This window comes from Typopeltis vanoorti, chromosome 4 (genome assembly GCF_054136105.1).
Source record: "Typopeltis vanoorti isolate ZY-2024b chromosome 4, IOZ_Tvanoo_1.0, whole genome shotgun sequence".
In the NCBI taxonomy this organism is placed as follows: Eukaryota; Metazoa; Arthropoda; class Arachnida; order Uropygi; family Thelyphonidae; genus Typopeltis; species Typopeltis vanoorti.
Genome location: NC_143552.1, coordinates 46,085,345 through 47,238,777, shown reverse-complemented (window position 1 = coordinate 47,238,777; position 1,153,433 = coordinate 46,085,345). Strand labels below are relative to the sequence as shown.

Here is a 1,153,433-nt window from a genome sequence, read left to right as displayed (position 1 = left end):
CTTTTAGTGGAGCACTAGCACAAAACAAACAACTGAGTTTATAATACTGCTATCGTTTATACATCGAGCTTCACGTGCTATGTTTGTACAGTGCATCAAAGTGAACAAAAACCCAAAGTGGGTGTGTCTATGAGGGTACATACATTTCCAAGAACATTCCACAACAAAAGTCTCATAGCAAGAAATTTAAATATTTTTAACTAATATTTGTAATTTTTCTATTGAAATTTTTGAAATAAAATTCAATTTAATATAATTAAATTATAAACTGGAATTATTGTACAAAAAATATTTATTTAAAATTTTTAATTAACGTAAATTTTAAATGGAACCATAATATAGATTATTATTTGATAAATAGGTTAACATTATTTATTTGCTTTATCGTATTCGGACTCATCTATATATTATTTTGAAAATTGAAACAAAATAAATTTGCGATCGACCCCAAAGCATTATGCAATCTACCCATAGATCACGATCAATGTTATTGACACCCCTGTTATAAAATAACATGTATGCCATGGTAAATAACTATAATGTAAATATTGCATCTTATGTATCATAAGACATCATCAGTACAATCATCACACACAATAGGAAATGAATTTAAAAAAAAAAACCACAGTAGTGCACATGCTTAAATTGGAATCTCTTTACATATACAGTTGTGAGTTAATGGATTAAACTAATGGGCTAAAATTAAAACTAAATTAAATTAAAATATAATAGATAAATTTATTTAATACACTTGAGAATAACAATTTTCCAAACTTTTGGAATAGTGAGACAGTCATTCTGATTAAGTCTATGAAAGGAAGCAGAGGAGATGAGAGATCTAGAAGTAATGGTGGACAAGGACCTGAAATTCAGGGGCCACATTGCACAAGTTGTGAAGACATCACATCGGATAATGACAATGACGGGGGACGATCCTGACATGCAGAAATAGAGAGGTTAGGATGTCATTGTATAAGGTCTCATATGGATTTGGTCAAAGGGTTTTCATGGTGACGAGGATAAGTCGGATAGGGTCCAGATAAGATTCACAAAGGTGGTCAGTGGTCTTTGAAATGTGGAGTACGAGGATAGATTGAGAGAATGTAAGTTGCAAAGCCTCGTGAATAGGAGGAGGGAGGATATGACTGAGACATATAAGCTAGTCAGGGTTGTTATCAGGTTGACATGGAAGAGATTTTTCATAGAATGGGAGGGGGGGGGGTGTAGAACAAGAAGCCATTGCTGGAAACTGTATAAGGAGGGTGTGAGCAGAGGAGTAAGGAGCAGACTCTTTGCATGGAGAGTGGTTGGTGAGTGAAATGCATTACTTGAGTGTGTTGTGAATGTACACACATTGAATTGGTTTAAAGCACAGTTGGATGAGCACTGTGTGCAATGTACCTCCCACGATGAGTCTCCGACTCATGGAGGTCAGATGCTAATAATAATATATGGATCTATTATTATTATATGACACCTCCAGGGAGTCCAATGACTCATTGAGGGAGGGCACCTACTCTAAAATTCTCTGCTTCCACCACTCAATTCAACAACTACAATGAACTGCAACTACAATCATCATCTACACCAACACCATCTACTGCCCACCACCATCACTACTAGTATTTTCACAGACAATCACAAACATCCAGGTCCATGGTGGGATTCGAACCTACATCCTTTTGCTTCCATATTAGTTGCATATAGACAACTGCAGGAAGGCAGACCAAGTTCAAAAGTGACATAACCTCTGTATAAGTGTGAGGTGTAAGGTTTGGGATTTGGTAAGCAATGATGGAATGCAAAGTATACACTTAGTGGGGAAACTTTAGATGAAGTAGAGGAGATGAGAGATCTAGGAGTGATAGTGGACAAGGATCTGAAATTCAGGGGCTACATTGCGCAAATTGTGAAGATACATTGGATAATGGCAATGATGTGGAGGACCCTGATATGCAGAAATAAAGAGGTTATGATGTCATTGTATAAGGCCTTGATCAGGCCTCATATGGATTATTGTGCACAGATTTGGTCAAAGGGATTTCATGGTGACAAAGATATGTTGGAAAGGGTCCAGAGAAGATTTGCAAAGTTGGTCAGTGGTCTTTGGAATACAAGGATAGATTGAGAGAATGTAAGTTGCAAAGCCTAATGAATTGGAGAGAGAGAGAGAGAGGGAGGGGATATAAATGAGACATATAAGCTAGTCAGGGGTTGTTATCAGGTTGATATGGAAGAAATTTTTCATAGAATGGGAGGGGGGGGGAGAACAAGGTCATTGCTGGAAACTATAAGGAGGGTGTGAGCAAAGGAGTGAGAAGCAGGTTCTTTGCATGGAGAGGGGTTGGCGAGTGAAATGCATTGCCTGAGGGTGTTGTGAATATAGACACATTGAATCACATTTAAAGACGGTTGGATGAGCAACTGTGTGCACCTCCCACGATGAGTCTCTGACTTCATGAAGGTCAGATGTTAATAATAATAATAGCAGTAGCTCAAGTATAGAGCCCTGTGGTGTATAACTTGTCACATACTTTCTTCTGGAAGATGCCATATACTACTCTTTCATGTCTGTTCATTAGCACCTTCTTATCCATATCTCTGCTGCATATTATTATTTCACAGGCACCTCCATGGAGTCTTAAGACTTGTGGTAGGAGATTCAAATTATCAACACAATATCTATCATACCTCTCCTTGAAACAATTGTAGATAAAGCACTCACAACTGACTCAGATAACCCATTCCATTCATTCACTACGTTACAAGCAAAAAAATCTAATCCTCACGCCCTTGCTAACCACACTCTTGCCCAACTTCCAGGAATGACCACTTTTTCTGCTCCCTCTAGCCAAGTGCTGAAATATTTCTCCCACATCAAACATATAAAATCCTTTAACTAACTTAAATGTTTCTATCATATCCCCCTTTTTCACTTATCAACTAACTTTTGAAATCCAGAAAACCTTAATCTATCCTGATAGAGAGCATTCCACAGACCACTCACCATCTTAGTCGCTTGTCTCTGGATCTACTACACCAATTCTTCATTCCCAAGAAAACCAGTGACCAGACCTGAGCACAGTAATCCAGATGTGGTTGTATCCAGGCCTCATAAAATAGAATGATAACTCCCTCATCTCTGCTTTTTAGTGTGTTCTTCAATAACCAAGTAATCCTGATCTACCATGGGTACTTTAGCAATATGCCTACTAAACTGCAGCTCTCTCTCTCTACTGCCTACAAATCACTAGCTTCATCAATTTCCTAGAGTACAGTTAACTCAATATGATACACAACTTGTAATCTTTGTTTCCTAAAGCATAACTATATCCCAAAATGCATAACTTTCAACTTTTCCACATTAAATTGACATCCATTGTTTTGTATATGCTATCAGCCTATTTGAATCATCCTGCCCAAACTTTGCATCATCAGCAAAGAAATGAATATCTCCCTTCAAATTATTTTCTATATATGATTTATATACAAATTAAACAGCAGTGATCCAAGCACAGAACCCTTCAACACACTACTGGTCACCTGCCTTCTCCTGAATTCTGTTCCTCCATATACAACTTTTTGGTATCTGTATATGAGCCACTCTTATCTATATCACCAATTTCCAATCCATCCCCATTTGTTGTGGGATCCTGTCAAATACCTTTGCAAAATCAAGCAGTATCATTGTCGAGCCACTCCCTTTATCCAATTCAGTTATCACTATTATAAAAAGTTAGTTGATATTAAGGCATGACTGATCCCCCTCACAAATCCATGCTGCGTCTCATAGAGTATCGTTCTTGTACACCCATTCCTGATTTTTCTTTTCAATCAACTTTTCCAATACTTATACTTTTTTCCACAACATTCCTGAGATACTAATTGGTCTCTAATTTGCTAGCAAAGAGTTAGATCTTCCTTTAAGCAAAGGAATTATTTTGCTCTCCTACCATTCTCTTGGGACCAGAGCCGAGACTTGAATTAAATAGCCTAGCCATTGCCAGTTCCCCTGCCATTCTCGTAAAATGCAAGCTGATATTCGATCTGATCCGACAGCTGTATTTGCATTCATATTCTACAATATCCTAAGAACCTCCAATTCATCAACTTCTGTTTTCACATCAGTTCCTGTCATTTCTGCCATAACAATATCTTCACTTGGATGATAAACCCTTGCAAAATGACTACCTCAGTATCTCAACAATTTCATCTGCTTCCATTATCTCTCTACTATCTGCACCCATTAAAGTTATCCTTCCATAGTCATTCTTCCTCCTACTTGCCACGTAACAAAACAAAAAAATAAAATAACAAACAAAAGAAAAAAGCACTGGGATTTTGTTTTGCCTTTGGCTAATTTCTATTCATGATCTGATTTTGCCTTCCTTACCATTCCTTGCTTGCCTGATCCATATACTGAACATGAGTTACCTATTCACCTTTTTCCTTACATACCTTCCAAAACATTTTTATTTTTTTGCAGCTCATGCTTAATGATACTACTCATCCATCTGACTCCTACCAGATTTATCCTCCTGACTTTGGGTTTACAGTGAATATTGCTTCTTCTGGATACTCCTTAACCATCCCCCACGCACTGCAAACACTAACAAATTCCAAAATCTCCTGCCTCTTGTTTCTGATACTTCTGGCCTTAGTACATAGAAACTGCAGCATCCCTGCAAGCCTAAAACCACTTTTACTTCCTGAATTGACAACACTATTCAATATTTTTGCTTGAGAGACTAAATTCTGCATTTGATCATTCTCACATTCACTTGCTTCATGGATACCTTTCCCTCCCACACACGCAAAGTCTGCATCTGCCCTAATTTCTTTAATTTTCCTTACTTAGTGCTTCCACACTCTCAGTGAACAAAACTCTCTAGTCACCTAACTTCATATCAATTTAAGTGCAGTCCATTAGCATTGTACAATTCTTTACACCTATCAAACTCAGGTCATAGATCCACAAACTCCACATCATTAATTTTGCACAACCTGCATATTAATTCATTAGTTATCATCGCTCTCCTTCTCAGTTCACATCTATTACAGTGTGCCAAAAGACTTATTATTATTATTATTATTATTATCATCCCCAAGAGCTCATGGAGTCAAAAGATTCATCTCACAGGTCCCTTTGGAACACAGCTCATCATACAGTGTCTTAAACACACTCAAACTCCTTGCAGACACCACACTCTCAGGCAAGGCATTCCAATCATTTACAACTCTGCACGAAAAAAACCTGCCTCTCATTTCCCTACTCACATCCTCTTTATACAGTTTCCAGGGATGACCTCTGGATCTCCCCAGATCTCCCACTATTTTCTGTAGAACTACTTCAACATTGATCATATAACAACCCCCTACCAACTTGTAGGGCTCTATCATATCTCCCCTCTTCCTCCTGTCCACCAAACTGCAAATTACATCTTCTCAATCTTTCCTCATACTCAACATTCCAGAGGTCAGAAACTACCTTGGTCAGTCACCTTTGAACCCTCTCCAATATCTCTTCATCCTTCTGAAAACCAGGTGACCAAATCTGAGCACAATAATCCATGTGTGGCCTAATCAAAGCCTTATACAATGGAACAAGAATCTCCCTACTTCTACACGTCAGTGTCCTCCGCATCATTCCCAGAAACCTTTGTGTTGTCTTCACAATTTTGGCTATGTGTCCCCTAAATTTTAGATCCTTATCCACTGTCACCCCCAGATTTCTTATTTTCTCCACCTCCAACAATATATCCAACTTAAACAAGACTTACCAACTTCATCCTCTCACTCTTTTTATCGCTTCTTTTAATAACTCTTTCACATCTTCCCTTATACAATACTTCTCACCTCTCAAGTCATTGGTTCCAGCAATCAATTCTTTCACCTTTTCATTTCATTAGTAATGCTGCATTCTGACAGCATTACTAATATTATTAATTTTTGCACCATGGAAACAAGATTTTGTAGTGCTTTTGTGAAGTAATTCCCCCCCCCCCCCGACGCCGACGCCACCACCACTATCACAGAATTGCCATAAAAAATTATCTCCTTACGCTCTTTCTCTCATTTATTCTTACAATTTCCATTTTGGCTTTAGACCTCTAGCTTTATTCTGATCTCAGTTCAATTAATCTCTTGCTGTTTCTACAGCCAGCTTGTGAATGACTACAATGCAAGCAAGCTATTTTTTTAATTTTTTTATTAAGGTCTTCTACATTCTCCTGAACTTCTGCCACCACAACTTTCACATATGCTATCTCACTACTACTTTCAATCTCTTCCTCTTTCACCATCATTTAAACCTGGCTCCATTCACTCCAATACTTTTGGTCTTATGGGTTTCAGTACTAACTTCTGCTACCTCACTCTCTTGCTTCCAACCAGTCTCGCATATTTTTGGCTCATAAAACATCTACAAGTCTCCCTGTCTCTTTCTCTATCTACCTACCTCACTCTAATGCTCCACCTCCACTACAACACTACCCAGGAAGAGGCTAGTGTGGCATCAGAAGATTTGGGTTCAAGAACCTAACAACTTCCTGCAATTTAAATTAAAGACTCTTTAATTGAAGATGAGTTACCATGCCTAATGAGATATATACATTTCATATAAAGCAAAAAATTACTCACACTCCTTTCTCATCTAAAACTCTAAATCCACTAGATGATGGTTCATTTGTTGTTCCTGCTTGAAAAAATGCTTCTGAAAGTTTTAAAAAAAAGAAGGTATTTTAATATACATAAATACACCACTAAATTCATTATTAAATAATTATTATCAACCCTTTATAAAATAACAGAATAAAACACAGCAAAACAGAATGATGGAACATACAATTTTAATTAAAATGGATTTAAAAGTCTACATGTATTTACATGAAGTATGGGAAGAAAATTGGTCGATTGGTAGAGCCTCTGCTACTAATGGCTCAGCAAAAAGTTAAGCAAGTTTGAGCACGGTTAGTAGTTGGAAGGATTTAAATCGTTCGATGCTGTTGGCACACTCTCCCTCGATGAGTCTTTGAACTCCTTAGAGGTGTCACATAATAATAATATAGATGGAGAAGTACCTTGTGACTTTCAAGGAATAACTGGTTTGCACTAAATGATTCTACAGTGAAAACTGGAATCAAGTCACATGTACTAACCCACCCTCTACCTTATTCTGGGTATAATGATGGATCTGAAGATCTTATTCTCTAATCACTCATTTAAGAGGCCTTAAATAGTATTTATAGGCTCTATAGGTTACATTCTTAATTTAGTATTTATAAGTTCTGTAGGTTATATTCTTATAGTATTTATAGGTTCTGATAAATAACAACTGTTGTTAACAGTAGGGATGTGCTGAATATTTAGTTTTCCTTCAGTATTTGGCTGATTTGGCATGATTTTAGGTATTTAGCTTTGGCTGAATCAATAGAAAGATTCAGTATTCAGCTAGTCGAAGCAGAAAAATTCCTGCTATGTACACCATAACAAACACAAAGAATAAGTGTCATTGTTATATATGGTTGGAAGGTAAGGCTGGCCAAGTAGCTCAAGAAGTTGGTTCATGTTTATTTAAACAAACATTATTATTATTATTACCCCAAGACCTCATGGAGTCAAAGATTCATCTCGGAGGTCCCTTTGGAACACAGCTCATCATACCGTGTCTTAAACACACTCAAACTCCTTGCAGACACCACACTCTCAGGTGTGGTGTCATTCCAATCATTCACAACTCTGCATGAAAAAAACCTGCCTCTCACTCCCCTGCTCACACCCTCTTTATAGAGTTTCCAGGGATGACCTCTGGTTCTCCCACTATTCTCTGTAGAACGTCTCCACCATTGATCTTATAACAACCCCTTACCAACTTCTGGGTCTCTATCATATCTCCCCTCTTCCTCCTCTCCACCAGACTGCAAATTACATCTTCTCAATCTTTCCTCATACTCAACATTCCAGAGGTCAAAAACTACCTTAGTCAGTCGCCTTTGGACCCTTTCCAACATCTCTTTATCCTTCTGAAAACCCGGTGACCAAATGTGGGCACAATAGTCCATGTGTGGCCTAATCAAAGCCTTATACAATGGAACAAGAATCTCCCTACTTCTACACGTCAGTGTCATCCGCATCATTCCCAGAAGCCTTTGTGTTGTCTTCACAATTTTGGCGATGTGTCCCCTAAATTTTAGATCCTTATCCACTATCACCCCAAGATCTCTTATTTCCTCTACCTCCAACAATATATTCTCATCAAGCATAAATTCAGCATCCCATCTTTGTTTTCCAAATTTAAAAACCTTACATTTTGCAACATTGAATTCACATCCCCATTTGCTTGCCCAATCACTCAATTTATTCAAGTCTTCTTGCAAGGCCACAACATCTTCACTACTCTTTATGGTTCGTCCCAACTTTGCATCATCTGCAAACAACTGAATATCTCCATCCAAATCTTTGCCAATATCATTAATATACAAGTTAAATAGTAATGGCCCTAAAACAGACCCCTGAGGCACTCCACTAGTGACTTTCCTTTTCCTGGATATCGCACCCCAATACACAACTTGCTGATACCCAGTCTCCAATCCAATGCATTAATCTAATATCCAACCCCATCTGCTCTAGTTTCACTGTCAACTTATCATGAGGTACTCTATCAAAAGCTTTTGCAAAATCCAAGTATATTACTGTGTATCCTTCTCCTCTATCCAAGGAAACAGTCACTCTATTGTAATAAGTAAGTAGATTACTAAAACATGACTTCCCTTTAGCAAATCCATGCTGTCCATCAAAGATTATACCATTGTTGTCTACCCAACTCTGGATCCTAGTTCTCACCAGCTTCTCCAACAACTTAACCACAACACCTGACACAGAGATAGGCCTATAGTTTGATGCTTGAGTTCGATCACCTCCTTTATGAAGTGGCACAATCTTGCCCTCCTTCCACTCCTTAGGAACTTGACCAAGTGCAAGAGTCTTATTAAAAAAAATATGTCAAGGCAGGTGTCAAACTCTCTGACACTTTCCTTCAGAATACGCAGTGATATATTATCATGTCCCACAGTATTATGGAAGACAAACTCTTGTAACTTAATATTGTGGTCAGAATAGGAACATTAAAATTGTTCTGATATTGAAAGCAGTTCTTGATGTTCATCCTTCACTTGAAAAGATTACTTTATGCTTTTTGACATCTGGACACAGCTTTCTTCCAAATGGCACTGATTTTGGTGCCACTGAACGTGCCCTAAAATTATAACAAAGATTGTATATTCCAGAAGACTATATCAACTAAATGAAATCCTGCAAAAGAAAGAACCATCTTATTGTTCATAGGATGGAGAAAGAGAATTTTTAAGTACAGCTAGTTTGGAACAATCTATTGTCAACAGAAAAACAGATATATTAATATTTAACAAAATAAATTGGTTTCAATTTAAAGAAAGTGAAATTCGAAAAGAAAGTCCTTAGAGAATTTTTGTCAAAAGTAGTTTTGGAGATGAAGCTAAAGAAATAAATCTGGAGAGGAAATGTGCGAGACCATCAGAAACAAAAAAGAATTTTAGTGAGTTACTTTATAATCTATGGCCAGATGGCAAGCCTATACCAGAAAAGAAATTGGAAGACTTAAAATTTTTATTGAATTTAATTCCAAAGGATGCTAAACAATTTTATAAGAATTTAGTGGGTGATCCTAATATTGAAGAGGATATAGATGGGTTTGAAAGACACATTGATTTCAACAATCAAGAAGACAAATAAGTTTCAAATACTATTTCTATTTAAGTCATGCATACTTGCTTCTGTTTATGAGTTTTGTATTATTTTTTAAAAATTTTTTCCATAAAAATTTTCACTCAAATAAATGTTTTTTTATTTACCACAAAATAAAATAAATTGACATACAATAGTTTTGCTTAACTTGACTAAACGACAGTTTTGTTACATGGTTGCGATATGCAGAACTCATAAAAATTATTGGGTAAAAAAGCAAAACTTGACCAAGCGACTTTTTTTGATGTAACAGCTAAAGTGTTTATTTTATTGCTTTTGTTCTCACACACAAACATTTCTGATATATTTTTAACTAACAAGCCAAAAATTAGTTCCAACTAACAGTAACTTGATCTTTAAAGAGGGAGTAAAGTTTAAAGCTTTTTTCCAAAAACATCATTTTGGCGCTTGGTCAAGTGATGCATAACATGGTCCAATTGTAATCCAGTTTTGTGTTTGGTATCAGCAATTTCTCCGCACTTCAACCTAGACAAGAACAACCCCATAGGATTCCCATACCTTATATCAAAAGGCATCTCCAAACAGCTCTCGAAAATTATGAAGAAATACAATCTTGCTGCCACCTACAAACCCATCAACCAGATCCAAAACTTGTTACCCTCGTGTAAAGACAAACTTTCACCTATGATGCTATCTGGTGTATATGACGTTCCATGCTCCTGTAAACTCTCATATTTTGGACAGACAGGCAGATCAGTTTTTAAACACATTTCAGAACATCAAGACCATATCCACTTCATCAAACCGCATAAATTAGGCCTCGCTCAACATGGAGTTGAAAACCCAAACCACAAGATCCATTGGAAAAAGACAAAACTTCTACACAGATCTTCATATAAATATGAACGTTTATATAAAGAAAGTGCTGAAGCCCTACTCCACAGACCAAATTTAAACCGCAATGATGTTCTTGCCATCCCTAAATTGTGTAAAATAATAACTCAACTGTAATTAATTTTAATTTGATTTAAGTAATTTAATTCAATTTAAGTTCAGGCCACACCGTGCCGCTGCACGCAATTCGGATTCCTTTGTACGTAATGTGCCGTTTCTTTTGTCATTCCTAGTATTGTCATACTGTACTGATGATGTCCTAAGATACCTAGGACGAAATATTTACGTAATAAAAACCTACTACTGTGGTTCACGTGTGTAAAATTTAGTCAATGCTTAATTTCAGTACTAGTGATCTGACTTATTCACCAACTTTCACTGATTAACTGCTTAGATTTCTCTTTCTGGAAATCATAAGTTGCTGTTTTTGGCTGTCCATTTCATAATCGGCTGGTTTGAGTTGTTTCTGACTGTAGGTGACTTTGTAGGTATTGTCCACAAAGTATTCCTGGTAAGATTTTTACAGGGTACTTCACCATTGCTTTACCCCCCCCCCCCCAATTTTATCCAGGCCCGGGACTGGCATATGGCTGGGATGTATTCATGACTGTAATCCATGTGTGTTCATGGGACCGGTTTGCCTGTTCTGGGGGACAAAACATCTGAGTTTCCAAGTATGGAAACCCCTATATATGAGACTGGCTAACTTACCTTTAGCCAAAAGAGGCCAGATAAAGGTTCCTCATGTCACTGATGGGAATCAAACCCAGGTCTTTCCTACCAAAGGGCTTTGTCTAAACTGACAAAGCTATGGACTTTCATAATCGGCCATTAATGTTAATTTCATCATGGCTGTTTCTTATTTTTTCAACCTTAATGGTATACAAATTATAGAGGTGAAGACTAATTTCTTTACCATAAAAACCTTGTAATCAGCAATGAATTTCATTAGCAAATGTGAATCCTGTGAGCATATAATATAGCAAGAACTGCATATTCATTGTCTTATGTGCTTCAATAACATGCAAAAGACCTGCCCACTGTGTATGTAAAAGTTCCTTTTTATATCCTTTTGTATTAATTAAACAGAAGTAGAAATTGTTACAGGATCTGTTGGTTCTCTCAAAATTAGTTGTACTCCTGAAAGTCACATATTAGCTTTTTTTTCTTTCTTTAGTCTACTGAGTCAAACTAATTTTATAAGATGTGCACAAACACATCACTCAGATCACTTTATTTCAATCCCCTGTTTATATCCAAACTAACGAGTATGTAGTGTTTACTGTGTGAGCAATGTCATTTTGATACTTCAAAAGTAGTCTGTACTTGTTTTAAGATTACGTTTAAGATTACATTTATATTTAAGATTGATGATGATGATTAGTTTCCTTTCATCCATATGGATGGTAGGGGCAGCTATGTTACCATACTAGGGAAGTGACTATGAGCAAGGTGGTTTCCCATTGCCTTCTATACAGCCATAAGATATAGTACAGTAAAGAAGGCAATGGGAAACCAACGGGAAACCTGCATGTTCGGTTTGCCTGTTTGTGGGATAAAAAACCCCAGGATAAACTGGGGGAAAAAAAAACCATACTGTCCATGCCCAAGACCAGTTAACTTGCTATGGCCAAGGAAGATCCTTCAGCTCCTCACATCTTCAACAGGAATCGAACCTAGGACACTCCTTCCCCAAACATATGGTTGCGAAGCGCATAGCCACTAGACTAACCGCGCGGATATATTTAAGATTACAAATCTTAAATATAACATAATAATGAAGAAATAAGGGATTCAAAAAAAAAAGACTTGGGTGAAAGTGAGAGAACTAACAGAATGTGTCTGTGCTGAAATATTTCTTGATATAAAATGGGAATTAGAATGGGAATTAGATGGGAATTCAAATCACACCAACATTTACTTTCATATATTGCTTCATGTCTTGAGTCACAGTAGCCGCAAAAAGGCAATTAAGCAAGTGCAACTTAAAATTTCAGTATTATTGTAAAATATTTCAAAACCAACATAAGTGTATATATCTGTAAAAAAAATCTTATTTGATAGAATTTGAGTGCAGATGTGTATTCAGAACTTATAAACACATTCTTCTTCTTAAGTATTCTGCAATTGAACAGGTTCTTCTCTTAGTAGTAAAAACTTTCCTTCCACACTCTTCTGTTCTGAGCCTTCTCTCTCCTTTGGTTGTGTACCTGTCTCCATTCAGCATGTCATCTAGCATTGTTTTCCTTACTCTTCCTCTGGGTCTTTATCCATCTATTTTTCCTTCGATGTCATCTCTGATAATTCCATTTCCTCTCAGAATATGTCCGATCCAGTTTCCCTTTCTTCTTTTTATCCTCTTTAAAAGACTTCTTCTACTGTTTTTAAGCTCATTAGTTATTTTATCTGTCCATTTGATTTTTTCCATTTCCATCCTTCTCCAAATCCACATCTCAAAGCTTTCCAAAATCTTAATTTCTTCTTTCTTCAATGTCCAAAATTAACTGTAGTTATAAAGAAAGAAAAAACCAAAAATCCCTACAAAACCTTCAATATCATCAATATTCAGTCTTTAAACAGTGTGCACTGCCACCATCAGATAATTAAACTCAACCTACTAGTTCTAGCAAGACCTTAATTAGCAGCTACAGCATCCATTGTCCACATCACCCATCAAATTACATGTTGCATTATTACTTCCAGGAATCCCAGAGATAGCATTATCTGCTGTGATGACAGCAGATGTCTGCCATACTTTCCTCCCTGGATGTTTATTAAAATCAATGATAGCCTTAGGCCAGCTGTCTGTGATGACTAGTAGTCATCACAGTAAATTTATAAAAATTTTATCATTCCTTCTATCACTTGCATTTGTAAGAACTGGCATTCCACATAAGAGCAGAACATACTGTTATATCTTCTGACTTGCCCTGTTATTATTATTAGTTATATTATTTACATATCTTATTTATTCTTAGCTATTCCATTGCTGACAAATTTATATTCTTTTAAGTCGGCTGCACCAGCCGGCAACTGAATTCTGACACACAATTTAAAACTACTGAAAAACAATATAGGGATCAAGTGGTTTGCAGTCGTGGTCCCCCTTTCTTAGTTGCTAATAGATTCCCCTTCTAATTATGCATGGTCCAAAATTTAACAAGTGGTAACTCAATTCTCAGAACATTGACAGACTCATGTGGTTTGAATTAAAGAAATACATTGATTTAGACAAATACATATATACACTTTAGTTAGAAATTCCAATTCTAAAGAGTCTGAACTCCCCCCCCCCTTTAAGTTAATGTATCCAAAAGGTTTACTCTAAAATCTTATACTAGAAATCTCATACTCTTCTTAGTGTAACTACATTCAGGCTCGGTTAATTCTTACAGAGTACTCGGTTCCCATATATAGGAATAACACATATACATAAATACATTCTACATCCTAGTATGGAGCATACCAGACGTACTCCGTCTTGCAAAATTCACATGGGACAATATTCTCTTTTATGCTTTATCCTCCCCCAAAATTCAGTTAATATTCAAATTCAAATTTAACACAATGATATAAATGTTTCTTCCAACATAAACAGTCCGAAACCTTGGGTCCCAGCTCAGCTTAAGCTTAGGGTGTCACTTGCTCTTTAGACGTAGACAGAAATGTCCAAAAGAAAACAGTTCTTTAGATACAGAATGGAAGTTGACTATGTGGAGGTCCTTAACCTTCTGATTCCTATATACCCTCTTTGGTTATTATTCAATTTTAATATGAAAACTTGCACCTTACTGTTCTTGCTTTTCTGGTAGTTGTTGGAATTTCCTTAACTAGACTTCCGGGTTACCTCACCGTATATTTCTTATGGCGTCTGCGACATACTTCTATTCTTTTCAAAAGAGGTTCACCTCTTCGCTGATTTATACGTTGGCATGACTAACCAATGGCTCTTTTCTGGAACTCTGGCCGCATTCCTCAGTTATGGCTACGGTCGACGCTGCACGTACAGCAACGGGCAAATGTTGCTGGGTACAGCGGCAAGCTTCACAGCTGTCCAGCACTTGGATCAGGAACGGAAAATAAGAGAGCGATTGAATTCCGCGCCGAAACCTATATAGCTAATGTGAGCGCCCTCTCTTGGTGACTACGTCATGCACATAGCAGTGGCCGATTGGTCACCGCAGCTCCGAACTGTTTTTGACATGGCTCAAGACATATATCATCTTATATACATCTTTCAGCATTTATACATAATCTTCCTTTGTTAAATAATCCACAAACATTATCTATTTAAATTATGGGTCTCTCAAAAATTACTTAATATCTACTAAAAAAATGGTTAGACATAGTTCTGAATTACCAAGATGCACATTTTCTTCACGGAGGCATAAGCATGTCCATATCCATGGTTTTTAACGTTACCTTATGTTGGGTTGGAAATAGGATGACTCATTAAAAGTGAGTTGGCACTTTTTCCTACACAACAATACAGAACCCAAAGTCTGCTTTTTTTATCTTCTTTGGCTAAAAACTTCCTTAGTTCCATTTTGCTGAATTCATTTGATATCACTTTGCACGTTCTCATCAATCCAACTTCTGTGAAGTCTTGATTTTCTGCAGTTCAAATCCCAAAGTTATTTTACTTCAGAAGTTCAATGTCAAAAAGCACAACTGGCATTCCTTTTCCAATTCCACTGATATATCAGAAGAAACAAGATATTTTCTGTTCAATGATAATGTGTGTTTAGGCTTAAAAGCTGGTTAGAACTCATGTTGAATGTTTAATGGGATGAACAACAACACAAAGAATGAATTAAGCAATAGTTTAATGCTTCCAATATTTCATCTTTCTCACAGATATAATTTATATTGCACCACCAAAGATATACCATATACATGCAAAGCAATATAAAGTAAAGTGAAAGTTAGCAGATGAGAGTCCGAACTAGGAAGAGAGTGCTGTCTGTCAGAGCTAGTAGGAAGCATAGGTAGTCACTCAGGATGCCTATAAATCACTGTTTCCCATATTCTGAGAAATAATACATCCAGGTCTATTTTAAATGGAGTTTGGTTTAAGGGCAGTTACAGATGCCAGAAAAAAAATTCTCTCATGTAAAATTGCTGTGATTAAACATAGTTTTTTTTTTTTTTTTTTTTTTTTTTTTTTATTCTGTGTGTAATGTCCAAGGCATGGTCTGCTAGACCAAACTGTCCATGGTCATGAATACAGATGCATTTCCATGTTTTTCCAAGCAGATATTGGTTGATCTTCCAGTCTATCCATAGAAGGTCAGCTTACAAGAAAAAGGAACCCAGGAACTGAGAGAGAGAAAGGAGTTGGATCTTTAGGGGAATAGATAAGGGAAGCAGCTGCAAGTAGCGATTGAAGGCAATATGGATATTGTATTGTTTCAATATTTTGACTAACTTCCAGTCAGCTTCTTAATCTGAGTTTAAATTCAGTCTCATAATCTGAAGGTCATAAGTGTTCTCCAGTACCATCGACAAGGTGTAGCATAGAGGCAGCCTGCCTCATGGCGTGGCTTAATAAGGGCGCTCGTTCATCCATATTGCAGTAGGTGCCATCGCTATGCTAACAATTCCTGTTAGCATAGCAGTGAGGAAAGAAGTTTTTCCCAGCTTAAACTGATTAAAAATTATTTGCGAACAGCAATGACCCAAGAAGGATTGGTTGGTCTAGAAACTACATCGGAGGTGGACATAGCTTATAATTTAAATTTAGAAAAGCTTATAAACTGTTTTATTGTGCGATATTCCCTTAAAGCAAACATTTAATTAATATTATTATGTAATTGTTTTGCATTAATGTTTCTCTTATAATAAAAACAAATAGCAATTGGAGATTTTCTTATATTGTTGTCTTATAGTCCATCAGGGGCAATATTTAACTGTTTGCCTCAGAGCGTGATCTAATCTGGCAACGGCCCTGGTGTTCTCACATAGGGCACACCAATATTTTGCGAGGTTGGTAGGCTGAGTAGTTAGCATATCTATTGGTTGTCAATCAACAGGCTTTTGAATCTGAGTTTTTGAATATGGGTTTGAATCCCACTATGGGCACAAATGTTTGTGATTGTCTTTAGGTAAGAGATGAATTTCATCACCCAGCATGAGATCACTTTCCTGCTAACTGGGGACCTAATGTGGCTTGAAAAAGTTCCATATCTGACATCAAGAGCAAGATTTCTGGACTATGTAAAAAATAAAAAAATATCCTTAATCCACCCATAGTATGAAAGTACTATAGGTTTAGAAAAAACCTTTCGTGGGTAGGAACCACATTACGACATTCAGACAATTGTTGTCTGAAACAGTGAGAAATTAAGCCCACAGCCAGCAATTCTTAAAAAAGGTCAACCCAGTTAGCACATCAAACCAATCTTCCCATTCAATTCTCTAGAAAAAACAATTGAAAAGGTTGTCAAATCTGCTAGCTTTTTCATTACCTGGAGGCTAGCTAATTAATTAGTGATCACAATATGGATTCTAGCATCCTTGATCCACAGAAGATCTCTCAACCAACCTTACTCACTTTGAACACACAAGCTATGAAAAGAGTCAATAAACTCATGCGATCACTTGGCATTAACAGGACTTCTGATCAAATGTAACAGTGATCTGCTTATAAAACTACCCACCTTATAACCTGCCTTCCAATCTTGGCAACTGGCAACTCAGTTGCCAGTTTCCTCTCAGGTTATTCACTATGTCGTGGCAGAAGATTTCCTATCTTCATATTTTCACATCTTATCTAATTGCTAGAATTCCAACATAATTAACAAATTATTATTATTATTATTTCACGAGAAGAGAATTTCAAAAAGAAACACACATGGCCTTTATTGATTATGAAAAAGCCTTTGACAAAATTAATAGACAAAAATTGTTTAAAATATTAACTGATTTAAACATATCATACCAACTTTTACAATCCATTCAAGAAATATATACAGGAAATAAAATAGTAGTTAAATTAGAACACATCTCAGAATGGAAAGATATATCAAGAGGAGTTCAAAAAGGATGTACCCTCTCACCTCTGCTTTTCAATATATATATATATAAATAAAATTATAACAATCTGGAAACAGCATAACCCATTTGGTATACAAATGACCCCGCAAATGAAGATAGATACACTACACTACTATTTCATCATCACGAACCATGGGCTCACTCCCCATTAATGTCTGATGCCTGTTTCACTATCTTCTTCCACCTTTCTTTGTCCAGTGCACAGTGTCACAGTTTTTGTACACCCATTCCACACCAGTCTTTTATATCGTCTATCCATTCTCTGTATGGTCTACCTGTTCTGTTTAAGTCATCCAAAATACCAAACATAAATGTCTTTATCTTCCGGTCCTCACACTCATTCTACAGATGTGTCCAAACAATTGCAGCTTCCGTTTTATAATCTTCTGCATTAGATTCTGTTTTGGTTCAGATTCATTCTTCCCTTTGCAATCCTGATCTTTATTTCTTTTTTACAGTCCAAGTCATATGTCAGTTTACTTCCCAAATATGTGAATTGTTCTACATTTTCTATATCAGTTCCATCCACTTGTATCTTTTGTTTCATGTTCTTCTCACCAAATACCATTGTCTTTTCAAAGTTCATAACAAGTCCAAATCTCTTCCCTTCCTCATTTAACAGTTTCAGTGTTTTTTGTAGTTCTCTTTCATCTTCTTCAATAATAACAATGTCATCTGCAAATCTCAGATTGTTAATTCTTATTCCATGTACAGATATTCCTTTGGCATCTTCTTTCATTTTATCTATTGCTCTTTCTAAATGTGCACTGAAAATGCTTGGTGATATTGGGTCTCCCTGTCTGGTACCTCTGCTTGTTTTAAACCATTTCTCCAAATCATCACCTATTCTAACTGCTGCAACTGCATTATGATAAACATCTTTTAATATAGCTATTAGTTTTTTTTTTCAATTCCATAGGATTCCAGAACTGCTAATGTCACTTTCTGGTCAATAGCAGTCAAATGCTTTCTGAAAATCAACAAAGTAAGTATATATGTTTTTGATTTTTCTCCTAGCTTTCTCTGCTATTAACCTCATTGTCAAAATCTGTTGAATTGTAGTTCCATCCTTCCTAAATCCTGCTTGCTTGTCTGCAAGGTATGCTTCCAATTGTGTTCTCAATCTTTCTGTCAATATGATCATCATCACTTTACCAAGGTGACTTATCAAGGCAATTGTTCTATAATTTTTACATTTCTAGCTTATTTCCTTTCTTGTATAATATTACTAATATTGATTTCACCCACTCCTCTGGCATTTTACCTTCTTTCCATACCATATTACATAGTTGGCGCATTTCTGTAACCATACTTTCATCACCATATTTAATCATTTCTCCAGTAATGTTATCGTTAACAGGACTCTTGTTGTGTTTTAGCCATCCTATTGCTTTTTCTACCTCTCCTATTAAAATATCCTATCATGCTCATTACCTGGTGGTGATATCTGCTTCAATTCTTCAGTCAGTTTCCCAACACTATCTGAATCTAGTTTTTCTTCATATAACTCACTACGGTATCTTGTCCACCGCTGTACAATTTTTTCTTTATTCATCAATACTTTGCCTTTTTCATCTTTAATTGTGGTCTGTTTTGGTTGCCACTTTCTATTAATGGTTCTGATCATTTTGTATACCTCCCTTGTTTTATGCTCACCATAGTACTGTTCTATATTGTTGCATTGGGCTTCTAACCATTTCATCTTATCCATTCTGACTGCTTTTTTCACCTCATTTCACTTTCTTCTATATTGCTCTGATGTATCCCTTCTTATCTTCAACATTCTTTTCTCATGTACTAACTTCAGTGTTTCTTGTGTAATCCATTTCTTCTTGATCTTCTCTTCTTCTGGTACTGTTTCTTCAACTGCATCTTCTATCACCTTCATTACTCTTTTCACTCTTAAATTTGAGTTTTTTTCTTTCTCCACACTTTTAAGTTTCTCTTCTAACATTGTCCTGTACCTTCTTCCTATTTCTGCTTCACTTATTTGTGCTGTATCTCTTCTATTCTGATGTTGGGGTTTATATTTCTTTTTTAATTTCATCTTGATGTTTGCAATCACTAAACTATGGTCCGAGTCTATATCTGCTCCTTGAAAAGTTCGACATTGCTGTACTGATGTTATCCATCTTCTTTTAATCATATCAATCATGTTTTTGGTTTTCCCATCATTTGATCACCACATCCATTTTCTACACTCCTTTTTGTTGGAATCTTGTGTTACAGATCATCATCTCGTGGTCCACAGCAAATTCTAACAATTTTTCACCTCATTCATTTCTTTCTCCGAAAACATATTTTCCCATGACTCTTTCCCAACCATCATTATCTATTCCAACTTTGGCATTCCAATCTCCTTCAATAATTAGCACATCTTGCTTTGGTACTGTTTCTATTGTCTCTGTCAGATCTTTGTAGAATAAGTCAATATCCTCATCTGTGCTGTCAGATGTGGGTGCATATATCTGGACTATTGATATGTTAAATGGCTTTGCCTGAAATCTTGCTACTATGATTCGTTCATTAACTGGTTTGTAGCCTAACAGTGCCTCTCGAGCTCTTTTGCTAAGAAGGAAGCCAACTCCTGCTTCGTACATGGTGTCATGTCCTGACCATATTACTTCGCATCCATTAATCTCTCCAGATCATGTCCATCTCATCTCTGCCAATCCTAGTATATCCCACCGATCTCTCTTCATTTCCTCATGAAGTAGTTCTAATTTTCCTGACATCCAGAGAGTGTTTGCACATTCCACGTTCCTACTGATAACAGTTCTGTTAGTTTCGGTTTCTGTTTCCTATTTGCAGATGATCAAATAGTATTAGCTACATCAGAAGATGACTTACAAAGATCATTAAAATCATTAAATGATATCTCAAAGCAATATAATATGACAATATCTAAAGAAAAAACAAAAATAATGGCATTCAAAGGAGAAAACCCAATAAGAAGTAAAATAGTGATAGATAATAAAATACTAGAACAAGTCAACACTTTCAGATACTTAGGATGTGAACTATCATACGAAGAAGAAAAAGACAGACACTAAAATATCAAACTTTGTCAAAGTAAATGGCATAATAAATAATATATTTAAGCCATCCTACAAAAACACACTAGAAATCAGACTATATAACGTCTTGTCAAAACCAACTCTACTATACAGAAGTGAAACATGGACCATGAAAAGGAAAGATGAAAAATGAATTCAAACAGCAGAAATGAAGTTCCTCAGAAAAACAGCTGGATATACCAAGTGGGACCACAAAACAAATGAAGAAATCTTACAATCCCTGAAAATAAAACCAATTAATTACTAAATAAGACAGTATAAACAAAAATGGCTAGAACATTTAAATCGAATGGACAACAGCAGGCTACCAAAAATATTATACAGATACAAAATAAGTGGAAAAAGAAGAATCAGAAGACCAAGAAAGAGATGGCATGAGACCAGAACAGGCTACTTGGCCTGTTCTGGTCTCATGTTAGGAAGAAGAAGAAGATTATTATTTCACGGGCACCTCAATGGAATCCAAAGACATTGTGGGAGATCCAAACTATCAACTTAATGTCTATCATATTTCTCCTTGAATCCATTAACAGATAAAGCACTCAAAACTGACTGGAAACATATTCCATTCATTCACCACTCTCCAAGCAAAAAATCTAGTTCTCCATCCTTGCTAACTGCACTCTTACAAAATTTCCAAGGACAACCTCTTGTCCACACCCCTCTCTAGCCAAGTGCTGAAATATTTCCTCTGTATTAATACTATAAAATCCTTTAAGTAACTTAACTGCTATTATCACAACCCCTCTTTTTTACCGTCAGCCAACATTTCCAATCCACAAACTCTCAATCTAAACTCATTCCACAGACCACTCACAATCTTTGTCACTCACCTCTGGATTCTCTCCACCACTTCTTCATCTCCAAGAAACCCATGAGACCAGACTTGAACACAGTAATCTGGATGTGGATGTATCAAGCCTCATAAAGAGGAAAAACAACTTCCATATCTCTACTTGTTAATGTGTTCTTCAATAGCTAAGTAATCTTATGAGCTACATTAGCAATATGTCCTCTAAATTTCAACTCTCTTCAACTAACTAGTAGACAGGAAGTTGAAGTTCAGGGGTCATGAAGCAAAGATTGGAATTGTGGGCATGGGAAAATGGATGTCAGTAAATGTAAAGTTATTCACTTCAGCATGATTAGATATCCAATGTCGTATTATATTGGTGGGATTATGCTTGAAGAAACTGATGATGCTAAGGATCTTGGAGTGTTAGTAGATAGGAAGTTGAAGTTCAGGGGCCATAATTACAAAGATTGCAAATACAACACAAAAGATAATTGCAATGCTGAAATGAATGTTCACATGTAAAGATAAGGATGTCATTTTGCCTCTTTACAAGGTCTTGGACTACTATATGCAGTAGTCCAAGGTCAGTATCCCACAATCCTGGTATCAATTTTAACACTCTCCTTTGCACTCCCTCCAATATATCAGAATCGCAATGGAAACCAGGAGACCATGCAAAGGAGAGTGTTAAAAATCGATATCAGGATTGTAGGATACTGATTATGAAGACAGACTGAGAATTTGTAGACTGCAGACGCTAGCAAACAGGAGAAAAAGGGGTGATATGATTAAGACTTAAAAACTTCTGAAAGAGTCATACAGGATTTCAACTGATGGGATTTTTCAATTTATGGAGGATGGAGAAAGGACAAGAGGGCATCTTTGTAAGCTGAGAATGAATGCTGCTAGGAAGGGAGTGAGGGTTAGATTTTTCTCGCTTAGGGTGCTGCATGATTGGAATAGACTGCCATTGGATGTTGTGAGTGCAAGCAATGTGAATGAATTCAAGAATAAGTATATGATAGCTGGTGTGTGTAGCATGTGGCTTCCCTCGATGATTCCCTGACTCCCTGGAGGTGTCTTTTAATAATATTCCCAAATCGCTAGCTCTACCACTTTCCTGGAGTACAGTTCCCTCCATGTGGTACACAGCTTGTAATCTTTTTTTATCCCAAAATGCATAACTATACACTTTTCCACATTAAATTAACATCCATTGTTTTTTTCCCATACTGTCAGCCTATTTAAATCTCTACATCCCTTGATTAACTATTACCCTACCCATATTTGCATTATCAGCAACATCATTAGTCATCTGCTTTCTCCTGGATTCTGCTCCTCCATTTACTATCTGTCCATCTTCTACCCTTGTATCCATATTATCAGTTTCATGTCCATCCCCCATTTGTTCTAGTTTGCACAACAGACTTATGTAGTATCCTGCCAGACACCTTTGCAAAATCCAGCACTGTCATCATGCAGCCATTCCCTCATCCAACTCAGCTGTAACTCTATTATCTATTATTATCATACTCCTGTCTATTATCTTTGTCACATAAATCCAAGCTGTCCCTCAGAATATCATGTTCTTATGCACCCCATTCCTGAATTTTATTTTTGACCAAACTTTTCCAGTACTTTTTTTGCCAGAGCAGACTTAAACAGCCTAGCCACAGGCATCACAAGTTCCCTTTCACATTCTCATTAAAACACAAGCTGACACACCATCTAATCTGAAAGCTGTATTTGCATTGAGATTCTGCAATATAACAACCCTCCAATTCATCAACATCTGTTTCACATCTGTACCTGCCCTCTGTGCCACAGCAATATTCTGACTGGGATGATATTACCCTTGCAAAGTGGTCATGCTGTAGCTTAACTATTTTGAGTGCTGCTGTCACCTCTCTACCATCAGTCCTCATTAAAGTTATCCTTCCATAGCCATTCTTCCTCCTTCTTGCCGCAACAGAAGCTGACACACAACGAAAGAAGTTTTGGATTTTCATTTGGCCTGTTCTGCTAATTTCTTCTTTTAATCTGATTTTTCCTTCTTTACCATGCTGGTCAAAGGTAACCTTTCATGCTTGACCACTGTACTGTTCATGAGCTTGCTGGTCACCTTTCTCCTTATGTGCCCTTCAACATTTTTTTTTTTTTTTTTTGCACCTCATGCTGAATGATAATAATCAACCATCTAACTCCTGATTTATCTTCCTGACCATGGGTATACAGTGTGATATTCCTTCCTTCAGATACTCCTTGACTATCTCCCATGCACTGGAAACATTCTTCCCTTGTAGATTTTTATGCCATGGTACTGCTTTGAGCATCCTCCTAAGCTTGCCATAATCACCTGCCTTGCAGTTCCTCATATACCCCTACTTAAATGCAAATTCCACTTGTCTCGCTACCTCCCCAGTCAAGACTACATTATCATTTTCCCCAATTGGAGGCAATGTAGCCACCTTAGTTATGGACAAGTCTTCTAAGGTGGCTACATTCGTCTTTATATACATTGGCTACATTAGTATATAGAAACTGTAGTATCCCCCCTTAGGTCACCAACCACCTTTACATCCTGAATTGAGTGCCAATTCGATATTGTTGCCCGAGAGACTAGATTCTGCATTTTTTTTTTTTTTTTTTGTTGTTCATTCCCACACTCATTCATCTCATGGTTGCCTACACACACACACACACTTACCTGCACCTGCCCTAATTTCTTTAGTTTTCCTGACTTTACATGTCCACAATCTCAGTGAACAAACCTCTCTCTTCCCCACCAACTCCAAATTCATTCAACTTCTTATTATTTTTTTAATACTGATTCCATACACAAGAGGTCGAGAGACCTATAAGACCTTTAAGTATGAGGTGCAGATGAGGACTGAGATAGATGTTTATTGGTGTTTTTTTTTTCTTTTTGAAGAGCTGCAAGTTGTAATTGTTTTGAAATACTTCATGAGGAAGGCTGTTTCAGAGGACACAAGTGGACAGAATAAAACAGGAAGAGGAGAAGCAGGTTCAGTGCGTTTGCAGTTGCACAGTAAATGGATGCTAGGCAACAGCTGCTCTTGTATTAACAGGTGCAGCTAGAAGTGAAAAAAGGATTGTTGCCAATTCAAGAGCAGTGACCATATAAGTACCTGTAGAACAGACACAGTGCTGAAACACTGCCTGTGAGATAGAGAGATTATTATTATTATGTGACACCTTCAGGGAGTCCAAAGGTTCATCGAGGGAGGGTACCTACTCTACAACTCTCCGCCTCCACCAACCGCAACTACCTTCATCATCTTCACCATCTACTGTCGACCACAACCACTCGTATTTTCACAGACAATCACAAACATCCATGCTTACAGAGGGATTCAAACCCGCAGTATTTTGGCTGGAGACCAGATATGCTAACCACTCAGTCAACCAGGCCGGCAAGTCTCTTAGCCTAATTGCTTTCCTCTATGGCATCGAGGATTTTAAGGGAAGTTTTAGGTGCACTACTTCAAATATGTGAGCAGTATTCTAAATATGAGCAGATTTCAGATTATTATATAATGAAGAGTTGGTTGGATGTAAAATATCCTTTTGAATGAAAGAGAATGCCTAGTTTCTTAGAGGCTGAGGTGGCTATTGATGTGATGTGTTTATGCCAGGAGAGACTGGAGGTAAACATTAGTCCAAGCAAAGAGATTTGACCTTGTCTGGTGATTTGTATGTTACTGAGAGTAAGGGTAGGTGAACTGAGATCGCTTTTATGTAAGAAAGAAACAGACTACATTTTGGTGGCATTGAACATGACAAGATTGTCCTCAACCCACTGAAGGATAGTATGAAAATCAATGTTTAGGGTACTGGTTACAGATGACCTTGTAGCCTGAGATGTCAGAGTACTGCATGGTTTGTTGAATGAGTAGGATAGTGTAGAGTACTATCATCAGCAAAGTTGTGGATAGGATTAGTGATCGGTACACAATAAATAACGGAAAAAACTCACGTAGAAAGATTATTTATTAGTATAATTTTTGCCTGTGTGTCACAGGCATCCTCAGTACATTAAGCTCAAAATTAAACACTAACTGACAATTCCAAAAAGCGCCACCTAAGTAGCTGGTGTAAGATAACTAAAAAGGTCAATAACTTTCCTAAAAAAAAAAAAAAAAAAAAAAAAATTAATATAATAAAAAGTGAGGAAAGATTAACTGATTTGTAAAGTACTATCTCCCATAAAGGGGACAGACGTAAGCCGTCGGATCTGTTTAAGTTAGGAGAATGAAGTAGAGTTTCACATGTTTCTTTATAAAGGCGTTCCATGAGAAACTGACTTTTGTGAAGAACTCGTCTTTCTCCAATGAACTCTGTGTCTAGTGAAGATGGCATGTTCAGAAAGTCCAGACTTTTCAGGTTTAAAGTATTCTATATAAGATTGGTGTTCTTCTAGCAGAATAGAGGCAGATCTTCCCGTTTGTCCGAAATAAGATAATCCACAAGAGCACGGAATCTGGTAGACACCTGGATGATTAAGATGTGGAAGCTTGTCCTTAGGAGAAGTGAGAAAGGTGGAGATTTTTCTAAACGGTCGAAAGGCAACAAAAATATTCAGTGGTTTTAAAACTTTTGCTATACGTTCACTGATGCCTTGAACATAAGGGATAGTAATGCGCGTTATTTCCTCTGTGTTTGAAGAGGAAGACATTAAAACTACTCAAAGTTCTTTCAATGAAGCAATTCTTATAACCATTAGATAGAAAGGAAGAAGTTATGTATTATAGTTCTTTCTGTAAAAGATCGTCTGTAGAACAAAAGGAGTGGGCCCGATGAACCAGTGTTTTAATAGTTCCTGCCTTTTGACTGGGATGGTGATGAGATTCCGCATGGATATAATGGCCTGTATGAGTCTTCTTTCTATAAACTGAGAAATGTAGGTTACCATCTGGTTGGCGAAGAATTAGAAGATCTAAAAGGCTAACCTTATTTGATTCTATTTCTAGGGTAAACTTAATCCTAGGATGAAATGCGTTTAACTTAGTGAGAAATTGTTGAAGTTCATCAGAAGAGCGATTCCATACAACAAAAATGTCATCGACATATCTGAACCAATGCGTAGGTCTTGGAGAAATATTGTCAAAGATACGTTGTTCAAAATGTTCCATAAAGAAATTGGAGATAGCAGGAGAAAGAGGATTACCCATTGCTGTTCCTTCAATTTGTTGATACAACTTATTTTTAAAGGAAAAATAACCAGAATTTATTACAAAATCAAATACGTGTACAATGCCCGAAGGAAATTCCTGTTGTAGTAATTCAATACTTTCCGAAAGAGGCACATTTGTAAATAAAGAAACAACATCTAAACTGATCATGATATCAGAAAAGTCCAAATGAAGATCTGAAATTTTATTTTTGAAATCCAAAGTATTTTTTATATAAGTATCAGTTCTTCTAGTTGAAGAGGAGAGTAAATTAGATAAAAATTTTGAGATTTTGTAAGTGGGGCACCCTATACAATCTACGACTGGTCTCAACGGAATGCCTGGTTTATGAACTTTCGGAAGACCATACAATCTAGGTGGACGACCGAAGAAGGTTTTAAGTTTTTTCTTTTGATCTTCATTCCATGTAGATACATTATCTATAAGAGAATTAAGTCTCTTCAATTGACTCCGGGTAGGATCCGATGTAAGAGGCCTATAAGTTGAATAGTCGCGAAGTAAAAGAGACATTTTTCTCTCATATTCCTTCCTATCTTGAATCACTATAGCCTTCCCCTTATCAGCTTTCGTAATTATTAAATTATTGTTATTCTTCAGTGATTTCAATGCTTTAACTCAGAGTAAGAAAGATTAGGACGAGGAGGCTTGGCATGAAAAAGAACTTGTGCACATTCAAAACGTAATCTGTTGGCTGTTTTTTGGGATAAGGATCGAATACCCCTGTCTATGTTATGAAAAAAATCCATAATTGGCACCTTATTCGGCGTAACAGCGAAATCATATCCTTTTGATAAAAAAAAAACGTTCACAGTCTGTTAGTGGATGTCCGGAAATATTTATGACTACTTTATCTATATCAATAGTATTATTACTGGATCTAGGTAAGCTGACTAGTGATTCAAATTTGTGTTTTAGCTTGTCACAAGAATCATTAAAGACCTTTAAGTAAGAACTCGAAGATATGCGCATTACAGTAGTAAAAGTTTCAACAGTTAAAACAGATTCCAGAGCATTTTTTATATCCATAATTTCTTTATTTCTCTTGCCATCTTAAATAAAGAAATTATGGATATAAAAAATGCTCTGGAATCTGTTTTAACTGTTGAAAATTTTACTACTGTAATGCGCATATCTTTGAGTTCTTACTTAAGGGTCTTTAATGATTCTCGTGACAAGCTAAAACACAAATTTGAATCACTAGTCAGCTTACCTAGATCCAGTAATAATACTATTGAAATAGATAAAGTAGTCATAAATGTTTCCGGACGTCCACTAACAGACTGTGAACGTTTTGTTTTATCAAAAGGATATGATTTCGCTGTTACGCAGAATAAGGTGCCAATTATGGATTTTTTTCATAACATAGACAGGGGTATTCGATCCTTATCCCAAAAAACAGCCAACAGATTACGTTTTGAATGTGCACAAATTCTTTTTCATGCCAAGCCTCCTTGTCCTAATCTTTCTTACTCTGAGTTAAAGCATTGAAATCACTGAAGAATAACAATAATTTAATAATTACGAAAGCTGATAAGGGGAGGGCTATAGTGATTCAAGATAGGAAGGAATATGAGAGAAAAATGTCTCTTTTACTTTGCGACTATTCAACTTATAGGCCTCTTACATCGGATCCCACCCGGAGTCAATTGAAGAGACTTAATTCTCTTATAGATAATGTATCTACATGGAATGAAGATCAAAAGAAAAAACTTAAAACCTTCTTCGGTCGTCCACCTAGATTGTATGGTCTTCCGAAAGTTCATAAACCAGGCATTCCGTTGAGACCAGTCGTAGATTGTATAGGGTGCCCCACTTACAAAATCTCAAAATTTTTATCTAATTTACTCTCCTCTTCAACTAGAAGAACTGATACTTATATAAAAAATACTTTGGATTTCAAAAATAAAATTTCAGATCTTCATTTGGACTTTTCTGATATCATGATCAGTTTAGATGTTGTTTCTTTATTTACAAATGTGCCTCTTTCGGAAAGTATTGAATTACTACAACAGGAATTTCCTTCGGGCATTGTACACGTATTTGATTTTGTAATAAATTCTGGTTATTTTTCCTTTAAAAATAAGTTGTATCAACAAATTGAAGGAACAGCAATGGGTAATCCTCTTTCTCCTGCTATCTCCAATTTCTTTATGGAACATTTTGAACAACGTATCTTTGACAATATTTCTCCAAGACCTACGCATTGGTTCAGATATGTCGATGACATTTTTGCTGTATGGAATGGCTCTTCTGATGAACTTCAACAATTTCTCACTAAGTTAAACGCATTTCATCCTAGGATTAAGTTTACCCTAGAAATAGAATCAAATAAGCAGTTAGCCTTTTAGATCTTCTAATTCTTCGCCAACTAGATGGTAACCTACATTTCTCAGTTTATAGAAAGAAGACTCATACAGGCCATTATATCCATGCAGAATCTCATCACCATCCCAGTCAAAAGGCAGGAACTATTAAAACACTGGTTCATCGGGCCCACTCCTTTTGTTCTACAGACGATCTTTTACAGAAAGAACTATAATACATAACTTCTTCCTTTCTATCTAATGGTTATAAGAATTGCTTCATTGAAAGAACTTTGAGTAGTTTTAATGTCTTCCTCTTCAAACACAGAGGAAATAACGCGCATTACTATCCCTTATGTTCAAGGTATCAGTGAACGTATAGCAAAAGTTTTAAAACCACTGAATATTTTTGTTGCCTTTTGCCCGTTTAGAAAAATCTCCACCTTTCTCACTTCTCCTAAGGACAAGCTTCCACATCTTAATCATCCAGGTGTCTACCAGATTCCGTGCTCTTGTGGATTATCTTATTTCGGACAAACGGGAAGATCTGCCTCTATTCGGCTAGAAGAACACCAATCTTATATTGAATGCTTTAAACCTGAAAAGTCTGGACTTTCTGAACATGCCATCTTCACTAGACACAGAGTTCATTGGAGAAAGACAAGAGTTCTTCACAAAAGTCAGTTTCTCATGGAACACCTTTATAAAGAAACATGTGAAACTCTACTTCATTCTCCTAACTTAAACAGATCCGACGGCTTACGTCTGTCCCCTTTATGGGAGATAGTACTTTACAAATCAGCTAATCTTTCCTCACTTTTTATTATATTAATTTTTTTTTTTTTTTTTTTTTTTGGGGGGAAAGTTATTGACCTTTTTAGTTATCTTACAGCAGCTACTTAAGTGGCACTTTTTGGAATTGTCAGTTAGTGTTTAATTTTTAGCTTAATGTACTGAGGATGCCTGTGACACACAGGCGAAAATTATACTAATAAATAATCTTTCTACGTGAGTTTTTTCCGTTATTTATTGTGTACCGATATGTCTACTCACGGTTTACCTCTTTTAAAACTTAGGATTAGTGATGATTGCAAGTAGGTTGTTTATGAATAAGAGAAAGAGAGTAGATGATAGGACAGAGCCTTGAGGCACTCCAGTATTGATGGTGAAGCTTGAAGAGAGGATGCCATCTACCATGACTCACAGAAAATGACCAGAGAGAAAGCTGGCTACCCAATTACAGAGGGTGGCAGGGAGATCAAAGGACAGCAATTTGTTGAGCAGACCATGATACCACACACAAAAGCTTTGGAAATAAAGGGTGACAGAACAAGTTTCTCCGAACCTTTCCATAGCATATGTCCAGTGGGTGATGTAAGCTATAATGTTAGTTGTGGATCTTGAATGGCACCATTCAGTGACCTGGATGGAACTGGAGGGCCTCTAAGTAGTAGAGGAGTTGGCTATTGATGACTCTCTCCATTATTTTGGAGAGGACAGAAATGATGGCAATTGGTCAGTAATTTCACAGTAGACTTCTATCACCTTTTTTTTATAATAGGATGAATGTGAGAATGCTGCCATGCACTGCAGGATGGGTGTTAATTCTGGAGCACAATTTTTGAGAACAATAGGAGAGATGCCATCAGGACCAGAAGTCTTTTTAGTATCCAAGTTTTCTTTAGCAGTTTCCTCCGATTTCTTTTTGTTGAAAACTAATGGAGGCATATAGTTCTTGGATTCTGGTAGAGTAAGAGGTGATTTCTCTTGGTCATCAGTGCAGGAATTTGAGGAAAATAATGATGCCAGGAGGTCAGCTTTAATCTTTAGGGGAAGTAACAGTGGTGCCATCAGCATGAGAGGAGGGGTGAAAGTGCAGGAGAGCAGAAGTTGCATCCAATAGCCTTAGTGAGGGACCAGAAGGTGCAGATTACATTTGAATAGGAGGCAAACTGTTCTTTTCAGCCCTTTTGTTTTTTTTCAAAACTGGAAAAAACAAGTTGGAAAAAAGAAAAGTGCTGCACAGAAGCTTTTACAAGTCAGAGAGGTTGTTCCTGGAATCAACAGAAGCCTTGAAACATACTCCAAACCTCAACAAGTATGGCTGCATAATTTGCCAAAGATTTGGGAGACAGTCATCTTAAGACCAAATTAATACCTGCTTTCTCTCTGTTTGTTTTTTTTTTCCCCAACATAGATGGCAACTAATTAGGACTAAGTCTTTGTGTTGACTAGTCCCAATGTTATTATTATTATCTGAGACCTCCAGGGGGAGTCAAGGGTTCATCGAAGGAGGCTATAAATTACCCAACCCAGCTATCATACTTTCCCTTAAATTCATTTACACTAGATGCACTCACTACCCCCTAAGAGCAAATTATTCCACTCACTCGCTGCTCTCTGGGAGAAAAACCTAGCTCTTACCCCTTTCTTGACTGAGAACAACCTTAACTTCCATGGATGCCCCTGTGTTCTCTCCCTGCCTTCCATATAATGAAAAATTTCATCATTTGAAATACTATAACACCCATTCAAAAGTTTATAGATCTCTATCATATCACCACTCTTTCTCCTGTTAACCAGAGTCTGCAATCCACATACTCGCAATCTGTTCTCATAATCTAAATCCCATAATCTGGATATAATCTTTGTAACTCTTCTTTGCACCCTTTCCACAGCTTCTTTATCCCCTTGGAACCTGCCAGGAGACCAGATTGTGGTTGTCTCACGTACTGTGACAAACTGTTTTTGTGCTCTGAAGATGCTGGATAGAATACCAGCGAAATATCAGCAATAAGTTAATAAATAGTTATTTTCGTATCGTCTGTGTTCACATCTATACCATTAAAATTAATCAACAGATTTGGATCTGCTGATAACCGATTTGCATATGTTGCATACTTTGGTGTAAGCAGAGTATGAAGCTTGCAGTAAGTAAATTTTTTTTTCAAATACTTGGGTACATTTTCAGTTGAAACAGGGTTTGGAAAGTGAATGAGGATTATCCCTTGAATCGGAGATAAAGGTTTTCATGCCTGTGAGAATAATTTCTGTAACTCATTCACAGCAGCAGCTGTTAGGATCAGATGAGCAGAAACAATAGTCAGACCAAGGAAAAGAGGTGTAGAAATTCTGAAGGTCATCCTTGTTGGCTCCTTTGTAGTGCCAGAGAACATGAGGTTGGAGTGGGTGGGTGGGTGCAGAACATTCTATGAGAAAGGAGACGTACAAGATTGTGATCTGAGTTGATGAGAGATGAGGTGATCTGTACAGTGTATCTGGGAGAACTGGTCAAGAAGAGATCCAGAGTATTTGGAAAGCAAAGCAGGTTATCAGGAATTCAAGTAGGTAGGTGTACGATTTGTGTTATTATTACGGGTATCTCCATGGAGTCAGTAGACTCATCGCGGGAGACCCAAACTAGCAAAACAATATCTGTCATATCTCTTCTTGAATTCATTTACAGACGAAGAGCTCACAAGTAAGTCAGGCAATGAATTCCACTCATTCACCACCCTCCAGGCAAAAAACCTTGTTCTGACACCTTTGTTAACCACACTCTTCTTTAATTTCCACAGATGACCTCTTGTTCTTCCATCACTATCACACAGCTGAAACATTTCCCCTGCATCAATCCTATAAAAACCTTTTAGTAATTTGAATGTTTCTATCATATCCCCTCTTCTTCGCCTATCAACCAATCTCTGCAATCCACAAGCTCTCAATCTATCAATGTAGGGAGCATTTTTTATATCACTCACCAACTTGGTCACTCTTCTCTGAACCCTCTCCACAGCCTCCTCATCTCCAAGGAATCCAGGTGACCAGACCTGAGCACAGTAATCCAAATGTGGAAGTATCAATGCTTTATAAAGGGGAATAATAACCTCTTTATCTCTGGATGTCAGTGTGTTCCTCAACAACCAAGTAATCCTATGTGCAATCTTGGACACCTTAGCAATGTGTCCTCTGAACTTCATCTCCCTATCTACCAATACCCCTAAGTCCCTAGCCTCATCAATCTCTTGGAGTACCTTTCCATCAATGTAGTACACAGCTGGTAATCTTTTAATCCCAAAATGCATGACTTTACACTTTTCCACATTGAACTGACATCCATTTTCTTTTGCCCATTTTACCAGCTTATTTAAATCCTCCTGCAAACTTTCAACATCAGCTTGATTTTTTATTGCACTACACAACTTTGCATCATCAGCAAACAACTGAATATCTCCCTTTAAGCCGTTTCCTATATCATTTATATACAAATTAAACAACATTGGCCCAAGCACAGAGCCCTGAGGCACACCACTGGTCACCTGCCTCATTCTGGACTCTGCTCCTCCATACACCACCTTATGGTATCTCTCCCTGAGCCATTCTCCTATCCATATCACCAATTTAATATCCATTCCCATCTGCTCCAATTTGTGTAACAGTGTTCTATGGGGTATCCTGTCAAAAGATAGACCTGTTAGACCATTACTTGTGGTAGAGACTTTTGCTTCTCGTTCAGCTTGGTCAGTGGTGTTGAAACAGGGAAGCCAGTTGGAATTGTGGACATTGAGGTTGCCAGGAAGATGACCTCACTATTTGGATAACTGTAATACAGATGGTAGAGTTTCATGGAAAGGAACATGATCAGAATGGTTATCAGTGTTTGAAGACTGGTAAATGCAACAAATAAATGATGCTAAATGAGTCTAAGAAACCTAGAGCCAGAGAATGTCAAAAGCGGAGTATTTTAAATCAGCCATTCTCTGGCAGGCTATGTTGGATTTCACAAAGATACAGGTACCACCCTTGTGCCGAAAAGAATCGAAGTGTATAGTTTGGGCACTGGAGGTGGAAGGTAGTAGATGCAGTTGCAATCTGGGTTTCTGTCAAAAATAGGATGTCTGGTCTGGAAGACTGCAAGTGATGGTGGATGTCATTTATGTTTATGCCACATATGTTAGTAAAGTGGATGTGAAAGCGAGTTTTTAGTAAATAGATTCTGGCTTGGTTTGGGTGTTGTGTCTATTTGTGAAGCAAATTTTTTAATGGGACTGCTTTATGAGGGAGATTCATTTTTGTTGCAGTGTTGCTGTCATTGTTTGTAGAAGCCTTCATAAGTTTAATCGTGATTAGCTGGAAATACAGTTGGAATGTGCAATGAGAGAGAGACTCTCATTGCACACACCAACAGCCTTTTAATTTTGCACTTTGTCCTATAAGGACTACACATAAGCACACCATTTCCTTATTTAGGTCTTCTATATTCTCCCAATCTTCCACCACCACACTTTCAACATATATCATTGATATTAACATTTTCCAGTTTTTTTGTTGTTTTTTTTAATCAAGTGCAATACACATTAGCATTACACAAATCCTTCCATTCCTCAAACTCTGATCACAGGTCTAGAAATGCTATATCATTCCTTCTGCACAGCCTGTGTATTGATTCATTGGCTATTATTGCCCTCCTTCTTGGTTTGCCTCTATCATAGCATGAAAGCAGATGTACAAACTTCACCCTTTTGTTCTTTTTTTTTTTTCCCCATTGCATTTTCATGAAGTACTCTCTTCATAGAATCACTATAAAAATTATCTTCTTACCCTCTTTCTCTTTATTTATATCATTATTTTTTACCTCTGATCACTTGGTTTTTTCCCTCTTAAAGACACATCATTAAGGATGATGGTTAACCTAAAAAATCATGCTCAGTTCAGTTATTCTCTTGACACTTCTGCAGGCTTTCAATCTCACACTTTGTCCTATAAGGACTACACATAAGCATTGAAAGTGTGATGGTGAAAGATCAGAAGAATGTAGATCTAAATAAGGCAATACTGATCTTTCCCCACCACACTTTCAATATATATCACTGATATTAACATTTTTCTTGTTTTTTTTTTATCAATACTCTCTACTCAAAATGATATTATTTAAAATGACTGATGGCCAAAGTTCTGCTAACACTAGATATATATACTAGATATTCATTAATTTATTAATGATCTAGTATATACTAGATTAAAAGAAATAAAATCCAAAATAATCATTATTTCATAAAATTAGAATTATACTTACTAGGTCCTCGACCATCATAACTGAAACCTACTAGATAGAAGGTAGTATCATTTGCCACATAAACTTTTCCACTCACATTATGAGCCTGGGTAATGAAATCGCCAATGTATTTCCCATAATACTTGGCAACTGCAAATTCTGCAAAAAATGAATAAAGTATGAAACATACTTTGCATTACTGAAATACTCAATACAAGAAATTCTTTAAAACAAAATTCTCAGGTTAACAACAACAACAACAACATTGGTCCTTCATAGTTTGGAAGACTCATTTCAGAAGGTTCACTAAACAATTGCTGTAATATAGCAGTTACTAAGGTAGAACCTCTTAACTAAGGAGGGGGGGGATGTATGAAAGAAACTGAACAAAATCAAAATAGTTTACTTTCATTCTAGTATGGATATAATAAAAATGTAATTTCCTATCAAATTAATTAGGTCATTCACCTCCATACCTTTTTTTTGTGGAAGGGGGGGGGGTGTTAGCTCTTGCCTGTTAAAATTTTTTATTATTATTCAGGCCTCCATGGACTCAAAAGACCCATCGCAACCTGCATTCATATAACATTAAATTATTAATGTTATATGAATGCAGGATGCCTCCTATTAATGACCATATTTTTATGTAACTTTCAAAGTAATAATGCAAAACTGGATGGTGAAAAGTTTTCCTGTTTATTATCAGTGGCAAAGCACAAAAACCAGGGAATCTTTGAAAGTAGTATATGCACAAGTTTGTGAAAGTAGTATATGCATCATTTCAGAAATAGACATATCATTAAGGATGATGGTTAACCTAAAAAATTATCTAATTAAATAGAGGATTTAATATATTATTGAAAATATCAATATACAATAAACAAATTTCAACATTATGTGCAAATAATGTTCATTGATCAGTAAGTACATTATTAAATAATGAACTCGAACTGAATGTAATGAATGCTCTTTAATTCTAAACCGATCAATCAATCATTATTCACACAATGCCTATCATATCTTCTGAAACTCATCCACTGACAAAGCACTCAAGACTGCTTTTGGAAACCCATTCCAATTAACCACTTGCCAAGTAAAAAAAAAAAAAATCCTTTAACCACATTCTTACATAATTAATTCCAAGGGGGGGGGGAAACAATCCCCTGTTTTCTTTTACTGCTACATGCATTGGAAACTTTCTTCAGCACCTACTCTATAAAATATCCTTTAGTAACTTATGTTTCTATCATATCTCCTTGTTACTGCCAATTAACTTAACTTTGTAATCCACAAGTCTTCAGTTTATACTGTTAGAGATTGCACCACAGACCATTCAATCATCCCCAACATTTTTGCATATCCCCCAAGAAACCTAAGTGACCAAATCCATGCAAAGTAGTCCTGATATTTATTATCAGACTTTTTGTTCATTATTATGATTATACAGGTATCACCATGGAGCCAGAAAACTCATTGCAGGAAATCTGTTATTCACACAATACTTGTCATATCTCTCCTTAAGCTCATTCACTGATAAAGCACTCACCAACACCTCTGGCAACCCAATTCCAACCACTCATGCCCTCCAAACTAAAAATCTAGTCCTAATACCCTTGCTAACCACAATCTTACAAAATTTCCACTCCCTCATTCTCTCTCTCCTTTTCTGCCATGTACTGAAAAAGTCTCCAGTGCAAATCCTATAAACCCTTTAATAATTTATGTTTCTATCATATCTCCTCTTTTCCACATAACAGCTTTTTTTTTTAAACCCACTGACCATCAATCTATTCTCATGGGGAGCATTCCATAGATCTTCCACAATCTTTGTCACTCACTGCCTCTAAATCCTCTCCACAACTTCATCCCCATTAAATTCAGATCTTCCTGCAGTAGTCCAGATGTGCCCTTATCACAATAACACAGTAACTCTTATTACAGTAACCTCTCTATGTCTTCTTGTTAGTGTGTTTTTCAACAACTATGTAATCTGATGTGCTGTTATTGGACGTTTTGCAATATGCCTTCAATATGCAATATGCCTAGCCAAATAGAGAAGGAAATCTTTAGGATTTCTTTTGGCCCCATCAAGGAGCTTTTTCTCATAGTTCAGCTTTGGCCTGGTTACCATAGAGTCATCTTTCTTACCTGCATCTTGTACAGCTAATGGGCACGTTGATAACCTTCATGTTTCCTCAACTTTTTCTTTGTCTTAAACTCACGGCAGATAGCATTGAGAGCGAGATTAAATGCGACACGGTTGAAAGTGAGAGTAAAAGCGTCAAACAAAAGAACAGTTTAACTGATGTAAAGAATGAAGAGTTGGCTGCAGTGAGGGAGATAGCACGGCTGCATGGAATGATACATAGGGCAAAGCAGCAGCTGGAGCGATTGCAAAAATGTGTACTGAGTGGATCAGCTGATAACAAAAAGAAAGAGGTGCAAGATAAGAAAAATGAGGGTATGACCATGAGAGAAAGAAAAATTAAGGAGCAAGTGTTATATGGCAATTCAATCGTAAAAGGTGTAATCAATGAGAGTTTGACAAAATCATGCTTTCCTGGTGCGAAAATTAATAACATTAGTGAGGCTATTTGAGCACAAAAGCATAGAGTGAAAGAAATGATCGTAGTGATCAGAATGAATGATACATGAAAGATTTACTGGAAGTAGCAAAAGAAAAGAGTGAGAGAGTTAAGATAGTGAGTCTGTTGCTATGGTATGACAAAGTAGAGCTGAGAAGGATGGCCATAATAGCAAATGACTATGCATAGGTTATGCAGGAGGAGTGGTGTGGAGTGAGTTTGACAGGCAAAAGGACTTATACAAGAAGAATGGTTTGCATCAGAATGGATTTGGTGTTTGGAGACTGGAAAAATTGTTGTTGAATGAAGTGAAAGTGGATGTGCAGAATCAGGAAAACTAGAGCTTTTAGGATGGATGGGTAAGCTATTGAGTGGATATGCAGACATCAGTGAGGCAGTTGGGTGTAAGAATGTGTATAATGTGGCTGAGTTAGAACCAGTGGTAACAAACCAGAATGGGATTGTTAGTATAAAGTGTTGTGTCGGAAAAAGTGCCAATTCACTTTTAATGAGTCATCCTATTTCCGACCCAACATAAGGTAACATTACAAAAACCATGGATATGGACATGCTTATGCCTCCAGAAGAAAATTGGTAACTCAGAACTGTGTCTAACCAATTTTCTAGTAGGTATTAAGTAATTTTTGAGAAACCCATAATTTAAATAGATAATGTTTGTGGATTATTTAACAAAGGAAGATTATGAATAAATGCTGAAAGATGTATATAAGATAATATATGTATTGAGCCATGTCAAAAACAGTTCGGAGCTGCGGTGACCAATTGGCCGCCGCTATATGCATGACGTAGTCACCAAGAGAGGATGCTCACATTAGCTATATGGGTTTCGGCGCGGAATTCAATCACTCTCATATTTTCTGTTCCTGGTTCCTGATCCAAGTGCTGGACAGCTGTACCCAGCAACATTCGCCCATTGCTGTACGTGCCGCGTCGACTGTAGCCATAACTGAGGTGAGGAATGCGGCCAGAGTTCCAGAAAAGAGCCGTTGGTTAGCCATGCCAACGTATAAATCAGCGAAGAGGTGAACCTCTTTCAAAAAGGATAGAAGTATGTCGCAGACGCCATAAGAAATATACGGTGAGGAAACCCAGAAGTCTAGTTAAGGAAATTCCAACTACCACCAGAAAAGTAAGAACGGTAAGGTGCAAGTTTTTGTACTAAAATTGAATAATAACCAAAGAGGATATAGGAATCAGAAGGTTAAGGACCTCCATATAGTCAACTTCCATTTTTGTATCTAAAGAACTGTTTTCTTTTGGACATTTTGTCTACGTCTAAAGAGCAAGTGGCACCCTAAGCTTAAGCTGAGCTGGGAACCAAGGTTTCGGACTGTTTATGTTGGAAGAAACATTTATATCATTGTGTTAAATTTAAATTTGAATATTAACTGAATTTTGGGGGAGGATAAAGCCTGAGTATAAGAGAAAATATTGTCCCATGTAAATTCTGCAAGACGGAGTACATCTGATATGCTCCATACTAGGATAGTAGAATGTATCTATGTATATGTGTTATTCCTATATATGGGAACTGAGCACGCTGTAAGAATTAACTGAGCCTGAACGTAGGTTACACTAAGAAGAGTATGAGATTGCTAGTATAAGATTTTAGAGTAAACCTTTTGGATACATTAACTTAAAGGGGGGGGGGGGGGGAGTTCAGACTCTTTAGAATTGGAAATTCTAACTAAAGTGTATATATGTATTTGTCTAAATAAATGTATTTCTTTAATTCAAACCACGAGTCTGTCATTGTTCTGAGAATTGAGTTACACGTGTTAAATTTCGGACCATGCATAAATAGTAGGGGAATCCATTAGCAACTAAGAAAGGGGGAACATGGCTGCAAACCACTTGATCCCTATATTGTTTTTCAGTAGTTTTAAATTGTGTGTCTGAATTCAGTTGCTTGCTGGCACAGTCGACTTAAAAGAATATAAATTTGTCGGCAACGGAATAGCTGAGAATAAGTAAGATAAGCAAATAATATAACTAATTATGACAGGGCCAGTCAGAAGACATAACAAAAGTGTCAAGATAGGGGTGGGCCTAAGGAACTTTTGCACTTTATGCACACTAATGCCACGAGCATTAGGAACAAGCAGGAGGAATTTTTGACATTGGTTGGCTCATCGTGGCCAAAGGACATTGGCATTAATAAGACATGGCTAACAAAAAATGATATAGTTAGTGGGATAGAATGTGAAGGATATAGTGCGTTCGTGGAGGAGAGAGAAAAAAGAATGGGGGGGGGGAGTGTTATTGATAATAGCTGATGACCTGCAACCAAAGAGAGTAGAAGTTCAACTCCAAGACAGTGAAAACAGCATATTTGAGACTATCTGGTAAAATTGAGGCCCATAGTTGCAATCCCAAATATTACTTATCCTCCACTCATTGAGTCTATTTGCTATTGCATACTATCATCTTTTCCATTCCATGGGCTATATCAGCATGGCATGGAAAAGATGGAGATACTATGCAATAGCAAATAGACTCAATGAGTGGAGGATAAGTAATTATTATGTGGGATTTCAACTATGGGAACATAGATTGGAAGAAGAGGATGCATGGGAGGAAGGAAATGAATTTTATGCAGTTCCTAAGGGATAATTACCTGAAACAGGATGTAATGGAGTTTACTAGGGGGTTCAAGAGTGCTTGATCTAGGAACTGCATCTGAGAATTTGTCTATAACGAATATAACCATGTTGCCAACAATTGGTGAGAGAGTGATCATACCGTCTTCACCTGGGAGAAAATTTTAAGTTAAGACAGAGTATACATGGAATTATTTGGCTGGTAAGTATGACAAGCATAGGAGAGTGCTTGGATTGGTGCCATGGCATGTAAAACTGCAAAAGCTGGATATTGATAGTGCATGGGAAGTGGTAAAGGAGTGTTTGAGGAGGTAATGGCTGACTGCATACTTAGGGTCAGAAGAGTAAGTCAAATGGGAGTTAAATGGATGAATAACACCATCAACCTAGAGCTTCAAAAAAAAGAAACAATTAGAGGGCAGGGACATTGCCAGATTTGATCATGCCCTGAGGCAAACAATTAAATATCACCCCTGATGGATTATAAGACAAAAATACAGGAAAATCTCCATTTGCTATTTTGTTTTCATTACAAGAGAAACATTAATGCAAAACGATTACATAATAATATTAATTAAATGTTTGCTCTACGGGGACAATAAAACTTTATAAGCTCTTCTAAATTTAAATTATAAGCTATGTCTGCCTGTATCGATATAGTTGCTAGACCAACCAAACTTTCTTGGGTAATCGCTGTTCGCAAATAATTTTTAATCAGTTTAAGCTGGGAAAAACTTCTTTCCACACTTGTATGTTAACAGGAATTGTTAGCATAGCAATGGTGCCTATCCCAATATGACTGAATGATTAAGCCACGCCTTGAGGCAGGCTGCTTCTATGCTACACTCTGTCAACTGTACTGGTGTACTGGTGGAGGGAATTTAAGGAGAAAGGTGACCTGCAGGCACATGAACAGTACAAGGCACAGGCCAGAAGGTTAACCAGTGTAATAAGAAAGGCAAAAGCAGATTATGAAAGAAAGTTAGCAACACAGGCTAAAGAGAATCCCAAACAGTTCTTTCAATATGCTGAAAGTAAAAGAAAAATTGTATAATGGCAGAATGATTTTAAGGAATGCTGATGGTAGGAAGCTAACTGAATCAGTCAAAACAGTAGAATTACTAAGTGAAAACTTTGCAAGAGTATATCATCCAGGCAGTGATGTTGGGAATGAGGGAACCGATGGCTTCTACAGGAACTGAGGTAAATGAAATGGAGGTGAATATCATATTACAGAACCTTAATAGAATACATCTGTGGGATTGGATGGTATACCAGCTCGAATCTTACATGAAGCGGCAGAGGAATTGTCAGTGTCCTTGACAATATTGTTTAATCTAAGTCTCAGCTCTGGGTCAGTCCCAAGGTGGAAAGAGGAGAAAATAGTTCCATTGCATAAAGGAGGCTCCAACACTGTTGTAGCAAATTACCAACTAATTCAGCATATCAGGAGTCATTGTCAAAGTATTCAAGAAGTTGGTCAAGAGCAAAATACAGGAAATGGGATAATGTATGGGGAGGCAGCATGGTTTTGCGAAGGGTAGATCATGCCTCGGTAACTTGCTCACGTTTTATAACACAGTGACAGTGATACTTTGCAAAGGCCTTTGACAGGATACCACATGGAATTCTAATCAGTAAACTGCAGCAAATGTGGATGGATATAAAGGTGGTTGATGGAGAAATATCAGAGAGTACTTTATTCAGGAGTAGAGTCCAAAAGAAGGCATGTGACTAGTGGTGTGCTGCAAGGTTCTGTTCTTGGACCACTGCTATTTAATTTGCTCATTAATGATATAGGAAAGGATCTGAGAGGAACTGTTCAGTTATTTGTTATGATGCAAAGTTGGGTAGAGCAATAGTTAATACACATGATGTCAAAATTTTGCAGGATGATTTGAATAGATTTGCAGACTGGGCTAAGGAGAATGGATGTCAGTTTAATGTGGCAAAGTGTAAGGTTATGCATTTTGGGGTGAAAAGATCAGCAGTATACCATATTGGGGGAACCATACTTCAGGAACTTTACAATGCTAGAGACTTGCGAGTGTTAATAATAATAACCTTAATAGTAATAATAATAATACTTCTGACTCTGGGTATGCAATCTGATACTGCTTTCTTCAAAAAACTCCTTGACCACCTCCCAAACACCGCCAAATTCTTCTCCGTCTCCAAATTCTTGCCATGGCTAATGAACGCTGACTCCTCAGTTTGTCATAATAACCTGCTTTGTATTTCCACATATCTCTTCTTAATAGAAAATTCTACATGTCTGGCAATCTCCCAGCTCAAGACTACATGACCACTTTCCCCAAGGGCAGGCAGCATAGCTAGATTGGTTACTTTAAAGTTCACCAATGCTATGACCAATTACATGCTGCCTGAAGTAATTATCACTCAACAGCTGCATAAATTCCATTTCCTTCCCTCCTTGTGACCATTTCTCCACCCCATCTATATTTCTTCTCCCTATCTCCTCCATAATAATTACTCAACCTACACCCATTGCGCTTTTTGCCAATGCATGCCATCTATGTTCTCCCTTATACCCAATGGATTATAGCAGCAACCAATTACATATTTCATCCTGTTGGCCTATATCTCATACCAGACAGCTTCAAATGAACTGCCACCTTCATCCTTGTCCTCTTGATGCACTTCTACTCTTTCTAGCTTCAATTCCTCTGCTATCATTAGCACCCCCCGCCCATTCTGTTCCTTCTGTCCTCATTGAAGATACTTAATCATTTGTATTTTATTCGTATGACTATATCATCGTCAGCTAACTAAGTCTCACTAATGCCTGCATTGTTTAAGGTTGAGCTAACCAATACAAAAACTCCTCTTCCTTATTTTGAATTGAACCTAGGACACTCCATCCCTAAGCATATGGTTGTGAAGTACAAACCCACTAGGCTAACCATGCTGACATAGTCGTCTTGTGAAAGTGTTGCTCAGTGATAGTTCAGTCAGAGAAATCAGAATGTTTAGGAGGGGGGTATGGGGGGGGGGGGTATGCAGGTGAGCAAGGGTCCAGGCAACCTAGAGGTTAGTGAGTGAGAGATAATTACATGCTACTAAATGTAGCAACCCAGGTTTTTAATGTATATGTATACATAAACTGAATACCGCTTCATCCCACAACCTTCCCTACAACTTGTGCTGCTTAGCCCACTAACATTAAAAACCTGGGTTGCTACATTTAGTAGCATGTAATTATCTCTCACTCACTAACCTCTAGGTTGCCTGGACCCTTGCTCACCTGCATACCCCCCCTCTCCTAAACATTCTGATTTCTCTGACTGAACTATCACTGAGCAACACTTTCACAAGACGACTATGTCAGCACGGTTAGCCTAGTGGGTTTGTACTTCATAACCATATGCTTAGGGAAGGAGTGTCCTAGGTTCAATTCCCATCGGTGACGAGAGGAGCTTAAGTATCTTCCTCAGCCATAGCCAAGTTAGCCGGTCTTGGGCATGGACAGCATGGTTTTTCTCCCCAGTTTATCTGGGGGTTTTCATCCTGCAAACCGGCCTCATGAATGCACACGGATACAGTCAGGGATACCTAAGACTGTCCCTCCAGCCATAGGTCTGAATTGTCAGCTATGCCAGTCCAAAGCCAGGATAAAAATAGGGGGATTGAGGTGGTGCCATACCTCCCTTTGAATCACCATACGAAATAAATAAAATAAATAAACAAGAAGACTAACTCCAAATCCATTCAAATGATTATCTTGTTTATTATCAGACTTCTTCAATCATATCCCCCCCATCTCCTATCCACCAAGCTTTGCAAATTTTTCCTCAAACAATGCATTCCAATCATTCATCCCTAAGTTCCTTGAATTATCTCCTCAAAAGTTAATATTAATTTTTTAATGATAGAAACTTCTCTCTCTCTCCTCTTGATGAATCTTAGACTCTTGGAGAAATGATACAACAACAATGTTTGGATCATTGACATTGTAGTACCCACCAATAACAACAACAAAGAATTGAAAAAAAAAAAATCACTAAATATTGAGATCTGACAATCATCCCAATAGTTATATTATTATTACCACCCCAAGACCTCATGGAGTCAAAGACTCATCTGGGAGGTCCTTTTATCACACACACACACACACACAGCTCATCATACCATGTTTTAAACACATTCAAACTCTTTGCAAACACCATATTCTCAGGCAAGGCATTCCAATCATTCACAACTCTGCATGAAAAAAATCTGCTTCTCACTCCCTTACTCTCACCCTCTTTATACAGTTTCCAGGGATGACCTCTGGTTCTCCCCCTGATCTCCCATTATTCTCTGTAAAACTTCTCCAGCATCGATCCTATAACAACCCCTTACCAACTTGCAGGTCTCTATCATATCTCCCCTCTTCCTTCTGTCCACCAGACTGCAAATTACATCTTCTCAATCTTTCCTCATACTCGACATTCCAGAGGTCAGAAACTACCTTAGTCAGTTGCCTTTGGACCCTTTCCAGCATCTCTCCATCCTTCTGAAAACCTGGTGACCAAATCTGGGCACAATAGTCCATGTGTGGCCTAATCAAAGCCTTATACAACGGAACAAAAATCTCCCTACTTCTACACGTCAGTGTCCTCCACATTATTCCCAGAAGCCTTTGTGTTGTCTTCACAATTTTGGCGATATGTCCCCTAAATTTTAGATCCTTATCCACTATCACCCCAGATCTCTTATTTCCTCTACTTCCAACAATATATTCTCACCAAGCATAAATTCTGCATCCCATCTTTGTTTTCCAAATTTTAAAACCTTACATTTTGCAACATTGAATTCACATCCTCATTTGCTTGCCTAATCACTCAATCTATTCAAGTCTTCCTGTAAGGCCACAACATCTTCACTACACTTCATGGTTCGTTCCAACTTTGCATCATCTGCAAACAACTGAATATCTCCATCCTAATCTTCACCTATATCATTAATATACAAGATAAACAGTAATGGACCTAAAATAGACCCCTGAGGCACTCCACTAGTGACTTTCCTTTTCCTGGATATCGCTCCCCCATACACAACTTGTTGATACCTATCAGATAGCCAGTCTACAATCCAATGCACCAATATAATATCCAACCCCATCTGCTCTAGTTTGACTGTCAACCTATCATGAGGTACTTTATCAAAAGCCTTTGCGAAATCCAAGTATATTACTGTGTATCCTTTTCCTCTGTCCAAGGAAGCAGTCACTTTACTGTAATAAGTAAGCAGATTACTAAAACATGACCTCCCTTTATCAACCAGACTCTGGATCCTAGTTCTCACAAGCTTCTCCAGCAACTTAACCACAATACCTGACACACAGATAGGCCTATAGTTGATGCTTGAGTTCGATCACCTCCTTTATGAAGTGGCACAATCTTGCCCTCTGTAGGAACTTGACTGAGTGCAAGACTCATATTAAAAAAATATGTCAAGGCAGGTGTCAACTCCCTGGCACCTTCTTTCAGAATATGTGGTGATATATTATCAAGTCCCACAGCTTTATTAACATCAAGTTTACTCAACTCCCCATACACCTCTTGCTCACCTACAGTCAGTCTCTCTTAACCATCATCAACTGCTCTCAATACCTCCATGAAGTCACATTCACAAGATTGAAAGATCTTTATGAACTATTCATTAAGTATCTTCACCACACATTCTGCATCAGCTGTCTTCATACCATTTTCTCTGATCAATGTCATCCTTCCATAATTATAATTATGGAAGGATGACATAATTTCCATAATTAGGTGCACTTGGCGCAATTTCAAAAACGCTATCTAACTATTTACAAGAATTAAACATCAACGAATTGAGCATATATTATCTACAAAAAAAAAAAAAACAGCATTCTGGAACAGTCCTTATTTTACAATGCTACCTGACAGACTATTCTTAGATTCTTGGGTAGAATCTGAGCTGCTCTGTATTACCAGTCAAATTGCTGTTTGAATGATATCTTGTTTTAACTGTGTATCAATTGTGTGAATTCAACAGCATTGGGGATACTACCAAACTTGTTTCTAGCCTGTGAAATTTTAAAGAAAAAAAATAACTCTTTCATATATATATATATATATATATATATATACACACACACACACACACACACACACATATATAAAACAAAAACAACAAAAAAAAAACATATGCACTGATATTTTTTAAATTTTAATTTTACCAACAAAAAAGGTTTAATTTGGTTTATAGTTGGAACTACAGCCAGAACAACTAGGACTACTATGAGGCCAACATATATTCATTGACTATACGTGTTAACCAAACAGTCTGCTTGCTCTATGGAATGAAAAACCTAAATTTCCAGGAAAACAAACCTTAACACCTCCATATCAGACCAGCTAAACTTGAAAAGACTCCCCCCCCCCACAAAAAAAAGGCTGTAAACTTATCATACATTAATGCCATAAGAGTTTTTCTCTACAGCAGGATTTCCAGGTGACAAGAAACTTTTTGGAGCCATTCAGGCTGAAAAAAAAAAAAAAAAGTAAGTTGATATCAACACTAGGTAGTGCAATTCATATGCCAACTAAAGATTTTCACAGCTTTTCATACCTGCACTGGGATTCAAACCTTCGACCTCTTGGTTAGCTAGCAGAAGCACTATCCACTAAGCCAACCAGATTGGCATTTGAAACCTAGCTTGTGTGTGTGTTGTGCAAAGATGCGAAACATTCATATGAAAATATTACTACAACATTTGCAATAGTTTGTCACAAGCTTTAAGTTATAAGAACCACATATGGACTGTTTTTCTATGGCATGGCTTCCTCCTCTGTAGGCGAGAACATGTTTCTTGTGATGAATTATAAAATCTCACAATGAATCATCAAGAATTGAGATTCTGTAGTACAAATAACCCCTGCTGAATGTTAGTATTCTGAGTAAATGCTGGAGGAATAATCTGCAAAGCATATCATGAGGTTCTATTCCATTATATTATATTATACGAGTTGCCACAGTCATGAAAATACTTCAGGTGAAAACTTTGTTTGCTTACACTTGGATAAAGGATTAAGCCAAGTATATAATTTCTTTGTATCTTTAAGTTACATCATTTCATATCTTTCATGCCACAGGAATGCACTAAACTTATAATGCATTTCATAGTCTAATGCTTCCTTTGAGGAATATCTCTTAATATCCCTTAAATATTAGGGGATATTACACAAAAATAATTTTATGTACTATCATTTTATCATAGTCATCTTTATGCTATTCTAGCATAAAGATGAGATTAATAAATATGATAAAAAATTTATCATTTTTATAAGTCAAAATAGCAAACATGTAGATTTCTAATTTAGAAAAAAAAAAAAAAAAAAAAAGATGGTGGGCAGCCAGTCTCCATCTTTCAAGTCTTTACTGGTAGCGAGGCTCAGGATATCAATGAACCAAGGCTGTAAGAGAACGAGGGAGAATAGTTAGACGGATAATTACCCCGTTGAGTGGACCTAAACTTTAACTGTTATTGCTGTCTGCAATTTGTGCACTATACGGTGGATTTTTTTTTGACATTCTGAAGTTAAAAACTCAGTTCCTGGAGAAAATGAATTACTTGTTCACACCAAAGATCGACTTACTCAAAAACCAACCAAAGAAATGCCTGGAAAAAGTTCCAGGCGACAAATAAAATTGAAATTGTAACAATCCCTTTCCAGCAGCCCAATGCTATGGAAGCAAAAGTCATTTCCACCTGACAACATCTACACCCCTACCCCTTAAAAAAAAATAATAAAACTATTTAAAAATTGGAAAGTTGAATCCTAACCTAATCTGCTATATACACCCATAAAACAGCATTTCTAGGAGATCCCCCCCCCCCTTCCCTGTCATCTGATTCAAGAGTTACACAATCTATATGGCGGAGCCATGTCGCATTTTCCTACTCTCCCACAGCCCCCCCCATCAAAAAAAAAAAAAAACTCTTTCTTAATCCTGTGACTTGCTAAAAGTGACATAGAATTCGTGCACACAAGTAAAGTAAAAATAAGACATAGTAAAGCACATCATTTCAGCTTCACCAATTGTGAGAGGTAGAGTTCAGGTGCAATGTCCTTTAGCGATTCACCTCTCCTCCTGCCCAAATTATTATGCAAACACTATTTTAATGTTGGGAAGAAAAACGGAAAAAAGGGAAGTTCACAAATATAAAATTGTGACCTCTCTTCAGATATGCCGTGCTGCAATCCTTCTACAGCACTTCCAAAATAAATAAAACACCTCTGTAGCGCAATTGGAAGAACGATGGTACATTGCACCCTTCAATTTGAAAAGGCCTAAGTTTGATTCCCGTCGTGACTTAGCCAATCTCATACGGAGATAGCGGGCTTTTTTTCTCCCGGAGACTCGGGTTTTTCAACCCGCATACAGACAAATAGGCCTTTCAGAACACACGCAATTTACAGACAAAAAAATAATAATAGTGATGGTAAGCAGTGGATAGCGTTGATGTAGAGGTTCAGTGTAGTGGGGAGACGGGTGTAGAGTAGGTGTCCTCCCTCGATGAGTCTTTGGAGGTGTCACGAAATAACAATAAATAAATCCGCTTACCCCTTTTATTTTCTAAAGGGGAAAAGGGAGTTAATTTAGTGAAAATTCGGAGAGGCCAGGAGAATAAAACATAGTTGGATGCTTCTATAGACCAGGGGATGGAAAAGATGATGGGGACAGTATGCATCGGCAAATAAGCTTAATGAAATGCAAATTATTACAGCTATTTAGGCACAATTTTTAGTGAAAATGGCAAATTAATTATGAAAATAGACAACAGAATTAATGATGCTGTTATTGTGGGGAGCCAGCTGAATAAATTTATGTAGAATAAGCAAGTAGTAAAAACACTAGCTTAACAAGACAAGTGTTCAAACCAATTTTAAACTTATGGACCTGGGTTAAAAAACTTTATTCATAGACTGAAGATCATAGATTTGAGGGTACTGAGAAAAATTAAGGGATTGAACAGATGGAATTCCTGCAGAATCATATTAGGAACACTTGACATTGGTAGCATTCAAGGATGTGACTGATGTCAGAAGTGCTCTGGAAGAGAGAAATATAAGATCTCACAAGACTGGAGTGACGACAAGAGAAACGAATTTGGAGAAAAAATGGTGACAACTTAATTGACGTAGTGATCTCATGGTACTATACTACACCTATATCATTTCCTATGTACACCTCTAGAGGACACATAAGATAAAATGACAATAAAAAATAAATAAATACAATTCCTGGATGTTTCCTTCACCCATAACATTATAAAGCCCTTTTTATCTGTTCCAGAGATCGACGAACTCAGGAATCAGCTGAACAATAACAGAAAAAGTCCTCTAGTGCAACAAGAATCGAACCTATAACGTGTCTTCTAGCTGTCAAAGATTATGGAAACAGAATTATTGCCACAAGCCTACAAAGAGTTCCCCCCCCCCTCTGAAACTCTGAGTTTTAACTCCACAACTGAAAAATACAACTTAGAATTTCTGTTCAGAGAAGAATGCTTTCTCAACCTGTGTCTTTGAAATCGTTAGTCATGTAATCGCCAATCGGTGATGAATGGCTATTGATATCTAAAAGTCAGGGCTAACAAAAGAGTCCTTTTTGGGAAGGAATAGAAGACGTTAGCGTGGAGTTATTTATAACTATCCTGGTGTTTTATAATTTAATACTGGAAAGTATTTTTGTGATCAGCAGAGAAGATTATGATCAATTCGACACAACAATGAACAGTATGTCAACTGAAGATAAAGTTTACATACCTTCCCTTATGTCAACTTCATGTCAGTTTTGCCAGTTTACCTTCAATTATGTCAACTGAAGGTAAAGCTGGTAAAAAATAAATGGCTCTCCGAAGAATGCAAAGAAATTGAGGATAATCTTCATAAGAGTAACCATATAACAGCATACCGAATAATTAAAAAATTAACAAAGCTTTTTGTTTATAAGAGCTGGATAATTGAGGATGAAACAAATATTACTGAAAATGAAAAAAATATTGAAAATACGGTATGGTTATTCAAGTAAACTATTCATGTATAATGATAGCAGATAGGATATTCACTGATTATACTAAACAGTGGTTATCCTATTTTCAAACAAAACACAAGAAGTAGAAAGAGCCATCTTGAGGTAAAGATCAGAAAAAACAGCAGAAATTAACAATATCCCACCAGAACTGCTTAACCAGGTGTGTGTGTGGGGGGGGGGGCTTATTTGTAGTGTACTTAATAAAATTTGCCAGCAGGTGTGGAAGACGAAAATCTGGCCAAATAATTGGGACACAGTTGTCCTTATTCCCATTCCAAAAAGGAAACAGCAACAAATGTATTTATTTTAGGAGAACTGTTCATTTCAGCCACCCAAACAAAATATTTCTGGACATCTTACTGTCATCATGTACTCAAGTAAAGATGGAATACAATTTTTCAGATTTTCAGGCTGGATTTAGGAAGAACAGGAGTACAGCTGATATATTTACGCTACATATCACTGGAGAAAAATACCTAGAAATATAATAGGTGCTATAATTTTATAGACCTACAGAAAGCCTTTAATTCTATTTGACATGATGCCCTTTGAAAAATTCTGCAACATTATGGAATAGATAACAAAATAATGACTGATTGAATCCTTGTAGCCATCGTCTGAGATGGTTGAAATCAAAAGGAATTATAGTAGTCCCTTTCAAATTGAGCATAAAGTGAGACAGGGGTGCAAATTATCGGCAGTCATTTAACTGCTTCCTCGAATATTTTGTAAATGAAGCCCAGGAGAAATGTGATATTAGAGTGACGGTAGAAGGAAGAATAAACTATTTAAAGTTTGCTGACAACATTAATCCCCTAGCGAAAAACAAATAAGACCTTCAGAAAATGACAAAGTTAGCTTATACACTTACAAAATATGCACCCAACGCATCATAAGAACCCCCAAATCAAAAACAACGGCAATTAGTGCCTCCATAGCGCAATTGGAAGAACAACGGTACGTTGCGCCCTTCGATTAGAAAAAGCCTAAGTTCGATGCTCGTCATGACGGGAGGAATCTTTATATGGACTTGGGTTCGGGTATTTTCCGGGAGAAAAAATCGAGTTTCCGGGTTTTTCATCCGCATACAGACAAATCGGCCCTTCAGAACACACGCAATTTACAGACAAAACAAATATACTAGCTGTGGTGGTAGTGGTTGTGGGCAGTAGATGGCGCTGATGTAGGTGATTGGTAGTAGAGGTTCTGTGTAGTAGTGGAGATGGAGAGTTGTACAGTAGGTGTCCTCCCGCGATGAGTCTTCGGACTCCTTGGAGGTGTCACAATAATAATAATAATAATAATAATAATTATTATTATTATTATTATTATTATTGTGAGTTTACAATTATTATTATTATTATTATTATTATCTGCATCTGACTAAGAAGGAAGTGTTGTGGCAAAAACTGAAAAAAATTCTACTTGAGTTCCTCAATGATTCTTGATTACCTAGGCAATATTTTTAATAAAGATGGAAGTTCAAGGGGATATTAGAACAAAAATTGCAGAAGCAACAACAGCTCTCCAAAAAGTAAACGTCATACGGAGAGATATTTTACAGCTACACTTAGTTATACCTTACTGACACACTAGTTCATTCAGTGCTTCTACACCCTCTGTCCAAAAAGAAACCGAACTTTCCGAAAATAGAAGAAACTAGTGGCGCCACCTGTTGTATCTTTTTGTTGTCGAAAGCGGCCACCTTCGTTAGTGTTGTGTCAACTCTTTAAATTGATAAAAGTTTTACCGAAACGCCTCAAATGCTTGTCCCGTACTCAAGTTTACGATTGATTTAAGCGATTTCAAAGTGGTCGTGAGACGCTTGAGGATGACGGAAAGCCGGGCCGTCCAAAAACTGGACTGAGAGAAGTTAACATCCAAAAAGTGCGTGATTTCATCGAAGAAAACCCGAAATCGTCCATGAGATTGATTGATGAATTGGAGATTCCAAAATCAACTGTGCACAATATTTTGATCGAGAGGTTGGGCTTTCGTAAATTGAATTCGCGATTTGTTCCCCACAAGTTGACCGACGACCAAAAAAAGCGTATCGAATTGAACACTGCAAGGACCTCATTAAAACCGCTCGTAAGGACTCAAACTTCCTTGAAACGATTGTCACTAGTGATGAAACGTGGTGTTTTGAGTATAAGCCCGAAACAAAGCGCCAGAGTGCTGAGTGGAGACCACCAGAAGAGGAGCATCCGAAAAAATTCGCTTGGAGAAGTCAAAAGGTAAAGACAATGCCGATTTATTTCTACGATTCCAAAGGCATTATCCACAAAGTTTTAAAGCGACTGATAGGGAGATTTCGTCGCGTTCGGCATGAATATCGTGACGACCGACCGTTCGTCAAAACACACTGTCACTCTTGGCACTATAACTCGGCTTCTAATGAAACAAATATCAATTACAATTGATACAACACTAAGGAAGGTTGACGCTTTCGTTAACAAAAATATACAATAGGTGGCGTCACTAGTTTCTTCTATTTTCGCAAAGTTCGGTTTCTTTTTGGACAGAGGGTGTATAAAGTGAAACTTGGTCCCTTGAGGGTTCAAGAGAGGTTCCTGGTATTTGAAATGGGATACTAAAGATACCATACACTTACTAAGCCACAAATTTTGAAGACAGAATCAGTTCTTTGGATGGTCCAAAAGATAACCAAGATTCAAAGGAAACAATATCTGGCTTGATCATATTTGCAGATCTAAAAAGGTCACCCAAGTTTTGAAGGACTTATTCCAGGAACTCGGAAAAGAGGCAAACGTGGAATAAACTGGATAGACAATATAAAAAGTTGGACAGGTGTCTTCACTTACAGATCTGAAAGTGAAGTGTTAATCAAGGACTGAAAGGAAAGGAAGATTTCTGTGAGCAATATTTCCTATCTACTCTACGGTCCTTTATGAGCTATGTGAAGAAGTATTACTGCGTATATATTTTTTTTAAAAAGGATCATTACATTTTCAATATTTTCTTATTTTATTCATGTTGAAGAATTATGTTACCTATCCACAAGCGTTAAAATGAATAAATTCAAAATGAAAGTAAATGTTATTATCTATCGCATTCGTGAACTTTAAAATCATACAAATTACAAGCGGTCTTCTGGAATCTAAAGTCAACGTAAATATGTTATGCATTGATTTATGCTTAAAATCTCAGTATTCGCTATTGTTAAAAATAAGGCACAATCACTGGCGGCCGGTGAAAATTTTATTTTCCAGGTAAAACCTCTCTTACTAATCTGTGATCAAGTCCCATGCATGTAATTTTGGAGTATTTTCTGTTTTAGCTTTTTATCCTGCAAATAATTGCATTATCGCATTTTTGACAAATTCCTCTATGTTATTTGGACACTATGAATTATATCATTTTCCTAAGTGCTACTTGATATTTTCATAATCATAAGCATTGACACTCGAATTATTTTAATCGACTAAAATAATCTTAAGTGCGAATATTATATGAGATAAATGATGAACAGCCTTTTTTTCTACCTACTGCAGGGTGTAGGCCTCTACCATTGAGGGAGATTTGGGTCTACTACTTCCATGGTGACCAGGCCATATTAAGAGAGTGTATCTATACTTGGGTGAATGAATGTATGAAGGTTGAAGACAATCACAAATATCCATGCCTACGTGGGATTCGATTCGAAACCGCAGCTTCCTGGCTGGAGAGTGGATACGCTAACCACTCGGCCAACAGGCCGGCTATATTATATTAGTCATTTTTCTAGCAGATTACCAACACCCTAATTGTGTCATTTTCATATCTACAACGTCCTGATGTAAAATTTGGATATCTAAATCCAGATATCCAAATATACGATAGTGTTGATTTTGATATCTAGAATTCACACTCATGCTGCCTTCATAGAGAATTACACTATCTACCAAAAATTGTCCGGACACTTTAGCAATTTACAATTGATATCAGCAGGCGAACCTTAATATCGGATATATCCACTTTTGACTTTGATCACCTCCTGCATCCATTGAGGGAGGATTTTCACCATGCTGATTCAACGTGCTGCTCTGAACCTCAATCACTGCTCCAATTCGTCCCACATCTGTTCGATGGGGGTTGAGGTCAGGACTTTGCGCAGGCAGTACAGTCGTTTAACACCCATCTCTTCATACCATTCCATAACTGCTGCAGCTTTATGGATGGGGCATTGTCGTCTTGAGAGTAAGACGGGTCTGTTACATAAAAATACCATAGTGTAAGCAGCACCTGATTACCCGAATAAATATCGATATCCCAGCCAACAGACTGTATGTTTGAATACGCTCTAGCCATGATTGTGAAAATCCTTAGGTAAGAGACAATTTTCGTCTCCCTGTGTACAACCATCGTACTTGTTTGAAGGCTTGGAGTGGTTTGAAAACATACTTTGTTTGATATCTTGAGCACCAAAACCAGATAATCTATATCAATGTACTGAGCTGCCTTCATGAAACCATGGACAATGACCAGTGGTCCCACTCCAAACCAGCTGAATGCACCCCACAATTGATATCAGTGGTGGAGGAGTTTTACTCCTCCACCACCACCACCAAAACTTTACATGAGTACATGTAAAGATATTTGCAAGGTACATACCAAGGTGTTACCATGTAACACACTGTGGTAACAAGCATTCACCAGGCTGCCTCCACCCTGCCATCAAACCGGAAACAGGTGAGCCTTGATTCATCACTTCAGACTACCGTTTTCCACTGGTAAATTGTCCAGTTCACACGCTCTTTGTACCAGGCTAGCCGAGTCACCTTGTTCGTTGTTGTGATGGTTGGCTTGTGTGCCGCTGCTCTTCCGTGAAAACCCAGTAAACTGAGTTCTTTTCGTATAGTACTAGGTGCTTACCATGGTTACTGGCGCTCTGGAACTCATCATGGGCGGTCTGTGTCGATTGTAGCTGGTTTTTGCGTGCCACCCGTTTTAACACCCTCCTGTCCCTGTCAATCATTCTCGGCGGTCGCTCTGGGTGTTTTCCTGCACTAGTAATGCCAGAACGTCGCCATTTGTTGATCACATCGCCAACCGTTGATTTTCGATGATCCAGTTGAGTGGCAATAGCACGTATGGACATTCCACCAACGTGACAGCCCACGACGACACCTCTCTCGGAATCACTGAGTTCATGTCGTGTTGCCATACACCTGTATTCAACTGCTACGATGAAATAATGCTTATTATCTACACCGGTTTTCATGTTATTAACAAACTTGGAATGTTCCACAACTTCAAATAACAGGGTGTCCGGACAATTATTGGCAGATAATGTATATTCTTATTAATTTATCTGGTCTTATAACAGTTTATTTTTTCCCCAAAAATCTTAACGTCACTCAGACAGAAATGCAAAGTGGTCCATAACTGTTACTTCCTCTCTGCCATACAGACGGAGCATGCAGATAAGGAGTTCCAGTTTATGGAATGTCGTTCCATCCTTGATAGCTTTTCGACAACTTAATCTAAGAAACACATTACTGTCACATTTCATATTTCAAAACTTTTCAAAAAAATAAAAATAAAAATTAGCTAACGCCTTTTATTCCCGTATAGGGAGTAGGCAATCAGCGATAACTGGCGCAAGGCTATCACTAATTTAAGCAGCCCACAGTGGAGAGACAGCTTAACAACTGGAAAAAGATTAGTTAATGTACAATGACACAAGTGTTTTGAAAAAAATCAAAAAATCAGCTAACGCCTTTTTGTTCCCGTATAGAGTAGACGAGGCCGTTTTTAAGCCCCTATCTAACATTTGGAGACCGAGTGGACAGTTCAATCTCCACTGGTAGCCAATCAGAGATAGCTGGCCCAAGGCTATTATCGTTTTATCAATATCAGTTTTGAAAAATAAAGAAAAATTTAGAACTGACTTAAGAAATAAATGAAGAAATTGTGTTCCAACGAACCACAAAACAAATAAGAATACAAGAAAATAAAGAATTATAGGAAAAGTAAGGACAGGTGTGCACTATCACCATTATCAATATCTGTTTTAATATTACTTCTTACCATCGATATATAGAGAACCCAATAAGAGGAATGAAGGGAGCAAATATAGCAAAAAGTGACATGAAAATGCGTTTTGCTGATGAGACAGTTATACCAAATGACAGAATTTAAAAAAATAATAATAATATATAGGATGAAAGAGGTATTACTTGAATTTGGATTCAATAGAAATGCAGCCAAAATAAAAATAATGATGGCAGAATAAAACAGAAATTAGAACTAAATGCATTGGTAAGTCTAGAAATTATCAGCTGTAGCAGTGAGCTCAATTACTGATGAGGATATAAAAAAAAAAGGTGAATGCTTACCAATTTCAAAAACATGTTTGGAATTATGGCTGAAGTTATAACTTTCACTTGAAAAGCCTTTATAAGAAGATCTTTTGGTCGGCCACTATCTGCCGATCTTTTGGTTGCGTGGCTAGCGTATCCGGTCTCCAACAACATGCTGCTGGTTCGAATCTCTACCGAGGACATGAATGTTTACGATTACCTTTAGGTGGGGGGATGAATTTAATTGTCTGGTGCGAGACCATCACTTCACTCATTGGAGGCTTGAAGTAGCTTGACAAAGTTTCACATTTGGTCTCTAGAACAGGGTTTCCGAACTTTGTCCAAACAAAACAAAAATATAAAATTAATAAAAATGAAATCCTTAGTTCACCAACGGTACTAGTATACTACGAGTACATTATCGAGTACGCAAAAAAGTTCGCAGAAAATTTTCTGTGGGTGGTAGTCACAAAAAAAAAAGAGTTCGATCTGCACCCTTTGGAAATAAAAGTAGTTAAAGGATTTTTTATTATTATTATTTGAAAATATGTGAAATTTATTCACATGTTTGTGAGACGGATTATTACAGCAAAAATTTGGGGAAGGGGATGAAGCTTTTCACATGTACTGCTGCAGATCATTATTAGGAACACACCGGGGGCGGGAATAAAAACAGTAAAGAAATCGTTCATAAATAAAAAAGCGGAATGTTCGAGGAAACAGCTATATTGAAAGAAGATGACAGTGCTGGGACAGGATGAAGACAACAAACGGATTGTAAGCATACAAACGCGAAAAGAGTGGAGAAAAGAAGACTCAAAGGATATACTTCAACTAACTGGAAGAAGTTAGTTGAAGCTTGAGCTGCAAAAAAAGAAACAATTGTGGAGGGAATTTAAGGAGAAAGGTGACCATCAGGTGCAGGAACAGTATAAAGCTCAGGCCAGGATGGTAACAAGGGTGGTAAGAAAAGCAAAAGCGGATTACGAAAGAAAATTGGCCATGCAGGCTAAAGAGAATACCAAACAGTTTTTTCAATATGTTGCAAATAAAAGGAAAAATGCTCATGGCAGAATGATCTTAAAAAATGCTGAGGGTAGGGAGGTAACCGAATCAGTCGATATTGTGGAATTACGGAGCGAGCACTTTGCAAGAGTATATCATCCAGGTGGTGACTTTGCAGGAATGGAAGAACCAACAGCTTATACTGGAATTATGATGAATGAAGTAGAGGTAACTAGTCTATTACAGAACCTCAATGTCAATACATCTGTAGGATTGGATGGTATACCAGCTCGTGTCGTACGTGAAGCGACTAAAGAATTGTCAGTGCCCTTGACCATTTTGTTTAATTTGAGCCTCTGCTCTGGAAAGAGGGGAAAATAGTTCTGCTGCACAAAAGGTGGTTCCAAGGCTGCTGTTGAAAATTACCGGCCAATCAGCATAACAGGAATCATTATCAAGGTCTTAGAGAAAATAGTCAAGAGGAAAATACAAGATTGGATAGAAGAAAATGGGATACTGCATCGGGGACAGCATGGTTTTGTGAAGGGTAGGTCATGCCTCAGTAACTTGCTCACGTATTATAACACAGTGACGGCTGAACTGGATAAGGGTAATGGGTTTACAGTGATTCTACTGGACCTTGCTAAGGCCTTTGACAGGATACCACATGGAATTCTAATCAGTAAATTGCAGCATATGGGGATGGACATAGGGTTGGTGAGATGGATAGGAGGGTGGTTGACGGAGAGATATCAGAGAGTGGTTTACTCAGGAGTAGAGTCCACAAGCCGACCTGTGACTAGTGGTGTGCCACAAGGATCTGTTCTTAAACCACTGCTGTTTAATTTGTTCATTAATGATATAGGAAATGATCTGAGAGGAACAGTTGATTTGTTTGCGGATGATGTGAAGTTGGGTAGGGAAATAGTGAATGCAGATTACGTCAAAATTTTGCAGGATGATTTGGATAGATTGGAGGTCTGGGCTAAGGAGAATGGATGTCAATTTAATGTGGCAATATGTAAGGTTATGCATTTTGGGGTGAAAAGATTGGCGGCAATTTACTGCATTGGTGGAACTGTGCTCCAGGCAATTGATGAGGCACGAGATTTAGGAGTGTTGGTGGATAAGGAATTGAAATTTAGGGGACACATTGCAAAAGTGGCCAAATCAGCTCATCAAATCAGTTGGTTGCTGAAGAATACGTTGACAAGCAGAGACAAGCAGGTTATTTGTTCCTCTGTATCGAGCCTTGATAAGACCCCATCTCGACTACTGTGCCCAGATTTGGTCACCTAGGTTTCTTCTTGGTGGAGAGGATCCAGAGGCAAGTGACCAAGATGATAGCAGGTCTGTGGAATGAACCTTATGAGAACAGGTTGAGGATTTGTGGGTTGCAAAAATTGGTTGATAGGCGGAGAAGGGGAGATATGATTGAGACATTCAAATTACTGAAGGGTTTCTATAAAATTAATTCAGAAGATATTTTTGAGAACAGGGCTGGTTGTGGGAGGACTAGGGGATATCCATGGAAACTGGGCAAAAGTGTGGTTAGTAAAGGTGTTAGAGCTGGGTTCTTTACTTTTAGAGTAGTGAATGAGTGGAATGCGCTCCCTGAGTCTGTGGTGGATGCTGTGACAGTGAATGAGTTTAAGGCGAGGTATGATAGATACTGTATGAATGTCGAATAGTTGTGATGAATATGATTTGGGGCCTCTCTCGATGAGTCTAATGACTCCCTGGAGTTGCCCGTAATAATAGTAATAAGTTAAGAAAATGAGGAGAAAAAGTGAGGAAAGAGAAACTTGGGGGAAAAAAAAAAAAAAAAGATTACTATAGCAACAAACACCGCCCCTTAAAATGATGACTGAGCATGATGTATTCTAAAATGTATCACTTACTTACAGCAATTTCAGTTGATTGATAGTTTCTCCTCTCATCTTCTTTCATATAAACAGGATGATGTGTGGTACTCGCTGGGTTATGCGGCACTCAGCTTACAAATACTTTAAATGCAGGCTGAAGCGTTCGCCGATAAGAAGATGATACTTTTCTACTACTAGTTCCCTGTCTCTCGTCAGTATCGTTCAAAATGCACGTGATTTAGAAGAGGAAATTTTTTATTCCGAATTTTAGTATCCACATCTATAGAAAATTTCGCAAGTTGGTAAATCCACACACGCTTTACTTCACCCATTAAAAAAAAAAATCCAGGATGTCATTAAATAAACGATGTTTTAGGCATTTATTCCAAATTGGTCTTTCTGGACCCTTATGAAATTCGCAATGACATTTGAATAGAAATGTCGTGAGCAAGAAAAGTGATTTCAACATAATAACGTCACTTCTTTGACCAGAGCTTGATTAGTACTTTGGAAGGAAATTTGAGTGAATTCAAAATTATAATAACGGAATAACTCATGGCTCAAGGGCTCACCTTAGTGAGTACAGGCATGGCAAACCCGAGGTACCTGATGCTGGACCATGCCTTACTTAATGTAATATACATGTTATATTATCTGTAGACTGGTCCCTCTCCTTCTTTCTCCTTCTCCCCAATTCTATTAGAATATACGAGGACTAGGGGATGAATCTTTCCTATATTGCTAAGTCACTTCGTCTTATGCAGCCATCGAAGGAGGCAAGCTAACTTCAATAGGTGCCTGTCCCAAGTCCGGATAAATGGCGAATTTTGACGTCAGGAAGGGCATCCAGTCGTAAAACTTCACTGCCAGCTCTAGCTAAGATCTAACGAGTCAAAGAGAAAGTGATATAATGGCTAGGGCGCGTACCCCTTAAGTGACGCGCAGCCACATCGCCCCACAGCTGCGAGAAGTGGACAAGGGCTACCGCATCAAGGCCGGGTGCGGTTAAAGAAGCAAGCCCAACAGGTGGAGAGGATGTTGCGAGTGAGAAAACAGAATGTTGGAAGCATGACTGGAAGGGGAAGAGAGGTGGCAGACATGATGAGGAAGTTGGACATTTTATGTGTGCAGGAGACAAGGTGGAAAGGGGAAAAGGCGAAGGAACTAGGAGACGGGTATAAATTGTTCTATTCTGCAGTGAATAAAGAGGGAAGAAATGGTGTCGGAATTGTCGTGTGTGGCAAATGAAGGGCGAAGTACTGGAAGTGGGTAGAAGGAACGACAGGATCATGCGAATGAAATTGGGTCTTGGAGATGAGCAAGCGTCGTCTTATGTGTATATGCCCTGCAAGTTGGCTGTATAGCAGAGGAGAAATATGAGTTCTGGAACGTGTTAGATGGAGAAATGAGGGAACTGGAAAAAAAACGAGATGATTGTCGGAGGAGACTTGAACGGACACATAGGGAGACAGAATAGAGACTGTGAAAGGGTGCATGGTGACCATGGAGTGGGATTAATGAACTAGGAAGGATAAAGGATTGTGGACTTTGTACATTTAGTAGCGTTTGATCTGGCAACTGTGAACTCGTTTTTCTACAAGAGGGAAGAACATTTGATAACATTCAGAAGTGGTAACAACAGTTCACAAATTGACTACATTTTGACTAGAAGAAAGCACCTTAAGGTTGTGACAAATTGTAAGGTAATTCCAACAGATTAAGTGGCACAGCAACACCGACTGCTGTGCGCAGACTTTAAAATAAGATCGATGATAAGAACCTCTGGAAGTCATGGGATGAAGACAATTAAGTGGTTTTGCTTAAAAGAAGAGAGTGTGAGGAATCGTTTTAGGGAGAGGGTGTTAGAGAGGATTTCGGATGGACTGAAAAGTGTACAAGATTGGTGGAAACATAATTCAAAAGTAATCCTGAGCTGTACAATCGAGGTGCTTGGTGAGACATAAAAGTGTACAAGATTGGAGGAAACATAATTCAAAAGTAATCTGAGCTGTGCAATCGAGGTTCTTGGTGAGACATCTGGAACGATTAGAGAGCAGAAGGAGGGTTGGTGATGGAATAATAATGTTCAAGAAGCAGTAATAGCTAAGAGGAATGCAAAGCAGAAGTGGGATGAGTCAAGAGTGGAAGAGGACAGAGAGGTGTGCAGAGAGAGAGAAAGCAAGAAGCCAAGAGAGTTGTGGCGTAGGCGAAGGCCGTGGCATATCAGGATCTGTATGATCAATTAGAAACAAAAAGGAAGGAAGGACAGAGAAAATTTTACCAACTAGCAAAATGTAGAAATAAAGCAGCAAAGGACATCTTACATGTGAGGCAGATCAAAGACGCTGAAGGAAGAGAATTATGAAGGGATGTGGACATAAGAAACAGATGGAGAATATACTCTGAGGGACTTTCGAATGAGGAAAATTGGAGGACTCTCAGAGAAGATGGGCAGCTTTCTGAGGAGATGGTGCATAACATCAGTAGAGTGGAAGTGAAGGAGGCCTTGAAGAGGATGAAGAATAGAAAATCAGTGGGCCCAGACAGGATTCCAGTGGAAGCATGGAAGGCACTGGGGGGAAGAGGGAATTGACCTGCTGTGAGACCTGTTCATGAAAGTTTGCCAACAAGAAAATATACCCAAGAAATGGAGGGAAAGCACTCTTGTCCCCATCTACAAGGGTAAAGGGGATGCACAAGACTAAGAATTACAGAGGAATAAAATTGACGTCCCACACAATGAAAATCCTAGAAAGGTTTCATGATGGAAGATTGAGGAAGGAGGTGGAAATTGCAAAGGAACAATTTGGCTTCATGCCTGGTAGATCAACGGCAGATGCTATCTTTTGGTTACGGCAGATGATGGAAAAGTTTTGAGAGAAACAATGGGAGCTACATCTGGTGTTTATTGATCTGGAGAAAGCATACGATAGGGTGCCAAGGCAAGAAGTCTGGTGGTGTCTGAGGGAAAAGAAGGTACCGAAGAAACATGCCTGGTTGGTGCAGATGTGTAGAAATGTGAAGACAAGAGTTCGGACCTGTCTAGGAGAGACAAAGTTTTCAAGTAACAGTTGACTTGCATCAAGGGTCAGCATTAAGTCCGTTTCTGTTTAATATTGTGATGGAGCTGAGAGAAGATGCGCCTTGGACAATGTTGTATGCAGATGACATCTTTCTGTGTGCAGATTCAAGAGAAGTGGCAGCAAAACTGGAAAGGAGGAAAGTACTGGAAGAGAGAGGTATGAGACTGGGCAGAAGTAAGACAGAGTATGTGTTGCAAAGTGGGCGGCGGCCAGGAGACAGATCTGGAGCTGAAAAGAAATGTCATCAGGAAGGTGAGGGACTTTAGATACTTAGGTTCAACAGTGGAAGAAGATGGAGAGGCCGAGAAGAAAGTGGGAGACGGGATACAAGCGGGTTGGAGGAACCAGAGAGAGATGGCCAGAGTTATGCGATAAGAGGGCGCCGAACAATCTGAAAGGCAAAATCTATAGGACAGGAGTGAGGCCAGGTATGATGCATGCTATGGAAACTGTGGCCCTGAGGAAAAATAACATCAGCGGGATGGAGGTAGTAGAGATGAGAATGCTTAGGTGGATGTGCGGTGTGACCAGAAAGGATCGTCTTAGAAATGACTATGTGAGGGGAACAGTGAAAGTTACGAACTTAGGAGCGAAGATACAGGAGGCAAGGTTGAGATGGTTTGGTCATGTGATGAGGAAAGAGGACGAATATGTGGGAAGAAAAATCATGCAGTTGGAGGTACAAGGAAGGAAGAAGCGTGGGCAGCCAAAGAAGAGATGGAGGGAGCTGGTAGAAGAGGACTTGAGGATAAAGAACTTGGATGTGGTGACAGCCCAAGACTGGAGGATGTGGAGGAGACGCATCATTAACAGTGACCCCACTTAAGTGAGACAAGCTACAGCAGGAGAAGAATAACGGAATAACACACGTAAAATATTACTTATTTCTATAATTTTCGCCTGTGTATTGCATGCATCTTCAGTACATTTATAAAGCTAATTAAACAATAACTGACAATTCCAAAAAAGCACCACTTAAGTAGCCAATGCAAGATAACTAAAAAGGTCAATAAATTTCCTAACTAAAAAATATATATATATATATATATATATATATATATATATATATATATATATATATATATATATATATATACACACACATACATACATACATACACACACACACGATAAAAAGTTAGGAAATATTAGCTGATATATAAATATTTACGTCTATCTCCCTTAAAGGGGATAGACGTAAACCATCGGATCTATTTAAGTTAGGAGAGTGAAGTAAAGTTTCACATGTTTCTTCATAAAGCCATTCCATGAGGTACCGACTTTTGTGAAGGACTGTTGTCTTGTTCCAATGAACTCTGTCTAGTGATGATGGCATGTTCTGCAAGTCCAGACTGTTCAGGTTCAAGGTATTGAATATAAGACTGGTGTTCTTCTAGCCGAATAAAAACAGATCTTTCTGTTTGTCCGAAATAAGATAACCCACAAGAGCAAGGAATCTGGTAAACACCCGGATAACTGAGATGTGGAAGCTTGTCCTTTGGAGAAGTGAGAAAGGTGGAGATTTTTCTGAAAGGTCGAAAGGCAACAAAAATATTCAGTTGTTTTAAAACGTTTGCTATACGTTCACTAATGCGTTGCACATAAGGGATAGGCATGTGCGGTATTTCTTTTATATTTGAAGAGGAAGGCATTAAAACTACTCAAAGCTCCTTTGATGAAGGAATTCTTATATCCATTAGATAAAAAGGAAGAAATAATATATTTCAGTTCTTTTTGTAACAGATCGTCTGAAGAATAAAAGGAGTGAGCCCGATGAAACCAGTGTTTTAATAGTTCCTGTCTTTTGACTGGGATGGTGATGAGATTCAGCATGGATATAATGGCCTGTATGAGTCTTCTTTCTATAGACTGAGAAATGTAGGTTACCATCTGGTTGGCGAAGAATTAAAAGATCTGAAAAGGCTAACTGCTTATATGATTCTACTTCTACGCTGAACTGGATCCTTGGACGAAGTGCATTTAACTTAGAGAGAAACTGTTGAAGTTCATCAGAAGAGCCATTCCAGATAGCAAAAATGTCATCGACATATCTGAACCAATGAGTAGGTCTGAGAGAAATGTTGTCAAAAATACGTTGTTCAAAGTGTTCCATTAGGAAGTTGGCGATAGCAGGAGAAAAAAGGATTGCCCATTGCTGTTCCTTCAATTTGTTGATACAACTTGATTTTAAAGAAAAAATAAACCAGAATGTATTACAAAATCAAATATTTTTACGTCTGAAGGAAATTCTTGTTGCAGTAATTCAATGCTATCAGATAAAGGAACATTGCTAAATAATGGAACAAAATCTAAACCGATCATAATATCCAAAACGTCCAAATGAAGATCTGAAATTTTATTTTTATCAAAAGGATATGATTTCGCCGTTGCGCCAAATAAGGTATTCCTAGTAGATTTTTTTCATAACATAGGTATTCGATCCTCATCTCCAAAAAACAGCCAACAGGTTACGTTTTGAATGTGCGAAAATTCTTTTTAATGCCAAGCCTCCTCGTCCTAATCTATCTTACTCTGAATTTATAGCACTGAAGAATAATAATAATTTAATTATTACGAAAGCAGACAAAGGGAAAGCTGTAGTTATTCAAGATAGGAAGGAATATGAGAGAAAAATGTCTCTATTACTCCGCGACTATTCAACTTATAGGCCCCTTACATCGGATCCTACCGGGAGTCAATTGAAGACTTAATTCTCTTATAGATAATGTATCTACATGGGATGAAGATCAAAAGAAAAAACTTAAAACCTTCTTCGGTCGTCCACCTAGATTGTATGGTCTTCCGAAAGTTCATAAACCAGGTATTCCGTTGAGGCCAGTTGTAGATTGTATAGGTTGCCCCCACTTATAAAATTTCTAAATTTTTATCAAATTTACTCACTTCTTCAATTAGAAGAACTGATATTATAAAAAAAAAAATACTTTGGATTTCAAAAATAAAACTTCAGACATTGTAAAAAATATTCCTTTAAAAACAAGTTGTATCAACAAATTGAAGGAACAGAAATGAGTAATCCTCTTTCTCCTGCTATCGCCAACTTCTTTATGTAACACTTTGAACAACGTATTTTTGACAACATTTCTCTCAGACCTACTCATTGGTTCAGATATGTCGATGACATTTTTGCTATCTGGAATGGCTCTTCTGATGAACTTCAACAGTTTCTCTCTAAGTTAAATGCACTTCGTCCAAGTATCCAGTTCAGCGTAGAAGTAGAATCAAATAAGCAGTTAGCCTTTTCATATCTTTTAATTCTTCGCCAACCAGATGGTAACCTACATTTCTCAGTCTATAGAAAGAAGACTCATACAGGCCATTATATCCATGCTGAATCTCATCACTATCCCAGTCAAAAGACAGGAACTATTAAAACACTGGTTTCATCGGGCTCACTCCTTTTATTCTTCAGACGATCTGTTACAAAAAGAACTGAAATATATAATTTCCTCCTTTTTATCTAATGGATATAAGAATTCCTTCATCAAAAGAGCTTTGAGTAGTTTTAATGTCTTCCTCTTCAAATATAAAAGAAATATCGCACATGCCTATCCCTTATGTGCAACGCATTAGTGAACGTATAGCAAACGTTTTAAAACAACTGAATATTTTTGTTGCCTTTCGACCTTTCAGAAAAATCTCCACCTTTCTCACTTCTCCAAAGGACAAGCTTCCACATCTCAGTTATCCGGGTGTTTACCAGATTCCTTGCTCTTGTGGGTTATCTTATTTCGGACAAACAGAAAGATCTGTTTTTATTCGGCTAGAAGAACACCAGTCTTATATTCAATACCTTGAACCTGAACAGTCTGGACTTGCAGAACATGCCATCATCACTAGACAGAGTTCATTGGAACAAGACAACAGTCCTTCACAAAAGTCGGTACCTCATGGAATGGCTTTATGAAGAAACATGTGAAACTTCACTCTCCTAACTTAAACAGATCCGATGATTTACGTCTATCCCGTTTATGGGAGATAGTACTTTATAAATCAGCTAATCGTTCCTATTTTTTATTGTATATATATTAGTTAGGAAATTTATTGACCTTTTTAGTTATTATTATTACGGACAACTCCAAGGAGTCGACAGACTCATCGAGGGAGGCCCTATCATCATGTCAAGAACAACTATTCGACATTGACACGGTATCTATCATACCTCGCCTTGAACTCATTCATTCACAGTCATGGCGCCCACAACAGACGCTGGCAGCTTATTCCACTCGTTCACCACTCTCCAAGTAAAAAACCTACCTCTAACACCCTTGCTGACCACACTCTTGTCCAGCTTCCATGTATGTATGGCATTATCTTACATTAGCTACTTAGGTGGCGCCTTTTGGATTTGTCAGTTATTGTTTAATTAGCTTTATAAATGTACTGAAGATGCCTGCGATACACAGACGAAAATTTCACTAATAAATATTTTACGTGAGTTACTCCGTTATTATGATTTTGAATTCATGTCTGCTCGCGTTATTTCCTTATTAAAACATAAAAACAGAAATTTGGGTGCTTTTACTAGGCCTACTAAGATCGGGCGTCAACAGGATTTGGGGGGGAAGGCATGTGGAATTATTGCAGTTACCGCTGCAAAAATTCTAATCAGGATTAGAGAGCATACTTTCTGGTATGTAGACACCAGTCCGTGTTCAAAAGTGAGTGGATCAGAAGATTCCTAAGTATGGCACTGTATTTTATTAGTTTATTGTTGTATTATAAAGTGCCAGAAAAGAGTGGAACAACTGATGTAGCAGTTTTAACTAGCATGCTCTTGGAGGGGAGGGAGATATGTGAAGAAATCTAAATAAGTCAAAATAATTTAATTTTAAATTAAAACAAGACACGATATTTCAAATTCTTTGAACTATGATGATGTTTTTAAACTCTTAAGACGGTGTTAAAATATTAAGAAATGAAGATGTAGTCTGAATCCTTATGTTGTTTGGAAAACTGCTGAATACAAAAACAAGATACATTTAATGATTTATCTCATGTAATATGATATCATAACTAACTTTTAAAAACGAAAGTAATGTTGTCTGAACATTTCAAAAGATCAAAACACTACAGCACTGCTGATTTGTTACATATATTCAGGGTCGTACTTATGCACAGGCACACGAGCTCTAGCTGGGGTCCTGAAAAATTAGGGCGAATTTAAGGGTCCGAACAATAAGGGAGGGCCCCGCATGCCCTCATACAAATTACAAGTTTTTTTAGTTCTTATCCTTTTTCAAATTCATTGCCTGGCTTATTTTTGTTTTACTCCTGGTATTTTATATTCATATATACATTTATTGGTTCGTTGTCTTCTACATTACGAGGTCTAGCAGAAAAGTAATGAGACAGAATTCTTATAAAAATCATGTATTCAATTAATCGTCTGATACACCGTGGCCACCTTCAAAGTAACCCTCCCCCTCTCTTTCATTCAAGCAACACACAGATTCCAACGTTTCTTACATACAGTATAACAAGACTGGAACTCCTCTTCTGTTAGCTAGTTTATCGTCCTTGTCACAGATCTTTGGATGTTTTCTACAGTCTCAAAAATGGGTACCTTTCATCTTCTTCTTGAAATTGAAAAAGAGTCACACGGAGACAAGTCGGGTGAGAACGGTGACTGTAATTGTGGCATATTACAATTTTTTGTCATTTTGTATGGGCTTATGGAGGCTATATTTAAAATGTCGACTGAAATGATCCTTTAATTTTTAGGATTTGATGCAAAAGGATTTGATTTGATTGAAATTACTGCCGAATTACAACTTAAGCTATCAGGCCAATGCCTAATATGGCATTGGCCTGATAGCTTAAGAGTATTTAGCCAAAGAATGCATTCTTTGGCTAAATACTCGCTAATTGAGAGCGCAGAATGAAAATGCACATTGTCATAATGAAAGATGCGATCATTCGCAATCTCTAGACGCACCCGTAAGACGCGCTTTCGCAACCGTTCGACGATTTCTTTGTAGTAAAGTTGATTGACAGTCGCTTCAGAAGGTACAAATTCTAGGTGGACCACGTTGTGGCTATCGAAAAAGATGACAAGCATGGATATTGTTTTGGACTAGCTCAAGCGCGCATTCTTCTGTCTTGGAGAATTTTTCGTGTGCCACTCCGAACTTTGGCGTCTCGTTCCGGGATCGTACTAAAAAAAAAAAAAACTCTCGTTCTCCAGTAACACCATCTGAAAATTTTGGTTCCAATTTGAAATCGTCTAGCATTTCCGCGGAAATATTGCTAGGGCGATCTTTTTGATTATCACCCAGATTTTTTTTTTTGGAACCATATGAATCTAGATTCATATAGTTCTAATTCATATGAATCTAAATCTAGATTCATAAAATGAATCTAGACTTAATGTCTTCCTTTGAACTTCGGAATTCGCTCGTTGTTGTTCGTTCTTGTTGTGAGACGCGTCCCTACACGTTGATCATCTTCCACGCTCTTCAATGAAAGAGAAATCTTTCATTGAAGTTAAACATTTTTTAAAAAATAAACGTAGCCCACGAGAATTACAAGCTGGTAGAAGTCGTTTTAAATAATCATTATTATGTGACACCTCTAAGAACTCATCGCAGGAGGGCACTCTACTCCGCTATTATAATGCTCAATTCTCCAACTATACAACAACACTACAATCATCAACGCCATCTATCGCCTATCACTCCCGACAGTATTTTTTGTCTGTAGATCTTGTATCATATGTAGATACTATGCATGACTTGCTTAAAAAAAAAGCATTTTTTAAACTTTGTTTCGCAACAAGTATATTAGACTCACTTATTATAGATATAATGGAAACCTGTATTAACGAGGCGGGAAAGAGAACTGACACATCAATGACGATCAAAGTTTCAATGATAAGTGGCATGCTAAAGCTTATTCACCTGAATGGAAAACAGATGGCAGCCTACTCCGTTAGTAATAATAGTACGGTACTATCCTACACAACAGAGGTGACTGACACAGCATGTCTGACAATGTGATGCATCACAAGATAATGATTTGTGAATACGATCGATGAAGTAGCAAAAATGAGCAATTGAAATTGCCTAGAGAGAAAAAGTGAAAAGGAAGGGCAGAAATTGTTATTTAATATGACATATTTCCTTTCGATTTTATTAGCCACCGGATCGAACTGGCATTTAAGAGATTCGCGTTATTAGAAAAACCGAATAGTCAGGAAGTGACAACCAGTTTACGCACATAAATGGAATTTATGGAGTACTAAACATTTGCAAGACCTCCTTCCATTTTACAAATTTAAAAAAGTAATCGCAAGAGTGTCTGGTACGAAACCAGTTAAAATGATAACAGTATCAGGGGCGAATATTCCAAGTGTGAGGTGCTCATCCACCGAATAGCAATATCACCGATATTATATTTTTGCATTTATTCCCGTTAAAGACTTCCCTAATTGTTTCCAGACTTCCTGATTCCTAAAAGTAAACACAATATACTAAGACTTCACGAAGAGGACACTTTTCGACGTGTAAACATTGCATCACATTCGCTTTAATAGCCCAGGTGTGCGTTCAACCAATTGTGTCAACCAATCCAATTGAACGTTGTCATTTATCATAAGTTGATGTTGTGAGCTGACGTGGTAGATAAGTTTTTATATATAATTTTCGATAAAATGATAACTTTTTTGCCCATATTTACAATGGGAAACAGTAATAGCAGTCGAAGGAGGTAAGTCTCGTCCTCCTTTCCAAATTTTACACCTTTAAGTAAGTCAAATATACTAACCTAACTAAATATAGTAATCTCATTCATTATTGAGGTATAAGGTCTTAATTGAATGCGAGTTAACACAGCTCATATAGTGGAGGTAAAGTTTCTCGCCCGCAGAACAGAAGTAGTCAAAAAGCATTATTATGATAGGCATTGGCCTGATAGCTTAAGTTGTAATTCGGCAGTAATTTCAATCAAATCAAATAAATCCTTTTGCAGTCGACATTTTAAATATAGCCTCCATAAGCCCATACAAAATGACAAAAAATTGTAATATGCCACAATTTTAGAAAGATTTCATTGATAACACTCAACTAGTGATGGGAATGGGGAAGTGGAGGGAGAGGAATAGTAAGAAGTACTATTTAATCATTGGATATATAATATAGCATACAGTAATAGCATAATAGTAATAAATTATATAACGCATATAGTAATCATTGGATTGCCAGATGAGACAGACTACATGCATCCACTGTTAGGCGTGACAGGAGAAGGAACACGGAATCTGCATTTCCAGAATAAAGACCGTTTCGGGTTCAATTCTACGCAGACGAGGAACGTTTCCAGCCAGATACAAAGTCTGTTGATCCTGGACGCAGGCAAGTAGAGTTATTTCCTCCCAGACATTCGAAATATTAACCCCACAACTGAGAAAAAAAAACTGTAAATATCAAACAATAATATCAGTACAGTTTAGGATCATGATATGGTAAGAATCGTCTGTCTGTTTGTTTCGCTCTCTCTCTCTCTCTCTCTCTCTGAACTTTTAAAAATCCTCATTACCCATTAACTCATCCTTCAATGATGAATGATGAGTTAATTCAATGAGTAATGGCGAAGATGACTACCTATCGATTTTCGAAAAGTTTGTTCGGGCTAAAAGATTTCTGTTCCCTCCTCTTTGGGAATAAAAAAAAAAGCTTCAGAAAACTTTATTTTTTCCCATTTTGACGGAACTCATCATTATTTTTAGGGAAAAACTGTCTTGTAAACATTAAATGTTACTAGCATGTAGGCCTCTGGGAGACCTCAGGCCAACGATTGAACTTTTTCCTCCTCATAAATACCTATATTCCAATCTTAAAATTTTTGCTATCCATAATTTAAAACTGTTGACCAGAAGGCAAACATCAGCTTCCTATGGAACAGAACACATTGTCTAATGAATACAGCAAATAACGAGTGATTTAATATCTCACAAATAAATAAATTCTGTGTGATGATACAGCGTTTCCCCTTTTGTTATGGAATATGAAAGAGTAATATTCATGTGGAACCTGAACATGCAGAACTCAGCTTATGGATGGTTTGTGATAAGAAACTTGAAATAAAAAAAAAGGGTATTCCACTACTCACTCTATCCACTAATTTGCTAACGTCTTTCATTTCCCACATGAAGCAGGAAAGGCCGTTTATCCCTAACCAAAAACTTTTGATACTAGTAAGCAGCCGATCACTGAGAGCTGGCCCAAGACCATCAATGATTTTAACAATTATCCAGGGAGGAGAGTATGGCAAACAACTACTGCCATCTTGTAATCTTTAACGCTATATTGTATATCAGTTTGAAAGAGTAGGAAGCAGTGAGAGTTCTGCAGTTGATGATCTTCAGGTATACAACTAAAAACCCAATTTTTCAGGAGGGAAAAAACCTATTTGCTCATGGCATTGCGTGCATGATCGACTAACTCTGGAACAGGTCGAAAAAAGGCTAAGAAAGTTTCTCTGGTTACCAGCTAGAATTGAACTTATTCTTTCATTGGATGACTTAGCGCTATGGATGCAAACGCCATTTCCAGAGGACTGAACTGCCTACAAATAAGTAAATCTGCTACGCCTTTTATTCCCTATAGGAAGTAGGCCAGGTCGTTTTAGCCCTATCTAACTTTTGGAGACTGAGGGGGAGAGCTTGGTCTCTGCTTAGCCAATCAGATAGCTGGCCCATCACCATCACTAATTATAAAGGATATCTGGAAAAGATAAGGAGACAAGTGTCGCCATCTAGTAGTCCCTAACAGTGTATTATTTGTCTGAAATAGCGTGTATTCTACGGTCGAATTTTCTCGAGTTTACAGGATGAAAAAAAAACCTTAGGAATAAAAAAGCCTGCTAATTCATGCCCGAAATCGACTAACTCATGAACCGGTCGAAGAAATGGTTAGAAATAGTTCCTCTAGTATGCAACTAGATTCAAATTGAGAACAACTCTTTTCAAGCAGCCTAGCGCTATGGATGCAAACGTTACTTCTACAGGGCTACAGAAGTCTCACAAAAGGGCCGTCTTATCTCATTATTCAAATATTATTTGGATTACGAGGATTCGAATAAAAGTTTTGATTTATATGAAATTTTATGCAATATTTTCTGAATACTAGCACAATGATGTAAATGCTGTTCATATTGGGCAAAACATAAGAGGAGAGAGTGGGCTATTCCAGAGGACAGCAGAAGAAATAAAAGAACAGGAAGAGAAATTTGTTCTGTGAGTGTAGAGTTGTATGAAGGAAGTATTGGGTGGCTGTTGTACTACACCTCAATGAATTTAGGAGCGAGTGATGGAATTAATGATGCTAGTTGATATGTACAGTTACCCCATATAAAAATATTTATAGTTGAGTGCAGTAGAAACTGAACTGGTAAGAGGCGAGTCAACAATTGTTCTCTTCTGCACCGAGGTATTTTAGGGAGCTCTCAGGCGCACCATCTGAAATGTGGGAGCAGTATGCAATGACTGTTGAGATTTGGCATCTGTGTAGGAATGACAACCGTTCAAAATGGTAAAATAATCTTGAACGGAAACCTTAATTTTGGGATGACGAGTCGTAATGTGTTTGTACCAAGAAAGGCTTGATGTTAGATTAAGAAATCTCATCTTGTCTACAGATTTGGATATTGCCAAATTTTTATTTTTATTATAGTAAAGATAAACTGTGTTCCACTGGCGTCGAAATTGACAAATTATTCAAATGATGCACTGCAGGCTGTAGTGATTTGTGTTGTAAGGTTTGCCAAGTTAGAGGAGCATAGTGTACTGTCATCAGCGAAACTGTGTATTGGATTGGCGGTCAACTGGAGTAGGTCGTTGATGATGTATAGACGGAGGAGAGTGGGTGAGAGAACAGAGCCTTGTGAAATTTCAACATTAGCTGCACAGTTAGAAGATCAGAAGCTATTCATAATCACTCATGGCGCAAGATAGTTAGAAACATGACAACCCAGTTGCAGAAGTCACCCTTCTTCTTAATGGACTCTTGTGCTACACACGGTTCTTAGAAATGGCCCTGGAAATATAAACAGCAACGATTTAAGATTGACAAATTTTTCTACATTATTTGTCCAGAAATGGACGACACAAGTAAGCAAATCTCTGTTGATCGACAGTGGCAGAGCCCATATTGGAGATCATTTATTAGTGAAGTGCCTTTAAAAAAAAAGTAGTAGGAGTTAGGTGCTCGTGGTTCTCTCCATTACTTTAGAGAACGGAAATGAAAGAAATTGGGCAGTAGTTTGAGTAAGGGTTTCGTCCATTGCTGTCGATGCCCTTTCCCCAGGTTCAGAGACCCTTTAACCGAGGACAAAGAATAGAGGACAAAAGAAAGGCTGTTTGAAGTTGATGAGAAATTCGTATGTCGATTCGTCAATCGTTACACAGCAAGCATGCGACCAGTGATAACAAAAATCACACATAAGACCTCCCCCCCCCCTTTTTTTTTTTTTTGTATCTGTGATATCCAGTCTGCAGCTGCGGAACTTTGTAGCATCACTTCATTTTTCAGTGCTGTCGAATGGGCTGTGCTTGCGAGACTCGAAGCGCTCTATCATCGTGGACGTTGTTGCATAATCTTAACTTCCTGCGGCAGTAGACATGGCGAGCGCTTGCAAGTGGCAAGATTTAAGTGAGGGAAATCTGTTTGGAAACACACAGTACGTTCAGGTTGCACAAGGAATATTCATCCCTTGGGATCTTCTGTTATGACCTGATTTGAAGGAAATCACTTAAAAACAAAAACGAGTTCGTGTTAACTTATTCCAAAGTGCCACCACACAACAGATGATGCAACTATTCAGAAACATCGACGCTAGATTTTCGGTTACACTTGCTAAGTTCTCAAATACACTGAAGATGTGCGGATGGAGATGACAGTCTCAGAATTCCTCATATTAGAAGAGGAATACTGTATAATAAAATATTTTCAAAATATAATATAATATAAAAAAAGAACTGTATAATAAATATTTTCAAAATGGAACATTTCCTTTCTTTTGAGTTCTAATGTATATTTAGTTAATTTTAACAGACTGTCAAGTAAACAAATGATCTAAACAAAGTAAAAACATATTGCAATAATAAAGAGTGAATTTTTTTAAAAAATATAGATAAATACTTTACAGCGAGAAAAGAATTAACTTGGTTGACGTTAATTTTATTTGCTTCCCCCTTCCTTCGTAAGTTGTGATAAATGTGGAGGAATGCAATTTTTTTGTCTGTTTGGTGTACCTTTCGTAGTGGAATTCACGTTAAAATTTTTTTAAAGAAATTGCAGTTCATCTTTTCCTACTGCATGTATAATTCTCTCCACTGCAGTCTACGGGGAATTCTTGACGCGACGTAGTATTTTAATTTTAATATTCTAAAAATATCCATTCCCTGTTGGACTATTTACTATGCACCTTCAGCCTTAGAGATTTATTAGTTAGCGTTCAAACTATTTTCTATTTCTTTTTGCCCCACCCAACAACAACTCGTAGGAAATAATCAACCAATTTAGACGATTTGTTAGATGAAAAACTATAGCATGTCTGTTAAAATTTCTGATGGATACTGGAAGGAGTTTTTTTTGTTTAAGACAGACTACATTTATATGATCGAAATACTTTTACTACTTCCTTCAAAGCATATCGATTGGCATATTACAGGTCATCGTTCTAGACTGAAAAAGGGATTGTCATAGCAACCTATCCAGGAAACAGTTAATACATTACCTTCTGTTTTTCACTATAAAAAAAATCACTACGCCATTAACATGTTTTAAATATCAAATTTGGTTTATAACCAATTCATAAAAAACTACAGGCGATTTTTTTTAATAAATCTTTCTGGGAATTCTATTCCGCTTCTAAATAACATTTTTATAATGAACAGACTAGAGAGGATATTTATAATGAACAGACTAGAAAACTGCACCTAATAAATCCCCTGGTAATGATCTTATCTTTGGTCATATGGTCAAACACCTTGGCAAAAATGCCAAAGAACAACTTCTGGACATTCTCAATACCTCTTGGCGAACGGGCAAACTTCCAAAAGAATGGAAAAAATCAGTTATTGTACCCATCCTGAAACCTGACAAAAATGCTGCAGAATGTCAAAGTTACAGACCTATCGCATTAACTAGCATACTTTGTAAAATTACTGAAAGAATCATACACTCCAGGCTTATGCACTGGCTGACAAAAAATAAGAAAATCAACTACTACCAAACTGCTTATAGAACTCGTCATTCGACAACAGATCAATTATTCCATTTCTGCCAAACAATAATAGACTCATTTCAGGAAAAACCAACAAAAAAGACAACTGCCATATTCCTTGATATGACTGCTGCTTTTGATCGTGTTTGGATCAAAAAATTAATACAAACAATACATGATATTGGAATTAGAGGAAACGCTTTAATCTGGATTGCTGATTTCATCAGAGGAAGAAAGATCAAAGTCAGAATCAATACAGCAATATCAAAAGAGCGGAGAACCTGGGCTGGTGTTCCCCAGGGCTCAGTACTCAGTCCCTTACTATTCCTTCTATATGTCAATAATATTCATCCCTACCTTACAGAAGACACAAAAGTAACTTGCTATGCAGATGATATAGCCATCTGGCACACTAGTGCTAAAATCAAAGAATCAGAGGAAATTCTAAACAAATCCATGAGAGGATTAGAAAAATGGTCAAACGAACTCAAACTTAAAATCAACCCAGACAAAACAAAACTAAGTACATTTAGTACAGACAGGAAAAATAGACATTCCTACAATCCCAAAGTCATGATCAATAACAAGCTAATTGAAAAAGTCACAAATCCAAAATACCTTGGTATTACGCTTGATCAGGAATTACGTTTTGCACAACACATCTCTAACACTTCCAACAGAGCTCTAAAAAAATTAAATATACTGAAAAGGCTTTGTGGAACAAATTGGGGTGCAAAGCCAAAAATCCTCAAAACTACTTACACTACACTAATAAGGCCAATAATGGAATATGCAGCACCTATCTGGTCACCTTCGGCTTCATCGGTAAAGAAAAACCTAGACAAAATACAAGCAAAAGCATCCAAGATTATCATTGGTGCAGTCTCATCCACTAACAACATCAGAGCCCAACAGGAATGTGGGCTTGACCTGCTGGAGGACAGACGAAAATTTGCCACCATAAAATTCATAAATAATATCAGAAGCTACCAAAGTGATCATGTCTCCCTAAAAACCTATGAACATTGGAACCAAATTTGCAGACTTCACAGATCATCGACTTTACAATATGATGACACTATCAGGAAAGAAATAGGTCTTGATCAGCTAAATGTCCACATAAACAAAGAACCTCTATTTTCCAGTCCTTTACCTTCAAATACCTTCATAAATCTAAACCTTACCAAACTCTGTACAAAAAAAGAACCAAAAGAAATGCTTAAAGAAAAAGGCCTAAATACCATCAACCTTCTTTCATCCTCCAAACAGGTTATTTGTTATACCGATGGATCATCAGACACCAATATGATTAATGGAGGTGCTGGTGTTCTCCTTCTACTCCCGAAAGGTGAAAAACTTTCAATAAAAGTTGGATCTGGGAGAATCGCTTCCAATTTTACCAGCGAACTCTACGCAATAATTAAAGCACTAGAAGCCTACTTAAATCTATCATCATCTCAACAATCTGAAGGAATTATAATTTACAGTGACTCAAGATCAGCTATGGAGGCAATCAAAAATGGCAATACCAAGCTCACACAAGACATCCATAAACTCTTAAATCATCTAAAGTGTTTAGGTAAAAGTTGCATTCTACAATGGATTCCTGCTCATGTAGGCATTGATTACAACGAAGCAGCTGATAAATTAGCAAAAGAGGCCAGAGAACTCAACCAAGAAACTCATATGATAACTCTTGCTGATGCCAATGCACTAGCAAAAGCTAAACTAATTCCATTGAAATCAGTGATACAACATCAAATTCCCGAGATCAATGCTGACAGAAGGACCTCCACTACGATAGCAAGACTACGAACAGGACATTATAGAGGAATGAAGATCAATACAGATGATACGAGAACATATAGAAATTGCAACAACTGCCCCAATACGGAACTGACACCCACTCACATCTTTACCTGTCCAGCAATTACAGCAGCCTTGCAAGAAATAGATCCTAATCCTGAACAACAGCTCTATACAAACAAAATCACAGACATAGCCAAAGCAGTACAAAGAGCGCACGGAAACATCTAAGACTCTTCAAAGGACAAGACAACAACAACAACTAGAGAGGATAAAATAATGAATAGAACAAACTAAATGATAACTGAATTAAACAATTTCTGTAAGCTAAATTAAGCTCGCATTCCTCCTCTTTAGGAGGAATGAAATACAAAGTGAGCAGAGACAAGTAGAAAGATTAAGGATCGCTTTTAAGTGGGCAGCTATATAGCAGTGACACGAGCAATTGTCTCCAGCAACTGTTGCAAAAGAGCAAAAATAACTGACTCTTTGCATCAGATACAAAGGGTATCCATGAAATATGGGACTGTTTCACTGCATTTGGACTGGTCTATCACTGACCAGGCTACTGTTAGTGAAATGTTTCAGAAAAATAATCAGGAAAACTTATCTGAAATCCCATTTCATTCCTGTTGAATATCTGAAATGTGTTGGTAGTGGACAGAGAGCGAGAGAGTTTAAGCTAGACCAAGGGGATCACTTTATTTTTAAATAAACTGCCTACCCTAAAAGAAATATCACACGGGCCTTCGGTCCAATTACATTTACAACTGTTCCTCCGATATAAAGATCATAGCAGTGCCTTTATAGACAAATACAGTACTTTAGCGAAGTACTGATTCACTAGTGAATCAGTACATCAGCAGTGAATCTGTAACAGTACTGATTCACTAGTGAATCAGTACATCAGCAGTGAATCTGTAACAGTACTGATTCACTGTTCACATTGCAGGAATCATTAAGGTCAAAATTCGACCTGCTATTTTCGTCTGTCGTATTATGAAGTATTAGACATATTAAACTCCTTAAAGTACTAATTCTAATTTTAAAATAAATAAACTAGACCTTAAAAAAAATCCCCAGAAGCTTTGTATTTTTTTTCTTTGCAGCTCTACAAGCCACATCAATTAACTGATTTCAATTAAATTTCAAATATCGCTTAAAACGTCTTCTGCAACTTAACTGAACCAAACTGAAGCGATTACAGGGGATGGGATACCTCTACAGGTCGCATCGTTCAACCGATTTCGACCAAATTAGGTACAGAAATATAGAGGAAAACTTCCTCTAGGAAATTCAGCCCAATTAAAATAAATGAAAGGGAATAAATCTCTTTCTACCTCCTCGGATACAGGTCACACTGTTCAGCCGTTTTCGACCAAAACGATAATAGAATATAGTCGTTTCTTACATCGTTTAAAAGGTCTCTCCAGAATGTTTCCCATAGTTAAACAAGTAAAATGCCACAGTCAAGATAATCGATTCCGACAATTTATTCCTCTGTTTCGCCTTCTCTATTAAAACGATATCTCATAGGAAACACTAATATTAAAGAGTGAACCATGTACAAGGTGGAAGAGACCACTCGGATAATGTGTTTTTTTATTTTTTATTTTTTAGAATGTAAGTTCTGACATTCCTTGTAATTCGCAGTCTACCTTCTTCACTTTGGTCCACTTTTTTTTTTTTTTTTTTAAACATACCAGATGCTTTGAGATATTGATAGGACTATCGATATCTGATTGCCACATATGTTGCGATCATAAATTGTACAACTCTCTACATTCTTTCTAAAGGCAGACAGAGTGGCTGCACTTACATGAAATGGATATCTGCAAGTAAGAAAGCTATTGTCTAGTTCTGCCTTTAATTAACTACTAGGTTGAAAAACAGCTTAAGGCCTTCTCTTTCTTTCGCTAAACAAGCCAAGATATAAAAGATACAGGATGAGATAGGCAATTCGTGACTGCTGTACATGTTGTGCACTAACTCATTTCGCACGGATGACTGCATATTCAGTAGTGAAATAAACAGGTCGTGGTCAGCTATACTGGCAAAAGGAACTGAAAGATCGAGTGGGAGGAGGAAAGGTTAGTAGAAAATATAAGGTGGAAAGAGTGAACAAGTTCAGCTGATAGAGCATCGACTTCAAGGTTTCTATTGTGTAGGATGGTCGACTTCGTGCCTCAAATAAGCTGCAACTCATTAACATAATGGGATAAGATGAGATGAGAGATGATGGATTTTGTTCGTTTTTAGGCGTAGGAGCTCGACCAACGTAGATCTGTATTCATGCATGACAAATTAGGGAACGGTAGTCTTTTGGGGTGTATAGGTTGCTGCTCTTTGGTGCTATGAAACCGCCCAAAACCGTCTCCCGATTTTTAACTTCAATTTGCTTACTTTCCGGACAATGAAATTTCAGATTATTTTGCTTGCTTTGCTCTATTCAAGTCTCTATTTTGGAAATTCAATTGCAGAGGATTGTCGCTCTCTTTAGTGGATTTGTTTCTACACAATCTATTTTTTTTTTTTTCATATATGAAGAAATAAAATTAAAAAATGCGCAAATAGTTATTAGTCCACCAATCTGCAGTGTTCTACGGGAAAGAAAAAAAAAACGTTGGGATGTACAAATCTACCCTATATATATAAAATGATAAGCCTTTTTATGTCATATTTGTATATCACATTTGTATGTCACGTTTTTTGAAACGTTTTGAAACTCAGGGACTACCTTGAGTGTCGAGTCTTCAAAATTCGAGTCATCAGAATTCAAGGAGAACCGGCCCACCAGTCCGGAACTCGGGGGGTTGGATGCCGTAGGCGCCAGGGGGGGGCGTATCCCCCCTAGTGTGCATATAAATTAATTCAAAATGATGCCTACTTGGCATAACCTCCTCAGCACATGTGTGATATTTTCTCTTCCGGTGGAAAGCGATGGGTTCGAATCCCGTCTAGGACATGAGGAACTTTTAAAGTCTTTTCACCCAAAGGCGAATAAAATCTCAATAACAGGTGCTTTACACCGACAAAGCAGGCGAACACCGTTAACAGATGTAACATATTGGCCTCAAAGACTATTTATTGCTGTAATTCATTTGTCTTCTAAACTATTATTTCATCTTTTAAAATCAAATGTCATTATTTCCTCGCTAGAACAAAAACAACAGAAACCAAGAAGATGCCGCAGTAGCTCAACATTCGCTACACAATCACCTTTGATGTAAAAACAGGCAGTGTTTGTATACCGGCATCCATTGGGTTCATAGTCATAAAGCAACAAATATTTCCTCTTCTATATATTAAATTAAATCATCATTTTAACATAAATACCTTAACAAAAATTCCACTGGAAAAAAAAAATTGACTTCGAGAAAAACCAGATGACTTCCCAAACAGTTTATGTCATGAATGGGGCGATTCTTCTTCTTCTCTCTTCCATCATCTATGTGGATGATGATGAGGCCGAATGAACTCTTTCTTCTGTCTGTCCCGGGAGAGTCCGAACAATTCTGTCCAGTTTGGTGTCGCTTGCTGTGATTTGGTTTTCAGGTCATTTTTTATTTTGTCTATCCATCTAATTCTGGGCCACCCTTTGGATCTTTTATCTTCCATCATTGGAGTGATTAATGAAATCATTTATATATTTAATAGTTCAAATTCCTTCGAATATCCATTTAATGTGCATATGTAGCCGTGGAAATGGCATTTGGTTCCATAGCTGTAAGCCGTCTGAATAAAGACTCTTCTAAGTTTGGTTCTAATAGCTGACTATAAGAACTTTTTTAAGCCTTTCTTCGATCGGTTTCCGAATTAGTCGTCTGTGGCACGGGAAACTAGGATATTTCCCTGCTGGAAATTCAGAAGGAAAAACCGTATGACTCTTTGCGGGGTAGGGTCCTTCCTTCTCGGAAGGACGGATTTTCTTGAGATGCAATGTTTTTAAAACGACCGTAGAACTCAAACTACTACAGACGACAATACGAATGTTAGGATCACGAGATGGCAGCAGTGTATGCTGTACTCTCTCTTCTGAAAAAAAAAAAAAAAAAAAATTGATTTATTGATAGTTTGGAGTTTTCAAAAAAGTCAGTTAGGGCGAAATGGGCTCCGGCTACTCCTTTTGGGGAATGAATGAAGTTACAGGATTATTTCTTTTTAATATCCATCTGTGTGTCGTTGGCTCAAAATTTCCAGGCAAGTTTGTGATGAAGCTTATTTCGAAAGCAGTATAAAAGAGTATACGCAGATGGTGAAGAAGTTTAAAACAATTCTCTGAGGAAACGTGATTTTTACCATAGCGCTAGAGTACACTTTGACCACGAGGCAAATGTATTCTGTTTATGACCTGGTCTGTCTGCATTGCAGGATGAAAAATCTAGATTCCTGTTACCAACCGTTCTATATGAGATCAACTCACCTTAAATTGAGAAGCCCTTTTTTTATGAGGAAAAAAAAATCCTTCATGTACTGAGAAGAGAAATCGAGAAGTAGTGTTTCCAGTCATTTATTTGCCAGCCTGGCTAGCTGAGTAAACTTATCTGCTTTCCAACCAAACGGGCTTCGAGTTTGAATCCCATCACGGGTATGGATGCTTGTGGTTGTAGGTGAGCGATGGATTTCATTATCTGGTGTGAGATCACCGCCTTGAAAAAGTTGCATGTTTTATCTCTAGAATATAGTTTCCGGATTATGTAGGAAACTGTTTATATATATTTTTATCCATGAAACAGAAAAGAAAATACTTAGTCTACCCACAGTACTAATGTAGTCTAGATGTACAACCTTTGGTGAGTGGGAAGCCCAAAAAAATAAAATGAGTGCTGACGTACGCAACTGATAACGAAATGACTCCAGACTTTCGCAACCGAGAAAGATGAAAAAGGCACAACCAGATGCATCTTATCATCTTTTCTCGCCTTCTTTCTATTCCACAGCATTCAAATAACCAACAGTTTGTTGGTTGGAAAGCAGATACGCTAATCATCTGGCCGATCACCAGACCGTCAAGTTTCTTTTTTGTGTATGTCAGTAATTTAGAATTTTTTAAATTATTTTTAAAATGTTAAGTTGATATTTAAAAAAAATAATTCATCGACTCGATATTACAGATACTTTTCTCTTTGTTGTAGTTTTATTTGCCTTGCTCTCTCTCTAAAAGCGGCCATCAGTTAGGGAGAATTCCGCGTTGGTTTTAAGGTATGTTAAGTATTTTTTCAGTGAGTACTTTTAACCATCTGAAAAAGTGAACATACACAAAATCACTTGACTAACGCTCATTGCGTTGTAGGTCGGAACGATATATATATATATATATATATATATATATATATATATATATATATATATATATAGCCTTTATCCGAAGTCCCTTCATTCAGAAGTCAGTACTGTACTTTGTTTCGCTAAACGTCCCAGTTTCACCATCGTTAGAAGCATTTCATTCACCCTTTACATTACGGTATTGTGCCCTGTTCATAAATAAGTAGGTAGACAGTATTACTGCCTTTTGTTGTTTCAACGATAATAGATGTAACAGATTCAGGACAAATCCCGCAAGAGTTTAATTAGTGTGAAAGTATCAGCGTTGCTCAGTTTGAACTAGCTTGAAATTGTACCTTTCCTATGCCTCATATTTATTAATGAATTAGGGGTGATGTTATAAGAATTGGCAAATAAAGAAAAAATGAAAATGAATAAAACTTAGTGAATATAATAAAATAAAATAAAAACTTTTTTTGCAACACATCATAAAAAAACGGAGAGAGAGACTTCATATTCTTCAATAAATAAACTCTCAAAACGAACAAATGTCACTCCTACTGGAAATTTATTGCGATATTAAGCCAGTATGCATAGACAGAATGACGTCTCATACTGTGTGGATCCTGTAGTTTCTTCAGACAGAATTACAACCAAGGGGGGGGGGGGGGAAGAGTTAACCTTCATTATGTACACTTGTTCTTGCCACTAGGTACTGCACCCTGTTCTCGGCCTTACTAAACGCTCTCTTTTCGTTTCTCCTCGTCTCCAGAAGGGGTGGGCTTCATCCCTATTCACCGAAATTAATTCTCGATTAAAAAAAAAAACAATTCAACTGAAATTTCTTTAAACAGATGAATAAAATAAAATAAAATAAATAGCAAAATCTCCATGGAACTATTAAGACAACTGAACTGCATTAGTTGAATGCCGTTTGATCAAACGGCATTCAACTAATCGGGATGCGTTTTCGATGTTTACTAAAGGTGCGGTTGCTGTCGGATGATTCTTTAGCTCAATCCGCAAATATCAGTGATGAACACCATTGATATTCGCAAATGGTTTAAACATCAGTACTGCTAAAAAATAAAAATAAGGAGCGTCTCCATAGCTTAGTGGATAAGTACGATTCAATTGGTTAGACAGACCTAGGTTTGAATTCTGCCTAGGACGCGAAAATCAGTTTTTCAACTGAAAGTGAGTTAGCCAATCTCATATGGGTGGTAATGTTTTTAATTAATAAAATATTAAAATTACAAAGTTAACATAAATAGAAGAATCGTAGAAAAATAAAAGTGTATCTGACGTGAAAAGTGCCACCCGGGGCGGACCCCCCAGCTACGCCACTGCTTTTAAGACAGACAGATTAAACTACACAGGGTATTAATGTACTATAGGGTGACCAACCAACCTGTCGTGTACGGGTCCAACATAAAACACACAAAACACGCCTCGTAGTCACAGTATTAATTAGCTTAATGTAAAGCCACGTTATTTGGCCGTGACAGGCCACTGAGCTTAATACGGAGAGACGATAGTAAAAGCTCACACGTGTCTCATTGCACCATCGCTAAATCCTTCATATCATTTCATTTTCGGTTGCTTTCTTACGATTTTTACATAACATCTAATACGCACACGTAGTTTTCGATTTTTAGAAATAACGTGCGTGCTTAGTATGAACCACGAACTACAATGTTATTAGCACTGAGCACCAGCAAATGAAGTAAAATAGAAGCACAAGTAGCACTTTCGCTAGACAGGGTACCGCGCAACAGGACAACATGATTTGTAGAAGTCGTTCTCCTTACTTTTGGATCAGATCTCGTATAAGTTAATGACTTTTTATAGAAAGAAGATTCTCTGATGAGGACATTCAGTAACAGAACTTATCTCACAAAACTGTTTTGAAGGTGTTGTTAGCTCGGATGAAATAACATAATTGAGAAGTAACAGTCTAAGAGGCGAATTCGTGAGAGAGTGATGCACGAGTATTCTACAAGACGAAACACGAAATAAACTGTATGCAGAGTTCCATGCCAGTCGAACAACCCCAAGTGTAAAACAGTCTCACGTGAAAACCCAAACTGCTCGTCCCCTTTATCAGCAGAATTCGGTAGTACAAATTCACACTGGCACAAGAATGTAGTATATAGACATTCCTCACGAGGTTGCTTTCGCTACTTTTCCAGCAAATAGTAGAATACTCGATTTCAAAGGTGAACATTTCTGTGATTCCAAAAATGGCATGAGATATTCTACCAGCGTGACTCATCCAGTTTTTCCCATTAGAATGATATGGTTGTACTTAGTCAAACTTACCTGCTTACTTCAAAGTGATCATTTGCATTCATGGTGGCATATCTCTTCCTTGGTAATCTGACTAGATGTTTTCCCAAAATGAAGAGTTGAGAAAACATTTCTTCTTCATCCCATAAGGAGCATTTATGCATAGGTTGGTTATTGGAGGCCAACTTAATGTCTTCAGTGGCATTAAGAAATTAAATTCTTCATTTGGATGAAGGCAGAAACTACTAGCAATAGGATTTAAGATAATCCCACAAATACTGTTTATGTTAAGATCTGGATATTGGGAAGATTCCTAGCGAACACTACTATCATTGTTGAATCTATCTAGGTAAAGAATACAACATCGTTAACTCACAACACTTCTCATATCTTCCATTTTATTTTTCGATACTCTTAATTTCGTATGTATGAAATTCCGATAACCTTAATCTAATCGAATGGCGGAATAAATTTATATTACCAGTTATCACTGGTAATCATCAAAGCAAAATAATTTGCACTGACTTTACATGCAATCTTTCTCTGTTCGAAAAACAGTATACCACTTGAAATGTGAGAAAAACTAAAAAGGTCCAACTTGAACAAAGCGGACATGAATGTTCGTAAAAAAAAAATCTTTAGGTGGTAGACGGTTTCGTCGCCCAACGTAATGTCACTACTCTGCTTAATGGCAGTGCCGGATTACCAAATAGGCAGAGTAGGCACCGGCCTATTGGCTCCACGCTGTTTAGGGGGCCCCGCAACAACGGATCAAAATAATATTGATTTGATTTTGAAAGAAAAAAAAAGGTAGACTGAAAGTTTTGTTTGTTTATTAAAATTAAAAATTCTTTACTTTTTGTTTAATAATATTTAATTATTATTGTTTAATAACATAACGTTTATTTGTTTGATAACGTTAATAATTGTTAATGTTTGTTTTGTGTAATAAAATTGGTTTATTAAAATTGTTGGTTGATAAAATTAAAAACGTATTTTAGGAGATAATTTGCGAGAGGGGGCTGCGAGATTTCGACTGCCTAGGGGCCCCACAGGTTTTAATCCGGCACTACTTAATGGAGGCCTGAATTGGCTTGAAAAGTTTCATATTGGTATTATGAGAAAAAGATCTGGATTATCTAACCTGTATCCTACTCCACAGTAGTAATGTAGGATAGATTTACGACCTTTCATGGGAGACCCCCGCCCCCACACAGAGAAAGAGAGATTAATGAAATGAGAAGTTACTTCACGATTAAGTGTGATAAACATGCATCATTTTTCCTCTCAAGTATTTACCATTTGGAAAAGCTGCAGATGCTTTCTGTTTCGTTTTAAAGTAAAATTTAAATTCTTGTTTTATAAAATAGTTTGTCTTGTCATCAACTTATTTTTTGCGAATTATTCAGAGAACTATAGACCGGGAATGACCATTCAGACTTAGTCGCAAACCGTAAGACTGTTTTCTCCTATTCGTACACGAAACATTTTTAGTTGGATAGCAATCTTTCGCCTCCCTTTAAATACACAGAGAACAATGAAATTTTCTTCTCCTTGGCTTCACGTATTAGGCATGCTTGTAACGTTTTCAAGGGTTTAAAAAGTCTTCTGCCAATCTCCTCCTGGGTCTTTCTCTTGATCGGTGTCCCATTGGTTTATATTTCCAGGCAATATTTGGCCATGTCCTCATCCATTCTTCCCACGTGGTTTTTCCAGTTCATTCTATAGTTTGTGATGTCTTCCGTTAATTATCGAAAATTAATATGTCAATTTTCGATAATTTTCTTATTTCTTCATTTCTTATCTTGTCTATTCTTTTATTGTCTGCGAGCGGAATTAGGAACTTCCTTTATGCAGCTTCCACTTGTCTTTTATCTCGCTCTCCCCCAAGTCCATGTTTCACTGCCATATTTCAGAATTGGTTTGACTATTATTTTATATAGTTTTATTTGACAGGTGAAAAAAACAAAGATAAAAAGTGCTTCCACAGCATAACGTAAATACAAAGTTTCTTCAACTCACCTGTTACTGAAGACGAGACGACAAGTAGCACTATTACCGGTATCCAAAACATGACCCTTCACTGCTCCCTTTGCAAAACAACTGAAACAGGCTTTGGCGTTCAAAACTGGTTCTTTATTTTATATGACCCAGAATCTAGCGCCATCTAACGAGGACACAGAGACAATACTCAGACTTGGATGGGAGAATAAGCGCGTGCACTCTCAGCAGGTAGTCAAGTAGGACAAAAATGAGAGCGCGCGTTTCGTAACGCGAATGTATTTTGCACAACACGTTAATAACCACGTGAAAATATGGATTTTAGTTTTACTTCCTGATGTCTTTGTGAAGGGATGATGTGTACGTGAAACGACAACGCTGTTGGTACACGTAACCTGCTTCCCTCGTCTCCCTAGTTTTATATTTTATGCTAATTCCAAACAAGAAAAAGTTGTTAAAACGGTGGCAACGGCGATTGGCAGCGCATTAAGGGAAAGGCACTAAACTTTTTCGTATTTATAAATGGTAACTATATTTACTCCCTTGTTCCTAAGGGAAGTAATTTTTCTCGTTGTACTGATTGTTGAGATTCTTGCCTTGCAAGAGAGGCATGGGTGGTGTATTTATGGGAAGTAGCAATTTTTCCGGTCAGCGAACATTGGTAAGCTGATGTTTCCTGTGGCATGTATGTCGAATGAGAAGTCGCCCTCCCCCACTCTCTTCGATGTGGAATACGACGACTTGTATGAGTAATAGTGAATTTAGCATGAGTGGCACAAATGGCAACAAAACTGATTTATTAACGATATATATTTTTACAGTATTCATTTTTTCTTGCACTAGCGGAAATATAAAGCCACTACTGCCACTGTTTCTTCAATGAATATTATGAATTCTTATATTTATTATCATACTATCATATTTATTGCTTTTAGCAACCATTTCTGGTACGAAATATCTTAATAGTACAGCATACGATTTTAATATAATGCAATAGTTTTAAATCACGTATAGCCATTATATATTTTTAAAATAAATTTACAAATACAAAACATTCAAATTAAGTGGATACTGAATCCAATATTATTTCAAAGCCGAATAGAGAAATTCGGCACGAAACTCTTGTAGTTTCTCTGAAAGGTTTGCTTACGCTTGGATTCGCCGAAACTTTTATAGTTTCTATATTCGGCACGAAACTCTTGTAGTTTTTCTCAATTCGGCTTTGAAATAATGTTGGATTCAATATCCACTTAATTTGGATAATTTTGCATCGCCGAAGTAAAGCTTTTTGGCTCTTTATTTCAGTAATTCTTGGTGCCTTTTGTAATGTGACACCTTTTTGGACAACTCGTATGGTAAAGTATAACTTCTGCATCACTTCAACCTGGGTATTTACAACTGGGTACGGCTCCCACTGACGAGACCTCAATAAAGGTCGAAAGCGGTGCGGCGTTGGCTCTGATGATTTGAGAGGCTCTGCTTAGAGGTAGGTTTTTGCCTGTCTCTAGTGGGACCACCGCTGAGATTATGGCTCTGCTTGGTGGTGGGGTGAGCTTGCCACTAGGTAGAGCCAATGCTGAGAGGTTCTTCTCGGTGATGGGTGAGCCTGTCACTGAGTGGAACAATGCTGAGTTGGGAGATCTTTCGGAATAGTCATATTTTTAGAGCCCGCTTCACCTATACAAAGGTCGAAACGGGTTCGGGTCTGGCTCCGAGAGTCTCTGCTTGGGAGTAGGTTTTTGCCTGTCTCTGAGTGGGGCCACTGCTGAGATTATGGCTCTGCTTGGTGGTGGTGTGAGCCTGCCACTAAGTAGAGCCAATGCTGAGAAGTTCTCGGTGACGGGTGAGCCTGTCACTGAGTGGAACAACGCTGAGTTGGGCGATCTTTCGGGATCATCTTATTTTTAGAGCCCGCTTCACCTATACAAAAGGCGAAACCGGTTTGGGTAGTGATTCCCCCCATAATGTATAGCATCATATATATCCGCTAGGAGATGTGCTGTACATTATGGGAAATACTAAGGATAGTGATCAGAGCTTACCCACCTTTACTACGAATTGTCCCTGTCATGAAAGGTTTGCTTTCGCTTGGATCCGCCGAAACTTTTATAGTTTCTCTATTCGGCTTTGAAATAATGTTGGATTCAATATCCACTTAAATTAATTAATTTTGCATCGCCGAAGTGAAGCCTTTTGGCTCTTTATTTCAGTAAATACAAAGCATTTTAGTATTTGTTCATACATGAAAAATGTTTAGCCATAGCTTTATCTTTTGGGCGATTTGAGAATAAAGCAGAAGAAACACATGTTGAAGAAATAAAAGCCATCGAGTATGAAAATGAAGCGTTATTTACCTTTCGGTGTAAAAACTGGTTCGAATCCCATTTAGGTCAATTATAGGGTTTCATCTAAAGGGAAATGAACAAGTTTCATGAGGAGATAGACGGCTATTTCCTTCGGGAAATTGAGGTTTTACGATACAAAACCGACAAACTACCCGATGAGAATACGATATTAATAGACGACATACTTAATCTGCTTGGCTGGCCTTAACTGATCGATGTAAACCACAACATCCCTCTACCCTTCTATGCAAGCACTCCTAGTACTATCGCACTGAACAGTATAAGGTAATGGTATACTTCAAAACATTGAGGGTTTTTTTTAAGATATGAAAGTTTATAAACAAAGGTTTTTTTTTTTAATTTATACATTTTATATTCATTTGTAAAAGGAGGAGATTTTTACAGTACGCTGACTATAAGCATTTTGCAATCGAAGACAAATTATCGATCTCATACGGTTGTTATTTGGAATTACTGCCGAAGCCATTAGGCTATGAAATTTGCGTGTGTTCTTCTGGCCTGTTTTCCTGTTTTGAAGGATGAAACCCAACAGCCTCATATGGAGTTTCTACCTCCGTATTAGACTGGTGACTCACCTTCAGCTGAACAGCAGTTCTAAATGTTCTTTACGTAGCCGGACTGGAGTCGAAAGGCATTCGTCTTTCAAACTAAAGCGCATTGTCGATATCGACTGAGTTTCCTACCGTGGTGGAGAAATTTTTCTTCGCGTAACAAATTGGTCGACACAATATACTGGTATCATAGCGTCAGTAATGTCTTGAGCATAATCTGAAGCATAGCATCACTATTATAGCGAATGCCCAATTTAGAATTTATTCAGCAACAAGGTTTTCAAAACTTACAATATGTAGAAAAAAAGTATTTCTGCTTTTTAAAGCTTTTCAAAGTTAGGATATTCTGATATTTCGATTCTAAACATTATTAGAGGGGTGCTTAAGGGTCAAAGCTGGATAACTGAGAGGAGACCTCCACATAGCCTTTAAAGGAATGCGGAGAACCGACCAGGGCTTCTGACCTAATATCCAATCCTCACCTTCTCGTGGTGCACCCTGTTGGGTATCTACTTTGAAACTGAACGAACGAGGATGGGCTGGCAATTTGGGATTTAGCCTACCAAATTGTATTCTTATTGGTTAAACCAAAATAAAAAATGATGGTACAACATGACAAAATTTCATGCCAGCTGGGGCGTCGCCCGGTTAAACAAGGCCCACGTTGTTTTCGCCAGGGAACCAGGGCGAACAGCGAAAAGTCAGCTACTGGAACAAATCTGAAAACAAACCCCAACTCAACATCACCAGAGTTAAAGATCGGTACTATCAACATAAGAAGCCTGAATGGCAAAGAAATGGAGCTAGTTGAGGAATTAAATAAGTACCAGATCGACATAATAGGGGTGACTGAAACAAAAAAGACCAAAACTGGTGAGATCTTTCTGAGCAATATATACAAAATGTTATATTCAGGCAATGACAATCAAGGAAAAGAAGGAGTAGCCATAGTATTCAACACAAAATACGAGGCTAATCTTCTTGAATGGCAGTCAGTCTCAAGTAGAGTAATGTGGGCAAATATGAGAATGGGGAACTGGACAATGAGACTTATTTGTGCCTATGGTCCCACAAAAGGTTCTACTAAGGTAGAACTGGAGGAATTTTTTGAGGCTTTAGAAAAAGCAACTGACACAATGAAAAAGGAAAAGTTGGTCCTTGTTGGGGATCTAAATAGCAGAGTAGGAAATGATTCTGAGACATACAAAAATATTTTGGGAAAATTTGGAGAAAAGAGCAAAGCTAATAATAATGGCAAATATCTGTTGGATTTCTGCTCAGGACATGGACTGATTATTACTAACACCATGTTCCAACATAAAAATGTGCACAAATTCACATGGAGAGAAGAGGCTAGGAATAAGAAAAGTCTCATTGACTATGTTATTGTTGATAGTGATGTTTTCTCCCTGGTGCAGGACACCAGAGTGTACAGAGGATTTGAAATTGGAAGTGATCACTATTTAGTCTTGAGCAGGATAAAATTGAATTTCATATTGAAAAGAATAACATATAAGAAAGTTTTAAAGCGAATAAAAGTTGAGCAGCTCTCAGATGTGAACTGTGTCTACAGTTCACATCTGAGAGCTGTTCACATCTGAGCAGCTCTCAGATGTGAACTGTAGACTAAAATACAGAAAGATTATTGAAAAGAAAATGAAAGAGTTTGCGAACAGGAATCAAACCTTGGAGATTCAGTGGCAAACTCTGAAGAAAACATTGATTGATTCTGCCAGAGAGGCATGTGGTGAGGTTGTGTGCAAGGATAAAAAAGTCAGAACTCCCTGGTGGACACAGGAAGTTAAAGAGGCAGTGAAGGAAAAGAAGAAAGCATATCAAAAGTTCTGGCAAATAAGTCAGCTTTTACTCTTACAGAATACAGAGACAAATGTAAGAAAGCTAAACAGTGTGTAAAACTAGCTAAACAAAAGTCATGGGAGGACTTTGGCAAGAATATAGAAAATAAATATCAAGAAGGTGGCAAAATTTTCTGGAGGTTGTTGAAGAAGCTTAGGAATGGAAGAAAGAGTGCTGTAAAAGGAGTTAGAGATGATAAAGGTGACATGAAAACATGAGAAAAAGATATCCTTGAAGTATAGAGTAATTACTTTGAAAAACTGCTAAATGAAACAAGCAGTGATGACAGCACAGTGATAAAAAACACTGACCAGGCATGCAGTCAGGAATACATATCCATACTTGAAGTAGAAAAAGCCATCAAAGGCTTGAAATGTGGAAAGGCAGAAGGAGTAGATGATATTCGACCAGAAATGCTGAAGTATGGTGGTATAAAAGTCTTACAGTGGCTGTACTGCATAGTTCAGAAAGCCTGGACTGACGGACGAATTCCCGATGATTGGAGTAGAGCTCTCATAGTACCCATATATAAAAAGGGAAATAAAACTGCATGTGAGAATTAGAGGTATTTCCCTACTCAGTGTTCCTGGCAAGATCTATACAAGTATACTTGAGAAACGGTTGAGAAGAATTGTGGAAGAAAAGCTTGGTGAAGAACAAGCTGGATTCAGGCCAAATAGAGGCTGTCAGGATCAGATCTTCACTTTACGACAAATAGTCGAGAAAGCATGGGAATACAACAAAGATCTGTATTTAAGTTTTGTTGATTTGGAAAAGGCATATGACAAGGTGCCAAGAGAGAAGCTATTCAATACGCTGCAGTTATATGGTGTCAATGGGGCATTATATCAAGCAATGCTTAGTCTTTATTTGAGTTGTAAGTCAGCAGTTAGAATTGAAGTACAGGAATATGGTTTAATGTTAAATCTGGTGTGAGACAAGGATGTACATTATCCCCTCTGTTATTCATTATCTATATGGATCACATTATGAAGGAAAGTGGTGGTATTAAGCATGATGTCAAAATTGGAAATGTTAATGTCAGCTCTTTGCTTTATGCGGATGATGTTATACTTCTAAATAAATCCGCTACAAGTCTGCAAGATTCTCTGACTAAATTGAATAGCCGTTGTAATAGATATGGTATGAAGGTCAGCAATAAAAAGACAAAGACAATGAAAATAGGCAGAATCATTGAAAATGTCAACTGTGTTGTGAATGGAGAACCTGTGGAACAAGTAAAACATTTCAGCTACTTAGGCACGATTTTTACTGAAGGTGGTAAATTAAATATAGAAATAGACAACAGAATCAGCAAAGCTGGTATGGTGGGAAGTCAATTGAATAAATTCATATGGAATAAGAAAGAAATTAGTCGGAACACTAAATTAGCTGTATACAAGACAGTGTTCAAACCAGTTTTAACTTATGGATCTGAGAGCTGGGTCAGAAGTAAAACACTTGACCAAAGACTAGAGACCACAGATATGAGAGTCCTGAGAAAGATTAGAGGCGTGAACAGATGGCATCAATGGCAATATCATATTAAAAATGAGGATATTAGGAAAGAACTTGACATTGTCAGCATCCAGGAATGCATTAGCAGAGCTAATCTCAGGTGGTATGGTCACTTAAATAGAATGGGAGAGGAAAGATTAGTAAAACAAGTGTTCTCTGCCAGGTTGGCAGGAAAACGACCCAGAGGACGACCAAGATATAGGTGGATTGATACGGTACAAAGTGCCTTAGACGATAGAAATATAAGATCTGATAATGTTGGAGTCTTGACAAGTAACAGACTGATTTGGAGGAAAATTGTAGATAGGAAGTTAGTAATGATGTAATTTTTTCATGTAGTACTGTCATATCCTGTACACCCCTTGAGGGTACATGGCAGGAATTTGATGATGATGAACATTATTAGAACACTGTTGTTCTGAAGCCGCAAGCAATACTAGCAAAAATATTTATTTTTTCAGGAAAAAAAAAAAAAGACTAGTCCAAAATTCCTTCAAGGTTAAAAGGAAGCTTCAAAAACTTATTTGGTTAACTTACTCACGTAACGGACAACGAAAAGAAATCCAGGAAGAAGAGACTATGGCACTTCTTATAACATATTCAAGGTTTTCTCCGCGACTTTTCGCAGACTGATTTTGACCCTATTAGAGACCGTCGGCACGAAGAAATGGCTAATTAGGTCAGTAGGGCGGAATTACATCCCACGCGAACGTGACCATAACATGCCCAGTGTCTTTACCTAGAAATCTAATTGTCAAGTGGACTTTTTTTCTTTGAACTTTTGTTAATAAGCCTTTCTTTATATCATTTCTTATTTTTTCCTTGTTTCCTCTTCCTTTGAGGTTACTATATAACCTTAGTTCCAGGTGAAGTTAGTATGCAAAACAATACTTGAAAATGAAACGCTACTATAGAAAGAGAAAGAAAAAAACTTATTTATTCATTCACAAACCGAAATATTTCTAAGTACAGATGTCCATGCACTCAATCTTGAAAGCATTATACAGTTCACAGAATAGTTAATTAATTAATTTAAAATTTTCTATTAACACCAGAAGAGCACATACTCGAAATTTAAAAAGTCTTCATATTTATGTAAACAACAGAGTTAGACGTTAATGCAAGTGGAACTGTTATTTCGATTACATCGGTGGCATTCTAAGAATAAACACCGAGATAAAAAGATTTACGAATCCTCCATGCAAAATTTTGAAGGATAGTATCTCTCGAGATACTATCCTTCAAATCAGTATTATCAATTCATTATCAGTAAAACAGTTTATGAAGAATAAATCAAACTATCAAATACATAAAAAAATACAAAGTGTGTTCCGAAAATATCCGGCTTCAAGCAATTGCAATAAGAATATGATACCTGCATGCAGTGTTAAGCCGCCTCCAGTGGAAGCTACTTCCATTGCAACAGACTGTCATCTACAGTACCTTTGCCACTATTGGCTTTCATCATTAAATCTGTGGCCTTTCGACATTATCGAATCTCGGAAACAATTGTGGGCGGTACACGCAGATGGGAGATAGTACAGTGTATAGATGTACGATTAAGTGGTATAGACAGGGGATGGTGTGAGTGGAATGTCCTCCCCTGATGAGCTCTTTTACTCCTTGGGAATGTCACATAATAAGTCACATGAAGCCAAGTTTACAAATATAGGCTTCAATATTCTTGAATGTTCTGCATTTGGGGGAAAAAAAAAAAAAAAACTGATAAAATCGAGTAGCGACTCAATTTAAATCAGTTTTTGCAAATTTCATCCTCTTCTGCTTCTCTCGCGTACACTTAATCGTTTAATCGTTCACCATTTTAAACTGAATTGCGATTCCCCCCCCCCCCCCTTTTTTTTTTCACTTAGCCATTTCTCATCATTCTTTCTGTTACAATTCTTACCTCTGTAGATTCTCCCAGACTTCTGCACATCCCGTGGAAGCCTTCAGGATGTTTTTTTTTTTTTTTTTCAGTAATTCATGTTTCACTGGCCGTTTTGCGAATTTTGCAACAAAATTTAATAAACAAATTGCTCCTTATTTTCAGATATCGTAAAACTTGTCACGAAAGTGATCGGCCTTCACTGGCAGATAGCACAAACTCTGCAAAATTTGCGAAGAAATATGATCTGCTCTGAACTGTCATAATAACGTACGCGTGGAGTGAAGACAACATATAGCTAATTCGAGTAGCTTTTGAACAACTAAGGTAGTACATTTAATTGCATTGTTTCAATTTTTCGTGGATGAGCAGGACACCTGCAAGGTGCCTACACATTCCACGGTTTGTCTTTTCGCTTTGTTTCGTTCTTTGTGTCGTTCTCTGTTGGCCCATACAACAGCTTCGCCTGACTGAACGGATTTTAACTTAACTTTGTGCTTGGAATTTCTTCAAGAACCATTTCATATCAGTTAGGAGGACAAAACGCACAACCTTTTGTGATTCATAGATCATTTCCATATTTCGGGTTTAAAAGTGATGATGCTTTGGTATGTACAGCATGTTAAAGTATCGCCTAACGAGGCTCTCTGCATATTTATGACGTAATTTTGGACTCGAAAGAGAACGGAAGAGCTATTCTGCCATATTATTTTACCCGGAAGGCGCAATCGCAGTCAACTGTTGTCATTGAAACGCGAAAGTTTAACATCACGTCAATCTTTCTTCTGATGTCAAGCGGCAAACGAAACGATATTATTGTATAAGTACAGCTTATCTAATCAGCCTAAGATTAAGTATACTGCATTTACAAGGAATACAATTTATATGTGAGCAGAAAGATTAACAAATTGCAAACTTATTTTATTAATTATGTATTTAATTTCACCTCGATATCTCGCTCTTGCATGTTTTTGGAACACTACATCTCTATTAATGTTACATTTGGTCCATTTTGTAAAAAGTATATTAAATTGATTACCACAGCTTTTAAATTGCTTTTAAGTATTGTTAATGACACACACACAAAAAAAAAAAAAAAAAAAAACTGGCCTCGAGCACATCAATAGTTTACAGATTAGTTAGGTAGAAGTATGAACTGGATAGTTCATGTCGTTACGTGGTTTAGGTCTCCTGATAGAAGACCGATATTAATAATTAGACTGATAGCTATTAATAAAATCAGTGGTTATCACTCTATTACGCTATTATCTGTTACGTTTTGCCATTATACAATACTAATTATTACATAAACTTTGATTAAATTTACAAAACGGTCATTTATAGGAAATCGAACTGTGCGAGTTTTCTTTACCTTGAATGAATTGCTGGAGAACGTTCTTAAATTTTGCACATCTACACTACTTCAGATTTCATAAATAAAAAACAAAAAAAGATGCGGTAAACATTTTGAATCAAGCAAACAAACAAACTAGAAATCGACACACCGCAGGAACCAAAGAACAAAAATAGCTGACCTCGTGGTTCAAAAAAAAATAAACAAAAAAAAAAAAAATTTTTCCCGCCTAGATTCTATCGTAAAATGTGAAATTTTGTAAGTGATAATAATCATTACGGAGGTCGAACACTCACAGACCACAACGACTATAGTACTTTAGCGATGAAAATATTCAGCGTTGGCAATACATTCCACTCGTTTACCACTCGCCATGTAAAGAATCCCTTTTCGTCTCCATATCCAGGATTTTTGTACAATCTTCAGCAATGACTTCTCGTTTTCCCATCATTCATTACTCTGGGTAACAATTTCCCGTATCTATCTGACAGACTTCTTTCTCTTTCGCCAACTTAATGTCTCAATCATATCACCTCTCCTATTTACTATGATAGGAGGAGGATTAGCTTTTATGATTTCATTGATGAAATTATAGAACTAATTAATCAAAGCGATTCATTCTGAAGTAATAATTTTAAATTGTGATTAATTTAAATTCATTTAAAATTAAAGTAATTTAGTTTACTAATGCATGGTAATTCATTTAAAGTAGTTTAGTAATTTAGTTACTTTAATTAAGTAGAAAAGGCATGGAATTATTTTCACGTTTATATCGCGAAAGCATACATCTGTTTAGAACCCATCTGGAATATCGTACGTCAATGGTTACTTCAAATTTCTAATTTAGTCAACAAAAACCAAAATATATCGATTAGCTAAAAATGCAAACAATTATAACAAAGTTTATTTGTACAACTTACAGGTTCATATTATGCATAGCACATATAATTCCATTTTTCACTTATCATTAACTCGTATCACCAGCTAAGTTTTCTCTTCCACTAATAATTTCACAAGAGTCAAACGATGCTATTCAGGTATAATATCAGCGCCATCTCTCTTCAAGTGTTTTGAATATACAACAAATAAACAATTATTATTGTTATTAAATTTTTAAGTTTACAAGACTGTACAAAGGCAAAAAAAAAATGATTATTTTCTAAAAAATGCAACATGATAAAAACATAGCACCTTTTGAAACGACACGGCACTCAGTTTGCTGAACCCTGCTTTAGAGGGATGGAAGCAAGGAAGGAGGGATATTAACCTGTGAAGGATATCTAGAAAGATATCATGCTGCGGAAAATTTTTCACTTAGAAATTTTGTATCTTAACGCACTTTAAAAACCGCAAAAAAATATTTTAAGCACTTCAACTTTCCAGCATAATAAGTTTTGTGAAAGGTACAAGAGTACTGCCATAGCGACTTATAATTTAAAAATATAGTAACATAGTGTTTACTACTATCTAGAATTTACTGAAGATGCAAAAATAGGAAGATATGTGTTTTTAATGAAATTTGTTCTTTAAAATTTCAAAATACCGTATATAGAAAAGTTTTAATTTTTTTTTTTTTTTTTAATGTGATACGAGGGGAGGGGTTTAAAGCTGCGTGAGGGTTAATGTGACAGACAATGCGTCACGAATTACGAATATTTGGAACAAACAGCAAATTGTACTGATTTCTTTTATTCCATAAATACTATATCTGATCATTTATATTCAATGGCTTTGTTAATAGGATCACGTACTTAATGTTGGCTTACTTCATTTCAAAACTGTCATGATTTGCCTCTGCATAGATTTCTCAAAGATAGTGGAAAAGTTTTGCAGGAACAATAGTCTATGAAGATAAAAATGACATATTTCAAGTGTAGACTCTCTGCATCATTCCATGAATATTCATTGAGGTTCAGATTAGGGTGGTGAATATACCAATAAAGGAGAGAGAAGTTATAACTGTTCTTAGAACCACTCTTACAAGCTGTAACCTCCACGGCATTGTAAGTTACCTTGCAGGATTAACATTTGGATGCCCCTGTGACATGGAACGATATGTACATAAGATCAGTAACGTAGCTAGCTTTTTTGACGCTCTTGTCAAATTCGTAGCTACTCGCCTTTTTTAGTGTGGCAGTCTTGATAATTGATAAAATATCCTGTTACTGAGGCCTTTGCAGCTGACTCAATGCTGTAGCATTTCTACGCCTCTGCATAGGATGTTTCAAGAATGTTCTAGGAAAATACTCTTCCAATCATTAAATTTGCATCCTGCAAAGTTGCTTTTACATAATTGTATCGCCCCCCCCGCCCTTAATCACTTGAGTCCTGACATCGATGAATTAAAATTGAAATCTGAATCGTCCAATAGAATGATCCCCATCCTACCCCAATATTCAAGTAGCGTTTGGTCCATAATTCGCATTTTTTCCATTTTGGTCCATAGGTAATTCAGGGGTTCTACTCCAAAAAGAATGAGGCATAACCTCAGTTGTATCAAAGCAATGTTTCTTTGGCATGCACAAATGTATTTTTTTATTATAAAATTTTCTTCAACTTCTTTGAAATGGGAGCACAGCCATACATATGTTGAATGATTGAACGTTGTGTTACCTATGCCATTCTTTTTTTGATGAATCGTTGAACCCTACTAGCAGGGCCGTACTTACGCTTTCCGGAGGCGGGAGGGGCCTGAGGCGCTAGAGTGCTCTGAGGTCTCCCTCATTCCTTGGGCCCTTAAATGTTCATAATTTTTTAGAGCTCCCAGCTAGAGCCTTGTGAGCCTATGCATAAGCACTGCCGTGCCTACTTGAGCTCCTTTCGTTTATTATTGCAACTGATCTTCTAATGGCCTTAGTCGTATCGTTCGAATTAGTTAAATCGCGATTTATTATTCATTCTTCATTGCAAATATACCTCGTAAATTATTATTCAATGTTTGTGCTTCAGTCTTTTATAGATTGTCATAATTAAATGGCAGTGTATTCATTGTGCAACGAATTTAAAATGATTGATTCAAATTAATTTAATATTTAAAATTAATAAAAATAATTACCACTTCAAGGAAAAGTTGTCCAGAAAATTTAATTTTTGTTAAAATGGAACAATAATAACCAACATATGTGCATTTCCTATCCCACCCCACAGTGAGTCGAATGCCAATCAGACAGAAATTGTTGAAGAACAGTATGTTGTCGTGAAAGTACAGAGTAAGTCAATTCTGCCCGAGGTGGTTAACCCTTGAAATGAAAAATACAGAAAAGTTATATAGAAAAAAAAAACAAAAAAACATTGTAATTATAATGACCACGTGATGGTATGCTATTGCCATCGATAACGTCAACGTCTGTGGTGTTGCTGATAGTGAATAACAGTACAGGGAACTCATTTAAAATGATTTTTCGACTCATAATATGAAACTTCTGATCTATAGGCCCACAATATTATCTTCCTATTACATGATAATTTACAGCTATGTTACATTATTGGACCAAAACCAATTAAAGATGACAACGCCAGGGTTATCTAACTCTGCTCTACGGACTACACGCGTACTTTTTTAAAAATTATTTCAAGCCTATAACTTTATACGAATGTTAATGAAAGTCAGCTAATGAACGTGTTCGAGATTGACTTTATGTTTGTGAGAGAATAATCGGAGCACTCGGTGAAAAACCACGCGCATACCCCAAGAACGGCTAATTTAGTATTAAAAGAAATTGACCATATAATGTATAATGAATCACCACAAGATATGAAACCAATTATCTTTAATGGACATTTTTGTCACAGCTTAATTTCAACCTCATTATTTAACTATGGATAAGGAAGGAAGGAAATGTTGGTCCTGTTGAGTTTTCCGTACTGCTCTGTAAATGTTGAATAGGACAAATCCATTTATTTTTCAAATTTAATTCTCTCATGTCTAGATATTTCCCCAAAATATATTCCATTACGCCTACAGGAATTCTACACAAAAAGAAGCAAAAGCTAATTTAGTTTACCCGCTCTTTCATTATAAATGAAAGGGGAGGGGGGATGGAATTTCATATGAAGTGGGAATGTGGACTTTTTCTGATCCTATTAGGTTTCAAACGGCTTCCAAAATATTACTATTCAACTGTTAATCTCTCACGTACAATTCAAAATTGTCATTCTATGGTTTCAGGAAGAAAATCGCACATTTATGACTAAACATTTGTACATTTTTGACTCCCTCTCTCTCACTCTCACCCACCCACCCTTGAACGAATAATTAATTCCAGTTAAATTGCACATTTTTCAGATACCTTCTGTTTAAAGGAACTTGACTTATCAATCTAGATATAAACAGGATATAATCCGTATTTAAACAACTTTCTTAAACAAACGGTAAATATGCTGGCAAATGAGAGTCTCTCTTACGATTAATCATGAAACAGAGTTGGATCGAATAGTTTTGCAGATACGGCTGAAGGCTATGAAGACAATTGTGCTATGTCTTTTAACTTTTAACTGCGTGTCTTCAGGTAAACTTGACAGTTTTGAGAATTGGAAACCTTTTATCTTCAGTTAAAATGCCTCATAAAGTTCACGAAACAGAATTCTGCAATATAGTCATAATATTCCATTTATAGGCATGAGCAAAATACGAAGGTCTAAAAAATTTTTCATCACACCAAACATTATTATGCTAATAACTAGGCTGACCATATTTCCTTGAGACAAAAACGGGACGGGGATTATGTAATAATATTCTGTATTCATGAAAAAGTAAGTCGATAAAAAAAGTTTTATTGCATGAACATATTGAGCTTACAATTATTCTTCAGTGACAGAATCCATACAAAAATTTAAGTAAACGTAGAGGTGTGTGGGGGGGGGGAGACTGTATTTCACCACGATCGTACCATGAATATTTCTCCGATAAGTGATCTTACGCAGCAAATTTTGGTCTTTCAACAGCTTATCATAAAACTTCTCACACTCCATCACACAAATTTTGTCTTACAACTAACATAGCCCTCATTGTCTCAACACTTAATCTAGATTTCTCCTTTGAACACATAATGTTCATAACAGAAAATATTCTCTCAACAGGTGCTGTACTTCCTGGAAGACAAAGAATAAACTGTACAATATTACAAAAGTCTTGAAAGTCTAGGCGTTTTTCGCTCATTTCAGAAAAAATCTGTACTCGTCTATCAGATACAGGAATGTTTTCTTTATTCCATGTATCCAACTGCCTCACAATTATAGATTTTATGAGGGTCCACTGATTCACAAACGATTATAAGTTATGAATAATAATTTATGATTGACCAATATTAAAGTATATTTATAGTTTTTATTAAAAACGGGACAAAATTGACATTTTTATTAAAACGACGGGACGGCCGGAAAACATGAAAAAAAAAAAAAAAAAAACGGTACTGTCCCGTTCAAAACGGTACCTATGGTCAGCCAACTAATAACTTGTATTTATTTTCTCTTAGCTATATGAACTTCTCTTTTCGCTATAATTATGAAACAATAAAGCAATAATTAGAAACGACGATTCCGCAGTTTCCGAATGGTTTTATCACCCACTTCTATTTTCCATGATCATTGCCTGAAAAAACAGATTTGGGTCCAAACACCGTCTGTGATGGCAGGAGTCTTCAAAGCCTTTATAAGCCAAGGCTAAACTAGATGGCAATAAACACTGGTAGGAGAATTCCCCCCCCCCCCTTCTGCCAAACAGACAAAAATGCCTTACATACCATAATATAAAGGTCAGTATACTACTGAAGTAGCGTCTGCTTTCTTGGCAATATTTCTAAATATTTAACAAACCAATTAATGATGTGATTAGAGAATGTTGACCAGAAAAAATAAACATTAAACACGGGTTACTAGAGAGCTCTGAGTACTCCCATTGAGGAATGAATAGTGGTAAAGGATTTATTTCTTTCCGAAACTATCAGCACCGTGCTCGTTATGCATTTGTAGTATTGCTACTCTTACAGACAGATGCAATTTTACAAGACTTGCTTCCCCCACCCCTCCCAAAAGATGCGAGGAGAAGCTCGTTCTTAAATCACGGATTATGATTTTTATCTTTTTCATATTTCTCAATCACAAAATACCTGTTGCCCATTTGTCACGAAGATGATAAAAGGGCCTACTGTGTTACTGTCACGACGAAACGATAATTCTTGTTCTCAGAGTTTGGGTCGTCCGTTTTCTGATTCGTTACGGACGAGTCAAAGAAAGTATTTTTCTGATTATTTGATATGTTCGGATGAAATTTGATATGTTGATAATTAAAAATGAACAACAAGACGAAATAATGAACTGTCTGATTACTCTCTCCAACAGAAAATGCCAAGGAAGCTCGGCTTCCAAAGAGAAAGAGAAATAACGATCTGAACAACTGGCAAATAGCCAGTTGTTCAGATCGCTTTACCCTCGCCCTACATCATATTCACCATACCATATTCTTTGCAAATCTTTTCAAAAATATATTCTCACATTAGAGATCAGATTTCAGCAATGAACGTGCCTACTCAAGGCGAGTGCGATGGATGTCATAAACAATTCGAGTTCTCATTGCCTGCAAAATTATATTGAGATTCTTCACCTATAGTAATGAAAAATATACGGTATCGAAAGAGAAAATTTCAAAGGTAATTGCGTCGTATATTAAAAAAGAAAAAAAGTCTGTCTGCGTCACTTAACTGTTTTCCGCATTATTTTAATTGGAGGTATAAAAATAAATTCCTACACAATTCGCAAAGTTACCAAACATAAATAATTCCCTGCCGTTCTTCTGATTACTTAACCATGAGCTATTATTTTGAGCTCCGCTAATTAGTTTTCAGGTTTCCCGGGTAACATTAGTCAGCAAACCTCTCAACTGTATTGGTCTAATTTTGCTTCAACATTAATCTTTTCATATTAATTTTCATATTTCAAAAGTTGAGATCACATGTATGTCAGAGGACACTGACCACAAACATTTAGGATTCCAAACATGAAGCGAAATAATCTTTTATTTGGGGGGCGGAGTTGAACGTTTACTTCCGCATACAATGATTAATCTCGTTACTTTTTAAAAGGTTACGTGGCACTCCGAAATAAAATGTTTTCGAAAATCATCACATAATTTTTCCTGTCTCGTTTTCTCCCTCAGTGATTGTGTTCAACTAGTTGTCCGACTAATAATTGGAAAATGTAATTATCATTAGGCTATATGTTATTTCTAATTTTCTACTATTAAATTGAAAGTTTTTGACTCATTTTAGGTAACTTCCATTAGTTGCATAATGTTTTCGAGGTGGAAGGGATGTTGGAATTGCGCCTTCTCCGTTAGTAGGAGATATCCCCTTTTTTGGTGGGTGGGGTGGGGGAAGGTTATAGGATTATCTTTCCTTTTTTCTCCCAACGAAAAATAAATAAATAAAATTCCTGTATATGTCAGTATTTAATGACAAAATGTTTTTCATAGTAAATATTGATAAGCACTTAACCTAATTTTTAAAAGCTCGGTACCTTCGCGTTTTGATTATTTATTATTTAAGGAAAACTGTTACATTCACTTCATAACAGATTTCTATATAATAATATGAAATATATAATATTTATAAAATAGTACATTATTATTATCTGAGACCTACGGCGAGTCAGTCATCGAGGGAGGCCTCGTACATAACTCATTCACACTAGATGCACTCACTACATCTACAGGCAAACTTTAGTTCTTAGTGTTCTATGAGAAATCAATTTTTTTTAAAAAAATTTATATCTTTGACATGTAAGATGTTTCTGGAAATTTTTATGATAATAATTTCATCATAAACGATTTTATAATTTAAAAAACGATGAATGCGCTGAAAGAGTTAACAGCATTGCAGAAGGGAAGAAATCCAATCCATTGCACAAAAGGTGTTATTTTCGTGAGACAAATTAGATCCAGCGGTCCTACACTGCTCTTCTGAACAATTCTCTGTGTTCTATATCTGATAATTTTGTGCAAGGACCTTTTTTTTTTTTTTTTTTTACCCTGAAAACGATAGCCTTCCATATCACAAAGCAGTGATTGTAAATACTTGGTTAGAAGGAAACTTCAGAACATTGCAGTGGACAGCACAAATGGAACGCAGAATTAGGGCATGACCCCTTCATTAGTAGAATTCGTTAATTCTATAAAAGATGAGCGGAACACAATATTGCAAACGTTCCATGAAAAATTAATAGAAAATCTTCTATTACACCACTGAAGCAGTTGTATAGCCATACGCAAGATAATTTAATTTTGCAGTCTCGTATAAGTAAAAGAGAGATGTAATTTAAGACACTAAATAACCTACAGAAGCTTTAAGTTTGCCGATCAAAAACTGTGCTCATCACACGTTCTTAATTGTTTTCAGACAAAGTGCTTCTTTCGGTAGATGGCGATTTTGAAGCAGCAGTATAAGCATAAATTAGGTCAGAATTTTGATTGTTGATGCAGTTTGATCGTTTCATTCACATTTTTCAGCATAGTTCCTCATACTGATAAACAAAAGTGTTTCTAATATCATTCGATTTGTTCTGAACTTGGGTCAGAGCCGCCTACTGCTGAGCACGTCTCCAGGTGGCAGATAAGGGAATGACCCCATATATGGAGATTAGCTGAGAAATAAGCAGAGGCAACTCTGACGAATAATCATTCGTGGACCAACAGCGATAGTTGGTAAGAGGATGTAGTGGAGTAGGAGCAGGAACTCCAACACCTCACATCATCTTACAACAGCATTATGGCATGGTAAGTCAGTGCCACCATATAAGTACTAGCTGTAGAAAACGTTCTCTAGCAGAGAACGCTCTCTGCAAGGGCAGCGACTGTAAGTATCCTTCGCCAGACGGAAGAACAACTGCGTTGTCATCGATGGCAAGCTCTGGTAGGCAGAGGAATTGGCATAGCCCAATCAACAGCTGGCAACTCTAGCTAAGTACTGACTATTGCTGCAACTGTAACAGAGGACTGTTAAGCCGGCTACAGTATTTTGCCAAACAGTTGTATGGATTTGAAATCGAAGCTTAAGAGCAATACTACCGCGTTTGGGGAAAGCTGACGCGCCTGGCTCAGAACCACAGAGGACAGATGAAATTTGTCTATGGGATCCTCAAGAAGATATTTTCACATCTCAACTGTAAACATCAAAATACCATGAAACTGGTAAGCTGAGGCTACTCGAAGAGGTGCTAAAACGTTTTAGATGGAATGTGATTGAAATTTAGAAGTTGCATTGGATGAACGAAGATACGGTAGATCTAAGTGAAGGAAGAATGTACTATTCCAAGAAGAGATCAGCAGCACAGAGAAGGAGTTGTAATTAAAATCGAAAACATCTCATAAACACCATTACTGATATAAGACCTATCTCTTCAAGAATTTTATCCATCAGATTTAAAGCAAAAGGAAATAGCCTTTATATTAAAATTATCCAAGCGTATGCACCAGACCATTTTCACGAAGAAGTAAAATATACAGAAATTTTGGAATAACTGCAAGTAAAAATTGATGATAGAAACAGGAGAGACATCGTGATAATCTTGAGAGATTCCAATGCAAAAGTTGGACGATTCTCAGATTCTTAAGCAGATGTTATATGAACTTTTAGAATAGGAGAAATAAATGACAGAGGACAAATGTTACTAAATCTCTATAAATTAAATGGGCTGTTTATCACCAATACAATATTTTATCAAATATTGTATTGGTGATAAATAAAAGACAAGCCAAATAAAAGATAAAATTTAAAAAAATGAAAAATAGAAATAAAAAATAAAAATAAAAATAAAAAATGAATTAATAAAAGATGGAGATGCTCAATTCAAAATGTTAAAAAAAAAACAGGAAAATATATATGGATATAGACCATGAACTCCGTAGCCAAACTAAACATCAGCTTTGCCAAGAAGAAAACAGCACCAAAGCAATAATAATAGTCATCAACATCTTAAAAACCCAGCCTACAAGCATTAGTACGAAGAACTGGTTACAGGGAAACTTGTGGCAATAACTGCTGAAATCGAAGTAAAGAAAAATTGTTGGCAAGGATCCTGGGTTACTCCGAAAAGACTAACAATGTATCGATGACTGAAGACATTTTGAAACTAATAGAGAAGAAAAGAGAGATGAAAAACAAGCTATCAGTATAAATACCTCATAGGAAACAGAATTTTCCCTATAATTTACTCAAGAAACAAGTAGACAGAAAATGCAGAGAAAGAAAGACCCAGTGGCTGAATGAAAATGCAGAATAATGCAAAGATGCATTTGAAAAAAAATAACGCAAGAACTTGGTATAAACAATTAATCAAATTACAAAGTGCTACTCCTCTTACCCCATTACTATGCTCAATGGTGACAAGGTGACAGGAAATTCAACAGAAATAGAAACAATCTGAATAAAACACTTTTCGCAATTGATCAAAAATAAGAGTACTCCCCCCCCCCTCCCAATCAGGCTCATCACACCGCACAAATAGACCAAACAGAATCCAAACCAAAAATTCCTGGAGAGGAAATTATCATGCCGATAAAATCGATGAGGAAGGAAAAAGCACCTGACTAGACGGTATACCAAAAGAACTACGGGAGAAGATACTATAACACTACCTGAACTATTTACACAACCTAATATCAGAAAAAGAGGAAATTCCTGATAACCGAAGAGTCAGCAAAACCATCCCAATAGATAAAAAAAAAATGAGGTAAATGAAAATGCCACAACTATAGACCCATATCATTGCTGAGCCATGATTACAAGATATTTATTAGAATAATTCAAAACAGAAATAAAAAAAAAGAGTATTTAAGAAATAGTGGAAGGGGAACTAGTGATGCAATTTACATTTTACAGATATTAGCAGATTTGACTCGAAACCGCAAAAAAAAGTCTTTTTGTATGCTTTATAGACTATAAGCAAGTCTTTGATCAGTAGATAGAACCTGTATCATAGAAACACTGCATAAAAAAAGGTTGAAACCATACCTAACTAGTATAATCAGAAAGTGCTATAAAGACACGGACAATCGTAAAATTCAGGAATATTGAAACAAGTAAAATCCCATCCCAGAGAGGAGTCCTGCAGAGCTCTCCCCCCCCCCTCTCTCTCTCTCCCTAGTTGTTCAACCTATTACTCGGAGAAGGGATTGGAGAATATGGTGTGAGTAATTGTAAATGGAAACAACATCACCTACATAAAATATACAGATAATGATATTGTCCGGATAGCTGATAATTCCGCTTAAAAAAATAAAAAAAATCAGCTAACGCCCTTTTATTCGGTATATGAAGTGGACGAGGTTGTTTTAGCCCTATCTCTACCGGCAGCCAATCAGAGATAGCCGGCCCAAGACTAATACTAATTATGCGGTAGCGAACAAATTAATCCACAGAAGCCGAATTTTTGTTAAGTTTTTGGTTTTGGTTTTAGTTCAGTATTTTGACTGACTGCTGGGTGTTTTAACTGTCTCTATGATGTTTATTAATAGTGTTGTGCGTTTTCATTTTGTGTAGCTATAAAATGGATGCATCTCCAAGAAAGCATTGAAAGATATGTATTTTTTCTCAGCACACATCCATGACTCAAAGACAAATGCCAGTGAGTATGGTGTTGGTTTGGGTGCTGTTAATGCTATTTTAAAGAGGTTTAGAGAGACAGGTACCTTTCTCCTGACAGAAAAGGAAAATATGGGCAAAAAATTACACTTATTCAAGATCGTTTACTATTTAGAAAACGCTAAATAAATCCAATACCGTATACTTAAATAGAGACTTGACAGCTGGTGGGATTAATATTTCTGACATGACAGTCCGTTGAAGATTGTTGGAAGCAGAGAGCACTGCCCACAGACCAAAAAAGAAACAACTGTTGATGAAGGCCATGCAGAAAAAGAGGCTCCAGTGAGCAAAAGTGTACAAAGATTGGACTGTTGAGAATTGGAAGAAGGTCACATTCCCAGATGAGAGCGAGTATCCTATGTTCGTAAATCAGCGGCTGAGAAGACTTCTCCCACCCACCTTCAACAAGTTTCTAAACACTCAGCTATAAAGATATTCTAGGGTTGTTTTGCATATGACTGTCCAGCATCACTTGTGCCTGTTGACGGTATCATGAAAGTGACCAATGCATAAACATATTTGGAGAAAAGAGTGGTCCCACAGAACCAGAAAGACAACGAACTCATCTTCCAATAGGACCCCGCTCCATGCCACACTTCAAAAGAAATGAAAGAGTTCCTCAATAATCGCAACATCCAATCGTTTCAGGGGCCAGGTAACTCTCCTGACGTTGACCGAATAGAAAATTTGTGGGCCATAGTGAAAAATAGACTTGGAAAATTAAAGGGTAATACAATGAATAACATGTGTAGCTCAATGGAAATGGTTAGTCTAGCTTTCATAGAGTGCAGACGTGTTTTCTAGTGCTCCCTATTGTTAGTAATCCGTGCGACCCTTGCCCCAACCCCCAAGCTGCAGCCCGCAGAGGAAGACCGAAGATCAACCGTAGCTTCGCAGGCTAATGCGAAGGTTAGAAGGAATTGTAAGTACCTCTTGGTTTCAACCATTTCGTGATATGAATAGCATAATGAATAGAAATAACAATTTTGAACCTAAAGCAGATAGTGAACAAGAAAATCGGTCTGAAGGTTTTAACTCGCAGGACCTATTAAAATCGCTAAACTTACCACCCGAAATAGACTGGTCTAAAACTGTTATTCTTAAATGTGACGCAAAATGTGGTCCTTACACCGAGGAGGACATAATTAAAAGCCTTACGGAAAACAAAGTTAAAGGAAGTGTCTAAAATACAATTATGTTTTTCTATTGTCGTTCAAACAACTGACCGTTAAAGAACGATTTGCCAGCATGGGGAACATCCAAGTGAGGAATGGCACCTGTGAAATTATTAATATAAATGCATGTAGAAAATGAGAAATTTTAATACACTGGATGCCACCCCACATACCAAATCACTTGGTTGCTCTCCACTTTGAAAGATTCGGAAAAATAGAATTTTTGGAAAATATATCAACAATTAAGAATGATGACTGGTCTCATGTCCTAAGCAACAAAAAAAAAATTAGTCATAGAACTCAACGAAGGTGCAAAAATTGACGACATCCCATATACTATAAGAGTGAAAAAGGTTATGGGAATAGTCGTGGTCCCAGGAAGACCGCCATCCTGCTTCCGCTGTAAAAAAAATCGGACATCTACGCAGACACTGCAATGAGCCGAAATGTGAAAAGTGCAACCGCATAGATCATACAGCAGATCAATGCAAGAGTAGCAAGAGTAGTACGCTTCCATATTGAGGCAAAACGAAGAGTCTCCAGACATAGAAGGCAGAGAAGAGGATGTGCAAGACACAGATGGGCATAACAAAGGTAAAGAAGAAAATAGGGAGAATAACAAAGGAAGCAACAACTCATCAACTGACAGGGAAGAAAAAAAAAACTTCACGTTACAAAAAGACAACAAAACCACTGTTCTAGAAATGTCTATATCAGACGATAAGAGGGGGGAAGGCAGAGAAAGTGAAATTCCAGAAAGTCGCCCTGAGCCATTACCGAGGGAAGAGATTAGTGGAAAGAACTGTACAGGTGACAAGCAGGAAACCTCAAATGAGTCACAAATAACCTGTAATCCGAAATCTCAAGGGCAAACAAGTAGCAAGTCGCCAGCAACACACAACGTAGCTCCTAAAACACAGCGAAGAACAAAAATTAAGGTCACGCCAAATACCACCAGAGCCAGAAGCAAAACATAAAACTACCCGAATAATTGTAACAGAACAAATCAGAACCAAAATGAAGTTAATGAGCCTAAATTGTAACGGGATAAATACCAAAGAATGCCAAAACCTGCTGATCAATGAAATTCATAAAAAATTGCCAGACATCGTAATGCTGCAGGAAACAAGAATTCACGCGCCAGAGCCAATAATACGACTAGAAAAAGACTAGCCCATCACTACATCCTAATCAATGAACCTGCCAGCAGTAGTTCTAGCGGTGGAGTAGCTATCCTTATCAAAAAGGCACCACACATGCAACTGCTGTCCCACGAAGTCTCTGTCAGGCACAGAACCCTAGAAGTTGACATACATCTCGACAATCAAATAATAACCTTAATGAATGTGTACGGTCCAACAAAATGTGAAGAAAAAACAACATTTTGGCAGATAATCAAAGAAAATCTGCAACAGAAGAACATAACAGTAATTGCAGGTGACCAAGCGCCACAGAAAGGACACATCAAGACCTTTGTAGATTGCGGGCTAACAGATGCCTTCAGATTCTTGCATCCAAGAAAAAAGGAGTTCACACATTTCGCTCCTGGGAACGTCTCAAGAATCGACGGGGTTTACGTGTCCCAATACAGAGGCTTCACTGCGAGCAGTGTTGAACATATCCCTGTAACTTTCAGCGACCACTACATGGTAATAGCAGAATTTCAACCCCCTCACAAGGAAAAAAGAACAAAATTCGTCAACAGAAATTTCCCACTGTATAAATTTAATCAGAACTTAACAAAAGATGAAGAATTCAACAAAGAAGTACAAAATATAATATCAGACGTAGAAAAAATAGTCAATCCAATAATAGCCTGGGAAACTTTCAAAAGAAAAATTAAAAACGCAGCCATAAAAATTAGCACTAAAAGAAAACACCAGCAAAACCAAGAAAGAGAGACAGATCTAAAGAAACTATCCAGCCTGTACTACATGGATCGGACCAAACCAGAAGTTAAACAAAAAATAAATCTAATTAGAGAAAAAATTAAGGCGCAACAACTTCAGGAAATAGAAGGAGCATGGCTCCGCTCCCGGTTAAGAACCATAGAAAATGATGAGGGCAAAATATCCACAGCTTGGATTTTCGAAAAAAGGAATTATGAAAGAAAGAGAATAGAATGTTTACACTACGATGGGAAAATCATTCAAGAAGATGCGGAACTACTGCATGCTATTCATGAATACTTCGCAACACTGTTTTCGAAAAAACAAAGCGAGAAACGGGACAGAAACAAATTCCTCCCCTTCATACCTAAGATAACCCAGAAAGAGGCGGAAGAATTTGACATCCCGATAACAGCAGCAGAATTCAGGCAAACAGTAAGGCATTTACCAGACAAGAAATCCCCAGGAGAAGACGGTCTTACAAACGAATTTTACAAGCACTACTTCCAAAAATTCGAGCATTTATTTATGAGAATGACCCAAGAAATATACCAAACACAAATAAAACCAGACAGATTCAGCACAGGGTACATCACACTTATCCCGAAAACTTCAGACACAGAAAAATTAAAAGACATAAAGCAATGGAGAGGGATAACACTTTTAAACACCGATTACAAGATCATCTCAAAAATCCTATCCAATAGAATCCAGAAGTACCTACAGAAATTAATATCTCCCGCACAGACTTGTGCAATTAAGGGCAGAAATATAGCAGACACAATTACTCATTTAAGATCAGTATACGAGTACTACAGTCTGACTGACAAACCCTGTGTCCTACTAGGCTTGGATATAGAAAAGGCGTTTGACACCATAAGCCATGTATATACATGTATATTCAAAGTTGTAGAGGAAATGGGATTTGGCCCAAAATTTAGGAACTGGCTGCCAACTTTCTACGAGAATGCAGAAAGTCAAGTAATCGTGAACAGGAAGCTATCCGCATCTTTTAAAATGATATGCTCAGTGAGACAAGGAGACCCCCTCTCTATGGCCCTCTTCGTCCTTGCACTAGAACCAGTCATCAGAGCGATCAACTCCAACAAAGAAATCAAGGGAACAAACATTCACGGGGAGAGCCAAGCAAAAATATTGGCATATGCTGATGACATCACATTAACCCTAGAGACAGAAACATCCATTGAAGAGTCAATGACATTACTAGACGCCTTTGCAAGAGCTTCTGCCCTGAAAGTAAACCTGAATAAATCTCATTGCATGCTAATAGGAAAATGGGAAAAGAACCCTGAGATTCCTCAAGGCATAAGAACTCAGGAATACTTACCGGTTCTGGGAGTTAAAATAGGCGGCCCAGAAACGTATGAAAAACAGTGGAAAGAACTCCACGCAGCTGTTGCGTGGAAAATAAATACTATGCGCCCAAGACAACTATCTGTAAGAGGAAAAGCGCGAATATGCAATATATATTTATCCTCTCGCATCTGGTACAAAGTGAACAACATCCCGTACCATGGGCAATGGGCAGACAAGATCCACAGGCTGTGCGCCACCTACATCTGGGGCTCTCGGTACGAACCGATGAGGAGAACAACGCTCTTTCACGAATTAGAAGCAGGAGGTCTAGGTCTAATTAATATCCACTTAAAAACAGTTATCAACAGAGCGAAGACGGCAGAAACAGCAAACACCAAGTCATACCACGGATATGCAATAGCATTCCTACAGAAATGCCTTCCACACAGAATAATCAGCACAATGCCAGAGATTCACGGAAGAGTTCCCAGAATGTTTACAGAGATGGCGGAGGGATACGAATTTGTAACAGAGCGCATCAACACTGAAACCTTAATAAGTCAAAAAACAAAAGCAACATACTACAAACTAAGCAGAACAACCATTCCCATACCACAACATAGAGAATTAAGAAGAGGACAAATCACACTCAGTCCGGTATTAAACAATATCTTCAAGCTCCCAATACATCCAAAGTATAAAACCTTCTTCTTTAAAGTACACCATGCCTGCCTACCAACCAAGATGTGGATAGTGGCTAAAGGTATACCCCTTGAAGGGCATGCAACATGTCAGTTTTGCCAGGAACCGGAAACACTATACCACCTAATGTTATATTGCAAGGAAGCAGAAGTAACTTTGAAAGCCGTTAAAAGATGGCTTCCAGAAATCAAAATAATCAATGAAGAAATGTTATTCTGGCTAAAAGGAAAACATATAAACAGGGTGCGAACAATTGTTCTAATCCTAACGATGTACGCAATTTGGGCTCACAGGTGCGACCAAGCGTATGGAAGGGAAGACAGTCCCGGAACAATATCGAAATTACATCACTACATCCAGGAGGAGATCACCAATTCGGTCCAGTCCAGAAGAATGACTACAGAAGAATGGACACACTTAGCCTCCAACCTTACATCAGATGAACCCTCCAACCAACAACAGAACGACACCTTCATCACTCCTAGTGGAAATGGGGCAAATCGGAAGTAAATTCGGTAGGATACTAACTCTCCACCTCCACCAGAGGAAACAGCACCTGAGTCACTTGGAACAGATCTCCTACCGCAGGAAAAAAAAGTGCTATCCTACTTCATTGCACGCAAATGTTATTTCGCTCTACAGATGTATATATGATTTATCTTGTAGAATATATAGATTGTTAAATATATAATAAGTGTGATATATAATTATATATATGGTATGTAAATAGAATTAACTGTATATTTAAAAAAAAAAATTATACCTTAAATTATACCTAATTATACCTTAATTGATGTAACAGAGAAAATAATGTGTATGTAACTAACAGATGAGATTCCCTGTTTATAAGTAAAGGAAGTTAAGGCATTTTAAGAGAACAGTAACGTAACAACTACATTATAACATGATGATATAATATAAAATGAAACTTCGATTGAAATAATGGTATAACAAATGTATATATTGTATACAGAATTCATTATGATGTAAATAATTGCAAAAGTTTATAATAAAGTTGTATTAAAAAAAATTAAAAAAAAAAAGTGTAGCTCAATGGAAGTGGCATTTGTATTCCTCACCGCTAAACCATCGGCAAGTAGATTCAAGTCTAGTAGCTGACGAAAAGAACTTTTACTAAGCTTTTTTTTTATTTTTTATTTTATTCGACCGGTTCCCAAGTTAGTCGATCTCTAGCACGGGAAAGCAGTTTTTTCTTTCTTCCGGAAACTCCGATTTTTCATCTCGTAAATTCAAGAAAATCGACCGTAGAATCCACATTAATTCAGACATTAAAAAAAAAAAAAAAAATATATATATATATATATATATACAGGGTGTTCGGGATAAATTTGACATATTTATAATTAATTATATTTTTCCGTAAGTTACATGTATTAACACACACTTCTCTTCATTTAAAAGTTTGGACCCTTCTTCATTCATATACAACATGTCAGAAAGGATGGATAGCTGGAACCCACCTGAATCATGGAAGAGAATAACTTGTATCATGATGATTCGTGCCCGCCATCAAAATAAGGATATTACGACTGCTGCCCAATGCTCCCTGAATACAGTAAAAACAATCAGGCATGAACTAGAGACTTGCAATGGTGACTACGAGGATGTAGCAAGAAGAAAGATCCCTAGCAGACGATCTGATTGCGTTCGTACAGCAGAATTCCTCGCAAATCTGCAGGAACAGGTGTTGAAGAACCCTGGCATTGGAATTCGGGCTTTGTTCGTGGAGTTGCTAACTGTAGTCAAGCCCTGGATAACAAGGGTAGCCAATGGTAGGCCGTATGTATGGCAGCAGGATTCGGCCCCTTGCCACACCTCTGGGAAAAGTCAAAAATGGTTGTCTGAAAATTTCTACGACTTCACCAGTCCAAATGTTTGGCCTCCAAACTCCCCAGACCTTAACCCCATGGATTATTTTGTATGGGGCGCAGTTGAAAAAGACACCAATCGCACTTCCAGTAATACAAAAGCCCAGTTAATGGATAAAATTAAAACAGTTTTTGCGGCCCTTCCCAGGGAGACTGTAGCATCAGCTTGTTCGAGGTTCCGAAGCAGAATTGAAGCTGTGATCGATGCTAATGGTGGTTATTTTGAGTAAATCTTGTTGATAGTATTGTAATTAACTCTGCCTGTAATGTTTTTTTGTCAATTCATTAAATTTAATAGATACAAAGAAGATTTTCTTTTTCCTTACGAAACTGTCAAATTTATCCCGAACACCCTGTATATATATATATATATATATATATATATTCTGTTAGCGTTAAGCACAACGAGTTATTTCTTGAGCCGTCTCTTCACTACGAGCTGCGTGAGCTCTGGCCCAGCTATCTCTGATTGGCTACTAGCGTATTTAGATAGGCCTAAAACAGCCTCTCCTACTTCCTATACGGGAATAAAAGGCGTTAGCTGATTTTATTTATTTATGTTTTTTTTCTACAAATGATAACTTAATACAGTTCATTAGCAAAGTATGGTTTCGAGATGGTAATAGGAAAAATGAGGTCGACTTCGGTAGAGTCCATGCCTAAGTGAATTAATAAACTTCTTAGGAACAGAGGAGCATATAAAAATTAATAGGTAAAGTTGGAGTTTAATTTTTGTACTTATTTTCTTGTGAAATTAAAATATTTCTTTAAAATGTGAGTGTTTGGATTAATTTGTTATACATGGCATCCGGTGAAAAGAGGCTGCTGAGAAGTGCCGATATTAGTATGGGGTTCTACGGTTATTGTCTTGAATTTATAGGACGAAAAACCCGAGTTTCCGGGGAAAAAAATCTTCTTACCGTACCAGAGATTGACTAACTTGGGAAGCGGTCGAACAAACTTCCTGTAGTCAGCGACTAGACTTGAACTTAGATCGCTCTTTCTTCGGGCGGTCTAGTCCTAGACGACACAATCCACTTCCACTGAGCTACACAGCTAATTCAGAGAAACTAAAATCAATGATTTCTAATCTAAATATGACCAGCAATAAATACAACTTGGAGATAAATCTCGATAACCCAAAAATTATGGTAATAACCAGAATGAAAAAATACGCCAATGTTACAATAATTAATAAAAGAATACAACAAGTGGAGTATTTCAATTATCTCGGATTTTTAATCTTTGAAGATCTGTAATATATGAAAACTATGAAGCACAGAATTAGTCTAGGATGGTCAGCAATGAACACGTTGAATAAAATACGGAGGGGAAAAATAGCCATAGCCTATAAACTAAACTCTTTAGCTCAGTGATATTTGCGGTGGTATTGTATTGAGCTGAGAGTTAGCAAACAAGGAGACATAAAAGATTTTGAATCAACAGCACAAAGTGAACTGAAAAAAAGATAAATGATAATGTAAGGGAAGAGGTTGCTTACACTGAAACATCTAAAATATGCTATACACAAAATAGAGTTACAGTAGTATGGGCATATAGCCAGGATAAGCCAAGAAAGACTTCCTTATATCCTTTACGGAAGGGTTGAGGACAACCGAGAAAGAGGAAAACCGAGAAGATGATGGCGTTAAACCTTGAAGATCAATTCAGGTTTGACTTGATTCCAACAGATGGGGAGGCTGGCAGAAGACAGAACCAAATGGAGGAAAATAATTCATGGAACATTCACCCGTCCTGAACGAATGAGAACGATGATGTCCTGAATATCCCCCAGTGAATTTATTTGGAAAAGAATATGAATGAACAATTGTCCACTTCCGCGTGTCATTAATTCTGAGAATTAATGATATGCAGTCCACTTATCTTCTTCATGTTATCTTCATGTATTCATTCCCCGAATACTTGCAACACTGACTAAATCTGAAAATGGCTAGACAATCACTCCAAAAGATTAACAGTATAGACGTATAAATATTATTTGTTTTATTTTAGCCAAGTATATAAAGCATTCAAATTATTCGATGATTTGTTTCTCACTGCAACAGACTGTTTTAATCAACATACACCAATATTACCACTTACATAAAGTCGCATTAGCTCATCTTTGATTACTCAAAACAGAACCTGATTTTGACCAGTGCAACATACCTCATAATGTGTGATGTCATTTCTACTGCTGTGGAATATGCAAACGATGCACGAAAAGATTCCTCATTCCGTGTTGTTTGCGCCATACTTGTGGTCTATCTGTGCAGCAGGAGGAACTGCGATTTATTGGATTCCCTCCCACTCTACAACCAACATGATGCTTTATAGCACATCAGTTGCACTTCATGATGACCTTCGGTCTCTTCATCACCTTCAGCTCTCAAATCCATATGTGCAAGAGTGTAGTGCACAGTTCATCTGTATATAGGCTAAACCAGTGGTAGCTCATACATAAGCACTGCGACACTGCAGCACCCCCAAGGGAAAAAGGAAAAAATTAAATTTTGTTTGTGTTTATAAAAAATAACAATGCTTACAACATCATATAAATGCAATACAACATGTTAAAGGTTACAGCTTATGTTTTGACATTGATTGAATAGTTAATAATCGGAATTGTTCGATTAACGCTTTAGATTACGAAATAAATGTACCGCGATCTAACGCAGTGTCAGAATTATCACGTTAGGCCAATTGCAGCTAGCCTCGCCGATATTCGTTTGCTTGCACAGTACAAGTGTGCAAGTGTCCAACACTGCTTGTTTGGGTAGGGTATCGTATGCTTGCGCATGTTATTTCTGTGAGATACGAAACTTTTATTATTGGTGTGTGTTCGTAGTGAGGGTGAACTATTTTTTGTGAATTTTATTTTATTTTGTTAAAATAACATATAATTATTTATTTATTATAGATACAAGGCTGAAATTATGACGAGTGTCACTGTTGAATATATGAAAAGAATGATATTTTTTCAATTATCGTTACACGAAACAAATGCATTGCGACTCTAACGCAGTGTGAGAATTATCGCGCCAATTGCAGTTAGACTCGCCAATATTCGTTTACGCTTGTCATTGTAAGCTACAAGTAATTCCAACACTGCTCATTTGGGCAGTGTACCGTTTGCTTGCGCGCGTTATTTCTGTGAGATACGAAACTTTTATTATTGGTGTTTATTCGTGAGGGTGAAATATTTTTAATAAAGCAATTTTTTAACATGTAAATTTATTTATTAAATTGGTTACTGATTAGAAAAAAAAAAGAATTTATTATTATATTTTTTTAAAAAAAAATTGTATATACAGCACTCCCCACTTAAAATTTTCACTGGCCTAAACTATAAATACTGTAGCCTGTATGAGGAGTTGCATAATTATCATATAGAATATTGTTTTTTGCACTGACCATGTACTGTAACATCCACTATGGCAACATGAACTATAAAGTTGCATATATAAGTAGTTGCAGACTTCTCTCACTAAAAGCATCCGCTTTTTCTGCTTCTTTCCAAGGCATCATTTTGTGCACTTCAGCTACTGTTTCCATGGACAACAAAGATCGTATCTCAGATAGAGAAAACCAACGCTCAATCTCAGGCGATCACGTTCTCTTCGAACTAGAATTATTTATGATTTCATCATTGGTTTGCACACCATATACATGATACCATGTTAGTTTACCATGTCGCCCTTTTATTTATAAACATATCTCTCATATCTGCAAACATTTTATTGCCCAAAGGGTGAGGCCATTCTAAATTTATCTTTGGAGACTGAGTGGAAGTTATCTCAACTCTTTGCTAATCAGAGATACCTGTTGCAAACTATCAATGATTAAAAAAAATAAATCAGCTAACCCCTTTTATTTCCTTATAGGGAGTAGGCGAAGCCTTTATACCCTATCTAGCTTTTGGAGACTGAGTGGGCAGTTCAGTCTCCACCGGTAGCCAATCAGAGATAGCTGGCCCATGTCTATCACTAATTATAGCAGCCACTGATGAAGAGGCTGGCAAACAAGTGCTGCCATCTCTTGGTACCTAATCCTAACAAGGTATGTTACTGTCTGAAATAATGTGGGTACTACGGTCAATGATTTTAAATAGCATCCAGTAAAGAGAGTACAGAATACCCTGCCACTTTCTCGGTTCCTAACCCAAACGCATTATATTACTGACTGAAATAGTGTTGGATCCAAGGTAAATTTTCTTGAGTTATCAGATTAAAAATCCGAATTACTGTAGTTTACTGGATGTATTCCACTCTAGATAACAATGGGCTATGATGTTAATAACACACTCTTTTTTCGGCTTATTAAAAATGCGATTTGTTTGTAAAACTGTATTTGAGCAAAATAATTCAGATTTCATTTACGAGTGTAGCCTTTGGGAAGGTTTAGCATTCCATAATAGATAAATTTTTGGTACAGCCAAGTAGGGTGTAAATCGGGCTATTAACCCTGCCACTCCAAAAAATAAACAATAATAATTGCCTATTTCGGACAATAATAGATATTAGGATTTGGCAACTTAAAATGGTATAAGGTTTAGCCCTCCCTCCCCCAAGAAAATCTTCAAAATCACTGAAAACCATGAACTCAGCCATCAGTGACAAACAAAAATGAGGACCGGCTGCTTACAGTATTTCCAAAACGTTTGGTTAAAAGGGTTTTGCATGTTCCCTTTTTAAGAACGAAAATGAGTTAGACGATTTAGTTATTTTAAAGAATTTAGGTTTTTAACATCCAGCATATCATTTCACATATAATTAATAGCATTGTCAATTTGATTTTTTCCCTGCTTTTTATTGTGATCAAAATACAATAGTGGAATGGTACAGGAAGTTTTCATTAATAATCCAGTATACCATCTAACGAGATAAAATCCAATAAACTATTTTACAACCTCTCCTGGCTGGCCGAGTGGTTAGCGTATCCGCTCTCCAACCAAAAGGCTGCGGGTTCGAATCCCGCCGTGGGCATGGATATTTGTGATTGTCTGTGGTAGATTGAGTGGTGGAGATAGATCTGTAGAGAAGGTGCCCTCCTTCGATGAGTCCTTGGACTCCCTGGAGGTGTCAAATAATGATAATAACCTCAAAGTAGAATAGTAATAAAGTGTAAAAAAACGCTTCTTCCATGCAACCTGGTTGAAAATCGATCACGTGCATTTTGCAGTAAGGAATTAGATTAGAATTCTTTTCCAGGATTCGAAGCCATAGACGGTTGTCATTTATTCTTGATGCATGATTCAAAACTATACTTACCCTGGGAGGTTGTCCTTAGTTGGTTATTCGATTTTCATTTTCTGGGTGAGACCATCGCCCTACACCTTATTATAAAGTCGGTATTTTAATATTTGTTTATATATATTCCGATATGTTAGACATCATGTACACACAGTGATCAAAATATTAGACATTTTCATGTTAACTGAATTTTTCAAGTAAATTAGTAAGTGCTATTTATATAGACTTTTTCAATTGAAGGTGAGGTAGCCTATACGGGGATAGCAATTTTTTTTTCTTACTGGAAAGTCGGGTTTTTCATCCCGTGTATCAAATTTTCATCCAGACCAATCAGCCACCAGGACACACGCAATTTACAGACAAAAAATACTGGTATTGGTGATGATGAGCGGTAGAAGTTGATGGTTGTGTTGTGGGAAAGATAAACAGTAGGGGAGACAGTGAGATGTGTAGCGGAGCGAAGTGCCCTCCCACGATGAGTCCTTGGAGGTGTTACACAAGTAACGACAAACTTGATTGCGGCTTAAACTGAACTAACATAAGTATAGTAATTAACTCAATTCGAACTGGTCGGAATTCATACAATTACACTAACTGCAGAGTATGGTTGTGAAGATAGTCTTATACGAGTAATAGCAAAATATATTTTGCACATTAAGAAACCCATCAGTACACGCATTATTTTATTTCTTATTTTTATTTGATTTCTTAATGGCAATCCCGCATATCGAATACCGTTCAATCTCTAGTATGCTCTAATCGCGAATCGATAGAGTTGAGAAGAAAAATCAAACTTATTAATTTTGAAGAATTGCAAATTGTACTGTTAAAAAAAGCACAAAGGAAGTTGGTACATGGGACAACAATATAGGGGATGAACAAGTGGAAAAGGTAATCTATGAATCTGGAAATGAACTGTGAAGGCTTGGTGACTAGTTACGTCTACATGTCTAACAAGTTTAGAAATGAAGAGGGGGAATTATCAGTGCTAATTTTGACGAACAGAGACCATAGAAATATTTGCAGACAATGGACAGAACAAAAAATTATATGTTAGTTCGAAACTGTGGAATGAATTGATGAGAGATGAGTTATTAATCAACTGAAAAGTTTTCTTCTATTACTGAGTCAAGAATTTTTAAGATCTTAGGAGTATGGTCTCAAATGTAAGAATGGAATTTCAGTGGATTATGGATCTACATAACTTTTAAACAACTATTAACTTTATACAAGTTAATTGTTGTTCTGAGGTAAAGGATTATTTTCTCGTTTAATAGTTCAGTCCACACACTGAGCGATTCCAGCTAAAGAAATCTCAGTATTTCACTCAGTCTGCAAGGTGCTTGATTTCTAAGTAGAAAGTTATCTTGTTTTTCTTGAATTGTTATATGTTCTCTTCTTGAATATTCATGATTTATTTTTTTCGGAAGACAGCATTTTCTATGAGAATCCCCAGACATCTGAATATTGCAACTTATTCACTTTTGTTATTAATATATAAACTTCGCTTAGCTCAGTGGATGTGGCGTTTGCACACATCGCGCTAGGCCGCACGAAGGAAGTCTTGGTTTCGAGTCTAGTCGGCGACTAGAGGAAATTTTTCTAAGCCTTTTTTCGACCGGTTCCCGAGTTAGTCGATCTCTGGCACGGGCAAGCAGGTTTTTCCTCCCGGAAACTCGGGTTTTTCGTCCTGTAAACTCAAGAAAATCGACCGTAGAACCCACATTATTTCAGACATTAAATATATTGTGTTAGGGTTAGAGACCACGAGATGGCGGCACATTTGAGCCGTCTCTCTTCACTGCGTACCGCTTAATTAGTGATAGCCTTGGGCCATCTGTCTCTGATTGGGTACCAGTGGAGATTGAACTGCCCACTCAGTCTCCAAAAGTTAGATAGGGCTAAATGGCCTCGCCTACTCCCGTGTATACGGGAATAAAAAGGCGTTAGCTGATTTTTTTTTTTTTTTTTTTTTTTATGTTTTGGTAATCATCATACATTTTGTCTTTCTAGTATTTATTACCAATTCATATTCTCTTGCTGTTATATTTAAATATCTTTCAGTATCTGCAAATCATTTTTGCTTTAGGAGATGATGATCCTTTGTCATCTACAAATCTTATTAGACTAGAACTCCAATGATATCACACTTTATTTCCTAGAGCAATTTCCATCAAGTTATTCACAAAGATGTTGAAGAGTGCTAGCAATAACAGGTACCCATGGTTATGAACTTTGTTTCGATTTTTAAGGTTCATTAGCATTTATCGGCTATAATGCACCATGTTAAAGGAAACCAGGCACTAAGAGATAACTGATAATAATATGCAGTAATTAAAGGCACTTAAGGCTCCACAACACCGTCTAACATGGCTTTCATAACCATTTAGACTGTCTTACATCTGGAGGTGTATAAAATTTCATATTTTGTGTAAATATATACACATCGACGTCCGTACGAGACCATTTAACTCATTAGTTGGAAACGCTGATAAAAGTTCTTCACGTTCTAGAGAATGCAAAACGAGGCCTTTCCAACCAAAAGGATTCGTCAAAATCGACTGAGATATGGAGACGCACCAACAGATACCTATACAGGGAGGCCATAATTAAAGAGGTGGTGTTCAGAGTCCTGTAACGAAAAATGTATTGGACGAAATTCAACCAAACTTGGTGTAGGTATACTGTGGAACATAGGATTTTTATTTACACAAGATAAAAATAATACAAAATTCTGCCACCAGGGACATTTGGCCCTATAAGGAAGTGGTTTGGCATTACTTAAACAGCAAATCAATTTTCGTGTTCATATAACTTACAGATGTGGTTCAATATATCCTCCTGCAGACGTTCTAAGAACTACATTCTGTGAACGATATTTTCTATAGTGGATAGCAACAGATCTGCATTGATTTGCCTCCATGCTTCATTATTCTGTCTTTCAAGTTTGTTAAATCAGAAACATCTCCTTCTTACACCAGGCATATCAGATGGCCTCACAACCAAAAGTCACAGCGGTTGAGATCAGGCGAATGAGGTGGCCATGCTGTGGGAAATGCACCACTAATCACTGTATTCTGTGAAGTGTTTTGGTAACATTCTCTGTACTGGAGGCTGTGCTCATCCTGCACGAACACGGTACAGTCAAGGCATCTTTGCTGCCGCAGTTGCAGAACAACAAAGTTACACAGTATTTCTCGATATCTAACAGCAGAGACAGTACAAGTCACTCGTCCTGTCGGATTAAGTTCTTCGAAAAAGTACGCACCGATAATAAACGATGCAGTGAGTTTCCGCATCACCATGAAACAAAGCTTCAGTATGGAAGATCTTGTAGAGGAAAAAACCTCAGGATTTTCCACATAGTTGAGTATGACATATCCAGTTGCTGCACACGGGAAGTTCTTGTCCTAACTCGCCTTCTCAGACGACGATGATCTCGTTCCTGACAGTCTTAGGACACAATTAAGGCTCTTAGACAAGCAGTGTGGATTATTTTCCCACGGATTAAACACCTGGAATATCCCGTCTTAAGGAAAACTAGTCAACTCTGCTGTTTTCAAAATCCGTGGAGTCAGATGGACATCCGCAATAAGGCTTTTATCAAACTCCGAAAGATCCTTCATTTTTCTCATTGTGATCAACCCTATTGACGATTACTGACCAGCAGTATTCTTAGTTGCCTGGAACACGTGGTGATGCAAGTGACCAAGTATTTTGCATATTTTTGTTCCACTGCTGGAAACAGTTCTGAAACTCAGATAAAATCTGTTCAATCGGAATACTGTTTATGGCCTACAGCGACTTTTTTTTTTCCCACTTCGTCCACATCAGCGAATCGCTGCCCTTTCATGGCTTTCTTTATCCGTCGGAATAAAAATAAGTCACATGGAGGGAGAGAGAGATCGGGCGAGTAGGGAGGACGGGGAACAACCGCCATGTTGTTTAACGTCAAGAACTATTGGACAGATAAGACCGTGTGGGCTAAAATTCGCTGGCCCGAACTCCATGACAAATTCGTCTATTCAGAAACTTCCTCAGTGGTCTTCTTTGGTTGCCTGGCAAACCTTTTCGATGTTTTCATCATTTCTGCATGGCGAAGCTCAGTATTCAGCTGACATGTCCCAATTTTTGAAAAGAGAAAACTACTCATATACCTGTGTTTTATCTAAAGTGTTGTCCTCAAAGGCTTGCCAAAGCATAACAAGTATCAGCTGCAGTTTTATCCCCCAACAGCAACAAAATCATTCACAGTTCCTTGTGGTCAGCTATCGCAAAATCGCTTGTAAGCACCAAAAAAAAAAAAAAAAAAAAAAAAAAAAAAAACTAGAATAATGAATCAGTTCACACAGATGACACCACTTAACATACTGGCGCGGAAAACCCATCAGCATCATCCGTAATTAAAAAATGTGCGCCCGCCAAGTTCAGATTCCGGTTATTTTGGAGTACCCTCTCGTACTTTACGTGACGTTTACTTACATATGAATAAAGATTTCTGACTCAGTGGCTGCAAAAGTGTAGGACCTATGCTGAGTCGATCAGAACAACTTCAGCTCTATGATCCCCATGCAGACTATACTACGAAAGATTAATTTCTTGTTTAATGTAGTACAGCTTGCTACCTTTGTGCTATGTTTGCAGGTAGGTCATTAATTCTCTTATAATCGACCCGTAATTCGTGTATGGAAGACGGATACTATCATAGGGAACGAGCTGATCAATTGCAGTATCTGAAACCTCATTTCCTTTAATCCCAACGCGTCTAAGATCCAAAATACGCGAATCCTCGTTTTGATGGAAGATCAGAGAAAGCACTGTATGTGTGGCATACTAAACTTTTCAAAACCTGGAGAACTTATTAAGTCAGTGTAAATCATGCATTGATGGCATTTCTTCTTCATATAATGTATCAGAATCTCTACAGTAATTACCACATTCCATCTATCTAATAGGATCTATTAGATATTATGCTGTCCAAGGAGGATAGATCTCGCCATAGACCCTTATTTTGAACCATCTGTGTAGATTGGTATATTTTGTGTGTTTGAAAGAGTTGATGATAGAGGAGTGGAATGATTACATCCAAAGAGAAATTATGTGATAGACTGTAACTACATCAAGGTGGTGGTGTGTTAAGAGGCAGCCATGCAATGTTGTCTACAACGTCAGTAAGGTCTTTTATATGGAGTCCAAAGGAATGCGAGTCTGCCGTGACCAAGTGGAATGATCTGGCAGGGATTCTATTTTCAATGCATACAGTAAAGATAGTTGTCATCGAAACGAGAGGGGCATACGCTTCGACGTAAAAACCAAATACTAGCGAAATATGGAATTTCTCAGTTGCAGTTCTAATTACTAGATGGATAGAATCCAATTTCCGAAACAAAGTCTGTCTGCAAAAGCTTATGCTTGGAACACAATCGAGTCTCAACTGGATAAGAGCTGATAGAGGGAGAACAAAGAACAGCTCTGCACTACAAGTGGAAGAGTGCACAAAAGAGGCTCTCCAGTATATATCCCTCAGTTGGAGTATGCAAGGTAAGAATCTTTTTATCATCATTGAATATGAGTTCTAAGAGCTTTGCTGAAACCGGGATTAATCTTTAGTCCTAGTCTTAGCTCTCAGTCAGGATGAAGACTATGTTTACAGCAAAAATGCACACAAACGGCATTCTTGTGGAGAAAAACTGAGCCCATTTGCAAATGCTCAGGAAGAAATGTGATCAATGCAAGCTGGCTAAGTAGTAGGGTAAGCACTTCTGAGAAGATCAAGATAAGGAATTGTGAGGTGATTGGTTGTTGAGATGACGTCACTGTGTGTGTGACGTCATGAATTTGGAATGTTAGGAATTTTTCTGGGGACCATCTGTGTGTGTGACGTCACATTGTTTTGTTTGCATATGGAATTATGGATGATGATTACAGATAAGATTCGTGTCGTAAATGTTTGTTAATATCAGATGTAGATAAGTGAACGTCATTTGTTAGTTGTAAATAAGTCACGTTATTATTTTGAACGGAAAAGGAGATATATTATGGATAAGGATTCATGTCGTGATGGGTGGGACACTTCTGACAAGATCAAGATAAAATAAGGAATCGTGACGTGAATGTTTATTATCAGATGAATATAAGTGACGTAATTTGTTAGTTGTAAATAAGTGACGTTATTGTTTTGATTGGAAAAGGGAGATGTATTAGTGGATAAGCATTCGTGTCATGATTGGTGGGATACTATGAACCAAATAAGGGTAGGGTGAAAGGGGAAACGATGTCAGTATACTGGATGTGTGTGTTGTTATAAGTTGTAGATAAGTAAATGGTTTGCATATGGTATTATGGGTGATGGATAGGTATAAGATAAAGTTTAGAATTTTGCTGGGGGACATTATCTGTCAGGGACATCACGTGGTGTTTGTTCGCTTATAGCATTGTGTGTGATGTTTAGAAATAAGGAATCGTGACGTTTTGTGTTCGGAAACTGCTGGGGAACATATGTCTCTGATATCACACGGTGTTTTGGTGTGCCTATTTTATACCTATGGAATTGTGATGTTTTGTGTTTGGTTGTCTATAGATGGCTGTACTAATTTTCCAATACATTTTGGGGTATTTCTTTTCTGTTAAAGGGTGGGAATTCTTAGAGTAGATTTGTGATGGTGGCAGCATTTAGGCTTTTCTGAATAATTTAATTATATGCTGCTGTCCCTCAAACATACTTCTTTTTTGCTCTGAAGTTATCACTATCAGTTGTCAGTTGGAGGTGACATCACTAAAATATTGGCAAATGACAACCTCTTTTTCGAATTAACGTTATCTTGTTTACAAATATTTGGGTAATGGTGTTTTTTTAGTTTACATGAAGAGAAAAAAACCAAACGGCATTTTAAAAAAATAAATTAAAAATAAAATGAGACTTAAAAGCTTACAATAACTTTTTTTGTATGTAGTCTAGAAATTCTAATGATAATTTAAATTTACTTAGTCTCTCCAGAATGATTCTTCTTAATGCAAATAGATATTCCAAAATAGTTGAATTTTTATCCACAACACACAAAAACACAATCTTCAAAGAACGAAATTTCTGTAATAACCTGAAAAGCTATTTGACTTTTGTTCCTTAGATTTTCAGTCCGTTTGGTACACTGTTAATTCCTTAGCATTGGGTCATACTATGTTTTTATTCCCAAGGTGGTGAGTGTAACCTCAAACTGTCTTTTGCTGACTAATATATCTGCGAGCGATCGGTAATTGTTGTCTACTTGTACTCTTCTGACTGGGGGGATTGAAATTCTCCTGGTCTTACTTGAGGGTTTGATAATACTCCCCACACGACAATCTAAACATCCCCTTTTTCATGACTCATATTCTCCCTTTGATGTTTTGCGCAATATCAGTTCGGGGAAGTAAGACAGTTTTTCTAGTGTAAAATTCTTATGACACATATCCTAAAGTTATTCATTCCTGATTAAGAATTTTATACACTTATTGTTTTCAAGTAGATGGCTTGTTTATTTGTTTACATTTTGTGTAGCTAGGAAACTGGAATTTATTTCAAATGAATATTAGCTCTGTAATATATATATATAATATATATTGCCCTCAAGGGCTCACTTTAGTGAGTACGGGCATGGAAAACCCAAGGTACCTGATGCTGGACCATGCCTTACTTCATGTAATATACATGTGTTATATTATCTGTAGACTGGTCCCTCCTCTTTCTTTCTTTCTTCTCTTCTTGCTCTTTACCTCCAATGCTATTAGAGTATTTGAGGGTTAGGGGTGAATCTTTCCTATTTTGCTGTGTCATTTCATCTTATGCACTATTGTGAGGCACTAACCCATCTGGCCAGCGTGGTGCTATAAGGCCAAATATCTTACCATGAATGAATGATGAATAAAATAGGAAAATTACATACTGGCTCGTCCATCGCCCAGCATAAAAAGGGACGCATCCTGGACTAAGGCAGAGGGTCTAGGTCGAAAATTATGCTAGTCTCCACTAGTTACAATGGGTCCACAATGATAGAAGGATATTAGTAGTAACATATAACTGCAGATCTCTACGGGATGATGATAGATTGGAAGAGCTGATGAAGGAATTGGAACATATAAAATGGGATGTTGTAGGCCTTTCAGAGATAAGAAGGAAAGAAGAAACTCTCATGTGATCAAAAGATGGACATCTACTCTACCACTGTGAATGTGACAGAAACTCAACTGGTGGTGTAGGATTCCTAATAAATAAAACAATCAAGGACAATGTCCTGTTTGTAAATAAAATAACATCAAGAATAGCCGAACTAAGTCTCTTCATAAATAAAAGATACCGACTGAAATTATACAAGTATATGCCCCAACTATGGATCATCCAGATGAAGAGATAGAAGATTTCTATGAAACATTAGAATCCACAATCAATAATTCTAAAGAATTCTACATAATTATAATGGGTTATTTTAATGCCAAAATTGGAAGCAGAGATGACCATATGAACTCCATCGGTAAATTTGGATTTGGACAGAGGAATAAAAGAGAAAGACTTACTGAATTTGCAGAAGAAATTAACCTCTTTATTATGAACAGCTTTTTCAAGAAGAAAATCAACCGAAAATGGACTTCGAGAAGCCCAAATGGACAAACTTACAATGAAATAGACTTCATCCTCTCCAACAGAAGATGTATAATTAATAATACCGAAGTGCTTAATAGACTTAACACAGGAAGTGACCACAGACTAGTAAGGGCAAAAGTATGGATCAACAAAAATGGGAACTGAATAAGCTCATAAGAAACAAGTCCAATTTAGTGAATCTACAAAACCTCTACCACAATAAAAGCTGTTATAGAGAATCACTCAAAAATGAACTAAAAAGTTAAACACAGCTACTACTATCGATGATGCTAATATTAACAAAATCTATCTTGAATTGTGCACTAGAAATAGGTGTAAAAAGGCACTAAGGAGAGGAAAAACTAAGAAAGGAAACTTAGATCTGATGAAGAAAAGAAGAGATATGAAAAGATTTGAATAACACTAATAAAATAGAATATACGAAAATTTGTAAAACTATATGTAAAAGGATGAAACATGAATTTAGATCGTATAATACTAGGAAAATTAAAGAAACAATAGTAATATGAAGGTCCTAAGATAAACATTATCAGTTGGAACAAAGAAAATAGCTGCTGTAAGAGGAAAAAATGGTGAACTGATAAAAAATAGACATGCAATAATCAAAAGAATTCAGGAATTTTATACTGAACTCTATGAAGACAAAGACCTGGACATCCAAGAATCCTCCATGGATAACTCGAGTGAGGAAGAACATGATGCCCCTGAGATCTTACAAGGTGAAGTGGAAATGGCACTGCAGGAAATGAAGAATGGAAAGGCCCCAGGAGAAGATGGAATTATGGTAGACTTCTTAAAACTGGGAGGAAGCCCTGTTATCAAACAGTTGAGTAAACTCTTCAATAAATGCCTAAAACAGAGAAAAATTCTGAAAAATTGGAACAATTCACTTCTAATATTAAATTTTAAAAAGGGCAATAAGGAAGAAATTAAAAACTACAGACCTATAAGCCTACTCCCCACAATATATAAAGTTTTCACAAAAATTATAAATAATAGAATAAAATCTAAACTAGAGGGAATGCAATCCTGTAAGCAAGCTGGATTTAGGAAGAATTACAATACTTTGGACCATATTCACACATTGACAGCTCATTGAAAAATCAATTGAATGCAATAAACCCTTATGTCTGGCCTATATAGACTATGAAAAATCATTTGATTTAGTTAAAACATCTGCAACACTAAAAGCACTTGAAACCCAGGGAACTGAGAAACCATATATTGAAACACTAAAACATATTTACAATAATGCAACTTCTGTAATTAAATTATATAAAAACAGGGAAAAGTTCCCAATACAAAAAGGCATCCAACAAGGCAACACCATATATCCCAAATTATTTACAGCTGCACTAGAGGAAGTCTTTAGAAGCCTTGATTGGAAAAGGAATAAACATAAATGGAGAAAGGCTGCATCATCTGAAATTTGCAGATGATATTGTCCTAATAGTAGATAATCTTGAAGATCTGGAAGACAGGCTAAATCAGCTAAATGAAGCCTCCAGAGAAATTGGATTAAAAATAGAGAAAAAACAAAAATAATGACAAATAAATACATAAACCATAGAACTATCAAAGTTGAAAACCATGAAATAGAACAAGTTACTTCATATGTATATTTGGGCCAATTGTTATCCTTTGAGGAGTACCAAAGAAAAGAGATCGAAGAAGAATTCACCTTGGATGGATGGCTTATGGGAAAATGAGAGACATATTCAGAAGTGACACCCCTGAGTTTAAAGTTTCATTTTGGAAGGAAGTCAGGTAAACAGTACTATAAGGAAAAACAAACGAGTCAAGTGTCTTGGCAGTTAGGGGTAATTCGTTCATCCAGTGCAGCTATCGTATTGTGTTGTGGTGTTTCGTGTCCAGGAAAGTAAAGTAAAATAATTAGTGAGCCACAAGTCATTGAAATTTTCTTTCTTCAGGAAAATAGCACGAGACAAAACTCTTCACATAGCTCTAAAAGTATGGAAACCAATTATTATTTTAGAAGACATGTACATTGTGATGTATTTATCCAGGACCACTTGGGAAAAGTTATGCAGGAAGTGGTCTGATATCCTCGGCTACTTGCAAAGAAGAGTTGACTATAAAATGGACCTCGTGAGTGTTATATTCTGAAATGCCAAGATGGGGAACTAATACTTGATTATACAGGAGCTGATAGAAGTAAAGTTTTTTCTATTAGTTGTTAAGAAACTGAGATTTTCACCAAAAATGTGTGACATTGATAATCATTTACTATTTTTGGAAACTGAATTACCAGCTATTCATATCATGGGGGAAAATTATCGCTAATCATTTAAATTCATCAATGGTAAAATTAAACTTTCAAGATTTTATCCAATTCAATAGATTCTTTATTTTGGGACATTTATGAACATTTTACGAAAACTGTTTGTGTATGTTTGGTGACAAAAGAATACACAGAATGTTTAGGGAGGCATGGTGTCATTTCCAGCCTGACAATATCAAATGTATGGAGCTGTGCTTACCATGGTATCTGATTTAAAAACTCTTTTGCATGACCAGCTATTTTGATGTAATGTAACCAAGAAACAGTAACAAAAATTTTATTCATTGAACTCTTTGGAAAATGTTAAGAGTGTAAACGAAATATTGTGAAATATTTTTAGGTAATTACATGTTTCGAATTTACTTGCCAAAGGAAGAGAAAAATCAAAAATATTAACGAGGTTAATAGGGAGGCCTGTTCTTGATTTAAATGAAATTGGATGTCCAAAACGTGAAAACGTAACGTGTACTTTTAAATGCTTTTGGAAACATAACGAAAGATTCTGAGCTTTTAATAATGCTCAGAAATATATGTATTGGTTTCAAAAAAATAAATATGCAACCCTTAATTTTACTATAGTAATAAATTCCCAACAATCACCAAATGAAAATTAACTTTCAGATGGGAGTCACATTGTCAAAAACCACATGATGGCAATTCCACAAGCATGGGAAGAACCTTTGAACATGCAAATTTAACAATAAGATTAAGGTACAAAAAATAGACTGTATTTTTCACTCAAATAATATGCGTAAATTTAAATGAACAAATTGGGTGTCGATGTGTTATACAAATTTCAGTAAGACCGTGACATTTTTTTTCCTTGTGAAATTTCATGCCACAAACTAACCAGACTTTTTTTTTTTGACTCAGTGAATTAAGTTTTATTTGTTCATGCAAGCCCTAAAATATTTCATGAAACTGTCAACTCTTGGAAGCAAAAGGAATAATCAGGTATTAAATTAATAGCCCGAATCTTAGTGGAGATTTCACCTGAAAAGTCACAATACTGTTGGAATTTGGTTATTTTACAGAGCCATTAGATATTTTAAACTAACACATTACTAAAACGCTTAAAAAGATTGCTAGAAAAAAGGTATCGTAGTGTGCAGATAAAATCAAGTGAATCAACATGTATATATCAAATAATACTTGTCACTGGAAGAGGAAAAAAAAAAACATTAATGAACTTAATAGCCAGACCTGTTCTTTATTTAAATGATACCAAATAATGAAAACAATATTTGCATGAATTTCAACTTTGAAAAAGCTGATGAATTTCTTGTTTGATGTGATCATAAATATTTATTTGAGGGTTAACATTTTTTTTTTTTTTTGCTTTCTTTCTGAGCTAATTTTCATTTGAAATAAGAATAATTATTTATTTGTATTGGAAAGAATATCTAATATAATAATTGTGTTAAAAATATATATATAAATATCCCTACTATGAAATCAATGTCGGGCTGAGAGGACAACAGTCAATTGGGACTATCGGAAATGAGTTTTACATAATTGAACTATGTAAAAACCATAGTTCAACTTGTTTTGAAATGTCACATGGAGAAAAATCACGTGAATTATACGTAAGCAACAGTGGGAAATCATACACTATGAACATCAGCACAAATGTGAAATCAGAAGAATAAGAAAAGAAAAAAAAATACTGTCTTTTTCACTTTATTTAATTTCTGTATGTTAGATTCAGTAAATGCAATTTAATAATATTACACTCAAATAAAAGGTAACATAGAAATTAACAAAGTATATATATATATATATATATTACAGAGCTAATATTCATTTGAAATAAATTCCAGTTTCCTAGCTACACAAAATGTAAACAAACAAACGAACAAGCCATCTACTTGAAAACAATAAGTGTATAAAATTCTTAATCAGGAATGAATAACTTTAGGATATGTGTCATAAGAATTTTACACTAGAAAAACAGTCTTACTTCCCCGAACTGATATTGCGCAAAACATCAAAGGGAGAATATGAGTCATGAAAAAGGTGATGTTTAGATTGTCGTGTGGGGAGTATTATCAAACCCTCAAGTAAGACCAGGAGAATTCCAATCCCCCCAGTCAGAAGAGTACAAGTAGACACAACAATTACCGATCGCTTGCAGATATATTAGTCAGCAAAAGACAGTTTGAGGTTACACTCACCACCTTGGGAATAAAAACATAGTATAACCCAATGCTAAGGAATTAACAGTGTACCAAACGGACTGAAAATCTAAGGAACAAAAGTCAAATAGCTTTTCAGGTTATTACAGAAATTTCGTTCTTTGAAGATTGTGTTTTTGTGTGTTGTGGATAAAAATTCAACTATTTTGGAATATCTATTTGCATTAAGAAGAATCATTCTGGAGAGACTAAGTAAATTTAAATTATCATTAGAATTTCTAGACTACATAAAAAAAAGTTAATGTAAGCTTTTAAGTCTCCATTTATTTTTAATTTATTTTTTTAAAATGCCGTTTGGTTTTTTCTCTTCATGTAAACTAAAAAAACACCATTACCCAAACATTTGTAAACAAGATAACGTTAATTCGAAAAAGAGGTTGTCATTTGCCAATAATCTTTTAGTGATGTCACCTCCAACTGATAGTGATAACTTTGGAGCAAAAAAAAAAAAAAAAGTGTATGTTTGAGGGACAGCAGCATATAATTAAATTATTCAGAAAAGCCTAAACACTGCTGCCATCACGACTCTACTCTAAGAATTCCCACCGTTTAGCAGGAAAGAAATACCCCAAAATGTATTGGAAAATTAGTACAGCCATCTATAGACAACCAAAGACAAAACATGACGACAATGATGAATGTGTGTCCACCCTGGGAAAATTCCAAGATACCTTATCTCAAAAACATCCCTCACAATTCCATAGGCAAACCCAAAACACCATGTGATATCATGATTCCTTATCTCTAAACATCACACACAATGCTATAAGCGAACAAACACACCACGTAATGTCCCTGACAGATGAGGGTCCCCAGCGAAATTCCAAACATTATCTCATCACTATCCATCACCCATAATACCATATGCAAACCATTTACTTATCTACACCTCATAACAACACACACATCCAGTATACTGACATCGTTTCCCCTTTCACCCTACCCTTATTTGGTTCACAGTATCCCACCAATCATGACATGAATGCTTATCCACTAATATCTCTTTTCCATTCAAACCAATAACGTCACTTATTTACAACTAACAAATTACATCACTTATATTCATCTGATAATAACAAACATTCACGTCACGATTCCTTATCTTATCTTGATCTTGTCAGAAGTCCCACCAATCACAAAACGAATCCTTATCCACTAATATATCTGCCTTTTCCATTCAAAACAATAACGTCACTTATTTACAACTAACAAAGGACGTCACTTATCTACATCTGATAATAACAAATATTCACGACACAATCCCTTATCTTATCTTGATCATGTTCAAAGTGTCCCACCAATCACGACATGAATCTTATCTCTAATCATCACCCATAATTCCATACGCAAACAAAACAAAGAACGTGACGTTCCACACACAACACGTCATCATCTCAACAACCAATCACATCACGATTCCTTATCTTATCTTGATCTTGTCAGAAGTGCCTACCCTACTACTTGGCTACTTTCTATGAATCATCTTCAGAGAGAGAGAGAGAGAGAGAGAGAGAGAGAGGGAGGGAGGGAGGGAGCTGCTTATGTTAGAATATTATTCTATTATTGACCACAAACACTGATAGTTAAAACCAATCCATGTTTGTTTCTCTCCTGTTGTGAGGAGAGAAGGGTAGGATCCAGTGGTTCCCATTCAAATTTGAAATTTCAGTTAAACAGTTTGGAGGAAAAGAGGGAGATTTCTTTTAAGACAATATCTCTGTAGGCCTCTCAAATATGTCAAACCTTCAAGCTGTCATACACATTTTCCGTGTCAAAGAAAGCTGATACCACATGCTCGTTTTTAAGAAAAGCACTTCGATTGGATGTTTCTAGTCTGATGATATGAGCTAGCATACAGAGTTAGTCAGAAATATTGGAAAAGATGGAATTTTTGGATCCTTGATTGGCTTTAGAAAAGTTAAATCATCACGTTTCTCCAGGAATCTGGAAATTAATGTCCACAGGAAATGATTTAAGTAGACTAGTTGATATATGGAAGATGGTGATAGATGATTAAACTTCTATCACCATGTTATGGTTGTCACCTGGTCCTATGGCAGTTGGATGGCAATAAAGCAACGCTTCTCTAGTTTTTGTTTCATTAATGACCTGCTGTAATTTATAAGGGCTTTTCACCTGAAGATGAGTTAGCTGGTCTCATAAAGGGGGGGGGGGGAGGTAGCAGGGTTTTCCATGAGACAAACTGGCCAGAACACATGCCATTTACAGACATAATACACTGGCCTCGTAGCCATAGCTGCTTCAGCCATAATTCAAATCAACCAATCAGCTTGCTGTAAGATGCCAGGCCATTTCAAGTAAAAAAAAAATTTTGTTTTTGAGGCATTTCCAATGTTTGGCTAAACCTTTCCAAAAAGTATCTGGAATTATTTTAGTTTAGAGACTGCAAACCCGTTATTTTCCAGGATTGAAAGTGGTTGGTTAATATGTCCAGTTATCATTTTTATCCCAGATCTCTTTGGCTCTGATGATGGTATATTATGCTAAAGTCAGTACCCACTTGAAAAGATTTAAATTTGTCATTATGGGATATCTGGAAGATGCTGCAAGGTATGTTTTTTGAGCTTTCCTGGCTGCTGAGCATCCAACATTCCATTGTGGTTCAGGTAAAAGGCACAAACTGACTAGATGGTTCAAGTATTGCAGTTGTAGTAGCTTCTCTATAACCTCTGTAACACAGTTCACTGCATCACAGAATCAAATTATGATAAGAATGTGAAAGCAAACCAGTCGCCATGCTCTATTTCCCCATCATGATATCCATGATGGAATACACAATTGCCCATGTAAAAAAAAAGTGTATCTCACAGCAAATTCCAAACTAAGTTATCAGTTCCCACTTAAATGGAGTGGAGAGAAGAGAGAAAGAGATATTGAACAGCTTTTTTAAGTTAATGGCAGTAAATATTGCCCTGATTTTAGTGCAAGCACTTTCACACAGTGCTGTGGCCATTTAAATCACCCATTAAGAGCATGGGTGTAACTGCAATATAAGGTCATCAGGGTCATGATGGAAAATATCTGCATCAGGTAGTAAATAAATGCAGTAGATTGTAATAAGGGATCTTATCTTTTCCAGGTAGGATTTATGCAAGCATATTTGAAAAGAGGTTAAGAAAGATTGCAGAAGAGAAACTTGGAGAAGATGGGTTCAGGCCAAACAGAGGTACAAGGTTGTCAAGATCAAATTTTTGCTTTATGACATACAATTGAGAAATCGTGGGAACATGACAAGGATTTGTACTTGAGTTTAGTAGATCTGAAAAAGGCATATGACAAGGTGACTAAAGAAAAGGTTTTCAAAACACTATGATTATATGAGGTGAATGGAACATTATACAGAACAATCAGTATACATAGTCTATATTTAAGTTGTAAGTCAATAGTTAGAAATGAAGGAAATAGAGGCAGATGGTTTGATGTAAAATCAGGGGTAGGACAAGGGTGCATATGATCTTCGTTATCTATGTGGATCATATTATGAAAGAAAGTAGCAATGGAGAAATCAAACTCAGCTCTTTGCTTCATACAGATGATGATGTATGTCTAAACACATCCAGTGAAAATTTCCAGGATCTCTACCTAACTGAAATACGTAGGGGGAGGGGGTGGAAAGTTCTGATAAACACTTAGAACAAAAATTTATTTTATGTTTTCTTATACATCCTAAAAGAAAAAGGAACATATTATTTTTATTTGATGAAACATGGGGGATTAGAGGGTTTTAAGATATGTTCTTTCTTGTGTTTATTATATCAGTTGCTTTAATATCATTTTTGTTCTAGGTGTTTATTAGAACTTTCCAGACCTTCCTCATATAGCTGTAACAAATTTCGTATGAAAATCAGCAATAAAAAGACCAAAACTATGAAAACAGGCAGAATCACAGAAAACTTCAGCTGCATTCTCAATGGAGAACTAGAACAAGTAAAATATTTCAACTATTCAGGCAAGGTTATAGTGATGGCAAATTAAATTTGGAAATAGACAACAGAATAAGCAAAACTGGTAATGATGCATAGCCAGTTGAATAAATTTATATGGGATAAGATGAGAGAGAAATTCGCAGAACACCAACCTAGAAGTATACAAGTCTTCGAACCAGTTTTAAGTTAGGATCCAAGAGTTGGGTTAGAAATAATGAACCTGATCAAAGATTAGAGAGCACAGGTATGAGAGTTCTGAAAAAAATTAAGCACCTGAACAGATGGTAACAATAGCAGAATCATATTAAAAATGAAGATGTTAAGGAAGGAACATGACACACTGTAGTAAGCATTCAAGAGAGCGTGTGAGCAGGGCTAATCTAAGGTGGTATGATGTCAAGAAAAAGACCCAGATTATAATAAATTTAGTTTAATCCTTTATCTAAGTGTGAGCAAACAAAGTTTGCACCTGAAAGTATCTTCAGGACTGGGTTAAGGTGGTACAACACCAGGGCACTCCTTGCAAAGGTGGAGCAAGATACCAACACTCCTATCTCAGTATCTCCTATAATGCAAAACACATCTCCTTGCAGATATGTCTAATGTTATGCATTAAGGGAAGGGCCACTACCCAGACTAGTTTCAACCTTTATTGAGGTCTCTTCAGTGGGAGCCAGGCCCAAGTGGAGATATCAGGCAGAAGCATTAGCAGGTCATCTCTACCTATAGGAATTGCCAATTGGTGTGCCACCCTTTTTTAATAATTTACTCTGGATTTAGAGAAAGATGTTGAAAGTTTATTTTTCACTTGGTTAGAGTATAATAAATTTAGTTTAATCCTTTATCCAAGTGCGAGCAAACAAAGTTTGTGCCTGAAAGTATCTTCAGGACTGGGTTAAGGTGGTACAATACCAGGGCAACTCGTTGCAAAGGTGGAGCAAGCTACCAACACTCCTATCTCAGTATCTCCTATAATGCAAAAAAAAAAAAAGACCCAGAGGAAGACTAAGATCTAGATGGATCAATACAGTAACCAATGCCTTAGAAAACAGACATATCTAATAACATTAGTCTTGACAGATAACAGATTAATTTCGAGAACTGTCAACAAAAGTTAGTAATGATGCAACATTTTCACATAATACTATCACAATATCCTGTCCATCTGTGAAAAATGTCAGAAATATGATTATTCACATGTCAGAAATATGATTATCTTCAAAATATTGCAGTAAATGAGATTCCTTTTTGAGAAGTGAATGTTGGCCGAAGAATAGAAAGTAGTGAGGAACAGCAAATGCATTTGCAAAGTTTAGTGAATATGACTAAATGGATATTTAGAAAGAAGATATGACTGAGACATAGGTTGGTAATAGGTCATTGCTAGATTAATCTGAAAGAGAGTTTTCATAGAATGGAGGAAGACATGGATAGAACAGATCATCCCTGGAAATTATAAGTAGAGTGTGAGCAAGAGGATGGGGAGCAGGCTCTTTGCAGGGAGATTGATGGTGAGTGGAATGCATTTCCAGAGTGTGTGTGTATGCATAAACAATAAGTTTAACATGATTGAACATTCTTTTATATGTGACAGTTGGAACCAACTGTGATATATCTTTCAACTCCTTTGATCAAGCTGGAAAGTATGCTAACATATATTCTCCTAAGTCAATCATCTAACAAAAATTGTCCATCTTCTCACAAGAATGCAGATATTTGCTATCATCCATAAATAAGGGAGACATCTTCCCCCACCCTCTCAACCACTTTTCCAAGCCATGTATCTTCAATGCTGAGCCAAAGCAGACTAAGATAAATATTTGGCATACAGGACTCCAGGATTAATTTTGGTTACCTTTCTTCAGCATCATTTACCTAGTGTTAGTGTCTGAATGCACATATCATGCTCTGTGTTCCCTGATAATGGCAATTTGACTTGGCAAAAATATTGGAAGTATTAATTAAAATTATTGTAATTAATATTCAGTATACATTGTAATTTTCTCAAAATTAACAGTTATGAATAGCAAACATATTGGCATTTCTATCAGAAAAACTTTTCATATACAGTATAAAGTATTACTGGAGAATTAGTTTCTTGTGTTATACTATGGACAAATCTAAATTTTAAAAATACTTTCTAAAAATGTCAGGGCTGTATGAGTTTCAATTCTACAGTTAGCTTAACCAAACAAAGGATTATAAAATTATTTCTCCACATGTTGTTAAAAATGTGCACAAGTTCACAGAAGACACAAGAAATAAGAAAAGCTTCATTGACTATGTCATTATTGCTAGTGATATCGCAAGGCTAGTTCAGGATACAAGAGTGTATAGAGAATTTGAAATTGGAAGTGACCATTACTTAGTACTAAGCAAGATAAAAATGGATATCATGTTGAAAAGAACACAGTATGTAACTGTGTTCTTTTAAAAACAATTAATGTTGAGCAGCTTTTACAGATAAACTGTCGACTTAACTATACAAACATTATTGAAGAAAAAAATTTAAACAAATTGAAAACAAGAACCAAACTTTGCAGTCTCAGTGGCAAACTCTGAAGATGACATTGATTGATTCAGCTACGGAGGTATGCGGTGAAGTTGTCTGTAAGGATAGAAAAATAAGAACACCATGGTGGACACAAGAAGTTAAAGAAGCAGTCCTGGAAATGAAGAAAGCATACCAAAAGTTCCTAGCAAATAAGTCAGTAGATGCTCTACAGAGAAAAATGCAAGCTAGCTAAGCTATGTGTAAAAGTAGGTAAACAAAAGTCATGGGACGACTTTAAGAATATAGAAAATAAATATCAGGAAAGTGGAAAAATGTTCTGGAGGCTATTGAAGAAGCCTCCAGAATCAATTAAAAATGGAGGAAAGAGTACTGTAAAATGAATCAGAGGATAGAGGCAACATTAAAACTGAAGATAAGGATATCTCACATGTCTGGAGTAATTACTTTGGAAGACTGTTGAACGATCAAGCAGTGACAGAACCATACTAGAAAATGTTCAAGAGGAATGCAAACAGGAGTACATATCAATACTTGAGGTAGAAAAAGCTGTCAAAAACTTGAAATGTGGAAATGCTGCTGGAGTAGATGATGTTATTATTATCTGAGACCTCCAGGGAGTCAAGGACTCATCGAGGAAGGCTATAAACCCAAACCCACAGTCATACCTTCCATTAAATTCATTCACACTAGATGCAATCATTACCCCTAAAGGCAAACTATTCCAGTGACTCACTGCTCTATGAGAGAAAAACCTAGCTCTTACAGCCTTTCTTGACTGTGAACAAACTTAAATTCCATGGATGTCCCCCCCTCCCCATGTTCTCTCACCGCCTTCCATATAACAAAAAATTTCATTAGACGATATCCTATAACACACATTCAAAAGTTTATAGTTCTCTATCATATTACCCCTCTTTCTTCTGCTAACCAGCATCTGCAATCCACATACTTGCAATCTGTCCTCATAATTTAAATCCCACAGCCTGGATATAATCTTTGTCTTCATTGCACCCTTTCAACAGCTTCTTTATCCCCTTGGAACCTGGGAGACCAAATCTGCACACAATAATCCAGGTGTGGTCTTATCAAAGCCTTATACAGAGGCAAAATGATTTCCTTATCCTTACATGTCAAGGTTCACTTCAACATCACAATTATCCTCTGAGTTGTATTTGCAACTTTTGCTATGTGACCTTTGAACTTCAAATTCCTATCCATCAATATGCAAAGATCCCTTGCCTCTTCAGATACTTGTAGCATAACATCGCTAATATAATATGCCGCTGGAACTCTGATCATGCCATAGTATATAAACTGACAGCCATTTTTGTTTGCCCAAATTTCTAGCTTATTCAAATAATTTTGTAAGTGCTGAATCAGTAGCATCCCTGATTGCCCTGCCTATCTTCGCATCATCGGCAAACAATTGCACATCTGATGTTAGACCATGCCTGATGTCATTAATTTATAGACTGAACAATAATGGTCCTAGGACTGAACCCTGAGATACACCGTTGGTCACCATAAATCTGGCAGATTCACACCCACTGTATACCACTTTTTGATATCTGTCTGTCAACCATCCCCTGACCCAAGTCAAAAGTTTATATTCCAATCCCATATTCTCCAGTTTATGCAACAGCCTTTCATGTGGTATCTTATCAAATGCCTTAGAAAAATCCAACATTATCATAGTGTATCCATTCCTTTTATCCAACTCGGCCATAAATTGTTATAAAATATGAGCAAATTGCTAAAACATGACCTTCCTTCAGTAAACCCATGCTGCTCCTTGCAGAGTATAGTTTGTTTGTCTACCCATTTCTGTATGCAAGTTCTTACTAACTTCTCTAAAATCTTCACTACCATGCCAGAGACACTGATGGGTTGGTAGTTAGACACATCAGTTTTTGCACCACCCTTGTACAATGAACTATCATACATTCCTTCCATTCCTGAGCTGAGACTTAAGTTATACAAACATGTGAAAGGCCTAGTCAATTTGGCTGAACATTCTTTTGACAGATGGGCTGATGTTTCATTTGTCCCTATAGACAAATTCTTATCCAGGTTATGCAACAGCTCTTCAACCACATTTTCATGAACCTCTAACTCTTCATCCAATGTAGCAGTAGCACTGTGAACCATGTTACATACACCTGGTTGATATATCTTAGCAAAGTGAGCACTCATTAACTGAACAATCTCATTAGCTTCCGACACTCAGGTACCATCTGCATCCAATAATGTTAATCTTTTACATTCATTCTTTGTTTTGCTTGTGACATAATAAAATTCTTTTGGATTTCCTTTAGCTTGCATGTTTCCTATTTCCTACTCTTTTCATACTCCGATTTAGCTTTCCTCACAATACTTGTTACTTTTCTGGTTTGAGATTTATATATTTCATAACTTCTCTCACTGTTATTCTCTGGATATTCTTTCTACATCATCTTCTTCTTGTGGATCTCTTGTTTAATGAGGTTGCACATCCATTTCACCCCAACCTATTAATTCCTCAAACACTAGGGATACATTCAGATACTGCCTCATTTAAGCACTTTTTCAAAGATTCCCATTCAATAACTGTTACCATGGGACCAAAGATAGTATTCTCCTAAGTTGATCATAATTTCCACCTTTGTAATTCAGCATGTAACCTATTTTAATTGGAGCATCAATACAATTAGATACTTCTCAAGAAAGCACAGCATGATCACTGTGACCAACTGGTGGTAAAATAGTCATATTCTTAACATTTTTCTAACATATTCTAATTAGGAAAAAAAAATATTTTTTAAAAATTATTTTGTATAGGCAGCACCCCCACTTAAAGCTTCACGGGCCGCCACTGGTTTCTACCCTGACTGGACTTAAGTCATCTGATATCATTAGTAATACATATCAAAAACTTGAAATGCGGAAAGGCAACTGGAGTAGATGATATCTGACCAGATATGCTTAAGTATGGAGATATAAGCATTTTGCGGTGGCAACACTGCATAATTCAGAAGGTCAAATTCCCAATGATTGAAGTACAGATCTCATAGTACCAAATGGTGCTATGAGATCTCTACTATAAAATGAATATGACAACTATAAAAAAGGGAATAAAGCTGGATGGGAGAATTACAGAAGAATTTTTCTACTAAGTGTTCCAGATAAGATTATGCAAGCATACTTGAAAAAAGGTTACGAAAGATTGTAGAAGAGAGAGATTTGAAGGACAAGCTGGGTTCAGACCAAACAGAGGTTGTCAAGATCCAAGAAAGTGAAAATAAGACAGAGACTCCCTCAAAGCAGCATTTTGAGCCCACTCCTTTTTTTCATCTACTTAAACGGCTTAGACAAAAATATCAATAAAGAAACAAAGATAGCTATGTTTGCTGATGATTTGGTCCTATTCACAGCTCACCCCTTAGAAATAGCAGAAAGTCACTTAAACAAAGCCATTGAAAGTTTATCTACATACTGTGTAAACCAAAAAATCAAAATTAATCCTACTAAATTAGAAATTTGTATATTTACCATTAATAACCACCTCAGAAAGTGGAGACCAAAGATTAACTTAAACAATCAACTAATTACATTTAATGAAAACCCCAAATACTTTGGAGTTACTCTGGATCCATCACTTCTTCTTCAACCTTCTGGTTCTGTCCACTGCTGGACGAAGGTCTCCCCCCCATGATTTTCCAGATCACTCAGTTTTCTGCTTCTCCCATCCATCTCACTCCTGCAATTTGTTGCCATCACTAATTGGTTACAAATTTATGTGGACTTAAGGAATACAACTGCTGGAAAAATAGCAGAATTCGAATCCAACCTTGTTCCTTTAAAAATTAGGTGGCAAGAAAATCTTAGTAAATTTTTAGAAAAAAGAGCCAACCTTGCACATCATAGAACAAGTGAACTTTTTAAAAAGTGGCAACCAACAAACAGAATAAAGAAAAAATCTAGAATGCATAAAATTATGGAAAATAAATTTCCCTTCGATTGTCCAAATAAAATAGTCAACTACTCAGCATTTCCTCCAAATCAAGACAGGAAATATATAGTTATTAATTTTGAAATAGAGGAAACATGAGAAAAAAAAAGCCCAGAAAATCCTGAAATCTTGAGATCATTAGCTCTTTCAAAAATAATAAAATATGGACCTGACTCAATAAAGATCTACACAGATGGCTTCAAAAAGCCAAATGGTAACTCTGGGAGTGGCGTACTCATCTATGCCTCTCAAAATACAAAGCTAAAAACAACCAACAGTATAGGATGCAACTCATACCATGCAGAATTAATAGCCATTAACACAACACTGCAACATTTGGATAAACAAAATCCAAAGGAATTTATATTTTTTTAGAGATTCCTTAGCAGCCCTTCAAGCTATTAAGAACTAATACACTAGCCATCGAGAAATACTTAGAGACATAGCAAAAAACACAAGGACTCCGAAATAATTTTCCAATGGATTACATCCCATGTGAGATTAAAGGGAAATGAAACTGCAGATGAAGTGACAAAAATGGCTGCAACATCAAGTGATACCACAGACTTTGATCTTTTTAAAACTAATCAAAAAGAAAACGTAAAAAGAATGATTCTTCAGGACATGACTCACCACTGGTATTTAGCAGAAAAACCAGGAGTTACCATCAACTGTAGTTTAATCGCTGTGCCACTACCATGATCTCTCGCCTCAAGACCAATCAAGTTTAGCAATGGCAAAAAAGTCTTCCCCATCTGCAACATCAAGGAAGTTGTATGAATATGACAATATTGGAGTGCTTATAGGAGATTAATAATAATGCAAACTTAATCATGTAGTGCTGTCATAGTAACTTGAACACCCTATTGGGGGGTACATATCAAAAAATTGATGATGATGCTCGGTAATTGTCAATAGTGGTGATTACAATGGGAAAAAAGAAGGATCTTTTGGAGTTCAATGAAAGGCTTATTGCAAGTGCCAGTATGGAAAGCTGTGATTTTGAAAACAGAAGAGCTGACTGGCTTCTTAAACAGGGGGATAATCTCAGGTGTTTAATCAGTGGCAAAATAAACCACATTGTTTGTCTAAGAGGCATAACTGTGTCCTAAGAGAATCTGTCAGGAACGAGATCATTGCCGTTTGAGAAGGCTTGATTCAGACAGACAGAATTTCCTGTGTGCAGGGAATTGCAGAGGGCTGGTACTGGAAATCACTAAAGGAGGTCCAACATGGCATTAAATAAAAGTTTTAATTCAGTGGCTGGTATGTGTTCCTACTATAACAAATTAATCCTGTGATCCTTACAAGCTTTCTATAGTGAGAGTTGAATGTAACCTCCAGCCTGCATACCAGCTTTCATTTTACTTTCGCACTTCAACTGAAATACCTCCCAAACTCTGCAAACCTTCAGTATGGCTGCTTCCATATTCATATAATCTCCTATTATCAGGATTATTTATTTATTATTTTTTAATATCAATCCCATATACAAGAGAGGCTGCAAAACCTATAATACAACAACAGTCACGTGTGCATGAGTAGGTAAGTAGAAAGAAGGAACCTGTTGATGTGTTTTTTTATTCAAACTGCAAAAGGTCATAGAAGGAGAAAAATAAAGTCATAATCTAGGAAATCAGTATAAGGAAGATTGCTCCAAAGAACAGAGAGAGAAAGACTGAATGAAAGATGAGAGACAAAGGTGGTTCAGTAAGACTGAAGGTGAATTATATATGAATGTTGACCAACTGCTGTTATTTTTACATTCTTAAAAGTAGAGGAGTGATGGTAGTCAGTTCAGTGGAAGATGCCTGTGATAATACAAAAATGGCAAAAATAGAATGTTTATGAGAAAGTGATTGGAATGAACTGACGAGAGAGCGATAGAAAAAGGGTCTGAAAAGGAATGTTCTATAGATAGCATCAAGCACATGCAGGAAAGTTTCTGATGGTACAGAACATTTTTGCACTTGGTTAAAAATTGCTAAGAAATTATCTTCTTATTTAATCCTTTATCCAAGTGTAAGTAAACATAGTCTGATCTTGAAGTACCTTCATGACTAGGTTACTTGTATATACATAGGCTGATGATTTCACATCAATTATCTTAGTATTCCATAGGGATTAAACAAGAATATAATTTCTTGTCATCAGTCTCTATATACAAATAGCCTAGTTGTGAACAGGGCCATACTTAAACTTTTCCTGAGACAGGCAGGGCCCAAGGCACTAGTGTTATAGGGCCTCACTCATTGTTTTCGGCCCTAATTTTTGGGGTCCCCCTCTAGCTAGAGCTTGTGCACCTGAGCAAAAGTACAGTCCTGGCTGTGAAGATATTTCACATGCAAACTATTTTGCATACACTTGATAAAGGATTAAACAATATAATTTCTGAGCAAGTTTAATTTAAGGTTATTAATGCACCATATTCTATGGTTGTACTCATTTGGGATTATACATTAGAATTTGATCAAGTAAGAAGTAAAGCCGCAAATGGAAATGACACTAAGTTTTGGCAAGAGTGGAATGTTATCAATGTGTTTATACCAGAAAAGGCTAGAGCTGTAATTCAATCCAATAAAAAAATCTGTTTTAATATAAACCAAGTGTTTCAACTTTCATATCACGGCCATCATCTGGAGTATACACATAAAGTCGTACTAATTTGGCCAACCCATTAACACTACTGGCCTGACCTTTGGTGAAGAAAAAAAAAAAAAAAAAAACTTACTAAATCCAAGCTGGAGTCCTGTTATCTGTTTAGTTGCAAATCATTAAGAGATATATTAAGATATACAGCAACGTGCTTTCACATAATTACATAAGGAGCAATCAATGCCACTGGCTGAAGTTTAGAGGATAAGTGATTTCCATATCTGGGACAGTTTCATGCAACCAAATCTGTTGAGATTTGATAGTTTCTTATGGTTGAGGCAGATTCTAGGAACTAGGAATAGTCTCTCATATTTATATATGGTGTAGTGGAGAAGGAAGGGTGGCCCTATTCTAGCATATTCTCTGGTGGGTGTCCAAAGCATGGTTAGCAAGTCCTGCATGGCCACAATAGTGGAACCAGATGTAGCCCACGTGTTTAGCCATTCTGATGGTGGCTGCCAATATCCAAGTTTTGGGAAGTGATCACTATTAATTGTTCATCTGTTTAATTTAATAATTATTTTAAATATAAATATATATATATATATTAATCTATACAACTTACTACAATTGTTCCGCTCAGAACTCTAATAGTGTAATATCATATACTTCAGCTGCAACTGAGACATGAGTTAACATATGTATGATTTAAGACTGATTATTCTGATTCATCTTTTGAATGTAGTTAATGGTCTATCTCTCTGACGTCCACATAATATTGGATCAAATATATTGGAGTTTTTGAATAAATTCTGTATAATTTTTGTTATATGTGTAAGATGTGAAACTTACTTTAATATGAAAAATGGTACAGAAGAGTTAGTGTTCTAGATATTCCATCAAAATAATAAGCTAAAGCAGGTGAGAAAGGACTGCCCATTACTATTACTCAATTTGTTGAAACAAGTTAACAAAGCCTTCAGGTAAATCAGCTTGTAAAAATTTCTTGTAGTGGTATTATTATTATTACGTGACACCTCCAAGGACTCATTGAGGGAGGACACTCTACAACTCTCCGTCTCCACCATTTAATCCAGCAACTATACAGAACTGCTAACACAATAATCATTTAAACACAATGCCATCAACTGCCCACCACCACACTAATATTTTTTGCCTGTAAATTGCATGTGTTCTCAAGGTCAATTTGCCTGTACATACACAAGATAAAAACCTGAGTTTCCAGGAGTGCTACCTCCATATGAAATTGGCTCAGCAGAAGCTCTATTCCATTTGTTCCTTTGAATTATAATAGTGCATTCCTGTCAACTCAGCTGTGAACGAGGCACCAGGTAGTAAGCACCAACATGACTCATATTTCATGATTCATGTTTTCAATGTAGTTAGTGATCGCTTTTCTCCCTGATGTGGTTCATGCTACATTGGATGGAACATATTGGATATTTTTAATAAATTCTATATTATTTCCATATGCATTAGGCATATAAATATTTAGAAAAAAGAGTCTTTATGAGTACTCGATCAGTGAATGCATGCAAAGATAGGTATAGATATTGTCTCCAAGGAAGTTCTGTGCAATAATAATAAGAAGAATATGAATGTTTGGATTTAGGTCCACAAAATGGCAACACTTGTCATCATACTTGCTCTTTTCCCCCTCCTCTCCTGAAAATCTTTGAATGATGCAGACTGGCCCTAACCTGTCTTCAAGAAGAGTCAGGTTAAAAAAGATGTATTGCTACTCCCCCCCTGGGGGGGACAAAACCCACAATTATAAATAGTATCTACTAAGAGTATTCTAATCTAAAAACATATATTCTCAATTTAACAGAATTAGAGAGAAGTGATTTTATATAAAAACTATGGTTTCTGTGCATGCGTACCAATCCCTCTGTCTAATAAAGTTTGGTAGTACTACATTATCTGTACTTGGTACTAAATATTGCATTTATGAGATGATTAAAAGCCATGACTGTATAAGAATACAAACAGTAAGTGGTAGTTATATTTTCAGCATGCTTTTTCTGCAAAATAGTATTCCCCCCCACACACACACAATCTGTATCAGCTCTGGGTTTGTTACTATATTTTATTCTTGTAAACTGAATGCAATTTATAAATACCTACCACTAATCTGAGTAGTTTAACATTAGATTCACCCCCCCCCCTACAAATGAACAACAGTTTTAGCTAAATGGATTGTGATTTTTGCTACTAGTATTGCTACTTTCATAGTAATGAAAGTAGCAATACTAGTCAACTAAAATAAATAAATAAATAATAATATATTCCCTCCCCCCAAAAAAAAAAAGTTCTTTCAAGACAGCCACTATTATTTAAAATGTAAGAAAAAAAAATTTATTTCATGGAAATCATTTACACATTCTGAAACAAATATCAGATAAAATATACATGCAGAAAATAGATATAGTTAAAAAAAAAAAAAAAAAGCCTGGAGGGGGAATGATGATGATGTTATGTATCTAAAATGGAGAAAATAAGTCATATGGTGAAAACAGTTTCAAGTGTCTTATATTTTAAATATACTTTTTCTCCATCTTGATTAATTTTTACATTTGTACAAAATGCATATATGAAACAGATTTAAATCCTGCAAAATTTAAAATCAAAGTTTTCTAAACTATATTATACTTGCAAAAAATAAAAATTTTCTAAACGTCTGTTAAAATAAAATTAAAAAGGGCACAGATATTTATCGGGCTTTGCACTGTGCATTTAGTCAAGACACTTCTCAAGTAATAAAACAAATATTTACATCTTTTCTTTCTCTAAATACACATCCTATTCTCGTTTAAAAATGTTATGCACATTGGTCAAAATAGAGTTTACAACTTAATACTGAGAACTTGTTTTTTCTGGAAATAATGCAAATGCTTATTAGGCATCCATTTAAAGAACTCATGAATGAAAGTTAAAATGTATGTGACAAAAATAACTGAAAAATGTTCATTAAAATGTAAGAGATGGTTAAAAATCATAAAAAAAAGGCAGGATTATAAGTGTTGTTCCTTGAAGATAAGAATGGAATGAAGAAACTGGGCTCAATAAATTAGCAGGTGTGTATGTGGAACCCATATCACATGCTGTGAAAAGATCTCAAATAAAATGTGATGACATAACTCAACCATGTGGAGTATCATCTTCCACAAAATCTCGGGCTTCTTCTTTAGTTACAGCTTCAATGTGACTAACCTGTGTGATATATAAAAATCACCATCAGTAACAATGGAACAAAGGAATTCTGCTAAGCAATACTCCTTATAATTACAATATAGTAAGCCTTTAAAAAATACATTTTTTTAATTGTAATTCAATAATGACCAGTAGCAAAATGATCTGAGCAAAAATCCAATTCGCCGCAGAAACAAAAATAACACTCTCATTCTAAGATGTTTATTTACATCTTTAAATCAGGACTGAGATGTAGCTTCAGGTCATGGGACCTGATATGATATAATCCATAAGATAAACTTCTATCTACACAATTTCAAAATAACAGATAAGTAGTTATATTATTTCTTTTGTTCATCTGATGAAATTCAACAATACAACAAAATTTGTACAGATCAAAAATAATAATGATTTTTCATGAAAACAATGTCAGCTGAGGAGATGAATCAGCCAATCTCAGTGTGATGTGTCATGTGACCTTGCTGTGGCACAGATGGTCTTCTATGAACCCTCTCTTTCTGTTGTTTGCTTTCACACAGTAAGATAATGAATTTAGTTTTGAGAATATTATTGTTTAACTACTATCCCATGGAAACTGTCATATTATTAATATTGTACAATATAGTAAATATATTTTTATGAGATTAATATCCAGTATATCTGTCAGATGAAGGCTGATAAATGAGCAATATCACAATTTATTATTTAAGATCTTAGGTAGATTCATGTGCATTATAATATACTTCTTCAAGAGAATGAAATAAAATTACATCTTATTACAGTAATGGAATTTACAACATACAAGACAATGCTAATGGATGCATGGTATAGAATTCTTAAAATAGATCAACAATGTGCATACTGTCATGTATGAGATCGGCATTTGTCAGGTTATTGAAGATAATTCCTTTTTTTTTTTGTTTGTTTTTTTGATGACTGGAGTTTCTTAACATTCTGTTGACTCCTAGAATGTCCTGATGAAAAAAAATTATAATCAAGATAGGCAACTTCTGCATAGGGCCACAGTACTTGACAAATCATCAATGACGGGTTTCTGTTGTATGTGAAGCCAGTCCATATGTTTTCTATTTTTCTCCACAGCTTGATAAGTTCAAACATGCATTTCTTTCCTGAGAGGCCTATTTGTCCCACAAAAAATAGAGAACATCAAGGACATCATTTTCTCCTTTCTACACCCTCTGTCCAAAAAGAAATTAAACTTCTGATAGAAAATAAAACACAGGCCAATTATAATTATTCAAATATTTACTTCAATCAATATACTCTCCCTCAGCTTCGATACAGAGTTTGGCATGGTCAAGTAATTCATTAAATGAGTTTTTTATATCGGTTTTTGGGATACTGTTGAGGGGTGTGGTTACTGCTGCTTGAGCATTTTCAATGGTATCGTATCGCTTTCCTTTCATTGGCAAATGAAGTTGGGGGGAGAGAAAGAAGTCACAGGGTGCTAAATCAGGTGAATACGGCAAGTGATCCAACACATAAACTTGGGGTTTTTGCTCAAACACTGTCTCACAATGTTCGAACGATGAGATAGTGCATTATCGTGTAAAAGTGAACAGCTGCCTGCATCACGATATATATGCCGTACGCAACGAATTCTCACTATCAATCGGTTCATAACTTCGAGATAAAACTCACCATTGACCGTTTGGGCAGGTGGGTTGAATCCTTTGTGGATAATGCCCTTGGAATCATAGAAACAAATCAGCATTGTTTTTACTTTGGACTTCTCCAAGCAACTTTTTTTAGGATGCCCCTCTTCTGGTGGTTTTCACTCAGCACTCTGGGGCTTAGTTTCGGGCTCATACTCAAAACACCATTTTTCGTCACTAGTGACAATCGTTTCAAGGAAGTTTGAGTCCTTACGAGGCGGTTTTAACGAGGTCCTTGCAGTGTTCAATTTGATACATTTTTTGGTCATCAGTCAACTTGTGGGGTACAAATCAGGAATTCCATTTACAAAGGCCCAAACTCTCGTTCAAAATGTTGTGCATAGTTGATTTTGGAAATCCCCAATTCATCTTCAATCAATCTCACGGACGATTTCGGGTTTTCTTTGATGAAATCGCACACTTTTTGGATGTTAACTTCGCTCAATCCAGTTTTTGGATGGCCTGGCTTTTCATCATCCTCAAGCGTCTCACAACCACTTTGAAATTGATTAAACCACTCATAAATTTGAGCATGGGATAAGCATTCATCACCGTATGCTTTTTGAAGCATTTGATGCATTTCGGTAAAACGTTTACCAAGTTTAACACAAAAGTCAATCGCAGTTCTCTGTTTGAAACTCATTTTCTGACCGTTCGTCAAAACGCGTCACTCTTGGCATTATAATTCCACTTCTAATGAAACAAATGTCATAAACAGTTGACACAACACTAATGAAGGTTGCCACTTTCAACAACAAAAAGATACAACAGGAGGCGACATTAGTTTATTTTATTTTCAAAAAATTTGGCTTCTTTTTGGACAGAGTGTGTGTGTTAGCCCTACTGGTCTGTTACAGGGCTATCTTAAGCCTTTCTAAGTTGTACCCGTCCTGAGGATAAGGTGACCAGCCCTATGCCTTCTGGTATATTTTATAGCTGCGTGTGTTCACGGGGCTGGTTTGCGTGCTTGAGGGAGGAAAAAAACCTCAGATAAACTGGGAAGAAAAACCCTGCTGTCCATGCCCAAAACTGGCTAACTTGGCTATGTCTGAAAAAGATATCAAGTTCCTCACGTCGGCGAAGGGAATCAAACCCAGGACACTCCTTTCCCAGGCATATGGTTGTGTAGCGCACAGCCACTAGGCTAACCTAACTGTGCGGACTCAAGGAAATTTATGGCATAAAAACAGCACAAAGAACAATTAGCAGTTTTAATATTTCTAATATTACATTTTTGATTAACACCTTACTCCAGATGTAGCCTATGATAGAGATATGATATCATTATCAGGTTTCTCCAGTTGAAGAAACCTGATAATGGCAGCATTAGACCTGAATGGCCTATTAAGCTGTTGAAGAAAAAGAATATCACATTTTGGTCACAGAGACACCTTCAGAAGTACAATATAAATTAACAAACACACAAATAAAACAAAGTCAAGTGAAAAATAGTAGACCAAAGTCTAGAGTCCTAACTAAGAAGAATGCTCTATGGTTATTCTTCCAAGCTAGGCTTCCTACTAGTGCCTTTGATGGGGAATTGGTATGAAGCCTATGTTGCAACTTTGTATGCCTAAGAATTACTGTTTCCCCATATTTTGGCAAAATTTATTTACATAAGATTGTTTTAAAGGGCAGTTGCAATCTATATTTTTTTTTTAAAAAAAGGCAAGAGTAAGGCAACTCTGTCCTCAATACTAATGAATATAACTGAAAAATGGATGTTATGCTCAGACAGCATTCTACGTATAATTCTTTAGATTAAGATCTTTTAGATTTATAATGATAAAAAGGATTACCCCCCTCCCCTCCAAAAGCATCTACTTCATTATCATCATCAAATTCCTGATATATACCCTCAAGGGGTGAACAGGATATGATAGTATTACATGAAAAATTTACATCATTACTAACTTCCTATCTACAATTTTCCTCAAAATCAGTCTGTTAAATGTCAAGACTCCAATATTATCAGGTCTTGTATTTCTGTCTTCTAAGGCACTTTTTACTGTATCAATCCATTTATATCTTGGTCTTCCTCTGGGTCTTTTTCCTGCCAACCTGACAGAGAACATTTGTTTTGATAATCTTTCTTCTCCAATTCTGCTTAAGTGACCATACCACCAAAGATTAGCTCTGCTAATGCATTCCTGGATGCTGACAACATCAAGTTCTTTTCTAATATCCTCATTTTTAATATGATATTGCCATTGATGCCATCTGTTCATGCCCCTAATTTTTCTCAGGACTCTCATATCTGCAGCCTCTAGTCTTTTGTCAAGTCTTTTACTTCTAAACCAGCTCTCAGATCCAAAAGTTAAAATTGGTTTGAACACTGTCTTGTATACAGCTAATTTCTCTCTTATTCCATATAAATTTATTCTGTTGACTTCCTATCATACCAGTTTTGTTGATTCTGTTGTCAATTTCCATATTTAACTTACCATCTTCACTAAAAATCTTTTGGAATAAGTAGCTGAAATGTTTTACTTGTTGTATAAGTTCTCAATTCACAATGAAGTTGATATTTTCAATGTTTCTGCTTATTTTCATTGTCTTTGTCTTTTTAATGCTGACCTTAATATCATATGTATTACATAAGTTATTCAATTTAGTCAGCAAATCTTGCAGACTTGTAGGGGATTTATTTAGAAGTATAACATCATCCGCATAAAGCAAAGAGCTGAGATTACCACCACCAATTTTGATATCAGGTTTAATACTGCTTTCCTTTATAACGTGATCCATATAGATAATGAATAAGAGAGGGATAATGTACATCCTTGTCTGACACTAGATTTAACATTAAACCACCTTCCTGTATTTCCTTCAATTCTAACTGCTGACTTACAACTCAAATAAAGACGAAGTATTGCTTGATATAATGTCTCATTAACACCATATAACTGTAGCCATTCATATTTATGAATTTAAGGACACAACACACGTGTTGAAAAGATTATTTTACTGATTAATAATAAAATAATAACTTGATGTTTCGATCCCTGTATTGAGGTCATCATCAGAAAGATACATGTGTATAAGAACCAAGCTACATGCTGTTGCACTCTATACAGGTAAATTACATCTACGTTGTTAACTAATCTTTTTTCTTAGCCTGTCCTCTAGTGATAAAAAAAAAAAAACTACAATAAACTCTGCTGAAGTTCTCACGTACTAGGATTCTTCTGGAATTATACAGTTCATATTGTTATATTACGATTATCTTTTGGATTTGTACACAGTAAGGTTGTTATTGAATGTTCAGGGAAAAAAAAAAAAAAAAACCACTTCACCAAGTCTTCTTGTATTGAGATTTTTCTTCGTGGTTGCTATGAAGGTTGCAGATGGGTTCTCCACATTCTTGGAATGGTTAGACCATCATTTTTATTCAGATTCGGATCACGTCTGAGCATTTCACATACTTCCTTGAATTTCCGCTCAAACCAGGTTTTGGTGCAGTGCAGGGGACTTGGTACCTTTCCAATCAATTCTGTGGTATGTTTGGAGTGCGTGGTCAGAAAGGCCGGTTTTTCCAAAATGGAGGTATTTTATTATTGTCGTTTGTGTTCATCCTTCCTGATTGGGATGGTTTGCCCTGTTTCCCTTATGTATGGTATGTTACATGTGCAATCTATTTTGCAAACCCCTGGGTTGGCTAGGTGTGGCAGGGGATCGTTGGAAGAACTGAGTAGGTGTCTTAATTTTGTTGGGGGTTTAAAGGTGGTTTTGATGTTGTATTTGTGTAGTGTTCTGTCTATTTTTTCAGAAATGCCTCTAACATATGGTATAGCAATAGCATTCTTGAAATCTTTTTTGTTATTAGTGGTATCTTTGTAGAGGATCTTGTGAATGGTTTTTATACTGTATCCATTTTTTATAAAGGAATGTTTGATGGTCTCATATTCATGGTTATGAGCTTGTTCATTAGAACAAAAGGTTTGAGCTCTGTGTTTAAGGTTGCTTATGACCCCTAGTTTTTGTGTTGGGTGGTGATTAGAAGTTTTGTGTATGTACTGGCCTGTTTGTGTGTCTGTGTGTAGATTTGCTGTAAACTGAGAAAGAGAGACAGCTTGAAGGAAGACGTGACAAGTGTGTCTAGGAACAGAAGAGAGTTGTTTTTTTCAATTTCAATGGTGAATTGGATGCGTTTGTGTTGTTTGTTCAAGTGGCTAAGGAATGTATCTAGTGCTTCGAGGCCCAAATGGCGAAATCGTCGACGTATCTGAGCCAAATTTTGGGCTTTAGGCACACCGATTCTAGAGATCGTTGCACAAAGTCTTCCACATAAAAGTTCGCTATTGGGGATGATAGTGGTGAGCCCATGGCTGTACCTGCTTTTTGAAGGTAAAAAAATTGTTTTGCCACATGAAATATATGGAGCGGAGTACGTGGGCAAAGAGGGCCGTGATGTCGTGTGGAAATATGTTCTGTATGAGTAAGATAGTATCATTGATTGGGACATTGGTGAAAAGGGAAGTTATGTCAAAGCTGACTAATAGATCTTGGTTGTTGAGTGTAATGTTTTTAATTTTGTTTATGAATTGTGTATTTTTTACGTAGGAAGGGGAAAGACCAACCAATTCCTTGAGTGTGGCCGCTAATTTTTTGGCTAAGTAGTAATTCAGACTGTCAATTCCTTCTACAATTGGACATAATGGCGTGTCTGTTTTGTGTACTTTTGGCAAGCCATAAATTCTGGGCAAGCGGGCATACTGCAGTATTAATTTTTAAATTGTTTCTTCCGGCCATGTGTTAACTAATTTAAGAAGTTTTCTTTTTGTTGCGTTGCGTGGGGTTGTAATTTAGCATTTGGTAGGTGTTGTGGTCTGATACCAAATGGTTCATTTTTTCAATGTAGGTTGTCCGATTTAAAACAACAGTGGCATTCCCTTTATCTGCTTTTGTGATAATAATGTCACGGTTATTTTTTTAGGGATTTGAGGGCTAGTTTTTCCGCTTTGTTTAGTTTGCTGCTTAAATTTTTCGTTGAATTTAGTAAACAGGCAGTTTCCATCTGTATTTTGTCAGCTAAATTGGTGGGGAGGGATCTTTAACATCTCTCGATATAATATATTATATCTAGTTTATTTACTGACCTCGGAGCAATGGCATAATTTAAACCTTTCTCCAGTAGTGAGAGTTCAAATTGGGTGAGGTTGTAATTCGATTGGTTGATAACCAGACAGTGGTCCGATGGTGGTTGGTTGCTCCTAACTGCATTTGTGGGTGATTGGCTGCTCCTTTCGTTATGGCGTCATAATTGTGTTGTGCTTTCCTGTAGTTTTAATGCTTGAAACTTTGTTATTAGTTTCAAGTTATTAGAAACTGTGTTGTTTGTTCAGGTGGCTAAGGAATGTATATAGTGCATCGACCGTGCAGCCAAATGGCGAAAATATCGTAGAAAGAAATAAAAGAAAGTCATATAACTGTAGCGTTTCGAATAGCTTCTCTCTTGGCACCTTGTCATATGCCTTTTCCAGATTTACAAAACTTAAATACAGATCTTTGTTATATTCCCACGATTTCTCAACTATCTGTCGTAAAGTGAAAATCTGATCCTGACAGCCCCTATTTGGCTGATTCCAGCTTGTTCTTCACTCAGCTTCTCTTCCACAATCCTTCTCAACCATTTCTCAAATAAACTTGCATATCTCTTACCAGGAACATTCAGCAATGAAATGCCTCTGTAATTCTCACATTCAGTTTTATTTCCCTATTTATATATGGGTACTATGAGAGCTCTATTCCAATCATAAGGAATTCGTCCCTCTGTCCAGGCCTTCTGAACTATGCAGTGCAGCCACTGTATAACTTTTATACCTTCATACTTGCACATTTCTGGTCGAATATCATCTACCTCTGCTGCCTTTACATTTCAGGCTTTTGATGGCTTTTTATACTTCAAGTATGGATATGTATTCCTGACTGCATGCCTGGTCAGTGTTTTTTACCACTGTGCTGTCATCACTGCTTGTTTCATTTAGCAGTTTTTCAAAGTAATTACTCCATACTTCAAAGATATCTTTTTTTCCTGTTTTCATGTTACCTTTACATCTTTAATTTCTTCTAAGCACTCTTTCCTCAATTTCTGAGCTTCTTCAACAACCTCTAGAATATCTTGCCACCGTCTTGATATTTATTTTCTATGTTATTGTCAAAGTACTCCCATTACTTTTGTTTAGCCAGTTTTACACAGTGTTTAGCTTTCTTATATTTGTCTCTGTATTCTCTAAGAGCACAAGCTGACTTATTTGCCAATAACTTTTGATATGCTTTCTTCTTTTCCTTCACTGCTTCTTTAACTTCCTGTGTCCACCATGGAGTTTCTGATTTTTCTATCCTTGTAGACAACCTCACCACATGCCTCTCTGGCTGAATTAATCAATGTTCTCTTCAGGGCTTGCCAACGAATCACCAAGGTTTGGTTCCTGTTCTCAAACTCTTTCATTTTTCCTTCAATAATCTTTGTGTATTTTAGTCTACAGTTTATATCTGAGAGCTGCTAAACTTTTATTCGCTTTAAAACTTTCTTACATGTTCTTCTTTTCAATACAAAATTCGATTTTATGTTGCTCAAGACTAAATGGTGATCACTTCCAATTTCAAATCCTCTGTACACTCAGGTGTCCTGCACCAGGGAGAAAACATCACTGTCAACAACAACATAGTCAATGATTCCTTGCCTCTTCTCCCCATGTGAACTTGGGCACATTTTTATGTTGGAACATTGTGTTAGTAATAACCAGTCCATGTCCTGAGCAGAAACTGAACAGGCATTTGCCATTATTATTATTAGCTTTGTTCTTTTATCCAAATTTTCCCAAAATATTTTTGTATATCTGACAATCATTTCCTACTCTGCTATTTAGATCCCCAACAAGGACCAACTTTTCTTTTTTCATTGTTTCAGTTGCTTTCTCTAACGCCTCAAAAAATTCCTCCACTTCTACCTTAGTAGAACCTGCTGTGGGCCTATATGCACAAATAACTCTCATACAGTTCCCCATTCTGATATTTGCCCACATCACTCTACGTGAAACTTCCTGCCATTCAAGAAGATTAGTCTCGTATTTAGTGTTGAATACTATGGCTACTCCTGTTCCTTGATTGTTATTGCCTGAATATTACATTTTGTATTTATTGCTAAGAAAGATCTCAGCAGTTTTTGCCTTTTTTGTTTTAGTTGTCCCTATTATGTCGATCTGGTAGTATTTATCCAATTCCTCAGCTAGTTCCATTTCTTTGCCATTCAGGCTTATTATGTTGACAGTACCGATCTTGAATTCTGGTGATGCTGAGTTGGGGTAAGGTTTAGGATTTGTTCCAGTAGCTGACTTTTCACTACTTGCCCTGGTTTCCTGCCGAAAACAACGGGGCCTTGTTTAACCAAGTGACGCCCCAGCCAGTATATAATTCTGTCATGTTGTAACATCATTTGAAATTTTGTTTTAAGCCAATAAAATACAATTTGTCTCCTAAATCCCAAATTGCCAGCCCATCCTTGTGCATTCAGTATCCAGGTAGATACCTAACAGAGTGCACCACGAGAAGGTGAGGATTGGACATTAGGTAAGAAGCCCTGGTCAGTTCTCTGCATTCCTTTGAAGGCTATGTGGTGGTCTCCTCTCAGTTATATAGCTTTGACCCTTAAGCACCCCAAGTGTCTACTTGGTCTCCTGAAATTACAAAAAAAACTCTTCAGTTCCCATTCCTAAATTACCTTAAAATCTGCAAACCTAATAACAGCCTTTAATCTCTTATTCCCCCTTCTCCCCCCCCCCCCAATGTTCATCATCCCTTTTCTTACAATAAAAATTCTACTCCATTTAAAGCATTTATAATAAAATATATAAACAGACAGAGTATACCCCCCCCCCATCTCTGCAGGCTAACTTTTATATTGGAGAATTTTGACCATAATCTTGACACAAACCTATTTAAGCTTTCTATTGGTTTGAGATATATTAATGATGGGTTTTTAATTTTGCCTCATGGTCCAGACATGTAAGACACATTCCTTCTCCACCTCAAAAGTCAATACCCAAGAATTTGTTTTATTATATAAAAGATTAACAACATCCTAGCTTTTCTAGATGTCTTTCAAATGGTAACGTTTCTTTTACAGTATACAAAAATTCCAACTCATACAGACAGATATATTAGAGTATGTTCCCTGTGTATAGGACATAGGGAACATACTAAATTCTTGTTCCCCCAAGTTAGTTTCCTATAGTCAGGTCTGCTAGACTATGCTTTAAACATTTTCAAAAAAAAAAAAAGCAGTAGTTGTAACCCTTGTAGGCTTTTTTGACCAAAGTAGTAATTCTGTGCTTCAAGCTTCAACTGATGACACCACATTTCATTATTCATGAAAGGTGAGGATAAATCCAAAGAATGTTAGTTGAAAGAGAATGTGACTTCTGTGTTCCTAGGACATTGATTGATACTACTGGAAAATAAACTGAGCTGGGGAGAGTACTGTAAACATGTACTAAATAAAAGCTTTCAAAAGCACTTCAACTATCAGGCACTTATCTTCAAAAACACTTTTAAGTATTTTATACTGTTTTTTTAAGCTCCAAATACGATAGATTAAAACCTCAGGTGATCATAATCATCAAATTACTGCCACGTACCCTCAAGGGATGTACAGGATATTATGATAGTTCTACATGAAAAACTTACATCATTATTAACTTTCTATCAACAATTTTCCTCCAAATCAATCTCTTATCTGTAAAGACTCTAATATTATCAAATCTTATATTTCTGACTTCTAAGACAGTGCTTCCCAAACTTATGAACGTAAAGGCCCATTTGGAAAAAATTAAAATATTTCATGGCCCCATCGAAAAAAAAAATTGTAATACAGACATATATTATTATAGTATTTATATTCAATACAAAACATACACAGTGAATATTGCAAAATTCAAATGCAAATATTACCTTTTTAGCATCTTACACACACATTTGACATGGCACACTTAGTCGTAAAACATTAAAAATTTGTTTTCATTATTTCACGGTCCTCCTCAACAAAACTAACGGCCTACAGTTTCTTTGGTCAAGTGTTTTATTTCTAACCCAGCTCGAAGATCCATAAGTTAAAATTGGTTTGAACACTGTCTTGTATATATACAGCTAATTTAGTGTTTTGACTAATTTTTCTTTCATTCTATATAAATTTATTCAGCTGACTTCCTACCATACCAGCTTTACTAAGTCTGTTGTCTACTTCCATATTTGATTTACCATTTTCACTAAAAATCATGCCTAAGTAGCTGAAATGTTTTACTTGTTCTATAGGTTCTCCATTCACAATGCAGTTGATATTTTCAATGTTTCGGCCTATTTTCATTGTCTTTGTCTTGTTATTGCTGATTTTCATGCCAAATATATTATAACAGTTATTCAATTTAGTCAGGGAATCTTGCAAACTTCTACTGGATTTATTTAGAAGTATAACATCATCTGCATAAAGTAAAGAGCTGAGATTAACACCTCCAATTTTGCTATCAGGTTTAATACTGCTTTTGTTCACAACGTGATTCATATAGATAATTACTAAGAGAACGGATAATGTACATCCTTGTCTGACACCAGATTAACCATCAAACCATCTTCCAGTACTTCCTCCAATTCTAACTGCAGGCTTCCAACTCAAATAAAGACTAAGACTTTATTTGAGTCCAGTAAAAGGCATATGACAAGGTATCATCATATGCCTTTTACTGGTCTACAGAACTACAGAAAAGACAGATCTTTGTTATATTCCCACAATTTCTCAATTATTTGTCATAAAGGGAAAAATCTGATCCTGACAGCCTCTATTTGGCCTGAATCGAGCTTGTTCTTCACCAAACTTCTCTTCCACAATCTTTCTCAACCATTACTCAAGTATAATTGCATATATCTTATCAGGAATGCACAGTAGGGATATACCTCGGTAATTCTCACATTCAGTTTTATTTCCCTTTTTTTATATCGGTAATAAGAGTGCTCTACCCAAATCATCTGGAATTTGTCCCTCTGTACAGGCCTTCTGAACTATGCAGTGCAGCCACTGCAAGACTTTATTATTATTATTATTAAGAGAGAAATCACCAGGGAGTCAGGGACTCATTGAGGGAGGCCACATACTACATGCTCCAGCTATCATACTTATTCTTGAATTCATTCATACTGCTTGCACTCACAACATCCATTGGCAATCCATTCCAATCACGCACCACCCTCTGAGAGAGAAATCAAGCCCGCAAACCATTCTTGGCGGCTGTCATTCTCAGCATCCAAGGATGCTCTTTCGTCCTTTCCCCACCATCAATAAATTGAAAAATTCCATCAATTGAAATCCTGTATGACCCTTTCAGAAGTTTGTAAGTCTCAATCATATCACCCCTCTTTCTCCTGTTTGCTAGTGTCTGCAGTCTACAAATTCAAAATTGTCTTCATAATCAGTATTCCACAATCCTGATATCATTTTTAACTCTCCTTTGTACTCTCTCCAATATATCAGAATCACAGCGGAAACACAGGAGACCAGACCTGCGCCCAATAGTATAAGTGAGGTCTTATCAAGGCCTTGTAAAGAGGCAAAATGACATCCTTATCTTTACATGTGAATTATCGTTTCAGCATTGCAATTATCTTTTTAGTTGTATTTGCAATTTTTGCTACATGGACCTTGAATTTCAACTTCCTATCTACTACCCACTTCAAGATCACTAGCCTCATCAATTTCTTCAAGCATAATCCCACCAACATGATATGACATTGGATATCTAATCATGCCAAAGTGCATGACTTTGCATTTACTGACATCCATTTTCCCATGCCCACAATTCTGGCCTATTCAAATCATTCTGCAAGTACTGCATATCAGCAGCATTCCCAATTACCCTACCTATCTTTGCATCATCAGCAAATAGCTGTATGTCACTTATCAAATCCTTCCAAATATCATTAATGTATAGATTGAATAACAGTGGACCAAGCACATCCTTGTGGTACACCACTGGTTACCTTAAATTTTTGCAGACTCATACCCCCCCCACGTATACCACTTTTTGATATTTGTCAGTCAGTTATCCTCTTATCCACGCTAATATTCTATAACCTAAATCCATTTTCTCCAATTTATGCAACAGTCTTCCATGCTGTATTCCATGAAGAGCCTTAGCAAAATCCAAAAGTATCGTGGTGTATCCATTCCCCTTGTCTAATTCAATGTTAACATTGTTATACAATATGAGCAAGTTGCTAAAACATGACTGTCCCTTAGTAAATCCATGTTGCTCACTGCAAAATAGAGATTCACTGTCAACCCATTTCTAAATGTGAGTCCTAAACAATTTTTCCAAAATCTTCACCGCTACTCCTGAGATATTAATTGGTTGACAGTTCTCGATACATCAGGCTTTGCACCCCCACCTTATGCAATGGAATTACCATACATTCTTGCAGAATCTTCCCTGTTCTGAGACTTATATTAAACAACTTGGTTAAAGGAATAGCCATTTCAGCTGAACACTCTTTTAGTGCAAGTACTGATATTATCCCATCAGTTCCTATTGCTGAATTCTAATTCAGTTTGTGGAAGAGTCTAATATCTCATCCTTATACACCTGAATTTCTTCATCCAGCAAAAGAGGTAGCAGTTAGCTCAATGTCACATACACCAGGTTGATAGCTTTTAACAAAATTGGCACTCATTAGTTGAACAACCTCTTCTGCATCTGTAACTCTGATGCCATATGAATTTAGAAGAGTTATTCTTTCATATTCATTCTTTCTTTTACTTGCAGCATATCGATAGAATTCTTGTGGGCTGTATTTAGCACGGAGAGGCCGTTTCTTTTCATACTAAAACTTTGCTTTCCATACAACAGTTGTGACTATTCTAGCCTGCTGCTTTAATTATAATTTTCATAATGCACACAATATTCCTTCCACATCATCCTCTTCCCACAAATCTCTTGCTTAATAAGATTACAGATCCATTTGACTCCTACCATATTTATTCTTCGAACTCTCGGGACACACTCTGATGTCACATCATTTAAGTATTGTTTAAATGCTTCTCAAGCACTGTCAGTGTTCTTCCCATCCATCAACCGATCCCATTCCACTGAACTCAGTATACTCCTCAGTTGGTCATAATTTCCTGCTTTGTTGTTCAGAATGGAACATACATAAACTTAGTCACTTCCCAAGCGAGTACTGCATGATCACTGTCACCGGAGGATGAATAGTTACATCTTTAACTGAAACGCCCTCTGATACTATAATCAAATCTAACACTCTTTAACCTCGAGTTCCTTCTGTCATATGCTGCTTGAGGAAGTTGTCCCGCAGCAACTCAATAAATGCATTTTCATCCTTCTCATGAGATTCTACTGCTACCCAATTAATATTTGGATAATTAAAGTCTCCTATTATGATTACTCTTTTAGGGCTCATCTTTTCTGTTTGGTGATGCATATCTTTATCAGCAGCAACCAATCCACCAGCTCTATAACAATACCTCACTATGTATTAATTTAGTTAGATTCTACCTTACACCAGATGGTTTCAAACTCATTGCCCACATGAAACTCATCATGTGGGCAGTGAAAAACATCACTGCCTACTGTTAGTAGTACTACTACAATCATAGGTCTCAACTCTAACTGGATTCAAGTCATCTGATATCATTAGCTGCACACCCCCTCCTCTCTATCCTTCCTAAAAATAGTGTACCCTTTACACTCAATACCAGTTAGTATGTCTGATTCTGATTGCCAGGTCACAACATATTGACTAAGGCAACAAAAACTCTACCCCTTTGTTTCTGATACTCCTAGCAATTGTGTACAGACATAATAATTTACCTGAATTTTTTTTGTATATTCTCATCTGCAGTTTGCATGACAGTTGGACAACTTGCAGATATCTCTCTCTCTTCTTCTCTAGTGCCTTATACACACAGACATATCTTGCACAAGTTTGATGGATCTGAACTGGATGAACCCAAAGTCGAAATCATTCTTCGTCAACATTTCCATGATAAAGCCAATTCCCAAAATTAACACAGTTATATAACATTGTCCCTTTTACACTCCCATTCTCACCATTCCCCCTTTTATAATTTAGTTTCCCTGACTCTCTGTGTTAGGTCTCATACCAGTTATTAGTTTTTCTAGACTCCTGATACCAAATGCATTCAGGTGTAGGCTGCCATTCTTATACAAATCCAATCTTCCTTCAAACTCACTCCACACATCCAAAAATTCGCATCCATTCCTTTCACACAGCCTACGCATCGAACAGTTTGCCATCATAACCCTTCGTCTTAATTCATTTTTATCATATCAAGGTAAAATACTAACGATTTTCACTTTCTCACTCTCGCCTCTTCCAACAATCCTTTCATATCCTCTCTCATACTGAACTTATCACTAGTTAATCGTTAGTACCTACTACAATTACGATCTCATTTACTTTTCTTTTCTGTTTTTGAATTGCTTCCTTTATATTCTTCATTTTTGCTCTGGTAAAACTCAAAGTTATAACTCACTCATCAATAACATGTTTTATTATACAGTTATCATACCAAATAACTTCTTCATTTTTACTAACAACATCACTTACCTGATTTCCGTTACTTCCTGACTTACCTGTTTCTATGCTTTGTTGTTTCTTATTTTGTTGCTTAATTTTCATTTTCTCCCTATGCTCATTTATAACTCCATACTTGAGAATTCCTGGTTGAATATGATCTACTCCTGCTGCCTTTCCACGTTTCAGGCTTTTGATGGCTTCAAGTATGGATATGTATTCCTGACTGCATGCCTGGTCAGTGTTTTTTACCACTGTGCTGTCATCACTGCTTGCTTCATTTAGCAGTTTTTCAAAGTAATTACTCCATACTTCAAGGATATCTTTTTCTCCAGCTTTCATGTCACCTTTATCACCTCTAATTCCTTTTACAGCACTCTTTCCTCCATTTCTGAGCTTTGTCAACAGCCTCTAGAATATTTTACCACCTTCCTGATATTTATTTATTTCTATGTTCTTACCAGAGTCTTCCCATGACTTTTGTTTGGCTAGTTTTAGACAGTGTTTAGCTCTCTTACATCTGTCTCCATATTCTCTAAGAGCACAAGTTAACTTATTTGCCAGGAACTTTTTGCTTTCTTCTTTTCCTTCACTGCCTCTTTAACTTCCTTTTGTCCAACCATGGAGTTCTGATTTTTCTATCCTTGCAGACAACCTCACCACATGCTTATTTGGCTGAATCAATCAATGTTTTCTTCAGTGCTTGCCAATGAAATCTCCAAGGTTTGGTTCCTGTTCTCAAACTATTTCATTTTTTCTTGAATAATGTTTGTGTATTTTAGTCTACAGTTCACATCTGAGAACTGCTCAACTTTTATTCGCTTTAAAACTTTCTTACATGTTCTTCTTTTCAATACAAAATTCAATTTTATCTTGCTCAAGACTAAATGATGATCAATTTCAAATTCTCTATACACTCTTGTGTCCTGCACCAGGGAGAAAACATCATTATCAACAACAACACAGTCAATGAGACTATTCTTATTCCTTGCCTCTTCAATGTGAACTTGGGCACATTTTTATGTTGGAACATGGTGTTCCAACATAACCAGTCCATGTCCTGAGCAGAAATCCAACAGGTATTTTTCATTATTATTATCTTTGCTCTTTTCTCCAAATTTTGGAGAAAAGAGCAAAGTCTCATTTCCATTTTCATTGTGTGTGAGCTGCTTCCTCAAAAAATTCCTCCACTTCTACCTTAGTAGAACCTTCTGTGGGATCATAAGCACAAATGTCTCATTATCCAGTTCGTTATTCTGATATTTGCCCACATCACTCTATTTGATATTTCCTGTCATTCAAGGAGATTAGCCCCATATTTAGTGTTGAATACTATAGCTACTCCTTCTTTTCCCTGATTGTGATTGCCTGAATATAACATTTTATATTTATTGCTTAGAAAGATTTCACCATTTTTTTCTTTTTTTGTTTCAGTCACCTCTACTATGTCGATCTGGTACTTATGCAAATCTTATGCTAGTTCCATTTCTTTGCCATTCAGGCTTCTTATGTTGATAGTACTGATCCTGAACTCTGGTGATGCTGAGTTGGGATGTGTTTCGGGATTTATTCCAGTAGCTGATTTTTCACTGTTCGCCCTGGTTCCTTGGTTCCACAGGGGCAATCCCCAAGCGGAATAAAATTCTGTCATGTTGTACCATCAATCTCAGCTGAATAATCATTAAAACAAGGAAATCAGACCAGAAAGTATTCACTGATGGTAAATTGTGCTCTTGAAATTAAAAGTATACGAAGTCTGGCAATATATAATGCTATTTTTGAAGCTGTTGGTTATTAAACTGACTTTATTATTATTGCATGGCCACCTCCATGGAGTCTGAAGACTCACTATGGGCAACTATTCACACAATTTCTATCATATCTCTCCTATAATCCATTAACAGACAATGCACTCAACTTCTGGCAACTTGTTCCATTCATTCACCACGCTAAAAGGAAAAAAAATTTAGTCCTTACATCCTTGCTAATAACACTATGACCTAATTTCCAGAAATGATCTGTTCTCCTACCCCATAGTCTAGTGATGAAATGTCTTCTCTATATTAATCCTATAAAATCCTTTTAGTAACTTAAATGCTTCTATAATATTTCCCATTTTTTGACTCAACCAACTTTTGCAACTCACAAATCCTTAATTATGGGGTGCATTCCACAGACTACTCACCATCTTAGACGCTTACCTCTGGATCTTCTTCTCATCTTCCCACATTCTCAAGAAACCCATGTAACCAGACCTGAGCACAGTAATCCAGATGTGTTTGTATCAAGGATACAAACATATACAAGGATTTATAAAGAGGAATGATAACTTCTTTATCTCTGCTTGTTAGTGTTCTTCAATAACCAAGCAATAATCCTGTGAGCTACACTAGCAACATGCCCTCTAAACTTCAACTCTTCATCTACTACCTCCAAATCACTGGCTTCATCAATTACCTGGAATACAGTTCCCTCAGTGTGGTGCACAGCTTGTAATCTTTTTTGATCCTGAAATACATAACTTTACACTCTTCCACATTAAATTGTCATCCACTCTGTTTTTTTCCATACTGTTTAAATTTAAATCATACTGAAAACTCTCTACATCACCTTGATTGACTATTACCCTAATTATCCTACATAACTTTGCATCATCAGCAAACAATTGAATATCGCCCTTCAAATCTTTGCTATATCATTTATGTACAAATTAAATATCTGTGGTCCAATCACAGAGCCTTGCAGCACACCATTAATCACAAGCTTTCTCTTGGATTCTGCACCTCCACATACTACTTTTTGGTATCTCTCCATCAGCTGACTTTGTATTCATATCAATAACTCATTAACTTGTCTTGTTTCATTTGTTTTCTAAGTGATTTTATCTTAAAATATATCTACAATATGAACAGTTCTTCAATGATAGCAAGAGTTGGCTAACTAATCAGGCCTAGCTAGCCTGATTGGCCAAGTGGATAATGATAATGTCTGTAGATATGAATCTTACTGTGGCATGGACATTTCTTAGTTTTCTGGCTTCAAGTGATTCTTCACATGGTATAATACTTCCTCCTATTTACCCCATTTATTGGAGGTATGAAGTATAACATGAAAATTACCATGTTAGGTCTCATATTATCGAACCCTTAATGCATATGTTATTAATCTTTTATGAACAAGATTCATATTGGGGGGAAAAAAAAAAATTATATACCTTGTTCCTGAATTTCACTCCATAAAATTTATCTGCTTTATCAAGAAGTTCTGGCCTGAATGTAGTTGTAATAAACTGGGCATCCTTACACAATTCATGGATCATATCTAAAGAAATAAGGAAACAGACAAATGGTTTTTTTTTTGATAAATAACAGAGGGAAAACTGATTTTTACTATTGCTTTGTAATATCTAATAAAATCATATATTACACAAAAGTGGTCTAATTCAAATGTTATTTCATTGTTCAGTTTCTATAACACTTAACATAGATGAATTCATAAATTAATATTCATGTTATAATGTATAACAATTGAATAAAATTTTAATGAGCAAACAAGTATCAGTTTGGAGTATATATGATTTATTCTGAAAATGAAATGGATAAAAAGTGTAAATGCCCATCTCATCAACTTTTTAAGAGAGCCAATATAAAGTTGTAAAGTCAGGATGAATCAACATCACTAATTTTCATAGTGATGTGAAATAATATGTACCAATTAGTTTTTTTGTTTTAAAAACAAAACAATAATAATAAAATGCAAAAAAGATAATCTACGTCTTCCTTCTGGTCTTATTAACTCAAAATAAATTTAGCAACTCAACCTTATTACACTATAATCAATAGTTTTTAGATATAACTTCATTCAAACTACCTTCTGCCATGACTTCATTTGATAATAACATCAGAAAAATTAGTGATTGACCATATTAGTTACTGGAAGCTTGTTGTGATAGCAATCATTTGACCTTGAAAATAGAATTAAAATTAGGAAGATACTCTAATCAAAAACAGATAGTAAACAGCTTGCATAATTTGATGTTTAAATTTATCCCTAGGAGTTAATTCTATAATAAACCAGGAGTGAGCTGGATGATTACTCAAGTTCAAGAAGAAATATGTTACAAGAAAAGTGTACCAGGGGTGCTTAAGAGACAAAGCTGTATAACTGAGAGGAGACCTCCACATAGCCTTTAAAGGAATCCGGAGAACCGACCAGTGCTTCTGACCTAATGTCCAATCCTCACCTTCTTGTGGTGCACCCTGTTGGGTATCTACTTTGATACTGAACGAACGAGGATGGTCTGGCAATTTGGGATTTAGCCAACCAAATTGTATTCTTATTGGTTAAACCAAAATAAAAATTGATGGTACGACATGACAAAATTTCATGCCGGCTGGGGCATCGCCCGGTTAAACAAGGCCCCCGTTGTTTTCGCCAGGGAACCAGGGCGAACAGCAAAAAGTCAGCTACTGGAACAAATCTGAAAACAAACCCCAATTCAACATCAACAGAGTTAAAGATCGGTACTATCGACGTAAGAAGCCTGAATGGCAAAGAAATTGAGCTAGCTGAGGAATTAGATAAGTACCAGATCGACATAATAGGGGTGACTGAAACAAAAAAGACCAAAACTGGGGAGATCTTTCTGAGCAATAAATACAAAATGTTATATTCAGGCAATGACAATCAAGAAAAAGAAGGAGTTGCCATAGTATTCAACACAAAATACGAGGCTAATCTTCTTGAATAGCAGTCAGTCTCAAGTAGAGTAATGTGGGCAAATATGAGAATGGGGAACTGGACAATGAGACTTATTTGTGCCTATGGTCCCACAGAAGGGTCTACTAAGGTAGAAGTGGAAGAATTTTTTGACGCTTTAGAAAAAGCAACTGACACAATGAAAAAGGAAAAGTTGGTCCTTGTTGGGGATCTAATTAGCAGAGTAGGAAATGATTGTGAGACATACAAAAATATTTTGGGAAAATTTGGAGAAAAGAGCGAAGCTAATAATAATGGCAAATATCTGTTGGATTTCTGCTCAGGACATGGACTGGTTATTACTAACACCATGTTCCAACATAAAAATGTGCACAAATTCACATGGAGAGAAGAGGCTAGGAATAAGAAAAGTCTCATTGACTATGTTATTGTTGATAGTGATGTTTTCTCCTTGGTGCAGGACACCAGAGTGTACAGAGGATTTGAAATTGGAAGTGATCACTATTTAGTCTTGAGCAGGATAAAATTGAATTTCATATTGAAAAGAATAACATATAAGAAAGTTTTAAAGCAAATAAAAGTTGAGCAGCTCTCAGATGTTAACTGTAGACTAAAATACAGAAAGGTTATTGAAAAGAAAATGAAAGAGTTTGCGAACAGGAATCAAACCATGGAGATTCAGTGGCAAACTCTGAAGAAAACATTGATTGATTCTGCCAGAGAGGCATGTGGTGAGGTTGTGTGCAAGGATAAAAAAATCAGAACTCCCTGGTGGACACAGGAAGTTAAAGAGGCAGTGAAGGAAAAGAAGAAAGCATATCAAAAGTTCCTGGCAAATAAGTCAGCTTTTACTCTTACAGAATACAGAGACAAATGTAAGAAAGCTAAACAGTGTGTAAAACGAGCTAAACAAAAGTCATGGGAGGACTTTGGCAAAATATTCTGGAGGTTGTTGAAGAAGCTTAGGAATGGAGGAAAGAGTGCTGTAAAAGGAGTTAGAGATGATAAAGGTGATATGAAAACAGGAGAAAAAGATATCCTTGAAGTATGGAGTAATTACTTTGAAATACTGCTAAATGAAACAAGCAGTGATGAGAGCACAGTGATGAAAAAACACTGATCAGGCATGCAGTCAGGAATACATATCCATACTTGAAGTAGAAAAAGCCATCAAAGGCTTGAAATGTGGAAAGGCAGCAGGAGTAGATGATATTCGACCAGAAATGCTGAAGTATGGTGGTATAAAAGTCTTACAGTGGCTGTACTGCATAGTTCAGAAAGCCTGGACTGAGGGATGAATTCCCGATGATTGGAGTAGAGCTCTCATAGTACCCATATATAAAAAGGGAAATAAAACTGAATGTGAGAATTACAGAGGTATTTCCCTACTGAGTGTTCCTGGCAAGATCTATGCAAGTATACTTGAGAAACGGTTGAGAAGAATTGTGGAAGAAAAGCTTGGTGAAGAACAAGCTGGATTCAGGACAAATAGAGGCTGTCAGGATCAGATCTTCACTTTACGACAAATAGTCGAGAAAGCATGGGAATATAACAAAGATCTGTATTTAAGTTTTGTCGATTTGGAAAAGGCATATGACAAGGTGCCAAGAGAGAAGCTATTCAATACGCTGCAATTATATGGTGTCAATGGGGCATTATATCAAGCAATACTTAGTCTTTATTTGAGTTGTAAGTCAGCAGTTAGAATTGAAGGAAGTACAGGAAGATGGTTTAATGTTAAATCTGGTGTGATACAAGGATGTACATTATCCCCTCTGTTATTCATTATCTATATGGATCACATTATGAAGGAAAGTGGTATTAAACCTGATATCAAAATTGGAGATGTTAATGTCAGTTCTTTGCTTTATGCGGATGATGTTATACTTCTAAATAAATCCGCTACAAGTCTGCAAGATTCTCTGACTAAATTGAATAGCTGTTGTAATAGATATGGTATGAAGGTCAGTAATAAAAAGACAAAGACAATGAAAATAGGCAGAATCATTGAAAATGTCAACTGTGTTGTGAATGGAGAACCTGTGGAACAAGTAAAACATTTCAGCTACTCACGATTTTTACTGAAGATGGTAAATTAAATATAGAAATAGACAACAGAATCAGCAAAGCTGGTATGGTGGGAAGTCAATTGAATAAATTCATATGGAATAAGAGAGAAATTAGTAGGAACACTAAATTAGCTGTATACAAGACAGTGTTCAAACCAATTTTAACTTATGGATCTGAGAGCTGGGTCAGAAGTAAAACACTTGACCAAAGACTAGAGACCACAGATATGAGAGTCCTGAGAAAGATTAGAGGCGTGAACAGATGGCATCAATGGCAATATCATATTAAAAATGAGGATGTTAGGAAAGAACTTGACATTGTCAGCATCCAGGAATGTGTTAGAAGAGCTGATCTCAGGTGGTATGGTCACTTAAATAGAATGGGAGAGGAAAGATTAGCAAAACAAGTGTTCTTTGCCAGGTTGGCAGGAAAACGACCCAGAGGAAGACCAAGATATAGGTGGATTGATACGGTACAATGTGCCTTAGACGATAGAAATATAAGATCTGATAATGTTGGAGTCTTGACAAGTAACAGACTGATTTGGAGGAAAATTGTAGATACGAAGTTAGGAATGATGTAATTTTTTCATGCAGTACTGTCATATTCTGTACACCCCTTGAGGGTACATGGCAGGAATTTGATGATGATGATGATGAAAAGCATACCGATCTGATAAACTGATTATTAAGTACAGAGATATATGCAACAAGTAGCATTAACAAAGCCTTAATTAAACAAGTACTTAAAATATATAAAATAATGCATGCATCCATACATACATTTTCAAAAGGAAAATGTATGTATGTATGTATGTATGTATATCTGAGTTAAGTTCAATGGCCTGTCAGAGACAAGTAATCTGGCATCTTAGAAACCTGATTACTGATTTTAATAAGACAGTTAATCCTATCTAATTCGCTGCATGTGTGTGTGTGTGTTCTTCTGGCCAGTTTCCTGTGTTGTAGGATGATACCTCAAATTTCTAAGAGCAAAAAACCTGTCACCTCCATAGAGAGGCTAATTCACCTTCAATTAAAAAGCCCAGATAAAGGTTCTCAGTACTCTATACAGGATTCAAACCCAGGTTGTTTCAACAAAAGGGTGCTGTCAATACTCAGTAAGCTATGGGTTCTCCTTAAAAATAATAATAAAACTAATTATGAGAAGCTTAATGAATGTGCTCAAGTCACCCTACATAATGGTGGTGAAATTCATGGTATGTGTATAGGTTTAGCTGCAGTGATAATTAATCAGTATCTGGCTCACCTGCTGTTCATCCTGCCCCCATCCAGCACTGAATCAAAAACTGGAGCTGTGGGTTTGTTTTCCTCTTAAGATGCTTATTTTTTTTTATTGGTTATTACTCATGTTAAGCAATCTCTCAATGATGCTGTTAGCCATATAAACAGTAAAACATGTAGAGGAAATACATCTAGTATATGAATTAAAACCGGTATTTATCAATCAAATGAATGGAACAGACTATCAATAGATATTGTGAACATGCCTTCAATGAATGTGTGATGTGGAAGAGGCCCTTCCTTGATAAGTAAGATGTTTTTCTGTTTACTATCTGTTTTCGATTAATTATTTTATTCTCCTTTCAAGGTCAAATGTAATATCCATTAAATATTTTTATTATGTCTTTGTCATATGTTTCATTGTGTTCTTGTATTGAGATGCAATGGTGATATGGAAGACAAAAATGACATTCTTTTTACCATTCTTGGCAGAGTGGCAATACAACTCATTTAAAGTGTAAGTGAAGGAAGCAGATATCTACAGTGTTTCTTGAAATCAACCAAATTTTATTTTTAATTTCACTGCAACTCCAAAAAAAATTACGATTTAACTATCAACTGTCTTCAACTGAAGATTTTGTTTCTTCATAAGGAGGTTACAAAGTAAAAAAAAAACAAAATGACCAATAACGATTATGCACCATGGAATGCTTATTTAAATGCATGGATCATTCAACTAAATTATAGGCAAGAAAGATTCCAGATGCAATGCTTAAGATTCAAGAATTGCCACTCTTGCATGATGCATTAATTGATTAGCTATCTGTGTAATATAATAATTTCAGGACTTCAGATTTTGTTTTCAGAACAACACGCCTCTTTTAACAATGCATTCATTCTAGAACTGACATGATTCATGTCACGTTTTCAGGAGGAGAAAAAAAAGATCTAACTGGTTTCAGTGAAAAAGTCATAACTGAAGAAGGTTTCTATATACAGTAGACGCTCGACTATCCGGAGCCTGGATTTTATCATGGAGAATTATAATAATACAGTAATTCTCCGTGATAAAACGAGGAATACGTACTGTAATTTACTTTGCCAAGGCATAGCAAGCAGGTGTCTGCTACAATCCTCCTACGTGCCGTGTGCATAACACAAGTTGAGACATGCAAAGTGGATTTCCCCACTTCATCAGTTGTGTATTCGATGTCCACAAGTGCGGAATATGTTTGCCACTGTTCCTGGTTATGTTAGTAAATTGTTGTTTGGTGTGCTTTGTTGTTTTTTTTAATTAAAGATTACGAAATGGGTGACAAACGAAAAAAGGTTGTAGTGACTATGAAGGAGAAACTATGCGCTATAAAGTGAATAGACTCTAGGGTAACGGCAAAAATTATTGCTTCGGACGTAGGAGTCGGGAAAAGTACAGCTGGAGACTGGAAGAAAAATCCACCTTGTTGTAAAGGTGGAGCTTACTCCACCTTTACAACAAGTTGCCTAGTGTTGCACTACGTGCAGCCGAACTTAACTTACTTGTCTGTTTGCTTACTTGGGAAAAAGGATTGAAAAAACTAGCTTATAAAATTGCTTGGTATCTTTAACATAATATATACCCAAGGTAAGAAACTTTCTACATCTTACTCTCATCCTGAGATTTTTATTTAATGAGGTCAAAGCACCTTATGGTAACTTGTTTAGGTAAAATATTTATAAGCTCTGTATTACTTCACCCTTGGCGTTTTTTTAGGTCTGGCTCCCACTGACGAGACCTCAGTAAAAGTCGAAATCGAAAAGTCACTACCAAAAATGGGTAGTGACCATTAGCTTAATGCATAGCATCATACATCTCCGCAAGGAAGTGTGCATTGCATTAGGGGAAAATTCTAAGGAAAGTGATCAGAGCTTACTCCACCTTTACAACGAGTTGCTTAGTGTTGCACTACGTGCAGCCGCAAACTTGACTTACTTGTCTGTTTGCTTACTTGGGAAAAAGGATTAAAAAACCTAGCTTATAAAATTGGTTGGTATCTTTAACATAATATATACCCAAGGTAAAAAACTTTCTACACCTTACTCTCATCCTGAATTTTTATTTAATGAGGTCAAAGCACCTTATGGCAACTTGTTTAGGTAAAATATTTATAAGCTCCGTATTACTTCAAACTTGGCATTTTTTTAGGTCTGGCGCCCACTGAAGAGATCTCAATAAAGGTCGAAACCGGTATGGGTATTGACCATTACCTTAATGCATAGCATCACATATCTCTGCAAGGAAATGTGTTTTGCATTAGGGCAAAATTCTAAAGAAAGTGATCAGATCTTACTCCACCTTTACAACAAGTTGCCTAGTGTTGCACTACGTGCAGCCACAAACTTGACTTACTTGTCTGTTGCTTACTTGGGAAAAAGGATTAAAAAATCTAGCTTATAAAATTGCTTGGTATCTTTAACATAATATACCCAAGGTAAAAAACTTTCTACTTTGTTTGCTTGCACTTGAATAAAGGATTAAACTAAATTTATTATAGTCTAACCAAGTGGAAAATAAACTTCCAACATAGAGATCATCCTTTTAACCACTGTCAACTCTCACTACAGGTAATAATTATAGAATCACATTTGTCAAACAGTAAAAATTAAATTTATTATAGAGATATTTCATCTTATGTATGTAAGATACCATCAGCGCAAACAGTGAACAATAGTAAGGAATTTGAATAAAGAAGCAATGGAGAACATATGTTAATTTGGAATCCCTATATGTATACAGTTGCATGTTCACAAGTTAAAACTATTGGGCTGAAAATAAAATTAAAATACATGAGTTAAAGAAAACAACAACAACTAGAGATTACAAATTTATTTAATACAGTTGAGGATGATAATTTCCAACACTTTAGGAATGGTAAGGCAGTCATTATGATTGAGGTTAGGTTGATAAAGTAGGGTTTCAGCACTTTCTGAGCTATTCTTGGTTTATAACCATTTAGTATGGCTGTTTGTTGGAGAGTTTTCAGTTCTTGTTTAACTCGGTGTTAGTAAGCTGGGAAAATGTAACAAAAGTGGTAAGGTGGGGTCCCACACTAAACTTGCTTGCGAGCAACAGCCTCTCATCTATGGTGTCGAGCAGCAGGTTACGGAGGGGAAGCTATACTGAGGCATGACTCACTGCCAGCATTGTTAAAAAGTTATAGTCAATTTAAAATCTTTGGGGTCTGTGACACCTCACCTTACTAACGGTGGGTTAAGAGATTCTTCAGAACAAATTTTGTGTCTCCTCTAGATACCAGGGATTTTATGATGCCATATATGTTTGAGATGGATGGTGAGCTGATGTATTTTGGGTACAGTGACCTGTAAAAGTTGGTTTTCGGTACAGAGACGAGGAAATGAATCCATCTTGTTTATGTTGGATGTGTACATCTAAAAAGGAAATTCCTTCTGATGATTATTTTTCTAGTGTAAACTTAACACAAGGATGTAGTGTTGATTTTTTGTAGAATGAATGAAGTTTTGGTTCTGTGTGACTTTCATTAATGTACTGCAGCCAAATTGTTGGATTTGGGTCAAGAGAGAGAGAGAAGATTCTTTCTTTCGCGTGTTCAAGATAAAAGTTGGTCTAGGTTAGGTGATAGGGGTGAATCCACTCCGGTTCCTTCCACTTATTGGTGTTTACTGTTTGTACTGATGATGTCTTACAATACATAAGATGAAAATATATGTATAATAAATTTAAGTTTTACTGTGGTACACATGCGATTCTAAAGTTATGGATACCCCATAGGTCTCATTATACAAGAAATAGGTAATAATGTATAATGAACTCCCTATAGCAAACTACTGAAAAGTCCCAATGCTGTTCTAAAGAAAATTTACTGCAACATTTTCTTATAACAAACTATTCCTTTGGTGTAACAGTTTGCTATAAGGACAGTTAACTATCTGATTTATAGCTGATTTAGAGTATCAAATAACTATTTGATACTCTAAATAGTCATTTTCATATCTGTTATGCAAGAATGCTTTGGGAAAGGAGAATCTAATCTACAAATACAAAAAAGAGCTATAAGGCTTCATTTCAATGACCGACTAAGTGGACAGCATTGCTCTATCCAGCAAACAAGTCATAGGTTCAAATCCCACAGTGGCATGAATATACAATTGGAGTGCTTTGATAAATGTCTATATCTAGCAATTCTTGTAGAAAGGCTTATACGCTGGTTAAACATGATAATTAATACTTAAGGAATTGACAGCGTACACTAGAAATATAAATTAAATCAACTTTAATATATACTTTCCGATATTTCGGCAAACGTCACATTGCCATCTTCATGGGAACTTAAGATAAAGACACGTGCATGCAAATACTACATAACAGCAAATGAGAAATGAAGCGAGGAAACTACCGTTTTCCTAAAGTCCTGATGGTGCCCTCCCCCGATGGGCTATATTAGGTGTTCTTGGCCTTTGGGCTGAAGTTCTTCTGATGTATGTTTCCCAAATTTGGGGCAGTCTCATGCATCCAAATTTGTTGAGGTTTGGCATGTTCCTAAGGGCTGAGGCTGATTCCATGAATAGTCTTTCATATTTGAACTTGATGCGGTGTATTACTGTGGCTTTCTTCCACCTTATTCTGTGGCGAGTATCCAGAGCACGGTCTGCAAGCCCAGAGTGGCTGTACTGGTGAAATCGGATGTAGTCCTTGTGTTCTGAGATTCTGATATTTGCTGTCCTGCCTGTTTGGCCAAAGTAGGACAATTTACAGCTGCAAGGGACCTGGTATACACCAGGTAGGTCTAGGGGAAGTGGTTGGTCTTTAGTGGAGCGGATAAGGGATGCCAATTTTCTATATGGTCTGTAACAAGTGGTGAAGTCATGTGTTTTCTACATCCACTAGTGGCCCCTTGCCTTTAATACAAAACATCATACATCCCCTTCTTGAGATGTGTTTTGGCATTAAGGGTAAATATTAAGATTAGTGATCAGAGCTTGCTCCACTTTTACCACGAGTTGCCTTGGTCTTGCACTACCTGTGGGATCAGCTAGTCTTGCATAAATTGCAGGCGCAAACTTGACATTGCCTGTTTGCTTACTTGGAAAAAATGGAGTAAAACCAGGTTTAAAATTGCTTGGTATCTTTAACATAACTATACCCAAGTTAAAAATACTTTCAACATGTTTTTTTATTAGTGTGATATCGAAGCGGCTCCTACCAAAATTTACCTAATGGCTTGCAAATAAAGGTCTGGTCTCTAATTTATGAATTAATAAAAAGCAATATACATAAGCCATTCCAGAAGAGTTCGTATCTTTCATTAGTTAATACAGACGTAGCTCAAGCCAGTGTTCATGTGTTTTCTTATGAACTACCAAAAACTTGAAAACTCACAGCAGTTTCTAATTGGCATGAGCAGTAACAACTATTTTATCAATTATTTTCACCAGAGAATCTAATCAATGTGTTATTACATATGCCTGTATCTAAAATCAGAGTGTTGTACTAAACACAAAGTGGGATAAGATACAACTCAGTAGTGGTTACTATTTACAGAATACGTAACCATTTTATTCAGGAACCATAAGATTTCAGGCTTTTTTGCATGCATATAAAATAAAAATATCACTCAAGGCAAAAACATTTCTTTATTTACATAAATGTTCCATGATTTGAAACATGTAGCTCAATGTAAAATTAGAGAAATGATGTGCTATTACCATGCACTGTATTTCTTGTTTAGCAGAAGCGTTCTCCCTACATGAGTTCTTTAGCAATCCAAAAATCAAATGGAGATGGGGGGAAGGGAAGAATCAGACTGCAGAGTAGGTATGATTCCAGACTTCTTAGTCAGAAACACATGGAACAACTTCAGTTTCAACATTAGTTTTAAAATGCTAACAATATTCTTTCAGTATATTTAAGCATGGTGTCATGGGATCTAAAAGATTAATCAAAAACAAACAAATGAAATGCAAAGAAAAGACTATCAGAAAAGACAGCTTTACCTGAATTTGGCAATGACTATAATTTCCTGAGTGAAGAAGAAGAAGTTGGATACCTATATTACATGCCCATCTGCTTTTTTTTTTTTTTTTGGTGAATGAAATGACACAGTGATGAGTCACCTGTAGCAATATATTAGAGAAATTTTCTGCCTTCCTATTAATATCTGATGAGATATTGAAAATTATTACATACTAATTATGAACTGCTATTAATTTTAGACAAATTATGGATTTTATAACAGTGTTATAAATAATTATTTTAATTTCCCGACATTTCAATCTTCATATTAAGGCTTTTGCTCAAAACCAGTTCTGGAATTTAAAATCTGAACTTTCAAGTTGCTTGAACCCAGATATTTGGGATATCCTTAAGAGGATTACAGACAACTCAGCCAACCACATCCTTGAAACAAAGAAAGTAAAACTCATATCCAAATTTCTTTGAGTTAAAGATCGACAATATTCAGAAAACCAATGGACATATTTGAATTTCTCCGAAGTTAATGAAAACAGCCAACTACAAGCCAGTGATAACAACAACCAACCAGAAGCAAGGGACAACAGAAGCCACCAACTGCCTTCAGCGAACAGTCACGTAGTCAACTATTCTAACCATGCCCTGAATAATGATGAACTCTCGCTATTCAGTAAAGGCTTAAATTTTGCCATGGCACCCAGAACGATTAACAAACTTGATTTTATTTACCACATTGAAAGAAGCTTAAGATTCATCCCAACCACCATAGCAGATACGTTTGGAAATCTCTAACATTTTAAATTTAAATTATACGAAAACAATAACTAGCAACCTAACAAAATCTAAATTGATAGTGGTGAAATCACTAAAATTAAATCTGGACATCATAATTACTAGAGCTGATAAGGGCAGTGCCACAGTTATTCTAAATCGAACTACATATTTGGAAAAAATTAATCTAATAGTATCAGACAACAGCACCTATCAACCTGTTAACTATGATCCAACCAATTGAATAAAAAAGAAAATGGAGAGGCTACTTAAATTGGTCACTACATAGCCTGAAGATACAGTTAAAAAATTACTTCTGCACTATACTTGTTCCCCGAGAATTTACGGTCTACCAAAGATTCACAAACAAAATGCACCACTCCGGCCAATAGTCAAGGGTAGAGACAGTCCCAGAAATTATCACCTAGCCAAGAAACTAGCATCAACACTCAAGGAGTTGGCAGGTTATTCCCCTCTTCCTCTCTTATATTAAAAATACACAACACTTTGTGAACAAAATCAAAGACAACAATGAAGTCATTTGTGAAGAGGGCAGAGATGTCAATTTTGACATCTCTGCCCTATTCACAAATGTCCGAATCAATGACACAATCCTTCTATTACAGGACAAATTCCCTTTCGATGTCACAGCTCTCTTTGCACATGTACTACATTCTGGCTATTTTGTGTGGCAAAACACTTTCTACCTACAAAAAAAAGGCACAGCCATGGGCTCAACATTATCCCCCCCCCCTGCTAACTTTTTTACATGGAATATTTTGAGCAAAGTGCTCTAGATTCCTCACCTTTAAATCTCAAAGTCTGGCTTAGATACGTTGACAATGTTTTCACTATCTGGTCCCATAGCCACCAGACATTAGACTCTTTTCTCAGCCACCTAAACAAACAACACAAATGCATACAATTCACAATTGAGATTGAAAACCAGAACACACTTCCATTTCTAGATACACATGTCACACATCTTCCTTCTGGCAGTCTTTCCTTCACTGTTTACTGGAAACTGACACATACTGGCCAATATATATACATCTAAACCTCTTTTTATGCGATAGATACGTTCCTAAAAATTACGCATAAAAAAGAACTACTGACTCCTTAGAAAAAGTGAAGATTGGTTCCAAACTTGAAATATAAGCAAAATAATGAAAAAAACAAACATTAAATTCGTTAGGATCATAAGATTTTTATTTACATTTCATGGAGAATACACATACATATAATGAATTTTAATAACTTTAAAAAAAACATATTCATTTCAGTTGTTTGCTAAGGATTCTATAAAAAAATTATATTATTTGATATCAGTTTCTGACAATAAACGCAAAAGCTTTCATTTTCGTGAGACTATAATGGTAATGGTATTATCGTCATCAACTTCTGCCTCAACTTGTGGAATTATTCTTGTCATGTCTTGAACAAAAGTATCACTGGTTGTTTCAGTAGTTTTAGGCATGAACTCAGTTATTAATCGCTGTGTTGATGCTTTATATAAGTCGCGATATAATTCTCTATATGAAGACATTAACAACTTAAGCTCACGTGAAAACTTCCCAGCACGTTCTTCATTTGGATCATGTCGGGCAAAATAATTGCCTAAATTACTGGCCAGTTTAAGACCTTTTTTAATTATATCAGCAGTAAAAGTAGAATTATCTTGATCATTATTATTACCTTCTTCTCTTTCAGGAGTCTTAGAAACAATCTTCACTATTTCGTCTTCACTAAGAGGTTTATCAATTAACAATTTTTCGATATCTGCCAACGTAAGATCATTGAATCCTTCTCCACCAATTTCACATGCCAAACTTATTATACTGGGGAATTCTGCAGTATGATTGAGGGGAACAGGATCATTCTCTTTAACACATGTGGGCCAAATAACTTTCCAGCATGCATTCATAGTTTCTGGTCTCAATTCAGATAACGATAATCGAACCTGATCAATACAATCCATAATTGAAATTTTTTCCACACATCCATAACTGACAGTGTTTCATCATCATTTAGCTTGTTCAAATCGTACTGAAATGTTCGTCTGACATAATGTTTTAAAAGTCGCAATTATACCCTGATCTAGAGGTTGTAGTAATGATGTGGTATTGGGCGGCAGAAAAAAAAAATGCACATTTGGGTGTTCTATGGCAGGATGACGGGGTGCATTATCAAGAATCAAAAGCAATTTAAATTCAAGACCCTTGTCATTCAAATAGCGTCTAACTTCTGGCACAAAATGTTTGTGGAACCATTCAGTGAAAATATCAATGGTCACCCAAGCTTTTTTGTTGGCCATCCAATGAACTGGCAATTTTTGAAAATCTACGGCTTTCATTGGCCGTGGTCTTAATGATCGATTTATGAGCAGTAGTTTTAACATCCGATCTCCTAAAGCGTTCAAACAAAATAGGAGTGTTATGCGATCCTTTGCTGCTTTGAACCCACCAACTGTTTCTTGCATTTTTGATACGTAAGTTCTGTTTGGCATTCTTTTCCAGAAAAGGCTGGTTTCATCCATATTCCAAACTTGTTCACAAGTGTAACCTCCATCTTCAATTATTTTAGCAAGTTTTTGTGAAAATGCTTTAGCAGCTGTTTCATCAGCAGAATCCGTTTCACCTTTAATTTTTATATTATGAAGAGCATGTCTTTTAATAAACTTAGCCAACCAACCATTGCTTGCATGAAATTCATATTTTTTCCTCGAATGAGATGAAGTATCTGGCTGCAGTTTTTTAATCTGTTCATAAAATCTCAATGCTGATTATCTTCTATCCACATCACTAAAGCTTTTTTTTCAGCCCTTTTCTAGAATAACATTTCTTGTGTATGATGATAATTTCGCACTTGATTTTGTACCAGAACATACCGCTTTTCTAATAGCCTCTTCATTTTTCTTTATAGATCTGACAGTTGATTCACGGACTCCAAAATGCTTACCCACAGCCATCCCACCTTCCCCAGTTTGAAGACGATCTAAAATTTGAATTTTTATATCCAAGGAAACGGCTTTCCTTTTTTTTTTCTTTCTTTCGTTATCGGCAACATTGTGTGAGGGCTGGATTAAAATCTTCGGTTAATGAAATGAAAGTTTGAAAATTACATATAGCTTATCATTTATTATTTCTTGGCAAAATTATTAATTTTATAACGCAATTTTTATTTTGATTTCACTTAAAAAATGCAAATGCAAAAAATGTGGTAACTGTGTTGTCTCAAACACCAAATTCAAACTGCTAAGAACTGCTTTTTTATGAGCAGTCAATTATGTAATTCAGGGAATTCCCAATAAATGAAATTAGTAAGAATTTAGAATTTTCTTAATTGAAACGAGAATGCAATTCTACAAAATTCTCAGAATTTAATTGAATTACAGATTTTTTCCTAACTTAGACTTTAAGTTGGTTGCGTAAAAGTGAATAAAAATCATGTAAAAAAAATTATTTTTGATATCCCAATTCGCATAAAACAAATTTGCATAAAAAGAGGTTTAGGTGTACACATAAATTCCTACTACCACCTAACACAAAAACTAGGTGACATTAATACACTAAAAAACAGTGCTTTGAAGATTTGCTCCAAAGAACAAGCACTTAAAGACGAATTAAAAGTTATCAGCAATACCTTCCTAAAAAATGGTTACAGCCAAAATACCACCAACAAAATTCTGTACAAGACCTCACTTAAAAACAAAAATAAATCAAGACTACAATAAAACTGTAACCATTCTATACATTAAAGGGATATCAGATAAAATAAACAGAATACTACAGAAATACAACCTTAAAGCCACCTTTAAACCTCCTGCAAAATTAAAGAACTTACTCAACTCATCCAGGGATCAACTCCCTCCGCTGGCCTACCCTGGAGTATACCATATTCATTGCACCTGTAATTTGCCCTATATAGGTGAAACACAGGATGCACAATTCCTATTAGAAAAAAGGAGCATAAATGACACATTAAATATAATAACTATGGTCAAGGCTGGCCTTTCTGATCATGTCTCCTGAACACTTTCCATAGAATTGACTAGAAAAGTACCTGTTGTTTACATCACACCAAAACATGGTATCTCACAGACCTCCTTAATGTAAATTTAAGGAGGTCTGTGAGATTCTTATCAACCACCCTAATGTTAACAATAATGATGGTCTAAAAGTCTCAAGAATATGGAAGGCACATATTCTATCCACTTAATCTTTCTCCCTAAGAGTTAATTATAAATAGGACCATAGGTAATCCAGGATCTTAAATCTAATATAACATATATCTATATGAAAGAATGTTTCTCTGATGTTGTCTTAAATAGAACATAACTTTGATGTAGTTATTTTATTTCATTTATTTATTTTCACTACGGATCATGCCAGTAGAATAACTGTTAATCAAATCATTGTCTCTTTAGCATACTGTTTGAAATGTAATTTATCTTGTCTCTGTATGTATATATGTATATATATATATATTCTTCTTCTTTGAGTGCCATCTCCTATCGGAGGTTGGCGACCACCTTGGCAAATTTTGAGCAATTCTCAGCTATTCTGAGCAGTCTCTCAGAGTTCATACCAGTCCACTGTCTGATATCTGATAGCCAAGATTTTCTTCGTCTTCCTTGTCCTCTTCTTCCATTTATCTTCCCTTTTATAATCAATTGAAGTATCTTATATTTTTCATTACGAAGTAGGTGACCAAGATATGCAGTTTTCCTTCTTTTTATGGTATCTAAAAGTTCACGTGATTTCCCCATTTGTTCCAGTACTTCCTGATTGGACGTTTTTGCTGTCCATGGGATTTTTAACATAAGGCTTCAAGTCTTTTTATTGATGTTATCTTCAAGGTCAAAGTTTCTGCACCGTACAGCATTACAGACTATACATAGCATTTAACCATGTGTACTCTAAGCTCTAAGTTTAAACTGCGGTTACACAGTGTTGATTTCATCAAGAGAAAATTTTTTCTTGCCATTTCAATTCTAACTTTTATTTCCATTTCTGGATTGCAATCTTCATTTAACCAGCATCCGAGATATTTAAACTTTGCCACTCTTCCTATTTGTTTCCTATTTAAAGAAAGTGCTAAATTAAGAATTGGTTTTTTACTTATGACCATGAATTTAGTTTTGGTGATATTTATTTTTAATCCCATTTTTTCACTCTCTGCATTTATTAGTTCCAAAAGATTTTGAAGATCCTGAATATTGTCAGCCAGAAGAGCTGTATCATCGGCATATCGGATGTTACTGATGATTTCACCATTTACACTAATCCCTTCCTTTCTCCCTTCCAAGACTTTTTGAAATATGGCTTCTGAGTAGATGTTAAAAAGAGGAGGTGACAGCACACATCCTTGCCTTACTCCTCGTTTGATGTTAATGGAGTCTGTAATAATGTCATCAACTTGAATAGATGCCTTTTGGTTCCAATATAAGTTTTCAATGATCCTGATGTCTTTACCATCTAATCCAATTCTTTTTAATAGTACAATCATTTTAGCATGTTGGACTTTGTCAAATGCTTTCTCGAAGTCGATGAAGCAAATGAATATTACCTTGTTTTGGTCAATACATTTTTGAAATAAGATCTGAGAACAGAAAAGGGCCTCTCTTGTTCCCAAGCCGTTTCTAAAGCCGAATTGGGTATCACTGATGGTGTCTTCACATTTTCTGTTCTTTTTTGAATTATTTTCAGAAACATTTTGAGAACGTGACTCATCAGGCTGATCATTCTATAGTCATTACAAGTTTTCGCATTTACTTTTTTAGGTAGCATGATGAAGGTCGACTGTAACCGGTCTTGAGGGATTATGCCTGTATCGTAGATCTTATTAAATAGCTTTACTAATATGTTAATGTTGTCACCTTCTAATAACTTTACTATTTCTGCTGATATTCTATCTGGTCCTAGGGCTTTACCATTTTTAGCTGAGTTTAATGCACATTCTACCTCTGATTTTAGAATGCATGGACCTTCCATATGTTCATAAGTATTTTCTGGGTTCTGTCTGTTATCAGTAAAGAGTTCTATATATTTCACCCATTCTTGTATTTTGTCATCCTTTTTGGATATAATTTCTCCCTTTTTGTTTCGGAGGATACAGAATTGTTTTTTCTTATATATACCTGAGGTCTCTTTCATCTTTTTGTGTAGATTAAAATTGTCATGTTTTTCCTGTAGAATTTCTATTTCTTTACATTTTTCATTCATCCAGATCTCTTTTGCTTTTTTGATCTTGTGTTTAATAATTTTCTGAACGTCTGTATATTTTGTTGGATTATGATTTTTATATGATCTGCATTGATCCATGAGAGAAAGAATTTCATCAGTCATACAATCTTTCTTTTTTACTGCTCTATTAGGACATAAGGTATTGGTACATTTCTCTATGAAGACAGATTTCAATTTGTTCCACGATTCATCAACCCTCATGATGTCATCATTCTTGATAAGTGCTAGCTCTTGACTCAATTTGCTTCTTATCTCTGTGTTTTTTAATTTTCCCAAATCAAACCTTTTTTGTTGATGTTTCTTAAGCATAGCTTTCAGTCTAAGTTGTAACTCTGCCACCAGTAGGTTATGATCAGAAGCAATATCTGCACTAGGATAGGTTTTTGTACTCTTTATAGAACTTTGAAATCGTTGATTAATTAGTAAGTAATCAATTTGGTTTCTGACTATATTCCCATTATTATCCTGTGGTGATCGCCAAGTATACAATCTTCAAGGTGGTAGCTTAAACCATGTATTTGTGATTATTAGCTCCTCTTCCTGGCAGAATTGAAAAAGACGGTCACCTCTCTCATTTCTTGTGCCCAGTCCATGTTCGCCAACTACATCTCCACTTCTACCTTTCCCAACTTTAGCATTGAAATCACCCATGACTATGTTAATATCATGCTTTTTTTGTGTTTTTCATTAGTTCTTTTAATTGATCATAAAATTCTTCCATCTCGGTATCACTCTTGTCAGCAGTAGGGGCATAGACTTGTATAAGATTAACATCTAGTGGTTGTCCTTTCAGTTTTAATAACATCATCCTATCTGAGTAAGGGATGAAGCTCAACAGTGACTTATTGATATCTTTGTTTATTATTATTATTCCAACTCCGTTTTGATGGTTGTTTTCACAACTTCAAGAGTGATACATTGTCATGTCATTGACTTGAGTTTTGCCTGATCCTGGCCACCTAACTTCACTCATTCCTAAAATTCCAATTTCAAGTCTTTTCATTTCTTGGATAGCATTTCTTAGCTTATCTGCTTCATACAAGGTTCTGACATTCCAGGTTCCTAGTTTTACTGAGCGTACCATGTTGAGCCCAGGGATTCTTCACACCCCTGTCCCATTTAAAGGACACCGGTAACTCGGGGCCATTTGTGTAGATTTGCTCGCCATGGTGGTTAGTCTGGAGAGAGAATAGAGCAGTAGTTTCTCCATTTGCTTTCTGCTCTGCAGTATTACAGACGTACACAATAAACTGTATTGCCATCTGCAATTTTCTAATCACAAGCTTTACCGTCATCATGAGACTTCAACCTTGTGTCAGTACTGACAAAGCTGCTTCCCTTTGCCAGAGGATTGAATCCTTTATTTTTGTGTATATATATATACTCAAGATGTCGGAACGTCAGGAAATTAAAATAATTATTGATAACATGGTTGTAGAGTCCATAATTTATCTAAAATGAATGTTGGTCACTGCGTAACACTAAAGGAAGGGATTATAAACTGCTATTATTCCATCTAACAGCAATCAGTTAAATACTCATCAAATCAAACATTTCCTTGTGCAAGTCTTACTTTTTCTTTTTGCTAGGATAAGTATATGAATGTTATATTTGGCATGATGTTCTTATAAGAATATCTTATATTCTTATATTTAATTAATAATATTTATAAAATTATATTCTTATTTTTATCATTACACAGCATAAGTAATAATTTATACATGAAACAATTTTATGATTGTTTTTATATGTAAACTGGTGCCATTATTCTTGGAGTGTTAGTAGATAGGAAATTGAAGTTCAGGGGCCATGTGGCAAAGATTGCAAATACAACTCAAAAGATAATCGTAATGCTGAAACGAACATTGACATGTAAAGATAAGGATGTCATTTTGCCTGTTTACAAGGCCTTGATAAGACCACACTCAGACTATTGTGCACAGGTCTGGTCTCCTGTGTTTCCACTGTGATTCTGATATTGAAGAGAGTACAAAGGAGAGTGTTAAAAATGATATCAGGATTGTGGAATACTTTTGCCTGTTTACAAGGCCTTGATAAGACCACACTCAGACTATTGTGCACAGGTCTGGTCTCCTGTGTTTCCACTGTGATTCTGATATTGAAGAGAGTACAAAGGAGAGTGTTAAAAATGATATCAGGATTGTGGAATACTGATTATGAAGACAATTTTGAATTTGTAGACTGCAGACACTAGCAAACAGGAAAAAGAGGTGTGATATGACTGAGACTTACAAACTTCTGAAAGGGTCATACAGGATTTCAATTGATGGAGGATGGGGAAAGGACAAGAGGCACCCTTGGAAGCTGAGAATGAAGGCTGCTAAGAATGGGGTGAGGGCTAGATTTTTCTCTCAGAGGGTGGTGTGTGTGTGATTGGAATGGATTGCCATTGAATGTTGTGAGTGCAAGCAGTGTGAATGAATTCAAGAATAAGGATGATAGCTGGTGTGTGTAGTATGTGGCCTCCCTCGATGAGTCTGTGACTCCCTGGAGGTCTCTCTTAATAATAATAATAATTATTATTATTATGATCCCCCCCCCCCCCCCGCCTTTAACGTATAGCATCATACATGTCTACAAGGAGATTATGCTTTACATTATGGGAAATACTAAAGAAAGTGATCAGAGCTTACTCACCTTTACCACAAGTTGCCCATGTCATGAAAGGTTTGCTTACTCTTGGATCAGCCGAAACTTTTATAGTTTCTATATTTGGCATGAAGCTCTTGTAGTTTCTCAATTCAGCTTTATAATAATAATTATAAAATTATTATTATAAAGCAAATAATAATAATAATAATAATAATTATTATTATTATTTCAAACTGACTCGAGTATTCATTGTCACAGAAACAGAAAGCATATTCTTTAGGTAGCAGTAATGTGATAATTATTATTGCAGCCTCAAAGATAGATCCTTACTGGCAACCAGCTTAACAGCAGAGGTTATTTCTTGTATTCTAAAAATCCACATGGAAGGTTTCTTCCACGTCCATTACAAAGTAGAAGACAAAAACAGGTGTGATACTTCTAAAACAATAACTAAGGATTATTATATACAATCATTATATGTCAGTAAAAGAATGAAGTGACTATGGTATTTTAACACTACAAAGGTTAGTGTTGAATAGTAAAAAACTTCTAGAGACTCTAGATTAGGGATGCACAGACCACGGCCCTCCATTGATTTGCTGACGGCCCACCTCACCGTGTATTATTTTAACTTTAACAACAAGTTACACGATAGGTAATTTTTAAAAATGGTACATGTGCAAAGCAGAGCAGCTGTGACGTCACGATTGCCTGTCTACTTACAATAATCGTCATCATCATCAAATTCCTGCCATGTACCCTCAAGGGGTGTACAGGATATGATAGTACTACATGAAAAAATTACATCATACTAACTTCCTATCTACAATTTTCCTCCAAATCAGTCTGTTACTTGTCAAGACTCCAACATTATTAGATCTTATATTTCTATCGTCTAAGGCACTTTGTACCATATCAATCCACCTATATCTTGGTCTTCCTCTGGGTCGTTTTCCTGCCAACCTGGCAGAGAATGCTTGTTTTGTTAATCTTTCTTCGCCCATTCTGTTTAAGTGACCATACCACCTGAGATTAGCTCTGCTAACACATTCCTGGATGCTGACAATGTCAAGTTCTTTCCTAATATCCTCGTTTTTAATATGATATTGCCATTGATGCCACCTGTTCATGCCTATAACACAGTCCAACACAATTTTTGCTGACTTTTATACAAGACTTGTTTTTTACTAATTTGGGTGCGCCGATTTCAAATATCAAACCCATTTTTCTCTACCATGTCAGGTTTTTCCTCTATGGCATTTTCATTTTGCTAATTTGTAAATTTTTGATAGTTTTAAGGAGGCAGTACTATTTAGAGGATCAAAAAAAGCGATTTTTTAATATTATTTTCTGAAAGTATGTACTTTTAAAAATCTGTTCCTAACTTTTTATCAAGAAATTCGAAAAATTCCCGAAGATATAGCCTATTATTCAAAGCGGTGCGCAGATCAGAATCGGAGCGCTCACCGCTCTCGCTTGTTATTAAACGAATAAATGCGTAAGAACCTGCAACGGCACATACTGGCGCTTTGAATGCGAGAGAGAGAGAGAGGCCGATAATTAGATACATAACTACTTAACAACATTCATTAAAAATTACAAGAATATTTATAAAAAAAATAATAATTTTACTTACACATGAGTTTCAGGGAATAAATTTTTGTTTGTAGCAATTTCTGCTGTGTGTTCTGTTTTGGCAATCCCTTTGAATACTACAACAGTAGTCGGTCATCATGTGAGAATCCCATCTTCCTTGGTACCGATCTTCCATAGTTTTTAAGTCTTGATGAAATCTTTCGCCTTGTTCATTGCTTACAGCACCTAAATGCCTGGGAAATCTTCAAGATGACTGTATAGGAAATGAAGCTTTATGCTCATGTTGCAACCTAGGCGCTGGAAAATTTCAAGCTTTGTTTCCACTAGATCTTTGTAATTGTACGCTTTTTTGTTTCCAAGAAAATTATTCGCAACCATCGTAAATGAAGTCCAGGCCTCTTTCTCAATTTTATTCATAGAGTTGATGAAATTTGGGTCTCTCATTAAAGTTCTAATTTGCGGTCCATCAAATACACCGGCTTTAATTTTTTCATAACTAAGTCGTGGAAATTTTTCACATATGTATTGGAAACAGTCACCTTGTAAATCTAAAGCTTTAACATACTGCTTCATAAGACCTAGTTTGATGTGTAGAGGTTGAAAAATGACTTTTTTTTTTTTTTTCTCTGTCGATTAAAGGTTGATTTATAACATTCTGTTCTCTAACATGTAAGGATATTCTAAGAGGCCAATGTTTCTGACTCCAGTGTTGGTTTCTAGCTCGACTATCCCAGAAGCATAGAAAACACGGAAACTTTGTATATCCTCTTTGAAAGCCAAGTAAAAAGTTCACCATTTTAAGATCCACACAGATGATCCAGTTATGGTCTGTATATTTTAATAACTTCAGAACTTTTTTAATGTCCTCATATGTTTCCTTTAAGTGGACTGAATCGCCAATAGGAATTGAGCCATATACATTCCCATTGTGTAGTAAGACACACTTGAGACTTCTGCTTGAACTGTCGATAAATAAACGCCACTCATTTGGCTGATATTGTACAACACTCATTTCAGTTAGTAAACCTGACACATTGTTACAGTAAACAAACCCACACACGTGTTTAAAATATTGTACAAGATTACTTTCCCTGCTACGATAAAAAGTTATCTTCGTATCTTGCTCCAGTAAGTTTTTTCATTTAATCTTGAAGCTAACAATTCCAATGATTCCTTTGATAGGTCCAAATCTCTTACTAAGTCATTCAATTCCGCTTGAGTAAAACATTGTGGTTCAGAACTAGAAATTAAATTTTCATTGTCTAAATCAACATCCGGGTCTTTCTCCTCAAGAACATCTGGCATATCCCGATCATACTCGTTCTCAAGTAAAGGAAGTCCTTTATAAATTGGCACGGCTATTTCACTGGAATGAGCAACTGGCCAAATTGCTGAGTCGAGATTTGGGTACACAATGTTTTTCTTATTCTTCTTATTATAACCAGAAGTCTGAACCAAACAAAAATAGCAATCAGTAATGTGATTTTTCGGTTCACGCCAAATCAGTGGAATGCCAAAAGCTAATTTTTGGCGTTTTCCCTTGCTCCACTGTCGTAAATTTTCTACACATGACTTACACACTTTATTTGGAGCCCATGAATTGTCCTGATCTGCAATTTTTAAGTCAAAGTATGCAAAGTACATTTTCTTAACGAAATCAGTGATATTTGTCCTTTAACTGGGAACATTAAAGCTGTCACAAATGTAGCAGAAGGAATCTACACTATTGACACATTTTCGAGTAGTAGACATGATGTATTTTCTTCACTGCCGACTAACATGCAATTAACAAGACAAAAAAAAACCAGAGACTTTACTGAAACATTATAAGCGCTCATCATACTTTCACGATCGATTAACAATTGACTGATTTGGATTGTTCTTTGTCCGCTATGACGCATATAGCATTCATTTGTTTTAGGCAGTTGTCATCGCCTACTTTTCATCACCTAAATGTATTAGGTCGGTTATCAGCCTCTCTCGCATTCAAAGTGCCAGTACGTGCTGTTGCAGGTTCTTATGCATTTATTCGTTTACTAACAAGCGAGAGCGGTGAGTGCTCCGATTCTGATCTGTGCACCGCTTTGAATAATAGGCTATATCTATGGGAATTTTTCAAATTTCTTGATAAAAAGTTAGGAACAGATTTTTAAAAGTACATACTTTCAGAAAATAATATTAAAAAAATCGATTTTTTTGATCCTCTAAATAGTACTGCCTCCTTAAAACTATCAAAAACTTACAAATTAGCAAAAAGAAAATGCCATAGAGGAAAAACCTGACATGATAGAGAAAAATGGGTTTGATATTTGAAATCAGCGCACCCAAATTAGTAAAAAACAAGTGTCAGATCATAATCAGCAGAAAAAAAAAAATTTTTTTTGTTGGCCAGTGTAATCTTTCTCAGGAATCTCATATCTGTGGTCTCTAGTCTTTGATCAAGTGTTTTACTTCTGACCCAGCTCTCAGATCCATAAGTTAAAACTGGTTTGAACACTGTCTTGTATACAGCTAATTTAGTGTTCTGACTAATTTCTCTCTTATTCCATATGAATTTATTCAATTGACTTCCCACCATACCATACCAGCTTTGCTGATTCTGTTGTCTATTTCTATATTTAATTTACCATCTTCACTAAAAATCATGCCTAAGTAGCTGAAATGTTTTACTTGTTCCACATGTTCTCTATTCACCATATTCATCCATATATATTTTCATTGCTTCTGCCTATTTTCATTGTATTTGTCTTGTTCTTGTTGATCTTCATATCATATCTATTACAACAGTTATTCAATTTAGTCAGGGAATCTTGCAGACTTGTAGCGAATTTATTAAGAAGTATAACATAGTCTGCATAAAGGAAAGAGCTGACATTAACATCTCCAATATTTTGATATCAGTATATTTATGTTCAATAGGTACTTAAGTGCAAAAACAATGAAACTTGATGATGATGAGCCCATAGAAAGTCTCCTCTTATGTGTACTTGGGACAACATTTTGACATTGAAAATGGATTACAGAGTGAAATTCAAAGAAGAATACAATTAGCCCAGTATTCATTTGTATCTTCAAAAATAACTTATCCATCTGCCTGAAAAGCAAAGTATTCAACCAATGCATATTACCAGTACTCACCTATGGCTCATAAACCTGGGTACCAACTAAACAAATGGAAAAACACATACTGGTGAGGAAAAGAAGAATGGAGAGAATCATCCTAGGAATAACACTAATGAAAAGAGAAAGGAATGGATCAGATCACATACAAAAATATTGGATGCAATAGAAATTGTAAAAGCACCCAAATGGATATGGGCAGGAGATCTGGCTTGAGGAACGGTCAACAGATGAACAAAAAAAGTAACAGAATAGATACCAACCAGAAAGAGAAGACAAGGATACCCAAAAAACAAGATGGGCAGATAAAATATAAAAATTCTCTGGAAAGAGATGGATGATGGAAACAGCAGAGTACAATACAAAATAAATGCCAGACACAGAAATGTTTGGGGAAAATTTGGAGAAAAGAGCAAATCTATAAGAATGGTTACAAGATTTCTGTTCAGGACATGTATTAGTCATTACTAACAGAGTACCATGTTCCAACATAAATATATGTATAAATTCACATAAAGGAAATACATACAAAAAAAAAAAAAAAGACTTATTGACTATGTTATTTTCAATAATGACATCTTCAGACTTATGCTGGCCTGGTTTGCCACTGGGTTAGTTAGGTCAGCATGTCTGAAGTATGATTCAAATTATCTCAATTTACAGATGACTGGTATAGAGTTTACCTATAACTGTTATAAAAGAAAACAAAATTAAATACAGAATTATAGAATTTCCTAACAGTGGTCCAGGTGAAATTTATGAAAGAATACTTGAGAGGTTAAGAAAAGCCAAAGACAAACTTAGAGAAGAACAAGACAGATTTAGAATAAACAGCAGTTGTCAGGACCAGATTTTTACTTTAATAAGACTAACAGAACTCATAGAAATAATATTATTATTATTTGAAACCTCCAGGGAGTCCAAATACTCATCGAGGGAGGGCACCTGCTCTACAACTCTGTCTCCACCATTCAATCACCAACTGACCACAACTACACCAGCGTCATCTAACACGACTGACAATCACAAACATCCATGCTCATGGTGGGATTCAAACAGATACATATAAAAAAGTATCTGTATTTAAGTTTGGTAGATGCTGTTCAAAACACTAAAACTATATAATATACATGGAACATTATACAGAAATTCTAATCAGTTAGAACTGAAGGACATACAGGAAGATCTGTTGAACTTCAATAAGCCAGGGGGCGATATTTCACTAAGGACATCAACCACATGGTGCCTAGTTGGCATTTCCACCAACTATGAAGGCATCCCTTTGTACTGGGAATACTTGCTTGTTTTGCCAAAGCTCTTTTTGTGGAAACAGGCCATTGACTTCACAGGGAAGGCTGTATATTGTGCATCCCTGGCTATTAGTTTTAATTAAATAAAATAACTATTAAAAGAAAAAATTTGTGAAAATCAACAGAAAAAAGACAAACTGTGAAAAGAAGCAGGAACAGGGACAGCATCAACTGTGATTCTCAATGGGGTACTCATAGAATAAGTAAAACATTTTAACTATTTAGGCAAAAGTTTTATAAAGATGGCAAATAAATACAGACACAGATAAAAGAGTAAGCAAAGACAAGAAATTTATGTGAAATATAAGACATTGATAAAACCACTAAACTAACAGTGCATATAAGATGGTCTTCCAGCAAATTTTTAACTTTCAGATCTGAGTTTTAGAAATAGATAATCACAGATTAGAGAATATAGATGTGAGAGTCCTGAGAGAAATCAGTGGTGAACAAATGGCATCAATGACAGACTCATATTAAAAATTAAGACAGAAAGAATTTAACATTGTTAACAATAGAGAATGTATGAGAAGTTAATAAAGAAATTTATGATTTATTCACAATACAAAAGTAAAAAATGGAATACTTTAATACAGTATTTTGCCTAACAGTAACTGAGGCATTGTCAAAGATAAAGTCAATATGGAAAAGAAATTTGAAAACGAACACAGAATATCAATCAAGCAAGCAATTATTTTTAAGAATTCCCTGTGGGCAAAGTCAAAGGTGCCTAGTTTTTTTGTATATTTAAATACAGAATTAATCTCACAGATGGGAATCTCTGTGCCTAGAGGGAAAAGTCAAAATAAATGAATGCTTGCTTTTACTTTTCCAACTACTTTCTTTACCATAGTATATTTATAACTGACAATGCCTCAGTTTCAATTAGGAAAATAATGGATTAAAATATTCAATTTCTGCACTGTGAACCATTAAATTTCTTTATTAATGCAGAATCTCGACTTAAGTCTAAATAAGCAGAATGTAAAAACAAAGTTAATCTAAGGTAATATAGCTGCATAAATAGAACACGAGAGATTAGGAATATGGGTTTTGATGTGAAGATGGAAAAAAAAGATCTAGAGTAAGACCATGATCTAGGTGGATTAATATAATTTATAGTGATTTTAAAGCATTAGGAAATCTAAGATCTGACAATATCAGATTAATGATGAAGAAAACAGTTGATAAAATAATAATGCAAAATTAATTATACACCCTCTATCCAAAAAGAAACCGAACTTTTCGAAAATAGAAGAAACTAGTGACACCACCTTTTGTTGTCGAAAGCGGCAACCTTCATTAGTGTTGTGTCAACTGTTTGTGCCATTTGTTTCATTAGAAGCCAAGTTATAGTGCCAAGAGTGAATGTGTGGTTTGACGAAAGGTCGGAAAATGAGTTTTAAACAGAGAGCTGCGATTGACTTTTGTGTTAAACTTGGTAAATATTTTACCAAATGCATCAAATGCTTCAAAACGCATACAGTGATGAATGCTTACCCCGTACTCAAGTTAACAAATGGTTTAAGTGATTTCAAAGTGGTTGTAAGACGCTTGAGGACGACGAAAAGCCGGACCATCCAAAAACTGGACTGAGCGAAGTTAACATCCAAAAAGTGCGTGAATTCAGAAAACCCGAAATCGTCCATGAGATTGATTGAAGATGAAATGGGGATTCCGAAATCAACTGTGCACAACATTTTGACCGAGAGTTTGGGCCTTCATAAACTGAATTCACAAGTTGTTCCTCAAAAAATGTATCGAATTAAACACCGCAAGGACCTCGTAAAAAACCGCTGGTAGGACTAAAACTTCCTTGAAATGATCGTTACTGGTGATGAAACGTGGTGTTTTGAGTATGGGCCTGAAACGAAGTGCCAGAGTGCTGAGTGGAGACCACCTAAAGAGGGGCATCCGAAAAAAAGTTGTTGGAGAAAGCAAAAGTAAATACAATGCTGATTTGTTTCTATGATTCCAAGGACATTATCCACAAAGAATTTGTTCTGCCTGGCCAAACGGTAACCGATGAGTTTTATCTCAAAGTTTTGAAGCGATTGATAGTGAGAATTCGTCACGTACTGCATGAACATCGTGATGATCGACCATTCGTCAAAACACATTGTCATTCTTGGCACTATAACTCGGCTTCTAATGAAACAAATGTCATAACCAGTTTACATAACACTAATGAAGGTTGCCGCTTTCAACAACAAAAAGATACAACAGGTGCTGCCACTAGTTTCTTCTATTTTTGAAAAGTTCGGTTTCTTTTTGGACAGAGGGTGTATGGCACTATTAGCATCTGGTACCTCTTTTATGGTACACATTATGTATTGAAGATGAAACTTCCCCTGCCCCAGTGCAGAACAATATTACTCAAAGACCCAGGACAAGAAATCATAAAAAAATAAATACATAAATAAAAAACAGAATAAAAAATCACTCAACAATTATTTTAAGTGAATAGTTCCCAGAATTAGTTATAGCTAGCAAGCTAGTCATAATGTCTTGGAAAGTTTTTATCAGTGTCACATCAGTCTGAAAATTTACAATCACCTTCTAAGCGGTCTTCAAATGATTAAATTACATTAAATTATTTCAACAGAAAATTTAAATTATGATTCTTTAATAAAATTTTCCAAATCTTAAAAAAACTCCCTGGTGGACACAGGAAGTTAAAGAGGCAGTGAAGGAAAAGAAGAAAGCATATCAAAAGTTCCTGGCAAATAAGTCAGCTTTTACTCTTACACAATACAGAGACAAATGTAAGAAAGCTAAACAGTGTGTAAAACTAGCTAAACAAAAGTCATGGGAGGACTTTGGCAAGAATATAGAAAATAAATATCAAGAATGTGGCAAAATATTCTGGAGGTTATTGAAGAAGCTTAGGAATGGAGTAAAGAGTGCTGTAAAAGGAGTTAGAGATGATCAAGATGACATGAAAACAGGAGAAAAATATATCCTTGAAGTATGGAGTAATTACTTTGAAAAACTGCTAAATGAAACAAGCAGTGATGACAGCTTAGTAATAAAAAACACTTGCCAGGCATGCAGTCAGGAATACATATCCATACTTGAAGTAGAAAAAGCCATCAAAGGCTTGAAATGTGGAAAGGCAGCAGCTGTAGATGATATTCGACCAGAAATGCTGAAGTATGATGGTAAGCCTGGACAGAGGGACGAATTCCCGATGATTAGATTAGAGCTCTCATAATACCAATACATAAAAAGGGAAATAAAACTGAATGTGAGAATTACAGAGGTATTTCCCTACTGAGTGTTCCTGGCAAGATCTATGCAAGTATACTTGAGAAACGGTTGAGAAGAATTGTGGAAGAAAAGCTTGGTGAAGAACAAGCTGGATTCAGGCCAAATAGAGGCTATCAGGATCAGATCTTCACTTTACGACAAATAGTCAAGAAAGCATGGGAATATAACAAAGATCTGTATTTAAGTTTTGTCGATTTGGAAAAGGCATATGACAAGGTGCCAAGAGAGAGAGAAGCTATTCAATACGCTGCAGTTATATGGTGTCAATGAGGCATTATATCAAGCAATACTTAGTCTTTATTTGAGTTGTAAGTCAGCAGTTAGAATTGAAGGAAGTACAGGAAGATGGTTTAATGTTAAATCTGGTATGAGACAAGGATGCATATTATCCCCTCTGTTATTCATTATCTATATGGATCACATTATGAAGGAAAGTGGTATTAAACCTGATATCAAAATTGGAGATGTTAATGTCAGCTCTTTGTTTGATGCGGATAATGTTATACTTCTAAATAAATCCGCTACAAGTCTGCAAGATTCTCTGACTAAATTGAATAGCTGTTGTAATAGATATGGTATGAAGGTCAACAATAAAAAGACAAAGACAATGAAAATAGGCAGAATCATTGAAAATGTCAACTGTGTTGTGAATGGAGAACCTGTGGAACAAGTAAAACATTTCAGCTACTTAGGCACGATTTTTACTGAAGATGGTAAATTAAATATAGAAATAGACAACAGAATCAGCAAAGCTGGTATGGTGGGAAGTCAATTGAATAAATTCATATGGAATAAGAAAGAAATTAGTCGGAACGCTAAATTAGCTGTATACAAGACAGTGTTCAAACCAATTTTAACTTATGGATCTGAGAGCTGGGTCAGAAGTAAAACACTTGACCAAAGACTAGAGACCGCAGATATGAAAGTCCTGAGAAAGATTAGAGGCGTGAACAGATGGCATCAATGGCAATATCATATTAAAAATGAGGATATTAGGAAAGAACTTGACATTGTCAGCATCCAGGAATGCGTTAGAAGAGCTAATCTCAGGTGGTATGGTCACTTAAATAGAATGGGAGAGGAAAGATTAGCAAAACAAGTGTTCTCTGCCAGGTTGGCAGGAAAACGACCCAGAGGAAGACCAAGATATAGGTGAATTGATACGGTACAAAGTGCCTTAGACGATAGAAATATAAGATCTGATAATGTTGGAGTCTTGACAAGTAACAGACTGATTTGGAGGAAAATTGTAGATAGGAAGTTAGTAATGATGTAATTTTTTCATGTAGTACTGTCATATCCTGTACACCCCTTGAGGGTACATGGCAGGAATTTGATGATGATGATGATAAAAAAAAAAAAAAAAGAATACACTATAAATGCCAATTATATGGAATTGTGATTATTTTCAATAATAAGGAAAGGACTTTACACAAAATATGTATGTAATCCATTTATATTGCTATTAATAAGATTGCATTTCTATAGAAATACAGTATATTAAATTTAATATACTGTACTTCTATAGAAGTACAGTATATTAAATATAATAAAAGGTATCAAGATTATAACAGAATTTATTAGCAAAACAAACTGATACAGAAAAGCTAATAAAGCAGGTATCAAATAAACATGAATTTGGTATTTTTCCAATTATAGAAGAAAATCACCTATTATTTCTGTTGTTAAACTAAAAATTACAGGATAATGACAATTTTCAAAATGGGATGCAAGGAACCTTGATAAGAATTTTTGAAAATTGTCGTTATCCTGTATTTTTTAGTTTAACAACAGAAATAATAGGTGATTTTCTTTTATAACTAATACTTACACCAACTAGTCATTTCATTCTTGAAAAACAGTCAACTACAAATACATTAGCAAAAGTAATGAGGTATGATTTATGTGAATCAGTTGCTGAAATCAACATACACACACATACACAAACACACTAAAGCTCAATTTCTACAATTTTTATCACAGACAAGTTTGTAGTTGAAATAAAGACAGATAAACAGACTTCTGGGAGTAACATACATTCAAAATTAGACATTCATTTTAAAAAGATATTTTATCTGATAAGTTGTTTTCTTTCTCAGCTGAAATGTTATTTTCCATAATACTAAATCAAGAAAATGTTAAAATAAGTCACAGAAAACAACATTGCTACTTAACCAACAAATACACCACCTGATACAGCCTTTCTGTGTTGAGAATCCAAGGCTTGATCTATTTCATCAAAAAGATAAAAGGGAGCAGGATCACATTTTTGGATGGCAAATATTAAAGCCAGAGCAACTAAGGATTTCTGTCCGCCAGATAATTGCTGCATCTCTTTCATTTCACCTGTCTTCCCTGTAAAAGAAACCTATAAAAAACAAGGTTTGTAGATTAAGCAGAGAAAAATGGTGTGACCACTGCATATAAGAATTGTACATTGAACAAAATATCCAATGTCAACAGAATGACAATGGTAACAAAACTACCACCAAGAAAACTGAACATTATTTTAAAAAAATAAAAAAATTGCATTTGTAGATTAACTAGAAAATTTGGAAAATAGATACAGTTAGTCTTAGAATATACCAATGTTTTGAAATACAAAACATTTGGAATTAACAGCTGAAGAAACTAATGATATCAGGCTAGTGTATTATAACTGTAAGCTGCATTTGTATTCTTAGAGCTGGTTTTCCTGTTATGATAGAATAAAACCCTGCCACCTATGTAATGAGAATAGTTAACTCACCTTCAGTTGATAAAAACCTTTACGAAGTTTCATCATATCCTTAAATAGGATGCAAACCCAAGTCTCTGTTTCCAGATAAAGAAAATTATTGATTCCAAGTGAGCTATTGGCTCCTATGGGCAGAAATGATGCTAATTATTATTATTACGGGCGACTCCAGGGAGTCCTTAGACTCATCGAGGGAGGCCCTAAACATCATGTCCACACAACTATACAACATTCTCACAATATCTATCATACCTTGCCTTGAACTCAGTCACTGTCACAGCACCCACAACAGACTCTGGCAGCTTATTCCACTCATTTACCACTCTAAAAGTAAAGAACCTAGCTCTAACACCCTTGCCCAGCTTCCATAGATGTCCCCTAGTTCTCCCACCACCAGTGAGAACTAGGGGATATGTCCAGAAGATACTCCAACCCTTGTTCTCCAAGATGACAAAGAACCTCTGCATGTACTACGAAACCTGTCTTGAAAAGACAAGGTGTCCATTTCGAGCATGCAATCTACTGTCATTAAGGCTTTGTTCGACCAAGATTCCACTGAAAGTTGTGGATGTATATATCATGTGTAAACATATATTTCTTTGTTAATAAACCCATTAACTTCATAACATATATCACTGTATTTATTACTGTTTCTTTTTATTTTTTGAACCATACTGTACTTAATGCATAAATTTTGTCTGCTTACACCCAGGTAAAGGATTAAAATAAGAATATAATTTAATCAAATATATTGAGGGAATATGCATACTAGACATATTTATAGATATTTACATGGGTTACATAAGTAGAAAAAATATAGAATTTCATTCAAAAACTGATACATTTCATCCAATGTAAAAAGGATATCATTAGGGAGAAAGACTGTTAATTCATCCAAAATCTGAATCACGAGTCATATAGTATCTGCTTACTAGCTTATGTCTCACAATGTAGTTACTGGTCTTTCTCCTTGAAGAAGTTTATGTTACACTGGATGAAATATATCAGAGTTTAGTTATAAAATTCTATATTTTTATTACATGTGTAAGCCATACAAATATCTCTAAAGAAGAATCTTGTCGCATAGTTTACTCTGTGTGTAACCAAGTGGAAAAACTTTCTACAATTATCTCTGGTTCAGTGTATTTTAATAATATGGAGTCACACAGTTCTACTACTTGTATGTATATGGAAGATAGATGATTTCTGCATTGACCTCAGCACCTTCTAGAGTTTTGCTCTAACTGATAGTCGAAACCAGTCTGTATAGCGACCCTTCCCACAATGTATACATCCAAAAGGAAGCATGTTGGGTATTATAAGATACTGAGGCAATTAATGTGAACTCATGACAATACTTCATACACATACTTTGCTTGCTTATGCTTGGGCAAAGGACTGACATAATTTACATTCTGGTATAAAATTTTATATCAAGTATCATAAGTCCAAACCATCTGGACTTGCTGTATAAGCCATCTCCACTAAGCATAGGGTTCTGTGGAATAAAACAAAAATGCTGCATAAGAGCAGATTCTTTATGGAACACTTTATAAGGAAACTTGAGAAACATTATCACACTGTCCAAATTTAAACGGATTTGGTGACCTATATTTCTCTCCCTTATGAAAGATAGTACTTTTGAAATCTGCTAACCTTTCCTTAATTAGGAATTTATTGACCAAAGTTTTGTGGTGTTTTTTTTAAGAATCTTACTGTTTAATTGTGCATTGTGTTGTTTCTAATTTTGTTATACTAAAGTTTCCTTTTGAAAGTTTATTTTTCACTTGGTTAGAGTATAATAAATTTAGTTTAATCCTTTTTCCAAGTGTGAGCAAACAAAGTTTGCGCCTGAAAGTATCTTCAGGACTGGGGTAAGGTGGTACAACACCAGGGCAACTCGTTGCAAAGGTGGAGCAAGCTACCAACACTCCTATCTCAGTATCTCCTATAATGCAAAACACATCTCCTTGCGGATATGTCTAATGTTATGCAATAAGGGAAGGGCCACTACCCAGACGTTTCGCCCCTTATTGAGGTCTCTTCAGTGGGAGCCAGGCCCAAGTGGAGATACCAGGCAGAAGCATTAGCAGGTCATCTCTACCTATAGGAGTTGCCAAATGGTGGGTCATCCTTTTTTAATAAATTACTCTGGATTTAGAGAAAGATGTTGAAAGTTTATTTTTCACTTGGTTAGAGTATAATAAATTTAGTTTAATCCTTTTTCCAAGTGTGAGCAAATAAAGTTTACGCCTGAAAGTATCTTCAGGACTGGGGTAAGGTGGTACAACACCAGGGCACTCCTTGCAAAGGTGGAGCAAGCTACCAACACTCCTGTCTCAGTATCTCCTATAATGCAAAACACATCTCCTTGCAGATATGTCTAATGTTACCATTTGGTAACTCCTATAGGTAGAGATGACCTGCTAATGCTTCTACCTGGTATCTCGACTTGGGCCTGACTCCCACTGAAGAGACCTCAATAAAGGTCGAAACTAGTCTGGGTTGTGGCCCTTCCCTTAATGCATTAACATTAAACATATCCGCAAGGAGATGTGTTTTGCATTATGGTAGATACTGAGATAGGAGTGTTGGTAGCTTGCTCCACCTTTGTAACGAGTGCCCTGGTGTTGTACCACCTTACCCCAGTCCTGAAGATACTTTCAGGTGCAAACTTTGTTTGCTCACACTTAGATAAAGGATTAAACTAAATTTATTATACTCTAACCAAGTGAAAAATAAACTTTCAACATCTTTCCCTAAATCCAGAGTAATTTATTAAAAAAGGGTGGCACACCATTTGGCAGCTCCTATAGATAGAGATGACCTGCTAATGCTTCTGCCTGGTATCTCCACTTGGGCCTGGCTCCCACAGAAGAGACCTCAATAAAGGTCGAAACTAGTCTGGGTAGTGGCCCTTCCCTTAATGCATAACATTAGACATATCCGCAAGGAGATGTGTTTTGCATTATAGGAGATACTGAGATAGGAGTGTTGGTATCTTGCTCCACCTTTGCAATGAGTTTCCTGGTGTTGTACCACCTTACCCCAGTCCTGAAGATACTTTCAGGCGCAAACTTTGTTTGCTCACACTTGGAAAAAGGATTAAACTAATTTTATTATAAAGTTTCCTTTGATACACAAGCGAAAATGTCAGTTAAAATTATTTAACATAAGGGTTACTTTTTTCTGAGCAATAAATACAAAATCTTATATTCAGGCAATAACAATTAGGGAAAAAAGAAGGTGCAGTTATAGTATGCTAAACAATAAATATGAGGCTAATCTTCTTGAATGGCAAGCAACATCAAGTAGAATGATGTGGGCAAATATCAGAATGGGGAACTGGACAATGAGATATAATATTATTTGTGCCTATGGTCCCACAGAAGGTGTTTTAAAGGTTCTACTAAGGTAGAAATGGAGGAATTTTTTGAGGCTTTAGAGAAAGCAACTGACACAGTAAAAATGGAAAAGTTGGTCCTTGTTGGGGATCTAAATAGCAGAGTTGGAAATGATTGTAAGACATACAAAAATATTTTGGGAAAATTTAGAGAAAAGAGCAAAGCTAATAATAATGGCAAATACCTGTTGGATTTCTGCTCAGGACATGGACTGGTTATTACTAACACAATGTTCCAACATAAAAATGTGCACAAGTTCACCTGGAGAGAAGAGGCAGGGAATAAGAAAAGTCCCATTGACTATGTTGTTGTTGATAGTGATGTTGACAGTGATGTCTTGAGCAGAATAAAATGAAATTTCATATTGAAAAGAATAACATGTAAAAAAAGTTTTACAGCGAATAAAAGTTGAGCAGCTCTCAGATGTGAACTATAGACTAAAAAACACAAAGATTATTGAAGAAAAAATGAAAGAGTTTGAGAACAGGAACCAAACCTTGGAGATCCAGTGGCAAGCCCTGAAGAAAATACCGATTGATTCAGCCAGAGAGGAATGTGGTGAGGTTGTCTGCAAAGATGGAAATATCAGAATTCCATGGTGGACAAAGGAAGTTAAAGAGGCAGGGAAGGAAAAGAAGAAAGCATATCAAAAGTTCCTGGCAAATAAGTCAGCTTGTGCTCTTAGAGAATACAGAGACAAATGTAGGAAAGCTAAACAGTGTGTAAAACTAGCTAAACAAAAATCATGGGAAGACTCTGGTAAGAACATAGAAAATAAATATGAAGAAGGTGACAAAACATTCTGGCAGTAATTGAAAAAGCTCAAAAATGGAGGAAAGAGTGCTGTGAAAGGAATTAGAGATGATAAAGGTGACATGAAAGCTGGAGAAAAAGATATCCTTGAAGTATGGAATAATTTTACTTCGAAAAATTGCTAAATGAAACACGCAGTGATAGCACAGTGGTAAAAAACACTCAACAGGCATGCAATCAGGAATATATATCCATACTTGAAGTAAAAAAAGCCATCAAAGGCCTGAAATGTGGAAAGGCAACAGGAGTAGATGATATTTGACCAGAAATGCTCAAGTATGGAGGTATAAAAGTCTTACAGTGGCTGCACAGCATAGTTCAGAAAGCCTAGACAGAGGGATGAATTTCAGATGATTGGAGTAGAGCTCTCATAGTATCCATATATAAAAAGGGAAATAAAACTGAATGTGAGAATACAAAGGTATTTCTCTACTGAGTGTTCCTAGTAAGATTTATGCACTATACTTGAGAAATGGCTGAGAAGTATTGTGAAAGAAAATCTTGGTGAAGAACAAGTCGGATTCAGGCCATATAGAGGCTGTCAGAATCAATCTTCACTTTACAACAGATAGTTGAGAAATTACGGGAATATAACAAAGATCTGTAGATCTGGAAAAGGCATATGACAAGGTGTCAAGAGAGAAGCGATTCAATACGCTACAGTTATATGGTGTCAATGGGGGCATTATATCAAGCAATCCTAATCCTAATCCTGTGGCCTCCTCTTTTAAGAGGGTTGCAGCTGATGAATAGTCTGCTTCCATGCCTCTCTATCTCTTGCTTCTGTAAGATGCTTGCCTGTCCAGTCTTTGATGTTGTCATTCCATTGCAGTCGGGGGTCTCCTCTTCCTCTCCTTCCCTCAATACTATTCTGGGGAGCTCTCCAGAAGAACCCCTCATCAAATGTCCTGCAAACGTTATTTTTCTTCTTTGGATACTAGCAATATACTCTTTTCATCTTGAATTTTACGAACCTCTTCATTGCTCACTCTTTCAGTCCAGCTGATACGATCCATTTTTCTCAAGCATCACATTTCAAATGCATTAAATTAGTCACTCATCTCCTTATTGATTGTCCAGGACTCACATCCATACGCTCCCGATCACTGTCTTGAGGATTCTTACTTTTAACTGTTTGTCCACATTTCTGTTTCCTAATATGTAGTATATTTGGAAAAATGCTGCTTTTGCTTTTTCAATTCTGTTCTTAATTTCATAATTAGATCTATTGTTATCTGTTATCCAACTTCCAAGGTATTCAAAACTTTTTACATTCTCTATTCTTTGTCCATTCAAAGTGATTTCCATCCCATCATTTCCTTTCCTTGAAATCTTCATTACTTTTGTCTTCTGAACGTTTATTTTCATTTTATATCTGTTATTTCCAACCCTGTTCAGTCTATTCAAAATTCTTTGCAAACCTTCCTCTCTTTCGCTCATAAGTACAATATCATCTGCATATCTTATATTATTTATCAGATGTCCATTTATCTTTATTCCATCCTTCAGGTCTTCCAAGGCCTCCCTCATCATCCAATCAGTATCCTCTCCTTCAAATCTAACCCTGGTTTCTTCAGTTTTATATGTTCTGAACAACAGTCTGATAATTTTTTCATCTATTCCTATTTTATGCAAAATATCAAATAAAACAGTGATTAACATTATCGAAAGCTTTTTCATAATCCACAAAGCATAGATATAAATATTTACTGCACTCGATCGTTCTTTCTCCCAATATCTGTAGTGTTGTAATAGCTTCCCTGGTTTCCCTGTTCCTTCTGAAACCAAACTGTGCTTCATTTAATTCTCTCTCTATCATCTATTTCCATTCTTCTAGATATTATGTTGATTAGGACTTTTACAATGTGGCTAATCAAGCTGATAGTTCCACGCTTATTGCAATCCATCATTCCTGTAGTCTTGGGAATAGGAATAAAAATAGATCTTACGAAGTCTTTAGGTATTCTATCCTCCTCCAGACTTCTATTAAAGATGATGGATAGAAGTTTTATTCCTTCCTTTCTCAATGCCTTCAGCAGCTCTCCTTGAATATCATCCACTCCTGGAACTTTCCTATCCTTTACTTTTTTAATGGCTGCTTCAGTTTCCCATTCCTTAATTTCTGGGGTATCATCATTTTCTATCTGATCACATTCCAGATTATTGTCATCTCCATAAAGTCTTATTACATACTTCTTACACCTTATTATTTTTTCATTTTTATCCAACAAATTCTTTCCTCTTTCATCCTTCAAAGCACTGCTTTTTGTCCTTCTCTTCTTCCCTGAAATCAAGTTTAAGCCTTCATAGACCTTTCTCATATCCTCTGTCATATCATTTTCCTCTATTTCCTTGCAGACCTGATCGAGCCAGTCTTCCTTTGCCATTTTAGCCAGAATTTTTACTTGTTTACTGATCTCTTTATATCTAACTTGGGCTCCATTGTTGTTCTTATTCTTCCATTTTTTTCTATAACTTCCTCAGAAATCTAGAGCTTCCTTCCTCTCTGCCTCACCAAGAAAGTGTTTAGCATATTCCTTGATTTTCTTTCTTAAATCAGTCCAGATTACTTGTGGAGGTCTATCAGTATCAATATTGCTGATCTTATTTTCTAGTTCAGCTTGATATTTCTCTCTTATATCTTTTCTTTTTAGTCCATCAATTCTTATTTTTCTAGTTTCAATTTCTTTATTTATTCATTTTAATCTGATTTTTACTTTAATTATAAGCAGGTTATGATCACTATTGCAGGCTGCTGCAGGATAAGTTTTTGCATTTTTTATTACATTTCTATATCTTGAGTTAATCAGAATGTAATCAATCTGATTTCTCATTTCTTCACCTCTCTGTCCAGGTGCTCTCCAAGTATACAGTCTTCTCATGTTGTTGAAAGCAGGTGTTAGTCACTATCAATTTGTGTCTTCTACAAAACTCCACCAGTCTGTCTCCCCTTTCATTTCTTTCTCCCAAGCCCCAAGGGCCAACCAGACCATCCTCTCTTCCTTTCCCTATCTTTGCATTAATATCCCCTGTTACTATCAGTATATCTCTGTTATTTTTGTAAACATTCCTCTATTTGTTGATGGATCTCTTGGACCTCTTCATCTGCATGATCTGTTGTGGGCAAGTATACTTGAATTATACGGATATTTCTAGGTTTGGCCTTTATTTTCAAAGATCACTCTTTCAGATCTCTGCCAATATCCCTCCACCATATCAGTTATCCTTTTATCCAACACCCCTTTGATGTTCTTCTCCTCCTGAGTAAATAAATTGAAATCCATCGTCTGTTCTTATATCTCCTTTCCCTTTCCATCTAACCTCTGAGATTCCAAGAATTGATATCTTCATTCTTTTAATTTCTCTGATCACACTGGCCATTTTTTCCTGCTTGATACCCCCCCCCCCCCGGTAGCATATTGCATGATATCAGACCCAGGGGTCCCATCTGTTCTTGTGCATATTTCATTCTTCTGTCTTGACTTGTTCATCATTACTTGGAGAAAGAAAAAAAAGTATGCATGTCAGTTCTCTGTTGCCTTTCATGCAATCAAGCAATACTTAGTCTTTATTTCAGTTGTAAGTCCACAGTTAGAATTGAAGGACGTACAGGAAGATGGTTTAATGTTAAATCTGGTGTCAGACAAGGATGTACATTATCCCCTCTGCTATTCATTATCTATATGGATCACATTATGAAGGAAAGTGGTATTAAACCTGATATCAAAAGTGGAGATGTTAGTGTCAACTCTTTGCTTTATGTGGATGATGTTATACTTCTAAATGAATCTGCTACAAGTCTGCAGGATTCCCTGACTAAATTGAATAACTGTTGTGCTAGATATCGTATGAAGGTCAGCAATAACAAGACAAAGACAACTAAAATAGGCAGAAGCACTGAAAATATCAACTGCATTGTGAATGGACCTATAGAACAAGTGAATTATTTCAGCTACTTAGGCACGATTTTTAATGAAGATAATAAATTAAATATAGAAATAGACAACAGAATCAACTAAGCTGCTATGGTAGGAAGTCAACCGAATAACTTTATATGGAATAAGAGAGAAATTAGTCAAAACACTAAATTAGCTGTATACAAGACAGTGTTCAAACCAATTTTAACTCTTGGATCTGAGAACTGCATTAGAAATAAAATACTTGACCAAAGATTAGAGACTACAGATATGAGAGTCCTGAGAAAGATTAGCAGCATAAACAGATGGCAATATCATATTAAAAACGAGGATATTAGGCAAGAACTTGACACTGTTAGCATCCATGAATGTGTTAGCAGAGCTAATCTCAGGTGGTGTGGTATGGTCACTTAAACAGAATGGAAGATAAAGATTAGCAAAACAAGTGTTCTGCCAAGTTGGTAGGAAAAAGACCCAGAGGAAGACTAAGATATAGGTGGACTGATACAGTAAAAATTGCTTTAGAAGACAAAAATATAAGATCAGATAATGTTGGAGTTCTTGACAGGTAATTTTCCTCCAAATACTTTTGGAGGAAAATTGTAGATAGGAGGTTAGTAATGATGTAAGTTTTTCATGTAGTACTATCGTATCCTGTACCCCCCCCCCCCTTGAGAGTACATATCAGGAATTTGATGTTACCTCTTCTTTATTTCCAGAATTATGCCTACTTACATTCTTCCTATTCTAAGTCCATAAAACTTTCAGGACAAATCACAAATCCAGAATACCAGTCAGCCAGTTACAATATGTTTAATGGTTTTGGTCAAGGGTATGGACAGTTAATTAGAGTATGGACAGTTAATCCATTTCAATTTGTAAAACATCTGGCATCTCTCAGGTATTGTAATGTAGAATACTTTGGAAAGTCAAAGTTTATCTAGATTTCTGAGTAGTTGTGGGAGGGAATGTCTTCATGTATGGGCAAATCACTATTCTTAGTAATTTTACTCCATGTTGCATAAAGTCTTATTCCTCCATGTTGTTGGAGGAGCAATATTGTTACAAGTTGGTGATCAACCTTCTATTTCTGGAACAATTAATCTTACTGTTTCAGAGATAGATCTCATGGCTTTTGAGATGAAAGTTAACCAACAAGGCAGACCATTGTTAGGCAAAACTGGAGCACAATATTCTGCTGTGGAATACACTGTTCCAAAACTGTTGTGTAAAGCATAATGACATCTGCATTCCAAAAAGAGTGTGCTAGTCTCTACAAGATGTTACTGTGAGTTATTAATTTACTAGTAACCTTTGTCAAATGTTCTTTGAAGGTCAAGGATTTGTCTAGTCACTCTGCGATACTTTGGAGGAATTATTGTATTTAACCAAGTTATTTCTAAAGTAGGTATTGGGAGAATAGCTTGATTAGTTCTTTAAATCAGTAGTAGTGACTTAGTTTTATTCGACTGGGTTGTGCAACACTGTTTAAAGTAGTTATCAAGTACTGATAAGTTCTACTGTAGGACATCTGCTATTTAGCAATATTAGATTATCATACATTTTTTAAAAAAATTTTTAGTGACTGCTGATTAAAAAAAAAAAATAATTAAAAAAGGAAAGAATGTCCCTCTAATCATATACAAACATAAGCAGCTGCTGGTCAACACCCATATACAGTTCAACTCTAAACCCATTGAACTAACTTTTCATCCTCTGCCTTCATTGAGCCATACCTCTGTACTTTGGAACAGTCTCCCCCATATTGTTTTCACCAAGGATAACAACTATTAGGTTTTCTGTTTAAAGCACTATTTCTTATCTGCACAACTGCTGACAGCATATAAATCCCAAATCCACCCAACCCTAATGCCATGCACATCTGGAGTGGTGTACATTAAGCCTCTTTAAGGATTCCTGATGCTATCCAGAAGATAGCCATCTGTTAAACTGATGACTTCTCTCACATAGTTTAATCACTCTCTCTCTCTCACACAGATGGTTTCTGCCTTAAGTCTCTACTATAAGTATTTTCATTGACAATACTCTAAAATGGCCAATGTGTGTGTGTGTGTGTGTGTGTGTGTGGCTGCGTGTTGATATTAATGCATTGCTAAACTTCAGACTTAGAAAATGAAAACTCCACTTTCTCCTTTCATTCCATCTACTTCTTTTCTTTGTCAATCCTTTCTCCTTCACTCTTCACCTTCTCACCCTCACATGGTAACAATGCACTGTAAGTGTCACAATCTTTTGTATGTGGAATTTGATATTAAAAAAAAGAAAAATCAGGATTAAACAGATGGGAAATGAGTCAAATTATTGAGAATTACATAGGCAAAGTAAACATTAGATCCAACATTATTTCAAAGCTGAATGTTTGTAGGAACCATGAGTTTCATAAGTTGACCCAAGAGCTTACGAAAATGCAATCCTCAGCATCCTCGAGTTGCCTTACCTTGCACTACTTGACTTAAGCAGCTAAGGCAACTCGAGGATGCCGAGGATCATATTCTCGTAAGCTCTCTCAGATCAACTTATGAAACTTTCATAGTTTCTATAAACATTTGGCTTTGAAATAATATTGAATCTAATATACACTTTGCTGATATAATTATAAATCATTTATTTCTGAATTTTCCATTTAATATTTTCAGACTGGGGTTGACTGCACATAAGGGGGAACTACAGTAATGGTAGTGGCTAATTCAGAGGAACAATGCCAATGAAAGCACCAATAGAAAAGCCACAAGAGCATCTATGGGAAATTGACTAAAGAAGAGAATCTGAGGGAAGGGTCACCTATAAAGCAGATCATCTTCTTCTGTATACCATCAACGATTCTTAGGGCAGTATTAGGTACACCACCCTAAATATGGAAACAATATTTCAAGGTTGGTTGGTGAGCAGAAAAGATGTAATGTTTTGAACAGAAAAGAAAACTAAGTTTTTTAGAGGCTGAGGAAGCTATGTATGTAATATATTTGTGCCAGGATAAAGTGGATGTGACAGTCAGCCCATGAAGAGAAAGCTGATCTTTAAAGGAAATTGGAACTTTATCAAAAGTAAGTGGGAGTGAAGTAGGATCTTTCTTGCCAGGAATAAGGCAGGCCTAAGTTCTTATGACACTGAAATTTACTAATTTGTCTTCATCCCATTTGAGGATGTTGAGGCTATTAGTATTTAAGTCATTGGTTATAGAATAGAAGATATTGAGGCTTCTAACATTTAAGTACTACAGGGTTAATCGAATAAGAAATGAAGGGTGCTCTCACTGGCAAACTGTGTATAAGATCTGAAGTCAGAAAGAGAGAGTCACTGATGTAAAGGAGGAAGAGCATGGGTGAGAGTACAGAACCTCGAGGTACTCCAGCATTGATAAAGAAATCTGATGAGAGGAAGGGAAGCCATCCACCATACATGCAATGAATGATCATTGAGGAAGCTGGCATCCAATCCCAAAGTGCAATAGGGAGACCATAAGATGATAACTTGTTCAGGAGGGCTCGATGACAGAAACAATTCAATGCCTTTGAATATCAAGAGTGATCACACAGGTTTCTCCAAATATTTCCATGACCTGTGGCTAAAAGTGAGTGAGATTAGCTGAGGTTGGCTGTAAAACAATGGTGGAAGCCATATCGGTGATTGCTGATTAATCGATGAGTCACCAGGTAGTGAAAGAGCTTGTTGTTAATAACCTTCTCTATCACTTTTGATATAGATGAATAAATTTTGTCTCCTTTTCAAGTACAGGCTGGATGAAGTTGTTTCCATGATGTCAAAGAGATGCCAGTTGAATGTGATACAGAATGGGTAATAATTCTGGGGTCAAAGTTTTGAGCACATCTGGACCAAGAGCCTCATTTTTATTCAGATTAATCAGGGTTTTCCTGATGTTCTTCTGGAGAAGGTTCAGAGGAAGCATGCAATGATCAATTTGTGACAGTGCAGGTGTTTTGCCTTGGTTGTCTAAGCCAGTCCTTCCCAAACTGTGGGCTGCAGCCCCCCCCCCTGGACTGTTAGTTTTGTTGGGGGGGGGGGGCATGAAATAATGAAAACAAATTTAAAATGTTTTAAGACTAAGTGTGTGCCATGTCAAATGTGTATGTAAGATGCTAAAAATGTAATATTTACATTTGATTTTTGCAATATTCGCTGTGTATGTTTTGTATTGAATATAAATACTATAAATATTATAATAATATATGTCCGTATTACGATTTTTTTTTCGATGGGGGGGGGTGAAATATTTTAATTTTTCCAACGGGGCCTTTACATCCATAAGTTTGGGAAGCATAGGTCTAAGCAGGAGTTTGATTTTTAAAAAATGTTACCAAGAGGTCCACTTTCTTCTTGGGTAAGGTTACCATAGTGCCATCAGGATGCAAGAGAGTTGGGAATAGGAAGGGCAGAAGATACGCCCAGCAGCCTTAGCAAGGGACCAGAAGGCATGACGGCTAGTTGAGCAGGAGGTAAGTTTATTGCATTTCATTCTTATGAAGTCTGCTATAGAATCACTGATAACTTTTTTATACTTGTTTTGGGCTGAATGAGTTTTTTAAGTCATTGAATATATGCTGCATTTTTATCATGGATTGCAGATAATTTTTTTTTCTCCTTTTTTGAGAACCAGAGAAATAGAGGGTCAGAGGTGTTTTCGGTGGAATGGGGGAAGAAGGCTTTTTCGATATTGGAATACTGTAAATTGGTATAATCATTATAACTATAAAAAAAAAAAAGAGGAAAATTCACATTAAAACTTTTTTATGTTGCCCCCACCCATAAAAGGTTATAAATAACTTGCAGCACATTTTGTACCATGGATGGGCTAAGGTTGTTTTTTTTTTCTCCTATTTTTATCAAGCTTATATACTTTTTGTAATTTTTTAAAAAATTTATTTTTACATGGTCCAGAAACCCTACTCTAGAGACCAAACATGGAACTTCTTCAAGTCACTTCAGGCATCCAATAAGCAGGCAGTGGTCTCACATTAGGTGATGAAATTCATCTCCCACCTAAAGACAATCACAAACATTCATGACCATGGGATTTGAACCCATGACCTGTTGTTTGGAGATCAGATAAGCTAACCACTCAGTCGACCAGGCCAGCAAAATTTATTGTGTTTGCCAGGGCTCAAACTTGAGACCTTCTGCATGTTAAGTGGATGTGATAACCATTATTTATTGTAGAATTTCTGCCTGAGGGGTCATAGGCATTTTCAGTACAGGATTACAGAAAGGCAATCAAACAATAATAGACAATTTTAAAAAGTGCCACCTTAGATAACTAAAACAGTCAATAATTTCCCAAGTATAAATATATATCAGCAGATCCAAATAAGATTTCATAAAGGCATCAGAAAAAAACTTCCCTCCTGTCCAAATGGGAGCTATGCCTTCTGGTCCCTTGCTAAGGCTAAGTTTCCAAAGTTTTCGATCGTGTGTGACATTGAGGCCCACTAAGTGAATTGCTATCCTTCAGTCTCCCTGCCACTCTTTGTAATTGGGTAATCAGCTTGCTGTCTGGTTGTTTTCTCTGCAAGTCATGGTAGATGGCTTCCTCTCTTCGAGTTTCACCACCAATGTTGAAATGCAAGGCTCTGTCTTATCGTCTTCACATTCTCCTGTACATAAATTACCCACTCACAATAACTACTAATCCTATCCACAGCTTTGCAGACAATAGTACTCTAAACTCATCCTACTCATTTGACAAACTATGCAGTACTCTGAAATCCCAGACTATAAGATAATCTACAGCTAGTGCCTTAAAACATTGATTTACATACTATTCTTAAATGGGACAAGGATAACTTTGTCATGTTCAAAGGCCACCAAAACACAGTCTTGCCTTTTCTCATGCAAAAATGATCCCAGGTCACCTATCCTTATACTTAGTAATACACAAATTATCAGACAAGATCGGATCTCCTTGCTTGGACCAACATTTACCTCTGGTCTTTCCTGACATAAATACATCACATCAATGAATGGGCATTGATGAGGCGATGAAAGACATCAATCATCTATTTCAAAATATTTCTATGCAGCAACTAGGCATTATTCATAAAGATCCTATGGAAATTGTCAAATTGATAAATTGGACTTAATGTGGTTTAATTAACTGAATGTAATGTTAATGTTAAGGTATGTTTTTTTTCCAATGGACTGGCCTATTTGACCAGAGTAGGATAAGTTGCAGGAGTATGGAACTTGATAAACACCAAGTAACAACAAAGGAGAGAGCTTATCTCTAAAAGGGAAGGGTAATAAATGCTGGATTTGGTTGAAAGATTTGAAAGTGGCAGTAAGTTAAATTTTCCCAAGAATCCTTGTAATATGTATCTTTTACACATGGAATAGGAATTCTGCAAATTTCATAATGATTTGGAGGATGTGGAGAGAATGAGTTGATAATTTTTTTTTTTTTTTTTTTAATTATAACCATTGAGAAAACAACTTTCCTTGGTGGTTAGATTTTATTCTTGGAGAGTTGCATGCGAACAGCAAAGTTTGTGAGTTGCTGACACAAGATTGGTGTATAAAGCATCTATTCATTAGTTTTGTGGTAGGCTGATGTAAAGAGAGAGAGAGAGAGAGCTACGATTCCACATTATTAAAGGTGAACATCTACAAAGAATAACACTCCTTGTTCTTTTCCAAAAAGAAACTTGATTATAGGATGCAGACAATAGATTTTTTGAAGTGGAAAGACTTGTAGCTCTTGATTTTTGTGTTTTCAAATAGTAAAAATGTCATTAATGTAATGGATTGGTTTCAATTTATAAACTAAAAAATTTCTCCCCAAATGTTCTAAATAACAGAATCGGGGATAAAGGAGAATCCATGGCAGTTCCTATTTGTATAAGGAGTTTATATCTTTCCAAGTGAAATATCCTGAATTCGTAACAAATCTGAACTAATCTACCAATATCAGCTGGAAAATAATATATTTCATGTGTCAGCCTGAGAGAGAGAGTAATAGTGAAGAGAGAAGTGATACTAAATCTTATCACAATGTCAGAAGAATCAAGTTTTTAAACTCTGATTTTACAGAAAAATTGTGTAATATTTTTCATATGAGTTTGAAAGATCTGTGAGAGGACAGAATTTCTCTTTGAAATGAAAGAATTAAAATAATTTTTCTGATAAATTGGTTTTGATATTACCTCCTCTTCATTAATATTCCTAATAGACACATCGTAAAATTTATCTCTTGATCTTCTAGTTGACACCATAGATTTATTCAAATTTGTTAATAATTCAGGATATTTCACTTGAAAAGATAACGTCTCTGAACAAACAAAAGGGACTCTCATGAGGTTTCTCCTTTATCTATGATTCTATCTACCATTTAGATTATTTGGAGTAAAAAATAATAATAAAAAATAAAAATAAAAAAATAATAATCTATAAATCCAAAAGTATCCCTTTGGGTCCATCACACAGAATATCTTCAAATTTAATCTTCAAAAAGACTACAAGGAAAATTGTCAATTTCTAAAAGTTCACTTTAAATGTGAAATGGATTGGTCTCTTTCTCTCCCTCTACTTTATTCTACTATAAACCAACTTTATGTGCCCCCCCCCCCCCCCCGAATGCAACAATCTTTTGTTCATCAACCATCCCAAAAAAATATGAAGTAATTATCTCAGGTCACAAAAAAGGATCTGGATCTCCCCATATAGAAGAATTCAAAACCTAGATGATTATATATTTATAAAAACTAAATATACAACATGTATAAATTGAGCAAGAATTAGATCTTTCCCAGGTGCTGGCATTGGAAGTGACCATAATTCACTCATAGCAACATTTAGATTGAAATCTCAAATTAGAACCAAGAGGAAAATAAGGCAAAAATTTAACCTTACACAAATCGAATTAAATACAACTAAAGAACAAATATTGCTTTCTCCTATTTCTAAAATTCCTGCTGACTCTCTTGATTCTGATGCCTCTTACCAACAGTTTTCAAGGACAGCCATTGAAGCAGCTGAAAATATTCCAGGAAGAGAATGCAGTATTAAATTTTGGACCAAAGAAATATTAGGGGATTGAGATCAGCGGAGAGGATTACAGTCAATTTGGCACGTTAGAAGCAATGAATAGTATAATTTCTTTAATTCCCATGAAAACACAAGGAAATAAATAAATAATATTTATTTAAAAAAGCCATAAAATTATCATCATCATCATCAAATTCCTGCCATGTACCCTCAAGGAGTGTACAGGATATGATAGTACTACATGAAAAAAATTACATCATTATTAATTTCCTATCTACAATTTTCCTCCAAATCAGTCTGTTACTTGTCAAGACTCCAACATTATCAGATCTTATATTTCTATCGTCTAAAGCACTTTGTACCGTATCAATCCACCTATATCTTGGTCTTCCTCTGGGTCGTTTTCCTGCCAACCTGGCAGAGAACACTTGTTTTGCTAATCTTTCCTCGCCCATTCTGTTTAAGTGACCATACCACCTGAGATTAGCTCTGCTAACACATTCCTGGATGCTGACAATGTCAAGTTCTTTCCTAATATCCTTGTTTTTAATATGATATTGCTATTGACGCCATCTGTTCACGCCTATAATCTTTCTCAGGACTCTCATATCTGTGGTCTCTAGTCTTTGGTCAAGTGTTTTATTTCTGACCCAGCTCTCAGATCCATAAGTTAAAACTGGTTTGAACACTGTCTTGTATACAGTTAATTTAGTGTTCTGACTAATTTCTCTCTTATTCCATATGAATTTATTCAATTGACTTCCTACCACACCAGCTTTGCTGATTCTGTTGTCTATTTCTATATTTAATTTAGAAAATTAAATATAGAAATAGTAAAAATCTTCAGTAAAAATCGTGCCTAAATAGCTGAAATGTTTTACTTGTTCCACAAGCTCTCCATTCACAACACAGTTGACATTTTCAATGATTCTGCCTATTTTCATCGTCTTTGTCTTTTTATTGTTGACCTTCATAGCATATCTATTACAACAGCTATTCAATTTAGTCAGAGAATGTTGCAGACTTGTAGCAGATTTATTTAGAAGTATAACATCGTCTGCATAAAGCAAAGAGCTGACATTAACATCTCCAATTTTGATATCATGTTTAATACCAATTTCGTTCATGATGTGATCCATATAGATAATGAATAACAGAGGGGATAATGTACATCCTTGTCTCACACCAGATTTAAAATTAAACCATCTTCCTGTACTTCCTTCAATTCTAACTGCTGACTTGCAACTCAAATAAAGACTAAGTATTGCTTGATATAATGCCCCATTGACACCATATAACTGCAGCGTATTGAATAGCTTCTCTCTTGGCACCTTGTCATATGCCTTTTCCAAATCGACAAAACTTAAATACAGATCTTTGTTATATTCCTATGCTTTCTCGACTATTTGTTGTAAAGTGAAGATCTCATCCTGACAGCCTCTATTTGGCCTGAATCCAGCTTGTTCTTCACCAAGTTTTTCTTCCACAATTCTTCTCAACCGTTTCTCAAGTATACTTGCATAGATCTTGCCAGGAACACTCAGTAGGGAAATACCTCTGTAATTCTCACATGCAGTTTTATTTCCCTTTTTATATAAGGGTACTATGAGAGCTCTACTCCAATCATCAGGAATTCGTCCCTCTGTCTAGGCTTTCTGAACTATGCAGTGCAGCCACTGTAAGACTCTTATACCACCATACTTCAGCATTTCTAGTCGAATATCATCTACTCCTGCTGCCTTTCCACATTTCAAGCCTTTGATGGCTTTTTCTACTTCAAGTACGGATATGTATTCCTGACTGCATACCTGGTCAGTGTTTTTTACCACTGTGCTGTCATCACTGCTTGTTTCATTTAGCAGTTTTTCAAAGTAATTACTGCATACTTCAATGATATCTTTTTTTCCCGTTTTCATGTCACCTTTACATCTCTAATTCCTTTTACAGACCTTTTTCCTCCATTCTTAAGCTTCTTCAACAACCTCCAGAATATTTTGCCACCTTCTTGATATTTATTTTCTATATTCTTGCCAAAGTCCTCCCATGACTTTTGTTTAGCTAGTTTTACACAGTGTTTAGCATTCTTGCATTTGTCTCTGTATTCTCTAACAGCACAAGCTGACTTATTTGACAGAAACTTTTGATATGCTTTCTTCTTTTCCTTCACTGCCTGTTTAACTTCCTGTGTCCACCAGGGAGTTCTGATTTTTTTTATCCTTACAGACAATCTCACCACGTGCCTCTCTGGCAGAATCAATCAATGTTTTCTTCAGTTTGCCACTGAATCTCCAAGGTTTGATTCCTGTTCTCAAACTCTTTCATTTTTTCTTCAATAATCTTTGTGTATTTTAGTCTACAGTTCACATCTGAGAGCTGCTCAACTTTTATTCGCTTTAAAACTTTCTTACATGTTATTCTTTTCAATATGAAATTCAATTTTATCCTGCTCAAGACTAAATAGTGATCACTTCCAATTTCAAATCCTCTGTACACTCTGGTGTCCTGCACCAGGGAGAAAACATCACTATCAACAATAACATAGTCAATGAGACTTTTCTTATTCCTAGCCTCTTCTCTCCATTTGAATTTGTGCACATTTTTATGTTGGAACATGGTGTTAGTAATAACCAGTCCATGTCCTGAGCAGAAATCCAACAGATATTTGCCATTATTATTAGCTTTGCTCTTTTCTCCAAATTTTCCCAAAATATTTTTGTATGTCTCACAATCATTTCCTACTCTGCTATTTAGATCCCCAACAAGGACCAACTTTTCATTTTTCATTGTGTCTGTTGCTTTTTCTAACGCCTCAAAAAACTCCTCCACTTCTACCTTAGTAGAACTTTCTGTGGGACCATAGGCACAAATAAGTCTCATTGTCCAGTTCCCCATTCTCATATTTGCCCACATTACTCTACTTGAGACTGACTGCCATTCAAGAAGATTAGCCTCGTATTTTGTGTTGAATAATATGGCTACTCCTTCTTTTCCTTGATTGTCATTGCCTGAATATAACATTTTGTATTTATTGCTCACAAAGATCTCACCAGTTTTGGTCTTTTTTGTTTCGGTCACCCCTATTATGTCGATCTGGTACTTATCTAATTCCTCAGCTAGCTCCATTTCTTTGCCATTCAGGCTTCTTACGTTGATAGTACCGATCTTTAACTCCGGTGATGTTGAGTTGGGGTTTCTTTTCAGATTTGTTCCAGTAGCTGAGTTTTCGCTGTTCGCCCTGGTTCCCTGGCGAAAACAACGGGGGCCTTGTTTAACCGGGCGACGCCTCCAGCCGGCATGAAATTCTGTCATGTTGTACCACCATTTTTTATTTTGGTTTAACCAATAAGAATACAATTTGGTTGGCTAAATCCCAAATTGCCAGCCCATCCTCGTTCGTTCAATATCCAAGTAGATACCCAACAGGGTGCATCACGAGAAGGTGAGGATTGGACATTAGGTCAGAAGCCCTGGTCGGTTTCTCTGCATTCCATTAAAGGCTATGTGGAGGTCTCCTCTCAGTTATACAGCTTTGACCCTTAATTATCTGGTATTTATATGGCTTTAAATAAATATTATTTACTTATTTCCTTGTGTTTTCATGAGAATTAAAGAAACATTATGGCACAAAGAACAAACAGTATAATTATTTAAATAGACAAATAAAAAAAAGAGAAAAAGCTTGCAAAAAGTAAGTGGTTATCTGAAAAATGCAAAAAAATTGAAGATAATCTTCATAAAATAAGCATACCAAATAACTAAAAATTAACAAAACTTTTTGTTTGTAAGAGCTGGATAATTGAGGATGAGGATAGAACAAATATTATTGATTATAAAGTATTGAAAAGATGGTATCATGATAGTCTGGAACAACAAAATTTAGAGGAGATTATCCTAATGATAACAGAGAACACTGATTATCCTATACTTGAGATGAAGTAGAAAGAGCCATGTTAAGATCAAATATAGGGAAAAATAGCAAGCATTGACAATATCCCATCAGAACTACTTAAAGAAATGCAGAATACTAAAAGAATAACTGTGTGCCAAAAGAATGACACACAATTATTTTTATTCCCATTTTATGTGCCTATTTAAATAAAAAGTGCAATCGTTTTAGGACGATTAGCCTCATCAGCTATCCAAGCAAAATATTTTTGGACATCTTACTCTCACATATAGAAGCAAAAATGGAATCCAATTTTTCATACTTCCAGGCTGGATTTTAGAAAGAACAGGAGCACAAGTGATCATATATTTACAGTCCATATTGCTGGAGAAAACTACATAGAATATAATAAAGTAATGTGCCTTAATTTTATTGACTTACAGAAAGCCTTTGATTCTATTTAACATGATGTCCTTTAGAAAATAGATAGCAAAATAATATGACTGATTGAATCATGTACTCATTTTCTAATATGATGGTTGAAATCAAGGAGAATTATAGCATTCCCTTTTGAATGGAGCAAGACAGGGGATCAAGTTATCACTAATGTTAATTAACTGCTTCCTTGATATGTTGTAAATGAAGCCCTGTAGAAATGTGATATTGTAGTGATAGTAAGAGAAAGAAGCTTGCTGATGATTTGATCTCCTAGCAGAAAACAAATCAGATCTTTAGAAAATCACCACAAAGTTAGCTTCTACTCTTGAAAATTATGGCTTAATCATAAGTATCCATTGACAAATATCTGTGCTTTGACCTAGAAGGAGGTGTTGTGTCAGAAACTGAAAAAATCCTACTTAAGGATACACCTATAAAAGTTGATCAGTTTAAATACCTAAGCAATATGTTTAATAAAGAAAAGATCAAGACAGGATATTGGAATGAAAATTGCAAAAGCAACAACAGTACTCCAAAAACTAAAACCGATATGGACAGATACAAAGCTTACAATTACAAACAGATTACACCTTATTGACACACTAGTTAATTCAGTACTTCTATATGAAAGTAAAACTTGGATCCTCCTACAAGATGATGAAAAGAGGTTGGAGAATTTAAAATAATGCAATGAGATGCTATAGACGACTTCTAAAGATATCAACACTGATCATGTCACAAATTTTGAAGTAAGACAAAAAATCAGTTCTTTTGCCAGTTCAAGAGATAACATCATAACTAAGATTTGAAGGGAAAAAAACTCATCTGGTTTGGTCATATCAGTAGATATAATGGTCTCCAAATGAAAGTTCTTGAAGGGCTTATTCCAGGAACTTGAAAAAGAGGCAGTTCTAGAATAAACTGGATAGGCAATATAAAAAATTGGATAGGTACTTCACTGACAGAGCTGAAAGCAAAGTGTCAATCAAGGAGTGAGTGGAAGATTTCTGTGAAGAATATTTCTTGATATCTATTTGATGGTCCTTTGTGGACTATGGGAGGAAGAAGAAGAAAGAGCCTACAAAATTTGCTCTTTACAACTAACTCTTCAAAAAGAACTCTAAACTACCAAGAAAACTTTTTTTCTTCAATAGATATAATGAAAAATAAAAACAATGTTCAACCTGTTTTCTCCATATCCTCCAAATATGAAATTTGTAGAATTCTCATTGCATGTGTAACAGGTACCTCAGAACATGTTGCAAGGGTTCCCAAGAAATTTCAGCTCACTGTCACTTTAAATTTAACCAAATCCATCAGCCATTACCTTCCCCTAAAAACAAGAAACTCCATTGCTATTACGTGGTATTTATCAGGTTTCATACTCCTGTAATCTTTCCTACTTCAGTCCAACAAGACCAGTTAATTGAAAAATATATCTCTGAATGTATATTCAGTTGCTCAAATCTTATCATATAAATTCGCATTAGCTTAATGAAGGCACTTGCAGCAGGAGTATTTTAAAATATGACCCCTCCCCCAAAAAATGTTGAAGTTTCATTCGTCGTCGTCTGGTAGCATCCTCTAGCAAGAGGGTTGCAGCAGATGAGCAGCTCTTCTCCATTTCTCTCTGTCTGTTGCTTCCATCATTCTTAAACCAGTCCATTCTACGATGTCATTAAACCACTCTCTAGTTGGTCTTCCACGTCTTCTCTTCCCCCTTTCCCTTGTAATATAGTTCTTGTCAGGTGTTCCGAAGAACCTCTCAGAAGATGTCCTGCAAATCTAGTCTTTCTTTGCATAATATTCTTTAACAGTGTTCTTTCCATCCCAACTCATCTTAAAACTTCTTGATTTGATATTCTTTCTGTATAGCTAATCTTTTCCATCTTTCCATAACACCACATTTCCAATGCATTAATTCTTTCCATATCTCTCTTTCTTAGTGTCCATGACTCACTTCCATAACTTGCAATACTCCAAACTGTTGCTTTAACTATTCCAATTCTAACGCCTATTTTAGTGTTCTTGTTTATTAAAATTCTCTTCATTTCCATAAATGCCGATTTAGCTTTGCCTATTCTATTTCTAATGTCCAACTCTGAAGTTCCTTTCTCTGAGATCCAGCTACCTAAATATTGAAATCTTTCCACTTCTAAAATCTTTCCTCCACATCTTATTTTTACATTATCTCCTATTTTTCTACCCATTATCATTATCTTGGTCTTTTTTGTGTTAATTCTTAGTCTTTATTCAAAATTATTCAAAATATTATTCAAAGAATTGAAAACTCTTTACAAGAGTTTTCAATTCTTTGAATAATTTGTTGTAACCCATTTTCACTTTCTGCCATCACTACTACATCATCTGCATATCTTAAGTTATTAATGATTCTTCTGTTTATTTTTATTCCTTCTTCTACATCCTCAAGTGCCTCTCTAAACATTTGTTCACTATAAAAGTTAAACAATAATGGTGATAACTTGCATCCTTGTCTGACTCCTCTCTCCACCGGGAATTCTCCTGTTTCCTCTCCATTTACACACACTGACGCTATTTGTGACCAATATAATCTCTTTAAAATTTCCAAATCATAAGAGTCAATATCAGTATTGTCTAGAATGTCAAAAAGCCTTTCATGTTTCACTGTATCAAATGCCTTTTCAAAATCTAGAAATCCCAAAAACAACTTTCCACCATGGTTTAGTGTTTTCTCCCCAATAATTCTTAGACAAGTTATAGCCTCTCTAGTTCCTCTGTTGGTTCTGAATCCAAACTGTTCCTCGTTCATTTCTTTATCTATCTTATTCCTAATTCTCTCTAAAATAATTTGCACCAGAATTTTTGCTGTGTGAGTTATATATCATTCTAAAATTGTTACAGTCTAAAACTCCCGTCTTTTTTGGAATGGGGATAAAAATTGATCTTCTAAACTCCTCTGGTAATTCTTGTCCTTCATAAATTCCGTTAATAATTTGCCATAACACTTCCATACCTTTTTCACCTATATTCCTTATAAGTTCTATCTGTATACCATCTATTCCAGGGGATTTTCCATCTTTCATCTTTTGAATTGCTAGATTCAATTCCTCCCTCATGATGCACAGTCTCTGCCCACTATATTCTTTTCTTTGATTTTCTCCTCTTTCCCTGTCTTCGTAAAGTTTACTTACATATTCTTCCCATCTCTGTAATATCTTCTCTTTTTCTATCAGAATTTCACCTCTTTCATTCTTGATTGCTCCAGTCCTTAACATCTTTCTCCTTCTTGTCATCATATTAATGTTTTTATAAACACCTTTTATGTCCTTTCTTTCTGCCTTTGCTGTTGTATCTTTACTTATTTCATCTAACCACTCTTCCTTTTTCCTTCTTATCTCTCTTTGTATCTCCCTACTCAAGTCTTTATACTGCTTTTTTTCCTCCTCTGTTTTACTATTAACTAATGTTCTTCTTTGTGTTATTTTCCTCAAAATATTTTCTGTCATCCATGGTTTTTTCTCTCTTTCCTCCTCTTTTTTAGCTAAATATAATTCTGTAGCAGTAATTATGCTTTCCTTCAGAATCTTCCATTTTTCACTTGCATCATCATTTTCTTGTATATTTCTCACATTCATTTCCTCCTCTACTTTCTTTGAGAATTCGCCATACTTGGTATCTTCAGCCGCTCCATGTTCCATGATTTGTTCCATTTCCCTGTAGTTACCTTTTTTAGATTAATCCTTATCTTAGTTGACAACGATATGTGATCTGTATCACAGTCTGCTCCTGGATATGTTGTCACATCTTTTATAATGTTTCTATATCTTTTGTTTATCAAAATATAATCGATCTGATTTCTTCTACTATTTATATCCTCCCCTGGGGCTTTCCATGTGTACAATCTTCTTGGATGTTTCTTAAACCAAGTGTTCATAATTGCTAAATCATGCTTTCTACAGAAATCCAACAACATATCTCCTCTTTCATTTCTCACTCCCAATCCAAATATCCCAACAATATCTTCCTCCATTCCTCTTCCGATTTTTGCATTCATATCGCCTTGTATTATAATTATATCTTTTGTTTCTTTACATTTCAAGCCCTGTTCTATATCGCCATAAACTCCCTCTACCTTCTCATCCTCATAATCACAAGTAGGTAAATATATCTGGATAAGTAGAATATTTCTTGGTTTTTGCTTTCAACTTTACCACTAAAACTCTGTCTGAGATTTGCCAGTAGCTTTCCACACATCCTGCCACTCGTTTCTTTTGATGTAAGGTATTCACGTTCCAAGATCCAATGCGAAAATTACCTTTAGCCCCTTTTCCACATGAATACTTTCCATCTTCCACTTCTCCACCTCCCGCAGGCTTTAGTAAAGAAGATTCATATGACTGACATGCAATCTGGTCCATATCCATACGGGAACAAGTGACCTCCCTGGTAGCCAATTGCGCAGTTCCGGACCCAGGGGACCCATCCTGAGCTGTGCATCGCTCGTCATTTTGATCTTTACTGCTCATCCAAACTAGGGAAAAAGTAGAAGCATAGTGGTTTCCCGTTGCCTTCTATGCATGAAGAGATGAAAAAAGTAGAAACATTGAAAGAATCACCCCTAGCCCTTGATTACTCTAATAGCATTGGGGGGAAGGAACAAGAAAGAAGATAAGGATAGAAAGAAATAAGAGTAGGGACCATCCTATAGATAATATAACAGATGTATATTACATGTAAGGTATGGTCCAGCATCAGATACCTCGGGTTCGCCACTCCCGTACTCACTAAAGTGAGCCCTTGAAGTTTCATTACATTGTCTAAATATTAATTTGCAGCAATGATTTATCCATTCCCAAAATTTGGAAAATTGTGATTTGCAAGTATATTAATGCTCCCCACCCAAGTTCTTGATAGTGTTAAAATTTTAAATCTGGTATACATATTACTGCATCTAAACAAGATAGCACTGTTGCAACATACAGATGTATGTGTAATAATAAAATTAGTTTAATCCTTTATCCAAGTGTGAGCAAACAAAGTTTGCGCCTGAAGTATCTTCAGGACTAGGGCACGGTGATACAACACCAGGGCAACTCGTTGCAAAGGTGGAGAAAGCTACCAACACTCCTATCTCAGTATCTCCTATAATGCAAAACACATCTCCTTGTGGATATGTCTAATGTTATGCATTAAAGGAAGGGCCACTACCCAGACTAGTTTCGACCTTTATTGAGGTCTCTTCAGTGGGAGCCAGGCCCTAGTGGAAATACCAGGCAGAAGCATTAGCAGGACATCTCTACCTATCGGAGTTGCCAAATGGTGTGCCACCCTTTTTTAATAAATTACTCTGGATTTAGAGAAAGATGTTGAAAGTTTATTTTTTCACTTGGTTAGAGTATAATAAAATTAGTTTAATCCTTTATCCAAGTGTGAGCAAACAAAGTTTGCGCCTGAAGTATCTTCAGGACTAGGGCACGGTGATACAACACCAGGGCAACTCGTTGCAAAGGTGGAGAAAGCTACCAACACTCCTATCTCAGTATCTCCTATAATGCAAAACACATCTCCTTGCGGATATGTCTAATGTTATGCATTAAAGGAAGGGCCACTACCCAGACTAGTTTCGACCTTTATTGAGGTCTCTTCAGTGGGAGCCAGGCCCTAGTGGAAATACCAGGCAGAAGCATTAGCAGGACATCTCTACCTATCGGAGTTGCCAAATGGTGTGCCACCCTTTTTTAATAAATTACTCTGGATTTAGAGAAAGATGTTGAAAGTTTATTTTTTCACTTGGTTAGAGTATAATAAAATTAGTTTAATCCTTTATCCAAGTGTGAGCAAACAAAGTTTGCGCCTGAAGTATCTTCAGGACTAGGGCACGGTGATACAACACCAGGGATAGGAGATACTGAGATAGGAGTGTTGGTAGCTTTCTCCACCTTTGCAACGAGTTGCCCTGGTGTTGTATCACCGTGCCCTAGTCCTGAAGATACTTCAGGCGCAAACTTTGTTTGCTCACACTTGGATAAAGGATTAAACTAATTTTATTATACTCTAACCAAGTGAAAAAATAAACTTTCAACATCTTTCTCTAAATCCAGAGTAATTTATTAAAAAAGGGTGGCACACCATTTGGCAACTCCGATAGGTAGAGATGTCCTGCTAATGCTTCTGCCTGGTATTTCCACTAGGGCCTGGCTCCCACTGAAGAGACCTCAATAAAGGTCGAAACTAGTCTGGGTAGTGGCCCTTCCTTTAATGCATAACATTAGACATATCCGCAAGGAGATGTGTTTTGCATTATAGGAGATACTGAGATAGGAGTGTTGGTAGCTTTCTCCACCTTTGCAACGAGTTGCCCTGGTGTTGTATCATCGTGCCCTAGTCCTGAAGATACTTCAGGCGCAAACTTTGTTTGCTCACACTTGGATAAAGGATTAAACTAATTTTATTATTCTCTAACCAAGTGAAAAAATAAACTTTCAGATGTATGTGTAGTTGTATTTAAGATCCTGAATGCTTTCCTTTTACAAAATGAAGAAGTTTTGTGATACTAAAATACATAAAAACTAAAAATATCCTTTGTCAATCAATGTTCAGAAATTAAATATTTCATCTTTAACTATGCTTAATTGTTTTTTTTTCTTAGATGGAAACTCCATATGTTTCTTTACATTATGTAACAGATTTTGAGTTGAAAAATACTGATGCAGGTAGAATGATGTCATGACAGTGATTACTGAAATGCATATAGAATTTAGAAACAAAGACAGACAATCTTTCTTTTCTGAATTAGGAATTTGCACATTCCAAACCATTGTCCCATTAGTTGGCGAGCAAATACACCAATACCAAAGCATAACAGTTAAAAGTAGTCAGGAATTTATATAATCCACTAGCTTGCACAGAACTAAAATCTTAATTACAGAAATTGGATTCTTCATCTACTTACTCTGATTCCAACACCTGTAAACTGCTCAACTGATGGGACTATACTCTGTGACTCCTTTAAAATATAAAAATAAAAAATTAAAATTAACACATAAATTGGTGGTAACAACAAGCATAATCTGAATGAAACATAAAATGTGAAATTGTAAAAAGAATCTTGTTTACTAGCATATAAAAGCACAGTAATTTACTGGTTTCTTACTTTTGAGATTTATTACATATAGTGACACCTACTGAAATTTAATTGTAACAACTTACATAAAAAGAGTGGATGGGGAAGTGGGGTTTAAAATTTAATACAGACAGATGCAATATATCCAATTTAGTAAAAAAGATAATATCAGATGGATGTAAGTTGAATGGGCAGTCCTTACAAAAAAGTTGATGAATACAAAGATTTGAGTATTTTGTTTAATGGGGAATTATTTAAACTCATGAATTATAATGGTAAAACACCTAGCAAAGCTAAGTAGTGCAATTCTGACAAATTTCTTTAACAGGAAATTGCCAGCAATGTGCTGTATTTGGCTGAATCAGGCTCTGCTAGAGGACAATAAAAAATGAGACTTTGTAAGATGCAGGACTGTTATGCAGTATTGATGGTATGCTTTGGCACACAATCCATGATTACTTACATTGGATATATTGTATGGCAAATTACAGTGGTAGTTACACCCTCATACCACGTAAAAAGCCAAACAAAATCATTTACAATACCTTGCTTGAGTATAACAGGAGCTATATGTACTTCACCAAAGAGCTGGCAGGGAAGTTATACAAAGTTTTTATTTAGCGTATGGCAATCTACATGCAGTTATATAGGTACATAAGTCAAAATAAATATATAGAAAGTAAGTGACAAACAACTAGAATAAAACAAAAACACTTATACTTTCAACAAATAAAACACTTATAGGTTTAATATCAAGTTGTCTGATCCAGTCTATAACAGGTGATGTCGCCTCCAGGAAGTAGTTTCTTTGGCCTGTGTATGCACGAAGACTGCACTTAGAGATGTGGTGGATTGATTGATTCGGGTGCCCGCAGTCACATTCCGGTGAGGGAATTTTTCCCCACTTGTAGAGAGAGCTTGCACATCTTCCATGTCCGGTGCAAATCCTGTTCAGCGTTGTCCAAGTCTTTCGGCTCAGTTCCATACCCGGGATGTTGAGACGATGCCTATCAAACCAAGTTTGGAGTTGAGCATTGGTATTTATGCTCCGCGTTCACTTCTATTGTTCTTTGGTGTTGTAGTTGGTCGTTCTCAGGTGTTTAGCTTCATAGAGAGGTGGCTTTCTTGATTTCAGTCTGTCGAGCTGTAGCTCTAGTATGTCACTGTGTATAAGCAATTCAGTGTTTCTGAGTATTTTATCATATTCACGTAGTAGAGCATCATGTCTTCGTAGGTTTGGTGGTATTATGTTACTCAGCATTAGGAGACAGTAAATAGGAGTTGTTTTTATGGTACCAGTGATAAGTCGCATTGTGGTGTTAAGCTGACGGTCAATTAGTTTGGTATGGCAGCTGTTGAGCCAAACAGGAGCGCAGTACTCTGCCACCAAAAAAAACCAATCTGAGTGCAGATGTTCTTAATGTGGTTGCTGCTGCACCCCAAGAAGTGCCACATAATTTCTGGTTCTAATTTTTCCAGTGGTGTTTTCGGCATGTTTCTTATATGATAAGGTGCGATCAAGTGTAACTCTAAGGTATTTAGTATATTTGTTATGGTGTAGAACTGAGATGGAATGTTGACACTTCAGTTTTACTTTGGCTCTACGAGAAAGAGAAAGAAACTCTGGTTGCAGTCTCCATTTTTTAAAGTAGTTATGCATAGCAGCAAGGTCATTTGTGAGGGTTTCCTCCGCCCGTCTTAGTTCTCTATTTCTGGTGCCTAACGCTATGTCATCCACATAGAAGAATTTTCTAGATGCTATATCTGGTAAGTCAGCTATGTATAGGTTAAATAAGAGAGGGGCCAGTACTGAGCCTTGTGGTAGGCCGTTGTTGAGTTTCTTTTGATTACTGATATTTTCTCCAAGGATAACACAGAAATATCTATTGCTGAGCATATTATTAATAAGCTGTATTGTTCTTCGGCACAGTAGTACTTTCATTAGTTTATACAGCATGCCCTCTCTCCAGATGGTGTCATATGCGGCAGTTGAATGTATGATGTCAGAGCCAGAATCTTGTCACAACAGCTGCGATTGGGCATAAAGCCTGCTTGTTCTATCGGAACATGTTCAAGGATGGTGTTGCTTATGGGGTTGTACAGTAGTCTTTCCAGTAATTTATATGAGCAGCTTAGTAGTGAGATTGGACGATAGTTTTGTGGGTTGTAAGTTGATTTTCTGGGTTAAATTCCTCTCTTAAATTCCTTTGGCAACACGCCGGTGTTCATTATTTCTGAGAAGAAATCGGCGAGCCATTTTTTGGTATTTTTGCCAGCATGAATAGGAAATTCCATGTGAACTCCATCAAACCCCGGGGCCTTTCCCGTATTTATATCAACTAGTGCATTGTTGATTTCCTCATTGCTGAAGGGTCTTGCATATTCTGATTCATCTTGTAGTTTTGCCTTCAGGTCTCTGGCTTCTCTTTTAACTTTAATGGTATGGTTTTTATCATGTTGGCATCTCGAGATTCTAGTAATGTGGTTAGCAACTTGGTTTGGTGTAACATGTCTTTTTTTTAGTAGTCATCGTTGTAGAGCCTCCTAGCTTCCGTAATACGCTCCAGGCCTTCTTGCTGGAGTGCCTGAGGTCCAGTCCCTCAACTGTTTCGATTCAGCATTGTTGTCTTGCTGCATCCAAGTCATGGAGGAGATCTTCTGCAATTTCCAGATCACCACTCTCCATAAATTTCTCGTAGAGCTGTTTGCTCCGTTTGTTCCATCCAAGGATATATACTCCTTTTTGTAGCCCCTAGGGATATGTTTTTTAGCTATAGAGATGACAGCTCCTACAAGAGGTATGAAACGAACACACTTGTCAAGGTCAATGGCATATTTTTCCCAATCGGCTCTTCGAAGGTTCCATCTCAGGCAGGGATTTGATTGGACAAGAGGTAATTTTATGCCCACTTCAAGGAGGACAGGTCGGTGTTGGCTGTGAGAGAACCGAGAACTCTTCTTTGAGCAGATAGAGGTTCATTCTTCATGTCGTTAGAGGTGATGAAGCAGAGGTCAGAATTATAGTCTCTTCTCCATGCTGCTGATCTGAAGGTGCCACGTTCTTTAGCGTCAAAGACCAAGTAGATATTAGAAGTCTCAGCCCAGTCGGCGAGAGCTATCCCACATTCACCATTCTGAGCATACTTCCATAACTCATGGTGGCTATTGAAGTCTCCTGCATATATAGTTGGGTGGCTCAAAAGAGGGAGGACTTGTTGATGCCATTGCACGTTTAGTGGCTTGTAGACATTAGCAAGCGTCAGTTCACCCAACTTTGTCATGATCAAGTGACATCATCATCACTTAATGCAGTAACAAGTTCGATCTGCTCAATGTTGTTGCGGGCACATGTAACTATGCCATATGCATGGTGGTAAGTTGCTACTACAAGCTGGTAGCAGTATATTCTCTCTCTTCTGTACAAGTCTTGGTTACGTTGTTACTTTTCCATTATTTCTGTTATTCTAATCCCTGTTGTACCTACCAAGCTTGAAATCTCTAACCTATCTCTATGGGTCCGCTTCTCCTTTTGGAACTCTGACAAAATTTGTTTGATATAGTTGCGCCTTCCAGAGTTCTAGTACAGAAGAATTCTTGTACAAAGAAACCTTCCCAGAGTTCAAGCATTACCTAATCTTGTTAAAGTATTAAGTGTCTATAGAAAATTCAATATTGCAGTCTTGGCCTGAAAACTTTCTAAACTTTCTTTAATTTCCCTTTATTCACGGGTTCAAACTTTAGTGAGCGGTAAGATCAGTCTCATGCTCAGACAAACTAAGGTTTGCATAGAAAAAACATGTCTATTAAATATCAAATTGCATACAAATAAACTTCCACACATCAAAGGTATGTCATATCAAAATTCTAATTCACTAGCTAAGCAATAAGGAACATTCTAATTATCAAGTACATTATTTACATCTCTAGGTTAAATAAGTATACATTCATCATAAAACATTAGTTCAAAATTCTAAGTAAAGTTCGCTAACAAAGATCAATTCACATTCAACTGAGTGTTACATACTCTCAGGCTTTCAGACTACTAGTCCAATAAGATTAACTCATTACTGAGCACAAAAGTCACTTAAAAGTTCTCTTTCCTTTCAATTAGAAATCTGTTCTTCTCTCCTTGCTCCAATACTAACTGTTACACGAATAAGGAAATTTCTGTACATTACCAGTGTCCTGAGAGGATATTGTACTTCTTTCATCCGTCCTTTGTAGTCAGATGTCTTTCTGTTTTATCGAGTCACGTCCATGTAGAGGTTACGCTGATAGACACAAATGGTCGTTTCTTGCACTTTTCGGGCATGCTATACATGAGCTGACGGTTCATATCTCCCGTCAGCTCATGTATAGCATGCCCGACTCCTTCAGCTAGCAACCGGGAAGGAGATTACTTCTGGCACTGTCGATCAGTCAGCACTCTGCTTGTCCACACGAGAAACAGGAACAGAAAAAACGGGGGTTAAAACCGCGTGAACTTGCCTTTTATTCTTCTTTGTAGCGCCCTCTTTTCGTATCAGAGGATCTCTCATTGCGTTCTCCTATTTGCCCCTATGCAATTGCGTTATACTTCTGCTCCTTGAAGAGCGCTCTTTTCACCGAACCCTTTTGCTTCGGGTGTTACATCATCGTAGGTGGCTAGCTGGCAACCTTTGGACCTTCATTTGCACTTAGATATACATTCTTACATAGAGTATAATTTTGACATAAATAACTTTAAACAATATAATTCTACTTAGACAAACAATTTTCTCCTTTATTTTGCTTCTTTCTAAGGTAATTCTAACATTTTTCTTTTATATTTTGCTTTCTTAATTAATAGTACAAGTATTTCTAGCTCAGAATTGTGTTTCTTGTTAAATCTTGAATGAATGATTCTTTTGTTGAAAGAGTCCTCATTCAAGATCTAACATCTTCCTCAGTAGCAGCATGTGTTTCCTGGAGGAGTACAATGTCTATATTTTGGTCAAGAAGGAATTTTGAAAGGTATTCACATTTTGATTTGCAAATTCCTTCAATGTTAAGATGACAGATTCGGACTTGGGATCCGAGATTTCTAGTCAGTTGGTTCTTCACTTCTGATTGCTGCATGTAGTTAGTAGCCAGGAGATCCATGGATAGACTGGCTGCCAAGGTCACTCTAGCTCATTTAGCGATATCCAGGGTGCACCACGAGGAGGCGAGCTAGGATTGCACCCACCATCAGACAGAAGATTAGTCATATTTTAACATTTAAATTTTTGATCCAGTTGATCGCCTCTGGGAATAGGTCAAAGATATCCTTAAAGTCATCTGGATATGCCGTCAGCTCGCATTCCTGTACTATATGGTAAATGGTTTGGGTCTCAGCTCCACAGGGACAGTGGGGGAGTTGGTATCTTACCCCATTTTGAAAGTAAGTCTCCACATACACCATGGCCTGTACAAATCCTGTTAGCCGTCGTCCATATATTCCTGGGCAGTTCAAATCCAGATGGTTTTTGGAAGATGTTTATGTGATTGCGAACTTCAGACGATACTGCTTGGGATCACAGCGCATTCCACCTACTCACTATACTGTCATTCTGGCTAAGAAGATTAAGGGAAGTTTTTATGGTAGGTCTTCTGGATTTTAGTCTATTAGATAAAGCATCTGGAATAAATTCATGTATTGGGAGATTTTGGTTATTTAAAATTCTTTTATATTCACGAAGCAAGGCTTCCTGTCGTCGCAGTTCCGGAGGAGCAATATGGCTCAAAGTGGGGGAGCCATTGCAAGGGTGTACTCCTAATGCAACCTGTTATTAAACACAGAGTGGAGTTAAGTTGAGTATCTATTTTATTGACATGGTAACTATTGAGCCAGACAGGAGCACCATACTCTGCTGCACTGTAAACTAGACCCATTGCAGTGCACCACAGAGTTGTGGCACTTGAGCCCCATATAGTACCACAAAGCATCTGAACTATGTTATTTCTGGTGCGAATTTTAGCAGCGATATTAATCATATGCTGTTTATATGTCAGAGTTCTATCCAGAGTTATTCCCAGATATTTAGGTGTCGGATTAAACGAAATTAATGTTCCATCAACATATATCTCTGGTTTTTGATTTACAAGACTATTGTTCAGGTAAAAGCAAGAACATTCGGTTTTACCAGAATTTGGTGTTAATCTCCATTTTTTATAGAACTGCCATAAAGCTGACAGATCATTTGTCAATATTTCTTCACTTCTTTTGATAAACTTATTGCTGATCGCCAAAGCTAAATCATCTGCATAAACAAACTTCCTGCTGGCTGTTTCATGAATATCTGCGATGTAAAGCAGTGGTGTGAGCACTGAGCCCTGAGGTAATCCTTTCTTAAGCACTCTCTGTTTACTGATGCTTCCTCCAGTGACTACTCTGAAATATCGATCACCCAGTAAGTTGTTTAGGAGATGACCAAATATTTTACATGGGATGACCTTAAGAAATTTATATATGAGTCCCTCCCTTCAAACAGTATTGTAAGCTGCTGTTAAGTCAATAAAGACTGCAGTAGTCTCAGGCATCATATTCAAAGTTATACCATTACACACACACACACACACACACACACACACACACACACACACACACACACACACACACATGTACACATGCATCTAAGCAGATTCTACTTATAAACTAAGCAGCATGAATTATTAATCATTTAACAAAAAAATTATGGAGTATTCACAGCTGATTAGGCTGAAGAACAGCTTATCACAACAATCAGTAACTCCAGGATATCATAATTTCTTTTAATAAAATTTTTGTATCAGAATTCTCTGGTAAGAAGGCAACTCTGACAAACAAAAAAAAAAATAATTTCCATTAAAGAAATTTGTTACTATGCTTTAAATGAAATATTTGAAATACCAGTCTGTACATAAGATTAATTGCTTAAAAATCACAAAGATAGCAAATTAATACATGATCTAATGGTAAAGAATCTTTGAAAGCTTCATATTATATCAGAACTAGTATTAGTAGGTTCGAAATACTGTTTAAGTATATATGAAGTATGTCTAATCAGCATGTAGATATTGCAACTGTAAAACAAAGCTCAGGAACTACTTTTGATATCAGAAACATTTTTTAACTTATCATGTGCAGAAAACAGAAATGGGATGCTAAAACGTGGTGGTTTGTTTATTCCATTCTCTACATTATGAATAATCTCAAAGACATCCAATTTCCTTATTTTACTCTTCTTGTAAATTTAATAAAATTTATAAATATACAACACAAAAATCAGATAAAATATGCAACAAATCAATCAATCATAATTATATATATATATATATATAAATATAAAATGCATCTCTCAAGACGTTATATCTTGAGAGAAGCATTTTATAGCTTTCTGCCAGCCTTTGCTCAGTATCAACTTCGCCATTGCTCATTACAACACCATGTTTCCTGGGATGGATTTCCGTGGTGGGCTGGCAACCTACAACATGGTCAAAAAACCTTGATGGAACTGATATATATGGCAGTGTCAATATTTCGGTGAAGTCCGTAAGGCCATAACCAGGAAGTCTTAGTATCATGCCTCCATGTGGACCCCCCCCCCAGGAAATATGGTGTTGTAATGAGCAATGGCGAAGTTGATACTGAGCAAAGAGCTGGCAGAAAGCTATAAAATGCATCTCCCAAGACGTTTTGTGGCCAGCATGGGAAATATGGCCACAACCCCTCCACTACAATGCCAAGAAGAAAAAAGAAAGGCTATAAAGCCCATGGCCAAACACTGGATGTAACTAAATTTCCCCGACTATATGATTACTCTGATTGAAACCATTTATGGAGGCCAGAGCATTACGCAATGGGGAAGCAATACTCGAATAGCCCAAAGAATTCATAAATAAATAGTAATCAGTGCAATCCTCTTTTCCTCTATATAGGAACATTTAATTGTTGAACACTTAAAGAAGAGGAAGACCTTACCATCTTACAGCAAGAACTAAAACATATTAAATGGAACATCATAGGCTTAAGTGAAGTTTGCAGGCAGGATGAACATTTAATAAAACTAAAAATGGAGACTACTTATACTATTATGGGAAAACTAAAGGAAAATATGGAGTAGGATTTCTAATTAAGAAAACAATTACACAACTTATAAGAAGAATTTAATTATACAGATGAAAGAATAACAGAAATCACACTTAAACTCCAAACTTAAAATCAGGATCATCCAAATATATGCTCCCACCTCATTCTTCCACACTGATGAAGAGATAGAAGCATTTTATGACTCACTGCAGCACACTCTAGACAAAAAAAAAAAAAAAAAAAAAAAAAAAAAAAAAAAAAAAAAAAAAGCTATCAAAACTTTACTATAGTAATGGGCAATTTTAATGCCAAAGTAGGTCATCCCTCTCACCAAATAGACATAATAGGACCATCCATATATGATACCAGCAGTAACTCAGGAATGGCTCTTACAGAATTCTCTATCAGTAACAAGCTTTGTATTATGAATACATAATGTAAAAAGAAAGCCCCCAAAAGAAAATGGACATGGAGAAGTCCAAATGGAGAAATAAAAAATGAAATAGATTATATACTGTGTAATAATAAAGAAATAGCCCAAGATACCTCGGTACTAAATCAAGTAAAAACAGTAACGACCATCGACTGGTGAGAGCCAAAATTAAAATAAACCCCAAATTGGAAAGAATAAAATGGCTAAACAACAAAAAATCAAGAAGTTTTGACTTAAAACATATTGAAAACAAAAAGGATTACGAAGAAAAACTCAATCAAAAACTAGACTTAATAAACATATTTGAAGAAGACATAAATAAAATAAGCAAAAACCTAATGGAAGTAATAATTTCAGCAGCCAATGAATTCAAAAGCAACAAACAGCAACCTTACAACTATTGTGGAGGCACAGAAAATGGACCCCATGTGGGGGGAAATGTATCAGAAAGTACAGAGGTGAGATGCTCTCAGAGGAATATTTCTTCCTTCATTCCTTACACATAGATGAAGATGGTCTTCTGTTGTCCAAACAAGGCGTCACAGGAAGATGGAAGGATAGAAACAAGACAAAAATTAACTTCTAAAATAGAATAAGTAGAACTATGCAAAACAATAAAGAAAAAGATGAGAAATGAAATAAGATCTTATAACACTACAAAAATAAAAGAAACAATCGAAAACAATAAAAATATGAAAATACTAAGAAAACATTTATCAGTTGGTAAAAGTCAAATAACTGTAATAAAAGATAAGAATGGAACTCCAATAAGGAATCAGGAACAAATCCTAAGCAGACTAGGAGAATTTTATAAAGAACTCTATAGTGATTCTTCAGTAGATTGGTCGAAACAAGTTAAGCAAGTTTGAGCGTGGTTAGTAGTTGGAAGGAATCGATCATTCGATGCTGTTGGCACACTCTCCCTCGATGAGTCTTTGGACTCCCTGGAGTTGTGACATAATAATAAAATATAAATAACTCTTTCCCCATCACACATGGAATTCATCCCACCATTCACCTCAGATGAAATAAAACAAGCATAAAAACAAATGAAAAATGGAAAATGTCCTGGTAAAGACCTAATTCGCATAGAATTAATTAAATGGGGAGGAAACGACATAAATCACAATGTCACAAACTTAATAAATCTATACCTAGAAAAGGGAAAGATACCAGAAAATTAGAAAAATTCTATTCTGATACTGTTATTTAAAAAAGGAAACAAAGAAGAAGTAAAGAACTATAGACCAATTAGTATACTTTCTAATCTGTATAAAATTCTCACAAAAGTAATAACAAACAGGTTAAGCTCTCTTCTAGACTCAAATCAACCTGCAGAACAGGCAGGATTCCATAAAGGCTTTAACACAATTGATCATATTCATGCAGTAAAACAAATAATAGAAAAAGCAGAAGAGAACCAATTGCCTCTCTGTTTAGCCTTTATTTATTATGAAAAAGAATTTGATTCGATCAAAACTAATGCAATAATCAAAGCACTCCAGAATCAGAGAGTTCATGGAATGTATGGAACTCCTCCAGGAAATATACCACACTGCAACAATCCAACTTCACATGAGTAGCAATAAAATATCAATTGAAAACGGTGTCTGACAAGGAGACTCTCTATCGCCCAAAATCTTTACAGCAGTGCTTCAAGAAATATTTAACAATATAAACTGGACAAACCTTGGTATGAAAATTAATAACAGAAACTTAACACACCTAAGATATGCAGATGATATCATAATTTTTGCAAACATTCCAGAAGACCTTAATATAATGATAGAAGACCTATTTCATGAAAGCAGAAAAGTTGGCCTAAAAATATACAGAGAAAAACTAAAATCATGTTTAATCATTTTGTAACACCAAAAAACATAATAATAGAAAACAATTTCTTGGAAAGAGTCTCTTCATATACATATTTAGGTTATCTCATTGATCTAAACCATGGACTCCAAAAGAAAAAACAGTGAACCCTCAATTAAATGGACTAATAGGGGCTAAGGGGTGTCCGTTAAATCGCAAATTTTTTAAAATAAAAATATCTGTAACATTATACTGCAATTTTATCAATATTAGCACTGTAATAACAAAAAAATTGTTTTACACACATTTTTAGATAAGTTAATGTTCGATGTTGAGGTGCTTGGTTTAGGTAATCCTGCTTTGAAAAAACTATCAAGTTTTTTTGAACTTTTGGATTCTGTTTTTTATAATTAACTAAAATGGTAAAATTACAAAATGTGTGTAATAAAACTGCCGCAGAAAGTCACGCCACGAGACAAAAGAACCAATTACAGTGCGATTGGTGTGATCACATCCTAATCATTCGCCGAACATGTTTTTTGAGTGGCAACTCATTTATATCGGCTAAATTACTACAGTGTTTTTCCAACATATGATGGCCTATTTGCCAAAATTAGTTAAAAATAACAGGAAATTAATAACAAAAAATAACTTGTTAATTTAATTATAAGCAAATCTTGTTTAAAAGCATTTTAAAATTAGCAGGGTATTAATTTTCACATGTGACATATGGACCGGAAATTTTGTCCGTTAAATCGAGGGTTTACTGTAAATAGAAGAGTTCAACTTGCTTGGAGTGCATTCAATAAATTGAAAAGCATTTTTCAAAACAATGATGTCCCACTCTGTTTAAAAAGGAAGACATCTAACCAGTGTATACTTCCAGTCATCACATATGGTTGTGAAATTTGGTCTCTAACAAAAGCACTGACAAATAAACTAGCAACAACTCAAAGAAAAATGGAGAGGCTGACGCTAGGCATCACATTAAAAGATAAGAAGCGCAATACCTGGATAAGAAGCCAGACTCACATCACTGACATCATTCTTCACCAAACAACTAAAATGGAAATGTGCTGGACATCTATCCAGAAAAGATGAGCGATGGATCACATACTAACGAACCGGATTCCAAAAGAAGGGAAATGAGGCTGAGGATATACTAAAAGAAGGTGGAGTGATGAATTGCCAAATTTTGTTGGGAACTTCGTCCAGCAGTGGACAGAAAATGGCTGAAAAGAAGAAGAATATATATATATAATGTATCCATGTATATATTCTACACTATATTAGAATTACAGAATTTGACCTCGGTCAGAGGGTTGATTTCTTACACGCACACACACACATATATATATGTGTGTGTGTGTGTGTGTGTGTAAGAAAGCAAAGCATTGTGAAAATTAGCTAAACAAAAGTCATGGGATGACTTTGGTAAGAACACAAAAAATAAACACATCAGGAATGTGGTGAAGTATTCTGGAGGCTATTGAAAAGCTCAGAAATGAAGGAAAAAATACTATAAAAGGAATTAGAGATGATAAAGGAGACATGAAAACTGGAGATAAAGATATTCTTGATATATGGAGTAATTATGAGAGACTGCTAAATGAAACACGTAGTGATAGTGGTAGAAAACAAGCAACAGTAATACCATTTGGAATATATATCCATACTTGAAGTGGGAAAGTTATCACAAGCCTGAAATGTGAAAAGGCAGCTGGAGTAGATGATATCTGACCAGAAATGCTAAAATATAGAGGTATAAAAGTTTTGCAGTAGCTACACTATATAATTCAGAAAGTCTGGTCAGAGGGTCAAATTCCAGATGATTGGAGTAGAGCTCTCGTAGTATCCATCTATATAAAAAAAAGGGAATCAGAATGGATAACAACAGTAAATTTTTTTTGTAAGTTGTCCTATGCTCCAACTGAGAATGCATCTTTTGAAGAAAAACAAAAAGTTTTATAACTTACTTGATAAGACTTTGATGATGATGCATAATGAAGATAGTATACTTCTCATGTACAACTGTAATGCTTAACTTGGTAAAAGAATAATGAGGCTGGAGAATATAATTCATAAGCACAGTTTGAGAGAGAGAGAAATAAACATGGTGAATTATTGGTGGAACTATGTGGTAAATATCATTTGGTAATAGATGTACAATCTTACAGAATAAGAGAAAAGCCAAAGTAATCTCAGACAAAACAAAATCAAGCAGATCATATTATCATAAGACAGAAGTGCAGGAAAATATTAGCACATCTTCTGTTTCACAAAAAATGTCTGAAATAGAAGTACCGAGGTTGGATCAGATTAGTATCTAATACATGGATCTATGCAGCTATGTATCCGAAAAAATAAACTGCAGAAACAGTTAAGATATGCAAATTTGATATTGATAATTACAGGCTGACTGTCATCAGAAAAAACCAATGATGAAAACAAAAGTTTCTGATGATGGCCAGCCCAAAATGGCTTTAGTTCACCCCATCAATATTTTATCTTTAGTCATATTTTTATATTTCTAATCATTATTCACATTAGTTGTTCTTTCACACTTCACGGTTTTATATATTTTAGGCTTTTTAAATCCCACCACTTTTACTTTATATCTTTTCTGGGTTTTATGAATGCTATTTAACATCACATCATCTTTTAATCAGGTTTTAAATTTTTTTACTTGAATGAAGTTTTATTGCATCATTTTACTTATCCTCAGTAACATATTCATTCAACATCATTCATGTTTACAACTTTAACTTTTAAAGATCATAATTGCCAAATACAGCAAATGTAGGCAAAAGCAATATACTGAGTTATGGTAATTTCAGTAATATTTTTTTAGTACTTTCTAATTTAAAAGTGAAAAAAAAAAAAAAAAAAAATCTGATTAAGCAGTGTTCTAGTGACTGGAATACAAAAAGTAAAAATGCCAAAGAATCGAGATTTAGGAAACTGCAATAACTGTAGGCACATAAATCTGCTATGTGTCACTAGCAATTTTTTTTTTGCAAGATTAAGCTTTCAAGAATCTTTCATATTTAAATATGGACACAGACCATATTAACCTCCTAAGAATAATAGGATGTTAAAAACGTCACTACATTTAATTTTCCTTTATACTTATTGTTTGCAGATTATGAAAACACATTTCATCATATTTCTAGAGATTATTTAAAGTGCAATGCATGCGTACTGCACTTTAAAGTAAAGGAATACCAAAGAAAATAATAAACCTCATAAATAAATGTTACATACATTCAAATTCCAGAGTGTTACATGATGGGTATCAGATAAAACTTTTCCAAACTTTACCTGGAGTATGATAAGGATGTTTGTTATCTCTCTTATTAGTTATACAGTTGATTCTTACTATAGCACAGTAATCTATATAAGGCTTTAGTCAAAACGTTTTAGTAGTTTCTTATGGGGGTGTTTACTACAGTTAGATCTAGTGACTGCTAGTGTTAGATCATGTTTAGAATAGACAAAAATGACAGATGCTAGGGAATATCATAGACCATGGGACCAGATTATCCAGATGATGTATGCATGTTAATTCAGACATGTAGGTATCCAAAATAAACTAAACACATTACAAAAAAATTGCTAAAAGTTTAAAAATAAAATGAAAAAAAAAATGTACTAACAAAAGTGTGGCCAATTTTACAGTCTCAGCAGTATTTTAACTGTAGATGGAGGAGCAGCTAGAGATGTTGCTATGATGATGATTCAAAATGCAAGAGTTGCATATGCTAAACTTTGAGGCATATGAAAAATGAAAAATCTTCCCAAAGATACCAGAAATTAAATATTCAATGCAAGTATTAAATAAATTCTTTTAGATGGATGTGAAATGGTTGGTTTCCAAGGAGATACAAGGAAATCTGCAAATATTCATTAACCATTATCTGCAGAACATACTACAAATATGGTAGTCCTGAATTATTTGTAATCAAGATCTCTGGAAAAGACTAAATCAGCAACATGTTAACATGGGAATCATAAAATGGGAATTCAAGTGGAATGAACATGCATGTAAAAAACAACATCAGGAAATTTGTCTGCATGCCATCATACTGGAAATTTTTGTCATTGCATTCCATTTTATAACAGAATCTGAGAAGAAACGTTTTGCTGAACTATGGCCAATAATGAGCAGAACAAATCTATGGAAAGCATTTACAGATTCCAACCTTCCTAACAGAATAAGAAAAGAAAAAAAAAATTGACTAGTATATCACTTTTAAGTAGACATTCAATAGTTTGTTCTTATCAGTTCTATGAGAACAATGTGATCACGTTTTTGGTTCTGTTATACTTTTACTCTGTTTGTGGATGGGTATGTTGTTTCATTCTATTAGAGACAAATTTCCATTTCTTATTTTTGTAAATCTTGGACTAAATTATTTCCTGATATATTAGAGTTAAAAGAGAATAATATTCTTTATGTATATGTATGTATGTATATATATGCGCTAATATATATGCGCTAATATATATATATATATATATATATATATATATATATATATATTTATAGCTATAAGCATATGTTATAGCCAAGCTATAATATATATATATGTTATAGCTTATAACATATATATATATATATTGGGTATAATATATGTTATCTTTAACATATATTACACCCAAGGTAAAAAACTGTCTACATGTATGTATATATATATATATATATATATTCAGTCATACCCGACTTGCGCGAATCCAGAGTTATGCTGTTTCTTATATGTACGTATTCCCATCCCGCTTCACGCCTCACCACTAGTCATATCTTTCTGGCACTGGCTGCATTCGCCAGTGTTGCACATGCTGTGAACAAGCACTGACGTGTTTCGTGCAGTCTCCATTCATACACGATTTTTATAGTCTACAAACCTTGCAATTGTTTAATGTTATGTTCTTGATAAAAATTTTATCACATAAAAAATAATAATGTCGTCCAAAAGAAGCAAGTCCAATTCTTCTACAGCTAGCAAGAAAAGAAAAACATTGACTTTGGAAACAAAACTCAACATTATTAAGGATTTTGAAGGCGGAATGAAATTTTGTGAGCTAGCAAAAAAGTTCGATTTATAGAAATCAACAGTAAAAAAAATCATAAATGAAAGGCTTTCAGATTTTGGAGGACATAGATTCTAACGAGGAACGAATTGTAGCCACAAGGCAAGGAATAAAAAAATCATTATCTTGCTATGAAGAAATTTTGCATGACAAGAAAAGACATTATGCCGTCAGACAAATCTATTAGATTTTATGAAACCATCGACATCGAAATAACTTTCTTTTTTTTATGTGCGAAAAACTACAATTATGATTATATTTCTTAAAAAATATAGATGTTTTTAAATCTTTGGTCCCAATTAACTAATATTTTGTATGTTTGTATATATAAATTACATGCAAAATTATATTCCGAGTTAGGTGAATTTGACTTACGTGCTTTTTGTTAGTCCCACCTACCGCGTAACTTCGGGGTATGACTGTATGTATATATATATCGGTGTTCATATTTACTCGATAGGTAATGTTATGAAAAATAAATTAGTTTGAATGACTATAATACTGAGAATAAAAAATAATAAAGTTTAATGCTGAGATACTACTAGTTTTGTTGAAAAAATCAACTTCTTCAGGAATCAAAGACAAAGAATTATATAAAAAATAACAGAGACATTATAAAATTACATCAACAGATCTAATATAAAAGACCATAGTACAGTTTAAACAGGAATGTGTGCTGAGTTCCAATTGAAGTTGACTACGTGTGTGAGTTATCACAAGAGCACCAATATACCGGACAGTGGCAATGTGTGCATCAGAAAGATTGTAGCTAAGGCTGTTGTTTATATGGGATGAATCAAGGGATATTTCTTTAGATTCGATTATCTTTCTTTCGAGCTCATCATAACACATATGTATATTAGAAGATTACGGCCAGTTTATGAGGTGTTGGTGGCCTTCATCCGAGTTAATAGAGAAAAGAATGTGGCTTGAGAGAGAGCGCTGGCTCTGGTCCTATTGTAGGATATGTCTCTTCTATATTCCTCAATATGTAAAAGGATAGATTTAGCCGTCTAACCATAATATGGTTTACCACATTCACACATGATCTTGTAGACTCCTGGATACTGAAGAGGGAGATGTTTTACTTTAGGTCTACTTAGTATGGAGCGAAGTTTTGGAAACATTGTGAAACAAGTTCTAATGTTGAATTTCTTAAGAATTTTTGCAAGTTTTGGGGAGAGAGAGAGATGATGTATAGCAAAGATATAAATGCTCTTGGGGAAGAAGAATCTTCAATAGTAGGAGAATGACGGTGAGAGATAAATTTATCAATCTTCTTAAGAGAGAAACCATTGTTGACAAAAGTCCTTTTTAGTAAATTAAGTTCATTTTCAATCTCTGTTTCGTCTGTTAATAAAAATCTGGCTCGATGTGCCAGGGTTGAAATAATACCAAATTTTTGCGGAGGGTAGTGATGGGAAGAAGCATGAAGGTATCTGTCTGTGTGTATAAGTTTTCTAAAAATAGAGATTTTGATATTTTCAGCACATCTTGCGAGTTTTAAGTCCAAAAAGGGAAGACAGTTGTTGGATTCCAGTTCATAGGTGAAATTGATTTTCTCATGAAACTTGTTGAGATGGTCTAGAAAAATATTGAGGTTGTTTATACCGTGTTCCCAAATGAGGAATACATCATCTATATAATGGTACCAGATTTTGGGTTTCAGTGTTGAGGAATTAATCGCCTTTTCTTCGAAGTCCTTAAGGAATATATCAGCAAGAATCAGAGAGAGAGAGAGCGGACTGCCCATAGCCAGTCCTGAGTTCTGTTTGTAAATCTTATTTTCGAATTTGAAGTATCCTGAATTTACACAGTGAGAGAGTAAGGAAAAGAATTTCTTGGATAGTTTGTTCTGGAGAAGATGGAGGACCTCTTGAGTAGGTACATTCGTGAAGAGAGAAACTATCGAAACTTGCCATTAAATCTGATTTGTTGAGTCTTGGATTTTGGACACGAAATCAGCTGAATTTTTTATATATATATATATATATATATATATATAGATATAGATATAGATAAATAGATATAACACTTAAATCAAAGAAATATTTTAAAAATCATCCTGTGAGAATCATTGCATATGCATATCTTGCATAATAAAATTAGGAAGCTGTTATCTTACACAAAACAGACAATCACCAAAGTCTAATATAATTCACCATAAAAGCTTATATTAAAATGATACAATTCAAATAATGAGCACTGCTGAAAAATATGTTATGTGAAAATCTGTCTCAATACAATTAAAGAAATTCAGGTACTTATTTCTTCACCTGTCAACAAGATGAAAAATCAGAAAATTTACCTGAGCAGATTCATCATTTTCTGTCTTCATTACTAAAGTTGCATGACCTTGAGGTACTAACTTTTTGAAAACTTCACTAAAATACTTGGATACTTGTTTGAATGTCAGTTGAATGGCCTCATACTTTCTCTGTTCTAGAACATTCATCAATTCCATGATAGACTAAAAATAATATGGATTTATACATACATGCTATGTTCAAGCAACAGAACTGTTATTATTATTTTTTTAAAGAAATTAGCTAATATGATTTTTATATATTAAAGAATGATGAAAATGGTTTAAAATTGTAGTATGTGTTAATTAAACATCACGTTGATTTAACGGATTAAAATAGTCATAAGATTATAAGATACTATATTTAATTAATACTTGGCCAGGTTGCTGAACAGATAGTATACTTGATCTCCCGAACAAACCATGAGGTATGGATTCATATCTCATGGACACACAGATGTTTGTGCAAGCATTAAGTGGTAGTCCATTTTTCATGATTGTATGAAAATGCAATCACATTTATCTTATTAGAGGTCTAAAGTGGCTTGAAAAAAAGTACCAAGTTTTGATCTCTAGAGTAGTGCTCTTGGATTATGTATGTTCTCGTGGTTCTGTCGATAGCTCAGTTGGCAGAGCGGTGGACTGTAGACGTATAATAGTACTGATATCCATAGGTCAGTGGTTGAAATCTGCCTCGACATAAATTTCTTTTGATAGATTGGAGAACTGGGCTCAATTTAATGTGGCAAAGTGTAAGGTTATGCATTTTGGGGTGAAAAGATTAGCAGCAGTATACCACATTGGTGGAACTGTATTCCAGGAGATTGATGAGGCCAGGGATTTGGGAGTGTTGGTGGATAGGGAGTTGAAGGTTAGGGGGCACATTGCAAAAGTGGCTAAATCAGCTCATCAAATCACTTGGTTACTGAAGAATACCCTGACGAGCAGAGACAAGCAAGTTATTGCTCCTCTGTATCAGTCTTGATAAGACCCCCCATCTTGACTACTGTGCTCAGATTTGGGTGCCAGGGTTTCTTCTTGATGGGAAGGAGGTAGAGAGGATCCAGAGGTGAGTGACCAAGATGATAGCAGGTCTATGGAATGAACCTTATGAGAACAGGTTGAAGATTTGTGGGTTGCAGAAATTGGTTGATAGGCAGAAAAGGGGTGATATGATTGAGACATTCAGATTACCGAAGGGTTTCTATAAGATTAATTCAGAGGATAATTTTCAGAACAGGACTGGTGGTGGGAGAACTAGGGACCATCCATGGAAACTGGGCAAGAGTGTGGTTAGCAAGGGTATTAGAACTAGGTTTTTTACTTGGAGAGTGGTGAATGAGTGGAATAAGTTGCCCGAGTTTGTTGTGGGTGCCATGACTGTAAATGAGTTCAAGGCAAAGTATGATAGATACTGTGTGGAAACCGAATAGTTTCCACACAGTATCTATCATACATTGAGGGAGGCCCTAAACCTAATGATGTTTAGGGCCTCCCTCAATGAGTCAGGAACTCCTTGGAGTTGCCCGTAATAATTTTTTTTAAATAATAATAATTATTATTATTATTATCTAACCCTCAGCCTACCCATTGTACTGTAGGTTTACAGCCTAGCACTGGTGAGATTCACATTAAAAAAATTAATTAAATAAATCCAGAATTTCATTATGAAACCAGAATGCACATTACCTTACATTAAGCACTAGACATTATAGTCTTATATATGATTATTGGCTTCCAAGCACTGAAAAATTGAAAAAGGTCTGGCAACTTCTGACAACCCTATAGCACTGACAAATGCATATAATCCATATAAATATAGTTACCAGAATCAGACCAATCAGAATTAGGGAAAAGCAACTGCTCTTTCCCAGTAGTGCTGGCCAAACAACTAAGTGCAGCAAACAGAAATTTAATATATGCATTATGGTTTAATGTAATAAAAGCTAAGATAGTGTCAAGAGAACTATAATGCATATACTGCTTTGTTTAAGAAAATAGTATTATTCCATCTCTGAAGATGCACATGCCTAGACACAATAATGGATTTAGTTAAGCATAGTTTATCATAATCCTATTAATGCTGTCTTTCATCAAATTGACAGGATGGTTTTTACATTCATTAAATATGTTGAGTATATAATCAGCAATGCAAAGTATTGATCACAGCTCCTAAATGGTATATCAGAGCAGATAGGATGCTGAGAAATTTTTCATACTATGCATAGAGAAATATTGAGGCACAGTGACAAATTTTTGAAACAAACAGCAGAATTTGAAAGGGGAAAAAATAGGAAAAAAATAAGGAATCTGCATTTATAAAAATTAAATGATTAATATTATCACTTAAACCATGCTGATATTTTAAAGCAGTGTCTAAATACTCATAATGATAGTTCTCCTTGTATCCCTAAGATTTACCTATCTATGCAGTTCACTGTTTTTAACTATGCAAACATGAGGAGAAAGAATGCAAGACAAGAAAGAGAATTTATAGAATTACTGATGAATAACTACTTTAAGATGCTCATAACAGAAAGTATAACAACATTGAATGTAATAATAGTATCCGAGAATCCATCTATAAGTGAGGTAACTGTTATGTCTCCATTTGGTGAGAGCAATTATACATTTTTGATTTGGCAGGTGACAATGCACATAGCAGGTTCAACTAAGAAGTCAAGTGATTAAAATTAACTGAAAAGGTAGTGAAAGCAGAGCCCTGAAGTGAGAAACTGATCTAACCTTCGAAGAGAAAGTCTTAAACTCTGCTCCACATAAACCCATTGTTTTGCTATGTTACACAGGCAATTTCTTAACACGTCTGTTGAAAGTAGCAGTAAATGTGTGTATGGAGATTGGATATTTTGTGATGTGGTTGGGGAAGTTGAGACTAAGCGAATATGTGAGGTAAGTGGCGATATGATTGGGCAGGTGTAGTGGGGAAATCACAACCAACCAGTGGCTTAGATAGGACTGGTTATAGACCTAAAAATGAACTGCTGTGTTTGTTTACAAATGCCAGAAGTATCAGAAATAAGGGGATGAAATGTTTTCAGTGATTGAGTTTATCTGCCCCAAAATCATTGGAATAAGTGAAGCATGGTTGAATGAAGATGATATTGTAACAGGAATAGAAATGGAAGGATACAGTATTTTTCACGAGGATAGAAAGGGCAAGAAGGGAGGGAGAGTGCTGCTGCTGCTGATGATGACAGCAGGGGAATTAAGTCCACATAAGGCAGACATGAAAGAGGGAAATAGTGGCACTGGTTATGAGGCAGTGTGGTGTAACGTGGAAGTTGACAGGAAGACATATTTAGTTGGTTGTTGCTATAGGCCAGGGTATGTGGAGGATAGTGATGAAGAAATGTATAAATAACTTGGATTAGTGAACAAAGGAAGGGTAATTATTATGGACGATTTTAATTATGGTGTTATAGATTGGAATGAAGAAATAGCATTTGGGAATAAGGAAAATGAATTTCTTGAGAGATAACTATCTCGGGCAACATGTAAAGGAAGGTACGTGAGGATCGAGAGTTTTAGATCTGATCATACCATCAGAGTATGTAATTGTGAGTGAGGTTTCACGTTCCTCCAGATGGTGTGAGTGATCATGAAGTGATCACCTGGGTGGTGGCTAGCCATATGCAGACTTCTGTGAGGAAAGGATATATGTGAAATTATAAGACTAATGATTATGACAAGCTTAGGAGACAGCTTGGAGCTATAGCATGGAATGACGAGTTGAGCAGTAAGGAAATAAATGCTGCTTGGGAACTGACAAAGATATACATAACAGCATTGAATGAATGTATTCCAAAGGCCAAAAGGCTGAATAAGGTAAAATGGATGGATGGATGAATGAGGGACTTAAGTATGAAATCTGGAAGAAAGAGGTACTTTGGAGGCAGTATAAGATGAATAATGGTAATAATCAGTTTCATGACGAGTATAAAGAACAAGCCAGGAGACTAAGGAAAACAAAAATGCATATGAGCAGAAATTGGAAAATCAGCTGAAGGAAAACACTAAAGAGTTTTTCAGATATGTGGCAAGTAGAAGGAAGAATGATCATGGTAAGATGATGTTAATGGAAATGGTAAAATAGTAACTACTGCAGAAGACATTCAGTGATCATTTTATAAGGGTGTTTCATCCTGATCATGGTGGAATCATGAGGAACTTAAGTGTAGAGGACATAGGAGAGGATGGCTTAATTGTCAGTGAGCAGGATGTATTTGAAGAAATAAATAACACTGATGTCAATAAGGCGATAGGATTTGATGACATATCATCATCATGCATCTTAAGGGAATATTCCAGGGAATTGGCAGTAGCACTGGCATGCCTGTTTAATAAAAGTCTTGCAACAGCACAGGTTCCAAAGGAGTGGAAGGAGAGTAAAATTGTTCCACTGCATAAAGGTGGTGATAAGGCTGCAGATTCAAATTATAGACAATCTTTATATATCTGGAATTGTGGTGAAGGTACTGGAGAGTTTGGTGAAAAGTAGGACATAGAAATGGGTTGATAACAGCACTACTGTCTGTGGTTATCAGCATGGGTTTGTTAAGGGGGAGATCATGTATGGTTAAAAGGCATTCATGTTCTTGAGATAATTTTTTTAAGTGCTTCCATTACTTTTTTTTGTTCCAAATCAGCATTTGCTCTTCTCTCATAATGTATTGAAATCAAACAGGCAACTTCCAAATGGTAAAAATAGATCCTACCTCTAAAGACCAACAGAGATGTATAAAATTCTTCTTTTTCCTTGGATAAGTAGAGGATTGATTCAAAAACTGTCAAAGTCCCTCAGTAACCACAAAACAATAACAGTCACAATAATCTCCAGGACTTTTTCACTACAGCTACCTATGGGTCCTTTGTGTTTCAACACAATAATTCTCCTCTACACAGCTGTCTGAAGAAAATAAATTTTTAGAATTGCTTAATCTATCTGAGCATCCCGATAACTGCATTGAACATTTTTGCGATGAAAGAGAACACTAAAAACAGGACAATGCCAGTAAACAATTGAACTAATTACTGCTGAAAAAAAGAAGAAAGGAACCAAATGATGCCATTCACGCTAAAGGTCCATATGTTATTACAATAAAGGTCCAAATTTCATTTTTAAAAATCACTTTTCTTACTGCACTAATGATCATATACTTTGTATCAACTAATTTTAGTTGATTTCAATTTTTAAAAAATAACAAGCAGAAAAAATTACCTTATGCCCTCTATCCAATTCTTCTTTTCTTTTCACAAGCTTCTCTTTCTGTTCTGAAAAATTAATGAACTGGTCCAGTGCTTTTTTATTTACATGACTATATTTCTTTAGTTCTTGATTGCATTGTTCTAACTTCTTGAAGAGCTAAAACATATACAATACATAATTTTAAGTGTTAAGAGCAGTGACAATACATCTATCTACATTAACATGGAAAATAGGAAAAACACAGAGAGAAGAACATAAATATTATCATAATGAGCGTAAAATGGGATTAATGGGATTGCCAGCTGGTTAGCAAGTGATTAGCATACTAGCTCTCTGACCAACAGGCTGTGAGTACAAATCCTACCATGGGAGTGGATGTTTGTGATTTCTTTAGGTGGGAGATGGATTTCATTGCCTGGTGTGAGACCACTGGCATGCTTATTAGAGGCCTGAAGTGGCTTGAAAAAGTTCATGTTTCGTTTCTAGAGAAGGGTTTCCAGACTATTTAAAAATAAACTAAAAAAATACAAAAATATATATATAAAATTGATAAAAATAGAAAAAATATATCCTCAGTCCACCCACAATATAGAATGCACTATAGGTTTGCAAATAACCTTTTGTGGGTGGGAGCAACATACAAAAAAGCTAATTGCTTATATATATATATATATATATATATATATTCAGAATTCATTTTTACTCGGTTGGAATATTATTCAAAAAACTTTAATGACTGTTACCGAGAGATAAAAAGATGACATGGTATATTTTTAAAAAGATACTACTAGTTAACAAGTTTCATTGAATAGATCAACATCTTCAGGTATCACAATCAAAGAAATGTATAAAGAATTATAGAGACTTAAAATTGTAATAACAGAATAAGTACAAAAAGGCAGTAGCGTGTTTGAAAACAAAATGTGAGCTTGAGTTCCAAACAAACGTATACCATGCCCTGTCGGGAGTCTGCCAAAACTGAACAGAGGCAACGTGTGCGTCAGAGAGATTGAAACTTAGGCTGTTGTTGATATGAGAAGAATCTAGAGAAATTTCTCTAGATTCGACAATCTTTCTTTCAAGCTCATCATAGCACACATGGATGTTAGAAGTTTGAGTCCAGTTCACAACATGTTGGCGGCCTTCATCTGAGTTAATTGAAAAGAGAATGTGGATAGAGAGAGCGCTGGCTCTAGTCCTGTTATAGGAGATATCTCTACAGTGTTCTTCCAAACGTAGAAGGATGGATTTAGCAGTCTAGCTTTCCACAATCACATAAAATCTTGTACACTCCAGGAAACTGAGTTGGAAGATGTTTCTCTTTAGGTTTACTAAGTATTGATCGAATTTTTGGGAGCATAGTGAAGCAAGTTCTGAAGTTAAACTTCTTAACTTCGAAACTTGTTAACTAGTAGTATCTTTTTAAATATACCATGTCATCTTTTTATCTCTCGGTAACAGTCATTAAAGTTTTTTGAATATATATATACAATAAAACCCCTTTTTTACAATTTCCAGGTGACTGATAGAAAAAAGTGTAAATAGCAGGAAATGTAAAAAACATTAAAAAAAGGCTAAAAGATGACTTACTGCTAGTATGTAACTCTGCATACTAGATTACAAAATTTAATAACTGAAAATAAATGAATTTACAATTACTTGCATTTATCAATTTAAAAAATCTTTAATTGTTGATTGTTTTTGTTTTTTCTGCACTCTTATAAGTTTCACCTCTCCACAATGTATAAGACATTAAATGCGCCATCGTCTCCTGATGCACCTGCAATGTACCGCCTCAAAACAGAGATAGCTTCCACTGCTTCTTTAATAGTAGGGATGGTAGGTTCTTGATCACGTTATTCTTCAACCACTTCTTCTTCACCAAGGTGGTTGGAAAGGATGTCTTCTACACTTGGTACCATTGATGTGATCACACCAACATATTCTTGAAATGAGGAAGACTTATCCATCACATACCAGTTGTTGGGCCCTGACATATCTTCTTTTTCCTATTGTAGTTGTTCCTCCTCTTCCACAAACGTAATTCCTGCCTTCCGGAAATAGTTGGATATGGTTTCAGGAGTAACATGCAACCATGCTTTGGCCACATAATGCATGGCATCAAGGATTAATATATATATATAGATATATATAGCATTTGTTTGGGGTCCATACCATTATCATGCATAAACACATCTTTTTCAACAAGCATTTTTCTATATTTCCATTTAAACACATGGATGATGATGCCCAGATGAAGCTCACTTGTACAATTAGGGGGAAAGAACACTAATCTAATGTTTCTGAGCTGCAGATCTTCAGGGTGTGTAGAACATTTGTCTAGCAGTACTTTGCCGTGATTTGCCCCCATTTGAGCATCCAGAGCATGCTATTGGCCATCTATGCTGTGCTGTTGGTATCGTACTTAGTAGGCAGATTTTTCGCATTCTTAAAACACCTTGGCTTTTTAAATTTACCAATTATCAGTGGAGGTAATTTTTCTGATCCATCAGCAATGACCATGAGCAAAACAGTTACCCTCTACTTGCTGAGTTTTACACCATGACACTTCTCTTATTTAAAACACAGTGTTTTCACTTGGCAGAATGTTATAAAAGAGCCTAGTTTCATCAATATTGAAAATATTTTTCGGTTCATAGTCCTGAATAATATCTTTAGTTCATGTTTCCACTGGTTTTCAGTTTCCCCTGCAACACTATTACTTTCTCCACACACTTGATTATACATAATATTGTGACGAATCTTGAAACAATCAACTGATCCATTTGATGCAGTAAAACCATTAATCTCCAACCTCGCAGCAAATTCAAAAGCTTTCACTCAGAGTATAGTACCATCGACTGGAATACCAGACACTCTCGTAGAAACAAACCACTCCGCCACAAGTTTATCCAATTCATCGTATGTCGATGTCCAGATATATTTTCGTTTTTTTGACATAGCACCAGATTGCTTTGCATTGAGTTCAATGCTTGACCTGTTTTTTACTATTGTGTTCAAAGTGGACATGGAGAGTCCAAGATCTTTTGCTAATTGTACGCATCTGGCATGCCAATCTACGCTTCGCAGAATTGCCACCTTTTCTTCTACCGAAATACATTTTCTGTCTTTTTTCTCCATGTGGTGGTAGATGATCGATGTTAGTAACATGGATCATCTACCACCACAACTTGAAAGCAATTATCACACGCTAAATTACGTAGCAGAAATTCTGCAATATACCACGTGCTTCTGAATTGCGACTATGAACACCAACACTGCAAGCTAGTGAAGCAATATTTCATGAACTGTGGTTTATTCACTTATTTCTAATATTCACGAGTAACAACTGTTACTTGGTAGAAGTGTGAATGTGATTTCACAATTTGTGTATGATCTTTGTTCACGATTTCAATACACCGCTGTGAATGTGAAATCACATCACAACACATTACGAGTGCCACGAGCTACTGACAGTTTAACATTACTGATATGTAAACTTCACAGTATCAATTCATACTGTGATTGAAAAATCATGGTATCACTCATCACTACATCACAAGCATGCAAGTCACCGTGATGGCGGAAACGAAACTACAGCCGAAATCAACGCATCTGGGAACAGACATGCGCAGATTTCCACAGAAATTGATTTGAATGAAAGAAAATCAATTCAAAAATCAGTGTTGTCACCCGAGAAAATACCGCAAATCACGGGAAATAACGTCCACATCAAGTTGTTAATGGTGGGAAAACAATAGATTGTAAGAATAGGCTTTAAGAGGGAAACAATGGAAAATGACGTAAATAGCAGGAAAACGCAAATTGCGGGAACGTAAAAATGGGGTTTTACTGTGTGTGTGTGTGTGCGCGCACACACACACACACACACACACAGTAAAACCCCATTTTATTATATTTCATATATATATATATATATATACGAACCTTCTAGTACAATTTACGAATTAAATGTGATAACAGTTTGCATAAAAAAATTCTCTTTTTTTGGTAAAAATGCTGAAATACAAATGCACTGCTGTAGATTTAGAACAAGAAAACAGGGCAGAATACCACATCTGCAGGATTATCTAAGTAAAAATCTCTTCAGTCTCTTCCATGCAACATACAACTAAGTCTTTATGAAGTTAAACTGCATGTGGCAAAAGAATTTCAATTAAGAAAACTCTAAAACCACCAACCATTCTATTCATCTATTTATATGATGCATTTAATCTAATTAAACAGAACTAGCTTGTTCTATTTAATTAAAACTAAGCTGGTTTTACATCAATGCAATGGTGGAATACTCTATGCAATTAACCATAAACTGATGTGCCATTTTTCTGATTTTCATGGTAATAGAAAACCAGTGTGTATTGGACTTTGATTGGTGTGCAGAACCAAAATCTTTGCCTACACTTCCACACTGGCAGACTCTTTAGCAATTCTGGATATAGAAGTATATTAGTTTAGACATGACATTACTTTGCATACTGAAGACTTCAATTGGCCAAAAACCATGTTTGGCTTCTAGAGTTATGATTTTTTCCCCCATTTCTTCCTGCCTGAAATGAGCAATGATCTCAACTGCACTGGAAAGACCAAACTTTTCTTCTTTTTTAGGAATAACTGCAAAAGTCATTCTGCAGACTGGCCACTAGAGAGTATATGGGAGTATAATCAAAAGTTTTTTGACTACTAGGTAGAATTCTTTCCAACTAAAAAGAATGTGTGATTATACTTATTTAAGATGTCTAATTCTCTATGCTAATAATACCAGCAGGTGCATAAATTGCACTATGACAATGATATATCTATCAAAGTGATTTTAGTTGTTCAATGTGAGACATTGCCCAGTTTACTGGAGGGTAGCTTGAAAAAGTTCTGTGTTTGATCTCTAGGGCAGAGTCCCTGGATTTTCTAATCCACTAATGTGCTATAGATTTATAACCCTTTTGTAAGAATGGGACTGTCATAAAAAAATACCACGACATGACAAACAGGAGCACCTTGATTACATTAAATTCCATAAGCCAGAAGATGCAGGACTGCTATCTCCACCAAACATCAAGTCCTTTGTGAAGAACATAAATAAATAAAAAATATAAATGGGATATCTATACAAAGAGAATTGTGAACTTGCTTCACTGTCTGAATCTGAATAGAAATGGTCTGCAATTATGCCTGTTATAGGAAATAATTTTTCTATAAACATCCCGTAGTCCATATTTTTTTTTTCTATTTTAAAATTAATTAATACAGTTAGGACCTTAATGTATTTCAGATAGTGCCACTTTATATCATATATGAGTATTCATTGTTAAGTGTTCCACTTTTAATTGCTTAATTTGGAAGTCATAGTGAAGATGCGCTAGAGTAGTGGTTCTTAACCAGTGTTCCCCAGAACACTGGTGTTCCGCGAACTGGTTACAATTGTTCCGCTGGTGAAAGATGTCACATGACATAGTTCTGAGTGTAATTAGCTACTCTGATCTTCATAACTGAAGACTGCTATGCATGTTGTTGATTTCTAAACCAATATAATATCATTTATAGGTAATGTGTTTGCAGGATATATTATATCTATGCACTTTTTTTTTTTTCACAGAGGATCCCTAGTTTGAAAAACATTACCGGCAGTATTAAAACCTGTACTAGACCAAGTTGTAAATATGGTAAATTACATCAAGTCAAGACCTTTAAAAGCACACCTTTTTAAAAAACTTTGCATATCTATATCTATGGAAGCCAAGTATGAATCTTTGCTTTTGCACATTGAAATAAGATGGTTGTTATCATCATCATCATCATCATCAAATTCCTGCCATGTACCCTCAAGGGGTGTACAGGATATGACAGTACTACATGAAAAAATTACATCATTACTAACTTCCTATCTACAATTTTCCTCCAAATCAGTCTGTTACTTGTCAAGACTCCAACATTATCAGATCTTATATTTCTATCGTCTAAGGCACTCTGTACCGTATCAATCCACCTATATCTTGGTCTTCCTCTATGTCGTTTTCCTGCCAACCTGGCAGAGAACACTCGTTTTGCTAATCTTTCCTCTCCCATTCTATTTAAGTGACCATACCATCTGAGATTAGCTCTGCTAACACATTCCTGGATGCTGACAATGTCAAGTTCTTTCCTAATATCCTCATTTTTAATATGATATTGCCATTGATGCTATCTGTTCACGCCTCTAATCTTTCTCAGGACTCTCATATCTGCGGTCTCTAGTCTTTGCTCAAGTGTTTTACTTCTGACCCAGCTCTCAGATCCATAAGTTAAAATTGGTTTGAACACAGTCTTGTATACAGCTAATTTAGTGTTCCGACTAATTTCTTTCTTATTCCATATGAATTTATTCAATTGACTTCCCACGATACCAGCTTTGCTGATTCTGTTGTCTATTTCTATATTTAGTTTACCATCTTCAGTAAAAATTGTGCCTAAGTAGCTGAAATGTTTTACTTGTTCCACAGGTTCTCCATTCACAACACAGTTGACATTTTCAATGATTCTGCCTATTTTCATTGTCTTTGTCTTTTTATTGCTGACCTTCATATCATATCTATTACAACAGCTATTCAATTTAGTCAGAGAATCTTGCAGACTTGTAGCGGATTTGTTTAGAAGTATAACATTATCTGCATAAAGCAAAGAGCTGACATTAACATCTCCAATTTTGATATCAGGTTTAATACCACATTCCTTCATAATGTGATCCATATAGATAATGAATAACAGAGGGGATAATGTACATCCTTGTCTCACACCAGATTTAACATTAAACCATCTTCCTGTACTTCTTTCAATTCTAACTGCTGACTCACAACTCAAATAAAGACTAAGTATTGCTTGATATAATGCCCCATTGACACCATATAACTGCAGCGTATTGAATAGCTTCTCTCTTGGCACCTTGTCATATTCCCATGCTTTCTCGACTATTTGTCGTAAAGTGAAGATCTGATCCTGACAGCCTCTATTTGGCCTGAATCCAGCTTGTTCTTCACCAAGCTTTTCTTCCACAATTCTTCTCAACCGTTTCTCAAGTATACTTGCATAGATCTTGCCAGGAACACTCAGTAGGGAAATACCTCTGTAATTCTCACATGCAGTTTTATTTCCCTTTTTATATATGGGTACTATGAGAGCTCTACTCCAATCATCGGGAATTCGTCCCTCTGTCCAGGCTTTCTGAACTATGCAGTGCAGCCACTGTAAGACTCTTATACCACCATACTTCAGCATTTCTGGTCGAATATCATCTACTCCTGCTGCCTTTCCACATTTCAAGCCTTTGATGGCTTTTTCTACTTCAAGTATGGATATGTATTCCTAACTGCATGCCTGGTCAGTGTTTTTTATCACTGTGCTGTCATCACTGCTTGTTTCATTTAGCAGTTTTTCAAAGTAATTACTCCATACTTCAAGGATATCTTTTTCTCCTGTTTTCATTTCACCTTTATCATCTCTAATTCCTTTTACAGCACTTTTCCTCCATTCCTAAGCTTCTTCAACAACCTCCAGAATATTTTGCCACCTTCTTGATATTTATTTTCTATATTCTTGCCAAAGTCCTCCCATGACTTTTGTTTAGCTAGTTTTACACACTGTTTAGCTTTCTTACATTTGTCTCTGTATTCTGTAAGAGTAAAAGCTGACTTATTTGCCAGGAACTTTTGGTATGCTTCCTTCTTTTCCTTCACTGCCTCTTTAACTTCCTGTGTCCACCAGGGAGTTCTGATTTTTTTATCTTTGCACACAACCTCACCACAAGCCTCTCTGGCAGAATCAATCAATGTTTCCTTCAGAGTTTGCCACTGAATCTCCAAGGTTTGATTCCTGTTCTCAAACTCTTTCATTTTCTTTTCAATAATATTTCTGTATTTTAGTCTACAGTTTACATCTGAGAGCTGCTCAACTTTAATTCGCTTTAAAACTTTCTTACATGTTATTCTTTTCAATATGAAATTCAATTTTATCCTGCTCAAGACTAAATAGTGATCACTTCCAATTTCAAATCCTCTGTACACTCTGGTGTCCTGCACCAGGGAGAAAACATCACTATCAACAATAACATAGTCAATGAGACTTTTCTTATTCCTAGCCTCTTCTCTCCATGTGAATTTGTGCACATTTTTATGTTGGAACATGGTGTTAGTAATAACCAGTCCATGTCCTGAGCAGAAATCCAACAGATATTTGCCATTATTATTAGCTTTGCTCTTTTCTCCAAATTTTCCCAAAATATTTTTGTATGTCTCACAATCATTTCCTACTCTACTATTTATATCCCCAACAAGGACTAACTTTTCCTTTTTCATTGTGTCAGTTGCTTTTTCTAAAGCCTCAAAAAATTCCTCCACTTCTACCTTAGTAGAACCTTCTGTGGGACCATAGGCACAAATAAGTCTCATTGTCCAGTTCCCCATTCTCATATTTGCCCACATTACTCTACTTGAGACTGACTGCCATTCAAGAAGATTAGCCTCGTATTTTGTGTTGAATACTATGGCTACTCCTTCTTTTCCTTGATTGTTATTGCCTGAATATAACATTTTGTATTTATTGCTCAGAAAGATCTCACCAATTTTTGTTTTTTTTTGTTTCAGTCACCCCTATTATGTCAATCTGGTACTTATCTAATTTCTCTTCTAGCTCCATTTCTTTGCCATTCAGGCTTCTTATGTCGATAGTACCAATCTTTAAAGCTGGTGATGTTGAGTTGGGGTTTGTTTTCAGATTTGTTCCAGTAGCTGACTTTTCGCTGTTCGCCCTGGTTCCCTGCCGAAAACAACGGGGGCCTTGTTTAACCGGGCGACGCCCCAGCCGGCATGAAATTTTGTCATGTTGTATCATCATTTTGTATTTTCGTTTAACCAGTTGGAATACAATTTGGTTGGCTAAATCCCAAATTGCCAGCCCATCCTCGTTCGTTCAGTATCAAAGTAGATACCCAACAGGGTGCACCACGAGAAGGTGAGGATTGGACATTAGGTCAGAAGCCCTGGTCGGTTCTCCGCATTCCTTTAAAGGCTATGTGGAGGTCTCCTCTCAGTTATACAGCTTTGACCCTTAAGCACCCCTTTGTTATCCAGGGGTAAAGTGCTATTCCGAATTTTAGAACTTAAGAATGAATGATTGTAGATATACAGAAATATTTTGGGAAAATTTGGAGAAAAGAGCAAAGCTAATAATAATGGCAAATATCTGTTGGAATTCTGCTCAGGACATGGACTGGTTATTACTAACACCATGTTCCAATATAAAAATGTGCACAAATTCACATGGAGAGAAGAGGCAAGAAATAAGAAAAGTCTCATTTACCATGTTATTGTTGATAGTGATGTTTTCTCTCTGGTGCAGGAAACTAGAGTGTACAGAGGATTTGAAATTGGAAGTGATCACCATTTAGTCTCAAGCAGGATAAAATTGAATTTCATATTGAAAAGAACATGTAAGAAAGTTTTAAAACGTATCAAAGTTGAGCAGCTCTCAGATGTGAACTGTAGACTACAATATGCAAAGATTATTGAAGGAAAAATGAAAGAGTTTGAGAACAGGAACCAAACCTTGGAGATTCAGTGGCAACCTCTGAAGAAAACATTGATTGATTCTGCCAGAGAGGCATGTGGTGAGGTTGTCTGCAATGATAAAAAAATCAGAACTCTATGGTGGACACAGGAAGTTAAAGAGGCAGTGAAGGAAAAGATGAAAGCATATAAAAAGTTCCTGGCAAATAAGTCAGCTTGCTGTTAGAGAATACAGAGACAAATGTAAGAAAGCTAAACACTGTGTAAAACTAGCTAAACAAAAGTTATGGGTGGACTTTGGCAAGAATATAGAAAATAAATATCAAGAAGGTGGCAAAATATTCTGGACGTTGTGGAAGAAGCTTAAGAATGGAGGAAAGAGTGCTGTAAAAGGAGTTAGAGATGATAAATGTGACATGAAAACGGGAGAAAAAGATATCCTTGAAGTATGGAGTAATTACTTTGAAAAACTGCTAAATGAAACAAGCGGTGATGACAGCACAGGTAAAAAACACTGACCAGGCATGCAGTCAGGAATACATATCCATACTTGAAGTAGAAAAAGCCATCAAAGGCTTGAAATGTGGAAAGACAGCAGGCGTAGATGATATTCGACCAGAAATGCTGAAGTATGGTGGTATAAGAGTTTTACAGTGGCTGCACTGCATAGTTCAGAAAGCCTGGACAGAGGGACGAATTGCTGATGATTGGAGTAGCGCTCTCATAGTACCAATATATAAAAAGGGAAATAAAACTGAATGTGAGAATTACAGAGGTATTTCCCTATTGAGTGTTCCTGGCAAAATCTATGCAAGTATACTTGAGAAACGGTTGAGAAGAATTGTGGAAGAAAAGCTTGGTGAAGAATAAGCTGGATTCAGGCCAAATAGAGACTGTCAATATCAGATCTTCACTTTATGACAAATAGTCAAGAAAACATGGGAATATAACAAAGATCTGTATTTAAGTTTTGTCAATTTGAAAAAGGGCATATGACAAGGTGCCAGGAAAGAAGCTATTCAATACGCTACAGTTATATGGTGTCAATGGGGCATTATATCAAGCAATACTTAGTCTTTATTTGAGTTGTAAGTCAGCAGCTAGAATTGAAGGAAGTACAGGAAGATGGTTTAATGTTAAATCTGGTGTCAGACAAGGATGTACATTATCCCCTCTGTTATTCATTATCTATATGGATCACATTATGAAGGAAAGTGGTATTAAAGACGATATCAAATTTGGAGATGTTAATATCAGCTCTTTGCTTTATGTGGATGACGTTATACTTCTAAATAAATCCGCTACAAGTCTGCAAGATTCTCTGACTAAATTGAATAATTGTTGTAATAGATATGGTATGAAGGTCAGCATTAAAAAGACAAAGACAATGAAAATAGGTAGAATCATTGAAAATGTCAACTGTGTTGTGAATGGAGAACCTGTGGAACAAGTAAAACATTTCAGCTACTTAGACACAATTTTTACTGACGATGGTAAATTAAATATAGAAATAGACAACAGAATCAGCAAAGCTGGTATGGTGGGAAGTCAATTGAATAAATTCATATGGAACCCTAAATTAGCTGTATACAAGACAGTGTTCAAACCAGTTTTAACTTATGGATCTGAGAGCTGGGTCAGAAGTAAAACACTTGACCAAAGACTAGAGACTGCAGATATGAGAGTCCTGAGAAAGATTATAGGCATCAATGGCAATATCATATTAAAAACGAGGATGGCATCAATGGCAATATCATATTAAAAACGAGGATATTAGGAAAGAACTTGACATTATCAGCATCAAGAATGCGTTAGCAGAGCTAATCTCAGGTGGTATGGTCACTTAAATAGAATGGGTGAAGAAAGTTTAGCAAAACAAGTGTTCTCTGCCAGGTTGGCAGCAAAACAACGCAGAGAAAGACCAAGACATAGGTGGATTGATATGGTACAAAGTGCCTTAGAAGATAGAAATATAAGACCTGATAATGTTGGAGTCTTGAAGTGACAGACTGATTTGGAGGAAAACTGTAAATCAGAAGTTAGTAATGATGTAATTTTTTTCATGTAGTACTATCATATCCTGTACACCCCTTGAGGGTACACGGCAGGAATTTGATGATGATGATGAAGAATGAATTATTGGCCCCTTTTTTCAAAATGAAGGTATAGATGCTTTTGTAAAATGTCTTCAAAATGATATTTGATGTGCTAAAATGACATATTTAGCCAATGTTTTTAATTACTTAAATAGTGTTAATACACGTATCCAAAGGAAAAATGAAAATATTCTGACATTCACTGACAAATTGTCAGGTTTTCAGAAAAAAGTATCTTTTCGGAAAAAAAACCGCATATCAGAAAAAAATACAGTAGATGTTTCGTTCCATAATAAAAATGTCGAGGAAATTATTTCTGTCATAACGGAACATTTAACAATACTGGAAGAAAATATTTAAATTATTTTCCATCCTTAAATGTACACAATTATGATTGGATATGAAATCCATTTGGCACATTTAATACATCGAGTTGTGAATTTTCGTTACAAAAAAAAAAGAACAATTAGTTACCTTGTCAACGGATCGTACTCTAAAAATGAAATTATCTGAAATAACTCTTGAGGAATTTTGGATTTTTGTTCAAGACAAATACCCAGCTTTCTTCACAAGGGCACTGAAAATTTTGTTACAACTTTCAACATCATATTTGTGTGAACTTGGTTTCTCAATATTAACCAATATAAAAACTAAAAAGCGTGAAATATTATATATACAGGGTGTTCGGGATAAATTTGACATATTTATAATTAATTATATTTTTCCGTAAGTTACATGTATTAACACACACTTCTCTTCATTTAAAAGTTTGGACCCTTCTTCATTCATATACAAGATGTCAGAAAGGATGGATAGCTGGAACCCACCTGAATCATGGAAGAGAATAACTTGTATCATGATGATTCGTGCCCGCCATCAAAATAAGGATATTACAACTGCTGCCCAATGCTCCCTGAATACAGTAAAAACAATCAGGCATGAACTAGAGACTTGCAATGGTGACTACGAGGATGTAGCAAGAAGAAAGATCCCTAGCAGACGATCTGATTGCGTTCGTACAGAAGAATTCCTCGCAAATCTGCAGGAACAGGTGTTGAAGAACCCTGGCACTGGAATTCGGGCTTTGTTCGTGGAGTTGCTAACTGTAGTCAAGCCCTGGATAACAAGGGTAGCCAATGGTAGGCCGTATGTATGGCAGCAGGATTCGGCCCCTTGCCACACCTCTGGGAAAAGTCAAAAATGGTTGTCTGAAAATTTCTACGACTTCACCAGTCCAAATGTTTGGCCTCCAAACTCCCCAGACCTTAACCCCATGGATTATTTTGTATGGGGCTCAGTTGAAAAAGACACCAATCGCACTTCCAGTAATACAAAAGCCCAGTTAATGGATAAAATTAAAACAGTTTTTGCGGCCCTTCCCAGGGAGACTGTAGCATCAGCTTGTTCGAGGTTCCGAAGCAGAATTGAAGCTGTGATCGATGCTAATGGTGGTTATTTTGAGTAAATCTTGTTGATAGTATTGTAATTAACTCTGCCTGTAATGTTTTTTTGTCAATTCATTAAATTTAATAGATACAAAGAAGATTTTCTTTTTCCTTACGAAACTGTCAAATTTATCTCGAACACCCTGTATATATATATATATATATGTAATATAGATATTCTGACAGCTACTGTATCTAGGTAAGTTTAATATCACTTACCTGTTTAAAGCTCAGATTCTGATATTTTTCAAAAGCATCTGAAGGTAGTGAACCTAGTTCACATATTTTCCTGATATAGACAAAGAGATGAGGGTAGCTGTATTACATATTAGACCTGATATTGCTGAAATCTGTAAAAGCCGACAAGCTCAAGTATCGCATTAAAATAAGTTATATTTTTATAAAAGGCAAGTCCATGCATATTTTTATTGTTAGTTTTATGATACTAATGCTTTTGGTGTTCCCCACATTTTTCTTATAATCAAAGGTGTTCCGTGACTTTGAAAAGGTTAAGAACCACTGCTCTAGAAACTGGGGTGAAAATTTGATGCTAAATAAAATCTAATTTAAGTAATAAATCTACAATTAGTTATTATTTATAAAAAGTCCACTATGCTGCAATGATGAGGAAAGAAACAACAAAGAATAGAGCAAATCTAATTAAAGTGCCCAAGGTGACTGAGAATATTTATCCTCGGATCCAGCCTTACAGTTAGCCTTCTAATCTGACTCTTCCTATAGTGGCTAGGGGTAACAAGATCACCTTCAGCAATGATTCTGCTTGGGAGACCAGGTTCTTAAATATATGATTCTTCTGTTTACAGGAACACATCAATGAGTAAGACAGTTTTCATTACACTGTATATAATTCAGGAGAAATATTACTGATCTCAGAGGCACTTGATAATCTTTAGCAAGTCCTCAACAGTCTAATTGAAATTACCCAGAGAATATGTCTTTACCTGAAGTGTTATTCATCTTGAGCCAATGTGCAATGTCAGTTTTTTCAAGTAATCATTAAGAATTCATGGCAGTATATTAGGGCATGAGATGTAACTATTCCACATGAAATGCATATCATTTTAAATGGGTTTCAGAAAATAAACAATATATCTGATTGTCAGAAGAAATTATATGGTGAAAACATTTTGTGTTATAAATCTTTGTAATTTTTATTACAGCATAAATAAGCTAATCTTGATATCAAAAAGCAAAGAATGGGCTTTGCTTTTGGTATTGGTATAGTTATTTTCTATTTCCAGTAAAATGTGGCATAATGGAATGACATTTGCAGAAATTAATATCGGCACACATTTTGCATACAAACTACTATTACTTGTCATCTAGTTCTCTCTCTCTCTCTCTCTCTCTCTATATATATATATATATATATATATATAATATAGATGTTCTGACAGCTACTGTATCAAAGTAAGTTTAATATCACTTACCTGTTTAAAGCTCAGATTCTGATATTTTTCAAAAGCATCTGAAGGTAGCGAACCTAGTTCACGTATTTTCCTCATACATTCTTCTTTCTAAGAAAAAATTCATAATCACTTTCTACAGTGTATATTTTTACATCATTTTATAACTACATTTGCTGTATGATAATATACTGTCATTTACAAAGGTTACTCTTTCTTTTAAGGTTACACGGTGATCAGCATTCATATTTACAAATTTAGGGACACAAAACACACGTGTTAAAATGATTATTTTACTTATTATTATGATAAGAGACTGTTGTCTACTATGATGGTATCCTCAGGTGACTGAAATGGCAGTCAGTGTGTGTTAAAAAAAGTTCTGTAAAGTTATTTTTAAGCATTCATTTATCACAAGTTCTAAATTATTTTATTAATAATAAGTAAAATAATCATTTCAACATGTGTATTTTGTGTCCCTAAATTTGTAAATATGAATTTACTAAGGTTAGAATTAATGAACAACATACATGGAATAAAATACAGTACATTCTCAATCATACAGGAAAATAATCAGGTATTAATATAGTGAGTGTTATAATATGAACGATACCCGCACTTTGAAAGTATGTTTATATTGGAAGCCAGCCACAGTGTATCACAGTTATTCTTGCAGTCTGCAATTATGTTAACCATCAATGAATGATAAGAGACTGTTGTCTACTATGATAGTATCCTCAGGTGACTGACACGGCAGTCGTGTGTGTGTTAAAGAAAAGGTCTGTAAATTTATTTTTAAGCATTCATTTATCACAAGTTCTAAAGTTAAATAATATGTTACAGCAGATAGTAATATTCCCTTTAGAATAGCATAGGGCTTATGGGGCTTTTTTGGTTTGTTATAACACTGTTCATTCTAAGCAAAAGTTGTTTGCATCTTTCTTCTTGTCATTCCATATCTTCAGGTGGATTCAAATTCTAAAGCTGTACTATGGTTATTTTATTTTGTAATAAGTTCTTTTTTCTTCAAATCATGATCAAATTCTAGAATCCCCCCCCCCCTCATATATAACTTGTTTCATTATTTCATGACTGCTTAAAATATCATTTTCTGTTGAATTCTTTCATCTTTAAACCATTATTGCACTTTTCTTCTCAATATTTAATTTTCCATAAATCACCATTATTATTACTATTATGTGATATCTCCAAGGAATCTAAGGACTCATTCTTGGGGAACACCCCACAATACCAAACCAACCATCTACTTAATCCTTCACATGCACACCATCATCATCGTCAAATTCTTGACATATACCCTCAAGGGGTGTAGAAGATACGATAGTACTACATGAAAAATTTACATCATTAATAACTTCTTTTCTACAATTTTCCTCCAAATCAGTCTGTTACCTGTCAAGACTACAACATTATCATATCTTATATTTTTATCTTCTAAGGCACTTTTTACAGTATCAATCCACCTATATCTTGGTCTTCCTCTGGATCTCTTTCCTGCTAACTTGGCAGAGACCACGTGTTTTGGTAATCTTTCCTCGCCTATTCTGTTTAAGTGACCATACCACCATATTTTTCATCAATGCAATAGTGGAATACTCTAAGCAATTAACCATAACTGATGTGCCATTTATCTGATTTTCATGGTAATAGAAAACCAGTGTGTTTTCTATTACCATGAGATTAGCTCTGCAATGCATTCCTGGATGATGACAATGATGACATATTAAAAATGAGAATATCTTTCCTAATATTCTCATTTTTAATATGATATTGCCATTGATTTGCCATTGATGGCATCTGTTCATGCCCCTAATCTTTCTCAGGACTCTCATATCTGTGGTCTCTAGTCTTTAGTCAAGTGTTTTACTTTTAACCCAGCTCTCAGATCCATAAGTTAAAATTGGTTTGAACACTGTCTTGTATACAGCTAATTAAGTGTTCTGACTAATTTCTCTTTTATTCTATATAAATTTTTTCAGTTGACTTCCTACCATACCAGCTTTGTTGATTCTGTTGTATATTTCCATATTTAATTAATCATCTTCATTAAAAATCCTAAGTAAAAGTGCCTAAGTAGCTGGAATGTTTCACTTGTTCTATAGGTTCTCCATTCACAATGCAGTTGATATTTTCATTGTCTTTGTCTTGTTCACCTTCATATCATATCTATTACAACAGTTATTCAATTTAGTCAGGGAATCTTGCAGACTTGTAGCGAATTTATTAAGAAGTATAACATAATCTGCATAAAGGAAAGAGCTGACATTAACATCTCCAAATCTGATATCATGTTTAATACCACTTTCCTTCATAATGTGATCTATATAGATAATGAATAACAGAGAGGATAATGTACATCCTTGTCAGACACCAGATTTAACATTAAACCATCTTCCTGTACTTCCTTCAATTCTAACTGCTGACTTACAACTCAAATAAAGACGAAGTATTGCTTGATATAATGCCCCGCTGACACCATATAACTGTAGCGTATTGAACAGCTTCTCTCTTGACACCTTGTCATATGCCTTTTCCAGATCTACAAAACTTTGTTACAGATCTTTGTTATATTCTCATGATTTCTCAACTATTTGTTGTAAAATGAAAATCTGATCCTGACAGCCTCTATTTGGCCTGAATCCAGCTTGTTCTTCACCAAGCTTCTCTTCCACAATCCTTCTCAACCATTTCTCAAGTATAATTGCATATATCTTACCAAGAACACTCAGTAGAGAAATACCTCTGCAATTCTCACATTCAGTTTTATTTCTCTTTTTATATATGGATACTATAAGAGTTCTGCTCCAATCATCTGGAATTCGTCCCTCTGTCCAGGCCTTCTGAACTATGCAGTGCAGCCACTGTAACTCTTTTATACCTCCATACTTGAGCATTTCTGGTCAGATATCATCTACTCTGCTGCCTTTCCACATTTCAGGCTTTTGATGGCTTTTTCTACTTCCAGTATGGATATGTATTTCTGACTGCATTCCTGTTGAGTATTTTTTACCAGTGTGCTATCATCAATACTTGTTTCATTTAGCAACTCAACATCTGCACAATAAAACCATTTTTGTTCTGTTTATTTTCGTGTTCTCTGGCAGACTTGACTTTATGCAGGATGAAAACCAAAGTTTCTCGGTAGGGAACCCTGCTACCTCCATATAAAATTAGCTGTTAACCTTCAATCGAAAAAGCCCATAAAAGTGGATTCCTCACCATGACGAGAAACTCTGGTCTTTTCCAATTGAAGTGTCACAATCATATCATTCTTCCAACAGAGGTGGCAAATATTTTAATTAATTTAACATTTCAGATATTCCACACCCAGACATTTTTTTTTTTGTTTTATGGTGCTTCTGAATGATTTCCAAACAGAAGAAATTTTATTACAATGAAATTAAACTATGGAGCAAAAACCATTCCATTGGAATGACCTGGGTTTGATTCTAATAATGATGAAGAAATCAACATGTTGGCTTTTCATCCAGAAAAACATACCAACCGGCCAGAGGACACATGCCATTAACAAACAACAAGTATGATGATGTACTGGGTGGAACGTGTAGTGAAGCATTAATGTAAAACGTAGGATGGTGTATCATTGTGGTCTCCCAAATGAGTCCCCAGACTCAATGAAAGTGTCATATAACAATCATTATAATAAAATGAGCAATTGTATTTATGGATCTTATTTAATTATATTAGTATGACATGTTTAATTCTTCTTCTTCTTTCCAGCCATTTTCTGTCTGCTGCTGGACAAAGGCCTCCTCCTCCAGTTCCTTCCACTTTTCTCTGTTCTTGGCAAGGGTTGACCAACTTTTCCCAACAAAATTTGATAATTCATCACTCCACCTTCTTTTAGGACATCCGCATTGTTTCCCCTTCTTTTGGAATCCAGTTCGTCAGTATGGTGATCCATCGCTCATCTTCTTTTCTGGATAGATGTGCAGCCCATTTCAATTTTAGTTGCTTGCGGTAAAGAATGATGTCAATGATACGAGTCTGGCTTCTTATCTAGGTGTTTCACTTCTTACGCTTTAATGTGATGCTAGCATCAGCCTTTCCATTTTTCTTTGAGTTGTTGTTAGTTTATTTGTCAGAGACCAAGTTTCAAAACAATGTAATACTGGAATTTGAGTAATTCTAAAAATTAACAAAATACTGCAAATAAAATTGATAAAGATTTTAAAATGTTTAAATTATGCTTCAATGAAATCACAATTATATTTATTTAACAGTAAAAAAAAAAAAAAACCTGGCTAATTGTACTATAATTAATTTTTAAAAAAGCTTTTTACTTTTACTTAATTTTGTTAACATAAAACAGAAATTTAGTAGATATACAATTTCATTTTGAATAACAGATTAAAAATAATTAATTTTTTATGCATTACTAAGACTGACTATTTAAGTCGCAACAGCATTTTAGTAATGGATTTAGAATTTCTAAATGGGTAAAACAATTCTTGGCAATCTTGTTTAGTAAGCATTGTATGACTTTAATTAGTAATATCAGGATGTCAGCAAATCAAAACCTGGCTTCATAAAGGCAGGCAACAGCAGAAAACTCACTTTCTCACCTGATGTAACTTATGACTTCTCACCACTTGCAAAGGCTATTGGACACAAACTAAACCTCTCTTTCACGAAGATGGCACTTAAAGATAAAGCTGACCTCTTAGCATCAACTCATCTCTTCAGACTTCTGCATGGATGACAAAGGTAAATCACCTACTACCATATCAAAACCAGTGCATAATATGCAGCCTATAGTTTTTTTGGCAAAATGAAATCAGAAAAATACTAAATAACTTAGATACTAACACACCTTCTGGTTCAAATGGAATCTCTCCAACTGTACTTAACTGTGCCATAGAACTTATCCTGTTCTATATCATTTATTCCAATGCATGGAAGCAAGAATATATCCAACCAATTCAAAAAAACGGGAAGGGGGGAAATAAAAGTCTGCCATTTTCCAACTATAATTTAAATTAAATTTGTCAAGAACTTATATTCTTGCTTAATCCTGTATCCTAGTTAAGCAAACAAAGTTTGCATGTAAAGTATCTTCACAACTAGGCTACTTGTATATAGAGGATGATGATTTTACATCTGAAATCATCAGGATAAAGGATTAAGCAAGAATATAATTTCTTGGCAAGTTTAATTTAATTCCACTACATAAGGGGGGGGGGGGATCTACCAGTTAATCAATAACTACCAGTATGGATTCTGCCAATCCAGATTCATAGATGACCTCTTAGCCTACATCACTGGATATGTGCCATAGAAATGTTTGGAGATATATGTGCTGTCATTCTTCACATTTCCCAAAGCATTTGATTATGTCTGACATCAAGATATGCTCAGTAAATTGCCATTCCATTTGGTCTATCTGATACTGGATAACAAATTTTGTCTCTTGCTGTTCCCTGTGTGTGCCATCTATCATGACTAATGCAGGAAGAATGCCTCTCTATTCTGTCACCTACCCTCTTTCTCCTATACATAAATGACCACCACTAATCCTATAACACAGCTTAGTTGATGATACTACATTTATTCATCCTACTCATTTGAGAAACCATACAGCGCTCAGGCTTTAAGCTTACCAGTAACCAGTGCCTTAAGCAGTGATCTTCATACTATCCTTGAATAGAATGAGAATAACTCAGTCAACTCCAATGCTACCAAAATGCAGTCTTGCCCTTTTCTCTCACAAAAGGGATACCAGTTCACCTAAAACTGAAGATTTGGGATGATACGATCAAAGAAATAATCAAAAAGAAAAAAGAAGCCTATCACAAATGGTTAAGCAGTAAAAGATTAGAAGATGAAATAGAACATAAAAGAATAAGAGCCAGAGCTAAAAGAGAAGTCAGAAAATCTTAAGTAATACAAAAATCACCAGACAGAATTAGATCTCGCTCTTTGTACTGATATTTACCTCTAATCTCTCCTGACATGAACACATCATATCAGTAGCTGCCTCAGCTTGTATAAAACTAAGCATTCTTTTCCAATGAAGATGCTACTTTTCATCTATCTGCTAACTCTGTACAAATCATCCCTAAAAATTCTCAATGCTGGCCAGAGAACAGCAACTCAGTTGATAGATAACCTTGTACTCACCAACTCACTTCAATCACTAACTCACAGATGAATTGCTTCAGCTCTGTGTCTATTCTACAGATACTTCCATGATCACTGTCTCACCAAACTGGCAACTAATATTCTTCTGCTTTCTTCTGGGACTGTAGCCTGACATCCCTTTTAGATACAATAACAAACACACAAAACCTGCTTCCCCTCTTTCTTTCTACTTCTGTCTGGAGAAGCCTTCCTCATGAAGGTTTTTCCAACAATATAACCTCCAACTCTTCAACAAAAATGTCAATAGATTTCTTCCTTTTCAACTCTTTCTTTCATTTCACACATGGCAGTGAGGTGCTATAGGTCTTTCAACCTCTTGTGTATAGGACTGATATTAAAAACTTTCATACCTGTTTCAGATGCATCAGTTAAAACTAAGTTATCCCTTAGTATAACATTTAAGTTCTTATACAGTAATCCTTCCACCATACAATTACAGTAGGAGAGCAATTTGTGTCAGATAATCTAAGAGTTGGATCACTGAAGGTACAATTATGGTGTTGTAACAGAAGTTAGTTGACACACTAACACATTTAGGAGTCGTTAATTGAAGATGGGATAAGAGATCATCATCAGAGATAAGAGAATAAGAAGATTTCATATTCTTCTCTTTAAATAACCAGAAATCCAATTTATCCTTGTGATTGTTCTTTTGCTATTTGTGTATTTCTCCTGATTTCCTAAGTATTTTAAAACTCATCATTTTTTTCTATTAATTTTTAACTTGCACCTAAGTGGTTGCCTAATGATCAGAAATTATGGTTTTTCCTATTAAAATTTGCCTTTTAACAGAAATCAGATATAACTGCATGTAAACAGTGGCCACCATTGTTGGCTATTGTACTCTAGACATATTATTATTATTGCACAGGGAATCTCCATGGAGTCTGAAGGTTCATAATGTCTACACAATAATGCCTATCATACCTCTCCATGAGCATTCACTGACATACCACTCATGACAGACCCTAGCAACCCATTCCAATCATTCATCTCTCTTTCTCTCCAAGCAAAAAATCGAATCCTGAAATCTTACTCAATTAGTAACAACATTTCTATTATATCCTCTCTTTTCAGCCTATCAACCAACTTCTGCAGTTGACAAACTTTCAATTGCTATTCTCTTCTTCTTCTTAGAGTATTCCATAGATCAGTTATTTATGGATCATCTCTGCCACTTCCTAATTTCCATGAAAGCTAGGTGACCAGACCATGTGCAGAGTAATCCAGATATGGGCATATCAAAACTTGAGAAACAAGAATAATAAATCCCAAATCAAGACTGCATTATCATTCTTCCTAATCAGAGGCAACATGGCTACCAAATCCAGCCCTCTCAAACCCTGAATCCCCTTCATCACATGCCAACTACCTTTACACCTTGCATGCTATCCCATTCAATTTTGTTACTGGAGAGACTAGATTCTGCATTTTTGGTCATGCTATTTCAGGTAATTATCTTTTAGTAGATGATTAAATTCCATTTCCTTCCTGTCATTTCCTCATTTCAATCTAAGTTCTTATACATGAAGCCCCCCCCCCCCCCTCCACCCCAATAACGTAATGGTGAATGCTGTGAGAACTTACTGCAGAAAAGTAACGTGGAGAAATGGTGGGGTAAAGAGTAAATTTCATTCTCTAACCTACCACCACTTCAGGAAATGTATTAGAAAAGTTGAAGAAAAGATCAAAGCTCAAAACATTTGTTTCTATTCCAGCTGAATGTTTTTGCACAATTTTAGAATTAATTACAATTCTATAATACATAAATAAGTATAGTATTATTTCAATTATCACACAAAAATTTTTACAAACCTTTTTCAGAAGTAAAGACTGTTTACTTGTCATTTTTTCCAAATCTTTGGCATCTTCATTGATACGTTCTTGATAATCTCTTTCTTGGCTCTTCCAGTGTTCCAATTCCTTCTGAACATTTTTCTGTTCTGAATTTAACTTTTCTATTTTCTGATCCAATTCTGGAAGAAACCACACAATATAAGTATAGACACACTAGAAAAGAAGTAATGTGAAAAGAATTTTAAATCATAAGTCATTCATAAAAATCAAAAGTTTTTATGAATGATTTTATCAATTCTTTAATACTTTTCTGTTTTAATTCTCCAATAAACAAGATAATAATGTCATAACCATTACCTTACTTTTTGTGCAGCTGAAATGCCCGCCACGGCCAAATAACTTGGATATCTGATTATTGCTTATGATAGCATGGTGAATCCTATCTGCAATCCCTGCCACCTCTGTATGAGACAGGCCAACTCACTTTCAGCTGAAAGTCCTCATAAAGGTTATTCATGCCCGACACAGTCTAAATGCAAGTCTTGCCAGCAAAAGGGCATTGCCGATACTAAATGAATTACAGAAGCATTTGGTAGTGCCATAACATTACCTACCACCTTTAAGATAAAAAAAGTTTCATACTTATTTTTTATTATTTACAGCATCATGGGAGACCCAAATCAACCATCATATCATACACATAAATCCTATCATACCTCTCCTTGAATTCATTCACTGTCAGGGAACTCACAACCAATTCTGGCAATCCATTCCACTCACTTACCACTATTCCACAAAAGTGTACGTTAATCCTAATGCACAAGTAAACATTGAGATCATCATACATAATGATCTAAAGACTGATGTGTCTAACTACTGACCTATCAGTCCCTGGAGTACTGGTGAAGATTCTGGAAAAGTTGATAAGAGCTCACACACAGAAATACAGACAGTGAATCTATACCTTGCAAAGAACAGCATGGGTTTACTAAGGAAAGGTCATCTTTGAATAACACCAAATATTATCATTTTATTAAGTTAAGGGGATAATAAATCCCTCATTACTTTAAAGCCGGATAAGAAACTCAGGGATCGAAATCTAAGAGTTTCATGCCAAAGAACTATCGGTGAGTCCAAGCATAAGTCAACACCTGGGTGGTACAACACTAGGGCAACTCGGAGCAAAGGTGGAGCAAGCTCCATCACTATCCTTAATATTTTCTCATAATGTAAAACGCAGCTCCTAGGAGATGTATTACTTTTTACATTATGAGGAATGGTCACTACCTAGACCGGTTTCAATGAGGTCTCATCAACGAGTAGGTAGATCTGGAAAATACCAAGGTTTAAGTGAACCGAACTTAATATACCCCTACTATATATAATCTATATACTCTTAGATTTAGATCTCCGAGTTTCATATCCGGCTTTAAAATAATGAGGGATTTATCATCATCATCATCAAATTCCTGCCATGTACCTTCAAGGGGTGTACAGGATATGATAATACTACATGACAAAAATTACATCATTACTAACTTCCTATCTACAATTTTCCTCCAAATCAGTCTGTTGCATGTCAAGACTCCAACATTATCAGATCTTATATTTCTATCTTCCAAGGCACTTTGTACCGCATCAATCCACCTATATCTTGGTCTTCCTCTGGGTCGTTTTCCTGCCAGAGAACACTTGTTTTGCTAATCTTTCCTTGCCCATTCTATTTAAGTGACCATACCACCTGAGATTAGCTCTGCTAACGCATTCCTGGATGCTGACAATGTCAAGTTCTTTCCTAACATCCTCGTTTTTAATATGATATTGCCATTGATGCCATCTGTTCACATCTCTAATCTTTCTCAGGACTCTCATATCTGCGGTCTCTAGTTTTTGGTCAAGTGTTTTACTTCTGACCCAGTTCTCAGATCCATAAGTTAAAACTGGTTTGAACACTGTCTTGTATACAGCTAATTTAGTGTTCCGACTAATTTCTCTCTTATTCCATATGAATTTATTCAATTGACTTCCCACCATACCAGCTTTGCTGATTCTGTTGTCTATTTCTATATTTAATTTACCATCTTCAGTAAAAATCGTGCCTAAGTAGCTGAAATGTTTTACTTGTTCCACAGGTTCTCCATTCACAACACAGTTGACATTTTCAATGATTCTGCCTATTGTCTTTGTCTTTTTATTGCTGACCTTCATACCATATCTATTACAACAGCTATTCAATTTAGTCAGAGAATCTTGCAGACTTGTAGCGGATTTATTTAGAAGTATAACATCATCCGCATAAAGCAAAGAGCTGACATTAACATTTCCAATTTTGACATCATGCTTAATACCACCACTTTCCTTCATAATGTGATCCATATAGATAATGAATAACAGAGGGGATAATGTACATCCTTGTCTGACACCAGATTTAACATTAAACCATCTTCCTGTACTTCCTTCAATTCTAACTGCTGACTTACAACTCAAATAAAGACTAAGTATTGCTTGATATAATGCCCCGCTGACACCATATAACTGTAGCGTATTGAATAGCTTCTTTCTTGGCACCTTTTCATATGCTTTTCAAATTGACAAAACTTAAATACAGATCTTTGTTATATTCCCATGTTTTCTTGACTATTTGTCGTAAAGTGAAGATCTGATATTGACAGTCTCTATTTGGCCTGAATCTAGCTTGTTCTTCACCAAGCTTTTCTTCCACAATTCTTCTCAACCATTTCTCGAGTATACTTGCATAGATCTTGCCAGGAACACTCAATAGGGAATACCTCTGTAATTTTCACATTCAGTTTTATTTCCCTTTTTATATATTGGTACTATGAGAGCTCTACTCCAATCATCGGGAATTCGTCCCTCTGTCCAGGCTTTCTGAACTATGCAGTGCAGCCACTGTAAGACTCTTATACCACCATACTTCAGCATTTCTGGTCGAATATCATCTACTCCTGCTGCCTTTCCACATTTCAAGCCTTTGATGGCTTTTTCTACTTCAAGTATGGATATGTATTCCTGACTGCATGCCTGGTCAGTGTTTTTTACCTGTGCTGTCATCACTGCTTGTTTCATTTAGCAGTTTTTCAAAGTAATTACTCCATACTTCAAGGATATCTTTTTCTCCTGTTTTCATGTCACATTTATCATCTCTAACTCCTTTTATAGCACTCTTTCCTCCATTCTTAAGCTTCTTCCACAACGTCCAGAATATTTTGCCACCTTCTTGATATTTATTTTCTATATTCTTGCCAAAGTCCTCCCATGACTTTTGTTTAGCTAGTTTTACACAGTGTTTAGCATTCTTGCATTTGTCTCTGTATTCTCTAACAGCACAAGCTGACTTATTTGACAGAAACTTTTGATATGCTTTCTTCTTTTCCTTCACTGCCTCTTTAACTTCCTGTGTCCACCAGGGAGTTCTGATTTTTTTATCCTTGCAGACAACCTCACCACATGCCTCTCTGGCTGAATCAATCAATGTTTTCTTCACAGTTTCCCACTGAATCTCCAAGGTTTGATTCCTGTTCTTAAACTCTTTCATTTTTACTTCAATAATCTTTGTGTATTTTAGTCTACAGTTCACATCTGAGAGCTGCTCAACTTTTATTCGCTTTAAAACTTGGATTATACCCTTAACTTAATTTATGCCACCGGAAAAATAGCCTCTTGGCTCTTTATCGTAGTAATAATAATATATGGGTACACCGGTCTGGCAATTCGTTAGTAGGAATATATGTAAGTTCGGTTCACTTAAACCTTGGTATTATCCAGGTCTACCTACTCACTGATGAGAACTCAATAAAGGTCGAAACCGGTCTGGGTAGTGACCTCTCCTCATAATGTAAAACAGTAATACATCTCCTAGGAGTTGCGTTTTACATTATGAGAAAATATTAAGGATAGTGATGGAACTTGCTCTACCTTTGCTCCGAGTTGAGCTAGTGTTGTACCACCCAGGTGTTGACTTATGCTTGGACTTGCCATTAGTTCTTTGGCATGAAACTCTTAGATTTCGATCTCCGGATACTTTTAAAGTATCTGGCTTTAAAATAATGAGGGATTTATTATCCTCTTAACTTAATTTACGCTGCCGGAAAAATAGCCTCTTGGCTCTTTATCATTATCATTTCATGATAATGTTGTAGTTAAGTTAGACAAAGGAAATGGATATACCATGATACGTTTCGATTTTTCTAAGACTTTTTGACAAGATATAGCATGGAAGACTGTTAAAGAAGCTGAAGGAAATGGGATTGGATTATAAACTCATTAGCTTGCATAAGAGGATGGCTGACAGATATCAAAAAGTGGTGTATGGCAGAGGGGGTGAGTCGGCAAGATTTATGGTGACCATTGGTTTATCGCAGAAATCAATCCTTGGTTCACTGTTATTCAATATTTACATTAATGAGATTGAGAAGAATTTGACAGGTGAATTAAAGCTGTTTGCTAATGATGCAAAGATAGATAGATAGGGTAATCTGTAATGCGACAGACATGCAGCACTTAATTTCAATAGACTGGAATTGTGGGCACGTGAAAATGGTTATCTCATCTCATCTTCTTTTTCCCTCTTTTACCTTGTGGTGCTGAGGGTTAGTTCATCATCGGACCTCAAACTGTTCACAGGATAAGGTGGTCAAGCCCTATGCCATGATGTATCCTATGTCTGTAATGTTGAGTTCTCAAGGCCGGTTTGCCTGCTTTGCGGGATGAAAAATCCCAGGATAAACTGGGGAAAAAACCCTACTGTCCATGCCCAAGACCGGCTAATTTGGCTATAGCTGAGGAAGATCCTTCAGCTCCTCACATCACCGACAGGAATCGAACCTCGGACACTCCTTCCCCAGGCATATGGTTGCAAAGCGCACAGCCACTAGGCTAGCTGCATGGACTTGAAAATGGTTATCAGTTCAATATTAGTAAATGTAAAGTTTATTGCACATTGGAGTAATGAGATATCCAATGGCATATTATACTGGCAGGATTATGTTAGACGAAACTGATCAGGCTAGGGATCATGGAGTTTTAGTAGACAGGAAGTTGAAGTTCAAGACACTGACATGTAAGGATAAGGAAATCATTTTGCTTCTTTACAAGCTTTGATACGACCTCTTTTAGGCTACTGTGTACAGATATGGCCTCCTGGTTTCCAAGGTGATGCAGATACAGTAAAAAGAGAGAGCGCACAAAAGAGTGTTAAATATGATATCGTGACTTTGGAATGTAGTAGATTACGAGGAGAGATTCAGAATGTGTAGAGAGCAGAAATTAGCAAACAGGAGAAATGAGAGGTGATGCGATAGAGACCTATAAACTTCTGAAAGGGTCATATAGTATACAAGCAGAGGGAATTTTAAATTTTATGGAGTGTGGTGAGAAAATGAGAGGGCATCTGTGAAAGTTGAGAATGAATGCAGTGAAGATCATTGACCAAGAAAGATTTTTTGTTTGGAATGGGTTACCTTTGGAGGTGGTGAGTGCAGGTATGGAAAATGAACTCATGCATAGGTATAACAACTTTTGTGTTGATATGGGCCTCACTACGTAAGTTCTTCATTAGTTCTTCAGTTGATTTTATTTGTGCTAGCTTCTGTTTTCAGTAATAAAAAAAATAAAAAAAAGACAATAAACATAGTAATAAAAATAAAAAATTACCATTTAAAATACTGGATGATTTATGGAGAGGTTGCATAATTTACATAAATCATTATGATCATTAGTCGTAATAGTACAGTCCTAAGTGAGCCTTGACCTCTTTTGCCAAATTGTTTTATCCAAAGTTACTTTCTTCTGATGCATGTTTTAACATATCATTAAGTCATCACTCCACCTCAGCTTTGGTCCTATAAATTAAAGATACCAAGAAATTATATACTTGGTTTAATCCTTTATCTAAGTGTAAGCAAACAAAGTTTGTGCCTGATATTTTCAGGACTGGGGCAACTCGTGGCAAAGGTGGTATAACTTCACATCACTTGCCTTAGTATCCCATAATGCAAAGCACATCTCCTTGCAGACATGTATAATGCTATGCATTATGGGAAGGGTCACTACCCAGACCGGTTTCGATCTTTATTGAAGTCTCATCAGTGGGAGCCAGACCCAGAGGTGATACTAAGGTTGAAGTAATGCAGAAGTCATATTTTCATATACTAAGGCAAGTGATGTGAAGTCATACCACCTTTACCACGAGTTGTCCCAGTCCTGAAAATACTTCAGGTGCAAACTTTGTTTGCTGACACTTGGTTAAAGGATTAAACCAAGCATATAATTTCTTTATATCTTTAATTTATAATATAACCAAGTGGAAAAACTTTCAGCAACCAGCTTTGGTCCTCCTAACTATCTAAACTCACAGTGTTTGGCCTCTAATAATTTCCTTGGTGTATCATCTGTCACTCTAAAAATGTGACAAGAACAAAGTAATCTCGATATTTTAGTCACCATAAGTATAGCTGTTCTTCCATTTTATGTCATTCATAAAATGGAAGATCAGCTATACTTATAGCGAAGAGAAGAATCTTAAAAATTTTTTGTTCAAAAACACCTATTGTTCATCAGTTTTATATGCATTCCAAATTTATAACTCATGTAACATAACCGATCTAATTAATGTACTTATGTAGTGGATTTATATTGTTGAAATCTAAAGTATATCCCAAACCTTTTTCCACACAGACACATCTGATTAAACAGTATCTTGGAGAATATTTTATATGCCATAAATTTATATGCTATATAAATGTATACAAACTTATTATATATTTATTATAACTTATTATAAATATTAACTTGTTATAACAAACTTATAAATATATTTAAATGTATAATTACAATAAAAAACATTCACATATAAAACGGGAGGAAGCAAGCAAAATAGGAAACATATAAAAAGAGTATGAATCTTTCTGACCTGAAGGATAGAAACAGAGAACAAAATGAAAAAAAGGAAGAAATGCAAAATAAAAATAACAGCCAAACCTTTTGATATTTTAGAATTATGTGGAATTTATCAAATATAACTATCAAGAAATTCTTATTGCACAAAACTATCTATTCCTGAATATGTCTTTCCACATTATAAATTATTATTATAGAGTTTGTAATACCTCTGTAACTATAATTTTCAATATACTAATGTACATTTAAAAAGATTATACACTGAAATATGCCTACTTCTAAGTGATTACAATATTTCTGCTCATTATTAAAGAAACAATTTGTATTTATCTTATTTATGTTTTCTTTCCCAAAAATGCTAATATTATTAATGTGGTTGGACAAAATTTTTTTCTTCTCTTTCAATGAACATACACAGAAATTTTTCAAATCTATACAAATTATCAAAAATTAATCCAAATGATTTTACTGATAGTATTCAAAAGAAAATCAATACTTGACTTTTAATTTTCATTAAGATATTAATGACAAAAATGGAGAAAATGCTGAATATGTGCAGAAGACCTGAATGCTATGACAGAATAATAATATGAATTTCTTAGGAATTAATATAAATTTTATACAAAGACTCCTTGAGGGAATAGTTGTAGATTTACTTCTTTTTCAGACTACGTCAAAAAAAGAGGGCACTGAAGAGCTGATCACATACTTGATTCTTATAAATATTGCAATGTTATCATTAACACCTGTACTATTAAATTATGAAATTTACCTCAGGTTAACATTTATGTATATTCCTCTACACATACATACAGTGATCTTTCAATTATCCAACCATTAATTAAGAGACTCTTGAATGGGTTAGTATTATGTCAATTATCTTCTGATGCCAACTATATCTTCAATTATCTAATCAGAAAAATGACATCATTCTGTAAGATAACCGAGGGACTATCCATGCACGCGAGCACGTGCACACACACACACACACACACACACTGATATAATTGCATAGCATTGTAATTTTATTTTAACTTCTTTGGCGGGGAAATTTAATTTGAAATTTCTTTACAAATTCACCTTTGATATTTTGATTTACATCATCAATGCGATTATTTATAGCTGATAATTCAGCATTGCTGTTGTCCAGCTTTCTTCTTCTATCTTCCACAGAGATTTCTTGCAAAGCCTATAAAAGAAAAACAAATATATCATTAATATGCATAAAATATCTTAACTATACAAAAACCTAATTTTGTATATACTTCTTGAAAAAAAAAAAAAAATTCAAGTCCTGCTAAATACAAAATTAGCTGCATTAATCCAACAAGAATACCTACTTAGTGCTCAATATATGGCATATACCATATCTGAGCAATACATCAGAACTCTGAAACTACTACATGGATACCATCTAGTTATTAAAGTAACACAAAGATGATTCTAGGTCTGCATTGCAATATGTGTGTACACACACATTTTTCTAAGCATGATGCCACATTCCAATTTATTTAACATCAAAAATATGAAGTGGAACATGAGAATATGAATAAGAGAATGTCCACAGAAGAAAAACCTTAGCAAATGCAGATCACAGTAAAGGATCAGATGCATTAGAAATAGCTGAGTTACTCATCCCTTTGAAGATATACAAGGTTACTTGTTACAATTATCCAAGTTTATTCACCCTGAGTAGCCAACCTAGTTGGCTGAGTAGTTAACATATCTGCTCTCCAACCAACAGGTTGAAGGTTCAAATTCTGCCATGGGCATGGATGTTTGTCGTTAGGTGAAGATTTAAACAGAAGATTGATGTCATTATCTAATCAAAGAAATATAAAAAAATATATATACATAAATGAAGGAAAACTCATGTAAAAAATTATTTTAACATAGATTTTTTGCCTAAGTGTCATCAGCATTGTCAGTATAGGATCACAAAATGGCAATTTAACAGACAATTCTTAAAAAGCAGCAAAAAGATACACACAACATACAAAATAAAGTTAGGAAAGATAAACAAAAATAAAAAGTACTATCTCCCAAAGTTAGGAAATTATTGATCTTATTTAGTTATCTTACATAAGCTACTTAGGCAGCGCTTTTTACAACTGTCAAATGAGTTTTTCTCCGTTTTGATATTTCTTTTGATTATGCCAACTCATGGTATTCCATTATTGAAGTTGATGTCATTTCAATAAATTGATGTAAGAACAGCATTCTGCTCATTGGAGGCTTGAGATAGATTGAAAAAGTTTTATGTTTGGTCTCTAGAATAAGGTTTTCAGATTTTATAAAAAATAAAAATAAATAAATAAATAAAACATTTGGTCTACCTACAGTACTATGGAATTTTATGTGGCTCCCACCTGCAAAAGGTTAAACTTTTGCAGGTGGGAGCCACATAAAATTCCATTATAGAATGGTGGAGATAGGAGTGATGCTATGAAATACAGGCTGATCAGCATCTCTCTGGTATTTTATCAAACTACAGAGACTTAGATTTAAATTTTAGAGGCCATAGTGCTGATTGGCCTGATTGGATTCTATTCAAAATCAAGTGGCTGATTTTGAATAGAACACTAACTTTAAAGAAAATTAGTGTTCTAGAAACGTCTGGACTATTGTGCATAGATGTGAATGTCTGGGTTCTGACAAGATACATGAAAAAATACATGGGTAAGAAAGATGATAACTGGCCAAAGGCATTGAGCATATGAGAACAGATTGAAGGAATATAGGCTTCAAAATATGAAGAATAGACAGAGGAGAGATGAATTAGGTAGGGCATCTTGCAATATACATGGAAGTGAGATTTTGAAGCTCATGGCTTGTTGAAATAGAACTCTGGGTTGTCCATGGAAGCTAATTTAAGTGTGGTTAGGTAGTACAAGAGGTCCAGGTTCTTTTCATGGCATGTAGCAAGCATGTGTTGAAAATAAGCTACCATTAGGTGTTGTGTTGCTTATTCATGTATTCATGAAAAGATATGACAGGTATTTAGGTATGAATGAATTAAAATTGGCCTCTATTGATGACTCCTAAGAATTCATTGGAGCCTACATAATAATAAGATTTTTAAAACATCTTTCTTTGTTTTGAGGTAGAAACAAAAGTATTATTATGTGTTTTATATGTTTTATAGATGTTATATCCAGATGTCAGCATGGTAAAGAGTGTAGTATCATTAGCATAGGATAGGCTTTGTCATGATTGAGAGCTGGTCGTTTATGTATATGAGAAATAGGGCAGGTAACACCACAAAGCCATGATGCACTCCTTCAGTGGTAACAAAACTTGAATGTGTGTGTGTGTGTGTGTGTGTGTGTGTGTGTGTGTGTGTGTGTGTGTGTGTGTGTGTGTGTGTGTGTGTGTGTGTGTGTGTGTATACGTGGCTATAATTCTTAAAATAAATGCATTAAATGACACATCAACAAAAATCAAAATCTACAGCAGATCATAATTCTTTTCACCTTCCCATCTGCATGGTTTAGAGCATGTAACAGATTCTTAACATATCAAATAACTAACTTTTACATGGAAGACTTTGAGCAACGAACTCTAGATTTGGCCTGCCTAAAGCTCAAAGTCTGGCTCAGATATGTCGATGATATTTTTGCCATTTGGCCCCACAGTCGCAAAACATTAAATACATTCCTTAGCCATCTGAACAAACAACATGAACATATTCAATTCACCACTGAAATCAAAAACAACAACTCTCTTCCTTTTCCAGACACACTCGCCACATGTCTTCCCTCAGGCTGTCTCTCCTTCTCGGTCTACTGCAAACCTACACACACACACAGGCTAGTACATACACAAAAATTCATATCACCACCCAACACAAAAACTAGGAATCATAAGCACCCTCAAACACATAGCACTAACTATTTGCTCGAACAAGCTCCAAACCAGGAATTCAACATCATTAATGATACATTTGTAAAAAATGGCTAGAATAAAAAAACAGTTCACAAGATCCTCCATAAAAATATCACTAAAAACAAAAAAAATTATAAGAATGACATAGCCATATCATATGTTAGAGGCATTTCAGAAAAAATAGACAGAACACTACATAAATAGAACATCAAGACTACCTTCAAACCCCCGACAAAATTAAGAAATTTACTCAGTTCTTCCAAAGATCCTCTTCCACACCTGGCCCACCCAGGGGTTTACAAAATCCAATGTACATGTAACCTACCCTACATAGGGCGGGACACAGGACGCACCATCCCAATCAGAAAAGACAAACACAAACGACACATTAAATACCTCCATATGGGAAAACAGATCTATCAGACCACCACGCACTCCAATTATACCACAGAATTGACAGGAAAAAGCACCAAGTTCCTACACCACACCAAAACCTTGTTTGAGAGAAAATTTAAAGAAGCATGAAATGCTAAAACACAATCCAAACCTGAACAAAAATGACAAACTAATCATTCCAAGAATGTGGAGGACCCATCTGAAACCCTTATAGCAACTGGAACAAGCCCAGAAGGAAATCTCAATAAGAGAGGACTTTAGAAATGTTTAATGTAGTTCTGTTTTTAATTTATTTTTATATATTAATTTTTATTATTATTATTTTTAATATTAGTAATTTTTTTTTCCACTAGAGGTCAGGCTAGATAAAAGATTAAGAAGCAGCTTAGATTCCTTTTACCTTTGTAAAGTGCAGTAGCATGTAGCTTGCTTCTTATACATATGTATTTTTCTGATGATGACCTCAATACAGAGGTCAAAACGTCAAATGTTACTTTCCTAATATTAAGTAAAGTAATTATTTTAACACATGTGTTGTGTCTCCCTAAATTTTTAACCATGAATGCTGACTATCGTGTAACCTTAAAAGAAAGAATCATGCTGATACAATTTGGCTTACAGAGATAACAAAACTCTTTTAATTAAAAATTATAAGCAAATGGTTCAGGCAATACAGATCATGTAAAGAATATAGCAAATTTTTTAACATCAGTAATGAAGATAATCTTGAATAGAGAACAATTCTGAATCAAGAAATATGGACAAATTCCAAAATGTGGAATTGGCCAAGATGAGACTGATTTGTGATTATGCTAGTAACAGTTCACGTACTCAAGCTGAAAAGTTATTTTTTTTTAAATACTTTAGAAAGATCAACTCACTTAAACAACAATAGAACTTAACAATAAGTAATGAAATTATTCTAGACAATTACAAAATGGTTAATTTCTTAATAACATTCTTATTCTTATATAGTGACATTATTCTTGCAAGAAATTGTATTCACGGTAATCCTTTACCCAAGTGTAAGCAAACATGTTTTGCATGTGTTTGCTTACATTTGGGTAAAGAATTAACATTCATGAAGTATCTTCACAACTAGGCTACAACTACATCGAGGATGTTGAGTTATCAATTGCCTTAGTATCCCATAATGCAAAGCACACTTCCTTTGAGATGTGTACTGCTATGCATGAAGGGAAGCGTCACTACCCAGATGGTATTTATTGAGGTGACAAAGGGGAGGGGGTTCATTATAGATTTAGAATAGTTAGTATAGGGGTGTGATAATATTAGGAGACAGAAAAGACAGCTGGATAGTATGAGAGAGAAAAGGCCTCAATTGATCACAAGACCACAGTGAACTAAGAGAATGGAACCATTAAAAAAATCTCATAACACAAACAGACAAAATTTTATCTTCCTCTGAAGAATATTGCATAATGTGGATGGTCTACATTACAAAAATAGTTAGATCATCCATCCATCTGTTCACTGGATATCAACAGATGCCATATGGTCATTCAGATGTTCAGTGATGTGCCACACCAGTTCATGTTGTCCACACATATTCTCCTGTTATATGCTTTTCTGGAGGCTTCAACTCTCTGAAGATCAGTCACTCCAGACACACCATTCATCCATCTCATTGACGGTCTACTCCTTTCTCTTTTTTTCAGCAACTTTACCTTCTATTACTGTTTTGAAAAGTCCTCCTGCCATCCTTTCAACGTGTCTAAAGTATTTCAATTTTCTTCTGCCAATATCCTTAAGGAGCTGTCAAGTTCTACTGATCCTTTCTAGCACCCATTCATTTGTCTGTCTTTCAGTATATGATATCCTCCCCAGCCTCATACATCTGAAAAGCAGATATCCTTTTACTATCAGACTTCTTCAGGTTTCATATCTCACATCTATAGGTTGCTGTTGGAAAAACAGCTGCATCCAAAATCTTCAATTTTGTTCTTATGGAGATATCCATCCTTTCAGATTTTAGACAAGTCTATGACTGTTGTTTTAGCCATTCCTACTCTTCTTCTTCTGATGTCTTCTGAACAGCAATTCTTCACATTAACACTTGAGTCCACCAGGTATTCGAACTTGCTGACTTCCTCAATTCTTTCTCCATTAAGATACGCTTGTTTCTCAGGAGCTTCCCTGTCTGTATTTCCTTTGAGAACCAAATCTTTGTCTTGCTAGGATTGAGAGGAAGTCTCAAAGAGATCAGTAAGAACAGAGGATCTCATTAACTTTGTCAAGAATTTGTCTTAGTTCTTCCTTATCATTACAAAGGAGTACTGTATCATCAGCATATCTCAGATTACCGATCAATCTACCACCTATCCTAATTCCTGTCTTGAACTCATCCAATGCTACAAGCATGATGTCCTCAGCATAGATAATAGGCAACCTTGCCTTACCCCCTTTCTAACTTGAAGCCAATCATTTTATTATTATTATTACCCCCAAGACCTCACGGAGTCAAAAACTCATCTGGGAGGTCCCTTTATCACACACACACACACACACACACAGCTCATCATACCATGTCTTAAACACACTCAAACTCCTTGCAGATACCACACTCTCAGGCAAGGCATTCCAATCATTTACAACTCTGCACGAAAAAAACCTGCCTGAGGCAGGTTTTTTTCGTGCAGAGTTGTAAATGATTGTTGTAAAAAAAACAGGAGGAAGAGGAGAGAAAAAATCTCCCCTCTTCCTCCTGTCCACAACAGTCTGCAAATTACATCTTCTCAATCTTTCCTCATACTCAACATTCCAGAGGTCAGAAACTACCTTAGTCAGTCGCCTTTGGACCCTTTCCAACATCTCTTCATCCTTCTGAAAACCAGGTGACCAAATCTGGGCACAATAGTCCATGTGTGGCCTAATCAAAGCCTTATACAACGGAACAAGAATCTCCCTAGTTCTACATGTCAGTGTCCTCTGCATCATTCCCACAAAAGCCTTTGTGTTGACTTCACAATTTTGGCTATGTGTCCCCTAAATTTTAGATCCTTAATCACTATCACTCAGAGGATCTCTTATTTCCTCCACCTCCAACAATATATCCTCACCAAGCATAAATTCTGCATCCCATCTTTGTTTTCCAAATTTTAAAACTTTACATTTTGCAACATTGAACTCACATCCCCATTTCCGTGCCCAATCACTAAATTTATTCAAGTCTTCTTGTAAGGTCACTACATCTTCACTACTCTTCATGGCTCATCCCAACTTTGCATCATCTGCAAACAACTGAATATCTCCATCCAAATCTTCGCCAATATCATTAATATACAAGTTAAACAGTAATGGCCCTAAAACAGACACCCCTGAGGCACTCCACTAGTGACTTTCCCATTCCTTGATATTGCTCCCCCCATACACAACTTGTTGATACCAATCAGATAGCCAGTCTCCAATCCAATGCACTAATTTAATATCCAACCCCATCTGTTCTAGTTTGACTGTCAACTTATGAGGTACTCTATCAAAAGCTTTTGCAAAATCCAAGTATATTACTGTGTATCCCTCCCCTCTGTCCAAGGAAGCAATCACATTATTATAATAAGTAAGTAGATTACTTATTCTACTTACTCACAAGCTTCTCCAACAACTTAACTACAACATTTGACACACAGATAGGCCTATAGTTTGAGTTCAATCACCTCCTTTATGAAGTGGCAGCACAATCTTGCCCTTCTTCCACTCCTTAGGAACTTGACCGAGTGCAAGACTCGTATTAAAAAAATATGTCAAGGCAGGTGTCAACTCCCTGGCACATTCCTTCAGTATACGTGGTGATATATTATCAAGTCCTACAGCCTTATTAACATCTAGTTTACTCAACTCCCCATACACCTCTTGCTCACTTACAGTCTCTTCCCCATCATCAACTGCTCTCAATCTCTCCATGAAGTCACATTCACAAGATTGAAAGACCTTTATGAATTGCTCATAAGTATCTCCACCACACTTTCCTCAACAGCTGTCTTTATACCATTTTCTCCAATCAATGTCATATTTCCATAATCATACTTTCTTTTGCTGGCTACATATCGAAAGAACTCCTCAGGATTCTTTTTGGCTTCATTAGCTAACTGCTGTTCATACCTCTCTTTAGTCACATTCTTGCCTGGTCTTTGCAGACCTCATGGAATTGGTTATTTCCACTTCTTTTATGCTGCCTCCACAATGCCCTTTTTCTCTGTATAGCATGCTTAATCTCTTTATTCATCCATCTCACACCTACCTTATTTAACCTTCTCACCCTTGAAATACATTTAGACATTGCATCTACTAGACAGTTTCTGAAAATCCCTCAAGCTGCATTGATCTCTTTTCCAGCTAACTCCTCATTCCATGCTACACCTGCAAGCAGTCTCCTGAGCTCTTCATAATCACCCTCCTCCCCCTTGTAGTTCCACATATACCCTTTTCTCACAGAGGTCCTCACACTGCTGCCAACCACCCAGGTAATCACCTCATGGTCACTCTCACCAATTGGTGGATGATTTGACACCTCATTTATGATTATATCCTCTGATGAGATGCCAAATCCAAGACCCCTCAATGCTCGTGTTCCCTCTGTTACATACTGTCTGAGGTAGTTATCCCTCAAAAACCCGAAACTCATTTTCTTTACTTCCAGTTGCTATCGCATCATTCCAGTCTATATTGCCATAATTAAAATCACCCATAATGATCACACTCTTATTTGCTTGGCTAATTTGATTATACATTTCATTATCATCACTATCCACATTACCTGGTCTATAACAACATCCCACCAAGTATTTGATTCCATTCACCTCTATCTCACACCATACTGCTTCAAAACCACTGGCACTATTTCCCTCTTGCATCTCTACTTTATATGGACATAACTCTTTCTCTATCATCAATAGTACTCTCCCCCTCCCTTTTTACCCCTTCTATCCTAACGAAACACATCATACCCTTCCATCTCTATTCCTGTCAAGATGTCATCCTCTTCCAACCATGTCTCACATATTCCAACAATCTAAATCCAATACCTATTCTTACTGTTGTTTCTTACTCAACGTACAAGTTAGCTACCAACCTGTGTTAAGGAAAACTTATTCTTTTCATTACTTCCCACAGTTTCACATTCACGGCACAGTCAAAAGCATTAGAGTAGTCTATGAAACAGATTAGGGAGTCTACATTTTTTATACTTTTCTATGATCTAACTAAGGCAAAGGATCTTTGGAACCCTTACCTTTCCCAAAACCTGCTTGTTCCTCAGACATCTCTTAGAAGTTGAGGAGGTTATGTATGTATGTTTGTGCCAGAATAAACTGAATGTGACAGTCGATCAAAAAAAAGAAATCTGATCTTGAAAGGAAACTGGAACATTATCAAACATAAGAAGGGATGAGATGGGATTTTTCTTGTGGGTAATAAGGCAGAGGTGAGCGTTTTTGGCATTGAAACTTCCTAAGTTGTTTTCACCCTATTTGAGGATTGAGGAGATCTGTGTTTAAGTAAGTGGTAATGGAAGATCTTGAGGTGTCTAACATTAGAGTACTGCAAGGTTTCTCGAATCAGGAAGAGGAATGAAGCGTACTGCCACCAGAAAAGCTGTGAATAGGATTTGAAGTCAGAGAGAGAGAAGGTCATTGAAGTAAAGGAGGAAGACAGTGTGGGTGTGAGCACAGAACCATGGGGCACTCGAGCATTGATAGAGAAATCTGATGAGAGGAAGTCATCCATCATGACAAGCAATGAACAACCAGTGAGGAAGTTGGTAATCCACTTACAGAGTGTAGGAAGGAGGCCTTAAGATGGCAACTTGTTCAGGATGTCTCGGTACCAGATATGACTGAATACCTTTGAAATGTCAAGAGCAATAACATGATTTTCTCCAAACCTATCCATGGCCTGTATCCAAAGAGCAGGTGAGATTAGCTAGGAGGTCAGCTGAAGAATGAAAATAGCAAAATTTATATTGGCGATTGCTAATCAACTCTTGGGTCTCCAGTATAGCTGAATGAGGCTTGCATCCAAGCTGTTGGGTAGATGCCAATAGAATATGAGAGTTTTCCCGATGTCCTTTTAATGAAAGTTCACAGGAGGCATGCAGTGGGCAGTTTGTGGTAATGGGTGATTTTCCTTGGTTGTCTAGGCAAGAGTTGGAGGAAAACATTGATACCATCCTGATGACATCCTACCCAAGCTTACCTAAAGAGATAGTTAAATTTACCATGGTACCATCAGGATGCAAGAGAGGTGGGAATAGGGAAAGACAGAAGTTACACACAACAGCCTTATCACGGGACCAAAAGGCTTGACTGCCAGTTGAACAGGAAGCGAGTTTATTGCATTTCATTCTTATGAAGTCTGCTATGGAATTATTATTATTATTAAGAGAGAGAAAGAGAGAGACTGCAGTGTGAGTCCCTGACTCCAGGAAGTCAGCCATTCATTAAGGGAGGCCATATAATTATTCTTGAATTCATTCACACTGCTTGCACACACACACAACATCCAATGGAAATCTATTCCAATCAAGCACCGCTCAATGAGAGAAAAATCTAGTCCTCACTCCCTTCTTAGCAGTAATTCATTCTCAGCTTCCAAGGATGCCCTGTTGTCCTTTCCCCACCCTCCATAAAATGAAAACTTCCATCAACAGAAATCCTGCATGACCCTTTCAGATGTTTATAAGTCTCAAACATATCACCTCTCTTTCTCCTTTTTGCAGTCTACAAATTCTCAATATGTCTTCATAATTAGTATTATACAATCCTGATATCATTTTCAACACACTCTCCTTTGCACTCTCTCTCTCTCTCTCTCCCCAGTGTATCAGAACAGAACGAAAACCAGGAGACCAAACCTGTGCACAACAGTCTAAGTGAGGTCTTCTCAAGACCTTGTTAAGACCATAAGGTATCTTTATTTTTACATGTCAAAGTTTGTTGCAGCATTGCAATCATCTTTTGAGTTGAATATGCAATAACTGCTACATGGTCCCTGAACCTCAACTTCTTATCTACTAATACTCCAAGATCACTACCCTGATCAGTTTCTTCAAGAATAATCCCACCAATATAATACAACATTGGATATTTAATTATGCCAAAGTGAGTGTATGACTTTACATTTGCTGACATTGAACTGACATCCATTTTCCCATGCCCACGATTCCAGCCTATTCAAATCATTCTGCAAGTACTGTATATCAGCAGAATTCCCGATTACCTTACCTATCTCTGCATCATCAGCAAAATAGCTGTATGTTACATGTCAAATCCTTCCTAATATCATTAATGTACAGATTGAATAACAGTGGACCAAGGACTGATACTTGTGGTACACAACTTGTTACCTTAAATATCCCAGACACACACATATCCCATATACCACATTTTGATACCTGTCAGTCAGCCATCCTGTTATCCACATTAACATTTTATAATCCAAACCCATATTCTCCAATTTATGTAACAGTCTTCCGTGCTGTATTCTGTCAAAAGCCTTAGCAAAATTCAAAAATATCATGGTGTATCCATTCGCCTTGTCTAGTTCAATAGTAATGTTATTATAGAATATGAGCAAGTTGTTAAAACATGACCTTCCCTTAGTAAACCCATGCTGTTCATTGCAAAGTAGAGATTCACTGTCAACCCATTTATGAATGTGAGCCATAACCAATTTTTCCAAAATCTTCACCACCACCACTCCTGATATACTGATTGGTCGATAGTTAGATACATCGGTTTTTGCATCACCCTTGTGCAATGGAATTACCATACATTCTTTCTATTCCTGCAGAATCTTCCCTGTTCTGAAATTCAAATTATATAGACTGGTCAAAGGAATAGCCAATTCAGCTGAACACACTTTTAGCACCCATGCTGATATCACATCAGTTCCTATTGCTGAATTGGGACTGATGTGATATGTAATATTGTAAATGTCCTACTAACCAATTACCGATGTACTGCTGTAACCTGCATCTAGTTGGAGTATGATCTTCATGTCTTTGCACCATAAAAATAAAAAATCATCCTTATGCAAACAGTATTCCTTCCATGTCGTTTTTTCCCTTAAAATTTCTTGTTTAATGAGATTACACATCCATTTGACTCTTACTCTATTCTTCAAACTCTCTCGAGACACATTCTGATATTGCATCATTTAAGAATTTTTTAAATGCTTCCCATGCACATTGTCTATATTCTTTCCATCCATCCAGAAACTGATATCATTCCATTGAACTCAGTTGGTCATAAGTTCATGCTTTGTAGTTCAGCATGTAACCTTTTCTGAATGGAACATTCATAAACTTAGTCAATGATCACTGTCACCAACCGGAGGCAGAATAGTTACATCTTTAGCTAAATGCCCTCTGACACTATATCCAATTTCCAGGCTATGGAACAAATACTTGTGGAGTAAGAGAGCAAGAGGTGACATAGGATAGGAGTCAGTCCTGCTGCACAAAACCTTCAGGATAAGTGGAGCAATGCCATCAGGGCCAGGAGACTTTTTTTGACGTGAATATGTCTTTAAATTCACAACAGTACAAGGGGTTACAGGACGAAAAGTTGTGTAACGAAATCATTCGATAAGGTTTGGCTTAATAATTTCTAAAGTATTAAAGGTAGCCAAACCAAACTTATATCATTCGATAGCTGAGGGAATAAAGATTCGTCAGTGACCTTCGGATAGTGCACCGTGGCTTGTGGGTGGCAGCGGGGGCTGAGCCATTTTATGTACGATCCGTCGGGCCTCAGAAACTTCCACTCAGTATAACTTCGGACTCTGTTGTAGTACGATGCTCGTTTTAGTGTCAATCAACAGCTCTCGTCGAGATCTATCGATTTAATGCATAAATCTTAAATTTCAATACAGTGTTGGTGAAGAAAATGTGGATCAAAGTTGAAAAATTTTAGAAATTTCACATGCCGAACACATATGACAGGAAAGAGTAGCTCGTCAGCTTTCCAATAATATCCCAATGTCTGAGTCGGAACGAATAAGGAAGTATTGGAAGAAAAAGAAATTGGAAGCAGTGCAGCGCATGGTGCCAGCATTTTGGCAGCTGCACCCATGAACCCATGGATGTAAATGATGTAAGCGACTATGTCACCACTTCAGAAGATGGATTGAATGAAATGGATGTGGATTTCAGAAGATCGGTGACAATGGAAGAGCAATGGAGGTCAGCGAGTGGACGTTTTGAGAGCACGTTTGTGAACAATCCATTCGGTCATAAATGTGATGTGTGTGACAGACTATCCTTTCTTTTTTTAATCATAAATTTTAAATCATAACAAAACAATAGCAAACAACCTAACTAAACACGAATTAACACCGATAAAATCACTAAAGTCAAATCCGAACATCGTAATAACCAGAGCAGATAAAGGAAGTGCCACCGTTATCTTAAACCAAACCACTTAAGTGGATAAAATGAATCTGCTGGTCTCGGACAATAACACATACCAATTAGTTAACTATAACCCAACTAATAGAATAAAAAAGAAAACAGAGAATCTACTTAAGTCAATTATCACATGACCTGAAGATACGGTCAAAAAACTATTTCCACACTACGCTCGTCCCCCAAGAAGTTACAGGCTACCGAAAATTCACAAAGAAAACACACCGCTAAGGTCTATAGTCAAAGGGATTGATAGCCCAACTTATCACTTAGCCAAAAAATTAGAGGCAGCACTCAAGGAGTTGGTAGGTCATTCCCCCTCCTATATCAAAAACACACAACACTTCATAAACATCATCAAAGACATTACATTAGAAAAAGATGATCTATTAGTCAGTTTTGACATCTCTGCCCTCTTTACGAATGTCCCAATCAATGACACAATCCTTCTTTTACAGAACAAATTTCCTCCAGATATCACGGCACTCTTTGCGCACGTATTACGTTCTGGTTATATTGTATGGCAAAACGCTTTCTACCTAAAAAAAGAAGGCACAGCCATGGGCTCGCCATTATCCCCCCCCCCCGCATATTGCTAACTTTTATATGGAACATTTTGAACAACTTGCTTTAGGCTCCTCCCTTTTAAAACCCGAAGTCTGAGTTAGATACGTTGACGACGTTTTCGCGATATGATCTCATAGCCGCCAGACACTAGAGACATTCCTTAGCCAACTAAACAAACAACACAAACGTATACAGTTCACAACTGAGATTGAAAAACATAACACACTGCCGTTTCTAGATACACTTGTCACATGTCTCCCCTCGGGCAATCTTTCCTTCATTGTTTACCGGAAACCGTCACATACTGGCCAATATATACACATAAACTCCTACCACCACCCAACACAAAAACTAGGTGTCATCAATAACCTAAAAAACAGGGCTCTGAAGATCTGCTCCAGTGAACAGGTGCTGAAAGACAAATTTAAAATGATCAGCAATACTTTTCAAAAAAATGGATACAACAAAAACACTATTAACAAAATTCTCCACACGACCTCAATAAAAAACAAAGACAAACCAGACTACAATAAAACTATAGCCATTCCCTACATTAAAGGGACATCAGACAAAATAAACAGAGTACTACAAAAATACAACCTCAAAGCCACCTTTAAACCTCCTGCAAAATTAAAAAGCTTACTCAACTCATCTAAAGACCCAGTCTCGCTGCTGGCCCACCCTGGAGTATACCATATTTACTGCACCTGCAACATACTACCTTACATAGGAGAAACAGGACGCACAATTCCGATCAGACAAAAATAACATAAACGACACATCGAATATAATAATTATGGTGAAGCTGGCCTTTCTGATCGTGCCCTGAACACCTTACATAGAATTGACTGGAAAAGCACTAGTTGTCTACATCACACCAAAACATGGTATGAACGCAAATTTAAGGAAGCCTGTGAGATCATTATCAACCACCCCAATCTAAACAATAATGATGGTCTAAAAATCCCATACACATGGAAGGCATATAGTCCCACGAATCCTTCCTCTCTAAGAACAACTATAAATAGGACTGTAGAAAATCCAGGATCCTAAATCTAAAATAACTTTAATACTAAAAAATAGGACATGACTGTTAAAGAATGTTTATTCATGTTGTAATTTATAAATAATTTTTTAAATCAAAAATAACAATTATAATAATAGAAATAGGACATCACTGTTACTGGAAGGAAAATTATCTGTAAGCAAGAATATTTATTCATGTAATCATAAATTAAATCCAGCTTGATGTAATTTTTTTTTTTTTTCCACTAGAGATCATGCCAGTGAGTAGCATGTGATCAAATCAATGTTTCTCTAGCTTTCAGTTTGAAATGTAACGCAGCTTGTCTTGTATATTTATGTATGCTCCAGACGATGATCTTGATATGAAGATCGAAACGTCGGGATAATAAAAAGAGTTATTTTAACACGGTTGTAGAATCCATAATTTCAAAAACGAGTGACAGACTATGGTTTCTACGAGACCTGAAGCCAATGAAGTCAAAATACATGCTACTGCTCCATAACACGTTCCTGGGAGAAGCGGTTGCAGATTTCAAGTTGTGCAGTGCCTATAGAAAATCACTGGACAGCAATAAGATTCCAAACTTGTCGCAATCAAACTATCGCCAGAAACTTGGATGTATCTTGTCTACCGTTTGTATCTTACTTCTCTTACCATAGACCTATGATAAATAAAATTACAATCGATCATTAAACTTGTTTTCATTTATTTTCACTTCCCAACACGTATAATACGCTGCCGTGACGTACTCACGTAAAACTCCTCCAGCCGTGCTCCGACACAGCCACACCTGATTTTTTGGTGTCTAATTTGGACAATATTTTTCTGATTTCTTTCTAGAGAAAGGATGTAGGGGGACATTGTGTATTGGGCATTTGGAATGATTGGAGGGCATTTATCATGGCTTTTTCTGTGGGTGATGATGCAACACAGCCATCAGGGTATGATAGAGGCGGGAATAGCACTGGGCAAGACACCAAAAGGCTTGGCTGCTGTTTGGACAAGCTGCAGGTTTCCTGCTTTTTGATCTTTGAAATTCTATTTTGGAAGCATTGATAGTTTCTTTCAGCTATTTCAGGTTGACTATAAGCAATTAAAGGAGGATGAAGTTCTTGATGTCAGCTAGTTGTGATATGATTGATCTTTTATTTGTACAGCCTTGGCACATCTTTCGGAGAACTAGAGTTTAGTTAGGGGATGGCAGTTCAGAGTAGTGCGAGGAATGTATGTTTCCATGCCAATAAGGATTACTTTGGTGATACATTCCGTGCAAATATTTGGGTTGGAAGGCCAAACACAATAGGCCAACCATGGGAATGAGGCATAGAAGTCATGGAGGCTATCCCAAATGGCACTGTTATAATGCCAAACTAGTCTTGTATGGGAGTGATTGTGTGTTTTTGCATGGGGGAGGAGATGAGCACCAGATTGTGGTCAGAATTACCTATGGGTCCATACCATGTATTTAATTGGAAGTCACTTGTGAAGAAGAAATCTAGGGTGTTTGGGTTATCTGGTATCTGGATTGGCATGGAAAGAATTTGTGTAAGGTCATAGGTGATGGCAAATGTTTCAGCATCTCTGCCTGCTAGATCTGTACAACTGGAGGAGGAAAGCCAGTTGGTGTTGTGGACATTAAAATCTCCTAGGAGGATGATATCACTGTTAGGGAAGTGGCACTGGAGAAAATCAATTTTTAAGAAGAGGAAATCAGAGTTCAGAGTGGTTTGTAGCATTAGGTGAGCAACAGAGACAACAAATGAATTTCACTAAGTGGGGAAGGGGGATTTTGCTGTTACATGAAATTTGACAGATGACAGATGGCATAATGAAAGAGTTTTATCTTAAAGAGATGGAAAAGTAGGCTGATTTGGTTGACAGGTTTGTATATTTCAGAAAGGAAAGATTTCTTAAGGACACAAGACACTCAGTATATAATACTCTATACAACACTATACAGTAAATAATAATATGGAATAAGAATGTACAGAACTGATCTCTTCTCATAGCATTTGGAGGGAAATAGTTGATGATTTTTGGGTCATAGCTGTGAAAGTGGAGGTTTCCTCAACAGCAGAAACTACTTGTTGAAGAGACATTTGTGGTGGTGAACCAACAATGTATGCTCTTGAAAGTAGTAATAATTTAATTATACATATTTTTTGGAAGGATGATACAGATAAAGGATGATTTGGTACATAACAACCAAAAAAAGTAAGTTTATGGTATACTGATGAGTGTGAAAGATATGTCTGTCTGCTTCTTGCTAGAAAATTTATCCTTTCTAGGATAAATGATGATATAAGTATCAAGAATGTAAGTTATTACTCAAAGAGTTTCATGCCGAATATAGAAACTATATAAAGTTCGGCGATTCCAAGCGAATACCTGGATAGTTGCAATACCTAACCCATTTGGTAGTGCAAACTGAGGCAACTCATAGTTTCTATATTTGGCATGAAACTCTGAATTTCTTATTCGGCTAAGAACCAATAGGGGATGTGATATCCCTTAACTTAAATAAGTTCATGTCACCGAATTGAAGCCTTTGGCTATTCATATAATTAATAATTTATTAGGACACCTTCTTGGCAATTCTCATAGAAGGTATGTAAGTTCTGTTCGCTACAAACTTGGTATTAACTAGGTCTACCTACTCACTGATGAGACCTCAATAAAGGTTGAAACCGGTCTGGGTAGTGACCTTCTCTCATAATGTAGAACAGTAATACAGCTCCTAGGAGCTAAGTTCACATTATTGGAGCTTGCTCCACCCTTACTATGAGTTGCCTCAGTTTGCACTACCAAATGGGTCAGGTGTTGAAACTATCCAGGTATTTGTTTATGCTGGAATCGCCGAACTTTATATAGTTTCTATATACAGCATGAAACTCTTTGAGTTTCTTATTCAGCTAAGAAACAATATGCAATGTAATATCCCTTAACTTAAATAAGTTCATATCGCCGAATTGAAGCCTTTGGCTCTTCATATAATTAGTAAGTTATTACTTTTCTGTAGAAAGAGACAGACATCAGGTTCTTGCTGTATGTGATTCCAAATACAGATGATATCATCACATAATGGATCAAAAGCTCCAGTTTAGAATTTAGGGGTAACTTCTGTCCCTGAAGTTCTAGATAAAAGTTGGCTAAATTCAGACTATTGTGGGTTGGCAGTGTACCTTCTCTTATGTTGTCATTAGCAGGGGACCCTAGCTAACAAGCATTAAAAAACTCAATACTGTACTAGAAATATCATCTCTTTGGATACATCCAAAATAATGATAATAAAGGCTTTCCCAAAACTAATTTAACGATAAATAGAAAAATCAGAACTCACTAGTATTTAAGATTTCTAAAAGATTACCATGTTTATATATTCTGAAAAATTAAAAAATATCATTATCTTCAAAATGTTGGATTTTTCTTAAAATGAATATTTACTCACAGCTTCCAATTCTTCTTTTCGACGATACAGATTATTGTTTAACAAGTTTTCCAGTTTATTTTTTTCTGCTTCCAACTGAAAACGTAATAAATAAATAAATAAGCTATATTTCAAAAGAATTAATTATCTCAAATAAAAAATAAAGTAAAATAAAATAAAACAATCTTATAGTACAGTGAACAACACAGCATCGAGTTCTAATTGGTTAAGAAAATTATGACACCCCCTAGTCACCACTACTTAATATTTCTTAGATGAACTCAGTTTATAGACTTTACACAGTCGTAAACCGAGTTCATCTAGGAGTGTTGAAAAAATTGATAATCACATAAACACTCAATGGACAAAACATTAGAAATACCTACCTAATAGCATGTTGGTCCTCTTCTAGTGCAAATAACAGCCTATACTCTTTGAGGCATTGACTTCACCAGATGCCGGAGGGTTGCGACATTGTCCAGAACTGTGCCTTAGACGCTGATCCCGGATGTGGATCTGATGTCTCGAGCTACAGTATCACAGAGAGATTTGATTGGTCCCAAACACATGAGTGTTCCTCGAGCCATGCCCGGGTGGCTGTGGCCTGGTGGGACAGTGTACTGTCCTGCTAAAAGAGCCTATCAGCTGCAGGATGCGCAAAGGCCATTAAAGTGTATAGTTGATCAGCCAGCACATTCTGGTAGCTCACAGCATTTAAGGACCTCTCCAGACATGCTAAGGGACTTAATATGACACACGAGAAGGCTCCCCAAACCATCACAATGAACCACCTTTCAATGAACAGAGCTGACCTGCCATAATGGGGCCATGGCCTCATGCTGTCAATGCCAGCATCCTCCCCATCAGCTTAGTACAATTGATAACAGGATTCATCGGACCACGCGACTCTGGTCCACTCTGCAGAGGTCCAGCTTTGATGGTCCCGACACCAGATGAGGCACAATGCCCGATGATGAGCTATCAACAGTGGTACATGATTAAGGCATTGGTTCCTGTAGCTTATGGCATGCAGGGTATGGCATACCATTCTTTTGCTGGTGCTGCTTAGACCTTTGAAACTGGATTTGTGCTGCTCTTTCCTTGTTGTTGGTCGGTAGGAGCCTGGACAGTCTACATTGACCCTGGTCATCAATGATGTGTAATTGGCCACCACTTGCTCGCTAGGTACTGGTATGTCCATTGATGGTATACTTGTGGCAGACCCTTGATGCAGTTACCCTCAAGAACCTTAGGATCTTACAACTTGGTCAACAGAATGAGTTGGGACCTGGTAAAGTAAATCCCTTTCTGAATTCATGGTAATGAAAAATCCAGCTTTTTCATTACCATGAATTACTGTTATGTGTCCAGTAATTTGTGACTCTTGGTGATCTTGCGAACAAAGGCACTCAATCTCACTTGGCCTTTTGTCTTTTCTTTCAGCAACTATAAGTTCCTTTATGTTATCCATTCAACTCTTTTGTGGTCTTCCTTTCCTTCCACACCTTCAACCTTCCCCAAACTGCCTTTTTTCGATTCTTTCTTTTAAGGTTACACGGTGATCAGCACTCATATTTGTAAATTTAGGGACACCAAAACACACGTGTTGAACAGATTATTTTATTAATTACTAATAAAATAAAACGACGTTTCGACCCCTGTATCGCGGTCATCATCGGAAGAATACAAGTGTATAAGGAACCAAGCTACATGCTCATGCCATGTATACCAGTAAACTAAATCTATGTAGTTAATTAATCCTTTTCCCTAGCCTGACCTCTAATGATAAAAATAAAAAATAAAATAAAATAAATAAAATAAAAAAAATTTTTTTTTTTAATTTAAAAAAAAAAAATAAATAAATAAAAATAAATAAAATGAAAAATGATACAATACAACTACAATAAACTGCTAAAGTCCTCATGTATTAATATTCTTCTGGATAGTTCTGATTGTTATAATACGATTTCTTTCAGTTGCTGTTGAATGTTACAAACACTTCACCAGGTTGTCTTCTTGTAGTGGGATTTTTCTATGGCTAGTTTAGGTTGTTATACAGGTTGTAGATGGGTCCTCCGCATTCTTGAAATGGTTAGGCTATCATTTTTGTTGAGATTTGGGTTGTGTTTGAGCATTTCACATGACTCTTTAAATTTTCTCTCAAACGAGGTTTTGGTGCAGTGTAGGGACTTGGTATTTTTCCAATCAATTCTGTGGTATGTTTGGAGTGCGTGGTCAGAAAGGCCAGTTTTAACAAAATGGAGGTATTTAATGTGTCATTTGTGTTCGTCTTGTCTGATTGGGATAGTTCGCCCTGTTTCTCCTATGTATGGTATGTTACATGTGCATTGTATTTTGTATACCCATGGGTGGGCTAGGTGTGGAAAAATAGACAGAACACTTCGCATATACAACATTAAAACCACCTTTAACGCCCAAATAAGTTAAGACACCTATTCAGTTCTTCTAAAGATCCTCTTCCACACATATCGAGAGAGGTTTAAAATCCCTACCCACCATTTTGGCTGATAAAATACGAATGGAAACATCGTGTATACTAAATTCAAACAAAAAACTAAGCACCAACCTAAACAAAACTGAAAATCCTTAGCCCTTAAATCCTTAAAAAATAACCAAGACATTATAATCACGAAAGCAGATAAAGACAATGTCACTGTCTTTTTAGAATGTACAACATACATTGAAAAAATGAACCATTTAATATCGGACCACAACACCTACCAAATGGTAAATTACAATCCCAGAAAACGTAACGAAAAGAGAACAACTGAATTAATCAAATCCGTTCACACATTGCCCAAAGAAACAACAAAAAAATTAATACTTCAGTATGCCCATGTGCCCAGAATTTATGGCCTGCCAAAAATACACAAACCAGGCACACCGCTTCGTCCGATTGTTGAAGGAAATGACAGCCCAAATTATCACTTAGCCAAAAAATTAGCTGCCACACTCAAGGAATTGGTAGGTCAGTCTCCTTCCTACATAAAAAATACACAACATTTCATTAATAAAATTAAAAACATTACACTCAACGACCAAGATTTATTAGTCAGCTTTGACATAACTTCCCTTTTCACCAATGTCCCAATCAATGACACGATCTTGCTCCTACAGAACATATTTCCACATGACATCACGGCCCTCTTTGCCAACGTACTCATCTCCGGATATTTTGTGTGGCAAAACAATTTTTACCTTCAAAAAGAAGGTACAGCCTTCACCCCCCCCCCACCCCCAATAGCTAACTTTTATATGGAAGACTTTGAGCAATGTGCTTTAGAGACAGCATGTCTAAAGCCCAAAATTTGGCTCAGATATGTCGACGATATTTTCGCCATTTGGCCCCACAGCCACGAAGTTCTAAATACATTCCTTAGCCACCTACACAAACGCATCCAATTCACCATTGAAATAGAAAAAAACAACTCTCTTAGTTCCTAGACACACTCGTCACACGTCTTCCTTCAGGCTGTCTCTCCTTCTCAGTTTACCGCAAACCTACACACACACACACAGGCCAATACATACACAAAAATTCTTACCACCACCCAACATAAAAACTAGGTGTCACAAGCACCCTTAAACACAGAGCCCTAACTATTTGTTCTAATGAACAGGCTCTAAACCAGGAATACAAGATCATCAACAGAACATTTATCAAAAATGGATACAGTAAAAAAACTATTCACAAGATCCTCCATAAAGATACCAGTAAGAACAAAAAGGATTTCAGGAATGCTATTGCCATTCCTTATGTCAGAGGCATTTCTGAAAAAATAAACAGAACACTTCACAAATACAACATTAAAACCACCTTTAAACCCCAAATAAGTTAAGACACCTACTCAGTTCTTCTAAAGATCCTCTTCCACACCTAGCCCACCCAGGGGTATAGAAAATACAATTCACATATAACATACCATACATAAGGGAAACAGGGTGAACTATCCCAATCAGACAAGACAAACACAAACGACACATTAAATACCTCCATTTTGGTATAACCGGCCTTTCTGACCACACACTCCAAACATACCACAGAATTGATTGGAAAAATACAAGTCCCTACACCGCACCAAAACCTCGTTTGAGAGAAAATTTAAAGAGTCACGTGAAATGCTCAAACACAACCCAAATCTCAACAAAAATGATGGCCTAACCATTTCAAGAATGTGGAGGATCCATCTACAACCTGTATAACAACCTAAACTAGCCATAGAAAAATCCCACTACAAGAAGACAACCTGGTGAAGTGTTTGTAACATTCAACAGCAACTGAAAGAAATCATATTATAACAATCAGAACTATCCAGAAGAATATTAATACATGAGGACTTTAGCAGTTTATTGTAGGTGTATTTTTTTTTATATATATTATTTTTTATTTTATTTATTTTTATTTATTTATTTATTATTTTTTTATTATTATTTAAATTTTTTTTTTTTTTTTATCATTAGAGGCCAGGCTAGGGAAAAGGATTAATTAACTACGTAGATTTAGTTTACCAGTATACAGGGCATGAGCACATAGCTTGGTTCCTTATACACTTGTATTCTTCCGATGATGACCTCGATACAGGGGTCGAAACATCAAGTTTTATTTTATTAGTAATTAATAAAATAATCTGTTCAACACGTCTGTTTTTGTGTCCCTAAATTTACAAATATGAGTGCCTTTTTTCGATGATTCATCTGTTTGGCAATCATTGCTTCCAAAGAGCATTCTGTCTTTATATTCACTAACTTTTTTATTAGTAATTCTTGCAGTAATTCTTAACAGTCTCCTCTACATTCATAATTCACATGAATCAATTTGCTTTCTATTTTTCTTCTTAATAATCCAGCTTTCACATCCATACATCAAAACTTTAAATACCGCTGATTTGACAATTCTAAGTTTCGTGGCCTTATTCACACCTCCATCTTTCATAATTTTTGAAAGCCAGTTTGGCCGAGTGGTTAGCGTATCCGCTCTCCAGCCAAAAGGCTGTGGGTTCAAATCCTATGTGGGCATGGATGTTTATAATTGTGTATGAAAATATTGGTAGTGGTAGGCGGTAGATGGTATTGGTGTAGTTGCTGTTCATTGCAGTTGGTGGATTGAGTGGTGGACACAGGTGTAGAGTAGGTGTCCTCCCTTGATGAGTGGACTCCTTGCAGGTGTCACGTAATATTATTAATAATAATAATTAACATAGCTTTTTGTTCTCATGGCTATCCTTCTTTTAATTCCATCTTCACATTTATCATCATTTCTTATTCTGGACTGCAGGAAATCATAACTTTCAACAACCTCTATTTTATCTCCTCACTCATAAATTCACCTAAATTGTCAGAAGACACCAATTTTGTTTTGTTGATGTTTAAATTAAGCCCGGCTTTGTTGCTTTCTCTCTTAAGCAATAGAATCAACCACTCCAGATGGTATCATTTGTATATTTTAAATTAGTTATTTTTCTGCCAACAATCTTAATTCCTGCTGGTTCTTTGTCTAAGTTACCCATCTTCATAATACATTCACTATAAATATTAAAAAAATAGGACGACAGCATACAACCTTGCCACATCCTTTTTTTCCCATTCGAACACTGTCTGTTTCTCCAAAGGCTGTTTTTTACTGTTTTTTTTTCATGGTTGCCATACAATTGTAAAATTCGATGCAGTAGAAATTTTCCTTTTTCTTGCATTGACTTTTACAGAGGTCAAGCCTAACTAAATTTTGTATTAACAATGTAAATATTTAAATAGGCAATCTTGAAAGGAATTAACAAGCAAGATTGTACAAAAACAGAAAATGTCTAAACTGTAAGGTTTCAAGGGCAATGCCTTAGAAATCAGCATCGTATTGATGTCAGAATTTGTATATAATGTAAGTAAATTTTAATGTGATCAGAGTCAAGGGCAGTATACTTCTGAAGTAGTTCCACCTGTTTGAAAATAGGATTAAGCGTGCATATTCGGTGAGAACTAAAAGTGAGCTTTTACGTGAAGGTCAAGACAGTTTGCACGGGAATGCGAAATGTTCGGGGGCCTCATACCCTTCATCCAGAAAAGCAAAAAGGAAGGAAGGAAGAGGAGAGAACTTCAGGAGTCAATTCGGGTTGAAGTCGCGAGGGACATCCACGGGAGCCATGAAACTACCAAGGGAAGAGAAGCAGGACCAGCATGCATTGCCAATAGGGCAATCTGCTAAGTGCCCCACTCGTCAGACACCCTTTGGCCGATTCATAGACATCGGAAAAAAAGTGCTCCAGGCCCTGCGAATCATTCCAAATGAGACAACAGTGCCAACGGAATCTCCGAGTGGAAGCCAAAACCTGAAACGGATGAGAAGCCCAAAGAACCTAAGAAGGAACTAGGAACAGGAGCATAATAGAGTTAAAGAAGATATGTGAGTTAATTTCATTGGGTTTGCTTATGATATGTGAAACTGTCTGAGAAGGGCTGATAAGTTTCTTTAAGTGTTGATATAACTAGTTACAAGTAACAGAGCATGACATTCCTTGAATTATATTGGGCTGATAGTTTTTTTGAATGATGATATGATTATGTTGCATGACTCTGTGCATTTTCTAAATGTTAACTTGCTGAAGTTTTAAGCTTAAAGTGGAGTTAAAAGAGAATCTTTCCATATTGTATGATTTTGTATAATTACAGTTTAGTGTAAATAAATGTTTGTTTTGTTTACAAAGTGTGCCGCCTGATCTTTAAGCAATGCACTGTTTCGAAATAAACACAAACCTGTGAGCGAAGGAGTTTAATGTTAGCTACGACGGTTTAATGTTAAGAAGAGCTTTAGGATAAATTTAGAGTGAACTCTACTGGAAGTATTATTATATCTTATACCACAAGGAGAGCACTGGTGGCGCAGTCGACTAATCTAAATAAATTTCCAGAGTTCTCACGGTGTAAGAAAAATACTAAAGGTAGAGTAAAGTTAATAAAGAATAAGAAGTTAAAGTATTAAAGGATAAAGTAAAAGTAATAAGGCAGTAAAGAGAAATTAATAAAAGTTAATAGAGAATATAGTTAGAGATAAACTAATAACAGGAAGAATAGAGTACAGAAGATTAATTAATAATAGAAAATAAAGCATATAGAGAAATATTACAATTACAGCAAATTACGACATAAAGCACGCACAGGAAAAATATTACACAACTCCCTCATCAAGAGAGAATTGTGTAATATTTTTCAGGAATTCCCATTGATCTCACTGTAATCCAATGATTACAATGAGATCAATGGGAGTCTGTTGTGATCCATGCAATCAAAAGCTTTCTTATAATCAATAAAACAAATGAATACTCCATTCTAAATTCTCTTGTTCTTTCCATAATCCATCTCATGTTTGCTATCAGGTCTCTAGTTCTTCTACCCCTCCTAAAGTCTGCCTGTTCTTTTGGCATTTCTCTATTCACATATGAGTCCAAGCCTTATTTGGATTACTTTTAGCATAACTTGCATATGAAATTAAAATGATGGTTCTGTAATTCTCACAATCTCTTGTGAGAATCTCACAATCCCAATTCCAAAAAAATCAAATAGACAGATAGCTTTGTTGTGGTCTCTGTTTTAGAGAGAGTGTGGAGGGGGGAGGGGGGGAAATATTTTTTGGATATGGTTGGGATTATAGTTCAGCATGTATTCTCCTGAATGCAACTTCCATTGCTTAGCCACTTCCTAGGTCAGTACAGTATGATCACTGTCCTCAATCAGAGGTAGAACAGTCATGTCTTTAAATAAACCCCTGCCCTTTGTTACATATATATATCTTTGACCTCAAGTTCCTTCTGCAACATGCTGCTCGAGGAAGTTGTCACACAACAGCTCAATAAATTTGGCTTCATTCTTCTCGTGACATTTCACTGTTAGTCAATCAATGTTCAGATAATTAAAGGCACTTATGAAGATTATTCATTTAGCATCTATCAATCTGATTTGGTGATTCATTTCATTGTCACCAACAAGTGTTCCACTGGGTTTCTAGCAACACCTCACCATGTATCTGATCTTGTTAGACCACCTCCCCATATAGTTTCAAGCTCACTGCTATATGGGAAATTGTTACTAGTATTGCAGTCACAGCTTTCTATAATTGAATTCAACTCATTTGATATTATTGCTGGCACACCTCCTCCTCTCCTATGTTGTCTATTCTTTCTAAAAGTATTGTATCCTTAACATTTGATACCAGTTGGTAAATCAGCCTCTGGGGGCCAGACCTCACTAATGCCAACAATCTAGGGCACATGTTAACTAAGGCGATAAACTCTATCGCTTTGTTCCTGATACTTCTGGCATTCATGTACAAATATAAGTTAACCCTAGGGTTTTCTGCATATTCTCCTCTGTAGTCTGGAAAACCTGCAGCTCTCTATTGATATTTAATGCCTCACTCATGCACAAATTCTTGCACATACTTAATAATTCCCAACTGGACACACGCCCACACACACACACACACACATAATTTAAAACCTGTTGATGAACTTTCAAGAATAACAGCATTTAAGTATCGAATATATGCTAATCAGACATGTTGATGAGCCTCGATAAACTTTTTTTTTATATTCTTTAGACCAGTGTTTCGCAACCTGTGGTCCTCGGACCACAAGTGGTCTGCAGGCAGACTTAAATTAATTAAATAAATATATATTTTTTTTTAATTATCCAAACAAATTAAAATTGAATAAGTAAAAATTATTGAAATCAAATGGAAACTTAAAAAAACAACAACAAATAGGTCAGAATATGCAAAGGCGGAAGCAATAAAACTCTACTGTTGTTCACTTCACCCCTCTTTTATTACTCGTCATTCTGGCACTACAATAATTTGTAGCGGCAGAATGACGAATAATGGTGAAGTGAACAACAACATAGTTTTATTGTTTCCGCCTTCCTTTGCTGTTTTGTCAGATTTCAAGTGAACATATGTTATCCACATTTCAACCAACTGCTTGTTGTTTATTGATTTTTATTACTGAAGGATTTCCTCCTTCAACCAAGGATCAGTATACCTTCAGAAGTGCTAAATGATACCTGGACAAAGTGTGTCTGAGTTAACCCCAGTATTTATATATTTTTCGGAAACGTTTTATAATAATGGAAAAGTGGCTTAAAACTAAGGCTTTGAAAAGAAGAGCAAATGAAACAGGAGATGCTAACCCAAATTGTAATACACGTGTTGTAACGGCTAGTAAATCTGATACTATTAAAGTAAAAAAAACAACCAGTTCAAAGAGAAAAAATACAGTAGGAAATATTATAGTTCATATTTAGAATTCAGGTTTACTTGATGTGGAGATGAAAGTAAACAGAAATCTCAATGTGTTTTGTGTTATGAAGTGTTGTCGAATGAGTGCATGAAACCTGTGAAACTACGACAATTAGAAACTAAACATTGTGATGTGAAAAATAGGCAAATTGGGAAAAAAAAGAAAAAAAAAAAAAGAAGCCAATTGCAACGACACTTAGCGACATTAAATCATGGGAAAGATGTAGTTTCGGCCATGGGTTTGATTTATAGCAAGGCACTGGAAGTATATATCTCTTTGCGCATAGCGAAAACAGGGAAACCTCATTCTATCCGGGGAAAGTTACTACTTCCAGCTATAAAAGATGTGGTAAAAACTATGTTTGGCAACAAGTTACTAAACGATGTTGATTTGACTCCTCTTTCAATGACACTGTAGGCTGCAGAATTAATGATATGGCAGGCGATGTAGAATCTCAGTTAATCGAAAGAGTTAAGAAGAGCCCTTACTTCAGTAATCTTGTCTATTTCTTGTCAGAAATAGACAAGATTACTGAAGTTACAGATGATGCGCAGTTAATATGCTACATAAGATATGCACATGATAACAACATTCATGACAATGTTCTGTTTGTAGAACTTTGTCATCCTGAACAACTGGAGAAGAAAAATTTCACACTCTCAATAATTACATAATACAGAAAGGGATCCAGTGGGAAAAATGCATGGGCTTCTCTACAGGCAGGCATAGTTGGGTATATTGATGAATGGCGAATGAAAGCTGTAGATAGATGAATGGGGATTAAAGATAAACGTCATTGTGGGCAGATGAATGGTTTCAGCAGGATGGCGATGACATTCCCCATTCATTTGCCCATGGTACCAACGGCATTAAAAATGTTGTTGTAGAGTGATTTTAATGAGTGCGGAGATGAATGTGGATTAGATATAAAATATAACAGTTGCTGTGGGCAGATGAATGGGGTTTTCAGTGGGATGGCACTGTTTACCCATTCATTTGCCCACAGAAATTGGAAACTGATACCTTTATTTGTTTAATAAAAATTAAAACTTTGTTCAGTGATGATACACTTTTAATCGTTTACTTCCAACTTAATTATGTTTCCATATGTATTTGTAAATGTTTTATATAAGTAAAATGTTGTATATGTATATGTAAATGTAATATGTACATGTAAATGTTGGTAATCTCCACATACATTTTAAAAAAATTACATAACTTAGTGGTCCGTAGCATTGTTTTAGGCATTTTACTGGTCCTTGGGCTTAGAAAGGTTGACTGGTTTAGACTATCATCTTCTCCAAAATTAACAACTAACTTAACTCTTAACACAATTTGGTATCATTTTTGCTAAAAGATTGCTTGCATTCTAACCAATATTAGAATGATTTTTAAAAAGTAGGAATACTAAAAAAAAAGCATGCAAAATGTGTCAAATCAAAAAGATAACATATAACAGACTAATCTGGAAAAAAAACTAGTCACAAGACTAATGAAATAGCAAAATCTTGCTTAATGAATATTTTTTCTCAAGTCCCTGCCAGAAGTATTAGCAATTGCTTGTTAAGAAATCTCTAAAATGGACAGTGCAATGTGGACACAAAGAGATCTGCAGGATAGATGCTATGGCAGCAATACATTATTAAGTTTACATTAATTACTATCTCCTATCAACAATTTTCTTCCAAATTAGTCTATTACTATTACTTGTCAGCACTCAAATATTGTAGTATCCAACATTTTATTCTTTTAAAGGCTTCTGACTGGATCAATCAAACTATACCTTATTCTTACTCTGGATTTTTTTTTTTTTTTTGTCATCTTGACATCAAACACTGGTTTTGCTAACCTTTCTTCTCCCATTCTGTTTAAGTGACCATACTATCTTAGATTAGCCCTGCTTACACATTCTTGAATGCAAACAATGCCAATTTCTTTCCAAATATCTTCATTTTTAATATGATTCTACCACTGATGCCATCTGAGGTAGAATCTGTGGTCTCTAATCTCTGATCAAGTGCTTTATTTCTACTCCAGCTCTCAGATCCATAACTCAAAACTGGTTAAACACTGTCTTGTATACTGCAAGTTTAATGTTCTTAGCAAATTTATCTCTTATTCCATATAAATGTATTCAACTGGTTTTCCACCATACCAGCTTTGCTTATCTTGTTGTCTATTTCGAGATTTAACTTGCCCTCTCCACAAAAAACTATGCTTAAATAGCTAAAATATTTTACTTATTCTATAGGATTTCCATTCTGATATTTATCTTCTATATTCATACCGAAGTATTCCCATGACTACTTCAACTTCTTGTGCCCATAGTGTTCTTATTTTTCTATCCTTGCAGATTTATTCATCATATGCCTCTCTCGCTAGCTGAATCATTCAGTGTTTTCTTCAAAGACTGCCACTGAGACTCAAAGGTTTGGTTCTTGTTTTTTAACTGTTTCATTTTTTTCTTCAATAAAGTTTGTATAGTTGAGTCTACAATTTACCTATAAAAGCTGCTCTACTTTAATTCTTTTTAAAAGTTTCTTCCATACTGTTCTTTTCAATGTGATACTCATTTTTATCCTACTCAAAACTAACTAATGGCCACTTCCTATTTCAAATCCTCTTGTACACTCTTGTATCTTGAACCAACATCTTTTATTCCATCCACTTCAGTTTTGTGGAACAGCCTCTCACATCAAGTATTTCTGCAAGACTACAACCTCCAACTCTTCAAGAATATCAACAGATTAATTTGCTCTTCACCCAACCTAAACACAACATTTATTTGCTACAGGCCTTGTGGCCTCTCTTGTGTGGAAGTGAAATAAAAAATAAAAATAAATTTTAAAAAATCAAGCAACTCTTAAAAAAAAAAAAGGAATGGAAAGCAATATTATCTGAATGGTTTGTCATGTTTTTTTTTTGTTTTTTTTCAAAAATTCCTATCTTTGGTACAATATTAATTTTATACATACATACCCAATGTGGAAAAGAGTGTCCAGACATCAGTGCTGTTTAGACAATACTGCATTTATTACAAAGTCAATAAAGAGTTAGCCCACCTTCAATGAGATGCTAGTAACTTGCAGGCCTGGCTTGCTGAGTGGTTAGCATATCCGCTCTCCAGCCATAAGGCTGCAGGTATGAATCCTGCTGCAGGCATGGATGTTTGTAATTGTGAAAATAGTAGTGGTGGTGGGCGGTAGATCGTGTTAGTGTAGTTGTGATTCATTGGTGGAGACAGTTGTAGAGTAGGTCCCTCCCTTGACGAGTCTTTGAACTCCCTGGAGGTGTCACATAATAATAATAATAATATTTTCCCATTCCTCCTGCAGAACAGTGGTCAGTTCAGACAGAGAAGTCAAATGTGTCATTCTAACCAAATCCAATGTTCATGTTCATCCCAAAGGGCCTCTATAGGATTGAGGTCGGGACTTTGAGATGGCCACTCCAAATTCTGTACACCCATATCCTCAAACCATGCTGAAATGGAGCATGCTTTTATGGCATGGCACATTCTCATGCTGAAACGAGAACAGCCCATCTCCATAAAACTGGTAAAGTGTAGGCAATGCAGCATTGTCTAGAATGTCCTGGTACCTTGTGGCATTCCTGTTTCCATCCATAACCACCATCAGTCAGAGTCCACAGCATGAGAAACATCCCCAGACCATGGCAGTGCCATCACCATATTAGATAGGTGGTAAAGTTGCTATACTTTTATTATTATTACATGACACCTGCAGGGAGTACAAAGACTCATCGAGGGAAGGAACTTACTCTACAACTCTGTCTCCACCACTCAACCCACCAATTACAACAAATTGTATCTAAGCAATGCCATCTACCACCAACCACCGTCACTAGTATTTTCACAGACAACCACAAACATTCATCCCCACTGTGGGATTCGAACCACAACCTTTTGGGTAGAGAGCAGATATGCTAACCACTCAGCCAACCAGGCCAGCAGAAATATTTAATCTAGTCACCGACTAGATTTGAAACCAAGTCTTCCTTCATGCAGTCAAGAGCCGTGGTATGCAAACTCCACATCCACTGAGATACACAGGCTATTTAATAGTTGCGATGACAGATACTGTTCACCTGGAATATTCCACACCCATCAATGACCATCGGATTTAAAAACAGTGCTGCATGTGATTCGTCACTTCATACCACTTGTTTCCACTGGTTTGGGGTCCATCGATGATGTTCTTTGCACCAAGCAAGTTGCTTACTTGCATTCATATTAGTTCTTAATGGCTAATATGCAGCAACTCAGTCATGGAAATTTAACTTCTGCAGTTCCTTATGAATGGTCTTCATGCACACACTCACACCTGTTAACTCTTTCAATTCCTTGGTGATGATCTGTGCAGAGGAATGATGGTACTCACAAGCGACAAGTTTAAGAACTCTCTTATCAGTTTCCGTCAATTTACATGGCCTTCCTGAACGTTGCTTGGTAGTCGTAAGTCCCTCATATTTCCATTTGCTAATGCCTTCTTGAACAGTTGACTGTGAGTGTTGCAATTTTTCTGCAATCACACTCACGGATAGGTTGCTGATATGGTACCCTAGAGTAACACCTTGTTGGAAGACAGTAAGGTCAACATGTGTGGCCATGTTTCACGAGTGGATGATATACAGTACTGTACGACGTCTGACGAGCTCACCCACAGTTTTAAAGGAATTCTGGAACAAGTGACTTATTGTAATGTTCCGGACACTTTTTTTTTTTCCACATAGAGTATACATACATTATATATATATATATATATATATATATATATATATATATATATATATATATATATATATATATATATATACACACAGTAAAACCCCGTTTTTACGTTCCCACAATTTACGTCATTTTCCGTTGGTCCTGTCTTAAGGCCTATTCTTACAATATGTTATTTTCCCATCATTAACAACTTGATGTGAACATTATTTCCCATGATTTGTGGTTTTTTCTCGGTTGGCAACACTGATTTCTGAATCAATTTCCTCTCATTCAAATCGATTTATATGGAAATCTGCGCATTTCTGTTCCTAGATGGCAGTGCTTTCAACTGTAGTTTCATTTCTGCCATCACGGTGACTTGCACGCATGCAGAAGTGATGTAGTGATGAACGATACTGTGATTTTTCAATCACAGTATGAATTGATATTGCAGAATTTCTGCTACGTAATTCAGCGTGTGATAGTTGCTTTCAAGTTGAGGTGGTGGATGTAGTGGTAGTAACATGGACCAAAAAGACAGAAATGTATTTTGGTAGAAGAAAAGATGGCAATTCTGGGAAGTGTAGATTGGCATGCCGGAACACATGTGCAATTAGCAAAAGATCTTGGACTCTCCATGTCCACTTTGAACACAATAGTAAAAAACAGGTCAAGCATTGAACTCAATGCAAAACAAACCAGTCCTGAAGATACTTTCAGGCGCAAACTTTGTTTGCTCACACTTGGATAAAGGATTAAACTAAATTTATTATAATCTGGCACTATGTCAAAAAAAAAAAAAAACGAAAATATATCCGGCCATCAACATACGATGAATTGGATAAACTTGTGGCGGAGTGGTTTGTTTCTACAAGAGCGTCGGGTATTCCAGTTGATGGTATTATACTCCGAGTGAAAGCCCTTGGATTTGCTGCAAGGTTAGGGATTAATTGGTTTTACTGCGTCAAATGGATGGATTGATTGTTTCAAGACTTGTCACAATACTGTGTATAATCAAGTGCGTGGAGAAAGTAATAGTGTTGCAGGGGAAACTTTAAACCAGTAGAAACATGAACTAAAGTTATTATTCAGGACTACGAACCGAAAAATATTTTCAATGTTGATGAAACTGGGTTCTTTTATAACATTCTGCCAAGTAAAACATTGCACTTTAAAGGAGAGAAGGATCATGGTGGAAAACTCAGCAAGCAGAGGGTAACTGTTTTGCTCATGGTCAATGCTGATGGATCAGAAAAATTACCTCCACTGGTAATTGGTAAAATTAAAAAGCCAAGGTGTTTTAAGAATGTGAAAAATCTGCCTACTAAGTACGATGCCAATGGCACAGCATGGATGACCGGCAGCATCTTCACATCCACCATGCATGCTCTGGATGCTAAAATGGGGGCAAATCACGGCAAAATACTACTACTGCTAGACAAATGTCCTGCACACCTTGAAGATCTGCAGCTCAGCAACATTAGATTAGTGTTCTTTCCCCCCTAACTGTACAAGTGAGCTTCAGACATTAGATCTGGGCATGATCCATGAATTTGGAAATATAGAAAAATGCTTGTTGAAAAAGCTGTGTTTATGCATGATAATGGTATAGACTCAAAACAAATGACCATATCAATCCTTGATGCCATGTATTATGTGGCCAAAGCATGGTTGCATGTTATTCCTGAAACCATATCCAACTGTTTCGGGAAGGTAGGAGTTATGTTTGTGATAGAGGAGGAACAACTACAGGAGGAAGAAGAAGATATGTCAGAGCCCAACAACTGGTATGTGATGGATGAGTCTTACTCATTTCAAGACTATGTTGATGTTGATGCTGGTGTGATCACATCAATGGTACCAAGTGTAGAAGATATCCTTTCCAACCACCTTGGTGAAGAAGAAGTGGTTGAAGAAGACCATAATCAAAAACCTACCATCCCTACTAGTAAAGAAGCAATGGAAGCAATCTCTGTTTTGAGGCGGTACACTGCAAGTGCATCAGGAGACAATGGAGCATTTAATGCCTTATACACTATGGAGAGGCAGGTGGAACTTATAAGAGTGCAGAAAAAGAAAAGCAAAAACAATCAACAATTAAAGATTTTTTTTAAATAGATAAATGTAAGTAATTGTAAATTCATTTATTTTTGGTTATTAAATTTTGTAATCTAGTATGTAGAGTCACATACTAGCAATAAGTCATCTTTTAGCCTTTTTTTTCAATGTTTTTTACATTTCCTGCTATTCACACTTTTCCCCGTCAGTCTCCTGGAAATTGTAAAAAAGGGGTTTTACTGTGTGTGTGTGTGTGTGTGTGTGTGTGTGTATATATATATATACACACACACACACAGTAAAACCCCTATATATATATATATATATATATATATATATATATATATATATGTACTAGTATGTTTCTTGTATGTATATCAAACACTGGATTGCTATATACATATAGTTTAAAATTTTCTGTACTTTAATTTTACATAAACCTGTAATGCACAGATTTTATATTCACATTTTTCATATTAACCATTCAATTATCACATTAAATTTATTAATTTTTTTATGGCACATATTTTATTTGTATACGTGAGAATAAGAGTGAGAGGAGTTATGAAAATATAAAGCTCAGGCCAGAAAAGTAACGAGTATTGTGAGGAAAGCTAAAACAGAGTATGAAAAGAAATTGACCGTGCAAGCTAAAGGCAATCCAAAAGAATTTTATCATTATGCTGAAGCAAAAGAAAGAATAAATGTGTAAGAATAACTTTATTGAATGCAGATGGTACACAAGTGTCAGAAGCTAAGGAGATTGGTCAGTTAATGAGTGCTAACTTTGCTATGATATATCAACCGGGTGTATGTAGAATGGAGCATAGTGCTACTGCTATGTTGGATGAAGAGTTAGAGGTTCATGAAAATGGGATTCAAGAGCTGTTGCATAACCTGGATAAGAATTTGTCAATAAGAACAGATGGAATATCAGCCTGTTTGCTAAAGGAATGTTCAGCTGAATTGGCTAGTCCTTTTACACATTTGTATAACTTGAGTCTCAGTTCAGGAATAATACCACAGGAATGGAAGGAATGTATGATAGTTCCATTGCACAAGGGTGGTGCAAAAACTGATGTGTCTAACTACTGCTCTATTAGCATCTCTGGTGTGGTAGTGAAGATTTTAGAGAACATGGTAAGAACTCACATACAGAAATGGGTAGACAAACATGCTATACTCTGCAAGGAGCAGCATGGGTTTACTAAAGGAAGGTCATGTTTTAGCAATTTGCTCATATTTTATAACAATGTTACGGCCAAGATGGATAAAGTGAATGGATACACTATGATAATTTTGGATTTTTCTATGGCATTTGATAGGATACCACACAAAAGGCTGTTGCATAAACTGGAGAATATGGGATTGGAATATAAACTCCTGACTTGGGTCAGGGGATGGTTGACAGATATCAAAAAGTGGTATACGGTGGGTGTGAATCTGCCAGATTTAAGGTGACCAGTGGTGTACTTCAGGGTTCAATCCTTGAGCCATTATTGTTCAATCTATACATTAATGACATCAAGCAGGGTCTATTATCATATGTGCAATTGTTTGCCGATGATGCAAAGATAGGCAAGGCAATCAGGTAAATGCTATTGATATTCAGCAATTACAAAATGATTTGAATAGACTGGAATTCTGGGCAAACGAAAATGGATATCAGTTAAACCACCTTACCTGCCATTATGGATCAAATATGCATCCTCAAACGCTTCGTATCCATCATGTATTTCAATGTGATATCAATGGTATTACAATTTTAATATGCACTTCGCATCCATGATAAACATCTTGGCTGGTAGCATGGTTAATGTTAGTAAGTGTAAAATTATGTACTTTGGCGTGATTAGAGTTCCAGCAACATTAGCGGGTTATGCTACAAGAAACTGAAGAGGCAAGGGATCTTGTTGTATTGGGGGATAAAAATTTAAAAGTTCAAAGGTCAAAGCTGTAAAACTGAGAGGAGACCTCCATATACCCTTTAAAGGAATGCGGAGAACCAACCAAGGCTTCTGACCTAATCTCCAATCCTCACCTTCTCGTGGTGCACCCTGTTGGGTATCTACCTGGATACTGAACGAACGAGGATGGGCTGGCAATTTGGGATTTAGCCAACCAAATTGTATTCCAACTGGTTAAACGAAAATACAAAATGATGATACAACATGACAAAATTTCATGCCGGCTGGGGCGTCGCCCGGTTAAACAAGGCCTCCCCAATGTTTTCGCCAGGGAACCAGGGCAAACAGCGAAAAGTCAGCTACTGGAACAAATCTGAAAACAAACTTCAACTCAACATCACCAGAGTTAAAGATCGGTACTATCAACATAAGAAGCCTGAATGGCAAAGAAATGGAGCTAGCGGAGGAATTAGATAAGCACCAGATCAACATAACAGGGGTGACTGAAACAAAACAGACAAAACTGCTGAGATCTTTCTGACCAATAAATACAAAATGTTATATTCAGGCAATGACAATCAAGGAAAAGAAGGAGTAGCCATAGTATTCGACATAAAATACGAGGCTCATCTTCTTGAATGGCAGGCAGTGTCAGATAGAGTGATTTGGGCAAATATCAGAATAGGGAACTGGACAATGAGACTTATTTGTGCATGGTCCCACAGAAGGTTCTACTAAGGTAGCAGTGGAGGAATTTTTTGAGGCTCTAGAGAAAGCTACTGACACAATGAAAAAGGAAAAGTTGGTCCTTATTGGGGATCTAAATAGCAGAGTAGGAAATGATTGTGAGACATACATAAATATTTTGGGAAAATTTAGAGAAAAGAGCAAAGCTAATAATAATGGCAAATACCTGTTGGATTTCTGCTTAGGACATGGACTGGTTATTACTAACACCATGTTCCAACATAAAAATGTGCACAAATTCACATGGAGAGAAGAGGCAAGGAATAAGAAAAGTCTCATTGACTATGTTATTGTTGATAGTGATGTTTTCTCTCTGGTGCAGGACACCAGAGCATACAGAGGATTTGAAATTGGAAGTGATCACTATTTAGTCTTGAACAGGATAAAATTGAATTTCATATTGAAAAGAATGACATGTAAGAAAGTTTTAAAGCGAATAAAAGTTGAGCAGCTCTCAGATGTGAACTGTAGACTAAAATACACAAAGATTATTGAAGAAAAAATGAAAGAGTTTGAGAACAGGAACCAAACCTTGGAGATTCAGTGGCAAGTCTTGAAGAAACCCCTGATTGATTCAGCTAGAGAGGCATATGGTGAAGTTGTCTGCAAGGATAGAAAAATTAGAACTCCATGGTGGACACAGGAAGTTAAAGAGGCAGTGAAGGAAAAGAAAAAAGCATATCAAAAGTTCCTGCAAATAAGTCAGCTTGTGCTCTTAGAGAATACAGAGACCAGAGAAAAATGTAAGAAAGCTAAACACTGTGTAAAACTAGCTAAACAAAAGTCATGGGAGGACTTTGGCATGAACACAGAAAATAAATATCAAGAAGGTGGCAAACTATTCTGGAGGTTGTTGAAGAAGCTTAGGAATGGAGGAAAGAGTGCTGTAAAAGGAGTTAGAGATGATAAAGGTAAAATGAAAACAGGAGAAACAGATATCCTTGAAGTATGGAGTAATTACTTTGAAAAATTGCTAAATGAAACAAGCAGTGATAGCACAGTGGTAAAAAATACTCAACAGGCATACAGTCAGGAATACATTTCCATACTTGAAGTAGAAAAAGCCATCAAAGGCTTGAAATGTGGAAAGGCAGCAGCCGTAGATGATATTCGACCAGAAATGCTGAAGTATGATGGTATAAAAGTCTTACAGTGGCTGCACTGCATAGTTCAGAAAGCCTGGACAGAGGGACGAATTCCCGATGATTGGAGTAGAGCTCTCATAGTACCAATATATAAAAAGGGAAATAAAACTGAATGTGAGAATTACAGAGGTTTCCCTACTGAGTGTTCCTGGCAAGATCTATGCAAGTATACTTGAGAAACGGTTGAGAAGAATTGTGGACGAAAAGCTTGGTGAAGAACAAGCTGGATTCAGCCCAAATAGAGGCTGTCAGGATCAGATCTTCACTTTACAACAAATAGTGGAGAAATCATGGGAACATAACAAAAATCTATATTTAAGTTTTGTCAATTTGGAAAAGGCATATGACAAGGTGCCAAGAGAGAAGCTATTCAATATGTTACAGTTATATGGTGTCAATGGGGCATTATATCAAGCAATACTTAGTCTTTATTTGAGTTGTAAGTCAGCAGTTAGAATTGAAGGAAGTACAGGAAGATGATTTAATGTTATATCTGGTGTGAGAGAAGGATGTACATTATCCCCTCTGTTATTCATTATCTATATGGGTCACATTATGAAGGAAAGTGGTATTAAACATGATATCAAAATTGGTGATGTTAATCTTAGCTCTTTGCTTTATGTGGACGATGTTATACTTCTAAATAAATCTGCTACAAGTCTGCAAGATTCTCTGACTAAATTGAATAACTGTTGTAATAGCTATGGTATGAAGGTCAGCAATAAAAAGACAAAGACAATGAAAATAGGCAGAATCATTGAAAATGTCAACTGTGTTGTGAATGGAGAATGAAGTATATCGTAGACTTATAATACACAAACAACATTTTAGAAAAAAAAATCAAAGAGTTTAAAAACACGAACCAAACCTAGGAAATTCAAATTTGGCAAACTGAAGAAAACACTCATTGATTCAGGCAAATTCTACAGTGGACTCAGAATGTTAAAGACGCAGTCAAGAAAAAGAAGAAAGCATATCGAAAGTTTCTGGTGAGTAAGCGAGCTTGTACTCTTTGAGAATACAGTGAAAAATGTTACAGAGTGAAGCACTGTGTAAAATTAGCTAAAAAACGTCATAGAAAGACTTTGGTAAGAACACAGAAAATAAGTGTCAGGAAGGTGGGTAATATTCTGAAGGGTATTGAAAAATCTTAGAAATGGAGGAAAGAATGCTGTAAAAGGAATCAGAGATGATAAATGTAACATGAAAACTGAAGATAAAGATATTCTAGATGTCTGGAGTGATTACTTTGAAAGACTTCTAAATGAAACAATCGGTGTCAGAATGGTGGTAGAAAATTCCCAACAGGAACGCAGTCAGGAATATATATCCATACTTGAAGTAGAAAAAATCATCAAAAACCTAAAATGTGGAAGGGCAGCAGGAGTAGATGACATTCGACCATAAATTCTCAAATATGGAAGTGTAATAGTTTTACAGTGGCTGCAATGAATAATTAGAAGATCAGTAGGTCGAATACTAGATGATTAAAGCAAAGTTCTCATAGTACCCATGTATAAAAAGGGAAATAAAACTGAATGTGAGAATTACAGACATAATATAACTTGCATAAATCTTACCTGGTATAATTGCAATCAAGCACAGTATACTTGCATAAATCTTACCAGGAACTCAGTGTTCCTTCCCTTTCACAATTTTTCTTAGCACTTGAGAAAGTGCTAAGAAAAATTGTGAAAGGGAAGCTAGGTAGAAGAAGCTTGATTCAGGACAAATAGAGGTTGTCAGGATCAGATTTTCACCTTAAGACAAATAGTTGAGAAATCTTGGGAATATAACAAGGATTGGTATTTAGGTTTTGTTGATCTGGAAAAGGCATACGACAAAGTGTCAAGAGGAAAGCTCTTCAAAATGCTAGTTATATGGTGTAAATGGGACATTATATCAAGCGATACATAGTCTCTATTTAAGCTGTAAGTCAGTAATTAAAACTGAAAGAGGTATGGGAAGATGGCTTGATGTAAAATCAGGTGTGTGACCAGGGTGCACATTATCTCCACTCTTATTCATTATCTATACATATCACATTATAAAGGAAAGTATTATTAAATCTGATATAAAAATTGGCAATGTTCACCTTAGCTCTTCTTTCACTTTATGCAGATGATGTTATACTTCTGAATAAATTCATTACAAATCTGCAAGATTCCCCAACTAAATTGAATAATTGTTGTAGTAAATTTTATATGAAAATCAGCAATAAAATGACAAAGAAAACCAATTTTTAACTTATGGATCTGAGAGCTGGGGTTAGAAATAAAACACTTAATCAAAGCCTGGAGACCTGATATATGCGAGTTCTGAGAAAGATTAGTGGAGTCAACAGATGACATCAATGGCAGTACCACATTAAAATTCTGGAGGGTATTGAAAAATCTTAGAAATGGAGGAAAGAATACTGTAAACGGAATCAGAGATGATAAAGGTAACATGAAAACTGAAGATAAAGATAAGGTTATCAAGAAAGAACTTGCCACTGTTAGCATTCAGGAATGTGTTTAGGAAATCAGGAATATTAACAAAATAGGCGTTCCTTGCTAGGTTTGTCAGAAAAAACCCAGAGGAAGACCAAGATGTAGATGGATTGATACAATAAAAAGTGCCTTAAAAGACAGAAATATATAAGATCTGATAATTTTATAGTCTTGACAGATAGCAGATTAATTTAGAGAGAAAAATGTTGATCAGAAGTTAGTAATGGTGTTACTTTTTCATGTAGTACTATCATAATTATCCTGTACACCCCCTTTAGGGTGCATATTGGGAATTTGATTATGATGATATTTTATTTGTATGCCGTTTCCTTATTCAACTTAGTCAAGTTGAACTTTATTCTGTCCAACAGTTGTCTAATAAAGGGAAGGTTTTTCCCATAGAAAAATATGCTGGAATATCAAAGCACCTGCAATATACCTTGAGGATATACACCAAAAAATCATGATGATGGTCACTACTCAATGTTATACAATAATAAGAATACCACTATTAAACTGGATTATTATTAAATTTTTGTATAGAGATATTTATACTAAATTCATGCTGTAACTTTCAGGAAAAATTATATGCTTTGATTTTTCTTTTTTATGATGAATTACATAACAGTAACAAAGAAAAAGAAGTACACAAATAACATATAAACTAACTCTCATTCTTTCACTGAATGCTTCTTTGTTCTCTTGAGTAAGTTTGCGGATGTCATCATTAAGCCTATCTACTTCCTGCTGATCAGTTACAGATAATTGGGTAAGCAATTCTTGCTGAAGTTCACTTCGAAGAGATTGTTCTGTAGATTCCATAGATTTAAGGCTGGAATCAAGACTTGCAAGACTACGCTCCTGAAATAACAAGTGCAACAATAAATATGGATAAAAATATGAATTTCAAAATATGAAATTCAACAACACAAAATATACAGTTTGCAAAAATATAATTACTTCTGGTTTATATTAAATTTATTTATAGCACATCGAAACCCAAAAATAAACTTTTCCAGTTTTCATTCATTCCCATTTTTATTATAACATTTTTATAATATAACATTTTGTTTGCTGTTGCAAACAAAATGAGATGATTATAAACATCGCCATAAGTTAATTAACTAAAACTCCCTTCTACTACATAAACAAAGAAATATGAGATAACAGGTTGTGACTTGAAGATGAAACAAACTGCAATTACTACACTCTCAATTCATTATGAGAGTAACTTTTAAATTTAAGATAGATTAAATGTGATTGTGAAGCTGAACTACTTTTATACTAGAAACAAGTTTAAAACTTTTTCGTTGTTGTTTTCTTTTAAGCAAAATGTCCTTTTTATTTCTAATGCATAGCAGTGAATTTATATCTGGCATAAGAATTTCTCTACTGCCAACTATTTTAAAAGAACAGTTTTACATACAGATAAAAATATTAACAAAACTAATATATTGTCTGATGTATTCACACAAGGAGTATATCTTCTTTTCCTAGACACATGAGCTAAGTCTTTCAATGGTTTCTTATCCTCTGATGGTCCCTCCACACACACACACACACACACACACACACACACAGTGAAAGGTGCCCACATAAAACACCATCATTCATTACTAATTGCACAGTGTAAAAATGTGATAACTATAAACTATTTTGTCTGATGTGTGTGTGTGTGTGATTTGTGCATGTTTAATTGCTGATACCTATTAAAAACCACATATGTTAAATTACCAGGCTAAGTTCGTACCACAAGTATTATTGAAATATTTCTTGTTTCTTTCCAATATTAATCTAACTTGAAAACAAATCTAGATTTCCCCAAACTATTTAAAACTCATCATCATCATCAAATTCCTGCCATGTACCCTCAAGGGGTTTACAGGATATAATACTACATGAAAAATTTACATCATTACTAACTTCCTATCTACAATTTTCCTCCAAATCACTCTGTTACTTGTCAAAACTCCAATATCAGATCTTATATTTCTATCTTCTAAGGCACTTTTTACAGTATCAATCCACCTATATCTGTGTCTTCCTCTGGGTCTTTTTCCTGCCAACCTAGGAGAGAATACTTGTTTTGCTAATCTTTCCTTTCCCATTCTGTTTAAGTGACCACACCAACTGAAATTAGCTCTGCTAACACATTCCTGGATGCTAACAATGTTAAATTCATTCCTAATATCCTGGTTTTAAATTTAATATTGCCATTGATGCCATCTGTTCATGCCTCTAATCTTTCTCAGAACTCTCATATCTAAGGTCTCTAGTCTTTGGTCAAGTGTTTTATTTCTAACCCATCTCTCAGATCCATAAGTTAAAATTGGTTTGAACACTGTCATTGTATACAGCTAATTTAGTGTTTTGACTAATTTCTCTCTCATTCATATAAATTTATTCAGTTGACTTCCTACCATAACAGCTTTGTTGATTCTGTTGTCTATTTCTATATTTAATTTACCATTTTCACTAAAAATCGTGCCTAAGTAGCTGAAATATTTCACTTGTTCTCTAGGTTCTCCATTCACAATGCAGTTGACATTTTCAATGTTTCTGTCTATTTTCATTGTCTTTGTCTTTTTATTGCTGACCTTCATACCATATCTATTGCAACAGTTATTCAATTTAGTCAGAGAATCTTGCAGACTTGTAGCGGATTTATTTAGAAGTATAACATCATCCGCATAAAGCAAAAAGCAGACATTAACATCTCCAATTTTGATATCAGGTTTAATACCACTTTCCTTCATAATGTGATCCATATAGATAATGAATAACAGATGGGATAATGTACATCCTTGTCTCACACCAGATTTAATATTAAACCATCTTCCTGTACTTCCTTCAAATCTAACTGCTCACTTACAACTCAAATAAAGACCAACTACTGCTTTATATAATGCCTCATTGACACCATATAACTGTAGAGTTTTGAATAGCTTCTTTCTTGGCACCTTGTTATATGCCTTTTCCAGATCTACGAAACTTAATTACATATCTTTGTTATATTCCCATGATTTCTCAACTATTTGTCGTAAAGTGAAGATCTGATCCTGACAGCCTCTATTTGGCCTGAATCAAGCTTGTTCATCCCCAATTCTTCTCAACTGTTTCTCAAGTATACTTGCATAAATCATACCAGGAACACTCAGTAGGGAAATACCTCTGTAATTCTCACATTCAGTTTTATTTCTCTTTTTATATATGGATACTATGGGAGCTCTACTCCAATCATCTGGAATTTGTCCCTCTGTCCAAGCCTTTTGAACTACACAATACAACCACTGTAAGACTTTTATACCTCCATACTTCAGCATTTCTGGTCAAATATCATCTACTCTTGCTGCCTTTACACATTTCAATCCTTTGATGGCTTTCTCTACTTCAAGTAGGATATGTATTCCTGACTGTATGCCTGTTGGGTGTTTTTTTATCACTATGCTACAACTGCTTGTTTCATTTAACAGTTTTTCAAAGTAATTACTCCATGCTTCAAGGATATACTTTTCTCCAGTTTTCATGTCACCTTTATCATCTCTAATTTCCTTTTACAACACTCTTTCCTCCATTTCTGAGCTTCTTTAACCACCTCCCAGAATATCTTGCCACCTTTTGATATTTCTTTTCTATGTTCTTACCAAAGCTTCCCATAACTTTTGTTTAGCTAGTTTTACACAGTGTTTAGCTTTCTTACATTTGTCTCTCTATTCTCTAAGAGCACTAGCTGATTTATTTGCCAGGAACTTTTGATATGCTTTCTTCTTTTCCTTCACTGCCTCTTTAACTTCTTGTGTCCACCATGGAGTTCTGATTTTTCTATCCTTGCAGACAACCTCACCACATGCCTCTCTGGCTGAATCAATCAGGGTTTTCTTCAAGGCTTGCCACTGAATCTCCAAGGTTTGGTTCATGTTCTCAAACTCTTTTATTTTTTCTTCAATAATCTTTGTTTATTTTAGTCTACAGTTCACATCTGAGAGCTGCTCAACTTTCATTTGCTTTAAAACTTTCTTACATGTTCTTCTTTTCAAAATGAAATTCAATTTTATCCTGCTCAAGACTAAATAGTGATCACTTCCAATTTCAAATCTTCTGTACACTCGGGTGTCCTGCACCAGGGAGAAAACATCACTATCAACAATAACATAGTCAATGAGACTTTTCTTATTCCTTGCCTCTTCTCTCCATGTGAATTTGTGCACATTTTTATGTTATGTTGGAACATCGTGTTAGTAATATCCAGTAAACATAATTATTTACATAAAGATAATTGTAAAGAGCTACACTTTCTCTCACAATCAACTACAAAATTTAAATTCAGGAATTAAAAAATCCAACAACAAGCAAAACAAAGACAACAAATTCCTTAACTAATCCTCTCTAGGATTAAACAACTATAGCTTTGCACCGCACTTCTTGTCTGAATATTTTTCCCTTGTCTCCAAGTATTCTGTAATACACACACTAAGAACACAGGTTTGAAGAAGCACAGAACCTTCTGCTTAAAATAAAAGAGTCTATCTTCAATCCATCCAATGAAGGAAGAAATGCAGGGTTTAATAAACAGTAGACACAAGTCGTGATTGGAATTTGCTCTTTCCAACTGAAGCTATTGCATATTCCTTTACAACAAGGTTTACCAAACTTTTTTTTCCATGGCCCGGTTATTTTAATACTTCATCTTCGTGACTCAGTAAAATTTTTATGGCCAATAGGCAAAATAAAACAGATTTGAATATTCATAGAGTTTTCATTTACTCTTGCAAAAATATAAAGAAATTAAACTAAAGCCAAGTAATTTATTAATGAGAAGTGTGATGCTGTTGTTTGTTAATTAGAAACTTCAGGTTTGGAGGAAAAGATAACTTTATTCTTAAATCCGGTTTGACTTCCAATCGATTTCTATATTTATTTTTTAGAAATACCAGTGTTGAAAAGCCTATTTCGCACTTATAGGATGTGACAAAAGGCATTCAAAATTTTATCGCTTTTTCTGCTAAAACTGAGTACTCCTGATGGCAAGACAGCCAAAAATTCATCAGTGGTATTGTGTTGAAGAGGTCTTTGAGTGCCGTATCGCATGACAGTTCAATTATAGATTCAATATCTGAATCTGGCAATTCTGTCTCAGATTCTGCATTCACTGTAAAAGGGTTCCTTATCCATGCTTTGTTGCTGTTGATTGGAGGAAATATTCCTTCACACTTGCCTGCAGTCCCAGCATATGTTCCTTGATAACAGCTGAAATCTCATCCGGCATGGATGAGATAACTCGTATTATTCTCTTTTTGTAATTCTGTTAGCTTTGTAAAAGATTTGTAATTCCCTTGATAGGCAACCTTGATTAAGCAATTGACATCATGAAAACTGTCTTTAAATTCAAATATTACATCCCTAGCCGTTGGGGGATGTTGGTCTAAGAACATGAAAACTTCATTCTTCATTTCAGTAAGTCTTAAAACATTCCCTCTTGACAGCCATCGCACCTCGCAGTGCAAAAGAAGATGTTCATGTTCTCTCCCCATTTCTTTGCACAACGCATAAAATAATCTTGAATTCAATGGACGAGATTTTATAAAGTTTATAAAATTATAAAATCCGCTGCACAACCTTGCCATTAGTTGAGCTACTTTACCACGAACAAAAAGACTGTGAACTGGCGATGAGGACAGAGCAAGTTTTTCGTCTCCATTAATTAAATTATTTATTCATTAGTCCCGATTAAATGCTATTTACTCGTATTTTAGAGTTTCATGAAACAAAGAAAACCCAAAAACGAAACACCTAGATTTTTCAAGAGTTTTTTTAGGTGATCCGGCATTTAGCTTTCGTGACCCACCATTTGGGAAACGCTGCTTTACAACAAAAACAATATTTGAGGCCTTCTGCTAGATTATCTTCTGGAGATCATACAATATTTAAAAGAAATAACTACTTTCAGATAAAACCATTAGCCTCAGAATATGTCTCTATAATCCTTTCTTCAGTCTAAAATGGCTACCCCATAATCAAGTTACCCAGCCATGTTTCTTCACTGTTCATCATGTTCTTTCAATCTGCACATCATGCACCAGCTTCAAACTGTTGGTATTGGCTGAAATACATTGCAGTACTTGAACTATGTATACTGTCAACAACATGAGTTTGTCTTTGCCGACATTACAAAATGTTATGGAAGTTAGCAATGCTTTATAACATACACTAAAGTTACAATACATTTTAATAACATTTTACAGAATGAATTACATAACATTAATTTTTTTTTATTCTCTTTGTGAAGACAAAGATAAGTGAATTTAATCAGAACTCTGAATTAAATTACACAAGGTATTAAAGAAACTATTACATTACGGTAAATAAAGGGAGAAAGAAATGTATGTTTTTATTAACCTCATTTCTTTTCAATGCTTTTAATAAAACTGTTTAATACATAAAGTCACCTAATAAAAAAATAAAAATGTAGTCTTTCTAAACAAAACTCATCGTATACTCCACAAAAGCATCCTCAAAACACTTATATACAGATCCAGAGGTATTTGCTCTAATGATACTTACCACGGAACAAGTTATCTTCTCCACACCTTTTCAGCTAATGATTACAACTCCTTTATAATGCATGTTCCTCTATCCCTCCCTCATCTGACATACAAGATCACAATAAACTTGCTGCATGTGCAATATTATTAGATATGTGAACAATGACTTTCAAGAGCATTAAAACTATATCCCTATCAATAAAGCAAACAAAGACTAATAGACCATGCTCTAGATACCCCATCACATGGGATTAAATCGTAGAAAGAAATCAAGTCACCACAACTCTGAGAGACTGTTTTCAGAATTGGCATCAGCTATGAAACACTCTCTGGACCTCAACAAATATGGCTACATTCATTCGCTGCAGATCTCAATCAGGCTACATCCACATCTAGCCTGACTTCCATGAATTAACTTCTTTTAACCAGTCTGCTACAACAGGGCATAACTTCCTTTTTTAGTTACAATTTGAAATGTTTTTGCAACTACCTAGTTGAGAGATTTAAAACATGTTTAAAAGCAAGTTGTATTTTGTGCTGGTTGGAAATCCAGTGAAATGATAACTATTTAATAAATTATTTTGCTTTCATTATTTGTCAGGTTTCTGATTCAATCAACTGTTTTATTTTGTTCTTGTAAACAAAACTTCCTAACTGCATCAATCCAAGTATATCATTGTCTTCTTCTGGGTCTTGTTTAGCTGATCATTCAATTCCTAATCATTCACAATAATAAAATGATATAATCACTTAAAACTTTCTGTTTTAAATGACTATCATTTTACATTATTTTTATAATTCATCATCATCAAATTCCTGCCATGTACCCTCAAGGGGGGTGTACAGGATATGATAGTACTACATGAAAAATTTACATCATTACTAACTTCCAATCTACAATTTTCCTCCAAATTAGTCTGTTACCTGTTAAGACTCCAACATTATAAGATCTTATATTTCTATCATCTAAGGAACTTTGTACAGTATCAATCCACCTATATCTTGGTCTTCCTCTGGGTCGTTTTCCTGCCAACCTGGGAGAGAGAACCCTTGTTTTGCAAATCTTTCCTCACCGTTTCTGTTTAAGTGACCATACCACCTCAGATTAGCTCTGCTAACGCATTCCTGGATGCTGACAATGTCAAGTTCTTTCCTAATATACTCATTTTTAATATCATTAAAAATGATAAACCCCGAAGTTATGCAGTAGGAGAGACAAACAAAAAGCGCAGAAGTGGAATTCGCATAACTCAGGGTATAATTTTGCATGTAATTTATATATACAAACATACAATTGGGACCAAAGGTTTACAAAAACACCTATTTTTTTAAGAAATATAATCATAATTGTAGTTTTTCGTACATATAAAAAAAGAAAGTTATTTTGATGTCGATGGTTTCATAAAATCTAATAGATTCATCTGACAACATAATGTCTTTTTCTTGTCACGCAAAATTTCTTCATAGCAAGCTAATGATTTTTTTATTCCTTGCCTTGTGGTTACAATTCGTTCCTCGTTAGAATCTATGTCCTCCAAAATCTGAAAACCTTTCTTTTATGATTGTTCTTACTGTGGATTCCTGTAGATCGAACTTCTTTACTAGCTCACAAATTTTTATTCTGCCTTCAAAATCCTTAATAATGTTGAGTTTTGTTTCCAAAGTCAATGTTTTTCTTTTCCTATTAGCTGTAGAAGAATCGGACTAGCTTCTTTTGGATGACATTATTATTTTTTATGTGATAAAATTTTTATGAAGAACATAACATTAAACAATCACAAGGTTTGTAGACTATAAAAATCATGTATGAATGGAGACCACGTGAAACACGTCAGTGCTTGTTCACAGCATGTGCGACACTGGTGAATGCGGCTGGCGCCTGAAAGATACGACTAGTGGTGAGGCGTGAAGCAGGACGGGAATATATACATATAAGAAACCGCGTAACTCTGGATTTGCGTAAGTCAGGGTATGACTGTATCAATAAATTGACTTCCTACCACACCAGCTTTGTTGATTCTATTGTCTATTTCCATATTTAATTTACCATCTTCACTAAAAATCTTGCCTAAGTAGCTGAAATGCTTTACTTGTTCCACAGGTTCTCTGTTAACAACACAGTTGACATTTTCAACAATTCTACCTATTTTCATTGTCTTTGTCTTTTTATTGCTGACCTTCATACCATATCTGTTACAACAGTTATTCAATTTAGTCAGGGAATCTTGCAGACTAGTAGCGGATTTATTTAGAAATACAACATCATCCGCATAAAGCAAAAAGCTGACATTAACATCTCCAATTTTGATATCATGTTTAATACCACTTTCCTTCATAATGTGATCCATATAGATAATGAATAACAGAGGGGGAATAATTTACATCCTTGTCTCACACCAGATTTAACATTAAACCATCTTCCTATACTTCCAACTTACAACTCAAATAAAGACAAAGTATTGTTTGATGTAATGCTCCATTGACACCATATAACCATATTCAACAGCTTCTCTCCTGGCACCTTGTCATATGCCTTCTCCAGATCGACAAAACTTAAATATAGATCTTTGTTATATTCCCATGATTTCTCAACTATTTGTCGTAAAGTGAAGATCTGATCCTGACGGCCTCTATTTGGCCTGAATCCAGCTTGTTCTTCACCAAGCTTTTCTTCCACAATTCTTCTCAACCTTTTCTCAAGTATACTTGCATAAATCTTGGCAGAAACACTCAGTAGGGAAATACCTTTTGTAATTCTCATATTCATTTTATTTCACTTTTTATACATGGATACCATGAGAGCACTACTCCAATCATCAGGAATTCATTCCTCCTTTCTGAACTATGCAGTGCAGCCACTGTAAGACTTTTATACTACCATTCTTCAGCATTTCTGGTCGAATATCATCTACGCCTGCTGCCTTTCCACATTTCAAGCCTTTGATGGCTTTTTCTACTTCAAGTATGGATATGTATTCCTGATGTATGCCTGTTGAGTGTTTTTTACCACTGTGCTATCACTGCTTGTTTCATTTAGCAATTTTTCAAAGTAATTACTCCATACTTCAAGGATATCTTTTTCTCCTGTTTTCATGTTACCTTTATCACCTCTAACTCCTTTTACAGTACTCTTTCCTCCATTGCTAAGCTTCTTCAACAACCTCCAGAACATCTTACCACCCCCTCTTGATATTTATTTTCTATGTTCTTGCCAAAGTCCTCCATGACTTTTGTTTAGCTAATTTTACACAGTGTTTATTATTCAAGGATGCATAAGCCTAATTAACGTCAAGTTCATAAATTAAAGATACCAAGAAATTATATACTTGGTTTAATCTTTTATCCACGTGTAAGCAAAAAGTTTGCATCTGAACTATTTTCAGGCTTGGGCAACTTGTATAAAGACGCTAATGACTTCACATCACTTGCCTTAGTATCCCATAATGCAAAGCACATCTCCTTGTGGGCATATATAATGCTATGCACTATGCGAAAGGTCACTACCAGGTGCAAACCTGTCTGCTTACATTTGGATAAAGGATTAAACCAAGTGAAAAACTTCTAACAATAATGCCAGTTCTTTTTTGATATTCACATTTTTTATATGCTTCTTCCATTGATGCCATCAGAACTCTTATATCACAGTCTCTAGTCTTAATACAGCACTCTTTCCTCCATTTCTGAGCTTTGTCAACAGCCTTCAGACTATTTTGTCACCTGATATTTATTTTCTATGTTCTTACGAAAGTCTTCCCATGAATTTTGTTTAGCAAGTTTTAAACAGTGTTTAGCTCTCTTACATTTGTCTCTGTATTTTCTAAGAGCACAAGCTGACTTATTTGCCAATAACTTTTGACATGCTTTCTTCTTTTCCTTCACTGCCTCTTTAACTTCCTGTGTCTACCATGGAGTTTCTGATTTTTCTATCCTTGTAGACAACCTCATCACATGCCTCTCTGGCTGAATCAATCAATCAATGTTTTCTTCAGGGTTTGCCACTGAATCTCCAAGGTTTGGTTCCTGTTCTCAAACTATTTCATTTTTTCTTGAATAAGGTTTGTTTATTTTAGTCTACGGTTCATATCTGAGAGCTGCTCAACTTTTATTCGCTTGAAAACTTTCTTATATGTTCTTCTTTTCAATATGAAATTGAATTTTATTCTGCTCAAGACTAAATAGTGATCACTTTCAATTTCAAATCCTCTGTATACTGTGTTATCCTGCACCAGGGAGAAAACATCACTATCCACAATAACATAATCAATGAGCCTTTTCTTATTCCTTGCCTCCTCTCTCCATTTGAATATGTGCACATTTTTATATTGGAATATTGTGTTAGTAATAATCAGTCCGTGTCCTGAGTAGAAATCCATTAGGTATTTGCCATTATTATTAGCTTTGTCTTTTCTCCAAATTTTACCAAAATATTTTTGTAGGTCTGATAATCATTTTCTATTTGCTATTTAGACAACAGAAAAGTTGTTTCAACAATGATTAACTTTTCATTTTTCAGTGTGTCGGTTGTTTCTCTAAAGCCTCAAAAAAATTCCTCCACTTCTACCTTAGTAGAACCTTCTGTAGGACCATAGGCACAAATAAGTCTCATTGTCCTGTTCCTCATTCTCATATTTGCCCACATCACTCTACTTGAGACTGCCTGCCATTTAAGAAGATTAGTCTCATATTTAGTGTTGAATACTATGGCTACTCCTTCTTTTCCTTGATTGTCATTTCCTGAATATAACATTTTGTATTTATTGCTCAGAAAGATCTCACCAGTTTTTGACTTTTTTGTTTCATTCACCCCTATTATGTAGATCTGGTACTTATCTAATTCCTTAGCTAGCTCATTTCTTTGCCATTCAGGTTTCTTACGTTGATAGTACCGATCTTTAACTCTGGTGATGTTGGGTTGGGGGTGTGTTTTAAGATTTGTTCCAGTAGCTGACTTTTCGCTGTTTTCCCTGGTTCCCCTGGCGAAAACAATGGGGGCCTTGTTTAACCAGGTGATGCCCCAGCCGGTATAAAATTCTGTCATGTTGTACCATCACTTTGTATTGTGGTTTAAGCCAATAAGAATACAATTTGGCCAGCTAAATCCCAAACCGTCAGCCCATCCTCATTCGTTCAGTATCCAGGTAGATACCCAAAAGGGTGCACCACGAGAAGGTGAGGATTGGACATTAGGTCAGAAGCCCTGGTCTGTTCTCCGAATTCCTTTAAAGGCTATGTGGAGGTCTTCTTTCATTTATAGAGCTTTGATCCTTAAGCACCCCATCTTCAGAACATAAGGAGGGAAATAATCATATAATAAATTAATAATCTGAGATAATGGAATGTTGGTAAATAGAGAAACAATGTCAAAGATGACTAACATATCCAACTCTTGTATTTGAATATTCTTGATTTTTTCTACAAAATGTGTGAACTTCTTGATGAATGATCTGGAATGTCCACTATGGGCAGTTAATTAACATGAAAGAAATTTTGCAGTTCTAAAGGTGGGAGAGTCAATCAATCCATGATGAGTCTTTCTGGACAACTGCATTAATGAATTATATAAATCAAGCATGAAAGTTTCATATGAAATTTGACCAGAGAGCTTATGAGAATACACTCGCTGGCATTTACGAGTTGCCCTAGTGCGGAATTTATAGAAAACATGATTGCTTTCCCAAGCATCCATATATTTACTTTCTATTGGTCCATTTTGATAAGGTTTCAGTGGCCTGACAGCTGTTTCGAACTGGTTAGTTCTCCTCAGAGACTAGGCAGAAACCTTAAGATAGCAAAAACTCTTGTTCAGTACTAAAGAACTCGAAGTGTTGGAGAGGTGTATTTTTAGTAAGCGAATTCTTGGTCGGTGAGTAAAATATTTACTAAAATAAAGAGCCAAAAGGCTACAGTTCAGTGATGAAAATTATATAAATCAAGTGGATATTAAATCCAGCATTATTCCAGCAATATATCTATAAGGTCTGCACTAGAGAAACTCGTAAATGCCAGCAAGTGTATTTCCATAAGCTCTCTGGTCAAATTTCGTATGGAACGTTCATAGTTTTTACATTCAGCTTTGAAATAATGCTGGATTTAATATCCATTTGATTTATATAATTTTGCATCGTACAAGCCATACTATGAGATAGTACAGCTTGTGGTGATGCCAGCTATTCTCCTTATAAGGTAAAATATGGATGAAAAGAATAGCAATTTCTTGTCAAGTGTAATATTCATTAAAACCTATTTTATAATGTTGTGCACTGATATAATTCATTAAAACTCTTTTATAATTCTATAAAGCACTCAATTAGTTGAAAGAGGATTTTTATACATTTTTTTTTCTCACAGAGTTGCTTAACAAATTGTCCTTGATGAAAGATAAGCCTGTTAATGTATATCATATTTCACAGGATATGTATATTGTCCTGAATTCTAGAAAGTCATTTCTCAGACCATGGAAGAAAATAAGAAATATACAATTAACTCTCACTTAGCAAATACCATTATATCAACTCACCCAGTACAATAAATTGTTGAGAAGTCTTGAACAAATCTGCATAGGCAGAGTGCTATTCTCAAGGAAATTCATTAAACTATTCCTGTGGCCCTTACAAATTTGCTATAGTAAGAGTCAACTGTTGTCATGTTAAGTATAATAAGCCATCCTATCTTGTGGGAAAATAAAAACTTGTTACAATTACATTAGTATCGGTGCAAATAATACCTTTGGCTGACGTGATCTATCCAATGCTGCCAATTCTTCCTTCATGAGACGGATATCTGCTTTCAATTTATCAAACACATCTCTAGAAGAAAGTAAAAGGAACAAATATGTGAGCAAACATGAAAGAACTCAAAAATTAAAGTACAGTGAGATCTCATTAAAATGTTCTTGTATAATCTTGTCTAATTACAACCATAAAAATATGGCTGGATCTCTTTTCTCCTTGCACAATTCTCCTGTAATAACATGGCTGTATTAAAATGGTTGCTTCACTTGATGAGCACAATATATTTAACATGATGTTTGTTTATAACTGTAAGTTAATCTCTTTCATTGTAACTTGAATGATATTGTGGTTCTGGCATACTGCTTACTGACAATAATAATTATTGCAATTGACAAGTAGACCTAGCACTGATGGAAGTAAAACACATACAGAACGCTATTACTATGCTATATTATTATACCTAAAATAATACATATAGTTCTATACATATCTGTTTATATCCATAACTATATAACCTGTAAATTGTCTCAAATATCAAAAGCTACAGTACTAACATATTTTAGCATTTTCCATTAAGAGCAGCAGCAACAGCATAAATTGCACAAATTACCTAAATTCATATTACTACCAGAATGTACAGTATACTATACTACACTACTACCAAGTACATTCAAAGTCAATTTGTAAGGTAAAAAGCAGAGCATGCAGAGGTAAACCATTCCATCCCCTCCCCATTCACAGTCTTTCGACTTATATAATTATGCAATATATACAAGGTATAAGAAACATTATCCTGGGTTAGTAAAGTAGATTTGAATGTTTTTTTTTCTTTTGAGAATATATGGACGAATGGTCATGGGGGAGGGCTCAAGCTTGCTTCTTGTATAAAGGAGTTTCTTGTACATACAGAGTTTAGTAACAAGCCATGACTCCAAATAATTCTATTAATTGTTGTAAGAAAATGCAATATTAACAGAGGAACCTAATGTATATGCAGGATAACATATTTAGTGAGTCTAGAAAAAAATTAGTATGTGTGCTACAAAGAAAGGGATTCATCTAAAAATCAAAAAGTAAGAGTAAGACTTCATCATGAAATATTATTATCAGAATCACTTACATTTAATTTTAATGTTTTTATTTGTAAAATTTTCAGCAAGTTTCATAGCCATTGTCAATACTGTTACAGGTGGGGGGGGGGGGTTAAAAAAACAACAACAATGCAATTGAAAGCATGTGCTATTATGTGCACTATCGGCTGCAGGAGAATAGCCCCATCTAGATATTCAAAGAGATATTCAAAATAAATCACAATAAATTAATTTAGTTAAATTATTTTTAAATATAAACAAAGTTTAATTACAAATTAAGGAACATACGAATGGTGAGTATTAGTCAATATAACTTTCCAAAATTGAGAAAATTTTAGGCAATCGCGTTTTTTCAGGCCTGAGCTGTGAATGTGTGCTTCAAAGATTTCTTTCCTTTGTAGTCTTTCTAGAAGAAAGTAACTTTTGTGTAACATTTTGGTTTTGTTCCACTGAATTCTGTGTTTTGTAGATAATGCATGGCTTGCTAAACTGGATTTGCTGGGTTCTTTAAGCGAAATGTGCATTTCTGATATTTCAAGACAAATTTGTGCAGCTCGACCAGTTTGTCCATAATAACATAAGCCACAAAAGAAGAGGATTCTGTGAACTCCAGGAATAAGAAAGAGTGGGATATTTGTCTTTAGGTCAGATAAGGGAGGGTATTAAGTTTGCAAACTGGACAGAAAGTGACTTGTATGTTAATCTGTCAAAGTAATCTTGCTATTTTTTCTGAGAGTTCTTTAACATATGTGATACAAATTCTGGTAATTTTTTCTTGAGGCAGGTTAGGATGATGGCCATAATTATTGATTATTTTTTCAATAGATTTTTGTATTATAACCATCATCATCATCATCATCAAATTCTTGTCATGTACCCTCAAGGGGTATACAGGATAAGATAGTACTACATGAAAAAAATTACATCATTACTAACTTCCTATCTACAATTTTCCTCCAAATCAGTCTGTTACTTGTCAAGACTCCAACATTATCAGATCTTATATTTCTATTAGCGACAAAGGTAGTTCTGATAATAAATAGTTCTTTGTGTAGAAGAAAATCTGTAGATCATATTTTATGAGCTCTGTTCCCTTTAAGATTTGATTACACACATTTCTGACAAGGGTGATGATGAGTTAGAATCAAACAGTATGAGTTGGTTTTCTATATCCAGAAAAGGAAGACAACTATTATCTTCTACTTCCAGGATGAATTTGATTCTCGGGTTTATTGAATTAATTTTTTCAAGAAATTCATGAAGACTGGACAAGAACGAGTTCCATACAGCAAACATGTCGTCAACGTACGTATCAGTACCAAACTGATGGTTTAGGCGAAAAAACGCCCAGACCATGTTGTTCGAAATGTTCCACAAGTAATTAGCTAGAGTTGGAGAAATGGGACACCCCATAGCTGTTCCCTCTATCTGTTTATAGTTTGTTCTGGCATCTAAAGTATCTTGAATTAATGACAAGGTCAAAGTTTTATTCATTTTAGTGACTTTACAACCGTGTTATAAATAACTATTTTAATTTCCCGACGTTTCGTGTATATACTCCAGATGATGACCTGGAGTCATCATCTGCAGTATATACAAATATACAAGGACAAGCTAAGTTACATTTCACACAGTAAGCTAAAGAAACAATGATTTGATCACTGGTTATTCCACTGGTATGACCTCTACTGAAAAAAAAAACAGATAAAATTAAAAATTAATCAAATATTTAGAAACTACATCAAAGCTAAATTCTATTTAAGATAACATGGGAGAAACATTCTTTCATATAGACAGTTTTCTACAGTAACAATGATGTCCCATTTTTAACATGACAACTGTTATATTAGATTTACGATTCTGGATTATCTACAGTTAGCTCTTAGGGAGAAAGGTTCCATGGGTAGAATATGTGGCTTCCATATGCTTGGGATTTTTAGACCATCATTATTGTTCAGATTGGGGTAGTAGATAAGAAACTCACAGGTTTCCTTAAATTTGTGTTCATACCATGTTTTGGTGTGATGTAAACAACTGGTACTTTTCAAGTTAATTCTATGTAAAGTGTTCAGGACATGATTAGAAAGGCCAGCTTACTGTGTGAAATGTAACTCAGCTTGTATATACTCCAGATAATGACCTTAATATGAAGGTCGAAATGTCAGGAAATTAAAATAGTTATTTATAACACGGTTGAAGTCCATAATTTCTAAAATGAATGCTGATCACCGTGCAACACTAAAAGAAAGCAAACAGTTTTACAATATCAAGAGGAGTTGTTATAAAGTAATTCAATCATATCTGTCAGAGAGATCTTTGTAAAGAGCGAGATTACATCAAAACTTACTAGAAGATCTGTGGGTTGTAAGAATAATCCTGAAATTTTATTCTTAAAATCTATTGAATTTTTTTATGAAGGAAGCAGAATTTCCAGTAAATGTAGAAAGAGGATTGGATAAGTATCTTCAGACTTTATATGTAGGTCATCCTATGCAGTTCACAATAGGTCTTAACAGCAGACACCTATTGTTTAGATCTTGGATCATATTTCATTTAGATCTATGTTCAATTAATATCTTATAGCTTTTTATCTATGTATATTAATCCATCATCACTGATAAGAGTATATACATTATAGGTAACTACATAGAGAATTCTTGCTGATCATTTCTTCTTATTTAATGACTTATCCATTTATAAAAGCTGGTCAGGTTTGCTTTCATTCGAGACAGCACTTCTGTGTAAGCTTGAAAACTGTTTTTTCATATTTTTGGCTAAAACCCATTTTATTCATGATTATATTACTTTGTCCATTATGGCCTTTCTTTCTTCTCTTCATATTGATGGAAGTTTTTGGTCTCCCATGTTGACCAGACAGATCAAGAGATGCATTTTATAGTTTTTTGCCAGTTGTATAGTAGAATAATATGAAATGGAGAGGAAGAAATGAAATATAGACCCTTAGCCCTAAAGTTACTCTAATAGTATAGGGCCTGAAGAATCAGAGAAGTTAGAAAGTAACAAGATGAAATTAACGAGACGGGAAAGGGATTTGACAATCAGATAAACATGAAGCATGATCAAATCCAGCTCAGGTACCTCAGAGTTGCCAGTTTTGTGTGAGAATAAAAGAAATGTATCAAGAAAGTAAAAGTTGAGTTAATGCCAGGCCATCATCACATTTTGAGATAGAAACAATGTGAGACAAGGTTGCATTATATCTGGTCTACTTTTTAGTCGTCATTCACTGGATTATGAAAAAAAGTTATATAAGGAGAGGAATAACATGGATTCCTACATCACAGCTGGAAGATCTAGATCAGTGTTTTCCAAATAGTGTCCACCAAATTTAACATGGTGATCCCTGGGTTCAAGTCTCCCCCCCATTCACTATTTCATGCGATGATGATGTTTATGTTGGTGACACCTACATAACAGCATCAGGAATTTTTAACTGTTCAGCACATCACATAACTTCAATAAAATATGGCTATCAGCAATCTAAAAAATGGCAAACCAATTAAAAAAATAAGGAAAAAGGAAAGCAATAATCCAGATGATGAAATCTGCACACAGCAGGTTCAGATTTCATATAGAAAATATTGTATCAAGATTTTAGGGCAAATTTACATCAGAAAAGATGGCCAAAATATTGATGAAACATGGCCTTCGCACCACTTTCAAACCTCATGTCAAACTAGCAACCCTGATCCACTCACCTAAGAATAAACCTCACCCTTTAGCACACCCAGGAGTGTATGAAGTTCCCTGTGACTTGGCCTATTATGGGCAAACAGGAAGATCAGTTAACATCTGCTTGAAAGAACATGAAAAATACATTCGCTACTATTACTATGGCAAGTCAGGACTGGCAGACCATGCTTTGGACACTCCTTCACACAGGATTAGAAGGAGGAAAATGAATGTGCTATTTAGGAGTTGTTACAGATCAGAAAGATTATTTTTTGAGTCAGCAATGGTTTGAAGAATTCTCCCAACCTTAACAAATATGGTTGCATCAGTTTGCCAAAAATTTGGGAGACTGTTATCCTAAGAGAAACTCCTGCATAGCTGTCCCCCCCCCCGTTAGAGGGTGCCAAAAAATAGGACTTTAGATCTTTTGTCCAATTGCAATTGTATTGTTTCACTCACTCTCACTGTTGCGTGTACAAGTGTGTTGTGCTCTGATGATGCTGAATTGAAATTCAGTGAAATATAAGCAGTTAATAAAACATCTCTTTGATAAAATTGTGTGGTGTTGTTAATACCATTAAAAATAAGTAATGAATAACCGTCAACACCTCAGCTTATCTGTTAGATTTTAGAGCAAGTAACAATTCAGGTATATAAACATTCATATTAATAATTATTAATCTGAACCCAGGGAGCATTTTGAAGACCAGTTTTAATATTAAAAATACTTTGCAGACAATGTCTTTCAGGCATTATACAACAAAACGTCACTCCTGAATTCCTTGTTAGTAACCCATTACTTTTTTTCCAGTGTTCCCTGAACTGCATATATACTATATTGATCATCACCTCCTTATCTTTTGTCTCCTCCACTCTATGCACTGGATTAGTATTTTACTATATTTATTTATTTTTTAATCAAATTTAATCAAATCAAAATTTTTAATTAAAAATGATTATAAAATTTATCAAAAATATGATAAATTTTATGATACAATTTTACTAATTTTATCATCTTTATATTCCTTTGGGACCTGCTGATGCAAGAATCTTGTTTAAATTATATCAAGACTGCCATTAACTTTGGAATGTTCTTTTAAGATACACTGTAGGAGTACTATTGCTTTATTGATATCAAATTTATTTAATTCCTCATATATCTCTTGCTCACTCATCCATCAGTCCCTATCCCCACCCCAACATACCTCAACACAAGCTCCTCAAGATGCCATACTTATGGACATACACTAATGAACAGTACACAGTTTTAAGAAATACATTTATAGTATTAAATACATAAAATCATGAGCATAATTACTGGCTTGTTAATGAAATAAAATGAACTCACTTGTTTTTGCTATTTTTTGTCTCTGCTTTCTGCATATCACTGACAATTTGATTAATTTGACTTTCAATGGGTATATGAATTAAAGAACATGCACAGAGATTTTCTCCATATCAAAAAATATTAGAAATAAAAAGCAATTGTTATGTATTATAATGAAAAACAATATTCAATAAGTTAATTTTGATCATTATTTTTCTAGAAAATTCTGGAATCACTTCAAATAACAAACTTCTTTTCAAGTATGTTAACAGTGATACTATACTTTGTCAGCCAATTTCACATCCCTATTATGACACCATAACCACTGAAACTTCTGTATATCAGTTTTAAGAGTTATTATAAAAAAAATAAATAAATAATAATAATAAAAAAACTCTGCTGAAGGACTGTTCATAAAATTAGCTTTGTCTATTAATGAAAATAAATATTTTGGAACCGGATAAGATATCCAAAATTTCACCAGAATTCACTCAGCAGTTAAAGAAATAAAATCTGTTCTCTTTCTTATAATGGGAGGTCATCTTAACATTAGTGTAAACTTACTTATGACACCTAACCACTGAAACTTCTGTATATCAGTTTTAAAAACTTCTATATACCAGATATGCTATCCAAAATGCCACATGTACTGCAGAAGGTTCAGCTTGAACCTTCAGAATTCAGAAGGTTGACAGCTTGAATGACTGGAAAGGAAAACAAAATTGTATGTGAGAATTACAGAGTAATTCTCACATACAATTTTGTGATTTGTGAGGATGGTTTGATGTAAAATCAGATGAGAGACAAGGATACATACACTCTCTCTCTCTCTATTGTTGTTTGTTATCTATATGAATCACATTATGAAGGAAAGTGGCATTATATCTGATATCAAAACTGGAGACATTCAACTAACCTCTTTATGTAGATGATGTTATACTCTAAGATAAATCTAGTGCAAGTGTGGAAGATTCCTTAACTAAACTGAATAACTGTTGCAATAAACTTGGTATGAAAATCAACAATAAAAGGACAAACACTATGAAAACAGGCAGAACACTGAAAATATTGGCTGCATTCTGAATGGAAAACTTACAGAACCAGTAAAACATTTTAGTTATTTAGTCTCAATTTTTAATAAAAATGGCAAATTAAATATGGAAATAAACAGTATATGAAAAGCTGGTATGGTCAAGTGAATAAATTTATAGAATAAGAGAGAAATTAGACATAACTTTAAAAGTGCTGTATACAAGACAATACTCAAAACATTTTTTTTAACTTATGATGTTAGAGCTGCATTAAAAATAAAACAGATGATCAAAGATTGGTTACAGATATATGAGAAATTAGGAAAACAAACAGATGGCATCAATGGCAGATTCATAATAAAATATGAAGTTATTAATGTAATGTAGTTAGTAATGGTGTAAATTTTCCCTGAAATAGTACTATAATATCCTGTATGCCCCCTTGATTGGCTGGTCAATTAGGTGTTTGTTGGTGCAAGGACAGCAAAGTCATATTACACCAAGTCAAAAGTTTCAGCAGTAATGAAGGTAATAAAAAAAGTAATAAAGAGATAAATTAGTGAATATTGTTTGTTATATAAAGAGAGCAAATTTTAAAAACTGAAGTTAACCAAACCAATATCTACATACAAACAGAATATATACTCAAATGTGTTTGTATAAATTAATTCTCCATAAAATGTTAAAAAGTTCATGCAATTTGTCCAAGTCTGACAATATCTGCCTAAGGATATATGACTCAGCCAGATTAGTATAAAACTCATTCCTTTCTCAAGTAAAGTGCTAGCACTCCACCAGAGCATGACGAATGGTGAGATGTGTTGCATTGTTCATAATCATAATCTAGTCTATGCTGGCTAGACTGCCAGTGCAGACTTGCCCTGCTTAATTTCAGGCTTAATTAAGTGCAATTTATTTATTTGTCAGGGCTTCCTGATATGATGATTACCATTGAGTTATTAGAGTTGAGCTTATAAAATGTTTGTATATGCAACTGACAAACAGTACATAGAAAAATTATCAGCTGATTTAGCAGCTGCATCATTTCTCCCAATTCCAATGTGGCTGGGAATCCAGCACAGTTGAATATTAAAATTAGGGACCTTCAATTTGTACAACAGTTGTAGAACCTCACAAAGCACTGAGTGCACACAGAAGATGAGATGGTCTATAAATCATACACATTTGGTAGCAGTTTTCTTTTATATGCACAAGTGCAAGCTGAATTGCATGCAATTCTGCTGTATAATTCCTGCAATACAAACCAATATAAAATAATTCTGCTGTATAAACCAGAATCTGATGGGATATGATAAAGTCAGGAAATACAGTAACACAACCAACAGCAGTCTCAGATTTTGAACCATCACTACAGATGGGAAGGAAATTAGAGTGTTTGCTCTATATGTATTAAATAACTGCATGTAGACAAATGATGGAATGCAAACCTGCCATGGAGGAATGGCATTATTCTAGAAATATTTTATCCGGTATTTAATCACAAACAAAGAAGCCAAATGGAAACTATTTTTTTTGTATTTCAACTAGTTTTGTGAAATACTTTGTTTCATTTCATCAGGAAATAGCATGAATAAACTAAAGAACTAGAAAGCAAGTAAAAAACATTTAACATCTCTAGTGAAAAATATATAAACTGTTTAAATAATGGATCTCATGCATTTGCTAATACTGCTGCTGATTTGTGGGTTCCTGTATACTACTGGTAGAAATAAGTGTGGCATGATGGATTAAAGAAGTCCAGATTTTATGTAAAATCATGTAAAATGGCATAGTTAACAGGATAATTAGAATAAAAATTGCTAAAATAATTCCAAGAAATAATTAAGAAAATTGAGTCATCAGATATAGATTAAGTGCATAGCATAATGAACCACAACTCCTCTAATGTTACTGGAGACTCTGTCTCAAACTTAGAAGAAAACACTGTTTGATTCAGCCAGAGAGAGGCATGTGGTGAGGTTGTCTGCAAGGACAGAAAAATCAGAACTCCATGGTGTACACAGGAAGTTAAAGAAGCAGTGAAGGAAAAGAAGAAAGCATATCAAAAGTTCCTGGCAAATAAGTCAGCTTGTGCTCTTAGAGAATAGAGAGACAAATGTAAGAAATCTAAACACTGTGTAAAACTAGCTAAACAAAAATCATAAGATTGGTAAGAACATAGAAAATAAATATCAAGAAGGTGACCAAATATTCTGGAGGCTGTTGAAAAAACTCAAAAATGGAGGTGTTGTAAAAGAAATTAGAGATCATAAAGGTGACATGAAAGCTGGAGAAAAAGATATCATTGAAGTATGGAGTAATTACGTCAAAAAATTGCTAAATGAAACAAGCAGTGATAGTACAGCGGTAAAAAACAATCAACTGGCATGCAATCAGGCATACTTGAAGTAGAAAGAGCCATCAAAGGCCTGAAATGTGGAAAGGCAGCAGGAATAGATGATATTCGACCAAAAATGCTCAAGTGTGGAGGTATAAAAGTCTTATAGTGGCTGCACTGCATAGTTCAGAAGGCCTGGACAGAGGGACGAATTCCAGATGATTGGAGCAGAGCTCTCATAGTATCCATATCTAAAAAGTGAAATAAAACTGAATGTGAGAATTACAGAGGTATTTCTCTGTAATTGAGAAACGGTTGAAAAGGATTGAGGAAGAAAAGCTTGGTGAAGAACAAGCTGGATTCAGGTCAAATAGAGGCTGTCAGGATCAGATCTTCACTTTACAACAAACAGTTGAGAAAGCATGGGAATATAACAAATATCTGTATTTAAGTTTTGTAGATCTGGCAAAGGCATATGACAAGGTGCCAAGAGAGAAGCTGTTGAATATGCTACAATTATATGGCGTCAATGGGGCATTATATCAAGCAATACTTAGTCTTCATTTGAGTTGTAAGTCAGCAGTTAGAATTGAAGGAAGTACAGGAAGATGGTTTAATGTTAAATCTGGTGTGAGACAAGGATGTACATTATCCTCTCTGTTATTCATTATCTATATGGATCACATTATGAAGGAAAGTGGTATTAAACCTGATATCAAAATTGGAGATGTTAATGTCAGCTCTTTGCTTTATGCGGATGATGTTATACTTCTAAATAAATCCGCTACAAGTCTGCAAGATTCTCTGACTAAATTGAATAGCTGTTGTAATAGATATGGTATGAAGGTCAGCAATAAAAAGACAAAGACAATGAAAATAGGCAGAATCATTGAAAGTGTGAACTGTGTTGTGAATGGAGAACCTGTGGAACAAGTAAAACATTTCAGCTACTTGGGCACGATTTTTAGTGAAGATGGTAAATTAAATATGGAAATAGACAACAGAATCAGCAAAGCTGGTATGGTAGGAAGTCAATTGAATAAATTCATATGGAATAAGAGAGAAATTAGTCGCAACACTAAATTAGTGTTGCGACTAATTGATGCCATCTGAGAGCTGGGTCAGAAGTAAAACACTTGATCAAAGACTAGAGACTGCAGATATGAGAGTCCTGAGAAAGATTAGAGGCGTGAACAGATGGCATCAATGGCAATATCATATTAAAAATGAGGATATTAGGAAAGAACTTGACATTGTCAACATCCAGGAATGCGTTAGCAGAGCTAATCTCAGGTGGTATGGTCACTTAAACAGAATGGGCGAGGAAAGATTAGCAAAACAAGTGTTCTCTGCCAGGTTGGCAGGAAAACGACCCAGAGGAAGACCAAGATATAGGTGGATTGATACGGTACAAAGTGCCTTAGATGATAGAAATATAAGATCTGATAATGTTGGAGTCTTGACAAGTAACAGACTGATTTGGAGGAAAATTGTAGATAGGAAGTTAGTAATGATGTAATTTTTTCATGTAGTACTGTCATATCCTGTACACCCCTTGAGGGTACATGGCAGGAATTTGATGATGATGATGATGGATATGGTCTTTCTGCACTAAAGTGTGAATAACAAAAGGATATAAGTCAAGGTTTCTCTATGTTGACTTAGTTGTCGTTCCTGCTCTGTGATTTCATTCATAAGCTGCATATGAGCCTTGTGGATGTCCAAACGAGATCTTCTTGTATCAAAATACCCACCTGTCAGAGCACCTTTGTGAGACACTTGATCACCTAATTAAGAAATAAAAAAATGAATTAATAATTAATAATAAGACTTTCAAAATGTAATAAATTTTATACTGAGAATTCATTGTGGCTATATGCGTAGGAATTTCCTACGCATATAGCCTCAGCCACTTGAACCAACATTTTTTTCTTTTTTTTTTTAAATGCAAGATTTCTACAATAAATTATTTTGATATAAAAGGTAGGTTTAGATATCATTTCCTTTTGTAAGGACAGTGCACTCTGTTTCCCCCCCCCCCCAAAAAAAAAGGCAGGAATTAATTGAAAAAATAAACCATCTTTTGCAAATATCCATCTATATTTAAACATGTATATTTTTCAATTCATATTTAATTAGACTTCTTTAATAATTGAAAGAAAGTGCAGGCCTCTTCATAGTTTGCAATACTAGGGTGCGACTAAGTGTCTTTAATAAAGAAACGAGACTACAATTCTTCAATTCCTGATGAAACATTATTACTACTCCTACTGCAGGCATCTATTTCCATGAAGTCTCAAAACTCATCACGGGATGCCCTCACTAACCATTATTCGCACAATTACTATTATATCTCTCGTTAACCTTGTTCACTGATAAGGCACTCGTGAACACTTCTGGTAACTACTGACAAAACTACTGAACATTACTGAAATGGATGGTGAACATACCTGAATACCACGTAACTTCTGCTGGGAAATCAAATGCTCACTAATGTTTAAGATTGGTTAGCATATCCAATCTCACTAATGTTTAAGATTGGTTAGCATATCCACTCTCCAATCAACAAGCTGTGGGTTTGAATCCCGATATGGCATGGACATTTGTGACTGTCTTTAGGTGCAAGATGATGATCACTGCCTAGTATGGATGCTATCTCACTTAGTGGAGGCTTGAAAAAAGTTCCATGTTTAGTCCTTAAGGTTTTTGGATTATGTAAAATATCGTAAATGATAAAATTAATATTAAAAAAAAAATAGAAAAAATCCTTAGCCCGCTCACTATAATATGTACTATACAGGTATCCCTCAATTAACGTGGTTAATTAATCCCTCAATGTTACCGCGTATATCAAAATCATGTTAATCAAATCTCATAATCAATGGTAAAAATTACAATTCGTCCATGATCGATTACTGTATTAATAATTCGTTTTATGTGGTACTCTTTTAGGAAAGATACAAAATGAATGCAAAGTAAATGTTTAATAAATGCTTGTACCTACATTATTTACTGCAATTTTTTTATCAAAAGAAGTTATCAAAAGTCATTTGAGCAGTTTTAGTTTTTTTTCTTATCGGCATAAATTCTACGATAACAAGCAAAATGACTCTCCATACTTTGGCAAACAAGCAATAAAACATAAAGAAAAAAAACACTGCAAATATAATAATACATATTAAGTGGATATAGAATCCAACATTATTTCAAAGCCGAATAAGGAAACTACTAGAATTTCATGCAGAATATATAGAAACTAAAAGTTTCGGCGGATACAAGCATAAATAACCTTATGGGCAACTCGTAGTAAAGGTAGAGTAAGCTCTAGATCACTTTCCTTAGTATTTTCCATTAAAGTAAAGCACATCTCCTAGAGGACATGTATGATAAATAAGTATTTGGCTCTCTATTGTAATACATGATGGTTTATTTATTTTCAGTTAAAATCTAAAAATTATTGAACAAAGAATAAAAAAAAAAAAAAACTAAACTATACTATACTGACAAACTGACAGTAAAAAACAGTGCAGAATATCACTTGTAACATGTGAATGCACAGCTACTCATGACCTCCAAGCTATACAATGAATTGTGTAAGAATATTTATATTAAACATTTTGCTTGTATCTGTCAGATCAGCTGCAAGCTCCTCAGGGTTAAAGGCGCGTTAATCAAAACTCTTGCGGTGTATATAAAGGGATTGCTGCAATTAATTTCGCCACGATAATCAAATCTGCACTAAGCAAGGGATACCTGTATATGCTTACAACCTTAGTGAGTGGGAGTCACATAAAAAAAAATGCAATTGTGCTTAACTGCAGTCCTTACACGTATATGACAGCAACGAATGAAATATTTCCTGTCTTTCAAGTAATGACACTCTTAAGTGGCTTCTGTTTTATTTAAGGAGAAACTTCCTTTTCCTAATTCTAATGCAGAATTCTGTGCTCTTCTGTCACTTAATCTGAATAAATCTTAATCTGAACATAAACGACGCACTACATTCAGACCATGTAGCAAATTAGCTACCCTTATCCGCTCACCCAAGGACAGCATTCCCCCTTTATCACATCTAGGAGTCTACCAAGTACCCTGCTCATGTAATCCAGCCTACTATGGTCAAACAGGAAGAACTGTGAACATCCGCATCAACGAACACAAAAGACACGTTCGAATTATCATTATGGCAAGTCGGACCTAGCAGACCATGCTAGGGATACCCCTGCACACAAGATCAACTGGAAAAACACAAAAGTACTACACAGAAACTCTTATAAGTCGGAGAGATTGTTCTTAGAGGCGACAGAAGCCCTGAAACACACTCCAAATCTCAACAAATATGGTTATATTAACTTGCCTAAGATCTGGGAGACAGTCATCCTAAGGAAAAACTAGTATGCTTTTTTTTTTTTTTTTCAGATAGAGGGCGCCAAAATATCAAGACTCTAGTCTTTGTGTTGCTGCTGCAATTTTGTTTAACCAGTCTGCTAATTACACCATGTTGTCATAGTCTCGCGTATTGTAACAAACTGTGTTTTTGTGCTCTGAAGATGCTGGTTATAACACCAGCGAAATATCAGCAATAAGTTAATAAATGAATTATTTACTTAGTGTCTGTGTTCTAATATATACCGTAAAAAAATAAACAACATGTTTGACGAACACATAAGTCTGTCCACACACTGTCAAAAAAGCACTACATTTTAGGACAGATTCCTTATTTTTATGGTTTATCCACAAAACAGGCTATCGTTTTCGAACTTATTGTCAACTACACTGATGCTTCAACATATAAAGGTGCAAAATTTTCATCACGGTTATTGAGTGCTCATATCAAACACTCTAACAAGGATCAAGTTCCCATCAGAGAATTAACAGTATCAGAGAGCCAACCAAGTAAACTTATGTTCGGTGTGTAAATCTTAATTAACAACAATGAATTTCAACAAAGTTTAAAAAAGCCTACAATTTGGCAGTAAATTTTATTACAATGAAGGATAATAAAATTTCATTATCACTTTATATCAAGTAGGCAAATGATGTTAGCTTCTGAAAATGTAAAAGTTTTGAAAGTGTCAAGGGCTTACAAATAGTCTTCAACATTCATTCAAACAAGTTGCACACAAAATGAAAGTTTGCGTATGAAAAATACATCTTACATGAGCTACTGAAGGATTTTGGATTCTACCTGATCATGAGAATAACAGTTTGAAACCACTGAATCAGACATCAAAAAAATTAATAACAGACTCCTGAGCAGAGTAATACCGAAACAGACCATATCAAGGGTCATACTGCTGTAAGCTCTATGATGAATTTCAAGACTTACATTTTAAATATATATTTTTTATTATTATTATTCCCCTGCTCTTCATCTACAAAAGGTTACAGAACCCGCAGTACCCTAGTACCATATGGGCAGAGATAAGGAACTTACTGATATTATTCTTGAATAACTAGAGCTTATAGATGTTGAGGAATATTTTATAACAAAAGGCAATTCCAGAGAACAAAGATAACTAGAAATAAAGAGGAAGAGAAGTATTGTTCAACATTTGCTACATGATTCCTTTGCTTTCCACTAAACCTATTCATGTTACAAAATGAACATGAGTGGTAGGCAAAGGAATCATAGATGCTAGTTCAGCAGAAGAGCTTTCATACAAGTACCTGTAAAAAAGATAAAGACCATTTGAAAGATTGTGGTTAAGGTGAGTCAGCTTGAGTCAGTGAGAGTAGGTTCATTGATTAGATGAAATGCCCTCTTCCAGACAGCATCAAAAATTTTTAAGGAGGCTTTTGATGCGCAATTCCAAACATTTATTACAGCAGCACTGATACTTGCAGGCAAGCCCACTAGCTGACTGAATGAGGTCTGGCCGTTCAGAACCAAACCTCTCTTGACAAAGCAGTGCATGCACATTACCAGCATTCACCTTTCCAGATGTCCACAGGTTGCACAGTGTTGCAGCATGGTATAAGTCGAGTAGTTAAGAAAATAGATAAAGTGAGAGTTTGGCTTTGTTCAGACTTCAGTAAAGACACAGTAATGCTAAACAATAACATAATTTAATATAAAGACTTGATGTATACAACACATAATTCAAGCATTAACAGAGATTCAAAAGTTTCAATAAATTAGAAATAATTATGCAACTAGACTAGGCTTCACATAACACTGCATTAAGCAAATCTTTATGGTAACTTCAGTTAATATCATTAAAGACTACTACTATACAAGACCACCACAGAAAAGAATATTGCTGATACTTTACTTCTTCTTCTTCTTTCACTCTGCCTTATCCCATGTTAAACGGGGTCGGCGCACCAATCTTTAACCTTCCTCTTCCAAGTTCTCCAATCCAGAGCATCCTTCGGACTCCATCCTTTCTCCCTAAGATCCTCTGTCATCTTATCCCTCCACCTGAGCTTGGGCCTGCCTCTTTTCCTCCTTCCCTCCAACTCCATATACTCCACTCGTTTACCAACATACTCCTCACCCTTCCTCTCAACATGTCCAAACCACCTCAGCCTACTTCCTTGTATCTTCTTGCCAATTGGTCCCACCTTAACCGTCCCTCTGATGCAGTCATTCCTTATCCTGTCCTTCTTTGTCACACAACTCATCCATCTCAACATCTGCATCTCCACTACCTCCATCTTCCTCTCCTGTGCCTTGGTTATAGGCCACGTCTCCGCACCATGGAGCATCGCCGGCCTCACCACCATCTTATAGAGCTTTCCTTTCCTCTTACAACTCACTCTCTTGTCGCACAGGACCCTGCTCATCTTCCTCCAATTCATCTAACCGCATGTTATTCGGTGCTGTATTTCCTCATCCAGGTCACCATTTCTCTCGACAACCGACCCAAGGTACTTGAATTTCTTCCCTGAAATTAGCCTTTCACCCTGGAGTCATATGAAGATATCCTCGTCACTGCCCGTTGACATATATTCAGTCTTCACCTGGTTAATTCTCATGCCACTCTCCTCCAATGCCTTTCTCCACTCTCCTCCAATGCCTTTCTCCACTCTTCCAGGGTATTTTCAAGCTTCTCTCGGGATGATTCGCATAGAACAATGTCATCGGCAAACAGCATGCTCCATGGTGTTTGCCGATCTTGACATCCTCCACTAGTACATCCATTACCAGGTCAAGGAGGTAGGGGCTCAGAGCTGACCCTTGGTGTAGCCCTACGACAATAGGGAATCCTTCTGTCATGCCGACACTAGACCTGACCTGAGTTTCTGTTCCCTCATACATCTCCTTCACCAACCTCACATACTTCTCTGACATCCCCTTCTTCCTCATACACCTCCATACCTCCTGCCTGGCCACTCTGCCGTATGCCTTTTCCAGATCTATAAACATCATGTGCAGATCCACTTGCATCTCTCTATATTTCTCCATCAATCGCCTTAGCGCAAATATTGCATCCGTTGTCCCTCTTCCTGGCATAAATCCAAACTGCTCCTCACCAATTTTCGTTTCCTGCCATAACCCTGCTTCAATTACTCTTTCCCATATTTTTAATGTGTGTAACATCAGCTTGATTCCTCTATAGTTGCCACAGTCTTGAACATCTCCTCTTCCTTTGTAGATTGGGACGAGAATACTTTTCCTCCATTCCTCTGGTATCTTTTCCTGTTGGGCTATTTTACACATCAGATCCCATAACATATCCATACCCAAACTTTTCCACACTTCCCCAGGTATCTGGTCTGCTCCCACAGCCTTTTCATTCTTCATTTTTCTCAGTACCCAAACCACTTCCTCTCTACTTATGTCTTGCACCGGTCTCTCATTTACCTCTCCATCCTCGCACCTCTCTCTTGGATTCTCCTCATTTAGTAGTTTTTGGAAATATTCTTTCCTTCTTCCTCTGATTTTGTCCTCGTCTTGTAATACTACTCCTGAGGCATCCTTTATCTGCTTGACTGATGTTATGTCTTTCGAGGCCTTATCTCTAGCTTTTGCTATTCTCAACAACTGAGCTTCGCCACCGTTTCTCTCCAGTTCTTCATAAACCTCATCAACTGCCCTCGCTTTCGCCCTTGCCACAGCTCTCTTTGCATTTTTCTTTGCTAATCTATATGCCTCCTTGTCGGCTCTAGTTCCAGTCATGTTCCATGTTTTCTTTGCCTCTTTCTTTTCCTTGATCTCCAACTGCACCTCCTCATTCCACCACCATGCCTCTTTATCCTCAGGTGGTCCCTTTCCTGATGTTATACCAAGCACCTCTTCTCCAATTTTTCTAATATTCCGACTATTAACGTCCCAACATTCTTCCACATCCTCTGGTAACTTCATTTCTTTCAATACCTCTTCTTTAAACTTATTCCTTGGTCCTTCCTCTTCCAATTTCCACCACTTTATTCTCCTCTGTACCCACCACTTCCGTCTATTCTTCTTTTCCCCTTTTATATCACAGTCTACCACAACCAACCTGTGCTGTGCTGCTACACTTTCTCCATTAATCACTTTACAGTTTTTCACCTCCTTCAGATGTTTCCTACGGCACATAATATAGTCAATCTGACTCATTCTATCCCCGCTCTTATAGGTTATCAGATGCCCAACTCTCTTCTTGAACCATGTGTTAGCTATAGCCAGATCGAAGGCCACAGCATATTCTATGATTTTTTTACCTTCTTTACCTATTGCTGATACTTGACTACAACTGATCAACTAACTTAAACACAATGCTTGCTTACTGTAAAAGAGGTACTCAATTTCATATCCACGTATGAAACTTGCCATGAATGAAAGTTTCCTTATATTACAAAGACTATACTCATTAATCATTTTACAAACTAACAATCTTTGTTATAAAAAGTATTAATTACAAAATTCAATTTAACACTGCACACTGTCACATTCATGTGAATTCAATGTCACTTTTCTTCTTTTATAAAGAAAGAATGAATGTCTTACCTTGCCTAGTAGTCAGAAACAAAGCATTTTTTTTTTTATGTTGCTCCCACCATGAAAGGTTATATGCAAACTTAGAGTGCATTTTGTACTGTGGGTGGGTTATGGATTTTTTTTTTTTAATCAATTTTACACATGTTTTGTATTTTTTTTACAGTTCATAAACCCTGCTCTAGAGACCAAACATGGAACTTTTTTCAAGCCATTTCAGGCCTCCAGTAAGTGTAGTGGTGATTTTGCACTTAATTCTGTTTCTGATGGTACCTCATCTAGCACCATATGAGTAGGAAATTACCTGAATACTAACTTGATAGTCCTTTGTAACTGCAAGTATCTTCTGAGTAATTACTTTAGATGAGAAACTACTTTCACATTTACACACTGGAAAGTCTATCTCTTGAAGGAAATCTTTACTGAATAATCTTCTTAATGTTACTGCGTCTGTTTTGAATTCGAAACATAATTGCAGAATTTACACTTGCAAATATAACATTTATTGCACAGTTCACTGTCACACTTTTCTTTAATTCAGAATGTTTCCTTCCATCAAAAGGTTTCCACCTTTCTTGCCTTCATTTTTTCTTATTCATTTCTTGCCTCCTCTTTCTTTACTCACAAGTCTTCCTTACTCTCACTCCCATTCTTGAATCCTTCATCAGCTCTTCTCTCTTTTTTTCCATTATGATTCTGTAAAGTTTATGGCTCTCTCACTCAGGATTTAATAAAAACAAATAAGAAGACCGCTGCATGCCTCCTTTGACTTGTGACATCATGGCCTATAAAAGGTCTATGCTATTTGAGTTAACTCATGGTGTGCAAGACAGAAGGTATGCCATATCTTCAATATTTCTTCATCTTTTCTTATTGCAAGAAATATTCTTGTAAGAATTCAGGCATAAAAATTTAAGGTTGTAATTTTAAATTCTTACAATAGCCTCATCTTTAGGGATATAGTTTGGAACAATCTGATTTATCATTTACTAACTGTCCTGGATGACTCAATAATGGTTTCAATCAATTTGCACAATGTTATTTTCTTGGTGATATTGTTATAGTCTGAATGTCATTAGGATTAAAATTAGCATTCTCAGTCTTCTGTAATCCTGCATTAAAAGTTCCAGATGAAACTAATTCTTGTTCTGTGCTTGGTTAATTAAGATCCACAAGTTTGTAAAATAGAATTATTCTCATCTTCTGAAGATTTCTTGTTTGTTGATTTTGGTGTGAGTTAGTATGCAAATGAGTAACTGGCATTATGATTATTCTCATCTATTAATAATTTCCTTAAATTTCTAAGAATGGTAATGATCATCTTGTGCTCTAATTACCCTCTGTCCCATACTTGTGAACTTGGATGGTTTCCAATGACATTACAAAATTAGTTCAGTTTCAGCTTGAGAAAACTTCTTTTTTCTGATCTGAAAGTTCTTGTTTAATGCAGGTTTCCAGAAATCTTGATAGATAATCAGCTACAATTTTCTTGCTACCTAGAACATATGACTCTGATTTCTGTTACTACAACATATTGGCTTAATAGTAAATATCTGAGCTTCCTCAAAGGTATAAACATTGCATGGGCATTCTTTTCAAAGAATGTTGACAAGTTCAGTTCAGAATAAGAAGGCTTCTACTAATAAAAGAAAAAAAAATCTAAATGAACATTCTTCCTTTTGTTCTAAAACAATTACAACATAAGCATTTAAACAACTCTGGATGAGTTAATAACAGAGTTCGGGATAAAGCAGTTTGTAAGGATAGGAATATCTTTTTTCCACTTCTCCCCATTTAAATCTTACACCTTTCTTCATTAAATGCACTAAAGGTTTTATGAGATATGAATAATTTACAATGAACTTCTAATAAAATTTTATCATTCTCACAAGTCATCATACTGGCCTTACAGATTTTTGAGGTTGGAAATCCAAAACAGCTCTTTATTATTTGATTTAAAAGGTGTTATTCTATCCTTGTTGTGTTGATCTCGTGTCCTAAGTCTTCAATTTGCTTCAAGAAGCAAAGAAGAAGAATTTGTACTTTAAGCATTTTAAACTAATATTTTCAGAAAATAACAACATATACTAAAATATTAATTATAAAAACTTTAATTAATACTTTCCTATATTTTAACAATGTTACAGTACCATCATCAGAGATCACAAAAAACATAATATGTGAATACAGGCACTAACACTGGACAAATTTAGACCTAGAGTCCTAAATGGCACCCTAATGGGCTAAATTGGTAGTCTTAGCCATTGGGCTGAAGATCTGGGGATTAAAGTTTCCCAAATTTGTTAAGGTTTGGATATGGGTGCATGAGACTGCCTGTTATGGTTTATGGATTATGCCGGGGTCAAATTCCTTTCTTCTATTAGAGGATTGGTTGGGATTTCCTTAAAGAATCTTTTCCTTTCATTCTATTTCAGCAATCCCTCATATAATAACCATACATGCAATGAAAACACTTCAGTGGTTTCCTTTTTGGAGTGTGTGTGTGGGGGGGGGGGGATTTGTTCTGTTATTACCTATTTGCTTACTGTAAATTGGCTGGCTGAAGACAAGTCAAAAATCATTTCAAAGAGTAAGTTATGACTTCAGTTATGTAAGTCTTTGTCTTCTCACTTGGTTCAAAAGAGAATACCTTTAAAACAGATTTGCATCATTCTGTGAATTCGTATCTATTTCTTTTATTGTTTTGTATTTCTTCTTTTCTAAGTGATCTGTCTTATCAGCATTTTTGGGTAACCAAGAGTCCACATATTGCAGAGAATGTATTAGCTTAGAAGGCATATGTTGAAAAAAATTCTCTCATCTGGTTTCTTTTTCTTTAACCACTTCAAGTCTTAACATGCTTTTTGTAAGTGCTATCTGCTTTCTTCGAGTAGTCTTTCAGACCATACCTAAACTGACTGAACATCATCCAATCAAATGAAGACCTTCTTTGGGTAACATATTTAGTGAATTAGTAACACTTAGTAACCTACTATAATATTCAAGGGCAAATTCTTTATTTTCTTAAATGCACTGATATATTCTCCATATATGTGGATTTTTGTTTATGCTTTAGAATATTCAGCACAAAATAGTTCTTTAAAGGTATTAATCATTAGATGCGGAAGTTTAGAAATAAAGAAATAATTTCTGCTTTTCATTAACTTGTAACTTAGGACGAATAATTATAGCAACTGCATATTAGTCCATTTGTCTATTTCCCAAATTATTACAACCAACATTGTCGACGGTGTGCATCTGATAACAACCAAGATATGGAACATAACCATTACCAATGTATATAAACTTTCCGTCCTCCACAAGTTCTACCTGTGCACAGCCACCCTGATGCATATAGGTGACTTCAACAGCCACCACACACTATGGAAATATGGTTCCAACAATGAATGCAGAGAGACTTTGACTGAATGGGCAGAAATTCACAACATGCACCTAATTTTCAATGCAAAAGACAGATCTTCCTTCAGATCAGCAGCTTGGAACAGGGAGCACAACCCCTGTTCCTCAGCAGCAATGCTTCGCTGCACTGCCCTTGGTCTCATTTACTTACTCTGCAGCTGAATACTGCTCACCTGTATGGCTGAACAGTGCCCATGTGTACTTGGTTGATGCTCAGCTTAACACTACTACAGCCTTATTTCTGGAACTGTGAAATCAACCCCAACCTACTGGCTCCCATTGCTAAGCAACATTCCACCTCCACAGATCCAACTTTCTTTTACATAAATACAGCAAAATCATGGAAATCCAAGATCTCCCAATCCATAAAAACATCCCACCCCAAGAAATAAATAGGCTAAAGTCAAATCTTAACAGTGAAAAATCTTGAGGGGACAAGTTTTAACAGGAAGGAGAAGTGGAAAGAGTCCTGGTGTAACACTTCAACAAGGGACTTCCACAAATTAGGAAACCCAAAACAGACACCAGGTTTTAACCTACCTCGGAAAATTTGGTCTACCCTTAACAGAATCCGCACCAATCGTGGCAGATGTACAGACCACTTTTAGAAATGGGGCATGATTGCCTCACCCAGGTGCGACTGTGGATCACCCCACAGACAATTAATCATATTACAGTAGAATGTGCCCAATGTGCATACAATGGAAACCTGTTGGACTTCATCCACGCTACACCAAGTGCAGTTGAGTGGATAATCAAGACATACAGTTGTAGTCTACTCTTGAGTGTCTCCTTTATGACTGTATTATGTATTACTATAGTACATATTTATATTATTATGTTTATATATATTAAGGATTAATGTAATGTAACTTTTCATGTATGAGCATATGCTAAATACATACATCTTCAAGGCCAACCATTCCTAATTGGGTTGTAGGGGGCAGGAGCTGCAAGAGGAACTTCCAATGGTCACGATTCTCCGCCACCAAGCTCAGGTGTTCTGGTAAGACTCGAAAACGTGTCCACCCTGGTTTTGGATATAATCTATCCAGTGAGTCCTTGGCCTTCCACGTGGCCTCCAAAGAAGGCCTGCTGGAGGAGCCATTCTTGTGGCATTCTGACCAGGTGCCCGTATCAATGTAACTATGATCTCTCAACACGGAGAAGCAAAGGTTGAGTATTGAGGGTTTCCCGAATTGCAGAGCTTCTGACTCTGTCGAGTCTTGTCATCCCTGCAACCCCTCGAAGGAACCTTATTTCCGCCGCTTGGATTCGTGCCTGCATTCTTTCAGTCATTACCCAACTCTCATGACCATAGGTGAGGAAGGGGACATAGACTGTATTGAAGACAGCCAGCTTTGCCTTCTGGCTTAACTCCCGCTTCAATACTACCGAACGGCCAAACTCCTTCAATATTGCGCTTGCTGAGCCAATCCGAGTATCTAGCTCTACATCCCACTTTCCATCACTCGTGAATATGGACCCAAGGTATTTAAACATCTCCACCTGCCTCAGTGGGACTCCATTCACAGAGTTCACTGGGGCCACACTTGAGACCACAAATGTTTCAGTTTTGGCCACACTGATCTTCATTCCTGTTTCTGCACAAACAGCTACAAACCTATCCAGGGTCCACTAGAGGTCATCTGTTGAAGAGCTAAGCAGAACTAGGTCATCTGCAAAAAGCAAATGTCCAATGCTACATCTTCCAATTCTGACACACTCACTGCCTTGGCTGTACCTATCAATCTAGTCCATAAATATTATGAAAAGGAGGGGTGACAGAACACACCCTTGGCAGAGGCCAATGGAGACTGTGAAAGGTTCAGACTTTGTGCTGTTTATCCTGACACAAAACTCTGGGCATTCATACAAAGTCTTGATGGCAGCTAATAGTTGGCCATTCACTCCGTACTCCTGTACTGTACTACTTGCCAAAGCTTATCCCGAGGAACCAGGTCATATGCCTTCTCCAAGTTCACAAAACATGTGTAGACATTCTTGGCATATTCCCAAGATTTCTCGAAGACTTGCCTTATAGTGAAGATTTGGTCAGTTGTGCTTCTACCAGGACAAAAGCCACATTGTTCTTCTGTAACTTTGAATATTCTAAATATGCTAAATAAATAAATAAAATAATTTGTTGTTCTTTTAAAATATATAAGAAGACATGTCAGAGGTTTTAAAGAAATTCGAAAATGCAGAGGTGTAGGCCATCATTAAGTTTTTTGTGCTGCAAGAAAAGTCTGCAACTGAGATTCAGCAAACTTTGTGTGAGACTTTAGTGGACTGTGCCCCAGCATATTATCCAACAGTCGCCAGATGGATGGCCAAGTTTAAAACTAGGCATCCTGAGACAACAAATGCCCCCTGGTAAGGGGGAAACCATCCACAGCGATCACACCTGAAAACATCAATGCAAAGAAAGTTGCAAAGCCCTTTTACATCAGCAAATCTGAATCGAAATGATAGTCTCTCTCTCTCTCTCCCAAAAGTTTGGGAGATTCTAATCTTATGTAACTATCAGAAATAGTTTTTAATAATATTAATTATTAATATTAATTTCTAGCACGTAGCAACAGTTTTAAATTGGTAAACTACTGACTGCTGTATGTACCTCGTATTCCCATTCCTTTGATTTGTCTGTTTCTACACACTGATGATGTACTGTTATTTTCAGTACATATTTGTATTTTCATTTCATTAAAGTTAATTACTGTGGTTATTGTGTAATTTATTGTTTATAGTCATGCCCCAAGTACCTTTAAAGATCAATGCAGTGCTTGCTAAGATCCTTGATGATAGAAGAATATAGCTAAAAACATTGCAAAGACTCTGGGGATATCCTGGGAATGAGTTGGGGTCATTATCCACCTGCATTTGGACATGCAGGACTCTCAGCAAAGTGGGTCCCCAAATATTTGAATGTCGACCAAAAGAGAGAATATGTGTTGTCATCTCAAGGGATTTGGGATCATTTTGAGAAATCAGGTGCAAATTTTTTGGCTTATGACTGTTGGTGAAACATGGCTTCATTACTAAGACCCAGAGACCAAACAATAGTCAACAGAGTGCAAACACTAAGGTTTTCAACAGTCAAAGAAGTTCCGAACCCAAAAATCATCTGGTAAGGTTCTCGCCATGGTTTTTTAGGATGTGGTCATTCAAGTACCTCAAAAAAACAGTTTCAACAGCTCTAAAGGAATAGAAGGAAGTACTGAAGGAAAAATGTTGTAGGAAACTGAGCAGAGACATGTTGCTTTTGCAGGATAATGCACCTACTCACACTGCTCATGAAACCCAACAGACAATACACAACTTGGGCTTTCAATGTCTGCCTCTGCCAGATCTGGCTATTTCCTATTTCTAAATTTAAAGAAACACTTGAAAGGAACAAAATTTACCACAGATGATGACTTGGCCTGTGTAGCTCAGTGGTTGTGGCGTTTGCACACCACGGCGCTTGGCAGCACGAAGGAAGACTTGGTCTCGAGTCTAGTCGGCGACTAGAGGAAATTTTTCTAAGCCTTTTTTTTGACCGGTTCTCGAGTTAGTCGATCTCTGGCACGGGCAAGCGGGTTTTTCCTCCTGGAAACTCGGGTTTTTCGTCCCGTAAACTCAAGAAAATCGACCGTAGAACCCACAGCATTTTTCAGACATTAAATATATTGTGTTAGGGTTAGGGACCACGAGATGGCGGCACATTTGAGCCGTCTCTCTTCACTGTGTACCGCTTAATTAGTGTTAACCTTGGGCCATCTATCTCTGATTGGTACCAGTGGAGATTGAACTGCCCGCTCAGTCTCCAAAAGTTAGATAGGGCTAAATGGCCTCGCCTACTCCCGTATACGGGAATAAAATGGCGTTAGCTGATTTTTTTTTTTTTTTTTTTTTGATTTGACGTCATATCTGCAGCTGAGGGCTGGTTTGTGCAACAAGGGAAAGACATTTTTCTCAGATAATTACAAATGATGCAGTAGTGTTGTAACAAGTGTATAACACTTCATGGGCAATATGTAGAATAATGTGTAATTTACATGGATCTACCTAAATTCCTTCATGGCAATTATCACAAATTTTCAGCACACCCTCATATATATACATGGTCATAAAATTGACTATTTTTTTAACCAGAGTAACAAAGTATCTTAAAGAGATAAATTTGTTATTATATTTATTACAAAATTTTTGAAATAAACGTAACATCTAATAACACTTTAAAAATTAGAGTGGTAAACATTTACCACAAAAAAAAAAAAGTTATTTAATAATAAATGAAGAACAAAATATAAACTGAAAGGCCAAAATTTACCATCCAGAGTGATGCAATCTAAGTTTGATGTCCTTGCTATTTGAGTAGCAACTTCCAAATTTCGGCAGATAAGAGTTTTGCCAAAAATATATTTCATGGCCCTCTCAAATTTGGTATCAAAAGTTAATTTGCTGATCATTGGAATTGCATCCTAAAAAATAATATACGAAGTGGCTCATTTGATAAGTGATAATCTATATCAAATTAAATCAATCCCATATTAATTATATAAGAAATTATCAAACTAAATCAGAATGCTTAATGAAGTATTTCATCAAACCAAAATTTAATAGTTTGGTTTGCGTAAAAACGAAATAATGAGCATAACAGAGAAGATGGAAAGGCATGCACTAATAATAACATTGCAACAGAAATGCTTAATTAAGACAACTAGAGAAATTGCTACTGGTAAATTACAAGTGATCTTTAACAATACACTAACAAGAAACCAAAGAAGCCACACATAATGGAAAGAAGCAACGATACCTATAATACTAAAGAAAGGAGATCTCAATTTCATGCAGTTATATATATATATATATAAAGAAAGGAGATCTCAATTTCATGCAGTTATATATATATATATATATATATATATATATATATATATATATATATATATATCTATTAAGCCTAAGAGATGATAGCATCCATTAGGTTTTTCTAAAGCTAAGTAACTTGGCTTTAGAGAAACCTAATTAATTCTATGACAGAGCAGTTAACCTGTCTGAACAGCTAATAAATCTGCATGCGATGACAGTTAATTACATATATTATCTGGCTACTTGATGGATGAAAAATCTAAATTTCTTAGAGGAAAACTCTGCCATTAGATTGGCTAACTCAACTTCAGTTGAAAGGCTCTTAAAAAGGTTCATTACATTCTAAATGGTATTCAAACTCAAGTGTTTCTGACTAGAATCCATTATTATCAACCAAAAACAAACCATTTTGAGCTACAGAAACTCAAAATTTAATAGTAAACTTTTTTTACTATTAAAAAAATAGTAAAAAGAAGTGTTTTTCAAGAAATGGAGAAGCACAATTATATAATAATACATTTATTTATATATAAACTTATTATTATATATATATTTTTTTCATTTTAACATCTATAAAGCAGAAATCATCATATATTCATTTTATACAAAGACAAAAGTTAATTCCTTTTACCTTCTCTTCAAGAGAAGAGTAAAAGGAATATGTGGACCATGGCAGATGGTGTTAAGGCAGTAGCATTGAGACACACGTGAAAATTAAGATACATATAAAAATGAAAATACAGTCATACCCCGACTTACGCAAATCCGGAGTTACGCGGTTTCTTATATGTACGTATTCCCATCCCACTTCACGCCTCACCACTAGTCGTTTCTTTCAGGCACCGGCCGCATTCGCCAGTGTCGCACATGCTGTGAACAAGCACTGACGTGTTTCGCCCGGTCTCCATTCATACACGATTTTTATAGTCTACAAACCTTGCGATTGTTTAATGTTATGTTCTTGATAAATATTTTATCACATAAAAAATAATAATGTCGTCCAAAAGAAGCAAGTCCGATTCTTCTACAGCTAGCAAGAAAAGAAAAACATTGACTTTGGAAACAAAACTCAACAGTATTAAGGATTTTGAAGGCGGAGTGAAAATTTGTGAGCTAGCAAAGAAGTTCGATCTACAGGAATCCACAGTAAGAACAATCATAAAAGAAAGGTTTGCAGATTTTAGATAACATAGATTCTAACGAGGAATGAATTGTAGCCACAAGGCAAGGAATAAAAAAATCATTAGCTTGCTATGAAGAAATTTTGCGTGACAAGAAAAAGACATTATGCCGTCAGACGAATCCATTAGATTTTATGAAACCATCGACATCGAAATAACTTTCTTTTTTTTTATGTACGAAAAACTACAATTATGATTATATTTCTTAAAAAAATAGGTGTTTTTGTAAACTTTTGGTCCCAATTGTATGTTTGTATATGTAAATTACATGCAAAATTATACTCCGAGTTACGTGAATTCGACTTATGCGCTTTTTTGTTGGTCCCACCTACCATGTAACTTCGGGGTTTTACTGTATATAGAGAAGATGCCCTAAACATCGTAACAGAAATGCTTAATTAAGACAACTAAAGAAATTATTGCTGATAACAATGGAAAACAGATGACAAAAGTCATGCTCCCCCAAGATTAATTTAGTCATTTCTTAGATTTTGAGGTGATGAACACGAATATGGCAATAAAAATGCAAAATTGGCTATGGTTTGTGAGAGATCCACAAGAGTTTCTTATATAATAGAGTAATGCGTACTTATCGCATATACTGTAAATGTTCGCATCTACGTCTGACAGTAGTAAGCCAACGTGGAATTGGACTACTTTCCCTGGTATCGTTTCTTCACCATGCAATTTCCTGATGGAAATGTTCGCCATGCTCATCACTAAGGACATTAAGGACATATTGCAGCCAAATTTGTGATGCAGAATATTTCTGATGAAGTTAGTTGACACCAGAGAAAATGCATCTTAAGCTTTTTTCTCAACATCCTGCTACATGAGCAAAAACTCCCTCTTTAATTTTTGCTCTGCTGAGTCGAGGGTATTTGTCAGATACTTTAAGCTCACAAGTCCAGTCCATGGCTTTTACGAAATTTTTTACCAGACCGAGTTTGATGTGTATGGGCAGTAGAAGGATTTTGTGCATTTCAGGTTTTGCACATTCTTCTCTCTGACCATCACAGATGTCCTCGCAGGTCAATCTCTCTTCACATAGTGCAAAGTCCTTGCTCAGCTGTCCCATTCACACAAAAAATAGCAATACTTCATACATCCCAGCTGCAGACCGATCAACACAGATGCTACCTTCAAGTCACCACAGAGAGATGCCAACCATACTTGCTGTATTGATATATATATATACACACACACACACTGGTCAGACGTTATATTCGAGTACACTATCGTCCACTTCTTTTTCCTTGTGATGCCTCGTGAAACAGCTGATACCATGCAGAAGTAGCAGTCATATACATGATTGCTCGACTCCCTCCAAACCATAGGAACAGCAAATGCATCAACACTTTACTGCCTTTCAGTCCACTTCAGAAGATTTCTAGCACATGTACAGCAGCATATGTGTGATGCCCAGACCTTGTCCTGGTCTCCGTAATAAAGCTGATAAGCCTTTTTCGCCAATGGAGTGATGGTCTTTATCTTGCTTACAAACGTCACTTTCCTGCAAATGTAACAAAAATTATTTGCACTATTAACACAAGTATGCTGGATTTACACTGCAGGGATCACTTGTGTAGTACTTATGATGCAGGAAGTCACACCGACACTTGCTCACCTTCCGAAACTTCACTTTATATTAATGATTGCATCATCTTGTGACAACGATGTTGTGACTCAACTGCATTGCATTAGCCAATGATGCAATATGCTGCAATCAGGAGATTGAAATAGTGTTGCCAAATGATACTTATGTATCATTTGCTGAGTCTCTCCTAAACAAGAGCCAATCTACAGATTTTATTGTCATTTCTGTGTTCAGCACATCGAAATTAGTAAATAATCGTAATTTTCATTTCAGATACAAATTGTGTGCTGTCCAGTGTAAATTACAAGTGATCTTTAATAATATGCTAGAGACCAAAGAAACCAAACAATGGAAAGATGCAATGACACCTATAATTCTAAAGAAAGGAATCTCACTAAATGTGAAACTTGGAAGGGAAATAGTCTGTCAGTACCTGGAAAACTTTTCTGTAAAATTTTGATAAACAGGATAAAAAAAGTGAAATAGAAAAGATATTAAGGAATGAGCAAGGTGATTTTAGGACAGGTGCGAGAACTGTACATCACATTTTTACCTTAAGGAACATTCAATGAACAATGTCAAGAATTTAGAAGCTTGTTACACGTAAATTTTATAGATTTTGCCAAAGTACTTGACAGTATTGATATAGAAACATTATGGATAATTATTAGATGCTACGAAATTCCTGAAAAATATGTGAGAATAATAAAAGAAATGTATAAATCTACAGAAATATACAGATATTATAATTCTCCCTGCAGACAAATTTAACTCGACTGTCATCCTAGATAATGAAGATTACAACAACAAAATGTTACAACTGCTACAAAGAGATACCTGCTCAATTCTTCAGAGGGATCCAACTCGTGAACTTCATAATCATACTAACAATCTCATGAGAATCACTGCAGAATTTCCTAGAGACTTAAGATTATCTCTTCATTCACTTCATCCTCTCATCCCCTGATTACATGGCTTGCCTAAAATACATAAGGAAAACACTCCACTAAGACTTATCATAGAAAGCATTGATTCTCCTAGATACAAGCTTTCAAAACATTTGGCCAAGGTTTTAAAAAGTTTAACAAGCTCGGCCACTCCTTTCTCAAGAATTTGGAACACTTTGTGCTGATTGCTATAAACATGCATCCTCAAAAAGATGAAATTATGGCAAGAGTCAATGGTATTTCCTGCTTTACTAATGTGCCCACAGAAGAGGTTTTAATTCTTTTAAAAGATAAGTTATCAAAAACAGTTACATCACTCCTGACCCACTGCATAAATTCTGGTTACTTTCTTTTTAAAAATACTATTTACAAACAGAACTTTGGCTTGGCCATGGGCAACCCATTATCTCCTATATTAGCAAATTTATATTCAGAAAACTTTGAGGTAAAAAGCAATCAATTATTTCCCATTAAAGGTTATGAAAAGATTTATTAATGATGTTTTTTTAATTTTGAGTCATGGACCAGATTCTTAAGGAGTTTCTAAACCATCTGAACAATCATCATCCAAGAATACAATTCTTGGAATTGGAAGTAAATAGTTCTGTCTCATTGCTGAATGTAAGACTCGCTCATGTATCAGAAAAACTAAAGATCTCCATTTTAGAAAATCCCTACATACCAACAAATACCTCAATGTGCAATCACATCATTATCTTCCCCAGAAGCTTGGCATCATTTCTACTTTGGGTAAACATGCTCGCTCCCTCCTCAGTGAAGAAGAAGAAAATATCACCAAAGAACTACGGTTTCTTCTTACAACCTTTCAAATAAAATGGCTATCCTAAACAGACTGTTTGTAAGCTACTTTTTAATCTGCCTGCCCACCATACTGAAGATAGTACTGATGTAAAATGCTATCATTGAGCTGATATACATCTCTACTGTATATCAGCTCAATTTCACAAAAGTTAGCTAAAATTCTCAAGAAATTTAAAATCCACACTTCTTTTACTCCTCTTTTCAAGCTCTGTTCCTTACTCAATACACCTAAACCAAAACATGACAATCTAAAGTATCCTGGAGTTTACTGTCATTGTGTAACTGCAGTGTGTCCTATTTTGGTCAGACAAATCCATTGAGTTGCATATGGAAGAACATGTGACAAACATTATATATGGCAGAACTAGAGGCAGCAAACTATCTATTCAAGTTCTTATTCTGCTCACTCTAACAAGGAGGATTCTGTCATTCAACCATTGATCTGGAACAAATAAGAAAACATTTTTAGATGCTACAATGAATTGGAGAGAAAAATTGTGGAATCAACAGAAATTGTCCTCAATCTGGTCCATCTTAATTCTGGTAGTAAGACTTATACGTTGGTTAGACATAACTGGTTATAAAGTATATTAATTAAAGGTAACTTTAATGAATAACTTCTATATTTCGGCAATGTCACATTGCCATCTTCAGGAACATAAAGATATGGTATGTGCACTCAGGAACTAACACAAAGCAAATGAGGAAGAAAGCAAGAAACTAATATTGTTCCTAAAGTCCTAATGGTGCCCTCTTGCGGGCTAATTTGGTAGTCTTGGCAGTTGGGCTGAAGTTCTCATAATGAAAGTCTCCCAATTGCTTTCTTCCTCATTTGCTTTGTGTTAGTTCCTGAGTGCACATACCATGTCTTTATGTTCCTGAAGATGGCAATGTGACATTGCCGAAATATAGAAGTTATTCATTAAAGTTACCTTTAATTAATATACTTTATATGCGTTGTTAATTCCGTAAACTAATTACCAGTCTGGTCCATCTTAATCTTAGCTATAACTTATCCGACTGTCACTCTTCAGCTATCCAAGTTTGGTATACACAAGATCATGTCTACATGAACATACTCAACAATATTATGGCATCCAGAACAGCTTTAAACATTAGCAATATGTTTGCAAGTTAATTTATAGCTGGCTCTTGTAATGTACATAGACACACACACACACACACACACACACACACACACACACACACACACACACACACACACACACACACATTTTTTTTTTGTATTTCTCTTTTCATGTTATGCACCTAATGAAGTTTTCTAAGAAAAGGAAACTAGTCATGCACTAAAATAGTAAATAGTATTTTTTCTATTTTAGTATCTCTCAGCTTCTAGTCATTAAATTTATTTAATCATGTCATACAGCTGAGTAAATCTATTGTTTCAAATATATGTATACAGGGGACCCTCGGTTGTCGAACATAATTCATTCCTAAAGACTGTTCGGAAACTGATTTGTTTGAAAACTGAAACCATTTTCCTATAAAAATTAATGTAAAATGTATTAATCCATTCCCTAACCCCAGATGACTGCTTATTTAAACTTTTATATTTTTTATTTATTTTATGTTATTATTATTTTTTTTACTAAATAGCTTAAGGAAATTACAACATATACTAGGATATACATTAAAATAAATTTTAATACACTTCCAATATTTCAGCAACGTCACATTGTCATTTTCACAGGAACTTAAAAACAAGACACGTGCACGCAAACACAACAAACAGTAAATGAGGACTTGCCGTTTCTTGAATGATGCTAACTTAGCTATCCAGGCACTCGAAGATGACCTTTCAAGCACCTTAAGTCACGAAATTTGGTCTATTTTATACGACATCTAGTGCACTGCTGCAGAGAAAGAATTTAAAATAGTACGAGATCGGCACATCAAAAAATTTTAAAATTTAAAAAAGAACTCGAAACCACAACTTCCTACCAAAACGGCAGTCAACCTTTCGTCAGTTAGTGTGAAACTGGAAGCACTCGACGCTCTCTCACGTGGCCACAACTTTGCCATTGCGCCCAGAAGAATACCTGCTGAAGATATTATGATACAAATTGAACATATGATACAACACCTTCCAAACCATGTCGGCAACGATATTAGACTGGATGTGGCTTGTGTTCTGACCAAAGCAAAACCACCAAAAACTAACATGCCCGTAAAGAAATTAAATCTCTACTAGAATTAAAGAAAATCAAGGAAATAATAATCACCAAAGCGGATAAAGGAAACACCACAGTATTGCTTAACCAAAAGGATTACACAGGTAAGCTAAATGCTCTATTGTTAGATCGGGCTACCTACCTCTCTATCAAGTACAATCCCACCAATTCACAAATTAGAAAACTCCACAGGCTCCTTAAGAAGGTCACTTCTTGGCCTGTAGAAGTCACTAACAAATTAAAACTATTTAACTCCATACCCCCACACCACCCATATTTATGGACTCCCAAAAGTACAAAACGAAAATGTGCCATTACGTCCCATAGTGGATGGCATTGATTCCCCCACATACAAACTAGCTAAACATTTGGCCAAAACTCTCACACACACTATACTGGCAACACCTTCATACATAAAAAACTCAGCCTGCTTCAAAGTCAGCATAGAAAACCTTACACTCAAACACACTGACATAATGGTCAGTTTTGATGTCGCCTCCTTATTCACAAATGTCCCACTCAAAGAATCCTTAGAGCTAATCCAAGCTAAATTTCCTACTGATATCACAGCCCTATTTCAGTTCACAATGAACTCAGGCTATTTTGTTTGGCAAGGAAAATTCTACAAACAAATAGAAGGGACAGCCATGGGTTCTCCACTCTCCCCACCCTTGGCCAACTTTTATATGGAGACTTTTGAAGAGAAAGTCTTAAACTCTACCCCACAAAAACCAACCATATGGCTTCGCTATGTTGATGATGTGTTCGCTATTTGGCTACATGGCTCCGATCCACTCCTCTCCTAACACACTTAAACAACCAACACCCCAGAATCAAATTCGCCCTGGAAGAAGAAAAAAACAACTACCTTCCTTTCTTAGACATACTAATCACCTGCCAGCCAGATGGAACCTGGGTTTTCTCAGTCTACAGAAAACCCACCCATACAGGCAGATACATTCACCAACAATCCTACCACCACCCCCTCACAACAATATGGAGTCATTAAGACACTACACAACAGGGCTAAACTTATCTGTTCAAATGACAATGCCCTAACCACAGAATTAAACCACATTCTCAACACTTTCTCAGCCAATGGCTACCCCCCCCCCCCCCAAAAAATCCAAAAAACATTGAAACCAATAAACTACATCCCCCCCCCCCACACACAACAAGGATTACTCTAAATCCATCACCATACCCTATATCCGAGGCACCTCGGAAAAAATTACAAAAATCCTAAAAAAGCATGACTTAACTTCTTGTTACAGACCATATAAAAAATTAGCATCAGACCAACCTCCCCCCCCCTCCCCCCGACCTACCTGGTGTATACCAGGTCCCTTGCAGCTGTAAGCTGTCCTACTTTGGCCAAACAGGCAGGACAGCTAATATCAGAATTTCAGAACACAAGGACTACATCCGGTTCCACCAATACAACCACGTTGGTCTTGCAGACCATGCGCTGGATATCCGAAGTAGAATATGGTGGAAGAAAGCAACGATAATACACCGTAGTAAATTCAAATACGAAAGGCTTTTAATGGAATCAGCCTCAGCCCTAAGAAACAATCCAAACTTCAACAAATTTGGTTGCACGAGACTGCCCCAAATTTGGGAAACCTACATCAAAAGACCTTCAGCCCAATCGTCCAAGAATACCAACATTGCCTGCTAGGGGACACCATCAGGACTTTTAGGAGAAAGAATAGCTTCCCGCTTCATCCTCATTTACTGTTTGTTGTGCTTGCATGCACGTGTCTTGTTTTTAAGTTCCTGTGAAAATGGCAACGTGACGTTGCCAAAATATTGGAAGTGTATTAAAATTTATTTTAATGTATATCCTAGTATACGATGTAATTTCCTTAAGCTATTTAGTAAAAATGCATAACCAACGTCGAAGCCTTTCTATGAGAATTAAACCTTTATAACAGTACTTCAGGCATAAAATTGTATACAAAAACAATGAAAATGTATTAAATCTTACACAAAAAGAATAAACACAATAAATAGATAAAATATATATAAAAATTTAATTTCATTTTACCTGTATAGAGGAGAGTTGATGGTGTAAGTGGAAGGTGGTGAGGAAGGGGAGGCCACTTCCATAAAAACATCAGGTAACTGTATTCTGGAGTTTTTTCTCTATCTCTTTTCTGTCTCTTGGCATCATTAGCCCCTGCTTGAGACACACAGGGCATCTGTCTCACTAAAAACCTGTCCAATGAGATTTGTTTTTGCTTGCATTTTAAAATGTTTCTGAAGTGATACATGGTATTATCATTGAAAAGGTTTATGATGCGGTTTGCTACAGCTTTGTCAGGGTGATATCTTTCCACAAAACTTTGCACCTCATCCCATTTTGTACACATTTCGTTGATCAAAGAACTAAAACATCCTTGCTTCCTTTCTCTGTCTCTGAAGACATCCTCCACCACCATATTTTACTGCTCCTTCTGAAGATGTTCCAGTTCTTCCGTGGTGAGCTCATTCCTGTGGTCCTCCACTAACTCCTTCACATCAGCATTGTCAACTTCAAGGTCCATGCTTTTGCCTAGAGACACAATATCATCAACAACAGCAACATGCTCAGCCTCAAAGCCCTCAGTGTCTCTGTCTGCTACACAGTCTGGCCACAGTTTCCTCCAAGGCGAGTTTATGGGCCTGTAAGTAACTTGCTCCCAGACTTTTGTTAAGGATACTTAAGCAATGGAGAATGTTGAAGTGATTTTTCCAGAATTCCCTGAGTATTAATTCTGTGTCAGAGATCATTTCAAAACACCATTGAAACAGTGCTTTGGTATAAAGTTTCTTAAAGTTCTAAATGACCTGCTGGTCCATGGGCTGGAAAAAACCTGTCCAATGAGATTTGTTTTTGCTTGCATTTTAAAACATTTCTGAAGTGAGACATGGCATTGTCATATCTCACTTCATTCATCATGTAATTGCCTCACTTTTTCACAAATTACAGCCTCAGAAACACTATCAGCAGCTAACTGTGTCTCCTTTATCCAAATCAGCAACGATTATTCCACTTCTTCAATCGTCTGTGATCTTTGTTCAGTATGAACTTTACTCCTTTTGCAACATCAGCTCCGTTGATCATCTCTTTATTTTTGAGTATTGTAGAGATCGTTGATTTTGCTATACCAAACTAAACAACAAGATCTGAGACATAAACGCCATGAAAATGGCGTTCGTGTCTCAGATCATGCTATGCAATCACATCTAAGCATGAAAATGTTTGGATGCGATTTCTTTTTTTCACCTCTATCGTGGTTCTAGCAACTTTTCTTTTCGCTTTGCTGCTATTGTGATCTTCAGCCCCATGGTGGCATATTTAATAATAATTTATAAAAAAAAAAAAACACAGAAAATTAAGAAAAGGTAATGCAAATTCGAGCAGGTGTCTGCAGCGTAACTGACGCTCTCCTGCTGTACATCTCAGCCTGCGGATCACGTGGTTGCTGGTTTCCCTGTTCTGGAACTGAGATTCTGTTTGGGAACTGATTAGTTCAAGATGAGAGTCATTCAACAACTGAGGTTCCACTGCACATACGTGCGCGCGCGCGCACACGCACACACACACACACACACACACACAGTCAACCCATGTGGAAATTCTCTTTCTCAATAACAGTAAAACTACAAGGGGTGACTGTGCATTATTAGAATATGATTTAAAGTATTTGGGAGATAATACATATAAAATTATTAAAGTGAAAGCTTCTTGGTAAAACATCTTTTCACAGATATTCAGATACACGAGGCTGTTAGGGGTTCTGCCATGGAACCACCTATGCAATAGCATTTGTTAATTGTGAGATCTTCATGCAGTCCTGGGGTAGCATGAATATCCAGCTTTGCATCTGAGTGGATTGTTCACTCCACTCAGCTGCAAAGCTAGAATTCTGGATGTATAGTATATTAGTACTCAGAACCGGCGCTAGGATCTTTGTCGCCTGCATGCAATTTCTATCTAAGCACCCCTGTAACGATCCAGGCATGTGTGGTTCTTTTATCATAATAAAAATTTAAATTATTTTAAATTTCTTAAATAAATTTTGCCAGAACAGCCACACGTTGTTTCGCTAAATGTAACGAACTGGGGGGGGGGGGGGTGACAAGGCACGATATCATTAAAAACCCGAATATTCAAAAAATCCTCAAAAGTTAAAGCAAATTTTGATAAAGTCATTTCACTTTAATCGTTGAATATAATGATACAGGGATTATAGCCTTCTCACCGACCCGAATCAGCAACAAAATTAAAATGAATTTTAGTTAAAGTTAAAATTTATTTGAACTAAAGTTTTTGCATTTTACAAATTACTAAATTCTTAGTAACTTGTAAAAATTTCTTAATAATTTTTATAAGTGGAACTATCTTATAGGAAAATAAAAGAAACTCAAGATAGATGAGAAAATAAGAAAAGAATTCAGAAATAATTAGAACATTTGATGTATTCAAAAAATAACATCTTTACAGAATAACAGAAAATAAATTAAATTACATAAATATACTTGAAATTTTTTAATTAAAATTTTAGGGTTTTAGATTTCATATTCACAAAATTAGAAATAATGGTCTTAACATCTAATTCCACACATATATCATTTTCAATAGCTATTAACGCAACACTAACAAGCTTTTTTTGTGACATACTTGTTCTTAAGTAGGTTTTAATCAATTTCAACTTGGAAAAGGAACGTTCACCGCTCGCTACACTAACAGGTAAGGTTAATAGTATTCTTAAAGCAATTGAAAAGTTAGGGAAAGATAAATTATTGGGCACAATAAAATTAAGAATATTGAAAGGGTTTTGATTATTTAAATTATCCTTCCGAAAAATATCCCGGAAAGCGCATAACTCGTCATATAGTTCTATTGCACCTACGTCTTTATTGTCACCATCCTTCAAGAGAATCTCTAAATCGTCACAATTTTTTCGTAAATCTTCGTTATTAATTTGTAGTAATCTATACAAGAAATTGAAATGATCATAATATGTTTTTAGTTGTTCAAAACGTTCTATTAACAAACACATTGCAACGTCTAGAAGTGTATAAAACACATTCACTCTAAATTTATCTTCTGGCAATTGTGGCGTTTCATCATGATGCTTGTAGTCAAATTGTCGTGTCTTCTTTCATCGTCGAACTTCTGTACCAGTTTTAAATTCTTTTTCTACATCCACCTCTTCACTCAGTTCTTTTGCCGTTTTTAGAACTTCTTTAAAATTTGTATCTGATCGATACTCTTGTAAGAATATTTTTAAGTTTTCGATAGATTCTAAAGCAAGTGTAATGTTCATATTTTTGTCTTGAAGCATTTTACTCACAGGGTTTATTCTGCTAAGTAAATCATGCCCAGTTATAAGAGAGCAAATAAATTTGTAGTCCTTCATTTTAGCACATAATGTTTGTGCTTCACTCTGAATTTCTTTATTAAAATTTTCATTATTTAAAATTTCAAAAAGTGCATCGTAAATTTCTCCTAACTGATATCGTAGAGGGCGGATTGCATTAATTTTACTTTCCCATCGCATTTCTGATGGCTGTTTCAATGTTAAATTTTTTACAAACTTTAAAAGGATTGCCCAACGTTTGTAAGAGAATGAAAAGAAATTATATATTTCTTGAATAATTGCAAAGAAACTAATTGTATTTGCATTCACTTTGGCTGCATTGTTAATGATTAAATTTAGAGTATGAGCAGCACATGACATGTCATACCCTTAAAGAGGATTTTTATTCAAAAGCAAATTTTGGAGCCCATATTTTTTCCCTTTCATATTTGCCTCATTGTCATACCCTTAACCTCGCATGTCTTCAATGGGAATGTTCCAGTTTTCCAGTTGTTCCATTATTGTTGCACATAAACCACATCCTGTGGAATCTGATATATCTGCAAAACCTAAAAGGGTTTTCCCTGATCTTGACAATTCCATTGTCACAGGAAACAAAGTGAATAATAATGGTCATTTGTTCTGTTTTACTTGCATCAGGTGTGCAGTCTAAAATTATGGAATAATATTTAGAATTTAGAATTAATAATAAAATTGTATCCCTGATTGCGTTACTTAAAGTTTCCAATATTTCATTTTGACTACTCAAATAGTGTACTCCATTGTTTCATTGTAACGCCCTTTCAACACGATATTCTATAACGGGATCAAGCTTCGCAAACAGTTCGACTAATTTTAAAAAATTGCCGTTATTCCTTCATATAATTTATCAGATGATCCACAAAAAGTTAAATTTTGGCTACCAAGGAATTTTATAATTTCAATCAAGTGTTCTAAAACACTCGTCCACTGTTTCTGTTCCATTTCATACATGTTTTGAGTCTGGCAATCAATACTGGTTTTGATTTTTAAATTTTTATCAAGTTTCTTCCATTTTAAGAAATTTTTCATGTGAGTCAAACTAATCTCATGTCTATGCAAAGTTGTCCTTACATTTCTGCAATCGTTATAACCTTCTACGAGACTACTTGATTCAGTAGGTGCAAAAAGTTTGCAACAAAAGCAAAAAACAGAATTTAAGTTTCGGAATAGATGAGCCATGTTCTTGGCATGAGCTCCCCATTTTCCATTTTTCTATTATAATACACGTCGCCAAATTTACGACCATACGTATCTCTGGGATATATTATATTTTTCTTTTGAACAGGCCCAATTTCAATTAAAACAACTCGTAATTTTTCATCAATATTTCCCCATTCACCTGGATCTTCTAAATTTACAGAGACTAACAATGTGTCAGTTTCGTGGTCAACTACAACTAAATCTTCTCCTAACTGTTTTTCACTTAAATCATGCGTCTTTTTATCTTGTTCAGTAGTTGCAATAGTACCTTCATGCAAACTGGATGATATGTACGGTTCTTCAACTCTGATTTCTGCTGTATCGAGTTGGTTACAATCTATATCAGAATATTTTAATATTTTAACAAATTTATTAAGAGCTCCAGTTTGTTTCTTAATATCTGCTTCTTTCGCAGCATGACGCTTACGATTTTATGTGGCGGATAACTTTTTTTAAAATTTTTGATTCCATTTCTACTTTATACACACAAGAAATTAATACACAACTCGACACAGAGACGAAATAATAGTCCACACTACGCTACTGTCAGTAGCCTACTGAGATGTGTACCATATGACAGGTTAACTAGCAACAAATGTTTTGTACAAAAATTCGTTTCTGCGTTTTTTATGTTCATTTCGTTTCTGTTAAATTGTGAATGAAGATATTTGAGAATTGTAATACTTCATTTACATTTAACATAATCTGCCATAACTTGAGCAACACTTGTAAATATTATTTGATGTTAATCTCTTGCTCATAAATTATTATTCAGATAATTACTTTGAGTTTGTTTATTATTGTTTGATTATTTAATTTAGAATATGTATTGGTAATGAAAGGACTCTGTAACAAAATGTCATTCAATTTATTTTATTTATTCCTGTGTTAATATTATAAGAAGCTGTATATATATATATATATATATATATATATATATATATATATATATATATATATATATATATATATATATATATATTATAAGAATTTGTAGTTATCATATTTAAATGTATTTTATATGAATTATGAATTATTTCTTTATTTGTTATTTCTAATTATAAATAATTGCTGATATGATTTTATGTAATTCTTCTGATTGAATTTGATTGACTAGTAAAGGAGAAAAGGAGTTGTTTTTAGTTGGCGCATGCTTAGAACGTGAACAGCTATGATATGGAGAGAAGCCTGTAGATGTAAGCTGTAGATGTGGCTAGGACTGGATTTTGGCTTTTGCCGAGAAGAATAAACGCAGTTGATTGAAAAACGAAAGTAAACAAGAGGAAAAAGCTTGGGGACAGCGAAGAGACTGGTCGTGTGTAACAAGAGGCGAGTTGAGATATGCGGAAAAATCAACAAGGAAAGGACTGGAAATAAATAGGCATTAAAAACTACCTCTATGGAATTCTGATATTATAATAGATTCCTAATGATTAGAGCAAGCTGCAGAGCTGAAGTCAGTACATAGTGGAACATAAGATATTAATACATGACGTAAATCTAATGTGTCAAGATTTATGTAGCTCAGTGTTTAATATTTCAGTTAACATAGTGAAGATTTCTTTGAATTGTGTTTCCTCACGGTAATTAGTTAACGGGAAATTTTAAAATGTGCCTAAGTGAATACAATGTGCTGAAGCTGTAACCCAGTAAGACTTATCCTTTTTACATCCAGTGTGAAGCAAAATGAAAATTAGTTCCGCCTAACATATCTTAACCCTAGCTGTGGCCTTTAACTATAAATAGTCGAAAGAATGAAGCACTAAAGTGTATCCCCTTGAATTGATAACTGCCTTGTGATTCAATTAAGTGTTTATAGACTAGAAGTGAATTAAAGAACCGCAACTATAAAAATATTTATAGTGAATTCTGAAACTTTGAATTGTGAGAGCTATTTTCTATTAATTGGCAGAATATAGAGAACTGAGAGTTGAATGTTTGATACCTCATGCATTGTTTCTTTTCTAAGCACTAGAACTAAATTGATGTGGTAGATGATATGATTTGTCTCATAGAATAGAGACAGGTTGTGATAGAAATACTTATGTCTTGAATAATAAGATCTAAGATTTCTGGCGTTAATCTTAAAACCTAACTGAATAGCTACATATATCTCAGATAGTTTGGATTTGTTCAATTGCATTATCTTGTTTAGAAAGTTATACTCAGATGTACTTGTTATATAACCCTGCATTAAATGTTTTGTTTTATTGAATCAATTTGATGTTTGACTGATTTCCTTTCATTGCACCGCTCGTAAAAAATTTATCGAACCTTGCGGAAACCTTAAATGATAATATTAACCTCGGCCTGTAGAAAAGTGAGATTCAAACGTCAGTTGATGACTGATTCCTCTATATTATATAGATTAATCTGAATATAAGGTGCCGCAGGATAATATAAATTTCTTTATATTCGGATCAGTATCAATCAACATCAGACACAAATAACAAACAGAATTTAAAGAAGTAAGGATAAGTTCAACTAACCATCATAATTAGATCAGTAAGCAAGATAGGATGACACAACAGTACCATATGACAGGTTAACTAGCAACAAATGTTTTGTACGAAAATTCGTTTATGCACATAAAAACCGTTCACCATTTCACTTTAGATAGACTGCAGTAGACACAACATTCTGCAGGCAAGCATTTAGCCTGCTCTCGCTGCAAAATTGTAAACAGCCGGCTGATCAAAGAGGCGGCAATATACAATTTTTTTTTAATTTTTTATTCGGTGTGTCTGGTTTTATTTATTTTAATATTGATCATTCTAAGAATTTTTTGTTTTTATGATAAAAATTTTGTTTCTTAAAAATGAACTTATAAACCTTGCCCCAGCTCCCCTTCATAGCGGCGCCTGCATGCCTGCTTCCGCCGGCCCTGTTAGTACTGGTTACACCAAGGCTACATTAAGGCTCTGCCCTTAGTCTATATTTATTTTCATTGATATCAGATGATCTTACTGAATCAGTGTGGGGAGAGGCACCATGGTATATGATGTTTGCAGACAATGTTGTTTGTTCGAGCATACAAGAGAGAGAGGGTTAATTCAAGATTGGAAGAGTAAAGGAAGGCCTCAGAATGTAACGGATTAAGATTGAATAAGACAAAAACAGAATATATGGAGTGTTATTTTAGTGGAGACCATCCAAAATATAATGATCAAAAATTATATTTTGGATGGTTAAAGTGGAGACAAGCCAGTACTGTTTTGTGTGACAAGCACATCCCGATTGGTTTAAAGGGGAAGGTCTATAGTCAGTTATGAGGCCTGCCATGTTGTATGGTTTAGAATGTTGGACCTGTAAAGAAAACACATGAGCAAAGGATGAATGTGGCAGATGAGAATGTTAAGGTGGATGTGTGGAGTAATGAGAAAGGATAAAATTAGAAATGAATTTATCAGAGATAGTTTGGGACCGGTACCAATAGTTGAAAAAATGAGGAAAACAGGTTAAGATGGTTTGGACATGTTGAACAGGGTTCAGCAGCTGAAAGTGTAAATAGGACTATGAATCTGAATGTGGATGGGAAGAGGCAGACCAAGCAAGCCATGGAAGCAACTCAAACATGTGGAGCAACTGAAGAAATGGCATAAGATAGGAAAGAATGGAAAAAAGAGGACTCGCAAGGCTGACCCCAAATATACGGGATAAGGCACAAGAAGAAGAAGAGGTATATTAGCACTGGTACTGAGTGTGGGATAAAATTCATATACACCTGGTTGTTGACTTACGACCTATGCGACTTACGACTGTCCACACTTACGACCATGAAAAAAAAAAAATTAATGAATAAATTAATAAAAAATCAGGCAGTTACGTGTACAATAACTATGGGATACAATAGTTATCGTATGATGACCTGCGTATGATAACTATCTCTCACACACACTCAGTCACTTTCAAGCATCTGTTGCGTGTGGTGTATTAATTAAAATTCTACTGAGATACTACCCATAAAATGTTAAAGATACCAAGCAATTTTAAACCTGGTTTTACTCCATTTTTTTCAAGTAAGCAAACAGACAAATGTCAAGTTTGAGCCTGCAATTTATGCAAGACTAGCTGATCCCACAGGTAGTGCAAGACCAAGCAAATCGTGGTAAAGGTGGAGCAAGCTCTGATCACTAATCTTAATATTTACCCTTAATGCCAAAACACATCTCCAAGAAGAGGATGTATGATGTTTTGTATTAAAGGCAAGGGGCCACTACCCAGACCGGTTTCGACCTTTATTGAGGTCTCATCAGTGGGAGCCATGCTAGAAATACCAAGATTTAGTAATGCAGAGCTTGTAAGTATTTTACCAAAACAAGTTACCATAAGGTGTTATAACCTTATTATATCAAAATCTCAGGAGGAGATATAGATGTAGAAAGTATTTTTAACTTGGGTATAGTTATATTAAAGATACCAAGCAATTTTGGGGATCAGCTAGTCTTGCATAAATTGCAGGTGCAAACTTGACATTTGTCTGTTTGCTTACTTGGAAAAAATGGAGTAAAACCAGGTTTAAAATTGCTTAGTATCTTTAACATAACTATACCCAAGTTAAAAATACTTTCTATACCCATAAAATGTCTAGTACAAGGAAAATGCCTTCATCTACAGATACGCCATTCCTATGAAGTCAAGGAAAACTATTGATTTAGAGTGTAAAATGTAAGTTATCCAGAAGTATGAAGGCGGAAAGAAAGTGAATATGATAGCACATGACTTGAAGTTATCAAGTTCCATGGTATCGACGATATGTAAGGACAAAGAAAGAATTTGCAAAGCTGCGAAAGGTTCCGCACCTATGAAGTCTACAATTTTAACCAAACAATGACAGGGACCCATCCATGAAATGGAGAAATTGTTGTTTATGTGGATGGAAGATTTAATATAGAAAAATTCACCCATGAGCCTTTGCAAAGTGCAAGCAAAGGCTAGAAGTCTGTTTCAGAGTTTAAAATCACGTGCTGGAGACGATTACGCAGAAGATTTTCAGGCTAGTACTGGATGGTTTAAGCATTTTAAAAAATGATTTGCTTTGCATAATGTACGTGTCATAGGAGAAGAAGGAAGTGCAGATGAAGATGAAGCCCAAAAATTCATTGATAGTTTTGACTCTTTAATCGAAGAAGAAGGTTATCTACCGGAACAAATATTTAATGTAGATGAAACCGGCTTGCAATGGAAACGCATGCCTAATCATACGTACATACACCAAGAAGCAAAAAGGATGCCAGGATTGCCATCTATATTTGTGATTTATATGCCACCTGGCATCCACCAGGATGCTAGGTGGCATATAAGCCACTCTAACATCATGTTTAAGGATCGGTTGACTTTGTTGCTTGGTGGGAACGCCACGGGTTTTAAGCTGAAGCTTTTCTCATTTATCGTTCAGAAAACCCTCGTGCATTTAAGCACATCAAAAAGCGCACACTGCCCGTTTACTATCCATACTTTAGGGTTATCCATACTTTAGGGTTTGAATGGCTCAAGCACTATTCGAAGACTGGTTCATGAACTGCTTTATTCCTCGGGCTCGTGAATATTGTGCAGAGAGAGGTATCCCTTTCAAGATTTTATTGATTATGGACAATGCCCCTGGCCACCCTCCTCATCTGGATACAACTACTCTCATTCAACCCATGGATCAGGGTGCTATTTCAGCATTCAAGGATCATTACCTCAGAACGACATTCGCACAAGCCATCATAGCGATAGATTATGATGCTGATTTATCTTTGCAAGACTTTTGAAAGCAGTACAACTTTCTTCAGTGTGTCAAGAATATTTCGACCGCATGGGAATGTGTAACAAAGAATTGTATGTTGGGAATTTGGAAAAAGTGTCTAAAATGTTATATGAATACATTTGAAGGATTTGAAAAAAGAGAGGAACTGGAAGTGATTACAGAAAAAATAGTTAAACTTGCAAAAAATCTTAAATTAGAATGTGAAATAGAAGATGTAGAGGAGTTGCTAGATTGTGAAATAAAAGAACTTTCGGATGAAGAGTTGACTGAATTGGAAGCACAGAGATTGCCAAAAGAAAAAACGAGAGAGGAAGAAGAGAAAGAACAAGAGGAGCCAGAAAAGAAATTCAATGCAAAGAGTTTATCATATTCTTTTTTGCAACTGAATAAAGCTCTCGCCAGTTTCGAAGCAATGAACCCTAATGTCGAACGATTCACAAAGGTTGAATGTATCATTCAAGATGCTCTCTGAAAACACAACCATCCGTCTGGATGGTTGTGTTTTCAGAGAGCTCCCGAAAGCTAAGTACAATTTTGAGTAAAAATTAGAGTATAGGTAAAAATCATAACGTAATATTGCCTAATTTTGGTAGCTTGTTATGTCTGTGGGATTTTGGTGTGAATTCCGTTATTTAATTTAGTATTTAACGTTACATTTCATAGATTTGAATCTGGCGCCAATATGATGTAAGATAATGGTGTCCAAAAATACGACGCCATTGTTCAAAAACTATAATGTGAGAGAGTTTGTCCAATGTGATGTATGTGGGATGTATGCATTCCCGAATGAGGCTGGAATTTGGATTGAAAGTGATAGTGGTCGGAGAATGTGCAGAAAGTGTAAGCAAAGTGAGGAGTTGAAGTATGTGTCAGGTTGTGAGATAGTTATGGTTGAAGAAAGCCAGAATGTGAGTGAAAATAGTGGCTTGATAGGGAATTGCGATGTACAAGATGGCAATGAGAGCGGTGATCTAAGAAAGAGTGAAAGCAACCATACAGAGAGAGAAAATGGTTTAAATGATAAAAATAATGAGGAATTATTTGTAGGAAGTGAGATCGCTAGGTTGCGCGCAGCGATACAAAATGCGCAGCGGCAATTAGAGCACCTGCAAAACTCTTTCCAGAGTGATTTGGCTAACGTAAATAAACAGCGTAAGAATGGGAGAGTTTCCGAAATGAAGGAAAGAGTGTTGTATGGTGACTCGTTATTAAGAGGGGTGATAGATGGCAGGGTAACCAAATCGTACTTACCGGGTGCAAAATTTAAGGATGTAAGTGAGAGTATTAGAGTGCAAAAACAGAGGGTGAAAGAATTAATAATTGTGGCGGGTACGAATGAATTGAAAGGTGAAAAATTTTTTACGAGAGAGGACTTGAAAGTATTGTTAAAGGTAGCAAAAGAAAAGAGTGACAGAGTTAGAATGGTTAGTCTGTTGCCGCGATATGACAGAGAGGAGTTTAGAAGGAGGGCCATAATCGCAAATGACATTATGCGCAGGTTATGCAGACGGTGTGGTGTGGAATTCGTGGACGTGTGGAATGAGTTTGAAGGGCGAAAGGACTTATACAAGATGGATGGCCTGCATTTGAATGGACATGGTGTGCGGAGACTGGAAAGAGTGTTGCTGAATGAAGTGAAAATGGATGTGCAAAACCAGGGAAACTAGAACTACCAAGGAGGGCAGGGGGAGAAATGGATATGCAGACATCAGTGAGACAGATGAGTGTAAGAATGTATATAATGTACCCGAGCCAGCACTAAGGACAAAAAATGGGAATGGGTCATTTAGAATAACGCATCAATATAGGGGTGGGACAAAGGGATCACTGCATTTCATGTATACTAATGCCAGGAGTATTAGGAACAAGAAGGAAGAATTTTTGGCCTAGATTGGCTATTCCTGGCCACAGGTTATTGGCATTAGTGAAACATGGCTGACAGAAGATGATATAGTTAGTGGGATAGAATGTGTAGGTTATAGTGTGTTTAGGAGGGACAGAGAGAATAAAATGGGGGGGGGTGTTATTGATGATAGCTGATGAACTGCAGCCAAGGAGAATTGAAGTTGTATTGCAGGATAGTGAAAGAAGCTCATTTGAGGCTATTTGGTGTGAGATTGAGACCGGCAGAATAAAATATACAGTTGGGTGCCGCTATAGACCAGATGATGGAATAAATGGTGGAGATAGTGTATGCATAGGGAAATTGATGAAATGAGTGGAAGGAGGGTAATTATTATGGGGGATGTCAACTATGGTAACATTGATTGGAAGGAGGAGAGGACACATGTGAGGAAGGAAATGGATTTTATTCAATTATTAAGGGATAACTATCTGAGACAGCATGTAATTGAAAATACTAGGGGTGTGAGAGTGCTTGACCTGGTAATAGCATCTGAGAATTTGACTGTAATGAATATGACCATGTTGCCACCTATTGGTGAGAGTGATCATAAGGTCTTGACCTGGGAGGTGGCTAAAGGTGTGGAATTTTCGATTAAGACAGGGTATATGTGGAATTACCATGCAAGCAAGTATGACAAGCTTAGGAGATTGCTTGGATCAGTGCCATGGCATGTACAACTGCAAGGGCTGAACGTCGATAGAGCATGGGAAGTGGTCAAGGAGCATTTACAGGAGGTTATGGCTGATTGTATACCTAGGGTTCGAATAGTAAAACAAGTAGGGGTTAAATGGATGAATAACACCATTAAGCTTGAGCTGCAAAAAAAGAAACAACTGTGGAGGGTATTTAAAGAAAGGGGTGACCTGCAGGCACACGAACGGTATAAAGTGCAGGCCAGAAAGGTAACGAGTGTGGTAAAAAAACCAAAAGCGGATTATGAAAGGAAACTAGCTATGCAAGCAAAAGAGAATCCCAAACAGTTCTTTCAATATGCTGCAAGCAAGAAAAAAACTGTACACGGCAAAATGATTTTAAGGAATGATGATGGTAAGGAGGTCACTGAATCAGTCGATATAGTGGAGTTACTGAGCGCGCACTTTCATCAGTTTATACGGCAATAGTGATGAATGAAGTGGAGGTGACTAGTCTATTACAGAACCTTAATGTGAACACATATGTGGGATTGGATGGTATACGGGCACAGGTCTTGCGTGAAGCGGCTAAGGAATTATCAGTGCCCTTGACCATGTTGTTTAATCTGAGTCTCAGGTCTGGTTTAGTCCCGAAGGTGTGGAAAGAGGGGAAAATAGTTCCACTGCATAAAGGAGGTTCCAAGACTTCTGTTGCAAATTACCGACCGATCAGCATATCAGGAGTCGTTGTCAAGGTTTTGGAGAAGGTAGTCAAGGGAAAAATACAGGAATGGATTGATGAAAATGAGATACTGTATAGAGGACAGCATGGCTTTGTCAAGGGTAGATCATGCTTCAGTAACTTGCTCAAGTTTTATAACAAGGTGACGGCTGAACTGGATAAGGGAAATGGGTTTACAGTGATACTGCTGGACCTGGCAAAGGCGCTTGACAGGATACCACATGGAATACTAATCCATAAACTACAACATATGGGAATGGATATAGGGTTGGTGAGATGGATAGGTGGTTGGTTGATGGAGAGATATCAAAGAGTAGTTTATTCAGGAGTAGAGTCCAAAAGACGGCCTGTGACTAGTGGTGTGCCGCAGGGTTCTGTTCTTGGACCACTGCTGTTTAATCTGTTCATTAACGATATAGGGAAGGATCTAAGTGGAACAATTCATTTGTTCGCTGATGATGCAAAGTTGGGTAGGGCAATAGTGAATGCAGAAGATGTCAAAGTCTTGCAGGATGACTTAGACAGATTGGAGTTCTGGGCTAAGGAGAATGGATGTCAATTTAATGTGACAAAATGTAAGGTTATGCATTTTGGGGTGAAAAGATTAGCAGCAGTATACCACATTGGTGGAACTGTACTCCAAGAGATTGAGTGTTGGTGGATAGGGAGATGAAGTTTAGGGGGCACATTGCAAAAGTAGCTAAATCAGCTCATCAACTCACTTGGTTGTTGAAAAATACCTTGACGAGCAGAGACAAGCAAGTTATTGTACCTCTGTACCGAGCCCTGATAAGACCTCATCTCGACTACTGTGCCCAGATTTGGTCACCTCAGTTCCTTCTTGATGGGGAGGAGGTGGAGAGGATCCAGAGGCGAGTGACTAAGATGATAACAGGTCTATGGAATGAACCATATGAGAACAGGTTGAAGATTTGTGGGCTGCAGAAACTAGTTGATAGGCGGAAAAGGGGAGATATGATTGAGACATTCAAATTGCTAAAGGGATTCTATAGGATTAATTCAGAGGATATTTTTGAGATGAGGACTGGTGGTGGGAGAACTAGGGGTCACCTATGGAAGCTGGGCAAGAGTGTGGTTAGCAGGGGTGTTAGAGCTGGGTTCTTTACTTTTAGAGTGGTAAATGAGTGTAATAAGCTGCCAGAGTCTGTTGCAGGTGCTATGACGGTGAACGAGTTCAAGGCAAGGTATGATAGATACTGTGAGAATGTTATCGCATAGTTGTGTGGACATGATGTTTAGGGCCTCCGTCGATGAGTCTTAGGACTCCTGGAGTCGCCTGAAATAATAATAATAATAATAATAATAATAATGCTGTGCGTTGTTATCGTGAGATATATGAAGAAAAAAGAAACAAACTGTTCAAACAAAGCTCAGCATGCTCCTCATCAAGAGAACATCTCCTACCTCAACCCAAGAACATGACCCTGACGATCCACAACCGAGCACAAGCAAAGATTAAAAATCGATTTTGTAAATTTCATTTATATTAAATTAATTTTTACATTAATTTTAGATTGTATTTTTGTGTTTACAGTACAGTATGTAGAGTATTATTTTTCACATTATGTACAATATACATAATTATAAATTATAAAGATGATAAAAAGATTACAAAGAATACTGTTAATAAATATATGGCTGACATACGCCCTGTCAGCCAGAACGGAAGTCGGTCGTAAGTCGACGACCAAGTGTAATCTGCAAACCCTGTCTAGAGGCTAAACATAGAATTTTTTCAATTAACTGCATGCCTCTAATAAAGCATGGCAATATGACATCAAGCAATAATTCATGACAAGACAATCAAAAAACATACAGGACCATAGTCCTGTATGTTTTTGAATTTAAACCTACAGCCTGTTGGCTGGAGAACAGGCATACTACCCATTTGGCCAACCAGGTAACAAATACATGACATTCATTCTAGATCCTCTTTCCATTTATTTCTGCATTTTTTTTATTGTCTCTATTATCGTTATCTGTTTAGTTTTTTCAGTGTCTTCATTTCATTTTTTTAAGTGTTTTATAGCTTGCTTTTCATAAGAATTATTAACTTGTAAAAATGAAATAAAAATGTTAACATGGTTTTTCAGTCCTTTTTTTTCTTTCTCTCTTAATCCTCTCTTTAACCTTTTACGGTGTCGAGGTAAGTATTCTTGCAACCACGACTGTACTTGAGGATAAGGTGGTTAGCTGTATGTCTTTCCGGTGTGTCCTATGTCTGTAGATGCATGTGTTCACAGGGCCAGTTTGCTTGTTCTGGGGATGAAAAACCTGAGTTTCCGAGTGAAAAAATCCCCTACCTCTGTATGAGATCGTCTAACTCACCTTTTGTCAAAAGAGACCAGAAGGTTCCTCACTTCACTGACAGGAATCGAACCCAGGCCTTTCCAACCAAGGGACTTCATCTATACCAAGTGAGCTACGGAGGCTCTATAGTTTTCAGTTTCCATGGTTTTCATAGTTTTCATATTCTCCATGGTTTTCAGTTATGCACTATTTGTGACTCTTAAAACTTAATAGCTATGACCATTTCATTTTTTTTTAAATTAAATACTTGATATAATAACTCCACAGAAGTTAAACAGTATATAATTTTAAATACTCTTCCAATAAATTTGAACTGGACTTCAATCTCTTTTAAAGATTACTTCAACTTTACGAGAAAAAAATTTACTGCAGAAATAAAAATTTTAAAACAAAAACTTGAATTCTTAAATTCAAATAAAAAAAGACATACTTCTATAGTTATGAACCATAAATATCTAATTTAATAATAAATAAATATAACATACATTGGTATTGGGATACTGTACATCTTTGTAAATTAGTCTATTAAGAGGCATAAAAGTCACTTCTCCTGGAAGCTGCTGTCTATTCATTTCTTGCAAAATCTTTGTACCAATTCTATCACTTTCCACAATATGATAAAATAACCTAAAATTAGAGTCAAGCTTAATTAAAGCAAAGTATAAATTATTGGAAACAGATAAGCTTTCTCTTCTGGTCATCAGTTTTAACTAGCAAATTCTAGCAAATATAATGCATTATATTAACAAAGGACAAAGTTGTTAATTGATTAATAGAGAAAAAAAATGTTATCTAATGATTCACTCATTAGATAACATTGACTAAACTTCATAATACAGCTACTGCAAAATACTGTTTCAAATATCACTAGAGGGTGATAAGTGCACACACAAGTCCTCTATATTTTCATATAGAGGACTTGTGTGTGCACTTACTGTAATTTTATTTTATTGCAGAATCAGAACTTCTACAAAAACAAAAGAATCAAAACACACATTAAAGAACAATCAAATTACACAGGTATATTTCTTCTTTGTGACAATATTTTTCAAACAGTTATATTAAAAAAGGATTTTTCATAGTCTAAATTGTTTATCTTTGTTTTTATTGACTTTTCATGTATTGTACAGTTTTAATTCTTTGATTCAGATTCAAGGTACCCTACAATACATGATCTCCATGAATGCATAATATCATTTTAACAAAGTATGTGTAATAATTAACAAAGTGTTTAATGATAATAATTATCACTGAAAAACATTGAAGTAGTTTTTAAAGTAACTAAGAGTTAATGCCATTGTTGCTACACTTCGGTCTTCTGGTAAAAGGCCGAAATAATACTAGGTGTAGCAATGGCATTAACTCTCAGTTAATGCCACTGATGCAAATAGGCCTGCTGGTGGAAGGCTGAAATAATAATATACATCAAATATTTCAATCTGAAAATAATAGACCATCTGTAGGCAACTCATAGCAAAGGTGGACCAAGCTCTCATCCCTCCTTGTCTTAGTATCTCCCATAATGCAAAGCACACATCCTTGCAGACATGTATAAATAAAAGAAACACATGTATTAACCACAGTGAAAATTATTTAATTGTAAATATTTCATCGTAAGTATCTTAGGACATCATCAGTACAGTAGTTTAAAACAATAATAGGAATAACATACAGTAAGGGTGCATGATTACAATAGAATCTCATTAAACGTACGTAACGTGTTACAAAAAAAAAAATTAATAATGTAATATAATCTTACTATTCCATACTTTAGGAATAGTAAGAACGTCGTTGCGGTTTAAGTTTAGTCTGTGTAGTAGAGCTTCAGAACTTTCTTTGTATAAACGTTCATGTTTATATAAAGATCTATGTAAAAGTTTAGACTTTTTCCAATGGATCCTATGGTTTGGATTTTCAATTCCGTGTTGAGAGAGGCCAGATTTTTGCGGTTTAAAAAGACGAATGTGTCGATGTTCTGAGATGCGCTTCTGAACAGACGTACCTGTCTGTCCAAAGTAAGACAATTTGCATGAGGATGGAATTTCATAAATGCCAGGCAACATCAAAGGTGAGAGTTTGTCCTTAGGAGAAGGTAACAAGTTGTAAATTTGGTTGATAGGTTTGTAAGAAGTGGCAAAATTGTATTTCTTCATAATTTTAGAAAGAGACGTTCGGAGATGCCTTTGATGTAAGGTATGGGAATCCTATGGACTTCTTCCTGTCTGGTTTGATGTGTGGAGAAGTGACTGATGATTTTTTGAGTTGTTTTCGGATTATATCCATTTAGGATGGCTGTATTTTTGATTACTTCTAATTCCTGGTTTAAAGATTCTTCAGAGGAGCAGAATTTGTGTGCTCTGGAAACTAGTGATGTAATAATGCCAGATTTCTGAGATGGATGATGAGCGGAAGAATTGTGAATGTGGCGACCTGAGAATGTAGGCTTGCGAAAGACAGATGTGGCGATGGAACCGTCTCCTTTTCTTTGGATGTATAAATCCAAAAAGGAGATATAGTTAGCCCTCCGTTTGTAGATCTCTCCTTGGCATTTTGCCAAGAATAGTCGATTCATGCTGAAGGGGAGAAAGAAATGAAGGATGTACGAATTGATCACAAACATGCGAAATCACGTGCTTTCTTGTCTGTCGCTGTACTAATACTAGCTTGATGTTTGTTGTTGCTTTTTTGCGTTATTTTTTTATTATTAATTTGTATGATGGATCCAGTACAGTCAACAAGTTCTGTTGTTAAACGTTTCAGTAGCTCTTGCAAAAGAATATTGGATAATGTGCTGACATTCTGCAAAAAAGAATCGTCTCCTTGTTCCCCTTTCTCAAGTCATAAAACATGCAAGTGCAACTGTGGGCGTATCGGGGTCGACTGTTAAAAGAATTCGTAGGGAATCAAAAGGTGAAGGTAAGCCAAAATTTAAATCTCCAAAATAAAAAAAAAGCACCGGAGTAAAGAACACCATACAAACCGTAGCTTTGAATGATTTTCATGTAGACGTTATAAGAACTATTCACGAATTTTACGTGGTCGAGAAAAGAGTGCCAACTGTTCCGAAATTGATTCCCGTGCGTAAAGAAAAAATTCATTTTCCTTGGAAAAGAGTTTCTCTTTTCCAAGGAAAATGAAATTATTAAGGAAAATACTTCATGAAATCGGATTTTGTTTTAAAAAGTCCCAGAATAAAAGGAAACTTATCATGGAGCGAAGTGACATTGTTTTATCTAGAAAGCAGTATTTGAGAGCAATAAGACGTTTCAGGGAGGAGAAAAAACCGATTGTGTATCTAGATGAAGCTTGGATTAATAGTAATTTAACTTATGGAAAATGTTGGCAGTCTAAAGAAGAATGTGGAGTGCTACAAACCAGAAATGCCTCGCGGCACATAATAATTTTGTGTACGAGTGGAGAAATGGGTTTTTAACCGAATTCAAACTTACTATCCAAAGCCAATTACCATAGGCAAATGAATTCTACGATCATCGAAAAGTGGCCAGAAGAAAAACTGATTCCAAACCTTCCTAAAAACGCTGTTGTTATAATTGATAATGCTTCATATCACTCTATTCAATCAAACAAAGTTCCAAATTGGTCTAATAAAAAGCAAGTTCTTATGGATTGGCTCTCTGCAAATAACATTTCTCATTCCCCAGATATGCGAAAAATTGAATTGCTTAATTTGGTCAAAATAAACTCGTCCACAACTAAACTATTTAAATTCGACACGATGCTCAAAGAGCATGGATTTCTAGCTTTGAGGCTACCACCATATCATTGCGATATTAATGCTACTGAGTATGTTTGGACAGAAGTGAAAAGTTTCATTCGCCATCGCAACGTAACTGGAGACATTGACATGTCGAAACTTTTTAAGCTTTCAGAACAGGCAAATGAAAGTATTACAGTTCAAAACTGGGGAAAACATTGCTCTCATGTCACCTCATTGGAAAATATGTATTGGGACAGAGACGGAATTATCGAAGAATTATGCGAACCTTTGGTGATCAGTTTAAGTGAAAGTGATGGTGATTCGGACACCGATTCAGATGACTCTGAAGATTAAAAGGATTTAATATTGGTATTTTTTTCCAACATTTTTTTTTTGTATGGGTTTGTTAAAAGAGTCACAAAAGTCATAAATAATTAATCGGTTTAGGACATTAAAGTGTCTCGGTTCTCTCAATTGTAAGTTTAGAATATCTAAGTTCATTTGAAAAAATTTCTCTTTTTCTGTATAATTATTTTTATTTTATAGAAAACTTTCTTAAAAATAAACTTAGTTAAATTTTTGTTTTATGCTATACCTTTTTTATTTTTTGTTAATACTCTACGTACATTTTTCCAACTGTTATACAAGCAAAATAGTTACACTTTAAAAACTACAATGTTCGTAAAAGAAAAGCTAAATTTTCCGACCTGTAATAATAAGCAAACACATCCCAGAAGACAGATCGATTACCCTATTATCGGAATGGATTCTCCTTTTTCTGACATGTGCAGAAGTGTCGCGGGACCTCTAATCGGTGGGTGAACTATACCCTGTGGAGATTCTTTTTCTAACGTAAAGTTGATGCGATGATGAAAAAGGTTAATTTTATCTAGAAACAGTTGTAATTCATGTTCGGGATGATCCCAGACTGCAAATACGTCGTCGACATATCTTAACCAAATTTTGGTTTGGGTTCAAAAGTGAATGTTTTTTCTTCAAGGTGTTCTAGAAACAAGTTTGCTAGGTTTGGTGATAAAGTAGATCCCATTGCTGTTCCTCCTTCTTGCTTGTAAATTTGACCTTTCCAGGTGAAGTAACCTGATGCAATAACAAACTTGAACAATTCAACTATATCAGATGGAAATTTTTGAGTTAGTAATTCTATTGTTTCTTTACGGGGAATGTTTGTGAAGAGAGAGACAATGTCGAAGCTTATTAACAAGTCAGTTTTTGATAGTTGAATGTCTTTAATTTTTGTGTGAAACTCAGTAGAATTTTTGATTGAAGAGACTAAGTGTCTATGTGAGGGCGGAAAAGGTTAGATAAGAATCTTGATAACTTGTAAGTTGGACTGCTGATACAGTCTACAACAGGGTCTAAGTGGAACATCAGTTTTGTGTAGCTTATTTAAGCCATAAATTCTAGGAGGTCTTGCATGGTATGCCTTAAGTTTTTTGATTGTTTCTTCATCTAAGGAGGAAGTTTCATTAAGTAGCTTATTTAATTTTCTGAGTTGACGTTTTGTAGGATCATATACAACTAGATACAACATGTATAATGCTATGCATTAAGGGAAGGGCCACTACCCAGACCAGTTTCGATCTTAATTGAGGTCTCGTCAGTGGGAGGCAGACCCAGAAGTGGTGATATCAAGGCAGAAGCAATGGAGAGGTCATATTTACCTATAAGAGTTGCCAAAGGGTGTACCACCTTATTATTAAATTACTCTGGATTTAGAGAAAGATGTTGGAAGTTTATTTTGCACTTGGTTAGACTATAATAAATTTAGTTTAATCCTTTACCCAAGTGTAGGCAAACAAAGTTTGCACCAGAAAATATCTTCAGGGCTGAGGCAAGGTGGTACCTCCAACATCTTTCTCTAAATCCAGAGTAATTTAATAATAAGGTGGTACACCCTTTGGCAACTCGTATAGGTAAATATGACCTCTCCATGCTTCTGCCTTGGAATCACCACTTCTGGGTCTGCCTCCCACTGACGAGACCTCAATTAAGGTCGAAACTGGGCTGGGTAGTGGTTCTTCCCTTAATGCATAGCATTATACATGTCCGCAAGGAGATGTGCTTTGCATTATGGGAGATACTAAGACAAGGAGAGATGAGATCTTGGTCCACCTTTGCTATGAGTTCCTACAGATGTAGGAACCTTGCCTCAGTCTATACTAAATTTATTATAATTGAAAAACAGGAAAGAAAAGTAAAACAGATGGTAGTTCTGGTAGGAACTAATGATTTAAGTAGTGACAAATGTAGTACGAGAGAAGAAATGAAAGGTCTGTTGGAAGAAGTGAAAAAGAAATGTGAGAGAGTAAAAATTGCAGGTTTGCTACCTAGATACAACAGTACCGAGTTAAGAAAAAGGGCAATCATAGCAAATGATTCCATGCAGGCAGTGCAGAAGAAGAAATGGATAAATGTTTTTAGATGGTGTGGGGTATGTTTGATGGAAGAAAAGGATGGCAAGCACTTGAATTCATCTGGTAATCAGGAACCTGGGAAAATTACTTACTGGTATGAGACCTAATGCAGAGAGTCAGGGAAATGTGTGTGAAGGTTCAGCTATGGTATGTAGAAGTGATAAAGATATTAATCGCTCTGAACATTGTTATGTATCTAGTGAATGGCCAGAAAAATATGATTTGGGTTCAGATCATTTGAATATGTCTGGGGAATGACAAGACAAAGTTCTACAACAAGGTCAAATAGATTCCATATCTAATTATAAGAATAGGATAGGTGGTAATTTGTTATGTGTGTACACAAATGCTAGGCGCATCAGAAACAAATGGGTTGAGTTTGTTGCTTTATTGAACATGATATGGCCTAGCATTATTGGCATTAGTGAATCCTGGCTATCAGAATCAGATATGGTAACTGGGATTGAAAATAATGGGTATACTATTTTTAGGAATGACAAAAGAGACAGGAGAGGAGAGGGAGTATTACGAATTATATCAGACAACTTAAGTCCAGTTAGGAAAGAAATGCAAGAAAACAATGATGGTAATAATGTCCTACGTAGTGGTGAGTTTGAGGCTAATATGGTGGGGGTGTTGCTATAGACTTGGTGGCTCAGTTACAGGGGATGAAAAAATGCAACACCAATTTAGCCTAATGGATACTAAACAAGTATCATTATGGGTGACTTTAATTATCCAAACATCTCGTGAAAGAAGGAATTCGAGGTCAAAGAGTGATGGTTTTGTTCATAGGGTCTCTGTTAAGAATATGACTATTTTACCACCAGTTGGTGACAGTGATCATGCTGTGCTTTCTTGGGAAGTATATAATTGTATTCGTGCTCCGATTAAAACAGGTTACATGCTGAACTACAAAGCTGGAAATTATGATCAACTTAGAAGAATGCTATCTTCGGTCCCATGATATCAGTTACTGAATGGGAAATATATCAGCAATGCATAGGAACCTTTGATAAAGTGCTTAAATGAGGAGGTATCTGAATGTCTCCCTAGTGTTCAAAGAATAAATAGGTTGGGAGTGAAATGGATGCGAAACCTTATTAAGCAAGAGATCCACAAAAGATGATGTGGAAAGAATATTGTGAGAATAAGAGTAAGAGGAGTTATGATATATAAAGCTCAGGCCAGAAAAGTAATGACCATTATGAAGAAAGCTAAATCAGAGTATGAAAATAAAATTGGTTATGCAAGCTAAAGGCAATCCAAAAGAATTTTATTGTTATGCCACAAGCACAAGAAAGAATGAATGTGGAAGAATAACTTTATTGAATGCAGATGGTACTATAGTGTCAAAAGCTAATGAGATTGTTCAATTAATAAGTGCTCAGTTTTCTAAGATTATATCAACAAGGTGTATGTAGCATGGCACACAGTGCTGCTACTACTACTACATTGGATGAAGAGTTAGAGGTGCATGAAAATAAGAATGAAGAGCTGTTGCATAACCTGGATAAAAATTTGTTAATAGGGACATATGGAATATCAGCACAATTGCTAAAGGTATGTTCAGCCGAATTGGCTAGGCCTTTCATATATTTGTATAACTTGAGTCTCAGATCAGGAATGACACCATAGTAATGGAAGGAATGTATGATAGTGCAATTATACAAGGGTGGCGCAAACATTGATGTGCCTAATTACCGACTTATCAGTATCTCTGATGTGAGAATGAAGATTTCAGAGAAGTTGATAAGAACTCGCATATAGAAATGGGTAGACAAACAAGCTATACTCTGCAAGGAGCAGCATGGGATTACTAAAGAAAGATCATGTTTTAGCAATTTGCTCATATTTTATAACAATGTTATAGCCGAGTTGGATAAAGGGAATGAATACGCTACGATAATGTTGTATTTTGTTAAGGCATCTGATAGGATACCACACGAAAGGCTGTTGTATAAACTATAGAATATGGGAATGGAATATCAACTATTCACTTGGATCAATGGAAGGTTAACAGACAGGTATCAAAAAGTGGTATATGGTGGGTGTGAATCTACCAGATTTAAGGTAACCAATGGTGTACCTCAGTGTTCAGTCCTTAGGCCATTGTTGTTCAATCTATACATTAATGACATTAGGAAGGGTCTAACAGGAGACGTGCAATTGTTTGCCGATGATGCAAAGACAGGCAGGGTAATCAGGGATGCTAGTGATTTCCAGCACTTACAAAATGATTTGAATAGGCTGGAAATTTGGGCAAAATAAAATGGCGGTCAGTTTAATGTCAGTAAGTGTAAAGTTATGCATTTTGGCATGATGAGATTACCAGCAGCATATTATATTAGCAAGGTTATGCTAGAAGAAACTGATGAGGCTAGGGATCTTGGCATAATGATGGATAGGAATTTGAAGAAGTTCAAAGGTCACCTAGCAAAAGTTGCAAATACAACTCAGAGGATTGTTGACATGTTGAAGCAAAAACCTTGACATCTAAGGATAAGGAAGTCATCATGCCTCTTTATAAGGTCTTGATATGACCACATCTAGATCACTGTGCGAAGACTTGGTCTCCTGTGTTCCAAGGGATAAAGAAGCTGTGGAAAGGGTGCAAAGAAGAGCTATAAAAATTATATCCAGATTATGGGATTTAGATTATGAGGACAGATTGTGAGTATGTGGACTACAAACTCTGGTTAACAGAAGAAAGTGAGGTGATATGATAGAGGTATATAAACCTTTAAATAGTTGTTATAGGATATCATCTGATTAAATTTTTCATTATATGGAAGGTGGGGAGAGAACACGTGGGGCATCTATGGAAGTTAAATTTGGTCGCAGTCAAGAAACGGGTAAGAGCTAGGTGTTTTTCTCTCACAGAGCAGTCAATGAGTGGAATAGTTTGCCTTTAGGGATAGTGAGTGCATGAATCAAGTGTGAATGAATTTAAGAAAAGGTATGACAGTTGGCTTGGGTGATTTATAATAAGCTCCCTTGACTCCCTTTAGGTTTCAGATAATAATAATAATAATAATATTTTCTGCTAAAGAGAAGTCTGTAAACAGAGAGACAATGTCCAAACTGACAAGAATATCAGAAAGTTGTAGGATAATGTCCTTCATCACTTGCAAATTTGAGAAATTGCATATTAAGCATAAAAGATTTTTAAATAGACTAAACTTCCTTAAAATATGCAGAGAGAGTGCTATTATTCCCATGTTTCTAAGGATAAAATATCAATTTAGAACCAAAAAATAAAAAAAATCCAACATAATCTATATAAAAAACATTTCCAGTACTGTGAGAAAGGCTCTCCAAGCAATAACTAAGCCATTGCTATCAATGAAAAGACAAAAAGTCTATATAATTATTATTTACATCTAGCACACAGGCATATGGACTCAATAGACAGATTGTCCTTAGTTAATACAGAATACATTATGTGAAAACATTCTCATATTACGAAAGAAATTCACAAATATTTTGAATGAAAAATTGAATGAACAGCAAATTTACGAGTGGATAAAGTTTTGGTCAACCTATCTCTGCATGGCTGAGTGCAATAAATTATCAAAAGGCTTTAATTTTACCGTATCTCACAATCATATTGAAAATGATGCAGTAGACACTGTGCGTATAACAACCATTTTGATCAATTTCAAACCCTTCCCACACTTCCAAATGCTAAATTTCTATAGTCAAATCTTTAAAAGCCATAATGGACTAAAGTTGTCAAGAAATTATATTCTCGTTTAATCCTTTATCCAAGTGTAAGCAAACAAAGTTTGCACATTAAGTCTTCACATCTAGACTACTTATATATAGAGCTAATGACTTCACATTAATTGCCTTGGTATCCCACAATGCAAAGCATGCATATCCTCCAGGTATATATAATGCTATGCATTATGAGAAGGGCAATTACCCATACCCATTTTGCCCATTATTGAGATCAATAAGGGCCAGATCCAAAGAAGATACCAAGTCTGAAGTAATGCAGAAGTCATATATTTCCCACATACAAGTAGTGAAAAGGTGTAACATATTACTAAAATCCTCTGGATTAGAGCTAGTTGTGGAAAGTTTTTTCACTTAGTTATAAATTAGTCATGAAGATGATTCGCATGCAAACTTTATTTGCTTACACTTGGATGAAGGATTAAACAAGAATATAATTTCTTGGAAAGTTTAATTTAATTTATACATTTAGTTCTTCATTATCTGAAGTTCATTCGGGTTGTGCTCAATTAGATGCAGGATTCAACACATTAGATTAACCAATTTTAGATCCTTACATACAGCTAACTTTTTATAAGATAAACTATACTCTGATATTTATAACAGTTTTATACTTGTCCCATTCAGTAACATTCATCTGCTGTATTTACTGCTCTCCAAATTCCAAAAAGTACCCTGACCTTTTCACCTTCAGATTGCTTTTTTTTTTCCCAATCCAACTACATTGTGAAGTCATCTTCCTAAATTACTATAAATGTCCACTATTCCAACTGGTTTCCTTTTCCAATTCTAATGACTGCACTTAAAGAGATGTAGAAGTAACCATGGTAAACAATGACCAAATGTGAATTATATGTCTACCAATACCCAAATTCCTGATAACACTCCCAATACTCTTGATCTTTTTTTCAGTTCTCCTTCTAGATATACACAGAGGTCACCTTTCTCTCTCTCTCTCTCTCTCTCAGTAACTCAGACCATAATCTTGTGCATTTTTCCTTTCTCATAGGATAGCCTCTCTGCAGTCACTCCTAACCTTGAGTCCTTTGACACTACAAAGGTGCCAAGTGGAATGACCTCTAAAGCTTTCTACTCTTCCTTTCCTTATCTTACCAGAAGAATAGTCAGCCTACTGCTGCTATTCTTCTGATCCAAACACCTACTCTAAGTAAATCACAGATTATTCTCAAAGGTATGACAGGCCTTTATTCCTCATTCCAGCCAACTTTCAAAGCTATGGTTTAACAAAAGATGTAACAAAGTAGGTGAAAAAAGAAATTCCGCATATCACACGTAGATTGCAACAAGAACTCCAGCATAGTGTACACTGAAGCACATTATAAATGCAAAACGACCATCAGCAAATCCAAATCTAACTACAATCCAAATGGAAGTCATGCCTTCTGGTCCCTTGCAAAGGTCATCACACACAACTTCTACTCCCCCGTGTTCCACCTCTCTTTCTCACATCCAGATGACACCACTGTTACTTCCTAAAGATAAAGCTGACCACCTGGCACTACTCTTCTCTTCCAACTCCTGCATAGATGACCAAGGCAAATCACTCACCAGCCTACCAGAAACAGACCAGCATATGCTTCCTGAGATTTTCTGGCAAAGAGACATCATAATATAATTTAGATACCAAAAATTCTTCTATCCCAATCGCTACTGTCTTTTTAACTAAGCTGGCATTTAATCCCAATAGCCATCACTGGAGGCCATTGTTCTCTAGATGATGTAACATGTAAATGCATGGAACTTGCTTCTCCTCTCTCTAATTTATTCCATTTACTTCTGTACCCAGGAATAGCTTTCAGCATGTAGTGCTCCCCACCATTTACAATTTCTACTATTCAAGAAAAAAAGTTAATAATTTTCTTCTTTCCCAACACTCATATGCATCCTCACATGACCAACATATAATGCTAATATATGAAATGGATACAAAATACTTCCTAATCTTCAAATGTGGACAAAATATCAGTTGAGGACATTTCCAACTAAGTGTCTGCAACACACACAAATATATAAAACTAATAATATTAGAGGCCACTCCACACAATTACTAACTTTGAAGTTAAAAGCATCACTCACTTTTACTGAACCGACATGAGAACAAGTGGTTAGCATGCATATTGCAGAAGACAGAAATTTTATATGGTAATATACAAAATATTTGCTGTATGACTAAAATTAGACATATTTGGATTGGAACACAGTGAAAAATGTACATTTTTTTTTTATTTTGTATAAATAAAGAAAATACAATTTTCTCTGATTGGTCAGTTTTGTTTAAATTGTTACAGCTTTAATGTTTTTCTTAATGTTTAATTTGTTGGTTTTGCAGTTGCTACATATCAGCTGCATATGTCAGTATCCTAGTCTGACAACACCTTCGTAGATTATTTTTGATTCTTCACTTATGTTATTATTCTTCCAGATGAGGTTGCTGAGACAGTTATATATGCAACTAATTTTTCTTGTGTTTACAATTTTTACTGATAGTCTACTAGCTTTTAATGAGTTATCATTGTTTATATCTAACTATATTTTCTGTATACACTGAACAGACTTACCTGAAACCAAAATTAGCATAGTATTGTGCAAGAAGGTGTAGTGACGGGAGATATGCAGGTGAATTAGAGGGAAACAGATGTATTTTTGACAGATACTGTGTGAGATTCTAGATGCAAATGCGAAAAGGGAAAAAAATGGAACTGGGGATTTTTAAGATAATAATTAAAAGATGCAAAAGGCCTTTTTTTTTGCCTACAAAGATTAAGTTAAACTACAGATGTAAGAAGAATTGCCTCAATCATGGTGATTTGATATACACATTCCACTACATGCATAAATGAAAGCACAAAACAAAATCAGAATTGTGGTTTCAACCTAGAACAACACATTCATTTCATAATCTTAACTGCCAATTCTAAATCAACTTAAACTGAAGTAAAAACTCTGGATGACACACAAAAGATTACCAAAGGAATTGGGACTGTACTTTCCATTCTGGTTTTTCTCTTCTACTTTTTTTTTTCTGATCCCTGCATTCAATATTGTGTAACTTTAGTTTTCTTATTTTCTGTCATTTTTTAACCCTCTTCTATATGCCTAATCAAAGTGCATGATATAGTTATATTAAAAAAAAATATATATATATATATATATTTAAAAAATAGATTAGACACTTTGTGGTATTACACATTAGGCTTAGTCTTTTAGTTATAACAATATTTGTTTCATAACATCATATTAATAAAACATACTTGTTGCCAGAAGTAACCTCCACAGCAGTATAGATTGTTTTATCACAATCAAAATTCTCAATAAGCATTCCATAATAAGAATTTGCAATCTGCTCAGAATTTCCACCCCTGTCACGAAACGTCTGAAGAACTTTCTTGACACTGTCTCGTCCATTAAGTGTTGCCTATATTGTGAAGTCAAAGAAGGATACAGTAAGATATATATAGTAATTAAAATATATGCATATATTAAGACTAATAAGGGCTACCATGAAAATATGTGTGCGTATTTACACAGTTTTGCCCTTTAGTAGCAAAAATGCTACAGTGAACCAATAACAAGATACTGAAAAGCTCCAGTCAAAACTGAGTGAGCTACAGTATATACACCTATAACACACATGAAACAGGTCTAAATTATATAGACCTTTTGATGCAAAGTAAAAAGTATCAGTATATATATATATAATTATTAGTAGTAGTAGTAGCAGTAAGCAGATTGACTCTGTTTCTAGACATGTTAACTATTATCTAATGACTGAATTCTGAGATTATAAGGAAATAAGTAAATTTAATATATCTACACAACTAGTTTCATTGGGATGCTGACTTCGTCAGGTGATAACATAAAAGTAAATAAAAGACTGTAAAAACATTGTACTTCTACACCAACAGAGCATTAAAAAACTGTGGTTATGTTTGAATTGGAGTCTGAGCTACAGTTCTAGTGTTATGCACATGCGAGCCTATGACTTCTTTAGCTCGCCAATACTGAATAGCAGAGCTATGCCAGTCTGACAAACTGTAACTGAGATTGCTGTTCATGTGAGAAGAGTCGTGGATTATTTCTTTTGATTCAAGGATATGACGTTCTAGTTCATTGTAACATTTATGTATGTTGGATGTTAAAATGCAGTCTATTAGATGTTGGCGGCGTTCATCATTGGAGTTAAATGAGAAGAAGATTTGGCTGGAGAGGGCGCTGGCTCGGATTCTGTTATAAGAGATATCTCTCTGGTGTTCTTCGAGATGCAGAAAAATAGACTTTTCAGTTTGGCCGTAATATGGCTTCCCACAATCGCATATAATTCTGTAGACACCTGGAAATCGCATATAATTCTGTAGACACCTGAAGATGGTGATGCTTTTCCTTGGGGTGGCTTAGGATTGACCAGAGTTTTTGTAACGTGGAGAAACATGTTTTGATATTGAACCTGTTCAAAATTCTTGCCAGTTTAGGGGAGAGGGAACTGATGTAAGGTAAGGAGATGTAAGCTCTTGGGTTAGTGGAAACCTCATTAGTATGTTGACAACGGTGGTATAGTAGTTTAATACTTTTAAAGAGTAGCCATTATTTATGAAAGTCCTTTTAAGATGTTTAGTTTATTTTTGAGTTCTTCTTCCTCTAATAATACGGAACTGGCACAATGAGCGAGAGTGGATATCATGCCTAATTTTTGTGGGTTGATGGTGGTGAGAGGACCCATGCAGGTATCTATCTGTATGTGTATGTTTTCTGAAGATTGAGATTTTTAAAGTATCAGACATTCTGGTATGTTTGATGTCAAGAAAGGCCAGACAGCCATTTACTTCAAGTTCGGTGGTAAACTTGATTTCGGGATGAAAGTTATTTAAATGATTTAGAAAAACTTGAAGGTTGTCTGTGCTGTGCTCCCAAATCAGGAAAACATCGTCTACATACCAGAGCCAAAGTTTAGGTTTCAGCATAGCAGAAGAAATGACTTTTTCTTCGAAATCTTCGAGATAAATGTTTCCTAGTACTGGAGACAGTGGCCAACCCACTATTTTGTTTGTAAATCTTGTCTTCAAATCTGAAGTAGCCTGAGTTAATACACTGTGAAAGTAAAGAGAACATCTTTTTTGAAATCTTGTTTCTAAGAAGGGTACGAACATCTTGGGTGGGTACATCAGTAAAGAGTGATAATACATCGAAGCTTGCCATGATATCTGAATTGTTGAGTTTGAGGTTTTTTTATCTTGGTAACAAAGTCAGCTGAATTTTTGATGAAAGAAGATTTCCCTGTGAGGCCTTTCAAGGAGGCAGCTTAAGGATTACAGTTGTATTTCCTTTGTCAGCTGGAAGGATGATAATATCTTTGTTTTTTTCTCAGTTGTTTAATGGCCAGTCTTTCACCAGGGGAAATGTTGTCTGTAGGGGGTTTTGCTTTGTTGATCGCAAAGATGGCTTCCATGCGAAATAAATTTGCATATTCAGTTGGTAGTAGAGAAGTAGCTTTTTTTGTTTTAGTGAGAAACAATTCTCTAGGAATTGATTTTGGAGAGAGAGAGAGAACGAAGTTGAGGCCTTTTGAAAGGATATTTTCTTCAATAGTGAAGATATGGGAAGATTTATTGACAAATACTTTTTTTTGAGCACGTGAGAATTAGTAGAGGAGGAGGATCATTCCTGTGCAAGTTTGAGAGAATTTAACTTATTAATAAGTTTAGATTTATTGATATTTTGTGTTCTCAAAGCAAAACGTATGCTTATTTCTTTAATGTTGTTCCATGACACATTGATGAACTAGAACGATGTTCTAGTTCATCAAGAACTCTGTTGTTGTAGAAGTGAAATGTTTTTACGGTCGTTTATTTACTTTTATGTTATCACACCTGACAAAGTCGGCATCCCGACAAAACTAGTTGTGTGGATATATTAAATTTACTTATTTCCTCATAATCTCAGAATCCAGTCATTAGATAATAGTCAACACATATATATATATATGTGTGTGTATATATATAACATTTAGGTAAGATTCTGTTGCCTATGCAACAAAAGTGCAGTATTACAAGAAATCAAGATATAATAATTTCTTCAATGTGCAACATTTTGTTTGGATATAATGGATTTTTTTTTTCTAAATTTAAAAACACATTAAGATTACACTATAGTTACATTTCAACAATTAAATATTTTTCTTTATAAATTTAAAAGATCATAGAACCCTATAAAAAATGTTCTTAGCTGGAACATTTCCTTCTGATATCACAATTGTACTCTAAGTAAAATTTATACAATTTTGATAAGAATATATCTTGAGTGCTCTGTGCAGATCCAGTCACAAACTGGACTATGTAAAGAAATAAAGAAATTTTTGCATAGATTTCCAATCAAATGCAAATATCTCTTATATATATAAATAGATGACCCCGTGTGGTGACCAGGGTTAAAGAATAGTCCCAATGTAGCCCATGCATGTCGTAAAAGGCGACTAAAATGGGTACCCAGTACCCGGGGGTATAGCCGGGTTCCTTCTTGTAAGGTTGGGCGCAGGGCTAACAACCCTGTCCTGTAAAAACTCATTTGTTAAGAAAGTCAAAAGGAAAATTAGCCAGACGTACTTCGGAACAACTTGGACAACAGAAAAAGGATTATGAATATTGGTTTGGAAGCTGGAATGTCTTGAGCCTGAACAGACGAGGAACATTGAAGAGAGTGTGTGAGGAACTACTGAAATAAAGGTGAGAAGACTGAGATGGCTAGGACATGTTCAGCGAATGGGAGATAATAGAGCCGTAAAAAAAGGTCTTCATGTCTGGACCAGGTGGATCTAGGTCCAGAGGACGACCGAAAAGGAGATGGCTTGACGATGTGGAGGATGATTTAAAGAAAATGAGAGTAAAGAACTGGAGGAGCAAGACACAGAATCGTGAAGAATGGAAAGCTATCCTGAGACAGGCCCAGGTCCTAAATGGACTGTAATGCCAAGGAGTAGTAGTAGTAGTAGTATATAAATAGATGAGGATGTTTTTTTTGGAAATTTATTTACACTTGCATAAAACAAACAGCTTAGTTCTTACACTATAATATTATCCTCTTAAATAAGCATGATAAAAGTCTTCAGTTTTTAACCAAATTAATTAATTGCACTGACAAATTTTGGGGTGTTTAAGGGTCTAAGCTGGAAGGAGTCCTGCATGCATCCTTTTCAGGACTATGACCAGGGCTTCTAACCTAATGTCCAATCCTCACTTCCTGTAGTGCATCCTGTTAGGTATCTACCTAGATACTGAATGAACAACGATGAGCTGGCATTTTGGGATTTGGCCAACAAAACTGAATTCTTATTGGCTGGATTCTTAAAAACTGAATTCTTATTTACATGTCATTGCAGAATTCATGCTGGCTGGGGCATTACCTGGTTAAACAAGGCCCCATTGTTTTCATTAGATAACCAGGGCGAACAGCACAATGTCGGTTACTGGAAAAAATTAGAAATACAGTAAAACCCCGAAGTTATGCGGTAGGTGGGACCAAGAAAAAGCCCGTAAGTCGAATTTGTGTAACTCGCGGTATAATTTTGCATGTAATTTACATATACAAACATACAATTGGGACCAAAGGTTTACAAAAACATCTATTTTTTTAAAAAATATAATCATAATTGTAGCTTTTGGTACATAAAAAAAAAGAAAGTTATTTCGATGTCGATGGTTTCATAAAATCTAATAGATTTTATGAAACACAACACAAAGTTTGTTACAAATGCAAGAGAACCACAACCCGGTGTAACAGTGGGGCTAGTATAAGTAATTGCAGCGTACAACACACAAGATGATGTGTTTGCTATTTGACCACATGGCCCAGACACATTGAATACATTTTTAGTGCATCTAAATAGCCAACACCCTAAAATTCACTTTAGAATAGAACTAGAAGCCAATGACTGCCTGCCCATCCTGGACACACTGATCACAACGTCTCAAAGAAGGTTCCTTATCATTTTCGGTTTATAGAAAACCCACACATACAGGGAGATACTTACACAAACAATCACACCATCACCCTTCTCAACAATATGGTATCTTAAAAACACTAACCAACAGAGCTAGAGAAATCTGTTCCAATGACATTGATCTCACTGCTGAACTTTCTCACCTACGTCACACCTTCTTATAATCCCCATAAGATAGATAACATACTAAATGCTACTCAGAAATCCTCTCTATCTACCACAGAAGACTAAAACAAAACTGTCACCATTCCATACATTAAAGGCACATCTGAAAAGATATCTAGGGTGTTTAACAAACACCAACTGCACACCATATTTAAACCTTATGTGAAATTAGCAACTTTCATCCCTTCACCTAAGGACAAATGCACTCCTTTATCATCCAGGAGTCTTTGAAGTGCCCTGTTTTTGCCATCAAGCCTACTACGGACAGACAGGAAGAACGGTGGACATCCACTTCAGTGAACACAAAAAATATCGACACGTTCGCTATGGCAAGTCGGATCTGGCAGACCATGCTTTGGATACCCCAGCACACAGGATCAATTGGAAAAAAACAAAAGTACTGCACAACAGTTTCTACAAGTCAGAGAGGTTGTTCCTGGAATCAACAGAAGCCTTAAAACATACTCCAAACCTTAACAAGTATGGCTGTAAAAATCTACCAAAGATTTGGGAGACAGTCATCCTAAGACCAAATTAATATTAATTACTTTTATTTTATTTTCAAACTTTCTAAGACTATTATTTGGACTACTATTTCAAAACTTTGAACTACTTTTTTTTTTTTTTTAAACCTACATGGCGCCCTATTAGGACTTTAGTCGTGTGTTGCATGCTGCAATTACTTATACTAGCCCCACTGTTACACCGGATTGTGGCTGTCTTGCATTTGTAACAAACTTTGAGTTGTGTGCTCTGAAGATGCTGTATATAATACCAGCAAAATATTAGCTTTTAAGTTAATAAACAGTTATTTTCTTATCCATCTGTGTTCATATCAATAGCGTTAAATCTATTACAACATGTCTGATGAACACATTAGCCTATCCACACGTTTAAATATAAAATGTTATATTCAGGCAATAATAATCAGGGAAAAGAAGGCGTAACTATATTATTTAACACTAAATATGAGGATAATCCTCTTGAATGGCAGGCAATATTAAAAAGAGTGATGTGGGTTCTACCAAGGAAGAAAAGGAGGAATTTTTTGAGACATTAGAAAAGGCAGCTGGCAATGAAGCAGGAAAAGTTGGTCCATGTTAAGATCTAAACAGCAGTGTAGGAAATAATCACTAACATACAGAAATATTCAGAGCTAATAAAAATGGTAAATGCATGCTGGATTTCTGTTCAAGACATGGATTAATGTTACTAACAGTATGTTCTAACATAAAATTGTGCACAAATTCACATGGAGAGAAGATGCAAGAAATAAGCAAAGTCTCATTGACGATGTTATAGTTGATAGCAATGTTTTCCCACAAGTTTCAGGACACAAGGATATAAAAAGAGAATTTGAAATAGGAACTAGCCGCTATCTCATTTTGAACAGTATACAAATGAATCTCACATTGAAAAGAAGAGTGTATAAGAAAGTTTTAAAACAAATCAAAGTTGAGCAGCTTTCAGAGGTAAATTGTAGACTCAAATACACAAACACCATTCCAGAAAAAAATGAAAGAGTATGAAATAAAGACTTAAACCTTGCATATTCAGGGGAAAACTCAGAAGAAAACATTGATGGATTCAACCAGAGAAGCATATGGTGAGGTTGTCTGTAAGGACAGAAAAATTAGAACTTCATGCTGGACTCAATAAGTTAAAGAGGCAGTCACAGAAAAGAAGAAAGCATATCAAAAGTACCTGTCAAGTAAGTCAGCTTATGCTCTTAGAGAAGACACAAAAAATGTATGAAAGCGAAACAATGTGTAAAACTAGATAAACAAAAGTCATGGGAAGACTTTGTAAGAACAAAGAAAATAAATATTAGTAAAGTGGCAAAATATTCTAGAGGGTATTAAATAACCTTAGAAATGGAGGAAATTCCACTAAAGAATACTGTAAAAGGAATCACAGATGATAAAGATGACATAAAAATTGAAGCTATCATCATCTTCAAATTCCTGCCATGTACCCTCAAGGGGTGTACAGGATATGATAGTATTACATGAAAAATTTACATCATTACTAACTTCCTATCTATAATTTTCCTCCAAATCATCCTGTTACTTGTCAAAACTCCAACATTATCAGATCTTACATTTTTATCGTCTAAGGCACTTTGTACTGTATCAATCCTATATCTTGGTCTTCTTCTGGGTCGTTTTCCTGCCAACCTGGCAGAGAACACTTGTTTGGATAATCTTTCCTCACCCATTCTGTTTAAGTGACCATACCACCTGAGATTAGCTCTGCTAACACATTCCTGGATGCTGACAATGTCAAGTTCTTTCCTAATATCCTCGTTTTTAATATGATATTGCCATTGATGCCATCTATTCACGCCTCTAATCTTTCTCAGGACTCTCATATCTGCGGTCTCTAGTCTTTGGTCAAGTGTTTTACTTCTGACTCAGCTCTCAGATCGATAAGTTAAACCTGGTTTGAACACTGTTCTGTATACAGCTAATTTAGTGTTACGACTAATTTCTCTCTTATTCCATATGAATTTATTCAATTGATTTCCTGCCATTCCAGCTTTGTTGATTCTGTTGTCTATTTCCCTATTTATTTTACCATCTTCACTAAAAATTGTGCCTAAGTAGCTGAAATGTTTCGCTTGTTCCGAAGGATATCCATTGACAACACATTTCACATTTTCAACGATTCTGCTTATTTTCACTGTCTTTGTCTTTTTATTGCTGACCTTCATACCATATCTATTACAACAGTTATTCAATTTAGTCAGGGAATCTTGCAGACTTGTAGCAGATTTATTTAGAAGTATAACATCATCTGCATAAAGATATCACGTTTAATACCACTTTCCTTCATAATGTGATCTATATAGATAATGAATAACAGAGGGAATAATGTACATCCTTGCCCGACACCAGATTTAACATTATACCATCTTCCTGTACTTACTTCAATTCTAACTGCTCACTTACAACTCAAATAAAGACTAACTACTGCTTTATATAATGCCCCATTGACACCATATAGCTGTAGAGTTTTGAATAGTTTCTCTCTTGACATCTTGTCATATGCCTTTTCCAGATCTACAAAACTTATTTACAGATCTTTGTTATATTCCCATGATTTCTCAACTATTTGTCGTAAAGTGAAGATCTGATCCTGACAGCCTCTATTTGGCCTGAATCCAGCTTGTTCTTCACCAAGCTTTTCTACCACAATTCTTCTCAACCGTTTCTCAAGTATACTTGCATAAATCTTTCCAGGCACACTCAGTAGAGAAATACACCTGTAATTCTCACATTCAGTTTTATTTCCCTTTTTATACATGGGAACAATGAAAGCTCTGCTCCAATCATCGGGAATTTGTCCTTCTGTCCAGGACTTCTGAACTATGCAGTGCAGCCAGTGTAAGACTTTTATACCGCCATACTTCAGCATTTCTGGTCGAATATCATTTACTCCTACTGCCTTTCCACATTTCAAGCCTTTGATAGCTTTTTTTTTCTACTTCAAGTATGGATATGTATTCCTGACTGTATGCTTGTTGAGAGTGTTTTTTATCACTGTGCTATCACTGCTTGTTTCATTTAGCAATTTTTCAAAGTAATTACTCCATACTTCAAGGATATCTTTTTTCTCCCATTTTCATGTCACCTTTATCATCTTTAAGTCCTTTTACAGCACTCTTTCCTCCATTTCTAAGCTTCTTCAACAACCTCCAGAATATTTTGCCACCTTCTTGATATTTATTTTCTATGTTCTTGCCAAAGTCCTCCCATGACTTTTGTTTAGCAGTTTTAGACAGTGTTTAGTTCTCTTACTGTCTCTGTATTCTCTAAGAGCACAAGCTCACTTATTTGCCTGGAACTTTTGATATGCTTTCTTCTTTTTCTTCACTGCCTCTTTAACTTCCTGTGTCCACCATGGAGTTCTGATTTTCCTATCCTTGCAGACAACCTCACCACATGACTCTCTAGATGAATCAATCAGTGTTTTCTTCAAGACTTGCCACTGAATCTCCAAGGTTTGGTTCCTGTTCTCAAATTCTTTAATTTTTTCTTCTGAACTGTAGACTAAAATTGTGTATTTTAGTCTACAGTTCACTTCTGAGAGCTGCTCAACTTTTATTCGCTTTAAAACTTTCTTACATGTTATTCTTTTCAATATGAAATTCAATTTTATCTTGCTCAAGACTAAATAGGGATCACTTCCAATTTCAAATCCTCTGTACACTCTGGTGTCCTGTACCAGGAAGAAAACATCACTATCAACAATAACATAGTCAATGAGACTTTTCTTATTCCTTGCCTCTTCTCTCCATGTGAATTTGTGCACATTTTTATGTTGGAACATGGCGTTAGTAATAATTATTCCATATCCTGATCAAAAATCCAACAAGTATTTGCCATTATTATTAGCTTTGCTCTTTTCTCCAAATTTTCCCAAAATATTTTTGTATGTCTCACAATTATTTCCTACTCTGCTATTTAGATCCTCAACAAGGACCAACTTTTCCTTTTTCATTGTGTCAGTTGCTTTTTCTAAAGCGTCAAAAAATTCCTCCACTTCTAAATTAGTAGAACCTTCTGTGGGACCATAGGCACAAATAAGTCTCATTGTCCAGTTCCCCAGTTTGATATTTGCCCACATCACTCTACTTGAGACTGACTGCCATTCAAGAAGATTAGCCTCATATTTAGTGTTGAATACTATGGCTACTCCTTCTTTTCCTTGATTGTCATTGCCTGAATATAATATTTTGTATTTATTGCTCAGAAAGATCACACCAGTTTTTGTCTTTTTTGTTTCGGTCATCCCTATTATGTCGATCTGGTACTTATCTAATTCCTCAGCTAGCTCCATTTCTTGGCCATTCAAGCTTCTTATGTTAATAATACCGATCTTTAACTCTGGTGATGTTAAGTTGGGGTTTGTTTTCAGATTTGTTCAAGTAGCTGACTTTTTGCTGTTTCCCCTGGTTCCCCGGCAAAAACAATGGGGAGCCTTGTTTAACCAGGCGACACCCCAGCTGGCATGAAATTTTGTTATGTTGTACCATCATTTTGTATTTTGGTTTAACCAATAAGAATACAATTTGGTCAGCTAAATCCCAAATTGCCAGCCCATCCTCGTTTGTTCAGTATCCAGGTAGATACGCAACAGGGTGCATCATGAGAAGGTGAGGATTGGACATTAGGTTAGAAGCCCTGGTCGGTTCTCCGCATTCCTTTAAAGGCTATGTGGAGGTCTCCTCTCAGTTATACAGCTTTGACCCTTAAGCACCCCAGCAACTGAATTCCTTTTTCTCTGATTCCTTTTGCAGTATTCTTTCCTCCATTTCTAAGATTTTTCATATCCTCCAGAATATTTTGTCACCCTGTACCCATGACTGCATTCCTGTTGGGCGATTTCTACAACTGTGCTGAAAATGCTTGCTAAATGAAAGTGTCAGCACAGTGGTAGAAAATACCAAACAGGAGTACATATCCATACTTGAAATAGAAAAAGCTCAAAAACCTGAAATGTGGAAAGGCAGCTGGAGTAAATGAAATTCTACCAGAATATGGAGGTATATTCTCAAAGGGTCAAATATGAGGGCATAAAAGTTTTACAGTGGCTGAACTGCATAATTCAGAAGGTCTGGTCAAAGGGTCGAATTCTAGACGACTGGAGTAGAGCGCACAAAGTACTCCGCTATAAAAATGGAAATAAAACTGAATTTGAGAATTACAGGTGTATTTCACTACTTTAAAAACATTTCAGCTCAGTGTTCCTGGTAGGATTCATGCACATATGTTTAAGAAATGGCTAAGAAAAATTGTGGAAGGGAAGCTTGATGAAGAATAAGCTGTATTCAAGCTAAACAGTGGTTGTCAGGATCAGATTTTCACTTTAAGACAAATAGGTGAGAAATCTTGGGAATATAACAAGGATTTGTATTTAAGTTTTATTGATCTGGAAAAGACATATGACAAGGTAGCAAGAGGAAAGTAAAATGTCTTCAAAATGCTAGTTATATAGTGTAAATGGGACATTATATCAAAGCAATACATAGTCTCTATTTAAGCTGTAAGTCAGTACTTAGAATTCAACGAATTTCAGGAAATGGTTTGATGTAAAATCATTTGTGTGAGAAAGATGCACCTTATTTCCACTGTTATTTATTCATTATATGTATGGATTACATTATAAAGGAAAGTGGTATTAAATCCAATTTAATACTGGCAATGTTAATCTTAGTTCTTAACTTCATAGAGATGATGTTATACTTCTGAATAAATCCAGTACAAATCTGCAAGATTCCCTGACTAAATTGAATAACTGTTGTAATAAATTTGATAAGAAAATCAGCAATAAAAAGACAAAAACAATGAAATCAACTTTATCCTGAAAGGTGAACTTAAAGAACAAATAAAACATTTCAGCCCTATTTAGCCACAATTTTTAATGAAAATGGTAAATTAAATATGGAAATAGACAACAGAACTAGTAAAGCTGGTATGGTGAAGAGCCAAATGGATAAATTTATGGAATTAATGGAATAAATGAGAAATTAGCCAAAACACCAAAACAGCAGTATACAAGACAGTGCTAAAACCAGTTTTAAGTTATGAACCCAACTCTCAGAGTTGGGTCAAAAATAAAGTACTTGATCAAGGATTAGAAATCTGAGAAAAGTTAGGGACCTGAATGAACAGGTGAAATCAATGGCAGAGTTATATTAAAACACAAAGACATTAGAAAGAAACTTTACATTTCTGGCACATAAGTACGTGCGAGCATGGGTAATCTAAGTATGATCACTTTACCATAATGGTTAGCAAAACATGTTTTTGGTGCCAAGATGGCAAGAAAAAGACCTGAAGGAAGATCAAGATCTAGATGGATTGATTCAGTGAGAAGTGCCTTTGAAGAATGAAATATTAGATACGATAATATTGCAGTGTGACAAGTAATAGACTAATTTGAAGGAAAATTGTTGACAAGAGATTAATAATAATATAAACTTAATCATGTATTGAGCATTAGCTTGACCATTCTTCGAGCAATTCATTTGTGACCCAGATCATTTTATTTGAACACCATAATACTGGAAGAGTGCTTTTGGAATAGCTCTTAAGAGTCAAAGTTTTGTAAATGAGATTCACTTCTCATTACAGTCCCTAAATCCACATAATGTTAAGAGACATTTCATGTTGCACATCAGACATCTTATGTGTGTCTAGTGATAACTATATATAGCTATAGATGTTGCAGTCTTCATGACACTTTATAATTCATTGTTCTGCTACAGTGTTTCTCAATGTGTGGTACGCATACCCTGGGGGGGCGTGCAATTTTTGCCTAGGCATAATTAAATGAGTCGTTATATTTTTCAACAAACAGTGCAATTAGAGACAACCAGGATAAAATGGCACTAACTAATGAATCATATCCCCCCCCCCATCTCCAAAAGAAACTGCTGTATAGACCAAGCAAAACCATATGTTGCCAGTGGAACATATGGTTTTGCTTGACACCACCCCCGTCGTTAACGTGTTAAAACTAAGAAACATATAGTGAATGTGTTTCAGATATGGAATTCAGTTGAAGGGAATTAGCATTTCAACTCAACTGTTGACATGTTAATTTGTCTTTGGTTCGCGCGATCTTTTGTTAATACCGCACCAATCATATGCAGTTCTTTGCTGCTCTAGGTATCTCAAGTCTTGTAAATTACTGGTAATTTTTGCTTGAAATAATGGGAAAGAAGATGATGCTATTTGAGTAGATGACTTTGACGATGCACACAAAGAAACTGTTCTCAATGCCAAAAGTAGTGATAGTGAGTAGGAGCTTCTTGGTGAGTCTCACCATTTTCAGTTTTTTTTATGAAAACTTTAGTTTCCGAAAATTCCTGCACGTATCTCTCAACACGATTTTTTAGCTTTGATTTTGGGAAAGAAGTTACAGTTATATTCGAGTAAATACAGTATTTTTTTTTAGCTTTCAAATTCTAACGTATGGTTCATTGGTTAAAGATTGGATTTATAAAACCCCCAAAAGAGAGCAATCTAGCAAATACAAGTAGCTATAAGCAACAAGGAAACGTTGATATTGCATCTGAATCAAATGAAATTGATGAGTGTGTCGTCTGACATCTCTAGAGAACCATAATTTAGAAATAAATCATATTTTTTGTTAACATGAACATATAAATTCAAATAAAATAAATATTTTATTTTATTTGAATTTATTCATTTTAATTAATTATTTTTTTAATTAATAATTTGATTAATAAGTTGCATGTAACAAGTTTTGAAAGCAACAATGGTTTTGCTGCTGCAATAATGTACTGTGACTTGATATTTCAATGCAATAAATATCAACAAGAACCTCTCAGAATGTTCAGAAACACAATGTTTGAGAATGTTTTTGTAACACTCTAAAATGCATTCTGCCTTGATTATGTAACAAACTGCTGCTCTAATGTGATGAATAACTATTAATGTGAGATGTAATAATTATAGTTGCCTTTATAATCAATATTTTATAATCAACAAAGATCTGTATTTAAGTTTTGTAGATCTGGAAAAGGCATATGACAAGGTGCTAAGAAAGAAGCTATTCAAAACGCTACAGTTGTATGGCATCAATGGGGCATTATATCAAGCAATACTTAGTCTTTATTTGAGTTGTAAGTCAGCAGTTAGAATTGAAGGAAGTACAGAAAGATGGTTTAATGTTAATGGGCGGTACAGGCTCCAGGAGGCCAGACCCCCTTCCCCCCCTTCGAGTTTTCAAAATTCAAGGAGAACCGGCCTACCAGTCTGGAATTCGAGGAGTTGGGCACTGTAGGCGCAAGGTGGGGATGGAACCCTCCTTTCGAGTTCTTCAAAATTCGTACTCACTAAAGTGGGTCCCTCTCCTCAGGAAGCTCACTTTAGTGAGTAAGGGCATGGCAAACCCGTGGCCTGATGCTGGACCATGCCTTACTTCATGTAATATACATCTGTTATATTATCTGTAGACTGGTCCCTCCTCCCTTGCTTCTTTCTTTCTTCTCTTCTTGCTCCTTCCCCCGAATGCTATTAGAGTATTCGAGGGAAATCTTTCCTATTTTGCTGTGTCATTTCGTCTTGTGCTAACAGGACATTATCAAACATTGTAACATGATCAGGCCATCAAAAAATGTTCATACCGCATTGTCCGTCGCGCGGGTTACCAAGGGACGCGTTTGGGTTTTAGGCAGAGGGAGACCCGTTTGAAAAATGTTACAGTCTCCCTTAGACACCACTCCATAGCACTCTGCTAGAGGAAACTCCATCAATGGGCCCGCTACCTGTTTGGGGAGGTGTTTAGGGGCAGCGCAAAGAAATGGTTCTGCAAAAAGACGGAAATGGCAACAACAGCAGCACCAGACTATGGCTTTAGGCAACTGGAGCATCTTCTCTCTGACAGGGAAGGAGTTGGAACTGGTCGAGGAAGCCAAGCGCTACCGGCTAGACTTAGTCGGGCTTTCTTCGACCAAGAGGAGAGGCTCTGGAACTGTCAACTTGGATAATGGGTGGAAGCTCTACTACTCTGGTGTGAGTTCGACAATGTCTGCTCAGGCGGGTGTGGGGATACTCACAAGCCCCCAGCTGTCAGACTGTGTTGCTGAGTGGATCCCATTGGGGGGGGGAGTATGTGTGTTAAGGCTTCAGATGAAAAACCATGATTTGGCTGTGGTGCAAGTCTATGCACCTAATCTGGAGTCAGAATACTCTGCCTTCCTAGAGGAAGTGGATACTGCTTTTGACAGGGTGGCAGACATGAAATCAGTCCTGCTAATGGGTGACTTCAATGCACATGTTGGAACAGATGACCAGACATGGATGGGTGTGGTTGGGAGAAACGGCACCCCTGACCTTAACCCAAATGGGTTGAAATTACTGGACTTCTGCTGTACTAACAGCTTGTCCATAACGAATACCTTCTTCCAGCACCGAGAAGTCGATAAGTATACCTGGTACAGGGATACTCTAGAACAAAGGTCTCTGATTGACTTCTTTATAGTCTAAGCAGACCTATTTTCCTCAGTGTTGGACGTTCGTGTGAGAAGAGGGGCAGAACTGTCAACTGACCACCTTGTTGTGTGCACTCCATGGCTTCAGAAACCAGATGCTACCATCAACGTTGGTAGGCCTAAGCAGCTACACTGCGTGAAATGGGAGACATTGGAAAATGAGGCTGCGAGGAAGAATTTTGCAGATGACATTTCCTCCAGGTTCAAAGAGATTCCCAAGCATACTGCAGATGTTGAGGAGGAGTGGAAGCTGTTCAGAACAGCTGTCACTGCCTCTGCACTCTTATGATGTGGCAACAGGCAGTGAGAAAAGGACACCTTGGTGAAACCAAGAAGTCCAAAAAACTGTCTGGGCAAAAAAGGAGTCCTACCTAACATGGCTTAGGGTCAGGTCACCTGAGATGCTTTTGCGGTATGCCGAGGCACAAAAAGCTGCTGCTGAGGCAGTAAAGACAGCAAAGCAGAAGGCTTGAGAATCCTTTGGAGAAAGATATGACTCATCCTATGCAAATGCAAATAAAGTATGCTGGCAGACCATCAGCTGCCTTCGAGGGAGGAAATCGAGCACAGCAAGGGCAATTAAGGCCTCTGATGGTGCACTTTTAACAACCGAGAAGGATACCCTCCACAGATGGAGGAAATACTTTGAGAGCCTTCTTAACCTGGGTGGCCCAGCAGTTGTGGACACCCAAGAGGTGCAGATCGGGGCAATGACTAGTCACACAGCAGAAGAAGTCCATTTAGCAATAAAATCGCTAAAATCAGGCAATGCTGCTGGGGATGATGAAATTCGGCCAGAAATGCTAAAAGCCTTAAATCGAGACGGTGTTCTCTGTCTGACTCGAGTGTGTCAGGCTGATTGGATATCTGGGCAAGCACCAAAGCAATGGCAGAAAGGCATAATAATACCAGTCTTCAAGAAGGGAGACCAGAAGGGATTGCAGTAACTATCGTGGCATCTCTCTGCTCAACCTGCCTGGGAAAGTGTATGCTAGGTGCATGGAAAGAAGGTGCAGGAGCATAGTTGAGTCAAAGTTCCGGGAAGAGCAATGTGACTTTTGTCCTGGTAGAAGCACAACTGACCAAATCTTCACTTTAAGGCAAGTCTTTGAGAAATCTTGGGAATATGCCAAGAATGTCTACACATGTTTTGTAGACTTGGAGAAGGCATATGACCTGGTTCCTCGGGATAAGCTTTGGCAAGTAGTACAGTACAGGTGAACGGAGTGGATGGCCAACTATTAGCTGCCATCAAGTCTTTGTATGAATGCCCAGAGTTTTGTGTCAGGGTAAACAGCACCAAGTCTGAACCTTTCACAGTCTCCATTGGCCTCTGCTAAGGGTGTGTTCTGTCACCCCCTCCTTTTCATAATATTTATGGACTGGATTGATAGGTACAGCCGAGGCAGTGAGTGTGTCAGAATTGGAAGATGTAGCATTGGACGTCTGCTTTTAGCAGATGACCTAGTTCTGCTTAGCTCTTCCACAGATGACCTCCAGCAGATCCTGGATAGGTGTGTAGCTGATTGTGCAGACGCCGGAATGAAGATCAGCGGCCAAAACTGAAACATTTGTGGTATGAAGACAACCATTCCAGTGCACTCTACGTGTAAGTGGAGTCCCAATGAGGCAGGTGGAGAAGTTTAAATACCTTGGGTCCATATTCATGAATGATAGAAAATCGGATGTAGAGCTAGATACTCGAACTGGCTTAGCAAGTTCAATATTGCAGGAGCTTGGCCGTTCGGTAGTATTGAAGCGGGAGTTAAGCCAGAGGGCAAAGCTAGCTGTCTTCAATACAGTCTATGTCCCCTTCCTCACCTATGGTCATGAGAGTTGGGTAATGATTGAAAGAATGCAGACATGAATCCATGCAGCTGAAATGAAGTTCCTTCAAGGGGTTGCGGAGCTGACAAGACTCAACAGAGTCAGAAGCTCTGCAATTCGGGAAACCCTCAATACTCAACTGCTGCTTCTCTGTGTTGAGAGATCACAGTTATGTTGGTACGGGCACCTGGTCAGAATGCCACAAGAGAGGCTCCCTCACCAGGCCCTCTTTGCCCAAGTCAGAGGGTGGGAGGCCACGTGGAAGGCCAATGACTCGCTGGATAGATTATATCCATCCAAAACCTTGGGTGGACACGTTTTGGAATCCCACCAGAACACCTGAGCTTGGTAGCAGAGGATCGTGACCATTAGAAGTTCCTCTTGCAGCTGATGCCCCCACAACCCAATTAGGAAAGGTGGGCCTTGAAGATGTATGTATGTATGTCATCATCATCATCAAATTCCTGCCACGTACCCTCAATGGGGTGTACAGGATATGATAGTACAACATGAAAAAAATTACATCATTACTAACTTCCTATCTACAATTTTCGTCCAAATCAGTCTGTTACTTGTTAAGACTCCAATATTATCAGATCTTATATTTCTGTCGTCTAAGGCACTTTGTACTGTATCAATCCATCTATATCTTTGTCTTCCTCTGGGTCATTTTGCTGCCAACCTGGCAGAGAACACTTGTTTTGCTAATCTTTCTTCGCCCATTCTGTTTAAGTGACCATACCTCCTGAGATTAGCTCTTCTAACACATTCCTGGATGCTGACAATGTCAAGTTCTTTCCTAATATCCTTGTTTTTAATATGATATTGCCATTGATGCCATCTATTCACACCTACAATCTTTCTCAGGACGCTCATATCTGCGGTCTCTAGTCTTTGGACAAGTGTTTTAGTTCTGACCCAGCTCTCAGATCCATAAGTTAAAATTGGTTTGAACACTGTCTTGTATACAGCTAATTTAGTGTTCTGACTAATTTCTCTCTTATTCCATATGAATTTATTCAATTGACTTCATACCATACCAGCTTTGCTGATTCTGTTGTCTATTTTTATATTTAATTTACAATCTTCAGTAAAAATCGTGCCTAAGTAGCTGAAATGTTTCACGTGTTCCACAGGTTCTCCATTCACAACACAGTTGACATTTTCAATGATTCTGCCTATTTTCATTGTCGTTGTCTTTTTATTGCAACCTTCATTCCATATCTATTACAACAATTATTCAATTTAGTCAGAGAATCTTGCAGACTTCTAGCGGATTTATGTAGAAGTATAACATCGTCCGCATAAAGCAAAGAGCTGACATTAACATCTCCAATTTTGATATCATGTTTAATACCATTTTCCTTCATAATGTGATCCATATAGATAATGAATAACAGAGGGGATAATGTACATCCTTGTCTCATACCAGATTTAACATTAAACCACCTTCCTGTACTTCCTTCAATTCTAACTGCTCACTTACAACTCAAATAAAGACTAATTACTGCTTTATATAATGCTCCATTGACACCATACAGCTGTAGAGTTTTGAATAGCTTCTCTCTTGACCTTGTCATATGCCTTTTCCAAATCGACAAAACTTAAATACAGATCTCTGTTATATTCGCATGCATTCTCGACTATTTGTCGTAAAGTGAAGATCTGATCCTGACAGCCTCTATTTGGCCTGAATCCAGCTTGTTCTTCACCAAGCTTTTCTTCCACAATTATTCTCAACCGTTTCTCAAGTATACTTGCATAGATCTTGTCAGGAACACTCAGTAGGGAAATACTTCTGTAATTCTCACATTCAGTTTTATTTCCCTTTTTATATATGGGTACTATGAGAGCTCTACTCCAATCATCGGGAATTCGTCCCTGTGTCCAGGATTTCTGAACTATGCAGTGCAGCAAGTGTAAGACTCTTATACCACCATACTTCAGCATTTCTGGTCGAATATCATCAACTCCTGCTGCCTTTCCACATTTCAAGCCTTTGATGGCTTTTTCTACTTCAAGTATGGATATGTATTCCTGACTGCATGCCTGGTCAGTGTTTTTTACCACTGTGCTGTCATCACTGCTTGTTTCTATAATAAGTTTAGTTTAATCCTTTATCCAAGTGTGAGCAAACAAAGTTTGCACCTGAAAGTATCTTCAGGACTGGGAAAGGTAGTGCAAAACCAGGCAACTCGTTGCAAAGGTGGAGAAAGCTCTCATTACTCCTATCTCAGTATCTCCCATAATGTTAAGCACATCTCCTTGCGGATATGTGTAATGCTATGCATTAAGGCAAGGGCCACTACCCATATCGGTTTCGACCTTTATTGAGGACTCGCGAGTGGGAGCCAGGCCCAGTAGTGGAGAAACAAAGGCAGAAGCAATGAGAGGTCATCCTAACCTATAGGAGTTGCCAAAGGGTGAGCAACCTTATTATTAAATTACTCCGGATTCAGAGAAAGATGTTGAGAGTTTATTTTTCACTTGGTTAGACTATAATAAGTTTAGTTTAATCCTTTATCCAAGTGTGAGCAAACAAAGTTTGCACCTCAAAGTATCTTCAGGACTGGGAAAAGGTAGTGCAACACCAGGCAACTCGTTGCAAAGGTGGAGAAAGCTCACATTAATCCTATTTGCATTTGCATTATGGGAGAGATACTAAGATAGGAGTAATGAGAGCTTTCTCCACCTTTGCAACGAGTTGCCTGGTGTTGCACTACCTTTCCCCAGTCCTGAAGATACTTATGCAAACTTTGTTTGCTCACACTTGGATAAAGGATTAAACTAAACTTATCATAGTCTAACCAAGTGAAAAATAAACTCCCAACTGCTTGTTTCATTTAGCAGTTTTTCAAAGTAATTACTCCATATTCAAGGATATCTTTTTCTTCCGCTTTCATGTCACCTTTATCATCTCTAACTCCTTTTACAGTACTCTTTTCTCCATTCCTAAGCTTCTTCAACAACCTCCAGAATATTTTGCCACCTTCTTGATATTTATTTTCTATATTCTTGCCAAAGTCTCCTCCCATGCCTTTTGTTTAGCTAGTTTTACAGTGTTTAGCAATCTTGCATTTGTCTCTGTATTCTCTAAGAGCACAAGCTGACTTATTTCACAGGAACTTTTGATATGCTTTCTTCTTTTCCTTCACTGCCTCTTTAACTTCCTGTGTCCACCAGGGAGTTCTGATTTTTTTATCCTTGCAGACAACCTCACCACATGCCTCTCTGGCAGAATCAATCAATGTTTTCTTCAGATTTTGCCACTGAATCTCCAAGGTTTGATTCCTGTTCTCAAACTCTTTCATTTTTTCTTCAATAATCCTTGTGTATTTTAGTCTACACTTCACATCTGAGAGCTGCTCAACTTTTATTCACTTTAAACCTTTCTTACATGTTATTCTTTTCAATATGAAATTCAATTTTATCCTGCTCAAGACTAAATAGTGATCACTTCCAATTTCAAATCCTCTGTACACTCTGGTGTCCTGCACAAGGGAGAAAACATCACTTCCAACAAAGCATAGTCAATGAGAATTTTCTTATTCCTTGCCTCTTCTGTCCATGTGAATTTGTGCACATTTTTATGTTGGAACATGGTGTTAGTAATAACCAGTCCATGTCCTGAGCAGAAATCCAACAGATATTTGCTATTATTATTAGTTTTGCTCTTTTCTTCAAATTTTCCCAAAATATTTTTGTATGTCTCACAATCATTTCCTACTCTGCTATTTAGATCCCCAACAAGGACCAACTTTTCCTTTTTCATTGTGTCAGTTGCTTTTTCTAAAGCCTCAAAAAATTCCTCCACTTCTACCTTAGTAGAACCTTCTGTGGGACCATAGGCACAAATAAGTCTCATTGTCCAATTCCAAATTCTCATATTTGCCCACATTACTCTACTTGAGACTGACTCCCATTCAAGAAGATTAGCCTCGTATTTTGTGTTGAATACTATGGCTACTCCTTCTTTTCCTTGATTGTCATTGCCTGAATATAACATTTTGTATTTATTGCTCAGAAAGATCTCTCCAGTTTTTTTTTTTTTTTGTTTCAGTCACCCCTATTATGCTGATCTGGTACTTATCTAATTCCTCCATTAACTCCATATCTTTGCCATTCAGGCTTCTTATGTTGATAGTACCGATCTTTAGCTCTGGTGATGTTGAGTTGGGGTATGTTTTCAGATTTATTCCAGTAGCTCACTTTTCGCCCTGATTCCCTGGCGAAAACAACGGGGGCCTTGTTTAACCGGGCGACATGAAATTTTGTCATGTCGTACCATCATTTTTTTTTATTATTTTGGTTTAACCAATAAGAATACAATTTGGTCAGCTAAATCCCAAATTGCCAGCCCATCCTCGTTCGTTCAGTATCCAAGTAGATACCCAACAGGGTGGACCACGAGAAGGTGAGGATTGGACATTAGGTCAGAAGTTCTGGTCGGTTCTCCGTATTCCTTTAAAGGCTATGTGGAGGTCTCCTCTCAGTTATACAGCTTTGACTCTTAAGCACCCCATGTATGTATGTATATATACTTATTTTTTTTTTTTTAGGAAGGGGGGAGAATCTTTTACATGAAGGAAGCATATTTCAATATTTTAACTTGCAGACTAACCATCAGGGAATTCTCATAAGCATCATTTTGCAACCATGAACAAAATGCTGGAAGACAGAGTTTGAAGCATTTGCAGAGAAAATGTAAACAGAGACTGAATGAACACATAAGTTTTGTCATGTAAAAAATAAGAAAAAATTTATATTTTTATTTCAACATAAGAATACATACCTTTCCTGTCATTGAACGCAATGCTTGATCTTTCTTCGATAATTCTTCCTTCAACATGGCTAAATTCTGCTGCATAGCATTCTCTTGTCTCCAAAGTTCACTGTGTGAAATTGAAAGTACATATTTATAATACTGAAAATTAGAGAAAAAAAGTATCAGGATAAATGTCAAAAATATCTTTATTTGTTGTTAAAGTATATTCATCCTTCCCCCCCCGTCACACACATTATTGAGGATAGACATTAATGGCAAATAAGTGAAGGTCATATGAGAAAGGGATGAGATATGAGTTTGTATATCATATTTCTACCTGTTAATACTGTAATCTTAAATATATGTATAAAAAAGAATAAACTTAACAAAAAATTATGTGTATTTTTGATGAGATGCTGCAAGATGCATAGCATCTCATCAACAAGTTAAATCAGATTTAACTTTCTTCTGAGAGACACACTTTTATATATCTTAACAAGAGAAAATTACTAAATGAGAATCAATCAAAGGAAATAATGTCTTTTAATTTCATTTTCCTTATTAAAATGTTTAATTTGGTGGTATATAAAAGATATAAGGGTCTGTTTATTTTTCAGTGAACTGAAAGAATGATGGGATGAAAGAGGAAGTTATTCAAATAGTGGCATTGTTTATAAATTTAAAACAATTTACTGGCTTAGTTGCTGATAGCACTTCTACCATCGTAGAATGCTCACAGTTAAGATTTAACTGTGGGTATGAATAACTGTGAATGTGTAAAAGTGATAAATAATTTCATCATCTGGTGTGAGACAATTACCCTGCTGACTGAAGGCCTGAAATGGTTCAAAAAAAAAGAGTTCCATGTTTGGTCTTGAGAGCAGGAATTTCAGATTATCCAAATCTTAGATCACTTACTGGTACTAACGTATGATATATCAACAATGATATATGGATGGGATGCTTAAGGGTCAAAGCTGTATAACTGAGAGGAGACCTCCACATAACCTTTAAAGGAATGCGGAGAACCGACCAAGGCTTCTGGCCTAATGTCCAATCCTCGCCTTCTCGTGGTGCACCCAGTTGAGTACCTACCTGGATACTGAACGAACGAGGATGGGCTGGCAATTTGGGATTTAGCCGACCAAATTGTATTCTTATTGTTTTAAATCAAAACACAAAATGATGGTACAACATGACAAAATTTCATGAAGGCTGAGGCGTCGCCAGGTTAAACAAGTCCCCCGTTGTTTTCACCAGGGAATCAGGGCGAACACCGAAAAGTCAGCTACTGGAACAAACCTGAAAACACACCCCAACTCAACATCACCAGAGCTAAAGATCGGTACTATCAACATAAGAAGCTTGAATGGCCAAGAAATGGAGCTAGCTGAAGAATTAGATAAGTACCAGATTGACATAATAGGGGTGACCGAAACAAAAAAGACAAAAACTGGCGAGATCTTTCTGAGCAATAAATACAAAATGTTATATTCAGGCAATGACAATCAAGGAAAAGAAGGAGTAGCCATAGTATTCAACACAAAATACGAGGCTAATCTTCTAGAATGGAAGTCAGTCTCAAGTAGAGTAATGTGGGCAAATATGAGAATGGGGAACTGGACAATGAGACTTATTTGTGCCTATGGTCCCACAGAAGGTTCTACTAAGGTAGAAGTGGAGGTTTTTGAGGATTTAGAAAAAGCAACTGACACAATGAAAAAGGAAAAGTTGGTCCTTGTTGGGGATCTAAATAGCAGAGTAGGAAATGATTGTGAGACATACAAAAATATTTTGGGAAAATTTCGAGAAAAGAGAAAAACTAATAATAATGGCAAATATATGTTGGATTTCTGCTCAGGACATGGACTGGTTATTACTAACACCATGTTCCAACATAAAAATGTGCACAAATTCACATGGACAGAAGAGGCAAGGAATAAGAAAATTCTCATTGACTATGCTTTGTTGGAAGTGATGTTTTCTCCCTGGTGCAGGACACCAGAGTGTACAGAGGATTTGAAATTGGAAGTGATCACTATTTAGTCTTGAGCAGGATAAAATTGTATTTCATATTGAAAAGAATGATATGTAAAAAATTTTTAAAGCGAATAAAAGTTGAGCAGCTCTCAGATGTGAATTGTAGACTAAAATACACAAAGATTATTCAAGGAAAACTAAAAGAGTTTGAGAACAGGAACCAAACCTTGAAGATTCAGTGGCAAGCCTTGAAGAAAACACTGATTGATTCAGCTAGAGAGGCATGTGGCGAAGTTGTCTGCAAGGAGAGAAAAATTAGAACTCCATGATGGACACAGTACCAGTGAAGGAAAAGAAGACAGCATATCAAAAGTTCCTGGCAAATAAGTCAGCTTGTGCTCTTAGAGAATACAGAGACAAATGTAAGAAAGCTAAACACTGTGTAAAACTAGCTAAACAAAAGTCATGGGAGGACTTTGGCAAGAACACAGAAAATAAATATCAAGAAGGTGGCAAAATATTCTGGAGGTTGTTGAAGAAGCTTAGGAATGGAGGAAAGAGTGCTGTAAAAGGAGTTAGAGATGATAAAGGTGAAATGAAAACAGGAGAAAAAGATATCCTTGAAGCATGGAGTAATTACTTTGAAAATTTGCTAAATGAAACAAGCAGTGATGACAGCACAGTGATAAAAAACACTGACAAGGCATGCAGTCAGGAATACATATCCATACTTGAAGTAGAAAAAGCCATCAAAGGCTTGAAATGTGGAAAAGCAGCAGGAGTAGATGATATTCGACCAGAAATGCTGAAGTATGGTGGTATAAAAGTCTTACAGTGGCTGCACTGCATAGTTCAGAATGCCTGGACAGAGGGACGAATTCCCAATGATTGGAGTAGAGCTCTCATAGTACCTATATATAAAAAGGGAAATAAAACTGAATGTGAGAATTACAGAGGTATATCCCTATTGAGTGTTCCTGGTAAGATATATGCAAGTATACTTGAGAAACGGTTGAGAAGAATTGTGGAAGAAAAGCTTGGTGAAGAACAAGCTGGATTCAGGTCAAATAGAGGCTGTCAGGATCAGATCTTCACTTTACGACAAATAGTCGAGAAAGCATGGGAATATAACAGAGATCTGTATTTAAGTTTTGTCGATTTGGAAAAGGCATATGACAAGGTGTCAAGAGAGAGAGAAGCTATTCAATACGCGACAGTTATATGGTGTCAATGGGGCTTTATATCAAACAATACTTCATCTTTATTTGAGTTGTAAGTCAGCAGTTAGAATTGAAGGAAGTACAGGAAGATGGTTTAATGTTAAATCTGGTGTGAGACAAGGATGTACATTACCCGCTCTGTTATTCATCATCTATATGGATCACATTATGAAGGAAAGTGGTATTAAACATGATATCAAAATTGGAGATGTTAATGTCAGCTCTTTGCTTTATGCGGACGATGTTATACTTCTAAATAAATCCGCCAGAATTCTGCAAGATTCTCTGACTAAATTGAATAACTGTTGTAATAGATATGGTATGAAGGTCGCAATAAAAAGACAAAGATAATGAAAACAGGCAGAATCATTGAAAATGTTAACTGTGTTGTGAATGGAGAAACTGGAACAAGTGAAACATTTCAGCTACTTAGGCACGATTTTTAGTGAAGATGGTAAATTAAATATGGAAATAGACAACAGAATCAACAAAGCTGGTATGGTAGAAAGTCAATTGAATAAATTCATGTGGAATAAGAGAGAAATTAGTCAAAACACTAAATTAGCTGTATACAAGACAGTGTTCAAACCAGTTTTAACTTATGGATCTGAGAGCTGGGCCAGAAGTAAAACACTTGACCAAAGACTAGAGACTGCAGATGTGAGAGTCCTGAAGATATTAGGAAAGAACTTGACATTGTCAGCATCCAGGAATACGTTAGCAGAGCTAATCTCAGGTGGCATGGTCACTTAAACAGAATGGACGAGGAAAGATTAGCAAAACAAGTGTTCCCTGCCAGGTTGGCAGGAAAACGACCCAGTGGAAGACCAAGATATAGGTGGATTGATACGGTACAAAGTGCCTTAGATGATAGAAATATAAGATCTGGTAATGTTGGAGTCTTGACAAGTAACAGACTGATTTGGAGGAAAATTGTAGATAGGAAGTTAGTAATGATGTAAATTTTTCATGTAGTACTATCACATCCTGTACACCCCTTGAGGGTACATGGCAGGAATTTGATGATGATGATGATGATTATATGGATGGAATTCAAACTTCTTTTTTTTTTTTTTTTTTAAATTTTCATCTTTTCATGACTTCATTTTACAACATGCAAAAAAAACAGAGAACCCATTTTTATCTACATTTACATATCTGTTCTTGAAAGAAGAGATAAAAGTGTTGAATCCATAAAATAAATGAAATATTTTGTTTCATTTAAGTATTATCATCGTCATCATTGTCATCAAATTCACGACATGCACCCTAAAGGGATGTACAGGATATTATGATTGTACTATATGAAGAACTTACATCATTAATAACTTCCTATCAATAATTTTCCTCCAAATCAATCTGTTATCTGTCAAGACAAAAACATTATCAGGACTTATATTTCTGTCTTCTAAGGCACTTTTTTTTTTTTTTACTGTATCAATCCACATATATCTTGGTCTTTTTCCTGCCAATGGGCAGAGAATGCTTGTTTTGCTAATCTTTCCTCTCTCATTCTGTTTAAGTGATCATACCACTTCTGTTTAATATGATGCCATCCCTTCACGCCCTTAATCTTTCTAAGGACTCTCATATCTATTGGTCTCTAGTCTTCGGTGAAGTGTTTTATTTCTAACCCAGCTCTCAGATCCATAAGCTAAAATTGGTTTAAACTCTGTCTTGTATACAACTAATTTAGTTTTTGACTAATTTCTCTCTTATTCCAATTTATTCAGTTGACTTCCTACCATACCAGCTTTGCTGATTCTTTTGTCTATTTCCATATTTAATTTACCGTCTTCACTAAACATTGTGCCTAAGTAGCTGAAATATTTTACTTGTTTTATAGGTTCTCCATTCACGATGTAGTTGATATTTTCAATGTTTCTGCCTATTTTCATTGTCTTGTTATTGTTGATTTCATACCAAATTTATTACAACAGTCATACAATTTAGTCAGTGACTCTTGCAGAGTTGTACTGGATTTATTTAAAAGTATAACATCATCTGCATAAAGTTAAGAGAGAGAGGATATTAACATCTCCAATTTTTATATCATGTTCAATACTGCTTTCCTTCATAATGTGATCCATATAAATAATGAATAACAGAGGGGATGATGTACCTCCTTTTCTGATACCAGATTTCACATAAAACCATCTTCCTGTACTTCCTTTAATTCTCACAGCTGACTTACAACTCAAATAAAGACTAAGTATTGCTTGATATAATGCTGCATTTACACCATATAACTGCAGCTTTTTGAATAGCTTCTCTCCTGGCACCTTGTTCATATGCCTTTTACCATGATTTCTCAACTATTTGTTATAAAATTAAAATCTGATCCTGACAGTCTCTATTTGGCCAGAATCCAGCTTTTTCTTCACCAAGCTTTTCTTCCAGAATCCTTCTCAACCATTTCTCAAGTATACTTGCATAAATCTTACCTCAGTAGAGAAATACCTGTGTAATTTTCACACTCAGTTTTATTTCCGTTTTTATATATGGGTACTATGAGAGCTATACTCCAATCATTTGGAATTCGTCCCTCTCTCCAGGACTTCTGAACTATGCAGTGTAGCCACTGGAAGACTTTTATACCTACATACTTGAACATTTCTGGTCGAATATCATCTACTCCTGCTGCTTTTCCACATTTCAGGCCTTTGATTGCTTTTTCTACTTCAAGTATGGATATGTATTCCTGACTGCATCCCTGTTGAGTGTTTTTTACCACTATGCTATCACTGGTTGTTTCATTTAGCAATATTTCAAAGTAATTACTTCATACTTCAAGAATATCTTTTTCTCCAGTTTTCATGTCACCTTTATCATCTCTAATTCCTTTTACAGCACTCTTTCCTCCATTTCTGAGCTTCTTCAACAACCTACGGAATATCTTGCCACCTTCTTGATATTTATTTTCTATGTTTTTACTAAAGTCCTCCCATGACTTTTGTTTAGCTAGTTTTATGCAGTGTTTAGCTTTCTTACATTTGTCACTGTATTCTCTAAGAGCACAAGCTGAATTATTCACCAGGAACTTTTGATACACTTCCTTCTTTTCTTTCATTGCCTCTTTAACTTCCTGTGTCCTCCATGGAGTGCAAACTTTATTTGCTTACACTTGGATAATAGGATTAAACCAAACATATAATTGCCAAAAATATGACCTTTGTTCATATTTTTCAAGAAAAAGAAAGAAAGAAAGAAAAAATTAGGAGAATGAAACAGATGGTATCAATAGCAAAATCATATAAAAAAATAAAGATATTACAAAGGATATTGACAATGCTAGCATTCAGTAATGTGTGATCAGAGCTAATCTCAGGTGGTATGGTCATTTAAACAGAATGGATAGAAATGTTAGTCAACAGTTGTTTAATACTTGGAAAAATATCCAGAGAAAGACTAAGATTCAGGTTGACTGATGCTGTAAGAAATACCTTCGAAGACTGAAATATATAATCTGACAATATTGGAGTCATGACAGATAACAGACCAATCTAGAGGTAAAACTGAAAATAGGAAGGTATAATAAAACTATTCATGCAGTACCATAATAGTATGCTGTACACCCCATGAGGGTACATTATCAGAAATTTCAAGATGGTATATAAACAATTACACCCAATTCTTCATTTACACAGCAGATTGGTTCCAGAAAAAAACCACATAAAAAAGAATACAGTGTATATGAAAAAATGGAATGGTTCCAGATGTGAAAACATGATATGAACAATAAATTATTTTCACACAAAATATATGAAAATCATTGAATAAAACTATTCAATTTTAATGGAATGTTTTTTTTTTATTTATTGTAAATACTTATTTAAAGTATATACATATGTATCTTTCTTAAAGAAAAGTTTTCCCAGTGTGTCACTAGTAAATCAGAAATTCGAAAAGGCTCAAATACATTGCGCATATGGTTATTAGTTAAATTTTATTCGGCGTCACTTTCTGACAGTAACCGCATTCTTTTGTGTGAGAATGGAATTAAATCACTTCCATCACTTGAAACACTTTGGCCTTCTTGTTCATACTGCAATGGCAAAACGTTTTCTTCAGTTAAAAGAACTAAATTAACACTAATTTCCAATAATTCTGAAGGTTGATTTTTTTTACCATGAATTCCGTAATTAATTGTTGAGATCCTGTTTTGACTAGATCTTTGTATAATTCTTCATATCGCACCATACATGACTTCAGTTCACGTTTAAACTGTTCAACTCATTCAGTATTTGGATCATGTGTAAGAAAATGACTTTGCAATTTACTAGCCATTTGAAACCCTTCTTTAATTACTCTTGCAGTGAGTGGAATCTCTTCAATGTCATCACTTTTTTCTTTTTCATCGAGATTCTCAAGGACAGCTTCTGTTATTTTGTCATCACTAACAGCCTTGCCAACCATCACTTCTTCAATATCTGCAGACGAAAAATCATCAAATCCTTCTCCACCAACTGCACGTGCTAATCTGATGATATTGGGAATATTCAGTTGTATGCAAAGGTATGTTTTTTTTTTTTCTCACACATTCTGGCCAAGTAGCTTTCCAGCATGTATTTAAAGTTGATGGTTTCAATTCTGATAATGCCAACTTAGCAAAGTCTGATGCAATCCAAAATAGAAAATTTCTTCCACAGATCAATAACTGTCAGTAAATTATCCTTATCTAATTTATCCAAAATGTATTGAAATGTTCTTCTTATACAGAAATTTTTGAAAGTAGTGATCACACCCTGGTCTAGTGGTTGTATTAAGGATGTTGTATTAGGTGGCAGAAAACAAAATTCCAAATTCAGGTGTTCTAAAACAGGATGGCCAGGTGCATTGTCTATAATCAATAAGACTTTAAAGTCCAGATTTTTTTTTTTCCCCATCAAATAGTGTTTAACTTCTGGACCAAAACAATGATGGAACCATTCATTAAAAATTTATTTTGTAACCCAACCTTTTTTGTTTACCTTCCAGTGCAGTGGTAACGTGTTAAAATACACACCTTCATTGTCCGAGGTCTTTGGGATCGATTAATGAGTAATGGTTTTAAACATTTCACATTGTAAACAAGAAATGATTGTTTAGCAAACAGCTAAACTCCTTCCAAGCAGCTTTACATAGGCAGTAACAGACCAACTTAACTTCGAGGAATCAGCATAGCACCCTTCTGCTTCCAGGAACCAACAGCAAGTGAATATAATGGATCATCTGTGGGCTTAACTTTGGGGAATCGTAATTACAAAAATTGATTTTTTTTTTGTTGCCACAATTGTCTACATTCTGTAGCATAGAGTAATCCCTGATATTTGAAATAGAGGGAGGGGGGTGTCCCCACAATTCCACAATCCAAATGGGGGATTCCCCCAATCCAAAGTCGCCCAACCCTTTTTAACAGAACTGAATTCAAACAATTTAAAAAATAAGCGCCATTTGAACCGTATAAAATCAAAATATGCCATGTAAAAATAGAATTGCTTCTGTTTTCTAAACCATGTTATTTCGAAATGATGTAAAAAAGAATTAGCTGTATTTTCCAATCAAATTTTATGAAAGAATCTTTTAAAACAACTTTCTAAGGAGCTTGAAAACATTTGCAGCTTAAAAAAACATAAAAGAATTCTTCTATTAAAAATATATATTCATCCACAGGAAACAAATTTTATATTGCAAATATTGTCAGAATCATTTATTTGATAGTACTGCTAAAATATAAATAGTGTTACTAAAACAAAAGAGAACATGGAATTATACTAACAGGTCTGCTAATAAGATTTTAATTATGAGAACATTTTAATTTTCACAAAACATATTTCATACAATCAGAAGACTTGATATTATTATTGTTGGATTCTGATTATATAGAGATTGGAGTAATTATTATTTGCTTCAGAATCCAACATGATCTCCCATCACATAGGCTAGCCTTGTAAATATTATTTAATGTAAACAACTTATTTACAATCTAATATTCATATAACTACTTTAATTTTGTCTAATATTTAATTATTTAATCAAGATATATGTATTAATAATGAAAAGACTGTATTAAATATTAATAAGTTATTTTATTTATTGTTATGTCAATATTATAGGAATTTGTATCTGATAAATTAACTGCGCATTAATTGAAATATAAATATTCTTTATTTATTCCTGTTTGTGAAAGTTTAACGTTATGTAATAGATCAATTTTATTATATTTTGTTTTGTTGTCATGGAAACGTATGTAAGTGAGCGAGCACGTTTTGGAACACCACGTGAGGTTTATTGAAAAGAGTTTTAGAAAGAAATGACGTGAACAATTTAGGGGGGAAAACAGATATATAAGCGACAAACGCTGGAATTATGAATTAATTAGGAGATTAGAGCATTAGAGATTTATTAGAGAGAGAAGGATTGGCATTAGGTTGGAATCGGGCATTCGGCAATCACAGTGCGATAATAGCGAGTCGGCAAGTCACTCAAACAACTAAATAAAGTCTACGAGTTGAGAAGCAGTTAGCTAATAAGTTTCTGAATAACAAATGAAGCAACGGAAGATAGCTGAGTGACTACTGAATGACTAGTGATTTATTTTCAGGGCCGACCTTTCAAGGACACACTGAAACGTGAAGCATAGTAAGAAGTAACTAGAGAATAAATAGAGGCAACAGGGTTGTGTTTAGAATTATAGTGCCTAAAGAATTATTTGAATGCCGGAGGAATGAACATCTGTACATATAAAACCCCAAGTTAAAGAATTATTGTGTATTGCCCTAATTCAAGAGTAATCAGTAGTGCTTCATACAAGAACATCTGATTATATGTATTGTGCCCGTAAATTAATTCAGTTAATGCTAGAAGATTTATTTTAATGAGTGCTGTTTATTGTTAAAAGTGTTTACAGTTATAAAAAGTGTTTGTGTGTATGTTGATGAAGGAAGAAGATTAACGGTAAGATTATTCCAACTTTAATATTTCTGTTCAGAGAAGTGTGAGAGTTTCATCTTAGAATTCCCTGATGTTAACAGTAACTATCGCGGAGAATTAAAAGAAGCGTAAAATTAAAAGTGTCTGTTTATGAAGAGGTATTACTGCAATTTTTATTGTATTTGGAACTTAAGGAACTATGAAAAGACTGTGATATAGAGATAACAGATTTATCTTGTCAGAGTTTGATTGTACTTATCGGAGAAGCTGAAGTGATTGTGATATCTTAATTACTGATTTGAAGTTAAGTGTAAAATTTATGATTTTAAAATTAAAAGTTTGTTTTTGTTAATGAAAAGTTGTATTTTGCCTGAATCTCTTTTACTGCACCATTCATAAAATATTCGAACCAAAGCGGGAAAATTAAGTAGGTTAAATATACTCGGCCAGTATATATAACAACATCATATAAAAGAGGATAGTTCTGAGTTGGTTTTTCCTCAATTCTTGAACTAATTCAGATATAGAGTGGCGGAGTCTATAAATATAAATTTTCTCTATATTGAATTAGAAATCAACTAGCAACTTATAATTTTGTTTAAGAACATCATAGTGACTAACATGTCGGATCCAAAGTATAGATTAAGACAAAGTAGGATCCAACATTATCATTACAAGTGCAGTGGATACAGAGCCTGAAGACATTATGGGAGGATTACATTAACCATTATTTACGAAATAATTATCATATCTCATCCTTAAAACTCATTTACTGACAAAACACTGAAGCCCATCTCTGTCATTGAGGAAAGAGCATATTGCAAAATGGAAATGGAATTTATATAGATACCAAGGGATAATTACTTGAAACAGCATGTGATGGAAGGGACCAGGGGGTTGAGAGTGTTGGATCTGGTAATAGCATCAGAAGATCCATCTATAACTACAGTAGCAACTCTACCTGTGATTGAGGAAAGTGATCATGAAGTCTTATCCAAGGAGGTTGCTCAACAAGTGGAAATTTCAGTCAAAAAGAGAGTTTAAGCAGAACTACAAAGCTGGTGATTATGAAAAAATTAGAAGGCAACTTGGAGTAGTGCCATAGCATAAGAAACTACATAGAATAAATGTCATTAATGCATAGGAAGCAGTCAGGAATTGTTTTTATTCAGACTGCAAACCCAAGGTCGGGAGGATAAACTGAGTAGGGATTAAGTAGATGACTTGAAATATAAAGCAGGAGCTGCAAAAAAAAAAAAAAAAAAAAACTGTGGAAGGAATATAAACAGAAAAGTCATCAGCATGCCCATGAGGCAAGAAGGGTAACTAGTATGGTGAGGAAGGCTAAATCAGATTTTGAGAGAAAATTAGCTAAGTGGACCTAAATAAATAAGTGTTTTTGCCACAAAGCAAGAAAAAGAATGATTATAGAAAGATAACTTTACTCAGTGCTGATGGCAGGAAAGTGACATAAGAAGAAGAATCAGTTCAGTTACTAAATGATCACTTTGCAAAGGTCTATCATCCAGGAAGTGACTTTGCAGTTACTGAGATGATAGAGACTGATATGAGCATTGAAGTAGATGAACTGGAGGTACTCATTATATTGAGAAACATCAATGTGAATGTAGCAGTGGGCCTGAATGATACGTCGGCTTGTGTGCTACGAGAATGTGCAAGTGAACTAACAGTACCTCTGATGATGTTCTTTAATCTAAGTTTCCGTTCTGGCAAAGTTCCAAAGATGTGGAAAGAGGGTAAGACAGTTCCATTACATAAAGGTGGCTCCAAGACAGTAACAAATTACAGACCAATTAGTATCTCTGGAGTGGTGTGTAAAGTGTTGGAAAAGTTCTTTAAAAGTAAAATTCAGGAATGGATGGATAGGAATGTGATAATCTATAGGGGCAGCATGGCTTTGTGAAAGGTAGGTCCTACCTCAGTAAATTATTCACATTTTACAATAAGGTGACAGGCAGAACTGGATAAAGGAAATGGCTACATCATGATACTACTGGACTTTGAAAAGGCATTTGACAGAATATTGCATGGGAAAACTATTACATAAGTTGGAGCAAATGGGAATTGATATGAGTCTGGGTGGCATGGATAGGGGGTGACTAATAAACAGCCATCAGAGAGCGGCATATGTATGGTGGAGTGGAATCAAGGCAAATGAGAGTGACTAATGGAGTGCCCCCAGGGCTCTGTACTAGAACAACTACTCTTTAATTTATACATTAACGATATATCAGAAGATCTGAAAGGGAATATTCAGTTGCTTGTAGATATTGCAAAACTAGAGATGGCAATAGTTGATAAAGGTGATGTAGATATTTTACATTACATTAATTGCATTACTTGCAAGCATGGAAGATCTACAACGAATTTCTGATAAAATAAAGGAAGAGTGTATGAAATTTGGATTAAACCTAAATATAGATGAAACAAAAATTATGCAAATAGGAAAAAGAAGACCAATCTGAAAATTAAAACTGATACTAAGAATCTAGAGCAGGTAGAAAACTTCACCTACCTGAGAGGAGTAATTAAGTACAACAGTGAAATTACAAAAGATATAAACAGACGAATTAGCCAAGCATCCCAAACTTTTGGATGACTAAATAAAATATGGAAGTCAAGAGACATCAAACAAGTAATAAAAGTAAGAATCTATGAGACAATGATCCTCCCAATACTTCTCTATGGAAGTGAATGCTGGAATCTCAAAAAAGCTGAAGAGAAAAAATTATTAACTACTGAAATGGGTTGGCTAAGAAGATTACTTGGAGTATCTCTGCTGGATAGACCAAGAAACAAAGAATATGGAAATGACTAAAACAAGAAATAACAAGAATAGCAAAATCCAAGAAGGAAGACTGTGATGGTTAGGTCATGTGACCAGAATGGAAACAGAAAGATTACCAACTAAAGCCCTCATGCAACGAGGGTAGGTAAAAGATCCAAAAGGCAGCCCAGAATTAGATGAATAGACAAAATAAAAGAGGACCTGAAAACCAAATTACAACAAGTGATACCAAACTGAACAGAATTGTTCAGACTCTCCAGGGACAGACAGAAGTGGAAAGAGTTCATTCAGCCTCATCATCATCCACATAGATAATGGAAAAGAGAAGAAGAAATTTTACAGGATGATTTAAATAAATTGGCAATGTGGGCAAAGGACAATGGTTGTCAATTCAATGTTGTAAAATGTAAGGTAATGCACTTCAAGATGAAAAGATTACACACTTCATATCATACTGATGATACTAGTTTACATGAAATTGATGAGGCTAGGGATCTGGAGGTGATGGTGGAAAAAAGTTTGATATTCAGAGAACATATTGCAAGAGTTGCCAAAATAGCTATGAGGATTACTTGGATATTGAAGAACACACTGACAAGTAAAGATAGGGAGGATATTATCCCTCTTTATAAGATTATAAGTCACCCACATGTTGACTACTGTACACAGATTTGGGTCAGTTGGGTGTCTAGGGGACTGGCAGGTGGTGATGGAGGGGATTCAGAGATGATTGGCCAAGCTGGAGGATGTTCCCTATGAGTATAGATTGAAGATGTGTTGGTTGCAGAGTTTAGCTGACAGGTGGAGGAGAGGTGATATGATATAAGCTTATAAGTTACTAAAGGGATACTATAAGATTGACACAAAAGAAATTTTTCAATACACGGGGAGTAGGGGGAAAACAAGGGATCACAAATGGAAGTTGTTTAAGTATGTGATCAGTAAGGGTGTGTGGACTAGGATCTTTACTTGGAGAGTGGTGAATGAGTGGAATGGATTGCCAAAGGTGATTGTATGTGCTCCAACAGTGAATAGGTTTAAGGAGATGTATGGTAAGTATTGTGTTAATGGACAGAGTAGATCTTCCATGATAAGTCTTTTGACTCCATGGAATACCTGTATAAATAATAATAATAAGAAGAAAAATTTTCACCCTCTCCAAGCAAAAAATCTAATCCTCACATATTTGTTAATCACATTTCACACAAGAGGCAATATAACACTGCTGATAAATGTCCTTAGATGCATGCACACACAAAATATTTAACTGATACTTTTCTTACTTTCTTTCACTCTGCAAAGTATCTTTCTTCTTCTTCATTTCATAAAAATTTTTGTTTTGATTGTCAATACTGATCCGATGATTCTCAAGTTCTTTTGTCAGTTCCTAGAATAATAAATTTTTAAAAAAATTAACACATTTTATTATTAGAGCACAATAAATCTAATCAAAACATGCTCTATTACATAAAGTGATTTTTAATTTAAAAAACAACTTTTAGAGTGACATCACATACAAAGGAATGAAATCGATAATATGTAAAGATGGCCTATTTTTGCTGGTCGGCATAAATATGCATATATCATGAGTATCTGTATTAGACATATTCTAGATAGTTATACAGCATACACATTAAGAAAAATATAGAACTTTATTTAAAAACCTCAATATATTTCATCTAATGTGACATGGACATCATCGGGAAGAACGATCGCTACTACGTGCAAAATATGAATCATGAGAATGAGTCATGAAGCATGTGCTTACTAGGATGCAATTGAGTTGACAGATTACACTATTAGAGTTCAAAGGAACAATTGTAAAAGTTTTGGCAATTTAATAACCTAAATTATTTTTTTTTTAAATATTATGAACAGTTAATGGTAATCACTTCTCAAAACTCTGAAATTGGCACACAGTCAGGACAGGTAAAGATTGGATGATCTTGTAGTGTTTCATATATAACGTTTCAAGGAAAAGGCAATGAAATATGAATCTGATGGAATGAAGAATCTTTGTCTGGTTCCAAAGAACTCTAGGACTAGTGCCAATGGAATGAAAACCAAGGCAGGACTTGTCAGATTCCAAAAATGCAACATAATCTTGATATTTTTACTAATCAAAGTAGAGTTGCCAGTCTGTCCAAAGTAGCAATGATGACATGAACAAGATACTTGATCGACACCTGGTAAGGAAAGTGGTGGTAATTTTTCCTTTGTATATGGTAAGAAAAAAGACAGTTTCTGAGCTGGTTTGAAGGAAGTGTATAGATTAAATATGCAAAGAATCTGTGCAATTTGTTCAGATGGTTCTTTAAGGTAACATGTTGAAATTCTTTTTCACATCGGATTGGTAAAACAAGAGAAAGGGACAAGGACAAGGAGCTATTTCTGGAAAATGTAAAAGAAGGTGGTGGGAGCATGCAGACTGTGAATGAGTTTAAGGAGTGGCATGATATACTTTGTGTTGACCTACCACGATGAGTCTTGTGGCCCCCTGGAGTTCAGGAAAATAGTAATAATTGTAGTGTACTTTAAAATGTACTTGTATATTCAATAATTCTTCTCTTTGCTTATTTACTTTACTTATCTTAACTTAACAATCGTAACTCCATTGCTTGAATTTAGGAATTGCCTCTGGCTGGAGTCAATTCCTTTGTCTAAATAGATAGCTTTTTCTCATACTGATCTCTGAAAATTTATTTGTATTTACAAATGCGCCACCAGAGATCGCATAGAGGAATTGTATATCCTTCCAATACATGCAAGAGAGGTGCCCAGCACAACACGGAAATGTCTCTAATATTTATCTCTAAGTCAAGCAATGCTTAAATCTACTATTCGTCAGTTGTGGCTACTTTTACTCTTAAGGTCACACAGGTTCTATCTCTTTATGAGAAGTGCATTGGTCAGGCAGAACCAGGCAAGTTATTTGACAAACAAAATAATTTATTCATGCTAAATCAAGATATACATAAAAAGCAATACTACACATACTAAAATAATCTAACTCAAATTCTCTAAATGACATGGAAATAATATAAAATTCATGTGTCTGGTTCTCTACTAGATTAATTAAACATGTCTCGCTTAAGCACAATGACTAATGCAATTAACATGCTCACATATAATTCAGACATGGAAACAGACCTGTATACGCTTGACACTAATTTAACTCAGACTATAAATAATATTAAGCTTAACTAAAACTTTCACATACAATTCCCTCTTCAATATATAACATTATCTAATTCCTCATAACTCTGCAAACTACTTCACAATTATTTTACAAAACGGCTTTCCATCTTGACTATTGTTCTTTATGCTAACAAACTAAAAAAATCAGCAATCCTTGCAATAAATTTCACATCTAGGAAAGTCCTAAACAAAAGTCTTATTGCTACTTTGTCATCCAGTTCATTACACAAGATCCTAGAGATCATTAACACCTTCTTCTACTTTCCAGTAAAATTCACACACAGGCACTTTTTATGACATCAATGATACTTCACACGTGGAGATCATCCAGGAACTTAGCGATGGGAACTCTGGAATAGACCGTCACTGCTATTACAAACCTCATATCATCGTCGGGCTTCGGCTGGCGGGACGTGGATCCCCGTCCTTGGAACGGCAGGACACACAGGAAACTCCTTGTAGCGAGAGCAGGAACAGAAAGCCGAAACAGCAAGCCTACTTTTATTCTGCTCTCCCGACCTCGGAATTCCTACAGATTGAATCGCCTGGATTTTCTTGGAGGGGTCTTCTCCACCACCCTGCTCTTGCTGAGTTAAGGCGGGAAACCCCGTACTTCGTTGACCTTTGCGAGTTGTGATAGCCTCAGGTGTTACATTTTTAATCCCATCTGAGTTAATTCTTTGTCTGTACAATATTCTTATTACAATTTATTCTAACATTTTTTTTCAAGTTTATTACAGCAAAATGAGTTAAGTATTAATCAGATTACAAGTATATTAAATTAATTTCATTTCCCAAGTAAATTCGGTATAGAAGAAATTATTTTCTAAATTCCTTCTAATCAAGATTTTACAGTAGTATGGTTGACAGATAAGTATCAATTTTCTGAATGACAGTTTCATTGCAACTATTAGACATCACAGTGGTTTTAGTTTTATTTAATCCATCTAACAAAAGAGAATCAGAAGTGCAAATCACATGAGTTCTTATGTACAAGACTTTTGATAATACTTATCTTCTATGATGAATGATGGTGTAAGAACGAGTGAATGTAACTACCAGTAAATGCTGGTTTTTGATAAACCAAAAATTAAACATGACCTGTAGAATTTCAAATTATTAAGGTATCTAAATAGGGTAGATGGCTGTTGGATTCATGTTCAATAATGCAGAATAGCATATAATGCACAGCATTATACACATCTGAAAGGATGTGTGCTTTGTATTATGAGATACTAAAGCGAATGATGTGAAGTCATCAACTTCTACACACTAGTAAGCTAGTTATGAAGATACTTCATGTGCAACCTTTGTTTGCTTACACTTGAATTAAGGATTAAACAAGAAGATAATTTCTTGGCAAGTTTAATTTAACTTGTAAACAAGTAAAAAATCTTTCCACATATCTCTCTAAATCCAGAGAATTTGAACAATAACATGATACATCTTTTTAATACTTGTATATGGGAAATGTATGACTTCTGCATTAATTCAACCTTGGTATCTCTTCTGGGTCTAGCTCCCCAGTGAAGGAGCCATTTCTTAGTTTCCTACCCTGTTTCCTACTAATTCAGGTCGGAAGTAATGGAGCAATGAGTTCAGTGGTCATCCTTTCTGATAATTCAGTGAGATTTAGAATAATCATATAGATCACCCAGAGTTCTTGGAGAGGTACCCCTCACTTTAATATTACCTCAATAAAGATTGGATCCTGTCTGGGTAGTGACCATTCCTATATGAACAGCATTATACACTTCTGAAAGAATGCACATTTTGTATTATGTGAAATTATTTGCAACTGATGCGAAGTTATTAGCCTCTGTATAGTAACTTAGTCATGAAGATACTTCACACACAAACTTTGTCTGCTTACAGTTGGATAAAGGATTTAAAAAAAACAGAATTTTTGACAAGTTTAATTTAACTTGTAAGCACATGCTATGTGACTTATCCTTATGATCAATGATGTTAGTTGCCAATTCTTCTCCATGATGATATCCAGGTTACAGTAGATGATATATATTAGTTTTTTTTGAAAATTTTTGAAAATATGAAATTCACATATATGAAATATATTTCATATCATTTTATATTATTAATAAATAGAGCAGTAATTTATTAATATATTAAAATTAGCTATTTATAAATAAATAATAAATTACTGGATTTAAGACTTAAAAATAACACATTTTACATTACACATATTAGTCTTTCAGCATGTGTTAGTGCATATTTTTTATATTTTTGTATATCCACTAAAAATAAATAAGATTTATGAGCAGGGTCTGGAAAGTTCTGAGAAACACCTAGAACAAAAATTTATGTCTTACAGCAATACATAAATAGTCAAAGATAAATGTAGCAAGGACTACAGCAGTACACAAAGTCAAAGGTTATAGCAATACATAAATAGTCAAAGATAAACTAGTAAACAATATGCATGTACAAAAACCAAATCAAGCAATGCAGTATCTAAATATAAATAAAATTAAAGTTGAATGTGTTTGTAAAAATTAATTCTTTGAATAGGAATAAAAATATCATGCAATCATTCTGAGTCTGATAACATCTGTCTAAGTGTATATGGCTTGCCTAGATAGGTAAAAATTTCATTCCTCTCTCGTGTAAAGTGCTGGCACTCCACCAGAATATGACAAATAGTAAGATATGTATTGCATTTTTCATACACAGGTGGATCATCAGCTCTCAGTAAATAAGAATGTGTAAAATGACTGTGGTCTATGTAGAGCTTAGCAAGAATATTTTCCTCTGTTCTCTTTCTATGTTGACTGGAATGGCAATGCTTAATTTCATTTCAGGATAAATATCATGTAATTTGTTTGTCAATGCTTCCTGCCATGATGACCACCACTGAGCAATTAGATTTAATCTTATAAATTATCTATAGTCTGTATATGGTACTATTAAACAGTACATAGAGAAAGTATGAGCTTATCTAGCAACTGCATCTGCAGTCTCATTTCCCTTAATTCCAATGTGGCTGGGAATCCAGCACAATCAAACATCAAAATTAAGGGTTTTCATTTTGTATAACAGGTGTAACACCTCACACAGCACTGGATATGGGTTATACATAGGAGAGGAGATAGCCTGTAAAGAACTCAGAGTCTGTATAAATTACACACTTTTGGTAGCAGTATATGCACAAGTGCAAGCTGAATGGGCATGCAACTTTGCTGTATAATTACTGCAATCAAGTAGGATTTGGTTGGAGATAGTAATGGCAGGAAACAGCTGTCGGTTTCCTGCCATTACTATCTGTACAGATGGGCAAGAAATCAGAGTGGGTTGCTCTGTGTGCATTAAACAATTGCAGATAGACAGATGATGGAGTATGAGCCTTCTGTAGTTGACAAAGTGAGAGGTTACAAGATGGAGTGCAAACTTGCCATGGAGGGATGCTGTTATGTTTGGTGTATTCAATGTTGTCAACATTCATGCCAACAGCTTGCACAGTCTCTTTGACACACATACCAAAAGGATGTTTGGCAGTCTGACAATGTATGATATTGAGCTTCCCAATGCAGAGAAAAGAGACTGGTCCATGTACGATAATCTGGAAGAGACTATCTTTGGGACATAATTAAGAGACAACTGTGTTCTTTCTAAGTGATAGAGATAGTTCATTTGCTTCAACATAAAAAAAAAAAAAGAGTTTAAGTGGGTGATATGCAAAAGGCACCTGTAGCAATCTGTAGTAATCCATCGATGATGGATGGTATCCAACCATCACAGGTTGTTCTGTATTGCATGTAAAGATGAAGCAATAAATCAGTGCTTTCTTGCACTTTTCTCTTAATTGACAAATGTGTGCAAGGAATGTAAGTTTTCTGTCAAAGATGAATCCCAAGAACTTGGCATCAGTTGCTACTGAAATAACAGTTTGTCCTCTTCTTGATTGAGGATCTGAGTGAAGAGTACATTTTCAACATAAGTGTAAATAGACACTTTTTTCTGTTGAAAACCTGAACCCTTTACTAAGAGCCCATAGAGAAACACAAAATTACCTTAATGTTACAAGAGTGACAGTAAATTATGAAGTCATCAACATATAGAGCACTGTTGACAGTGGGAGGAAGCTGTTCAGTGATTGAGTTAACTTTGATAGCAAAAAGTGTCACACTTTTTGCTATCAAAGTTAACTCAGAGCCTTGGAGAACATCCTGTTCTTGATGATATGGTTGAGATAGTTTACTTCCCACTCTGACTTGGAAAGTTTGCCCAGACAAAATTTTTTAACATCTTATTATGAAGGTGTCATCTGAGACTTAGATTATACATCTTTTAATATGGCATATCTCCAGGCTGTATTAACTTTTTTCCATGTCAGAGAAAACTGAAACCAGATGTTCTTGCTTCAGGAATGTATCTCTCATAGAAGTTTCTAAATGGACCAAATGGTCTAAAGACAAAGACAAAAAAGACAACTGGTAAGAGCAAAAAGTTGATATTTGCTTGTGATGGATCCTTTCTTGGTTTTGGGATAGTAATGACAAATGACTTATGCCAAGAATTCAGAAATTCTTCCTCTGCAAGTATTCTGTTGTATATTAAGAGAAGGAGATCCACAGAAGATGAAGATAGATGTTTTATCATTTCATAATGGAGTCATCAGGTCCTACTACATTAGCGTGAGACAGTAAAAGAGCTCTTTTTAGTTCCTCCTTAATAAATGGCTGATTGGCCTATTGAGAGAAAAATTTGGCTACTGTTTCTCTTGATGCTCTTTCAATATTAAAAATTCAGGAGAATATGAAGCTGCTTTGGTATCGCAATAACACTTTCACTATGGTCTAAGATAAACAAACTGTGTGTTCTCTTATTTATCTTTCATTTTCCAGATTTTATCCTATACAATTTTTGCACTGGTCATTTGATTAATTGATGAGGTAAATTGGGACCAAGATTGTTTTTGACTCTGACATCTCACCTAATGTGCTTTGGCTTGAACATGCTTTAAAACTATCAAGTCTGATGTGGTGGGCATCTATGAAACATGAAATGCTTTGTGTTGATCTTTTTTGGCTGCCTAGCATTCTGGGTTTGTTCCACTTTGGATAGAGTGGAAATCCAGATGATATTCTTAGAATGGAGGCTGTTGCTGCCTGGACAATGTAGTCTGTTACATACTTTACTGCTTTGGTGATAGGTGTTTGACTAACTGCATCAGCATTAAATTTTGCAAGATGAGAAAAAGTTTTCCAGTCAGCCTGGATCCATATGTGTATGGACCATGAATGTCTTCACAGGAACCATGTTCCCCTGCTAAGGGGAACATGGTTCCTCTGAAGACATTATGCAAAGAACAGGAAAGTGATTGCTTCCATATATGTTCTCTTCGAGATCCCACGAGAGCAGTGGAAGAATGTAAGTGGAGCAAATTGTAAGATCAGTCGCAGAGTATGAGTGGATAGCATATGGAAGGAAGTACTGAGTATTATTTAAAAGGGAGAGGTCATTATTATCAAGAATTTATTCAAAAATACAACCTCATCTATTTATTTTGGCACTATCACGCAGATTATTGTGACCATTAAAGTCACCAATAAGAAGACGTATGGGTTCAGGCAGTTGCACTAACTCAGCACTCAGTGGTAAATAAATTGAACACATCATAATAAGAAATCCCACAGATAGGCAAATTGCTACTGATTCCAGAGCAGTATTAAGCTGGACATGATGGAAAGGAGTATGACTGCCCACTAGGATAACTACTCCTCCATGAGCAGGACCACCTCCAGTTTTGTTCTTGCACACAAGTGAAATTCCTTAAGGTAGAGTCTTCATTGGGTCTTAAGTATGTGTCTTGTAGACAGAAACAGAAAGGTTTGTGTTTCTGCAACAAAATCTTGATATCATCGATATTCTGGCGAAACCCACACCAGTTACACTGTAAAAATTTTCCTACTGTTTTGGTTTTATAGACTTGTCTGGTTTTCAGGAGGTTGCATGTTTACCTTTGTGAGATTTATATTTATCAATTCTTTTTGGGAATGGACAGCCAGTATGCATCTCTCTCTTCCTCTGGTAAAATATTCAATACATCTAATGTGTCAGGGTGAGTTGGCAAGGTTAATTTACTTTCAGTGGATACCAAAATATCCATTTTTTCTGTGGGGTGTTAAGTGATATCTTTGCCATAATTATTTTTGACAAGTGGGTTCCCATAGAATGGAACCGTTTTTAGAGTCATCTCTGGAGTAAGATTGTAGGTTATGCAATTGATGTGCTCAACAAAGAAGCACTCACAAGAATAAAGTTCTGGTATGGTGAAATTATCAGATGGTGGAATAGACATATGTGTTTGAGATGCTGTTGACATTTTCTTAGCTGCCATCTTCTCAGCATAAGAGGATCTCAAAACAGGTGTAACAGTGGTTAACTTTCTTTTTGCATCCTGATATGACATATTTTGCTCTGTTTTAATTTTTTGTATTTCCTTTTCATCTTTCCACTTCTGACATGCATGAGAGTGTGCTGGAAGATCTCCCTGACAGTTGACACGTTTAGCTTTTTTTTTTGCAGAGCAAAATTTGTTATCATGCTCTTATGCAATATAGCACACTGTATATTGTAGAGCCACAATTGACAGTTTGGGCATGTCCATATTTCTGATGTTTAAAGCATCTTAATGGATTAGGTATGTATACTTTAACAGGACAATTAAGATGCCTTGCTTTTACAGATATTGGAAATGCAGGTGCCCATCCAAACATATCAGGATGCCCCTCACACCTGTCACTCCCTGATCTTTAAGTTCTGAACATATCTCCTCATCAGGAACATCAAGGGTATCCAGTGGGTGTCAGAGCTCTCCACCCAACACAAAGCCACACATGGACACTCACTTTCCAGCAAAACAGTAACTGTGCTTGGGAGTAGAATGCCAGAGCTCCCCCAGATGCTATACCAGAACCACAGGAAGCCTTGGATACCGATCCTGGACCATGAGGCGAGAACCTTATTGCAACACTGTTGACCCTTGCAGGCAAGCCCCACAAGCTAACTGTTCCTGGGTAAGCCATCCAGGATTGCCCGTTCTTGCTGAAGCAGTGGCCAAAGACCACCAGGATCCCCTTTTCTGGATGTCCATGAGTCACAAGCACAGTAAACACAACAGCAGGGCATTTGATCCCAGCACTGGTGAATAGGAATAAAGGATAGTAAAAAAAAAAAGACCAATCAGGAGGAGTAGAGCAAAGAATATTGGAAGAAAAGTAAACAAAAAAGAAAAAGAATGAAAATGACTAGTACCATCATTGGGAGGTCCCCCTTCACCACAAACAGGTGCCTCACTTTGCTTGGCATTGCACTATTTCTTGAGTCAGCACACTTCCCTCAGGAAGAAAGGAAATATATATATTGTTTGTGTGTATGTGTGTGTATACACACTGAAACCAAACACAACATCTAGGTTACTGCATTAACAATTTATTTCATATTTTTCAGTTGCAGAAAATACATTGGTCACATCTGTTCATAAAACCAACTGATTTATGTTAAGCAAATTAAGATATATCAGAATTGTATTTGAGATTTGTTGTATCATTAAGACAGTATGCCAATACTGAAATGTGGTAAAAACAATACATGCCTTTACCACATGTGTAAAAAAAAAAAAAAAAAGATAGAGTAACAAAATTAATATGAAACATGATATTATTAACCTTTAAATACAACTCATAGAAAAAAGAAAAAAAAAACATAATTCAAAATAAATAAACAAACCTCAGAAATTAGGAAATATTCATTTAATTCAACCAGGAGGAGGATTGAGCCATAAAATACAGGAGGATTCATTGTTATTCACAGGAATAAACAGATTTTTGCTCACTACATGTATGCTTTCTGAAGACTGGAATGAAATCCTTCCTGTGTAGTGATAAACATCTCCTTTCTAACAGACACCATACTTCAAATGCAAGTAAAACAAGCATCTTTATCACCAAATACATGGAGACCATTAGAGTCTATTACTATATGCAGCGACAGTTACTGGAAACTGGAGACAACTAGAAACAAAATGACTGCATAATGAAAATAACTCCTTCCACAGACACTATACTGCATACAGGCATGCAAACCAAGTTTTACTGTAGCACCAAACACAACATCTAGGTTACTGCATTAACAATTTATTTCATATTTTTCAGTTGCAGAAAATACATTGGTCACATCTGTTCATAAAACCAACTGATTTATGTAAAGCAAATAAAGATATATCAGAATTGCATTTGAGATTTGTTGTATCATTAAGACAGTTTGCCAATACCAATTCTGCAAATAAAACTGAATTGAAAATATGCAATCTAGAATGCCATATACATTTAAAACTGTGTAAAAATTCACTCACTTGATGCAGAAACACTAATAAAATGACATCATGTGACTTCCTGCTTGAAGCAGAATGTAGGATGCGAACTTGTTAAAGCTACGAAATCTGTGAGATATACTCTGATATTTTCTATTATATTTCATTTAAAAAAAAAAAAAAAAAGGAAAAAAATGCTAGTTACCTTAACTAATTTCACAAATCATTAACGGGTTGCAACCTGCAGTTTGAAAAACACCGAGATAGAGTATGACTAATCCCAATTAAATGTTAGACAAATTAATTATCAGTGTTGGATCAAATTATATTTTGAATATAATTTGTATTATTATTTGCGATTAAGTAAATGAAGTGGAATTTATTCCTTTATTTTTATTTTATTTTTTTCCACAGTTTTACTGTGAAACAATTCATGAATATCACAGTGAATCGACAGAACAGGCTAGTCGCATTACAAAAATCCTTCAGAGAAACTCATGCAGTATGAAGGTTTTCTAAAAATGCAAAATGCATATTTTGCATTTTTAATTATGCAGAAATATGTAAATATGATTTATACATTTGGGTTATCAAAATTAAAAACTTCACATGAAATAGTTCATAAATTCAGAGCTCTGGAAGAGTTATAATAACATACATTAAACTAGAACTTACATCAATCTTGCATTCCAACATTCCTTTTTTCTCAGCATCCCTTTGAAGGTCTTCTTGAAGACGTTCAATCTTGAATAAAAAGTACCAACAGTATTACAGACTGTAAAAGTATATGCAAGAAATTAACATTTTTAATTTTCAAAGCAATTATCAAAACAGTGGTAATATAGTCTCATAAGTGTGTATATATATTTTTTTTATTTATAAAAAAAGAATTAAACTGATGTAAAATCTAGAAATAAAATTTCCTACAATACCTTTACAAAATTGGTATTCTTGTGGAATCCTTACAATGACTAGCTGCTTTATATATTCTTGAATAAAACTTACGCCAATTTACATTATTGTTATATTGACATATTTTCGCCTTAAAAAAATTATTTTAATTTTCAACATACAAAGGGTGCTATCCAAAAGTTTCTGGATTGGCCAACAAGGGCTGCATCAGTAGTTTAACTTACTTCTGCTAATTACTGTTCTAATACTTCATTATGAGTCAGTTTATTTCTCTGCTATCATTTTGGATTACAATGTTTTCATGTAAGTGCTGTTTAATGTTTGGCTGTTGATTGTGTTCTCTGATTTTCAAAATGAGATATATAAAAGAACTGAGTTTTACTTGGTAAAACTGTTTCAGAAATCTGAAATGTTTATAAAAATTTGGAAATCCTCTCAATCCCAAGAAAGTCGAGAAGGCCAGTAAAGCATTAAAAGTATGATGGTTGTTTACTTTGGTTGTGGAGTTTTACATTACATATTCATTTCTGGACCAAATCTATCAATAGTATTACTTAGGTATCTTTAGACAATTAAGAGAAGAGTTTACCAAATACTTAGGTAAAACTGGTTGCTCGATTATAAGTGCCTTCACATGCATGCACTCTGTACAACATTATGTGTCAAAAAAACAACACTGATGTGGGCTTACATCCATTATATTCATCCCCAAGCTTTTGTGGCAGCTTTGTTGTTTACCAAAAAAGAAGGATAGAAATGGGGATATATGCAGGGATCCGGAAAATCAAAAGTAGTCCTAAACATAATTTAAGTTGCTTAAAGGGTTTTTATAGGATTGATGCAGGGTAAATGTTTCAGCACTTGGCAAGAATGACCAGAACAGGATGGTCATCCCTGGAAGTTGAATAAGTTATGGTTAGTAGGGGTGTGTGGACTAGATTTTTGCTTGGAGAGTTGTGATGGGGGTGCCAAAGTCAGTTGTGAGTGCTTTGTCTGTTAATGATTTCAAGGAGAGGTATAATAGATTGTATGGATATATTTGGTCTCCTGCAATGAGTCTTCAGACTCCATGGAAGTGTCTGTTTAATAATAATAATAATAATCTTAAAGGAAGACTATCAGTAGTGTTCTAACAGTGGTAGAAATGTTGTGTAAAAATTTACAAGGGGAATACTTTGAAGGGAACAATGAACTATAACCAAGTGAATTTACACTTTGTCTTTCACAAATAGCCCAGGAATTTTTGAAAGCATATCATATAATACAGAGGAGTTTTTTTGAACCTACAAAATAAAATTTCAGAAAAGATATGTGAGAAGCTTCAACAACATGGAACCACAAAAATATATAAGACAAAAAATTGCAGACTTTTGAGTGAAAATTAAGAATCAGCGATTTCCCCCATTATATGTTTCTCGCTACAGACATAAATGTCAATTTATGGTACACATTTTAACTAATAGATTCCATAATACATCTACTGAAATTATGCAGATGATGGTTCCACTGACCTTACATTATGATGAACAGAAAAATTAAACAGTGATTTGAAATTCAAACACAAACCTGATGAAACCACAATTAAATCTGCTAAAGTTACAGGAAATCAAGCATCATAAAGAAAACAGATGAAACCTATCTCCTTCATTTCAAGAAGAAAAGTGTCCTTTTACTTTTTTTAAAAAAAAAAAAAAAAAAAATGTTATCTAAGGCATGCCTTGGATACCTTGCACAGAATCAAACTGAAGTGCTATACTTCACCACAACAAATACAAACTTGACATTTTTTTAGAATCACAGCAGATTTAAAAAATAAATAAATAAACCAAATCTTAGACCAAGTCTATAAATACAGTTGTATTAAACTTCCCAATATTTGGGAACTTTAATTCCTCCCACCCAACAGCTAGCCAATAGCACTCAGAGGGTACCCCTTCATAGGACTTTGGGTTTTCAGTCTAATTTTTTTCACTTATGGTTTTGTAAAATTTTATGTGTGTGTGTTTTTGCAATTTTAATACTGTACTGATGATGTCTCAGTGACTGAGATGACATATATAGGACTGATTAAACTTGGACTTAATTATTTATACAAGCTGTACTTATTCCATTAAACTTTATAATAAAAACTTATGATGGAGCTGTACAACAATACCTAATGATGGAAGGAGTAGTGGAAAGTCATACTGGCAGCTATATGCATCTATTGTGGATCCAGGAACCACTGAAGTAAGACCTCATATAATAAGCTCATATTCCTTAGTTTTCTTTCTGTGGTATTCAGCATCTGAAATTATTTTTCTTATCTCCAACAGCCTTCCAAATCTATCCTAACAATGATCTATTACAGCGTTTCCCAAACTTTTCCTACGACGGAACACTTCAAAAATCCTGAAATTTTCATGGAACACCTTGGTTATTTTGAATTGTATTAATTAATAATTAATTGTTAATTTAGCTGCTTTTTATTAATTAATAATTGATAATTAATTATTAATTAATAATTAATTAAACATGAATTAAACATAAACATCATTACATTAATTTGTGCTGATTTTCATTGACATATCCCATTCTGATCACCAAAAATTTATAATATTATTATAAGTACAGTAAAACCCCAAAGTCACGCGGTAGGTGGGACCAACAAAAAAGCGTGTAATTTTGCATGTAATTTATATATACAAACATACAATTGGGACCAAAGGTTTACAAAAATACCTATATTTTTTAAGAAATATAATCATAATTGTAGTTTTTTGTACATAAAAAAAAGAAAGTTATTTCAATGTCGATGGTTTCATAAAATCCAATGGATTCGTCTGATGGCATAATGTCTTTTTCTTGTCACGCAAAATTTCTTCATAGCAAGCTAATGATTTTTTTATTCCTTGCCTTTTGCCTTGTGGCTACAGTTCGTTCCTCATTAGAATCTATGTCCTCTAAAATCTGTAAATCTTTCTTTTATGATTGTTCTTACTGCGGATTCCTGTAGATCGAACTTCTTTGCTAGCTCACAAAATTTCATTCTGCCTTCAAAATCCTTAATAATATTGAGTTTTGTTTCCAAAGTCAATGTTTTTCTTTTCTTGTTAGCTGTAGAAGAATCGGACTTGCTTCTTTTGGATGACATTATTATTTTTTATGTGATAAAATTTTTAAAAAAAACATAAAATTAAACAATCGCAAGGTTTGTAGACTATAAAAATCGTGTATGAATGAAGACCAGGCGAAACATGTCAGTGCTTGTTCACAGCATGTGCGACACTGGCGAATGCAGCCGGCACCTGAAGGATACGACTAGTGGTGAGGTGTGAAGTGGGACGGAATACATACATATAAGAAACCGCGTAACTCCAGATTCGCATAAGTCAGGGTAGCGTAAGTCGGGGTATGACTGTACTTACGAGTGAATGCAGACTTTTTCTCCTGTGTGCTGGTAGTTTTCCCCTCCTTTTATACATCCTGGAGATCGCTTTGTAGGCTGATGGCGGACGACTCACTATCTGTTGTGTCACAAACACCTTCAATAAGAGATTTCTTAATACCAAAATTTAACAAAGTCCCTTGTCTCTTATTCATATTAAAATTTAAATCTGCAGGCCTATTACTTTTAAAAAATCATGGCACTACAGTTGTTGCGAAACTCTCACCCTACAATACGAACTTGCAAAGAAAGTATTCAGTATTACTAGATTTGAGAACTAGATACAGAATTACCTTGATCTTCAATTTTAGTGGAAAAATTTTCTTTATATTTCCTTGCTGATTGGTCACTAAGATTTGCAACATATATGTTATTTCTTTCAGTTTTGAGAACAGAGGATACGCTGTCCATGGTTATAATCGGCTTGCAGGCAATTTTTATGACCAGTCATAAATAGCAGTATTCCTTTTCCCAAATGTTGAAAGATTTCGATGCATGAAAATAAACGATAATTCTGAATATTTCCATGTTTAAAAATATGCCACTTTGTCACTGACATTTGCTACACAGATGTCATTTCCTTCAGTTTTGAGAACAGAGGATACTCTGCCCATTGTTATAATCCGCTTGCAGGCAATTTTTATGACCGGCCATAAACAGCAGTATTCCCTAACTTGGTCACTAACATTAGCATAAAACATCACATGAAGAGCTTCCTCAGCATCTAAAGATATTCTCTTATGCTTATGGTGCTATTTTGCACCTACCCAGCTACAAATTCTATAAAAATCCTAAATCCGTCCATCCTTAAAATATTGCTCTCATTTTTCAGATGGCGAACCAAAAACCTACCTAAAATTTCTCGATGTTGTCTGGATAACAGCAATCTGATGAGAACCCTCATTCCTCACTTACAGACTCACTTCAACCTCTATCTCTAAGATGCAATGTTTCTTCTCTGTCTCTATTCCAGATACATTATGGAAAATTATGGAGACAACTACTGTGTTAGAGCAAAACTTTAGTTTAATATAAACCAAAATGAACACTCGACATTTCGACCTTCATATCAAACTCATCATCTGGAGCATGCACATATATACAGAGAAACAAGCTGCACTATAATCTACATGGTTTGCTAAAGTTACTAACCAACCGTTACAACAATTACTGGCCTGACCTCTGGTGAAAAAAAAAAAACCTTTACTACATCAAAGCCAGAGTCCTATTATTATTATTATCTATTAGGTTACAAAATTAAATTTGGCCTGGAGAGCAACATGTTTATATATATATAAACTGTGTAAGTGGGGTGCAATTCTAGCTCGCCTCCTCGTGGTGCACCCTCGGTCAGGCTAAAGAGCTAGAGCGACTAGCGGCCAGACCATTGTGCAATCTTCTGACCATACTTACACATGGAAACCCAAAACTTTCACAATAGTTCTTCTTCGAACCAGCTGATAAGGAATATTGGACATAATATCCGTATCTTCCAGTTAAATGTTGAGGGTATTAGCGCATCAAAATGTCAGTCTTTCTAAACTTCTATGAGAAAAAAACGATCTACTTCTCATTCAAGAATCGCATATCGAAACTGAAGATCAAGTTAAATCTAGAGCAATAATCCCTGGCTACGCCATTCTTAGGATTACTTACAGTTGTAGCTACAGCAACATAACATATGTCCGAAATGGTATTGAGAATGCTGTGCTGATATCTTCTTCGACTGATGACGAAATCCATAAGATCACTGTTAAAATAGCGGACATTATGATTGTGAATGTATATAAACCACCTGCAGCTGTTTGGCCAAATGATGTTCTACAGATACACTCCCACCCAACAGTGTATTCTGGGGGGACTTCAACAGTCATCATACTTCTTGGAAATACGATTGGAATGATCAAAACAGGAAAATATTAGCTGAATGGGTAAATCAACACCGTCTTCACTTGGTTTTTGATGCCAAGGAAAAAGGCACATTTAAATCAAGAGCCTGGAATAAGGAATATAACCCAGATTTGACATTTGTCTCCACTGATAGTGAAAATCAGCCTCTACAGACTTTCAGACATATTCTTGAGGTTTTTTCCAAATAGCCAGCACCGTCCCATCTTTATGGAATTAGGAGCCCAAATTCCAGTGATAACATCATTTCCTAGACCAAGATGGAATTTCCAAAAAGCCAACTGGGAAAACTTCACTGCGGATCTAGATGCACACCTTAGAAGAATTCCCCCCAACTTACAAAAACTATACATGGTTCACTGGAGTAGTTATAGTGGTGGCAAAAATACACATTCCTCGAGGCTACCGAAAATAATACGTGCCTGGATGGACCCATGAATGCGAATCCCTGTATTGGGAATTCCTTGAAAGTAAGGATCCTGAGATAGGAGAACTGCTCCATAGTCTCAACGCTGCTCGAAGGGAAAAGTGGATTCAAATAACTAAAAACACAGATTTCAAACACTCTAGAGAAAAGCTGGTCGCTACTTAAAAAGCTTGATTCAAGCCTCTCTATACCAAAGAAATCTCCTCTTGTGATCCGAATCAGATAGCTGCTCATATTGTTTCGCTTTCTAGAGCTCCGATAGATAAAGAACATACCAAAGAGGTAAAACGCAAACTAAAGGCTATGAAGTCTGAAACTCAAAAGAATCAACAATTCTCTTTGCCTTTTTCCCGTGAGGAAATATCCTCGGCACTTCAAAATATCAAAATTGGGAAAGCTCCTGGATTTGACAATGTTCATAATGAATTCCTGACGCACTGAATCTTATGCAAGATCGTGGCTGGCTAAGTTCTTTAATGATATACTTGAAAGTGGCTGCGTTCCTAAAGAATTTAAAAGGACAAAAAGCATTGCTGTGTTAAAACCAGGTTAGCCAGCAGACAGAACTGAAAGCTATCGCCCATAGCCCCTTTAAGTGCAACCTACAAATTGTTGGAGAGACTAATATTGAACAGGATCAGCGATAAAATTTTGGAACGTGTCTCAATAGAACAAGAAGAGTTCAGAAGAGATTGCAGCTGCACAGATCAAGTTCTCAGCTTAACAACCTACAGTGAAGCAGGATTTCAAAGATGCCTGAAGATACTGCAGTCTTTATTGACTTAACAGCAGTTTACAATACTGTTTGGAGGGAGGGAGGGACTCATATGTAAATTTCTTAAAATCATTTATATATGAGTTTCCTAAACAATTTACTGTGTGATTGATATTTCAGGGTAGTCACCAGAGGAAGCATCAGTAAACAGAGAGTGCTTAAGAACGGAATACCTCAGGGCTCAGTGCTTGCATCACTGCTTTTTAGCCTTTACATCGCAGATATTCCTGAAACAGCCAGCAGGAAGTTTGCTTATGCAGATGATCTAGCTTTGGCAATCAGCGACAGGTCTATCAAAAGAACTGAAGAAATATTGACAAATGATCTGTCGGCTTTATGGCAGTTCTATAAAAAATGGAGATTAACACCAAATTCTGGCAAAACCGAATGTTTTACTTTCACCTGAACAATAGTCTTGTAAATCAAAATCCAGAGATATATGCTGATGGAACATTAATTTCGTTTAATCCGACACCTAAATATCTGGGAATAACTCTGGATAGAACTCTGACATATAAACAGCATATGATTAATATCGTTGCTAAAGTTCGCACCAGAAATAACATAGTTCAGAAGCTTTGTGGTACTATATGGGGCTCAAGTGCCACAACTCTGCGGTGCACTGCAATGGGTCTAGTTTACAGTGCAGCAGAGTATGGTGCTCCTGTCTGGCTCAATAGTTACCATGTTAATAAAATAGATACTCAACTCCACTCTGCGTTTAATAACAGTTTGCATTATTAGTACACCCTTACAATGGCTCCCCACTTTGAGCCATATTGCTCCTCCGGAACTGCGACGTCAGGAAGCTTTGCTCTGTGAATATAAAAGAATTTTAAATAACCAAAATCTCCCAATACATGAATTTATTGCAGATGCTTTATCCAATAGACTAAAATCCAGAAGACCTGCCATAAAAACCGTCCATAATCTTCTTAGCCAGAATGACAGTATGGTGAGTAGGTGGGATGTACTGTGGTCCCAAGCAGTATCACCTGAAGTTCGCAATCACATAAACTTCTTCCAAAAACCATCTGGATGTGACCTGCCCAGGAATATATGGATGACGACTAACAGGATTCATACAGGCCATGGTGTATGTGGAGACTTACTTTCAAAGTGGGGTAAGACACCAAATCCCCACTCTTCCTGTGGAGCCGAGACCCAAACCATTTACCATATAGTACAGGAATGCGAGCTGACAGCATATCCAGGTGACTTTAAGGATATCTTTGACCTATCCCCAGAGGCGATCAACTGGATCAAAAACCTAAATGTTAAAATATGACTAATCTTTTCTCTGATGCTTGTCATAAATTTCATATTTGTATTTGCCTGAATGTAGACATTTTTTTAAAATTATATATGTGTATCTTATCTATACTCATGTGTATTATATCTTATTGTCCTTTAACCATGTGTACAAGCCATACAATAAATAAATAAAATAACTGTGTAAGTATACATATAAATTCCAACCAACTGGTATGGAATAGTTTCCAATAAAAGCTGAAAATTGTTTAAAGTCCTAAAGTCAGGGTATGCTGGAAACTAAGTAGGCTGAATATGTGCCATCCAAATTCTTGGAATTTTTATGCCACCATTATTGTTGAGATTAGGGTGGTTAATCAGAATTTCACAGGCTTCTTTAAATTTTCTTTTATACCAGGTTTTTGTATGATGTAAAGAGCAGGTACTTTTCCAATCAATTTGGTGTAGGATGTTGAGAGCGTGAGCTGAACAGTGAACAAGTATCTGTTCCAGATACCTGGTCACTGTATCTGGAACAGATACAGTGACACAGTGCGCAGTTCAGTTCAGTGGCACAGTGACCAGGTATCTGTTCCAGATACCTGGTCACTGTGCCACTGAACTGGCAACCATCATTCCACCACTTTTGGTTAAAACAAAAACAGCAGCTGCCCAGCATTCCTTTTTAGTTCAACTGCAAATACACCAAACCTACTTCTCCCCTTCCTTTTTTATTCCATCTACCTGTGTCCTTTGCAACATTCTTCCTCATGAAATATTCTCAAACAACTACAATCCACAGCTCTTCAAGAAAAATATCAATAAATTTATCTTCTTTCTCAACCTGCACATGTCAATGATGTGCTGTGCTTATAGGATCTTCTATTTCTCATATGCAGGATAAATATAAAAACATTCGACATGATTTGTTGCTCTATTTTCACAACTAGAAATCATTCTAAATCTAAATCTCCAAAACTGATGCAAGTAAATTAATTCAGAAAAGAAAATAGTTAAGAAGTTCATTATAATATTTTTAGCTAATGGTTATATGCATATTTTAGTACAGTAACTTTCATAATCCTATTTTCATAGTTGACTATGTTTCTCAACTGTTCAACTGGAGTTTGCACATCCTGTTGTCAAGAAAACCCTGCCAATTCCATATAAGTCCAGCTAACTTAACTCAAGAAAGAAAACTGGATTTGAACCAGAATGTAGCAAATGATGAAAGCACTTGCAATAAAGATTTTTAAACAACACTATAGAAGATAAAATGCTATTTTATATTCATTAAATTTCTGGTATTGAGAGCACATTTCTAAACATAAAACAGAGGTTTATTAAAATAGTGGCTGTCACATTACGTAGAATGACACATACAGCCTAAGTAAGTGGTTATTAGGCTTTTGATGAAAGCAGATCAAACTTGGCATTAAACCTTGGATTTTATTAAATTGTATAAGGATGCAGAGCATTTCTGGGATTTCTTGAAATTGTCTTGTAAAACAATTATAACCAATATATAGCATTTCTTTCTGTTGCCAAACTACTTGGTGGCCTGAGTTTGTTATGTAGAAAGCTAATTCTGATTTGTACTATCTCCTTTTTTTCACCATCTTTTATATGTTCAGACATGCAAATCTCCTGAGACCTGTCTGGCCTATATAGCAAATGGCACAAAAGCAGTGGATGTTGTATACTCCTGACTTATTTAATGGGAGAATGCAGGGGCTTTGATCGATGTAAGAGCATTGAGATCTTATACATTGGCAAAAAAAAACACCCACTCTGACATCGTATTCACGAAGCAATGTTGAAACTTTGTCTTTGTCTGTAACATTCTTGATGTAAGGTAAAGTAGCATTTTTGAAATCTGGTTCAATTAAAGGAACTATTGAAAGCATATCATCTCTATGTGGAGGTCTCCTCTCAGTTTTGACCCTTAAGCACCCCTGAAGATTTGTTAAACCACAGAAATATTCGTAAACGCTATTTTAGTTGTTGAAAGATTATATATAAGAGAGACTTTACATGTTATGTAATTGTACTCTTATGCAGTGTGTCATTCTTCCTAATAGTTACATAGTTATAACAGCAATCAATGGAGCATCTAGATGGGTAGTTTTCAAAAAGAAAATAAAAGATATTGCATAAAGATGCATCCAAAGGATGTAGTGCTTAAGGTTTCCTCAATTATGATATCATGTAATGGGATAATCTTACCAACATGCTAGAAGCAAATGTAAACCAGTCTTAACCCATTACTTTCTAATAAATACAATATAGTGCTGCAAATACTAGCCACTGCATGATGTATGGTTAATTTAAATTTAGTCAAGCTTTCATATATATGAGTGCAATTGCTCAAACATATTAACTATTCATACACGATCATACTGAACAGCATTTGTTATCCAACTAAAGAAATATCAAAAAAAATATTCACAATGCTGCAAGCCTCGTTGGCTGAGTGGTTAGCATACCCACTCTCTCCAACCAACAAGTCATGGGTACGAATCTTACTGTGGGCATAGATGTTTGTACAAGCTCATCCACAGTAGGTATAGCTCCTTCAGTTTATATAAGGCTTGTCTTTTTAATAATAATAATAATAAACTAATTAAAACTCACCTGTTCCCTCTTATCTCTGATTGCTCGCTGCAGCGATTTTAATTCTTTTTGAATCCATTTATCTCTCTCTGCTTTAGAAGTGAACTGACTACCACGACCTTGCTTGGCATATAATTCAGTCCGTTTCTGTTCTTTAAGGCTCAATCTAAAATGCAAAGCAAACATTTAAACCTAATTTAAAAAAAAAAAAAAACTAAAGAGAAACAATGCATTATATCTATTCCAATTCAAATGTTTTTTAATTCCAAACATGACAATAATACTGTAATACAGGCATTGAGAGAGAAAGAAGATATATCGCCAGGTAATTTTCAAGTGGCTGAAAACTTTTCGTAACATGATGTGGAAAACATAAATATGAAAGAGCCATCTCTATTGAAAAGTAATTCCGACATGAAAAAATTTCTTATAAACAGTTAAAGATATGATTGTAAATAATTTTTAAAAAAAGCATTTCTAATAGTTTCATATAATGATACATTAATATCAAAGTAAATGAACTGCAGCTGTGTATTTCTGTCATCTGAGTTAGAATGTTCATAATGTGTGTGAAATTTATCACATTCAGAGCTTTACTGAATAGAGCTTTACAGATCTGATGAATATTTGTGCATAGTTAGAACATTTATTCTAGTTTCTCATTTTTCTGCTTATGTGTATAAATAACTTTCTTTGCCATTATAAACAGTCCGATTGAACCAAAACTGAAATTAAAGGACTAACATATTCTAATTATTTTTTTCTTAACTGAATTCCGTCCACAAAAAATTGCAAAACTATCATATATTATTACTGTGGATGGGTTAATGACAAGATAATCTGATTCTCTACTCACCACCTTCTTTAGAGTGTGCTTATTCATGCCTACAATAAGAGAGGCTGAAGTCTCAGACCAGATGACAGTGATTGTCTAATATCGAAAAAACAGTTGTGCCACTATGGGATTCAAATCTATAGTTTGTTTGTTGAAACACTCCACCATCAGATTTCCCCATCAATGATGGAGTGCCTCAGAGTTATGTGCTCTCGCCACACTTTTCCTCCTTTACATCAATGACCTTTTTCCTCTAACTTCAAATCCTATTCACGGCTTCACAGATGACAGTACTCTTCATCATTCGATAAACCCCGCAGTACCCTAATGTTAGATACCTCAAGATATTCCATAACCAGTGACTTGAACACTGATCTCTTCAACATTGTGAAATGGGGTGAAGACAACTTACTAAATTTCAATGTCAAAAAAATTCAAGCCTGCCTTATTATCTGCAAAAAAATCCCACCTCATCCCCTCTCAATTTTGATAATGTTCCAGTTTCCTTTCAAGATCAACTCTCTTTTCTTGGGCTGACTGTCACATCCAGTTTGCCCTGGCACAAACATATTACTCACATAGCCTCATTAGCTTCATTCTAAACATTTCTTCCCTTCCTCTCAACTCCTAACACTCTATAAGTCCCAGATCTGTCCAACTTTGGAGTACTGTTCCAACATTTGGGATGGAGCACCCAAGACCTTTCTAAGAATTCTTGACGATATTCAGAAGAAGGCAATCTGCTTAATAGACGACCCTTCCCTCATAGACTCCCTTCAATCACTTTAGCATAGGCACTCTGTTTCAGTGTTGTGTCTTTTCTATAGATACTTTCATAGGCACAGATCCTCTGAATTGGCTGCTACCATTCCTCCACTTTCTTCCAACCACAGAACTAGAGCAGCCACTGGCCAACATCCATACTGTCCAGCTTCCTTCATTCTGTCCACCTCTATTCTTTGGAACAATCTTCCCCATACTGTTTTTCCAAACTGAGTACAACCTTCCACTCTTTAAGACACAACTTGCCCACACATCGCAATGTAGTGTTATACGTCTTGTGACTTTTCATGTGTGGGGTCAACATAAAACATGCAAATAGGCGAGTAATCAGTTTGTTTTGCTAGAAACAAAATAATAATAATAATATAAAATAAAATAAGAAATTATTTGATGAAATCCAAACTTGAAACAATGGGAAACTTTTTTTAAGTACAATTTTTTATGACCAATCAAGCATACTTACATCTATGCCTGTATATGTGGAATTTGCCAAATTAAATAAGTAGATCTGTAGAATAAGTAAAAATATTTCATACCAGATAGGCAACAGAGATGGAATAAGTTATTTTCGATGTGTGTACATGCGTATGTTATGAAATCTGAATAAAAAAAGTCATTCATTTCTGTCCTTTAATTTTATTACAGTAATACCCTACTTTTTTTTTTCCTTTTTCACTTGTAGATTCCTGTAATGGTTTAATGATGGCATTTTTAAGCAGTAATATATGTGATTAAAGAACATAAATCAGATGGAGATTTGCATATGAGGAACTCAACCCATAATCTGACGGATGAGAAAGAAGAAGAAAAGAAGAATACCTTACAGCACTTTGCTTTACAATGATCCACTCATACAAAGAGTTTCAATTATGACCAATTCTTATTTATGTCGCTCTTAATGCTAGAGTTGGAAATAATCCAATCCCAAATGTCTTAGGAAAATATGGAGAAATCTGTGAATAACAGTGGTCAAGAATTATTAGACTTCTGTACTTTGAATAATTTTGAAAGTTTATTTTTCACTTGGTTAGAGTATAATAAAATTAGTTTAATCCTTTATCCAAGTGTGAGCAAACAAAGTTTGCACCTGAACGTATCTTCAGGACTGGGGTAAGGTGGTACAACACCAAGGCAACTCGTTGCAAAGGTGGAGCAAGCTACCAAGCTAAGGGAAGGGCCACTACCCAAATGGGTAGTGGCCCTTCCCTTAATGCATAACATTAGACATATCCGCAAGGAGATGTGTTTTGTATTTATAGGAGATACTGAGATAGGAGTGTTGGTAGCTTGCTCCACCTTTGCAACAAGTTGCCCTGGTGTTGTACCACTTTACCCCAGTCTTGAAGATACTTTCAGGTGCAAACTTTGTTTGCTCACACTTGGATAAAGGATTAAACTAATTTTATTATATTTAAATAATTTTAAAACAGCCAATACTTTTTTTCAAAAAAAGAATATAAATAAATATACTTGGAACGGCAGAGGAACAAATTTGGTGTGAACTAAATCAAGGAAAATGCTGCTTTAGTTTATGTTCTAAGAGAATATCCAAGAAGAATGAAATAGGAGTGCTTCAACACTTGAAAAGCCACCATAAACCCGAAATCAGATATTCAACCAGAAATAATCAATGGAGTTATAGTGGCTGTAATGCACAAGTCAAAAGGCCTGGTCAGAGGGTCAAATTTCAAATGATTTGAGCAAAGCTCTCATGGTTCCTATCAATAAAAAAAGGTAAACAAAATTGAATGAGACTTATAGAGAAATTTTTGTAATCAGTGTTCCAAATAAAATTTATGCAAGCATACCTGAGAAGAGCCTAAGAAAAATTTTTGAATGGGAAACTTGGAGGATAAGGAACTGTATATAGAAGTAATTAGAATCAGATTTTCACTTAAAGAAAAATAGTTTAGAAATCACAGGGATATAAGAAGGATTCATATTTAAGTTTTGTTATTTCTGTAAAGTACATATGACAAGATGCCAAGAGAAAAGCTGTTCAAAATGCTATGATTATATGGTATAAACAGGACATTACATTGAGCAATATGTAGTTTATATTTGATTCAAATTCTGTGTTTGATAGTTTTCATATAACCTAAATCTACAGTGATTAATGATCCATGATAATTGAAACTGTCCACTTGATCTATTCTTTTATTATTTATTGTCACACTGACAGATTTTTTCACTCAGTGTATTACTGTAATTTTTGTCTTATCAGGATTTATCCACAGGATGTATTTGTTACTAGTAAGTTTTAGATTAGAAATCATTGATTTTAGGTTCTCTGAATTATCAGAACAATATCATCTGCATATTTTAAGTAGGCGACATTTTTTCCATTAACTGTTAACCCAAGGCAATTCTCCAAGGAATAGACTGAACAAGTAGGGAGAAAGGGAGCAGCCCTGCATGACTATCCTCTGGGATGGGATTTTACTTGCTTCAATAATCCTGAATTTTACTATTGTCTGTATGTCTTTATAGCACTTTCTGATTATACTGATTACATATGGTTTCAATACTTTTTTATGCAGTATTTCTATCATACAGTTTCTATCCGCTGAATCAGAGGCTTGCTTGTAGTCTATAAAGCATACAAAAAGGCTTTTTTTGCATTTCTCAAATCAAATCTCCTAGTCTCTGTAAGACAAAGATTGCAGCACTGGTTCCTCATCCTCTCTGAATCCCATTTGTGCTTCTTCCATTACTTCATAATCTTTTTTTATTCTGTTTTGAATGATTCTAATAAATATCTTTTAAGCATGGCTAAGCAATGATATGGGACTATAATTGTCACATTTTTTTCCCCTCCTTTTTATCTACTTTATGATTTTACTGACTTTTCAGTCATCAGGAATTTCCTCTTTTTCTAATATTATGTTGTATAAGTAGTTCAGATATTATATAGTCCCTTCTCCCTCCCACAGTTCTTTTGGAATACTGTGCAATACAGGTGCTTTTTCATTCTTCATTGATTTTTATCACCATGATAATTTCTTCTAGAATTTTTTTGGACTGTTTGAACAGTCTGATGGGAGACACTCTTATTTTTGAGTAACTGAGAAAAGTGTTTAGTCCAAATTGTTTCTATTTCTATGGGTTTCCTGTCACCTTTGAGTATAGTGATGGAGTAAGAGGAGTAGCTATTTGTAATTTGACTGATTGTTTTGTAAAAAGTTCTGATGTTATTTTTTTCAAATTCAGCTTTGCTTTCTTCTGCTTTTTCATTCAGCTACTAGGTCTTTCTTTCTCTACATTTTCTGTCTACTTCTTTCTTGAGTAGATCATAAGAGATTCTATTTTCAGGTGTGTTTTTTGCTGGTAGCTTGCTTTTCATCTCTCTCTCTCTCTCTCTTCTTCTCTACTAGTTCCAGAATGTCTCCAGTCATCCATAGAATGTTACTCTTTTTTGAGTGCAGGATTCTTTGTGTCCAGCAATTCTTCTTTACCTCGATTCCAGCAGTTGCCTGTGTCTTTTTTCTAATGTTTGTATGCTTTGTTTTTATGTATGTTGATGTCTATTACTTTTGCTTTGGGTGCTATTTTATTCTTTGAAAGTTTGATGTTTATTTTGGCTGTAAGGAGTTCATGGTTTGTATCCATATCTATTTTCTTGAGGGTTTTTACATTTTGAATTGAACTTTTCCATATTTTATTAATTAATATATAATCTCTGCAGTTCTTGGTTTCTCCGTTGGATGAAGACCAGGTGTAATGACTTCCTCTATGATAAAACATTGTGTTGGTGATAAACAAGCTTTATTTACAAAAATTTAGTAGCATTTCTCCTATTCCAAATTTTCCAATTACATATGTGCAAAAATTTAAATATTGTGCAACTTTTGCACTAAAATCTCCTAATATTATCAGTTATCAGGATGTCTCTCTTGTTCGTATCATCTATTTCTTCTTGCAGTTGCTCCAAAAATTCTGTATATTCAACTTCATGAGAATGGGATGGTGGCATAACTTGGATGACTTTAATATAATGGTTCTTTTCTTTTGCTTTAAGTATGATGGATAGAATTCTTGAAGAGATGAGCCTTACATCAGTGATGGTGTTTATGATATGTTTTCTGACTATAATTACAACTCCTCCTCTGTGCAGCTGACCTCTTCTTCCAGAGTAGTATAGTTCGCCCACCGATTAGAGATCCTTCGACACTTCTGCGCATGTCACAAAAAAAGGAGAATCCATTTCGATAATAGGGTAATCAATATTGCGGGATAAGTTGTTTATTATTACACGTCGGAAAATTAACTTCTGTTTTATGATCATTGTAGTTAACTATGTTGCTTGTATAACAGTTGGAAAAATTTACCTATAAAGCATGTGATTTCATGTGTTGGCAACCAATTCGTACGTCCTTCATTTCTTTCTCCCCTTCAGCATGAATTGACTATTCTTGGCAGGTTTCCAAGTGGAGATCTCAAAAGCGTGGGCATACTATACATTCATCCTTCACTTTAGGTCCACCATAGCTTTTGTACGAATGTGTCTTTGAAATTCCAATCCCATTCAATCTAAAGCATTTTAGTGCCTCTTTGAGTAGCCTGAGCTTTCCAGTTTTATGCAGTATTCTGATGCTTACAGTTGAGATGTGAAAATGTCTCCTTGAGGACCACGTAGACAATTTTTCACCTGGCCCTTGTGATCCTGGGTCAGGCACGTCAGATTCCTCGAATGTGGTAGTACTGACACTAAGTTTTGATTTCAAATCCATGGAAATGTTTGGCAGGATACTATAACCAGTACCTGGCTAGGATTGCCAGCTGTTGACTGGGCTATGCCAATTCATCCACCTGCCAGAGTCTTCCATTATTGGCAACAGTTGTTCTTCTGCCCGGCATGGCAGCAATGACTTGACAGCCCTGCTCCCCCACATCCTGTTAGCTACTACCACTGTTAGTCCATGACTGATTATTTGTCAGTTACCTTGGTTTTTTTTCTCAGCTGACCTCCATATCTGGAGTCATTCCCCTATCTGTTGCCTGGTGAGGAATCATATTAGAAATTAGGATAATATGAAAGCACTTGACACTGTTGCATTCATTCAGTAACATGATCAGATTACCTCTGGCGGTATGGCCACTTAAACAGAACATGAAAGACAACGTTAGCAAAACAACTATTTGTTGGCAAGAAGATAAAAAAAAAAAAAAAAAAAAAACAGGAAAACCAATATCTAAGTGGACTGAATTGAATTTAGGTGGTAGAAGTGTCTTACAAGACTAAAATATGGGTGACAGTATTGGACTCCTGAGAGATAACAGGTGATTCTTTCTTTCATAAAGCTTGTGTCTTGTGCATACGTATTTTTTCCTGATGATGACCTCAATATAGAGGCCAAAACGTTGAGTGTTATTTTCTTAATTATAAATAAAATAACTGCTCTAATGTGTGTTCTTGTCTCCATAAATTCTATACAATGAAAGATAACAGGTTAACTTGGAGGAAAATTGGGTATAGGAAGTTGGTAATAATGTAAACTTTTCATTTAGTACTATCAAAGTGTTCTGTACACCCCCTTGAGTATACATATCAAGAATTTGATAATGAGAGTCAAGTTATTGTTGTATATATATATATATATATATATATATTTGAAACATTTTGCTTCTGGAAATGGTCTCAATGAAACAAAAACTAAGATGTGGCATTTTCTATGGATTCCAAATGCTGTCTTTAAATAGAATGCAGTGAGATTATGAGAATAACTTGCATACTGGGAGACAAGAGAGCAAAACAGATCAAATAGGTGTTTATGGATTATGAAGAAATACCTAAAAAATATGATGCATTTACCAGTTCTTTCTAAATATCTTAAAAAATATATAAATAGATAAAATATATTTAGATAAAAAAAAAAAAAGTTGGTGGTCGTTCTTATTTTTATTGTCAAATCTCACTATGAAAAACACCTGGGGACCAAAGGAATAGTTTATTCTATTAAATTGTCTTTAGAATAGTAATATGCCTATGGAGTTTTAGTCAGGACTTTTTCAGTAATCTGTTAAAACATGCGAGTTTGCTACAGTGAGAGTTTCCTGCAGGATAAAGGCCTCTCCCAATTTTCTCCACTCCTCTTTCACAGGCACTCATTCAGTTGTTTCCCTGCTGTTCCTTCTATTTTCATCTCTTTTTCAGTCTTCTTTCAAATCTCTTATTTTCCCTGGGAATTCAAACTTTATTAAGAGCTGCTATACATCTGTATTTCCTTTTAATATTGCCATCAATTCACTGGTATCTTCTGAGAAGATGGCAATATCACCAGCAAAATACTGACACATATCCCTGCTAGTCTGATCAAGTTTTCTCGATCCTCATATTACAGAAAGATAGGGTGATAGCATATCAGTTAATACAAGAATAAAAATAACAATGTAAACTTAATCATGTAGTTGCTATCATAGTATCCTGACCCCCCCCCCCTCAAAAGATGAACAGCAAGGATGTGATAATAATCTTTTGGAGACTTTTACACATAATTTAGCTTTCTTATATTTTCTTATACTTTACTCTGTCCGCACAGTTAGCCTAGTGGCTGTGTGCTTCACAACCATATGTCTGGGGAAGAAGTGTCCTAGGCTCGATTCCTGTCGGTGACGTGAGGAGCTGATCTTCCTCAGCCATAGCCAAGTTAGCTGGTCATGGGCATGGACAGTAGGGTTTTTCCCCAGTTTTATCCTGGGGTTTTCATCCCACAAAGCAGGCAAACCAGCCTTGAGAACTCAACACTACAGGACATAGGATACACTGAGGCATAGGACTGATCACCTTATCCTGCGAACGGCTTGAGGTCCAATGATTAATAAACCCTCGACACCACAAGGTAAAAGAGGGTAAAAGGAAGATGAGATGAGATATTTTACTCTGTAATTGTCTATGGGCACATGATGACTTACTCACCAGAAACATTTTATGTTTCTTCTTCTCAAGATTGTCATTTTAACCTCGAATCTGCTGTGAAATTCTGATTTTTCCATCCCACTAGACCAGTGTTTCCCAACCGTTTTTAGTCAGAGAATGCTTTTCATCATCTTACAGTATATTTACACAACACTTATATTCCTTACAGAACACTTATGTTTGAAATAATAATATTTCGAAATACTGATAATTATCAAAAAATATTTATACAAGGAAGTGAGTTTAGGTATGAGTGCATGAGGTAAGAGCACTTATACTTCGGTGAATTAAGAATATCTTACTTTAGAGTCAGTAGGTATAATGTGTTCTATATAAGGGTGATGAGAAAGGATTCTATGGAAAAAGAACACGAGAATCTTATATCTTCGGAAAAAGGTCTTAACAAAGAAACTATAAGTACTCTTACCTCGTGCAGTTCAATTTTGTTAATTTTTGTACCAGCAAAAAAGGTTTTTTCTATTGCTTTATCTAAGTTGCTAAATTCTGTCTCCTTTTCCAGTAGAAATAACAGATAGATCCGGAGTCCTTAAGACAGATGAAATTTTCCAATCAGCGTTTCCTCGAACATTCCTATATAATGTCAATTGCAATATTTTCTTTTATTTAACAATACTTATTTACAATCTTAACTTCTCCACTTTAAAGTCTCACAGTTCTACAATTCCTTTTTCGTTATCTTCTATTAATATTCCTCCCATTGTCACATACAAATAAATAAACTTCATAAGAACAAAATTCCTCCGCCTGTGTTCTTAAACTTCCATTAGCTCTCTCATGTTGTTCCTCCGTTACTTCTATACCGAACGCTCTCTTGTTGTTTTTTTTCTCAATGGAAAAATTATTGCTAGTGCTTCCTTCTCTAAGGTTGAATAATTCAATTCTGGACCTGATAATTTCCTACTAATAAAAGCTACTGACTTAAAATCTTTCCTTTCTTTCTGTTCTAAATACAGCAGCAATGCAATCATTTGAAGCATAAGCAGAAAAATAAAAAACTTCACCAAATTTAGGATTAACGAGAACTGGAGCTTTAGTTAATGCCAGTTTTAGTTTGTCAAATGCTTCTTGTTGAGCTTTACCCCAATTGAATTTAACACCTTTTCTTGTCAAGCACACTATGGGTCTCAACAGCTGTGAACAATTAGGAATAAATTTTCTATAGAAATTTAAGATGCCAATGAATCTACGAACTTGCCTAACTGTCTTTGTAGGTTTAGCTGATAATATGCCATCTACATTTGACTGAGTTGGCATAATTCCTTTGTTGCTGATCTTATGGCCTAAATACTCAACTTCTTTTAAGAAAAATTTGCATTTAGAGCACTTTAAAGATAGATTTGCATTAACTAATCTCTTTAAAACATTCCATGGGATTTTACAATGGCAATCTATATTTCTAGAATAAATTAGAAGATCATCCTGAAAACAGATGACTCCATTTCCCAACATATCTGATAACACAGAATTCATTAAAGACTGGAATAACATGGCAGAATTTCTTGCACCTTGTGGTAATCTACATAGTTGATATTTCTGCCATCTAGTAGTAAATGCAAAGTATTTTCTGTCTTCTTTCTTCAAAGGGATCTGAAAGTATCCAGATTTTAAATCCAGTTTCGTAAAATACCGTGCTCCTTCCAAACAGATCAATAATTCCTCAATTTTACACAGAGGGAAATCAATAGGCTTTGTAACCTTATTGATGGCTCTCAAGTCTAAGACAAATCTCGTGCTTCCATTTAGTTTTTCGATTAAGATGAACGAACTGATCCACTGAGAATTTGACTTCTCAATTATTCCTGCAGTAGTTTCTGAAAATGCTCCATATATTTCAGTGAAGTCTGATATTGCCTAATGTAAATAGGAGATTGAGTACAAATCTGCACTGAGTGTTCTACTGCATTAGTGCAAGACATTGAAACAATATCCTCTGTGAAAACACCAGAGAAAAATTCAAATGCAGATTTAAAGAATTTCAGAATTCTATTCCTTCTTCACTATTATTTGCTAATTTCATTGAATTCTGCATCAAGTTCCCTTTTATTTCCTCAATGTTTTCCCCTCTCATCTTTCTTTAGAGTCTCAATATTAAACACTTGATCATTATCATCAGTGTGTTTAAAAACTTCAGGAGACTGCTCTAATTTTCCTCTGTCACCTGATGTCCTGTCTAAACAGCATTCTAGTCCACACAAGGACATTGTACCATCCACAAAATTACATGCAAAAGCATGATAGTTCAGAAAATCAATTCCAAATATTACTTGTACATTTGGATTAGAGGATTCTGGAAGAACTATTAATGAATGATAAACTTTCAAAGGAAAACAAGAAATTGAAATAAAAGCATTTATTTGCTTATCAGCTGAAATTTCTGATTCAAATATGCCCTTCAGTTTAATTGGATAACTTAAAATTAAAATATCGTTTGGAATTAGTTTTAATTTTGCTAAACAAACTATAAGAAATGAGTGAAATATGTGCACCAGTGTCAAGTAAGATTTCACAAGGCATATTTTCAATAAATCCTTGTAGAACTGTCAAAGGATTATCTCCATTAGCATAAAGAGCTAATGCTACATCAAACTCTCTTTCAGGGTTTGAGTTGTCTTTAGCTTTACCCATTTCTAATGAGCAGTTTGACATTTCTGTCCTTGCCAGTATGATATTGGAGTAATAATTATTTCCAGAGTTTCCTTTATTCTCAGATTTCTTATGTTGAAAACAAGATTTATCCCTAACAAAAGTCTTTAGCAAAATGACCAGGTTTATTGCATCTAAAGCATTTTGGAACATATCTCCTTTAAGATGTTTTATTCCTGTCAATACCATTAGATTTACAAAAGAAAGACTGATTATCTGTAGGATTCTTGGATATTGTTAAATCAGATATCTTAAACAGAAGTTCCTGTCCTTTTACTATTGGTCTCTGTTGTCTTTCTATTTCTTCACTAAGAAATGTTTTCAGTTCCTCTAATTTTCCCAAATCATGTGATTGTACCTTGAACTCAGATTCTGGAATATTTTCTGTTAGATTTACAGAAATTTCCTTAGATTGTTTCTTTTTCTTAGCACCTTTTAATTTTTGAAACTTTCCTTCTCTCACTTTATCTGCAGCCACAATGTTAGGAGAATGAGTTTCATTATACTGAAAAGAGTTTACCTGTCTATTATTTGTGGAATGAAATATATCTCCAAGTCTCTCTTCCTTTTCCCTAACAATTTGAAAACATTGTTCAAGATTTTTAGCCTTTTTCTTGTATGCTGTTTCTTTCAAGTTATCTTTAAGACCACACCTAAATTGATTAAACAGCAACCATTCTAAAGAGAATCTCTCTGCAGGTGAAACATTACATTTATAAGCATTGCTCCAAACATTGTTCAAGATTTTAAGCCTTTTTCTTGTATGCTGTTTCTTTCAAGTTATCTTTAAGGCCATGCCTAAATTGATTAAACAGCAACCATTCTAAAGAGAATCTCTCTGCAGGTGAAACATTAAATTTATAAGCATTGCTCCAAAGTCTGTGGTAACACTCTGAAACAGACTCCCTATTACTTGGATGCACTGATGAATTTTCCAAATGTTAGGCCCTAATTCTCTTAGACTTGAAAATTCTGATATTAGCAAACTTTTAAATGTTGCATAACTATCAGTGTCTCTCAGCAAAGGAAAGGGGATGTGTTTAAGAATGTTTTGGCTTTGTCCAATAATTTATTACGAAGTATAATTAACAAATGAAAATCTGACCATTTCCCTAAATCTCTAATTTTTTCTACATATCTAAAAAATGTTTCTACACTTTCACTACTATCTCCTGAGAAAGAAGGTATTACTAAAGTTGGATTAATTAACTTAAAAAATTCCTAATCTTTAACTAAAGAAACTTCACAACTAGAATTACTATCTCCTGTAGCCATTTTACTTGAATCAAGATTTACTTTCTGGAGTCTAAAATAAATTTGAGCCACAACCAATCGTAAGTCGACTGTGCCATTTTGTTATAAAGAGATTTGATCTCTGTAGCTATTTGTTATAAAGAGAGATTATTTATTATTTAATTTTTATCAATCCTCATTTGTTATGAGATTTTCTCTATAACATTTATTTCTATTTTCGAGTGTTTTTATTTATATGCACAAGGGTTCAATTCCGATTGGTGCAATGACTTTTAACTGTTTCTTTCAGAATCCGAAAAATCACTGACTCAAGACCAAATACAAAATATACACATTTAATAAAACAAAAACAATATATACATTTCAAATAAAATTTCACAACTACAAAATTAACTGGATCCAAGGCCTTTTAAAATAAACTTACACTTTAGAGATCATCCATTCTCTGATTCATTCTATTACTGGTTTGTTTAATATATACTTAATCACATTTACTAGACAAAATACCTTGTTTACACAATAACAAAATGTTCATAGTCAGTTTCTTTGTTAAGGCCTTTTTCCGAAGATATAAGATTCTCTTCTTCTTTTTCCCTAGAATCTTTTCTCATCACCCTTATGTAGCACACATTATTCCTCCTGACTATGAAGTAAGATATTCTGAATTCACCGAAGTATAAGTACTCTTAGCTCATGCAGTTCAATTTTGTTAATTTTTGTACCAGCAAAAAAAGGTTTCTTCTACTGCTTTATCTAAGTTGCTAAATTCAGCCTCCTTCTCCAGTAGAAATAACAGATAGATCCGGCATTCTTAAGACAAAATTTTCCAATCAGCATTTCCTCGAACATTCTTATAGAATGTCAATTGCAATATTTTCTTTTATTTACCAATACTTATTTACAATCTTAACTTCTCCACTTTAAAGGCTCACAGTTCTACGGTTCCTTTTTCGGAATCTGCTATTAATATTCCTCCCACTGTCACAACTAAATAAACTTTGTAAGAACAAAATTCCTCAGTCTGCGTTCTTAAATTTCCATTAGCTCTCTCTTGTTTTTCCTCCTGTTCCTTCAATACCGAATGCTCTCTCTTGTTGTTTCCGTTACTGAACGTTGTTCTCGATACTGAATGCTCTCTCTCTTTCAACTGACAATCACCCATCAAACTCCTCGGTGAGCATGCATGCTCCATGAAAGTGGCAAGCAAGAAGTTATGTATAATAGCTGATGTGTCGTCTCCGTTAGCGTTATGAGAATGGCTTGACAAAATACAGCACTTAATAATTTTAAACCACAATAAAATTTCTAAAAGTAACACAACTATCCAAATCCAGTAAGTACATAAATTTTTTTAAATGCTTCACATTTCATTTTGACAAAATAACATCAATAACGAACACATCACGAGTGCCGACAATGTGTGTTATGAAACCAAAACTAATAATGTATTAACATAAACAATTTGTAAAAATATTCAGAATTTTAAATTATGACTATTTTTACAACTGGAAGTATATGCTGGTTAAATGCCTTCCGTTTTAAACAGAGTGAAACGACATTTTTTTGAAAAATGCCTTTGAATTTTCTGAATGCACTCCAGGCAAGTTGAACTCTTCTATTTATTTCCTTTTGGAGTCCACAGTTTAGATCAATGAGATGAGCTAAATATATATATGAAGAGACTTTCCAAGAAATTGTTTTCAAAAAAAGAAATGACAAATACATGATAATAAATGCTTCAGATACTGATATCTGGTTTGTGATATAAATTATTGATCTCTGATGAGTGGCAACTTGATGACTGACTAAGATCTGTAGCATATACAATACAGGCATATCCTATGCAGTATATTCCTGTAAGTAGATCTCTGTTTCCCCATCCAACAGGATATATGATTAAATTTATTAAAACTGTATTACAATATAGAAAGAAATTGACTGCAATGAGAAAATTTAATAATAAAGTGATGAAATATTAAAGAAATAGAGATTAATAGTCTTTAAACCATATCCTTTTATATCCACTTTTATAAACGAATAACAATGTTTAATTAATTTTATATTTATTTCTTAAATATTAATAGTGCACTTACTCTCTTGTGCATTCTTCCTCTCTTTTCTTCTGGGCTTCATACTGAGGCCTAATTTCTTCAAGCTGAGCCAACTTTTGAGATATAGTATCTTTCAGTCTATCCAGTTCCCGTTCTGCCCTTCTACGAGAACTATCATCACCCTCTACTTCATCCCGTAAATCTTTAATTGTAAGTTCTAATCTGGTTTTCTCTTTGAATAAAGAAGACTGCTCTTGAGATAATGCTTCCTTCTCTTCTCGAAATGACTGAATTTTACTCTTCACATCTCTCAATTCTTTACTTAATTTCTAAAGATTATTATACAAACGAATGGGGGGAAAAAATTACTACTTTTATATGGGAGGGAAAAAAAATTTCTACTATGCTTGTATCTATATATACTGAATTCAATACTAAAAATATGAAAAAATAAATAAATACATACATATATATATCTATATTATGAGACTCACCCACAAAAGGTTGTAAACCTATAGTACATTAGTACCAAAGATGGCTAAAGGTTTTTTTTTTCCTATTTGTAAAATTTTTTTGGTATTTTGTTTATTCATTTTCACCTGGCCCAAAAACCCCACCCTAGAGACCAAAGAGAACTTTTCCAGTAACTTCAGGCATACAATAAGCAGGACAGTGATCTCACATCAGACGATGTACCAGCTAAAGACGATTGCGAGCATCCATGTCAACTGTGGGATTTGTCTTTTCTCATTAATAAATATAATAAATTATTATATTTATTTATTTACCAACCTGTTTGAGTAACCAGATAACAACTGAACCCACAGCTTGTGAGTTGGAAATTGGGTGGAATTTTATCAATACATTTAGTTGGAGAATTTCATTGGTCACTGTGGTCATTAGAGGAACAAAGTTGTTTCTTTCTTTTTTTTTTTTTTTTCAAAAAAAGTACCACATTTTTGGTCTTTAGAGTAAGGTTTGTAGATTATTTTAATCTTCACCTATAGTGCGTTAACACTATGGGGGTGGGGTAAGGATCTTCTCTCCTTGGATTAACATTTACTTCTAGCTTTTCCTCCACATAATCATAAAACATCAATAGCTTCCTCAGCCTCTCAAGATGCTACTTTTCTTCCATCCAGCTACTATTCACAAATCTCAAATCCACACATACTCAGAATGCTTTTCCCATGTTTTGATGATGCCTCAGAACCCCTGCATTGTCCAAAGGAGAACAAATGAGCTGAGAGATGATCCCTCACTTTGACCACTATTTCAGAGATGATCAGTTTCAGCTCAATGTATTTTCTACAGGTAATTCCATGGATGTAGAACTATAGAATTGACATCAATCCTTCCTCCACTTTTCACTGGGCCTATTAAAACATGAGCAGCAGTTACCCAACATACCTCTACAGTCCATCTACAAATACAATGAATCTGCATTTCTTCTTTTATTCCATCAACCTGTTCTCTCTTTCGTTTTCTCCAACCCGTACAGAGCACTAATGTGCTATAGGTTCTACTACCTTTTATGTGAGGAACTGTTTAAAAAAGTTAAATTTCATGCAAATTTTTCACAATATCAATCAGACAAAACATTTCAAAGAATTATCCTAGCTAGTTACATTATACTTGAAATACTACCCTGCTGGAGAAGTAATAAAGAAATAAAAATAATTATCCGCAAGAGGCATCTTTGAAGAATAGCATAAACATCAAAGGCAATTAACAAATGACCATACCTTTCATTTATGTCTCTTTGTTAATGCCAATGTTTTGAAACTTCAATCTGCCTTAGCAAGCTAAGCACAAAAGTCTTATGTGACTCTCTCTTTCCTGAATGTAATGTGTTTACTTACCAAACTGGACTATAAAAAAAAATGGGCTTACGCTCATCAGAATATTTTTTTTTTTCAAGTTAAGCATTACATTTCGGCAATGTTACATTAGTTTAACAAGCGTATGATGGCAGTTTGTGGTAACGTTTGTTGTCTACAAAATTGTAAAATTGATAATGCTGCTTTCTACAGTAAAACCCCTTTTTTACACTTTTCAAGGGACTGATAGAAAAAAAGAGTAAATAGCAGGAAATGTAAAAAAACATTTAAAAAAGGCTAAAAGATGACTTACTGCTAGTAGGTGAGTCTACATACTAGATTACAAAAGTTAATAACTGAAAATAAATGAATTTACAATTACTTAGATTTATCTATTTAAAAAAATCTTTAATTGTTGCTTGTTTTTGCTTTTCGTTTTTTTTGACATAGCGCCGGATTGCTTTGCATTGAGTTCAATGCTTGACTTGTTTTTTACTATCGTGTTCAAAGTGGACATGGAGAGCCCAAGATCTTTTGCTAAATGCACACATGAATTGCCATCTTTTCTTCTACCGAAATACATTTTCTGTCTTTTTTTCTTCATGTTACTAACATGGATAATCCACCACCGCAACTTGAAAGCAACTTTCACATGCTAAATTACATAGCAGAAATTCTGCAATATCAATTCATACTGTGATTGAAAAATCACGGTATCACTACTGCAAGCGTGCAAGTCAACCGTGATGGCGGAAACGAAACTACAGCCGAAAGCAACACCATCTGGGAACAGAAATGCGCAGATTTCTGCAGAAATCGATTCTAAAATCAGTATTGCCACCCGAGAAAAAAATGCAAATCACGGGAAATAACGTCCACATCAAGTTGTTAATGACAGGAAAACAATATATCGTAAGAATAGGCCTTAAAATGGGACTAACGGAAAATGGCAGGAAAACGTAAATTGCGAGAATGTAAAAAAGGGGTTTTACTGTATATTGTAATAATTTTGTAATTTTACATAATTATTTTCAACAGACTCATTAAATACAGCCCCAATATTTCTGCCAAAATTCATCTAGTCTGACAAAGCGATTTTGTCTGAAATTCTCTTTAAGTAACAAAATAGATGGAGATCACAGAAGTTATGTCTGGGCTATGTGGTAGGATAGTCTAAGACTGAATTTCTGCAGCCACAGTAATGTGAAGATGCACATTATCATAGTGGAGAAAAAAAGCTGCTGCTTATCAGAATGAACTTTTAAAATGTAGATATTAAATTACTGCAGTGTTCTAACATACGCCATCTGATCAAAAATATTCAGACACCCCTTTATAGTAGTGGATATGGCTATATACATCATAACCATTGCTCATACAGGTATAAAAGGAAAAAGCACATGGTCTTACAATTCTTCATAGACAAACATTAACAGTAAAAGGGGATTACCAAAGAGCTCACTTACTTTTGACATGGTACTATCATAGGATGCCTGTCACTTTGCAATTCAGTTTGGGAAATTTCTGCCCTTCTTAATCTTTGCTTACAGTTGATTATGAAGTGGAAACATCTAGGTGTAACAACAGCACCATAACAACCAGGAAGGCTACATAAAATCACATAATAGGACTGCAGATTGTTGAAATGTGTGGAGCAAAGAGATCATGTCCTCAGTTAAAACACTCGCTGAGTTCCACAACTTCAGCCACAACTGTTTATCAGGAAGTGAAAAACATGGGCTTCCATGGACACACCACCACACTCAAGCCTAACATCAAGTGTTCGGTAGAGTGGTGTAAAGTTTGCCACCATTAGATGATGAAGTAATGAAATTATGTTCTCTGGAGTGATGAATCACACTTCACTATATGGCAGTCTAATGGACGTTTGGCAGCCACTATGAGAATGCTACTTGCCCAAATGTGTTGTGCCAACTGTAAAGTTTGGAGGTTTCATGGTTAGGAGAGCAGCTGTACAGGTAACCCTCAAATAACACGGTAGGTGGGTTCCTATAAAATCTCATGTAGTGAGTAAAGTGTGTTATATGGGACTTGGGACTAAGAACCAGTGCAAAAAAAAAAAAAAAAAGGAGAGGGTATGGAACATAATCCCTCCTTTATTTTTATAACGATCGGAAACTTAATTTTTATCTAAAATAGTAATAACTGAACAAGAATCATACAAACTGTGGTACATGTATGTCAGATAACGTACATTCATTTAATTTTCTTCATCATCACTGTTAAGCATAATCAAACGAGAATGTTTTCCTCTGTAGTAGAAAAAGAAAAATATAGAGAAATAGTTTGAGTGGTGTATTTTTACTTTCATTATGTATAATTTAAGGCTGGAAGTTAATTCACAACAAAGAAATTATTCTAATATGCCTCTTAAGAACAAACTTTAATAATATATCTTCTTCTTCCCTTCAATGATTAGGCATTTGCCTGTTTCAGCAAATCCACCTTTTTTGGTAGCTGATATCTTTCCATCCTAAATAGATGTTCCTTCCATTTTTTCAGGTACGTCATAAATATCTAGTTCTTTTCTGATGTCTTTCTTTCTTATAAGGTCCAATTTTGTGAATCCTTTAATTGTTCTTAAAAATCTCATCCCTGCAGCGTGTATTTTACTTTCATTCTCTTTTTAACCATCCATGTGTCTGAATCTTATAACAGAGTGGGAGTGGTCATCCTTATAAAATTTTTGTTGAGTTTCTTGTCTTATTTTTTTATTCAGTATCCTTTTAATTATTCCACAGATTTTCTGAAATTTCTTTATTTTTTTATCTATATCTTTATCTTTTAGATATATTATTGTGTAGCCTAAATAATTAAACTCTGTCATCTGTTCAATTATTTTATTTTCTATAACTACTTTTAATCTAACATGATCTCAACCTTTAAATGCCATGACTTTTGTTTTCTTTTGTGAAATTTTTAGATTTTATTGTTGGCTTATTTTGTTTAATTCATAAACTGGTTTTTGGAAGTCATCTTCATTGTCTTCTAATATAATCTGATCAGATCATTTAACCAGTTTTTCTGGTTAACTGGGCAACTTGTTTATTAGTTGTTTTCCATATTTTAATAATCTGATCTATATATCTATATATATATATATATATATATATATATTCATATTTATATATACTGACTATAACCGAGACTAGAATAACAATTAAATTTATTCAAAACGCAACATGTTTCATCGGATTGTCCTTCTTCAGGCGTGGGAACATAGAAAGCAAATAAACACTATAAGAAACATCGTATCGCTATACAAACGACTATTATAAAATTCAATTAGTTTTGAACAGTAGCTACAGTCCGTGTTGAAATTCTATTGTTAAGTAGCTGGGTGCGTCTGATTTCACGAGTGTGCCAATATCGGATAGCAGAGCTGAAAGAGTCTGGTAGATTATAGCCAAGGTTATTATTTATGTGATGAGGGTCCATAACAATTTCCTTAGACTCGACTATGCGGTGCTCCACCTCATCACAGCATATATGAAGGTTTGAGGTCGTTGTCCAGTTTATCTCCTGTTGATGGCCTTCATCATTTGTATTTACTGAAAACAGTACATGGATTGACAGGGCACTTGCTCTAGTTCTTTTGTAGGCAATGTCCCTCTGGTGTTCTTCCAGACATAGGAGGATGGATTTTTCAGTTTGGCCATAGTATTGCTTCCCACGGTCACATGTGATTTTGTACACTCCTGGGAATTGTAGATGGTTGTGAGCTTGTTTGTATTTGCTTAAAATCGATCTTAGTTTAGGAAGAGTAGAGAAACAGGCGTGGAAACAGGTTTTTATATTGAACTTCATAAAATTCTTCTTAGTTTCGTGGAGAGCGAGCTGATATATGGTAAGGCGATATAACCTTTGGGATTGTCTTGTGTTTCCAAGTTGTTTTGATGGCGGCGGTATAGATGCTTAATAATAGTTTTCGACGAGTAGCCATTACTTGTGAAGGTTCTTTGTAGATGTTGTAGTTCATTTTTTAGATCTTCATCCTCTGACAGTACAGATCTGGCATGATGTGCTAGGGTTGAGATGATACCCACTTTCTGTGCAGGATAGTAATGCGAGGACGCATGCAGATATATCTCTGTGTGTGTGTGTGTAGATTTTCTAAAGTTTGAGATTTTAATAGAATCAGATGTCTTAGTAAGTCTTACGTCCAGGAAGGGAAGAAATCTTAGGGGAAGAGATTTGAACTGTAGCTACAGTTCAAAACTAATTGAATTTTATAATAGTCATTTGTAAAGGGATACGATGTTTCTTATAGTGTTTATTTGCTTTCTATGTTCCCACGCCTGAAGAAGTCGGACAATCCGACGAAACGTTGCGTTTTGAATAAATTTAATTGTTATTCTAGTCTCGGTTATAGTCAGTATATATAAATATGAACATATCCCAATACCGAGTTAATACTATATATATATATATATATATGTAGTAAGTATTTTTACCTTGGGTATAATTATGTTAAAGATACCAAGCAATTTTAAAACCTGGTTTTACTCCATTTTTCCCAAGTAAGCAAACAGACAAAAATGTCAAGTTTGCGCCTGCAAGTGATGCAAGACTAGCTGATCCTACAGGTAGTGCAAGACCAAGGCAACTCGTGGTAGAAGTGGAACAAGCTCCGATCACTAATCTTAATATTTACCCTTAATGCCAAAACACATCTCCAAGAAGGGGATGTATAATGTTTTGTATTAAAGGCAAGGGGCCACTACCCAGACCGGTTTCGACCTTTTTTGAGGTCTCATCAGTGGGAGCTAGGCTAGAAATCTTCTTCTTCTACGCGTTATTCCCGCTTCCTATGCAGGGTCCGCGCGTTACTTAGATGCGACTTCTTGTTAGTACTACTCCCAACCGACCCGTCGCCTGGTCTGCCGCTGGGGGGGGGGGGGGTATATTTTTGACTGTAGAGGCGTATGTTCACGGGGCCGGTTTGTCTGCTTGCGGGATGAAAAACACCAGATAAACTGGCGGAAAAAACCCTACTGACCGCGCCCAAGACCGGCTAACTTGGCTATGCCTGAGGAAGATCCTCAAATTCCTCACGTCTACAACGGGAATCGAACCTGGGACACTCCTTCCCCAAGCATATGGTTGCGAAGTGCAAAGCCACTAGGCTAACCGCGCGGTCTTGGGAGCTAGGCTAGAAATACCAAGATTTAAAACACCTTATGGCAACTTGTTTTGGCAAAATACTTATACAAGCTCTGTATTACTAAATCTTGGTATTTCTAGCCTAGCTCCCACTGATGAGGCCTCAAAAAAGGTCAAAACCGGTCTGGGTAGTGGCCCCTTGCTTTTAATACAAAATATTATACATCCCCTTCTTGGAGATGTGTTTTGGCATTAAGGGTAAATATTAAGATTAGTGATCGGAGCTTGTTCCACTTCTACCACGAGTTGCCTTGGTCTTGCACTACCTGTAGGAGCAGCTAGTCTTGCATCACTTGCAGGCGCAAACTTGACATTTTTGTCTGTTTGCTTACTTGGGAAAAATGGAGTAAAACCAGGTTTTAAAATTGCTTGGTATCCTTAACATATATATATATATATATTTATTACCTAACTGTAACTCAATTTTTGCATCTTTATATAAATTTTGTATAGCTTGTACCAAATGTAATGGATATCCTTGTTATTTTTTTTCATTATATTCCACAGTTTTTCTCTATGTATTTTATCAAAGCTTTCTTGTAATCTATAAAGGCCATATGAACCTCTAAATTAAATTATTGTCTTTTTTTTCACTAATTTCTTTTAGCACATAAACATTGTCTATATATGATATAATATAATATAATATATATATTATATATGATATAAAATATATATATTATATATTATATAATATATTAATAATATATAATATATATTAATAATATATACCTGTAAAAATTTTTAAAAATTAAACAAAAACCAAATAACCTCACAAAAACCTTCAGTCACAAACAACATACTTCGAAGTTGCAATTTTCAATGGTCTCAAACATGCAGAGTTTCACTCTAACACAGAGAATTACAGCAAAACCTTGCTGCAATTCTCTAACAAAATCCTCACTGTTGTTTTGGAGAAAAATAAATAAATAAAACAAAATAAATAAAAATTATGAGAAAATCCCCATTTTTTTATTTTGTGACTCAATACTGGTCACTCTGCACAAATTCGTCTTGAAGAACATCAAGATTACGTTTCTCTTAAAGTATTCTGGTTTAGTAAGCCATGCTTTATCTACAAAACACAGGATTCAGTGTAATAAAACCAAAATGTTACGCAACAGTTACTTTCTTCTGGAAAGACTCTATAAAGAAAGCTGTGAGGCACACATTCACAACCTGAACCTGAACAAAAGCTATTGCCTAAAACTTTCTCAATTTTAGGAAGTTATATTAACTAATACTCACCGTTTGTGTGTTCCTTAATTGTAATTAAATTTTGCTTATATTTAAAAATAATTAACTAAATTAATTTATTGTAATTTATTTTGAATATTTATTAATGCAGATAGAGCTATTCCCCTACATCCTATAGTTTATACATAATATCACATGCTTTCGATTAAATTGTTGTTCTTTTTAGAGTTTTCCTATAACTGCATTGATAACGGTACGAAACTTAGTCAAAATTTTACAAATAAAAATATTAAACATAAGTGATTCTGGTATTAATATTTTATGATGAAGAATACTAGTGGATAAAGGAAGTTAGAAACATTCAGGAAAAAATGCAATTGATGGTACATCTCAATTGTATCAGGTATAATGTGCTAACAAAAACTTGTAGTAGGAAGCTGAAACATTTAGGAAAAATGTGATCAGGTATAAGTACATACCATTACTTAAGGTATAATATGCTAATAGAAACTTGAAGTGTAGCAAGGTAGCTTGATATAATGATATTGATTTGAAATGCAAATGGTTATAGACAAATTTTACATCGCCTATGATACATAACGATGATGACTTAATCAACAAGGCCAGTTTCAGATGGCTGCACTATAGCACTCATCGTATCATTTACATAGGAGGGAAATAACACAATATAATATGAAGAATGTCTTGAATGAGTATTCCATTCCAAGAGAGAGAAATTTAGCCAAGTATGCAGAGCATCTTTTAAAAAAGGCCAAATCTCTCTTGGAATGGAATAATGAAGGGAAGATTTGCTGAAGGAGAAAATTTATGAAGAACATGCAATATTTAGGACAAATATGGATTAAGACCAGATTTTGACATAATGACAAACAGACAAAAAAATTACTAAAATCTAATAAAATCTACTAATACATTTTCAGTCCTCTAGGACTGAAGGGGATGGGGCAGAACTCTTTTACCCTAAGTAACTTTCTGGAAATCACTTTAGAAGTCAGGCTCATCCTTAATCATCACTGAGTTCAGGATTATGAATGATTTTTAAGATATCAGGATAACAGTCAACATGAGAGAATTTGTACATAGTGTTGCCATCTGATCCTATCATCTGTATTGATGTCTGAAATGGTGCGAGTTTTATGGCTGATATTTTCAATCTGAAAGATTAAAAACTCAAATTTCCAAGAGGTAATAATTATAACTCTATGTACCTCAAAGGCTGAACTGGCTGAAGAAAGGACTAGAAAAAGTTCTCTTAGTTAGCAACTAAAATCAAACTCATGGAACAAGCAACATTTCTACATGACTAAGCAGGAAATATAATGATATGTATGTGATATGTATATAATAAAGAACCAAGAGAAAAATTGCTTCAAATTGTTTCATTATGTCGTGAATATTTAAGTTGAAAATCAGCAATTTAAAGATTTGGAGGGAAATGGCTGATGTTAATCAGGTGTACCACAGAGTCACATACTATATTGCAAAGGTTATTTAAAATCTGCAATAACTACATCATTAAAGAAAGGTAGTAGTAAAACTGATACTTGAACAGGAGATACATTAACAAAAGTAAATACTGTTTAAATTATCCTCTTAAATAAATCTACAATACAATAGTCTTTAAATAATTTAAATATCTTATGCCAAATCTGGAATGGTAATTTGGCAATAAAAAGACAAACTATGAAAACAAGAAGGAAAGCAGAAAACATCAACTGCATTCTGTAATGAGCCCTATGATGTTAATAGATTTTTGCTATTTAAGCACAATTTTCAGGAAAATGGCAAATAAAATATGAAAATATATAACAGAATGGTTACATCAAGAAACTAGTTTAATAAATTTACACCAAGAGAGAAATCAGTCAAAACCATAATATTAGAAGTATTCAAAAAAAGGGATTCAAACTAATTTTGGTATGTAGATCACAGGTGTTAGAAATAAGAGAAATAAGACTGGAGACCACAGATATGGAAATTCTGTAAAATGAAAAATGGGAATGAGAAATAGGTGAAATTAATGGATTAAAAATGAACAAATCAGAAAAGAACTTGATATTATTAATATTTATGAATATATAAGCAGTGTGCTAAACTATAAGAATATGATAACATTCTCAGAATGGGAGATGAAACATTTTGAAACAGAAATGGAGGGGGGGGGGGACAATGCATTTAAGAATTTAGAAGACTGAGATGTGAGAGATGTTCAAATTAGAGAAACAGACAAATAACAGACCAATCTGAAGGAAAACTGTTGATTAGAAGATAATCATGAAATCCTGTTTTTGATAATATCTGCTATACATCCTAATGGAATTCTATTGTAACATAGATAAAATACCGTATACATATTGAAGGGTATACAGTAGAACAGTGTTTCTCAAACTTCAGATATCTGCGTACCCCTTCTTAAATTTTCATTATTACCAAATACTCCTTAATTAATTAATTAAAAAATAATTTAAATTCATAAATTAATTAAAAATATTAATTAATATTAAATATTTATTTTATTTGAATTTATATGTTCATGTAAACAAAAAATATGATTTATTTTTAAATTATGGTTCTCTAGAGATGTCAGACGACACACTCATCAATTTCATTTGATCCAGATGCAATATCAACATTTTCTTGTTGCTTACAGCTATTTGTATTTGCTAGATTGCTCTCTTTTGGGGGTTTTATAAATCCAATCTTTAACCAATGATCCATACATAAGAATTTGAAAGCTAAAAAAAAAATACTATATTTACTCGAATATAACTCCAACTTTTTTCCCAAAATTAAAGCTAAAAAATCGTGTTGTGAGATACGTGCGGGAATTTTCGGAAACTAAAGTTTTCAGAAAAAAACTGAAAATGGTGCGACTTACCAAGAAGCTCCTACTAGCTATCACTACTTTTGGCATCGAGAACAGTTTCTTTGTGTGCATCGTGAAAGTTATCTACCCAAATAGTGTCATCTTCTTTCCCATTATTTCAAGCAAAAATTACCAGTAATTTACAAGACTTGAGATATGTAGAGCAGCGAAGAACTGCATATGATTGGTGCAGTATTAACAAAAGATCGCGCGAACCAAAGACAAATTAGCATTTCAACAGTTGAGTTGCAATGCTAATTCCCTTCAACCGAATTCCATAATATCTGAAACACATTCACTATATATTTCTTAGTTTTAACACGTTAACGACGGAGGTGGTGTCAAGCAAAACCATATGTTCCACCGGCAACATATGGTTTTGCTTGGTCTACACAGCAGTTTCTGTTGGAGAGGGGATGTCATTCATTAGTTAGTGCCGTTTTATCCTGGTTGTTTCTAATTGCACTGTTTGTTGAAAAAAATATAATGACTCCTTTAATTATGCATAGCCGAAAATTGCCACGTAACCCCGGGGGTACGGGTACCACACTTTGAGAAACACTGCAGTAGAAGATGACAGTGATGGTTTTTGTTAATTTTAAATTCAAAATTACTGTTAATACTGTAATGAAAATATCAGAACAAAACCATCGCTTACTATACTGGAATTATTTTGTAAGCTAATAATAATAATATTAAGAGAGAACTCCAGGGAGTAAGGGACTCATTGAGGAAGGTCACATAATAAACATACCACCTATCATGCTTGTTCTGGAATTCATTCACACTGATCGCACACACAACATCCAATGACAATCCATCATGCACCGCTCTATGAGGGAAAAATCGAAATCTCACCGCCTTCTTGGCAGCATTCATTCTCAGCTTCCAAGAATGTCCTCCATAAAATGAAAAATTCCATCAACTGAAATCCTCTATGATCCTTTCAGAAATTTGTAAGCAATCATAGCATCCTCTCTTTCTCCTGTTTGTTAGTTTCTGCACTTTACAAATTCTCCATCTGTCTTTATAATCAGTATTCCACAATCCAGATATCATTTTTAATACTCTCATTTGTACTCTCTCCACTGTATCAGGATCATGATGGAAACTAGGAGGCTGGACCTGCACACAATAGTCCAAGGGATGTCTTATGAATCAAGGTTTGTTCAGCACTGCATTTATCTTTTCAGTTATATTTGCAATCTTGCTGCATGGCTCCTGAACTTCAACTTCCTATCAACTAATGCTCCAAGATCCATAGTCTGATCAGTTTCTTCTAGCATAATCCCACCAATATAATATGACACTGGATATCTAACCATGCCAAAGTGCATGACTTTACATTTACTGACATTGAACTGACATCCATTTTACCATGCCCACAATTACAGTCAATTAAAATCATCCTGCAAGTACTACATATCAGCAGCATTCCTGATTACCCTACCTATCTTTGCATCATCAGCAATTAGCTGTATGTTACATGTCAAATCCCTTCCAATGTCATTAATGTACAGATTGAATACCAGTGGATCAAGAACTGATCCTTGTGGTACACCACTGGTTACTTTAAATCTTACACTCATATTCCCCCCTTTTTTACCCCCAGATACCACTTTTTGAAATCTGTCTGTCAGTCATCCTCTTATCCATGGTAATGTTTTATAATCCAATTCCATAAGTCTTCGAAAGCCTTAACAAAATCTAAAAGTATCATGGTATACCCATTCCCCTTGTCTAGCTCAATGGTAAGTAACATTATTATAGAATGCGAGCAAGTTACTAAAACATGACCTTCCCTGAGTAAACCCATGCTGTTCATTGCAAAGTAGAGATTCTCTGTCAACCCATTTCTGAATGAGAGACTTAACCAACTTTTCCAAAATCTTCACTACTCCTGAGATAAGATACTGATTGGTTAATAGTTGGATACATCAGTCTTTGTGCCACCCTTGTGCAATGGAATTACCACACATTATTGCACTCCTGTGGAATCTTCCCTGTTCTGAGACTTAAATTATACAGCCTGGTCAAAGGAATAGCCAATTCAGCTGAACACTCTGAACAGGGAAGATATCTCATCAGCCCCTATTGCTGAATTCTTATTCAGTTTTTGCAACAGCTTTAATACCTCCACCTTATACGCCTGAGTTTCTTCATCCAGTGAAGCGGTAGCAGTGAGTTCAATGTTGTATATACCAAGTTGATAGCTTCTAGCAAAATGGGCACTCATTAGTTGAACACCTTCACACATCTGCATTCAGTAGAGTTATTCTTTCATATTCATTCTTTCTTTTACTTGAAGCATACAGATATAATTCTTTGGGATTGTCTTTAGCCTTGCAGAGCCAGTGCATACTCAGACTTAGCTTTCCATACAACAGTTGTCACTCTCACTCATCTGGCCTGCTGCTTATAATTTTCATAAAGGACATCATCCTTAAGCACACAGTATTCCTTCCACATCATCCTTAAGCACACAGTATTCCTTCCACATCATCCTTTCTTACAAATCTCTTGCTTAATAAGATTACATGTCCATATGACCCATACCCTATTTATTCTATGAATTTTTGGGATACATTATGATATTTGCAGAATGATAGCTTGCAGAGCCAGTTTCTTTTCATACTCAGACTTAGCTTTCTATACAACAGTTGTGACTCTTCTGGCCTGCTGATATTGCATCATTTAAGTATTTTTTTAATGCATCCCATGCACTGTTGATATTCCCATCCAGCAAATGATACCACTGAAATGAACTCAGTATACTCCTCAGTTGGTCATAATTTCCAGCTTTGTAGTTCAGCACCTTTTCTGAATGAAACAATTATAAACTTAGTCACTTCCCAAGTCTTCCCAGATACATCTCAGACAGGTTGTTTGTTTTGAAGTAGGCAAAAATAAAATTTCCAGGAAAAAACATCTCTATTATACCACAATTTAAGATGAAGTAACTTGGTCCCTGCTGGAAAAACATTTAAAAAAATTCATCTTGTCACAGACTGATCTGAATCCTGGTATCTTTTCCAACTAAATGATGTGCAACAGAAGCACTGAAATGTGGAGGATTCATGTTTATTAATTTTCTGTTTTTGGTGTTATAGTTTCAAACACTTATTCTGTAATTTGGTGTTTTTAATTTTTAAAATATAAATAGTTCCAATTAAGTATGAAAATTTTCTTACTGAAACTATTTACTATTTTCTTACTGAAATTAACAAATTGGTTGATGAGCTTGCTGGAATTATGGAAAAATAGCTGCTTCAGTCATAATTCAGAGACCAGTATATTATGTCTGTTAATTACATGTATTTTCTGACTGGTTTGCCTGTTTGGTGGAATGAAAAATCTAAGTTTCCAGGGGGGGGGGGGAACCTTCCGCCTTTGTAGAGACCAGTCAGCTGACGTTCACCTGAAAAGTTCTTATAAAGGTTCTTTATAAAGTATCAGATAAACTGAGGTCTTTCCACAAATGTTGTAATGTCCTTATAAGTGAATTGTTGTGGTGCTATTTAAATGAACAGGAAAAAAAAAAGTCAAATTTATAATAGAAATATCCATTCAACTAAACATTCAGAAAATAAAAAAAGAACTATTTCATTTCAAACATTCTAGACTGTTTTTAAGAAGTATTTTCTGTGGCTCTATATTAATGGCTCCAAAAATAATTCTGTTTATCAACTAATTAGTTTTAATAAGAACAAATTACTATAAAAGAATTATCTCAGTTGTTATTCATAGATTGTATAACCAACCTTAATTTGATCTGTTGCATTTTGCAAGCTCTCTCTTAGTTTCTCAGTAACTGAGCTACTTGTCTCTCGACGTGTTTCTAACTGTAAATCAGAAAGCAGAGCATGATAAATTATAAAAAAGTAACATGCTAATGAGCAATAAATCCAAACTTTTAATCATTTGCTTATTAAAACAACATAACAAGGAAATTATAAACAATTACAATCAGCTATGCATATAATTATGTTTAATCTTGAAGTTCTTTTAAGTTTTCAGCTAAACAGAAGAATTCTTTTTCTGAGCTAAGTTAAAGCACATTATGAATGGGATTAGGCTTTGAAAAGTTTAGTTTTCATTTCCACCTATTTTGGGGAAGGGGAGGAAAGCCTCATGTTATGAATCCTTCCCTTATTTATATAATAATTATTATATACATTTTAAAGTTCCTCTTTAGTCCATTCTTAAATTTTAAGAATAATGCTTTTTCAGGCAATCCATCCCTTTCCTCTAATTTAAAGCTGTACATTAAACTTCTACCAATTAAACATAGTTTCTTCAGGATTTTGAATCCTGAAGAAACTATGTTTTGAATTTGAGTATGATCATGAATGTCCTACATTAAAAACTTACCCAATTTTGGGAAATCATCCTAAGTAATACTCTTCATTTCTGTGTCTGATGATCTTTGTTTTTAAAATTCATTTCATTTAATTCTAATATTTAAAGATGGAGTTTTCCCTCCTACAGTTAATATAGTGTTATGCTAAGTGTTTATCTTTTTTTCATGTATGCACTGACAATGGCTGCAAGATGTAGCCAAAATTCTGTACATATTACACAAAAAATTTTTCCTTAGATATGTGTTATTGTTCCACAGTTAATATGATCATGTCTTCTGCTAATGCCTCTATTTTTTTGCAATATTCCTTTCAACAAACTTTTAGTGGTCTTGAGAGAACTGTCCCAAAAGCCATTTAACTGGGTTAGCTAATCATTTATCCAATCCCCATTCTTGAGCATGGTGGGATCTTTAGCATGTGACAATGTTTTACTGTATGAAGTACTTTAAGTTTTGAATGTCATGAAACTAAGATCTTATTATTTCATATTGTTAGTTAGAATAATTAATGAACATATTTTGAATTCCATAGATAAATTTGATTTTCAAAGTACTGGTTATACATGATCTATGGTATGACACTACCAAAATAATTCTATCAACACGACGTACTTGACAATTTGAATCATTTGAATAAAGACGACTATTAATACATGAAATCTTGAAATGTAAATTTTATTTGTTATAGCAACACAAAAAAGAAGTATATTCTAAACTGCTCTTTCTTTCATAATGAAAGAAAATTATAACTAAGAAAAAATTTAAAGTTAGGATTATGATATACATATATGTAACTGACCAAGCTGACAAAAAAATCTAACTGATAAATTTACTGTTCAGGATTCATCACTAAATTATTAAGTTAACATACTTGTACCACAGAATATTGACAGATTCGTACCCTATTTAAGAGCATAACCAAATGGATCTCCTTACCATAAAACTTCTACTAAATAGATCTTCTTATCATAAAACTTGTTGCAGACAAAGTTCACAAAGAAATACCATTCATCTAAGAAAGATTTACAACTAATTAATGGCATGAAATCAATACATCTTCATTATTCTGTCCAACAGTGGGCTTAGTAGCCTATCACAGTCACAAGCCAACTCTCTTCTCAGCAATCTTCTTCCACTAGACCTAGTAGTGAACAATCTGCCAAACTAACCTGGTCCTGTCCATTTTCTGCTTGCATTCTCTAACCATTTCTGTGTAATATAGACTTCCCAGCAATACAGACAGAAATGGTTACACTGTTTCTGTCTGTACTGCTAAATGTATTGAATTATAAGCAGTGCTTATTTTGTAAAACAATAGGTGCCAGTGTTCTTTGTTTGGTATACTAGGTAAATGTGTAAAAAATGACACATTTACCTAGTACCCATAAGTCAAAATTTCACTGTTAAGAAAAAGGTGCCAGTATGCCATTCAACTGGGTACAATCCCCCCAAAAAATATTGATTATAAGTATTATATTCAGTGCATTCATAACATCCTTGTTTCATCTCATTTCTTTCTTGTTTTACATTTTGTTTTCTAAATCTGGATTAAAAAACTGTTTAATTATTAATTAAGTGCCCTGCTATAATTTTAAATTTTATTATTGATGTTATTTTCTTCTCCATAAGTCAAACTATAACCAGGATAGTTAAAGCAACTTATTTGTTCAAGAATATTATTTTCACACATATTCCCCTTGAATGAGTTCCTTTCCTTAAAAGGCACTTATTTTGGTCTTTACAGTCAATATTTCCATATTAAATTTTTCAACAATGAGGTTTAAGTGGCATATGCATTTTGCAACTGATCTAACTAACTTCATTACTGGACAGAAATACCTAATCATCTGTATATAACATCCATATAGTATGGCTATAATGGGATATTCCATGAACCAGTCTCTACTGTCTGACAGTGACAATAACATTTATTAAAAAGAAATAACAAGGACCAGTCCTGATGAACATCATTTATTGGCTGCCAATTTGATACTTCAGTTTACAATCTGACTGCTATTACATTATATCTATAACTTATTATTATTATTATTACGTGACACCTCTAAGGAGTCCAAAGACTCAGCGAGGGAGGGCACCCTCTACAACTCTCCATCTCTACCACTTAATCCATCAACTACAGTGAACTACTATCATCATCTACACCAATGCTATCTACTAGCCGCCGCCACTAGTATTTCCACAGACAATCACAACCAACCATGACTATAGCGAGATTCGAACCCGCAGCCTTTTGGCTGGAGATCCAAAGTCTATAAATGCACTGTGTGTGTGTGTGCGCGCATGTTTCTTTTTTTGAACAATTTCTGTTTTTCAATTAGTAATTTCAAACTAAAGTAACTATCTGCCTCTGTGGAATCCATTTTGTTCCTCACTTACCTAATAATCTCTATAATACCTCATTAATTTTTTTAATAATTTTTACATATATTATGTAATCACTACTAAAAAGAAATTCCTGAACAGTTTTCACGATCTCAATGGTTGTCTTTTGTTTATAACTATACCTTTCAGCTAGAATTCTGATGAGTGATCTAACACAAATTGTTAACATGTCAACTAGAATACCAAAGAGTTCTGCTATTAACTCTGGAAAGTTTTTCTTAAACAACTTTCTCTCTAAATATGCAGCAGATGATTGTTCTCCTCTTGGGAACTCAGACCATAACATTATCTGTGTTTCCTTTTCTATACAGATCAATCTCCTCTTAGCCCCATACCCTGTGACACTACTAGTGCCAAGTGACATGACCTCTAGGACATCTTACTGCCTTTTTTTTCTCATGGTCTAATTATTGTTTCTGCTATACTAATCCAAACACCTGCTACAGTTAAATAGCTGAAATAATACTGAAATGAGAGCCTTCGTTCTCCACTCCACTGCAAATCTAATCTCTATTCTCAGTGCATCCAAAGGAGACTTCATAAGGGCCAATAATAAGCTTCCTGCTCAACTGAGATACTTCTGGTCCATCACTCAAGCTAGTCAGCATAACTTCCACCCCTCACATCCTAATGGTGATAACATCACCCAAAGATAAGGCAGCTTTCTTGGCATCAGTATTTCCCATCGATTCTTGTATAGATAATCAAGGTAAATCGCCTACTACAATACTATGGACTGCTCACAAGCATGCCTCCTCTAATCTTTTGCCAGAAGGACTTCAGAAAAATCCTTATTAGTCATGCTTCTAATAAAATCTCCTTGTCCAGGTGTATCCCTCTAGTTGTACTCAAAACTTGTAATCCAGAATTAACACTCAATCTATATTGTCTTTACAAAATGTCCTACTCATCTAGCATCTAATCCAACAACATGAAAACAAGCTTTAATACGGCCTATTCCTAAAAAAGGAAGATAAACTATGTCCCATTGCCCTCAGACCAATATATATTCTCGAAAGGGATGGAGAGAGTTATCAACAACAACAAACTTCTTCACAGCTCATCAGTTAATTAGTGATCACCAATACAGATTACACTACTTGTGTTCTGTGAAAACTTCTTCATTAATCTTACACACCTTTGGATACACATTATGGAAAGATTTAAAGAACCTCAAGTGGTTGCTGCTGATATTTCCACGGCAATGATCAAGCTGGCAAAAAGATATTAATGACAAGCTACCACCTTAAAGTTTTCCTCCTGCACTTTGTGAATAGATTGCTAGTTTCCACACTAGTCATTCATTGCATATCGTGGTGGATGGCTTTTTTTTTCTTTCATTAAATTTCTTTATCAATGCTGAAGTATCCAAGCTCTTGCTCCTATACATCAGTGACTTCTCTCTCTCTCTCTCACCCTAAAATTCTATCCATAGTTTGCTGATAACAGTATACTCTCCATGCCTCTTCTTCTTCATTCAAGAAACCTTGTAGTACTCAAATGATTCAAACATCAAGTTCATCAACAACCAATATACTAAACATTAACTTCATCACCATTTTTAAATGGAGTGAAGACAACTAGTGAATTTCAATGTTTCAATGCTATCAGAGAAAAGTTCTCTTATTACATAGAAGAAAGAATCTACTACACTCCCTCTTATTTTTAATAGTGTTCTGATTTCTGGTCAAGATCAAGATCAGTTTTCCTTTTTTGGAAAAACTTTCACATCTAGCTTAACCTAGCATATCAATCGTAGCATCCTCAGCCTTCAAAAAACATGATATTCTTTTTCATTCAAAATACTACTCCTTTTCTGCTCAACTCCTAACACTTTATTATGCTTCTCATATTTGGGATGGTGCATCCAAACCTCTCTAAGAATTCTTGATTGTATACATAAGAGGTGATCCTCTCTCACAAACCCCCCTCCAGTAACTTTCTCATAAGTGCTGTCTCTGCATTATGCCTTTTTTATATGTATTTTCACTGGCATTGCTTCAATGAACTGACTACTACCATTGTCTGCTTTTTTGTTTCTAATCATGAAAGAACAAAAGCAGCCATTGGTCATCATCCATATATAGTTGAATTCAAACATTTTTCATTTCATTTCTCTGGAACAGCCTTCTCCATACTATTGGTCCCGATGAATACAAAACACAAGCTTTTCAAAAAACAAGTACTTTCTTGTTAAAAATACCAAGCAATTTTAAACCTGGTTTTACTCCATTTCCCAAGTACCAAACAGACAAACAAGTCAAGTTTGCACCTGCAAGTGATGCAAGTCTAGCTGATCCTACAGGTAGTGCAAGACCAAGGCAACTCGTGGTAGAGGTGGCATAAGCTCTGATCACTAATCTTAATATTTACCCTTAATGCCAAAACACATCTCCAAGAAGGGGATGTATGATGTTTTGTATTAAAGGTAAGGGGCCACTACCCAGACCGGTAACTTGTTCTGGTAAAATACTTATAAGCTCTGTATTACTAAAATCTTGGTATTTCTAGCCTGGATCCCACTGATGAGACCTCAATAAAGGTCGAAACCGGTCTGGGTAGTGGCCCCTTGCCTTTAATACAAAACATCATACATCCCCTTCTTGGAGATGTGTTTTGGCATTAAGGGTAAATATTAAGATTAGTGATCAGAGCTTACGCCACCTTTACCACGAGTTGCCTTGGTCTTGCACTACCTGTAGGATCAGCTAGACTTGCATCACTTGCAGGCGCAAACTTTACTTGTTTGTCTGTTTGCTTAATTGGGAAATGGAGTAAAACCAGGTTTAAAATTGCTTGGTATTTTTAACATTTATCATACCCAAGGTAAAATACTTTCTATGAGTTCTTTCTTTTTTCTTAATGATTTGCCAACATGACTGTAGTGTTACAGGTCTTGTGACCTCGCAAGTGGGAATAGGGTTCAATAAAACAACAAGGCCAGACTAATCAGATTCCACAAATTTAATGTAGTCCTGGTGCTAATGGATCCCAATCTCAGTAGAAAAGTTCTTCTATCCAATATATCAAAGTAGACAGGAAAAAATTACTCAGTAAACACCAGGAAAGAAGAGAAACAGTAATTTATCTTTGGTGGATGGTACAAAGGAGAACAATTTTTGAAATAGTCTGAAAATGGTACATAGATTAAACTTGCAAAAAATCCATGCTGATGTTCTTTTAAGGTGGGATATGGCAATCCATTTTACATTCGTTGGAATGTAGTTGAAGGATGACATTTATTGATTTTCTGAATGGTGGCATGGTTATATTCATTAGCAGTCACCGTAAGTTTTATTTTATTTAATTCTTCCAAAAGAAGGGATTCAGAAGAACAGAATAAGCTCAATTTATAAGTTTTCAGAAGTAAAAAAGAGTACTTATCTTCTGTGATGGATAATGATAAAGAGTGTCAGTAATGGAAAGTTTTTTTCAATAGTGACTAGAAATGCATAGAGCTGATTTATCCAGAAATTGTAGTAATTCTGTCTCTGTGACTAACTTGCCTAGACATCATCTACAAAGCAAAGCCAAATACAAGGTTGAGAGAAAAAAATGGTACTACTGAAGAGTTAACTTTCACCTATAAAAATAAGTTATACAGACAAAGTGAGGGAACAACCATGACAGACTATTTTATCAAAAATCTTAGGGTGTTTTACCTCGCCAGCTTTGGCCAGCTATTTTATGGAGTATTTAGAAAGCACAATATAAAGCAGATGCCCGTTATAGTGAACTTCACTAGGGACCAGAGAAACAGTGTTATAGTGAATTTAAGGGAGGGAAAAAAAAATGGATCCCTCACCTCTTCATTCTCATGAAACAAAGAAAATGGAGGGAAACAGAATAGAAAAAATGGCAGGAAATCATACACTGAACAATGTTTGTGTATGGTAGTAATCATATATAAACAGGACATTGTCCTGGGAGGCATATCAAAAATAAGAGAATAGAGGAGTAGAAAATTATATATAAAAAAAAATGCAGAATTAATGTTTAAATTTTGAAATCTAACACATTATCTTAAACTAATCTTACTCACCTGAAATCTTCATACAGCCAATTCTTACTACAGCAAATTTCTAGGGATCACAGGAATTGTTTGTTATAGTGGATAGTTCATGACTGCACTCTACAAGTAGTGCAATGGCTGGAAATTTTCAGTAATTTCATAATAGTAAGTTTGCAGTAGTATTTGTTATTAAGTGCGAGCTGACTGTAACAAACGAAATATGTGCAGTCTGTACGATTAAAATCAAAAATAACCTAAAAAACTTCAACAAATCAACTTTATAACTGATCACCTCAATCACAAAGTGGGAAAGAGCACATAAGTGATGAAACTTAATTAGCCTGCATTAGCCAACTTAAAGGATTGCAAAAGCGAATGACATAGCTAGTGTTTACCTGGCAGTTTCCTGCAAGTTGATACTGTTCTCTTACAACTGCAAATTAAAGAAATATGACACAATATGCAGTATTTCTTTAATTTAAAGTTTAAAAGTTATGAAATTTGTGTGGATAACATTTCATTTTGCATTTCAAAGATTCTTTATTCACAGAGTAAAAAACTGCTGATTCAGAATTTTTGATTTTTTTTCCCCATCATCATCAAATTCCTGACATGTACCATCAAGGGGTGTACAGGATATTATGATAGTACAGTAAAAAACTCTTGTTTACTGTACTATTAATGGACATAATTTGATAAATAAATACAGATAATGAAATAATTAATAAAAAAATAATAAATAATACAATGGTTAATTGGAAGCGATCAGCAGTGTTTATAAATTGCGACTTCAGATACATTCATGTATATTGTGATATTTCATGCATACTCGTAATAGTTCGCACGCACGCACGTGCTTTGGTAGCATCGGTAGCATAGTGTCAGTAGCAATGCTAACGCAAAACACGTGGTGTTTAGGCTATTGCTGGAGTAATTTTTATTTAAACCATTATTAATCATTATTAATATCAGTTAATATGTCTGGGGTTCAAAGAAAATGAGTAAATTGACGACAGCACAGAAACTTGAGTTAATAAGTAAGTTGGAAAGTGGTGAATTTGGTGCTCATGTTTGTGAACTTTATGGGTTGAAAAAGCAAACAGTTTTGGACATATGCAAAAATAAAGGCAAACATACTCAGTTTTTTCACTAAAATATAGTGTTGAGAGCTCCAAACGTGGTGGATAAGAAACGTGAATTTGGCAGAGCATAAGAATTTAGAAGAAGGAGTTTACAAGTGGTTCATTCAACAGCAGTCTAGTGGCATTGTTGTTCGTGGTGTTGAACTAAGGTCGGCTGCTGAAAAACTGGCACAACACATGGGCATACAGTTCCAGGCAAGTGATGGGTGGAGATCTTTTGTAAATGTCATGGCATTACAAACATGCAAACATGTGGTGAAGCACTGATATTGAACAAGTTGAGCCCTTCAGAAAATACATCAACAAAGTCATTGAACATGAGTCTTATTTTATCTCAAGTTTACGATGCAGATGAGACCAGCCAGTTCTATTATGCTGTTCCCGAAAATACCTTGTGAACAAACATGAGATTGGCACGCTTGGAGGCAAATTAAACAAGGAGTGCATTTCAGCACTACTTTGTGCTAATGCCAATGGCAAGCATCACCTCAAGCCGATGGTAGTCGCTTTGAAGAATGTTATGAACAAGTTGCTTGTCATCTATTCCAGCTCAAGGAATGCCAACCGGTTTTCAATCAATTCATACCTGAAGTGCAAAACTACCAAGAAGAGGTCCTGAAAATCTCTCCTGAAGATGCAAAAGCTGTTTTACTTCTTCATAATGCATCAGTCCATCCTAATGCTGAGAAGTTGGTTAGTATGAATGGAAGAATAAAATGTATTTTCTTTCCTCCAAACACCACGTCAATAATACAGCCTATAGACCAGGGAGTCATTGCTGTCTGCAAAATGTTGTATAAGAAGAAGTTTCATGAAGAGGTTATGTTGTCTTGGTGTTAAATCTGGAATGAAAGGCTTAATTTATCCTTAAGCATTTCATTCGGGATTTAGCTGGGATGCAAAGTTTCCCAAAAGAAATACTTGTAAATAGGTAAATATCGAAGTTGTAAATATAGTAATAATGGTTTTTTTATGTATTTTGCTAGGTATTATTTTATAAAATGGTCCTGTAAATAACAGACAAGAAACAAGAGATTGTAAAAGTAATATTGTAACAGGAAAGTCAGAGCAAAGTGCAGACTTGTATAATCGGATTATACACATGACCCCAGGCAGTAGCTATATAAGGTCTGAGGCATGTGCAAGATACCCACGTAGAGATGCAAGGAGAGGAGAAGGTACGGTGTGCAAAAAAGGTTTGGGTGGTGTCTGCAATCAATGACGTAGTAGGGAGAGCTGACGCGGAGGAATATAAAAGGTTTGGCGGTGCAAGCTCTCTCTCGCTCTCTCTCTTATGGTCCTTTTCTCGTGGCATCGGAGTCAAGTAGAAGTCGTTTGGGTGAACGAAGGATGGTCAAGCGGCGATGATACAGTTAAGTAGCGACCGAGTCCAAGCATTATCATCGATGCAACAAAACAACCAGCGAACACCGAAATTTCGTGCAGCTCCAGCCGTACCTTTCCGTCAGAGGAATTTCGAGTACGAGGCAAAGAAGTGATTTGTGACCGAAATCACTAGACAGTCAAGGCGGGGAACAACTGATTCCAGAACAAGGTAACCACCCCAAGTAAGCCTGCAAGAAGATCAGATGAGAAGTGTCTCCTGAAAGATTGAACTGGTCGGTAATGTAGAGTTTTTATATCCATTGTATTGTATTTTAAGGCCAGGATGAGCGAAAGTGTTAAATTTCTTGTGATCGGACTTGTTGATAGAATTCAGGACTCTAATACCTATTCTAGCAAGAACTTTGTAGCTCTAAAAGTGTGTTGTTTTAAGCATTGTCAGTAGATTAATTTGATGTGTTATATCTTAATATTTGAGGAGAGAGTAGGATATTCATTTACATGACTATAATAAGTGAGCGGGATTAAGACAGCTTGGCTCTACCAATGTCCCTTAATGTGAAATGCCGATTGTATTATAGATCTTGTCTGTCAGTGTAGCATTACTTATAGAGACTTTCCATTTAAATAAGTTTATGATTAATATGCACCATTATTTAGAATGAATAAACCTTCATGTTTTCTTTACCCAAAATACATGTCTGATCTTTCAAGCCAATGTACCACTTGCTATGAATAGAACCTGTATAAGTTAAAGCGCTGGAACTGGTTATGACTGCAATATTAAAATAAGTATCATAAGAGTAAAATTAGCAATATTGTGTGTAAGATAAGATCGTATTTTTGTAAGTCTATATACAAGTATGAATCAGTCATCTAGTTCAGGCATGGATGAAGTGAATTTTTCAGGACCATCAATCCTCATCAGGTTTTTCTGCAGTTTTTTGTTCCGGAATGGAAAATGATGACATTATAGCCTTTTTTAGCTATGTCGAGGAGTTGAGGAAAGCAGGCAGGTGGGCAGACTTCCAACTCCTAATCTTGTAGCGTAGTAAGCTGGTGGGGAAAGAAAAGAATTTCCTCTACTCTTCCTCCATCCTAAAAGAAACCTTAGACTATGCAAAATTTAAAGAAGTCCTCATCTCTCAGTTTTCTAGATTAAGAAGCCTTGGTCCAAACATGTGGAAATTGCAGAGAATCATAATAAAGGACCGAGAAAACGCAACCGACTTTTACCATAGGTTATTGAAACTTGCTCACACCCTGGAAGTATCTAACGAGGATAAACCTCATCTGGATTGGGTGTTCTTTCACCAATTCAGGCTGGGAGTGAGGCAAGAGCTCAGAGAAACAGCCTACAAAAGGAAAGTGACAAACATAGAGGAGTGTCTTAATGCCATGAGAGATAAAGAGCAAATGCTCGGTGACATTAATCCCGCATCTGCTACTGGCTATATAAACGTCATTAAGAGCGGGAAAATTTTGGATAATAATTCTAAACCAGAGAAGGAATCTCAAGAAAGAAAGGAAAAACATAAGAATCTTGATAAGTGTGAAGGAGATAGAATTCATTCAGTCAACACAAATCTTTTGTAGACCGGATAAGGGTAGCCAGATTACGGTGGGACTTAAATGCTGTGTGTAGGTGGTACTTTTTTTAACATCTTTGCTATTTTTTCCGATGTGTCACGGACGTAGGGTATGGTGACGCCATTTCTAAACTCTTTCTGAAGAGATGGCCGGGGAATGGGGGAGAGGAACTGGTTATTTTTTTAATACTGTGATCACTGTAGCCATTGGAGAGGAAGGTGTTGTGTATGTGGTCTAGCTCAGTTGCAAGGGCTGTTCCAATGAAAACAAGATTCTGGGCTCTCTTGGTTAGAGTTTTAATAATGCCATATTGTTGGGCAGGGTGGTGGTCGTGGGAGAGTTTGTGAATGTATCTGCCTGTGTGTGTAGGTTTACTATATACAGTGAAGGAAAGTGTACCATTAGGAAGGCATGTAACTAAAGTGTCTAGGAAGGGTAAACTATTGTTCTTTTCCTTTTCCATAGTAAACTGGATTCTTGGATGTAGGCTGTTGAGGTGACTGAGGAAGGAGTCTAATGTGTCTGGGTAATGAGGCCAAATAGAGAACACATCATCTACATATGTTAGCCAGATAGAAGGTTTTAGAGGGGAAGGGTCAATGGCCCGTTTTTCAAAATTTTTCATATAAAAATTGGCAAGAAGGGATGTGTGTGTGTGGGGGGGGACCATGGTGGTTCCCTCTATCTGCTTGTAGAATTTGTTCTTCCAAGAAAAATAACCAGAATTGATGGCAAAAGAGATCTAAGATGTCAGAAGGAAAAACATTTTCTAAGAGTTCAAAAGATATATTTCGGTGATTACACCACATTTTTTATTATTCAGCTATACAAAATACTGAAATAATAGTTCCCGACAAGTTTCGTAAATCGTAGGATTTACATCTTCAGGGGGTAAATAGTATAACTTAAAGTTTAAACAAGAGAATTAATAAATACAAATCATAACCGTCTGGCTATTCATAAACTGAATAGTCTACGCCTGCAGTTTTCTAAGAGTGTTAAGGTATCAGTTAAGGGAATATTGGTAAACAAGAAGAGATGTCAAAGCTTACCAATATGTCTGTGTTAAGGTTAGATTTTCTATTAGGGTTTTAAATGGGTAGAGTTTTTTATGTATGATGTGGAAAGTCCAGTGGGGGAGGGGATCAGAGAGAGCCATCCAGCTGTTTTGACAGTTTGTAGTAAGGTGCATTAGTGGCATTTACTATAGGTCTTAGCAAGGAATTGGGTTTATGGATTTTTGGTAAACTGTATATTCGGGGGGGGGGGGGGGGGGAAGAAAATGTTTGAGTTTTTTTCATAATGTCAGGAGGCCAGGAAGATACTTTTTAAAGTAATTTTTTTAATTTTTTAACTTGTGTTTTTGTGGGATTGTGTTCTAGTGGGATACAGGTAGAGCGATCTTGGAGTATGATCTCCATTTTTCGATTGTATTCCGTGGCATTAAGGACGACTGAGGCATTACCCTTATTTACTCTAGTGATGATACTTTTGTCTTTCCATGATTTCCTGAGAGCAATGCGTTGGCAGGACGATAAATTACTTTTTGGAGGCGAAATCAGTGTCCTAAGCCTCGGCCATAATTTCGTGGTCACACCAAAAGAAGTACCGGTGCTAGATGTAATGTATAATATCAAACACGGGATCTGTCGCTTAGCGTCGGAGATAGCAAATAACATCAGACTTGACGTCGCTAACATCCTCGCCCAGTCTTCATCTCCAAAAAGTAATTTATCGTCCAGTCAACGCATGGCTCTCAGGAAATTAAAGAAAGACAAAAGTATCGTCATCACTAGAGCGGATAAGAGTAATACCACAGTCGTCCTTAATGTCATGGAATACAATTGAAAAATGGAGATCATTCTCCGAGATCACTCTACCTGCATCCCACTAGAACACGATCCCACAAAAACACAAGTTAAAAAATTTTAAAAATTACTTAAAAAGTATCTTCCTGGCCTCCTGACATTACGAAAAAACTCAAACTTTTCTGTTCCCATCTCTTCCCCCCCCCCCCTGAATATACGGTTTACCAAAAATCCATAAACCCAATTCCCCGCTAAGACCTATAGTAAACGCCACTAATGCGCCTTGCTACAAACTGTCAAAACAGCTGGATAACTCTCTGATCCCCTCCCCTTCCCCACTGGACTTTCCACATCGTACATAAAAAACTCTACCCATTTTAAAACCCCTAATAGAAAATCTAACCTTAAATAACACAGACATATTGATAAGCTTTGACATCTCCTCTTGTTTACCAATATTCCCTTAACTGATACCTTAACACTCTTAGAAAACATTTTTTTCTGACATCTTAGATCTCTTTTCCTTTGCCGTCAATTCTGGTTATTTTTCTTGGAAGAACAAATTCTACAAGCAGATAGAGGGAACCACCATGGGTCCCCCGCACCACCACCACCAATTTTTATATGGAACATTTTGAAAAATGAGCCATGGACTCAGCCCCTCTCAAACCTTCTATCTGGCTAAGATATGTAGATTATGTGTTCTCTATTTGGCCTCAAGGCCTAGACACATTAGACTCCTTCCTCAGTCACCTCAACAGCCTATATCCAAGAATCCAGTTTACTATGGAAAAGGAAAAGAACAATAGTTTACCCTTCCTAGACACCTTAGTTACATGCCTTCCTAATGGTACACTTTCCTTCACTGTATATAGTAAACCTACACACACAGGCAGATACATTCACAAACTCTCCCACCACCCTGCCCAATAATATGGCATTATTAAAACTCTAACCAAGAGAGCCCTTGCAACTGAGCTAGACCACATACACAACACCTTCCTCTCCAATAGTCATTGGAGAGGAAGGTGTTGCCTTCCTCTCCAAAATAGCCAAGATGTTAAAAAAGTACCACCTACACACAGCATTTAAGCCACACGGCAAACTGGCTACCCTTATCCGGTCTACAAAAGATCAGCTCCCTCTCCTCTCTCAGTGCCTGGAGTTTATAAAGTACCCTATTCCTGTAAGTTGGCATACTTTGGACAGACAGGCAGATCAGCAACCATCCGCCTAGAGGAACACAAGTCATACATATGCAGCCACAATTATGGTCAGTCAGGCCTGGCTGACCATGGCTTGGATACAACCTACAGGATCGCTTGGGAAAAACCACCATGCTCCACCACAGCAAATTCAAAAAAGAGAGATCATTTTTAGAATCTGCAGCAGCTCTCAAAAATCAACCAAATCTAAATAAATATGGTTGCATTAAGCTTCCTAAGATTTGGGAAACATTTATCATCAGAGATCCCACCATACATTCCAGGCCACCTACAACCACCATTGAGGGCGCTCCACCTAGATAGGACTTTAGTGTCGCCCACGTGATTGCCTTAGTATTGTGTGGTATTTGTATTATATTAAATAGTATTAAATTCTGTTTTAATCCTTTCTGAGTGCTGTATACAATCCATTTAGCCTCCAACATGATTACCTGTTGTAAACATATCACTTTCCACCATTTTCTTTCTCTGATTATATCATTTGCTAGGAAATTAGGTTATGTACAAGCAATATAGTATACTGCTTGTAATAGGGCTTAAAACAGCATTGGCTCTATGGAACCTAGGTTGGGACTTCATACTTCAATGTTGTATATCATTTCATTACACTGATGCTCACTATAATGTGCATCTATTATATTTTACTCTTTTATTTTGTTTTTAAAAAGTTCTTTTTAATAAAAAGCATAAAGCAAACCATACCTCTTCTAACTTTTTTCTTGTATCTTTTAATTCATGATCATATATAGTATACTCCAGTGACCTAAAATACAAAAAATAATAATAATAATAATAATAATAATAAATAAATAAATAAAAATATGAATGTTAATCCAAAGAATGATTGTTAGTTAAGGAAGAAGAAAAGTTTTAATTCAAATATCAAAATTGAAAATCTTACCTTCTCATCTTATCCCATTTTTGATATTCCTTTAGCTCTTCTTTCTCTTCTTCCAAAGTCTTCAGCCGATCTTCAATATATTTCAAAAGATCTTCAATTTTTTCCCTTTTTCCTTCAGTTTCCCTCAAAATTGTTTTACTTTCTTCTCTTCTTTCATCATAAACTCTGGTACCAGCAACTTCCCGAAGAAGTTTTAATCGCTGTGAATCAGGTGCTGTTGCCATCTGATTAATCTAAAATCCAGGATTATAAAAAAGTATTACCATAACTGTACATTAATAAAGTAAATACACAACTTTTAAAATAGTGGTCAAGATTTCATATGTTTTATAGTTTATAGATGAAAAGACCTGAGTTTGAATCTAATTTAGGATATGAAGAACTTTTATAAGATCTTTTCAAAGTGAGTTAGCAGGTCTCACACAGAGATTGGAGAGAGTCAAATCTGGTCTTTGCCCCATTTGGGACAAAGATTGGATCTGAATACTTCTTCTCAACAATATGACAGTGCTGCCTTGAACCACAAAAGACAAAACCACAAAGACAAAATACCACTAAAGGAAATACTACTCTATAACTTTTAATAACATATAATGCAAGAAAAAATAGTGAGAACTCAGGATAGAATAGAACTGAACAAGATAAAGTGAAACATTATTGGACTATCAGAAGAAAAGAGGAAAACTGTCTTACACTATATTCAGGCAATACACTTTACTGGAAAGATCAAAAGGAGTTGGCTTTCTTATAAACAAACGAATTTCAGACAGAATATCCACCTATAAAGGTTTATCTGATAGAGTAGCTTTTGTCAAATTAAAAATTAATGACAGAACATATATCAAAACAATACAGATTTATAGCCCAATAAGTAAAAGTGATGATGATGATGAAATGGAAATATTTCATGAAGATATCAAAAAATCAATAGAAGAAGATAAATGTCAATATACAATAGTCATGGGAGATTTCAACTCAAAATTGGGAGTTAAGACAACAAAATGTATAGGCTAATGGGGAGACATGCTGATCAACTTCTTGCAACTGACTAACTTCAAAGCTATGAATACCTTTTTCAAGAAGAGACCCAATAGAAGCCAGACTTGGCTGAGTCTGAATGGGACAACAAAAAATGAAACAGATTTAATACTTTTTCAAGTACTCGTATTTTCAGGGATTTTAGAATTACAAAAAATAACCCTTCAATAATAAGCAATAATATTCTTTCTGAAAGAAAGAATATTACTGCTCTTGAAGACCAAAATGGAAGAAAATTATTTAGCAAACAAGAAATCACAGAAGAGGCAAAAAAATTTCAGAATCAACAGAAAAAATAGATTGTGACAATACCTCTGATATACTTCCATTAAAAATCTTTGAAATTGAAAAGGGATTAAAAACAAATGAAAAACAATAGAGTTGCTGGAAAGGATGGTTTAATAATAGAAATGATTAAAGAAGGTGGGGATAATCTAAAACAAGAATTGAAAATACTCTTCAATAGATGCATCAAAAAAGGAGAAATACCCCAAATATGGAATAATGCAAACATTACTTTACTGCATGAAAAAGGAAGTAAATTAAAACTAGAAAACTACAGACCTATTAGTTTGTTATCCCACATTTATAAGCTTTTCACTAGAACTATAACCAGTAGATTAGAAACATGACTTAATTCAATACAATCCTCTCAATATTTCTTTCATTTGTTATTCTTTGTTTATTTATTACTCAAATTTAGCAGAACCATCATTGTTGTTTTGGCAGTAAAATTTGAGTAATAAATAAACAAGATAAACAAAGAATAACAAGTGAAAGGAAGAGATTCATAAGAAAACTGCAAAACACATCTTATTATACCAAAAAAGGAATGAAGATATTTAAAAAAAAAAAAAAATCAGCTAATGCCTTTTATTCCCATATAGGGAGTAGGCAAGGCTGGGAAGAGATCAGGTAGACCTCAGAAGATGCTATTAGATTAAAATGAGGCTGGAACAGATCATAAGTTCAATTTGATCATCTTTCCCTTGAAACATAAAATGCTAAGAAATCATCCAAACCTGAAACGATCAGAGTGTGTGTGTGCCAGTATCCAAGTTTTAGGAGGTGATCACTATGAATTGTTCATAAGCACCTTTTTTAATTAATAATTATTTTAAATATATATATATATTTTAAATCTATGCAACTTACTACAATTGTTCCTTTGAACTTCAATAGTGTAATATCATATATTTCGGTTGCAACTGAGATACAAACTGATATATGCATGATTTATAACTCATTATTTTGATTCATCTTTTGAATGTAGTTAACGGTCTATCTCCCTAAAAGTCCATGTAACATTGGATAAAATATATTGGAGTTTTTGAATAAATTCTATCTAATTTTTGTTACACGTGTAAGCCATGAAACCTACTTTAACATGTTTAGTGCACATGTTCCATTAAAGCTATTAATTAAGAAAAAAAGATCATAAGGTCTATATCTATATTTAGTGCTATAATAATGATCAAAGGCATCTTCAGTACTGACAATGGGCAATGGAACACAATTAAAATACAAATAACTGAAACTTTTAAAAAATACCATCATAGGATGGTACAGATATGCTGATGACATATTTGCTATATGGAATGGTTCTCCATCAAATTTAAGACTTTGTGTCTCAGGGAAGAAAAAAAAATGCAATAATTGGGATTTACCTGATTGTAGGCATCTTCAGTGCAAGAAGATGCCTGCTTGTCTGCATATATAAGAACATAAATATAAGATGTAAGATATATAATATAATATAAGAACATAAATCTTATATTCAGACCATGAATCTAAGCAATCTGGTTTAGCTGAACATGCCATCTCTACTAACATACAGTCTTCTGGAGGAAAACCAAGCTCTTACATAGCATGGATTCCTTATGGAATATTTATATAAAGAGAGGTATGAGATCATTTTACATCCCCTGAATTTAAATATGGAGCATTGATCGAAACTTTTGGTTTGGTTTTTGGTTTGTTATAGTGGTGTTTGTTTAGTGCAAGGCAACTGTAGTTCACTTGAACACTTAAACATCCCTTTCCCATACCCACAATGGTCCTGTAAAAAATCGTGTCTGGCTAAGTCTCTTATTGCTTCTCAACTTGTTGATAGCTCTAGATATAGATGAATAACAAGAACTAGCAGTTGGGAATTGTTTAGTGCAGATCATTTGGGAGTAGTGAGTCAAATCCATAACATGACAGAATTTCAAAGCAGGTGGGGTGTCGCCCAGTTAAACGAGGCCCCCCACTGTTTTCACCAGGGAACCAGAGTGAACAACGAAAAGTCAGTTACTGAAACAAATCCAGAAACACACTCCAACTCAACATCAGAAGAGTTCAAGACCACTACTATAAGAAGCCTAAATGGCAAAGAAATGGAGCTAGCTGAGGAATTAGATAAGTACCAGATCGACATAATACGGGGTGACTGACACAAAAAAAAAGAGAACTGGTGAATTTTTTCTGGACAATAAATGCAAAATGTTATATTCAGGCAATAACAATCAGGGAAAGAAGGAGTAGCTATTGTATTCAACACTAAATACGAGGATAATCTTAAATGACAGGCAATATCAAGTAGAGTGATGTGGGCAAATATCAGAATGGGGAACTGGACAATGAGACTTATTTGTACCAATGGTCCCACAGAAGGTTCTACTAAAGTAGAAGTGGAGGGAATTTTGTGAGGCTTTAGAAAAAGCAGCTGACACAATGAAAAAGGAGAAGTTGGTCCATGTTGAGGATATAAATAGCAGAGTAGAAAGACAATTTTCTCCCAATTTTCAGGAAAATTGGGAGAAAAGAGCAGAGCTAATAATAATGGCAAATACCTGTTGAATTTCTACTCAGGACATGGACTGGTTATTACTAGCACAATGTTCCAACATAAAAATGTGCACAAGTCCACATGGAGAGAAGAGGCAAGGAATAAATGTATCATTCACTATGTCATTGTTGACAGCAATGTTTTCTTACTGGTGTAGGACACTAGAGTGTACAGGAAGTGATCACCATTTAGTCTTGAGCAGGATAAAATTGAATTTCATATTGAAAACAAGAACATGTAAGAAAGTTTTAAAGCAAATAAAAGTTGAGCAACTCTCAGATGTGATCTGTAGACTAAAATACACAAACGTTATTCAAGAAAATATGAAAGAGTTGGAGAACTGGAACCATACCTTGGAGATTCAGTGGCAAATCCTAAAGAAAACATTGACTGATTCAGCCAGAGAGGCTGGTATCTTCTTCTTCTTTCGCTATGCCTTATCCCATGTTAAATGGGGTCAGCATTCCCATCTTTAATCTTCTTCTTCCAGATTCTCCGATCCAGGGCATCTTCCTGACTCCATCCTTTCTCCCTAAGATCCTCTGCGACCCTATCCCTCCATCTGAATTTGGGACTGCCTCTTTTCCTCCTTCCCTCCACCTCCATATGCTCCACTTGTTTACCAACATATTCCTCACTCCTTCTCTCTACATGACCGAACCATCTCAGCCTGCTTTCTTGTGCCTTCTTACCGATCGGTCCCACCTCAATCGTCCCTCTGATGTAGTCATTCCTCATCCTGTCCTTTGTCACACCACTCATCCATCTCAATATCCGCATCTCCGTCACCTCCATCTTCTTCTCCTGTGCCTTTGTTATAAACCACGTCTCTGTGCCATGGAGCATCACCGGCCTCACCACCATCTTATACAGCTTTCCTTTCATCTTACAACTCACTCTCTTGATGCACAGGATCCTGCTCATCTTCCTCCAGTTCATCCAGCAGCATGTTATTCGGAGCTATATTTCCTCATCCAGGTCACCATTCCTCTTGACGACCGACCCAAGGTACTTGAATTTCTTCCCTGAAGTTAACCTCTCAACCTAGAGTCATATAATCATATCCTCGACACTCCTTGTTGACATATATTCGGTCTTTACCCGGTTAATTCTCATGCCACTCTCCTCCAATACCTTTATCCGCTCTTCCAGGTTCTTTTCAAGCTTCTCTCGGGATGATTCGCAGAGAACAATATCATCGGCAAACATCATGCTCCCTGGGGCCTCCTTCTTAATGTCGTCCACTAGTACATCCATGACCAGATCAAAGAGATAAGGGCTCAGAGTTGATCCCTGATGGAGCCCTAAGACAATGGGGAACCCCTCTATCATGCTGACACTAGATCTGACCTTATTCTGAGTTTTCGCTCCCTCCTACATCTCCTTCACCAACCTGACGTACTTTTCTGACACCCCCTTCTTCCTCATACACCTACATACCTCCTATCTGGCCACTCTATATGCCTTTTCCAGGTCTATAAACACCATATGTAGCACCACCTGCATCAACAAGAGAGGCTGGTATGGTAAGATATATAAGTCATGGACAGAAAACTCAGAACTCCATGGTGGACACAGGAAGTTAAACAGGCAGAAGAAAGCATATCAAATGTTCTGGCAAATAAGTCAACTTGTGCTCTTAGAGAATACAGAGACAAATGTAAGCAAGCTAAACACTTTAAAACTAGCTAAACAAAAGTCACGGGAAGACTTTGGTAAGACAATAGAAAATAAATATCAAGAGGGTACAAAATATTCTGGAGGTTGTTGAAAAAGGTCAAAAATGGAGGAAAGATTGCTGAAAAAGGAATTAGAGATGATAAAGGTGACAAGAAAACTGGTGAAAAAAATATTCTTGATGTATGGAGTAATTACTTCGAAAAATTGCTAAACGAAACAATCAGTGACAGCACAGTAATCAAAAACACAGAACAGTCATGCAATCAGGAATACATATCCATACGTGAAGTAGAAAAAGCCATCAAAAATCTGAAATGTGGAAAGGCAGTTGGAGTAGATGATATTTGACCAGAAATGCTCAACTACAGAGGTATAAAAGTCTTAAAGTGGCTGCACTGTATAGTTCAGAAGGCCTGGACAGAGGGACAAATCCCAGATGATTCAAGTATAGCTCTCATAGTACCCATATATAAAAAAAGGAAAATAATAATGATTGTGAGAATTCATCATCAAATTCCTGACATGTACACCCTCAAGGGGTGTACAGGATATGATAGTACTACATGAAAAATTTACATCATTACTAACTTAATTGAAAAATTTACATCATATCTACAATTTTCCTCCAAATCAGTCTGTTACTTGTCAAGACTCCAACATTACCAGATCTTATATTTCTATCATCTAAGGCACTTTGTACCGTATCAATCCACCTATATCTTGGTCTTCCACTGGGTCGTTTTCCTGCCAACCTGGCAGGGAACACTTGTTTTACTAATCTTTCCTCGCCCATTCTGTTTAAGTGACCATACCACTTGAGATTAGCTCTGCTAATGCATTCCTGGATGCTGACAACAATGTCAAGTTCTTTCCTAATATTCTCATTTTTAATATGATATTGCCATTGATGCCATCTGTTCACTCCTCTAATCTTTCTCAGAACTCTCATATCTGCGGTCTCTAGTCTTTGGTCAAGTGTTTTACTTCTGACCCAGCTCACAGATCCATAAGTTAAAACTGTCTTATATACAGCTAATTTAGTGTTCCGACTAATTTCTCTCTTATTCCATATGAATTCATTCAATTGACTGCCTACCATACCAGCTTTGTTGATTCTGTTGTCTATTTCCATATATAATTTACCATCTTCAGAAAAAATCGTGCCAAAGTAGCTGAAATGTTTTACTTGCTCCACAGGTTCCCCGTTAACAACACAGTTTACATTATCAACAATTCTACCTATTTTCATTGTCTTTGTCTTTTTAATGCTGACCTTCATACCATATCTATAACAACAGTTATTCAATTTAGTGAGGAAATCTTGCAAACTTGTAGCGGATTTATTTAGAAGTATAACATCGTCTGCATAAAGCAAAGATCTGACATTAACATCTCCAATTCTGATATCATGTTTAATACCACTTTCATTCATAATGTGATCCACATAGATAATGAATAACAGAGGGGATAATGTACATCCTTGTCTCACACCAGATTTCACATTAAACCATCTTCCTGTACTTCCTTCAATTCTAACTGCTGATTTACAACTAAAATAAAGACTAAGTATTGCATTATATCATGCAATACTTAGTCTTTATTTTATGATATGATGCTCTATTGACACCATATAACTGTAGTGTTTTGAATAGCTTCTCTCTTGAACACCTTGTCATATGGTTTTTCCCAGATCGACAAAACTTAAATACAGATCTTTGTTATATTAACATGCTTTCTCAACTATCTGTCGTAAAGTGAAGATCTGATCCTGACAGCCCTCTATTTGGCCTGAATCCAGCTTGTTCTTCACCAAGCTTCTCTTCCACAATCCTTCTCAACAGTTTCTCAAGTATACTTGCATAAATCTTACCTCAGTAGAGAGCCTCGGTAATTCACATACTCAGTTTTATTTCCCGTCTTATATATGGGTACTATTAGAGCTCTACTCCAATCATCAGGAATTCGTCCCTCTGTCCAGGCCTTCTGAACTATGCAGTGCAAACACTGTAAGACTTTTATACCACCATACTTCAGCATTTCTGGTCGAATATCATCTACTCCTGCTGCCTTTCCACATTTCAAGCCTTTGATGGCTTTTTCTACTTCAAGTATGGATATGTATTCCTGACTGTATGCCTGTTGAGTGTTTTTTCACACTGTGCTATCACTGCTTGTTTAATTTAGCAATTTTTCAGAGTATCTTTGTCTCCCGTTTTCATGTCACCTTTATCATCTCTAACTCCTTTTGCAGCACTCTTTCCTCCATTTCTAAGCTTCTTCAACAACATACACAACATCTTACCACCTTATTGATATTAATTTTCTATGTTCTTGCCAAAGTCCTCCCATGACTTTTGTTTCGCTAGTTTTACACAGTGTTTAGCTTTCTTACATTTGTGTCGATATTCTCTAAGAGCACAAGCTGACTTATTTGCCAGGAACTTTTGATATGCTTTCTTCTTTTCTTTCACTGCCTTTTTAACTTCCTGTGTCCACCAAGGCTTGCCACTGAATCTCAAAGGTTTGGTTCCAGTCCTCAAACTCTTTCATTTGTTCTTCAATAATCTTTTTGTATTTTAGTCTACAGTTCACATCTGAGAGCTGTTCAACTTTTACTCACTTTAAAACTTTTTTACATGTTATTCTTTTCAATATGAAATTCAATTTTATCCTGCTCAAGACTAAATAGTGATCACTTCCAATTTCAACTCTGTACACTCTGGTGCCCTGCACCAGGGAGAAAACATCGCTGTCAACAATAACACAGTCAATGAAACTTTTCTTATTCCTTGCCTCTTCTCTCCATGTGAATTTGTGCACATTTTTATGTTGGAACATGGTGTTAGTAATAACTAGTCCATGTGCTGAGCAAAAATCCAACAGGTATTTGCCATTATTATTAGCTTTACTCTTTTCTCCAAATTTTCCCAAAATATTTTTGTATGTCTCACAATCATTTCCTACTCTGATATTTAGATCCCCAACAAGGATAAACTTTTCCTTTTTCATTGTGTCAGTTGATTTCTCTAAAGCATCAAAAAATTCCTCCACTTCTACCTTAGAAAAACCTTATGTGGGACCATAGGCACAAATAAGTCTCATTGTCCAGTTCCCTATTCTGATATTTGCCCACATCACTCTACTTGAGACTGACTGCCATTCAAGAAGATTAGCCTCGTATTTTGTGTTGAATACTATGGCTACTCCTTCTTTTCGTTGATTTTCATTTCCTGAATATAACATTTTGTATTCATTGCTCAGAAAGATCTCATCAGTTTTGTCTTTTTTGTTTCAGTCACTCCTATTATGTGGATCTGGTACTTATCTAATTCCTCAGCTAGCTCCATTTCTTTGCCATTCAGGCTTATGTTGATAGTACCGATCTTTAACTCTGGTGATATTCAGTTTGGATGTGTTTTCAGATTTGTTCCAGTAGCTGACTTTTCACTGTTTGTCCTGGTTCTCTGGGAGAAAACAATGGGGACCTTGTTTAAACGGGCAACGCCCCAGCTGGCAAGAAATTTTGTCATGGTGTACTATCATGTTGTATATTGGTTTAAGCCAATAAGAATACAATTTGGTCGGCTAAATCCCAAATTGCCAGCCCATCCTCTTTCGTTCAGTATCCAGGTAGATACCCAACAGGGTGCACTACGAGAAGGTAAGAATTGGACATTAGGTCAGAAACCCTCATCGATTCTCTGATCAGGGCTTCTGATCCTTTAAAGGCTATGTGGAGGTCTCCTCTCAGTTATACAGCTTTGACCATTAAGAACCCCCCCTTGTCGTCGAATGTGAGAATTACAGAGGTATATCCCTACTGAGTGTTCCTGGTAAGATTTATGCAAGTATACTTGAAAATCGGGTGAGGAGGATTGTGGAAGGGAAGCTTGGTGAAGAACAAGCTGGATTGAGGCCAAATAGAGGTTGTCACAATGGTGTCTACTTCCTTCCTAATATCTTCATTTTTAATATGACACTGCAATTGATGTCATATATACGATCTGTAATTGGGAATGTAACAAAGATCTGTATTTAAGTTTTGTAGATCTGGAAAAGGCATATGACAAGGTGCCAAGATAAAAGATATTCAATATGCTACGGTTGTATGGTGTCAATGGGGCATTATATCAAGCAATACTTAATCTTTATTTGAGTTGTAAGTCAGCAGTTAGAATTGAAGGAAGTACAGGAAGATGGTTTAATATGTTAAATCTGATGTCGAACAAGGATGTACATTATGCCCTATGTTACTCAGTATCTATGTGGATCACATTATGAAGGAAAGTGGTATTAAACCTGATATCAAATTTGGAGATGTTAATCTCAGTTCTTTACTTTATGCAGATGTTGTTATACTTCTAAATAAATCCAGTACAAGTCTGCACGATTACCTGACTAAATTGAATAACTGTTGTAATAGATTTGGTATGAAAACCAATAACCAGACAAAAACAATGAAAATAGGCAGAAGCATTGAAAATATCATTGTGAATGGAGAACCTTGAACAAATAAAACGTTTCAGCCACGATTTTTAATGAAATCGTGCCTAATTCTATATTGCCTATTTAATGGTAAATTAAATATAGAAATAGGCAACAAAATCAAAACTGCTGGTATGGTAGGAAGTCAACTTAATAAGTTTATATGGAATAAGAGAGAAATTAGCCAGAACACTAAATTACCTGTATACAAGGTGTTCAAAGCAATTTTAACTTATGGATCTGAGACCTGGGTTTGAAATAAAACACTTGACCAAAGACTACAGACCACAGATATGAGAGTTCTGAGGAAAGTTAGAGGCATGAACAAATGGCATCCATGGCAATATCATATTATGAAAGAACTTGACACTATCATCATCCAGGAATGTGTCAGCAGAGCTAATCTCAGGTGTTTGATCACTTAAACAGAATGGGAGACGAAAGATTAGCAAAACAAGTGTTCTCTGTCAGGAAAAAGACCCAGAGGAAGACCAAGATATAGGTGGATTGATACAGTAAAAATGCCTTAGAAGACAGATAGATATATAAGATTGATAATGTTGGAGTCTTGACAGGTAACAGATTGATTTGGAGGAAAATTGTAGATTGGAAGTTAGTAGTGATGTGAATTTTTCATGTAGTACTATCATATCCTGTGCACTGTTTGAGAGCATATCATGATTTGATGATGAGTCAAATCCAGAGTGGTAAAACAAAATTTCTCTCATTTTTGCGTGAACTGTTAAGCATCAGACAAGTCTGTGGGGGAGAAAAAAGTGGCCAAAGTTTGCCACCAGTAAAACGATGTGAAGATGAAAAATTTTCAATGATGCTCTGAAATAAGCTTTACACCACAGCTGCTATCAAACATATGTGATTTGTTTTTACAAATAAAGAAATTAACTTCATCATTAAAATTTCGTGCAGTAGTTTTTCTTGTTCTGTTGTCTAGTGCCTACAAAGTCTCATTATACTGAGACAGTATGTCATCTACTACTACCAAAATTAAACAATTACATTGTTTGGTTTGAGGAAGTCGACATGGAATGGTAATGTTAGAAAACGTTTAATTTTCTTGACCAAAAGCTCGAATGACTTTTAATGGGATTATATTGATCAAGTGCATATAATAAACAACTATGTTATACCAACTAAGGCTGTTGGCATCTTCAGGGTACATAAAGGCACTAAAAATGTAAGGCACTAAAAAGTAAAAAACTGTTACAAACTATAATCAACCGATTCCAATTATATTAAACAAAGAACAACAAGTGAGATCATGCACGCTCTATGCATGTATTGTACACGCTCTATGCATGTATTGTACACGCTCTGTTCTGTTCTTCGTTTAATATAATTGGAATCGTTTGATTGTAGTTGTAACAGTTTTTTTACTTTTTAGTGCCTTACATCAGTTATGTACCCTGAAGATGCCAACAGCCTTAGTTGGTGAAACTAGTTGGTATAACATAGTTGTTTATTATATGCACTTGATCAATATAATCCCATTAAAAGTCATTCCATGGAATGGTAATGAAGCCAAATAGCTAAGAGGAACTAAAAAACAGCAGCAGCTACGTGGTATTGTAATGGTACTCAAGAAATCATAGAAACAGAAACTCAGTATATAGTAAATATGACTTCTCTATTGCTTCCACCTTAGTATCACCACCTCTGAGTCTCGCTCCCACTGACAAGACCTCAGTAAGTCAAAACCGGTCTGGGTAGTGGCCCTTCCCTTAATGCATAGCATCATACATGTCTGGAAGGAGATGTGCTTTGCATTATGGGAGATACTAAGACAAGGAGAGATGAGAGCTTGGTCCACCTTTACCACGAGTTGCCTCAGTCCTGAAGATACTTCAGGTGCAAACTTTGTTTGCTTGCACTTGAATAAAGGATTAAGCTAAATTTATTATAGGTTCATTTATTCTTTGTAATATGTCAAACAATATGTCTTTTTACTTTATCAAATGCTTCTTTATAGTCAATAAACAGAAGGTAAGTTTCTAAATTAAATTCTCTTCTTTTCTCTATAAGCAATTTTAAAAACAATGCTACATCCTTTGTAGAGCATCCACATTTTTACTTAAAGGAACATCACTGAACAAAGCATAGACCTTAGAAGCTCATTATACTTAAATTTTATGGAGGTTGCCAAAGCATTTGACAGCATTGATAGAGAAACATTATGATTAATTATTATAAGCTATGGAATTCCTGAAAAATTGAGAATAGTCAAAGAAATGTATAAAGAAAGCAAAAGTTGTGTTACTGCACAGCAAACAACATCCGAATGGTTTGAGGTAGAGTTGTGTAATGTCTGGTTTACTGTTTAACATAGTCATTGATTCAATTATGAGAAAAGTTACAGATGTAAGAAGAGAAATTAACCTTTTAACTGCTGAGATACTAAATAACCAGTATGACCCTCCTTGCTGAGTTATTTTCACAATTATAAAATATTTTATAATTGTATAAGATCATGAAAAAATGAACATAAATGTTGTAAAACACCATTCATGATGTAAATGTTTGTAGATGATCCACATTTTCAAAAAGTCTCATTTTTAAATATTAAAAAAATACCACACGTAACACATTTCATGCAGGGTCGTCCAACAGAGGTCACTAATGTATATAATAATATGAATAGTTACTATAATGCATTACACATTTTGCACTGTTTTCTTGTATAAATTGAAATCACTGAACAAAACTGTTATATAGGAATTTTATTTTCAAGTTAGGGGATGTCCAAAATTTATTTGTTTATTCCATGTCAAATAATGTCACACAAAAATTCAAGTGAGAAACACTTCCCCAAAAATACTTCAATACTTTAGTAGTGTGTGGTAATTTTGAAAGCAGGGTGTACACATAAGGCTATGCCACATTTGGCACACATATACCGGCTCTCTTTTCTTTTTCTTTGCCCCAGTGTGGTATTTGAACACACATGCCAATGCCTAGTGGGATTTGCTTTCTTGGGTGTGGGTGGCACAGGTATTAGGAAATGTCTTTCCCTCAGTCTGAGGGGTTCGTCACCCTGTGATGGTCGTCCAGATGTAGCGGCGGTCTTGGCATGTGGAAATTTTGAAAAATTTCTCTGATGAGAGTCAATTGAAAATTAGCATGTAATATTTTCACCAGTATGTACATTATACAAAATATGTGAATTAATAACAGTAAGATCCAAGAGATGGAAAAAGAATTTTCTATACCATTTGAAGGCCTTTCGCACACATTCAAGAGAACTGACCATCATGTCTGTCCTGTCCACAGCCCCCATATTCCTATTATAATCCATGACACATTCAGGTTTCATTATTGGTGTGTTTGTTATCCTGTCAACTTTCCCTGATTGTTTCATAGAGTCTGTGTGGAGTGTGGTCAACATACAAATTTCTCGTTTATCAATCCATTTTACCAATATCATATTATCTGTGTGCCTGGATTCTACCTGTCATTTGTCTAATTTTTTGTTCGGTTTTGGCAACACTTTCTGTTTTTTCCTAACAGTCCCATATGCATTGGTACCATTTTTATATAGCCAGTCGTACAGAAGAGGGCTAGAGTACTAATTGTCTAACCACAATGTGTGCCCTTTCTACAAATACTATGCCACTAGGGTTTGCACCACAGCCCCAGAAATCTCAAATTCACGTTCTGAAATAATGTCTGTAGTTGCCCCTGTGTACGCTACAAAATCTAACACATATCCAGTCTCACAGTCACACAACACAAAAACTTTGATCCTGAATCTGTTTTTTCGAAGGATTGTACTGTTTGAATTGGAGGCGACCCTTGAAGAGTACTAAGCTCTCGTCAATACATATATTTTGAAAAGGGGTAAGTACTTCACTGTAGGTTTTTCTCAGATGATCGATAATTGGTTAATATTTTGTGTAGTCTTCGTCCCGGAACCTGAGTTTCATTGTCATTGAAATGTAAAATACGTAAAAGGAATCTGTCTCTGGACATGTAGTCCGTGAACTGTGGAGTAGCTATGATGGGATCCTTGGACCAATATTCTGCTATTGTTAGTTTTTTTACCCTCCAAAATATATATAATTCCTCTGGGGTAGTATTTTTCCATTTTTGCAAACGAGATTGGGGTGTAGTAGTTTCTGAGTCAAAAATACATAATGTTTATTAGTTTCATCAGCAACATGTTGCAATATATGAAGGGGGGGAAAATAGTTTGAAAAAATCAAAAACAGTTGAACCATCATCTATAATTGCTGAAATACTTGAATTATCATTATCAAATTGGTGAACTGTTGGAAGAAAATTTGTATCGCACCATTGAAACAATGAAGCATCAGTATGATTTCTTTTTCGCGGATGCACTGGTGCTGGTGGTTCATTATCTGAACTTTCACTATCACTATTTTCTAAAAAATAAATATCAACATTGTCACTGTCGCTGAAATATGATCAAGTTTCTAATACTTCTGCTAATTCTGCCTCAGTAAGAGAATGCTGCCATCTGCTTGTTGAAGCCATTTTTACTAACCCTGGAATCACCACATCACCTGGCTCCTACTGTCAAGGACGGCTCTGATAACATTGTGCATGGCCTCACAATATTTTATGAAGATAGCGCCACAAAGCAGACAGAAGTTTGAAAATTAGTTCCTTCTAATCCTAAGAGATGGCACTATAAGCCCACTCAATTCAAATGCGTTCACAAACTAAATAAAATGAGTATTACGCATTGAAAGTTCAAATCGAGTTAACTCAATCGTAGCAAGGTCGCCATTTTTTTCCACGCTCGAGTTAACTCGACTGTAGCAGTTAAAGGGCTAAATGGAATCATAGGTCTCAGTTAGATGATTAGATTATGCAGATGACATAATCTTATCATAAAAATATCAAATATCAAATAAATAAATAATTGAATAGTGAATGTTACAAAGAAATTTAAATCAATCAACATGCAGCAGCAGAAGTTGAGAATTTTACATACTAAGGAGCAAATGCAGATACAGTAGGTGGAACTGACAAAGATATATAATGCAAAGCTTGACAAAAGCACATATTTTTCCAAAAATTATTCAATTTTGGAAAAATTGAATAATATATTCAAAATTAAGTAGATATTGAATACCACATTATTTCTTAGCCGAATAAGAAACTTAAAGATAGGAAATTGCATCTAAGAGTTTCATGCCAAATACAGAAAACTATATAAAGTTCGGCAAGTCCAAGGGTAAGCCAACACCTGGTAGTGCAATGCTAGGGCGACTCGTAGTAAAGGTAGCGTAAGCTCCAATCACTGTTCTTAGTATTTTCCCATAATGTAAAACACAGCTCCTGGGAGATGTATTACTGTTCTACATTATGAGAGAAGGTCACTACCCAGACAGGTTTCGACCTTTTTTGAGGTCTCATCAGTGAGTAGGTAGACCTAGATGTAATACTAAGGTTTCAATAGTCAGAGCTTATTTCTTTACTTTACGAACTGCCAAAAGGTGCACAAATACAATTACTGAAATTAAGAGCCAACAGGCTTCACTTCGGCAAAGTAAAATTATTCAAAATTAAGTGTATATTGGATTAAGTGGATATAATTTTTTAGCTGAATAAGAAACTCAAAGATAAGAAATCTAATCTAAGAGTTTCATGCCGAATACAGAAAACTATATAAAGTTCTACGAGTTTTACCTTTACTACGAGTCGCCCTGGCATTGCACTACCAGGTGTTGGCTTACGCTTGGACTCGCATACTTGGACTCAGTATGGACTCTCTGTTGTTCATATTGAGAATGGACAACAGAGAGATTCCAAGAGTAGTTTTGACATGTATCACAGAAGGAAAAAGGAAAAGCTTAAATTAACTTGACAGAGAATGACAGAAAAGGAATGGCTGTCTAGCTGAGAGAGCTGAACTGGTGGCTAAAGATAGAGGTATTGCCTGGAAAAAAAACCAATCTTGGCCCTATGTCCCATGAGGTATGAAGAGAATAAGTAAATAAATAATTGAGGCACTTTCAATGTTAATTATAATAAAAGCAAAGCATAACTGACCAACAACAAGAACAAGAAAAATTTTCCTTGTCTGGAATTCTGACTATGTGCTATGGGTGTAATCAAATGTGACCAGATTTATTATTATTTATTTTAGACAATTTTCTTTTTTACATCCAGATTTATTTAAATTGGGAGCATTCTGCAGAGCCTATGTTGATTCTCAGAATAATCAAGCAAAGTTTTAAGAGTAACATTTTTTCCCTCTATCTTATTGTGTAAAGATGTCAAGCCCACTTCCTATGTTGATTTCTATGAAATTGTTTCTTGTACACTTTCCATGTAGTGATTCATAATTATAACACTATCTATAACAAGGAAGTTGGAAGTTCATGAGTTATAAGTTAAATCATTTTCTACATTTAAAATTTTATGAAATTTTTTAGTCTCTATCTTTTGACAATCTTATCCTGTTTGCTTGGTAGCACACCATTTTTATCCCTTGCTGCATTTTTTTTCAGTGCATATTTTCCTTGTCACCTCATACAATTTTCCAATGTGACCTGTGTTTCTACTACCATACTGTCCATGTAATTTCTCTTATATTCCTTTATTAACAAAATATTTTGTCAACAGGATTTTAATTTTCTGCTCTTCTTTTATAAGTTTCACATCATGTTTGATAACCAATTTTTGTTCAAGGATTTTATATTGTGTCTGAACTTGTGGTTCATGTAACTTCTCTTGTAATCTCTGATATAAAGAAATAAGCAAAGCTTTTATTATGGAGCACACTTGAATCAGAGTGTGTCTTTTGACTGCAACTCTATTTGAAGTGATCTTATGTATTGTCTACCTTTGCTGTACTTTTGACAATAATGATCTTTGAAGTTTGGAGTAGAGATTGCAGATAGTAATAAAGAATATGATATTAGTGATAGATAGAATAGTGAGATAGAACTCCACTGAATTTTAAAATTTAAAAACAGAGACACAAATAATAGAGTTTAAAGCATAAAAATAAAAGGATACTATTAAAAAGTGAGAATGAATTTGTATCAATGTTGTAATGAATGATGTGATATCAGTAAATATACTATAAAACTTGTTGAAATTTAAAAAGGAAAAATATTAAAATCTAGAACTTAAAAATTGTAAAGGATAAGAAAAGACCAATGTAAAGGCATCAAAAATAAAACATAAAAATATATGATGAAAGATGAAATTGATTTACGGGGTGAAGTACAGCCATTTCGGGAAAGTTGTCATCACAATAAAAGAACAAAATTTCTTAGTGTACATTATATAAGCTGTATCAATACTATTAAGGTATTTTGATTTGCTTAAAGTTTTTTGTTGTTGCGGAGCTGCCAAACTTCAGATATAATGTAGGGGTCGTGGACATTGACAGTGTTGCAATGTGCTTTTATTTCAATGGCTTCTGATATTCTTAACTTTCTTCCATTTTTTGGGAAACTAAGAATGGTTACTTTTTCTATTTGTGGAATATGATCAGATCACTTCATTCCTGGTTGTACAAGCATTATCGGGATTGTCATATACCCATATCTGAATTTTTCCAAAAGAAAAACCAAAAAATAAACCAACCAAATCCAAAAAGCCTGCATACAGAAATAGCAGCACATGCAAAAGAATACAATCACATTCTATAAATACAAAACATAACCATTCTTATCTTTTAAAAAAATAAAATAAAATAAAACAAATAAATAAATGCAATATTGTCAATGTCCACTGCCCCTGCATTATCATTTATTTATTTGATACTGCTTTCAAAAAGAGGATGGGAAATTGCCTGTTTGTCTCTAGCAGAAATTTTTTAAGTAGAAGATGTCTGCTAATAGACTTCTACTAATTTAAAAATACAAAAGATAAACATAAATTATGAAATTATTCTTTTACAAGAAAGATCTATTAGAATTCTTTTATAATAATAGTGAAACTTATTATGGTGAAACATCTGATTATGCAACTTTGTTATATTCTATTTTTTTTTTTTTTTTAAATTTGGTTTACAATAGTATTGTCAGGATTACACCATGGTAACTGAGAACATGATCCAGTAACTGTCAACTGTGCATGTAGCTTTTGTGTGTGTGTGGGGGGGGGTTGATTATTAAATAACAGAAACAATAATGTAAATACCTTTCCTTGCTTAACAATGTAATAAGGATTACTTCTTGAGAAGCCAGCACTTTCTAACAAATTCATGACATCTGTCCTCCTAGAACAGGTTAAAAAAAATAAAAATTAACCAACTGGCAAACCTCCAGAATAAATGCAACACTTCTTGCAAATGTTTTTAAATATTACTTTGAAACCTCTGGCCTAAATATGCAAACAAAAACTGAATATTTGCAATCCATGTGACTAATATCTAGTGGTTTACAACTCTTATGATAACACAGAGTCCTACCCTAAAGAACACGCATATTATTTAATCGTCACTTCAAACCATCAATAAGCAGAGTGATAATTTCATATTAGACAAAGAAAATCAATTTAGTGTAGGTAGTATATGCATATCATTTCACTACTATACAAAAACAAATAATTAACATCGTCTGATGTATATCCAGTAATCCACCAGATAATATGATGCAAATAATAATCCACAGTACTTACAGGTTTTCAAGGCCCACTACCTTCTAATATTGGCTTTTGTAACCAAAATTTTAGGACAAGACAGTCTTATGCCTAAATATATATTTGTGTGTGTAAATTGGGTGTGTTCTTCTGGATGATGTTGCAGAATGAAAAACTCATTCTGCAAGAAGGAAACCCTGCCACATCCATATGAGTAGCTGAATCAGTTTTAATTGAAAAGCCACGAGAGAGATTCTTTTCATCTTAGATGGGATTCAAATCTAGGTTCAAGCAAAGAGCTTTGTCAAAACTAAATAAGCTAGAGAGAGGGAAAAAAATGGTCCAGCACAACACTTCCATTCTATTTAAGTGAAAAATCAGGAAACCATTTCATGTCACCTCTATTTAGACATTCTTGAATATTAAAACTGCACAGTTCTTTTATGACAGCTTCATTTTTAATACAGTTCTAGTATCGATACCATTTGTTCACTCTTTGAATTTCCCTGAAACAATCTTTGATCACCATTTTATTTGAGCCTCAATCCTCAGAGCCATGTGTTAAAACTGGAGCGAACACTCACTTGTATACTAATAGATTTTTTTTTTTGGTTTATTTCTCTCCTTTCACATAAATTTAATCAACTGGATTATCACCAAAACAACCTTATTCTATTATATATATATTTCTACACTGTATGTAGCATTTTTGTTGATGAGTATCATTACTGCAAAATGAACTCAATTCTGTTTCCTTGCCTTATTTCATAATCTTAATCTTTTTTATGCTTATTTTCACACCAAATATTTAATTTTCTTAGAGACTTGAAGACTTCCAGCAGGTTTATTCATCTTCGCTATTACTTTCATAAATCTTCTCACGATTTTTATTCAGCTTCGTCTTGTTTACACATAACTTTCCTATACTGTATTTCTCTATATCCCCTAAGAGGTAAAGAAGGTTTCTGGCTAGGAGTAAATTATCATGATACACTACTAGTGGAAACTTTTTTATGCATTTTTTTTTTCTTTTAATAGACTGCTTGCTTAATTTTCTACATTACTGTGACATGATTATTTTCATATCTTTGCAGATAGCTTCGCTATATCTTCTCTGGCTGAGTCTATCAATGTCTTCATCAGATTTTAACAATGGAATTATTGAAGTTTAGTTCTTGTTTTCAAACTGCCCCCCCCCTAGTAATATTTGTGTATTTGAATCTACACCCTATTTAGATATAGTGCTAGTAAATTCTCATTCTTTTTAAAAGTCTAGTATACATTATTCTCTTCAATTGGATATTCTTTCTTACCTGTTGTTTTGGCAATACTTGTGTCATAAGGTTTCACAAATTAATGCAACAACACAAAGAAAATAGTGAATATATTTAATAATATATTTCAACATGAAAATTACAGGTCATCAGGAGTTTGAATACAAAGTAGAACATGAATAATGGATTATTTAAAATGATAAGAACTGTTGTACATTTCTTACGTTGTAAGAGATGTTATACACAGAACAATGCAAATGGATAACAGAAGAAACATTGCATTATTATTTTTAAAAAAATAATGATGTGTGATTAGAATAACTCTTCCATATATATCTTCAATAGTGAGAGGCAGTCATTCCAATTCAAGTTTGGACAGCAGAGTAAGGTTTCAGCACTTTCTTTAAACAAGCATTCAAACTTATGGTGGCAACAATGGACTAGGTGTGTATCTGCATAGGATATTGAGGTCCGTATCAATTCCATTTTGTGCAAAGTCAGAATTAATATCTAATACCTAATAAATTCTTATCAAACATCATTAACATTTAAAAAATAATAATAATAGCATGTTTCTTATGTTATCCATTTGCATTATTCCATATATTATATCAAACAGTGCTTACTATTTTAAATAATCCAATTTTCATGTTCTACTTTGTATTCAACCTACCTAATGCCAATGATGATGATGACCTGGAATTTTCAGGGTGAAATATATGGCTATTAAAGTTGAAAAAAATGTAGATATTTTACAGATGTGCAATAAAAACGATCTAAAAATCTCAATTCCACCACCTTTAAAGGTTACACACTTTTATGATACTCACGTAACCATTTTCTTGTTTAGAAAGTACTGATCTTTCTTTGACCCAATTACTCTTCTCAGTGACACCTCTTCCTTATCAATCTAAGATAAAATAACATAACAAGAAGCATATGACAAATAAATATTAAAATAATCAATTTACAAAGAGCAATATAACTTATGTAAACATATCAACCTATTCACTTTGAATTAATTTTAAATAAGTGCCAGAACAGATCAAAAAGTCTGTATTCATGATTAATGTTAGGGATGATGATTATTAAATAAGTTAAAGATAATAATTGACAGAGCAGCATTCTGAATTAACATGAGAAAAGTCAAGCTATAAGTTCACAAATGGTTATTCTTTTATGCAAAACTTAGTGTAATACAGAAACCAAAACTGATTATTATTATTATTATTATTATTTTAACAAGTGAAATAAATAAATCTGTGTTAATTAAGAGTTATTGAGCTAAGTTGCATTCTTCAACTTACCTTCTTTAAAAGAAGAACAAAGCCTTAATAACAACTCACCGTGCAATAGAAAGAAGAGTGTGTAATGTAAATAAAATAGACCACATAAGACACACAGAAATCAGAAAGAAGTCTGGACTCAAAGATGTATAAAAGCAATCTACAACAGCAAAAGAAGATGGGCAGGACATCTCGCCAGAATGAGAGACAACAGATGGACAGTCAGAGTAACAAACTGGTATCCGAGAGATACCAAAAGGAAACTTGGAAGATCAGCCATATGGTGGTTGATTAAGAAAGTTGGAAGAAAATGGAGAAGAAAAGCCCAAGATAGGAATTGCTGGACTCTTTACGACCTGCATTCATGGAGAAATCCTGACTGAAATCACAGGTCCATCAAGGTAATCAAGGTAATTAAGAGTTAAAGCTGAATAACTAGGAACATACAGTGCTCCATGTAGCTAAATGTCTGCTGGATGCTGAATTAACAGGCTAGCAATTTGGGACTTAACCAATCAAAATGTATTCTATACTGTCTGAAACTACATATATGCTATCATGTAGTCGGAGTACTGCTTGATTATACAAGGCCTTACTGTTTTTATTAGGTGACCAGAGTGCTCTATATGAAAGCAGCAGAAAAGAAAAAGCAGAATTCAAGAAATGGTTCTCCATAGTAGATCATATACATACAATAAACTAACCGAAAAATGCAAACAATATTATCTTCCATTTTGTCTGCTACAATAATATATGAGAAGAGGAACCTAGCCTTTGAACCTAACCCTTGAAAACAATGACCCTTCGATTAACTGACCTTGCATATCAACCAACTTCTCTGCAGAACACCATGTAAAAGTACAGTCGAATTTTGGTGTAACGAGCATGGAAATAACAAGATCATGGTTGTAATGAGCCAAAAATCCATAATGAAATTAATTATATATGCATATTCCCATAAAACTGCTCACTTTCATAATAAGTGTGCTACATAGATATACCGTATAATTTTGATAGCTATGCAAACATTCTTAATTGCTCTGGTAGTTCTTGGAGTATATAATTCTTGGTATAGATAAAAATGAAAGGAACAACTTAGCTTTTATGGCCACCTGCATCAGATTACAGGCTGATTTATAACCTAATCCTGTCCATGGGAACCACTCCCAAAAACTACCTCTCCAGTTTCCAGCCTCCAGTCTCATTTTACCCAAACACTGCCACAACTGTAAAATCAGTTAAAAACAAACCCTTCCATTAGAAAAATATATCTACTAAAAGAAAGTATGGTTTCTGCAAAAGGCAAAATTAATTATAAGTCAGGCCGTAGTGTGAAAAATGTTGGAGTGTGCAAAAAACTTTCTTTGTCCTCTTCAACAGTATCAACATTGTGGAAGAATAAAGATGTTTATATACATATCAGTACTGGAAAATAACATAACTGAAACAAAAAAGTTTAGAAAGTGGAAGCTTACAAAATCAATGAAGCACTTCAATGGTTCACTACACAAAGAAGTGCTGGATTCTCAATAGGCAGTACGAACGAACTCAAAAGACCCAAACAGAAAATTTGCTAAACAATTTGGATTGATGATATTGTATGTAACAACAGTTATATAATAATTGAAATCATCTTATTAATTAGTGGTTTTTAATTATGAAGAAATAAACTGTGTTTAGTATTAAGTGTATTGTAGTTTATACAAGTGTAAAATCTCAAACAGAATAAAAATAAAAATATTTTTTTCTATATCGATTTTACATTTGCAATTAAATTGCATAATATACTTGTAAGTAAAAGAATGTATAACTCACTGTACTGAGATAAATGTTGTAACTAAATGTTAAAATATTTGAATAAGAACCAAAAGAACTGTAACTAAAATTAAGCTCAGACAGGATTAGGCTAGGAGACCTAAGGCTAGCAACAGTCGCAAAGGTCACCGGATTATGAGTTTTTCCGCCAAAACCCAGAGATAGCATGGGTGATGGAGAAAACCCTCCAGTAAATCCAGGGGACTTTAGAGAAGAAGGGCCAAGGTCGGGAGAATGATATAAAATACAGAGATTGAGTGGCTAGGGGATTCTCGTTTCGAAGTTAGTTCCTGTGCCAAGCCTTTCCTAGGATGAGGAGAGTCGCACTTCCACAAGCAGCAGTTCCAACGAAGATGGGAAATTCGCTAGTAGCAGGATGGCCTTTTCAAGATATCCTACCATGAGATTCCCCGATAATCTACGTGTGTGCTGAATTATCGCAGCCGTGTCCTAGTGCCCGATCGAAAGTTAGCTGGGAAGAAGTGGAATGTGCCCATAAACCTTAAACCTTCGTTATTCACCAACGTACCTGTTGAAGAAGTTATCAAGATCATAGAAAATCTCTATCCACATGACACAGCTCAGCTTTTTCGCCAATGCCTCAAATCGAATTATTTCAAAGTGAATAACACAATTTATGAACAACTTGATGGCTTAGCCATGGGCAGTCCCTTATCACCTCTCTGCACTGATCTGTTCATGGAAAAACTAGAAGCTGACATCCTTTCCAAAGAAAAACCAAAGCCACTGGTTTGGTGGAGATACATAGATAATGTTTTCATAATTTGGAAAGGCACAGAAACTACCTTATTTGATTCCTCACAAAAATAAATTCCTTCCACCAAAAAATAAAGTTCATGTTACAGCTTGAAAAGAATAATCAATTGCCTTTTCTAGATACACTAATAAAGAAACAAGAGCATGGACAAATCCAGCTCACAATCTATCGAAAACCAACAGACACTGGACATTACCTGCACTTCAAATCGTCTCACCATATTGCACAAAAACCCAACATAATACATATGCTTAAAAATAGAGCGACCAATATTATCTCAGAAGAAAAAGAACTCACTCTCATATCTCAAACACTAGTAAACAACGGTTACCCAAAAAATATAATCAAAAGGATTCTTCATTGAAACCCTCCACAGCAACAACCTCCTGTCGCACAATATACACAATATACATCATCCATCGTCATCCCTTATGCAGGCTCAGTTTTAACAAAAATAGCCAAACTCCTGAAGTCTTTCAATGTCAGAGTTGCTCTCAAGTTGTCAAAACTATATGCCACATTTTAAGATCTCCTAAAGACATTGATGCCTTCTTCAAATAAGCAGGTGTATACAACATCCCATGCTCCTGTGGATTAAATTACATAGGCCAAACATCAAGGAAGCCTGGAAATTCGTAAAAAAGAACATATAGGGGACGTGAACAACAACAACAGAACAGATACTTTAGGATTAGTCCATCACTTCTCGATCTCTAACCACACCATCGATTGAGATAACAGCTCCATGCCTTATATAGAAGAAGATTTTCGATGGTAGAAACTTCAAAAAAGCCGCAGCTGTACTCCATTCGGGAGAAAATCTAAACAGAAATCAAGGAATGATTCTGAAAACCATCTGGAAAAGCCTAATAAATCACTCAGCTTACCAGAATTACATTTCCCTAAAAACCATACAACACGTCAATAAACAATGACTGACACACCACGCTCCATGCTTATGATGTTATGCGTCAGTTTAAATTTTAATTTATTTGACTCTGTTACTTCATTCTTCTTTTTTTACTAGCAAACGTTATTGTGTATCGTCATACTTGTCCTGAAGAAGCCAGACAGAATAGCTGGTGAAACTTGTTGACAATTTGTGTATATCATTTATTAATATATGGTCAATGATTAAAACCAAGAAAAAACTCAAGTTTTAATGTTAAGTGACCAAATACAAAGCAAAAATGTTGGTTCTGTTATCTAGTGGCACAGAAGGTGTAAGAAAGAATCGGAAAGTCGTATTTTAGTTTGAGTGTGAATAGTAGAATACAGAGATCTAAAGATTTCCTTATGTTATGTAATGCTAAGAGTGAATGTGGTTTGCGTTTTGCCTTTTATTGGTTATTACAACGTGAGAGAAAGTTAAGTGTGTTAAGTATCATCCAAGTGTCTGAAAAGTTATGTGTAATTATGATTTCCTAGTCTTAAAGGTTAAGTGAAATGCTTAATTGATTTTTGTGGAGAATTTGATAAGTGACAAGTATTGTCTCCAGTGTACTCGTGTTGTCTTAGTTAGAACCAGACATATGACACATGTTGTTTGAATGTTGTATATATTTTGTCTTAGTAACAATAAACATGTTTGTTTTGTTAATAGCTTGCCTGATCTTGCTTAACCAATGCACTTCTCATAAAAATACCGAACCTGTGTGACTTAAGAGTAGTAATAGTCACGACTGACTGATTAATTAATAGGAGTTGCTTGAAATAGAGTTAACTTAAGAGTTATTTTTGTGCTTAGCTGAATATTTCTCTTTTATGTAAGGGAAGGAACAACAATTCTTTTAAGCGATCCTTAATGGCGCAGGCGATAAAAAAATAAATTTTTAAGGATCAATACAAGTGAAACATGGCAAGGTAGATTAGGGACTTGGCTCCAGCCAGAGGCTTTTCCTAAGTCTACAATTCAAGCACATGCATGAGCATACTTACAGCCTTGAGGGGGGGGGGGAGTAAAACTAAGTTAAGGACTAAAGGATTAAGATTAATTGCGAGTTTTATGCGTGAATTTGAAAGCGAAGTCTACAGACAGTTTGAACTAGCTCAAGCAACTACGATATAAAATAAAATAAGAAAATTATTACAATGGCACAGTAGACATCCATCAGTTAAATCTTAAAATTAATAATAACAAGAAATTTTATAGAAGAATATAAAAAATTTTACACAAGCATATTCATACAAATAATATCTAGGTATGTAATTATTATTTTTTCCCCTCTAATGTTTCTGTTTATTTTTTTTGAATATTTTTTTTATCAAGTTATTGAGAATTAAAAAAAAGAAAGTAGATTTAACTCATCACTGATATAGTGAGTAATGGTTATAACAAGGAACTTTTGTTGGTCCCCTGGGGCTTGTTATAACCAAGTTTAACTGTACTTCAATTATTTGACCTCACCAATCTAATAATTAAAGGGCCAGATAAAAGCAGATTATTGTATTTATTGATTTCAAAAAAGCATTTGGCAAAGTAGAACACAATGCAGTTTCCCTAACATTAAAAAATCAAGGCACTGAATAACATATATACCAGATTAATACAAAACATATTCAGGCATTAGGGACCAGAGCACCAGCAAAAACTGGAAATCAACAAAAAGCAGAACCTAGCCTTCATTTAGTTTGCAAATGCACATTGGCTATCGCAAACACACAAATAATGCACTATATATATATCACTTGCAAATGTGTGCAAAAGCTGGCATAGCATTTTTAATTTCCTCTAACACTTTATCTTTATTCTTAACAATTATACCAAAAGACCAAAGTAGAAGATATGACAATATTCCAGTCCTGATATATAACAGGCTAATGTGAAACAAACTCTCAATAGGAAGTTAGTAATAACGTAAAATTTTCATGCAATACTATCATAGTATACTGTACACCCCTTGATGGTACATATCAGGAATTTGATAATGGACTAATAAATGCTAATATACTATGATAGCATTGCATGAAAAGTTTACATTATTACTCATTTTCCATGTGTCAGAAATGAGTCTGTATTCATGCATACATTTTTTGAATGTATGCATGAATATATATTTACATTTTATATGTAAATATAAAAAAAGTTACAGCATAACCTGCACTTACATTTTTTTTTTTTTTTTTTTTTTTTTTTTTTTTTTTTTTTGTATTTAATAAATATTGAATTTTACTTGGTTAAATAGTAATGTCAATCCATTTCTAAAAATTTATTTATAATTAATTAGAATAAAAGATACCATAAAAAATAATCCTGTATCTTATTGAAATATGTTGCTTTAGTAGCAAAGATAAGTAAGCATCACAGGAACATATATGATAATGTTTAAAGTTTAAACCAAGAAGGCCCCAAGTTATATTCCTATTGTGCTCCTGTACTAATATTTAAATTAAACAAGACAGCATATATAAACTGTATATAAGTAATCTACCATTTGTGCAACCACATCAGGAAGACAATTTGTTGTTCTGATAACTGAAGTACAATTACAAGGTGCTGTACCTTAAGTCAAGGTACAGACTTGTTGTTTGGAAGGTCAGATAAACAAGATTACTGCATATATACATATAAGGTATAACAATTAAATTCCTGGAATGGCCTCACTACTATCATATATATGATAAATCAGACAGAATCATGAATCTACATGTTTGGACATATCTGTGCTACTGCCTTAAGTCGTATCAAAAACAAACAAACAAACAGGCAGAAGTTGAGCAGCTGTGGTAAATGCACATGTTTGTTTGTTGCTTTCAATGGAAAAATGAGAAAACAATTTAAAACAATGCATGAATCTTTAGTTTTGTGCAGTTAGGCAAAAGTAACAAGTGAAACATGTTCAGAGTGGTTTAGAGTTTATGCTGATGCCACACAAAAAAAAAAGTGTATTTAAGACAAGGAACTGGGAAACCAAAAACTCTATGAATGTAAAGATGTGGGATTTGTATGACAATTAGTTCAGTCAAAAGATGATTACAGTTAATGGCAGATGAATTGAATTTAGACAGCGAGGAAGATTAAGAGACGATTTGAGAATGAGAAAAATTCTAAAAAGACAGATCCTGCAAATTCTGTCAGGATCAAAAGCAACAGCAGCTTGATGTTTGTTCTCATCTTTTTCACAACTGGCTGTTTCTCGCAAGTTTTTATTAGTGATGAAACTTGGTACGTTCAGTATGACCTTGAAGCAAAACATCAAAGCATGTAATGGGAAACAATATCTTCAGTAAGAATGAAAAATGTACAAATGTCATGATCACATATGAATTCACATTAAACAAAGACAAACAGTGAACCAACATTGTTATTTAGAAGTGAGGACAAGGTTACATGAATGCTATTTGTAAGAAGAGACATGAACTTTGGCGGAACAACTAGTTCATCCAGCACATAATACAATGGTTGTCTGAGAGTTTCTGGCTAAATAATCAATCAGAAAAATGGATTATCCTTCATATTCACCAGACTCAGTCCTAGTGATTTTTAGCTGTTCTCAAAAACTGAAGAACGACTTGAAAGGATGCAGATTTTCTGATATTTCTTAAATCCAAAATTACGTGGCGACAGTAATAAAAACCGGTCCATGAGACTAGTTCCAGAAATGTTTTGAACAATGGCAGAATCATGTAGTTAATTACACTACTGCACAAGAAGATTACTTCAAAGGTAATGGTAGCTACTAGTCTATGGGTAAGCAAATAATACAGTTTTTATGTGCGTATTCTGGGAATTTAATTGTCATACCTTGTGTGTGTGGGTGTGCCACTCTATAGAAAATATACTTGTAAAAATTCATTTATGTTTTTTATTGAATATATTGAACTATAATATAAAAATATTTTTTTTCTCAGCATAATATAATACATGAATCTAATGTAAATGATGCTTTTATGAACATAAGTTAATACTTACTGGAAGTCTGTTATCTGTATTATCAAAAATTATTTCCACAAATGCATTAAGAACACGAGGCCCTGTACCTTCATGTAGCAATGCTTGCCGTTGTTCAGGTCGAAGATGAGAAAATTCATCACTAAGAACAAACTGGATAGCTGTAAAAAAATAATTAAAAAAAAAAAGTCATTACAGTATACAACTTATCAAAATTTATGTATCAAAATATCTGACAAGCAAAAGCATCCATATATTAATTTTTTTTCCATTATTTCTCTCTATATAATAAAACAGAATCATTCACTTAAATGACATATGACACACTTGCAAATGTAACTATGGATTAGACCAGTGTTTCTCAACCTGTGGTGCGGGACGATGGGACAGGTGGTACATAGGGAGACTTAAATAAATATATATTTTTAATTATCCAAACAAAACAAATTAAAATTGAATAACTAAGTAAAAATTATTGAAATCAAATGGAGACAAAAAAAAACAACAACAACAACAACAAATAGCGTCAGAATGTTCAAAGGTGGAAGCAATAAAACTATTATTATTATTATTATGGGTAACTCCAAGGGGTCATTAGACTCATCGAGGGAGGCCCAAAACATCATGTCAAGAACAACTATTCAACATCCACACAGTATCTATCATACTTTGTCTTAAACTCATTCACAGTCATGGCAACCACAACAGAATCTGGCAACTTATTCCACTCATTCACCACTCTCCAAGTAAAAAAAACTAGCTCTAACACTCTTGCTAACCACCCCTCTTGCCCAGTTTCCATGGATGACCCCTAGTCCTCCTACCACCAGTCCTGTTTGGAAAAATATACTCTGCATTAATCTTATAGAAACCCTTCAGTAATTTGAATATCTCAATCATATCACACCTTTTCCACCTATCAACCAATTTCTGCAACCCACAAATCTTCAACCTGTTCTCATAAGGTTCATTCTATAGACCTGCTATCATCTTGGTCACTTGCCTTTGGATCCTCTCCACCTCCTCTGCATCAAGAAGAAACCCTGGCGCCCAGATCTGGGCACAGTAGTCAAAATGGGATCGTATCAAGGCTCGATACAGAGGAACAATAACTTGCTTGTCTCTGCTCGTCAAAGTATTCTTCAGTAACCAAGTGATTTGATGAGCTGATTTAGCCACTTTTGCAAATGTTCCCCCTAAACTTCAATTCCCTATCCACCAACACTCCCATATCCCTGGCCTCGTCAATCTCCTGGAGTACAATTCCACCAATGTGGTATACTGCTGCTAATCTCTTCACCCCAAAATGCATAACATTAGACTTTGCCACATTAAATTGACATCCATTCTCCTTAGCCCAGTCCTCCAATCTATCCAAATCATCCTGCAAAATTTTGAAATTATGTGTATTCACTATTTCTCTATCCAACTTTGCATCATCATCATCAGCAAACAAATGAACAGTTCCTCTCAGATCCTTTCCTATATTGTTAAAGAACAGATTAAATAGTAGTGGTCAAAGAACAGAACCCTGCGGCACACCACTAGTCACAGGCCATCTTTTGGACTCTACTCCTGAATAAACTACTCTCTGATAACTCTCCGTCAACGACCCTTCTATCCATCTCACCAACCCTATATCCATCCCTATATGCTGCACTTTACTGATTAGAATCCAATGTGGTATCATGTCAAAGGCCTTAGCAAGGTCCAACAGTATCACAATAAACCCATTACCCTTATCCAGTTCACCCGTCACTGTGTTATAAAACTTGAGCAAGTTACTGAGGCATGATCTACCCTTCACAAAACCATGCTGTCTCCCATTTTCATCTATCCATTCCTGTATTTTCTCTTTACTACTTTCTCCAAAACCTTGACAATGACTCCTGATATGCTGATCAGTTGGTAATTTGCAACAGAAGTCTTGGAACCTCCTTTATGCAGTGGAACTATTTTCCCCTCTTTCCATCCCCTCGGTACTAACCCAGACCCAAGACTCAAATTAAACAAAATGGTCAAGGGCACTGACAATTCTTTAGTCGCGTCATTAAAGACCCGAGCTGGTATATCATCCAATTCCAGATGTATTCACATTAAGGTTTTGTAATATACTATTCACCTCCATTTCATTCACCTCAATTCCCATATAAGATATTGGTTCCTTCATTCCTGCAATATCACCACCACCCGGATGATATATTCTTGCAAAGTGCTCATTCAGTAATTCCACTATATCAACTGATTCTGTTACCTCCCTACCATCGGCATTCCTTAAAATCATTCTGTCGTATACATTTTTCTTTTACTTGCAGCATATCGAAAAAACTGTTTCGGATTTTTTTAGCTTGCATGGCTAATTTCCTTTCATAATCCACTTTTGCTTTTCTTACCACACTCATTACCCTTCTGGCCCATGCTTTATACTGTTCATGGGCCTGCAGGTCACCTTTCTCCTTAAATTCCCTCCACAGTTGTTTCTTTTTTGGCAGCTCAAGCTTAATGGTGTTATTCATCCATTTAACCCATATTTGATTTACTATCTGGACTCTAGGTATACAGTCAGCCATTACCTCCTTCAAAAGCTCCTTTACCGCTTCCCATGCATTATTAACCTCCAGCCCTTGCAGTTTTACATGCCATGACACTGAACCAAGCAATCTCCTAAGCTTGTCATCCTTACCAGCCGGATAATTCCACATGTACCCTATCTTAATTGAAAATTCCACGCATTTAGCCACCTCCCAGGTCAAGACCTTATGATCACTCTCACCAACTGGTGGCAACGTGGTCATATTCAATATTGTCAAATTCTCAGATGCAATTACTAGGTCAAGCACTCTCGAACCCCTAGTATATTCCATTACATGCTGTCTCAGGTAGTTATTCCTTAATAACTGCATAAAATCCAATTTCTTCCTCCCATGTGTCCTCTCCTCCTTCCAATCAATGTTACCATAGTTGACATCCCCCATAATAATTACCCTCTTTCCACTCATTGCATCTATTTGCTTATGCATACTATCTTCACCATCTATAGCAGCACCCAACTGTATATTTTGTTCTGCTGGTCTCAATCTCACACCAAATAGCCTCAAATGTGCTCTTTTCATTATCCTGCAGTTCAACTTCTATTCTCCTTGGCTGCAGTTCATCAGCTATCATTAATAACACTCCTCCCCCATTTTTTTCTCTCTGTCCCTCCTGAACACATTATACCCTTCAAATTCTATCCCACTAGCTATATCATCTTCTGTCAGCCATGTCTCACTAATGCCAATAACCTGTGGCCAGGAAGAGCCAACCATGGCCAAAAGTCTTCCTTCTTGTTCCTGATATTCCTGGCATTAACATATATGAAGTGCAGAAGCCCATTAGTTCCTCCCCTATCTTGATGCCTTATACTAACTATCCCATTCTCATTTGTTGTCCTTCGTACTAGCTCAGGCATATTATACACATTCTTACACTCAACTGCCTCACCGATGTCTGCATATCCAGTCCCCCCCCCCAAAAAATAGCTCTAGTTTCCCTGATTTTGCACGTCCACTTTCACTTGATTCGGCAACACTTTTTCCAATCTCCGCACACCAAATCCATTCAGATGCAAACCATCCATCTTGTATAAGTCCTTTCACCAATCAAACTCACTCCACACCACTCCTCCTGTATAACCTGCACATAGAGTCATTTGCAATTATGGCCCTCCTCAATTCTTCTCTGTCATACCGTGGCAACAGATTCACTATCTTAACTCTCTCACTCTTTTCTTTTGCTACCTCTATTAATTCCTTCACGTCCTCTCTCATAGCAAATTTTTCACCTTTTAAATCATTCGTTCCTGATACTACTATCATTTCTTTCACCCTCTGCTTTTGCGCTCTAATAGCCTCACTTACATCCGTAATTTTCGCATCCGGTAAGTACGATGTTGTCAAACTCTCGTATATTACACCTCTTACTATTGAATCACCGTACAACACTCGCTCCTTCATTTTTCTTACACTCCCAATTATGCTTTTTTTACAACCCATTTGCTTCTTTCCGTTAGCTGATGCATTCGGTAAACAATTTTGTAATTGCTCCCGCTGCCGCTTCGCCCTATGTATCACTCTGCATAACCGTGCAATCTCCCTCATTGCAACTAACTCTTCATTTTTTTTATCAGTCAAATCATTCTCTCACTCTGTACTTTTATTTTCACTCTCACTTTCAACACTGCTCTCAATGCTATCTGGCACTACATCACAAATTCCTATCATATCACTATTATCTATCACATTATGGCTTTCATCTACTACATCAATCTCACGACCTGAGACACACTTCAAATCCTCTCTTTCCTTACACTTTATTATTGTTTCCTTCACCCCTCTTTTATTATTTGTCATTCTGCCTCTGAATGACAAATAACAAAAGAGGGATGAAGTGAACAACGGTATAGTTTTATTGCTTCTGCCTTCCCTTGCTGTTTTGTCAGATTTGAAGTAAACATGTGTTATCCACATTTCAACCGATTGCTTGTTGTTTATTGATTTTTATTATTGAAAGTCCCCCCCCCCCTTCAACCAAGGCTCAGTATATCTTCAGAAGTGCTAAGTGATACTTGGACAAAGTGTGTCATGAGTTAATCCCAGTATTTATATATTTATATATTTTTTGGAAACATTTTTAATAATGGAAAATGGCTTAGAACTAGGACTTTGAAAAGAAGAGCAAATGAAACAGGTGATGCTAAACCTAATTGTGATACAAGTGTTGTAATGGCGAGTAAATCTGATACTATTAAAGAAGAAGAAACAAGCGGTTCAAAGAAAAAATATAACAGTGTGTACAGTAGGAAATATAACAGTGTGTGTTATATTTCCTACTGTACATGAAACTGTACGAACGAGTGCATGAAACCTATGAAACTCCGACGACATTTAGAAACTAAACATTGTGATGTGAAAAATAAGCCAATTGAATTTTTTCAGCGACACTTAGGGACATTAAATCATGGGAAAGATATAGTTTCGGCCATGGGTTCCATTAATAGCAAGACACTGGAAGCATCCTATCTCTTAAGTTTGCGCATGGCAAAAACAAGGAAACCTAATTCTATCGGGGAAAATTTGCTACTTCCAACTATAAAAGATGTGGTAAAAACTATATTTGGCAACAAGTTACTAAAAGATGTTGATTTGATTCCTTTTCAAATGACACTGTCAGTCGCAGAATTAATGATATGGCAGGTGATGTAGAATCTCAGTTAATCGAAAGAGTTAAGAAAAGCTCTTATTATGCATTACAAATAGACGAGACTACTGATGTTAGAAATGATGCACAGTTAATATGCTACATAAGATATGCGCATGACAACAACATTCATGATATTCTGTTTTGTAGAACTTTGCCATCCCGAACAACTGGAGAAGAAATATTTCACAATCTCAATAATTACATAATACACAAAGATTTTTCCAGTGGGAAAAATGTATAGGCTTCTGTTCAGATGGAGCTTGCGCCCTAACAGGCAGGCATAGTGGGGTTGTTTCTATGGTCAAGGAAGTAGCTCCGGATATGAATTGGGTACATTGTTTCATACATAGGGAAGCATTAGCCTCCAAAGGAATGTCAATGGAATTTAAACTGTGCAATACAACGCTGTAAAACTAGTTAATTTTATTAAAGCTCGAACGTTAAATAACAGGTTATTTTCAGTACTCTGCGATGAAGTGAATATATACAACTTTTGCTTCATTCTGAAATTCGCTGGCTTTCCAGGGGCAAAGCACTAACAAGGTCATTTCAATTAAGGCACGAAGTTTTATTGTTTGTAAATGAACATAATTCTGATTTTGCAGCACTTCTTGTTGACAAAGCATGGTTATCAACAGTATCCTATCTTTCAGACATTTTTCGAAATTAAATGAACTAAATCTCTCCCTTCAGGAAAATTCTTTAACTGTTCTTGATGCCTACGACAAAATAAAGGCATTCGAGAAAAAACTGGTTTTAAGGATTAATTATGCAAAAGACAGACAATTTGCACCTTTTCCAACATTGGAATCCTTTTTAGTGGAAAATGATATTTCTGTTGATTCTGAGTTTCTGGAAAAATTTTGTAACCACCTCAAAAATCTGAAACAGAATTTTGAAACATATTTTCCGAATAACTTTTATAAGAAATTTCTGTGGGTTCGCAATCCATTTCAGGCTTGCAGTCACTAGAATGACCTTTCGTTATTGAAAAAATAACAGCTAAATGAGCTTTCAAGTGACAGTGGGCTTAAAATGCAATTCTGTGATCTTGGTGTGGCTCGATTTTGGATCTCACCTTCAGTGAGAAGTGTATTTCCCAAATTATCTGAAGAAGCATTGAAAATCTTCATGCAGTTTTCTACAACCTATCTTTGTGAGAAAGGATTTTCATCGCTCCTTCAAATAAAAACAACATACAGAAATCGTCTTAGTGTGTGTGTGTGTGTGTGTGTGCAGATCTTCGACTGAAATTGACCAATATTGAGCCAGATATCCAGCAAGTCTGCAAGGGACGAGAAGCTCAACCATCTCATTAAATGTAAGTAGTAACATAATTATATCATATTATTTATTCGTTTAATAAAAATTAAAACTTTGTTCAATGATGATGCACTTTTAATCGTTTACTTCCAATTTAATCAATTATGTTTCCATATGTATTCAAAACATGCTTTTAGATTTATTATGTTATAAATGGCACAGTTTTTCCGAAATGTTGGTCATTCCTATATAGGTTTCTAAAAAAATTACAAAAAAGTCAAAACGACATATAGGGAAATAAATTAAAAATTGAAGTAAAACTTTAATTCCAACATTCTAAAATGTTATTTTTCTTGCTTTTCTGTTCGCAAAATCATCGATAACATTGTCGAAGTCTATTTCATCACTCAGTTACTGTTTTTATAGACAGTATGGCAAGATTTCTTAAACGCCAAAAAAGTGCCCCGGGGTGGATTGCCTCTGTAACTTAGTGGTCCATTGAATTGTTTTAGGCATTTTACTGGTCCTTGGGGTTAGAAAGGTTGAGAAACGCTGGATTAGACCTATTATAAAAACACATAAGTAAAAAAAAATAGTATTTCATGAAACTTAAAATGAAATATTTCAGTTTGTAGTTTTGGGTTCACTGAAGATGAATTGAATAATTCTATCCAAAACGTTTGGTTTTTATGCGCCATTAAATATTTTTTGCTATGCTTGCATTTTTATAATAAGGGTTAATATGATGTTACCTTTCAAAATATGAAGTATGGCATGTATAAACCTGTAACAGGAGATCAGAGCTCTCCTTGAATTCACATTCAAGCAATCACACCAAAAATGGTTTCTGTAGATATGTTTTGTGTTTCCAAAGGATTTTATGTTCAGTGTCAACATCATGCTGAGCTATACTAAATATAAAATTCACCATAAGAGATATAGCTTTGGTATTCACTAATTATCATCTTAAGGAAATGGTCCAGTTTGTCCAAAATATAAGGAGTCACAAGTTACTTAATATACAACAGATAAAGAAAAGGATAGTAGCTTGTCCTTGTGGACAAGGTAATAGAATGCTTGCTACAGGGTATAAAGGTAGAAGCAAGGCAAAACTTATTCAGAATCCTAGTAACCCTGTTTAAAATGCTAAAAAATGGTTAAGATTTTTGCAATTCATGAGCTTTCTGAAATTGGTCAGTCTAGGTCAATCATCCTATTAAATCAATCTAATATGAATAAGAACGCCAGTTTATTCATGCCAAAAGTTTGGGAGCAGACTCTTATTCTAAGTAGGGATGTGTTGAATATTTGTTTTTACTTCGGTATTTGGCCAATTTGGCATGTTTTCCAAATACTTGACTTCAGCCAAATCAATTCAGTATTCAGCCTGTCAAAGCAGAAAATTTCCTCTTGCATGCATCATAACAAATGCATGACAGCATACCAAATCTCATTGCATTTGCTATAAGTATTTTATTTGATATTGTCTGTGTTTTTATTTTAGTTCATATTATGAAGTCGTAAAAATACTGGAAAAATTATGGGTTGAGTCATGAACAATAATAAAGAAAACAATATTTGGAACTTTATGATATATGTGAAGATTCAACATTTGCAAAATGTAAAATATGTGCACAGCAAATATCCCAGGGTGGTACAGGAAAAAAAAATGCATGTATAATACTATGATTAATCATGTAAAATGCAAGCAGAACAATGGATTTATAAACCAAAACAGTGAAACTCTGCCACATATATCTACACATTGCTATTAAATTTGATATCAATATCTGTGTATTAATGGTGTCCATTACAAAGGTGGGATATGTGCATTCATGTTCGAGACAATGGCACCAATATTGTTAAGGAGCGTAAAGAAGTTGTAAGCATTTCACGTTTCATTCATATGCTGCAGTTGGCAATAACAGACTAGATTACATGTACACACAAGGAATTAAGAAAGTAAGATATTCAAACCAAATTAAATATCAACCACAAAATTAGTTCAAGATGTGCCCGACTAGGTGGAACTCCATTTTTATATGCTACAATGAACAGATATTAAAAATCTATGCAACTGACAAAAATTAAATACATTAAGTTCAAATCAGTAGTCATTAATGGAACCACTGCTAAATTTATTGAAGCCTTTTGAAATTATCAAACCATGAGTTCAAAATGCTGCTTTAATTTTGGAAATGCTCCAAACTATTTGACTCTGAAATTGTCATTATCTAAAAATGAAGATAACATTTAAAGTAGGAAGAATGAAAAATTCTCTGTGAAGAAATTAACAGAATATTTGATACTTTATTCAAAAATAATATATAATTTCTACATTTAGATCCAAGAGTGAAGTGAGCATTTTTCATATGATAAAAATCGATTATGTTAAGTCCTAATTAATGAGAAGTTGAATGTGGTTCTGAAATATTGAGTGGTGAAGAAGTCGATAACATTTCTTTATCAAAAAATGGGGCAATTGTTGGAAAATCATTATCATGTAAAGAAAAGAAAAACAGGAGTAAATTATGGCATCATTTGACAATATCACTTCTCCACTAATGTTGTACTATTATGCAGTTAAAAGCAGAATCAACCACAAAAAAACATTAATAATAAAATCATTATATATCTTAATAAACTACTATTAATAAAAAGAACTGATGATCCATATTGTGGTGGCAAGAATGGAAAAGCACACTGTCCATTCTGAGTGAAAAAGCATCAGCTACCAGTATAATGCAAAATAGTGTTCTTTCAGAAGGAAATATTCATGAAAAAACCAGTCCAGTTTCTAAAAAATGGCTTCGCCTACATCCCAATTTACTGCAACTTAATTGAATTATTCTCATTGTTAATTATATTTATTAATATTATTAATATTAATATTTTTGTTATTTAAGGAAATAAGAGCAATTCCCCCCCCCCCCTTCCCATCGTTAGATATTGAATGGAGAACTTATTGACAAGTTATTCATTCAAGATCTAACATGTAAGCTTTTCAAAATTATAAAGAAATTTGCATAATACCTGCTTACCAGCGGAAGTTGAGAAACACTTAAGTTGTATATGAAAGAATGTATCAGTATGAGTAATATATTGGAATTTATTGTAAAACGGAAAGCTAAAAATCAAGAATAATGTCAGATTAGCATTTCATGTAAAGGAATAATGGCTTAATTTATGTATTATCAAATTATCATAAAATCGTACGTCGCTAGGTAAGAAATGACTAATAGGATCAACGGTCATGTCTAAGCCGCAAGTACCTGTCGTAACGCCGAAGGCTGTAGCTTACGGGGAAGGCTGACATAAGCGCCTTTCCTCGAAACCAACACCTAATAGCAAGGAGGGAAAGCAAGGGGATCAACCTAAGGGCGATGTAAGCTATGGATCGTGTGAAAAACAATACAGAAAAGAGGGTGCTGAGAAAAGGTATTTAAGACAATACACACCAAGCTCAAGGCTTTTTTCCTGTTTTCTTCTGAGATTTTGGAGATCGAGGACTCTTGACGAGTGATCGGAGATAGGACAAGCCGAGGGTGCTATGTCAACAACAGCCAGCCGTATTCATGACCTGAGCTGAGAGGTGTTCCACAGAGATCCATACGAGAATCAACAGCTCATGCAGAACGGTGCCAAATGCTGAACGACCCACCTGAGCGAATGGAGAAAGCTCGTAGCAACAGCCATTTCTTGATTTGTGTCCAGTAGCAGAGAACAGAACAACTCAGCCACAAGATGAAAGATGACCCGAACAACACGTGGCAGCTAATAGACCTTCGGAGGGACTTGGTAAAGTAAAGATTCTTTTGTTTTATATCTTGAGATTGTTTGAAGGTAGAATGTGTGTCTTGATAAAGCAAGACTGAGGACATTTTAGAGAATTTTGATAGGATAGAGTAATTAATGCAGCCAATTCTATTAGACAAAGAATTGTATATCATAAATCTCTAATGTGTATATGATTGAAATAGTGAAAACCCTTTGTTAATTGAGTAAACTTAACTAAGAGAGAAATGATTTGAGAAATATCTATTTAAAGAAAATGTGAATGAAGGAACTTGACTTGAGTGTAACATTGTTTAAATTATCCATTGTATTAAGAGAACATTTTAGAGAACTTTGATAAAATAGAGTAATTAATACAGCCAATTCTATTAGACAAAGAATTTTATATCATAAATCTCTAACGAGTATATGATTGAAATAGTGAAAACCCTTTATTAAATGAGTAAACTTAACTAAGAGAGAAATAATTTGAGAAATATCTATTTAAAGAAAATGTGAATGAAGGAACTTGACTTGAGTGTAACATTGTTTATGTGAGAAAGTCAGATTAGTATTGAACAGTTTGTATAGATAAGCATAAGACATTAACTTAGCTAGAAATTCAGAAGTTTTGATAACTTGATACAGATTTAATGTACCCGTCTTTTAGTATTAATAAACATGTTTTGTTATTTGAACCTGAGTCTTGCCTGAATTCGAGGTGTCAACCTACCACATAGCAGGAAAGAGTTTAGAAAATTATATAATAGATTAGATCTTAGGTAACGACTGCAAGGAACCAAGATCTATATACTCGCATGTGAATTTAGATTAACATATATGCCGAAAACCTAGGAATATTTCCCTGAGCCTGAATTATATTCTTGTTATAGGAAGCTGGCTGGTGCAGTTAAAATATAAATTTGCCAGTTTCTGAAGAGGAAATATCCCTAGGGGTCAACCCAGGTTATATATTAAGGAGAAAGACAAAAAATTAGGTAGAAGGATATAGAGAAGAGTGGATAAATTTGGATCATACTTAAATACGTACTCTAATAAGGAAATGAAAATACAGAGACGTAACACCATATTTATTTTTTTCCCCCAGAAAAAAAATAAATATGGTGTTACGTTTATTTTTATTTTTTTTGTTTATTTTTTTTTTCTCCCAGAAATGTTCCTTGTAAAATTATAAGGGCATTATTAAATTTTATGAAAGTAAAAAAAAAATTAGAAACCAAATATTTGGTATTTCTTTATTCAGCCAAATCATGCTTCAGTGCATCCCACATCTTAAGCAGCTGTAAAGTTTCTTTCTTTCTTTCTATGATGTTTCCACCTTTCTATTATATTTTTCCATTTACTGAATGCAACATCTGCCTTAAACAGTAAGCATTAATTGTCACACATTCTTATTTGTTTAAATTAGTTCAGGCTCTTGATTTCAATAAAGATGGACTAAGTGCTACTTAAAAATCAAACATTTCGGTCTGAAATATTTGACTTGTAAGTAGTAAGTAAATACCTTTTACTATATTCTTCCATGGCAATAACAGGTTTTACTTGCATCAACCAAGTTATGTCAAAAACAAAATAGGTGAACTATCCATAATTCACTTGATAAGATGTCCTCACTACTTCCATACATTCCATGCTCAAGTACAACTTACACTGTAAATATGCAGCCACGTGTTCAAGAAGAACATCATACAGAAGAAAGCGGCAGAAATCAAAAAAAAATCCATAATCTGTAAGATTTTAATTCTTTCAAATTTAAAATAAAAATAAGAAGGGGAAAAAAAAAGCAAAATAAGTGATGAACAAGCGACAAGCACGAAAACTACAGTTACTTTAATATAATTTTCTTTATAATATTTATAGTATTAGCCATTTAGTAATGTAACCTTGGAAGAATGTGAAATTTTCTTAGCAATTTTAATATTTACATGCTGTTATTAAGCATTCTAAAAGTTTCTATAATTCAGTTAATAATGATGGCATCCTTGAACAAGAAAGATCTTCAAGTTTAGTTCCTGATTTGGGAGAAATGCAAGTTTTAAACCAAAAGAAAGTTAGCCAGTCTCATATGACCACGAAAAAGTTCTTCACTATTCTTGGAAACGTAGGTTGTTCATTCTGCAAAACATAGAAACACCAGCCAAACAACACATGCAAATGACAGACAAAAATACAACATTTCTACGGCATAATCAATGATAGAAATTACTGTATCCATCCTATATATATATATATATATATATATATATATATATATATATATATATATATATATATATATCTAATGGAAACTAAGACTGAGAAAAGCCTTTTTCCAGCAGCAGAATGCAGCAGGCTATTAACAACAACAATTAAGTATTGCTATAACTGTCAAAAAGAAATATTTCATTAGTCTTCATAACAATAAAACAGTAATGTATTGTACAGTCTCGTTCATCATCTTAAAAAAAATAATATTAATAGCAAACAAAGAACAACGATAATTCACTTCTATTAAAACGGAATAAAAATAGAAGTAAATTAACATTGATCTTTGTTTGCTATTAATATTTTTTTTTTTTAAGATGATGAATGAGACTGTGCAATACATTACTGTTTTATTGTTAGGAACTTAAATTAATTAAATTCAAGATTTGAAATAAAAACTGTCCAAGCTATTATACAGGCAATTAATATGGATTCAACTTGCACCAATCCTGAATTAGAGAAAATGTCTTCGAAGCATCCAATGAAATAATGCAAATTTTAAGCCAATGAAGAGTTAATCTACATTTTCATTGTAGTTTACAATGAAAATGTTCATTTTGGAGACAGAATTGTGGCAGTGTTTTGTGTTCTATCTATGGCAGATTTAACTGTTTGGTGTGGTCTCCAAAGAGCAATTAAGATACAAGAATACTGACATTTTTATTTCATTTTATTTTTTTTGTTACTGTGATTTAAAAGGTTAAATAAATAGCAACTTTTTAAAAGACTGAATGATATGAGCAAAAGCACCCACTCAATGAAATTGAAAATATGAAAATATAATATATAATATAATGATATAATAAAATGAAATATATAATATAAAATGAAAATATTGAAAATAATGAAATGAAATGTAATAATGAAAGATTGATTTCAAGATGAAAGTGAATATCGTTAGGAAGTACAAGGTTGTCACGAAGTCATGTTAAAATAAAAATAAAATAAAACCATTAGCCTACAAAGTTATGTATGTAGATTTACAAGCTAATCATGCAATTTTAACCTGGCCACATTGACTATGAATACAATCATTAAGGATGCAGCTGACATTAAAGCACACATTCAAGGATCGGCACCACTGAAATCCACTACTATAATGAAACAGCATTGGTGCAATTTATGAAATGGAAAAACTTTTGATTATGTGGATGGAAAACCAAATACACACATACATTCCTTCTAGCATAATACCTATTCATGGAAAAGAAATGAATTTTTACAAAGTTATGAGAGAAATACAACTTAAAGGAAATTGAAAAATTCCTTGCTAGACAAGGCTAGTTTAAGAAACTGCATGTTTCTTAAACGCTGCATGTTTAAGAAACATGCAGCATTTCATAACATTAAAGTGATTAGTAATGATGCAAGTGACAAGACAGAAGTACTGCAAAAATCTCACATAAGTATTTTGCTTATTATGTTAACTTTTTACAATTTTATATATGCTTATTAGTGAAATAAGGAATGTGTTTTGTTATAGGATAAAGAAATCTAAATATATATATATATATATATATATATACATATATATACAGTATGTACTGTATATGTTTGCATTTATTAATGCAATTGTCAGTCTTAATGCATCAGTCTTATCCGAACCGCCATGTGGTTAAGCAGTACCATAACTAAACGAGACTTAAATGAATTTAAGCAGTAAAATTGCTTACCAGAAACAAAAAAGACAAAAACTGGTGAGATCTTACTAAGCAATAAATACAAAACGTTATATTCAAGCAATAACAATCAAGGAAAAGGAGTAGCTATAGTATTCAACATTAAATACGAGGCTAATCTTCTTGAATGGCAGGCAATATCATGTAGAGTGATGTTGGCAAATATCAGAATGGGGAACTGGACAATGAGACTTATTTGTGCCTATGGTCCCACAAGAATGTGCTGCAAAGGTAGTAGCAGAGAAATTTTTTTGAGGCTTTAGAGAAAGCAACTGACACAATGAAAAAGGAAAAGTTGGTTCTTGTTGGGAATCTAAATAGCAGAGTAGGAAATGATTGTAAGACATACAAAAATATATGGGGAAAATTTGGAGAAAAGAGCAAAGCTGATAATAATACCAAGTACCTGTTGGACCAGGACATGGACTAGTTATTACTAACACAATGTTCCACCATAAAAATGTCCATAAATTCACATGGAGAAAAGAGGCAAGGAAAAAGAAAAGTCTCGCTGACTATGTTATTGTTGATAGTGATGTTTTCTCCCTGGTGCAGGACACTAGAGTGTACTGAGGATTTGAAATTGGAAGTGATCACCATTTAGTCTTGAGCAGGATAAAATTGAATTTCATATTGTAAAGAAGAACATGTAAGAAAGTTTTAAAGCAAATAAAAGTTGAGCAGCTCTCAGATGTGAACTGTAGACTAAATACACAAACATTATTCAAGAAAAAATAAAAGAATTTGAAAACAGGAACCTAACCTTGGAGATTCAGTGGCAAGCCCTGAAGAAAACAATTGATTGATTCAGTCAGAAAGGCAGTGAAGGAAAAGAAGAAAAATAAGTCAGCATTTGCTCTTAGAGAATACAGAGACAAATGTAAGAAAGCTAAATATTGTGTAAAACAGCTAAACCAAAGTCATAGGAAGAACACAGAAAATAAATATCAAGAAGGTGGCAAAATTTTCTGGAGGCTGTAGGAAAAAGTTCAGAAATGGAAAAAAAAGTACTGTAAAAGGAATCAGAGATGATGAAGGTGACATGAAAACTGGAGAAAAAGATATTCTTCATGTATGGAGCAATTACTTTGAAAAATTGCTAAATGAAACAATCAGTGATAGCACAGTGGTAAAAAAATACTCAATAGGCATGAAATCAGGAATACATATTCATACTTGAAATAGAAAAAGCCATCAAAAGCCTGAAATGTGGAAAAGCAGCAGGAAAAGTTTTTATATGCATCTTTAATTACTCTCCAAGGATTCAGAACTGAGAAGTTAATAACTGAAAGACACTGTAATATATCAAGCCTTTGTATATGAGAATATTCTATGCTTAATGAAAGACAAGCAATATATATTCCAAGGAGCAATATGGAATCTGCAGTAAAAACGTCCTTGTTTTGAAAATGCATTTGGAACTGCTCAATTAATATATTCCTATTGTTTGAGCAATTATTCTTCATGCCTACTTTAGAAAATTGAAAGAAAGATGCAGTAAGGAAACTGGAAGACATATTCAAGTAAATTGGTTAAATGAGATCTTTAGCTATTGTATTTAAGGAAATTTCCATATGGCCAATCTGTTTTGTAAAGTATTTGATGTTATATCTCAGAACTGTATTTAACTGTGACTTAGAAAGTGAAAGATATATATTTTATTGAGCTCAGAATGTGCAATTCTTAGTATGGTCATTTAATTATTATTTGTATGTATTAGGAAGTCAGAAATTAATTTACTACTTTTAATTCTATAGAGAAATTGAATTGGAAATCTCTTTAACAAGATAAAGTGAATTATAATTTATCTAATATAGAGAACTGTGTGTTCTCTTGTATATATGTTTATAGTAAATGTTTTTTTATTTTTTAAATAATTGAGCTTCATTCATTAGAATACACAATAATAATAATAATAAAATAATAGTTTAGAAGGAACTATTATATAATAATAGTTCCCGTGAAAAGTTTTTTTTACCTTGGGTATAATATATGTTAAAGATAACAAGTAATTTTATAACCTTGGTTTTAATCCTTTTTCCCAAGTAAGCAAACAGACAAGTAAGTCAAGTTTGCGCCTGAACGTGGTTCAAGACTTATGGTGGTGGTGCAAAGGAACTATTAAAAAATAATAGTTCCTTTTTATATAATAATAGTACAGAAGGAACAATCAAGCTTCCATTTCAAAATATAACAGCACCTGATTAGTTTACAAATGTGGATAAAAAAAAAAAGTTATGAAGAAAGAGGACTAGTGTGCACCTGATCTTTAATGTGAACAAAACTTCTTTATTCTTGGGGGGGGTTCCAGAATAAGCTTAGCTGAATTCCAAACCCAATGTTTAAGGGATTCTTGTTGTTATTCCAGATTATGGCCACAGCAACTAAGGCCATGAGGCCAGTGTACACCCTCTGTCCAAAAAGAAACCAAACTTTTGATAGAAAATAAAACACAGGCCAATTATAATTATTCAAATCATTTATTTCAATCAATATACTCTCTCTCAGCTTCGATACAGCGTTTGGCAAGTCAATTATTAATTCATTAAATGAATTGTTTATATCGGTTTTTTGGGATACTGTTGAGAGTCGTGGTTACTGCCTCTTAAACGTTTTCATTGGTTTCGTATCGCTTTCCTTTCATCGGCAAATGAAGTCGGGGGGGAAGAGAAAGAAGTCACAGGGTGCTAAATCAGGTGAATACGGTGAGTGATCCAACACACAAACTTGGGTTTTGCTCAAAAACTGTCTCACAATGTTCGAACAATGAGATGGTGCATTATCGTGCAAAAGTGGCCAGCTGCTTGCATCACGATATTCATGGCATACGTGACGAATTCTTGCTCTCAATTGCTTCAAAACTTTGAGATAAAACTCACCATTAACCGTTTTGCCAGGCAGAATACATTTTTTGTGGATAATGCCCTTGGAATTGTAAAACAAATCAGCATTGTCTTTATTTTTGACTTCCCCAAGTGACTTTTTTTCAGATGCCCCTCTTCTGGTGGTCTCCACTCAGCACTCTGATGCTTTGCTTCGGGCTCATACGCAAAACACCACGTTTTGATCATTTCAAGGAAATTTGAGTCCTGAGGTCCTTCCAGTGCTCAGTTGGTTATATTTTTTGGTCGTCGGTCAACTTGTGGGGAACAAATCGCGAATTTAATTTACGAAGGCCCAAACCAAATTTATTACAACAGTTATACAATTTAGTCAGTCACTTGTAGTCTTGTACTGGATTTATTAAAAAGTAGAACATCATCTGCATAAAGTAAAGAGCTGAGATTAATATCACCAATTTTGATATCAGGTTTAATACCTTTTTTTCATAATGTGATCCATATAGATAATGAATAACAGAGGAGATAATGTACATCTTTAAAATGACATAAAACCTTTTTCCTGTACTTCCTTCAATTCTAACTGCTGACTTGCAACTCAAATAAAAACTACGTATTGCTTGATATAATGCCCCATTGACACCATACAACTGTAGCATTTTGAATAGATTTTCTCTTGGTATCTTATCATATGCATTTTTTTCAGATCTACAAAACTTAAATACAGATCTCTGTTATCCCATGATTTCTCAACTATTTGTCATAAGTGAAAATCTGATCCTGACAGCCTCTACCTGGCTTGAATCCAGCTTGTTCTTCACCAAGCTTCCCTTCCACAATCCTTCTCAACGGTTTCTCAAGTACACTTGCATAAATCTTACTAGGAACACTTAGTTGGAAAATACCTCTGTAATTCTCACATTCAGTTTTACTTCTCTTTTTATATATGGGTACTATTAGAGCTCTACTCCAATCATCTTCTGGAATTCGTCCCTCTGTCCAGGCCTTCAGAACTATGCAGTGCTGCCACTGCACCTTTTTGAGCAGTTCTGGTTGAATATCATCTCCAGCTGCCTTTTCACATTTCAGGCTTTTGATGGCTTTTTCTACTTCAAGTATGGATATGTACTCCTGATTGCATGCCGGTTCGGCGTTTTTGATTACTGTGCTGTCACTGATTGTTTCATTTAGCAATTTTTCATAGTAAATATTCCATACATCAAGAATATCTTTTTCACCAGTTCTCGTGTCAATTTATCATCTCTAATTAATTTTACGGCACTCTTTCCTCCATTTTTAACTTTTTAAACAACCTCCAGAAATTTTGTCACCTTCTTGATATTTATTTTCTACCTTCTTACCAAAGTCTTCCCATGACTTTTGTTTAGCTAGTTTTACAGTGTTTAACTTTCTTACATTTGTTTCTGTATTCTCTAAGAGCAAAAGCTGACTTATTTTTCTTCTTTTCCTTCACTGCCTCTTTAAATTCTAGTGTCCGCCATGGAGTTCTGATTTTTCTATCCTTGCAGACAACCTCACCACATGCCTCTCTGGCTGAATCAATCAATGTTTTCTTAAGGTTTCCACTGAATCTCCAAGGTTTGGTTCCTTTTCTCAAATTCTTTCATTTTTTCTTGAATAATGTTTGTGTATTTAGCCTACAGTTCACATCTGAGAGTTGCTCAACTTTTATTCGCTTTAAAACTTTCTTACACGTTCTTCTTTTCAATATGAAATTCAATTTTATCCTGCTCAAGACTAAATGGTGATCACTTCCAATTTCATATCCTCAGTACACTCTAGTCTCCTGCACCACGGAGAAAATATCATTATCAACAATAACATAGTCAATGAGACTTTTCTTATTCCTTGCTTCTTCTCTCCATTTGAATTTATGGATATTTTTATGGTGGAACATTGTGTTAGTAATAACCAGTTCATGTCCTGGTGCAACAGGTATTTGGCATTATTATCAGCTTTGCTCTTTTCTCCAAATTTTCCCAAAATAATTTAGTATGTCTTACAATCATTTCCTACTCTGTTATTTAGATCCCCCAACAAGAACCAACGTTTCCTTTTTCATTGTGTCATTTGCTTTCCCCAAACCTCAAAAAATTCCTCACTTCTACCTTAGTAGCACATTCTTGTGGGACCACAGGCACAAATAAGTCTCATTGTCCAGTTCCCCATTCTGATATATGCCCGCATCACTCTACTTGATATTGCCTGCCATTCAAGAAGATTAGCCTCCTATTTAGTGTTGAATACTATAGCTACTCCTTCTTTTCCCTGATTGTTATTGCCTGAATAACATTTTGTATTTATTGCTCAGAAAGATCTCACCAGTTTTTGTCTTTTTTGTTTCAGTCACCCCTATTATGTCGATCTGGTACTTATCTAATTCCTCAGCTAGCTCCATTTCTTTGCCATTCAGGCTTCTTATGTTGATAGTACCAATCTTGAACTCTGGTGAAAGTTGAATTGGGGTGTGTGTGTGAGAGAGAGTCAGGATTTGTTCCAATAGCTTTTCGCTGTTTGCCCTGGTTCCCTGACAAAAAGAAGGGGGGAGGGGAGCTTGTTTAACCAGGTGACCCAGTTGGCATGAAATTTTGTCATATTGTACCATCATTTTATATTTTGGATTAAGCCAATAAGAATACAATTTAGTTCAGCTAAATCCCAAATTGCCAGCCCATCCTAGTTCTTTCAATATCCAGGTAGATAGCTAACAGGATGCACCACAAGAAGGTGAGGATTGGATATTAGGTCAGAAGCCCTGGTCGGTTCTCCGCATTCCTTTAAAGGCTAGGTGGAGGTCTACTCTCAGTTATACAGCTTTGACCCTTAAATACCCCCCCCATATGGATCAATAACTATATGGATCAATTATGAAGGAAAGTGGTATTAAATCTGATATCAAAATTGTAAAAATTAATTTGGCCCTTAACTTTATGCAGATGATGTTATACGCCTAAATAAATCTAGGACTAGTGTGCAGGATTCCCTATTAAATTGAATAACTGCTGTAATAAATTTGGTATGAAAATAAGCGATAAAAGTATCAACTGTATCCTAAAGCAACAGAATGAGTAAAGCTAGTATGATAAAAAGTCAGCTGAATAAATTTATATTGAATAAGAATGCAATTAGTTAAAACACTGAATTAGCTATAAGCAAGACAGTGTTCAAACCAATTTTAACTTATGGAGCTGAGAGCTGGGTAAGACATAAAACACTTCGTGAAAGACTGGAAACCACAGATATAAAAGTTCTAAGAAAGCAGTGAACAGATAGTATTAATGGCAGTATCATATTAAAAATGAGGAAACTAGGAAAGAACTTACCATTGTAAGTTCTTTCCTAACTTTTTTTTCCAAAATTCTTTTGGAAAAAAAAGTTAGGAAAGAAAAAAAAATTTCCTAATTTTTCTTTCCAAAAATAATCAAAAACTTACCTGATTTTGATTATTTTTGGAGCATATATGCAAATTGTGAAACTGTTTACTTGACTAATTTCATAGGATTATGCAAGCTGGAAATAGAATATCACAGATTTGTATGATCTGGTGCTTAATTTATAGAGGAGAAACTCTCAAACAAAAATTAGAAATATGAGGCTATCATCATCAAATTCCTAATGTGCACCCACAGGTAGGTGTACAGGATATTATATTACTCCTACATGAAAAACTTGCACCATTACTCACTTCCAGTCAACAATTTTCCTCCAAATTAATCTGTCTGTCAAGACTCCAACATTATCAGAACTTATATTTCTTTCTTTTAAGACACTTTTCATTGTATCAATTCACCTACATCTTGGTCTTTCTCTGGGTCATTTTTATGCCAACCAGGAATGTGTTAACAGAGCTAATCTCAGATGGTATGGTATGGTCACTTAAACAGAATGGGAGAGGAAAGATTAGAAAAACAAGTATTCTTTGCCAGGTTGGCATAAAAATGACCCAGAGAAAGACCAAGATGTAGGTGAATTGATACAATGAAAAGTGTCTTAAAAGAAAGAAATATAAGTTCTGATAATGTTGGAGTCTTGACAGACAGATTAATTTGGAGGAAAATTGTTGACTGGAAGTGAGTAATGGTGCAAGTTTTTCATGTAGGAGTAATATAATATCCTGTACACCTACCTGTGGGTGCACATTAGGAATTTGATGATGATGATAGCCTCATATTTCTAATTTTTGTTTGAGAGTTTCTCCTCTATAAATTAAACACCAGATCATACAAATCTGTGATATTCTATTTCCAGCTTGCATAATCCCATGAAATTAGTCAAGTAAACAGTTTCACAATTTGCATAGATGCTCCACCCCGTGTGGTGACCAGGGTTAAAGAATAGTCCCAATGTAGCCCATGCATGTCGTAAAAGGCGACTAAAATGGGTACCCAGTACCCGGGGGTATAGCCGGGTTCCTTCTTGTAAGGTTGGGCGCAGGGCTAACAACCCTGTCCTGTAAAAACTCATTTGTTAAGAAAGTCAAAAGGAAAATTAGCCAGACGTACTTCGCGGAACAACTTGGACAACAGAAAAAGGATTATGAATATTGGTTTGGAAGCTGGAATGTCTTGAGCCTGAACAGACCAGGAACATTGAAGAGAGTGTGTGTGAGGAACTACAGAGATATAGAATGCAGATAACAGCATTGGCAGGAGGTGAGATGGAAAGGAAGTGGCATATTTGATACCAGAACACATACTATTTTTTACATGAGAGGAGATCAAAAAGCCTTTGGCACCGCATTTTTGGTTAATAAAAAATGGAAACACTTGGTTCTTGATTTTAGACCAGTTAATGAACGACTTTGTGTACTGAGAATAAAGTTTAAGATATTCAATATTTCACTTATATGTGCACACGCACCAACTGAGGACTCTTGTGAAGAAGACAAGATGAATTTCTATGAATTATTGGAGAAGATACATGATCAGGCACCGAAACATGATGTAAAAATGGTTCTAGGAGACATGAATGCCAAAATAGGAAAGGAAGAGACCTTCCGACCAACAATTGGAAGAGATAGCGCACACGAAGAAAGTAATGAAAATGGCATGAGACTAATTGATTTTGCAAGTAGCAAAAATATGATCATATGTACAACCTGTTTTCCACATAAAAAAGTACATAAAGTTACCTGGAGATCGGCAGATGGAAAAACGGAAAATCAGATAGATCATGTGATGATTGATAGACGACGTGCGACAGATATTATTGATGTAAGAAGTTTTAAAGGAGCGGATTGTGATACGGATCATTACTTGTTAAGAATTAAATATAAACAAATTTCCTAGGTAGAGGAAAGAGAACACCAAGATATGACATCCAAAAATTAAAAGATGGAAAAATCAGACAAAAATATATTGACAGATTGGGAGAAGAAATAAATGAGGATAACATATAAATAATATGACTATAGATAAAAAATGGGAATGGACCAAGAATAAAATTTCTAAAGTGGCTGAAGAAGTCCTGGGATTCAGAAACAAAGATAAAAGAAATGAATGGTATGATTTGGAATGTAGAAAATGTGTTGAAGACAGAAATACAGCTCGCCTAAAGATGCTTGGATGAAAAACTCGAGCAAATGAGAATGAATATAGAGAAAAACGAAAACAAGCCAAAAAGATTTGTAGAAGAAACAAACATGAGTGGGAAAAGTCAAGGCTAAATGAAATTGAGATTTTGAAGAATACAGGACAAATTAAGAAAATGTATAATAAGATAAAGGAAATTAAAGGCGGATTTCAACCCAGAACAACTTTCTGCAGAGACCATGAGGGAAACTTGCTCAGTGGAAAGGAGGACATTTTGAGAAGGTGGGCAGAATATTTGAAGATCTCCTTCAGGACAAAACAAGCTTGGAAAATGACGTTCCAGAAGAAGACGAGTTTAACGAACCCCTGGCAAGTATGGGAAAAGCTGAGACAGAGGAAGCACCAGAATTAAACGAGGTGGAATTAGCCCTAAAGAGAATGAAAAATAATAAAGCACCTGGTGAAGATGGAATACCAGTTGAGCTATTAAAATACGGTGGGCAGTCACTATTAATCAAAATACATAAGTGCTTGTCAGAGGTATGGGAAACTGAATCTATGCCTACTGAACAGTACACTGCTATTATCGTTCCTATACATAAGAAAAATGACAAGTCTCTGTGCCAAAATTATAGAGGAATATCACTGTTAGCAGTAATTTACAAAATATTTGCAAGGGTACTGGCAACTAGATTGGAACCCTTTATAGAAAAAACGCTGGGCGACTACCAATGTGGCTTTAGGTATGATAGATCAACAACAGACCAGATTTTTAGAGTACGAACTATAATGGAGAAATGCTACGAATTCAATATCAATCTGCACCATTTGTTTGTGGACTTTAAACAAGCCTATGATAACATCGATAGAGATAAGCTATTTAAAGTCATGAAGGAATTCCAAATTCCACCTAAACTGATAAGATTAGTTAAAATGACACTCAGAAATACCATGGGTAGAGTGCAAATACAGGGCGAATTCACACCTGAGTTCAGGATTACCAAAGGATTACGACAAGGAGATCAACTATCAACAATGCTTTTCAACCTATGTCTTGAAAGGGTAATACGAAATGTAATTATAAACAGAGGTGGAACTATTATGAATAGAAGTCTACAGCTTTTGGCTTTTGCGGATGATGTAGACTGTATTGCAAGGACTGAGAGAAGCCTTAGAGAAGGTTATAGACAAATGAGAGAGGAGGCAAGGAAAATGGGACTACAAACAAACGAAACTAAAATAAAATACTTAATTGTTGCCAGAGATAAACAAAAATTGGGAAACAGCCATTTCACAGTAGATGAAGAAACCTTTGAACGAGTCCAGCATTTCAAATATTTGGGTTCAGTAATAACAGAAAGTAATGATATGTCAGTTGAAATTACCTATAGAATAGCTGCTGCAAATAGAACTTATTATAGTATTCAACCACTATTAAAATCGAATTTGATTTCGATAAAAAGTAAAATCCAGCTATATAAAGTAATCCTCAAACCCGTGCTTTTGTACGGCTGCGAAACATGGACAATGATCCAGAGAGATCAAAACCAATTACAAATATGGGAACGAAAAGTATTAAGAAAGATCTTTGGCCCAATTAATGAGAATGGACTTTGGAGAGTGAGGAATAACAAAGAAATAATGGAGAAATTCAATGAAGTGGATATTATTACTGAAATAAAGGTGAGAAGACTGAGATGGCTAGGACATGTTCAGCGAATGGGAGATAATAGAGCCGTAAAAAAGGTCTTCATGTCTGGACCAGGTGGATCTAGGTCCAGAGGACAACCGAAAAGGAGATGGCTTGACGATGTGAAGGATGATTTAAAGAAAATGAGAGTAAAGAACTGGAGGAGCAAGACACAGAATCGTGAAGAATGGAAAGCTATCCTGAGACAGGCCCAGGTCCTAAATGGACTGTAATGCCAAGAAGTAGTAGTAGTAGTATATATGCTCCAAAAATAATCAAAAACAGGTCAACACATAACAGAGATCTGCATGTGATTCATCTGTTCAGTGATACTTTGGTAAAGTTGTAAGTCTCATGCCTGGTGGTTCAAAACAAAAAAAAAACAAAAAAAAAAACAAAAAAAAAAAAAAAAGTTAACTTATACATATTTTGTAACGATAGACTTTGGAGTTCAGTAAAACATGACTAACCTAAAGATGCAGTAGTCTTCCAACTTTTACTGTATAAACTAAAAGCCAGGATAGTAAATTCAGAAAATTTGAAAATAACATATAATTTCAATGAATTATGAAAAGAAAAATTTATGAAATGATTGAATTTATGAAAATATCTAAATTAAAGATTCCCATTTCAGATTAAAATGGCTATATTTTTATGTTAACTTTGTTCAGGAAAAGTTTGTAGCCTATAGCACACATTTAGTACTAGGCAGGCAAAGAGTTAAAGAATACAGAAATTGGGATGTAGAAACTACACTGAAACATTTTCCTGCCTTCAGGTTCCCAATAAGCAGAGTTGTGGTCTCAGTGGCAAAGAAATTAATTGTTTACCACCTAAAACTTTCACAAACATCCATGCCACCTAACTGACCAACCAGAACAGCACTGCATTGTTCTCAAATAGATCATTACACCGTTCCCACTACTTCACTTCACATATTAAAATTAATAATTAAGGAACTTAAATATGTCTTAACTGAATTCAAAACCAAAGTGGACTTACCATAAAAAAAATTACTCTTGCCTGATCCATTTCTGCCCACTAAAAGAAAATTTAATTACATATTAAATTTAATTCTATAAAAATGATAACACACACAAACACACACACACACACACACACACACACACACACATGCGCGCGCGCGCCCATGCATATAATACATACTTACTAAGAGGAAGGAGGAAATGAAGAAAAATAATGTTTTATATCAGTTTTATATCATCTCATACCATCACACCATGTGTTCATTTTATTTATTTATTATTATTATTTTATTTTTTGGTTAATCCCATCCATAAAACAATGGTGACCTACATTGGTATTACTATATCAGTACCAACAAGATCAGTGCACAGTAATCCATATGTGACCTTAATAAAATCTTATAAAGAAGAATAATAACCTCCATATTCCTGTTCATCAACGTGCCATTCAACATGCACATAATCAGATGAATCAATTACCTTTACAATATGTCCTCTTAAACTTCACTCTCAAATCACTATCTCATTGACTTTCTTAATCCAATTCATTAATGTACTCTGCAGTTTGCGATCTCTTCTTCCCAAGGTGCAACTTACACTGTCATAAAATGCAGCTATTACTATTTTGTTCCCACCACCACCAGTCTATTTCAGTCATTCTGCAGTATGTTCAGTAACTATTTATCTTCCTAGATGTTTGCATCATCGGCAAAGAACTAAATATTTCATTTCCTATATCATTTATGTATAAATTAAATAATAGTAGTCCAACTACAGTCTTGAGCACACTACTAGCGCTTTTCTTGGATTCTACTCCTCCATATACTACTCTTGGGTATCCATCCATCAGTTGCCATCTTATCAATATCAACAGCTTCATATCCAACTGTTGGCTCTGAAATTTAAGTAACAGAGTTCAATTCAATGTTCATCCTGTTAAATGTCTTTGCAAAGTCCAACAGCATCATCATATATAATCAACCTTCATGAACCATGTCTCAATGATGCCTTTAACTCTGGTTAAGATGAACTAACCAGCCCTTTAGGTGAAAAGAAATTCATCATAGCTTTTCAACCAAAGGTGAGTTAGCCAGTCTCATAGAGATCCTCGAAGCTTGGGTTTTTCATCCAGCAAACCATTCAGAAGAAAACGTGCAATTTACAGCCACAGCAAAAAATGCAAATAGGATTAACTGTTCTTTCTTAAGTAGAACCAGATTTATAAGAAGCCAAGTTACTTGACTGTGACAGACTGCTGAGCCTAACATGAAAGGGAAGATGGGACAGGATAAATTTCAAGCAAAGATAATTATATCTATATTAAATATATCCAGTTTAAACAACTAATCTAAACAGCAAATAGCTGTTAATGATCAGGAAAAGGAATAAGCAGCTAGAGAATTCAAAATAAACACAACTATGATCATCTTGAATGGTAAGCAATTTCAAGTAGAGTGAAGTAGACAAACATCAGAATGAGAAATTGGACAAGAAGACTTATTTCTGCCTAAGATCTCATAGAAGGTTCTGTTAAGGAAACATGCAGAAATATTTTTCAAGGCATATATTTTTATAATATACTGTTGCATTATACATTTATTAACAACAATATATTATTTAATATAATGCATTTAAAGGAACTGTTAATAAAATAAATTACTGATATATTATTATTATAAAATTTAATATAAAAAATAAATGGAGGAGGAAGAAAGAGGTCGGGTGATGGTATGAACCTACATGGTCACCCTGTTGTAGAAATATGCATATCATTGTGGCCACAGCAGTGATTACTCAGTATATAACTCACTCACTTTTGGATTATTATTTTTTTTTTTCTGCATTGATTTAGCAATCTAGGGCTGTGGAGATGATATCCCTCTGGGCGTTTCCTGTTTTTCCCTCAAAAATATAAAAATAACCCCAAATACATTTAATAGTATTTTAATAGTACTTATTTTTGAAGTGTAGTAATTTAAAGCAATACTAAGTTTAAAGTATGCATTTATATTTAACAATAGCACTAATGATAATATGGAAATAATATATTTACTATTAATACATGACATCTCCAAGAAGTCCAAGAGAGCTCATGGTGGGAAAGCACTCTACTACACACGACTTACCAACTCATCTAGTTAATTTTCCAATTACACACAATGACACCAACCAACATACAACACCATCTCCTCCCTACCACCACCAATAGTAGTTTTTCGTCTGTAAACCATATGTATTCTCACAGCCGATATGCCTGCATGTGGGACGAAAAACCTAAGTTTCTAAGAAAAGAAAACTACCATGCTGCTTCTGTCTAAGATTCACTTTGCTAATTCACTTTCAATTGAAAAAGCCTATATAAAGATTCATATTGTCACAACGAGAAACGAACTCAGGTCTTTTCCAGTGAAGGGAGAAATGTCTCATTGTTCTTCCATTATGCCATGAAGGAGCTTTAATATTTAAATTTAACCAAGATATTAAAATAATACTATTCCTTTTTTTTTTTTTTTTGGAGGCAGGTGGAACTTGTGCTTATTGGAGGGATATGATATCTAGCTGAAGAGAGGAGGGGAGAATTTATAATGTATGAGAGTTTGTGACAGAAGAAAGAGGATTTAGAGATCTAGAAAATTCCATTACCAAATTTATGGAGAAGTTCTAGTTCAGCATTAAACTTTTTAAAGTTTCTTAATAGTTTATAAACTTAATTTCTGACCTGGCCTGTATATCCACTCTCCAATCAGTGCACCCCTCTCTCTCTCTGGGATAATGATGATGGAGCTATGTCCTATATATATGTCCTCTACAAATGGGAGGGATGTAGCTAATGTTCTCACGATGGTCATGACAAAATGTATGATTTACAGCATCAAAACACTGATGGAATCGATGTTCTCTCCTGCAAACTAAATTTCGATGAAGATGGTGCATCTGCATCAACCAGATTCTCTTCCTACGTCTTTTTCAAAATGATGACCCTGTTAGTGGTGGATATACCTTTCCCTCTGCCCAAACTATTAAACCATCAAGCTGCAGGACACTAACAAGTCAACATACACTCCATGGGAAGATCTCAGAGATAATTTGCTCCTGACCCAGCCTACACATATCATTTATTTCCTACAGATCTTGCAGCTTCTTGTGTGTGTGTGTGGGGAGGGGAGATTAGTGATGTCATTTTGGTTGGGTGTGCTGTCATGCGGCTTAAGCAACCAGCCACACAAAATTCATATCATTTGTCTGTATGATTGCATTTTTATCAATATGGACCAATTAAGATGACTGCATAGCACATCGGCACTCATCTTAATTGGTCCAATGCAATTAATTGTAGGATAATTTTGAATACTTTAATTTATCAATTAATTGTAACCAAATCTGTGTGGAGTGAGAGACAATGTGTTTGTTTTAAAATAGCAAACATAAAACAATAATGAAGAAGAATACTATATTTGGGTGGTATGTTTGAATTACTCAAAAGTGTAATTTCGAAGAAGGATGAGGCTTACCTCCTTTGATTACAATCATACAATCTGCTGCAAGCTCTGCTGAAAATGGGATATTCAGTAGATTATCAACACTTTTTCCCATTGTAAATATTGGCAAAAAAGTTATAAATTATTTATAAAAAATTATATACAGTAAAACTTGTCCAAGGCGGAACGTGAATAAGGCGGAAACTTGCTCAATGTGAACAAATTATATAGTCCATGCCAGAAGAATAGGCATTACAGTGTTATTTATTTTGTATAATGCGGAATCTGCCCAACTTGTGAGTGGAAACCAAAACTGCTAGAATTGATTACACCATATGAACCTAAAAACATTTACAATGCGGACGAAACAGGATTGTTTTTTTGGGCATTAACAACAAATCACTCGTTGTTAAGGGAGATAAGTGTACCGAGGGGGGAAAATGTCCAAAGAAAGATTTATAGTGTTATTGTGTGGGAATATGGTGGGAGAAATGGAAAAGCCTCTCGTGATTGAAAAAGCAGCAAAACCAAGATGTTTAAAGAACCTGAAAATTAATAATTTATCAATGATTTGGAGAAAAAATAAAAAAGCTTCGATGACTGCAGCTACAATGGAAGAGTGGTTAAACATGTTTAATGCAAAAATGAAGAAGGAAAATAGAAATGTCATCCTTTTTCTTGACAATGCTACCCCACCCAAAGATAACACTTTCAAATGTGAAAATCGCCTGGTTCCCAGAAAATGCAACAAGTGTATTACAGCCCATGGATATGGGTGCTATTTACACATTCAAACTGCACTGCAGACGATTTCTGATGCAATCTCTGATTTCGAATATAGAAGAAGCCAATAGCTCTTACGCATTAGCAAGATCTGTATCGGTTCTGGATGCTGTGAATTGGATTGGGTTGGCAGCGAAGAAAATTAAAGCTGAAACCAATCTCTGCAGAGGAAAAGAGCTTTCCGGTGATACAGAGAACTCTGTTCGAGGTGATGACCATCTAGCCACACATTACAGCTTTGAATCTGCTACAGCTCCTAGTGGTAAGAAATAGACAAAACGAAGATGTGGAGGATGAGGAGGAGGAGGAGAAGCAGCCGGAGAACAGGATATTTCAACGAAAATTCGTACACATGAACAGGCCCTTCATTGCATTAATGAAGTAATGCAGTTTGCAATTTATTCAAACTCTTCTAGCCTTCTTGAATTATTGTATACAGTTAAGGACTGCATTCAAAAAGACATGATCACAAAAAAGTAGAAACAAGTTTCTTTGTTGGATCTGTGGAAGAAATCTCAATGAGTTGTATATTGGAAATGTGTAATGTGCAGTGTAATAGAGCATTAATACAGTACTTTAATAATGTGTTATTATTATTATTATTACTATTATTTTAATAATATAGGTCTACAAGTATCGCTACTTACAAGAGCCAGTGCTGCCGATTGTCACTCATAAACAGGTATGTACTATGTAATATGATTTTAATAGGTTTTAAATTTTTTTGCAATTTTGTATAATGCAAAAACTTGGCCAATGTGGAAAATATATTCGGTCCCTTGCAATTCTGCGTTGAACAAGTTTCACTGTATTAAAAACTTGTCTATATCAGTGTCTGAAACATGTTAGTTCATACTTCACGCATGTAAAACAGATGAAACTCAGAAAACAAAAAAAAACACCAACTCATGACAAATAACAATGTTCAATTGGATTGGCTGATACAATAACCAATGACAGCCACCAATTTCTAGTTATTGTCTCAGCACACACCCTGCCTTGCCTTGCCTTCTGGTGGTTTAAACCAAATGAAATGCTAAGAATTTGACCCACTGTGCCATCTATTCCAAGGGCTCAAAGGTGTCCATATTTGTGACTGCACACCCAAGCTATTATACAAATGTGATGCAATGTTTACACATTGAAAAGTGTGTAAACAATATACTAATGCTTCATGAAGAGGATATTGTGTTTAATTTTAGGAATCATGTAAAGCCAAGAAACAATTAGGGGAGTCTTTAACAGGAATAAATGCAAAAATATAATATCAGTGACAGCATGCAGTAATTTTACACATATTGTGTGTGTGTGTGTGTGTGTGTGTGTGTGTGTGTGTGTGTGTGTGTGTGTGTGTGTGTGTGTGTGTGTGTGTGTGTGTGTGTGTGTGTGTGTGTGTGTGTGTGTGTGTGTGTGTAAAATTACTGCAGATATATGTATACAGATATATATATATTTTACACTGCCTATCTCATCAGCGATTCCTTTTACACTACTCTTACTTCCATTTTAAAACTATAATATCCTCCAACACGTTTTGTTACTTTCCTGGAATTTACTTCCATATACTGACTCAAGTCTTTCCATGACTTTTGTTGAGTTACTTTTACACAGTGCTTTGCTTTCTTACATTTTTTCTGTATTCTCTCAGTATATGCTGATTTAATTAGTAACTTGGGTTTGGTTCTTGAATAATATTTCCTTATTTGAGTAAAGTCCATCTCTTAAAGCTGCTTAACTTTTCTTCTTAATCTTAAAAACTTTTCTTTTCAATATTATATAAAATTTTATCCTGCTCAAAATTAAATGGTGATAATTTCTTATTTCAGATATCCTGTGTCCTGAACCAGTATGAAGATATCCCTATCAAAAATAGTCAATGAAACTTTTCTTATTCTTTATGTGTTCTCTCTGCATGAATTTGTACTCATGTTTATTTTGGAATATGGTATTAGTAATGATTACTTCATATTCTGAACAGAAATCCAGTGGATATTTAGCGTGATTATTACCTGGATTTCTGTGTTATGCAAACTGCAACAAATGAGAAAGGATATGAAACTGGTGATATGGAGAAAAGGGTGGCTGATGGACAGATACTAAAAAGTAGTATATGGTGGAACAGAATCCAAGAGAAGGCAGGTGACTAGAGGCATGCCTCAGGGCTCTGTGCTTGGACCACTGCTGTTTAATTTGTACATAAATGATATAGGAAATAATTTGAAAGGTGATAATCAGTTGTTTACTGATGATGCCAAAGTTGGGTAGGATAATAGCCAATCAAAGTGATGTAGAGAGCTTGTAGGATGATTTAAATAGGCTGACAGTATAGGCAAAACATAATGGGTGTCAATTTAATATGAAAATATATAGTTATGCTTGGGATAAAAAGATTACAAACTGTGAACCACATTGAGTAAACTGTGCTCAGGAAACTGATGAAACCATTTTTTGGTGATGATGGTAGTAGTAATAGAGAGTTGAAGTTTAGAGGACATATCGCTAAAGTAGCTAACAGAATTGCTTGGTTATTTGAAGAACACATTAACAAGCAGAGATAAGTTAGTTATTATTCCTCTTTATAAAACCTTGATATGGCCACATCTGGATTACTGTGCTCAGGTCTTGTCACCTTGGTTTCTTGTGGATGAGGAAGTGGTGGAAAAGATCCAAAGGTAAGCGACTAAGATGATGAGTTGTCTGCAGAATGCTTCCTATGAGGATAGATTCAAGATGTGTGAATCACAAAAGTTGATTGATTGGCAAAAAAGGAAGAATATGATAGAAACATTTAAGTTACTTAAAGGATTTTATAGGATTGATGTAGAGAAATTTGTCTGCGCTTGCTAGAGGGGACAGAACAAGCGATCATCCTTGGAATTTGGGTAAGAGTATGGTTAGCAAGAGCGTGAGGACTAGATTTTTTGCTTGGAGAGTGGTGAATGAATGGAATGGGTTGCCTGAGTCAGTTGTGAGTGCTTTGTCTGTTAATGGTTTCAAGGAGAGGTATGACCGACATTGTGTTGATAGTTTGGGTTTCCCACAGTGAATCTTAATACTCCATAGAGGTACCTGTGTAATAATAACTCACAAAAATGCCATATATATATAGAATTCAACAACTATATTCACAGATAAAGAGGCTGGTGAAATGATATAATGTCCAGCCCAATGTAATAAAATCCAAGGTCTCACTTTAATTAGCTGTGGTCAGAATATATCAATGGCCTACATATTAATGAATTAGACTAAGAGAGAGAAGTTACACAGCACACTGCAACAATGAGCCACACATCTGGCATCTCAAGACTATATTCATAATCTACCCTATCCTATTCCCTCAGCCATACAACTGGTTTATGTTTATTTGATGCATAACATTTATTAATTTAGAAATATCTCTCTGCTAATACCTTGTATCAATGATATACAAATTACACAACACATAAATTATAATTTACCTCTGTATAAGTGATGTATTTCTGAATAAATCCAGTACAAGTCTGCAAGATTTCCTGACTAAATTGAATAACTGCTGTAATAAATTTGATATGAAAATCAGCAATAAAAAGACAATGAAACAGGCAGAAACATTGAAAATGTCAACTGTATCCTGAATGGTGAACCTATGGAACAAGCTGGTATGGCAGGAAGTCAGCTGAATAAATTTATATGGAATAAGAAAGAAATGAGTCAAAACTAAATTAGCTCATACAAGACAGTGTTCAAACTACTTTTAACTTATGAATCTCAGAGTGGGTTAGAAGTAAAACACTTGGTCAAAGACTGGAGACCTCTTATATTAGAGTTCTGAGAAAGATTAGTAGAGTCAACAGATAGCATAAATGGTAGCATTGTATCAAAAATAAGGATATTGGGAAAGAACTTGCCACTGTTAGCATTCAGGAATGTGTTTGTAGAACTAATCTCAGGTGGTATGGTCACTTAAACAGAATGGGAGAGGAAAGATTAGCAAAGCAAGTGTTCTCTGCCAGGTTGATAGGAAAAAAGACCCAAAGGAAGACCAAGATGTAGATGGACTGATACACTAAGAAGTGCCTTAAGAGACAGAAATATAAAATCTGATAATATTGGAATCTTGACAGATAACAGATTAATTTGGAGAAAAATTGTTGATCGGAAGTTAGTAATAGTGTTAACTTTTTTTCATGTAGTACTATCATAATTATCCTGTACATATGATGAATTTTGCATCCTTAGCAGACAATGTTTTCCTTCAAGTTATTTCCTGTATCAATGATATACAAATTACACAATATATAAATGATAATTTAGGACTTCTAATGTACAAAATCTGTGGAAACCATTTTTTTTTTTTTAAGTAATGATTCCAAACATATAACAAAGGTCTTAAATGCTCCATGCTCAGAGTGTTGCAAAGTACCACTATTATTTTACTTTACACTTTGCATTTAAAGAAAATGTGATATATTCGTAGAAGGCAAGACATCTTCTGACCCGAGATCTGAAATGAAATATATTATGCAAATAAAAAATGAACATATCAAAAGCTTTAAAAAGCAAAAAATTTAACATAAATGACCCTTTAGATGACCATTATTATTAAATAGCTAAGATATTATATTTAAAAAAAAAAAAACACTCAATAATCAAGTCTGTAATTAATTCTGTTCAAGTTAATGCTCACCTATAACATTATGTCTTGGACTAAAAGGTTCAACAACAGTTTGCTCTCTATAACTTCTAAAACCTTGAATAATAACCTACATTGGGGAAAAAAAAAAAAAAAATCAGAGATACAAAAAAAAAAAAAACTTTTTTTTTTTTTAACAATTCTGCCATGTGTGTCAGTGGGATTATTATAATTTTATTTATTTTTTTTTGGGGGGGGGGGGGGGTCAATACACATTCTTTGGATAGTTATAAGGAATTTACCAACAAAATGTTGGTAAATTTATCATGTCATTTTGACAAAATGCATATCTGAAATGAAGTTTTGTTAGTAGTTAGTAATGAATTCTGTCAAGTTTTGGCAGCCTGATTGGACAAGTAGTTATCATAACCTGGTCTCCAGTCAGCAGGCTGCATGTCTGAATATAGCTATCAAAATGGATGTTTATAAATTTCTTTAGACAGGAGATGAATCTCATCATCCAGTGTCAGACCACCAGCTCCAGTATCTTAGTTTGCCTTGGACCTAAGGACTGAATGTAGCAAGAATAATTACAGTGACTATTACAAATGAATGAGATAAAAGCCAAGGCAATACTTGATATCCAAGGCTTCTAGATATTAAGTAGTTTTAGGGAGATTTTTAATGCATCATCCAAAATTTGAAAAGTTCCTTAAGAGCATATGAATTTGGGATCTGTATAGCATCAGGAGTTACAAGACAAGAAGCAACAACCTGAACAAAATAGGGAATCAATTTATGGAGATTAACAAGGTTATGGATGATCTGTGTGCCAGGAATAGTTACAAGTGAAAAGAAAATTATGATATTGTAACATATAAGCTATTTGTTGCTATTATTTAAAATGTCTTTTCTCTATACTTAATATACCGTTATTCTATTTAGCAGTGCCCTAAATAGCGCTGTCTCTCTTTAATTTTTCCACTTACCCTACTGCATATTATGTTTATCCACCTTCCGTATTTATTAGTCGTATGCCTATGAACACTGAAAATTTATTTGTCAGACTGCACCATCAGTATATCTAATATTCGGCATAAGACTCGATAAAACTTCCAGTAGATCTCTTTCTCTCTCTCTCTCTCTCTCTCTTATTAGCGTAACGTCCTTCAACAAAGTTTACATAAACAGTCGTGGTTCTTAAGTAATAAAACTGTGCTTTTAATGCCTTAGTTGTTTCTCACTCACAAGTCTGATTTATTTAGGAACAGTGCAGTTGTAAAATAAAGGATCAGGCAGCACTCTTTTAACAAATAATTAAAACATATTAATTTATATTAATATTACTTAAATTATGGGGATATTAAATCCCACATAGTTTTAAAACCGAATAAGAAACTCGAAGATTGGAATCAGAGAGTTTCTTGCCGAATATAGTAAACTATAAAGTATCGGCGACACTAGCGTTAGCAAATGCAAGTGATCCTAGTACGTAGTACAATATCGGGCAACTCGTTGCAAAGGTGGGGGAGTTCATATCGCTATTCTTAGGTATTTTCCATAATGTAAAAACACATTTCCTAGGAAATGTATGCTGTTATTACATTATGGAGGGAGGTCACTACCCAGACCGGCTTCAGCCTTTTTTGAGGCTTCATCAGTGAGTAGCTAGACCTAATACCAAAGTTTGTATCGCTGTAGGAGGCTAATATAGTTTTTGGTCTTCTATATTTAAATATGTCCGTTGGCTCGTATGCTGCAGCTTGTTGAACCAGATCGTTGGGATGTGTGGACGTCTTTAGAAAAAATTTGGAAGCTAAGGGTTGTAGATAAGAGAGAATATAGGGAATATTTGTGTCTCTGTGGAGTTGGCTATTTCTAACATACCACGGGGCATTCAAAATCATTCTCAAGCACTTGTTCTGCACTCGCTGTATCTTAATAATGTTAGTATTAGAGGTGTGGCTCCAGGCTGGAGAGGCATAGGTGATTATAGGACGAATCGTCATCTGGTATAGCTGCAATTTGATTCTGTTGCTGAGTTTGCTATTTCTATTAATTAGCGGGTAGATCTGAGCTATGGCTTTAGATGCTTTTGCACATGCAGACCTGATATGTTGGTTGAAAGATAGCTTTTTGTCGAGAATCACACCCAGGTAATTTGTTTCTTTCTGCCAGGGAATTTTAGTATTGAATAGTAACACATCTCCTGCAGGAGACATTGGCCGTTTTGAGAAGAGAACCGCTGAGCTTTTCAGGGGGTTGACTTCCAATCTCCACTTGGAGAACCAACCCTCCAGCTTTAGAAGATTTTCTTGAAGCTTTCTGGTAACGAAATGGGGTCTGAGAGATCTGGTTAGTATTGCTGTATCGTCCGCATACAGTGCTAAAATAGAAGTCATCGGATTGTGTGGGATGTCTGACATGTATACAGAAAACAGCAATGGAGCCAGTAGAGATCCCTGCAGCACTCCAGCAAAGATATGGCGCTGGGACGATGTAGAACCGTTAATTTTAACTTGGACTGATCTATTCTGAAGATATGAACGGATTAGATGAACCATTTTTAGTGAGATACCGGCTGAGATAAGTTTGTGCAGGAGTCCAAAATGCCAGATTTTGTCAAATGCTTTAGATAGGTCTAGGAATACCGCTCCTGTGCACTGGCGACAGTTGTAGCTGGTGGTGATATATTCCACAATTCTGTGGATTTGCTGGGTAGTACTATGGTGTTGTCGAAATCCAAACTGTTCTTTAGGGAGGATGTTTAGGTCATTTACTGAGGTTTGGAGTCGTGAGAGGATGACCTTCTCTGCAACCTTACCCAGATTGGAGATGAGACTGATTGGACGATAATTCTGCGGTAAGTGTGGGTCTTTGCCTGGCTTATGTATAGGAATCACATCAGCCATTTTCCAGGTGGAAGGAAAATAGTGAAGTCTTAAGATTGCATTTATTATACTGGTCAGATGCACTATAGCTTTTCGAGACAGCAGCTTGATCACCCTGTTTGAGATGCTGTCTGGTCCAGGAGCTTTATTGTTCTTAAGTTTTTTAATAATATCATATAATTCAACAGGTGATGCGGGTGCAATATGATCAGCACTGGTATCCAGGAGGTTTAGTGCATGCCTAACCTGTCTGTGGATTTTGTACAGATGATTGAAATCAATGTTGTTATAAGAAGGTTTGCACTGATCCTCAAGATTTTTAAGTATGGCTTCTGCCTTATCTGCATCTGTGTGGACTAGGCCCTGGTTTGAGATTATAGGGGGGAGGGATCTGGATTTATTTTTGATGTTTCTCAGTAGGCCCCAGATAGAGTGATCAATAGGTGAGATAGAGGCTAACTTTTTATCCCAAACTTCGTTTCTGTGTGTTTTAAGTGCATCTCTTACTGCTCCATTCAATATGTTAAGCACTGTCTTATCCTGAGGTGCGCGAGTGTTATGAAATCTCTTCCTAGCTCTGCTCTTCTCTCTGATCAGGTCCATAATGTCCTCAGGCAAACGATCAGGCTTGGAAACAGGTTTCTGGTAGGATGCAACCATTATAGCAGACTTAATCTGTTGGGTGAGGCTAGCCACTTCAGATTCCACATCTTCTGGTGTGCATATGTGAGGGACGGGTCCAATTTGATCCCGAAGTGCTTTAGACAATCTCTCCCACGATATGCCTGAATGAGAAGGAGGAGGCAGGCATTCTTGTTCTCCCAATTGCAGTAGAATTGGGTTGTGATTCGACGACAGCTCGTTTAGTGATGTAAGGCTGTACTGTAGTTTAATGTCTTGCAGGATGGCTATATCCAGGATATCAGCAGTGCCAGATGTACTGAGATGAGTTGGTTCGGTAGGTCCAGCCACAACAGCATGGTTTAATCCTGTGTAGCTAGAAAGGATGCGTCCATTTTTGTTGGTAGATTTACTGTTCCAAGCAGGATGCTTTGCATTGAGGTCTCCAGCAATGATGACTGGTCCTTTTACTTCAAGGATGGCATCCAGATCTGAGGTCAATAATGTCTTTAATGGAGGGTTGTATGCAGAAAAAATTTTGAGGTTTCCAATTGAGTTTGTGAGAACATTGATTCCTGTGATTTCGAGGTTGGTGGTAGTAGGGTTGGTTAGTGAGTGATGATTGATATAGTTTTTGATAAGGGTGGCTGTACCTCCACCTCTATATCCAAGCCTGTCGTTTCTGTAAATCTGATACCCTCTGATTTTCAGGGTGTCAGCAGGCCTCAGGTGAGTTTCATTAATTAGCAGTATATCTGGGTTGTATCTATTATTAAATTCCTGGATTTCTAACAGTTTGTTTTTTATACCGTTGGCATTCCAACCGATAATCCTAAGAGAGTTTGGGACGATTTTTTTTCTATGCATCAGAGAGTGCAGATAATATGGATTGGGTTTGCTGTAGGAATCTTTTTGTGACACTTAAGGATGGATTTGAGTTGCTGAAATCCTGCAGCATGTTTGCAAGAGAAGAGGTGATAACAGCTGATAGATTTGAGTGTGGATTATTCCGGTTCTGGGTTTGTACTATCTGTTTGGAGCGGGCCACATCAGCATATGTTCTTACTGGATGTTGAAGATTCGGTTTCTTAAGGGGCTCAGTTAATGATGGGTGAGCACCTGTTGTCATGTTTTCCCTCTTGGAGAACTGAGTAGCCTGAGCTTCAGGAACTCTCGCACTAGATGACGAGGTAGATTGATGACTTGGATCATTCCATCTGTTTTTGGGGTGATGTATACACCCTCTATAATTAGCAGGGTGAGGACCCCCACAATTAGCGCACTTAGCCGGGGTGGATTTTGGCTTGGCGCAGGTGTTTGTGGGGTGATTCTCGCCACATTTTAGGCATTTGAACTGGGCTTTGCATAGCTTCTGGGCATGGCCAAATTTTTGGCATCGGTGGCACTGCCCAGAAGATGATTTCTTTCTCAATGGTTCTGGGGTGATTTTGAGTCCACAGATTGATTTTAAATTATAAATGTCTTTGTAAATGTGATGAATTTCTACTAAAACTAAAGGCATAGGTGTCTTATGTGATCTAAACGTTCTAGTAACCTTTATGGGGGGTAGTTTCTGTAGGTTAAGGTCAGTAACTATTTCATCTGTGTCAATATCCTCGCAGACTCCACGTAAGACTACTTTCAGATTTTTTTCGGAGGCAAGTGAAAATGTGTGATATTGGGTTCCTCTAGTGTCCAGTTCCTTTGTAAGATTTCTATAGTCAGCCACCGTGGTGGGCTGGATACGTATTCCCTCGTCTGAATTTTTAGCAGACGTGTAACGAATCTGTGAATTAACCATGATGGTTCTGAGTGATGACCATCTCTGCTTTTCCCTTAGGATAATCGGTGGCACCTTTTCATTGGGGGAAACAGAGGGATCTGAAATGGGAACATCCTCGTCCATACCAACAACATTTGTTGACTCAGCAGCAAGAATTTTTCTCTTCTTACGTGCGTGGATTTCTTCTTGATCAGAAGGATTAGAGGTAGAGACAACTAGATTGAGTTTTTCCTCCATTTGAGGGGAGTCTTCATTTTCCTCAACATCGACTTCAGGTGAGGAATACAAATTTAAGTAGCCGGGCCAATCCCGTTCAAACTTTTTGAGGAGCTTTTTAATAAAACTGAGTGCTAGCTTTTTATCGAGTGACTCGATAATAGTGTCGGGGTCAATCATGCTAGTAGGCCATGTCAGCTTGAACTACTTTTGGAGTTTATCAATGAGTTCAAGAGCTGGCTCTTTATCGAGCAAATCAATGAATACGTCTAGGTCAGGTACGCTCATATCGATTTGGCTGCGTATGTGCGTTAATAAAATATCCCGCAGGTTTGAAGACCTGCCAGCAGAAATTTTTGTAAAATATCCTGCAGCCGCAAAGGACTGCCTGCAATATCAAGCATAGGCGTGTCAACCAGCAATAAGATGTTAAAATACAACAACAATGGCGATACTAATGGTAGTAGGCCTAGAGTATCGACTTTGTGAAGTCAGTTGACTTACCTGGATAAACAGTATGGAAAATAAAATGCCTGTTTATGGCAGCAAGCAAATAACTGATATTACTAAAGAATAAGCATAAATTTCTAAAAACTTATCAGTCAAATTCACAATTCACCATCAAAAATACACGACACGAAACACTAACATGCGAGCCGCCATCTTACTTCCAATCTCTAATACCAAAGTGTATAGCGAAAAGAACTTATATACTCTGCGAACGAGTTATCCAAACAGGTGCAACCATTAAGTTACTTAAATATAAAGAGCTAATAAGCTTCATTTCGGCAATGAAAACATTACTTAAATTAAGGGGATATTAAATCCCACATAGTTTTAAAACCGAACAAGAAACTCAAAGATTGGAATCAGAGAGTTTCTTGCCGAATATAGTAAACTATAAAGTATCGGCGACACTAGCGTTAGCAAATGCAAGTGATCCTAGTACGTAGTATAGTTTACTATATTCGGCAAGAAACTCTCTGATTCCAATCTTTGAGTTTCTTATTCGGTTTTAAAACTATTATTATTATTATTATTATTGTTCCGGGAAACTCCAAGGAGTCGACAGACTCATCGAGGGAGGCCCTAACATCATGTCAAGAACAACTATTCAACATTCACACAGTATCTATCATACCTTGCCTTGAACTCATTCACGGTCGTAGCACCCACAACAGACTCTGGAAGCTTATTCCACTCATTTACCACTCTCCAAGTAAAGAACCTAGCTCTAACACCCTTGTCAACCACGCTCTTGCCCAGCTTCCATGCATGGCCCCTAGTCCTCCCACCACCAGTCATATTTTCAAAAATATCTTCTGGATCAATCTTATAAAAACCCTTCAGTAATCTGAATGTCTCAATCATATCACCCCTCCTTCGCCTATCGTCCAATTTCTGCAACCCACAAATCTTCAACCTATTCTCATAAGGTTCATTCCACAGACCTGCTATCATCTTGGTCACTCGTCTCTGGACCCTCTCCACTTCCTCCCTATCACGAAGAAACCCTGGTGCCCATAGCTGGGCACAGAAGTCCAGATGGGGTCTTATCAAGGCTCGATACAGAGGAACAACAACTTGTTCGTCTCTGCATGTTAAAGTATTTTTCAGAAGCCAAGTGATTTGGTGAGCTGTTTTACTTTTGCAATGTGCCCCCTAAACTTCAACTCCCTATCCACCAACACTCCCAAATCCCTGGTCTCATCAATCTCCTGGAGTATGATTCCACCAATGCGATATATGCTGCTATTCTTTTCACCCCAAAGTGCATAACCTTACACTTTGCCACATTAAATTGACATCAATTTTTCCTAGCCCAGTCCTCCAAACTATCCAAATCATCCTGTAAAATTTTGACATCTTGTGCACTCACAATTGCTCTACCCAACTTTGCATCATCAGCAAACAAGTGAACACTTCCTCTCAGATCCTTTCCAATATCATTGATGAACAAATTGAAAAGCAGTGGTCCGAGAACAGAGCCCTGTGGCACTCCACTAGTCACAAGACGTCGTTTTGACTCCACTCCTGAATAAACCACTCTTTGATATCTCTCCTTCAACCACCCTCTTATCCATCTCACCAACCCTATATCTATACCCATCTGCTCCAGTTTACTGATTAGGGTTCCATGTGGTATCCTATCAAAGGCCTTGGCAAGGTCCAGTAGTATCACTGTAAACCCATTACCCCTATCCAGTTCAGCCGTCACTGTGTTATAAAACGTGAGCAAGTTACTGAGGCATGATCTACCCTTCACAAAACCATGTTGTCCCCCATACAATATCCCATTTTCATCTATCCAATCCTGTATTCTTTTCTTGACTAATTTCTCTAAGACCTTGACAATGATTCCTGATATGCTAATCGGTCGGTAATTTACAACAGCAGTCTTGGAACCACCTTTATGCAGTGGAACTATTTTCCCCTCTTTCCACCCGCTCGGGACTAACCCAGACCCGAGACTCAAATTAAACAAAATGGTCAAGGGTACTGAAATTCTTTAGCTGCTTCTCGTACAACACGAGCTGGTATACCATCCAATCCCACAGATGTATTGACATTGAGGTTATGCAATAGACTACTCACCTCCACTTCATTAACCACAATTCCCTTATAATCTACTGGTTTATTCGTTTCTGCAATGTCACCACCTGGATGATATACTTTTGCAAAGTGCTCACTCAGTAACTCAACTATCTCAACTGATTCAGTTACCTCCCTACCATCGGCATTCTTTAAAATCAATCTGCCATGTACATTTTTCCTTTTACTTGCTACATATCTAAAAAACTGTTTAGGATTCTCTTTAGCCTGCATGGCCAATGTTCTTTCGTAATCCTTTTTTGCTTTTCTTACCACACTCGTCACCCTTCTGGCCTGCGCTTTATACCGTTCATGTGCCTGCCGGTCACCCTTCTCCTTAAATTCCCTCCATAGTTGTTTCTTTTTTTGCAACTCAAGCTTAATGGTGTTATTCATCCATTTAACCCCTACTTGATTTATTATTCGGACTCTAGGTATATAGTCAGCCATTGCTTCATGCAAGCACTTCTTAACTACCTCCCATGCACTATCAACTTCTAGTCCTTGCAGTTGTACATGCCATGGCACTGAACCAATCAAACTCCTAAGCATGTCATACTTTCCAGCCCGATAATTCCACATGTACCCTGTCTTAATTGAAAATTCTACACCTATAGCCACCTCCCAAGTTAAGACCCTATGATCACTCTCACCGATTGGTGGCAATGTGGTCATATTTGTTACAGCCAAATCCTCAGATGTAATTACTAGGTCAAGCACTCTCTGACCCCTAGTATTTTCCATTACATGCTGTCGCAGATAGTTATCCCTTAATAACCGCATAAAATCCAGTTCCTTCCTCCCGTGTGTCCTCTCCTCACTCCAATCAATGCGACCATAGTTGAAATCTCCCATAATAATCACCCTCCTTCCACCCATTTCTTCTATTTGCTTGTGCATACTGTCACCACCATCTTTTCCATCACCTGGTCTATAGCAGCACCCAATTGTATATTTAGTTCTGCTAGCCACAATCTCACACCAAATGGCCTCAAATGTGCTCTTTTCGCTATCCTGCAATTCAACTTCTATTCTCCTTGGCTGGAGCTCATCAGCTATCATCAACAATACTCCTCCCCCCATTTTATTCTCTCTGTCATTCCTGAACACACTATACCCATCATATTCAATCCCACTAGTTATATCATCTACAGTCAGCCATGTTTCACTAATACCTATAACCTGTGGTCTGGAAGTGCCAACCATGGCCAAAAACTCTTCCTTCTTGTTCCTAATACTCCTAGTATTAGTGTACATGAATTTAAGACCCCCATTAGCCCCAACCCTACCTTGATGCCTTATATTAACTATCCCACTCAGATTTGTTGTCCTTATTTGCTCTGGCATATTATATTCATTCTTACATTCAACTGCCTCCATAAGGACTGTATCTCTACTCCCCCCCCCCAACAAATCTAGTTTCCCTGAATTTGCACATCCACTACATTCAGCAACACTTTCTCAAGTCTTCTTAAACCGTAACCATTCAAATGCAAGCCATCCATCTTATACAGATCCTTTCGCCCATCATACTCACTCCATACATCCACAAATTCCACACCACTCGTCATACATAACCCACGCATAAAGTCATTCGCAATTATAGCCCTCCTTTTAAACATTTCACTGTCATACCGTGGCAAAAGACTAATCATTCTAACTCTCTCACTCTTTTCTTTTGCTACCTCAAACAATTCATTCAGGTCTTCTATCATTTCCATTTTATCTCCTTTCAAATCATTCGTACCTGCCACAACAATCATTTCTTTCACCCTTTCCTTTTGCTCTCTAATAGACGCAGTTACGTCCTTTATGGTCGCACCAGGTTGGTACGATTTTGTCAAATCCTCTACTAACACACCTCGTACTAACGAGTCTCCATACAGCACTCTATCCTTCATTTTGTTCATGTTCACATTCATACGTCTATTTTACCTGTCATACCTTTTATTGTTGGTTGGTTCATTCAGTCTACTTTTGTTCATGCACTCTAGCTGCTGTTTTGCTCTTTCTATCGCACTATTCAACAACGCGATCTCACTCAATGCATCTATCTCATCTTTTTTGTTCTCTGAGAAACCATTTATACTATCATTCACACTCTCACAATTTTCATGTACAGCCTTGCCGTTTCTTGTCATATCCCTATTTCCTTCATTCTGAAGGTTGACAAAAATATCACACTCACGATCCGAAATACACTTCAATTCCTCATTCTCCCTACATTTTCTACACACATTCAATCCTTTATTATCATCTAACCACACTCCGACCGCACTCCGCAAAGCGTACATTTCACAGCTAGTACACTGACTCATTTCTTTTATGCTACCGTTCTTTGATAACGATGGCGAACCTTCATTACTGGCCGCCATTTTCCTACGCACAGGTGCCATCCTTATTTGCAATATGTGGGATTTAATATCCCCTTAATTTAAGTAATGTTTTCATTGCCAAAATGAAGCTTATTAGCTCTTTATATTTAAGTAACTTAATGGTTGCACCTGTTTGGATAACTCGTTCGCAGAGTATATAAGTTCTTTTCGCTATACACTTTGGTATTAGGTCTAGCTACTCACTGATGAAGCCTCAAAAAAGGCTGAAACTGGTCTGGGTAGTGACCTCCCTCCATAATGTAATAACAGCATACATTTCCTAGGAAATGTGTTTTTACATTATGGAAAATACCTAAGAATAGCGATATGAACTCCCCCACCTTTGCAACGAGTTGCCCGATATTGTACTACGTACTAGGATCACTTGCATTTGCTAACGCTAGTGTCGCCGATACTTTATAGTTTACTATATTCGGCAAGAAACTCTCTGATTCCAATCTTTGAGTTTCTTATTCGGTTTTAAAACTATGTGGGATTTAATATCCCCTTAATTTAAGTAATGTTTTCATTGCAGAAATGAAGCTTATTAGCTCTTTATATTTAAGTATATTAATATGAAATATACATGAATCAAACGACAGGGAGATTGCTTTCTCTACCCATCTAAAAAATCTTGAGCATAAAATTAGAACCCTTTCACTTCAACAATAAATAATCTCTTTAACTCTAAAACTTATTTACTCTCTGCTTACAAATTAAATGGGATTTAATATCCCCTTAATTTAAGTAATGTTTTCATTGCCGAAATGAAGCTTATTAGCTCTTTATATTTAAGTATATTAATATGAAATATACATGAATCAAACGACAGGGAGATTGCTTTCTCTATCCCAGCTAAAAAATCTTGAGCATAAAATTAGAACCCTTTCACTTCAACAATAAATAATCTCTTTAACTCTAAAACTTATTTACTTTCTGCTTACAAATTCAACTTATTAAACTTCTAGTTTACTTGCAAAGAGGTTATTTTTACAAATTAGATATCAACTTCTAACATGCCAATTGACTCTCTTATGGACACTTCTTATTACTATTAAACTAATTCTTAACAGTCCATATATAACATATCTCCTAGATTATAAGAGAAAATATACATATACAAAGGGAAGTAACTTACAGAGGCTCTGTATCGCACATTCAGTCAAGAGTCTTTTACTAAAGTCTTTATGGCTTTTCTTTCATCTCGAGTTTTAGGCTTCCTTCAGGAGTATCTTGCTACAGCGGTATCACTTCGGGATATTAGCAGACTTTTTGACTGCATTTTGCGGTACTCAAATAGCACATATACAAGAAGTTTCAGCTTATGGGCAAATTCTCCTCTGGATCCTTACTTTGGGAACTTCTGATTCTTATTGTCGCCACTTCTGCTACTTATCGCCAATGACTGTAACTGCCGACCACCGATGACTGATCTGGCTCTCTTTGGTAACAGTGCTTCGCCTTTTGCTCTCTCGGTACCTGGATCTCGGCTCTCCTCTTTAGTAACTGGGATCTTGCCTCACCTGTTTTCTCTGCCGCCACTGCTCTGGTTCGGACTCTGCTTATGGTCTCAGCTCGCCTCTGCTCTGATTCCAACTGCCTCTGGTTCCGACTTCTGATGGCTCTGCTTAAGCCCCTATTGCTCGGCTCTGTCCCTTTTTATTTTCCCATTCTCTGGACCTTGCACTAAGGGTTGTAAACCCTGAAGAAAATCGGCATGACTCTTTCATTTTCTTTTAAGTTCAACCTGCTCTTTGTTCTCGTCCGTGCACCCTTTTGATCATAAGTTGTCGGCCAGCGGAAAGTCGTTTGAACCTTTTAGACTGACTTTGGAGGTGTTTATGCGCAGAGCTTGTATACACTTTCTCATACACAAAGGTCGTAAACAACTTTTCTTATGCCCTCATAGAGAACTATTACACAATGTTCTGGCGGCAAAAACATTGCATTTAGTTAATTTCAAAAGGGTTATTTACAATAATATCTAGTACAAAATATACAGAGACAAACAAGGTTAATTTTACAATATTCTCATGGGACTTGACCTATGTAAAAATCGATGTAAAGCGCTTTGGTAATTTTAAGCTACATCGAGTTTTTACAATACTGACTGGAAATCTGAGTTTTATCAAACATCAGAAACATTCAGTGAGACCTTTCTTATGAGAAATAAGACAGTTACATTCTGACAGCAATATACACCAACAGGTTGTTCTTACCCTGGCACAAGGAGATCGGTATACAACACTGCATTCCCATGATTTTATTCAATGGGCAGAACTTGTAGTGCTCTGTCACAAGCAAAACCATGAATAAGATTTAGTGCTAGTGAGAAAAATATCACTAATATACAGAAGGAAAAACACAGCGCCTTGAAGCACTGAGCAGTAAGGAAATCCAAAGAGAGGTGCCATCCACCATGATGTCATAGACAACCACAGAGGAAACTTGCAACAAAGTTACTGCTGATGACTGCTGCCACTGTTTACAAGATGAGTGAGGTAAAGGCAGTAGAACAAGAGACTGATGGCCGACTTTTATCTCCAGGAACATAGTAGAAGAGCTTAGGCAAGAGTTGGTGAAAATGAAAAGTGAAATGAAGTGTCTGGAAGATGAGATTAAACACCTAAAGAAGAGATTGGCTGATGTGAATGAGACGGAAGAAGTTGGTATTACAAAGAAATAGTCAAAGGATAATCATATATCATTGTGGATTTGATCATTAGAGGTGTGATGACTAATAAAGTACATCAAAACATGCTTTCCTGGTGGAACAAGGAAACAAATAACTGATGTTTTGCAGAGAAGGCAAGAGCAGACATCAGAATCAGTGTTAGTTGTGGACACAAATGACTTAGTTGGGGGGAAAAAAGAATGTTGATAGAGACTTGAGGAAGTTGCTGAGGGAGGTAAAGGATAATAGTGTTGTTGGAAAAATAGAATGTTGTTCAGTTATGACAATAGTGAGTCGAGAAGAAGAAAAACAGAGATCATGAATAGCAAGACGGCTGAGTTTTGTAAAGCAAAAGGGGGTTCAGGTTATGAATTTGTGGAGTGAATGTGAAGGAAAGTTAAAATGGTTTAAAGTTGATAGATTGTGTTTGAATGGTTTGATGTTGGGCATTTAGAAAAGCTATTATTTGCTGAGAAGGCACAGAATCAAGAAGTTAATGTAGCTAATGATCAAAGGGTACTAGTGAAGCAAGATAGCACAGCTAAATGTGTTGTACAACAGGAGGAAGATGGATATGAGGTTTAAGATATGGTGGCTGCAGAACAAAGTGATGGGATGCATAAAGATGAGGATGAGAAAGGTATTAATGGCAGTCAGCATCAAAGAAATGGAGTGGTCAGACCGAAGAGAGGGAGGTGCAGTATAGCAGCTACAGTAGAAAATGTTCATACTGGTAGAATGGCCTCAAAGATACAAGCACTGTTATGTTTGTACACAAATATAAGGAGTATTCTGAATAGGAGAGCTGAGTTTGTTGCACTCATTGAGGTGGTATGTCCAAGCATAGTTGGTATAAGTGAAACTTGGTTGTTTGAGGATGATGTGATGTTGGGAATAGAAAAAGGAAGGATATATAATTTTCCAGAAGGTGAAAAAAGGAGGGAAAGTGCTGTTAATGACTGCTGAGGAACCGTGTCTGCAAAGTGTGGAAGGTTACAATAAATGTACAGATTTTGAATCTGTGTGGTGTGAAGTTGAAATTAATAGGCTAGTATATCTGATAAGATGCAGTTATAAGCCTGGAAATGAAGAGAATACTGATTGTGAAATGTTTATGCAAACTTCCCGGGCATGTAAATAGAAGGTGCTCCTGATGAGAGACTTATAATATAATTACTGGAATATCAGACAGAAGGAAGAAGAGATAGGGTATGGGAACATGGAGAGTGAGTTGGTTGAATTACTGTGGGATAAATATCTTATGCAGCATGTGACTTAAGCAATTAGTCTTTGTGAATGTTTTTTGTAGTATTTTTTACATAACCTTACAAGATGTAGTTATTAATGAGGTATTGACGTTTGGAAAGTGGTGAAAAAGGGATGCGTGTCGAATTACAGGATGGGTGATTATGGGAAGCTCTGTAATCAACTAGCAACAATATGTTGGGTAGATGAGCTGTACAAACGAGAGTGCATGGAAATTCTTAAGACAGTATCTGACAAAAGCAATATACAGTATAACTATATACCAAAGCTAAGCAAGTAAATAGAGTAGGAGTGAAATGGATGAATAGTGAAATCAAGCAAGCTGTGTTGGAAAAGAAAATGTTATGGAGGAGGTATAAGACAGTTGGTGGTGAACAGATCCATTAAGCATATAAAGTCCAGGCTAGGAAGGTGACAAGCATGGTAACAGAAGAAAAGATGCAGTATAAGAGAAGACTGGCTGATCAGGTAAGGGTTAATTCAAGGGAATTCTTCTGTTATATGGCAAGCAAGAGGAAGAAGAATTATGGCAGGTTGACATTGGTGGATAGTTATGGCAACAGAGGGACTGTTGCAAAGGATATAGTGGAATTATTGAATGAGTATTTTATCAGCATATATCATACTGTGTAAATGATGCCATACAATATACAGAAGGAGTCAAATATTAGAATTGGAAGTGAAAGAATCAGAGATGTATCAAGTGTTAAATGGTGGGTTAGATGTTAATAAGGCTGTGGGAATTATTATCATCAACAGCCCTCCATGGAGTCAAGAGACACATCGTGGGAGATCCACTCTCACATTCACAACTCATCGTACCTGGACTTAAACGCAATCACTGCCCCTGCACTCACCACACTCTCCATGCAAAAAAATCTACTCCTCACCCCAACCTTTTATACAGCTTCCAGGCATGGCCTCTCATTCTCTCTCTGTCTCCAGATATGCTATGAAAAATCTCATCCACGCTAATCTGTTAATTACCTTTTACCAACTTATGCATCTCGATCATGTCTCCCCTCTTCCTTCTATCCACTAGGCTCTGTAATTTGCATTCTCTCATTTTGTCCTCATATTCCGCATTTCAGAGTTAGAAACCAACATAGTCAATTATATCTAAACCCTCTCCAACATCCCATCATTCTTTTAAAAACCTGGCAACCAAATATGTGCACAGCAATCCATACGCAGCCTTGTACAATGCAATCAAAACATCCTTACTTCTGCACATCAGTATTCTCCATATCATTTCCATAATCCACTGTATTGTCCTCACAATTTTAGCAAATGTCCACAAATTTCAAGTCCCTGTACCATAATCCCCCAAATCTTTCATCTCTTCCACCAATGTACTCTGCATCCCATCTTTGGTTCCCAGATCTTAAAAGCTTACACTTTGTAACATTAAACTGATATTTCCACAACCTCGCCCATTCAGACAGTCCATTTAGGCCCTCTTGTAGAGCTACAACATCTGCTCTACTTCTCATAATGCTCTCCAACTTTGCATCACTGCAAACAACTGTATATTACCATTTAAGTCCTTTCCAATGTAATTTACATACAAATTCAACAACAATGGCCCCACGATGAGTTGAATAGATTGGGCAAAGGAGAATGGATGCCAGTTTAATGTGGCAAAGTGTAAGGTTATACATTTTGAGGTGAAAAAATTACCAGCTGTATACCATTCATGAAATTGTACTCCAGGTAATAGATGAAGCCAGAGACTTGGGAGTGTTAGGGAATTAAAGTTTAGGGAGCACATAGCAAAAGTGGCTAAAGCAGCTCACTTGGTTACTGAAAAATACTTTGATAAGCAGAGACACACAGGTTATTTTTTCCTCTTTACTGAGCCTTGATAAGACCCCATTTTGACTACTGTGTGCAGATCTGAATGCCAGGGTTTCTTGGTGATGAGGAGGTGGAGGATCCAGAGGCAAATGACCAAAATAGTTGCAGGCCTATGAAATGAACCTTATGAGAACAGGTTGAAGATTTGTGGGTTATAGAAACTGATAGGTGATAGTTGATAGGTGGAAAAGGAGTGATATGATTGAGACATACAAATTACTGAGGGGGGGGGGGGTTTACAAGATTAATTCAGAGGAAATTTTTCAGAACAGGTGTGGTGGCAGGAGAACTAGGGGCCATCCATGGATGAGTAAGAGTGTAGTTAGCAAAGGTGCTAGAACTAGGTTTTTTGCTTGGAGAGTAGTGAATGAGAGGAATAAGTTGCCAGAGTCAGTTGTCGGTTCCATGACTGTGAATGAGTTCAAAGCAAAGAATGATAGATACTGTGCAAATGTTGAATTCTTGACATGATGTTTAGGGCCTCCCTTCAATGCATCTAAGGACTCCTTGGAGTTGCCCATAATAATAATAATAATAATAATAAAACAGACCCCTTGGGCATGCCAATAGTGAAATTAATCTTCTGGGATATCAGTTCCCCCTATACACAACCTGTGATACCTATCAGCCAGTCAATCTCCAATATAACACAGTAATATACTATCCAACCCCATCTGTTCCAATTTATCTACTAGTTTGTCATGTGGCAATCTATTGAAAGCGTTTGCACAATCTAAATATACTACTGTATATGCATCCCCTAATCCAACATATTCATCATATTGTTATAATAAGTAAGCAGATTGCTAAAACACAATCTTCCTTTAGCAAACCCATGTGATCCATTAGAGAACATTCCACTGCTGCCCACTCAGTTCTGAATCTTTGTCATCTCTAGCTTCTCCAACACCATAACAACTCCACACCAGCAGATAAGCCTATTATTCAAAGCCTTAGTGTTATCAACCCCCCTTTATGAAGCAGAATAATTTCCATCTTTCCACTCCTTTGGAACCTGGGTTAATCTAAGACCCATGTTAAAAATGTACATTAAAGCTGTTAACTCCCTGGAACATTCCCTCAAGATTCACTGTGATATACCATCAAGTACCATGACATTGATGGTATCAAGTTTACTCAATTCCTGCTCACCATCGGTGGTTCCTTCCCAATTCCCACTGATCTCAAGTTCTGCATTATGTTATAATCACAACGATGGAATACTTTAATGAACTGCTCATTAAACAACTCTACTATATCCTCAGTGTTTATAATTCTCCCATTATCACTGGAATGGATGATGTGTTCTTAAGGAATGTGCACAACAGTTAGCTATCCCTTTGACCTGGTTATTTAACAAAAGTCTTGCAGTGGGTAAGGTTCTTAAGGAGTGGAAAGAAGGCAAAATAGTATCACTCCACAAGCATGGTTCAAGGACAAAAGTTTCCAATTACAGACCAATCCATATAACTGCAGCTGTAGTCAAGGTGTTGGAGAGATTGGTTAGGAATAGAGTACAAGATTGGGTTGACGGATATATATAGTATTCTTTATGATGGCCATCATGGATATGTAAAGGGGTGGTCTTGTTTCAGCAATTTGCTTGCATTTTATAAGGTAATGAGAGTGTTAGATAAGAATCATACACAGTGATAGTCTTGGACTTTGCAAAAGCATTTGATAGATTACCACATGATAAGTTAGTGTACAAGCTGCAGAGGTTGGGAAAAGATAGAATATTGGATAGATGGATTAGTGATTGAATCTCTTAATGATACCAGCAAGTTGTATATGATGGAGCAGTGTCTCAAAAAGGAGGATAACTAGTGGCATGCCCAGGGTTCTGTTCTTGGGCTTCTACTGTTTAAGTTGTTTGTAAATGATATAATCATGTGGACTGACTGGAGATCTTCAATTGTCTGCTGATGATGCAAAGTTGGGGAGAATAATAAGGAGCATTGCTAATGTTAATTCCCTTCAGGAAGATTTGAATAAACTTTTGATTTGGACAAAGGAGTGAGATTGTAGTTTTAATATTAATAAGCCAATCTGTGTGTCCAGAGTTGTGGTTAGAGTGCTGGGAGGTGGGTGAAACTATGATCTAGAATTGGAAGGGATCTAAAAATCAAGACGCAAGTGGAAGAATTCATTATAACTAATTAATAAAGGAATCTCATTAATTTATATCTTCTTTTTTTGTAGAATTTTTGATATATTTCATAGATTATCAATACAATTATAAGAAAACAATCACAAAAAAGAGAACATCGCACACTTTCAATTTAATTAATGTTCTTTTTTCTGGATCCATTATAACTAATGGATCCAGAAATATGTTGACACAGTAGCATTCTCTTTGATGAACAGTATAGGCTTACAAAGAAATATCATGTTTTAGTAATCTACTTATTAGCGTATTGGACTAGGGGGATTCACACATGGTATACTTAGATTTTGCAAAGACTTTTGGTAGACTGCCATACAACAAGTTGAAATTAAACTGGAATGGATAGAACTGGAAAACACAGTGCACTGGATTGGAAATTGAATACCTGATAATTATCAGCAAGTTGTGTATGGGGGAGCAATATCCAGATAAAAAATAGCCATTAGAGGTGTGCCTAAGTGTCTGTTGCTGTTTGACTTGTATATGGGGATACACATATTGTTTGAAGATGATGCAAAATTGGGAAGAACTATGAAAAATACAGCAAATGTTATGGCTTTATAAGAGGACCTGAATAAATTGTGTAAATGGACAAGTGAGAGGGGGTTATAATTCAGTATTGCAAAATACACTGCTTGGAAAGAAGTCAACACACACCACAGCGTGAGGAACAAACAGCCATGGCACCCACCTTAATAAGATGTAGGACTGCAGCAATCCTACGGAGAATACTTTATACAAGTCTACGATAGTGATCACTGGAAATTTTGGATCATTCTTCCTGTAGGCATGTAATGAGGTCCTAAACTGTTGTGGGACGGATGTCCCTCGACCCCACCCAACGTTCCAGTTCATCCCATAGATGTTCAAATATGGTTAAGATCAGGGTTCTGTGGAGACAGTCAACGACTGTCCTCCACTATGGCATTTCTGCATAACTGGCCATGTCTACAAACCACGCAGTTACTGCAGCAGCCTTATAGCACAGTGCAATGTCTTGCTGAAAGAGACAATGGTCAGTTATGCAGAAATGCCTTGTCCAGAATGTTCAGGTACCTCTCAGAGTTCAATCTTCATGGCACCGCAAACAGAGGTACAAGGTCAAACCAAGAAAAACAGGACTATACCATCACACCACCACCTTTAAATTTCATAGTTGGGGTTAGCACTCTGGTAAGAGATGTTCACCGGCATCAGTCACACCACACTTGTCCATCTACTCAGTAGAGGGTGTAGAATGATTCATCGCTCCATAACACAGCTTTCCAAGCTTCCACATCCCACTGTACATGCTCTTTGCACCATGAAAATGATGCTACAATTTGGTTTGGGTAATGTGGGGCTTGCACATTGCAATCCTACCGTGAAAACCTCTTTTATGTGCATCAGTTATGATTCTTGTGCAGATTCATGTTCCAATCAATGCCAGGAACTCTGCATTCAATGTGTTGGCTGATGAATGCAGAGTATAATCAATTTTTACATATTAACATTCGTAGGACTGTATGGTCACATTCAGTGAGCATGGTGGGTTGTCCACTGCAGGTTGCACTTACAGTTGACCCACCCCCCCGCAATTCCATCTCAGTATGGTATCACTACTTGTTGACCTGGGATGGCCCTATTTTCAACAATTTGTCGAACAAATACGCCTGCAATATGGCACCACATCACAATGCCACTTTCAAACTCCATCGGTTCCCTTCTTGCAGCCATTTTCATCCCAGACACAATTGAACTGACTTAGGAGTATCATATTCCTCCAATTTATACAGGTTACAAACATAGGACTCATTGTATGCACCTTATCCATGGGAGTGTCCACTGACTTCTTTCCAAGCAGTGTGTAACAAAAGAAATTTGTTTCCTGAATTTAAAATTCAGGAAACAAATTTTGGAGTGCAGAGTTACTTGAAGAAGATGTAGGAAATAAGAGATCTCAGGTGATAGTGGATAAGGACCTAAAAGTTATGGGATACATTGCTAAAATTGTAAGGACAGCATCAAATTCTTGCAATGATACACAATACAATATGTAAAAATAAGGAAATAATTTTTCTACTGCATAAAAGCCTTGATCAGACTACATACAGACTCATATAATATGAGAAATTGCAATTTGCAGAGTCTAGCAGACAGGAAACAGAGAAATATGAGTGAGACATATATTGAGACATAAGTTGGTAAAGGGTTATTACCAGATTAACAAAGAAGAGATTTTATATAAAATGGCAAAATGTTGGAGATGGAAGAAAAACAGATTCCTGGAAGTTACACGATGAGGGTACAAGAATGGCTATAAGAAGAAGTTTTTGCATTGCGATGGTGTGTAACTAGAATGTATTACCTGAGAGTGTGGCGAGTGCAGACAGTGAATACATTTAAGGTATGGTTTCATGAGACCATCCATAATGGCACTTTTGACTGCATGCATATTTCACGAAGATAATAATAATATAAATAAATTAAATTTATTTTTATTTTAGTATTCGTCAGCTTCTCTGAAAATTTCGTTGCACTATGCTTTAACGTGCAACTGCCCTGTTTCATGCCAGCTTGATTGGCTGTGTTAGCATATCCGCTCTCCAGCCAAAAGACTGCGGGTTTGAATCCCGCTGTGGGCATGGATGTTTGTGATTGTCTGTGAAAATACTGGTCGTGGTGGTGAGTGGTAGATGGCACGGGTGTAGTTGTGGTTCATTGTATGTGGTGGATTGAGTGGTGGAGACAGAGTTGTATAGTAGGTGCCCCCTCTCTTGATGAGTCTTAGGACTCACTGGAGGTGTCATATAATAATAATGTCAAAACCTGCATTCATAGAGTACAGCAGTACACATAGCCTGAAGATTGAGCTTCAAGTTAGAACATACTTCAGTCTAACTGAATTCTGGAAACTTGTTAAGTGGAAAAAAAAACAGAATAAAGTCTGATCTAAAAGGAAAATATATTGCATGTAATATTCACAAAATAGATGGCATAGTGCAGCCATGCTATGTATGCCAAACAGTAATTGAAGAAGTTAACACAAAAGTAATGCCAATTCCTTTTTAAATATGCACTTGAGTTGAAAAAAATATATAATAATAATAAATTCAGAATTTTGGAAAAAATTTTACTTTTTTTTTATTCAAATATAACTTTTCAGTAATAATTGTGACAAATGTTAAATGATGTTTCTGCAACATCACATCACATCAGTGATTAAAGGATATCAAAAGAAAATTTGATCATTAGCATTCAAGAATGCAATCAGAGCTAATGTGAGGCAATGAGGTCACTTAAATAGAACAAGGGATGAAAGATAAGCTGTTTAGAATTAAGGCTGAAGCAATTAACACCTTGAAACAAGTATTATACCTGTGAATTGTGCAAGTGTTTTTCTGAATGTTTTGCAGAATGAAAAATCTAGTTTCTGAAGAAAAAGGAAAAAAAAAAAATTCCACATCTATATAAAACCTCATCATCATCAAATTCCTGACATGTACTCTCAAGGGGTGTACAGGATACGATAGTGCTACATGAAAAATTTACATCATTACTAACTTCCTATCTGAATGATATATGCACGTAAACACAAGAAAGATATTTAATTAATCAAATATTTTCGTCTGGAAATAGCAGACCATCCTCAGTGGTATTACAAGAACAGTTTTAAAAAAATACAAGCTAGAATACTAACAATAGATCATTAAAAATAGAACACAATGCGTGATGTTATATCACTAAGTATTAAGTATAAAATGGAATATTTTGAAGAAGACACATGATTGAAAAAAAAAAAAAATTATTGAGTAATCTTGATTAGACTTTCCCAGATTTTTGATATAGATATACAGTCATTACGATTCAGGTTGGGACGATGGAGCAAGGCCTCCACGCTTTCCTTGAACAAACATTCGAACCTATAACGGGATCTATGTAAGAGGCGAGTCTTGGACCAAAAGATGCTGTGGTCAGTTTCAATCCAGTGTTGAGCAAATCCACTTTTCAGGTTTGTTGTGAAGAATGGAGGATTGATGTTCTTGAATTCTTTTTTCAAGAGAACGTCCAGTCTGTCCAAAACAAGAGAGATCACAGTTGCAAGGAATTTGATAAACTCCAGGAAGAGATAAAGTTGAGCGTTTGTCTTTAGGAGAAGGAAAATGAGAAGACAATTTGTTAATAGGTGAATATGTAGTTGTTAAATCATATTTCTTTAAAATTCTTGCGATAGGTTCTGAAATACCGGAGATATAAGGAATAGGCACTTGACATATTGAAACTTTGTTTTGTGGAGGATTATAAGAATTGAGAAGATGTTGAGTACTTTTTTTAGAAAAGCCATTGAGTTTCATGTGTTGTTGGATAGTAGTAAGTTCTTTCTGTAGATAATCAAAAGTAGAACAATTAGTTTTGGCTCTTCTGATGAGGCATTTTATAATTCCTGTTTTTTGACATGGATGATGGGCTAATTCTTTAAGAATATAACGACCTGTGAACGCTGGTTTCCTGTATACTGTAGTTGTAAGAATATTTGAAGGTGACCGGATGAGGAGAACGTCTAAAAAAGATAACTGGTTGTTTTCTTCTATTTCCATGGTAAACTTTATACGATGATGCAAGGAATTAATACCGTTTAAAAAAAGAAGGTAAAGAGTTTTTGCTGTGAGGCCAAATAGTAAAGATGTCATCTATATATCTTACCCAAAAAGATGGTTGAGGGAAAATAGATGAAAAGAGGACTTTTTCGAAATGTTCTAAATAAAAGTTGGCTAAAGCAGGAGAAAGAGGACTTCCCATGGCCGTTCCTTCTACTTGGCTGTAAAATTTATTTTGACATATACGAAATATCCAGAATGTATTACGAAATCAATAGTTTTATAATGTCTTGAGGAAAGATGTCAGCAAGTAATTTTAAAGTTTCCTTGAGAGGTACATTGGTATATAAAGATTCTATATCAAAAGCTAACCATAAGATCTGTAGGTTGTAATGAGACATTTTTTAATTTTTCTAAGAAATCTGAGGAGTTTTTTAAAAAAGAATTAGAGCTGCCAATGTAAGATTTCAATAATTTAGCTAGAATTTGGCTATACGGTAAGTAGGAGAATCAATACAATCTACTATTGGACGAAGAGGATAGTCAATCTTATGGATTTTTTGGAAAGCCATAAAATCTAGGAGGTCTTGCAAAATGAGTTTCAAGTCTTTCAATTGTGTCTTTATCTAAACTGATGACTTCATCTAAGAGAGAATTTAATTGCTTTAGTTGTCTGTTGGTTGGATTATAATCAATTTCTTGATATGTGGAGCGATCTTGAAGCAAAAGAGAAAGTTTTCTTCTGTAATTTGCTGAGTCCATAACTACTATTGCTTTTCACTTGTCAGCTTTGGTGATAATGAGGTGATTATTTTTTCTCAAGGACTATAAAGATTTCATTTCAGAAGGAGGAAGTTTGGCCTTAAGTAGAGAAGAAGCAACTTCTAGGCGAAGAGCATTAGCTTTATCACTAGTTAGATGATTGAGATTCCTTTCAATGTTAACTAGGAAATCTAGATATGGTATCTTATTTGGAACAATAGAAAAATCATGTCCTTTTGACAGGATGAGGGTTTCGCTTTCAGTCAAAGGACGTCCGGATATATTGACAATCCAATTATCTGGAGTTATGAAGGGCTTGGATTGTCTAGACGAAAGAGCTTCATATTTACGGTTAAGATGTTGACTTAGTTTATTATAAGCACGTTGAGTAGAACGTTTAGCCACATTTAGAACTATGTGAGAAAGAAGTGGATCCAAATTTGTGGAAATATAGGTGCGCAGATCAGAAATGTGATGACTGTGAATGGCAAAGGTCACGTTTAGCAGCTTTAAGTTGATTACGGATTAGAGATAAACTAGTGTTCTGGTAAATATTATGAACTCTAGAAGATTTTATTGTTTCTTTAATCTTAGCGAAATTGGGAATAATCTTGTTGTCGCAGCACTTTTTTAAGAAATTGATCTTTGCTCATAACCTACCTTGTATAACTGAAAGTTTTCCTAATTTACCAGTTAATTTGGTAGCATTTTCCCTGTGAAGGATAAGAATTTGCTGTTTTAAGGATACTTGTGACATAAGACTGAATGATATATGCACGTAAACACAAGAAAGATATTTAATTAACCAAATATTTCGGTCTGGAAATAGCAGACCATCCTCAGTGGTATTACGAGAACAGTTTTAAAAAATAGAAGATGCTGAGTACTTTTTTTTTAGAAAAACCATTGAGTTTCATGTGTTATTGGATAGTAGAAAGTTCTTTCTGTAGATAATCAAAAGCAGAACAATTAGTTTTGGCTCTTCTGATGAGGCATTTTATAATTCCTGTTTTTTGACATGGATGATGGGCTGATTCTTTAAGAATATAACGACCTGTGAACATTGGTTTCCTGTATACTGTAGTTGTAAGAATATTTGAAGGTGACCGGATGAGGAGAACGTCTAAAAAAGATAACTGGTTGTTTTCTTCTATTTCCACAGTAAACTTTATACGATGATGCAAGGAATTAATACTGTTTAAAAAAGAAGGTAAAGAGTTTTTGCTATGAGGTCAAAAAATAGTAAAGATGTCATCTATATATCTTACCCAAAAAGATGGTTGAGGGAAAATAGATGAGAAGAGGACTTTTTTTAAATGTTCTAAATAAAAGTTGGCTAAAGAAGGAGAAAGAGGACTTCCCTGTGATCTCTCCTATTTTGGACAGACTGGACGTTCTCTTGAAAAAAGAATCCAAGAACATCAATCCTCCATTCTTCGCAACAAACCTGAAAAGTCTGGATTGGCTCAACACAGGATTGAAACTGACCACAGCATCTTTTGGTCCAGGACTCGCTTCTTACATAGATCCCGTTATAGGTTCGAACGTTTGTTCAAGGAAAGCGTGGAGACCTTGCTCCATCGTAATGACTGTATATCTATATCAAAAATCTGGGAAAGTCTAATCAAGATTACTCATTAATTTTTTTTTTTTTTTTCAATCATGTCTCTACTTCAAAATATTCTGTTTTATACTTAATACTTAGTGATATAACATCATGCAGTGTGTTCTCTTTTTAACGATCTATTGTTAGTATTCTAGCTTGTATTTTTTAAAAACTGTTCTTGTAATACCACTGAGGATGGTCTGCTATTTCCAGACTGAAATATTTGGTTAATTAAATATCTTTTTTGTGTTTATGTGCATATATCATTCAGTCTTATGTCACAAGTATCCTTAAAACAGTTAACTTCCTATCTACAATTTTCCTCCAAATCAGCCTGTTACTTGTCAAGACTCCAACATTATCAGATCTTATATTTCTATCGTCTAAGGCACTTTGTACCGTATGAATCCACCTATATCTTGATCTTCCTCTGGGTCGTTTTCCTGCCAACATGGCAGAGAACACTTGCTTTGCTAATCTTTCCTCGCCCATTCTGTTTAATGTATAAAACCTTCTAATGCTAAAGGTAAGCAACAATGATGCAAACATGACACAAAAAATGCTCAGAGCACAATATATGAATGAAAATTTCTTCAGAAACTTGTCAAACAACAGGCAAAAAAAAAAAAAAATTGCTGATGGTAAACTAGTGTAATTAAAATTATTAGTTCTATTCCTAGAATTATTATTAAAGCCATTACAGTGAATGTGGTTGAGTGTGTGCAAGCACCCATGAGGCAGGTATGTGTGAGAATGACCAAAAAATGAGGAACCTAGTCTCTCAAAGGAATGCTATAGTTTGGATAGTGTAGCATTCCCTCTTATCAGGAATAAGATGAAGGGGGTTTAGCACTGGTTAATGCAACCTTGCCAAAAGCTAAAAGCAACAGTGAGACATGGTAGACAGATGATGGTGTAGTTATAGGGATAGAATGTGAGAGGTATAGATTTTCAGAAAGGTTAGAAGAGATAAGACAGGGGAGGATGTACTGCCGATGACATCAGATAAAATGCAGCCAAAAAGAATAGGAAGTCAAAAAGATAGGTATTTGGATGACACTTCATTTCAGGCAACTTGATGTGAGATAGAGGCCAACAGGCCAAAACATGCAGTTGGCTGCTGCTATAAGCTATGGGGAGGGGGGGGGATGCAAGGGATGATATGGAAGACATGCATCAACAAATTAGCAGAATGAGTACAGGCTGTGTAATTATTATGGAGACAATTTCTGAAAGGAGGAAAGACACAGTGGAAGAAATGGAATTTATACACCTATTAAGAGAAAATTATGTGAAGTGGCATGTGATGAAGGACACTTGAAGTATGTGATGCTGGATATGGTTACAGGATCAAAAGATTTGTTCATAATGGAATTTTCAGTTAAGAAGAGATATATGAGAAGGTATATGTGGAACTACAGGCAGGTGATTATGACGAGCTTCGGAGGCTTGAAGTAGTGCCATGGCATAAGCTACAAGGGAAGGAAATTAGCAGGGCCTGGGAGATAGCTGGGGGCATCTGAAAGAAGTAACATTAGAATGTATACCCAAGGTCAGGAGGATAAATCAAGCAGAAATTAGACAGATAAGTAGTATCATTAAATAGGAGCTAAAAAAGATATTGTGAAGGGTATAATAAATTTAGTTTAATCCTTTATCCAAGTGTGTGCAAACAAAGTTTGCGCCTGAAAGTATCTTCAGGACTGGGGTAAAGTGGTACAACACTGGGCGACTCCTTGCAAAGGTGAAGTAAGCTACCAACACTCTATCTCAGTATCTCCCATAATGCAAAACACATCTCCTTGCGGATATGTATAATGTTATGCATTAAGGGAAAGGCCACTACCCATACTAGTTTTGACCTTTATTGAGGTCTCTTCAGTGGGAGCCAAGCCCAAGTGGAGATACTAAGGCAGAAGCATTAGCAAGGTCATCTCCTCCTATAAGAGCCACCAAACGGTGTGCCACCTTTTTTTATTAAATTACTCTGGATTTAGAGAAAGATGTTGAAAGTTTATTTTTCACTTGGTCAGACTATAATAAATTTAGTTTAATCTCTTATCCAAGTGTGTGCAAATAAAGTTTGCGTCCGAAAGTATCTTCAGGACTGGGGTAAAGTGGTACAACACCAGGCGACTCCTTGCAAAGGTGGAGTAAGCTACCAACACGCCTATCTCAGTATCTCCCATAATGCAAAACACATCTCCTTACGGATATGTATAATGTTATGCATTAAGGGAAAGGCCACTACCCAGACTGGTTTCGACCTTTATTGAGGTCTCTTCAGTGGGAGCCGGGCCCAAGTGGTATCTGCCTTGGTATCCCCACTTGGGCCTGGCTCCCACTGAAGAGATCTCAATAAAGATTGAAACTAGTCTGGGTAGTGGCCTTTCCCTTAATGCATAACATTATACATATCCGCAAGGAGATGTGTTTTGCATTATGGTAGATACTGCGATAGGAGTGTTGGTAGCTTACTCCACCTTTGCAAGGAGTCGCCCGGTGTTGTACCACTTTACCCCAGTTGTGAAGGGTATATATGGAGAAAAGTGATCAGCAAACTCATGGGCTGTACAAGGCTCAGGCAGGCAAGAATGATGACAAGGTAAGGCAAAGTCAGATTATAAGAAGAAATTAGCCAAGCAGTCCAAAGAAAATAAAAAAAACAGGGAGTTGTTTTGCTATGTAGCAAAGGAGAAAGGATCATAGCTGCTATTATTATGTCTGCTTCTGTCAATCATCCAAATGAAAGAAACTGATGTAAGAATGGGTAATGGGGTTGATGAATTGGAAGTATGGAATGGTCTTAGGATATTGAAGAATTTCAATGCAAATACAGTCTTGGGAATGTTTCTTGATGCCTCTGAATATGCTGTTTAACTTAAGTCCCAAGGGAATGGAAAGAAGGCAAAATATTTTCTCTGCATAAAGGAGGCGCCAAGACTTCTAGCATATTATGGACCACTCAGTAACTCAGAGGCAGTGAATGAAAAAAATAAATAAATTACTGGAAAACTTGAAGGAGAGAATTCCCAAATGGGAGGGGGTTCATAAAAATATAATATTTTTTGGTGTGTATGGGGGACGGGGGGCATTGTAGCTTTGTGAAAGATCAGTCATGCCTCATGCCTTAGTACACTCGCTGAACTTTTTATAAGAGTAACAGTTGATTCAAATAAAAGGAATGGCTACATGATGATAATACTGGATTTTACAAAGGCATCTGATGGCATATATGGAACTCTGTCACAAACTGGAACAAATGGGAATGGATATGAAATTGGTGATATATTGGAGTATAAGGTTGTAGTTTACAGAGGAGCAAAATCCAGGAGAAAGCAGATGACTAACTGTGTCACAAGCCTCTATGCTTGGACTACTCTACTACTTAATTTGTACATAAATGATATACAGAAAATGATTTGATGGAAATTTTTTTTGATGATTGTGTAAAACTGAGTAGCATAATAGTTAATACTGGACAGAGTTAATGAGATCAGCAAGAACAGAGGACTTAAACTCAACCCTAAAAAGACAAAGATTATGGTTCTCAAAGGAAATACAGTAATACCCTGCTTTATGAGACTTCACTTTATGATGATCAGCTCATACAATGATTTTTCAATCATGACTAACACTCATTTATACATTGCTGCATTTGTTCTTAAGGTAGTTTTAGCAGAATGACATTCCTGAGAATCAACAGATGCACAGTTTTCCTGAAGTGTTTATGACATTTTTGCTTGCTTCATCTCTCTGACTCTCTGCTTGGGTATTTTGTGTGAATTATAAACTGTTTATAATTATGAGTTTATTTTATTGTTAATAATGGCAGTTAAAATTCGAAATAAGGGTGCCATTGCTTCCAATGAGGATGCATAAACCTAGTACATTACATACTACGATTAAAATTATTAAATATAGAGATGATGGTGTATCATACACTAACATAGGCTAAACTTACCTAGCATGCTGTACTAAACAGTTAATACTACAGTTATTCGTAAACATGACAATCTTATTGCCAAAATGGAAAAAAATTTAATGGTATAGACTGAAGACCAAACTAGCTGGCATGTTCCTTTAAGCCAAGCTATTCAGAAGAATAATAACTTTTTTGTTTGTGAAAATTATTCGAAATTGAAAAAAAAAAAAAAACAGTCATTCATTATATGGTGAAATTTGCTATATCTGGAACCTAATGCTTTATGACCAGGGTATACCTGTATATATAGAGAGAAGCTCCTGAGGAACAAGTATGTACCTTAATGAAGAAATAATTGAGAAAGTCAGCAAATTAGTGTACTTTGGATCTCTCATTAATATGAAGAACTGCTGTTCAGAAGACATCAAAAGAAGAAGATCAAGAATGGCTAACCCAACAGTCAGAGACTTGTCTAAAATCTAAAAGGATGGATCTATCTCCACAGAACAAACTGAGGATTCTGGATGCAGCTGTTTTTAAAACCGCAACTTATAGATGTGAAACTGATAGGAAAAGGATAGCTGCTTTTGAGATGTGGTACTATAGGATCTCATACACTGAAAAGCAGAAAAACAGATGGGTGCAAGAAACAATTGGTAGAACTTTAAGACTATGTAAGGGTACTGACAGAAGAAAGCTAAAGTACTTTGGACACACTGAAAGAACAGAAGAACTTCTTAAAACAGTAATAGAAGGTAAAGTCCCTGGAAAAAGAGGAAGTGGTAGATTCTCAATGAGATGGACTGATGGACAGATCGTATGCTTGGAGTGACTGGTCTCCAGAGAGCTGAAGCTTCAGAAAAGCATGCAAACAAGACAACTTTGTGAGGATTGGTGGTGTGGCACATAACCAAGGAGAGGAATAACTCGATGATGTCCAATAAACTTATGGATGAATAATTAATCAAGGCTATGGAAAAAGCTTGTAGGTGATTTAAATAGGCTGCCACTATGGGCAAAAGATACAGATATCAGTTTAATGTGGAAAAGTGTAAAGTTGTGCATTTTTGGAAAAAAAATATTACAAACTGTATCAAATTCATGGAATGGAATGGCATGAAACTGATGAAGCTAGACATTTCGGGGTCAGTATAGAGCAGGGGGTCGGCAAACTGGGGTACAAATGAAATTCTTGGGGGTAATGAGGACTCAATAGACATAAATAAAATTATATATAAAGCGCATTCCTTGTTACGACAGAAATTTTTCTTCTGGCAACACTGCATGTGGCCAATGTAATATACGTGTTTAGGAGATGTCACGTCATGTTGAACTCCAAACAATTTGGTTGCTAAGGTGTTGTCAAGTGACTAAACAGATATTATTTGTCAGTTGTCTATTACCCGCCTTAACCTTATTTTTTGACACATGTTTTTGCTTTGTTTAAGTCGATTTAAGTAGTTATTTAATTTAATTTATTTCAATAGTTCTAATTTAAGTGTAAGATTTTCATTTATTAACCATATTTTAGTTTTATGTTAGTTCGATAATTTAATTAATATATTTTCTCCTTGCTCGATTAATTTTTGATGGTCAATAAAATAATTAAATACTGCCTTCGTCTTGAGGACATGTCTTAGTGCCACGTTTACCAATTAAATTATTGTAAATTTAAATGAACTTTAAAAAAACTTAAATTCAATCAGTGTCTTTTTTACCCTTCAGATGACATCAACCAGAAAAATACAACACCAGGAAGAGTTCCTCAATTATGGGTTTACACAAATAGAAGACAAAGGAATAATGAAACCACAATGTGTTGTCTGTTTGAAAGTACTGACTGCAGAATTTTTCAAAAAGAGTCAATTGAAGAAACACTTGGATAATTTGCATCCACATCTGTCTTCCAAACCACAGGAATACTTCGTAAATTTGGAAATGTCTGTCAAAAGACAAAGACTGGACAGCAACTTGAGAGGTACATTCAATCAACGTTCACCATCAAAGGCTAGCTTTGAAGTGGCCTAGTTGATTGCCCGAGACAAGAAACCATATACTATTGGTGGGGAATTGGTTAAACCAGCAGCTTTGAAAATGGCAGAGATTATGTATGGTCAGAAAGAAGCCATGAAACTAAATTCAGTGCCCTTGTCTGCAAAAGTTGTGAAAGAAAGAATTTCTATTTTAGCAGAAAATGTGAGGGAACAAGTTATTTCTTCAATAAAAGAGAGTAAATGCTTTGCTATTCAGCTTGATGAGACTACAGATGTCAGTAGTAATTCGCAGCTGATGGTGTATGTATGCTACAAAGGTTTACATGTAACTGAAGATGAATTGTTGTTTTGTTCTCCTCTCGAGTTGCGATCTCGTGGAATTGATGTCTTCAATAAAGTTAATGAATACTTTAATAACATTAATTTAAAGTGTGAAGACTGCATTGCTGTCTGTTGATGGAGCTCCAGCTATGTTGGGTCATGTAATTGGTTTTTCAGCTTTGCCGAGAGAGAATAATCCAAAGCACTGCTTGTGAAACATTTGGAACCTCACTGGAAGCCGCCATGCATGATGTTATCAAGGTTGTCAATGTTGTCAAAGGACATACACTAAACACGTGACTATTTCGTGAATTATGTAAAGATGGTGAGGCTGAATATATAGACCTACTTGATCATACAGAAGTGAGGTGGCTCTCACGTGAAAATGTTCTGAACCGAGTGTAGGCTTCAAAACTGAACTTGAAATTTTTATGGTTGATCAAAAGCATGTTCTCGCAGATAAGTTTACAAACTCCTCGTGGGTTGCACATTTCGCATATTTAGCAGATATTTTTGATGAACAAAGAATTGGAAGGAAAAAACATCAATATCATTCAGTCAGAGAAAAGATTTCAGCATTTGGATCAAAGCTTTTATATTGAAGACAGAAAGCAGAACAAAACAAGATAGCTGCCTACGATAATAAGCCAAGAGGCTATTTTTCCGGCGGCGTAAATTAAGTTAAGGGGATAATAAATCCCTCATTATTTAGTAGTAGTAGTAATTTAAACTTATTTAATAGTAGGGGTATATGTAAGTTCGGTTCACTTAAACCTTGGTATTATCCAGGTCTACCTACTCACTGATGAGACGTCAATAAAGGTCGAAACCGGTCTGGGTAGTGACCTCTCCTCATAATGTAAAACAGTAATACATCTCATAGGAGCTGCGTTTTACATTATGAGAAAATATTAAGGATAGTGATGGAGCTTTCTCCACCTTTGCTCTGAGTTGCCCTAGTGTTGTACCACCCAGGTGTTGACTTATGCTTGGACTCACTGATAGTTCTTCGGCATGAAACTCTTGGATAGATTTTGATCTCCAAGTTTTGTATCCGGCTTTAAAATAATGAGGGATTTATTATCCCCTTAACTTAAGATAGCTGCCTTTTCAAAGTTAGCTTTGTTTTTGGAAGATTGTGAAAATATTACTTTTGACGACATCAAGGATACAGTTATAAGGTACCTTACCAAACTCAAAGAGCGGTTCTCTGATTACTTTACAGATCTTGATTCACATACTGTCAGTTGGGTGGTAGATCCTTTTAAATGTGAAATTGCTGATGTACCAGAAGAGCCTCAAGGGTTGGCAGAGGCACTTCTTGACCTTCGATCCAATAATGAAGCACGTATTGAAAACAAAGCAGATCTGTCATAATTTTGGATGTCAATAGCTGCAAAGCTTTCAAAATTGCAAATGAGGAGGAGGAGGCAGTCAAAAAGTTGCTGCCTTTTGCAACAACCTACCTTTGCAAACAAGGATTTTCCACTATAATGAACATGAAAAAACAAAGCAGAGAAATCATTGGACCACGGAGACAGTATCCAAATTGCTCTAACATCAAAATGCCCCAATTTTGATGTTATTGTATCAAAAACGAAACAACATAATTTCTCCAAAACCTGAAGTGAAAAAGTTTTCAAAGAAATCCTTTTGTTTCATAATGAGGATATTAATTTATTTTATCACATTTATTTTAGACTTTTTATATTTATAATCGTATTCTCCATATAAATAGATTCAATAAACCTTTTGAATTTAAATAATCTATGACTTTCTCCCTTTCAAATCAAGGGGGTAACGTTGACGTAAATAAATATATTTTGGGGTAATAGGTAAAAAAGTTCCCTGCCCCTGGTATAGAGAGTTGAAGTTCTGAGGGTATATTGTTTAAGGATTAAGGCAAAGGTACTCAGGAATATTTTGGTTAGTAAGAACACACACACACTATCAAGCAGTGATAAGGAAGTTATCATTACTCTTTATAGGACCTTGATACATTCACATATGGATTACTGTGCTCAGGTCTGGTCACCTAGGTTTCTTGGGTACGAGAAGAAATGGTGGTGAGAGTCCAGAAGTGAACAACCAAAATGGTGGGTGGTCTGTGGAATGCTTCCTATGATGATAGATTGAGTCTGTGGAATGCAAAAGATTGAATACATTCACTAGAGATGCACTAATAATGCAGTTGCTGTAGTTGGTTGATTGAGTGGTGGAGACAAAGTTGTAGAGTAGGTGCCCTCCCTCAATGAGTCTTTGGACTCCTTGGAGGTGTCACATAATAATAATAATATAATAACCAACAGTAACCCATTCCACACACTCAACATGCCATGAGAAGAACATGAGCTTTCCATCATTCCTAATTTTTTTCTCTGCAAAGATGATCAAAATTTTTCTGTCATGAAATGCAAAATGTCACTTGTACAACTCGAAATCCAAAATTGAAAACTTAGCATTTAAGTATACTGCTTCCCCATTGCAGATCTACCAAGAGGCAATACTAGTTTCATCCCTAATAACTCTGCTAAATTATTGAAAATAACTGTAAATAAGAATCTGAAATCTTTCTGGTCAGTTGGTAGAGCTTCTGCTACTAATGGCTCACGAAAAAGTTAAGCAAGTTTGAGTGCGGTTAGTAGTTGGAAGGGGTCGTTCGATGCTGTTGGCACACTCTCCCTCGATGAGTCTTTGGACTCCCTGGAGGTGTCACATAATAATAATTTCCTCTTATAATTATTATATTACACATTATAAAAAAAATATGTAATTTATTCCTCCAAATGTTTATAAAAATTGATATCTGAAGTGGTATAAACTTTTAATGTTAATAACATGAACCAGATACCCCAGCGCATTGCTAAAGACTTCAGATAGAGGCAGCTCATTCTAAGCTGAACAGATTTCATATAGTTAAAACGGAAGAAAATCGATGTGGTTGCCAACATCATAGTCTCGCTTTTCCGAAAGTTCTTTTACAAAAAAATTATCAGCTGCATCCTGATCTCTCTTATAAAATTTCAAAAATAACTCGAAATAAAATAGTTCGTAACAAACACACGACTAGATAGCATTCGTAAGTCTATTAACATTAATCTAAACAGTCAAAAATACCTTTTTAAAACTGATTAATGAAGCATATTTATAATAAATCATTTACCTGCTTGATAAACATTCTGATTCCGACAAAAAAAATAACTAAAAAACACGTAAAATTTTAAAACTCCGCTCCGCTAATCACATTACTCAAGTAAGCAAATACACACTCGATACCATTGAAACATTTCCAGCGTTACGAAATGGCGGGAAGTACTAACATATTTTCTTCAGAATTTAAAAATGTGCAAAAGTAATATGCACTAAAACTTATTAACAATATGTAAGTACGTTTAGGCATAATATTAACGTCTGTATGTATTTTTGAACGAGGCATTAAAAGGAAACAATGTTTCAGCATTAAAATTTGTTTTGTTAATCTTCTGCATTTTTTATCATTAATGGGAACGTGAACAGCATCGCCACAAAAGGCGTAACATAAATTATAAAGCCTAAACTCTTAGAATTATGGAGATTTTGTGACGGAGAAAGAAAATTTTCCTGGAAAGGCTTACTTTGTACGTTTCTAAAATGTATATATATATATATAGCTTGGTATGTTTAACATATATATATATATATATATATATAAAGTATTTTACCTTGGGTATAATAAATGTTAATTAATGTATAATAAATAAATAAATATATATATATATGTATATGTTAAAGATACCAAGCTATTTTAAACCTCGTTTTACTCCATTTCCCAAGTAAGCAAACAGACAAGTACTGTAAATCAAGTTTGCGCCTGCAAGTATTGCAAGTCTAGATGAATGATCCCACACGTTGTGCAAGACCAAAGCAATTCATGGTATAAGTTGGATAAGCTCTGATCACTATTCTTAATATTTACCCTAATTCTTAATTACTTTCTACATATGACTTGCAGGCGCAAACTTGACTTATTTGTCTGTTTGCTTACTTGGGAAATGGAGTAAAACCAGGTTTAAAATAGCTTGGTATCTTTAACACATATATATACACTGTGTATTATTTTTAAGGAAGTATGAAAGTATCGATATATGCATCAACAACACCATTACTGGCTTGCTGGGTGAAGCATAAAATGCTTTTGGTTTTCTCCTTTTTCTGTGTCGGGAAGCTTGATGGGGGGGGGGGGCCTTATTATTATTATTACACCTCCGAGGAGTTCAAAGACTTATCGAGGGAGGGCAATCACTCAACAACTCTCCGTCTCCACCACCCGATCCACCAAACACAGTGAATAGCATCATCTACGTCAACGCCATCCACTTCCCAGCATACATACAACTACAAGTATTTTCAAAGACAATCACAAACATCCATGCCCACGGTGGGATTCGAACCCCCAGCCTTCGGACTGGAGATGATATGCTAACCACTCGGCCAACCAGGCCGACAAAAAAAAATCAGAATTAAAAAAAAAAAAAAAAAAAAAAAAAAACATCACAACAGTAAAACTCGCACTTTATGCTCGCACTTTGTGGAGTATGCTGAGAACAGGATTGTCTTGGGTCTTTTATATTTGTGATAGTCGTGTTCGCTGTAACTGGAAGCTTGTCTGATTAGTGGGTTGGGATAATAATGTGCCTTGCTGAAGAATGTTTCCGCTTGATTGTGAAGGAGGGAATGGATGTCTTGAGTTCTGGTGTCTCTATGGATCTGCATGTTTCTGATGAAACATGGGGCATCCAGAATCATCCGAAGGCATTTGTTTTGTATCCTCTGTAGTTTCGGGATGTTGGATTTGGATGTGTGACTCCATGCTGGGGGATGCATATGTGATTACTGGTCGTATTGCCATCTGATATAGTAGCAGCTTGTTGCGTATGTCCGGTTTGCTGTTGCGGTTGATCATGGGGTAGAGTTGGGCTATGGCTCTTGATGTCTTTGTACCGATGAGTTTGATGTGGCTATTGAAATTTAGTTTTTTGTCAAGCTGTATTCCAAGGTATCTGGTTTCTGTTTGCCGAGGTATCTTTTTTCCGAGGAGGTGAATATCATCTTGGATGAGGGCTTTGCATCTGATGAACAGTATAGCTGAGTTTTTGTGAGGGTTTACTTGTATCCTCCAGTCCGAGAACCACTTCTCTAGTGTTGTGATGGTGTCCAAGAGATGACTGATCACCAGGTGTGGGTGGAGAGATCTTGTCATTATGGCAGTGTCGTCCAGTAAAGGGTTGTGATGGTTGTCCTCGGGTTTTGTGGGGTGTCGGACACGTAGATTGTGAAAAGTAGGGGAGCTAGCAGTGATCCCTGTGGTACTCCTGCCAGGATTTTGTGCCTAGTTGAGACTGTGCTGTTTATTTTAATCTGCATGAATCTGTCGGTGAGGTATGATTTTATTAGTCAGATGAGGTTTGTTGGTATGTTAGCCTGCATGAGTTGTAGAGAAGACCTTGATGTCATACCTTGTCAAAGTCCTTAGCAACATCCAGGAATACTGCAGCCAGTGGTGCAGCTAGAGCTTTTGACTCCTGGGGCGGTCCCTGATGACATTGGCGAAGTCTATTTCATAGTAATGTAGGTAATTCTTAATCAATTTTATTTAGAAAAACTCCTCTCACAACTAGCAACACTTACAGAAATTGTGAGAAAAATTAGCAGTAGTATTACAATATTTGGAAAAGAGTTCTCGAGACTGTATTTTAGAATTATCTGCAATAGTTCAAAAATGTTCAAAGTGCCGCCCGGAGAGGACTGCCTCCCCCCCCCCCCTAGCTACGCCTCTGACTGCAGCTGTGTGCAGATGACAGTTGTATCCCTGTGTGATGTGTTCCACTAGTCAGTGTATTTCAAGAAAAATCAGACCAACTAGGAATCATAGCAAACGAGCAATTTGGCTTCTGCCGCGAACACAGCACGGTGTTCGCGTCAGAAGCCAAATTAATCGTTTTGTATGATTCCTGGTTGGTCTGATTTTTCTTGTAGTCTTGAGAGGATGATTTTTTTCGGCGATCTTTCCTAAGTTGGATAGCAGGCTGACGGGATGGTAGCATTACGGGAGTTGCGGATTGTTTCCTGGCTTTTTTATTGGAATGATATCGGTGGTTTCCCATGCAGTGGGGAAGTGTTGTATTCTTAGTATTGTATGGTTATGTTAACCAGGTGCACATTAGCCTTTCGAGGAAGCAGTTTGATGATTCTGTTTGTAATGTCATTTGGACCTGGAACTTTTTTGTTGTTTAGATGTTTCATGATGTTCGTTATTTCCATTGGAGTAATGGGGGGGTTGATGCGTTCTGATTTGTCTGTGGTCAGCCATAAGGTACGCTTGATCTGCTGGTAGATTTTATAAATGTGGCTGATGTTTATGTTGTCGTATGATGGCTGCATTGTTTTTCTAGGTTGTCTGCTACTGATTCCGCTTTTTCTGTCAGTATGTGCAGTTCCGTGCGCGGTTTGAATGGGAGAGGAGCGGTTGCGTTTGGTGCGCATGGTCTTCAGAAATTTCCATATCGTGTGATCTTCTGGGTTGAGTGATGATAGTTTTTTTTTTTCCCAGTCCTGATTCCTGTGGTTTCGAAGTGCTTTTCTGACTTGGTTAGTCAAGTTGTTCAGAGTTTTCTTGTCCTGTGTGGCTCTTGTGTTGTGGTATCTTTTCCTGGCTTTATTTTTTGTTCTGATTAGATCCATGATGTTTTCTGGGAGCCATCTGGTTGGGTGGTTGGCTGTGGTTTTGGTGACTGCTTGTAGAGAGTTTTTGATTTGGTTTATTAGATTGCTTACTGCTTCATCTATTTCTTCTTTTTTTTTGTGCATGATGGGTGCGGGGCCGATGTCTTCTGGTAGGATTTTGGCTAGCTTGTCCCATGGTATGAAGGAGTGCAAGGAGGCCAGTTGATCTTGCATGCCAAGTTTGTGCAGGATTGGGTTGTGGTCAGATGATAATTCGTCGTCTCTAGTTGCTACTGGTAATTGATGTCTCTGAACATTTCTACAGGGTGTTCGGGATAAATTTGACAGTTTCGTAAGGAAAAAGAAAATCTTCTTTGTATCTATTAAATTTAATGAATTGACAAAAAAACATTACAGGCAGAGTTAATTACAATACTATCAACAAGATTTACTCAAAATAACCACCATTAGCATCGATCACAGCTTCAATTCTGCTTCGGAACCTCGAACAAGCTGATGCTACAGTCTCCCTGGGAAGGGCCGCAAAAACTGTTTTAATTTTATCCATTAACTGGGCTTTTGTATTACTGGAAGTGCGATTGGTGTCTTTTTCAACTGCGCCCCATACAAAATAATCCATGGGGTTAAGGTCTGGGGAGTTTGGAGGCCAAACATTTGGACTGGTGAAGTCGTAGAAATTTTCAGACAACCATTTTTGACTTTTCCCAGAGGTGTGGCAAGGGGCCGAATCCTGCTGCCATACATACGGCCTACCATTGGCTACCCTTGTTATCCAGGGCTTGACTACAGTTAGCAACTCCACGAACAAAGCCCGAATTCCAATGCCAGGGTTCTTCAACACCTGTTCCTGCAGATTTGCGAGGAATTCTGCTGTACGAACGCAATCAGATCGTCTGCTAGGGATCTTTCTTCTTGCTACATCCTCGTAGTCACCATTGCAAGTCTCTAGTTCATGCCTGATTGTTTTTACTGTATTCAGGGAGCATTGGGCAGCAGTCGTAATATCCTTATTTTGATGGCGGGCACGAATCATCATGATACAAGTTATTCTCTTCCATGATTCAGGTGGGTTCCAGCTATCCATCCTTTCTGACATCTTGTATATGAATGAAGAAGGGTCCAAACTTTTAAATGAAGAGAAGTGTGTGTTAATACATGTAACTTACGGAAAAATATAATTAATTATAAATATGTCAAATTTATCCCGAACACCCTGTATATCGAGTACATTTGATCTGTCGTGTGGGCTGTAATGAGTGTGTTCGGTGGGTCCTGCTATCACAACTGAGTTGAGTTTTGTGTAAAATGCGGCCACTTCTGTTGTTGTTGGTGGTGGGGCTGAACCAGGCTGTGTGCTTGGCGTTTAAGTCTCTTGATATGATAGTGGGATCTGTGGTGCCAAGGACGGCATACAGGTTGGCTGTCAGTAGAGGGTTGCTTAGTGAGTTGTAGGCGGCATATATTTTGAGGCTTTTTGCATTGTTTGTGTGGACTTCTATTCCTGTAATTTCCAGGTTGGTGGTCTGTGGGTTTGGTATGACATTGTGGTGGAGGTAGGGTTTCATATAGATGGCAGTGCTCCCCCTCTGGTGCTGAGTCGTTCCATTCTGTATATGGTGTATCCTCTCACTTTTGGGTTGGTTACAGTCTCAGGTGGGTCTTGTTGATCAGCATCAGTGTGCAAATTCTTGTAGTTCTAGTGTCTTGTTGGTGAGGCTGTTGGCAATCCAGGCAGCAATCAGGAGCGAGTTGGGTTTTATTTTAGTTTTGTTTATTGTCGAGTGCTGTCAGTTTGGAAGGGGGTTCCTTGCAGGAATCTCTTTGTGGAGGATGGCTTTGGGTTGGTTCTGCTAAATTCCTGCAGCATAGTGGTTAGTGATGCAGTCAGTATTGCTGTGATGTTGGAGCCTGTTTGGTTGCTACGTATTGTGTCCTTTGGGCGAGTTGCTTCTGCATAGGTTTTGGTGGTGGTGGTGGGGGGGGGAGGTTGAGCCCTTTCCTGACTTTTTTGGTTAGGGTTTTGTTGGCTTGATGGCTGGTCAGCTGGGATGCTTCGAGTGGTCCTGAGGGATATATGCATCGATATAAGTATCGTTGTATGTATTATAGCCCAAAATGCAGACTAATGTCTGTGTTGTGGCATTTCCAAGATAGTTCCGAAATGTAATCGATAAATGAGAACGTTATCTATCGATTACATTTGAAACTATTTTGAAAATTCCACAACAAACATTAGTCTGTTTTTTGGGTTATAACATATATCAATACTTTTATACTTGTTTAAAAAGAAGAAGAAAATGTAGAGTGGAGTGGTGCTTGCATCCACTGTTCTATGCCGTCCGAAATTATACTTAACTTCAAGTCTAGTCGCAGACTGCAGAAACTTTCTATAGCGTTCCTTCGACCGGTTTCAGAGTTATTACTTGAAATTTCGCAAGGGCAAATGGGTTTTGTGTCCGGTAAATTCAAGAAAATCGACTGTAGAACACATTATTTCAGACAAGCACATGTCCCATCAGGTTTAGGTACCAAGAAATAGCAGCACTTGTTTGTCAGTCTTTCATCGACTGACGTTTATAATTAGTGATAGTTTGTGACGCATATAGTTAGTGATAGAGCTAGCTCTCTCTGACTGGCTACCGATGGGGATTAAACTGCCCACTTAGTATCCAAAAGCTAGATGGGGTAAATACCTCACCTATTCCTTATAAGGGAGTAAAAGGCGTTAGCCAATTAAAATTAAAGAACTAAGGAAATTCTCATTATAAGTTGTTTTGGAATTGTACTACTTTAAAGGTGATCTCAGGAGAGTTTTGGTTTTTGTGTTTTTCATATTTTTTTTAAATATTTCAACAAAATATATTTTCCAAGGTTCTTTTTTAATAGCTACATATACTTGGATTTTCTTAGAGAATTGTTTCTCATTTTGCAGGTTTTCATTTAGATTTTTTCTTAGAACTCTTAAGGAATCATCCATAAATGAAAGCAATCTTTAAAGGAGAAGGGGATGAGAACTGGAACACAAAGGTATGTATTAGAATGATATGATGCCACAAAGTCCAAGTTTTGGGGAAAAAAAAAAAAGAATTTTCAGCTTATTATTATTTTATTTTTATTTTTATCAGATCTCCATGGATTCAAAGGAATCATCCTCTGAAGTCCCACTCTCTCACACACACAGCTAACCATATCCTGACTTGAATGCATTCATTGTCTCTGCACTCACCACACTCTCAGGCAATGCATTCGTATCACCTACCAGTTTCCATGCAAAAAATCTACTCCCACCTCTGCTCACACCCTCCTTAAAGAACTTCTAGCGATGAGCTCTTGTTCTCCACCTTACACCCCTTTCCAAAGTTGACCCAAGTTCTCCTGCCACGAAATGCGAAATATTACTTTTACTTCAGTTCCAAAATTGAAAACTTATTAAGTATACTGTTCCTCTATTACTAATCTACCAAAAGGCGACACTACTTTCATCTCTAATAACTCTGCTAAATTATGGAAAATAACTGTAAGATTCGAAACAGCTGTTAAATATTTTTGTTATAGCTTTAAATTACAGGAGAAAGAATGCTATGAAGCCAGTTTCTCATCTCTGTAAATTGCATGTGCCTTCTGTTTTCCAGAAAAAGAATAAAGTTCTGGGAAATCGATTCTTCCACCTTCGTATGAGACCAGCTAACTTACCTTCAGTTGAAAAGCCCTCATAAATTAGAAAAAGAAGCTTACGAATTTAAAAAAAATTGAAAATACATTTATTAGGAAACGTATCTTAAACAATATTCACTAAACATGAGCTTGTGTAGCTCAGTAGAAGTGGTGTTTGCACTTTAGCGCTTGACCGCACGAAGAAAGGATTTGGATGGTTCAAATCTAGTCGCCGACTAGAGGAAATTTTTCTAAGCCTTTTTTCAACCGATTCCCGAGTTAGTCGATCTCTGGAATGGGCTAGCGGTTTTTTCTCCCGGAAACTTGGGTTTTCGTCTCATAAACTCAAGAAAATCGACCGTCGAACGCACACTATTTTCAGACATTAAAAATATTGTGTTAAGGTTAGGGACAACGAGATGGAGGCACTAGCTTGCCACCTTCTTCACTGCGTACCGATGAATCAGTGATAGCCTGGGACCAGTTATCTATCTGATTGGCTACCAATGGAGATTGAACTGCCCACTCAGTCTCCAAACGTTAGATAGGGTAAACGGCCCCGCCTACTCCCTATGCGGGAACAAATACGCGTTTATTATTATTATTACATGACACCTCCAGGGAGTCCCAGGACTCATCGTGGGAGGGCACACTGCTTTGCTGAATATATTCCTCTCCACTACTACTCAATTCTCCAACTAAGATACTACTACCATCATCGCCATCTATAGCCCATCATCACCAACAGTGTAAATTGCATGTGTTCTGAAGACCGATTTGTCTGTACGCGGGATGAAAAACAAGAGTTTCTGGGAGAAAAAGCCCTACTACCACCGTATGAGATCGGATAGCTCACCTTCAATTGACAAAAAAAAAAAAAAAACATATAAGGATTCCCCTCGTCAAGACGAAAATCGAACCCAGGTCTTTTCCAATTGAAGTGCGCAATGTTCCACTGTTCTTCCAATTGCGCTACGACGGCTACAATTGAATATTACGTTAGTGAAAGACGGAGGCGAGGATATAGCCTTAAGTTAAAAGATCTAAATCAAATCAATTGAAGGTAGAGTGAGTATACGATCAGTGTTTAACGAAATCATAATCTTTCTCAGCCACTAATCCAGAGAAAATGCAAATTGAACTCCAAATGTTCCCTAAAAAAAGCGTCTTATTTTCTATTTTTCTTTTTATTATTATTAATAAGACACAACCCTCCATGGAGTCATGACTCATTGTGCGAAACCAAACTATTAACACAGTATCTATAGCACCTCTCCTTGAAACCATTAGCAGAAAAAAAAAAACACAACTTACTCAGGCAACCCATTTCATTCATTCCTCACTTTCCAACTGAAAAAATCTAAGTCGTCGCACCCTACCTAACCACACTCTTAAAACACGAGTCAATTTTGTGGGTAGCATGGCACACCCTTCCCCCAAGAAAAAGAAGAAGAAAAAAATCAGAAAAATTTTCAAAAATCTTTTCCTAATTAAATTTTTTATTTATTTATTTATGTTGTGTCGTGTCTTCTATTTCTATACTACTTATGAATTAGCAAACCTTGAAGATGCTCAGTAATTGGTCGTATGCGATGCGTAGTTTGTGTTCTCAAATCGTGTACTCAATTCTCCCCCCCCCCCCCAAGATTAAATCCTGAGTGTGCTACTGAGCATGATGATATCATAGACAGGTGCAAATAAATACTGGTATATTCGGTGGTGTGTTACAGAGTAAGGATGTGATGGTGGTGGTAGTGTAAATTCTGCAACATTATATGAATGGTTTAGTAATTAATTATAAAAGCAGTTTATTGAAAATAGGTCATGAGATGGCCAAGCAAAATGGAGGCTTCAAGGAGACATTGAAACAAGGATTCCTTTTCTTAACCGAAAATCACGATAGCAACCGTAAAGTTTTATGTACTATTTATAGAGCTGAAAATTATAATGAACAATAACCATGCAATATCGAACGAGAAACGTGTTCTAATAAACACGATCATCGTTCGGATATCGCTAGCCCAGTTGGCAGAGCGGTTAGCATATCCGCTCTCCAGCCAAAAGGCTGCGGGTTCGAATCCCGCCTTGGGCATGGATGTTTATGATTGTCTGTGAAAATGTTATTGGTGTTGGTGAAGTTGTGGTTTAGTTGTAGTTGGTGAATTAAGTGGTAGAGACAGAGAGTTGTGGAGTAGGTGCCTGCTCTCGCTGTATCTTTGGACTCCCTGGAGGTGTTCATGTAATAATATTATTATTATTACACAGCAGTGCTAAAAAAGAAGCACAAAGAAGTGGTTACAGCAAAAATAACAAGCCATAAACTAACACCTTAAATAGGATGGCGAATCAACAAGACTTAAAAATTTGCTGAAAAAAGAATTGCTAGCTTTCTATGCTATCACGCACAACCATTTATGTAGATCGGCGGATTGCACATCTGTCATCATCCAAAACTTATTCTCAAAAACATCCACATATGTAAGAACAAAATGTGAATGTGCTGATTCTTGTTGCAATTCGTTAAGTGATAAGCGACTTACTATTATTATTCGTGACACCACCAAGCAGTTTGCAGACTCATCGCGGGAGGACACCCATTGTACAACTCTCCATCTCCACCACTGACCTTTACTACCAATCATGTACATCAGAACCTAATCTACTGCCCACCACAGCTAGTATTTTTTGTCTGTAAATTGCGTGTGTTCTGAAGGGCCAATTTGTCTGTATGCAGGATTGAAAAAACCGAGTTTCCGGGAGGAAAAACTCTGCTATCTCCGTAAGAGATCTGCTAACTCACCTTCGATTGAAAAAGTCCATATAAAGATTCCTCTCGTCATGACTAGAATCGAACTTTAGCAGTTTTCTAATAAAAGGGCGCTACGTACCGTTGTTCTTCCAATTGCACTAATGTGGCGCTTGAGGCAAAATCTGGTATGGAAGCTTTCTCAAATTTATAAAGCCTGAAGATGGTCTTAGTTTTGGTGAGGAATTTTATAACTAAGAAAAATACAAGTGAAATTGTTGGAAGTCCAAAATTTCGATGGTGGAATGTCTGAGATATTTATGGGTAATGGGTTAATCAGTCCATATTGGAGAAATGGAAATTAAAATACAAGATAATAGCATTTTTGGTGACAACTTAGACACCGACTTCGGTGGTATTGTGAGAAAAGGCACAATTGCATCATCATGCCAATCAAGTGAGAATATTGAGGAAGTGGAAGATAACCAGCTTCAGGAAATATGCTATAGAAAGAATAGTCAAAATGTTTGAATGTCTCTAATTATATTTTTGTCAGAAAATAAAATCGACAAATTCTTGTAGGATTTTTTTTTTTTTTCATCATTTCACACTTCGTTCTCTGGTTTAAGTTTATGAACATCCTATTTGAAATGAATAATAATACTATCAATATATTGTAGAGGACATTTATGCAGCAAAGTGGACAGAACAAATACATACACAATAAATAAATATATATATATATATATATATATATATATATATTTTTTTTTTTTTTTTTTAAAATAGATTTAATGACTTAAACCGCGATAACTAAAGTTTTAATGAGAATAATACAACTAGTTTCGGTTTATAACATCCTTCATCAGGTATTCATTAAAGGAAGAGAATAGTAGTAAACATTGTGAGTATCTAAAAAACTGGGAATTACAGGTAAAAATTGCAACACATAATTGAAAAAAAAAAACGTATTTTTTAAGTTGTTCTAACTGGCGCCCTATTATTTATTGCGTGTGTGCGTGCAGGCTCTCGTGAACGCCAATATTGAATAACTGCAGTATGGCTATCTGGGAACTTAAATTGCTGTTTAAGTATTCAGGATGATTTCCCTGGATTCTACAATTTTTCTTTCGAACTCATCACCACAGCGAAAAATATTTTCTGATTTATCCCAGCAAACAAAGTGACTTTGGGGATCATCATTAGGATTGTTTGAAAAAAGAACATGACTGGACAACGCAGTTGCACGTGATCTTTTATAGGAGATATCTCTCTTATGCTCCTCTATACGTTGTTCAATAGATTTGTTAGTTTGTTCAAAATAAGGGATATTGCAATCGCACCATAATTTATATACACCTGGATATTTTAGGTTGTGGTGAATAGGTTTTGGATGGCTGATAAGGGAACGGATTTCTGGAAGAGTGGTGAAGAACGTCCTGATGTTGGATTTTTTATGGACATTAGCCAATTTGTTAGAAATTGGCTAAGGTCTTTAATATAAGTTGTATTATTCTCATTAAAACTTTATTAGTTATCTCGGTTTAAATCATTAAATATATTTTTTAAAAATGTATCACAACAACCGAGCAGAAGTCCATGATTACACACACACACACACACACACACACACACACACACACACACACATATATATATATATATGAAAAAATTAGTTTGAATGAATATAATTCCAAGAATAAAAAGAATAAAGTTTAATGCTGAGATACTACTAGTTTCGTTGAACAAAATTCAACTTCTTCAGATATCAAAGACAAAGGATTATGTAAAATAACAGACATAATAAAATTACATCAACAGAACTAATATAAAAGACCAAAGTACAGTTTATTACATCTCTGTTATTTTACATAATTCTTTGTCTTTGATACCTGAAGAAGTTGAATTTTGTTCAACGAAACTAGTAGTATCTCAGCATTAAACTTTCTTTTTATTCTCGGTATTATAGTCATTCAAACTAATTTTTTAATAACATTATCTACCGAGTAAATATGTACGCCAATATATATATATACACTGTATTTATATACATCAGGGGGCGAATTCTCCATGCTTGCTGTGCAAGCTCATTAATTGAGAAAGAAGTAATATTTATTTGTTAATAAATGCATGCATTTATAAGCATTCTATTTAGATTTTTATTTTTGTAGACGGAAGACGTCTTAAGCTTGCCAGCAATAATTGAGCTTTGCGTTGTGTATCGAAAGCCGATGCTTGCTGGTCTAATCAAAGCTACCTTGGCTTGCTCGGTTGTAGGAACTTCCAAGTCCTTGCTGCAGCACTGCGATTTCATGCGCGTGCATAGGCATTTCGGCTCCCTTCACGTCGTCTTAAACACAGGCTATATACAGTCAAAGTAGCTTTAGCCAGTGAGCTTCAGACAGCCTTTACAATTGTACGTGTTGCTTGGGAAAATTAAGTTACAACCAACTTTTCATGCCGATGTTATTGATCAGTTCATAAAGAACCATAGGGTAGAATTTGTATTCAAGTAGCTAAATTGAAAAAGATAGAATATCATTTGCGAAATAAATATTGTATTTGTATGATTAAATGTACATAAAATTCTAAATATATAGTTTTAAATGGTCAGTAATTCATTATTCTGCTAATCAGACTTCAATCACACCTCTCACTCCCTGAATGATAACAAGAACAAGCATGAATTTCAACACCAGCAATTCCCCCTGATTAAAATATATATATATATATATATATATATATATATATATATATATATATATATATTATTATTATTACGGGCAATTCCAGGGAATCCTTAGACTTATCGAGGGTGGCCCCAAATCATGTTCATCACAACTATTCCACATTCATACAGTATCCTATCATACCTCGCTTTAAACTCATTCACTGTCACAGCACCCACCACAGACTCTGGCAGGCCATTCCACTCATTTACCACTCTAAAAGGAGTGTAATCTAGCTCGCCTCCTCGTGGTGCATCCTGGGTAACGCTAATTTAGCTAGAGCGATTTGGCAGCCAGTCTAACAATTAGTTCTCCTGGATAAGGCATGCAGTCAAACAATACTGATTTGTCTAATTTTATTGATGATGTTGACAAAAAACTGGGATTTAGCCTTAAGATGTGTCAACTGAATATCGAGGGATTTAACAGAGCAAAATGTGACTATCTCTGCAAAATACTACAAGAAAATAACATTGACGTTGTGCTTCTTCTAGAAACACATGCTGAAAACGAAGACGACCTTAATAGAAGAGGAAAAATAACTGGTTACACTCTGATTGGTGCTACATACCACCGGAATTATGGCATTGCAACATATATCAAGGATGATATAGAAAATGCTTCTGTCCTGACAACGAGATGTGATAACGATACCCATCTTGTGAGTGTGAAAATTCACAACATAACAATAGTCAATGTCTATAAACCTCCTTTAACATCATGGTCTATAGATGTGATACCTACTTATCAACATCCAACAGTATAGATTGGCGATTTTAATAGCCATCATGAAGAATGGAAGTACCGTGATAACAACGACTGCGGGACTATCCTCGTTCAATGGGCAGAAATAAATAATATACACCTTGTATTTGATGCCAAAGATAGAAACACCTTTAGATCATCAGCATGGCAAACAGAGTGTAATCCAGACTTATGTTTCGTTTCAATAAACACAGAAGGGCAAACATTACCAGCAAAACGATATGTACTTTCTAACTTCCCACACAGTTAACATCGACTAGTGTTACTGGAAATTGGTATGACACTACCTATAGCAAGATCCTTTCCACGACCGCGTTGGAAATTTAAAAAAGCAAATTGGAGAAATTTTGCGAATGAATTGGATAAATGTGTTCGGTGGATACCTGCTAGAGTTGCAGAGTACAAGAGATTTGTAGGAGCAATCATATCAACAGCGAAAAAATATATCCCTAGAGGTTACAGAAAAGATTATGTCCCTGGATGGAATGAAGAGAGTGAACATCTCTACAGAGCGTTCCTGAAAAGTGAAGATCCTGAAATAGCAGATGAATTACTACATAGCCTGAACTCATCTCGAAAAATAAAATGGATTGATACGGTTGAAAACCTTGACTTCAAACGATCAAGTAGAAAAGCTTGGAATCTTCTCCAACAACTATCCACAACAAATCTACCTAAAAGAAAAAGCACAATCATCCCCCCTGAGAAAATAGCTAATCCAATCGTTAATATGTCAAGAGCACCTAGGGATCGTGAACATACCAAGAAAGTGAAGAAACAACTTAGAGCTTTAAAAATAAATGCCCCTGCTTTCTCACAATATGCCCCAATCTTCACTATAGATGAAGTAAAAGCCATCATAAAAGATATCAAAGCAGGCAAGGCCCCAGGCTTCGACGGTGTCCATCCTGAATTTCTGATTAATAGCGGGTCAAATACTATAAAATGGCTCTGTGAATTCTTTTCTGATATATTATTGACTGGCCGACTACCTACCCAGTTTAAGTCAAAAATAGTTGCTATTCTTAAACCTGGAAAACTACACCAGGAGGCAAAAAGTTACAGACCTATTGCTTTATTGAGTTGCAACTATAAAATGTTAGAGCGCCTTCTGTACAACAGATTGTCCACGCCAATTATGCAGCATATCCCGATTGAGCAAGCTGGTTTTAGAGAAAAACGTGGTTGCTGTGATCAAGTGCTCACTTTAACATCATACATAGAAGCTGGATTTCAGAAGCAAGAAAAAACATCAGCTGTCTTCTTGGACCTAACAGCAGCCTATGATACAGTACGGCGTGAAGGTCTTATATACAAATTTCTTAGCATTGTCCCATGTAAACGGACTGCATGCTTAATTTGCTCCATGCTCACTGAACGTTTCTTTCAAGTTATATTAGTAAATAAAATGTCCCGACAACGAAAATTTAATAATGGTCTTCCACAAGGGTCAGTATTGGCACCCTTACTTTATAACCTATACACATATGACTTGCCTGCTACCATCTTACGTAAGTTCTGTTATGCTGATGACATTGTAATTGCCATTCGACACAAAAACATGAGTCAGGCTGAAGACGTACTTACAAAAGATCTGAAAACTATAGGCGAATATTATAAAAAATGGAGGTTCCAGCTCAATCCAGACAAAACAGAAGTATCAAGCTTTCACCTTAATAATCACATGGCAGATGTCACTTTACATATCTTCTTTGAAGGATGTTTACTACGACACAATAAGTTTCCAAAGTACTTGGGCATTACCCTGGATCGCACACTCTGTTACAAGCAACACCTAACAAACGTTTCTGCTAAGTTAAGAACCCTTAACAACATAATACAAAAACTAATAGGCACGACATGGGGAGCAACAGCCGACAATCTGAGGATTACCGCTCTTGGTTTAGTTTTCTCTGTTGCCGAATATTGCTCACCAGTGTGGCTAAATAGCACACGTTAAACTTGTTGATAGCCAACTAAATAATACAATGAGACTGATTTCTGGCACAATTAAATCAATGCCCACACAGGCTTCCGGCTCTTAGTAACATTGTTCCACCGAATCTGCGCAGGACTAAGCCTCTTTTACATGAGTATAAGAAAATCTTGGAGAACACAGCCCTACCAATACATTTAGATCTCCCATACTTAAGTGTACGACGACTGAGATCAAGACATCCACCACTACAATTAGCCCAACTACTACTACTACTACATTCTAACTTTGACGTGAAGCAAAAGTGGCAATAACAGTGGGAGAGCCATACAGATGACATCACAAAATTTTCTCTCAACGAATTACAAGAAAGTTTTGATGCCTGCTCACACCTCCCACGAAAATCCTGGACTCAGCTTAATAGAATACAAACTGGTCATGGTTTATGTGCAGACAAGCTTTTTAAATGGGATAAACAACCATCCCTGCATTGTGATTGTGGAGCTCAGAGACAAACTGTGAACCATATAGTGACTCAGTGTTATCTCAGAGCATATTCAGGAGACAAATTGGACTTTTTAAGTGCTACACCAGAAGCTATGAACTATCTGACCAATATGGATGTAACCTTTTAATTTTATTGGTTTTTAAAATGGCTTTTGACTTTTAATTTTATATGTTATTAAAGTGTATTGTACTGCATATTTTGATGTTCATGCAATACGAATAAATAAACCACTCTAAAAGTAAAGAACTCAGCTCTAACACCATTACTAACCACACTCTTGCCCAGCTTCCATGGACGTCCCCTAGTCCTCCCACAACCAGCCCTGTACTCAAAAATATCTTCTGAATTAATTTTATAGAAACCCTTCAGTAATTTGAATGTCTCAATCATATCTCCCCTCCTCCGCCTATCAACCAATTTTTGCAACCCACAAATCCTCAACCTGTTCTCATAAGGTTCATTCCACAGACTTGGTCGCTTGCCTCTGGATCTTCTCAACCTCCTCCCCATCAAGAAGAAACCTAGGTGACCAAATCTGGGCACCACAGTCGAGATGAGGTCTTATCAAGGCTCGATACAGAGGAACAATAACATGCTTGTCTCTGCTTGTCAACATATTCTTCAGCAAACAAGTGATTTGAGGAGCTGATTTGGCCACTTTTGTAATGTGCCTCCTAAAATTCAACTCCTTATCCACCAACACTCCCACTCGTGCCTCATCAATTTCCTGGAGTACAGTTCCACCAATGTAGTAAACTGCTACTAATCTTTTCACCCCAAAATGTATAACCTTACATTTTGCGACATTAAATTGACATCCATTCTCCTTAGCCCAGACCTCCAATCTATCCAAATCATCCTGCAAAATTTTGACATCATCTGCATTCACTATTGCCCTACCCAACTTTGCATCATCCGCAAACAAATGAACTGTTCCTCTCCGATCCTTTCCTATATTATTAATGAACAAATTAAACAGCAGTGGTCCAAGAACAGATCCTTGTGGCACACAGCTAGTCACATGCCATCTTGTGGACTCTACTCCTGAATAAACCACTCTCTGATATCTCTCTGTTACCCACCCTCCTATCCATCTCACCAACCCTATATCCATCCCCATATGCTGCATTTCACTGATTAGAATTCCATGTGGTATCCTGTCAAAGGCCTTAGCAAGGTTCAGTAGAATCACTGTAAACCCATTACCCTTAACCAGTTCAGCTGTTACTGTGTTATAATAAGTGAGCAAGTTACTGAGGCATGACCTACCGTTCACAAAACCATGCTGTCCCCAATACAGTATCCCATTTTCATCTATCCAATCTTGTACTTTCCTCTTGACTATTTTCTCCAAGACCTTGATAACGATTCCTGTTATGCTGATTGGCCAGTAATTTTCAACAGCAGCCTTGGAACCACCTTTATGCAGCGGAACTATTTTCCCCTCTTTCCACCCCCTTGGGACTGACCCAGACCCGAGGTTCAAATTAAACAAAATGGTAAAGGGCACTGAAAATTCTTTAGCCGCTTCTCGTACGACACGAGCTGGTATACCATCCAATCCCACAGATGTATTGACATTGAGGTTCTGTAATAGACTATTTACCTCTACTTCATTCATCACAATTCCAGTATAAGCTGTTGGTTCTTCCATTCCTGCAATGTCACAACCTGGATGATATACTCTTGGAAAGTGCTCGCTCAGTAATTCCACTATATCGACTGATTCGGTTACCTCCCTACCTTCAGCATTTTTTAAAATCGTTCTGCTTTAAAATTTTTCCTTTTACTTGCAACATATTGAAAAAAAAAAAACTGTTTGGGATTCTCTTTAGCCTGCATGGCCAATTTTCTTTCATAATCCGCTTTTGCTTTTCTTACGACCCTTGTTACTCTTCTGGCCCGTGCTTTATACTGTTCATGGGCCTGCAGGTCACCTTTCTCCTTAAATTCCTTCCACAGTTGTTTCTTTTTTGCAACTGAAGTTTAATGGTGTTATTCATCCATTTAACCCATATTTGATTTACTATCTGGACTCTAGGTATACAGTCAGCCATTACCTTCTTCAAAAGCTCCTTTACCACTTCCCATGCATTATTAACCTCCAGCCCTTGCAGTTTTACATGCCATGGCACTGAACCAAGCAATCTCCTAAGCTTGTCATCCTTACCAGCCGGATAATTCCACATGTACCCTATCTTAATTGAAAATCCCACTCCTTTAGCCACCTCCCAAATCATGACCTTATGATCACTCTCACCAAATGGTGGCAACATGGTCATGTTCGTTACAGCCACATTCTCAGATGCAATTACTAGGTCAAGCACTCTCTGTCCCCTGCTGTTTTCCACTACATGCTGTCGCAGATAGATGCCCCTTAATAACCACATAAAATCCAATTCCTTCCTCCCATGTGCCCTCTCCTCCTTCCAGTCAATGTTACCATAATTGAAATCACCCATAATAATTACCCTCCTTCCAGTCATTTCTTCTATTTGCCTATGCAAATAGAAGAAATGAGTGGACTATCCCCACGATCTATTCCATCACCTGGTCTATAGCAGCACCCAAATGTATATTTTGTTCTGCTAGGCTTTATCTCACACCAAATAGCCTCAAATATGCTCTTTTCTCTATCCTGCAGTTCAACTTCTATACTCCTTGGCTGCAGCTCATCAGCTATCAGCAATAACGCTCCTCCCCCCCCTTTTTATTCTCCCTCTCACTCCTGAACACACTATACCCGTCGTATTCAATCCCACTAGCTTTATCATCTTCTGTCAGCCATGTTTCACTAATACCAACAACCTGTGGTCTGGAAGTGCCAACCAAAGCCAAAAACTCCTTGTTGTTCCTAATACTCCTGGCATTAGTGTACATGAATTGCAGAAGCTCGTTAATTCCATCCCTACTTTGATGCCTTATACTAACTATCCCATTCTGATTTGTTGTGCTAGGCTCTGACATATTATACTCATTCATACACTCAGCTGCCTCCCTAAAGTCTGCATATCTACTCCCCCCCCCCTTAACAAATATGTGATCATAGGCTTTTAGTCGGTTGTTGTGATACATTTTAAAACATAGATTTAATGACTTAAAAAAAACCATGAGGAAGGCTGTTATAAGCCGTTGTATTATTCTCATTAAAATCTTTATAAGTTATCTCAGTTTTTTTAAGTCATTAAAACTATGTTTAAAAAAAATAAATAAATATATATATATATATATATTATATATATATATATATTATACTGCTTGGACATGAAAAACCTACTGACCATGGTGACATCAGATTGTTGAATTAACTAACAAAACTGAACAATTTTTTTTTTATCTTTTTCTAGAACACATGGAAAACTGAAGCCCTTTGCAGAAGTTTGTGATTTAAATGACTTTTGTTAAAAAACCATTCATCTTTAACAATTGTTTGACAGTGTCCAAAACATACCCAAAATTTATATAAACATACTAAAAGTAGATGAAGAGGAACCATTTTATGAAGAGAAACACCATCTCTATACAATATGATCAAAATTCAAGTATTCTTTAAGGCACTGTGGAGCACAATCCAGTGATCTAAATACTCCGAAACTTTGCAGGAATACATCGTGCATCACGCAGAAGCATCTGAGGTAAAAAAGAGTAGTTTCCAAATTCAGCAGTAGGGGCATTCCATGTATTTGGTAAAGATTGAATATTGAGTAAAGATATGCGACAGTCATTTAGAAAAAAAGGGATCGTAGGGAGTTAGACCGGGTAGAGTTCACATTGAATAACAGCGTTGGTTTCTTCAGTGCACATATTGCGTCAAAACACCAGGACACCTCACACAACTGTCTGGAAAATCCTACATTTGTATCTATTCACGGTTGCTCTTACACAGGAGTGGCGACCATAGGACAGTGAAAGCCAACTGATATTCAGTTTAACATTTCTTTCTCGAGTGGAGTTGAACATTGCATGGCTGTGGACGATTTAGTGGGGAGATCAAACTCATTATCCATGTATCATACACATTTTTTTTAGTTGGTTTGCTTCTTTTGAAATTTGAGATTTTGAAAATTAATCATCCCAATGGTTTCTGCTCTTCTGCATGCAGCTAATCTGCTAGTCCCTTGTGAGACTTAACTATCGCACCACCGACTAGGTCAATATTTTCCTTGAAATCAATTGCAGTATTACTGATATATACAAGTTAAACAGCAGGCCAAGTAAAACCAATATACAATTCTTTGATGCAGTGGTGTAGCTAGAGCTTTTGCCACCCTTCTCAATACACTCCAAAAATACTACAAAAAGTGAAAACGACACATAGGGAAATAAATTAAAACACTATGTTTATTTTTGAAGTAAAACTTTAATTTCAACATTCTAAAATGTTATTTTTCTTGCTTTTCTGTTAGCAAAATCGATGACATTGGTGAAGTCTATTTCATAATAATGTAGGCAATCCTTAATCTATTTATTTAGAAAATCTTCTCTCACAACTAGCAATACTTATGGCAGTTGTGAGGAAAATTCGCAGTAGTACTACAATATTTGGAAACGAGTTCTCGAGACTGTATTTTAGAATTAACTGCAAAAGTTCAAAAAGATTCAAAGTGCCACCCGGGGTGGACTTCCCCCTCCACCCCTCCCTAGCTACGCCTCTGCTTTGATGCGTGTCCATCAGACACTATTATCCATATCTTAAGTTCATATCCAACTATATTTGCTCTAATTATTAAAGACAGTTCTATGTGGTATCCTGTCAAATGCCTTTGCAAAGTAAAGCAATATCACTCTGTCTATACAACTCAGTTTTCACTTCATTATAAAAAGTAAGCATATTACAAACGTAAGATCTACTTTTCCCAAAATTATGCTGCCTCTCTCAGAAGACTACCATATTCTGGTTTATCCATTCCTGGATTTCAGTTTTTACTAATTTCACTAATACCTTAACTACCACTCCTGAGATAATAACTGGTATATGCAGCTTAAACAGCTATGGCATCGAAACAGACCCCAGAAGAAAAAAACCACAAGTGTTTTTTGTCTTCTGGGATACTTCTTATGAACATTCCCTCTAAGCCAGAAAAGCAAATTCACAAGTCATGATTTCCTCTGAGCAGCAACTGGGTTTACCTGGCCAACCCTCTGCCAGGGGAAGGCAATGATTTTAAAAAAAAAGGTTCATAACATACTTTAGATTTATAACTTTCTAAAATTATTTAAAAAAACTGATAAATTGCATATTTTTATTAAACTGAAAATATAATTGTGCATAAAATATACATATAGAAATCAAAACAATATTAAAAAGTAACTTATCATGAGCTACTGTTTGTTGCTATTAGTTTTTGTTCATCTTTTAATGAGGCACTTTGTTAGTGCAGTGTCTTTAACACGGAGTGGGAGACTGTCACAGGCTGTGCATGTGACAGCCACTGCACACCTGTAAAGCTTCAAGGGAACATTGCTTCTTACTCATATAAAACTTGCTGATCCTATCAGTCTTCTAATTCATTAATCTATTACCTCAACCTATCTGCTCCAATTTAATTACTAACTTGTCATATAGTAATCCATAAAAGGCATTGTAACATCCAAATGGATCACTGTACACAGATTTTCTCTTGTCCAATGCTCATCAACTTGTAATATGTAATTATACTGCTAAAATACAACTTCCCTTTATCAAAGCCATGCCATTACATAGCATCTTGCTATTATTATTCCAATTCTGGATTGATAATAGCAAGATTATCACTAAACCTGCCGCCAAACTCTTCAGCACATTATTCATAACACTGTAGTCACACAGTCGGGCCTATAATTTCAAGCCTCAGAACATTTTGTCCTTTTTCCTACTTTGGGCTTGACCCATTGCAATGCCCTTTTTAAAGAAGAATGTCAAGAAACCATTAACTCAAATAGAACGTAAATTTAAACATGCAGTGATATGTCAATGAGTCCTATTTCTTTATTCACATTGTTTACTTAATTCCTCTTGCACATGTTACTCAGTCACTATGAATACCACTGTTTCCTCCACATAACTTACTTATGTGGATTGAATACCTTGATAAATGAATTTTTCATTAAATACTTCAGCTATTAACGAACTTTATATGCCTTCCCTGAGTGGTCTTTTAATATGTGGCCATTACTTCACATAATCATTTTTTCATCTGTAGGCCACATATTAAAAGAACTCTCTGGGATTTTTCTTGGGCTGATTGGCTATATTTGGTTATACTTTCTATATTTGCTATCCTTGCAATTCCACACATAATAAGAACCTTTTTTTTTTTTTTTCATTGAAGTCCATATAAAGCTGGCAATTATCTAGATTACTGCTTTTGCCGACTGGAGTTAGATTCAAAATAACATGTTCTTACACATATATCCAGCACTAGCTCAGCTGTTGCAGCAGTGGACTGTAGACGTTGTAAGAAGTACAGCAATCCATAGGTCGGTGGTTCGAATCCACCTCGCTGGAAGAATTTTTTTTGGGCATTGGTTAGTTTATTTTGGCCAATGGTTATTGACATTAGTGAGACATGGCTGAAAGAAGAACATATAGTGAATGGAATAGAATGTGTGTTCAGAAGGAGAGGAAACGTGGAAGGAAGGAAATGGAATTTATGCAGGTATTAAGGAATAATTACCTGAGGCAGCATGTGATGGAATGTACTAGGAGTTTGAGAGTACTAGAGCTAGTAAGTGCGTCAGAAAATTTGTCTATAACCAATAACATGACATTGCCACCAACTGGTGAGAGTGATCATATGGTCTTGACCTGAGAATTGGCTAAATGTGTGGAATTTTCAGTTAAGAGGAGATATATGTGAATTACAAGGCCTGGTAAGTATTACAAGCTTAGGATATTGCTTGGATCAGTGCCATGGCATGTGAAATTGCAAGGGCTGAGTGTTGATAGTGCATGGGAAGTGGTAAAGGAGTGAGAGAAGTAGTAACAGACTGCATACCTAAAGTCAGGAGAATAAATCAAGTGAAAGTTAAATGGATGAATATCATCATTAAGCTGCAGCTACAAAAAAAAAATAAATAAAATAAATAAAAAAAAAAAAATAATTATGGAGAGAATTCAAGGAGAAAGTTGACCAGCAGGCACATGAGAGGTACAAAGCACAGACCAGAAGGGTAACCAGTGTGGTAATAAAGGAAAAAAGCAGAGTATGAAAGAAAATTAGAATGCAGGCCAAAGATAATCTCAAACAATTCTTTTGGTAAAAGAACTGTGATTAGTAAAAGAAAGAATGCTTACAGCAGAATGATTTTAATGAATGCCAATGGTAGGGAGGTAAATGACTCAGGTAAAATAGCAGAAGTACTAAATGAACACTTTTGCAAGAGAATATCATCCAAGTGGAGACATGGCAGTAACAAGAGAGGCAGTGACTTATATGGAAATCGAGATATATGAACTGGAGGTGCAAAGCATATTTCACAATCTTGATGTGAATACAGCTGTGGGATTAGATGGTATACCAACTTGAGTTTATGAGAAGGCGCTAGGGAATTGGCAGTGCATTTGACCATGTTTAATTTAAGTCTCAGCTCTGAGGGGTTGGAAGGAGGGAAAATAGTTCCATTGCATAAAGGAGGCATCAAGACTGATGTAGGAAATTACCGACCAATCAGCATATCAGTTGTCAAGGTACTGGAGTTGTTGTTTGCCGATGATGCAAAATTAGGTAGAGCAATAGTTCACACGGGAACGGATAGATGAAAATGGGTACTGAATGGGAAGCAACATGGCTTTGTGAAGGATAGGTCATGCCTTGGTAACTTGCTCACATTTTATAATACAGTGACAGCCGAGTTGGATAAAGGTAATGGGGTTACAGTGATACTGTTGGATTTTGCAAACACTTTTGACAAGATATCACATGGAATTCTAATCGGTAAATTACAGCACATGGGGATGAATATCAAGGTGAAGTGGATAAGAGGTTAGTTAATGGAGAGATATCATAGAGTAGTTTATTCAGGACTAGAAGAAGAAGGCCTGTGACTAGTGGTGTGCCACAGGACTCTGTGCTTTGGTCACTACTATTTAATTTGTTTATTAATGATATAGAAAAGGATCTGAGAGGAACTATTCAGTTGTTTGCCAATGATGCAAAATTAGGTAGAGCAATAGTTAATTCAGATGATGTTAAAATTTTGCAGGATGATTTAGAAAAACTGGCAGTCTTGGATAAAGGAGAATGGATGTCAGTTTAATGTAGCAAAGTGTAAAGTATTGCATTTTGGAGTGAAATCATTACCAGCTGTGTACCACATTGATAAAATTGTACTCCAGAAAAATGATGAAGGCAGGGATTTGGGGGTGTTGGTGGACAGGGAGTTAAAGTTTAAAGGGCATATTGCAAAAGTGGTTAAAGTAGCTCATTGGATAATTTGGTTACTGAAGAATACAAGCAGGTTTTTATACCTCTTTACAGAGCTTTGTTAGGACCCCATCTTACCTACTGCATGCAGATCTGGTTTTCTGGATTTCTTGGAGATGAGGAGGCAGACAGGATGCAGAGGTGAGTGACCAAGATGGTATCAGGTCTGTGGAATGAACCTTATGAGAATGACTGAGACATACAAATTACTTAAGGGTTTTGACACGATTAATACAGAGGAAATTTTCAGGACAGATCTGGCAGTGAGACTAGGGGCAACCCTTGGAAATTGAGCAGGGGGTTCAGGAATAGATCTTTTGCTTGGAAAGTGGTGGTTGAGTGGATGCCATAACTGAATGAGTTCAAAGTAAAGTTTGATAAATGTTGGACAGTGCTTAGCATGATATTGAGAACTTCCTCAATGAGCCTATGGACTCCATAGAGTCCATAATAATAATATCCTCATTCACAATAATGTATAATTTGATGAAATGATCATGTCCAAGACTCTTGATCCTCATGTGTTTTTCTATTACATGTTGCCTAAAGTAGCCATGTCTTAAAAACTCTGAGAAATTCATCTCCTTTACTTAGATATCACTTTATTCCAATCTTTATTGTCATAATTAAAACAATCCATAATAATAATATTTCCTCTTATTATTTGCTAAGTAAGTTTACTTATTCATTTTCTTGTCACCATCCATAAAATTTCATGCCTATAGCAAAATCCACCTTAGCATGTCCTTCTGTTCACCTCATAACATAATGCCTGAAATCCACTGATACTATTTCACTGCTAGATCTTGATGTTATGTGAGCACAGTTCCACTAATATCAATAACATCATCTCTGCTCTCCACTTCTTTCTTGTCCTTACACAACCTCACATGAAACACCATATCTTCTTCTTGTCTATTCCTAACAGGATATTATCCTTATCCAACCATATTTCACTGACACCAAGAATTTTTGATCAAGTGAACTCAATCAATGTAAAATTCCACTTATTTCCAGCACTCCAGGCAAGTAAACAAACTCATTTTTGAGTTTTTACATTCCACTTCTCGGATCTAACTAATCTGCATCTAACCTTGGCCTCTCCTTTTATCACTGCCTACCCTGTATTTTTCCCCAAACTATAACTCTTGCATTTAGTAGATCCCATTTTTATGTTAGCCACTTTCACATACACATTCACTACCACTTCTACCATCCTCTTCTTATACCATGTCTCTCTATCCACACTGACTAGTTTATTTCCTTGTTCAACTTGCATTCCAGTTCTCTCATTTTCATTGTTCACACAATTCTCCCCTCCATTCTCAAACATTTCTACAATCTACTGCTCTTCCACACTACCTCTTATAAGAGACAGGAGATTTCTAAAAAAGAAATCTCAGATGTTTTATTGACTTCTGTCATTACTCTCCTCGCAATCTGACTCAAACCAAATTCATTCAAATACAATTCATTACTCATACAGTTCTATCGATCCCCCAATTTCATTCCACACATTCTCAACAGCATTTCTTTTTACTGACTTCTCATTTTTTATTTATGAATCAATATTGAAATGTACCTTTCTGTAATTCTGATGAGGTTGAAGATATTATTATACAGAAATAAATCTATCTGGAACTATGTGAATGGTGTGGATTTTTTCAAAAGTGGTATGATGCTCTAAATGTAGTAATGTGGAAGATGTTGCAAATGTTTATGTGGAGAGGCTTAATAAGAGAAAGAAATGAGTGTGGATATGTAGGAAGCAGTGGTGGCCCATGAAGGTTTAAGTGGGGGTGCTGCCTATACAAAATAATTAAAAAAATTATTTTTTTCCTAATTAGTAACCAATTTATTAATAACTAAATCTGTAGATTTATTTATTAATAAATTGGTTACTGATTAGGAAAAAAAGAATTTTTTCTTAAATTATTTTGTATATGCAGCATCCCCACTTAAAACTTCACAGGCCGCCACTGTAGGAAGTGCAATATTCTGATGGCCTACAAGGCTTGTTTGCATGTGAGTAGAGAACACTGCATCATAACTTAAATTGTAGTTGAGGAAGATTGTGCAAATGTTCAGAAAGTAATGGAAGTGTTAGTGAGAAAAAGAGTTCAAGTGACAATAAAGCATGCAGTGTTGATGTTGAAAAGCAGAATGTAATTAACAGTAACATGGCAAGCAGGATTGACTGAAACAAGCCTGAGTGACTGATGATAAGATAGTGGGAGTGAATGACAGCGAAAAAATGACACAAGATTTGAAAACTGAGTTGGTAAAAATAAGGCAAGAGATGAAATGGATGCAGAGTGAAATGAAGAGAATTATAGATATGTATGGAAGAGCGAAGACGACAGGAACAAATGATGTCGGTATGAAAAACTTGCAAGTGGCATTGTACAGGGATTTGATTATTAGAGATGTGGTGAACATGAAGATGCACAAGACTTGTTTTCTCGGAGGTAAAATGATAGCCATTCAGGTGTTGAATATAAGGAATAAGTGAGCAAAAGACATCTTGGTAACTGTAGTAGGGACAAATGATTTAACTGGGAACAAAGAGAATGTAAGACTGGATATCACGAGGTTGTTGAGAAGGATAAAAGATAATAGTGTGATAGGAAAGGTAGTCAGTGTGATGCCCAGTATATGACAGTGATGAGATGAGGCAGACAGCAAGGATTATGAATAATATGTTAGAGAAAATGTGTGAAGAGAAAGGAGTGCAGTTTGTTAATGTTATAGAATGAGTTTTGAAGGATGAATTGAATTGTATAAGAGTGATGGACTGCATTTGAATGGTTTTGGTGTAAGTCATTTGGAGAGACTTGCACAATTCCTTTAAGTAGTGCAGAGAATAAATTTGAGCAAGTAAAAAGTGAAAGAATAAATAGAAATAGAAATAAATTGAAAGTGTAAAGAAGCAAAAGAACAATGGTATACAGTGAAATGTAAAGAAATAGAAGATCTAACAAAGACTGGAAGAATCGATAAAGCTTATAACATTATAAAAGGAATAAGCCAGAAAAACAAGACAAGAAGTACAATTATCAAAAATAAACAGGGGGAACATACTTATAGATAAGGAAGAAATTTCAGAAAGATGGAAGGAGTACTTAGAAGATCTATATAGTGGAAAAGATCTAGATGCCAAGGCTACAGAAGATGAAACAAGACTTGATGTGGAAGAAATTGGTCCAACTATATTAAAAGATGAATTTGAATGGGCACTGAATGAATTGTCATCCAACAAGGCACCAGGCACTGATAACATCCCTTCAGAATTAATAAAATACTCAGGAAACATAACTAAGTCATACCTTTTCAAGATCATAAAGGATATTTATGAAACGGGGACCATCCCCAAAGATTTTACACAATGCTCTATCATACCCATTCCTAAAGTAAATAATGCAAACAAGTGTGAAAATCATCGAACAATAAGCTTAATATCACATGCTTTGAAAATACTACTCAAAATTATACAAAAAAAGACTAACAGAGAAGGTTGAAGAATATGTTGGCAATGACCAGTTTGGATTCAGGAAACAGCAGGGGACAAGAGAAGCAATCCTAGCTCTAAGAACAGTTATTGAAAGACGATTGGAGAAGAATCAAAATACTCTGAGAGTCTTTCTTGACTTGGAGAAAGCCTTCGATAGTATGGACTGGAATCAAATGTTTCACCTCCTAAAAACAATAAAGGTAGATTGGAGAGATAGAAGGCTCATATTTAATCTTTACAAGCATCAAGAAGCCCTAATAGAAGCAGCCAGCAATACAACAAAAACCGCAACAGCAAAAATACGTGGAGGTGTATGACAGGGTTGCTCTCTTTCACCCATATTGTTTAATCTGTACATTGAAGATACAATAAATAAACTGAAAGAACTAACAGAAACAGGAATTAAGATAAATGGAATTGATATTAACTGGCTACGGTTTGCGGGTGATATAGCAGTTATTATTATTATTATTATTATTATTTGACACCTCCAGGGAGTCCAAAGACTCAACGAGGGAGAGTGTGCCAACAGCATCGAACGATTGGACCCCTTCTAACTATTAATCGCGCTCAAACTTACTTAACTGAGCCATTAGTAACAGAGGCTCTACCAATCGACCAACCTATAGCTGATAATGAAAACAAACTGAAAGCCACCCTAACAAAGATGGAAGAAATCTTCACACAGTACAGCCTAAAAATTAATTATAAGAAAACAAAATTATTAATTACAAGTAAAGCAAATCCAATGAAAATAAACCTGGAAATAAATAATAGCTTACTACAACAGGTATCCTCTTTTAAATATCTTGGAAGTCTTATCACAGAAGATGGAAGAAACCAATCAGATATTAAAGCACGAATAATCCAAGCCAAAAAAGTATTCTATAACAGAAGAAACATTTTTACCAGTAAAGGCCTTAGCATCCAGCTCACAAAAAGGCTAGTGAAAACATACATATGGAGCACTGCATTATATGGTTGTGAGGCCTGGACTCTAACAAAACAAGACATGAAAAAGTTGGAGGCATTTAAACTTTGGTGCTGGAGAAAGATGATGAAAATTAGTCGGACAGAAAAGAAAAGTAATGAAGAAGTTCTGAATATAGTTCATGAAGAGCAGTCATTAATGAAACACATCAATAAGAGAAGAAAAAGCCTAATTGGACACCATTTGAGGAATGGGAGACTGATTACAGAAATAATGGAGGGAAATACTGTAGAAGGAAAGATGCCACGAGGCAGACCAAGAATTTCATATATAAGTAACATAATGATGTTAACTGGCGCTAAGAGTTATGAAGAGATAAAAAGGAAGTCACAAGACAGGATGTTGTGATGTGCTACTATATTTACCAATCTTCGGATTGATCCACCAAAGAAGAAAGAAGAGAAGAGTGATGGACTGCATTAGACTGGTTTTGGTGTAAGTCATTTGGAGAAACTTACACTTGCACAATTCCTTTAAGTAGTACAGAGAATAAATTTGAGCAAGTAAAAAGTGATGTGAAATGGTCAGAGAATAAGGATGATGATGCATTATGGTTTTAATGGTGCAAGGACAAAAAGGTAATACTATGGCACATCAAAGGTTATAGCAGTACACAAGGTAAGACAATCACAAACATCCCTGCATACAGTGGGATTCAGATCAGTGACCTGTTGGTTGGAGAACAGGTACACTAACCATCAGCAAACCAGGCTGGCAGCAAGTAAGGTAGGAGAGATTAAAGTGGTGCTTATGAATGGAGAAGTGGGTACATGAGCATAGAAAATGAGAACAAATGTGCAAGACAAACAGGGAGACTAAGGGTGAACAATGTCACACATCATGGAAAGGTTGATGCTCAAAGAGGAAGAAGTGAATGTGTGCATAGACAAGAAGGGAATGGGATGGCCCGTGATGTATGGAGAATACTTGAATTTGAAGAACGTTCTGAGATGGGTGAGGAGAAAAACAAATTGTAACAGTGAAACTTGTTATAGATCCAGGAACAAGCTATTATGTTTGTATACAAATGCTAGAAGTATCAGAAACAAGGGAAATGAAATTGTTACATTGATTGAGTTCTTTCACACAAAAATTGTGGGAATAAGTGAAACATGGTTGGATCGGAATGACATCCTAACAGGAATAGAGATGAAAGGATATAATTATTATTATCTCAAGACCCCCATGGAGTGAAAGACTCATCTTGGAGATCTGATGAGCTATCATGCACACAGCTCATCATACAGTGCCTTAAACACACTCAAATTCTCTGCAGACACCACACTCTCAATCACAATTCTGCATGCAAAAATCCTGCGTCTCACTCCTCTCCTTATACAGCTTCCATGGATGACCTCTGGTGCTCCCCTGATCTCACACCGTTTTCTGTAAAACCTCTCCAACATTGATCCTATAACAACCCCTTACTAACTTATAGGTCTTTATCATATCACCCCTCTTATTATCCTCCTACCCACAAGACTGTATATTGCATCTTCTCAACCTTTCCTAATATTAGACATTCCAGAGATCAAAAAGTACCTTAGTCAGTCATCTCTAGACCCTTTCCAACATCTCTTGATCCTTTTGAAAACCAGGTGACAAAATCTGTGCACAGCCTAATCAAAGCCATATACAATAGAACCAGAATCTCCTTTTTTCTACAAGTAAATGTCCTCTGCATTATTCCCAGAATTCTTTGTGTTGTCCTCACAATTTTGGTAATGTGTACTCTAAATTTCAGATTCTTATCCACTATTACTCCAAGATATATTACCTCCAACAATATATCACCACCAAGCATAAATTCTACATCCCATCTTTGTTTTCCAAATTTCAAAAACCTTACATTTTGCAACATTGAACACAAATCCTCATTTCCATGCCCCCTCAATTTATTCGTCTTCTTGTATGCCCACATCTGCTCTACTCTACTTTGTCCCAACTTTGCATCATCTGCACACAACTGAATATCCCCTTTCAATCCTTCACAATATCATTAACATACAAGTTGAACAGCAATGATCCTAAAACAGACTATTGAGGCACACCACTAGTAACTTTCCTCTTCTTGAATATTGCTCCTCCATATACAATTTGCTGATACCTATCAGATAGCCAGTCTCTGATCCAATGCACTAATCTAATATCCAACCCCATCTGCTGTAGTTTGACTATCAACTTATCATGAGGTAATCTATCAAAAGCCTTTTGCAAAATCTAAGTATACTACTGTGTACCCCTCTCCTCTGTCCAACGAAGCCATCACCTTAGTGTAATAAGTAAGTAGATTAATAAAACATGACCACCCTTTAGCAAATCCATGCTGTCTATCAAAGATAATACCATTGTTGTCAACCCAATTCTGGATCCTAATTCTCACCAGCTTCTCCAACAACTTAACCACAACACCTGACACACAGATAGGCTAATAAATTGATGCTTGAGTTCTATCGCCTCCCTTATGAAGCGGCACAATCTTGCCCTCCTTCCACTTATTTGGAACTCGACCCAGTGCAAGACTCATATTAAAAAAATATGTCAAGGCAGATGTCAATTCTCTGGCACATTCCTTCAGAATATGTGGTGATATATTATCACATCCCACAACCTTATTTACATGAAGTTTGTTCAATTTCCAATACACCTCTTCCCTACTTACAGTCAGTCTCTCCTCTCCATCATCAACTTCTCTCAATCTTTCCATGATGTCACATTCAAAAGAATGAAAGACCTTTATGAACTGCTCATTAAGTATCTCCAATATATTTTCTGCAGCAGTTGTCGTTATACAATTTTCTCCAATCAATGTCATCCTTTGGAATTGGTTATTACTACGTACTTCTCTTATGCTGCCTCCATAATGTCTTTTTTCTCTGTACTGCATGCTTAATTTCTTCATTCATCCATTTCACACCTACCTTATTTAACCTTCTATCCCCCAGAATACATTTAGACATTGCTTCTACTATATAGTTCTTGAATATCCCCCAAGCTCCTCATTCCATGCTACATCTGCAAGCTGTTTCCTGCACTCCTCATAATCACCAGCCTTGTAGTTCCACATATATCCTTTTCTCACAGAGGTCCTCACACTGCTGGCAACTACCCAGGTAGTCACTTCATGGTCACTCTCACCAACTGGAGGGTGATTTTATTTAACACCTCATTTATAATTACATCCTCTGATGAGATGATCAAATCCAAAACCTCAATCCTTGTGTATCCTCTGTTACATACTGTTTGAGGTAGCTGTTCCTCAAAACTCAAGAAACTCATTTTCTTTACTTCCAGTTGCTATTTCATCATTGCAGTCTATATTGCCATAATAAAACTGCCCATAATGATCATCCTTTTCTTATTTGCTTGGCTAATTTGATTATACATTTCATAGTCACTACCATCCACATTACCAGGTCTATAACAACATCCAACTAAGTGTTTCATTCTATTCACCTCTATCTCACACCATACTGCCTCAAAACGACTGGCACTATTTCCCTCTTGCATCTCTGCTTTGTATGGACATCACTCATTCTCTATTATCAATAGCACTCCCCACCCCCATTTTTATTCTTTCTATCCTGATGAAACACATCATACTCTTCCATCTCTATTCCTGTCAGGATGTCATCCTGATCCAACCATGTCTCACTTATTTCAACAATTTTTGGGTGAACAGACTTGATTAATGTAACCATTTCATTTGCCTTGTTTCTTACACTTCTAGCATTTGTGAACAAACACAGCAGCTTATTCCTGAATCTATAGTTAGTTCTAATGATACTACTTATTTGATGTGATTTCTCCATGCTTAACTCGAGCCATTTCTTTTTCTCCTTATTCATCTTAGAACTTCTTCAAATCCAACGGTTTTCCCTTAATTCCAGGTCATCCCCTTCCTTTTTTTGTGTATACATGCATTCACATCCTCTTAGAGCATCTACCTTTCTCACGCTATGTTCCTCTGTCCACCCTGAGCCTCCTCATTTCCCTGTCTGTCTTGCACCTGTTCTCTCATTCTCTATGCTCATGATGCTCACTTTTTCATTCATAACCACCTCTTCAATCTCTCCTGTCTTACTCTCCCATTCTTCCGCACTGCTTCCCACTTGATCAGATTCATTCTCTGCATTGACTTCACTACCTTCCAGCAGCAGTTTCTCCAAGCGACTCACACCAAAACCACTCAAATGCAGTCCATTGATCTTATACATTTCACTTTGTCCTTCAAACTCATTCCACACATTAACAAACTGCACTCTTTTCTCCTCATACATTTCTGCTAACATCATCATAACACTAATTACAGATATAGACCATATTGGTCTGTTCCAGTCTCATTATCCATCCAATATCCTTTTTTGAGGTCTACTCTACCTTCTCTTTCCAATTGGCTTATATTTTAGTATTTGTTTAGGATGTGTGTTGGCCATTCGGTTTACATGTCCAATCCATTTTTGTTTATAATTATAATTTCTGATAACATATCATTCATAATCCTTGCTCTCTGCCTAATCTCGCCACTGTCATACTTGAGCAACATGCTTACTACCTTTCCTATTAAACTATTCTCTTTTATCCATCTCAACGACCTCCTAATATCCAATCTGATGTGTTCTTTGTTCACAGTCAAGTCATTGGTACCTATTACAACTACCAACTGTTTTTGCTCACTTACTTCTCATATCTAATGTCTCAAGCACTCTACTCATTCCACCTCCAGTAAATCATACTTTGTGCATCCTCTTGTCTAGCATACTTTTAATTGATAACATTTTCGCTGTCATTCATTCTTTAGAATTTTCAAACTTTTGAACCTTGCATCACATTTTCACTCTCATTTATTCTTTCAATTTTGTTGCCAGCCATACATGCTTATTCACAATCAACATCGCTCATCTTTAACACCTTATCTTTAACTACACTATGTTTTTTTTTAACTCTGACACATTCGTATCACTTTTTTCTTTCTTCCCATCGACTGTTAAGTTTCTCAGATTGCACATTCTCTTTTTCAAAAGTAACTTTTTTTTCACTGCTCTTTTACATTGTCCTTTTCTATGATGAGCATTCATTCTCCTCGTGGAATTCTCACTACTAACACTTTCAGTTCATGCTTTGCACAACCCTCAAACGAGTACATAACACACTTAACATTTCATGAAAAGACAGAAATCGAAATTGAATTCTTGCATGGACAAAGCCACTGCCATCTTTCCTTCACCGGTTGCTATACTGAGCTGTAATTTCAACAAATTCGTAAATAAACTTAAACAAACAAAAAATCCCAGACACTAATAACACTGCAAGTGCACAAGCTTTACCATAATGTTATTCGTGAAGATTAGAAAGTGTAAAAGGGGAAGTGGAGTGCTATTGATGATAGAAAAAGAGTAATGCCCATACAAGGTAGAGATGTAAGGAGGCAATAGTGGCAGTATGGTGTGAGAGAGAGAGAGTTGAATAGAATGAAATCTTTAGTTAGATATTGCTGTAAACCTGGTAATGTGGATGGTAGTGACTATGAAATGTATAATCAAATTAGCCAAGCAAATATGAAAAGGGTGATTTTAATTACAGCAATATAGATTGGGATATGAGCCAGAAGTAAACAAAATGAATTTCTTGAGGAATAACTACCTCGACAGTATGTAACAGAGAGCACGTGAGAATTGAGTGTCTTGGATTTGATCATCTCATCAGAGGATGTTATTGTAAATAAGATGTCAAAAATCAACTGTGAGAGTAACCATGAAGTGATTGGGCAGGTGCTAACCATGTGAGGACTTCAATGAGGAAAGGGTATATTTGGAACTACATGGCTTTTGATCATGAGAAGCTCAGGAGACAGCTTGCAGCTGTAGCATGGAATGAGAAGTTGGGTGGAAAGGAGATCAATGTTGCTTGGGTGATATTCAAGAATTATCTAGTAGAAGCAACGTATAAATGTATTCCAAAGGTCATAGGTTAAATAAGATAGGTGTACAATGGATGAATGAAGAGATTAAGCATGCAATACTGAGAAAAAAAGGCACTATGGAGGCAACATAAGAGGAGTGGTAATAATCAACTCCACAAGTAATACAAAGAACAGGCAAGAAAGTTGAGTTGGTTGGTAAGAGTAACTAAAGTGCATTATGAGCAGCAGTTAGCTAATGAAGCCAAAAAAAAAAAAGATTATGGTAGGATGACACTGATTGGAGAAAAATGGTATAAGGACAACTGCTGCAGATGATATATTTGAAATAAAGGTCTTTCATCCTTGTAAATGTGATATCATTGAGAGTTTGAGAACAGTGGATGAGGAGAGACTGTGAAGGAGCAAGAGGTATATGGGGAAATTTAGCAAATGATGATGTTAATAAGTCTGTAGGACTTCATAATATATCAAAATGTACTTATTTTGAAGAAAGGTTCCAAGGAGTTGACATATATCTTGGCATTTTTATTTGATATGAGTCTTACGAGTTCCAGAGGAGTGGAAGGAAGGGAAGATTGTAATGATTTATAAGGAAGGTGACAAAATTGAAGCATCAAATTATAGGCCAATTGTGGTTAAAGTGCTGGAGAGGTTAGTGAGAACAGGATCCAGGATTGGATTGACAATAGTGGTATTATCTTTGATGGACAGCACAGATTTGCTAAAGGGAAGTCATGTTTTAGTAATCTACTTATTACAATAAGGTGACAGCTGTATTGGATGAGGGACATGGATATACAGTGGTATACTTAGATTTTGCAAAGGCTTTTGATAGAATTACCACATGATAAGCTGATAGTTCAACTATAATAAATGGAGTAGGATATTAGACTAGTGCATTGGATTGGAGATTGGCTATTTGACAGGTATCAGCAAGTTGCATATGGGGGAGCAATAAAATAAAGTTATTAGTGGTATGCCTCAAGGATCTGTTTTAGGGCCATTGCTGTTTTACCTGTATGTTAATGATACTGGGGAAGATTTGAGGAGTAGATGTTGTGGCTTTACAAGAAGACTTGAGTAGAGGAATCAGTGAATGGGCACATGAGTGGGAATATCAGTTCAATGGTGGGATGTAGCATTTATTCTTGGTGGGGATATATTGTTGGAGGTGAAGGAAATAAGAGATCTTGAGGGGTGATGGTGAATAACGATCTAAAATTTAGAGGGTACGATGCCAAAACTGACGACAACACAACAAATTCTGGCATAGATGTGGAGGACAATGACTTGCAGAAGCAAGGAGACTCTGATTCAATTTTATAAGACCTTGAATATGCCACATATGTACTAATGTGCACAAATTTTGTCTCCTGGTTTTCAAAGGGATGAAGAGATACTAGAAAAACTTTAGATATGATTGACTAAGGTAATTCTGGTATCAGGAATGTTGAGTATCAAGAAAGGATGAGAAAATGCAGTCTAATGGATAAAAGGAAGAGGGGTGATATGATGGAGACGTACACGTTGGTAAGGGGTAGTTACCGGATTAACATTGAAGAAGAGGTTTTTATAAAATGGTGGGAGATGGGAGGAAAGCAAGAGGTCATCCCTGGATACTCTATAAGGAGGGTGTGAGGGGGCAGGTGTTTTTCATGAAGAGTTGTGAATGATTATAATGTATTGCCTGAGAGTGTGGTGTCTGCAAAGAATTTTAATGCATTTAAGACACAGTATGATTAGCTGTGTGTGTGACAAAGGGACCTGTCACAGTGAGTCTATGACTGTATGGGGGATCTTGGAATAATAATAATAATATTTAAAGTCAAACATTTCATGAATTCATATGTTTTTTAAATGTGGGATATACAGTGAGGTGTAGAGTCTGAAGCATTATAACACTTTGTGTTAGTGAGATAGTGTCCAAAAGTTTTCTAAGAAGTATAGTATATTTAAAGTTCCTCTCCATGAATATGTATGGCTTATGTTTTTGGAGAGGGAAAAAAAAAAAAAAAAAAAATTCTCATATTACTGCACAAATCTAGAATTAGTTCACTGCCATATGGAATATATATGTATAAAAATTCTAGTAGCAAGGCTTATATGTTGGTATACATAACTGGTAATTAGTTTACGGAATTAACAACGCATATAAAGTATATTAATTAAAGGTAGCTTTAATAAATAAATTCTATATTTCGGCAACGTCACGTTGCCATCTTCAGGAACATAAAGATATGGTATGTGCACGCAGGCACTAACAAAAGCAAATGAGGAAGAAAGCAAGAAACTAATATTGTTCCTACAGTCCTAATGGTGCCCTCTGGTGGGCTAATTTGGTTGACTTAGCTGATGTTCTCAAAATGTAAGTCTCCCAAATTTGGGGTAGTTTCATGCACCCAAATTTGTTGAGGTTAGGAACGTTTTTTAGAGCTGCTGAAGATTCCTTGAATAATCTTTTGTATTTAAACTTGCTGCGGTGTATTATTTTTGTTTTCTTCCAATGAATTCTAAGGTGGGTATCTCAGACATGGTCTGCCAGCCCAGAGCGGCTGTACTGGTGAAACCAGATGTAGTCTTTGTGTTCTGAAATCCTGATATTTGTTGTTCTGCCTGTTTGGCCAAAGTAGGACAATTTGCAGCTGCAAGGGACCTGGTATACACCAGGTAGGTCTAGGGGAAGTGGTTGGTCTTTGGTAGAGCGGATAAGGGATGCCAACTTTTTATATGGTCTGTAACAAGAAGTAAGGTCATATTTTCTGAGGATATTGGTTATTTTCTCAGAGGTGCCCTGGATGTAGGGGATGGTGATAGATTTGGTGTAATCTTTATTGTGCAGGGGAGGAAGGGGGAGTTTGTGGTTTACTGGTTTGAGTATTTTTTGGATTTTTTTGGGGTTATAGCCATTGGCTAAGAAAGTGTTGTGGATGTGGTTTAGTTCAGTAGTTAGGGCCTTGTCATCTGAGCAGATTAATTTTGCCCTGTTATATAGTGTTTTTATAACCCCATATTGTTGTGAGGGGGGGGGGTTGCTGGTGAATGTATCTGCCAGTATGGGTGGGTTTTCTGTAAACAGAGAAAACCAAAGATCCATCAAGCTGGCGGGTGATTAAAGTGTCTAGGAAGGGGAGGGTGTTGTTTTCCTCTTTTTCTAAGGTGAACTGGACTCTGGGGTGTTGGTTGTTTAAGTGAGTTAGGAAGGAATGGAGTGAGTCTGAGCCATGTGGCCAAATAGCGAACACATCATCCATGTAAAGAAGCCAAATAGTGGGTTTTTGTGGGGCGGAGTTTAAGGCTTTCTCTTCAAAGGTCTCCATAAAGAAATTGGCCAAGGGTGGGGAAAGTGGTGAACCCATGGCTCTATCTGTTTGTAAAACTTTCCTTGCCAAACGAATAGCCTGAGTTCATTGTGAACTGAAATAGGGCTGAGATATCAGGAGGAAACTTGGCTTGAATGAGCTCTAGGGTTTCTTTGAGTGAGACATCAGTGAATAGGGAGGAGACATCAAAACTGACCATTATGTCAGTGTGTTGGAGTGAGAGGTTTTCTACACTGGCTTTAAAGTGGGCTGAGTTTTTTATGTGTGATGGTGTGTTGCCAGTATGGTGTGTGAGCGTTTTGGCTAAATGTTTGGCTAATTTATATGTGGGGGAATCAATGCCATCCACTATGGGATGTAATGGCACACTTTGTTTATGTATTTTTGGGAGTCCATATAATCGGGGGGAGGGGGGGTCTAGAGTTATAAGGTTTTAGTTTGTTAGTGACTTCCACAGGCCAAGAAGTGACTTTCTTAAGGAGTCTGTGGAGAGTTCTAATCTGAGAGCTGGTAGGATCATATTCAATAGGGAGGTAAATAGTACGGTCTAGTACTAAAGCATTAAGCTTACCTTTGTAGTCCTTTTGATTTAGCACCACAGTGGCGTTTCCCTTATCCGCTTTGGTGATTAGTATTTTTTTGTTATTCTTCATTTCTTGTAGGGCTGCATATTCGTCTTTGGATAAGTTGGTTTTTGGAGGTTTGGCTTTTGTGAGAACACCGACTACATCCAGTCTGACGCTGTTGGCGATATGGTTAGGCATGTTGCGAATCCCCCATTCTATTTGGATCATGATTTCTTCGGCAGGTATTCTTTTAGGAGCTAGGGCAAAATTGTGACCATGTTGTGTGCACATACCATATCTTTATGTTCCTGAAGACGGCAACGTGAAGTTGCCGAAATATAGAAGTTATTTATTAAAGTTACCTTTAATTAATATACTTTATATGCATTGTTAATTCCGTAAACTAATTACCAGTTATATGTATAAAAAGAAATATTTAAATGAAAAATTTCCTTTTTTTTTCAGGAACTTATGTAATGATAATAAGAAATATGACAGATACAGCCTTTCTCATTAAAACCAATTCTGAGTAAGCCTGAGTAGATAGCATCTCTATTTTTCAACCAACAAGCTGTGAGTTCGAATTCCTGAAAGCTTGAATATTTGTGTCACTGGTGTGAGACCTTGCTTGTTTGAGGTCTGAGGAGGCTCAAAAAATTCAGGTTTATTTCCTAGGGCAGGGTTTTCTGAATTTTCTAACCCTGAACCCACCCAAAGTGTGCCATACATTTACAACTTTTTGTAGGGTTGGATGTGCATGAAATAAATAACAATGCTGAGTTGATCTAACAGCACTTCACTAAAAGTCCCAGCCATTTCCCAATTGCATCAATATATACTATTCTGAAGAAAATTCTTTATATAGTTCGCCCACAGATTAGAGACCCTTCGACACTTCTGCACATGTCACAAAAAAGGAGAATCCATTCTGATAATAGGGTAATCAATCTGTATTGTGGGATGAGTTGTTTATTATTACACGTTGGAAAATTAACTTCTGTTTTATGATCATTGTAGTTAACTATGTTGCTTGTATAACAGTTGGAAAATTTTACCTATAAAGCACGTGATTTCGCGTGTTGACGATCAATTTGTATGTTGTTCATTTCTTTCTATCCTTCAGCATTGAATCGACTATTCTTGGCAAGTTTCCAAGTGGAGATCTCTAAAGCGTGGGCATACTATTACAAGCTGTTCTTTTGGTCATTGCATAGTAAAATAAATGCAGGAACAGGATACCACTAAATTTCACAAACATCAAAAACACAGTGACAATTTCATCAATAAATAATATGCATAAACTAAATAAAAAAAAAAATAGAAATTTCCACAAAGAGACAGAGTGACACTCCATGTTTAAATTTAAAAATTCATTATATTAAAAGCCTGATAACCACATAATTTTGGTGGGTTCACATTAGTATTACAACTAGGAGAAGGAGGAGATAATTTATGATTAATCAACACATGATGAGAGTACACTTTATTAATTCAGCCAGTTATTGCTACACAGACATAAGCAATGTCCCATACGTTAACAATTAGTAAATGGCTAAATCAATATTTGTAACAAAACTCATATTTTGAAACTAAGTTAACAGCAAATGATATTCCAGTCATTTATGGTTCAGTTAAGGTTTGATGTATAAATGCAGTTCTGACATTTAATGCTAAATTTTTGAATATGTACATACAGTCTCAATACTTAATATTTAATTCATTCTTTATATACATCATATAATTACCTTAATTGATACATTTAAACTGGACGAATTCTGTTCTTAAAAACAGTGACTGTTTAAGACAACTGAATAACAAAGTAAAGGAACCTTTTTCAATATCCATCTATCTTTTTTTGACAGAAAAAAAAGTCAAACATGCATGTGGTATTCAAAAATTAAAATACTTCTGGTCATCACTGTCTGGAAAAAAAAAAAAAATTAAAAAAAAAACAATAAATAAAAAAATAATAAATTTCAATTTCAGCCAAAATAATAATAAAAATATACATATATGTGTGTGTATATATATATATAACATAATTTTATTTTTTTCTATTGTTATCTGATTTTTGCAGGACATATTTCTAGCAGTACACAAAGAGAAATACATTAAAAAAAAAAAAAAAGGAAAGAGTTATGACATTTCATATTGTAAATCCTTGTTGATCACCTACACATTCCCACTGCACTTCTTACTGGTTCTGAAACCAGAACAGGGTAGATGATTTATACACAACAGATTCTAAAATGACAAATTCTATGTGTGCAGAAATACGGAATGGCTGACAGAAAAATTATCTACATAATCCCATTGTGTAAGAAAAAATATTGGAAAGCCTATAATCCAAGTTTTCAATTAAACATTTTGTGTCAGCTGGATTTAATTTATAGGATTCCATTCTAAAGGCATAATTCCACATTTCAGAAGAGTTTGGCTCGCTTTTTAAGGTCGTTTCTTCTCCATTCTGGCAAACGATAAAATTCCAATCTGTTCATGTGGAAAAGTACTTCAAATTCTTCTTTTGACAGATGACGCTGTAAAACAACATCAATATATATAATAATATATTAAAAACAAAAGGATGGCTTTGTAACATAATGTTAAGATGTGAATAATTTTGAAAATAGAATATTTAAACGAATTAACTTAAATTATAGAGCTTTGTGTTAAAGTTATTTATGTACATTGTATGGAGGTTGCATCACCTAGTAATTATGACCTCATAATAGAATAAAATTTTAATTAAAAGCAATATTTTAATATCAAAAGTGTTATAAATTTCAGTAAAACTCTACCATTGCAAGATGTTATATTTACTCTTCAAAAACACAAAAACTTTTATTTTTGTTATAATATTAATCAGAACATATACAGAATCCTCAAGAAGAGAATATCCTTGATCTTTGCATAAAACTATTATTATTTAGATCTTCCATGAAATGACAATACTCATCATAGAGACATACCTTAGACAACACAAAGTCTAACATACAATTCCTTAAACTAGTTCACTGTCTTCATGTTCACTACTCTATCAGGCAATGAATTCCATGATCCAACCATCCTCCATATCTTAACTCTTACTAGTTACTATATCCTTCTGTAATTTCCAAATAGTCTCTTGTCCTCATTCCTCCCCCCTTGTTCTCCCATGCAAAAAAAAAAAAAAATCTCTGCACAGTTAATTATGTAAATGCCTTAAATTAAAGATGCCAAGAGATTATATCTTGGTTTATCCTTTACCCAAGCATAAATTGCATGTAAAGTATTTTCATGACTAAGCTACTTGAATACGATGTGGAGGCTAACGACTTCCCATTAATTGCCGCAGTATCCCATAATGCAAAGCACACATCTTTTTGGGTATGTACAATGTTAAGCACTATAGGAAGGGTCACTACCCAGTCAGGTTTCAACCTTTATTGAGGTTTCATCAGTGGGAGCCAGAAGTGATATCAAGGTTGAATAATGCAGAAGTCATATTTTTCCTATACACAAGTAGTGAAAAGATGTCACACCATATTATTAATATATTCTGGATTACAGCTAGTTAAAGGAAACATGACTTCTGCATTATTTAACTTTGGTATCACTTCCAGGTTCTGTCAGGATATCATCGTGACTGGAAAAGAAATGGAAGGGTATGATGTTTTCCGTGAGGACTGAAAGGACAATGGGGGAGGGCTGTTGATGATAGCAGGCAAATTATGCCCACACAAAGTGGAGATGTGAGATATAAATAGTGGCAGTGGTTTTGAGTAAGTATAGTGTAAGATAGAGGTTGATAGGAACAGATATTTAATTGGATGCTGCTATAGGTCAGGGAATATAGAGGGTGGTGATGAAGAAAGGTATAAGCAACTTCAGTTAGTGAACAAGGGAAGGGTGATTATAATTATGGCAGCATAGATTGGAATGAATTTAGGAATAAGGAAAATGAATTTCTTGAGAAACAACTATCTTAGGTGGTATTGTAAAGGAGGGAATATGAGGATCGAAAGTTTTAGATCTGATTATTTCATCAGAGGATGTGGATTGTGAGTGGGGGATTTCATACTTCCTTCTAGTTGGTGAGAGTGATCATATGGATTGTGGCTAGCCATATCAAGATTTCTTTGAGGAAAGGATATATATATATATGGAAGTACAAGGCTGGTGATTATGAAAAGCTTAGGAGACAGTTTGGAGCTACAATATGGAATGAAACATTAAGAGTGAAGGAGATAAATGCTGTGTGGAAAAACTGACCAAAAGATATTTAAGAAACGTCACTGTATATATGCATTCTAAAGGTCAGAAGACTGATTAAAGTAGGTGTTGAATTGATGAATAAAGGGATTAAGGTATGAAATTTGGAAGAAGAGGATCTCTTGTGGGGGCAGCACAAGATGAATAATGGTAGCAATCAATTGCATGAGGAGTATAAAGAGCAGGCCAGGAAGGTAACCCATTTGATAAGAACTGTAAAACTACAGTATGAGCAGAAATTAGTTAATCAGGCCAAGAAAAATCCTAGAGTTTTTCAGATATGCTGCAAATAGAAGGAAGAAGTACTCAGTGAACAATTTATAAGAATGTTTCATCCTCACCAGGATCTTATTCTTCTTCCTTTCCAGGCTTATAGGAGCCTGGAAAGGAAGAAGAATCATCAGCCAAGTGGCCTGTTCCAGACTAAAATTCCATCTTTTTAAGGGTCTTCCTCTGCACTGGATATCTTTTGGTTGGTAATTTAGAATTTGTTTAGGTATTCTGCTTCTACTCATTCTCAGTACGTATTCTTTCCATTTTTCTCTGTAGCAAACTGTTTCATTTAGGGAGTTTGTAATTCCAAGTTTATTTCTGATTTCGTTATTACTTTTAATTTTGTCCATTATTGTGACTCCTTCAGTTCTGTGCAGAAATATCATTTCGGCTGATTCAAGTCTTCTTTCATCTGTTTTTTTTTTTACTGTCCATATCTCACTGCCATAAAGTAAGGTAGGTTTACTGTATTGTAGATTCTCATTCGGGTGTGTTTTTGTACATAATTGGGTTTAAAAATTTTATTTATAATGCCTGTTACTTTTTAAAAGTTTGATAGTTTCGGTTCTATATCTGCTTCATTTTCATATGACATTGTGCATCCTAAATATTTGAATGTATTTACTTGCTCTATTATTTTGTTGTTTATTACTATTTTGCTTCTTATTGGGTTAGCACCTTTGAAGGCCATGACTTCTGTTTTATCTGTTGATATTTCCACACCATATGTTTTTATCAGGTTATTTAGACTGTATAATGATTTTTGTAGTTCATCTTCATTGCTTCCAAGGATTATTTGGTCATCAGCAAAGAGTAGAGTAGCTAATCTGTTGTTACTGTTTATCTTGAATCCTCTTTCATTAGTTATCTTCCATTCTTTTATGATTTTATCTATGTATATATTAAATAAAACAGGTGAGAGAGGGCAACCCTGACGTACTCATCTATTTATTGGTTTCCAGCTTGATGTTAAATTATTGTACTTAACAGATATTTTATTATCTCGATATATATTAAATAAGGCTCTAAAGAGTTGGTTTGGTATTTCATATTCTTCCAGGATTTCCCATAGTTTTTCTCTGATAATTTTATCAAATGCTTTGGTGTAAGCTATAAAAGCTACGTGTGTTTCTATGTTCATTTCTCTGTGTTTTTCAATTAGTAATTTTAACGTAAATGCAGAGTCTATGCAAGACCTGCCTTTTCTGAATCCATTTTGTTCTTCTATTAATTTTGGATCTACTATATGTTTAAGTTTAAAAAAGTAAGATTTTTGCGTACACTTTTAACAGGTACTAAGTAAGCTGATGCCACAATAATTATTACAATCAGATTTGTGTCCTTTTTTGTAGATGGGGATAACTATTGCTTTTGTCCAATCTTGGGGGCATTTTCCTTCTTTCCAAATCATATTATAAAAATTAAGTAGCCTGAGTGAGAATTCAAGTCCTGCATATTTCATAAGTTCCAACTTTATGTTGTCTTCTCTGGGGCCTTTCCTGTTTTGCTTTGGATTAATGCTTCTGTTAATTCTTCTAGAGTGATGATTTCCAAGTTGTCTGAGATGTTTACAAAGGGTGATTTTCTGTTTTGAATGCTTTCATCATACCACAGATCTTGTATATCTGGAGTTGTGGTTAAGGTAATGGAGAAAATTAGTGAGAACTAGGATACAGAAATGGTTTATATAAGGATGGTTTGATAACAGCAGTATTCTCTATGATTGTCACCACAGGCTTGTTAAAGGGAGATCATGTTTTACCAACTTACTTTTGTACTCTAACAAGGTGACAAGTGTCTTAAATGAGGGAGATGCATATATAATGGCATACTTAGAGATTTTCCAAAAGCTTCTGATAGACTGCCATATAATAAGCTGTTAAATAAATTGAAACAGATGGGAATGGATAATAGACCAGTGAGTTGGATTGGTCACTGGCTGTCAGATATGTATCAGAAAGTTGTATATGGGGGATGCAGTATCCCAAGACAGGAAAGTCACTAGTGGTGTGCCACAGGGGTCCGGGAGACATTGTTGTTCAACTTGTGTATTAATGATACTGGGATGGGTTTAACTAGTGATATGCAACTATTTGCAGATGATCAAAAATTGGGGATTACAGAGTTAAGTAGATGTTATGGCCTTACACAACAACTTGAATAGATTGTTTGAATGGGCAGGTAAGTGGAACTATCAGTTCAATGTTGCAAAGTGTAAGTTTTGAAATTTAGTAAGCAATGATGGGATGCAAAGTATACACTTGGTGGGGAAACTTAGAAGGAGGTAGAGGAGATGAGAGATTTGGGAGTGTGGTAATGAACAAGGACCTGAAATTCAGGGTCCATGTTGCACAAATTTTGAAGTTGTCACAATCGGACAATGATGCAGAGGACCTTGACCAGCAGAAATAAAGAGGTTATGATTCCATTATATAAGGCCTCATATAGATTATTGTTCACAGATTTGGTCGGTGATGAGGATAAGTTAAAAATGGTCCACAGAAGATTCACAAAGGTGGTAACTGTTCTTTGGAATGTGGAGTATGAAGACAGATTGAAAGAATGTAAATTGCAAAGCTTTATGAATAGGAGGAGGAGAAGAAGGAGGGGAGGGGGATATGATTGAATCAGTTTAAGGCACAGTGGATGAGCTTTATGTGTGATAGTCTGTACCTCCAACGTGTCTCTGACTTCATGGAGGTCAGATGTTCAAGGACTCTGTTTTCCAATTTTATGGTCAGTTAACTAAACTGTTATATGATTATAAAACTGATAATTGCGAGAGTTAGTTTATGAATAGTATCTTCTTCATCAGTTCAGAAATGCACCGAAGCCTGAATTAAAAAGGTCAGTTTATAAACAAAGGATTACTGATATTAAAAGTTGTTTTGAAAGAGAAGAATCCCTGATTCAGAGTTTGTGTCCAAATACAGCTAAATCTCTTAATGCAGTTGATGAATGAAGGCTCTTCCTTCCCATGTAAGAGAAATTCCTCTAAATCCAGGGTACTAGTTTCTTATGCTAGTTCTAATGGCATGAACTCTCAAACGCAAATTGATGAGCAACGTGAGAAGTTGAAGCATGAATTAGAAAAGAGAGTAGATAATAAGATGTTAGTCATTTCAAAGACCCAGGATAACATTTTGAAGTCAATTTCAGAACTGCAGCTTCCATTAACTTTTTGTGATAAGAGAAATGTAAATTGTGTTAATGAGAAAAGAACACTACATGAACACAAATGAGTGGATATAAAGCTATCAAATGTCTAGATGTGGGAAAATAGGTCACATATCTAGATATATCTGTTCTGTAGGGTTGCTAAACCTAAATCTTCAAGATGTCAAAGCAGCACATATAAAAATTCCCAGTCTTTGAATGTTGTGCAAAACATGCCTAGAAGAGAAGTGAAGAACTCTAAATCTTCACAATCTTGTTCTTGTTGTTAGACTTCAACAATTCTAGATCTAGAAGATTCAGAACCTTTAAATTTCGCAGATTCCAAAATTGTAGGACTTCCTTGTAAAATATTTTTTTGATGCTGGAGCACACACTTTGATTACTTGGCAGTTTTTCACACTTTTAAAGGATAAGTTAAAGGGTGGCATTTGGGGTTTAGATAATGAGATAAACTTGAAAGGTATATTTAAATAGGAGTTACCTGCCACACAGAAAATCTCAGTGGAAATATTCTTTTTTTTTTTTTTTTTTTTGGCTTGAGTTGCTTGTCTCCCAAGCAATTTATTGTAATTTGTTCATGTTGTTTTAGGTGAAGAATTTTTGGCTCTTCATGATTACTGTTGCAATTATTCATCTGGACCTGTTCTTTGCATGGGGGTTGACTTTCTTAAACCAGCTTACAAGTTGTCTATTAAACTTGCTCCGAGTTTGTTTCATTTCAATAAAGAATTCCATGAAGTTCGTTTATTATTATTACCCTAAGACCCCATGGAGTCAAAGACTCATCTAGAAGGTCCAATTTTATTGTTTATTGACTGAAAATACTAAGTTTTGATACTAAGGCAGATTTTAATGTTAAACTGAAAATACTAAGGCTATTACTGAAGCAGGTCTTCCTTCTTTTGATACTCTGTCTAGGAATATCTTAAGCTGAATAAATTCTGAGGACAATAAGCATGTTGTATCTAAATGCTTAAAGCATTTCAGAAAGAAATTCTCTGATACTTTTACTGAAAGCATACTTGGATTGTCTTGTACAGATGTGGTAGAACATTCTGTAACTGTTAATTCAGAGAAGTCTGTTTTCATAAAACAGTACCAGAAACCTCTTAGGTACTCTGAAAGGCTTAAAACCTCACATCAGCAATATTTAGAGGCTAGTATTATTCAGCATTCTCAATCATATTGAGGAATTCTCCCTTTCTTCCTTTTACTTGTAACATACCAAAAGAACTCTTTGGGATTACCTTTGGCCCTGTATGCTGCTAATTTCTCTCCTACTGTGATTTTGTCTTTCTAACTATAATGTTTAACCTTCTGGCCTGTGTTTTGTACTGCTCACGTGCCTGCTGGCCACCTTTCTCTTTGAATTCCCATCATAATTATTATTTTTTTTTTGTAGCTCAGGCTTAATGATAGTATTCATCAATTTAACTCCCACTTGATTTATCCTCCTGATTCTAGGTATGCAGTCTGCTATTACTTCCTTCAAACACTCCTTCACCACTTCCCATACGGTATCAACATCCAGCCTCTGCAGTTTTTCATGCCATGATAGTGCTCCAAGCAATCTCCTAAGTTTGTCATACTTACCAGTCCTGTTATTTCACATATACTCTTCTCTTAGGTGAAACTTCCACACATTTAGCCACCTCCCAGGTGAAGATCTTATGTTCACTCTCACCAGTTGGTGGCAATGTGATCATCTTAGTGAAAGACAACTTCTCTGATGCAGTTACTAGATCTAGCACTCTCAAACCCCTAGTACATTCTACATTCCATCACATGCTGCATCAAGTAATTATTTCTTAGTAACTGCATAAATCGTACTTCCTTCCTCTCATGGGTCTTTTCCTCCTTCCAATCTTTGGTCTTATAATTGAAGTCCCCAATAATAATTATTTGCCCTCCACTCATTGAGCTTATTTGCTCAATGAGTGGAGGGCAGTATGAATATATGCAGTATCAATATATATCATCAATATATAGTCTATAGCAGGGGTTCCCACCCCTATGCCTGTGGGCACCATTGCGCCCATCGACCAATTTGTGTGTGCCTGCCACTGTTCAACCGTGTGCCATATAGGTTGAAATAATCATGCAACAATTCATGGTATGCTATATGACGCATGCGTTAATGACACATGACGAGTATTAAACACATACAATGTAAAGTAGACGTGCATTCGAAGTTGTTCATTCCAGTTTAAGAACTGGAATATCATCATATTCTCCTAATTATGAAGCACTGGCCAATGAAATGCAATGCCAAAGATCACACTAACTTACACACACATATATATATATATATATATTTAAACTTTTAAGTAATAAAACATTTGATTATAATGTAAACTTTGTATGTATTCATTTAACAAAAGAATTCAAAAAATTTGCTTGAAAAAATAGATGGAGCCCGTTGCCCTATCGGTATTTTAGAATGTGCTCTAGGAAACAAAAAGGTTGGGAACCCCTGGTCTATAGCATCAATCAACTGTATATTTTGTACTGCTGGCCATCATCAATCAACTGTATATGTTGTAGAATTCAAAAAATTTGCTTGAAAAAATAGATGGAGCCCGTTGCCCTATCGGTATTTTAGAATGTGCTCTAGGAAACAAAAAGGTTGGGAACCCCTGGTCTATAGCATCAATCAACTGTATATTTTGTACTGCTGGCCTCTGTTTCATATCAGATGGCCTTAAATGTGCTATTTTCAATGGCTTGTAATTGAACCCCCATTCTCTTTGGTTATAATTCACCTGCTATCATCAATAATACTTCTTCTCCTCTGATTCTTTTCTCTCTATTCTGCCTGAAATACTATACCCTTCACATTCCATCCCACCAACTATATCATATTCTGTTCTACATCTCACTAATGCCAATAACTTTTGGCCAGGATGAACTATCCAATGTCAAAAATTCCTCCCTCTTGTTCTGAATATTCCTGGCATTAGTGTACATAAAGTGCAATATCCCTCTAGGCCTACTGCTATCCTTACACTTTATATTAACTATTCTCATTCTGATTGGTTACCAGCAGTACTCAAGCATTTTTTTTTTTGGACATTCTTACACTCAACTGTCTTCTTGCTTAACTGTATATGCTGTTTACTCACTTAAGGGCATCCCCACGAAAAGCTCTGGTTTCCCTTATTTTGCACATCCAATTTCAATTCATTCAAAAACACTTTTCCCAGACTAAACACCAAATCCATTGAAATGCACATCATCCATCTTGTATAAGTCCTTTCATCCACCAAACTCAATCCATACATATACATCAAAATTCTGCACATCACGCCTTCCAAGAAAATCAGAGTTGTAAAATTATAAATTAATAGAGAAAATAGCATTTCCTCTTCTTCTTCAACCTTACCAGACCTTCTCACTATCAAAACTTTAATGGAATCAAATATCTCCAACCCTAGTCAAATTTAACAGATAACTGAATCACATTCTTACACCAAATGATACTTCAATAGAACATAGAGTTCCAATCCTACATATTTCTGTCATCTCTGAACCAATAGGCAGAATCTTGAAAAAGTTTCACCTCATACTAACATATTATCCTATCAACAAAATTTCTAATCTACCAATGATAAACTCTTGCCTCTGTCTGTAGCAGGTGTTTCACATTCTCTATGAATGTAATCTAACTTAATTGGGACAGACAGGCCATTCTGCGGAAAATAGAATTAACGAACATCAATACTAACATTGATTATCTTAAACCTCATAAGTCTGGTCTTGGACAACATAGTACTGATATTAAATGCGGTATCCTTTAGAATGAGGCTCATCTTCTACATAGAATATGTTTAAAATATGAATGTTTCTTTAAAGAAGTTCTGATTGTTGTATTTACCTTGTATTTTGTTCTTTGAATTGCTTGTTATTTCCACAAATTGATGATGATGTTTTGTTAATTTCAGTAAGAAATATCTGGGCTGTTTCATTAAAGTTATTTACTGTGCCTAACGTGTTTGCTCTCTTGACTACACTCATCACTTCTCTAGGTTGTATTTAGGACTTGTTAATACACTGTTCACAATATCCTTCCAATAACCACTGCTTCTCTGACAATTTCTGCTTAACTTCATTCTTATCCAATTTATCCTTCTACTTTTGGGTGTACAAACCCTTATTACTATCTTCATATATTTCTTAACTCTCAAGTAGTATTAATCCTTTAACTGCTGATTTTATATTCTACTGACATTGTCCCATGTGCTGAATTAATTTTACAAAAAATTTATAAATAAAATCAATTAAAATTCTTACTGAAGTAAGAAGTCTGGATGGCATCATACATTCTTGATATACACTTGTTCACTCACAAAAATGGTAATAATAGTGTTTTATAAAATTTGCATAATCAAGGGAGGGCGTCCACTTGATTAAGCAAATTACACACATTAATTTATGTAGAATTACTAGGATCTTCTTCATCTGAAGTACACAATTCACGCCATCTACCGCCCTCCACCACAACTAGAATTTTTTGTCTGTAAATTGTGTGTGTTCTGAAGGGCTGATTTGTCTGTATGCAGGATGAAAAACCCAAGTTTCTAGGAGGGAAAAACCCTGCTACCTCCATATGAGATCGGTTAACTCACCTTTGATTGAAAAAGTCCATATATAAAGATTCCTCCCATCATGACGAAAATCGAACTTAGGCCTTTTCCAATCGAAGGGCATAATGTACGTTGTTCTTCCAATTGCGCTATGGAGGTGCTTAATATGATTAGTTGCACCAGTTCAAATTTTTCTCTTTAGATGTCATACAAGGACAGAAACCCAAGTCAAATGAACTTCAACTGAGTTAACTCGTTCGTAGCAAGGTCACCATTTTTTTCTGTGCTTGAGTTAACTCGACTGTAGGAGTTAAAGGGTTAATCTCCTTCTCTCCAAGTTCTCTTTCCAGATATCTATCCAAGCTGTCTTCTGAATCTATGTCTTTTGAGACCACAACTAGCTGCTTGTCTTCCAGCTCAAGACCACATGCCCATACTCCCCAAATGAAGAGAAAGTTAGCACATTTTTTTCCATTCTCCAGTGCTATTATCAAATCTAAAACTTTTGATTCCGAAGTAAACTCAGTAACGTGCTAAAGTAGTTTTCATTAGCAAGACTGGGACTTCATAATGAATAACAAGTTGTAATAAATATCTTTAAACTAAATGACTACAATAATAACAAAGCCTTCCTGCCCTTAAAAAAAAAAGTAAATTGCTTAAAAAGAAATCACATCTTCCCCTCAAAAACCAAAGAAGACAGAGCATACTATACTACTGTCCTATACTTTTAATTACTTATACCTTTTAAGTAATTAAAAGATTAATAAAACTTTACCATATCAGAATTATATTTACGCAACTAAGATTCTGGACCATCTGAAATAGGCTAATTTCCCCTTCTCTCTCTCTCTCTTTGTTTCCTTTCTGGTGTTTACAGCATTCACAACAGTGTGGATTTCACAGACAGAAAGGACTATCTTGGAAAGAAGAAAGAACCGTTTAAACATATTTGAAATACATGGCATGACAAAATGGAAAAAAAAACACTAAGTCTCTACATATATACTAAATTTAATCATTATTAAAGATTTTTTTATTGAAGAAGCAACTCCTCCAAAAATTGTAATTGAACATGATCTTATTTTGAATAAAATTTGACATACTTCTTCCACCTTTTGGTTCTGTCCACTGCTGGATGAAGGTCCCCACCACCCCCATGATTTTCCAGACCAGTCGATTTTCTGCCTCTCCCATCCATCTCACTCCTGCAATTTGTTCCAGTTCATCTTCCACCTTCTTCTCGGTCTTCCTCTTTGTCTTGCTCCATCTATTGGTCTCCACTCTGTTGTTTTTCTAGTCCATCTCCCATCACTGCATCTGTCAATATGGTAAGCCCATCTCCACTTAGCCTGTTTAATGTATTTTACAATATCCATGATCCCTATTTGAGATCTTATCCAGGTATTTGTCTTCCTATCTCTTAATTTTATTTCTAGCATACTTCTCTCCATGTGATGTTCTCAGCTTTTTGTTTAGGGCTTCTGTTAAAGTCCATGATTCTCCTCCGCATGTTAGGACAATAAGTATGCACTGGTTGAAAGCGTTCCTTTTTAGACTCATAGGGATGTCACTTCTGAATATGTCTCTCATTTTCCCATAAGCCATCCATCCAAGGTGAATTCTTCATTCAATCCTTTTCTCTGGCAATCCTCAAAGGATAACAAATGACCCAAATATACATATGAAGTAACTTGTTCTATTTCATGGTTTTCAACTTTGACAGTTCTATGGTTTATGTACTTATTCCTCATTATTTTTGTTTTTTCTCTATTTATTTTTAATCCAATTACTCTGGAAGCTTCATTTAGCAGATTTAGCCTTTCTTCCAGATCTTCAAGATTATCTGCTATTAGGACAATATCATCTGCAAATTTCAGATGATGCAGCCTTTCTCCATTTATGTTTATTCATTTTGTTTCTCAATCAAGGCTTCTAAAGACTTCCTCTAGTGTAGCTGTAAATAATTTGGGAGATATGGTGTAGTCTTGCCAGATGCCTTTTTGTATTGGGAACTTTTCACTGTTTTTATATAATTTAATTACAGAAGTTGCATTATTGTAAATATGCTTTAGTGTTTCAATATATGGTTTCTCAGTTCCCTGGGTTTCAAGTGCTTTAGTGTTGCAGATGTTTTAACTGAATCAAATGCTTTTTCGTAATCTAAATAGGCCAGTAAATGTCAATGCTAGTTGCATGTCAATAAAATCTGACATACAACCTTGCTGAAATAGCAAATTGGAACATGACAACAGCTGTATATACTATTAAGCCTTGAGCATATGATCCCTTTAATTTGTAGGGCATCTCATTGTGTTAGTGATTGTATAATATTTTAGTGCTCTGAAAATGGAAGACTGAAAAGTTACTTAAAAAAAACTTATCAGTTATTACAAACTGTAAGACATGATATCATTACAGTGCAATGGCATGTGAAAAAAAAAGAATGGAATGACGATCCAAGATGATGTCTGAACCATTCCTCAATGCCAAATGACCAGTACACCCAACTGATAATTTATATTTTTGCATCAAATTCATCACTGCATCCAATTTGTACAATCTGTAATAGCATACTGGTAGACAGCAGTGATAAAAAAATAAACGAATAAAAATAATTAAAAAATCAGACACCACAGAACCCCCTCTACCTTACAAAAATCCTGCATACCACAAATGCAGGATTTTCCTGTGGACTTTGGAACAGGATTACTGGCATAATTAATTCTTGGTTATCTAACACCTGGAGAGAGAGAGAGAGAGAATTTATAAAAATGTTATCAGGCTGAACTTTTTAATGAATCCTTAAAGTACAATTAAAACTGATTAATAGTTAATGCTAAATTATTGCAAATAATGATTTCTAGCATACCTCAAGATGACAACGATCAACATCTACTGGTAGGCGGTAATTAGTTGTCACTAGCAAATGATATGGATATAACTGAAAATAACAAAAAAAAAATTATAAAATTTGATTATATAAATAAAAGTTATATATTTAACTTAGATAATACAACAAGCTCATAAGGAACAAGTTGTTATAATAGAAAGTTTGCCAAAGCAATATGGTTAATGCTTGAGGTTGTACAGCAGAATAGTGTGAGAGGAAAGATAGTAGGTTACCCATCTATGATAATGCAGAATTGAGGAGAAGAGCATCAATAATGAATGGAATGATAACAAGAATGTGTTGAAAGGGAGGCTTGGATTATGTGGATACCTGGAGTGCATTTGAGGATAAAAGGGAGCTGTATACAAGAGATAGACTGCATTTAAATGAGGAAGGGCATAGCCATGGAGAAAATGTGGCTTCTTATGTGAATAACTGGAATAGTCACACTTGAGAGAAGGGGGGGGGGATGTGTGGTATATTATTATTATTATTATTATTATTATTATTCCTGATACCTCCAAGGAGTCCGAAGACTCATCGCAGGAGGACATTTTGAACTGTCTACACCTTACCTCTACTACGAATCAACGCCATCTACCGCCCACCTCCAACACCACCACAACTAGTAATTTTTGTCTGTAAATTGCGTGTGTTCTGAAGGGCCGATTTGTATGTATGCGGGATGAAAAACCCGAGTTTCCGGGAGAAAAAACCCTGCTACCTCCGTATGAGATCGGCTAACTCACCATCGATTGAAATCGACCAGATAAAGATTCCTCCCGTCGCGACGAGAATCGAACTTAGGCCTATTCCAATCGAAGGGCGCAATGTACCGTCGTTCTTCCAATTGCGCTACGGAATATTGCAGAGTCAAGTAGAGTCTGGAGAGAATAATAATTATAGAAACACTGACAATACATTGATGTTTCCTTATACGAACCAGGAGTATCAAAAACAAATGAGATCAATTGGTAGCACAGATAGCTTCAGCATGTTGAAAATTATTGAGATCAGCAAAACATAGTTGACAGAAGATGATATGCTGACAGGAGTAGCAGCAGCAGGGTATAGCATATTTCGGTAGGAGAGAAAGGGCAAACATGGTGGTGAAATATTACTTAGGTTAAGTGATGAGTTGTATCCTTTCAGAGTGGAGGATTTAGAGAAAAAAGACATTAATGTTTTGAGAGCGTATGGTGTGAGGTGAAGGTAGACAAGAAAAAATATTTAGTGGAATGTTGCTATAAGCCAGAGAATACAGAGGGTTAAGAGCAGGAGATGTCAGGCAGTTGATTTTGGCAATTGCAAAACAAGTGATCATTATGGGAGATTTTAACTACTACAGCAGTATAAACTGGGAAGAGGAAACAGCATGTAGTAAGAGCAGTACAGGAATGGAATTTTTATAATTCAAGAGGGACAAATATCTTAGTCAACATGTAGTAGAAATTTCAAGAATTTTGGATATGGTCATATCATCAGAGGATCTAATTGTAACTGTGATGTCATCCCTACTCCTAGTTGGAATGAGAGGGAGGGAGAGAGAATGACCACGCAGTCTTGTCTTGGAGAGATGAATAGACATGCAGAAGTATCTAGATGAAAGGAATTTATATGGAATTATTAGACAGGTGATTATAATAATCTTAGACATTAGTAAGATGGGTCCATGGATGGAAGAATTGGAAGAGCAAGATATCAGATCAGTGCATGCCAACTAGTGAAGAAATATTTATTAGCAGCAGTGCAAGTTGTAAATCTTCAGTGAAAAAGTGAATATGATTTGGTGTAAACAGGATGACAAACAATATCAAATAGAAACTGCAAATGAAAAAGGAAAAGGTATAAAGAGACATCTTCTAGATGTTCCAAATAAAAGTTGGACATCTTCCCACAAGATATTATAAAATGATTTGATTTTAAAAGATATATTTCAGCGATTACACCACATTTTTTTATTGTTATATAAAACACTGAAATAATAGTTCCCAACAAGTTTCGTAAATCATAGGCTTTACATCTTTAGGGGTTAAATAGTATAACTTAAATACTATTTAACCCCTGAAGATGTAAAGCCTACGATTTATGAAACTTGTCGGGAACTATTATTTCAGTGTTTTATATAACTGAAAAATGTGGTGTAAACAATAAAAAAATGTGGTGTAATCGCCGAAATATATCTTTTGAAACAATTAGCCACAGAAGTCTACGCCTGCAATTATTTGATTATGTCATGCACTCTGAATATTTCTTGTGTCAAAACAAATTCTACGACCAAGTAGAAGGAACGGCCATGGGAAGTCCACTTTCACCTGCTCTAGCCAACTTTTATTTGGAACATCTAGAAGACATCCTGTTTTCATCTATATTCCCTCAACCATTCTTTTGGGTGAGATATATAGACGACATCTTTTCAGTGTGGCCTCATAACAGAGATTCCTTACCTTCCTTTTTAGCCAGAATCAATTCCTTACATCCTTGTATTAAGTTTACCATGGAGATTGAAAAAGACAATAAGTTATCCTTCTTAGACATCCTCCTCATCCGTTCACCTTCAGGTATTCTAACAACAGTTTACAGAAAATCCACTTTCACTGGAAGTTATATTCTCAAACAATCTGCTCCTCATCCTTATCAAAAAACAGGAATCATAAAATGTTTAATCCGATGAGCTAGAACTAATTGTTCAGCTCCTCATGAATTACAGAAAGAACTTTCAACTATCAAACATCATATGAAATTAAATGGCTTCTCCGAAAACAGTACACAACATCTGTTCGATTCCTACACTCCAATCCAGAACAACAAAGAATCAATATGTCTAATTTCAATTCCATATATTTCTGGGATTTCAGAACCAATTTCAAGAATTCTGAAGAAATATGATTTAACAGCCACTTATATATACCTATTAACAAAATATTGACCTATTTCCCCCTCTTCTAAAGATAAACGCTCAACTATGTCTCTGCCTGGTGTGTGTGTGTGTGTATCAAGTTTCTTGCAACTGCAATCTGTCCTCCTACTTTGGACAAACAGGATGCTCTATAGAAAAAAAGAATTCAAGAGCATCAATCATACATTCTGCACACCACAAATCCGATAAGTCTGGATTGACTCTGCACGGGATAGAGACAAGCCACAACATCCTTTGATCCAAGACTCGCCTTCTACACAGATGTCACTATAAATTTGAACGCCTATTCAAAGAGAGTGCCTATTCAATGCCCTAACTTGAATCGAAATGACTATATCCATATCAAAAATATGGGAAAGTTTAATCAGGATAACACATTAAAATAATTTTCTTTTTTTAATTGAGACTTTTAGTTCCTACATTATTGTTATTTATAAATTAAGATTATTATATGAAATTGTGAATTAATATCTATAATTTAGTCATCACTTTGATGAAATTTTTCCTCTCTTTAATGCTTAGCAATGTAACATCATGCGGCTCGTTCTACTTTTCAGTGCTTAATTGTTGGTATTCAACCTTGTTAAAAACTATTCCTATGTAGCCACTGAAGATAGTCTGTTAGTTTCAGACTGAAATATTTGGCAAATATTAAAATATTCTTGTGTTAACATGTCTATAATTCCAAAATGGGAGTTGAGTGACTGATGAAGAAGTCATCATCATCAATTTCCTCATATGTATCCTCAAAGGGTATTCAGGTTGCTAGGCAAAATTACACGATTAAGTTTACATTATTATTAATCTCCTATCAACAATTTTTTTCCAAATCAATCTATAACTTGTGAACACTCTAATATTGTCATATTTAACATTTCATGCTTCTAAAGCACTTCTGACTGAATCAATTCACCTAGAACTTGGTCTTCTTCTGGATCTCTTTCCTGCCATCTTAGTTATTAGTTATCCTACATCAACAGCAAAACAGGTAATTAAATACCTGTTTTGCTAACCTTTCCTCGCCTATTCTATTTAAGCGGCCATATCACCTTAGATTAGCTCTGCTGACACATTCTTCAATGTCAAGTTCCTTTCTAATATCTTCATTTTTAATATGATTCTGTCATTGATGCTATCAGTTCACTCTCCTAATTTTTCTCAGAACCCTCATATCTATGGTTTCTAGTATTAGATCAAGTGCTTTATTTCTAACCCAACTCTCAGATTCATAACTCAAAACTGGTTTGAACATACTGCTAGTTATTGTGTTTGGGCTAATTTCTCTCTTATTCCATATAAATTTATTCCAGCTGGCTACTCACCATACCAGCTTTGTTTATTCTGTTGTCTATTTCTGGATTTAACCTGCTATCTTCACTAAAAACTGTGTCTAAATAGGTGAAATATTTTACTTGTTCTATAGGATCTCCATTCAGAATGCAGCAGAAGTTTTCTATGCTTCTGCCTATTTTCATAATTTTGGTCTTTTTATTGCTGATTTTCATGCCAAATTTGGTACAGCTGTTATTTAGTTTAGTTAGAGAATCCTGGAGACTTGCACTAGATGTGTTTAGGAGTACAACATCATCTGCATAAAGCAAAGAGCTAAGTTTGATATCTCCAATTCCAATATCAGGCCTAATGCCACTTTCTTTCATAATTGATACATATAGATGATAAATAAGAGTGGAGATAATGCGCATCCCTGTCTTATCCCCCCCCCTGATTTTACAAACTATTTTCCTGTATTTCCTTAACTTCTAACTGCTGACTGCCAACTTAAATATAGACTATGTATTGCTCTGCATAGTATTCCATTCACCTCATAATTGTAGTATTTTGAAAAACTTTTCTCTAGGCACCTTGTTATATGTCTTTTCCAGATCTACAAAACTTAAGTACAGATCCTTGGATATTCCCCCGATGTCTCAACTATCTGTTTAAAGTGAAAGTCTGATCTTCATAATGGCCTTCATAATTAGTAGAAAAATTCCTCTGCAATTTCTTCTGTTACAATATAAGACTCAGGCTAGGAAAGTGACTAGCATGGTAAGGAAAGCAACACTTGAATATGAGAAGGGATTAACCCTGAGATCCAGGAAAAATCCAAAAAAGGAATTCTTTCATTATGTTGCCAGTAGGAGGAGAAATGATTGTGGAAAAATGAAGCTATTAGACAAAAATGGGAGAGTGACTGATGAAAAGACTGGGATGTTACATCCTGGAAAAGTAGGTTTTATTACTAGAGGGATGGGGAGGTTTCAAGGTTTAGAAATGCATGAGTACAGTGTGTTTCAAATACTAAGTACTCTGGATGTCAATAGGCAATGGGAATGGAATACTGCCATGTGTTTTGAAGAATGTGCTAAACACCTGATAGCTCCAGTTAACTTGACTTTTTAATGCGAGTCTGGCTATGAGAAAGATCCCCAAGGAGTCAAAGGAGGGTAAAATGCGATTGAATAAAAGTGGTGGTATAATGGAAGTGTCAAACTATAGACCGGTTTGTATTTCTTCTGTAGTCATTAAGATTTTAGAGAAATCAGTGAGAGATTATATGCAGCATTGGGCAGATGAGGGTAATATTATTTATGAGGATCAGTATGATTTGATAAGGGGCAATCAGATTACTAAACATTCTTGTTTAGTAATCTGATTGCCTTCTTTAATAAAGTAACAAGAGTGGTTATATACTGCCAACTTTTTTTGGGGGAGATTTTACAAAGGAATTTGCAAAGGGCCACTAGGCCTAATACGTGAAGAGAAGAAGAAGACAAAGGAATTTGTCAGGATGCTATATGATAAGCTGAGATTTAAGTTACAACATATGGGTTTAGATGTTGGGTTAGTGAACTGGACTGGGGGATTGATGGTCTGATAGCTATCCAAGATATGTATGAAAGAACAATATCAAGAAAGCAGAAGGTCGCAAGTGTGGTTTCATAGGGCTCAGCACTGGAACCTGTACTCTTTAACCTATATATCAATGACACTGTCACTGGCTTGCATGGGATATTCAGTTAATTGCAGATGACGTGAAGTTGGGAAGGGTTATTAGTAACAGTACAAATGTGGTAGCCCTTTGGTGAGAGGCTGCATACTCTGTTGATCAAGCTGTACTAAAGGAAGGGACTTTGGAGTAATAATTGATAGAAACTTGAAGTTGAGGGGACATATTTTTTTTTTTTTTTTTGGTGTCAAGGCTAGCTGGTGAACGGACGTGCTATCGGAGAGCTCCTGAGAGATTTGTGTTTTTTGTTGATTTATTGGTGTTTTGGATTCAATTTAATGGACTTAAGTGTTTAATTTTGGTATATTATTGGAGCTTTATTAGCGTGGTTAGTGTATTAAAGTGTTTTATAACATAATCTATGTCGAGAAGTCGCCGCTAGATGAATTCGTAATGTGTAGTGTTCGTGCAAGCTCCAGATAAGATAAGTATTATTTTCAGTTATCGATACAAATTACTTAATATTGTGTAGTTTTGTTTTGTTTGCCTTGCGTATTTTAGTGCATCTATTTTTGGTGTGTTATAACGTATAATTTGACAAAACACGTTAGAGATAAGTATGGCACCTGTGCGAAGGAAAATGGCGGCCAGTAATGAAGGTTCGCCATCGTTATCAAAGAACGGTAGCATAAAAGAAATGAGTCAGTGTACTAGCTGTGAAATGTACGTTTTGCGGAGTGCGGTCGGAGTGTGGTTAGATGTTAATAAAGGATTGAATGTGTGTAGAAAATGTAGGGAGAATGAGGAATTGAAGTGTATTTCGGATCGTGAGTGTGATATTTTTGTCAACCTTCAGAATGAAGGAAATAGGGATATGACAAGAAACGGCAAGGTTGTACATGAAAATTGTGAGAGTGTGAATGTAGAAAGTGTGAATGATAGTATAAATGGTTTCTCAGAGAACAAAAAAGATGAGATAGATGCATTGAGTGAGATCGCGTTGTTGAATAGTGCGATAGAAAGAGCAAAACAGCAGCTCGAGTGCATGAACAAAAGTAGACTGAATGAACCAACCAATAATAAAAGGTATGACAGGAAAAATAGACGTATGAATGTGAACATGAACAAAATGAAGGATAGAGTGCTGTATGGAGACTCGTTAGTACGAGGTGTGTTAGTAGAGGATTTGACAAAATCGTACCAACCTGGTGCGACCATAAAGGACGTAACTGCGTCTATTAGAGAGCAAAAGGAAAGGGTGAAAGAAATGATTGTTGTGGCAGGTACGAATGATTTGAAAGGAGATAAAATGGAAATGATAGAAGACCTGAATGAATTGTTTGAGGTAGCAAAAGAAAAGAGTGAGAGAGTTAGAATGATTAGTCTTTTGCCACGGTATGACAGTGAAATGTTTAAAAGGAGGGCTATAATTGCGAATGACTTTATGCGTGGGTTATGTATGACGAGTGGTGTGGAATTTGTGGATGTATGGAGTGAGTATGATGGGCGAAAGGATCTGTATAAGATGGATGGCTTGCATTTGAATGGTTACGGTTTAAGAAGACTTGAGAAAGTGTTGCTGAATGTAGTGGATGTGCAAATTCAGGGAAACTAGATTTGTTAGGGGGGGGGGAGTAGAGATACAGTCCTTATGGAGGCAGTTGAATGTAAGAACGAATATAATATGCCAGAGCAAATAAGGACAACAAATCTGAGTGGGATAGTTAATATAAGGCATCAAGGTAGGGTTGGGGCTAATGGGGGTCTTAAATTCATGTACACTAATACTAGGAGTATTAGGAACAAGAAGGAAGAGTTTTTGGCCATGGTTGGCACTTCCAGACCACAGGTTATAGGTATTAGTGAAACATGGCTGACTGTAGATGATATAACTAGTGGGATTGAATATGATGGGTATAGTGTGTTCAGGAATGACAGAGAGAATAAAATGGGGGGAGGAGTATTGTTGATGATAGCTGATGAGCTCCAGCCAAGGAGAATAGAAGTTGAATTGCAGGATAGAGAAAAGAGCACATTTGAGGCCATTTGGTGTGAGATTGTGGCTAGCAGAACTAAATATACAATTGGGTGCTGCTATAGACCAGGTGATGGAAAAGATGGTGGTGACAGTATGCACAAGCAAATAGAAGAAATGGGTGGAAGGAGGGTGATTATTATGGGAGATTTCAACTATGGTCGCATTGATTGGAGTGAGGAGAGGACACACGGGAGGAAGGAACTGGATTTTATGCGGTTATTAAGGGATAACTATCTGCGACAGCATGTAATGGAAAATACTAGGGATCAGAGAGTGCTTGACCTAGTAATTACATCTGAGGATTTGGCTGTAACAAATATGACCACATTGCCACCAATCGGTGAGAGTGATCATAGGGTCTTAACTTGGGAGGTGGCTAAAGGTGTAGAAATTTCAATTAAGACAGGGTACATGTGGAATTATCGGGCTGGAAAGTATGACAAGCTTAGGAGTTTGATTGGTTCAGTGCCATGGCATGTACAACTGCAAGGACTAGAAGTTGATAGTGCATGGGAGGTAGTTAAGAAGTGCTTGCATGAAGCAATGGCTGACTGTATACCTAGAGTCCGAATAATAAATCAAGTTGGGGTTAAATGGATGAATAACACCATTAAGCTTGAGTTGCAAAAAAAGAAATAACTATGGAGGGAATTTAAGGAGAAGGGTGACCGGCAGGCACATGAACGGTATAAAGCGCAGGCCAGAAGGGTGACGAGTGTGGTAAGAAAAGCAAAAAAGGATTATGAAAGAACATTGGCCATGCAGGCTAAAGAGAATCCTAAACAGTTTTTTAGATATGTAGCAAGTAAAAGGAAAAATGTACATGGCAGATTGATTTTAAAGAATGCCGATGGTAGGGAGGTAACTGAATCAGTTGAGATAGTTGAGTTACTGAGTGAGCATTTTGCAAAAGTATATCATCCAGGTGGTGACATTGCAGAAACGAATAAACCAGTAGATCATACGGGAATTGTGGTTAATGAAGTGGAGGTGAGTAGTCTATTGCATAACCTCAATGTCAATACATCTGTGGGATTGGATGGTATACCAGCTCGTGTTGTACGAGAAGCAGCTAAAGAATTGTCAGTACCCTTGACCATTTTGTTTAATTTGAGTCTCGGGTCTGGGTTAGTCCCGAGCGGGTGGAAAGAGGGGAAAATAGTTCCACTGCATAAAGGTGGTTCCAAGACTGCTGTTGTAAATTACCGACCGATTAGCATATCAGGAATCATTGTCAAGGTCTTAGAGAAAATAGTCAAGAGGAAAATACAAGATTGGATAGAAGAAAATGGGATACTGTATCGGGGACAGCATGGTTTTGTGAAGGGTAGGTCACGCTTCAGTAACTTGCTCACGTATTATAACACAGTGACGGCTGAACTGGATAAGGGTAATGGGTTTACGGTGATTCTACTGGACCTTGCCAAGGCCTTTGACAGGATTCCACATGGAATTCTAATCAGTAAATTGCAGCATATGGGAATGGACATAGGGTTGGTGAGATGGATAGGAGGGTGGTTGACGGAGAGATATCAGAGAGTGGTTTACTCGGGAGTAGAGTCCACAAGATGTCCTGTGACTAGGGGTGTGCCACAAGGATCTGTTCTTGGACCACTGCTGTTTAATTTGTTCATAAATGATATAGGATATGATCTGAGAGGAACAGTTCATTTGTTTGCGGATGATGCGAAGTTGGGTAGGGCAATAGTGAATGCAGATGACGTCAAAATTTTGCAGGATGATTTGGATAGATTGGAGGTCTGGGCTAAGGAGAATGGATGTCAGTTTAATGTGGCAAAATGTAAGGTTATGCATTTTGGGGTGAAAAGATTGGCGGCAGTTTACTGCATTGGTGGAACCGTGCTCCAGGAAATTGATGAGGCATGAGATTTAGGAGTGTTGGTAGATAAGGAATTGAAATTTAGGGGACACATTGCAAAAGTGGCCAAAACAGCTCATCAAATCACTTGGTTGCTGAAGAATACGTTGACAAGCAGAGACAAGCAGGTTATTGTTCCTCTGTATCGAGCCTTGATAAGACCCCATCTAGACTACTGTGCTCAGATTTGGTCACCTAGGTTTCTTCTTGATGGGGAGGAGGTGGAGAGGATCCAGAGGCGAGTGACCAAGATGATAGCAGGTCTGTGGAATGAACCGTATGAGAACAGGTTGAAGATTTGTGGGTTGCAAAAATTGGTTGATAGGCGGAGGAGGGGAGATATGATTGAGACATTCAAATTACTGAAGGGTTTCTATAAAATTAATTCAGAAGATATTTTTGAGAACAGGGCTGGTTGTGGGAGGACTAGGGGACATCCATGGAAACTGGGCAAAAGTGTGGTTAGTAAAGGTGTTAGAGCTGGGTTCTTTACTTTTAGAGTAGTGAATGAGTGGGATGCGCTCCCTGAGTCTGTGGTGGATGCTGTGACAGTGAATGAGTTTAAGGCGAGGTATGATAGATACTGTATGAATGTCAAATAGTTGTGATGAATATGATTTGGGGCCTCCCTCGATGAGTCTAATGACTCCCTGGAGTTGCCCGTAATAATAGTAATAGTAATATTGCAAAGGTGGTGAAGGTAATTGACTGATACAATACTGAGAAGGATAATTACTAGCAGAGATAGAAGAGTGGTGATTCCATTGTATAAAGTTCTAATCAGATCACATCTGGATTATTGCGCTTAGGGGATAAAATAACCTTGGAAAGAGGGACTGTACAATATTAGTTATGAGGATAGACTGAGGGAATGTGGACTGCAAAGTTTGTTAGACAGAAGGAGAGGTGATATGACTGAGACAAACTGTTGAGAGGCAGTTACACGGTTGAGTGGAAGTGGTAGACAAATGGATGAGAAGTGGCTTTCCTGCATGGAGAGTGGTTGGAGACTGCAGAATTCTTGCCTGATAGGGTAATGAAAGCAGAAATAGTGAATGAGTTTAAGGAGTTTGATGGACTTTATGTTGTCTAGAATGGGCCTCTCAAGATGAGTCTTGTGACTCCATGGAGGTTCTGAATAATAATAAACTGGTAGGAAGGTGATGAGAGTTAGTATATGTGTGCACAATTAATGCATGCTAAGAAACTTTGAATGTTTCTTGGCATGCATTACGGCTCCTTCATCTGGTAAAGCAATGTCTGAATGCCCTATTCTGTCTGAACGCTACATAGGTGCATCCTTTCACTTACCAATAATGCATATGTTAATAGCTACTTTTCATCAGGATAATATGCTATGTTGTTGCTATGTGCCATCCAGTTGTTTTTGACTCTTGGTGACCTTGTGCACAAAAGCTCTCCATCTCACTCAGTCTCTTGTCCTTCTTTTCAGCAACGTAAAAGAACATGGTAAGTTCTTTTATGTTGTCCATCCAACTCTTTTTGTGGTCTTCCTCTTCTTCTCATTCCCTCAATTTCCCCAACATAACTGCCTTATCAAATGACTCATCAGCTTGCATAATATGTCCAAAGTACATTAACTTCTGTTTAGCGATCATCGCCTCCAATCCAAGTAGCATTCTATCTTTATACTCTCTGAAATCTTCTTATTGGTCATTCTTGCAGTCCATGGGATTCTTAATAGTCACCTTCACACCTATAATTCAAATAAATCAATTCATTTTCTGTCTTTCTTCTTAAAAATCCAGCTTTCACATCCATACATCACTACTGGAAATACCATTGCTTTGACAATTCTAACTTTCATGGTCTTACTTACACCTCTGTCTTTCATAATTTCTGTCAGGTTTAACATAGCTTTTTTTCTCATGATTACCCTTCTTAATTTCATCTTCACATTTACCATCATTTCTGATTCTGGACCCCAGTAAATCATAACTTTCAATGATTTCTATTTTATCTCCCTATATTATAAATTTATTGAAATTGCCAGAAGTCATCACTTTTATTTGGCTGATGTTTAAATTAAGCCTGTGCTTTGTTTCTTTCCCTCTTAACAAATAGAATCAGCATCTCCAGAGTTTCCTTAGTTTCTGCTATGAGGGTTGTATCATCTGCATATCTTAAATTATTTATACGCATGGATAGGCTTATGTGTTCATCAGACATGTTGTAATAGGTTTCACGGTATAATAAGAACACAGATGGTTAAGAAAATAACTGTTTATTAACTTAAAAGCTAATATTTTGCTGGTATTATATCCAGCATCTTCAGAGCACACAACACAAAGTTTGTTACAAAGGCAAGACAACCACAATCCTTAATTCCAACTGGATCTTTGTCTAAGTTAGCCATTCTCATAATATATTCATTATAAATATTAAAAAGGTAGGGCAACAGTATACAACTCTGCCACATCCCTTTTTCCACTTGAACAATGTCTGCTTCTCCAAAGACTGTTTTTATTGAAGCTTTTAGTTTTAATACAGCTCTCTTATCAAGAGAATTAAATGCTCAGGTATTCCCATTGATCTCATTGCAATCCACAGTCTATTTTGATCCACACAATCAAAAGCTTTCTTATAATCAATAAAATAGATGAATACTTCCTTCTGAAATTCTCTTGTTCTTTCTATAATCCATCTTATGTTTGCTATTTGGTCTCTAGTTCCTCAACCTCTCCTAAAGTCTGTCTGTTCTTGTGGCATTTCTCTATTCACACATGGCTCCAGGTTTTGCAGGATCACTTTCAACATAACTTTACATGCATGTGAAATTAAAGCAATAGTTATATAATTCTCACAATCTCAGGGATTTGATTTTTTTGGAATTGGGATGAATACAGATGTTTTCCAATCTCTAAGCCAATATAATTTCTTCTAAACATATTGACAAATTTCAGTCAATTTATTATCTACTTCATCCCCAGCTGCTGTTAATAATTCCAGACACCCCATCAGTTAAAGGGTCTTTTCATTTTGGCAGCTGTTCCACTGTTGACATCACTTTTCATTATCATGGGTTCCCCAACAAATTCTCTCCTTTCAAATTATCCATCAATATTATTATCTTTCTTGTACAAATCTTCTATATACTCTTTCCATCTTTTTTTCACTGGTTCTTCCATCAGATATTTTCCAAACTTACTTTTTTATAATTGATAATCTAGGGATAAACTTTCCTGTAACATAATTTATTTTTCTAAACAGATCTCTTATTCTACCCATAATATTGCTTTTTTCAATTTCCTTGCAGCTTTTGTTTATATGTTTTTCCTTATCTTTCCTAGCCTGTTTCTGGAAATCTACACTTGCCTGTCTAACCTTCTTCATTTCTCTGAAGTTTCATTTTTCTTCTTTCCTCTACTATTTTGAGAAAGTTATTATGAGAGAATTATGGGAATGATAGAAGAGGAGAGAATGGAAACAGTTGGAGAGAGGGAATGAGAAGAATGCGAAGGAGTGCTGGAACCAGAGACAGCAGGTAAGTAGGGGAAACACAGAGAGAAAGGGTTAGAGAAAAGAGAATGAGGGATGCAGGTGAGCAATCAAGGAACAGAGTGGTAAGAGGTGTGATGTATGGAGACTCAATGATCCATGTGTAAATTTATTCCTAGTCACACTGAATAATGGACACAGATTCTGTCATTCATTAATGAAGCAGAGCAACTAAGAAAACAAGCTATATTGTGTCTGTGAATTGTATGTACTCTGACATTTGCTGTTTTTGTGGAGATTCAAGGAGGTTTGGATATTATCAGTTACTGCTGTTTTTCCTGTTTTTGATCTAAGATTTCTCTTCCTACTTCTTCTCTAAGTATAGGATAATCACTGTTCTCTGTTATCATTAGAAAAATTCCATCTAAATTTTGTTAGTCCAAGCTATCATCATAAATTAATAGTTTACTTGAATAATCATGCCATAGTTTCAAATATTTTTTTCCATGATCAGTAATATTTGTTCCATCCTCATTCTCAATTGTTTAGCTCTTACAAATAAAAAAGCTTTGTTAGTTTCTTAATTATTCGGTATGTTGTTGTATGGTTATTCTTATAAAGATTATCCTCAATTTCTTTGCATTTTTTGGATAACCACTTATTTTTTTGAAGCTTTATCTCCCTTTTAATCTGTCTATTCAGATAATTATATTATTCATTGTTATGTCTAATTGGTCATAAACTTCTCTGCTGATCACAAATCTCTAATATGAGTAGTCCAAGGTTTATTGATGCATTCTCTTCCTAAGGTATATTGAGCTGCTTCACTGACTGCCAATGAAAATTTTGGAAAGATGAGAAGCAATATTTGTTTGACAGTTCTATAGTGATATCTGACTTGAGCAGTGTAAGATTAAACTTTTGACTAATTTTTCTTGTTGTTCTAATTCAAAATTTAAAATAATCATTTGATTTGACAGGCACAACATACAACTATTTGCTGATGATGCAAAGACAGGTAAGGTAATCAGGAATGTAAGTGATATACAGCATTCTAATTCCAGCCTATTCAAATACAGAATGATTTGAATAGGCTGGAATTGTGGGCATGGGAAAATTAATGTCGCTTCATTGTCAATAAATGTAAAGTCATGCACTTTGGCATGATTAGATATCCAATGTCACATTATTTTGGTGGAATTATGCTAAAGGAAACTGATCAAGCTAGGGATCTTGGAGTGTTAGTTACTTTGACATGTAAAGATAAGGATGTCATTTTGCCTCTTTACAAGGCCTTGAGAAGACCTCACTTGGACAATTTTGTGCAGGTGATCTCTTGGTTTCTGTTGTGATTCTGATACAGTGAAGAGAATGCAAAGGAGAGTGTTAAAAATGATATCAGCATTATGGAAAACTGATTATGGAGACAGAGTGAGAATTTGTAAACTGCAGACACAAGCAAAAAGGAGAAAGAGGGGTGATATGATTAAGTCTTATAAACTTCTGAAAGGATCATACAGGATTTCAGTTGATAGAATTTTTTATTTTATGAAGGGTGGCGTAAGGACACGAGGGCATCCTTGGAAGGTGAAAATGAATGCTACTAAGAAGAGGATGAGATCTTGATTTTTCTCTCATAGAATGGTGCATGATTGAAATGGACTGCCATTGGATATTGTGTGTGCAATTCAGTGGGAATGAATTCAAGAACAAGTATGATAGCTGGTGTGTGTGTGTGTGTGTGTGTGTGTGTGTGTGTGTGTGTGTGTGTGTGTGCATGTGTGTATGTAGTATGCAGCCTCCCTTGACGAGTCCCTGGAGGTCTCTCTTATTAATAGCAATAATAATAATAACAACAATGGATAGATACAAGTCACTACAGAAGTTTTACAGGCTAAGTCACTAAAAGGGTTTTACATGCTTGATAAAGAAGACTTTTTGAAATTGTATGCTCTGGAAATTGTATAAGAATGTGGCTAGCATGAGTATATAAAATAGATTTTTCTTGGTGAAGAGGTGGAATAGGTTTCCAGAGACTGTAGTAAGTGTTCTGTTAGTGAATGAGTATAATGAGAAGTATGACTGGTATTGTGTGAATAAATATAATCACTACTTTTGTGTTGTAATAAATACAAAATGTTTGTAATGAAATATTAGAATACTTACACACATAAAAAGAGACATTTTTTGCAAATACACAATTTAATGAAATATTTTAGAAGGGAAGAATGGGGAAAACAAAATATCAGCATTTTTAGCCAAGTAACCGGAAACAAAAGTTTGCTATATGAAAGGGTAAGCTGGCTATATATGTATATATTGATGTTAATTCATTTGTGAAATTTCACAAAAACTAATTGTTGAAATTTATTTTATGATTTTTCTACAAGATAAATTTAAGCAACTGATGTTAATGTTATTCTAAAAAAATTTCAGATTTCAACATATCGAATTTTTTAAAATTTTCTTTTATATATATATATATATATCTTTCTGAGCAATAAATACAAAATGTTATATTCAGGCAATGACAATCAAGGAAAAAAAGGAGTAGCCATAGTATTCAACACTAAATACGAGGCTAATCTTCTTGAATGGCAGGCAGTGTCAAGTAGAGTGATTTGGGCAAATATCAGAATGGGGAACTGGACAATGAGACTTATTTGTGCCTATGGTCCAACAGAAGATTCTACGAAGGTAAAAGTGGAAGAATTTTTTGAGGCTCTAGAGAAAGCTACTGACACAATGAAAAAGAAAAAGTTGGTCCTTGTTGGGGATCTAAATAGCAGAGTAGGAAGTGATTGTCAGACATACAAAAATGTTTGGGGAAAATTTGGAGAAAAGAGCAAAGCTAATAATAATGGCAAATACCTGTTGGATTTCTGCTCAGGACATGGACTGGTTATACTAACACCATGTTCCAACATAAAAATGTGCACAAATTCACATGGAGAGAAGAGGCAAGGAATAAGAAAAGTTTCATTGACTATGTTATTGTTGATAGTGATATTTTCTTCCGGGCGCAGGACACCAGAGTGTACAGAGGATTTGAAATTGGAAGTGATTACTATTTAGTCTTGAGCAGGATAAAATTGAATTTCATACTGAAAAGAATGACATGTAAGAAAGTTTTAAAGCGAATAAAAGTTGAGCACATTCTCAGATGTGAATTGTAGACTAAAATACACAAAGATTATTGAAGGAAAAATGAAAGAGTTTGAGAACAGGAACCATACCTTGGAAATTCAGTGGCAAGCCTTGAAGAAAACCCTGATTGATTCAGCTAGAGAGGCATGTGGTGAAGTTGTCTGCAAGGATAGAAAAATTAGAACTCCATGGTGGACACAGGAAGTTAAAGAGGCAGTGAAGGAAAAGAAGAAAACGTTTCAAAAGTTCCTGGCAAATAAGTCAGCTCGTGCTCTTAGAGAATACAGAGAAAAATGTAAGAAAGCTATCAGTGTGTAAAACTAGCTAAACAAAAGTCATGGGAGGACTTTGACAAGAACATAGAAAATAAATATCAAGAAGGTGGAAAAATATTCTGGAGGTTGTTGAAGAAGCTTAGGAATGGAGGAAAGAGTGCTATAAAAGAAGTTTGAGATGATAAAGGTGACACGATAACGGGAGAAAAAGATATCCTTGAAGTATGGAGTAATTACTTTGAAAATTTGCTAAATGAAACAAGCAGTGATGACAGCACAGTGATAAAAAACACTGACAAGGCATATAGTCAGGAATACATATCCATACTTGAAGTAGAAAAAGCCATCAAAGGCTTGAAATGTGGAAAGGCAGCAGGAGTAGATGATATTCTACCAGAAATGGTAGAATATCATCATATATCATCAGAATATGGCTGCACTGCATAGTTAAGAAAGCCTGAACGGACAGAGGAACGAATTCCCGATGATTGGAGTAGAGCTCTCAAAGTACCCATATATGAAAAGAGAAATGAAACTGAATGTGAGAATTACAGAGGTATATCCCTAATGAGTGTTTCTGGTAAGATCTATGCAAATATACTTGAGAAACGAATGAGAAGAATTGTGGAAGAAAAGCTTGGTGAAGAACAAGCTGGATTCAAGTCAAACAGAGGCTGTCAGGATCAGATCTTCACTTTACGACAAATAGTGGAGAAATCATGGGAATATAACAAAGATCTGTATTTAAGTTTTGTCGATTTGGAAAAGGCATATGACAAGGTGCCAAGAGAGAGAGAGAAGCTATTCAATACGCTACAGTTATATGCTGTCAATGGGGCATTATATCAAGCAATACTTAGTTTTTTATTTGAGTTGTAAGTCAGCAGTTAGAATTGAAGGAAGTACAGGAAGATGGTTTAATGTTAAATCTGGTGTCAGACAAGGATGTACATTATCCCCTCTGTTATTCATTATCTATATGGATCACATTATGAAGGAAAGTGGTATTAAACATGATATCAAAATTGGAGATGTTAATGTCAGCTCTTTGCTTTATGCGGATGATCTTATACTTCTAAATAAATCCGCTACAAGTCTGCAAGATTCTCTGACTAAATTGAATAACTGTTGTAATAGATATGGTATGAAGGTCAGCATTAAAAAGACAAAGACAATGAAAATAGGTAGAATGATTGAAAATGTCAACTGTGTTGTGAATGGAGAACCTGTGGAACAAGTAAAACATTTCAGCTACTTAGGCACGATTTTTAGTGAAGATGGTAAATTAAATATGGAAATAGACAAAAGAATCAACAAAGGTGGTATGGTAGGAAGTCAATTGAATAAATTCATATGGAATAAAAGAGAAATTAGTCGGAACACTAAATTAGCTGTATACAAGACAGTGTTCAAACCAGTTTTAACTTATGGATCTGAGAGCTGGGTCAGAAGTAAAACACTTGACCAAAGACTAGAGACCACAGATATGAGAGTCCTGAGAAAGATTAGAGGCGTGAACAGATGGCATCAATGGCAATATCATATTAAAAACGAGAATAATTGGAAAGAAATTGACATAGTCAGCATCCAGGATGCATTAGCAGAGCTAATCTCAGGTGGTATGGTCACTTAAACAGAATGGGCGAGGAAAGATTAGCAAAACAAGTATTCTCTGCCAAGTTGGCAGGAAAATGACCCAAATTAAGACCAAGATATAGGTGGATTGATATGGTACAAAGTGCCTTAGATGATAGAAATATAAGATCTGGTAATGTTGGAGTCTTGACAAGTAACAGACTGATTTGGAGGGAAATTGTAGATAGGAAGTTAGTAATGATGTAAATTTTTCATGTAGTACTATCATATCCTGTGCACCCCTTGAGGGTACATGGCAGGAATTTGATGATGATATATTCTGTCATATTATTCATATTCTTCTACTAAGATAGAGATGATTATTATTATTATTATTATTATTACGGGCAACTCCAGGGAGTCATTAGACTCATCGAGGGAGGCCCCAAATCATATTCATCACAACTATTCGACATTCATACAGTATCTATCATACCTCGCCTTAAACTCATTCACTGTCACAGCATCCACCACAGACTCAGGGAGCGCATTCCACTCATTCACTACTCTAAAAGTAAAGAACCCAGCTCTAACACCTTTACTAACCACACTTTTGCCCAGTTTCCATGGATGTCCCCTAGTCCTCCCACAACCAGCCCTGTTCTCAAAAATATCTTCTGAATTAATTTTATAGAAACCCTTCAGTAATTTGAATGTCTCAATCATATCTCCCCTCCTCCGCCTATCAACCAATTTTTGCAACCCACAAATCCTCAACCTGTTCTCATACGGTTCATTCCACAGACCTGCTATCATCTTGGTCACTCGCCTCTGGATCCTCTCCACCTCCTCCCCATCAAGAAGAAACCTAGGTGACCAAATCTGAGCACAGTAGTCGAGATGAGGTCTTATCAAGGCTCGATACAGAGGAACAATAACCTGCTTGTCTCTGCTTGTCAACGTATTCTTCAGCAACCAAGTGATTTGATGAGCTGCTTTGGCCACTTTTGCAATGTGTCCCCTAAATTTCAATTCCTTATCCACCAACACTCCTAAATCTCGTGCCTCATCAATTTCCTGGAGCACGGTTCCACCAATGCAGTAAACTGCCTCCCATCTTTTCACCCCAAAATGCATAACCTTACATTTTGCCACATTAAATTGACATCCATTCTCCCTAGCCCAGACCTCCAATCTATCCAAATCATCCTGCAAAATTTTGACGTCATCTGCATTCACTATTGCCCTACCCAACTTCGCATCATCAGCAAACAAATGAACTGTTCCTCTCAGATCCTTTCCTATATCATTTATGAACAAATTAAACAGCAGTGGTCCGAGAACAGATCCTTGTGGTACACCACTAGTCACAGGCCGTCTTGTGGACTCTACTCCTGAGTAAACCACTCTCTGATATCTCTCCGTCAACCACCCTCCTATCCATCTCACCAACCCTATGTCCATTCCCATATGCTGCAATTTACTGATTAGAATTCCATGTGGTATCCTGTCAAAGGCCTTAGCAAGGTCCAGCAGAATCACTGTAAACCCATTACCCTTATCCAGTTCAGCCGTCACTGTGTTATAATACGTGAGCAAGTTACTGAGGCATGACCTACCCTTCACAAAACCATGCTGTCCCCGATACAGTATCCCATTTTCTTCTATCCAATCTTGTATTTTCCTCTTGACTATTTTCTCTAAGACCTTGATAATGATTCCTGTTATGCTGATTGGCCGGTAATTTTCAACAGCAGCCTTGGAACCACCTTTGTGCAGTGGAACTATTTTCCCCTCTTTCCACCCCCTTGGGACTGACCCAGTCCTGAGGCTCAAATTAAACATAATGGTCAAGGGCACTGACAATTCTTTGGCCGCTTCACGTACGACACGAGCTGGTATACCATCCAATTTATTATCTACATGAAAAATATATAAAAGATGTGGCAACTGAAGAAAAAGGCTGTTGTGTATGTTATTCCAGTATTTATTATTTTTTCATAAAAATTAACAAATGAATGAGTAATAAATATCCACAGGCACTGAAACACTGAATACTTTAAATAATTTTAAGTATTTCATGTGTTTTCTTTGTTCTTGAAGTATTTAAAGAAGTGCGAAATACTTTTCATGAAATACTTAAAATTTCAAAAGTGACTTAAAAAGAAAGAAATAACAATAGAAAAACTTAAGCTATGAATTCTGAAGTGAAATACCTACCTTAGGAGGTTCACTTGAAAAGTGTAAATTCACATTTGGCATGGATCGCCTTAAATGAGGGCTATAAGAGGCATAACGAAAGTTATAGCCATCTGAGTAGGGTGTGGCACGGAACACAGCACTGGGGGTATGATTCTGAGAAAAATTAATATATTTATTATGTGTGTGTGTGCATTATAATATACATTAGTAGATATATAAACAAAATAATTTAATAGATGCATGTGTTGGAAATAATGAATGAACCCATGTTATACAAATAGCATAATATGGGTAGCTAGTTTTTTTATTTTTTGCTTATTTACAAAGACATTATATCAATGCTGGATTAAAGGTATACTTGGAGTCTTAGTGTAAACAGTGCTCAGGGAACATCTGTTTTAAATTTATATATCAAGAGCAATTACAAAATATAAAAATATAATTAGTTCCAAGGGAGGGCAAGAATGTCATCTCAGTCACAATCAGATCCTCTGTTGCTATGACTCCGAATCCAGAACTCTCAATTCTTATGTTCCCTCCACCACATGCTTCCCAAGGCATTTGTCTCTCAAGAAACCAAAACTTCAGTTCCCTTATTACTGCATGCTGTCCTCTCTTCCCAGTTTATATCACTATAGTTGAAGTCCCCATTATGATTGCCCCCTTTGCACTTGCAAAACTAATTTGCCTAAACATTTCCTGCTCATCACCATCTATATTTCATGGTGTGTTAAATTAAATATCTTGTCCTATAAATATTCATCTTACACTATGTACTCTCAAAGCCATTAGAGCACACAATTCATCTCTTAATCATGAGTAACATTCAACCACCATGTTTACCTTCCCTATCCTGCCAAAATATGCTAAATCCTTTGGTTTCTATCCCTGTTAAAGTTTCACTGATACTAACAAAATTTGGAGAGGCTGAGTCAATCAGTGCCACAAACTCATTTCCTTTATTCCTAAGGCTCCTGCATTTGTATACAGAGAAACCAGTCTATTACCGTCCTTCTTATAGTCATTATTAATCTCATCATACTCCATCTGGCTCTGTAATATAGTGTATACCCCCTAATTTCTCAAGTCACTATCACCACATATTGCCATACCTGTAACATTCCACCTGTGCAATTCTAGTTTCCCTGTCCCAACACACTCACTTGCCCAGAAAACAACAATTTCTCCAAATGTTGTACACTCCTGCATTCAAATGCAATCTGTCTCTTGCATACAGCTCCCTTCTATTCTCAAATGTACTCCATACATCCACATATTCCAGACCCCTCTTTCCTGCACATTCTTGTAATCATATTATATCATTCATCATCATCATCAATGCTCTTTTCCTCCACTCCACATTCTTATACTGGGGCAACACATTCACTATCTTCTTTCTCTGGACACATTTCTGCTGCACTATGTCCAACATCAACCTCAAATTTCATGCTATATGATTCACGCCACCTCTCAGGACATTCATTCCAACCATTACTATCATCTCATCTACACTTTCACCCCTCTTCACTGCCAATCCCACACTCTCTATTGTTCTACCAGGCAAGCACTTCTCTGGCACTCTACTCTGGACACCATGAATCATCAAATCTCCATACATGCCACTCTGAATAGATTCATTCAACCTTCTCTCACCGGTATCCCTGACTTGCTTACAATTTCTCTCTCCTTTCTCTACCACTTTCCCTCCTCCCTCTCACCTCTCTATCCCTTGCTTCTACATGCTCTTGTCTTTCTACAATTTCCTCTCTTCCACTGTCTGGGGGGTGGGGGGGGGGGGGGGTGGGGGGGGGGGGGGGTGGGGGGGGGGGGGGGTGGGGGGGGGGGGGGGTGGGGGGGGGGGGGGGTGGGGGGGGGGGGGGGTGGGGGGGGGGGGGGGTGGGGGGGGGGGGGGGTGGGGGGGGGGGGGGGTGGGGGGGGGGGGGGGTGGGGGGGGGGGGGGGTGGGGGGGGGGGGGGGTGGGGGGGGGGGGGGGTGGGGGGGGGGGGGGGTGGGGGGGGGGGGGGGTGGGGGGGGGGGGGGGTGGGGGGGGGGGGGGGTGGGGGGGGGGGGGGGTGGGGGGGGGGGGGGGTGGGGGGGGGGGGGGGTGGGGGGGGGGGGGGGTGGGGGGGGGGGGGGGTGGGGGGGGGGGGGGGTGGGGGGGGGGGGGGGTGGGGGGGGGGGGGGGTGGGGGGGGGGGGGGGTGGGGGGGGGGGGGGGTGGGGGGGGGGGGGGGTGGGGGGGGGGGGGGGTGGGGGGGGGGGGGGGTGGGGGGGGGGGGAATGTTCACTGCTCTTTGAATTGAAATGCTTCAACTTTGAGAAAAAACATTGGAAAACAGTGTACAACTTTTCAAATTATACATGTATTTTGGCAGATGAGAAAGACTGTTTTGGGGATGAAAAACTCCATATTACCAGTAACATGGAGAGCTTTTCATTTTAACATCTTCTTCAGTATCTATAATGAAAGAATCTGAATAATGTAAGTTGGATACATATATTTTAGGTATAGTATCATAAAAGTTAGTGCTCCTGGGATTCAAAAGAGCAAATCAATGACAGACAATCTTAGATATAATTTGGGTGAAAATAGCTGGTTTTGGAGCAAATGGAGAGAAAAGGTATCCTTTTCTCTCCATTGATCCTTTATTTCAGAGCAGATCTCCTTGCCTGGAACACTGAGGACCTCCTGTGATATCACCTTGAATAAGCATTTATGATCATTCTCCCAATAGATAGTGCTTGAAGGAGTTGCTCTCCATGCTTTATAGATGCTGTTTTTACTATGACATCTGCAGAATAGATTTTTAAACTGACTCTGGGGAACTCGGCCAACTCTTCTGATAAAGAAGGGTGACATTTTCACAACTGAATGTTCACCAGTAGAATGAACTATTATAAACAATGGTGCATTTGAATAAGTCTTTGTTGTCTGTTTCTTGTTCTTTGTTTTAGGTGATGTATTTATAGTTTCTGAATTGGATGGAGGCTTCTTGAGGACTGTGATAAACTTGAAGATGAGGGACTCATTCTCAACAAGAAGCTTAATTCAGCACCAGAGCCCCATATTGCAAAAGAAGCGCTTGAATACATTCAAAATGGGGATTCTGGTGGTATCCAACAATGATTGGACACCACTAGGATCTCCCTTTCTAGATGTCTATAGGTTGCATCATATGGTAAGCATGGCAGCGGGGGATTCAATCCCAGTGATGTTGTCTGAAGAATACAAAAGACATTAACAAGAAGTAGACTAGAAGTAGAAAAAAGGAAAAAAAAGTAGAAAAATAGGGAAAGAATGAAAGGACCAGCACCATCACTGAGAGGTCTGCTCCACCATGAACATGTCCCATATGGAGAGAAGTGCGGTGTTAGTCTTATGGCAAATAAGAAGTCATAGAAACAGGCCTTTTCTTCAGATTTATTGAGTGAAATTCATTTTACAAGATGTGCAGCAATAATAATAATAATTATTATTATTATTCAGGCCTCCATGGAGTCAAAAGACTCATCGTGGAAGGTAAGTCTATCATACCACTCCTTAAATTCATTGACCATACTCACTCTTACCACTCTATCAGACAATGCATTCCATGGTTCAACCACCCTCCATGCAAAGAAACCACTCCTCACCCTCTTGCTTTCGTAACTTCCAGGGATGGCCTCTTGTCATCACTCCTTCCTGCTGTTCAACCAAGCGAAAGAACTCCCCAGTGTCAACCCTGTAACCTCCTCTCAACAGTTTAAAAGTCACAATCATCACCTCTCCTTCTTCTATCCACCAAACTCTGCAGTACACATTCCCTCAGCCAATCCTCATAACTAACATTGTACAGTCCTGAAACCATCTGTTATCTGCCTTTTTACCCTTTCCAAAGTTAATTTATCCCCTTCAAATCATGAGGATCAAATCTGAGAACAATAGTCTAAGTGTGGTCTGATCAGGGTCTTATACAACGGAATGATAACTCTTATCTCTGCAGGTCAGTGTCCTTCTCATTATTGCAGCAATCCTCTGTGTTATCTTCACCACCTTTGCAATATGTCCCCTAAATTTCAGGTTTCTATCAATCATCAACCCCAGATCTCTTGTCTCCCCTACTTCCTCCCGTATAGCTACTGCAATAAAGTATGCAGTGTCCCATCGATGTTTCCCAAACCTCAAGACCTTACATTTTGCTATATTAAACCAACACTCCCATTCATTTGCCCATCTGTCTAGCTTATTCAAACTGTCTTGCATGGCTACCCCATCTGCACTATTACTAATAACCCTTCCCAGCTTCACATCATCTGCAAACAATTGAATATCCCCTTGCAATCCACAAACAATGCCATTTATATAAAGTGAGGAACATAATTTCTATAAGTCATAAAAAAATGCACTCCACTCCTTCCTGCTTAACACTTGTAAACAAAATGCATGTATAACAAAAAAAAAAAAAAAAGTCAGTATTTGTATTGCTACCTCTAACATTTAAATTTGGCATAATAAGAATTAAAGAAATGAGAGATTGAAAGGTGTGTGTGAGGGTAAGCAAGAACTGTAAAAGAATGTGCTTGTGTTACAGGATTTCTTGATGTCATAAGAAATCCTGTAATTGTTAAGAGAAATTGTTAAGATTTTGGAGAAATTGGTAAGAAATCATATATAGAATATACAAAATTGGGAAGACAAGAGGATTATTATTTATGCAGGCCAGCATGGATTTGTTAAAGGGCACTCTTGTTTTGTAATCTGGTTACCTTTTTTTACAATAGAGTAACAAGAGCAGTGGATGAAGGTTAGGCATACACCTTCATTTTTTTTTTTTTTTGATTTTTTCAAGGCATTTGACAGAGTGACACATGCCAAGTTGATTTTTAAGTTGCATCATATGGGTTTAGATCTCAGGTTAGTGGATTGGACTGGTGATTGACTCTCTGAGATATATAAGAGAGTTGTATCAGGGAATAGGAAGGTTAAAGGTGGAGTTGAACAGGATTTAGTCCTGGGCCCACTGCTGTTCAATCTTTATGTCAATGATATTGTCACAGAACTACAGGTAGATGTTCAGTTGTTTATAGATGATGTGAAATTTGAGAGAGGTATCAGTAATAGTGCTGATGTTTTGGCTCTTCAAAAGGATTTAAATAAGCTGGAAGGAAAAGCAAAGGTATGGTGATGTCAGTTTAATGCAACTAAATGTAAGGTTTTAAAATTTCCACAGATAGGATGTTTCATATAAACTTGGTGGAGTTATACTGGAAGAAATGGAGGAAGCAAGGGATCTTGGGATGATTGTGGATAAAGGTTTAAAGTTCCAGAGACATGTTGCAAAGGTTGTGAAGACATCTCAGAGAATTACAGAAATACTGAGGAGAGCATTGACCTTGAGAGATAAAAGTGTGCCAATCCCCTATATAAAGTTTTGATCCAACCATATCTGGATTTTTGTGCTCAGATCTGGGCAACGGGATTTGAAGAGGGAGAAATAACAAGCTTGGAGAGGGTGCAGAGACAGATAACAAAAATGATGTCAGAACTGTACAATGTTGATTATGAGGATAGACTGAGGGCATGCAACTGCAGAGTATGGTGAATAGAAGGCAAAGGAGAATATGATTGAGACATTTAAGCTGTTGAAATGTTATTATCATATTAACAGTTAGGAGATTTTTCATATGGTAGAATAAGGGAAAGGAACAAAGACAAGAGGCCATTCCTGAAGTTGCAAAAGGAGGTTGTGAGTAAAACAGTAAGAAGTACATTTTCTGCATGGAGAGTGGCAGGAGCATGGAATGCATTGCCTGAGCAGATAGTGAATGTGCAGACTGTGGAAGATTTTAAGGAATGGTATGATAGACTTTGTATTCATCAGTGTTGACCTCTTGCAATAAGTCTTGCGACTCCATGGGAATCAAGAAAATAATAATAATAAATTTTTGGATTGAAGATTTGGATTGAGCACACTGAAATAATTCAAAATCATCGAAATTATTTGTTGAAAGCGTTAACTGTTAACAAATATAATCATCAGAAATTTCTAAGAGGATCATAACACATTCAGTAACAATGCCCTTCAGCTGGAAAAACCTGAAAAAAACAGTTATAAGAATTTTTCAACTGCAGTTGAGCAAGGTCTCATACTGAGGTGGCAGAATTTTTTCTCTCAGAAACTCATTTTTCTCCCCTTCTCTGCAAAACAAAATAGTCAGTAAACACATGCAGTGATAGATACTACAGTACAAATACAATGACAAGATTAACAACTCTGTGTTGTAGTTAAGTTGTTGGAGAAGCTGGTGAGAACTAGGATCCAGAATTGGGTTGACAAATAATGATATTATCTTTGATGGACAGCATGGATTTGCTAAAGGGAGGTCATGTTTTAGTAATCTACTTACCTATTACAATAAGGTGACTGCTTCCATGGACAAAGGAAAAGGATACACAGTAATATACTGTAATATACTTAGATTTCACAAAGGCTTTTGATAGATTACTGAATGATAAGTTGATAGTCAAACTAGAGTGGATGGGATTGGATATTAGATTGATGCATTAGATTGGAGACTGGCTATCAGATAGGAATCAACAAGTTGTGTATGGGAGAGTGATATCCAGGAAAAGGAAAGTTACTAGTGGTGTGCCACAGGGGTCTGTTTTAGGGCCATTGCTGTATAACTTTTATATTAATGATATTAGTGAAGATTTGGATGGAGATATTCAGTTATTTGCAGATGATGCAAAGTTGGGATGAACCATGAAGAGTAGAGAAGATGTTGTGGCCTTACAAGAAGACTTGAATAAATTGAGTGATTGGGCACGAAAATGTGGATGCAAGTTCAATGTTGCAAAATGTAAGGTTTTAAAATTTGGAAAACAAAAATGGGATGCAGAATTTATGCTTGGTGAGAATATATTGTCAGAGGTGGAGAAAATAAGAGATCTTGGAGTGATAGTGGATAAGGATCTGAAATTTAGGGGACACATAGCCAAAATTGTGAAGACAACACTTTGAAGAGCTTTGAAGAGCTTTGCTTTGAAGAGCTGATTTGAACTGTGCTTTGAACTCCTGATTCAGATAAGTTTTACTAGGAATAATTAAGTATATATGCGTAATTGTTTAAGTAAGAGCGGCTGTAAACGTTGTACGCTACCGATATTATTAGTGTGGGGTTTTTTTTTTCTTGCTTAAACTAAATACGAAAACGTTAATATTAGACCTAGTAACCTGCAGAGAAAAAAAATGGCGGCTGCATTGTCATTCCATGATTTTAATTTGGATTTCAGTAGGTTCGTTAAGTGTGAGGTCTGTTATATGTATTCCTTCGATTACATAAATGATTTGTGGATGTTTAGTGCGGATGGAAGAAGGGTGTGTGCGAAATGTGACCTGAACGAGGAATTGATGAATGCGAATATGAAGTTGATGACAGAAAGTGCTAGTACCGATTGTGTCGTGAGTGCACGTTTGAAAGAGAATGGCGAGAAAGACAGGCGAAAAAATGTTAAAAAATCAGGAAAAAAGAAAAAGAGCGATTTGACAACCGTAACGGATGTTAAAAGGGACGAAAGTGAGGCGGAAAGAAACGAAATTGAGAGAACGAATGAAAGTAGAAATGGCGTGGTGCAGAAACCGCAAGTAAAAAAAATCGAAAGAATGAATGATAGCGAAAAAAGAATGACTGATGGCGAAAGTTGGACGCATGTTGGAACGAAAGTACTGAACCAAAGAAAGATGAATGACAGTAAAAGTGAGAAGAATGATAGCGAAAGTTGGACGCATGTTAGTCCGAAAGTACGGAAACAAAGAAAGATATGTGAGAGTGAAAGTGAGAAGAATGACAGTGAAAGTTGGACGTATGTTGGACCGAAAGTACGGAAACAAAGAAGGATGAATGAGAGGGAAAGTGAGAAGAGAGGGTCGAGAGTTAGAAAGTTAGAAAGATTTCATGATAGAGTGAATGTGTCGCGAGGTTCAGAAGGTGAATTGGATTGGATGAAGCAAGAAATGAAATGGATGCGGAATGAAATTAAGAGAATGAAGGTCAAAACTATTAAAATAAATCATGATGGCATGAAAGAGTTAACAAAAGATGAGCGAGTGGCGTTGTATGGCGACTCCATTATTAAAGGTGTGCTAGAGGATAAAATGCACAAGGTATGTTTTCCAGGCGGTAAAATGAGTAGAGTGATTGAGGCATTGAACATGAGGCGGGAATGAGCAAAAGAGTTAATTGTATTAATTGGAACAAATGATTTGAGAGAGAACAAAGAGCATGTCAAAATGAATGTCAGGAGACTGCTTGGAAAGATAAAGGAGAATAGTGTGACAGGAAGGGTGGTCAGTGTGTTGCCTAGGTATGATTGTGGTGAAATGAGGTGGAGAGCAAGGATTATGAATGATATTCTGGCTGAAATGTGTGAGGAGATGGGAGTACAGTTTGTTAATGTGTGGAATGAGTTTGAGGGACGAAGTGAGCTGTATGGGAGCGATGGACTGCATTTGAGTGGTTATGGTGTGAGTCGCTTGGAGAGACTGCTGCTGGAAGGTAGAGAAGTGAATAGAGAGAATGAATCAGATCAAGAGGGGAGTGATGTGGAAGAGCAGGAGAGTAAGACAGGAGAGATTGAAGGAGAGGAAATGAATGTGGAAGTGAGTGGTATGAGTATAGATAATGAGAGAATGGGTGTGCAAGAGGAGCAGGGAAACGGGGAGGCTCAGGGTGGACAGGGATACACAGCGTGAGAAAGGTGGATGCTCCAAGAGGAGGTGAGAGAATGTGTAGGCAGGAAAGTAATGGGATGATCAGGGATCAAAAGGAAACAGATGGAATTGCAAAGGGTTCTAAAATGAAGAAGCAGAAAGGGAAATGGCCCCAGTCCAGCATGGAGAGATCACATCGAGTGAGTGGTATCAGTGGAACTAGCTGTAGATCCAGAAATGAGTTGTTGTGTTTGTATACCAATGCTAGAAGTATAAGAAACAAGGCGGATGAAATGGTTGCACTAATTGCGTCTGTGCACCCAGAGATTGTCGGAATAAGTGAGACATGGTTAGATGAGGATGACATCCTGACAGGAATAGAGATGGAAAGGTATGATGTGTTTCGTGAGGATAGAAGGGGTAAAAAGGGAGGGGGAGTGCTATTGATGATAGAGAAAGAGTTATGTCCATACAAGGTAGAGATGCAAGGGGGAAATGGGGCCAGTGGTTTTGAGGCAGTATGGTGTGAGATAGAGGTGAATAGAATCAAATACTTGGTGGGATGTTGTTATAGACCTGGTAATGTGGATGGTGGTGATAGTGAAATGTATAGTCAAATAAGCCAAGCAAATAAGAAAAGGGTGATCATTATGGGTGATTTTAATTACGGCAATATAGACTGGAATGAAGAGATAGCAACTGGAAGTAAAGAAAATGAGTTTCTTGAGTTTTTGAGGGATAACTACCTCAGACAGTATGTAACAGAGGGCACAAGAGGATTAAGAGTCTTGGATTTGGTCATCTCATCGGAGGATGTAATTATCAATGAGGTATCAAATCATCCACCAATTGGTGAAAGTGACCATGAGGTGATTACTTGGGTGGTTGCCAGCAGTGCAAGGACCCCTGTGAAAAAAGGGTATATGTGGAACTACAAGGGGGGTGATTATGAAGAGCTCAGGAGACAGCTTGCAGGTGTAGCATGGAATGAGGAGTTAGCTGGAAAAGAGATCAATGCAGCTTGGGGGATTTTCAAAAAATATTTAGTGGATGCAATGTCTAAATGTATACCACGGGTGAGAAGGTTAAATAAGTTAGGTGTGAGATGGATGAATAAAGAGATTAAGCATGCAATACAGAGAAAAAGGGCATTGTGGAGGCAGCATAAGAGAAGTGGAAGTAACCAATTTCATGAGTTCTACAAAGACCAGGCAAGGAGAGTGACTTGGTTGGTGAGAGTAGCTAAAGAGAGGTATGAACAGCAGTTAGCTAATGAAGCTAAAAAGAATCCTAGGGAGTTCTTTCGATATGTAGCCAGCAAAAGAAAGAATGATTATGGAAGGATGACATTGATTGGAGGAAATGGTATAAAGACAGCTGTTGCAGAATGTGTGGTGGAGATACTTAATGAGCAGTTCATAAAGATCTTTCAATCTTGTGAATGTGACTTCATGGAGAGATTAAGAGCAGTTGATGATGGGGAGAAGAGACTGACTGTAAGTGAGCAAGAGGTGTTTGGGGAGTTGAGTAAACTAGATGTAAATAAGGCTGTGGGACTTGATAATATATCACCGCGTATTCTGAAGGAATGTGCCAGAGAGTTGACACCTGCCTTGACATATTTTTTTAATACGAGTCTTGCACTTGGTCAAGTCCCTAAAGAGTGGAAGGAGGGCAAGATTGTGCCACTTCATAAAGGAGGTGATCGAACTCAAGCATCAAACTATAGGCCTATCTGTGTGTCGGGTGTTGTGGTTAAGTTGTTGGAGAAGCTTGTGAGAACTAGAATCCAGAGTTGGGTTGACAACAATGGTATAATCTTTGATGGACAGCATGGATTTGCTAAAGGGAGGTCGTGTTTTAGTAATCTACTTACTTATTACAATAAAGTGACTGCTTCCTTGGACAGAGGAGAAGGATACACAGTAATATACTTGGATTTCGCAAAAGCTTTTGATAGAGTGCCTCATGATAAGTTGACAGTCAAACTAGAGCAGATGGGGTTGGATATTAGATTAGTGCATTGGATTGGAGACTGGCTATCTGATAGGTATCAACAAGTTGTGTATGGGGGTGCAATATCCAGGAAAAGGAAAGTCACTAGTGGAGTGCCTCAGGGATCTGTTTTAGGGCCATTACTATTTAACTTGTATATTAATGATATTGGCGAAGATTTGGATGGAGATATTCAGTTATTTGCAGATGATGCAAAGTTGGGACGAACCATAAAGAGTAGTGAAGATGTTGTGGCCTTGCAAGAAGACTTGAATAAATTGATTGATTGGGCAAGCAAATGGGGAAGTGAGTTCAATGGTGCAAAATGTAAGGTTTTAAAATTTGGAAAACAAAGATGGGATGCAGAATTTATGCTTGGTAAGAATATATTGTTGGAAGTAGAGGAAATAAGAGATCTGGGAGTGATAGTGGATAAGGATCTAAAATTTAGGGGTCACATCGCCAAAATTGTGAAGACAACACAAAGACTTCTGGGAATGATGAGGAGGACACTGACGTGTAGAAGTAGGGAGATTCTTGTTCCATTGTATAAGGCTTTGATTAGGCCACACATGGACTATTGTGCCCAGATTTGGTCACCTGGTTTTCAGAAGGATGAAGAGATGTTGGAAAGGGTCCAAAGGCGACTGACTAAGGTAGTTTCTGACCTCTGGAATGTCGAGTATGAGGAAAGATTGAAAAGATGTAATTTGCAGAGACTAGTGGAGAGAAGGAAGAGGGGAGATATGATAGAGACCTACAAGTTGGTAAGGGGTTGCTATAGGATCAATGGTGGAGAAGTTCTACAGAGAATAGTGGGAGATCAGGGGAGAACCAGAGGTCATCCCTGGAAACTGTATAAAGAGGGTGTGAGTAGGGGAGTGAGAGGCAGGTTTTTTTCGTGCAGAGTTGTGAATGATTGGAATGCCTTGCCTGAGAGTGTGGTGTCTGCAAGGAGTTTGAATGTGTTTAAGACCCGATATGATGAGATGTGTGTGAGATAAAAGGACCTCCTAGATGAGTCTTTGACTCCATGAGGTCTTGTTTAATAATAATAATAATAATAATAATAACACAAAGGCTTCTGGGAATGATGTGGAGGACACTGAATTGTAGAAGTAGGAAGATTCTTGTTCCATTGTATAAGGCTTTGATTAGGCCACACATGGACTATTGTGCCCAGATTTGGTCACCTGGTTTTCAGAAGGACAAAGAGATGTTGGAAAGGGTTCAAAGGCGACTGACTAAGGTAGTTTCTAACATCTGGAATGTTGAGTATGAAGAAAGATTGAGAAGATGCAACTTGCAGAGTCTGGTGGACAAGAGGAAGAGGGGAGATATGATAGAGACCTACAAGTTATAAGGGGTTGTTATAGGATAAATACTGGAGAGGTTCTACAGAAAATAGTGGGAGATCAGGGGAGAACCGACGGTCATCCCTGGAAACTGTATAAAGAGGGTTGGTAGGGGGAGTGAGAAGCAGGTTTTTTTCATGCAGAGTCGTGAATGATTGGAATGCCTTGCCTGAGAGTGTGGTGTCTGTAGAGAATTTGAATGTGTTTAAAGCACAGTATGATGAGCTGTGTGTATGATAAAAGGACCTCCTAGACGAGTCTTTGACTACATGTGGTCTTGGGTTATAATGTCCACATGGTTAGCTTAGTGGCTTTGCGCTTTGCAACCATATGCCTGGGGAAAGAGTGTCCTGGGTTCGATTCCCATCACCGACATGAGGAGCTTAAGGATCTTCCTCAGCCATAGCCAAGTTAGCCAGTCTTAGGCATGGACAGCAGGGTTTTCCCCCCCAGTTTATCTGGGATCCCGCAAGCAGGCAAACCGGCCCTGCGAACACACACACATGGATCTACAGCCATAAATACCTAACCCCCCATGAGGGGGGGGGGCTCAACTCACCCCAATAGGAATGGGAGAGAAAAGGGAGGAAACTCCATATGAATAAATAAATAATAATAATGAATCTTCAGTATTAGGTATACAGAAAGCAAAGTCCTTGCAGTATTCTATTCAGCTTCTTATAAAGGAAAATCTATGTTGATACTATGATAATAATGAAATTAAAAAAAAAAAAAGAAAAAAAGAAAATACTGGAATAGATACTTACAATAGGTGCCTTTCCATGTTCTGGAATGGGTGAAACTGGACATAGATAATAATAACAAATAATTAATGATATAGCAAAATTAATAAAATTCAATTTAGACAAAAGCATATAAACATAGTAACTAAATCTAAACTATTACTAAATGACAACAAATCTTACCATCTGATTTCCTACTGCTAATTTCTGAACTGTGTGTTGGATGTAACTTGCAAAATGTCAGGTCACTTGTCTGAAAATAAAATAATAATTAGTTTTATGCATAACTCTGGAGCACTGGTTCTCAAACTGTACTTCTAAATCAATGCCCTATGAATTCCAGCATCACTTTTAAATTATTATGTGCTTTAAACAGATTACACATAAACAAACATGTGTATGGTTGTATGTATTCATTTAAAATATTACAAAAAACAGTGATACACAACTAATAAGTAATTTCTATTCAGGTGTTTAAAATTTCTGAACATTCATGCCATTCTAAAAATACTTCCTTGAAATGACACATAACATAGTTTGTAAACTACTGCTCTAGGCATAATTAATACTGAATCAAAAAAAAAAAAAAAAAGTAATTTTTATGGCTTCTTGGGAAATAAAAAAGTCCCCCCTCCCCCAGAAGAGTTTATTGTTTACATTACTGAGAATGGGCAATTGCTGAAAATCAAAATGAAATCAGGAGAATCACACACACACACACCTAATCATCACCATTCCTGAAATGTATTCACCAGTGGTGGGAAGGATATTAATGATGTTCTAATACACTTAAGACCTTGTGACCAATTCATTATCAACAGTTTTCTGAAAAGTTGTCTTTTTTTTTTTTTTTTACAATTATTTATATATTTTCTTCTAACCATTCTCTGCTACTTTTACTTTTGAATAGTGTTTGGCTAATCTTTCATTCTATTTAAAATGGCCATACTACCTCGGGCAACTCGTTGCAAAGGTGGCTTGCTCCAAGTTGCCCGGTGTTGTACCACCTTAACCCAGTCCTGAAGATACTTTCAGGCGCAAACTTTGTTTGCTCACACTTGGATAAAGGATTAAACTAAATTTATTATGGTCAGTCTGTGCAAGGACTGGTACAATAGACAGTGTTTTCTAGGGTGAGCTTCCCACAATAAATCTTGTGACTCCATGGAGATCCTGAATAATAATAATCTTAGGAATAATAAAAGAGAAGAAAAAAAGAGATAAGATCATACGTCTCCTAGGCATAATGGTTAACAGCATTAATATACAGCAAGAGAGGCAAGGATTATGCTTTTTTTGTTTCAACCTTTTGGGAATAAATTGTCATTTGTTTTTTAATGACAATTTTACTCCCAAAAGGTTAAAAACTATAACATCACTACTCTGAGATGCATGTTGGATAATCCACAATTTTTTTTCCCCAAGTTACTTCAGGGCTCTAATAAGCAGAATGGTGGTCTTGTACTGGGATGCAAATCATTTACCATCTAAACACTTTCACTCACTTTATACGACAACTCGTAGTATAAACTATGAGCTGGAAAAAAAAGAGAAAAAAAACCCATCAACATCTGCAAAAAAAAAAATCATCAACAAATCTAAAGCTGCCTTTTGTAAGGGCCTAGTGCGCTAGGTTTGTCTCCTGCTCAAATGGTAGTTAGAGCCTTGTGTAGATGACCAAGGCTAACCAATTTTTCCAACACTTTGATCGCAACTGCAAATATACAGACCAGTCTATAATCAGAAATTTGTGTTTTCAAACCAAGCTTGTGGAGAGGTATTATTTTGCCTTCTTTCCACTCCTTAGGAACCTTACCCACTGCAAGACATTACATAACCAGGACAAGGGCATGGCTAACTAATTTGCACATTCTTTAAAAATATGTGGTGATATGTCATCCATTCCCACAGCCTGATTAACATCTAACTTGAGCAACACCTGATACATTTCTGATTCTTTCACCTTTAATTCTCCTAATTCTTGCCTCCCTTATACATGTTGCACAGCATCATTCACACCATTATGATATACACTGACGAAGTGTTCATAAATAATTCCACTATATCGTTTGCTATGGTTACTCTGCTACCATAACTATCCACCAGCATCAGCCTGCCATAATTATTTTTCCTCGAGCTTGCCACATAACTTTTCTGGTCTGCACTATATTCTTCATGCATCTGTTCACTGCAAACTGTCTTGTACTTCCTCCACAGCAACTTCTTTTGTAACACTGCTTGCTTGATTTTGTCGTTCATCCATCTCACTCCTACTCTATTTATTCACTTGACTCTTGGTATGCAGTTATGCATTGCTTGTGTTAGATACTGTCTTATCATTTCCCATGAACTCAACATCTTTTCTATACATTTCATCAACTCAGTGTAGTGATGCTAGTTGACTTTTGTTTTTTACAGTTATTTATTTTTTTCCTTTTGTGATGTGACACCTTTTTTTGCAACTCGTATAGTAAAGTATAAGTTCTGCATCACTTCAACCTGAGTATTTACATCTGGGTCTGGCTCCCACTGACGAGACCTCAACAAAGGTTGAAACCGGTCAGGGTAGTGACTTCCCCCATAATGAATAACATCATACATGTCCCCTAGGAGATGTGTTTTACATTATGGGAAATACTAAGAATAGTGATCAGATCTTACTCCACCTTTACTATGAGTTGCCCCTGTCATGAAAGGCTTGCTTAAGCTTGGATCCGCAGAAACTTTTATAGTTTCTATATATTTGGCACGAAACTCTTGTAGTTTCTCTATTCGGCTTTGAAATAATGTTGGGTTCAATATTCACTTAATTTGAATAACCCGCCTTATAGTTCCACATATAGACCTTCTTGATAACAACTTTTTCCCGTTTAACTACCTTTCAAACCAATACCTGATGATCACTTTCAACAACAGGTGGCAGTGTTGATACCTGATTCACCACCACATCCTGTGAGGATATTACCAAATCTAACCCCGATAAACCTCATGTTGCTTCCATCACATACTGCTTTAGATAGTTATCCTGCAGAAACTCAACAAATTCACTCTCCTTATTACTATGCACTATCTCTTCTTTCCAATCCACATTCCTATAATTAAAATCTCCCATTAACCATGCTACCAGCCAAGACGTCTATAGACGTCGAAGTTGTCATGGATACGAAGTGCATATTAAAATTTTAATACCACTGATATTACATTGAAATATATGATGGATACAAAGCATATGAGAATGCGTATTTGATCCATAATGGCCAGTAAGGTGGTTAAGATTATCTTCCTTTTACTTGCCCAACTAATTTGTCTAAATATTTCACAATCAATACTCTCCACATTCCCTAGCTAATTAATAAAACAATTGTTAAAGATGTTGTAGTCACTGTTCTTGTAAATTGAGTCAGTAGTGATGGCAGTTCCACCATACCTACCTAGGTTTAGTTCTGCTTCAATACCCCCCCCCCCCAACCCCATTTTTCCTATCCCAATTATCTGAATCTGATCTAGTATAGTCTAGTCTGGTCTAGAGCAACTGGATGTTATGTGGCTCACTGTAATAATATAAAATAAACAACTACGGAATGCTGTTTTCCAGCAGGCATATTTGTTTATTCTAGAAATCGCTGAATATGAATCCAAAGTTCTATTGACTTTTTATTATAAATAAATATAGATCCTTGCAAAAATCCATTATCTCAAACTACTGTATCTAGCAACATCAAAATTAACAGTAATATTTCTGCTCAGTTTTTCCTCCATCATGAACAGTGGGCTAATTAAGAAATAAAGGCCTTACCATAAAACCCATTCCTCCTTCTCGCCCAGCGGCAGGTAAGGTAGCAGATTTTGTTGTAAATCCATAACCAGGTTTTGGCACTTGTCTCAATGATGATACAACTAAGAAAAATCAAAATACAAAACAAGATCTTATTAGTTCAAAATATTCTTAGCATTTTTTTTTTTTATGAAATTTCTTCACTATCTTAAATAGTTTTCTCAGATGACAATGTAGAAAAGAGTGTAACACACTTTAAGCAGATACATATTAAATCAGATTTCCAATCTCATTGATTAGAAAATAATTTTTGGTGAAAAAAATTTCTGATATTTTGCCACTTCCACTTCTAGCTTGTGTTTATTAGATTCCTTGTAATTTAACATACTTTGGAGAAAGACTGGCTGGTTTGTGAAAAAACAGAATTAGTGAACATCAGTCCTATGTAGAGTATGTTAAACCTCAAAAGTTGGATCTCACATAAGATGCTACTGAGAATGTGCACAGCATCCACTGGAATGATGCTTATTTAATTCATAGAAAAAGTTTTAAATATGAACATTACTTCAAAGAACATTCAGAGTCCCTATTATACTGTCCAAATTTAAATCAGAATGACTGTGTCTTGATCTCAAAAGTTTGGGAGATACTCAACCTCAGCAAATATCAAAAGTGGTTATCAATTTGATATGATCCTTCTAGACTTGCAGCACTTGATATTACTGGTTAACCAACTGTTGTGTTTGCCTAGTATTTTGCCCCTTTAAATTACTTGTTTGTGATACCACTGCAAAAAAAGAAAATACATAAGAAGAATTTCTTGAGTTCATGAGAGAAATCTTAACAGAATGTAAAAGAGGGCATGAAAGAATCAAGAATTTTACATATGATCATTTCATCAGAGGGTGTGGCTGTGAGCAGAGTTTTGCACATCCCTCCAGTTGATAACAGTGATCATATGGGTTGTGGCTAGCCATATGAAGACTTCTGAGAGGAAAGGATATATGTGGATTTATAAGGCAGATGATTATGGCAAGCTTAGGAGACATCTAATAACAGAAACTTAATACACCTAAGATATGCAGATGATATCATAATTTTTGCAAACACTCCAGAAGACCTTAATATAATGATAAAAAACCTATATCATGAAAACAGAAAAGTCTGTCTAAAAATAACCAGAGAAAAACCTAAAATCATGTTTAATCATTTTGTAACACCAAAAAATATAATAATAGAAAACAATTTCTTGGAAAGAGTCTCTTCATATATATACTTAGGTCATCTCATTGATCTAAACTGTGGACTCCAAAAGGAAATAAATAGAGGAGTTCAACTTGCCTGGAGTTCAATTCAGAAAATTGAAAAGCATTTTTCAAAAAATGATGTCCCACTCTGTTTAAAGAGGAAGACGTTTAACCAGTGTATACTTCAGTCATCACATATGGTTGTGAAACTTGGTCTCTAACAAAAGCACTGCCAAATAAAATAGCAACAACTCTAAAAAAAATTGAGAGGTTGATGCTAGGCAGCACATTAAAAGATAAGAAGTGAAACACCTGGATAAGAAGCCAGACTCATATCACTGACATCATTCTTCACCACAAGCAACTAAAATGGAAATGGGCCAGACATCTATCTAGAAGAGAAGATGAGCAATAGATTACCATACTAATGAACTGGATTCCAAAAGAAGGGAAACGAGGCCGTGGGCATCCTAAAAGAAAGTCGAGTGATGAATTGTCAAATTTTGTTGAGAAAAATTGGTCAACCATTGCCAAGAACAGAGAAAGGTGGAAGAAACTGGAGGAGGCCTTCATCCAGCAGTGGACAGAAAATGGCTGAAAAGAAGAATAAGAAGGAGACATCTTGGAACTACAGCATGGAGAGAGGAGTTCGGGAGAAAAGAAATAAATGCCGCGTGGAACCTGACAAAGAAATACTTAACAGTGTCAATGTGTGAATATATTCCAAAGATGAAAAGACTGAATAAGGTAAGTGTCAAATGGATGAATGAGAAAATTCACATGAAATCTGAAACAAAAAGAAGGTACTTTGTAGTTAGCACAAAATGAATAACAGTAATAATCAGTTGTACAAAGAGTATAAATTGCAGGCCAAGAGAGTCACTCAGTTGGTAGAGGCAGCAAAAGTGTAAGTATGAGCAGAAATTAGCAATCAGTGACTTTCGGCAAGTACAAAGGGGTCTGTGGAACACAAAAGATCACAGCAAAACTATTCTCATCCCTTATATTCAAGGTACATAAAAAAAGACAGCTAAAGTTTCTTGCAAATATAATCTTCATACAACTTTCAAACAACACAATCAACTAGCAATAGATTACCATACTAATGAACTGGATTCCAAAAGAAGGGAAACGAGGCCGTTTCCCTTCTTCTAAGGATCAGCTTCATCCTCTTATGCATCCTGTATGTATAAAGTTCATTGTGTCTGCAACTTAGCCTACATGTAGATCTGTTAACATCTGCCTTGAAGAACATAAAATATGTCTGTGATCATCTATATGGCAAGTCAGGATGGACAGATCATTCTCTGCACATTCCTTTACATGAGATTAAATGTAAGAGGACAATTTTTCTGTGTAGAAGTTACTATAGGCCTGAGAGACTATTTTTAGCATCAGCATCAGCTATGAAGAACTCCCTATCCTCAACGAACATACTTCATTAATTTGCCAAAGATCTGGGAGACTGTCATTCTACTACTACTACTTAGCCTGATTTTTCTGAATTCTGAATTAACTTCATTTTTATTTGTCCCTAAAGGATGCTTCCTAGGATTATTAGTTCCTTTTTCAGTTACAATTTGAACTATTCTACAAGTATCAATTAAGTGCTGTGTGTGTTTACCACACTTGTAATTTGTGCTCTGAAGATGCTGGTTGGAAATCCAGAGAAATATTAGTAAGTTCAATAAATTAATCTCCTCTGGCATTGTTTATACTGTGAAGCACTATGATATATTCCATCTCATATCTGACTGAGTAGTTCAGAACAGGATATAGTGTATGAATCTTTTTTTTTTTTTTTTGCCCCTGTGCACTTGAAAAAGTGCACAATACTTTCTACAATATTCACATAGGATAGGCCTAAATATGTGCAATACAAAATCACCTAAAAAACATTTTTAATATGCAAACATTCCCAAGATTATATCTGAAAAGAAATAAATTCCAAGTAAGTCAACAATTATCCGAAAAAAAGAAAATAATATTGCTAATGTTAGGACTTCTATTGCTAAAAGAAAATCTTAATGGCCTTCCAAGAAACAGTAAACAAGTTAGATTATCAAAATTTATACCAGGATTATCTTTATACATAGTCATTTTTACACAAACTTATTATTTTACAATCCTGTCTACAGGTTTCTTCATGCCATCAAAGAAGAATATTTTTGTTTTGTTCCTGCAAATAACATGCACTGCTTTTTGACTTTCAGGTTCCTCTTTTCGTATCTTCCATTAATGTGTGCACTTGACTTATACATTTTTATGTCATATTGTACTAACTTCTATATATTTCACAGAGTTTTTTTGTTCCCTTATGACTACATATTAGGCAAAATGGGCACCAGAAGACATATTTAGACTTGTTTGACTACATAGCATGATTACCTTGAAAATGTATTATTATGCTGTATAATTGCCTTTGATTTTGCATTCCCATTGGATGCTGTATGCTGCTTGTTAAATAACTAATTCTAAGATGTGCAAATATTAATTATGCTTGGGACAAAGTTAGAAATCAGTAGCATAAGAATCTTAGCATTATACATATATCTGGCCAATTATACTCACATTCTATTTGCTAAGGGCTTGTCATTCAGTTGTTTTAGAGGGTGTAAAAAAAAAAAAGGCAACCAAAATTATGAGTGTGTTTATGTTTGTGAATGCAGGTGTTCTTTAGTAAGTTTCTTGCTAAAATGGCTCAATGAAGAGATTAAGCATGCGATACAGAGAAAAAAAGCATTATGGAGGTAGCATAAGAGAAGTGGTAATAACCAATTCCATGAGGATTACAAAGACCAGGCAAGGAGGGTGACTTCGTTGGTAAGGGTAGCAAAAGTGAAGTATGAGCAGCAGTTAGCTAATGAAGCCAAAAAGAATCCTAGGGAGTTCTTTCAATATGTAGCCAGCAAAAAAATAGAATGATTATGCAAAGATAACACTGATTGGAGAAAATGATATAAAAGCAATTACTGCAGAAGATATAGTGGAGATACTTAATGAGCAGTTCATAAAGGTCTTTCATTCTTGTGAATGTGACATCATGGTGAGATTGAGAGCAGTTGATGATGGGGAGCAGAGACTGACTAAGTGAGAAAGAGATGTATTGGAGATTGAGCAAACTTGATGTTAATAAGGCCATGGGACGTGACAATATATCACCAAATAATCTGAAGGAATGTGCCAGGGAGTTGACATCTGCCTTGACATATTTTTATAATATGTCAAGGCAGATGTCAACTACCTGGCAAGTCTTGCCTGAAAGTCTTGCACTGGGTTCCAAAGGAGTAGAAGGAGGGCAAGATTGTGCTTCTTCATAAGGGAGGTGATAGAACACAGGCATCAAATTATAGGCCTATCTGTGTGTCAAGTGTTGTGGTTAAGTTGTTGGAAAAGCTGGTGAGAAGTAAGATCCAGAATTGGGTTGACAACAATGCAATTATCTTTGATGGACAGCATGGATTTGCTAAAGGAAGGTCATGTTTTAGTAATCTACTTACTTATTACAATAAGGTGACTGCTTCCGTGGACAGAGGAGAGGGATACACAGTAATATACTTAGATTTTGCAAAGGCTTTTGATAGATTACCGCATGATAAGTTGATAGTCAAACTAAAATGGATGGGGTTGAACATCAGATTATTAGATTAGTGCATTGGATCAGAGATTGGCTATCAGATAGGTATTAGCAAGTTGTGTATGGGAGAAGCAATATCCAGGAAGAGGAAAGTCACTAGTGGTATACCTCAGGGATCTGTTTTAGGGCCATTGTTGTTTAACCTGTATGTTAATGATATTGGAAATGATTTGGATGGGGATATTCAGTTGTTTGCAGATGATGCAAAGTTTATATGAAATATGAAGAGTAGAGAAGATATTGTGGCCTTACAAGAAGACTTGAATAAATTTAGTGAATGGGCATGGAAATAGGGATTCGAGTTCAATGTTGCAAAATGTAAGGTTTTAAAATTTGGGAACAAAGATGGGATATAGAATCTATGCTTGGTGGGGATATATTGTTGGAGGTGGAGGATTTCATCCTCCACCTCCAATATTAGGGAGGATGAAATCTAGCATGTGTCTGACCACCTCTGTGATAAACGAGCATGGGTACAGTAATGATTATGCAATGCTGAATGGGATTTCACAGGTCTCGAAATTTAAATAGGTTTGTAATGACATTACACAAAGGTAACTATGGGTACAAAGGGATGTTGAAATGCAAATACACAAATGCAAGAAGTATCAGGAATAAAGGTGAGAAGTTTCTGGCACTGGTAAGCTCTCAACTTGGCCAAAAATCACTGAGACCTCGTTGACTGAAAATGATATAGTTTCAGGGAGGGTAGGACAGGAGATGAGGTATTGCTGATGATAACTGCGAATTATAACCAACAAAATTAGAAGTTAAAGAGGATGTTAGGTCTGAGGAAGATGGTTCATTTGAGGCTGTCTGGTGTGAGATAGAGACAAATAGGACAAAATATGTTCTTAGGTGCTGCTAGAGATTGGGGGGGGGGTCCACAGGAAGATGTAGATACCATGTATTGACAAATCAACACAATGAATGTAATCTGGACAATTATTATGGGAAAATTTAACTATGGGGACATCGAGTAGAGGGAGGAAAGGGAGTATAGCAAGATGGAAGTGAGATTTATAAAGTTGCTAAAGGATATTTGCATGAAACAACATGTTATAAAGGGGACAAGGAGTTTGAGGGTGTTGGATCTGATAACAGCATCAGAAAATGTATCCATAACCAAGGCAGACACTCTACCTTTAATCGGGGAGAGTGACCATGCCATCTTATGCTGTGAAGTTGCCAAACACGTGGAGTCTATGTCAAGAAGGGGTTTATGTTCAATTATGAGAGACTCAGGAGTCATCTTGGAATGGTACAATGGCTTGAGAAGCTACAAGGAAAGAATGTCAATAGTGCATGGGAAGTGGTCATAGATCAATTGAGGGTAGCAGTATCAGACTGCATACCCAAGAGAAGAAGGATAAACAAAGTTGGAATTAAGTGGATGAGTAGGGATATAAAGCAAGATTAAATAATAATAAATAAATAAATAAAATAACATAAAACATGGATTGTGGAGGAAATAAAGAAAAAAGCTATCAGTATACTCATGAGCAGTATACAAATTGCAAGAAAGAAGGGTGACTTATAGTAGGTATGGTCAAATCAGACTATGCAAGAGAATTAGCCAAACAGACCAAAGTAAAGCCAAAAGAGTTTTTTATGTTATGTAGCAAGTAAGAGGAAAAATTACTATGGTAGAATGACTTTAAACAATTCTCATGGTAGGAAGGTGACTGAACCAAAAGAAATAGTTGAGTTGCTGAGTGATCATTTTGCAAATTCTTTTCACGGAGAATGGTGAGTGAGTGGAATGGATCGCCAGAATTGGTTGTGAATTCCCTGACAGTGAATGAATTCAAGGAGAGGTATGATAGGATTTGTGTTTATGATGGCTGATTTGGATCTCCTGGAATGAGTCTCTGGACTCCATGGAGATGCCATAAATAATAATAATAATAAAAACCTACATACAAGATAAATGTAAGAAATCTCACAGAACAAATATACTCAATCGTACAGTCATGAAACAACAAAAATACTACCAATAATGATTAGCAGTATCATGAAATATTTTCTAAAAAAATCACTTATCTGTATGTTTCATGTTTCTTGTATGTTCATGGGCTATTACTATTTAATTTGTACATTAATGATACAGGAAAGGATCTGAGAGGAACTGTTTAGCTGTTTGCTGATGATGCAAAATTGGGTTGAGCAATAGTTAATACAAAAGATAAAATTTTGCAGGATGATTTGGATAGACTGGAAGTCTGCGCAAAGGAGAATGGATGTCAGTTTAATGTGGCAAAGTGTAAGGTTATGCATTTTGAAGTGAAAAAATTACCAGCTGTATACCACTTTAATGGACCTGCACTCCATGAAATTGGTGAAGCCAGTGATTTGGGAGTGTTAGAAGTTAGGGAGTTAAAGTTTAAAGGGCAGATAACAAAAGTAGCTAAAGGAGTGCATCAGATTATTTGGTTGCTGAAGAATATTTTGATGAGAAGAGACAAGCAGGTTATTATTCCTCTTTATCAAGCCTTGATAAGATCTCATCTTGACAACAGAACACAGATCTAGACACCTAGGTTTATTGATGATGAAGAAAAGGTGGAGAGGATCCAGAGGCGAGTGACCAAGATGGTAGTAGGTCTATGGAATGAACCTTACGAGAACAGGTTGAAAATTTCTGGGTTACAAAAAATTTCTGGGTTGACAGGCAGAAAAGGGGTGATATGATTGAGACATACAACTTACTGATGGGTTTTTACAAGATTAATACAGAGGAAAATTTTCAGAATAGGTCTGGTGGTAGGAAAACTAGGAGGCCATCCTTGGAAAGTGAGCAAGAGTGTAGTTAGCAAAGGGTGTTAGAACTAAATTTTTTGCTTGGAGAGTGGTGAATGAGTGGAATAGGTTGCCAGAGTCTGTTGTTGATGCCATGACTGTGAATGAGTTCAAAGAAAAAGTATGATATATACTGCAAAAATGTTGGATAGTGCTTGGCATGATGTTTAGAGTCTCCCTCAATGAGTCTAAGGACTCCATGGAGTAGCTTGTAATAATAATAATAACACTTCCCAAAATGTTATCTTGTCCTGAACTTTACCAAAATTAACAATCAAATAAAAAGCAATTAAGCATTTAATTGCTCTAAAAGCAATAAGGCACCATTTTTTTTACCTTAGCATTACACTCAACCATTTAAAATAATAATTTAACAAAAAAAAAGAAAAAGAAAGGAAAAAAAAAAGTTAGATCACTATCAAAAGATGCTATAAAAAGAAGGAAGCATGTGGATTTTATGCTTCCAAAGGAAGTGAGAGAAACAAAGGTTATTACTACTTCCTGGAGCGCACAACTCTATGGAGACCTGGAATACAGATAATACTAAAATATATAATATAGATAACACTAAATGCTAAAACAGAACTTTAATTATTATGTCAGTGGTAATTTATTTCAACATGCTTAAGGAATAATATAACAAAAATAATAAACTGTTACTATTTACCATTGTAATTTGGAGTGGTCCCAACAGATCGCCCCAGCGAAGATCTGAAACCAGAACTTCGATCTAGTTCATCTTCTTCCCATGGTTTTGGGCGGTCAATGTCTCTGGATGGAGCTATTAAAAATGTAAACATTGATTAGACATCATAAATAATTCCTTTATCTCTCTGTTCTGAAATCAGAAAATCATAGACATTAATAATAACTCAGCCATTATATGGTTTTGAGGGTATGTGCAGATGGTAATTTAACACTTCTGTCAAATAGGTGATTTTATCGATTTAATGAGTTTTTATTTTTATTTTAAATTAGTGTATTTTTAATATATTATTGTAGATTTTAGTGTTTTTATTGTATTCAGTGCATTTGCTAATATATATTTTAAGACATATTGTTAAAGTAAAATAGTTTATAAAAATATTGCTAAAAATACAGCAGAATCATACAACAGAATCAAAAGTAAGGATAATAATAGCATGGAGCCCAGAAAGCAGAAAGGAGAATCTTAACATTGAGGACATAAATAAAGAAAACTTAACATATGAAATTTGAAAATTTGTTATTAATTCCATAACACTTAGTGATTAAATATAGGAAAAACTGGCTAGACCATATAGCAAGAATGCAGAAAGAAAGATTACCAAAAAAGATCTTAACATATAAGCCCAGAGGAATGAGAAATAGGGGATGACAAAGAAGAAGTTTGACTCAGTCCATCTTCTTGGAAGGAAATTATTTCAAATTATTTCCTTCTTCATGGAAAAAAATAATTAAAAAATCAACCAGGAAGTTGGATAAATCAGAAAAACATTTAAAAGTACTAAGAGAGGAAAACAAAACAAGGAGAAAAATAATAGGAAAGAAAGCATGGTAAGTTATTATTAAATAATAATGGTAATGATAACGATAATAATGATAACAACAGGGTAAGTCAATTAAAATATAAGAAAAGAAAAATCATGTGGTACAGTGATTCGATAATTAAATTTGTGTCTGATGAAGGAATTACTACATCAAGCTTCCTGGGAGCTAAAATAAAAAATGCAAAAAAGAGCAGTCAAAAGATGATTCTGATAAGAAAGGCAAAATCTGATTATAAAAGAAGTTAGCCAAACAGGACAAAGGAAATCCGAGAGAATTTTATCACTATGTAGCAAATAAAATAAATAACGACTATGGAAGAATAACCTTAGTGAGTAAAAAAAAGTCAGATTTTGCCTTTCTTATCAGAATATATACCAGAAATTCTAATATATACCAGAAATAGCTGAGTTAAGTGTTCACTTTAGTGGATCCATTAGCTTTCTGGATGCTGAGAGGAACCAGATGGGGGCAGAAGTATTAAAGCTGTTACAAAAGCTTGACTCAAACATAGCAGTAGACTAATGAGAAGAAGAGGAGGAAGATAATTCAATTATGCAATGATGGAAATAAGACTGATGTAGCAAGTTGTAGACCAGTCAGTATCTCTAGGATGAGATACTGAATCATCAAGGTATTGCAAATGCTGCTCTGGAACTTCTATAGAGGGCAGCATTATTTTATTAAAGGGAAATTTTGCTTTAGCAAATTTGTTCATGTAGTCATGTTCTATAATAGACTGACAGCAGAGTTGGATAAGAGCAAAGGAATATACTACAATACTTCGATTTTTCCAAAGCATTTGACAAGATTCCACACTGGAAGTTGTTATACAAACTCAAAGGGATAAGTTTGCAAAATAAACTTGACATATGGCTTGGAGAGTGGCTGAACCACAGTTACCAGAAAGGGATATATGATGGTGCTGAGTCTATGAGAAGGATGTGGAGAGTGACCAGATACCACAGGTTCTGTGCCTGGGCCATTGTTGTTTAACATGTATATCAATAATATTTGGGAAGGTCTTCAGTGTTATATTGAGTTATTTGCTAATGATGCTTAGTTAGGAGAGTGATAATGAATGTTGCTGATACAGAATCCCTGAAGATTGACTTGGAGAGACTGGCTATATGGATAAATGACAATGAATATCAGTTTGTCAAGTGTAAGGTTATGCATTTTGGATGGAGGATATTACAGGTAGAGTATTACATTAATGAGAGTTTGTTGGAGTCAATGAAGCTACAATAGAATATTTATTTGCTTAGAGACTTGGGATTTACTGTGGATTGTAAGTCAATCCACACTAACTCCTGCAATTATTGTGCACAGATATGGTCACCTGAGTTCCAATGAGATGGGAAGACAGTCGGTTAATAAAATTTAGATGAAAGTAACCAAGATGATAACTGGCCTATGGAATTGTATATATATGAGGACATAATGAGAGAATATGGTCTTTAAAGTTTGAGGAATAGATGGATGTGAGGATATATATTAGAGATGCATAAATTAGTAAGGGGATCTTACAGTATAGACACATGAGATTTTGCAACTTATGAATGGTAGAAGTACAATTTAGGGTTATCCCCGGCCAGGAGTGTTGTTATGAGGCATGTGGCAACAAGATTCTTCTAAAGGCATGTGGTGAGAGTGTAGAATGGGCTATCATTAAAATATTGTCATATTATCAATTATTTTTGGTAGATATATTCAAGGAGGATATGATAATTATTTCAATATATCTAAATGGGCTCTCTCTCTCTTTTGATGATGAGTCATTGGATTCCTTGGAGGAACATTCATAATAATTACTAATAATGGTTAATATTTAATAAGAAAATTTTCTTATTGGAATATTTAAATTAATTTCAGAATTACTTACATGCATTTACAGGACTACTATAAAGCAACCTACAAGCAGGTTCTTTATTAGCAGATGGAGTTCTAGATGCATTTCTAGGATCTAAGTTTGCACGCTTCCAAGCTCTCAGTTTCTCTCTCTCTTGCACTGTTTTTAAAAATACCTAAACACACATAATAAGAAGGAAAAATACATTGCATAAATGGGATAACACAATTTCCAGGGATGAAACCTAGTCACCCATGGAAGTAATAGAATAACAATGTATTTTCAAAGACATTAATTACTATAATGTTTCAGATTTATCTTTTTATTTGTATTTATTTATCTTACTATATTGAATTCCCAAGTCACTGCAATCATTTTAATAGATATGCACCAGAACGTAAAAAGTACTGTCAAATAAATAGCTTATAAATGTAAGTGGAGATTTCTGTGGTTTAGAAATTCATAAGGCATATTCCGATAATTGGACCACATTTTTTTTTATTAAGCTAAAAGCACAATAAAGAAATAAAACCCGACAAGTTTCATAAGTCGTTTGACTTACATCTTCAGGGGTAAAAGGTAACTGAAAGTTAAAACAACGACAAAGAGAAATTAATAGTTCATACTATACAGTTGTAGCCGTCTGACTGTTTATAAAATTAAAAATCAGAATGCAGATTCAAAGCAGTGCTAAGTTTAAACAATGCTGGATGATGCCACATTCTGTTGTTCATGATCATAATGTCCAATGTCTGACAGGTATATTTTTTTTATCAAAGCTGACCAAACTTGGTGTAGAATTAAGCCTTGGTTTTTATTGCATTGTGTTGGAATTCCAAGCATGTTTGCAGCTTCTTTAAATTTCCTTATGTAACAGTTTTTTTCTATATAAGACATATTTATTTTCTGCTAGAGTACATTGTGGTTGGTGGAAGTGGTATGGAAAGCTAGACCTGATTTCTGTTCTCTTCTGTTTTGTACATCCTTTTGGTGTTTGTTCATGTGTATTTCTCCAGCTCTTATATTTCCAGCACCGAAAAACAGAGAAATGAAGAATTGGAATATTTAACACAAATCCTCAAAAAAAATAGTTATGAACCCAAGGACTATCAAAAAAATCATCCACACAACTCCTACAAGCATCCCACAGAAACAAGATTTCAAAAATGCCATCATGCATCCATATATCAAGAATGTTACAGACAAGATGGCTAAATTACTAAACAAACATAACATCAAAGTAGCCTTTCTGCTGCTGAAAAAAATTTCAAGATTTCTATATCCCTCGAAACGTCTACATCATCCTTTAAAAAAACCAGGTGTTTATAAAATTTATTGTTCTTGCGGCATCTTCTAAGTAGGACAAACAGGAAGATATGGGGAAATACGCATGAACGAACACTAAAAGGATGTACAAAAACAGAAGAGAACACAAATCAGGTCTAGCTTTCCATACTACTTCCACAGGCCACAATGTACTCTGGCAGAAAACAAACATGTCTTATATAGAAAAAAACTGTTACATAAGGAAATTTAAAGAAGCTGCAAACATGCTTAGAATTCCAACACAATGCAATAAAAACCAAGGCTTAATTCTACACCAAGTTTGGTCAGCTTTGATAAAAAATATACCTCAGTCAGACATCGGACATTATGATCGTGAACAACAGAACGTGGCATCATCCAGCATTGTTTAAACTTAGCACTGCTTTGAATCTGCTTTCTGATTTTTAATTTTATAAACAGTCAGATGGCTACAACTGTATAGTATGAACTATTAATTTCTCTTTGTCGTTGTTTTAACTTTCAGTTACCTTTTAACCCTGAAAAGGTAAGTCAAACGACTTACAAAACTTGTCGGGTTTTATTTCTTTATTGTGCTTTTAGCTTAATAAAAAAAATTTGGTCCACAAAACATAAAGATTATGATAAAAGCTCATGTAATATAACACTTAATTATTATTTTGGAAAGCCTTAATAAATGTTTCCATATCTGTAAAATTTATTTCATTGATGAGTTCAGTGCAAATATTTTGATATTAGAAAAATCTAAAATACTCGAAACCGAGGAAATGAGGGGAAAAAAAAATCGTCCCACTTTTAATTAATGTGAATCCTATCCATAGAAAGTTGTAAGGCAGTATCTGACACGAGCAATGTACAGCTGCATGCCAAGGGTTAAGTGAATAAATAGAGGAGTGAAATTAATAAACAGTGAAATCAAGCAATCTCTGTTGGAAAAGAAAATGCTATGGAGGAGGTACAAGACAGTTGGTGGTGATTAGATCCATGAAGAGTATAAAGTGTAGGCTACGAAGGTCACAAGCATAGTAAAGAAAGAAAAGGTGCAGTATGAGAGGAGAATGGCTTGTCAGGCCAAGGTTAACTCAAGGGAATATTTCCACTATACGGCAAGCAAGAGAAAGAGTAATTATGGCAAGCTGACACTGTTGGATAGTCATGGCAGCAGAATGATAGTTGCAAAGAATACAGTGGAATTATTGAACCAGCACTTTATCAGTGTATAATCATACTGGTGTAAATGATGTGGTGCAATATATAGAAGGGAGGAAGTATTAGGATAATTGGAAGCAAAGGAATCAGAGGTGTATCAGGTGTTGATTGGGTTAAATATTAATAAGGCCAAGGGAATGGATGACATATCACAAAGTATTCTTAAGGAATGTGCACAACAGTTAGCTATGCCTTTGACCTGGTTGTTAAATGAAAGTATATGGCAGTGGGTAGGGTTCCTAAGGAATGGAAGTAAAACAAAATAGTACCACTCCACAAGCATGGTTCTAGGACAGAAATTTCCAATTATAGACCAGTCTGTATAACTGTGGTTGTGGTCATGGTGTTGGAGAGGTTGGTTAGGAATAGAATACAGGATTGGATTGATGAACACAGCATTCTTAATTATGGTCAGCATGGATTTGTAAAGGGTAGGTCTTGTTTTAGCAATTTACTTATTTTTTTATGATAAGGTAAGGAGTGTATTAGATAAAAAAGAACCATATACAGTGATAATTCTTGGACTTTGCTAAAGTGTTTGATAGATTACAGCATAACTGTGTACAAGTTGCAGAGGATGGGAATAGATAGTAGATTGGTTAGATGGATCAGAGATTGGCTCTCTGAATGATACCAAGAAGTTGTGTATGATTGAGCAGTGTCTCCAAAAAAGGAGGATCCAGTGGCATATCCCAGGGTTCTGTTCTTGGGCCCATACTGTTTAACTCGTTTGGAGAGGGGGTCCAGAGATGAGTGACTAAGACAATATGCTGACTTTGGAAGGTTGGCTACGGAGAGAGGTTGAAGAAAAGTGGATTGCAGAGTTTGGTGGAGAGAAGGAAAAGAGGTGATATGATAGAGATATTTAACTTAATGAGAGGATTTTATTCAATGAATCCAGATGGATTTATAAAAAAGAATAGAAGGCGAATGGAGGAAAAATCAGAATCCATCCCTGGAAGCTATGCAACATGTAAGAGTGTGGTGAGGAGGAGTGTGAGGAGTAGATTTTTTTTACATGGAAAATTGTCAGTGAATGAAACGCATTACCAGAATGTGTTGTTAATGCAGGAGTGTTAATGATTTTAAGATTCGATAAGATAAATATGTTTTCAGTTGAATGAACCTCTCACAACGAGTCTATTGATTCCATGGAGGGTGCAATAATAATATTAATGCAAAACTAGGGTGCGTTATGAGGAATCAAGCAGATGTTGTGACATCATTCAAGCAGTTAGTTATTACAATTATTATTAAAACCAGAACTCAATGAAGTCCAAAGACTCATTGCACGGGAACAAACACTCTTACACACAAAGCTCATCAAACTGTGCTTTAAACTCATTCAATGTATCTGGATTCACTACAATGTCAGGCAGAGCATTCCACTTACGAACCACTCTCCATGCAAGGAACCTACTCCCTATTCCCCTGCTCACACCCTTCTTATACCACTTCCAGGTATGTCCCATTGTTCTACCCCTTCTCCATTCAATGAAGGGGTAGAACAATGGGAACAACTTAAATGTATGGAACTGTCAATTCAATGTTGCAGAGTATAAGGTTCTAAAGTTTGGTAGGTAACAATTGGATGAAAGGTATACACTTGGTGGGGAAATTTTGGAGGAAGTTGAGGATACAAGAGACCTTGTAGTGGTGGTGGACAAGGATCTGAAGATCAGAGGTCACACTGCGTAAGTTGTGAAGTCATCATGTCAGATTATAACAATGCTGCAGAGGATCTTAACTTGTACAAATAAAGAAGTTCTTGTTCCACTGTATAAGGATTGGTCAAGCCTCATATGGATTAGAGGATTTGGTGCATGAATTTGGTACTCTGGTTTTAATGGTGATGAGAATATTTTGGAAACAGTCCAGAGAAGACTGACCAAGATGGTAACTGGTCTTTGGGATGTGAAGACAGATTGAAGGAATGTAATTTGCTAAGCCTTGTGAATAGGAGTAAGGAGGGGATAAGACAGACATTTAAGTTGTTCTCATTGTTCTACCCCTTCGTTGAATGGGGAAGGGGTAGAACAACGGGACATACCTGGAAGTGGTATAAGAAGGGTGTGAGCAGGGGAATAGGGAGTAGGTTCCTAGCATGGAGAGTGGTTCGTAAGTGGAATGCTCTGCCTGACATTGTAGTGAATCCAGATACATTGAATGAGCTTAAAGCACAGTTTGATGAGCTTTGTGTGTAAGAGTGTTTGTTCCCATGCAATGAATCTTTGGACTTCATTGAGTTCGGGTTTTAATAATAATAATAATTATAATAACTTCCCACCCAAAGGATATATGTCAGTGAAATAAAATAGATATATTCTGAAGTCTGAATTTATATCATCATCATCAAATTCCTGATATATACCCTCAAGGGGTGTACAGAATAGTACTACATGAAAAATTTTCACCATTACTAACTTCCAATCTACAATTTTCCTCCAAATCAGTCTGTTACCTGTAAAGACTACTATATTATCAGGTCTTATAATTCGGTCTTCTATGGCATTATTTACTGTATCAATCCACCTACATCTTAGTCTTGCTCAAGGTCTTTTTCCTGCCAAAAAACATTTGACTAATCTTTCCTCTCCCATTCTGTTTAAGTGACCATGCCACTTGAGATTTGCTCTGCTAATGCATCCTGGATGCTGACAATATCAAGCTCTTTCCTAATATCCTCATTTTTAATATGATATTGCCATTGATGCCATCTGTTCATGCCCTTAATCTTTCTCAGGAGTCTGTTATCTGCGATCTCTAGTCTTTGGTCAAGTGTTTTACTTCTAACACAGCTCTCAGATCCACAAGTTAAAATTGGTTTGAACACTGTCTTGAATACAGCTAATTTAGTGTTTTGGCTAACTTCTCTCTAATTCTATATAAATTTATTCAGTCGATTAACTACCATACCAGCTTTGTTGATTCTGTTGTCTATTTCCATATTTAATTTACCATCTTCACTAAAATTTGAGCCTAAGTAGCTGAAATGTTTTACTTGTTCCATAGGTTCTTCATTCACAATGCAATTGATATTTTCAATGTTTCTGCCTATTTTCATTGTCTTTGTCTTTTTAATGAGGACTTTCATACCATATCTATTACAAAAGTTATTCAATTTAGTCAGGGGAATCTTGCAGACTTGTAGCAGATTTATTTAGAAGTATAACATCAACCGCATAAAGTAAGGAGCTGATATTAACATCTCCAATTTTGATATCATGTTTAATACCACTTTCCTTAATAATGTGATCTATATAGATAATGAATAACAGAGGGGATAATGTACATCCTTGCCTCACACCAGATTTAACATTAAACCATCTTCCTGTACTTCCTTCAATTCTAACTGCTGACTTGCAACTCAAATAAAGACTAAGTATTGCTTGATATAATGTCCCATTGACACCATATAACTGTAGCATACTGAATAGCTTCTCTCTTGGCACCTTGTCATATGCCTTTTCCAGATCAACAAAACTTAAATACAGATCTTTGTTATATTCCCATGATTTCTCGACTATTTGTCGTAAAGTGAAGATCTGATCCTGACAGCCTCTATTTGGCCTGAATCCAGCTAGTTCTTCACCAAGCTTTTCTTTCACAGTTCTTCTCAACTGTTTCTCAAGTATACTTGCATAAATCTTACCAGGAACACTCAGTAGGGAAATACCTCTGTAATTCTCACATTCAGTTTCATTTCCCTTTTTATATATGGGTACTATGAGAGCTCTACTCCAATCATCGGGAATTCGTTCCTCTGTCCAGGCTTTCTTAACTATGCAGCACAGTCACTGTAAGACTTTTATACCACCATACTTCAGCATTTCTGGTCGAATATCATCTACTCCTGCTGCCTTTCCATATTTCAAGCCTTTGATGGCTTTTTCTACTTCAAGTATGGATATGTATTCCTGACTGCATGCCTTGTCAGTGTTTTTTTATCACTGTGCTGCCATCACTGCTTGTTTCATTTAGTAAATTTTCAAAGTAATTACTCCATACTTCAAGGATATCTTTTTCTCCCATTTTCATTTCACCTTTATCATCTCTAACTCCTTTTACAGCACTCTTTCCTCCATTCCTAAGCTTCTTCAACAACCTCCAGAATATTTTGCCACCTTTTTGATATTTATTTTCTGTGTTTTTGCCAAAGTCCTCCCATGACTTTTGTTTAGCTAGTTTTACACAGTGTTTAGGTTTCTTACATTTGTCTGTATTCTCTAAGAGCACAAGCTGACTTATTTGCCAGGAGCTATTGATATGCTTTCTTCTTTTCCTTCACTACTTCTTTAACTTCCTGTGACCACCATGGAGTTCTGATTTTTCTATCCTTGCAGACAACCTCACCATATGCCTCTCTGGTTGAATCAATCAGTGATTTCTTCAGGGCTTACCACTGAATTTCCAAGGTTTGGTTCCTGTTCTCAAACTCTTTCATTTTTTCTTGAATAATATTTGTATATTTTAGTCTACAGTTCACATCTGAGAGTTGCTCAACTTTTATTCGCTTTAAAACTTTCTTAAATGTTCTTCTTTTCAATATGAAATACAATTTTATCCTGCTCAAGAGTAAATGGTGATCACTTCCAATTTCAAATCCTCTGTACACTCTGGTGTTTTGCACCAGGAAGAAAACGTCACTATCAACAATAACATAGTCAATGAGACTTTTCTTATTCCTTGCCTCTTCTCTCCATGTGCACATTTTTATGTTGAAACATGGTGTTAGTAATAACCAGTCCATGTGCTGAGCAAAAATCCAAGAGGTATTTGCCATTATCATTAGCTTTGCTCTTATTATGATTATTTGACACCTCCAGGGAGTCCAAGGACTCATCGAGGAAGGGTACCTGCTCTACAACTCCATCCTCATCATTCAATCCCCACCTGACCACAACTACACCAACGCCATCTACTGCTGACCACCACTGGTATTTCCACAGACAATCACAAACATCCATTCCCACGGCGGGATTCAAAACCACAGCCTTTAGCTGGAGAGCAGACACGTTATCCACTCGCCCAACCAGGCCAAAAGTTTCGCCCTGGTTGGCTCTTTTTCCCATATTTTTCCAAAACATTTTTGTATATCTGACAATCATTTCCTACTCTGCTGTTTAGATCTCCTAGAAGGGCCAACTTTTCCTTTTTCATTGTGTCAGTTGCTTTCTCTAAAGCCTCAAAAAATTCCTCCACTTCTACCTTAGTAGAACCTTCTGTGGGACCATAGACAGAAATAAGTTTCATTGTCCAGTTCCCCATTCTCGTATTTGCCCACATCACTCTACTTGAGACTGCCTGCCATTCAAGAAGATTAGCCCTATTTAGTGTTGAATACTATGGCTACTCCTTCTTTTCCTTGATTGTCATTGCCTGAATATAACATTTTGTATTTATTGCTCAGAAAGATCTCAGCAGTTTTTGCCTTTTTTGTTTCAGTCACCCCTATTACGTCGATCTGGTAGTACTTATCCAATTACTCAGCTAGCTCCATTTCTTTGCCATTCAGGCTTATTATGTTGATAGTACCAATCTTGAACTCTGGTGATGTTGTGTTGGGGTGGGTTTTAGGATTTGTTCCAGTAGCTGACTTTTCGTTGTTTGCCCTGGTTCCCTGGCGAAAACAACAAGGGCCTTGTTTAACTGGGCAACGCCCCAGCTGGCATGAAATTCTGTCATGTTGTACCATCATTTGAAATTTTTGTTTAAGCCAATAAGAATACAATTTGGTCAGCTAAATCCCAAACTGCCAGCCCATCCTCGTCCTTTCAGTATCCATGTAGATACTTAACATGGTGCACTATGAGAAGGTGAAGATTGGACATTAGGTCAGAAGCTCTGATTGGTTCTCTGCATTCCTTTGAAGGCTATGTAGAGGTCTACTCTCAGTTATATAGCTTTGACCTTTAAGAACCCCCTGTATTTACACACACACACACACACACACACACATTGTCCCTTAACATAACCTCCTTTTCTTTCAATATTTGCTATACACTAGAAAACAATTTTTTAGAAAAATTTTGTAATAGAGTTCTCTTCAGGATGCTTTTGGAACTATTTTCCTACTTCTATTTTAACATTTGCAATCAGATATCTTTAAGATACATCTTCACAGTACCGTTGACAGAGTATAGCATAGAGGCAGCCTGCCTCACAGCGTGGATTAATAAGGGCGCTCATTCAGCCATATTGCAGTAGGTTGCGTCACTGCTAACAATTCCTGTTAGTGTAGCAAATGCAGAAAGAAATTTTTTTCAAGCTTAAACTCATTAAAAATTATTTGCAAATAGCAATGATCCAAGAAAGATTGGTTGGTCTAGTAACTATATCGATAGAGGCAGACATAGCTTATAATTTAAATTTAGAAGAGCTTATAAACAGCTTTATTGTGCAATATACTCATAGAGCAAACATTTAATTAATATTATTATGTAATCATTTTGCATTAATGTTTCTCTTGTAATAAAAACAAAGTAGCAATTGGAAATTTTCTTATATTTTATCTTATAATCCATCAGGGGCAATATTTAACTGTTTGCTTCAGGGAGCGATCTAATCTCTCAATGGCCCTGTGCCTTCAATAGTAAATAACCAGAAGTCCAATGGAGAGTCAAATTTGGGCTGAAGGGAAGATGTTCTACAACGTCAAATCTGAAGAGAATGGATTTAAAAGTTGTGGAATATTGTAGTAAAGTGTTACTTTGACAGCTTTGAAAAGCTTGGCAATGGAAAAAAATCTATTGAGAGGAAGAGAGATTATACTGAGAAACAATGTATGAAAATAAAACACAGAAACTTCAATCTATCTTTTTTTTTTCTTCTTTTTCTCTGACATATTTCTTTTGGTTAGAGAACTATTATGTGGGTGGTCTGAAAAGATCTCTGCCCAACAATGAAAAAAAAGAATTTATAATTTCAAAATTATTTTTATTTTTCAACATAATCTCTCTTAAGACTAATAGAGAGATATATTTATTTATTACAGGATGCTTCAGCGCCATTATCCTGCCCTAGTGTTTCTCAGTAAGATGTGCAAAATACCCCTCTACAGCTGCAATCAACTCTTGATTCGAAGAAAAACACTGACCAGTGAGGAAGAGTTTTTGTTTTTGGGAAGAGATAGAAGTCAGGGGGAGCCAAATGTGGGGAATAGGATGGAGGTTCCAACAATTCATAGTGTAGATCTCTTAATTTTCCAATTGCCAAAACACCTTTGTGGGCAGGTGTGTCTTGATGAAAGATGATTTTTTCCCTTCTGCAAACCGAGTCTTTTCTCACGAATTTTTTCATCTAGTCTAGTTAAAAAATCGGAATAATATTCCCCGGTTATTGTTTTACCCTTTTCAAGATAATTAATAAACAAAATGCCTTTAGCATCCCAAAACATTGATGCCATGACCTTTCCTGATGATGGAACCAACTTTGTTTTCTTTGGCATTGAGCAACCGGCTTCTGTCCACTGTTTCGACTGCTGTTTGGATTCTGGTGTGTACTGGTGAGTCCAAGCCTCATCCATAGCAATAAATTGATGCACAAAACCAGTTTTTATTCTTGTTATAATGCTACAAGAACTGTTCAGCGATTTTCATGTGAGTGGGTTTTTGATCTGTGAGGCACCCATCTTGCACAAAGCTTTTTCATTTGCAATTCTTCATGCAAAATATATCCTACACTTTCTTTTGAAATGCCATAATCTCAGCAATTTCATGCACTTTGACTCGACAGTTATCCAATACCATATTGTACACTGATCAATGATTTCTGGTATTGTTACACTTTTTGGCTGTCCATCACATGGATCATCTTCAAGGCTGGTATGGCCATGTTTAAACTCAGCCCATTTCTTAATTGTCGAAAATGAAGGAGAAGAGTGCCCATGAACTTTGATGAACTTCGAATGAATTTATTTTGGCATTAAATCTTCTTTTACAAAGAATTTTATAACCGTACAATACTCAATTTTATCCATTTCAAGGGATACAGACAGCACTTTGGCTTCCGACAGCTGTATAAAAAAAATAATTGATAGAATGACTTGTAATTTCACATAGATGCTAATGATAGATGTACCAACTTAGAAAAAAAAAACCTTGCTGATAGTGTTGCCATTTATGGTTGAAGCTGAGAACTTTTCAGATCACCCATGTACAATGGAAGTATCACTCTTCCAGAAAGCCTCATATTTTTCTCAACTCATTTTTATCATCCCTTAACAAGATATTAACAATCTTAATGCTCTTTTAATTATTTTTTGCTTGAAGCAATTATTTCATTCCTCTTTCACACTGCACAATCATGTTTTTCTGCTGTGTGAAATAATTGTTACAAGCAATGTACTTTGTGTACTTTGCTTCCAACAATTGTTTCATTTCTCCTTTCCTCAGAACACAATCATTTTTTCACTTTTGTATCATTACAACTTCAGTCATACATGAAATCATCACACAAACAAAATGCATTTTTATGAGCTACTCCAATTCCCTAATTAAAAAAAATCACTGCATTGCATTCCTTACTTTCACACAAATTCTGTCATGTTCTTTTTGTGCCTTTCTCTCACCATGTGCAAACCTCTTTCTAAATGCTTCTCTACTAATGCAAACAAGATTGCCTAATCTATCTATGTGTTTCTTTATTTCTTTCATACTACATTTCTCTTTTATTACTATATCACTTTTACATCTTCTTTCCTACTTATCCTTCCCCTTTTCAACATCAAACCTGCCTTAATTTTTCTTTCATTTAATATTGTTGTTCCATCAGCATTCAAGCCTTTTAACTACTTTCTCATATTTGCATTTTTGTACTTTTTTTTTTTTTTGGCTTTTTCTCTTCCTCATAATCTCATGGTACAAACTGCATTTCACACACCTCTTGCCATTCTTTACTACATTCTGCATTGATCCAATTTCTCTGCTTCTCTTTCTTTCCCCCCTCAAGCACAAGCATATATGCACACGTACAACACAAACTACATGTGATGAATGTGCTTAGGTAAAAATAACACAGATTCATGACCTCTGTTATTTGTGTGTGCACGTGCACACACACTACCAATAAAGCTATGTGTCAATATTAACTAAAAATTATAAAAACAATGTACCTTTCCAATTCCGGTTGCTATCTTGGATAGTTCTTCCTCTTCTTTTTTCAACTGTAATGTTTCATCCTCTTTTACATCCTTTTCTTCTTCTTCTTCTTCATCTATTCCAAAGTCTTTTGAACTGCCACTCCATCGTCTTCGCCGCTCTAAAATAACATAAATAAGTGTAACAAAAGAAATTAACATAGTGGAGATATGCTGGGTTGTGTACAGTGTCCTCCCATGATGAGCATAAGGACTTATCATGGGAGGACCTTTAGAGGCATCACATAATAACAATAACATTAGGAATTATTATATTTCCATACCATTTAGAATAGTTCCTATTATATTATGTCTTGGAATAAGTTTTTAAATCAATTCCTAATGAAATAAAAAGCAAAATTATATTATATACATTGACATAACATTGAATTATGACCATATTTAATATTATGCTGGACCAGCTTTTCCACTAATAACAGTCTTTACTCATCATGGCAATGATTACATTTCTAGTTAGTTGTTTGGGTTTGTTAGTTTATGGTTTATTGGTGCAAAACCAGCAAAGGTTGCACTGTACAAAGGTAATAGCAGTACACAAGGCCCAAGATTACAGCAGTACATAAATAGTCAAAGATAAACTAGTAAACAATATGCATGTACAAAAACGAAGTCAAGAAATGCAGTATCTAAATATAAATAAAATTGCAGTCAAATGTGTTTGTACAAATTAATTCTTTGTAAAAAGTTAAAAACATTATGTAATCTGTCTGAGTCTGATAACATCTACCTGAGTCTATATGGCTTGGCTAGATAGGAAAAAATTTCATTCCTCTCTCTCACATAAAGTGGTAGGACTCCACCAAAATATGACAAATAGTAAGATGTGTATTGCATTTTTCACACACAGGTGGATCATCAGCTCTCAATAAATAAGAATGTGTAAAATGGCTGTGATCTATGTAAAGCCTAGCAAGAGCAACTTCCTCTCTTCTCTTTCAATGCTGACTGGTTTCAATGTTTACAATGCTTAATTTCAGGCTTAATGTCATATAATTTGTTTGTCAATGCTTCCTGCCATGATGACTGCCATTGGGCAATTAGCTTTCATCTTATAAACTGTCTGTAGTCTGCATATAGTACTATAATAGTACATTGAGAAAGTATAAGCTGATCTAGCAGCTGCATCTACAGTCTCATTTCCCTTAATTCCAATGTGGCTGGGAATCCAGCACAATCAAACATCAAAATTAAGGGTTTTTGTTTTGTACAACAGATGTAATACCTCACACAGCACTGGATATGCATTATACATAGGAGGATAGATAGCCTGTAAAGAGCTAAATGAGTCTGTATAAATTACATACTTTGATAGCAGTTTTCTTTCATATGCACAAGTGCAAGCTGAATGGCATGCAACTCTGATGTATAATTATTGCAATCGATGTTGAAAGTTTATTTTTCACTTGGTTAGAATATAATAAATTTAGTTTAATCCTCTATCCAAGTGTGAGCAAACAAAGTTTGCGCCTGAAAGTATCTTCAGGACTGGGGTAAGGTGGTGCAACACCAGGACAACTCCTTGCAAAGGTGGAGCAAGCTACTAACACTCCTATCTCAGTATCTCACATAATGCAAAACATATCTCATTGCAGATATGTCTAATGTTATGCATTAAGGGAAAGGCCACCACCCAGACTAGTTTCGACCTTTATTGAGGTCTCTTCAGTGAGAACCAGGACCAAGTGGAGATGCCAGAAGAATTAGCAAGGTCAGTTGCCAAATGGTGTGCCACCTTTTTAATAAATTACTCTGGATTTAGAGAAAGATGTTGAAAGTTTATTTTTCACTTGGTTAGAGTATAATAAATTTAGTTTAATCCTTTATCCAAGTGTGAGCAAACAAAGTTTGTGCCTGAAAGTCTCTTCAGGACTGGGGTAGGGTGGTGCAACACCAGGACGACTCCTTCCAAAGGTGGAGCAAGATACTAACACTCCTTTGTTTGCTCACACTTGGATAAAGGATTAAACTAAATTTATTATACTCTAACCAAGTGAAAAATAAACTTTCAACATCTTTCTCTAAATCCAGAGTAATTTATTAAAAAGGTGGCACACCATTTGGCAACTCCTATAGGTAGATATGACCTTGCTAATGCTTCTGGCTGATATCTCCACTTGGCCCTGGTTCCCAATGAAGAGACCTCAATAAAGGTCGAAACTAGTCTGGGGGTAGTGGCCTTTCCCTTAATGCATAACATTAGACATATCCGCAAGGAGATGTGTTTTGCATTATGTGAGATACTGAGATAGGAGTGTTAGTAGCTTGCTCTACCTTTGCAAGGAGTTGTCCTGGTGTTGCACCACCTTACCCCAGTCCTGAAGATACTTTCAGACGCAAACTTTGTTTGCTCACACTTGGATAAAGGATTAAACTAAATTTATTAAATTACTGCAATCAGGTGGGATCTGGTTGGAGATAGTAATGTCAGGAAACACACCAGCACATCCAAGCAGGTGTCAGTTCTTGAATCATTAATATAGATGGGCAAGAAATTAGAGTGGGCTGTTCTGTGTGTATTAACACGTTCGCTGCCACGCTCCCCTCGGGCATAGTTTGTTCCTGCATGCCAAGTGCTTTCGTGTTTTCAAGGTCACTACGAGTAATCTCGTAGCCGGCTTATCAGACAGAATTTTGTTTCATATGCCAACTATGAGTAATCTCGTAGCTGGCTTATCAGACAGAATTTTGTTTCATAGGCCAACTATGAGTAATCTCGTATCACCCCCGTCTTCAAGGTCACTACGAGTAATCTCGTAGCTGGTTTATCGGACAGAATTTTGTTTCATAGGCCAACTACGAGTAATCTCGTATCACTTCCACCTATATATTGCATGTGCTGATGACGGTGTTTATTGCATCTAGTCTAGTTTTAGTTTCTAGTCTCTAAGAAGCTTCAATTTAGCCATGGCCAGTAAAAGAAAACTTACTGATATAGAAGTAGAAGCTTATGCTAATATGGGCGATGATGAATTTCATGAAATATTTGGTTCCGATTCCAAAGACGATCCTACAGACAACTCTAGCGCGGTGACTCAGATGATGAAGAAACTTTTGAAGATGAAGTTAGCATCCAGTCAAATACATTAACATCTACTTATTGGGAAAATTCAGAACAAGACCCCCCCCCACCACAAAAATTGACTTTATTGAAACTGCAGGTTTTAAAATTGAAACTTCAGTATCAAACGGTTAGTTGAATTTTTCTGAAGATTTTCTCATAATTTTAGTAGAACAAATCAATTTATATGCTTTACAAAATATTGAGCAAAGCCGAGCACAGATAAAAAAAAAGTCAAAGAATTTCAAACTGGAAAGCAACAGATATGCCTGAAATGAAATTATTTCTTGGACTTTTACTTCATGTGGGTCCTTGTAATTTACCATCTATTGAGCATTATTGGAGTACAAATCAACTTTGCAATTTACCATTTTGGCGCTCTAAAATGAGCCAAAATCGATTTCAAATTTTATTGCGTCATTTGTTTTTGCAGATAATTCCCAAGCAGCTAATGATAAATTGCACAAATTAAGACCAGTCCTAGATCATTTTAATAGTGTAATGTGAAATAGCTACACACCAGACAGAAACTTATGTATTGATGAGTCAATGGTGTTGTGGCACGGTAGACTGGCATTTCGGCAATACATAAAAAACAAAAAAACATAAATATGGCATGAAATTCTATGAATTATGCGAATCGAATGGATTGGTGATAAAAAAAAAATTTATACAGGAAAATCTGAATCCTCTTTAGCAAAAATGGGTCACGCATATGATATTATATTCCACTTGATGGAAGAATATTTAGACAGGGGTTATGTATTGCATATGGACAATTTTTATAATTCTGTAGCTCTGACGGAATCGCTTACCAACAGAAAAACGTACGTGTGTGGAAAGCTGAGAAATAATAGGAAAAACAATCCACCAGATGTTATTCAGAAGAAACTCAAGAAAGGGGAATTTATCTGGCAAAGAAGAGGTCCTGTTGTAGTCAGCAAATGGAAGGATAAGAGGGAAGTTCTTTCCATTTCAAATATGCACAAATTTGAAATGGTTGAAGCGCAAAATCGGAATGGTAAATTTCAATTAAAACCAAATATCGTTAGGGATTATAATTTGGGTATGTCAGGCACCGAACTTTCTGATCAAATGCTTTCTTACTATTCCACCTTACGAAAGACAATTAGATGGCCAAAGAAATTGGCAATACACATTTTTTTGAGGTATACATTCAAAATGCGCATAAATTTTATAACATGATTATTGGAAATGCAATGAATGCGTTAAAATTTAGAGATCAATTTATCTCAGTTTTTGTTGGAATGGATGAGCTTACAGCATCAGAGAATATCAGGAGGAATCGGGATTTTCATTATTTGGAAATTTTACCACCAACAGAAAAAAAGAATCGCCCAACAAAGCCATGGCGTGTGTGTACACAAAACAAACGATGATGCAAAACATGTAATTATTGTCCTGTTTGCCAGGAAAAACCACTACTGTGCATGGAAAATTGTTTTAAAATGTACCATTCTTAATTTGAATAAATTGTTTTTTTTATTTTATTGACTGGTTTTTATTTTTATTGATTTTATTAGTTTTAAATTGATTTACAAATGACGTGTTATACTACGGATTTACTCGCGTTTGGCATAGGAGGTTGGTAATTGACATATGAGTATATTTGCAGTTGGCTTCTGAGGCACATATATAATATACTATATTTTAGTTGAAATTATTTCCCTTCTACCAAGCCCCCAGATGTGTTCTCCACTTTATCAGAATCCAAGGGTCAAAATTAAGGTAATTATAATAAGGGTTAACTTGTGTTTAGCATAGGAGGTCGGTAAATTGACATACGAGTATACTCGTAGTTGGCTTGTGAAGTTCATATACGAACTATGAGTATACTCGTAGTTGGCAGCGAACGTGTTAAACAATTGCAGGTGGACAGATGATGGAATATGAAACTTCTGTAGTTGACAAAATGAAACGTAGGATGGAGTGCAAACCTGCCATGAAAGGATGATGTTATATTTGATGTAGGCAATGTTGTCAACATTCACACCAACAGCTTGCATAGTCTCTTTAAAGTCATTTGTACAGTCCCTCATACCACTTACAAAACTAATTATTCCAATTGCATTATCACACATTTTGTCTTTCAACTTACCACTATCGCTCTTCTTACTTGCTTCACACTTCTGGCATTTGACAAACACATACTCCATGTTCATTCTCCTTCCAAAAAAATCTCTCATTTCTGTGAAGGCCATACATTTTGCACATACCGCAGAAAACAGAATCACGCACATTAAAATCGTCTACTATTGCTTTGCACGTCGGCACCATGATGCACAATACGATGTACAAGAAAACTAATATTAAACCTTTAAAAATCAGAAAATTAAGCACACTACCCTTACAGTTAATCACATAAACACTCATAAATATAATGAGGCAATAAGAATGATGTAATTGTCACTAAATACTTCCAAAAAGAACTTATCTTTTGGCACCCAATTACACCATCTTTTGCCCTCTTAGCATTTAATTCCTATCTGATTTATCCTTCTCACTCCAGGTATACATTCCACATATAGTCTTTTCTCACATGAGTCTTCATATGACTTACCACAACCCATGTGACACTTACACAATTACTTTCACCAACTGGAAGGAAGTGCAAATCCTCAGAATTACATCCTCGGATGAAATGATTAGATCTAAAACTCTGAATCCTCATATGCCCTTCTTCAAGAATTCAAGAAATTCATTTCCCTTAGTCCCAAATGCTATCTCTTCATTCCAGTCTATACCACCATAGTTAAAATCACCCATAACAATCACCTTTTCTTTGTTCACTAACTGTAGTTGCTTATATATTTTTTCATAACCACCTTGCACATTCCCTGGCCTATAGCAACATCCACTTGAATATCTCTTCCTGTTAACATCCACCTCACAGCCTCAAAATCAATGCTACTATTTCCTTCTTTTGTGTCTAACTTGTGTGGACATAATTCCCCTGCTATCATTAGCAGCATTCCCACTCCCTTCTTTTCCTTTCTATCCTCATGAAAAACACCATACCCTACCATTTCCATTAGGATATCATCTTCATTTAACCATGTTTCACTTATTTGAAGATTAGCTAAACCTGTTTTGCTAACCATGCCTCTACCATTCAGTTTAACTGACTTATACCTATATTAGCTCTGCTTATGTTTCTGAATATTAACAATGTCAAGTTTCCCTCGTAATATCCTCATTGTTAATATGATTCTGCTATTGATGCCATTTGTTCACTCCCTAATTTTTCTCCGAACTGATATCTGTGTTTTTAATTCTTTGATCAACTGTCATATTTCTAATTAAATTCTCAGCTCCACAATTTAAAATTAGTTTGAACATTGTCTTACAGATAGCTAATTTAGTGTTTTAGACTAAATCTTTCCTTCTTATTCCATTTAAATTTACTGAAATGCCTTCCTATCACACCATCTTGGTTTGTTCTGCAGGTAATTTCTACATTTCATTTGTATCAAATGAAATGTTTTACTTATTTACTTATATAGGTTCTGCAATCAGGATGCAGTTGATGTTTTCAATGTTTCTGCCTGTTTTCATAGTCTTTGCCATTTAACTGATGTAAAATCAGATGTAAAATCACATGGTAGCTTCACTGTTATTAATCATCTATGGGTATCAGATTAAATTATGGAGGAAAGTGGCATTATGCATGAATATCAAAATTGGAGATGTTCACACTAGCTCTTTATGCAGATCATGTTATGATCTTAAATAAATCCAATGCAACTGTTTAGGATTCCATAACTAAATTGAATAACTCCTGTAATAAATTTGGTATGGAGACAACAGTAAATAAATCCAATGCAACTGTTTAGGATTCCATAACTAAATTGAATAACTCCTATAATAAATGTGGTGTGGAGACAACATTTAAACATTTAACTGTTGTCTCCATACCAAATTTATTACAGGAGTTATTCAATTTAGTTATGGAATCCTAAACAGTTGCACTGGATTTATTTAAGATCATAACATGATGTGCATAAAGAGCTAGTGTGAACATCTCCAATTTTGATATTCATGCCTAATGCCACTTTCCTCCATACTTTAATCTGATACCTGTAGATGATTAATAACAGTGAAGATACCATGTGATTTTACACCTGATTTTACATCAAACCATCTTGCTGTATCCTTCAATTCTAATTGCTGACTTCCAGCTGAAATACAGATTATATATTGAGCTATATAATGTTTTGCACCATGGGATTTACGCCATATACCTTTTCCAGATCTATAAAATTTAAATATAGATCCTTGAATGTAACAAACCCATGATTTCACAACTATTTGTCTTAAAGTAAACATCTGATCCTAACAACCTCTAGCTGGCCTGAAATCAGATTATTCTTCTCTGAGTTTCTTTTCCACAATTTTTCTCAGCACCTTATCATGTGTCTTTTTCAGACCTACCAAACTTAATCACAATACCTGTTATATAAACCTATGATTTCTCAACTATATATTTGAGCAGGAAACAGGAAAATAAGAAACAACAAAGCAAGGAAACAGGTAAGTCAGGAAATAATGGAAATCAGGTAAGTGACGTTGTTAGTAAAAAGAAAGAAGTTATTTGGTATGGTAACTCTATAATAAAACATGCTATAAATGAGCGAGTAATAACATCGAGTTTTCCTGGGGATAAAATTAAAAATATAATGCAAGCAATTCAAAAACAGAAAAGAAAAGTAAACGAAATTGTAGTTGTAGTAGGTAAGAACAATTTAACTAGTGATAAGTTCAGTATGAGAGAGGACATGAAAGGGTTGTTGGAAGAGGTGAGAGTGAAGAGTGAGAAAGTGAAAATCATTAGTATTTTACTGCACTATGATAAAAATGAATTAAAAAGAAGGGCTATGATGACAAACGATTCCATGCATAGACTAAGTAGAAGGAATGGATGTGAGTTTTTGGATGTGTGGAGTGAATTTGAGGGAAGATTGGATTTGTATAAGATGGATGGCCTACACCCGAATGAATTTGGTGTCAGGAGTCTAGAAAAACTAATAACTGGTATGAGACCTAACACAGAGAGTCAGGGAAAGTAAATTATAAAGGGAGGAATGGTGCGAATGTGAGTATAAGAGCGACAATGTTATATAACTGTGTTAATGATTGGAATGGGTTTTGTCATGGAAATGTTGATGAGGAGAGAATGATTTCGAGTTTGTGTTTGTCCAGTTCGGAACCATCATACATGTGCACCATGTCTTCATGTGTAAGGCATTAGGGAATAAAAGATCTGTAAGTTGTCCAACTGTGTCAGGCAGACTGCAAACAAGACAATACAAAAGAACAAACAGGTATATTATTATGTCTGTACACGAATGCTAGGAGTATCAGAAACAAAGGGATGGAGTTTGTTGCCTTAGTCAATATGTCATGACCTCAGATTGTAGGATATCAGATTGAGACCTGGCTATCAGAATCGGACCAACTAGCTGGTATTGAGTGTCAAGGGTACAGTATTTTTACGAAGGATAGAGAGAAGGGGGTGTGCTGCTAATAATATCAGATGACTTGAATCCAGTTAGAGTTGAGACCTATGATTGTAGTAATACAACTAACAATATTTCATGTGGCAGTGAGTTTGAAGCCATCTGGTGTGAGGTGGAATCTAACCAGACTAATTAAATAGTTGGATGTTGTTACAGACCTGATGGATCAGTTGCTAGTGATGAAGAAATGCATCACCAAATAGAAAAGATGAGCATGAAAAGAGTAATCATCATAGGAGACTTTAATTATCCAAATAATGATTGGGTAGCAGTAGAATCTCATGAGAAGAATGAAAATACATTGATTGAGCTATTGTGAGACAACTTCCTCAAGCAGCAGCAGCATGTGACAGAAGGAACTCAAGGACAAAGAGTGTTAGATTTGATTATAGTGTCAGAGGGCGTTTCAGTTAAAGATGTAACTATGAACCTTATGAGAACAGGTTGAAGATTTGTGGGTTGCAAAAATTGGTCGATAGGCGGAAAAGGGGTGATATGATTGAGACATTCAAATTACTGAAGGGTTTCTATAAGATTAATCCAGAAGATATTTTTGAGAATAGGGCTGGTGGTGGGAGGACTAGGGGCCATACATGGAAGCTGGGCAAGAATGTGGTTAGCAGGGGTGTTAGAGCTAGGTTTTTTACTTGGAGAGTGGTGAATGAGTGGAATAAGCTGCCAGAGTCTGTTGTGGGTGCTACGACCGTGAATGAGTTCAAGGCGAGGTATGATGGATACTGTGTGAATGTCGAATAGTTGTTCTTGACATGATGTTAGGGCCTCCCTGGATGAGTTCTGTAGACTCCTTGGAGTTGCCCGGAATAATAATAATAAATAACAATAATAATAACTATCTGCCTCCAGTTGGTGAGAGTGATCATGTGGTACTCACTTGGGAAGCGACTAAGTTTATGAATGTACCATTCAGAATAGGTTACATGTTGAACTACAAAGCAGGAAATTATGACCAACTAAGGAGTATACTGAGTTCAGTGGACAGTTGCTGGATGGAAAGAATATTGAAAGTGCATGGGAAGCATTTAAGCAACACTTAAATGATGCGATATCAGAATGCGTCCCAAGAGTTCGAAGAATAAATAGAGTAGGAGTCAAATGGATGTATAATCTTATTAAGCAAGAGATTTGTGAGAAAAGGACAATGTGGAAGGAATAAATATCATTTGCATAAGGATGACATCCGTTATGAACGTTATAAGCAGCAGGCTAGAATAGTCACAAATGTTGTATGGAAAGCAAAGTCTGAGTATGAAAAGAAACTGGCTCTGCATTCTAAAGACAACCCACAAGAATTCTATCGATATCTGGATTTAGAAGAGTCATTCTTTCATATTCATTCTTTCTTTCTTTTTACTTGCAGCATATCGACAGAATTCTTGTGGGTTGTCTTTAGCATGCAGAGTCAGTTTCTTTTCATACTCCATCTTTGCTTTCCATACAACAGTTGTGACTATTCTAGCCTGCTGCTTATAACGTTTATAACGGACATCATCTTATGCAAATTGTATTCCTTCCACATCGTTCTTTTTTTTTTATTTTTATGAATCTCTTGCTTGATAAGATTACACACCCATTTGATTCCTACTCCAACCTCTTCTGCATCTGTAACCCTTACAGATGCAGAAGAGGTTGTTCAGTTAATGAGTGTTCATTTTGTTAAAAGCTATCAACTCGGTGAACGCAACATTGAGCTCACTGTTACCTCTTCACTAGATGAAGAAACGCAGGTGCGTGAGGACAATTAGAGGTATTAGAGCTATTGCACAAATTGAATAAGAATTCAGCAATAGGCTGATGGAATATCAGAAGGTGTGCTAAAAGAGTGTTCAGATGAACTGGCCATTCCTTTGACCAGGATGTTTAATATGAGTCTCAGAACAGGGAAGGTTCTGCAGGAATGTATGGTAATTCAATTGCACAAGGGTGGTGCAAAGACCGATGTATCTAACTATCAACAGATTAGTATCTCAGGAGTGATGGTGAAGATTTTGGAAAAATTGGTTAGGGTCTGCATTCAGAAATGGGTTGACAATGAATCTCTACTTTGCAGTGAACAACATGGGTTTACTAAGGAAAGGGTCATGTTTTAACAACTTGCTCACATTCTATAACAATGTTACCATTGAACTAGACAAGGGGAAATGGATACACCATGATACTTTTGGATTTTGCTAAGGCTTTTGACAGAATACAGCATGGTAGACTGTTGCATAAATTGGAGAAAATAGGTTTGGGTTATACAATATTAGCATGGATAAGAGGATGGCTGACTGACAGATATCAAAAAGTGGTATATGGGGGGATCTGAGTCTGAAAGGTTTAAGGTAGCAAGTGGTGTACCACAAGGATCAGTGCTTCGTCCACTATTATTTAATCTGTACATTAATGATATTGGGAAGGATTTGACAAGCAACATACAGTTATTTGCTGATGATGCAAAGATAGGTAGGGTAATCAGAAATGCTGCTGATATGCAGTCTTTGTAGAATGATTTGAATAGGCTGGAATTGTGGGCATGGGTGTCAGTTCAATGTCAGTAAATGTAAAGTCATTTACTTCAGCATGATTAGATATCCAATGTCATATTATGTTGGTAGGATTAGGCTAGAAGAAACTGATGAGGTTAGGGATCTTGGAGTGCCAATAGATAGGAAGTCGAAGTTCCGGGGCCATGTGGCAAAGATTGCAAATACAACTCAAAAGATAATTGCAATGCTGAAAAAACATTCACATGTAAAGATAAGGATGTTATTTTGCCTGTTTACAAGGCCTTGACAAGACCTCACTTGGACTATTGCGCGCAGGTCTGGTCTCCTGGTTTCCGTTGTGATTCTGATATATTGAAGAGTGTTAAAAATGATATCAGGATTGTGGAATACTGATTATGAAGGCAGATTGAAAATTTGTAGACTGCTGATACTAGCAAACAGGAGAAAGAGGGGTGATATGATTGAGACTTCTGAAAATTTCTGAAAGGATCATACAGGATTTCAATTGATGGATATTTTCAGTTTATGGAGGGTGAGGAAAGGACAAGAGGGCATCCTTGGAAGCTGAGAATGAATGCCGGTAAGAAGGGAGTGTGGGCTAGATTTTCTCTCACAGGGTGGTGCATGATTGGAATGGATTGCTTTTGAATGTTGTGAGTGCAAGCAGTATGAATGAATTCAAGATTAAGTATGATAGCTTGTGTGTGTGTGTGTGTGTGTGTGTGTGTGTGTGTGTGTGTGTGTGTGTGTGTGTGTGTGTGTGTAGTATGTGGCTTCCCTCGATGAGTCTCTGACTCCCTGGAGGTCTCTCTTAATAATAATAATAATATTTAAAAATGAAAATTTAATTGTGACAACTTCCATTTGGCCTGAATACTGATTGTTCTTCTCCAAATTTCTTTTCCACAATTTTCTTAGCCTCTTCTCAAGTATGCTTAGGTAAACCTTGTCTGGAACACTAAGTAAGAAAATTCTTAAATTTTCATATTCAGTTTTATTATTCTTTTTACAGATGCATACCACTATGAGAGCTATACTCCATTCATCTGGAATTTGGCCTTCTGAGGATAACTTTTGGAGACATGTCTCTATGATGGGGAAAAAAAAAAAATACTGCTGTCATTAGATTATCCAGAGGGCACCACGAGAAGGTGACAGTTAGACTTTGCCTGCCAGACCTTTCAAAACTACTCAAAAAGAAAACGTAAAAATAATGATTCTCCAGGACATGACTCACCACTGGTATTCAGCAGAAAAACCAGGAACTACCATCAACTCATTAATCGCTGTGCCACTACCATAATCTCTCGCTTCAAGACCAGCCACACAAGACCAATCAAGTTTAGCAATGGCATAAAAGTCTTCCTCATCTGCAAAATCTGTAACATCGAGGAAGCATCACCACTGCATTTACTAACTTGTATGAATATTTCTAAATGTGAACTTTATAATGACCCAGAAAAGGTGCTGTATAAAATACATCAATCTGACCTCTATGATCTGGTGTAATACTACCATGGGATAATATATATATATAAATAAAAAAATTTTTAAAAACTTTTGGAGACATGGTTGGAAGACCAAAGAGATTTTTGATGGCTTTTTATGACTCTAGTGTTGATATACTCCTGTTTGCATTCCTCTTCTGTATTTTCTACCACTGTTCTATCATTTGTTTCATTTAGTCTTTTGAAGTAATTACTCCAGACATAGAATATCTTCAGTTTTCATGTCACTTTTCTCATTTCTGATTTCTTTTACATAACTCTTCCTTTAATTTCTAAGCTTTTCAGCAGCTTCCAAAACATTTTACCACTTTCCTGATATTTATTTTCTATATTCCTGCCAGTCTTACCATGACTTGCTAGCAGATTTTGCTGTTTTTTATTCTTCTTTTCCTCGACTACCTCTTTGACTTCCTGAGTCCAACATGCAGTTCAGACTTTCCTATTCTTGCAAACGAACTTCATTATGTGGTTCCCCTGGCTGAATCATTCAATATTTTCTTTCTAGTTGGCCAGTGTCATCAAGGTTTGATTCAACAGTTCACCTCTGAAAGCTGTTCTTCTTTTTTTAAAAACCTACACACTTTTCTTTTCAACATAGGGAAAAGGCAGTGGTGGGTGTCCACCGTATAAGGCATTGTTAAGATACATTAACTGTTGTATTTATTTTGGTCACTTACTTTTCGCTGTGATGTGAAAACACTAGAGTGGATATGGAGATGAATGACCAAAGTAATATCAGGACTCTGGAATGGTAGTTATGCAAAGTGGTTGAGAAAATGTAGATTGCAGAGTTTGGTGGATTAGGAAGAAAAGAGGCGATATGAATGAGACATTCATTTAGTGAAGGGATTTTCTCAGATTAATACAAGCAGGATTATAAAAAGAGTGGAGAGTGAGATGGGAAAGATGGGAAAGAGCCATCCCTGGAGGTTGTGTAAAAGATGTGGTGAAGAAGGGTGTGAGAAGTAGATTTTTTTACATAAGAGTTGTGGATGAGTGGAATGCATTGCCAGAATACATAATGAGTGTGGGGAGTGTAAATGATTTCAGGGTTCAGTATGATAGACATGTTGCTACTTAAGTGGGCCTCTCACAGTGAGACAGCTAACTCCATGGAGGATACTGAAATAATAATAACAATAATAATAATGTGGGCTACTCCATGGAGTCCTTAGACTCATCAAGGGAGGCCTAAAATCATGCCAAGCACTATCCAACATTTGTCCAGTAACTATTATACTTTGCTTTGAACTCATTCACAGTCATGGCACCCACAACAGACTCAGGCAACCTATTCCATTCATTCACCACTTTCCAAGCAAAAAAATCTGGTCCTCACACTCTTGTTCAAGCCCCCCCCCCCCCCAATTCCCCCATCACCAGACCTGTTCAGAAAAATTTCCTCTGTAATCTTGTGAAATCCTTCAGTAATTTGCATGTCTCAATCATATCACCCTTTTCTACCTGTTAACCAATTTCTGTAACCTGCAAATCTTTAACCTGTCCTCGTAGAATTCATTCCATAGATCTGACACCATCATGTTCACTTGCCCCTCTGGATCTTCTCCACCTCTTACTCATCCCCAAGAAACCCAGGTGACCAGATCTGCAAACAGTAGTCAAGATCAGGTCTTAGCAAGGCTCTTTAGAGTGGTATAATAACCTGTTTGTCAGGGTATTTTTCAGTAACGAAGTAATCCAATGAGCTTCTTTAGCTACTTTTGCAATGTACCCTCTAGACCCAATCCTATGCCTGCGGGCACCATGGCGCCCATCGACCAATTTGTGTGTGCCCGCCGCTGTTCAACCATGTGCAGTATAGTTTGAAATAATCACGAAACAATTCATGGCATGCTATATGACGCATGCGTTAATGACACATGACGAGTATTAAACGTATAACAATGTAAAGCAGACACGCTTTCGAAGTTGTTCATTCCAGTTTAAGAACTGGAATATCATCATATTCTCCTAATTATGAAGCACTGGCCAATGAAATGAAATGCAATGCCAAAGATCACACTAACTTACATATATATATATATTTAAATTTTTATATAATGTAAACTTTTAAGTAATAAAACATTTGATTATAATGTAAACTTTGTATATATTCATTTATCAAACGAATTCAAAAAATTTGCTTGAAAAAATGGATGGTGCCCGTCGCCCTATCGGTATTTTAGAATGTGCTCTAGGAAACAAAAAGGTTGGGAACCCCTGCTCTAGACTTTACTCTTTATCCGCTAACACTCCCTGGCTTTTTCAATTTCTTGGAGTACAGGTCCATTAAAGTGGTATACAGCTGGTAATTTTTTCACTTCAAAATGCATAACCTTACACTTTGCCACATTAAACTGACATCCTTTTTCCTTTGCCCAGACTGCCAGTCTATCCAAATCATCCTACAAAATTTTAACATCTGTATTAACTATTGCTCTTACCAATTTTGCAACATCAACAAACAGTTGAACAGTTCCTCTCAGATTCTTTCCTATATCGTTAATGAACAAATTAAAGAGCAGTGCCCAAGAACAGAGCCCTATAACACATCGCTAGTTACAGGCCTTCTACTGGACTCTATTCCTGAATAAACTACTCTCTGATATCTCTCCATCAACCACCTTCATATCCACTTCACCAATTTTATATCCATCCCCATGTGCTGGAATTTACTGATTAGAATTCCATGTAGTATTCTGTCAAAAGCTTCTGCAAAGTGCAGCAGTATCACTGTAAACCCATTACTTTTATCCAACTCAGCTGTCACTGTATTATAAACTGCAAACAAGTTACTAAGGCACAACCTGCTCTTCACAAAACCATGTTGCCCCCCCCCCCCCCACACACACACAGCATCCCATTTCTGTCTATCCATTTCTGTATTTTGCTTCTGGCCAACTCCTTCAGTACCTTGACTACAACTCCTGATATGATGACTGGTCAGTAATTTGTTCATCAGTCTTGGAGGCTCCTTTATGCAATAGAACTATTTCTCCTCCTCTTTCCACTCCCTTGGGACTAACCCAAAGCCGAGACTTAGATTAAACAATGTGGTCAAAGGTACTGTCAAATTACCTAGCACCTTCTTGTAAAACTTGAGCTGGTATACCATCTAATTCCATAGCTGTATTCACCTCAAGGTATTGTAATATGCTATGCATCTCCAGTTCATTTACCTCAGTTTCTATATAAGCCTTTGCCTCTCTTGTTACTGCCATGTCTCCACCTGGATGATGTACTCTTGCAAGGTGTTCACTTAGTAATTCTACTGTTTTGAATGATTCAGTTACCTTCCTACCATCAACATTTATTAAAATCATTCTGGCATAAATATGCTTTTACTTGCAGAATATTGAAAGAAGTGTTTGAGATTATCTTTGGCCTGCACTGCTAATTTTTTTTCATACTCGGCTTTTGCCTTACCACACTGGTTATCTTTCTGGTCTGAGCTCTATACTGCTCATGTGCCTGCTATCAACTTTCTCCTTGAATTCTCTTCATGATTATTATTATATTATCATTATTATTATTTATTATTTTTTGTAGCTCCAGCTTAATGATGGTATTCATCCATTTAACTCCCACTTGAATTATTCTCCTGACTGTAGGTATGCCATCTGCTATTACTTCTCATGCATTATCAACATCCAGTCCTTGCAGTGTTTTACATGCTGTAGTACTGATCCAAGCAATCTCCTAGGCTTGCCATACTTACCAGCCTTTTAATTCCATATACACTCAATCTGAAAACTAATTTTATGAACATTCTCACACTCACCTGCCTCACTAGTATTTGCGTACCTGCTCAACAGCCCCCCCCTCCCCAGGCTAAATGCTCTAGTTTCTCTGATTCTGCACATCCACTTTCCCTTCATTCAACAACACTTATTAAAGAACTGAACCAATCGCCCTCTTATGATAGAATCACCGTACAAGACTTTCTCACTGATTTTTCCATCTCTCTAATGTAACCACACTATCTCCTTCATTAGGCCAACTCTTCATTTTTTACATCCATCAAACTACTATTCTTTCAAGCATCACTTTTACTCTCTCTCAATTGAGTCACTTTCAATCTCTCTTTCAATGGTATTTTTCCTTACACCATCTCACACATTTTCATGCATATTCTCTGTTCTGTCCACTGCTTCAATTTCATGACCCTCGCTGCTTTCATAGCATTTTTGGTACTTTCCCATCATTATCACTTTCAATCCAAAGTCTACTCACCGTTGGCAATGCATACATCTTACAGACATTGCACTGACATAAGATCCTCTGGTTGAATTCTTTAAACAATGATGCCCTAGATGCCACTGTTCTGCTTCACATCAGTGTCATGTGCTATGCTGTGTACCTTACTATGCAGAAGGACTATATTAACTACATGCTATTTTTTCTAAACTAAACAACTTAGGAGCCTCTGTAGCTCAGTCAGTATAGACGAAGCCCTCTGGTTGGAAAGACCTGGGTTTGATTCCTGTCCATGATGTGAGGAACCTTTATCTGGTCTCTTTTGACTAAAGGCGAGTTAGCCAGTCTCATACAAAGGTAGAGAGTTTTTTCACCTGGAAACTTGGGTTTTTTTGTCCCTCAGAACAGGCAAACCAGCCTGATGAACACACACAATTACAGTCATAAATACTTGCCCTTAGGAGATACAGCAGAGAAGTGATGAGCTGGGCATATTAATTCGTCGTAAACCCCCTCATTAGGCAGGACTCAACCTGTCCTAAGGGAGGGATGAGAAGGGAAAGAAACAACTTAGATTTTCAGAGCTAATTACTCAATGTTTGACCTTCATATCAAAGTTATCATATGGGGTGTAAACACACACATAAAGAGAGATGCTATATTATAATATACATATCGTGATAAAGTAACACACTAATATGGTCAACTGTTAACACCGCTGGCCTGACTTCTGTTGGGGATGGGGGGGGACTCTACAACATCAAAATCAAAGCTAGATTCTTCCTGTTACTTGTTTGGATAGAGATGAATAATAAATAAATTTAAAACAAAAACAGTACTGGTTGTGTCCAATATATGAAATAAGAGTACTGCATTTATGGCTTATGGTCCAGAAGTACTTGAAACAGAAGTCATATAGACTGGTATACCATTTGTATTCTTTGGATTTTTAGGCCACCGTTATGGTTTTGATTAGGATGGTTTCATCAGAATTTCACACACTTAAGTTTATATTCATACCAATTTTAGTATAATATAAAAAACAACCAATTTAGTGTAGAGTGTTAAGAACATGATCAGAGAGTCCCAATTCATCAGAATTGTTAAATTTGGTGTGTCATTTATGTTCTTTTTTCCAAACTGGAATTGTTCGTCCTGTTTCACTAATATGAGGTAAGTTATAGAGCATTTGATACAGTATAGCCCCCAAGTGGGTTGGTGGGGTGGGGGAATCCTTGAAGGTGTTGAATATGTTTTTCAGTTTTGTAGGGAATTTAGGCATTAAGGTAGTAGCAATAATTGTGTAGCATTCTATTTTTTCCAATATCTTTAATGTATATAATGGTTATTTCACTATAATCTCAATTATTTCCATTTTTGGATGTAATTTTGCAATGCATTTTATTTGGATATTTTAGCTATATCCACTGTTTATAAAAAAAAATAATGTATTGCTGCTAATTCATAATTAATACTTAAAAACTTGTGCATTAGAGCAAATTGTCATTGCTCTGTTTTTGATGGTGTTATTCCCTCCAAGTTTCTATGAAGGTAGGGGGCAAGAGTTTACATCATATATGTATTGGCCAGTATGTGTGGACTCAACTAACATGGATTCCATGAATAAAGATTTTACTGACATAATTTTTATTGGTATAAAATTTTTGTCTCAGTATCAAGGGCATCTTCAGTATGACTTTCATATTAACCTCCCTACCGGCCAAGGTGGGTGAGACCAAATTGCACTTCTTATCCATGTTATTCAACAGGTGTTAATGAATCGTATCCAGATTTAGCTGCATGTCTATAGATGTCATGGCTGGTTGGAGGTTAAACAACCAGAACAGAAACCAGTAGATTCAGCAACGAAAATGCGTAAACTTCATGTATGTGATAAAGAGTGACATGGTCTAAATACATTAATGTTCTACTAAAATAACTTTAACAAGAGATCAGGAAATTAAAAAAAAATTCTGGAACTTATAAAGAAAAAGAACTATTTCTTATAAAAGGGGATAATTTTAGTCTATCACAACTATTTAAATTCGGACAATGTGGCGAGGTTTCACAACTTTCTTTACTTAAGCATTCTAAGAGATAATTATTTTTATGAAGAACCTAAATTTTCTTCCAAACGATTCAATGTCTGGTAGGGGATACCGTGTACTGCAAGTCTCGATTATTGTAGTCTATTACAAAACCTCAATGTCAATACGTCTGTGGGACTGGATGGTATACCAGCTCGTGTCGTATGTGAAGCGGCTAAAGAATTGTCAGTGCCCTTGACCATTTCGTTTAATTTGAGTTTCGGGTCTGGGTGGAAAGAGGGGAGTTAGTCCCGAGGGGGTGGAAAGAGGGAAAAATAGTTCCACTGCATAAAGGATGTTCCAAGACTGCTGTTGTAAATTACCAACCGATTAGCATATCAAGAATCGTTGTCAAGGTCTTGAAGAAATTAGTCAAGAGAAAAATACAGGATTGGATAGATGAAAATGGGATACTGCATGGGGACAACATGGTTTTGTGAAAGGTAGATCATGTTTCAGTAAGTTGCTCACGTTTTATAACACAGTGATGGCTGAACTGGATAAGGGTAATGGGTTTACAGTGATTCTACTGGACCTTGTCCAGTAGAATCACTAAGGCTAAGGCCTTTGACAGGATACTGCATGGAATTCTAATCAGTAAACTGCAGCATATGGGGATGGATATAGGGTTGGTGAGATGAATAGGAGGGTGGTTGATGGAGAGATATCAGAGAGTGGTTTATTCAGGAGTAGAGTCCAAAAGACGGCCTGTGACTAGCGGTTTGCTGCAGGGTTCCGTTCTTGGACCACTACTTTTCAATTTGTTCATTAACAATATAGGAAAGAATCTGAGAGGAAGTGTTGATTTGTTTGCTGATGATGCAAAGTTGGGTAGAGCAATAGTGAGTGAACAGGATGTCAAAATTTTGCAAGATGATTTGGATAGTTTGGAGGACTGGGCTAAGGAGAATGGATATCAATTTAATGTGGTAAAGTGTAAGGTTGTGCATTTTGGGGTGAAAAGATTAGCAGCAGTATACGACATTGGTGGAACTGTACTCCAGGAGATTGACGAGGTCAGGGATTTGGGAATGTTGGTGGATAGGGAGTTGAAGTTTAGGGGGCACATCACAAAAGTGGCTAAATAAACTCATCAAATCACTTGGTTGCTGAAAAATGCTTTAACAAGCAGAGACAAGTTATTGTTCCTCTGTATTGAGCCTTGATAAGACCCCCATCTAGACTACTGTGCCCTGATATGGGCACCAGAGTTTTTTCTTGATGGGGAGGAGGTGGAGAGGATCCAGAGACGAGTGACCAAGATGAAGGCAGGTCTGTGGAATGAATCTTATGAGAACAGGTTGAAGATTTGTGGGTTGCAGAAATTGGTTGATAGGCAGAAAAGGGGTGATATGATTGAGACATTCAAATTACTGAAGGGTTTCTATAAGATTAATTCAGAAGATATTTTTGAGAATAGGACTGGTGGTGGGAGGACTAGGGGCCACACATGGAAGCTGGGCAAGAGTGTGGTTAGCAAGGGTGTTAGAGCTAGGTTTTTTACTTGGAGAGTGGTGAATGAGTGGAATAAGCTGCTAGAGTCTGTTGTGGGTGCTATGACTTTGAATGAGTTCAAGCCGAGGTATGATAGATACTGTGTGAATGTCGAATAGTTGTTCTTGACATGACGTTAGGGCCTCCCTCGATGAGCCTGTCGACTCCTTGGAGTTGCCCAAAATAATAATAATAATAAAAAAAAAACATATGACAACCGATTTTCCTGTTTGGCCAAAAGATGATAAAACACACTGACAAGGAATTTGATACACTCCTGGGTGTACCAAAGACAGAAGTTTATTTTTTGCAGAGCCTAGAAAAGTAGAAAAAGACACTTCAGTCACTTCCCTTGTAGACCAAGTGATTTAAGTAGTTTCACTACCTTCAGACACACCTTTAACATAAGGAATGGTAAGGTGATAGACCAGCACTGTATTTAGGGTGTGGCTATAGATATTCCAATTGTTTATATTTGTATGATGGTTGTTTAAGTCTTGCCATTGTTTCTTTATTTCATCATTTTTTGTTGCTTTCCTTACCATTAGCTTGTCTCTTTGTATACATGTGAATATTTCAGATTATAATGAATGATGATTACTATGTAACCATGAAAGAATGAACAACTACTCCCCATGAATCCCAGACCATTGCATTCTGACCATCCTCATATATGCAACATAATCACTTCAGTTTCACTTGTTGCACTCATTTACATTACTACTGACTTCATCTGATATTTTGTTCACATCATTCATTACTCTTCCTTCTAGCAGCAGTTTTTCCAGATGACTCACACTAAAACCATTCAAATGCAGTCTTCACCTTTATACATTTACATTCATCCTTCACACTACATTCCTTTCTCTTCATACATTTCTACTACCATATCATTCATTATCTTTGTTTTCTACCTCCACTCATCATTGTTCCATTCTTTCTACCAGAATGTTTTTCACTCTCCTCAATAATCTTGTGATATCCATCTCCACATTCTCCATGTGCTCAACCAAATCACTCATCTACAACACCTTTTATAATGGAATGCCACTCTTGAATCATTTACCACTTCTTTTTCCCTACTATCTTTCATTTCATGCTTTCACACTCTTGAGTCATATTCACCTTACTTCTAATTTTATTTTGCATGTCTCATCTCAATCTTCTTCTTAATCATTTCATTCTTCAATTCATGCATTCCAGAAATCATGCTCTCTTTTACATCAGCAACTACTCCTGCTTGTTGCTCTGCCAGCCAGGCTTTCTTCTGTTCCCACAATCACACTCATTTTCACTTTTTCAGTCATTTCCATATTCACAATCACATCCTACAAACTCATAGTTTCTCATTCAACCTTCTGGTTGATACCATTCTCAGTCTTCCATCCATCATTACCATTACCCTTTTGTCTAATATTCATTTTGAAATTTCATTTAAATTACCACAGTCGATTAAAATAGCACACTTTCTATATACCCTCACCTTGTTACTTCTCTTGTTCAGTTTCTCAATATATACATCTGCTACATTCACCCATGCATACATACCACACTCTTAACAAGAAACCATCTTTGAAACATCTACATCATTCACTATACATCTGGTTGTTCTAGTTCAAACTGCCTTTCTGCCTTCATTAACTGTCACTGTATTACAAAAATTTCTCTATAAAACTTTGCAACAACCTTGATAACTAAACATCCAATCTCAGTATAACTAATAAATAAATTTTTGGGTGAAATGCATACAATTTTTCAAAAATATTACAAAAATAAACTTATGTTTGCTCTACATTCAGATACTTGTCTTGTACTGATGATACAAAGTATCTTCTGAAAGACATCTTTTTCTAAAGACATCTGCAATAAATCCTCAGTTAAAACCAAATGAAATAACCACTGCAATTATCATCAATAAAAATAAAAAAAAGGCAAAAACTTGAAAGTCGGCAGGAAAACAAAAAATATCTATTGCATTCTCAGTTGTGAACTATAAAACAAACAACACAGTTATTAAAGTGTAATTTTTAGTGATGACGGCAATATAAATATGGCATTAATAAGAAAATGAATAACTAAAGACCAATATAGTCATAAGTCAGCTGAATAAATCTATATGAAACAAGAATTAACTAAAAGACCAAATTAGCAGTATGTGGTTTTTGTGTGCGTGCGTGCAAATCAATGTTCAAACCAATATTATTATTGTATGGGCACTTCCATGCAGTCCGAAGTCTCATCACAGGAGACCCAAACTATCCACACAATCTATCATACTTCTCATTGAACCCATTAACAGACAACGCAATTGTGAGTCTGGAAACAATGGGTTGCCAGACTCACAATTGAGTCTGGCAACCCATTCCATTCAATCACAACTCTCCAAGTGAAAAATCTAGTCCTCACACCCATACTAACCACACCTTTATTCAACTTCCAGGGATGACCTCATGTTGTTGCCCATCTAGTCAAGTGCTAAAAATTTCCCTGCATCAATCCTATAAATCCATTAAGTAATGTAAATGTTTCTATCATAGTCCCTCTTTTTCTCCTATCACCCAACTTCTGCAATCCACAGACCCACAATCTATTCTCACAGGGAACATTCCACAGACCACTTACCATCTTGGTCACTTGCCTCTGAATCTTCTCCACTTCCTCGTCCCCAAGAAACTGCACCTGAGCACAGTAATCCACATGTGGATTTGTCAATAAAGAGGAATAAAAAATTCTTTATCTTGACTTGTTGGTGTTCTTCAACAGCCAAGTAATCATATGAGTAACCTTAGCAATATGTCCTTTAAACTTCAACTCTCTCTACCACCACCCCTAAATCTCTAGCTTCATCTATTTCCTGGAGTACATTTCCATCAAATGTGATAAACAGCTTGTAATCTACGTATCCCAAAATGCATAACTTAACATTTCTTCATGTTAAACTGGTATCCATTATCATTTGCTCATACTGACAGCCTATTTAAATCATCCTGCAAGCTTTCCATATCTCCTTGATTAACTATTACTCTACCTAATTTTGCATCATCAGCAAACAACTGAATATTTCCTATATCATTTATGTACAAATTAGACAATAATGATCTTAGCACTGACCCTTGCAGCACAGCACTAGTCACCTGCTTTCACCTGGATTCTGCTCCTCCAAATCCCACTTTTTTTGATATCTGGTCCAGCAGCCAATCTCTTATCCATGTAACCAGTGTTGTATTCATCTCCATTTGTTCTAATTTGCATAACATAGTTGCATGTGGTATTCCATCAAATGCCTTTGCAAAATCCAGCAGAATCATCGTGTAACCATTTCCTTTATCAAGCGATCAAGATGGGAGTGACAAAGGTTCACTCTGCTTTAAAAAGTTAGTAAATTACTAAGGCATGACTGACCCTCAACAAAGCCATGTTACCCCTCAATACAGTATCCTGTTCTTATCCATCCATTTTTCAATTCTCTTTTTGACCAATTTTTCCAGTACTTTTACCACCACTCCTGAGATGCTGATTGGTCTATAATTTGCTACTGCAGTCTTAGAACTTCCTTTATGCAAGGGAATTATTTGCCCACTTTTCACTCCCTTGGAACTCTACCAGAGCTGAGACTTAAATTAAAGGGCCTGGTGAGAAACATTGCCAGTTCCCTTGCACATTCTTGCAAAACCTGAGCTGATATCCCATCTAATCCCACAGCTGTATTTACATTGAGATTCTGCAATATCCTAAGAACCTCCAATTCATCCACCTCTGTTTCCACAGCAGTCCCTATCACATGTCACAGAAGTAACCTCACTTGGACGGTGTACCCTTGCAAAGTGGTCACTCGGTAACTCACTATTTTATCTGCTTCTGTCACCACATCACCATCAGCACTCATTAACATTAATATTCATAGTTATTCTTCCTCTAACTTTCACTATGTGGTAAGTGGGATTTACTTTGGTCTGCTTGGCTAGATTCTTCTCATAATCTGATTCTGCCTTTCTTACCATGCTGGTCACCTTTCTTGCATGACTTTTGTACTGTTCATGAATTTGCTGGCCACCTTTTTCCTTATATACTCTCTACAGCATTTTCTTTCTGCAGCTCATGCTTAATGAGCTGCAGAAAGAAAATATTACTCATACAGCTAACTCCTACCTGATTAATCCTCTTTAACTTAGGTATACAATTTAATATTGCTTCCTCTAGATGTCGCTTAACTATCTCCCATGCACTACTAACATCCTTCCTTGCAGGGTTTTGTCATGGCACAGATTCAAGTTTCCTCCTAAGCTTGTCATAATTATCTGCCTTATAGTTTCACATATACCGCCTTCTTGACAGAATATTCCTCATATTTTACAATCTCCCAAGTCAAGACTGCATGGTCACTTTCACCATTTGGCGGAAATGTGGTCAGTTTAGCTGCGGATAGCCCTTCCAATCCAATGACCAGGTCCAGTACACTCTGGGTACCCTCCGCCACATGCTGCCTCAAGTAATTATCCCTTAGTAAGTGAATAAATTCCATTTTCTTCCTTTAAGTCTATACCTCGACAGTTGAAGTCCTCCATAATAATCACTCGACCTGCACTCATTATACTAATTTGCTGATGCATGTATTCCAGTTTATCCCTGGGAACCCCCCAGGCCTATAGCAACAACAAACTGTATATTTTGTGTTACTAGCTTCAATCTCAGACCAGGCTGCTTCAAATGAACAGCCACCCTCCCATTTATCTCCTATTCCTTGGCTGGAATTCATCTGCTATCATCAGCAATATCCCTCCTCCCATCCTATCTTCTCTATCTTCCATGAAAATACAAAATCCTTCACATTATTATTATTATCGAAGATCCCATGGAGTCAAAGACTCATCTGGGAGATAAGTCTTTCACATTCTATCCTTGTAACTACATCTGCTGTTAGCCTAGTCTCACTAATGTCTATAATTTTTGGCAAGGTTGCACTAATCAATGCAATTCATATAATCATTTGAATCTGAGAGCAGATTAAAAATAAATCAGGTAATCAAGGACTGGAGATAATACATGTAAGAGTATTGAGGAACATTAGAGGAGTTGACAGATGATATCAACAGTAGAACCATATTAAAAATGAAGATATCAGACAACAACTTGACATCATAAATATTTAACAATATATAAGCAGAACTAATCAACATTGGTAGTCATCCAAACAGAGTACAGACTGGAAATCAGCAAAATAATTTTTTTGAAGTAAAATGGCACAAAAAAAGATGCAGAGAAAGATCTAGAATGGATGGGTTCATGTAGTTATATTAGGAATGCTTTAAAAGATGGAAATGTAAGAGCAGATCACATTATAGAGTACAGGCCAAATTGATAGAAAATTGTTAATAAGAAACTAGTCATGAAATACTAATTGTACATCAGAAAGCATATATCAGAAATCTGTAATGACAATGGATCAACAAGGCAGAAAAATCAAAATATAAATTATTTTATAAAGAACATCATACCTGGATCTGTATATGGAAAAGGAGGTGCTGGAAAATCATCTCTTTCAATCTTTGGTACTTCATTTGGCTTTGGTTTCTGAGCATTAGGATAATGGGCCAGTTCAATTGGTTCCTCATTATTCATATGAGGAGACCTTGGACGAGGTGTGGTTGCCTGGATAGTCTCCACTAGAAAAAAATTAAAAAAATTAAAAATTATTTTTTGATATCAAGAAGAATATTTGCACTTTGTATTTCTAAGTTGTTTGGACAAAAAAACTGAAATAAATCTGCATCAACTGTTCAAAATTTAAACATTTGTAAAAATAACAGAACATGGCAAAATGAACCTTTCTCAAGTTACAACAAAGTTACTTCCCAAAGTTGTTCACAGAATAAAAAACTAAACAGTACGAAAAGTAGGAAAAGAAGAATCAAAACAACACTAAAATTGAAAATTATTATAGAAAAATATTAATGAAGAAAAATATCCAAATTACAACAACATAAAGTTGTAATTGGGTGCCTTTCTTTCTTTCTTTAGTGCAGATGTTACTCGAGTATTTGGGGTAAGTCATGATGTAGTAACTATGCATTTAATCTGATGCTCCAGCTAAATGGAATGGCGTTCTTCAAAATTTACTTCCATTGGAAAAAAATATCGAGACTATCTGTGTTTGAGCAAGAACTTTAATTAAAAATAATCTTAAATACCCAATATTATTCAGAATATGGCCACAAGAAGGCCATAACATGTGTAGTGTTGGAAAGGAGCACTGGAAAAGATAACTGTATTTTGAGTAATAATCAGCAATATTTCTTAAATTTTAGTGTTCTACTATTTATTTATTTAAGTATTGCGTGATATAATGTCCCACTGACACCATATAACTGTAGCGTATTGAACAGCTTCTCTCTTGGCACCGTGTCATATGCCTTTTCCAGATCAACAAAACTTAAATACAGATCTTTGTTATATTCCCATGATTTCTCGACTATTTGTCGTAAAGTGAAGATCTGATGCTGACAGCCTCTATTTGGCCTGAATCCAGCTAGTTCTTCACCAAGCTTTTCTTCTACAATTCTTCTCAACTGTTTCTCAAGTATACTTGCATAAATCTTACCAAGAACACTCAGTACGGAAATATCTCTGTAATTCTCACATTCAGTTTCATTTCCCTTTTTATATATGGGTACTATGAGAGCTCTACCCCAATCATCAGGAATTCGTCCCTCTGTACAGGCTTTCTTAACTATGCAGTGCAGCCACTATAAGACTTTTATACCATCATACTTCAGCATTTCTGGTCGAATATCATCTACGCCTGCTGCCTTTCCACATTTCAAGGCTTTGATGGCTTTTTCTACTTCAAGCATGGATATGTATTCCTGACTGTATGCCTTTTGGGTGTTTTTTTACCACTATGCTATCACTGCTTGTTTCATTTAGCAATTTTTCAAAGTAATTACTCCATACTTCAAGGATATCTATTTCTCCCATTTTCATGTCACCTTTATCATCTCTAAGTCCTTTTACAGCACTCTTTCCCCCATTTCTAAGCTTCTTCAACAACCTCCAGAATATTTTACCACCTTCTTGATATTTATTTTCTATGTTCTTGCCAAAGTCCTCCCATGACTTTTGTTTAGCTAGTTTTACACAGTGCTTACCTTTCTTACATTTGTCTCTGTATTCTCTAAGAGCACAAGCTGACTTATTTGCCAGGAACTTTTGATATGCTTTCTTCTTTTCCTTCACTGCCTCTTTAACTTCATGTGTCCACCATGGAGTTCTGATTTTTCTATCCTTGCAGACAATCTCATCACATGCCTCTCTAGCTGAATGAATCATGGTTTTCTTCAAGGCTTGCCACTGAATTTCCAAGGTATGGCTCCTGTTCTCAAACCCTTTCATTTTTTCTTCAATAATGTTTGTGCATTTTAGTCTACAGTTCACATCTGAGAGCTGCTCAACTTTTATTTGCTTTAAAACTTTCTTATATGTCATTCTTTTCACTATGAAATTCAATTTTATCCTGCTCAAGACTAAATGGTGATCACTTCCAATTTCAAATCCTCTGTACACTCTGGTGTCTTGCACCAGGGAGAAAACATCACTATCAACAATAACCTAGTTAATGAGACTTTTCTTATTCCTTGCCTCTTCTCTCCATGTGAATTTGTGCACATTTTTATGTTGGAACATTGTGTTAGTAATAACCAGTCCATGTCCTGAGCATAAATCCAACAGGTATTTGATATTATTATTAGCTTTTGCTCTTTTCCCCAAATTTTCCCAGAATATTTTTTTATGTCTGACAATCATTTCCTACTCTGCTATTTAGATCCCCAACAAGGACCAACTTTTCCTTTTTCATTGTGTCAGTTTCTTTCTCTAAAGCCTCAAAAAATTCCTCCATTTCTAGCTTAGAACCTTCTCTATTTTGTATTGAATACTATGGCTACTCCTTCTTTTCCTTGATTGTCATTGCCTGAATATAACATTATGTATTTATTGCTCAGAAAGATCTCACCAGTTTTTGTCTTTTTTGTTTTAGTCACCCCTATTATGTCAATCTGGTACTTATCTAATTCCTCAGCCTGCTCCATTTCTTTGTCATTCAGGCTTATGTTAATAGTACCGATCTTTAACTTTGATGTTGTGTTGGGGCGTGTTTTCAGATTTGTTCCAGTAGCTGACTTTTCGCTGTTCGCCCTAGTTTCTTGGCGAAAACAATGGGGGCCTTGTTTAACCGGGCGACGCCCCAGCCGTCATGAAATTTTGTCAGGTTGTACCATCATTTTGTATTTTTGTTTAAGCCAATAAGAATACAATTTGGTCGGCTAAATCCGAAATTGCCAGCCCATCCTTGTTCGCTCAGTATCCACGTAGATACCCAACAGGGTGCACCATGAGAAGGTGAGGATTGGACATTAGGTCAGAAGTTCTGGTCGGTTCTCTGTATTCCTTTAAAGGCAATGTGGAGGTCTCCTCTCAGTTATACAGCTTTGACCCTTAAGCATCCCTGGCATGATTTATTAAACAGAACAAAATTGCAGTACTCACAAGGTTAACAATGTAGGTGTCGACCAGTGTAACTAGCCAAGTACTGCAAAAATCAAGTGGCATTAACAAAATAGACTTTTTGAAATTGATTCGATGTCGTGAGTGTAATATGTATGCATGGTGGAGTGTAAGGGATGTGTTTGTGGAGAGAAGAATGTATGGTAGACAAAGGAAGGTATGGATTTTTAGGAAATGCGATATATTAGTAGACCATGAGGCAATGAATGCAAAACATACTGAAAAGATAAAAGATGGCATAAATGAATGAAACGGAAATGAAACGAAAGCTGGTGAAACTGAGGAAGTAAAAAATGCAACAATGTAGAAGACAGAGTTAACAAAAGCAAGTATGTAGAAGCAAAAGTTGTTGATAAGGGAGTGAAAGAAAGTACGAATGAGGAAAAAGAAGTACAGTGAGGCAGAATGAGAGATAGTGAGGCTATGGGAGTGACAAAGTGAAATTGTCAAAATGCAAGCTTTGATGAAACAGTTGCTGAAAATGAAAAATGAAATGAGGAATATGTGGAGTGATACGAGACATTTAATGGAAACTAATGAAAATGTGCAACAGAATAGAATGAAAGAAAACAAGGTGAAAAAAAGGTAAAAGAGGTGATAAGTGACTCCAGGATAGCAGTGTATAGAGATTCCATAATTAGAGGATTAAATAATGAGAGAATTCATTAAGGTCTGCTATCCAGGAGAGTAAATGAACTGAGGAGCTGGACATGAGGAGGAAATGAGCAAGAGAACTAGTGATGGTGGTGGTGGTCATGGGGACAAATGATTTAAGCAAATATAAGGAGTATGTAAGGGAAAAAATCAGGTTATTGAAAGAGTGAAAGAAAACAGTGTAGTGGGAGAGGTTGTCAGTGTGTTGCTGAGGTATGACGATGAGTTGAGACAGAGAGCTGGAATCATGAATTGTATGCTAACAAAGCTATGTGAGGAGAAGGGAGTACAAGTTTGTGGATGTATGCCATGTGTTTGATAGAAGAAAGGAATTATACAGGAGTGATGGGTTGCATTTAAATGGCTTTGGAGTGAGTGTACTGGAGAAAGTGTTACTAGATGGAAGTACAGTGTATGCTGCATGCAAGAGATGAAGTAAAAGATGAGGAGAGTGGTATTGAAGAGACAGAAGTGTTTGGTAATGGAAACGATGGTAGTGTGAGAGAAGAGATAATGGAAACACAAGAGGAACAGGGAAATGGGGGAGCCCAGATGGACAAGGAGACATGGCATGGGGAGAGTGGATGTTGAAAGTAGCAGTAAATGTGTGTGGAGATGGAGTATATTGTGATGTGGGTGGTGAAGTTGAGACTGAGTGAATATATGTGGTAAAGGTGACTGGACAGGACTGGTTCTAGACCTAAAAATGAATGGCTGTGTTTGTTTAAAAATGCCAGAAGCATCAGAAATAAGGGAGATGAAATGATTTCAGTAATTGAGTTTATCTGCCCCAAAATCATTGGAATAAGTGAAACATGGTAGAATGAAGATGATATTGTAATGGGAATAGAAATGGAAGGATACTGTATTTTTTGTAAGGATAGAAAGAGCAAGAAGGGAGGGAGGGGGGAATGCTGCTGATGATAGCAAGGGAATCAAGTCCACATACGGTAGACATGAAGGGTGGAAATAGTAGCACTGGTTATGAGGCAGTGTGGTGTAACGTGGTAGTTGACAGGAAGATATACTTAGTTGGATGTAGCTATAGGCCAGGGAATGTGGAGGGCGGTGATGAAGAAATGTATAAACAACTTGGATTAGTGAACAAAGGAAAGGTAATTATTATGGGTGATTTTAATTATGGTGGTATAGATTGGAATAAAGAAATTGCATTTGGAAATAAGGAAAACAAAATTTCTTCAGTTCTTGAGAGATAATTATCTCAGGCAGCACATAAAGGAGGGCATGTGAGAATTTCATCAGATTTTGTAACTGTGAGGGGTTTCACACTTTCCTCCAGTTGGTGAAAGTGATCATGAAATGATCACCTGAGTTGTGCCTAGCGATATGCAGACTTTTATGAGGAAAGGATATATGTGGAATCATAAGGCTGGTGATTATGACAAGCTTACAAGAAAGCTTGGAGCTATAGTATGGAATGAGGAGTTAAGCAGTAAGGAAATAAATGCTGCTTGGGAACTGACAAAGAAATACATAACAGCATCAATGTGTGAATGTATTCCCAAGGCCAAAAGGCTGAATAAGGTAGGTGTAAAATGGATGAATAAGGGGCTTAAGCATGAAATCTGAAAGAAGAAGGTACTTTGGGGGCAGTACATGATGAATAATAGTAATAATCAGTTTCATGAAGAAACTGAAGTATAAAGAACAAGTCAGGAGAGTGACTCAATTAGTAAGGAAAACAAAAGTGCAGTATGAGTAGAAATTGGCAAATCAGACAAAGAAAAATCCTGGAGAGTTTTTTTTTAGATATGTGGCAAGTAGAAGGAAGAATGATCATGGAAAGATGATATTAATGGATGAAAATGGTGAAATGGTAACTGCTGCAGAAGACATTATTATTATTACCTGACACTTCAATGGAGTCTGAAGACTCATCGAGGGAGGCATTTACTCCACAACCCTCTGTCTCCACCACACAATCCAGCAACGACAATGAACCGCAACTACCATCATCATCAACGCCATCTACTGTCCACCATCATCTCCACTAGTATTTTCACAGATGATCACAAATATCCATGCCTATGGATATTTGAGATATTCAGTGATTAATTTATAAGGGTGTTTCATCATAATCAGATTGGAATCATGAGGAACTTAAGTGTGGAGGAATAACTTAAATGTGAGTGAGCAGGAGGTATTTGAGGAAATAAATAACTTTGATGTTAAGATGATAGGATTCAATGACATATCACCGCGTGTCTTAAGGGAATTGGCAGTAGCATTGGCATGCTTGTTTAAAAAGTGTCTTACAACAGTACAGGTTCCGAGTTAGTGGAAAGGAGGTAAAATTGCTCCACTGCATAAAGGTGATGATAAGGCTGTGGCTTCAAATTATAGGTCAATCTGCATATCTGGAGTTGTGGTGGAGGTACTAGAGAAAGAGAGAGATTGGTTACAGATTTGGGTTGATAACAGCAATATTTTCTGTGGTTGTCAAGCATGTGTTTGTGAAATGGAGATATGTTTTACTAACTTATGTACTATAACAAGGTGACAAATGTCATGGACAAGGGAGATGTATATGTTACTGTAAAAGCCTGAAAAGTGGTAAATCCTAGCATTTATGGTAGTGAGGTGGTAAAAGTTAAAAAAATGCTTGTAAACACTTTGGGCTTTTACCAAACCATTTTGGTAAATGCCAGCATTTATCAACACCAATTGGTAAAAGCCCATTTTGTTTATTTACATTATAATAATTTACCTTTGTCAATTAACTTTGAAACATAATGTCCAGAATAGCATTACACATAACTGCTTTATTATTTTTATTTTATTATTATTAATTAATGTATTATAAGAAAATGTTCATGAAATAAAAGTAAGTAACTTATTAATGACAATTTCCTTCAACATTATCAAATCATAATTAAACTTATTTGTTACAGCAAGGATGACTGCTGTGACATTTGGAGTTACAAAGTAAATTGGCTGATTTGCACAAACACATCTTCGTCGTACACTTCTTTGAACAGTTGCATTTTTGAAATCCTTGTCCACCAACTAAAGAAAACTTTTTTTTTTTAACCACTTCGCATCCACTTATTTCTTCCTTTCCAACTTCTTCGATACTTAAAAAATTTTCTTTGCACAAGGTAAATTGGTCAGGTTAGGAACCTAACCTTCCGATTCACTGTGTCTTCATTTTTATGAAGGAAATAAAAAAAAAAAGTAAATAAAAAAAAACGTAAAATATATTAGCACATCATCACTCATTTTTATGAAGGAAATAAAAAAAACGTAAAATATACTAGCACAAAAACAAACGGATTCTAGATCATAGCTGCTCACACCCATCTATACTGGCACTATACTCAAGCTTTTACCATTTGGTGTTGATAAATACTGGCATTTACCAAAATGGAAGCATTTACAAGCATTTTTCGGACTTTTACCACCTCACTATGACAAATGCTAGAATTTACAACTTTTCGGACTTTTACAGTAACATATATACAGTGATATAATTAGATTTTACATATAGGCTCCCATATGATAAACTATTAAATAAACTGAAAAGATGGGATTGGATAACAGAATTTCTGATACCTGTCAGACAGGTATCAGAAAGTCGTATATGGGAATGCTGTATCCTGAAAGAGAAAGGTCACTAGTGGTGTGTCGTAGGGATCACTTTTGGGACTATTGTTGTTCAATCTGTATGTTAATGATATTGGATTGGGTTCAACTAGTGATATGCAGCTGTTTGCAGATGATGCAAAACTGGGGAGAGCAATGCATAGAGAGTAATGCAGTCTACTCAAGTCCTCTTGTAAGGCCATAGAATGGCCTTACAAGAGGACTTGAGTAGACTGTATGAATGGGCAGGTAAGTGGAACTGTCAGGTCAATGTTGCAAAGTATAGTATAAGTATAGGTTTTTAGATTTGGTAAGCAACAACGGAATGCAAAGTATGTACTTGGTAGGAAAACTTTAAAGGAGATACAAGAAATGAGAGATCTGGGAGTGATGGTGGACAAGGACCTGAAATTCAAGGGTCACAGCACAAGTTGTGAAGACTGCACATTGGATAATGGCAATGGTGTGGAGGACCCTATGCAGAAATAAAGAGGTTATGATGCCACTGTATAAGGCCTTGATAAAGGCCTCATATGGGTTATTCTGCACAGATCCAGATCTGGTCGCTGGGTTTTCATATTGAAGAGAATATGTTGGAAAGGGTCCAGAGAAGATTCACAAAGGTTGTCAATGGTCTTTGGAATGTGGAGTATGAGAACAGATTGAAAGAATGTAAATTGCAAAGATAGGAGAAAGGGGGGGGGATATAATTGAGACATATAAGCTAGTCAGGGGTTGTTATTAGGATGACATAGAAGAGATTTTTCATAAAATGGGAGAGGGGTAGTAGAACAAGAGACCATCAACAGAAACCGTATAAAGAGTGTCTGAGCAGAAGGTTCTTTGCATGGAGAGCAGCTGGTGAGTGGAATGCATTGCATGTGTTGTGAATATAGGCACACTGAATCATTGTTAGGCACAGTTGGATGTGCAATGTGTGCAATAGTGTGTACCACCCACGATGAGTCTCTGAATCCATGGAAGTTAGATGTTAATAATAATAATATTACAATCCTCACATCAATCCTAGCCTGATCTCTAGTTTAATAATAATAATAATTACTTCAGCAGTTAACTGGCTAATATTCACTGGAATTAATTACCTCTAGTCCCATAAGTAGCTGAAGGACATTCCACTTATTTGTTCTGGTTTTAGAACACACTAGCCTGAGATCCTTAAACTGGTAATGCTAATGGTAGAATTCTGTAACTATGATAATCTAAGAATTCCTATTTTAATTTTGTGACTCATACCCACTATGTGGGTTGGAGAGCTACTTAATTACTACAATTAAAAATCATTAGTGACCTTTTTTATTTTTTTATCCAGTGTCTGATCTAGAGTTCTATTAGTTACATGGACTAGGAATTGCTGTTAAACTAGAGTCTTCTGTAGTCTATTAATCTCTTTGGGGTACTTTATTGAAATAAATTGTATCACTGAGAATCAGGGATAAAATTGGGATGTCTGGGAAGGTTAGCAGGGACTGAATGTAGGTGACCTATATTTTGGAAACCTTTAAGACATTATTTGTGCTAAGGTTGGAGTTTGCAGATTTGTACCCACACAGGCATCCTTAAATTATTATTATTATTATCATCATCATTATCAATTATCAAAAATATTATTATTATTATTATTATTATTATTAGGGATCACTCAAGGGTCAAAGCCAATAACTGGGAGGAAGACCTCAACATCGCCTTTCAGGAATGTGAAGAACTGATTGGGGGCTTCTAACCTAATGTCCAATCTTCACCTTCATGTGGTGAACCCTGTTAGTTGGTATCTACTAGGTACTGAACAAATGAGGATGGGTTGGCAATTTCAGACTCAGCGAACCAAATTGTACTTTCTACTGGCTTAAACTACAAATGCATACGATGGTACAACATGATGAGATTTCATGCTGGCTGGGATATTGCCCGGTTAAATAAGCCCCCCCCCCCCCCCACTGTTTTTGCCAGGGAATCAGGGCAAATAGTGAAAAGTCAGCTACTGGAACAAGCTCCAATTCAGTATCTAGAAGAAGAAGAATAAACCTGACATCAGAAGAACTGAAGATAGAAACCATCACTATAAGTGAGTGTTGATGGAAAGGAAATCAAACTTGTAAAGGAATAGAAAAAGTACCACGTGAACATAATTTGCAACACTGAGACAAAGAAGACAAGAACAGGGTTTAGTAAATAATAAGTATAGGATGTATTTTCAGGCAATAATAATCAAGGAAACAAAGATGTAGCAATAGCATTCAACACCAAACATGGTGATAAACTTCTTGATTGGAAGCCAGTTTCAAGTAGCGTTATGTGGGCAAAATTTAAAATGGAGATATGGACAATGAAACTTATTTGTGCTTATAATTACAAAGAAGACTACTCCAAGGAAGTGGAGGAATTTTTAGAGTCATTAGAACAGGCAGCTGACATAAAGAAAATGGAAAAAGTGTTCCTTGTTGGAGATCTGAACAGCAGAGTAGGAAATGAATAAAACTAGGTGTATGGGAACATTTTGGGAAAATTTGGAGAAAAGGGCAAAGCTAATAAGAATGGTAAGTATTTACTGGACTTTTGCTCAGGACATGGACTAGTAATTACTAACACCATGTTTCAACATAAAGATATGCACAAGTTCACATGGAGAAAAGACACAAGAAATAAGAAAAGTCTCACTGACTATGTCATTGTTGATAGTGATATGTTCATATTCGTACACATGTTCATACAGGATACAAGAATTTACAGAGGATTTAAAATTGAAAGTCACCATTAGTTAGCGCTAAGCAGGATAAAAATGGATATCACATTGAAAATTACACTATGTAAGAAAATTTTAAAAAGAATTAAAGTTGAGCAACTTTTACAACGCAAACACTATTGAAAAAAATTTGCAGCAGTTTGAAAACAAGAACCAAACCTTGGAGTCTCAGTGGCAAACTCTGAAGAAGACTTTGATTCAGCTAAAGAGGTATGTGGTGAAGTTGTCTGCAAGAATAGAAAAATAAGAGCACCATGGTGGACCCAAAAAATTAAAGAAGCAGTCCTGGAAAAGAACAAAGCATACCGAAAGTTCCTAGGAAATAAGTTGGCACATGCATGAGAGAATACAGAGAAAAATGTAAGAGGGCTAAGCTATGTGTAAATGTAGTTGAAAAAAAAATCACGGGAAGACTTTTGTAAGAATATAGAAAATAAATATCAGGAAGCTATCAAAATGTTCTGGATGCTATTGAAGAAGCTTAGAAATAAGGAAAGAATACTGTAAAAGGAATCAAAGATGATAACAGTGACATGAAAACTGAAGATAAGGATATCCTAGATGTCTGGAGTAATTATTTTGGAGGGCTGTTAAAACGAACCAAGCACAGACAGAATTATACTAGAAAACTTTCAAGAGGAATACAAAGGAGAGTACATATCAATACTTGAGGTAGAAAAAGCTGTCAAAATCTTGAAATGTAGAAAGGCAGATGGAGTAGATGATATTCAACAAGAAATGGTACACTGATGGTCTTTTCAGAAGGTTGAATTCCCAATGATTAGAGTAGAGCTCTCATAGTACTTATCTATAAAAAAGGGAATAAAACTGAATGTGAGAATTACAAAGGAATTTCTCTACTAAGTGTTCAAGGTAAGATTTATGCAAATATACTTGAAAAGAGGTTGTTGAGAAATCATGGGAATATGACAAGGATCAGTACTTAAGTTTTGTAGATCTAGAAAAGGCATACAACAAGGTGAACAGAGAAAAGTTTTTCAAAACATTACAATTACATAGAGTGAATGAAACATTATACAGAGAAATACACAGTCTATATTTAAGTTGTCAGCCAGCAGTTAGAATTGAAGGAAATACAGGAAGATGGTTCGACGTAAAATCAGGGGTAAGAAAGGATGCACAGTATCTCCACTTATTCATCATCTAATCCATTACCTATATTCAAATTATGAAAGAAGGTGGCATTAGGCCTGATATTAGAATTGGAGATATCAAACTTAGCTCTTTGCTTTATGCAGATAATGTTGTACTCCCAAACACATCTAGTGCGAGTCTCCAGGATTCACTAACTAAATTGAATAACAGCTGTAACAAATTTGGCATGAAAATCAACAATAAAAAGAAATAAACCATGAAAATAGGCAGGAACATAGAAAACTTGAGCTGTGTTCTGAATGAAGATCCTATAGAACAAGTAATATTTTTCAGCTATTTAGGCCTAGTTTTTTTAGTGAAGATGGCAGGTTAAATTTGGAAATAGACAACAGAATAAGCGAAGCTGGTACAGTGGATAGTCAGATGAATAAATGTATATGGAACAAGAGAGAAATTAGGCAAAACACCAAACTAGCAGTATATATAAGACGGTGTTCAAACCATTTTTAAGTTATGAATCTGAGAGTTGGGTTAAAAATAAAGCACTTGATCAAAGACTGAAGACCATAGATATGAGGGTTTTGAGAAAAATTAGGAGAGTGAACTGATGGCATCAATGGCAGAATCATATTAAAAATGAATATATTAGAAAAGAACTTGACATTATTAACATTCAAGAATGTGTCAGAGCTAATCTAAGGTGGTATGGCCACTTAAGTAGAATGGGTGAGTCAAGGTTAACAAAACAGGTGTTTGATACCAAGATGCAGGAAAGAGACCCAGAGGAAAACCAAGATCTAGGTGGATTAATTCGGTCAGAAGTGCTTTAGAAGCACAAAATGTCAGATCTGACAATATCGGAGTGCTCCCAAGTAACATATTGATTTGGAGGAAAATTGTTGACAGGAGATTAATAATAATGTAAACTTAATCATGTAGTGATGTTATAGTAACCTGAACACCCCCCCCCCTGGAGGAACATATCAGGAAATTGATTGATGATGACTATTATCAACATTCCAACAGAAGAGATTAAGTCCATCTGGACTGGCAATAGAATGAATTCCAAGAATTTTCCAAATTAGTATTTATAGTTGGATGTACATTACCAAACCCGTCCTAAGTTTTATGTTTGTGAGAAAAAACCATTGGAGACTGTGGCTGTAGGGCTGTAGTTTGTCACTTGCACTCAAGAGCACACCTTCTCTCTCTCTCTCTCTCTCTCTCTCTCTCGTTCATTGTCTCACATCCCTTTATTTATTTATTTAATTTATCAATTTTTATTTACTAAAAAAATAATGCTGGATTTAATATCCACTTTACTAACATTAATTTTTACTTTTTTTTTCATTCCTACTTATTTATAGAAATAAGTAATATGTTCAACACTGCCAATTTAGATAATTACTGTAGAGAAATTTTAACTAACCTACCTCACAGACATAGCAAATATATATAATTTTCTTAATTAAAGTTAGCTAAATTCACTGCTTCTATAAGTCACTAGTAAAGTTCTAGATGTTTTCTAATCCAGTAAAAAACAGTTTATATTTATTTTAGTAGGACCTGGGTCAGCCTTCATACCTTTTTATTATTATTATTATCCAAAGACCCCACGGAGTCATCTAAGGGATCGTTTGGTCATACACACAGCTGATCATACCGTGCCTTAAACACTCTCATATTCTCTGCAGACCCCACACTCTAATGAAAGGCATTCCAATCATTCACAACTCTACATGAAAAAAACTCTCACTTCCCTGCTCACACCCTCCTTATACAGCTTCCAGGGATGTCTCCTGATTCCCCACTGTTTGCTGTAGAACCTCTCCAACATTGATTCAATAACAACCATTTACTAACTTTTAGGTCTCTATCATATCTCCCCTCTTCCTCTTATCCACTAGACTCTGTAAATTTCATCTTCTCAACCTTTCCTCATATTCGACATTCCAGAGATGAGAAACTACCTTAGTCAGTTGCCTCTGCCTTTCCAACATCTCTTCATCCTTTTGAAAACCAGATGACCAAATCTGTGCACAGAAGTCCATTTGTGGCTTAATCAAAGCCTTATACAATGGAACAAGAATCTATTTACTTCTACAAATCAGCATCCTCCACTTCATTATCAGAAGTCTTTGCATTGTCCTCAAAATTTTGGCAATGTGTCCACTAAATTTCAGACCCTTATCCACTATCAACCAAAGATCTCATATTTCCTCTGCCTCCAACAATATATCCCAACCAAGTGCAAATTCTACATCTCATCTTGGTTTCTCAAATTTTAAAACCTTACATTTTGCAACACCGAACTTGAATCCCCATTCCTATGTCAATTCACTCAATCTATTCAAGTCTTCTTGCAAGGCCGCAACATCTTCTCTGCTATTCATAGTTCGTCCCAGATCATCTGCAGACAACTGAACATCCCCATCCAAATCTGGCAATATCATTAACATACAGGTTAATCAGCAATGGCCCTTAAACAGACCCCCTGAGGCACACCACTAGTGACTTTCCTCTTCTGAGATATCGCTCCAATATATGCAAGTTGCTGATACCTATCAGATAGAGTCTCATATCCAATGCACAAATCTAATATACAACCCCTTTCGCTCTAGTTTGACTATCAACTTATCATGCAGTAATCTATCAAAAGCATCTGCAAAGTGTCATAAGTATACTACTGTGTATGCCTCTCCTCTGCCCAAGGAAGTCATCACCTTATTGTAATAAGTAGATTACTAAAACATGACCTCCGTTTAGCAAATCCATGGTGTCCATCAAAGATAATACCATTGTTGTCATCCTAATTCTCCAAGAACTTAACCACAGCACCTGACACACAGCTGATAATTTGATGCTTGGGTTGTGTCACCTCCCTTATGAAGCAGCACAATCTTGCCCTCCTTCCATTCCTTTGGAACTAGACCCAGTGCAAAACTTATATTAAAAAAAATATGTCAAGGCAGATGTCAACTCCCTGGCACATTCCTTCAGAATATGTGGTTATATATATATATAATCACATCCCATGGCCTTATAAACATCAGGTTTGCTCAATTCCCAATATACCTCTTTCCTATTTACAGTCAGTCTCTCCTCCCCATCATCAACTGCTCTCAATCTTTCTAAGATGCCACATTCACAAGAATGAAAGAACTTTATGAAATGATTATTAAGCATCTTCACTATATCTTCTGCAGTAGTTGTCCTTATACTATTTCCTCCAATCAATGTCATCTTTCCATAAGGATTCTTTTTTTGCTGGCTACATAGTGAAAGAACTCACTAGGATTCGTTTTGGCTCCATTAGCTAACTGCTGCTCATACCTCACTTTTGCTATCCCTTACCAACCAAGTCACCCTCCTTGCCTAGTCTTTGTTATAGTCTTGCCTAGTCTTGGGATATCCTTCTCCTAACAACATCACTCTGTACTGCTTATGATAAGTGACGACCTATGTCCTCTATGAATGGAGACTTTGGAAGGCAGTGACACTAATGATTTTGAAAGCATATGGTGTGAGGTAGAGGTGGGCAAGACAGGATATTTAGTGCGGTGTTGCTACAGACCCAGGAGCACAGAGGGTGGGGGACCAGGAGATGTTTAGACAGTTGAGTTTGGCAAGTGCAAGAAGAATGACTGTTATGGGAGATTTTAACTACAGTAGTATAAATCAAGGGAATGGAATTTCTACAATTCTTGAGGGACAAATGTCTTAGGCAACATGTAGTAGAGGGAACAAGAGGTTCAAGAGTTTTGGATTTGGTTATAGCATCAGAAGAGTTAATAATAACTGAGGTGACATCTCTCCCACCAGTTGGAGAGAGTGACCATATGGTTTTAACTTGGAAAATGAATAGACATGCAGGAGTATCAAAGAGACGGGAACATATGTGGAATTATAAGGCAGGTGATTATAATAGTCTAAGACAGGGGTTGCCAAACTTCTTTGACTGTCGACCCTTTCATGAGTTTCTTGACTTTTTATCACCCCCCCCCTCTATTTTACTATTACGTAATTATAATAGGACAAGCGAAAAAGATGCTTATGTGAGTTTTTAGATGATTGTTTATTGTGTGTATAATATAGTATATATTATTATATTAGCTTAACGTCAAAGGGATACGTTTTTGTTTTTGACATCTTTCTTAACATTACATATTTGATAGGTGGGATAAATAATATATAAAATTTAATTTAGACAACAAAATATCAATAATACAATCTTCCTTAATAAGAGTCTTATTTTTATATATACAAAAATAAGACTCTTATTAATTTAGTATACAATTTTCTAATGTTGTCAATGTGAAGGGTTCCTTCATGATTCTTGACAAGATTAGCAATGTTGGGTTCAAAATTAGTAAGTTTCAGCCTTAAATCGACATGGAATTATATATCTAGCTTATTTCTTTGTTTTGATAAAATGGAATTAACATTGCTGAAACCAGCTTCAATCATGTATGAGCTTGGAAATGCAAGCAAAAAGGGGAGTTCCACTTCAGAAAGTTTTGGATATTTTTCTACAACATTTATATTCGTCCAAAAGTAACTTAAAGTGCAATTTTTAAAAAACGTCTTAGATTAAAGATCAACTGACAATTCAATAAGTTCATCTTGTAACTTACATTCGATATTTTCAATATCTGCAGAAAATGGGGATAACCCAATCTGGAATGTGCATGTTTTCAAAATCTGCAAAGCGCAATTTAAAATCATCGCTCAAATTTTGAAGATGTTTTATGTATCTTTCTAAGTCTTCATCTTTTACTTCCAATTGCCGTAGCTTCGAAAAGTACTGAAAATCTTTTCATAACAATGATGATTTAAATAAGGCTAATTTAGCTTGGAAGCCTAAAAGAATCGTCCGAGCTTGAATAATCGTAACATCTTTACCTTGTAGACGGCTCTGTACGTCATTAAATTTTGAAAATAAGTCCGCCAAGTAGAATTCTTATTTCTCTTCAGTTCATCACTCAATAACAAATTAACATCTGTAAAAAACTCTAGGGTTGAGTCGAACAACTCAACAAATCTTTGTAGACTTGCACCTCTAGACAACCATCTTACTTCAGTATGCAAGAATAAATGGTTTAATACTTCATCGTTTTTTCACAAAGTTTGGCAAACAATCACGATTTAAGAGGATGAGCTCTAATTTGATTAATAAATTTAATACACACTCTTAGAGTATCATGCAGTTCGTCACTGAGAGTTTTTGCCACCAAATGGTTTTGGTGAATAGTACGTACACTTTGAACTTTTTTTCTTTCAGAAAGGCAGTGAAACCTCGATAACGGCCCACCATTGCAGGTGTGCCATCTGTGGTTGCTGCTGTTATATTAGTAAATGGAATATCATACTTATTTAAATATTCCTCCAATCGCTGAAAAATTGTCAACCCCATTCCATCACTTTCAAGATATTTTGCAAATAAAAATTTGTCAATAATTTGATGTTTGGTTTTACTATAATATCTTACATAAGCCATAAGAATAGAACTATCGAATGTAGATTCATCAAGTTGTTGGATGGAGAACTTACTATTTCTGAGTTCTGATACTACAGTTTTTTCTACATCTTCAGCCATTTCACCAATACGTCTTTTCACGGTATTCGCACTCAAAGGTAAGCATTTTAAAACAGGGCCAGAATCTTTTTTCATTATGGTTTCAATTACTTCTTTGATTGCAGGTATAACAATGTCCTCTGCAATTGTATATGGTTTTCCTTTTTTTGCTATATTAAAAGAAATATTGTAGGAGGCTGTTAATCCTTGTTTATTGTCAGCTTTGACAGGTGCCTTCATAAATGATTTTATAGTTGGTCGATGTGTGTATTTCTCTTTCAGTTCTTTATAAAAGTCAAGATTTTTATCATTGTTATTGGAATGGAGTCTTTGAAGATGATCTTTCATTTTTGCTGGTTTCATTGCATCATTACTAAAAGGTTTTTTCACAAAGAAGACACATAGGCCTCATTTCGTTTCTTAATGAAGCAATAAACCCAAGTTTCAAATATTCTAAAGAATATTATCTGGATTTCTTTTTAGAATCTAAAGCTGCAATTATGGTTACTGGGGTTGTAACAAAATAATTAAAATTGAAGTCAGTAAGCAAAAGTAATAAGTCTAAATAATATACCTACTCAAGTATTTCTATAGGAGGTACAAAACTACCAGCCCTGCTCAACTCTTCAACATAGAGAAGTTTAGTTTGTGAATGAATAACGATTGAATTATAATATGTAATTCAATTATAATTATAATAATTATAATTGAATTATAATATAATAGAACATTAACGCTCACCTGTATATCGATGTGCAAAAATGAGACTGGGATCGAATATGTGTAAGTATAAGTAAATAAGCAACCACGCACGTGTTGCAATTTTGCTCCCGGCGTGACAACCGGGCAGGAAACACAGACATCCGTTTGTTGGTAAATACGTCATTTTGGCCTACTTGATTGGTCTCCGTAACTATTTTCAGGACCTTACTCCATCTTACAGGTCTTACTCATGTCACTGTTTCCACGATTCACTCTTAATTGCGTTGTCATTCAGGATAGAGGTAATCCAAGTTAACCGAATTAAATATGACCCGTACAATGATGTCTCATATTTTTCTATCGACCCCTGAGCCCGAATCAACCCCTAACAATGTTATATTGACCCCTGGGGGTCGATATCGGCCACTTTGGAGACCACTGGTCTAAGACGTCAACTCGGGAAAATTTCATGGAGGGAGGAATTGGAAGGCCGGGATATCATTAGTGCATGGGAAATTGTGAAAGAATATTTGTTAGCTGCAATGGTAAGTTATATACCACGAGTGAAGAGGACACAATTTGGAGTAAAGTGGATGACAAACAATATTAAGCAGGAACAGGAATTGCATGCAAAAAAGAGGCTATGGAAGAGATATAAGGAGACAGGTGAAGAGAAGATGCATGAAGAATATAAGACACAGGCCAGGAGAGTGACTAATATGGTAAGGAAGGCAAAACTGGAATATGAAAGGAGATTGGCCCTAAGATCCAAAGAAAATCCTAGGGAATTTTTTAGCTATGTGGCCAGTAGGAGGAGAAATGACTGTGGAAGAATGATATTGCGGGATAAAAATGGGAACAGAGTGACTGATGCAGAGGTTATAGTGGAATTGTTCAATGAACACTTTATTGGAGTATTTCATCCTGGAGGAGTCAGTTTTAATATTAGAGGGATAGGGTAGGTTCGAGGTTTAGAGGTACAGGAGGAGAGTGTGTTTCAAATGCTGAGTACTCTGGATGTAAAGCTGTGGGACTGGATGGTATTTCACCATGAGTTTTGAGAGAATGTGTTAAGGAACTGACAGTGCCTTTGACCTGGCTTTTCAATGAAAAGTCTGGCTGTTGGAGAGGTGCCCATGGAATGGAAGGAAGGTAAGATAGTGCCATTGCATAAGGGTGGTAGCAGACTGGAAGTGTCTAATTATAGGCTAGTTTGCGTGTCATCAGTAGTTGTTAAGATCTTGGAGAAAGTAGTGAGGGACCGTATACAGCATTGGGCAGATGAAGGTGGTGTTATCCGTGGGAGTCAACATGGATTTGTGAAGGGGTGCTCTTGTTTTAGCAATATGCTAACCTTTTATAATCAAGTTAGAAGAGCATTAGATGAGGGAAAGGCATGTACTGCCATTTTCTTAGACTTAGCAAAAGCATTTAATTTCATAAGCAGAGTGGTCTTGTGACCACTTACTTGTGACAAAGTATTATCATTTTAGAATGAATCAATGAAATGTCATATGGCAACATGCTTTCTTGCACATATTAGGTCCATTTAAGTGATACCTAAGTATTATAGCCTACTTGAATATTATTACCAACCAGATACATCCCTTCATTCACTTTATGCATCTGGCTATTGGTAGAAGATAACAGTGTATTTCACTTCATCTCACAAACACTGACAAAACATATGTTATTCAGAAATGAGAAATGTGAAGATGACTTAATATTTGTGAGACAGCTACTGAGAACCTTTCAATAAATGAGCCTTATTTATTCTATGGATTCCAACAGATACCATAACTACTAATGTTATACTAAGAATGAAAAGTCACCAAAATGATCATAGCTTTAATGCTTTGATAGGCTATATCTATTTTAAAAATTAAGTTAATATATTTAAACATATATACATGTACTTCTGTCAACATTATAGAATAATACGACATGGTACAACAGAACAGAAAATATATTAAAAATAAAACTTACCGAGCACTTGCATTCCTTGTTTTCATAACGATGAACCAAAAAAAAAAAGAAAGAAATGAAAATTTAATAATTAAAACTTCAAGTACAATAATAATTACCAAATCACTTAAGGAATTGACAATGTAGACATATATATAACTTAAATTACACTTTAATAAATATTTCCAATATTTCGGCAACGTCACGTTGCCATCTTCAAAAGGAACTTACAAAAAAAAAGGCACGTGCACATAGGCACTACAACACAGTAACTGAGAATGAAGTGATAAAGCTATTGTTCTCCTAAAAGTCCTGATGGTGCCCTCTAGCAGGTAAAGTAGATGTTCTTGGCTGTTGGGCTGAGGGTCTGCTGATGTAAGCCTCTCAAATTTGGGGCAGTCTCACACAACCAAATTTGTTGAGGTTTGGAGAGTTTCTTAGAGCTGAGGCTGATTCCATAAATAGTCTTTTGAATTTGTATTTGCTACGGTGTATTACTGTAGCTTTCTTCCACCGTATTCTGTGGCGTGTATCCAGAGCATGGTCTGCAAGATCAGAATGGCTGTACTTGTGAAAACGGATGTAGTCCTTGTGTTCAGAAATTCTGATATTCGATGTCCTGCCTGTTTGGCCAAAGTAAGACAGTTTACAGCTGCAAGGAACCTGGTATATACCAGGTAGGTCTAGGGGAAGTGGTTGGTCTTTAGTGGAGTGGATAAGGGATGCCAATTTCCTGTATGGTCTGTAACAGGAGGTCAGGTCATGTTTTTTTAAGATTTTGGTAATTTTTTCCGAGGTGCTTCAGATGTAGGGAATGGGGATGGATTTAGAGTAATCCTTGTTGTGGAGAGGGGGGGGGGGCTGGGAGGGGTGTTGTGGTTTGTAGGTTTCAATATTTTTTGGATTTTTTTTTTTGGGTGGGGGGGTTAGCCATTGGCTGAGAAAGTGTTGAGGATGTGATTTAGTTCAGTGTTTAGGGCCATGTCGTTAGAACAGATTAGTTCAGCCCTGTTGTATAGTGTTTTCACCACTCCATATTGTAGTGAGGGGGGGGGGAATTGTTGGTGAATGTACCTGCCTGTATGGGTAAGTTTTCTATAAACTGAGAAAACCAAGGTTCCATCAGGCTGGCAGGTGACTAGTGTGTCTAGGAAAGGGAGGCTGTTGTTTTCCTCTTTTTCCAGGGTGAACTTGATTCTGGGGTGTTGGTTGTTTAAGTGTGTTAAGAAGGAGAGGAGTGTATCAGAGCCATGTGGCCAAATAGCGAACACATCATCAACGTAGCGAAGCCATATGGTTGGTTTTTGTGGGGCAGAGGATAAGGCTTTTTCTTCAAAAGTCTCCATAAAGAAATTGGCCAAGGGTGGGGGAGAGTGGTGAACCCATGGCTATCCCATCTATTTGTTTGTAGAATTTTTCCCTGCCAAACGAAATAGCCTGAGTTCATTATGAACTGAAATAAGGCTAAGAGATATTGGGAGAAAATTTAACTTGGATTAGCTCTAAAGTTTCCTTGAGTGGGATATTTGTGAATAAGGAGGAGACGTCAAAGTTGACCATTATGTTAGTATGTTGGAGTGTAAGGTTTTCTATGCTGGCTTTGAAGTGGGCTGAGTTTTTTGTGTGTGTGATGGCATGTTGCCAGTATAGTGTGTGAGCACTTTGGCCAAATGTTTAGCTAATTTGTATGTGGGGGAATCAATGCCATCCACTATGGGACGTAATGGCACATTTTCTTTATGCATTTTTGGGAGTCCATAAATACGGGGGGGGGGGAGGATATAGAGTTAAACGGCTTTAATCTGTTGGTAACTTCTACAGGCAAGAAGTCACTTTCTTAAGGAGCCTGTGAAGTTTTTTGATTTGTGAGTTAGTGGGATTGTATTTGATAGGGAGGTAAATAGCCCGATCTAATAGAAGAGCATTAAGCTTACGTGTGTAGTCCTTTTGGCTAAGTGCTACAGTTGCATTTCCCTTATCCACTTTAGTGATAACTATTTCTTTATTATTCCTCATTTCCTGCAGAGCTTTATATTCCTTGTTGGATATGTTGGTTTTTGGTGGTCTTGCTTTGGAGAGGACGCAAGTTACATCCAGTCTTACACTGTTGGCAATTTGATTTGGAAGGTGGCGGATTCCGCGTTCGATCGGATCATAATATCCTCACTAGGTATTTTTCTGGAGGCAATAGCGAAGCTGTGGCCATGTGATAGTGCGTTGAGTGCTTAAGGCTTCAGAGTAACCGAAGAAAGGTTAATTACGGTGTTGGTAGGAAGTTTTGGATTAATGGTAGAGTTCTTTTTTAATTTTTCAAATTTTTTCATCTGTCGGCCTCGAAGTTTTTCAAATTCTTTGTCTGCAGCGGTACACGAGACGTCATATAAAATTGACCAAAGCTCGTGATTTAAAGTGCATGAAAGCTCTTCTTCAAAAGCATGAATAGCTTCGTTAATGTCTGCTAAGAGAAACCGCATGGTAACGATTTGTTCCCGGAGCAACGCGTAGCTGGCGTGGTTATATATACGGAGAGCTTTTTGTGAAACAAAACGGTGCTTGAATTTTACACAATTCGGGATTACCTGATTATCCCGGCAGTGTTTTAGGAAAGTTAGATGATTTAATTGTTCTAGACAACTTCAACTTCATTTTACCGTACTGGCGGGCCTTCCATGCGATCGCATCTCCATGGATGATGTTAATTCTCGTTGACAGGCTTATACATTAAGTTATGCATTATTAAATCATTTAAGGAATTGACAACGTAGAAACGAATATAAATTAAATTACACTTTAATAAATAATTCTGATATTTCGGCAACATCACAGTGCCATCTTCAAAAGGAACTTACAAAAAAAAGGCACGTGCACGTAGGCACTACAACACAGTAACTGAGAATGAAGTGATGAAGCAATTTATTCTCCTAAAAGTCCTGATGGTGCCTTCTAGCGGGCTAACTAGGTGTTCTTGGCCGTTGGGCTGAAGGTCAGCTGATGGCATCCCTTATCCGCTCCACTAAACACCAACTACTTCCCCTAACCCACCTGGTGTATACCAGGTCCCTTGCAGCTGTAAACTGTCTTACTTTGGCCAAACAGGCAGGACAGCGAATATCAGAATTTCTGAACACAAGGACTACATCCATTTTCACAAGTACAGTCATTCTGGTTTTGCAGACCATGCTCTGGATAGACGCCACAGAATACGGTCGAAGAAATCTACAGTAATACACTGTAGCAAATACAAATTCGAAAGACTATTTATGGAATCAGCCTCAGCCCTAAGAAACTCTCCAAACCTCAACAAATTTGGTTGTATGAGACTGTCCCAAATTTGAGAGGCTTACATCAGCAGACCTTCAGCCCAACGGCCAAAAGAACACCTACTTTGCCCACTAGAGGGCGCCATCAGGACTTTTAGGAGAACAATAGCTTTATCACTTCATTCTCAGTTACTGTGTTGTAGTGCCTACGTGCAAGTTTTTTCGTAAGTTCCTTTTGAAGATGGCAACGTGACATTGCCGAAATATCGGAAATATTTATTAAAGTGTAATTTAATTTATATTCGTATCTACATTGTCAATTCCTTAAGTGATTTAGTAATGCAAAACCAACGTACAATAATAATATTATACAAATACTACTGTAACTGTAGCATTTTATTATTCACTGGTTTAAAATGGAAGAATATAAACAAAAAAGTTTCTTTTACCCTGCTTCATTTGAGGCTTGGTTATGATTCTTCTCCGTGAAAGCCCATCTATAAAAAAATAGTTAAATTTTAACTTTTTAAAAAATTATGCAACATAGCATAATATATAATAAAATTATATAAATACATAATATGCACAGTATATATAAGTACACAATATACAATGTATAAGTACAAGTTAATAACAATGCTAATTTTGTTCTGCAATACAATATAATCATTACTATTATTATTATTGTACCATCCATGGAATTGGCAGACTTATCGTGGAAGGTTCATTCAATTGACAACATATTTATCATTGCGAATCTTACGATCATTAATACTCCTTGCATTAACAACACATTCTGGTAATGTGTTCCATTCACTGACAATTCTCCATGTAAAAAATCTACTCCTTGCACACTTCTTCACCACCACACTCTTACATAACTTCCAGGGATGGCCTCTGATTTTTTCCCTTATGCCTTCTATCCTTTTTTATAAATCCATCTGGATTAATCTGAATCCTCTTGCTAACTGAAACATTTCTATCATATCACCTCTTTCCCCCCCTATCCACTAAACATCGCAATCCACATTTTTCAACATCTCTCCATAGCCAGCATTCCAAAGTCCTGATATTGTCTTAGTCACGTGCCTCTGGATCATCTCCAATGTCACCACATCACAGTGAAAACGAGGTGATCAGATGTGAGCACAATAGTCCAAATTTTGTTTAACCAGTGCTTTATATAGTGGCACAACTACTTCCTTATCCTTGCATGTTAGAATACTTCTTATCATAACAGCCGATGTGCAGCCTTTGCAACACTAGCAATATGCCCTCTAAACTTTAGTCTACTATCAACCATCACTCGCAAATCTCTACTTTCATGCACTATGGCACCATTGATACAGTACACAGCCTTATATTTCTGCACTCTAAAATGCAACACCTTGCACTTATTGATATTAAAACTACAACCTCACTCCTTTATCCAAGTCAAAAGTCTATTCAAATTTTCCTGAAGGGAATTAATATCAGCAAATAACTGAAGATCCTCAGTCAGTCCATATGATATATTGTTTACAAACAAGTTAAACAGCAAAGGCCAAGAACAGAACCTTGGGGCAAGCCACTGGTTATCCTCCTTTCTTTGAGACATCTCCATCATACACAACCTGCTGATATCATTCAGAGAGCCGATCCATCTAACCAATATACTATCTATTTTCATCCTCTTTAGCTTGTACACCAACTTATCATGCAGTAATCGATCGAACGCTTTTGCAAAGTCCACGAATATCACTATGATTCTCCCATATCAAACACACTCGTTACCCTATTATAAAATGCAAGTAAATTGTTAAACAGGACCTACCCTTTACAAATCCATGCTAACCATCATGCATGGATGTCCATCAACCCAATCCTGTATTCTATTCCCAACCAACTTCTCCAACATCTTGACCAAAACCACAGTTATACAGAGTTGTCTATAATTGGAAACTTTTGTCCTAGAACCACACTTGTGGAGTAGTACTATCTTGCCTTCTTTTCATTCTTTAGGAACTCTACCCACTGCAAGACTTTCATTAAATAACCAGGTCACAGGCATAGCCAACTGTGGTGCACATTCTTAAGAACATCATCATCATCATAACACTAATTACGGGTATAGACCATATTGGTCTGTTCCAGTCTCATTATCCATCCAATATCCTTTTTTATATCCCCCTGCCTTCTCTTTCCAATTGGCTTATATTTTAGTATTTGTTTAGGATATCATCGGGTGTTAGCCATTCGGTTTACATGTTCAATCCATTTTTGTTTATAACTGTTTAGTTTTTCTTCTATTGATTTTGTTTTTTAGTTATTTTAAAATGTCTTCATTCCTTTTTTTGATCTAATAATGTGTATTTTGCTGTTCTTCTCATAAATCTCATTTCACTTGTTTTTATTCTTTGTTTATCTTGTTTATTTATTGCCCAAATTTCACTGCCATATAATAATGCGGGCACTGCTAAAGTATTGTATATTTTCAAGTGTTTCTTTTTGTATTATATTTGGGTTGAGTGTTCTATTTATCAGGCCTATAATCTGCAAAAATTTTGAAGTTTTCAATTTTATGTTTTTTTCTCCTTCATATGATATTTCACATCCAAGATAACTGAAAGTATTTATCTGTTGTATTATTTTATTATTAATAACTATTTTGCCTCAAACTGGAGTTTGTCCACAAAATGCCATTGTTTTAGTTTTATCTATGGAAATTTTCATTCCAAACTGTGCTTCTATAATGTTTAAATTATATATTGCTCTTTGTAAATTGTCTTCCTTACCTGATCATCTGCAAATAATAGCATATTTATTTTGTTATTCAGGGAAATTTCTATACCTTGATTGTTTAAGGTGTTCCACTGTATTAATATTTCATTAATGTAAATATTGAAAAGTGTTGGAGACAGAGGGCATCCCTGTCTTACTCCTTGGTGTATAGATTGTTTTTCAGACAACTTTTCATCATTTATTTTTATTTTTATTTCATTATCTTTATATATATTCAATATTGCATGTAGCAAAATATTAGGTATATTTATTCTTTGTAATATATCAAACAGTATATATCTTTTTACTTTGTCAAATGCTTTTTTGTAATCTATAAACAAAAGATGAGTTTCCAAATTAAATTCTCTTCTTTTTTCTATAAGTAGTTTTAAACAGAAAGCTGCATCCATCGTAGAGCATCCTTTTCTAAATCCATTTCGACGTTCTAATAATATTTTTTCGCTGTATATTATTAGTTTTTCATTAAGTATTCTGCTATATATTTTGTAGAATGTATTCAATAAACTAATACCTCTGTGGTTAGCGGGTTTTGTTTTATCCCCTTTTTTAAATATAAGTATTACTATGCTTGTATTCCATTCAATTGGTCTTTGTCCATTTGTATATATTTTATTTAAAAATTTTAGTAATCTTTGATGCAATTTTTTTCCAGCAAATTTATACAATTCGGAGTTTATCCCATCTTCTCCTGCTGATTTGCCATTTTTTTATTTTATTTAGGTTGTCCTTTAATTCTTTCATTGTTATCATATCATTTAAGGTATTTTTGTAAGTTTCTGGTGTAATTATTTTTGATGCCAGTATTATCCGTCCAAAGATCTATAAAGTAATCCAAGAATTCTTTTACATCAATTTCACAATTTATATTTGCAGTTTCTTTTATATCTGCATTCATGTGTTTTAGTATTTTGTATGCACTGGGTCTTATTTTATGTCATTTTCTAGATATGCTACAAATTTTTCCCAGCTTTCTCTATGTCTCTTTCTGGTTTCTCTTTTGGCTATTGCTCGTCTTTTTTTATATTTAATTTCATTTTCTTGTTTTTTGCTACTTAACCATCTTTTAAAAGCCAGCTTTTTATTTTCAATTATTGTTTTTATTTCATTGTCCCATATATGTAATTTTTTATTTTTATGATATTTTTTGTGTGTTCCTAGACTTTCATAAGCTGCTGATGTGATAATTTCTTTTATATTATTCCATTCTTTCTCAATGTCTTCATTTTCTTGTATTTTTTCTAAGTAGTTATTAATCCTCTGTTGTTATAAATTTCTTACACTTGAATCATTTAGCAGTCTTACTTTGTAATTAGATTTTGTTTCTCTAGTTTGTTTATTATTTTGTATTTTTTGTAGCCAGTTTGGTGGAAATCTTAGTTTTGCCTGTACTAAATAGTGATCTGTGTCAATTTCTAGCTCTCTTCTAACTTTAACATCTAAGAAGAGGTTTGCTGCTTTTTCATTTGCTATAAAGTAGTCTATTATTGATTTTTGTCCTCTTGCACACCATGTATATTTATGTATATTTTTATGTTTGTAAAATGTATTCATTATTTTTAAATTATTATATATTATTATTATTATTATTATTGTTCCGGGAAACTCCAAGGAGTCGACAGACCCATCGAGGGAGGCCCTAACATAATGTCAAGAACAACTATTCAACATTCACACAGTATCTATCATACCTTGCCTTGAACTCATTCACGGTCGTAGCACCCACAACAGACTCTGGAAGCTTATTCCACTCATTTACCACTCTCCAAGTAAAGAACCTAGCTCTAACACCCTTGTCAACCACGCTCTTGCCCAGCTTCCATGCATGGCCCCTAGTCCTCTCACCACTAGTCATATTTTCAAAAATATCTTCTGGATCAATCTTATAAAAACCCTTCAGTAATTTGAATGTCTCAATCATATCACCCCTCCTTCGCCTATCGTCCAATTTCTGCAACCCACAAATCTTCAACCTATTCTCATAAGGTTCATTCCACAGACCTGCTATCATCTTGGTCACTCGTCTCTGGACCCTCTCCACTTCCTCCCCATCACGAAGAAACCCTGGTGCCCATAGCTGGGAACAGAAGTCCAGTGGGGTCTTATCAAGGCTCTATACAGAGGAACAACAACTTGTTCGTCTCTGCATGTTAAAGTATTTTTCAGAAGCCAAGTGATTTGGTGAGCTGTTTTAGTTACTTTTCCAATGTGCCCCCTAAACTTCAACTCCCTATCCACCAACACTCCCAAATCCATGGCCTCATCAATCTCCTGGAGTGTGGTTCCACCAATGCGATATACTGCTGCTATTCTTTTCACCCCAAAATGCATAACCTTACACTTTTCCACATTAAATTGGCATCCATTTTTCCTAGCCCAGTCCTCCAAACTATCCAAATCATCCTGTAAAATTTTGACATCCTGTGCACTCACAATTGCTCTACCCAACTTTGCATCATCAGCAAACAAGTGAACACTTCTTCTCAGATCCTTTCCAATATCATTGATGAACAAATTGAAAAACAGTGGTCCAAGAACAGAGCCCTGTGGCACTCCACTAGTCACAAGACGTCTTTTAGACTCCACTCCTGAATAAACCACTCTTTGATATCTCTCCTTCAACCACCCTCTTATCCATCTCACCAACCCTATATCTATACCCATCTGCTCCAGTTTACTGATTAGGGTTCCATGTGGTATCCTATCAAAGGCCTTGGCAAGGTCCAGTAGTATCACTGTAAACCCATTACCCCTATCCAGTTCAGCCGTCACTGTGTTATAAAACGTGAGCAAGTTACTGAGGCATGATCTACCCTTCACAAAACCATGTTGTCCCCCATACAATATCCCATTTTCATCTATCCAATCCTGTATTCTTTTCTTGACTAATTTCTCTAAGACCTTGACAATGATTCCTGATATGCTAATCGGTCGGTAATTTACGACAGCAGTCTTGGAACCACCTTTATGCAGTGGAACTATTTTCCCCTCTTTCCACCCGCTCGGGACTAACCCAGACCCGAGACTCAAATTAAACAAAATGGTCAAGGGTACTGACAATTCTTTAGCTGCTTCTCGTACAACACGAGCTGGTATACCATCCAATCCCACAGATGTATTGACATTGAGGTTATGCAATAGACTACTCACCTCCACTTCATTAACCACAATTCCCGTATAATCTACTGGTTTATTCGTTTCTGCAATGTCACCACCTGGATGATATACTTTTGCAAAATGCTCACTCAGTAACTCAACTATCTCAACTGATTCAGTTACCTCCCTACCATCGGCATTCTTTAAAATCAATCTGCCATGTACATTTTTCCTTTTACTTGCTACATATCTAAAAAACTGTTTAGGATTCTCTTTAGCCTGCATGGCCAATGTTCTTTCGTAATCCTTTTTTGCTTTTCTTACCACACTCGTCACCCTTCTGGCCTGCGCTTTATACAGTTCATGTGCCTGCCGGTCACCCTTCTCCTTAAATTCCCTCCATAGTTGTTTCTTTTTTTGCAACTCAAGCTTAATGGTGTTATTCATCCATTTAACCCCAACTTGATTTATTATTCGGACTCTAGGTATACAGTCAGCCATTGCTTCATGCAAGCACTTCTTAACTACCTCCCATGCACTATCAACTTCTAGTCCTTGCAGTTGTACATGCCATGGCACTGAACCAATCAAACTCCTAAGCTTGTCATACTTTCCAGCCCGATAATTCCACATGTACCCTGTCTTAATTGAAAATTCTACACCTTTAGCCACCTCCCAAGTTAAGACCCTATGATCACTCTCACGGATTGGTGGCAATGTGGTCATATTTGTTACAGCCAAATCCTCAGATGTAATTACTAGGTCAAGCACTCTCTGACCCCTAGTATTTTCCATTACATGCTGTCGCAGATAGTTATCCCTTAATAACCGCATAAAATCCAGTTCCTTCCTCCCGTGTGTCCTCTCCTCACTCCAATCAATGCGACCATAGTTGAAATCTCCCATAATAATCACCCTCCTTCCACCCATTTCTTCTATTTGCTTGTGCATACTGTCACCACCATCTTTTCCATCACCTGGTCTATAGCAGCACCCAATTGTATATTTAGTTCTGCTAGCCACAATCTCACACCAAATGGCCTCAAATGTGCTCTTTTCTCTATCCTGCAATTCAACTTCTATTCTCCTTGGCTGGAGCTCATCAGCTATCATCAACAATACTCCTCCCCCCATTTTATTCTCTCTGTCATTCCTGAACACACTATACCCATCATATTCAATCCCACTAGTTATATCATCTACAGTCAGCCATGTTTCACTAATACCTATAACCTGTGGTCTGGAAGTGCCAACCATGGCCAAAAACTCTTCCTTCTTGTTCCTAATACTCCTAGTATTAGTGTACATGAATTTAAGACCCCCATTAGCCCCAACCCTACCTTGATGCCTTATATTAACTATCCCACTCAGATTTGTTGTCCTTATTTGCTCTGGCATATTATATTCGTTCTTACATTCAACTGCCTCCATAAGGCCTGTATCTCTACTCCCCCCCCCCCCTAACAAATCTAGTTTCCCTGAATTTGCACATCCACTACATTCAGCAACACTTTCTCAAGTCTTCTTACACTGTAACCATTCAAATGCGAGCCATCCATCTTATATAGATCCTTTCGCCCATCAAACTCACTCCACACATCCACAAATTCCACACCACTCATCATACATAACCCACGCATAAAGTCATTCGCAATTATAGCCCTCCTTTTAAACATTTCACTGTCATACCGTGGCAAAAGACTAATCATTCTAACTCTCTCACTCTTTTCTTTTGCTACCTCAAACAATTCATTCAGGTCTTCTATCATTTCCATTTTATCTCCTTTCAAATCATTCGTACCTGCCACAACAATCATTTCTTTCACCCTTTCCTTTTGCTCTCTAATAGACGCAGTTACGTCCTTTATGGTCGCACCAGGTTGGTACGATTTTGTCAAATCCTCTACTAACACACCTCGTACTAACGAGTCTCCATACAGCACTCTATCCTTCATTTTGTTCATGTTCACATTCATACGTCTATTTTTCCTGTCATACCTTTTATTGTTGGTTGGTTCATTCAGTCTACTTTTGTTCATGCACTCTAGCTGCTGTTTTGCTCTTTCTATCGCACTATTCAACAACGCGATCTCACTCAATGCATCTATCTCATCTTTTTTGTTCTCTGAGAAACCATTTATACTATCATTCACACTTTCTACATTCACACTCTCACAATTTTCATGTACAACCTTGCCGTTTCTTGTCATATCCCTATTTCCTTCATTCTGAAGGTTGACAAAAATATCACACTCACGATCCGAAATACACTTCAATTCCTCATTCTCCCTACATTTTCTACACACATTCAATCCTTTATTATCATCTAACCACACTCCGACCGCACTCCGCAAAGCGTACATTTCACAGCTAGTACACTGACTCATTTCTTTTATGCTATCGTTCTTTGATAACGATGGCGAACCTTCTTTACTGGCCGCCATTTTCCTTCGCACAGGTGCCATACTTATTTGTAACGTGTTTTGTCAAATTATACGTTATAACACACCAAAAATAGACGCACTAAAATACACAAGGCAAACAAAACAAAACTACACAATATTAAGTAATTTGTATCGATAACTGAAAATGATACTTATCTTATCTGGAGCTTGCACGAACACTACACATTACAAATTCATCTAGCGGCGACTTCCTGACATAGATTATGTTATAAAACACTTTAGTACACTAATAAAGCTCCAATAATATACCAAAATTACACACTTAAGTCCATTAAATTGAATCCAAAACACCAATAAATCAACAAAAAAACACAAATCTCTCAGGAGCTCTCCGATAGCACGTTCGTTCACCAGCTAGCCTCGACGCCACTATGTATATTGTATAATCAATGAGTCGCTTTCCATTTTTGTTTACTGTTGGTTCTCCAAATTTTTTTATATTATTATTAAATTTTTTCATTCCTATTCTGGCATTAAGATCTCCGGCTATAATTATATGGTCAGTTTTAGGGTACTTTTACAAAGAGTTTTGTAACTCTTTGTAAAAGTAATCATTTTCTTCTTCTTTTCCTTCTTCAGGGGTATACACTCCAACAACTGTTAAATTTTCTTTATTTAATTTTAATCGCTCTTCTAATATTCTTTCGTTCCAGTATGTATAATGAGTTATTTTTGCTTTAATTGATTTATGGATCCAAATCATTACACCAGCTTTTGCATGTATTTGTTTGTCCACTCCACTATATATGATATTGTAGTTAGCTGTTTCTTTTGTTCCTTTAAGTTTCTCTTTTGTTTCTGTAAGAACTGCAATTTCTATATTTTCATCATTTAAAATTTTATCTAATTCTTCTTTATGTGCTATGCTTCTAATGTTCCATGTAGCATATTTCACCACATTTTTCTTTTTCCAAAGTTTCTTAACCTTTTCCAGTTTGCAGTCATTTCCCATGTTTTCTGTCCGATTTGGATTTCATTGAGACTTGAAAGTAATATGTGTTTTCCTGTGTCAAGTGACTAGCATGGTGACAGGTATCCTAGTGGTGGTGGTGGGAGCTGCCACCTTAAGACAACAAGGCTTGCCTTTTTTTAGTAGATAGTGGAAACTACAGTTTGAGAGGAAAGAGTCGTCACCCCCCTCGCCCTCGAATTGCTCTAATAGCACTGGGGGGGGAAGAGTAAGAAGTAAGAGAGAGTAGAGGGAAAGAAGAGTAGAAGACCAGTCTCCAGATATGATTGTACAAAGTAAGATCAGGTCTAGCTCGGCATCTCGGGTTTGCCATGCCCGTATGTGCCAATGTGAGCCCCTGAGAAGATTATTATTAGGATGTGGATTATTATTCTATTCTTAAGAATAATAAGATTCTTAAGAATCTTATTATTACACCCTCCATGGAGTTGACAGACTCACTGTGGGAGGTTCATTCAACTGACAACATATTTACCATATAAAATCTTAAAATTCTTAATACTCCTTGCATTAACAATACACACTGGTAATGCATTCCATTCACTAACAATACAATTCTCCATGTAAAAAATCTACTCCTCATACTCTTCTTCACCATACTTTTGCATAACTTCCAGGAATGAACTCTGGTTCTTCCCCTCTAACCTTCTACTCTTTTTATAATCCCCTCTGGATTAATGTAATAAAATCCTCACTAACTTAAATGTCTCATTCATATCACCTCTCTTCCTCCTATCCACCAAACTCTGCAATCCAAGTTTCTTCAACCTCTCTCCATAGCCAGCATTCCAAACTCCTGATATTGTCTTAGTCACTCGTCTCTGGACCCTCTCCAATGTTTCCACATCACACTGAAAACCAGGTGACCAGATCTGAGCACAGTAGTCCAAGTGTGATCTGACCAGTGCCTAATACAGTGGCACAATCACTTCCTTATCCTTACATGTTAGAGTACTTCTTATCATAGCAGCACTATGATGTGCAGCCTTTGCAACACTAGCAATATGTCCTCTAAACTCCAGTCTACTATCAACATATCGATTTATCACTTCCAAATCTATAATCTCATGCACTATGACACCATCGATATAATACTCAACCTTATATTTCTGCACTCCAAAATGCAATACCTTGCACTTATTGATATTGAAACCACAACCTCACTCTTGTGTCCAAGTAAAAAGAATATTCAAGAATATCACTATATGATTCTCCCTTATCTAACACATTCTTTACCCTATTATAAAATGCAAGTAAATTGCTAAAACAAGACCTCCCCTTTACAAATCCATGCTGACCATCATAAAGAATGCTATGTCCCTTAAACCAATTTTGTATTTTATTCCTTACCAATCTCTCCAACACCTTGAGCACAACTGCAGTTATACAGACTGGCCTATAGTTGGAGACTTCTGTCTTAGAACCATGCTTGTGAAGTGGTACTATTTTGATTTCTTTCCACTCCTTAGGAACCATACCCACTGCAAGACTTTCATGAAATAACCAGGTCAAGGGCATAACCAACTGTGGTGCACATTATTAACATCTACTGTAATCCAACCAACACCTGATACATCTCTGATTCTTTCACTTCCAATTCTCCTAATACTGGGCTCCCTTCTATAAATTGCATGGCATCATTTACACCAGTATGACATGCTGATAAAGTGCTCATTCAATAATTCCACTATATCCTTTATAAATGTTATTCTGCTGCCATGACTATCCACCAGTGTCAGCTTGCCATAATTATTCTTTCTCTTGCTTACCATATAGTGGAAAAATTTCCTTGATTTAAACTTGGTTTTACCATCTTATCTCCTCTCATACTGCACCTTTTCTTTCTTTACCATGCTTGTCACCTTTCTAGCCTGCACTTTATACTCTTCATGGATCCAATCAATACCAACTGTTTTGTACCTCCTCCATAGCAGTTTTCTTTTCCAGCACTGCTTGCTTGATTTCACTTTTCATCCATTTCACTCCTACTCCATTTACTCACTTAACCTTTGGTATTTATACATTGCTTTTTAATATCATGGACTGAAATTATCAATAGTTTAATGTAATTTATTATAGTGACAACTTACTAAAATTCATTACAAAACCAAAGTTTGGTATTGAAGATTTGGTGACCTCTCCTTTCTGGAATTAATATAAAAAAAAAAAAAAAAATTCGAAAAAATTAAAAAAAAAAAAACTTTGCATTTAACAAAACAAAAACTTTCATATACTGCAGTTCCCTCTCCCATCCATCCGTAAGTTCACTTTCCACAGTCAACCCTGGTCCGAAAATATTAAATGGAAAATTCCAGAAATAAACAATTTATAATTACATAGGCAAAGTGAATAAGATCCCCAAGTATTCACTTTGCCTATCCAAGTATTTCAAAGCCGAATGTTTGTTAAAACTATGAAAGTTTCATAAGCTGACCTGAGAGCTTACAAGAATACAATCCTCGGCATCCACAAAGCGCAAGCTAGGGCACCTCGGAGATGCCAAGGATTGTGTTCTCGTAAACTCTCAGGTCAGCTTATGAAACTTTCAGTTTCAACAATCATTTGGCTTGGAAACAATATTGGGTCTAGTATCCACTTTGCCTATGTAATTTTACATAACCGAAATTAAGCCATATGGCTTTTTCTTTTAGTAATAAACAATTTATAAGTTTTAAATTGCTCACCATTCTGAGCAATGTGATTAAATCACGTTCCACCCAGGACAAATCGCCCCTTTGTCCAGCATATCCACACCACACCATATATGCTACCCACCTGTTAGTCACTTAGTAGCTATCCAAAAATATTAAATTGGAAATTTGAGAAATAAACAATTCAGAATTTTTAAACTGCATGCCGTTCTGAGGTTCTCAGTTATCAGATTGACTGTTGCAATATCGTAATGCTTGTGTTCAAGTAACCTTCATTTTATTCCATAATGGCCTCAAAGTGCAAGAGTAGTGATGATGGCAATTCGATTTGCCAAAGAGAAATTGTAAAATGCTTCCTTTTAAGTGAAAAGGTGCAAGTTATCGACTTCATAAAATTAAAAAACAAAAAAAAAATAACTAACACACAGTGATCATCATAAACAAAATGGATTATCACAACAAAATAACAGAAATTTTAAATGATCAAAACACTAACCGAAAAAGTCCTAAACAACCCCATTCCCAACCTCATAAAACAAATTAACAACATACTACATGTTTTTAAAAAAAAACAAAACAAGATAGATAAATAATGAAAAATACAAAACCCCCACACCACATGTACTCCATATATTTGGACAAATTAAAAACCCATAAAGACTATCTGGTACACCCAATAATCTCATACAAAAACACCACATCACCTTTATCCAAATTCTTAGTAAAACTACTCAAATCTTTACTAACCAAGTCAAAATCAATGATAAAAAACACAGACGACCTATTTCAAAAAATAACAAACCTAACTCTATCCCACGATGACGTCCTCACTTCATTGGATGCAACATCGCTATACACCAATGTGGACGTCCCCAGAACATTAGACATCGTACACACATTACTCACAGAAGACCACACCCTAGGATCATAAACAAAATTAACACCCGGCGATATCATAAACCTGATAAAACTAATAATCTCAGCAAACATTTTTAAAGTTAACCATAAATCTATATCCAAATTTTCGGACACGCTATGGACCAAAATATTAGCAGGCAATTAGCCGAATTGTTTCTATAACATATGGAATCACATCTACTCAGCCACCTCTCCCATCCCCCAGCATCACCTTTTATGGCTGATATGTGGATGATGTTCTATGCATTGGAAAACCAACATGTATCATCTTTACAGGCATTGCTTAATGACTTCAGCAACAGACTAAAGTTCACTATAGAAACAGCACGAAAAAAATCAACAAATTTCCTAAACCTAATGTTAACTAGAACAAACAACTAAATAGCCACAAAAACATTCCACAAACTCACACATATCAGAAATTACCTCCACTTTAACTCATATCATCCTTATTCTATCAAAAAATCAGTCATTCTAGCACAATTTATAAACACATTCAAGTTTTCGACTACACATAATTATTGATATCTCAACATAGAAATAAAGAAATTGACACAGATTTTTAGAAACTGAAAATGCCCAACAACTGATAAATTGTGCCAACCAAACAACAAAAACCTGTCAAAACAGTGCAATAACCAAAGCAAACTTCCCAACACAAAAAATCATTAACCTGCTATACATCCAGAACACATACAAAGCCTACAAATACATTTTTAAACACACCGACTACAAATTAGTGTTGACCACAAACCAAAAATTGGCAACACTCCTAAAATCTACTAAATCTCACACATACAAAGAAATACTAGAACACCACAAAGCAGTATGCAAATTTCCTTGCCAACACTACTGTAGCATCACTTACACAGGTTCCATGATCATATCTTTATGGGCAAGACCAGGAACACTTCCGTGATTTCAACATACCAATCCCAGAACATTTCAGCAATAAGAAATGGAGTAACGAAAAGAGAAAGAAAATACAAAATGTGGGGAAAACAGAAATAGCAGCCCACACTCTTGAACAGAAACATACTCTGCAAATCAACAAAGTCATAATAGTAGACATACAGGAATATAAAACAATGCTAAGAATATCAGAATCAATAGCTAGCTATAAAATGTGACAAAAACTCCATAAACGTTCACCACCCCTATATAACTTCTAAAAGTTGGAAGCTCACCAACATGAAAATTAGGTCAAGATTCCGACCAATAAAAAACAATAAATCCAAGACAAAAGCACTAAGCCTACATGACATAGCCTCCACTTCTCCCATGAGCTCTAAAGATGACACTCAGTCAAAATGACTCACACTCTGTTATCCCATCCCTAATCTTGATTCATCATATTCTATCCTTCTCCTTTCCCCTAAAATATTCTACCTCTTACCTTCTTCTCAAAGAATTCACAGTCCACCCTTGGAAATTCAGGTTTTAAACTCGCATACCTTTGTTTTATCTGCAATTCTCCCACATTTTTCTGTCTCCACATTTCCACCCCTCTTCCTTTCTGTCATACTTCATCAGTGGTATATAAATATTTATCATTATACATATGCAGGCAGCCCTCGGTTTACGCCAATTCACAATAATGCCAGTTGCCTGAGCGTGCTTTCTTACTGTAGTGTGGTTGACTGAGAAACGACGCTAGCAGGCACTCTAGTGTTTGAGTGTTTACTGAGCTATTATGAAGTATATGTATCAAACCTAGTTTTAATGTTGAATTTACCTAATTGTTCTATTTAATTTTTTTTACATACATACTTATTTAACTTGATAAAGTACGTAATTACATACCATGTCTGATAACAGAAGTGCAGAAAAATTAGCAGAACTTGGTGTTAATAAGGCATGGAAATCAATCACACTTGAAAAGAAGATGGAGGTGATTCGAAGAATGGAAGATGGGCAGACACGTGCTAATGTCTGTAGAACTATGAACTTACCTCCATCGACTGTTACTACGATTATGAAAAATGCAGGTAGAATAAAACAGTCTGCGCAACAATCTATGGCCACTAAATGCAAACCACGTACATTATAGTAGGGGTAAACTTCATGAAAAAATGGAAAAACTATTATCATTATGGGTGGATGACTTGAATCAGAAAAACATTCCTCTGTCGCAGGCTGTTATAACTGAGAGAGCAAAAACAATTTTTGAGGATCTTAAAAAGACAGATGGAGATGCTGAAACATTTTTAGGAAGCAAAGGTTGGTTCATGAGATTTAAGTCTCGAAGTAAGTGCCACAGGGTCAAATTATGTGGTGAGACGGCAAGTGCAGATGTTGCAGCAGCAGTGCTTTTCCTAAAGAATTTCAAGACAAGGAAGGTATCCTCCTGATCTCATTTTTAATGTTGATGAGACTGGGGTCTACTGGAAAAAATTGCCATCACGCAACTTCATTTCCTGTGAAGAACGTGCCGCTCCAGGTTTTAAAGCTGCAAAAGATAGACTTACGCTTTTGTTGGGTGCAAATGTCTCCAGAATTTTGAAGCTTAAACAAATGCTGGTGTACCATTCACAGACACCACGCACCTTCAAGGGTCTAAAAGCCATGCTGCCAGTCTATTGGAAATGGAACAAGAAAGCTTGGATTACACAAGACGTTTTTATAGATTGGCACACAAATTATTTTTGTCCTACCATGCTTCGCTTCTGTAAAGAAAATGATTTGCCAGTCAAGGCATCGCTTCTCTTGGATAATGCTCCTGGACATCCTCAAAACCTTGCTGAATTAAAAACATCACTGGATGACAAGGTTGTTTACATGCCCCCAAACACAACAATGCTTTTGCAACCTATGGATCAGGGGATTATATCCATCTTCAAAGCCTATTACCTCCGTATAACATTTATGGAAATAGTAAGAGTCTTGGACACTTCAGGAAAAACTATTAAAGACTACTGGTAGTCATTTGATATTTTGAAGGGCATTAACAACATCGAGGCAACTTGGAACGACGTGTCAGCAAAGTGTTTAAAAGAAGATTGCACTCAAAAGAAAATTCCTTTGGATAAACACCTTATTAAGCAAAAAAAAAGCTCTCAAAGTTTATAAAGATTTAAAAGAACTTGATCAAGATTCTTCAGAAGAAATCTCTCGGCATGGATTTTGTGCCAGTAAGAGTTGGTTCGAAAACTTTAAAAAGCGGTTTTCTTTGTATAATCTTAAAATCCAAGGAGAATCAGCATCAGAAGATGTTGAAGCTGCCTGGAAATACCCAGCAGAACTTTTAAAAATCATTAAAGAAGGTAGTTACAGTGCAGACCAGGTGTTCAATGCGGATGAATCCGGGTTATATTGGAAAAAAATGCCAAAACGCACTTATATTTCGAAAAATGGAAGATCAGCTCCTGGATTCAAAGTTTCCAAAGATAGAATTACTCTACTGTTTTGTAGTAATGCATCAGGTGATTACACGACAAAACCAATGTTTATTAACCGATCTGCAAATCCTCATGTGATGAAAGGGTTCGACAAGTCCATCCTACCTGTTTATTGGTGGGCCAACAAAAAGGCATGGGTTACAGCTAGCATGTTTGAAAATTGGTTTTTTAAGAGTTTTGTACCCGATGTAGAAAGTTACACAAAGAAAAAGAATATGGACTTCAAAATTCTACTAATTTTAGATAATGCACCAGGCCACCCAACAAATTTAAGCCATCTGAATATTAAAATAACCTTTTTTCTGCCTAATACTACTTCACTTATTCAACCACTCAACCAAGGAGTAATATCAACATTTAAGTCATATTATATTCGGTAACATTTCAATTAATTTTGGAAAAAATGGAATCTAATCCAAACATGACACTGCCTCAAGCGTGGAAAGAGTTTTCAATACTGAATTGTGTAAAAATTATTTCTCTGTCCATTAAGGAATTACAACCCTCTATGCTGATTGCTTGCTGGAAAAAAATATGGCCTGAAGCCGTAACTGAACAAAATTTCGTACCTCCAGTGGATGCCGAGCAACGTCGTATAATAAACATCGCACACATTTTTGGTGGAGAGGGCTTTTGCGATATGGTTGAAAACGAAATTAGTGAATTAATTGATGGAGAAACAGATTTAAAAGAGGAGGAACTGGTACAATTAATAGATGGCATCGAACCAAATGGCAGGGAAAGTTCTGCTGAAGATTCTGATTGTGATGAATCTGTTAAAGAATTCAGTTTAAAGAAATTAGCAAAAGGACTGGACTTGGCAAGAAAGTTAGGAAGTTATTTTACGGATAATGATCCCTCAATGGAGTGCTTGGAAAAATTCACGAGACAATTGGATATTTGTTTAGTGCCATATTATGAACTTAATAAAAAATTGCAACAGTGGAAAGCAAAGTCTTATTACTGACTTCTTGATGACTAAACCAGCCGAAGTATGCAATGAGAATTATACAAATGATGTCCAAGAGATTTCAAGTGGTGACAACCTCCGGCCACTTAAAGAATATCTACGAAATGTTATTTCTGAAGACTGTGATGACAATTAAAATATGCGCTTTATTTTATTGTGTCTAAAACATTTATGCAATAGGTGCAATGAAATTTATGTACAATTTGTCATCATCATCATCAAATTCCTGCTATGTACCTTCAAGGGGTGTACAGGATATGATAGTACTACATGAAAAATTTACATCATTATTAATTTCCTATCTACAATTTTCCACCAAATCAGTCTGTTACTTGTCAAGACTCCAACATTATCAGATCTTATATTTCTATCGTCTAAGGCACTTTGTACCGTATCAATCCACCTATATCTTGGTCTTCCTCTGGGTCGTTTTGCTGCCAACCTGGCAGAGAACACTTGTTTTGCTAATCTTTCCTCGCCCATTCTGTTTAAGTGACCATACCACCTGAGATTAGCTCTGTTAACGCATTCCTGGATGCTGACAATGTCAAGTTCTTTCCTAATATCCTCGTTTTTAATATGATACTGCCATTGATGCCATCTGTTCACACCTATAATCTTTCTCAGGACTCTCATATCTGTGATCTCTAGTCTTTGGTCAAGTGTTTTACTTCTGACCCTGCTCTCAGATCCATAAGTTAAAACTGGTTTGAACACTGTCTTGTATACAGCTATTATAGAGTATAGAGAGAAATTAGTGTTCCAACTAATTTCTCTCTTATTCCATATGAATTTATTCAATTGACCTGTACAATTTGTAATTTTTAGAATTTTATACTACGTATTTGTCATAGTTTATGATTTTTTGCCTCAATGTGGTATGGTCAATGTGGTAGTGAACACTATTAAGATTGGAGTTTAGGCCACAGATGTTGGTGAAGTGGATATGCAAGGTTCTGTGAGGCATATATTTGACTGCAAGGGTCTTGCACATTTCCTATGCAGTGCCTGCATACTGGTTTCCATGTTGGATACCAGTGGTGTCACTTGATTTTTGCACCAATTTAACTTGCTTGTGGTCGATGCCCCAACTGGTGTTTCCATTTTGATGTTTTTCTTCAAGTTCTCTTTGAAGATGCTGTCCTTGTTCCTTCTGTGCAAATGTTAGGTCTGGTGAAGCACATATTTGCGACTGGGGGCAAATGTCTTTGAACTTGTTGTTGTTGATCACTGTTATTAATTTAGATGTGCTTTTTGTCACAAACACTTTTATGAAGTGTGGAAAGTTTATCCATCCTTTCTTTTCTTTATGGGCCCGAAACGATGGAACCTGACAATATTTTTAGAATAGATGTGGCATTCTTCTACTAATTTGTTGATGTCTTCTTTTAATGATTTTTCACTTTCTGTCAGAAAGTTCAAAATAATGGCATTGAATATTTTGTTTATGGCTTCCATCAAGTCATATACCATTGATGTGATTAGGTTGCTGAGTTCATTCGCATGCAAAGGTGAACTTGCATTGTGAAGCTGGTCATCAATTTGTTCGAGCATAGCTTCCACTGCTTGTATTTTGGAGGAAAAAGTTTGTTCATAGCTTTAATGTGCTGTTTGAAGATTTCCAACTCATTTACCTATGTTCAGGAGTTGTTTTACAGAAGGGAGGCACAGCGAACAGAAAAAGGTTATATGCCTGATGATGCTCCAAGAACATCCTACAAAGGTATGTCCAAAATTATTCCTCACTTATATTTTTCATGTATTTATATCTTTAAATTATCAATAATGCCCTAAAAATTGAGTAAAAAGCCAATGACATTATAAAAAAGGGGTACTCCTAAAGAAAAATAGGCAAAATAGCCATAAAAATTAAATCAGCTAATGCCTTTTATTGCCTTATAGGGAGCAGGTGAGGCCATTTAACCCTATCTAGCTTGTGGAGACTGAGTGGGGCAGTTCAATGTCCACAGGTAGTCATTCGGAGATAGCTAGCCCAAGGCTATCACTAATTAATAATGGGTTCTACAATCAATTTTCTTGATTTTTATGGGACGAAAAACCCGCATGCCCATACCAAAGATCAACTAACTCAGGAATTGGTTTGGAAAAAAGGCTCAGAAAAAGTTCCTCTAGTCAACGACTAGAATCAAACTCATAATATTCTTTCTTTGGGCAGTTGAGCACTGTGGAGTGAAAATACCACTTCCACTGAGCTACACAGGCTCTCTTCATAAAATAATAACTAAATAAATAACAAAAAAATGTATACTGAGGTTGCTAAGATTCCAATTACATTCAGATAGCTTTTATTACAGTATGTTGTTATAATTGTTCTATTTTATTATTAGTTATTGTTGTTAATCTCTTACTGTGCCTAATTTATAAATTAAATTTTATCATAGGTTTGTATGTATAGGAAAAAACAGTATATATAGGTTTTGGCACTATCCACAGTTTCAGGTATCTGCATGGGGGGGGTCTTGGAACATATCCCTCATGGATAAGGGGGGGGACTACTGTTTATAATTTTCTCCTCAATATGATACTCATTTTATGATCATTTACTCATAAAAACGAGTATCACATTGATGAGAAAAATATATATAAAAGTATATATTTTTTGTATATTGCCTTCTTTTGTATATTGAACAGTATGATAATATCATAATAAGTAACAGCAAAGTTGCTGTTACTTGTTCTTAAGTGTTTTGGGCACCATGTTTGAAATGAAATTTAGCAATATTTACAGAAAAATAGCCATAAAAATTATTATCAATAATGTTTAGTTGCTATTATATTACTAAAAGCAACTAAACATAATAAATTCACTAAATATAATTTATCCACTAATAAATCTACTACAATAACACACTAAAAAATACACCAATTACTTTATGAAAAATCGATAAATCAGAAATAAATGATCAATTTTACAAGAGCGTCCTAAAAACATGACCATACATAAAATAGCCTCGAGACTCTCTCTCTCTCTCTCTCTCTCACATTCTATCTGGCCACCTTTCAAGTCATTTGTACTAGCCAAATCATGCTCTAATCAAGCACTTCCTTGATCATCTAATCACTATATAATACCATCTCTTTCTCTCTCTCTCTCTCTCTCTCATATTCTCCTTATCTCACATTTTGTCCTATGCAACACTCTCAGCAAGTGTTGTACAGGACAAAATATGAGGACTATTTCTCCCATTATGACTACCACAGCACTGTCCTCATCTTCTGCCACTTCTTTCATGTGATCTTTCTACCAGCTCACTCTCCCATTATTCATATTTCATTCAACTTCACTCATTCCTATAAGTGAATTCTTATCTATGTTCTTTCTAATACATATACTTACATTTTAGCACCTTTTTTGGTTACTAAATTCACCACTTTGATACTTACTTTTAGTTTAATTTTCACACCTTAATGTTTGCTTTTAGAACACTTTCAATACATTCACTCACCCATCTCACCTTCTGCCATAAACCTCTATCCTCACTAATGAATACAAAAAAATGCCAAGCTCTTCATAACTGTACATCATCCATATGCAGAAACTATGCTATGTTCCCGATGCCAGTTTAGCATCCAATTTAATGATACCAATTTAGCATAGGCATTGGCAAAGCAAGGACACTGTCATTATGCAGAAGAGGGAGGCAAACAAACTTTGACTAGCGTTGACTTGCACACTCTTCAGTCATAGTTTGCTAGTTGAAATTTCTAGTATTTTCAAATCCTATATAGTTGTTGTACTTATAGCCATTTTTTTTTTTTTTGTTGTTGTTTTGTTTTCTACTAGCACTTTGATTTAAAACATCATGGTCATCATATTTACAAGTGTTTACCATTATGATAAGTTTATGAATCCTATTCATATTTAATTAGAATTTTGGACATCTAAATGTCCAAATAACAATTTTTGTTAATAAATATGAACTTGAAGCAAAAATAATAAATGAAGAATTCTGAAATAATTATATTGTATTTTTTTAAATAAAACTCTTCAGCAGTAATTTTGATGGATGTTAAGAATAATCTGCATACATTGTTATACGAGGTGTGGCTATTAAATAACGAGACAAGGTGCGCTGTGAATCATGTACTCGTAGCAGTGGGATGCGTTTGCACTGTGAATGACCCTGAAGGTTCTAGAAGCAGTCTGTAGGCAGTTATAAAAGAAACACGTGAATTCACTTTGCCGGAACAATGTCTAACGTTAAACGCTCGAGCAGTGCATTAATCTCAAATTCCTTGTGAAATTGAAGAAATCACCGACCGAGTGTTTGAAATTATTGTAGGTGTACAGTGATAATGTAATGTCACATGTCCGAACGTTTGAATGCCACAAACGCTTTGCTGAAGGTCGAGAAAACGTTGAAGAACAGGGTTGCCCTGTCATGACAGGAACTGAACAAAATGTTGCGAAAATTAATGAAATTGTTGCAAAGATTGCCGATTAAGCATTCAGATGATAGCAGACATGGTGCACATTGATAAGAGACTGTACAACAAATTTTGCATGAGCAATTGAACATGAACAAAGTCTGAACCAAAACGGTTCCCAAAAACTTGTGTCAGGAGCCGAAAGATGCCCAGAAACAAATTTGCGCTGACATCATGGAACAGATGACAGTAGAGCCAGACTTGAAGGAGAAGATCATCACATGTGATGAGACGTGGATTTTCCAGTATGATCCAGAAACAAAAGAGACAATCGATACACTGGAAAACTCCCACATCACCGAGAAGGAAAAAAGCAAGAACGAGCAGGTCAAAACTGAAGGCAATGCTGATCGTTTTTTTTTTTTTTTATATCAATGGCATGGTAATGGTTGAATGGGTACCACAGGGTCAGACAGTTAACCAACATTATTACCTTGAGGTTCTGGCCAAGTTGAGAGAACGAGTGAGGAAGAAGAGACCTGATCTGTGGAAAAATAACATCTGAATCCTCCATTAGGACAATGCTCCAGCCCACAGTGCACTGTATGTAAAGCAGTATCTGGCTGATAAGAAGATACCAGTGTTGGACCATCCACGTTACTCACCGGATATAGCTCCATGCGACTTTTACCTTTTTCCAAAGCTGAAATCTGCATTGAAAGCCACCCATTTTCAGTCAGTGGATGAGGTAAAAGATAAAATGGCAGCGCTACTGAAGCAGATGACACCTGATTACTTGCAGCACTGCTTCCAACAATGGAAAATTCATATGCAACGGTGTATAGATAGAGAAGGGGAAGTATGATGAAGGGGATAACAATTAAGTTGTACAATTGTAATAATAAATATTTTTGCAACCAGTCTCGATATTTAATAGCCACACCTCGTATAAATTTCAAGGTTAAGGACGTTCGTATCTCTTTATCATTAATAATAACAATCTGATCTTTGGTTCACCAGCATGGTTAGTGTATCCACTGTTGGATTCTAAATGAAGAGAAATGAAAAACTGTTAATACTTCTTTCAGAATCCAACATAATCCTCCATGTCAAAGGCAAGACTTGTACATATTATTTATGTTTGTCTCTTGCATATAGTGTGTTATTCATATAATTGCCTTGAATTTTGTTTATTATTAATTAATAATATAATCTTAAGTATGTAATAGTAATAAAAAGGCTCTGTATAAAAATATTATTCTTTTATTATATTATATAATTTACTTTATTATATAATAATATTATAAGAAGCTGTGCATGTATGTTATAGAATTTGTGTTTATTATGATTGAATGTGATTTATATGAACTATGGATTATTTCTTTATTTGTATTTCTGAAAGAGAATATATATATGGAGTTTAATGTACCCTATGTGAACTATGATATTTTTTATCATTACTGAAAGAGAAAGTAATTTTATGTAATTCTTCTGATTGAGATTTGATTGGCTGTTGGCAAGGAAACGGAGTTAATTTTATATAGCGTGGAGCGTGAGCTACAGTATTCAAAGGGAGAAGGAGTTGATATGAGCTGAACTGGCTAGAACCGGATTTTGGCAGGAAAAATGAAGGTATTTTATTGGAAAACGAAAGTAAACAGGGAGAAGCATTCAGGACAGCATGGAGTGAAGTAAAGTAAAGGGGTGGCAGTAAAGGGATTTGGGAAATGCCATAAATAGATTAGGAAAGAACCGGGAAATTAATAGGCAATTTGGAATATTTCTACAGAATTCTAAAATTACAATGAATTCCAATTGTTTTGAGGAAGAATAGTGCAAAGCTGAAATTAATGCGTAGAAGAAAATAAGGAAGAAGTAGATTACCTGAAGCGAGTGCTTCAAGACTTGTGAAGCTCTATGTTTAACATTTCAGTTATATAGTGAAGATTCCTTTTGAATAGTGCTACTTCAAAGTGATAGTTAACATCAGTTTTAAGTGTGCCTATAGTGAATCCAATGTGCAAAGGATGTAACCTGGTAAGAGCACTCCATGTTTTTATATTTCAGCGTGAAGAAATAAGAGTTAGCTCTGCCCGATATATCTTAATATTAACTGTGGCATTCTACTAAAATTAGCCGAAGTATGGAGCTGTAAAGTGTTTCCCCCTTGAAGTGATAACTGCCTCATAATTGAATTAAGTGTTTGTTAACTAAGAGAGAATTAGAGAATTCTACTTTAAGAATATTTACTGTAAGATTCTGTAACATTGAACTGTGTGAACCATTTTTAATTATTCAGAAGAATGTAAAATTGACAGCTGGATGTCTGATGCCTAATGTTTTATGTTTGTTATGAGTATTTGAACTAAGCTGATTTGCATTATCTTGTTTTCAAAGTTATACTTAATGTACATGTAACCCTGCATTAAACGTTTTGTTTTATTGATTCCAATTTGGTGTTTGCCTGATTCTCTTTCACTGCACTGCTCATAAAGTTTATCGGACCTTGCGGGAGCATTAAATATTAATTTTAAACTCGGCCTGTAGAAAAGTGAGATTGCTAAAGTTAGTTGATGATTGATTCCACTATATTATACAGACTAATCTGAATACAGGGTGGCACAGGATAATATAAATTTCTCTATATTTAGATCAGTAATCAACCAACAATTAATTAAGAAAAAAATGGATAATTTAAATAAGAATAACATTCCAACAAGATGGCGGATTCAGAGCCAGGATGTATGATCCAACACCACTCTTCAACTAATAGGCTGTGGGTTTGAATCTTGCCATGGGCATGGATGTATGAGATTGTTTTTAGGTGGTAGATGAATTTCATCGCTTGGGTTGAGACCACTGCTTTGTTTGTTGAAAGTCTGACATTGCTTGAAAAATTCATGGATGGAGTCAAAAGGAAAAAAAAAAAAAAGTTATCCAAGTGAACATCTATAATTGCAAGTCCACCGTGTGCAGAAATGCAGATTTTCACAACAAATCATATCAAAGCATTGAATAAATGATAAGCATGCTGGCACAGCCATGGATGTCTCAAAGCATGCTTCCATATTTCAAGAGGGTCCTTTTTTGTTTTCAGAGAACTCAACAAAAAAAAAAAAACAAGAAGAAAAAAAAATAATAATATGAAAAAAAAAATCCTTAGTACACCCATAGTACTATAGGCTTACAACTTTTTACGGATGAAAGTTGCATAAAAAAATAAATAACTGCCAGCCTAGTTGGCCAAGTTGGCTCACTCTTCAACACAGGCTGAAAGTTCAACTCCTTCTGTGGGCATGAATGTTTGCATCTCTTACATGAATGTCTTCATGTAAGAGATGAATTCATCACCCAGCGTGAGACCACTATGATGCTTATAGAATGCTTGAAATGGCTTGAAAAAATTCTATATCAGATCTCCAGATTGCGTAAAAAACAAACAAAAGAAAAGAGAAATAAACACAGATTCCTAGTCTACTCAGTACTAATTCTATTATAGGTTTATGACTTTTCATGGATGGACTCATATATAAGAAGAAAAAAAGGAAAAAAATAAAAATTATCCAAGTGAACATCTATAACTGCAAGTCTACCATGTGTGCAGAAATGCAGATTTTCACAACAAATCATATCAAAGCAAAGAATAAATGACAAGCATGCTGTCATAGTCATGGATGTCTCAAAGCATGCTTCCATATTTCAAGAGGGTCCTTTTTTGTTTTCAGAGAACTCAACAAGAGAATAAGTACAAAGGTAAAGGGTACAGGAGTAATAATATAAAGACTTAACTAATAAAACATGACCTCCTGCCTCTGACTCAGACAACCTTAAAGATTTTAAGAGAACACTTAAGAGGAAATAATTTCAGCTAATTTCACTTAAGAGGAAATAACTACAGAAAATATAATCTCACGATGCACAAGTATGGTAATATCAATATGTATCATGTATTAAGAAAATAAAGAATGTTATATTTCACAGTTGTTTAATTTCAATTATATAATATTAAATAATACAGACCAATTTTAGCAATTAAATCTTAACAAGAAAAAGGTGGAAAAAATAACGATTGCTATTAGAGTTGGTGAATAAACTGTGATACTAATAACAGATAACACCTAAATAATATAAATAAGAGAAACATAACATAAATATTCTACATGATAACATCTCCAAGAGATTGAAAAATAGTAATGAAGGTAAGATGATCTTAAATCTTCATTCTAATGATTACAGTATGTATAATTTTTTTATAATTAAAAAAAAAATAATGTGCTTGGAAATGCTGATAATTGCCAAAGTGCCTTAAATCTTAATGCTGACTGTTATAGAATGTCTAATAATAATAATAATATTAAAACTAATATTAATAACAATACTATTATTATCAATATTAATATTATATTTCTATTAATATTTTTAATATTATTATTTCCTGAATAATATTAAAAAAGTAATACAGGTATCCCTCCCCCATATATCAAAATCGCGTTAATCAAATCTAATAATCAATAGTAAAAATTACAATATGTCCATTATCGATTACTGTATTAATAATTCGTTTTATATGGTACTATTTTAGGAAAGATAAAAAATGAATGCAAAGTAAATGTTTAATAAATACTTGTACCCACATTATTTACTGCAATTTTTTTATCAAAAGAAGTTTTGATAAAAACTAGAACTAAAACTGTTCAAGAGTCATTTGAACAGTTTTAGTTTTTTTTTTATCAGCATAAATTCTACGATAACAAGCAAGATGACTCTCCAGACCTCGGCAAACAAGCAATAAAACATAAAGAAAAAACATTGCAAATATAATACATGATGGTACAAATTAAGTGGATATTGAATCCAACATTATTTCATAGCCGAATATAGAAACTAGAAGAGTTTTGTGCCAAATATATAGAAACTAAAAGTTTCGGCAGATGCAAGCATAAGCAACCTTATGGGCAACTGGTAGTAAAGGTGGAGTAAGCTCCAGATCACTTTCCTTAGTATTTTCCATAATGTAAAGCACATCTCCTAGAGCAGTGCTTCCCAAACAGGATGTCAAGGCCTGCTTTGGAAAAATTCAAAGATTTCATGCCCCCCCCCCCCAATACAGACATATATTATTATAATATTTATTGTATTTATATTCAATACAAAAGATAATACACACCAAGCATATTTCTTTCCGTGCATTGCCTCACCTGTGTGCACTATCAATGAAACATTAATTTAAAGCGAGAAAAACTTGGCTGTTTTAAATGAGCACAAGATTTTGCGTTTGCAAGTTATTTTGTGCTTCTTATCAATACCTTTGAAATGAAACATATGAATAAGCAGATATTTACTAATATTCATTAAGCACCGGAATCCACAGGAAGCAAAATGTGTGAACCAATCTGTGATTTTTTCCATTAAAATATAAAATATAACAAAAAAGAAATAAGAAATAATACGTTTCTTTTAAGATAAAAAATATCTACTTAATCTTAAAACATTTTAAATTTGTTTTCATTATTTCATGGCCCCCCCTAAACAAAACTAATGGCCCCCAAGGGGGCCACAGCCCACAGTTTGGGAAGCACTGTCCTAGAGGACATGTATGATAAATATTGAATCCAACATTATTTCATAGCTGAATATAGAAACTATAAGAGTTTCATGCCGAATATATAGAAACTAAAAGTTTCGGTGGATGCAAGCATAAGCAATCTTATGGGCAACTCGTAGTAAAGGTGGAGTAATCTCCAGATCACTTTCCTTAGTATTTTCCATAATGTAAAGCACATCTGCTAGAGGACATATATGATAAATAAGCCTTTGGCTCTCTATTTCAGTAATACATGATGGCTTATTTATTTTCAGTTACAATCTAGAAATCATTGAACAAAGAATAAAAAAAAAACACAACTAAACCATACTATACTGATATCGGAAGTCGCGGTATCTCTCAGATACAATTTACTGTCAAATATCACAAACCTTTTTACATAACATGTGTTAAACCAAACTGACAGCAAAAAAAAAAAAAAACAGTGTGTAATATCACTCTAACTTATGACCTCCAAACTATACACTGAATTGTGTAAGAATATTTATATTAAACATTTTGCATGTATCTGTCAGATCAGCTACGAGCTCTGCAGGGTTAAAGGTGTGTTAATCAAAACTCTTGCTGCATATATCAAGGGATTAATTTTGCAGTGTTAATCAAATCCCGCGTTAAGCAAGGGATACCTGTAATCTGCTTACCCATAGTTGAAAAATTAACAAAGTTTTAAATCTGCCAAAATATGGCAGGTATATTTAGAAACATAAAATAAATAGTCTAACCTCCATAACTCAGTCATTAAGATATCCATGAATCAAAAGACTCACTGTGGGAAGTCCAACTATCATAACTCATAGCACTGTGGGAGGGCATGCACATAACTCATTAAACCATGCCTTAAAAATGTATTCATTGTCTCTGCATCCACCACACTTTCAGATAATACATTCTGATCACCCACCACTCAGCACTGGAACTGCAATTTGCATTTCCAAAATTTTCTTCATACTCAATCCAGAGACCAAATACCATGGTCAATTATCTCTGGACTCCTTCCAATATCTTTTTGCCATTCTGAAAAGGTGACCAAATCTGTGTATAATCCATACATGGCCTGATCAAGGTGGCCCTACACAATGGACCTATAATCTCTTTATTTCTACATGCTACTGTCCCCTGCCTCATTGCCATAACCATTGTGCTTGTCCTCACAAATTTAACGTATCCCCTAAATTTCAGGGCCTTATCACTCATCTATCCATCGATTCACTGGACATCATCACATGCCATATAGTCACCCCATTCTGAAGTATGCTGAGTCACAGCATACCTCAGTTTACTGATCAACCTGCCACCTATCCTAATTCTTGTCTTGAGCTCATTCAATGATACATGCATGGCATGACATCCTCAGTATAGACATCCTTGCCTAACTCCCTTGCCAACCTGAAGTCAATCTGTTAAACCAACACCTGTGCTTATCATAGTTTCTTGTTCACTGTACAAGTCAGCTATCAACCTGATAATGTGTTGCCATTATAAATATCACAATTTCACATGCTGAGCACAGTCTTTGGAGTAATCTATGAAACACATTACCATAGGGAGTCTAAATTCTTTATACTTTTCAATGATCTATCTAAGACAAAAGATGTAATCTCTAGTATTCTTTTCAAACACCTACTTGCCTTTTCAAAAACTTGCTTGCTCCTCAGGCATCTCTGCCTTGACTTTGCCCTCAATCAGGAGTAGAGTCCACAAGACGGCCTGTGACTAGTGGTGTACCACAAGGATCTGTTCTTGGACCACTGCTGTTTAATTTGTTCATAAATGATATAGGAAAGGATCTGAGAGGAACAGTTCATTTGTTTGCGGATGATGCGAAGTTGGGTAGGGCAATAGTGAATGCAGATGACGTCAAAATTTTGCAGGATGATTTGGATAGATTGGAGGTCTGGGCTAGGGAGAATGGATGTCAATTTAATGTGGCAAAATGTAAGGTTATGCATTTTGGGGTGAAAAGATGGGAGGCAGTTTACTGCATTGGTGGAACCGTGCTCCAGGAAATTGATGAGGCACGAGATTTAGGAGTGTTGGTGGATAAGGAATTGAAATTTAGGGGACACATTGCAAAAGTGGCCAAATCAGCTCATCAAATCACTTGGTTACTGAAGAATACGTTGACAAGCAGAGACAAACAGGTTATTGTTCCTCTGTATCGAGCCTTGATAAGACCTCATCTCGACTACTGTGCTCAGATTTGGTCACCTAGGTTTCTTCTTGATGGGGAGGAGGTGGAGAGGATCCAGAGGCGAGTGACCAAGATGATAGCAGGTCTGTGGAATGAACCGTATGAGAACAGGTTGAGGATTTGTGGGTTGCAAAAATTGGTTGATAGGCGGAGGAAGGGAGATATGATTGAGACATTCAAATTACTGAAGGGTTTCTATAAAATTAATTCAGAAGATATTTTTGAGAACAGGGCTGGTTGTGGGAGGACTAGGGGACATCCATGGAAACTGGGCAAAAGTGTGGTTAGTAAAGGTGTTAGAGCTGGGTTCTTTACTTTTAGAGTAGGGAATGAGTGGAATGCGCTCCCTGAGTCTGTGGTGGATGCTGTGACAGTGAATGAGTTTAAGGCGAGGTATGATAGATACTGTATGAATGTCGAATAGTTGTGATGAAAATGATTTGGGGCCTCCCTCGATGAGTCTAATGACTCCCTGGAGTTGCCCGTAATAATAATAATAATAATAATAATATTATCACCCCCAATATCTTTTTTTCATCTTTTCTAAGATATTCCCACAAAGTAGAAGTGAGACTGTCACCTCATCTTTGTTTCCTGAATTATAAACCTTACACTTTGCACTACTGAACTGTCTGCTCACCTAGTGTATTCAAGTTTATTTATAAAACTACATCTACTTTTCTCCTCATAGTTTCTTCACAACCGTGCCTTATCTGCAAACAACAATATAAACCATTTATCAGCATTTAAACCTCTCTTAATATCATTAACATACAAGGTAAACAGCAACAGTTTCAAACCAGACTCTGGGTTACTCTACTAGTGATTTCCTCTTCTGAGATCTTGTACTCATACAATTTGCTTGTCAGCATATATATCAAAGGCCTAGAATCTAATTAAAAAAAAAAAAAATGATGTTGCTCCCACACAAAAGGTTATTTGCAAACCTATAGAATATTTTGTACAAAGATGGGCTAAGGATTTATATTTTTTATATTTTATAAATTTTATATTTTTGATATTTTAATTTATTTTTTATGAAGTCTGGAATCTCTGCAATAGACACCAAACATGAAACTTTGTCAAGCCATTTCAGGCCTCCATTAAGCAGAGCAGGGCGATGAAATTCATCTCCCACCTAAAGATAATCACAAACATCCATGCCCATAGTAAGATTCAAATCTGCAACCTATTGGTCGGAAAGCAACTTCACTAATCACTCTACCAACCAGGCTGGCAAATATACTGTTTGCATTTCCCATTTCTAATACATTTATCACCTTGTTGTGATACATAATCAGACTATTAAAATACAATTGTCCTTCAGCAAACTTATGATATCCATCAAAGAGAATGGTGCTGTTGTCAACCTAATGATGGATCTTTGACCTTAACAATCTCTCCACTATTCCAGACAGAAATATTATTATTATTGTAACCTCCATGGAGTCAGCAGACTCACTGCGGGAGGTTCATTCAATTGACAACATATTTATCATACCAAATCTTAAAATCCTTAACACTCCTTGCAATAACAACACATTCTGGTAATGAGTTCCATTCATAGACAATTCTCCATGTAAAAAAAATTCTATGCATCACATCACATCCCACTTTGCCACATTCTTACACAACTTCCAGGGATGGCTTCTGATTCTTCTCCTCTCACCCTCTACTCTTTTTATAAATCTACCTGGATTATTATTATTATTATCATCATCCAGGCTTCCATGGAGTCAAAAGACTCAGTGTGGGAGGTCGTTTTCAGGAAACACAAAGTTTATCATACCACTCCTTGAACTCACTGACCGTTTCTGCTCTAACCACTCTCTCAGGCAATGCATTCCACAGTTCAACCACCCTCCATGCAAAGAAACCACTCCTCACCCTATTGTTCACAGCTTCCTTCCGTAATTTCCAGGGATGGCCTCTTGTCATCGCTCTTTCCTGCTGTTCCACCAGTGAAAGAACTATCCAATGTCTATCCTGTAACTGCCTCTCAACAGTTTAAAAGTCTCGATCATATCATCTTTCCTTCTTCTATCCACCAAACTATGTAGTCCACATTCCCTCAGTCAATCCTCGTAACTGACATTGTACAGTCCTGAAACCATCTTTGTTATCCGCCTTTGTATCCTTTCCACAGTTAATTTATCCCCTTCAAATCCTGGGGACTAAATCTGAGAACAATAGTCTAAGTGTGGGCTGATCAGTGTCTTATACAATGGAATGATAACTCATTTATCTCTGCAGGTCAGCGTCCTTCTCATCATTGCAGCAATCCTCTGGGTTACCTTCACCTCCTTTGCAATATGTTCCCTAAGTTTCAGGTTTCTATCAATTATCAACCCCAGATCTCTTTTCTCCCCTACTTGGCCAACCAGGCTGACTAATCAAGAAAATCTGTCTGGAATCCAACAATATAATTTCTCAGCTGTTTTCAGGGCAGTGGTGTCACATCAGGTGAACTTACACCTAAAGATAACCACAAACATCCACGTCCACAGCAGAATTCAAATCAATAATTTTTTGGGTGGAGAGGGGGCTATGCTAACCACTCAGTCAACCAGACTCTCTAATCAGAAAACCTGTTTAGAACATGACACAACTTTTCAACTCCCTTCAGGTTTACAATAAGAAAAGGTTGGTCTCACCCTAAGTGATGAAAATCCATGCCAGTGAATCAAAACTTAGTCTGTAGGTTAATGAGTGGGATCCATTCACTTAACTGAGCCAACAGGTTGTTAATTTAAGATAATTTATTATTACTGTGCCTACTCTTCCAGGGAATCTGAGGACTCAACAAGGAAGGGACTCTTTCAATCACTGAAGCATAAACACCCATCATATCTTTCCTTCAACATATTCACTGAAGATGCACTTAAAGCATCTAATTATAGCCTATTCAACAAACTCACCACATGCAACAAGAAGAATGTGGACCCTCACATGCCTCTTAACTATACCCTTAGCCAGCTTCCAGGAATGACCCCCCCCACACACACACACAAAGATATATACATTCTACTTCCACAAGCCATAAGGTACAAAAATCTTGCTTGTTTCTATACTGAAAGACCTGCTTACTAATTTGTATGTTTTTATCGTATCTCCTCTGTCCATTCCTCAAACTTTAAAATTCTCACAATAACACAAAAAAATTCAAAAATGTTGATTAAAACACATCATGTTAGTGTGCGACTTTTAAGAAATGTTATGGCACAAATCCTTAAAACAACAAGTGTCACCCCATTTTCTCAGAATCCAGGTGAACCCACCCTTTTTTTTATGTGACTCTTGTCCATGAAAGGTTGTAAACCTATATTATATTAATACTGATATTGAGCTAACATTAAAAATCAGCAAAAAAAAAAGTCTTATATTTTTTTTCGTTTATTATTATTATTCAGGCCTCCATGGAGTCAAAAGACTCATTATGGGAGGTCCTTCCTAAGAAACACAAAATCTATCAAGACTCATCGAAGGGAGGCCTCCCCCCCACTAAGAAACACAAAGTCTATCATACCACTCCTTCAACTCATTGACCGTTCTTGCTCTCACCACTCCATCAGGCAATGCATTCCATGGTTCAACCACCCTCCATGCAAAGAAACCACTCCTCACCCTCTTGCTTTCGTAACTTCCAGGGATGGCCTCTTGTCATCACTCCTTCCTGCTGTTCAACCAAGCGAAAGAACTCCCCAGTGTCAATCTGTAACCACCTCTCAACAGTTTAAAAGTCTCAATCATATCACCTCTCCCTCTTCTATCCACCAAACTCTGCAGTCCATATTCCCTCAGCCAATCCTCATAACTATCATTGTACAGTCCTGAAACCATCTTTGTTATCCTCCTTTGTACCCTTTCCACAGTTAATTTATCCCCTTCAAATCCTGGGGACCAAATCTGAGAACAATAGTCTAAGTGTGGTCTGATCAGTGTCTTATACAACGGAATGATAACTGTTTTATCTCTACAGGTAAGTGTCCTTCTCATTATTGCAGCAATACTCTGTGTTACCTTCGTCACCTTTGCAATATGTCCCCTAAATTTCAGGTTTCTATCAATCATCAACCCCAGATCTCTTGTCTCCCCTACTTCCTCCAGTATAACTCCTCCCATAGAGTATGCAGTGTCCCATCGATGTTTTCCAAACTTCAAGACCTTACATTTTGCTGCATTAAACCGACACCACCATTCATTTGCCCATCTATCTAGCTTATTCAAATCCTCTTGCAGGGCTGCCACATCTGCACTATTACTAATAATCCTTCCCAGCTTTGCATCATCTGCAAACAACTGAATATCTCCTTGCAATCCACTGACAATGTCATTGATATAAAGGTTAAACAATATAGGTCCCAGTACTGAGCTCTGTGGAACCCCACTTGTAACCCTCTACTTCCTTGAAACTGCCCCACCATACACAACTCTCTGATACCTATCAGACTGCCAATCCTGAATCCAGTTGACCAATCTGACATCCAGACCCATGTGCTGCAACTTAAATATCAGCTTATCATGTGGCACCCTGTCAAATGCCTTTGCTAAGTCTAAGAAAATGGCAGTATATGCCTTTCCCTCATCTAATGCTCTTGTAACTTTATCATAAAAGGCTAGCATATTGCTAAAACAAGAGCGCCCCTTCACAAATCCATGTTGATTCTCACAGATAACATTACCCTCATCTGCCCAATGCTGTATATATCCTTCACTACTTTCTCCAAGATCTTACTAACTACTGATGACACACACAAACTGGTCTATAATTAGACACTTCCAGTCTGCTACCACCCTTATGCAATGGCACTATCTTACCTTCCTTCCATTCCATGGGCATCTGACAATTATATAATTTTACTAAATATGCATGAACAAATTTTTGCTTGGACAAATTAAGGCTGCTTGATTATCTTTTAATTGTTCTATTAATCTTTATATTCTAAAATATATCTGGCCACATTTTATTTTTAAACAGATATTTTTTGTCACTAGACTGTTTTACATATCCTGTGTAATTTGTTTTTCTTTCTGACAGGTTTCATTAGTATTACTAAGTTACTTATGGAAAAGATTTTTTTTTTTTTTTCATTTCAAATCTGATTTCAAAAAATATAGACGTGTATATGTGTGCGGCGGACTGGTTAGAATTAAAGCCAAAGCAACCACAGCAATGGAAGCTAGACCTAAGTTTTCAGGAGGAAAAATTCCGGACAAACTCTGTATAAGACCAGTTGCCTCACCTAACTGAAAAGCCCTCATAAAGTTTTTCACATTTGAAATGGAATTCATATGTAAGAAGCATGAAATACAACACAACAAAACAGAAGTTTAATTAAACTAACCTGGTGGTCTATGAAACTGTGGAGACTTGGGAGGGTGAGGCTCAATAGGTCGTCGAAGGTAACCTTGAGTAGGCTCTGCTGTTAAATAACTATAAGTGTATACTCTGCTGAGATCTGTGATGAGTGGCTCCTTGTCAAGATAAATTCCTGGACTAACTCGCCCAAACTATTAATTATGGTTTTTAGTGTAAATTTCAAATATAACACATGTTTGAAATTTAAAAATAACATAAAATTATAGATTTTCATAATTTTAAAAACTTAAAAAAAAGCATTTCACTTTTTGATTGAATGTAATTAATAACTTCACAAATTAATAAATTTAAATTTATTATCTCTGATGATATTCTGATAGGTTCACACCATCAAGATATCAACAAAAAGTACACATAAGCACTAGCTAAAATAAACAACTTTATAACTTTGCTATTGCTTCCATAAATGTATTCAATTTAGAAATTATAGCAAAAGTGATCTAAAATATTGGTGATAATGGCCTACCATTATCACCAATATTCTTTCTTTCACATTTAAACAGTATCAGCAGTTATTATGATAAATTAATGACACTTTTATATTAACTTATATTTATTACTTTATATTATTAAATATATTACTTTATGATAACATGGAATATGTTATCATAATTAGCCATAATGGATCAACAATAATGTTCATTTAGATATTGCCAACATCTTTAGAAGCTAATCCTCCAAAATAAATGAATATTCCACACAGCAAAATAGCAGTGATTAGAGGGCTACACAACAACAGCAACAAAATAATCAGAACATTGGTACCATACAAGAAAAATTAATAAACATTTAAATGATCAAAAAATCTATTATATCATATTATAGGTAGTGATTTAATTTACATGCAAATGAAAAAGGTTTGCAAGTTATTTGAAAAATATTACTGGTCAAGCCAGCTAAAACATGTAATGCAACCCCCCCTCCTCCTCCACCTTCAAGACATTAAATTTCCAGAATGTAAAAATTTAACATCCCTGCTTTCCTACATCTCATAGCTGATGGCACAGTCCATCTTAAAAACTTACCTAAAAGCCATAAAAAAATCTCACTCTACTAACAACTCTTCTTATTTAAAAGGGTCCATAAACTTTGAAACACTCACAGAAATTCTGACTCTACAATCAACTTTAATATTAGTCATGTTTTACCAATATACTACTAAAGGACCATTTCGCTTTTGTCACCAGGCATTTATTTAAATTCATTGTTCATTCATTATCCCGCAAATGAGGAAAAAGTATGAACAAACAGAAGACCAGTGCTTTGTGTCCCATCTCTGCCTGTTCATACAGTAGAATATAATAGTAGTTCCTCAATTATCTGATCATGTTGAGAAAACAGTTTCCTTGTCCGATCAGTGGGGATACAAATAGTATAACACTTAATTTTTACCATAATGCTGTAGCAGAAGTCAAGTGACACACGAACCCATTCAAGGGTTGGCTATTTGAATATCAGATAATTAAGAGATTACTGTAAGAAAAAAAAAGTAAACAGTTGAATCCTTTGCTTATTTCTTATATAACTTATATTATGATCATATAAGTTCAAATTTATGCAATGAAATAAATTTAATTTATTTCAAATAAAAAATAATAAATTTAAATATCAGATCTTATATGATCTGATATTTAGCCATTTTTATTTTACTTGCAAGACCAACTCAAAGTTATGTGCTTATAAACATTCAAGAATATGAATGAATGAAATGAAACGAGCAAGAGAGTTAGTAGTGGTTGTGAGAACAAATAATTTACTTGGACATAAGAATAATGTAAGGATAGATACCAGGAGGATATGAGGAAAGTAAATGATAACAATATAGTGAGAAAGGTTGTCAGTATGTTACCAAGGTATAAGAATGATGAGAATCATGAATGGTATGCTGGTAGAGCTGTATGAGAAGGCAATACAATTTGTGGATGTGTGGCATGTATTTGAGGGAAGAATGGATTTGTACAAAAGTGATGGATTGCATTTGAATAGCTTGGGATTGAGTGAACTGGAGAAATTGTTGCTGGAAGGAAGTGTAGTGAGTGATGCAAGCAGGAGAACAGAGGATATAAGATGTGAGTGAAAGATAAGGAGACACTGAAGTGCTTGGTAATGAAAGTAGTAGTAGCATGAGAGATGAAGAGAGAATGTGAATGCAAGAGAAACAGGGAGGAAGACATGGTAGACAGAGAGAGATAGCACAGGGAAAGTGTATTTTGAAAGTAGTAATGAAGGAAGAAAGTAGTAATGAAGTAGTAATGAAGAAGTTGCTAGAAGGAGGTGTAGTGAGTGATGCAAGCAGGAGAACAGAGGATGTAAGATGTGAAGTGAAAGATAAGGAGAGCAGAATGGATGACACTGAAGTGCTTGGTAATGAAAGCAGTAGTAGCATGAGAGATGAAGAGAGAATGTGAATGCAAGAGGAACAGGGAAATGGGGAGGAAGACATGGTAGACAGAGAGAGATAGCACGGGGAAAGTGTATTTTGAAAGTAGTAATGAATGTCTACTGGGATGATCAGCATAGAAATGGAATAGATCAGAACGTGAGGGGAGGGTAGTTGAGATTGAGATGATATATAGAGTAAACAGTAATAAAAGTGACTGGGCAAGGGCAGGTGTGATGGGAGAATCACAATAAACAAGTGGCTTAGGTAGGCCTGTTTATAGACCTAAATGTGAACTGATGTGTTTACTTATAAATGTCAAGAGCATCAGAAGTAAAGGAGATGAAATTGTTTCACACACACATTATCCTTTCTAACCTCACAAAGAGGACCTCACATAAAGAACAATAGTCCTACTGATGATAACAGGGACAATTATGTCTGCATAAGGTAAACATGTAAGAGGGAAATAGTTGGAATAGTTTTCAGGCAGTGTGGTGTGAGATGGAGGTTGACAGTAAGAGATATTTTGTTGGATATTACTATAGGCCAGGGAATGTGCATGAAGAAATGTATAAGCAACTTGGTTTAGTGATCAAGGTAAAAATGATTATTATTCATTTTTACCTTGATAACAGTAGTAGTAGCATGAGTAGATGAAGAGAGAATGTGAATGCAAGAGGAACAGGGAAATGGGGAGGAAGACACGGTAGACAGAGAGAGAGATAGCACAGGGAAAGTGTATTTTGAAAATAGTAATGAATGTGTACTGGGATGATCAGCTTAGAAAAAATGGAATAGATCAGAAAGACTGATGCATCGTAAAGCATCAGTCTATACTGCCATAATTTTAATTATGGCGGTATAGACTGTAATGTAAAGATAGCATTTGGGAATGAGGAAAATTAATTGCTTGCGTTCCTGAGAGACTGAGTGCAAGGATCAAAAGTTTTAGATCTGATAGTCAGGAGTTGAGCAGAAAGAAGTAAATGCTGCTTGGGAACTCACAAAGAGATATTTAACATCATCAATACATGAATGTATTCTGAAGGTCAAAAGGTTCAATAAAGGTGTCAAATGGTTGAATAAGGAGATTAAGCATGAAATCTGGAGGAAGAAGAAGGTACTTTAGAGACAGCACACAATGAATAATGGTAATAATCAGTTATATAAAGAGTATAAATTGAAGGCCAAGAGAGTGACTCAGTTGGCAATGACAGCAAAAGTGCAGTACAAACAGAAATTAGCAAATCAGACTGAGAAAAACCCAAGTGAGTTTTTTCAACAAGTAGCAAGCTGAAAGAAGAATGATTAGAGCAAAATGATATTAATGGATGACAGTAACAGATTGGTAACTGTGGTTAAAATATAGTGGTTTAAAAAATAGTGGTTTTCCTTACTGATTATAATGATAAAAAAATCAGAAAACAGAAATCAACTTTACTTAAATGTATTTTAATGAGACCTCTGTTGTTAAACACTCTCTACTAATCTGTCTTGTTTCAATTGTATTACTCACTGCTATTCGCATGCAGGAGTCTATTTGGAGTTTGTTGTTTCCTTTTAATATTTACCGTTGTGCAAAATCCCTTTTCACATAAATATGTAGAAACAAAAAGCAATAAATTTTGTATGGCAATGGTAAACAGGTGGGATATTCCCTCCAGATATGTATCCAAAATTTAGGAAATAAATAATGTTCTTTGTTTTCTCATTTTATAAAGGCATAAATTTTAAGGAATAACAAATCAATATTACAGCACTGAAAGTTTCGAAAAGTAATTGCACTCAAGTAGCACTTAACATCGTTAAGTTCTATGGTACAAGTATTGTTTAAAACTTCAGACAATCACTCCTATCACATGTACAGTAGGCAGATATCAGACTGGCAGTGTTGCTAACAGTGAAAATTTGACTTGTGGCACCACCATAAAAGAAACTACTGCATTATACTGCATAATTCAGATTACAAATACAAAATGATACAAGTTTGAAACAAAGCAAAATAAAGAGCAAAAAAATAAATATTTTTTTTAGATATTTCAAAATTTTAGAAACTAGAAACGCTCTATAAATTTTCTGCAGCCCCTAGGGGGCCATGGTCCACCAGTTAAGAATCACTGCATTATGGGAAGGGTTACTACCAGTTTAGACCTTTATTGAGGTCTCATCAGTGGGAATAAGACCAAGAAGTGATACATCGAAGTAATGCAGAAGTCATATTTCCATATACAAGTAGCCAAAAGGTGTCACACTAACTGGTCTGGGTAGTGACCCTTCCCATAAGGATATGTGCTTTTGCCTTATGGGATACTAAGGCAAGTGATGTTAAGTCATTAGCCTCTATATACGAGCTACCCAGTCATGAAGTTACTTCATGTGCAAACTTTGTTTGCTTACGCTTGGATAAAGGATTAAATCAAGAATATAATAATATAAAACTTTAAACCTCTGTCTAAAGTTTAACTTTACCCCATTTCCCTCTCCATTTCCCTGTTCCTCTTGAATTCCCATTCTCTCTTCATTTCTACAAGTCAGGAAGCATAGAGGGTGAAGAGCAGAAGATATTTAGTTAGTCAAGCTTGGCAAGTGCAAAAAGAATAATTGTTATTGTAGATTTTAACTATAGTAGTATAAATTTGGAAGAAAAAACTGCATGTAGTAGTAAGAGTATGGAATTTCTGGAATTCTAGAGGGATAAATGTCTTAAACAACATTATAGTAGAAGAAACACAAGGTTCAAGAGTTTTAGATTTGGTCATAGCATCAGATCTGATTAGAACTGAGATAGCATCTCTGCTCTCAGTTGGAGACAGTGACCATGTGGTTTTGACTTGGAAGATGAACAGACATGCAGGAGTATCAAAGAAAAAGGAGTGTATAAGGAATTATAAGGCAGGTGATTATAATAGTCTTAGATATCAACTTAGGTCAGTTCCAATGAGGGAGCAATTGGAAGATATCATCAATGTTTGAGAACTTGAACAAAGAATATTTATTATCCAGCAATAGCAAGTTATATACCACAAGTGAAGAAGAAAACACAATTTGGTGTAAAGTGGATACCAAACAATATTAAAAGGGGAACTGCAGGGAAAAAAAGAGATTATGGAAGAGATATAAAGGAGAGGGGTGGAGAACAGATATATGAAGAATATAAGCCTCAGGCGAGGAGAGTGACTAGTATGATAAGGAAGGCAAAATTGGAATATGAGAAGAGATTGGTCCTGAGATCCAAAGAAAATCCTAAGGAATTTTTTTTGCTATATGACCAGTAGAAGGAGAATTGAATTGCCACATAGCAAAAAAATTCCTTAGGATTTTCTTTGGATCTCAGGACCAATCTCCTTCTCATATTCCAGCTGAGTTGTTCAATGAACACTTTATTGGGGTATTTCATCCTGGAGAAGTAGGTTTTAATACTAGAGGGATAAAGCACTTTCGAGGTTTAGAAGTGCAAGAAGAGAGAGAGAGAGTGTTTCAAATATTGAGTAGTCTGGATGTCAATAAAGCAAAGAAACTGAATGGGATTTTGCCATGGGTTTTGAGAGAATATGTTAAAGAACTGACAGCTTCATCAGTACTATGAGAGCACATTAGTACTATGCATGTTCTTTTTTTTTAAGGTTACACAGTGTTCATTATGAAGAATTTATGGAGACAAAAACACACACATTCGAGTAATTGCTCTACTTTACTTATAATTATGAAAATAACACTTGATTTTTCGACTTTTGTATCAAGATCGTCATCAGGAAAAATATGTATGTACATGACACAAGCTACATGACAATATTAATTACTCTACTTTACTTATAATTATGAAAATAACACTTGATTTTTTGACTTTTGTATCAAGATCGTCATCAGGAAAAATATGTATGTACATGACACAAGCTACATGACAATATGCAAAAGTAAGATAAATCTAAATGATTTTTGTAATAATTTACCCTAGTCTGACCTCTGGCGAAAAAATAAATAAATAAAATGAAATAAATTTTTTATACATATCAATATAATGATATACAGATGATAAAAAAATCTCTAAATAAATGAAAAAAAAAAAAAAACTATTAGCGAAACTACATTAAACACATCTCTAGAGTGCTATTATATTAAGGTTTTCTTGTGTTGGGGTTCTGCCATGTTCTGGATGTCATATAAGTCCTCCAGATTCTTGGAATTACTAATGCATCATTCTTGTTTAGATTCAGATGATGTTTCAGCACCTCAGAAGTTTCCTTGAACTTTCTTTCAGACCAGGTTTTGGTGGGGTGTAGGGACTTTGTGCCTCTGCACATTTTGTGACATGTTTGAAATGAAGTCTGTTTTACCATAATGGAGGAATTTAATGTGCAATTTATGTTCGTCTTTTCTTATTGGGACAGTGTGCCATATTTCCCCTATGTAGGGCAAGTTGCAGGTGCACTGAATTTTGTAAACCCCTTGGTAGGGAAAGGAATCCCTTCCATGCTTACTGTTTATTGTTTCTGTTATTTGAAAACAATAACTCTCTTACTTTTCTAGTCCCACATCTTCCCCCAGGCTGCCCTTCATTCATGGTCTACCCCAAACCTACCCACACAGGATAATACATGCCAAAAAATTCACCACATCCAACACAAAAACTATGGGTCATCAGCATAACCAAACATAGAGCCCTAACAATCTGCTACAATGATCAGGTGCTGAGAAAGGAATAATAAATTATTAGCCAAGCGTTTTTAAAAAATGACTACAACAAAAAAACAGTTCACAAAGTCCTCCACAATAATACCATTAAAAGTAAGAGATTAAAAATTTTAAATTAAAAAAACATTAAAATATTACAAGAATGCCAGTCATACCATACATTATGGGAATGCCAGAAAAGTTGGATAGAACACTACATAAATACAACATCAAGGCAACCATCAAACCTTCTGCAGAATTAAAAAGTATGCTCAGCATATCCAAAGATCCCCTTCCCTACCTAGGGTTTACAAAATTCAGTGCACCTGCAACCTACCCAACATAGGGGGGGAAACAGGGTGCACTATCTCAATAAGAAAAGGCAGACAAACACCAATGCCCCATTAAATTCCTCCACTATGGTAAAATAGATCTGTCAGACCATGCACTTCAAACATGCCAAAGAATCAATTTGAAAGGCACTAGTCCCTACACTGCACCAAAAGCTGGTTTGAAAGAAAGTTCAAAGAAGCTTCTGTGATGCTGAAAAATCAACCAAATTTAAACATGAATGATGCATTAGCAATTCCAAGAATATGGAGGATCCATCTGCAACCTATATTGCATCCAGAACATGATGTCAGAATCCTCAACACAAGAAAACCTTAATATAAGAGGACTGTAGAGATGTGTTTAACCTCTCTACCAGCTGAGGTGGATGAAATAGTGAGACCAAACTGCACTTCTTATCCATGTTATTCAATAGCTGTTACAGAATCGTATCCAGATTTAGCTAGATGTTTATAGATGTCATGGCCAGTTGGAGGGTTAATGTAGCTCCACTAATAAATTTCATTATTATTTTTAATCATTTGCATATTATTATACTTATATGTATAAGAAATTTATTTTATTTTGGTAATTAATTTATATTTGTGTATAATTTTTAATTTATTATTATTGTTTTTTTTTTTTCACCAGAGGTCAGGCTAGAGTAAACGATTAACAAAGTATTTATTTATTTTTTATTATTATTATTATTATTATTATTGCACCCTCCATGGAATCGGCAAACTCACTGTGAAAAGTTCATTCAACTCGCAACATATTTATCATTGTTGATAAATATGTTGTGAGTGGGATGGAGAACAAAGGTTCTCCATCCCACTCGGCATCTTGTCCTTTCTTTCAGTAATCATAAGTTAAGTTCATATGTTCTCTTTTGTGGTCTTCCTCTTCTCATTCCCTCAATCTTCCCTAACATAACTGCCTTTTCAATAATTCATCAGCTTGCATAATATATCCAAAGTACATCAACTTTTGTTTAGCAATCATTGCCTCCAAGAAGGATTCTGTCTTTATATTCTCAAAAACCTTCTTATTGGTCATTCCTGCAGTCCATGGGATTATTAATAGTCGCCTCCACATCCATAATTCAAATGAATCAATTCACTTTGTGTCTTCTTAATAATCCAGCTTTTACTACATACATCGCCACTGAAAGTACTTTGACAATTCTAACTTTCATGGCCTTACAAAGGTGGTCTGAAAAGTTCTCGGCATTGACCATAGATGGCAACACTATTGGCCAGTTTTTTCCCCCCCTAAGTTGGCATGTCTGTCATAAGCATTCATGTGAAATTGCAAGTCGTTCTATCAAGGAGCTTGTTTTATACAGCTGTCTGAAGCAAAAGTGTTGTCTGAATCCACTGAAATGGATAAAATCGAGTATCGTATGGTTATAAAATTCTTTGTAAAAGGTTTAACAGCAAAAGAAATTCATACGAGGTTCAAAAAAGTTTATGGGCACTCTTCTCCTTCATTTTCAACATTTAAGAAATGGGCTGCCGAGTTTAAACGTGGCCGTACCAGCCTTGAAGATGATCCATGTGAAGGATGTCCAAAAAGTGTAACAACATCAAAAATCATTGATCAAGTGCACAATTTAGCATTGGATGACTGGCAAGTCAAAGTGCGTGAAATTGCTGAGACTATGCATTTCAAAAGAACGCGAACGTGTAGGATATATTTTGCACGAAGAACTGCAAATGAAAAAGCTTTGCACAAGATGGGTGCTGAGCTTGCTCACAGCAGATCAAAAATGCACTCGCACGAAAAGCTCTGAACAGTGCTTGGAGCATTTTAGCAAGAATAAAATGATTTTGTGCACTGATTTATTACTATGGATGAGACTTGGATTTGCCATTACACACCAGAATCCAAACAGTAGTTAAAACAGTGGACAGAAGCCGCTCGTTCAGTGCTGAAGAAGACAAAGTCAGTTCCATGAGCAGGAAAGGTCATGGCATCGGTGTTTTGGGATGCTAAAGGCATTTTGTTTATTAATTATCTTGAAAAGAGTAAAACATTAACCAGGGAATATTATTCCTTTTAACCAGACTAGGTGAAAAAATTCACAAGAAAAGACCTGGTTTTCAGAAGAAAAAAAATCATCTTTCATCAGTACAATGCACCCGCCCACAAAGGTGTTTTAGCAATGGGAAAAATAAGGGATTTGCACTATGAATTGTTGGAACATCCACCCTATTCCCCAGATTTGGCTCCCTCTGACTTCTATCTCTTCCCCAAACTAAAACTTTTCCTCGCTGGTCAGCGTTTTTCTTCGAATCAAGAGGTGATTGCAGCTGCAGAGAGGTATATTGCAGATCTTACTGAGAGCCACTACAGGGATGGGATAACGGTGCTGGAGCATTGCTGTAATGAATGTATCAGTCTTAACCCTGCAGAAGTCGTGGCTGATCTGACAGATACAAACAAATTGTTTAATATAAATATTTTTACACATATCCAATATATAGCTTGGAGGTCATGAGTAGCTGCGCATGCACATATTACGAGTGATATTCCACACTGTTTACGAGGTCAGTTTTGGTTTAACAAGTGCTATGTTAAGGTGTGTGACATTTTATAGTAAATTGTATCTGAGAGATACCATGACCTCCGATGTCAGTATAGTATTGGTTTAGTTGTGGTTTTTTTATTTACCATTGAAAATGGCTGGAAAAATATATCGATTGGATAATCCATCAGATGTTGAAGAGATTCAGTGATTTTGTTACTCGAGTCTGATGATGAGAATGATAGAGTCGAATGTGAAAGTGATATTTGATACTAAATTGTATCTGAGAGATATCACGAACTCTGATGTCAGTATAGTATTGGTTTAGTTGTTGATTTTTTCTTTGTTTCTTTGTTCAATAATTTCTAGATTGTAACTGAAAATAAATAAACCATCATGTATTATATTTGCAGTGGTTTTTTTTTTTTTAAGTTTTATCGCATTTTAGCACATACTAGTAATGAATGTATCTCTCAGATATACGCGACCTTGCCTCCAGTTTTTTCAACCATGACCTCTGCAGAGTTAAGGGAGATTATGTTGAAAAATAAAAATAATTTTGAAATTTTAAATTCGTTTTTTCATTGTTAGGCCGAGAACTTTTCAGACCACCTTTGTACATTTCCATCTTTCATAATTTTTTGCCAGGTTTAACACTGCTTTCTTCCCATGACTATGCTTCTTTTAATCTAATCTTCACATTTACCATCATTTCTGATTCTGGACCCCAGTAAATCATAATTTCAACAATTTCTATTTTATCTCTCCCTCTATTTTATAAGTTCATTTAAATTGCCAGAAGTCATCACTTTTGTTTTGCTGATGTTTAAATTAAGCCCAGCTTTGTTATTTTCCATCTTTACCAATAGAATCAACCACTCCAGATCTTCCTTAGTTTCTGCTATGAGGACTGTATCACCTGTATATCTTAAATTATTTATTTTTCTGTCACTAATCTTAATTTCAGTAGGATCTTTGTCTAAATCAGCCATTCTCATAATATATTTACTATTAATATTAAAAAAGTTTTATTGTCTTCTACTCTTTTTATAATCCCATCTGGATTAATCCAATAAAATACTCTCACTAAGTTAAATGTCTCTATCATATCACCTCTTTTCCTCCTATCACCCAAACTCTGCAATCCACATTTTTTCAACCTCTCTCCATAGCCAGCATTCCAAAGTCCTGATATACTCATCTCTGGATCCTCTCCAATGTTTCCACATTATAGTGAAAACCAGGTGACCAGATTGATCACAATAGTTGCAGGTGTGGTCTGACTAGTGCTTTATATAGTGGCACAACCACTTCCTTCTTTGTATATTTTAGAGCACTTCTTATCAGAGCTGCACTATGATCACTTGTAATATGCCCTCTAAATTTCAGTCTACTGTCAACCATCATTCCCAAATTGTGAATCTCATCCACTTCCTGAAGTATGGCACCATCAATGTAGTACACAGCCTTATATTTCTGCACTCCAAAATGCAACATCTTGCACTTATTAAAACTATGACCCCACTCCTTTGTCCAAGTCAAAAGTCTATTCAAATCTTCCTGAAGGAAATTAACATCAGCAGTGCTACTTATAATTCTCCCCAAATTTGCATCATCAGCAAACAACTGAAGATCCCCAGTCAGTCCACATAATATATCATTTATAAAGAAGTTAAACAGCAGAGAGCCCAGAAAGAACGGAACCCTGGGGTATGCCACTGGTTATCCTCCTTTTTTAAGCCACTGTTCCATCATACACAACTTGTTGATATTATTCAGAGAGCCAATCTCCAATCCATCTAACCAATATACTATCTACTGCCATCCCCTACAGCTTGTACACAACTTATCATGTGATAATCTATCAAACACTTTTAAAGTTCAAGAACATCACTGTATATGATTCTTCCTTATCTAACATACTCATTACCTTATCATAAAATGCAAAACAAGGCCTACTCTTTACAAATCTATGCTGACCATCATAAAGAATGCAATGTCTATCAACCCAATCTGGTATTCTATTCTTAACCAATCTTTCCTAATCAACATATTTATCAATACTTTGACTGCAACTGCAGTTATACAGACTGGTCCATAACTGGAAACTTCTGTCCTAGAACCATACTTGTGGAGTGGTACTATTTTGTCTTCTTTCCACTCCTTATGAACCCTACCCACTGCAAGACTTTTATTAAATAACCAAGTCAAGGTAATAATAGCTAACTGTTGTGCACATTCCTTAAGAATACATGGCGATATGTCACCCATTCCCACAGCCATATTAACATCTAACCCAATCAACACCTGATACACCTCTGATTCTTTCACTTCCAATTCTCCTAATACTTGCCTCCCTTCAATATAAATTTAGATTTATCTTACTTTTGTATAGTATCATGTAGTTTGTGTCCTGTGCATATGTATATTTTTCTGATGATGCCCTCAATATAGAGGTTGAAACATTGAGTGTTATTTTCATAATTATAAGGAAAGTAATTATTCCAATGTTTTTTATCTTCATAAAGTCTTCACAATGAGTACTATGTATATGTGTAACCTTTCTGATGCTGATGTTAAAAAAATTATATCAACCCATGAATAATAATTGTTTTAAAATAGAAGAATTGTTAATAATATCACTAGTTTGTATAAGAACTTGGTCAACAATATATAAAATGTTTGAAACTCTGTTATACTTTAAAACCCACTATCTACATTTTGCCTCAGCCAATACTTTTGATAACTGCTGAATGTAGACAGAAAGATCACTGCAATGTAATATAATTTCATTTCAAAAGTTCTGATCAGTTTTAATGAATTTGAATAAAAATTTTAGTAAGCATTAAAGGTTAGTAGGTTGTTATCCCACCATCAAGGATGGTATGGAATCAGTGTTTAGGTCACTGATAGTTCCATTCCTCCTAATCAAGACTGCAAGACTTGATTAGGAGGAATGGAACAGTACTATCATCAGCAAAATGAATAGAATTTGAGGTCAGTGAGAGAAGGCCATGTAAGTATACAAGGAAGCAGATGAGTGAAATAACACAACTCTGAGGAACACCTGCATTAATAGGAAAATCTCAAAAGAGAACATGCTCCACCATAACACACAGTGAACAATCCAACAGATTACTGGCAATCTAATTACATAAGATGAAAGGCTGACAAGAGATGGCAATTTGCTGAGAAGTCCTCGATGTCAAACCCTATCAAATACCTTGGAAATGAAATGTGAAGTGCAACAGCATAAGTTTCTCCAAACCTTTCTCAGGCACATGCTGATAGGTGGGTGAGAAGATCTGCTGTGTGGATCTAGGGAACTCTTGGTGACCACAATCAGCTGACTGTATTCCAGTTGTTGGACAAGCTCACCATTGACTAATCAACCGTTACTTTAGACAGCACTAATATAAAAGCATCAGATTGACAGTAGACACTTGTTTTTGAAATTGGATATATATATATATATGGACATGCTTCAAGGCTGTGGAGTGGATGCTGGATGAGTATAATATAGAATAGAGATGATAAATGAAAGACATTTGTTCTACAGCACATCTCTTGAACACAAATGGTGGGATACTATTGGACCAGAAGTCTTTTTTTTTTTTTTTTTTGGTAGCTATGTTTTTAAGATTCTCCTGATGCCTTTCCAGAGAAAGACTACAGAAGATAGATTACGCAATGTTCCAGGTAAGTTTGAGTTGATTTAACCTGGTCATCTAGGAAGGAATTGGATGAGAAGAATGATGACAGAAGGTCCGATCTTTAGCTCATGCTGTCATTTGGGTGTAAGAGAGATGCAGGATCACAGATGGACAGGAATTGTACTCAACACCTTTTGCAAGAGACCTAAAGGAATGATTACCATTAGTACAGAAGACAAGTTCTCTACATTTAGTTCTTAACAATACTAATGATTGTCTTGTAAGTGTTGTAGGCTTCAGTGTAGGCTGTGTATAAAGCTTGAATTTTTTTGTTTCAAACCACTTACAATGTGTTTTCTTTCTACCCTTAGACTGCCCTGGCACATCTCTTGGAAAACTATGACTTGGATATTGGGCAGGAATTTTGAAAAGAGTGGGAAATGTAGATCCATTTAATCAAATACACTTCATTATCAATATTTCATACATAAATTAGATATGAAATCTTCAATCTTCACTGACAACTGAGTTCAAAGTAATAGTCTGAATTATGTGTTCTAAAGATACTGAAAATCAAAATTCAGTGAAGTGGAATAATCTCACTCTCTCATTATTATTTAAAAAAATAAATAACTGCTTGCTAATATTTTTTCTGTAGTGCAGATGTTTCTATTATTATGGGTATCTCCATGGAGTCAGTCGACTCATTGCAGGAGACCCAAACTATCAAAACAATATCTATCATATCTCTTCTTGAATTCATTTACAGATGAAGAACTCACAACTGAGTCAGGCAATGCATTCCACTCATTCACCACACTCCAGGCGAAAAACCTCGTTCTCACACCCTTGTTAACCACACTTTTCCTTAATTTCCAGGGATGACCTCTTGTGCTTCCATCATTATCACACAGCTGAAACGTTTCCTCTGCATCAATCTTATAAAAACCTTTTAGTAATTTAAATGTTTCTATCATATCTCCTCTCCTCTGCCTATCAACCAACCTCTGCAATCCACAAGCTCTCAATCTATCAATGTAGAGAGCATTTTTTACATCACTCACCAACATAGAGGTGACCAGACTTGAGCACAGTAATCCAAATGTGGAAATATCAACGCCTCATAAAGGGGAATAATACTCTTTATCTCTGGATGTTAGTGTGTTCCTCAATAACCAAGTAATCCTATGTGCAATCTTGAACACCTTAGCAATGTGTCCCCTGAACTTCATCTCCCTATCCACCAACACCCTTAAGTCCCTAGCCTCATCAATCTCTTGGAGTGCCGTTCCATTGATGTAGTACACAGTTGGTAATCTTTTAATCCCAAAATGCATAACTTCCCACTTTTCCACATTGAACTGACATCCATTACCTTTTGCCCATTTTGCCAGCTTATTTAAATCATCCTGCAAACTCTCAACATCAGTTTGATTTTTTATTGGGCTACCCAACTTTGCATCATCAGCAAACAACTGAATATCTCCCTTTAAGCCATTTCCTATATCATTTATGTACAAATTAAACAACAATGGCCCAAACACAAACCTGCCTCATCCTGGACTCTACTCCTCCGTACACCACCTTTGCCTTCTTTCCACTCCCTAATTCTTATAATATTTAATAATTTATTTAATAAAATATTTAATAATATTTAATAATTATTATATAATAATATAATAATTATTATATTCTTATAACAGAAAAATCTGAAATATAAGAATAGTACAGATTTTTCTATTATATTTTATTTTACATTTTAAATGATTAAAATGTGAAAAGTGAATTTCTATTTAAAAAAATCATGTATCTATCAATATTATAAGCATATTCTCAATAATATCTACTCGTAATCATACAAAGCATGTATTACATTGAAATAAGTATTAAGATATCCCCTGTTTTAAAATGAAATCTAATTATATATAAATATATATTTATATATATATTTTGTTGCCTGTACTGATCTAAGGCAAATATCTTTGCTTTATACTGCAGTTATAGGCATAAAGAGAAGAATCACAGATTTTGAAATCTGTTATCATGCCTATCCATTTGTGACATTGGTACTGCATCATCCAAAATCAATAGTAGGGTAATGTTATGAACTAATGGAAAAGTGGGTCCATATCAGTTAAGAAACATATGCAGAAAGCTAACAAGAGAAAAAAAAAAAAAAAAAGATGCCCAAAAGAGTGTACAGAAATCATGACAGTGTTATGTTGAAACAATTAACCAAGATAATAAAGCGTCCACAGAGGTTTAGGTTAGTAGTAAGATACTACAGTAAAGAGCTGCATGAATGTTTCTATCAAAGGGCAGCTGTACATCAGAGGTGTACTGCCCGCTGCTGTAAAGAACACTAAGACTAATTTGTAGAGCAATGGAAGTTCATGATAAGGAATGACAAATCACACTATATCCATTTTTTTAACAGACTGGTGAGTATGGTGAGGGAGAAATAATGGTCTGGAACTAATATAATGCTTTCTTATATTGTGGCAGTTTTACAGAACAAACCCATCATATTAAGATAGAGATATAAGGTACACACACACATGGTATAAATATTTAAAATGAAGCAAGTCATTTGGTCGAAAATTTCAACAAAGCTATGTAATTATCTTCAGCACAAACTGAAACTATAATGCGTAAAATCACATGGAGCAGAGCAACAATTAAAAGAAGCACAAAACAAAGATGTGTATGTTGTAAAGCATTAAGAAAATGTGGTCAATATTACCATTAGAATCCAAAAGGATAAATTAGATAATTATGAATATATAAATATACATAAAAATAATTTTTTACTAGTGCGAAGGATATTTAATTATTATTATCCTCAGACTTCACTGAGTCAAAGACTCATCATGAGAGGTCCCTTTGTCACACACAAAAAGAAAAGAAAAGAAAGAAAAAAGCTCATCATGCTGTACCTTAAATATATTCTCATTCTCTGCAGACACAACACTACACTCTGGAGCAATGCATTCCAATCATTCACTGCTCTCCATACAAATAAACCCTGCTTTTCACTCCTTAGCTCAGTTTAAAACACCCTCCTCGTACAGTTTCCAGGAATGACACCTTGTTCTCCCACCACCATTTTATAAAAAACCTCTTCAACATTAATTTTATAATAACCCTTTACCAACTTCTATGTCTCTATCATATAGCCCCACCTCCTTTTATACACTAGACTCTGTAAATTTCATCTTTTCAACTTTTCTTCATACTCAACATTCCAGAGATTAGAAACCACCTTAGTCAATCACCTCTGGATCCTTTCCAACATCTCTTCACCCTTTTGAAAAACCAAATGACTAAGTCTGTGCACAGTAGTCTATATGTAGCCTAATCAAACCCTTATATAATGCAGCCAGAATCTCCTCATTTCTTCAAATTCACATCCTCTTCATCACTGCCAAAATTCGTTGTGCAGTCCTCAGGGTTTTAATAATGTGTCTTCTAAATTTTAAATTTCTATTCACTTTTACATCATATCTCTTATTTTCTCCACCTCCTCCAATATATCCCCATGAAGTGTATATTCCACATTCCTTCTTTGTTTTCCAGTTTAAAACCTTACACTTTGCAACACTGAACTGACAAATCTGTGCCCATTCACCTAAACTAATCAAGTCGTCTTTTAATGCAACATCTGCTCCCAACTCAGCACATCTACAAAACACTAAATATCCTCATTTAAACCTTCTCCAATATCAACAAGGTTAAACAACAGCAGTTCTATAACATCCATTTGAGGCACACCACTACTGACATTTCTCTTCAAGCATATTGCCCCCCCCCCCGCAATACACAACTTGCTGACACCAATCAGATAGCCAATCCTTAATCCAACTTATGATGTAGCAATCTATCAAAAGCCTTTGCAAAATTTAAGTATACTGCTGTATATCCATCGCCCTTACCCAATGCATGTCACATACTGTAATAGTAAGCTGAGTACTAATCTGTGCTATCAAAGATAATACCACCCACTGCTGTCAACCCAATTCGCTATATTGTTGTTCTCACTAACCTCTCCAATGCTTTAACGATAACAGCTGACATGCTGATTGGCCTATAATTTGAAGTTTAAGTTTTTGTTAGCTCCCTTACGAAGTGGCACAATCTTGTCTTCATTTCACTATTTTGGAATCTGACTCAATTTAAGACTCATATTAAACAAGTATGTTTAGGCAGATGTCAACTCAAGTCGAGTATGCCAACTTCCTGGCACATCCCTCAAAATGTGTGGTGATATATCAACAAGAGTGATACCAAGCTCAAAGAATTTTATGATCAATTAAAAGAACTAATGAAAAACACAAAAAAACATGATATTAACATTGTCATGGGTGATTTCAATGCTAAAGTTGGGAAAGGTAGAAATGGAGATGTAGTTGGCAAACATGGACTGGGAACAAGAAATGAGAGAGGAGACCATCTTATTCAATTCTGCCAAGAAGAGGAGCTAATAATCACAAACACATGGTTTAAGCTACCATCCCAAAGGCTGTATACTTGGCAATCACCACAGAATAAAAATGGGAATATAGTCAGAAACCAAATTGATTACTTGCTAATTAATCAATGATTTCGACATTCTATAAAGAGTTAAAAACCTATCCTAGTGCAGATATTCCTTCTGATCATAATCTACTGGTGGCAGAGTTAAAACTTAGACTGAAAGCTATACTTAAGAAATATCAACAAAAAAGGTTTGATTTAGGAAAATTAAAAAAACCCAGAGATAAGAAACAAACTGAGTCAAGATCTGAATCAACAGCTAGCACTTATCAAGAATGATGACATCATGAGGGTTGATGAATCATGGGACAAATTAAAATCTGTCTTCATAGAAAAAAGTACAAATGTCCTAATAGAGCAGTAAAAAAGAAAGATTGGATAACGATGAAATTCTTTCTCTCATGGATCAACGCAGATCATATAAAAATCATAGTCCAACAAAATATAAAGAGGTTCAGAAAATTATTAAACGCAAGATCAAAGAAGCAAAAGAAATCTGGATGAATGAAAAATGTAAAGAAATAGAAATTCTACAGGAAAAACATGACAATTTTAATCTATACAAAAAGCTGAAAGAGACCTCAGGTATATTTAAGAAAAAACAATTCTGTATCCTTCGAAACAAAAAGGGAGAAATAATATCTGAAAAGGATGACAAAATATAAGAATGGGTAAAATATATAGAAGAACCAAGAAAATACTTATGAACATATGAAAGGTCCATGCATTCAGAGGTAGAATGTGCACTGAACTCAGCTAAAAATGGTAAAGCCATAGGCCAGGATAGAATACCAACAGAAATAGTAAAGTTATTGGAAGGCGACAGCATTAATATATTAGTAAAACTATTTAATAAGATCTAAAATACAGGCATAATCCCTCAAGACTGGTTAGAGTCGACCTTCATCATGCTACCTAAAAAAGCAAATGTAAAAACTTGCAATGACTATAGAATAATCAGCCTAATGAGTCATGTACTCAAAATGTTTCTGAAAATAATTCAAAAAAGAATATACAGAAAATGTGACGACGGCATTAGTGATACCCAATTCAGCTTTAGAAATGGTTTGGGAACAAGAGAGGCTCTTTTCTGTTCTCAAATCTTATTCCAAAAATGTATTGACCAAAACAAGGAAATATTCATTTGCTTCATCGACTTCGAGAAAGCATTTGACAAAGTCCAACATGCTAAAATGATTGCATTATTAAAAAGAATTGGATTAGAGGGTAAAGACATCAGGATCATTGAAAACTTACATTGGAAGAACCAAAAGGAATCTGTTCAATTGATGACATTATTACAGACTCCATTAACATCAAACGAGGAGTAAGGCAAGGATGTGTGTTGTCACCTCTTCTCTTTAACATATACTCAGAAGCCATATTTCAAAAAGTCTTAAAAGGAAGAAAGGAAGGGATTAATGTAAATGGTGAAATCATCAGCAACATCTGATATGCTGATGACACAGCTCTCCTCACTGACAATATTCAGGATCTTCAAAATCTTCTGGAACTAGTGAATGAAGAGAGTGAAAAAAATGGGATTAAAAATAAATATCACCAGAACTAAATTCATAGTCATAAGCAAGAAACCAATTCTTAATTCAGCACTTTCTTTAAATGGAAAACAAATAGAAAGAGTGGCAAAGTTTAAATATCTCAGATGCTGGTTAAATGAAGATTGCAATCCACAAATGGAAATAAAAGTTAGAATTGAAATGGCAAGAAAAAATTTTCTCTTGATAAAATCAACATTGTATAATTGCAGTTTAAATTTAGAGCTTAGAGAATGCATGGCTAAGCGATGTGTATGGTCTGTACTGCTGTACGGTGCAGAAACTTGGACCTTGAAGAAAACATCAATAAAAAGACTTGAAGCCTTTGAGATGTGGTCATACAGACGAATGGTAAAAATCATATGGACTGCAAAAACGTCCAATCAGGAAGTACTGGAACAAATGGAGAAATCACGTGAACTTTTAGATACCATAAAAAGAAGGAAAACTGCATATCTTGGTCACCAACTTCATAATTAAAAATATAAGTAACTTCAATTGATTATAAAAGGGAAGATAAATGGAAAAGGACAAGGAAGACAAAGAAAATCTTGGCTGGCAGACATCAGACAGTGAGTGGACTGGCATGAACTCTGAGAGACTGTTCAGAGTGGCTGAGGATAGCTCAAAATTTGCCAAGGTGGTCGCTGACCTCCAATAGGAGATGGCACTCAAAGAATAAGAAGTTTACTCAATTCCCCATATATTCCTTATTTACTTATTATTATTATTATTATCCAGGCCTCCATGGAGTCAAAAGACTCATCGTGGGAGGTCCTTCCTAAGAAACAAAAAGTCTATCAAGACTCATTGAGGAGAGCCCCCCCCCCCCTTAAGAAACACCAAGTCTATCATACCACTCGTTAAACTCATTGACCGTTCTCACTCTCACCACTCCATCAGGCAATGCATTCCATGGTTCAACCACCCTCCATAAAAAGACACCAATCCTCACCCTCTTGCTCATGGTTTCCTTTCATAACTTCCAGGGATGGCCTTGTCATCAATCCCTCCCTCTGTTCAACCAAGTGAAAGAACTCCCCATTGCCACCCCTGTAACCACCTTTCAACAGTTTAAAAGTCTCAATCATATCACCTCTCCTTCTTTTATCCACCAAACTCTGCAGTCCACATTCCCTCAGTCGATCCTGAAACCATCTTTGTCATCCGTCTTTGTATCCTTTCCACAGTTAATTTATCCCCTTCAAATCCTGGGGACCAAATCTGAGAACAATAGTCTAAGTGTGGTCTGATCAGGGTTTTATACAACAGAATTATAACTTATCTCTGTAAGTCAGCGTCCTTCTCATCATTGCAGCAATCCTCTGTGTTACCTCCACCACCTTTGCAATATGTCCCCTGAATTTCAGGTTCTATCAATCATCAACCCCCAGATCTCTTGTCTCTCCTACTTCCTCCAGTATAACTCCTCCCATAGAGTATGCAGCATCCCATCGATGTTTCCCAAACCTCAAGACCTTACATTTTTATGCATTAAACCGACACCCCCATTCATTTGTCCATCTATCTAGCTTATTCAAATCCTCTTGCAGGGCTACCACATCAGCACTATAACTAATAATCCTTCCCAGCTTCGCATCATCCGCAAACAACTGAATATCTACTTGCAATCTACTGACAATGTCACTGATATAAAGGTTAAACAATACAGGTCCCAGTACTGAGCCCTGTGGGACCCCACTTGTAACCATCTGCCTCCCTGAAACTACCCCAACATACACAACTCTCTGATACCTATTGGACAGCCAATCCTGAATCCAGTTGACCAATCTGACATCCAGACCCATGTGCTGCAACTTAAATATCAGCTTATCATGTGGCAACCTGTTAAATGTCTTTGCTAAATCCAAGAAAATGGTAGCATATGCCTTTTGATCATCTACTGCTCTTGTAGAAATGTTGACCATCACAGATAACATTACCCTCATCTGCCCAATACTGTTTATGGTCCCTCACTAATTTCACCAAGATCTTAACAACTACTGATAACACACACAAACTGGCCTATAATTAGACACTTCCAGTCTGCTACCGCCCTTATGCAATGGCACTATCTTAATTTCCTTCCATTTCATGGGCACCTTTCCTGCAGCCAGACTTTCATTGAAAAGCCAGGTCAAAGGCACTGTCAGTTCCCTAGCACATTCTCTCAAAACTCATAGTGAAATACCATCCAGTCCCACAGCTTTACTGACATCCAGAGTACTCAGCATTTGAAACACACTCTCCTCCTGTACCTCTAAACCTCGAACCTGCCCCAATCCCTCTAATAATAAAACTGACTCCTCCAGGATGAAATACTCCAATAAAGTGTTCATGAACAATTCCACTATGTCCTCTGCATCAGTCACTCTATTCCCATTTTCATACCACAATATCATTCTTCCACAGGCATTTCTCATCCTACTGGCCACATAGCTAAAAAATTCCCTAGGATTTTCTTTGGTTCTTAGAGTCAATCTCCTCTCATATTCCAGTTTTGCCTTCCTTACCATACTATTCACTCTTCTGGCCTGTGTCTTATATTCTTCATGCATCTTCTCTTCACCTGTCTCCTTATATCTCTTCCATAGCCTCTTTTTCGCACGCAATTCCTGTTTAATATTGTTTGTCATCCACTTTACTCCAAATTGTGTCCTCTTCTTCACTTGTGATATATAACTTACTATTGCTGCTAACAAACCTTTCACAATTTCCCACACACTAATGATATCCTGCCCTTCCAATTTCTCCCTCCATGAAACTTCCCCAAGTTGACGTCTTAGACTATTATAATCACCTGCCTTATATTTCCACATACCTTACCGTCTCTTTGATACTCTTGCATGTCTATTCATTTTCCAAGTCAAAACCATATGGTCACTCTCTCCAACTAGTGGGAGAGATGTCATCTCAGTTATTATCAACTCTTCTGATTCTATACCCAAATCCAAAACTCTTGAACCTCTTGTTCCCTCTATTACATGTTGCCTAAGAGATTTGTCCCTCAAGAATTGTAGAAATTCCATTCCCTTATTGCTATATGCATCTTCCTCTCCCCAATTTATACTACTGTAGTTAAAATCTCCCATAACAATCATTCTTCTTGCACCTGCCAAACTCAACTGTCTAAACATCTCCTGGTCCCCACCCTCTGTACTCCTGGGTCTGTAGCAATACCCCACTAAATATCCTGTCTTGCCCACCTCTACCTCACACCATATGCTTTCAAATTCATTAGTGTCACTGCTTTGCAAAGCCTCCACTCTTAGAGGACATAGGTCATCACATCATAAGCAGTACTCCACCACCACGCTTTCCCTTCCTATCCTGTCGATAAATGCTGTACCCAGCAACTTCTATTCCTGTTATATCCTCTTCTGTCAACCACGTCTCAGTGATCCCAATAATTTTTGGCCGGGCTGATGATATCTGCACCACCAATTCCTCTCCCTTATTCTGGATACTCCTAGAGTTTAAAGCACATAAATGCTGTTATTTCTATAACCAGCATTATCCTCTCTAGACTCCATTGGGCTCAGTGTTACCTGATGTCTTCCCCCCCTTTCTCCCAAGTAGCCATTCCCACAAGAGGCCACCCCTGCTACCATCCTCCCTGGGACATACTGACTGGTTCAGAACAGCAATCTCTCCAGATGCCACGTCCTTTCTCATTCAAATATAAGCGGTCTCTCGCATACAATTCCTCTGTCCTCAAACACACTCCAAGCATCCACATATTCCAGTCCTCTCTTGTCCTACATTCTAGCGATTATGTCATTCAATATTACTGCTCTTCTGCTCAGCTCATCATTATCATACCTAGGCAACACGTACACTACCTTTCCTCTCTCTCCTACCCTTTCAGTGATATCAAACTCTGTATGATGTCACATTCACAAGGATGAAATACTTTTATAAACTGTACAGTAATATCTAAACTATATCCTTTGCAGCAGATATCCTTTTATCATTTTCTTCAATCAATATCTTCCTTCCATAACGGTTTTTTTTCTGCTGGCTACATATCAAAAGAATTCCTGAGGTTCCCCCCCCCCCCCATTAGGTAAGCACTTGTCATAATATGTGCCTTTGCTATCTTCACCAACTGAGTCACCCTCGTTGCCTATTTTTTGTACTCCTCATGCAACTGATGCTGCCTCCATACTCTGTACTTAAACTCTGATTTATCCATTTCATACCTACCTTATTTAACCTTCTGGCTCTCAGAATTCATTTAGGCTTCTACTAGATAGTTCTTGAATAGAACACCCAAGCAGCACTGATCTCCATTCCACCCAACTCCTCAATCTATGCTACAGCTGTGTTGGCTCCTGAGCTTTTCATAATGTCCAGCCTTGTAGTCCCACATACATCCTTTCCAAGTCCTCACATAGCTGGCAACCACCCTGGTAATCACTTCATGGTCACTCTCACCAATCAGATGGAGATCTGAGACCTCATTAAAAACGACACTCTCTCTGAAGAGATGATCAAATCAAAGGCCTTTGATCCTTGCATACTATATGTTACTTAATGCCTGCAGTAGTTGTCTCTCAAAAACTAAAGAAATTCATTCTTTTTACTTCTGGATGCAATCCCAGTCAATGTTGCCATAAGGAAAATCACCTCTAACGATCAATCTTTCCTTTCTTTTAGTGTTGCACGATGATCAGCATTCATTTTAGAAATTATGGACTTTACAACCATGTTATAAATAACTCTTTTAATTTCCTGACGTTTCGATCTTCATATTAAGATCATCATCTGGAGTATATACCAATATACAAGAACAAACTGAGTTACATTATACACAGTAAGCTAAAGAAACAATGATTCGATCACCAGTTATCTTTTTTCATGTTATCTTAAATGAAATTTAAGATAACATGATAAAAACATCTTTCTTATAGATAGTCTTCTTTTAGTAACAATGATGTTCTATTTTTAACATTACAAGCATTATTTTTGATTTAGGATTCTGGATTATCTACAGTCCTGTTTATAGTTAACTCTTAGAGAGAAAGGTTCCGTTGGTAGAATATGTGCCTTCCATATGCTTGGGATTTTTAGACCATCATTATTGTTCAGATTGGGGTGGTTGATAAGAATCTTACAGGCTTCCTTAAATTTGCGTCCATACCATTTTGGTGTGATGTAAACAACTGGTGCTTTTCCAGTTAATTCCATGTAAAGTATTCAGGGCATGATCAGAAAGGCCAGCTTCACTATAGTTATTATATTTAATGTGTCGTTTATATTCCTTTTGTCTGATAGGAATTGTGCATCCCGTTTCCCCTATATATGATATATTACAGGTGCAATAAATACGGTATACTCCAGGATGGACCAACAGAGGGAGCGGGTCTTTGGATGAGATGAGCAAGCTTTTTTAATTTTGCAGGAGGTTTAAAGGTGGCTTTGAGTTGTATTTTTGTAGTATTCTGTTTATTTTATCTGATGTCCCTTTAATGCAAGGAATGATTATAGTTTTATTGTAGTCTGGTTTATCTTTGTTTTTCATTGAGGTCTTGTAGAGAATTTTGTTAATAGTGTTTTGACTGTAAAAAAAAAAAAAAAACTGTAAACCACCATGGGCTGTAAAACACATCATTCCAGCCGAAAGTCAAAGGTATAGATAGCCTGAATAATCACCTAGCTAAGAAATTAGCAGCAACTAGGTCATTCTCCCTCCTATATCAGAAATACACAACACTTCATAAACATAATCAAAGATATTACATTAGAAAAAAGATGATTTATTTGTCAGTCTCTGCCCTCTTTACGAATGTCCCAATCAATGACACAATCCTTCTTTTACAGAACAAATTCTCTCCAGATATCACGGCACTCTTTGCGCATGTATTACATTCTGGTTATTTTGTTTGGCAAAACATTTTCTACCTACAAAAAGGAGGCACACAGCCATGAGCTCGACATTATCCCTCCCCCCATTCTTAATATGGAACATTTTGAGCAACATGCTTTAGATTCCTCTCTTTTAAAACCCAAAGTCTGGCTTAGATACGTTGACGATGTTTTTGTGACCTGGTACCATGGCTGCCAGACACTTAGACACTTTCCTTAGCCACCTAAACAAACAACACAAACACATACAGTTCACAATTGAGATTGAAAAACAGAACACACTTCCGTTTCTAGTTACACTTGTCACACATCTTCCTTCTAGCAGTCTTTCCTTCACTGTATATCCATAGTCATTTCAATATATACATATAAATTCCTACCACCACCCAACACAAAAATTAGGTGTCGTTAATACTCTAAAAAAACAGGGTTTTGAAGATCTGCTCTAATGAACATGCACTGAAAGACGAATTTAAAGTTATCAGTAATACTTTGGTTACTGATAACTGTGATAAAAATGGTTACAGTCAAAACACTATTAACAGAATTCTCTACAAGATCTCAATAAAAAAACAAAGATAACCCAATCTACAATAAAACTATAATCATTCCTTACATTAAATGGACATCAGATAAAATAAACAGAATACTACAAAAATACCACCCGAAAGCCACTTTAAACCTCCTGCAAAATTAAAAAGCTTACTCATCTCATCCAAAGACCCACTCCCTCTGCTGGCCCACCCTGGAGTATACCATATTTATTGCACCTGTAATATACCATATATAGGGGAAACAGGATGCACAATTCCTATCAGACAGAAAGAACATAAATGACACATTAAATATAATAATTATGGAGAAGCTGGCCTTTCTGATCATGCCCTGAACACCTTACATGGAATTAACTGGAAAAGCACCAGTTGTTTACATCACACCAAAATGGTATGGGCGCAAATTTAAGGAAGCCTGTAAGATTCTTATCAACCACCCCAATCTGAACAATAATGATGGTCTAAAAATCCCAAGCATATGGAAGGCCCATATTCTACCAACGGAACCTTTCTCTCTCTAAGAGTTAACTGTAAATAAACAGGACTGTAGATAATCCAGAATCTAAATCAAAAATAACAATTGTAATGTTAAAAATAGGACATCATTGTTACTGAAAGAAGACCATCTATAAGAAAGATTTTTTTTCATGTTATCTTAAATAAAATTTGCTCTGATGTAGTTTCTAATTAATTTGTAATTTTTTTTTTTTCACTAGAGGTCATACCAGTAGAATAACTGGTGATCAAATCATTGTTTCTTTAGCTTACTGCGTGTAATGTAACTCAGCTTGTTCTTGTATATACTCCAGATGATGATCTTAATATGAAGATCAAAACGTCAGGAAATTTAAAGAGTTATTTATAACACGGTTGTAAAGTCCATAATTTCTAAAATGAATCAATCTTTCCTGTTTGCTTTGTTAAATTGCTTATACATTTCATGGTCACTACACTCCACATTACTAGGTCTATAGCAACAATCAACTGAGTATTTCATTCTGTTCACTTTTATCTCGCACTGTATTGCTTCAAAACCACTGCTACAATTTCCTCCCTACATCTCTACCTTCATCATCACAAACAATGGGCTCACTGCCTGTTGGTGTCCAATGTCTCCTTCACTAACTTCTTCCACCTTTCTTTGTCCATTGCACAGTGTCACAGTTTCTGTACATCCATTCCCTGTATGCTTTTACCATTCTGTTTACATGATCCATAATACCAAACATGAATGTCTTTATCTTACAGTCCTCACTCATTCTGCAGATGTGTCCAAATAATTGCAGCTTCCATTTTATAATCTTCTGAGTTTGATTCTCCTTTGGTTGTATCTTCCGAAAGAGCTCTTCAATTGTGATTTTCTGTACCCATCCTATTAGAATCTTCCTGTAACAAGTTCTTTCAAATGCCAAACTTCATTTTCTTGATTCCTTATTTATTACCCACATTTCAGATCCATACAGTACACAACTAAAGATGCATGTTTCCAGTACTCTTAGTTTTTTTTGCAGGCTGATCGCTTTACTTTTCCAGATATTATCCATGGCCTTCAGATTTGTTCTTCCCTTTGCAATCGTGATCTTTATTTCTTTTTTCACAGTCCAAATCATATGTCATTTTACTTCCACCGAATATGTGAATTGTTCTACATTTCACAATTCCATCCACTTGTATCTTTTGTTTCATGTTCTTCTCACCAAATACCACTGTCTTTGTTTTTTCCAAGTTCTTAACAAGTCCAAATCTCTTTCCTTCCTCATGTAACAGTTTCAATGTTTTTTGTGATACTCTTTTTTCTTCTTCCATAATTGATGCTGAGATTTTGCAGATAATAACAATGTTATCTGCAAAATCTCAGATTCTTAATTCTCATCCTATGTACCGATATTCCTTTTGCACCTTCCTTCATTTTATCCATTGCTCTTTCTAAATGTGCGATGAAAATCCTTGGTGATATTGGGTCCCCTGCATAGTACCTCTGCTTGTTCTAAACCATTTCCCCAAATCATCACCTATTCTAACTGCTGCAACTGCATTCTTATAAACTTCTTTTAATATATCTATTAGTTTTCTATGAATTCCATAGGATTCTAGCACTGCTAATGCCACTTTCTAGTGAATACTGTCAAATGCCTTCCAAAAATCAACAAAGTAGGTATATATATATATTTTTTTTTTCTGCTAGCTTTCTCTGCTATTAACCACATTGTCAAAATTGTCAAAATATGAATTGCACTTCTATCTTTCCTAAATCCTGCTTGCTTGTCTGCAAGGTATGCTTCCAATTGTGTTCTCAATCTTTCTGTCAATATCATCAATATACCTTACCAAGGTGACTCGTCAAAGCAATTGTTCTACCGATTTCATCCACTCCTCTGGCATTTTCCCCTTCTTTCCATACCATATTACACAATCGGTGCATTTCTGTAACCATACTTTCGCTACCATATTTAATCATTTCTCCAGTGATATTATCATTAGCAGGGCTTTTGTTGAATTTTAGCCATCCTATTGCTTTTTCTACCTCTCCTCTTAAAATGTCTACATCATACTCATTACCTGGTGGTGATATCAGCTTCAATTCTTCAATCAGTTTCTCAATGCTATCTAAATCTAGTTTTTCTTCATATAACTCACTACAGTATCTTGTCCACTGCTGCACAATTTTATCTCTATTCATCAATAATTTGCCTTTTTCATCTTCAATTGTGGTTGGTTGCCACCTGCTATTAATGGTTCTAATTATTTTGTACGCCTCCCTAGTTTTATGCTGCCCATAGTTATGTTCTATATTATTGCATTGGGCTTCTATTTCATCTTATCCATTCTGACTGCTTTTTTCACTTCATTACACTTTCTTCTATACTACTCCTCTATTTGTTCTGATGTATCCCTTCTTATCTTCAACATTCTCTTCTCCTGTACTAACTTCAGTGTTTCTTGTCTAATCCACTTCTTCTTGATCTTCTCTGGTACTGTTTCTTCAACTGCATCTTCTATCGCCTTCATTACTCCTTTCACTCTTAGATTTGAATTTTCTTCTTTGTCCACACTTTTAAGTTTCTCTTCTAACATTGTTCTGTATCTTCTTCCTATTTCTGCTTCACATATTCTTGCTGTGTCTCTTCGTTTCTGATGATGGGGTTTATAATTTCTTTTTAATTTTGACCTAACTATGATCTGAGTCTATATCTGCTCCTTGAAAAGTTGGACACTGCTGTTACTGATGTTATCCATTTTCTTTTAATTGTAATCATATCAATCATGTTCTTGGTTTTCCCATCATTTGATCGCCCATCATGTCCATTTTCTACACTCCTTTTGCTGGAATCTTTATTATTATTATTATTATTATTCAGGCCTCCAAGGAGTCAAAAGACTCATCGAGGGAGGTCCTTTCTAAGACATAAAGTCTGTCAAGACTCATCGAGGGGAGGTCCCCCCCTGAGAAACACAAAGTTTATCATACCACTCCTTAAACCCACTGACCGTTCTCGCTCCCACCACTCCATCAGGCAATGCATTCCACGGCTCAACCACCCTCCACACAAAGAAACCACTCCTTACCCTCTTGCTCACAGTTTCCTTTCGTAACTTCCAGGGATGGCCTCTTGTCATCACTCCTTCCCGCTGATCAACCAAGCGAAAGAACTCCCCAGTGTCAACCCTGTAACCACCTCTCAACAGTTTAAAAGTCTCAATCATATCACCTCTCCTTCTTCTATCCACCAAACTCTGCAGTCCGCATTCTCTCAGCCGATCCTCATAACTATCCTTGTACAGTCCTGAAACCATCTTTGTCATCCGTCTTTGTATCCTTTCCACAGTTAATTTATCCCCTTCAAATCCTGGGGACCAAATCTGAGAACAATAGTCCAAGTGTGGTCTGATCAGAGACTTATACAACGGAATGATAACGGAATGTTACCTTCACCACCTTTGCAATATGTCCCCTAAACTTCAGGTTTCTATCAATCATCAACCCCAGATCTCTTGTCTCCCCTACTTCCTCCAGTATAACTCCTCCCATAGAGTATGCAGCATCCCATCGATGTTTCCCAAACCTCAAGACCTTATATTTTGCTGCATTAAACTGATACCCCCATTCATTTGTCCATCTATCTAGCTTATTTAAATCCTCTTGCAGGGCTACCACATCTGCACTATTACTAATAATCCTTCCCAGCTTCGCATCATCCGCAAACAACTGAATATCCCCTTGCAATCCACTGGCTATGTCATTGATATAAAGGTTAAACAATATAGGTCCTAGTACTGAGCCCTGTGGGACCCCACTTGTAACCCTCTGCCTCCTGGAAACTGCTCCACCATACACAACTCTCTGATACCTATCAGACAGCCAATCCTGAATCCAGTTGACCAATCTGACATCCAGACCCATGTGCTGCAACTTAAATATCAGCTTATCATGTGGCACCCTATCAAATGCCTTTGCCAAGTCTAAGAAAATTGCAGTATATGCCTTTCTCTCATCTAATGCTCTTGTAACTTTATTATAAAAGGCTAGCATATTGCTAAAACAAGAGCATCCTTTCACAAATCCATGTTGATTCTCATAGATAACATTACCCTCATCAGCCCAATGCTGTACACGGTCCCTCACTACTTTCTCCAAGATCTTAACAACTACTGATGACACACGGACTGGCCTATAATTAGACACTTCCAGTCTGTTACCACCCTTATGCAATGGCACTATCTTACCTTCCTTCCATTCCCTGGGCACCATTGCCAAAGCCAGACTTTCATTGAAAAGCCACGTTAAAGGTATTGTCAATTCCCTAGCACATTCTCTCAAAACTCGTGGCGAAATACCATCCAGTCCCACAGCTTTACTGACATCCAGAGTACTCAGTATCTGAAACACACTCTCCTCCTGTACCTCCAGACCTCGTACCAGTCCTATCCCTCTAGCATTAAAACTGACTCCTCTAGGATGAAATACTCCAATAAAGTGTTCATTGAACAATTCCACTATGTCCTCTGCATCAGTCACTCTATTCCCATTTTTGTCCCACAATATCATTCTTCCACAGTCATTTCTCCTCCTACTGGCCACATAGCTAAAAAATTCCCTAGGATTTTCTTTGGTTCTTAGGGTCAATCTCCTCTCATATTCCAGTTTCGCTTTCCTTACCACACGAGTCACTCTTCTGGCCTGTGTCTTATATTCCTCATGCATCTCTTCACCTGTCTCCTTATATCTCTTCCATAGCCTCTTTTTCGCATGCAATTCCTGTTTAATATTGTTTGTCATCCACTTTACTCCAAATTGCGCCCTCTTCTTTACTCGTGGTATACAACTTACAATTGCTGATAACAAATATTCTTTCACAATTTCCCACGCACTGGTGATATCCCGGCCTTCCAATTCCTCCCTCCATGAAACTTCCCGAAGTTGACGTCTAAGACTATTATAATCACCTGCCTTATAATTCCACATAAGTTCCCGTCTCTTTGATACTCCTGCATGTCTATTCATTTTCCAAGTCAAAACCATATGGTCACTCTCTCCAACTGGTGGGAGAGATGTCAACTCAGTTATTATCAACTCTTCTGATGTTATAACCAAATCCAAAATTTTTGAACCTCTTGTTCCCTCTGTTACATGTTGCCTAAGACATTTGTCCCTCAAGAATTCTAGAAATTCCATTCCCCTATTGTTACATGCATCTTCCTCTCTCCAATTTATACTACTGAAGTTAAAATCTCCCATAACAATCATTCTTCTTGCACTTGCCAAACTTAGCTGTCTAAAACATCTCCTGGTCCCCATCCTCTGTGCTCCTGGGTCTGTAGCAACACCCCACTAAATATCCTGTCTTGCCTACCTCTACCTCGCACCATACGCTCTCAAAATCATTTGTCTCACTTCCTTCCAAATTCTCCACTCTTAGAGGACATAGGTCATCACTTATCATAAGCAGCACCCCACCACCACGCTTTCCCCTCCTATCCTGGCGGAAAATGCTATACCCAGCGACTTCTATTCCTATTTTTATATCCCCTTCTGTCAACCACGTCTCAGTGATCGCAATAATTTTTGGCCAGGCTGATGCTATCTGCGCCACCAATTCCTCTCCCTTATTCCGGATACTCCTGGCATTAGTATACAGCATATAAATGCCATTGTTTCTATACCCAGCATTATCCCTTCTAGACTCCACTGGGCTCAGTCTTACCTGACATTGTCTCCCTTCTCCCAAGTATCCATTCCTACAAGAGGCCACCCCTACTATCATCCTCCCTGGGACACACTGACTCGTTCAGAACAGCAATCTCTCCAGATGCCTACGTCCTTCCTCATTCAAATGTAAACGGTCTCTCGCAAACAACTCCTCTCTTTCCTCAAACACACTCCAAGCATCCACATATACCAGTCCTCTCTTGTCACACATTCTCGCTATTATGCCATTCAATATCACCGCTCTTCTGCTCAGCTCATCATTATCATACCTAGGCAACACGCACACTATTTTTCCTCTCTCTGTCTTCTTCCGTACAGTCTCAAGCAAAAATCTCATATCTCTCGCTGCCCGACTTACATTACCACTCAAGTCATTCGTTCCTACCATCACAATCATCTCATCCACCCTTTCACTTCTCTTAATTGCCATAGCCACCCTTTCTATTGTTCCTCCTGGCAAACACTCCTCACGCATCCTATCTTGAACACCACGGATCATTGAGTCGCCATACATTATACCTCTTACCATTCCCTCGCTCCTATTGTTTCCATTCTCTCCTCTTCTTTCATTCCCATACCTCTCTCTTCTACTGTTTCCATTCTCTCCTCTTCTAGCACTCCCATACATCTCTCTCATTCCCTCTCTCCTACTGTTTCCATTTTCTCCACTTCTAGCACTTCCATATCCCTCTCTCATTCTGTCTCTCCTACTACTGTTTCCATCTGCTCGTCTTCTAGCATTACCATACCTCTCTCTCATTCCATCTCTCCTACCGTTTCCATTCTCTCCTGTGTTACAGATCATCATCTCGTGGTCCACAGCAAATTCTAACATATTTTCACCTTGTCAATTTCTTTCTCCAAAACCATATTTTCCCATGACACTTTCCCAACCATCATTATCTATTCCGACTTCGGAATTTCAATCTCCTTCAATAATTAGTACATCTTCCTTTGGTATTGTTTTTATTGTCTCTTTCACATCTTTGTAGAATAAGTCAATATCTTCACCTGTGCTGTCAGATGCATATATTTGGAGTATTGATATAGTAAATGGTTTTGCTTGAAATCTTGCTACTCTGATTCATTCATTGAGTGGTTTGTAACCTAAGAGTGCTTCTCCAGCTCTTTTGCTAAGAAGAAAACCAACTCCTGCTTCATGTCATGTCCTGACCATATGACTTCGCATCCATTTATCTCTCCCGATGATGCATTGCATCTCTGCCAGTCCTAGTATATCACATCGATATCTCTTCATTTCCTCACGATCTCTACCTGGCATGTGCAAAACTCATTTTCTGTCATTAGCAGCACTCACCTCCTTTTTTACCTTTTCTGTCTTCACAAAACACATCATACCCTTCCATCTCTATCATCCTCATGAAACCGTGTTTCACTTACTCCAACAATTTTTGGATGAATCAATGCAACAATTTTGTTCTCCTTCTTTCTGATACTTCTGGTATTTGTATATAAACATAATAGTTCATTTCTGGATCTGTCACAAGTTTCACTAGTACCTCTTATTAGGTAGGACTTTTCCATGCCTTCCTCGAGCCATTCAATTCTCTCTCTCTCTCTCATACCTATTCCAGTATCCTCTCAAAACCCAATTGTTCCCACTACATCCCAGGCCATCCTATTCCTTTCTTGTTCACTCACATATTCACTTAACCTTCCTTGTGCTGTGTTATCCTGTTTAATAAGAATAATAATTTAATTCCCAAAACTGATTCTTACTTAGGTCTGGACGTTGAATCAGATAATTGCAACTTTCTTTACATAATCTTTCTGCTAGAAAACAGATTTTATATAAGACTTGATGATGAGTTTATTCCCAATAGACCTTGTATCTTTATCAACCAAACCTAAATATGAATGACTGCTTTAAACTATATAAGCTGAGTAAATATTGTTCATACTTTTTTTTAATGTATATTTATAATGAACTACTTTATTATTTTGGACTCTAATATATCAAGCATAATATATATATATATATATATATATATATATATATCAAGCATATCTCATGTTCTGCAGCATATTCATCTTTGTTTGATAGTTATTATTTTCACTGTTATTTTGTTTTATGTGATTTTAATCAGTAGAGTTTTAGTTTACACTGAAGATGACCATGAAACAAGGTCAAACATACCGAAATAAGCCATAAATATTTAAGAGAATTGTTCCCTTTTTAAATATTTACAAAGACCATTATCTCTTTCATCCTAATCATGCAAAATCATGCTGCAGGTGCTATTATGACATATTTTCTACATGGTCTCATGTAGTATATATATAGTCTCATTCTCAACCCAAACAGGGAATCTTTGTGAAAAACTAGAACAATGAATGCAAACACAGATTGATGTGTTCCACAATGGTATGTGGACTGGTGGTCATGTTTAAGGAAGAAAGATCCAAAATACATGACCATATTATCATTAACTGATGAAAAGCACTGCCTAGACAGATGAATGTGATAAGGAAGAGAGCTCAAACCAAATCAGGTGAATGCAATTTAGGTTTCACGAAAGCCAATGCTGTCCCAATACTTATTTCAATGTAGGGTTGGGTGGAACAGCCATTTGATTATCCAACTCCTATATGGCAATAAGGCAGAAAATAAGTCATTATTAGTTTAAATCAAGGAAAAATTATAATAATAATTATTATTTCATGAACAAAACCAACCTGTCTATTGAGTGAGTTATAGGGACTGGTAGATCGGGAACTAGAGAGACTGGGAGAATAGGGTGGGTACTAAAAGGTCAAAAAAAAAGTAATATGAACATAAATAAAAAATAATAAATATTTCATTAAAATCAACAAACTAATAAAAAATATAGCATACTGTTGCCATCTTTCCATACATATAATCTTAATGATTTTAAATATAATAAATTATTTATTCTTATGCATTAAAGAAACTTAGTAATTTACAGCAAACTAATAAGTACCACAGGAATAGTTTGTTATAATAGATAGTTTGCTGTAGTGATTTTTTTAGCAAAGCATTGTACATGGGTGATTTTGGTAAAGACTTTCAGTTGTGTGTTATAGTGAGTGAGTTTGTTATAGCAGTATCTGATATAGCGAGAATTAACTGTATTTTAAAGTATAAACAAATATATAAACAATATCTCTGTGGAAGAGTAGATTTAACCAGGGCGAGCGGAAGCGGGCATGCAGCACATGCGGTGCATGTGGGCGCCGCCTCTGGGGTACGGTGCATAAGTTCATTTTTAAGAAACGAAATTTTTATCATAAAAACAAAAAATTCTTAGAATGATCAATATTAAAATAAATAAGGCTGGATACACCGAATAAAAATTTAAAAAAATTGTATATTGCCGCCTCTTTGATCAGCCTGCTGTTATGCAGCAAGAGCAGGCTAAATGCTTGCCTGCAGAATGTTGTGTCTACTGCAGTCTATCTAAAGTGAAACTGTGAACGGTTTATATGTGCAGAAACGAATTTTCGTCCAAAACATTTGTTGCTAGTTAACCAGTCATACGGTACGCATCTCAGTAAGCTACTGACATTAGCATAGTGCAGACTATTATTTCGTCTCTGTGTCGTGTTGTGTAATAATTTCTTGTGGATATAAAATAGAAATGGAATCAAAAATTAAAAAAACGTTATCCAGTGCACAAAATCGTAAGCATCATGCTGCGAAAGAAGCAGATTATAAGAAACAAACTGGGGCTCTTAATAAATTTGTTAAAATATTAAAATATTCTGATGCAGACTGTAATCAACTCGATACATCAGAAATCAGAGTTGAAGAACCATGCACATAATCCAGTTTGTATGAAAGTACTATTGCAACTATTGAACAAGATAACAAGACGCATGATTTAAGTGAAAAACAGTTAGAAGAAGATTTAGTTGTAGTTGTCCACGAAACATTGTTAGTCTCTGTAAATTTAGAAGATACAGGTGAATGGAGAAATATTGATGAAAAATTACGAGTTGTTTTAATTGAAATGGGGCCTGTTCAAAAGAAAAATATAATATATCCCAGAGATACATATGGTCGTAAATTTGGCGACATGTATTATAATAGAAAAATGGAAAATGGGGAGCTCATGCCAAGAACATGGCTCATCTCTTTTGAAACTTTAAATTCTGTTTTTTTCCTTTTGTTGCCAACTTTTCGCACCTACTGAATCAAGTAGTCTTGTAGAAGGTTATAACGATTGCAGAAATGTAAGTACAACTTTGCATAGACATGAGACTAGTTCAAATCACATGAAAAATTTCTTAAAATGGAAGAAATTTGATAAAAATTTAAAAAGCAAAATTACTATTGATTGCCAGACTCAAAGCATGTATGAAATGGAAAAGAAACATTGTACGAGCGTTTTAGAACGCTTGATTAAAATTATAAAATTCCTTGGTAGCCAAAATTTAGCTTTTCGCGTATCATCTCATAAATTATATGAAAGGAATAACAACAAAATTAGTCGAACTGTTTGTGAAGTTTGATCCCGTTATGGAAAATCATGTTGAAAGGGCCCTACAACGAAACAATAGAGTACACTATTTGAGAAAAGACAGTCAAAATGAAATATTGGAAACTTTAAGTAACACAATCAGGGATACAATTTTATTATCCATTTGAAAATCTAAATATTATTCCATAATTTTAGACTGCACACCTGATGCAAGTAAAACAGAACAAATGACCATTATTATTCGCTTTGTTTCCTGTGACAATGGAATTGTCAAAATCAGGGAAACGTTTTAGGTTTTGCAGATATATCAGATTCCACAGGACGTGATTTATGTGCAACAATAATGGAACAACTGGAAAACTGGAACATTCCCACTGAAGACATCCAACGTCAAGGGTACGACAATGGGGCAAATATGAAAAGGAAAAAATATGGGCTCCAAAATTTGCTTTTGAACAAAAATCCTCGAGCTTTTTATGTGCCATGTGCTGCTCATACTCTAAATTTAATCATTAACGATGCAGCCAAAGTGAATGCAGATACAATTAGTTTCTTTGCAATTATTCAAGAAATATACAATTTCTTTTCATTCTCTTACAAACACTGAGCAATCCTTTTAAAGTTCGTAAAAAATTTCACATTGAAACAGCCATAAGGAACGCGATGGGAAAGTAAAATTAATGCAATCCGCCCTCTACGATATCAGTTAGGAGAAATTTACGATGCACTTTTTAAAATTTTAAATAATGAAAATTTTAACAAAGAAACTCAGCATGAAGCACAAACATTATGTGCTAAAATAAAGGACTACAAATTTATTTGCTCTCTTATAAATTCGCATGATTTACTTAACAGAATAAACCCTGTGAGTAAAATGCTTCAAGACAAAAATATAAACATTACACTTGTTTTACAATCTATCGAAAACTTAAAAATATTCTTACAAGAGTATTGATCAGATACAAATTTTAAAGAAGTTCTAAAAACAGCAAAAGAACTGAGTGAAAAGGTGGATGGAGAACAAGAATTTAAAACTGGTATGGAAGTTCGACGACGAAAGAAGACATGACAATTTGACTACGAGCATCATGACGAAACACCACAATCGCCAGAAGATAAATTTAGAGTGAATGTGTTTTATACACTTTTGTTCAAAACATTCGTTAATAGAATGTTTTGAACAACTAAAAACATATTATTAATATTTCAATTTCTTGTATAGATTACTACAAATTAATAATGAAGATTTACGAAAAAATTGTGACGATTTAGAGATTCTCTTGAAGGACGGTGACAATAAAGACGTCTATGCAACAGAACTATATGACAAGTTATGTGCTTTCTGGGATATTTTACGGAAGAATAATTTAAATATTCAAAACCCTTTCGATATTCTTAATTTTATTGTGTCCAATAATTTATCATTCCCTAACTTTTTAACTGCTTTAAGAATACTGTTAACCTTACCTGTTAGTGTAGCGAGCGGTAAAGGTTCCATTTCCAAGTTGAAATTGATTAAAACCTACTTAAGAACAAGTATGTCACAAAAAAGGCTTGTTAATTTGGAGTTAATTGCTATTGAAAATGATACATGCACGGAATTAGACGTGAAGACCATTATTTCTAATTTTGTGAATATGAAATCAAAAACCCTAAAATTTTAATAAAAAAATTTCAAATATATTTATGTAATTTAATTTATTTTCTGTTATTCTGTAAAGATATTATTTTTTAAATACTTATATTAAATGTTCTAATTATTTCTGAATTATTTTCTTATTTTCTCATCTATCTTAAGTTTCTTTTATTTTCCTAAAAAGATAGTTTCACTTATAAAAATTATTAAAAAATTTTTTACAAGTTAATAAGAATTTAGTAACTTGTAAAATGCAAGAATTTTTAAACTTTAGTTCAAATAAATTCTAACTTTAATCAAAATTCATTTTAATTTTGTTAGCGATTCAGGTTGGTGAGAAGGCTATAATCACTGTATTCAACAATTAAAGTGAAGTGGCTTTATCAAAATTTGCTTTAACTTTTTGAGAATTTTTTGAATATTGGGGTTTTTAATGATTATCCTGCCTAGTCAACATCCCCGGTTCGTTACATTTAGCGAACCAACGTGTGGCTGTTCTGTCAAAATTTATTTAAGAAATTTCAAATAATTAAAATTTTTTTTATCGTCAAAGAACCACACACACACACACACACACATGCCCGGATCGTTACAGGGGCACTTAGATAGAAATTGCATGTGGGTGGCAAAGACCCTAGTGCCGGTTCTGGATTTAACAATGGTGACTTTCATGTAAGAGACCTAGGAAAGGCCTAAAATAGTCATTCTTGGAGAGAAGCAATAAGGATTTTTTTTTTTTTCCCCATTTCAGAAACTTGGTTGTTTTCTTCTATAAAAACCTACATCCCATTAAGACTGGATAATAATAATTCCTTACCACCTCAAACAGGTACTAAGAAGATGAAGAAATATTAACCTAAAAACAGATTTACTTTTTTATAAAGCACCTTAAAGACAAAACTGGAAGACATGATTTCTCTAAAGAAAATTTCCTTACAGATAATGATTAAGAGAGCAGCAAGAATGTCCCTTAAAGGGACATTCTTGCTGCTCTGTTCATCACTGTTCAAAAACTCCTAGGGAGTTTTTTTCAATATGTGATAAATAGAAAGAAGAATGATTAAGGCAAGATGATGTTAATGGTAGATTGATAACTGCTGCAGAAGACACAGTTGAGGTATTCAATGAGCAACTCATCAGGGTGTTTCATCCTCATCAGTGTGAAGCAATGAGAATCTCAAGTGTAGAGCAAATGGGAGAGGATGGCTTACTGGTGAGCAAGCAAGAGGTATATGAGGAGTTAAGTAAGCTTGATGTCAGTAAGGCAATAGAACTTAATTACATATCACCAATATCACCACATGTATTAAGGGAATAATTCAAGCAGTCTGCATCAGCTTTGTCATACCTGTTTCTTGCAACAGCGCAGGTCCCAAAGGAGTGGAAGGAAGATAAAATTGTTTCACTTCACAAAGGTGCTGATAAAGCTAAGGCTACAAATTATAGGCCAATCTGTATATCGGTAGTTGTGGTTATGGTCCTGGTGAGAGACAATATATATGGAAACTGGGTTGATAATAGCAGTATTCTCTGTGATTATCAACATGGCTATGTTAAGGGAGGTCATGTTTTACCAATTGACTTATATACTGTAACAAGTTGATGAATGCATTAGACAAAAATGTTGCATATACAGTGGTACACTTAGATTTTGAAAAGGCTTTTGATAGACTGCAACACCACAAGTTCGCAACTAAAACTGGAACATATGAGATTGTATGCTAGATTAGCGAGTCAGATAGGTGATTGGTTGTCAAACATGTACCAGCAAGTTGTGTATATGGGAGGTGGGGAACACTATCTTGAAAGAGGAAAGTCACTAGTGGTGTGCTGCAGGTTCAGTTTTGGGATTATTGTTATTTAATTTGTATATTAATGATATTTAACTGATGATATACAACTGCTTGCAGATGATGCAATACTGAGGAGAACGATAGGAATCAAGCAGATGTTGTAGCCTTACAGGAGAACTTGAATAAACTGTATGAGTAGGCAACGTAGGCAATGAATGAAAGCAAAGTACACATTGCTGGAGAAATTTTGAAGGAGGTTGAGGAAATAAGAGATCTGGGAGTGGTGGTAGACAAAGATCTGAAATTTTGCACATTGAACAAACTGTGAAATCATTACATCAGATTATGGCAATGATGCAGAGGAGATCTTATTGTGCATAAATAAAGAGGTTATGGTTCCATTGCAGAAAGCTTTGATTCAGGCCTCAGGATTACTGTGCACAGTAATCCATACATGGTGATATTAGAAAGGGTCCAGAGAAGAAAGAATGACTAAGGTGGTCATTGGTCTTTGTGTGGGGTATGAAGACAGATTCAGGGAATGCAAACCAAACTTGGGAATAAAAGGAGAAGGAGAGGGGATATGATAAAGATGTTTAAGTTGATAACAGGTTGTGACTGTGTTAATTTGGAAGAAATTTTCATAGAATAGGGGAAGGTTCTTGGCATGGAGAATGGCTAATGAGTGAAATGCATTGTCTGAAAGTGTGATAAACATGGAAATGTTGAATGAGCTTAAAGCACAGTTTGGTGAGCTTTGTATGTAATAGTGTGCACCTTCTGTGATGAGTTTTTTGCCTCCATGGAGGTCTAGCATTAATAATAATAACAACAACAAAAAGAATAATAATCATAACATTCCATAATATTCTTTGCCAAAGGCTACAAACAATTTTAGTTCTTAATTGCCTAGAACAGAAGTGACTACTATAACTAGGGAAAAAGATAAGTTGCTTTCTGAAAATATTTAAAAAAAAAAAAAAAAAAAAATATATATATATATATATATGCCATAAGTGAAACAGACATTTATGATTTAAAAAAATGCCCATTCTTTCTGAATATATTGCATTATAAAATTTTGATGGCTTCAGAGAAGCCACTGAAGTTTCATTCTCATATAATTTAAAAAGTGCAGCTGGAAGAATAATAGGCCATGCACCCTTTGAATGGAAAAGAGTTGGGTTCAAATGTCATCATATGCAAGTAGCTGATCTCATGTGGAGGTAACAAGGTTTTTTACTTCAACAAAGCAGGAAAACCATCCAGAGAGTGCATGCATATAATGGACAAAAATGCTGTATAGTCAATAGTATAGAGCAGACAGCAGATTATCTAGTGCAGGTGGCCCTGACCTCCTGCACTGAGTCCTGGAACTCCAAAGAGGTGTCATGTAGTAACAATAACAATTTTAATGCTTATGGAGAAAACTGTGGTATATCTTGTTTCTCTCCCATAAAGCATTGGGTCATCAGTATTATCAATTAAAATACAATATATCAGTATATAAAGCAACAACAGAGGGAAAAAAAGCAACTAACAGTGAAATATACAAAAAATGCTATGCTGAAATCATGATAAATAACAATCATAACATTATTTAAATTATTAAAATGAAGCCTATTGGCTCTTTATATTTAAGTAAATCATCTCATGATTAGTCACACAGTAGTGATCATAGAAAGCCAGAAAAAGATAGTACAAGATACGATGGAAATGTTTTGGGAAAATTTGAAGAAAGTATAGAATTAATAACAAATAGCCTGGATTTCTGATGGGGAAAATGTACTAAGTTATTACTTATTAAAATGTAGTAAGTTATAACATAATAACATAATATATAACATAATGCTATACTGCAGAACAAAAGTTACTGATAATAGCATTCTTAATAAAGATATCTTCCAAGACCACATCAGTGTACAAGGGTGTTTAGATTCAAAAAGAGATCTCCACTTCTAAATAACATTATTATTACCATTAAAAAACAAAGCTTTAAAACAAACATAGGGACTGTTTTCCTTCAAATGTTAATAGAGACAAATAAAAGAGTTTAAAAATAAGAACTAAACTTCCGCAGGGTTAGTTCTTAGTTTCAACAGCAAAACTGAAATGCTGACAGAATTAATCAAGAAATGTGTAGTGAAGTTTCCTCAAACATAAAGAAAGGCTTATGTGTTTGTCCTACATATTGTTTATTTTGACGGTATATATCAGAACACAGAATTATAAGTAAATAATTATTTATTGACTCATTGCTGAATGTTGGTTCGGATAATTTGGGGCTTGCATATTGCAGTCCTACCATGGAAACCCATGTTGTGAGCCTGAATATTTTGTGCAGATTCACATTTCAGTCAATGCCCAGAAATCCTCATTCAATGTGTAAGTCAACAAAAGACGGTTTTTACATATTATCCTTTATAGCACCCTGAATGTGATCCTAGTCAAGATGTCCATTGACTAGGAACACATTCAGTGAATGTGGTGGGTTGTCCACTGAGATGGAAGTGCGCTTCCATCTCATTATGGTATCACTAATTGTTGACCTGGGATGGCCAAATTTATCAACAATTTTCCAACCTGGACACAGTTGCACTCACTTAGGAGCATTATATTCCTCCAATTTATACTAGATACAAACATGATTTGTTACATGGCATGATGCACCTTGCTTCAAAACATGCTGCCATCCTGCACCATGCAGGATGGCAGCATGTTTTGAAGGTGTGTATTCTGAAGGAATGTGAGGCGTTGACACCTGCCTTGGCATATTTTTTTTAATACGAGTCTTGCACTCGGTCAAGTTCCTAAGGAGTGGAAGAAGGGCAAGATTGTGCCACTTCATAAAGGAGGTGATCGAACTCAAGCAAATCAAGCTATAGGCTTATCTGTGTGTCAGGTGTTGTGGTTAAGTTGTTGGAGAGGCTTGTGAGAACTAGGATCCAGAGTTGGGTTGACAACAATGGTATTATCTTTGATGGACAGCATGGATTTGCTAAAGGGAGGTCATGTTTTAGTAATCTACTTACTTATTACAATAAAGTGAATACTTCCTTGGACAGAAGAGAAGGATACACAGTAATATACTTGGATTTTGCAGAGGCTTTTGATAGAGTACCTCATGATAAGTTGACAGTTAAACTAGAGCAGATGGGGTTGGATATCAGATTAGTGCATTGGATTGGAGACTGGCTATCTGACAGGTATCAACAAGTTGTGTATGGGGGGGGGAGCGATATCCAGAAAAAGGAAAGTCACTAGTGGAGTGCCTCAGCGGTCTGTTTTAGGACCATTACTGTTTAACTTGTATATTAATGATATTGGTGAAGATTTCGATGGAGATATTCAGTTGTTTGCAGATGATGCAAAGTTGGGATGAACCATGAAGAGTAGTGAAGATTTTGTTGTTTATTATTTTAACGGTATAATAGAACACAGAAACTAAGTAAATAATTAATTTATTGACTTGATGCTGATATTTCGCTGGTATTATAACCAGCATCTTCAGAGCACAAAAACACTGTTTGTCACAATACGCGAGACTAAAACAACATGGTGTACTTAACCAAAATTGTAGCAGCAACACAAAGACTAGAGTCCTGATTTTGGCGCCCTCTATCTGAAAAAAAAAAAAAAAAAAAAAAAAAACGCTATCATATATTACTAGAGTCCTAGAAAAGTGCTAGTTTTTTCTTAATATGACTGTCTCCCAGATCTTCGGCAAGTTAATACAGCCATATTTGTTGAGATTTGGAGTGTGTTTTAGGGCTTCTGTCGCCTCTAAGAACAATCTCTCTGATTTATATGGGTTTCTGTGTAGTACTTTTGTGTTTTTCCAGTTGATCCTGTGTGCAGGGGTATCCAGAGCATGGTCTGCTAGGCCCGACTTCCCATAATGATATTTCCGGACGTATCGTTTATGTTCGCTGATGCGGATATTCACAGTTCTTCCTGTTTGACCGTAGTAGGCTTGATTGCATGAGCAGGGTACTTGGTAGACTCCTGGATGTGATAAAGGAGGAATGCTGTCCTTGGGTGAGCGGATGAGGGTGGCTAATTTGCTACATGGTCTGAATGTGGTGCGTAGTTTATGTTTATTGAGGATTCTTGAGATCTTTTCGGATGTGCCTTTAATGTAGGGGATGGTGACTGTTTTGTTGTAGTTCTCTGTGGTAGATGGTGGGAGGGGTTTCTTAGGAGTGTTTAGTATTTTGTTTATTTTTTGTGGATTGTAGCCGTTGGCCAAGAAGGTGTGGCGTAAGTGAGTCAGTTCAGCAGTCAGAGCCTTGTCATTTGAACAGATTGCTCTCGCTCTATGGGTTAGCGTTTTTAATATGCCATATTGTTGAGAAGGATGATGGTGTGATTGTTTGTGTAAGTATCTGCCTGTATGTGTGGGTTTTCTGAAAACTGAAAATGATAAGGAACCATCTGGGAGACGTGTGATGAGTGTATCCAGGAAGGGCAGACAGTTGTTGGCTTCCAGTTCCATAGTAAAGTGGATTTTTGGATGTTGGCTATTTAAATGTGCTAAGAATGTTTTCAATGTCTCAGGGCCATGTGGCCAAATAGCAAGCACATCATCAACATAGCGTAGCCAAAGTGTTGGTTTGAGAGTGGCTGTATTGATTGCTTGTTTTTCCAGGTGTTCTATGTAAAAGTTGGCTAGGGGGGGAGAAAGGGGGGAGCCCATGGCTGTCCCATCAATTTGTTTGTATATTTTCCCTTTCCATGTGAAATATCCTGCATGTATTGTGAATTTGAATAGTTCAAATATATCAGGGGGGAAGTGTGACTTCAGTAGATTGAGGGTTTCTATTAGTGGTACATTTGTGAATAGTGAAGTGATGTCAAAGCTTACTATTAAGTCTGAGCTTTTTAGGGTGAGGTGTTGTAAGATGCTTTTTAGGTGTGCTGAATTTTTGATAAAGGAGGGAGAATTGTTAGTGAGAGTGGCTAGTAGCTTCGCTAAATGTCTAGCCAGTTTGTATGTGGGACTATTTATACTGTCCACAATTGGGCGTAGGGGTGTGCCTGGTTTGTGAATTTTTGGTGATCCATAGATCCTCGGTGTTTTAACATGGAAAGGTTTGAGTTTGTTAACTGTGTCTTTGGGCCAGGAAGTGACTTTTTTTAATAATTTTCGTGCCTTATTCTTTTGTGTGTTGGTAGGATTGCGATCTATAATTTTGTATGTTGACTGATCTTGTAATAGTGTGTGCATTTTTTCAATCACACCATCATCCTTCTCAACAATATGGCATATTAAAAACGCTAACCCATAGAGCGAGAGCAATCTGTTCAAATGACAAGGCTCTGACTGCTGAACTGACTCACTTACGCCACACCTTCTTGGCCAACGGCTACAATCCACAAAAAATAAACAAAATACTAAACACTCCTAAGAAACCCCTCCCACCATCTACCACAGAGAACTACAACAAAACAGTCACCATCCCCTACATTAAAGGCACATCCGAAAAGATCTCAAGAATCCTCAATAAACATAAACTACGCACCACATTCAGACCATGTAGCAAATTAGCCACCCTCATCCGCTCACCCAAGGACAGTATTCCTCCTTTATCACATCCAGGAGTCTACCAAGTACCCTGCTCATGCAATCAAGCCTACTACGGTCAAACAGGAAGAACTGTGAATATCCGCATCAGCGAACATAAACGATACGTCCGGAAATATCATTATGGGAAGTCGGGCCTAGCAGACCATGCTCTGGATACCCCTGCACACAGGATCAACTGGAAAAACACAAAAGTACTACACAGAAACCCATATAAATCAGAGAGATTGTTCTTAGAGGCGACAGAAGCCCTAAAACACACTCCAAATCTCAACAAATATGGCTGTATTAACTTGCCGAAGATCTGGGAGACAGTCATATTAAGAAAAAACTAGCACTTTTCTAGGACTCTAGTAATATATGATAGCGTTTTTTTTTTTTTTTTTTTTTTTTTTTTTTTCAGATAGAGGGCGCCAAAATCAGGACTCTAGTCTTTATGTTGCTGCTACAATTTTGGTTAAGTACACCATGTTGTTTTAGTCTCGCGTATTGTGACAAACAGTGTTTTTGTGCTCTGAAGATGCTGGTTATAATACCAGCGAAATATCAGCATCAAGTCAATAAATTAATTATTTACTTAGTTTCTGTGTTCTATTATACCGTTAAAATAATAAACAACATGTTCGACGAACACATAAGTCTGTCCACATGAGTAGTGAAGATGTTGTGGCCTTACAAGAAGACTTGAATAAATTGAGTGATTGGGCATGGAAATGGGGATGCGAGTTCAATGTTGCAAAATGTAAGGTTTAAAATTTGGAAAACAAAGATGGGATGCAGAATTTATACTTGGTGAGAATATATTGTTGCAGGTGGAGGAAATAAGAGATCTGGGGTGATAGTGGAGTGGAAGTGTGGAGGACAATGATGTGTAGAAGTAGGGAGATTCTTGTTCCATTGTATAAGGCTTTAATTAGGCCACACATGGATTATTGTGCCCAGATTTGGTCACCTGGTTTTCAGAAGGATGAAGAGATGTTGGAAAGGGTCCAAAGGCGACTGACTAAGATAGTTTTTGACCTCTGGAATGTCGAGTATGAGGAAAGATTGAGAAGATGTAATTTGCAGAGTCTGGTGGACAGGAGGAAGAGGGGAGATATGATAGAGACCTACAAGTTGGTAAGAGGTTGTTATAGGATTAATGCTGGAGAAGTTTTACATAAAATAGTGGGAGATAGGGGGAGAACCAGAGGTCATCCCTAGAAACTGTATAAAGAGGTTGTGAGTAGGGGAGTGAAAAGCAGGTTTTTTTTGTGCAGAGTTGTGAATGATTGGAATGCATTGCCTGAGAATGTGGTGTCTGCAAGGAGTTTGAGTGTGTTTAAGACACAATATGATGAGCTGTGTGTGTGATAAAAGGACCGCCCAGGTGAGTCTTTGACTCCATGAGGTCTTGGGGTAATAATAATAATAATAATGTTAGTTGCAAAAATCAGGTGATTGAGGCATTATAAAAACCCGACATATACTAAAATCTACTTGAAAATTATGATGTGGCAATTAGATAAGATAGTAGTAGTCAATAATATTCAAGAAACATGCAGTTATAGTATAACAAGAGGAGGGGTAAAAAATTCATCAGAATCACTAGAAGGTCAAATCACAGATGAGTGAAACAAGGATTCACTGTACCGATATATAAAAAAATTATTATTATCATCATCACACCTCCATTTAGTCTAGGACTCATAGTGGGAGCTCCCTTGTAATGCACATAACTCATCATACTGTACTTTAAATACATTCAAATTCTCTACAGACACCACACAAGTAGACAATATATTCCAATCATTCTGCAAGCAGAAAAGCTTCATCTCACTCTTTTGCTCACACTTTCCTTTTATAGCTTCCAGGAATGACCTAATTGGAAACAACTGAATATAAAAATTAGAATTTCCCAATTAAGTGTCTCAAGCAAGATTTATGCAAGCATATCTGAGAAAAACACAAAGAATAAATGTTGTATTGTTGGATAAACTCAATAAAGAACAAACTAAGTTTATATCAGATAGTGGATATGATGACTAGATTTTTACTTTAAGACTATTTAAATTTTATGGATCCTTTAAGATATATTAATTATTGTATTCCAGGTATCTCTATGAAGTCAAAAAGTTCATCATGGGAGACACCACATTAACAATTATTTACACAATACCTATACATAAGGAAACGACTAAAACAAGAAATAACAATAATAGACAAAATCCCAAAAAGAAGACTGCAATGGTTTGGCCATGTGACCAGAATGGGAACAGAAAGACTACCATCTAAAGCCCCGAATACAATGATGGAAGGTGAAAGATCCAAAGGATGGCCCAGAATTAGATGGATAGACAAAATAAAAGAGGACCTGAAAACCAAATCATAACAAGCGACACCAAACTGGACAGAATTGTTCGGACTCTCCCAAGACAGACAGAAGTGGAAAGAGTTCATTCGGCCTCATCATCATAACATAGATGATGGAAAAGAGAAGAAGAAGAAGACACAAGGCCTATCATTCATTGTTAGGGCACTCACAGATACCGCTGGGAATCCATTTCACTCATTCACCACTCTCTCCTCAGCACAACCTTGCTAACCACACTCTTATACAACTTCCAGAGGTATGATTTAGCGCTTCCGTAGCACAATTGGAAGAATGATGGTACATTGCGCCCTTCGATTAGAAAAGGCCTAAGTTCGATTCCCATCATGACGGGAGGAATCTTTATATGGACTTTTTCAATTGAAGGTGAGTTAGCCGATCTCATACGGAGGTAGCAGGTTTTTTCTCCCAGAAAGAGTCTAAATTAAATTCTGTTGTTCAATCTTGGGATGGACCTGAAAGAAGATGTTCACTTGTTTGCTAATGATGTAAAGATAGGCAGGGCAATTAGAGAAGTTAGTGATATGTAATGCTTATAGAATAATTTGAATAATCTAGAAAGGTGGATAAATGATAATGGCTCTCAATTTCGTGTTAGTAAACGTCAAGTTATGCACTTTGACATGATGAGATTTCGACAGCATATTATATTGGTGGGATTATGTCGCAAGAAATTGATGAAGCTTGAGATACTAGAGTAAGGCAGATATGCAACTGAAATTCAAAAGTCATATTGCAAAAACAACTTCAACTGAAATGTTGAAATGGACATTGACATGTAAGGATAAAGAAGTAATTTTGCCTCTTTACAATGCCTTGATATATCCACACCTTGGCTATTGTCTGCAGATTTAGTCTCTGGATTCAGAGGGGATAAAGAAACTATGCAAAAGATGCAAAGAATGGAAATGAAGATGATATCAGGATTATGGAATGTAGATCACAAGGACAGATTGAGAGTATGTAGACCACAGACATTGGTAAAAAAGAGAAAGAGGAGTGATATGAGACAGGTCTTTAAACTTATGAATGGGTGTTACAACATCTGATGAAAATTTTCATTAAATTATACTTTCCTTTAGTGTTATCAGAACACAGTGATCAGAATTCATTTTAGGCAAATGATGGACTCTATAACCATGTTATAAATAACTATTTTAATTTCCCGAAATTTCAACCTTCATATTAAGGTCATAATCTGGAACATACACATATATACAGAGACAAGCTGAATTACATTTCACACAGTATGCTAAAGAGACAATTTGATCAATGGTTATTCTACTGGCATGACCTCTAGTGAAAATAGCGAACATTTATTTATTTATTTTATTATTATTATTTTTTTTAATATTCTATTTTGGAGGTGTGGCAGCAACTTCCACCATTTAATGGTCCCTAAACCTAACATTATATATTACTGCTTGAAATAGTGCAAGTTCTATGGTTAAATTTCTTGAGCTTATGGGATGAAAAACTCAAGTTTCTGGGAGGCAAAAATCAATTGCCCATGACTGCAATTAAACTAACTCAGGAACTGGTTAAAAAAAGTTCCTTTAGTCAGTGGCTGGAATCAAACTTAGAACAGTCTTTCCTTGTGTCGCCTAGACTAAGGATCAAAAGCTTTTCCACATGGCTACATAAGTTTATCCTAACCACAGAGAGCAATGTAATTGTCCCTTAGGAACAATGCTATTCTAGAGAAAATTCAGTATAACCAAACTACTATAGCAGTGTTCTCGTAATCTCTATGAGTTCTCGATAGTAAGCATTAGTTGTGAATAATTCTAATGTGTGTGTGCTCCCTGTTCCCTTGCTTGGGAGATCAGCCTGAATAACTTTACTAGGCACAGTCTGGAGACCCTGTTGTAATAAACTAAACAATACTTATAAATTATATGCTTATATCATTAAGATGCTAAAGGTGGCAACAGTTAACATAAAAATGAATTATTTCATTTTTTTTGTAACAAAAATAACTTGCTTATCTGGAAAAAAAAAAAAAAAAGTAAAATAAAATAAAAATAAATTGCAAAACCAAAATAATAATAAAAAAAAAATCTATTTCTTGACAAACGAAATCCATTGAAACTAATAGATGAAACAGTTAATTGTCCAGTAACACACCATTAAAATCCATTTGAAGAATGAAAAAAAAAAAAAAAAATTAAAAACCTAAGACTATTTCACTTACTGGTCCATCTATCATACCGTTTCCTTTATGATTTTCCAAGCCATCCTCTAGCTTTCCATCTGCATAAGGCCCACAGCGTGGATGCCATATAGCACCACCTATATAAGCAAAGTTACACATTAACTTTCTCTAGATAAAAATGATGAAGCAATAGAAAATGAAATATTTGTTTTTATTTTCTGATCAAATAACCATAATAAACACTCATGCTTGGATAAAACTGCTAAGTTATTATTATTATTTGTGACACTTCCAAGGAGATCCGTAGACTCATCGTGGAAGGACACCTACAACTCTCCGTCTTCACCACTACACCGAACCTCTACTACCAATCATCTATATCAACGCCATGGCCCCACAAGGGGGGGAGGGCTTACCAGGGCTCAGACCTGGGGATCTGTAATTAGGGGGCCCCGTCATGTCGGGTCAGCTAGTTAAGTGAGACTAACAAAAGACAAAAAGAAACTTTATAAAATATGAATGAATATGTGCCGAGAGGGACTACTAGCTTTTGCAATAATTTCCAATCCATTATCCATCTTTTCAGACTTATGGTTACTCTTCTGATCTTCCCATTCGAAAGGATTTACTTTAGTTTTCAGTTTTCATTTGCCTGTTTCACTTTCTATGCTGACGTCGCACCAACATTACCAGCACACTACCCTACTAGTGCCTACGGTACATATGCTATGGATGCTGAGAGAATTTTATTTTATTTGTAAAAGAGAAAGCTTTATTTGATAGTTTTAGTTGGTTAAGTTGATCTAAAGAAATTGAAAATTTTCTACAAAATTCTTTATTTGAGAATAATTTGTCTTATTTGAATTAAAATTTTGCTAGTTAGTAAGTAAACAAAAATATAAAACTTTTTTAATTATGATTTTTTTGTATGAAACAAACTTAATTATTATTTCTTTTCAGATCATACAAATTTGAGATATTAAAAATATTTAAATTGCTCTCAAGCAAGCAAAGACGTTCTAGTTAAAATAAATAAAATCCTAATGTCTGATTCAAAGTACAAACATAAGTCCGGAGTTCAGAAGAGGAAACTTAAATCCGAGAGAGAATCGAAAGCATCAAGAGGTCGTCAATTCATAACCAAATTTTTCAAATCTGAAAACGAAAAGAACATAGTTCCCAGTACTGATCCTAGTGAAGGTGGTGATAATGTTTGTGACATTGAAATCCAAATAGAATATCAGTGTCAAATCGAAACTCATAAGGCAGTCGAAAGTCAAGCGACTGTTACATGTGAACCTCTTGCAACTGAAAAACCTGCAGAAGGAGTGACTATGGAAGAATATGATACAGTTGATGCTTCAGTTGCAGGCCCTGTTGAAAAATCTGATATAAAATATGATGACCCTAGTACTTGGTCCAGAGTAATCTCAAACATGTGGCAAGAGACAGTATGAACTATCAGCTTTCAAGAATGCCAAAAGATTTATAAGGAATTGCCAAGAGATCTTAACAGTAGGAAATTTCAAGATTCTTTGCTCTATACAAAAACGAAAGATGAAAGAACAAGAGAAGATTTTCCAAGAGAATGGTTAATATGGGATGTATCGAAAGAAAACTCTTTATAGTCTACCATGTCGTATTTTTTTCGACTCTAATAACAAAAACTTAAGCGGTTTAGCCCAAGAAGGATTTTTGCCTAGAAATAAACCTTGGAAAAAAGTTGCATCATATGTTGCCTCTTCACGAAAATAGTGCTGAACACAGAGCACAATATCTGGCTTGGAAATCCTTTTTGCAGTCAACGAAAGGACATGGAATTGATAAAGACTTACAACTACAAATTCAATATGAAACAAATAAGTGGAGAGCACTTCTGCAATGGATTGTAGATGTAACGTTGTTGGTAGTTTTTTAAATAAATATTACTTTTGTGTTATCATTTAAACTAATTGATCCTAAACCCTGTAGACTGTATAGTAATGCGTTCCTTAACCTGAGTGACAGGTGGGGGGGGCTGCTTCAGGTTGTGGGGGGCCATGATCAACACCATCTACCGCCCACCACAACTAGTATTTTGTGTCTGTAATTTGCATGTGTTCTGAAGGGCTGATTTGTCTGCATGCAGGATGAAAAACCCAAGTTTCTGGGAGAAACAACCCTTTTACCTCCGTATGAGATCGGCTAATGCACCTTCGATTGAAAAAGTCCATATAAAGATATTCCTCCTGTCACGATGAGAATTGAATTTAGGCCTTTTCTAATCGAAGGGCGCAATGTACTGTCGTTCTTCCAATTGCACTACAGAAGCAATTATAATAATAACATTCACAAACCTGGTCATAATCTAAGTATGCATTCAAGAAATGGTTTTAGTTCAAGAGTTTACTTATTTATCAGTATTAATCATATAAACCATAGTTAGTTTTTTAATTAACTAGAAGCAAGAAATTAAGTTAAGATACATACTTCAATTTATAGCATTAAATTTATTTATTAATCAATTTGAACTTACAAATGTTTTGATTTGAATAAGTAATGTTAGATGCCATCATCACATGATGTTTTATTACTATTATTTTATTTATTTATTTATTTATTATTATGATCTTCCAATATGCAGACGGTACAGCTATAGTATTCATCCATAATAATGCAAACATAGCCCAAACATGCAACATGACATAAATCTGCTCACCGACTGGTACACCAAAAATTCCATACACCTAAACTCTTGATTATAATTATATTGAAATCCCCTCAGTCAACCAGTTGATAATAAATATATACATATATATGTATATATTTATTATCAACCACCCAACATACAAAACATACAGAACAGTAAAACCATTACCACCACTCAGGTTGAAACAATATGATACCGTGGAATTTAGCAAAACAAATTCCGGAGAATAACTAGCAATTTTATGTTCTGCAATGTCAGAACATAAAATACCAACAACAAAACACTTATGTCATTATGCAACTATGCTAAAATATTACTTCGTGGCCAAATGCAGGACAGCCAGAAATACATACTGCACCACAAGACCTGAGACAATTAATTATAATCACTAAGGAAGGGTTACTTTAAGCTTCTACATATCAGATATAATAAATAAACTACTTTTTCAATACAGAAACCTTACATACTACAGTAGGCTGAAAAAAGGTCCTAAGGATATACTCTGAAGAGAAATAAATACCCTACACACCTTACAGACTTAATGAAATGCAATATATTAGTTCAGGATTTTCAGCTCAGTGATGTGTCATGGTATTCCTAATTATCGCATGAATACATGTGCATGCATGCTCATGCACGTTTGTGTGAATGAATTTCTTATCCTATAGCTGTGATAAATATTAGATCGATGAAGTGTCAGTCTACTTCCAGTGCAGCAATCAAACCAATAAACAATAAATAATCGGTGTCATTCTCAAATAAGCATAATAAAATTTTTCGAGGATGAAATCTGAAATATCACACCTCAGGTGGTAATGACATAAAGTGGAAAAAAATCCATTTATTACAATTACAGCATATAAATCACAATTTGTAAATATATATAATTTATTGTTATTTATACGGTAAAAATGTAAGTTTATTTACAACTGCAACTGCAAATTACTAATTTCAGTTACTATTATTAATCTTAATTTTTTTCTCTCTCTCTTGCTATATATATATATATATATATATATATGTGTGTGTGTGTGTGTGTGTGTGTGTGTGTATAGAAAACCAAGTATATAATTTCTTGGTATCTTTAATATATATATATATATATATATATCAATATAAAATAAGCCTTTTTTGTCAAGTTATTTGAAACGTTTTGAAACTTAGGGATTACCCTGAGTGTCGAGTCTTCAAAATTCAAGGAGAACCGTCCTACCAGTCTGGAACTCGGGGGGGGGGATAGGTGCAGGTGGTCCCCTTTCGAGTTTTTAAAATTCGTGTCATCAGAATTCAAGGAAAACTGGCCTACCAGTCCGGAACTTGGGGGGGGGGGAGCCGTAGGCGTCGGGGGGACCCCTAGTGTGTGTGTGTGTGTGTGTGTGTGTGTGTGTGTGTGTGTGTGTGTGTGTGTATACGAGGGTGGTCTGAAAAGTTCTCGGCCTCAACCATAATAGATGGCCGAGGCAACACTATTGGCAAGAATTTGTTTTCTAAGTTGGTACATCTGCCATAAGCATCCATGTGAAATTGCAAGTCATTCTATCAAGTAGCTTGTTCTATACAGCTGCCTGAAGCAAAAGTAATTTATTAAAATGTCTGTATCTAGAGTTTCCAGGCAGGAATTCCTTCCTGCCTGTTCTCGGGAATTTTTTTCATTTTCCGGTTCCCAAATTCCGAGAAAATTTGGTCGGGAAATCGGGAAATTTTTAATAAATTATTTTTTATTAAATCATAAATCTTTTTTAATTTTTTTAATAGATTGCCGTCACAATGAGTAAAGAGTATAAAGAATGTTGGGAATATTTTAGAAAAGATAAAGATAATGAATCAGCTCGATGCCAGATATTCTCCAAAACTTTGCAATGCAAAGCATCATCAACCAGCGGTCTACATAGGCACCTAGTTTACATTCATGGAATGAAAAGGAAAAAACAGTCTGAACTGAATAATGATAAGCCAATGCCTTCATCTTCTAAGAGACAAACGACAATTTTACATTATGTCAAGGGACTGGATTTAGAAGAAACCGTAAGCAAATTAGCAACCTTGGATGGGATATCAGTCAACACCATCAAAAAAAGTGAGTTTATTAAGGAAAGTTTCACAAGCAAAAGAATGCAATTGCCAAGAAGTCCATCTTCAGTTATGACACTAATACATAATTATTATAGTAAAGTGAAATAACTGTACATCCAGAAATTGGAAGTATTCAAATGTGATAATAAAAAACTGAGTATTTGAATAGATGAATGGACCAGTTGCAAGAATCGTAGATACATGAACGTTCACGTATACTGTAATGAGACCTCTATGAACCTTGGTTTAATGAGAATACAAGGGAACTGTCTGGCGGAAAAAGTGTTATCCTTGCTTCAGGAAAGATTAGAAAACTTTCAGTTAAAACTTGAAAGTGATGCGGTTGCAATTACAAGTGACGGTGCAGCTGTCATGGAAAAATTCGGAAAATTATCACCGACTATTCAACAGTACTGTTACAACCATGCGCTACATCTAGCTGTAACAAAAGTATTTTATGTTAAAAAGTTGAAAGGTGAAGCATCAGTGACTTGTAGCAGTGATAGTGAATTCAATACAGATTCTGAATACGATAAAGATGATAACAGTGATTCTGAGTTAGATGGTGTGGCCCGAGCTGATCAGTATGATTTGCGAGGTGATCTATCTTTGGCAATTAGCAGCGTACGAAGAATTATGAAAATATTTACATATTCTCCAGTAAAAAATTCTCTTTTGCAGAAAGAAATAACCAAGAGTGAAAAGAGAGAACTAGAAGTCATTTTGGACTGTAAAACACGCTGGAGCACACTGGAGAGAATGATAGAAAGATTTTTAAAGATCGTAAATCCAATTAAGATTGTTTTACGAGAGCTGAAACTCGATCACTTATGGAAAGAAGACTATTATGAAATATTGAGAGGTATGTTGAATTGCTTACAACCTGTAGGATTAGCAATTGAAGTCTTAAGCAATAGAGAAGCTAATATTCTCACAAGTGAAGGAATTTTTAAGTTCCTGTTCAGTAATTTAGAAAAACAGAATTCTTCAATGAGCCAAATGCTTTTAAAGGAAATAAAATTTGAATTGGTTAAACGTAGAAATAGAGATCTTGTGTCTCTCACAAAGTACTTGAGCAACGTTAGTTGTTTATGTGAGATGAAAGAGGATGAATTTTTTTGCCTTGTCAAGCAAGAATGCAATTGCACGATTGGCAAAGTCATTAATGAAAATACTTTTTAAAGGAACATTTACAGCAGCAGAAGTTCCAATAAAAGAAATAAAGGATGTCCTTACAAAGAGTTCTGACATTAAATCAGAATCTGATCTGAAGAGTGAACTGACTAAAGCAACATCAATTTCGACATCAAAGCCTAGCCCTATGCATGCAGACAAAATATTTGCTTCTCTAAGGAAGGAAATGAGCTTATATGAAGCAACGCATTCTCTCACTCCCAACTTGAAGATGTTTTCAGACACGCTCTTAACAATTTGACCAACATTTACGGAAAATGAAAGAAATTTTTACATCAAGTATATTTGTTACAAAGCAAAGATCACGATGCTCTTTATGTTTTTTCAAGTTTCATTTTAAAAATGACAAAAACTGTTTGAAGTATTTTTTTAATTTTCAAATGAATAATATTTGCATTTGTTTTCTATTAATGTTTAATTTAATAAATAAAATATTTAAATGAGATTGGGAATGTTAATACATTGTGTGATATATGTAAAAACTCATGAACTTCGAATGAATTTCTTTTGCCGTTAAACCTTCTTTTACAAAGAATTTTATAACCGCACGATACTCAGTTTTATCCATTTCAATGGATACAGATAGTGTTTCCAAATTCCAAATATACTATAAGGTTTGGTTAAATAAAGTTTGCATTAATTACATTGTTTATATTTTGAGAAAACCTGAAATATAACAGAAACCTAGCCAAAATGATACAGTAGTGACCCCTGTTTAGCGCTCAGGGCAACAGATGCACTAATCATGAAATTCCAGTCGTCCTCCATTTAGGATATTTCATTTACTCATTTTTTGATTCGAACTTTTACATATAGGAGTGTCTCGAAACCTCTGAAAGACTGCACCGGAGCCACGAACCCCGGTTGCCCCACTTTCTCTATGGCTGTTCTGTTTATTAACATTTACTGTTATAGCCATTATTACAGATGATCAACAAAAATTAAATAAAAAGATTATTTCGGGAATTCTCAGGAAATACGATTTCCAGTTCTCGATTCCCGAAGGTTCAAAAATGGCAGGAATTTGGAAACACTATCTGTATCCATTGAAATGGATAAAATTGAGTATCGTGCGGTTATAAAATTCTTTGTAAAAGAAGGTTTAACACCTAAAGAAATTCATTCGAAGTTCATAAACATTTATGGGAACACTTCTCCTTCATTTTCGACAATTAAGAAATGGCCTGCTGAGTTTAAACGTAGCCGTACCAGCGTGAAGACGATCCACATGAAGGACGTCCAAAAAGTGCAACAACACCAGAAATCATTAATCAAGTGCCCAATATGATATTGGATGACTGGCGAGTCAAAGTGCATGAAATTGCTGAAACTATAGGCATTTGAAAAGAACGTGTAGGATATATTTTGCATGAAGAATTGCAAATGAAAAAGCTTCGTGCAAGATGGGTCCCGCACTTGCTCACAGCAGATCAAAAAAGTACTCGCATGAAAATCTCTGAACAGTGCTTGGAGCATTTTAACAAGAATAAAACTGATTTTGTGCATCGATTTATTACTATGGATGAGACGTGGATTCACCATTACGCTACAGAATCCAAATAGCAGTTTAAATAGTGGACAGAAGCCGGTTGTTCAGTGTCGAAGAAGACAAAGTCGGTTCCATTGGCAGGAAAGGTCATAGCATCGGTGTTTTGGGATGCTAAAAGGCATTTTGTTTATTATCTTGAAAAGGGTAAAACGATAATTATTATTATCATTAGGTGACACCTCCAGGGAGACCAAAGACTCATCGAGGGAGGGAAGGCACCTACTCTACAACTCTCTGTCTCCACCACTCATTCATCAACTACAATTAACCGCATCTATACCCACACCATCTACCGCCTACTACTACCACCACCATTTCCACAGACTATCACAAACATCCATGCTCAAGGCGGGATTGGAACCCACAGCCTTTTGGCTGGGGAGTGGATACGCTAACCACTCGCCCAAACCGGCCGTCGGGGAATATTATTCCGATCTTTCAACCAGAGTAGACAAAAAAATTTGTGAGAAAAGACCCAGTTTACAGAAGAATAAAATCATCTTTCATCAAGACAATGCACCTGCCCACAAAGGTGTTTTGGCAATGGTAAAATTAACGGATCTGCATTGTGAATTGTTGGAACATGCACCCTGTTCCTCGGATTTGGCTCCCTCTGATTTCTATCTCTTCCCAAAACTAAAATTCTTCCTCGCTGGCCAGTGTTTTTTTTTTGAATCAGGAGGTGACTGCAGCTGTAGGGGGTATTTTGCAGATGAGAATCACTACAGGGATGGGATAATGGTAATGGGGCATAACTGGTATAAATGTCAATACAAAATTAATAACGGAAAAAACTCATGTACAAAGATTATTTAATAGTATAATTTTCACCAGTGTGTCACAGGCATCTTCAGTACATTAAGCTCAAATTAAACAATAACTGATAATTCCAAAATTCCAAAAAGCGCCACCTAAGTAGCTGTTGTAAGATAACTAAAAAGGTCAATAACTTTTCTAAAAAAATAAAAAATAAAAATAAATTTTAAAAAAAATCAATATAATAAAAAGTAGGAAAGATTAGCTGATTTGTAAAGTACTATCTCCAATAAAGGGGATAGACGTAAGCTGTTGGATCTGTTTGAGTTAGGAGAATGAAGTAGAGTTTCACATGTTTCTTTATAAAGGCGAAAATTATACTATTAAATAATCTTTGTATGTGAGTTTTTTCCGTTATTAATTTTGTATCAATATGACTACTCACGGTATACCACTTTTAAAACTTATGGTATAAATGTATTAGTCTTAGGAGAGATTATGCTGAAAAAATAATAATTTTCAAATTATAAATTTGTTTTTGTATTTGTTAGGCCAAGAACTTTTCAAACCACCCTTGTATATACATTAGTTATTCATTACTAAATAAATACACGGTATATAAGCAAAAAAAAGTATTATTAAATTTTTTTATTGAAATCTAATGTACAAAATGAACCACATATGTAGCACTCAGTGCTGAACTTTGAACAATAATATGTTGGAATGCCATTCAAGATAATTACTGTATATATGTAAATATTTTAAAAATTAATAAAAAAAAAACATTATTATTATTATCCCAAGATCCCCATGGAGTCAAATACTCATAGAGGTCCCTCAGTCACACACAGCTCATCATCAATTGATGATTTAAATGCTTTAAATATATTCACATTCTCTGCAGACAACACACTCTCAGGCAATGCATTCCCATCATTCATCATTCTTACTCAATGATGAATTTTCATTCATCATTGAGTGAGAATTATTTAATTCTCACTCAATTTATTAATTTATAAATTAATATTTAACTTAATAAATCACTTAATTTATTAAGTTAAATATTATTTAATATTTAACTCAATAAAAAACTTCTCACTCCTTTGCTCACACTCTCCTTATACAGCTTCCAGGGATGAACCTCTTCTATGAAAAACCTCTTCAACATTAATGTTATAACAACTCCTTACCAACTTGTATGCATCTATCATATCACCTCTCATCCTCCTCCTATTCATTAGACAATGCAAACTGCATCTTCTCAACATTCCAGAGACCAGAAACTACATTAGTTAATTGCCTCTGGACCTTTTTCAATATCTCTTCATTCTTTTGGAAACCAGGCAAGCAAATAAGTGCACCTTCCATATGTGGCTTAATCAAGCCCTTATACAATGGAACCAGAATCTCCTTACTTTTATAAGTCAGTGTCCTCTGCATCATTGCCAGAATTTGTCATGCTGTTCTCACAATTTTGGTAATATATCCTCTAAATTTTAGATCCCTATCCACCATCATCCCAGATCTCTTATTTCCTCCACCTCTTCCAATATTATTATTATCTGAGCCCTCAGGAGAATCAAGGACTCATCAAGGGAGCTATAAATCACTCAAACCAGCTATCATACCTTCCCTTATATTCATGCACACTAGATGCACTCACTACTCCTAAGGGCAAATTAGTCCACTCATTCACTGCTCTCTGGGAGAAAAACCTAGAAAAACCTTTCTTGACTGTGAACAAACTTAACTTCCATGGATACCCCAGTGTTCTCTCTCCACCTTCCATATAACAAAAAACTTCATTAGTTGATATCCTCTAACACCCATTCAAAGATTATAGACATCTATCATATCATCCCTCTTCTTCCTGTTAACCAGAGTCTGCAATCCACATACTCGCAATCTGTCCTCATAATCTAAATCCCATAATCCAGATATAATCTTTGTAACTCTTCTTTGCACCCTTTCCACAGCTTCTTTATCCCCTTGGAACCCAGCAGACCAAATCAGCAAACAATAATGCAGATGTGGTCTTATCAAAGCCTTATAAAGAGGCAAAATGACTATCCTTATATGTCAATGTTCACTTCAACATCACAATTATCCTCTGAGTTGTATTTGCAACTTCTGCTATGTGACCTTTGAACTTCAAATTCCTATCCATCGATATGTCAAGATCCCTTGTCTCTTCAGTTTCTTGTAGCATAACCCTGCTTATATAATATGCCACTGGAACTTTAATCATGCCAAAGTGCATAACTTTACACTTATTAACATTAAACTGACAGCCATTTTCATTTGCCCAAATTTCCAGTCTATTCAAATCATTTTGTAATTGCTAAATATCAGTAGCATCCCTGATTGTCCTGCCTATCTTTGCATCATCGGCAAACAATTGCACATCTGATGTTAGATCCTACCTGATGTCATTAATGTATAGATTGAACAATAATGGCCCAAGGACTGAACCCAGAGGTACACCACTGGTCACCTTAAATATGGCAGATTCACACAGTGAATCTGCCAGTGAATATGCATTCAGTTTATCCAACTCGGCCATAACACTGTTATGAAATATGAGCAAATTGCTAAAACATGACCTTCCTTTAGTAAACCTATGCTGTTTCTTGCAGAGTATAGCATGTTTGTCTACCCATTTCTGTATGCAAGTTCTTACCAACTTCTCTAAAAATCTTCACTACCACGGTAGTTAAAAACACATCAGTTTTTACACCACCCTTGTACAATGGAGCTATCATACACTCCTTCCAATTCTGTGGTATCATTCCTGAACTGAAACTCGAGTTATACAAACACATGAAAGGCATAGCCAATTTGGCTGAACATTACTTTAGCAAACGGGCCAATATTCCATCTGTCCCTATAGATAAATTCTTATCCAGGTTATGCAACAGCTCTTCAACCTCATTTTTATGAACCTCTAACTCTTCATCCAATGTGTAGCAGTAGCACTGTGCACCATGTTACATACACCTGATTGATATGTCTTAGCAAAGTGAGCACTCATTAAATGAACAATCTCATTAGCTTCCGACATTCGAATACCATCTGCATTCAATAAAAAAGTTATTCTTCCACGTTCATTCTTTCTTTTTCTTGCAGCATAACGATAAAATTCTTTTGGATTGTCTTTAGCTTGCATGGCCAATTTCTTTTCATACTCCGATTTAGCTTTCTTCACAATACTCGTTACTTTTCTAGTCTGAGCTATATATATTTCATAACTCCTCTCACTCTTTTTCTCATAATATTCTTTCCACATCTTCTTCTTCTTGTGGATCTCTTGCTTAATAAGGGTGCATCCATTTCACTCTCAACCTATTTATTCTTCAAACACTAGGGATACATTCAGATACTGCTTCATTTAAGCACTTCTGCAAAGATTCCCATGCACTGCTGACATTTTTCCATTGAATAACTGATATCATGTCACCAAAGATAGTATTCTCCTTAGTTGATCATAATTTCCAGCTTTGTAATTCAGCATGTAACCTGTTTTAATTGGAGCATCAATACAAGTAGATACTTCCCAAGAAAGAACAGCATGATGACCATCACCAATTGGCAGTAATATAGCCATATTCTTGACAGAGATCCCTTCTGACGCTATGAGCAAATTCAATACTCTTTGGCCTTGAGTTCCTTCTTTCACATGCTGCTTGAGAAAGTTGTCTTGCAACATTTTGATAAATTCCTCTTCTTTCTTATCATGAGATTTTTCTTCTACTCATGAATGTCTGGAAAATTAAAGTCACCCATAATGATCATTCATTTGGTACCATTCATGCAAACTGGCAAATGCATTTCTTCATCTCCTGCAACTGAGCCACCAAGTCTGTAGCAACACTCCACCATATATTTCATTCTGTTAACCTCCACTTCACACCAGATAGACTCAAACTCAATGCTAAATGGGGCATTGTTACCATCATAGTTTTCTGCCCTAACTGGACTTAAGTCATTTGATATCATTAGTAGCACTCCTGTTATCTCTTCTGTCATTCCTAAAAATAGTATACCCATTCACTCGATCCAACTTACCATATTTGATTCTGACAGCCAGGTTTCACTAATGCCTGGCTGTCGTTGGTGAATGTGATGTGGCCGAAGAGCTCAACAATCTTAGGTCACATCGCATTCAATCAAGCAACGAAACTCAACCCATTTGTTTCTAATGCTCCTGGCATTTGTTTATAGACATAATAAATTACCACCTAGCCTATTCTTATAATAAGATATGCAACCTATTTGGTCTTGTTCAAGAATTTTCTCTTTTCGCTTCCCATACATACTTAAAAGGTCCACACCAAAAACATATTTTTCCACCCTTTCGCCATATACATAACCATGTTTGAAGACATTCATATCTTTATCATGTTTACATACCATAGCTGAACTTTCACACACATTTTTCCCATTCCTTCCTTGATGATCTAGTTTCCCTGACTCTCTGCATTAGGTCTCATACCAAGAAGTAATTTATCCAGGCTTTTGATGCCAAATGAATTCAAGTGGCAGGCCATCCTTCTTATACAAGTCTTTTCTGCCATCAAACACACTCCACACACATCTAAAAACTCGCATCCATTTCTTCTTTCTATATCCTCATGAAATGTATACTCTGAATCCCTTCTTTGTTTTCCAACACTGAACTGGTAAACCCACTTTTGTGCCTATTCAAGTTCGCTTATAAAGCTACAACATCTATCTGCTCTACTCCTTATAGTTCTTCCCAACTTCGCATTATTTTCAAAACACTGAATATCCCCATTCAAATATTCCCCAATATCATTAACATTAACATACAAGTTAAACAGCAATGGCTCTAAATTTTAAAAGGTTTTAATTTTTAAAAGGAGTGACTATATGAAATAAATCAATATATATATATAAAATAGTAATTTATTAATATTGCTATTAAAGATGCTCATTATTATTGATGTTATTGTTTAGAGGACAAAACACACACACACATCCTTGGATAATAATTAACCGACTTAATCGAATGTCAAATTATAAGGCCATTATTTTGCCTTGATTACCAGTGTACACAGGCACACCAGTAGGAAGACAAACAAAAACTAAGTATAAAGGAGAGATCCAAAAGTCCTAGCTGGCAACCTCTTATGGATGTAGTGATGGGTTCTTGCTTCTTCTTCTGCTGAAAGCTTCAAGATGTCTCCTGTATTTTTAAGTAAGATGAGGTAGACATATTATTCAAATTTGAAGAATGTTAAATATGTGGAGTGGATTCCAAGAATAGTCTTTTGGATTTGCTTCTGTATACAGGGCAGCTTTTTTTCATTGGATCTAATGATCCATGTCAATAGTGTGGTCTGCTACTCCAGAACAAATATATTGTAGATAATGAATATAACTCTTATTTCATTTGGTTGGATGTTAGCTGTTCTAACAAGCAGATGATGACTGGATGGTAGCTGCTAAAATCTTTAGCCATTCAAGTTAAAAGCTGATTAATAAATGTGATAGCTAATTAAGATTATTTATTTCTCCTCATATGTCAAGTTACGGAAACATTTTCATTGAGAAGTGCGATATTTTTAGTATTGGATGATTTTAATCTTTAAAACACAAATATTACTTTTATATCATGAAGGTATCAAGTAGATTTTTTTGCTTGGAATATATCCATAAAAGCTTCAGCATCATTTCTTTTCCTCTCAAAATGAGAAGGCTGTATAATCATCTTCAAATCAAAATAATCCAAAAAAGCATGAAATACTGCTACTATTGTGTTCGTGGAGATATATCTAAAATCTTCTTAAGAGTTCAGTTCAGCAGTGTTGCTGCTTCTGAACTGAATTCAAAAATGTTACTAACACACTCTACCTAATTCAATGGATTATTATTACTGCACAGGAACCTCAAAGGAGTCTGAAGACTCATTCTCTGAGACTCACGCTATCCACTCAATATCTATTGTAACCATACTCTTACTTAATTTCCAGGGATAACCCCTTGTTCTGTCTCTTCCCAATGCTAAAATATTTTCTCTGTATCAATTCAATAAAACCTGTTTTGTAACTTATGTTTTGATCATATCTCCTCTTTTCTGCCTATGAACCAACTTTTGCAACTCATAAATCCTCGATTAATTGTCATGTGGAGCATTGAATAGACCACACACCATCTGGGTCACTCACCTCTGGATAGTGGAGACTACCCTTATTCCCTGTACTGTGGATAAGGAGATTTCTTTACTTGGATTCCCCCCCCCCCCATTTTTATCAATTTTACATATATATTTTTGTAATTTCTTTTATTAATTTTTACATAGTTCAGAAATCCTGATCTAGAGACCAAACATGGCACTTTTTCAAGTCACTACAAGCTTCCAATAAATAGGGCAGTTTTTTTTTTTTCAGAATCTCATTTTCAATAAGATTCTGCAAATCCCAAGTATTTCCAGTTAATCACCCTCTTTTCTCAGTTCCTGCTATGTTATAACTGATGCTAGTTATGCATCAGTTCTTACCAAATATCAGAGCAATAACTTTGTTTGAATGAAAGATAATTTCAAAGTGGTTACTCAGTAACGCAACTACTATGTCTACTTCTGTCATTTTTCCTACCATCAGTCCTCATTAAAGTTATCCTTGCACAGACATTCATTCTTTCTTTCACCTGCTACATAGCAAAAGTACTCTTTGGGATTTCTTTTGACCTGCTGCTCACCTAATTTCTTCTTGTAATCTGATTTTGCCTTTCTTACCATGCTGGTAATCTTTCTTTCCTGGGTCTTATACTGCTCATGAACATCTTCTCTGCATTATTAACATCCTTCTCCTGCAAATTCTTATGCTATGGTACTGCTCTTCAAGCTGCTTCCTAAGCTTGTCATAATAGCTCCCCTGTAGCTCCAAATATGTCCACTAAAAATTTCATAATGTTCCAAGGTTGCCAAACATGTGTTTGGCAACCTCCAAATCAAGACCACATGATCACTCTCCCTATTTGCATGAGATGTGACTAATTTGGTTATGGACAGAGCTGACCTTATATGAGGAGTAAGCAAGCAAAAGAGTTGGCAGTGGAAGTAAGAACAAATGGCAATTGGAAACAAGGACAGATCTAAGGAATTAAATGAAAGACTGGATATCAGGAGATTGTCGAGAAAAATAAAAATAATAATGAAAGGTAGTCATACAGTGTTGCACAAGTAGGACAGTGATGAGATGAAGCAGAGAGTAAGGGTTATGAATAATATATTAGCAGAAATGTGTGAAGAGAAAGAAGTGCAGATTTTGAATGCGTGGGACAAGTTTGAAGGAAAAATCTAACTGTATAAGAGTGATCGACTCCATTTAAATGGTTTTGATGTGCATCATCTGGAGAGGCTACTGCCTCTCCAGATGATGGGAGAGTAATGAGTGCAGAGAATGAATCTGAGCAAGTAAAAAGTAATGTGAAAGAGCAGGAGAGCAAGGAAGGAGAGATTGAAGCAGTACTTATGAATGGAAAAGTGGTTAGCATGCATGTATAGAATGAGAGAATGAACATACAAGACAAAAAAGGGAGACCCAGGGTGAACAGGGGGAACATAGCATGAGAAAGGTTGATGCTCAAAGAGGAAGTGAATGTGTGTGTGTGTAGAAAAATAAATGAATGGGATGGCTTGGATGTAGAGAGAACAGTTGGATTTGAAGAAGGTTCTGGGATGGGTAAAGAGAAAAAAAAAAATAGCTCAAGAAAAGTAGTAGTAGATGGAGAAGTCACATCTAATGATTAGTATCAGTGAAACTCGTGACAGATCCAGAAATGAACTATTATGTTTACATATAATGCCAGAAGTAGCAGAAAGAAGGGGATCAAAACTGTTGCATTGATTGAGTTCATTCACCCAAATATTGTTGAAATAAATGAAACATGGTTGGATGGGGATGATATCTTGATATGAATAGTGAAGGAAGGGTATGATGTTTTTTTTTTTTTTTTTTTGTGAAGATAGAAAAGGTAAAAAAGGGAGGTGTAGTGCTGCTGATGACAGAAAAGGAGTTTTATCTATGCAAGGAAGGAAATAGTGACAGTGGCTTTGAAGTAGTACAGTGTGAGATAGAGGTGAACAGAATGAAACACATTGCTTTCACGCTTTGAGCTTTTATTTTTACATTTTCCTTTTCTAAGTCTTTACAAAGTCTGAGCAGGAAGCAGAAGAAAGAACTTGAACAATGGAGGAAAGCTTTGGAAGACAGTTCTTTGAGGATCAGAAGAATTAAGACATAATACATGTGTTGTAGCAAAGCAGCAGGAAGTACAACAATGTGGGGCACAGGCATGCCACAAGTGTCTGGGTTCATATATCTAGGATCATGTGTCCAAAGTGAATGGTAGTAGGACCTGCACTCATGTATAGCAGTGAGACCCAGAAGATGACCAAGAGATGGGAGATGAGAACGGACATAACCGAAATGAGAATGCTGAGAGTTGTAAGTAGTGTAACCAGATTGGACAAAATCAAAAACTCATTAATAAGGGATACAATAAAAGTAACTGCAGTATCTGGAAAGATTAGGAAATCAAAGCTGAGGTGGTTTGGTCATGTTATGCAACTAGATAAAATTCATGTGGGAAGGAGAGTGCTGTAAATGAAGCCACCAGGCAAAAGAAGTAAGGGGAGACATAAACAATGATGGCTGAGAAGGGACCTCCAAGACTTTGGACTAGAGGACAAAATGGCCTTGGACAGAACTGAGTGGAGGAGGTTGATCCACTACAGCTTCCCTACTTGAGTGGGAATGAAGCTAAGAAAAGGTAAAAATGGAGGTGGAGTGCTGCTGAGGTAGAGATACAAGGAAGGAAATAGTAGCAGTGGTTTTTGAAGAAATACAGTGTGAGATAGAGGTGAACAGAATGAAATGCTTAGTTGGATGTTGCTATAAACCCAGTAATGTGGAGTATAATAACCAAGAAATGTATAAGCAAATTAGCAAAGCAAACAGGAATAGGGTGATCATTAAGAGTGATTTTAATTATGGCAATACTGAGTGGGATAATAAGATGGCAATAGAAGTAAAGAGAATGAATTTCTCAAGTTTTTGAGGGACAACGGCTGCAGACACTATGTAACAAAGAGCACACAAGAATCGAAGGTCCTGAATTTCATCATCTTTTCAGAGGATGTCATCACAAATGAGGTGTCAAATCTTCCCTTGGTTGATGAGAGTGATCATGAAAGGATAAATGTGGAATTGCAAGGCTGTCGATTATGAAAAGCTCAGGAGTTGGAATGAAAGGAGACCAATGCTGCTTGGATGCTATTCAAGAACTATCTAGTAGAAACAATATCTAAATGAATGCACTCCAAAGGTTAGAAAATTAAACAAGATAGGTGTGAAATGGACGAATGAAGAGATTAAGCATACAATACAGAGGAAGAAAACATTATGAGCACATCATAAGATGAGTAGTAATAATCAGTTCCATGAGAGATACTAAAGAACTTTCAAGGAGGGTGACTTGGTTCAGAAGGGTAACAAAAATGCAACGTGAACAGCAGTTAATTAATCACTCAGTCAACTTGATGTTAATAATGCTTTGAGAATCGATGTTATATCACCACATGTTTTGAGAGAACTGAGATAGGGAGTTGACATCTACCTTGGCATACTTAATATGAAACTTACATTGGGTTGAATTTAAAAGGAGTGGAAGGAAAGCACGATTATACTACTTTATAAGGCGTCAATTAAAGTGGCCCATAATTTTTGGCCAATCTGTTTGTAAGGTGTTGTAGTTAAAGTGTTAGAGAGGTAAGTGAGATTAAGGATTCAGAACTGGGTTGACAACAGCAGTATACTTTTTGATCAGCAACTAAAAGAAGATCATATAATATTAAGGATAGTGACAGAGCTTGCTCCACCTTTGCTCAGAGTTGCCCTGGTGTTGTACTACCCAAGTCATTACTTACACTTGGGCTCGCCGATAGTTTTTTCGGCTTGAAACACTAGGATTTTGATGGATTTCAATCGGAGTTTCGTACTCGGCTGTAGAATAATACGGGATTTACCACCTCCCTTAAACTTAAAGGAAGATCATGTTTTAGCAGTCTGCTAAAGAAATCTGCTTACTTATTACAATAACATGATGGGAGGATTGTATACAAGGGAGATGGATAGACAATTATTATATCATCCCTTGCACTTACAGTAACAGAATCCAACTGTATAGTTTGTAAGTACATCAAATGCAATCAACCTAGTCTCACAACTGCCTATAATTTTTGGTGACATTACACCAAACAATGCAATAAACACCTCCCTCTTCTTCCTGATACTTCTTGCATTAGTATACATAACTGCAACATTTTCTTAGGTCTACAACTAACTTTACACCTTGCAACAAATACCCCATTCAATTTTGTCACTTTAAAGCAGTGTGCAAGTAGCGTGAATGAATTCAAGAACAAGTGTGATGGTAGTATGTGGCCTCCCTCAATGAGTCCCTGACTCTCTGGAGATCTCTCTTAATAATAATAATATAAGTACTTAAATTAAGGGGATATTAAATCCCACACTGTTTTTTTAAACCGAATAAGAAACTCAAAGATTGGAATCAGAGAGTTTCATGCCGAATATAGTATAGTAAACTATAAAAGTATCGGCGACTACTAGCGTGAACTAATGCACGTAGTCCAAGTACATAGTACAAACTCAGGCAACTCGTAGCAAAGGTGGTAAAGTTCTGATCGCGAATTTAAATAATGTTTATATTGCTGAAATGAAGTCTATTGGCTCTTTATATTTAAAAAAGTCCTTACATTCATCAAATTCAGTGCGTGGGTCCAAGCACTGCATAACATTTCTACTGCACAACCTATGAATTGATCTATTTGCTATCACTGCACTTCTCAGTTTAGTGATAACTCTTTCATACTCTCTCTCTCATACAATATAATTAATATTTTAACATTTTAAGTAATTTTTTCCTGTCAGATCAATTCTTTCACCTTATCTTGTTACATTCTGACAGCTTCATTACTGTTAATTTTCCATCAGAGAAATCGCATTTGTCACTTTCATTAAGCATTCTCCTAATCATAGAATCATCATAAAATTTTTTCTCCTTGCTCTCTTTCTCTCACTTAGTGATACATTCCAGTTTCTTATTTCTTATTTGTTCCTCTTCTCAGCTTAGTAAGAGAGGGGATTATTACTATTCCTCTCTTACTAACTCTCTACACTCTCTTGTATTACTCTTAAAATTATCATTTTTCTTTTCTTTTCTAATAAGCTACTGCAAAAAATAAATAAAATTCTCTGAAACCAGTAAATTTCCTAAATACACACACACACACACACACACACACACACACACACACACACACACACACGCACAATGAGGTCTAACCAGATTGAACAGCTTCCTAAGTTAGATATGTCGCTTCATGCCCTGGTATGCCAGTTCTATCAAGGTCTTGTTTGATAATGTCAATCCATCTCATTTGAAGCCCACCTTTTTCCTAACACCTTCTAGATCACTCAACATAATTTTGATTATCAACAAATGTACAACATTCTGATAACATGGCTGAATCATCACAGCATCTCCTTATGCAGGATAGTACTAAAGGGGTGGCTGACCACTCCTCTGACATTATTTAAGAAGCCAAACCATCTTAACCCGAAAATACTTCTTACACTGTTGATCAAGAGCTTCAGTGCTCTGATTATTGCTCTTACACAATGTCTGTGTCTTGGTTCCCTAATGCACACAGAAAGACCAGAATACTGGAAATTTTAAATTATGTTTATACTAGCATTCTGCTGTCTTTCCAAACTTGCCATAAAGTTTCGGAACACTCCTGAATCTATGTTGCAACCTTCTACCCAATTCATTTCTCGCCTCACTAATATCAGTTGTACAATCAGCAAGATAACCAAAGTGAGAGACTTGTTGTATAGCGCATAAGAAAGACAGAGATTCATTTTTATCACATGTTTTCAATTGTTTGTCACCTTTGTTTTTCTCAATTTACACAATCAAATCTAGCTGGCTTCCAGCATCATCAAATGAGCATAAATGAGTTCATTTCGTTCACATTACTAGTGAATAAGGACAAATCATGAGCATAATTCAGATCACATGCTTTAAAATACTAGACCGCTTTAATAACGGTCCTTTCCTTGCAAGTCATATTCATCACAAAATCAATTACAAAAATGAACAAAAAAGATGAGAGGACACACTTCTGTCTTACCCAAGTTGTTTTTAAAAACCATTTCTGATATGCTTTATCAACTTTAACACAATTATTATTATTATCATCTGATCTCCATGGAATCAAAGGACTCAATGTGGGAGGTCTATACTCTCTTATGCCAAACAATCGAGCCCTGCCTTGAACTCATTCACAGTTTCCAAACTCATCACACTTTCAGGCAATAAATTACACTTGACAATCGTTCTTCATGCAAATAATCTTCTCACTTCCCTGCTAAGACCCTTCTTATACAGCTGTACACTATGAAATATCTTCTCCACATTAATCTGGTAACAACCCTCAATCATATCACAAGATTCTGTAAGTTTTATTCCCTCAATCTCTCCTCATATCTGATATTCCATAGACCAGACACTAACTTAATAAACCTTCTCTGCACCTTCTCCAATACATCTTCATCTCCCTGAAAACCAAGCAAACTAAATCTGTGCACAGTGGTATCCAAATGTGGCCTGATCAAAGCCTTATACGGGAAAACCATAATTATTTTTCTTCTGCATGTCAATGTCCTCCTCATTATTGTCATAATCTGTCAGTATGTTTTCACAATTTTAGTAATGTGACCCCCTCAATTTCAAGTCTCCGTCTACCATCACTCCCAGATCTGTCATCTCCTCCACCTCGTTCAAAATTTCTCCATTAATTATATACTGTGCCTCCCAACCTTACCTATTAAATTTCAAGACCTTGCACTTTGAAAATTAAACTGACAATTCCAATCATTTGTCCAATAACATAGTCTATTCAAATCCTCCTGCAAGGCTACATCATCTACTCTACTTCTCACATCCCTTTGCATCATCGGTGAACAGCTGCACATCTCCAGTTAAACTGGTCCCAGTATCATTAATGTATAAGTTAAGCAAAAAAAAAAAAAGGGTCCCAAAACATATCCCTGTGGCACTCCACAAGTGGCCTTCCTCTTTTAGAATACCACTTCTCCATATACAACCTGCTGATAAGTGTCTGACAGCAAATCAACTATCTAGTCTGTTATCTCATCCCATCTGTTTGAGTTTAGCTACTAGCTTGTCATGTGTCAGTCTATCAAAGGCCTTTGAAAAATTCAAGCACACCACCATATGTGAATCTCCTTTATCAAGTGAATTTGTTTGTCACATTGTTGTAATATATAAGCAAACTGCTGAAACAAGACTTCCCTCTAACTAACCCATGCTGACCATTCAAGAATACTGCTATTATCAACCCACTTCTGAATCCTAGTTCTCACAAACTTCTCTAATACCTTAACAACAATCACAGACACACACATATTGGCCAATAATTTGTAGCCTTAGACTTATCCCCTCCCCAACTTCTCTGAAGTGGAATAATTTTTCTCATCTTTCACTCTCTTGGGATACACTACATAGAAATGTATAGTCTTGGGACTTGCACTATTTCAAGACTCATGTTAAGTCTATTCTATCAGTGTCTTTAACAGGCACCTAATCACCCACAGCCTTCCAGGTATCCTTGGATTTCCTAACTGTAGTACATAAAGATAAAGTGGTTACCCTTATGCCTCTAAGTATTCTTGTCTTTAAATTGCATGTGTTCTACTGACCGGTTTGTCTGTTCTGAGGGATGAAAAACCCAAGTTTCCAGGAGAAAAAACCCTCTAATTTTGTATGAAACCGGCTAACTCATCTTTAGTCAAAAGAGACCATATAAAGGTTCCTCATGTCACTGACGGGAATTAAACCCAGGTCTTTCTGACCAAAGGGTCTATACTGAATGAGCTACAGAGGCTCAAACTTATGTTAAGTAGTTGGGCTAAATGTGCCATCAATTCCATAGAACATTCCCTCAAAATATGTGGCAATATACTGTCAAATCCTACTGCTTTATTAACATCAAGTTTGCTTAATTACCTCCAGCTCATTCACCATCAGTCCCTCCTCTGCCATATATTCTACTCTCCAGCATCTCCTGATGTCGCCTTCATTGAATAATTCAACTATATCCTTCACGCTGGTTACCAATCTGCCAGTATTATCAACTAGCATTATCCTCCCATAGTTATTTTTATTTCTACTTACCACATATCGAAAGAACTCACTAATTTTTATTAGCTTGATTGGCTAATTTCTTCTCTTACTCTACTTTTGCTGCCTTTACCAATCAAGATACCTTCCTGGCTAGTTCACTGTACTCTTCATGCAGCTGATCATTACCAACATTCATCCTGTGTTGCCTCTATACTGCTTTCTTCTTCCAGATTTCACACTTAATCTCTTCATCTATTTTACTCCTACCTTGTTTAGCCTTTACACCTTTGGAATACACTCACACATTGCAGCTGTTAAATAGTTCTTGACCAACCCACACAGCATCTATATCCTTCCATAATCACCAGCCTTGTAATTCCTCATATACATACCTTCTTTATAGAAGTTCTCATGTGACCGGATGCAACCATCCTGGCCTTTGTCAACCTGATTGGCCAAATGGTTAGCATATGCACTCTATAACCCACTGTTAAACTGTGAATGAAATTGTTTTGTATATTTTTGTTTTGTTTTTTTCATTCACATTTAACATAATATACCATATACCAAGCAAGACTTGTCTAAATATTATTTAATGTAAACAACTTATTTTACAATTTAATATTCATATAACTACCTTAATTTTGTCTAATATTTAATTATTTAATCAAAGATATATGTATTAATAATGAAAAGACTGTATTAAATATTATTAAGCTATTTTAATTATTATTATATTAATATTATAAGAACTTGTATTTGATAATTTAACTGCGCATTAATTGAAATGTAAATATTCCTTATTTATTCCTATTTGTAGAAGTTTAGCGTTATGCAATACCTCAATTTTATTATATTTTGTTTGGTTGTCATGGAGATGTATGTAAGTGAGCGAGCACGTTTTGGAACACCAGGTGAGGAGAAAGTTTGTTAAAAAGAGTTTTAGATCACGAGAACAATTTAGGCAGGAAGGATGGATATAAAAAGGGAAGAACACGGAAAATGAGAATAATAAGAAAACAGAGAGGGAGAGGATTAGCATTAGGTTGGAATCGGAGCATTTGGGAATCACAGTGCGATAATAGCGAGTCGGCAAGTCACTCAAGCAGCTAATAAAGTCTACTAGTCGAGAGGCGGTTAGCTAATAAGTTGTAGAATAACAATTATAGCTACGGAAGACAGCTGAGTGACTACTAAATAGACTAGCAATACTTGAATTGAGATTTAATTTCAGGGCCGACCTTTCAAGGACACACAGAACCTGGAAGCAAAGCACAAAGTTACTAAAGAATAGTAGAGCTGTAAAGTTGAAGTATACCGATAGCTGTGTTTAGAATTGTAGTGTCTAAGAATTAATTGAATGTCGGAAGAGTGAACAACTGTGCATATAAAACCTAAAGTTAAGAAATTATTGTGTTGCCCTATTTCATGAGTGATCAGTAGTACTTTATGCAACAACGTTTGTTTATGTGTATTGTGACGATTAATTCAGTTATTGCTTAGAAGAATTATTTTAATGAGTGCCGTTTACTGTTTAAAGTGTTTACAGTTATAAAAAGTGTATATGTATAAGTAGATGAAGATAGAAGATTATCGGTAAGATTATTCCAACCATTAATATTTCTATACAGAGAAGTGTGCGAGTTTCATCCTAGAATTTCCTTATATTAACAGTAACTATTGCGGAGAATTAGCTAAAGTGTATATTTAAAAGTGTTTGTTTGTGAAGAGGTATTACTGCAATTTTTGTTGTATTTGGAACTTAAGGAACTGTGAGAAGACTGTATTATAGAGACAACAGATTTACCATTGTACGAGTTGAATGATTGAATTTACCTGAGGAGTTAAAATGTTTGTGATATCTTAATTACTGATTTAAACTTAAGTGTAAAATTTGTGATTTTAAAATTAAATGTTTGTTTTTGTTTATCTAAAGTTGCTTTTTGCCTGAATCTCTTTTACTGCACCATTCATAAAATATTCGAACCAAAGCGGGTAAATTAAATAAGTCAAATATACTCGGCCAGTATATATTTTAAGGAGAAATAGTTGAAGGTTGATTTTTCTTCAATTCTTGAACTAATTCAGATATAGAGTGGCGCAGTCTTTAAATATAAATTTTCTCTATATTTGAATTAGAAATCAACTAACAACTATTTTTTTTGGTTAAGAACATCGTAGTGACTAACATGTCGGATCCAAGGTACAGATTAAGAAGAAGTAGGATCCAACACCACAAACAGACAGCAGGTTCGAATCCCACCATGGGCATGGATGTTTATGATTGTCTTTAGGTGGAGGATGAATGTCATTACCTGGTGTGAGACCACTACCCTGCTTACTGGAGGACTGAAGTGAGGTGAAAAAGTTCCATGTTTGGTCTCTAGAGCAGGGTTTCCAAACCATGTAAAAAATAAAAAATAAACGAAAATACAAAAAAATATATATAAAAATTGATAAAAATAGAAAGAAAAAAATCCTTAGGCCCCACCTCCCACAGTAAAAAATGTACTATAGGTTTACAAAATATCCTTTCTGTAACATAAACATGTGATCACTTAATGATTACTCTCCCCCAACTAGGGGAAGATTAAGCACTCCATTCATAGTCACATTCTCTGATGATATAACCAGATCTAAGAAGACCCTTAACCCTTGTGTGCCTTCTGATACATACTGCCTAAGATTGTCCCTTAAGAACTTGAAATTCATTTTCCTTATTCTCTAATGCTATCTCTTCATTCCAATCAATATTAACGTAGTTGAAATCACCAATAACAATCACCCTTTGCTTGCTCATTAAGCCGAGTTGCCTGTACATTTCTAAGTCTGCACTTTTCACATTTCCTGGTCTGTGGTAACACCCCCACCAAATATATCATTCTTTCAACCTCCACTTCACACTGTTTCAATTCCACTGCTACTTTTTTTCCCTCATATCTCAACTTGATGCAGACATAATCCTACTATCATCAGCAGCACTCCTCCTTGCAATCCGATCCAAAATGCCTATCCAATCATCATCAAAAACATATCCCTTCATTTCTATTCCTGTCAAGATGTCATTCTCATTCAACCATGTTTCATTTATTCCAACTGTATTCAGGCACATAAACTCAATCAATGCAACAATTTTATCTCCCTTAATTCTTACACTCCTTGCATTCATAAATAAATATAATACAGTGGAACCTCGGTTGTCGAACGCCTCTCATCTCGAACAAATCGGTTACCGAACGTATTTTCCAAACCAAAAACGCACCAGCTTCCGAACAGAATCTCGGTTCCCAAACAGGCAAACCGGCAACCAGATGATCCCCAGGCTGAGATGTACGGTGGGAGAGTGTCACTTACGCCACAGCCTCCTCTCAATCCAGATACCTTCTCGAATTTGCAGTGCCTTTTCTTGATTTTCTTTGTGTTTTGCTGTTTGTTTTTATAAATTATTATTAAATAAGCCACCATGGGACCGAAAAAGGATAGTGATAGCAGCAAAGCGAAAAGAAAAGTTGTTAGAACCATGACAGAGTGAAAAGAGAAATCTTATCCAAACATGAAAATGATGTTCGTGTCTTGGATCTTGCTATGCAGTTCGGTATGGCGATATCAATGATCTGTACAATACTCAAAAATAAAGAGGTGATAAAGGGAGCTGATGTTGCAAAAGGAGTTAAAGTTCTTACTAAACAAAGATCTCAGACGATTGAAGAAGTGGAAAAATTGTTGCTGATTTGGATAAACGAGAAACAGTTAGCTTGGGTAACCAGGCAATTTTGAGAAAATACCTTCAAGATAAAAATTTGCCATTAAAATGCCTTCTTGTGATGGACAATGCTCCTGCTCACCCTCCAGGCTTGGAAGACGAGTTGGAGAAGTTTGATTTTATCACAGTGAAGTTCCTATCCCCTAACATGACTCTTCTAATGCAGCCCATAGACCAGCAGGTCATTTCGAACTTTAAGAAACTCTACACCAAGGCACTGTTTCAAGAGTGTTTTGAAGTGACCTCTGACACAGAATTAACACTCAGAGAATTCTGGAAAAATCACTTCAATATCCTACATTGCTTAATATTCTTGACAAAGTCTGGGTGCAAGTGACTTACAGGACCATAAACTCGGCCTGGAGGAAATTGTGACCAGACTGTGTAGCAAACAGAGACATTCAGGGCTTTGAGGCTGAGTATGTTGCTGTTGTTGATGATGTTGTGTCTCTGGGCAAAAGCATGGGCTTGGAAGTTGGAAATGCTTATGTGGAGAACCACAGGAATTAGCTCACCATGGAAGAACTGGAACACCTTCAAAAGGAGCACCAAAGATGGTGATTGAAGAAATGTCTTCAGAGAGAGAGAGGAAGGAAGGGAGGATTCCTAGTTCTTTGATCAAAGAAATGTGTGTGAAATGGGGCGAGGTGCAAAGTTTTGTGGAAAGAGATCACCCTTTTTCGTCTATATTTTATCTATTTATTGTGTTTATTCTTTTTATGTAAGATTTTATGCATTTTCATTATTTTTGTATACGATTTCATGCATGAAGTACTGTTGTAAAGGTTTAAATAAGCAATTATCTGGGGTTCGGGAATGGATTACTCCATTTTACATTAATTCTTATGGGAAAATGGTTTCAGTTTTCAAACAGCCTTTAGGAACAAATTATGTTCGACAACCAAGGTTCCACTGTAATTCATTTCTTGGTCTATAGCCAGTCCTACTCATGCTGTCTCCCCATCTGTGGCTTCTCCTCACCTGCTCCTGTCTACTCATATTTTGTCCCAGATCCACATACGTGCATTCATTACCACTTTCAGACTTCACTGTCATTACACTGTGTCTCTCTGACCTCACTGGTCCATTCCATTTCCCTGTCCAACTTGCATTTTGTTTTCATGTTCTCTTCTCCATTCACAACCACATCAGTCTCACCTAGTCCACTCTCCTTCATTAATATCATCGTTGACTTCCACTGATAACTTGTTTGTATTATTCGTTACACCCTTTTCCAGCAGCAACCTCCCAAATGATTCACTCGAAAACCATTCAGATGCAGTCACTCCACTGCTTTTATACAACTCCATTCATTCTATATGTTCACAAACTGCACTCCTTTCTCTTCACACATTTCCATTAACATTCCACTGAAGATCTTTGCTCTCTGTCAGAGTTCATCATTGTCATATTTGGGCCACACGCAAGTCACCATTTCTACGATAGTGTTGTCTTTCACTCTCTTCATAATCTGTTGATATCCAATATCATGTTCTTCCTATGCCCAATCAAATCAAATCATTTGTCCCAACTATAACCACTAACTCCCTTGTAACTTTTTTCTCACATCTAGTGCCTTAATCACCATGTTCATTCACCCTCCTGGAAAACATACCTTGTGCACCCTCTCATTCTATGACAGAATTTCTATATAGTGCTATTCTTGAGTCACTGATTACTTCTTTCTTTCCACTATCTTTCTTTTAATTCTTTTGAACTCTTCTATATGTATTCACAATACGTCTAATTTCATTCTGTACACATCTCATTTTATTCCTCATCTTAATCATTTCATTCTACCACTCTTGAACTCCAGTAATCGCTCCTGCTATTACTTCGTCAGTCCTACTTTCTTCCATTTCCACAATCGCACAAGCTCTTGCTTCATCAGTCAGGAATACTTCTGCTTTTGAGTATGCTTGGTTTTACTTTTTTAATTATTTCTGTATTCACAATCCCATTCTCCATGCTCATATTCTTATGCTCACTCTTCTGCCTATTATTCTTACTATCCATGTGTTGAGGCTTAAGTGCTGTGAGGATATCATGTTGGAGGTTTAATGGAATATTTACAGCACTAGGAAAAGATTAAAACTGTTTTTAACACGTCTAATATTTCATCTCAGTCACTGCGGCATCTTCAGGAATTACAAATAACTCTCATAGCACACTCAAATACAACATAATACTAAGTGAAACACGTGGGTAACTCTAAAGTCCTATCCAGGTGGTGTGCTCTCTATGGGTGTTTGCAGGTAGCCTAGAATGTAAAGCGGGATCTCTGATAATTAATGTTTCCCAAATTTTGGAAAGTTTTATGCAACTGTATTTATTTAAATTTGATTGATTTTTGAGTGCTGCCACAGATTCTAAAAACAGTCTTTCTTTTTTGAATTTACTATGGTGGAGCATGGTGGTATTTTTCCAGGAGATCCTGTGGGTTGTATCCAAAACATGGTCTGCAAGGCGAGATTGCCCATAGTCATGACTGAAGATGTACGATTTGTGTTCTCACCATGTTCTCATCAAAAAAACATCATTCTCCATCTCCATTTAATTTCAGTATGTACCAGCAAATATGTATGTTGGCTGGCTACATTTTCACATTTAATTTTAAATAATCTTTAATAAATTTAGTTTAATCCTAATTATATGAAGAGTCAAAGGCTTCAATTCGGCAACATGAACTTATTTAAGTTAAGGGATATTACATCTCATATTGTTTCATAGCCGAATAAGAAACTCAAAGAGTTTCATGCCGAATATAGAAACTATATAAAGTTCGGCGAGTCCAAGTGTAAGCAAATACCTGGATAGTGCAACATCTGACCCATTTGGTAGTGCAACACTGAGGCAACTCATAGTAAGGGTGGAGCAAGCTCGGATCGCTATTCTTTGTATTTACCCATAATGTGAAATCCAGCTCCTAGGAGCTGTATTACTGTTCTACATTATGAGAGAAGGTTGCTACCCAGACCGGTTTCAACCTTTATTGAAGTCTCATTGGTGAGTAGGTAGACTTAGTAATACCAAGTTTGTAGCGAACAGAACTTACATACCCTACTATGAGAATTGCCAAGAAGGTGTCCTAATAAATTACGTGAAAACATGACCATGATTAAAGTTAAGGGATATTACATCCCATATTGTTTCGTAGCTGAATAAGAAACTCAAAGAGTTTCATGTCGAATATAGAAACTATATAAAGTTCGGCGAGTCCAAGCGTAAGCAAATACCTGGATAGTGCAACACCTGACCCATTTGGTACAGCAACACTAAGGCAACTCATAGTAAGGGTGGAGCAAGCTCCGATCACTATTCTTGGTATTTACCCATAATGTGAAACCCATAGAAAATATGGGTTGACAAGGCATGACAATACAGTAAGTGTAAAGTAAAATTGGCGCGACAACTGAACAGGTTAGCCTTCTTAAAAAGGTGTCGAGATACCAATTTGATACCAAACTGTATAAAAAATTAAGAACAAGTTTCACTCGGCCAAAGCCCAATATATTTATAAAGGAGTGAGTTTAGCACTATTACGGGAACAGATATACGCTACTCGCTGAGAACTTTCAAAAGTAAATTCTTCCATCAGTGCACTACGTGATATACTATCTGACATTTTGAACCCGGAGCTATGGGATATCATTGAGAGAATCTCCGACTCTACAGCCAATAAAGAATTCACTAAAGTTAAAAATTGGCACCGGAAGAAATTTGAAATCCTCCAGCAACACAGTGCTACGCAGCGGCCGCAATTACATCAAGATGGCGTCGTTGTGAATTTATCATCGTTAACCTTAACCAAAGAAGCCCCACGAGTGAATTAAGTCGTGGACACAATTTGCCGTTACTCCTAAAGAAGTTCCAAAAACCAAAATAATGGCTTCCGTTGAACGTGGAATATACGACCTGTCTCCAGCAATAGCCAATAATATTAGGTTAGACATGGCCAATATCCTAATCCATTTCTAAGCCTCCCAAAAATAATATCCCACATAAAGAAATAATAGCTCTAAAAGAACTAGGCAGTAATAACCACATTACAATAACCAAATCAGACAAAGGAAACACCACTGTAGTAATGGATACAACCGAATATGAAAGCAAAATGCATGCACTGCTCCAAGACCGGTCTACATATCAAATCATAAATCGAGATCCTACCAACTCACAAAAGAATAAGGTGTGCAAGTTACTGAACAATGTCACTTCCTGGCCAAAAGAAATTGTCAAAAAACTCAAACCCTTGCACGTTAAAACAACAAGAATATATGGTGCTCCTAAAATACACAAACAAGGTACACCTTTGCATCCTATTGTAGATAGTATAAACAGTCCTACATATAAACTAGCTAAACATTTAGCCAAATTACTAGCCACTTACACAAACAATTCTCCCTCTTTTGTTAAAAATTCTACCCACCTAAAAAGTATTTTAGAAAAGTGCACCTTAAATAGTTCAGACCTAATGGTGAGTTTAGATATCAGTTCATTATTCACTAATGTACCATTGACTGAAACACTTAACAATTTCCCCCTGATATATTTCAGCTATTTAAATTCACAGTACAGGCAGCTTATATTACATGGAAAGGGAAAATATACAAATAATTAGATGGGACAGCTATGGGTTCACCCCTTTCTTCCCCCTTAGCCAACTTCTACATAGAACATCTGGAAAAGCTAGCTATCAACACAGCCACTCTCAAACCTAGTCTCTGGCTACGCTATGTTGAAGATGTGTTTGCTATTTGGTCACATAGCTCAGACACATTGAATACATTTTTAGTGCATCTAAATAGCCAGCACCCTAAAATCCACTTTACAATGGAACTAGAAACCAATTACTGCCTGCTCTTCCTGGATAAACTGATCACACGTCTTCCAGAAGGTTCCTTATCATTTTCGGTTTATAGAAAACCCACACATACAGGGGGATGTTTACACAAACAATCACACCATCACCCTTCTCAACAATATGGTATCTTAAAAACACTAATCCACAGAGCTATAGCAATCTGTTCCAATGACATTGCTCTCACTGCTGAACTTTCTCACCTGTGCCACACCTTCCTAACCAATGGCTATAACCCCCATAAGACAGATAAAATACTAAATGCTACCCAGAAATCCCCCACCACTATCTACCACAGAAGACTACAACAAAACTATCACCATCCTGTACATTAAAGGCACATCTGAAAAGATATCTAGGGTGCTTAACAAACACCAACTGCACACCGCATTTAACACATTCGCTGCCAACTACGAGTATACTCGTAGTTGGTAAACCAGCCACACAAGCCAGCTACGAGTATGCTCGTATGATGCTTACCGCCGGCAACTGTATTACTGTATTGACCTTGAAGAAGTGAAAATGCTTGGCTTGAGGGGCTAGCATCAAAACTGTGTATTCTCATAGATGGTATATGCTCTGCACAAGCCAAAACTACGAGTATACTCGTATGACGCTTACCGCCGGCAATGAGATTACCATACTGACCTTGAAGAAGTGAAATTGCTCGACGTACGGGAACAGACTATGCCGAAGTAGCATGGCAGCGAACGTGTTAAACCTTATGTGAAATTAGCAACACTCATCCGTTCACCTAAGGACAGATTCACTCATTTATCACATCCAGGAGTCTATGAAGTGCCCTGTTCTTGTCATTGCTCAGTGAACACACACACACACACACACAAAAAAAAATATATATATATATATATATATACGGCACTGTCGCTATGGCAAGTCGGGTCTGGCAGACCATGCTTTGGATACCCCAGCACACAGGATCAATTGGAAAAAAAACAAAAGTACTGCACAGAAGTTTCTACAAGTCAGAGAAGTTGTTCCTGGAATCAACAGAAGCCTTAAAACATACTCCAAACCTTAACAAGTATGGCTGTAGAAATCTACCAAAGATTTAGGAGACAGTCAACCTAAGATCGAATTAATATTTATTTATATTAATTTTATTTTTTTCAAAACTTTCAAATACTACTATTTGGACTACTATATTTTTTTCAAAACTTAGGCCTACTGTTTTTATTTTTTTGTTTTTTTTAACTTAGATGGTGCCATATTAGGACTTTAGTCTTGTGTTGCACGCTGCAATTACTTATACTAGCCCCGCTGTTACACCGAATTGTGGTTGTCTCACATTTGTAACAAACTTTGTTTGTGTGTTCTGAAGATGCTGGATATAATACCAGCGAAATATTAGCTGTTAAGTTAATAAATAGTTATTTTCTTATCAATCTGTGTTCACATCAATATCATTTAAATCCAATTCAAAATGTGTGACGAACACATAAGCCTATCCATGCATTCCTGGCTGCTTGAACATTATATGCAGTTGCTGGTAATCTTTCCTCCGTCAGACATTCAACATGGAATCAGCCTGCTGCAATATGGAGATGTAGGTCCTACAGCATTCGATGGGAGAAAAGCCTTTGCAATGTGCAGAAGAAAAACCCCTGACCACGACCAGAACCAAAAGCCCTGACAACGAATGGTAAAAAGCTCAACGACGACCGGAAGAAAAAAGCCCTGAGCCAAGGGCCACAATCTCCTTTTATGCAAAATTGTCACCATTCGTTCTCTATTACTGTCTTTTCGGGATTAGCCTCTAGCAATGATATCAATTCTGCCTGATCGGTCAACAACAGTTGACCTTGAAACCTTTGGTTGGTGTTTAGCCATCACTAATACGGAATAATTCCTACTTACAGCTTTACAGCTTACAGTTATATAGTCAATGTATATGCACTTTTAGTAACACCTATTTGGCACATTATTTTTTTTTTTTCATTACACTTTAAATATCACTAAATACTGAAAAATTAAAAAAATTGGAAAATCAGTTGCGAGAAATAAGCACACCAAAATTTTTCCACAAGAGATTTTAGAATATCCTGTGCATCCCTTGAAGGTACATGGCAGGAATTTGATGATGATGTCATAAATAATTTCAGTGGAACATGAACATTAATATGAACTAGACATATTAAAATAACTTTCACAGCTTACACATGTAACAAAAATTACACAGAATTTTATTCAAAAACTCCAATATAATTCATCCAATGCTATATGGGCATCATCAGGGGGAGAGAGACCATTAACGACATTCAAAACATGAATCACAATATTAGTCATAAATCATGCATGTGTTAGCTTGTGTCTCAGTCATAGCTGAAGTACATGATATTACACTATTAGAACTCAAAGGAACAAATCCAGAAAGTTGCACAGATGATATCCACGTAACGTTGAATGAAATATATTGGAGTTTTTGAATAAAATTCTATATACCTTCTGTTACATGTGTAAGCTGTGAAAGTTTCTTTTATTAAAAAAGAAATGTAATAAGTGTAAGGAATGTTAATTTCTTCATTATGCTGAATCAATGATCAAAATCCCTTGATCACATTTAGTTGTAAGAAGCAGGCAAACAATCTACTGTCATTTATCTGTCACTAATCTGTAAATAAGAAAATTACAAATTAGAATAATGTTTAAATATAAAATATTTAAACAAAATATTATTATTATTATTCAGGCCTCTCTGGAGTCAAAAGACTCTTCGTGGGATGTCTTTCCTAGGAAACACAAAGTCTATCATACCACTCCTTTAACTCATTGACTGTTCTCACTCTCACCACTCTATCAGGCAATGCATTCCATGGTTCAACCACTCTCCATGCAAAGAAACCATTCCTCACCTTCTTGCTCACAGTTTCCTTTCGAAACTTCCAGGAAGGCCCCTTGTAATCACTCCTTCCCCTGTTCAACCAAGTAAAAGACCTCCCCAGTGTCAACCCTGTAACCACCCCTCAAGTTTAAGTCTCAATCATATCACCTCTCCTCCTCCTATTAACCAAACTCTGCAGTCCACATTCCCTCAGCCAAACCTCATAACTAACATTGTACAGTCCTGAAACAATCTTTGTTATCTGCCTTTGTACTCTTTCCACAGTTAATTTATCCTCTTCAAATCCTGAGGACCAAATTTGAGAACAATAGTCTAAGTGTGGTCTGATCAGGGTTTTATACAACAGAATTATAACTTATCTCTGTAAGTCAGCGTCCTTCTCATCATTGCAGCAATCCTCTGTGTTACCTCCACCACCTTTGCAATATGTCCCCTAAATTTCACATTTCTATCAATCATCAACCCCCAGATCTCTTGTCTCCCCTACTTCCTCCAGTATAGTTCCTCCAATAGAGTATGCAGCGTCCCATTGATATGTCCCAAACCTCAAGACCTTACATTTTGCTGCATTAAACCAACACTCATTTCCTGCATCAAACCAAACCATTCATTTGCCCATCTATCTAGCTTATTCAAATCCTCTTGCAGGGTACCACATCTGCACTATTACTAATAAACTTTCCCAGCTTCACATCATCCACAAACAACTGAATATCCCCCTGCAATCCACTGACAATGTCATTGATATAAAGGTTAAACAATATAGGTCCCAGTACTGAGTCCTGTGGAACCCCACTTGTAACCCTCTGCTTCCTTGAAACTGTCCCACCACACACAACTCTTTGATACCTATCGGACAGCCAATCCTGAATCCAGTTGACCAATCTGACATCCAGACCCATGTGCTGCAACTTAAATATCAGCTTATCATATGGCACCCTGTCAAATGACTTCGCTAAGTCTAAGAAAATGGCGGTATATGCCTTTCCCTCATCAACTACTCTTGTCACTTTATTATAAAAGGCAATCATATTACTAAAGCAAGAGCACCCCTTAACAAATCCATGTTGATTCTCACAGATAACATTACTCTCATCTGCCCAATGCAGTATATAGTCCCTCACTAATTTCTCCAAGACTTTAACAACCACTGATGACACACAAACTGGCCTATAATTAGACACTTCCAGTCTGTTTCCACCATTGTGCAGCGGCACTATCTTACCTTCCTTCCATCCTTGGGTACCTTTCCAGCAGCCAGACTTTCACTGAATTGCCAGATCAAAGGAGCTGCGAGTTCTTTAGCACATTCTCTCAAAACTCATGGTGAAATACCATCCGTCCCCACAGCTTTACTGGCATCCAGAGTACTCAGCATTTGAAACACACACTCTCCTCCTGTACCTCTAAACCTCGAACCTGCCCTATCCCTTTAGTATTAAAACTGACTCCTCCAGGGTGAAATACTCCAATAAAGTGTTCATTGAACAATTCCACTGTTATTTTTATCCCACAATGTCATTTTTTCCACAATCATTTCTCCTCCTACTGGTCACATAGCTAAAAAATTACCTAGGATTTTCTTTGGATTTTAGGGCCAATCTTTTCTAATATTCTAGTTTCGCCTTCCTTACCATAATAGTCACTCTCCTGGACTGTGTCTTATATTCTTCATGCATCTGCTCTTCACCTGTCTCTTCCATAGTCTCTTTTTTGCATGCAGTTCCTGTTCATCCACTTTACTCCAAATTGTGTCTATTTCTTCACTTGTGGAATACAGCTTACTACTGCTGCTAACAAATATTCCTTCACAATTTCCCAAGCACTAATGATATCCCAGCTTTCCAATTCCTCCCTCCATGAAACTTTCCCAAGTTGACGTCTAAGACTATTATAATCACCTGCCTTATAATTCCACATACGTTCCAGTCTCTTTGATACCCCTGCATGTCTATTCATCTTCCAAGTCAAAACCACATGGTCACTTTCTCCACTGGTGGGAGAGATGTCATCTCAGTTATTATCAACTCTTCTGATGCTATACCCAAATCCAAAACTCTTGAACCTCTTGTTTTCTCTATTACATGTTGCCTAAGACATTTGTCCCTCAAGAATTCTAGAAATTCCATTCCCTTATTGCTACATGCATCTTCCTCTCCCCAATTTATACTGCTGTAGTTAAAATCTCCCATAATAATCATCCTTCTTGCACTTGCCAAGCTCAACTGTCTAAACATCTCCTGGTCCCCACCCTCTGTGCTCCTTAGTTTGTAGCAACAACCCACTAAATAACCCGTCTTTCCCACCTCTACCTCACACCATATGCTTTCAAAATCATTAGTGTTTAAGTTATCCTTCCTTTAACTCACCACTAGCTCAACCATTTTGTTTACTTCTATTACTTTCCTGGCATAAGTACTCATTAAAGTCATCCTTCAATTCTTTCTTTTACTCACCATATAAGAAAAGAACTCTTTGGAATTTCCTTTGTTCTGTTTGATTTCTCATAATATGCTTTTGTCTTCCTTATCATATAGATCATCCTTCATGACTATGCTCTGTATTGCTCCATGAGCTTGCTTATAACCTTTCTTTTTATATGTCCTCCACAACTCTCTTTTTCTGCAAGTCCTGCTCATTGATACTACTCATCCAACTCTTACCTCAACTGCTTTCTTCAAATACCCCTTGACTATCTTTTATGCACTGCTAACATTGATCCCCTCCTCAGATTCTTATGACATGCCACTGTTCCAAATCAGTTTCTCTGTTTATCATAATCAGCTAAATTTGTTACTGCAAATTTCTCTGATGCTATCACCAGTTCCAGTACTCTAGCAGTCTCTGCAGTATTAAAAAATAATGAAACTGGTGAAGATAACAATATCCAAATGATGAATATCTTGTGCTTGGAAAGATAAAAATGAATATCACAAAGAAAATAAAATGTGTACAAAAGTTTTAAAAGGAATCAGATTTCAATACCACTTTGATGTGATCTGTACTCCTATATACAAATATTATTTAGGGGGAAAGTATAAATAACACTTAAAAAGCAAAAAATAAAACTTAAGATACAAAATTTAAAATAAATAAACTAAATAAATAAGTTGAATTTTACTGCCCAGTGTGAGACCACTGCCCTGCTAATGGAGGCCAGAAGTGGCTTGAAAAAGTTCCATGTTTAGGCTCTAGAGCAGGGTTTCCAGACTATGTAAAAAAATAAATAAATAAAATAAAACCTAAAGAAATAATGAGAGGTGCTTAAGGGTCAAAGCTGTATAACTGAGAGGAGACCTCCACATAGCCTTTAAAGGAATGCGGAGAACCGACCAGGGCTTCTGACCAAATGTTCAATCCTCACCTTCTCGTGGTGCCACCTGTTGGGTATCTACTTGGATACGGAACAAACGAGGATGGGCTGGCAATTTGGGATTTAGCCGACCAAATTGTATTCTTATTGGTTAAACCAAAATAAAAAATGATGGTACAACATGAAAAAAATTTAACTGGGCAATGCCGGCTGGGGCATCGCCCAGTTAAACAAGGCCCCCATTGTTTTCGCCAGGGAACCAGGGCGAACAGCAAAAAGTCAGCTACTGGAACAAATCTGAAAACAAACCCCCAACTCAACATCGCCAGAGTTAAAGATCGGTACTATCAACGTAAGAAGCCTGAATGGCAAAGAAATGGAGTTAGCTGAGGAATTAGATAAGTACCAGATCGACATAATAGGGGTGACTGAAACAAAAAAGACCAAAACTGGTGAGATCTTTCTGAGCAATAAATACAAAATGTTATATTCAGGCAATGACAATCAAGGAAAAGAAGGAGTAGCCATAGTATTCAACACAAAATACGAGGCTAATCTTCTTGAATGGCAGTCAGTCTCAAGTAGAGTAATGTGGGCAAATATGAGAATGGGGAACTGGACAATGAGACTTATTTGTGCCTATGGTCCCACAGAAGGTTCTACTAAGGTAGAAGTGGAGGAATTTTTTGAGGCTTTAGAAAAAAGCAACTGACACAATGAAAAATTGGTCTTGTTGGGGATCTAAATAGCAGAGTAGGAAATGATTGTGAGACATACAAAAATATTTTGGGAAAATTTGGAGAAAAGAGAGAAAAAGCTAATAATAATGGCAAATATCTGTTGGATTTCTCCTCACGACATGGACTGGTTATTACTAACACCATGTTCCAACATAAAAATGTGCACAAATTCACATGGAGAGAAGAGGCTAGGAATAAGGAAAGTCTCATTTACCATGTTATTGTTGATAGTGATGTTTTCTCCCTGGTGCAGAACACCAGAGTGTACAGAGGATTTGAAATTGGAAGTGATCACCATTTAGTCTTGAGCAGGATAAAATTGAATTTCATATTGAAAAGAATAACATGTAAGAAAGTTTTAAAGCGAATAAAAGTTGAGCAGCTCTCAGATGTGAACTGTAGACTAAAATACACAAAGATTATTGAAGAAAAAACGAAGGAGTTTGAGAACAGGAATCAAACCTTGGAGATTCAGAGGCAAACTCTGGAGAAAACATTGATTGATTCTGCCAGAGAGGCATGTGGTGAGGTTGTCTGTAAGGATAAAAAAAATCAGCATTCCCTGGTGGACACAGGAAGTTAAAAAGGCAGTGAAGGAAAAGAAGAAAGCATATCAAAAGTTCCTGTCAAATAAGTCAGCTTGTGCTCTTAGAGAATACAGAGACAAATGTAAGAAATCGAAACACAGTGTAAAACTAGCTAAACAAAAGTCATGGGAAGACTTTGGCAAGAATATAGAAAATAAATATCAAGAAGGTGGCAAAATATTCTGGAGGTTGTTGAAGAAGCTTAGGAATGGAGGAAAGAGCGCTGTAAAAGGAGTTAGAGATGATAAAGGTGACATGAAAATGGGAGAAAAAGATATCCTTGAAGCATGGAGTAATTACTTTGAAAAACTGCTAAATGAAACAAGCAGTGATGACAGCACAGTGGTAAAAAACACTGACCAGGCATGCAGTCAGGAATACATATCCATACTTGAAGTAGAAAAAGCCATCAAAGGCTTGAAATGTGGAAAGGCAGCAGGAGTAGATGATATTCGACCAGAAATGCTGAAGTATGGTGGTATAAGAGTCTTACAGTGGTTGCAATGCATAGTTCAGAAAGCCTGGACAGAGGGACGAATTCCTGATGATTGGAGTAGAGCTCTCATAGTACCCATATATAAAAAGGGAAATAAAATTGAATGTGAGAATTACAGAGGTATTTCCCTACTGAGTGTTCTTGGCAAGATCTATGCAAGTATACTTGAGAAACGGATGAGAAGAATTGTGGAAGAAAAGCTTGGTGAAGAACAAGCTGTATTCAGGCCAAATAGAGGCTGTCAGGATCAGATCTTCACTTTATGACAAATAGTCCAGAAAGCATGGGAAAATAACAAAGATCTGTATTTAAGTTTTGTTGATTTGGAAAAGGCATATGACAAGGTGCCAAGAGAGAGCTATTCATTACGCTGCAGTTATATAGTGTCAATGGGGCATTATATCAAGCAATACTTAGCGTTTATTTGAGTTGTAAGTCAGCAGTTAGAATTGAAGGAAGTACAAGAAGATGGTTTAATGTTAAATCTGGTGTGAGACAGGGATGTACATTATCCCCTCTGTTATTCATTATCTATATGGATCACATTATCAAGGAAAGTGGTATTAAACATGATATCAAAATTGGAGATGTTAATGTCAGGTCTTTGCTTTATGTGGATGATGTTATACTTCTAAATAAATCTGCTACAAGTCTGCAAGATTCTCTGACTAAATTGAATAGCTGTTGTAATAGATATGGTATGAAGGTCAGCAATAAAAAGACAAAGACAATGAAAATAGGCAGAGTCATTGAAAATGTCAACTGTGTTGTGAATGGAGAACCTGTGGAACAAGTAAAACATTTCAGCTATTTAGCCACGATTTTTACTGAAGATGGTAAATTAAATATAGAAATAGACAACAGAATATCAGCAAAGCTGGTATGGTGGGAAGTCAATTGAATAAATTCATATGGAATAAGAAAGAAATTAGTCGGAACACTAAATTAGCTGTATACAAGACAGTGTTCAAACCAGTTTTAACTTATGGATCTGAGAGCTGGGTCAGAAGTAAAACACTTGACCAAAGACTACAGACCACAGATATGAGAATCCTGAGAAAGATTAGAGGCGTGAACAGATGGCATCAATGGCAATATCATATTAAAAATGAGGATATTAGGAAAGAACTTGACATTGTCAACATCCAGGAATGCATTAGCAGAGCTAATCTCAGGTGGTGTGGTCAGTTAAACAGAATGGGCGAGGAAAGATTAGCAAAACAAGTGTTCTCTGCCAGGTTGGCAGCAAAACGACCAAGAGGAAGACCAAGATATAGGTCGATTGATACAGTACAAAGTGCCTTAAACGATAAAAATATAAGATCTGATAATGTTGGAGTGATGACAAGTAACAGACTGATTTGGAGGAAAATTGTAGATAGGAAATTAATGATGTAATTTTTTTCATGTAGTATTATCATATCCTGTATACCCTGTATATCAAATTCCTGCCATGTACCCTCAAGGGGTACATGGCAGGAATTTGATGATGACTGATTAAATTGTTCAATCTAAGTCTCAGCTATGACAAGCTGAGAGGATAAGATGTGTTGTTATATGCGTTGTTATATACTTTATATGCGTTGTTAATTCCGTAAACTAATTACCAATTAATTTTGATAATTTTTCACGGGACACATTCACTTTCCTTGGAACACTGGTGTTCTGCGGAACATAGTTTGTGAAATGCTGTTGTAGATGATGCAAAACTGGGGAGAGCAATAGCAGATAAAGGTGATGTAGATATCCTGCAGGAGGAGTTAAATAAATTGGCATTGTGGGTGATAGGTAATGTTTATCAATTTAATGTTGCAAAATATAAGGTTAGGCATTTTGGGTTGAAAAGGTTGCATACAATGTGGGGATAATTTCCGCGAAGAGTCTTTTGACTCCATGGAGGCCTGAATAATAATAATAATAATGGTGGACAAAAAATTAAAGTTCAGAGGGCGTATTGCAAAAGTTGATAAAATGGCGGAAAGGATTACTTGAATGTTGAAAAATACACTAATAAGTAAAAGATAGGGAAGTTATTATCCCTCTTTATAAGGCTATGATTCAGCTACTTTTGACTACTGTGCACAGATTTGGTCATCTGAGTTTCTTGGGGGACCAAAAGGTGATAGAGAAGATTCAGAGACAAGTGACTAAGCTGGTGACAGGTCTTTGGAATGCTCCCTATGAGGATAGCCAGAAGGGTGTGTGGGTTACACAGCTTCGTTGATAGGTGTAAAAGAAGAGACATGATAAAAACTTATAAAGATATTAAAGGGGTTTTTTAAAGTTGATGCAAAGGAAATTTTTCAATATATCACAAGTAATCAGAGAACTAGGGACCATCTGTAGAAGTTGTGTAAGAGTGTAGTTAGTAGAGAGCAATAGCAGATAAAGATGATGTAGATATCCTGCAGGATGATTTAAATAAATTGGCATTGTGGGCAAAGGATAATGATTGTTAATTCACACAGGTGTGTGGACCAGATTTTTTGCATGAAGAGTGATGAATGAGTGGAATGGATTGCCAGAAAAAGTTCCCTGACAATGAATGAGCTTAAGGAGAGATATGATAGGTTTTGTGTATGTAATAGTTAATTTGGGTGTTCCACGATATCTCCATGGAGTCTCTAGACTCCATGGAGATATCGTATAATAATAATAATAGCATAATTTGTAAAGACCTGTGGTTAATATCTCAGATTTTAATATTCACTTCACACCATTATATTACACTACTTTAATATTGCAGTATGTCAACAGATAGGAAATATGTCAAATACAGTAAAAACATGTCAGCAGTAATATCCTATAATATAGGAGTTTTTTAAAGGAAAAAAAACACAGTGAAACAGATAAAAATCTATTTTGCACAAATGTTTAACACTTGTTTAAAACAAAGTATGTTATACTGTATCTCTTGTGATACAGTAGCCTCAAACTCTGCCCTTTGGAAGCCTGAAGAGTAACTTGGAAAATTTCCAAGTTACTAGAGCAGGATTTTCAGTCAGACTATGTAAAAAAAAATAAATGAAAAAAATACAAAAAAAATTAATAAAAAATTGAAAAATCATTTCCCCTCCTGTAGTATTAATATCCTTTAGGTTTATATAAGCCTTTCATAGGTGAGAGCCACATTAAAAAATAAAATAAAATAGAAAGCTAATCCTTCTATTTTGGTTTTCTCTACTTTTACTATTATTATTTTCACTCTTTTATGATTTATACTTCTATTGTAACACCACTGCTCAGTGTTAGTAAACTTTATGTGATTTTCTTTATGTAAAAGACTGAATACTGGCCTTATTGTCATGAGTGTGTATTTTTAAAGGATGCTGTTGTCACATCGTCAAAATAGTAATGAATTAGCCTTTTTGTTTTTTTTCCCATCTTTCATACATTTTAAACTTATTTTTCCTTCTTTGCAGACAACCATTATTTTCTTGATTTAATTTGTCATTATTTCTTCATCATCATCAAATTCCTGCCATGTACCCTCAAGGGGTGTACAGGATATGATAGTACTACATGAAAAAAATTACATCATTATTAATTTCCTATCTACAATTTTCCTCCAAAAACTCTCCTCCAAATCCTGATATTTACTAGGTACTAGTAAATATCAGGATTTCAGAAAACCAAGTCCCTTGCAGCTGCAAATTGTCCTACTTTGGCCAAACAGGCAGAACAACAAATATCAGGATTTCAGAACACCAAGACTACATCCGGTTTCACCAGTACAGTGGCTCTGGGCTGGCAGACCATGCCTTAGATACCCACCATAAAATTCGTTGGAAGAAAACAAAAATATTTCATCGCAGCAAGTTTAAATACGAAAGATTATTCAAAGAATCTTCAGCAGCTCTAAAAAACGTTCCTAACCTCAACAAATTTGGGTGCATGAAACTACCCCAAATTTGGGAGACTTACATTATGAGAACTTCAGCCCAACTGCCAAGACTACCAAATTAGCCTGCAAGAGGGCACCATTAGGACTTTAGGAACAATATTAGTTTCTTGCTTTTTTCCTCATTTGCTTTGTGTTAGTGCCTGCGTGCACATACCATATCTTTATGTTCCTGAAGATGGTAATGTGACGTTGCCAAAATATAGAAGTTATTCATTAAAGTTTTCTTTAATTAATATACTTTATATGCGTTGTTAATTCCGTAAACTAATTACCAGTTATGTCTGAACAACGTATAAGCCTTGCTACTAGTATCAAAATTAATATGCACCTGGAATGGTTTTAAATGATGAGAGTTCAAACATATTTGAAAATCAGGCACCCCACACTTTGCATGTGGATTGTGCTATTAAGACTAGCATGCACTAGCCTTGGCTCAGCCGCTGGCTGACAGTCGCCCGCAGCTGTCGACACCTCCGAGCACAAGTGAAGTATAGCAGTATCTATTCTAGGAAACGTGTGGTCACAAGCAAGGTCAATGTGATGATGCGGCCTGGCATGCCTGTAGTGTGCACTGTTGCATTTTTGTGATGCCACATGGTCTGCTGTGGCGATAGTGTGTGCTTAGCTTTACATTGAATACGAGACCGATGACATTCAACTCAAACCAAGGTGTTCCATTAAAATTTCAGAATTTGTGAATTGTTCCATAGTAGGAAAAGTTTGAGAAACCCTGATCTTAAATCCCCTCTTAAATCTTTCCCTATGTCATGGATATATAAATTAAACAGTAACAGCCCTAGTATAACAGAAGCATGAGATACTCCACTACTCACCCTCATTCTCCTAATTCCATTCCCCATATACTCTTAAACAGGTATAGTTCAAGTCTTAAGGAATGAAACCAAAATAAAAAACTGCTATAACAATGTTGGTAGTAAATCGACAATAAAAAGATAAAAATTATGAAAATATAAAGAAATAAAAAAAAAAGTCATACAAAAATATATTGGGAAAATTTGGAGAAAAGAGCAAAACTAATAATAATGGCAATTATCTGTTGAAATTCTGCTCAGGACATGGACTGATTATTACTAACACCGTGTTCCAATATAAAAATGTGCACAAATTCACATGGAGAGAAGAGGCAAGAAATAAGAAAAGTCTCATTTACCATGTTATTGTTGATAGTGATGTTTTCTCTCTGGTGCAGGACACTAGAGTGTAGAGAAATTGGAAGTGATCACTATTTAGTCTTGAGCAGGATAAAATTGAACTTCATATTGAAAAGAATAACACATAAGAAAGTTTTAAAGCGAATAAAAGTTGAGCAGCTCTCTGATGTGAACTGCAGACTAAAATACACAAAGATTATTGAAGCAAAAATGAAAGAGTTTGAGAACAGGAACCAAACTTTAGAGATTCAGTGGCAAGCCTTGAAGAAAACCTTGATTGATTCAGCCAGAGAGGCATGTGGCGAGGATGTCTGCAAGGATAGAAAAATCAGAACTCCATGGTGGACACATGAAGTTAAGGAGGCAGTGAAGGAAAAGAAGAAAGCATATCAAAAGTTCCTGTCAAATAAGTCAGCTTGTGCTCTTAGAGAATACAGAGACAAATGTAAGAAAGCTAAACACTGTGTAAAACTAGCTAAACAAAAGTCATGGGAGGACTTTGGCAAGAACATAGAAAATAAATATCAAGAGGGTGGCAAAATATTTTGGAGGTTGTTGAAGCTTAGAAGTGGAAGAAAGATTACTGTAAAAGGAGTTAGAGATGAAAAAGGTGATATGAAAATGGGAGAAAAAGATATCCTTGAAGTATGGAGTAATTACTTCGAGAAATTGCTAAATGAAACAGGCAGTGCAGGCCTACAGTCAGGAATACATATCCATACTTGAAGTACAAAAAACCATCAAAGGCTTAATATGTGGAAAGGCAGCAGGAGTAGATGATATTCGACCAGAAATGCTGAAGTATGGTGGTATAAAAGTGTTGCAGTGGCTGCACTGCACAGTTCAGAAGGCCTGGACAGAGGGATGAATTCCTGATGATTGGAGAAGAGCTCTCATAATACCCACATATAAAAAGGGAAATAAAACTGAATGTGAGAATTACAGAGGTATTTCCCTATTGAGTGTTCCTGGTAAGATATATGCAAGTATACTTGAGAACCGGTTGAGAAGAATTGTAGAAGAAAAGCTTGGTGAAGAACAAGCTGGATTCAGACCAAACAGAGGCTGTCAGGATCAGATCTTCAATTTACAACAAACAGTTGAGGAATAATGGGAATATAACAAAGATCTCTATTTAAGTTTTGTAGATCTGGAAAAGGCATATGATAAGGTGCCAAGAGTGAAGCTATTCAATACGCTACAATTATATGGTGTCAATGGAGCATTATATCAAGCAATACTTAGTCTTCATTTGAGTTGTAAGTCAGCAGTTAGAATTGAAGGAAGTACAGGAAGATGGTTTAATGTTAAATCTGGTATCAGACAAGGATGTACATTATCCCCTCTGTTATTCATTATCTATATGGATCGCATTATGAAGGAAAATGGTATTAAACCTGATTCAAAATTGGAGATGTTAATGTCAGCTCTTTGCTTTATGCAGACAATGTTATACTTCTAAATAAATCTGCTACAAGCTGCAAGATTCCTTGACTAAGTTGAATAACTGTTGTAATAGATATGGTATGAAGGTCAGCAATAAAAAGACAAAGACAATGAAAATTGGCAGAGTCATTGAAAATGTCTACTGCATTGTGAATGGAGAACCTGTGGAACAAAGATGGTAAATTAAATATAGAAATAGACAACAGAATCAATAAAGCTGGTATAGTAGGAAGTCAATTGAATAAATTCATATGGAATAAGAGAGAAATTAGTCGGAACACTAAATTAGCTGTATACAAGACAGTGTTCAAACCAGTTTTAACTTATGGATCTGAGAGCTATGTCAGAAGTAAAACACTTGACCAAAGACTACAGACCACAGATATGAGAATCCTGAGAAAGATTAGAGGCATGAACAGATGGCATCAATGGCAATATCATATTAAAAATGAGGATATTAGGAAAGAACTTGACATTGTCAACATCCAGGAATGCATTAGCAGAGCTAATCTCAGGTGGTATGGTCATTTAAACAGAATGGGCAAGGAAAGATTGGCAAAACAAGTGTTCTCTGCCAGGTTTGCAGGAAGACGACCCAGAGGAAGACCAAGATATAGATGGATTGATACAGTACAAAGTGCCTTAGATGACAGAAATATAAGGTCTGAAATACAAGTAACAGACTGATTTGGAGGAAAATTGTAGATAGGAAGTTAGTAATGATGTAAATTTCTCATGTAGTACTATCATATCCTGTACACCCCTTGAGGGTACATGGCAGGAATTTGATGATGATGAAAAAAAAAGTCAACTTTTTTTTAATACTGAACCTATAAGCACTAGTTAAACATATCAGTTATTTAGATATATTTTTAATGATGGTGGCAAATTAAATAAAATTTATAAGAGAATAGTAAAGTTGTCATGGTGGAGAGCCAGATGAATAAACTTATATACAATAAGAGTAAAACACTAAACTAACAGTATATATAAGACAATGTTCCAACCAATTTTAACTTATGAATCCTGAAGTTTATAAAGAAATAAGCAATTTCTTTATAAAAATTTTTTATAAAGAAATTGCAATTTAATAAAAAAAAACTACAGATCACATCTATAAGAGTTTTAAGAAAAAACATGGAAGTGAACGGATGTGATCAGTGGCAGAATCATACTAAAAATGAAGAATTAGAAAGGAACTTGACATTGTTAATATTAAAAAATGTCAACAAAACTAATTAAGGTAGAAAGTTACTTAAACAGAATGGAAAAGATAAAAGTTAGCAAAATAGGCCAAGATCTTAGTCTTTTGCAGCCTTTGATGCAATTATCTATGATTTAGAAGAATGAAAAATGTAGCATCTGACAATATTAGTGTCCTGACAAATAACAGTTTATGATTATATATTTAGGACACAGTTAACACATGTACAGAAAAATAATTTATTTAAAATTCCAATATATTTATTGTAAGTTACATGGCTACTTTAGATCATCAAGGAGAGAAGAGAATAACCATTAACTACAATGAAAAATTAATCACAAGATATGAGTATTATGTATAATACTATGCATTATGGGAAGGGCCACTATCCAGACTGGTTTTGACCTTTACTGATATACTGTTAAAGTGTAGAGGGTACCTTTCCAAAAACTCCGAGTAATCTTGCAAATCACTTTAAATCTCAATGAGCAAGATCACTACTAAACTCATCACTCCAGAACACTCCTGAATCATACCTGACCAAAACTTGATGACATAATGTAAGATGAGTGAGCGTTCGTGGAAAGTGAACGTAACAACCCTTCCATGAAAGCAGCACTCGACGAAGAGAGGAGAAGTGACGTCACCCCGGAGAACGAATGGGAAGTAGTCGTGAGTACAATTGGAGTGCTGATAGAGGGCGCTGGAAAACAGGATAAAAAGTGCTCGTGTGTGATTTGACCTCTCTCTCTCTCTCTCGATTTTTTTCTGTTCCTGTGTCTTTCCTCGTACGGACCAGCGTGGCTGAGGACTGGAAGGATGCCTGGCGCCGGTGACCTGCAACCTTTTTCTTGTTGCTGATCGACCCGAGTTGGACAAGGCTACCTGCGAGATGATGGCAGAATTCCAGATTGAGCCATTGGTAAAGTCAGTACCAATGTAAGACAGCAAAGGATCTCCTTTGAAGAAGAGTCACGTGAACTGCAGTGACCAATGAGTTGACCGAATTATTAGCAAAGAAGCCTGGCCATTTTCGTAGTGACCACGTGGAGGCAACTTTAGATTCGCGATATTGTAAAGACAAGGTGGTAATGTACTGAACTTTATTTTTTCTTGTATAATAGTTAATCATAGAGTAAAGAACAAACTTGATTCTATTCAAGAAGAGAGGAACCCTTATGCAAATTTGTGCTCAGTGTCTTAGTGTCTGTTTGGACTGATAGTCCAAAACAATGTGCAGTTCCTAACTAGTACAGAGGAAATATAACATCTGAATGATTAGTTAACAAATTGATAAGTTAATTGTGTTGCGTGTGAGCCTAATTCACACATAAGATGTGGACATTGCACTTGTAAAGTTGAATATTGCTTATTCAGTTAAAATGTAATATAGTGTTGATAAATTGAGATGTTTTAAACTTAGTAATGACCTTTTTTTGGTAATTTAGATTAAAAGAGGGGAATTTGATTTCTTCACTTGCATAACTAATAACTGGGTAATGAAATTATTGTTTTTTATCTTTGATATGTGCAACTTTAATGTAGTCTTATTTGTCCATTAATAAATGTGTTTTGTTGATATATACTTGAGAGAGTTGTCTGAGCATGAGACTGACTTACCACTTGTAAAATTACTGACCTATGCATTAAAGCGGATACCAAGGGAGTTAAGAGTAGATTGGCCATGACTGTATTTCATGATCTCCAATGTTAACTAAACTCCACTAGTTGGATTAGATAACATGTTAGTTCTGGTGAGTTTTCTCAGGACAAGAAGTTTCTGTTCCTAGGTTCTGACTGGCACAGCTCTAACAAATCAAATTTGTCAGAATTCAAAGGGAAAGTGCCTCCAAGAAAATTAATTCGAAGTAAATCTTAGTAAGCACAAAAGAGCTATTAGAAATCACAGTTAGGACAAAAAAAAAAAAAAAAAAAACACGACGTAACAATAAGTAAAGGGGCATCTCCAAAAACTAGCAATTTTTCAGATCACTCTAATCTCAATGAGTAGCCCAAAGTATCTTATAACTCACTATACTCCATTGAACTCAGTGGTGGTTCTGCCAGACAAACCTGCAAAAGCTTCAGTTCCACCCAGGGGTACTAGTAGCCAACAGCAAAGGGCTCCAATACAGGCTACATCAGTAGAGACTATAGAGGCCAAGCAACCAAAGAATGTAGTGATCCATGTTTAAGTAGAGACCTCTTAAAAACTAGGGTGTCCCTCCCCCAACCTCAATAAGTGACCAGAAGGATCACTTAGCTCGTTAAATCTCAATTACTCAAAAGATACTCGTCACCAGGTCTACTCAGTGACAGGCTCACCCTACTACTGAGTAGAACCACTCATCTCCCAGAAAAAAGCATCCACCAAAGCAGTCCCCACAATGACTACATCAGTAAATGCCAAAACAACAGGCAAGCATCCAATGAATGCAGCAATCAAGATCACTTTAGCAGACTGTTTTAAGTACAGGCCTTCTCCAAAAACTAAGGTGATCCCTCAGATCAACCAATCAATGAGTTTAACAATCATTTAACTCATTATTCAGTGATGGTGCTACTCAGCAACAGGCTTACCCTACCACCTACCCTACAAGCAGAACCATTCATATCCAAGGGAAAAGCATTCCCCACATCTGTAGAAAATCACATCAGTGGAAGCCAGAAGCTTTAACCAAAGTTAAAATTACTTATTGTAAATACATTACTTATGTAATATATTTTACATAAGTAATGCAGAAGTCATATATTTCCCATATGCAAGTAGGGAAACGGTGTAACAGCTTATTATTAAAATACTCTGAATTAAATTAAAGATGCCAAGAAATTATTGGATTAAACATGGATTAAAGGATAAAAATTAAAGGATTAAACAAGAATTATATTCTTGTTTAATCCTTTATCCAAGCGTAAGTAAACAAGTTTGTGCAAGAAGTATCTTTCCAACTAGGCTACTTGCATACAGAAACTAATGACTTCACATTAATTGGCTTAGCATTCCATAACTGGTTTTCCCTGTCAGTCATTTCTGACTGTAGGTGTAGGCATTGTCCACAAAGTATTCTTGGTGAGATTTTTACAGAGGGCTTGGGACTGGCTGGGACATATTCATAACTGTAATCCATGTGTGTTCACAGGGCAGGTTTGCCTGTTCTGGGGGACGAAAAAGCTGAGTTTCTGGGTGAAATAAAAACTCCCTACCTCTGTATGAGACTGGCTAACTCACCTTTAGTCAAAAGAGACCAGATAAAGGTTCCTCGAGTCACTGATGGGAATCGAACCCAGGTCTTTCCGAACTAAGGGCTTCGTGTATACTGACTGAGCTATGAAGACTCTCTAGCATCCCATAATGCAAAGCTTAAATCCTTTTGGGTGTGTATGTATACTCAGTAGTGGTGGTTCTACTCAGAAATAGGCTCACCCTACCACTGAGCAGAACTGCTCATATCCAAGGGAAAAGCATTCCCCCACATCTGCAGAAAAACCACATCAGTGGGAGTCCTATAATGCACAGTATTATGGGGCTATGCATAATAGTCAATGACTATGGGACCAATGCAGTATACAGTATAATACTATGCATCATGTTACACCTTTTTCACAACTTGTATATGGAAAATATATGATTTCTGTGTTACTTCAACCTTGGTATCTCTTCTGGGAGACCTCAATAAATGAAAACTGATCTCTACAAGTTAACAATTTTGCAATTTTTATAAAGAATTATAATTATTTTACATAAATAATGTTTGTAATTAAGTAAAAATAACTGTATAATGGGAAAATGGAGAAGCCTTAATGAGATGAGCCTGGTTCAGGCCAGGTTCCTTGTCCTCTTTGTTAAGAACTAAAACAAGGATGTCTGTTGGGTCTCCTCCAACATGTTATAATATGGTTTCAGGACATTTCTTACAACTTTTTGGATGGAAGAGCTGCATTCCTAGTCAGGATCATCATCACAAAGAGATTCACATGCAACTTGTATTTGTGTTAAAAACTTCTGTAACAGAAATTTCAGCAGTTCTTACAACAATAAGGTCACAGTGGACCAAAATACAAACAAATTGTTTTGTAATCTTTACCCACAATGCCACAAAATATGAAACAAAACAATTGTGAACGCTGGCAACATGCTGTGTATATAAATGTTCATTAATTTAAATATTCATAAATAGAGGAAACGTAATAATGAGGCCTTTCTGTAGATAGAGAAAGTATAAAATATTCAGATTCTGAAAATAACAAATAAAATTATCATCACTGTGAAACAACGTAGTATTTACCTTGCAGATACATCTCTTCACTATCCCCAAAAGTATCTCCACATTTGGAGCATCGAGCACAGGAAGGATGAAAATGATGATTATCACCAGCCTGACAAATATTGATAAATGAAAGAGTAAGTTACTTTATATTATTCAAATGTAATACGTTAAAAAGTGTCTCAAAATAACTTCACAAAAAAAAAAAAAATTATACAAATAATCAAAAGCTTCTAAAACTGTGGAAAACTTTAGAATAGCTTATGAGAAGACAATCCACTTTGCATTTAAACTCAAGAGATTCTATCAGAGAGCATAACTGTTCATCATCACCTGAAGAAAACAAAACCACAGTTCCTATAATTAGATACATTGCATAAGCCCACATGGTTTATGGGTATGAGAAGATTTAGCTGTCTTTTAGTAAACCAAGTAAGGTAAGAAGGAAAATGACAACTATGTTATCCTTAATTCATAGAAATTCTAAACACTTTTATATAGTACTAGTTAGCAGGTACATTAACAAATGGCTAATTTACCTGCTCTCTCAAACCAACAAGCTGAAACTTTGAATCCTACTGTAGACATGGATGTTTGCGAATGCTTTTAGGTGAGTGATGAATTATATTAACTGTGTGAGACTACCACTCTACTTATTGAAAGCTCAAAATGACTTGAAAAGTTTCATGGTCTCTGGAAAATGGTTTCTGAATGAAGTAAAAAAAAAATGAAAAAATAAAAACAATCTCTTGGTTCACCCACAGTATTCATGTACTATAGGATTACAAAATTTCACAAGATGGAGTCACATATATTCAAAGAAACTGATTCAAATCATTTCTTTCTTTTTTTTATTTTTTTATAAAGCTTAAAATAATTCTTATGAAAATATCTAATCTGTCAAAAATATTTATTATTATTATATAATATAATAATACATTATATAATATATTTTTATTTATATTTTATATTTATTATTAATAATATTAATAACAAACATACTAAATATTTACTATTTAGTATGTTTGTTGTTAATAGTGACTTTCCTCTTTTGAAATAGTGCCCCCCCCCATATACAACTTGCTAGTACTTGTTTGACAGCCAGTCACCTATCTGATTCACTAACCTAGCATACAATCCCATATGTTCCAATTTAGTGACCAACTTGTGGTGTGGCAATCTATCAAAAGCCTTGGCAAAATCTAAGTATACCACTGTATATATATATATATCCCTTGTCCAATACATTCGTCACCTTGTTATAAGAGATACATTATCAACTCACTTTTGTATCCTATATCTCACCAACTTCTCCAATACCTTAACTACAACTCCACGTAAACAGATCGGTCTATAATTTGTTGCCTTAGCCTTATCACCACCTTTGTGAGGCAGAACAATTTTGTCTTCCTTCCACTCCTTTGGGACTTATGCTGCATATGCAAATGTCTGCATATATAAAAACACTAGAGAAGAACAGAGATCTGCAAGTTGTCCAAAGTTCGTCATGCTGACTACAGACAGAAGTATATAAAAGAACATGCAAATAGCTTATTATGTCTACATGAATAATAGGAGTATTGGAAACAGAGGCATACAGTTTGTTACCTTGGTCAATATGTTGGGATCTCAGATTGCAGGCATTAGTGAGACCTGGTTATCATAATCAAACATACTAACTGGTATTGAGTGCAAAGGGTATAGTATTTTTAGGAAGGATAGACAGGATAGAGCGTGCTGCTAATGATATCAGGTGACTAGAATCCTGTTAGTGTTGAGACCTATGATTATAATACTAGCAACAATTTTCCATGTGGCATTGAGTTTGAAGCCATCTGATGTGAGGTGGAATCTAAGAAGATCAAATACATAGTGATGTGTTGTTACAGACAAGACCTGGTGGATTGGTTGCTAGTGATGAGGAAATGCATCATCAAATAAAAACATGGGCATGAAAAGAATAATTATAATTGGGGACTTTAATTACCCAAACATGGATTGGATAGCAGTAAAATCTCATGAGAAGAATGAACTGAATTTCCTGAGATGTTGTGAGACAACTTCCTCAAGCAGCATGTGACAGAAGGAACTCGAGGTCAAAGAGTATTAAATCTGATTATAGTGTCAGAGGGTGTTTCAGTTAATGACATAACTGAAACGCCCTCTGATATTCTGCCTCTGGTTGGTGACAATGATTATGCAGGACTAACTTGGGAAGTGACTAAGTTTATAAATATTCCATTCAGAAAAGGTTACATGTTGAACAAAGCAGGAAATTACGACCAACTGAAGAGAAGGTTTCAGTACAATGGTATCAGCTATCAGAATGTGTCCCTAGAGTTCGAAGAATAAATAGAGTAGGAGTGAAATGATGTGCAATCTAATTAAGCAAGAGATTCATAAGAAAAAGATTATGCAGAAGGAACATCGTGTGCATAAGGATGATGTCAGTTATGATAATTATGAGCAGCAGGACAAAAGATTCACAAGTATTGTACAGAAAGCTAAGTCCAAATATGAAAAGAAATTTAACTGGCCCTGCAAGCTATCAACTTGGCATATGCAATATTAAACTCACTGCTACATCTTCACCATATGAGGAAACTCATGTGGATTTGGATGAAGTACTAGAGCTGTTGCACAAACTGAATAAGAATTCTGCAATTGGAACTGATGGTATATCAGCAGGGATGCTAAAAGAATATTCAGCTGAACTGGCTATTTCCTTGACCAGGCTATATAATTTGGGTCTCAGAACAGGAACGATTCCACAGAAGTGGAACGAATGTATATTAATCCCCATTGCACAAGGGTGATGCAAAGACCAATGCATTCAACTATCGATCAATCAGTATCTCAGGACTGGTGGTGAAAATTTTGGAAAGGTTGATTAGGGCTCACATTCAGAAATCAGTTCACAGAGAATCCTACTTTGCAATGAACAGCATGGGTTTACTAAGGGAAGGTCATGTTTTATGCTAAGGTTTTTGAGAGAATACAGCATCGAATACTGTTTCATAAATTGGAGAATATGTGACTGGATTATAAACTATTGGCATGGATAAGAGGATGGCTGACTGACAGATATCTAAAAACTGGTGTAGTGAGGTTACTTTAAACTGGTTACCTTAAATCAGCAAGATTTAAGGTAACCAGTGGTGTCCCTCAAGGATCAGTCCTTGGTCCATTGTTAGTCAATCTATATATTAATGACATTAGGAAGGATTTGACATGTGACATATAGCTATTTGCTGATGATGCAAAGATAGGTAGGGTAATCAGAAATGCTGTTGATATTGCAGTACTTGCAGAATGATTTGAATAAGCTGGAATTGTGGGCATGGAAAAATGGCTGTCATTTCAAAGTTAATAAATGTAAGGTCATGCACTTTGGTGTGATTAGATATTCAATGTTGTATTATATTGGTGGGATTATGCTTGAAAAAACTGATGAGACTAGGGATCTTGAATTTCAGTAGACAAGTAGTAGAAGTTCAATACAGCAAATATTATAATATAGCAAAAATTGTAAATACAACTCAGAGAATAATGACAATGCTGAAACGAAACTTGACATGTAAAGATAAGGAAGTCATTTTGCCTCTTTACGAGGCCTTGATAAGACCTCAATCGGCTATTACACACAGCTCTGGTCTCTGTGGTGATTCTGATACAGTGGAGAGAGTGCAAAGGAGAGTGCCAAAAATAATATTAGGAATGTGGAATAGAGATTATGAAGACAGATTGAGAATTTGTAGGCTGCAGACACTAGGAAACAGGAGAAAGAAAGGTGATATGATTGAGACTTACAAACTTCTGAAAAGGTTATACAGAATTTTAGTGGATGGAAATTTTCATTTTATGGAGTGCAGGGAGAGGACATGAGGACATCCATGGAAGCTGAGAATGAATGCTGTCAAGAAGTCGGTTAGGGCTAAATTTTCTCTCATAGAGTAGTGAATGATTGGAATGGATTGCCATTGAATGTTGTGTGTGTAAGTAGCGTTAATGAATTCAAGAACAGGTATGACAGCTGGTGCAAATAGTATGGTCTCCCTTAATGAGTTCCCAATTCCTTGGAGGTCTCTCTTAATAATAATAATAAAAATTTAAATTCAAGAACATCAATTGCCTCAGTATCCCATAATGCAAAAGTTGGCCATGGACGATTTGGTGTTTGCACATCACAGGTTCCATTAAAGGTATGACATCTCAATTTTTCAAAAATACCCCACTTCTACTACTATTATGTAGTAGAAGTAGCAATATCATTATGAAATTGAGATATGAGAAAAAGTATGCTTGTAATTTGGAAGAAATCTACTTGTTTTGTAGATTCCTAAAATATAATCAGATTGAAAAGGTAAATAGTTAATAACCTAACTCTCATATTAACTTTTCAGTGAAATCATAATTCTACTTTTAACTAAGAATCTTATTAGTTTGTCAAGCTTAAGCTATGTGGAATAATATTAGTATTTAATAGCATATTATCTTTTGTTCCTTAATATAAAAATACTGATGACATGACAATATTTGAAAAAAACTTATACTGAAATAGATACAATGGAAAAAAATTAAAATATGCTAGGTACTAATTACCAATACAATTAGATCAAATACATAAATTACACACCTGTAACACTTTTCCAATTATGTAACGTTCACAGTGATCACATTTAACACCAAAGAGCTTAAGATAATCTTTTTCACAGTATGGAATACCATCTCTAAAAAAATGAAACAAAAATGGTCATCACTTAGTAAATTTAAGAGAAATCAGATCTAATTAAAAAGTATTCAGATTGTCAAGTTTATGGAATAGGATTGCTACATTTAGGAAATAATGAATATAAAAGTATTTATTTCCTAATAATTAATTAAGAAGATATAATTAAAGTTCAATTAAAATTTTTTAACAGCCATACTAGTGTCATTTTCAGAGATAACCAGTTAAGTGCAACATATAACTCACAGCAAGTATTTCAGATCAGCTAAGTGTTGTCAGAAACTTAATGATGGGATGTCAGATGGCCAGAAAGAAGCTTTTCTTTTTCCTTCTTATTTTTTTACTCTATTCATTTTGTAATGTATCTGTACCAAAATTAGCAGATATAATTAAGTGTTGGATAGTAAGGAATCTTTACTTAAAAATTCATTGATGTGTCAGTATGATTATGGCTGATTATGGCTTTAAAATTTGGAAAACAAAGATGGGATGCAGAATTTATGCTGGGTGAGAATATATTGTTGGAGGTAGAGGAAATAAGAGATCTAGGGGTGATAGTGGTAAGGATTTAAAATTTAGGGGACACATCGCTAAAATTGTAAAGACAACACAAAAGGCTTCTGGGAATGATGCAGAGGACACTGACGTGTAGAAGTAGGGAGATTCTTGTTCTGTTGTATAAGGCTTTGATTAGGCCAAATATGGACTATTGTGCCCAGATTTGGTCACCGGGTTTTCAGAAGGATGAAGAGATGTTGAAAAGGGTCCAAAGGCGACTGACTAAGGTAGTTTCTGACCTCTGGAATGTTGAGGAAAGATTGAGAAGATGTAATTTGCAGTCTGGTGGAGAGTAAGAAGAGGGGAGATATGATAGAGACCTACAAGTTGGTAAGGGGTTGTTATAAGCTCAATGATGGAGAAGTTCTACAGAGAATAGTGGGAGATCATGGGAGACCAGAGGTCATCCCTGGAAACTGTATAAAGAGGGTGTGAGTAGGGGAGTGAGAAGCAGGTTTTTTTCATGCAGAGTTGTGAATGATTGGAATGCCTTGCCTGAGAGTGTGGTGTCTGCAAGGAATTTGAGTATGTTTAAGACACGGTATGATGAGATGTGTGTGTGTGTGTGTGTGTGTGTGTGTGTGTGTGTGTGTGTGTGTGTGTGTGTGTGTGTGTGTGTGTGTGTGTGTGTGTGTGTGTGTGTGTGTGATAAAAGGACTGCCCAGACGAGTCTTTGACTTCATGAGGTCTCGGGGTAATAATAATATTATGTAACTCTTATTAAAAGTTAATCTTTAACAAGTGTTGTAAAAAGCTCAAGAGATAACGTCTAACTTTCAAGCAAGAATAAAAATATTTTTTTAGAAACAACTCAAGTCTACTTAATTAAAGCAGACTCTTCATTTAAAGTTTGTGACACTCTTAAGTCAAATCAACTAAATTAATACTTTATTTTAAATGATTCAGTATTTTCTCTACTGAAATTTTGCTTCTCATATGAAATTCTGGTCTTGGTTTAATTTCTAAGACTTGTGGTGGAATTGCTTATACAACTAAACTTCTATAGCCAGTAATTTGGTTCCATAATGCCTTACTATTTTAAATCCATGGATATACTGTATAAAAGTCCAATATGATGTGGAGTTGTAACAATATGAATTTTCTACAAAGGAAAAGATAATGCTGTAGTAATTTCTAACCGAAATTTAATGTTTCAAGTATTATTATGTAGTTATTATATAGGCATTGAGCTACATAATATACATCTTAATAAATGATATTCAGAAATACAAGCTTTCAAATGGGGTTTAGTTTCATCTTCAATCTAGGGACAGTGAGTCCCTAGATTGAAGATGGCTCACAATCAGAATCATTTATTATGAATCAAAATAAACAATTATGAAATAAACTTCTGTTGGCCTGAATGGCTGAGCAGTTAGCATATTTATTCTCTGACCAATGGATGTTTGCAATGGATGTTTACAGTTATCTTTAGGTGGGAATGAATTTCCACCAATTCATTGGGAGGCCTGAAGTGGCTTGAAAAAGTCCCATGTTAGGTCTCAAGAAGAGGATTTCCAGATTAGATAAAAAATACACCAAAAATAGAAAAAAAAATCTTTAGCCCATGCACAGCACTAATATTATATTATAAGTTTACAACCTTTCATGGATGGCAAACCCACCCCATAACTGATTTACTCAGCTGACAGACATATTTTTTTAAAAACAGATTAAATTACTATAAGCCAAGAGATAAAAAAAATGAATGATAGTGTTTTCATCACTAGTGTCAGTAGAATTCAGGACATGGTTTGACAGAGCACTTGCTCTGGTTCTGCCATGTGTGACGTCTCTTTTATGTTCCTTTAGATGCAATTCGATGAATTTTTCCATATTTGTACAGAGATTATTTGTTCACTGAAGAAGAAAATGCTACATATTCGAAAAGAAATAAATTTATTGCTAGTTTTGATATTGGGTGGCATTTTTGAAGTAGACTTACAATAAAAAAAAGTATGTTTTCAAAGTGAAATTCATGTTAATTTAGATGTATTATAAATTAAAATAAAATAAAAAATTAGGGATCACTTAAAGGTCAAAGCCAAATTAACTAGGAGGAGACCTCCACATCAGAGGTCTCCTCCAGTTATAAACCCAATAATGAAGATAGGAACCATTAATATAAAGAGTATTAATGGAAAGGAAATTGAACTTGCAGAAGAATTGGAAAAGTACCATGTGGACATAATTGGCATTACAGAGACAAAGAAGACAAACAAAAGTGAGAAGCCGGCCTGGTTGGCTGAGTGGTTAGCATATCCGCTCTCCAGCTGAAAAGCTGTAGCTTCAAATCTGCCATGGGCATGGATGTTTGTGATTGTCTGGGGAAATACTAGTGGTGGTGGTCAGCGGTAGATGCTGTTGGTGTAGACGATGAAGGTAGTTGCAATTGGTGGACTTTGGAGTGGTGGAGACAGAGGTGTAGAGTAGGTGTCCTCACTTGATGAGTCTTTGGACTCCCTGGAGGTGTTATGCAATAATAATAATAATTATTATTATCAAATAATAAGTACAGGATGCTATTTTCAGGTAATAATGATCAAGGAAAGGAAGGGGTAGCAATAGCATTCAAGCGTGAAGAAAATTTATTGTTGGAAGTTTTTTCCCACTTGGTTAAACTAATGACGAGACCTCAATAAAGGTCGAAACCGGTCTGGGCAGTGGCCCTTCCCTTAATGCATAGCATTATACATGTTCCGAAGAAGATGTGCTTTGCATTATGGGAGATGCTAAGACTAGGAGTGATGAGAGCTTGGTCCACCTTTACCACTAGTTGCCTCAGTCCTGAAGATACTTCAGGTGCAAACTTTGTTTGCTTACACTTGGATAAAGGAGTAAAATAAATTTATTAAAAATTTCTTGATTGGAAGGCAGTTTCAAGTAGAGCTATGTGGGCAAACTTCAAAACGGAGAAATGGACAATTAAACTTATTTGTGGTCAGTGGTCTCACAGAAGGTTCTTCTAAGGAAGTAGAGGAGGAATTTTTTTCAGTCATTGCAACAGGCAGCTGACATAAACAAATTAGAAAAAGTTGTCCATGTTGGAGATCTGAACAGCAAAGTAGGAAATGAATCTCACCAGGCATATAGGCACATTTTGGGAAAATTTAGAGAAAAGGGCAAAGCTAATAATAATGATGGTAAGTTTTCAACATAAAGATGTGTTCAAGTTCACATGGAGAGAAGACACAAGAAATAAGAAAAGCTGCATGATACATGTGTACAGGGAACTCGAAATTGGAAGTAACCACTACTTAGTACTAAGCAGGATAAAAATGGATACCACATTGAAAAGAACAATATAGTAAGAAAGTTTTAAAAAGAAATAAAATTGAGCAACTTTTACAGGTAAATTGTAGACTCAACTACGCAAACATTAGTAAAAAAAATAGTTGCAGCAGTCTGAAAACAAGAACCAAACCTTGGAGTCTCACTCACAAACACTGAAGAAGACACTTGATTCAGCTAAGGAGATATGTGGTGTAGTTGTCTGCAAGGATAGAAAAATAAGAACACCATGGTGGACACAAGAATTTAAAGAAGCAGTTCTGGAAAAGAAGAAAGAATACCAAAACTTCCCAACAAATAAGTCAGCAGATGCCCTAAAAGAATACAGAGAAAAAAAAATTTAAGTGAGCTGAGCTATGTGTAAAAGTAACTAAACAAGAGTCATGGGAAGACTTTGGTAAGAATATAGAAAATAAATATCAAGAAGGTAGTAAAATGTTCTAGAAGCTAATGAAGAAGCTTAGAAATGGAGGAAAGAGTACTGTAAAAGGAATAAGTAATCAAAGATGATAAAGGCAACATGAAAACTGAAGATAAGGATATCTTAGATGTCTGGAGTAATTACTTTGAAAGACTGTTAAATGAACCAAGCAGTGACAGAACCATACTAGAAAATTTTCAAGAGGAATGCAAAGGGAATACATATCAATCCTTGAGTGAGTTAAAAAAAGCCATCAAAAACTTGAAATGTGGAAAGGCAGCTAGAGTAGGTGATATTCGACCAGAAATGCTTAAGTCTGGAGGTACAAAAGTTTTGCAGTTGCTACACTGCATGATTCAGAAGCTTGGACAGAAGGTCAAATTCCCAGTGACTGGATTAGAGCTCTTATAGTACCCATCTATAAAAAAGGGAATAAAGCTGAATGTGAGAATTACAAAGGAATTTTGCTACAAGTGTTCCAGGTAAGGTTTATGCAAGCATACTTTAAAAAGAGGCTGAGAAAGATTGTGGAAGAGAAACTTGGAGAAGAACAAGCTGGGTTCAGGCCAAATAGAGGTTATCAAGATCAGATTTTTACTTTAAGGCAAATTGTTGAAGAAATTGTGGGAATATGACAAGAATCTGTACTTAAGTTTTGTAGATCTGGAAAAGGCATACAAAAAGGTGTCCAGAGAAAAACTTTTAAAAACACTACAATTGTATGTGGTGAATGGAACATTATACAAAGCAATACATAGTCTATATTTAAGCTGTCAGCAGTTAAACTTGAAGGAAATACAGGAAGACGGTCTGATGTAAAATTGGGGGTAAGACAAGGAAGCACATTATCTCCACTCTTATTCATCATGTATATGGATCACGTTAGGAATGAAAGTGACATTAGGCCTGTTATTAGAATTAAAGGAAATACAGGAAGTTAAACTTGAAGGAAATACAGGAAGACGGTCTGATGTAAAATTGGAGGTAAGACAAAGAAGCACATTATCTCCACTCTTATTCATCATGTATATGGATCACGTTAGGAATGAAAGTGACTTTAGGCCTGTTATTAGAATTAAAGATGTCCAACTTAGCTCTTGTCTGCATGGTTAGCCTAGTGGCTGTGTGCTTTGCAACCATATGCCTGGGGAAGGAATGTCTAGGTCTGATTCCCGTGGGTGACCTGAGGATCTTCCTCAGCCATAGCCAAGTTAGCCGGTCTCGGGCGTGGACAGTAGGGTTTTTTACCCAGTTTATCTTAGGATTTTTTCATCCAGCAAAGCAAGCAAACTGGCCTTGAGAACTCAACACTACAGACATAGGATACACCGGGATGCAGGGCTGACCACCTTATCCTGTGAACTGTTGATCCAATGATTAATAAACCCTTGACACCACAAGGTGAAAGAAGGTATTAAAAAAAAAAAAAAAAAAAAAAAAAAGGAAAATGAGAACTTAGCTCTTTGCTTTATGCAGATGATGTTGCAGTCAAAAACACAACTAGTGCAAGTCTCCAGGATTCTTTAACTAAATTGAATAACAGCTGTAACAAATTTGGCATGAAAATCAGCAATAAAAAGATGAAAACTATGAAAATAGGCAGGAATATAGAAAACTTCAGCTGCATTCTGAATGAAGATCCTACAGAACAAGTAAAATATTTTAGCTATTTAGGCACCGTTTTAGTGAAGATGGCAGGTTAAATCTGGAAATAGACAACAGAATAACCAAAGCTGGTATGGTGCGTAGCCAGATGAATAAATTTATATGGAATAAGGGAGAAATTAGCCAAAACACCAGACTAGCAGTACACAAGACAGTGTTCAAACCAGTTTTAAGTTATTGATCTGAAAGTTGGATTAGAAATAAAGCACTTGATAAAAGATTAGAGACCACAGATATGAAGGTTCTGAGAAAAATTAGGGGAGTGAACTGATGACATCAATGGCAGAATGATATTAATAATAAAAATATTAGAAAGGAACTTGACATTATTAGTATTCAAGAATGTGTAAGCAGAGTTAATTTATGGTAGTATGGCCACTTAAATAGAATAGCTGAGGAAAGGTTAGCAAAACAGGTGTTTGCTGCAAAGATGGCAAGGAAGAGATCCAGAGGAAGATCAAAGTCTAGTTGGATCGATTCAGTTAGAAGTGCTTTACAAGCACAAAATGTTACATATGACAAATGAAGTGCTCACGAGTAATAGATTGATTTGGGGAAAATTGTTGATAGGAGATTAATAATAACGTAAACTTCACACATTCGCTGCCACGTTCCTTGGGCATGGTTTGTTACCACACGCCAAGCACTTTCACTTCTACAAGGTCAGTACGAGTTATCTCGTAGCTGGCTTATCAGACAGAATTTTGTTTCATACATCAACTACGAGTAATCTCGTATCACCCCCACCTATGTCTTACATGCACTGATGACTGTGTAACTTGAGTTCAGAATCAGTGACGTTCAGCATTCAGTGCAGTAAGGTTTACTGCATCTAGTCTTACAATTACTTAAAATTATCTAAATAAAAACCTTCAATGATGCCATGGCCAGTAAAAGAAAGCTTACTGATGAAGAATTGGAAGCTTATGCTAATATGAGCGATGATGAATGGAATGAATTATTTGGTTCAGATTCTGAAGATGATTATAATCCTACAGATGACTCTAGCAATGACTCAGATGAAAAGAACAATTTTTTAAAAAAAGTGCCACTGTTTCACAGGCGTGTTCAACTGTTTTTTTTTTTGGGGGGGGGGGGGTAGATTAGTGTCACAAACTAAAGATATTCGAGATTATGGCTTATTTTCAAATAATCCTCAACAGAATTAAATTAATATACATGTATTTCACTTGTGTTTAGGAGGTGTTCGGGTTACTATGACAGCACTACATGATTAACACATTTGCTGCCAATGTGAGGCTCATATACCAATACACTGGTATATGAATAGAAGTCACTGGGTATAGCATTTTTCTTCAGGATAGGAGCGGAAAGCATGGTGGTGGGGTACTGCTTATGATAACTGATGACCTATGTCCTCTAAGAGTGGAGAATTTGGAAGGAAGGGAGACAAATGATTTTGAGAACGTATGGTCTGAGGTAGAGGTAGGCAAGACAGGATATTTAGTGGGGTGTTGCTACAGACCAAGGAGCACAGATGGGGACCAGGAGATGTTTAGACAGCTAAGTTTGGCAAGTGCAAGAAGAATGATTGTTATGGGAGATTTTAACTTCAGTAGTATAAATTGGAGAGAGGAAGATGCATGTAGCAATAGGGGAATGGAATTTCTAGAATTCTTGAGAGACAAATGTCTTAGGCAACATGTAACAGAGTGAACAAGAGGTTCAAAAGTTTTGGATTTGGTTATAGCATCAGAAGAGTTGATAATAACTGAGTTGACGTCTCTCCCACCAGTTGGAGAGAGTGACCATGTGGTTTTGACTTAGAAGATGAATAGACATGCAGGGGTATCAAAGAGACTGGAACGTATGTGGAATTATAAGGCAGGTGATTATAATAGTCTTAGACGTCAACTTCGGGACGTTTCATGGAGGGAGGAATTGGAAGGCCGGGATATCACTAGTGTGTGGGAAATTGTGAAAGAATATTTGTTATCAGCAATGGTAAGTTGTATACCACAAGTGAAGAAGAGGACACAATTTGGAGTAAAGTGGATGACAAACAATATTAAACAGGAATTGCATGCAAAAAAGAGGCTATTGAAGAGATATAAGGAGACAGGTGAAGAGATGCATGAGGAATATTATAAGACACAGGCCAGAAGAGTGACTAGTGTGGTAAGGAAAGCGAAACTGGAATATGAGAGGAGATTGGCCCTAAAATCCAAAGAAAATCCTAGGGAATTTTTTAGCTATGTGGCCAGTAGGAGGAGAAATGACTGTGGAAGAATGATATTGTGGGATAAAAATGGAAATAGAGTGACTGATGCAGAGGACATAGTGGAATTGTTCAATGAACACTTTATTGGAGTATTTCATGCTAGAGGAGTCAGTTTTAATGCTAGAGGGATAGGACTGGTTCGAGGTCTGGAGGTACAGGAGGAGAGTGTGTTTCAGATACTGAGTACTCTGGATGTCAGTAAAGCTGTGGGACTGGATGGTATTTCGCCACGAGTTTTGAGAGAATGTACTAGGGAATTGACAGTGCCTTTAACGTGGCTTTTCAATAAAAGTCTAGCTTTGGCAAAGGTGCCCAGGGAATGGAAGGAAGGTAAGATAGTGCCATTGCATAAGGGTGGTAACAGACTGGAAGTGTCTAATTATAGGCCAGTCTGTGTGTCATCAGTAGTTGTTAAGATCTTGGAGAAAGTAGTGAGGGACTGTATACAGCATTGGGCAGATGAGGGTAATGTTATCTGTGAGAATCAACATGGATTTGTGAAAGGACGCTCTTGTTTTAGCAATATGCTAGCCTTTTATAATAAAGTTACAAGAACATTAGATGAGGGAAAGGCATATACTGCAATTTTCTTAGACTTAGCGAAGGCATTTGACAGGGTGCCACATGATAAGCTGATATTTAAGTTGCAGCACATGGGTCTGGATGTCAGATTGGTCAACTGGATTCAGGATTGGCTGTCTGATAGGTATCAGAGAGTTGTGTATGGTGGAGCAGTTTCCAGGAGGCAGAGGGTTATAAGTGGGGTCCCACAGGGCTCAGTACTAGGACCTATATTGTTTAAACTTTATATCAATGACATAGCCAGTGGATTGCAGGAAGATATTCAGTTGTTTGCGGATGATGCAAAGCTGGGAAGGATTATTAGTAAGAGTGCAGATGTGGTAGCCCTGCAAGAGGATTTAAATAAGCTAGATAGATGGGCAAATGAATGGGGGTGTCAGTTTAATGCAGCAAAATGTAAGAACTTGAGGTTTGGGAAACATCGATGGGATGCTGCATACTCTATGGGAGGAGTTATACTGGAGGAAGTAGGGGAGACAAGAGATCTGGGGTTGATGATTGATAGAAACCTGAAGTTTAGGGGACATATTGCAAAGGTGGTGAAGGTAACACAGAGGATTGCTGCTATTATGAGAAGGACACTGACCTGCAGAGATAAGAGGGTTATCATTCCGTTGTATAAGTCTCTGATCAGACCACACTTGGACTATTGTTCTCAGATTTGGTCCCCAGGATTTGAAGGGGATAAATTAACTGTGGAAAGGATACAAAGACGGATGACAAAGATGGTTTCAGGACTGTACAAGGATAGTTATGAGGATCGGCTGAAAGAATGTGGACTGCAGAGTTTGGTGGATAGAAGAAGGAGAGGTGATATGATTGAGACTTTTAAACTGTTGAGAGGTGGTTACAGGGTTGACACTGGGGAGTTCTTTCGCTTGGTTGAACAGCGGGAAGGAGTGATGACAAGAGGCCATCCCTGGAAGTTACAAAAGGAAACTGTGAGCAAGAGGGTAAGGAGTGGTTTCTTTGTGTGGAGGGTGGTTGAGCCGTGGAATGCATTGCCTGATGGAGTGGTGGGAGCGAGAACGGTCAGTGAGTTTAAAGAGTGGTATGATAGACTTTGTGTTTCTCAGGGGGGGGGGGGGACCTCCCCTCGATGAGTCTTGACAGACTTTATGTCTTAGGAAGGACCTCCCTCGACGAGTCTTTTGACTACTTGGAGGCCTGAATAATAATAATAATAAATGAGCCTCACAAGCCAAATACATATATACTCGTATGTCGATTACCGACCCCCTATGCCAAACATGAGTTAACGCGTTGTATAAGCATGTTGTGGTGAGGACTATTTGAAAATAAGACATAATCTAAAATATGTTTAGTTTGTGAGAGTAATCTAAATCTTCCCCCTCCAAAAAAAAAAAACAGCTGAACACTCCTGTGAAACAGTGGCACTTTTTTTGTTAAATTGCTCTTTTTTTATATAGTATTTATATCAAACAATTTATAATTATCCAAAATGAAACAGTAGTTGTGTTTATTATAAATTAGGAAGTTGCACATAAGGGGGTGATTGGGAGGAATTCATTTTAATGATAGCATTGTCTTAGCCTATAAAAGCAATATCAGCATTTTTGTTCATCAAAAACATAAAACATGAAATAATATGAAACAAGTATGGCTGAGTATTCTTAAGTTGCTGGTTTTAGACACTATTCTCATCAATAGGTTTGAATCCCACAACTGTAAGATTTTGTTTGTTTGTTTGTTTGTTGAGATAGTTTACAATTTTGAACAATAGAGAGAACAATACATTTGACACATTTAAACAATAGAGAGAGTGGCTTTAGCAATAAAGAGAGGGAATGATGCAGAAAAGATGATAGTTATGGTGAGTACAAATGACCTGAGTGGTAGTATAAATCAGGTAGCAAAAGATTTAAGAAAATTGTTAGATATCATGAAGAAGAAAGTGTCAACGGGAGGATAGTGTGTGTGTGTGTGTGTGTGTGTGTGTGTGTGTGTGTGTGTGCTGCCTTGTTTTGACAATTCTGAGTTAAGTAGAAGAGCGATGATAATGAATGATATGATTGCAAGAATGTGTAAAAAAAAAAAAAAAAGAGGTCTGGAATTTGTTGATGTCTGGAGTGTGTTTGAAGGCAAAAGACAGCTGTATGCAAGAGATGGGTTGCATCTGAACATGGAAGGTCATAAGCGATTGAAGAAGTTACTGTTTTCTGAACAAGTTGAAGTAATTGGGCAGGGAAACTAAAATTGAAAAGGTTGAGTGTAAGGGGGAGAAACTTAAGCAGTGATTGTATATTTGTTGATCCTTATTCGCAGAATAAATTGCAGAATAAAGTGGATAAAAATCGGAATGGGACTACTGAAATTAGTGATATGTACATCAGTTCTAAAGCTGGTACAAGAACTAAAGAGAATCTGTAATTTTTGTATACTAATGCAAGAAGCATTCGAAATAAGAGGGAAGAATTTTTGGCATTAGTCAGTGCAATCTAACCAAAAGTTTTAGGCATTAGTGAAACTTGGCTGTCAGCAGAAGATGTGGTCACTGGAATCTAATGTGATGGGTACAGTATTTTCAGGGAGAACAGAGAAGACAGAATGGGGGGGGGTACTGTTGATGATAGCTGATAAGTTGCAGCCAAAGAAAGTAGTACATCTAGATGATAGACATGTGAATGATAGTTCATTTAAAGCGGTCTGGTGTGAAATAGTGACAAACGCAACCAAATATACAGTTGGTTGCTGCTATAGGCCAGGGGGGGTGCAGGGGGTGATATTGAATTCATGCATCAGCAAATCAGTGAGTGCAGGTTTAGTGATTATTATGGGGGATTTTAATTATGGTGATATTAATTGGAAGGAGGAAATATCACATGGCAAAAAAGGAAATGGAATTCATACATCTTCTACAAGATAATTACTTGAAACAGCACATAACTGAAGGGACACATGGTGTGAGTGTTGGACCTGGTCAGTGGTTCAGAGGATATATACATAAGTAAGGTGTCCTCGTTACCTCCAATTGGTGAGAGTGATCATGTGGTATTAAATTGGGAGGTCGCAAAATTTGTGGATTTCTCTCTTAAGAAGGGGTATATATGGAACTACAGGTTAGGCAATTATAACAAGTTCGAAGTGAGCTTACAGCCATTCCATGGAAGAACATATTGCAGGGGAAAGATGTTAGCAGTGCATGGAATAAAATCAGCAAGTATCTGAGGAAGGCAATATCAGATATTGGGGACACAATATCAGGCAATATTGTGTCCCCAAGGTCAGGAAGACAAACAAGGTAGGCATTAGATGGATGAGTAATAGCATCAAACTTGATCTGCAAAAAAAAGAAAATGTTATGAAGAATTTACAAGAAAAAGGGCAATCAGTACACCCATGAGCAGTAGAAGGCTCATGCTAGGAAGGTTACCGGCATAGTAAGAAAAGCTAAATCAGATTACGAGAAGACCCAGCCAAGGAGATCAAGAGTAATCCCAAAGAGTTCTTCCGCTATGTGGCAAGTAAAAGGAAGAATGACTTTGGAAGGATAACTTTATGGGTGCTGACGGTATTGAAGTGACAAATTCAGATGTAATAGTAGAGTTACTGAGTGATCACTTTTCAAAAGTCTATCACCCAAGTCAGGACATCTCTGTACCTGTAGCAATAACTAATGTGAGAATTGAAGTTAAGAAATCAGAGGTACTTAGTATATTGCAAAATTTAAATGCAAACACTGCTGTAGGTTTAGATGGAATATCAGCTCGGGTATTGTGTGAATGTGCGAAGCAATTGTCAACACCTCTTACTTGGTTATTTAACGTAAGTTTGAACTCTGGTATGGTCCCTAGGGAGTGGAAGGAAGGCAAAATAGTTCCTTTGCATAAAGGTGGCAATAAAACTGTGGTAGTTAATTACAGACCAATCACCATCTCGGGAGTGGTGGTAAAAGTATTGGAAAAGTTGGTTAAAGACAAAATTCAAGAATGGGTGGATCAGGATATGATACTCTATAGGGGCCAACATGGTTTTGTTAAAGGTCGATCCTGCCTTAGCAATGTATTAACTTTTTATAATAGAATGACATCTGAGTTGGACAAAGGAAATGGCTACACAGTGGCACTTCTGGATTTTGCTAAGGCTTGTGACAGATACCCCATGGAATACTGTTGCACAAATTGGAGCAGACGGGGATGGATACTAAACAGGTGATATGGATAGGAGAATGGCTCAGGGAGAGATACCAGACGGTGGTGTACGGAGGAGCAGAGTTCAGGATGAGGCAGGTGACCAGTGGTGTACATCAGGGCTCTGTGCTTGGCCATTGTTGTTGTTTAATTTGTACATAAATGATATAGGAAATGGCTTAAAGGGAGATATTCAGTTGTTTGCTGATGATGCAAAGTTGGGTAGCCCAATAAAAAATCAAGCTGATGTTGAGAATTTGCTTATGAAGCCATACAGATCGCAACCAGTGCAAGCTCTTCGTGTAGGTGACAAAAAAAAGAACAGATTTTTGTGCTAATCTGTTAAGAGGACATGGAGGACGACACCTTCCTACAAAGGTTGATTTTTAGTGATGAAGCAACCTTTCATATAAGCGGTAAAGTTTTGCGCCACAATGTTCGCATATGGGGACTTGAGAATCCACATGAAATTATACAACATGAACGTGATTCACCAAAATTTAATGTTTTTTGCACGGTTTCTGTTAGAAAGGTTTATGGCCCTTTCTTTTTTTGAGGAAAACACTGTTACAGGAAACTCCTATCTTGAAATGCTGCAGGACTGGCTACTTCCAGCTGAATGAAGAATCTGAAGATAACATTTTTCAGCAACACGGAGCACCGCTGCACTGGAACCTCCAAGTTCGTTAGTTTCTAAACAAAATATTGCCTCAGCGTTGGATTGGACGCATGGGACCTCACGACTTGGCACGACACTCTTGGCCTCCAAGATCTCCAGACATCACACCGTGTGACTTCTTTTTATGGGGATATGTAAAAGACTGTGTTTATGTTCCTCCATTACCCGCTGACTTGGATGAACTCAGAACCAGAATCACGGCTGCAGTAAATTCTGTGACAGAAGACACTCTTAGATGCGTTTGGGATGAATTCAACTATCGGCTTGATGTTGTCTGTGCAGCAGGTGGAGGGCACATTGAGCATTTGTAATTGTGGTGAGTGAAACTTTAGGCCTTTCTTCATACTTGGTAATTTATTTTGTAACCGTACCACATTTTCATTATTAAATATAATTATTTAAAATCAGGTCATTCTTTTTGAAACACCCTGTATAATCAACTCTTTAATGTGTGCCTGCAGGATTATGTTCTTTTCTTTCTCCAATAAGAGATGAATAATCTATGTTAACTTACTAAAGAAAATGTAGCTCTGTAGAAATACAGAAATAAAGAAAATGCATTGTAGAAATGCAGCTTGTATTTTTAAGACACAGCTTACTTCAGAAATACCAGAAGCAGCAGCAGTAGTAGTAGCATTTAGAACTTCTTTATACAAAGAAAATCTATTTCTAAAAATTAAAATAATTCAAACTACTATGCATTATTCCTTAAAAAACTGATAACAGGGCAAGAAACTAAAACAAGGTAGTGGCTGTAATAAACAAACTGCAAACAGTCCAGTAAAGGAATTTAACATTATATGTTGCTCATAAAAGTGGAATAACAATATATCTAAAACATGATGAGATAGTTGGCCTCATATGGAAGTAGCAAGGTTTTTTTCTGCAAGAAACTCAGGCAAATCATCCAAGAAAAAATGCAATTTACAGACAAAAAAATACTTTTGGTGGGAGTGGGCAGTAGATGGCAGTAATGTCATTGTGCATAGTTAGTGAAGATATTGGTGAAGTTATCACATCAGATAATGGCAATGATGCAGAGGACCCTGAGATGCAGAAACAGAGAGGTTATGATTCCATTGTATAAGGCCTTGATCAGTCCTCATATGGATTATTGTGCACAGATTTTGTCGGCAGGTTTTTATGGTGACGAGGATATGTTAGAAAGGATCCAGAGAAGATTCACAAAGGTAGTCAGTGGTCTTTGGAATGTGAAGTACGAGGACAGACTGAGAGAATGTAAGTTGCAGAACCTCGTGAATAGGAGGAAGAGGGGGAGGGATATGATTGAGACATATAAGCTGGCAGGGGTTGTTATCAGGTAGACATGGAAGAGATTTTTCATAGAATAGGAGAGAGGAGTAGAACAAGAGGTCATTGCTGGATGTATAAGGAGGGTGTGAACAGAGGAGAAAGGAGCAAGTTCTTTGCATTGAGGTTGCATTATCATTTCCTTTTCTATCTGCTTAAGTTATGGTCCATGTTTCTGAACCATATGTTAGGAAAAGTCTTGCTACTGAGTTATGGATTCTTATTCTTGTTTTCTTGCTTATCAAATTTGGACTGAATATCTGATTGATAGTTTTTGTTATTCCTATATAATTGGTTATTTTGTTATATGTCTTTTTCTATTTCATAAGAAAAATGGTAGCCTAGATATTTGAATGTATTAACCTGTTGTATAATATCATCGTTAATGCAAATTTTGCTTCTAATTTGGTCTGGGTCTTTAAATGCCATAACTTTGGTTTTGGAAGTGGAGATTTCAATATCGTATGTTTTTGCTATTTCATTTAATGAAAAGGCTGCTTGTTGTAGTGAATCTTCGTTATTTTCAATTAGAACCTGATCATTGATGAATAAAATTGCATTGATGTTGGTGTAATAATTTATGTGAATGCCAAAAACTGGTTAAACACACACACACATATTGAAAATTGCTTTAATTAATTGGTTAGGAATGTTGTCATCTTTTAAAATTTCCAGTAGCTTATTTATGACTGACTTTATCAAAAGCCTTTTTATAATCGATGAATAATATATGGTTCTGTAAACTGAATTCTCTTCTTTTTTTCTATCAGGAGCTTGATAGTGAAAAAGGCATAAGTGCAGTACAGGATCTGCCTTTACAGAAACCATTTTGTTCCTCTCCAAAAATATTTTCATAATATTTAGTTAATTTGGAATTCTGTAAGGGAAAAGATTGTTTAAATCATTATTATATTTGTGTATTAAATATCATTATATTTATGCAGCTATTGGGAGTGAGAGATAATTACCTAATCCATTTCTAGAAAGGACCTGTGGTTATGAGCGTGTTGAATCTGGTAAGAGCATCAGAAAATTTGTCTGTAACCAGACTATCCACTTTATCTCTGAATGGAGAGAACGATCATGCAGAGAACAGTAATTAATTTGTGGAACTAAAAAACTGATCACTATGACCAACTCAGGTAGCAGTGTAGAGCATGCAGTTTCTTATGCCACAACATAAAAAAACTGCAAGGAAAGAATGTTTGTAATGCATGGGATTGTAATACAATTAAGGAATATTTAAGGAAAGCATTATAAGATTGCATACCTAGGATTAGAAGGATAAATTGGGCAGAAATTATGAGGGGGAGAGGTCTGGAAAGATCTGATAAACACCTAGAACAAAAATTAATTTTATGTCTTTTTATATATCCTAAAAGAAAAAGAACAAATTATTACAATTTGATGAAACACTGGGGTTAAAGGGTTTTAAGATAGGTTCTCTTAACCATCTTAAAACCCTTTTAAGATGGTTAACTGATGGTAACATCAGTTGTTAAAGCAACTGATGTAACTGATGGTTACATCAGTTGCTTTAACATCATTTTTGTTCTAAGTTTTTATCACCTAAAACAAAATTATCCAGATCCCTCCCCCTCTTGAAAATGGTTGGATAGCATTTAATCATTAAGCAGAAGCTGATCGGTAAGATCATGAACAATAGAACAGGAGGAGGGGTGACTTTCATGGTGAGGATCACAAAATCAGATTATGGGAGAACATTAGCCAAGGAGGCCAAAGGAAATCCCAGAGAGTTATTTGCTATGAGGTAAGCAAATCAAAGAATGATTATGAAAAGATGACTTTAATAAATGGTGCTGGTATGGAATTGACAAAGCAAAAGAAATGGTAAATTACTAAATGATTATGTTTTGAGTGTGTGTATCATGCAGTGCACCATGCATTGACTGATGCAACAGAGATTGTGACAAGAGTAGAGGTGGATGAACTGAAGGTGTCATGATATTAAGAGATCTCAATGAAAATACAAGTATGCTATTCAACCTCATGCTTGTATTTTCATTGTGAAATATGACAGGATACCATGTGTAACTGGCAGTGTCCCTAACCAGACTGAATTTAAGCCTCACCACTTGCAGAGTGTCAATGGAATGAAAAGGGAGCAAAATAGTTCCATTAGATAAAGGAGTCTCCAAGACTAAGATATCAAATTATAGACCAATTAGTATCCTAAACATTGTAGTTAAGTTAATTATGCCATTGACCAAATTTTCCAAGTTGGTGAAGGGTATATATAATTCAGGAATGGATGGAATCAACAGGAACATGATACTCTTTGGAAGACAGCATTTGTCTTCGTGGAGGTTAGGTCCTGCCATAGTAATTTATTAACTTTCTACAGTTAAATAACAGTTGAGGTGGATAAGAGAAATAGTTATACCATGAAACTGCTACAATTTATAAATGCATCTGACAGGATACTATGTGTAACTGGTCTATTTGGGTATAGGATTAGGTGGCTGGATTTCTTGAAGATGTGGAAGTGGTGGAGAGGATTCAGAATGAGTGATCAAAATAGAGACTGGTCTATCCTATTATGTAAGTTGCAACAAGGTATAGACGTAAAAGTATGAATACGAAGTTGATGACATGGACATGTAGATAAGAGAATGGCTGATATGGCAAAGCTGAATCAAAAAGCTAGCCTGGTTGACCAAGTGGTTAGCGTACCTGCTCTCCAACCAACAAGCTACAGGATACTCTACCTGAAACCAAATTGTAATGGTGATATATAAACAGAAAGCCTCATAAGCATGCATCATTATGAACTTTGTGAAAACATCCATTAACTGTACTGTTGTATGTGGAATAGCAAATCTGACAACAGAGGAGATCAATTTTTATTGCAAAAGGAAGAAAGTTAAAATGAGTTTTCTAAAAGCTGATCATACAGAATAATTTAAAAAAAACTTTCCAGGTGGACCTTTCATTTGATTGCTTCAGGTATAAAAGTGGCAGATTTAAATAATGTTCTAGTTATTTAAAGGATTTAAATAAGTTTCTAATTATTATATCATTTCTAAAGTAAACTAAAAATAATTCATGAGCAATATCTAAATACAGAGTTAAGGTTATCCGACTTTATCAGAATAAAATCAATCAGATGATAAAAGAATTCAGATTTAATCATTTCTGAACAGGGCTTAATTTGAGTCCAAAACAGTTGATAATGAAAATTAAACTATTCTGAATTCAAACGGGGTAAGATCAAACATTTTATTTTATGAGCATATAAGATAGTCACTGACTTAGCATGTGAAATGGGATTTTATTATTATTATTACTGTTGTGGATCTCCAAGGAATTAATAGACTCATTGTAGGAGGTTCATCTCAGACAACACCAAGTCTATCATACCATTTCTTAAACCCATTCAATGTTTGCATATTCACCACCCTATCTGGTAATGAATTCCACAGGCAAACCACCCTCCATGCAAAAAAGCCATTTCTTGACACCTGCTTTAGCAATATCCAGGAATGACCTCTTGTCCCTGTTCCTTTTTCAATTCTGCATTATCATAATAAATTTAGTTTAATCCTTTATCCAAGTGTAAGCAAACAAAGTTTGCACCTGAGGTATCTTCAAGACTGAGGCAACTCATGGTAAAGGTGGACCAAGCTCTCACCACTCCTTGTCTTAGTATTTCCCATAATGCAAAGCATATATCCTTGCGGACATGTATAATGCTGTGCATTAAGGGAAAGGTCACTACCCAGACCGGTTTTGAACTTTATTGAGGTCTCGTCAGTAGGAGCCAGACCTAGAAGTGGTGATACTAAGGCAGAAGCAATGGAGAAGTCATATTTACCTATACGAGTTGCCAAAAGGTGTACCACCTTATTTTTAAATTACTCTGGATTTAGAGAAAGATGGTGGAAGTTTCTTTTTTTTTTTTTTCAAACCAAGTGGGAAAAAACTTCCAACATCTGCATTATCATGTCTGGGCAATACACTCACTATCTTCCCTCTCACACTTTTATGCTGCATAGTTCCTAACATTAACCTCGAATCTCTTGCTACCTGACTCGCACTAGCTCTTAAATCATTGGTATCAACTATCACTCCATCTCATTGACCTTCTCACCTTGCTTTATTGCCATAGACACTATCATTCCTCCCACAAATCAATGACTTTCCATACATTACTCTGCTCACAGACTTTCTCTCATTCCCTGATTTTGTCCATTCTCTCTCCTTCTTCCATTTCCATAACTTTCTCTCACTTCTTGTCTTACAACAGTCAGGCTTTCAATAATCCTCTAATCACTCTTTTCATATGAGGCAATTCATTTTTCTTACCTTTCACTTACTCCAGTATAATTTCTTTAAATAACGGCTTCAAACAAGTAAGAGAAAACTGAATATAATTTATTACGCCTATAATTTTGCTCAATATGTTATGAGCTTCATTCAGGGCAAAGGCAGAAAAACTGGTAACAACATTTAAATTCTGAATACAAGAATGAGTTCATACAGCATGCATATAATATCAAGTCTTGGTGCAGCTGTACAGTTGGAGGAAACTATTAGAGTTCAGAGACATGGGTATAGATGTATAGTTAATTAAAATTATACACCATTAACAGCAATTGCTTCCCAAAACTTAGAGATAGACATGCAGCCCATCCAATTAAGATTAGGACAGTGGCATACAGCTTCACATGATTTGAAAAATAGATAATCAAATTTGAACCTACTGTAGTGAAGCATCTTGGTATGATTCCAGTGAACTCTATGTCGATGCCATGAGAAGCTGGGCCAATTCCAAAAATCTTATTATATAATCTGGATATTCTTGGATTCTAACAGTAGCAGTACAGCCAGTCTGTCCAAAGTAGCAAAGATGACAAGAACAGGGTATTTGATAACCACCAGGCAAGGATATATATGTGATAATGTATCTCTGATAAGTAGCAAGAAATATGAGAGCTTCTGAGCTGGTTTGAAGATGATATGCAAATTATATTTGCAAAGGATTTTTGCTATTTGCTGAGATGTTCCTTTAAGGTAGAGTATGCTGATCCTTTTAACATCAGATTGCAATCTGGAAGAGGGATAATAATTATGAAATATTTTCTGTATCAAGGTCTCACTGTATCCATTATGTAATAGAATAAATTTTGTTTTATTTAATTCTTCTGATAGAAGAGACTCGCAACAAATTGTGTGTGCTCAGTGCACATGGCATTTGATAATACCTATTATGTGTGAAGGATGATGATGTGAAGATGCATGGATATATCTGCCAAAGGATGGCTTCCTGTAAACAGAAAATTTAATATCACCAGCAAAGTTACAATGTATTAAAGTATTCAAAAAAGGGGAGACTGTTGTTAGATTCATGTTGAATAGTGAGCTTGATGCAAGTACATAAGGAGTTAATTTTATCCAGAAATTGAAGTAGCTGATGCCATCCACAAAACATTGCCAAATGCAAGGTTGAAAAGAAATGGTATTAGAAATCAGATCTTCTAAATGCTCCATAAACTAATCAGCTAAAGCAGGTGATATAGGACTACCCATAGCAGTACCCTCGATCTGCTGAAATAATTTATTACACCAAGTAAAATAACTGATATTGATAACTTGAATAATTTGACAATATCATCAGGGAAATCTACTTGTAAAAGCTGTAGAGTTTCTTGAAGTGGTATATTTGTAAATTTCGCTTCCTCTTTCAGCACTTCATCTTCAAGGAGATAAAGATCTGAAATCTGCATCTCCATCTGCATCCTACACTGATTCAAGATTCACTGAAGCTGACACTATCTTTCATATCTTCTATATCTCCAATTGCCTATACCTACACATCTGATTTACCTAATATCAAGTGCACAGCCACCTCGTGCTCACTTCCTCCATCCTCCCTTCTTGAGCACACTACTTGTAATGCTCTCCCAACAAACTCTTTTCTGCAACACCACTATCACTACCAGCGATACCTGAGTGATGATGCCATAAACCAGGTACTCCTTTAAGATCAGTCGTTGGCTGCATAGGATGTCCCACTTATAAGGTATCTAAATTCTTATCCAATTTACTTGCTACTTCAACTAGAAGAACTACTACTTATATAAAAAACACTTTAGATTTTAAAAATAAAAATTCTGATCTTCATCTGGATGTTCCAATATTATGATCAGTTTAGATGTTGTATCCTTGTTTATTAATATTCCTTTATTGGACACCAGTGAATTACTTAAAGCAGAATTTCCTTTGGATGGTGTTCAATTATTTGATTTTATTATACATTCTGGTTATTTCACCTCTAAAAAACAAATCAAAGGAACAGTCATGGTAATCCTATTTCTCTTACTATTGCCAACTCATAGAACATTTTGAACAATGTATCTTTGATAATATTTGACCTATACCTACACATTGGTACAGATTTGTGGATGATATTTCTGCAATTTGGAATGGCTCTTCCTCTAAGTTAGTATCTTTCCAAATTAAATGCATTTCATTCCATCATCTTAGAAGAAATAAATAACCAATAAGCCTTTTTAGATCTAATTCTCTGTCAACCAGAATGCAGCCTACATTTTTCAGTTTTTTTTGGAAGAAGACTCATAGGCTGTTATATCCACACTGAATCTCATCACCATCCTACTCAAAAGGCTGGAACTATTAAGACTTAGTACACCATGCTCATTCTTTATGTTCTTTAGATGAACTTTCACAGAAAGAATTACAATATATTAAAATCCACCATTTTATCAAATGGTTTTAAGAATTCTTTCATCAGAAATGTTTTTAACAGTTATGATATCTCTACTTATTCCAGTACAGAAAAAAATATTTCACATTCTTATCCCCTGAATGCAAGGAATTTCTGAACATGTAGTGAAATTTTAAAACCACTAAATATTTTTGTTGCTTGCCTTTCACCCTGTCAGAAAAATCTGCACCTTTCTTGCTTCTCGTAAGGATAAGCATCAACATCTAAGTTTTCCAGGCATCTATCACATTCTTTATTCTTGTGGGTTATCTTATTTTGGACAAACCAGAAGATCTACTTTTATTTGTTTAGAAAAAAACAAGTTTTATATTAAATACCATGAGCCTGAACAGTCTGGACTTGCTGAACATGCTATTGGAACAAGACAAGAATCCTTCCTCAAAAAGTCATTTCCTCATAGAATGTCTTTATAAAGAAATGTGAAACTTTACTTCATTGTCCTGTCCTAACTTAAACAGATCTAATAATCTACATCTATCCCCTTTATGCGATATAGTACTTTTAAATCTGCTAATCTTTCCTAACTTGATTTCTATATATATATATATATACATCATTTTTTTTTTAAGTTAGGAAATTATTCATTTTATTTAGTTATCTTACATTATCTACTTAGGTTGCACTTTATAGAATTGTCTGCAATTGTTTAATTGCCATTCTATGATCCTGTGACATACTTATGACAAATAATCAAAAAGTTAACATTGAATAAGTTTGTAACTGTTAATATTTGGTCCCTTGACACTAAGTATGAGAAAATTTTCTTTTTGGATTTATTAGTGGACCATAGTTCTTTATAAATATACACAATCGTCGACAAGTTTTGCCAGTTAGATCTATCTGGCTTCTTCAGGAGAAGAAATGGGTACACTAACGTTAAATGCTAAAAAAGAACGGAGTAACAACAGTTAAATTAATTAAAATTGAAATGATGCATAACATCAAGAACATGGAGCTTGGAGTATTAGTCACTGTTTGTTAATCGCGTTTTATAGTTTTTCGTGAAGTTCAGTTCTGCTAAGCATAGTGAATTTATTAAGCTTTTCCAAATGTCTTTTAGTATCATGCCTTGATTTCTGTTGAGATTGTCTCCTGTCCGGAGTACCAGTGCAGCTTCTTCCAAGTTTCTACATCTGAATTCTTTTCAATGTACAGCATGGAGCTGTTGTCCGAATCGATGGAGTGGTTTGAAATCGAAAAATGATGGGCTAATCCTAAGGTGTCTGTTCTGTTGTTGTTGACATCCCCTATATGTTCTTTTTTTCAGATTTCTAGGCTTTGTGATGTTTGGCCTATATTGAATAAGTTTTTTAAGTGAGTTTTCCTCCATTTTTATATTTCTTTTGATTATGTCAATTCATGGTATTCCATATTCCATTATTCCATACAAGTAGATCACATTCCTTTCATCTGCCCTCACATGCAAAATTCCGCAGACAAGCATTTGCTAAGTTATTATCTTGGTTACCCAATGCTGAATATTTTATCTGTTTTCTCATCTCCATGGAACTCAAGTGACCATATCTGAGTATGGTTGCCTGGAGAAGTCCTGCAAAGTGGGAGAATAACTTTTTTAATTCCTACATAGTCTCTTCAATACTGCCATCATTCTTAGCCACCTTAGCAATGCTACCTTTAAACCAGTATTCCTAAGTAGCTCTCAGGCTCAGGAACTAGCTGTCTCAGGTTTGCAATGTCTTCAGTACAAAATGCATAACTTGGTATTTAGCAACATAAAATTGATTCTCCTAACATCTGCATATACAGTAGAATCATTCTTTTCAAGTCTGTGCAAGAATTATGCATCAAATATTCTTCATCACCTGTAGCAACTTTATATCATCAACATATAATTGGGTGTATGCCTCTAGACAATTCTCAATGGCATAAATCATCATTAAAAGAATTAATCTTGTACCAATGATGCCTATGGCATTGATAAAGTTTTTTTGTCAGTTTCCCTCCATTTTTATAATTCTTTTAATTATGCCAACTCACAGTAATTCATTATTGAAATGAATAAATCAATCATCATCATCAAATTCCAGATAGATAGCTGCAAGGGATGTAGAGGATACTATGGTAGTATCCTCTACATCAGGAGTTTATATTATTATTAACTGCCTATTAACAATTTTACTCCAAACTGGTTGAAATATGTCAGTTCTTATATTTTGGTCTTCTGCAATTTTAACTGTTTCAATCCACCTAGACTCTGATCTTCCTCTTGGTCAAAGAACTGGGATACACCTATAGCCAGAAGTGGCTATAAAAAGGATTAAAACAAAGAAAGAAAGAAACCACCTTAGATTAGCTCTACTTACATTTCTGATTATTAAGAATATCAAGTTTTTTACTAATATCCTTAATAATACTGATGCCATATGTTCATCCCTACTCTCAAATTTTTCTCAGAACTCTCATACTGTAGTCTCTATTCTTTGATTAACTGTTTTATTTCTAATAAAACTCTCAGATTCATAAATGAAAATTAGTTTGAACACTCATACAGACAGCTAGTTAAGAGTTAATTGCTTAGACTAATTTCTCTCTTATTCCATATGAATTTATTCAACTTGGGGCTGTTCCATGGAGGACAGAATTGGAAGGCCAGGATATCATTGTGAAGGGAAATTGTGAAGGAATATTTGTTATCAGCTGTTACAATATCAAACAAGAACTGCAGTTGAAAAAGAGATTATGGAAGAGATATAAGCAGAAGGATGGAGAGCAGATGTATGAAGAATATAAGACGCATGCCAGGAGAGTGACTAGTATGGTGAGGAAGGCAAAACTGGAATATGAGAAGAGATTGGCACTAAGATCCTAAGGGCATTTTTTAGCTATGTGGCCAGAAGGAGGAGAAAGGATTGTAGAGGAATGACATTGCGCAATAAAAAAGGAAATAGAGTGTCTGATCCAGAGGACATAGTGGAGTTATTCAATGAGCACTTTATTTGAGTATTTCATCCTGGAGAAGATGTGCTGTAGCATAAGGGCAGTAGTGAAAATAGTGCCGTTGCATAAGGGCGGTAGTGAAGTAGCAGACTGGAAGTGTCTAATTATAGGCCAGTTTGTGTGTCATCAGTAGTTAAGGTCTTGGAGAAATTAGCAAGGGATACAGCGTTGGGCAGATGAGAGTAATGTTATATGTCAGAATCAACATGGATTTGTTGAGGGGTGCTCTTACTTTAGTAATATGATTGCCTTTTATAATAAAGTGACAATAGTTGATGAGGGAAAGGCATATACTGCCATTTTCTTAGACTTAGCGAAGTCATTTGACAGGATGTCATATGATAAGCTGATATTTAAGTTGCAGCACATGGGTCTGGATGTCAGATTGGTCAACTGGATTCAGGATTGGCTGTCTGATAGGTATCAGAGAGTTGTGCATGGTGGGGCAGTTTCAAGGAAGCAGAGGGTTACAAGTGGGATTCCACAGGGCTCAGTACAGGGACCTATGTTGTTTAACCTATATATCAATGACATTGTCAGTGGATTGCAGGGGGATATTCAGTTGTTTGTGGATGATGTGAAGCTGGGAAAGTTTATTAGTAATAGTGCAGATGTGGTACCCTGCAAGAGGATTTGAATAAGCTAGATAGATGGGCAAATGAATGGGGGTGCTGGTTTAATGCAGCAAAATAAGTCAAGAAGTTTGGGATCCCGCTGTTCTTTCGGAACAGCGAGAAGGAGCGATGACAAAGGGGCCCATCCCTCGAAGTTACAAAAGGAAGTTGTGAGCAAGAGGGTGGAGTGGTTTCTTTGCATGAAGGGTAGTTGAATTGTGGAATGCATTGCTTGAGAGAGTGGTGAGAGCAAGAAAGGTCAATGAGTTCAAGGAGTAGTAGACTTTGTGTTTCCTAAGAAGGACCTCCCATGGTGAGTCTCTTGACTCCATGGAGGCCTGAATAATAATAATAATATAGATGATGAATAAGAGTGGAGATAGCGTACATCCTTAAAAAATAAATTACACGATAACCACAATAATTAACTTTAATGAAATGAAAGTGCAGATGTGATATTTTAAGGATACTTGTGACATAAAGACTGAATAATATAAGTACGTAAACACAAGAAAGATATTTAATTAGCCAAATATTTTGGTCTGAAAATTGCAGACCATCTTCAGTGGCACTACAAGAACAGTTTTAAAAAAATACACGGTGGAATACTAACAATAGATAATTTAAAAATAGAACAAGCTGCGTGATGTTATATCACTAAGTATTAAAGGGAATATTTTTAAGCAGAGACATGATTGAAATAAAGATATTAATTAATAATATTAAATAACATAAAATTAATATGAATTAATGAGTTATCCTGATAATCAATAAGACCCCCTTGTATTTTTTTAAAACTGTTCTTGCAGTGCCACTAAAGATGGTCTGCAATTTTCAGACCGAAATATTTGGCTAATTAAATATCTTTCTTGTGTTTACATGCTTATATTATTCAAAGTAGAGATATTTCGTACTGAAAATAACAGCACATCGTCAGTGCACAGAAACAAGCAAATCAAAGAAATAGGAATACAAGGTACATACAGCAGTCAGTGATTTACCAATTAAAAACTGTTGCCGCATAATTCAACACTGCAGGGTTCTAATCCCTTATATTTCTGGTGTCTCTGAACCTATTGGTTGAATATTGAAGAAGTATCATCTCATTCCACATATTTTCCTATCAACAAAATTTCTCATCTGTTGCCATCTACAAAAGACAAACTGTCACCTTTGTCATTAGCTGGCGTTTACCAGATACCTTGTAAATGTAATCTTGTAACGTACTCTGGGGACAAGCTGTTCTGTGGAAAAAATAATTAATGAATACCAATATTATACTGAATACACGAAACCTCAAAAGTCTGGTCTGGCACAACATAGCATTGACACTAAACACAGTATACAGTGGAATGAAGCTCGTCTTCTCCATAGAAGCAGGTTTAAATACTAAGGTCTTTTCAAAGAAAGTTGCGAAGACCTTTTACATCAGCCAAATCTGAATCAGAAAAATTGTCTCTCTCCCCCAAATGTTAGGGAGATTCTTATTTTATTGAACCATCAAAAATAGTTTTTAATAATATTATTTATTAATATTAATTTCTAGCACATGGCAACAGTTTTTAATTGGCAAACCACCAACTGCTGTATGTACCTTATATTCCCATTTCTTTGATCTGCTTGTTTCTATGCACTGATGATGTACTGTTATTTTCAGCATGAAAAATCTGTACTTTCATTTCATTAAAGTTAATTACTGTGGTTATCATATAATTTATTGTTTATAATCATGCCACAGGTACCTTTAAAGATTGGAATAGAGGGAGGGGTTTTGAAAAGCTTTCCTGAGAGGAAAGCTTTTCGAAATGCTACAATTATATTCCTGTATCTCTTTCAATTCTAACTATTGACTTACAAATCAAATACAAACTACATATTGCTTTCTTTTAGTGTTGCACAGTGATCAGCATTCATTTTAGAAATTATGGACTTTACAACCATGTTATAAAAAACTCTTTTAATTTCCCGATGTTTCGATCTTCATATTAAGATCATCATCTGGAGCATATACAAATATACAGGACAAACTGATTACATTACATACAGTAAGTTAGAGAAACAATGATTAGATCACAGGTTATTCTACTGGCATGATTTCTAGTGAAAAAAAAAATTATTTAGAAACTACATCAAGCTAAATTCTATTTGTGATAACACGAATAAACATTCTTTCTTATAGATAGTTTTCTTTCAGTAACAATGATATCCTATTTTTAGCATTATAATTGTTATTTTTGATTTAGGATCCTGGATTATCTACAGTCCTGTTTATAGTTACTCTTACAGAGCAAGGTTCCGTAGGTCCAATATGTGCCTTCCATATGTTTGGGATTTTTAGATCATCATTATTGTTCAGACTGGAGTGGTTGATAATAATCTCACAGGCTTCCTTAAATTTACATTCATACCATGTTTTGGTGTGATGTAGACCAGTGCTTCCCAAGCTGTGGGCCAGGGCCCCCTTGGGGGCCATAGGTTTTGTTGAGGGCCACCATGAAATAATGAAAACAAATTTAAAATGTTTTAAGACTAAGTAGATTTTTTTTTATTTTAAAAGAAATGTATTTAACTTTTATTATTTATTATTATTTTTTTTGTTATTTTTTATATTTTAATGGAAAAATTCACACATTGGTGTTGGTTCACAAACTTTGCTTCCTGCGTATTTCGGTGCTTAATGAATATTAGTAAATATTGCTTATTCATGTTTCATTTCAAAGCAGTGGTTAATTGTATTTACTTCGAATGCTCTCCAGGGAAGCTCCAAATCTTCCTGTCCCTTTCATCACGTGTTCGTAATCAGGGACTGTTGATATTGACTTTATATACATATCAAAACTCATTTTATATTATCACTGTCATCCGAGCTAGTTTTCTGTTACCAATAAAAGTTTCACATATACTTCACACATGAAAAAAAGCTTAAACAAGTTCATGTGGGGAGATAGTAACTCGCTTGCAGTGGTAAACAACACCCCCTCCCTAACAGCCACTATACTGCAGAGGCAATAAAAACAAGTACTTTTATTATGCCAGTAAATAAGGTATGAGGAGTCTGTATAATATATTTCTCAACAAATACCGCACCAATCATATGCACGTTTTAATAACCTGCCTTTGCTGTCTGTTTCGTGTTAGGCTTATTACCGTAAAGGGAGAAAAGTCACAAAAGAGAAAAATGTTCCTGGTCCGGGGAGTCCCTTATTCAGGTAATATTCACTAATTTCATGTTATCAGTCTGTGGTGTGCCAGTATCAGTAAAGTGGTGATATTATTTGATCTATTCTACGTTAAAAAATTTAACCCTGAGATGTATAAGTGGCTGATAAAAATTAAAAAAAAATTCCCACGAACAATCAGAAGCAGAAACAGACTCAAAAAAAAGGACAGTATTTCATATTTTACCAGAACAGCCCGCATTGTCTTCAGAACTAAACGGTAAGAGGCAAAAAATGTAATATATGCTTAGGATTTTTGCAATATTTGCTGTGTATGTTTTGTATTGAATATAAATACAATAAATATTATAATAATATATCTCTCTATTATGATTTTTTTTCGAGGGGGGGCCGTGAAATATTTTAATTTTTGCAAAGAGGGCCCTGACATCCAGAAGTTTGGGAAGCACTGATGTAGACAACTAGTGCTTTTCCAGACAATTCTATGTAAGGTGTTCAAGGGCATGATCAGAAAGGCCTGCTTCACCATAATTATTATATTTAAAGTGTCGTTTATGTTTCTTTTTGTCTGATAGGAATTGTGAGTCTCCTATATATGGCATGTTACAGGTGCAATAAATATGGTATACTCCAGGGTGGGTCAGCAGAGGGAGTGGGTCTTTGGATGAGTTGAGTAAGCATTTTAATTTTGCAGGAAGTTTAAAGGTGGCTTTGAGGTTGTATTTTTGTAGTATTCTGTTTATTTTATCTGATGTCCTTTAATGTTAGGAATGGTTATAGTTTTATTGTAGTCTGGTTTGGCTTTGTTTTTTATTCAGGTCTTGTAGAGAATTTTGTTAATATTTTGGCTGTAACCATTTTTTTGAAAAGTATTGCTGATAACTTTAAATTCGTCTTTCAGTGCATGTTCACTGGAGCAGATCTTCAGAGCCCTGTTTTTTAGAGTATTAATGACACCAAGTTTTTGTGTTGGGTGAAATATGAGTGGTATGAGTTTATGTGTATATATTGGCCAGTATGTGTTAGTATGTGTTGGTTTCGGTAAACAGTGAAGGAAAGATTGCCAGAAGGAAGATGTGTGACAAGTGTATCTAGAAATGGAAGTGTGTTCTGTTTTTCAATCTCAGTTGTGAGCTGTATGCATTTGTGTTGTTTGTTTGTTTAGGTGGCTAGTGTCTGGCGGCCATGGGACCAGATTGCAAAAACATCATCAACGTATCTAAGCCATACTTTGAGTTTTAAAGGAAAAGAATCTAAAGCATGTTGCTCAAAATGTTCCATATAAAAGTAAGCAATGGGGGAGGCACAGCCATGGCGAGCCCATGGCTGTGCCTTCTTTTTGTAGGTAGAGGACAGACTACATATTGCTTGATATAATATCCTGTTTACATCATACAATTGTAGCATTTTGAAAAGCTTTCCTCTCAGGACCATGTCATATGCTTGTTCCAGATCTATACAAAACTTAAATAGAGATCTTGTTATATTCCCATGAATTCTCAATTGAGATGTCTTAAAGCGAAAGTCTAATCCTGACAGGTGACCTCTTTCTATGTGGTCACCTGTCAGGATTAGACTTAAAGAGGCATTAAGTCTCTTCCAAATAATACAGCTGATAAACCAATCTTACAAAAACAGAACCAGAAGCAATCAAGTCATTAAAAGCTAATCAAGATATAATGATAAAATCGGACTAAGGTAATGCCATAGTCATCCTTGACAGATTTTCAACTTACATTTATCAGATGAATCAACTAGTCCCTGATAACAGCACCTATCATCAACATGTGAACTATAATCCGACTAACAGAATTAAGAAATAAACTGTGAAATTACTTGTCTGCCACTTCTTGGCCGTTGAACACTGCTAATAAACTAATATCCCATTACACCCGTTCTCCCAGAATATATGGTGCTCCCAAGATACACAAACATAACATTCTGCTTCAGCTGATAGTTTAGGGAATAGACAGCTCTAATCATCACCTAGCCAAGAAATTAGCATCAACACTCAAGGAGGTGATAGGTCATTTCCCCTCCTATATAAAGAACACACAACACTTCATTAACAAAATTAAAAACATAACACTCAGCAAAGATAATTTATTAGTCAGTTTTGACGTTTCTGTCCTTTTCACAAATGTCCCAATCAGCGACACAATTCTTCTCCTACAGAAAAAGTTTCTGCCCGACATTACGGCTCTCTTTGCCCAAGTACTACGTTCAGGTTACTTCATGTGTCAAAATAATTTTTATCTACAAAAAGAACGTATGGCCATAGGCTCATCACTATTCCTCACCACCCCCACCAATTGCTAACTTTTTTTTTTTACTATTATTACGGGCGACTCCAGGAAGTCCTTAGACTCATCGAGGGAGGCCCTAAACATCATGTCCATGCAACTATTCGACATTCTCACAGTATCTATCATACCTTGCCTTGAACTCATTCACTGTCATAGCACCCACAACAGACTCTGGCAGCTTATTCCACTCATTTACCACTCTAAAAGTAAAGAACCCAGCTCTAACACCCTTGCTAACCACACTCTTGCCCAGCTTCCATAATGTCCCCTAGTTCTCCCACCACCAGTCCTGATCTCAAAAATATCCTCTGAATTAATCCTATGGAAACCCTTCAGCAATTTGAATGTCTCAATCATATCTCCCCTTTTCTGCAGCCCACAAATCTTCAACCTGCTATCATCTTGGTCACTCGCCTCTGGATCCTCTCCACCTCCTCCCCATCAAGAAGAAACCTAGGTGACCAAATCTGGGCACAGTAGTCAAGATGAGGTCTTATCAAGGCTCGGTACAGAGGAACAATAACTTGCTAGTCTCTGCTCGTCAAAGTATTTTAATATATATTTATATGGAAGCTTTTGAGTAATGTGCTCTAGATTCCTTTGCTTTAAAACCTACAGTTTGACTTAGATATGTTGCAATATTTGGATGGCACACATTCAGCCTCCTTAGTTTTCCAGCAAACCCTGATTTTAGGACTAAGCAATTTTTCAGCTTTTATTGACCACCATCCATACTGGCTTGTTGTAATGTATATGTATACTTATAAGAGTAATTTTTTTTGTGTGAACATGTTGCTCTCCTCTTAATTTAATTTTGTAATCTAATAGATAAATAACAGGACTCTAAATTTTATGCAGTAAGGTTTTTTTTTTCAAGATGTCAGGAGAATAGCTTTAACAGTTGATCAGTAACTTTAGCATACCATGTAGATTGTAGTATAGCTTGTTTCTTTGTATATATATATATATGTATACTCTAGATCAGGGGTCGGCAACCTTTTTGGATTGAAGAGCCATTTTTAACATTATATCTGTTAAAAAAAATTTAGGGAGCTGCACAGAGTAATGAGCAACCAATGGTCTGCAGGTTGCATGCGGCCCTCTCAGGTTTTTTGTGTCATCCGTGGTGTTCTTTTGTATGGCAGAATTAGTATATTTTAATTAAAAATCTATTTTATGAATGTTGATTTTTACACGTGAATTTATTTGTGCAGGTTAAAAAATTAAAATATACCTAAATAATGGAAAGTAAATTAATACTTTCTTATCTATGAAAAAGAAAATATTCTTTATGTGGATCGAACCGAGTATTTGATTTAGTATTTAATTGCTCATCACTGCTTTAGATTTAGAAACTACATTGAAAAATATCAGAATTAAATTATTTATTCAGTTTTTTTTTTTTTTTTTTTTTTTTTTTTTTTTTTTTTTTTTAACAGTAACACGTTATCATACTTATAAAACATGGGTGGCATGTCACATGAAATTATATGATATTTTTAAATATTAAAACAAAGATTTGCTCCTCCTTAGAAAAACATATGTATAAAATCCAATAACACATCTATTTCTTTAATTTTTTTTTAAATTTAAAATATCTTCTTAGTGCGACTTTTGCTGTTGAACTTGGGATAGTTTCTCAATATGCGGCGAATATGCCGTAATTTTCATTTTCAAACATGACGAAAGACTCATGCTGTTTAGTAAGTTTCTCAACCTACTTTTAATAAAATTCATATTAGAAATATGAATCACAGAAATATGTTGATCCGAAAATCGATAGAAGTCCAAATGCGTATGTTTGAAATCACCGAATGTAAGTGTCCAGTAAACAATTCCACGTGTCAAATACAATCGGATCTTTCTTTTTAAGATCTTCTATTTCAGACCATTTTTTTATATTGCAAGGGTAGATTTTTCTTTCCAACTCCATCAGGTCAGCTTTAAGATTTCTAAATTTTGAATTCCACAAATCCTGGGTTTTCAGGTCCTCTAACTGAAGTTGAAATGCAGCCTTATCAATTCTAGCAAAAAGTGAAAAATTTATTGATGTTGAAAGTTTATTTTTCACTTGGTTAGAATATAATAAATTTAGTTTAATCCTTTATCCAAGTGTGTGCAAACAAAGTTTGCGCCTGAAAGTATCTTCAGGACTGGGGTTAGGTGGTGCAACACCAGGACAACTCCTTGCAAAGGTAGAGCAAGCTACTAACACTCCTATCTCAGTATCTCACATAATGCAAAACACATCTCCTTGCAGATATGTCTAATGTTATGCATTAAGGGAAAAGCCACTACCCAGACTAGTTTCGACCTTTATTGAAGTCTCTTCAGTGGGAGCCAGGCCCAAGTGGAGATACCAGCCAGAAGCATTAGCAAGGTCATCTCTACCTATAGGAGTTGCCAAATGGTGTGCCACCTTTTTAATAAATTACTCTGGATTTAGAGAAAGATGTTGAAAGTTTATTTTTCATATTCTAACCAAGTGAAAAATAAACTTTCAAAATCTCCAGCCTCGTCGATAATTTTACTCCAGAAATACAGATTGCATCTATTCTAGTCACCTACCTTATAGTTTCACATACACCCACTTTTAAACTAAACTCCCAGATAATTTGTTACCATACAAGCAAAAATCCAATAATCACTTTCACCAAGTGGAGACAGTTACCATTTTACATATAGATTCTCAGATGTTATTACCAGATCTAATACTCTTGCACAGCAAGCTCTTTCCTTATTAAGGAAATTGTGCCTAAGTAACTTTATAAATTCTCTTACATGCCTTCTCCTCCATTCACTGTTTAACGATAAACCATAATGGTAACCCTTCTTATATTCCTAAGGTGAATCAGCCTATGCAGGTCACAGTCCTCTCGGATGGGCCTGGTCTATATTCAGGACCGGCGCATAGCATTTTTCTTGTGTGTGCGATTAATTTGGTGCCTTTCCAAAAAAGTTTTTTTTGAATCAAGTGTGAATAAAATGAACAGGAAATGAAAAACAAATGAAAACTGCTTTACAGTATAATGTTACCTACAGATTAGTCCTGCTTATACAAATTTTTTCAAGTTATATAAATTTTCAAAATAATATAAAATAGTAATATAAAGTTAAGAGATTTATTCAAATATTCTTTACATTAATTTTGTTAAAAGGGACTCATCTGGCTTTCATTTTAGCGAAATCCTGTCGCAGTAGATCAATGTTGATAGACTGAGCAATATTATTTTCTATTGAAATTAGTGCCAAACCATTTAGTTTTCTTGATCTCATGCTTGATCGCAGATAGTTCTTTATTAAGCAAGTGAAATACCCTAGCTTTGTCTTTTATACAAAACAATATTTCTTTTATACCAACAATTGTTCAATATAACTTGTTGGAAATGTTACAGAATACTAGCCTACTTAGTTTTCTCAGGAAGTGTCAACGAAAATAGATAAGAGAATTTTACAAGAATGCTTCGCATTGGACTCGAGAGTTCACCGATTATTTTGTGTCACTGACACTGCCCTAACAGCCTGCTAATATAACAGGCTCGAATGTCGAGAAGAATGAGTTATCAGTAGTAAGCTGACTTTTAAGTCCAGACCACATGCATCCAATCCGATTAAAATTAGGATATGGCCCTTTCACAGAACTCAACAATTAATCATAAGTTGATTTATGATACATCAAAAAATAAAGAACTATTTTAGGTATATTTTCTTAAATTTTAATCAAAAATTACAGTGATATAATCAGGTCCAGGATACAATTTCAGAATTTATTGGTTCGTTTCTGGGAAGATCTGAAGGGGTCCGAACGGAAGATGACGTACATTCATAATTATATGTACCATCCTGTACCATTCGTTGTTCATTTAAACTCTTATCTCATATTTTTTAACATCTTTTAGGCGCCTTTTCTTCTGCCACGCCTGTGTATATTGCACACGCCACCAGCCAGGTCTGTCTATATTATAGATCTTCATACCAAGCTTTTCATTTCTCATCTGCTTGAATTATTCATGTTACCACAGATTCTATTCTCTACTGTAGCTGAATTCAACTTATCTGCAATCATTAACAGTGCTCAGTGTTTAAATTATACATATTGCTTATATTACCTGATTGAAGAGGAGTGCAAAAAATAACGTTTATACATTCAAATACAACTTATTTATTAATTACTGACCATTTACGAAAAACAAAACTACATTAGAGCCTACCTAAGTAGGCTAGTTTTCGTGTCTCCGTAAACGCCTTGAAAAAGCCAGCAAACTGTCTGGTTTTTTCAAGGCGTTTACGGAGACATGAAAACTAGTAAATGCAAATTGAAAGGAACATAAAAAACGTTGTAAACCAACTAGTAGCTACATTTGGTTTACAACGTTTTTTATGTTCCTTTCAATTTGCATTTACTAGTTTCCATGTCTCCGTAAACGCCTTGAAAAAGCCAGACAGTTTGCTGGCAAAACTGGTAGGCTCTAATGTAGTTTTGTTTTTCGTAAATGGTCAGTAATTAATAAATAAGGTGTATTTGAATTATATAAACAACCAAATATGTTTAGCTAAATAACTTAAACGTTTATACATATACATTTTATATTTACATTTGCATTTTTTAAATATAATTATTATTAGTATTTATTATTATTATCATTAGACCTTCATGAAATCAAAGGACTCACTGTGGGGGCTCCCACTGTTGCACACACAGCTTATCAAACCATGCTTTAAAGCATTCACCATCTCTGCACTCACCACACTCTCAGATAATATTCATATCATCCACCACACTCCACGCAAAAAAATCTTCTCTTCACCTCTGTGATCACACTCTCCTTACACAGCCTCTGGGAATGGTCCCTCCTTGTGTTCTTACCCTGTAACAACTAACAACCACATGGAAGGGGGAGGGGAAAGAAGAAGAAGAATAGTGAAGAAGATACCTGAATTTTAAAACTTTTTTTTTTTACACTTTGCAACAATGAACTGGCACTGCAGTCACTTAACTATTTTCTCCTCAGAGTTCTTCCAAACTTTGCATCATCTGCAAACAACTGCATTTAAACCATTTAAACCTTTCTCAATATCATTAACGTAAAATTAAATAATCAATAAGCAATAATCCCACTTGGGCACACCACTAGTGACCTTCCTCTTCTGCGATATTGCTCTCCCATATAATAATTGCTAATACCTATCAGACAGCCAATTTTCAAGCACACTAATCTACAATTCCACCCCATCCATTCCAATTTAATTATCAGCTTATCATATGACAATCTATCAAAGTCCTTTGATAGGCTGCCACTTAAAGAGTAGCAAACATTCATTTTTTGGCATGTTTGCTACTCTTATCAAGCAAGTCATCCTTCCTTGCCAAATCTTTGTTCTCTTCATGCAACTGATTATTACCACTCAACTTGGACTGTTCCATAATGTCATTTTCTTTCAGATTGCATGCCTTCTGATCTCTTTGTTTATTAATTTTACACATATCTTATTTAGCTTCCTAACCCTTTAAATGCATTCAGACATTGCCTCTGCCAAACAGCCCTTGAGCAGGGCCCAAGCAGCATTGATCTCTTTTTCTATCCAAATCCTTCATAAAATTGCAATCTATCTCCTGAATTTTTCATAATCACCAAGCCGTATATCCTTTTTTAGCACATATCACTTTCTTAAAGAGGCCTCATGTAAGATGACCACCACTCAGGTGTTCACTTCATGATCATGCTCACCAAATGGAGGAAGATTTAATACCCCATTTATAGTAGCATCCTCCATTGAAATAATCAAATTCATTACCCTTGATACTAATGTGCCCTCTATTATGTACTGCCTAATGTTATCTCTTGAAAACTAAAGAAATTCATTCTCTTTGCTCCCTAGATGTCATCTTCATTCCAATCTATACTACCATAAAAAATCACCTATAATGATCACTTAATTCTTATTTGCTAAGGATAATTTGCCTATATCCTTCTCACTGCCCTCCACATTACCAGGTCAGTAGCAACATCCAACTAAACAATACTTCCTGTCTACCCCTACCTCACACTACTCTACCCCAAAACTACTGTCACTATTTGACTCTTGCATCTTCTCTTTAGATAGATATAACTTCCCTCTTTCTGCCCTATCTTCATGAGAAATATTATACCTCCTCCATCCTTATTCCTCTCAGAATGTCATCCTCATCCAGCAACATCTCTCTTATTCTGAAAATTTTTGGATGAATGAGTTATATAAATGAAACATTTTGTTCCCCTTATCTAATACTTTGGGTATTCATAAATAAATGTAAGAGTCATTTCTGTTATATAGCAAGTCCCACAACACCAATTTTCAGTTGTGCCCTCCATAACTCTCCCTGGCCATTCCTCTTTATTACCACTGTTCCCACAACCCACACTATTCACACAACCATGTCCCCTCTCATATCACAGGCCAATCCAATCTTTTCTTGTCTGCTATGCATTCCCTTCTGCATCCAGTATCTTCCTATCTACCTTCCCCCCCCCCCACACTTTTCCTGTCTGTCTTGCATTTGTGTTATCTCTCATTCCTTTCGCTCATTACTTACCTTTCCATTCAGAAGTTCTTCTTCAATCTTTTCCATCCTGCTTTTCTGCTCTTCCACCTCTTACTTACTCAGATCTTCTATTCTCTGCCATCATTACTCTCCCTTCCAGCAACAACCTCTCTAGTTCACTCACACATTAAAACAATTTAAATAGAGTCTCTCTCATATAGTTCCATCTATTCCCTCAAATTCATTCCACATGTTCACAAACTGCACTCCTTTGTCCTCACACAGCTCTGCTGGCATACTATTCATAATCTCTACTCGACATCTCAACTCATCGTGGTCAATACCTGCACCACAACCTGACTACCCTTCCATACCATGCTGTTATCTTTTATTCTCCCCAACAATGACCTGATATCTCACATTTCACATTCAGTGGGAATGAATGATTGTTCCCAACCAATCATTCATTCCCACTATGATTACGAACTCTTTTACTCACTTACTCCTCATATCCAATGTCCCAATCACTCTGTTGATTCTATTTCCAGGAAAACAGACTTGTGCATCTTTTCTTTCACTGCATTAACTACACCTCTAATAACTGGATCTCCAGCATAATTGTTGAATCACATGTTACTTCTTTCATTCCATTATTTCCTCTTCTCTGTACATATTTCTTCAATTCTCCATTCTACCACCCTGTCCCTATTTCACTCCATATCACTCTCATACCTAAACATCATATTGACTACCCTTCCTACAACATTCTCTATTCCCATCTCTTGCACCATCTTCACCAACTCCACTTTCATGCCTTGAATCACTTTCTCACTGCCATTCACACTCATTAGTCTTTTGGGCTTTCTTTAATGCTATCAGCCTTACATTCTTTCTTGCAGTCAGCTTTGCACACTACAACTCATATTAAGAGAAGTCTCATAATTCATGAGCATGTCACACTTCTTGCATAGCTATACTTGCTCACATCTCTTATCAATCTTGCCACAGACATTCCCATGTATACATATTGCATTCAGTGCTCTGTACCATTCTAGAATCATCCTTACCGCTCACATTGTTCATCTTTCATGGTAAGCTACGAGCAAGCTTCAATCTCACTGACGTTTTGTCTTGAATTAATGAACACACGCATATATGTACAAAGGAACATACAGAAATTAATCACTATTATTATTATTACTATGTGACACCTCCAAGGAGTCCAAAGACTCATCGAGGGAGAGTGTGCCAACAGTATCGAACGATTGAATCCCTTCCGACTACTAACCCCGATGAAACTTGCTTAACTTTTTTGCAAGCCATTAGCAGCAGAGGCTCTACCAATCGACCAAACTTTGTTGGCTAAGTGATCTAAAACTCAATGGAACACTGCATATCAATCTCAGCTATCACATAATTAAATTCAATTAACAACTATCAATATTGGCACATAATAAATATCAAAACTTATCTCTCTGCAGCCTTTAAGAACTACTGGCCTCTTACCATCAATGGAGTTGTTGCAAACAATAAATGTATTGTTTTTGTTAAATCAGTTTCTCGACTCCTTCATTAAACTGTTATAGTTCAATACAAGTTAAATTTCTTTTAAGTAATTATAACATTATAACTGTGTTTACAAGGGAAGTATATATATACATATATATCTAAGTACAAATCTTGGTCTTTTGAGTTATTTTAATAAAGAATTTAAATCTAATTTTATTTCAAGGATCTCAGTGGAGAAACCTTAAGTGCAGCAAGTAAATAACTTATATTCTATACAACTGTATCAGCATATTTAAATAAAACCATTTTTAACCAATAAGCAGAAAATTTAAGTAATTTTTTTTAATATTTAAAAAATTATTTTTTAAATATACAGGGTGTTTTGGAATACCCATTACAAACTTCTAGGATATATATATATGTGTGTGTGCGTGCGCGGGGGGGTCAGGATAGATCACATTTTGATCAGCACTCATGTCCCCAAAAGCGGTGTTGTAATGGTAAGGTTGAAAATGTTTCATGTGCACATCACAAAGAAAGAAACCATCAGACACAAGGTAACTTACATTTTAATTTCATAAACATTTACAAACGATGCTCAAAGTTATGCCCGCCAACTTCACAGCATGCATTATATATGCATAGCAAGTTCTAGCACACTACTAAAAATGCCTGGCATGGTTTGGATTTCATCCACTGCAGTCAGTCAAACAAATCTTCTACCAACTCCACAGGGGTTTTGTACAAGAGACACCAGTGGCTGAACTCAAGTCATCAAAACCCAGAAACGTTTTCAACTTGTACTATTGCAACAGCACGTATGTAGGAGGGATCAGCATGCAACAGCATGCTGATCCCTCCTACATACCCTAGAAGTCTGTAATGGATATTCTGAAGCATGCGCGCGTGCACGCAGTAGATTCCGGTTAATTAGGGCAGCCATTTATTTGGGACAGATATTGAAGAACGGAAACAAATCAAGAATATAACCCAAAGTTGCTTTGCTTATTTGGGCCACCTTGCTGCTTTATCAGGAGAGTGGTTGTAGATGATGCATGTGTAGTGAGTTGCATAGAGAATGGCTGTCAGTCAGCACCAGGATAGAGAGTAGAGAGAATGCACGTATTTTGATGGTGTAACGATTCTACTTACAGTGACTGCTAGGTAGTGTACTTTTGATTAAAACAGGTGTGTGTGTGTTAATTTTTTTAGTAAAAAGTGTAACAAACAGTGATATTTTTTTTTTGTTTTTATAAGGCTCCTGTCAAGATGCCAAGGAAAGATCAAACATTAGGAGATAAAATCACCGTACTTGACAAAATATAAAGCTAACTGTCTAATACCAGTCATCATCAGCTGGCAGAGATAACCAGTGTTCCAAAATCTACAATCACACAACTGTTAGGCCAGCAGGCAATTGATCACATTACTGTCTTGTGCTGCTGTAACAAGTTGGGAAGTAACAAACGGAAGCTGTTGGTTATTGGAAAAAGCACCAAGCCTCGATGCTTTAAAGGGCTTAGAATGGACATTTTGTCAGTTCTGTATCATACAGAAGCATCCATGCCAACTAGAATGCATGGATGCTTCTGTTATTTTTCAGGAATGGCCAATGAGTTAGGATGCAGAAGTACAATGAAATTCAAGAAAAATTCTTCTGCTTCTGGACAACTGTGTGGCATACCATTAATTAGATTGCTTGAAAAACATTCAACTTGAATTTCTTCTTACTAACACCACATTTGGTACAGCCACTGGACATGAGAATCATTTGAAGACACTGTATCATGGAAGGTTGGTAAACTACATCCTTGAAATAATTGAAGAAAATCTACTGACATCATCATCCATGGCAGAGGCTACCATTTTACAGGCAGTACAATTTGTTACAGACAATTGGCGAGAAATAAATAGCAAAACAAGTCAAAACTGCTTTGATCATTGTAGTTTTAAGAATTCAGACCAGGAAATGCCAGATATGACTGAAAATGAAAGGTTAATTAAATGAAAATAAGAGGTTAATTATACATAGTATAATTAACCTCTTTAGGGATACTGTTTTTTAGGGATTTAGTTTTTTTTAAATAAAAAAACATGGTTAACAAAAGGTATACTGAAAGTTGGTCTATTTTTAAATATTTTTAACTTTTTGTGATAGGGACTTATTATTTTTATTTTTTAAATAAAAAGAATGGTTAACAAAGGTATACTGAAAGTTTGTCTATTTTTAAATATTTCAAACGTTTTGTGATATTTTAACTATTTCAATAAAATATCGCATGACTGGGGCAGCTGCTTAATTGGGACAAAGTGTTCTAGTCCTGAAGTGTCTCAATTAACCAGAATCCACTGTGTATATGTACATATATACAGGGTGTTCGGGATAAATTTGACATATTTATAATTAATTATATTTTTCCGTAAGTTACATGTATTAACACACACTTCTCTTCATTTAAAAGTTTGGACCCTTCTTCATTCATATACAAGATGTCAGAAAGGATGGATAGCTGGAACCCACCTGAATCATGGAAGAGAATAACTTGTATCATGATGATTCGTGCCCGCCATCAAAATAAGGATATTACGACTGCTGCCCAATGCTCCCTGAATACAGTAAAAACAATCAGGCATGAACTAGAGACTTGCAATGGTGACTACGAGGATGTAGCAAGAAGAAAGATCCCTAGCAGACGATCTGATTGCGTTCGTACAGCAGAATTCCTCGCAAATCTGCAGGAACAGGTGTTGAAGAACCCTGGCATTGGAATTCGGGCTTTGTTCGTGGAGTTGCTAACTGTAGTCAAGCCCTGGATAACAAGGGTAGCCAATGGTAGGCCGTATGTATGGCAGCAGGATTCGGCCCCTTGCCACACCTCTGGGAAAAGTCAAAAATGGTTGTCTGAAAATTTCTACGACTTCACCAGTCCAAATGTTTGGCCTCCAAACTCCCCAGACCTTAACCCCATGGATTATTTTGTATGGGGCGCAGTTGAAAAAGACACCAATCGCACTTCCAGTAATACAAAAGCCCAGTTAATGGATAAAATTAAAACAGTTTTTGCAGCCCTTCCCAGGGAGACTGTAGCATCAGCTTGTTCGAGGTTCCGAAGCAGAATTGAAGCTGTGATCGATGCTAATGGTGGTTATTTTGAGTAAATCTTGTTGATAGTATTGTAATTAACTCTGCCTGTAATGTTTTTTTGTCAATTCATTAAATTTAATAGATACAAAGAAGATTTTCTTTTTCCTTACGAAACTGTCAAATTTATCCCGAACACCCTGTATATATATATATATATTTATATATATATGGGTGAAAAGAAGTCAACGCACACCCCTCGGGCAAGGTACATTGTGCCATGTAATGAGTCACGTGTTTGTAGCCAGCATAAATGGGAGGAATATGATGGTCCCTAATGTCAGTGCAACTATGTCCAGGTGAAATAGCTGTGAAAAGGGAACTGACAGAGCTTGAAAGAGGCATTACAATAGGATGCCATGTTGCAGGCCTATCTGTTCAGCAAACTGTTGACAAATTGGGCCATCCCAGATCAACAATCAGTGATACCATATTCAGATTGAAGTGCATGGAATCAACTATAAGTACTACCTGCAACAGACGACCCACCACACTCACTGAATGTGACTATAGGATACTACAAAGGATAATATGTAAAAACCGCTTCATTGACCGACACGTTGAATGCAGAGTTCTGGACATTAATGGAACACAAATCTGCACAAAAACATTCACGACTTGTAACATTTGTTTCCATTGTAGGACCACAATATACAAGCCCCATATTACACAAACCCACATGCAGCGTCATCTTCAGTGGTACAAAGAGCATGTACAGTGGGAAGTGGAAGCTCGGAAAGCTGTTATTGAGCGACAAATCACGGCAACCCTCTACCAAGCAGATGGATGGGTGTGGCATTCTGGTAAGCATCTCTTACCAGAATGCATAACTCCAACTATGAAATTCAGAAGTGGCAATGTGATGGTATAGTCCTATTTTTCCAAGTCTGCTTCATGCCTCTGTTTGTGGTGTCATAAACATTGAACTCTGAGAGGTATTTGAACATTCTGCACAATGTGATGCTTCCTACTCTGTGGCATTTCTATGAAAATGACCATCTCTTATAGTAAGAGAATGCGCCATGTCATAAGAGTGCTGCTGTAACTGTGTGGTTTGTGGACATGAATATCACCACACTTGACTGGCCTCCAGTGAGTCCTGATCTCAACCCTATTGAATGACTATGGAATGAAATGGTGTATTGGGTGAAGTTGAGGAACATCTACCACACAACAATCCAGGGCCTCATTACATGCCTACTGGAAGAATGGTACAAAATTCCAACTGATCACTATCATACGCTTGTGAAAAGTATGCCCTACAGGATTGCAGCAGTCATACCAGTGAAAGTGGTCCTATATCTTATTAAGGTAGGCACCATAAGGCTGTTTGTTCCTCACACTATGGTGTCAGTTGACTTCTTTCCAAGGAGTGTATATATACATCTATATATATCTTTTTTTTTTTAAATATATATATTTTTAAAAATATATATGTCAATATATTTTATGAAAAAAAGAAAAGATATCATTAATAGTACTAACTTATCCATGTATTCTCCATGAAGTACAGCTTCACAAGCACTGCACTTGAAGCACCATATATGCCATTCCTTATCCAAAGCAATGAGCGCTTGACCCTCCTTCAGTTCCTCAGTGCAACCAGCACATTCTAAAAAATAATACTGCTAAGGTATAAATTTGATCAAATTTACAAACAAGATCAGTATTTTTAACCAAGAATCAATAATAGTAAACAAAAATTTTCCTAAAGAAATTTAATTGGCTTATATCCAGCTCACATTATTTATCAGAGCTAACCTTCCAAATAGTTGCCTGACATTCAACTATATTATTATTATAAAGGTATCTCCATGGAAAAAAAAGACACTTTGAAAGCGATCCACAAACAGAGAAATTAGGACTATAGAGATTACTTTAGCTGAAGTAACTAGAACAGGATTACTTATGGGTGAGTCTTTGGTGAATGATGCAGTAATAAATAATATGGGAGTGATTCGGAGTCAACAAAATAAAACCACAAGTGGCCTAAAAGAAACGAGATGTCGTGAGAGTGGGGAGGGGTAAGTAATAGAGCATTGAGTAATGAAATTGGGAGAGTCATGCTGAATAGCGTAGAATATGAGTCCATGAGTGATGCTTGTGTGGACTTGAATGAAGTTAAGAGTGGTAAGATATATGGTGATTCTATGATTAAGGGTATGGAGAGTGGTATGCATGAGGAGTGCTTGGCTGGTGGGAAAATAAAAAGAGTGGCTTCAGCAATAAAGAGAGAGGGCATGAAGCAGACAAGATGATAGTTATGGTGGGTACAAATAACCTGAGTGGTGGAATAAATAGGGTAGGAAAATATTTAAGAACATTGTTAAATATTGTGAAGAGGAAAAGTGTCAATGGGAGGATAGTGTGTGTGCTGCCTCGTTTTGACAATTACAAGTTAAGTAGACGACCGATGATAATGAATGATATTATTTCAAGAATGTGCAAAAAAACAAAGGTCTGGAATTTGTTGATGTTTGGAGTGTATTTGAAAGAAAAAGACAGTTGTATGCTAGAGATGGACTGCATCTGAACATGGAAGGACATAAGCAATTGAAGAAGTTACTGTTTTCTGAACAAGTTGAAGTAATTGGACAGGGAAACTAATACTGAAAAGGTTGAGTGTAAGAGAGAGAAACTTTAGCACTGATTGTATATTTATATTCTTATTCGCAGAATAAATTGCAGAAGAGAGAGGATAAAAATCGGCATGAGACTACTGAAATTAGTGACTTATATATTAGTTCTAAAGCTGGTACAAGATCGAGAGGGAATCTGCAATTTTGGTATACCAATGCAAGAAGCATTCGAAATAAGACAGAATAATTTTTGGCATTAGTCAGTGCAATCTCACCAAAAGTTGTAGACATCAGTGAAACTTGGCTGTCAGCAGAAGATGTGGTCACTGGAATTGAATGGATTGGGTACAGTATTTTCAGGGAGAATAGAGAAGATAGAACAGGGGGAGGAGTACTGTTGATGATAGCTGATGTGGTGCAGCCAAAGAAAGTAGTATATCATGATGATAGACATGTGAATGAGAGTTCATTTGAGGCGGTCTGGTGCGAAATAGTGACCAATGTAACCTAATATACAGTTGGATGCTGCTATAAGCCATGGAGTAAGGGGGAAATACGGATTTCATGCATCAGCAAATTAGTGCAATGAGTGCAGGTTTAGTGATTATTATAGGGGAATTTAATTATGGTGATATCAACTGGAAGGAGGAAATATCATGTAGCAAAAAAGGAAATGGAGTTCATACATTGGAGTTAATGGTGGGCGGTAGATGGCGTTGATGGAGATGATTCGTAGTAGAGGTTAGGTGTAGGAACAGTTGTAGGTGTCCTCCCGCGATGAGTCTTTGGACTCCTTGGAGGTATCAGGAATAATAATAATAATAATAATAATAATACATCTTCTACGAGATAATTACTTGAAACAGCACATAACTGAAGGGACACGTGGTGTGAGAGTGTTGGACCTGGTTATTGGTTCAGAGGTTATATGCATAAGTAAGGTATCCTCGTTACCTCCATTTGGTGAAAGCGATCATGTGGTATTGACTTGGGAGGTTGCAAAATCTGTGGATTTTTCTGTTAAGGAGGAGTTTATATGGAACTACAGGTTAGGCAATTATAACAAGTTTCAGAGTGAGCTTGCAGCCATCCCATGGCAGAACATATTACAGGGGAAAGATGTTAGCAGTGCATGGGATAAAATCAGCGGGTATCCGAGGAAAGCAATATCAGATTATGTCCCCATGGTCAGGAAGTCAAACAAGGCTGGCGTTAGATGGATGAGCAGTAGTATCAAGCTTGATCTGCAAAAAAAGAAAATATTATGGAGAATTTACAAGGAGAAAAGCGATCAGTACACCCATGAGCAGTACAAGGCTCAAGCTAGGAAGGTTGCCAGCATAGTTAGAAAAGCTAAATCAGATTATGAGAAGACCTAGCCAAAGGGATCAAGGGTAATACCAAAGAGTTCTTCCACTATGTAGCAAGTAAAAGGAAGAATGACTTCGGAAGGATAACTTTAGTGGATGGTATTGATGTGACAAAATCAGATGTAATAGTTGAGTTACTGAGTGATTATTTTCAAAAGTCTATCACCCAAGTGAGGATATCTCTGTACCTGTAGCAATAACTAGTGGGAGAATTGAAGCTAAGAAATCAGAAGTATTTAATATTGCAAAATTTAAATGCAAACACTGATGTAGGCTTAGATGGAATATCAGCTCGGGTGTTGCGTGAATGTGCAAATGAATTGTGAACCCCTCTTACTAGGATATTCAATTTAAGTTTGAACTCTGGTATGGTCCCTAGGGAGTGGAAGTTAGACAAAGTGGTTCCTTTGCATAAGGGTGGCTCTAAAATTGCAGTAGTTAATTACAGACCAATCACTATCTCAGGAGTGGTGGTAAAAGTATTGGAAAAGTTGGTTAAAGACAAAATTCAAGAATGAGTGGATCAGGATATGATACTCTCTAGAGGCCAACAAGGTTTTGTTAAAGGTAGATCCTGCCTTAGCAATGTATTAACTTTTCATAATAGAATGACATCTTAGTTGGACAAAGGAACTGGCTACACAGTGGTATTTCTTGATTTTGCTAAGGCTTTTGACAAGATACCCCATGGAACACTGTTACGCAAATTGGAGCAGTTGGGAATGGATACTAAATTGGTGATATGGATAGAAGAATGGCTCAGGGAGAGATACCAGAAGGTGGTGTATGGAGGAGCCGAGTCCAGGATGAGGCAGGTGACCAGTGTTGTTCATCAGGGCTCTGTGCTTGGGCCATTGTTGTTTAATTTGTATATAAATGATATAGAAAACGGCTTACAGGGAGATATTCAGTTGTTTGCTGATGATGCAAAGTTGGGTAGCGCAATAGAAAGTCAGGCTGATGTTGAAAGTTTGCAGGATGATTTAAATAAGCTGGTAGAATGGGCAAAAGAAAATGGATATCAGTTCAATGTGGAAAAGTGTAAAGTCATGCATTTTGGGATTAAAAGATTACCAAGCTGTGTACTACATTGATGGAACAGTAGTCCAAGAGATTGATGAGACTAGGGACTTAGGGGTGTTGGAAGATAGGGAGATGAAGTTCAGAGGACACATTGCTAAGGTGTCCAAGATTGCACATAGGATTACTTGGTTGTTGAGGAACACACTGACATCCAGAGATAAAGAGGTTATTATTATTCCCCTTTATAAAGCGTTGATACTTCCACATTTGGATTACTGGGCTCAGGTCTGGTCACCTGAATTCCTTGGAGATGAGGAGGATGTGGAGAGGGTTCAGAAAAGAGTGACCAAGTTGGTGAGTGATGTAAAAAATGCTTTCTAGATTGATAGATTGAGAGCTTGTGGATTGCAGAGGTTGGTTGATAGGCATAGAAGAAGGGATATGATAGAAACATTTAAATTAATGAAAGGTTTTTATAGGATTGATGCAAGGGGAATGGTTCAACTGTGTGATAGTGATGGAAGAACAAGAGGTCATCCCTGGAAATTAAAGAAGAGTGTGGTTAACAAGGGTGTCAGAACAAGGTTTTTTGCCTGGAGGCTGGTGAATGAGTGGAATTCATTGCCTGACTTAGTTGTGAGCCCTTCGTCTGTAAATGAATTCAAGAAGAGATATGACAGATATTGTTTTGCTAGTTTGGGTCTCCCGCGATGAGTCTACTGACTCCATGGAGATAATCGTAATAATAATAATAATAATAATACATGATACCTATCATACCTCTCTTTATACTCATTCAGTGTCCAGACAATCACAACTACCTCTGGCTATCCATTTCACTCACCACTCTCCAAGCAAAAAATCTAGTAAGCATATCCTCACAAACCTCACTATTACATAACTTCCAAGAGCAACCCCATGTCTTCTCTCTATTCATCATGTATTGAAGAATTTCTTTTGTGTTTATCTTATAGAATCTCTTTAGTACTTTATAAGTTCATGTCCCTTATGTCACCTTATCATGCTCCCCCCCCCCCCTCCTCCTTAGACTCTCAACAAAACTCTGCACCTACATATTCAATCTGTCCTTCTAAGGAGCATTCCACATACCTGTCACAAGCTTGGTCACTCATCACTGAACCTCTCCAAAACTTCCTGATCTTCAAGAAACCAAGTGACTACATCTGTGCACAATACCCAGGATGCAGCTGAATCACAGCTTTATATAGAGGGACAATAACTTTCCTAGTTTTGCTTTTAAATGCATTCTGTAACATCAAAGTAATCCTCTGAGCTATTTTTCTAACTTTTGTAATATGTCCTCTGAACTTCAAATATGTGTACACCATCACCCCTAAATCTATACTCTCATCAGTTTCCTACAATCCAGTACCATCAATATGATTCAAAATACATGCAGTAATCTACCATTTAATCAACCTTCAAAACATTAACTCTTCGATTAACCGATCCTTGCATGTCGACTGACTTCTCTGTAGAGCTTCATGTAATAGTACTTCAATTATCCAAATTTGCTGTTTGGGTAATTGAAGGGTCAGATAGTGGGAATGTTTATTAAAAAAGGACTTATCTGAACAACACTTGCAATGCCACTGCTTCAAAGGATGACACTCGAATACTTGTACATCACCACTCCTGTGGTGAAAAAAGCAGCTGGGTGTTACTGTAGTTCCAAAATAATTTATTGCTTTTACATGTCACTTTATGAAGCATACTGGTTCCTCATTAGACTAGATAAAATCCAGAATAGCCAAATTATAGTGTCTAAGGTAAAGTAATGGCATGTGCACTATCAACTAGATACTAAACTCTGAGGAAACTCAAGACAAGACTTGGTGCTTAAAAATATTAATATATATATATGAAGGAAAATCAAAAATGTGGCAATGTATGTGTAAGAATAACACAGCATGTCAGAATGCATTCTCAAGATCATCTTACTCACTGTGTAGATAATTCTAAAAAAGCCTTCCCGGTTGTTAGTGTATTCCCTTTCTCATACAATACACGAACAAATGTACCATCTCTATTTGCCAATCACACAATTAGTAACAATCATAATTTTGTAGCAAGAGAGGGATAAAAAGACCTTCAAATTTAATGGGTGAGCAGATAAGTTCAAAAGAGAAACTGAAACATACAGTTCAAAATAAACATAGGGAATGTGCATTGTGATGATGCCTTACTTAATTCAGCCAATACAACTATTAAACAATTTAAGAGCTTAGATTTCAAATTCCTACTCACTCATACAATCTGGACAATGTCTCAAGTGATTATCATTATTTCTGATCTTTGAAATAAGCAGTTTTCATGCAATCCAAGTGCTAGGGATTTCTGGGTGATGGTGGACAGAGTTGAATTTCAGAGGGCATACTACAAAAGGTTTGCAGAGCTCAATGGTTTACTTGATGTTGAAGAACATATTGACAAACAGAGATAGGAGGTTATTATCCCTCAGATGTGAGCTAAGGCCCACATCTTGACCACTATGCACAGATTTGATCACCTGGATTTCTTGGGTATGAGGAGGTAATGGAAAGGAATCAATGGCAAGTGGTCAAACTGGTGATAGGTCTGTGGAATGCTTTCTATGATGACAGTTTGCAGGTGCATAACCTGCAAAGTTTAGTTAACAGGTGAAAAAGATGAAGCATGATGGAAACCTATAAGTTACCAAAGGGTTCTATAAGACTGATAAAAAAGAAAATTTTCAATAAATGACAAGTAGAGAGAGAGAGACCTAGGTTATTTCCCCCCCCCCTCCCCTCTGGGAGGTTTTGTAAGATTGCAGTTAATGAGTGGGTGACCTAGATTTTTTGGTGAGAGAGTGGTGAATGACTGGAATGGATAGCCAGAGGTAACTAGGAGTAATAGGAGAGATATGAGTAGTGTGTGAATAATTATTAATGTGGGTCTCCTGAATTGAGTTTTCTGACCCCATAGAGAATATCAGTATGATAATAATTTGAATGGAACTAAAAATTGCACAACAGAAAATTTTTATTTATTTTTTTTATAATACAAAATTTATTTAAAGGAATAATATATTTCTTTTTTAATACACAATTTGAAAAATGTTTTATTTGTACATGCTGTATTATAATTCCAACAGGCAAGGCATTGCTTTTTCCTAATACTGTAATAAAACTATGGTAATAACAGTTGAAAGTCCAAATTCTCCTTGTGTGCCCTTTACTTCTGGCATAAAATAATGAGTAAACGATTCTTGGAATAAAACTTTCATCTACTGGTTCCACAAAGCTACAGAGAGAGAGATTTGATTCCCGCAAATGCTTTATTATTATTATTATTATTACAGGTATCTCCATGGAGTCAGTAGACTCATCGCGGAAGATCCAAACTAGCAAAACAATATGTCATATCTCTTCTTGAATTCATTTACAGACGAAGAGCTCACAACTAAGTCAGGCAATGAATTCCACTCATTTACCATCCTCCAGGCAAAAAACCTTGTTCTGACACTCTTGTTAACCACACTCTTCTTTAATTTCCAGGGATGTCCTCTTGTTCTTCCATCACTATCACACAGCTGAACCATTTCCCCTGCATCAATCCTATAAAAACCTTTCAGTAATTTAAATGTTTCTATCATATCCCCTCTTCTCTGCCTTCAACCAATCTCTGCAATCCACAAGCTCTCAATGTATCAATGCAGGGAGCATTTTTTACATCACTCACCAACTTGGTCACTCTTCTCTGAACCCTCTCCACAGCCTCCTCATCTCCAAGGAATCCAAGTGACCAGACCTGAGCACAGTAATCCAAATGTGGAAGTATCAACACTTTATAAAGGGAAATAATAATAACCTCTTTATCTCTGGATGTCAGTGTGTTCCTCAACAACCAAGTAATCTTGGACACCTTAGCAATGTGTCCTCTGAACTTCATCTCCCTATCTTCCAACACCCCTAAGTCCCTAGTCTCATCAATCTCTTGGACTACTGTTCCATCAATGTAGTACACAGCTTGGTAATCTTTTAATCCCAAAATGCATGACTTTACACTTTTCCACATTGAACTGATATCCATTTTCTTTTGCCCATTCTACCAGCTTATTTAAATCATCCTGCAAACTTTCAACATCAGCCTGACTTTCTATTGCGCTACCCAACTTTGCATCATCAGCAAACAACTGAATATCTCCCTGTAAGCCGTTTTCTATATCATTTATATACAAATTAAACAACAATGGCCCAAGCACAGAGCCCTGATGAACAACACTGGTCACCTGCCTCATCCTGGACTCGGCTCCTCCATACACCACCTTCTGGTATCTCTCCCTGAGCCATTCTTCCATCCATATCACCAATTTAGTATCCATTCCCATCTGCTCCAATTTCCGTAACAGTGTTCCATGGGGTATCCTGTCAAAAGCCTTAGCAAAATCAAGAAGTACCACTGTATAGCCAACTAAAATGTCATTCTATTATGAAAAGTTAATACATTGCTAAGGCAGGATCTACCTTTAACAAAACCATGTTGGCCTCTAGAGAATATCATATCCTGATCCACCCATTCTTGAATTTTTTCTTTAAACAACTTTTCCAATACTTTTACCATCACTCCTGAGATCGTGATTGGTCTGTAATTAACTACCGCAGTTTTAGAGCCATCCTTATGCAAAGGAACCACATTGCCTAACTTCCACTCCCTAGGGACCATACCAGAGTTCAAATTTAAATTAAATATCCAAGTAAGAAGGGTTCACAATTCATTTGCACATTCATGCAACACCCGAGCTGATATTCCATTTAAGGCTACAGCAGTGTTTGCATTTAAATTTTGCAATATATTAAATACCTCTGATTTCTTAGCTTCAATTCTCCCATTAGTTATTGCTGCAGGTACAGAGATATCCTCACTTGGGTGATAGACTTTTGAAAAGTGATCACTCAGTAACTCGACTATTACATCTGATTTTGTCACCTCAATACCATCAGCACCCACTAAAGTCATCCTTCTGAAGTCATTCTTCCATTTACTTGCCACATAGCAGAAGAACTTTTTGGGATTATCCTTGATCTCTTTGGCTAGGTCTTCTCATAATCTGATTTAGCTTTTCCCACTATGCTGGCAACCTTCCTGCTTGAGCCTTGTACTGCTCATGGGTGTACTGATCACCTTTCTCCTTGTAAATTCTCCATAACATTTTCTTTTTTTGCAGGTCAAGCTTGATACTACTGCTCATCCATCTAACGCCTGCCTCGTTTGACTGTCTGACCATGGGGCACAATCTGATATTGCTTTCCTCAGATACCCGCTGATTTTATCCCATGCAGTGCTAACATCTTTCCCCTGGAATATGTTCTGATATGGGATGGCTGCAAGCTCACTCCGAAGCGTGTTATAATTGCCTAACCGGTAGTTCTGTATATACCCTTTCTTAACAGAAAAATCCACAGATTTTGCAACCTCCCAAGTCAATACCACATCATCGCTTTCACCAATTGAAGGTAACGAGGACACCTTACTTATGCATATATATCCTCTGAACCAATAACCAGGTCCAACACTCTCACACCACGTGTCCCTTCAGTTATGTGCTGTTTCAAGTAATTATCTCGTAGACGATGTATGAACTCCATTTCCTTTTTGTTACGTGATATTTCCTCCTTCCAATTTGTATCATCATAATTAAAATAACCCATAATAATCACTCAACCTTCACTCATTGCACTAATTTGCTGATGCATGAATTCAATATCTCCCCCTGTACTCACTGGCCATAGCAGCATCGAACTGTATATTTGGTTGCATTGGTCACTATTTCGCACCAGACCGCCTCAAATGAACTCTCATTCACATGTTTATCATCTTGATATACTACTTTCTTTGGCTGCAACACATCAGCTATCATCAACAGTACTTCTCCCCCTGTTCTATCTTCTCTATCCTCCCTGAAAATACTGTACCCATCACATTCAATTCCAGTGACCACCTCTTCTACTGACAGCCAAGTTTCACTGATGCCTACAACTTTTGTTGAGATTGCACTGACTAATGCCAAAAATTCTGCTCTCTTATTTCAAATGCTTCTTGCATTAGTATATAAAAATTACAGATTCCCATCTAGATCTTGTACCGGCTTTACAACTAATATATAAGTCACTAATTTCAGTAGTCCCATGCCGATTTTTATCCGCTCTCTTCTGCAATTTATTCTGCAAATAAGGATGAATAAATATACAATCAGTGCTAAAGTTTCTCTTTCTTACACTCATCATTTTCAATATTAGTTTCCCTGCCCAATTACTTCAACTTGTTCAGAAAACAGTAACTTCAGTAACTTCTTCAATCGCTTATGTCCTTCCATGTTCAGACGCAGTCCATCTCTAGCATACAACTGTCTTTTTTCTTCAAATACACTCCAAACATCAACAAATTCGAGACCTTTTTTTTTTTTGCACATTCTTGAAATAATATCATTCATTATCATCAGTCGTCTACTTAACTCGTAATTGTCAAAACGAGGCGGCACACACTAGCCTCCCATTGACACTTTTCCTCTTCACAATATCTAACAATGTTCTTAAATTCCTACCCTATTTATTCCACCACTCAGGTCATTTGTATCCACCATAACTATCATCTTGTCTGCTTCATGCCCTCTCTCTTTATTGCTGAAGCCACTCTTTCTATTGTCCCACCAGCCAAGCACTCTTCATGCATACCACTCTCCATACCCTTAATCATAGAATCACCATATATCTTACCACTCTTAACTTCATTCAAGTCCACACAAGCGTCACTCATGGACTCATATTCTACGCTATTCAGCATGACTCTCCCAGTTTCATTACTCAACGCTCTATTACTTACTCCCCCACTCTCTTGTTGATTCCGAATCACTCCCATACTATTTATTACTGCATCATTCACCAAAGTCTCACCCTTACGTAAATCTGTTCTAGTTACTTCAGCTAAAATAATCTCTATAGTCCTAATTTCTCTGTTTAACACATTAAACTCAGTTTTAACTTCCAGTATGTCCTTACTGAGCACTTCCAATTCATCATGCAGAAAATGGAGGTCATTTTTCATTTTCATGAACTCCTGCTGAAGTTCCTCCGCTACGGCCCCCAATGTCAGCTTCCATGCCTAAACGCTCCAGCCTATCCCAACACTTCTCACATACATCGACATTTTCATTCTTCTCACTTAACCAGACCAACCACAGATCCTTCACATTCTTCAGCACATGCATGTAGCAGTTTCCGTAACGCATCCATTGCGAAAAATCTAACGCTGAGACAGCCTTTCGTATAGAAGTATAAGTCCTGTGCGCCACTGACGTACGTTTCTTGTTGGATGCCATCTTTACACGTTGAAGTAGTTAAACAAACGGCAGCGAAAACACGATATATAGACAACACAGTTTCAAACAATAACACCACTGAAGGACACTTGTATCTAACCTATGCACAACTGCAGCACAATTTGAGACAAAAAGCCACACCATATTTAAATTTAAAAACAGGTTTTCTAGCCTAACTAAACACGACTACTACATTCACCAGGGACGCTAGCGCCACCCTCCCTCCTTCAATTATAAGAGGTCGGTGTCTATTAACAGTCAGCAGTAGTGACAAAGAACAGAAAAGTAATCCATATTGATTAAACAGTAATCGTATTCAGCATATGCTACAACTTCTTATCAAGAACTTTAAATTAAAAATACCAAGAAATTATATACTTGGTTTAATCCTTTATCCAATGATAAGCAAACAAAGTTTGCACTTGAAATATAATCAGGACTAGGGCAACTCGTATATAGAAGCTAATGACTTCACATCACTTGCATTAGTATCCCATAACCTTATGGATATGTATAATGTTATGCATTATGGAAAGGGGTCACTACCCAGACTGGTTTCAACATTTATTGAGGTCTCGTAAGTGGGAGCTAGACCCAGAGGTGATACTAAGGTTGAAGTAATGCCAAAGTCATATTTTCACATACAAGTGGATAAAGGATTAAACCAAGTATTTAATTTGCTGGTATCTTTAATTTATAGTATAATCAAATGGAAAAAACTTCCAACAGCTGTCTCTAATCCAGAGTATTTTAAAAATAAGGTGTGACACCTTTTGGCTACTCATATATGATAATATGACTTCAGCATTACTTCAACCTTAGTATCACCTCTGGGATTGGTTCATACTGATGAAACTTCAATAAAAGTCAAAACCAGCCTGGTAACGACCCTTCCATAATGCATAGCATTATACATATCTGCAAGGAGATCTGTTTTGCATTATGGGATACTAAGGCAAGTGATGTGAAGTCATTAGCTGCTTAGCTTCTATATATGAGTTGCCTTAGTACTGATAGTTCAGGAGCAATCGAAAATAGTTCAGGTACAAACTTTGTTTGCTTGCTTACACTTAGAAAGGATTAAACCAAGTATATAATTTCTTGGTATCTTTAATTTATAGTATAACTAAGTATTAAAACTCCCAACAACTATCTCTAATCCAAAGTATTTTAATAACAAGGTGTGAAACCTTTTGGCCTCATATATGAAAATATTTCTTGGTATCTTTAATTTATAGTATAACCAAGTAGAAAAACTTCCAACAGCTATTTCTCACCAAGAAGATTTTTATAGAATCTTTTACACCTAAATCAGAAGACTGCTTCTTCTGGTTTAGATGTTCAATATCATCACACTGGATATAATCTATAGAACTATCTGATTTTTTTCTGAATGATTGTAGAGATCCAATTTAAAATATGTATACATGCTGTACATATGTGATAAGCAAAAATGATGCATTAAAACATGATGGAAGAAACAAGAATATAGTTAAAAAAATTAACTTCTTTTTGTTTCAAATTTCAAATTCTGAATATTGAATAATACATATAGAAATAAGCAGAAATAATACTCTTAGAAATTAGCAAAAATAATGCATTAGGAAAAATGAAATATGATGGAAGAAACAAAAATATAGCATTGAAAAAATTAAGTAATTTTGTTTGGAATGTGAATATTGACAGAGGGGAAAAAATATAGAAAGCATACAAAACACAAACAGAAAAGAAACTAAAGCACAGATAAGAAAGAATCAAAGACAAGAAAAATAGCATTTGGAAACAATCATTTAATGATGATTGGTAGTCAGAAATAAATAATAGATAAATGCATGCTATATATTTAAAGAAAAAAACCAAAGGAAAGGAATTAACAGTATACAGAAATCTGCAATAAATTCTTGCCTAGGCCATTAATAAGAAATGAAAGTATGCACTAAGAAACAGGATGTTTCTTTTTTGTTAACTCTGTTGATTTTCAATTAAAAGAGTTCACGTTCAAAAAAGTAGTAAGAAACATTAAACAATATAATGAAATCTATGATTGGCAAATGAATTCAATTCAGGCCTTATCCAAAATGCCTATGAATTGACTAGATATCATCATAAAATGTGAGATGTCCTTAAAAGAGTGCCAATTTCTGGAGGTGAGATGGTATTATATCTGGAAGGCTCAGATTTTCCACAGGTTTCATAAATGATCATGGTATTGCTCCCATGACAGCTGGAATTGTTGCTGCCCTTCTGTTCTAAAAATTGTTGAATTTCAATCTGCAGATCTCGGTACTTGGTCAGGTTTTCATGCACTTTTTCCTTCTACTCTACTCTCTCTCTCTCCTGGTACTGTCACATCAATAACTCACACGTTGTTGTTCAACTACAGTGATGTCTGGCATATTATTGGCAGAAGGATGAAGAGATGTTGGAAAGGGTCCAAAGGCGACTGACTAAGGTAGTTTCTGACTTCTGGAATGTTGAGTATAAGGAAAGATTGAGAAGATGTTGCAGAGTCTGGTGGAGAGGAGGAAGAGGGGGAGATATGATAGAGACCTACAAGTTGTTATAAGATCAATGGTGGAGAAGTTCTACAGAGAATAGTGGGAGATCATGGGAGAACCAGAGGTCATCCCTGGACACTGTATAAAGAGGGTGTGAGTAGGGGAGTGAGAGGCAGGTTTTTTCGTGCAGAGTTGTGAATGATTGGAATGCCTTGCCTGAGATTGTGGTGTCTGCAAGGAGTTTGAGTGTGTTTAAGATACGGTATGATGAGATGTGTGTGTGTGTGATAAAAGGACCTCCCAGATGTGTCTTTGACTCCATGAGGTCTTGGGTAGTAATAATAATAATAATAACAATATTATGTTCTAGATATCTAACTGTGTGAATTTTAAAGTCTCGTATCTTTGCATTTTCATTTTGAATAACTTTTACAACTATGTGTTCCCAAGAAGTTTTCAAAGTTGGGAAATCATATTTCCTCCAGTGCACAGCTTTTGCAATCGAATCATGCTTTTGTTTATAGTCTTTATGAGAACTGTTTATATAGAATTCATTACTCATATAGTCGATATGAGCAATCATGCTGCAAGAACTAATTAGATAGCCCACTATCTTTTCTTTATCTTTGCCCAATCAACATTTGCTATCATCATGGATCTTTTCAATCTTTGCCTTGAATGCATTCATTTATAGTGCTTGTCCTTGAGCAGAAAGTATCACATCTTCTGTCGCTTTCTTGATGTTGCTCTACTGAAGCCACTGCCGACTTTCCCTTCAATATCTTCAAATATTGACTATGAAGTGTTGTATTTTTCCAACCTTCTGATCTTTTTTTTGCCATTTCCTTCTCATTATACTGCTTTTTTGAATCTACTACATTCACTACTTTTTTTTATATATGCTTCTATTAGCATCTTTTTTGATGCTAATTGAAGCACTGGTTAGTATCTTTTCTTCTCAGCTTGATGTAATTATTCACAACTCACTTTTCTTCTTCAACTGTTTGCTTCACTTGTAAAAGACAACATCCTACACTCTTGTTGGCTGCGTATAATCAATCCACGTTACTAATGGATGTAAGGAATGATTCACTATCATTAATTATTGTGCTTTATGATCAAGTGCATCCAAATCAGCTTGTGTCCAGTCAATTATCCCTATTATATATCTGATTACAGGAATGACCCATGATATTGATAGCTGTTACAGTGCTGCATCCATTCAGTTTGGACTTTAGAACTTTTCTGACTCTTTTCAGATATTGACTCTATTTTCATTTTGACTTCTGAACACAAGATGTTGTTGGCCCAAGAATTCGCAGGTATCTGTAGGACTCATTCTGAGAAAAGGTTTTAATTTTCCTTCCATCCGCAAATGTGATTTCTTTGCTGTCTATTATTTTGCCTTGAACTATGGAGAGCATTGTGCATTTATCAAATCCAAATTTACAGTATCAAAAAGGAATTGCCTGATGCTTCAGGAGAAACTATATAATCACTTTTATCTGTCACAACTTTACTCCATATAAAGGAAATTCATCTGTTAACTTTGGAATAATTATCTGTTTCCTTCATAACACTCTTGTCCATCTTTCTGGATTCAGAAATTCCCTTAAAATTATTTTTTTCCCTAAAACTTCCAACTCCTCTCTAGGATGTCATCTCTTTCTGTGTTCTCTTTTTCTCTCCCACGTGCATTCAACTTCCTCTTTGAAAGTACGATGTTCGCACAAGTGCACTATTGTCTGACGCATTAATCAAAATGGCAGTGAAGTGAGGGGTGCTCGTAAATAGGTCAGCAGTTCTTCAATGCTGTGAAAATGTTGTCAGAAAGTTCAATAATTTCCATTGTTATGGGACACTAAAGCAATTGATGTGAAGTCACTAGCCTCTATATACAAGTAGCCCAGTTGTGAAATTGTTTGGCAAACACGCAAACTTTGTTTGCTTACAATTTGTTTGCTTATAATTTCTTGGCATCTTTAATTTATTTTAAATCTTGCAGACTCACATCCCCCATATACCACTTTTTGATATATGTTGTCCCTTTATAGACACTAATATTTTATAATCCAAACCCATATTCTCCAAATTTATGCAACAGTGTTCCATGCTGTATTCTGTCAAAAGCCTTAGTAAAATACAAAAGTATAGTGGTGTATCCATTCCCATTGTCTAGTTCAATGGTAACATTATATAATGTGAGCAAATTGCTAGAATATGACCTTTCGTAGTAAACCCATGCTGTTCATTGCAAAGTAGAGATTCAATGTCAACCCATTTCTGAATGCATGCCCTAACCAATTTGTCCAAAATCTTCATCACCACTCCTTTGATACTGATTGGTTGAAAGTTGGAACATACATTCTTTCCATTCCTGCAGAATCTTCCATGTTCTGAAACTCAAATTATATAGTCTGGTCAAAGGAATAGCCATTTCAGCTGAACACTCTTTTAACACCTGTGCTGAAATCCCATCAGTTACTATTGCTGAATTCTTATTCAGTTTGTGCAAAAGTGCTAATGCCTATTCTTCATACACCTGAGATTCTTCATTTAGTGAACAGGAAGCAGTGAACTCAATGTTGCATACACCAGGTTGATAGCTTTTAGCAAAATGGACATTCATCAGTTGAACAACCTATTCTGCATCTGAGACCCTTATACCATCTGCATTCAGAAGAGTTATTCTTTCTTTTACTTGCAACATATCGATAGAATTCTTTGGTATTTCATTAGCTTGCAGAGCCAGTTTCTTTTCATACTCAGACTTAGCTTTCTGTACAATACTTGTGACTCCCTGGTCAGATGCTTATAATTTTCATAATGGATATCATCCTTATGCACATGGTATTCCTTCTACATTGTGTTTTTTTTTTTTTTATGAATCCCTTGCTTAATAAAGATTACACATCCATTTGACTCCTACCCTATTTCTTCTTCAAACTCTCAGAACACATTCTGATATCGTATCATTTAAGTATTTTTTAAACACTACCCATGCACTGTCGATATTTTTCCCACCCAGTAGCCGATGCCATTCTGCTGAACTTAGTATACTCCTCAAGTGGTCATAATTTCCTGCTCTGTAGTTCAGCACGTGACCTTTTCTGAATGGAACAATCATAAATTTAGTCACTTCCCAAGTGAGTACCGCATGATCACTGTCACCAACCAGAGACAGAATAGTTATGTCTTTAACTGAAATGTCCTCTGACACTATAATCAAATCTAACACTCTCTGACTTTGAGTTCCTTCTGTCACATGTTGCTGGAAAAAGTTGTCTTGCAACAGTTGAATAAATTAAATTTTGTTCTTCTCATGAGATTTTACTGCTACCCAATCAATATTTGGATATTTAAAGTCTCCCATTATGATTGTTCTTATCATGCCGATCGAGTCGATTTGGTGATGCATTTTTTCATCACTAACAACCGATCCACAAAGTCTGTAACAACACTCCCAATAGTAATTGATCATGTTAGATTCCACCTGACACCAGATAGCTTCAAATTCACTGCTACAACCATAGGTCTCAACACTAACTGGATTCAAGTCATCAAATATAATTAGCAGCATGCCCACCCCTCCCTCACTCTACTATCCAGTCTATCATTCCAAAAAATACTGTATCCTTTACATTCAATACCAGTAAGTACTGTATGTCTGATTCTGATAGCCAGGTCTTACTAATGCCTACAATCTAAGGTCCCAGCATACTGACCAAAGCAAGAAACTTATTCTTTGTTTCTGATACTCCTAGCATTAATTACTGAAGAATAGAGCTGCAAGGCTTCAATTTGGTATAAGTAAGATGCAAAAATGAAGGATAATATGGATCCATTCATATCTTAGCCAAATACAGAAAACACTTGAAGTTTCAAAATATAGCAGAGAGCTTATCAGAATATAACCTTTGGCATCAGAGTTGCCATGGTTTGCACTATTAAAAAAACTCTGCCTGGGAGCCTTTTATTAGTGCTTCAATTAGGTATCACTAGCCTGACAGCTGTTTCAAACTATTGGTTCTCATCAGAGATTGCATAGAAACCTGAGGAATCCTATGTCAGAAAGCTAAATTCATCATAAATGAATTATCTATAAATCAATGACTAATTACTGAAGTACAGAGCCAAAACGCTTCAGTTTAACTTTCTGACATAGGGCTGCTATGATAGTGAGAAGATATTTGCTCTCTTTAGGTTTCTGCATTCCCTACTAATATAGCATTGCTATCCCATCAACCACTAAGTTGATGAAATTAACACACGCCCAGTAGAAAGTTTTTTACCTTGGGTATAGTATACGTTAAAGATACCAAGCAATTATATAACTTGGTTTTAATCCTTTTTCCCAAGTAAGCAAACATGCAGGTAAGTCAAGTTTGCACCTGAAGTATTTCATCTGACCTGATGAAGTATTTCATCAGGTCAGAGGCAACTCGTGGTAAAGGTGGAGTAAACTCTGATCACTTTCCTTAGTATCTCCCATAATGCAAAGCAAATCTCCTTGCTGACATGTATGATGCTATGCATTAAGGGAAGGGTCACTACCCAGCCTGATTTCAACCTTTATTGAGGTCTCATCAGTGGGAGCTAGACCGTGAGATGCCAAGGATGAAGTAATAAAGAGCTCATAAATTTTATCTATACAAGTTGCCACAAGGTGCTTTGAACTTATTAAATAAAAATCTCAGGATGAAAGAAAGATGTAGAAAGTTTTTTATCTTGGGTATACTATACGATAAAGATACCAAGCAATTATAGAAACTTGGTTTTAATCCTTTTTTCCCAAGTAAGCAAACATGCAGGTAAGTCAAGTTTTGTATCTTTAACGTATAGTATACCCAAGGTAAAAAACTTCTACATTTTTCTCTCATCCTGATATTTTTATTTAATAAGGTCAAAGCACCTTGTGGCAAATTGTATAGGTAAAATTTATAAGCTCTGCATTACTTCCACCTTGGCATCTCAGGATTTGGCTCCCACTGATGAGACCTCAATAAAAGTCGAAACCGGTCTGGGTAGTGGCCCTTCCCTTAATGCATAGCATCATACCACGAGTTGCCTCAGACCTGAAAATACTTCAGGCACAAACTTGACTTACCTGCATGTTTGCTTACTTGGGAAAAAGGATTAAAACCAAGTTTATATAATTTCTTGGTATCTTTAACGTATAGTAAAACCAAGGTAAAAACTTTGTACATCTTTCTCTCATCCTGAGATTTTTATTTAATAAGGTCAAAGCACCTTGTGGCAACTTGTATATATAAAATTTATAAGCTCTGCATTACTTCAACCTTGGCATCTCATGGTCTGACTACCACTGATGAGACCTCATTAAAGGTCGAAACTGGTCTGGGTAGTGGCCCATCCCTTAATGCATAGAATCATACATGTCTGCAAGGAGATGTGCTTTGCATTATGGAGGATACTAAGGAAAGTGATCAGAGCTTTCTCCACCTTTACCACAAGTTGCCTCAAACCTGAGAATACTTCAGGTGCAAACTTGACTTACCTGCAGGTTTGCTTACTTGGTAAAAAGGATTAAAACCAAGTTTATATAATTGCTTGGTATCTTTAACGTTCAAGCAATGTTTGACTATATCCCAAAAGTGAAAAGGCTAAACAAGGTAATAGTAAAATGGATGAATGAAAAGATGAAATGTGAAATCTGAAAGAAAAAGGCAGTATAGTGGCAACACTAGATGAACGTTGATAATCATCAGTTACATGAAGAACACAAAGACAAATGATCCCTTCTAACTCTTCGTGGCATCTACCAAGTTCCATGTGACTGTGACCTTTCTTACTTTGTACAAACTGAACGTTTAGCAAAGAAAAACAGTGCAAGAACACCAATCTTACTTTGTTAATAAGAAATCTGGCCTCATGCAACATGGAATTGGTACTGACGACAATATCCTATTGGCCTGAAGCACACACTTGCTCCATCAACATTGCCGTAAGTTCTAACCATCTGTTTAAAGAAAGCACCAAAGCCTTACTTCCCCATCTGAACCTGAATCAGAATCACTGCTTCCTATTATCGAAGATATGAGAGAGTCTTATTCTAATCACACATCATTAACATTTCTTTAAAAAAATAATAATAATACTATGTTTTCTGTGATAGCCATTTGCATTGTTCTATATATAATCACGACTCTTATTCTTCTTCTGCAGCTTCTCCCACTTAAGTGGGGTCACTGTTGATAATGAGTCTCCTCCACACCTTCCTGTCTTGGGCTGTCACCACATCCAAGTTCTTCATCCTCAAGTCCTCTTCTACCAGCTCGCTCCATCTCTTCTTTGGCTGCCCACGCTTCTGCCTTGCTTGCACATCCATCTGCATGACCCTTCTTCCCACATATTGGTCCTCCCTCCTCATCACATGATCAAACCATCTCAACCTTGCCTCCTGTATCTTCGCTCCTAAGTTCGTAACTTTTACTGTTCCCCTGACATAGTCATTTCTCAGACGATCCTTTCTGGTCACAACGCACATCCACCTAAGCATTCTCATCTCTGCTGCTTCCATCCAGCTGATGTTATTGTTCCTCAGGGCCACAGTTTCTATAGCATATGTCATAGCTGGCCTCACTACTGTCCTATAGATTTTGCCTTTCAGATTGATCGGCACCCTCTTATCACATAACACTCCGGCCATCTCCCTCCAGTTCCTCCAGCCCACTTGTATCCTGCATCCCACTTCCTTCTCAGCTCCTCCATCTTCTTCCACTGTTGAACCTAAGTATCTAAAGTCTCTCACTTTCCTGATGAAATCTCGAATCACGACTCTTATTATTTTAAATAATCCACTGTGATGGCACTGATAATGCCCATAATTTTCAGGTTGAAATATTTTTTTATTAAATATATTAGTCACTCTTTTACTTGTGGTATTGCATTAATTTGTTAAATCTCACATACAGGCAAATCAGCCAGGAGAACACATGCAATTCACAGACAAAAAAATACAATAGATGGTACAGTATATGCGATGCATGTAGTTGGTGGATTAAGTAAGCAGTGGAGACAATGGGTTGTGTGTAGCAGAGCAGAATAACCCTTCTCCAATGAGAAGGGTTATTCTGTCCTTTGAGTTTGCCATAAGAGTAACAGTCATAAGAAAGAGTGAATTTCTGGAGTTACTCTGGGATAATGACCTAAGATAGCATGTGATGAAGCAATATGAAGTTTTCAAGTGTCAGACTTGGCGGCATCCTGAAAGGATGCAATGGTGAATGAGATATCATAACCTGGTAGGGGAATTGCCAAACAAAGGAATGTTTCAGTCAGAAAAGGGATATATGGAATAACTGAGTGATTATAAAAAGCTCATTTGTAAGCTCACAGATAATAAAGTGGAATTTATTTCATTTAATTTACACTTTATTTCACATAATTTCCTGCCTGAAATTAGGCAGGAAAAGAAGCTATTATGCTGAGAAGTTATTATGCTGAAAGTTATTATCAAATGTTGAAACAAATTTTGACATGTAAAGATAAGGAAGTCATTTTGTCTCTTTACAAGGCCTTGATAAGATCTCACTTGGACTATAGTATGCATGTCTGGTCTCCTGGTTTCTGTGGTGATTCTGATACAGTCAAGAGAGAGTGCAAAGGAGAGTATTAAAAATTATGCCAGGATTGTGGAATATAGATTATGAAGACTGGTTGAGAATTTATGGACTGCAGCCACTAGCAAACAGGATAAAAAGGGGTGATATGATTGAGACTTCTGAAAGGGGTCATACAGGATATCAGTAGATGGAATTTTTCTTTTTATGAAGGTTGGGGATAAGAGAAGAGGACATCCTTAAAAGTTCAGAATGAATGTCATCATGAAGGGGATGAGATGTAGGTTTCTCTCTCATAGAGTGGTGCATAATTGTAATGGATTGCCATTGGAGGTGGTGAGTGCAGGTAGTATGAATGAATTCCAAAACAAGTGTGAAAACTTGTGCAGGTAATATGCAGCCTTCCTCAATGATTCCCTGACTCCCTGGAGGTACTAGGAAGACTAGGAAAGTGGTATGCATGGTGGTAAGGAAAGGAAAAAAAGCACAACATGACAAGAGATTGTCCAGTGAGTCCAAAGGCAATCTAAAGGAGTTCTGCTATGTACTGAATAAGAGGAAAATAATCACTTCAAAGGATGTAAGTGCTTGTGCATACTTGTAGCAACATTTCTTAGAAAAATTAGCTGTTGCACTCACACTTTTTCAGATTGTGATTTAACATTACAATTGTTGGGATTAGGATCACAAGATGACAGTAGTTGTCTATCATACTCTTTCCTGGATGTCTTCAACATCATTAGTAGTCACAGGCTCAGCTATCAGTGATGGCTACAGATAGAGTTGACAACCTACGAATTTCCAAAATTTAATTGTCTTAAAGAGCTCTACCTACTGCTTCTGGAGAATAAAAAAAAAAAAACGGCATCAGAAAACGGCACCTTAAAAATTTGTAGACCACAGGCATATAAATATCAATAACAGCCACATAATAGTGTGTTGTTTTTTACAATCTAAATGTGGTAGTAAAATTGGGTGGTCAACAGTAAAGAAACATCTGCAAAGAAAACAGCAATGCCCATCAATAAAATAGCTGTAAGGGATATGAAACTTAGTTTTAAAGGAAAGACGAACATTTTCTCTTCTGGAAACAATAATATCATAACCTTCAGTAGCACAATACTATGGAAATGCATGGATGAAACAAGTTTAAGAGACTCCATCCTCTCACACCATCTAAATTTCATACTCAAAAATAATGTCAGAATGTAAGCTAAGAACTAAAACTTTTGAGGGGCTTACGACAAATTAATGCAGTTGGTTGTCACTCCTCTGCTGCGTCCTCTAAGGGCAATATTCATGACTGTAATCTGTGTGTGTTTACAGGGAGGTTGCCTGTTCTGGGAGACAAAAAACCTGAGTTTCCATGTGAAAAACTCCCTACCTCTGTATGAGACTGGCTAACTCACCTTTCATTGAAAAAAACATATAAAGATTCCTCACATCACTGATGGGAATCGAAACCAGGTTTTTTCAATCAGAGGACTTTGTCTATATTGATTGAGCTATGGAGGCTCTATGTGCATAAGTTACTTATTAATATCACTCTACATACAGATATATAATGATATTGTTCATATTTGTACCTTTCCATGAAACAATAAAGAACACTCACTAACTAGCTATTCACATTTGAAATCAATGGATGCTGTATGCTAGCTCCCATACCTCACAGGGTTTTTTAGGAGTGAAGCTTTCTGCTAGAAGAAGTGGTAGGTTGCAGAATTCCTTTCCATACAGAACACAGAGTTAGTAGAACAATCACAAACATCCACAACAATGGCTGATTTGAACCCACAGCCTTTTAGCTGGAGAGCAGATATGCTAACCACTTAGCCAACCATGCCACATGATGTACATCTTCATTACAGAATAATAATTTAAAAAAAAAAAAAAAAACAGAACATAAAAGACTCCAAATTTTAATTTGGAATTTTTTCATATAAGCATTTCTGTTCTTATAAATAACATGACTGACACAGAAACTAAAGCAGATATACCAATAAAAATATTTTTTGTAATGTCAAGCAATAAGCAGTTTTTTTGCAGAATGTAGGCGTATAAAAAAACTACTACAGCCAAAATATTTTATAAGAAAGGGTAGGAAAAAACATACTTTTAATTTCCATGATAATATCTGTAGATTCTTCTGGAGTTTCAGCAGACACTATTGGAATTTGAATACATTTAGAACAGAGGCATACCTTCCCTGTATAAGTCACCTTCTCACCAGATGGAAAAGGCTGTCTGAAAAAAAAAATATATTATGCATCAATTTAAAAGAGATTTCTTAATGCAGATTCTTTAATTAATATAATCTGTACATAATGTACATCTTCCTGTTTTAAAATAATATATCTCAAATAAAATGAATTAGAAATGGAACAAATTATAGAAAGCCCCTCCCCCAAACCTTCTATGAAAAAGTTTTCTATTCTGAAGGGAAAGGGAAAAAAAAAAATCCATATGAAATTTAGTTCATTTCAAAATAAGTTTCAGTTTGATATTACCTATACAATAAAAAATGGTGCAAGACTTTGAAATACTTAGTTCTGAATAATAATTTTTCTGAAATCAAAAAGTCACAGTTTATGTTGTCATAAGACCACCAGAACTTTGGAAGTAACATTCAAAAATATTATTACCTCCTGTCTTACCAAATATAGTTATTCTTGATATGAAAAACAAGTAAAGGATTAGAACAATAAGAAGAGAAAAGAACTGAGTATCAGAAAATATTTTATTTCAGCCAGCTGTATTTCTGTAGTTATATATTTTTATTGTGTTTGCTAAAGTATACCGAAAACAGAATTTACAATAAGAAGCTTATCTATTATTCCAGAATGTTTTGATTACTTCATTTTACACCCCTGCACCATGAAAACATATGAGAAAACTTTTGCTGCTGCTTTTAAGAAATTTGATAACTTACACAGAATATACTAGAAGCAGATCAAGGTACAGCTAATAAAAATGTTGCAAGCAGATTTGAAAAAAAAAAAAAAAAAAACAATATGCATGTTAACTATTTTTATGATTCTATTTTAGAAGTTTAAACAATATATCCTTGCAAAAATAACAGAAAAAGCAATTTGTAGTCAAAAAGATGACAAAAGGGGAATTTCAGAAGAAAGAGAGATTATGGAAGGCATATAAAGAGAAAGAGAGAGAGAGAGAGAGAGAGATGTGGAGAATAGTTGCATCAGGAATATAAGGCTCAGACTAGGAAAGTAACTAATGTAGTAGGGAGAGAAAAATTAGAATATGAGAGGAAACTGGCACTGTAATCCAAGGAGAATCCAAAGGAATTTTTTTGCTATCTCATGTATAGGAGGAAAAATGATATCAGATAGATTATCTTGCTGGGTGGAGATGGGAATAGGGTGATCAAAACCATCACAGGACACACAAACTGAGCATTATCCACATGTTGAAAAATAGAGCCCGAAAGTTTATATCAGAAGAGGAGGATACACAGACTGAACTCTCACTAAGAGCCAACACATTATCACAAAATGGATATCCTCCAAACATCATCAAAAAATATCTATACGGTGACAACCCCAGACAAGAAGAATCAATCTCCCAGCACGTTTCTACTGTAGTGATCCCTTTCATCAGGTCAATTTCTTATCAAATTGCCAGAATACTAACAGCCTACAACATCAGAGTGGTCTTCAAACCAACCACCAGCATCAGACAGGTTTTAGGATCCCCAAAACATAAGGTGCCATTCTACAAATATCCAGGAGTATATTGCATTCCTTGCTCCTGTGGTCATGCCTACATCGGACAAACTTCACGGAGTTTAGAGATCAGACAAAAAGAACATGTTGGTGATGTAAACCACAACAGAAGTATTTCTTCCAGCTTAGCACATCATTTCTGTAGGTCTAACAACACGATAGAGTGGCAAAACAGCTCTATGCCATATTTGGATGACGACTACAAACATCGTTTATTCAAGGAAGTCACAATAGTGTTAATAACTGGCGGAAACCTCAACAGAAATCAGGGTACTATTCTGAACAGTTCGTGGAAAAACCTGATCTTCTCTCTAAATCCATCTGAACTACAGCTAGCCAGTAATCACATTACGCATTTACAACAAACACGCATGCGTGATAATGAATAAGAACAATAAGTCCTTTCAGTCTCTGTCACGCGAACGTGTAACCTTAGCTACCAGATTGTTCACAACGTTTTTATGCTTTTCCGTCAACGCCTTGAAAAAGCTAGACAGTTTGCTAGCGAAACTGGTAGGCAAAGAATGTAAGATGTTTGTACGCATTACAATATGGTCAGTATTAAAACAATAAATTTGTATGTGTTAGATCCTGAATGAAGGAATCTTGCAAAGAAATCATTCATTCAGGGTCTAACATACTAAAACAATACAAACAATGAGAAATACCTGCACATCAGCTGAAATTAAAGTGAAACTTCTACACATATGTATAAAATTGCATTTTATTTTATGTACCATGTATTTTAATCTATTGTGATCATACCAAGATCGAATTAGAGATTTCTCAAAAGAGGAATTTGTTAATATTATTTAAGCCTCACTTTAGCTGGGTAGAATGATTGTGAGTCACCATATAGATATCAACAATTCATAGAAGGTATACAACTACACGTATCCAGCGTAACGCCGGAGAAGTAGCTTACGCGGAAAGTACATTGATGCGAATTCTGTGAATACAACAATATAACAGCAAAGGGGAGAGCAAGGAATGAACCCAAGGGGAGAAAAGATACAGGTCATGTGCAAAGGGGACTCTGAAAAAGGGCGCGCTCGAACGAAGAATATAAGGGAATGAGCGCCGTATTATCGGCTCTCTTTTTTCTTATTGTTTTCCTGGTTCCTGGTTCAGAAGTTAGCTGGTGTTCGAGTAAGGGAGATGAAATGTCAGTGCTACGATGTCGGACGGCGAGTTTTCCTGAGAATGTTGTAGGATTCTACACAGAGCTGAAGATGAAATTTTCCAGTCCTAGCAGAATCGAGCCCTCGCTGAAGAGTCCCATCGAGAGGAATAGAGATGTTTCCTGAGATGCAAAGAATTGAGTCTGTGATCGGAAGTAATTATAAAGATAGCATAGCCCCTACGCTGGCATGAGGCCAGCCAATAGACAAGAGGTAACCAGATGTACACGTGGTGCAGAAGGACGTCGGAAAAGGTTCGGTAAAGTAGAATTACTCTATTTTGTGTTTAGAATTCCTTAGAAGAGAGAAAATTACTTGTGAATGTAAATTATGAACATTATTCAGAACTTTGTGGACAGACTCTAATTAGAAAGTTAGCCTCCTTTTGAGAATAAGAAGAAATGTTTGGAAGAGATCTTTTGTGTTGTATGTCATTGATTTGACATAACGAGATTAGGACTGTAAACTTATAGTAACTGAATAACATTAGAATGTTAGTTATATTATCTTATGAATAGCTTGCTGAAGGGATTTTAGTTAAAACCATATCATTTGCTCTCTATCCCAATTATCAGGCACTGTGTCTTACATGCTTTATACCCTTTGATTTAAATTTAAAGTGTGTTGATCTTTTAACTCAAGTTTCCTAATTTAGTATTGAGATAAATTGAATGCCTGAATTTCTTTAGTGTATTTTGCTTTGATATTCCAATAAACATGATTTATTTGCCTTTACTTGAGTCATGCCTGATTACGATTACGAATTACCACTTATAAAAATAGAACCTCTTTTGGCGGGAAGGAATTAGAAAGTATATATAATCATAGATTTAGGTCACGACTGCAGTCTGAACCTATACAGCCATATTAAAGTAAAATATAGTGTAAGAACGCCTCAGAATCTAGTATTGTCTCCCTGAGTAGGGATCTTTTCTGCTATAGGATAGTGGCTGGTGCAGCATAATATAAATTTGCCAGTATCTGAAGAGGAAACAATCCTAGATGTAAGTATATTAGGCCCGATATCTGAAGAAGTAAAATAGCGATTGAAAGATAGAAAGGGAAGATATAAAATAAGAAAAACAACGACATGACATATGTTTAATCATCAAACAACCAAATATCAAATGGCCACCTGGCTGGCCGAGTGGTTAGTGTATCTGTTCTCCAGTCAAAAGGGTTCGGGTTCGAATCCCGCTTTGGGCAGTAGTGGTGGTCGGCAATACTAGTAGTGGTGGTCGGCAGTAGATGGAGAGTTGTGGAGTAGGTGCCCTCCCTCGATGAGTCTTTGTACTCCCTGGAGGTGTCATGTAATAATAATAATATGTTTAATTTAAAAAGCTATATTAAATTATATACCTAAGGTAAGGAGGGTTAATCAGGTAGGAGTTAGATGGATGAGTAATATGATTAAACATGAGCTTCAGGAAAAGAAAATGATGCTGTGAAGGATATATAAGGAGAAAGGTGACCAGCAAACTCATGAACAGTACAAGCGACAGGCAAGAAAGGTGACCTGTATGGTAAGGAAGGCAAAATCAGATTATGATAAGACTAGCTGAGCAGGCCAAAATAAATCCCAATGAGTTCTTTTGCTATTTATTATTATTATTATTATTAACATCTGACCTCCATGGGGTCTGAGACTCATCATGAGAGGTACACGCTATTGACACAATGCTCATCCAACCGTGCTTTAAACTGATTCAACATGTCTACATTCATAATACACTCAGGCAATGCATTAAACTCACCAACCACTCTCCATGCAAAGAACCTTCTCCTCATTCCTCTGCTCACACCCCTCCTTACACAGTTCCAGCAATGGCCTCTTGTTCTATCCCCCTCTCCCATTCTATGAAAAAACTTTCCATGTCAACCTGATAACAACCCCTGACTAGCTGATGTCTCAATCATATCAACCCCCCTCTTCCTCCTATTCACGAGGATCTGCAACTTGCATTCTCTCAATCTGTACTCATATTCCACATTCCAAAGACCACTGACCAACTTTGTGAATCTTCTCCAGACCCTTTCCAACATATTTTTGTCACCATGAAAACCCGGCAACCAAATCTGTTCACTATGTGGCAAATAAGAGGAAAAATGACTATGGAAGAATGAGTGCTGATAGTAACAAGGTGACAGAAATAGATAAAATAGTCCAGTTACTTAGTGACCACTTTCCAAGGGTATTTCATATAGTATAGTAGAGAAAAAAAAAGTACTGAATAACTACAATGATATATGTTAAGGAGTAAACAAGTTTATTAACAAAGAAATATATGTTTACACATGATGATATATACATCCACAACTATTGGTGGAATAAAGCATTAACGACAGCAGAGTACGTGATAGATATGGGCACTTTGTCTTTCAAGACAGGTTTCATAATGCATGTGAGGGTTCTCTGTCATCTTGAAGAACAATGGTCAGAACATCTTCTGGACATATTGTGTAATTTTCTTTCTTAGCTTATCAAGGTTTGAAGGTGGGCGATAGTGGAATACCCATGCCTTCAACATACTCCAAATGAAGGCATCAAGTGATGTGAAATCAGGAGAACGAGAAGGATATTGGAATTCTGTGAACCTTGCAATAAGCCTCCCAGAAAAGTGTCCTGATAAATAGGCTCTAGAACCACATGATGTATGTCAGGTTGTTCTGTCCTGTTGGAATACCTGTGCATGAAATGAAAGTTTTTTTTTGCAAGACACATTCTATGCAAATCCTGTGTGAACGGAACCAACATATTCTTGATATAGCATTAGGCTATTCAAGGTAACAGTTACACCAACCTCTTCAATGAGGTAGGGCCCAACTATGCCATGAGTGGAAACCACACAAAATGAAGGGGCCTCACTGTAGCAAATGGTAGATCATTTGCTCTACCAACTGTGAATGAATAAAAATAAAGCTCAGCAATAAACGTCTTTTCTTCCAACATCAACACTACTGCTACAGCTAAATAATGGCATACACTCTACGTGCCTTTCTATTAATGTGCATGCAGACGAATGACATATCTCAAAGCACTAGCACGTATACTGAAGGGAGTGTTGAAGTTCAGTACTGGTTTTTTTTGCACCAATACCATACAAGTGAGGTTAATGCTGTGACACATGTGACAGAGACTTATGTAGGAATAGAGATGGATGAATTGGAGGTTCTTAGGATATTGAAGAATCTCAATGTAAATACAGCTGTGGGAATGCCTGTGACTAGGCTCTTTCATTTAAGTCTCAGTTCTGGTAGAGTATCAAGGGAGTGGAAAGAAGGCAAAATACTCCAATTGCATAAGGGAAGTTCTAGGACTGCAGGTAGCACATTATTTACCAATCAGTATCTCAGAAGTGGTGGTAAAAGTACTGGAAAAATTAGTCAAAAAGACAATTCAAGAATAGATGGATAAGAATATGATATCTATGAGAGGCAAGATGGCTTTTTGAAGGGGCAGTCATTCCTTAGTAATACAACTTTTAAATAAAACTTTTTATAACAGTGACAGTTGAGTTGGATAAAGGAAATGGCTACACAATGATTCTGCTAGATTTTGCAAAGGCATTTGACTGAATATTACATAGAACTCTATTTTTGTTATAATTTATTGCCCAAATAGAGAGTGTGATAATACTACTACTAATAATATTATATTATATTTCTGTAATTTCTCTGCTAGTCCTCTATTTATTTACTTTAGATTATCCTTACTTTCTTCCTTCTGTTTAATCTAATAACAAACTAACAAATTCTAAAATGCAGTTTTTTTAGTTTTTCAGTATCATTACTAACAGACAGAGACTAAAGTGGATTCCCTACAATTAGTTCTAGAATATCCAGGAGATAGTTAAACAATAATAATAACAATAACAAAAAAATAATAATAATAATGATGATGATGATAATGAAGAAATTACCTGCAACTTTCACACACAAAGCACTTTTGGTGATAAGTATTACCAAGGGCAGTAACAACTTCACCTTCCACATATTCTCCACATCCTGCACATTTTGTACCAAAGAGGTCTTGATAATCTTTAGCACAGTAATAGCTGCCATTTTTAAGGAAAAATCCACCTTGTGCTAAGGAGGAATTGCACTCTAAATAAAGAATATATTTAAATTAGGATTATAAAAAACAAGGGATATCTGAAACCAATTTGAACAATTACAAAATTTAAAGTAATAAACTTTTATTGCTAGCTTCCACCCTCACTGATAAACAACTGCCCATTTTGTAATAAAGCAGCCATAGGTATACTCACCCCCCCCATATATATGTGTATGGGGAGGGATTACATAATTGAGAGATTACATAATCTCTCAAATATGTGATCACAATTGCCTGATGAATAAATGACGGTACAGTTACATGGTACCAGTATGAAGCTGGTTGACACATTAATGTTATTCAAGGTCTGCTTATAATTGAAGGTTCAGTCATTTGAAGAACAGGTAATTGAGAGATCACTAAATATATATATATATATATATATATATATAATACTATAATTTTTCATTAATAACATTTTTCACACTGTGTTTATTGTAGTTCATTTAATGAATACCAGGGCTTGTAAAAAGTGCTTGTCTGATCATCCATGATGAGTGAGAATTTTTAGTTGCTAAGTAAAATAAGAAGGGGTGGGGGGGATTAGCTTAATAGGTGGTTCAATTAACTTATTTTGTACCCAACGATGGAATATGAATATGCAGAATTTGAACCACTAATTAGTGGATATTAAAACTTGAAAAACTGAGAAAGAAGTATTCTACTCTTTTTTTTCTTTTAAAAAATATGTAATTTCTTTATATTGATTCTAGAAATGTAACCTAAATGTTTTTGTTTTGTTTTTTACTTTTTTTCCCCCTCTGGATTGCTGCCATGTTATGTGACATCACCAGTCCTGTACATCTGATGATATTTTGGAACCAATCAGAAAACCTACCAGCATAATTAGAATATGCATGCAGACCTAAACTTTACTGGGAGTTTTCATAATTTTGAATATTTTTTCCTTCAACTTTTTTTGTTTATAATGACAGAGAAGTAAATGCCTCCCTCCACCATAAATATAATTCAAGACATCCTATAAGTGTTGGAACTGAAAATGTCTAAAAATAATCACATATTGGGTAGTTAATATATTTATTTCAATACTGGTAGCTACAACATGGGGTAAAAAATAGCCATAGCATTAACAAAAGCTTATAAACTGACCAGTCTGGGATTGAACATGTGACTATGATATATAACAAAATGTTATAAATCAACTATGTCCAGGAAATTAATATCCATGGTCCTGCCCTTTATAAGCTATCATGCTCATCTGACATTCTAACCAGTGGAATGTTGTAGGCCTGTATCCAGCCCATACCTGGAAGGAGAGACAGAAATCAGCCATCGGTGATGGCTGACTCCTGTCTCCCCTTCAGAGTGTCCTTACCTCATTCCTCTCAAAAACAAAGAAGTAGGTCATCAACAGCCAACATCTTTACTAGCTGGCAGCCCAACAGTTAATTAGTGATCGCCAATATGGATTCTGCTACTCTTATTCCATGGCAGATCTCTTGGCCAACTGTGCTGCCTTTGGACACAAGATCTGAACAACCTGATGTGGTTTACTCTTGACATTTCCAGGGTATTTAGTTGAGTCTGACATGAAGGCTTCCTTACCTAGATATCATCTTATGGTCTGCCTTCTATCCATTGAAATGTGGTCACCAGTTTCCTCTTTGGTCATTACTAGAATGACCAAAGAGGAAATGCATGTTACTAGAATGATTTCTTCTCTTTAGAATCTATCAGGACTTTCATGCCCCATGGCTCTATGCTTTCACCCCTGCTCTTTCTCCTGTATATTAACGATCTTCTCTCACTCAACTCAAATTTTACCCATGAACTTGCTAAGCATATTCTTAACTATCTTTTTTTTTTATTTTCCCATTTTGTCACATACTGAAAAATTTATCCTGCATCTGGCCTACAAATCCCTTTACAATTCTTGTAGATAGCCCTGAAAAATTTTCCAAACCTCAACAAATTTGGATGCATGAGACTGCCCCAAATTTGGGAACCATATATTCTAAGATCGTCAGCCCAATGGCCAAGACTACTCAATTTAGCCCACTAGGGGACATCATTTAGGATTCTAGGCCTGATTTCTGTTGCCTTTATTCAGCCTCATTTGCCCATTATTAGTGACTGTGCGCACATATCATTGTTTGTTGTGATCCCTGATGATGGCAAATGTAATGTTGCCAAAATATAGAAAAGTATTAATTAAAGTATTTTATAATTAATATTTCAGTATATGTTATAAGTCCCTTGACAAACTTATGTGTTTATCATATATCTTTCTTTTGTCCTATCAACCAAATTTTATAACACATCAATCCTCAATGTTTCAACAAACCATCAGTCTATTCTCACAGGATGCAAGCAGATCAGTCAAAATTTTGGTTGGTTACTTCTGGATTCTTCCCTTTCTCATCCCCTAGAAACTGAAACTATCAAATCTAGCGAGCAACATTTCCCATGTAATCATATCAAAGCCTTATAAAAGATGAATAATTTTGTAGCTGTATGCTTCAGTGTGTTCTTCAGCATTTAAGTGATCCTTTGAGTTATTTTTATCTGCATTTGCAATGTTCTCTGAACTTCATTTCACAATAAAGTGCATAACCTTACGCTTTTTTGACACTGACTTTTTTTAGAACCAATAACAATCAACTAGATATTCCTTCTCATATTATCTCAAATACCATTAATATACAAATAGACAGTAGCAGTCAAAGTAAATTGCACACCACTGATCAGTGGTCACATGCCTTCTCCTAGATCCCACTCCACCATCCCTGTGATGTTTGTCCACCAGCCTTCTACTTATCTATGTGATCAGCTTCATATCTATCCCAATTTATGTAATGAATTTCTGTGCAGCATCCAGCAAAGAATGCTGACATGCGCAGATAAAGAGGTTATAGCTCCACTCGATACGGTGCTAATTACGCCTCATTTGGATTCTGTGCACAGATCTGGTCACATGGCTATATTGGTGATAGGGAAACACTGGAGAGAATGCAGAAGTGAATAGCTAAGACTGTCTCAGGAATAAGTAAAAGAAAGAATGATATGAAAGGACAACTTTAATGGATGCAAATGGTAGGAAAATGACATTAAAAAAATATTACTGAATTACTTTGAGTAATCAGAATGCATGGGCGTCAACCAGCTTTAGATTAATGCAGTGACTAATGTGACAGGCACTAATATGAGAATAGATTAACAAGTTGATGGGTAGGTTATTATAAAATTTTAATGTGAATAAAGCCATAGGATTGGATGGAATATTGGTCAGTGTATTATGAGAAAGTGTAAGAGACTTGGTAGTGACAGGACTGTTTAATTTGTCTTATTAGTGCTGGCAGGATCAAATGTATTTGCTAAGGTCCAACAAAATCATGGAGTAGCCATTTTCTTTAATTCAATTGCAACTTTATTATAGAAAGTGATTAAATTCTTAAGGTAACACCTTCCTATTAACAAAGCCATGCTGTTACCACACAGTATTATATTCCTATCCACCCAAACCTGCCATTAACCAACATTTTCAAAACCTTAACTCCTGAAATAATGACTGGTCTATAATTTGTTACCTCTGTCTTGAAGTCTCCTTTATGTAATGGAACTATAATTTCCTCTTCCCACTCCCTTCGGATCCTGCCAGCACTAAGACAAATTAAATAGCCCTGCCATTACCAAATACTGATTACTCAAAGTAATTCAGTAATATTTTTTTAATGTCATTTTCCTAGTATCTGCATCTATTAAAGTTGTCCTTTCATATCAAAGTGAGGAGTCGAAGTTTCATTGCAAAGTGAGGAGTCGAAGTATGTGTCAGGTTGTGAGACAGTTATGGTTGAAGAAAGGCAGAATGCGAGTGAAAATAGTGGCTCGATAGGGAATTGCAGTGTACAAGATGGCAATGTGAGCGGTGATCTAAGAAAGAGTGAGAGCAATTATACAGAAAGAGAAAATGGTTTGAATGATAAAAAAAATGAGGAATTATTTGTAGGAAGTGAGATCGCTAGGCTGCGCGCAGTGATACAAGATGCGCAGCGGCAATTAGAGCACCTGCAAAACTCTTTCCAGAGTGATTCGGCTAACGGAAATAAACAGCGTGGGCGAGTTTCCGAAATGAAGGAGAGAGTATTGTATGGTGACTCGTTATTAAGAGGAGTAATAGATGGGAGTGTAACTAAATCGTACTTGCCGGGTGCCGGGTGCGAAATTTAAGGATGTAAGTGAGAGCATTAGAGTGCAAAAACAGAGGGTGAAAGAAATAACAATTGTGGCTGGTACGAATGAATTGAAAGGTGATAAATTTTTTATGAGAGAGGACTTGAAAGTATTGTTAAAGGTAGCGAAAGAAAAGAGTGACAGAGTTAGAATGGTGAGTCTGTTACAGCGGTATGACAGAGAGGAGTTTAGAAGGAGGGCCATAATCGCAAATGATATTATGCGCAGGTTATGCGGACGGTGTGGTGTGGAATTTGTGGACGTGTGGAATGAGTTTGATGGGCGAAAGGACTTATACAAGATGGATGGACTGCATTTGAATGGACTTGGTGTGCGGAGACTGGAAAAAGTGTTGCTGAATGAAGTGAAAATGGATGTGCAGAACCAGGGAAACTAGAACTAAAAAGGAGGGGGGGAAGTGGATATCCAGACATCAGTGAGACAGTTGAGTGTAAAAATGCATATAATGTACCTGAGCCAGCAATAAGGACAAAAAATGGGAATGGGATATTTAGAATAACGCATCAAGATAGGGGTGGGACAAAGGGAACACTGCAATTCATGTATACTAATGCCAGGAGTATTAGGAACAAGAAGGAAGAATTTTTGGCCTTGATTGGCTCTTCCTGGCCACAGGTTATTGGCATTAGTGAAACATGGCTGACGGAAGATGATATAGTTAGTGGGATAGAATGTGTAGGTTATAGTATGTTTAGGAGGGACAGAGAGAATAAAATTGGGGGAGGGGTGTTATTGATGATAGCTGATGAACTGCAGCCAAGGAGAATTGAAGTATTGCAGGATAGTGAAAGGAGCTCATTTGAGGCTATTTGGTGTGAGATTGATACTGGCAGAATAAAATATACAGTTGGGTGCTGCTATAGACCAGGTGATGGAATAGATGGTGGAGATGGTATGCATAAACAAATTGATGAAATGAGTGGAAGGAGGGTAATTATTATGGGGGATTTCAACTATGGTAACATTGATTGGAAGGAGGAGAGGACACATGTGAGGAAGGAAATGGATTTTATTCAATTATTAAGGGATAAGTATCTGAAACAGCATGTAATTGAAAATACTAGGGGTGTGAGAGTGCTTGACCTGGTAATAGTATCTGAGAATTTGACTGTAATGAATATGACCATGTTGCCACCTATTGGTGAGAGTGATCATAAGGTCTTGACCTGGGAGGTGGCTAAAGGTGTGAAATTTGTGATTAAGACAGGGTATATGTGGATTTACAGTGCTGGCAAGTATGACAAGCTTAGGAGATTGCTTGGATCAGTGCCATGGCATGTACAACTGCAAGGGCTGGACGTCGATAGAGCATGGGAAGTGATCAAAGAGCATTTACAGGAGGTTATGGCTGATTGTATACCTAAGGTCCGAATAGTGAAACAAGGAGGGGTTAAATGGATGAATAACACCATTAAGCTTGAGCTGCAAAATAAGAAACAACTATGGAGGGAATTTAAAGAAAGGGGTGACCTGCAGGCACACGAACGGTATAAAGTACAGGCTAGAAGGGTAACGAGTGTGGTAAAAACAGCAAAAGCCGATTATGAAAGGAAACTAGCTATGCAAGCAAAAGAGAATCCCAAACAGTTCTTTCAATATGCTGCAAGCAAGAAAAAAACTGTACATGGCAAAATGATTTTAAGGAATGACGATGGTAAAGAGTTCACTGAACCAGTCGATATAGTGGAGTTACTGAGCGCGCACTTTGCAAAAGTATATCATCCAGGTGGTGATGTTGAAAAAATGAAGGAACCATTAGTTTATATGGGAATTGTGATGAATGAAGTGGAGGTGAATAGTCTATTACAGAACCTTAATGTGAATACATCTGTGGGATTGGATGGTATACCGGCACGGGTCTTGCATGAAGCGGCTAATGAATTATCAGTGCCCTTAACCATGTTGTTTAATCTGAGTCTCAGGTCTGGCTTAGTCCCAAAGGCGTGGAAAGAGGAGAAAATAGTTCCACTGCATAAAGGAGGATCCAAGACTATGGTTGCAAATTACCGACCGATCAGCATATCAGGAGTCGTTGTCAAGGTCTTGGAGAAAGTAGTCAAGGGAAAAATACAGGAATGGATTGATGAAAATGAGATACTGTACAGAGGACAGCATGGCTTTGTGAAGGGTAGATCATGCCTCAGTAACTTGCTCAAGTTTTATAACAAGGTGACGGCTGAACTGGATAAGGGAAATGGGTTTACAGTGATACTGCTGGACCTGGCAAAGGCGTTTGACAGGATACCACATGGAATTCTAATCCGTAAACTACAACATATGGGAATGGATATAGGGTTGGTGAGATGGATAGCTGGGTGGTTGATGGAGAGATATCAAAGAGTAGTTTATTCAGGAGTAGAGTCCAAAAAACGGCCTGTGACTAGTGGTGTGCCACAGGGTTCTGTTCTTGGACCACTGCTGTTTAATCTGTTCATTAACGATATAGGGAATGGTCTAAGTGGGACAGTTCATTTGTTCGCTGATGATGCAAAGTTGGGTAGGGCGATAGTGAATGCAGAAGATGTCAAAGTCTTGCAAGATGACTTAGATAGATTGGAGTTCTGGACTAAGGAGAATGGATGTCAATTTAATGTGACAAAATGTAAGGTTATGCATTTCGGAGTGAAAAGATTAGCAGCAGTATACCACATTGGTGGAACTGTACTCCAAGAGATTGATGAGGCCAGGGACTTGGGAGTGTTGGTGGATAGGGAGATGAAGTTTAGGGGGCACATTGCGAAAGTAGCTAAATCAGCTCATCAACTCACTTGGTTGTTGAAAAATACCTTGACGAGCAGAGAAAAACAACTTATTGTACCTCTGTACCGAGCCCTGATAAGACCTCATCTCGACTACTGTGCCCAGATTTGGTCACCTCGGTTCCTTCTTGATGGGGAGGAGGTTGAGAGGATCCAGAGGCGAGTGACTAAGATGATAGCAGGTCTATGGAATGAACCATATGAGAACAGGTTGAAGATTTGTGGGTTGCAGAAACTAGTTGATAGGCGAAAAAGGGGAGATATGATTGAGACATTCAAATTGCTAAAAGGATTCTATAGGATTAATTCAGATGATATTTTTGAGATCAGGACTGGTGGTGGGAGAACTAGGGGACACCCATGGAAGCTGGGCAAGAGCGTGGTTAGCAGGGGTGTTAGAGCTGGGTTCTTTACTTTTAGAGTGGTAAATGAGTGGAATAAGTTGCCAGAGTCTGTTGTGGGTGCTATGACAGTGAGCGAGTTCAAGGCAAGGTATGATAGATACTGTGAGAATGTTGAACAGCTGTGTGAACATGATGTTTAGGGCCTCCCTCGATGAGTCTAAGGACTCCTGGAGTAGCCCGTGGTAATAATAATAATAATAATAATAATATCATTCTGTCTTTTACTTATTCCTGAGACAGTCTTAGCTATTTACCTCTGCACTCTCTCCAATATTTCCCTATCACCAATATAGCCAGGTGACTAGATGTGTGCATAGAATCCAAATGAGGCCTAATTAGCACCTTATAGCATGGAGCTATCACCTCTTTATCTGCACGTCAGCATTCTTTGCATTATAGCAGCAAATTTTTAGGACCTTATAACTTTGTGATGCACTGAACTTCAGTTCCCTATCCATCAAAATTCCCAGATCCCTTGCTTCCATCACCTCCTGAAGCAATGTTCCTCCAATGTGGTAAACCTTATTCCATCTTCTCTGAGCAAAGTGCATAATTGTACACTTAGCAATATTAAAATGACATCCCCCATTCTTCAGTCCAAACCACCAACCTATTCAAATCCTCTTGTAACAACAACAACACATCAGAATTTCCTGACTCCTCCTAATTTGGCATTATCAGCAAACAACTGAACATCTCCTTTCACGCAGTGAACTATATCAATGATATATAAGTTAAACAGCAGTGGTCCCAGAACAAAATCATATGGTACCCCACTTGTCACCATCCTTTTTGCGGACACTGCACCTCCATACACAATTAACTGGCATCTATTAGTCAACTAGCCTTGTAACAAAACTAGCACATGACTATCCAGCCTGGTAATTTCAAGTAGTAGCTTACCATGTGATACATGGTCAAATCCTTTAGCAAAATCCAAATAAATCACTGTATAAGCATCTCACCCATCCAATATGCTAGTCACTCTATTATAAAATATAACCAAGTTAATAAGGCACGACTTCCCCTTAACAAACCCAAGATGTTCTCTCGGAAGATTTCCACTCTTATCAATCCAGGTTTGTATTCTGTCTCTAACCATCCTCTCTAACACTCAACACCACACTTGATATATACACATTGGCCGATAGTTTGACACTACTGACTAAGATTCTCCCTTATGCAGTGGCACTATATTTCCTTCTTTCCACTCTTCTGGAACTGTTTCGGTTGCCAGACTTCTGCTGAACAACCAAATCAAGGGTACTGCCAGCTCTTTTGCACATCCCATTGACATACATACACATGGTGATATCCCCATCCAACCCTACACCTTATTAACATCAAGGTTACTTAATATTCTAAACGCTTTCCATTCTTGAGCTGTCAGTTTTCTGTCCTCCTTCCTACTATTCAACACTACTCTTAGCCTCTACATGAAATATACTAATGAAATACTCATTAAACATTTCCACCATATCTTCAGCATTCTTGTTCAATCCCCAGCAATTAAAGTTGATCGTCCTATTCACTCTTTCCTCTACTAACAACATAACTACAGAATACTCTAGGGTTCTGCTTTACTGCTTCAACCAATCCTTTTTTATATGCCAAATTTTCTTTCTTTACTACACTTGACACCTTCCTAGCTTGCACTTTATACTCCTCATGTTGCTGCTGATGGGTACCCCTGTTCTTTATATCTCCTCTATCCTCATTCTTAGAAGTTTCTACATAATTCCATGATTCATCCATTTCACTCTTATTTTATTTATCCTCCTATCCATAAGGATACAATCTAACATTATTATTATATGACACCTCCAGTAAGTTCAATGACTCATCGAGGGAGGGCATCTACTCTACAGCTCTCTGCCTCCACCACTCAATTTACCATCTGCACCATGCCATCTACTGCCCACCACCACTAGTATTTTCGCAGACAATCACAGACATCCATGCCCATGGCAGGATTCAAACCTGCAGCCTTTAGGCTGGACAGCGGACATGCTAACCACTCGGCCAACCAGGTCTGCAATACCTTAAGTTCTGGACCAAACCCTAGGCACTACTGATCCCTTTCAACTGATCAAGCCATTTCACATCACTCTGCTTCCTTACTTTATCATAATCCCCTGCTTTGTAATTCCACACATATTTCTTGTTCCATGAAGCTCGTACCTGGCTAGTCACACCCCGTGTTAAACATGATCACTCTTCCCAACTAGTGGCATTGTCGGTGACATCTTCTACCATCACTGTATGAGATGATATTAAATAACACTTGAATCACATTGTGTTGCTTTAACTACATGCTGCATAAGATAACTGTCCCTAAGTAGCTCAAGAAATTAGATCTCATTACTCACACAAGACATTTCCTGCTTCCAGTCAATACTTTAATAGTTAAAGTCACTCATTATTATCCCCCTCCTGTTGCTCATCAGTCTTATTTTTCTAAACATTTCAGAATCATCTCCCTCTGCATTCCCTGGATTGTGGCAATATCCAACTAAATATCTAATATTTGTGCTAACTTAACCTCACACCAAATGGCCTCAAAGCCACTATCATTACTGCTTTCTTCAAGTTCCACATTGAGAGGTCATAACTGTTCTGAAATATCATCAGTAATACTCCACTTCCTCTTTCATCTTTTCTGTCTTTTCACAAAATGCTATAGTCATCACATTCTATTCCTGTAAGCACATCATCCTCTGTTAACTATGTCTCACTAACAAAAATTATTTGTGGGTTGACTAACTATATCAAGACCACAAATTCTGCACCCTTATTTCTAACACTCTTTGCATTAGTGTATAAGCACAGTAGCATTACCCGAGTTCCCCTTTCCTTCCACAATTTCCTCATCTCATCATTCCAATAATTTGACTCTGTTGGTCCACTGAGGCCTTCCCTAACTTGTCTTCCTTTGTCCCTTATCTCACCATTTTGGTATCATACACTCACCGTCCCACTGTTTGGTTTTCATTTCCCTGACTGACTACACACTCCCCTCCTCTCATCAACAATCTATCCAACTTCATGGTCTGCAATTGATGCAAACAGCTCAATTGCAGACCATGAAGTTGACTATGTCTCACTAACAAAAATTATTTGTGGGTTGACTAACTGTATCAAGGACCACAAATTCTGCACCCTTATTTCTAACACTCTTTGCATTAGTGTATAAGCACAGTAGCATTACCCGAGTTCCCCTTTCCTTCCACAATTTCCTCATCTCATCATTCCAATAATTTGACTCTGTTGGTCCACTGAGGCCATCCCTAACTTGTCTTCCTTTGTCCCTTATCTCACCATTTTGGTATCATACACTCACAGTCCCACTGTTTGGTTTTCATTTCCCTGACTGACTACACACTCCCCTCCTCTCATCAACAATCTATCCAACTTCATGGTCTGCAATTGATGCAAACAGCTCTCTCCCCTACCTTCAAATTTATTCCACACATTAACAAACTCCAGTCCTCTCTTCTTGCAAATTATAACTATGATACCATTCATGATCACTGCTCTTCTCTTCAGCTTTCTTCTATTATCATACCTTGGTAACACACTCACAATTCTCCCTCTACATTTTTTCACTTCACTGTCTCTAGCAATACTCACAAATTATGTGCTACCTCATTCACACTTCCTCACAGGTTAATTGTTTCGACCAGCACAGTCAACTCCTCTACATTTCCTCTCCTCTCCACAGTCTCAGTCACTCCTCCTATTGTCGCCCAAAACATACTTTTGACACGTGCTCCATTTTCATCTTTAACTATAGTACCATACAGTACCGCAATACTTTCTGCAGTTCCACTGCAACGTTCATCTTTGACTCATCTGCCAATTTCCTTCCTACACTTCCGACTACCAATCTCTCCTCTAAATGTAATGTCCTATCTCACTCTGCACACACCTTAATTCATTCCTCAACCTTACCAATTCTTTTCTAATATCTTCATTTGTGTTCATATCATTTGTGTTATCTTTATACCATTCCTCATTTGTTTTCCTACCATCTTCCTCTGCCTTACTACACCCTACTATGTCATTTACCACATTTGCACTACACAGTGTGCTCGTTAATTAATGAGACTGATTTTTTACAGGACAACCCTTTGAATAAAAGTAACAAACTTGTTTATAGTTTTGACCACTAGAGGTGCTGTAGTTGCAGGTGCAACTTTTGATTTGGGTGATGCAGCAGTTTTCATGTGACAACTGTTGAGGTAAAAGTGTGTGAGTGGAGCATATGAAATTGTATCATGAAGCAAAGAGCTGTGATAAAATTGTGCTGTAAATTAGGTAAAACTGTTACATACCAAGACCTAAAAAAAGTTTATGGCTGACTATCTGAGCCTTTCACAGGTGTTTTGCTGGTTTTCAACATTTAAAGAGGGGGGAGTATACCTGTAGGATAAGCCATACTGTGGGCGGCCAGTTTCTGCAGTTCCTGTTGCCCATTATGGGCATATAACCACTAAACTACTTGCTGTGCAGCTTAGTGTCAGTAAGGAAACAGCCAGATTAATTTAGAAAGAGATTTGCACAAGAGGAAGATCTGTTCAAGGTTTTGGCCACACACAATGACACATGATCAGAGAGAGCACTGGGTTGCATGTTGTCAAAATTTCATCCATGCAGTTGATCAAGATCGTGATGTGTTACAAAGAATTGTTACTGGTAATGAAAGTTAGTGTTTTCAGTTTGATATGGAAACGAAACCCCAGCGAATGGAATAGTGTGAAACATCTTCTCCCTGGCAGAAGAAAGTCAGGTTGCAAAAATCACTTGTCAACAATGGTCACTGTTTTATTTACACTACTGGAATTATCCACTGCAAATTTGTTCCTGAGGGAACCACGGTGAATGGTCAGTGTCATTTAGGAGTAATGCAATGTCTGTATGCCCTTATGTGATGTAACAGGAAAGAACTGTTCCACAACAACAACAACAACAACTGGTTTTGCATGACAACGTGCCCATGTACCTTGTGCTGCTGTTGAGCAGTTTCTGGCTTCGAAGTCGATCTGCGTCATTGACCCCCCCCCCCCCATTCACCAGAATTTGCTCCCACAGACTTTTTCCTCTTCCCAATGATGAAGTGTGCCTTGAAAGGGGAGTGCTTCAGCAACATTTAGGACATCCAAACACAGTGTGACCTAGATGCTGATGGAGATTCTCGTTCCACTGTGCCTTCGAACACCTGTATGACAAATGTAAACATTGTGTGGAGTTGGAGGGAGATTATTTTCAATCTGTGTCATTGACAATTCCACACAATGTTTACATTTGTTGTACAGGTGGTCGAAGGCATAGTGGAACGAGAACCTTGCCTCCTGTAGTTCATAACTTTCACCATTTCCCTCACACAGTCATTTCTCAGACGATCCTTTCTGGTCACACCACACATCCACGTAAGCATTCGCATCTCCACTACCTCCATCCTGCTGATGTTATTTTTCCTCAGGGCCACAGTTTCCATAGCATAAGTCATAGCTGGTCTCACTACTTCCTATAGATTTTACCTTTTAGACTGATTGGCACCCTCTTATTGGATAGCACTCCAGCCATCTCTCTCCAGTTCCTCCATCCTGCATCCCACTTCCTTCTTGACCTCTCCATCCTCTTCCACTGCTGAACATAAGTATCTAAAGTCCCTAACCTTCCTGATGACATTTCCTTCAAGCTCAAGATCTGTCTCCTGGCTGCCATCCACTTTGCAACACATATACTCTGTCTTACTTCTGCTCAGTCTCATACCTCTCTCTTCCAGTACTTTCCTTCATCTTTCCAGTTTAGCTGCCACTTCTTCTCTTGATTCTGCACACAGCAAGATGCTATTTGCATATGACATTGTCCAAGGCGTGTCTTCTCTCAACTCCTCTGTCACCACCTCCATCACAATATTAAACAGGAATGGACTTAATGCTGACCCTTGTAAGCCAACTGTCACTTGAAAACTTTCTGTATGTCCAGGCAGGTCCGAGCTCTTGTCTTCACATTTCTGTACATCTCCTACACCAACCTGACATATTTCTCCGGTACCTTCTTCTTCCTCCAGACTTCTTGCCTTGGCATTCTATCTTATGCTCTATCCAGATCAATAAACACCAGATGTAGCTCCCGTTGTTTCTCTCGAAACTTTTCCATTATCTGCCATAACCAAAAGATAGCATCTGTCATTGATCGACCAGGTATGAAGTCAAATTGCTCCATTGCAATCTCCACCTCCCTCCTCAATCTTCCATCAAGAACCCTTTCTAGGATTTTCATTGTGTGGGACATGAACTTTATTCCTCTGTAATTCTTACAGTCTTGTGCATCCCCTTTATCCTTGTAGATGGGGACAAGAGTACTTTTCCTCTCCTTGGGTATAGTTTCCTGTTGGCAAACTTTTATGAACAGGTCCCACAGTAGGTCAATTCCCTCTTCCCCCAGTACCTTCCATGCCTCTACTAGGATCCTGTCAGGTTTCACCGATTTTCCATTCTACATCCTCTTCGTGGCCTCCTTCACTTGCACTCTACTGATGTTCTGCACCATCTCCTCATAAGGCGGCTCATCTTCTCTGCGATTCCTCGCATTTTCCTCATTCAAAAGTGCTTCAAAGTATATTCTCCATCTGTTTCTTGTATCCACAGCCTTCCTTAATACTCTTCCTCCAGAGTCTTTGATCTGCCTCACATGTAAGATGTCCTTTAATGCCTTATTTCTACATTTTGCTAATCGATAAATTTTTCTCTGTCCTTCCTTTGTTTCTAATTGATCATAAAGATCTTGATATGCCATGGCCTTCACCTGTGCAACAACTCTCTTGGCTTCTCGCTTTCTCTCTCTCTGTGTCCTCTTCCACTCTTGATTTGTCCCACTTCTGCTTTGCCTTCCTCTTACCCGTCACTGCCTCTGGTACATTATTACTCCATCACCACCCCTCCTTCTGCTCTCTAATCTTTCCAGATGTTTCACCAAGCATCTCGATTTGACAGCTCAGAATTGCTTTTGAATTATGTCTCCACCAATCTTGCATACTTTCTAGTCCATCCGAAATCCTCTCTAATGCCCTCTTCCTAAAACGGTTCCTCACACTTTCTTCTTTTAAGCGAAACCACATAACTGTCTTCATCCCGTGGCTTCTAAAGGGTCTTATTTTCGACTTTATTTTAAAGTCTGTGCACAGCAGCCAGTGTTGCTGCGCCACTTGATCTGTTGGGATTACCTTACAATTTGTCCCTTCCTTAAGATATTTTCTTCTAGTCAAAATGTAGTCAATCTGTGAACTGTTGTTAACACTTCTAAATTTTATCAAATGTTCTTCCCTCTTGCAGAAAAACGAGTTCACAATTGCCAGATCAAACATGACCAGGAAGTCCACAATCCTCTCTCCTTCCTGGTTCATAATTTCCACTCCATGGCCATCGTGCACCATTTCACAGTCCCTATTCTGTCTTCCTATGTGTGCGTTCAAGTCTCCTCTGACAATCATGATCTTATTTTCTTCCAGTTCCCTCATTTCTTCATCTAGCACATTCCAGAACTCATCTTTCTCCTCTGCTGTACAGCCAACTTGCAGGGCATATACACTTCAGACGACCACTTGCTCTTCTCCAAGACCCAGTTTCATTCACATGATCCTTTCGTTCCTCCTACCCACTTCCAGTACTTCGCCCTTCATTTTGCCACACAGCACAATTCTGACACCATTTCTTCCCTCTTTATTTGCTCCAGAGTAGAACAATTTATACCCATCTCCCAGTTCCTTCTCCTTTTCCCCCCTTGTCTCCTGCACACATAAGCTGTCCAACTTCCTCCTCCTCATAATGTCTGCCACCTCTCTTCCCCTTCCAGTCATGCTTCCAACAATCAATGTTCCCACTTGCAACATTCTCTCCACCTACGGGGTTCACTTCTTTAATCGCATCCGCCCTTGATGTAGTAGCCCTCGTCTACTTCTCGCAGCTGTAGGGCAATGTAGCTGTGCATCGCCTAATGGGTATGCCCTAGCCCTTGTATCACTTTCTTTTCAATTCATTTAATCATAGCTAGAGCTGGCAGTGAAGTTTACGACCAGATGCCCTTCCTAACATCAACCCTCACCATTCATCTGGGCTCGGAACCAGCACCTATTGGGGATAGCTTGCCCCCTTTTGGTGGCTGCATAAGATGAAACGACATAGCAAAATAGGAAAGATTCACCCCCTAGCCCTCGAATACTCTAATAGCATTGGGGTGAAGAGCAAGAAGAGAAGAAAGAAGCAAAGAAAGAATGAATATTTTAATAATAATTTTAACAATAAATTTTAGTGTGGAAGAATAACAATTCTGGAGTATTATTATGGTGTATTATTAATATGGGTAATACTACTCTACTCTTTTTCAGGTTATCTTGGAATTAGCAGAATAAGCTACATTTCCAGCTTTTTTTTTTTTTTTTTTTTTTTTTTACCATTCGTACTATAGGTTTATGTTGCATAAAATAGTTCCTTAAATTTTTTATGTTATCACATGATGTGGTACTTTATAAATAATTATTTTACTACTTCCTTACTTGCCAATGCTAGAATTATGTTTCATACCATTAAATTGTTACAGGGAACTTATTTTTGGAAAATGCAATTATCTATCATGTGGTCTCTAACAACCCTAAACATGGCGGAGATGACTGGTGATGTTGGCTCTTGTATTCCCACTCGTGGTAGTCCTAAATTAGTAATGCATCCTAAAGGCAAACCTCTGAGAAGCTCTGAGTAACATTTAGTAAGCACAGCATACTAAATGTTTATGCTGGTTTATGGATGAGAAATCCTGATGAAACAGTGGGCAATATCGTGAAGCAAACAGTAGAACTGACAAGTGTAAGTAAGATGGCATACCGCATGAAGAAGGAACTGACCAAAATGGGACAACTGCATATGCCAGGGAAGAAGAGGCCTAGCGCTGTAGGACTACATGTGCTCAGTGAAATATGATGACTTTATGTTGTCAGCAATTCATCAGAAAGTGGATGATTTCTTCCAAAAGAATGAAATTCCTATGATATATAAAGTAATGGCTGCTGTAAACAATGACGAAGATCCCCCTCACATTTCATTAACAACAACTTACCGGTTGTTAAAGGACCTTGGTTTTGTTTACGCCACAAGAAAGCAATCATCAGCATTACTTGAAAGGGAAGATATAATTTTATGGCATCACCAGTATTTGCATTCTATCAGGAAATATCATTGCGAGGGACAAAAAAAATTATTATTCAGACAAAATCTGGGTGAATGTCGGTCACACGTGCACTAAAAGTTCTCCAGGACATGACAGTAAAAAGTGCTCGTCAAGCATTTTTGTTGGGCTTAACGCCAGGCCTGAAAGCACCGATTGGAAAAGAGTCTTGTATAATCATAACGCATACTGGCAGCGAAGATGGATTTGTATTAGGGGCCCTTAAAATTTTATGAGAGCAGATTATCATAAGGAAATGGATGGAACGCACTATGAACCTTGGTTCATGAACATGTTAGGCTCAATGCCAAACATTGAGCCTAACAGCGTTATTGTAATGGACAATGCGCCTTACCATTCTGTCAGACTGGAAAATGTGCCATCTCAGGCTATACGCAAAACGGACATTCAGAAGTAGCTGAAGGAAAAAGGAATTGGTTTTACTTCTGATATGGAGAAAACAGAACTACTGAACTTGGTGGTGAATGTCAAGAGTCAGTTTCAAAAATATTGCATTGACAGTATTGGCGAACAGAAAGGCCATGCAGTTATTCGTATTCCACCATACCATTGTGAACTGAACCCCATAGAACTCATCTGAGCACAAATTAAGGGACATGTTGCAGCTAAAAATACAACTTTCAAATTTCAGATGTTAAAAGACTTGCCATGGAAGGATTTCAAAAAATTACTGAGTGTGCATGGAAAAGTTGCATAACCCATGTTAATGAAGAAGACTAAAAATTCTGGGCCCTTGATGAAATGATAGATGAGGTGGTGGAAATAGAAAGTATTTTTAACTTGGGTATAGTTATGTTAAAGATACCAAGCAATTTTAAATCTGGTTTTACTCCATTTTTTCCAAGTAAGCAAACAGACAAAATGTCAAGTTTGCACCTGCAATTTATGCAAGACTAGCTGATCCCACAGGTAGTGCAAGACCAAGGCAACTCGTGGTAGAAGTGGAGCAAGCTCTGATCACTAATCTTAATATTTGCCCTTAATGCCAAAACACATCTCCAAGAAGGGGATGTATGATGTTTTGTATTAAAGGCAAGGGGCCACTACCCAGACCGGTTTCAACCTTTATTGAGGTCTCATCAGTGGGGAGCCAGGCTAGAAATACCAAGATTTAGTAATTCAGAGCTTGTAAGTATTTTACCAAAACGAGTTACCATAAGGTGTTATAACCTTATTAAATAAAAATCTCGGGAGGAGATATATAGATGTAGAAAGTATTTTTAACTTGGGTATAGTTATGTTAAGGATACCAAGCAATTTTAAACCTGGTTTTACTCCATTTTTTCCAAGTAAGCAAACAGACAAAATGTCAAGTTTGCGCCTGCAATTTATGCAAGACTAGCTGATCCCACAGGTAGTGCAAGACCAAGGCAACTCGTGGTAGAAGTGGAGCAAGCTCTGATCACTAATCTTAATATTTGCCCTTAATGCCAAAACACATCTCCAAGAAGGGGATGTATGATGTTTTGTATTAAAGGCAAGGGGCCACTACCCAGACTGGTTTCAACCTTTATTGAGGTCTCATCAGTGGGGAGCCAGGCTAGAAATACCAAGATTTAGTAATGCAGAGCTTGTAAGTATTTTACCAAAACGAGTTACCATAAGGTGTTATAACCTTATTAAATAAAAATCTCAGGAGGAGATATAGATGTAGAAAGTATTTTTAACTTGGGTATAGTTATGTTAAAGATACCAAGTATAATCCCTGGTATAATGAAGAAATAAAAGCACTATCGAAAAAAAAAGAAAAAAAAACTGCATTTAATAAACATTTACAAGATAAAACTAATATAGCAAAATATGGAGAATATACAAAATAGACAAATATATACAAAAGAATAAGAAATGAAATAAATAATAAAATAAGACTCATAAAGCAAAAATATTGGGGAAGTAATTCTAAACAACCAGAATGTGACTTTTATGGAGCACAGAAACAACTATGAAGAATGATCAGAAATCAAGGAAAATAAATTTGTGAATACATAAATAGACCAATCATAGAAAGAGAACAACAGGTAAAATTTGGTAAAACTACTTTACCAAATTATATAAAGGGAAAGAAGAATAAATCTGTCTGAAATACCACAGCCCAAGAAATACTGATGAAATTGAAATAAAATTTAATCGAATCAGTCATCTCAAACTGAGAAATAGTTAATCATTGGGAAATGATGGGGTTTATAATGAAATGCTAAAATATGGAGGCAAAGCAATGACTAAAAACATTAGAAATTTAATTAAACAGCTCTTTGAAAAAAGACAGATTGCCAATAAATGGGGATTGAATATTACAATCAGGGTAGAATCAACACCTTCTTGGGCCCCCTGCGAGAAGAGAAATGTGAGGCCCTATCACATTTCCTAATGTTCAGTAACAGTAATAATAATAATAATAATAATAAGATACTCATCGATTTTGAAGTCCCAAGTAATTCCATTGGTGGATGTGAAGGCAATATTCAAAACAAAAATAACACAACAATTCACTCCTTCCCACCCACCCCATAGCAAAACTAACATTATAAAGTGACTTTTCTACATTTTGATGTGGCAAAATCATGTATTAGGTCATTAAAGTTAATATTTTGCAAAATCTCATGTTATCACCTACATTTGCTTTCTTCACCGATTCTATATCAATCATCATGTGGGACCTAAAGTGGAGACATTCCATGAATACTTCTGTAAAAGTAAGGTCTTCGCTATAGAAGTTGGCTAGATCATCACAGTGAGTTTTTATGTCTCGATCATCTAAAGCAGTGGTTCTCAAACTGGGTGCCGCAAGTATGCCACAAGGGTGCCGCGAAATTTTGAATCATTTATTTGAAAAAAGCAATCTTTACTTGTCAATCTGTTCATCACCATCCAAGTAATCCACTGAGCTATTTTGCCAACTCTTGCAATATGTCCTCTGAATTTCAAATCTCTATCTACCATCATTTCCAGATGACTAGTCTCATCAATTTCCTATAAACTAGTATTATCAATATGATATGAAGTGTATAATCTTTTCATCCCGAAGTGCATTACCTTACATTTTACAACATTGAACTGACAACCATTGCCCTTGTGAGTGAATAAACTCAATCAATGCAACGATATCTACATCACCTTTATCAACTATTGTCCTTCCTAGTTTTGCATCATCAGAAAACAATTGAATGTCTCCCTTCAAATCTTCTGCTATATCATTAATGTACAAATTAAATAGTAGTCTAGTACAGAACTCTGGGGCACTCCACTAGTCACCCTCATTTGCCTTGATTCCACTCCACCATACACCACTCTCTGATGTCTGTCTATGAGCCATCTCTACATCCCCCCCCCACCTATCCATGCCATCGGCCTCATACCCATTCCCATTTGCTCCAACTTATGTAATTCTGTCAAATGTCTTTGCCAAGTCCAGCAATGTCATCATGGTGTAGCCATTTCCTTTATCCAATTCCACTGTCACCTTATTATAAAATGCGAATAAATTACCAAGGCAAGACCTCCCTTTTATAAAGCCATGCTGCCACCTATAGAGTATTATATTCCTATCCACCCATTCCTGAATTTTACTTTTAACCACCACTCCAGAGATACTAATTTTATGTAATGGAACTATCTTACCCTCTTTCCACTCCCTTGGAACCTTTCCAGAGCTGAGACTCAGATTAAATAACTTCATCAGAGGCACTACCAGTTCACTTGCACATTCTCGTAGCACACAAGCAGACATACCATCCAGGCCCACTACTGTATTCATATTGATATTTTTTAATATACTGAGTACCTCCTGTTCATCTACCTCAATGCTCACATCGGTCTCTGCCACCTTGGTAACTACAAAGTCACCACCTGGATGATATACTTTGCAAAGTGATCACTTAGTAACTGAACTATTTCTTCTGCTTCTTTCAATTTCCTACCATCAGCACTGAGTACAGTTATCTTCCCATAATCATTCTTTCTCTTACTTGCTACGTAGCAAAAAAATCTCTTTTAAATTTACTTTGGCTCACTTAGCTAATTTTCTTTCAAAATCTGATTTAGCCTTCCTTACCATACTAGTTACCCTTCTTGCTTATGTTTATACTCCTCATGAGAATGCTGATCACCTTGTTGTTTATATTTCTTTCACAATGCTTTCTTTTTTTTTTTTTTTTTTTTTTTTGCAGCTCCTGCTTTATATTGCTAGTCATCGACTCAATCCTTACTCAGTTTATCCTCCTGACCCTCGAGGATAAACTATCAGTATGCACTCTGATACTGCCTTACTCAAACAATCCTTGACAACTCCTATACATTAACAACATTCATTCCACGTAGTTTCTTATGTCATGGCACTACTCCAAGTTGCCTTCTAAGTTTGTCATAATCACCAGTTTTGTAGTTCTGCATAAACTCTTTCTTGACTGAAATTTCCACATATTGAGCAACCTCACAGGACAAGACTGCATGGTCACTTTCCTTGATCGGTGGTCGAGTTGCTTCTGCAATTATAGATAAATCTTCTGATGCTATTACCAGATTCAGCAGTCTCAAACTGCTGGTCCCTTCCATCACTTTCTGTTTCAGGTAATTATCCCTTAGTAACTGTATAAATTCCATTTCCAGTTTATGTTTACTATATGTCATTTCTTCCTTCCAATTTATATCACCTATAGTTGAAGTTTCCTCATCATAATTGTTGGCTTGCACTGATTGTACTTATCTGCTGACAAATGACATCTACATTTTCTTCTGGACCCCAAGATCTATAGCAGCAACCAACAATATATTTTGTTGGCCTCTATCTCACACCAGACGGTGAATGAATCATTCAAATGAATAGTATAGTTAATTATCTAGTATAATTACTAGAGGTAGCAAAAGAAAAGAGTGAGGGAGTTAGGATAGTGAGTCTGTTACCACAATATGACCAGTGGCGGATTAAGGATAGTTGGGCTCCTAGGCAAATTATATTTGGGAGCCTCCCAAAAAATAATAAAAAAAAAAAAAGAAGAAGAAGAAAATAATAAAAGTTAGGTGGCAAATAAATGAAATTTTGTACTTTGGAATTTTTTGAACTTCTGGATTTTTTTGCCTGTTAAAGAGTTAAAAGATGATAAATAATAAAACTTTTTATTTTATTTTTATTTTATTTTTTTATTAGTTTTTTTTACAATTTTACAAAGTTTTTTTTTTACTTGCACTACACTCAAATAATGAAAACACGAAAAGTCACACTAAAAAGTTATTTTTGAAACAAACATCTCACTCTTACACGATTCAATAACAAATAAAGTTCAGGAGCAACCAGGTGAAACTTCCTATCTTGGCAAAGCAATCAGTTTTCATTACCTCGAAGCTGTCAACAGCGCCGTGCACTGACATTGGTAATGCGGTTTAATTTAAAGCGTAGATAGCGTGCGCTGTTCAAAATACAAAATACAAAGCTTGTCAACTAGCGCCGACATTGGTATTGCGGCATTATTTAAAGCGTAGATAGTATGCGCTGTTCGAAATACGTATTAAAACGTAATAATTGTTTTGAAAAAATTTTAGCTTAAAATAATCAAGATTTTCATGATGTTTACTGAAAACATTAATCTATTTTAAAACACTATAGGAAATGTCATGGCTTGAGAGCACTAGGCACGTGCCTCATTGCCTTAATGGGTAATCCGCCACTGAATATGACAGAGAAGAGATGAAAAGGAGGGCCATATTGCAAATGAATCTATGCACAGGTTTATGCAGGAGGAGTGGTGTGGAGTTTGTGGACGTGTGGAGTGAGTTTGATGGGCGAAAGGTGGATGGTTTGCATTTTAATGGATTTGGTGTGCTAAGACTTGAAAAAATGTTGTTGAATGAAGTGGAAGTGCAGAATCAGGGCAACTAGAGTTATTAAGGGGGGGGGGAGTAGATATGCAAACTTTAGGGAGGCAGTTGAGTGTATATAATATGCCCAAGCAAGTACGAAGGACAACAAACCAGAATGGGATAGTTAGTATAGTTAGTATAAGGCATCAAAATAGGGGTGGGACTAACGGGCTTCTGCATTTCATGTATACTAATGCCAGGAGTATTAGGAACAAGAAGGAAGAATTTTTGGCCTTGGTTGGCTTTTCTAGGCCACAGGTTATTGGCATTAGTGAAACATGGCTGACAGAAGATGATATAGCTCGTGGGATTGAATGTGAGGGGTATTGTGTTGTTCAGGAGGGACAGGGAGAATAAAATGGGAGGAGGAGTGTTATTGATGATGGCTGATGAACTGCAGCCAAGGAGAATAGAAGTTGAACTGCAGGATTGAGAAAAGAGCACATTTGAGGCTATTTGGTGTGAGATTGAGGCAAGCAGAACAAAATATACAATTGGGTGCTGCTATAGACTAGGTGATGGAATAGATGGTGGAGATGGTATGCATAAGCAAATAGAAGCAATGAGTGGAAGGAGGGTAATCATTATGGGGGATTTTAACTATGGTAACATTGAATGGAAGGAGGAGAAGACACATGGGAGGAAGGAATTGGATTTTATGCAGTTATTAAGGGATAACTATCTGCGACAGCATGTAATGGAAAATGCTAGGAATCAGAGAGTGCTTGACCTAGTAATTGCATCTGACAATTTGGCTGTAACGAATATGACCACGTTGCCACCAACTGGTGAGAGTGATCACAGGGTCTTGACTTGGGAAGTGGCTAAATGTGTGGAATTTTCAATTAAGACAGGATACATGTGGAATTACTGCGCTGGTAATTATGACAAGCTTAGAAGTTTGCTTAGTTCAGTGCCATGGCATGTAAAATTGCAAGGCTGGATGTTGATAGTGCAGTGTTTGCTGGAGGCAATGGCTGACTGTATACCTAAAGTCCGAATAGTAAATCAAGTAGGGGTTAAATGGATGAATAACACCATTAAGCTTGAGCTGCAAAAAAAAGAAACGACTGTGGAGGGAATTTAAGGAGAAAGGTAACCTGCAGGCACATGAACGGTATAAAGTGCAGGCTAGAAAGGTAACGAGAGTGGTAAGAAAAGCAAAAGCAGATTATGAAATAAAATTAGCCATACAGGCTAGAGAGAATCCCAAACCATTTTTTCGATATGTTGCAAGTAAAAGAAAAAATGTATACGACAGAATGATTTTAAAGAATGCTGATGGTAGGGAGGTAACCGAATCAGTTGATATAGTGGAATTACTGAGTGAGCACTTTGCAAGAGTATATCATCCAGGTGGTGACATTGCAGGAATGAAAGAACCAACAGCTTATACAGGAATGGTGGTGAATGAAGTGGAGGTGAACAGTCTATTACTAAACCTCAATGTCAATACATCTGTGGGATTGGATGATATACCAGCTTGTGTCGTACGTGAAGCGGCTAAAGAATTGTCAGTGTCCTTGACCATTTGGTTTAATTTGAGTCTCGAGTCTGGGTTAGTCTCAAGGGGGGGGGGGGGGGGTGGAAAGAGGGGAAAATAGCTCCACTGCATAAAGATTGCTGTTGTAAATTACCGACCGATCAGCATATCAGGAATCGTTGTCAAGGTCTTGGAGAAAATTGTCAAGAGGAGAATACAGGAATGGATAGAAGAAAATGGGATACTGTGGGAGACAGCATGGTTTTGTAAAGGGCAGATCGTGCCTCAGTAACTTGCTAACGTTTTATAACACAGTGACAGCTGAACTGGATAAGGGTAATGGGTTTACAGTGATCCTACTGGACCTTGATAAGGAATATGGAATTCTAATCAGTAAACTGCAGCATATGGGGATGGATATAGGGTTGGTGAGATGGATAGGAGGGTGGTTGATGGAGAGATATCAGAGAGAGGTTTATTCAGGAGTAGAGTCCAAAAGACAGCCTGTGACTAGTGGTGGGCAACAGGAGTCTGTTCTTGGACCACTACTGTTTAATTTGTTCATTAACGATATAGGAAAGAATCTGATAGGAGCTGTTCATTTGTTTGCTGATGATGCAAAGTTGGGTAGAGCAATAGTGAATGCACAGAATGTCGAAATTTTTCAGGATGATTTGGATAGTTTGGAGGGCTGGGCTAAGGAGAATGGATGTCAATTTAATGTGACAAAATGTAAGGTTATGCATTTTGGGGTAAAAAGATTAGCAGCAGTATACCACATTGGTGGAACTGTACTCCAGGAGATTGACAAGGTCAGGGATTTGGGAGTGTTGGTGGATAGGGAGTTGAAGTTTAGGAGGCACATCACAAAAGTGGCTAAATCAGCTCATCAAATCACTTGGTTGCTGAAAAATACTTTGACGAGCAGAGACAAACAGGTTATTGTTCCTCTGTATCGAGCCTTGATAAGACCCCACCTAGACTACTGTGCCCAAATTTGGATGCTAGTGTTTCTTCTTGATGGAGAGGAGGTGGAGAGGATCCAGAGACTAGTGACCAAGATGATAGCAGGTCTATGGAATGAATCTTATGAGAACAGGTTGAAGATTTGTGGGTTGCAGAAATTGGTTGATAGGCGGAAAAGGGGTGATATGATTGAGACATTCAAATTACTGAAGGTTTTCTATAAGATTAATTCAGACAATATTTTTGAGAATAGGACTGGTGGTGGGAGGACTAGGGGCCATCCATGGAAGCTGGGCAAGAGTGTGGTTATCAAGGGTGTTAGAGCTAAGTTTTTTACTTAGAGAGTGGTGAATGAGTGGAATAAGCTGCCAGAGTCTTATTCCACTGTAAATGACTGTAAATGAGTTTAAGGCAAAGTATGATAGATACTGTGTGAATGTTGAATAGTTGTTCTTGATATGATGTTAGGGCCTCCCTTGATGAGTCTAAGGACTCCTTGGAGTTGCCTGTACTACTACGACTACTACTACTACTACTACTAATAATAATAATAGGTAACTTGGCTTAGTGAGCAAGCAAAGCGTGATCATTATGGGTAATTTCAACTATAGCAATATTGATTGAAATGAAGAAATAGCATCATGGGAATAAGGATAATGAATTTTTTGAGTTCTTAAGGGAGCAATCTTATGCAGGTATGTAACTGAGGGCATACCAGGGTTAATAAAGTGATCACATGCTGCAGCCGGTCACATGAGAACTTCTATAAAGGGATATACGAAGAACTACAAGGCTGGTGCTTAACAACTGGGAGTTATAGTATAGAAAGAGGAATTTATTGGGAAGGATATAGATGCTGTGTGGGCATTGATCAAGAACTATTTAACAAGAGCAATGTGTGAGTTTATTCCAAAGGTAAAAAGGCTAAACAAGTTAGGAATAAAATGGATGAATGAAGAGATTAGGCATGAAATTTGGAAGAAGAAGGCACTATAGTACCAACACAAATGCCGACCTAGTCGGCCAAGTGGTTAGCATATCCGCTTTCCACCTAAAAGACTGCAGGTTCGAATCCTGCCATGGGCATGGATGTTTGTGATTGTCTGTGAAAATACTAGTGGTGGGTAGTAGATGGCATTGGTGTAGATGTTGCAGTTCGCTGTAGTTGGTAGACTTGAGCGGGAGGAGATGGAGAGTTGTAGAGCAGGTGCCCTCCATCGATAAGTCTTTGGACTCCTTGAAGGTATCACATAATAATAACAATAATGTCGATGATGATCAGTTGCATGAAGAGCACGAAGAGCAGGTCAGGAAGGCAACTCAGTTGGTAAAGGCAGCAAAAGTGGAGTATGAGAGGAAATTAGTCAATCAAGCTATGTAAAATCCAAATGATTTCTTTAATATGTGGCGAGTGGAAGGAAAACTGACTACGGGAGGGCAATGACACTTGCAGATTTGTAACCAATGCTTAGGATATAAATGAATTATTCTTTGATCAGTTTATCAGTTCATTACATCCTTGTGAAGGCAACATCAGCCAAAGCTGTAGTGTAGAGAGTATGGTAGACAGGGAACTGATGGTGAATGAACAAGAAGCATAAGAGGAATTAAAAAAACAATGTTAATAAAGCAGTAGGATTTGACAGTATATTGCCACGTGTCTTGAGAGAATGCCCTATGGATTAATGGTGAAACTATTTAACGAGTCTTGCAACAGAGTGAGTCTCAAAGGATTGGAAGTTAGGAAATATTGTTCCACTTCACAAAGGGATGAGGATAATACTAAGGATATATATTATAGGCTGATCTGTTGATACATATTATAGGTTGTTGTTATGATATCAGAGAAGTTAGTGAGTACTAGGATTCAGAAGTGGGTTGAAGACAGCAGTATTCTTTATGAAGGGTTTGTCGGGGGGGGGGGTCACATTTCAGTAATCTGCTTACGATTATTACAAGGTGACAAACTCACCAGTTAAAGGAGATGGATATAGGTTCAGCTTGGATTTTTCAAAGGCCTTTAACAGATTACCACATGACAAGCTAGTAGCCAAACTGAAACAGATGGAATTAGATATCAGACCAGTAATCCGAATAGCTGATTGGCTACTCAAATGTTACAGGGATCTGTTTTGGGACCATTTGTTTAACTTGCTTTAACTTGCACATTAATGACATTGGGACCAGCGTAATGTTGCAAAGTCCAAGGTCATGAAATTTGGTAGGCAAGGTTTGGATGTAGAGTACATAATTAATGGAGAAATTTTGAAGGAGGTGGAGAAGACAGATCTGGGAGTGATGGTGGACAGAGACTTGAAGTTTAGAGTTCACTTTGCTAAACTTGTAAGAGGGACTACTGTGCACAGATTTGGTCACCTCATATTGGACAATGTCCAGAGAAGGTTTACTATGTTAGTGGCAGGTCGATGGAATGCCAGATAAGAGGAGAGATTGAGGGAATGCAACTTATAGCCTTGTGAACAGAAAAAGAAGAGAGGAAATGATTGAGACATATCAGTTGGTGAGGGATTGCTACTAGATTAATGTGGAAAAGATATTTCATACAGTAGAGGGAGGCAAGGGAAGAAGTAGAGGCCCTCCATGGAAACTGTATAAGGAGGGTGTAAGCAGGGAAGTGAAAAACATGTTCTTTGCATTGTGAGTGATGGTGAGGGAAATGCCTTGCCTGAAAATGTGGTGAGCGTGGAAACTATGAATGGAATCAAGGGAGCAGAGTCAATTATTTGGCTTAAGAGAGAATAGACTGCCTGCAATGAGTCCTTTGACTCCATGGAGGTCAGATGATAATAATCCCTCGAAGTTGAGTAAAGGTGCTTAGTAGGAGTGCGAGGACTAGATTTTTCACTTGGAGAAATGTGAATGAATGAAATGGATTGCTAAAATCATTTGTGATTAATGGATTCAAGGAGAAATGAGATTTTGTGGATAGTTTGGGTCTCCTGATGAGTCTTCAGACTCCATGAAGGCATCATCCAATAATAGGTATAGTACGCCCACAGATTTGAGACCCTTCGACACTTGTGCGCATGTCAACAGAAGGAGAATCCATTCCGATAATAGGGTAATCAATTCGTATTGTGGGATGAGTTATTTATTATTACACGTTGGAAAATTAACTTCTCTTTTATGATCATTGTAGTTTTTAAAGTGATAACTATTTTGCTTGTATAACAATTAGGAAATTGTATCTATAAAGCACGTGATTTCGTGTGTTGGCGACCAATTCGTACGTCCTTCTTTCTCCCCTTCAGCATGAATCGACTATTCTTGGCAAGTCTCCAAGCGAAGATCTCTAAAGCATGGGCATACTATAATAAAACAAAATTTGATAGCATAAAAAATGAAATGATTTATGAAGAATGTCAATTACAACTCATAAATGCATGGATAAAAAAGATTAATTAGAATGGAATCAACATGTTAATAGGATAGACCCAAAAAACAATAGTTAAACTAGCAAGAGACTGGAAATCAAATACATAAAAGACCAGATGGCAGACAAAAAAATTCATGGACAGACTTCATTGACATATTGGACATGCAACAAGCAGAAACTTAAAAAAATAAAAGGAGTGTGGAAGAGGGCTCCAAATTATGTATCCCATATCACTGCACATGAAAATTCTGTACCTATCTACTAGTCTTTCACTGGATGAAAACAAAATTCTCAATTAAACAGTTAACTAGATATTGGAAAGATGGAACCCTACTAAGTTTTTCAGTAATTCCATTAGAAAATATATCAAATCAGAATTTTTTTTTTTTTAATTTCAATGAGACTTATTACTCATAAAAACAATAAATTTAAAATTTAAAATTAATAAGCTTACCTGCACATTTAAAACATTCGACATGGAAGTACCTATCTTGGACCCGTAAAGCATTTCCTGAGCACTTTTTTTTACATACTTCACATGTTACTTTACCTGTAATGGAAAGTAGTATACACTAAATCACTGATGTTATGATGAGATAGTGGATTTATGAATGAGCATAAAAGCCATTATAAATAATACTGCAGTTTACAGCTTTTTGTAGTACAGAGCTCTTTATCCTTACAGTTCTATACCAGCAACAGTCAGCTGCTTGTCAGTGGACTGCAGTGTATAACGTGTTGTTTGCAGCTGATATTAAAATATATTCAAAGTGTATTAAATATGTTTTAATATTTGTACAAAATGTCAGAACTTAAGTATAGTGATGTTTTTTAGGGTGCATTAACTGTCTTGAACTTTTTTAGTTTAACAAGAGATGTACTACTTACTACTCTGTACATATATAATGATAAAACATATACATGCTGAAAGGCATACACAATTGTGTGTGTAGACACACACACACACACACACACACACACACACAAATTCAATGATCAATTTCATTAGCAGCAATTGATCATTTCTCAGCCTGATAACCAGACAACCTAGTTGGCCAAGTGAATACTATCCATAGCTTTCAAACCTACAGGTTAGTGATTAAAATCTGCTGTGGTATGTATGCTTGTGAATATTTTATATGGTAGAAGATTTTTGCCCATCAGTACAAGACCACCACTACGCTGCTAAATAGGAACCTTCTGAAGTGGTTTGAAATTTGAAAAGTACGACATTTGTCATATAAAAAAAAAAATAAATAAATAAAAAACTTGACTTTCCCAATTATTACTGCTATTATTCTTTCCACCTTAAAAGTAGATACCGGATCTATACTTCACCAATATTACTATTATTAATCAGCCATCTCTAACAAGTTCCAAAGCTAATATATCTCCCTCATGAGACCTGCCCTAACCATTACTCAAACATCTATCAAATCCCTTCTGAAACAATGGTAATTCACTATTCTGTCCTTCTGATAACTCACTATCTAACACTACTTAATCCTTTATCTACATACAACACTGCTATTCATCATCTACACATAATGCCATCTACTGCCACTAATAATAATATTATTATTTGACACTTCCAGGGAGTCCAAAGACTCATCGAGGGAGAGTGTGCCAACAGCATCGAACGATTGGTCCCCTTCCAACTATGTTTCATAAATTGCATGTGTATTCTGGTTGATTTGCCCATATATAGGATGACAAACTCAAATTTCCAAAGAGAAATATCCTGCTATTCTTATATGGAATCAGCTAACTCACTTCAAACGAAAATTATTATTTATTATTATTATTCGTGACACCTCCAAGGTGTCCGAAGACTCATCGCGGGAGGACACCTAGTGTACAACTCTCCAACTGCACCATTACCAAACTACTACTACCAATCAACTAGATCAGCGCCATCTACTGCTACAACAAGTATCTTTTGTCTGTAAATTGCGTGTATTCTGAAGGGCTGATTTGTCTGTATACGGGATGAAAAACCCAAGTTTCCGGTTTAAAGAGTGGTATGGTAGACTATGTGCTGACCTCTCAAGATGAATCTTGTGACTCCATGGAGGTCAGGAAAATAATAACAACAAACAAGAATATCTCAATGTCGCTACTTGGAATGTCAAGATTATTTTCCTGATAAAGGAAGAAAGAGAAAAAGTAAGAATAATGATTTTTATTCACAAATCAATTTTTAAAAATATATCACACATCACAAATTCTAGAGCAAGAGAATTCTAGAACTAAGATTACAAATAAGTAGTGGCTACCTGACTATCATTAGTGTCAATGCCCTAAAAGAAGGAAGAGAGAAAGATAAGAATGTGCTTTATTCAGATTTACAAAAAATTAAACATGAAATAAATCCAAATAATTATCTATTAATAATGGGAAATTTCAATGCCAGAGAAGGGAATGTTCCACTTGGTACAAATATAGAAACAAATGGTGAAACTGCATGCAATAGAAATGGATACAGACTTAGAGATTTTTCCACATGTAATAACTTAAAAATTACTAATACTTTTTTTTTTTCAAGCATAAAGATTGCCATAAATTCCCTTGGAAAACAAGTAACCTAAAATAAGGTATAACAGACTAATAGAAAAGTATAATAGACTAATATAACAGCTAATAAGAAAACAGCTAATATGATACTAGACAGCTGGGTATTTACAGGTGAAGAAACAGAATCTGATCATTATGTATTACATGGAAAATTAAGAATACCTCATGATGGTTTATAATTAATCAAAAATCCTCAGGAATCTTTTACAGTTCAACTATTGGATGGTAAAAGTATTAACTACCTTTATTTACAAAGAATAAAAAGAAAAACTAGAGCAAATAAAAGATCTTACAGTGAAGAATCCAAATACATACAACATTTTAAGAAATATGAATGAGAAGGTAAAAGAAAAAGAGAAACTTGAAATAATTAAAGAGAAATCCTGCCTGGACTTCTTCCAAAAGTTATGGCAAGATAGTAATGAAACTAAAACTGATATAATGCTAACTTTTAACTATCCAGTGGAAAAGAAATAACATTAAAAAAAATCCAACAAGCAATACAACAAAGTAAATAAATCAGGAAAATCCCTCAGAGAAGGTGGAATAAATATAGAACTTATTAAATAAGCAGGCAGTCCCATTCATCAAATGACTGTGAAAATTATTTAACAATATCTAGCAGCAAGGAAAAATCCCAGAAAGTTGGAATAAGGCAATAAGCATTCATATATATATATATGAATGCTTATTGCCTTATATATATATATATATATATATATATATAAGGCAATATATATATATATATATTTATATATATAAGGCAATATATATATATATATTTATATATATAAGGCAATATATATATATATATTTATATATATAAGGCAATATATATATATATATTTATATATATAAGGCAATATATATATATATATATAAGGCAATATATATATATATATATTTATATATATAAGGCAATATATATATATATATATTTATATATATAAGGCAATATATATATATATATTTATATATATGAGGCAATATATATATATATATTTATATATATGAGGCAATATATATATATTTATATATATAAGGCAATATATATATATATTTATATATATAAGGCAATATATATATATATTTATATATATAAGGCAATATATATATATATTTATATATATAAGGCAATATATATATATTTATATATATAAGGCAATATATATATATTTATATATATATATAAGGAGATAAGTGCAACTATGGAGATGCACAAGTATAAACTTCAAAATTAAATCATATGTAAAAGATAAACTTTGTGAAAAACAAAATTACTTCTGAAAAGGATGATCATATATTGACCCAGCTTTTACATTAAAAATCTTAGTATTTCAACTGGATCATGGAATTACCAGATGACCAGATAATCATAGCAAGAAGTGAAGATAAGCGCCAGAGATCAATATACTCCTTAAACTTAATTGCTAAATAATTTGGAATGCAAATATCGACAGACAAAACAAAAATCATGGCTTTTAAAGGATCATGTCCAGTCAGAAATAAAATCATGATTTAAAAAAAAAAAAAAAAAAGTAGAATAAATTTACTGCTTCAAATACCTTGGATATGCTATATCATATATATATATAAAAGAAGCTGATATGATATCAAAATGGATGTTTTTGAAGTTGATGATCAATAGCATTTTCAAACCTAATCAAGTTCAAAAGCATACAAGAATAAGAGTTTATAAAGTTTTAGCAAATCTCTACTGTACAGAAGTGAGTTATGGACCATAAAACTGCAGAGGAAAAAAAAAGAATCAGTATCGGACAAAGTATATAAACATTGAAAGAAGTGGACTGAACATACTGAAAGATGGACAGTTCAAGACTACCCAAAAATATACTCCGATACCACCCAGTTGGGGAATATAGAAGTCAAGAATGAAGAAGTAAAAAAATGGAATAAGAGCAGAACACTGAAAGGATAATGAATATTTTATTATTTTATTTTATTTATTTTGCAGCCCTTGAAACTGTCTAGCTATGTCATTTGTCAGTTTGCAATGCACAGAAAAAGAAAGAATTTCTTTTTTCCATGAACAAAACTATTTACATTATGCAACAATGTATACTCAGTTACATACAGTATATATAAATATAATTGTGTGTGTATACACACTATAAAACTTGTAATAGAAATTCCCAATAGAATGCATCACTAAATTAATATTTGAAATTATGTATTAAATATTTCATTACTGTTGATATAAAATGTGACATTTGTCTATAATTAATTAATAAGAATATTTTATTAAACAATTGTATCCAATTATGCCCGTTTTCGCTTTCAAAGGTGTCATCTGATGTTAAGTGCTACACGATAAGATAGACTGCACCCTATAAAGGAGTGAACCTATCGGTCAAAGTCCAATGTTTCAGGCATGTAATTAGTTTCTATACTTGTTGTTTCTTACCTATGAAAAGGTTAATAGAAATGATGTTTTATTACATCATATCTTGAAATGGACTGCTCATGAGTTCGAACTCAAATTCCCGAGGATAAATGACAGACAAGCATTTATAATTAACTCAAACGAGAATGCAGCAAGCTAACTAACTGATGCTAGGTACAATACTGAATGTTAACAGTATGCATTTTCAATTTCAGTATAACTGGTAAAAAGAGTTTTCCTCATGAAACTCTGGTTTTTTTATCCTTCAGAACCTGTTGAAGAACTTACTAAGACACGATAACGACTGATTTACTTAACAGAATCAGTTGTCATTAAGAAATAAACAATCTTAATGGGATACGCTCCATTGACGCTAGTGACGTTTCCATAAGAAAAAAATTAAAACACAACGGATGCCACTGCTTTAAAGAGAAACGAGTCGGCGGCAAGATATCAGAAGATATGAAACATTTATTAAAAAGAGAAGAAAAGTAGCAGAAAAATTGGTCACCTTAACGGGTATAAGTAGCACGTGGGCCATAAAGACATCTGAAGACAAAATGCTTTTTTTATGTTATTTATTAATCCAACAGACGTTTTATTATTTTGAATTTATATTTGGAAAATATGAATATATGAATACAGCTAAAATCAGCTAACGCCTTTTTTTATTCCCGTATACCGGGAGTAGGCGAGGCCATTAAGCACTATCTAACTTTTGGAGACTGAGTGGGCAGTTCAATCTCCACTGGTACCAATCAGAGATAGATGGCCCAAGGCTATCACTAATTAAGCAGTACGCAGTGAAGAGAGACGGCTCAAATGTGCCGCCATCTCGTGGTCCCTAACCCTAACACAATATATTTAATGTCTGAAATAATGTGGTTTCTACGGTCGATTTTCTTGAGTTTACGGGATGAAAAACCCGCTAGCTCGTGCCAGAGATCGACTAACTCGGGAACCGGTCGAAAAAAGGCTTAGAAAAATTTCCTCTAGTCGCCGACTAGACTCGAAACCAAGTCTTTCTTCGTGCTGCTAAGCGCCGTGGTATGCAAACGCCACATCCACTGAGCTACACAGGCTCCTGAAGGAAAACTAATTATCTAGAATGACGGATAGATCATTTTAGTCATTGGAAGACGACAAATAATATTTTCGAGTATGTATAATTGTAAATCCAGACGTTAGCTGATATCTAGTCGGCCACCTCCTTAATTATTGGACGCGATTCACTGGATTCGTTTCAGCCATCTTCATTTCTTATCTAGTAATCAACCAAGCTTAAATTGTTCTCAGTGGCTATAAATAAACGTTTCTCAGGCATGTTGCTCGTATTCTGATATACATCATCTTCATCAATGGATCTAACTACCTCTTAAGAGCCCATGACCTTCAAAATGCCCTTGGATTTCGTAACCATAATCCATAAAGCGGTTAGCCCTTCCCTACAAGTAGCCTACTAGTATTCAAAAAGTTATTTAGGACTAAAGGGGATTCACATACTCCCTTTTTGTAAATAAAAGGCATTAGCCATATTGAGGCCATAGTGTCTGTCTTCACTATCTTCTAATTATTTATATATCTATTAATATATTGTAATTTTTAATACAATTCCATAATGTTATACTATCAACTGGTGAAAGATCATTATAATCGCCAACTCAGCTATGGTTCAGAAACATAAGATGGAGGCTGTTGTCTAACTTACTCTCTCAGCTGAGGTCTTCAGGATTATTAACAAAGAGGAACTCAATTAGTAGTGACAACCAAAAATGGAGACCTGCTGCCTACCCACTACTAATTGTTAGTTAGGAATAAAAGTTTCATACCTTTCAGAATAACAAACCACTAAAGGATTTATTTTTATTTATTTACTTATATAACTGCACAAATACCGAAGTCCTCTTGCTTGATAAATTTAATATTCACTCCAAATGGTATCATGTTTTTCAATTCCACTGTCCAAACTGGATGAGATAGTGAAGTATCTGATATCAGCAATCACCTTAAGGAAATCGTCCACTTGTCCAATAGAATACCATTCATTCCTTTCGACATTTTGTTTACCTTTTCCTAGCTAGTTTATCCTCAAAGTATGCTACATATATATTAGACTCATAGGTATATCACTTCTGAACATGTCTCTCATTTTCCCATAAGCCATCCATCCAAGATGAATTCTTTGTTCAATCTCTTTTCTTGGCAATCCTCAAAGGATAACAATAGGCCCAAATATACATATGAGGTAACTTGTTCTATTTCATGGTTTTCAACTTTGACAGTTCTTTGGTTTATGTATTCATTCATCGTAATTTTTGCTTTTTCTTTCTTTATTTTTTTAATCCAATTACTCTGGAGTCTTCATTTAGCTGATTTAGTCTTTCTTCCAGATCTTCAAGATTATCTGCTATTAGGACAACATCATCTGCAAATTTCAGATTATGCAGCCTTTTTCCATTTATGTTTATTCCCTTTGTTTCCCAATCAACGCTTCTAAAGACTTCTTCTAATGCAGCTGTAAATAGTTTGGGAAATATAGTATCACCTTGCTGGATGCCTTTTTGTACCAGAAAACTTTTCATGTTTTTATATAATTTAATTACAGAAGTTGCATTATTGTAAATATGTGTGGACAGACTTATGTGTTCGTCGAACATGTTGTTTATTATTTTAACGGTATAATAGAACACAGAAACTAAGTAAATAATTAATTTATTCACTTGATGCTGATATTTCGCTGGTATTATAACCAGCATCTTCAGAGCACAAAAACACTGTTTGTCACAATACGCGAGACTAAAACAACATGGTGTACATTAACAAAATTGTAGCAGCAACACAAAGACTAGAGTCCTGATTTTGGCGCCCTTTATCTGAGAAAAAAAAAAAAAAAAAAAAAAAAACGCTATCATATATTGCTAGAGTCCTAGAAAAGTGCTAGTTTTTCCTTAATATGACTGTCTCCCAGATCTTCGGCAAGTTAATACAGCCATATTTGTTGAGATTTGGGGTGTGTTTTAGGGCTTCTGTCGCCTCTAAGAACAATCTCTCTGATTTATATGGGTTTCTGTGTAGTACTTTTGTGTTTTTCCAGTTGATCCTGTGTGCAGGGGTATCCAGAGCATGGTCTGCTAGGCCCGACTTCCCATAATGATATTTCCGGACGTATCGTTTATGTTCGCTGATGCGGATATTCACAGTTCTTCCTGTTTGACCGTAGTAGGCTTGATTGCATGAGCAGGGTACTTGGTAGACTCCTGGATGTGATAAAGGAGGAATGCTGTCCTTGGGTGAGCGGATGAGGGTGGCTAATTTGCTACATGGTCTGAATGTAGTGCGTAGTTTATGTTTAATGAGAATTCTTGAGATCTTTTCGGATGTGCCTTTAATGTAAGGGATGGTGACTGTTTTGTTGTAGTTCTCTGTGGTGGATGGTGGGAGGGGTTTCTTAGGAGTGTTTAGTATTTTGTTTATTTTTTGTGGATTGTAGCCGTTGGCCAAGAAGGTGTGGCGTAAGTGAGTCAGTTCAGCAGTAAGAGCCTTGTCATTTGAACAGATTGCTCTCGCTCTATGGGTTAGCGTTTTTAAAATGCCATATTGTTGAGAAGGATGATGGTGTGATTGTTTGTGTAAGTATCTGCCTGTATGTGTGGGTTTTCTGAAAACTGAAAATGATAAGGAACCATCTGGGAGACGTGTAATGAGTGTATCCAGGAAGGGCAGACAGTTGTTGGCTTCCGGTTCCATAGTAAAGTGGATTTTTGGGTGTTGGCTATTTAAATGTGCTAGGAATGTTTTCAATGTCTCAGGGCCATGTGGCCAAATGGCAAGCACATCATCAACATAGCGTAGCCAAAGTGTTGGTTTGAGAGTGGCTGTATTGATTGCTTGTTTTTCCAGGTGTTCTATGTAAAAGTTGGCTAGGGGGGGAGAAAGGGGGGAGCCCATGGCTGTCCCATCAATTTGTTTGTATATTTTCCCTTTCCATGTGAAATATCCTGCATGTATTGTGAATTTGAATAGTTCAAATATATCTGGGGGGAAGTGTGACTTCAGTAGATTGAGGGTTTCTATTAGTGGTACATTTGTGAATAGTGAAGTGATGTCAAAGCTTACTATTAAGTCTGAGCTTTTTAGGGTGAGGTGTTGTAAGATGCTTTTTAGGTGTGCTGAATTTTTGATAAAGGAGGGAGAATTGTTAGTGAGAGTGGCTAGTAGCTTTGCTAAATGTCTAGCCAGTTTGTATGTGGGACTATTTATACTGTCCACAATTGGGCGTAGGGGTGTGCCTGGTTTGTGAATTTTTGGTGATCCATAGATCCTCGGTGTTCTAACATGGAAGGGTTTGAGTTTGTTAACTGTGTCTTTGGGCCAGGAAGTGACTTTTTTTAATAATTTTCGTGCCTTATTCTTTTGTGTGTTGGTGGGATTGCGATCTATAATTTTGTATGTTGACTGATCTTGTAATAGTGTGTGCATTTTGTTTTCATATTCAGTTGTGTCCATCACCACGGTTGCATTTCCTTTGTCTGCTTTTGTTATGGTAATCTGGCTGTTGTTGTGTAGCTCTTTTATAGCCATGAATTCCTTATGTGGGATATTACTTTTTGGAGGCTTGGACTTGATTAGGATGTTGGCCACATCTAAACGTATGTTGTTAGCTATTGTTGGAGGCAGGTCGTAAATTCCTCGTTCGATGGACGCCATTATTTCGGCTTTTGGAACTTGCTTGGGAGTTATGGCAAAGTTGTGCCCTCGACTTAAAGCAGTTGTGGCTTCTTTGCTTAAGGTGAGTGACGATAGATTCACAACGACGAGGTCTTGTTGTAATTGCGGTCGTTGTATGGTGTTCCGTTGTTGTAGATTTTCGAACTTCTTTTGGTGCCGGTTTTTGACTCTGTCGAATTCTTTTTTTGCCGTTGCGTCGGTGATGTTCTCTAAGATCTGCCAAAGTTCCGTATTTAGAATATTATGCAGTGATTCTCGTAATGCGCTGATGGTTGTATTTGCTTGTGCTAATTCCCGGCGAGTGGTGTTAATTTGTTCGCGTAAAAGCGCTACACTCGCTCGTTTATAGATGCGTTGGGCTTTGGCCGAGTGGAACTTGTTTTTGATTTTAAAACAGTTCGGTATTAACCAACTTTAACCCCTAGCCAACTTTTACATAGAACACCTGGAAAAACAAGCAATCAATACAGCCACTCTCAAACCAACACTTTGGCTACGCTATGTTGATGATGTGCTTGCCATTTGGCCACATGGCCCTGAGACATTGAAAACATTCCTAGCACATTTAAATAGCCAACACCCAAAAATCCACTTTACTATGGAACCGGAAGCCAACAACTGTCTGCCCTTCCTGGATACACTCATTACACGTCTCCCAGATGGTTCCTTATCATTTTCAGTTTTCAGAAAACCCACACATACAGGCAGATACTTACACAAACAATCACACCATCATCCTTCTCAACAATATGGCATTTTAAAAACGCTAACCCATAGAGCGAGAGCAATCTGTTCAAATGACAAGGCTCTTACTGCTGAACTGACTCACTTACGCCACACCTTCTTGGCCAACGGCTACAATCCACAAAAAATAAACAAAATACTAAACACTCCTAAGAAACCCCTCCCACCATCCACCACAGAGAACTACAACAAAACAGTCACCATCCCTTACATTAAAGGCACATCCGAAAAGATCTCAAGAATTCTCATTAAACATAAACTACGCACTACATTCAGACCATGTAGCAAATTAGCCACCCTCATCCGCTTACCCAAGGACAGCATTCCTCCTTTATCACATCCAGGAGTCTACCAAGTACCCTGCTCATGCAATCAAGCCTACTACGGTCAAACAGGAAGAACTGTGAATATCCGCATCAGCGAACATAAACGATACGTCCGGAAATATCATTATGGGAAGTCGGGCCTAGCAGACCATGCTCTGGATACCCCTGCACACAGGATCAACTGGAAAAACACAAAAGTACTACACAGAAACCCATATAAATCAGAGAGATTGTTCTTAGAGGCGACAGAAGCCCTAAAACACACCCCAAATCTCAACAAATATGGCTGTATTAACTTGCCGAAGATCTGGGAGACAGTCATATTAAGGAAAAACTAGCACTTTTCTAGGACTCTAGCAATATATGATAGCGTTTTTTTTTTTTTTTTTTTTTTTTTTTTTTTTTTTTTTTTTCTCAGATAAAGGGCGCCAAAATCAGGACTCTAGTCTTTGTGTTGCTGCTACAATTTTGTTAATGTACACCATGTTGTTTTAGTCTCGCGTATTGTGACAAACAGTGTTTTTGTGCTCTGAAGATGCTGGTTATAATACCAGCGAAATATCAGCATCAAGTGAATAAATTAATTATTTACTTAGTTTCTGTGTTCTATTATACCGTTAAAATAATAAACAACATTGTAAATATGTTTTAGTGCTTCAATATATGGTTTCATAGTTCCCTAGGTTTCAAGAGCTTTTAGTGTTGCAGATATTTTAACTGAATCAAATGCTTTTTCGTAGTCTATATAGGCCAGCCATAAGGGTTTATTGGATTCAATTGATTTTTCAATGAATTGTCTTAATGTGTGAATATAGTCCAAAGTATTGTAATTCTTCCTAAATCCAGCTTGTTCACAGGATTGCATTCCATCAAATTTCGATTTCATTCTATTATTTATAATTTTTGTGAAGACTTTATATATGGTGGGGAGTAGGCTTACAGGTCTATAGTTTTTAATTTCTTTTTATTGCCCTTTTTAAAAATTAATATTAGAAATGAATTGTTCAAAATTTTCGGAATGTTTCTCTGTTTTAGGTATTTATTAAAGAATTTAGTTAACTGTTTGATGACAGGGCTTCCTCCCAGTTTTAAGAAGTCTACCATAATTCCATCTTCTGCTTAAATAATATTCACTATATTTGGACAATTGTCCAACTACATGAATTATCCACTATTATTATCACTTTAAAAGATGATTACAGTGGTGGATAAGTGATTCACATACAGCGATATTTTTGGATTTTGCAAAGGCATTTGACAGAGTACCACATGGTAAATCGATGTATAAGTACAGTATATCAAATAGGTCTGAATAAGAGTTTACATGAGGGACTAGAGAACTGGTTCCTTTAACTGATATCAAACGATTATATACTGAAAAGATGTGTCCCAAAACAGGATAATAATACTGCGAGCAGTTTGAAGCGGATATTGATGTTTCTCAACGATGCAACGTTGGACAAACCTCTTGGGCATGATGATGATGTACTAGTTCTTGTGCTTTAGAACAATTTGAATAGATTGGCTAGGTGGGTAGAAAAGTGGGAATTCCAGTTAAACACCAATAAATGTAAGATTTTACACTTCGGAACTCGCAAATGCAACGCTGCATATCACACTGGCGGTGTTATATTATAAGATGTAAGGAATGAGGGACCTTGAGAAGTTGGTGGATAGAGAGTTTGAAGTTCACAGGAGACATATTGCATGAGTGATTAACACAGCACAGCACAAAGACATGCTACTTTTAAAAATAACAATGGTAAGTAAAAATAAGGTGGTCATTTGATTAGACCACATCTGGACTACTGCGCACAGATGTAGTCGCCTGGATTTCTAGGAGATTTATAGCAAGTTCGGGGGGGAAATGTTCAGAAGCAGATAACAAAGCAGAATCAGTTTTATGAGATACTGGCTATGATGACAGGTTAAGGTAAATGGCAAAGGTTAGTAAATAGGCATAGGAGAAGTAATATGATTGAGGCGTACAAACTGATAGTGTGCTCATCAGATGATACCTGGAATTTTTTAAAGGACTGATGGAGGAAAGAAATAGGGACAACAGATCATTTTGGGGAACTGTATGAAGATGTTATGTGCATAAGATAGTGCAGCATGACTTGTTCACATGGAGAATGGTGGGTTGGTGAGTTTACTAATGCATTGCCGAATGGCGGGGTAAATGCATAGATATTCAATTAATTTAAGGTATGACAGATATTCTCCATATTAAATTACCTCATTCTGTTACCTTCCCCTCAGCGAATCTTTACTCCAGTAAGTGTTTGTTAACAATCATGATGATATAATAATCCTACAACTCAAAAAATCGACTGCATTACTCACTCTTTCAGACACATATAGTATTGCGTTAGGGACCATTAGGTGACGATAGCTGTCTTCTGTGCTGTCTCCCTAAGTGACAATTAAAATCATTGATAGCCTTAGGCCAGCTGTCTATGATTGGCTAAGGCTGAAGATTTCCCCCTCCCCAGTTTTTAAAAGTAAGTTAGGACTAAACGGCCTTACCTACTCCCTTTCAAGAATAAAAGGCCTGAGGAGCTGTATTAATTTATATATTTTATAATGGTAACTGCGTATATATACCAAATAATTATTCTTGCATTCTGTCTAATGAAAAATGTTTAACCCTGGACCGCTAATATGAGCTCCAAATATTGGGGGGGGGAGAGAAAGCATCACATTAAAGATCCTTCTACAGGGTGTCCCAAAATTCACGCAAGAACTAATTTTGATAGAAAACACAGGTTTTTAATTAAAAATTGTAATTTCTTATTGATTCATAAAGTATACAGTATAGGGTTATGCATGGAATAGCATATCGGGTAAATGGCCTCCATGGCTTTGCTGGCACATACGCACTCTTTTGTCGAAATTTTCCATGACCGTTTTGCATAAATGTGGCTGAATTTCGTTGATACAGCGCTCAATTTCCTCCTTCAAGGTGTGGGTAGTCGTCGGCTTGTTGGCATAAACCTTAGACTTCAAAAAACCCCAAAGAAAAAAGTCCAACGGCGTTAAGTCACATGATCTGGGCGGCCAATTCTGATCACCAAAACAAGTAATTACACGACCAGGAAATGACTCATGCAGTAATTGAATTGTTTCTCGGGCTGTATGGCATGTGGCACCGTCTTGTTGAAACCTCATGTCGTCCACATCCATATCTTGCAATTTAGGCACAAAAACTGGATTATCATGTCGCGATAGCGAGCACCATTAACTGTCATTGCCTTACCAGCCACATTTTCAAAGAAGAATAGACCGATGATGCCTCCAGTCCAAAATCCGCAACAAACAGTGACACGTTGTGGATGCATTTGTTTCTCAACAATCACTTGTGGATTTTCTGAACCCCAAATGTGACAATTTTGTCGATTAACGAAGCCATCAAGATGAAAATGAGCCTCCTCGCTGAAGATGATTTTGTTCGAAAAATAAGCATCCACTTGTTGTTGTTCCATAATCCATTCAACGAACTCTCTTCGCTGGGTGTGGTCAGTAGGCTTCAGTTCTTGAGTCAATTGAACTTTGTAAGCATAAAGATGCATATCTTTCGTGAGAATACGCTGTAGAGAGCTTCTCGAAATGCCCAATTCAAGACCACGGTGCCGAATTGATGTTCCTGGACTCTCAGCAACACTCTCACGAACTGCTTCGATGTTTTCTGTTGAACGACGGCCAGAGTGTATAAGATCACTAATTGATCCAGTTTCCTTGAATTTTTTAACACGTTCATTACCAATCACGTGATATCGCGCGATGCGAGTTCTCACCAAACGGCCGATCACGCGTTATCGCGTGGACGTCGCTAACTAAATAAAAAATAAATAAATAAAAATTGGCCACCACACGAAATTACAATTTTCAGCTTGGCAATGAAAGTGTTAATTAATCTTTTCACAGTTGATGAAGTTAAATCACTATTCCGACCATATTTTGTACGAAAATTGCGAACTGTAGCTGCCAAACCTTCATTATTTTTAAAATATTGCTCAACAATGAAAATGCGTTGTTCTTTCGTGTAGCGCTCCATTTTTAATACCCCTGAACTGTCAGCTGTCACGCTGTCTTTTTTTTTTTTTCTCTCGTTGGCAACACTTTACCGCACAAATAGCGCTAAATTTAAATCTTGGATGAATTTTGGGACACCCTGTATTACATCACTTCGAGATCTTTTTAGTTTCTATGAAATTACGAGATTTTCCATGGACAGAAGATACGGGTAAGGAATAACTGATTGTAAAGAATAATAAAAGCACTCTTGATAATTTGATGAAATTAAATTTAATCACCAAAGAGAAATTATTATTATTATCGTTTCAAATTATTCTGCCAGTAAACAACAGACTTTTATATATTATTATCATTTCAAATTCTTTTGCCAATAAAAATGGAATTATAACGAAAATAAATCATCTTTCACTACCCGATCTTGATACTACGGCAAAGTATTTTTGCGCCTCAAGGGCAGAGCCTTTGGGGGCGCCCTCGCTGGTAAAATTGTTGATATTCCAAATATTTTCGAATTAATCTGCGTCCCCCCCCCCCCCAAATATTTTATTGCTCCAAGTGATGCCTGGTTCGCTTGTATGGTAGGGCCGGCCCTGACTACGACTGGTTTAAGCGCAGCACTGAATCATTATCATTTCCCATCGTTTTCTGAATAAATACGGTCCGATTGTAGTAAATAATAATAATAATAATAATAATAATAATAATAATAATAATAATAATAATAATAATAATAATAATAATAATAATAATAATTTTTTTTTCCTTTAAAAAAATGGAATTATAACACAAAAAAATATTGTTTATCATAGGTCTTCAACTTTGGAGTAGTTGAACAAATTTTTTGCTAGCAACATCTATTGAATAATCATTATTATTATTATACGACACCTGAGTCCCAGCACTCAGTGGGAAAGCTAACTATTTACACTACAGAATATCACCATCTGCTACACACACACACACACACACACACACACACACACACACACACACACACACACACACACACACACATTACACGGTAATTTTGTCTGTTAATTGCGTTTGTGTTCTCTGTCAATTTTCCTGCTTTGCAAGGAGAAAACAAAAATTTCCAAAATAAAAACTATGCTATATCGGTAGGAGGTATACTCTCCAGTGAGGCCTTTTTGCATTCTACTGTGCTTGACTAAGTATCCCGGAGCATTCAAAGCTGTGGCATCATGATGTCAGAATCCATCTACATAAAGAATATTTATGAGACTTTTCAATTAACCGCATCTCTATGTCATTGATAAATGATTCTCTAATAGTTTTTGTTCATGAACCCCTTGGTAAAGAAATACTTCATGAGCTATATTTTCTGCGTCAAGGAAAGCAATCAGCATTTCCTTGATCATTTTTACAAAGTAATACTGCTCAAATACCAACGATGTCTTCCTGAAAGCCTGTTATTTCATTTCATAAATTTCTGTGGACGTCTTACCAAGTGCGCAACATAAATTGAATCCACGCATGCTAATCCTTCAAGCTGTTGTCTTCTTTTCTGATAAATGGCATCAAGACGGTAGTGTCCTACCAAAATAAATAAAAGAAAATAAGATTCAGAATTTTTTGATCTCTCCTCATATTCTTTATTTTCGTATTATGTCTGTTCTAATTCTGTAAATGTTCCTTGGGAAGTTATATATATAACATCTCGGAAACAAAAACTCCACTTCCACCCATTGAATAAGATGCAATAAGATTATATAGTTGATTAGTAATTAGATATTGCAGGTGCCATTATCCCACCTGTTAGATAAAAATGGGGTTTTTATCCCAGTGATGTGAGGAGGAAACTAATTACATATGCACTTTTGTCCCAGATTATAACAAGTAATATTCATATAAAAAGAGCGACACTATGAATATAGTGTCGCTGTATTGTAGAATATTTGCATTTAAACATTTTGCAGAAATCAGGAATTTGGTCAGGGCACTTACCAAAAGTAAAGTAGATTTAGCCGAAACTACACGCATTCAAGGGTCAAAGATTTTTGTATGACTGAATACTGTATTTAGCACAACCGACAACAGTTTCCATCACAGCGATAAAGGGACTTCCTCATCATTCGTCATTGAAACTTTTACTGCATACTAAGTGAAGCTAATTCTTGAACCAGTTTTATTACTAGATTGAGGAATTATAACAGGATATACTATTCCTACTTTCGGATAGAATGACGACAGAATGCATTGGTGTTCCTCGGAATGTCAGAAGAATTTTGTGTCATAAGCGATCTTCCGTATATATACTAATGCTTAATGACGAGAACACTTTTCGACGCGTAAACATTGCATCACATTCGTATTAATATCCTGGGTGTGTGAACACAAACACAGATACTTTTCTGCCCTATAAACAGGTGTGCAGATGGCGCAGCGTGAAAAATCCTTAGCCTTCCAGTGGTTGTAAACGGCCCAAAAGGCGAGGCAAGGTGTGCGCCGAGACAACAGCACCCAAAAGTCGTTAGTAGCTGTGATTGGCTATTGTGAAGTAATCCAATTGAACGTGTGATTTGTCATGAGTTATTTTTGTTTTCTGAGTTTCGTCTGTTTTAGTGCGTGAGGTGTGAACTGACGTGCTTATGACACCGATATAGACAAGTTTTTAATATATAACTTTTATGCCCCTATTTACAATGGGAAACAGTGTTGACGATCTGAATTGTGCATCTCATATAAACAGCGCCGTGAAGCATAGTTGTTGTTTATTTGACCTTAGTGCTGTCTATATTTAAAATTATATTAATTCTTAAATTAAATTATACAAAGTTATCCTGCAATTAATTCCATTGGGTCAATTAAGATGAGCATTGATGTACTATGCACTCTTAGATCAATAAGAGTGCAAAATCATACCGTCAAATTTTCGTGGATTTGTAGCGAGGTTGCATAAGCCACACGACAGCAGACACCCAACCTAAATCTTTCTCTGAAAATTATTATTTAAACCATTTTTATTTGTTTATTTATTTGGGAATGCTTAAAGGTCAGAACTGTATAACTGGGAAAAGACCTCCAAGCAGCTTTTTAAGGACTGCGGAAAATCGACCGGGGCTTCTGACATAATGTCCAATTTCCACCTTCTCGTGGTGCACCTTGTTAGGTATCTATCCGGATATTGAACGAACGAGGATGGGTGTGCTGACAATTTAGGATTTAGCCGACCAACTTGTATTCTTATTGGTTTAATGATGGTACATTATTTATTTGGAGTACAGAGAGAGAGAAAGGGTTCCACATTTTTCACAACTTAAAATAATCGTCAGGATGAAAACCAACTCTTCATACCGCTATTCGGTTTCACATGAGTCGTTGAACCAGAGTTTTTCATATCCCTTTTCACAGAAAAATCTAGCCACTCAATGATTTGTATCAGTTTACCATCATTTCCGTCTCTTTTCTAGGTGAATATTCACGTAAGACTATTTTTTTTTCTTTTCTAATGCACCACTTTTTGCGCCAGTAAAGAAACGACGATTTTTAGACATCACATAACGATCCTTAGTTGTATCCACTCCCTCTTTGAGAATTTTTGTTGGTCATGGAAGTCATTATTACACCCACCAAGTTTTTGGGTCATTCCGCAGTTCATGATTTCGCTGCATCGTAATTATGACCACTGTTTCGTATTCAACACTGGATCTTCCTTAGCTTCGAGACCACTTTAAAAATATATTTAAGGCTCTGTCTTTTAGTCTTTTCCAACATTATACCTCACAAAAACACTTTTGTTTCTTACATACTTGCCATTCGTTTCTTTCGTACGGAAACTATTCACACCCTACAAGAATATCATCTGTTTGTTATAAATTTGTAATTCTTAGACAAATTCTAACTTTATCAGAAAGCAACTGCTGAAATTGTTCCTTTTTGTTTAAATCGCTGCTCTTGACCTAGTAGTAATAACAATGAAATCAGCTAACGTCTTATATAAAAAAGAATAAAATAAAATAAAACCTCAATACCGTGACGAAATTGCTCAAATAATGGCGATAAATAGTTACGTTGGTAAACTGAAAATCTTTCTTCGGAGAAATGTGTATCTTTCTTAAGCGGAGGAAGAGATCCTAGCCTTCTGAAGTAATGCATAATAACGCTAACTCTGTTGTGGAGACATTTCAAATGATACCGTAACAGTATTTCAAACTGGAAGTTTTAAATATTATTTCATCCGATGGCATAGAATAAGAAAATGGAGAAAAACTAGATACAAAGTCCCGAGAGAAAGGTTAAGTGTGACCATGCAGAAATGTGCGGAATTATTAGCAGCTGATCAACATAAAATAGAGATGACAACACACTATTTGTCCCTATTACCAACAATTGCTTTCGTTAGACTCCTTCTTCCAAGTTCTATTCAGCAAGAAATAAGCTCTGAATATATCAGATAATGAATGAAAAGATGAGAAGGTGGATAGTTTGATTTCTTATAATCGATGGTTTTCTCACTTAACTTACCTTATTTACCTCACGTTTTAATACTCTAAAGTACTACTGTCAGAATTGGCTCTTTCTTATTCGATACCAATAGGTCATCTTATATTGCTATAATCTGAAACATTAATAACTCCTCTTAAACCCTTTCTTCGTTTCAGTCTGCTCAGCAGAATGGAACTACTGTTTGAGTATGATACCAATAATCTTTGCTCCACTTTAGACAATGCAGCGACACTAGTTATCTAGGACTATCGCTGAATCTCTTCGATTTTATGCTTTTATTTTATTTTTTATTTTTTTATGGAAGTTAGTTCGCTAAATCCATAAGGAATCTTTTCATCCTCAAGAAAACTATTATTATTCTAGAAGCCGTACTATGATTTCAGTCGTTAGAATCTATTCGAATGCCTTCCTTGCATCCGTCTAATGAACAATGGTGATTTTGCAATTTGTTATTGCTCATTACAAAAAGCCAAATCACTTCTATTGTACGGAATTAACTCCTTGTTCTGCAACACCTCCAATTATCCTGAGAATATCTATAATTTCTATGCTCCATTAGACAGTAAAGTTATTTTAACTGATACAAAAAGACACTGTCTTTTTGTATCCTTGTTCTTTTCATGTTTCAGTCCTTGTGAAAAATGAAATATTCGCTTCAAGTGGAAATTGAATGTCTCAGAAATTCATAGTACAGTTAAGTTAAACTCGAATGTTAATGTCGATTTCGTAAATTTCAAGATGCTGGATCATCAGATCCTTGGGGAATTTATGATATGAGTTACTCGTTATGAAAAAGATAAAGGATCTTGTCACAGAGAAACTGCAATTACACTATAAAAACCATTCTACAAAGAAAACGTATATTTTGTAAATATCATTAAACGATTTATAAAGTTATTTCACATAAAGCTCTGAAGTAGTCATGTTTGCTATAAAATTTACTTTAGAGAGTAGATAAATAAATCAGTAATTATATTGAGATGGTGAAATGATTATAGAGTTTCAGGTACTTTCGGCAGCAGCTATCTGTATGTATCTTCAGAGAGTGGTGAATACCGAGACAACGGTATTCACCACTCTTTGTCTGATGTTTCTCGGTGAATACCGAGAAACATCAGACAAAGATGGCTCACAATCAAAATATTCCTTTACTTGCTCAGTCTCAAAATAAGGATATTTATTCTATTTAATGCTAAGTAATCTACAAAATTTCAGAAATTAAGAAATTTCAGAAATATTATTATTATTTCTGAAAATGACAAAATATGAAGAACACCACATCCGTTTCGAAATACTACTATTGCACGATTTAAAATATACAACATGAATGATTGGATATTTACCATTCATTAGCACCCATTTTAGTGTTTCAAGTGCGTTTTCTGAATATATTAAACAATTGTTTTGGTTTGGCTTCCTTTCTTCTCTTTAAACATGCTCATTATTAAACAGCTACACCCACATCTTTTAATGAGACACGAAACCAAGATAAAGAACCTCCTAGTTAAGAATAAGTAGAATGATGCATGCAAATTATCCTAAGAGCACGTAAACTGAGAAAGGGGGAAAATGTATATATATAATACATATTTTTCACCGCTCTCCCCCCCCCCCCCAAAAAAATTAGAGCGCCCCATTTGAGACCTTTTAATTCTTCCTGTGTAATTTTCGTATGATCCCTGCGCGTTTCATTTTGTTCACTAATCCTTACCTTTTCTACTAATCCTTATGCATTTGTAGGGATTCACGGTGTTAGTTACCCTACTTTTTTTTTTTTTTTTTGAAGTAATGAACCTAAACGACATAGTTTTAAGATGAAATGTAAATTTTGATCTTTGTTTTTAGTTACACTGTTTATGTAGCAATCACATGAATCATGCAAACAAGAATGCATTTCCTCTTTAGTCAAAATCTCAAGTAATTTGCATCACGTGATTAATGGAATAGTAACTCAACCGTTATTAAATAAATTAATATACTGAACCTCAAAACTAATAACAATTATTATTATATTTATAAGGCTAATTATTATTATTATAAATAAAGCATAGGCAGTCGTTCTTTGTGAAAAATATTGAGCAACATGCAGAATCGAAATATAACTAAATAGCATTCATTAGGTGTTATTTAGCCATAATATTCAATAAAAGTTATTATGAATTATTATGCGTTTATAAGAATGTAAATACATTCTTATAATATTTAAGGTAAGATTATAAATTAACCAGAAAAACTTTTTTTTCTGGTTAAGAAAAATCTCAATTTTTTGGCTTGGCACCGAATTATGTAATATGGCGATGGTCATTTGTCACGCAGAAGATTGGCGATACATTTCATCGCAGGTATGAGACCGCTGCCCATTTACAGGAGGCTTGAAGTGACTTGAAGAGTACCATAGTCTCAAGAAAAGGGTTTCTGGACTATGCGAGAAAAAAATAAAAATAAAAATAAAATAAAATATCTCTTAACCGTACCTGTAGTTAAGTCAGTTTATTACACATTTATATCCTGAAAAAATTACCAAACGAAATTACCATATAATATATCTAAGCAAATAAAAAAAAGTTAATTAAAAACATTTATTCCTGTTTACTTGAAATTTGGTAAATTCTAGATGTGTATAAATAAAAAATAAAAATTAACACAGATTCAATTCCTATCAAATTGGTTAACGAAGGGAAGTATACTAGACCAGTGCTTCCCAAACTTATGGATGTAAAGGCCCCCTTGGAAAAATTAAAATATTTCACGGTCCTCATCGAAAAAAAAAAATCGTAATACAGACATATATTATTATAATATTTATTGTATTTATATTCAATACAAAACATACACAGCGAAAGCGAATATTGCAAAGATCAAATGCAAATATTACATTTTTAGCATCTTACATACAGATTTGACATGGCACACACTTAGTCTTAAAACATTTTAAATTTATTTTCATTATTTCACGGCCCCTCCTCAACAAAACTAACGGTCCCCAAGGGAGGGGAGGGGCCCACAGTTTGTGAAGCGCTGTGCTACACGACTCGGTTCATTTGATAATATCCTTTGGCTGAAAAGCGCTAGGTTCAAATTCATCTAGAATGTGAAGAATCTTTATAAGTACTTTTGAACTGAAGATGAGGTATCCGATCTCATACGGACGTAGCAGTCGGAAACGCGGATATTTCCCCCTAAAAATAAAAAAAAAAACATGCAAACCAGAAGAAAATACACGCAATAAACAGCCAAAAATACATTTGCGAGGTAGATTAGCGACTGTAGTGTGACCACATGAGGTAGATTAATAGAGTGTGGAACCGTGTAGTGTGAAATGGCCTTCCTCACTGAATCTTAGGACTTCATGAAGGCGCCCTATAATAATAATAATAATAATAATAATAATCTAAAGACAAAAAATACTAGCTGTGGTAGTAGTGGGCAGTAGATGGCACTGATGTTGATGATTGGTAGTAGAGGGTCGGTGTAGTGGTGGAGACGGAGAGTTGTACAATGGGTGTCCTCCCACGATGAGTCTTCGGACTCATTGGAGGTGTCACGAATGATAATAATAATAACAATAATAATGTTCTTTCTCGGTGACTTATGAGTAACAGTCATAATACTGAACGGAACTAATTAATGAATTCATTTTCAATATAAATAAATTGATTATATTATTCAAGGTCGTTTATGAAAATTATCCACAAGAATCATAAATATCTGAATTCACGGCCATTCGGATTTTGCTAAAGGAAGAAAAACAGACTCTAGGTTTAGCAATCACTCAAATACTAATAATGTGAACCCTGAAACTAAATGAAATAACCTAATAATTGTCCATTGTGTCTTCAGCATTGAGCCTTATACTGCAGCCCTAATAATTAATCCACAGGTAATTCAGGCAACTAGAACACACACACACACACACACACACACACACACACACACACACACACACACACACACACACACACACACACACACACACACACACACACACACACAAAAGAGATTTTGGTATTAATTTCCCATTCGTCTGGTTGAGAGTCATCATCATCATCATAGTTTATTCACAATATGATACAATATGAAAAGGGAAAAGAGATTTACATTAAAAATTAAAGATTGCAAAAAGAGACTGGTTGAGAGTGGGGACTGAAAACGTTTTTCTTGTACGAACTTCTGTATATCTATCTTGATCCTTTCTGTATATTATGAAATCGTAATAACTAAATAAATTCGCTAGAGACCAATTTTCCGACTGCTGACTAGTAGTGTACTGATCATCCCAAGTCTGTTTGTAAGAAGAACAAAAGTGCTCTTCAGTTGAAGAGACAAAAATTCCAATCTAATCCAGACATTTATAAGCGTTTTTCAACTCAAGTTGAGTTAGATGGTCATATAAGTCGAAAACTGGGGTTTATCCTCCTGCGAAACAGATGGAAAATGCAAGCAATTATCAGACGTCACACTCTCCTCGTGATTAGCTTTGCCATGTCTTAACTCTACCCAAAACATAAATAAGTGTTTCAAGTTTCGTGGATTTTATGATCCACTGTATTTAAAACTACAATTACTGTTCCCATGACGACATGAAATATCACAAAATGGAGGAAGTAATTCGAAGTTAAAACCTAGTTTAATACTCTATACATTATTCTTTTTTTTTTTTGTGATAATTGTGGTATATATATCATGGTATGCATGGAAGTCCATTATGTGTAAGATTGGATATAGAAATGCATTACACACAGAGAGTAGCGAAGAAATTCATCAAAGTTATAAAGCACATGGAGAATGGCCGTTAGGTATAAAAAACAAATAAAAATAAAAAAATAAAGAGGGAGGGATGATAAACAGCATTCAGCAACTGTCATTAATTTCATAATTAAAGGAAGGTATTGGAACGACAAAAATCGATTACATTCTGAGTGGACAGTTTGAAATTATCTTCCTAATAGAGTACTGGACCATTCAAACTGTCTATAACTGGCATATTATCGACCTCACGAGGTTAATGAAATACTCTGCACATCATCCTTATGTGGGTATGATGAATATGTTCCATCAAATATACTGAGCAGGCGCCTTTCATCTCGTTCTCCCTATCCCAGATGGAGGGAGGAACCATTCTAGAAGACACATTCCCTGTGATATAGCAAATGAAAAAAATTGTCAACATAAATTATATACTTGATTGTTAAGGATGTTCAAGTAAGTTACTTTATTCAGCCTTTCTTTTACTGGCATCAAAGGAGCATAAGAAGGGCAGAGAACACATGTCCCAGACCATACCACCACCGTCAACTTATTACGGAGCGTAATGGATCATGGCGACGTGTTGCGTATGAAATAACAGAAACCAGGATTGACCCTTCTGTGTCTTTTTCTTCCAGTGCTATGGAGAAAGATAAAAATGCTGATATTCCTTCGCCCATCCCTAGGCATAGCTACTTGTTCTCTAGGAGAGGCATAGCACCTCAATGGTTGGTTGCTGTTATACTCCAATTCTGGAAAGAGTCTGATTAACAACACAAAAAATAAAGTTCCTCGCAATCCCAGATTGTATACCGCATATTTATTTAGCGAACTGCAACACGTGTGCTAAACTCTCCCATACTATCGATCCTTCGCCTGCGTTTTGAATCGATCAGCTATCTTCACCACGTGGCTGATGCTAGGTTACTGTTCTGTTTATCGCACTTTTCTCAGTATATCCGAGATATTGCTGCACGTGACCATTATAGTTGGGCAACAGTTTCTGAGATGTTCTTAGCGAACCGTCTGGCTCTCACTATCATTTCTTCCATTCGAATTCACTGAAGTCATGACTCTCTCTCTCTCTCTTTCTCCCCTCCCCCACACTATGAAAATACTGTCACCCCTGATGCAATCTCATGCCTAGTTACAGTTGATACTTGGCGCGTGTAATAAATCGAGTGTCATTGACGATTTCAAATATGGGGATTAATGTTTTCGCAAGTCAGAAATGCTTTCATTTATTCTGTCTATCTCGATTTATACCAGTTGGTATGGGGGTATCCGTCAGAAATCAGCTATAAATTAGGTCGTTTATTTAAGATATGAAAACACATTTAAAAATGAAACCAACGTAAACGACATACATTACGAGAACATTAAATTTCAAATTGCCGCATAAATTCAATTTTCTTAAATCAAACGGTGTTCAATTAAATTAAAATGAACATTAAATTTCAATTTTGTTGCATATATACTCAATACGATTATCGAGCATTTTATTAATTTTTACTAAGTAGGCAAACAGTTTTTGAGATGAAACTTCCAGAGTTTCAGATCGAGTTGCTGTTTGAAGATTATAACGTTTTGATGTTTAAAGTTTAAATTTTCAAGGAAAAGAAGCGTTTGCTTACTTCGCGTAAAATCATACTGTTAACTTATCCTCCCTTTTAATAAATTTCATTTGCAAGTGGAAGCTTATTAAACTTTTTTCATTAATTAATTTTTGCAATTCTGTTATTTAAAATAATAATAATAATATTTTTTGATATGATAATATTTTTATTGATCTGCTAAAATATTTACACATACAATAAACATCTTGAGTGACATTGCAACTTATAATTTTACTGAATTCAGCACAAAGTGCTACATTTTCTACATTGGATTTCAATTAAAAAATGTTTTAAATACTTTTTTGCCTCTATATTATGTATTTACAACACATGTTCTTCTAATATTTACAATAAAGATTACACAGAATTTTTGAATATAGAATATACATAATAATAATAATAATAATAATAATTTATTTATTTATTTATTTTATTTATTATTTTTTTTATGTCTCTGATAAATTGCATACATATATGCTGTAATAATTATATATGTATAATATTTATAACACATTACAATTGTGAATAACAGATACTTGCAAGTTAATAATTTTCTTCTTCGAAGCTTAGCAGAGGAAGATAACAGATTATAGATGATAGTGGTTTCATGGTTATATATTATAACCATTATTATTATTATTATTATTATTATTATTATTATTATTATTATTATTATTATTCTCACAAATAGCCACAATAGTATCAAATACACAATAAACACAATATACAGACCCCCAGATAATAATCCACTCAGTTTTCTTCACGAGTTAGAAACATGGCTAAGCGGCATCGAACCGCGTACAACACATAGGCTCATCCTAATAGGAGACATTAACATAAATAATCTTGACCACGCTTCTTCAACCCACTAACACATATCTTGATATACTAAGTCAGTACAACATAAACCCTACCATTAACTCCCCAACAAGAGAAGAAATACTCAATAACTCACTAACACAATCATGCATTGATCATATCAATATACGGGCTCCCATCCATACATATACATCATCAGCAATTAACGTAAAAATTGCCGATCACTACTTTGTCTCAACTTCGTTTTATTACGTTTCCTATCCCCCCTACCACCACCACAAAAGTCGACAAAACTCGATCATACTAAAGAGCGCTGTCGATAACCAAGTAAAAAATACAGACTGGAATTCCCTACTTAAAATAAACGATCCTGTAACATTATACGAGAATTTTCAACTAAAGTTCACAGAAATATACAAAAAAGCAACAAAACCTACACAAACAAGGCGACAAACAGACAACAATCCATGGATAAATGACGACATATAAATAATATTACTGAAAAAGAAAATCTACGGAAAAAACTTAAAAAGTCACCCAGTAACACACATTTACAAACCTTATACAAAAACACAAGAAATAAACTAACAACAAAAATTCGTAGGGCAAAAAGACGCCACTACTTCCAAAAATTCATGGAATATAACGACAACATTAAGCAAACATGGCCTACACTCAATGAATTAGTAACCCGAAAAAAGAAAACTTCAGCACAAGATTTTATTGCAAAACGCTTCGGTCAGGACACAAACCAAGAGGAACTAGCAGACTCATTCAACCATGCTTTCAAAAACAACATCACACAACTCAAAAAAGACAAACTACCAACGATCAACAAAAAACTACCAACACAAAGTCAACAACAAACTATGTATTTTCCACCCATAACAAAACAGGAACTGAAAGAAGCACTCCTAAAACTAAAACCAAAAACCACTCCAGGAATAGACAAAATAAGACTCACAGACCTTATAACACACTTTAAACAAATAAATCCAATACTTTTGAAACTCGTGAACATAATATTCGACACAGGCATTATTCCACAACACTAAAAACTGCAGTAATTACGCCAATATACAAACATGGCAAAAGAAACGATACTCAGAACTACAGACCAATAGCTACCCTACCAGTCATCTCAAAAATCCTAGAAAAAATATCACACACCAGACTACAGAACTATTTACAGAAATACAACATCATCTCACAAAACCAATACGGCTTTCAGAAAACAAAAAGCACCATTACTTTATTAGAAGACAACGCCGACACAATAAGCAAAGCTCTCGACAAAAACAAGTACGCCGTCCTTATACTGCTGGACCTAACCAAAGCATTTGACACACTTGAACATGACATACTACTCGCCAGGTTATACTCAATAGGTATAAGAGGAACATTGCATACCTGGTTCAAGAACTACCTCTCAAACAGAACACAGGTAACAAAAATAGGTACATGTCACAGTCGGAGTATACAAGTAAAACACGGTGTACATCAAGGTGCCATATTATCACCCACTCTATTCAACATATACATTAACGATGTTCATAACATATCCATAAGAAGTCAGATATTTCAATACGCAGATGACACTGCACTACTAGCAATCCACACAGACATTAACACAGCTCTCTGCAAAGCACAAGACCTAAACGAAATCACAACATACTTCCACCAAAACGCAATTCTAATCAACAGCACCAAAACACAGATGCTGATAATACACAACCCAAGAATCATACGCCCTGCATCACTATCGATACATTGTCACACATACCGCTGCATTAACAACAAAAATACCTGCCAATGTTCCGAAATCAAACCTGTAACACACGCAAAATACCTCGGTCTCTATATAGATTCCCACCTTAAATGGACAAAACATATAGAATACCTACACACCAAACTCCGGATCATCGCAGCAAAACTCTTCCAAGTTAAAGACATTATTCCACCCAACATAAAAAAACTTCTATATCACGGTATCTGCGAATCCCTACTCAGATACGGAATAACAGTCTATACAAATACATCAAACAGCCACCTAACATAATTAGAAACACTACACAGGAAAATCGTGCCAACAGTGATCTGGACATCTTACACGCAACAACCAATATCCGACAAGCACATGGCGGTACACAGAATTCTGAGCATTAAAAACTTGAAACATGACATTAACAAGGAATTACTTCAACATCATCTATCGAAACAACAGAGACACATATCGTATAACACGACCTACAACAACTATCTACATTACCACACGCTTCAACAACTCATACGGTTCTTTTGTGAGATCACATCAGATACCCACGCAACTCAACAACCTACCAAGAAAGTTAAAACACGTAGATAATTACAGAACATTAAAAAACGAACTCTGGAAAATATACTAACAAAGTTCAGAAACCATTAACACTAATATACACATCACAAATCACAAGCATCCAATGCCTCCATCCCATACATAAACAATAGCAACAACATAAATAGTGAAGGCTAAATCCCACTCTCTTCATAAAAGCTAACTCAAGCTTCGAAGTAGGTGGGATTAACTTGCCTCACTCATCTACAAGTAATCCTTATAAGTAAATGCAGAAATTTGTATGTATAATCATTCTTTCTCAAAATTAAAAAATAAATAAATAAAATTAAAATAAAATTAAAAAATTAAAAAATTATACAAAAAATTCTGTATAATCTTCATTGTTAATATTAGAAGAACATGTGTTGTAAATACATAATATAAAGGCAAAAAAGTATTATTATTAAAAAATTTAATTGAAATCCAATGTAGGAATTGCAGCACTTAGTGCTGAACTCTGTAAAATTATAAGATGCAATGTCACACAAGATGTTTATTGTATGTATAAATATTTTAGCAATCAATAAAAAAATCATTAATAACCATTAATAATAATAATAATAATAATAATAATAATAATAATAATAATAATAATAATAATAATAATAATAATAATAATAATAAAAGTTATATGAGTTTGTCTTTGAATTTATAGCATCATACCATATAGGAAAAAGTGAGTTAGCTGAATTCATAAGAGAACGGCAAAGCAGTGTCTAGGCGTAATCCAAAATAATAACTTAATGGAAAAAACAAATCAAAATCTCATTTTCTCTTCTTAGATAATTCCTGGATGTATCCAAGGAGTACTAGTCACGATGTACCTAATAGGTCTAAAAACTTTTTGAATACAACAGTTGTTTTTCCGTTTATAAGTTGGAAAAGCTGCAACCATCTAAGAAGGAAAACATGCAGTTACAAAACATTATTATTATTATAATATATGGAGTCGAGACTCATGGAGGTAAGAGTGAAAAGCAGTCTAACAGCGATAATATCTGTCATGTCATCTTAACTTGATTCAATGTTTGTGCACTTACCACGTCATCCTTCACCGCATGACACTCTCCAGCTCTCCGTGCAAGAAAGTTATAAAAATGACCGCTTATTCCCTTCCCTTTCTCAAAATCTTGAAAAATATCTTGGATATCTGTCTGATAAGCTCCTCTTAATAATTTATGTCTCAATCGTATCACCCCCTTCTACGCTTGTTAACCAAACTATGCGAATTAGGTACAATCTCTTAACCTTTAATCATAATCAATATTCCATAAACCCAATACTGCTTTTATTATCAGCCTCTGAATCTTCTTCTTAGCTTACTGCTATCCTAGAAATTCTGATTGTTCATCACTATTCCCTGATGCGAATGGCGATATCACTAAAGATAAATTTTTGAGCAAACGCTGTCTTTATTTCTATGCGTCGGATAAAACATCTCGCGAAATTGTCTGCTTCTTTTATTTCTTATAACAGCTGAATTTTGTATGGCTGTTGCTTCACTTGCAAACGTTTGCTTGCATAAGTTCTCAAAATGCAAGTGACTAATTCGGAATATTCGGCTCTTCGCACGAATAATTAATTACTGTGAACGCCTTGCGAGTTCCCCAAACATGCTCCATTGTAACCACTAGTTATGTTCAGTCAGGTTCCACTCCTAGTCACAAAGTTTAAATAGCCATTTTTATGCACTTTTGTGAAGGAGACTATTGTTAACCTCAATAAAACCAGACCCCCCATGCAGCGCTCACTTCGTACAAAATCAGCCATTTTATGAGCCTCCGTAGCTCAGTCGGTATAGACGAAGCCCTTTGGTCGGAAAGACCTGGGTTCGATTCCCGTCTGTGACATGAGGAATTTATCTGGTCTCTTTCGACGAAAGGCGAGTTAGTCGGTGTCATAAGGAGGTAGGAAGATTGTTTCACCCGGAAACTCGGGTTTTTAGTCCCTCAGAACAGGCAAACCGGCCCCGTGAACATACACGTTCCTACAGTCATAAATACTTAATCCCCCCATGTGGGGGGGGGGCTCAACCAGTCCTAAAGGACGGTGGAGGAACGGGGGGGGGGAACCCCATATGAATAATAATAATAAAAAGCCGTTTTATTCCAGGACTTTGCTAACTATACGCGTGAGGCAGAATAACTTATATAAATAACTCCTTTTTGTTCCTCAAAAAACTCTTTTAGTCCTAATTAACTTTTGGAATCAGTACGCAGAAAGTCTCTCTCTCCTTAAATGACATGGCTATCGATGTTTTTTTTTTTTTGTTTGTTTTTTTTAGCTTTCTGGAAGCAAGAATGGCAGACTGAAAACAGTGTAAATTCTACAGTCGATTTTTCTGATTAGGGTTAAAAGCTCGAGCTTCAGGTGTAAAAATCCTACTTGCTTGTGCCAAAGATGGACTAACTCGGGAATTGGCTGAATACAGGCCTAGCAAAACTTTCTCCAGTGCGACTAGCCTACTAAAACCTACTGAAACTCTAGATATACCATTATAAATTATATTCTGTTTTTTTATCCTTTATCGAATTGTGAGCAAACAAAAGTTGGCATGTGAACTATCTTCATGACTAGGCTACTTATATTGAGAGGCAGTCGACTTCACATGAAATTGTCCCATCCTAGCATCATTGAAGCAGACACCTTAGAGTAATTATGGATATTCCACTATCGTCAGATACAATGCACTCTGCTTCACATTCACGGCTCAGTTCATTTCAAAGTTATAATAAATGTAAAATAAATATTCTAACAACTTTTCTTTATCCACACGGAGTAGGCGGTACTTTCAATCCTAACATTTTAGATAACGAAAGCATCTGGACTCCACCTTTCATCATCGCCACAGCTCAGTGCATTCTGTGGCGTACTAGAAGAAAGGTATGCTCCTACTCCTAACTAGAATTTATTTATACGTACTTGAATGTGACTGCAAGATTAAAAACCGAGATTCTTTCTAATAATAACAATAAAAGTCGTATTTTCCAGTGTAAAAGAGTCGCCGGTAACTAATATCTAGTTTTTTGCGATATTTGGCGGTTAATAAACAGTATCATTTACAAAGCGAGTGGGAAAAGAAAATAATAACTTAATAGATCAGCTAACTTTGCAATCAATTGATGAAAGAGCTCAAATTGAACACATGTCTTTTCTTCATCAGCTATAAATTTAGGCTACCACAATGCTACGCAAGCACCTTCAGTTATAACTGTTCAAACATTTTATTCGATTTAGAAAGATACTCTATAGTTTTTAGGCTCCAGCTAGTTCGGCTATATTTCTTCTGTTGTTCCATTGTTTATTCACTGATTTTTAAAATACATCAATCAAATCGTGATGTATCTCAAAACAGACTCATAACGCTCAATTTGCTGAAAAAGAACTGTGACGTTGTTCCTTTTCTAAATGAAAAAAATTGTCTGACATTTTTTACCTAATTCAGAAATCACTGTTCAAAACGCCAGCTGTCAAACAAGGAAACTATTAGGCGATTTATTTTTATTTATTATTTTTTTTTGCAAGTATTGTTTTCAATAGTAGCTCCGATCTTAAATGATCAAAACTGACACAGTGACTTGCTCAACTTCTGCGATCCACAGCTTGAATTACTAATTCTATTAAAGCCCAATTACAGTGTTCGAAGAGATTAAACCAGGCAATTTAAAACATTGATCAAATTACGCATTTAAGAAGATTATTCTTATTTAACGCAAACATTCCACTCTAAAATAGGACTGGTGCGTAATATAACTAACAAGAGTTCCTTTAAAAACGAACGTGTTTATGCAAACTTGTACTATTATTAAAGCTGACGAGAATATATAAAATCTGTTGTTACGCTACTACAGGAAACTTGTCGGATACTTCCCCTATTATGACTCTTGCCGTTGCGCGCTGCGTTGTTGAATCATGACTCAGCGTCGCTTACCACGCCTACATTTGTTCGGACAGTTTAACAGGATGCCTAACTGCAAAATGGAACCAGTCTGACTACTCGGTTTATCAGGAGGTTTTGTACAGAATACAAAACAAAAACAGAGGTGAAGTGTGACGACATGAGAAAACTAATATCTAATTTTTCTTGCGACATTTGGGGATTGATTAAACAGTATAACTTACAAAACGAGCGGAAAAGCAAATAATAACTTGATAGAACCTTTTGCTCCAGCAACACTCAAATATTATACATTATCATCACATTATTATTGGTGTTGCTGTTTTGTTAATATAAGATAGAAGAACCATTTCGGAACAAATGATTTGTATCAAAATAAAATGTTGATATACAAGATTCCATGAAATGCAAAACGGACAGGTTCTGAAATGAGAAAGAGGAATATGATGCTATCTACAAGGCAAAGTAAGTTCGATTAATTTATGCAGATAAAGCAGGATAAGACGTTGGGCATTTTTGTCTATGAATTTTTACTCTGATGGGAAAACCAATGGTATTTCGAAAGAAATACCATTGGTTTTCCCATCAGAAGAAATATATCAGAAGTTTACATCAGTAGAAGAACTATTGAAAGTATTTCAGTATTTTTAAGTACTAAAAGAAATACAGTACTCAATACGGAAAGTTCAAGGACTTGTCCGTCATAATTCACACCCCTTCTCATGGCGATGGAAATGAGGGAATGATTTTAAGTCAGGTTTAAGTAACCTTAATCTGCAATGTTCACCCAGAGGTGTTGCTAGAGGGGAGCGAAGGGGGCGGTCCGCCCTGGGCGGCACTTTGAACCTTTTTGAACTTTTGCAGTTAATTCTAAAATACAGTCTAGAGAACTCAGTTCCAAATATTGTAATACTACTGCGAATTTTCCTCACAATTGCTGTAAGTGTTGCTAGTTGTGAGAGGAGTTTTTCTAAATAAAATTGATTAAGAATTACCTATATTACTATGAAATAGCCTTCGCCAATGTCATCGACGATTTGGCTAACAGAAAAGCAAGAAAAAATAACATTTTATAATGTGGAAATTAAAGTTTTACTTCAAAAATAAAGTGTTTTAGTTTATTTCCCTATACGTCGTTTTGACATTTTTATAGTATTTTTGCTGTGTATTGAGAGGGGAGGGGACAAACTCAGGGACCACCCCGGGCGACAAAAGCTCTAGCTACACCACTGTGTTCACCCACAATCATTCGCATGCATAAGACTCTTGGCATACTTAATTGGGAGTTCAAAGTGAAAATATGTTTTTGGAAGATACCACGTGTCCTAGGCAACAATTTAAGAATACTGCTGGTTCAGTAATCATCAACAGTGTTGATCACAATGGGAAAAATAAAGGATCTTTGAGTTCGATAAAGGACTTGTTGTGGGTACCCGTCTAGCTGAAGCCACGATTTTGAAAACAGCAGGGCTGACTGGTTTCTTAAAAGGTGAGATATCCCGGGTGTTTAATCAGTGGAAAAATAATCCACGCTGTTTGTCTAAGAGGCGTAACTGTGGTCCTAAGACAGTCTGTCAGGAAGAAATCGCCGTCGTATGAGTAGGCTTGTACGGACAAACAGAACTTCCAGTGTGCAGCAACTGACCGAAGCATTTAATGAAGGCTGTTCCCGATCTATATCTCACCTAACTATGCGCAGGGAATTGAACAGGATGGTATTGGCAGTCGCATGCCTATACGTAAAATAAAAGTTTCTAATTCAGTGGCCGGTATATGTATTAGCATAAATTTCGTGCCGGAAAATTCTACTGGTGATTATTAATTACTACTTCCAAATAATCAGAGTATTTATTACTTAAAAAAGTTAGGTTGTCAATAAGAGGTTAATGTTAGCATAACCAAAGGTCAAAGAACAGTTTCGGAATTGAACGAAAACAGTGACCTTTCAATGACATTATATATATATATATATATATATATAGGTATTTATAATACCAAGCAATTATAAATACCAAGTAAAAATACCAAATAAGTTACTCCATTTCCCAAGTAAGCAAACAGACAAATAACTTATTTGTCTGTTTGCTTACTTGGGAAATGGAGTAAAACCAGGTTTAAAATTGCTTGGTATTTTTAACATTTATTATACCCAAGGTAAAATACTTTCTACATTTATATCTCCTCCAGAGATTTTTATTTAATAAGGTTAAAACACCTAATGGTAACTTGTTCTGGTAAAATACTTATAAGCTCTGTATTACTAAATCTTGGTATTTCTAGCCTGGCTCCCGCTGATGAGACCTCAATAAAGGTCGAAACCGGTCTGGCTAGTGGCCCCTTGACTTTAATACAAAACATCATATATCCCCTTCTTGGAGATGTGTTTTGGCATTAAGGGTAAATATTAAGATTAGTGATCAGAGCTTATGCCACGAGTTGCCTTGGTCTTGCACTACGTGTAGGATCAGCTAGACTTGCATCACTTGCAGGCGCAAACTTGACTTATTTGTCTGTTTGCTTACTTGGGAAATGGAGTAAAACCAGGTTTAAAATTGCTTGGTATTTTTAATATATATCCCACAAATATATGGGATATATATATATATACTTTAATGAAAACTCCTAATGACTCATTCCAAAATTACAATTTTTGATTAAAATGCCTGTACTGTTTATTAGGACAAATTTCATTTCGGTGAAGAGATCGGTGTCATTTTGCCCACGAAAATGTCATGTTCTCTGTGACACTTAAGCAAATGTACCTATAATAGTCGGCTCGATCCCATTCCATTTGCTGAGGAATAATTTTTGCTGATCAGTTAACTCGTGTGCAAGAGATTTAGAACGAGCCAGTCTGATGCATGCTGCTTAACAAGCTTCACGTACGCATTCGATAAAACTGACGATTCTTATTTTGAATGTTGGTTCATGAGCATTGTTCTAGAGAATATATTCTAAACGAGCGTTTTCTAAACTTTACATAGCCGGAGACAGTTTTTTTTTTTTTTTTCAGTGTAACTGTTTACTGTCCGTCACGTTTGGATACACGTATGCACCGTGTGTATGTAGTTTGCTGAATGAAATAAGTAGATTTCTAATATAAGTAAACTTATCTGATACTGGTGAAGCAACAAGACTACGTATGTATTGTTCACGTGTGTAAGCATTAAAATTGAATTAATAACAGTTACAAATTTCTGTCATTTAATTTTACGTTTTAATCGACAGATCACTTACCATATTTGAATTTCTATGTTTTCTGTGGCCAATAAGTTTTTTTCTCAAGGATCGGCACTGGGAAGGCAACCACACATTTAGAAACGCTGCTTTAAGAAGACAACATTGAATAGCGCTCTCATTTTATCTGAAACTCGCATAAGTCACAAACAAATAACGCCGTGAAAGACGACGAGTGCAGTCATATTTCCACAGCTGCCATGTACACATCACACGCACAATCTCAGATTATCAGTTTCTTCTTGCCATCAAGTGCTAACTGGAGTGGAGTTGAAGTTTTGTATGATAATGACTATCCGCTTGGAGAAACGTGTAAACCACTCGAGATTCTTCAATAACCGCGCTTATCATGGGATTGTGGAATTGTAAACATTACAGCTGATTAATGAAGTGTGTTTCTATCACAAGTTATGTGTTACATCCACTAATGGTTAAAAAAATCTGAGATTTTTTTATCAATAAGTTAACATATATATTAGATTTCTTTTTTTATACGTAATAAACCTGCATATAAATTCTTTTAAGCAGAATCTATCATAAGCATTGGAAAATAACTCAAATTCGACAAAATCCCTACCCCTTCTCAAATTATAGCTATTAATTTAGTAGGGGGGGGTTTCAACGAAGAGCGGACATATATATGATACATGACAATGTAATAAGCATTTGTGTAATACTACATGCGAAAAATTAATTCAGATAAAGTCGTATACCATCCAGTTAAAAAATATATAGAAACAGGAAACGAAAAAAAAATGTACTTAAAAACTCACAAACAGGAAATAGAAGAAATGCAGGATGTAACAATTCGTCTTCTGCTAACTATAAGAAGCGTCTGGATAAAGTTAAGAATCATCGGCGGAACTACCGTACTACGAAGCCCTCCAATGCGGGAACGAGACAAGGGATTTAAAGAGGCCCAGAGAAAGTTTCGAGGGACTGGACGAAAGCTTACTCTAAAATCGTAGTTCTGCTGCACTGTTTAACGCTGATTTAATACAATTGCAAATATTAACGAAAGTTTATTTCTAGCAACGACGAATTAATTTGACGATGAAAGCAAGTTTTAACCGGTGAAATGTACAGCAATACATTTTCATGCGGTGAATTTGCAGTCACTAATGGGAGTTTGAATTAAGCAAAAGAACTCGAATCGAATGATCTAAAGTTAAAAGTAGACAACATGCTTTGCTTTTAACTTGAGAACAATTTCCAATGAGAATAACTTTCAAGAGCTTATTATAGTCAATACTTAACAAACCTTTTATCAGATTTTGTACTGAATTAATCCAAAATGTCATTCAAATGGAAAAGTTAAATATTTCCTGTTTTTAGAACTTCAAAAACATAAACACCATGACAGTTACATCACATCTATTTTTTGATCATATTTGAAACTTGCATATTTATGCATTACCGATAAACCCAGTATCTCACACTGAAGAAGACTACTGGTACAGAATAAGAATGAGTACTGTGCAGGGGTCTTAAACTCAAATACCCTTCAGGCTGCATTCCATTCCTCAAGCATCTGTGGGCAGCGATTATATTAGAATTAAATAAGTGAAGCATTTTCAAAAGACACGAATTAGAAAGACGCTCGTTTAAAATAAATACATAAATAAATAAATAAATAATTATTATTTGGTTCCCACTCACGAAAATTTTTTGTAAACCTATAGTAGATTTGTACCGAGAGTGGATGGGCTAAGGAATTTTATCAATTTATATATATATTTTTTTATTTAAATTTATTTATTTAAAAAAGGTACTAATCATTTTGCAGCAACCATTAAAAGTGTGTGTGTGGGTGAGAGAGAGAGAGAGAGAGAGAGAGAGATCACTAATGTTTATCTGTTTCACATATTTAATTTTTATCGCAAAAGAAGACTCCATGGGGATATTTTTGTGCTGACTTACTACATTCGCCATGTTCAAATCAAGAGACAATATTTAATGGACGCTACAAGCCACTAGATGAGGTGACGGGGGAATGGCGTTGTGTAGAACAGGTGTGCGTGTATATGATATGTACCTCTACTGACATGATATATTATATATTCCTGTATCGTAACAGTGGAACAAGCAAAGCGAAGAAATACCTGCAGCACAAGTGAAGCACATTTATTTTACCTTCAGCGATAAAAATAAATACTAAATGTATTAATTTATTTATAATTAATTATATAATTATTTATCATTAATAAAAATTGCAAAAAACCCAACAACAACCAGAATTAAGAAATTTAAACAATTTCATCATATGAACATTAAAATGTCATCACTGCTCCAGATTTTCAATGACTAGGCAAGGCGTTTGAAATATTTGGTATAAGCAAATTCTATAATAAATTTAGTTTAATCCTTCATCCAAGTGTAAACAAACAAAGTTTGCGCCTGAAGTATCTTCAGGACTGAGGCAATTTGTGGTAAAGATGGACTAAGCTCTTATCACTTGTCTTAGTATCTCCCATAATGCAAAACATCTCCTATAAGGCTATGCATTAAGGGAAGGGCCACTACCCAGACCGGTTTCGACCGGTGAAAGGTAAAGCAAGACATTTTCATGCGGTGAATTTGCAGTCACTAATGGGAGTTTGAATTAAGCAAAAGAACTCGAACCGAATGATCTAAAGTTAAAAGTAGACAACATGCTTTGTTTTTAACTTGAGAATAATTTCCAATGAGAAAAATTTACTTTTTTACTTCCACCTTAGTATCACCACCTCTGGGTCTGGCTCCCACTGATGAGACCTCAATAAATGTCGAAACCGGTTGGGTAGTGGCCCTTCCCTTAATGCATAGCATTATACATGTCCGCAAGGAGATGTGCTTTGCATTATGGGAGATACTAAGACAAGTAGTGATGAGAGCTTAGTCCACCTTTACCACGAGTTGCCTCAGTCCTAAAGATACTTCAGGCGAAAACTTTGTTTGCTTACACTTGGATAAAGGATTAAACTAAATTTATTATAGTCTAACCAAGTGGGAAAAAACTTCCAACATATGCAAATTCTTTTCAAGAAAATTTATATTTCGATTTGTTATCAATCTTGAAAGTTTTTCATTTCGAAAAAAAAAAAAAAAGAAAGAAAAGGCTTTTACATATCAAACATCTCGCTCTATAGCTGTTAATTAAATATTGTACTGAATAGAGTTAGAATAAAGTAGAACTTCTACTATTACATGAAAGAGACATTTTTCAAGTACCTCTGAAACTAAAGAATTAATAGTAAAATGTTATTTATTTGGAAATATTCACTAGAACGAGTTCTTTTTCTTTATTCCCAGCTCCTCTGCTGACTTGAATATTTTTCATTTTAGAATTTCATCAAGGTATTAAACAGATGTACAGATGTGTAAATTACACATTCTTATAATCATATATATTTATATGATTATAAGAATGTGTAATTTATGTACACTGTAACATAACAAAAGAAGTTTGATATATATTCTCCAAGAATATTTCCGTCAGACTTTTTTTTCCTGTTTTTTTCCCATTATGATGATCTCCAATAAAAGTTGAAATCTATGGGATATTAATATCATCTATCGCTTCGGGATGTTCGTGTTTATAAAAAAATATACAATTCAACATCTAACTGCTTTGAAATTGATAAGATCTTTGATACTTTTTTTAAATTCTTCTTCACATAATTCACATTATTTAAATTTTAAAAATATAATAATAAACTATGATCTAACCGCATTTTCTTGGGTAGGTGTTTGTAACACCGTACTATAGACTCTGCGCGCAGGAGTAGTTAATATTTATTATTATTATTATTACTTTATTCGCATAACTGATACACAGTAAAAACAAGATATCATTTAAACAATGAATTGCTGTACGATAACCTGCACAGCAAACTCAAGTTTGGAAAGTTTTCAGCTACATCTAGTTGACATCTAATGAGTTTTGTATTGGACTTGTTAAACATGCTTTCTGTACCAATGTAATGTTAAAACATTTACTTTACATAAAGAAAAAAAATAGGATGTGAATTTTCTTTCAGTCATAAACATGAGATATAATGTTTTGTTGAATTTATATAAATTTGTTCCACACTCCTATTTTTACCCTATGTATGCTTTTTGTAGAAATTGTTGCAAAATGATGTATCAGTACAGCAGCATTGAAAGGTAAATGGACACATTTTTATGAATAGATAAAGGTTCTTCTCTCAAAAAATTATTATTATTATTATTATTATTATTATTATTATATACAGGCACCACCACTGAGCCTGTAGACTCATCGTGGAAGAGTTATTTTAAATAAAACATTAACCAGCAGTTGTCAATATCTGTACAATGCCTGTCATCCTTGAAATTATTTACCGACAAAGCACTCAACTCACTCTGGCAAACTGTTCCACTCATTCATCACTCTCCAAGCAAAAAATATACTCCTCATTCCCTTGCTAACCACATTCTTACTCAACTTACATGGATGACCTCTATTTTTCCTCACATTATTCATGTACTGAAATATTTCATCCACATCATCCTGTACCCCCCCCCCCCAAACAACTTACATGTTTCTATCATATCTCCCCTTATTCGCTGAACAACCAGCTTCTATGACCCACAAATCTTCAATCTCTCTCTCTCTCTCTCTCTCTCTCTCCCTCTCTCTTCATATGGAGCATCATACAGTCCTGCCACCACCTTAATTACTCTCCTCTGAATCTGTTCCAACTCATCCACGTCTCCAAGACATCCAGGAGACAATTTGTGAGCAATAATCCAGATGAGGCCTTATCAAAGCCTTATAAACAGAAATAATAACCTCCTTATATCCGCATGTCAGGATGTTCTCAATAACCCATGAGCTGTTTTAGCCACTTTTGCAATATGCCTTCTGAATTTCAACTCCCTATCCACTAACGTTACACAATTCCTGGAGTACAGTCCCATCAATATAGTACACAGATGGTAATCTTTTCACTCCGAAATGCATAACCTTACATTTTGCCACATTAAATTAGCATCCGTTCTCCTTTGCAGATACTGCCAATCTATTTAAATCATCCGTAAAATATCAACAGAAACTTTGTTGACTATTGTTCAATCCAATTTTGCATCAATTGCAAACAACTGAATATTTCCTGTATTATTAATGAACAAATTAAATAGTAGTGGTCCAAGTAGAGCCCTGTGGCATGCCACTAGTCACAGGCCTTCTACGGGAATGTGCACCTGCCTAAACTACTGTCTGATATCTCTCCATCAGCCATTCTCTTATCCACAACACCAGCTTCATATCCATACCCATTCGATGTAACTTATGTATCAGGATACCATGTAGTATCTTATCAAACGTCTTTGCGAAGTCCAACACATGACCGACCGTGTAGTCATTACCTTTATTCAACTTGGCCGTCACCTTATTATAAAAAGTGAGTAAGTTACTGGATGCGTCCGCAATACAGTATCCCATTCCTATCCAGCTAGTCCTGAATTTTGATTTTAACAAACTTATTCAACTTGAAAATGACCAATGAAATATTAATTGGTCTATAATTAGTTATTTCTGTCTTGGAATCACCTTTATGCAAAGGAACTGGTTTTATTTTTTTTTATTCCCTTCGGAATCTACACGAGATGAGACTCAGATTAAACAATCTAGTTAAAAGGACTACCAGCTCCCTGGCACATTCTCGTCAAGTCTCATAGCCATATTAAAAATTAAAAAAAAGACAGAAACAAACAAAAATTGTCAAATTTAACCCACAGCAGATAACTGGGAATTTCACTGACATTCGTCTCACTGCTACAAAGTCATAACGGACAATCAAATTAAAAATTAAAATTTTATTTATTTATTTACAACCGAAGAGTTCGCAACTCTAGTGTAAATGTCAAAAAGCCAAATGCATTCTATACCTATTTTATAACTTTGTATATGATGACATTCACAAAAAGATTTTATTCCTGTCATATTTGATACTGGGCACATAATAACAGCGTTGATGCGAGCAAGAACGATTAATGCATAATATCATCTAGCAGTTGTATTACTCAAGAGGGGAGTGGCCCTATTGTAGCCCGCTGAAAAGCAACGCTTTTATGAGCGTTATGGAAGTTGTAACCTTTTATGACGCTGCAGTAATGCGAATCTCTACTTATTATCTTCACTATGGACTTGGAAGAAATCGTTTGCTAATTGACAATATTCAACTTGAAAAGAAGCTGTATTTTTATCCCATAATCCGTTCCCATTCAAATGGAGTACACTTCATACATTTTATACATACCTATAAAAATATAATATCCCTCTCCCCTTTATATAACTAGTTAAAGGGAATTTGTACCAAAGAAAATTCTTTTAGCAGTCAGATCTAATAGATCAACTTTCTCTTACTTGCTCAACAGCATCTTATTTATTTATTTATTAATTTCATAGTTTCATCTCATTATTCAGCCTCCTAACTTGTTCAGAAAAGTCATTAACAGAAAATCACATCTTATTGTCTGATGTTCATTTCTGGGAGCAGTGGCTCGCATGGATAAGCATCAATTTGGTGATCTACCAAACACTGACCGAAAGTCATCAAAGAAATAATGTCCCTTATTTTTCATGCATGAAAGTAATGAGCAGGATGCTTTTCTTTGTCATCAAGTTTTCCACTACTTTTGTTCAACAGAATATATGAAAGGCAGCAATATTTAATATAGTGTATATCTTAATAAACCTACCAGTTCATATTATATATTCACTCTTCAGAGGACCTCAACAATAGAGCTGCTGACTTCATATAGCATGAAAATTTTTTAAGACAGATATACTTCTTGAAAAGAAATTAAAGGGCACCATAGTGCGAGAAACAACCAGCCATGCCGCCCACCTTAATAATATGTAGGACCTCCTTTCGCTGCGATGACTGCAGCAATCCTACGCGGAATACTTTCCACAAATATACGATAGCGATCAATAGAATTTTGGACCATTCTTCTTGTAGGCATGTAATGAGGTCCTGTACTGTTGTGATGCGGACATCCATTGCCGTTACCAAACGCTCCAGTTCATTCCACAGTTGTTCAATAGGATTGACATCAGGATTCTCTGGAGGCCAGTCAAATGTGGTGACGTTTATGTCCACAAACCACGCAGTTACAGCAGCAACCTTATGACACGGTGCGTTGTCTTGCTGAAAGACAGTTTCTACGGAACGGTCAGTTGTTCAGGAGAAAAACGTTACTAAGTAGAAAGCACTACATTGTCCAGAATGTTCAGATATCTCTCGGAGTTCAATGTTCGTGACACCATAAACAGAAGTCCGAGGCCAAATATGTGCTAATGTGGGGCTTTCATATTACAGTCCTACCATGGAAACACACGTTTGTGAGCCTCGGTTCTAAATGTTTTTCTGCAGATTCGTGTTCCAGTCGATGCCCGGAACTCCGCATTCAACGTGTCGGTCGTCGAAAATAGCTTTGACATGTTATCCTTCGTAGCACCCTACGGTCAGTTCAGTGAATGTGGTAGCACTTGCAGTTGACTCCCTTCGCATCCATCTCAGTATGGTATAACTGACTGTTGACCTAAAATGCTCCGATTTGACGAACAGATAGGCCTGCAACATTGCATCTTATCACAACGCCTCTTTCAAATTCCGTCAGTTCCCTTCTCTCAGCCATTTCACCTGGATACAGTTGCACTGACTTGGGAGCATCGTATTCCTCCAATTTATACCAGCTACAAACATGTTTCTTGACCATGACATAATGCACTTTGCCCATGGGAGCGTCCTTTAACTTCTTTTCACGCAATGTAGTTAGGATCAGAAGTCAGGCATGCAGGATCCATTAACATTATGTATGTAGTTGACAATTTTTAACTAGTAATTTTTGAACTGTCGGTTACATTCATATTAATCGAAATATCAGAAAAAAAAGTTAAATTTAATTTTTTTTTAAATTTTATATACACTACAAATCGCTTCTTCGTGTTAACACACATTCTGAAAAATACCATATTTCATATTTCAGAAAATATTTTTTGTTAAAATGATTATTATCATATTGTGTGACACGTTGAAGGACTGATCTTGGGCGGGGGGGGGGACACTCCTCAAAAAATAAATTCACCGTTTTTATTCTCCATCTACTAATTAAGCCGCTATTCACCATCCACACACCACGTCGCCTCATCTCTCCCCCCCCCCCCCCCACAAATAGTATTTTTATTTGTTAAGTGAGTATTCTCTTCTCAGACCGATTTGCCTGTATGCGAGATGAAAAAGTGTTTCTGGACAAAATAAATAAATGATAATAATAGTTAAATGGTGGAAGCTAAATGACTGAAATATTTTGAAAACAAAACTTTACTGCAGTATAAATTGCATGTAGAATTCATAAAAAATAAAACTATCATCCCAACAAATACTTTTGTCCCATATTCTACAAGATCATCTAATTACTTCATCATCACTGACAAACTTATCGGATAGCGTAAGCGTGGCAAGTAAAATTTCAACACCCACATGATTCCTGGCTGTCTATTTGAGAAGCACTCGTCATTTCCGTAGACAGGAAACGTAGAAATAGACGTATGAATCGAATGACTTACTGTATATGTACAGAGATCAGTAGCTTAGTTAACGAAAGCAGTTAGAAGTTGACATTTAAGATAACACACACGCACGCACGCACGAACTTATTTATTTATAAATATTGCTTCTTTATCAATCAATACTGTATTTATTTATTAGTCACACTAATGATAGTCGTGTTCAATGTAGTGAGTCATTCACTGCTTTAGTTTTCATACAGTAATGTTTAGTCCACTGAAGCAAACTGCAATAACCCATGCCAAGATTCAAATTGTTTCATATTTTGAATGCTGCACATACCATTTATTTCTTGCTGTGTAAGCAGTACATTTATGAATGTTTATGAAAACAAGGATTTGCTTGCTGTCAGTGTTATTAAGAAAGCTGCTGATGTTATTCTGCCTAATTATTAATAAATAAAAATAATGTAGGGCAAAAAAAGTGCATTCCTAAATATAATTCCTGATTAATGTAACATTTTAAGGTCTCTATTACAAATTAAAAATACTGCATAAAATAATCTCGTTCTTTTTGATTTCAAATAAAAAACAACAACAGCTGAATAACTGAAAGAAGACTTCCACATAGCTTTGATTTGAGCTTCTGACCCAAAGTCTACTTGGACATTGAACAAGCACGGATGTACAGACAATTTGGGACTTTGCTGACCAAACTGTATTTTGCAGATACATTATTGTAACATAATGAGATCACCTGGTATTAAGAAGAAGGAGATTAAGAAGATAAAAGAAGCGAGGTCCTTCAAAATAACAAGTATAAGAAGATATATTTGAGTAACAGGAATCAAAGGAAAGGAGACAGACAGTCTACAGTATTTGATACTAAATTTTTCTTGAATGGAAGACAATTTCAAGTAGGAAAATAGGAAACACAATGAGACATTTAGGCTTATATATAGTCATAGTAAAAGTGTTGAAAAGAATCAAAATCGAACAACTTTCATGTGATTTGATAGATAGAAACAAGGATAAAAAATCAAATACAAAATCCTGAATACTAAATCTACATGTACTCTTAGAGAAACTCAGTTAAGTTAAATAATGCCTAAAGTTGGCTAAACAAAAGTCATAGGAATATTTAACAAAGAATAGAGACGATAATTATCATAAACATGACAAAATGTTTATGAATGTTTATAACTATTACTCAGTTATCTGTTACTCAGTTGGTTTCAACGAAGTCCTCAGGTTGAGAAAAAAACCTAGGCTTGAATTCCATCTAGGACACAAAGAACCTTTAGTCTGTATGAGACTAACTGTGGCAGTGGAAGAGTTTTGCATCCACAAACAGATAAACAGACCAGAAGAACAGACGCAATTTGCACATGAAAAAGGTATTTAGGCATAAAGGCTGATCACTTTATCCTGAAATTATGGTTGCGACAGCCAGTCTTAGTAGGTTGTTGACCTTAAAAACCTGTTGTGGATTATTCTTACTAAGCTCAGAAATGAAAAAAAAAAAAAAAAAAAGAAGAATAAAACTATAAATGGAGGAAAACAGTAAAACTACTATAAAAGGATTCAAAGATGAGAAAAATGATTTAAAAACTTAAGATCAGGATTTTGAAAATATTCCTATAACGGTCGAAACTTCATGCTAAAATTAAGCATAATATATTTATTAACCTACTACGACCTTCTATGGAATATAACCAGCTTAAAAAAAAAAAGAAAAAAGTAAAATTTTAGATAGGGGTAGCTCTGGGACCTAGCGGTCGATCGCTCGCCAAATTCGGCAAGCGTTAAGTATTGCATTACTTAAAAGACCCAATCTTTGAAAAGCACTTACATTCGTCTTTAATTAATGATTCTTTACTTTTTTTTTTGTTCCACTACCAAAAAATACTGTTCCAAACTTGTTAGTTTTCTTCAGTGGTAATGGGAAATTTGACACTTGCATCATGACATGAAAATTAATAAGCGATCAGAGATAAGAAAGAGTATCATGTGAGGAATTACTATCTTCATTATATTAAGGATGAAAAAGTATATCAATTTGAAAACCCATTGGGAAGTTAATTACATGATAAAGATGAATGTGAATTGTACATCAGCACACCGCCACCTAAGATGCTTTAACTTATAAAAATGAATGGATCAATTATTACACGACCCTAAATGGAAAACATTTACCTGACCGCGGATTATTCTTTACATGCATAATTTTTTAAACAAAATAAACTCATAAATGATCATTAATTTGCACGATTTCATCTCTGATTTTCCCTTTTCAGTAGTTTCCGACAGTAGGTGACTTTGTAAGGCATTGCCCACAAAGTATTCCTGGTGAGATTTTTACAGGGCAATTCGCCATTGCTTTCCCCCAATATTATCCGGGATCGGCGCATGGCTGGAATGTATTCATGACTGTAATCCATATGTGTTCACGGGGCCGGTTTTCCTGTTCTAGGGGACGTAAAACCAGAGAGTTTCCAGGTGAAAAAACCCCTCCCTCCATATGAGACCGGCTAACTCACCTTTAGTCGAAAGAGACCAGAAAAAGATTCTTCACGTCACTGACGGGAATCGAACCCATGTCTTTCTGAACAAGGGCTTCGTCTATACTGATTGAGCTACGGAGGCTCAGTCAGTATAGACGATTTCATACACACCTTTTTTTAACATTTGAGAAGAAATCAGTAGCGTGCTACGTTTCCAACGGAGCCAAAACACTTCTGGTTTAAGTGATGAACTTAAACAAAATAATAAAATAAAATAATAGAAAATGAAAATTAAATGTCAATCTCTGACGGCGAAAAAATTCTTAACCACGAAAATTCATTACATAACTTAAGACATTTTTTTTTGTTTTGTTTTTCAAGAATGTTTTTCATATGAATATGGTACCAAGGGGCTAGGAAGTTCACTTTTGCACCTTTCTGTTTATAAACAGGTGCAAGAAAATTAAAAAAACTAAAAGACTAAATTAAATAACAAGAATTATCGAATTTAGATGATGCTGACTGTTTCCTGAAGCAGTCTGAGGCTAAATAAAGCTTATCGAAGTCAGCCTGCTACCCTAAGCTAAACTGCTCTTTCTCAAAATTAACAGAACTTTCAACGAAGTAGTACAGAAAAATATTAATCTACAAGTTGAGAAAATATAAGCTATACTTTCTAATCTGCAGAATTTCTAAACTTCGATAACTGCCAGGAGACAGCTGCTCCATTCCCATGTCTTTTGGACGAGTGCTTACAGCTGGATTTGTCGGAAGGCTATAAACTATAAGTAAAAGTGACTAATCCTCATATTCCAATTTACAGTGGACGACCTTATCCTACTATAAAAGTTTTTCCAAATTAATATACTTTTCCTATAATATGCGACCTATGCTTTTCGGTTTTTCAAATCTCAAAACTTTTTTTTCCCTTTATTTTACGGCCAGAATTTACCATACACTTTTCAGTAACAACACAAAAATTATTTTTAAGAAAGCCGGACTCTTTTTTTTTTTTTTGTTCAAATTTAAACATTTTTAAGTGTCTCAAAAATCTGCACTCTTGAAAGTTTTTTTCTGTTTTTCTTTTCTTTCAGTCGAAGACATTTTCAGTTCTAAAGAACGAGAACCCGAGGAACGCAACACCAAAGCGGTGGAGGTGGAGCCCCTACGATCCCATCGTAACTGTCATAACGGTCTGTCATTGATGGAACACGATTTGTTATTTTCGTCTTTCAATTTTAAACATGATAAAAACAAAATGAGTACTGTTAGTACCTCAGTCATACAAAGTATATCTGTTATATAATATGCATATGATGCAATATTTTACAGATTTAAAAACAATTACATTTTTTTTTTTTTTTTACAGAAAATGACAATTACAGAAAATGCTAGTGACTGTTAATGGCGAATCGGATTGGCTCGTAATCTGAAGGAATGTACAGGAAGCAGAGTTTCCAAATTTGGAGAGCATGCGACAAAAAAAAAAAAAGTATTGTATAAATGTTGCTATAATAATGTGTTTCCATTACTATATTTGTACACTCTTCCTCTACCGCCTTTGTGTTCTCTGAGGGGAATAGGTGGAACTTTTTTTAGTCCTAACTAAAAAAAAAAACAGAAGAAAAAGTCTGTTAAATTAGTTAACGGCAGAAATACCACTTGTCTTTCAAATATGTAGATATATCTGGAGGACTTCCAACGCACTAATTTTGAGCAGTTCACAATTTTTCCGCTACGTGTCACTGAAAACGATCTGTGTTTGAGCTTTTACCAGTAATTTTAAGTTGCCTACCAAATGGTTTAAATTTATCGAATAATTAAGTGTCATGAAAGTTGTAAAATAATTCGAAATTCTAGATTATATGGTTTGTTTCATAATAAAAATTATAATTTCTATGAGAACGAAATATAATTTGGTGATTTTCTAATCTTATTATTAGGCGGAAAATAATGTGATACTTTTTAGAGGCCAGCATGGCCTTGTTAAGGGGAGGTCTTGCCTTAGCAATTTACTTTTCTCTAATAGAGTAACGCTGGAGTTGGATAAAGGTAATGCCTATACTGTTACATTATTGGATTTCACAAAAAAGCATTTGACAGAATATCGGATGCGAATCTGTTATGTAAGCTAAAAGTGAGATGGATAAGAGGATAGATGTTAGACAGGCATCAGAGAGTAAGTAGTGTATGAGGAAGGGAGTCAAAAGTAAAAAAAAACAATGACCAGTGGTGTTCCATAAGGCTCTGTTCTTGGTCCATTGTTGTTTAATCTGTACATTAATGATACTGGACACAATTAAAGAGTGATATTCAGTTGTTTGTTGATGATGCTAAGTTGGGGTACATAAAGACGATATAGCAGTCCTACAGAATGATTAAAATCGGCTGCCATTGTGTTCAAAGGATAAAGATTTTTCTTTAATGTGGCAAATGTAAAATTATTCAAAAGGAAAAAATTTCAGTCTGTGTATTGTATTGAAGGGGTTTCGTGGCTGGAAATTGATGAGGCCAGGGATCTGAGAGTTATGGTTGATAAGGGAACTGAAGTTCAGAAGTCATATTGCAAAAATTTGCAAAACAGTTCTGAAGCTGACTTGGTTGCTCAAAAATAAGCTGGCCAGTAGGAACGGAAAAGTCAACATCTAGACTATTTTGCTCAGATTTGGTCATCTCGGTTTCATTGGATATGTGAAGGCGGTTGAGAGGATTCAGAGGCGAGTAACCCAGATGGTTGAGGGCCTGCGAAATGTTTCGTACTAGGATAGATTGTAGGTTACAAAAATTGGCAGAGAAAAGGAAGAATGGTGACATGATAGAAACATTCAAGCTGATAAAAGGGTTTTATAGAATGGAGGTAGGAGAACTTTTTCAGCATATGGTGGGTGGTGACAGAACGAGAGGACATCACTGGAAGTTGAGTTAAGTTTCAGTTAGCAAGCATGTGAGATCTAGATTTTCTTTTACAAGGGTGGTGAATGAATGCAATGGGTTGCCTGAGGTGGTTGTCAATTCTTCATCGGTGAATCAGTTTAAGGAGAGGTAGTTTCTTACTCCATGGTGAAATTTTGGTTACATTGTGGGAGGCATGATAGGATGCTGTGTACGATGTTTTGGGCCTCCCGCGATGAGTCTTTGGACTCCATGGCGATATCCGTTAATAATAATAATTCTTATTATTACATGTAAAATTACTCATACGATGTCCAATTACAGATCACAAAACCAAAGCAACACTTTTTTATTTTTCTCAATTCAACATATGTAAACTAATTATTGTTGTTGATTTTTTATTATTATTTTATATATAAAAATTATTACAAATTATCTAGAGCGGCCCATATTAATAAAATTTTTCAAATAATAAGAAAAAATATCGAGTGATGTTTTAGAATTAACTTTTAAAAATGGCAAACTGTATTGCTATAAAACAACACTTTCTCATTGTAATATCCTATATTGAAAAAAAATAATAATAAATAAATCGGCAAAGAAAGAGAGACAAAAAAAAAATACCGATGCAACAAACGGGTTTCGTGATGTAAGCCATAACTTATATGAAATAAGGAAGTTATGTAACTCTAACCTAACAACTTCTAAAGATCCAAATCTATCTGAGTCCAAACAATCACATTCCTCAGTCAAACAGGTATGTAAAATATGGTTAACAGTTTCTCTAGATAGACATAATAAAAATTAAAAAAAAAAACCGCATAAACCATTAGTGTGCCATAAATTACACCAGAAGTTCATGAGTCTAAAGATTACCTACCTATGGAGTTGCCAATAATGAAATGTGGATGATCCAGTTCTCGAGATATAACCCAACCCTCATAACAGGGGTAATGCAGAGTTGAGATCAAATTGTGGGGGTCCAAAAGCAGTCCATGGTCGTTCTCTACTATAATTGGTAGACCGTAGAAAAACTTGGTGGTTAAATTTAACTGTGCAAATTTGTACAGCAGAAACAAACATTCATTACTTTATGCTGTATGAATAAAATTATGAACTTTTTAGCTACCTTATATCCTTCTACGGAGGTGCAGTATATTTCTATGAGTGCAATCGATGCAATTTTTTTTTTTTTTTTTTTTTGAAAGTAGCATCAAAATTCATTTAAACTGATGTATCATTCGATATTACATGAGGAAAAAAAATCCCCTCATTCCCCAGAGAGGCCAGATGGAAAAAAAAAAAAAAAGGTACCACTGGAACATAGCAAGGTCGATGCTCAACAAATTAGGCATTATTCAGTACTAGATCTTGGGGTTCAATTCTTAACCTTTATTTTTTTTTTTAGAACAGGTTGTAATTTTTAATTCTAAAATAAACGATATCCTAGCTTTTTTTTTTTTTTTTTCCCTACGCCTGCCATGTCACCATACTGGTTAGAAATCGGACTCATGTCAGTATAGCCTCTTCAATTTTTTTTTTTTTTTTTGGCTTAAAATCACTCAGGGACGCAATATCTAAAGTCGCTTTTATATATAATATCGCTTTTATCTCGTTTGGTGCAGAGTCAGCTCTGCTTATGCTACTGTGGGAAACCTCCAACCGGCTTGTCTCCGTATGAAACCGGTTAACTCACCATTAGTCGAAAGAGATCAGATAAAAGGTTGCTGATGTTTTAGACAGGAATCGAACCTAGGTCTTTTCGATCAAATGGCTTTGTCTATAGCGACTAAGCTGCGTATGCACATATCGGAAATATTTATTACATATAACATTAAATATATCAAATTTTCATCGTATTTTGTCTTACAGGCGTCTCCATAATGGAGTAAGAAGAACGATACAGGAACTTTGGTGGGAAAGACATAAGTTCGAATCCCGTTTGGGTATCGAGGGACATTTATAGTGATTATAAAAGCAATCACACAGTAAAACGGGACAAACTCAATGGAGAACACACGCAATTCGCAGATATAAAAGACTACGCAGATATTATAAACTACTTCATCTTTGTAAAACTTTGGTTCAAGAAGGCGAAGTTGCTTGATAGTAACAACAGTAGAGTAGGTCTAATACGTTAATGGAAGATGAGATTTTATCTTAGGAAAGAAAATCGATAATAATGCAAAAAAAAAAAAAAAAAACCAATAAGTATGCACTTTTTCCGGAGTTAGTTATTAGGAAGAAGGACAATTAAAAATATAAAAATATGCGCTCTTTTGTTATTTTATGAATAGAAAATCCAATTCAGTACTAAATAATTTCTTCTGCCATTTCAGTTAACATCATTAACTCTTTGCAACTGTATAAATGCATCATGGGAGAGAGAGAGAGAGAGAGAGAGAGAGAGGTCTGTACCATAATCAAGCTTATAACGCGATATATTACTATTACTTTCTGTGCAAAACTAATAACGATATTAACTTGCTATAATCGATGAGGTATTGTATTTGACAACATTGTGACCTCGAGAAAAGACTTATCTCAAAGCTTAACTACAAGAGAAGAGAGCATAGCATTCATTCCCTTGCCCACATAAGTTGCTCCTCCGCCTACACAAAATAGCATTTAGAAGACCTTTGACCTTCATAAGATGAACTGATTGATCAAGCGATATCTGTTTGCTTCCGCCTCAAAGGGCAAACATTCGTAGGTGTACCTTTTCGCACAGTAAAAAGATCACGTGCTCACGGAGGTCATTTTTTACGAGTCGCTGTCTAACGTAATTAATGCCAATCTCAATGGAGGCGTGAAACTTGTTAAAGGCAACTGTTTTGTCTATCGGTTCCTTATCGCCGTTATCTCCATACGTTATTGAAAGACGGTCACACAAAACGAACTAATCTTTGCTTTCTCAGTGCAGAAATCCGATGATTCAAACTTCAGGCAATGGTACCGCATCAGATACATTTTTGTGTTCTTACTAATGATGTTCTCATAATTGTTAAAACAATACTTTTTTTTTTTTGTTCCAACTATAGTCGGTCATTGTTTCTGATGGCAAGGGCACCCTATCAAACGAGTTCATTTCCTGTAGTGAGTATGTTGTGTGCTAACAGCTGTGGAACCGATAGGCGATTTTATCATATCAAGCCGGCTGCTATAACGAGGGCTGTCCATTTCATTCTAGAAGAATTATCTGGCTGATAAAATATTTATCCTATTAAAATTATCACAACTCGCAATGTTATAAGTACCAATCCTAAAAGCTTGTAAAGTACTACATATTTTTAAAGCTTTCCTTTCATTGTCTGGTGAAACATTCGTTTAAAAAATTCAATTACTTATCCAGGGAATGAGTCAGATTAGTGTAATTTTATTTTACTGTTCCCCAAAATAAGTACATAAATTCAGTTCTTCCCCCTCAAGAGTGAAAACATGACTTACCTACCAAACGTCATGTATTGGATTAAACTTCCAATTAGACATCAGCAGTTCTTTTTTTTTTTCGGAAGAGGGAGGGGGGGGGAAACAGTACACAACAGTCCCGATGGTACGCCGGACTGTTGTGTACTGTCCGGCGTACGAGCGCCTTTATTAACAGTGATGTGTTGATACATAACAAAGTGATAATAAAAAATCAAAAAAGTTGATTAAATAACTAATTCCATTTACATATTGGGTAAACGTATAAAAATTACTGAACGTTACATACGGAACGGTACATTTAGAAATTTGTAATATTCAGTATTTTTTTAAACTTTTATCTAGTATGCAGATAAGCGTAGTAATTTAATGAAATGTACTTGTTCACTACGTCTGTTGTTAAGATTTGCAGTTTTTATATTTGCCATAAAAAATTTTTATTAAAATTCTCGTATAAATTTTACTTAATTTTTATATACTTGTTGTGTGATGTGTTTTAATTCCAAAAACATTGTCACACTATGAAGTATCAGTAAGCATATATATATATATTAATTTTATTTTCATATCCTTTTAATTTTCAATTTTTCCGCCCATAAAACGTTGTAAACCTAGAGTTCATTGGTACCGTTGGTAGACTAATGTTTTTTTTTGTTTTTTTTATTACTCTCATATTTATTTTTATTTATTTATTATTATTTTTACATGATCCGGAATCCTGCTCTAGGCACTAAACACTGACCTTTTTCAAGCCACTCCAGTAAGCGAGGCAGTGGTCTTACATGGGATGATGAAATTCTTCTGCCATCTAAGAATATTCACCAACATCCAAGTCCGTAATTGGTTGGAATTCGAAGACGTTATTCCCTCGGGTAACTGGGCAAGCTTTAAATTAGGTTTAAATTAATTTAATTAAGCCTAAATGATTTTCAATTACACGTATAATTTCAATACCTTTCCTAAATATGAAATGCTGGATGTACGTGCACACAAAAAATCATTACAAACCAACTTATGAGGAGCAAAAAGTTGTAAATCTTAAGTTTATGATGATATGGAAGCAGACATTTCAAAAAGCTGCTGGAGAAGAACTGAAAGTAAGCCATAAAACTGGTTATAAATATATAAATAGTTTAAATATATTCATGATTTTTACGAGTGCCGTAGTAGAATGAGAAATTTACTTTGGATGGAAGAGGAGAAAGAATTACAACATCACGAATGTTATTTGCATATGTACCTTCCAGTCTATTAATATCCCACCACTGCTGATATCAACGCAACACCAATTTGTTAAATTTCCGTGTCAGGCTCCTTGATTCCTGAAGTCTCTCTGTCGTCACCCTTCTCCACTTTCCCCCCCCCAAAAAAAATTAATAATAAAGGATTGCTAATTGAATAGAGAGAGAGCGAGTGAGAATGTACCATCCCTGCTGAGACTCACTGGTTGAACACCGGACGGGCCTGCAGGCATTTGCTCAGGAACTTTGACTTATTCTGCTCATGATTCTCAGTAACATTTAATGCATTGTCATCGACAAATGCAAAACTGTGGACTTTGATTAAGTGCTTACCAGAGACTTACGCAAAACAATTAACAGGCTTCTTGCTGACATACTAGTGAGTCACGCACTAGTGTCAGGTTCTTGATCGATTGTTTACTGCACGTAGCTGCATATATTTCTTCCTTGCCGTGTGATTTCGCTAATCGTTATTTAAACGTGAATGGGATGGAGGTCCAAATCAAAGCTACAGTGAGAAAAGTTTTTATAAGCCTCCCCCCCCCCCCCACCGGAGATGGATTTTAATTCCCGACATGAGCAAGCAGCCTGAAACACACTCCAATCCCTTTGTAATAAAAAAACAGCATCATGCCGTCCAGTATGGGACCAACAATCAAAAAAAAAAAAAAAGAAAGAAAGAAAAAAAAGAAATAATAACCATAAAATACATAAATAAATAAAAAGAAAAAAAGGCATCACGTCTGTATATGTAATACAATCCTCGAAGAAGTTATATATCTTAAATTAGGAAAAAATGTATAAACTGTAAATCTATTTCTTAATATACGCAATAGCCAAATCAAAGTTTGATTTCAGGTTAGTAAAACGGATAGAAAAATACCGTCTTTATTAGCGAACGAACATTAAAGCTGCTACTGGCTATGCGATCAACTTCAACCAATTTATTATGACATTAAAAAAAAAAAAATGAAACAAAGAAAAAAAAAGAAAAAAAAAAGAAACTGGTAGACGACCAGCAGTTCACAACTAGTTGTCTGTCACAACTCCTATAATGAAACTGTCTCTTTGCAAACTCAATTTAATAAACTTATAAAGAAGGACCACATTTACTGGCAATCAAATAAAATTGCATTAATTAACGGGATTAATTGAAACTGATGGTGATGAATTATTGAAAAGCATCGATAATAATTCAAACGAGTTGATGTCATTAGCACTTGACATCAACTGAAACTATTCGCCCTGCTAGTAATTTGTACCTACTTCTTCTTCTTCTTCTTGTGCCTTATCCCATCAATTTGGGGTAGGCCTTTTACATGATGCGACTTTACGCGCGATCCCAAAACTACTTGTCGCAGAGCCTGACATTGGGGGCCGGGGGGGGGGGGGTATTTTATGTCTATAGAAGTGTGTTCAAGGGCCAGTCTGCCTGTTTTGAGGGATGAAAAACTCGAGTTTCCGGGAGAAAAAACCTCCATCACCGTATGAGACCAACTAACTCACTTTAGTCGAAAGAGATCAGATAAAGGTCTCTCACCGCATGGACGGGAATCGAACGCAGGTCTTTCGACCAAAGGGTCGGAAAGACCTGCGTTCTTTTGAGCCTCCGTCTATAACGACTGAGCTACGGAGACTCAAATTTGTCAATTTCCAAACTTCAACAATCTTGAAACAGTCACACGGCTAATTTTTTTATTTTTATTTTTTCAACAACTGTTAAAACTGGTAATTTGTCTTCAATAATACCACTACTTTGTTCTATTTACTTTATTATTCCCATATATTTATTAATGTTCTACTGACAATAATCTTCTAAAATATTTAATTACTGACACTTCCCTCAGAATTAAAATAATCACGTAAATAGTAGAGAAAACAGAAAACTCTCTATAATATGAATTTTATAAAAAACTGCAGCTAATATGCCATCACTTTTTTTTCGGATTATCGTTTTTTATTTATTATCATTGCTTTTTTTATGGATAATCTATCACATAGTTAATTGTCGTTTTGCTATTGTTCTTTATAATTACAGTCGAAGCAACTGATCTATGAAGCCAATGTATAATGTCAGTATGGTGTGACTGACCGGGGATTAAGAACCATTAATCTATCTCATACAAACAAGCATATTGAGATGAAAGCAAAACAAGTATGAACAAGGGGAGGGGGGGGCTCATTTTCTCGCTAAAGCTCTCGTCAGTTCAATGGACAACAGTAACACAGTATTATTCAACAGTGACGTCATTGATTGTCCAACTGCACGCATTCTATTGTGCAAATGCATCATGTTAGACACTGGGTTAGTACTGCAGAATATAACTTGCTACTATTCCCCATGGTTTTGCATGACTGGGATGCTAAAACTTTTTTTTTTCGACTACGAACGAAGTTTAAATAGCTAGCATAAATATTTTTCGTGCAAGATCATAAATGCCAATGTTTCATCCCCCTCCCCTCTCGGTAAAAAAAGTCTGCAACCTCCGTACGAGACGATGTTTCAATTAAAAGACATTTTAAAGATGCTTCGCGTCCTAAACGCGATTCGAATCCTTCAGGTCTTTCTAACCAAACACGAATATAGTAAAGGGCGTACGTTTTGGAACAAAGCGACCTAAATAGGTTCGTTGGAAATGAAAAAGGAAGAAAAGCTTTCCTTGACCTAGCAAGCATGCCATGCAACTAAATTTAACAGGACATCTCATAAACACCGTACATTATAGTTATTTATACCTAAACGGCACAAAATAGTAGTAATACCTCGTAAGTAACAAAGCGTTGACTATGTTTCCGGCTATTTCTCAGGTTCAGGTCTAAAAGGCAAATAAGATAGTGGTGGGGAAGTTATATTTCAAACTGCATGTCATTCGGACTTAAAAAATTCCCTAGAGCGTCAACAAAAAATGTCAACGTTGCTTCTTTAGTGTCAGGTTTATACCGAATATTCTAAATGAAATGTGGTAATCGTAACCAAACGTAGAAAGGCTTAATGGTGCCATAATTTCATTTATATATCTTAAAATGGGTTTGGCGATAAAATTGTAAATATGCGCCTTGCGTGTGTGTTTTCTGGCCTCCAAGTATTCCTTGAGCATTTTCTTCTGCTGTTGGTTAAAATTAGGGTTGCACCTCTCGTACTGCTTAATCACACGATCCATACAGAAAGATAGTTAACATATACAGTATATTTCTGGCATGCGGGACATGACATTCCAAGGATCGATGAGTAAGTTTTCGCAAAGTAAAACATGGTCTGTTTATTAATTTTTCTATTTTAAACGCTCTTTCTCTGTCACCACATATTTCAAAACCCGAAAATTCCCCATCATCTGTCCTTCAAAAGCATATCCATTACCTCAGCTGTTCCTGTTATTTCTGTTTTCCGTTTTTCCCACGAAGCATTACATCTGCTTTCACTCATCTCCCCGACCCTCACCCATTTTCTCCTCCCCATCCTTTGAACGGTTAGCTGCCTTTACTTCAAAGTCAAGCTCCAAATGTAGTAAAAAAGTACAGCAACTATAACCATTTCCCCCGTCTCTTAACACGCTAGTTTACATGAAACAATATATTTTTGGTCGTCCTTAAAAGGGTATGGGAACAATGGAGCTTTTTATATACCAAAAGAATTTCCTTCTCGGAAAACTTCAGCAAACCACAAAGTATGAAAAAAAAAAAAAAAAAAAAACGGAAGGGAAAAGACTATACCAGAATGTGTTCATTTAGGAATTTCATTTCAGAAATAATGTAGTATACACGATTCTTCCTCTACGAAGCGTTAAATTTAACCAGTCTTCTATAGTTTAATATATATAAAAATTTCGATTCAGACTTTGCTCTTTCCTTAGACAGTTAAATCCAACCAGGCGAAGAGTAAGAATATGTAGTCTATACCAGAGGCGCACTCAGGATTTAATCTTGGGGGGGGGGGGGGAATTGAGTAGACGATTTGAGAATACACACTACGCATTTCATACGAGCTATGACTGAGCATCTGCAGTGATCGTCAATACATGATACCCATGATCTCCTCTGATCCGGCTCGGGCAAACGAAGTAGCGCCCGAGCACTACTTCATTCGCTTTGCGTTCACAGCGGCCAGGATTCCCGAGTGCTATAGGGTATTCCCACCTTATGTGATCGCTAATTCATAAGTAGCATAGAAATAGAAGACACAACATAAATTAAAAAAATTATAATTTTAATTAGGAAAATATTTTTGGAAATTTTTCTAGTGTTTTTTTTCCTTTTTCTTTTGGGGGGGAGCCAGGGCCCCCTCCCTGGGTGCGCCAATGGTCTATACAGTTGCATAATAATAATAATAAGGAAAAATGAGAAAAAACTCCGAAAGATTTAGAGAAAAAATATACTATTTTCGTGCCTTGAAAAGGTACTTGGTTTATTAGAGAATAAAATAAGTAAATAATAAGAAATTCATAACTACAAGCTACAAAATTCATCACTTTACAGAGATGAACTAATCAGAGTATGGTGACATTAATATAAGCCTTCTGATAGCAGAGAAACAAATTCGTTTGGTGTGATTAAAACTGGAGCTCTTGATCTCAAAATAATCGGCATTCTGGAAAGAGGGATGGAAGATAAAGATTTCTGTCATCCCAAATATAGGAAACTTACTATTAAGAGGTGATGGAGAAAAAAAGAGAGTGAAAACTTAACAAGAAATCCCTCTATTAACATTATAAGTGTCTCTCGAGAAGTTTAATATCTACGAGGGTACTCGTATATTTCTTTCAAAAAAGTCAGCTAAATAGCATCTTCTAAACTGTAGCCAACTGTTGCCTCCTCATTATATGGTTCACTTTTTTTTCTTAGATATACGACGATCTTTATGAAATATTACTTTTTTTTTTTTTTTAGACGAAATAGATAAACCAGTAGAACAAATTACGGAAATTGGTTAAACAATGAGACCAGTTGACAAAACTGTGACTTTTTATCTTCGTATGTTAACGTTCATCGAATCCAACTGTGTGGAAATTGTTAGGGGGAACCCTAAACAACGTAAGAACATTTTTCAAATTTGGTCGAAAAACGGTTGCAAATGAGACCAGCAGAGATAACTGCAGAGAAGATACCCAAGCACTTTTAGTCCGATTAAGTTAATTGATCAGAAAATCTTTAGTGAAATAAGAAATTATTATATGCCAAATCTGGTCAATCAGTTGAACAATGCGACTTGTAGAGGTGTCTAGTGTTGGGTGTAACATTCCCCTTACGATCTCCTTCACTTTGGTCCAAATGAGCAGAATTTTTCATACGATGGTAAGGAAAGTCAAGAACAGCTATATTCCAAATTTGGCTACACTCATTTGAACCTGCAAAGGGAATCTACATCCCAACTTCCCTCTTCATTTTAATTCCATCAGGCCGAATTCCTCTGGATTCTTCAGTAACGCAAGTAACAATTGTATTCCAAACTTGGTCGAAATATTTTATTGTTACATTTCATCTTTTCAGCTATTTTAAAAGTGCACTGGGTTTCTTTTAAAATCATTATTATCAACTTGATCTAATGCTTCAACTTTGGAAGCCTGTTGTGCCTGTTAAATACTTCTCGAATAAAACTGGCAGACCGCTAATATTCAGCTAAAAACAATAATTACAATAGGTAGAATTTTGGCTCTAATGATTCTTGTCATAAGAATAGTCAATGGTAGGCTGACGGTACTGGCTTAAGAATCATTGTCGCGACTGGATACATATCAACTAGCCATCGACACGATACAGCTCTAACATAAAGTTCACAATGTGTTTTTTATTATTTAAAATTTTTATTTTTTACAAACTTCCGGAATAGGTAGTAAGCTTGTATATTCCCTTGCACAAATTTATGATGATTACTGTAAATTCCTAGATAAGTCTTTGACTTCAGGAGGCATTTGTAAATACATACTACTACTACTAATAATAATATAATCTCATAGGTGCTCACAGAATTTGAGAAACGCACCTAAAATAAATAAATAAATAAATAATAAGTTCAATAAATACTTGAAATAGGCCTTGTAGGTCAGTGTAAGTGGCTTTTACATCCTCTGCGCCAGGCTGCCAAAAGAAAGACTAAATTCTAGTCTAGTCGCCGACTAGACTAACTTTTTCTAAGCCTTTCTTCAAATGGGTTCCCGAGTTAGTCGATCTGGCAAGGGAAAGCGTTTTCTCTCTCTCTCTCTCTCTCTCTCTCTCTCTCCCAGACACTCGGGTTTTTGGTCCCGGAAACTTGTTTTTTTTTTTTGTCATGTAAACTCAAGAAAATCGACCACAGACTATTTCAGACAATGACATACCCTGTTAAGGTTACATACCATGAGATGGTGACACATGACAGTCGTCTCTTCATCGGATGCCTAAAATTGTTACTATAATTAGTAACAATTTTAGGCTGCCTATCTCTGATTGACTACCGGTGGAGAGTGAACTGCCTGGTCAATCTCCAAAAGTTAGATAGGGCTAAAATGGCCTCGCCTACTCCCTATAAGGGAATAAAACCCGCTAGCTGATTTTTTTTGTTTGATAAATGCTTGAAATAGTTTTTTAAATAATTCACCATTATTATTATTATTAGCATTAGCAGCAGTTACAGCAGTAGTAGAACACAATTTTTCAGTCAGGGACTCATGGAGGGAAAAATATATTATTAAAAGGTTATTATTAGTTTATATTCCTAAACAGACAATGAAGAGAAATTGCATGAAGCATAAAATTAATTTAAGTAGAATTATTTTAATATAGTGTCATCGATGTTACACTAAAATAACTACGGGTAAAATGACAAACTACATTCATTGGCCGTATATAAACTAATCTGTCTAACACAGTTAGACAGATTAGTTTATGTACAGTTGTCTTCATTCAAGAGATTTGAACAAACGCAACAACATTTTTTAGACTTCGCAGAAAAGCAAACACTCTTGCGAAATATGTCACCTTCTAATTTTGAAAAGACGTAACTTTTATTTACGTTTCTTTCTTAACACCACAAAATTATATACTCTGATCCACTTCTATTTCAGGATTAAAATAATAATAATAATAATGTTTGAGAAAGAGTGATTATACAAACAAATTTCTGCATTTGTTTATAAGGATTACTTGTAGATGAGTGAGGCAAGTTAATCTCACCTACTTCGAAGCTTGGGTTAGCTTTTATGAAGAGAGTGGGATTTAGCCTTCACTATTTATGTTGTTGCTATTGTTTATGTATGGGATGGAGGCATTGGATGCTAGTGATTTGTGATGTGTATATTAGTGTTAATGGTATCTTGACTTTGTTGGTATATTTTCCAGAGTTCGTTTTTTAATGTTCTGTAGTTATCTACGTGTTTTAAATTTCTTGGTAGGTTGTTGAGTTACGTGGGTATCTGATGTGATCTCACAAACGAACCATATGAGTTGTTGAAGGGCGTGTGGGGATGTAGAGAGTTGTTATAATAATAATAATAATAATAATAATAATAATAATAATAATAATATTTTTATGTCTCAGATAGATTGCATACATAGATGCTGTAATAATTATATATATATTTATATATATACACATACAGATAAGCAGAGCTTATCTGAGGAAGATAAAGTATAATACTACTACTACTACTAATAATAATAATAATAAAATAATAATAGTAATAATAATAATAATAATGGGATTTCCAGTGATGAGTCTTTGACTCCATGGAGGTTTTTATAATAATACAAATAAATAGTTGAAAATGTGAAGATCCATCGTGTAGTATTGTGTAATGTAGAGCGACCTCTCGTAATGAGCAGTTTTTTTTTTCCCTTGGATTCAAAGGCTATTTCATTATAAAAGTTGTAAAAAGTTTACGGAATGTGACCACAAAGATATTTGATGGAAAGAAAAAGATATAATGACAATCACTAGTATTTGTTATGGCTGAGAAAATTACCGCCAATTAAAAGAAATAATGAAACTTCAATAAGCTCTCAAATATAAGGGAATTTTTTTAATTTCATTTTAGAACAATATTTGTAACTAATGTAACATTAACTAACTGTGTATCGTCATATTATGAAAGACGCCATCTATTTCCTTTGTTTAAATTTAACTTAAAAAAATAAGTTAATATAATATTAATTAATATAATGTAATTTAAATAGTTTTCCAATTATATAAAATCATTCTAAATATATAACAATTGCTAAAAAAAGAAAAAAAACACCAAATTAACCACTTTAAAAGTATTATTCTATTTTCGTTTGAAAGTATTTTCTATACAGGTCAAAAATTACTTGGCTCCAAACGAAAGATATGTGCCTGATTTATTTATTTATTTTAATTTATAGTGCTAACATACCCACACCTGGAAGTTGTATGTTGACTTATATGTGAGATTATAAAGATGGATGCGCTGTACTTTATACGAACCGATATGACCCGAGCGATAACGTTCTTATCAGCAAGCTTCAAGCCTTCCTCGGTCTGTTCGTGACTATATATATGAATCACTACGGTGGTAGTTCAACAATCTAGGAAGTGAAGTTAAATATTACAAATGAAAATTTCGATCGGGAAAACGCAAATGGCTATGGAATCTTTATTTCAGTATCTAAAATTATTTCTGGGATGAATGGTGCATTTTTTAAACAAAAAACGAATTACACGTAACTTTTGTCTTTGCCCAGGAATTTACTGCATCACTACTAAGAGGTATATCTATCAACGTGCGCAAATTCCAGCAAGAATGTTTCAGGTGGAAACATTAGGTAGTTACATAGCTCCGTGAAATAATCACCACGGGCTGCTGCACATGTCAGCAGAGCGTGAAATACTGTACTGTACGGGCAGGCATGATCTTGTCTGGCTATATAGTGCAGAATGGCTTGCTCTGGGTAGCAACTATTACTATCCAGTTGTGCTTTGAAAAGTCGGGCAAAAATAAAAGTATATTGCATTGACCCTAGTTGGCAAGCCTGAATGTATATTTCTTCTTCATCAGTCTACTGATTTCCACTTCCTGAAGTTGTTTATTCGTTGGGGTTGACTCCATTATTCTAATTTAAGAAAATAAAAAATGGAAAATAAAATATAAAAATACAATATAGATTTTTTTATGCAATTTACACTACAGAAAGGTTTTTAGTGAACATATAATGCATATGCACTGTGGGGTGGGCTAAGCATTTTCACCTAATTTTATATTATTTATTTCTTTATTTATTTTTGTAATTTTTAGTATTCTTATTGTTCTATTTTTCGGATTACTAAACACTGGAAAATATCAACTAAGACGTCTCCGTTATGATCTGCAATCGCAAAACAAAGGGTGAGGCACAGTGGAGGCCCGTACATAAGCACTGCGACACTGCAGCACCCCCAAGGAAAAAATGAAAAATTTTAATTTTGTTTGTGTTTATAAATAATAACAACGCTTACAACATTATATAAATGCAATACAACATGTTAAAGTCTACAGCTTATGTTTTGGCATTGATTGATTAGTTAATAATTGGAATTGTTCGATTAACGCTTTAGATTACGAAACAAATGCACTGCGATCTAACGCCGATATTCGTTTGAGCTTGTCATTGCACGTTATGTCATTCAGTGTATTTTTAGTATCCTTACGCACGTTATTTCTGTGAGATATGAAACGTTTATTATTGGTGTGTGTGCGTGGTGAACTATTTTTTGTAAATCTTATTTTATATTGTTAAAATAACATAAAATTATTTATTTATTATAGATCTTCTTCTTCTTCTACGCGTTATTCCCGCTTCCTATGCAGGGTCCGCGTGTTACTTTTAGATGCGACTTCTTGTTAGTACTACTCCCAACCGACCCGTCGCCTGGTCTGCCGCTGGGGGGAGGATATATTTTTGACTGTAGAGGCGTATGTTCACGGGGCCGATTTGCCTGTTTGCGGGATGAAAAACGCCAGATAAACTGGCGGCAAAAACCCTACTGACCGCGCCCAAGACCGGCTAACTTGGCTATGCCTGAGAAAGATCCTCAAATTCCTCACGTCTACAACGGGAATCGAACCTGGGACACTCCTTCCCCAGGCATATGGTTGCGAAGCGCAAAGCCACTAGGCTAACCGCGCGGTTTTATTTATTATAGATACAAGGCTGAATTATGACGAGTGTCACTGTTGAAAACATGAAAAGAATTATATTTTTTCAATTATCGTTACACAAAACAAAAGCACTGCCATCTAACGCCGATATTCGTTGGCGCTTGTCATTGCACGTTACGTCATTCAGACAGTGCCCAAACGGCAGTATATTTTTAGTATCCTTGCGCACGTTATTTCTGTGAGATATGAAACGTTTATTATTGATGTATGTGCATGGTGAACTATTTTTTGTAAATCTTATTTTATTTTGTTAAAATAACATATAATTATTTATTTATTATAGATACAAGGCTGAATTATGACGAGTGTCACTGTTGAAAATATGAAAAGAATTATATTTTTTAAATTATCGTTACACGAAACAAATGCACTGCGATCTAACGCCGATATTCGTTTGCGATTGTCATTGCTATTGAAACGAAGCTTTTATTATTGGTGTTTGTTCGTGGCGAGGATGAAATATTTTTAATAAAGCAATTTTTAATATGTAAATTTATTTATTAATAAATTCGTTACTGATTAGTTTTTTTTTTTTTTTTTTTTTTTTTTCGTATATGTAGCACCCCCACTTAAAATTTTCACTGGCCGCCACTGGTGAGGAAGGAAGAATGGAAATATGCTAACAGTCATAAAAAATATGTTTTTGCAGTTCTAAATTATCGTCGTTTCAATGGCCCAGTTTATAAGAGGCAACTGAAATGGTTGGATAATCTATAACATCCCACTCTGTATTTACTTTAAATTTGAATTAATGAAACACAGTAGTAAAATATGCTTGTTTGCGAATAAATTTTTATACACAATATTTTTAATTTAACATTATATGAACATTTAGGTTAATGATACTCAACTTGAAATACTAGAACACTTTTCATTTTTATTTTTCATAATTATTATTTTTTTTTTTTCTGTTCACAGATATTGTACAGACTTTTCTCTCTCTCTCCCCCCCCCCCCCCGATGAGTCTTTGACTGAAGGAAAGTTGATGTATCAAATAATAATAATAATAATAATAATAATAATAATAATAATAATAATAATAATAATAATAATGAAATAACTACGCTGTTTCTTTATACCCGAATGTGATTGTTGAACCATCGCATCGATGGCATTCATAAAAAGCTAAATATTGTTAATTTAGTTTCTCTATAATAATAATAATAATAATAATAATAATAATAATAATAATAATAATAATAATAATAATAATAGTAATAATAATAATAATAATTATTATTATTATATTCCACTATTGCTAACTCCCTTGCTAACCATACTCTTATTAGTTTTCCTCACATTATTCATGTACTGAAATATTTCATTCACATGAATCCTGTAAACCCCCTCCCCCAAGAAACTTATATGTCTCTATCATATTTCCCCTTATTCGCTGAACAACCAGCTTCTATAACCCCACAACTCTTCAGTCTCTCTCTTCATATGGAACATCATACAGTCCTGTCACCATCTTAGTTACTCACCTCTGAATCTGTTCCATCTCATATTGCATATTTATTCTTTTCTGAAACAGAATATTAAATCGACTAATATCTACGAACATCTCGAGAGAGAGAGAGAGAGAGAGAGAGAGAGAGAGAGATGTTCGCAGATATACATCGCGTTACATAAATGAACATCTCTTAAATGAAGAACTTTAGTTAAGAGATTTATTTTCCCAGAAATATAGAGTAATTACGTTACTTTTAAAAAACTCTCAACATTACAGTGTCATTAATTCCAATTAAATTTGAATTAGCCTCTCACAATCTACTGAAAATGGACATGATACAAGAGCAGATGATTTTTTTTTTCATGCAGCAGAGTGATTTGATTCAGGAAAAAAATATGATATAGTACTGTGTGTGTGTGTGTGTGTGTGTGTGTGTGTGTGTGTGTGTGTGTATATATATATATATATATAGAGAGAGAGAGAGAGAGAGAGAGAGAGATAATGCGGATAATGTGTAAAAGTTATATTTATATTTTTAATACGGTTCTGGAATTTCTGTTTTATTGCCATCCGCTCGATACAAACTGCTTCGTTAAAAGCACGTATTTGTTTTCATAATTAAAGCAATAAGGTAAAATTGGTTGAAAAACCGCATGTCTTTTTGCTTTTAATTTAAGTGCTACCATTTTTCTGACGTTGTTCTCTATGCATATCCGTTTCATCTCTTATATCTATATAATTTTCAAGGTTAAGAAACTTTGTGGCAACATACTGTTATTGTTCCTTCTACTTCTACAGATCCACGAATTTGATTGTGTTCACGTCTTACCCGGAGTAGGCGGAGCGGTTTCTAATGGACTTAAGTATATAGCTCGCTTTTCCAAGTGGGATGAATAGTAGCATTTCAAGGAGTCCACATAAATTCATGACAGTCATTTACAGCTGTTGCAAAGAAAAGCAGCCTTATTTCCTCAATTAGCTACTTCAGGGGGGTGATTTCCTGACTAAGCGTATCGTGAGAAATACAAAGCTAACTAATGAAGCCCTCCGCCTACTCCAAAGCAGCTGTCTATTCATCCTTCTCTTTTAGAACACTTCTTTGAAATGTGGAATACTCATAGTGAATAAGGACTAAAATCCATTATGGCCGTGCATAACCTCAGAGATGCATGATAGTGAACAAAGAACGAACATGATACTGAACAATGAATTCAGTCACGCAACTCTAATAATAACACTGCTATTCCACACACTTCCGATCTCACAAGAGGATGCATTTTGTAAAATAAATATAAAGGGATATTATTAATTTTTTTAAAAAATACTGAACACCTTTAAATGTTATTCATTTTTAATGAAAAAGATCACCTACCTAAGCTACAGAAAATAAAAATCTCCTAAGATCTATAGTCTGTACATATAAATATAACACAGGATATCGATTTAAAGGGACCACAGTAAAAAATAAAACTTCACTCATAAAAAATAACATTTTTTTTTTATTTATAGCACATATCCTATTAACAGATGATACCAGCCAGAACATATTTTATTAGGTGTAGCAGTCGTCTGCTTATTTGCGCTCGTATGATGTCACTGTATGCGCATAGTAGATTTTAGATGGACTCGAATGCGCATAATTGGTATGTCGATTCCGATGAAGAGCCAAGGACAATATTCCCTTAATTTATCACATATGCAATCTTCCAATCTGATAAAAATACTTATAAATAAACCTGAAGTTTTATACTTCAGAGAATTCTTGTTGTTAACAAGAATTTCGAATTTAATGAAGTAACTACAGCAAATAAGAACTTGAAATTGCAATGTTAATTATTATTTATTTAGCGAATAAAGCGATAAAAGAATGAACAAGTAGAATTATATAGGATAAAAGTAAGTCACAAGTTAACAGATTCTAATTTCACATTAAAGCTTCATGTTTAACATTTTTAAAAAAATCATAACATATAAGTTCTCTAATAATAAGAGAGAGTACTGAGAAGTCATTAACAATATGTTTCAAAGGTCTGGACCAAACTGCCACACTAATATCTTGAAAGGTTAAAACCCTTTGGCTTAGTGGTTTGGTTTGCGTATAGGGTTATGTGAGTTTCCCCTCAACCTAGTGGTTGGTGGATAGCAGTGCTACTTGACTAGGGAATTCTTAGAGATTTCAGATAAGATTTCAGACGTTTATATGCAATTTTAACGCTTGCTTAAGAATAACAGAATCCCTTTTATTCCCAGATATCCCTTTTAAAACTCTCTTTAAACTAAGCCAAAAATGATCTAAAACAGTACACCATCCAAGTATAGTACGGCCCAGCTATATTCGTATCAATTTGATTTGATCTGAAATTTTTCGTATGTCACGCTATCAGTTTCATTAACTTTCAAGATAATGCTCTTTTGGTTCATAAGTATTGCGGATGTGGCATCACTCATCTAATCATTTCATTAGTGAATAAATTACTCCATATTTCGAAAAGACTCGAAATGTGCTTTCACATTCATAAAATTAGCTATTTATGCGAATAATATTACAGGTGAAACGCTTTTTGGCATAGACACATAGTTCAATCTGCTTAAGGAATCTCATGGGACGATGGGGGGGGGGGGAAATTGCGAGAGAGCTACATACTAATCTCCTAAAAATTATGTTCATATCTAGCTTCATATTGAAGATTCCTCTCGATATTTGAATACATTGCTGACACATTGATCAAGTGTAAACGGATAAGTATTTTAATAATGACTAGTTTCACCAAATTTAAGCTGTTGGCATCGTCAGGGTACAAGCACTGAGGTTAAAACATATCACAAAATAGATCTTAACTGTAAATTCTAAAAGTTATAGCTACAAACTAAAATAGCATTGAACGTGAATAATACACGTATCGCATGTACATGATTTACTAGTTTTTGCTAAGGAACGTTCTATAGCAGAGGTGTTCAACCTATCGATCGCGGAGCGATTTTTGGTCGATCTCTTGTGTATTCCTCCTTACTGACAAATTTAATTAAAACTGAAAACATAATAGTTTATTTATCATTATTTTGTATTATTTTTAATTCGCTTTAACTGTATTGCTATTGTTTATTTATTTTTCGTTAAAATGAATTAATTTGGATCAGTGGAAGTCAAACAGCGAGCGGAGTGAATACGATTATAAGCAAAGTGTAAAAACTCAACTGCAGCTTAAATATTAAATATTCCAAAGCACATTACATCGATTTTTTACTTAAGTTAAGTCCCATGTGAATATTGTAAAAAAATAAACTTTGTTTGTCTCGGTATAGTTTGTATTAGATGTTTTTGTAAATAAATCTTTTGAAGCTAACTGTATATAGTGCTTTAATAAGAATATGTTAAAGTGTTAAAAACAAAGGCAATGTTTTTGTCGCCGAAGCTGTTACATGGCGGCATTAGAAAGATTGTTATTGAAACTTGTATGTATGAGAAAGGCTTGCAGGCTCTAAGTGTAAACATCTCCAAAGTCAGTCAGAAAGAGTTCAAACAACTTTCCGATGGTCGGCAACTTACAATCAAAAGAAAGCGGAGGAGAACAAAAGGCGTGCCGAACTTGAAACTTAAGATGAAAGACTCATACCGATTCTTTGGGGGTTGCCTAACTTCCTGCGAGGTCTCAGAGGAGGCCTAATAAAAAGGGACTGAAGCAAGCAGAAGGGGTTCCGGTTCCAGAATTGCTGTCAGAGAGGAGACTGCCAGGTCCAGAGTCGCCGTCAGATAGGCTGCCCGGATCCACATTGCTTGAGAGAGGAGTTTCCCGCTTCCAGAAAGGAGCTCTCGGTTCGAGACATCGCTAGAGAGAGACTACTTCTAGGTCGCAGACAAGGTTTCAAATTGCCGAAAGGAAGAGTTCCAATTGCCGGAGAAAAGTTTCCAGGCCAGGTTAATGTCAGACATTCACCAGTGTGTTGGGTTTTCATTACAATTTGATGAATCAAACGACTTCACTGATATTGCTCAGTTAATGGTATTTATTTGCCTGGTATTTCAAGATTATTCAAGTAAAGAACTTTTGAAAATTATACCATTATTGGGAAGGACTATGGGAGAAGACATTTTTTCAGCATTTGATGAATTTGTGAAACAACACAAACTTTCGCTTTTTAAACTTGTGTCTATTACTACTGATGGTGCTCCTGCAATGATAGGTAATAAATCAGGCTTTATTTCATTATGTAAAAACGATGACAAATATCCAGATTTTTTAACGTACCACTGTATTATTCACCAACAAGTACTGTGTAGTAGAAGATTAAACAAAAAGATGTTTTGGATATTACATTTACAATTGTAAATTATGTTCGAGGAAAAGACCTGCAACGGCGGTTATTTAAATTACAAGCAGATGATGATAGGGAACTTCTGTTGTACAATAATGTTCGCTGGCTCAGCAAAAGTGAATTTTTAGAAAGAGTTCTTGTATTAATTAACGATATAAAATTTTTTCTTGATGAAAAAGGAGATATTTATCCACAATTGAGTGATAAAAGATGGTTGTTACACTTATCATTTTAGTAGATTTCTGTATGAAATTAAGCAATTTAAATTATTTAGAGTTAAGGTAGAGATAAAAATTTAATTGAAATGTTAAATTCAATAAAAACTTTCCAACAATACTTACTTTTATTAAAGAAAATAAATGGCCGCGAATTTAGACATCTCCCATATTTATTAAAAATTTTTGAACAAAATCAAGAAATGCTTTACTATGATTTAAAAGAATTTATTCGTGAAATAGAATTAGTTGAAAAAGAAATAAATTCAAGATTTAAAGATTTTAATAAAACTGAAAAGATTGTATCTTTTATCAATAATCTATTTCACGAAAACTTGAACATCACAGAAATTTCAAATAAAATTAGTGGTCTGTTTGATATAAACCAAACTGAAGTAGAACTTGAGATAATAAACATTCAGAATAGTTTACATTTAAAATCAATAAACAATGAAGTATTTGGAAGTATGCACATGAAAAATTCCCAATATTAACTGACATTGCACGAAAAATTCTGTCGTGTTTCGGATCGACATACTTGTCAGAATCCGCTTTTTCAAATATGAACGTCATAAAAAATCAATTAAGAAACCAAATTACAAATGATCAGTTGGATGATTGTCTGCGATTGGCCACTTCTTCATATCAACTTCACTATGAAAATATTGCGAGGTCCAAACGCCAAATTTCACATTAACTTTTTTCTTTTTTTTTTTTAATCAACCAGCATGTCCTGTAACTTGTGAGTTTGTAATCAATCTGTTGTTTTTTCTAACTTTGGTTTTCCAAAATAGAGAAATAAATATTTTATTCCAATATATATATATATATATATATATATATATATTTTTTTTTTGTTGTTGTATTAAAATATTTGTTGTATTAAAATAATTAAAAGTGATAAATACATTTTTAAATACACAAATAAAGTTTTTAGTTGTGTATTTTTTAAGTTGTTTATTTGTGCGTAATCAGATATCAGGTGGGGGGGGGGGGGGAACGTGATCTATATAAGAGAGTAGATCGCCAAATAACTTTTTATAGAAAAGTAGCTCGCGTAGTAAAAAAGGTTGAACACCACTGTTCTATAGTTAGCATTAAAGTTCATTTCTTGTGTGTTCAGAGATCTAATTAGGATTTTCCATATCTCTGGAAGTATTAAACCTTGGTTCCTGTTAAGGTTATCTGTAGTGCGTGCGACTACCGTTCGAGAAGAAGATTACCGTTCGAGAGTAGTAGTCTTCTTCTATGTAAGGGGTACAACTTTTGTCCCACTCAATGATGTGGTTTGTTATGGAGAAATGTGATGACAGGCCTGATATGTCTTGTCTGTTGTTTTTAACATAACCAATGTGTTCCTTCTGTCTAATCTCGAGGCTTCGCGAAGTCTGGCCGATGTAACTTGAACCACACGAGCATGGGATATTGTAGACTCGAGCATACTTATAGAAAGGATGGGTATCTTTTGGAGATCGTAGAAGTTTACGAATTGTTTCTATAGGTTTGAATGTCACTCTTATTTTGTGTGGTTTAAGGAGATTAGCGAGCTTGTTAGATACTGCTCACATACGGAATGGCGATTGTTGTAATATATTGAGTGTCTTCTCGTTCTCTTTGTGGTGGCTCAGAGAAAAGGATTTTGTTGACGAGTCTTCGTGGGTAGCCATTCAAAGCGAGGTTTCAATGTTAATTCATCTTGGAGGTCCTTTTCATCTGTTGTAATGCGGACAGCTCTTTTCTTAGTATATGTGTACTATGCTGAGTTTGTGAGAAATGTGGTGTGAGGAGCTGAAATGTAGATAACGTCCTGTATTCGTATTTCCTGTAGACTGATAGGTTCATAAGGCCATTAACTTGCTTCTTAATTAAGATGTCTAAGAACGGTAGTTGTTTGTCTTTGTCAAGTTCTAGAGTAAATTTAATAGAATGATGAAAGGAGTTGATTTTATTGAGAAAATCAACTAGGTCATATTTACATCAGTTCTCTGATCAAGAAATTACATGCTCATTATTTTATTGAGAAAATCAACTAGGTCATATTTACATTAGTTCTCTGATCAAGAAATTATATGCTCATTATACTGCTGACACGTTCACTTTATGAATGAATATAACATCAAAATATCCATTCAAAAATGGTGTTTGTGATTAACTTTAAAAGAAGTTTTGATGACAGTAGTAACAGTTAACGAGCTCGACTTTCCAGTACATTGTCTTGGCATTGAATATTATATTATACTTCTTTACAATTTTAGTCTACCTCTGGAGTACAATTACGTGTTTTTTTTTTTTTTTTTTTTGCTATTCGTGTTACCGTTATTATACAATAGCAGGCATATCTGATGAAAATAATGAAGTTACATCATCTCGGTACGTGTTACAAACTTTCAAACTTTTATTTCTTTTTAAATGGCGCAGAGATTAACTTCCATAAGCCTTCCAGTTTGTCTGCAAGTTCTTCAGTGTAAAGATTTTGCAATATGACAGTGTGCATTTAATTTTTTTTTTTTTTTCAGAAATTTGTCATTCTGTTCTCAGAGTTCATCTGGCGTTTTTATCATTTTCCTGCAATCTAATTTACTTGATTGGATGCAAAACTATATTAGCATAAAATTATAAACGTTACCATAAGTTTTTATAAAAGTCATATGAAGCTAGGTTTAATACAATATATACATATATTCAGTATGAGTGAAATGAGGCTTATCGTTAAAAATGCACAAAAACTGTAAATTTGGAGGTGATCAGGCAGAAATGTGAGGAGGGGGGGGGGGTGTATTGTTATCAAATTTTTTTTTATCATTTTTATACAACGATATACAGTAGCATTTTCCATTGCATTCAACAAGTCTTACAAATTGTTGAAATTTATTTTTTACTTACCTGAGATCTCTTGTGCGATCCTTTAAAAATACGAAAATACAATTACCGAAGATTTCTTACCGGAGAATACAAAACAGTGTGTTTTATTGTGATACGAAATATCATTTGATTTGTACATACTTTTTCTTTTAAGAATAAAATCATCTTGCCATTCTTGTTCATTCTTCGAAGAAGTAACTGGCATTTTTTCAGCTCCAATTTATGGAAATGCCTAGTCTGCCACCCAATTTCTTGGATGCTAAGGAGTTTGTTGAAGTTTTGTTATAGTGATAGTTCAGAGTCCCATCACTAGGACGGCATTTTGATCCTTACTGAGATTTCTTCAGCCACGAGTGGGAACATTGGATATCCAAGAAAGGGAACAGTTTAACTTCCCATCTTTCATGGTATGAACACGTTAAGTACGTCGCCTCCTTAGCATCCAAGAAATTGGGTTGCAGACCAGGCATTCTCAATTGAACATTTCAGTCTTAATAACAGCCAATTATTAATTCTGTATAAATCCCAAGTTCTTCCAACCGTAGATTACTGTTATCGCCATCTGGGTGATGTTTCCTAAAACTCCTACGACTCCTCGATTTGTAATCAGCTTAAGAGAGTCCCTAAAATTTCACTGAGTGCAGAATGAAGTAAATTTATCTAATCAAAGACCTGCCTCTCACTCATTCACTCCACATCCCTTCACAAAGACATTCTATTTCATTGGTATTGGATCAGAAATTCTTCGACGCCTCTCGAAATTTGCTGACACGTGCAGTCTATTCTTGTTAATAATAATATTAAGACGTGTTTTCTTCTCGACTTTCCATCATAATAGTGTAATATAGGTGGTACAAACTCTCGGTGTTTGGGATCATCATAAAAAAGCGCCTTAATTCAGTAAAGGTAGGCTATCGTTCAGTAAATAGCAGACATAAATATTTATAAGTCAAAATATAGTTATTATCAAGTAGGACAAAAGTCCCATGCTGTGATTTAAAACTAGTTCATAAGTGGAACATTTTGCTTGCATAATAGCTAGAGGTTAAATTAACAACTTTCTGTCCTTGTATCACTGGCCTAGAAATATAATGGTACAAGAACAATTGCTGTAATGTACCTGCTAGTCTTCAACTATCGCAACCTTTAAGGGACGCTTTACCTCTTATTAAAATTACAAGTAAAGAATTGTAGCAAGAGAGGATGAGAATATAAGCTCTTTGTGCGAAAATAACGGCTTGTTTTTTGGTAGTCTTATTAAAATATGGTCCGTAATTTTAAAAGTCTTTAAGCATTCTTAGAATAAATAAAGTATTGCATACTCAAAGTTTTATTTATTTATTTTTTAGCAATCTCACCCGCGAAAACTGACTTTGCTTTGATAGGTCTTTTTTCATAGAATTTTCTTAACTCGCTTCAGGCCTTTAATGAGTAGGCAGAAAGGTCTTGTATGATTTTCTTGTATGAGGCAGGAGACGATTTTCACCGTGCGATGAAAATCATCTCCTGTCTCAAGACATTCACAAACATCCATTCCCCAGTGGTATTCGAATCCACAGTCTTCTGGTTAGAATGCAGAGTAGGCCAGCAGTAATCCGTAATCGAATTTTTGCATATCACACAGAACTAAAAACTATAATGCAATGGATCACGAAGATTTTTTTTTTTTTAAAGTGCAACTAAATTTCGTTCTGTTTTCTGAAAAATTTCTTCTATGAATGTCTGTTCCATAAACATGTGATTAGCAGTGTAATAAACTGGGTAAATATTTTAAATCTCCGAGATTATTATTATAATATATAGATAATAGGAAATATTATTATTAATGGAAGACAAAAGATTTGTAAGAATTACAGGAAGAGAAACTAAAGACGCAGTACAAAATAAATTCCATAATCTTCAGTCTTTTATGTGGTTTTTAGATAGTAGAAACCTTACAGAAGACGAAAAGATGAATCAGATTTATTATACGGTTTCTTGGTTTCCACCGAGTGCCTCTCCCCCACCCGTCGCCATGCTTTATTAATCGTTCACGACTCATCAAATATCTATATTTCAATATAGTTTTCCCATTAACGCCATCAATTAAAGCTCCGAACTGTCCTTATAATTCACCCATTCAGTAGCTTTTAGCAATTGTTTGAATTCTAACTTTTTTGTTTCATATAAATTTAATTAGTTCCCTATAATAACAAATCTTAAGTAATTATCTCTTATCTCAATTATCTATTTCCATATTTCATTTCCCTCTAAAATTTTTAATTTCAGTAATTAGAATTGTGTGATGTGGTTCGATGACAAACCACATCACACAATTCTAGAGAAAAAAAAAGGTTTTTCTATTTTCATGGCCTTTGTATGATTTTAGTGCTTTTTTTATTGCCGATTTTTATACTATTGTTATCATAATTTTACAGTGATTATTTAATTTGGTTAATGAGGTCTACCGATTTATGAGAATTTCAAATTTGCAAAGGACTAATTTAACATAAAAAAATTCCATTATCGACATGGAGTACTAATTTCCAACATGGGCATCACGACATATTTACTGTAACGTGTCGCGAAACAAACAAACAAACAAACAAACAACAACTACAAAAAAAAACCACTTATAATGTAGTTGCTTCTTTCATATCAGATTGGTAATACTTTTTTTTCTACCTCTATTAAATAAATTCACGATAATTGCATTTTTTATGGATATGTTCTTAATCTGCTTTATTACAGAGTGTATTGGAGGGAGGGGGGGGGGGGAATCCCAAGTTTTTTGGAGTATTTTTCAGAACATTTTGTTATCTCAGTGCCATTTACTTGTATTACTTCCTGTCCTCTGATGGTTTTTCTTTTTCTAATTTTACAAAGTACACATTTAATCAGCTTTTCTACATTTCTTTTGGTATTCTGATGGGAACATGCCGATTCGCTTATCTGCCATTCCCGCAACGATTTTTCCTTCTTTTGACACTAATTGGAATGTAGCTGTTATTCTCATTGAGAAATGCACTGTGCCATAAATGAAAATGAACTCAAGCCTCAAGAACTCACAATATTTTTATCACCACCAAAACATTCCATCATATGGAATTCCCACCATTATTTAAAAAATACTTCTCATCATTTAAGAAGTCGGTCAGCTATAAATAATTCATCAGTGTACTGCATTCTATTTTATTAGAATTAAATGCGATGAGTGCTATTTAACATTTATCTGCATGAATATAAGAAACAGTTTGAATTTTAATTTAAGCTAGCAAAATAATAGATTATTAAACAATATGCATCTCCCCACCATTTTAGGTGGGAAGATGATATCATCGCCCAGTTGATACCACCGCTCCACTTAAGTGGCTTGAGAAGTTCTGTTTGATCTCTGAACAAGGTTTCCTAATTGGGTTTCCATATTCCTAATTGGGTTGTGGGGGCAACAGCTGCAAGAGGAACTTCCAATGGTCACGATCCTCTGCCACCAAGCTCAGGTGTTCTGGTGGGATTCGCAAACGTGTCCACTCAAGGTTTTGGATGGATATAATCTATCCAGTGAGTCCTTGGCCTTCCACTTGGCCTCCCACCCTCTGGCTTGGCAAAGAGGGCCTGCTGAGGGAGCCTCTCTTGTACATTCTGACCAGGTGCCCGTACCAACGTAACTGTGATCTCTCAACACGGAGAAGCAGCGGTTGAGTATTGAGGGTTTCCCAAATTGCAGAGCTTCTGACTCTGTCGAGTCTTGTCAGCCCCGCAACCCCTCCGAAGGAACCTCATTTCAGCAGCTTGGATTCGTGTCCGCATTCTTTCGGTCATTACCCACCTCTCATGACCATAGGTGAGGATGGGGACAAAGACTGTATTGAAGACAGCTAGCTTTGCCTTCTGGCTTAACTCCCGCTTCAATACTAACGAATGGCCAAGCTCCTGCAATATTGAACTTGCTAAGCCGATTCGAGTATCTAGCTCTACATCCCATTTTCCATCATTCGTGAATATGGACCCAAGGTATTTAAACTTCTCCACCTGACTCATTTGGGACTTCACTTACATGTAGAGTGCACTGGGATGGTTGTCTTGAGACCACAAATGTTTCAGTTTTGGCCACACTGATCTTCATTCCGGCGTCTGCACAATCAGCTACAAACCTATCCAGGGTCCGCTGGAGGTCATCTGTGGAAGAGCTAAGCAGAACTAGGTCATCTGCAAAAAGCAGACTCCAATGCTACATCTTCCAATTCTGACACACTCACTGCCTCGGCTGTACCTATCAATCCAGTCCATAAATATTATGAAAAGGAGGGGTGACAGAACACACCCTTGGCAGAGGCCAACGGAGACTGTGAAAGGTTCAGACTTTGTGCTGTTTACCCTGAGACAAAACTCTGGGCATTCATACAGGGACTTGATGGCAGCTAATAGTTGGCCATCCACTCCATACTCCTGTACTACTTGCAAAAGCTTATCCCGAGAAACCCGGTCATATGCCTTCTCCAAGTCTACAAAACATGTGTAGACATTCTTGGCATATTTCCAAGATTTCTCAAAGACTTGCCTTAAAGTGAAAATTTGGTCAGTTGTGCTTCTACCAGAACGAAAGCCACATTGTTCTTCCTGGAACTTTGACTCAACTATGCTCCTGCACCGTCTTTCCAAGCACCTAGCATACACTTTCCCAGGCAGGCTGAGCAGAGAGATGCCATGATAGTTACTGCAATCCTTCTGGTCTCCCTTCTTGAAGACTGGTATTATTATGCCTGTCTGCCATTGCTTTGGTGCTCGCCCAGATATCCAAGCAGCCTGACACACTCGAGTCAGTCAGAGAACACTGTCTCGATTTAAGGCTTTTAGCTAAATGGACCTCTTCTGCTGTGAGACTAGTCATTGCCCCGATCTGCACCTCTTGGATGTCCACAACTGCTGGGCCACCCGGGTTAAGAACTCTCAAAGTATTCCCTCCATCTGTGGAGGATATCCTTCTAAGTTGTTAAAAGTGCACCATCAGAGGCCTTAATTGCCCTTGCTGTGCAAGGGCAATTAAGAAATAAGTAACAAAGGCAATTAAGAGGCACAGCAATTGCCCTTGATCTAAGCAATCAAGGGCAATTTCCTCCCTCAAAGGCGGCGGATGGTCTGCCAGAATACTTTGTTTGCATTTGCATATGATGAGTCTAATCTTTCTCCAAAGGATTCCCAAGCCTTCTATCTTTACTGCCTCAGCAGCATCTTTTCGTGCCTCGGCATACCGCAAACGCATCTCAGGTGACTAACCCTAAGCCATGTTAGGTAGGACTCCTTTTTTGCCCGGACAGTTTTTTGGACTTCTTGGTTCCACCAAGGTGTCATTTTCTCACTGCCCGTTGCCACGCCAAGCAGCTTTCTGCCACAGCATGAGAGTGCAGAGGCAGTGACAGCTGTTCTGAACAGCTTCCACTCCTCCTCAACATCTGCAGTATGCTTGGGAATCTCTTTGAACCTGGAGGAAATGTCATCTGCAAAATTCTTCCTCACAGCCTCATTTTCTAATGTCTCCCATTTCACGCGGTATAGCTGCTTAGGCCTACCAGCGTTCATGGTAGCATCTGGTTTCTGAAGCCGTGGTGCACACAACAAGGTGGTGGTCAGTTGACAGTTCTGCCTCTCTTCTCACACGAACGTCCAACACTGAGGAAAATAGGTCTGCTGAGACTATAAAGAACTCCATCAGAGACCTTTGTTCTAGTGTATCCCTGTACCAGGTATACTTATGGACTTCTCGGTGCTGGAAGAAGGTATTCATTATGGACAAGCTGTTAGTACAGCAGAAGTCCAATAATTTCAACCCATTTGCGTTAAGGTCAGGGGCGCCGTTTCTCCCAACCACACCCCTCCATGTCTGGTCATCTGTTCCAACATGTGCATTGAAGTCACCCATTAGCAGGACTGATTCAATGTCTGCCACCCTGTCAAAAGCAGCATCCACTTCCTCTAGGAAGGCAGAGTATTCTGACTCCAGATTAGGTGCATAGGCTTGCACCACAGCCAAATCATGGTTTTTCATCTGAAGCCTTAACACATACCCGTCTCCCCAATGGGATCCACTCAACAACACAGTCTGATAGCTTGGGGCTTGTGAGTATCCCCACACCCGCCTGAGCAGACACTGTCGGGCTCACAGCAGAGTAGTAAAGCTTCCACCTCTTATCCAGGTCGATAGTTCCAGAGCCTCTCCTCTTGGTCGAAGAAAGCCCGACTAAGTCTAGCCGGCAGCGCTTGGCTTCCTCGACCAGTTCCAACTCCTTCCCTGTCAGAGAGAAGATGTCCCAGTTGCCTAAAGCCATAGTCTGGTGCCGTTGTCGTTGCCATTTCCGTCCTTTTGCAGAACCATTTCTTTGCGCTGCCCCTAAACACTTCCCCAAACGGGTAGCGGGCCCATTGATGGAGTTTCCTCTAGCAGAGTGCTGAGGAGTGGTGTCTAAGGGAGACTGTGACATATTTTTCGAACAGGTCCCTCTGCCTAAAACCCGAACGCGTCCCTTGGTAACCCGCGCGACGGACGATGCGGTATGAACATTTTTTGATGGCCTGATCATGTTACAGTGTTTTGAAAATGTCCTGTTAGCACAAGACGAAATGACACAGCAAAATATGAAAGATTCCCCTCTAATACTCTAATAGCATTCGGGGGAAGGAGCAAGAAGAGAAGAAAGAAAGAAGCACGGGAATGAAGGGGAGGGACCAGTCTACAGATAATATAACAACAGATGTATATTACATGAAGTAAGGCATGGTCCAACATCAGGTTTGCCACGCCCGTACTCACTAAAGTGAGTGCGGGCGTGATACTAATAATATATATACAGTATATTATATTAGTAAAAATAGAAAAAGTCTTTAGTGCACCCATGGTACCAAAGTAACTATAGGTTTACGACCTTGTGAATGAGTCAGATTAAAAAATTTCTAATGAATATTACAAATACGAATATTAACCTACTTACTGAATACTACTTGGTAAACATAACCAGAACATTCAAACCAAACGAGTCATGTGGAGATGACGTTTTTATTTTGTTTATTTCTTTTCTTTTCTGCTTTTTTTATTTTTTTTAATTTTTTATTTTTTATCAGAACCAAATGGCAGGAGAACACAAGATTACCAGACAAAATACACTAGTCTCATGGGCTTAGTTACTTCCGCCGTCTTCACAAATAATCCCCATCCAACCCAAACCAGCATGGATCTCTACTCTCTTGCTGCATATCCACGAACCACGCCCATAAATGGTGAGCGAAAACTGCTCTTCATTCGCTTTTCGCTATCGGACTTGAACAAACAGTAAATTTCACTTCTGCCCATCAATACCACTCCATAGCTTTTACATAGCTGCTTTCACATCCGTCTAGATAATTTTTTTTTTCATATTTTTCCTGTCTAAGGATTAGTGGCTTGTTCCAAAACCTTTCCTCTTCCCCAGAAAGCTATTAAAATCTAGTTTGCGTTTGATTTTAAGAGTATTTTTTATTTATATCATAAATCCCAATAACACTCTCTCTTTCTTATCCTCGGAAGATTGCTATGAAAACTCGTTTCAGCAGACGCACTTCTCTATCTTTTCTTTAATCCCCATATCTCGAATCCCATCTGAATTCAAAACAGCACAAGAGTTTTATCTATAATGACATCCTACTATTGATCGATCGATTCAAAAGTCTTCGTCGATTAATTTCTATCCTGTTTCGCGAAGTGTTGTCATTATCTCGCTATTTGAAGACAGATTACGATCTTCCATCAATATCTTCGAGCTGCTCAGTCGACATCAACAAAAAGCATATCATTGACTTTAATGTATCATAATAACGATAAGAGGAATGCAAGCTACCTTAGAGCATCTTTTGTGTAGCTACACAGAACGTCCTTTTTTTTTCTTTCTTTTTTTTTGTAATCTTTCAAGCATTATTATATTATATATTCTTATGTATATAATATAATATAATGAATATTATATATTATCTATAGCAAATATCTCTGAACAGGAAAAAAATTTATAGATATTCAGACAGTATTATTAGAAATCAATGGAAACTACTGCACACGCTGCAACTAGAGCTTTGGCTATAATACCATTGACTATATTGTACTGCTAATAGATGAAAAGCATAGAGTAACTTGCTAATGCATGCTGCAGGTAGAGTAGTCCATTATTACCATGGAAACAACGAAAACAACTGCAAAAGTTCAAAAAGGTTCAAAATGCCGCCGGAGGCGGACGCCCCCTCCGCCCCACCCTAGCTACGCCTCTGCTATGATCACACATCTCTCGAAGTCGGTAATCATTCATACTACAAATATGTACAGTCAACTCTAAGCGTATATTTGTTTGTCTTTTATAAGCAGTATGAGCGATTTATGGTGACAGCAATATACATATCGGTATTTTCTTTCTAAAACGGGGGGGGGGGGTTTCAAATACTTATTTCAACACAGTGTATATAATAACTTGATTTAAATATAGATTAAAATCCATTCTGTTCACCCAGAAACTTTCTGTCTCATTTAGTCATCAGTTTACTTACTAAAGCATGCATATATTTCAACATCTTTATCCTATATTCAGCAAACTTCTTCCATATATTTTTATAGCTGATCTTATATATTTCTTTATTCCCAAAGAAATTCTCATCTGTAATGTGTTTAATAATTATTGAAAATTCAATAATTCTTTAAGGCATTAGATCTTATGCATATGAAACAAAAATACTAACCACAGAGTACTAATCTAATTTTTGGTAGAGAGCTGCAACTCAGTACTTTAGAAAGAAATTTAGTAATTGGAATCTGCAAAACTGTCAAATGCCATTCCTATATATATGCCTGGAGATAAGACAATCAAAAAACTAAGAATTGTATTATAATTCTATGAACTGTAGGCTATAGCAAGCAAAGTTCATGTTTGGTATTTTAATTTGATTCTGCTACAATAATATGATAATACTGTTGTGAGTGGAAATTCTGACTCCAAAAGTTTTCTGGTTTTCAATTACAATGTACGTCTGTAAATATTTGTAAGCAATGGATTTAAGTAAAAATTTACGATGGAAAATTTCATTAGGCTTTGTTGAACGAAGTGGGAAATAGGATTTCCACTTGCAACCGACCAAGAGCCACGGGTGGGTTGCGAATACCTCTTTCTGTGTATTTCATTAAACCATCTCTACTTAACTATTCATTAGCCGAACTTGATTCAAGAGGATCGGATCGGACAATTGCTCCGTTGCTCGATCTATCAGCTCGTTAATTTCAACAAACCTAGTTATGCATTAGTTACGAATTAGACAATGATCCATTATCTCATTTAATCAGTTTCTGGTTTAATGTTTGGTCTTCACGTTATTTAATTTCTAAGAATTTAATAGGTAAAGTTCCATTGATACAAGATAAGCTATAGGAAGAAATGTTTATGGTGGTCGTAGTGATAATAAAAACAAAGAATAAAAAAACCGATAGAACAATATCTTAGACAAGACCATTTTAGTACTAGATTGATACGGCTATTTCCTTTTCATGGTTATTTATTTATTTTTTTAATTTAATCTCTCTAACACAGACAATTATATCCAATGTCCTTTTGTCCTCGATTATGTGGCTCAGGTCCACAAAGTACAGTAGGTATACTTTTTTGTCTCTTCGTTCTTTTGAAAAAGAGAAGCAAACCTTTGATACACTAATGAGAGGTACTATTGTTGCAGTTTTTAATCTGAATACAATTTTCTTTGTACTTCAAATAAAATAGAAGGCAAAAATCTTTCAAAAATTTAACGACTGCTGTTTCCTGTATATATAATATATTTAAATCCTGCGTTAGCATTTAAATATATGTTGCCTTTTAAGTTATCTTAATAACTTAAAAGGCAACCGAACGTTTTTCGAGATCTAAATTTAAAAACCATTTCCGTGCAGGGGGATAGCCCCAATGACTTGAAGGCTTTTAACACATTTCCGTACAACGCCCTGCTGAGCCAATAAAAAAATCATAATAATAAAAAAAAAACAATGGCATTGCTTCCCGTCTAGCTGCTCCTCTGTTCTCAACCATCCGACCGTTATAATGAAGCAGGGAGGGAGGAAGAAATAGCACTTTAGTGACAGACGTGTTTTTTTTTTATATTCTTTTCCTATTTTGAGTTTATTTTTACCGTCTGCTTATCATCCTGTATTTACATATCATGTTTTTATAATATTCATTGTATGAATACATTTTATATTTGAATTTTTCATTTTTAAATGTCAGAGTTTCTTTTTTTTTTTTTTTTTTTTTTTAAATACATACTTCAAGACCATGCCATCCAAGTAGACTACATGGGTCTATTAAAATATATGGATCTCTAGGGACTTACATCAAGTATGAAAAACAAATATATTGAGATGGAATAAACAGGAAACGAGATGCATCAAAGAAGGCTAAGAGGATTCTGTCAACTGAAATGTCGATAAAGGATGGTATTATTAGTTCCCGTAGGCCGGGAATGAGCAGTTTTCGTGACGAATTCCGGTGAAGAATTACGTAATAAAGAATTATGGTGTTTTCGCAAGAATTTCACGCAAACACCGTCATTTCTTTATACAACTGTCTAGAAGAGCAGTGAGCTAAAGGCGAAATAATCCTCGGATTATTTCGCCTTTAGCTCACTCATCCGTGGTGCTAATACACTATTCGTTTCCTTTCTATGGGTTTTGGAATGTCATAAAAGGATATCTTGGATATAACGGACTACAATCATAACTGATTTTTGATATCCCCAAGCGATTCTTATAATGGACGTTGACTGTATAGCATGTTTTTAAGTCAGAGGTCTTCGACATATTTTTTGCAACATCTCCATTCCCCACTGGAAAAAAAAAAAAAAAAATAAATAAATAAAAAAGTAGTGACCTAAAAAAAAAAATCAAAGCTTTTCAGTTACAATAATTTTAACTAGCTGAAGAACGAACACACATGCATTGTAAATTATATTCAACTTCATAATTACATTCTTGCGTTCATACTTGCTGCATGTGAAACATCTCCACGACTAGACTACCTGTGTTCATAAAGCAGATGATTCACATCTAGTTGCTATTTGTATCCCCGTATTCCTGCCATTTGTATCTCAGGCGTGTTACACATATTATGTAAATATGAAATAAGTTCTATGCAGGATGAATAAAAAATTTTATTGACCACATTCTAATGAACTGTGTTGAAGACTATATTGCTTTTGAAGAAACGCCGACAAGAATTTTATTAATGCGTGAACATTAATATTCACACACAAAAAAAATGTTGCAATGTGTTTTTTCCCCCTTTTCTCCCACTCCTACGCTATTTATCCCTGTTTACCTATTAAAAATGAGCAAATAGCGTCCATAATAAGCTATCTTATTATTGTTATGAATACTTTTCTTTTTTTGTGAGAATCAGAATTAATTATTTCTTATTAAAAGTCATTTGTATATGTTATATTATCTTTATTTTAGTGGGCACTTTATCATTATTTCTCTTCCTCTTATCGGGGCTATGACCTCAAGTGACATGCTGGTCACCAGGCGAATACTGCTGCCTAGGTATCGGACTTGATTAACCTCCATTTTTGGATCAAGTAGCTTCAACTTTTTCAGTGTTGCAGCTGTGAACATTGAATGCTATCGAAGTCGGAAAAAAAAAAGTTTCCCTCTTTCTTTTAGTACAGTTATTGTATTACCAATCAGATGGCATCTAGTGACAACAAATGTTCACTGCAATTGCTACATTTTTCACCATAGAGCAAATAGTTCGTAAACGCGAACGGTGTTCTCCGTTTGGTCTTCCTCTTGGCATGATGCAAAAATCATGACACTGAAATTCTTTTGTAAACACTACTGCAGACTGGATCCGCCGAGTCACGGTCTTCGGTAGTCGATCTACTACACAAAGTCAGCTATCAATACTGCTGAGAAGTGTTGAAGTAACTATCAATTGATGTAAAACTGATAGCTCGCTATCAATGACTTCTGTAATGTTTTAAGCTCTCTTGGATGTTTCTAAAAAAGTTTTGTTTCCGATGAGAATACCAATACCTTTAGGTTTTGCGCATGGGTTAGCAATATAATTTCATCCCATTTTCAATGAAAGAATCAATGATCTCTACTAAATAGTCAACTGCTTTATCCATCCAGCAGCATATCTTCCACAATTAACTGTCCAGCTACGGATTCTCACTTTTTTTTTTTTTTTTTTTTTTTTTACACTTACAGTAACGGTTACGTTAATTCTTCTGAATGTGATCCTGTATATCAGTTATTCTGTTTAGCATTGGAAAATACAGTACTCACAAGAACTGACTCCCAAAACTATATTCTATAAGTCTTAGATCCATCCAACTTTGGAGTACTGTTCCCACATTTGGGGTGGAGCATCCAAGACCTCTCGAAGAATTCTTGACGATATTCAGAAGAGGGCCATCCGCTTAATAGACGACCCGTTATCATAGGCGCTCTGTTTCAGCATTGTGTCTAAGACACAATGCTGAAACAGAGCGCTTTTCTATAGGTACTTTCATGAGCATTGCTCCTCTGAATTGGCTGCTACCATTCCTCCACTTTCTTCTAACCACAGAAGAACTAGAGCAGCCACTGGCCAACACCCATTCACTGTCCAGCTTCGAAAGCACCAAACTTACTTCTCATCAGCTTCCTTCATTCTATCCACCTATATTCTTTGGAAACAATCTCCCCCATATTGTTTTTCCCACTGACTACAACCTCCCACTCTTTAAGAAACATATCAACAGGCTACATTTTTCTCCTTAATCACTTGCTTACACATGGCACTATAGTATGTTTTGTGACCTTTCATGTGTGCGATTAACATAAAAAAATGCACAAAATCAACTGCTTCGTACTATTAGCGCAGCTACGACATTGTAAACATTGAACATGAACACAAATTTTTTGATGGTCCAAAATATTCTTAGAGGTTTCTTAATGTCCCTTTTCTATTTCTAATAGTTAAAACAATTTGCAAAGTCCGATGTTAAAAAGGAATCTCTTATGTGAGTGATGGTTTAATATAGTTAGGATATTAAAAACTCGTAAACTTCAAATCTTAAAAACCTAAGCAAATCGAACATAAACCCAGTGAAAATATCAAAACAGAGAATAAAGGAAAAAAAATACATAAGAAATACCAACAACAGGGATGATATATAGAGAGTAAATCGCAATAAATAAATAAATATCCAGATATGGCCAAAGGTGACCGAGTAACACCGAACGAGAAATGATAGATGGCGAAAGAGAGGACAGCAACAATATCGTATCTTGGTATCTCGGGTACCGATGGCCTGTTTAACTGGGGCCGTGCACCAGTGTCTCGAGAATGATGTGATAAACAGAAAACATCAAGTAACCATTGGACATGTGGCTGAAAGAGAAATAATCAGTAGGAGAGATTAGATGAAACTAAACATGACAGGCTAGTCACAACTCCAACACGCGTGTTAATCAGTCAGAAAATCTGATAGAACTGCAAGAATAGGATTTTTTTTAATTAACGCCTTTCGGTGTTTGGAATACCAAAATAAAACATGAAAATTTATGTTAATATTAGTAGTCTATTAAATATACTCACTTTAGCATGGTTTTCCACCGTGAGCCTCAAGAACATCCTGATATACAAGTAAATCAGCTCCACGAAGTTTCAGAAACACTCCATAGGTCTATTGTTGAAATTTCGTAAAAATCGATTTCTCTCGGTGTAATACGATATTCTAGAGCAGTGGTTCTTAACCTTTTCGAAGTCATGGAACACTTTCGATTATAAGAAAAATTTGGAGAGCACCAAAAGCATTAGGGTCATAAAACTAACACTAAAAATATGCATGGACTTGCCTTTTAGAAAAATGGAATTTATTTTATGAAATATTTGAGCTTGTCGGCTTTTACAGATTTCAGCAATGTCAGGTCTAATATGTGATGTAGCTATCCTCATCTCTTTGTCTATATTAGTAAGTCTTTCACGCTTTTTAGTTTTTATATTAGTTAATATTGAGAAACGGAGCTCACACAAATATAATGTAACAAAATTTTCAGTACTCTTGTGGAGAGAGCTGGGTATTCGGCTTGAACAAAAATACAAAAAAAATTCCTCAAGAGTTATTTCAGAGAATTTCATTTTTTAGAATACGATCCGTTGATAAGGTAACTAATTGTTCTTCTTCTTGTAATTCACAAGTCGAAGTATTAATGCCAAATGGATTTCGTATCCAGTCATAACTGTGTGTATTTAAGGGAAAGTAACTTGAAATCTTTTCTTCCAATATTGTTATATGGGTCTAATATGCGGTTTTTCCAAAGAGATACTTTTATATGAAAAGCTGACAATTTGTCAGTGGATTGCAAAATATTTTCATTTTCCCTTGGATACTTGTATTAATGCTATTTAAATAATTAAAAATATCAGTTAAATATACCATTTTAGCACACCAAATATCATTCAGAAGACATTTTACAAAAGCATCTGTACCTTCATTTTGAAAAGAGGTCAATAATTCATTCTTAAGTTCTAAAATTCGGAATAGCACTTTACCCCTGGATAACCATCTTATTTCAGTGCGAAAAAGCCAAGTTTGTACTTGGCTTTCATAGATACGCAAAGGTTTTTATTTTTTTATTTTATTTTTTATTTTTTTTTTTTATTATTATTTTTTTTTTATTATAAAGTCCGCTTTTAAAGATATTGACTTGATGTAATTTGCCATATTTACAACTTGGTCTAGTACAGGTTTTAATATTGCCGGTAATGTTTTTGAAAAATTCATGTGATATCTTTCATCGGTGGAACACTTGTAATCAGTTCGCGGAACACAAGTGTTCCTGGGAACACCGGTTTAAGAACCACTGTTCTTAGAGACTGTGTTCCTAGTGGTCCAACGGGTTTGGGTGATTATCTCAAATAATTGGTTATAAGAACATTAATCATATTTATGTCTCATTTCGGTGTTCAACAAATCACTGAAAGATGATAATTCAAAAAAAAAAATTATATATACACGTGTGTGTGTGTGTGTGTGTGTGTGTGTGTGTGTGTGTGTGTGTGTGTGTGTGTGTGTGTGTGTGTGTGAGAGAGAGAGAGAGAGAGAGATGAACAGGCTGCTTCTTAAACGGACATTAGTTGTGAGTTTTGCTAATAAATTAGTTATATCACTGGTTCCGTGTACAATAAACATACATTAAACACGTCATCTCACAATGAATTCTTTCCCGTGTATATAAATTACACGATAAATCCATAGTATAATTTTAATCAGCGTTTCTAACTTTCACGCCAGACTGTGCATGAAAAACTATACGGACGTGATTCAGTAACACTGTTAGGTCAAGTAAACGATATAGAATTACTAAGCACTTTAATTGTTGCATAAGCTACATCGCATCTTGTGAAACTGGCATATTCGAATAAGTTAAGTGCTTTGTGTAATGAATATCTTCTGATAACGATCATGTTGGTCAAAAATATTAAAAGGAATGCTAAATGTTATTTGAATAAAATGAACTACGAATAAAAGCTATTATTGGAACACAATATCAAAATAAATGATTTCATCCATTTGTTATTGCACAAGAAGTTCAAAACCGCTAATTAGGATACCAGAACTGCTAAATACGCAATGATTATTTATAATATCTTCCTCATGTTAAAGTGTATTGTTATTATTATTATTATCATATCGCCATGGAATCAAGTGACTCATCGTACGAGGACCCACTATTACACATAGTTCATCATACCGTGCCTTAAATATATTCACACTGTCTCCGCATTTACAACACGCCCAGGCAATGCATTCCAATCACCCACCACTCTTCATGGAAAAAAAATCTGCTCCTTATACAACTTACACGAATGACCTTTTGTTTTCCCTTCGTTCTTTCCCATTCTACGTAACACATCACCGTCATTAATCTGATAACCCCTTATTAATTTATATGTCTCAATCATATCCCCCCCCTTCCTCCTCCTCCTCCTATCCACTGGTCTCTGCAATTTACATTTCCTCAATCTGTCTTCATACTCAACATTCCAGAGCCGAAAACCCACCTTAGTCAATCGTCTGAGGAGATATTGGAAATCGACCTTTTCCAATATCTCCTCATCCTTTTGAAAACTAGATAACCAAATTTGTGCACAATAGTCCATATGTGGCCTAATCAAAGCCTTATATAGTGAAACCGTAACATCCTGACTTCTACACCTCCGCATAATTGCCATAATCCGTTGTCCTGTCTTCACAATTCTAGCAATGCGTCCCTGAAATTTTAGGTTCCTCTCCACAATCACTCCCAGATCTCTCATCTCCTCCACTTCCTCCAAGATATTGTCACCAATTGTATACTCTGCATAACTTCCATCTTTACTTTCCCAAATTTCAAACTTTACACTTTGTAACTGGTAATCCCAATTACTTTCCCATTTAGCCAACGCATCACGCCCTCTTGCAAAGCCACGACATCGGCTTCATTTCTGATTGTTCTCTCAACTTTGCATTATCTGCAACAACAGAATATCACCATTCAAATATCTTCCAATACCATTAACATACAAGTTGAACAGGAACGGCCCAAAAACAGATCCTTAGGGTACGCCACTAGTAATTTTCCTCCTCTGGGACATCGCTCTTCCATACATGCTGATACCTATCAGACAGCCAATCCCTTATCCAATGTACTAACATACTATCCAATCCCATGCTTTCCAGTTTAATAACTAACTTATCATGTGACAATCTATCAAAGGCCTTTGCAAAATCCAAATATACTACTGTGTGTACATTACCTTAATCCAATGCATTGGTCATGTTGTTATGAGTAAGTAAATTACTAAAACACGATCTTCCTTAGTAAACCCATGCTGACTATCAAAGAGAATGCTGCTGTTATCAACCCAGTTCTCAATCTTGGTCCTAACTAACTCCTCTCGCCTGCTCTATATACTTCATGCAACTGGTTATTGCCACTCATTTTATGCTGTTTCCATAATATATTCTTCTTCCAGGTTGCATGCCTTACCACTTCATTCATCCATTGCACACCTGCTCTATTTAGCCTCTTAACCTTTGGTATACATTCTGATATTTCCTACACTAGATAGTTCTTGAGTAACGTCCAAGCAGCAGTGATATCCATTCCATCCGGTTGCTCTTTCCAATTTATTGAGACAAACTGTTTCCTGGGCTTCTCATAATCACAAGCCTTATAATTTCACATATATCCCTTTCTAACAGAAGTCTTCATATGATTAGCCACTCTCCAAGTGATTGATTACATCATGGTCACTCTCACGAACCGGTTAAAGATTTGACATCCTATTTATAATAACACTATCTGATGAGACGATCAGATCTAAGACCCTTGATCTCCATGTATCCTCAGTTACATACTGCCTAAGGAAGTTATCTCTCAAAAATTCCAAAAATTCATTCTCTTCGCTTCCAACCCCCACTCTTCATTTCAATCTATATTACCATAATCATCCATAATGATCATTATTTTCTTATTTACAAGGCTAATTTGTCTATACATTTCCTTTTTACAAGTATAATATTATAAAATTATATCTATCTATATGTATATATGTATATAAGCTTCATAGTGGTTTTTTTAAACCTTTAAAAACACATGTTGTTGAAAGAGTTATAACAGTGCAATTCTAGTGTAATCGTAATAATAGTGCAATTCTCAAATAGAAATTCCGTTTTGATGAGTCACGGACTACCGTTAACTATGTATCAAAAAAAAAAAAAAAAACACTAGTTGAAAATTGCTAGCTCGTTCTGGTTATTATCAAGAAATATGACCAAGTTTTGACTTCGTCAAACAAAGGATGAGCATTAGCTTTATATAAATCTTATATTATATTTATAACGCGTGGACAAAGGCCAGCCCAAAAACTAATACGAAGCAGGAAGCACTATGATGACCGCATCACCGTGCACGAGAAATCAACCATTAATTACCCACTGCGGTGGGATACGCCTTAGTTAATGCGAGAACAGGAAAAGTGGGTCGGCAGTTTGACGTTCCTAATGAACCACATGACTGACGACTGTAGATGACACTACACACAGCAACGATGGGTAACTATGTCACACGTCAGATAGGAATACGTGTAATGAAAGATGTTAATCGTGTGAAGAGTGGCGCATAAAAAAGTAAAATAGGACACTATGATTCAAGAGGACTAATATTTATGGGGGCTGCTCATTAACAAGATCCAGACAAGGAAATTCTTTGCAAGGAATACATTTTCACAGAAAATATTATTTAAGTGAAGTATTGTACACTGGTCGTGTGTGTGTGTGTGTGTGTGTGTGTGTGAGTGAGAGAGAGAGAGAGAGAGAGAAGGATAACTACTTATAATTTAATGTACTGAATGATGGCCTTATTCTCTTCTTCTGTCATCATTTGAATATTATTGTCATGTGATATTTGTAATCCACTTTTAGCCATTACGAAACTCATGGGAGAAAATTTTTCTTTTCTTTTCTTTTCTTTTTTTTTTTTTAATGTTTTTTTTTTTTTTTTTATTTTTATCCCAGCTATGAACAGCAGTACTCCCTAGTACTGTGGGTAAGATCTGAATAATAATAATAATAATAATAATAATAATAATAATAATAATAATAATAATAATAATAATAATAAAAACTTTGAGAATTATACAAGAATATTGCATTTTCAGAATGCTCAGTAAGTCAGAAAGGATCCATGATGTATTTTACAGTATTCAAGTCCAGCTGCATAACTGTGGGGGCGGGGAGACGGCGTTTTCAGCTGGAAGGTACATACGTGTTGCCTCGCTCACTTTCTGATTGCAGGTAAAACGATGGCCATTCAAAGCAGAGATATCACTAAACTGTAGTTATTTTGTTGAAATGGTAAAACATTCCTGTTGTATTATATTCATACAGATAATTCAGAAAGACTGATGATTTCTGAAAGCGAAATACCTCACTTAACAAACGGGATTTCGTCGTTGCAGTTGCGTGCCTATTTGGCACCGGGACCAATCGAAAAATAAATAAACATTGCCAATACTTTCTTAATTACTCTTGAACGAAGGTTGTTTTCTTAAAGAAGTAATAGGGATGAAAGGAATGAATGTATTCTCGGAGTATGAAGTGCAGCTGTGAATAGATTGCAGCTGGTGTCTGTAAGTGTCTTAACAGAATTTGGAAATTGTGTATGTGTGTGTGTGTGTGGTGCGGGAAAATTAAGATGTTAATTCTAAAGGACAATAATCACTGAAATATCTGTAGAAACTGCAAAATGCATAAAGCAAAAGCAGAATGTTTGTGTGTCTGAGAAGAGGGCATGAATAGTTTACAGTCTTTAATCAAGCAACAGTATTCTGCGATTCGATGAATTTACAATTTATTCTGGGTTAATAGTTGTTCAGAAACAAAGCAAAGCACAACGTCTAGAAACTTTGAAAATAGAAAAATCTAGTTCGTTTAATGTTGTGGAGCTGGCACAGATGAACTTATACAAAAAAAAGTAATTAAAGTTATTCAAGGAAGGAAATCTTATCTATGGATGAAATAATCAAAGGTAACAATGGAGGAGAGAGAGAGAGGTTTTTTTTTTTTTTACTGTTGTTGTTCTTGTTCTTTTAAGAATTAAGACAGGATTCAGTTTTGAGATTGTTGAAGTTAGCAAGATCACCAAATCCCCTACTGAAGAATGGTTTGGAGGTAAGCATATAAAAACAGATTCTCAAAATCTGCTTTTTGATTTATGTAGTGCAAGATTCGGGGTGGGGGAAGAAAACAAGAAAAAGAAAGAAAGAAAGAAAGAGGAATGCATGCACTGTTGTCATCAAGAGCATGGATAAGATTTGCATGCAAATGAAGAAGTCACTGACAAACACAGCGGTGGAAGAAGTACAAAAATCAGAACTTTAGAAGTGTAGAATCAGAAGTACAGTTTATAATTTTAGAAGTTTTCGGAAAGTGCCGAAGTCGGATGCTAATAACCTTCACCATTATCGCGTTAATGAAATAGATGTGATTTTTGAAGATTAGAATTGAGATCACGCATATATTTGTTGCATGGTAATGTAGATTTAGGGAGGTATGTATTCTCTTGTCAGAATATACCATTTTTTTTACTACCGACTTTCAGATAAATTAGAAGAACATGGGATATTAATAATGAGTTCTTTGCTAAGCCGTACATATAAGAAATTCTGCATTCTGAAATTCAGTCAGAATGTTTTAAAGATGTCGAAAAGAAAAGGAAAGGAAACATAGATATGGTTTAGCTTTTCACACAACTATCCGGTCATCCGATACTATAACTGTTCAATACACGCATCCCCCCCCCCCATTCAGTGCAATAAAATCCAAGGTACAATCCGATACTAAGTTTGGTCCCGATTCATCAAAAATCTCGCATTCAAAGACTTTGGCTGCGATGCGCATCACGTTGCAGTACGCAATGCATTAGTACACCTGCTCGAAGTTCATTGTTTATTTTTTCATTCGCTGTGTTCTTTTAATTCCTCACAAAAGTAGTTGAACATTTATATGTTTAATATATAATATATTTTTTAAATCATGAGTTCTCGTGATGCGGTCATCATGCAGGAATTTTGAAGAATGTCATCACAACTACAGAAATCTAAAAAGTTTTAATTGTATTTTTTATTTTTATAATTAAATAAAGTTATTTATTGAAATAAAAATAAAATTAAAATTAAATAATTAAATATAATTATAATTTAATTATGAAAGTTTAATTAGAAAATCTTAATTGTAAATAATACTAATAATTATTAAACGGACAAAAAACACGAAAGACTTAAGGCGACCTCGCGAAAGGAAATAAGGAAAAAAAAGTTTGGGAACTGATTTAAGCACAACCTTCAGAAAGAGTAAATAAAAAAGATTCTGCCGGGAAAAGGGAGAGGGATATTTCGATATGACAGGGCTTTGACCCATATTTAAACCACGGAATGTTGGATTGCAAAGAAATATTTGTAATATACTCTTGATTTATTCACCAAGTGCAACACTGATTTAAATCTTTGTTTTGCAGAAAGCGATTTTATAGTGATGCATGAATTTATGAAACGGAGTAGAGAATTATGACTTACACAGCAATGCGAAAACTTCCATTTCAAGGTTATCAGGAAGATTGAGCATCGTTAAGAAAGGTGTACATCTGAAACAGGCAACTACATTGTCAAGAAATCTGTGCCAAATTTCATATTCATATGTTCTCTCTCCTTCATTCCCCCCTCGCTTAGGTAAGAGGAATTATTTTCTGAGCTGTCTTATGCGCGATTTTGTTCAAATGACTCCCTTTGTACATTCAAGGTTTATTAGAATCCAACATCAAAGGTCTGAGCCCAATTTTGTTATAACAGTGCTGAATGAGATGGCCATTGAATTTTTTCCCCAGACTAAGACGTTGCTACATGCGAAGATCAAATCAAAGAATTTTTCAAAGATTATCACCCGTTAACAATTTGTAACCAGGATCAATGCTACGCTTTCAAGCTCCTTGGAAAAAAATAATAAATAAAATAACAATAATTCTGCGTCATCTTAAATTTCGGGAAATCAGCACCTATTTTAAGTTATTTTTTTATAAATCGTCACATTTGTATTTATTTATTATAAATCAATGCTTATTTTAATTAATTTTCTCATTCGAGCTTTTTTTAATTTATTATTATTATTATTGTGTGAAAAACGACTCTTTTTAATAAAAATTTTAGTCAAATGCGTTTAAAAAAAATTGACGTGTGGAACAAATATCCCATTTACTTATTTTGCTTGTAAAATGTAAGACGCATCGGAAAATGCCTCAGGGTTTTCGGATCTTTATCAATAAATCTAAAAAATGTTACTTGTTTCATTATCCATACAAATGCGTTTTCTTTCCATTCTAGTATTTGATATTTCATAGATCACACTTTTATCTTCTTTCTCAATGAAATTGTCAGATTGTTGGAATTCCGAATTGCTCAATTTCCTTATGGTATTGGAGGAATGCAATAACTAACTTCCCTGTCTATAAATCACTTTGCATAGATTTCCTTGAGAACAGCACGCGCACTTTTGAGGAAAGGACTGTTACAGAACACCTGGCAACATTGAACACGATCGGCAGTGCAATTCCTTAAAAGGTAATCATTTAGGGTTTCTAAGAAAGAAAACGATAAACGAAAACATGTTCAACTCCCATTACTAGTTGCTTTTTTCAAGAATGCAAATATCGTCGATGTGTGTCAAAACAGGACAAACACAATAATGAAAGTCACTTCTTCTTGAGCCTCATTTGAGAGTGAAAACACCAATAATAAAATAAAAAAAGCTTCCTCTTAATATCGCTGCGGGCTTAAAAAAAAAAAACACGCCACTATTGGCTAAGTTTCAGTGCAATTCAATTAAGCTCGCATACAAGTCAAAGCGGTGATGGTATTTACTTTGGACTATCGTGTGAAGTGAGATAAGAGCTTTTAACTCCACAGTGAAAACCAAACCAAGCCGATGGGGAAAACTTTAATGGTTCTTAAGTGTCTCGAGTGAATAACAATGCCGTACAAAACATAAGAGGTCACGAACGACGACATGCTTATATTTTTCTTTCATTCTTTCGTTCCTGTTGGTATTTCAACACTTGACAAGGAGCTGCTGACATGAACAAGGTGTCAGTGTCAACAGCTCACTTCACGAATATTAAAAAGACTAAAGGAATTAACGAAGTTCTTTATCATGAAAATCGCCTGCATCTATGAGAAGTTTTTGAATTTATGAGAAGAAAACTTTGAACGTAAATCATCTAATGTAAATGCAAATCACGTTCGGTCGGAAAGCAAGCTCACGTTTTTTTACCGAAGCATGCAATGCTTATATCACGTGTATGAAGCACGCGTTAATTAGCCAATCAACATCGTTGATTACGTAACAGATTTTATAAGGGCAATGGATATGTCACGATGCTCCTGTATTTCATGAAAGCATTTGTCAAAAGACCACATATATAGAAGATTATTGTATAAACAAAGGCTGAAGATGACCAATGTATGAAGAAGCAATGGAGTGCAACATCACTGCTCCATCTGATGAAGGAACGGTGAGGTAGAATAAACTGGTACTATGGGCAAATGATAATGGATAACAGTGGAATGTTGCCAATGCAATGTCATGCATTTTGGATTGAAAGATTATAGATTTCACGTGTATTTCAACAGTATATCGTTGGAACTTTACTACAGGAAAATTATGAAGATAAGAATATAGAAGCAAGATAGTGAATAAGAAACTTAAGCTCAAGAGGAACAGTGTTGCTTTCAAATTTTGAAAAATAAGGAGGAATTTTATGTTGGAGAAACTAGGTAAAAAGGTAAAACCTACCGCTTATTAAAAACGGTGCGTGGCTCACACTTTGGTGGAATTCCCATCGATGATGAGATGATGCTTTCTTTTCAGGTTAACGTTTAATTCGTTCGTGTATTTTATGATATCAATGTAGAATACAAAGTCGCACATTTCGTGGTGATCGTTATTCAGAAACTCAATTTCCTTCTTTTCAAAACGTGCAGGCGTTTAAATATCCTTCTACAATTAACCAACTTCTGTTCCAACTCATAAACTAAAATTATACATACATTCAAAAATAGCGAATAATACAACACTTACGTATGGAAACAAGGTACCATATCAAAAGTGAGATTCATATATACTTCTCCCATATTTGGGGTGGTGCACCCAAGTTTTCTCTAGATTGCTCGTTTCTATCTAGAAGAGAGCAATCCGGTTAATTAATGATCCCTGTCTCACATATCCACTTCAATCCCCTCTCTCACATAGACGTTCAGTTTCTGCCTTGTGCCTCTTCTACACATACTTTCATGGACAGTGCTCTGCTGAAATGGCCACTATTATTCCTCTTCTCCTCCAAAATCATTAAAACAAGAGCTACTGCAAACCCTTTTACAGCCCATCTTAAACTCACCGAACCAACTTCACTGCCTCTTCTTTCATTCCATCTACGTACTTCTGTTCTTTAAAAGTCTCCTCCACTCTACCTTTCCTAACGATTACAACCATCAGCTGTTCAAGCAAAATCTGAAAACAGATTCCTCCTATTCCTTTGCTCACACACGGTACTAATGTGGTATTGGTCTTGTGGCTCTTCTTGTGTGGATCAGATATAAAAATAAAAATACAATTTTGGTTTCATGAGTAAAAAGTGTTTTTTTTTTTTAATTTTTATTTTTATCAGAATCGTTTCATATACGAATATATATTTTTTATTCTGGATAAATATATTTTTTATGTTAATGTTATTCATTTTTATTTGGTGAAATTACATCGCATCGACTCGTAAATTGTCATCAATCCCATATCTATGCGGTTGAGATCTAGCGAACTGGGAGAGTCACGAAAGGTAAGTGATTTGACTTACGAAATAGATGACGTCTAACCTTTTAATCAGGGAAGGAATGCAGCATCAGGAAATAAACATTTGCACATTACAACAGCGTAGTGAACAGCGAACAGCATCAACCTTGGTTTTTATTAAAGTAAGCAGACCAAGACCATGTCCAAAATGTATCCCACGTCGTTATGAAACCTCAAGGATCTTTTAGTGTTGGATGCAAACCTTGAATTATATTTCGTTTCAGGTTAAAGTGATCACTGAACTGTCTCCTCACATGTACTGATCCATGGGTTATAAACAAAGGGAACTGCTCATCGGGCCATATGATATTCCACCACTGCTCTACTTAGCAGTGTTTTCTACGAGTGCGCATTTAACCAACGGACCTTAAAAGGATGTAGAGGAGCGAGACGTAGGTGTTGCATAAAATCATCCAGCTATCAAACCTCCTTCTAGATCCCTTTGGAACGTAATGTATATTTTTTCCCCTCTCTGGTAAACCCGAGATTTCTCTCAAGTAAACAAACAAACAAACAAATAAACAGGCCGGTGAATTTAGTACAAATGACAGATATAATATGTTCGTTTTATGGTCTAAATGCTTCGGCGTTAATTCTAAACAATCCAATACCCAATTCCCAAACTGGCATCATCTTCGAAATGGTTCTTGATGACAGATTCTTACATATGCTGCCTTCGTCACTAAAGCACAATTCAAATACACATACAGCAAAAAGCACTTTTCTCAAAGTCATCGAAGTCTTCTCTTGAAGCTGCCAGAAATATTTACTTTTTGTGTTTTGTTTTGTATATATTGTCATAACCTGCACCCTTTTGGAACATGTACATTATACAGCTGACTCGCTCCTGTTCCAGGTGATTCACTTGTTTTCCTACTACATTTATTTCGTATATAATAAAATTACAAAAATACCTATTATCACTATTCGTCATTAAATTAAAAAAAAATCATTTTATTCCCCAAAGGGAGTAGGAGGAACTCCGTTAGAAGTAACTTTTTGAAGGTCACTAGAATAAAAGTGGTCGTCATCATCGTTAAACTCCAACTCGATAGATCTCACAATGAAGTAATGCGAACATTCAGAGATAAGGTAGGTCAACTAATAAAAAGTACTGCTCGTTTATCCCAAGTGTTTTCACGCTCGTCACGTGTGGGTGTTTGGAAAAAAAAAAAAACTGAACAAACTGTAATAGTTTCTGAGTTTAAGACTTGCCTTGAAAATGAAAATTTCAAATACAGAAGTCTGGCATGCTAATTTTCATAGAAGATGCTTTCATGCTACAGAGGTATATCAATTTTCATAGCATTTTCAACAAATATTCTTGCTATCTGACTGGTAACAACTGCGCAAATACATGTATGCAAATAATCTAGTGATTTTCTTCAATGACAGCTGTGTGAAGTGATTGGTTGCATCCGAATGGTAACAGCTAAAACCGAAATGTCGAAAATTTTGTTCTTAATCCGAAACCACAAACTAGAGAAAGAATAGCAAGTCAAAGCCCACTCTCCATCTTTTCTGTAGACTATTCTTTGCATTTCAATTAACGAGATAAAGTAATTCCCCTATTTTATTACCAATGATAGGCGGAAAGCGCAGACCACATCTTTATAGTGTAGTAAAGAAATGAACCGAAGATGTCTACCTCATTGCACATCATATGAACGACAGAACCGAAAAGGGTGGGATATTAAAAGCGTTTTGGAGTAAGGTGAATTTGAAATGAATAAAAAACGTTCGCTAATATTTCTGTTATACTACGATACGTACTATCGAAGATACGAATTTCAGAAGAACAAATCTGTAATGATAATAACTGAAATAAGACCGAAAAATTATCGTGTAAATTATTTTTAATTCAATTACTTATAAGTATATAATGCTGTATTATACACACTAAGCACAATAACTCCTAAACGTAAATTTTTTTGAATGAATTGAAACAGACTGCAAGTAATTATTTCATTGATGATAAAGAAAAACTGTGCGAAGAGAAAGAGAGAGAATGTGTCTCTTGAGTTAGAATGATGGTACTGAGAAATAACAGCACGGACGATAGACAAAATCCAAAACAGAATGTAAAAACCCCATATCAGATGAAAAGAACTTGGCAAGGGTAGCTCACGGATCATATGTAGTTATCAGATTCTAGTGATAGCTGTCGAACCAGACAAAGGCTTACTCTAGGGTATTATATGCGATATATAAAATAGCGATATTATGAGAAATACAAAGTGCATCCTTTCCCATGTTCTGATAGGTGTATACTGAAATTCACATTGCTTTGTATAAATAGTTTGAGTGAGTTGTTGAAAAAATAGAGAAACTGAAAAATCATACAAGGGAATGAAGAAAAAGAATATAATAATAGAGTTCTCGTTTGCGTGTTTGTTATATATGGTTAATAAAATAAGTAATACAAAAACTAGTCAGTTAGCAGAGCACTTTCACAACGCATTTAACTTTATTACTTCGCATATTTCAAAAGTTATCTATTTGGTTTTTTTTTTTTAAATCTACTTTAACTTCCTTTTCGGCGAGCATGTAGTGTTTCATGATGTGCAACCTACCTGTAAAAAGCTGAATGGAATGAAAGCGTTTAAACGCAAGAATCAAACCTTGAAGTTTAGGCAAGGATAGATATATATCTATCCTTGCCTAAATGCCATATCGGAACTTCATGATTTAAGAGGCAGTCTGAAAAACAACAACAACACATATCGAAACTTCCTGGCGAGTAAGTCAACAGATGCCATTTTAGAATACAGAGAAAAATGTAAGAAAGCTTATTTTTTATTTATTTATTTATTTTTTAATCTAAGAAGAGAAACATGGAGAGAACAAGCCAAGTTCAGGAAATATTACTTATTTTAAAAGTGAAGTTCAATTTAGCCCTTCACTTCAAGCAGGTGATGCTATACTCCTAAATAAATCCAGTGCAAGTCTTCAGGATTCTTTGACAAGATTGAATAATTACCGTAACAAATTTAGTATAAAATAAGCAATAGAGAAACAAAAAAAAAAAAAAAAAAGCAGGGACATGGAAACATCACCTGCATTTTTCAAGGAGAACCTAGAACGAGTAAAAGATTTCAGCTATTCGGGCACAATTTTAAGAAAGATGGCAAATTAAATATGGATATAATTAACGCAATATTTAGTGTAAGTATGGTGAGAAGCAATTTGAGTAACTTTCTATTCAGTAGAAAGTTATTCAAATCACTAAACTACTGGCATATGAGAGTTCTAGGAGAAAAAAAAAAAAAAAAAACAGAAGGGGATAGCATCACATTAAAAATGGCGATATAAAGAAAAACCATTGTTAGCATTAGAATTGAAGAATGTGTGAACTGATCTGATTTCTTATGTTCACCTAATGAGAATTGGGGCTGGGGGAGGATGAAGACCTAGCGAAAGATTAAGATTTCGGTGGATTGATCGGTTAGAAAAGCGCTCCAGAAAAGTGTTTTTCATACTGCTGATCGGGACCAGCAGTTTTTTTAATGAAATAAAACAAAAAAATATAGTGTGGATTTCACATATTTCGTAGCTTTAAAACAGTTTGATTTGATTTTGTACAAGTGCTCAAATCTTACTCTACAACACTAACGGGACGCTTTGCTTACGAATCTGTTTATGTTCACTGAAGCACTCGCGATTTTCTGTTACCACGATTGAAAAATTGTAATCGCAACCAAATATTATGATAACCTCACTTGCCACTAATCAGTCGCAACTTTGACAGTTTCAAAATGGATTTTACAGAAACGAGGGGACTCCATTGTTGAGCTTAAAAGAAGAAAGGAAAAAAAAAAAAAGCAAGAGTAAAAAATATGCGTCCATCCCATGATGTGTCAGAGAGTATTAAAAGGGCCATTTATAAAATTCCTCATGATACATTCTGTAGTATTGAATCGCTATTCGATACTACAGAATGAGTATTAAAAGCTTTGATTAATTAGTTCAAATAGTAGGACCTAGAAAAATATACCAAGACACGAAATGGAGGAAGTCTGTATCATCTGAGGAAGTTTATCTGTTATACTGAGGCAAGTTAATACTACTTGTTGTATCCATATGACTCATTTTCATTTGTGACAATCACGTCGCTAGAAAATAGAGCTGATTGCATCTTTTTAATCGCCGTGATTATTTAGTCATAAATGCTCGCATTCGTATTACAAACTGTGAATTCTATTCTTGCAATTAAATAATCACGCGACAGAAAATCGCAAGTGCGCGCGTAGCCTACCGCGCAAATAGGTGTGACGTTAGCTTCACTAGAGACCTCACGCAGCATCTGTTTCATAAATATTAAAAAAAAACATTATTTAGCTTATTACACCGATTGTTTGGATTTTTTTTTATATTTTAGATATTTAAATGTTAATAAATCATATTTGATATTAGCCTTCTTACTTTTGGTTTTTTATTATATTATGTAGTAAGGGCACATATTGGTCCTTGAAACTTTTGTTTCTTTACAGAAATAAAAGTTTCAGGAAGTAAAATGTATTTCTCATTGTCAGTGGCGGTCAAAAAAGTTTGAGAAACACAGCCATAGAAGATTTATATATTCTGATGTCATGTGTCTTTATTATGCCATACGCTAAATAAATAAATAAATAAGAAGATTAAATATAAGATCTGAAAATATTGAAGTCCTGACAAATAGCAGAATCTCTAGGGTGCGAGATTATAGGTAAAAATCCTGGGAGGAGTTTTTTTTTTTTTTTTCTCAAACGTTTTCGGGCATGCCGAGCATACGGTTAATGCGGGCGCCGCTACGAAGGGGGCGCCGCCGCCGGAGCATGGTTCATAAGTTCATTTTTAAGAAACAAAATTTTTATCATAAAAACCAAAAAAATTCTTAGAATGATCAATATTAAAATAAATAAGGCCGGATACACCGAATAAAAATTTAAAAAAAAAAATCGTATATTGCCGCCTCTTTGATCAGCCGGCTGTTTACAATTTTGCAGCGAGAGCAGGCTAAATGCTTGCCTGCAGAATGTTGTGTCTACTGCAGTCTATCTAAAGTGAAACGGTGAACGGTTTTTATGCGCAGAAACGAATTTTCGTACAAAACATTTGTTGCTAGTTAACCAGTCATATGGTACGCATCTCAGTAGGCTACTGACAGTAGCGGAGTGCAGAGTATTATATCGTCTCTGTGTCGTGTTGTGTAATAATTTCTTGTGGGTATAAAATAGAAATGGAATCAAAAATAGAAAAAAGTTATCCGGTGTGCATAATTTAAGCGTCATGCTGCGAAAGAAGCAGATATTAAGAAACAAACTGAGGCTCTTAATAAATTTATTAAAATATTAAAATATTCTGATGCAGATTGTAAACAACTCGATACATCAGAACTCAGAGTTGAAGAACCATGCGCATCATCCAGTTTACATGAAAGTACTATTGCAACTATTGAACAAGATAGCAAGATGCATGATTTAAGTGAAAAACAGTTAGAAGATTTAGTTGTAGTTGACCACGAAACTAACACATTGTTAGTCTCTGTAAATTTAAAAGATCCAGGTGAATGGGAAAATATTGATGAAAAATCACGAGTTGTTTTAATTGAAATAGGGCCTGTTCAAAAGAAAAATATAATATATCCCAGAGATACATATGGTCGTAAATTTGGCAACACGTATTATAATAGAAAAATGGAAAACGGGGAGCTCATGCCACGAACATGGCTCATTTATTCCAAAACTTTAAATTCTGTTTTTTGCTTTTGTTGCAAACTTTTTGCACCTAATGAATCAAGTAGTCTTGGAGAAGGTTATAACGATTAGAGAAATGTAAGTACAACTTTGCATAGACATGAGACTAGTTTAACTCACATGAAATATTTCTTAAAATGGAAGGAACTTGATAAACATTTAAAAAACAAAACTACTATTGATTGCTAGACTCAAAACATGTATGAAATGGAAAAGAAACATTGGATGTGTGTTTTAGAACGCTTGATTGAAATTGTGAAATTCCTTGGTAGCCAAAATTTAGCTTTTCGCGGATCATCTGATAAATTATATGAAAGGAATAGCGGCAATTTTTTAAAATTAGTCGAACTGTTTACGAAGTTTGATCCCGTTATGGAAAATCATGTTGAAAGGGCCTTACAACGAAACAATAGAGTACACTATTTGAGTAAAGACAGTCAAAATGAAATATTGGAAACGTTAAGTAACACAATCATGGATACAAATTTATTATCAATTGGAAAATCTAAATATTATTCCATAATTTTAGACTGCACACCTGAAGCAAGTAAAACAGAACAAATGACCATTATTATTCGCTTTGTTTCCAGTGACAATGGAATTGTCAAAATCAGGGAAACGTTTTAGGTTTTGCAGATATATCAGATTCCACAGGACGTGGTTTATGTGCAACAATAATGGAACAACTGGAAAACTGGAACATTCCCACTGAAGACATCCGACTTCAAGGGTATGACAAAGGGGCAAATATGAAAAGGAAAAAATATGGGCTCCAAAATTTGCTTTTGAACAAAAATCCTCGAGCTTTTTATGTGCCATGTGCTGCTCATACTCTAAATTTAATCATTAACGATGCAGCCAAAGTGGATGCAGATACAATTAGTTTCTTTGCAATTATTCAAGAAATATACAATTTCTTTTCATTCTCTTACAAACATTGGGCAATCCTTTTAAAGTTCGTAAAAAATTTCACATTGAAACAGCCATAAGGAACGCGATGGGAAAGTAAAATTAATGCAATCCGCCCTCTACGATATCAATTAGGAGAAATTTACGATGCACTTTTTAAAATTTTAAATAATGAAAATTTTAAAAAAGAAACAGCATGAAGCACAAACATTATGTGCTAAAATAAAGGACTACAAATTTATTTGCTCTCTTATAACTTGGCATGATTTACTTAACAGAATAAACCCTGTGAGTAAAATGCTTCAAGACAAAAATATGAACATTACACTTGCTTTAGAATCATCTAAAACTTAAAAATATTCTTACAAGAGTATCGATCAGATACAAATTTTAAAGAAGTTCTAAAAACGGCAAAAGAACTGAGTGAAGAGGTGGATGGAGAACAAGAATTTAAAACTGGTACTTCCGTACCAGTTTTAAATTCTTGTTCTCCATCCACGACAATTTGAATACGAGCATCATGACGAAACGCCACAATCGCCAGAAGATAAATTTAGAGTGAAACGTTCTATTAACGAACACTTCTAGACGTTGCAATGTGTTCGTTAATAGAACGTTTTGAACAAATAAAAATATATTATGATAATTTCAATTTCTTGTATAGATTAAGTACAAATTAATAACGAAGATTTAAGAAAAAATTGTGACGATTTAGAGATTCTCTTGAAGGACGATGACAATAAAGACGTAAATGCTATAGAACTATATGACAAGTTATGTGCTTTCCGGGATATTTTTCCGAAGGATAATTTAAATATTCAAAACCCTTTCGATATTCTTAATTTTATTATGTCCAATAATTTATCTTTCCCTAACTTTTCAATTGCTTTAAGAACACTTTAACCTTACCTGTTAGTGTAGCGAGCGGTGAACGTTCCTTTTCCAAGTGAAATTTATTAAAACCTACTTAAGAAAAAGTGTCACAAAAAAGGCTTGTTAGTTTGGCGTTAATAGCCATTGAAAATGACATATGTGCGGAATTAGACGTTAAGACCATTATTTCTAATTTTGTGAATATGAAATCAAAAACCCTAAAATTTTAATTAGAAAAATTTCAAGTATATTTATGTAATTTAATTTATTTTCTGTTATTCTGTAAAGATGTTATTTTTTGAATACTTATATTAAATATTTTTTGAATACTTATATTAAATGCTCTCATTATTTCTGAATTCTTTTCTTATTTTCTCATCTATCTTGAGTTTCTTTTATTTTCCTAAAAGATATTGAGAGTTTATTTTTCACTTGGTTAGACTATAATAAGTTTAGTTTAATCCTTTATCCAAGTGTGAGCAAACAAAGTTTGCGCCTGAAAGTATCTTCAGGACTGGAGTAAAGTAGTGCAACACCAGGCAACTCGTTGCAAAAGGTGGAGAAAGCTCTCATCACTCCTATCTCAGTATCTCCCATAATGCAAAGCACATCTCCTTGCGGATATGTGTATCCGCAAGGAGATGTGCAGCAATGAGAGAGAAGCAATGAGAGGTCATCCTAACCTATAGGAGTTTCCAAAGGGTGTGCAACCTTATTATTAAATTACTCCGGATTCAGAGAAAGATGTTGAGAGTTTATTTTTCACTTGGTTAGACTATAATAAGTTTAGTTTAATCCTTTATCCAAGTGTGAGCAAACAAAGTTTGCGCCTGAAAGTATCTTCAGGACTGGGGTAAGGTAGTGCAACACCAGGAAACTCGTTGCAAAGGTGGAGAAATGTGCAATGCATAGCATTACACATAACCGCAAGGAGATGATAATTTGCATTATGGGAGATACTAAGATAGGAGTGATGAGTTCTTTCTCCACCTTTGCAACGAGTTTCCTGGTGTTGCACTACCTTACCCCAGTCCTGAAGATACTTTCAGGCGCAAACTTTGTTTGCTCACACTTGGATAAAGGATTAAACTAAACTTATTATATTCCTATATTCCTAAAAGATAGTTCCACTTATAAAAATTATTAAAATTTTTTTACATGTTATTAAGAATTTAGTAACTTGTAAAATGCAAGAATTTTTTAAACTTTAGTTCAAATAAATTTTAACTTTAATTAAAATTCATTTTAATTTTGTTAGCGATTCGGGTCGGTGAGAAGGCTATAATCCCTGTATCAACGATTAAAGTGAAGTGGCTTTATCAAAATTTGCTTTAACTTTTGAGAATTTTTTGAATATCAAACCCCTCTCCCCGGTTCGTTACATTTAGCGAACCAACGTGTGGCTGTTCTGTCAAAATTTATTTAAGAAATTTCAAATAATTTAAATATTTATTATCGTAAAAGAACCACACACGCCCAGATCGTTACGGGGGCGCCTAGATAGAAATTGCATGCGGGCGGCAAAGACCCTAGCACCAGTTCTGCATAAGCAATATCTATAATATTATTATAAATAAGCAACATCTTCTATAAAAGAGGTTAACGAATTTTATTTTATGAGCGATATTATTATAAATATAACTTTCTAGAACTAGTTTTATATATTTATAATTACTTCATAATGAAAGCATTCAACAAACATGTAAAGCCCATTTGGAATTGTTAACCCTGGTTGCGCACAAATTTGGACCTGTGCTCTATGCACATACATAAGTCTTTTGTTAGTAGTAGTAGTAACTAACAAGTAAATATCTAAAAATAATCGTAATATTTAAATTTAACTCTTTCGGTGGCAAAATATAACACTGCAATGAAAAGCACCTTTGGTTTATAATATTTTAATGAAACAAAAAAAAAAAAATGAAAAGTAAAGTGACAGTCAAAGAATTCAGAAGATGGTGGTAACCCTAAATACAATACGTCCAGTGCTATAACATACAGAAATGAAAAAAATTAGTATGCCTTTCTAACAAAAGAACTTTTACCAGAAAATACTCCTTCTGCGACTACTACTAATCAGAATAATAAATAAGTGACATAAAACCGAAGTGATAATTATCACTACTGATTATGTAGGGATAAATCCGTACATTACTAGCTGGAATGTAAAATGCCAATGAACTCGTACTAACACCAGCGGAGAGGAGGGAAGCAAGTAATAAATAAATGTACAAAAGTTTCATGTAAATGACAACAAAACAACTAAAAATAGGATCTACTGCAATACGGATTTCTAAACATCCTATCATGCAGCAGAAGAAAAAGTGGAGCAATAAGGTTACCTCCATAATATGTCTACTATTGATCTCTATGCGCCACAAATTACGTATTCTACTCATGGCACGAATCACCTGCTGACCTACTTTCACTTGGAGCCTCAGCAACAGACCAGTTGAGAGCATCAACCCTTTACATTTTTTCTTTTTCTTTTCTTTCTTTCTTTTTTTCACATATATTCCCTGTGGATGGCGTTGTTTATTGATTACGAACCGCTGAGAAAGACTTCCAATTCTCATCCGTATAATTAGTGTTTTGAACAAAATAATATTTTTAATAACCAATAAAACAATTGCAAAATTATGTTATTGATTTCTAGTATGCTTTCATTTTACGAAACTCGTTAGTAATAAATTAGAACTCTTTCAAAGATTCCGAAATAGTTTTTCTTGCTACAACCTTAGTGAAAATTACAAAATAATTTTTCATCTGTCAGTATACTAACCTCAGAACATTTATTGTATTAACACTCTCCCGATCTTATCTACTGAGTCCTCGAACACAACACACCCCCCTTTCTATCAATGCAGCCTCCACATTTTCACACTATCCTCTGATTCGAAAACACTAGTTGAATTATGCCCTGCGTTTCATATTGCACGAATTATTATGCACTATGACATTTCAAATATCCGATTACATTAGGCAGGTGATAATATAGGTAATGTGTGAGTAATGTTGATTTTGCAGAAAATCAATGAAATACAGAACGTTACCCAGCTGCGCTGTTATATCTTGCAGTTCTAATTTTATTTAAAATGTTACTGATTTATACTAGAAATGCTCGAGTTGTGTCACTTAGAATGGGGAAATAAAATGCTCTAGTTATTAAGAGTTAATAGCCGTTTATGTTACTTCTGGCTGATTTTTTCGAAAATGTTAAGCTGTAAAGATGAATTAAACTGTAAAGGGAATTTAACATTTATAAAACTTTTATGCAGAAGAGTCGAGCAATAAAGGAAAGCTTAGAAGCCCGATGAAAGCGTTCAAAAGACCAGAAAAAAAAAAAAAAAAACATAAAGAGGCCATCTAAATCGCTCAAAAGGGGTCTACTGAATTAATTTTTGGTGGTGGGGTGGGGTGGGGGGCTTAGAACAGAAATCCCAGTTTGCACGCCACAGTATGTACGTGCGCACACACACACACACACACACACACACATTGCTGGCAGAAACATCTTTAGTGTTGTGAACGTACTGCAATAATAATCAATTGCCTACTTATTGTACTTTAAGATCAATATTAAATATCAATAATAAAGCTTAATGTTAACAGAACTTTACTATCCTTATAATACTGTTGTTTTTTTCTTAGGTGCGTTTCACAAAAGATATAAGCATCCATTGAAATTATTTTGGGATAAACAGTGGATGGATTTTATTGAAATTTGATTTTTTGGATACAGTACTTACAAAAATTTGTCAAGCAATCTCGGTTTTTGTTTCAATCGTCATGTGAGGAGTTCATCCTGTGATTCAGTTTGACTCTGAAAAACGGTTCTCAGATCTCGGCACTTTGAACTATGACTCCAACTTCAGGAATAAAGAAGAAAAAGTCGCAGCGAGTTCGATATATGCGAAGTATAGAGGATATCAAGCTACAGTCGTGTCGTTCTTATTCAAAAACGTATCCACAGACAACGCAATATGTGCCGTCAACCAGTGGTGGTGCGACAACCAGTTCTGCGTGTGCAATTTTTCTGTTAGATTTCGCGAACAACTTTCCTTAAATGCCTAAAGACACTTAAGTAATACCGTTGGTTGACAGTTGGCCTGCAGGAATGAATTCATGATACTCACCTGTTCACCTCTCATTCAAAGAGAACAATCAGCACGCTCGTGATGTTCGACCGGATTAGACTCGCTTCATTTTCACTGGAATTACCTCATATCCAAAAATGTTGTCAATATTTTCAACGAACATCGAGCATTTTATTGAATTTAAAATAAAATGTCATCTAAACGCTTTGTCCTTTCTCATAGCCCATTTTAAAAATCACAAAATATAATAACATAACCAATGGAAAAGCCTTATCTGACTTGATTTTTACACCTGCTTTCTATTATGATTAATGCTGCAAATCTTAATGTATAATTATTAATTAACAAAATGTATATATATATATATATATATATATATAGAGAGAGAGAGAGAGAGAGAGAGAGAGAGAGAGAGGGAAAACATATATATTCATATATGTTTTCCATCTCTGTACGAGATTAGCCAACTCAACATTATTTGAAAAGCTGTGATAACAGTTATTTGCCACCTAGGCGGAATTCGAACTCAGGACTTTCCAAGCAAAGGACTTCGCATACTGAATGAGCTATGGAGACTCTTCAACTTAGACATAATACGATTATGAAATTGGCTTATTAATGTAAAGAATGATGAGAAAGGAAAATACAGTTCTACTAAAGAAAGAGAATATTTAATGATCGAGCATAGTTGTATTTTAAACGTGATAGTCTTCCCCCCCCCCCCTTCCCTTCATACATTATTAATAGCGTGTAGAGCACTGGTCGTCAATATTTTGTTCATATCCATGAGAATTTTGCATGTATTCATTGAGAACTAAGCTTGATTCATTTTCCAGGTGAGCATACTTTGATTGCTATTAGAGCTGCGAATCCTTCATCACACAAATAATAAGTTGTATTAAAGAGGAGAAGCTCTTACATAGCTTAATTCTTTGTTCTCTGTGCGTATTGTTTTACATCAGTCAACTGTGGATAATTTATCAAAACGATGTTTTTATGTGTAACATTTGAATTTTCAAATGTTTAGTTCTTCACTTAAATCTGGTAATAGCATTTCTATCTTTATATAGATGGCCTCACTAGCCGAGGGGTTAGCGTATTCGCTTTCCACCCAAGAGGCTGTGTGGGCTCAAATCCCGTCAAGGACACGGAAGTTTGTGATTGTCCTACTACCTTCTTTGTGGAAAGGGCATCTGCGACCTTATTCTAGTAGAAGGCATCACTCCCAAAACTCGATGAGTAATCATACAAACGTCACATGTGAATAACTAACATACCTTTATGTTTTTTATTACTGCCATTGTTAAATCATTTTTTTCTCACCGCATTTCTGGGAAATAAAGAATGAGTAAGGTAGCTGGGATTCTATCATATCCACTATCACACCTATCCAATTAATAAGAATTACTCTTACTTTCATTAAAAATGTAAGATAAAGTGTAGATAGTGAATGTTTTCAATACATTCAATTCACAAAAATATTTAGCATCATAATTATTTAAAGGTATCCCTGAGTCGTCCTGTGGCAACGCTTCCATAACGTTAAACCTCCAGAAGAAAAAAGGTTATAGATTCAATTTTGATGCAGACTAAAGGACTTTCTTCGATGACTTTTTATCACCTGGTTCCCGATCCAGTCGATTTTAGAGAGGACAAGTAGCATTTTTTCTACTGCAAATTCGGATTTTAAGTCCCGTTTGCAGTAACTCCGAAAAATCGATAGTATACTAGTTAGGGTTTCGGAATATGAGTTATCAGCTGCTCAACTGAATTATCGCCGAAAGCGTAGGGTGACGGGCTGTCGACCGATTTCCTGAAGTCAGTCATGAATAAAGAGTTCTACCCTTTGGAAATAAAAGAAGTAAGTGGATTTTATTTCTTTATAATTGCTTAAAAAAGTTTCACCATCGAATGCACTATTAATCGATTTTTAAACAAATATATGTACTAATGTAATTGCGGTGAAAGATTCCGTGCACTACATAGTGAAGACTATGAATGTTCAATATATCAATATGTTAACTGTTGAAAAACTGTTAACAAAAATCTTAAATACCTAACCTATTGCACTACAAAGAATTTACAGTCGGGTATCTTTTTATGCGGTAGATAGGTTCCACAGAAAACCGCATATAAAAAATCGCAGAAAAGGCCTAACTTACGTTGAAAAACTAGGAATACGTTCTATACTTTTCTAAAACCGCATAAAACCGAAGCAATGAATTAAAATAAATCTAAAATCGCATTAAAAAGTTTATAAAAATTCAGGAAAATAATAATGCCTAAGTCTGTTTTAAAGCTTTATTCATTTAATTTTATTGAAAAGTAACTTTTTTTTTTTTTTTTTTTTGTCATCAGAATTATCGTTGCTATTAGACAATATTCGGCAACATTTGCGAACTAGTGCAAAATCACTTTCATCACCAGAAGAGATATTCAGCGTATCAGATCTGTATGGTAAAGGCAATGGTTCTTCACACAAACAGAATAAGCTTCACTCTAGTTCTGTGCTGATTTTTTTCTTCTGACAATATAATCAGTGATTAAACTTTGCGATGATGATTTTACTAATTTTTTATACAGCTCGTGATATCCAGTCATACAGTTCTTCGGCTCACGTTGGAATTTAAAGTCTCGTTCAGAATTTGTGTCATTAACAAGAAAATGATTTTCCAGTTTATTAGAAAATCATTTTCTTGTTAATGACAAACCAGTTCAAGACCTTCTCGAATTATATTTGCAGTGAGGGGACAGGTTTTTCTTCCGCTTTACTATCATTTTCTGGATCTTCGACGATATTTAAAATTCATCGATATCTAATAATATCACATCACTTAAGGCATTATTCACAAGCAATTCGTCTACATCATTCTGGCTAAATGTATCAAAACCTTCTCCACCAACTTCATGTGCCAAAGTAATGATTTCAGCTGATAATGTAGATGTTTGCATGGTTGCACTGTTTGCAACACATCCAGGGCAAGCTACTTTCCAGTAGGCATTTAAAGCTTGTGGTCTTGTTTCAGCGATAGCAGATGCAACATGATTTAAGCAATCCAAAATATAAAATTTTTTCCAAACGTCAGTTACTGTTAATGATTCATTTTCTAGTTTATCCAATATAAATTGAAAAGTGTGCTTAACGTAATATTTTTTAAAAGTAGCAATTATGCCTTGATCTAATGGCTGAATAATGCTTTATTGGGCAGAAAAAACACTAGCTGCACATTTGGATGCATTGTGAACAATTAATAAAACTTTAAAATCGAGAGCTTTTTGCTTCATATATGTTTCCACTTCTGGTACAAAGCAATTATTGAATGATTTAGTAAATACAGCAGTTGTTACCCAGGCCTTTGTATTAGCCAACCAATGTACCAGTAGATGTTTTAGATCTTTGCCTTTTAGAGCACGTAGTCTTAGAGATCGATTTACTAGAGGGGGTTTCAACATTCCATTTCCTGATGCATTGCTACAAGTAACGACGTTACTCGATCTTTGCTGGCTTTAAACCCACTTGCTTTTTTCTCAGACTTTGCGATGTAAGTTCGACTAGGCATTTTCTTCCAAAACAATACTGTTTCATCAACGTTAAACACCTGATCGGGAAAATATCCACTATCTTCAATAATTTTGGCTAACATCTCTTAAAATTTTTGGCTGCTTCTTCATCTGCTGCTGCAACCTCGCCTGTAATCTTCACGTTATGAAGTGCATTCCTTTTCAAAAACCCGATTAACCATCTTTTGCTAGCCGAAAATTCTTTATCAGCTTGGGAAGCGGAAGTAGACGGCTCCAGTTGCTTCATCTGTTCATAAAACTGAAGAGCTTTTTGTTTAATTAAATAACCACTTATAGGAATTCTTCTTTGAGTTAATTCTTCAATCCAAATTACGAGCGCTCGTTCCGTTTTTTCTAATAAAGCATCTCTTGAGTACGATGATAATTTGGCACTTAGTTTTGTGCCAGAAATGACAGATTTGCTTATTGCGACTTCATTCTTTTTAATTGTTCTTATAGTAGATTCGCCTAAATTAAAATGTTTACCAATCGCCGTAGATCCCTCTCCTTTTTCTAAGGAATCTAAAATTGCAATTTTCATTTCCAAAGAAATTGCCTTCCTTTGGTGCTTTTTTTTTTATCCATTGGGCCAAATTAAATCTTTAAAATAAAAATTAGCAAAATAGACTTTCGATTATGAAAAGACAAACCCTCACTCACATGCAAAATTAAACTTCACGGGCACTCACTGCTTACACGTTACTCACGTTACACCAGAATGTGCTTCAACACGCTGTTCATTATGTACAACGGTACATAAGTTTTGAAGTTATGCGGTGCATAACTTCAAATCAGCACAAAAAGAGACCCGAGTGTACCTCTAAAATAAAAAAGTAACATATCATAAGCACAGCATTTTGATCCCCCCCCCTCTCTCTCTCCTAGCCAATCAATAAACTTCTCATGAGTAGCAGTAGTAGTAGTAGTAGATAATGATCCAACTTTTTCCTGTAGTTCATTGTCTCCGGAAAGCTGCAGAAATCAATAACGCATGCGTGGTTTTCTTAAAGGCAGTTGAGGGACCACAGTTAGTGAAATTTGATTATTAGGAAAATAGGTCACATTAAGTTGAAAAAAATATTAATGTTTCTAGTGCTAAATGAAACACAGCAGTGCACAAAAAATGTGTGAGTTAGCGTCGTTCCCACCTTTAATATTTGTCGGACAGGCATTACATTGAGAGGAATTGCAAGAATTCATGACAGAAGACAACGACACATAGAAGTGAGATAACAGCAATACTACTGAGAAATACAAATTCTCAAGCAGTATTTTGTTATTATTATTATTATTATTATTATTATTATTATTGATCATTATTCGACATTTTATTCGAAGGCATTCTGTTCTTTTACGTGTTCAAGAGACGTCAAAACCCTGAATCGAGATAAGATAGGCCTCTAATTCTTTAATTGTTCGTACTATACATCGTCATCGATCAAAGTCCCTCATAAGAACCTTCTTCGGCGAAATCGGTTAAGTTCTTCTACACGTGCCATTCATACTATACAGATGTACAGTCACTTGTAGGGATATGTTTACTTTATATAATAATATAGAATGCATAATGATGATATGAATATACATATCAATATATTTCGTTCTAATTCTGTGGGTATCTGCTGTTTTTGTGGTTTTTGCATACTAGCTAAAAATGATTTGGTATTACTGACCTAGAACAATTACACTGAGTTTGATAAATCTAGTATGGGGATTAAGTACAAAATTGTATCTCACTAGTAGGAGATCTGCGGCTTCTTGCTGTACTGGAAAATCCTGCCATATATGTATCCATTTTGGTGGAAGATTGGAATTTCAACTCCAATTCCAGTCTTTCCAACAGAAAGACAAATGTCGTGATGTCCTTTTGACTACATAAAGGTGCATAAAGGATACATAAATTAAGTGGATATTAAATCCAATATCATTTCATAGCCGAATACAGAAACTATAAAAGTTTCGTGCGAAAATTGACCAGAGAGCTTGCGGGAATACACTCGCCGCCATACTAGTAAATATTTAAGTGCATAAAGGATTCTGTAGGAAATAATTATATTTTTGATGCATGAGTTAAATATTATTTTAATATTTTTGCAAGTTTTTCGCAAAAAAAAAAAAAAAAGTCGTAATGCCATCTTACTTCGAGTAAAGATATAATCTCATTAAAAAATGAGACGAGTACAAAGAAAGCCAGTTAACTACAATTTCCAAAGCGACTATTTTACTAATCTTATTATTATTAATCGTACTTTGCTAGTGTTATGTTATTGTTCGAATTTCAGAAAATAATTTACATTCTTAACGATCAAAACAATAATGTCAGCCAAGCAGCAACTCCTAAATTGAAAACGACCTCTAATTTTCTCCGTACTTGGTAATTGGTTTACTCTTTCTTTTTTTTTTTTCCATAAGAGATTTTCTATGACACATCATTTTTTTTTTCTAATAAAATAAGTAAAATAATCGAGAAATAGATGATCGAAATCGGATGAAATACGATCCATGGCAGCGTCTGTGACATTTTCTCCCTCCTATATAACCTCGCTCTCCATTTTGGTAAAATCAGTCTTAACGTTATGAGAATCTTAAATAATATAAGAAACCAAACATTACGAACATGGTCGAATATAGTTGAAGGATGCGACCTGTAGGTGTTTGCGAATGAAGCTATCAACCCCCTCCCCCCATCACATTCTTTAACTTAATTCTCACCGAATGGGGCTGAAAATCTCGGATAAGTGAATCAATGCAAGAAATAACTATATTTTAAAATTAATTGAAAACGATTGAACAACGCAACTTGTAGCAATGACCAAGAGGAAACGAGCCTTGAAATCCTCCCTACATCATCGTTTCAAAAAGCTGAAGATCTCAAGGGACATCAAGAAACAACAATATTTCGAATTTAGTGCAAATTGGTTAAGCAATGCCTTGTTATGTATGTAAGAGGCAGATCACTCCTCTTTTCATTTTTGCCTGATAGGCTCAAAAATCTCCTTGAAGAATTAGAAATAGCTATTAATATTTTGCGATTAGAATTAGAAATAGATATTAATATTTTGCGAAGGAACTACGCACTAAGCACCCTGGAGAAACTTCTTCAAAACTAAGTTCAAAATGCTCTAGTAATTGGATTTATCGCTTAAAATATACTGTATCTCGATGAATATCTCTGTTGTAGAAGCATATAAAAGTAATTGATCTATAATATTCATCTTAGAACTAAAGTTTGCGATTTTGGTACTACTGATTCTTGTAATACGTTTAGTGACTTACTATACAATAGGATACTGCTTGGAAAGAAAACGGACCCAATAGTGAGCATTATTTTCAAAGCCATGGGGTCCATTTTAATAAGATATAGGCCATCCTTTCGCTGCAATGACTGTAGCAATCCTACGGGGCATAATTTCCACAAGTGTACAAATGCGATCAATGGGAATTTTGGACCATTCTTCCTGTAGACATTTAATGAGGTCCAGGATTGTTGTGGGACGGACGTCCGCTCACCTTACCCAATGCTTCAGTTCATCCCACGGATGTTCAATACTTTGAGATCAGGGCTCTGTGGAGGACAGTCAAGTGTGGTAACGTTCATGCCCACAAACCACGATTATTTTCAAACAGCCATGGCACGATGCACCTTGCCCATGGGGATGTCCGTTGACTTCTTTCCAAGCAGTGTATACTAATAACTTTATTAAAGAAAAATGTATAAATAAAATATATATCAACATTTCGACTGACTGAAAAACAAAACATTTGCTTGAGATTGCATTCAACACTCTCCGATTTAGACTTGTTCTGTGATACAGCCTAGCATCATCAGAACCAGAATGAAACTACTGGAAGCGATGGTTTTCGAATATGGTGGACGGACACTCTCTAACAAAATCACGTTGCTAATGTAGCAATGCAACCTGTCAGCGAAACATGTAGGTGTTCCCGATAGCATACATACGTCCATAACGTGCATGTTAAAGGTAGTTGACGGGGGGGGGGGGGGAGAGAAGCCTTCAATGAATAGGAAAAATACACTGGAGTCTAAAAGCTAAGGACGAATTACATTTTTACCTGTATATAGAAAATTTTTCATGACTACGGCAAAATGTGGACATAAATTTATTGCCAGCATACAAAGAAATTATATTACACAAAAAATGTTAAAAATTTTGTACAAATTAAACTGAAATATGTTTTTGGTAAAGGTTACAAATTTCCTAAAGACTATATAGTGCTTACAAATGTCTCTGCATAGAAAACTATGCAGAGAGACATTTCGGTATGGAATATGTCCACCCTAAACTGTGAGGCAACTCCCACAACGTCGTACCATGCTTAGCACCAAATGATTCAGGAGTTCTTGAGGCAAACTGGCCCACTTCTCCTTCAGAGCAAGTATAAGCCTTGTTTGTTTTCTGGAAGGGAATTTCGAGCAGAAATGCGTCTCTCTATTGCGTCCCAAACGTGTTCTGTGGGATTGAGATCTGGGGAGCATGCTAGCCAATCGATTCGATTAATATAGCGCAATTGGAAGAACGACGGTGCGTTGCGCACTTCGATTGGAATGGGCCCAAGTGCGATTCTCATCGCGACGGGAGGAATCGTTATATGGATTTTTTCAATCGAAGGTGAGTTAGCTGATCTCATACGGAGGTAGCAGGGTTTTTTCTCCTGGAAACTCGGGTTTTTCATCCCGCATACAGACAAATCGGCCCTTCAGAACACACGCAATTTACAGATAAAAAATACTACTTGTGGTGGTGAGGTGGGCGGTAGATGGCGTTGATGGAGATGATTGGTAGTAGCGGGTCGGTGTAGTGGTAGAGATGGAGAGTTGTACAATGGGTGTCCTCCCAAGATGTCTTAGGACTCCTTGGAGGTGTTACGAATAATAATACTAATAATAATATCCTCAGTCTCCAGAAGTATCTCCACTGCTCGTGTACGATGTGTGGCATTGTTATCCATAAAAAATGAATCCTTTGCCTACAGCACCACCAATCAATCGAACATGACGTTGAAGAACTTCGTTGCAATATCATTCGCCAGTCATGGTTCCTTTTTCCAGCACTTGTAGCTCGGTGCGTCCATTAAGCATAATACCTCCCCACACCATGATACCAGCACCGCTGTATTTATCTCCCTTTCAAGAACATTCTAGTTATCCCTTTCAATAACATACCACTTTCACGTCAGATTAAGTGTTGTTTCGAATGGGAAGAAGAAGACTAAAATGACTCTCATCTGTAGAGTACATTAGGCCATTGGTGAGTTGTCCAATTTTTATGGATAGAACATCACTGAACAATTGCTCTACGATGAGTTGTAGATAAAGGGCCGCAGATTACAGGCCTTCGGGCGTATAGGCCGACTTGTCTCAGACGTCTTGCCACAATTTGTCAAGATATCCGCGTACCTGTGCTTGAATGGAGCCGACTTGCAAGTTGACCTGCCATAGTGCGTCGATTACATTTTGCTAAAATGTAATCGACCTAAACCTAAAATCTGTCTTCATGCTGTGTGGTAAAGCGAGGGCAATGTCTTAGCAAACGTCTGGAACACATTTCATCGGTTTGAAAAGCTGCCCAGAGTCTGGATAAAACGCTATGTGAGATTCCAAGCTCTATGGCAATATTAGTAATTCTGCGCCCATCAAGCTTTAAAATAATTCTTCCCTGCGTGAAATCATCTAGATAATGCCATTGAGACATTACAAGACATCAAGAATGCAACTTTATTCTTTCATGAAAACAACTTCCTTCAAACACGATTGCTTAGCGCAGCCTTTTATCCTGTTGAGTGCTACCAAGTGATCTTTTTGCGCGATTCGAAAATTTCAATGTATATCTGCTTTCTACTCGAAATCGTCAGTTATACAAATTGCCACAAGTTGATTCGCCTGAATCTTCAGAATTAGTGTTCTTCCTTAGATTTTGGATACCAGTGTATTAATTTTTATTAACCTGATTTATTTTTTGAATAATTATATTACCTTATTATCTGTAATATTAGGATTGAGCTTGCAGGATAATTTAAATAGTCATTGTATTTTGCAGTATGGGCAAAATACAATCTACATCTGGATTACTGTGTTTCGGTCTGGTCGCCTGGATTCCTTAGAGACCAGAAAGTGGTAGAAGATTCAGAGGAGAGTGCTGACCAGGTTGGTGATTGGTCCGAGGAATGCTCCCTATATTGAAAGATTCAGAGTTTATGGGTTACAGAAGTTGGCTAATAGGCGGAGAAGAGGTGATCTAGGGTTTTATTTTTATTATTATTACATGATATCTCCAAGGAGTCCAAAGACTCATCGAGGGAGGTAACCTACTCTACAGCTCTCCATCTCCACCATTTAATCCACCAACTTCATGGAGCCGCAATTACCATCATCATCATCTACTTCCCGTCATCACCACCACCACCACTAGTTTTTTTTTTTTTTTTGTCTGTAAATTGCGTGTTTTCTTAAAGCCGATTTTTTTTTTTTTTTTTTGTATGGAATTTATGGAATTGATGTGGGGTAAACATTTCATTAGTTGGCTAGTGATGGAAGAACAAGAGGTCATCCCTGGAAATGAGTAAGAGTGTAGTTAACAAGGGTGTGAAGACTAGTTTTTTTGGGTGGAGAGTAGTGAACAAGTGGAATGCGTTGCCGGACTCAGTTGTAAGTGCTTCGTCTGTCAATGAATTCAAGGAGAGGTATGATAGATATTGTGTGGATAGTTTGGGTCACCCACGATGAATCTTCGGACTCCATGGAGGTGTCGGTATAATAATAATAATTATTATTTTTTGATCACTGATACCTTATTTAATTATTTATTTCGTTATCTGTATGTTGTGAAACAATTGTAATATGATGGATAATAATAATAACAACATGGAATATGTGTTTGTATATATACAACAGCTCAGCAACTTAACGTTTTTGTGATCCGAGCACATTTTTGTGATCGTTTTTGTGATCCGAGCACATTTATTATTATTATTATTAATACATGATGCCTCCATGGAGCGTCAAGACTCATCGCGAGAGGCCCTCTATACTACACGATTTAATTATATACCTCACATTAAATAATAACTCTGTTAGACATTTCTTAAGTAGTAATGCAGTAGTGTGCAAATCGAAATTAATTTTGCGTGTTTCGAAAAAGATCAGAAAGTTGTTATAAACATTCTTGTATGTTATATTTATATTATAAACATTGTATTCACTCACTCAAGGAATGATGTTTAAATATTATTGATGAATGGTGAGTTCAATAAACTTTCATAATCACGCTAATAAAAACTACTGTTTAATTCAATAACATTCCTATTTTAATTATGCACACAGTTGGAGGTATTAAACAGAATCCCTGGGTTACATGCATAATTTTTCCCATCCCACACAAAAAAAAATTTATCTCCCCTTTTTCTTGACTTCTGATTTCTTTTGTTACTTATTATTATTATCCCAAGACCTCATGGAGTCAAAGACTCATCTGGGAGGTTCCTTTATCTCACACACACACACATCTCATCATACCGTGCCTTAAACACATTCAAACTCCTTGCAGACACCACACTCTCAGGCAAGGCATTCCAATCATTCACAACTCTGCATAAAAACACCTGCCTCTCACTCCCCTACTTGCACCCTCTTTATACAGTTTCCAGGGATGACCTCTGGTTCTCCCCTGATCTCCCACTATTCTCTGTAGAACTTCTCCACCATTGATCTTATAACAACCCCTTACCAACTTGTAGGTCTCTATCATATCTCCTGCTTTCCTCCTCTCCACCAGACTCTGCAAATTACATCTTCTCAATCTGTCCTCATACTCAACATTCCAGAGGTCAGAAACTACCTTAGTCAGTCGCCTTTGGACCCTTTCCAACATCTCTTCATCCTTCTGAAAACCCGGTGACCCAATCTGGGCACAATAGTTCATGTGTGGCGTAATCAAAGCCTTGTACAACGGAACAAGAATCTCCCTACTTCTACACATCAGTGTCCTCTGCATCATTCCCAGAAGCCTTTGTGTTGTCTTCACAATTTTGGCGATGTGTCCCCTAAATTTTAGATCCTTATCCACTATCACCCCCAGATCTCTTATTTCCTCTACCTTCAACAATATATTCTCACCAAGCATAAATTCTGCATTCCACCTTTGTTTTCCAAAATTTAAACCTTACATTGTGTAACATTGAACTCACATCCCCATTTCCGTGCCCAATCACTCAATTTATTCAAGTCTTCTTGTAAGGCCACAACATCTTCACTACTCTTTATGGTTCATCCCAATGTTTGCAGATGATGCAAAGAACTGAATATCTCCATCCAAATCTTCGCCAATATCATTAATATACAAGTTAAACAGTAATGGCCTTAAAACAGACCCCTGAGGCACTCCACTAGTTCCTTCAAAATTTAAAAAAAAAAAAAAATGAAAATAGAAAATTTGTATTTCATGAAATAACTTTAATATGAATGCAGTCATTTTTATTTTAATATAATCACAATTACATAATTACGGTATTGACCATTTCTGTATTTTTGTACGAAATGTTTGTATATTAATGTAAGGTTACCCTTGTAAATATGCTATTTCAAGCATATTTACAAGTTCAAAGAGATACATATGCTTGTATCTCTTTGAACCAACCCTGGTTAAATTCTCAACAACTAAGTGTGATTAATTAACATTGAGTTCTTGTGAATGCAGTTAATTATACTTTTTTAAAAATTTTTTTTTTATTTTCATTCATTTTCAGATAAACTTGCTATATCAGTTAATAACTATGTATGTTTATACCTGAAAATGAGTATTTATAATCCACACTTGTAAGCGCACACTGCAAAAGGGTACTAGCACACCTTACTCTTAGCACAAAGGATCATATAAGATGAGCTTTAATAACAGGAATTTTACAGGATATTGTAACCAGGTCTTATATCAATGCAGACTACCAAGTAAGAAGAACATGTGACGAATTGTGAACGTAACTTTTCCAGGTCAAGTGTTTAAAATAGATAATATGCAAGGCCATAGTTATGCATAGGTGCACAAGGCTTTAGCTGGAGATTCCAAAAATTTAGGGACATTTTAAAGGCTCAAAACAATGAGTTGGGGCTGTGGAGCATCTCGGGACCTGCCTGGCTCCAGAAAGGTGATGTTCTCTTAACTTGCTATGCCATTTTATAATTTGTGTAGATAAAAATCAGCATCTGCAAATTGATCTCTCTCATAAATATATATATATCTGATGTGCGTGTGTGTGTGTGCATGCATGCACACGCACACACACACACACACACACACACACACACACACAACACACACACACACACACACACACACACACACACACACACACACACACACACACAGATTATTGCTAACCGAATTAGCCTTTTTAGCATAAGGTGGCCAGTTGAATTTGGAATTATGGCAAAATATGTGTATGAGGCCAGTATATTACTGTCTGTAAAATACATGTATTTTTCTGGCCTTTCACAGGATGAGAAACATCGTATTGTGGAAGGAAAAACCATATGACTTCTGTATGGGACCAATTTTCTTCTCTTCTTCCTAGACAGGATTGTAGATGTAGGTGGATCAACACAGTAAAAAAATGCCTTAGAAGATATAAGATTTGATAATATCGGGATATTGACAGATAACAGGCTACTTTGGAGGAAAATTGTTGATAGGAAGTTAGTCATGATATAACTTTTTCATGTAGTAGTAGTATCAAAATATCCTGTGATAGTAGACATATACCCTCAGTAGGTATACATCAGGATTTTTAAGATGATGATGATGGAGGGATTATTTCTGAAAGCTGTAACTGTATTTTAGGATAATGATGTAAATAAGCTAATAGATAAGGTGGGACTTGACTTACTTTAAGTGCTTGATTTTTTGGAGATATTAATATAATAATAATAACAAAATTACATATTTTTGTTTCATCACTTGAGGATGGTAATCTTTATTTGATGGATACTTGAGTGATTATGCTCAAAAACAGACACACTGAAATTTGATTATTTATTAATTTAATTGCTATATCATTTATATAATATGCAGCAGCTACCTGTAGTGGTTTATTAAAATAAGTCATGATATATATACTGTATCTTAAAGGATGATGAGTTTGGCTACAAACTCTTAAATAAATCAGTGTTGTCCTCTGCTAAATAAACTGGATCTTCCTTTCTCTAACAGCCTCATACAGAGGTTGAAGGATTTTCCCATCTAGAAATTCTAAATTTATTCTGCAAAGCAGACAAACTAGCCTAAAAATACATACAATAACAGATATAATATACTGGCCTCATAGCCAGTATATTATATCTGTTATTGTATGTATTTTTAGGCTAGTTTGTCTTTGGCTGTAATCCCAAATAACCCTTTCTCCAATATTAATATGTAAATCAGGAGTCTAATTATTATTGTGCAAAAGTACACATCTTCCTACCGAAGTCTTTAAAGACCTTATTAAAGAAAACTTCCTCTGAAAGAGCACTCTTTTACACTTTGTATACAAAAGGAAAACTCCCTCTTAATTTAGCATTTGTATAAAATCCAGTGTAAGAAAGCCAAGTTTGTATATCATTGCTATTAGAACACAGACAGAATCCTCAAGGGTACAAGTTCTTGATGGTTTCATAAAACCATTAACAGTAAAAATAATAACTTTTCCCACCAAAGGTATTGAATCCCAGTAAAAGAAACAACAATTTCCAATAAAATTCTTCCTAAACACAAAGTGCAAAAAAATGTTACACTATATTAATTATTTTCAAATTGTTTAGTGCCTCTTTAAATTTGTTTAGAGTATTTGCCCTTAAGCCCTTCTAAGTCATACCCGTCCCGAGGATAAGGTGACTAGCCCTATGCCTCCCAATATATTCTATGGCTGTAGCTGCATGTGTGTTCAGGGCTGGTTTGCTTGCTTACAGGAGGAGGAAAAACCCCAGATAAATGGGAGAAAAACCCTGGTGTCCATTCCCAGGACCAGCTAACTTGTCTATGTCTGAGAAAGATCCTTAAGCTCCTCATGTCGGACAGGAATCGAACCAGGACACTCCTTTCCTAGGTATATGGTTGTGAGGTGCATAGCCACTAGGTTAACCGTTTGCAGTTTCTGTCCAGCTTTACAGACTTCAACTAAATCTCCCCTTATTCATATTTCTATGGTTTGTTTCATGCAGTTAGCCAATCATTCCAGATATCAGTTTAGTCTGTATCTTCTTTACTTCGACCAGGAAATCTTTATCCTTTCTAAGATAGGAACTCTAAAGTTGAAATTAATGAGGCCTACCATGGTTATGCATAAGGGAATAATACAGCTTTGTCTACTAATTTCAAATTAATTATTATTATTATTGTTGTTGTTATTGTTCTGGGCAACTCCAAGGAGTCGACAGACTCATCGAGGGAGGCCCTAACATCATATCAAGAACAACTATTCGACATTCACACAGTATCTATCATACCTTGCCTTGAACTCATTCACGGTCGTAGCACCCACAACAGACTCTGGACGCTTATTCCACTCATTCACTACTCTCCAAGTAAAAAACCTAGCTCTAACACCCTTGTCAACCACGCTCTTGCCCAGCTTCCATTCATGGCTCCTAGTCCTCCCACCACCAGTCATATTTTCAAAAATATCTTCTGGGTCAATCTTATAGAAACCCTTCAGTAATTTGAATGTCTCAATCATATCACCCCTCCTTCGCCTATCGACCAATTTCTGCAACCCACAAATCTTCAACCTATTCTCCATGGTTGTAATGAAAGAATCCATTGCAGAACTAGAAGTTTACTACTTATTTCTCAGTCCTTTTCATCTTTCATTGTTTTTTTAATTTAACCAAATAGTAGATTACGCTTGGATTTTTGTAACCAATAGCTTTTAATCTAGTTCTGAGCTCTACAAACTTTCTGACTTTTTGTTAATCTGGTACTGATGCTTGGATGTTGATTATCAAAGTCCAAATATCAGTTACTGTATTATGGCATGGTCTGTCACCCACCCTGGAAGAACTGTAATGCAGATTGTAGATATAGTTTGCGTTCTTCTAGTTGGATGTTAGCAGTTCGTCCAGTTTGACCAAAATATTAAGTTTGCTGAAACAGGGGATACTGCAAACCTTTGGATGGAGGGGGATCTTTTCGTGAACAAATAAGGGTAGCTAATTTTTGATATGGCCCAAAGGAGGTGTTATGCCTTTTAAGAATGTGTACAGTTTATTTCCAAGGGCCCCAGATGTAGAGGATAGCAATGGATTTTTTGTGTTCTGCATTTGGGGGAAAGGAGTTTGGGGGATGGATGGAGGACTGTGTTGATTTAAGCCATTGGCTAAAAAACTCCTGAATTCAGTGTAAAGGTTGGTGTGATCTGAGCAGATGGTTCTAGTTTTATTTGCCATGGTTTTGATAATGCCATACTACTGATGAGTGTACCTTCTAGTGTGGGCAGCTTTTCTGTAGACCAGAAAGGATTCATTGGATAACCAGGTGTGACTAGAGTGTCAAGGAAGGGTAAATAGTTATTGTTTTCCTTTTCAATGTTGAAATGGATTCTCAGGTGTTTGTTGTTGGAGTGTGCTAAAAACATTTCTAACATATCCCTACTATGCAGCCAAATGGAGAACATATTTTCATTGTAGCACCAAATTTAAGTATAGATTTATTATTATTATTATCATCATCATCTGACCTCCATGGAGTCAGAGAATCATTGTGGGAGGGACACACACAAACAATGCTGATCCAACCATGCCTCAAACTGATTCAATGTGTCTACATTCACAACACACTCAGGCAATTTCTACTCTCCATGCAAAGAGCCTTCTCCTAACTGCTCTGCTCACATCCTCCTTATACAGTTTCCAGTGATGGCCTCTTGTTCTACCCTCCCCCTTCCATTCTATGAAAAATCTCTTCCATGTCAATCTGATAACAACCCCTGACTAGCTTATATGTCTCTATCATTTAATTTCATTTGATTTTTGCTTTGATTGTATCCCTTATAATGTGGGATATTAACTTTCATATCTCTACTTGTGTGCTTTTAATATAATCAAATCATCCCTTGTGCTATTTTCCTGTCTTTATGATGTTTCCTGAAATTCAGCTTTCTGTTTATTATCACTACTGTATCCCTAGCTTCATAAATTTTCTTGTACTGGTTCTATCGGTACAATTCACAGCTTTTAATCTTTTCTGTCCAAAGCATACAACTTTCCATTTTGACATAAGGAGTATTCGAAACAAGCGAGCTGAGTTTGTTGCATTGACTAGTCAGTATGCCCAAAGATAATTGGAATAAGTGAAACTTGGTTGTCTAAGGAGGATGTGATGTTGGGAATAGAAACAGAAGGATATATAATTTTCCATAAGGAAAGAAATGTAAAAAAGAGGAGGAGGGAGTGCTGTTAATGATTGCAGAGGAATTGTCTGCAAAGTGTGAAAGTTGATAGTGCATGCACAGATTTTGAATCTGTGCGGTGTGAAGTTGAAATAAACAGGATAGTATATCTGATTTCATTAGGAATGGAATACAGGATTGGGTTGATGGGCATAGCGTTCATTATGATGGTCAGCATGGATTTGTAAAGGATAGGCCCTGTTTTATCAATTTACTTGCATTTTATGATAAGCTAACAAGTGCGTTAGATAAGGGAGAATCATACACAGTGATATTCTTGTAGTTTGCAAAAACATTTGATAGATTACCACATGATAAGTTGGTGTACAAGTTGCAGAGGATGGGAATAGATAGTATATTGGTTAGATGGATCAGAGATTGGCTTTCTGAATGATACCAGTAGGTTGTGTATGATGAAAGCCACTGGTTTCATCATACACTATGAGGATAACCCACTGGTTACCCTCCTCTCAAAAAAAGGAGGGTAACCAGTGGCATGTCCCAGGGTTCTGTTCTTGGGCCCTTGCTATTTAACTTGTTTATAAACAATATATCATGTGGACTGACTGGGGATCTTCAGTTGTTTGCTGATAACGATGCAAAGTTCATAAGAATTATAAGTATCGTAGTTGATGTTAATTCCCCTTCAGGAAGAATTGAATGGCCTTTTTACTTGGACAAAGGAGTGGGGTTGTAGTTTTAATATCAGTGAGTGCAACATGTTGCATTTTGGAGTGTAGAAATATAAGGCTGTGTACTATATATCAGTGGTGCCATACTGCAGGAAGTGGATGAGATTAGAGATTTGGAAGTGATAGTTGATAGTAGACTGAAGTTCAGAGGGCACATTGCTAGTGTTTCAAAGGCTACACATCGTAGTGCTGCTATGATAAGAAGTACTCTAAGATGTAGGGATAAGGAAGTGGTTGTACCACTGTATAAAGCACTGGACTCTTGTCCTCAAATCTGTCACCTGGTTTTCAGTGTGATGTGGAGACATTGGAGAGGGTCCAGAGGCATGTGACTTAGGTAGTATCAGGACTTCAGACTTCTGGCTGTGATGAGAGGTTGAAAAAAAAAAAAGTGCATTGCAGAGTTTGGTGGATAAGAGGAAAAAAGTTGATAGAGACATTTAAGTTAGTGAGAGGATTTTATTGGATTAATCCAGATGAGATTATAAAAAGAGTAGAAGGCAAGAAGGGAAAAACCAGAGATCATTCCTAGAAGTTATGTAGGAGTGTGGTGAAGAGGGATGTGTGGAGTAGATTTTTCACATGGAGAAATGTCAGTGAATAGAACACATTAGCAGAATATGTTGTTAATGTAAGGAGTGTTAAGGATTTTAAGATTCGATATAATAAATAGGTTATCAGTTGAATGAAACTCTCATGATGAGTCTGCCTCCTCCATGGAGGGTGTAATAATAATAATAATATTATATAATTAATTATACTAATATATATATAATTTTATATATTGTGTTCACATAATATATAAAATTATCAATAACAATCTACTCAATGCCAAAAATAAATAAGATAAACCAACAAGATATATAAGCTATGTGAATTCTACTCCTGGAATTGAATTCTTAAATAACTTTTGGAGCTGAAGATATTGTGGAGACTGGAATGCAATGAATAGCTCATATAGATTACCTTATCATATGAATAGGTTGGACATTGTTTCTCTTTCACTATTCCTTTTGTTGAAACCAGAGCACCTACAAAATTTAATTTCTCCTTCCATATAGCAAGAGAAATTTATATGCAAATAAAAAATACTATAATGGGCTTCACAATTTTTATCATTTATTTTCTGGAGTATCAGTAGATCCTTAATCTCTGTATGCATTTCTTATGTAGACAGAAATTTTGAAATTTAATTAAATTCTTGTAGATAAGCTTATACGTTGGTGATACATAACTGTTAATTTTAAGGAAAGAACAACGTATATTATTATATTTACTAAATAACTTTAATTAATACTTCCAGTATTTCAGTAATGTTGCATTACCATCTTCAGGGAACATAAAAATTAATGAAACGTGCACGCAGGCATTAACACTGAGCAAAAATGGCTGAAGAAAATAACTGAAGTCAGTCCTAGAGTCCTAAAGGGTGCCACCTAGTGGGCCAAATTGGGTATTAATCTTGGCTGTTTGGGCTGATGTTCTAAGAATGCAAGCCTCCCATATTTGGGGTAGTCTCATGCGTCCAAATTTATTGAGGTTTGGGGAGTTTTTTAAGGCTGAGACTGATTTCTAAGAATAATCTCTTATATTTAAATTTGTTGCGGTGTAGTAAGGAAGCTTTCTTCCAACGTATATTTTATGGCAGGTGTCCAAGGCATGGTTAGCAAGTCCTGAGTGACTATAACGGTGGAAACGGATATAATTCTTATGTTCAGATATCCTGATATTAGCAGTCCTGCCTGTCTGGCCATAGTACGACAGTTTACAACTACAAGGGACCTGATAAACTCCAGGTAGGTCTAGAGGAAGTGGCTGGTCCTTGGGAGAGCGGATAAGAGATGCCAATTTTTGATATGGTTTGTAACAAGTTGTCAAGTCATATTTTTTTAAGATTTGTGTTAACTTTTCAGAAGTATCACGAATATAAGGAATAGTGACAGATTTAGAGTAGTCCTTGTTGTGGAGGGGTTAACTGGTTTTAATATTTTTTGGATTTTTTTTGTGGTTGTATCCATTGACTACAAAGGTGTTAAGAATATGAATATGTTCAGTAGTAAGGGCATTGTTATCTGAACTAATTAATTTGCCCTGTTATATAGGGTTTTTATAATCCCATATTGTTGGGGGGGGGGGATGTTGTGAATGCTGGTGAATGTATCTACCTGTATGTGTAGGTTTTCTGTAAACTGAGAAAGCCAGGGATCCATTAGGCTGGCGTGTAATCAGAGTATCTAGGAAAGGGAGATTGTTATTGTTTTCTTTTTCTAAGGTAAACTGGATCCTGGGGTGTTGGTTGTTTAGGTGTGAAAGGAAGCTTTCGAGTGTGTCTAGGCCATGCGGCCAAATAGAGAACACATCATCTACTACATAGCGTAGCCAAACAATAGGTTTAAGTGGGGCCGAGTTTAAGGCTTTTTCTTCGAAGGCCTTCATAAAGAAGTTGGCCAGAGGTGGGGAGAGTGGAGAACCCATGGCAGTCCCCTCTATTTGTTTGTAGAATTTTCCTGGCCAAACGAAATAGCTTAAGTTCATGGTGAACTGAAATAGGGCTGAGATATCGGGAGGAAATTTGCCTTGGATGAGGTCCAAAGTATCTTTGAGTAGGACATTGGTGAATAAGGAGGAGACATCAAAACTGACCATTATGTCAGTGTGTTGGAGTGAGAGGTTTTCTATACTGGCTTTAAAGTGGGCTGAATTTTTAATGTGTGAAGGTGTGTTGCCAGTATATTGTGTGAGCGCTTTGGCTAAATGTTTGGCTAGTTTGTATGTGGAGGAATCGATGCCGTCCACAATGGGATGTAACGGCACATTCTGTTTATGGATTTTTGGAAGTCCATATATTCTGGGGGGTCTAGAGTTAAAAGGTTTTAGTTTATTAGTAATTTCCACAGGCCAAGAAGTAACCTTCTTAAGGAGCCTATGGAGTGTTCTGATTTGGGAGCGTAGGATCATATTCTATAGGGAGATAAGTAGACCTATCTAATAGCAAGGAGGAAAGCTTACCTGTGTAGTTGGTTTTGTTTAGAACTACAGTGGCATTTCCCTTATCCCCTTTAGTAATTATTATTTTTCTGTTATTTTTTAATTGCTGTAGAGCTTTGAATTCTTCTTTAGAAAGGTTGCATTTTGGAGGTTAACTAAATTCATTGGTCAACTTTGACCATTTGTGGAAACAATCAGAAACCTATTCCATACATATATTAAATTCATATTAGAAAAAGAAAAGAATGATTACCTTCCCTTTTTGTGAATACCTTAGTCATTTAACAACCTAGTGAAACAACTATATAGGAAACAGGTTCACACCCAAAGATATATTCATAAAGCATCCCATCATGCTATCAAGAAAATTAAAAATTATCAAGATTTGAGCACACAAAACGAAATCACTCCAATATGATTTTGCTTCACAAGAGTTGTGAACGCATTTACAAGCAATTGTTATAATTCTAAAAATGTTCAGTAGATGATCGTTAGTAAATTACCCCTTCCAGATTTGTTACTTTTTATGTGACCATCTGAGGAAATAGTTAAGTTCTAATTTTTACTTCTCTCAATGTACAGATCTGTTCTAAATATAGTTTTCTCTACAAAAGATAAATTATCTTGTTTCTTGTAGCCTATAAGATACCATCTTCTTGGAACTTGTCTTATTTAGGACAAATTGAAAATTGACTGAAATCCAGTGTGCTCAGAAGAATGTAAGGGCTATACTCATTTTTTTTTCTCTCCTTTCAAACAGTAAATTTCACTTGGTAAACCATATCAGCAGCCAGACAAAAAATTGTAATGGAAGAATGTAGAAGCAAATTCTTTAACAGCCCAAAGTAGAACAGAAAGGGCTGTATGCTGATTTCTAACTTCTGAGAGACTATTACTTAATTTCTTCAGTTAATCTTGTCCTACTTAAATGTTATTGTTAGCACTGATATCATAATATTGTGCTCACAATAATTAATAATTTTTTTATGTGTAACAACATGAAGATACCACCTGAGATGAAGGCTTAAATTAATTTATATTTAACCTATAAACAGGAATGTGCTCATTTTTCCCCCCTTTTAATTTTGCATACCATGTTTCTTACCTGATTAACTTCAGTTCACTGCACAGTACAATACTTTTTGTAATCTTAAAATCAACTCAAGTTTTTGACAAAAGAAAAGTAGAAAATGATAACTTATTTCTTTACATGTAGCTGCTTTTTTTTTTTTTTTTTTTTTTTTTAATTTTTGATATAGAGATTTTGATAATGTTGACTATTGGTGTGAGGTAGAGGTGGGCAAGACAGGATATTTAGTGGGGTGTTGCTGGTACAAGCCAAGGAGAACAGAGGTGGGGGAGCAGGAGATGTTTAGGCAGTTGAGCTTGGCAAGTGCAAGAAGAATGATTGTTATGGGAGATTTTAACTACAGCAGTATATGCTGGGAAGAGGAAAATGCACATAGTAATAAGGAAATGGAATTTCTAGAATTCTTGAGGGACAAATGTCTTAGTCAACTTGTAATAGAGGGAACAAGAGGTTCAAGAGTTTTGGATTTGGTCATAGCATCAGATGGTCCTGACATCTCTCCCCCCAGTTGGAGAGAGAGAGTGACCATGTGGTTTTGACATGGAAGATGAATAAACATGCAGGAGTATCGAACAAAGGGGAACGCGTGGAATTATAAGGAAGGCGATTATAATAGTCTTAGATATCAACTTGGGGAAGTTCCATGAAGGGTGGAATTGGAAGGCCAGGATATCATTAGTGCTTGGGAAATGGTGAAGGAATATTTGTTAGCAGCAACAGTAAGCTGTATTCCACAAGTGAAGAAGCAGACACAATTTGGTGTAAAGTGGATGACAAACAATATCAAACAGGAATTGCAGGTGAAAAAGAGATTATGGAAGAGATATAAGGAGAGGGGTGGAGAGCAGATGCATCAAGAATATAAGACTTAGGCCAGGAGAGTGACTAGTATGGTGAGGAAGGCAAAACTGGAATATGAGAAGAGATTGGAACTAAGATCCAAAGAAAATCCTAAGAAATTTTTTAGCTAGTAGGAGAAGAAATGATTGTGGAAGAATGACATTGTGTGATAAAAATGGGAATAGAGTGACTGATGCAGAGGACATAGTGGAGTTGTTCTTTATGGAGTATTTCATCCTGGAGAAGAAGGTTTTAATACTAGAGGGGTAGGGCAGGTTCGAGGTTTAGAGGTGTAAGAGTAGTGTGTGTGTGTTCCAAATATTGAGTACTCTGGATGTCAGTAAAGCAGTGGGACTGGATGGTTTTTCACCACGGGTTTTGAGAGAATGTGCTAAAGATGACAGCTCCTTTGACTTGACTTTTCAATGAAAGTCTGGCCACTATCTTCTATCCAACCCAAGGAATGGATAGAAGGTAGTGGCACTGCATAAGGGAGGCAGTAGACTGGAAGTGCCTAATTATAGGCCAGTTTGTGTATCATCAGTAGTTGTTAAGGTCTTGGAGAAATTAGAGAGGGACTATATACAGCTGTGGGCAGATGAGGGTAGGATGTTATATGTGAGAATCAACATGGATTTGTTAAGGGGTGCTCTTGCTTAAGTAATACGATTGCCTTTTATAATAGGCATTTGACAGGGTGCTACATGATAAGCTGATATTTAAGTTACAGCACATGGGTTTTAGATGTCAGGTTAGTCAACTGGATTCAGGATTCGCTGTCTGATAAGTATCAGAGAGTTGTGTATGGTGGGGCAATATCAAGGAAGCTGAAGGTTGCAAGTGAGGTTTTACAGGGCTCAGTACCAGGACCTGTATTGTTTAACCTTTATATCAGTGACATTGTCAATGGATTGTAAGGGGATATTCAGTTGTTTGCAGATGATGATGTCAAGCTGGGAAGGGTTATTAGTAACAGTACAGATGTGGCAGCCCTGCAAGAGGATTTGAATAAACTAGAGAGATGGACAAATGAATGGGGGGTATCGGTTTAATGCAGCAAAATGTAAAGTGTTGAAGTTTGGGATACATCGATGGGAGGCTACATACTTGATTGGAGGAGCTGTACTGGAGGAAGTACAGGAGACGAGATCTGTTGGTGATGATCGATAGAAAACTGAAATTCAAGGGCATATTTCAAAGGTGGTGAAGGTAACCCAGAGGATTGCTGAATACTGAGAAGGACGCTGACCTGCAGAGATAAAAGAGTTATCATTCCGTTGTATAAGACCCTGATCAGACCAAACTTTGACTATTGTTTTCAAATTTGGTCCCCAGGATTTGAAGGGGATAAATTAACTGTGGAAAGGGTGCAGAGGCAGATAACAAAGATTGTTTCAGGACTGTACAAAGTTAATTATGAGGATCAGCTGAGAGAATGTGGACTACAGAGTTTGGTGGATAGAAGAAGGAGAGGTGATATGATTGAGACTTTTAAACTGTTGAGAGGCAGTTACAGGGTGGACACTGGGGAGTTCTTTCACTTGGTGGAGCAGTGGCAAAGAGCGATGACAAGGAGCCATCCCTGGAAAGTACGAAAGGAAGCTGTGAGCAAGACGGTGAGGAGTGGTTTCTTGTATGGAGGGTGGTAGAACCGTGGAATGCATTGCCTGATAGAGTGGTGAGAGCAAGAACGGTCAGTGAGTTCAAGGAGTGATATGATAGACTTTATGTTTCCTAGGAAGGACCTCCCATGATGAGTCTCTTGGCTCCATGGAGGCCTGAATAATAATAATAATAATCCTAGCATTTTATTGTACTGTGATGGATCAACTTGATGTGCAAATGATGTTTAACTCCATAATAAAATAATTGGAGAGTAAGTTTAATCATACGTGAGCATTTATAGTTTAACTTGTTCTACATTTATTGCTATACATTGTTCCACCTGTGACTCTGTTATGAAGAAAATCTAATAATCTCTTTCAGACTGCTGTTAGACGTGCGAGTAGTTAACAGGCTTTCACTGATAGTAATCATAACAAAAAGCCTCATGCATTGATCACAAAGGTAACAGCTATAATTCAATTTCCTATTATTTCTGGTTTGCTATAACAGTATAATATAAATGTGACATTGTCTGTATGATATATTCACAGTTTATGAAAAGAAAAATTTATAAGTTTAAGAATTGAATATTATCAGTAAAAATTTGAAATAACCATTATTACATTCAGTATAAGGAATGGGTGGTTTACAATTGTGAAAGCTTATGTTAGTAATAAAATATGATGAGATACTAATCCGATAGTTCACAAAACTTAGATAAAGTTTACATTTTCTGCTTTGGAAGCATTTTAAATATATACATTTAAAAAATAATAATAATAATAACATATTAATAGGTTTATAGTTTCATAAATTATTTTATGGTTTAATGTATGAAATCAAAATATTTCACTAGAAATAATTTCATATTTATTTCAAAAGATAATTTGAATAAGTCCTTGGAAAATGTCTCAAGAACTGAATACACCTAACAAAATTAGGCATTTATGCAGTTTTTTATGCCTCTGTAAGCATTGTTTTATAAAGCTATATGAACAAATTTAAAATGTTGTAACCCATAAAATACAAACTTATAGTTCAGAAGGCAAGTACCAGTGTTCTTTATTCTTTACAAGGAAAAAGAGTAAAAGTTAAGTAAAGAACAAGCAAATTTTGCATGTCACCAAACATCTACCTGATATGAATGAAAATGTGGGGATGATTCATCTTACGCATATTGCAGCATAATTACATTTGTTGTACAGAGAAGTGGGTCAGGCCAAACAGGTATCTATTACAGAACTATATGACCCAAGTGTATATTCAAATTAATTGCTACACTATTTAATTAAAAAAATAAAAAAATTCACTGCATTTACATCCATTTAAAAGCAAAAACACAAAATGTTTTGTAATTTACTGTTAAATATATATTCATTGCAGTGCCAGTATTTACTCTCTAGTGATGAACTCTCCCAGTTGATCACTAGGTAAATACTGGCAGTGAATTTAAAATGAAAATCAACAATAATAACAAAAAAAATGTATTAAGCAGAAGATTAATATGCAGAACTAATAAATAATCTAATCTGTACTTCGTACAGAATGAATGATAACTCATTAATTATATTTTTGGAAATTGGGAGCAAAAACAACTTTTAGAATTGTTACTCATTTATTGTGTGGACTAATATGAGCAACAGAAAATTGAAGGAAATATCAGAATATGCTCATCATCATCATCATCTGTTCATTGGGTATCCACAGATGCTGTATGGTCACCCTGATGCTCAGTGATGTGCCACATCACTGATCCTTGCCATGTAGTCCTGTTGTATGCTTTTTTTTGGAGGCTTCAGCTCTCGGAAGATCAGTCACTCCACACACACCACCATCCAACTCATTGACGGTCTACCCTTTCCTCTTTTTCCAGGAACTTTACCTTCTATTACTGTTCTGAGAAGTCCTCCTTCCATTCTTTCAATGTGGCCAAAATATTTAACTTTCTTCTGTCAGTATCCCGAAGAAGCCTTAAAGTTCTACTGATCTTTTCTAACACCCATTTATCTTTCAGTATATGATATCCTCAACAGCCTTCTATAACACCACGTCTCAAAAGCAGCTATCCTTTTCTTATCTGACTTCTTTAGGGTTCCAAGTTTCACATCCATAAGTTGCTGTTGGAAAACAGCAGCATCCAAAATCCTCAACTTTGTTCCCATGGAGATAGATCCATCCTTCCAAAATTTAGACAGGTCTCTGACTGTTGTTTTAGCCATTCCTAATCTTCTTTTGATAACTTTTGAACAACAATTCTTCACATTAATAATGGATCCCAGGTACTCAAACTTGCTGATTTCCTCAATTCTCAAAGGAAATACAAACAAGAAAGCTCTTGTTTCTCAAGAGCTTCCCTGTTTGTATTTCCTTTGAGAACCATAATCTTTGTCTTGATAGGATTGAGTTGAAGTCCTCAGAATATCTAAGTACATTTATCTAGGTTAAAAAAAAAAAAAACATATACATGTACAAAGTGCACATGTTTTTTGAACCGACATTTTTGAAAGCAGTTGCATACACTGTCTCCTTCATCCAGCCAGTTTCAATTTGATGTTCCATAAGCATTGTAGTGGTGGCAAATTGGATGGCTTCCGTGACTTATACTGCTTAAACAAAAGCTCCAATTAAATTTGGAGGCTTTGAACCAGGAGGTGGTAGAGTAGATTTAGAGATGGGTGACTAAGCTGTGTCAGGTCTGTGGAATGTGCCTTATGCGCACAGGTTGAACGTTTGTGGGTTACAAAGTTTAGAAGTTTAGCTAAAGTTTAGGCAGAAAAGAGGGGAACATGATAGAAACTTTTAAGATATTAGAGGGATTTATAAAATTGATATAAAAAAAATTTTTCACTATATATGACAAATAGTTAAAGTGCTAGGCATCATCTGTGGAAGTTGTGTATGAGTGTAGTTAGCAAGGGTGTGCAGACCAGATTTTTTGCATGGAGAGTGGTGAATGAGTGGAATGGATTGCCAGAATAAATTGTGAGTGTCCTGACAGCAAATGAGTGTAAAGGAGAAGTATGATAGGATTTGTGTGTAGTTAGCTTGGGTCTCCCACAATACGTCTTCGGACTCCATGGAAATACCGTATAATAATAAATAACAGATAATTATATTTGGAATAAAGGTCTTCATCTCCCATTGCACTCAAAATCCCCTACCATTATCCAAGCCTTTATTCTCCAACAAGTATGCCGAGACAGTTTAAGAAAAAATTCAGTACATCACGAATATCTTGAGACCAAAATTGCAGCATTTCACTCAGCCTATATTGGTGAAAACATCAATCAATCAATCGAAATCTGATTTTGAAAGGGTGACAGGACAAAAGCTAATGCTTCTGTACAGATGATAGTTGGGTAGAGCTTCTATTCTTCCATGTTCCTGCTTCTCACATAGCCGGACGATATTACCATAACATCAGCCCAAAATAATGCAGCCTTCCCAATAATATTTTTCCTCTCTTCATGTATTGATAACCACAGCAAATTATCTCTTTCTTCGGTTCTGTCAAAAATCATGGAGTAGCCATAAGTGTCAACTTTTTCACACTCGGAGGCCCTGCCAACTATTTTGTTACCAACAATCTAGATTTTGTCATTCTGTATCCACAGCAAATCTTTTATCCATAACCACCCACATATGGACATCAGGTCTCTTGACAATTCCAGGCATTTGACTGCGTTTGGCATACAAGTTTACTCATTAATCTGCAATCTTATGGCGTATTCCTTCTACTCTTTGGAGTTGGGGTACTAGTTTCCTCTCTGGTTGTTTATTATGTATCATGTAGATGGCTTCTGAAGAGCCTCTGTAGCTCAGTTTGTATAAAAGAGCCCTTTAGTTGGAAAGACCTTGGGTTCAAATCCTATCTATAACATGATAAAATTTTATCAGGTCTTTTCAATCAAATGGTGAGTTAACCATTCAGATACAGAGGTAGAGAGTTTTTCTCCTGTAAAATTGGGTTTTTTCGTCTCTCAGAACAGGCAAACTGTCCCCATAAACATACAGGTCTACAGGCATAAATACTGATGACATAAATAAATAAATACGGTTGGGGTGCAGCATAGGAGCGATGTGCCAGCTGCATTAATTCATAGTGGGCCCCTAATCAGGAGTCTCTACACATCCTAAGGAATGGATGGATCAACGAAGGAAGATGGCTTCTGCAACTCAGCCAGTGCTAGGATATTCCAGACTTCTAGACTATCATCTACCATCTTCCTCCTGTACATAAATGACCCTCTCTTCATTGATCACAAATTATATCTGTAGTTTTGCTAATGGTTTCTCTTCCTTTGACAAATCATGATGCAAAATCATTCTTCTGTTAAAGATCTTCCATGACCAATGTTTTCATGAATTCTTATCATTCTTCAGTGGGACAAAGAAAAAACTCCACTGCTACCAAATTTTTATTGTCTTTCACTATGAAACTACCAGAATATGTCTCGACTCTTAACACAAGCTATTAATGGCATTAATGAGTAACTTAAACATGAAACATAGAATAAAACAATGTGCTTAAACAGAAAGTAGTACTCGGACTGACACATCATAGCAATTTCTGATCATTTATATACCTATGGATTTACTTTTCTAGAATGTTGATGTGTCAGAAACATCTAGGTACTTCGATACATAGTTTTCAATTTTACGACTATTTAAAATTGAAATAAAAATTATTTTAAAGAGTTCATTTGAATATATATAAAAAAGTTTAGTATTATGCAAAAGAATTTGTACTTGATCATGAAAAATAGTTATTTGTGTGCTTAGTACACTTAAATTACTAAATAGTGAACCTTTTCAGATCCATTAAACTACATAGATCCATATTACTTGTGCAGGCCAGACTATAATAGCTACCTGAGTTGGTAAGTCTGGTCAGTTTCCATGCATGTTTAGTAATGTCAAAAGCATTAGTAACCAAAGAGTTTATAACACTGGTATATGCATAGTGGCCAAAATTATTAGCATCAGTGAGATCTGATTTGCCAGAGGATGATATTCGTAGATATTTTAGAGGAATAAAATATGATGGGTGCAGTATATTTTAATATAGTGCATAGAGAAAATACATATGGTGTGTGTGTTTGGGGGGGGGGGGGAATATTGTTGATGTTAACAGAGAAATGCTGGCATAATATGTAAGATGAGGATTAAAAGCTTTATAGAAAATGCTGTGGGAGTGAGGCTGCTTGATATTAGATAGATATCACACCCATCCACCCATTTAAATCTGGTAGTATCCGATTTAAATGGGTGGATAGGTGTGAAACATCTAAATTGTATAAAGTGTTTTAAAGGCATACTGGAGAAGGGAAAACAGAATTTATTTTAGTATTATTTAGAGAATAATTACTTCAGATAGCATGTACTGAAAGAGAGAGACTTTGGACAAGTGTGCAGATTTCATCATCGTGTCTCAGGATGTTGGAGGAAGCAATCCCCCCCCCCCCCCCCAAATAATCCAATCAAGAATCAGAGCAACAGTAAAAAAAAATTTGCTTGCATTTAGTTTGTACCCAGAAGGTACAAGCTGAAGTCATTACTGGAACTTCTCTCACATCCAATTGCTTCTATTGCAGTATCATGTACAGACAAAGCTGATTAATTGGCATCTTTCCTCTCCAACTCTCCATACCAGAAATACCCATCATGTTGTCCATAGACTGATTATGCTTCAGGAGGATTAGTTGTTGGCAAAGGCAGAGATTTCAGTTTGTTTTTTAATTTTAATTTGGTGTCATCTGTTAGCAATTTTAATATCAATAATTTCATAAATAGTTAAAAATAATTCATAAAGTAAGCATTTATTACTTCATGTATATAGATACTTCATGCAATTATCCAGCCCTTGGGATAAAAAAAAAAGTTTTTTGAGTACAAATCATTTCTTATCATATCACAAGCAATTAACTTTGTTCCTTCTCTGATTCACCACAGAGACATCACAAAAATCTTAACTGGTTGGATACCAAATTCTAGCACTCCATCTGTGTTCAAAATCTCTGCTCTAGAATTAATCTTATGCTGATATGATTTGTTTATTATTATTTGGTTGGAATCTATTCTAGATTTTAAAACGTTACTTGCTATCCATTGTATCTCAAAAAAAAAATGCATACCATTGAAATATCCTCCTGCTCCTCTTGCTTTAGCCTTCTCAGAAATAATCTTAACTACCTAGAAGCCTAGTTACTCATTAAAAGATTTTATCCCAATGTGTATGTTTACTAAAATAGTGACTGCTATTACGTAACCTATTTTCTTCTTAGTAGCACCTAATGTTCCCAATCCCAATTTGATGTGTTTCCTAAGGAATATAGTCCAGAGCTTTTCAAGTCAAACATGAACAAGTTCCATATAGGTTTTCCAATAATAATAATAATAAAAACTATCCCTCTGCAGGCATTTTACCCAGCTGTGGATACTGCTTAGGGAAAGCTTGGAGAAACTCAGCCTACCACTTTAGACCTTTCCTAGGCATTTGAGGATCTAGTGTAGCTGCTTTCTTAGCAGGTCCCCATTCCATAATCTGTCTTCTGCCTTTAGCAATTGTGTGGTTATTTTCCTCTTCTGTGCTTTCATATAACGAAGGATACTTCCTACCTTCAGACTGCCTTAGTGATCTTAGTGATGTAGTATCTTTAGACTCTGGTCTTTTGCATATTTATTCTTCCTGCTAGACATTAAATCTAGTTCATGTTATCTTTATGATAGTACAAATTATTTTTCCTCGTGTAACAAACCTTGTAGTTCTTAAAACATCCAGAGTTTCAAGAACATCTACAGTTCATACCTTGAATGCCATTTTTTGTACCACTGTTCACTGTGATTAGGGAGCCTCAATATCATCAGTTTGTATCAGTGATGCCCTTTGGTTGGAAAGACATTGGTTTGAATCATGTTGAATTTCATCCTACAAAACAATCAGACTGGCCAGAATATATGCAATTTGTAGTCACCATAGCCTTAATTGCTTTAGATATAATGCTAAAACAATCCTAACCCCCCAGTGGAATAAACTGTGTAGTGCCAACAACTTCAGTGCAACTTACAGTCCTATCTTGCTCCTTCATTAAAAAAAATTTTTTTTTAAATAATAATAAAAAAAAAAACCTTATCATCTTGATTTATCTATGATAATACTTTAATCTTATATTCAGAAAATGCATATACCTATTTCAGATTACATGCCAAATTGGCTTTTCTTTCTTCATCTGTTTTTTGGGACAACTAAATTTTATCTTCCTCAAGAAGTATGGACAGTGTATAGTATGAGTCTGTACCTGATTAAATGTATAGCTTTGTTTATATATAAGTCCTAAAAGTTATCTCCTCACCCATTAAAATCAGATTTTGGAAGCCCACATGTAAAAAAACATGTTGGGAATGTTATGCTAGCCAGTTTACTTCATCTCATGTTGATGGATGAGAGATTGGAAGATGTAATTACTAGCAAAAGCATCCCAGTAAAATTTAATCAAATTCACCATTATTCTCTTTTGCTTTTTGTAATTGGTTTTGTTAGTGCTCATTGCTATGTATATATTTTGTTCATATGTACCGTTACCTGAAAAATGTGGGTCTGTTGAAGAGTTCTCAGTGATAGTTATTGTTAGTGCATCCCTTGACAGCATGCCTGTATAGTATAATATAAGTGACAGTACCATTTAGTTGGGAAGAAAATCCAGTTTAGAACATAAGAAACCTTTTATAATGGTTTTTCAAATAAAGGTAAGTTTAGCTAATCCCATACAGAGGAGTAACATTATTTTTTCTGAAAAATCAAGTTGTTCCTCTTACAAACCACTTCTTATAGTGTAGTCACAATGATGTACACCATTGCCTTCATTTGGAGAGACTCAGATTTGAATTTCATCTAGGACATAAGGAACCTTTTATGAGAGGTTTTCAAAATGAAGAGAGTTAGCCTGTCTCGTACAGAAGTGGCAAGGTAGGTTTCAGCTAAATACAGTAGGTATAACTACATTCAATTTCCATGCTTGATAAGTCACGTACTTATATTTTCACACAACTTTTGTGTATTTAAAATGGTTAAAAGCTCTATAAGCCATGTTTATAATCAGCCTCTTCCAGCTGCCTTAATAATTATGGAGGAATTGCCTAAGGTTATGTTATGATTTGATGGAAATGGTTATTGTCCTTTATGTAAGAACATCCGTAACCAACAAGAAAACAACTTATGTTACAATGTAGTTTTAGTGGATGCTACCGCGTAATTTTCAGTTAAATGTATGTTTTTTTTGCAAGATTGCCTTATCAACATCTGAAGCTAGACGTATCCAAGATTTAGAACTTTAGTAAATAAGCTAGAATTATGGCTAAACATTCAAATGTTGAAAACAGATAATTAAAAAGTATCAAAATTAATAGCAATCTTAGAATCAGGGCTGGTCTTCTCTATAAAGGGGCCCGGGTACAAAAAACCTTTTGGGGCCCCTAAAATATTTTTCAAAGGTAAAAATTAAAGGATTCGAAATAAACGTATTGTAAAACCTCTTACCTGCAAATAATTTTGGCACAGGGAAACAAAACAACAACAACAAAAAAAAAATACTACATTCGAAATATAATACGTTTCCGCAAATGTGTACCGACTGTGCCCACTCGATCGTTGGGCCCGGGTGAATTGCACCCCCGAGATGGCCGGCCCTGCTTAGGATCTCCAAATGTAGTTAACCATAAATTATACACTTATCATATACTTATGGACTACCATTTATTTATTTATATTACGTTTGCTCTACTTCGTTTCAAACAGTTTAATCCCCCCCCTAAAATATTATTTTAAGGGGGGGGGGATTTGATAAATTCATAATTCATGTATATATTAGGAATTATTTTGTGAACTTTCTTTTCAGCCGAGGTATCCCTACTATGTTAATTGGGGTTCTGCTGATTAACAGGATTAGCTGGTTCTCCGCTCACACTAATTTCATCTCTAGTCCATTCCCTTTTACAGCTATAATTAATTATTCATTGTTCACAGAAGATCTAGAATTACTCCAAATTTGTCTTCGAAATGAATAGATATCCCAGTGCACGTTTGGAAAAGTAAATTCTGTCTCTCGCCACTCCTCCTCTTTTTAACGAAACACGGATCTTTTTGTGGGCAAACATATAGAGATTAAAGATGTGATTTATTTTGTTGATATTTACATTCTATAGTTTGTTTATATTATTCGAATAGATCAATACCAGTTTCGCAGCTATTCTGAACTACGTTGACAATAGTCAGAAATCAGCATAACTGCTAAAAATCTTTTTGTAACAAGCATTTGAGTTCTCCTTCAACCGATAACATTGATTTCTTTTTCTTTTCTTTTCTTTTTTTTTTTTAAGCGCAATATTCCAAACTGATTTAAGGGTAACATATATACACTAGGGTATGCTTACGGAAAAGTTCATCTACACATATTTTGATTGTAAAACACATACTAAAAAAAGTTCGCTTTGTTGTTTTTTTTAATATATATTTTTTAATTGATGTATTATAGTATAGCATTAAATTATATTTAATACTGTGATACAACGTTAGAACTGAATGATGGGCCACAAATATATTTTGTTTGTATTAAGTATTGTAATATTAATGTAAGTTTTTGACATCGTTTTGTAGCCGGCTTCTCATACTGACGGACATAACAAAATGTGGCTTCGTGCTGACTGCGGCCAACTCGTTCATCGTTGTAGATTACAGCGCCCTAGCAACGGGCGGCCAACGCCGCACCCGGTGTGTATGTTTACAAAAATAGTGACTGATACTACTTACCCATTTTCTTTTTAGTAGCACCTAATGTTCCCAAATGATAAGCAGTGGAAAAAAGTTTAAACTGTACACTAACACATACGCAGGAACAACTGACACAAATCCAGTTAAAATCACAAAATCGTTAGTAAATCGTATTCACTTTTCGACGGGTGGTCCCTCCTAAGAAGCCACTTTCCCAAACACTCGACAGCAGCCGCTGCTAGCATCGCATAGCGCGGACGAGTCCATTTTTCGTAGACAGTGGTAGTCAATGTTTTACTGTAACGGACATATACAGGGAGTGAAGAAAAAAAAAAGCAACTTATTGCTTTTTTAATTAGCGCTGCACTGTAGTATACTTCTGACATTGCAACCATAAGCCCTCCCTTCGTTTATTTATTTATTTATTTTTTTTTGATTTGGTATTTTAAATGGAATTATGAAGTTCGATGCACTCTTCAATGAACTTAGCGATTAAAAGTATTGTTTTCTCGCGATATATGCCGAAAAATGTGTATATGATTTCCAGGAAGCTGTGCTCTGTTTTTGTATAGGAAAAGGAAAGCGGTGCTTATTCGTATATTATTTTATGGAGGTTTTTTTAAATTATTATTTTAGCATTTGGCTCACTGCACCATCAGTTATCATAATGCCAACTTTAAAAGTTTTGTGTGTGTGTGTGTGTGTGTGTGTGTGTGTGTGTGTGTGTGTGTGTGTGTGTGTGTGTGTGTGTGTGTGTGAGAGAGAGAGAGAGAGAGAGAGAGAGAGAGAGAGAGAGAGAGAGAGAGATCTCACACAAATTCAAATCTCTAAATGAAAACTTTGAAACAGCATTATCAGAAATTCTTTGAAAATGTTGCATGGTATTAAATTCATAGAAACGTTCTGCAGTTTGAGAATGATAAAACACTGCAAGTGCTACCTTCTGATTCATTGTGAGCACCGATGTCAGATGTCAGAAGCATCACAACTACTATGATATGTAAGGAATATTCAAAGAAATGGTTTCGTTCGTCAAGATTACTGTACTTTTCATATCTTGTTTTGTATTTAAACAAAATAGTTTGTTGTCGATTATAGTTTAAAACTAACCGCAAGTCTGTCTTCGATGTTTGTGTGGCCTTGTGCCAAAATTTCAAGTGCCATAATGCTAGACTAACAGGAGAAAGAACGTTATAGGTTCGATTCCAGATGCATACTAAACGGACTTTTTTTTCGAACGGTTCTCTAGTTAGGCGATCTCTTGCACAATTAGTGGGTGACATAAATCATGTGGATTTTTATTTGTGGAGCATTTGAAATCATTGGTGTATGCTCTAGCCCAGTGTTTCTCAAAGTGTGGTATGCGGACCCCGGGGGTCCACGAAAGGTCTTCAGGGGGGTCCATGGCAATTTTCGGCTATGCATCATTAACGCATGGAATAAAATTTAAGTTTGAGATCGTAAAACTTTCCTATTGTATCACTGAATAAGGTACAGAGACATCTGCAGGCAGTGTAATATGTTTCCTCAACAAACAGTGCAATTAGAGACAACTGGCACTAACTAATGAATCGCATGACCCCTCCCACATAAAATGCTGTATAGTAGACAATCAAAACCATATGGTGCACCGGCAACATATGGTTTTGTTTGAGTCAATGTGTTAAAACTAAGAAATATATAGTGAATGTGTTTCAGATATTATATAAGGAATTCGGTTGAAGAGAATTAGCATTTCAACTGAACTGTTGGCTTGCCTTTGTCAATTAGTAGCACGATCTTTTGTTAATACTGCACCAATCATATGAACGTCTTCGTAGCTGCTTTATCTCTACTGGCCTACCATTGCTGTCTGTTTCGAGTTCTGCTTTCACTAGCCATTTGCTGAAGGACTGTTCGTTAAATACGGTAATTTTTTTTAGCTTTCAAATTCTTAAGTATGATTCACTGGTTAAAGAGAGGATTTTTAAAATGCCCAAAAGAGATGAACATAGTAGATACAAGTAGCTGTCAGCAACAAGAAAATGTTGATATTGTATCTGGATCAAGTGAAATTGATAAGTATGTGTCATCTGACATTTCTAAAGAACCAACTAGGAAGAAGATGAGAAAACTTCGTAAGTACGATATAAATTACTTGAAATGTGGATTTTCATGGACGGGAAATGAAGAGGAACCTATTCCGTTATGTGCAATTTGCGGGGAAACTTTAAAAAATGAAAGCATAAAACCATGTAATTTAATGCAAGGACAAACCTGTGGAATTTTTTCAAAATAAACTAAAAAATTTTAAAGAATCTCAAAAAGTGATGTCGATCGTGTCAGAAGGTGAAAACATGAAGGCTTTAGAAGCTTCGTATAATGTGTCGCTATTAATAGCAAAAAGTGGTGCAGCGGAAACAACTGGTGAAACTTTGGTCAAGCCTGCAGCAAAAATAATAGCGGAAATTATGATCGGAGATAATGCAAAAAGATCTTTTGATCGGATTTGCCTTTCAAATAGTACCGTTCATCGAAGAATCACTGAAATGGCTGAAAATATAAAACAAACATTGTTATCCGGTATACGTAAGAGTCGTTATTATGCGTTGCAGGTAGATGAATCCACAGACATTACAAATTTTGCAAATCTTCTAGTGTTCGTTAGGTACGAAAAAAATCAAAAAATTCATGACGATCTTTTATATTGCCAACCCTTGCCAGAACATACAACAGGAGAAGAAATATTCAACAGTATAAATATCTTTATGCATCAAAACAAACTTGATTGGAAAAGTTGTGTTGGAATAAGCACGGACGGATGAAACCATGGTCGGATCTAAAAAAGGGCTTGTTTCAAGGATTCAAGCTGTTGCACCAAATGCAAAGTCGACACACTGCTGCATACACAGGTAGGCTTTGGCTACACATATGATGTCTACAGACCTAAGAAAAGTTCTTGATGAAGCTGTAAAAATCATAAATTATATTAAAGGCCGTCCTCTAAACGCCAGACTTTTCTCTCAACTTTGCAAAGAAATGGGAAGCAACTATACACAACTTCTTTTCCATACCGATTTTTTCAACTTTTCCACGAGAAAGCCAACGATGTTCGTTGGCTTTCTCGTGGAAAAGTCGTTACTCGTTTATTTGAACTTCGGAATGAACTACAAGTTTTACATGATGAAAAATTTGAATTGAAAAAGCATTTACATAATTGGAAATGGCTCAGTCAATTAACATGCCTGGCAGATATATTTACTGTATTAAATAGTCTTAATTTATCTTTACAAGGCAAGGAAATTTCTATATTTCATGTCCAAGATAAAGTGAACGCCACGTTGGCAAAAATGAAGTTATGGCAAAAGTGGGTTGGTAATGAAGAATTTGACGCGTTTCCATCGCTTCATGAATTGCTCGCAAGTTCAAATGACCAAATTGATGATGTGAAAATTACTATCATGCAGCATTTAAAAAGCTTACAAATGAATCTAGAAAAGGATTTCCCTGAATTAGACATTAATATTGAGTGGATAAGATACCCTTTCAATAAAAACAAATTTATGCCAAAGGGTGTATCGTCAATAGAAGAACTTTTAGAACTAGCTCCTGATCGTTTGCTAAAAAATAAATACAGCGAGAATACGTTATCATCATTTTGGCTACAAATACAGAATGAATTTCCTGAATTAACAGATAAAGCTCTAAGGTTCATTTTTCTATTTCCAAGTTCATATCTGTGCGAAGTTGGATTTTCGGCCCTTGTAGATATTAAGACGAAGAAGAGGAATCGCATTATAGATGTCGAACGGCATCTGAGATCGAAATTAACAACTATAGAGCCAAATTTTGCTGAAATTTTATCTCACCATAAGCAATTTCACTCCTGTCATTGATGATAAATTATTTCAAGTAAGTAAAACTTTATAGTATCTTTATACAGTTTGTTCTATTAAAACAAAACATTTTTTGTTTACATGAACATATAAATTCAAATAAAATAAATATTTAATTTTTTAATATTTTAAATTAATTTATTCATTTTAATTAATTTATTCGTTTGTGTAGCTCAGCAGAAGTGGCGTTTGCACTCTACAGCGCTTGACCGCACGAAGAAAGGATTTGGTGGTTCAAATCTAGTCGCTGACTAGAGGAAATTTTTCTAAGCCTTTTTTCGGCCAGTTCCCGAGTTAGTCAATCTCTGGCACGGGCTAGCGGGTTTTTTCTCCCGGAAACTTGGGTTTTTCGTCCCCTAAACTCAAGAAAAACTACCGTAGAACTCTCACTATTTTCAGACATTAAAAATATTGTGTTAGGGTTAGAGACCACGAGATGGCGGCACTAGCTTGCCGCCTTCTTCACTGCGTACCGATGAATCAGTGATAGACTTGGGCCAGCCATCTCTCTGATTGGCTACCAGTGGAGATTGAACTGCCCACTCAGTCTCCATAAGTTAGATAGGGGTAAACGGCCCCGCCTACTCCCTAAACGGGAACAACATAGGCGTTAGCTGATTTTTTTTATTCGTTTTAATTAATTTTTAACTAATTTATTTATTTTTTAATTAATTAATTAGGGGTACTTGGTAATAATGAAAATTTAAGAAGGGGCTCACGGATATCTGAAGTTTGAGAAACTGCTCTAGCCCATGGGAAATGTTTATTAGCTGCAGGAATATGCTGAACATGCATGCACTGCCATCAGACACTAGCTATCTTTCGACCGCGTGAGTCTCTCAACGGTAAGGCGTCTTAATGGCCGAGAAGGCTATGTAACTAGTTCATCCCGACCAGTTCATATTTCAGGAAATCTTTGGTCAAGATACAAGCCTCACGACCGAAATGTGGTGGAATTCTATCATGCATAAATCACATATTTCTTCTCCACACCAAGGAGACATCTTGTAAACTTTTTTTGGAAGAAGAAAAAAAAAAAACAGAACAACAAAAACATGCAGCCATATTAATCTGTTCTCATCAAAGACACCAAACCATATGTTGACAGAAAATTGTTACTAGTGTCTTGACTGAATAACTGCATGTGGATTTTGATTGACCAACATGTGATTGCTGTGATAATTGAAAATACCATCTATGGTGAATATGGATCCTCTGTTGAAGGCGCATAAGAGAGAAATCGTTGTTCCCGCTTACTGTGTTACTATCGACAAAATAGCAATGTACAATGATAATGAACACCGGACAGAAGTGCTTGAACTCGCTGAAAATATGGTACTGGTAAAGCGAATTTTCATGCAGGAACCACCCTACAACTCTTTAGTAAACAACTTCTGATTCAGCAATTTTCTTTCAGCAATCGTAAACATTACGCAGTAATGTTTACGATTCTTCGTGGTTCTTAATCTTCCTTCATTTTATGGTTCATAAATTGTACCACATTCATAAAGGCAGTGGTGGAGATAAGTGAACGTTCGCGAGCATGGGATTCGACAACCAGAGAAAGCCTCTTGATAAAGCCGACGCGCTTTCTGTTATCGCAGTTTCTGCACAAAAAATGTATATCAGCCAATTTAACCAACGTAAGTGCATCTCTACTACAAAATACTGACATATGGTAAGAAACACAAATACTAATGCTACTTGCTCAGGACGAACCTATTAGTTTGGATGCAACTCGAGGCACTTCTGGCATATCATTCTGTGTTTTACAACCACATGATTGTGTTTCTTTTGCTTGTTGTCGACATTCGTGCTGCAACTAAAAAATACTGTACTTAGAAATGAGAAGTTAGGATCCGTGTTTGTTGGGATGGTTTTGTTAGTTTTGAAGTGTGGAAACTGCCTTTTAAAGTTTATGATAGGGATGTAGAATCACCTTGTATTCTTTTAATCGATCCTCTTCTACCTGATGGTGCACAGAAGTAATATAAAGAACACGCCACATCTTTTGATCTCCCCCTTGGCATCATTTAGCCTACTCTTCTTTCAGTGTTTTAGATATCCTCTTCCCTGTCTACCTAAGACGCTTTTTGGATAGGTTCG

The 1,153,433-nt window shown here is 35.9% G+C and overlaps 3 protein-coding genes across 3 annotated transcripts in view; all 3 read right to left on the bottom strand.

Annotated features, from left to right (window-relative positions):
- Positions 1 to 54,723, bottom strand: part of LOC150107281 (protein Skeletor, isoforms B/C) — a 365,485-nt gene extending 310,762 nt beyond the window's left edge. Inside the window, exons 1-3 of the mRNA XM_090391768.1 lie at positions 54,564 to 54,723; positions 35,157 to 35,294; positions 6,640 to 6,712 (exon numbers count right to left, since the gene is read on the bottom strand). Coding sequence (XP_090247894.1) covers positions 6,640 to 6,712; positions 35,157 to 35,294; positions 54,564 to 54,723 — 371 coding nt within the window. The remainder of the gene's footprint in view (positions 1 to 6,639; positions 6,713 to 35,156; positions 35,295 to 54,563) is intronic.
- Positions 54,724 to 149,237: 94,514 nt separating this feature from the next.
- SMC3 (structural maintenance of chromosomes 3) lies at positions 149,238 to 599,440 on the bottom strand. Its single transcript, XM_090391130.1, has 31 exons — positions 599,141 to 599,440; positions 564,405 to 564,480; positions 555,493 to 555,531; positions 530,208 to 530,347; positions 522,247 to 522,326; positions 519,702 to 519,780; positions 501,530 to 501,762; positions 501,331 to 501,391; positions 486,505 to 486,585; positions 471,698 to 471,984; positions 457,174 to 457,318; positions 446,515 to 446,583; positions 435,593 to 435,696; positions 421,416 to 421,515; positions 399,866 to 400,029; positions 387,185 to 387,326; positions 361,463 to 361,613; positions 346,442 to 346,591; positions 341,457 to 341,526; positions 335,318 to 335,399; positions 322,721 to 322,912; positions 299,693 to 299,767; positions 282,029 to 282,137; positions 274,049 to 274,209; positions 266,075 to 266,161; positions 251,544 to 251,687; positions 246,308 to 246,469; positions 228,425 to 228,478; positions 200,470 to 200,647; positions 168,550 to 168,656; positions 149,238 to 150,078 (listed from the first exon to the last, which is right to left on the bottom strand). Exons 1-31 carry the CDS (start codon positions 599,153 to 599,155, stop codon positions 150,007 to 150,009), a joined length of 3,609 nt encoding a protein of 1,202 aa, XP_090247256.1. The 5' UTR covers positions 599,156 to 599,440; the 3' UTR covers positions 149,238 to 150,006.
- Positions 599,441 to 639,222: 39,782 nt separating this feature from the next.
- Positions 639,223 to 1,147,661, bottom strand: LOC150107279 (actin-binding LIM protein 2-like). The gene is made up of 22 exons (XM_090391129.1): positions 1,147,492 to 1,147,661; positions 1,004,340 to 1,004,435; positions 975,372 to 975,555; positions 968,641 to 968,771; positions 945,597 to 945,723; positions 902,119 to 902,212; positions 897,504 to 897,594; positions 846,391 to 846,488; positions 831,047 to 831,115; positions 796,029 to 796,194; positions 761,702 to 761,749; positions 758,014 to 758,028; positions 738,553 to 738,720; positions 712,625 to 712,770; positions 701,032 to 701,173; positions 698,287 to 698,400; positions 689,958 to 690,058; positions 686,345 to 686,414; positions 686,186 to 686,220; positions 673,395 to 673,529; positions 652,911 to 652,982; positions 639,223 to 640,291 (listed from the first exon to the last, which is right to left on the bottom strand). Exons 1-22 carry the CDS (start codon positions 1,147,493 to 1,147,495, stop codon positions 640,178 to 640,180), a joined length of 2,220 nt encoding a protein of 739 aa, XP_090247255.1. The 5' UTR covers positions 1,147,496 to 1,147,661; the 3' UTR covers positions 639,223 to 640,177.
- Positions 1,147,662 to 1,153,433: the final 5,772 nt, after the last annotated feature.

Bases quoted from the DNA above. Each gene is read 5' to 3' on its own strand.
- LOC150107279 (XM_090391129.1), bottom strand. The intron at 712,771-738,552 runs GTATGATGTTCT...ATGTTATTTTAG, and splicing joins TTTTCCATATACAGATCCAG to AGCGGCGAAGACGATGGAGT. The intron at 686,221-686,344 runs GTAAGATTTGTT...ATCTATGTCCAG, and splicing joins TAGCAGTAGGAAATCAGATG to TTTCACCCATTCCAGAACAT.
- SMC3 (XM_090391130.1), bottom strand. The intron at 486,586-501,330 runs GTATGGTTTGCT...TCTGATTTACAG, and splicing joins CAAGAAAAAAGTTAGAAGAG to TTAGAAACACGTCGAGAGAC. The intron at 200,648-228,424 runs GTAAGTAGATGA...TGTTTTTTATAG, and splicing joins TTACAGGTGTTGGAATCAGA to GTTTCTTTTACAGGGAAGAC.